General features: G+C 39.5%; 1 protein-coding gene across 2 annotated transcripts; it reads right to left on the bottom strand.

Moving 5' to 3' along the window:
- Positions 1 to 476,166: 476,166 nt before the first annotated feature.
- Positions 476,167 to 1,021,139, bottom strand: DPP10 (dipeptidyl peptidase like 10). 2 transcript variants are annotated; one of them, XM_063341611.1, is made up of 26 exons: positions 1,020,981 to 1,021,139; positions 707,529 to 707,643; positions 701,062 to 701,157; positions 629,063 to 629,157; positions 618,545 to 618,619; positions 554,063 to 554,115; positions 553,882 to 553,963; positions 532,230 to 532,350; positions 527,611 to 527,765; positions 524,195 to 524,292; positions 514,886 to 515,009; positions 512,725 to 512,763; positions 511,299 to 511,406; positions 506,791 to 506,882; positions 505,182 to 505,229; positions 504,339 to 504,460; positions 500,403 to 500,450; positions 498,209 to 498,307; positions 498,031 to 498,100; positions 488,474 to 488,668; positions 486,849 to 486,903; positions 482,527 to 482,626; positions 481,799 to 481,857; positions 481,638 to 481,710; positions 479,899 to 479,972; positions 476,167 to 478,388 (listed from the first exon to the last, which is right to left on the bottom strand). In XM_063341611.1, exons 1-26 carry the CDS (start codon positions 1,021,038 to 1,021,040, stop codon positions 478,251 to 478,253), a joined length of 2,394 nt encoding a protein of 797 aa, XP_063197681.1. In that variant the 5' UTR covers positions 1,021,041 to 1,021,139; the 3' UTR covers positions 476,167 to 478,250. The 2 variants fall into 2 exon arrangements, with proteins under 2 accessions (XP_063197681.1, XP_063197680.1); XM_063341610.1 differs by lacking the exon at positions 1,020,981 to 1,021,139 and adding an exon at positions 764,633 to 765,072.
- Between the last annotated feature and the right edge of the window lie 43,286 nt (positions 1,021,140 to 1,064,425).

Genomic DNA, 1,064,425 nt, shown 5'->3' with positions numbered 1-1,064,425 from the left:
ACCAGTGAAAGACCAAAGTGGAGAAGTCATTGAGTACCTTGGCCCTTTCTGTGTCCTTTGGCACCAGGTCAAACTTAAATTTTTTAACATGTGAAGTTAGCAGCATGGGAGACTGCACAGAGGTGCTTCTGTGTGTTTGATCTCTGCTTTCACACGTGTCTCTCACTGATAAATGTCTCTCATTTTCTGTTAAAACAATTATTTGACACAAGTACACCCTGCCCAAAATATCAAGTATTGCAATTCAGCCTGTCAAGGTAATCCAAAATGTAATCTCCTGGTCTGGAAGTGCAAGAATGCAGGTTATATCATTCCATATTTTTCCTTCCTCATAACTGTGGTGTGAGTTCCTCTGTGGCTGGAAGCATCTCTGAGCTTAGTAGCACATTTTGTTATCAGGAATAGTCTTAGAATCAAAACGGAATCATTTATCACAGAAAGGTAGCATTAGAGCAGATATATGACTACTGCTTAGTGGTGTTGCGCTGCGCTGTGTACGTTCTAGTGAGTTGAATTATCCTGAATCAATTCTTATCAGAATGAGATAAGCGTATGGACTCTATATCTAAGTTTTATGAAAACGTGTGTAGAGTTCCCCCAAATTAAAGAACAGGCAGATGGTTGCTTAAGCAACTTGAGTTTCTACCTCTGTGCTCTGCTGAGAGGCAAGGACTATAAGCCAGATGATCTGTATCCGTTTATATTTTCCTGTTTTCCTGGGTTTATATTTTCCTGTTTTTTCCTTTTAAAGGAAGGTTGAAAAGGTGCGCATGATGCTGCGATGCAAAATGCCTCTGTTGCTCCTGAATCAAAGCTACATGTAACTCTGACTGAGGCTTGTGAAAAACAGCATTTAACTTGATCTGTATGCTCTACTCACTCACCGGTGCCGTGGCAGACGGCTGTTTTGCTTCATGTCAGGTTTCTTACTAGTCCTGTAAGAAATCTATGTCAAATGATTTGCAGGGCTTTCCTTCTAGGTCAGCAGTTTGCCAACACTCTTTCAAAACTCAATTAAAATGTTCCATTTTCTCATTGGCATGAGGATAATAAATGGAAGAATTTCAAGGCTTAATATATCTTTCCCCCAGAAATACTTCAGATTGCACAGCTGTTAACAGAGGTACTTTATCAGAGATTAGTTTGTTCAGATTTCCTCCATGACTGAAAATGGTTAACAAGAATTCGATTACAGTTGTGAGGAAGTAACCTAGGAAATAAAGACTATTGCTGGCTATTTGCTGAAGGAAATCAGTTAAAGTAATAGTATCAGTTAAAGGCAGTTGGCATTGCTTTAGAAGTTTCTACTAGATTAATAGCAATCTTTTCCGATGTAGCATCAGGTAAAAATAGAACTGCAGTTATGTCCTGCACTTCAAGTTGTTTATATGTCTTGTGGTAGATTTTATGTGTACTGTCGACAAGAGACATCCAAAACAGGAGAGTGGTGGTGGTTGTGCCTCTCACCAAAGCTTCTTGATGGCTCATTGCTGTCTGGATGCACACAAGCAAGATACTGCTCTCCTGCTGGTCTTACACTGCTCCGCTGAACAGTTTAATACCTCGGAGGTGAAGTGCTCCCCCTCTCCTCCCTGTCCCACAGCAGTCAAGGCCACGTTTCAGCTGGTAGTAGCTATGTGTCCCTAGTAGTCTGTACAGCTGAACTGCATGTGTTTTCATCTGCTCATAACATTTCTGCCAGTAGCCATGGCTTCATCCAATAGTATTATATCACTCTGTACAGCTAATTCTGGCGCAAGGACTAAACATTTGGATATAGAGGTTTAGTCCAGAGGTTGGGCTCAGTTAGTCACCCTGTACTTCAGCACGCAAACTGTTGGTGCTTTTGTTGAAGAAAAGTAAAGTCTGTATTGGTTGGAAAAAAAATGTGTAATTTACTTTCCTCCTCTCCCCACTGCAAAGTATGGGAGCGGCTGTTGCTTCCCAGGGTTCTTCTCACCCAGATATCACCAGTTTTCCTATGGCCTTCCCTGGCTTTGACACATCTCACCTCAGGGTGATTATGCTCAGCCTCCCACTGTTTTCCCCTGGATTGTTTCCTCTATCAGAGGAATTGTTATGCTCATCACTTCTTGCTGCTCTTTCTGAACTTTAATTAGCTCTGACCTAAGGGCTTGTGAGCCTGAGGAACTCTTTGACAAAAGTGGGTTTGCTCAGGAGGCTAAGTGCAGATTTTCTGAGGCTCTCATAGTACCTGTCCTGCCAAGCTTATCTTTGCATTGAGCTCGCTTATCTATAATTAATACATGTCAGAGATGAATCTGTGCTATAAAATTTTCTTATGAGGGTGAGTTCTTCCATGAAAATATTTATCAAGTTCTGCTCACCTTGACCATAGCAGTGAATTCCTTTGTTCAATTATTCACAGTCCTGCGAAGGACTGTGCTCTAATCTGTCAGGGCTAACAGAACTCAGGACTAATACCTCTTAAGTCTGGATCCAAAGTTCAAATAGCATCTTAATCACAGATTGGGTGGGATGTGCCATTGGCTTTCTACTTGGAGTATGTCTTCAGAGGAATTTAAAGCATTTTTTTTACATGGATTTATTTGAAGGCCTTATTTTGATTACTTGAAGAAGAAAAAGATGAGTCAATATTGCCTCAGACCTACTTTTAAATATATGAAATTTAGGTGCAGGAATGACCTGATTTTTTCCATTGCTCTTTGTCTCTGCAGCTTTCATTAACTTCAGAGAGACTTGCAGTCACTTGTACTTCTGACCATAATTTTCCAAGCTTACTTGACTCACTAGTGACAGAGCTGGGAGAATGAGTCATATTTTTCATTAATGACTAATGATTTTGAATATGTCAAGGTTTTAATTTCCAGAAATCTCACAAGAACCCTTTTCTTTTGCCTCTTTTTCCACAACCTCCCACCTTAACAACATTGCCAAAGATCTTCCTTTGAAAAGTCAGGTTCCTTTATTTCCAGGTTTCAGATTAAAACTGAAGATACAAACTTCTGAAAAGCGCATGTCACTCAAAAAGGTCCTGGCAATAACCCGTTTCATCTGATTTCATCTCCAGCATCCCTCACAATTCACTCTGCCACTTCTGTGAAGTTGATTCTAGTGTTTTCATCCCATCCTGTTAAATTGAGAAGAATATTTCTATTGATTCAGAAAGCAGAAGGATTAAGCTCTAGCATGTGCTTTGCTCCATTGCGCCAGGGAGTGCCTTATAACCAATTTATAGCATATGCAGCTTTAGTTTACTGTTTGTGGTTCCGATATCTAACTGTCTGTTTACATCAATGTTGACATCCTGACACAGATAGTTATTTTACGTTATAAGTGGTATGGTCATTCTGGAAATTAAAATGATGTTTTTACTTTTTCTGTTTCTGCTGTGGCTGCCTTAGTAAAAATCAATCAATTCAAAAACGTCTCCCTCACTCACCCAGGCTGGGTTCAGCTGAGAAAGATACCTACTTTTGTCACAGAGGTAGAGAAAAGCCATTAGGTCACCTGGCTGATCCTCTTCTTGGGTCATCTGCGCTTGGAGAGCTTGTGCTTACATTTTTCAATATTCTGCCCATTGAAATAGTGTGATGTTTAAAGAGCTACTGTCAAACTGATCGGATTAAGAGCAGTGCTTGCCATTGTGCATTTGTTTATTAGACTGAGACTGCTCACTTGTGCTGGCTCTTGACTCTAACTTTCTACAGGCCTGGCAGTCAAATGGGCATGAAATTGGTCTCATTATTTTTTAAAAACTGCGCTAAAGGACTTTATCTCAAGTTTGACTATACTTAGGAGTATGTATTTAATCCAAACGAAAGTTAAACTAAGATAATACCTTGAGGTGAAAGTGAAACCAAGCTAAAAACCCTTAGGCACCAAAACATCTACTCTGTTTGCAAACATTTTGAAAAAAGAGATCTACAAGTGTGAAACAGCAGCTGTCATTCTCTGTCTTGGCCATGGGTTGTCCATCACTGATACGGAGGACTTGGAAGGTGCTGTTTCATGCTTGTTCCTTATGCTCTCTGGACTCCCTAGTCCTATGGGTGTAGGATCCTTGGGAGCTGATAGTCCAGGCTCTGGAAATGAGATCTGGTGGCCAGCAGAGGTGTGAGAAAAACAGAGACCAATCCTGCAAGGGCCACACGTGGAGCTTGTCATTGAGCTTGTTCTCTTGAGCCCAAGAGATGATGATGCTTTAATGCTGCTGCTGTATGTGCTGTAACTCTGCTGTGTGCTTATCATGAATGTATTCCTTCAGGGCGAGGTCACGTCTCCTCCTGCTGATCCTTTTCAGACATAGCATTGGGATTGGAGACATGGAATTAAGGGGGTGGTGGGGTGGTGGTTATCTTTTCCTTATAGACAACAGGACTATTCTGCTTTCTGCAAAAGTGGGGTTATGCAAGGCTATGACTGCATGCAGCCGTACAAATATAAGTCTATGAGTCCCTCAGGTCAGCACCTGTTAGAATATCCTGTGTCCAAGCGAGAGCTGCCAGTTTTCCCTGACTCGGCACAGGGCTGTTGCATCGGTGATTTCCTCAGACATGTGCCTCTGAAGGCTGCCTCCTCCCAGCTGCGTTCCTGTGCAGGTAGTCTGTGGCAGCAGAGCAGATCACAGGACTCCTCCTGGCTCCCGGCTGTGACTTAGGCTGCCGGCTCCGTCATCCAAGCTGATGCCAGTCTAAATGAGAAGGCTGTGTGCGCCGCTGCTGCCGTGGGGTTTAGACGGCACACCACGTGTAAGGGAATGCTGGCGCTGACGTTGCACAGACCTGATGTTGCGGGCTATGCCTGTGGTCTCATTACACCTGTGAGTATATTTCTGCCTACAGACATCGAACACAGAGTCTCTATATATCCAACGGATCATGAAAAGATGTTACCCTTTATTTAAGGCTGTGCTTGAAAAACAACTAATTAACATGGAAAGCATATAGGATAAAATGGCAAAGATCGGTACTTTGCTGTGCTCTAAACTCAGTTTGGAAAAGAGAGATTTATCTCAGTTTTGAAATCTTTTTAGTTCTTTCCTTCTCTTCTGTACTTTACATGAGGAGAAGAAAATGGGAAAATGATCAGAAAAGTTGCCTGCATATATTTTAATAATAATTTTAACATAAAAAGAGAAAAGTCATAATTTTGTTTAAGTAGTTCATCTCCATTCAGACAATACAGAGGTTACTGCAGAGCTCACACTTTTGATTTCTTACTTTACTTTGGCTTGTGTACCAACCAATTCTTGTTAAATATTTATGGGCAAGATTAAAGACTTTATAAAACTTAGCAGCTGGCAGCTGTCCTCGCCTAAAGGATAATGCAGAGTTTTCATTTTAATTGGATAACTATGTGACCGAAATATGCAAACCCCAAGGGAAATACAAGAATTGAAATATGTAAAGTATTTTTTTAAAGAAAATACCCTTTTACATTTTTACATTCTCTACTTTCTTTTTCCCTTAGTAGCATTTATCTGAAGGTGAAATTGTCACTTCTTTTTCACTTCTTTCTTTTTAAACTTTTGTTTAAAGTTGGGGGTTTTTTTATTTTTTTTTTTTTGGTAATCTCCAGGATTTAAACTTTTCAGATGATGTGCCTTCTGTTACAGGCCAGGCATGAAATGCCTGTATTTTTCCTTCTCTCTTCTTCCTTCTCTTCCTACACTATTTCAGTTCTTTGTGTTCTTAATTACTGCTATTATTATGTTAGTGGATACTTCATATTCCACCCTTTGAAGATTAGCCCATCAACACAATCTTGTAGGCTAAGGTCTTCCACATTAGCTGCTTGTACACACATTCTTCTCCTTCTGCATGTCAATGCTTTACATACATACACCTTGCAGTCCAGCTAAAAGAAAGGACAGCTATCGCAGAGCAAAAGCAGGCAATCATATTTCAACCCTTTTCTTGCCATACCCGTTGCTTTTGTCTTTCTAAAACTATTTTCCCCACTGTCTTAAGCTGTCTTGTGACTACTGAAATCAGTAAAGCTGTTGCTATCTTTGCATGAATGGTAATAAAACAATAACAGTTTCTTTCTTCACCCATTCAGCATCTTGTAGTGCAGGCACCTGTGCAGCAAAATAATACAGTTCTTGACCTCTCATTTTCTCCCTGAGTGGATGATCTCATGTTTTTCTTCTTAAACCCATTTTATGATTAAACCCATTTTCTTTATTGCTGTTTCTTAAGATATATTCAGATGTGTGTGTATTAGCTAATCTATACAATCTAGTTTGTTATTGAATGAATAGTTTAAGGTAATCAATATACTTCTATGAATTTTAGAGTGCTGTGTACCTATGTGTATTCAGTTGTTTTGTCCTCAGTAATATTTGCCTAACCAGCCACGTACTGTACTGTTATGCTCAGTTTAGCTTATCTTTGCCATTGAGTTGTAGTTGCCTTAAAATTACCGCTAATCACTTCATTCAGGACATTGCCACCTAAGCTAAAGTGAGCATCTACTGTCTCCATCAAAAGCGTGGGGGAAGCCCGACACTTCTAGCAGAGCTCAGCAGGTTGAGGTAAGAACACACGGGACACGCTGTTGCCTTTGTTATTTCCCAAGAAGAAGAAAGGTGGAGAGGGCCTACAGAAGATGACAGAGCTCAATGGGGAGGCAGCTCCTTCTGCTTGAGGATCACAGCCTTGTTCCTGGAGTACTGCTACAAAAACTGAGCGGAGGTCCTTCAAAATCCAGTTGGAGAAGGTGCCCTCTGTTTAGCCAGTAGCTAGCTAGTTAGAAAGGTGAGGCAGGTTACGGGAACTATAAATTCACACCTCCACTGACACCGCCACTGTCTGAAGAGACAGTGCAGTTACTGAGGGAACTGGGATGGAAAAAGAAAATCAGGCAGCTGCAGATGCAAGGTTATGTTATATGGCAAAATTAAAGATAAACTGCTCCAGGGAGAAAAAGTGATGTTGATCTCCAGCCCAGTGTTGGTGCTTTTGTAGAAGGACAGACATCTGGATTCTGCTGCCGTTTTCCTTGACTATGTGTACTATTTATATACATCTGTGCAAAAACTCTGTAGGCAGTGGTTTAGAGGAGGGCCAGCTGAAGTAGGTTGTTTCTGAACACTCACAGGAAATGAATTTTTAAAAAGGTTGTTTATCTTTGGTAAAAAGTGTTTCAATGTAAAAAGGTTAAGAGTTTGTGGAGTGGCAGCTGAGTGGTGATTTGTAGGACTGTAATTCTGTAATTTGGATTTGCATTGCTCAATTGAAATTAGACAGGACTTTTGAACCACAGTCTTTCTTCAGATATGCCTTAAAATGACTCACAAAACATCACAGGTGAAATCATTATTAGAGAAGAAAACCTTAAATTCTTAAATTATAAATTGACATGTCCATATGGGCAGGTTTTTCTTTTCAGTTCCAGTGTTAATTCTCCTTTCCCTCTTGGCACTTCAAAGCATTGACATTTTAGATTTGACACATAAATGTGTTGTTAAAATGACCTGCAAAAAGCAGGAGGCTAAGGTGTTGCATAGGAGGATCTATGAGTATTTGTTGTGTGCTTTCTCACCTTCCAGTAACAAGCAAAGGATAAGTTGGGTTTTTATTTTATTTGGGGATGTAATTATTTCCCAGGCTTGCTTTGTAAAACTGTATGGTTGTCTTGCATTTGTTAAGAAATGAGTACTGATTAGAATTTTATAATGAAGAAACATCTGATGAAAATGACCTTTTTTATTTGTTTATTCATCTCATTGTAACAGGTAACAAGAATCATCAGATGATATTGTACTAATTATGATTTATTGTATTAAATGATGTAATAAAAGTATAATATCTCCTCCAGTTTGATTTCTACTGAGATAGTAAGGTCCTTTGAATACATAAGGGACTCTTATGAGAAGGTGTAAGCGAGATTGGCTAGTCTTTTTGAAATTACATAAATCTTATCTAGTGCTGTATTATTATGTATCTTCTTTCTGTTCTTAAGTCTTGGACTGGAATAGGTAATGCCAAAATTCTTAGTTGGATATAAGGATCTTCAATAGCTGTACAAACAGCCCTGTCAGTGTTTGTGTGTAACAGCTGACTGGTCAAAGTGCACAAGAGAATGCTTATATGCCATATATGCTTTGAAGAAGAATACTGACATCAAGGACTAGTGGCATGCTGGGATTTTGTCTTTTCCTTCTGTAGTAGAACTTTTAAATATTCAGAGTGATACTTAAGTCCCCTTTCTGTCATTATTCTGTCTGATGTGGTCCAGTAATTTCCATTTTCACCCATCTTTGGTTTAACCCTCTGTGATGACTTTCACTCTGTTTGGAAGTACTTGAAGATCAAGGCACTTAAACTTCAGGTTTAACTCCTGTAAGGATTTCACATCAGCTATTTCAAATAGGAACTCTTATACATTAAATGAGCATTATCAATACATATTAGATGCATTAATTAGCTGCACTATTTCTTGTGCATTTTACATAATCTCTGTGATAGCATCTGTAATTTCTCAATTTTTTAAAAAAGGCATGCCATGTTATCATCATTTCCCTACTTCGTAACCCAAACACTGCTGAGAAGCATACTTATTCTCTGTTTTTCTTCCTTTTCTGATGGAATTTCTGTGATTAAACAAATATATTGCAAGAAAAAGAAGATACATTACACCCACACTTTCTTAATCTCAAAATCATGTTAGTGCTACAAGTAATGTCCTCCAGCAAGAGGTTTGGGGTTTTTTTTTACATTTTTAGTCCTCTAATACACTTTCTGTGGCACGTCCATAGAGAGGAGAAGGGAGTTATACTATGGGAGTGAATTGTCCATTAGCTCTTCAGGTTGGTGTTCTGGATATACGATAGTTTGCAGTTTTAGTCCCATCTCTTTTCATGTGATGGAAAGTCCTTGTTGTATATAGCATCTGAAACCTCTTACATGCTGGACGTCTAATCTAGATGTAACAAAGTGATGAGAAAAGTCTATTTATTAGGAATGAATCCAAATACCATCTTGAAGCTGTTATGATATACCGTTCTGGTTTGTTCTGCCTTTCAGAGCTTACTTCTTGGGCTGTGTGTCTGTGTGTGAGATTGCAGGAGTGCAAGGCATTTGATAAGGCAAAAATCCTTCCTTTTGCATTTTGGGAGACTCCTTCACTAGACTGCATGGGCTAGAGAAGCGTGCATGTCAAAGATATGTAAGTCAGTAGTTATGCAGATAAAAATTGGATCGTACTTGTAATTTTTCTTTTCTTTTTTTTTACTCTTTGTGTTAAGTAATGCTTTTGGTAGAATTTTAAACAGAAAAAGAAGGAAAATGTTGAAAAACATTATATAAACCGAACATATTAAAACATTAGGGTTTTTCCCTCCTTCTCAGTTGTGGTTTTGCCTGCACAATTCAGTCCCTTTCAATGCTGTAGCATAAAGGGGAGGAAACCTGCAAGACCAAGAAAACTAGGGAAAAGCAGAATGTTTACTTGGCAATGCTATAATAAAAATTGGCTCAGTGTAAGCCTTACATGAATTAAGAAGGAGATTTAGTATTTGCTTTGTTGCTGCAAACAGAACCTCTATATTACTTGGACTCAAATGTGTTGCACAAAGGTCTGCAACACACTGGTGAGCTGAAAGTAGAGTTGTAGTTAAGAACTCCATAGAGGAATATGTTTTGCTTGAGTATGCTTAAAGGTCTCTGACGTACACAGTTGGTAACTCACAGTGGCCAAATAGTCAGAAAGGATCTGCAATGGTGGGTGGTTTGCAGAAAGAAGGTGTTAAGTGATGCTGATTAACTGCAATTCCTCTGGACTCAGCTTCTCTGAGAATGAAGTCTCCAAATCTCTGGTTCAGTCCCTGAAGGGCATCAGTTTTATCCTGAGGCATGTCTTAGTTCCCATCCTGTGCTCATGACTCATTAACTCATCAGCTTGTAGAACTCAGTGCCAGCCTGTCAAAATCTAATAATAGAGAGTGCTCATCTTCTGCACTCATTGCCTTTAAGCTGGCACCTGTATCTGCACATCTATGTCTTGGTTGAACCCTACCTTTGCGAATTGTACCTTTAGACTCAGAATTATTGAACAATATTCAGAACTGAAAAGAAGTCTCTGATACATAGCTTTTCACCCTCCTTCCCCAAGTTTTTGGGCCAGGCTGAGTACAAATAGCTTTTCAGAGGTCAGTTGTCTCTACATAAATTGTCATCTCTGAGACACCTCTTCAAAGTTAAGCAGTGCTCGACAGTGCTATGAAGAAACCAGATTCAGGACTGTTGCAAACAGCTCTGGTTTTGAGTTGTATGGTAGAACACGCTTTGAGAAGAAAAATGACAGCATTGCCTGGGGGTGGGTTACCTGCAACAGGGAATGACAGCAAACCCTCACCCTAGGGAAGCGAGAAAGAAAGATGTTACCAAAGGGGGAAGTAATGACGTATAAGGGAGACTCCAGAGGAAAAGGAAGAGAAAGGAAAGCAAAATGCCACTGAAAAAAAAGAGTTGAAGGGATGAGGCTGCCAGAGTTGGCAGAAACACAACAAAGCCTCATGAGGAAAAGCAGAATAGAGAGACAAAAAGGGATCAATGAGATTGCAAAACCCCCACATCTTGGGGAAGCCTTATCTGCTATACAGCCTTCAGCCTACAAGAAAGCACCTTACTGCTCAAAGGAGCGGCATAGAAACTTATATGACCCACAGCAAGATTTAGAGGAAATTGATAACAAGTTGGTCAAAGAAAAGAAGGCAGATTTTCTTTTGTCTTTTCAAAAGTACTTTATTTTTCCCATAACTTTCAGCCTTTACTTTTCTCATTTTTGAATATACGGTTTAAGTATTAGACAAATTTAGCATATTTCTCCTTTTCTGATTGCTTTTCAAGTGGAAAAGCAAGACCTACTTTTCTTCTTTCAAAGACTTCACCACTGAATCTCCTTTAGGGCTTAAGAAGGTTCGAAAAAGGCCTACAGAATCATAGAATAGTTTGGGTTGGGAGGGATCTTTAAAGGTCATCTAGTTCAACCCCCCCTGCAATGAGCAGGGACATCTTCAACCAGATCAGGTTGCTCAGAGCCCTGTCCAACATGGCCTTCAATGTTTCCAGGGATGGGGCATCTACTGCCTCTCTGGGCAACCTCTTCCAGTGTTTCACCACCCTCATTGTAAAAAATGTCTTCCTTCTATCTAGTCTAAATCTACCCTCTTTTAGTTTAAAACCATTACCCCTTGTCCTATTGCAACAGGCCCTGCTAAAATGTTTGTCCCCATCTTTCCTGTAGGCCCCCTTTAAGTACTGAAAGGCTGCAATAAGGTCTCCCTGGATCCTTCTCTTCTTCAGGCTGAAAAACCCCAACTCTCTCAGCCTGTCCTCATGGGAGAGGTGCTCCAGCCCTCTCATCATTTTTGTGGCCCTCCTTCAGACCCGCTCCAACAGGTCCATGTTTTTCCTGTGCTGAGGGCTGCAGAGCTGGACGCAGTACTCCAGGTGGGGTCTCAATCAGAGCGGAGTAGAGGGGCAGAATCCCCTCCCTTGACCTGCTGGCCACCCTTCTTTTGATGCAGCTGAGGGTGTAGTTGGCTTTCTGGACTGCGAGCACACATGTTGGCTCATGCCCAGCTTTTCATCCACCAGTACCCCCAAGTCCTTCTCAGTAGGGCAGCTCTCAAGTGGGCAGTTCATACTGGCCCACTTCTCAAGCTTGTCCAGGTCCTTCTGTATGGCATCCTGTCCCTCAGGCTTGTCAACTGCACCACTTAGCTTGGTGTCGTCTGCAAACTTGCTGAGGGTGCGCTTGATCCCACTGTCTGTCATTGAAGCCATTGAACAGTACTGGTCCCAATAAGGACCCCTGAGGGACACCACTTTTCACTGATCTCCATCTGGACATTGAGCTGTTGATCACTACCCTCTGGATGCGACCATCCAACCAATTCCTCATCCACTGAACAGTTCACCCATCAAATCCATCTTATCTCTCCAATTTAGAGAGAAGGATGTTGTGGGGGACCACGTCAAAGGCCTTACAGAAGTCCAGATAGATGACATCCGTAGCTCTTCCCTTGTCCACTGATGTAGTTACTCCGTCATAGAAGGCCACTAGGTTGGTCGGGCAGGACTCACCCTTGGTGAAGCCATGCTGGCTGTCTTGAATTACCTCCCTGTCCTCTATGTGCCTTAGCATAGCTCCTAGGAGGAATGTAAGAAATCTTAGCATAATGTGGTTACTTTTCTGTTCTCACTCTTCTTCCTTCCCCTACCCTGAAATTTCAGTAAGTTTATGTCTCTGAACATTCAAATTGAAAATGAAAAAAGCAATTAGAAGAAATATAGCATGTTCCCTTGGGTGACCACAACCGTATTTATCTACAGCCTTTGGCCTTAATGTTAGAAACCCAATATCTGCTTTTGGATGCAGTTTCCAAGGTGCCTGTATGCATAACAGCACTTGCATGGGGAAACTTCTGAAATAAGCAAGGAACTATGACTAAAGACCCTCCTAAGGCATTAGTATTGCCTCGAAAAATAAGCACAAGATGAAGTATCTAGTTGCTCACGGTTTGTATAGCAACACTTAAACTGTGTAGCATGAATTTAATCAACAATTTTTTTTTTTTTTGTCATAATACATGGCTGTAGGACAGCTTGGTTTTTGTTACTCATTGCTTCCCAAGCAATGTTTTATGAGTATTTACTATATTTCAAGTGTGCAGTAGAAAATGTTCTAGGTGCTTTGCAGATTGAAGGGAAGATGATACAGTGTTAGTATCAAAGGCAATACTAGTAAAAATAAACACAGGCAGACAGAAGGCCATATCCATTTTGGGCTTTGCTCTTCTGGACAGTAGTTTTACATCAGGGAATTGTTTGTCCTGAAAGCTGAAATAGGACAAAAGAGTAACAAGCAGGCTGATGATGAGGCATTCCTTCTACGGATGGTGAATGGCAGAAGTAGAAATGTGGGATGTAGGGAACAATGTTTTTTCTGTTAGCTCTCATTTGTGGTGGTGAACGTGCTGGGAGCAATATGCCCAGCTCTTGAATACTACCAACTGTATTTCTCAGTTGTGCAATCCAGTGGGGTAGCAGAGACTGAAAGTGTGCTTCATCTTTTCCTCACTATCTTTTTCTGTTAGGGTTAAGCAGAAGGCAATGAGATTTGTTTTCCCCTCCTTATGTCTTCTGGGTAAGGCAGGGTCTTACCAAGGCCATAGAATAGCATGGCTGTGGGGCCCTTGTTCCCCATTTTACCCTTTTGCATCCACCTAGGGTTAGACCATTATCTGTCGTAGACCAAGCAAGGCTCCAGCAGTCTGGATGCAAGTTAGTTTCTTCTTGAATGTAAACACATTAACTACTCCACTGGCCAGTTAGCAAGACAGCTTCTGCAAAGAAAAGAGCTTTCTGTAGAAGTGTCTTTGCCAGGTGCTGGTTTCCTAGTACGATTCATCCGTCTTTTTTCTACTTGCTGGTGGTAGACCTAAATTCTTGGCTCTGTATGAAGCAATTAATTGACAGCTTTGAAGTCCCCAAGGTAAAATTCATATTTCTCCATCATCCATTCCAGGTAAAGAAATCAGTTTTTCTTCATCATGATGCTTTGCTTCCTAGTCGCTCTCTCTAGCAGTCCAGCTTCCTAGTCAATGGAAAGCCCAGTCCTGTATGGAGGATGAACAGTTCCTTGTCCCAGAAATGGGAATAAAATTTATTGCAAGGTGGAGAAAACAGGATAAGAGAAAGCCAAGGCAAAGGATAGAATGATTTGGTGTGCTCTAATACAATCCTAATCTGTGGATTGAAATGCTAAAAAAATTCTGAAAGATCTAGTATTCCAGAAGGTTTATAAGGGAGCCTAGTTGAATGTGTATTTTGTGGCAGCTTGTCTGTGCACTCTTACGATATGCTTTTTCTTGCACATAAACCTGACTATCTTCCTAACCAGTGGTCCCAGGTGGTCTTGTGCAGCATTGCTGAAGAGCTTGCTGCTAGACAAAATTGCTCTTGGCAGCCGCACTGCCTGTAGTTAAGTTAGTTTGGGTAGGTCGGTGCATGGTATGTGCTAAGGTGTTGAGGCACTTTAGAGTTTGCAAATCTCCAGTGGGATGTTAATGGTCCCAGCCTGAAAGGGTTAGGAAGGTTGTTGAACCACTGACAGTTATCCTCTCCCCAGGTAGATAGGGAACAGGCAGGGATGAGGTTATAGATTTTGTTTGCTGGCTAGAGCGCTGGCAGCTTGGCAGGAGATGAGTTCGGTATCAGGATCAAATAGCTGTAAACTACCTGTCAGGAGGAAGAAGTAGGAGAGAGATTATGACTGTGATGAGGTGTGGATTATAACCTTCCCTGTTATTTGGGGCTGTGTTTAATGACAAGGTGCAGCTCTATGAAGGCTAAAGAGTAAATCCATAGCCAAAAATGTGTGCTGGGGTATAGATCCTCACACGCTCTCCTTAAAATCGTTGGCACAGGGGTGTCAGAAGACCTTGTTTTAACCCAGCAGTGAGGCAAGATTGCAGCTGAATGATTCCTTTCCTCCTTGAGCATCATATTTTTTCTGTTCTGTTGCAGCAAATAAACCAGCAAAGTTAAGCAGGCTGAAGCTAATGAGAGGCCACTGGAAAGCAATATGTGAATAATGTAAATGTCTTACTATGATAAGACGGTGTATTTTCATTAGGTTGGAACAGCATTGACAGGGCAGCTGAAGAGCCCTTTGGCAATATGAAGGCTAATTACTTGTCATGAAGAAACGAAAACTTGTCAAGCGGGAGCTCTGTCATTGCGCAGTTCAATAAATCAAGGCAATAAATCATACCCAACAGAGTCCCTGTGCCATTTTAGGCTATCTGTAATGTGTGTGGGAGTGGAGAAACCAAACACTGGAAACATAGTGTCATCTTAAAGAGGGGCTGATTTTATGCACTTTATGAAAAATTATTTCCACGCTTGGGTTTTATTGGTTTTTTGAATAATGCATATACACCAAATGAGGTGGAGAATGGTGAAGAGGGTGCATCTGTAGATGAGTATAAAGGAAAAATGGAGATGCAGTGAAAGAGGTTTATTGTTCTCTTTACTTAGGTGCTCAGGATAAGAACTTTAAATGTACTATTTGGTTGTGATTTCTCACTGCCTGACCTCCAGATTAGCTGATCAAGAGTGTTTTCAGAGGTGCAAATAGCTCTTCAGGGCAAACTGGTTCTCAATGGGCAGAGGTGCCTCTGTTTTCTGATTGCTTTCTGGAATAGGGGACCACTGAATATTACCCTCAGCTGGGCACTGCTGTCCCAGCTCTGCTGCCAGCCCTCCTGACCTCTGGTAACACGCTGCTGCTCTCTGTGCCATAACTTCAAGTAAAATGAAGTAAATAACACTTGCCTCATTTCTAAACTTCACTGAAAATTACACGTTAAGATACCTAGTAAAAAATAGTAGCTAAATCCTCTTTATTGTTGCTTTTGTTGTAAGAGAGGTTATTAAATCAGAATACCTAAAATAGCTTCAATACTGTCATAGAGCTGGATTTTGTCCAGACTGGAGGAGGCTACTGTTACTCCTCTGTGCTTTTCCACAATCCAATTTGCAATTGTAAATATTCTCTGAAGAGATCTGAAGAAGTCCTTTCTGATCTCTTTGAGGTGGTCAAGCTTCTGCTGCATCTGCCTGTTAGTTTCTAATTAAAACAAGCAATCTATGAGTTCAAAGAGAAATGTTACTCTTGCTTGGCTTTGGCTTTTACTTTTATATTTGTTCTGAACAACTACTGTATCATCTATTGTTTTTCCCTGTCACTGATCACAGCAATTCAATTTCCTTACAAATTACGTTTGTAATTAATATGCGGGGTTCTTTTACTTTTGTGGTAAAATTTATGCATTCAATTTTAAAAATTGCTAAGGCAGGAGACAAGAGGATCTGGGATTAAAAGTATATAAAAGCTGTAGTGGTCTAAAAATAGCTTGGATTAAAGTTGCTTTCTCCTTCTTCCTTGATTTTTAAAAATAATAAAAAATTACTTTTTTTCCTACTGCAACTGAGGTGGGTGTTGAGATTGCCATTGGATTTTAAGAGGGATGTGATAGGTGCCAGACAATAATTACTTGTTATCTTACAGTCAGTGGGAATACTCACAGCAGCCCATTCCCATATACACCCATCTTCCTTCTCGGGGAGAGGATGTTGAGAGAACAAGCTGGAGAAGGGGAATGCTAGTGACAGCACTTGGTGTACTACTGGAAAGCCCAAGTATATTATGGCAAGGAGACCTTCATGGTGCAGAATAAGCATCCAAAAGAGTTAATATGTAAGTAAATATCCAAAATATTGATAATGACTTGAAGTCAACATCAGAAAATCTAGATCATGAGTATTACCTGAAATTTCTGAGATTAGACTGTCCTCAGCCCTCAGTCCTTTCGAGCTGTTTTAAATTATAAACACAGATCTGGGAAGTAGAACGGAGGGTGACAAATGGCATTGGTTGACAATTATTTTTTTTGGAGGTAGGCAGAAGATGGTATAAAACAGGTATTGGCTGTGTTGATCTACTGCCAGTGTTTCACTTTAGTGTAAGTTTACTGGGGTACAGCAAGAACATGTAAATTACCATTAAATTGACTTCTGCTGTTCAGTTCTATGGGCAGCCCCTCCTCCACTCCTAAGGAATTCGTCCCTATTAAACAAAGTTTAAATACAAATTTAAGTCCCACTGACATTAATACATTTCAGTATATGCTTAAACACTTTGTAGAAGTGAAGCCTGGTGCACTTTGCTGAGGAGTTTAACAAAGCCGGATTTTTCATCTCCTTACCCTCTGAGATACTACAGACATCAATATCAATGATACATGGAGGTCTACTGAGCCTCAAATGTCATTCTTAACAGGCAGAGTCACCTTTTTTACAGATGTTGTAGCGTCTCACTACATGAAAGGCTTGAGTGAGAGTAGTGCTGGGTCATAAGCTCATGTGAAACAGGTGCGCTAACAGTAGAGTGAAGAAGAGATTTAATTTTTTTTTGTCTTTTTTTCTAAAATGGTATTTCTGTAGAATGCATTTGCTGTCGTAATCCTGATATTTCAGCATATGCCAGATGCCTTCCCAGTATTCATGGGTTTTTCAATTGCAAATTGTCTGTGACACATGTATCATAACACTTTTTTACACCTGTTCTTATTGATTTACATACTGACGATATTCAGTTGGTACTTTGACTGATACCAAGTGGTCATTCAAAAAAAAAAAAAATTTCTTTAGCAAAAAACCAAGTAAAATACATATTCTCAGAATGAGATATTTCTCAAAACCCAGCTATAACCCAGTATACCTTTCCCTTATATCCAATTTTTTTTATTGAAAATATTTAATAATATAAATGTAGCAACCTTATCAGCATGTGACAAAAACATTTTAAAATGGAAATAATATTTCCAGTCTATAAGTATTGCAAAGCTGAATAATGCTGTACGGCTGCATAAAAATTCCTTTAAACCAAGGATTTTCATTGCTGCTCATTTCCATTCTCAGCAGCCTGATTATTTTCACAACCATAGTAAATATAGCTAAGAGAAATAAGCTTTATCAAAAGGCATGAATAAAGAGGAAAATAATTCTCTAGCTAGAGATGTTCAATAGTACTTATGCTTTATTACAGGAAGATTTTAGGGTTTTTTTCAGAAAAAAGGGACATTAACAGAACTTTTAGATGTTTTTGAGTCACATGCAACACAGTAACATTGACAGCACAGGTAGCAAACCTTGTGCTTGGTGCCATCTGATAAAGTTAAGGTTATATGATTGATAAAGTTAAGGTTGCATGATTCAAGACCAGCTTTCACAGAAACTCAAAAGAATCCATTATTGCATCAAATGTGATTTTTCCTGTTTCTCAGGCTGCTACTTGACCCTTATCCTAAGCCCGAAGACTTTAGCTGGGGTGAAATATTTCACTTGCTTATCTGGCAAGGATAGGAGCTCCAACGTCCTGTTCCTGTAGTAGGAAGGGAAAAAATGTGATGTGTTCAACCCCTATGCTGAAGAGAATTTCCCTTCTGTCTTTCTTGCCTCCCCTCCTCGCAATCCTGAGATCCTTGTCAGTCCGTGTTAAGGAAAATTTTTTTCTTAACCCAAATCTGTATGATCATAATCCTAATAACAAGACCCGTTTGCCAAACCATGGAAGAACGAGGATTCTTCATGCCATCTCTGATCCATGCATCCAAGTATGCTGAACCTACCAATGTCCAGCTTCAGAGGAGCGCAAAATGACAAAATATGCTGACAGTTTGGGGTGGCAGAGGTGGAAGGCGGTAAGAAGGAGATCCCTTTTGATTTCTGGGACAGAAGACTGAAGCGTCGTAACTAAACGCAAAGTTAAGACAAAGCTGTGCCTTTTGTTGAAATTTTTCATGAAGAAAGAAAACCTGCATTGAGATTGTTTGCCCACACTAGCAGAACACGGCATCTGAAGATGCATCCACTTGGCTGACTTTCAGTGTTTGGAATAACAAAGTTTTTGCTGTTGAGAGGAAAGCATAAAGGTGTTTTTGTAACTAGCACAATAGAATTGCTACAAAAACTATTAGGTCTAATTTAGACCTACTGCAAAAACACGAAGAAAAAGAGATGGATTTGTGGAGTTGTATTTAGTCCATTGTGATACAACAGTAGTTGTAGAACAGAACTAAAATAATCCTTGTTGTAATTCCCTCATCTTCATTGGGTAGATCATTAAAATCTCATTAATGGAAGAGTTCAACTTTTGTCAAGTTCCTCGAGGAAAATTTTTTTATGAAGATAGCGATTTCTTTACTAGCAACTGAAAGGTGAATTATCCTCGGGTAATGTATATATGTGGAAATACCCTAAGATCTTTTCACAGTGGAAAGACTGTATTAGTGGTCATGTTTCATTCTTCTCTGTTACTTTTTTTTAAATTAAATTGCAGGTAAGGACTTTCAAAAGCATTAGCATATAACATATTACAAGGAGTCTATCAGCAGTTCTATGATAAACTTCCATTTTTAGGTTGGGTTGTATAAAATCTCATTTTAGGCTGATAGTCAGCAGTAAAATAAGTTGGAAACCATGCTGCATAGGAGCTGTGGCATATTTATCTCATATTTCAAAATCACTTCTCAGAAATTGAAATATTGTATTTATGCCATCTGTAAGGTCTGAATGTAAGTGTTTTGTAACTAAAAATGATAGTTCCTGGTATAGGAAGTAAAACCTGAAGGGCTGAGGATAGAAAAAGAGGACTTACAGGATCGAATTTTCAGACATATTCAAGCTCCTGACTTAATTGAAAACGGTGGGAGGCATCCATGTAAATGCCGATAGAGATCTGAGTCTCAGGTATGGCAAAGCTACTGTTAAAATGTCTAGCCTAGTGCCCGCAGGAGATTCAGGAAAGCTGAGTTAAGCACATGAAGGGGGGGACCGTAAAGTATGAGCATGCTGCTTAGAGAGCTGCCTAACCCTAGATGGACACTGAGATGGGGTGTCTTTAGTCTTGGACTCAGACCTAAAAAAGGTTTCATGAGTTTGCTAAGCTATCCTCTTAGTCCAAAATCTGTCTTCCTCTGCTTCCCTTCTGCCATCTCTGGTGATGTTCTGGTCCTGTTATTGAGACCATTTTGCTTCCTAAGCCCACAGAAATCAAACTCAGCAACAAATAAATAAATAAATAAATAGACTCTGCTTTCTGCCTTACTGAACAGCATTCACGTTTAGTGAGTTGCACTGGCTTTCTGTGGGATAAGACAGGTGTTAGAGCCAGAGCATGTGAGAAGCATGTAGCTAAAATATGGGATCAGATGATAGAGCTGGATTTCAACCTTTTGAGGCAAGAATGCCGTAGTTCAGGTTGATTCACAGGAGCTAGCACAGCTGTAGCGCTGCATTGTGTTTTGCACCACCCAGTACCTTAGACTTTCTCTTCGTATGTGACTTCACTTCCCAGTTGAGGCAGAAGAGGAGAGGACATGAGCCCTATGACCTCATGCACGGGCTGTACATAACAGGAAACCTGGCTTAGCAGATTGCCCTTTGCATGCAAAGAGATGTTTTATGTCTGTATCTCCTTTTCCCAGGTGGGCACTGTAACTACTGGATTCTGGAGGTACCCTTCCTCTTAGCCTTTCCTGCTAAAGGGATGTTGATGTTGAGTGGAAATTTGAGAGTTCTGGGGTGCTGAGGAAGAGCAACCGTGGGTAAGTTGGTGAGGAGCTTTCCAGCCCTGACATGGGTAGGGGGAAGAAAAGGGCTTTCTGAGTCTCAGCCAATGCCCTGAGCCAGCCTTTGAAAATCCCACCCTGGACTACATTTGCCCACTCAGGCTTTCACCTCTCGTCTGGGACCACAAATACTGTTTGAGATGAGAGATCTTGAAATGTAGGGAAAGTTGTTCACTAGGAAACTTCAGAACCTCCCCTTTGTTTCAGATGGGCCTCCACGCAGCTATAAAACAGTAATAAAGTAAAACTCGGATTGATTATCTAAAGAAGAAAGGTCTATTATCTCTGCGACGTTATTAATCCCAGCTCATCCAGTCTAAATATATTTCAAACTGATTAATATTCTGAGCTGTAGTTGTGGGTACATTCTGTACTCTCGAGTTTTCCGTTTATGAGCATGCTAAGTTTGCTTCCACAGTATGCAGCTTAACGGCAGGTGATTTTCTGGTGCTAACAACAATTTTGTAACTAGTTTGCATGCACAGTGCTATATAAAGCCCAGCCAGTCAATGCTGATTACTGAGAAGGAGGAAAAAAAGAAATCCGCAGATAACATTTTAAACCACTTTTAGAAATGCATCCTGAGGACTTTTGAGAAAATTTACCTAAAAGTCATTCTTTTCTCCTACTTAGGCTATGTATTAGTTAATTTTTTTAAGTCGTGTTTTTGGAGATCTCTGATGTACAGGTATCCACCCACACACACACTTTTCCCTCTAGCACGTGTCCTGGAAAGTTTACCAAATCATCAGGGTTCCTGTTTCTCTGATTGCTCTCAGTGGATGTAAATGCAAATACAGTGATGGGAATGAGAGATGAGGCTTTATTGATCCGTTTGTAGAGAGAAGGTTTTAGAATCCAGTAACCTCTGCTTCTGTTGAGCAAATAGCTATGATCAAATAGTTGAGGAGGTAAAGCAGAGCGAGCTTTAGAAAACGTCTGGAAGTTAGGATATGGGCTTTTCATTCTTTAGGGCTAGGTAGATTGGGGGAAGAGGTAGCAGTTTTCCTGCTTTTTCTCATAAGTGGTCCTAATGTTGCTCAATCCTTCATGGCTTAAATCAAGAACATTTTTTTCCCCATTCTTGAAATGGAATTGAGTGGAAAGGCTTACTTAAGGAATATGAATAGAATATATATAAATCAATAATTTCCATAACACTTAATTTACTGTTTTGAATGTGGATTGTTAAAAAGGTGATTTTTCTTTAAAGGAAAAATAGATACAAAGACAGTAATCTTTGTCTTCTGCTCCTTACAAATCAGCTTACATGTGTATTGGGAGTCCTCTAACTCTGCTCTGACATGTTAATGGTTATTTTTATGTATCCAATTAAGAGGTCCCAAGGATGTCTACAGAAATATAAAGAAATAGTGGTCCTTGAGGATCTTGCTGGCTGTGAGTCTTAACTTCCTTTCCATGATTTCTTTTTTTAAATGTCTGGTCCAGAGTTGAAACCCAGGATCATGAGGAAAAAGGCTTATAATTGATATCCTGCAAATTTTATTTTGCAAAATGAAGTATGTTGCCTGTGATCTCCAAGAGATTATAAACAAGAGATTATAACTGATATGATTCTTCCCATTTTAGGCAAAACTTCTCTCTCCAAAAAGCAGCAGTGCAACTGAATAATTGGATCCTGTGACTACACAATTGTGAGTCTTGGTAGGCCTGAGATTTTAGAATTTTGCTTAATATCACTGTCTCAGAGTGGAAAGCTTGTAATTTTCAAGATCATAGTTTTGTGATAGAGAAACTAGACATGTGAAGTCCCAAGCACTGCCTTGACCCTAAATTCTTTGATTCACAGTGGGATTCACAAGGCTTCTTGTTCCTTGGGTGAAGGATTATAAACGCTTGCAAGTTGGATCTGCTCCAAAGCTCAAAAGCCTGACCTAGGTTTCCAGAAGGAAAGCTTTATAAAATTTGTAAAAGCTGAGCCTTCACCATGAAATATGCATATTTTTTTTTTTACTAATCATCTTTTTCCAACAGAAATCTGTTTCCTCATAAGGTTTTGACTGCTTGTAGTCATAACACTGTGAGAGGTGACAGACACTAGTGTGGGAAATTATTTCTTTTACAAGGAAAGAAATAGCATATATAAACTGAGCAGAAGCCACTCCAGCTGCGTGAACGAATGCTCGGAATCTCTGAAAATAAGGCCATTTGGTTTTAGGCTCTTCAATATCTATCTAGCTGCAGTATTAGAAAAATGGCCAGTAAAACATTGTGATTTTTTTTCTGGCAGGGTCAATTATATTTCTTTTTCTTTCTTTCTTCTTTAATATTCAGGATAATTTATTTCTGACTTAAGTCCAAATCCCTCATTATTTTATTGCCTGGCTTACTTCCAGAACACCACAGACTCACAAAACTCTGTGCTGCATGATGATACAGGGTAGCTATCATATACCAGTGCCTGCTAAAATAGTAGCTCAGTGACTAAACTACAATGTAGTAAATTGCTCTTTGGTTTTATTCTTCTACAATGGCTCCCATGTTTGGAATACAGTATAACTAACCATACAACTTTTTGTGATTGTGATGTATTGTGATTTTTGTCATACAGAGAAAGGTCTGAAATCCTCCTTTTCTGCCTCTTTACATTCCTTACTCCAAATAAACATAAATGACTCTTAAGAATCTCTCGTTTGGCCATGGAAATGTTTCTCTCAGCTTGGGTAAAATCAGGTGCTGCCTTCTGAAAGCTCCTTTGCAAAATATGTGGCATGCTGCATGGGGGGAATAGAGAGAGGACTGGAGCTCAGCTGAAATTCTAGGCAATACTGCAGTGCTATAAAACAGTCCAGGGAAGTTACTGTACCTTAGAAAGCCTTGGGTCCTTATCCTAATTAAGCTGTGTTCCCTCCAGAACTGGGTACCAAGGTGTTTAATGACCCCTTAATCCTCCTGTACTGAGCAGTCTATGCTGTGCTGCCACACAGACTCTTACTCAAGATGACTATTTTAAGAGCTAAAGGGAATTACATGGAGGGAAGATAATGTATTAGAGACACCAGAAATTAGAGTTCCGTTCCATTTCAGATTGTGTCTCAAAGAAATGTGAAACCTTGCCTTTGTTACCTTCCAGTAATAGAAGCAATACTGTATCACTCCCTTCTCTGGATTCTACCAGCTCTCTACTGGTGAAGCGCAGAGATAAGTAATTAGACTAATTAAAAGTGGAGAAAGGTAGTCACCAACTCTGGACCTGAGAGACCAAAGTTTAATGCACCTGGCAGAAGGGTGATGTTTTTAGTCTGTTTCAAGACACACTAAACAAAGAGGATATTTAAATTTGTGGTCTTGGAAGACCAAAATGCAATAACCTGTGCTTAATTGAAGAGAATAAGCAGGAATTTTAGAAATTAGCTGTCAATGGGAAAGGATGGAAAATATAATATAGAGGAAGTAGACTGAAAAAAAATTTATTTCCAGATAAACATATGCAGACTAATAGATATACTGGCATTAAAATTAGTAATACTGAGGACATGTCTGACTTCTTCACTAGTTTTTTTCCTTTCATAATTGTCAGATCAAAGGGATACTGATATCCAGTGATGATAATGACATTAACTTATTCTTGAAATAAATTGAAAATGTCACTGTTAATAATGCCTGAACTGTTACAGCATCTCTGAAAATTGTAAGGATGGTTCAGTGGGATTGGAAAAAGATGTAAATGGAATAAGGTAGATATTTTGGTGATCCCATATATCTAAATACCAAAGTTATCTAATATTTGTTTTATCTTACTGATTCCCCAATGTTAAAACCTTGGAGTTGGAAGAAAAATTGCCCCTCAGAGTGGGCTATAAAAGAACGTGCACAATTTAACCACTGAATCTCAGTGTGCTGTGTTGGCCCTGGAAACAAAGGCCAAAACACTGGATTTGAACAAAAGCAATATAAGCCAACGAAAAATGATCAGTGCTAAAGAGAGCAGTACTCTGGTTATTGATGTAGAAGAATTAGAAAATATTGGTTTATGGACAGTGCAATCAGTAAATTTAATAAGTTGCTCCTGTAGTTAGTCAAAGTAATTAACACAAGGGCATAGAGGGCGGCTTGAGCCATCAGACTCTGGCACTGGAAAAACTGACTGTAAGAGAGCCATTAGCTCATGATTAAGTAGTTTATTATCAGAAGTCAGCATCTGTAGTCATAAGTACTAATTTATAACTATTTCTGACTGGTACTAGAGTTACGTAGGGACATTACATAGCCTACTTCTTTGAGGGAAAAGAAATATACTCTCTTTCATGAGGGAAAATGTTCTGCGTTGCTTGTTTGAAGCCAACATGAACTTTTCATGTTCCTGAAGAAATGGACCCTGAAGAGAACCATATCCATGGATCCTTGACCATAAGAGCCCACTGGAGATAGAGCAGTGTGAAGTAACTGGAGCAGAGAATGGAGAGCAGAATCTTTCTATAGAGATACAAAGTAGAATCAGGAAAGGTGGAAGCCCTTCAACACAGACATCTGTGGCATAGGACTACAAAGGTGTCAGGAAAAAGTGGTGTGTTGCTAGCAAAAGGAAAGATTGACCTCTGGTGATCAGCCAACCTCACAGGCAGCATTTTCATCTCTAGGTTTTTAGTTATAGAGTTGATGTCAAGAGGACCGGACAGAAGGCAGGAATGTGGTTTGCAGGTAGGAGTCTGGAAAGAAAGTTCTCATTTTCTGAGAAAAAGAAATTATTTTGACGAGCACATTTTACCATTATTTAGAAGTACAGTTGGTATATGATTGGGATATAGTAAGTGTGGTGTCTCCAGAGATGATGACATCAAAACCCTTTAAAATGGGTTAGAAAAGCCTGAATGCAGTCTTTGAATGCAGGGAAACTGTACTGAACTTTAGGAGTTGCAGGGAACCGGAGTTGAGTAAGTAAGAACATACAATATTTTGCCAGATGAGTTTGTGAAGAAAAGAATATGACTAAGGTATATTAGCAGAAGCCCCCTTTGTTAAAATTCAGTCTAACCAGTCATCTATTCTGGAAACACAAAAACCCATTCTCTGATAAAATGCAATTCATGGTGCCCATTCACTTGCTGCTGGAAGATGGAAAATTTGGGGGCAAAATAAAAAGTTACTTACATGTAATGATGCTTCCTACACCATACCATTAAGAAGAGACACCAAATTTCCAGATGATATGAATGTGAAAAATCAGGTGAAAAGGAGAATTTAGAACATCAAAGTTTATTTAATTCTCTAATTTCCTGCCATCTAATGAATACGAAAAAACCCCATGTTGTATTAACACAAGTTTGGTTTTTTGCAAAGCATATTAGGAAGAAGCCTGGAAATACCCCTTATTAGTAGTATTGCCCTCTGATTGCATATTCTTGGATTCTGTTAATTTTGCCAAGCTTGGCAAAAATTTAATTTGAAATTTCTTCCCGTTTGTGTCCACAGTAGGGGACAATTTCAAGAAGTTAATGAAGCCCCAGCATTCTTTTCTCACATTGTTCTTTCTGAATGCAGAAACACAGTGGGGGACCTCTAGTTGTCCCAGATTTGGAAAGTCTTCTCTTAGATCAGACCTTCTCAAATGTGTTTGTGACATCAAGGTGTGTAGTAATAATCAGCCAAGGGCATTATCTGGAAACATCTAATGTAACAGCTGGGGAAGAAAGTACCTTCAGATATTGATTGTAACTTGGCAGTATGTATCAAAGATGTACAGTTTTTCAGTGAACAACAGCTTTTTTTTCAAGTACAATATTCTATTATACACAGGGGCCTAATCTACTAGAGTGTAGAACAAGCCTCTCCAGGCTTTTATAAGGAGTGCTCCCTTGTCCCATTTGCCTTTCATGTCTTCTGAAGATGTCCACCCATGATTGAAAGTTGTGATTCAGGGTCTATAAATTCCACTACAAGAACAACCTTTGCATAGTCTAACTTTGAGTTTCAAGTATGAATAATTTTTTTTTTTTGATGTATGTGTCAATAATTGTTCTATTTCAGTGGAAAATGCTGTGAATTTCGTTGGTGGCTGTGTCTGTATGCTGGAACGCAAGACAGACAAATGGTTTTTACTTGCGCTATTTCTCATAGAATCATAGAATATGTTGGGTTGGAAGGGACCTTTAAAGGTCAAGTAGTCCAACCCGCCTGCAGTGAGCAGGGACATCTTCAACTATATCAGGTTGCTCAGAGCCTCATCAAGCCTGGCCTTGAATGTCTCCAGGGATGGGGCCGCCACCACCTCTCTGGGCAACCTGTGCCAGTGTTTCACCACCCTCATTGTAAAGAACGTCATCTGAATGTCTAATCTAAACCTACCCTGCTCTAGTTTAAAACCATTGTCCCTCGTTCTATTGCTACATGCCTTTGGAAACAGTCCCTCCCCAGTTTCTTATAGGCCCCCTTCAGGTACTGGAAGGGGCTCTAAGGTCTCCCCGGAGCCTTCTCTTCTCCAGGCTGAACATCCCCAACTCTCTCAACCTGTCTTCACAGGAGAGGTGCTCCAGCCCTCGGATCATCTCTGTGTCCCTCCTCTGGACCCAATCCAACAGGTCCATGTCCTTCTTGTGCTGAGGGCTCCAGAGCTGGACACTACTCATCTACATATAACTTCCTTTCTCTCCTCAGCTGTGGATCCCTTGGGCAAGTATGTCTCCCTGTTCTAGCTGGTATAAACAGATCTTGCAGCCTTCCTCTCTTCATTTCCCCATGGAGTCTCATGTGGTAGAAAAGCATGAAGCTGGGGAGCGTGCCATCTGGCAAGATCTCTGAGTGCAAGGAGAGACACTGCCTTGATGCAGGACAGTGTACACATCTGTTTCATGCTATGACTTCAAACACCGTTTGTATTTTGGTGAAAATCTGCAGATCAGGACAACAGAATTTATGAAGTGGGAGTTTTAGAGGCCAGTGTTATTCAGAATTTCCCAGACTAGTCGGATTACTGTTGCTCTGCTTTATGTTGGTTGTACGTGGTGGAGGAAAGAGATTCCTGAAAGCAGAGCTCATCCACAGAAACATACCTGAGAATTTGTCCCACTTGTCATTCCAGTTCAGTGTTATGACTGCGCTTCGTTTCCTCTGACTTGTAGTGCTGTCTCAGATAACACTGCTCATCCAAACCCGAGTCTCATCAAAATTCAATGACTCAGACATACATCATGGACAAATCATGGGAAGATTTGTGTGGATGTACTTGGAAATTGCCAGTCACAGTTAGAAAGATTTGAAACAGAATGAGAAATGGAAAGGAGTGGAGACGGCAGGTAGACCAAGCTGAAACTGTAGAACAAAGGGATGGGGAAAAGTGAAAACAGGAATAGAAGGTGGCAAGAAATATCTTGACATTACTAAGCATTTGGTAGAAGTACTTTTAATAAAAGAAATCTACATAAGAGACCACATGGGGGCAGGGCTAAATCAAAGATCAATATCTCTGAATATTCCTGGAATTTATGTTGAAATGGTCATTTCATGTGAACGGTCCTCACCTGTACTGGCTTTACTGGTGCAAATAATGGGTAAGTAAAGTCTGATGTAAACACAGAAAGATCACTGATGAAATCTAAAATAAGTATGTAGCCTCTAATGAGCTCCATTTCATTAGAATCCTCTCTGAAAATCCTACAATTTTTTGTTTGTTTTTTTTCAATGCAGCATATGTTCCAGTCATCAGTCTCTGTTTAGTGTAGGAAGCAGAGCTAGTATTTCTTTGCCTGGTTTTGGCTGTCCATAAAAATATCTGACTGACATGATCAAGTTGACTTTCCATAGCCTAGTTCATGGCATACACGTCATCAAAAAATTTGCTTTGTTATGGTATGAGAGTAGTAAGAAATATAAATCGATACATTAGGGATCGTGGATTTGTGAAGTCCTAGAAATTGAGTACTCGGCAGTGAAACAAGAGATATTAACTCTTGGGAATTTTACTGTCTGTGATGTTTGAAGAGAAGTTACTGTCATTGTGGCTCATAGGAAGTGAGGATTAATTCCCCAGATTTATTGTCGGAGGCACAGTGTATGTTATCCCTTAATGAACTAACAAAGAATACATAACATGAAACGATGATACTGTAGGCTTTCCATAATACAACAAACAGACTAGATCCAGCCCCCTGGGGCTATTTGGATTTTAAGGGATTTAAAATTTTGGCTAAGTGGAGATATTCATACTATAAGTCCTTTCTTTTAGTTGCTGTGTCTATAGCTTTTTTTTGTGCTTTATGTGCACCAACCTGTAATAGGGATCCATATATTATATGTCTGTGTCAATTAAAAAAAGTCCTCACTAAAAGGTCTGGTGTATGGTTTAGATCACCAACATGAGGCAAGTGGACCAGAAACTAATTCCTTAACCTGTAACTCCTCCTTAAGTGTTGCAGGTGATTACTGAAGCTTGTAGATACAGCACATGCACAGCGGAGACTGCTGCTGCCTTAATCATCTTCATGAATTGTATTACTTAATTGAAAACGCTAATCGCATAACTGTTAAATTGTTAATAACCATGAATCAGTATGTCATTAATTTGAAATTGCTATAATCACAGAATGCACAAGTGTAGAATTTCACTGGTGAGGTTGAACAATTGATTTAATTTCCTAATGACAGATGTGTCATAAACGGGTAGTGTACAAATAGTAATTAAGTGCAAAAGTATGTGTTTCTTTGCTTTCAGTCATATTTGTTTACTTTTCAGACAAGCAAAATACCTGAGAACTTTTTTATGTAAGATAATAATCTTTCTGAATTTCAGAGAAAAAAGTTTCTGTGATTATTTCATCCCAGCATGGGTCTTTTCTAGGGCTGTCCTATCTTCAGAAAGAAAAAAGTGAAGCAAAATTATCAGCACTTCCTTACAAATGGAGCAAGACTGTCTACTGGGCCCAGTCAGCCCATTTTGCATTACTAAATGCACCTAGGTTATAGAAATTCAGGCCTAGTCCTTTTCTTATACAGTGATTCAATATTCCTTTTAGATGCAAAAAACCCTGCCCGTGGACTAGGACTGAATACAAATCTCTGCGGGTGTTTAATGCTTGTCCTTGCTGCACTTCCTTTCCAAGTGCTAGTTACGGCGTTTCTGTGCAGGAAAATTAGCACACAGCTGGTTACGTACTACATGGCTCTCCGGGCTACATTCCTTGGCATTAAATTGGAGGTAGTTTTCTTCATTTCTGAAACCTTGGTGTAATCTATATACCTTGTTTGGGCACGTGCAAGTTCCGTATTTCAAGGGGAAAGCAAAGCGTGGCCTTACCATGCACTGATTGCATCCATGAGGGAACAGTGAAATATCACTGGTTTTGCTAGCTGACTTTGCAGTGCTTTAATATTAATTTTCAGAACAGCCACCTCTGAGTCACACCTCAGTTTCCCACCTCCTTCTACTTAAGTCCAGTTTGTCAAAACTGAAGTTGTGCCCTTTGCTATGACAACCAAGGAAGAAAGATATTACAAGAGTTTCCTGTGGGAGCGTGCAGAGGTCTCCTTACTAGGTACAAAATGTTTTCTCTCTGTCTACCTAGGAAGATGGCATCGCAGCCGTGGAGATACCGCAATGTTCAGTACGTCTGGTAGACCAAGGATGTCACATCATATTCATTTTATTGAAGCAGAACTCAGGCTCACAAAGTGGCAAGAAGCAAACCCATCTGCAATAGATTTTGAATTCCTCAGACTCCTGTGGAAAATCTAGTGCCTCGCTGGATAGACAAGTATGGCTACATATCTTGAATCCTTAGCTATTGCTTTAACACTTACTGGGGTTTGTTTTCAAAGAGATTATACACTTCTATAAGCCAGTTGAACATATACATGGTTATGTCCATTAATATTGCATCACACTGCAATTTATACTTCTAATTTCATCAGAAAAGCAGAATAAAAATATGCACATGTAAATTCACTCTTGTTCATTGTTCAGTCTCAAGCCGCAGCGGAGTAAACTTTCCATGCAGCATGTGAGAAATTAGGCATACTGGCAGCTGTGAACATCTAATTCCCCCTGCAGGGTGCTGACAATGTACTCCAAAGTAATGTTTTTCACTAATTACATACTGCACTGACCATGGAAGCCTTCCACTATCCCATGGCAGAACAGTAAGATTTCTACAGCTTTTTCATTTAATTGAAAGCAAGTATGAGGGACTGTTACTATTGTCTTCTGGGATCCAGTGAGGCTTCTACAAATTGCAGAATTCTAGACAACTGTTTAAAACTATGTTATATTGTTATCTATCTCTTGCTTTTATTTAGAAAAAAAAGCATCCAACACCCTTAAAATAAAACCCAAGAGAATATTCAGCAGGCAGGCTTCTCCAGAGGTGTGTCATGCTGCCACTTATAAATTAGATGGAAAAGGCGTTGCCTTGCTATTGCTCAAAATTAAAATTCAGGAAAAAGAAAAAAACACCACAAAATAAAACAATGAGTTACTTTCTGGCAGTGATAGGTTGGGTTTTTTTTAAACTTTGTTATCAGTTTATTGAATAATTCTTTTGCATTCATCCAAGAGTGATTGTTTTAACAGAAATACTACCTCATTTAGGTTCAAAATATGTTTTCACTTTCATTAGTTATTGCTTAATCTTCCTACTACTGAATTAGCTTTGAGAAAAATAGGATTAAACTCTAATATGCAAAAAGTAGTCCCCATTAGACGAGAAAAAGAGAAATCAAGCCTTCCGTTTGAAATATAGTACATACCTGTGTTGTATAGTTTTAATGGGTTTATATTGCACTATGTAAATTTATAATGTGTGTCTTCAAGCACCGTAAGGAGAGAACAGGATGGAACACATGGAGTAGAGCAGCTCTTAATAGGAAGGTGGTTTAACTGTCCGTCTGCGTTGGTACTTCTGTGAAATGGAGGCACTGAAGCTCGCACTGCTCTGCATCTCTTCGTGGCAGTGCAGGGTGCTTCAAGTGCCAATTTTTGAATATACAGAAAGTAAAAAAAAGGTACATAGAAGTTACTTTAAATTGGAAGCTTGTGGCGCTGAAGATTATATTTATTTTTTGTCTGTACTGAACCAAAAAGAGATTTGCTAGAGAAGCCATTCAGTGATAGCAGCAATAAGGCAAAGGTGAATTCCACCGAGAAGAATCTGAATAAGAAGGATGAGAGGGGGCTCCATCAAACAAGATGAGCAAGAGATGGATAACTAAGGAGAGAGCAGTTCTTTTGCCAGCAGAGACTAGATGATATTTGTTCGTTACGTATTTGTGAATATTTGAAATTTTGTCAGGTGGGAAGGAGGGAGTTTTTTTCTTACTTCACAGCTTGAGCCTGAATACCTATTTATATTCACAGATGTGGGAGTAGCATGCAATGCTGGTTGATGACTTTGACTGGGATTTCTTTGAAGACTTTTAGACTTCTGCTTGTTTCATATTTGTCCCTCAAAATTAAAGAAGTTAAATACTTTGAGCATGTGACCCTGTGAGTTTGTTGTCTGCTGGGTCTTTTTGAAACAAATTCTGCCATTTACAAGGATAAGTGGAGTAGCTTAAATGAAAGAATATTTAAAAAGCCTTGAAAGAAATGACTTTTGCATGGGAGAGATGTTTTTAGAAGCATTAAGATGAGTTAATTCTGACAAGAATGCTAAGGTTTTAATATGCTAGTTTATATGCTTGAGGCAGTCAGTAATCAAATGCCCAAGTACCGTATGTACTGACATTTACAAATCACAAACAGATTTATGTATTATGATTCCAGAACTTTATCACAGCAAAATCATACTCTGCTTTTTAAAACAGATGACAGGAGAAGAATTAAAGATTCGTGCTTATGAGAATGCAAGCAGCTGTCTAGTGTTTATTATATGGGACAGAAATTAAGAGGAATGCATTTTAAAAAGCTTGAATAGCCTTCTAAGTAAGGTCCTAACTAGATGGTTGTCCTGAAGATTTATACTGGGTAAGTCACTTTACCTCTGTGTTTCCCTCCTGTCAAGGAATAATTATTTATTTCTACTGTTCTTCATTGGTCTTGCCCATGTAGGTTGTTAGTTATGCTGCGTAGGAATTAGAGCTGCTTCAGAATTTTTTCTTTTGAGTTAAAGCAGCTCCTGCTTCCCCTCAAAACACCCCTGATTTGTTAAAAGTGAAAATATCTGGAAAAGCCAGCCCTACCTGAAACTGCGTAAGATGGATAACCTTGTTTTGGGGAAGCGTTTTCAGGACAGAAGCTTTCTAAAGTTGGCTGATGTCTCCCAGAGCAGTCATGATGTTCTGAGCTAAGGAATTTATCTGTGATAAGTGTGAAAATGTCATGGCAGAAAATTAATCCTGGATTCCCACTGAATGGAAAAGGGGAAACATAACTCTCATTTTTAAAAAGGGAAAAAAGAAAGACCTTGGGAACTACAGGCCTGTCAGTCTCACCTCTGTGCCTGGCAAGATCATAGGGCAGATCCTCCTGGAAATGATGCTAAGGCACATGGGAAATAAGGTGATTGGTGACAGCCAACATGGCTTCACTAAGGGCAAATCCTACCTGACAAATTTGATGGCCTTCTATGATGGCATTACAGCATTGGTAGATAAGGGAAGAGAAACTGACATCACCTACCTGGACTTGTGCAAAGCATTTGACACTGTCCTGCATGACATCCTTGTCTCTAAATTGGAGACACGTGAATTTGACGGTTGGACCACTTGGTGAATAAGGAACTGGACGGATGGTCACAGTCAAAGAGGTGCAGTCAATGGCTCAACGTCCAAGTGGTGATCCCTGACAAGAGGTGTTCCTTAAGGGTCGGTACTTGGACCGGTGCTGTTTAACACCTTTGTTGGTGACATGGACTGTGGGATTGAGTGCACCCTCAGCAAGTTTGCCGATGACACCAAGCTGTGTGGAGTAGTCGACACACTGGAGGGAAGGGATGCCAACCAGAGGGACCTGGACAAGCTTGAGAGGTGGGCTCGTGTGAACCTCATGAAGTTCAACAAGGCCAAGTGCAAGCTCCTGCACTTGGGCCAGGGAAATCCCAGGCACAAATACAGGCTGGGTGGGGCAGTCCTGAGGAGAAGGACTTGAGGGTGTTGGTGGATGAGAAGCTCAACATGAGCCGGCAATGTGCACTTGCAGCCCAGAAGGCCACCCGCATCCTGGGCTGCATCAAAAGAAGCGTGGCCAGCAAGTCGAGGGAGGTGATTCTGCCCCTCTGCTCCGCTCTGGTGAGACCCCACCTGGAGTACTGCGTCCAGCTCTGGGGCCTCCAACATTAGAAGGACATGGACTGGTTGGAGTGTAGTGATAGGACAAGGGGTAACGGTTTTAAACTGTAAGAGGGTAGATTTAGATTAGATATCATGAGGGGTAGATTTCGATTAGATGTTAGGATATTAGACTGCCCTGCTGTCACCCCTGGCTCCCACTTGCCTTCCCTTATGGCAGCAGCCAGCCATTGCTGCTCCCTGGCATGAACCCTGGAGTGAAAACATAAGAAGTTTCGGTTTTAACTTGTAAAACTGATAGGTGTAATATTTAAGTCAAGCACTTCTATGGCAGTATGATTTCTGGGTATTCAATGGAGTTAATGAAGTGAACGTATTAGTGAACAATTACAATAATGGGAGTTCTCCACTAATGTTCAAGTTTCACATCAGAGAGCAAATACCATTCATTCAAATGCACTTTCATTTTGACTCTATTGATCTCATTCTTTCTTAAAATTTTTTCAGCATCTCATCACTGCCTAAGTTCAGCTTTTTGCACAAAATGCATATTGCTGCATTCATGAGCACCACTAATTATGAAATCTGCAGCATTTAAAATGCTTTGAACATTTTCCTAGTAATGGAAGAAATTAAGTTTCTTGTACAAGCAATATTTTTTTGTTGTTTTCTTTTTTACTTTACAGGTATTCTCTATTAGTACCTTCCCACAGTAATTAAGTTTTGGGTTTTTTGGCAAAACTTCAGTGTATTCTGTAAGATTCTGCCCTCCTGAGAGCTGTGAAACATTTATTTCAACTGAACCAAAAAAACCTATCTGTACTCCTGACAGATGGGCCAATCAGCATTCATCAAAAAAGAAATGATGATAATACTAACAAAAACAACAACAACAACAACAACAATAATATTAATAATAATAATAGCTATATAAGATATTATAGTAGAATACCTGACTAAAAAAATAGTTAAGATTTCAGTGCAAGAGTAGAAGCACAGGGCACTTGCTCTTATTTAAACCAACAGATAATATACCTACAAGGTAGACAGAAAAAATAAAAGCATAGGTTTCCCTGAACCAGTGAGTAAGCTTTACATGCTAGACCAAAGTGCTGCTGCACCCGAAGTTTTTTAATTTACAGTTCTCCAGAAAGAGACTCGGAGAAAAAATAAAGAAGAAATATGCAGTTGCGAGAAAAAAGCATCATGTAAGTTCCATTTTTCTTTCTTCCTCCTGAAACATTACATGTTTGTGGATTGCAAGCTGGTCCTGCTGCTTCTTGTCAGAGCACAGCCCACTGTCACCGTGGGTTACATGATAAAATGCCATTTGAATAATTCTCTGCATCCGCTGCACTTTTTATCAGTAGCTAGAAAATCATTCCTGTGACAGGAGGAGTAGGAAAGGATTCCCATGGAACAGAATGAAGGATCTAATGCCCAGCTAATTTATTTTGCGGACACGATGTCAGTCATATAATAGTATGCTTCTTCCTGTACAGAACAGACAACTTCATTTCTGTAACGCGTGATAATTTGTGAAAGGCTTCTACATTTTCTACCTCATCCTTATTTTTTACTTTCAGGATTAGAAAAATCCTGAACACCAAACTACTGTCCAATTGGAAATCAACTTCAGGTCTGAGAGATCCTTTTTGCTTTTGTTAACTTTAAAAACGTGGGTATTTCAGGAGATCAGATTTTTACGGCACTGTCAAATCTGGGGTCTAACTTTACAGATCTCAGGAGGAAACCTAAGAAGCAGCTCCCCACATTCAGTGAAAATGTTTTTTTTTTCTTCCTGTTCCCTTTCTGAACTTAACTTCTAACTTTGTATCTAACTCTGACCCAGTGTTCCTACATTTGAAGCACAGACAGCAGGGTTTAACCTGCACTGGTATTGACTTTGCTGAATGGGCTCCCCATGGAAGCAGACAAGTCATCCCTCCATTTTAAACACCTTTTCCATCCTTAATCATGTTGCTATTTCCAATGACTAATTGCTTGGACGTGCTCTGTCTCCTTCAATGCTGAGGTTATGGGGGAATGTGGTGAAAATTTGAGGCAGGGAGTTTAACTGGAAATCAAAGAACTTATGAACAACAAGCCCTGGCAGAGAATAAAATTCACTGTAACTATGCACAACTAAGCAGTCGGATACGGTTGGGTTGTGGCACGTATGTATGAAAGAAAGAAAGAAAAAAATAAAACTGCCTGTGTGCTTAGGTAAATGAGAAGGGAGGAAAATGTAGGATTAAAGGAATATAAATCTTTTTACCAAAGCAGTCTCCTCTGCCTTGGTCTGGAGAAGATTTTCAGATACGTTATATAGAGAGAGGAATCTGTGAAGAAAATAGCTGTGGAGTAAGAAGGACATATATCCCATGTGTTGACTACTTCATATCTAAAATTAGACCTAGATCCATTGACTCGGTTTTACTCCCACAGACCTACTTACATCTGTTTTAGCTATAGGTAGGGCACCTCGCCTCTCTCCGCTCCAAACAGAGAAGTCCATGGGTGAGCTGCAGCTTCTTTTGTTTCAGAAGCCTGGGAAGGAGTCTTAAGTTGTTCAGAATCTATATGTGAATCATAGGGCATCTCAAGCTCTCCCCGGGTTGTCTGATAAAAAAGCTAGTGCTTTTCTGGTTATTTTAATCCCATGTTGGTTAAGCAGCATGGCATTAAAAACTTCACACAAAGAGGAGACAAAATATATTTGTGAGGAGGAACTCATTACTGCCTGGAAATAGAGGTGTCTAGATTATTAGAGTCTATAAATAACAATATGGGAAAAGATGACGTGCAGTGAAACAAAACCAAGAAGATATGGCTGAATCAAAGAAAAGTAAGGATGAAGATCAGAAAGCAATTCTTAAAGGGAAATGCTCTGTTAGTGTTTGGTACAATCCCCGTGGGGAATTAGTCCCCTGGTGAGAAGTCACAGTCTGTAGCTAAAGCACTGCACGTGGAATCACGCCCTGTGGTGAAGGTGCTCTGGCCATTTCATGTCAAATCCCAAGTCTGTCACAGCCCTTTTGAGTGACGCCAGGCACGTCAGTTCACACATCGCTACAGACAAATGTCTCAAACCAAATCCCGATTCAAATTCATCCACATTATTTAAAAGCAAGCAAAAGGTTTGCTCTGGCTTCTATTGCTTGCTAAAAAAGAGCCTAAGTGGTGTTGGTGCTCTGAGGCAAACTCAAGCCCATGTCATCTGGATGTCTGAGGCACAGGTGCGACTGTGGGTGCCCAAAGAAGGTCTGTCTCGGTGATATCCTTAGCTCAACTCTCCCTGAGGACAGGGCAGGTGCTCTCAGCCTGCATGCGGCCAGCAGAGCAGAGAAGCAGCAGCTGACCATGCAGGAGACATCATCATCATCTGTGAAATGGGAAGGTGGCAGAATGAAAAGCCCCCACTTCGTCTCTCATCTGTATAAGCTGTGCCACATACTACATGCCTAGCAGAGGTGTCCTCTCAGGTGGACTTCTAGGGGAGCTGCACACAAACCATTTATCAAGCAGCAACACCTGAACTATTTGATCCATTAAAGAAATAGTCCAACTTAAAGCTTACGGGAATTGACCAAACCATTGCAACATGCATTTCTTCATCAACTACTAAATTAATTACTAAATCACAGAATCACAGAACGACAAAATCATTCGGGTTGGAAGGGACCTTAAAGCTCATCTAGTTTCACTCCCCTGCCCTGGGCAGGGACACCTCCCACTAGACCAGGTTGCTCCAAGCCCCATCCAGCCTGGCCTTGAACACCTCCAGGGATGGGGAATTGACAACTTCTCTGGGCAACCTGTTCCAGTGCCTCACCACCCTTACCGTAAAGAATTTCTTCCTGATAGCCAATCTAAATCTACCCTCTTTCGGTTTGAGGCCGTTACCCCGTGTCCTGTCATTACACTCCCTGATAAAGAGTCCCTCCCCATCCTTCCTGTAGGCCCCAGTCAATCAAATGGTAATTTACTGTAGCCTATAATCTACCAGTGTCACTGCGGGATGTACTCCTGCTCAGATAGCTGCTTTCCAGCTCTCGTTTTCCATTTTTCCATCCTCCCCTAAACTGGAGGGGGCTATATACAACTCCTGGAGAAAGACAAGCTGTCCAGCTGGGGACTGCTAGTGCCTGAACAATAGTCGTTTTTGTTTCCCTGCGTTGCCATCAATATAAATTACAGAATTGTTAATGATGATGGCCCTGAAGGATGATTCTCCTGATCAGGCAGCAGCTGTTGTAGCATATCCCGGTACTTAAATGTGCTTGTTGGTCTGTGCGTGAGTCAGTCTTTGATGTTTGCAGCTGTAAATACAAGGAAAGCAAACAAAACAAAAGATCTTTTTAATTCCAGTGTTGTGCTATCAGCTTCAGTGCTTATTGCATGAGCTGTACATGACCCAGCGCTTGCTGTTGTCCCTTTTTGTTTCTAGAAACAGGAATCACTGCAGGCCAGGCTTGGGCTGTGGGGCTGTTGTAGGCGGTGACCAGTGTGGTGCTGGTAGCTGCTTGCTGCACAGTGAGGGCTTTCCAGCTGTCTACAATTCCTTCCATGTGTGCGGGACAACCATTAACTAACCATGATGGAAGATGGCTGTGGATTAGTTTACCAGACCAGAAAGCACAGTCCCAGGAATCCCAGCAGCCTTTCTGGGCAAGGCCAGCCCTGGTGTAACTCCAGTGCAATCGTTTGGGCCTGGATTGCTCTAATCTGGAGGCTTAAATAGGAGGACTGGTCACATGTGAAGTTAGAAGATACCCATTTGTATCTTTTTTTTTACATTGCATTTACATTTACATTACATTACTCTTTTTTTACATTGCAAACATAATGTCTTTGTGCTATTTGCACAGTCTAGCACACCAGTGCTCTCCAAACCCACGGTTCAATATAGCCATCAGTGAGAGTTTGTGTGCACATCCTATGTTTTGGCCACTCTGTGCAGCTGCTTTGCTGGTTTACAACCCATCAAGAGTGGTGATTCTGGCCATATCTGCTGTAGAAAAAATTGTGGATGAATTGAAATAGCTGCTTCCAGCCGACAACCTGGAAAATTGCTTACAATGACAACAGAGCTAATAGCAGAGGGTTTAACTGATTCCTCCCCCTTACATGGTACTTTATTTGCACTAAAAGGACAGATCCGACGGTAGCAGCCTAGCACTGGGTCAACTGTGCTGAAGTTGATGTAAGCCCTCAGATTTATGCCTCACATTTGCTGAGCAGAGGAACTCTGGTTCTTTAAGATGTGGCCTTTCCTCAGCTGTTTGCTGTTAAAAGTGGAAAGCCAGGCTGGGCTCGTGTGGCTGAAGTAGGATTCCCTGGCCGTCTTCAAGGGTGGTAGCAAGGCTGCAGCTCAGCCCTCCCAGCCCTCCAGCTGCAACCCGCTTCCCCGTGTTTCCATTCACAGCTTCCTTTCATGGAAGCTCTGAACAAGGTCTGCTGGGTCCTCGTGGCAGGAAGGCTGCCCTGCCTCTCGCCATGGATGCTAACAGAAAACCCGAGTGGGGTCATCACCCCTTTTAGTGCCAGCTGTTCCCACAGTGTCAGATCCTCCATGAGGTAGCAGCCCGCCTCGCAGCACTTGAACCCATACCTAATATTGAGAGGGGACACGTGATGGCCCCTTGGGAAATGCTTTCATGGTTTGATTTCTCGCTGTTATAATATGGACTGTCTGTCGGTACTTGATTGCTCTCCACTGCGACAGTTCTCAAAGTGGGATGGCATGAGGGACACTGTCTGCCTGGGGACACGGTTGCCTTTGGTGAGGCTGTACAGGCAGTGTATATTACAGGTCTATCTTTCTTTAGAAATTGTCAGGATAGAAACATTAATGCTGCCATTTGGAAAAAAACAAACAAATTGATAACTGCTTAAGGGAGAAGGAAGAAACTCAGGAAACCTTACACCTGAATAGCCATTTCTAGATGGCAGAAGAAAAACACTGTTGATGCAGTGCCAAAGATAAAGCAAAATTAAAATGTGCATGTAATGCTTTGGCCAAGGAAATGTGACCAGCGAGATCTGCAAGATGAGATGTGCCTAGTGTTTGTGAAAGGAAAAGAGAAGACAAGCACTCTAATGTGCTGCAAAGATTTGTATGTATGCTGTTATAAATGTCTCAGGACTATAGTCAGCATCGTATTTCTTTTTGGTTTTTAGAGGTTATATCTTTTTGAGAAGAAAAAGGAGCAGAAGAAGCGATGTCAGTCTAGGAGACTGTGAAGGAAATAATGGCGTTCACCAGATCTATTTGATATGTGCACCAGAAAGGCTCCAGTAAATGATGATTTTATTACGCATTTCTTCCCACCTAGTCCCCTTTGGGCTGGGAAGCACCAACTGTGAAGTACAGCTCTTATCATGCTGGGATAAAAGTCCACCATATCTCTTCTTCCAGTGTCAGAAGTAAGCTCATACTGGACAACAGCTTTGGAGCCGAGCGATGAAAGATAAGTACATTCATTTTCAAATCTAAAAACTCTCCAAAATACCAGCTTTATTTTAGGCCTATGGTATTTTCCATCAGCTGTACTGCTGGCCTAGAATTCAATACATGCCTGGGACATGCAGTCAACACGGAGGGCAGAAGAGGGAATCACAATGAAGAAAGCCAGACTAGCACACCCCTTCTGTTTTCTATCTGGTTGTGTAGAAGGAGCTGTATTCATAAGGTCCCGCAACAACAGTAAAAGAGCTCTCAAAGGAATGTATAAAAGTAACTGGTTTATAGTAAACATTTTTTTTCTTTAGCTCTGACTACACAACAAACGATAACATGAAATCAAACATGACACCGTACCTGCAGGACTTGACTCTGACAGATGGAGCTGCGTTTAAATAGCACCATGTTGCCAGTTCCAATAAAGCAAAATGCACAAAAGGTAAAATCTAATGGGAGAACTAAAAATGTTCAGTCCTTGGAAGTAGACCAGAGAAAGGTGGGAGCAAAGAGCATGCCAGAGAAAACTCTTACACTGAGATCAAAGGGAAAAGCTTGTCACCAAAGCAAGAACCCAGAAGGACTGAGAAATGTATTTCTGAGGTGCTGGAACTTGATGTTATCAAAGGAAGCTCAAATATTGCAAGACAAGCAGGGTCAAGGTGCAGATGTATTTAGATCCTGTTTTATGGGTAAAAATGGGCACTTCCAAGGTTCTTATAAGCTCTGAACAGAGGTTTTACTGAAGATAGCCTCCCTTTCTGGTGAACTTTGAGATCAGCTTCTGGTGTCAATCAACACAGCTCTACTGAAGTCACCATAGACATTCCCAGTTATGTTCAGGGGATCTCAAAGCCTGCAGCAAGAATGATAAGCCTGGGAGCAGCTTTGAGACACCTCGCCTGTGTCAGCTGTGAAGTTTGAATCATTAAGAACTTCCAAAAGTTTAGACATAAGCCTGTTTTGGAAACATGAATTGCTTAGATTTCACAACTTCTCTCTTTGTTACTTTATTTAACGTTCTGCTTAAGGTCTCAGTTTCCAGTTCTTGGCAATTATAGGAGAATTTCAGCCTCCGTTAAGCTCTTGGGATTGTGAAGTAGAAACTTGCAAGTAGACATTGACTGAACCTTGAAGATGAAAATATGAATCAGAAGGCAAAGAGTAAAAAATTGTAATTTTTAATTGAAATCTCATGGTTCTGAAGCTTCTGGCTTAGGATTGTTGAAATCCTTGGGCTGGCAATACAAGTATGTTGCTCAGGAGAGCTGAGTGAGCAGCGCTTGTTCAACAAGAATAGCCAAAGCTGCTTCTCTAGGCATATTAAAAGCTGCACAATATGCACCATCTTCAGACTATTAATTATAATTTTTTTTCCAAATGCGTGAAATTAAGTGATATCGATTCCAAGCAGACAGAGAACAGAGCAAGGGACTTCTGCCCTTCACCTGCTTTAAAAGTTCAATTTAAGCTACTTTTAAGCACATCTTCCTACCCTCATGCATGGTAAGCACGAAGATACTCTGTTAATGACAGTGTGCCAAGAAATGTGCAACCAGGGGACAGAAAAGGAATGAAGTTGCTGGTTCTACCATTCTGGTTCAGATTGGTCAGCAGCTTTGGGATGTTCAGATAACCAGCATGAAATGCAACCCCACTGTCTAACCACATCCATTGCACTGTGCTCCGTGTCCATACATAGTGCTCTGCTCTCAGTCATGGGAAATATCTGTGATATCTGGTAATGAGTGACCGATGCTTATGCCATGTTATTTTACATTATGTAAAGGGTTTAGGCAGTCATTATTTTTTTTCCGCATGAAAAATTCCAAACCAGGACTGTGTGTGCCATTTAATCCACTTTCTTCCACCATTCATCATAAACCAGAAATCTTGATCATTTTAGTATTTAGAGGCTGAGAAAGTTTCTTTAGTTGACCAGGACTTGCTACCCAACTGACCTTTCAGTGAGATGGTGCTTGCCTATCATATGATGAGTCTTTTCTGTAAGCAGATGAACTACATTCCTTTTGGTTACATCTTCTTTTTGTACTTCTAAGCGCAGATAATATTTTTGATAGCTTTTTTCCCCACTGTCCTTTATTTAGAAGGCTTCTCAGTGAAATATTTGAATCTGAAGGATTTGCTCTGTAGTATTTCACAAGGGCTACATAGGATCTGAAATATTTACTGAGTTCAGCTAAAAGTATTGAGTAGTGCAGCTTTTTTCATTTGTTCAAGCCAGCAAGTATCTAATGTTGTAGAAATATATAGTACTCCTAGATTAAATGTATAATAACATGGCATGCGAGGAGACTTTTAAAGTCCAGCCCCAGAGGCAGCTGGGACCCATTAAGGCTAATTGCTGGGTGCCTTGGAAAATTGATATCACCTGCATCTTATGTAGGGTGGGGTGGAGCAGGTGGGGCAGGTTTATTGCAGGAGGGCAGGGTTAGAGAAAGAGCTTGGGTTTAGAGGAACAGCATTTGATGTGTGAGTAGGAATTGACCCAAAGCGCTCTCTAAGGTTTGTGGATGATCATCCCGTGATCCCCTTTGATAAGGATGGGTAAAGGATACCACTTGTTGAGCTGTTTGCTGTGAGGTGAAGGATGCGTCTTCTACTGGATGTTACAAGCTTATGCAAAGGTACCTTGTCTATTTGTAAAATGTCTGTCTTGGCACTTATTTGCGTTCCTGCACCTTCGGAGTGGATTAATGTAGGTTGTATATTTGTTAGTGATTTAGTTAGTTGTAAGAGTAGGCAGAGCCTATCTATGGAGAGCCAAGAGCTCTCATGCAAGGACAAATGAGATGCAAAGCTTAGCTTACTGGAACTAAGTGCGTTATCAAGAATGGCAGAACAGCTCATGGCTGTATAAGAAACAAATAAGTTATGAAGAAAACCACTGAGCTAAGAGTCCCAGGAGACGGGGGACTGCCGGTCAGTTTGTGCAATGGGGGTCTGGATTCAGTTAAGAAGGTTGGAGGAATCCCTTGATCTTTGGACCTGATCTAAATAAATGGAGTTTGGAAACTTCTGTGCCTTTTGAATTGCTAGCTTTGAGATGCAGCCCCAGTATAGTCTCCTCTCTGTCTCTTCTCTTGTATCTACTTATCTTTGCTCTCTTGCCCTGACCAGGAGCCCAAGCTGTAGCTTACATATTAAGTGACCAAAAGAGAGCAAGGAAATAGGTGGAATAAGGGGGGGTTGATTCTTGGCAGTTGACCTATAAAAGTAGTGCTTAAACTTTTCTGCTGACTTGTGTGTAGCAGGTGCAACCAACACATTTCATTGCACTAGGTCCCATATCTTCTTTGTGTGAATAGTTATTGCCTTTGGCTTGTCTTAATCTGCATTTCTCTTTTTTTTGGTTACTGTGAGTAAAAGCAGTGGAGCAGCTGATGTTTCCTCAGGTATAATGTTATTTTTTTAGCACAGTTAAGTAAGTTTTTTTGATTTTGTTTGTTTTTTTTTTTTTTTTTTAAAAAAAGCTGCTTCCATCTAACAGTGGCATGCTAGAAAGAGACAAGGAGGAGCAACACAATTTCACTGTAACCACTTAACAGAAAGTGATATAAAGCCCAATATATAATCTTTCAACCATGTCTTGTCAAAAGCTGACACAGAGTTATCATCTTGAAGGCTTTTCTTGTATTTGTTCATACGTTACGCCTGCTTGTTATTAAACTTGACTTTTCTTTCAGAATTATTACATCGAATCATTTCTGTTCCTTTCCTCTCACCTCTAAAAATCATTCAATAGTGAAACTAATAAAATGCTTTTCTTGGACAAAATAAGAGATATTACGCCCTTTAAATCACCTACTGCTTTCTGTCCTCCCACAGGATTTCTTACTTCTATTGATAGAAACTATAAAATAATTGAGGCCAGACTTCTGCCTCTTTTTTTCAAAGTTATTTTATCTTTGCTTTAACTAAAGGCTTTTGTTGAGTATTACTAGATCTTCCAAGACTTTATTGCAATAGAAATTGCTAATGATGAAAGCTTTTTTTTTCCCCTCAAATAACATTTTCACTACAAGGACAAGTTAGTTGTAGCCAAAACCATAATTTTTGCATTTCAGCCTGTGAAAACGACTCACGACTTTCATATTATGTGCTATAAGTTTTCATTGTATTACAGTTCCCTCTACAGTAGTTTCATTTGTACCATCATCCAAGTCTGAATAAGCAAGACAAAATAAACAAAGCATAACACAAGATCTGGAATATCACTGGCAAAGAGGGAGGAAACCAGTCCACCGTCTCCCCCTGACTTTGGTACTATCTGAGAGGACAAACGCTACCCGAATGCAATGGCAAAGCATTTAGGGCTGGGTTCTCTGTGAGGCTGCTGTGTTTGTACTCCTCAACACCTGCGTACTATGGATTCTGAGGGCCTTCTAGGGCCTTTCAGGGACTCTACCCCAGAAATGTCTTGTAGCAGGTCTTTTGTGTTTCATTGATGCAAATAAATGGGGATGAGCTTGCAGAGTGGTGTCCTGTCGGCGGTGGACTGGTGTTAACAATGCTGTGCAAACCTGAGCCGCTGTGTCTGTGCAGGTGGTGGCGTTAGTGTGAGCTATTGGTGAGGGAATCCTGTAAATGGAATTTATTTGAGTGTGCAAGTAAGTTTACATCGAATCCGCATTATTACTGGTGGTTATAAGCACAGTAGTTGTATCTTGCTGAATATTAAGGTGTGAATGAACAAGTAACAAGTCGGACTCAGACTTTAGCGCTGACTTGACTGAGCAGCAGTTGCAGCAACTCAGCAGAGCACTTGTTGGGGGCAATAAACCACATTTCTCACACCTGTCCTCCAGAAAGTTGCTTCAGTGTGGAGCTAGATTTACTTATTCATTTCAAGGTGAGTGAGCCTTAAAACCAGCATTTTCTCCAAGAAATGAAATGTTCTTCAGCTGTGTGGTTTTGGAGATAAGTGCACAAGCTGTGAAGGCTACAGTCCTTTAACGATCAACTCAAAGCGTTACAGGCAACCTGTGCTGCTAGACATCATGTAGTTTGAGATTTGGCTGGATTCTCGTATGTGTGCTTAAGAGTCGTAAAGAACTATGGGATGCAAAATGAATAAAATATTTTAAGTGGGTTTTATTACTTGACCTTCTTGTAGCAAATGCAGTAAGTCTGGCATTCACCAAAGCCTATTCCATACCCCCTTTGACACTGCTCCCCTTCATTAATGGACAATGCTCCTGCCTTACCTTTTTTAAGGTGTCAGGAGATTCATTGAACACAGGAGGACTAACTACTATCAGCTGTGGCTTAGGGGGGCACTCAGTTCTTGCAACTTAAGTTGCAGAACAAAATGGCAATACTGTGTGAGATATGAGTATTTACTGCTCTTAGAGGCATAGGTAAAAATCAGTTCAATTTAACAAGAAAAAGAATATCTTGAAGCATTATCATTGTACTTTCATAAACAGATATTTTTCTTTAAGAACTCAGAATTTGGGCATGCTGAGCAAACTAATTTGGGTAGAACAAGGGTCTAGTATCTCCTCCCTCATATTTCAGTCTAGGAATGCTGTTACTATGCTCTGGTACTTACTAAATTCATATGTCCTTTATATGGAAATATATATATTTTTTTTCCTACCTTACCCTGCTGCTATCTTTCCTCTCCATGCACTCCTCTAGTTAGAGGCTGTGCGTATACTTTAAAAGTTGATGTATACAGTAATGTATGCAGCGGACATAGACTCTACTAGTAAATAAAAAAAAATACCATTGAATAAGGATTGTTTCTTGTAGGGTGCTCTACAAGCCCCTATTAATGCTGCTTTTCCTGAGGGTTTATTGGCACTGCTGTTAGAAGCCCTGCCCTGAAGCACACCACCGCTGCGATTTGCTGCTCTCTTCAGCTAAAATTCAGCAAATTTCTTTTGAAATCCAACTTAGTCATTTTTAGGTTAGGGCTTAAAGGAGGTTAGGGCCTGATGGTAGGTCTCTAAATGCATGTTTAGGTAACTAAATTGAATACCCTCATGAGGGGAGCAGGCTGTTTCCTCCCCTCTGCAGCAGGGGAGCTGCTCTTGGTTAGTTGCCAACCCTGGATTTAGAGGCACAATCCTGCAGGCTTGATTCTCTGGTTTTTTGGGGTGTCTTTTTTTTTTTTTAAGAAAAAAAGTGCCCTTCTGTTTAATGTCTCAAACTTAGTGTTTCAAGCAATATGGTTCAAGTGTTTCAATTTTGCAAGGGGCTTATTTAAAACCTGTATGCCTTTTCTTCCTTCCCAATCCTGATTGAGTACCTGATTGTGAGCAACTGCATTGAAACTTGCATTTTGGAGCTGTGTGACTTTTTTTTTTTTTCCTTTAACTTTTAAATTTTTTTGAGCTGTCATGGGTCTAGTCCTAATCTCTGCCTGCTGCTCCGCAGGCAGGTTTGCTGGGTGCGGATTGATGCTTGTTCTCCCTGGCGCGACAGCTCGGGGATGGCACCTGCAGTTGGAGCATTGATCTCCGGGGCTTGCCTATCGCTCAGCTGTGCTCTCAGCAGAGTTTCAGCTTCTGGTGAATACGCTTTATATTTTTATTCTTCGGGGGACATGTAGCAATTGAAGGAAAGAAAACAGAGGTTTTTCAGAGGATTTTAGGAACTAAATGGTCTTTTGTCATTGAGGAAGCACAGGAGATATGGCCAAAAGGAGGTATCTGTGCAGTTTCCCTGCTCTGCTAGTGGGGATTCCTGCTGCTGGTTGTAGAAACACCTCTAGCTTGTACTGTTGCTTCCTCTTAGCTTGCTGATATCTGCTGGCAAAGTGTTTCTGTTGCTCAGTAAACACACTTTTTCTAGGCTTCTTTGAACTTAAAACTTACACTTCATTAAAAGCCAACTCTAGCTCCTTGGCTGCAGTTTTCCTTTCTCCATTGCCCCAGTGCACTTTCTTACAGGGAAGCAGAGCAGATGTGACTTCTTCCAGGTTATTTCCCTTTAACCTAATTTGCAACCCCCCCTTCAAAGCAAGGTTGCTTATAATAATTGCCATCAGCTATTTCTGGCCTGGAAGATAAACGCATATTACACTGCAGCTGATTATTGAATATTTCAATGCACAATCGATGTGGGAAATCTGCCCATTTAAAGCTTATAACATCTGTTCGACATTCTGATATTTCCTAAGTGGTGAAGATATACATTTGTAAATAGCACTTATGAATCTGAATAAAACTCAAATAGGAAAATTTGGTATGACTTTTTTGCCCTCAATTACACAGGTTAAGTCAACACACTGGTTTGTTTATTTAGACTTAATAAATATGAACCATGAGTTACTGCAGGGGGATTACCTGCGCAGCCTGATGTGAGTAAAGGAAATCTATGCAATCAAGGTACTATGCGACAAATTCTTTGTATCCAGAATATGTTTTTTAAGCTAAGCTGCATCTGTTAAATCAGAATTGGTTTGGGTAATAGTTGTTATTGCCTTATTCACAACAGGATTCAGCCCACCTTCCCAAGAAAATCCATTGGCCATGGGTTGACCTTTACTGGTCAGAGTCCTTGTATTTATGATGGTGCCTGTGAACACTGTCTGGCAAAGAGAACCTTGTAGACCGCTCAAGCAATTGCTCAGGAAAAAGAAAGTTCAACTCGGAGAACATGTTATCCAAGAGAATTAAGGCTTTCTGTCCGGGAGGAATTTTCAATCAGACAAGGGTAGTATAGGTAAAACAGGGTTTCTATGGTCTCCTCACTTCTAATTAAACCTGTAACTGTTCTTCAACAGGCAGGTTGTGTTAACTAATTCAATTCTCTATCCTGTCAGTGAAATTAAACAAACCTATATGAGTCTAAGGTCCTGACTTTGTAACTTCAGTCATAATGAACGCCCTCCCTCACATGTTGACTCAGTAGCACTGGTGAAGCTGTTTGTGGCCTGAACAGTTATTCAGTATAAGGATTTAAAACTTATATAAGTGCTGAAATTGATTAACCTCATCGTATAACCTTGGAGGAATAGCCTCTTCTGTTGCAACTCTTCTAGGCTGAATTCTTTACACAAGGACTAGGAATATATTTAAAAGCTGAAAAATCAGTCGTCCTTTTTGTCTTCCGTGCTTCACTTGGCCTGGGTGCCATACAAAGAACCTTTTTGTGCCTGGCCTTGGAGCAGGAATTTTGCATCGCTCTAGAGTTTAGCAGGTGGTGCTACATGCCTTTGTACCCGTCGAGCCTTCAGGGACTTCATGGCTTAAAGCAGACATATATTATTGCTGCTCTTGATAGACACATTTCTTTTCTGAAGGTATTTTGAAAGCCTGCAAAGCTCTGCCTAATAGAAGTTCCGCTTGATGTGCGAGTAGGCTGTTTATACTGCACGTCAATGAAGAAAAAATTGGTCAATTTTACAAAATGTCTTCACTCTATCTGCCATATCCAGTATGGAGAAACATGCGATGTCTTTTGCAGGGAAATTATGAATCCAATTTGGAAGCAGTCAGAAGGCATAATTCTTATGCTGCCCAGAGGCTGACGAATAAGTGACTGCTCTGTGCTGAAGGTGTGTTTAGGTGTTTGTGAGCTGGCAGCTTTTCTTTTGTTGCATCAAAAAGGGACGATTAAAACCAAATTTCTTTGGGTGGACATCCTGAGAGAAAAGATGTGCCTAAACAGAAAATGATACTATCTCTGGTGCAGAAGTTGCCCAAGTTTCTGCTAAACTAAGCAGATTCTGGAAAAAGCTGGGTCAGCCCCTCAGTTGTCCTCATCAGTACCAAGCCTGTGCAGTTCTGGAGTACAGCTCTCTGCAATGAGAGGAATTGGCTGATTAATGAAAAACTGTTCAAGTACTTCTGTTAAATACTGGGAAAAGCAGACATTAACTCTTCCCTGCTTTATGCCACTTGAGGCCATTTGCACCTGAGGCCACCCGATGTGAAGCTCAGGGAGGTGTCCCTGGACTTGATGGCCCCATGCAGCATCACTGTCCCTCTCAGTGTGAGGCAGTAGCTCTTCTTCCAGGCAAGGGTTGAGCCCATGTCTGCCTGACTAGTAACTGTACATCAGGTTGACTAGCTTGTTTTGCACACAGGGGGGTGGTGGTGGAGGAAACGCTCATAAAGGTGCTTGGGAATTAGGGCTTGGCATTTGACACCGAGAGATGACTCGGTGAATACACTTAAAGCAGATAACTCAAGCTTCAGTCAACAAATTCTCTTGATATTTCTAAATTTAGAAAAATTAAATTAGGATGTGTAACAAAATATTTTGTAAACTTTGTGGTTGGTTTTTTTTTTTCTTTTGAACAAAATTCTGCTCCCAGTTATGCTGAGAAATACCAGTACAGTCAAGGTTACGTTGCTGGACAAACTGACAATTGAATTTGTACTGCAAAGTACAGTAGTGAGCCTTGGGTCAAAGGGGAAAGGTAGGACTTCAGCTGAAGATGATGTGTGATGAAGATGATGTGTGATGAAGATGATGTGTGATGAAGATGATGTGTGATGAAGATGATGTGTGATGAAGATGATGTGTGATGAAGATGATGTGTGATGAAGATGATGTGTGATGAAGATGATGTGTGATGAAGATGATGTGTGATGAAGATGATGTGTGATGAAGATGATGTGTGATGAAGATGATGTGTGATGAAGATGATGTGTGATGAAGATGATGTTTAAAAAAACCCAACAAGCAAATCCAGTCTTGGTTTCAGAAGCGTAAGAAATCCTTCCTTAGTTGGATACGCAGTTTTTACGTACCTCTGCAGCACTGCTCCCAGGTACTCTGCCAATCCTGACGCCTCCTGTCCCAGGCAGTCGCAGCTCTTCAAATGATAAAAGGCAAATGTTACATAATGCATACTTATGAATATTTATAATTTGCCTACCAGTTAAACTTACAAATCATTGCTGTTCTCCTGAGTTTCCTTCCGGCAGAGGGTACGGGGAAGTTGTTTGCCATGTCTGTCTTTGAAGTGTTTTTACTGCACAACTTGGTGTTTGAAGTAGTTTGCAGTTGCTTGTTGCATCCTTTACTTTACAAACTTACTGATGAGGCTATCTTTGCTTGAAGCCGATGATCCCACTTGACATTGATCTTACTGTAAATGGGAAAACAGAAGAAATCTTCTGGAAATTGTTCATTTTGAGGCTTAGTTGTCTTCTGTGGCTGTGGTTGATATTTAAAATTGTGACAGTGCTGAATGTGGCTCGGGCCCTGAGCTTTCGCATTGCTTTGGTCGTTGCTTTATTATTTTAACGTTTCTCTTGCTGCATAGCGTTCTCCAAGACTCCTGCAAAGGCTCAGTTACTCTGATGCTGTTTGCTTGTTTTCTCTCCTCATGGTCTTTCATTTGCCTCAATAAGACTGCAGTTTATTCTTATTGCTATAAAAATGCTTAGTAAAGGTGTTTCTTTCTCAGTGGCTCGCTCTTCTCTTTATTATGAGAGATACGATACCAGAACTGGGCGCTAAAGCTGACATAACTATTATTGGTGACATAGACTTACAATATGGTGAACACATGTGGTTTCTTCCTTCTGTTTTAAATACTTGAAAATACATTTCCCCTGCCCCAAGCTGGCTATAGCGTCTATAGGTATTTAGTCCTATTCTGCTAATTTAATTAAAAAAAAAAAAGATGTTATTTTCATGGCTCTTCTAGATGACAAGACTGATTTGTGACTCTGTTGCCCTTGTCTGACTGATGTGCTGAGTTACTGCCCTGTCGTGTATTTTTCTGTTTTTATTCTTCCAATAACTTAATTTGTATGAGTTGCTCTGATGTGATCTGCTGTTATGCACACAGTGCATTATTTTGATATTCAGAAATGCAACTAATTGAATAACACTTTTTCAGACTGGCTACTCTTCTTCCTCATCCCTTGATGATAAAAGGAGGAGAAAAACACTTGCATTCCCATTGACGTAACTGGGAAGATCTCTGACTTCATTGCAATTTTGGATTGATAAAAAAGCGATCATTCATAGGCAGCCATTTCTGGTTAGCTTTCTTGTTGGGTTTTTTAAAGTTCTGCGTGAATATCTGGGAGATCTTGAGACTTGACTTTTTTTCTTAAGTCAACTTATTGATCTAATTCTGGACCCTTGAAGAGACACCCTTTCTGTGGCTTTGTGGGTACTCCTGTTTGGTAGCACTCATTTGCTGTCTTCACTGATGCCTGAATCTCTCTGTTTGCGTGGACCTGCAGAGGTCCAGAAATGCTGCTCACCATATGTGTGTGCTATAATTGCTCAGTTTGGGGAGGTGCTTTTGGATAGTGAGTCCTTTTACCTGTAATACGGAGGTATTATTGCTTGTTAAGGTTATATCAAGAGAAAGGTGGCTCTTGTGTCCCTCTGCTTCAGTGAGAGCTAACCCTACCCCCAGTGTAACGTATACAGTACTGGAGAAAATCCAACTTGTATCGCCTGACAAATGAGCCCATAAATGTGTCTTGCCCTCCTGTTTTGAGATAGTTTCCAGTTTTTCAGTCTTTGTAGAATTTGGCTGAGAGCTTGTCCTCAAAAATATAGAAAAATTAGAAAACAAAATGTACTTTTTAACATTGGTTGTAGCGAATTGATATTTTAAATGAATGATGATACATTGCAGAGATTAGTGATGTCACAGGAATGTTCTGGGGAAATAATGAGCTAAGTGGTCAGGAAGAAATTTACCTTTATTCTGTCACCTCAGATGTATAGGAGAGAAAAGGGAAACAATTTACAACAGGGCTGTGTACGTCTTAACACAGTAATATATTAGCCTTGTGATGCTGTGACACTAATCACCAAAAAATTCTAGGGCTGTGTCATAAATTACATTGTGCTGCATCTGATTGGGCTTTTTGTGCTCTATTCACATCAAAAGGCAATCACATTTTGTGCAAACTTAATCCTACCAGTTTAATGGCGCATGTAAAATATGCATTGTAATTTGTCCTTTATTAATACTGTATATATGAGTTTCTGCAATTGGGAGGCCACTAATTATTTTGATTCTTAGATATTGGGGTTGCCCTTCAGGATATAACCTTTGTTGAAATTGTATAAATGTGCATGCAAGAGGTACATATTTTGATCTTTTTAAGGGCTGCATCACACGCTGTAATACTCAAAGGAGTTATTTTAACGGAGTCAATATAACTGCTTAAATGAACTCAGCAAGCCGGGGTTCAGCAGAGATTCTTAAACTAAACTGTGATAAACACTGAAGTTAACCCTTTTACCCTTTTTCTCTTCCTTTGGTAATGATTAAAAAGATCGGCTTGGGCTAACGAAACTTTCTGGCAGAGCAAAGCTAAAAGAAATGATTGACTATCAAAAAGAGTCTTGTACACAAGAAATGAATGACCTTAGAGAAGAGAACAGCAAGAATAGGATCAAATTCAGCAGCATAAAATGCAAAGCCATATGTATTAAAGGAATGGTGAAATATTTGCTGGTCTAAGTTGGGAGCTCTAGAAGCAGCATACTAGACACCAATGTGATGATGATAAATGCAACTGGAGGATGAATTAGGACAGGTATTTCCATGAGGGTTTGGGATGTACTGGTGCTTAGGACTGGTGACACCTCTACAAGAAGATACACAGCACATGGCTCTGGGCGTCCAGAGTTTCACATCTATCCAAGTAAAGCTTGCAAGACTGCACCGGGAGCAGGCTGTATGTTTTCACTGATGCTTATACAACATGATTAAAAAAGCATAAAGGGCTGTGAGGCTTTTAAATTAAAGGATAATCTTGCCACTGAACGAAGTGATTAAACTGGCTGGGAATGCACGTGGGCAGGATTTAGGATGAGATTTAGAAAAACGGTTATTGAAATGCCCCTCAAACAGGAGCATGAAAAGTGAAAACTGGAGGTTGCAAGGGGGTTGTGTGATGTTGGCTGTAATAACAGAACAAAGTGAAGCTACATATGTAGCTTGTTCTTTACTGGGGCCCTTAACGGGCAGGTTTGTGTGAAAAGAAGGTAAGGTGTGTGTGTTTCCAAAAGGCTGTAATGAGAAGAAAATTGGTAAAGAAAAGGTGAAGGCAAAAATGGCATAGTTAAGTGTTGGTTATGGTCTGGGTTGCTGATTATTTTGGGGATTGAATGTATATGATCTTGTTTCTGTACCTACTGCTAATCACTTAAGTTAATTTTACTGGTTGGGAAGTGTAACCATCTAACATGAAAAATTGTGTGCTTGTTTTATGTGTTTTTTTTTTATAATAAAAAGCAAATTCTCAACTTAAATTCTATGTAGAAAGCTTATTTCCAAATGAATGGAGAATGTTTTATCCACTTTCCAAAAGGCAAAAAGAACTGTTTATTCATTAAGAAACAAATTCTTTCCCAAACACTTAAAAGGGGGGGGGGGGGGGGGAAACCTGTTTTGTTTTTCTTTCTTAAATAACAGAAGTTTATAAGGAAATCTCAAAGCTTTATCAATTTATTTTTTTTTCTGGTAAGATAGTAAATTTTTTTTTTACTATGTGCATTGAACAAAACCCTAGCAATTTTTCATTAGCTACTGATTTCTGAATAACTACAACTCAGACACTGCCTTCAGGTTGCAAGTAGTACGTGTTTGACCTAAGCTTACTATTTTTTTAGCGAATATACACGATATTGAATAATGAAATTGAGCTTGATATTAATTGTGTGTCACTCAAAATGTTTATTTGGGTCCAGTCAGAAGGTACGCACACTCTGCTGCTTCTGTGCCGACATGGTAGTAGTGATGAGTCATATGTCCGCTGTAATAGGCGAACGGGAAAGAGGAATGATTTGAATTCACTCTGACAATGAAGATAGCACTGCTTTGCTCATTAAACTGTCTGCAGGACTGATGCATGAAAACAGTTACTTTTCTCCAGCAGTCTGAGATGTTGCATTGCAAACTTTCACAGCAACTTTATTTTTAGAATGCGTTTGAATCATCCAGTATGATCTAGTTGTCCACCTACAATAACTGAGAGAAGTGCTATTACCTGTAGCGTTATACCTTGCGAAACACACCTTACTGATAGGTACTTTTAATTTTTATGCAATCTTGTATCCAGAGCATTTGAATTGAATTTACTTTGTAACATACAGGTTGGTATCACAGGCAGGATTCTGAGCAGGAGTCTGAAAAAAAATCAGTGGTTTGGGGTATTTGAGACAATGGAAAAGAGCTGAGAATTTCAAATCTAGTTTTAGTCTAGCTATCCTAATCTCAACTCAAAATTTGTATGTGCCTAAACTACAAGAATTGTCTTGGCTGTGAATTTATGCAAGCAGGGTAGAAACCACAACAGTACTGGGCTGCAAGCCCAGCAAACAGGAACTGTGTAGGTGGAACCAGGCAGAATTCATGGCCTTTAGTAGTCATAAGGCTTCATCCTTCTGCTTCCTTGCCTCGATTCTGCTCCCCAGGAGTCAAAACTAGAAGAATGCTGTGTTAGTTTATACTTCTTCCATCCATGGGGTTGCTAAGGATGCTGACAGCTGGGATGCCAAAAATATATATATAAAAAAATTTGGCTAAAAAAAGTCAAATTGTGACTTTAGAGAAGAGAAATAGTGTACCAGAAGGCCACAGGTGGACACAAGCTACAATTGGGAAAACTGCTATTAACCAACAGGCTTTTGGAATAGGTGAACACTGACAATGTCTTCTGATTTCTCTGCTGCTTGGTGAATGATACCAATTTGCGGCTTAGAGCAACATAGGTCTGATTTAGGTGTACCATGAGAAAAGATCCAAGAGTGCTTTTGCCAAAGGCCTCTTGGCCTCATTTGTGCTCCACTCACTGTCAGGGAAGTAAGAGGAGGAGAATAAAAAAATGGAGGTTCTCAAACATAGCAAACCGCAATATTGCGATATCAAGCAAAGTGCTTAGCTGCCTAATATTCATGTAATAATGGCAGCAGAAAGCTGGCCAAGAAATTAAAGTTGGGAGCAACTGGTTGCCTTGGGTCCCTCTGTTTTTCGTGTCCATCTTATGTGTTAATAGGACTTGAGTTGCAACATGTTCAGTATCCACGCTCTGATTTGTCTCTTTTCTCTAGCACAGCTTTGCTGGGTCTCTTTAAAAGAAGCACCCAGAGACATTCAGATACCTCGGTGTGCATCCCTAGCTGAGCTGAACTGGCAGCTCAGCACAGATGAGTTGTGTTTCGAGCTCAGTTCGATTAAATGCTAAAATCAAGTCGAATTCTGCTTTGACGAAATCAATGGCAGAAGTCATTTGGCTGCGATCTTGTCTGCACTCAGGCCACTTTATGCTCCTCTGGCATCGTAAAGGAGGAGCGAATTACACTGTGACTCATTTTAAAGCCCCTTTGTGCTGCCAGGGTGATACTGTGGGTTCTAGAGTAAATGAAATTTCAGGCTAGTTGGCTTTAGTGTAAACGAGCATCAGGGCCATCAACTTGTTTGGGCCGAGTCAATAAAGAGGGCTGGGTGTGAATGAGTTGCCCAACCCGTTTTAGTTGCTGTGGGGCTGAAGTGGATCCTCTGCAAAGATGCAGGAAAATAACGGCTGTCTGTCTGCGGAGCGCTGAGAGGGAGAGGCAGGGATAAGCCTTTCTGAAGAACACAAGCCAGCGGGCAAGCAGCTGAATTACAATGGGAAAAATAATCCTTTTCACTCTGACCGTGCCTTGTCATGGTGCCTGGGGTGAAAATTGGAAAGAAATGTCATCTCTTAGGAAAGATTTGAGGGGGGAGTGGGAGCAGAAATATTCCCCCTGTTTTCCAGTTGGCACCTTAATGGTTTGCTGAAGTGCACCTGGTGGCACTTTGGACTAATGGGAGTTCTCTGCAGGCCTGCAAAGTCTCTTTGCCTGCTCTCCCCAAAATAACAGCAGCAAAGTCCCTCAGAAGTTTCTCATTTACAGGGCATTTATTCAAAACTTTGCATTTCTGTCTGTAGTCTGGACCTCTCCCGTGGTCGCTGCCTCCCATGGTGTGTGAGGTACTTCAGGAGTAAGGCACTAAACCAAATCAACCATTTTATAGCTGTATTGCAGAGTTAAACAGCAGAGGATTGCTGAGACATAACACCACATATATTTTGTAAAATTAGCCAGAAACTTATTTCCTTTCAATTAAGGGTTTGGGTTTTTTTTCAGGAGAAAGGTGGAAGAAAGGTTGTTCGATTACACAGAGGGTTGCAGAAATGCTATTGAATGAATCATTTAATCTCTTTAAGTGCAATCATTTTCCAATTTTTACTTATTTTGGGCATTTCCCACCTTATGTGACGCATTCAAGAATAAAAAGGAAAGGTTGGTAATGGCTTGTTTTGTGCTCCCTGTTAATCTGTTCCTGAGCAATATCTGAACATGGAAGTAAAACCTCCAAGTGCACGTACTCCTATATGTGACTGATACACATAGATGTGAGGATGTATAGCAATTTATTAAATTTGTACAATATGTTCTTATTAGTTACATTTTGTGAAGCGCACTTTTTTGTCATGTGATTGTATTATTTGATGCTTAGGATTTGTTTAAACGGCGTGCATTTAAACAGCAAGAAAGGAGTGAAAGGACTTGTCTTGTCGTCTTTTTCCTCTCTGTCTACTTACAGCTCAGATCCAAAGCCAACAGGCAGCAGCGATACAAGGAATGTGGGTCTGGAGCAAAAGGATACTTTGATTCCTGCCCCCCACCACATGCTTCTGTAGGTTTTTCCAAGACAAAGGCGTTTCCATTAAATGGAATGTCTCTTTACTTCTCCCTCTTCGTGTCCAGCTTCACAGTTGTACTTGGGAATGAGAATTATGTCTGAAGCTGGTGTGATCTTTGATGCGATCTTGGTAATTGCGATACAGGATACAATTAAGGAATAAGACTGGCTGAAAATATTGTGTGTATAAGGATCATTTGAAATCGTTTGCATTTTTTTTAACCTACTGTGCTATGGGTTGCACGTTTTTAAATGTTAGTGCTTATCTGAATTACCTTTTATTTTTAATGTAAACCTGACAATGAGTATTTCAACATAAGCTGTTTCTTAAAGAGATTCTGCAAGTTTCATTGAATTTTTGTCTGATTTAAGGATGTAACTTAGTGGGAATAAATAACCTGAAGCTAAAACTTCAGTTTATCTGTCAGTTTATCAACAGGTGCCCTCCAGGTTGTTGCCCCTTGTTTATGGAACTGTTCCTTCAGATCAGAGAACCAAAGAAAAAAGATAAAATAGCGTATCTTCATTACTGGGAATTTCGGACTGTGTTTTCTGAGCTTGCTAAGCTTCAGGCAGCTTGGTAGCGATGTTTCAGATATTATTGGCAAATTACCTCACTCTATCAATTTTGCCTTTGTAGCAAAAAAAAAAAAATATATGTGGAAGTTTGAAAGGCTCAACCTTCAAAATAATACTAGAGAGCATATAGTATCCCATCCTAATGGAAGAACTTTTGTGTGGTTTTTTTTTTGGTTTTTTTTCTTTTTTTTTTTTTTTTTTTGCTTTTGGCCTTTTAGAGATACTTCAGTAACACTTAGTAACATAAGATTCCCCAATTCGAGCTCAGTTTCCATGTACAGGTACCGTCTGAGAGATTAGAGTGTGACCAAGTGGGAAAAGTGTTTGCTTTCCAAGCTGCAAGCTAAGCAGGGAGGTGCAACTGCTGTCCCGAAGGAAGCAATAAATTCATTTTACTGGTAGACTGCTGACACAGAACGCACAAATGGCCATATCTGAAAACTGTGTACATCTGGAAATGGGATTTATATCCGAGGCTGTTTTGCCACTTTTACTGAAGAAATAGTGCCTACTGTAGCTGTGGAATTTTTTTAAAAGTGGAAAGTACATAAAAATAAACATCATAACATGAATTCTTTACAGAAAGAAAATAGGTTGCTTTTTTTCCTACAAAATACTTGGTCATCTGTTTTGTTTACCATTCCTGTCACAGTCTATACTTGAAGTTATAAACCCCTGCTTTTCGAGGTACTCTCAACGCTGAGGCCCTTATGTAATTTATATCTAATTTGTGTGTGTTACTATATAGTTTGTATCTGCTTAGAAAAACCGCCTTAAATGTGCTGGGGCTTTCACTCTTCTGAATACGTTTAAGTGACGCTTTCAATTTCAAAGGAAAAATATAAGTTCAATTTCACTTAACTAAAGTAAGATTTGGCTCTTGAAAACAAAGTTCTAAAATGTGTTTACTTTATGCTTCAATGCGTGTCGCCACAGGCTAAATTTTAGCATGTACTTGCAAGCCTTTCTGGAGGGAGTGGTATTTTTTTTTTTTTACTGCATCAATTGAAGATAAATTAAAATTTATATTCTATGGGAGTACTCTTGTGAAATCAGACACAATATTTGTAAGCAGTTTCTTTTTAAAAAAAAAAAAGTACACGGGTTTGTTCTTCCTTGCACCTTTTCTTGGTATATTGGCTAATGCTTTGTCGAATGACCTGCTTTAAGACTTGTACGGCTGTTTGGGGTACAAACTACGCGAGAGCAGTTGAGGACTCAAAAGGAAGAAGTCCCACATCCTGTGTACATGTAGTACCTTGTTTTGTCACCGGGGCTGTGTCTGGGTACCCTTTGGTATCCTTTCAAGAATGCAGTCAATCCAGCAAACTCAGTCCAGGGTTTAATGACGCGCACCTTAACGTACAACCTGCTCGTCCAGGTGTCTCTATTGTTGTCAGAGAAAACAATAAACTGGCGCGGGGGGGAGGGGGGGGGAAATAGGCTTTTTTATCAACTTTTTGTTCTCTGCTTGCCACTGAAAGTTTCAGGTTCTGTACAGCTGCCCACCTGCTCGAAGGGGCAGCTCTAACTGGTATGGAAAAACAGATGCCCTGGATGCCCTGGTGTCTTGCAGCATTACCTGGCATAATACTCTTTCATCCATCCTCGTCGTACTTCTAGAAAATTTGACTTCTGGGAAATTTGCTTAGTATTGATTTAACTTCACTTCTGTTAAAAGAAAACCTGAGAGGACTGTCTCTCTAGCTGTGCTATAATAATGGAATATCCCCCATGTCTGATCAATGCAGCTGGGAGATATATCCTTGTTTCACAGTCAAAACAATAATTGAGGTGGGGAATGAGTCAGGCTGAAATGAGAGAGAAACTTTTCAGGATATTTGATGAATCAAACTTGGACTGATCCAAAACAACTGCAGAGTAAAGCATTCTCTTTTTTTATTTAACTTCTTCCTTTTTCCAATACAATTCTTAGAGGAAAAAATGCCAGATATCCTAAATACCAAAATCCTAGTTCAACCTTTTGATATTTCTTCAAGCAAGGTGATTTCCTTTTAAGTACCAAAACACACTGAATATTTAAAAAAAAATATATTAAAAGTTATGATGACAGCAACCAACCAAAACTCCAAAATCACTGGGTTTAACGAATACTGTTTGCTGAATTAGGCCGACATGCAAAATAATTCAGTTCCCCTTAAACACAGTTTTTCTGACATCTATCACCTGAATATTTACTAAAAAACTACATAAGACAATTTTTAGGGATGAACCATGTAGAGGCTTTTATGGTATTATTTTTGTGGACACTACATGCTGTTAGGAAGTGGACGTGTGGGCATCAAGTGCCCCTAATATGACTCCAAATTCAGATTTTGTCGCTAACTTTCTCTGCATTACTAAATCTGAATCTTGCAACTTTATCTCAACCTCTTGTGGCATTTCAGAAGATCGAGATTTTAATATACTTATGACTTGAACTCACCGATTACATGTTAAATGCTGGAAACGGTCACTGAGCCCTGTTCTGGGACCATCAGCTGTTTATTTTCCCAGTTTGCTCTGTGAGCAGAGCTGAACTGTGACTTCACATCGTGCACCGTTGTTGCTGGAAACTGGTCCTCCTGCTGGTGGACTTCTCTTCTCTGGTCACGCCTGTTGGCTCTTAGAGGTGGCATGGGACCACCCACAGGGCACTCGCTGGGCAGGGTGGGAGCCGTCCTTATGTGTGGGGCAGGGTAGCTAAAAATTTGTTAGTTTGTTTCAACAAGGGAGAAAAATACTATTAGTCTTAGCTAATGGGGCTGTTTCTAGTGGGTTTGATGGAGCGGTTTTTCCAGTGCTATTGAGGACGATGGAGTTGGAGAAGATCTAGGGAAGTTACTACTGCAACGCTGACAGGTGTTGTAAGGACATTGGCCGAACTGGTCTGTATTGCAGGGAAGCCGGACAGAAGAAGACATCTGGGTTTGACTGAGAGTTGTGGATATCCCAGCCCTGAGGGATGGGGAATGGAAAAGAAGTGGATGTGCTGCTCGTTGGCAATGCAGAGAAAACACGGTACCCCCATTACTGGGAGATACCCAGCAGAAAGGACTGGGCTGTACGTGTAGGCTCTTGTTCCTGCAGCCGTGGCTGAGCTCCCGGCATGCACCGTCACCTACTCGTGGCATTTATCCACCAAAGGAGGCTGAGAAATCCCCTTGCCTGGGTAAATGGTGAGCTGCGCGATGATGTTTTCTCAGTGCTGTTGTCCTTCAGGAAACAGGGGCAAGAGGGCTCACAGGATAGAGAATTCTGAGTGACACCCAGGAGATCACTGCCACATGGGACAGGTATGTCACATCTCCCTCGTGAATGCGTGTGAAATGATGGAGGAGGAACGCCAGAGCACACGATTGTCAGAGTATAAACAAGCTGGTTTTCTTTTCTCCTTTTATTTTTAAATCCGGCTTGTGTCATGCCGTCATGACAGTTACCGTTTCCTTTGTGCTTTGAAGTAGATCAATAGGCTTGTTGTTGGGTCAAGACAAAGGGCTTGACAGCCCAGAAAACAAGTTACTTGTATTTCCTCTCCTCTTCAAGCTTCTGCTGTCATGGAATTTGTTAGCTATAGAAGATGACTTTTTTTATGTCTTTGTCTGTGTTGGTGTCAGAATATCTGGAACAGATAAAATACCTATTTATCTCTACATAGTTCAGGAGCATCTTTCCTGGATTTGGCTTGTCTTCATGCTAATATTTTTGGTATATTTCTGGGGTGCCGCTACCATCTCTTCTAACGACTGCCCCTCCGCTTGACAAATAAACAGGCAGCTGAGGAAGATCTCCTTCAACAAGGAGGGGGTTGTGTGTTCATTAGGGAGCAGCTATTGTAATCACAATAGTAATAATACTAATAAGCTCTTACTTCAACATCGTAGCAGCCAGATGTGCTTTTATTGAAGCAGAATTCTTAATTTCCAAAGTGGGAAACATATTTTCCACATCTCCTTTATATGGAAGGCATGAGTAGAAAGAGATTATATCAGAAATCATCCCTTTTGTCATGATACTGACTTTTATTTTCCATTGGGTCCTTTTAAGATTTGTGTTTTACAGTCTGTGTCAAAGACCAATTCCGGTCAAGACTTACTGCACACAGATGAGCTATAAACAGAGTTATGAAAAAGGGCATTTGAGGCTTCTGTAAACATACATCACACTGCACTCCTGAAAAGCCTGTACCCCGTGAGTTTCTCAGTCTCCAGTTTCATTACTGTACCTTCTGCTCTCCTTTCAAGCAACTCTTTAAATCTACGCTTTGGAGCTTTGAGGGGCGCCGCAGCATGCGAACACGATTACTGCCCCGCTCTCCTTCCCAAACCACGACCGCGTTGAAGTGGTCCCAGGGAGTATAAAGTCTGAGCCACCACGTAGCACGACAGTCCTTCTTCTCACACCAGCACTGGTTTTATGTTTGGTTGTTCTGAGCGTGCTGCTTTGGCTCTCTTGTTATACCGACAAACAACAAAATAATTTCAGTTGGATTTGATGCGATTTACCTCTGGAAAGCAAGCTGTTTAACTTTTATTTCTTTTTAATTCTTTCTGATATTTATGCTGTAGTTTTGGGAGGACATACTATGTGTAGCATAGTGTGGTGGAAGAAAGCAAACTAAGCTTTGCTTTAACTATGAAATCATAACTAGCATTTCCAAATAAGTAAAGCTAGTTCAAACTAAGAGAATTTCTGTCTATCAGGATATTCTTGTACTTGGATGCCTGTGTCTTTGTTCAGTATTGGAGAAACATCAACTGTTTAAATCACAAGTGTGTGAGAGCTCTTGCTGAAACACCTTCAGCAGGTTCTGAGCAGGGGAGAAGGCTGAAGGCTGGGCAAGGATGTCTCGGGTTGCTTGTGGCCACCTCGGCTTCTGTGCGCGCAGAGGCTGATTGTGCACTCCAGCGCCTTGGTCAAAACCACCAAACGATGACAGTTTTTGCTCCCGGAAGGAAGCCCACGCCTTGGAGAGAAGGGGGATGTTTGCATTGCAGAACTGCAGTCCTCCTGAGCTGGAGGCCAAAGCTGACTCCCAGACACATGCGTTCCCATGGAATAATGTGGTCATGATTAAACATCTGCTAATGGAGGATACTTGAGGGAGGAGTGATGTCTGGTCCCTTAGTCTGATTCACCAGGTACTATTTCTAATTTCAGGATGCTTCTCAGGATGACCCCACAGTGAGGTTTAAATTTGAGCTCGGTGTCTGGACTGTGAAGTCTAAGCTCCTCTTTCATTTTCCCTTTTTTTTTTTTCAATAATTTTTGTGAAACTGAGTTTTCGTTGGGGAGTAGGGGTGGTGGATTTCACCCAGATACTTCTTTTCCCAACGTCTCAAGATAGGAAAACAAATGTGGTAATGCTATATTAATTATTAGGGTTAATGACATATATTGCCACTATGCATGAGCACTGATCTTCCCCATGTTCTGCGTGCTTTCATAGGATAAATACATGCAAAATTGTCCCTTTTATTGCCTGGAAGTTTGCTCTGTCTAGTTGGGGTATCTTTGAAATTTAGACTTCTATGGAGAACTATTTTTATTCATGTGGAATATAAATCACTGTGCCATTTATGACTGTTTTTCCTGAAACTGTACAAGTATGAAGGAAAAAAATAATTGAAATCCTGGCTTAAAAGGAGAGCTGTAGGGTTTGGGTTTTTTTTTGTAATTCTCAGTGCTGCATTTCCACACATGATTTTTTTTTTTTTTTTTTTCTTTTAATCCTGGTACATCACACTTATTTTCCCCTTACTCACCCTTTCTATTTTATGGACCATGAAAACTCTGAGGACCACAGTAGCTGCTTGGTAGCTGTCAAGCAACACTCCGTGTCGTTTCATATATGGTGAGGGGCATCAGTATCATGCTTGGAGGATCAGCTTGATAAAGGGGACAGAGAGTAGAAAGGTTGCACAGATGTTCTGGGACCTCAATTCTTGAATTTCGTAGACCAGGAGTTTTGATTATATTCTGAACTCACTGAAGCAAAGAGTAAATATAAAGCTCTGTGACCAGAAATCCCTGCAGCAGATATATGCTGTGTGTTAAATCTTACAATTAAACCACAGTGGTGCAAAATCTGCTTCCAAAGCATGATCTGTAGAACTTGATGCGTAGTTCTGAAGGGACCATCTGTAATGCCCCGATGCCTCGAGCAGGAAGGTGGGATTGCTCTTCAGTGTCTCCGCAGTGGCCGGAGCAGGGAAGCCTCCCTTTCTCCTTCCACAACTTTAGCCAAGTTTTGCCAGCTCTGGATAACCTCTGTTGCTGTGTTTGATGTCGAACATTGCATACACAGAATTTCTATGACTTAAGTGTATCTGTTTTCTGTATATTGGAAATTGTTGCTCATTTAACCGTGACTAATAGTTAGCTTGAGCAGAGATCTCTGCAGAGAGACTATTCAAGTTGAGAGCACAAAAAAAAAAAACCCTCATCTAATCAACCTACACAGATAGACACATCATCAACCTTTGCAGTTGTATTTCCCCAGGCAGGATGGCTGCTTGTTTGACAGAAAGATGTATTTTAGTTCAATTTTGGATTAAACAAATTGTAAAAAGGAAGGCTTTGTTCAATGTGATCCAAATTAGAAGAGCCACACTGATTGAGGGCTGCATATCAAATACATGCTGCAACAGAGAAGGGTAAAAATTAATTTTCATTTGGCTTTTTTTGCCAATACTGTTTATGACAGGTGCCGAAATGGGGGGGGGGAGTTGCTGCGAAATATTAAGTGGCATGAGATATATGACACTTGAAATAAAGTCTGCCAGCTTAAGACAATGCTGAGATTAAGTGCTATTAATGCTGTCTTATGTGTCTGTCCAGTTTGCTCATATGGTTGGCATTCCTGTTTTATTGAATAAAAATTATGGCAAATCAAATTCACGCTAAAGTCTGTAAGGCTTAAAAGCATCTCCACAGTGAGGGGGGTGGGGTGGGGGAAGACAACTTCCTGCAGCTAACATATAATCAATTTATTGGCTTTTCTACATCAGGCACCATCAAATATAGTGTAGCCAGCCACAGATGGTCCTGATTGTATTGATTTTTTCTTTGTTTTGTTAAATAATGGTTAATACACTTGCAGCTTAAAAGTAAAATTTTTTTTTTTAAATGATTGGGCAAATAAGCACTTGAACTCTGGGACGTGTTGCTGTACCTAATGGTGGCATTATGGCTATCGCAGTCATCCTCATTTGCGTGGAGGTGGAGAGCTCTCTTCAAAATGATGTGTCATTCCCTTGTACCTAAGGGGTGAACAGGTGGTCTTTTCATCTTCTCGTGTGCTCCTGTGCTTACTGGTGATTGCAGTTCTCTTTGGGTATGCTCTGTCTGGGAGGTGTTGAAATCTACTTGGAAGAACAGGGTTGGCTTTGCCATTATGGCCGTGTAACTGGTCAAATGCTTCCTGGAGGCAGCACCTGTTGGTTTCTGCAACAGTGGAAATAGCCTGAAATCCAAACTTCATGTGGAGCGTTTCGGTCCTTAAAAAGATTTCAGTGACTCTCTTTTTTTTTTTTTAAATTGCTGTCTACATAAAATATGTTAAGCGGTTTACAATGACTTGCATCACTTCAATCCAGGATAAACATGTAAATGGTGTTGATGTTTCATGGTGCTGAGAAACAATAAAACCTCAAACTGCATATTTATGTGCTGTCATTCCAAGTGCAATGTTTATATTGGTGGCAGATGCAGAGAAAGGAAAACTGTTAGAAACAAGGAGAATCCTAAATTATTTTTTTTTTTGTAATACTATGCACTTTTTTCCCCCCGAAGACCAGCTAACTATAGTCAGCATGATTCTTGTGTTCTCCTTTCATTCCCTTTCAAGGGATTTCAAGTTGAAACTTCTCCAGCCTTTCACACCCTACTTGCTGCTTTGGATTTAAAGACACCTGGCCTCTTAGGCATTATGTAGACTTTTTGACAGCTAATGACAGAGTACTAGTACAACATGTGGTTTCGGCAATTGCTCTTCCTGTCTTAACAGCAAATGTTCCTCACTTTAAATGAGTAATTTCTGAAAGGCCATCATTTGTTGTGAGGTGATTTTTAGCATGACATTTTCTTGTCTGTGTGACCAAGTCCCTCCGTGAAGGTGGCATCAACTTCTCTCTTGATGCATGAGAAATCGGCTGGTTTACACCTTGTTGATTACAGCCCCAGTGGTGTGATTTGATGAACCATCTTAATAAAAGACCATTGTCAATAGGTTTTGGGTCTTCTGTGATACCTGTGTCTCTAGCATTGTGTTCATGAGACCCTGTGCATAGTAGCTGCAGGCTGTGGAAGTATCTCTCGGACCTTTCAGGATGGTGAAAGGTAAGGTCCTTCTGAAAGCCTAGTGATGGCTGTATCAGTTTGTGCTATGTAATACCTCAGTCTTGCTTGGTTCGTCTCACAATGTGCTAATTTTGCACGCTGTCATGGACAAGGTGTCCTTCCTCTACATAATTTTGCTCCCAGCAGATAATAATGGAAATAGTATTGTGTATTTCCTACAGCATCTTAAATATTTATATCCACCTTGCATCTATGTTACATTAGCATTCCTGGAAGTGTGATGTTAACGTAGAACGCTGCAAACTAGATATGTCTTACAATCACATTGACAATTCAAAATTACAAAAAAACCCCAAATCCTGTGCAATTAACTCTACCTTTTTCCTGGTTTTCCCCTATGTTAGCAACGCAGATCACTTGCAATTGTTTTATTCTATCTGAAGTATTTTTGCAAGGGAGGGACTCTCTTTGTGACACCTATCACTATATATGATTTAGTTGGCAAGCTGTCAACCCAATTGGCTTACACCCCAAGCCCCTAGATTTTGTGTCGGTGCTACATGCTGGTATTCTGTGTGTTCCGCTCTTCCCACCCTCCTCTTTGACTTACAGACTCTTCTAAATTGCATTAAAATTCTAGATACTGAGAATGTCCTGATCTCTGCAGGAAACTGGCATGTTAATATTTTTGCAGCTGTGAGAAAAACCTTTTTTAAAAAGGGCAAAAAAGCCCCAAAGTAGCCAAACAACATCCACCCCTCCTTGACCCCCCAACCCACCAGAAAATAGTTTTTAACCTTGGCTGGACAGGAGTTAGATAGCAAGTTTTCAGCACTTGTCTTGCATGCACTTGATGCCTTCAACAGAAAGAAAGAGGACCAGACTGGCACATCTGCTGGAACTGGTCGGATGGCCGAGGGTTGCTGAGGACCGCTGCGATTACAAGCCGACTGCTTTATCTAGCTGAGGTGAGAGACGATCCGGAATTTGTGGATAATTAGGAGCGCTGCGACTGTGAGGGTAACAGATTGAAATAGAAGACAGGTCTTGTCTTTCGGAGAAGAAAGAGCGGTTTGGCCAATGTCATCGCATGTCAGGTGATTTGGGGTGTGTGTGTGGTGAATGTGGAACAGGAAGACTTTCAGAAGAAACTAATGCGCTTACTCATGGAAACAGGTATTATTTCCAAATCAGACAGAGCAGAGGTGAGAAAATGGGCTAGTATTAAAAAAACAAACAAAAAAACCAACCCCAACCTCCTGTGACTGTGTCTCACCTCCTACTTACAACTAGGCTGCACTCAAATGTCTGAGGTTAAATCCCAGTGTCTTTCCTGCCATGAAGATTAATGGTTGCCCATGGCTGGTAAATTCTGACCTGTGTTCATTTACACTCTTTCATATTTAAACTCAGTAACAATTATTCTCTTGCAAATACTAAAGAACCTCTTCTTTCCTATTTTCTACTGTAGCTATTAAATTATTGCATCGAATGAAATTGCTATGGTTTAGCACAGATATTTGCAAAAGGTTGGTTCGTATAAATGTGTAGTTCTCTCCTTCTTTTGACCGCTTGGTGCTGCTTTTAATGGCTATTTTCTGCTTTCCAAGAGGAAAAAGAAAGAAGCAGTTGCAGAGCTGTGGTGGGAATTGTGAGATCGGAACCGTGTAACGCGTTTAGTCTGCTGTCAATTAGTCTCTCTGATACAAACCCGCGATGAATCCTATGGTGCCTTTTCCCTGTTGAGCCTAATAAAATTCATTTTCAGTTTGCAAGTCTATAGATGTCCCTTCGGGTCTAAGGGAATAACAAAAGACATCAAGCTACATGTCAAACTAAAATAGCGAGAAAGTAAAAAAAAAAAAAAAAAAAGAGGAAAAAAAAAAAGCTGTAAAAGAAACAAAAAACCCTGAGAAAGATGTATTTGCAGTTGAACGTAACTGACTTAAGAGGCAGGAGTTAGTAAATAATACTGAAGTTTAGTACAAGCTCATCGTAGTAGACTCTGTTTGTGGCTCATGTATCACAAGTGGAGGGGTTGCCTTTCGTCGAGGAGAAAAAGGAAACAGCTTGGCAAGGTCTGGAAATACTGCTGTATATCCAAAAAGAAAAATACCTTTTAAAATTAGAAAATCCATGTGAATCTCTGACCGGGGTAAGCCTGGATGGTCTGAAGAAGCCCTTGGGATGTCGTGGGGAAAGCAGGGGATGTGTGTGTGTTATGGGAGAGCTGGACTGGGGATACGGTGGAGGGCAGGGGGGGCAGCCTGCAGTATCCCTTGGAGATGGGAACTCTGTGCGGCTGAGAGGTTGGCTGCTGCACCATTCCCGGAAAAAAATTCAAGGTCGGGTTGGATGGGGCTCTGAGCAACCTGATCTAGTTGACGATGTCCCTAGATTGGACTACATGACCTTTAAAGGTTCCTTCCAACCCAAACTATTCTATGATTCTAAAGAATTTGGAAGATATGAGCTTATTTCTGTGGGAAGCCCTTTCCTTTTGCCTATGACCACATATAAGATGTTCTGGGATGGACTCATTTGCTACTCTGCTCCAAGTATTTTTAGGCTGAAGGAAAGTGTGTATTCTGCTGATTCCTCTCCTGATCGCACTTAGCTTTAGGGAGGTAGGTATTTTAGATATTCCCCTATACAGAGAAATCTTATTTAAAACTACAAAGATTAAAAAACTGTAATTCTCTAAAAAGTTTGATTTTTAGAGGCAGTTTCTGAGGGGGCTGGGTTAAGTGTAAAAAGTAGATACCTTGTTTGTGACAGAGCAAACAATTAGTCGGTGATTATATTCCCATTTACATGGCAGAAAATTTTGGAAGTATAAAGCTGTCTGTCCCTCTTTTTTTTATGTTTGTTTTGTGAAAAAGGGTCTAATATTCAATGAAAACCTAATTTACATTGCCGGCACCTTTGACTCTGACAGGAGCTGGCTGACAGACAACATCCGAACCTCAGCTGTTCCGCTGGTTTGAGGAAAAGCTCAAGTGATGTGGAAAGCCAGGAATAGGATGTGGCCACAAATCACTTCAGAAATGAAGCATCGATTCTGTCTTGACGAAAACATGTTGAATACTGGCATGCTGTATTCTCCCTTATTTGGCCAGGGATCTTCAGTGTTTCTTGAGGGTGAAATTCATCTGCGCGCGGCGAACTATGCGCTCCAAATAAAGCTTCAGTGAGCTTTTAATGTTGGGTATATCATATGCTGGCTTTCCTGCGTAAGGATGAGTTTCTCCTTGAAACAAAATGAAGACTGAGAGCAGACAAGGTAAAATAATGATGGGATGAAATAAAACTGGTCTATCAGAAGAAATGGCACAGCAATCCAATTTGGGGCAGTAAAATGGGCATATGTATTATTTTCTATTGTATGCTATTTCACACAAAGTATGGTTACAACAGGAGATCAGTGGAAAATAGAAATTGCATACAGGACAAACCACTAAAAAATGTGAGTCTGTACTTTCCCATTCAAATTGAAGGGTAAAGGCAACAGAGGGATAATATATAGGTTTCATATCTTTGGGTAGCTGTCGGTTTGCTTCCTTCCTCTATTGATGTTCTATCTTCAATTTTCATTCTGGTGCTTGTTTTGGCAGTATGTGCCTGTCCTGATTATATGGCGAATGCAGACAAATGTCCTGAATGGCCACTTCTTTCCTGCTATTTCTGTCTGTAACTTCTTATTTTCAAATTGGACTTTCTCTGAAGCCATTTACATTTCATGGCATCACATCTTTCATGTGCGGACGGATCTGATGCTTATTACGCCGTACCTGTACTTAATCCCATCGTGCCACCGGTGTTTGTCGTCTTTGTATTGGCCCTGTAGATCATGGTGCTAACCTTAAAGCAATTTGTGTGTGCCTGTGTATATCTTAAACTCTCCAGACATAGCCCTCGTTTACAAACACTAGAAAATAGCTGTTAGGTGTAAGAAAACTGCCTGGAGTAGGAGATGTTAAGTTCTTTTTCTCCCTTATACAAAAATGGCCAAAGTGCTTTAATCTTTTAAATGCAAATATGCAGTTTGTTTTACACATTAGAAACTGGGCTCAGGCCTTGCTTTATTGGCAGTTCCCATGAAGAAACAATAGGATTCAAATGTCAGCGAAGCTTTGCTGCTAAACTCCAAAATTTATTGTAGATAAAAGGATATGTATTTGGTAACTCTTTTGCACCAAAGCACCCGCCCGGCCCCCTCCCCAAACACAGCAACCTTCTGAAAAGTTAACTGCAGAAGGGAAGAACTGGTATTTGATTAATATCTTCTTAAGTATCTTCCTCTTGGCTCTACGTGCTCTTCTGACAAACTTCCATAGCTTTCCCCGCATTCCCAACGCCTGTTTCTTTGTAGTTCTCTTGCATTTACAGTTTAAAAAAATAAATCTTTTTTCCCCTCTTGCTCTTTTTTTTTTTCCCCCCTTCTTTGCTGTTTGAATCCCCAGTGGCCCATTACCTGTGGCAGAGTAGCTCTCACTCATGAGCCGCTGGCTCCATATGAGGAATTTTTGAGGTTACCTTTGAAATATTGGAGAGTGGTGGAAATCAGTTAAGTGTCTCAGTCTGAGTTACTGGGAGTCTAGAGAAGATCATTCAGCCATCTGGAGATGAAGTTCTACTGGACTTTGTGTCAGATCATGAATACTTTCTCTTTTCTACCTTTCTACGTCGGTCAAAGGAAATTTCAGTTTAAAACAAAACACTTTAAAACAACAAACTTCATCCTGTTACAGCCAGCCAATTGCCTTTAATAATAATTGAATTTTTAAGGTCTTGACTGTAGTGATTGAGATGGCTCTGTGCTTTTGACACTATAATAATTCAGTAAAATCCTTTTGAGCTTTCAAGATGCAGGAAATTCTCCAAGCTGTAAACCACAAAGTTTACATAAAATGTGTGAAGTGGAGACTCTTCACGAACAGTGACCCATACAATTTTTCTCTTGGTTTATTTTATTTGATTTGAGGAGTGTTTGGAGTCATTCAGCGTACATGTAAAAGTATTTATTAGTAAAAAATTTGACTGATTAATGTAAAGGCTTATTGATTAAGAAGTTCTTGTCAAATCAGTTTCTGGCCTATCATTTTTCACTGGCCTGTAAAACTCTGTCCATCCACATTCACTGCATTTCTTTGGTTGCCCAACACTGATCCAGTCACATCGCTGTCTCTGCTCTAGTATTTCCAAGAGCACTGGAACTCTCCTGGGATGGAAACCTGCCATTCTCCATCCTACGTACCTTGTTATCAGCTGTTCTTGCTCAACAAGCCGAACTTGAGTTTGTATGTTGCTGGATTTTGGCGGGTTTTTTTGCATATACATGCAAAAATATGTGACCAGTAACAAATAGAAGTTGGATCTAATGTGTTGGATCCAGAAATGCTTCTCAGTTCCTGCTTACTAGTATGTGCCTTGACAACGTCTAGGCTCTAAGTTGCGATAAGACCTAGGTATGGATCACTCCTCTCTTTCATGTAGAGGAAATCCAAGTAGATGGACAGAAGGGAGAAAAACTAGACGTGACTGGGGCAGTACAAAGTAAACAAGCTGTGGTTCGACGGGAGAGCAGAACTGTGCCAGCAGGCCTTCTGGAAACAAAAAGCTTTTTTATTTTTTAACAGTAAACAACAAAATTAGCATAGAGAAAAGTCACGTTAAAAAGAGCCTGTCTTAACTCTTAACTGAACAGGTTGCTGTGAGCTTTGGTATAGGCTTGTTAGTCTGGTTCTCATGATACTGTGTCCTATAAATACATATGTAACTGAATGATAATGTTGTGCTTCAAGCAGGTTGTCATTTCTCCACGTTTTCTGTTGTACCCATTGCTGTAGGACCTGGTTGTAATGCCTGTGCAAGACGAGGATGCACCTTGCTATACTTCTGTGTGGATTCATTTAAAAAGGTGACTTCCAGGATGTCTCAGTACTACACCTGCGCTTGAAGCATTTCACAGCTGCTCCGATCAATAGAGGTTCAGCATCAATTGACTGGATTTAGTGCAAAGAGTTGTTTTTTCTCCCCTCTGAGCACCTAGTGATATAATGCTCCTTTATCTGCCTTCCAAAACGGTATTGGCCTTTTGCTGCTTGCTTTGTGAGGATGAGCTGGTCACAGGCACCATCATCAGTCGCTTTTTTTTCTGCAGTACTTTCTCCCTCCTCTCCCATTCAGTAGCTGTGGTTCAAGTTACTTTAGTTATATCAGATAGGATTTTCTCTATGTTGCACAATTTTTAATTCTTGGTTTTTTCTCCTATTTGTGGGGGTTATTAGCCCTTCCCAGTGCTGGATGACTTCAAGATATCATTAATTTTTTTTATGTTCCTACCTTCCCTAGGGAATTAATGAAATGATGAAATGCAAGCAGTCTTTAAATGACCCTCGAGTTAGGATAGGTGTGTAGGACTGACTCAAACCATGCTGAGTCTGGAGGAGCACAGAGCTGTACTGAGTCTCTTTGGTATTCCACAGTCAGAAAGGATTTTTTTTTAATCACAAAAGGTTTCCTACACCTTGAAAGCTACAGAGTTTTTTCTGAACTCCTTGCCTGTGAGTGCAGAAAACCCAATTTCTAGTACTGGCTGTTGTGTGAGGGGGCAAGTCTGTTGGCACTGAGCCCTGTCTGAGAAACACCTAAGAATTTGCCTGGTATGATTTATCTCCCCTATGGATGATGACCTGTTGCCATGGCGTTTTCTGAAAGAATGAATGTGCTTTCCCCTTGTACATACCGGTATTGGTTTTTTTTTATTGCCAGAAAAAACAGGGCAGGGGAGGGCGAAGAAAGAGAACTGGTATTTACTTCTGTGTGTGTGGTGTGTGGTGTTTTTTTTTATTTTTAATTCTATTTCCCTTAAAGTTAACAACTGTATTATTTCTTTAGGGTGGATTCTACTTCTCTCGCAGCAGCAGAGGTTCTTGTGGGCATTCACTCAGGGTAGCAGTTAATGATGAATACTCACTGGCCTGAGTTATGGAAATACTAATAATAATTCAAGTATCTTGTGTTTGCAGCTCTATGGAAATTAAATATTACCAAGCAGACTACCTTGTTCAGGAGCTTATCTCCTTGTACATGTGGGAGGTGTCGTTATAATCGAATCCTGGTTTGTACATCATTGGAAGGGGAAACACGGTTCACCCCTGGTGCACGTGTGTGGTCTCCAGCTAGCAGCAGCAACTGCGGCTTAAAGTAGAAAATGTGCATTTAAGTGGGAAATAAGAAACAATTTAATGGAAATATTAAAATTTCTCTTCCTTATGTGCGTCACTTGGCAGCTCTAGTCTTGGAGAAGCTCTTGCTCACTCGCAGCGCTGAAGCACCGCGTTCTCCACGCTTGTGAAGAGATGCTTAGGGATGGGAATTGAAGAATTATTTTCTTTTTCTTCATCCTCCTTAAGGCGTTATCCAGTGACTGGTGTGAGAGACTGAAGGATTTCCCTGGAGTTTGAATCAAGCTCTACTGAGAGCACTTGGTAGGAAGCGCAGGAGCCAAGCTGAGAGCTGAGTACTCCCATCTATCATGTCCTTGCTACGACAAGCTTTTCACGCACAGGCTGCTTTTCCTAGCTATTTGTTCTGCACAGACTAAATTCTTCTTTATGCTAAGCAAAATGTGCTGAAATATCTTAAATCCTTGCGAAAACAGCCCCTCCTGAGCTGGATAAATAGCAGCACATCGGTGGCGCATGCTTCTACAAGACCACAACAACGGTGGGTTCACAATAAATCTGTTCCCATTTGGGTTGTCAGTAAGAGCTTTATTGAAACAGGTTAGCTTTATGTTGGTCTCACGAGTAACTAAAGCTGATATTAATGTAGGTATTAACTGTATTAAAGATGCCTCTGGTGTCCCCCAGGCAGGTATTTGCACACTAATATCCCTTTCTTTGAAAGGATTACATCTTGTTCCGTTTTTTTCCCTGCGGAAGGAGGGATGTGTTTTCATCAAAATTTCTTAGTAAAATATCTTACTAAAATTTTTCTTGTCTACTGTACTCTGTCTATGGCATGTTTTGGTCATAACAGCAGCCCCCCCCCCCCCCCCGCCCTTTACTCCCACTTCATTTTGTAAAAGTATCTCTATCTTCTTCCTTACCCCTGTATGGAGTTTTGGGGACCTGGGGGGCACCACTCAACAACCTGAACCTTCAGCCAGTCTGGAAAGTGAGAGCAGCCATGGTGGGACAGGCGAAGGCTGGCCTGGCCCCCACCACTCCGCCTCGGCAGCAGATGCTTAGGAGAAGAGTGGGGGAATAAATCAAACCTGCAGCTCTGATGTACTCTTCTAGCTCCTGGCAATCTGCAGTTTAGGGACTTTCTGAGCTGGAGATTATATTGTATCTTTGTATTTAATAGTCCTTGATGGTCTTTTCTTCCACGATACAGCTCCCTACTATCCTTTTTGGGGAAACTAGACTGAGGATATGAATGTTGTGAAGAGCTGAGGTATCTAAAAGGCATTTACATTTGCAGATGGGATTCAGTCTCACCTCTCCATTTCACTGCTTTTTACGGCCTATTTATTAGAACAGCACTGCAAAATATGTGATATGGCAGTGTGTGTTCCCCTCTATTATCACCAGTAATCAGAAATGGCTTTCGTTTGTTAGTTCTGATGCTTTCTTCTTTTATTCTGCTAAACCCTTGGGGACTTAGGTCAGTGAAAACGCTTGTGGGTCACAGAAACTTGCTTCTCTGTCCTCTTTAATTTTGAGATTGTATCTCTTCCAGTGTTGTATGTGTCTCTTTGGGGTTTTTTCTCCCTCTTTCATAAAATCATAAGGGAAATAAAATGACTGGATTTGATGTATAGCTGTGTGCAAATGTGGGCATTTTCTTTATCCTTGTGTTGATGTCTACACAAGACGTGATAGTTCACTAGAAAGTATGAATAAATGCCCTCAGTGATTTAAGAATTATGAATAAATAAATAAATCATGCTCAGTAAAAAGCTTCTCACCAATTTTTAATGCAGTGTTTTAACTGGATATACCTGAAAATACTTTTTTTTTTTTTTAGCCCCCCCCTTGTCTTGCTGTACCTAAAAGCAGGTTACCTTTCACCAGTTGACGGGACAGTTGCTCTCCGGTGCAAAGGTGAGAGGTGGTACCTCCCGCAGCACCGCAGCAGGGCACGCTGCCTCTGCTTTCTCAGCTCCTTCCATTGGTTTTGTGCTTTTTGTCTTGAAAGAGGGGAATATTCGTCCAGCTTAGATTGCAAGACAGGCAGTAGCTCACCCATAGCAAACTGCAGCAGTAGGCTAGTAAATAATTTGGTATCGGCGGCTTCAAAGACACTTCTTGAATCGACAGGTAGATGTGCAATATTGCTCTTAATATCCTTCCTGATTATGTTATTTTCCTGCGGATCTTTACAGTTATGTAGCTATGAAGTCCCCCACTGTTTAGATCCTCCTCTGTATCTGTGATAAGGAGGAACGTCCTTTCAACATCAGAGACGTGCGTTTTGTCATCAGAGGACAAATACAGGAGGATGGTGGATACAAGAAACCATAGGGTCTTTCTGAGCGCCGATGCCATTGTGCAAAGGCAGTGCCCGTTCCAGGAGTGCGGAGCATTCGCTTCATTTTGCCTCTGCAGGGCGGTGATAACTTCCGCAGCACGCAAGACGGAACATAAATAACCTTTGTCATCTTTAGAAAAGGTACGTGCTGAGAAGGACTGTATTCAGTGCCTTCCTGGGCAAATTGTGAATAATTCAGTTGTTAGGCCCCGCGGTTCTGCCTTGCCGGACTCTGTGCTCTGCCAAGATGTTCGCCGAGCTGCATGGGAGCAATTGAGGAGCTCAGAGGAATGGAGGTGGCTGCTGCTTCCTTGCAGTGGGCTTCAATCTGTTTCTAATAAACTTAAATAAAATGCTCAGTACCCACCTGTAGTGTCCATGGCATTTCTCATCAGAACAGCTTGTGGGACATGATAATAGAAGCGAAGTTTATGGAAAGGAGACTCGCTACTTTCAGTGGAGAAATTACAACAGTAATAGCCATTTATTTAGACTTTTCTGAAACTTTTATACTGTCCAGCTGCTAATGGCTCCTTATTAAGCAGCAGCACTTACTTTCTGTTTGCTCCCGAGTGCTGCCAACTTAAAGCCGGGCTCTCAGATGACATTTATCGGTTTAAATTGTGGGCAAGTCGCCCGCAGTTACAAGATTTACACTGACACAGAATCAAGACGGTGCACAGTCAGCTTTCGCCTTTGCAGCCTTTGTGACCCTCAAGGACAAGTGAAAAATGGGTCCTGCTGGTAGTGAGAGGGAAGGGCTACCCATCATCTGTTACACTGGACGTAACCCAGGGGGCATTAAAAATTAATAATGGTGTACTTCTGGGCAAACTAAATAGATTAGCTCCAGAGAGTAAGGCAAGTCTTGGACTTCAATTTGCTAGTTTTGCTTTTGGTTGGATTGTGGAACCTCATTAAACTTAAGAGAGGCGGCATCATCCATGGGCTGGTGTCCCTGTCAAATACAGCGCTGGTTGTGGATGTGCGGAAGAGAGCTTGGGAGGCAGAAGGTCGCTGCTACCCTGAGACACAGATTGGAAATTTTGTGCTCTGTTGACAGGGTTCGATCTTGATTTTGGGTGAATATCTGAATGACGCTTTGTAGCCTGGATATGTCAGAGGGACCTTGACCTCAAACCAGGAGAGACAGGAATATTGTTGTTGTCAGGACTGAAAACCACTTAGGAAAAGTCTTTCTCCTGTTTCTTTCATTTGGGCCACTTTCTTACAGGCTGTGAATGAAATGAAATAGATGTCCTCATCTTTTCATCACACCTTATCAGTGGGAAACCACGTGTTAAATAGAGCTCATCTTTGTGGCCTGAGGCCCTGTGTGCTCTCACGGCATCCCGGTTACTGTCAGTTCTCTACGTTGGGTTATCAGCAGCTGACCCACAGAGTGTGGCTCGCGTAGAAGCAGCGCAGTTGCCAATGGGTTTTAAAGCCCAGTGTGGGTGTCGTGGTAGTTCATGTACATTGGCTGCTTGAAGAGTTCTTGATTTGCTTTAAATGAGTTTTATTTGTGTGCGCGTGTATATTGTTCTAGGTAGTTTTCTTGATATTCTGAGGCATGGTAAGAATGTGATCTAGAAAGAGAAAGACCAGTGCACTTCTTCATTCTGTTATTACCTGGGGGCTTGTTCTGCAGGGAACGTGAGGAAAGAGGAGAGCAGAATGCATCTGAATATTTTTTTTTTTTTTCTGAACTGGTTAGCTGTGTGTTTTGGGTTTTTTTGAAGTTGGACTTACAGACTTCTCAGTTCCTCTCTGTTAGCTTATTTGGAAACTGTGAAACACACTCAGTTGATTTAAAAATTGAATTGCATTTAATAACCCTGTTACCCTGTCTCATGGAAGTATTTTCTGGAGCTCAGAGCTTCTATTTTCCTAGGATGTCATCACTTGCTGTATGGTGTGGGTAAGATGACTACACCTGTCACTGGTACAGGAAATACGCTTTAAAAAAACAAAAAAACCACATCATGCTCTCTCAACAAATATTATATGAAAAAACAGATAAGTTTTAGATCAACTCTGTTTGCTTCATTTCAGTAGACTAATAAAAATAAAGTAATTTGAAGGAATGCTCAAGTGTTTGGGTTTAAGAAACGACAAAGCAGAATATTTGTGTGTTTTGATGCATTTCTCCTGAAGCTTCCATTTTAGTGAAAGATTAATTGCATTCAATTTTATCCTAACATTAAAAGAAAACTAACGGTACGCTACCAGGATTCTAAAGTGTAGTTGGATTCCTCCCACCTAATGAACCCAATTTGAGTGCTGATATGTGACTTCAGTGTTTCCTAGATCTAGAGGCAGAGGACTGATTAAAGCATCATCACTGGAGCTATTTCTGTTCCTTCTGATGTTCCTTCTTCAAACTTGCCTGTTACCTCAGAGGCCTTTCTGCATACCTAAAGGGGGAGATCTGAAGGTGAGACCCCCCCCCAACGCTTAAGAGTATATTACAGTGGAACTGCTTGTTTCTAGATCTTTATAATAGCAAAAGTATAGTACTGTGGTAATTAAAAGTTGGATGGTAAGATGGGCCTATGAAGCACGTAGGGTAAATAGGAGTGAAAAGGCAAAAAAAACTCAACAAAAAAAAGATTATTTCCTGATTTTTTTTTTGCAGGTGACTTGTTTTGATGAGGAGTTAAATTTTTTTTTTTTTTTTTTTTTTTGTTGTAGCTCTGTGATGATCCTTTCTCAACACTGGGTTCTTTGTCCTTTCCTTAACAGATGACTATATAGTCTAAGAAGCTGAAAAATACAACAGTTTGTGGGGAGTGTGTGTTTGCGCTCGGACTTATCCTGGGGTCTAGAGCTTGGCTGGAGGGGGATGAGGAGAGTGCGGGGGACTCTGCTTGAAATGGGCTGGCTGAAGCCATGGCAGCTGCTGAATCGCTCACTGTTGGGTTGAATCGCTCAGAATCTGATAAACCATAGCCGTTTGCTCTTTGCCCCAAACAGAGCATTTAAAAACTGCTGACTTGCCATACATGTGATGGAACTTCTAGGGAGTGTTTTTCTTCTGAACCTCCTAAAACTCCTCTGAAATGCCATTGACCACAGCAATGAGTTTTGCATTGACATAAAGGATAGATTTATTGCACTTAAATTTTTTCTTCCTTCCAATTTATGAGGTCTTCGAGAGCTGAGATCCAATAATGCCTTGTAAATGGCTACCTCTGCTTTTGACCAAAGCTTCTTAAATATGATCTATTACTAGCAGTGAGTGCACGCGTACCCCTTCTGTTGTTTCAGAAAAGTGCTGCGTGGGTTATCTTGCTGACAGGAAATTAGAGAAATATAAAGGTACCAAAATCTAGTAAGATTATAGCCGGACTTGATATTAAGCGTTGGAAATTCCCTTTTCCCTAATTAGGGGATTTTGCTGGGAGTAGAGATGTATATCAGAAGAATTATTACTGGAACACCTTTTATTAAGCTACTATTAATAGAATAAAGCTGTTATTAAAGGCAGAAAGCTATTTGCATGTCACATTGACTTACTCGTTCAGCCTAGTTGTAGCAAGCTCCCTGGCTGTTTGCCCAAACACTCCCTGCTTTAGTCTGCATGGACTCTCTTCCATGGACATCTTACTAGCCCTTGTCAGTTATACTGTCACTCAAAAGTAACTTTGAAATGTTAACATTTAGGTCTATTAACCCATATAGGCATAACCTGTGCATTTTATTGCCTTCCTTGGGCCTTCTGTTTGCCATGCTTCTCTTCTTGGGTTTTTTTTTTTTCACTTTCACATAGATTTGGTGAATTTTCTCTTTTGTTTTCTTTTAATCCTATTCAGTCTCTGAAGGACAGTAATGACATGTAAGAGCCAAGTCTGCTAGCTGTTTTTCAGTCTTTCTCTTTTTCCTTGTCCCTCCCTCCTTTTCTTCCTGCCAGATTTTCTTCCTGACTGAATTGTCAACCTTGACCAGAAACTGTGCATGCTTTCTTCCTCCCACTCTCCTAGTGCCACTTCCATACCTTCAGTAGCTCAATACCTGCTTTTTTATTTGGAAGAGGGATGTATTCCTGAAGGTGGGGTGAGAGTTAGATGCCCTGATGATTTTCCTGAGGAAGACTTGTGACAAGGTTTGACCAGAGATTCTCCTTCCCTTCCAGGAATGCTAACCTGAGAAAGAGCATCACGCCCACCAGTTGGCCGTGGTCAGAAGCACTTGCTGTATCACCACAGGCTACAAATGACTTCTTAATCCATATAGCAGACTAAAGCTATGTAATTCAGATGTTGGAGGCATGGTTATACCATAGTACAGGGAGAGCAGAAGTTATCAGTGCTGTTCACAATGCCCTGCCCTAGATAGGGGTCACTACAATAGGTAGGAGTTTGTTTAGAAAACATCCTGGGTGCTCCAAGAGGATGAATATGCTGTATGGTAGAGAAGAAGACAAGCCCCTGATAAGGTTCAACAGCCAGATGTCTAATGTCTTGACCTGGTCTTTAGACTCCTGAGCCTGTTGGCAAAGCACGCCAACCTGCCACCTAAGAATGTATATGCTGCTATGGCCATCAATGTACCTCGCCTGATCCTTTTTACTCTTGATCCATGTTATCCCAATCAAAGCTTTTTATGAGTCTGAATTTTTGAATTCTAGGTTCATTTTACATCTTAAAAAAAAAAAAAAACAACAACAAAAAAAAAAACAAAAAAAGAAACAAACAAACATATTTGTGTGTTCTTTTGTCATAAAGCAGGATAAATGATGAAATAAAGCCCTGGAGATTTGCAAGGCAAGTCTAAAGGAAAGTGCCCTTTTATTTTTAAATTCATTTTGCTTTCATAGAAAAATCTAAGCCTGGTCTGTGTAGACAATTAAAGTAGATGCTTTTCAGCAGCAGAGAAACCTTTTATTTGCCTCCAGCCCTTTCCATTTTTCATTACAATCACTGCATTTTCTTCTTAAAATGCAAACAAGTCAATGGAAGCATGGCTGGCAGGATAAAATGATTATGGGATAATTTGTGTTTGCCAGACCAAACAAAATCAATCACTATTGTTTAAGGACCAAAAGCATTAAATAGCTGTGAGATGTTTCTGGACTTTTACAAAATGTTTGTGGTTTTTTTTTTTGTTTGTTTTTTTTTTTTTCTTTTCAGGACAGATAAGGGAGAGGCTGTCTAACACCCTGAGGTGGTGTTTGTAATTTTCAAATTTACACAGTGATATGAACAGTACTTGTAGAGGGAGTCATCTGTGTTGATTTTGTGTTTAAAAATGAAAAAACTCAAACCTGACAATATTGAAATTCACTCCGTGTTCTACAACATCCTCTTGTCAGGCAAGAAGACTTGCCTATAGGTAGGCTTGCATTTACAAAATAGAAATAATGCTTCCTGAAAATATACAAAGTAAAAAAAAATACCTACTCTGTTTCTTAACAGTGACGCATGAACTTGTTTAAAAAGGAGATCACAAAGTTTCACCACTTCTCAAGTTCTTATAAGCTTTGAAGGAGTATCATGTGATACTTACGAAATGTTTCTAAGATTTGGATCGTTGCGCCGTACTATTTCTAAGCTTGCTAGCTTGTTGCTTGGGATGTGGTGGTGGGTCCTGCAGGAAACCTCTGAGACTTCTAAAAACTGCATTCAGTTGTCTTTGTGGTACATAGTAAGAAAACCTCATCTCCCTTGTTTTCCCTCCCGAGCCCTAAGCTGTTCAGTTCAGCTGTTTGTTTCATTGATAGAACATAGAATCCCGCAATTTGGTTTAAAAACCTTGCAAGAAAAGGGGTTAGTTTGAGCTTAAACCAAACTATTTCCCTGGTTTTAGCTGGAGCTTAACCCTTAAATGTCCGAATTGGTGCAGAGGAAGAGCAGACGTGTGGTGAGGTTGGGAAAACTGGGAATCTCTTGTGAGTGTTCTTGGGAACAAGGATCTACTGCGATAACTAGTACTGAGGTAATTGACTCTACAGAAAAAGTAGACTATTTGTTGTAGTGGTTCTATTTTAAAAAGACAAGTTTTACGTTATTACTGAGACTACAAGTTGAGATTTCAAAAATCACTAATGAAATTAGCCAACAAGTGCTTTTAAGATTGATATTTTTAAAACGCAATATCCCTTTGATGCTATTAATCTCAACAGAGCCTGATTCCGAGCTTCATGGCTATGTAGAAATACTGCCTTTTGCCACTTCAAAGGGGAAAAAAGAAACAAAAACATTTCCCAAGACTGGGGAGTTTTCTGCCTTGGTGCATTGAGTTGATTTCTCTTCTTTCTCTTTCAATTAAGGCTGTTATTTTTCTTACCCTAGTAGTCTTGCTGACTGTGCAACCCCCTGCTTTCCCAAAGCCAGCTCCTGTAATCTTTTGCACGCAAGAGTAACTTGATTATTTTTTTTAGATTTAGATCTGATTATGTACGTTAATATGTTTTAAGTCAATTTAAGTGGACTTTTTCCATTCCAAAGAACAATGAGTCCAGGTGAAAACAATAAAAATTTGAGGGGGGGGGGGAAGAAATGCATACTTGAGAAAATGTACTAGTACCAACAGATGCAAACTCTTTTTTAATTTAAGATGCTAACACTAAAAAGCATATTTAGCTATGACCAGATTAATGGCTGGGTTTGCCATAAAATCAATCATTCACAAAAGGAATGCATATTACTTTGTTTTACTCAAAGCCAAGAGGATATTTGTTTGCAAAACAAGTGACAAATTCCTTCAGATAGAGAACAGCAGTACAACCAGGGTTCATGTACAAAAAAACCACCCCAAATTAACAAAAATTGCTTTCAGAAAGGTATTTGATCTCGTTTAATCAGCTCCTAGTTGAAAACCAAAGGACTACCATGATTCAGAGGGGATCTTCACTACCTTGCTCACCAGCTATCTTCTAGCCAACAAGGGACTTCTGATGTCCATGCTTCTTCTGCTCTTCTGTCACCACCTACTGCTGTTTCACCTCTCAGCTATTTTTCTTTTCTGCCATTGGAAACTTGGTCCTATTTATGATAGTAGCTATTAAAACCAATATTTGTCTGTTGTTGCTTCTCCTGTACTTTGTTTATGAAAAAAATCAAATGTGTAAATGAAGGATTACATTCCTCTTTCTTTGCACTGTCTTCTCTCTTACACATTGCTGCTTTCCATACCACCAAATTTTTTTCTTCTCTCCTTTTATCTTTGTCACCATTTCATAGCACTTGTCTACGGGGCTGTCCATCCTACCTTCTTCTGTCACAAGCTAAAGCACAGGGCTCAGAGAACAGCAATGACAACAGAACTTGTAATTTCCTTGGAGACTGGCAGGATAACACCAGGGTTTGCTTTGGTGGCTTCAGGCTGAGCACGACCCAAAGGCAAAATTCATGCCTTAGCCTATTGCCACCTCAGGGATGTGCACAGTTTTGAGGGAAATTATAGAAGAGCAACCGGACAGATTAAGTGACTAGAGGGGTCTGATTTAGAAGGCAATATGAGGAGCGCGATATATTCAGACTGGATATGGAAATAGAGCAGAGGATAGGATAACTACCTTGAAGTGCTTGCTCAGTAAAGACCATTGATGTTGAAGAATTTCTATGGAAAGGAACAGCGAGGTATAACTGAGAATAATGGGTTGAAATGAAGAAAAATAAAACATGGTACGGATGCCAGGATAAAGCTTCATGACACTAAATTGAGAATGTAGAAGAGAAAGAAGAATAAGAAGTGGTGAAAGACCCATCACTTTAGACAGGTTAATATTAGATGTGAAAAAGAAGTAGAAAGTGTACTCTAGAGGGCAATCCTTCACTGGCATGGGCATAGAGTGGATGTTCCTTTCCTTCTCTAATTTCTGCAATTCAATGGTGCTGTGATTAGGTGATGATTTTTTTTCCTTGTGCAGACCCAAGATGCTACTTAATATTTTAAGGGAGCTTTTAAAATAATCTGTAGTAGCACTGAGAGTTAGCTTTATCAAATAAATTGAAATACTGCATTACGAACCTTAGGTCCATTAGGGAACGCTGAAGGATTTTTTTAAAAAAATAAAAATTATATGACAAAATAATACTTCATGTGGCTTCCTCCCAAGCATTCTGAGGACTGATGTCAGCTCTAAAGAAATGGTTTCTTCCTTTGTGAGCTCCAGTGAAGTTAACTGACTGCCCTTCGTTGCATCACCAGAGGAGCAAAATGTCAAAAATACGTTAAATGGAAGCTTGAGCCCATACAGTTGTGCTCTCTTGTGCACCATTCAGAAGAAGCAAAGAAGAAAGTTGAACAGATTTTTAGAAATGTTTCTTTTTGACCTTTACAAAAGTACTGAATTTAATCCCTTTAACCCAAAAGATCCTGCTGGTGAAAAGGATTAGGAAGAGGAAAAAAAAAAAAAAGGATATTCCTGTATGTCAGAATTGGTCAAGTTTTTGTGACCTGCTGCTTGCAGTGCATTTGTTCAGTCTCCTTTCTTCAGAGGGTTTCATTTCGTGATATGTTTTAGACTGATATCTGAAAACTGCAGGTCACTATTCTGTGGAAGCACCAATCTTTAAAGGGCTGGTGACAAAAAAAATACCAACAAACACCCAAACAAACACCCAAAAAACCCAACAAACTTCCCTCCGCCGTCTGTTCCCATATTGGTCTGCCTGAACCTGGTCTGTATGAACATCTAGGCATGGATTAACAACCCTTTTCTCCATATTTTTTTTTTTTGTGATTAAAGGCAAAAAGGTTAACAAGCTGCAGGTGTTGGTAATGGAAACATTTGTCCATAGGAACCCACAAAAACTAAAATGTTTTTATAAAGGAGCAGACATCAGATGAAAGCGAACTATTTTCATCAACAACTGTCAACAACCAAATAGAAATGCCATGACTTGATCCGGTTCACAGTGTTCTGCTCAAATTAATGTATTCTACTTTCAGGGAGACTGATTAGTGGGATGATGGGCTAATGCTGCTATATTGCTTCTGGTTCCCAAACTTGAAGATGGGAGCAATCTCAGGCACCTCTGTTTGTGTCACATGGGTGGATACCCCAAAAGAACCCGCACCAGTGTTTAAGAGGAGTTGATAATCTTTCTCTCCTTTTCTATAAAAACATATTTTTTTTCCAGCTGCGGGCTGGAGTCTGGAATTGCTTTAAATTTGTACTAAGTGTAACTCTGAGGATAGGATCTAATGGTTAGATGCTACTGCAAACGTGCAAACTCATTTTGACGTGTTTGAGGACACTGGAAGTTCTAGCGATTTAATGTTCACTGAGCATGTCCGCGGGACAAATAGAATCGTCTTGGCACGTCTGAAGTCAATGAGGGTTTTGCCATTAATTTCATGTTAGATTAATGTAACCCATAAGAAATAACACGTGTTCTTCTGGAGTTATTTATTTCATTGTTTATCTATGTTAGAAAGACAACACAGAGCAACGTGAGGTAGAAAGAGGAGGGAGATGTGAGGCTAAATGAAGAAACGGGGAAAAATAAGTTATGTTTGTTTGTACGTCTATGGCAGCAGTGGAGATAGCACTGTGATTTAATAACCCTACAACGTGCCAAGTGTCGCTTCTCTATTGCGCGCTGATGTAATAATGCAAGAGGAAGTTGAATTATTTGTAATGTCATATATTGTAAGAACGAGCTGCTCAGAAGTAAACAGCTGAAAAGTGTCTTGATAACAAATTGAGAGGCTAACGAAGAGGAAAGAAAAATAGCAAAAAGAAATTGCCACTGTCCTGGTGTCTCTGGTAAGCTGATATACGTTAGTCTGAGCAACGGCACTGCAAAATGTGGTGCCTCCAGTAATGACAATGTGCAGTGCAATTGTGTCCTGGTATCTATAATGGTTTGCTATAAACCATAACACTATCCCGCACTTCATGAAAACGAAAAATGGGTAATGTTGTGCTCTGAGATTGTTTTAAATAGGTTTGAAATTATTCTATTGAAGCTGCAAAGTGGCCTAAATTTGCATAAGGATTTTACCTATTTTAAATGCAATTCAGGTTGTTAAAAACACCCACAATTACTTTTATAATCTCTAATTCATTTCCTAGTGGGTTGTCACTAAATCTGACCTGATCGTATTTATTTCGTAGTGACATCTGCACCTGCACAGCCACCTGTCCCTCTGCACGTTTGGATTTATCTGTTCAAGGCGATGGCTGCAAATAAAAGAATTAGAAGTTTGAGCATACATATTCTCATGTGGCCATTTGAGGGAACCGCAGCTTTCTAGAATCAAAACTTTTCAAGTGGCAGTTCTGGTCCAATTCGTTGGATGAGATCAAGTGAGCTTCTCACTTATTTGTGTCTTCAGTGGACTGTATTGCTACAGGTTTCATACAAAAAAAAAAACCAACCTAAACAAAACCCCAAAACCAAACTTAGTAACTTGAATTTACAGCAACGTGAATTTACAACGTTGAGTGAAAAGGAGGTAACAGAAATGTTGCAATGGGTAAGTTTGCAGGCACTCAGGAGCTTGGATGCTTATTGCCTTTGAGGTGCAAAGTGGTTTAGGATGAAAACCTGTCTAGAAACGCCAAAGAGGGAAGGGGTTTAATTGCAGGATATTTTGCTTTATTAAAAAAAAGTAAAAAATCCTGAGGATCTACAAAGTTCTTACTCTTGAGAGGTGAAGCAGGTGCCTGCTGATACTTCAGTGAGCAGCCGCGATGCTCCTTCCAAGCAGCTCTGGGATGCGTGTGGGTGTGTGCGGGACCTCATGTAGAATATTTCTAAGGATCCCCAGGCTGGAAGCTGAGTGAAATAATACCGTGCTTTATAATAGTTAACATTCAGTAGCGGTAACATACGGTAAGAATAGGAAGATAGAAAAGTGCAGAAATTGATGCCTGCGGCGTGTATTATAGGAAGCAACAGTTATGCCCGTATGCTGAGATATGCCTACGTCTGGGTTTACGCTTAACAATTCCTGTAGTGATGGGTTCAAATAACGCTGATAACATGCTTGTCTGACCACTAATTTACACTGTTGCTCATTTTTCGGATGGGTGATAGTTAATATCTCTGCCCAAGCTCATTTAACTGTGGACGATGTGCTTAATATTCTTAAAAATACTGAATCGCCTTTTTGAAACGTCTTTGGGTCATTATTTTATCACAGCCACAGTACAAGACCACAATATTTAAAAAAAAATTCTTTTGTTATTTTTAGATGTATTGTTCTGTCTAGTTCTATTTGGCACGTGAGAGAAAATAAAAACATGTATCCTGCCTATATATTTGTACCTGGTGTTTGCCTGCTTGTTGTCTGGTTTCTAGTACTTTTTTTTTTTTTTTTTTTTTCTTCAAATGGCTTTTATTTTTTCAGGGTTTTACTTTTCACCTTTCAACCTAGTGAAACTTCTCCAGTGTTCTGCTTCTATAAATAAGACAGTAGTTCAATGTCAGAGTGCACCTGAAATCTAAGTAAAAATTCTATATTTTCAAGGATTTTTCATTAATTTTTAATGTAACTTCGTATCTCTAGCTTTTTGTCTGCCACTGAACATCAAAAAGACATTTTAATTGGGTTGTCTACAACGACATATGAGCAAATTGCTCCTTTACAACACTTCTGTATGTTGCGAAACCTTTGTCATTAGCATAATTTCAAAGAATGCTTAATCAAGGAAGTACTTTCCTGGATCATGATTCTATTATGTATTTGATGCAATCCATTTGATGTGCATCACGATAGGTGTGAGACTTCACCAGTCTCCGTAATCTGCTCTTAGGAAAGTTTGCCATCTTCCTGTAAGTATTTTCACTTTTAGAAAGTTGTGTCTATTTGTTCTTCGCCACGTATTTTCTTCTGCGTGCTTAATTCACACCTCCAGCTTTTAAAGCAACATCCTCTGTGAGCTGGAAACCAGGCTGCAACTTGAATTTCTTGTTTTCTCTTGGACCAATGTCTGATTCGTTGCTAGAATTTCACCTTTTACCTTTTGGTATTAATTTATTGATTATCTCAGTGGAGGAAAAAGTGACTTGTTTTCTATAATTTATTAAGACGAAATGCTTAATTATAAATCAAAGAGTTCTCTCTGTAATCTGAGTTTAAGCACGCAGAGAGATGTTATTCATAGTATGTTCTAGGGGCTTGTATTTCACAGTAGAGCAGGATGCAAGGTAGGAATTCGCTAGGTCGTACTGACTAACTTTGTACACAGGCACTGCTGAAATGCGTTAGAAGCAGCTGAGCAGAGGTCAGCCTACCCCCGGCATTCTGTTTTCGGTATCTGTCTTGTAGTGGTAGAGGATAACAATTTAAAAACATCTTACAGTTTTATGTTCCTTATTTCATTTTGTAACGGCTGAAGAAGATCTCACAAATGAAGCATTGTGGTTGTTGATGCTTATAACATTTGATGTTGGAGAGGAACGATTGAATGAATGCATTCTGAAATGGGGTGGGTTTTGCATGCCCTTGATAGTCTGCTTTATTGAACGTTTTATAGTTAGGTGGAGCCCTTTCCAGTATAATTTCCATGATTATCTTTTCAGTGTAAGGGATTTTCAGCTCTATCAAGATGTCTCTGTCTGCAGCTGATACCAGCTTGGTTCACATACACGATGTGGGATGAAATACGTTATTTTTAAAAAAAAAAAATAAAATCAACCCCAAAATTAAAACCCACACAAAGCCCATGGCAAACTGTAGAGAAGTAGGGAGAAAATAGCGTACCAAAGAGAAAACCTTCAGAGTGAGTGAGGAGACACTGAACTCTGGTTTCATAAAAGGCTTAATGCACAAGAAGCATTGACCATGGATAACAAATTAGAAAAGAATGGTTCAGAGTCTTAAGGGAGTAGATCTAGCTGACATAAAAAATGGGAGTCAGGTTTGCTGTTTTTAATAGGATGATCAAAACGAGAATTGGCTTAAAGGTTGCCAGAGAAGTGTTGATGAACGGAAGAACACAATTTTTCAAGCATTGGTGCTGATAAATGAGGAAAATGAACACTCTAGATAGAAGACCTATAGAAAACTCTATATGACAGGATTGTTTAAATGAGTTGTTTCACTACCCTTGTTCTTATGCCAGTGCTTCTGTATGGTCAGTTAAAACTTTAGAGGTGAGATTACCCAAAACCTTAAGAGGCCGGCAGCACAGGGATCACCCATGCTTGGCATCTGGGACTTCTGCAAAGCTCAGCAAGATGCAGCCAAGACATAGTAACCATAAATGCAGCATTTTTGCTTTTTTAACAAAACTCAAACGTCTTCACCTTGTGCTGCCTTTGTAAAAACAAACAAATCGAAACCCAGAATCACCAAACAATTCTTAGCTCTCAAAATATGAGAGACAAGGATGCAACAACTCTCTGATGCCGGATGAAGCGCGCTAAACGCCCTTGAGCTCTGTGCAGCGGTAGGAGCACTAGGTAGCACCAACTGCTGGGACTAAAGTCCAAACCTGTGGCATTTCACAGCCGTTACTTGCCGTTGCTAGCATTCTTGTCAGTGGCCAAGGAATGTGGTATATAAGCTCTGAAATTAAATCTTTATGCATATTTAGATAGCTGGATACTCTGCGGCATGTATAGACTGCAGTAGTCACATTAACTGCAGGAGACTGACATAAAATCAAACGCTACTCTGCAAAGCTGGGCCCTTTGTTACTCACGTTCTTCCTTATGTGTATATATGTATGCCCACATTGTGAAAGGCTTGTTTTTTTGTTTTTTTTTTTTTTTTTCTCGAGTGCTTTGCTTATTGTTTTGGTGGCGCCTTGCAGCGTGAGGCTATCTTTATGTAACCTGTCCTGGAAACTGCAGCCTTCCTTTGACTTGCTTCAATTTGATTCGTAGAACGGCTATAATTAAACTGCTCACAAGGCTTTGAAGAGGTAACACAAAAAGTTTAGATCTGCTTTGGGGCTTAACAATAAATTACCTCTGTGGCTGCCTGGCCCACTTGCCAGCACACCAATGGAGTCTAATCTGCGTTCTTTAAGACCACGTGAAAATGTCTCCTTTCTGTATGTGATGTGGGACTTGTTTTTTTTTTTTTTTTTTTTCTCCTTCCTTTTAAGCTGGCTGGTTCTTCAAGAGCAATTTGAAATAAATCTCTATATAATAACAGTTAATGAATCATGAATTAGGGTGGAAATCCTGCTAACGTTGATATTAGATGAAGTTAAAAGCCTGAGCTCTATAACAAAGAGACAAAAAGCAATAGGGCGCTAATAAAAACAGGGGAAGCTGATGTTCTTAGTTTAAAAAAAAAAACAAAAACAAAACCCCAAACAAATAAAAAACCCCCAAAAACCGACCCACTTTCATGAAAAAGTATTTAAAAAGAGGTATGTACAGGTCTTACTAATTTTTTTTTCTGATTTTATTAATGAGCAAAAGTAATCTACGTAGCTTTTCCTGTTGAGAATCTTTCAGTAATAACTTGAAAGCTTTCAGAAAGTGCTTTTCATTCCTCTGTTGAAGGAATTTTTCATGTCAGTAAAAGTACTTTCCCACCAGCAAGTGGGTGAAGTTGCAAGAAAAACGCATTGCAAGAGAAAAAAAGAGCGTGTGGAAAAAAGATGGAAGGGTGCCCTTGAGTATATTTTGAGTGTATTCCCTTTCCTCATTCAGAAACCATCAATAACAAAGATGTCAATAGAAGAATGAGGATCTTTGTTATATGTTTGAACTGAACATTATCCATATAAATCTAAAACCTTCAGAACGGTAGCTTTACTGTAAGTGACTTTTATTTGGAAGAAAAAAATCCTTGGAAGAGAAATAATGTTATGAGGTTTTAAAGAAACCTTTGTAACTAGGATAAATTGGGAAAAAGCAATCATTTTTTGTTTTTCTGTTTTAAAGGTAGTTTTCTGTACTTAAAATGATAGAAAATTATGGACGGTAGAAAAATAAAATAGCTGAGTTTAATGATCTCACTTAATAGCGGGTATAACCAGAATATTGAGGTTATAGGAGAAAGGGAAAAAAATTGATAAAGTAGCATATAAAATATTTTGAGAAATACCTGGTGTCCTGAATTGGTACCTACAAATATTAGTTTAAAATTAATGCATTTTAAGGAAAAAAATGATTAAAAGTTGAAATTAAGGGGTTGTGGTTCTTATGTTGTCATTTCAATAAATAAAGAATAAATTTTAAAATTGAAGAATAAAGAATTTTTTCAAAGTGGAAGACTGTAGGCTTAAAGCAATACTTAGAAGGGAAGAAAAAAGCTCATAAAATATTTTTAAAATTACATTAATTTGTAGCAGGGATAAATTGCATCAGCCATTCTTTGTCTGTCTCTTCTCTCAATCGCACATTCATCCAACAGTGTCCTTCCCTCTGCTCCCCCGCCACGTCATGGGTCCTTACTTTACTACACTCCTTGTCTATATGTATAGATTGGCTGCTTAAAGTGAGATATGACCCTTTCACAGCAATAGATTGAATAATACAAGCACATATAAGAATTAATTGATGTCTGTCATAAATCAGTGTAACTTATGCGCATATAATTTACTTGTGAAAGGTTGGACTATATATGCCATAGAATAATAATTTCAGTGATAATAAATAATGGAATGCACTAGGAAGTTGTACCAAGGTTTAACTATTACATCATTGATGCAAAACAACACTAGAAAATATTAATTTTCAGGATGTCAAAGTTAGAGTTAAGCCCATGTGCACTTCTCTGGTTCAGAGATCCAGGTGCTATGTAACTTTGAAATTGATTATAAAAATAATTGTTTTGTGTCTGTTTCCACTAGTTTATTATTGAATATGGTACTTTTGTGAAAAAGGGTAAGGCAGTTGGCATAGCTGGAAGTTGGGAAATAGGCTTAATGGACAAACGAGCTTCTGTCATGAAGGCCAGTTGGGTCTATGAAGGACCCAGATTTTCCTCTGAGTATTTCTTTCTACAGCACTCAATGTGTTCCATGATACCCGTGTTTTGCTTTGTTTATGAAGACACGCTTGTGTGTCTCTGTGAGTTTTGGTAGCTCTCACTCTGAGCAGGCAGCTGGGAGCACTGAAGTGGTCTCAGACCATGTGGGTACATCCATGTGTGCGGTTCTGCACAGCCTCAGCTCTTCCAGACAAGCAGTCACTTGCTGAAGGAAACCAAAGCCTTAGTGTTGTGTTTTGGAGAGGAAGGGAAGCCCAAAAGCCTATGTGCTTTTGCAGGTCTAGATTTGTATGGTCTGAACTCCCTCTATGTCCTTGGATTGTCGTCATCTATGCATTTTGAAGCCCTAAAACTGTTCAGGAGGAAACTATGTGTGTGAGGATTTTGTGGGAACGAGGGTGAGGTAGTTCAGGCTTGACTGCCAAAAAGTCATTAATGACAATGTAATATCCAACTTCAAATGTCACTTTGTGCAAGACTTCCCATCCTGTGAGGAGCTGCCTTGTGGTCCACCAGGGCCTATTCCAGACAGAGATGTGAGGCTGTGAGGGACAGACCCCGAGGGGGAGAATTATATAACTTTATAATGAGCTCCTTGAATACTCTTCGGTAACAAACTACCGCTCTGATACAGTCCTCGCAAAGAAGATTAAAAACCTTTCCTTGCCTTTCTTAGTAGAGAACCAATTCTCTATTGTCTCTGGAGCACATTCGAGTGTTATTGAACTTGGTTTTGTTACGGACCTAAAAGCTGACTTGAAAGAATAGTCACCGTGAGGAAAATGGAGTAGCAATGCCAGATGTAATGTAGTATTGACAAAAAGCCTTGACTTGGCTCCCAGCACACATTTTCCTGGGTTTGTTTTGGTGACGTTATTCTCACTTGGTGTAGGCTCCACAATGCACTTTTTTCCCTTCTTTTTTCCTGGGTGCAGCAGAGTAGGATTTTTCAAGAGGCACTTCGGGTTATAGCACAAGATATCTTAATGTCCTCCTACCTTAAATGCCTTTTTACGTGAATCTATGCATGAGGTCTGTTACTCTCTCTGTGCCATTTATTATTGAGATTGCTTGTTCTTTTTCCTGGAAACTTTTTTTTTTGGAGAGGCTATTTAATTTTCACTCTCCAGTCCCTTCTATTTGGATCACTTTTCCTTCTCTTTGATGAACTTTCTCTTCACCCTTTATTATCATTAGGTATTCTATTCTCTGTACGCTTTTCTCATTTATAGCCTATCACTTGATTTTATAATTTTCTTTCAGCCTCTTGTTCAAGTTGTGTAATGTGTTTTTTCTTTGTCTCCTTACAAAACTGAGAAATAGAAGAACAGGATGCATGAGACTTCCTTTTTTTCATGTGAAAATGAAATCCTCAGCTCAACTGGCTCTATCAATCTCTGATTTCTTCTTCATTATTAAAGTGCACTGGCAAGTAATACCTCAAATATGATAGTCGGCCTCTGGAGATCAAGAGCATGGTGCAAGCCATGTTTCTTGTATTAGCACCAGTCCCCTTAATCCCTAGCTTATATCAACCTTTTAAAGAAAATTAATTTCACACGATTATGTTAATATTTTCTTAATGAATTAGAAAAGAAACCTGTGCAGAACATTAATGAATCATTTTAACCATCCCTGCTGTGAGATTTCGAGATCGTTCTTTCTGTAAAAGTATATGAATATTAATATGCACCCTGGTAATTGGTACAAAGTTAATTACTGTAATTCTGCTATAGTAAAAAAAAAAATCTACGTAATATGCAGTAATAGCTAGTTATTAGGACGGAAAACTTGAAGTTAAAATATTGACCCGTACATGAATTGAGGCAAGAAATATTTTTGATGTAATAACCAAATAATATTTCTTTAAAATATCTGGTTGTTAATTTCATTCATTTCATGTAAATAAATATTCTACATAATTTAGCTGTCTTCTTTACTTCAGTGGGTTTTGCCTCAGATTTTAAATCAGCAGGAGTGCGATCTGTCTCTTCTAATGGCTAGGGGAATAATACGTGTACACATGACAGAACCTGACTGTGGAAATTAGAACTACAAATTAATCAATATTCTACAATTTTAATAGACGTTTCTGTGTTGTTATTTGGCATTTGATAGGATAACTTAGGTTGCCTCGCTGTGTTGCTGAAACAACGAGTAGTCAAAGCATTTTACTGACCCAAAGTAGTTGCTGTCTTAGGAGCCATATAAATATATACGCCTGTGTATGTATCTATTTTAATTGATAGTTACTTTTTCTGTGCTTCCTAGAACAATGATGACTTTTCCTCTCGGTGGAATAACCTTGCAAGTAGTCGTTTCTGTCCACCAAACTGCAGAAATCCACTCTGCCAGTACGGGAAGGGGAGGAACTCTTAGCCTGGCCGGACCCTGATGCCCAAACTCTGTCAGAAGCCCCAGGACAGAGCTACGAAACCCCACTTGCATGGCTGGGTGCTGTGCCCGCTTCTCATGGCCGTTTCACGTGTGTCCTCGCTGCTCGTGTCCTTCAGGGTTTTTTTTTTTTAATGCCATCTCCCACATATGAAAAATGATATTTTTAAGGAATGTTTTTATCTGAGATTGGAAGAAAAGTGAAATGTTTCTGTAACTGATGTTAGAAGCTTTACAGTCGTTCAGACGGCTGTTCTTAAACATATTATTACTTGAGATAAACTTCATGTATCTCATCAGAAAAACTTAATCCTTACAATGATATAACTATATAATCACTTTGTTTTACTTACAATTACAAGTAATGTAATTCTAGCGAAGCAGAAGTGATATGCAGCCATACAATACATACAGAAATTTTTACCTACAAAACTGTTATCCAGGCTTGTAAGATCTTTATTTTTTCTAGTGTTTATTATGTTGCTGTCTAACCTCATACTGGTGCAGACCTTCAGTGGGAATTTCCGTCTTGAAAATGTGTTAAGACATGTAATTATTAACTAGTCAAAATTGAATAAGATGCTTCTTTTTCATCTAAAGACTGCGTATTATCTACTCTCACTATTGCAACACTTAGCTTTCTTTTACTGCTGGCTTTTTAGTTGTGCCAAGCCTACAATTTTCACATTACCGTATAGACTATAATTGAAAAGGAATAATCCTTTATTAATTTTCTGTTAGAGAAAAAGCAACACATAAGAATATGAATACCAATAGAGAAATAAAAGCTTTTTAAAAACTCTATTCAGCATACTGAGTATAAATTGGAATAATACTCCCTAAGCAATCTAATATTGAATTGTCAGGTAGTAATAAAATGGTGGCCTAAGTGATTTAAAAATGTCATTAAATAAAGATGCTTTTTTTGCTATATAGTTACCACAGAAATTAAGTGGACAAATGTTATCTTCCTTCATGCAAAGAAAATAACTAGCTGAGTGCTGGAAGTCTTAATTCGTGGAAATGGCTTTGTTTTTTTTCCTTGTGCTTGTATGCATCTTCTAATACTGCACTATTTGTAGTGTGTGTGTGTGTTTTCTTTTTGATTATCATTTTGTGTAAGGGTTTTAGATCCAATTAAGATGAAATCAAGAGAAAACATGATGTATTTAGGAAAGAGAGTTACCCTGGAAATGATGGTCAGGTCAAAGGTCCGTCCTGGCTCATCAAGGTGATGTCAGAAATCACCACTCCCAGAATTCAGAAAAAAGCAACGTGGTGATGGTTTTGATTTCCTAGCCTCAATGACCAGGTATTAATTCCATGTGTGTCATCTTGAAAGGGCAGACATTGGTACAAATCCAGAGGGAAAATTCAAATTTACACCTCTGTTTTCACAGAAACCCTACTTTAAATGTTCCCATATACCTTTTACTTGGGAAGGAAGGAGCCAGAGGCTCCCAGGGCCTTGTTAGAATGGAATTGTTGGCGTTTACCAGGGCCCAAAGCAATCTTCTACCTTCAGTCTTATGTATTTCCACACCGTGCTTTGATGGGTAATATGCAACCCATCTAACCCAAGCCAATAACGTGATTGGGTTTTGTCTGTAGTCTGGGTGTCCCCTGCATTTTCCTCCCAGTGATCTTGAGTTCTGTGGGGAGGGTCGTTTCTTTAAATAATGTTTCATGATACAACAAGGCTTACTTGATCAGCTCTTGTCCTTCCTCCTGGCTGTAACCGTTGAACTCTCATCTGTTTTTGACACAGAGGAGAGTCTCAAAGACAGGTAAGTTTCCCCAAGGTTTGACAACTCCGTGGCAGAGTTTGGAACGCCTCCTCCCCAGGGAGCGAGGCTGCGTCCGGGGTCTGGTTGTGCCCGTGCACAGCAATGGCTCTCGCACAGCCCTGAGCCAGCTTTGCTCTCGCCTGCTGGCAAACGTGGGGTCTGTTGGTGGGATCAGAGGATGCTGCACGGGGAAAGGGTGTTGGGGGGGACGACATATGGGCTGTGGAGGGGGAAATGGGGCACTGCTGCGGTGGGGGGAGTGTGGAGTCTGGTGTCATGGGGTTGTGAAGCAATGAGGAATACAAATGCACGAGAAACTGGGTTTCATTAGTTCTGCTAGTATTAGATGTTATCAGTCATAATGTAGAGGTATTGTTCTATGAAGAGACCTCATTGCATTGCTTATTAAATCTAATTCTCCATCTTCGTTGTCCTTGTACAATTTGGAAAATTATTCATGACTAGCTTCTATTTTTATGGGCTCCCCAGACTGCCTACAATTATGTGCAAGAAATGCTTCCAGACATCAGTGGCTTTACAAGTATTTACGTGGAAGGAAAAATGATCTTTCTTCTCCGTTATGTGTCCTCTGAACTGCAAAAATTATCAGTGGGACTAATTCTGAGTTAGGCTTAATTTTCTTCCTCTTGCATTCCTGCTCTAGCTCTTTCAGATAAATTAATAAAAAACCGTCTGGCACACACTTGCCCTTAACAGCTCAGGATCCTGCTAGTTCAGACTCCCACCACAACTAACATGTGGTGCAGGAGAAAGCTGTGTAGTTGTCTTCTGAGGATTCATCTTCTGTTCCCAAAATACAGGCTCTGTCAATGACGTTTGAAATTCAGAGAAGCTGTTGGAGGGATGTTGGTGGTGGCGTTTGTAATGCTGAGGGGTAAGCTGGCCCCATGGGACAGATGAAGGCGGCTTTTGCAAAACAGATTGTGTGATTTGAATGGAGTTTAAAAATACTTAGGAAATGTATGAATGAATTAGTTCAGGAACTGTTGGTCTAATTAAAATATCAGAATTTTAGTATAACTGGGCTGCTTCTGCCTGAGATACCCTGCACTTGCATGAAACGTAGTGGTACTTGATGGTGAATCTCTGGGTCTTTGAGGAAACCTGGATAAGATTAGATTGGAAGAGTACAAAGGTAGCTTGAACCTACTGCAGCTTGTGCCTCTCCGTGACTGTGAAGAGTGGGTTGTTTTCTATTGGGGAAAGAAAAAGAACTTCACTTTTTTTCACAGGATATAGCAGCTATATTTCCTTTTCAGAAGTGTGATCTGATCTTTGTTTTGGCTGGAACGGCTGTTTGGCTTCTGAATGATTTAGCTGTTACTTTTACTTGAGCGTTATGTAGACATTTTATGAAAAGATTCACTTTTATGAAGAGTAAATCACTGAAAACAACATGAAAGTTATGAAAATCACTGATTTTAAGGCATGTGACAGAAAATTTCCTGCTTTTAGCAAACAATGATAAGATGTTAGTTGAGAAAAAATAAACTGGCTTGGCTGTAGGAACTGAAATGTGGATTAAAACCTTTCTAAAGATTCGAAGAGAAAGAAAATGAAGTGTCTGTTTAACATAGTCGTTAATCACACAGGAGGAAGAAAAGCAGTTTAATGATACGCATTACATATTAATCACATACTTTTTTAGGTGTTGAAAACCAAGGTGAGAGGTAGCACAGGGTAGAAATAGCAAATATGCATTTGAACTTCAAGATGACTTTGACGTGGCTACAGTCTTGTAATTCTGGGAGCTGCTTTCTGTGATGGTGTGGAAGTGTTGCAAAATGAAGATTAGCAGAAATACAGTATTAACCTCAAATACTGCAGTATACTCTGAAATGGAAAGAGAAATCCAGTTCTGAACCGTGGATTTTAATTTTTGATGTTCAAGTACATAATTCAGAATTTATTTTCATGGCTAGATGCATAGTTTTCATGTTAGATTGTGTTGAGCCTACCATATGTAAGAGACCCAAGAAAAGAGTGGAAGTGGCATGATGTAACTTCTAAAACTAACCAGTAGAGCATGGAATATACAACAGCTTCAGTGAAATATTTGTGAACAGCTTGCAAATCCCATTAATTACTCATATGAAAAATTGTCAATACTTTTGAATAAGTAGTCTGTTGGAGGCTTCTGCAATTTGTTCACAGGCAATTTGCAAACACAAAAAGAGCTGAAATCCCATTGGTGCAATTTTCATTATAAATGACTCGTTCAACCCTGGTGTAGACAAATAAATAACACAGGATACACAAAAATGTTTTGAAATACATGTAAGAAACAATGCAAAGACTTAGCAGAGGGAAACTCATGCCAAGTTTTGGAACAAGGTGAACAATAGCTCAAACAGGGCCACAGAGAGCCCTCTCTTGACTTCCAGCCGACATCAGTTTTTCACCTGGGGCAAGTCCTCACTGACGTGACCAGACAGAAAATGCTTGGGATGGCTTTTGAATTCAGAGTACCATTTTCCTCCTCTTTTTTTAAGATCAAACTGCGCACTAAATAAAGCAAATGTTAGCAAAAACGTCATCTCTGGATGTATCTCTTCCTCTGTAGGAAAAAAAAAAAAATTACAGCACAAAACTATGAGAAAACTTGTTTTGTGTGTAAACTGTGGTTTATCTTGAAATTGGACAGGTGAGTTTTGGATGTTGTCAGAGTAATTCTCCTATTGGTCTTAAATTGTTGGTTGTATCTAATGTATCAAAGCTACGTGTTGTTAGTTCACCTGTCTGTGGACTGCATAGTTATTGTGAATTATTACTTTACCTGGTTTGGACATGTCTGCTCTCAGGCTCTGACTGACTTATTTTAGGGAAAAAACCCCACAATCAAATCCACAAACAAGAAACAAACCAAAACCCCAATGGTGAGTGTAATTCTTGGAGGAAAAAAAATAATAAATTAAATCTCCAATTCTCAAAAGAAAGACAGGCAGACAGAGCCAGGAACCAAGCATAGGAACCACGGCAAAGATAAGTAATCAACCGAGACAAATATTGTTGCAGTCTGTCAGCTCATACGGAGATAGTTATGATTAGTGCTTTGGATACTCCTGAGCACAGAGAATAAAATCAGACATAGGAATCTTTCCTGTCACAGACAGATGATTTTCTTATGCTGAATTGACACATTGATTGCATAAGCACAAAAATATCCCTGCTTAATTTCTTTCAGATACACAGGACTCTCAGGAGTACTGTTTTGGGTGGAACGAGATGTTTCTCAATACAATTTACTCTGAAAGACAAATAGTATCTACAGCTTAGACGGAAATTCAATGAAAAGGATAGCAAATGCCTTGTATAGCTTGTAAAGTCCTATGGCCTGAAGTGTAATATCATTATATATATCTGTTGGTGGCCAGGACAAGGAGCATCTCTCTATGCAAAAAACTTTCTAGGGAAGAGGGGTTTCTACCAGGATTCATTTGAAAAAGAGGGGTAAAAAAGGGTGTGTGGGTGTGTGTAGGGACGGACAGACAAATGGGAGGGGACTTATGTAGCTGGTTTGGGGCACTTCAAGTTTTAAAAATCTAATTGGTTTTAAAAGACATGATCAAGAAAATTACATATTTTTTTTTTTTTGCCTACCATAGTGGGTCATCCCATCCACCAAGGCAGGATGAGGTTATAGGGAAAAAAAAAGATGAAAAGAGACTCTTTAAAAGATTGAGGTCAGTCTCTCCCAGAAATACCCATCTACTGTGGTGAGAAGTCAGCAAATTAAAGATTAAAGTCCTCTCTAACTTACTAACCATTTGTGTGGCCTTGGGAGTCCTATTAAGCATGGAGTGGTATATCCTGATTTTCACCAGCATGCTGTGATGGAGCTGTAGGATGCAATAAGCAATAAAGAGGAAATTAGAAAATAAGTATCATGCAGCATAAAGCTGAGAGTGAAGAAATCGCTGTCAATGTCTGGCTCCGTCCTGCTTGTGCAAATAACTTCCGTTCTCTGTTGCTTACCTTCTTTATCCATGAAATGGTGCTAATAGCACCTGTCTTCCTTACTGTCTTTTGTCACTGGTGGATGAAAGGTACAGCAAAAGTAAAGAAGGTAGGAGCTCAGCAATATTTGTTCTCCTGATCGTAGTCTGTGTTCACTTGGTTTGTTTCTGTCTCGGGAAAAGGTTGAGTTTCCTTTCAACAGCTTTGTACTTTGCTTTTGGTGGGCCTTTAACTAATATAGCAAGGAAAGTGTCTCTATTGCGTGTGATCTCTTAGGAACAAATTATTTATAATACCTGTATAAAGTCAAAAATAGCTTAAAAAAACCTAAGGACCATAAGGACATAGTTATTTTGTGGTATTCAACTGGAAATATAGTATGAGCAAAATGATCACAGAAAGCTAGATTCAAATAATGCCTTACGGTATCTGTCCAGAGCACAGAGTAAGTATTAGTGTGTGTTATATATAATTCAGGAAACATTCTCTTTGATAGGCTGGCAACCAAAGAGATTTATTCTTCCAAAACCTATTCTCTGTTTTGGATTATCTCAGAAGAGCCATGATAGAAAATAAATACAGTCTGTTTTTATTTGTAATAAACATGATCTGAAGGATCTTGGCCTGCAGTCAGTATTTTCCAGAAGAAAAGAGAATAAAGCCCCAAAAAGGGAGTGACAAATGCTAAATGAGGAATACCCTTAGGAAACAGAGTTTTCTCTGCCAGGGGAATACCTTTCAGATGTCTTCAGCATAAGCTCTTCCTCCTAGAGGCCCAGGAAATTTTACCATAAAATTCAGTAAAAGGAAGATAAAACTGATACTGTGGATATTTGAAAATATCAACAAGTAGGTAGGGAGAAATTTGACTAATGCTGACAGAAATGTAAATATATCAAATAGTTTTAGTTTGTATTAGGTTTGGAAACATTTGTAGGATATTTGCATTATTACTGTAAATTTTCTTGATATTTTTGGTTCGTTCTTGATATTTTTTTTTTTCCTCTTCTCTCTCCCCTCTGTCTTGTTATCAAAGTGTAACTAACAGTATTTGTCAACAGCAGGTACATCTTGAATTTTTCTTGCTTCAGTTGCATTCCAAATTTTTGTTTTCCATGTATGTGCTATAATGACCAGTCCAGTCCAGGTTGCCCTTCTTTATTTTTAAGAATTGAGATTTCTTATTGAAGCATTTTAAGGGCCAGAAAAATACTGAATTAGCATAAATCAGTGCTGCTATTTTTAATGCCAATGGAGTTCTGCTATTTGATACCATCTGATGATCTGACTTCTGACTTTTTTTTAACTTTTTTTCTTTTTTTTTTTACTATTTAAGTAAATCTTTCATGTTAGGCCAGCTCAGGTTTTTTTCTTGGGGTGCGTGGTTTTCGTTGTGTTGGTTTTGGTTTGGTTTTTTTTTGTTTTTTTTTTTTCCTCCAATAAGAAAACATCTAGTCCCTTTAAATAATTTTTCACACTTTATCTTCTTCAGAAGCTGTAAAGTTTTGATTTCATATGGTGCTGAGCCAGCAGTAGTGGTGTGTCCAGGATGCCACGGACCTGACAGCTGTGCTACTCTCCTGCTGTTAAAAACAGCACTGTCAACAAAACTGCAATAGGGTGTTTGATTACCTGTTGTTACTATTTTCTCACAACACCTTTCAAACCCTTTTTGATTAGTGCATAGGGCGACTGGTTGGTTGCTTCTGAAGTAATTTGCACTGAATTGCATTCTCCTTCTGTGCTCCACCATTTACTGAGATACTTACAACCTGCTCGGGTCCTAGTATTTTGTCTACACTGTTCAGTAGTTCATGCGGATTTGGAACGAGATCTCCAGCAGTGAGGTCTATGCTTTTTCACCTCTGTTTGTTGTGACAACTTTTATCTTTCCCTGTTAATAACTTCGGTCAAATTTATTTTAAAGGAGTCATCGAGGTCTTGCCTAACTACTGTGCCACAAACACAAGCCCTCTCCATCCAGGTAGAGACGTAGTGTAGTATTCATACTGCTTAAATTCAGCATTTCCTAAATACCCTGAATTAGGCAATTTGTCTCCCCAGGCTTATATTTGAGAGAGACAAAGTCTTTTTGGAAAGTGAGTCAGAGCAAAAGCCTAAAAGGGGGCTAAGCCATTCCCTGTAGAAGGCTGTTTTTTTCCACTTGCCCTGTGTAAGGAATGGGGAGAGAAACCTCCTCCTTTAGGTCGTGTGGGCCACCGACTGAATCAGGGAAAATGAGGCTGGAGGGGAAACCTTTCCTGTAATTTATTTTCTTCTTAAATCTTGGATGAAGAATCAGCCGTTCCTAGGGAACGGCTGAGTAACTCATTCTTAAGTTTCCACTGATGATGAGACTGTGTCTTAGACTATTGATTTTTGTGTGCTAATGACACTGTCCATTTTCCTGATGGCCAGCCTAAACATTTCCTTTCTTGGCTCAAGTCTGTTGCTTCCCTGTAATCCATAATGAAGATGGAGAGCATCCTCCTATGATGCATCTTTTTGTTTTTTTCATGATGGCATGGTATTAATGACTCATGTTTGCTTGTCATCCATAATTGGTCCTTTTCTAAAACTTCATACAGATGCACATTTCTCTGATGTATTGGGTTTTTTTACCTTCCCTCAGTGAGTTGCATCCTTTATTTTTGACCTCTTCCCCAGTATGTCAATTTTCTGTCTTTGCTCATCTTCAGCCTTTCATGCTTACAGCTCTTACGAGTTTGTGCCATCTGGAAATTTAATAACTCTGTTCTCTACTATGCCATTAAGGTTATTAATGAAAGGAGTGGACAGGCCTCGGTATCAGAGGATCCCACTTGATATGTCTTTCCAGACTGAGGCTGGCCCAGTGATACCTACACTTCAAGGATTTGTTAGTGCTCCCATTTGGGTATTTCTTGCAGATGACTGCACTGGGTGAGAGTGAGCGGTGACTGCCCCAAGATGCGCCCCATTACTCCTGCTCCTACGATTTGGGAGGGCAGCGATTCCTGTACTTTCCGGTGGTTTCTGACTTGTTAACACACAACTTCCTGCTCTTGAGCCATTGCCTGTCGAGCCAAGTGTTCTTATTAACCTGGTACTTCCCAATTTGCTTGAACGTGAAATCTCATCAGGTACCCTTTGGAAATCTGAATATGCTTATATTTCCACTTTATTTCCCTTATCTAAAATGGTAGTAGTAAAAAAAAAAAAATGTGGCAGATTAGTTCATTAAATATAACCTCCAGTGCTTTAAGCCGCTCTCAAACTCTGTATTTCTCAAAAAGCTCCAACAGATGGAATATAGTTATAGCACCATCTTAGGATCTGGGAAATCTTAAATGATTTTTTTTTTTTTTTTTTACTAAGCCACAGAGTCTTCTCTCATCTTGAGTCATTTAATCTCCTTATTGCCTGAATTCCCTTTTTGTAATTTGAGTTAAGAACGCTTGCTCCTCTTTCTTTTATTTGTTCTCTATTCCAACTCCAAGGACAAGGACTTTGTTTTCTAAAGCATTTAAAAACGTGGGTAAAACAAAAAGTCTGTCTCAAGCAGATTTTAAGTGTTTTTCCTATTTTAGATGTTTTCAGTTTATTGAGTTATATTTTTCCTAGTCACTTCCTTAAATCACACTCGTAAGAGATAGTTACAGATAGTCTGTTCAAGACAATCCTGCAATTAGAATTTTCTCCAGCAAAATGTTACTGTCTTCCTAGAACAGCTTTTCTGGCCAGCTAAGGTGTAGTGTTATGTTCCACTACTGCTACTTTACTAATTGTTTGGCCAGAATATTAGTGTTTTTATTGAATAACGGAAGGATTCAGCGATAGGATCACATTCTTCATAAGAACAAGAAAATTCTATTTATTACAATCAGTTACCTACTCCGGTATAACCCTGTGCTCAGACTTTAATTAATCTAAAGGGCTGATACTCTGCTTTGGAGAGAAGCGGGGATACCTGTTGTAGTACTATTAGGGAGGAGCAGATGTGGATATTAATGTGGATGCAGATGGCAGTGGCAGGGGCTGTACAAACATAGAAGGGACATCCAGTGTCCCTCAAAGTTCAGTCTCAGTTGTGGTTGAAGGACCACATAGAGACAGAGACTAAACCTGGCTTTGTGCTGCTCTACTCCAGTATGGTCCAATGTTCTCAATTCAGCTCAGGCTAAACGATGTGCTGACAGAACATGAGCCAGCAAGGTAGAAGGCGGGCAGCTGGACTAGATGATTGTTGTAGGGCTCTTCCAACTGAACTATTCTATTCTGTATCAACCCTGTAATTGTTTTGTGTTCTGCCTAGAAGGGTTCGCGGTCAGCTGGAAAGACTGTGCATGTCTTCTCAGTCAACATCCCACAGAAATACCTTACGGAATTCCTGTTGTTATCACTACGGGGATAACAAACAGAGGTGGACTGACAAAGGAGCAAAAAACCCTAGAACTTGATGTTTATAAGCAACTCAAACTCTAATGAAACTTATTCTCCCTCCCCTTCAGAATACCCAATCATGGTTGCTCACATTGAAATAGGGTGTTTTCAGCTGCTTTTAAATTAATTTCAAAATAATCTTGGAGATAAACTTTTCTGGTACATGCTCAAGAGTCGTCTGCAAAATATCTGCTTAGCAAAACCTGGTGTTTTAACATAATGACCTAAACATTGTAGTTTCCAGTGAAGAGTCATTCCTGCAATTCTGTTCCTTCTATTGGACAGAAGGAATCAATAATAATAGGTTTTAGGACTTATGCTGTATAGGCATAAAATACATTTTTATGCAATGCTATATTTGAGTTTTCACTGTGGGGATTATATTGGAAGATTAGACTGAAAATGTATTTGTTTTAGCAAGCAGATTTCATAGAAGTTTGAACTGTAGAACTCAACGCATTTATCTGGTGAAGCGAAGCCTTCCGATGATGGTGATTACCAAATCTGAAATGCAAAGAGTAAGTGCTGTGTTGGGTGCTTATTCATAGTGCATAGTAATCTTTACATGATGGCTTCCCTTGGGATGTTTTACAATTCAGGATAGTATGCAAGAGCTTATAGTTTTTCTCATCAGCTACCCTTTCTGCTTATAAATTCTATGTAGGCTATATAACCATAGGAGAATATCTTTATTAAAACAAGCTACTAGATAAATAAGTTTCCCAGTTACAATCACAAATACGTATGTCATTAAACACACTGGAAAGGCTGAACACATTGCAGCCGTCTGTCAATGCATTCTGTATAACTCCGATTTATGTTAACATCAGAAATCTTCTGGTGTGAACATATGAAACTAGACTATGCAATGTCATGGTAATAAATGGAATACTTTTCTGAACTCTGCTCCCAGATCTGGATTCTGCCTTTAAAACCAGTCCCTGAGGTGCTCTGTGTTGGGCACAACTCGGTGATGTGGGTGACCGTGGTGACAGTATGAGTCTAGGAAGACCATGCTTGCTTTCTGTAGGGACTACCTGGAAAGTACCATGTCCTCTTTCTTGACCCGTTGTATCTGCTCTGTGGGTCTTGGATCTGACATCTGTTTTATGCAACTCTCTGAACTTTGACATTTTCCATAGATGTAAGCCGAGGTGAGAAAGGAAGAACAGCAGCTTCATCCATTCCGTCTTGCTTCAAGTCCAATACTTTAGATAGAGCGTGCCTTGCAGGAGTCCATTAGTTTTCTTGAATCTATTCCTGTCTTGAGAGGATGATGTAGAGAAACAAAGAATCCATCAGTCTTCATGCCTTTAATTTGAAATAATTGTATTTCAGGCCAGTCTGGGTTATTAACGTTTTGCCATATTTTTCTACCTTCCTCTGCTCACGTCAAGCGTTATATTTTGTGATCATTTGTTCCTAAGTGAATTCAGTCTTCAGTGCCATTATTAATCATACTTCTTTATATCACAAGGTAGCTGCATAGAGTTCACTAATACTGGTTAACTGATACTAGGTTGCTCCATTTTAGTGTCAGTCCTCAAGCGTAACTTTTAGTAACTTGCAGAAATTTCAAACGACATGTAACTTTTGCTAGGCGTCTCAAACTGAAGCCCCCTAAATAGACATTTTTTTCTGCGTCTTGTAGGTAGATGCTGAAGGAGGCACTTGTCCCATTTTCCAGCTCCGTTTACTATACCAGTGCCTGTTTCGGGAGGCTGCTGCTGGAAACACTGCTATGTATTCATTCCAGACACTCTACTCCACAGTAATCAATAACCGTAAAACAAGTAATGATGTCTTTAATATACACTTCCACCTCTATCGCCCATTCTGCCCTTAAGCAGGCTATAAAACAGGATTTTTAACATTTCAGTGATGCTGTGAACCATCCCATCTGGCTTCACTAATGCTAATTATATGAAATTTCTTCCCACCGGTGAGTTTTCAATTCCTCTTTCTTTGTTTTGCAGATTCCTGTCATTGATACTGTGGTAATTGAAGTGTTTCTTGTCTTTTCTTCCTGCTTCAGCTGAGCTCATTCATGAAATCTTGGACTTCACTCTGCTTCATTTGTTTTCTCTATGAGCTTGACTTTAAATTGTTAGTTTAAAATCTCCCTTGTTGCTCCAGTTAGTCCAGAGCAGAGATTAACCCCTTTTCTGGTTGATAAAGGCCCCTCTTTTCTTTACCTGAAAAATGGACTAATACCCCATAGCCAAAGCTTCCAGGTTTAGTCTCAGAAATTCCATCGAGTTTTGTATGAAGAAAGCAGTCCATCCTCCGACTTTTGTTTCACTCAGAAAAGATCTTTAGGAAAATAATTTCAAACTTGTTGTGTTGCTAATTCTTCTGCTAGCTGAAGTTACCTGAAGTCTTCTGTGACCTGCCTGGGCGATATCGTGCAGGTGTTCCCCTGTGCACCACTGCTGGTGAAGATTTGAAAAATGACTTCATTTTCCCCCACCTTTTATCCACGCTTTGTATAGAGGAAACATACAGCGTTTTTTGTCCTTTGCTCGATTGTATGTCCTGTTCCTACAGCTCTACGACTGGCTGTGTGCTATAGTGGTTGTAAGAAGTTGCTGGGTAGTTGCGTGCTCCTCCTTGAGTGTGTTGTTGAGTTTGTCCCCAGAAGCTTTGTCCTCAGTTCTGCTGGCGAGAAGTGCTGCAGCGCCTGCCTCCCGATTCAGTAATTCTGCTCTGAATGCCAGTCGATTCCTTTTCCCTTTTAGTCAGAAATCACACGTGATTTGCCTTTGCTTATTTCCAGTTCCTGCTCTCTCGAGGTCTGCTTTAGCTTTGGTGCATCTAGTAGCTGGCACTTCCTCAACCCCTAAATCAATCCTATTCTTTGGCAGACACAAAAAAAGGAAAATACTGTTTTTTCACAATGCCCAGTGTGGACCGAGTTGTACACCTCGCACAGTATTACAGGTCCTCTGGCAACGTTAACCCAGGTGTTTTATTTTAGTGGCTAATATAAACTGCCCCTAAGTGCTGCTGAAGTTCATTCAAACAAATAAATATACAAGGCTGTGTAAAAATATTAGCCTGTATTGTATAGACACATGATAATTTAAAACTAGTATTTATTTTCCCTATGAGTGCACTCTGTCACAGGTCAGCAAGTCTGATCTCTCTTTATAGTTGTGATTTTACTTGCTGACTTTTATTAAAGATGAACAGAATACTTGATGGCACAAGTTATTTTCATAAATAAACAATAATGGAGAGGGCATCAGAAGTGCAAGATAAAGAACAGCACCTTTAAAGCAGTGTAAGTTATGGGCAACAGTAAATAAATAGCCTGACATTATAAATGTTGAATTTAGTTAGAATATAAATATCGTACTCTCTGCAGACACAAGTGTTCAAATCCTACTGAATTTAGTTGGAGTTGTACAAGAATATTTCAGACCCAGGGCTGCAAGGGCTTTGGCAAAGTTGTGGTGGACAACTTGTGGGCTGTGGCTACGTGTAGTTTTTGTGCAACTTGATTAAAGAGAAGATGTACATTGCAGTGCAAATTGAAAATGTACTTCATGAGACGTGTCCTCAGATATTATTTTTTTTATTTCATTTTTTAAAAGAGGTTTGTTGGCTCTTGTGATACAGAAGCAGTGTTCTTCAAATACCAGGTCAGACTTGATATTACTCTGGCTGAACTCTATGGTGATGGCTCGCAACCACCTCTCATGATTGTGTTGCATCTCTTTAATCACGTGTTGGGAAGATAGAGGGGAGCTGAAATAACCATCCATGTCCTGATAAATCTTGTCTGATAAATCCAAAGCACGATGTCTAGTCACTTCCAGTGCAACCTCAAGACTTACGCTGCTGTGTGCTGAGATTAGCAGCTGGATTTTTCATCGTTTGCTGGATGCTTGCTCTACTGAAGGAAATAGGCTAAAGTTGGGGAGGAGAGGGGAAGGTGGCTGCTGCGTTCCAGATCTTGGGTCTCTGCTGGATATCAAGCCAACAGGGAAATTGGGACATCAGCTTGTCCTGAATAGTTAAAACACAAGGTTGTGTTCCAGCTTTGTGGAAATCATGTGTCTATGGTTAAGACGCTAAGAAACTGAAATTTTAACATTGACTCTTTTAGTACTGAGAAACTATATAAAGAAATATTACAAAAGTAAAGAGTCTTTTGATGTTTCAGACTTCAGTTTATCACCTTTTTCCCCAAAGTACTATTTGTTTTATTTTTGGTTTATTGTGAAAGAAATATTGTTTTCAAACACAAAGGCAATGAAATATTCTCTTCCTCTTGGAAAGTCTGTTTCAAACAGATCTGATGTCTGTGCCGACTTCCACTTCCTGAAAATAGGCAAAGCTAAATAAATGAAAAAAAAAAATAATTCGGCAAAGCCCTCCCAAACACAAATTTAAAACAGCTAACAATGCGGGGGTGGGGGAACCAAAACCCAAAAAACCCCAAAACCAAACCCACCAAAAAAAACCAACCAAAAAAACCCAACCCACCATACGAAACTCCCCCCCCCCAATCAAAAAACCACCAAAGGTTAAATACTAAGGAGAGAAATTTTCTAATATACGTAAGAGGCATTTTGCTCACACAACCTGTCTCATTAAACCTATTGAAGTGGAACTTCTCCTAAGAGGAAGGCTACTCGAGTGTGTAATTGTTTGCAGGGCAAACTCCTATTCTATAGCACACCGCATTTTGTTAGCTTACTGTAAAAATGCATAGTGGTATAAACATACAATAATTCTGTAATTAGAATTACATCAGGCATAATGTTTTTTCATTAGGAAGAACACTGGCTGGTTATAATAATGACTTCCAAGTGTGTGTTTCTGTGTTCTTTCAAGCTAGCTAACAAATGTCTTCAAACCTTGCACACAAAAGGAATCAAATCTTCAGTCCTGTATGTGACTGAGAAAACTGTCGCATCAATTTGTTACAGTAATTAACATTTAATATCATTTTCACCTCTGATCAGCCTGCTTCTCATTTAAATCAAAACTTGCCGAATTCCCACTTATCAGCAAAGAGGTTAACAGATGATTCAATTCACCTTCAAATTTTAAGTGTCTGATAAATATTGGCTGTGAAAGAGACTAGTAAATTAACTTTGTCGATTTATAGCTGTGAGCCTTATTAATTACCTAAAGAAGAGTACATGTTCATAAGAAGTTGATAAAGTCACAAGGAAGATCTATAATGTGTCTTTAAAAATAAAGAATATTATGTGCATGTACTTGTAGATGCATGTCTCCTAATATAGCATAAAGTTGGGTACAGCTCTTGGGCATGAGCGTGGCAGATGTGGGGCTGTGGCTCTCCTGCTGTTGGTGTGCTGCCCCAGGAGACAGTTGATTCTGCACTAGGTCTAATGTATGGCCATAACCTGGTTCATGAATGCATCTTCCATTTTACTACTCCTAAAAGAATTTCAGAAATTCAAGTGAGAGTCCTCTGAGTAGACTTTCCTGTCTCCTAAGCTCTAGGGTTTGCGGTTTTCTGTTAATGGCGTATCTGTAAAGTTCTCCCAAAAACATTGTAATTCTATCTGGGATGGTTTTTTTAGTTAGAATACGCTGAAAAAAAAATAATAAAAATTTAGAAGTAGCTTCCTGCAGTAACATGTCAAGAACACGTATGATTGAACTGCTCCAAAAGTGTTGTTAAAGAATAGAAGAGACGAAAAGGATGAAGAAGGAAGGAGCTGGGCGGGACGTTAGCAAAACAGCAGAGAAGGGGAAATGGAGGCTCCTTCATTTCAATCACTAGTTCTAAATATAAAATGACACATTTTACCCTAGCTGTCATACTTTTAAATTATCTTAGCAATACTGATTAATGAATTACAGGATGGTGTTGGATATAAATGAAGTAAATTCAAACCATCTATATCTATTTGCCTTAGTCTCAATTAGAAAATTGGATTCCTGTGTTAGAGAACTAACTTATTTCCCCCCAAAATCAGGATAGCATGTAAAAAAGAACATGATTTACTCATGATTAGATTCGTTATTTCAGCGGTTAGCATTACCCTTCGTGTGTGTGTGTGTGTGTGTGTGTGTGTTTCAAATGAAGCGGACCACCATATGGAAGCGACAGAGGAAATACCAGTCCCTGCAAACAAGAACAGAACTTGGGATCAGAAACTTTAGTTGTGAGATGGTTATAATAGGAGCAAGAACAAGTTGCTCACCTGACCGTAGTAATCTGTCTGAATTTTGCCTACCTGCTGAAACACTGCAGCACTGCATACCAATGCCCACCATTGCGCGTTGAATGCACAATGCCCCAGTTTGCATTGTATTCCAGGAATAAAGTAATAGTTCCTGCTTCGGTGAGTTTGTGAAATGCATGTTGTTAACATAATATTAATTACAGTAAATCGTGTTCTTCTGTGTCTCCTTTCCTCACCCTCGGTTGAATTGCTATAATGTTGTAATTGCTTGATGATGCCAGTAAAGATTAGGCATCTCATGGGTAATGCCCATGAAATCTTATTTTCTATTGTAGTCCATTAAGAAGATGCTAATATTAACGCAAGAGTCTGAGGTCAGCGTACAGTCCATGAATTTATCCAAGCACACTTGTTTGTTGCACATACAAATCTTTGGTTATAACAGACTCGACTGTGTTTCCTTACAGTGATTTAACTTTCCTGAATCTTGAGTGGAAGCATAGGTTGTGAGGAAACAATTAACATTATAACGTGCGTATGGCTTAAGCATTTTGGAAAAAAAAAAAATCGTTACCCATTTTATGATTCCTAAGGTAAGCTAGGAAGATGCAAAATGCAAATTCAGTTGAGAAATCAATGAAGATCTTGATATGTTTAATTATTAACTCCAGTACAAAACAGTTAGCTTTCCATTGACTGTATTGAAAATACAAGAAAGGAAACTTAAATATTAACATTTCCACTGCAGTTGTCTTTAACACAAAAGTTTCTGCAATTTGTTTTTATAGGCAAATGGGAAACAAAGTAGTTCTGTCACTTCTGCTGGAAGCAACACAAAGACATTGTACAAATCGCACTCGGTTTCCCCATTCCCTCAGCTTCTTGAATAACAGCGATTAGAACGTCAAGATATTGGTTGGATCCCATGGTCTTTGGTTCAGTGCTTTTTTGTCAAATCACACCTGACAGAAACAGAATTGATTCACGTACCTAAAGGTATTGGCTCAAATTCACTCTTGGTGCAAGTTCATTGACTGAAGAGTTCTAAAATAGAGGATGAGTTCAGCTCAATTCCATTGACTGCAATGAGTTTGCATGACTCGAAAGATGCTGTTCAGGTTTTTCCATGAGACTGCCTATTACTGTATTTATATAAATATTTTGGTCTATTTATGGTCTGTCCAGAAAGGAGGTAAATGGTGTGGAATCAACGTGAGCGATCATAAACAAGCACATCATAGTGCTCTGGCTACTAGATGGCATCACCTGTTTTACAAAGTCAATAACAGAAAGGCTGATAGAAGCTTTTAAAGCAGTTTGACAGCTATTTGCTTCAAATGTTGCGTTGCTGATTTATGTATTGCTGAGATTGTAGTTCCTATTCTATTTTGCCAGTAATGCTGCTGTAACTGCTAATGGCACAACGGATTCGCAGGGGAATCACAACCTTGAACACATCTTCATGGACAAATTCAGACTAAAAGTCTTACAATGGTATTTTCTGTCTGCCTTTTTTTCAGGTCACTTGACAGCTCGTCTTTTTATCAGTCAGTCTGACTCTTCAAAGTACTTTTGCAGTTTAGTTGAGTGAATTTACATAGATTTGCAAGTGCTATCTCAGATGAAAAATTAGTAATGTTGTCTTTCTTAAATGGCAGTTTAATTAGAAGTTGTATAGAGCCCTGTTGGTTCTGACTTTGTCCTTCTTTACAGTGTCCAAATACACTCACTGTAACGTACTTTGGCTGAGTTATACTTCATCTTCCATTGCTTTGTGTTGTATTTTATTTTTTTAAACATTGTATGCAAACTGTAGATGTTAAAAGATTCATTTAACTTTTTAAAGAAAATATATATGATGTCAGGAATGCTGTTTCTAAATGCATGGTATCCTTAAGCTAGGGATGAATGCTGCCATATGTTTGGTCTAGTTGGGCAGGGACATGCTCGAGGAATGATATTGTATCCCACTTGTCTGATTCAGAGTCCCTCTTGGTCCTTATGGTCACTTGGTTAAGAAATACCATGTATTTATATATATATAAAAATACAAATTTTGGGCAAATGGCTACCTATTGAGATAGGCAGCAGCAGAAGCGACTGTTCTGAATATACAGGAACGGTTGTGGGTTAGTAAACAGCTTCGAACACTATGAAAAGAACTAAAGAACTGATGACTGCAGTCTCCCTTTCTGTTTCTCTCCTTTATATCAGCTCTCTCAGCAGCTTATTTTGTAAGAACTTCAAGCAAGAGGTCTCTTCCCTTTGCGTTCGAAGAATGCCTCACCTATTAAAGCCCTGGTAGGGGGCCTTATGTGCTACCATAATAGAAAGAATAATTGGATTTTGTTTGTTTTCATTCCAAGCACTTAAAAATGAATAGTGATGAGGATGAATATTCCCTCATAAAAGAACTGGCTTTTGTTCTACTGAAAAGAGAGAATTTTAAACAGCCTGGTGTTATTGTGGGATTACAATAAGAGTAAACTGTGCCTTATGCTGCTATTTATATACTTCTTGATCACTCTACTGGTATTAGGCTCATCCATCCATTTATTTTCCTCTACATTTGTGAATGTAGTTTTGGAAAAGTTTTTCTTTTGACATCAGCCAAAGTTTTCCTAAATTCTCCATTGGCTATTTACAAGAGTACTGCTTTAGCAGCTCCAATGAACCCTTCTTAATTCGTGTGCCCTCAGGACTTGACTCCAGAATTTGTTCCTATGGGTAGTTTTCATGTTGACCTTTCAGGAAATGGAATTCAAATTGTCAGACCAACGTAACTGAAGTAATCGCGGGGAACTGGAAGAGGATTTCCGTGTGGCACAGTCAGGTTACTGCGGGCTATCTGCTCCCACTCCTTACCAGGTGACAGGTCCAGAAGAACTGAGGTGGCATGTACGTAGGTCTATAAACACTTCTGGGGCATAGATTTCAAATTGGAAGGGCACAAAATGAAATTATTAAGTCATAGATGTGGAACCAGCAATGGGAAATAATTTTTTTCCTAAAAAATTAATAATTAAATTGTTAAACTTACTACCACAAGGAGTTCTGAAAGTCAAAATTACAGTTATGTTTAAGAAGAGGTCTGTATAAATTCATGAGGGATAAGTCCATTAATGGTTATTTAAAATGATGAGTCTTATTTACATTTCTAATTCAGCAGATCTATTAACCGGTTTTTGGCAGAGGGTGTGAGGGGGATGCTGACATTGTCCATGCTGTCTTGCTTTTACTCTTTCCCTAAGCGGTTTCTGTTCATTACTTGTCAGAAAAATGAGTCTGGATGGCGTTTGCTTTCGTCTTAGCCAGGGTGGCAGTTCTCAGTGTCCTAAAGGGCGAGAGCACCGACCTTCTGTGGGTTTGCCCAGCCTGAGAATCTAACTCACATCCACCATGTAAATTTTTATTTTTTTTTAAACTTAATATATAAAGTTTCTTGGGGTTCTGCACCTGCGGAACATGTGTTTATATGTTAATCTGCTATTGCATGCAAATACGGTCTAGTCTGTTTTGGCTAGCAGTGTCTGGTAATGGCTATCTGCAGCCTAACCCACTTGAACCACCTTCTTTGTATGTCCCTACTCCACCACGTCACTCCGACTGCAGTCCCCCTGATCTCAGCACGTCTTTCTGACCCAGTTCGCATCTTTGCACTTTATATAGTTGTGTTACATTCCCCTTTTTTCATTGTCCTCGATGCATCAAAAATAAAGTCACTCAGCCTGATCTTGCAGATAAACAGCAGACTTGATTTATTGAGCCTTAAGGAGCTCTTTGGCCATGGTAAAAGGAAAAAAAAATTACCTGGCTTATTCCAATGTAATGTTGAAACATGCAAACTATTTAGCCTGTCTAAAACCAAACAGCGCTCCTTCTACGTCAATTCATGTATGCAATTGGTTAATAATAATATGTTTTGAAAGCAAGACTTATCTTGCATTTTAACCTGTATAATCAATCTATAGCCAAGAAATAATGCTCCCAATCCCATACATTCTTCTTTCTGTGAGAAAATAAAGACACGGGCATGAAAATTATCACCTGGGTCTGTTGAGTCAGTTAGTGTCAGATTAATTACTGTTCTTTAAAATAAACCAGCTCTAGCTCCTGTGGGCCATCCTGGAAGGAGGTAGCACCAGAAGCCAATAGGCAGGAGGAGGAAGTGGAACCATAGCTCGTGTGAATGGTTTCTCAGGGGAAGCCAACAGGCCTGGGCTTCTGCGGAGCTCATGGGAATTGCTGCCAGGGAGCAGTTATCTGTTCTCTCCTGAGAGCTGTAGAGATCTCTGGTAGAAGATGGGTGGTGGGATGAGCTGTTCTGGTAGTCGGCAGGGGTTCTGTGCTGGGGCAGCCCATCGTGAGTCATGGGCAGCAGGAGCGCTATCAAATGTGTTGAAGCCTAGAGAAGGAAAAGCACCTGTGTACTTCTAGAAGCTACAGATAATGTGCAACTGATAGGAAGAGAGAGCGAAAGCAGGGTGTTTCAGTTTGCTGATGTCTCTAGAGGCATATTGGTGGCATAGGGTGAGACAAGAGGCATCGAGGTGTCCTCTCATCTATTAGCTTGTGTAAGGTGGGAGCAGGGAGGGAGGGGGGGGGATTCTCTGTAGAAGGAGCTGTGGTTGAGATTTCTCTTGGAAACGTCACAAAAATCTTGAGGGAATGCTTAAGAGTGGAGAGACGGCAGCAAGCGGCAGCGGACCTAGAAGTGTTTCTGTTGAGAGTTTTGAGAATTACGTACATGAAGGAGCTCTTTTATTGGTGGGCAGCTCTGCTAAGGGCGTTTGCAGAATGAGACACTGATTCTTATTGTCGCGTGTTAACTTTCAGGATTTTATTGTCCTCCTAGTGCAGGGTAGAAAAACAGGAAAATAAATCACTGATGTCTGGGAAATTGTTTCTTGGTGAGTATTTTGTGGTAATATTTTTAAAAAGAAGAATTATAATTAAACCTTTATGCGTATCCACCTTCATAGTCTCTATCCATCTCTTAATGCATTAATTGCTTGAAATCCAGATTTACCGCTTAATGCAGTGGTTGAAATTCAAAGATATCTGTTGAAACTCTACACTTCTAATAGTATACCGCCTCAGATCGTGGAATAAAGAAATAAAATTACTCCATTTTAATTTCAGAAGCTAATGTATGTTTCTAATCCATCTTCATCCAAATTAAAAGCACTTTGTTTCTAATAAACTTGAGGGTGAATGAGAAATAATTTTGTTCTTGTGACTAAAGGAAATGGGTTTCTGTCCTTTGAAATGTATGGTCTGTGTACAAGTGAAAATGGATTTTTCAACTTGGAAACAGCTTTACCGACGCTTTAAAATGGCAAAGTTCCTTAAATTGAACCTGGAGAAACACAGATGCACTGTTAGTTTTAATAAGTCATTTCATTGTCAGTGACCTAATAATTGCTGTAAATTGTATATGTAACAATAATCCCTGAGTGTTAGTCATTATAAGTAGTTAGTCATTGATGTGACAAGCTAAAAGCGTGAGGTGATAAGGAAGGTGCTTAATTTCAGTAGTGACTGATTTCCCACAAAGTACAGTATCATAATTTATACACTCTGCAGTAGTTAGAATGGCAACGATTTTGCAAATGCAGTCTGCTTCCAGTGACTCTCACAAATGGAAAAGTACAGGTATGCACAAATACAAAATGTTATTTTAGATTATTTGAAAAATATTGTATCTTGAAACCATCAATGTGTATTAATAATTAAAAAATCACCCATGATCAAGAATGCAGTGAAATGAAAGGGTATAACATTTCTGACTTCATTAGACAATCAGAAATAAGTTCTTGTTGTGTAAAATATGTTCTTAAGTGTCCCAGTATAGCTAACATGTCATAGGTAAGGCTTGAATATACACAAATCCAAACTCAAAAAACTGGTTGGATTTGCTTTTGTATTTTTATGAGTTCTAAGTGTTCTTTCAAGTATTTGCCCTTGACTTCCATCAGTTATTTGGGATGTGTGCAATATCCTTTCCTCATTATTTTTGTTGATCAAATTAGTGATTGTGGTAAACCACAGTCACCACTACTGTCTGGCAGAATTTGATTCACTTTGCCTCTACAAGTACTTGGATTCGCAGAAAAAAGCGATCCTGCCTAGATCTCCATTGTGGTGAGCCAGGGCTATCACTGTCTATGCCAGATGACTGCAAAGCAAGCGCAGATCACCACTCTTCATGAGGCCTTTTAAAATAAACATGTAAACATCTGAGAGAATCAGCTTACTACTTTAAGATGGATGCTATCGCAGGCAGCCTCATATGTGAGAAAAGAGGTCTGAGCTGGTGACCGCAGTGTCAAGGTCTGTAGCCCGGGTCCTGGGGCCAGGTGATCACTTTGCATCTGCTTCAGCAGAGCAGACCTTTGAGCTGTGTCTTTCATGTCTTTCTGGCTTTGGACTATCAGCGTTAGCATTCTAACTGGTCAGCTGAGGACTCCGTACAAATCGGTTCTGGGTTACCTTAGGTCTGATTTGAGTCTTTGCCCAGTGTCCTGAGAGACCCACAACAGCCAGGGACATCCTCCTAGGGAGGACCTTTGGCCCCATATCCCAGGCACACTCAGTACGCTAGGTAATATACCCTGGGAGCTGTAATTACAGTGTGGGAACAGATCCCTGTCATCCTTCTGTCCCCTTCAAAGCCCCTTTTTCATCATTCGCCAGACCTATGTAGGAAGACTAGGAGGACAGGACTAATACCTGCCAGCTCTCCTGGGCCATTGCTTACATATCCACAATCTCCCAGCCTAGCCCAAGCTCTCTCATTTAATGGTCTAACTAGGTGTAATTAAATTTAGTATCATATATAGAAACTACTGGCTCCTGTCTGAGCTTTGTCTAAAGATTTATCATTGTAATAAGGTTACACTAATAATTGTGTTGAGTTTGTCTTGGCTCAAAATGGTTTTGCTAATCAGAACACTGTTTGCCAACTTGGTAAATTACCTTCTACTTGTATTAAATGGAAAAATTATGTAAACTGAAAGCACAGGGCAATAACTCTAAAGAACAATAATTTCAATGACTTGAACAGAGATGGCCAATTATTTAATAACCTCTTCATATGGAGAAGGACTCTTGCTAGGGATCTGTCCGTACCCTCAGATTTAAACTGCCTAGATTCTCAGTCGTCTTCAAATTAGACATGGAAAAGGAATGAATTATTATGGCTAAATAAGAGTAATATATATGGGAAAGACAGTACATAATAAAACTTTAAAATGTGAAACTTTGAGATGTGATGCTTAAGTAAAGCTGTCTTTGTCTTGGCATTAATCTATAACCTGTGTTTAATCAAGCAGGTGAAAACTGTAATTTGAAATATTTTTTTTTCAGAGAAAAATAGCTTTTTTCATCAAAAAGGACAACTTGGCAGAAGTTTGATTTCAACAGGGTTGTTTGATGGAAACACCAATTTTTTTTTTTATATCGAGAGCTAGATCAAGGGTAATATTTTCAAGTGTGCCCAAGTGACTTAAAGAACTGAATTGAATTTCTGAAGCTAACATAGGCATTTTACATGTTTTCAGAGTAGCAGCCTTCTAAGGCACCTGAGTAATTTTTCATTTCATAAAAACACCTACACATTTATTTTTTATATTAAATAGAAAGTGTCAGGAAAAATTTCTTGTCAGATCAGGTATTTAACCTAATCTTAATATTCACTGCTAGTCAAAAAAATTTAGATTTTCAAAGAATAAGCGTTAAGAAAAATCTCTTTCACTTCCCGCCCCCCCCCGCCCCCAAAATCAGGTTGAAATGCTAATTGAGGATAAGAATGTGATGAATCTGATGAGGCCAGATACACGAATAAGATCCTGGTATCATAGATATTGTCAGCTCCTGCAGGCCCCTGGGAGATGAGATGCTGTCCTCTCCCTGGTCCAGAGGTGGTCGTGTGCAGGTAAGGATTATATCCTGACCTCCTGATTTTTCACCTGGCTGTTCTTGCATCATCTTCTCTGCAGTGGACCTGTGGTGTTTTTAGCTGCTGACTAACACTCTGATAAACCTGTGGTGTACGATCCCGTAGACCATCACCAGTGATGGTTTCTCTCGTTCCTGAGCAGGGTCTTCTCTGCTCGCAGCCCCTGCTGTTGGCTCAATCCCTTGCCGACGGGTCCAGCAATCTCTGCACTGGACTGCCAGCTTTGAGCCGTTATGGGATTACATCCTCCCTACGGCAGGGTACGTGGGTTTCTGCAGTTCTTTGCAGCAATTAAAAACCCCCTATGCTTGCTTGTTCCTTTCTCTCTGCTTAGGAGTGAAAACAGAAAGAAATAACAACACCCTATTGTCATGTTTTTGTGGTGTGACCTTTATGCAAAGAACAGTACTGACAGTGGAATACATTCCAAATGTGCGAGCACACAAACATAGCCACAAACGACTAGCAATAACTGGGTTGTTTTCAAGAACTTAGAAAATTGTTTTAGACACATTAGGTAACTTCAACTGCTTCCCTCGGACTGAATGTTGTCACAAAAATAATGAAATAATTCTTGTTTGAATTCCAGTAGTGGTCTGCAAATGATGAAGCACATAAATAGTATGAGAAGCATCAGGAAAAAAAGGTAAAAAGGGACATAAAATCATAGAATCTTCATGGTTGGAAAGGACCTTTGAGATCACCAAGTCCAACCATACACACACCCCAAAAAAACCCGCCAAAAAAACCCCCAAAAAAACAAACAAAAAACCCCACAAACAAACAACCTACAATCTCTGCCACTAGAGCACGCCCTGAAGCGCCACATCTAGACATTTCTTAAATACCTCTAGGGATGGTGACTCAACCACCTCCCTGGGCAGGCTGTTCCAGTGCCTGACCACTCTTGCAGTAAAGTAATTCTTCCCAATATCTAATCTAAACCTCCCCTGCCACAACTTCAGACCATTTCCTCTGGTCCTGTCATTATTCCCTTGGGAGAAGAGGCCAACACCCACCTCTCTACACCCTCCTTTCAGGTAGTTGTAGAGGGCAATGAGGTCTCCCCTCAGCCTCCTCTTCTCCAAGCTAAACATGCCCAGCTCCCTCAGCCTCTCCTCACATGACCTGGTCTCCAGACCCCTCACCAGCCTGGTAGCTCTCCTCTGGACACGCTCCAGCGCCTCAATGTCCCTCTTGTACAGAGGGGCCCAGAACTGAACACAGCACTCGAGGTGGGGCCTCACCAGTGCCCAGTACAGAGGCACGGTCACTTCCCTACTCCTGCTGGCCACCCTGTTCCTGATACAAGCCAGAATGCTGTTGGCCTTCTTGCCCACCTGGGCACACTGCTGGCTCATGTTAAGCTGGCCATCCACCAGCACCCCCAGGTCCTTTTCTGCCGGGCAGCTTTCCAGCTACTCTTCCCCAAGCCTGTAGTGTTGCTTGGGGTTGTTGTGACCGAAATGCAGGACCCGGCACTTGGCCTTATCAAACCTCATACAATTGGCCTTGGGCCATCAATCCAGCCTGTCCAGGTCCCTCCGTAGAGCCTTCCTACCCTCAAGCAGATCAACACTCCCACCTAGCTTGGTGTCATCTGCAAACTTACTGAGGGTGCAGTATGTGAGGGTGTGTATCAGCTTGGTGGAAGATGACACCGCTAGAAGATCTGTTCATTGCACGTAGGATAATTTTTAATGCAAATTTAACTAGTTTCTGTTTGTTGTAAAGAAAGACGACGAATCCTGTCACTTTTAGTATCTTTTTATTAGGTGTAAAAAAAAAAAAGTATATGCTGCATTTGGATACTGATGGTATGCTTCACTTTTCTGAGAACCAAACTTTAACGTCCTTGTACCTGCTTGAGAATACTGCCTGTGATATTTTACATTCAGAGATGGAACAGGATGGATTAGCATCAGTTACAGAGTCAGCGAGTCTCTAAGTGATACTGTATCAGAGGAAGATTTTGTGGGAGGAGGAGCGGAAGTAGCAAGTATTGATGTTAGGTCAGCTGAACATTTAAGCGTGTCTTTAGTGTAGGATGTTGCGGTAGTTTTGCACTAGACAGAGGAAGACTAGAGATTGTAACAATAAGCCAGAAACAAGATAAGATATCTAGACATCAATAACATTTACTGCATGAAAGATCTATCAAAGAAATACTAACAATAAAAGGCAAGGATGTTTTTAGGTTTTTGGTTTTTTTTTCCCCCTTAGCTTGTACAGTTTATGCTTAGTGACCTTCTATCTCATCTCTGTGTGTGGTAGGAATCTCATCTGAAAAAGAAATTTAGTTTAAACTTGCAGCTTCCATTTGTGAATTGAGGAATTTCTGCAGAATAGCTAGCGGTTGCCTTTAAAGAAAAGCACAAAAATTAGATCACTTATTGAAGAGGAGTTGCTGAACTTTAGATCATAAGTCTCATGGCTGAAAAATGTAAATGTATTAAATTGTAGTGCCACCCACTCACAATGTCATCATGATTATTGTAATTAAATATATTATTGTTAATGCATAATATAAGTTGTTAGAATGATAATTAATATACCTTTTAGTTTAACGCATACCTAGAAGTTAATCAGCTCTGCATATGAGAGGGGGGAAGTAGTCATTTGTAGAGAACCTCTAATTAACACTATGCTATTAGACGTACCTAACAACAACAGCACCGCATAAGAAAAAGCTCAGGAAAATAGAAAACAGCATAACGGACCAGATCTTTAGTGAGATGTCCTTGGGGGTGAAGCCCTTCCAAGGCCAGGGGGGCTGTGTTCCTTTCCCACTGCACAAGCACCTGCACGACATGATGAAACAAGCACGATTCAGAAGGATTCACCTTTCCAGGAATCTGTTTTTTGTTGATGTTGGAAACAGTTCATTGGAATTTCATTGATTTGAAATGATCTTGAGTTTAGGGTGTTAGTATAGCAACTAATTGTGTTTGACTATACTCGTTCATCATGTGCTTGATTATATTCATTAACTGAGTAATAATTCCCATGACTCCTGGCTGCTAGGGCTGGGGATGGACAGTCGGCGCACATGCTTTCTCATGGCATCGGCACTGGAGATGGCCCCAGTCAAAACAACTCCTGGATCAGTCCGGATCTATAGTCCCACTGTGGGTATAAACCAGGAGTTTGGAAGTCAATGAAGAGCCACTAGGCGAAAGAATGATAAACAGTCTTCACAGCAGAAAAGCTTCTGCAGAATTTTAACTCAGTAAGTTAAAAGCACAGTCCAGGTGCACAGCTAAACGTTCCTGCTGCTATGAGGGCATCACGCAGCGGGTAGCTGAACCACAATTAACCTCATACTCCTAGTGCATCCCTAAGGAAAATAAGCAGCTATGTGATGATTATGGTTTTCCTCCCCTTCCCCAGGTTGTTATGCAGTCTTTCCCATTCATGTGAAAGTTTTAAACCTTGAGCAGAGCTTGCACAGATCCCAGTGCTCAGACGAAAAAATGCAATGCAAAGATTCTGCTGCACAGACCGTTCTTATGGGATCATTGTCACAGCTGCTGCCTGCTGTGCATTTGTGCATGGAATCTTTGCAAGGCGCCAGGTTTGGTAAAAACATGAGAGTAAATATTGTTCACTTCTTGTATTATACGGACCAAAGGGCAATGGATTTTCAGGCAAGACTTGTGAGTTTCAAACAGTTGTTAAGATAAATACTATATTAGAGGGCACTAGTCATCTTTCAGGATTATTTTAGGTATGTGTTTGTGAAGCAATTAGGATAAAAGTAACTCTTGTTATGCATAATGCATATTGATTTTTAAACTCATGTTTATTCGATATTTATCTGTCTTGTTCCTACATGGAAGATTCAAGATCGTTAGAAAACATGCATCCAAGTATCCATCCTGAGGTAGTCCAGAGGTGAAAATCATATTGCTGGCAGCAGTATTTAACTTAACAGAAATTCAGACTGTCAGTTCATCACCTCTACACAGAAACTTCAGCTGCAATCTCAGATATAAACACAAATAAACCACCCTTTCTCTGCTTTCTACTCTTTATGGCCTGTGGGCTTGTGCAGTTAATCTGGTTCTGCTAATACGGCAGGAGCTGAAGATTTCTTCTGCCTAAACCAGTTGATATCCCAATCAAATGTAGTGTCTGATTATTTCAGTTTCTGTTTCTATTTTTTATATTCATGTATTGGCAAGTTCAGCAGCTTCACGGCAAGATTTGAGCCCGAGATATGTTTTTCATGAGTAGTCACTAATAGTACTCAAAGTATTACTTCGAATGTTCCAAAAAGTGCCCTTTTTGGAGAAGAGAATTGGCATAACTGAAGCTGCAGGAAGTGATTTTTCACTGGCATGCTCTCAGTTATTATCTGAACATTTAGACCAAATTATTCTTCAGCAGGACCCTGAAATAGAAGACCTGTGATCAGGCTCAGCTGTTTCATTTCCAAGACGAACAGATACAAAATTCTGGGTCTGTTAAAACGCAAAAATTGAGGTTTCCTCAAATCGAAGAGAGGTGGGCTGCAAAATTTTCTACTAGCTACTAAGTGGATAGGAATACTCTACCCCCACGCCCTCCCCCGTCCCCTGCTTTTTATTCTTATTTTGTTCTGGACTGTTGCTGAGAGTTGCCACGTTTTGCTTTGAAGGCGCCGTTCCTGTGGGACTAAGCTCTGGAGAAGTGATTCCGTTCACTCTGATGGTCCAGCAGACCAGCCCAATGTGTGCGTGTCCCTCTGGTAATTGGTACAACATTGGTTTTCAAAATAAAAGAATTAAAAAAAAAAAAAAAAAGAAAAAAGAGATTGACAAAAAACATCACTGACCTATAGTAAGTCAGCGAGAGCTTTTAGTGACCTGCTTCGTTAAACGGATAGGCTTCTGTGTTCTGTACTAATTGTAGTTTAAGATCAGTGGTTTCATATTTGTGTATGTAGTGTCCTACCCAAATGCACGTAGCGATGTGCGAACTTGCTGTGTTGAAAGGTAGAAGAGACACGACATGTCGCCAGATTTAGATGTCATTGCAAAACCACTGTGGGCTGGGTATATTCTGCCTATAGCTACATGAGTAACAATAGAGAGGGTGGGTGGGTTTATTTGTCAGCAAAACATGAATTGAAACAACAAATGTAAAAGTCACTAAGGAAGCAGAAAGTTGGGGGGTGAACATCAGTCAGAGCAGACAGGAATTTGGGCGATGAAGAGGAAACAGGACGGAAAGAGATGATAACTCACGGTGTCTGTTCTACGTACCTCAAAAAATCACAGAATATGACTTCACATCTTATTCCAGAAAATGACAGGCTGTTGTTGGTGACAAGAAAGGGAGTGGTTAGGCTCAGTAGGACTGCAGATTTGTGGCTTTAATTCCCTGTTCCAGTGCCTTTTATCACCTGACTCGTTTCTTTCTAGATCCATAAAAATATTTAAGAATCCCTATTTCCATTAAATCGGATTTTGTTTAACTTGCTGAGATCTTAAAGATTAAAATTGTTTTAGTTTTTTATCTGCAAAATATGAATAATAGAAGTATATTGCCCTATTCGAACTGCTAAAAAGTGAAAAGAACACAAAAGAGAGAAATGCTTCAAATCATGTGAGTTCCAGAAATGGAAAAACAGATGTGAGAAAAGAATACAGCCTAGGTATGAATCACTCCTTTGAAGATGTTTCTGCTTGTCATTTTTGCATAGAAATGCATACTTTAGGATACTTTCATTTTGATTATATGTCTAATGAGTACTTGAAGAGTTCTTACACTTTCATTGTAACACCAAAGAAAAAGTCATAGGAAAGCAATTTAGAGAAATTCGTCGTCATAAGACAAGCAAACCTTCTACCTTTCCTAATTGCAGCACTCTGACAATACATTATAGTTCTAGGTTCTTTGATTACTATTGCAAAAAACCCTTCCCATGTTTGCAAAACGTCTTTTGCTTGTACCCTTTCAGCTTTAATTAGGTCTCTTGGGACAAATTAACATAAATTAAGAAAGGGATGAGAAGATTATTAAACATTTGTGTGTTGGTCTTTTGCCCCCAAAATGAGTGTGCCTTCAAAAGTAAACATATAAAGGATCTTGCGTGGCCTTTGCTCGCCTGAGTTGGGTTGTCTGGTCAGAGGTAGTTTACTCAAGGGAGGGTGTACGCCTGGATTATCAGGGCCCTGCAGCAATTTGAGAAATGCACATCGACTCCTCACACACTCTACCAGCGGCTGCCCGGCATGGCCTGAAGCCAGGGTACCAGCTTGGCGTTTGTGCACTGGTGGTGGAAATTCTCCTTGATGATGTGGGAGTCAACTGAATCCTTATAGCCTCTGAGGTGTAGATAGGCCGTATCTCTTCTATAATTTCTGATGGAGAAAAAGAGGGAGCATCTAAGGCCGTGCAAAAGGTTTGGACAGAGCCTTGGAAAAGTGAGGCACTGTAACTTTTAAAGTGTGCTAAAGGAGAACATGGACCATAAAAAAAAAAAAAGTGAACTACAAGAGAAGGAAAAAGAAAGGTATCTTGAGAATTTAGTCAGGATGATGACGTTTGGTGTAATGACCAAGACTTTGAAAGCAGATGCCAGACAAGCCTATTCTCTAGGGGGAAACAAACCACGTGAAAGAAGAGAGAGATCTTGCACAGGAGTACACTGACAGAAAGATACTGTCGATGAAAATGTTTTATATTTATTGTTGGGCACTCTTCCCGGTGAAAGGGGTGGGTCCTTATCTTCCTGTAGTAGTAGAATTTCCATGTAGTAGCAGGGGTCCATCTGTCCTGGTTCTTTCCGCTATAGCAGTAAAATACTTCTGTGCTGAGTATGGCTGATCATAAGTAGTTACATACACCCTTTTCCACAGCTGTGAGTGGCAGATGTGAAAGATGTGGGTTTTGTTGTTGTTTTTTGTGTTATTTTTTTTTAAATGGCCTTTAGGATCTACGGAATTACCTTGAGGGATGAATCAAGTCTCTGAGAATGACTGTGAAAGTACATAGCTTCCTGGTTCTTTATCTTCTTATTGACATTTTTTTTGTATATATATAAAAAGCTAAGTTTAAAATCCAAATAGTGATAAAAAAAGAGATACTTTCCAACAAATTCTACATTTGCAAACAGTCTGATACTTAAAGTAAATTTTGGTATCTCTGTAATAGTATTTTTGTTGGGATTGAGATTTTTGATGAAAAATTTCCAGATCTTTTCGGGTCTTTCCTAGATTTTTGCATCTAGGTCCTCTTCCAAACTAATTCTACTAATGGTTTTTCCTAAAGTCAGAGATGTGTCCAAAGATATCACAATATAAGGGAAATTGGAAGATAAAGCTGAGGGAAGCCCTTATTGGTTTGTATCATATACCTTATACCTCAACTCCAAATTCATTTTTTATAACAGCCACAATTCAGGGATTATTATAACAGAGACGATCAAATTAAATCCTTAATTTCTTATTCCTTCAGTCTAAAATTGTCCTCGCATTGAAACATGCGTCGTGTTCTTTTTATGTTAAGTAAGAAGGATTCTTAAACAAGATTTTTTTAAGACCTCTGTAGATGTGTATGTTTAAAAAAGAGTATTGTATGTCTAAATATTTGCACCAATGCATCAATTTGCATCAAGTCTACCACTTTGGTATAATAATCACTCCAATTCCAAGACAAAGTAGAATTAACCATATAAATCATTCTTTTGAAGCACCTAACAATGTCTGTTTAATGTAAAAAAAAAAAAAAAAAATTCTAGCTGGAATGGAAATGTAGGGAGGGTATGTCTGACTGAAGATGGGAGACAGGTATTTTTACAAATGAACAGGAGCAGTGGTGGTTTGCTATGAACTATAGATTTGGCCTACTTTTTAAACAATAGGCTGTTGCATACCAATCTTGGATAATTTTCAGGAAATTCATGCTTCACGTGGAGTTTTAAGAAAACACGAAATTAATTTTGCATTTGCAGCAGTTCTGATGTTGCATAAAAGTATAGCCCGTTTATTATGACATCTTCCCGTGTTTTGATATGCTAAACTTTCTCCCAAATATTTAGAAACATGTCAAATGTTATCAGAGGTGCTGTTGTTTGCATCTGATTTTAGCTTGCTAGCGCTCATTAAAAAAATAAAAAAGGGCAAAAAGAAAATTCAAATCCTGGCATAATAATACTAAAATACTTTAAAGGCTATGATAAGAATGGATTAAGGAGTCTGTCCTTACAAGTTGCTTTGGAGATCCAACCAAAATGCAAGGGTAGTAAAGGTAACCAGAGGCAGGCAGCTGTGATAGGTAGGCATAGCATGTGAGACAGGTTGGTCCCAGTACTGGTTCAGTCATGGACTGTACTGGGAGGCCTGGAAAAGTTTTGTCGGCTAACTGTGTCTGCCCTCACTCCCACCCTTGCTTTCATGGTACCTTGATGCGGAATCCCGACCTCAGTCTAAGGGCAATAGAGGTACGAAAGCTGTAATTCAGATGGGCATGGCCTTGGTGTCTCATGCTCACCTGTTCCTTTTCTTGTAATATTCGACTCGGGGAAGACTTTGAAACCCCATCATTTTTTTTCTTTAAGTTACTGGAATAAATTCAATGTTCACAGAGGAGGCTAGTTTGACAGCCCCGGAGAATACAATTATTCACAAGGCAGGTAATTATACTATAGGCAGGTATCAATCTTCTAATTGCCATACTCTTGACTTTGAGGACTTCTCATAGTGGGACTTCTGAGTCTGAGTGGCACAACTGGAAACCAGTCTGATTCCTCGTACTTGTCCGTAAATGAAAAAAATCTGTACGAGACTTGAAGATGCATCAAAGACCAAATACCAGTCTGTCAACTGCACACGCGGCACAGCAGCTGCCAAAGGGGGAGGCCAGTCGCAGCTACGTGGAGTTAATGCCCTTGGCCTGGAAAAGAGCAGCCCAAGAGGTGTTTTACCTCAAAATGGGCTAAAATGCCTACAGAGTGGTGAAATTGTGGCTTGCATACTGGAGACACAGGGGAATCCTGGATGTGCTAAAACCTTCCCCCCCACTTATCTTTTTACTCCACTAACAGCAAGGTGAAGGAGTGCTCTGAGATCACCCGACCTCTCTCTTCACCTTTGCCAGGTCATTTTTAACACAATTATTCTTTTCCTGGCCGGCTAAGCTGTTTTAAAGAACAGGTTAAAACACAGTAGGCTTTCACAGTGGCTGCATCTCACCAGAAAGAAATGGCCCCAGGTGACCCATCCCTACGTCAGAGCCAGCCACCTTGATGCTGAAGGAGTCAGAGGAAGAGCTCATGGGTTTGTTCAGTCTTCGTTGCCATTGTTTTCACTTGAACTGCAAATAAGAATTTATGATGTTGTAAACTAAAACGATTTCTGGAAGTGCGACTACTCAGGGAGAGGGTTTCTGGTGTGCCTGTCTATGGCTTTTTTATTATTTTTATTTTCTTTTGAGCCATTGGGACTTTTCTGATTTCAGTTATGTAGGCACAAGGTCAAACTAACATCCCGGTAAATTAATGCCTAGAATTGAAATGTGTCTTTGCATAACACGATGCAGTGTAGCTCGCGCCTTTGTTTTCTTTATGGCATAATGTGGAAAGAGTAGAATGAAAAATTAAATTAGAACCTGAGTAACAGTTTCCATCACGCAGCCTGTGATTGGCCTTCTTCAGCGCATAATTTTGCAAAAGTGTTTGTTCAGTGGTACATCAAGAGGCATGTCTGTGCATTACCCACTTATGGTATGCAGCTTGCAACAGCCATCTGCTCAAATCCCCTTTCCTTTCCAGCCATTCTGAGTCTAAAATATTGATAAACAATCTCTGCTGCTAAATTAAGACTAGAAGAGTAAACAGGGGAATGAATGTAAGCAATAAATTTCCCAGACATTCATGCTACGTGTGCTCCTGTTAATATCATGGTGATAAGGAACATTAAAAACCTGACACATGTAATCACTGTTTTCAAGTGACATGAAGGATAAAAACTTTAGGTAGGCTAGAATAGAGATGATGAAAAGATGCTCCCAAACAACTCATCTATATCCACAGACAGCTTAGTTCCTGTCCAGTGTGTCCGCAATCAGAAGCTACCTCCTTTGGTAATAATGAAGAAGGATTAAGAAAAAAGACTTTGTTTTCTGCTTACTTTTCATTATCATTTCCCTAGTCCCCCTAACAAAATACTTTGTGAACCGCAGTGGCTTACAGAAGAGGTACTTTCCTGGCAAGTGGTTTCTGCACTGATGCCAGGGCCAGCTCAGTTGTCCACGCAGAAACTGTAAGAGCACATCCAGCCCTTCACCCAGGTCAAGGGCCAGTCTGCCAGGCATGGGTGGTGAGGGTCCACCTGTGATGGTGCAGAAGCACGACGCATCAAAGCAGGGTTTAAAGCAGTTTGTTCGGGTGCAGCAAGCACTGAGCACAGCAGTGAGGATCTGAGGAAAAGCTGGAGAAACCTGGTAGGCTTTAAGGTGTATGCTCAGAACAGCTATGCAGAACAAGCTCCATGTCGCTGTGTCTATGTTGCTATTGGTACCCAAGTGAGATGTTTTAAAGCTACTTGGAGGAGTTGCAGTTGTATCTTTGGCTCCAGGGTAGACATATGCAAAGGCCATGTCTCCAACCTCATATATTTCACTGTCTTAAAGTTAAACATATGGCAGAAACAGAAAAAGAAGCAATTCCTAGAGCTGGAACAATTTATCCAGCTGGTTAAGAGCATTTGGTGAAGTTTCACGTGCAGTCCTCCTGGGTGCACGCACTAGATTGGCTTAAAAACAAGCACTTCAAATGACTGTTTGCTGCCATATGTTGGAGCTTGGAGGAGGACCCCAGTGTCAACAGATCGCCTGAAGGGTGCTGTGTGTCTCGTGAAATCCTTACATCTGTTGATGGGTGTCAGCAGGAAGCTATCACCTTGTCTGTTGAACTCCGTAATCTGCCGCCATCTGTGAGCAGAGCTGGTGATGCTCTCTCTTGAGCTCAACAGTGCCTGAGACACACCACAAAGATCTTCTGAAGTTAAAATATAAGAAAGGGAAGTAAGATATGAGAAAAATAAGGCATGGGCAGGGCCAGAGAATTAATTTAAATCTTTAAAGGGGAGATGCAGGGGGAGGACTTTATCTCCAAATCTTTTTTGAGAAAGCAGGCTCTTCAGCCTCCAGAAACACCTTGGAGTGCAAATGAGATCTGTGATAAGGTATGTCAGAAACAGAGAGAGGACTTTTCTGCAATTTTGACCTTGTGTATAGACAGTGGCGCTGAAGGAACATAGATGGGCTCAAAGTAAGTGAAGAGATGGTGTGTCAGAGAGATGACTGCTGAGGAGAGCACCTACCATCACAGTAATAAAAACATTTGTAAAACCATTTTACTCCCTGTTTCTAAAAATTTCAGCTGCCTTGCCTTCTTATGCTGTGATTTCCAGGTTCCCAGAGGCTGCTTCCTGAGCCTGCCCAGGCCGGTTGCTGTTTCTCCCCTATGTAACAGGAATAGGTAGATCCCTTGTTTATCTGCTGTTTGGTGTTAAATCAGTGAAACCGTGTTTCCGGTGTATCTCTGATAGTCCCTTCCAGCTCTTTCCTGCTTTGAGCAAGCCCGTCTCCCAGGCTGGTGGCCACAGAGTGCTGTGACCTTGATTTAGATTCTTTTACTCTCTTATCTCCGTCTCACTTTCTCTGCTCCTTACATGTTCAGCCACCCCAGCATCTCCAATGTATTGAGTATTCTGACTTTCAGGGAAGTTAATTAAACTCCCAGCCCTATTGCTACTTTAATATTTGCTGGTTTAATTTGATTTTTGTGTATGTAGTTTTCTCTATCAAAATGCCGACATTCGCTGTAATTTAAGCACAGTAGTGTCTGATGCTTAGATTACCAAATGACTGCAGTGTCTTAGATGCTACAATTTCACACAGTGACAAGGAATGCTTTGGTTCTTGACTCGTGTAAATAATACTTCATATAACTGTGAAGGCAGGGAATGGCATCTTTTTACCACAAATGAAGACGCATAGCAAATCTAAGAACAAACAAAATACAGTTTTCATCTAGTCATAAGTTGTACTTTTATTTGGAGATCTCAAAATACTACTCCGAGATTGATGCTATATAGCAAGTGTTGATCTGAGATACTTGTGCGTTTTATAATGTTATGGAGATATAAATGTATATTTTTGATATCTTATTTGCAGTGAAACAGCTAATTGGAAACTGTAAAATGTGTCCAAAGCATTTTTGCTTATTGCCTGGCTGTGGGTTTTGTCTTTCTTTAAATGCTGTTTCAGCATATTCCTGGCTAATAAGGATAGGTGTTTTACATCATTTTAGCAAAGTGGAACATTGGAATTATATGACTGAAAATCTATATTGCCATTTTTCATTTTCATTATTACTCTTTCATAATTAAGCAATAAATATAAGCTGTGCTGATCTGTATGATTATGGCAAACTTTCTTGGATACTGCACAGAATGAGAGAGTAGGCGGAAAAAGATTCTAGCTACTGCTGGAAAAATATAAAATTAATCTTTCGGTATGTTGCCTGCTTATCTTGAACTTGTTCTGAGCTTTTCCATGTACTTTAATGGAACTGGTGTTGCGCTGCTGGGGGGTTTATTTAAGAGCTGATGTAGGATGTACATTTTTCCAGTCAGTGTAATATTGGCTTGAAGATGTTCCTGTGATGAGCAATAGCAAAGACAAGGAGTTTAAATACCACTTCTCACAAGGATGAAAACATCTATTTGCCAGACTTCTGCAAAAATATAAATTCTTCCAAACCTTAAGCAAATTAATGGTTGCACAGGGGAGTGAGGCCAAATAAAGCCTTGAGAGCAAGCCAGGAAGGTAACAATTAATGTTCATTTCAAAAGGAGTCTTGTGGGGTCAACTGCACGCTTAAACCAGGCATGCTGTGTCCTTTCTTCTGTGTGACCCAGCAGGTCTGGGGGGCGTTGGAAGACGCTGAGGCTGTGACCCCAGTGGAGAGATGTAGGAGAGAACTGAAAATGCTATAGGTAGAAGCTAAGGTGAAGGGAGCGTATGTCTGTGTGTGTATTGTGCAGACCCTGGGTGAATTGTGCAGGGAAGAGAGCTGAAGTGTGGAAGCGGGTGGAATGGAAGAGAGCGGCACGGGGCGTAACACTGGGATTAGGGAGGCTCCCCAGGTGATGAACATGGGTAGCATGAGGACCCGCTCCTGCCTGCCCATGGTAAGAGTTGTTTGGTCGTAGACTCATCGAATGGTTAGAGTTGGAAGGGACCTTAAAGATTGTCTAGTTCCAAAACCCCCTCCCACTAGACCAGGCTGCTCAAAGCCCCATCCAGCCTGGCCTTGAACACCTCCAGGGATGGGGCACCCACAGGTTCTCTGGGCAACCTGTTCCAGTGCCTCACCACCCTCACAGTAGAGAATTTCTTCCTAATATCTAATCTAAATCTAGCCCCTCTCAGTTTAAAACCATTATCCCTTGTCCTATCGCTACACCCCTTGATAGAGTCCCTCCCCATCTTTTCTTTAGGTACCGGTAGGCGGCTATAAGGTCTCCCCAGAGACTTCTCCAGGCTGAACAACCCCAACTCCCTCAGCCTGTCTTCACAGGAGAGGTGCTTCAGCCCTCTGACCATCTTTGTGGCCCTCCTCTGGACCTGGTCCAACAGGTCCATGTCCTTATGGTGGGGGCTCCAGAATTGGACACAGTACTCATCATCTTGGGACAGCTTGTTTTGGTAATTTAGCATATCTGTCCTTGCGTTTGCCAAATGTGATTTGGTATATGATCCCCATTCCCATCCTTTGTCTCTCTGTTTCTTTTTTGGCTGCTGGCTGTGTGTGCGCTGCTGTCCTGCTTAAAGTCAGGGACTCGTTTTAGTTTTTGCTGTTGCCAGAGTTTAGTTATATCAACATTTTTAAAGTTCCTGGCCTTGAGTGTGCAATTGTTGTAGGTCAAAAGCATGGTTGGAGCATGTGGGGAAAAAAAAAAAGAAAAACTGGTTGTCCCCAAGCTATGAGTCTGTAAACTTCTCTGGTAAATCAGAGATTAAGATAATTCCCTGGCATTTTTCGAGGGCAAACTGCCTCTACTTACCTTTTCAGTGTCACGGCGATGAGGAGAAGTAATGATACAATTGAATTCTGTTCACTGTGTAAACCTTATGACTGTCTAATGAACACATTTTCAGATATTTTTCTAAGGAACAGAGGAGAAAATGTATGCTTTTCCTCTACCTCTAGTTTCTTGAAATTTGGTAAAATAGTAAAGGACAAAATCATGTGAGCAGGGCTATGTCAAATCCCCACTGTTTATTCCATGGGAAGAGAGGAAGAAAAGGATGTGACAAAAATACTAATCTGAACCATGAGATATCCCACTTTGTTATTTAAAAGAGATTGTGTGAGTCATGGGGAGCCATGATTTTGTAAACAGGTGCAGTGATTTCTGTAGTGCAGAGAACTAATGAGGAATGGTGAGTCTAGCTTGGTTAGAGCAACAGCGCCGCATTGCAGCACGCTGTGCTGAGTACTCTGAAAGTATAAAGCAATGGTCTGGAGTTCCAGGAGATTTTCATCTCCTAGATGATCTTCGTCAAATCCTTTCACTTCGCACCGCTTCTGTTCCACCATCTGTAAGACAGCCAGGAGAGTAAAAACAGCACATTGAAAGCTACTGATGAAAGTTAGGTGGCAGCCTTATTTATCACATTAAATGTACATTCTGTGCAACGTTGTTGATCGTTATGGGTGTAAATTGTTGTCAAAGCTGCAGAAGGCCTTTGCTCCTCCTGCATAGATCTTCTGTGCCAACTTTCTGCTCATTGTTGGTAGGACTGGGAGACAAATCTTACCATCGCACTTTATATAAAGGTCTGCTACCATGTTACTGCGTTACAATCAGATGCTTATGCTCATTCTTACCTGTTTCATTTATTTATCCTTTTTTCTTTTCCATTCCTGTCACAATTTCTCCATTTCATAATTGTGTCATCATAACTACGTAAATCTACAGATAGCTGTCTGTAAGTGCCCTTAAGTTCAGTTATAAATGAAATGTGGAAAAAAACCCCCCACCCCACCCATGTTGCACTGTGTTGGCAAAGCAGTCTTAAAAGCTTTATGCCTCTTCTATGAAAATTTCTAGTTATAAATTTTCTGCTTACATTTTGATTAGTAGGATTCAGACTTATATTTGTAGTTGAGAAAAAGCATTTCAAATTATATCTTTCTTCCTTCTATCTACTTACAAGCTGATCCTTCTCTTTCCAAACTAACCTACGTTTGGCTTTTAACTTCATTTGCTAAAATTTAAACGTCTGTGATCTTTCAGACTATCAAACTGTTTTATTGAAACATTCAAACTGGACCAGCTACTCTCCTGATAAGTGTAACACTTCTAATAAGTCTGGCTGTAACTGAAGTAATGCTGTGTTCTTGCAAGTAGCAAAGATGGATTTAAAAGTGCTATTTTTGAAGACCCGTTATGGGGCCTTTCCCCCAGTTCTTTCCAGGTGAAAAGAATTAAGAATAACGTAAATAATGTTCTTGAAGTACCAGGGCGTACAATGACTGTACTAATTATGAGATGGAACTGTACAGCGCGTCCTGGTGCGTTCTGTTCAGAGGTATAAAAACAAACCCAAAATTTTCTTTGTGGCTGGGAAAATCAAACCCCTCTTTTTTTTTTTTTTTTTCTTTCTTTCTTTCTTTTCTTTCTTCTGGAGTTGTGGAAAGGACTTAGTTTATGGCCAATGTTCCTAAAGGGGGTATGTGTAAGGGATTGCAACAGTTAGATCTTATTTTTGTCTTGATATAAACATCAATCTATTATTTCTCACAGAACAAAGCATAGTCCATTTATGTTTCTTCTTGCGTTGGCTGATTGCCATTCCCTCAGGGGAAAAAGTAGGTTTCAGGCCTGCACAGAACTTTACAAAGGATCGGTTTCCCTAGAGACTCTGCCTACTATGGAATTGCAGTAGCATGCTTGCTGAGCAGCGCGTTGTGTAGAATATGATGTCTGCGTCATGAACCCTCTGATTAACAGCATGCGAGGTCCCGGGTCCAGGTTCTTAAAAGGTATTGTTGTGTTGCTCCACTAAGCATTGCAATGCACAGAGAATTGGCACTGTAATTGTTTTTTCAGGATGTTGTGACTTTCCCAGAAATTCCATCCTCATCCCCAGTTTACTACCCAAAATATGGAACTCAATATGATTCCATGAAACATTTAAGTATCAGCAAATTCACTGTCTTCCCATTAAAAGCTCTTTAAACTGAAGCACTTGTGGAAATACTCCAAATGCCAAAACATTTCCTGAGGCTGTGCTGTTATGTTCACTGGTAGAGACAAAAGCACCTGCCAAAATACATGATTTGTTTGTAGACAATTGAAATTAAAGAAACTGTTAATCACTGCGCTAGTTTCTCAGTTTCCAAGAGTTTTCCATTGGTCTTGAAAATCTTCTGGGAGATGTGAATCACTGTCTCTTTCTCTCTGGATATGATAATTCCCAAGTCCCTTTTCTGATCTGGGAGTAAGTTACTGACAGCAATGCTTTGTCTCTCAGCATTATGTATGTAAAGAATTTAATACGTTATGCACGCATTTGAATCACATACTACATTTTCAAATGTTTAGTCTGATACTTCTGCTCATTCTTTTTTATTTAATATTTTGTAACCTTCTTAAAAGTAACCGAAAAACATTCCTGATGCTTAATTTGGAAAATACAGAGGCCACTCCAAAGGAGCAGACCTTTAACTGCGATGCTGAAATGTCAGACAGCAATTGGAGATCCTCAGTCCCAACCTTTCATTTAGCACGACTTTTCTTGGCTTGTTCAGATTGATGAGATAACAGCTTGAGACAATGAGAGTTTCATTACAGTCCTGTTTTGCTTTGTCTCTCCCATTTATTTGAAAGGTGGCCAAAACCTCACACAGCGTGTTGTGTTACATGTGCAGAAATTAATACTTTGGGTTTGCATTTAAAGCATCCCATCGTTGCATTGCATAGTTTTGTTATTTTGTGATAGATTTTGGGCTTGAATTGTGATAACATAGCGGAGTTCAAGCATAAGGTATTGCTCAAGTTCATCCATACGTACTACAATTTCACCCCAGAGGTAGCTGTGGAAGCTCTGTTGAATTTGCAGCGTGGGTGGGACTCCCCTGCCCTACTGGCTGTAGCTTCCCAAATCAACTGACCTCAACGATTCTGTGTCCCAGGTAGAATTTGTGGCAATGGCCGTTTGCATTCAATCACAGAAATTACAGATATTTTGCAAAGTCATTATGGATGTGGGTAGTTAAGCACAGGTATACTATTGGTAAACAATAACTCCTGTTCAAAGCCCTTTGGCCTCTAAACAAACCCCAGATGAAGTTCAAAGATCTGGAGAAGGCAAAAGAGGGAAAGACCCTTAAACTGTTCTTTGTTACTGCCTTTTGCACGTTGACTGGGGCATATTGCTGCGTGTTTTCAACTACCCGTAAAACACTCAAGCTACAAGTTTGCAGAAACTTTGAACAGGGTTTCTCTAGAGAGTTTTTTAGGTGCTTTGATAATTGATGAATGTCAGAAGAGCAGTGGTGAACCTGTGGATGAGACAGTGCCCCTAGATTAATGTGCATGGTGAGGAAGTAGAGGGAATTAATCTAAAAACATCTTTAAGGACTCAAGAGGAAGGTAGGGGAAAGGAACTGCCTTTAAGCTATTCCCGTGTACGTAGAGGAAGTTTCAATTAGAGCTTGCTCCATCGGTCTGATACCACTGATCTAGAAGAGGGTTTTTTTATCCAGGTCTGAAGAACGAATAATTTCGACAGTTAAAACGTATGCCGTGCGAGGGCTGAACCTTAGCTGTGATGCAGACACAGCATGCCGTGTTACTATACCCTCTGAAGCTGACCCAGTAACTCATCACCTACAAGCTTTATTGCTTCTGAGCCATTCTATGAACTTAGGCTTGCTCTGTTGGCTTTGAATACAGGAATCCATGATCAGCTATCTCACTTTCTTCTTCCTGACTTCTAGCCCTTCTGCTCTCTTTTCTGTTACTCTGAAACCTGTAAGTAGGAAAAGACAGTGGTCTACAGACTGATTTCTTCAAGGGTTTTATGTCACAAGGGAGAAAGAAATGTGTGCCTTGTGATGGGACCCATCTCCGTGTCACACTGAGGAAGTGAGTGCATGCAGATGGCTGAAGTGGAAGCTCTATATTATATTACATTACATTATATAATAATATTACTAATTATTGTCATATATTATGCTATATTATATTTTTATTATATTATAGAAAGAAACGAGTAGCTTATGTAGTTCAGACTAATTTAAGGCAACCTCAAGGCCAGTGCTTACTATGCACAGACATAAATGTTTTAATGCAACCAAAGTTTAACTTGTGTGTTTTCTTCCTGTTTCATAGCCTTGCTCTTTAGCTCATTTATTCCATACTCTACAATGCCCACCTCTGTTCTATTTTTTTTTTTCTTTAACTTACGGCTTCATCTCTTGGGTCTGTAGCCTTATCAAGTACTGAGCTATTATAATGATTCTGGTTTATGTAGCTTCTACTTCGAAAACAAACCAGAGCAGTCCTTCTGTGTCTACTAAGCTCAGAAATGTACTCATAGCGTTCTTTCCATGCTTTGAACGTAGCAAGCATAAAATGGCTTCCTTACAGATGTGTTTTCCCCACTCCTGTGGCATGAAGTATTCGTGAAGTACCACTGGATGTTTATTGCTTCTCCATCTAACTCAGCTTTGAATTCACCTGATCACAGAAAATCTACAGCTCTTGCTGAAGCTTCAGCACGAAGTCATGCTTGTTTAGAGAAAAATAAGGTCAGAAAATCTTCAATGAAATGCCTTCTTCTTGTGAGAATTGGTCTATTTGTCAACACGCCTACGGACACGACTGATGCGTCGCCACCACAATGCAGGTCCTGCCCTTAGGAAAATTCTTTTTGTAAATTTGACGAATTTTATTCTTTCCTCTCACCTCATAAATAACCCTTCAGCGCAGTCTCTCAAGGGTGCCAATGCCTCATTTGGGGTTCTCAGAGGCAACCATGTGCCCCAGGGAGTAGGATTCAGCCCACCTAACTTTGGATGTCATCTGGACTAGGGCAAAATAAATAGCTAATAAGAAAAATAAGCACTTCTGATGCTTTCACAGGGGAAAGATAAACCATGGCATAGAAGGAACCTATTTTTGTCCATTATGTAGAAAGGAAATGCTTAAATGCAGCCATCTGCACTGCTAATATCTAAATTAGGTGATTGCACCTCAGTCCTTTCATCAGTTCTGATCCAACTTCATTAAATAGCTCCCTGATTTGTAATTAGATAATGCCTGGCTACAATTTTCAAGTTTCCCTAGTGTTAGCACCTTTTGTTTCTTTTTTTAATTATCAAGTTTTTCATTAGAAGGTGCAGCATTTTCATGCAGAAATTCCCCACGCACCAGGGACAGAAGCAAGGCATAAAATGCACTGGATATTTCATTAGTTGGAAAGAACTGGTGTCTTTTAATTCTCTCTGTCAGCAAATGGCTAATTTTCTTGAATTGATATATTTCCTGAGTCTTCTGTGTTTGAGATCTTAAAGCAACACAATAAGGACAGGCAGTGACCCCAACCACTGCAGAAATGTATATGGAGCTGCAATTACACTTTAGATTGCAGTTTTTTTAATGCGAGTTCCCTATTTTGTGGTCAGATCAGGATAGTTTAATACAAAAATGTTACTGGGAATTTTGAAAATGAACAGCCAAAGGCACTTGTCAGGAAACTCCAGAGCTCTGCGTGTTCTTAAAGCTCTGCAGTTTTTTGGTAGCCCTGAAGAGTTTATTATACGCATAAGAACTGCAGGCTTGTGGAGGTTTATTTAGACCCTGGATCCAGTTGCAGAGAAGGTTGGAAGGGCCTGGAGCTATGAAATGAACAGGAGTGAAACCTTTTCTTTTCAATTTGTCATTTAACACTTGGCAACCAGCACCTTTAGGGATTTCAGCCTTGAGCAGTGATGCACAGTCATCGCTGCAGCTCCTCGAGTGCAATCTTTCACGTAGGGGATGATTCAGCTGATAAAATTACATTACTTTGAAATTAGTTTGGTACTTAGCATTTAATATTCTTCTCTTTTGCTCTGCAATTAGCTTTTACTAATGCAATTTAATCTATTTGTAACATTTCTTGAAAATCATAGTAGACATGATTTGAAATGAAGCTAAATCTCTTGAACTTTTCCTTACGTTAATTTGAAATGCCAACAGGGCACCAACTGCTGTGAAAATTAATGAATGAGCTACACCAGACTGTCTTTCATTTCATTTGAATGACTTCACACTTAGGGAGCATATGTGACAAACAAGCTATTCTCCAACACCACAGATGATGCTGGAGCGAGAAGAATTTTGCTGCTTGTGGGGCTGGATGGGCAGATTGTGGGTCCTGATTTCTTTGGAAGCACGTTACGGAGTTTAGCTCACAAGAGAGGCAACTTCCCTCAGGAAGATGTTTTTTCTTTTAAAGAAACATTATTTTTTTTTAAAGTGCGTGAAATATTAAACTGAAAATACAGACCACTGCGGTTACGTTTTTCTATAACTGCCTCACTTATTTCAAAAATCTCAAACATGATACTCAGCTTTCTTAAAAGCGTGGGCAATTTGTCTGTGTTACTTCTTAGAGATAAAGCTGCAAATACTGTATAATGCTAACACAGGTTCGAGCTGAATTATCTTATAACATGCACGATAATTTTGTTCAGAACTGAAGATTGCACTTCTTTTCCTTATCCTGAAGAGCTGGGGAAATGGTTGATCTTAACAATGAAAGCAGATCTCCTGCGCAAGAAAATGGATTTCGGGAAGATAAAATTTCTTGGCTTCTTATCAATGGTTATTAGCCAAAAGAAACTAAACACACACAGATAAATTGTTTTCTCAGGTAGTGTCAGTCACGTCATAGCTATTAAAACCCAGTTGCAGAATCTGGACTATTTTTGCGTGATGATCAGAAGTCCTTTATTGAGTGCTTGGACAATAACTCTGCCATCATTCTCTGCTAAAATTCCCTTTCCATTCCTGGAATTTGGCTTTTATTCTTTCAGACGCCACAGTACCTACTTGATTGTGTTCCTGCTGACAAATTTTTAATATCTTTCTCTTTAAGCACATGCTTATGTTCCACTATAGTCTTGACACCAACATACACAGAAGCTCACTGCTTGTTGCGAGTGGTTTGTTGAGTCAGGTGGGAAATTCAGTTCTTCAGTTTTAAATGGAAGTAGTAAATATACTTTTTTTGGGTTTTTTTGTTCCGCCGTTTGCAGTCTGTAATAACAAATGAAAATAAAATCAAATTGTCTGATCAGTAAAGCTGTGACACAGCGTTCATTCCTAGATAAATGATCAAATAAGCAATTTTACTCACACACGGATTAAATAACTGGCACCAAAGCCAATAAATTATTTTTTTATACTCTGCATTGCAGTCATATAATGAAAAGACTAATTGGATTTGGACTTGGAAAAATGCCACTGCTGTGCTCCAAAAACTGAAACATTGACTAAACTGTGAAATAAAATAAAAGTATGGGGCAGAGGTATTGTGGCTATTGTAATGCAAAGGATTCACACTTTCTTCTCTGATTTAGGCTTGATATTTAATGAGCACAATGGCAATGTTGTGTGAATAGATGGAAGCTGTGAGCTCTGTGTAATGGAAACAAAATAATAGAATGTTTAAAGGCATCTTTTAGAAACGGGACATGAAGAGGCTTGTCAACAGTGAGCCTGCGACAGAGCGAGAATTGGTGATGGACTCAGCTGGACACAGAGCTCTTCTGCCTTGGTCAAGCCAGGGCAGATATTTTCACTTTGCCTCACGCAGGGCAGTCATCTCTCTGAGTGTGCCTGTGCCTCACTCAAGGACAGACAAGGTCTTCTTTTGCGTCATTTTTCATCATTTTCTAGATAATGGCATCCTTACTCTCTGCTTGTTGTCAGACACCAAAGCGCTTTCAGACATAATTTATGGGCATGATTTATACATCAAAACACCTGTCAGACCGAATGCTTAAAAAGTAAATTTTAGAAGTCTGGAGAGGAACGTATAAAGGCGCATGCACTACCGTGTGATTTCAGGAGTGTTTGTTCACAGAGGGTTTTAACTGGCATCTGACTTGTACCTCCTGGAAGCAACAACTGTGTCGATTATTGCAAAGTGCAACCTCAGTTTGCCAAAACTGCAGGGATTAAGATTGCCCAGCTTGAGGGAAAGACGTGCATGGCTTTAAGTATCAAAACTGCACTAAGAATTCCTTTGACTGCTTAAAACTGTTGTTCTGTAGGGTGTGTGGACTGTCAATTCCCACATCACGTATACTTAATATCACTGGATAAATTAATCGATAATTAAATATCTTACAAAATTGTCGTGAATGAGATTTTTATAAGGTATTCATAATGGAGATTGTCGGGCCAAAAGTGGGAAGGGATTTAAAAATGGGTTAGACAATTTCACAGTTTTGGGATTTCTACGAAGCTTCCTCGTCTATTCTTATATCATCTGGCTTAGGAAGGTCCTTGATCTCGGATCACCAGGCCCTGCGTGTGAATGCTGTGGTTAAATTCACTATGTTCATGTTCAGTTTCTCGTGCTTTTCTTTCAATGTCTGTAATCTGCCACTAATCCTCTTATTATTACTGTGGTTTTCCAAATGAATTGGTTTTGGCTGATACACTTTTTTTTTTTTTCATAAACACCGCCCCCCCCCCCCCCCCCCCCCCCCGCCAAGAAAGTTGATTTTTTTTTTTTTTTTTTTTTTGCATTTTTTAAGATAAAAATTCAAATATTGTATCTGAAAATTTTTCAGCTGCATGCCCTGGACAGCTTTTCTATAGATTCCTGAATAACATACTTGATCCGAAACTGAATTTATAAGCAATAAATCGATACATATCTAACAAAGATATTTACTGTTCTGTAGTGTTTAAGAAGAATATAAACTGATAAATATTCCTAGTACACAAACGAGATTTCAGTACAGTCTGTATTCAAATCTGCTTTGCAGTACCCTGTATAAAAAAAATGACCAGAAAAGCTACTAAGAAGGGAATTGTTGAGACAGTGCTGAGCAAACGTGATATTTCAAATGGTATCATAGCATGTCGTAGGCAGGGATCTGTCAACAATTCCTTTATTAACCTTGGCGTTCAGGCAGTCACAGCTACCAGGCTGAAATTTCATCCTCAACCAGAGCTTCTTGTTTAAGTTCTCTCGGCTCACAAAAGTAGCGTAAGCTAGTTCATTTCCAAATTTAGAGCTGCAGGAGACAAAGGAAAAACAATAGGAAATAATAGGTTTCTGGTTCCTACCCACACTGCTTTGTGCTCCTACTCTGAATTTATCAACCTGCTAGTTTATATAATGTTATTTTTCTTCTGTTATGTTTAACACATGATATTTTGCATGAGAAAAAGGGACCGTGGTGTTGCTTTTTAGTCTGATATTATCAAGGTGCTCAGAAATGCTGTTAACTATTTCTCATATTGATTGATTTGTTAGGTCACATTCTCTGCTTTGTGTCTGCGCAAGACTTGGATGAACCCGAATAAGTGCAAAATAAACATCTCTGTTGTAAGAGAGAGACTGTCTCTTCATCTTAAATTATGAATGCGTAAGACTGAAGTGAGGAATTACTTTGGTCTTGCATAATATGAATAATGCATGTAGCACCATTATACACATCCCACAGGTTGTGGAACTGGAATGTACTGTAATGTTAATAAACATTCATAATGCTCACCATAACCATTCTGAATGTTTTATTGCCAAAAGAAATTGTGATCCCAAGGACATTCAGAGATGTCGGTCTTATTACTATATCCAATTATTAAAACTTAAACTTATAGCTGTATTATCCCCTCTCTCTGTTTGACATGGGCAACTAGTCAAAATCTCTGGGTCTTGTAGGATGTTTCTGTTATGTTGTCAAGGGAGCTCGTTGTTTCTTATATGCAATCTTATTTAATTAAAAAAATGCAATACCTCCTGTTTTTCTGCGCACAAGGAGAATCAAACATGAGATGCATTAATTTCTTGCAATTCGCAGCTTCTTTCAAGCTGCATTTGAACCCCAAATCTTTCTCTGTCCCATTTGCAGTGTTTCCTAAGGCTGCGGGAGCAGCCTGCAAGCTGGTTTCTTCATTTCCTTTCTACCCCCTCTTGCAGTTCCCCTCGCTTGTACCCAAAAATGTCTGCTTTCAACCTAGTTTCTGGCTGTGTCAATATTCAGGAAAGGGTGTTGAAGCTTCATGGTTGGTTGTGTATCCCAATCTCACCTTGTTCTCAGTGGTGCTCCTCTGGTTTTTGCATAAGAGAACCTATGAAAGCTGAAAAATGCTGTTGGAAACCCGTAGAGGAGCTCTGGTGCAATGTGGTGCCACACGGGTGGCTTTAAGAAAGACATGGATGTTAGATTGCTGATTTGCCTAATTAAGGTCAAAGAACAGTTAACATTCTATTTTGAGGATCTGTGTGGGTTTAAATGGCTTGGAGGTTCTGTCTCACCTCTTGCGTGTGGACAAATTTGAGCCTGAAGAAAATTCAGGTGAGTTTGAAATGAAAACTCAATGAAGATGAGAGAGCAGGAGACTCTGCTGCCAATAATCACAGAGACTGTGAAAAAAATAATTTGTCTTGTTATTTGCTTTGATAATTAAGGAAAATAGAATAATCTACTCTAGAAGGGATGGCAGGATTTCTTCTTAAAACAAGTAAGTTTTGTGATGTTTTAGTAAACTGGTCAAATTATCGGTGGTAATTTATTCCAGGAAATGCCACCGTTTTTTTTCTTTTATTTGGGTTTTTTTTTGTTTGGTTGGTTTTTTTTATTTTAAAGCTGTGTGCGAGTTAAGTAAAACAGTCAATGAAGTTTCTAAGTGAACTTATTTGCTACGTTGACAGAGGGATGAAACAATCTGTTAACAAAGTGGATTTTTCAAAGTTGCAATAACTATTTTCCTTGGTGGGAAACATGAAAATAATTAACTACCCAGTTATTGTAACACCACAATTAATAATTTTGTTTGTTTGTTTTAAACCATTAGTTCTGGGACGTTTATTTTTAACTGTCTAATTGTTACTTTGTCAGGAAAGAGGCTGACATTAAAGGGACTATTTGTGTTGATTCAAAGGTTAGTTTAGAAGATAAATCTCTTTGGGTATAATAAGTGGAAAAAGAGCCTTTTACTCTCAACAATGTAGAAAATTTATGTATTTCTCTCATTCCATCACTTCAGAAATTATTCTTATTATGGAACCATAGCTTTTAAGGACAAACAGGGACATTCAATCGTTTACTCTGACCTTGCGTAATCGAGGCCATGGAATTTTATCTTACGTTGAGCCTGTTAGTTTCATCTCCATCATGGTATATATTCTACAGATGTCTTCAACCTTGATTTGAAGCCAACGAGACATGATAAACAGTTTTTTATGGTAACATGGTCCAATAATTAATCATCCATATAAGTACAAAAGTCTGTCTTGGTTCTTAAGCTTATTTATGCTGATCCCCAGACTTCAGTCCCCAATTTCACTGCTAAACTAGAGACCTCTTTGCATTCTTCTCCTTCTACCCATTTCTCATAGATCCATTTTCTACCAGAGCTCTTCCAAGAGAGTGTTTGCGTGGAGGAATGCTGAGACTGCAGCACATCCCTGTGACAGTGAGGGATGACTGAAGGTTCAGCATTAATTTGTTTTATGGTTACATGTAATTGTTTACCGAGCTGCTTGTCAACCTTGAAGGGCAATGTCATTAACTTCAGCGTAGATACACGTCCTGACCAAGTTTTAGCTAGAAAGCTCATCTTGACATGACATTATAAATTGTGCTCTTAGGTGAAATAGAAATAGTAAGGAGGTACCAAGTGAAAAAATCAGCAATCAGAGATTTGCTTTTCTTAATTTCTCTAGGTGTGGTCTCCTGTATAAAATCTTAGAATTCTACCAGAGATGCCTAAGGTACATGATAAGCATGAGGCTGTGACACTGACTTTCCCTTTTTATGTAACAATGGATGAGGAGAAGGATGAGGTACTCCACAACTGTTTTTGCGTCAGTCTTCACTGGCAACATCTCTTCCCATACCTCTCGAGTGGATGGACTGCAAGTCAGGGACTGGGGGAGAAAAGTCCCTCCCATTGTAAGAGAAGATCACGTTCACGAGCACCTGAGGAACCTGAACATACATAAGTCTATGGGACCTGATGAGTTGCATCCCAGAGCCCTGAGGGAATTGTCTGGTGTAGTTGCCAAGCCACTCTCCATGATATTTGAAAAGCCATGGCAGCCAGGTGAAGTTCCCAATGACTGGTAGAAAGGAAATATTGCACCCATCTTTAATAAGGGTAGAAAGGAGGACCTTGGGTACTTCCAATCTGTCAGCCTCACTTCTGTGCCTGGGAGATCCTTCTAGAAGCTATGCTAAGGAGGAGAGTGAGGTGATTTGAGAAAGCCAACATGGCTTCGCCAAGGTTAGGTCCTGCCTGACCAACCTAGTGACCTTCTGTGATGGAGTGACTATATCAGTGGACAAGGGAACAGCTACGGACGTCATGTATCTGGACTTCAGTAAGGCCTTTGACATAATCCCCCACAACATCCTTCTCTCTAAATTGGAGATGTATGGATTTGACAGGTGGACAGTTTGGTGGATAAGGAATTGGTTGGATGGTGGCGTCAATGGCTCATTGTCCAGATGGAGACAAGTGAAAAGTGGTGTCCCTCAGGGGTCCGTACTGGGATCAGTACTGTTCAATATCTTTAGTAGTGTGGTTGACGTGCCTGAGGGACAGGATGCCATCCAGAGGGACTGGGACAAGCTCAAGAAGTGGGCCCATGTGAACGTTGTGAGGTTCAACAAGGCCAGGTGCAGGGTCCTGCACCTGGGTCAGGGCAACCCCTGGTATCATGAGAGGTTGGGGGATGAAGGGGTTGAGAGCTACCGCGCCGAGAAGGACTTGAGGGTACTGGTGGATGAAAAGCTGGGCATAAGCAAACAACGCGTGCTTGCAGCCCAGAAGGCCAACCATATCTTGGGCTGCATCAAAAGAAGCGTGGCCAGCAGGTCAAGGGAGGGGATTCTGCCCCTCTACTCCACTCTGGTGAGACCTTACCTGAAGTACTGCATCCAGCTCTGGAGCCCTCAGCACAGGAAAGACATGGAACTGTTGGAGTGGGTCCAGAAGAGGGTTAACAAAGATGATCAGAAGGCTGGAGCACCCCTCCTGTGAGGACAGGCTGAGAGAGTTGGGGTTGTTGGAGGATATTCTGGGGAGACCTTATTGCAGCCTTTCAGTACTTAAAGGGGGGCTTATAAGAAAGATGGGGAGAGACATTTTAGCAAGGCCTGTTGCGACAGGACAACGGGTAATGGCTTTAAACTAAAAGAGGGAAAAGATTTAGGCTAGATATAAAGAAGAATATTTTTATAATGAGGGCGGTGAAACACTGGAAGAGGTTTCCCAAAGAGGTGCACCACCCCTGGAAACACTCAAGGTCAGGTTGGATGGGGCTCTGAGCAACTTCATCTGGTTGAAGATGTCCCTGCTTACTAGAGGGGGCTTGGACTAGATGAACTTAAAGGTCCCTTCCAAACAAAACTATTCTATGATTCTGTGTGCTGGTTCATTTCATTCTTTCTTTCATTCATTCTTCAGTTCCTTTTTCTGCTTCTCTTTGGGATCCATGCACAGTTCTCAAAAGCGTATCCACTCGAAGGATTCATCACCCATAATAGCCATGTCAAGCAAGGCTGTTACTGATTTTGGTTTCCAACATTTGCTATAGCAGCCTTTACTGTCTTCCTAAAATATGTTTTCCAAGGGAATAATGCAGTGTTTTCCTATACTAAGTACCCTTCTAAGTTCTCCTCTTGGTTTTTTTTTTTCTTCCCTTGTATGAGATTTTATCATGTTTTGGAGTCTTGCCAGGACATCAGTCTTCAGACAAAATAAGAGTCTTTAGGCTGTTGTACTTGATGTTTAGTTTGGGGGTTTTTTTGTTTGTTTTGTTTTTGTCTTTATTAAGGGGTGGATTTCAAAAAGACAAACCACACTAAAAGTCATTTATATTTGTATTCAGATCAGTTATTGTTAGTTAAGTTTGTAAGGCCACATGTAATCCTGGCAGGTGACTTGTTAAAACTTTCATTGCTGGTGATGTTACTTTTTCTTTAATGCTTAAAGTTTTTCTGCTTTCAGTCTTTAAAGTGCAGAAATAGAAACCTGTACAATCGCCTCTTTGGTCACAGCCTGTCTATTGTGGTTGTTGCTGAGCATTAACATAGCCCTATATATGCCGTTTCCCCCAAGATTTTACTAGCAATTCAGAGCCATTAATGATGGGCATGAAATAGTGGCTATCCCCCTGCCAGCTGGTGGTGTCAAAAGTCCTCAATTGGTTCACATACCTATTTCCAGTGAATTTGCTGTCATTATTAGGAAACATGATATTTACGGGCAAGTAAAAGAAAAAGAGAAAAATGTGCATCATTTTCCTGTATCTTGACCTGTCTTTAGATTACTTTCTCCTGCATGGCATACTATAATTCACTCTCTTTATCACCTTGTTCCGGGAAATGGCTATTCAAAGATGATGCTGAAAGGATTGCCTAATAATTAGAACTTTTAATACAGAATCAGGGACCGCTTCTCTTCTATTTCTTTCCTGGTTTAGACATAAAAATATAAAACTTGCAACAAAAAGCACAAGAGAGATCATTGGTTTTCATTTTTCTTTGTTTCCGATATGGAACAGCTTTTCTTGAAAACTTCAAATATTTCTGTGTTCTCAGTTTCTGTACCTCTCGGAACGTTTCCTAACAGCATGCCAATTAAAGAAATAAAATTGATGGGTGATGGTATAAGCGGAGTATTTATATCTGCATTTACTGCAGTTGGTTGAACTATGTGCACATGATGAAATTTAAGGTTGGTATTTGTGTAAAGAGAAATTATTCGGTTTAAAGATTCATGGTATATTATGAAGGTGCAGAAGTCTTTTGCCACATGTTCAGGTTTCCCGGCAAGGTGGTGGAGGCCCCATCCCTGGAGACATTCAAGGCCAGGCTTCATGAAGCTCTGAGTAACCTGATCTAGTTGAAGATGTCCCTGCTCACAGCAGGGGGGTTGGACTAGATGGCCTTTAAAGGTCCTGTCCAACCCAACACATTCTATGATTCTATGTTCAGAACAGAGGCTGAAATGAAAAAAAAAATCCCAAAAAAGAGACACAAAAAGGTTCTCTAAAAAGAATTAAAGTAGAATTTAAAAGGACGTGAGGGCTTCGGACTGGTCTTCTCCATAGCTGTACCAACCTTACTGCATAAGTGAGCTGAGATTTCTTAGTCGATAAGCCAGTAGAGCAGCATCTTAAAAGACAAAGAAGAAACGTTGGCTAATCATAAAAACCTACTAACAGACTTTGTAGAAGCCGCAATACTGTGTTCACTAATTAAAGAGGTCTTTGTTTCGTATGTGTTGAGCTTGGCTTTAGAGGCAGCAGAGTTTATGGTACAGCCAGCAATTTCCAAATTCTATGCTCACCTACTCAAAAGCAGGAGACACAAATTTTCTTGCTCATTCACTGAACTGAATGTGAACCTGAGGCCATTCTTCTGGTCCTCACTTTGAAAGAATGCTAATTACTTTCTAATTGCAGCAAGCTGGCATCAAATCAGTCTCTAGTCAGGCCAAATTTCCATGCCTGTCAGACAATAAAAGACTTGTATGTTGATGAGCTCCTTTGATTCTGCTTAGAAGTTACACAATTCAAATCTCCTTTAAAATATGGTTTTCATTTGAGGAAAAAAAAATATTTTGTAAACCTATCTAATTATATTTAGATAGCTGTTTCTGAGAGAAGATTAATTCCTTTTCTCATCAAATGAACATCTCTGGAAAATGTCTTCTCTTTTAAGTTGATACTTACTTGACAATGAAAATAAGGCTGAGAAGAGAAATACCTGAACATAAAAAATTAATTCTTTCAGATTTTTCAATCTTTTTAATTAGACTTTTTTAAAGGGCGATAGAGGCGAGAAATTAAAATGGTACCCACACTAAGGTCAGGGTCCCATTATGCATACCTTGTATAAACATGGAGCGAAAGTTGTCTTCAAATAAATGTCTAAAGCACTGACAGCTCCGACAAGGTGAACGCTGTATGTGGAAGGAAGGGAGAATGTAAATCGGACAGCTTTTATCTAAAGTTTCTAAAGCAAAAAATGCTGTGAGACAAAGCGATTTCCAGTCAGAAAATGCAGATTGGGACTTAAGATATCTCTTTGGTACTCATTCAGACCTAACATGGAGAAATTTGCAGTTTAAAATTCAAATACGCAAGTGGTACTGTGCGTTTTTGGATCCATAGATATTTTTCCCCTTTCCCTTCATGCACCTGACCGAGTTCTTCAGCAGCTAGAGGTGCGTAGAGGGTCCCCGCCACAACGGTGCTCCTGTGGAAAGTAAACCTCTCTGTCCTTTGGCTTTTCTAGGTTTGTTCAGTTGTTGCCGGTCCTTATTTATCTTCCCTCCCAAAGCCTCTGTACTTGCGTTTTTCTGAACCTCCTTCCCTTACTGTAATATATGGAAAATTTGGGAGAACTCTTTGAAAGCATCGCTATTGTTTGTGTTCTTTAAAGTAAGCTCTTAACTTTTGTCTTCTTCCCTTGCACATTTCCAGAAAGAATTTTAAAGTTGCAAAAAGGCTATCTGGAGAGCCTGCCCTCGTACCTTTGAGTAACTGCAATATTTAAAGTCGTGTGCAACGTAGAGCCACGCGGCGTGGTCTGGTGCACGATTAACATCTGTTGGGTGGTTTATCCCTCTGGCATGTTTCCAACTCGTGCTGAGAATGTGAGTACAGAATAAGTCAAACAATTTGCCCAAGTTCTCCAACCAGGTAACGGTGGCTTAAGGAGCACTTGAGCAATTATATACACCTATGCAACGGATGTCAACAAGTGACTAGTAGAATAAGCATTTTGTGACTACTGCAGAATATCTCTGTAAATGCTTCCTGGTAGGTTTTTGTATTGAAATTACTGGACACTGGCATGTTTACATTTGTCAGAGTGCCTAGTTCATTAGCAGAAAAGAAAAATCAATACATTGAGAGGAAAGGAAAAAGGAGAACTGCATAATAACAACATAGATCCAAATGCTAATTTAAAAATGAGGGAGAACTTGCTGGATTTAGTTTTCTTTAAGTTAATAAAAATGAATCATGTTCATTTTGCTCATTTGTGCACTCTTTCAGCTTCACGTAAAGCTCTTAGATTAATTTTTATGTTCCACCTATGTCTGAAAAAAATGCATGTTTTATTGGATAATATGTATAACAACTGTTAAGCATTCTGTAGAGAATGGGGAGTTGTCCCAGTCACTGCAGTAATCTTACTCTTAGCAATAACATTTTTTGACAGTGGTCACAGAATGAGGTCCTGTAACAGTTTCTCTTTCTAGTTAATTCAAAGACTCTGAAACTGAGTATTTTCGAACAGTAGAGAGAGACAATAATGGCGCTGCAGAGCATCAATTCAGTTGCTAGAGTTGCTGCATTACTTCAGTCCTTAAAAATATTTACTGCGCTAGTCTCTGTAATATCACTGGGATTAGGTGGAGGGTTCTGCAGGATTGCTGTAAAATATAGTCAGATATCTTATTTTATGTTTTGGATGTTTTTCTTAAGAATAGATAGACTTTCCTGACTGTGGTAAGGTAAAGGAGTATGAACACAGCTGTGCAGTGCCACAATATGGCAAGAAAGATGTCTGTGTCTTATAAAACACTGTCCCAGTGGTCAAAGGATCACATTTTCAAAAACAGACTAATTATTGCTCCCATTTCCATTCACTTTGGGTAGTACTCTCGATTTTGATACACTCAGAAGTATGAAGCAGACGCTTTATCTGTTTAAATCCACCACCAGCAATCTTGAAACAGCCACTTGACTGCTCCCAACCGCTGGAGGCATCTGACTCTACCAGGTACCTGGTTCTCCATCACCACAGCAACTCAAAGACACACAAAAACTGATGCTATTCCAGCAATGTAGCCCTACCTGACATAAAGTGAGGTCATCAGAAAACTTGTTCTCTGTGTTTCTCTATTTAATATGACCAAAAGCACCACTTTGGAGCTTTCCACGCATGGGCAGGGGGAAGAAGAGAGGCTCCATTTACTGCTATCAGGTCCAGCAGTCAGGGGGTCCTTGGGAGGAGGTACAGTCTGGTTCAAATCCCTGCTCTGGGCCCTGGGTGCACAGAAGAGCTAGAGACCGTGTACCGCTTTTGCCTGCCCTCTAAAAGGGCAATGGAATGACAGTAATTACAGACATCCTCAGGATGATCGTAAAGGCCTTATCTGAAATTTATGGTTCTCAGTGACTTTGATTGGCTTTGAACCTGGGCCCTTGGAGGGATACTTTACATTTGGGCAGAAATAGAGACTTTGAGCTTCACACTGGTAGCTTTAAAGGATTTTAAATAGATAATTTTCCTGGCCTAATCCTTTGATCATGTCTCTCTCTTTGCAGATCTTCACTCACTTTTCATCAAATGAGGTACACATCTTTTTCTTTGAGGCTTTCCTAGGCTACCTTCAGACTACCAATGATTTCTGACTTGGTATTGCTTTTTATCTTCAGGGAATTTACTAATAGTGTTGCCAGCTGTCATAGTTGTTTTAATCTAATGAATGCACTGGCTGTGTGGGTTTTTTTCTATTGTTGATAGTGATATTTTATTTAAACTATAAATCCTACTCCCAATAATGTCAATTTGCTTCTTGCATGTCTGCATGCAGTCTTGAGACTGCATCTAGAGGTTGTAACTTCTGATTTCTCTTTGTAATCTCTAAAACAGTTTGAAATTAAAATATGGTAGTTCATATGTGCTTTGTTACAAAATGGACTTTCAGGATTTCATTAGCATCTGGTATGTTGCTTAGTGCCTTCTTGTAAAGCTAATTAAGTGTTATGCTATTATGAATAATTGTATTTTATTTTTTCTTAGCAGTACAGTAGGCTGCTACAGGAAAGAAATAAGTGAATGATCAAGAGCATCATTGTGTGTTTTATTTAGCTCTTCTGCACTCTCTTTCCATAATAATAATAATCATCACCACAGTGGCCAGACGTGTAAAAGTCTAATTTACAGATGCAGTGAGTTTATAATACCTCCAGCAGAATTCAGCAGTATCTGCAGATGCTCAGCATTTTGAGACTCGGATCTGTAATGACTATTATTTCCTAATGTTAAAAGAAGTCAGTGCATCAGCTGCTGTTTTTAATATATTCTGTATAGCATAATTACATTGTCTACCTACATTACCTACCAACGGCTGTGGCCTACATCTTTGAGCTTTGTGGAATTATAAAAGACTGCATGGCATGAGCCTGGATTTACCTACCCCAGCGACTACTGTAGTATCACAGAATCTTCATGGTTGGAAAGGACCCTTAAGATCATCGAGTCCAGCCAAACAAGCTACAATCTCTGCCTCTAGAGCATGCCCTGAAGTGCCGCATCTAGACGTTAAGTAGACGTAGAAGTAGACTAGACATCTAGACGTTAGTAGTCTGTACTGAGTTTAAAAGGATGACTTTGGGATGTTCTGAGTTCCCACTGAGATCATTCTTAATAGGTTACATCACCTAGGTCTGAACTCAAATCTCTCTGAAGCACAGAGAGATTTTCAGCTTACATCAGTGAGTACCTCCTGAGGCCAGCAAGTCCATCCCTCTTCCACAAAAGTAAAAACAACTTAATCTTGAACTTCGTTGGCCTTCCTAGGCCAATGTCTCCTAAATCTCTCCTTAAAAGCCTTTAGGATCAGGCAGTCTCTTCCAGTACTTCATTCTTCTTAAAGTTTGAGCTCATCTATGTAATCAGTAGTCTCTTCATTTTCTTGACGTTTCCTCACAAAGTTCACGTTATCTGGAATTCTGATTTTTCTTGTTGGTGTCTTGGGATAATCCCACATGAAGCTCCTGAATTCATCCTTTTAGCTTTAACGTTGATCTACCTGTACCTCATTTCCACAAATTTTGAAACAGAGGTAATAACATTACCCTTAGTATCAAGGTCCTCTGAGGATACATTCATAAAAGATTATGAATCTCAATAACAAGAGGCTTGTAAGCACCTAAAGTAGTCAGAAAGATGAGCACGTAACCGTCACAATAAATAGCAAGTTTAATGTGCATTTTACACGCCCCTTATAAATGAAGTTATGTACGTAAAATTATAGTATTAGCTTATTTATGTCTTTGATATAAAATTTTTTACTATTTTTTTTGGCCAGAGGTAAGAGTGAAGATCTCACAGCATTTGAGTAGTTCTCACCCAGGATTGCAGTGGCCAGGCAGGACTGGAAGGGAAACTGCATATTTTCCTGCTGGCACTGCTGAACCCCCTCTCTGCAGACAGGGACAGGGGCTCTTGTTCCATGTTTGCTCTTATCTCCCACAATAAACCCAGGCGTATTTAGTAGTGGATTCAAGATCCTTGAGTGAGCGGTACTGCTGAGCTGCTTGGGCCCCGGGTTCCCCATCGCGTGGGTGCTCCGAGGAGTGAGCATTGAGTGTTACAAAATGCAAATTCTGCCTCTGTCCCTTAATACCAGATGAAAAAAAAATCTGCTCTGCAAAGATACAGAGCTGGTTTTAAAATTGAGGATAAATGCAATGTTTATGAAAGGCAAGAAATACACGTAAATTGAGCATAAGCCTTATCCATGTTACATGAGGTTTCCCAAACAGTCCCATCTTTGTCACTCTTCAGGTTTTACCTGCTGCTCTGATGCAGTGAAATACCACATTCTCCTGTTTAACTGAGGAGAGGGGAGTAGCTGAGTATTTCAGCAAATATTGCCTTTCTGGTGATAAACACTGGACCTTCCTTCTGAAACTGTCAACACCTACAGTTCCTCAAAGGAACCCTCTTGTGCTGAACCATGTAGTGCCCTAATGAAATGTCAGGCCCGGAATAGGATGGGACATTTACAATCTTATTGAGCGGTCGCTCTGAGCTAAGGATTTGATCAAGGCCACTGGGTGAAAAGCTTTTAGATCAGCCTGCTGTGTTACGTAGACCCTATTCTGCGATTTCTAATTTGCACTTGTATTTTGCAACCTGCGCCGCATAATCTGTCCATTCTTCAATGGTATCAAAGAAGCAATAGATGAACTGGGATAAAGAAGAATAATTCAAAAACTGCGGAAGTTGCTTGCTGACTGATAAGTCCTTTATGAAATGCCATCTTTGCTGGCTTCTGAAGAACCAGCATCAAAGTCCAGTACCCTTTCGGCATGACAGTAAAAGAGCAAGAGGGACACAAAAGGATGAATAGTAAAGTGTACAATTCTCTTTGTTCCTTAGCAATATCACAAGGTTATTCCTCATCCGGAAGACACAAAATTAGCAATTGCAACACAACAGTGGCTCTGGTTGAAAGGTCCTGTGTTCTTTGGAGGTCAGAGAGCACGTTACAGTGCTCTTTAATACATCTCTCAGTAAACAGCACTGATAACACAAGATCCTCGCAGGCTTTGATGCACTCAGTGCACTCGCAGCACTAAGAAATCATGCCAGGCACTTGCTATGGTGTGAAAATGGATGCTCTCCTTCCGCTCATCTGTTTTGGGAATCTCTTCTAAACATTTGAACAAATCTCAGTGTAAGCTGTTCATCAGTAGCTGGTGGTTAACAGGTATTGCTAACCAGCTAGGTTAAATGTAACTTAGCAGCTAATACATCGGTTGTTCCGTTTGAGTTCACGCATACAGACCTTTTCAGAGTACTTGCTTAGGTGGAGGCAGAGGTATTGGACGAGCTAAATATGGAAGCATTTGATATTCTTTTAAAATGATTTTTTAGAAACGCTTTTAAGTTTGCCCCAAAATACTAAGAATAAAGCTGACAGCTGGTAATTCATGACTGAAAGACATCTAGAACAGATGGGATTGTGTTCATTTGTTGTCAGCCAATGACACAAACCCAAATACATTACTGCCGTGAGGGTGTTGGAAGAACACTGTTCCTAGGCTTTTAGATAAACTTGTCCCAGCAGCTGTTCAATGTCATCAGTTATCTTTCTAGTTAAGGATGTATTCTGATTTGTCAGACAGTAGATACTTTTCACGAATGATTCTGAAAATCCAGAAAAAAAGGTGTTCAGGAATGGAATTTTCCACTTTTTCAACTGAGGTGGTTTACTGCTGTTGAAGATATAGTTACACTTGGGATAAATCTTAAAAAAATGTCTTTGACGCATTTCCTCTGTTGTCAATTTGCCTGCTTAGCCTACCTGAAGAACTCTGTTGGTCAATGGTTTCTGACAAAGACGAATTTTAAACCAAAGACTCTGAGTTGATGAAAGTTTTTGGAGTGCCACTGGTGCCTGGAGTTGTTCCTTGCTTTCAGGAAATTAGTGTCCAACCCACAGAGCAGCTTTTCTACCAGCATTTGCAGTATTCCTGCCATTCCAAATCTTGCACCTCGCCAGCCCTCTTGGAAAGTGAGGCAACCCCAGTGCTAGAACTGGCAGGCAGGTCCACCACTAATGATTTCTCACTATTTCCCTCAAGGCAGTTTCTCTTCATCTTTGTTGTAGTTGTAGAGGTTAATATCTGATTTCAGCTTCCATTATTTAGTTTACATATGCTTTCCGTAGTTCAAATCCAGCTTTGTGGATCATATTTACCCAGACACACTGTAATGTTCTTATTCACTTCTGCGCACAGTACTGAACTTAGACTTGACTGTTTCTTTGCTTGCTGACGTTTCCCATCAAGTACATCCCTACAGGATCAACAGTGCGTTTTCTGCATGGGATGCCAGACTGTCTTTGCGCTTGAGTGCAAATGGCATCGTGATGTAGAAGCAAGTCATCACGGAGGTTTCAGGAACTTACTGCTTCTCTCTCTGTTTTGCAAACTGGGCTCTAAGCTCTTCCCCTGGCATTGAGTATGGTGGCAATGCAACAGATGGGAAAAGGAGTAGTACAGCGGATTTCTGTGCCCCCCCCCCCCCCCCCCACCACCCCAACAGCCCACTGTTGGCCTGGAGTGTCGAGTGTCTTAAATTGGTGTCATAATTTAAATGTGCCCAACAGGAATATTGTGCTATCTGGAGGTGTTGGAGCTTTCTGATACCGCAGGAATAAAGGAGAATCAAGCTCTTAATGAGTCTCAACATATGTCTTAGTCCATTAGCCACTGTTGGGGGTAACGCTACCCTACTAAAACTAATCTTTTTAGACTCCGTCTCTAGTCAGTGGGGAGAGATAGGGAGTTCAAAACAACTGCATTAGGGTCCTGCTCTGAGTTGCCCTCTGGAGAAACTCATCTCACTCCACTAAGTGAATAGAAACGTGGCACGGCTCACCACCCTGGTACTGCGCTCCCTCCCCAGCCCCTTCCTGCCCCAGTTTGATGTTCCCCTTGCCGAGCAGCCACAGTCATGCCCTGCTTTGTCAATGAAGCCATAGGAAAATGCTGTGTTTTGCTCTACAAAACTGGCACGGTGAATTTGTCTTAATTTTGTGAGCGTATACCTATTTCACTAATAACAAATGGAAGCGTTTTGGTACGTGCCAAGCAGATATACTTTTGCAGAACAAGCTGACAGCCCAGAAATAGGCCTTTCAAGATATGTGGTGTTGCACGTTTGAGACACTACGATTATAAATGAGCATCTAAAGAGAAAATCAGCAAGCCAGTCTGATTTATTAAACCTATATTTAGATTTTACACACACACCTGCTGTTGGATCAATTACTGCTAAACTATGTTCACTGTTGTATCATAAATTCAGTACGCTGATTAATTCCAGTCTGCTTGTTTGGTGTAATATGGAGCTTTATTGTAACATCTAGAACACAGGTAGACCAGTTGTGATTTCACGTTAGTTTCTATATATCTAATACTGCAATTTTACAGTTTAAGAGCAAACTGCAGTTAGACAGGAAGGAACACTCATCTTCATTTAAAAGTAATTCTGAAAATAATCAAGTTCAAAAAGTATTTCAATTACTTTGCACTGACAGCAGAAATTAGTCATTTCCATTTTAGAGTATTTGATTTGTAATTGATTTGTTTTGCAACTTTTTTTTTATTCTCTCTTTTCCACTAGACTTCATCAGACTTCTAAGAGAAGTGTGTTCCATAATTACTTTTTGCATCTTTTTCCAAAACATAGTCATTGGTGTTATCATTTATGTAAAGTAATTTTAGTCGGCAATTTTGTGATGCTTGCCTATTGGGGATATGATTCCAGATTAGTTTTTCAGACTGTATTTCTCTCAGAAAGAAAAAAACCCAACACACCCAAAAGCCCAGAAAAAGATTATAATAATTTGATTTCTTGAGTATATAGTTGAGAGTCTGTTATTTTACTAAATGATGACTACTTTGGTTTCTGTGCATCTGCAGCAAATCAAACTGCTCTGAATGTTTACTACTAAGATACCATGGATTTCATATTTTTCTTCAAACTTTCCATTTTTCCCCTGTCCCATCATATAAGAGTTTGCTCGAGATCACACAGCACAAGGAGTGGTCCTGCCTTCTTGCTGCTTTGCAAAATAGCCTGTGGGTGTCTGTGCATACGTGGCTGTGCACTGCTGCGGGACCCCTTGCTTCTCCTGACCTGCCGGTTGGGATGGATCATCTCTGCTGGTGCTGGTTTTTGTCAGGGGAGACAGCGTGTGCCCAAGATACGCCATGCCTCTGCTGTGGAAAGGGTGCCTTAGGCAGTGGGCTGCAAAACGAACCTTAGACTGAAAGCTAAGATTTGGCTGGCTTTGGCTGCTTGCTTGAAAAAGATAAAAAATAAATAAAAGAACCCATTGACAGGTCTTGTTAAGGAAGATTTGAAGTATTGTTTTTCCTGAGTTATTTCAAGAGGATTCATTTCCAGAGAGGCTGGATAGATCATGGCCACTACACAGATTTCATCTTAAGACTGAAAGTAGTCATTAGTATATTTTGAAAAAATTTATGGCGTTTTCTCTTCCCTAGGCTGTTGCAATTGAAGTACTTGACGGGTTGAACACTTGAGTGTAGGGAGAGATGTTGTAAACTTAGTTAATATACCTTTATGAGACTCTCTTAAATAGAAAATAACAATGTAGGAATTCACAGTGATATGGACTAATCTCCTTCTAGGGCTTCTTATGGTGGACAGAAGACTAAGTATCAGTTTTGGCAGATTTTAGATTGTTTTATCACTGGACTGAAACTGAGATCTGTCTTTTCTTGACAGATCAGTTGAAGATTTCACGACTGATGTTGGGGAAATCCCTGAGTTTTTCTGTGTCATATTTAATGTCACTGTGCCATGTTTAATTACACTGTAGATAACGGGGATAAAACTTAGGCATTGCAGAGAAGTGTAAAGATAATACCTTTTTGTAGCTGCAACTGGTTTTGCTGTGCATGTGTGCCTACCACAGTGATGGCTTTTTGATAGGGGCAGCTTGGGCATTGGTATCCCCAAAATAAACAGTAATAGGACTGAGCAATGCTTCGGTTTAATGTGAACTTAGTACTACTGTAATTTGAAGTTCTGTAACCAATAAATCAATAAATAGGTGTACCATAAGATTCAGTGCTATTTCTGTAAAGGGATATCTGCAATGCAGTGTCTGTGGGTGACAGTCTTCTGGATGCTCTGAGGAAACCCATAATCTCAAAAGCAAAACCTATGAGTTCTTTTACTGGAATGGAAAATTGTAGCAAGGAGTTAAAGTGGTGCTAACTGAGAAAATCATAAAGTACCCATTAAGTTGGTCTTTACTAAGTTATAGTAAAAGAGAAGTAGCAGCTTCTCGAAACTAATTTCGACTACGCTGTTCGTTCTGTATGTATATATTTTAGCATTTACCTTTTCCATTGTTCGTGAGCATCTTTAAGCCATCCACTGATAAGAAAAACAATGAAGGTAAATGAAAGTAGTCCTGTGATGTTCAACAGTTGTGACGCCTTACAACTAAGTAGTAAATACAGGATATTTCCTAGCATATTGGGAGACTTTCATTAGGACTGACAAGTCTGAAAATTGGAAAGATTTTCCTGAAGTGAGTAAGTGATTTCCAAGTGAAATAACCATAATTGAAAATGTTCAGATTTCTGATTTTCCATATGTTTGACAAGCTTATTGCTTTCACTGTAGTGATAATCACAGTACCAAGAAGTTAGCAATCATTTAAGAATTGTATGCAGGTTAGAAAGACTGAAAGGGATGTACAGTTCCCCCACCATCTGCTTTTTTGCCTCTAACTACAATGGTGGATGAGAGCATCTGGTTATTTCTCTGCAAATAATACCTTTAATATATTGTCTGCATAAATGTGATGGGAACTCATGGCCCTTGGAATAAAAACCAGGTATTTATTCCCTCCTGGCAAATATGGGACTTCCTGGAGAATTTTTCTTCCTGAGTTGTATTTCAAATTTATCATCTTCTCTTAGTAATTTTTAACATTAATTTCATTATCCTCATCCCTTCATAATTCTTCAGTGCTATTTACAGAAGTTGTGCCCACGTACAAACTAGTAATGAAGACCACAGGGCCAGAGGAGCAGCATGTAAAAGGGATAAAACAAACTTAACAAACAAACAAACTGCTAGTTTAAGGAGAATCAGGGTTTAAGGCCCCCAGGGTGGGAGGGGAAATCGAAGCCTGGTCTCTTCTGACTGTGGAGAGTATTCCAGCCATGAGACTACTGCATTAAAACAAGCTGCGGCACTTCTGCTTGTGGCTGTCACGGTTTGGAGTGGCCTCCTTCCCTGTGGGGCCCTCGATGGCCCAGTCTGAGCTCTAGGTTGCCGCACTTGTAAGAACCTAATTAGATGTGTCTGTAAGTGAGAGATGCTCAGGCCCACGCTGGGAATCTGTGACAGAGAAACAGTGTCCTGATCCTCCATCACAAACCAGTGAGAGGTCGTGGCGTTTAGTAGAGTTGGAAGCAGATAAACTTACTAAGCAAATACTTCTATTCAAATACCATTTATCATTCAAAAAAAAAAAAATTGATATAATTCTTTCACTTTTTGCTGAAACAGTCTTAACTGAATAGCAGTTTAACACTGGTGGCCTCTGCAGCTCTCTCTTAATGTGCATAATCATCCCATTCACAGACACGTGCATCACAGTGCCACATACATTTCAATCCATCAATAACTTCACAGAAGACTAAAAATTATTTTATTTTAAAATCTAATTTAATGATAGAAGAGGGATAAGAGTATTAGCCTGAGGCAACGAAAAGGTACGTTTTGTATAAACTTATTCCTTAGACAACTGAACATTAGCTTGTAAACCTAATAGCAAATTCACGTTGGTGATGGCGGAAATTGACGGCTCTTCAGGATTTGTGATAAGGTCCTGTGCTTTTGCAGCAAAAGCAATTAATCACTGCTATTATGATCACATTTCTTGTGATTTTAACAAGAAAGTTTGCTATAGCAGAGTAGTGAATTCAAAAGGCTTTTCTGGCATTGTCTTTCCTTTTTCTTATTGCTCCTTTGCCTCTTTTCTCTCTTAAATCTCCTCCATCATTAATCCTATGTCTCACACATTGGCATTAAAGTGTCTTTTACGCTATGTCTGCGCAAGGCAATGTATCACTGTATAAAGATACTCAAGGTAGCTCTGAAGGAGCCAGCTCAAATAATGGGACATAGCATTACACCTACTGGATGTCATCTATTGTATTCTGCTTCTCATCAGGACTCGTGCAGAGCTGGCTCTAGCGATTTTGATTGATGCACTACTGATCCAGGTAGAAATCCTCTTAATAGTGTTGTGCAAGTAAGGTGGGGCTATTTGGGGATGTACAAATGCACAGAAAGACACACACCCCCCAAAAAGCAAACCCTTTTTTTCTCTTTCTAGAACAACATTATTTAACAAGCAAACGTCAGAAAAAATGAAAAAGGGTACAGGTAAAAGTAATCTGACAGAGTTTACAAAGTAGACTATATTTAAAATCACATTGAAAAGCTGTCATGGACATAAAATATCTGTATGACACTAAAGATAGAAAAGATATTTAATGAAGTAGAGAGCATATCTTAAAATAAATGTGCAGTGGGGATAAATGTGAGGTGGTGTGACATATGTTGAAGCAGGTTGAACTAAGTAACAGAACCGAGTTGCAAACAGCAGAGGAACGTGTCTTGCTGTGCGAGGACACGCAGGGGTGTGTGTCACGATGAGGACAGGAGCTGGGAGAGGAAGAGGGAGCTTCCATTAGTCCTTTTGAAAATGTGGATCAGCTGTGGAGATTCAAACTGGGATAAATTTTGAGACAACGAGAGATCTTCTAGATTTGAGATAAATACTGCCGTATTGCGGTCTTATTTAAACATGGTGTAAACGTGAGCTTCAGCTTTAGTTTATAGGTCTGTCCAAGCAACATGTGATTTTTGTCACTGAATATGGAGTAGAGGAAATGCTCACCATTTGGCTGTACGATGCCAGCATTAATTGACTTTTACGTGGTTCCTAGCTGTGGGCGAGTTCAGTTTTTATACCACCCGAGGAGGAAAGTGCTTATTTAACCCCTGACTGTTCCGCTTCTGGTGCCTGCTGGTGCCGCAGCATCCCTCTCCTCGGGAGGCAGGTACCAGCTGCGGTCCCCTCTCTCCGTCTGTGTAAGGGCTGTAGCTCAGCAGCAGGCAGTTAAGGTGTTCCCTGGTGGACCTACACCTGAGGTTTGTCACTCCCTGATTGCTTCTGATCTGTGGAAAACCCCAAGTGTTGCCAGCAGTGCTATCACAGACACCACCTCTACTCTCAGCCCTCATCCACCTCGGCTGTGGGTCACTGGCTGTGGCATACACAAACCTTTCCCTTTTACGGCAGAGTATTTTTGACGGCAAATCTGGGCAAATCCCAGTGCCCACCACGTGCTCCCAGTAGGTTTAGCCTGAGTGAAATGAGGCCGGTTCTTCCCGCACGTGGCCACCCACCTTCGCCAGCTGATGCAGGAAAGCACTCTGCATGTGATGGGATTGCTGTGGTGCTTGTCCTCCTTATTTTGCCTGAGTGTCAAGGCAAAAAGTTATCACCATCATTTAAATTGGATTACTGCCGTCAGTGCATTTTATCATATGACTTTTAAGGCCCAGCAATGTGGAACACATTAATTGGCACTTGTTGGGATGCACAGGGCTTCTCAAGTGTATGAAGGCTTTAAGCGTCATTCAGAAAGTAATGCCATGACCTAAAACCTCTTTCAAGCCATCAGTGAGCTTTAAAAGAGGCCGTTCCGCGTATAAAATAATACTGGGAGAGGAGGAAGAAAGACGTTAAAAAAAAAGTAAAGTGAAAATTGTTCTTCACTTCTGTTCATCGCGCAGTTACCAAAATCAATGTGTCTGCAAATGTAACTTGTCTCATAAATCATTAGGTCACAAACCTGCACAATGTCAATGTGTTGTCACTATCCTATTAAATTAAATTACTAACCAAGGTAATACTTAACAGCACATTTCACAGGGAACAATGTTTTAATGTGTTGAGGATGCCTAATAAATATAGCAGTCAGCTAATATGATTTGAAGGCTTTAGGCAGAAAAAATCCTAGAGAGAGATAAAGGAGGGTGAAAAAAGACATCTAGTCACTAGGGATATAACGTACTGAAATACTGGATTGGCGTAATGAGAAATGTCCTACTAAATCCCTACCCGGTAATTATCAAAGACGGGTTGAATGGGTTATATTTGGATTTGGCACCTTCAAACACGAGGGGGCAGGTAGACCTACACATAACTGACGCTCTCAGTTGAGCTATGGGAAAAACTAAATGGTGAACTCTGAACCTTATTTTTACTGAATGTTTCCCAAAACTGTATTTATAAGAGACAGGGATGGACTGTCAACAGTAAAATACGCTGATTTACACCTATTCCAGCCCCTAGATATTTTAAGATTAAATCATATTTCAATTCTGAAACCTTATGAAGTGCTCCACCTTGATTGGCAATACCCTCCCTGCTCTTCTCTTTGTCCAATATGGGAGTAGCTTGCTTTTTTTTTTTTTTTTTGCAAAAGCCATAGTTTAAACACTTTTCTCACAACCCCTGATCCTCCTCCTGAGTGCTTTAGAAGAAGGATGAGAGCTTGAAGAACTCCTACTATTATGAAAGTCAGTGGAGAATAAATAATCAGCAAGTTCGGGCTTCTGCAGGTCGGTGGGTGTGCAGACAAAGTTGCAGTCCCGGCCAGAGTAATGCGCTATAATACTGAATGTTTTACTGATTAAAATTTTGAACCTTAGAGCTTTGAACTTGGGTATTAGTCCAGTATGTTAGAGTGCCTAAAGATGGCACTTGCAGTCCAACGTTAGGTTTGGCATAATAAAATGAAAGCCCAGCGCTTCTGGCCAAAATTCAGCCAAATGACGATGTTGTAAAAAGAGACGCGCTGGGTACATCAAACACGATCATTGTCACATTTTTTGCTGTTCAGCACAGAGGAGCTTCTGCGGCTGTGTCTAATATTTACTATGCTACATTCAGTTCTTGGCTTCTGAGCTCTCCCCCAAGGAGAACATGCAAGTCAAATGTCAAAATTTGATCCCTCTCAAGCTGTAGGGAAAAGAGGAAGGCAGGAGATAAAAGCTATGAAGGAAAAGGTTATTTTTAAGTAATAGAAGCTCATGTGCGATCGCCTTCTGTTGTTTGGCAAGAGGAAAGGCACCATGAGAAGAAGGAGTTGGTGTGTGGTTACGGTCTGAGATCCTATGGAGAATTAGTTAGCTGAAACACAGATATGCCAATGGATGTAATATGCTTTGTAGATACGAAATTTAACTTTTTATTTATTGATGTAATGCATAATGCAAAGTGTTATCTAGCAATGGGATAGAACTCCCACTGTAAGCTCAATTTTATTTTTGTGTTTTGAAAAAAAATGTACATTTTTTTAAATGTGTGGGTATTTTCTGTTTTTACAGGCAGCTATAATCTTACTCTCTAACGCTGTTATATTGTTATATAATGCTAATGACTGTGATTAGGCTCTGAATTTTATGGCTTGACTTCATCTTTATTTTTAAGAGATATTTTATGGTCGTTTTAAATTATGACATAAAACATTTATTGTTTTGTAAAGAAAAAGGAAGTGTCTTATTTGAAAGAAATGCCATTATATCGAAGTTCAAGCCACTTCTTGTTAGGACAAGAAAATGTTATTTTACAGTTTGTTTTGCTAAGTGCAATGGTGACGGAGGGTTTTCTCCCAGCATGATCCCCAGGCAAAACTACGCTCATGGACGACCTTTTCCTCCGGTAGGGAGGGGACAAGAGTCCTCTACAAAATAGTAAGCATGATGGGGTTTTGATGAGTGTGGTTGAGTCTGCATAGTCAGGTAAAATTCTGGTCCTAGTGAGGTATACAGGAATTTTGTGCTTAACTTAAAAAACCTGGAATGTTGTTCCTTACTACAAAATTTTCTCCACTAAAATTCACCTGTTGAGAAATCCTGGACTCCTTTCAGAGGCCAGGTCCACCTCGACGTCCCCATACACAACGCAGCAATTCTAACCTGTGATTCCAAACGGAGCTATTTGCAGAGGTATGGCACCGATGGCCTTGGCAGGCAGCACAGCGCTCAGCCCAACTTCCTCTGCTGCCATGACAGTGACAATCCCAGAAGGAAAAGTACCATGTCTGTATTCGCTCCTAAAAATGTCTATGTTTGTCTTTTAAGGCTGACAAAATGGAGCAGTTGCTTATCTGACAGCAAATGGTTTAACCTAGCTATCAAACAAATCTTATCATAAGCTAATTTTATTTATTGTGCCAGTCCCTATAGAAATTAATTAGTCATTGCTTGCTTCTTCATTTTTGCAGCGAAGATGCCTTGTTCAGCCCATCTGTTTGGGAGCTGTAGTTCACATTTCCCTTCATTGCCACTTTAAAGATGATTGCATTTTTTTCACATTTTCTGTCCCTCTGTTTGCCAACTGCATTGATTTTCATAGTCATGCCATATTTCCTGCTTTCTAATAGATTCCTGTCCGCTGCTCCTACCTCTAAATCAATGTTTTTAATACTTCAAGAACTCATCAGTAAGAATGCCTGTAAAATTTAGTCACTTCATTGACAGTTTTCTCTTGCTTGATGCTGAAAGCTATTTGCACTTACCATTTCCTTCAGCTATTGTAGAGATTTTTTTTTAGGACTGAAACTCCCTGAGGTCAGCCTAAGGCAAACAATTTTTTCATTTCTGTAATTTCACTGGAAATAAGACTTGTAAAACTGCTTCAGTAAAACTAACTTTAAGGGCATTCAAAAGACTCCTTTGAAAGATCATGTGTATTTAGTTGATTGATACAGAATGCGTTCACGGTTTCGCTGATCACAAGGCAAGAGCAGTGCGATGGGAGAGCGTGCGTCAGTCCCGTACGTTATAGATCCCAAACAGCCACTGGCACTGCATTTCTAGCATGGGCTATCATGATTTCTAAAATTCACAAAGTGAAACATGTAAATTTAAGCAGAAAACACCACCATCTTTTTTTTGCTCAAGGAATTGGGCATTTGGATGTCCTTAAGCAGGCACAGCCTTACTGTCTAGAAAAGACAGGGGGCCAACAGAAGTCATACCAGAGAGGAGACCTGGTCTGTTGGCTGCCAAGTTGGTAACACTGGATTACAAGCAAAACCACTTTGTACCTACTGTATTCCTTGAACAGCAGGCTCAGACCCTTCGTTACGAGTCTTCTTTAGCTGATATATTGCCTGAACAGGCCTGGGTAGAACCATGGCCGCACTGAGGTCAATAGAAAAGCTGAATGGAACATTTACAGTATTTTATTGTAAATCTTTCCATGCAGCACTTGTGTTATTTATAGGTATTTATCAATTCGGTCTGGGTGGTTTAAATTTTTTTTATAGGAGGAAGACAGGAAGAATTTCAACTTCGCTCAAACAGCTGAATATATCACAGTTTTCATTCGCATGCAAAGTAAACATTTGTTACCGTCTCTGGCACGTTATACCTTACAGTAATCATAATAACAAAAGCATTTAACATAATATGCTTACATTATAATTTAATATACTTCCATTATGATGCAATTGCATATTCCTATACGTAATTTACTTATTCTTGTTAAAATTATGTTATAGCTATTTGTCCTAATTTTTATACATCGGGGAAGCACTGAGAGGGTTGAAATGAGACTGGAAAACTGTTGATCTCATCATCGACAGCAGTAGGAAAGTGGTCCTGAATCTACACTTCTGACCAGGGGAGCAGGCAAATGCAGTCTAGTCCGCTGGCCCTTGCAGTTGACTCCTGAGATGGCAGGAAAACCTGCCTCTCTCTTCACTGGAGACAAACTTGGGTAGCTCTGTGCCTACTTTTGACATGCACCATGTGGAGAATCTCAGCTTTGGACGAGTGGTTATTTCCAGAAGAGAGCCTCAGGATACAGGGAGGGCTGTGTTGATTTGCATAGACAACCTGCGCCTGTTAACAGAGATGTTTGATGTTCACCATAGCTTGTATGTTACTGGCCCTTTGGCTGAGTCTTTGGAACTGACTTCAGGAGCACTTTTTTTGTAAAATAAAATACATTAGTTTTAATCAGAAACCAAAGGGCCAGCCATGGTGACCTTGGGTTTTTTTTGTTGATGAGGGTGACCATCATAGCTTGTTTTGAGAGACCATGATTAACAGAGGTGTTTGGAGTGATTTCTAGGATATTTTTCCACCCTAAACCTAGGGGATACATTGCAAATCCATAGGAGGAAACAGCTTCTGCCTTACTGGTGCAGATTGACAGGATAAAGTGTTAACAGAGTTCTCACTGTCACAAACAGTGATAACCGAGGCAACAAATCTTGCCATCTAGCCATCCAGGAAATCTGTGTCACAGACTTCTGATGAAACACTGCTTCTTCCTTCATAGTGTCTTATTGCAAATAAGTTGATAAAGATTTTGAAAATAAACAGGAACGTAAGATTTTATGGTAAGATCATTTCAAGGACTGTTTATTCGCCTAAAGAAAAGCAGATTGCCAGTATGGTACAACGGAATGGTCGTCCTTTTGTTCAGCACTGAATGAAGCTTTCTTTCAATATGAAGTGTGGTCTTTTCCGGGAACCATTCTATCTCATTGGCACATTCCGCTTATAGATAGCGTTAGACCGGGTATATGAACTAATCTTTGTTCTAGACTTCGTTTGCAGGCCATGGCTTCTATTATATTTAAGTGCTTCTCCTTGAAGCTCTAAATCAAGGGCAGCTTCAAAAGCGGGCAGCTTCTATTAAATGTAATTACTTTAATCTGAAGCTTATGCTAAAGGTGAGGCTGCTAAACAAGGCGAGGCACTAAATTAGAGTAGCTGCAGTTAAGAGCACGAATGGTAAAAGTACCTCTATTAAATAAAGGATAGTAACTAATCAAGGAGGGATTATAAATGAAGCTATGCAGGGTTTGTTTCAGATTGTGTGTTTATGTCATTCCCAAAAACAGAAACCGTTTCTCCGTGTTTCCTCTCTTGTAAATGACCAATAAGATACGAAGCGTTTATATCCCTGTGCACCTGTAGGTTCATAGCCTAATGAAGTTTAATGCAATACTGCTACTTGTTTATAAGCTCTTATTTTTCATTCAGCATGAAATGCTTTTAAAAGAGAATCCTGAGGGTTTTCAACAGCAACGGTCGGACTCAGGAATACAAAGCCAAGAATTACTATAGAACCATTTATTTATCTTTCTAACCATATTTTGTGACTCTTTTCATCTGTGCTCAGTCTTGTTAGCATGTCTTCCCAATATTCATGGGGCAGCTTATCATTCAGATCTTCCAAGTGACCTTTTCTTCTTGGACCTCGTCTATGATGTCAGATTTCTTATCCTGGTCTATGCTGTCATGCTTTACCAGAACTCTGATGATTCACTGGCTTTCAGTTCCTCCAAATGCTTCCAGGGCGTTATTTTACCTATTAAATCCAAATCTTTCTGTTCCTGATTTGAAGGAAGGGATACAGTACTTCTTGACTACCTTCTATGTGATAACAAAAATTTTCACCCAGTCTTGCAGTCATTATTCAGGCAACACTCCCCCCAGATTCCAGAGATGAACTGGACATGCAGGAATTGAACGATGTGATGCCTTGTCTAGCGCATCATTGAAAGAAAATTTATACAAAGGGCTTGATAACTAAACTACCTGTTTTAATGGAATGCTCACATTTTCATTAGTAGGCATAATGGGAAAATATAATGTGTTCTTACTGGCATAAAATAGCACAAGAAGATGGAGAATCCAACTCTGTTCTCTATGTTGACAGTTAAAACTAACACCAGGTAAAAAAAATAGTTGAAATAGGCTGGGTTTTCTTTGTGTGGGTAAAGGAAGCAGATAAGAGCGGTTTCATGCAGGGAACAGATCAGGTAAATAACATCTTTACAGCATTTATGCTTTTTGAGTAACTGGAGCAATTTCCCTTTCAGTTTTTAGGGAATCATTCTCAGATCTAATACTGACTGAGTCCCCTCTGAAATATTTTTCAGCATTCGCAAGTCATCTAAAGTGGCTTATTTTCTTCACTGTTGTTTTCTTCATCTCACACATCAGTTCCTCTCTGTCGCAGCTTTTCAAAGGCAGTCTGTTAGCACACAGGGTGCGGTATCAGAGGCTTGATTTCTGTAACTGTTGTGTGGGAGAGACTGAGCAAAAGGAAGAGAGCTCTTTGGACTTGCTCTCAATATTAGAGTTCATCTCAAGAATTTTGCTTCAAAGCCCAGCATGAAATGGACAATTTCTGAGCAATTCCTTACTCTCTCATTTTCTTTATATGTAAAATATCCTGTGTAATATAAGTGCCATAAAAGAAAACAAAGCCACTCTTAATAGCCACTTCTAAATTCAGCTTAAAATACAATGACATGATCTATAGTGATGCTCATCCACCTGATTAACTTCTAACTCCTTGGAAGCTCTAAGGGCCATAATCTCTGTGTGCCAAGTCTAACCACACTGTTAAAACCAAAGACAAGTATTAAAAATACAATTAACAATATTAACTTTACTATAAAATGACCACTTTATATTTTCCATGGTAGCAGGGACACAACTCTTCAATATAAAAGATTTTTTCTTTTTTTCTGGGGCATTGTTTTCCTTATAGAAGGAGTAAAACGAATCAGCTAACAAATCTACTCTTTTATTCAGTAACTGTATGGTTTATCAATCTGTTATTTGGGTTTTTACATAGAACTAAACACCTTTACATGATGTCCTACCTTCTGTACAATACTTACTTTTCCAATGACTATTCAGAGGATGTAAAGGCTAAAGCCAGCAATTTATTCTTGCATGTCAGTTCAGGGAAGCAAAATTCGCATAGTATGCTAGAGTACACTTATTTGTTGACTCGTTCTTTTTCTTTGGCAGGAAGGCAATATCTTGTATTCCAGCAGTTCTTCTTTCCAAGATATATGAATCTTCCCTGGTTTTCTAATGGTTTTGATTTGCATTAAGTAACAAAATAACGCCCAAGCCAGAAAAACAATGACAGAGAAATAACAATAAGAATATAAACGGCACTAACAAAAGCTAGAAAACGAAAGGTTAAAGTTGAACTTGGTTTAGCAAATTTGGAGATGAGGGAAACATCCAGAAAGGCACCATTTAGATGGAATTATGAACCTTAATCTGAGGAGGTGCTCCAAAAAGTCTTTGTTCCAGCAGCTGTGAAAACCTATTAGGAAGTTACATTTTGGGCAACAGTATTTCTTAGATGCTTACATTTCAGCTGTGCATGCTCACAAGCACTCTGACCGAAGCCTCTAGGAAGCTTGCTGCCATTGAAGATCTATTTCGGTTGGAGCAGAGCCTAATTTCAGCTATTTGCTGAACGTGCAGTTGGTTTGAATTGTGAATGAAAATGGATTCATTTTAGATATGAGTTTGAATCAATTTAGTTTTAATGCTTTCCTTCAGGTGTAGTGAAAACTTCCAAAGCAACGCCTATTATATGGTGATGACAATAGATAGTACCTCTTTCAAACAATGACCACAAAAATTAGTACTTTTACTGTATTAGGGTTTTTGCTGTCACTTTGACACCTATTACAGAGCCTCTCTGATCATATATGTACAGATATATGCAGTATATGCAGAAGTTTATGCAGTCATTGCACATGCAGAGTGCACATGAAGATCTGGAGCCTGTGTTGCGCGCCTGTGGATGCACCACACTGGTGTGTTGGGGGTCTCAGTCCAAAGCAGAAGCATTTGGCTGGAATATTGCTAACCTCATCTACCTGAACTAACTTACCGTCTGCTTGAACTGGCCTAAGAACTTTGAACAATGGCCTTGTAAATTCTGAAATACTGGTTTTAAGTTGTCTTGGGACAGTGTGGTTCAACCTCTCTTGTTACATTTGTAGTGGAGAAGAGAAGCAGGTAGAAAGAAAATTGTCTCTGTATTCTGTTAGTTTACCAGGCCATCTGTTCAAATCTCACATCTTCAGTGGGGAAAATTGGGTTAAGCAGTGAGCAAGGTAGGGTTAAGAAGGCTATTAAATGACAGGTTCCTTAGTGGGGATGTTGTCTCACCACAAGGTGAGCTGGAGCTCCTATGGCAGTTCCTGGAGTCTTGTCACCAACTGTTAACGATTGTTGACCTTCTGCAGGACCTATGTTTGCATTCTAATTTAAAGCTTCATTTTGTCACAAAACAAGATCCACCAAGATGAATGAGAGGGAAGGGATAGATCCCTTCTTTGCCTCTCAGCAGCTTTTTTAGTTCATAGCAATAAAGGAGGTGCTTCAAGTTGCACCTTCTTCAGCCCTTCCAAATGCAATTGGCATTTCTTTAATTCAAATATTGCTGGCAGTTACATGACCCACATTAGAGGTGAATCGTGAAATGTTCTCAAGACATGTCTCAGGGTTAAGATTATGAGTCCAAGGAAACAAGCCTGCAGCTGCATGCGAGCTTGCCTTCCTGGCTGTTCTGCTATTTTAACTGTAATCAGAGCAGTTCTGGCCTTGGGACTGTTCAAGTATCTGAAATCCAAAGCCACCAATATAAGTCATTAGAAGCAATTTTTTAATTCGAAACTGCATATCTGGATCTCGATCCTTTGTGTTAGTGCTCTCCTGACTTCTCTTTGCCTTAGGTGCAGAGCTCCCGAGCTCAGGGGCAGTACTGGGACAGCCTGCACAAGTGATTGTCACTTGAAATCCGGGACTGGTCAGTTTTCTGCAACTCTGTGTAGTAGCACTACGTGATGATAGTCTTAGCCCTGCAGTGTAATGGAACAGCTAGTCTCAGAACAGTACCCACTGCAGTGCATTTTGTTGAGGAAAATAAAATGTCTCTTGAAATGTGTAACAGGTTTTCCCTATTTACTCTTGTACTTCCTTACCCAGCAAATTAAATTTATTTGGCTTTTCTGAATTTTTACTTATTAAAAGATAAAAAGACACTCTGCACATTTTCCTGTGCTCTGTTTCATGTTCGTTAAGGACAAATATAATTAGTATTAAGAAAAATATAATAATTCCTCCAGCTGCCATTACCCAAAGTAATTTAATTCAAGTTCACTAGCTTGGCATCATCTAAGAAATACTTTGTAGGAATTTTTCCTTCTGTTTAGTAAGATAAGGAAAATAGCAATAAAGCAACTAGTGCTAAAAAGAGGTAAGGAGAAGGATCCAGCTGATAATTTTCTGAGTTAATTGAAATATTCCTCTGAGAACTGTTTCAACGTAGGTCATTACAAGGGATTGAGACCAAGGTACCCCTCTAAAGCCCTGATGGAAGGCCAGTTGACACCGGCAATTAAATTCCTGTTTGTTTTAAATAGGAGTCGACTCAAACCTGAGCTTCTGTTGCAGGATGTAAAGGCTGACATCCACAAGGGCACTTTGACTCGATAACACTCAGCGTTGTAACACACCAGCATTTGCAGATGGCCAAACAAAGTTGGGTCCACAAAGCTGGAGGCAACCATTTTACGAATCTCTAACAAAGTCACTTTGGGTCCGTTAGGCACAATGCAGCACATCCAAAGCCATTATGATGCCTCAGGGATTTTCTGGGTCCTCTGTGGTCTCCTGCTAATGCTGAAGTAATTGAAAAATATGCAGGTACCTTTGTAGAGCTTAAGGCTCCAGCCTTAACCTGCCAATTTTAAGAGAACTGATATCTTACCAGCCACTAAAACAAGACAGAGACTTACCTTATGATGATGTGGGTTGTATTTTCCTGTTTGATCACTGGGATGAAACAACATCCACCAATTCCAGCCATGTTAAATGCCATTGGAGCCTGCAATGATAAAGCAGAATATAGTGGGAGATTTCCATGAATATGAATCTAAAGGATACGACCTGCCAATTATCAGTGAATTTGAATAGTCATTTATTCCAAGTTCATGCTAGTGAATTTTCTCCTTCCAATCTGGAGATGTGCAACAGTAGAAGTCCCCTATCCAAATTTCACAGAAGTGCTTACATTTGAGAGGCCTGAGATACTTTTGATTGCTAAAATGGTTCACAGATCCGTGTTATATATTGATAATGTTTTAATGTTTGCATTCAGTGGATTCTGATTTTTTGTATTTTTGGGGCACTGACTTTCCAAGGAAAAGCTGGCGTTTGATTGTTGAGTATATGTGAAAGAAACCCCTTGTACTGTGTTCCAAAATTGTCATGGCTTGATTAAAAACCCCCACAACTATATTTCAAGGCAATTCTTACTGTGAGAAAGATGTCTCTTACAAAGAAACTAGTCTAAAAGATTTGTTGGAAAAAGGATTCTGCTTCCCTTCCTGGAGTCTCGCTGAATTGCTACTAGGATCTGTGCCTGCCCTGATGTACGTTGCCTTGCATCACATCAGAGCCATCTATTCAGAGTTCTTGCTTCATTACAAATCTAGTATTATCACCAAAACCTGCAAAATCATTTCAGGGGAAAGCTTCAGGATTAATTGCTCCGTGTAAAGCAATGTCATAAAATGCTAGTTTCTGAAGAATGCATTATGCCTGGAGAAGAGAAGGTTCCGTGGAGACTTTACTGAGACCTTTCAATATAATATAGAGGGCTTATAAGAAAGATGGAGAAAGACTTTTTATCAGGGCCTGTAGCTATCGGATAACAGGCAATGGTTTTAAACTTGGAACGGAGTAGATTTAGACTAGATATAGGAAATACATTTTTTACTGTGGGCGTGGTGAGAGAGCATTCCTGGAGAAGTTGTGAACGCTCCATCATTGGAAGTGTTCAAAGTCAGGTTGGACGACAGGGCTTTGAGCAACCTGATCTAGTGTAAGTTGTCCCTGCCAATGGCAGAGGGGTTGGACTAGAAGGTCTTTGAAAGTCACTTCCAACCCAAACCATTCTGTGATTCTATGATGTGTGTTTCATATCCTGATAAAACTCTCCAGCTGAGGAGCACGCAGGTTTAGGTTGTGGCCAGCGTCCCGGTGTCTCTGGGGAGAGCCATCTGTGTCAGGCTTGGACCTACCTTTGTGTGTTGTCAGCAGCGGTTCTCAGGTTGGGTGCACCGAAATGTGGAGCCAGAGACCATTTTCTCTGGTAGCTCTATCTGCGAAGCTGGTTACTGGTGAAAGAGAAAAATGAGCTGCTCTTTATGACTCCTCCTTTTACTTCATAGTATTCTTTTTACTTTTCAACAAAACAGTCTTTGAAGATGAACATTAAGAAAAGGTAAAAATCTTTTTTTTTTTTTTTTTTTTTTTTAAGAACTTTGGCTTCAAAAGCAACTACTCAGTTGCAGAAGGTATGATTGTTTTAAGTGTTTTAGCTGAGAACTTACTCGCTTAAGTTTTAATGAGATTTTTCCTAAAGGAGATGACTGTTCCTTATGAGAAAGGGCACTGGAGTCTGGATCCCAATCAAAACTTCTCAACTGGGGAAAGACTCATTTCAGCATAGTAGGGTTTATATTATGGTTCTTTAAAATGTTCAGGTTATTTAGGACTGTTCTCCTTCACTAGGAAGGGTGTTCCTAATTCAGCAGCTGCTTCTAAAAAAACAATGACACCTTTAATTTTTCAAACTGCTTATTGCTGAAAGAAAAAGTTTGTTGTGTATGAACATCAACCATATCAGTAAGTAAAGAACTTCACTGACATATTTACTGCTTGTTATGGAATTGTTGTTTTTTAGCTTCTTATTAAGCTGTCTTTCTTTTTTATTGCCAAATATCTACTGTTTTCGTACCAAAATTACAGAGATCACAGTTCTGTGCCTCTAATGATCATTGAAGTAATTCAACATTCCCAAGGTAAAGCTATATGGAAAAGGTTACAACCTATTAAACAGTTCAGTATATAAGCAGAAGTGATGTGAATAATCGCTTATTTTTACAATGTATTATTAAATGTATATTCTTAGTATTTATTTAAAATTCTAGTTCATAATGTGAGAGAGGATCTGCAGCATAACTGATTTTCCACAGGGTGTTTAAGTGGTCAAAACACCCACTAAATTTATCTTGTAACGAGAGATCAGACATGCATATAGAGGCTCATTTTCAGCTAGCCAGACAGTCCTGCCCCTCCACCTTTCTTTTCCCTTTTTGCAGCACCTCTTCATAGTTTTGGCACCTCTCTCTCATTCTGGGACTTGTGACACAAAGCACACCTGGACTTTGTGGGACTCATTGTATCAACAAGCGTTTGATGTTTTGCCAGACAGATTAAAATTGTTGTGTGAGGCTTCGTGTAGTTGGCTTCTTGTATCTCTTTTGGACACAGTTCTGTATTCTGCAATAGATAGGAAGTAACGTGTCATAAAAAAATGCCTGCCTTTGGTATCTCTAGTGTTGTTTTGCTAACTCCGGCTTGCTGAAAGAAACATAACACCCTCCTCTTGGCAAACGAGTTTTTATAAATGAGGTTATGTTTCTTAGTCTCATTATTTCCTCAGTGGCACAAAATAAAGGCATAAATTAGGGTATTGGACGAACAGTCAAACGATTTATTATGATTTATCTTGTGCTTTTGGGTTGCTTGTTTTTTTGGCGGGTGGACAGAAATGGATTCCGTTAGTGGACTCGGCAAGAGAAACTGGCTTATTGAGGGAAAGGGCTGGAGTTCAACTTTGTGTTATCCGGCTTCTCTCTCCCAGCAGAAATCTCAATGTCTGTCCAAAGATGCTTTGCAGATTATTCAGCACAAAAGTGCCTTCTATATTTGCTGGATTCGTTCCTTCATCTAGTGGTTGTTGGGAAGTGGCGAATACTGGAGGCATCACTGTTCCTATTGCCTAAATCTGCAGAGCGGGGCTAGCTTGGATCACCCCAGACAGATATGCATGGGGAAGCGATATGGGCTCCACTCGGCTCTGTTCTGTGCTCTTTCTGGTAGTACTTGATCCTCCCCCACATGAAGTGGCCTGAATCTGTGCCGTGCCATGCCGAGCCCCCCAGCCGTGCATTCATACCAGCGTACAGAGAGCTGCTGAGATTGCAGGCTGCTGATCTCATGTGCACACCTGCTTTTTGGTTTTCTGAGACAGCTAGATAAGGACCCTGCTCGGACACTGCTGTCTGGGTGGCAGGATGCAGATTTCTAGGAAATCCCACTCTGCAAAGCAGCCCCTAGCTCCACAGGGACTCCTCAGCCAGTATGTCCATCACCACCCGTAGCAATTAGTCCACGTTAGCGAGTGAGCTTCTGTCTATGTGATCTGTGTCCTGTATCTCACCGCTGATTAGAGGGAATGCTGAAGTTCAAAACAATAGCCTTCATCGACACAAGAATTACTGCTTTTGGTAAAAACTAGGCTTTGAAAAAAGCTACTTTAATGTTCAGCGCTATAAATAGGAACTCCAAGTTGCTGTAAGACACTCATGTATACGAGAGTGTGTGCATGCCTGGGAGGTTGCTTGTCCGCGCGTGTATTTGCACGTGCAGAGGCAGATGAGCGCAGGAGGGTGCGAGGGCATTATCCCTGGGGAGCTCCTGCAGTGCTTGGGTTTGCCCTGAGCACAGGGAGACTGCGCATTCCTGAAGGCTCCTGATGGCCGAGGACGGCAGCGGCTCCCTGTTTCTCAGCATAGTTCCAGATTTAGATGTTCCTCCATATCATGTGATACAAACGTGCTCTTTTTTTACCTTCTCTTATTCACAGGAGATTTAACACAAAACTAAACTAAGAAGAAGGGGAAGCTGAGAGGAAGAGTTTGATTTAACTCCTGTTAGTGACTCATAGACCTCCTGTTCTCTTCATTTTGTTTAGATTTATTCTGAAACATAAGAATTTACCATTTAGGTACATGAAATACAAGGATAAAGTCAGCCCTAAAAGTTCTGCTTAATTCCTGCCTTTCTGAAATCTGCTGTGTCTTTATAAGAAGGGTGTATGGAAGAATGAGATGGAAGGTTAAAATTTGATCTTTTTGCTGGGTGCTCTGTTTTTTCCTGTGAAAATTACTTCTTCCACCTAACTCCACCCAGGAAAAAAAAAAAAAAGCCTTCTCGATCTACAGCACTTTGTTAAAACACCTACTTTTCCAAATGACTTAAAAATCATTTGAATGCTGGATGAAATCGTAAGTCTAACGCACCCAATTTGCTACATTAGTTGAATTTTGCAGCTTAGACACTAAAGCTGCACTTGCTTTGGTTTTATGCTATCCCTTGGTGGCTGCTCACGTTGCCTGCAGTCTTGCACCGGCTTTGCATAACGCCAGGGGAACAAGCTATTTCAAGAAAATATCACTCTCTGTTGCCCAAATCCCGTTTGTTTTCCCTGTGTGCCGAAAGGCCAAAAGGCAAAGCAGCTGCTGTCATTCTGCTGTGCGAGGGGAAAAGCTCCGGCTATGAAATCTGAACCCCTTATGCAGCGTGGTGAAACGGAGTCCTCAATGTACGGAATTAGGAAAAAAAAACTTTCTAAAAATAAATCCACCCCTTTAGGTTTTAAGATCATTGGCATGCTTTCAGGTTTTTTTCCCCCAATACTGCAAGCAAATCTCGTGTTTAAGAGCTGAGCCATGTCAGTTGTTACTTTAATCCCACCAGCTTCCCACCTTCAGGGGTTTGTAGGTAAGAACGCAGCTACCTTTCAGCCTGTGGTAACTCGCTGGTTGGCAAATGCGTAAGTCCCGACCCTGCTCCGTGGATGAGGCGCGTCTGAACTCTTGGGTATCGGTTCTGGGCTCTGCAGTGCTGTGATGCATGTAATGCTGAGGGAAGAGATGCTTTTTGTATGTGACTACCTATTATAAGCAATGTACTACCCATCCTATCAACGTGCTTAATCCCAAATCATACTTATCTAGGGTGTAAAGGAGCCCTGTGGGTTAATGAAGGCAGAGAAGCTGGGGAAAAAGAGAAAAAAAAAGAAAAAAAAAAGAAAGAATCTGATAATTAGCAGAACTGTGGCAGTCATCTGGAAGTCCTTGGGCAGAGGAGTAGCCTTTACCAGAGATTTTGCCCTGAAAGGCATTATTAGCCTAGTGCAACGTGCCCAAGTGAGAGTACTCAGTTACCTGAGGATTGCATGTATTCATCCATGATGCAAGGAAAGAAGCAGTTTTACTTTTGCAGGGGGTAGCAGTCTTTCAGCAGGATCACGATTTTGCCCTAGTTTACCCAGATCACCTGTATCACTATCAGAAGCAGTATGCGATATGCGCTGTTTAATATCTTCCCTTTTTGGAAGTCCTTTTCCCCTTTGCATAGGGAAGAAAAAAAAAAAAAGGACAAAAAAAAAGCTGGCTGCATTTTGAATCCATCTCTTCTTTTTGGACAGTCCCATCTTCATCAATACATCGTCAAAGGCTCTCATTTGGATGCTGCATTGTGCTAATCTGTACCAAGATACAATTACATCAGTGACATATTGCTAAGGAAGCACTGCCAACTGGCAGGGATGGCTTTCGCGATTCTCACTAACTGTTACACCATTATTTTGAGAGCGATGAATTATTTTTTGAAAGCCTGAGTACCGGTTTTAGAAAGGGAAAGAGCGTATGACCACACGCACAGCAAAGCTGCTGAAAGCTAACCCAGCCTGTTATGTTTATAGTTTTAAATGACTGATGGAAACTTTCTGTCTTTGTTTTTGCAAGGGAAAAAGCATCTGCCCTTGCAACTGCTGGTTAACAGGCTCTTTTCTCCATATGAAGTGGATCCAATTATATGCTCTAGGCCATCCCAAGAGAAGTGCAGTGGGTAGCTCAAAGCAGGACTATTTAATAAAGGAGAGACGTCGCACTGTTGAGAGAGTGTAATCTTTGCTGCACTTAAACAGGCTGCACTGAAAGGGAGTTTGCCTTTCCTTCTCTTCTGAAAATAGCAGTTGTAATGGTAGGGAGGGAAGTACACAGTGACTTTAATTTTAGGGCCAATCATTCCTTATTTTCCCTTCTGTTTCCTGTTATTATTCTCTGTTGAATTTTATTTATGTTATACTAAAATATGTACAGGGCGTATTTTTGTTTCATCCAAAGCCCCACGAAAAAAAGTGGTGCTCGTCCTGCTGACTTTGGTGACCTTTGGATAAAACTGCTCATGCTGTTTCTATGACAGTTATGGCAATAAATTCAAAGATCTTGCAGACAAAATAAGTTTTCTTGACATTTATAAAAAGTGACAAATTATCTTTAAACATTTCTGGAGGAAAAGCTGCACACTACGAAGGCATTTCTCGGTGTTCCAATTTCTTTTATTACATTTTGGGGTTGTACTTTTGTCATCCTGGAAATCTGTGTTACCTGCTTGAATTCAGTTTACAGTATTAAATAAAACTGTATTCTTCAATAATTATTTCTCCCACTATCCTTCTCTCCTCTGTCATTGTCAGCCATTCCACTGTCTTCCACCCAGTGCACTTTTTCCAGCTCAAGGATGGAATGTCTGCTGATGGCAACTGGGAAAATGCAATAAAACAGTTGTTTACAACAGATAATAATTTGGTCCCCTGTAATTTTTGAACTCCTCCTCCATTAACGGCCTGATTAAATTATTCTTCCCTATCCTCCACACCAGTAAAATTTGCCCTTTTCTCGTCAGCCTTATAACAAACAATTCTTAAACCAACCAGCTTTTGGTCATATTCTAGAGTGTTGTTCCTTCTAGCTTCCTTAGTTGCACATCTTTTTTGCCTTAAAACTTACAAAGAAAATATTTTCTTATTCTCTATATTACATGAGCCACAGCACCTCTTAATTGGCCTCATCCTTTTGATCTTGTTTCCACCCCTTCAGTGATCCACATGAAATCTTTTGCTCGGCGCAGGGCAATGAGCGTTTCAGCAGGATAAGCAGCTTGAGTGACTTCTGTGGGTCAAGGATTGAGCATTAAGCTCTTTTGCAGTCAGAGATCATACACGGCTGCCTACTAATTTGTAGAAAGAGAAAGCGCTGGGAATACTTATGTCGATAAACGCTTGCACAAACATTCCTGCTGGAAGCGTCAAAAACATTCTCTGTAATACAGCTAGTGGTGGGTACCCACATAATGTGTTTTACTTCTGTTTCTGACTTTGGCCTGGCTTTCTAATAGGCTTTTCTGAACCTTGTCTCTTTGTAAGCTCCAGGACTGATTGCATTAGTCAGGTGGGATAATTTCTGGTCCCCAATTAGGGAGCTGTAATTTCACCTGGACAGGAGCACAAGTTGTACAACTTTTTTCTAGCACGGAGATTCTGAACAAGCGTATTTGCATGAGTGCTTGTAGATGTTTACAGCTTGAATATTTATGTAAGTACGTTTCCATGCAGAAGTCAAACATTTCTTGAGAATCTAAAATGTATGTTTGGTCTTATTTTTCTTCAACATGTTTCCCTTTCTGTCCTAAATCTTACAGATAATAGAGTTATCTGATGATCCTCTTCAGTTTTTCCTCAATTTTTCTTCTTTTCTTTTTACTGAGAGGACTCTTTACTTTTCATTCATGAAAATGATTCACTGTTCATTTATTCCAGTATGCTCTTGCTGAGACTCTGCAGGTCACTTTATAGCCTACTGTGCCAGCAGTTAACTGAGATTCTTTGGTCTGTTTTCTCTTTCTAAAGCAACTATTTCCTCCAAATGGATAGCGTAATCCAGTGTAGTTTAAAGCCAAGTTATTTCTGCTAGGAACACTTCATAGTTTACTGGTTTAACTTCATGTACTCAATAGCATTATAGTGTCCTTCTTGTTAATGACCCATCTTTTGTCTTTCCGCTCCTATACTCTCTCTGCCTGTATGGGGTGGGGTGGCTCAGATTTTGTTAAACGGGCAAACCTTAATGTTCATCTTAGTTTTCCGTGTGAAAATAATGGCAACTGTGGGCTCCAGTTCTTCACAGCACGCTTCACCGGGGTTATATTTAGAACTTCCTTCCAGTCCCATTAGGAAGTGATTAAATATCAGTGTGGAAACAGGGTACGTTGATCAACAGGTGAAGAATCCCCAGGGGGCCTTTCTGGCAGATTATCAAAAGGTCTTTCTAGGTGTTAAAATCCATTGTCTCAGTATGGCCTTTTTTTTTTTTTTTTTTTTTTTATCCTACAGTCTAGCATGCAGCCACTTCACCTCCTCCCTTCTTCTCCGTGGGTAACAAATGAAAAATTTTAAAGGCTGCTGAATACTGCGCGTTTTCACAGTAGGGCATGTGTTTAGCACAGGTGTTTCTGAAATAGTATCATGTTGGTAAAGGGCACTGTGCTTGATGGCTTTACAATTTCCATTTCTATCCTTGTGAAGTAGGATCCTTCCATATGTAACACAGGCTGCAATTTAAGTCTATAAAAAGGATGGTTAGCTTAAGAGTAGAAAGGGTGGGTTTGGATCTTCGCAAAGCAGAGCGTCAGCCAGTGAAGCTGTCAGAGATCTGGCAGACCCAATAAAACTGTGGGTCTGCAAATTTACCCTGGTGAATGTAGCCCTTTTAGGCTCTGGAAACCACTCACGCTGAATTGCTGACTTTTTTAAATTCTAATTGTTATTCCTAAATGCTTGTCAAATTATTTCAGTCAAGGACGGATTGATAGACTATTATTTTCTTCTAGTCACTATTTACTAAACATGTTGTAACTGTGTTACATTTTATTGTATTTCTATTCGAATTATCAAAATTTTTAAAAGAATAAAAAAAAATAACTATGTTGCATAACAAATACAACAGTTCTGGTACAAATGATTACTTGTGCTAAAACTCATGAAACTTGCAAGTGAAATGAACATTTTTACATAGCTGTCAGGGAATTCACACAAGACTGCAATATAATTCAGTACAACACAGCAAACAATGAATAACACAGCTCCAGAAATAACAGCAATCAGAACTCAATGCTTTAATTTATGAATGTATTTGCACATTAATTTTGTATTTATGTAGCCGAGGATGGATGCTTTGTTTTTCTTCCATGTCTTCTTTTCTATTGGCAATGTTCTATTGTTATTTTCATTACTATTATTATTAGGTTTTGTTATTTTTTTTGGTTTTGTAATATCCTAGAACTGCAGAGCCAAATAATAAACAAGGCTTTCTTGTGCAAACTGCTTTGCTAACATATGAAGAAAGAGATATTAGCTATCCTGAATATGCTATGGGACGCAAAGAAAGGAAAATGGAGTAAGGCTGGGAAGACATAAGAGTAAAATGACTAAATTTTGCATCATGTTTAGAATGTCAGATAATACAGGGCCAGACTGTACATTTGTGCTTAGAGTCTAAAACAAAATAGGCATAAATACAACCTCCTTTTTACTTTGCCAGTGATGTGATGGGGCGGGATTTTTGATGTTTCACTAGTAGCTCTAGCTGCAAAGGAATGCAGATACAGTAGTACAGTCCCACATCTGTCTCTGAATGCATAGGGAAATGTAAGCCTATTACTCTTTCCTTCAGACAGGAAGGTTCTAAGAAAATCTCATGACTCCAGGGTGCTACCAGGGTGCCTAGAGCATCCTTGGTCAAGAGGTTCAAAGGTAACAGAGGAAAAACATATGTACAGGACTCTTACCTAGCAGGTGGGTAACAATCTCAGATAAACCATAAATGTTTTTTCTCCCAGATTACCCTTAACCATCCTCCTGGCAGAGCATTGGACACCTTAACATCAGTGATATAATTTGCCTGTATCTGTAGCAATCTGTTCAAACTGGTTACGTTACACTTTGGAGTGCAGACCCTGCACATACTTACACCATAGTCAAGAATTTCAAGTTTGTCTGCTTGCTTTTGACAGAGAACTTAATGTAGAAGCTGCGGCTTTGGGGCTTTTATTTTTTCATTCTTCATGCACAAGACTGAATTTAAAAATGGTCCTCCTGTTTCATATTCCGTACTCCCTGCCACCACTTGTAGCCCTCTTTAGATAATTTTAGATTTTCCTCTGCTTTTAACGTCTAGTCTAGCATTTGAGCCAAGACCTACTTTCTTTTTGTGACGCAGTCACTCCACTGACCTTGTGCCCACCTCTTTTATGAAAAACGAGCAATAATGAAAGTCACATTCAGAATGAGATCCTGATGTAGGGATCCTCTGCTAAATGTTATCTCATATTTCAGCAGCTTCGCTGGCTCCAGCACTTGGAAACATTTACATTCCCTGCTGGCTGGGATGGATGTTTTTTTAAAGTGTTGTTCTAAGCTTGTCATTCAATATGTGCTTAGCCAGTTCATTCAGACTCACTTTCTGAGAATGCGCTTGGCAGACGAGCTACAGGGAGCGGAACGATGCTCTTATGAGTGGATACATACTGTTCAATCCCATTTTGAGGCAGTATCTCTCCTTTCTCAAAAACAATATAGGTACTAAACGTGGAATATTTTGAGGAATGTGTCTTATCTGTCTCTCCAGTAGCTATATTTATTCAGTGTTAATAAACTAAGCATAGGGGTAGGAGGTCCTGATTCCCCTGAGAAATTTAAACTGCCTGTGAAAGTGAGGTTCCCAAAACATTGCCTTCATGTGTATGAACCGTCTCAGGTTTTCCTCTCCTGCAGAAAGTTTCCATGCAATTTCGTAAAATGTTTTCTCATTAAGTCACTTTAAATAAAACCAAAGCAAGTGCAATGAGGAAATCACAGTAATACGGAGTAGTTCAGTATTGATCTGTTCAAATGATTATGCTCAATCCTACTTGGAAAAGAGGATTTGGGTTGAAATTTGCATTGCCTCTGACTCACTTGGTTATGTACCTTCCTTAATGGGATGTTCCAGATCAAGATTGATCGGGATGTTCCAGATCAAGGAACCCCCAGCTGACTGGAGGTTGGCAAATGTGACACCCATCCACAAGAAGGGCTGGAAGGAGGATCCAGGGAACTACAGACCAGTCAGTCTGACCTCGGTGCCTGGGAAGGTCATGGAACAGATCCTCCTCAGTGCCATTACACGGCACATGCAGGAGAACAGGGTGATCAGGCCCCGTCAGCATGGGTTTGTGAAAGGCAGGTCACGCCTGTCAAACCCGATCTTCTTCTATGATAAGGTGACCCATTTAGTGGATGAGGAAAAGGCTGTGGATGTTGTCTACCTGGATTTTTGCAAAGCTTTTGACACCATTTCCCACAGCATTCTCCTGGAGAAACTGGCTGCTCGTGGCCTGGACAGGTGTACTCTTCACTGGGTAAAAAACTGTCTGGATGGCCGTGCCCAGAGAGTGGCGGTAAATGGAGTTAAATCCAGTTGGTGTCTGGTCACAAGTGGTGTCCCCCAGGGCTCGGTGCTGAGGCCGGTTCTCTTTAATATCTTTATCAATGATCTGGATGAAGGGATCGAATGCACCCTCAGTAAGTTCGCAGATGACACTAAACTGGGCGGGCGTGTTGATCTGCTTGAGGGTAGGTTGGCTCTGCAGAGGGATCTGGAGAGGCTGGACCGGTGGGCTGAGGCCAATGGTATGAGATTCAACAAGGCCAAGTGCCGGGTCCTGCACTTGGGTCACAACAACCCCATACAGCGCTACAGGATTGGGGCAGAGTGGCTCGAAAGCTGCCTGGCAGAAAAGGACCTGGGGGTGTTGGTGGGCAGCCAGCTGAATATGAGCCAGCAGTGTGCCCAGGTGGCCAAGAAGGCCAACAGCATCCTAGCCTGTATCAGGAATAGTGTGGTGAGCCGGACTAGGGAAGTGATCATCCCCCTGTACTCGGCACTGGTGAGGCCCCACCTCGAGTACTGCGTTCAGTTTTGGGCCCCTCACTACAAGAGGGACATTGAGGTGTTGGAGCGTGTCCAGAGAAGGGCTACAAAGCTGGTGAGGGGTCTGGAGGACAAACCTTATGAGGAACGACTGAGGGAGCTGGGGTTGTTTAGCTTGGAGAAGAGGAGGCTGAGGGGAGACCTTATCACCCTCTACAACTACCTGAAAGGAGGTTGTAGAGAGGTGGGGGCTGACCTCTTCTCCCTGGTGACAAGTGATAGGACGAGAGGAAACGGGTTCAAGTTGCGTCAGGGGAGGTTTAGATTGGATATTAGGAAACATTTTTTCACTGCAAGGGTTATTAAACATTGGAATAGGCTGCCTAGGGAGGTGGTGGATTCACCATCCCTGGAGGTGTTTAAAAAAAGGGTAGATGGGGCACTTAGGAACATGGTTTAGAAGTGTTTTTTGTCAGGGTAGGCTAAAGGTTGGACTCGATGATCTTAAAGGTCCCTTCCAACCTCAGCAATTCTATGATTCTAAGGGCTTGTCTAGAAGCTACTGATCTTTGGGTTGGGTTTCTTTTCAGTGGAAATCAGGACATGATGGCTGTTGCATGCAAAAATCTCCTGCTGTAATGGAGTCAGGATGTTCAAGGGCACTGACCTGTATTTAATACCTTGGAAGCGTTTCTACGTCCATTGATTTAAACATAGCCACAGTCCCCTTTCAGCCCCAACTGAAATTTGTGAAAATGGTACTGCTCGTGACTCACGGGGACTGCAATGATTCTTGTGGTTTCTAACTGTATCTCATGATGTCCTTTATAAAGTTTGATTGCTCACAGATTTTGCCTGTATCTCATCCAGAATTACACCAAATGAGGTGAGCTTTATAATCATACCCCAAAGTACCAGAGTTGTCATCCTCTATGTTTCCATTGCTTCCTAGCAAAATGAAAATGAGATATGCCACAGTTCTAAGCCCAGCTTCGCTTATAATTCTTTCTAAGAGTGCTTTGGGTGCAGTCCTTCAAATACAAAATATAATGTGCTTAAAACTCTTACAGTTCTTTTCTTAATCTTAGACAAGTTTAACATTTCAATGGCTCACTTGTATTTTGGCATGCCTTACTGGATTTGTCCTGGGAGTTTATGACTACATGTGAATATAACGATCCAAGGCATCCTTTAAAACAGGTCCATGATGTAACTTGATAGTACCAACATTACAAAGTAAAAAAGAAGCTGGTTTTGCCTTTTTTATTTTTTTTGACCTGCTTTTGAATTTCCTAATGAGTATTTCATAACAACCATTTCCCCAACTGTATTTTTAAGCCATTGCTTCATCTCTGTCTCTCTTGTTTCCTCTTTCATTTGGTCACATGCATACATGGTGTAGCCAATATCAGCAAGTTACTGTAAGTAGGGCAATCTTCTTTACAGTGGCTAGAATCTTTGTCTCAATCAAGATACCAGCATGGACTGGGAGACAAGGATGCAAACAGGCTGACGACAAAATCCTCAGATCCTGTGGAAGTGTAAATACTCCACAAAGCTCTAGTGCAGCGTTGGTGGGATGGAGTCAAAAGCTTCTAAGTTGTCCAAAGTAAAACTTTTATACCTCCTCATAAATGGTCTATTGGATTATGGTAAGAGTTGGAGGGTCTTTGCCTTTACCTCTGGACAACATAGCCTAAAAGCTAACTTGGGGAAAATATATTTACAAGCCAGAGGCAAAGCAGTATCAAAGTACTACAGACTGTCTTTCCTCAGCCAGCCCTTGAACTCTGTCAACAACCCTAATAGCTTCAATATTTCTAATATTAATACATCAATACCACTCTAATAACCTTAGAGAGTTTGTTCCTGTGATGTGTTAGTTAGGATCACTGAAGCTTTTTTAGGAACAAGTGTTTGAAGAGAGATGCAAGGGCATACCTGTACACTTGGCAAGGGTGGTACTTTTGGAGGTTTCATTTTCATTGCATGTTGATGGCTCTGCCACAGTGTAAAATTCTCAGGAAACAGACTCCACTGTCATTTGCATTTACATGGGAGCAAATCCGGCACTGCATCATTTAAGTCTGAGAAACAATTTTTGGAGGAGTGTTCACAGCATTCCCAGCCAAAGGTACAGTGGGTTCCATTTGGAACCTAAGAAACCCTAAACCACCCCTCATTTATTCTTTTCTTGATGAAAATTAGAGCAAATAAAGATTTAACTTTTTCTAGCCTAACAATGAAAATTAGTGCAGCAGCTAGTTGTCAGCTAACGTTTTCATTTGGCCAAGAGCCCTGTTTGCAGCTGCGGAGCACTCACACATCACTTCAGGCTCTTGTTGCGCAGCAGCTCAGGCATCAAACAGCAAAACTGGTGTCAGTTACCTGAATAATGACAGCTTAGACTGGTGCCAGTCTGGACCCCTGTTTACGTGTCTAGATTCATACTTAAATGCCTATAATTAAATACTCAGGTTCAATCATTCAGCCTTCGGACCACAAACGTAATAGCTACGAATCAATTTGCTCTGTGATTTTATCAGGAGGGGTACTGCCTTTCTGTCCTATCTATTGCAGTTCTTTAAAAAGCAGTGATGCAGAACAACCCACCCAAAGCAACATTTGTAAGCCTGTTCAGAAACTGAGGGTTAGAAATAAAAGGCATTTGATCAGCCTCTGAGTTTGGCTTCAGAAGCCGGTGGAATATTTCTTTGACTTCGCTGGGCTTTGAATCAAGCCCTGTAAGACACCATGCAAAAAGGGAGAGAGGTGGCCTATTATTTTGTAATAGTGCCTCTGACTTTTTTCTCTCTTCTGGATCCTCTTTTAAGGCTTCACCTGTTCTGACTAAACCAGTTGGCACCTGACTTTTGGATAATGGCTCAGCTGAAGCACACATATGCAGCAGGCTGGGTTTACCCTTTGACTTCCATCTCCCCTTTCTGATACGGTGGATGACATTTGGGTTGCCTTACAGCAGAGCTTCTGAAGCTGAAAGCTTCGCTTATGCGTGCTGCTGAGAGATGCAGAGGTGATCACAGATCAGATGCACCCTTTCCTGTCGAACACTTGGCGCTCTGGTTAATTACAGAGATGGAAAGGCCCTTTAAAGACTTGCTTTGATTCTGTCTCTCCCTCATCTTTATCTTGCCTCCTGCATTTTATCAATTACCTAAATGTGGAAACATCCTTTAGCTTTTGTCTACCCAGGATTGTCTTTAAAAGGCACAAAGTATTTTGACACACAAAGATCATTTTCTCCCCTCCCCGCTCTCTTCTCTAAAAAGGCGGTTAGATCACATGCTTTGTTTACTCTTTTGACATCTGTCCAATTCAGTTATTATCAGCTACCATGGTAATGCCTTGATTGCCTTGACAAGACGTCACTATATTATAGCAGCTGCTTTGCAGAGCAAAGATAGAACAGCAGGGCAGAGACTGTATAGAGAGGTGGTTCACCAGTTAAGTGGTTTAAGCTGAGGAAGTCTTTAATAAAAAAAAAATCTGAAGTGGTCATTAATGTAATGATTAAAAAGCAAGTTGGATCAGTGTTCAAACTTCTCTGTTATGGCGTGCTCGTGGTGCTCTAAATGGAAAGCATCCCTTGTTTCATGTCTGACCACTTCTTGATTACCCCTAATGCCTCATCATAATAAACGTAGTGCTAATTTGCTGAGATGTTTCAAGCATTAATTCCTCCCTGTAGTTACTTAGACAAGAAATGCTCTCTTTTTAGTGTAAAAGCTTGCCAAGTTCTACCCACAAATAATTTTTAAAAGTAATTAAAGCAAAAAGGCTCAACCATGTTTTGCTGAAAGAATCATGAAATTATAATCATATCTATAATTTATTCTGATGTTTCAAAATTACATGGATATCAGGTTTTTTCCCTGGTGATTTTGTATTCTATTTTGCCTAAAGGAGCGTTTAGGGGAGTATATTGACTATATTTGAATCTGACCCACTCAATTACTTTATTGTTTACAGTGACCATCCACTGAAATTTAGATGTATATGTTTCAAATTATGATGTCACTAGTTCAGTTAGATTTTCTTGTTCATCTACCGAGAGAAACATTAAATATTAAAAGGAATGTAGGAGCTATTGTATATAGTCTCATGGTTCTACATATCTATTTTGCCTGATTTTTAAAAAAATTAATTATTCATTGATGACTTTGAAAACTAAACCATCCCTGATGGTTCGATCATCAGACCCTGCAGGCCTCTCTAAATACTTACTTTTAAATAGAAATCATCATGGCTTTTTTGCTGTTCTACAATGTGACAAGTCATTGACCAAAGCGTCCTCACTTTGTGTTGTTCCATGTCATACGCAGATAATGTAGTATTGCTGTATTTCTTTGATCTTAATTTAAGAAAAAAATTTAAGAAAAAAAAGAGAAGATATTATTAAATAGGCAGTTCATGTTGCATCTTTACATAATTGAGTGAAGTCACGTCATAAGGAAAAATGGGTTGAGATTACAAAAGAATCTTGGGATTCAGATGCATGATTTAGATCCATGTCTTGTATTAAAGTTAATGAGAATGCCAATGAGTCCTCTGCATCATTTTGAATATCTCAGCAAAAAGCTGCAACTTGAGGCTTTTTAGAAGTAAATGATTATTGATGTACATATCCTTCATATTGAAATTAATTTAATAGCCAGATAAATATGGTAACCAAATGTATTTCATATGAAGTGTCATTTTTCTTTACACTACACAAGCAGACAATACTAATGCAGCAAGAGAAATAGGCTAAAAATATCTCGCAAGCCGTGGGATCATTAATCTTGTTTCCCACCTCTTCAATATCAAAACCTGAGCTCATTTTGACAAGAGGAAACATAGACTCTCTAAATTAAATGTTCAATCACACGTGATCTTGGAGATGTTATTCATAGACTATTAAATATATATATTATTATATGTAAAGACATAAGCTTGTTAATTTTAAATGGCTTCCTTGTAACTTTGGATATGGATACAGTTAACCTTTCTTCAAGGGAAGAAACATTCCAAGGTTCGTGTGTGTTTTAGCAAGAGTTGCATCTGTAAATTTCAAACTAAAGATAAATTTTGCCTGTTGCAAATTGTTGTGTGACTACTCTAAAGCACTTGGAAGGAAGATCATATAATAAACTGGGTGTCCTAGTTGATGGTATAACTACATGTGCTTTCTGCCTGTTGGTATGATCCAGTTCCCTTTGAAGCCCACTTCCCCTGGAAGTGTTAATTAAATAAGGAAAAAGACACATTATTCTGAAAAATAAGATTGCTATTATTGGCAATTGATATTATAGTCTTAAGTATTATTATTTTTACTATACCTCTACTACGATGGTTTCAAAATACTTGTGCAGCTTATAATAGTGAAAATACGCATGTGTCTTAAGTTATTTGTAAATCATTCCACTTTGCAATAACTACAGTAGGTGACAAAAAGAGAATATTTTAAATGACCATATTATTTGGGAGATGAAACGCTTTGGGAAAAGCATAAAAATGAATTTCTAAACAGAGTTCAAACTACTTCACGTGATATAATTTCATACGGTTGTCATTTCTGCTTTTATTGCTCCGCAAGTGGTGAGACATTGTGTGACTAGACAAGTTTTTCCTTGCTGGAGGATTTCTTAAGAAGGCTGTTTTACACAGTTTTATGAAATGCCAGTTATTTTTCAGTTAAATAGTTTCCAATGAGTTTCCTTAGGAAGCCTCCATCAGTCCCTTTCATTCCCTCAAAACTTCAAGGATAGGTTCAAATCTTACCTTGAATACTCTCTCAATTCTTCTTTACTTTTTCTTTGCTCTGTGATGTTTATAGAAATGCGAATTTGGAAACACAAAACCTGTACTTAGAAGGACATGAGGGCTGAGGTACACAGCACCATCAAAAGAGGCACAGAGTGGGACAGAACCCTGCCATATGACTTCTGATTCTCTAGCAGGGCACATTAAGAAAGAATTTAAGTAGGTATCCTGTTGTGTCTAAACCCTAGAAAAATATATTGTATAATATGTGCTTTTATGTATTCCTTTTATCACTTTTCTCAGTTTGTGTCACAACATTAATGCTTTCTTAATGTTGTTTTTGAGCATGAGTTAGACTTTTTTTTTTTTCCTGATAGTTAAGAGCTCGACAGAATTCTTTAAGTTGTGATTAGAGCATGCCTCCTGACTATATTTGCAGTCCCTGTTTGATTTTCAATTGTTAGGAAAAATACGTCTGTGTTTTTGCTAAGAGTTACCTTGGAGTTCTGTGCATTGGCTGCTAAATCCAATACAAGGCATAAACATTATTTTATGGGAAAAAAATTAACTCAGTCGATGTTTTTTTTTTTTTTCTCTTTAGCATTATTTGTTTTGGGGGTGAACAACCTCTTAGTTTAGAGACTATCATTCACTCACAGAATAACACTTGCATCCCACCATGTCAGATGCTCTTATCCTGTCCGTGTCACTAAGGAGTCCATGAGACTTTCTGCACATCAACTTTTTAACTTTTGCCTTTGTTCCAGAGGCAAATTTTCTTAATTTTGAATTTGACTAACAAGTTATGTGGCTAAATCAAAAAAAAAAAAGAAAGAACATCAGATAAAATGTGCATGTAAAAAAAGTATGATTGACAAAAATATTTTATTTGTAGTTTTATTTTCGTCTTGGCTATTAACAGCATTTTTGCAAAAAGTTTTGGGTGTTTTCAGGGTTGGAAAATCCTGTTATTTTCCAATTTATTTATTTTCACATCCTCAGGAAGGTCTGGATCAAGTGAAGGCTGGTTAAGGTGCTGCGTTGCACAAAGGAGATGGGGATAAAGGGTCACATTTCTTTTGACCATGTCCCACATAATCCTTTTGGCAGCATCTCTCTGTGACTTCAGGAACTTGAAGGAAGAATCAGGCTGTAAGCAGATAAAGCTTAGCAAGAATTTAACTGGCTTTTGGATCTGACCTGGTTTGTAAGGGGTTGTGGAATCCATCAGGCTGGAAGTCATAAATGTGCCTGTTTTATGTTCTCATAAATTGTGTTACCCCATAGTCTACTGAAATATGCAGATGCCGCTGAGGATAATCAAGCATAGCATCTTCTCCTCATATTTTAATATAAACTAGCTTATCAGCTGATAAGAAAAAAGATGCATGTCATGTAATCAAGGAAAATGAGATAAATATTAGCATATTAAATCACCTCTACCCATAAATGTTATTCCGAGCATTCAGCATTTCAAGGTGAGAATGTCCTCTCTGAAGAGAAGAAAACTTCTATGTGTATAAAATAAAATTAACTTAGCAAGTAATTTTCTTTTTTCCCTTTGCAATTATCTTTGATATTTGCCTTTGAGTAAGAATTCTCTCTTTCAGAATCTAACTTTTTTTTTTACCACTCTGTCCTTGGATTAAAACACTTTTTATGGCATCCCATTTGTTGCCATGGAAATGAATGTAATGACAGATTCAACATTGTGGATTCTCTGGAAGAAACAATATGGGAGGAAGTGTTGGGGGAAAAAAAGGCAAATACTGAATTTGAATAGGTTCCTTTTGGAATTAGCGATTGTGAGAATAATGGATATTGACTGAAAGAAGAATGGCTTAAAATCTAATGTGCACACCATGTTTTGAATCTGTAAGAAAAAAAAATATTTTTTTTTTTCCTTCGGAAAGCTACATTTTGCAGCTTTGACCACCTAAGACAGTGATGTGTCACTCTAGCTTGGAAGGAGACTTCTGAAGAGCTGTGTCCTTGAGGAGAGCTGTGTCATCTCTGTGCTTATTCATCAGGAGTGGGGCTGTGTCAGCCAGCTGTTTTCCTGCCCAGCTGCTTTGCAGAGATTCAGGGTGATGATGGACTTGCCTTTTGTTATATTTTGGGCATTTGGCTAGAGGCGCGCATGTTGCTAACAGAATCATGCCAGTCTGCTGCATCTCCGCACATCTAGATTTTGGGCAGATGCCACAGGCTTACAGCTGTGTCGGATGCAATGGTTGCGCAGGTCTCGACAGCTTCTTTGCTGATGATTAGCTTTCACTGATTAGATGTTACTGAGTCATCAGGCAGGAAAGGAAAAGTTCATGCTTTGTTTTCTTTTTGTGATGAGTAACTGTTGATGCCATGGGGTCTATTGAAACCAGTCCCTCATGCTTGTGCAAAAACTATTTCAGAAAAAATGTTAGCTTGCTGCTCTGGAGGTGGTTAGTGCCTCCAAGTCTAAGGAAACTTTCAGATTTTCCTGCTCAGACGAGTGAAACTTGGGGTCTGCGTGTTTTTCGCCATTTCACCATGCAAATATAGAATGCAGCTGTAATTGCTGCCTTGGGATGCTTCAGGATCATATCACTGATCTAGTCATTCGGAAGAAAGATGGGCTTTCTTGTAGCTGTAAAGGCTGATACTTTTTCCAATCACATAAGGATGTTTCCCTTCAGTAGTAGATGAGTAATGGAAAACTCAAAGGGATATGCCAATTTCTTCTCTCTGACTAGCTATGCTCTTCGGGAATGTTAATAACTGTGGAAATGGCCTTGGCTCGCTTTTCAGGAATGAAATAAGATTGACTTTCTGATGTCCATTATATGCCCTCAGGGATCAGTATTATGATCAAGATCAGTGTCTTTCTTTTTGGAGCTGCAAAGAAGGGAGATGTCTCCCTTGCCACCTCAGCTGGCCATATAGCTTCTCCTTTTCTACAAGCTCCAAAACATGCAAACAGGCTGATTGGGTTTGGAGACCCAAAGCTGTATCATCTTGCTGTGGCGCAATAAAATTCCCCATAACAGAGAAATATTCTAAAACATTTGTTCTCTATGTGACTTTCTGATTACCTAAATTCAGTCTAGTGCTAATTCTTTGGAGGAACTCTCATCTTCCTGAACTGATAGGGATTCTTTGGAACTTCAGGGATGCATGTTATCAATGATCTGTCATCCCTAACAATAAATATGATATCATATTTTGATGGCTACAGGCTTTGGATAAGCCTGTAACTGACTTGTTCTATACTTCAGTATCCTCTACTAAGGTAAAAACATCACTTTTTCTATTCGTATTCTATTTTAATAGAAATTTTATCAAGTTCTCCTTGAAAGGGACAGCTTTTAGCTATATTTTTTTTTTGCTATAATCAAACAACATAATCTTCTGTCATTCAGTCTTAGATGTCATCGTGACATTATGATGATCTTAGATAGATATAGCTGAAACATATTTAGCATATTTAGTCTTCAGCTGCAAAAATTTAGTTCAATTCAGTGCTACTAGATGGAAGCACCACAGAGGGTAATCTCACGGAGGCAAGTGTCAATTCTCCATCATTGTTTTTCCAATTTAATCAAAGGGACCTTAAAGTGTTTTTCCCTGCATGCTCTTCGCAGCTACTGTTGCTATATCTGTCCACAGATATCAGTCTAACTTATCCTATGAACATCGAGGATAGATGTTCAACGCTCCCCTTAATCTATATCAGTGCTCAGCTCCTCTGACTGTTTCACTTGCATTTTCCATACTACACTTCATAACACAGACTATTCATTTTCTCTTTATGGCATTTCTTTTTTTATTTATTTAAAGAATGTCATACAGCCCGCATGCAGCTGTCTTGTCTCTGGACTAACCAGTAACAGCTCTTTCAGTCTTCCCCCATAGGTAATATTTTCAAGTCGTAGAATGATTTTTATTGTTCACTTGTGGATTCCCTCTAATCTCTGCATGTCTTGTATGTTGCAGTGTCCCACATGGATCAGAATACTAAGGTTTTACCAAAGCTGAGATGATCAGAGGCTGGAGCACCTCTCCTGTGAGGACAGGCTGCGAGAGTTGGGGCTGTTCAGCCTGGAGAAGAGAAGGCTCTGGGGGATCTTATAGCCCCTTGCAGTACCTAAAGGGGGCTACAGGAAAGCTGGGGAGGGACTCTTTGTCAGGGAGTGTAATGATAGGACAAGGGGCAACAGTTTTAAACTGAAAGAGGGGAGATTTAGATTGGATGTTAGGAAGAAATTCTTTACTGTGGGGGTGGTGAGACACTGGAACAGGTTGCCCAGAGAAGCTGTGGCTGCCCCATCGCTGGAGGTGTTCAAGGCCAGGCTGGATGGGGCTTTGAGCAACCTGATCTGGTGGAAGGTGTCCCTGCCCAGGGCAGGGGGTGGAACTGGATGATCTTTACAGTCCCTTCCAACTCAAACCATTCTGTGATTCTATGACTAAAGGATTCTTTCACTTGCCTTACAGGCTATACTTCCAGTGGAAAAATATCTACATTTCAGCAAGACTGATTTTTTTTTTCCACAGTGATACGGTACTACTGATTTGTTTTCAGCTTGGGACACACTATCTTGCCCCAGATCCTTCCAAAGAGCAGCTCTTTTGATGTCTGTTCCAGGATCTGTTCCAGTCCTAATTTGAGTAACTTTGTTATGGGTCTGCATTGGGCAATATAGCCACCTAGTCCCGCATAGCGTAATCATTCTGGGAGGAGTCCTGCTTGTGTGTGCATAAGACAGCACTACCTGATCAACAGGTAGCACCACCTAAGCCGAAGCCTGTTGTGCAGAGTCCTTAGGAATGAGAGAAACAGGGTTGCTGAGAGCAGGCAATTTGACATCCATGATTATATCTTGAAACATCCTGGTACCTAAAGTTTAGTTCATCAAGCCCATGCAGGATTTCAGTCCCACGGTCTCAAAGTGGCAATTAAGTATACCCAAAATGACACATGCTCCCTCTTTGTAAGGATAAATGCCATCCATGAGATGTGTACTCCACAAGACTTTTACAGTCTACAGTTTTATACCGACAAAAGTGTGCTTTGATCAAGTTAGTGATCTGGATTTCGATGGATCAGACAGGCCTAATTAATTATTGATGTTTTGTATTGAATGTTTTATGACAAATCAGTAAAGCAAAAGCTTTGCATGTAGATATTAAAAACATTTTTATGTGGCTTTTTGGCCAGAGAATTGTATCAAATGGAATAAATCTTGAAGACACAGTATTCTAGTAAACTAGAGTTAGCAATTATATTTGAAAACACTAACAATCACTAAGCTTCAAAGAAAATCTTTTTTAAGGATTATTTTTAGCACCTAAAATTACATTTTTAACACTGCAACCTACGGACTATTTTATTTTTTAAAGCACAGTACAATTTGTGAGACATAAGCATGTCCATCTAGCATTTTGTCATGCATCTGTAATTCTCCATTTGCAGTGAAGTATTGTGTCAAAACCAGACATTCAGTAAGGAAAACTCAGAGGACACACAATCAAAGAGTGAGTAAAAGGTTTTGTGCTAGCTTCAGCTTTGGTGGAAACAAATTCTTCCTTTTTCTCACAAAATAAAGCTTCATGAGAAAATGGAATAGACAGTTGAATGTGCTCACTTCTGACATGATTTCTATAATCAAATGCAACTCCCAATGAGATCAAGAAAAGAGATTGTTTCCTTGCATTAAGTATGCTGCGCTAATCACCTTACATTTGATGGAATCAGATTCAGCCCCAATATGTGCGACATAATGTAACCCCAAAATGTTCTGGTTTGCTCACTTCTTTTTACCCATAATGATACAACCAAGCCATTTTAATGGCTCTTTTTATTTATGAAAAGGAATTTTTACACTACTACCCAGAATGCCATTCATGGTATTTTCACTTTGGGTGTTTAATCAAGTTACAACATGTGGCCTCCTGTTAAGGAACAAAGAAATTAGTAGTTCCAACATTAGTGGATCAAAGCAAACTACGGGGTATTTTCAAGATTAGTTTTTGTAAGGATCATCATGACGAGTAATGCATTTTAGTGAGAAGAGGAGATTTTTGGCTTCTGCTGCTGAAGTGGATGGTTATACTGACAATTCTTTGCTTGGCTTTGCTTTTTCTTCTTCTAGTAACAGGCCAACACTGTCCAACTTACGTCATTGACTAACTCTTCAAAACCATTCCCATAAATAGGTAGGAGATAACTAAATGTTATTTCACTTTTAAAATTATTCTTATGCTCTTCTGTTTGATTGTTTATTTATAGTTACTGAACACAGCCTATGAAAATGTCATCATTTATATGTGAATTTGAAGCAACACATTTGTTTAGCTTTTAAAGGCAGAAGAGCAAAGCATAGAGTTCTTCATCTGACTTTTAGAAAGCAGAGGTAGAGGCCCTTTAATTGCTGTAGTCCTTTGACTAATTACCTCTTATAACTACAGTTAAACTGCAATTGATTCTGTAATAATTGGGTGTTACCAGGGATGATGCATATCAGAAAGCGAATCTTTGGGGCGAAAAGATTGCCAAGTTAGGTACATTGTAATTATTCAAGGACAGACAGTTTTGAAAAACAAGCATACAAGAAGGTCGAGGTAAGCAGTTATTTTGGTTTAGAATAACCCTTCTCTGGAATGTTATTACTTGCCGTATGCCGTACCCAGCTCTAATCAGTGTCAGGAAACAGCCAACAAGCTTGTGCTTACGACTCCTGTGGTCAACCAAAGACACACGTGAAGTCGTTAAAATGGGGCAGCTCTCTGGCAGTAAATGGGAAGCTCTGAAGATTTCTGCACCCAGTCATAATTTTCAAATGTGAATCAATAAGCATGTCTCACAGAGCTCAGCATGTGGGATTTTCTGTGATTTTTTAAAGTCTGACTGTAAATCTTGCAATGGGAACTCAGTTTTTTGCATAGCTGATCTCTAAAACAGGCTAGCTGGCGCTGGGGCATGAGATTGCAGCGATCAAAAAGCTTTGCTAAGGAATTTGAGTCTTTGATGTTCTCAGGTCATGGTGGAGGTAGAGTTCACGGGGATGCCAGTGACCAAAAGTTACAGAGATGCTGGCCTACAACGGAGTACATCTCACTTTCAATATACTGTAAGATATCAAATTGTATTAAGCAATTCCATATATATGTTCATTTTCTTAACATTTAAGGCAAGAATTTATGACTAAATTCTGACTCATTTTACAAATTTTACTTCTATTTCTTTCGTGAAGCGGTAAAAGAAAATACACATGTGTGTGCATATGTAAATGTGCGTATACATCTTGACAAACAGTAAGATAGCACAAATGACAAAGCACAGACAACTCTTTTGGTCTTTTTTTGTTTTTCAGCGCCAGAATGACACCTAGGAGTTTTTCAGAACTAACGCTGTTTTGTTCTCTCTCTGACTGGCAGTGGCACAATTATCCTAATAAAGCAGGTAGATATTATACCTCTAGCAAATGGAAATGCATTGAAACTTGCTTCTGGAGACACTCAAAATAGAAACTGGACAGTCCATAAATACCTCTGGAGGGTGGTTCTGGCCCTCCAGATACCTAAAAGCCCCAAGGATCATCTGGGGAAATAAGAGCTGCTGTTGCAATCATAGCTGATATTTTTGGTAGCTTCATTAGCTTCCCTAATTCATTAGCAACATAACATATCTGTTTACAGAGAGGCAGAGCATTGCAAAACATACCCAGGCTTTACTGAATAAAATAAAATATGAATATAAAATAAAATAAAATATGAAGCTAAATAAAACCCTCAAATCATGTCCCAGCATGCTCTGCTCTCAGATCAAAACATAGCGAAGCCCGGGCTTATGTTCTTCAGGGGCACAGATTCCCACGTTTGCAAAAACATCTATCTAGTCAGGGGTCTGGAGGGATTATCTCCGGAATACAGTAGTACCTGTTTCAAAATATGACTGACACATCTAATTGGCTGTTGATAGAAATGCTGCTTTTTCCTAAAGTGGAAATAAACTGAAACTAAGTGTAATGCCTGAGGATGATAAAGCGGGTAGTGAAAATCAAAGGAGGATTGCTTATTTCAGGTAATGTTTGGTTGATTTTCTCTACAGTATTTGGAAAATGTGATATTGTGGGTAGACTGTTGTAGCAGCCAGAAAGAAATATCAAGGGTGTTCCAGCCATGACGATTTAAATTTGAGTTGAATATCTGTGTACCACCCTGGAAGTATTGATACGTAATCAGAGGAGGAATAAGGGTATTTGTTTAGAATCTCCATACATGCATAAAGGAGAAGAACGCTGTATGTGTTAGCATTCACTTATAACATGAGTTCATATCAGTGAGCGAATGGAGTTTGAGTGCAATTTTTGGTAATATTTACTTTTTTGGATACAGAAATGAATAATGCAGAATGATTCTTAAATAATCCAGTAAATCACTGCGTAGCAACAGCACTGCATTAAACAAATTGCTGCTACTGGGAGAGAAACTTATTCTAATCTTAAATCCTTCTCCACTCCAAGTAAAAAAAAAATCAGAAAAAAAAAAGGTCTTGTTATAAGCACAAAGATGCGAGTAGAGTGGGGAACAGGCTCTAGGAGCGTCGTGGAAAGTAGATGAGAGACGGGATGCTGTGTAAAGCTAGGGATAGAAGAGAGGTAGCAGACAGGATGCATATGCTTGTAAAGATTCTGCCTCCCAAGCAGAAACGGGTCGCGTTAGGTGGAAACAAAGCAACCTCAGGACAACAGGAGAGCGACCTGATAAAATGCAATATACTGCAAAGGAAGGAACAGCTCCGGGGTTGGGGGAGGGAGGACGCTCTGTGTGGCAAACACTGAAGCTGACGAATGAAGGGCAGAGTACAGCCAAACAAGGGGACAAACCTGCAGGTGATTAAATAGACAATTCAAAAGACATTAAGTTCCTGTGGAAGACAGATGGAGTTGACATTAGGAGAAGAAAGCTACAAATAGAAATGGGAGGAGTAACTGAACTTTGGTTTTCTCTCCAGGGAAGCTTTTTTTTTTTTTTTAAAACAGAATTGGCAAATCAGATGACAAACTCACAGAGAAACAATAGTTTCTCTTTTTTTCACTTCCAGTAGATCTTTTCTGTGTCAGATCTGATCTCTGCCCTCCGATGAATCACAAATGTCTGGTACGCCAGACGCTCAGACTGATTAATTTGTATTAACGCTGTTAATATATGTGACAGCTGATGCTGAATACCACTAATAACTGTTTGGTGCAGGTTTACCTGGGTTTACTGTGAAAAAAGATCAGTATGATTTTTATAGATAATTGTACGTTACGGCTGTGCGTACATGATGAGCATTAGAAAGAGGCCTCTGCTACACAACTCAGATGCGAGTCCAGAGTTCGATACTCCCCTCTAATTTGGTCGTATTCAGTTTTGACTTGGCTCATTATGAATGGAGAGACCAGCTGCAAAATTCAGATGCTCTTCTAAATTTGGAATCTGAAACTTGCCAGAGGTCAGGGACTTTCAGAGATAAAAGTGAGGTTTAGAACTATCTCTAATAGGAAGATAATATATATTTCAGAAGGAGTGACTCCAGATTTCCTCTCATCTGTGATTTACTAGGTACATCACGCTGGAGAGTTTTTATGAAAAATCTGTTCGCACGACCCTCGATGACAGTTCTGTGTGTGTCGCTTGGTTTAGATTCTGATCTTTTACTGCCCTAAATCAGTTCTGACTCTGTAATATTTCTATCAGGCGAGAGAATGGAGTAAGCATAAGGGAATAGCACATATGGTGTATATATAAGCATACATGTCACATATGATTATAACATATAGCATTTGTGATTCCAGATTACTCTTTGCAAGTTCTTGGGGCGAGATCAGGAAAACAATTCTGTACTTTATGCAAAATTTAGATACTAAATTCCCAAACTCTAAGCCAAAACACCTGGTTCAGCTCTTTGCTGTTTCCTGAAACTGGATGCTGGTGTCTTTGACCCGATGGTTTTTGTAGGTGCGTGAGCAGTTGATGTCATGTCCTAATTGTCATAGGGATCCCAGTTGGCCAGTGTGCCCCAAACCATCTTACAGCTAAACAGAATTATACTCATTAGAAAATACAGAATTTTCTTATTCACCATTTTATTACCGTAGTCCAGATCTTTTCCATGACAAACCTACGTGCCAGGCAATATTGTTGGGATCCTGTGGGAGTAAGAGTGGGAAACCAGGAAACCTACACAGCACCACAGAGATTAGCAAATACTGGTTGCTGGTCTTCGCCGACATACTGATTCATAGTACTGAAATTCTGGTTTATGCTAGGAAGCATTTCACACTAGTGCACTTCTGGGAAGGAGAGACATGGGGAACAGTAGCCTAGAGAAGCTTTGCCAGGAGGGGATGGAGAGGAGAGCCGTGCTTCACGGAGGCTGCAGCCAAGCACTGCTGATCAGTCAAAACCCGCACAGGGAAGGGAGCAGACCCCTGCCAGCATCCTCAGCTCTCAGAGACGACTGAAGAGCACCGCGTGAATTGCCTGCCAGGCTTGCCACGTGACACTGCAAAATATCTAACGCAAAGCTGAAACCTGAATCATTCAGGTGTTGCCCTGCGTATATTTTTCAGGTGCTCCCAATAGGCATGCTGTAGATTTTTGTTTCCTACATCTTGTCGACAATCTATGGCTTATATCAAGGTTTCGTGCATTTAAAATACCTTGGCTAATGTTCCTCTCCTCTCCTCTCCTCTCCTCTCCTCTCCTCTCCTCTCCTCTCCTCTCCTCTCCTCTCCTCTCCTCTCCTCTCCTCTCCTCTCCTCTCCTCTCCTCTCCTCTCCTCTCCTCTCCTCTCCTCTCCTCTCCTCTCCTCTCCTCTCCTCTCCTCTCCTCTCCTCTCCTCTCCTCTCCTCTCCTCTCCTCTCCTCTCCTCTCCTCTCCTCTCCTCTCCTCTCCTCTCCTCTCCTCTCCTCTCCTCTCCTCTCCTCTCCTCTCCTCTCCTCTCCTCTCCTCTCCTCTCCTCTCCTCTCCTCTCCTCTCCTCTCCTCTCCTCTCCTCTCCTCTCTCCGCGCTGATTCTGATCAGTCTGCGCTGATTCTGCAGACTCAAACAATGCAATTTCATAAAAATGGAATTGCTTTCACTACAGAGTGCTTAATTGTTTAAAACCGTTCATGAGTTTACCATCTTGTGGAGGGCAGGCTTGTTGCTTCGATGTGGAGGAGGTGGGTCCTATGGTAAGTGCTTTCTGGAAGAGAGCAGACACAGGGAGATGTAGCAGCTGATTCTCAGTGTAAAGGTTGGAAATCAATGAAGAAAACACAGGAAACATCTGAAAACAAAATTGTAATTGATGAAAGAGTCTCAAGATGTGAAAAACTATAGATCTGAACCTCTGCAAAGTAAAATTGATATGGCAAACAGAAATGAAAAGGTGATGGAGGACTGACTGGCTCAAGGGACTTGTAATGGGTACGGAAACTTTTGTGTCTGCGTCAGTGGCTTGAATTTGCACAGAATTACGCGTGACTACTGTCGAAAAATCATTTAAATGTTCATTTGTTTATTTCCTTGGGTTGATGCCATGAGAATCATTATGACACTTTATGTTGCTTTTGACAGATGATACCAAAGACTTGAGACCACTTTCACAATTAGGTTTAAATGCTTAGGGCGCATTAAGCATGTCCATGGTCCAGTTAATCACGTGCTTAAAACACACATATAGCCTTCAATTTGAGTTGTTTCTGAATGACCCTTGCATTGTACTTGCCAGTTAAGCAGGGCTATCAATAATGTGTGGGGTCCCAGTGAGTGTGGTTGGTCTGCGCCCCAGTGCTCACGCCAGTCCAGCCATAAATGTAACTGCCCACATTTATTGGTGTACATCAGGAATACACTGAAAGCAATAGAGCTCTTAATTACTTTATCATCTTTCATAAATGCTCAGTTATTTTTCTGATTTGTTTTCTATTAATTCTCTTTATGAGAAATCCTGAGTTGAAATTTTTAGACTGTCTTGAATTTCAAAGGGAGTTCATACCCGACTGAGAGATGCACTGTAGAAACGCTTTTGTGGATTGTCTTTGTTCACAGTTGGGAAGTGAGGATATTCATTTGTTTTCCATTTCATTTGTTGGCTTTTGCTTTCTCTGTTGCGCGAGTGAGAAATCCTCATTAGGATTTCTTTAAGTGCTTACTGATTCTGCCAGATCTGTTAAGACAGTGGTCGCTCCAGGCAGGAGGAGCATACAAGGCTGCTTAGACCTTCACCCCATATGCGGAACAACCCATGAGGTGAAAACTCCCTGTCTTTAAGTCTCCTTTCAGGGTCTGAACTAGGCTGACACTGACAGCAGCATCAGCACAGTGTCAGGAGCCCAACAGACAGGCCCACTCGCACCCAAGAAGTTTGGAAGCAGCGTGCACGTTTTGATGGCAATGCTCTTAAAAACTCTTGTTTTCTTTGGTTATCCCTGTTCAATGAGTGCCACAAACCTCCAGGCAAAGTATAGCTTGAGGGTGCACGTTTCGGCAGACATGGTCGGACAGTAGTGCTCGCCTTTACATAGGTGTATCTGCCACTACATCCACTCCTTCTCACAATCTTTGGAGCAAATATGGCATTGTTTTATGTATGCTACTAAACAGCGGACACACAAAAAGTCCTAACATCAAAAATGAAGTTGATGGTTTGGTGCTATTCATCAGTATCCCAGGTATACAGCCTTTCCCATCACCTAAGCATCCTTGCTTGCTGGCTTTGTGCTGTGGTCCATGGAGAATCAAGGTATAATTAAGCCTGGATTACATTGGCTCAGGAGTGAAGAGGGGCTTTGCTGCGCCGAAGAATTTTCTGTGACGCCTGTGTTTAAACCACACAGTTTACCTGTAATTTTACGTATTTTTAAACTAGGTCTAAGTGAACTGATTGAACAGCTTTTGTGTATAGGGGAAGGTGACGAGAATGTTATGCCAATTAGTGCAGCACCAAATTGCTCAATAACTCAATAGCTCAAGTAAAGACAGCTGTAAATCTCAGAGCAGCTGTCATGCCCACCCAGTGAGAAGTTCAGCATCTGAAATGCTTGTCTAGAGACATGGCTGAGGAGATTAAGCCTTGTAGGCATTATGCATGATCTGAGAAGAGGCCCTGGATGAAGTCGTATGGAAGGGTTGATCCGTGTATGTTAAATCAGGTGAGGTGATATGCAATTAGCAACTACTTGTTAGGTGAAACATTATACAAAAAGCCTTAGTGCATCTCCCAGCAAACACAATCCGCTGGGAATAAGAAAAGTGATGATTGCTGTTAGACTTGATAAAGACAGGAGGAGTAAGTTTTACCTGCTAATACAGCAGGGTTTTTTTGTATCCCCCTCAGTTGTAACCAGCTCAGGTGGAGATGCAACATCTAAATAGCTGGCTCACCGACTTGTTTGCTATGTAATATGAGCAGAATTCACAGAATTTTGTCATTTTAGTTGCATAAATCCAGACTTGAGACCTGTCTAAATCTTGAGAGAGGGTGGAGAAAAAAAAAAAAGGCACTCTAGATTACTGTTATCACGGTGAGATGAACTCTGCACTAGGACTGCCTGTCATTTCAATTTCCCCTAAAAAGAAAGCGGATGAATAGCTCATGTGTAGATGTGTATCGCAGAATCACCTAGATTTTAATCCTATAAGATAGAAAACAGGTTGAATAAGGGGGTCATACTCATTGTTATGGATATTACTGCTGACTGTGCCTTCTGTTACGCAGTTTTCAGAGGGTGTGCATCAGGGAATAATTTGTTTTCAGTGCTTCTGTGTTATTAATTGCCTGCTATGACAACCTTTTCACCTATTACTTTGTATAATGCGTAGTCATCTCCAACCAGCATGGGTCAGCGTGACATCGATTAAAGCTCAAAATGAAGAAACAAGTGTTATGAGAGAAGTATGGTTTTGTGCTCAAAATAAGCACTTAACTGGACTAGTGTGCACTGTGTTACCCATTGTGCTTCATTTTAGAGTTTCCTGAATCATAATCAAGGTGACTAATGGTCCCACAGTCTTCCCAGCAAAGTAACTATTTACATGTCAGGTTGAAAAGAAGTCAACATTACACAATTTCAAAGATGAAGACAAATTCAAATTATGGTTTGTGTCACCATCCCTTTCCCCGAGATTAGAGCAGTCTAATTATGAAATATATTTATTTCTTACATGGGGCTTTAACGTACCACAGTCTGTCTTGCACAAGTGACAGTGAGCCATCTATGGTTCACATAAAGGTCTAATTTAAACCCATAAACGTGTGATGAAAAGAGGAAACTCAGAGGAAGCGGTGGCTTTCTGTTTTACCTCTTTCCTTATACTTGCTTTGTATATTTACGTATGTTATTAGCTGGAGGGTTATATTTGTAAAAGGTAGGCAGACCTGCACAGCTGGGAATATGTTGTTTTTCTCTGAAGTTTGCTTCTAATATTTGAATCCTTTTACTCGTTATGAAAGGCTCACGTGAGATGAATTCTCTAATTACAGTTGCAAATAGGACCTCATGGAGCAATGCCTTATTTTTATGGTTGGAGTAACTGCCTGCCCTGGTTGCGGAAATCCACGTGTCGTGGTTTAACCCCAGCCGGCAATCTGGACCATGCAGCCATTCACTCACTGCCCCCCCCCACCCTTGGCAGGACAGGGAGAAGAAGGAGAAAAGGAGGGGAAAAACTCGTGGGTTGAAATAAAGACTGTTTAATAGAACAGTAACGGAAGAGAAAAAAAATAATAATAATGGTAAAAGAATAAACAAAATAAAGTGATGCAATACAGTTGCTCTCACCACCCGATGACCGGTTGCCCAGCCCATCCTGAGCAGTGATCATGGATTCCTGCCCCCCGGCCAACCCCCATGTATATACTGAGCATGATGTCTATGGTATTTATATACCGAGGATGATGTCTATGGTATGGACTATTCCTTTGGCCAGCATGTCCTGTCTGTGCTCCCTCTCAGCTTCTACGGGAAGCTGAAAAAGTCCTCGACTTACTATAAACATGACTTAGCAACAACTAGACCAATATGTGTTGTCAATTTTATTATAATACTAAATCCAAAACACAGCAGCTACTAGGAAGAAAGTTAGCTCCATCCCGACTGAAACCAGGACCCCAGGCTAAAGGAAATTTCAAGGGGGTCGCTTAGCTCATCATCCAGCTCTAAGGCATGACTAGATATACCTGCCTCATTTGTGACAGAACTCAAATCTCCATCCATGAAGCCTGGCTATGGAGCTTGCAGAGTTTGTACCAGGGTTCCACAGTGGAGAAAGGTGCAGGTTAGACATTTAGAGAAATTCCTAGAGCACTCTCTTACACCATCTTAAGGCTGTTACTTCTTCTCTTTATCACAAATAGATTACTCCTATATTACAGAAAACTTATATATACTTGACTACAGCCATTATGTGCCTGTTCAGTTTTGCCTGGACAAAATAAACAGCATTCTAGGACTTTTTTCTTATATTCGCTAACATTTCCTGAGAAGCTGATTATTGTCATTCACCTTCTCTGGAATATGTCCAGCAAGTCCAGCTTGGTCTTACTTGAACTGCAGCATAGTGCTTTAGTGCTTTATGCCGCATACAGTAATTTCTCAAGGCTGTCCTACTGGGTAGCAGAACATCGCTGTACTTCACCCATCTCTTACGTGACACTCTTGTCCATACATCTCAGTATATTTTTTGCCTTCCTCTCAGTAGCTTCTGTGCTATGTTATTATCTAGCTGCTTCTCTGTTGACCTGCTCCTTTGCCTCTAATCCCTCACCTGGAGTTTGCACAGCTTATTATTTTTCTCTGTGTAAAACGCGGCACTTGCCTTTATGAAATTGCATCTTATTTCTCTTCCCCCCCTGCCCCCCGTCTCCAATTGTCTCTCCAGTTAGTCAGGCTTGTTTTGAATTCCAGACCTCTCTTCCTCAGTTTGAGGATGTCTGTGAAGTTAAAAGCTTGCTTGCTACTCTGTCATCAGGGTCACTAATGAAAAATATTGAATAGTACTGAGTTACTGCTCACTACACCTTCCATTTTGGCACTGATAAACTGATTCTGTGACTATAGGTTTCCAGCCAGTTAGATGCCTGCTTGACAGGTGGTGTTCCCCAGTTCACTTGTGAAACACTGGCGCTAGAAAACCAACGGTCTACTTGTTAAACTTGGTGACTGCATTTCTGGCTCTTTGATAAACAATGAAGGGAGTAGACATCAATCCATGGTAAAACTTTGAAGGAAAACTTGTCCTACGAACCAAGGCTGTTTTTATTGCTAAACCAGAAAGTTGTCTCAAACCCTGCTTATGTAGTGAAACCAGTACGATCTCTCAGACACAACCATTAGCAAGTCTGTGGATCTGTTCCCTTCCAGGGAGGCTGGAGTAAATTTTGGTAAAAGACACCTGTCTCTATTGTTCTGGTGACCTTTGGACTGCTTTGAATTTTCCATCCACTGTATCAGCAGATGCACAGTTTCGGTGTCCAGTGATCAGACTCCAAATACATATACCACACAGGCATCCTCTGTGGTTTGTAGGGAATGGAGATACATGGGTTTTCTATAATTTTCTGGCCCTCCTTTTCTCCCTCCTGGGGAAAATCAAACAACTCAAGCACCTGAAGTCTCTCTTTTTTCAGTTCTCTCCAGTTCTCAGCAGGGATTTCTACTTAACGTCCCCTGACACCTACTGAGGGCCACTGGTTGTTTTTACCTAGCTAAGCAGCAGCTACTTCTCATTTTATTTCTGAGACCTCTTTAGAAAGGGGATGCCATTCATTACAGCTTATAGGCATATCAGCCGGGAGAGATTGTTTCAAATAACTCATTTTATTCTTTTTAGTTTTCCTCTCCAACAGATTCATTAATAAGGGATGGAATAATGGAACAGAGTTCTCCCAAACAGTTATAAGAACACAGAGCTAGGCAAAGTCTGGTTTGCAGGACCGGATTGATTATCATTTGGAAAATGGCAATGAATATAAGTTGCAAGTGGGGTTAAGGAGACTCTGGTTTATTGTTTAAACATTAACCTTTCTTAAACTGTCTTTAGCCAGTAACCTAACCGTGACATGGAATTGAGCTTGGAATATGAGTGCTAGTTGAATAAGAAAAAATAATGTGAGAGTATATTATTTTCTTTCATTCTGTTACTTCTAAGGGATTCAAATGAGCAGATTTTGTAAGTTAAACTACATTAGCAGCTTCATTGCTGTATGTCATATACATGTACTAGTTGTGTACATTTAAGCCTTCATGCAAATCTAGAAGCCGACAGTTGTATCTGCTTTCTCCTATTCTGTTTATTTCATTGGCTGAATAGTGTTGCAAGCTAAGATTTCACTTATCACTTATAATTGTTTTCTGACATACAATACATTTATTTGAAATCAATGTTCATGACCTGGAAGCCACTCCATAGTAGTGGCAGATCTGAAAGTACGACAAAGAGAACCTATTTTTGATGCAGGAGTGTTTGCTGGTAAATTGACTGAAAGCTTCAGAAGTGACTTCCGAGTTTTCTTGATGGATTAATACCATGAGCAACATCCTCTTTAAAATAACGGAAGTCTTGAGTATGTGGTGTAATGGATATTTTAAAGGAGGTAATGCATCCATACCTCTACTGGGAATTATCATTTATTACGAGGAACCATTTTCATACGCAATATAGACGTTACTCATCAGTAATCAGTAGCTTCTAGATTTTCTTTTATATGGACCCAGGTGGCAACTAAAGTTAAATCAAATGTCCATGTGCTGTTGTCCAAGATACAATCTTAATAATTGGTGGTCCTGGAAACAACAGGAATTTAGGGACGTGCTAGTTCAAATGGTATTTCAAAGACCTAAGGAATGCAATCAGTAGTTGAGGGCAATATGCAGATTTTCAGAGAGACGGAATTTTATCAAGAGTAGAGTGACAAATATAATTATCAGTTTAAACAGACTGGGTAAGAAAATCTAACAATTAAGACAAACTTACAGATCTTAAAATGTAAATGTTTGAGTTGAACATGTTTGTTAAAGCCTTCAAATGTGCAACTGACAAAAAACTTTCAAGTACAACTGAGAAAATAGCAGTTTAAATGACTTTAAAATGAAAACAGAGCATAGCAACTTCTTCTGTCTGAAGGTACCTAGACAAGGAAATGGAAATATTTGTTTCTTTGAGAAAGCTAGAACAGTCACAGTCATAGTGCTAGGCTGGGGAAATTGCAAGTGGCATCATATGGGAAGATTCTTGCCCTAAGAATGACTCAAAGCCAAGAAAACTGACTCCCAAACCTGGAGTCCTTCCTGGTGCTCAGCCCCAGTGAGCGTCCCACAGAGACCCTTGCTGGTCCTGGTCCCGAGGTGCTGAGGGACATGTGGCCATTTCAGCTTGCAAGGGGGTCAGTCCCCCACCAGCAGACTTAGCCAGGAACATTTTCTGTTTCTGTTTCTTGGAAATCCTTGCAGGAGTTACTTACAGGGGAATGCTGTCTTCGTAATAACTTCAGTAGATTTCCTTGTGCATTTCTCTTGTACTGCTCTAAGAAATTTTGAAGTTTCAATGTAACCTATAAGCTCATAGTAGTTATTCTTAGATCTGCTATAGGTAAATATTTTGTCCTTGGGATAGCTAAGAAAGCAAAATTAAAATCATAGCTTTAAAGCTCCCACTGACTTCCATGGGATTAGATTCATCCTTTAATCTCATTGACAAAATTGAATCTGCAATAGCAGTCATTAGTAATTGTGGGAAAAATGACTGGATTATTCTTTTCCACAGATTAAGATTGCAGGCGAAACAGATTTATGGTACCATTTGAAATTCAATAGCAATATGATGGTTTGCTCTTTATATCCATTGAAAAAATCTACAAAATAGCAACACTAGTTCTGCAGATTTACAGAAGCTGGCAGTGATAAACCTAAAATAAAATGCTGCCTAATCTGAATACCTGGGGAAAAAAATGCTTTCCTTGCATTCAAAAACTGGTGAGAAGTAAACTAGCTAATTTTCTGAAACTAGGATCTCCACCGCAATTTTATTTCCTACGAATGGTTTGGATGACAAATGACAAAATTTATAGTCTATAGAAAGAAATAGCTAAGAAATAGCTGCCTTGTAATGGCAAACATAAAAGCAAAATTGAGTCGAGTAATCATTTTCCTTTTAGAGCTGGCCACAACTGTAAAGAAACTTAATTCACTGCTATTTATGTTGCTAATGTTTGAATGCATATTAACATGGTGCTATGATGATAAGGACCACAAATGAAAAGGACATTACTGAGGGCATGTTAGGAATTTGTTTTTTCCATTCCTGGTTTTAGCTACAAAGACTGATTTCTAAACTCTAGTTTCCTTTACTCTGCAGAGTTTATATTAGTAAAAGTCCCATGGAGCTTGTTGCAGCGAGCTCTTGTGATCTTCATTCAAACACCGGTTGTTGTCAGGTTGTATAAGCTTTGCTGAGGAGCAGGGACCCATGGGACCCACAGCACCAAGCCCCTTGGTTAGTGGTGCATATATTATGAGAAAATGCAGAATTACTGTGGTATGCATGGAGAAAGGAGAGACCTTGGGCTTCAGGGCATAGTGCTCTCTTCAACCTGCAAAAGCCAGAAAGAAACTTAAATTGTAGCTCTTTCCAGTCTTGCAAGAAACCCTGTGGAAGGAAAATTTCTGTGATAACGGTTGGTATTGACAAGGGCCTAACACAGACCGAAAACAAGAGGCTGCTTTAAAGCAGGTGCTTACAGATTTCTTCAAGCTCTTCTAAGCCACTTCTAAATCATTCTAGACAAATTCAAATTATTCAGTGGAACTGAAAGCGATGCTTTCCAAAATACAAACCCAAAAATTTCAAGGAACTCGAGCATTTTGGAACACTCTGTCTTGGCTGTTTGATTGACTTAAAAAAACTAACACAACAAAAAGTAGGTAGCATTTGGAGTTGCTGGCACACTTGCATGTAAGGAACTAACTGATTTATTATAAATGGGAGTCCAAAAATATTTCTGATAGAGAGGACAGTTTATCTGCCATCAATAATAGCATCAGGCACTGACACAGCATGAGCTGTGCTTCTGCCAGCTCTGTTGAATAATAAAAACTTTCTAGGGATGGAAGCGAAATCCTCTACTGTGGCATATCTCCGTATAGCTTAGGGACTTTGGTGAAATGAAGTGGATCTTCAGATTTTTAGATTACGCCATTAATGCATGTGATATCCCACCACCATTTGGTTACCTACCAAAGTATGCGTACCGTGTTACAGGGTACTGTCTCCAGATTTCATTTCAACTTTTTACTTGAAATTGTCAAGAAAAGGATATTGGAGTTTATTCTGCTACATTTGGTCTTACAAAAAAATGGGGGGGGGGGGGAGGGCAAAAAACCCTGTGAGCTTTTAAAAATTTAAATCAACATAATTTTTCTATCTAAAATTTATCTGAAAGGAAGGTTTGTTGTTAAAACTTCCTCGAGCAACTATCTGTGCCAGCACTGTTTGATTTCTACCTACTCGAGGTCCTTTAGGTTACCAGCCTAGCCGGCTCCCGTTTAAACTCTACTCACAGAGTTTATAAAAATGTCATCAGGCAGTTTCAATATGCAGTTAAGTAATTCATAAATGTTTCCTTTATTAACACTTCCTCAACTTTCTGTTAACGTTTTTCAGGTGAACATGCAGCACAGGTTAGTTGTGTACAAAGCTGGTGATGTCCCGGTATGTTGCTGCAGGGAGCTGCCGTGAGGGCTGAGGTGTGAAGTCATGTGGAATTCGAAATCCAACTTTTCTGAAGGGCTGTCTCCAGCCCAGCTAATGCAGAGGCGTCGGAACGAATGTGCCTTAGGCTGGATGAATGGAGTGGGAATTGCGGAGATGGAGGTTGATGGTCTTTTGGATTGCAGTTGCAGCATCTTTTTTTTTAAAGATGACCTTAAAACTGGAGTAATATTTACGACAGGCTCCGCATTCACGTCTGTAACTCTGAAAAGGTGTGTGTAAAGTCATATCAAATCACAGAACAACACTGACCGTTCTCAAATTTTTGTGGAGGTTCTGCTAGGACTTCCTTTTCTCCAGAAGGAAGATGTGCACTTGAAAGCATCAGTCCTCCTTACCCGGCTTCCACACCACGTAGAAAAATAAAAAAATTAATTTATTGTTCTGGAAGTTGAGCAGGCAGTTTGTCTATCCGTAGTCAGCAAATGAAAGGCACGCTTAATTACCCACAGCAGCTATTTAATTAAAAGTTTCTCGCATAGGTAAACTACTAGACCTCTGTTTGTTTTAAAAAAAAATCCTATCACAGATGAAAAACTATATTTGTTCAGTTTAAGACTTGTTTTCAGATGTGCGGTGTGAGTTTGTTTGGAAGTGGATTGCAATGACAGTGGCAGCATGCTCTGTGCTGATCTGATCCAGCACCTTCTGAAGAGAGAGACGCAAATTAGACCTTGCTGAAATGAACCTATTTTGTCCTTGATTCTTCAAAGGGATTCAGTTTCTCTGAGTATTTCTGCCAGAGCAACCTTTATATAAACAAAACTGTTCTGTAAAAAGTAGCTTTCACGGAAATGGCAAATACCCATAAAATCAGGATATACGTAAATTGAAATAATTGTTCAACCTTCTGTGACAGGCTTTAATTGAGCTCCCAAAAAGATATTTGCCCACTTGATAATCATCAACATTTCCAGTACTGTGACCTCGCCTTTGTCAACTCTTTGTTAACTAACAGTTATAGATTTCAGGGGAACAACACAGAGGCAAAGATAGTCTTGGAAATCAAGCTTTTTACCTTCTAAAGTAATTGAAGCTGACGGTATTCAAGATTCCATCAGACACAAGTCTTGAATCTTTGTGGGTCTTCTCACAGTAGTTTACTTTTGGAAACCTTGTTTTGTCGTTCAGTACATAGAAGTCTCAGGTATGAGCACTGCAGTGATCAGTGTTTGGAGAGGAAGAGTGGGAGTTAAAGTAGCTGGTTTATGTCCTTTGCATCTGTAAAAACTCAGACCTTTTCAGCGTCTCTCAGTAAAAAAAGGAATAAACAAACGCATGGTTCTTGAAAAGCACTTGGGAGACTCATGTGTAGCAGGCAGAAAAAGTAAGTTAACATGGTTATTTGTTGACTTAAAGAACTGTGTAATCAGAGTACGTCCTCCAAAAGTGCATACGCATAACTATTTGGCTTTAATCAACTATAATGATTATATTGCTCTGCGAAATTAATTTTTATATTGGCACAAGTAAACCCTAGTTTTATTTATAGTGCATTTTGGTAACAGATCCCCTAAAACGTAGTGCTTTGAATTATACACATCTCATGTTTGCATCTGTTTCTGCAGTATATTTGTCCAAAAATGTCTTGGAAACTCTACAGATAAGATTTGTGAAAGAGACCGTGAGGGATATTATTTATGAGTTGTCTTTCCTCTTTAGGTTTTCCAAAATATAGAGGAAATGCTGAAGGCCTACTGGATATTACTGTTTCTGCAACTGGTGAGCAAATATTGGTTGGCTCTTCCAAGGATCGGTAGTCTGTGTTTTCATTAACGTTCACCTCAAAATGAATTAACTGCATTTTCAGACAAATTCAAGGGGACATGTTGCTTTCTACACTGTATAAGAATTTAAGCAGAGCACCAATTTCTTTCTCCAACTCTCTTTCATTCATAGCTTCCAGAAATATTTACAGCAAAAGTTCAAAGCAATTTCTGCTTCCTTAGCTGGGTGTTTCCCGTGTGCAAGTAGTAAACATCTACGCATATCAAATATATTTCCTTTCCCTAGTTAGATTGTGTAGGGTATGATATTGCAGCATTGTAGCAAGTGTCCAGTGCAAGACGTTGTAAGAGAGGAAGATGATTTCACTTCAAGACAAATATAATCTCACATTCACCCTCTCACAACCATATACTTTTAAGCACCAAGAGGTGTCCGTACCAGGATGTGTATCTGGGTGATCTAAACAGGGCTTTTGCAATGAAAAAGAGCACAAGATACGCAGCAGCAGATCTGTGTTGTATCTCCTGGGTTCTTAGGTTGATGACCATGTGTTTGTTTTGGATGTCTTCTCCACCCGTTAGGAGCTGACAGCAGTTGTGATATTCTGCTTCTCCATCCTATCCCACCTCTTTGAGTCATAAGGATTTACTCACAGTCCTTTCCCTCCTGGCTTCCTGGTTCACATGTCGCAGGAAGCTGCACATCCTCCTGAGTGCTGGGCTCTGGATGACCTGTTAATCCAGGAGCCATCAGCACCTGCTCCTGCTATAGCTGCTCTTCTGCTATTGCTCCCATTTCTTCTCCATTTGTATTAATCTTCATATTTCTGTTACGATTCTGCAATTGTCAGCATCCCTGGTGCTATGTTACTATATGCAGAGAGGCAGTTCCAGGCCAGCTGACCCACCTAGGGTGTGCGACCTTTCACTGCTCAAGTATTGACAGCCTATTTGCACTGAAACTGGAGGATCCAGATGCTGGTTTAGTATTTCTTCCACAAATTAAGTCTACCTTAGAAAGTTTTGCAGATTTTCATGGTTTCAGTTGGGATAGAGTTTAGATGGTAACTTTTTTGCTAGCAGCTGATGTAGTGCTATGTTTTGGATTTGGGATGAGAAATACTTTTGATAGCACATTGGTGTTTATATTTGTTGCTGAGCAGTCCAGGCCTTTCCTGCTCCTCACACCACCCTGCCAGTGAGTAGGCTGGGGGTGCACAAGGAGTTGGGAGGAGACACAGCCTGGACAGCTGACCCCAACTGACCAGAGGGCTATTCCATGCCATGGGACATCACGCTCAGTATATAAAGCTGGGGGAAGAAGAAGGAAGAGTAGTGGGAGACGTTCAGAGTTATGGCATTTGTCTTCCCAAGTAACTGTTACACATGATGGAGCCCTGCTTCCCTGTAGATGCTGAACACCTGCCTGCTGATGGGAAGCAATTAATTAATTCCTTGTTTTGCTTTGCTTGTGCGTGCAGCTTTTGCTTTACCCACGAGTTTTCTCACTTTTCTGACTCTCTCTCCAGTCCCAAGTGGGGGGAGCGAGTGAGCGGCTGCATGGTCCTATCTGCCAACTGAGGTCAAACCATGACACAGATAGAGGGAAACTTTTAGATTCATGATAACAAAACCAAATCTCCAAAGTTTTTAAAATGTTCACCCTGTCTGTCTGTCTAAAAAGTAGATTGAAGGACGGTTTTGAGTTACCACAAGATGTTGCCTGAAAGAATTCACTCCACCTGGGTGAAAATTCATGCATTTTGATGTGAATTAAAAAAAAAGAAAAATTAAACTGTATGAAGTGAGAATAAAACCATAGAATGGGATCTTGGCAAAATGGACAAGTTTTCCAGAATAAACCGTTTCTCTCTAGGTATTTTAGGGTCTATAATAAGCAGTGCTGTTACATAATTGTAAATAACTTAATTAGCTGCCAGAGCTGATTAAAAACTGTTTTTATAAATCAACTTTAAAAAACCCTCTCTCTCTTGCTACTCTGCTAAACTGATAATACAGAAGTGATTCCTTTATTGAACTGAGTTCTAGTGTTTCACTGGTGTAAAATCTAATTTTGTGTTAAGTATGCAGAGAAGTAACATTCCCGGAAATAAGACATGCAGCTCTCCCATAGCTGTCCAAGGGCATGCTGTGCTCCTTCTGTTTCTTAAACTGGGTAAGATTGCTGCCTATCTGCTGGAAGAGTAGGAGACCATCCGTGGTTCTGGAGGTCCACTGCACCATCCTGCTGTTGCTTTGTTTGCTTGCACTGTACCAGTGCCTTAAAGCTGTTCTGTTGTTGTTTCAGTGGAGTTTAACGGGGAGAAAAAAACCAACCGCGTTGCATTACGTTTTGTTCAAGGAAGGTTTTCCACTTTTTCTCCTACCCCTTTCCAGCTCTTGGGTGTTGTGCTATTTGAGGAAATGGAGTATGAATAGGCCAATGAGACACAGTTATGTACAGGGCAGCCTGGCAATCAGTACTATTCTTTATCTTTCCCATGCATCTTGTAGTTAGCTCAGCTCCCATACAGCAGGGATGCCCAGCTTGTTACCTGTATATTTAATCTTCCCTGAGTAAAGGGAAGGCATTTTGTATCCTCACCTCATTTACTCTCATTTACGTCTTATGATCTTTTATTCATGTCTCACAATTGCCCTTCAATTTAAACGTTTTTAAACACTGATATCATATAAATGTAAGAAAAAAAATATAAGCATCATTCATGCAACCTTATTATTGGGCTGCTGGGGCAAACTAATTCCCACTCTTGCTGCAGACAGGTGAAAAGAGATGAAGTTTATCACTGAGGCCTTGGACTGCTGCTGTGATCAAGAGGCATTTGGTGTGTCTGAGAATTTATCTTCCTACCTGGTCTGTTAGCCTTCAAAATAGCTAGTACAAAAATGTTACTATTCTGATTTTGTTTCTCCTGCATGCAGTGGCAGAATCTTAATCTAGTTGATCAATTATCCTCGGGGAAAAGAGGGCAAATAATAGAGTTTTCATATCTGTACTGGTTTAAAGAAAGGAAGCAGCACTTGGATAATTAAAGGACTGTTTAATTAAGTGAATCTGAGAAATCATTGGGATGCCTAATTCCAGTTTTAAAAGCAGAATAAGTGTCTAGAAACTTGTCCAACTTCCAAGACAAAGAAGATTGTCCCAATAAAAAGCACCCTTTGACCCATGGCATATTTTTCTGCTATAGTTTTAGGGGCAGGGGGAAGAATGCTTTTTCAACAAAATAATAGTATCAATTTCTAAATCCTCTACAAGACAAAATGTGTTTCTTGGCATAGATTTAAATGATCCCCCTTGCTTTCACACATGATCCAGACTGAAAAAAAGTGCCATTAATCCCATGAGCCGCAGGTGATAATTTTGTTACAAGTGTCAACCTCTGAACTTCTGATCTCGGGTTTGGGATATCATATTCTGGGTTTGGGAATGCTCTTGCTGGGGTTTCTACAGTTCTTTTTGAAATAAGGAGCAAATTAAAAGAGAAGACAAGATGAATTGAAAGACACACAAAAAAATAATTCTGCTGTAGAGAGGAATATGTTTATTCTCTTTTCCTATGAGCTTCTTTCTGATTATCCTCTCATTCTTAACCCTAAGGAAGTTAGTACCTGTTCTGAGTGCTGTATTGGCCAACGAATATTCGTAAATAAATATCAGGGATAGTAGCATGGGAAAGAGATACAAGAACTCAATTCTTACATTATTAATGGGCAAATTGGCATTCAGAATTTGGGGTGTAGCTCTGGAGATATGGAGGTGGTTGTGTTTCATTTTTATTTCCTTAAGCCCGACCCTCTTTGTTGCCAAAAGCAAGTTTCTATTTTTCAGCTAACTTAAGATATTCAGCAGTGCTGTTTAATAATTCAGTTTACCTGAACCTGGGACTAAAATCAATACATACAAGTGAATGGAACTGCTCAAAACCATTGTGTTGGGGCCTTTATTGGACCTTACAGCACTGTAAAGGAACTGTTATGCTCAAAACCTTGTTTGTAGGCAAGGAGGAAATACACTTTACATATATAGACAAGAATTTGTCATAAGGACAATTGAAAACATAACAGTTTAAATCAAGAAACATGTTAATTTTCACGCTTTCTTCTTCCTCACACTAGGATCCCGGTGGGATCATTTTTATGTTTGCTAGTGCAATGTTACACCTTTTTCTCTCTTCATTGTCTGCAGCTCCATGTAGTTTCCAAATTAACTTACTGTATATGATTCCTTGTACATGTGTTAGATACTTTTTCTGTTTTCTTTGCAACCTCCAAAATTGTTTTTGTTTAGCTCCAGGTCTGCATGTCTTTAACCATGGATAAGTTGTTTATAGCCATGGGGTCTCCAGTGCCAGCTCATGCCCCATCCTAGAGTCATAGAATTATAGAATCGTTTTGTTTGGAAGAGACTTTAAGATCATCGAGTCCAACCATTAACATAGCACTGCCAAGTTACCACTAAAACATGTGGCCTCAGCACTACGTCTACATGTCTTTGAACTACCTCCAGGGATGGTGACTCCACCACTTCCCTGCGCAGCCTCTTCCAATGTTTCATAACCCTTTCAATGAAGAATTTTTTCCTAATCTGCATCTTAAACCTCCCCGTGTGCAGCTTGAGGTTGTTTCCTCTTGTCCTATTGCCTGTTACTTGGCAGAAGAGACCGACCCCCAGCTGGCTACACCCTCCTTTTAGGTAGCTGTAGAGAGTGATAAGGTCTGCCTCTGCCTCCTTTTCTCCAGGCTGAACAACCCCAGCTCCCTCAGCCACTCCTCGTAACACTTGCTCTCCAGACCCTTCACCAGCTCCGTTGCCCTTCTCTGGACCCGCTCCAGCGCGTCAATGTCTTTCTGTAGTGAGGGGCCCAAAACTGAACACAGTATTTGAGGTGGGGCCTCACCAGTGCCGAGTACAGGGGGACAATCACTTCCCTAGCCCTGCTGGCCACACTGTTCCTCATACAGGCCAGGATACTGTTGGCCTTCTTGGCCACCTGGACACACTGCTGGCTCATATTCAGCTGGCTGTCCACCAACACCCCCAGGTCCTTTTCTACCAGGCAGCTCTCCAGCTACTCTTCCCCAGGCCTGTGGCGCTGTAAGGGGGTTGGTGTGACCCAAGTGCAGGACCCGGCACTTGGCCTTGTTGAGCCTCATACCATTGGCCTTGGCCCATTGATCCAGCTTGTCCAGATTCCCCTGTAGAGCTATCGTGCCCGCAAGCAGATCAACACTCCCACCCAACTTGGTGTCATCTGTAAACTTACTGAGGGTGCACTAGATCACCTCATCCAGGTTGATAAAGATGTTAAACAGAACCAGCCCCAATACTGAGCCCTGGGAAACACCACTTGTGTCCACCCCATGCCCCCTCTCCTCTCACTGCGTCATGTGTTTCCCCTTCCCTGAGCCCCAGCTCTCGTACCAGCCTGTGTTTCTCTACGCTGTGTTATGCTGTTAGCTCTAAATATCTCATTCTGCATAGAACAAGTGCTTGTTAGTGCTGTCTATACCAAACTAGGGTTGTAGCACACAAAGACAAACAAAAGTAAAATAAATTAGCCACAGATGCCTGGTCAATTAGGGAAATTCCTGCCACAGTTAAACCGAGTAAAACAAAGCTGCAGACAGGATGAGAAACACTCGGACAGAGCAAGCCTGATCAGCCTCTGTCCTGAGGCCTTGCAAACTCAGCACCTAGCTTATGGCCTGTTACTAGCAATGGTAATACTGTACCATGACTTCAGAGATACTATCAAAAGGGACGATAAGCCCACAGCATAAGATCACTAGTTTCATCTTAGAGTACAGTGCTTAAAATATTTATACTTAAATATAGCCATACAACATATGAAAACATGAAAAACTTAAGATATTTGTTCCTCCTACAGAAATCTATAATTTCTTTAGACGGACATTCCCAGATATAAAGTATATTATACTGCAGGAAAGGCGGACAGCATGTAGAAATGCTGATGAAATCAAAGCAAGCAATCATTGTAACAGCTCAAATCCTGAACTGGACCCAGCTACAATTAAATTCAACTGACTACAAAAGTTCAACTCAAAAGAGTTGGAATGGAAGTTTAAGATACCTAAGCAACTATAAACCTACTTGCGCAAAACATTATTTCTGGTGTATTTTAGTGCTTGCAAACTAGGATTAGTAGCGAGAGATCTTTCCGGGCAGGGTACAATACATTTTTATCTTTGGTCTGAACCTGACACGTGTGAGTCAGGCAGCGGGGGCTAGGCACGTATGGATTGAAGGACTGATGAGGCAACCTCAAAACCCACGTCAGCCAGAGCTTCCCACCAGAGTGACAGAGCCGTGGTGTTGCTAACGGTTATATGCACTTTTTAATGGGGCACCCATTATGCCAAAATGTTCACCCAATATTGAGTTGACCCACAGCTTTTGGAAAGCTCAAACTTAACAAAAGATTAAGCCTTTTGAAATGTCAGAGTTTATGGACAGAAAGAAAAAGAAATGAATGGAGGAGAGCAGTGAGTGTATTCCTTCCATTGCTGGGGCTGGGGAGTTAACCATGGAGTTACTGCACAGGGGAAAGAAAAAAATGTTCAGTAATATCATGGCAAACTTTAAAGAGAAATGGTTGAGTACAGATTTAATGACAGCTTAATGACCAGCCATGCTAGGGGAAGAAGTTTGGTAACACTCTAGCTGTACTTAGCACTTATTAAATATACTTCGATTAAAGTTATCTAAGGAAAAGTAGATTTGCTCTTCAGAGTTTTGGTAAAAGAGAAAAAAAATATTAATTGTACAATATCTTCCATATTTCTTTAGTCTGTCTGATACTATGGTATCAAGAATAATTACAATGTCCAAGCAGGTAGTTCATTTATTTTCTTCCATGTTAAAGAGAGAAATATTTTCTCAAGATGCGATTCCTCTTTCTGATCCCTGTTGAAAACACTGGTCCTGATGGTTTGTCCAAGTAATAACTTACCTTTTCAGGAAGCTTAACTGTGCAGTATTCTACATTAGTCACCAAGGAAAGACAGCCCAAAGTTTGAATTACTAACATGGGTCTCCTGAAAAGTAACATCATTGCCTTTCATCGTCCCAAGTTCTCTGTTTGGCTTGGCCATTTATTTTCTCAGTGACACAGTGCCCAACTGTGGAGCATGAACAATAACAACAAAACCCAGTGCATTACAAGAGGACTGTGAGGTATACTGATATGGTAATGTGCTTTTTCTTTCCATCCACAGTTAGGGTAGGAGATGCACATACATATTTAGGAGTTGTGAAAATAGCTCAAAATGCATTCTCAGCTTGTTTTATACTACTGTAAAATACTATAAAATAGTAGCAGCTATTTCAAGTAACCCATAATCTATAAAAGAAGCATGGGGATGAGGCACAGGTGGCTGATCGGAAATGGTAATGATCAGGATAAAGTAAGAAACAGAACAACTCTTTCCTGTTTTCCAGCTCTGTTTGTTCTGGTTCATGGCAGAGCCCCAGGGGCTCCTGAGGTGCATCCCAGGCATACTTACCGGCTCTCCAACAGGTGATGTTTAGAAACGCTCTAGCAAACTTCCTATTCATACGAAATTGGGCAAGTTACCACAAAGGGACAAGGACCAAATGAAGGTGGCCAGGTCAGGAACACAGTGGAAGCCTTCTGTTTACCAGCCTCCTAGCTGGGTTTGTTCAGAAATGCCACAGGATGAATTCTGGTGCTATCAGTCTCTTCCCTCTGACAGGAAAAAGCAGGAATAGAGTTCATTTTATAAAAAGACACACTGTGCAATTGATGACTGTCAAAGGCAGATTTTGATAACTAATAATAGAAAGGTCAGAGTCAAAAATGCAATAGCTAATACATCGTTTTCCCAGAAACTGAGTAGCTGCTACAGGTTATCATGGACATCTGTAATAGTTTCAGGCTAGAAATTGTGGGTAATTTAAGGGCAGACTGTTGTCATTTAGGTCTTTCTGTGATCTATTTACTCATCCCTCTGGTAGAGTAATAAAAATTCTTCTTCTCTAGAAGTCATATAGAAAATAACAAATATGAGAGTAATGATGTGACATTCTGTCATAGCCTGTGATTTGTTAGATAGCCTTTTTGTGGACCATTTTTGGAAGATGGTATTATATAAACATATTTGCAAAAGGAAGATTTACTCTTCTTAAGCAGTTTTCCAATAAATCATATGTAGTCTTTGAACTGTGTCTACCGAACGTTTTCCTGGAACAGTGATGTTCCATGTCACTTACAACTATTCTAAAAAGCTATTACAGAAATTGTAGTTACCTGCTAACTCAACTCTGGATGGTAGTGACAAAGATACCTGGAATATGTGTTTTGCTTACCAATAATACATCATGAAACATGGTGGGTGGATGGAACAAAACTATCTTTAAGGTCCCTTCCAACCCAAACCATTATATGATTCTAAAGGCGAGCAATTAACAATACATCAGGAGCAACTCTCCCTCCTTTGTGACAAAAACTTCACAGGTGCTGACAATCAGGCTTAAGCAGGGATTGACCCAAAGGATACGGAGAAAGTTCAAGGCTAAACTCTCAAGAAGGGGTTTCTGAGAGGGCTTTGACAACAAAATGACTCTCCTTAGGAGAGAAAACTTGACTTCAGTGTGACTGAAATAGCACTGTTGTTTGGACTACAGGAGGACAGAGATGCTTTTCTTTCATCTGCATTTGAAAAGCTCAGATATGACAAGGTCCTTAGAGTGCCTTTAGCTTCCTTCTGTTACGGTCAAGGAGCTAAGGCCAAACTGTACTTATATATATATAACATCTTTAAACCATAGCTTCTTCAAACTACACTGTGCAGATACTTGCTAGGCATTTCATGGAAGTTTAAATGATTTTTCCTGTAAAATGTACAGTCAGGTTTTTATTTTTTGGTATTTGTAATCTAGAGACGTAGAGAGACAGCATGCCAGCAGGACTGTGTCATGGGTTGTATGCTGCTCTGTCTTCCTTGTTGCACAAAATTCGAGAGGATGAAATTCAGCAAAACTGAAGCCCTTTGTAGTATAATGCCTCCTGAATCATCAGTTTAGACTTATGTTAGAAGCTTTGTCTTGGGATGAGTTACAACTTGTAACAATGTCATAAAATCATAGAAATTTGACGATATTACAGTTTTGCTTTTACTTCTACCAAAACATGCTTAGTTGCAAAAGAGGTGATTTGAGGAGGGACTGGGGAAGCAGAGGCTGATACCTCAGCACCTTTAAAGTACCTTTCTTCCAGAAACTGGAAGTTCATCTTTTTCCAAAGAAGAAAATTGTCAAGTTGCCCACCAGAAGCACGGGTGTCTAAAATCACCCCTGATTTTGTCACTAATCTAATCTTGTACACTTTAATTAAAATTTCATCTTTGTTTATATTGCTACCAAATACTTCTCTTATTGATATTTTTCAGCCCACTGAATTCTTTCAGTTTGCTATAGCTTTGATAGTTTTATTTGTCTGAAATGTGCAACCGTGGTTTCGATTTCATTACAGATAGCAATAGGCAGGGAATTGAGGTTAAAATTGATGGCAAGAGTATTTGAAAGGAATGCTGAAATTGCTGATATCTGAGAACACCCCCCATATGCATTTTAGAATGTAAAACATTGTACCAGGCTTTTATCAAATGTAGAACTGATTAGAAATCATAGAGCTCTTATCCCATGGGAAACTTCTTATAACAGGTGTGTAGAATTGTGAAATGTAGGGATTTATCCCGTCTGCCCCTTCCTTAACAGCATACTTAATCCGTGTGGTTACGGCAGAGGGAGAATAACAGCCTGCGGGTTATTCACGTGCGAAGCTCTCCCTTGATGGGGCCTCTGCAGGAAATTTCACATTAGTGTGCATTGGCAAGTTCATGAGCGACGTCAGGGAAATGACTCACCTCCAGGAGTCTATATCTGTCACTGAGGAAGATGGAAGAGCCCAACTCTTCTGACTGAAGAGATAACAAACTGCCGCACGGCTGGTGGCCAGCTGCCAGCAGCTGCCCAGGAGCACAGCTGTTGTGGAAAAATCTGTAAGAGGTTCGATCTACCAGCTGGGCATCTTGGAAAGCTAAACATACATCCAAGGCATTAAATTCTGTTTTCTTTTAAATGGTTTGGTGTTGAATGAATGTTCTGTGTTTTTTAAGGCTGCCTGGTCATTAGTCATCATTGCCTTTTGTCCCAGGAGAGGAGCACAACAGACACAGAAAAAATCAGGACACCCGAGCTAACCATGACTGTCACAGCAGAGGGTGGCTCAGAGCCCTGGAGATGAGATGGAAAATCATGTCAGTTAGCCTCAGGAAAATAAGTGCAAGGCTCAAGGTCTGTAAGAGATGATCTCAGGGACAGGAGAAAGGAAGAGGAGAAGTGTCATTAGCCTAGAGATGGTGGCATGGGTTTTCTGGTACACAGCTTCAGCCAACACAGGAGCAAAAATGGACATGGTCGCTTTACGGATGTTCTCACTTCACATTGCCTAAACCGCCCACTCCATCTGTCCGTGTGGCTGCTGTTTTTTGTGATCCCTACCCCTCTAAGTTAGGCTTCCCTGCCAAAAAAGATGAATAACTGTGGCATGCTGGTACATCTCTCTGCACCTGTGAGCCCAGGCCATGTAGAGAAAATGCCGTGGGGCATCTGGATTAGTTAATAAAGTTACCTAGAAGAACTAAAAAATACTCATGTTTTTACATATACTGTCCTTATTATGCTTGAGTAGCTTTATATTCTCCTGTGTAAGTCTTCCTTGCTAGTGCAAACAAGTTTGTTCTGTAAATATCCATTTTACATGCACAGAGACGGTATATATAGATATCTCCAATTTTCCAGCAAGACTTCTTCAGAGGGACCCTAGAAAACAAAAACATCGTTTTAAAACAGTGCTTTTTTCACATTCGTCAGTGGAAAACAATAAAAACAGAAGCCTGTAATTTCTTGTTCTACTATGCACCTTTTCAGATTTTGCATCTCTGGAGGGATATAGTTTTAAAGAATGCCAGTATTTTACCCTACGTTTTTATTTTCATTGTTTCTATACGTGTCTGATGTCTTAAGAGAGGAGTAAGCCAAATAATAAGGATACTTCTTACATTCACATTTTTGGAACCACATTTCATATTTGCTTTTTGGTTAAAAAATATTTTAACAATTTTTAATATATCACACCATTTTAATATTTGATATTAATGTATTAAAGCCACTCAGTTTTATATAGAATAACTTTTAGTTCATATTTTAATGTCGTAAGTTGTGTATATATCCTTGGAAAACTCTAATTGTTTCTAGATGTACAAGGATTGCTGAGGGATTATTGATTTTTAATTGATATTAAAAGACTCTGGAATATTCACATGTTGATATTGCCTCTCATTAGCAACTCAGTTAATAATACTTTATGCGAATCATGTAGGGATATAAAGAACGCTTTAGTCCTTCCTACCCCATCTCCTTGCAAGAGACAAGCCAGCATTTTGTTAGGTCTGTCCAAACTTTATCTTTAAGCACAAACATAAATAATTTGCATAGCTAGGGACTTGAGGGAGTGATTTGTGCAATATTATCACAGGTTATTTAGAAAAACAACACTTTGTGTTGCCTACTCTTGCATTCTCTAGGGACAGCAAATGTCAGTTCCCATTAGCAGGATCTTGACCCTGGAGGCTTCCACGTGGGTACACTACTGCTGCTAACTGCCTGTGTCTTAAACACAGTAATCCTATAACATAAACAAAAGGGTTGAGCAATTTCAGCAAACGCTTCAGTGTCCGCTGAAATTTTTCACTGGTGTAGTCAAGATACAGCATCACTCAAGCAAAGATCTTGTCAAAGAAGAATTTGGGATTGTACCTGGCCCAAATTTTAGCTACAACGACCAAAAATGGCGCACTCTTCTGGATCCATTCTGAATTGGCTGACACAGAAAAATCTCCGGAATTTTTACTGGAACCTTGTAAATACATGCCTTGTGATGCATTTTTTTGTTTACCGGTTCACGTATTCCCATAAGAACTGATGTAATATGGTGCTAGGGTCCAGAACTCATAAACGGGTGGAAAGGTGCTGCAACTGTAGAGAGCTTTGAATCAGATTTATATTTAGCAAATAATATATGTTTAGAAATGTCAAACGTAATGTAAACAACTTTGAATGAATTAGTACAACATTAAAGAGAACACACTGAAAAAAATCACAGTGTTGAAGAGCTTAAAGAGAAAGCGACAGATTTCTGAAATATGAAGAGCTTTTCAGAGGAAGTTAAAAAGAAAGATCTTGTGAAGATTGTTTCCTTTTCCCCCATGGCTAGAGCGGTGGATTTGACCTAAGGTTAAGGCAATTAATGGAAATTATTTTCAACATCTATAATGAGGTGTCTCACGGAATGCGAATCGGCAAGTGCTCAGCCTGGTACGCCGGTGCTCTGTGAGAATTGTGCAACTATTCATGGAAAAGACGCCAGTAGATGGTGCTCAAGAATATGCGGACTTGTTTCTGGTTCTGCAGGACCAGCTCATCTATGCACACAGTTGTGTGTGAGCAGTTTTCTGCATAACTTGCGGAGTGCCTTAAAAAAAGGCCAGATCTCAAGAGAAATCCTATACATCCCGTGCATCCTGTACATCCTAAATAATGTCTGGAACCCTCAGGGTCGTGATCTCCCCAAAGGAAGGGTCAGTGCAATTCTTTCTTCTTTTGTCAGGTCTAAGATGAATCAGCAGCAAGTCATGATTGGTGTTGTCAAGCGATGCTGAAAAATTTGACAGTGAGGGCACTGCTGATTGCCCTAAAACCATATTTTTATCTAAAAAATTGTATTGCTTGGCTTATTCATAGCATTCCTTTCCCGGAGAATTGGCAGTGTCAGAAAAGGTCTCTAGGTTTTGTAGGAGACGTTGCCTGTGCTGAAATGCTACTGCTTTCTCACTTCATTTTGACTGTGGATTTGATATCAGCAATCTGTCTGTAAAAGTCTCCTCAATGTTACAGACAGGTTTAAAAATATGTAGGAAAAGAATAGTTAAATCTCATGCATTTTTTAAGGTGTTTTCTATGTTCTGCTACAGTTTGCATCAGAGTATATAGAGATGCTCAGTCTCCACCAGACAAATATTTCTATTCAGGTACTGTCTAGGGAGCAGCAGTACAAGCAATTAAAAAGCAGTATTTTTTTTCCTTTGATTTTAGAATCTGGGTTGCTTTTTTTTTGCATTATTTCTATTTTAGCATGGAATGGCACTCCTTGCACAGAATTGCGTTCCAGGATTTTTATTTCATACATCATTTAGGACTTACCAAAGTACCTCCACTTGCTGGGGACAGATATGCATCTTTACCACCAAGTGAAGGACATCTGAGGCGGGTTCTTTTCTTAGTTGTCTTCCTTATGACTGTCTAAACCCCTTGGACATTTTGGACAAAACCCCTTGGACAAGATAACTGTTCAACTGCCGCATTAATATTTCAGTGTGCACACTGCTTCTCTGTTATCTTCGAGTCTTATCTGCTCAGTGTATTTTAATATTCGATTTAAACTTTGTTAAGCATACTAAAAAAGGGAATTGCGCAGACAAAGTCATCCAGCCTCCAAGAGTCCCACAGCTGCAGGCCCCGAGAGATCTTTTTTTTAGTTCAAAGTTGAGCTGTATCAATACGATATGAGTCGGTGGCAAAGGTGGTGGAATTTAGTTAGCCCTTGCTAAAGCGCCTTTTCCAGCCTGGTGGTCAGTGCAACTCCTCTGCAATTCGCCACTGGGAAATGCAGCCAAAGTCTGGCCACCTTCTGCTTTTCGGGTGGGTAGATTGGTAGAAAATCACGAGCAAGTGAAAGAGTGAAATGGTGCTTGAATGGGCAACCGGTGCAGGGTCGAATTGTTGTTGCGCTTGAGTGGTGCAACTGCTGTTGTCTGTGTCCCTGTGGATGCTGCAGAGACTCTCCTACAAGAAGGTGGCCAGGCAGTTCCTGTCCCTCGTAGGCAGATGGAAGTTTTCAGTTTACTGTTACTTTTAGACTGGAAACTGGGGGTTTTTGGCTTGAGATTTTCCAGGCAGTGATCTGATTTCAGATCTCAGACATCAGGCCAGGATCTCTTCTACTTATGGGAGTGATAGTTGCACCTTCCAGTTAAAAAATAAATGCAATAATCAGAATTGCTCAGAGACAGCGCGTAACTATGGAAACCAGTGATTTGTGGACAGAAGACATTCTTCAAAAGGCCTAGTCAAATATCTAGTTATCTATAACTCCTAAAAACATCAGGTAGGGCAATGATTAGTTGGAAAATAGCATTTGTCTTCCTTTACTCTGGCTTGCAGTAACAAGGACCCAGACTGAGTGGGAATGTTGATTTAGTACGCCAGTAACTGTGCTCCATGTGTTTCACCAGAAATAGAGGGCATCACAGGTGTATTTTGGGGTCGCATCCGGATGGAAAGTGTTGCAGCGTCATGTAGAGCCTGCAGGAGTATAGTCTGGGTCATGATGAATAAAAACTGGCAGAGTGACTAGAGAAGTGAGTCTATCTGACTCTGGTTTTCTACCATGATTACTGGTATGGTGCTGGGTTTGATATCACTTATAACGAATAGCTTGCCTGAAGTCCTTTGTATTACCGGGGAACTGTGCAAAATAATTTAGGAAGCTATTGGAGAGACTAAGTTTTTTTTTACTACCAAGCACTTTATCGTATGAATCGCAGAAACATTTGTGGGGTTTTAGAAGCTTTAATGGCCTGCTATTTGAAAATATGTATTTTCAGGCATTCTCTGTCCAAACATCTAATCTGAAAATTACCGCCTGTAATTCTTGCATAAAGTGTTTTTACAAGAAAATTTATCACAGCTCTTGCTGCTACGGCATGTACAACAGATTGCCTGAAACACATCCCCGGGCTGGCCATCAAGATACCTTTCGCCTGTTGCGCTGTGAAGAGTTTTCTTTGAATATGTCTGTGAATCTAAAAATGGATGATAGAAATGTATAATATATATTAGAAATAGAAAATATAATGTTTGGATACCTTCTGAATGATAATAGGAAAAAATAAAGTTGAAAATGGAAATTATCCATAGAAATAACTACTGAATGAAAGCAAAACTGGAAAACACCCCCTCTGCCATCAAATCTAGTCTTCCACAATCTCAGATAGTCCTGTAAAAGTATATTAGAGGTGGGTCCACAGCACATCTACTGTTCTTATTCCACAAAACAAACCCCATGTTTAGGCCATGAAATACTTCTTCATTTCCATCTAACCAGGTTACGGTCAGTGGTTAAAATCCCATTATACTAACTACTAAATCAGGGTATTCACTTTCTGACAGCTGAATCTGCTGCATCAGTTTTTTAGGAAAACTTCTCATCTATTTTGCGTGTTCTCTTAGAGAAACAATGAGGAATAGCTTCTTTCTTGATCATCCCTAATTCTTGTTTGATGGCGTACTACGCTATTGTATGGCAATATTCTGGCTGAATACCTGTGAAAAAACATGTGAGTAATGCATTTCTGTGTAATACAGTTTGCTTGTGGTATTATATCTCTTTAAAATTTTTATTAACTACTGGAATAATCAGGGGTTTTTTGGGTCTTTCACTGCAGATTTGCAAAATGCTCAATCAAACATGTTTTTGTGCAAACTGATGACTAGAAGACACAGTTCTATGCACCATTTTAATTTCACAGGCCTGTTTAGTTTTGAAAAGATGGTACTCCTCATCTGTGAAAGATAATTCATATTAGATGCTGCGTATTTAATATTATACTCAGAGATACAGACCCGATCTCGTTTTTAAAGGTACATACGTAGTAACGACTCTTTGATGGTGAAGGTCAAGAATAGGGGTGGACAGAAGGGATTCAGCTGGATCTAAAGGCTGATCTTACTAACAACCCATTAAGCATATATTTCAATTTTGATTTGCATAGATGCTAGTAAATCCAAAACTACTAAATCAAACACCGACCAGGGCAAGGCTTAACAGAGGCTAAGCGTGAAGGGCTTTAAGCTGTTGGCCTGTCAGCTTGATACATCTGCTTTCTGACTGTTGTTTTCTCTTTTCCTGTTGAAGAGACGGGTCGGTTTGTCTGCACCCTCTCATTGTTTGAGCAGCTGACTATGTGCAACATATTTGACATTCATATTATTCTTGCGAGAATCAAAGATCATGAGGACTAAGTGACTTACTACAGGTCTTGGGGTTTTTTTGTATTTGAGATCAGTTTAATATCTTTAAGTCCTAGTCCCATAAACTATTCTATTAACTAGTGCATCTCAGTGTTAGTCTTCTTAGTTTATATTGCTTTCCACACTTCATTCATATCTCTAATTATTTTCCTAATTTACTAGTAAGGCATGTCTCTCAGAGCAATTCAGCTTTATACCATTGTCTTTGCCCAGTGAGCTTGCCCTTTCAAAAACAGAACAGGAGAATTTTTAAAGTATCCAGAAAACAGAAAGGTTGTTATTTTATTCATATTTTCACCATACCAATCAAGTATATACCATTAGGTCCAGAACCCTCTGGAAATTCATGTCTTACCACTGACAAGGGCTATCCTGAATTCTTCTCTCAATTTTTAGAGGAATCTTTGGTTCAGATGGACATTTAATTGACACTCTTGTAGTCTTTTAAAAATATTTTTTTTTTCTTTTTTTTTTCCTGTGAGTTAAGGTGGGAAATACTGCAGGAGTTATTAGACTCAGGGGGTTTGTTTCCACTTGTATAAGTTCCATTATATCCCCATCTGTAATGCTTTTTTAAGCTGGATCAGGATATTAACTATTCAAGCTAACCCTCTAGTCCCACAGAAACAGGAAGCAGAAAAAAAAAAAAGAAAAAAGTAACTGAGATGAAAAAGAAGACGAATAAACTGAAAAAATTCTCTTTATTTCAAAGAGAACCTGAAATTTTGGATGAAAGTTTTATCTGATTTCTTTTGATTATAACATTGTGGTCTGCTATGATAAGGAGCTTTATTCTCCTTGTTTAAAAAGCAAACTTGAGTCAGACCTTGCGCTCTAAAAATAACAGATCAGAACAAGGTTGGCTGGTAGATGAGCTTGAGAGAACAGGTAGGCTTCAGAGAGTCCTTCCAGGGGAAGAAAGATTAATCACCTGCTCTTATTCTAAAAGCAGTAACGGTGCTTGAGCATTGGAGCCAAAGGCTGTGGTTGCTCGTTACCATCCCAAAAGTATCTCTCTCCTACTTACCATGGGGTAGAAGTGCGGATGAAGAGAAATCATAGAGGTAAAGCTCATTCCCTAAACGGAAACCAGGTGCAGCTCAAAGTCATTGGAATAAAATATGTTGAACTTGAACCACTGAAAGTCTGACCTAAGGCACAGGGAAGTTGGTAGGAACCTTTCAGCAAATGTTATTAGATTTTGCATTGGAACCTCGCAGCTACTTGGTTGACACAGAAGGCAGCAAAGGCAACCATATGAGGGTAACCAGGGGCCAATTCCTCTTTTTTCTCTTTTCCAATGTAGGAAAATTGGCTAATTCTAACTGTCGGAACCAAAGTTTGTTGAAATTAGTAGTAGTCTGTCGAAGCGAGAGCTAGTGAACAGCATAACAGCGACAAATAGCAGCTGCGTTATGTACCTTGCTTCAGGTCCTCCTGGAATGAAAGCCACTAAAAATAGAAACAGCACCGTGCTAAAAGTTAGCCCAGTGAGCATACCCCAGTTTTATCATTGTAAAATTGCTTTCTTAACAGTGGGGGAATTTGATTCCTTGTCTGTGCCAGAGGGATGAAAACAAACAGAATCCTTTATAATTTCTGGACTCTTGTATTTTTGTACTTGAGCCAAGGAACAGTTAGAAACAGAGTACTTTTTGTATTTCTTCTAAAAAATTCTGATGCAGCAGAAAAATTACAATATCAATCAAAAAATTTGGAGAAAGTAAAGTTAAATAGCAAGATAGCCATCCTCTTTTCCCCCCCCTCTTGTTATTTAAATCCCAAATACCAGCTGACCCCAACAGGTATCTGAAAGACATCACAAAGCCTCAACAACTTGAACAAAACCTAGACTGTGCAGGGGAAGTCATACGTCATTTGACTCCGTTAAGTTGACTCCACCAAGTTTGGCCCCACTAAACAAAGCTGACAGAAACCAACAAAATGAAACCCTTCAATACTGCAAAATATACAGCAGAGATTTATCAAATATGTCTTTTGGCAATCTAACCACTTTAAAAAACACTGCTGTCGATTCTTATGCAGATAAGGCGATTAAAAAAAAAAGTGTTTCAGCAATTTATGGTTCTCAGAGTTAATAAAATTGTTGTATTAATGAAAAAAAATTCTCATGCTGGACTTCAGAATGTATTGATTTGTGTAGCATAGTGGCAGACTGCTAAAGGTATGAGTTTAGGAGAGCTGATGCCGCAAAAAGAAAGATAGCGTCTCTTACAAAAATTTAATTATCTTGACACTAAAACTGCATCTTATTTTAAAAATTAATCTCCATTAAAAAAAAAGGCAATGTCTAAAAGTTGAAAAGCCTGTCATGTGTTATTGGCAAATCTGAAATGAAACTGCAGGCAAGAATGATTGATTATACCTAAAGCAAAGAGCCATGATATGATAATAAAAGTGGTTTGACAGAAAAATATGTGACTGAGAGAGAAACTTAAGTCAGGACTCTGAAGTGAATGTTCTCATCAAAATAAAAGTAGAAGTGTGATTCTCCCATAGAACCTGAAGATATTTGGTGCTTTGCCTTCTGTTGGATGGTAAAATCAAAATTCAGCAGAAGAAATGTTGGCAAAATCAACCTGGAGATCAGTAGCACAATTATCAGTGCTTTTTAACGTCTCACTTTTCCAGCATGGGAAGGGAGAGCCTTCAGCAAGTAGCCTCATCTCTCAGCCGTGAGAAGATGCTCTCACTTTTTCCCAAGCAGGTTTTTCGTTTGAGTTGTCCTGCTCTTTACTACAGTTTGATACTGCTGCATATAAAAATGCAGTTTCCTGGTGCATACAGTCTGATACCATAGTATGCTATGACGTAGAGAGACTGTGTGTTTGTATGCCTAGCGTCTATAGACACGTGTAGATATTATTGTATTGATTAATATCTCACATATAAACACATACAGACTCTCCACTCTAGATGTAGAAATACATTTCATATGCTATACTAGTAGTAAGATATGCACAGTGCATTAGATGTTCTCCTTTCCCCTTGGTAGTTCGAGGGGCAGCAGACCTGTGTGCTGAAGTGATGCCCTGGCATGCTATCCCTGCATTCCCAGTGTGTAGGAATCATCATTTCTCCCTGGGCATGCGTGTGTTTTGAAGTACAGCCAGATCTACAGATGCCATTCACAAACAACTTTTACTTCTTACAAGTCTTATGCGAAGCAGCTGAGGGAACTGGGGTCATTTTGCCTGGAGAAAAGGAGGCTGAGGGGAGACCTTATCGCTCTCTACAGCTCCCTGAAAGGAGGTCGTCTCTTCTCCCAAGTAACCAGCAACAGGACAAGAGCACACAGCTTCAAGTTGCGCCAGGGGAGGTTTAGACTGGATATTAGGAAAAATTGTTATGCTGAAAGGGTTATTAAAGATTGTAACAGGCTGCCCAGGGATGTGGTTGAGGCACCATCCCTGGAGGTAGTTCAAAGACGGGTAGACACAGTGCTTAGTGATGTGGTTTTTGTCAGAGTTAGGTTGATGGTTGGACTAGATGATCTGAAAGGTCCCTTCCACCCTAGGCGATTCTATTCTATGATTCTGCTGAAGACCTGCCTTGACTTGGAGATTTTTAGAGGTGGGGCTATGGGCATGGTAACAAAGCATGTGATTAAGAGACTTGGAGTGAAAAGATAAGAGGCTCACCCAGAATCACGTGACTGTCTTAAAATAACAGCCTCTTATCAAAACATTATTAGCAACCACATATTTTCTTCTAGCGCCATGATAATACAAGATCTTTTTTAGTGCCAAGAGTGCATTACTGTCGAATTCCCACCAAAAAAAGTCAGAGCCTATTTAATCTTCTGTCTGGAGGCGTTTACAGGTTTTTTTCCAGTTCATGTATAAATTTGAAAAGCTTCAAAAAAACCAAAGGATAAAATAAAACTGAATCTGATGAGTTTTGCTCATCAGTAAAGACAAGTAAAAGAAGAAAACCAGAGCTCTTTCTAAATTAAATCTTCGCGTAGAGATCCATGTGGCTGCAAGGATGGCAATGCTTACCTACCTAGACCAGAAGCAAAAGTAAAGACCTGAGAGTGCTACACATAGAAGAAAAACAATGTATTTATGCTATGGCCACGTATGAGATGCAGAAGCTGGATAGTCTCTGAACAGTGATGATGAAAATCTTTTCCTTATCAGCTTTAAGCTCACTGACATACTAATTTTCTCAGGCAGCAGTGAAAATACGCATTTTTTTTTTGTGTATGCTGAGTATGAGCCCCTTTCTAACAGTAAAACATAAAAGAGTTTTGCTTATTTGTAAGGTCTGTTACTGTAGGATGGCCGGGCTTACCCATAGCTGTCCCTTCCAGCTGCAGCTCGTGCTGGTGCTCTCCTGAATAACCTCCCTCAGCTGCTACAGCAGGTCCATCCCAAATTAACCTCCCTCAGGTCCCTCCGGTGCTTGGGCTGGAGCAGCTCTGGCAGGGAAAGGGCAAAGCACATCAGCTTTACCTGGGTAGCAGGTCTTCCTGGGCTGGGAGAAGAAAGGTTGAGTCTATTTGTGAGCGGCTTAATTTTTGCCTGTGTTTCGGAAGCCTTTGTCAGGGTGAAGAAGTCTGAGGATAGATGTCCACATGCCGGTAGAGAGACTTTCCCACGCTTTTCTTCAAGGAAAGATCTTGGCCTAGATCTTGAAGAAGCAAGGGCCTTTCCCTGGGGCTGGCCGGGATAAGACTGGGAATATTTGATCTGGGCACAAGGGAATGAACTTTCCTGTAAAAATCTCTGTGGCAGTTCAGGTTTCTCCTCCTCCTTGAGAACATGGACTAAACGGGCCTGAAGCAGAGAGACCTGCTTGCCATGTGCTACCTTAGTGACATCGAAAAGGCACACTCTGTTTTGTGTTTGCATTGATAAAATAGCTGTAAATTACATTGATTTCTACATTTTTTCCTCTGTGCATCTGTTTCAGGATAGAGTGGCTGAACGGTCTGGCATTTGTGGTTAGGCGTATTTATAGACCCAGAGGAGGCAAAAAGATAGAGATACGTTGTTAGAGATAGTGTGTCTTGTTTAAGAGGGAAGGAAAGCTTTCCCAGTATTTGCCAGATGCGCATGCGTGGAGTGCAGTAGAAGTCAGAGTGGGAAATAAATCTTAGACATAACAGGTCTAGATTCAGATGAAATCTGCGGATCACATCTTGCTGTTGAAGTTCTTCGTCATGTATAGTTAGAATATGAAAGCAGAATTTTCTGGGCTATAATATTGCAATTAAAATTGATTTATGGAAAGAGAACCTTCAGAGTGGTATCCCACTGCAATTTCAGAGCCAAAGGTCTTGCCACCAACAAACAGCCGAGTGCTTCTAGTATGTTAATCACAGAGAAGTGTATATCAACCACCAAAATATGATTGCAAATTTCACTGTTAAGTTTGAATGTATCATATGAACCCCCACCCTCCCCCACAAATAAAACCCTGCAGACATCACTAAAACAGAATCCAAAATATGACATAATTATTAGGGGAAAGGGTATTTATTAGGGCATCTCTGATTTAAATTTATCATAATGTCTACTGTCCCAAAGGCTAAAAGAATCTCGCTTTTCACTATGGAGGTCATTCATAAAGTTCTGTGCAACTTTTATGTGTCATCAGGTAAGCGTCATCGTTCACGCATAGCACTGAGAATTTCTGCAGACCAGATCAAATTAATATATTCTTTTTGACAAGAGAGACATTACAGCTAAAAAACTAAAACCACTTTTTAAAAACACTCTAGAAAAATTATCCCTCTAAATTTGTATTTCAGAGATGAAAAGTGGTTCTTATTTGATTTTATTCTAAATGAATACTTAATACCTAAAGTTTCCACTGAGAGTTGTAGGTACGCAGCAAGTTTTAAAATTGAGCAAGAATTATTTACACAGTTTTTGAATTTACGAAGTGTTGCACATAAATGCTTTCTATGATCTCAGCCCAGGGATTCAACCTGCTGAAGGACATTGATTCCTACTCTTCCTGTTCTTTGCCATCAAGGGGAATCCACCCCCTGCAAGGGTCTGGGGAACTTGTTCCCTGCATGGAGACCCACCTAAGGTATGCAGTATGCAGTACCTGGATGAGAGTTGAATACCTAGCACAGGCTGAAGAGATGCCTTCCACCTGTCATTTAGAACCTGATAACATGCAAAAGTTATGTTTATTTTACAAAACACGTCTAGCAGTGGTTCTAGCTCTTTCTTTTATCCACAACTCCTATGGGTTGCAGAAACACATCCAAAAGATGCTATTGGAGGTCCCATCTCTTTCTTTTCACAAAAATGGGTGAACCATTGGTCTGCCAGAGCTAGGAGTGTCTCAAATATTCCTTTGAACCTGTTCTAGTGAGGAGGGGTTGAATTAGTACTCCCGGAGATCTGCTGCGAAATGATGTAGTGGTTAAGGCATCCTCCAGAAACAGAAAGGAAGAAGGGGGGAAAATAGGAACCTTTCAGTTCATGTTTGTTTGTCTGAATGTTCTATTTTGTACAAGGTAAAATAGCCTGCAGCCTTATAACATAAGAGATGGAAAAAGCCTAAGGCATTTGATGTGCCTGAATAATTTTCTTGCATTTTTATATTCACATGATATTTACAAAAAGATGTCTCTTTATATGATGTGTTTTGGCTACTTAGTGGCTTAGCATCTGTTTGGTAATGGTTTGGATGCTATTTTCTGTAATTTGTGTTTGCTTTTTTTTCTGCATAAGATCACACAAGGTTCCTGTTTGTGTATTCACAACGGATATTTCATTGTAATTCCCTGACAAACTACTGATAGGTGAAAGAAAAGTGTATGCTCTTCGTCACTGCATCTCTCTCCTTTTTCCTTCTTGATTTATTTTTTCTTCTTCTTTCCCCTCTGAACTGACGTACTGGGAGACAGGGAACAGATAGAATGGTTTCTCTCTTTTCATTACCTTTATTTATTCTGTAATATCAGGTATTTCCTGAAATTTATAAAATAACACCTGAAGAAGGAGATATTTTTAAAGAACTGACTCAAGATTTCTATCATAACCTACCAAGGAAACACACTAGGCATTTTTCTAGCAAGAGTTTTGAGGAAATATTCTCCACTGTGTGAAGCAAAGGAGGGGAGAGAAATGGCAGTAATATCGGTGCTTGCCTCAAGTAATTCTGTTGACAATAGGGGGTAATTAACAAAATTAACCATGTGTTTTATGCATTTTTAAGTAAACACATAGAATATTGGTTACACAGGAAATAGCTCTCATTTGTAAGCATGTAAGAAGGACTATAGGGGTTAGACCGAAGATGCGTTTAGCCGAGCGCACTGTTTCTTCACTTGGCAGCGATAGGCGCTAAAGGAAAATCAGAAACAGAGACTGAATAGAGGGAGTTTTCCTCCGGCATGCTGTCCCAGCTTGCAGACCAGTCTGTAAGCTCAAGGGAAAGGAAAGAGAAACTGGATTTGAACACTGGCCCATCCTTAACATTTCCATTTAATAGAGTCCAGATCCCCAGTTACCAGGCTCAGGATCAGCTTCTTGAACCCTAATTTGGTTTTGTTTCACCCTTTTGGCCCCCGGCTCTTCTGAAGCATTGTGTTGTAGGCCTAAGCACCTAACTGTGGGCTCATGTGCCTGTTTTTAAGTCCTTTACTGGATATAGCTTCTTAGCTGTAAATAATGGCTCACGACGTTTGGGCCCGTGATGACAGTAATACTCTATTTTTCTTCTATTCTGTTTTTCTGTTTGTTGCTATTAGAAGGAACCAGATTCTTCTCTGATACATAATTTAAATTACACAAGTTGATTTTCTTACCCTGTACTTATCCCATCAAGCTTCGAACAGAACAGGATAAATAAACTTTACCATAGTCCCCAAAATTTAACTGTGAAAAGGATGGGGGGGGGATGTAAGCCCTTCTACCATCTCTTAGCCCATTGCCAGGGTGTAGGAGAAAAACATTTTAAGATAGCAGTGAGTGCAGAGCATCAGGAAATCATAGGCATGTTGAGGTCTTGGTCCCAATTATTGCCTGAAGGTCTTAACTAATCATCTATTAGAGGTTTTGTTTTAAAAAGCATTAGAAGTCATGTATAAGGTTGTTGCTGTAGACTGCTGAGTGAATATTTCATTTTTTTTCCTCCTTTCTCTATGGCTCCTGATGGCAACTATATGGTCATGCAGGCGAACTGTCACCTTCCTACCTTTCAGTCATCCTCTTCCCGCTCTCACTCTGAAGGTACCACACACCCTTCTCAAGTGCCTGCATTAATTTTGCTGTCCTTATGCATGTTATTCAAGTTTCTCATTGTCTCTGGCAGCGTGACCTCCCTCATTTCATTTGCTCCCACTTATTCAAACCACAGCTTTTCACTCACTTGCATATGAAGGTAGTGCAATACGAGTATTTCAAATATGCTCATTCAACAGTATGTTTTCCAGAGTATGTTAATTTTAAAAGAAACCCTATTCTATGAAGAAGTAGTCTTCATAGAATTCTTCTATATCAAGCTATGAATTGGTACATCGATATCATAGTAGATCAGAAAAAAGTACACAAAATAGAAAGCATTGTTTTGCTCTTTTTACTTTACCAGTAACAATGCTCTGTTATTTTAAAATTCTCAATTTCCTACCAAAAGATGATAAAGGCTAGGTTATTGTGAGTCTGTATTGTAGTTAGTAATGTCCAAATTTACTATGCCATGCAGTTATTTCTGTATTTCTTATCTCCTGTGAAGCCTGAATTTTGCTTATGCTGCTATTGTGGTGGATTATGTACATTACGTCTTAAATTTAATGCATGTTTTACGCCAGTTACAAGTCTCCACAAGTTTTCCTTTACGATAATGATGGAATGGTGATTAGGGTATGTATGCAAAAGGCTATGAGAACACTTATCCTAAATCCAGATGCCACAAAAGCCATGTGTAATTTTTCAAATGCAGGTGGTCTTCTCAACATTAGACAGATCTCAGGCAGCTCTATTCAACATTTTCCCATAGTGTCACTTATTTTGTGGTAATGTACATGTTCTGCTCCATTTTCAAAATATTGGATAAGGGAAAGGGGCACCTTTTTGGAGATCAGCAAGAGCATACCTGTCTCCCTGGAGGCCGTATTTGGCTCCACAGTCGGGGGTTCCTTTTTTCCTGCTGGGTTTACTGAGAGTCTGATAGCACTGACTGATTTTCCTGAGGGCTTACCGTAGAAAAATGCTCTATTCAGTGTGGCATGATGAATTCATATGACTGATTCAGTGCATTCAATATATATTTGAAAAGTCAGAAGGGTAAAACCAGGAACACATATGGAATGGTTTGTTTTAACGGCAATATACCGTTGCTTTGGTGATGGGCTATTGAGTCCTGGGCCAGCTGTTGAATTCTACAAATTCAGTGTAGATTACTAATACCATTTTTGCAGGCCAGGAAAACGGCAAAGAAGAAATAGAATTTTATACAAAGGCAAATGTTGGGTTTGGGTTTTTTTTTACAAGGCTGGTAGGAATCAGGAATGTTTTAAGCATTACAGAACATCATAGTTCTAATAATTTGCTTTCATTTTCTGCAAATCCTCAAACCATGTGGTTTAGGTCCAGGTTTAAATTTTCTATGATGACAGTTTGCCAGGGTTTGAGAGGAAAAAAGTGAAAACTCCCAACTGCTGCTGATGCTCTTCAGAGATTTGACCTCTTTGAACCCCAATGCAGAAGCACAATAGTACCAGTGTCTCTTTCCTGTTAAATGAGAGCTCCCCTGGTGCGTTTCTGCTGCTGCATTGCTGCCCTACCCAGCCCAGGAGCGTGGGGAGGCTGTGGGCACCTTCTGCACAATATTCTGATTTTCCTTCAATAAACGACATGATGTAGAGTATTAAAGGGAGATGGATACAGGGTTTAAATGTTGATTTAATCATACTGCTTGAAAGCGTCTTGTCACTGTTTTCCCCATAACGGAAAAGACACTTGTTTGAAGCCTGTAATGCGTGAAGTATGAGCCACTTTTTTTCCATCCACACCTCACACGGTGTGAAGAACAGGACCCCCGCACAGAATCTCAGGTCTCAGGGTAATCAGCAGCTGTACTTGCACCATCATGTTATGTGAAAATAGAGCTATTCAGCAGGTGAAATGCAGCTTCCTGGGACTACGTCTGAAGCCACTGCACAGAGCACGAACGGACTGCCGGCTGAGAAAAGACCTAATGATAACTGCTGCACCTGAACAGTCTTGGCTGTTCAAATAAGAGAGCAGCTATTTTCTCCTGATTATTCTCATCACCTTCCTTTTCAGAGGGTTCATCACAGAAGGACCACAGTGGCACTGCAAGGCTACAAGTTCAGATCCTCTTCCTTTTCAGACACCAGAGCTTTGCAAGTCACAGGTTCAGAGACTGAGAGATCTGAGATTTTTTACATTTATATATACATGTATATACACCCACACTTCAGAGTGAACAGGGAACTGCAGCTGAAAGCGAGAAGAGATTGAGTAAAATAAGAAATCGGTCAGGGACAGGATCATGGCAATAGCTGGAGTCCTGAAGCTCTCTGCAGGACCCTCCCTGGTCGGTACCGCTTTGCTGTCAGATATTATTGCCTCCCACACGTTCAGTGTGCTGGGAGGCAAAGCCTGAAACTGTGAAGTAGAGAAGAAGGCACCAGTCTGGTCAGAGTTTTGAGCCAACTTGTCCTGAATTTGGCTGTCACCTGCAACCCTGTGAAAACGTGCTGTACCGTACAGACTGATGTGTGCAAAGAGTGAAGATCCAGGCTCTCTCTTGCTGCAGTTTTGCCAAAGCCTTTTTCTTTAAGCGTGGAAATCTGAATTTTAAAATGCTCTGCAGAAGGTTGCTTTTATTTGGTTTACTCTAAGGGAAAACAGAAAGGCTTAGATTTCATTTGAATGAGTAATTTTAGGGCTCAGAATCAAGAGGCAACTCAAAATGAGATCCTTATGTGACATGGCTCCCCGCAAAATAAATAAATAAATATATACATATACACAAATAAAAGAAACGGGTTATTTTGGGGGATATAAGAAGCAGTACAGTATATGGGTTTAAGAGATGATTTTTACCTGATTATCCAGCATTGCTGAGACAGATGAAGCAATACTTTATACGTTTCTAGTATCAACATATTTTATAAGCTGCTGAAACGCTTATATTGGTACGGAAAGAACCGCAGAAGAGATTTTAGGAGCTGAAAAAATATACTGCTGTGGAAGACTTAAAGAACTCAAATCTGTTTAACATCTCAGGAAGACAGAAGATTATTTGATTGTAGTTTGTAAGTATTTTCATGTGGAGAAAATAGCGGATACAAAAAGAACCTTTAATCTCGCTAAGACAAGGAGGTGAGAGTGATGCCTGGAAGCTGATCTAGAGAAATTCAAATGACAACTTGTGCAAATAGTTTTAAATGTGAAGATGATTAACCTTCAGATTATAAAGAAACAGCAAGGGAAACAGTAGATTGCTTCTCTGATACCTCAAATGAAGACTGGTGCTTTAGGAGAAAGATGGTTATGCTTTATTGAGCTTAATAGAGGAGTAACTGGATGTAATAGCCTGTGGTATACTGGACATTGAATGTGATGATCTAACGAGTTTATGAATCCCTTGGAAATCCATGCAGACAGAATCATGAAAGACAAGGGTTTACTTTAGCCCCCGAATGCTGCTACTGGTAAAATGCGTTCAGGTCTGTTCTCTGCACAAATGGAGAGGCAAACGCCATGCCAAATTGGCTGAATGGCAGAAACATTCACATCCCAACGTTCTGGTCATCCTTACTGGTGAAACACGTCCTGATTGACAGAAAATCCATTTCAAGAGCAGAGGAGTCCCTGCCGGGCTTATTTGTTGATGAAAATGTTTATATGACGCTGCTTTCTGAACACTGGTACACTGGTAACTAATTGTGTGAAGTACGATATACTGTCACTTTGATTGTCCTATTTGCTGATCACCATCAGCTTGGGTAGCAGCATTCAGTTTAAGCCTGACATGTTTATTGGCATATTAGCCACACACCTGTGGGTTATATACACTTCTTGGTCATCGCCATTTCACTTTAACTGCGGTTGAGCATGGAGCTGATGTCAGGTCTATTAGTCTGTTTCAAATCCTTCCATAAGGGGGACTTTCTGTGGTGCGACCCAGAGGGGGCCAATAGCTATATTGTGCTTTACTTCCTATCATTTCTTTGTTAATTAGGCACGTTTTTAAGGTTTCCATAGGCTGTGTATGATTGTGCCTTTCTGAAGTATAAAACCCCATCTAACTCATTTGCCTCTAGCAATTCAGTAGTCTACTTAAAACCATTTTAGGGGAGGAAACAGCAAAACTCTGACTAGCGGAGGAATATTTCAGCCCCCAGAATGATCGCACAGATGGGCTAGAAGTTAGCAGAATTTATCCAGCTAAATCTTTGAGTACTCCATTCACCAAATGAACAGCTGTGGGTAGCCCATCTCATCCTGTGTTCATAGTTTCTTAAACTTTTGTGACGCCTCTAGCATTTTAAGGATCTGCTGAATTTCTCAAGCTGTAGTTCCAGCTCTTGAACTCCACATTGATTTTCCTTAAGAGTGTCCTCAAATAAAACATATAAAATAGGGCCATGTCTGAAATTCATGTTCCTGCCAGACACAGTTCGTATGATATATTGCAACAATACATCAGAGAAAAGCAGCCCCGGTGATCTATTACAGTGATACTATACATCCTTGTAGAAGAAATGAACAGGAACTCTAAACTGAGGACCTGAACAGCTTTTTGAAGTTATCTTCTGGCAAAGATAATAACACCTATTGTGTTTGTCAGAAGAGTGAATGTTAAATTTAACCCTTCGTGCACTACTGGTACACCGATTGGTGATTGTTAAATGTGATTTTGCTTTCTGTCTGCAGGAATGAATTGCAAACATTTGAGATTTTTTTACAGAACTATCTTCTGTAATTAATGGGTAAATACACCCTGATATGGTAAATATGATTTGCATCTAGAAAGAGAGAAGTAAAATTTTCTTTTTACTTCATTCTCTCTGATGAAGAGAAGAGCAAATACAGTGTTACCCATCAAGGCTGTGATAGAAACCATAGCCATTAACATCTGAAATTTATAGCATAATGAGGAAAAGCTTCTGCAGATTATTCTATATTTTTAGAGTGGAATGGGACCTATGATTCACTGTTACTCCTATGAGCTCAACAGTACCAGAAATATTCCTCCTTAGTGATATTTTACCTGGACCTTTTTTAATGAGAATTGGAGTGTGTCTTCCCGTGAACTCACCTTTTCTCAATAATTTTAGCTCTTTGATATCTTGTTTCACTACCCTGAAAAATCTTAAGCTTTGCCTTAGAGTCCTCCCAGTTTGCCTCCTGGGCTCACTTCAGCTGAGCTTTGGGAGGTGGTTCCTGCTGTGATCACTTGTGCTGTTGCCATGGCCCTTTCAGTTTGCATGCTCAGATGCTAGTAACTAACCAACAGTATCCCTAAATTTGACTAAATTCACATAGCCTGAAACTCGTGTCTTCAAACTGTGTTCCTGCTTTATTAGAACATCAAATGTTCCTGCTATACACCCAACTTTCTCATAGTAAAGAAATATTTCTCTAAATACTACCACGCTGCATCTTCACTGATGGTTATTCTGCCTGAGCAGTTGTGTCAATATGGTATCAATTAGCAAGAAGTACTCACTTAGAGACTTCTGCCTCCACTTATTAAATAAATGGCTTTCCTGAATCATCTACAAAACTCCATTTTCTTTAGAGGCATCTTTTATATGGACAGATTTTGTACAGTTTGCTTTCCATCTGGAGCTCAGCTCTGCTTCCTTCAGGCCAAAGATGTGACTATTGGTGCTGTGCATCCTGAGTACTTGCTCCGGCATACAGCTACGTAAAAGGGATCTCTTCCTAATTTTGACCAGAAGTTGCATGACAGAGCCAAGAAAACACTTTTGGATACAAGCTCAGTGGAAACTTGCATGCTTTTGTATGGTTCTGAATTACTCCATCAGCCCTTTTTGAGAGAAAATGTTCTGCCAGTGCTGTTTGAAGACATTTTGGCCACAGTGCGTTGGATTATTTGACCTGCCAGCACAGCCATATTGCACTGGAAATGGGTGAAGCTGGGAATGAGATCAAGGGAAAACTCTAGGTGTGGTCTCTCATGTATCTTAGAGCTGTTTTCCTTCTACAAGGAGCTTGAAGCCCATTTCGCAAATTCAGTAGACAAAGATGGGCATTAAGGTGACAGTGGCAAAGAGCTACTACTCAGTTTCCAATTTTTGCCGTTCCCTTGCTTAGCTCTGAAGTGCGAGAGCATTTTGTCCTGTGAGCAGTACTTCTGTTTCTTCATTTCCTATATTCTCCCAGGTCTTTATGAATTTTTTTAGTTTCCTACCCACCAGATTTCTTCTTACTTTCTGCCTCTCTTTCAAAAAATAAAGGAGAAAAAAAAAGGAAGAGGAAAGCCTATTTTTAAGCAGAAAATAACATAGAAGGCAATAGCTAAAGATAATAGTCCATTTTGGTTTTCTTCGTTTCATTTTTCCTTCAAAGCCACATTGCCTGGTTCTCTTCCAGCTTCTCTGTCCGTGCTGGTACAGAATGTTGCACAGTCTGTTAAGGTTCAGACCAAGAGGCTGGAGAAGTGCAGGCTATTTTGATTTGACTCGTTTACACCATCTCACGTTTTAGGACACAGCTTTCACTTTTGATGGAAGAAAACTTTGAGTGACATCCTTTTAGTTTCCCCCTCCCCCCCTTTTTTAAAAAAAACCCAAAGTTCTCAAACATTTTTCAACTGCTTTAAAAATATTTTTTTGAATTTTTGGATAATGTTGGGTACTGTGGGGTTTTTGCTCCATTGGAAATAGACAGTAGTTTTATAACTTCTCAGACAATCAGAAATAAGTCTTAATTTATTGTGTTTGGAAGATACATACTCAGTCAAATTTGAGAGTCTATCTGAATTGATTAATTTATTGTACTTCCAGTTTTAGTACAAATATTCTTGAATTGACACTCCCCCATTTCAGAAACTTCCTATATATATTATTTCTCTTGAGAGGAGAATATGTACACCTATATAAAGTGCAGGAAGCAGCTGAAAAATAACTGAATATAACTGCCACAAGAATACAGATACTTAAAGATGGGGAAATAATCTAAGATGCTCACTCACTGTTGCTCTCAGTCTATCAAGTGTTATAGCTAGGAATTTTAAAACAGATGACAGCTATTTGTTTAGAGACAGCCTACCTGCCAGCTTGAAGTTAACTTAAAGACTTTAATAAGCCTACAACAGTGAGTTCAGGCAGGTAATCAACTATAGCAATTGCAAAATCAGGAGTCAGTTTGTCACTTCATCGGCTGGTATCTGCTGGAGGCAGACTTGACTTCTTCCAGTTGCTACCTAAATAGCAGGTTCCTTACGGGAAAAATTACCCAGGTGTACCCTATGTTGCCTTGGCCTCTGTTAGCTGATCTTGAAATAATCTGAGATATATTTCCTTGCGATTAGGCAGGAGTTGTCTGATTTGTTTTGCAGTGTGCTTGTTCTTGACAACAAGAAAGTTTTCAACCCCGTGCTCATTTTTGCGTTACAAGAAATATCAGATCTGCTGTCAGCAGTGATGATCGCTGTAGCTAGGCCAGCTCTCAGAACAAGTATGGTCGCGTAACTGCCCATGAGCAGGAGCAAAATGCAGCAAGAAATCTTGCACAGAACCTGTCTGCCTCTGATGATCTTTTCCCGTCCCTTTTCTGGCTTAATTCCTGGATGTAGCCCTGAGACTGCCCTGTTGGGTCTGATCGATGAATATGGATCACTCTTGCTTACCCACACTTGGCTACCTCTGAGCTACTTACTTACATGATTCTTGGTAGAGATATTTTACTATAATTCATTCCTTAGTGCCTCCTCTCTCTGCTGAAGGTCTTACTTTATATGGCTCTCTAGGGTAAAAAGACAGACGTAAGCAAACACAAATGCAGAAATTCTACTTACGTAAAATATTAGCTGCTTTCTTACGCCTGCCTGCTCTGAACAGTTAGCGTGCACCTTGTGAATGTGCCTGAGCCACAGGCTGAATGGGGGTGCTGGGCACGGACCCCTGGGACAAAGCAATTGGTGTTCGAGCTCTTGCTCTGCAAGAGACGCTTTGGGTAGGAGGCTGGCATGCCACAGGTGAAATTGCACAGCACTAAAGAGGTCACACCTCAACTCGTTTCTGAGAGGCTTCAAAAGACACCAGGATCATGTGGCTCTGCAGCAGTCCAGTGAATAGCTGAGTAAATCACAACCTTAATGATCTCTGCTTTCCCTAACAACACAAATGAAACGGGATTCATATTTCCTCATCACGCCTTGGAGAACATACCTGCTTTCTTTTTGTATAGTAATTTCCACTGATTTGTGATTTTGCCTTTTTATTCATCTCTTTATTGTTTGGAAGTACTTCAGAATTAATATACTTAGAAGAATACCTCAGACCAGAAAGATTTTAGATTAAAACCTACAGGCAAAATCTTTGCTCGTTTTTGCTTCAGGCCCTAGGTAAAAATGGAGCATCACCATAATAGCAATTACGGGAGGTTATTACTCTTGATTAAAATTAAATTAAATTGCAGTTGTCAACGAAAAAGATTTAATTATCACATAAAAACTGTCAGCCTTTCATTTGAAACATCTGCTGGATAAGCATGCCAGTAGCAGTGACGTGGAGTATTTGCCAGATACCCCGTCAACAACCCCCTTTCTATCATCACATAATTGAGGCGATGTGGTCTGAAATGCTTCATTTTTCAGATCAGACTGTATCTCACACACTACATAGATCTTAGAAGTCTTTATTCAGGCCAAATATGTTCCTTTATTCAGGAACAAATCCAATATTTTAGGATTATTTAATTCTTCAGATAAAGTGTTCTCTGGTGGTACATTATAAAATATTGTTGGGTCGTATCAGTATCCGATGTATTGATGTTTGGGATCTAAAGGATTTATCTGGCTACTCCTCTCTTTTTCTGGCCCCGGTTTTCAATGCCTGTACATCTCTACAATCCTACTGACATCAGTTCAGCAAACCAATTTCTCAGGCTGACATTTTCAAGGGTATTTAGATGTTTACACGTCCCTGAGGACCTCAGACTAACACAAGCTGCTCTCTGAACTTCTGCCTGTGCCTCCTCTGTACCAGCGAGGAGGGTTGTATTCTGATACCAGGCATAAAAGGCACATCAGCATATCCAAATATCTGCCTGGAGGAGTCTCTGGTTACAGAGATCCCCTCTATGCGACGTGCTGTAAGAAAATGGTGTTCTGAAACTGAGAGTGCGCTCAGGAGAACTCAGTGTTATCAGAAGAAAAATTCCAGTACTAAGCGATTGTAATATTTCAATGTTGATTCTGGTCTCTTGAAGCTACTTGTGATGAAGGTCACACTTTTTTCATGAAATGCAAAATGTAGAAACTTTTTGATGTACAAAACCTGAAATAAAAATACCTCCAATTTTAACTGGCATACGCTGTTAATTTAAACCGGAGAAGTGGTCCTCAGTATTGCTGCAAAATCAGAATGGGTTATGGAGACTAGAATTCTTTTATTTTGAGGGCAATGCAAAAATACCATTTCTGTTTAAATTGTGAGTGTTTAAACTCTCACGTGTGTCTTTCAGCAGAGACGAGAGTGATCTTTGCTGGGCAGAATGTCCGTGCAGCGCAGCGCCCACCTCTTCAGGACAGTGCTACCCCCTACACTTGGGTGCTTCTTAAAATTTATTCGTTATTCAGAAATATCTTACCTACCATCACTAGATCACTAGGCTTATCAGTTGTACTAAATTCACAACTCAGCCGGGTCTTCTGGGTAATAATATATGAATATTAGGACAATCTCAGTAAGCTAGGGCATTTAGTGGTAGAACTATTGGTGCTGTAACATTGAGAAAGGAAAGATACTTAATCAGCCTTTTGACAATATCGTTTTTAAAAATCAATATGGCACTGGATTCTTTGCTTATTATCAACGTGCAAAGAAAGAACAAAGGAAAATAATTAGAGAAGTTGCCGAACAGCCATTAGACGTTACCGCAGTTCAGCACTGAGATCTTTTGTCAATGCTCAGCAAGAACGGACTGTTCTCCTCAGTCTGCAGGATGGGTGTCAAGTGGAATTGGTACTTCTGGATGTTTTCTGAAAGTAATTTGCTATTCCTACTGCTTCCGAAGTTGTGTTTCACATTCTGTCTGTTATGCTTCCTTTAAGAGATCAAATCTGTAACATACAATATTTTATATTACAATTTTGAAGAAAAGAATCCAGGGCAGTAGAAGGAATAATTTTATTTAATAATTTGATTTATAGGAAAATCTTGGCCCATCTGTTGCGACTCTCTATTACCTTTTTTAAAGTGGTAACCTCAAACCAGGACAGAAAGCTAGCTATCAATACTTATGTAGGATTCTGCCACAGGGATATTTACTCACAGTGAAGAAATCTGCCACCAAATGAGCTTCCCTATTTTAGTGCTTGACAGTCAAGTTAATGCTTTTGATGAAGTTGGAAATGTTCAGAGGAATGTCTGATGTGATACATAAGGTGATTATTTATTGATGTACAGAATGCCTTTCCAAATTTCATGGTGTATTATTATTATTATCTTTTATTTATTGACTGTTTTCTGTACGCCTGACATTTAAAGACTTACAAATCTCTTCACTAAAAGGTTTGACCTAAAAACAACCTATACAGGCTGTCAGCGGTCGACCACCTCTCAGGGGAGACGAAGCCTCTGCGATTCCAGCAGCGAGGCGACTCAAACATCCAGATCAGAGAGGAAAAGGAATCTCTGTCTAGTTTTTCAATCAACAGAAATTTCTTAGGATGCTGGACTTTTAGGATTTGCTTCCATAATCTTGAAAAAAAAAAAAAAGTACAAATAACTGAGGATTCTGTACTACTTCCTGAACTGGCAAATAGAAGGAATAAAGAGCCCGGGGTGTGGGGGGGGAGGGGTGGGATGTGGGGGTGAGACTTAGGGTTTTTTTCTCTGAAACTACTCTTTCAGGTGGTGCATTAGTTCTGACCCTTCCATCTTCTGCCTGACATGGGATGCTCATCCTTTCTGAACTTGAGTTTCACCTGTGGGTTTCAGGGCTGCTCTCATGCCGCACTTCCATCTCACGCCACTCTCTAGGATTCACCCACAGTTGCCATCTCATCCTTTCCATATTAGGGGGGAGAAAGAAAAAGGGACTTCCAGTGACCCATTCTCATCTTTTCCTTGTCACTTTCTGCTCTCTGGACTATTTTGTGTCTCGTACCTCTCGACTGCGATATGTATTTTGTACAGTAGGGAATGTTCACCGCTCCTAGTTTCACGCACAGGTACGTGAAACTGAAGAACTCAGTTCATCTGAAGAACTCAGAATTTGGCTTCATAGGTTATTTTGCAGCTGAACTTCTCATCTCTCAATTTTCAACCCAGGCAGACATTGTGTTATGTTATTTATGTTTTATAGCACCTTTCAAAAGAGAAAATTAAAATCATTACTCTTTTTTCTTTAAATGAAAATGTAGAGTGAAGCGCTGCCCTCTGTGATAACCCAAAGTTCACGTGACTCCATCTGTATCGTCAGGGGGGTTTTTTTCAGTTCAGTTCAAATCTGTCTTCCAAGTGGCTCTGCTAGGTTACCTGTTACAGGTCCTTACACACGGCGGGGGAGAAAAATCCTGAACAAAGAGCACGAAGATTGCTTCCAGGTCTCCAAATTCTCTTTTATGGAAAAAATTATTTCTTAGATTTGTTCACCTAAAGACACGTTTCAGTACACTCCGTATGTTTAATCCCAGCTCTCTGTTGTTTTTGCCAAGTGTGTTGTACGGGTTTTGTTGCTGCCCTCCAAGGAAAGAAAGGATCTTGCTGAAGCAGTCCAGGGCTCTCCTATCTGTCCCGATACTCATATTAAATATGCAACTTAAAAAAACTTTCAGGCTTCACTAGTGTAAGGCCAATGTGTCTATTAAATTGTTCTTTGCAATATGAGAGCTAAAGAAATGAAGTCAGTTCAGATATAAAATTATGATTACAGCTGGGGGGGAAGTGAAGTGCACTTTCAAAGCACGGAAAAAGTGGTCAGAATAGATACAATCTCTTAAAATGTTTAAAATGAACATATTGTACTAAACCAAAATTAGGCATAATTGTAGCGCTTAATACAACCTGTCAAGAGATGTTTTTAATGAGATCAGTTCAAATATTTCTGCCAAAGGATGGGAAATTTTTTCTTCTGGTTCAAAATGTAATTTCAAGCCTTGAGATACTATTTGTGAATGCTAATAATATGAAGCTGGAAATTGATGTTTTTAAGGATAATATTCATCCTATTTGGGGCTGATCTGATTGCTTGTTCACATCTATATCTGCATGGTGACAGATTCTGACCCAACCGAGTAAGATGTGTTTTGCAGGGCAGAAAAAGGGTTTTCACTTTTCTTAATGTTTTGCTGTAAACGGAGGGGGGTGGGGGGGGTGGGGGGAAGCTTGATATAGTAAAACCAATAGACTTTGAAATAATAATTGCTTAAAAGTTTCACTTTTAACAGGGGAGTAGGTACATAAAGTACTTTTCAAATCTGGTTAAAAGTGCTTGGACGAGTAGTCTTTTCATCTGTTTTTATCATGAAAGATTAATTAGTGCAAAAAGTAATCCAGCATCAGAAATGACTTAAAATGTATTTTTCAGTTTGTAATTAAAAATTACTGTGGTTAACACAGATTATAATTTTCTTATCTTGCTACTATGTCCAATTCTTTTTTTTCTTGATTAACTTTTTAAACCCTTATACCTATTGTTAGTTCCCTGCTGGATCTGTACAGTGTAAACCTTGTTCCTCCACTGCTTCGTTTATGTGCACTCCTAACCAAACAATTCTGTTTAATTCTATAATTCAAATGTACTCTTAAGAACATTGTACAGGGGGTTCTTGACTGCTGAATGATTTTGCACAGTTGAATTTATTAGTCTGTTATTCCATCGTGAGGATAACGTAAGAACACCTTTTTCTTGAAAACAAACCTGGTCTTGGGAAAAGTAGAAAAGAACCAGTGAGGTCTTTGTGAGAGTTTAAATGCCATTTCTGTCTTTTCTGTAGCAAGCTGCATATCCGTATAAATAAATCTCCAATACAGTGGAAAGAAACCAGAGGCTGTTGTGCAAATACCAGCTCTCCTTAAAAAAAGCATTATAGCAGACTAGAACAATATGAGATTCCAATTGAGCGGACTAGTAGTAAACTCCCTTGTGTAAACTAAGTCTATGAAACTGAGTAAGGTCAAACAGGAGAATCCATTTAGGAGGTTATTTAATTAAAGTTTCATCACTGAGGTCCACAAGTTTCAGTAAATAATAAGTAAAGTTATGCACTCTCAGGAGAGCAATACACACCTTCAACAGTCAACTTTACAGTAGAAATTATCTCCACACAAATTAATTTTGAGATATCATTAATAGAATATTGGATAGCACTTTTATTATTCTATGCGAGTCTGCATATCTCTGAGGACAGGAGTTCTTGCTAAACAGTGGATATTTCTGTGGAAACAATCCAATATATCTAATAGTCAGGAGGTTTTGTGCAATAGTTATGGAAAACTTGTCTTTCTTAAAAGCCAGTCTAATGCATAAACACTCTGGTGGATTTTCTTCTCAAATAAGCGTATTCCTGACAAAAAACACAGGTATTTCTGGGCTGTACTATTTATATATTTATGACAAAGATGAAGTTAAGAAATTATTAAAGGACTTTTATTTCAAGTTAGAAAGCCTTTAGCTAAGTCATCTGCCCTGTACTCTATCGTAGTTGTATCAAAGGCTTTTTCAGCATCAAAGAATACAGCTACAGTAATTTTTTTACTCTGTGTTCTTTGATGTCTTTGCTAGATTTTGATATTTTCAATGGATGACACTTTCCGTCAAAATCCAGCCTGATGGACTTCCAAAGACCTTTTGCTTTCATTATACCTTTGCGGATGGAAGAAGCTTACTCCTGAAGAAGCTTACTTCAAATACATTATGACCACAGTCAGTAGCTTAATGTACCTGTGATTAGGAATCCTGTGATCTTCAGCTGTTTCGATCATTATGGTTACTGTCTACACAGCTACATGAAAACATGGACAAATTTTTTTGTTATTTGTTATAGTTTTTATATTTTAAAATGGAAGTTCAGAATTTGCAGTGGAATTCATTACCTTTGTATGGTAGTCTCTAAATTTCATTTTTCTGAAGTGGCTAAAAATGTACAAATTCTTTAGTACCCACAGTATCCAAAACTTTCAGCCATGACAAGCTCAACAGCAACCACGGAGGACCTCAGGGACCTTCTGCTGAGGTCTGACAGGTATCTATCTATAGACAGACAGGTGCCCCATGGCATCAGACCGATGCAAGTAACAGTGTGTACGTGGAGCTTATTGTCATGCCGTCTGATGTTGCGTGTGCATGCTTGTTACATGGCCTGATGTGTGCTACTTGCCTAATGGATATCTGTTCATCGTGGACTAGATGAATTTTTCTAGCAAGTTATAGTTCAACATATCAAAAGTTGGATATATTAAGTGATTAGATGAATCAGTGTTAACAGAAACTTGTTCCCAGTTGAGGGGGAATGATCATCAGCTTGTGAGTTAGCATTTAGAAAGATGGATCAGAATAAAATAAGGGAAAATATTAGTACATCCAGCATTGCATTTAAACATCAGCTATCAGAGTCCTTAATATCCCTGAGAAGGACTAAAACAAACATTTGAAGTTAGCTTCTAGAAAATAAAAAGCTGTTAACTGGTGATGAGAAGAAAGCGAATCTGCTGTTTAAAAGTCCTTACAAAAGAAGTAGCATGAGATCTGAGTATCTGAAAGAAGTGTTAGCAAGAAAGAAAACCGTCAACTTCAAAAATGTTCTAAAATTATCACTGTTTTTTAGTATCCTTAGGAAGTGATCACGTGTTTGAAATACCATACTAAGAATGCAGGAAGGAAAAGAAGAAAGGACCCTATCAGAATGTCTGAAATTCTTGTAAAAGAGCATTATTTTTTTTGGCGAAACTTGGTATAACTTAAGTATGTAAATCCAGTTTAAGGTTGATGTGCTTGATCTCTCCACCTTCAACCTCTCTGGTTTGATTTCTCCAAAGGCTTCACCCGCATCAGGCGAGAGGAAGCATTGAACTTGTGAGGCAGAGTCTCTCTAAATTGTTTGCAGCCTTGGGACGGAGGAATCATAGAACAGAATCATAGAATCGCTTTGGTTGGAGAAGACCTTTAAGATCATCAAATCCAACTGTTAACCCAGCACTGCCAAGTTACCACTAAACCATGTCCCTCAGCACTACATCTACACGTTTTTTAAATATCTCCAGGGATGGCAATTCAACCAGTTCCCTCGGTAGCCTGTTCCAATGCTTGATAACTCTTTCTGTGAAGAAATTCTTCCTAATATCCATTCTAAACTTCCCTTGGCACAACGTGAGGCCGTTTCCTCTTGTGCTATCACTTGTTACTTGGGAGAAGAGTAACTTTGCTACCCTCTCCTTTCAGATAGCTGTAGAGAGCGAGAAGGTCTCCCCTCAGCCTCCTTTTCTCCAGGCTGAACACCCCCAGCTCCCTCAGCTGCTCCTCATAAGACTTATTCTACAGACCCCTCACCAGCTCTATTGCTCTTTTCTAGACATGCTCCAGAATCTCAGTGTCCCTCCTGTAGTGAGGGGCACAAAACTAAGCAGAGAATGGGAACAGAAGGGTTCTCTGGTCCTACCCAGCCCACAGGAGCAGGGCATTTGCAAAAGAAGACATGTCACTCCTTCAAGGAAAATATATACTGATGCCTTGGTTCCTTCCCAACTTGCCAGACTGATACTGTCGTGGGCTGAAGTATTTATTCCAGTCACGATTCACCAATATGGGATACTACACATGAACCCTATGCTCTCAGCTATGTTTCAGAAAAAATCCTATATTAAATCATGCTGTTCTTTGGATAGAAAATCAATTTTTAAATTTAAAAGCATGGGAATATTACAAAAGAGAATCACTGGGGTTAGTCTGCTAATATAGAGAGGTTAAGCCAATCGAAAATGATCATACTGCAAATGGTGAAATGACAATTTCTTACTCTTTGTTTATCCTGTCTACCTCTGTTAATATCACAGTTTTACTGAATAGAATTATTTTTAAGTGAATGCTAATCAATTGTAGTTATAGCTCTAGCTAATGGAAAGAGTGATACAGGTTCTTAAACATTTCAGAAGATTTTATTATAGGTGACAAGATCCTACATTAAACTTAATTCTACTTTAATCATATCTATTCGTTCAAAATAGCATCAGGTTACTGTGATTTCTTTTTGTGATTGGTACTGTTCATTATGTATTTGGTACTGAACACTGCCTGGCAAATAAAGCAATAATTAAATGTTTATCCAGCTGTTTCATCTGAATGTGCACAAGCCACACAAACAATACTATAGCATGGATGGATGGAATATATTTTGAAAGGAGTGTTAGTTTCTACTTCTTTTTGTTTTACTCGCTTATAAACATAGTGTTAAGGTGATATTTTTTGTTGTTGTTCTAAAAGAAATATTTCAGCTGAGCTTTCTTCTGAACTTTCCAAGATCCGTTGCATCTGCAGGTTCAAATCGCGTCAGAATTTATATTAGGCTTTCACTTCTCAGGTAGATGTAAGCAAAACTAGTGGAATTGTATTACGATGATTTTTTTTCAGTAGAACTTTTTGTAGGTACTATTTCTTCTGTGACCTTTCCCCTATTTTTGTGTAATGTAATTTTAAATAATACAACGATATTTCAGGAGGCAGTTTCCAACAGTCTGCTCCTGTGTGCCATAAATTAGGATAGTTCATTGGCTGCTCTGAATTTTTGCTGAGTGCTGCTCAACGCGTGGACTGTGCTAAGATTTCTATTTTTCTTTTATTTCACTTTCTACTCAGGCCAGCCAAGGGCAAAATGCAGGGAGATTTTCACAGAAACTCTGTACATAGACCTGAACTCTGTTTTGTGCTTCGTGCAAGGAATGTTTATATGGCACTTGGCCCCAGCTGGAGGACACTTCTGTTTACCCTTTCACACACATAAAAAAAGTAAATTCTTGTATTCAGAACCTGTATATCCTACTGGCTCATAGCGCCACAGGTCCAGAAATAGAAAAATACACCACAAAAGCATTTTATTGTTAGCAGAGAGACTGGCACTGTGTAGGCCAAAGGGCTGGGTTATTCTTTATCTGTTGTGACAAGAATAGAATGATGGAATTTGAGGGGAGATCCAAATTTGACCTCTCTACCGGTGCTGTGCTGCAGCAATCTCTGCCAAGGAAAATGTGTAAATGCATGGGGGAAATTATAGCTAAGTTCTTTTCAGATCTGTGCCAGGGAATTAGGTACCCGTGAGCTGGAGAAGCATGATCTTCTCATGTCAAGAGGTCTGAGGTCAGTATTACATTGACTGTGTTAGCACAAAGTGAGGTTATAAATGCGTGCTAATTTGTCTGATTTTAAACAGAATAAATTGAGTTCTGCCCTGTTCTTTCCAGTGTTGATGAAGTTTGATACTAATGGGAAGTGAGATGGTAGGAGCACGTGGGTATGTGCCAGTGTTAATAAGACAATATTATACACCATCATTTTTCATTACTTATACAAGCTAAGAACAAGACCTTAAAGTGAAAATACTTTTAAATTGATACAACTATATCTTTTGACAAATAGCAACCCAAAGGATGTCGTACTGGATATTTATCAAACCTTATCAATGATGTCACAGGCAAAATAGGTGTGGCAGCTCAACTCTTTCATCTTCTGAGACAGCACTTGTGTGGAGTTCTAGGCAGCAGAAGACAATATAAGTAAAAGTTAAACTTGATCCCAAATTTAATACAGTAAAATTGTTTTTTTGTTATGGTTGACTAATACCAGATCTGGTTGGGAATACGGCCAGGTGCCATATGCCGATGTTTCACACATTTTGGCTTCCACCCATAAGCTGATGCATAGGATTGTGAGGCTTGAGACAAAGCCTAGATTTCCAACGAGTATCTGCAGCCCTCTCTGTCATTCCCAGTAATGCTGTCTATCATTGATACAACTGATCAAACGTTGGAGGTTCTGGGGCTAAAAATGGATTTTAATAAGGCTTCTTCATACTCAGATTTGTATTGTCCAAATAGTCACCACATGTATGCCAAGAAATAAGGTCAAGAAGATGCATAGAAAGTTCTGATTGGCTTTGTACGCTCTTGTATACCTCTTTGTTTAGTACTGAAGTAATAATATTTTTTTCTTACCAGTAAAAATTGTATTTAAAATTACTAATCCTAATGGGACCAGTAGGGAAAAGTTCTTTTCAATGTAGTGACTACAGCAAATAATTTGAATTTTCTTTCTGCTTTAAACTAAGAAAATTTAGTAAATTATTTTACATAAACTTTAATAGACTTCTTGTTTTTCACACAAATGAACGAGGACTTGTGTTAACAGGTTAATTAGTTCCAAGTCTCAAGTATTTATTGACACTGATGAATACAGACTACTTTGAATACAGCTACTTATTTGTTGCTGGTGCCGTATTGAGATTCCAGAAACTTTTCCTTGGTTTGGTCAATGACCTTAGGAACAAACATTTTGCATCATGTTATTACTAAATTTGAGTATGTATTCAGGATTCGTAAGAGGTTTTATCTTATGGATTGCAGCCTTTTTTTCAAGCGAGTACAACACTTCCGTGTTTTTTTCTCACAAATTATAAATTAATTCACACTATTTTTTGAAAATACTTCTCTTAAACATAGCTCCAGCCATTACAGTAAAAAACCCTAAATGGAATATTAAAGCAGTATTGTCGTAACATACCAGAAAATTCTGTTTGGTTTTATTTCAACTACATAGTTTATCAAAGACCTTGAGGTTTTCCCACAATAGATTTGGCTTGGCTTTACCTAATCTTAATATGTTTTATTCACTTAGAAAATAATCACAAAAATTCTGCTTTACTTAGAAATGCATTTTTCTGTTTTCGGTAACATCCACTGTCTGCTCTGTTCCATTCTCAAATTTGAAATGACCTTTGGCTGCATTTTTTCCTTACTGTTTGCCATTATTTCCTAAATTACTGTCATTTGCCAAACTGCAAGTTTTTCTCTAATTATTCTAATGCTTACAGCCCCCACCCCTCAAATACTGGCCAAGTTTTGTTTATCTGTAACAACGTTCTGTTTATTTCTCCCTACATTTTTCTAATTATATCTATTTATCCTGAAAACTTCACTATGAGCTATGTTTTAGCTATATTCATAAGACATAGGATTTTAATGTCTCCGAAAATCAGGTTTTTAAGTCATGAATATAAACGCTTCCTAAACCTAATAGCTTCTTCTGAATCAGTAACATATTGGTGCAGATGCATTATCCATCTGACGTTTTCTTTTCCCTGGATGCTGCAGTGGATAAGATTGCCTTCTTTAGTGCTGTTTTACACTTCATAGTGCAAAAAAGCCCTGAAAATATTAGCAGAAATCCTGCGCTAAGTACAGAACAGATAAAGCTTGCTTTCCTTCAAAACATCTAATAAAGATGCTTCTAATATCATCCTTATATGCCTTGCTACTGGATGCTATCACGGCGCTAATTGCTACCTCCCTAAATTTCCTTAATTACTATTGGCATTGGGGGGAGATGAAAGTTACTGTTAACGTACGTTGAGAGATCATAACTTAACAAACTCCGAAGTTTGTAACAAAGAGGAGAAACAAAGCACAGGGGCAAGGGCACGCGTGCAAACACAGTTGTCTGAAGCTTTCTGTTCCATGATATTTTTGTGTCTTGCTTATCTGAAGTACCTCTTGGGTTTTTTTCAGTGTGCTGGGTCTGGTCTGTAAGAACAAAAGGAGGAGAGGAAAGATAAAGGCGACGGCTGCAAAAGATGGAAAGTTAAAGACAAAGTGGAGGAGAAGGGAATCACAGACAGCGAGTGGGGTTGAGGCTTTACAGAAGCAAAGAAAAAAGCTGCCTTCCTTCAAATATGTGGAATATAAGGTACGGCTTCCAGTGTGATCTCAAACAGAACCTGCTTATGCTCGGGTTTGGGTGTAAATTAGAAAGAGTTTAGATAACTTAATTCAGAATTTCATGCATGCCTCATACATTATTGCTAAAGTTAAATACCCTTAATATGCTTGGCAATCTTTTCATGATGCGATGCAGTCTTTTAATTAAACAGTTATTTGTTTTGTTTTCCAAAGCATGCTTGTTTACCATTTTTCCCTTTTCTGTTTTAGATGAGCTGCTGTTTTATGCGTATTTTCGATGCCAAGATACTCAAACAGGTCTTAGGAAATGGATATTTTTAGGAATTCAGAAAAACGTATTTCACTTTGAAAGGATTTTAACTTTTCAAAAAGGTGAGGCAGACAGCCATTTGCAGAAAATGGGACACAAGTCAAAGCTTTGTATTTTCTCTCACTATTTTATAGGACTCCCAAATTAACGACTTTCATGAAGTAAGTTTTTGAAATAGAGAAATATTTTTGCTTCTTCCTTTTAATTTTATTGACCAGGACTGCTTCATTTTGCCTCTGTAGTTAGCATATACCTCAGATGTAGTTTTTAATCTGCACGTGCCTCTAGGGATAGTGTGATCTTCAGGCAGAGTCCCCCTCTAGCTTCCTTTAAAGATGAAGGAGATACCAAATTTGAGCTTCCTTGTAGCTTTGTCTTTTTCTTCTTTTTGCATAAACAATAGCTTGGGTTTTTTTAAGTCCTGATTAACTTTAAAGCTCCTGAAAGCCTCAAGAAAAAATTACTATACAGAGAAAGATAATGAAAGAAAAGGAAATAATGTCAAGACAAATGCTCAGACTGCAGCTTGTTCCTTAAACTGGTGGAAAAATATGAAAAACTATTTCAAAAGTAAAATGAATTTAAATTGACATGCAGCTGCTAAAACATACTAGTTAAGGAAATGGAAAATATCTTTCTTGTTCATAAAACTGCTGAACCCAATATATAGTTACTTTTCTGAGACAAGGACTACTCTGATCTGAGCAAGTTTCTTTTATCAAAAATAATGTATTGCTGCACCAAAGTTTGATCTCATTGAATCAAATATTTCTGTTCTACCTTCTGGCATGCAGAGGCTTTTTTCCCCTTACTTCAGTGAGACCGCAGTCCTAGCACAAAAATATATATTCTTCAGAGGGAAGTATGAATTACTCCCACTGTTGTCCAGATGCAGGAAGGACAGGATACAGATTCTGCTTAGTACTTTATAGATGCCTAAAAGAGAAATGGGAACATGAAAGTGGGTATTTTAAATAAATGTATCCACCTTGATTTAGATTCAAAGTTGAATATTTGTATTGAGACAATGCTTTTCTGTATGAGAAGTACAAATAGCATGGTATCATTCGGGGTGTGGGGTGCTGCTCTGCTCTTTGTAGATATATCTAAAGCTGGCTGGTAAAAACTAAAAATGGTTTACGGCTAATTTGCCCTTTGATTTCAACAGGACAGGCCTTTTAGGAAGCGCTGTGCAGGTTGTACAGTCCCTCAGGGCTGTTCCTGTCCCAGCACGGGTCACCCACGGCCACAGACTGAGGAAGACCCAGATGGGCCACCTTACCCAGGTCTAGGTGAATCGAGTATCAAACCCCAATGAGTACAGTTGGTAGAGCTGCTGCTGTCAGCTGTATATCCCCTACAAAAGTCCTTATTAGTTGAAAAGCAATTACTAGATGCAATTTTCTGCCACTTTATGCTCATTTTGTGATAAAGCTGCTGATAAAGATTAGATACAAGTTTCATGTCATGCTTCAGTCAGAATAAAAAGGTTCTTAATTTGAACAGATCTCCATGGGCTTTCCCTGCTGATCCTTCCAGCTATGCATCTGCAATATTTTGTAGCTCTTGAGTTGAACCTTATAAAAAATAGCATTGTTATGAAAATGCTTTTGTCCCTCCTGATGCCCCCAAGATATGTTTGAGTTTTCTTTTTTTCATTTTCTTTTCATTTTTTAAAAAATCTTGTTGAAGAAGGAATACAAAAGGGGGAGCATGGTAGGGCAAAACCAGAAAAAGCAACCAACCAGTCAATACCTTTCAACACAAGAAGCATCTTTGCATCAGATTTTTCAAGACATTTTGCATCAGTTTTGTTTAAATCAGGTATCTCCAGTATACTGAACGGGATCATAGTTCATTTCAGTGCTGAGTGCTTTTGAACCTCCTTTCCCACTGATACTTAGCAGTGACCTTCCATTTCCTTTCCCTGTGTTAGTAAACAGCTTTAGAAATGCTAATTAAAACTGGAACACGAACTTAGTAGGGTATTTGCCCACTTCCAGTTGGAAATTGGAGAGAGGTAGCCAGGCCGCCTACTGTCGCTTAAGTCACTGTGATTGTATTAGGTTAATTTTAATTCACTTTAATTCAGTCCATATCTCTCTCTCTCTCTCTCTCCATCCAGATAAGCAGAGGAAGCAGATGGAGGCTATTTACTATAATTAGATGAATTTTAGCAATGCATGAGGCATAGCAGACTGTGGCGGAGGAGGGCATAGCATGCTGTGGTAGGTGGGTACAAGTTTGCTGCCCTTGTATAATGTGGCGATTTTAATGGTGCCAACACTGATCAAACCCTGGTGGATGGGGATAGACAGCCTTATAGTGAATGGTAAACTGCAGGCTTCATAGACGTAAGTCCTCATATTGGCTTACAATAGGCAACTTTTTCTCCAGAGGAGTTTGTAAAGCTTCAAAGCTACACTGAAACCTTGGTCTCTCTGAAGTCCAGCAGTGTTTTGGCACTGTCTTTCTTCAGTGTCAACAGGTTTCCCTGGTGGGCTTCCCCTGCAGAGGTGCCAGGAAACACCATCATTTCATTTGCCTCCTGAGAGTCTCACTGAAGCCAACACAAAAGCCTAATCAATGCATCTGTTGTTATAATGCATTGAATTAATTAAGTCAAGAAAAAGGCGAGTGATATCTTTTAAAGACATTCAGTTTCCCAGTCTTCTCTGTGCTCTTCTGAAGGAGCCATTCTCAATCCGAATGACAGTTGTATCTTTAGTTGTCACCGAGTAAAATACAAAAGAACGAGACTGACACAGATCCTCTGATAACAACAACAAAAAATCCCTCTCCTTTATCATTACCTATAGAAAATGAACTTTTTACCCTGTACAAGGAAATCGTAAGTGTCTAGGTAAAAGGGAAGAGAATCGTTACTAAATAATAGTGATAACCACACTTGTGTGCCCTGAGAAGATTCTTTCTTTTCTTTCTTTTCCTAAGGGACCGTAATTCATGTGCTTGTGTTTGAAATGTTGTTCCCCACACCTAGAAACATGCCTAATTCCAGAATGACTCACATCAATAAATGTAAATTAGGTGTATTTGGGATAGATCTGCAGTGGGAGGAAACCAAACGTAACTCCGTGAGTTCAGAGAAACTAAACCTCGTGGTCACTGAGGATCTGTCCCACTACTCATCACGACAACAACACAGACACAAATTTATACTGGGATGGATTTCATCCCATGAGACTTGCTTAACGCGGATCTCTGTTCCCTCTTTCCGTATAACAAACTCACACAATTGATTCTTATTCTTGCAGGACACTGGGAAAAGCACAAGTGGCAAAAATGTTATTCCGCAGGCATTGTAAAAAAGCCCAAACATATGGGTCTTATTACATTATATATTTTTCCCAGGTGAAAATACCACTTCTTGGGGTTTTTTTTTCCCAACTGTATTGAAGACTGAGGTAATTTTCCTGTAGTAGCCACGTTATAACATTAAAATAACAAGTTTATTTTTTAAGATTAACAATTAAAAAATATTTTTTAAATTTCATGCTTTCTTTCCTTTTTTATTGATCGTATTTGTCATGTTAAATTGGAGGAGAATTATGCAATGCTTATATTACCTTTATCAACATAAATAATTTGTAATTACATATTTTCATTAGTTATTTTCTATTATAACGCGGAACTTTTGTTCAGAAAAACACAAACTGATCTGTGTAAGTAAAAATGGATGTTAACAAAAAAAAAAGAGCATTTTGTCTCACGGGTGCTATTAGTAGGCAATATTTTTGTAATCTCTGAATATAAATTGGTAAAACATTGGCCATTTTCATAACTTTAAACTCTGGATGAAATTTTTCAGCAGAAATCAGTCCTTCCAGAAAAGCCAATGACAAACTTCAGCCTGCCCTCCCAATCCCCATGCTGATCACAACTCTGAAATAGTACAGAAGAACCAAAATTCTCATTCTTCTCAGTGACGGGACCTTGGCCAAGAGAAGCACCTGTAATGACCTTTCATTCTAGAGATCTGGGATGTGATTCCTTCTTTCCCATAAATTTTATATCACCTCATCAAAGGACGAGCCATGAGCAGGTATTTAGGTGCAGGACTTCAGGGGAGTGTTTGAATGCCTTGTGTAACGTCATAATTGTTTGGAGTTTTTCTTTGAAACACTAGTGAATCTATTTCCATCATTTGCCAGTTGAAATGTGTTAAGAAAACAGTCAAAAAAGCATTAGTTACAAACTCAAAACAGCATATGAAGCAAAAGAAACATTATGCTGTTATTGGCTTAGCATCCCTAAATTGTTTGTTTCCCTCATATTTTCCACAGGCACTGTAGTTCTTTTTTGGAGAATAATATTTTAATTTTACATTTACAGTTTTCTGTATGCCTGCTTACCATGCTTATAATTTCTAGCAATTAGTCATGATATTTTCATCTCTTAACTTTTTACCTTCCCCCCCGCCCCTACTTCTCGATTACCTTTCCAGGCTGTGTTGTAAAATTCATAAACCTGGTAAATTAAAAGTAGATTTATATATTTTGCAGATATTTTGTGCTCAAACTGAGGATTTTAGGTAGGACAATTAACTTAATATGAAAGGTGGTAAATGCTTTATGTCACGTTCCTCCTTCTCTCGCTCACTCTCTCTTTCAGCCATGTAAAACAAGAACACTGTTTTTTTCATCTCAGTTTAAATACGTGAAACCATTATTTCTGTACATACTAAAACACACAAGTTATTTCACAAACGTTTCTCTAGTGCCTTGCCTTTAGTTTAAGGGGAAGGAAACGCGGTGGAAAAAATAATGTAAGATTCATAAAGAAAACTTTCCTTCAAACTTTGTCTCGAGGTTTTACTGCCAGTGGATTAATGCACTGACTACCCTGCGCGCTTCCGACCCCCATTTAAGACCTGATCTTCAATCCCAGCATTGATAACTAGTAAAATGTATAATGGTTCCAGCTGAGATCCCACGTTTGTACATTTCATAAAGACTGCCAATCCATTAGGAACAGCCAAATCTTGATCTTCCAGCAAAGCCCTTGTCAGAGCTGAACGGCACTGGGAAACGTGAAATCTCCTTGGTCTCCCCCTGACATCTTGCCTCATCCGATTCACTTCTTTTTCAGGAGACTTCTGCAGGGCTGTAACACTTCAGTGGGCAAACCCACAACGCAATTCCCTTATTTACGTGAATGCTAAATGCACTTGCGCAGTGTTGAAGCAAACATATCAAGAATTTAAAAAGAGATATCAGGAAAGAGCTTTTGAAGAGCGTTAGGTTTAATATAAAAATGGTTTTCTTCTCTTTTCTCCACTGTATTTTTCTAACTGCTTGTTTGGGTCAGCCGGTGGACAGACAGTACAGGACCTGCATATCAGAAGGACTTTGCAGGACACGTCAGTAGGTCCTGGGGGACAGCTGTGTACTAGAATGCGCTTTATCCTCCCTGTGATATGGACATATCTCTGGGCCTCTGGTGTTTATGATTGCAGCGATAAATTACCTATTTTTATAGCCACGTTATTTTATGAATATTTCATTTTATGCAAAATACTTGTCCTGCTGAAAGCAAAAGTACCTGTTCTATATTTTTAGCTTTGGTTGCTAAAAGATGAATTCAAGTGTTTCAGATACTTGACACAAGAATGCTAATTTATGCCAGTCTTTTAGCTGACGGATTGATCTGCAAACTTATTTCTTTATATAGCTTTACCCTGTTTTTAGATGTCAGAAATGTTTTCCATACTTCTCTTTCCCACAGTTCTGAGCTATAATGAGTAACTTCAGCAATTATTGTGGGGTTTCTACATCACTTTTATTACAGCATAGAATTTGGAAGGTATAAAGGATGAGCAGCATTAGAAATACCTGTGTGGTCTTTATTTGGAATTATACTACATTGTATTTGTTATAGTTTTGTCTCTTTTTATCTTTATTTTTTTTAAAACTTTTGTTTGTTTGTTTCTCTGATATACTCACACATCAAATTAAACGAATGAATTAGTGGATTAATGTAGTAAGCTACAAGAAATCAAATTCAGAGTTAAAATTAAGGGTTACCATAAAGTATAATTGAAATCTGTAAGATAAGTAATCTTTTTATACAGCCAAAATGAATATAGATTACTTTTCAGTACAGACATGTAAGAGAGAATACTTCACTAGTGGCTCCTACAAGCTCCATCTGTGGAAGAAATTGGTTGTTGCTGGATCTTCAAGTCAAATTTGGCCTCATAATATTAAAGAATGGAAACTTGGCTGTAATTTCCCAGTTTAAAGTTCCATAGCACTTGGCTTTGTGGTATTCATATGAGGAAAAAGTTTTGGAATAAACAATTGGAACCTGTGAGTCTCTGTCACGCTGCTAATTGGTTAACAACAACCACTTCTGGTAGCCGCACTTGATGCTACCCTGCTAGCTCATTCTTCCCAATATTTGCAGTGCTCCATGACACAAACTGAGTCGAGGGCAGATATTGCTAGCAAGTTCATGCACACCATGTTTTGATGGTTCTGGGCATACATCAGTAGCATCCTCAACTCAAGGCTATTGATCCAAATATATTGATTCATGCATTAGGCTTCAAAGAGCCTTATTCCCGTTAGTGAGAATACTTGGCAGATTAAATGAGGTGCATCATAGGAACGGGAGCCCAGCCTGCCTTCCACTGTTATGTGTCAAGACCTTCTTTCAGTTCTTCTCCTTCGTACATCAGTCACCAGGTCTTGACTCTGTGGCCTGTGATCACCTGTGTCTACAGGGCCTTCAGTCTAATGGTGTCCATAAAGAGAAGCCAACTGGTTTTATGGGCTATTTGGAGTCCGTATCCATTTCAGATTATACGTGCCCTGCCGTTTTCTAACTGAGGGATATATACAGATATACAACAACAAGAAAGACAGGGAACATAAACACAGGACATGTGCTGATTTGGCCCTTAAAGGCACCAGAGGTCTTTTCTATAGAAGTGCACTAAGCAAAAATCAGGGGTCATAACCTCCCACCCACCCTTTGTGATCCAAGTCCGGAGTCTGTGTTGTACATACACATTAACAAGTGTGCCCACCAAAATCTCTAACATGATGTAGAGAGGGTATCCTATGTTACAAAGTGCTACTTGCTGTTGGAAATTGCTGTGGCACCTCTCGGAATAATATTTTCACAGTGTAACACATCATAGTTAGGTCATGCTGTGTTTCCTTTACGGACCATCAGTAATTGCAAAGCAAATATGTTCCGAAGTCAGCCGAGACCTTGATGATAAAAGGCCGTTCTCTGAACTCTTCCAGTCTGGGCAGGTATTGATGGGAACAGGTTTAAATGCTGGGGGAGGACTCATATTTGCCATGCGGATTCTAAGTCTGATAATGAATAAATCATTGCAGTTATTTGCTTAATAGTACCAAGAGCAGATTTTTTCATTCTTCCCCAAAAATGAAATGTCTCTTTTTCCCTTTGAAAGTTACAACTTGAAACCCAGAACTGCAAAGATAAAAAGAGATTACAAATATGGTGCAAATATGATGTGCTGAGGAAGGACAGTGCACCATGTTACGGGGTTTATTCGGGGGTAGGGGGAAAGTTTGGGGGTGAATTTATTCCAGACTCCATATTAGCATAAATAAAACCAGATTTTTTTCTTTGGGATTTGAAAACTTTTCTGAGGTTGCTCTGCCAGTGGTGATTTCTGACTCATATTCACTAAGGGTAGGAGAGGAAAGATAAGAGTAGACTGAGAGTAAAGATGATTTCCATTTCTGTCAAGTGCAGACAGTGAGTGGGGGTCTTTTTAATTTATTTGTTTTACAGTTCCACCTGCATAAATTAGCCAGGATATCTTAAGCGATGTATCTTTTTTCTTCATGTCTCGCTCTTTAAATTCCCTCCTTGCACTGTCAATGCTTAAATTGTAATGTAGGCTAAATATTTAATATAAAAGTGGGATCCAAACCCTTTTCTTAAGTATCTCTTGTGATTTCTGCTACATGTACCAAAGACAGTCCTGTATACCTACCCACTTTGGCAACAGACAAGTCCTTTTAAGTTTTCTTTTCTGGGAAGTCATCTTTTGTTGAATCCTGAATAGGATCAATAAATGTATTTTTAATGCACAGGAGATTTCTTTTTATTTAGTCAGCAGAGTCTTAAAATATTTAGCATCCTTTCCATTCTCTGGTGAAATGCTCGCCTGTTTCTTTGCAGTACATGTTGACCTTGGTATTATTGCAGACTGTATTTCTGTTTTGTTTCATAGCAGGAAAACTCTGAAAAGAGGTGGCTGCTTATTAAACCTATCTGTTGTGGAAGCATGAAAAGATAGTGCGGTGTTAACATACAGCTTGTTCTACAGGCCAGATCCTTACAGGGAAGGCCTTAGAGAATAGCTAAAATCAACAGCACTATTTTGAATTGCATCAGCTGAGAGTCTGACCCATTCTCCTAAATGAAATTACACAGCACTTGCAAAACGCCCCTCTCTGAAGATTTCACTGAAGACTCCCAGGGATTCCCACGCAGGTGGGCTACTTAAGCTTTTGTTCTGCAAACCCTCATTTGTGCAAGTAATCCCATTGAAGCAGATAATTTTTATTATTGTCTTTAGGCCTGGGTGTCTGATCACAAGAATGAAGCAGCCAGGATTGTACTCTTCGATCTGAAGAGTGAAAAATTATCACAGTATAAATCCATAAAAGAAGCTCCTCTAATCTTCCCTCCACCTTTCCAGTGGAAATTTTATCTAGCAGGATGTGATGGGTTTTACACTGTTCTGCAGCTGTCTCTTTGTTGATGAGCAGAAAGTACCTGATCTCGTTCATCGTTAGATCTATATCTAAGGAAGACTGTCCCTTCCTTCATTCTTTTCCTGCCATCTGCTAATTCATAGTATCAGCTGAGATTCACATATTCAGCTAACTAAAAGCTTTGCTTATTGTTTGTCTGAGATAACCAGAATGAAGAAGTAGTAGAGGAAGCAAAGTACATTTATGGCCCTTAAATGCAGCAAAACAGTTGCTAACTGCCGAAGTTTTCAGAGACGATCAGCAAAACTTTGTAGCCAGAGGGTCTGCCGAATCTCAGAAACTGCCTCTTCCTCATGAAACCCTCTGCAAAAGTTTGAAAAAAGAAATGTTTCAGAAGTCTGAATGTGTCTATGTGTCAGTACAACCCGACCTTCAAAAATCCATGTTATGATAAAAATTATACTTCCAAAATTGTCTCGTTAGGAGCTTCTCTGCAAAAAGCTACAATTCACTTCTATGAGCTAACAAGACACCACAATCCTCCTGGGACTTGACCCGAGACCTACCTAACTGAGTAGAGGATTTCCAGACTCCAAAGCCAGAAGGAAACATTGCATCGCCTAAACTTCCTGCGTAGGCTGGCCAAAGGACTTCGTTCTTTTAATTCTCTCCTGAAATAGTGAGGTGCATTTTTGCTATGACATAGCTTTCATAGAGAAGCTGCAGATATTCCCCTCTTTGTTTCTTTCTTTCTACCGTTTTAGTTTTCAGCTTCAGTGTTCATGGCAGCTGGGGACTAGGTGATCTTGTCCTACCACTTCGTACTTTTATGAAGCTATACTATCTACAGCAATCAACGTGTACTTTAATGAATTTCTTATTTATGCCTGGTGTAATGGGTAATATTAGCTACAATAGGATCACCATACAGCTGGTGTCATTCTGCAGAGGTCTTTTGACCTCAGAACTGCAGTAATTTTACACATCAGTATCTGGTCTGTCCTATATAAGATTGATAGCAGAGTCCTAGTATTACAAGTGTCACTTCAGAAAGCACCATGAGAGGTTTTTTCCCCCCTTTTTATTGATATTGTTGTCTGCCATTCGTAAAGCTTAAGCAAAGCAATCTTAAATCTCTTTCATGCTCTGATATTGCTGTACAGTAATCTTTGGATTTTTTTTTTAAACACCACAATAAGCTGTACATCACTTTTACTGATGATAAGGATGACTATGACTGTGTGTTGTAGTAAAAAAGGAATTACATATAGCGCGGCTAGATTTACAGTGAGATGGATATTGTACTTTACCCTGTTTGAGTGGATACTAAGTTATGAGCCTGAAGGTCAATTGATCCCAGAAAAAGATTGTGGAGCCTGAATGCCACAATGATCTATTCCAGCCTTGGATACCAGTTGTAACATGTGGGGTGAGGGGGAAATGGTGCTCTAAAACAGCAATTTCTTTCCCATTAAGAAGCACCTCCAGGGGGTTTCTCACTGGGTGGAGTATCCACTGTCCCCAGTGCTGCTCCATCTGACAGCGTTTTATTGCCAGAATCGGTTAAGAAGAGAAGTTCCCCTTGATTTCCCACATAACTGATATATTGAATATAGTTTATTCCTTTTAGTCTGTGACACACACAAATTTAGGAATTACGTGGGTAAGGTGAATTGCCGTTAATCTGAAAACTAAGATGCCTAACTGTGTACCAGAAAATCTCCGCTGTCTCCTGCTTGGTAACCTGTGTTTAAAAAAGTATATTGGTTATGAGAAGAGAAAATACTGAGCTACTTTTCGGTAGTTTTAGCTGTAATTTTAGGCATCCCTGTATCTTCCGTCAGGGAAATGTCTCCCTTGGGCCCCTTGTTCCCAGGTATGGTATGTGATGGGATTTACCAATTCTGAGTTATTTAGAAGATGGAAGGGGAGACTGGCTTGCACTGGTCAACTTGGCAGGCAGAGTTCCAGCCACAGGCGAGTCTGTTTTGTGCCGTGGAGATTACATTTTTTGTCCATTTGGAAAAGTTTCTGTAAAGGTAATTATAGGGGGAAGAGATAGAGAAAAAAAATACTTTTTTCATTTTGGAGTGTGTACAGTTGCTGTGAAGGAACAACAGGTGTTGTTGGGGCGCTGGTGTAGGGTGAGTAGGTTTTACCTAATGTTTGTGTCTGTCTTTCAAGAAGATGCCAGCTATGTGAGAAAACACTTTGCAGTACAAAGTTGGTCATATTTCTAAACTCCTTATGAAGACAATCATTTGCTGGTTTTTTTTTTTTTCCAAAAAATAATGATAATGAAGCCCTAAGCTTTTCACATATGTTTTTATGCGTGCATGTATCTCCTGTCATAAATTCTCACCAGCAGCATGACATTTGGCCCTATATAAGTAGTAGTGGCATCATAGACTACTTTAACAGCTCCCTACTTTCTCCTATAAGTATATTTTTATGGGTATTTTATGAAGTATTTATTACGGGTACCACTTGAGGGGATGTAGAAGCCTTCTACGTCAAGTCTTTAAAAAACCAGACTGACAGTGTCCTATTTAGAAAATATTTATTTTACAAGCAGTCAGGAAAACACTTAGATATATGGGCGGATCATAAAAATAGGTGAAACTACTGGTCCAAGGGATATTTTCACTTTTCCGAGGAAGGGTAAAGTTCACATATTCCTCAGTTAAATCTTTGCTCAGTGCACACGCCAAAAATGTTCGGTTTGCTTCCCTTTTACGCTTTCTCATTAGCTTTAGCTCATTTTCATTTTCGCTTTCGCTGTCTTATTGTTTGTGAAAGGCAGCATATTCTTCAATCACAAATGAAGGAGGAAAGCAAAGATGTTGTCTGATTTCTAAGGCTTACCTCACAACCCCTTACACTTCGTGTTGTCATTTGGTACACCCTGATTTAGGGAACCTGTTCTGTCGAAACTTCAGAGGCCTTTTCCGGGCTACACCCAAGATGTAGTATCATTTCTATGCTATATTCATCTGTTCTTTAATAGCCATTATTTTCAAATGCTTTCTTTCTTAGCGAATTCAGATAACTTCTGAGTTTAGGCAATTAGTCAATACACCTAAGTGCCTTAAATTATGTATCTTCTTATGTGTTTTCCTGGCTCACACTCCAATTTTTCCAAAGTTGTTAGAGAAGGCATAGGAGAATGATAGAAGAAACATAATCTCAAATTGAAAGCAGTTATTCTGTCTCTTCACCAAAGAAGAAACTCCTGAGATGGTGCTTATTTGTCTTTCCAGAGCACCTGGGTTTGCTTCAAAGTGCTCCGGTAATCGATAGATTAATAGCAATGCTCCTGGTCTTCAAGGAATTTTCGTATATAAATGCAGGCAGGATCAAAGGTTTGTGGGCAACCTTCAAGCAAGAAAATAAATCTTTTTTTAAAAAAAAAGTCCGATATCTCACTTTTTTTTCCTTCAGCAATATGTACTGTTTAGTAGAGGCAGAGGGGAGGCAGTTCTATTGTCTGTTGCTTTTTTCCCTGCTATGGCATTAAATTTATTTCTTAAAATAATTTTTTTCCACATTAAAAACCCCAAAACCTCTGCAGTTGGAATAACTAGATTAATTTCAGCTGAACTGAACTCTTTAATCAGAAAGAGATAAGACATTGCTATTTAGGAAATTTTAAAGCCGATTACTACAATTCAATTTAAACAAATTTCAAACTGAAATAGTCTTTTTTCAAGCCATATATTGAAATAGGTTTTAAAAATGTAAAAAGGCCTTTTAAAATGTTGTTTGAAATTTCTACCTGATTCAGACTCTGACAGCTTTGACTGGAATTCATTAAAAATTTTGGTGGTGTTAAAATATTTTTCCAGGGAGTAAATGATTTCTGTAGAAAAGTTCTTGCAGCTCTCACAACCTGCTTAAATTGCCAGGTCTGTGGGGCGAGAGGTGCCTGTGCTGAGTAAAGACGGTGAATCTTGGTTGGTGCCTGAAGGAATAATGTAAATGTAATGTAAATAATAAATGGCAACATCCGCTTTGATCGTATTGTACAGTGCACCTATCAAGGGTATTGCATTTCAAGGCTCTTTCTGCACCCCCTCACTGGCATGAGGAGCTGGCGTCTTCACACTCGTCCTACTGCCATTTCAGGAATAATGAACTGTGCAACCAAGGTTTTAAAACCAGTTCCTGGCAGGACAGATTAATGCCGTGGATGAACCTGCTCCCGGCCAGCCAGCATGTGCATTTTGCCTGGTCAGGAGGACGTGGGGCTGGATCCCCAGGAGAACAGGGCTGCCCAAAACCCCACAGCAGCTCCTGCAAAAGCTGTTGGCAGGAACTAAAAATCTGAGCCCCAGGCCCCGGCTGGCCCAGGATGGGCTGTTGGGATGCAGACAGGAGCCCAGGCGGGTGATAGAGTCCCTGCCTGCTCCTGACCCCACCACGGGTGGGTGCTGCCACCGCCTCTGCCTGCTCTGCACCCGCAACCTCTCCTGCCGTCAGGTCTGGAGCACCCAGCAATGTCCCTAATTGCTCTCCCCTTAAAAAGTTAAGTGAATGCAGTGATATAACGACTCTTTCTGAGGACTGACTCCTGGTGAGGGGTCTGGAGCATGTGTCTTATGAGGAGCGGCTGAGGGAGCTGGGGGTGTTCAGCCTGGAGAAAAGGCAGCTGAGGGGAGACCTTCTCGCTCCCTACAACTGCCTGAAAGGAGGGGGTAGCCAGCTGGGGGTTGGTCTCTTCTCCCAAGGAACAGGTGATAGGACAAGAGGAAACAGCCTCAAGTTGCGCCAGGGAAGGTTTAGGATGGATATTAGGAAAAATTTCTTCACAGAAAAAGTTATCGAGCATTGGCACAGGCTGCCCAGGGAAGTGGTGGAATCGCCATCCCTGGAGGTATTTAAAAGACGTGTAGATGTAGTGTTGAGGGATGTGCCAAGTGGTGGACTTGGCAGTGCTGGGTTAATGGTTGGCCTTGATCTTAAAGGTCTCTTCCAACTAAAACCATTCTGTGATTCTATTCTATCATTCTATGATACAGACGTGCCTCTCTGCTTCTGATTTTACTGTTCGTTACTGTGCAGGATTTGAAGGACAGATGTGGCACTTAATTACTGGAAATGGCACAAGTAGGTCAGTCGAGCTTTGCTGTTCATGCTGCCAGTTTGAGACAGGGCTTCCTCTCCAGGCTTGGCTCTGTCACGTCTGCCACGGTGAAAATGGAGATTTTTCTCTTTTTTTTTTTAAAAATCATACAAGATATTTTAAAATAATCTAATCCTGCATGAGTGAATGCTTTATAACTACATTTAGAAGTATTTGCCTCTCAGTACAATTAAATTTGCCTTTAAAGCCCAATTATTTAACTTAAATGCAATTTGATAAAGCCCCAGACCTTCAGAATGTCTTTCCTTTCTTTCCAGGCTCTCTCCATAGACATAGTCTGAAGATAATTTTTGTATATATTTTTGGCAGGCAAGTGGTACAGGGACAGAAAATGTACACAAACCAGCTCTCTTCTGAAGTGTCTTTTAAAGGTTTTCACATACTAATGAACTGAGCCTCAGCGGTAACAAAGAATTATCCTTGTAATCCTACAAGAGCTCTTAGCCTACCCTCTCAGCATTTATCTGTGATGTTGTTTAATATTTATACCAAAACCTGGTGTATATTGATTGTGTTTGGGTTTGACTCAAAGCTTCAGCAGTTTTAGTCCTGACATACGCCTATGCCAATGATATTGGAACCAAAACACAAGGATGCACGTAGATTTGCTTTTAAAATTGAAGTTAATGGTGGAGTTGCACACACGCACGCAGAGACTGTGCCCGTGGGTTATACGTACCTGCATCCTTGTGTACACACACAGCGTTTCACACTGGATACGCCTGTGTGGGTATTCCATCCTCGCGTGCGTTGGCACAGTGTAAAATCTTGAAGATGACTGCTGTGATAAATTAAAATAATTAATTGCATACAACATTTTTTTAAAAAACAAACCTTAGCAACAAGGCAATTAAGCTTGTGTTTCTTGCACCGTCTCTCAGTTTAAAAGAGTTTTCCCGACCGAGATTCAAAGGATCGTTATCTCATGGGCATATGCGCGTGTGTTTATCCTACAGATCGATAAATGTAAATCTCTGTCCACCAAAAGAAGCCCCACGTTGAAAGAAGGGAAAAATAAGAATTTGTAGTACAGCATTTAAAAGTTTAATTTTTTTTTTTTTTGGTTAAATGATGGATTTTGCAGTTGCCTTCTCACTAGGCAGTGCCAGCAGATGTCAGTGCCAGCCCCAGCCGTGTCCATTGTGCTTGAGCTGCACAGTGGAAATTGCTTTCCCTTACAAAAGAAACTCGCTGTCAAGTTGCTGTTATGTTAAACAATGGATGTAGGTGAAGCTTTTGAGCCAACGCTTTAAATTCTGACTTGATGCCAAGAATACCGTCAAGTGTTTGAAAGAAACTCCAAAAATAAGAATAATCACCTTAAACACACATACAGTGTCTTTCTCTTCAGGCAGCGTTCCTAGGAATCAGGGCAGGAACCTTTTCTAATTGATCATAAAAACATCTTCCAGGAATGAGAATGTGTTCCTCCCATGTGTGATGGGGAAGGTGCCCTTCAGCGTGTGCTGTGAGGGAAATTGGTTCCTCTTCAAAATCTTGTATCAGTGTCCAGCCTTCAGATCTCAAATCCAAGCCTGAATTTCATGAGTTCTCTCTAAAATGAAGACAAAGTTTCAGGCTTGAATAATCGTATATTGTGAACGTGGATTATATATTAATTATCTTGCACATCTGAAAATACGATTTAATATTTGGATATAGTCCTATATTATGGAGGGTTTAAAATCTGAATAGTCTGCTTAAAAATTCATACCAGGAATAGTTAATCTTCTATATTGTTTTGACATCCATTAAAGCTGCAATTTATTAATATGACTTCAGCTACCACTCACTGCTGCAAAGCAAACAACAAACATCTGAGCAGAAACAAAATCTTCTCTATCCCTACAACACCATTGATTAGCTCTTATTTATGTTTCTGTCAGCTGCGTTCTGTCAGTCTGAGACTTATCTGATCAGGGCTGCAAAAATGTGCATTTATTGCTGTCCTTATCCTGGTCTGTCCTCTTTCCAAATCGTTTCCTATCAGAGATATCTGATTTGCTGGAGGTTATTCCTGCTGCAGAGATTTCTTCCCATGCCAGATACAGCTGGATTTCTACAGCTTCTGCTCTCTGTTCCTGTTTTCTCCCAAGTGTGGAAGCTTCCCACTAGTTGAAATTCATAAATTATTCCATTTGGATCATTAAATTGTTGGTTTTGTAGCCTTTTCGCCCTATTTTTACTGCATGTGCTCATAAGTTGCACGGGTGACTACATTCTTGAAATCTCGTAATGTCTCTTATTTCCCTTTGTTGAATGAAATGGAATATTTTCAAGTGTTGAGTTTCATCTCAGTTCACATCCCAAACTGTCAACTCTCCTCCCAGACGTTCCTTTGCTTACCAGTGCTTTATGGAGATTTCTTCCCACGTCCAAACCAATGGACCTGCAAAAGGTAGAGAGGGTCTCCAGCACCCCTACCTTTAGTTGTGTGTGTGTGTTAAGTGTCTGTCTTCAAGGGAATTTGCCTATTCCTTAACATATTTGTTTCAGCAAATTCAACTAAGCCATGAATTCTAGGTAGAAAAAGGCGGCCAGCTCTCCATAAACGTTTATTGATTTTGTTCCTTGTTGTTTGTCCCATTTATACTAAATAATAACTGGTGGCCTGTCATCTGATTTCTCCAGAGCTCTGGCAGATATTCCAATGTATTCTTATCATTCTTAGGATGTTTTCTGTGAATATCAAGTTATGATTCATTTCTACATAAGCATACAGTCCCAGCCTTTTCAGAATACTATTAAAGGGCTTGGTATTTATATCTCTAAACATATGTGTGCGAAGAGAAATGCTTAAAATAAGATGCAGAATTCAGCTAATTAAAGAAGTCTGGAATTCCTGGAAAGGGTGTGATCAAAGTTGTGGAAATTGCATTAGCAAAGTGAAATGACGTGCATGGGGTTGCTCGTGAGCAGAGATTCATTTTGGATTCATCCCTCCTGCCTCTGAGCGTTGATTCACGCACAAGGTTCTCTTCCCTTGGCTGTTGGGACTCTCCCTTCTCCCATGCTCTGAAGCTCTTGTCCTCCAGCAGTGGCATCTCGACTGCTCACCTACCGACTGCTGAACCGCTGCGGTTAGCTGTGCTGTACACGAAGGTAACATGGTAATTCATCCAGGTTTGTCTTTACCAAAAAAAACCCAACCAAACCCCCAAAGCCTCAAAGGGTGGTCTCAGTTTGAGTTCACTAGATATAGGGGTACTGAAAAGGGCTTTTTTTTATCCTGTAAATTGGGTCTAGTGTCCAAGGGGCAAGTTCACTTGTTCATACATTCGTTTTCACAACCCACAAACTATTGCCCGCAGTGGTAATAAATGCTACAGAGCAGAGAAGTTGCCCCAGTGGAAGAAAGTCCATTGGTACTTTTGCACTGCGCTGTATCATACCTTTAACACTCCACCTTCGTCGAGCTTGTCCTCTTTGAATATCAGTGTTTCATTTCTGCCCCTAGAATTCAGAAACGTGGGGGTTCATACTGACGCATCTGCGGTTGCACAATATGGTTTGTAATAGTTTGAGGACAGCACAATAGAGAATATTTGATACGAGCATACTACAGTCCTTCAAAAATAATGTACTGATAGCTTTGGGTTTTCTTTTATTATTCAGGATCATATGGCTGTTAAAAAGAACTAAATCTAACCTTAGCATTAGGTAATTTTGTATTGGCAGTGCTTGCAGTCAAAAAGTTCTCTGTAAAATGATGAAAAGAATAATGAAACTTCAAGTATCATGCTGATACGTTCCCTCTTTAGAAATTCTCGGGTTACTGCTAACACTTTAGGAAATTAAAAGGCAGAAAATAATGTTTCCCTTCATGTGCTATTTCTAATTGGTTCCTATACTGGAGAGTTACTTTCAGGGCTGTGACAGATTTTTTGGATGAAGAGCGGTAAATATCTGTCTGGTATTTGAAACACTGTAGACTGAGAAAATGATATGTTTCCTTGCAAATGGGCAAGGAATGACCCTCTTTGACCTTTTCCATGTTTGCGCAAAACTGCTGTGATCAGAAGCAGAATAATATCCATTAAAACATACAATTTAGGGACGTAAGGTAACACCAAGTTGTGATGCTTCGCTTTGTTAAATGACTCCTGCAAAGTAGCAGATGTCAATTTGCCAGTTTCCCTCAGTCCCTCGGGGTTTCTGTCAGGGGCCTGCCAAGCCTAGTTTCAAAATAATAAAACAAAATTAAAGCAGAAGATAGAATAGTCCTTCAACAAGTACTCTTGGGGCAGGCTAGCTCAGTTGTCCCACCGTAAGGGTAGCTCAGCTCTGACTGCTGCTTTAGGCAGCTTTTGAGTCGAACAAGACACATATGCTTTGTTGGGAAAGCATTTAACATCTAAGAGGAGAGAATTTTGATTCTCATCTGGGAATGAAGTGTAAATTGAGATTATGAGAGCATATGTTTGTACCGGTGTCCAAATTCCCTTTCACTGAAGGTGTGCATATTAAAAAAGACCGTGTCTGTTTCTGTTCTCCCAAAGCTTTTTGTTGGGCTTCTGTTTTAGTGTAGGGAAAATTTACCTCTCTTTTTTTTTCCATTTCTTCCCCCCATATCCCAAAGTCAACCTGACTACCTTATGAGAACAGTGTTAGGCAAAAATCTAGTGCTTGCTGTTTACCGGTTGCAGATTCATTTTGGCAAATGCAACTTGTTGCATATGTTGCTAACGCAGCCAGCACATCTCTCGCTATGCCAGAATCTACACAATTGTGTGCTGATGATAACCCAGCGTGATGGCTTACAAGCGGTAAGGCACTGATTATTCTAGAAAACAGCCAGCAAAGGGACAGGGCAAGTCTGTAGGACATGAATGAAATAGGAATTATCGAAATGTGCAGCTGAAGGTTTCTCAGCCAAAGTCTTCCACTTTGACTTACTAAAGCCTTTACTAGACCTATTTCCAAATATAATATTATTAGTAATGCAGCTGGGAGATACTGGAATGACAAGGGCTGGGTAGGGGTAGGGGTGAGCAGGGAAAAGGAATCCATCTCATAAGAGGTTTCTGGCTTTCAAAATAAATTATATTTTGTTTGGGGAGGGGGGAACCAAAAAAAAAACCTTTTAGGGAACTCTGCCCCCAGACAGAGAAAACTGAGCATTGAGGATGTATTCTGAGGTGGGGGTAAGTGGTTCAAGCACAAGCTGCTGAACTGACACGGGACTTGAACCTAGCTGCTCCTTGCCAAAAAGGGAAAATATTTCTAATATTGAAAACAGATGAGGAAATCGGGGCATCTGCAGCCTCTTCCTAATTTTGCTACAGACTTGCATTCAGAGAATGTTTCTGAAATTGTTAGTTAAGCTCTATTTCCCATTATCTCATTTATTAAGCCTGATCTTCAGTTGCCTTTTGTAGAACTTAAGTTCTGTGGTCAAATGTTTTCAGGCATCTACATGTAAAAAGATTATATGCTGACAGAACTCAGGTCTGTTTTGTTGCAGTAACGTCGTATTCCCAATCAGCATATTGGGAATGGTGACCAGCAATGGTAAGCATATGGCTGGTGGCATTAAGCAAGTGGAAACAGCTTTGGTTTTGTAGCATTCAAGTCCAGGAGGACGAGGTGGTCTTTCACGTAACATATAGACAAGCCACACTCCTTGCCACAGGAGCCTGGAGATGCTGAAAGTTTTGCGCAAAAAGCAACTGGACTAATGCACAGAAGAGAAATCCACCCAGCATACTGACCCTGGCCCACGAGATCCCTGAACCAAAATTTGCTGGAAGCTCAAAGTACTCTCGCTATTTGCCACAGCAGTCTTGCCATGTTCCTACGCTTCTCCCTGGGCACCAGCTGTTTGCCATTGCCAGAAGTTGATGCTGGCCTGGATGGACCTTTGGTCTGGCTTGGTGTAAATGTTGTTAGATGCCAGCTACCCCACGTCTATGGAAAAGTATTTCTTGCAAGGAGCAATGCACACCAAATATCCTTTCCACAACTGGAGCAAGGTGAACGTTGTGGATCTCTTCACCTTTTTGGAGAGGAGTACTGTGCATGCACAACTGCAGAGTAACCATAGAAACAGAGACACATGAAGAGATATTGAAGCCAACATTGCGAGTGGAATGAGAAGTGGCAAGAGACAAAGAGGAGCTTTCATTTATCACATGAACTAAGGGATCTTTCATCCTCTCATCAGCTGCCATTTCTTGCCTCCCAGCTGAAGGTCTTGTTGCTCTTGCCAGTGTGGCACCACAGCTGCTCTACAGCTGCTCTACAGCTTCTCCTCCCTGAGCCTCAGCTGTAGCTTATTAACCTGTTCATCCAAGGGATCTGGTGATGAGCAGCTCGGGAGTGTGTCCCCAGCATTTCTCCTGTCTGTCTCCATATCCCCTACTTCCCTGTGAGCCACGTGTACGAGAGGTGTGTCCTGTCACACAACCCAGTGTGAGACCTGTGTGACGCTGGCATAGGGGTCACAACTGAACAGCTCATCCTCACTGCACAGTAGCTCCAGGTGACTCTGATCCAGTCAGGACCACTTGTGTTGCTTTACTAATGTTATGACAAAATCTGGAGGTGATTCTGTGAGTCTCTACAGGTGACTCCATACCACTCATGGATCTTTCCCCTTCTCATTCACTCTTCCTATTAACTCTAATTGATACTGCTAAGCATACTTTACGTGAGTCCAAGGGGAACATCTCCATGGTACACCATGAGGAGGAGCACTGATACAGGCATCAAACCACTTCTGGAGAGCCTGCAGCTGCCCCATGGCCAGCCTCTCCGGAACTGGAGGCAGGCCCATCTCATGGTCTCTCACCTTTTCCAAGTCAAATACTGTAAGCCAGAGAAGTGTGAGAGAACTTGCCAGAGGTAAGAATCTGAGACATGGGAGCACAGGGAATTGCTCACATCTTGAAAGATAAGGATTTTACAGGAGAGAAGAGACGTGCAAAGAAGTGCGGTATCAGGACTTAGTCTTGCGACAATACAGGTGGCCTCAGGGACAGTGGGATTATGTCACTTTGCCTCATAAACGTGAATGAGAAAACTGAAGTAAACCTTGGGCGTATGTGTAGGATGGCACTGAGTATTTTTGCCAGTTCCTTTTTTTTTTCTCATTACTCTCCATTGATGCTTAATGCCCTTTATTTAATTATCTAAAGACCGCAGTTGTTATTTGGTGAAATCATGTGCTGACAACCCTTTTTATTCAGAAAGCTCTTAGTAATTGCCAGCTGATTCTATAGTAGTTTGTAAATTGTCTGTCTGTAAGGAGGGTAATTGTACCTGAGCCATAGTGTCTGCCTTTTTGAGGAGGAGACCTTGTTTATTGTCGTATGACCTTCTTGTTCTGGTTTCATTGGGTGCTACTGTGCTCAGGTGGACCCCGGGCAAAGATAAAATGCAGGACTGAATTCTTTCTGAGTCTTTATACAGTGAATAGTTTCAATTTTTGACACATTTTTTGGTGGAACTGGCTGGTCAGAAACTGCCTTGAGGGTCCTGACAATAAGACCTTGTTGAATATTGTTCTTTCCCAGAAAAGGAAAATGTGCTAATTGTAACTGTCACTGTGTTACACAACATTAAAACGGTCACAAAATCAATTAGTATTTTAAATGACAACAGCAGTTGGATTTCAAGTAAAGTACATCGAAGTTCATGCCCCCCAGAATGATACAAGACCTCAAGCTGAGATTTCCTTTCATCATTCCTGGGTTCATTTTGAGCAATAAGGCACGTATATCCCCTGTACATTGTCGGTATCGTTCTGACAGAGCACTCTCTGCTTTAGACAATTTTTGTAAATATCATTAGAAAAAAGCCTGTTGGAAGCTGACTCACTGACAATTTTGTTTAATGTAACAGCCCGTTACATTATTACAGGGGTTCTGTGTTCCTATATTTAAGCCAAAATGATGCTCTTCGTTTTTAAGAGTTGATCTCCATTTTGAAAAATTACCTAAATATCTGGTTTATCTTCCTGAGCCCATCAAAATCCTGACTGAAAACCACTGAAAAAGGTTCCCGTTCATATCGGTGGGTGTTGGACAACTGCTGGGCTCTGCCAGTAGCGCTGGCATTTGAAAAAGTGGATTGCAACAAATTTGTTCAGTTCTAGGCAGGATGAGACAAGAGACATCCTAACTGAGTTGCACATCACTTTTGCAGTTTTAGCATAAGGTTTTTCAGCCCCATCATCAGACTGGTACAGCAACTGCTAATACCGCTGGGGCTCCTACTTGTCAGTTTGATGAGGCAAGCTGGATGGCAATGCCTGAACGGCAGGTTTGTGGTGATTACGACACGTGATGGCTGAAGGGAACGCTCTTATTGACCTGAGATTTTGTACGTGAAGCATCAGCTCACTTTATTGCAAACGTGATCCTTTAAATCACGGGTGTTGGTTCACATGCCCCTGAAGAAACGCAGTGTCATATATGAAGTGTTAAAATAGGATGTTCTGGGGGATTTTGCTTTGCTGTAGAAGCATATTCTGTAAACGTTACTTATAACATAAATCTGCATTGATTTAATTGTGCTAATTCATGTGAGACTATTCTAAGTGTAAGGCAGATAAACTTTGACTCCTCATCAGGATAATTTTTGACCTGTGACTTTGGGTGTTGTCAAGTTTTAGCATGAATTTGCAAGCAGAAGCTAAGCCTCTTCTGTTTCACTGAGATTTTTACAATCACCCTTCCCACCCCCATGTCGTTAATTGCCTGCTAATGCACTGACAGCTACTGTACTTATGTAAAGGAGGAGGCTGTTGAACTTAGAGTTAGCCTTCCTCAAAGAAATATTAAATTAGTCTTTCCAATCTGATAACTCATTGCTTTCCTTGCCTTGTTGTAGATAGAGAATATGCATCTGCATCCTTGGTTTGCTAAAGGGTAAGGCCAGGTAAATGTATGCCCGTTAGGAAACGTATTGGCACTGTAGGTGACTCTGATAGACATTCAGATATAGAACATCTGGATCCTCACGGCAAAGCATAATGATGGTGTATGTAATAATTATGACCTTTTAAGTGCTTTGTGTTTCTCACATATATAAAGAACACAGCCTAAAATGGAATAGAATCCTGTAAGGTGCATATTGATCCTTACAATCAGTCTTCCAGGCTCTGTTCTTGTTTAGAATATACTCTTTATATATGTAAGTATATTTGCACATACATATATACACGTCAATTTCTGTATGAGAATAAATTGTAAAGGTCAAAATTAAGTTTCAGTAAAGTCTGTTGAAACTTTTGTATCTATTTTTTAGCACCTCATGTCAAATAAAATGTGGACTAGCTGTAGTTGAGGGAACAGAAACAAAAAATGACTGACGTATTAGAAAACATGACCTAAAAATGCATCATGGAAAGACAAATATGAATTGCGGCTGGTTAGCTTAAAGATGAGAAAATGTCAGAGGCTGTAATAATAGTCTTCAAGGACGTGCAAGGTTATTGGAAAAAGGAAGGAGATTGCCCGTCTTCAGCAGCAGCACCAGACCCAAATTCCTGCTTGAAAATTTGTTTAACGACTGGGAAAAACTCCAATAATAAGCACTGCAGAGGTGGGAAGTTATGGCGTGCCCAGTGTTGGAGAACTTGAAGAGCTTTTTGTCTGATAATCTATTATGAAGATTTATTACTTAATGAAGATTTCTGTTATTTTAGGTAATGACTTGCAAAGTGTATTAAGACTAGTGGATGGAAAATATTACTGCAACTTCATAACAGGGCATGGACATTTCAGGCTTCTATCTTCCCTTTTTCTCTTTTTCCTACTGTTATTAGCTGATACACCGATTCTTGTGCCTTTTACTTGTTTGTTCTTATAGATTTCTGTTCCACCATTCTCCCTTCTTCCTAGTGGCATGCTATTTCACTGTGAAACAGGACAGCCCACTGCTTTAGATATCAAAGCATATTGTCCCTATTAGCGCAAGAGTTTGTTAACCTTTCTGCCACAGTGGGAATTATCGATAGAAATGTCAAAAAAAATTAGTCTGCTCAGCTCCTCAGAGGCAGGATTCCTTTATTGTGGATGTCTTTATTCCCCTCATTTGTGTGCTGGAGAGGGTGACACTCTTCTGTCCGCACCTGACTGTGCGCTGATAGGAGATGGAGGAGCTCTGGAGGGATGCGCACCGGTCCTCTGGGGGTTGTTGACGCCGTCCGTTGCCTGAACTCTACGAAAACTTTTGTCTGACTTCTGGCAGATGCAAACCAGTGGAGTACCTAATTATGAGATCAAATGGGATGAGCTGAAGACAGCTTTTTTCTTCTTTACAATACTGCCTGATAATTCCGGCTCAACCCCCCCGTAAGCTTCATCTCTATCTTATTTCCTCTAATCATGCCCCTAGTAAGGGAATAAGGACAATGACAATGAATTAACGATAACAAGATGCTCTGTGTTACTATGAACGAAGCACTTGTCTCTAGTTTATCTCCGCCACAAGGGCACACATTTGTGTATTTGTAACATCTCATCTCCAGACAATTTGACCTATTCATATTCACTGAAAGTATCTGTGATTTGAATCTGTGTTATTAATCATTTCACTCAACTAGAATCTGCTGTGATTTGTCCTTTTTGTTATATAATGAGATCAGCATTTATTATTCAACACTTGGTTCTCTTTTATCTTAGCTTAAATTTAGTCTAATATTTTGCTATGCTTTTTTTCCTTTTTTTTTTCCATTATTTTTCCTGTCCTTATTTTCTTTCCCAATAAGGACTTAACAAATAACCCTTTCTCATTTGAAGCACGCATATTCATGGCATATAAACTAAATTAAAAATAGAACAAGTTATGGTACATAATTTTTGGTCACTAGTTCTATTGTGCAGAGAACTGAGGGGTTTATTTCAGTAGTCTGTATAGAATGTTTTGTTCACATTTTGTTTCTATAATATTTTAATTTAATTTTATATAATAATTTTCTATTTCATCTGATGCGTTTTCTCTTCTATTTGTATATTCATTTTAATTTTTGTGTCCATATATCTTAGTGATATAAAACTTAACAGATTCTGAATGAAAGCTCACTGCACTCTCTGCTACTATAAACATTTTTGGATTGGGCACATGCTGTCTCCCAGAAATCAGGTCCAAATGTTCATTTCTTTTTTGTCAGCAAATATGCATATAGTGTTACTTTATAACCAAAGCTTTTTGCACATCTGAGGCAAGATCCAGAACTCATTAATGTCTTACCTGACTTCAGGGACTTTAAATTAAACTAGTAGCAGAAGGAATTATTTCAAGATCTTGTCGTGATATCCCCTGTCAGCTACACCACTAAAAACTATTTCATATTCTACAAAGAACACAGAAATGGTATTTTAATCATCTTTGCTCAAAGCAAAGGATTGGAGTTGAAGTTCAGCAGTGCTTATAAAACTTGTTTCAGAACTAACAAAGAGTTTTCAATTAAAAATTATAACGGACACAGCAGAAAATTAACTAGTGAAGTTTCACTCTGTGAGTGACAGAGGCATCCTTGAAAACTTACTTCAAGGCTGATGATGTCTCTTCATCAGGTTCCTGAAGAGCTTCTGATTTTTATTATTCTTAGGTCTTAAAATTATTGTGGTATTTTTTTGAAGGTTGGAGTTGCAAAGATTAATGTGGTTTTTGGCTTTTGGTTGTACCCTTCATGCTGTATATTTTATCCTGGAAAAGTTTGATCGGGTTCCACCCAAGTGAGTAGCAGTTATGGTGTGGAGCGGAAGTTATGGAGGAGGATGAAGGGGAGGGACTTGGTGCAATATCCAGGAACATGCTCACTTAGGCACATCACCAAACTTGTGTAAATTTATGGCTGAGTCTGATGAGTTACATCATACATAAGCACAAATACATATATGTCTGCATAAAATTTTAAACACAGAAATGACATTCAAAATAATGTACAAGTGTGTAAAAAATATGCAAGGTTGTGTGAAATATCATATTTAAGATGGAGGTAATGTGAGTCTTCAAACATTTGCTCTACCATTGGTTGTCAGGGAACAGGGTTGCAGAAGCCATTCACAAGGATTCTTCTATCTTTTAAGAAGTCTTAATAACTAGCAAACTGTTGATCCTTAAATTACGTATATACTTTTATAATTCACTGAAACATTAAAATTCTGACTTGGCTAACTGGCATAGGATTTCCATCTGGGAAATAATTTTTCCAATATTGACATTTTAATTAATTTCTTAATGTTACCTCTTTAGATAATTTTACTTACCAGACTCATATATAGACCACAAAGAGCTTGACTGCCATCTTTTTAAACTGTCAGTAACTTATCAGGTAGAAATCTGTTTCTGACTCCTTCCTTATGCCTAAGGGTCTGACTCACACTATGTTTTACCTTACGCCATAGGGGATAGTTACTTTTTTACAGGCAAAATAGAACTGCCTCAACAAAAAGAACGGTGATTTGTGTAGTCTGTGATAGTAGTGATTTGACTGCAGCAGAGCCCCTCTGAGGGGTAGGTTCCTAGATATGGTTGCTAATATCTTCCTCATATGTTTTAATGCTAAAAGATGCATTTCTACTCTGATGCCTGCCACTCTCTATCAAAAAAAACCCCCATGAAATAAGAGTGTCAGAAGATTAACTTATGATACTGGTTTTCCAACTAAAATATTTCATTGATATAACTCAATATTTTGTACTGGCAAACTATGTAGTCTTTCTACATGGAGTGCTATAAGATGATGGCTTATGAATTTGCAGAAGCAGTTCAGGCTGCTGAGCTAGGAAGACTTTTTTATATCATTTGTCCTTTCAGATATTCACCGCCCTCCTATTATCTGTCAAAAGTAATACTAAACTTCAATTCTGCAATTCAGGAAGAGAAATTCTGAATAAATTAAACCTTTTCTTCGGCAGATCTTGATCCAAGGTCATTGGGTAAAGGGAGGTAAGCAGAAGACATCTGCAAATTTTGCTCTTATTTTCTCCCTTTTGTCCAAATCATTAAGATCTATATGAAAGAGTAAGAGATGCACTACCAGCCCTTGATCATTTCACTGTTAACTTTTGCTATACTGAGACTGAATATTTATTCCTAATAACTGTTCCCTATCTCTCATCTTGTTTTCATCTCCAGTGGGAATTAATCTCCTTTCCATGAACTTTTTTGTTATGATCTTTCCATAACAGTCTTTTATGGGTGCTAGAACCTGTTACATCTTCCTTTTTCCGTACTGTCCAAAGGTCCTCTGTGAACTCTCACCGAGTTTTATATCTGTAGATATAGATATTGATATCCCTTACTTATCTACACCCCTTGGCCACCACTTGGCACCACCTGCAGAAAGGCAGGTCCACTGGCTGGGATGCACAAGGTCTCTGAGCCTGCACCAACCCCATGGTGTGGCTTTATCTCAGATAGGGTGCTAATTCGAACCTCTCCTGTCCACCCAGCTTTGCTTTACATAAAACTTGTCAGGATATAATATCTTGAAGACTTCAAATGTATCTGAGAGTGATTCAGAACTGGCTCACATAACACAGTTGCATAAGTCTCATTTTCATAGGAACTGTGTTAGATTTGATAAAAAAAAACCCACAACACATCTTTAAAAATGAGTCAATGGATTGAGGTTAATCTACCTACTTCTTTTGTTACTTGCAATCATAACTTCTATAAATATGCACAGCACAATAACAAGCACTTTCTAAAGTACAAACTTTCTTTGCAGAAGATATTAAAAAACTCTTTTCAGTGTGAAGATAGTTTAAATTTAAGAAAGAAACAGAGCCCTCCAAGGTGAGGCTTGAAGATGTTGTACGTAAGCCCAGGCAGTAAATATGAAAAACTATCTTAATCTGTGGAGAAGAGTAGGGAGCGGTTACAAAAAAAGGTAGTAAATGTAGGAGGAAATGGAAGGAAAAGGGATGGAAATATCTTAGACAACATGCAGAAAAATAGATGGCAAACACTGGATGTGTTGAAATGTCATGAGAAGGTGAAATCTAGTCCTTGGACTCTGCATCCAAGTTTTCCAATCTGTGGACTGTAGTCATGATCTCAGCCCAAACAAAGACTAAAGACTTTTCCATGGCTTGCTAGTCATGAATATAATCCTCCTAGCCCTTCATACCATCATAACTTCTCTGTGCAGGATCCTAATTCCAAGTATGTAGGCAAAGGACGAGTACGGTTGTAAGGTTGTCTTTCATATCAGTGTCCTTCGCGAGCCCTGCAGCACTTGGTGAGGATGACTCTGTGGGCAGTCCATGCCTGGCCACGTGATTCTTTCAGGTTTTGAATGAATCCATGAAGAAGTGAGATAACAGTGGGGGACTTGGAACGCATACTAAGAAAAATTCTGTAACTTCTTATTTATTGTTGAATTCCTGTTCACATGCCACAACACAGATTCCCATAATTTATGCTGAAAAGCAGAGTGCATAACAGCTAAATTCTGCTTGCCTTTACTTTGGGTGAAAATCATTCAGGTCATTAATCTTCACAGAATCACATAAAATTACAGGATGGTAGGGGTTGGAAGAGACCTTCAGAGATCATCTAGTCCAACCCCCCTGCCAAAGCAGGTTCACCAGAGCAGGTTGCACAGGAACACATCCAGGTGGGTATTGAATATCTCCAGAGGAGGAGACTCCACCACCTCTCTGGGCAGCCCGTTCCAGTGCTCTGCCACCCTCAAAGGAAAGAAGTTTTTCCTCATGTTGAGATGGAATTTCCTGAGTTCCAGCTTGTGCCTGTTGCCCCTTGTCCTGTCGCTGGGCACCACTGAAAAGAGCCTGGCCCCATCCTCTTGACACCAGCTCTTTAGATATTTCTAAGCATTGATGAGATCCCCTCTCAGTCTTCTCTTCTCCAGGCCAAACAGACCCACGTTTCTCAGCCTTTCATCATAAGAGAGACGCTCCATTCCCTTTGAAAATCTTGTTTCTACTCAGCTGTCAATTTTCATGAAATCTGTAAAGTTTTGTTATCTTTGACACCTTTGTTTTTTCCATATATGCTCTATAATTAACAAATAGATTCAGAACTATTTGGAAGGAAAGGGGTTTATGAACAAACAGACAGGTAGATGAGCAGAGATCGTAATCACAGAAATTGTATTCCCTTAGAAAATCAAGCTAAGTAAGAACTTGTTGGAAAAGTTGATATCTCATTTCTGTGCATGCGTGTATCTTGTTTTATACGAGTCAGTGCTTTAGTGTATGTTTTCGCAGTTTTAAGATGAGGCCTTCAATTTCTTTTTACCAGGTCTACAGCCAATTTTCTGCATTACCTAACCAGATTTTCACAGTGTTTGGAAAGCTATAGCTAAGCTACATGAATGCCGGATCATGAAGAACAGAATAAGTTTTTCATGGTTAATGTATACCAATGACTACATAAAAAGAACCAAAACAAAAATTGCTGTGTTAAAAGAGTGTTAAGGTTACAAAGTCAAACGTGGAAAAGTTAGGCAATGTTACATTGATAGCTCTGTGCAAGTTTAATTTGGCTCCCTTGTGTGCATGCATTATGATACAGTCTTTAATTACCTGATCTCATACTGCTTTCTCCATGGGGCTCCTACCTCATCCAGTGCACCGGATGAATGTGTCTCACTAAATGAGTAGCTATTCAGTGTTTCCTTTTATTCTCATTATTCAATGCGTATCACCATGACTTATTTACTGATCTTCTAATTCTCTTTGTAAATTCAGACTTTTTTATTTCCTCGTGGCTTTTTCGGTGCTGTGCTTCATCAAAGTACCCATGTGCTTCTCACATATCAATGCCTTTATCTTCTCAAGCCAGCTGTAAGGTGACACGAAGTTGATACTGTCTTTGAGGGGAAATGGAGGCTGCTAATTCTACCAGTATTCATTAATTTTGAGTATATGCTTTAAGACTTAAAAACTGTATGTCCCTTTAAACTTTTAGATCAATGCAATCTATTCGTCATTTTGGGTAATCCTCAATATTTTATTTTGTATGAGACCTCATGCCAAGGAATAAATTAGCATCCCAGTTTTAACTAAGGTTTTAATCCCCTGAAGTTATTTAAGTACTGAAATCGGTGGAAGTTATTCACGATATTGAGTTTTGGTCTGAGAATTTACCCTTGTCCTCTTAACATTTAAATCAGTGGTCTCAGTACTTGTGCATACCAGCACCCAGGTGTGATTTGGTGGGTGCATCACCGGTGCTGGAATGGTTTGTGCCATCACGTGGGTCCTAAGGGGGAATTGAAGGGCAGGATCATCACGATCCGTGATCATCATTTGCGTGCTTATAGGTCCTCACCTCCAACAGGGAGCCCTGTCTGATATGTAAACAGTACCTATTGCCATGATCTTAATATACTTGCTCCTCTTTGAAGCATATATGCAGTCTTGCCTTAGCCTTCCTGAGATCCAGCGCTCTAGCTGAACTTTATCCTCTTTACAGCAGCATTAGTTTGATTACCTTTATATTGCAAATAATAAATATACTGTGGACAGATAGTGTCGTAAATATCATTCATCTCAATTTGAGCTGGTACGCGTTCCTTTTGCTTTATAAATGCCTATAGGAAATATGACTCCGGTGGGTAGTTTAGAGGAAAAGAATTTACAACATAGTTAAACCAAAACATATAAACTCTTTTTCACTTTAAGAGAGTTTAAAGAGTGGTCATTTAGCACAAGGTGCACGTTATATTATGTATTTAGTATTTATAATATGCTCTGTAACTCAATTCTGTAGTGAACTGTACGTGACTTAAAAAGGCAGAGAGTAACAAAATACAGGAATGTCAGTCATTCCAGGTGTGTGTAAAAATGGAGATATGCAAGTTTGTCTCTGGCAAAATCTCAGCTTTGAAACTATTCGGTGCAGTCTTCTCATTGAGCCAGTTGATTTAATACACCACTTCATTTAAACTACATTTATCACTGTCTCCATTTTTGTATAACTGTGAAATTGACTTATTTTGGTACATCCCATAATACCTGATTAACCTTCCTAAAGCAATTGTGAATGGAGATATTCAGGAGAAGTCTTCTGTGTGATTTCCCAAGCTGCTCTGTGTTCGCTGTTCTGCAGGAATGGTTTTTGCGCTGCGTGCATTTTAAGTGCTGCAGCCTGCCGTACAGGCACCCCTTCTCTTTCTTCTCTCTCTTTTTATTGCCTCAAATACCTAAGAATAGAGTCCAAGGCACAGTTTCCTTTCTTGAGAGCAAGGGGAAAGTAACGAATCCCTAATTTTAAACCTTTATTTGGAAAAGCAAAACCGCAGTCCTCTCATTGACGAGTGGTTTTAATTCAGAGTCCTGTCAAAGCACTCACACTCTGCAGTCTGCATTTAAAGTCTTAAACCTCGAATAGTCCTTGACCTTGAGCTTTACTGGAGGGTATGCCACCAAATTTGTGTGTGACACTGTAGAATCATTTTGTATATGTCTGCTAGCTCCCTACCTGAGAGTTGAGTAATCTATGAGTGTTTTAGGGGAAACGTTTCCCTTATGACAAGTATTTTTGATATTTTAAAATTATTTCCAAAGCAAATCATAGTTAAAAAACTGGGGTTTTAACATTTCTATGCTGTAGGGGTATAGAAAATTATCCGACCTGGAAAAATCAAACTCCTTTTTAAGAGTCGTGAAGCAGCTTTTTTATCTTTTATCTTGTTTTAATTTTCCTTAATTTTTTTGAGGATACCGCACCTAAAATGTATTTGAATCTTTTAAACGAAAATTATTTCAAACAAAAATAGGAATTTTATTTTAAAAGATAAAGTGAGAATTTATAGATTTATGGAAAGTGTATTTTGGCTATACTTTTATTAGAAATTTAATAGTAGTTTTAATTTTTAGTAGATACGAATTTTCCTGGAAAACGTCACCTAAAAATTTCTGGCCATCTCTCCAATGTAATCCTGTCTTACAGAGGTTGCAGTGTGATTTATTTAATATTTCTGCACCTTTGTGGAAATGCAGAGCATAGTAAAAATGTTAAGTACTGGCGAAGAGGGGAGTGACGATGATGCTGTTAGCAGCAGAGGGAGAGCGTAGAAGTGGACTAAAGATTTCTGTATTGCCTTCAGTTCAGTGTTTATATAGTAACCCATCAGTGAGGGAATCTCCATTGTGGGGAATAAAGGTGAGAAAAGCCTCTCCCGAGGTATTCCAGCTGCTATAAATTATCAGCTGTGTCAGCAAGACTAGGTTCTTTGTCAGGCAATAAACAAGAAACCTTATAAAGGATAAATGACTTGCCCAGAGAGAACTCCAGGGACGTTAAGCCTGGAGGATCAACTTCGAAATTAGCTCCTATGTATTTGTGAGATAATCAGAATCGCTATGTAATATCGCTGCTGGAACCGTTGCGAGGCAAAGAAGGAGAAGCTGAATTTTGCCTTAACCTGCGCTTGAGCTATGACCTGGGTTATATAAAAATAAAATTACGGAAAAAGACAAAGACCATATGATCTTCCCTGGCTCCTCCGTTTCACTTAGCAGCTGCAAGATCTGGACAGTAACAGCAGTGAACGACACAGAGATCCTTGAGATTGGCAATGTGTGAGTTTATAAAGCAGAGGGACTCTGGCATAATGCTGCGGCACCTTTAGAGCATGGCAGAGCATCTGGGTTCATCTGCAGACTGTATAGTTCAATTAATCAAGTACAAATACTAATTATCTAAAATTTTCTTGCTGTGAATGAGCAGCTCTTTTTTGCAGACGTTCCAAACCTTATTCATCTTTTGGATACTTCAGAGCATTTTTCGGGTTATTGTTCTGCAATAAATTTATCCAGCTGAAATAATCACAGTAGGATAAGATCAACAGCACAAGAGTAATGCCAGTTTCAAGGACCTATTAATAGCTGGTATGAGGGTACGTCGTACACTGTATCTCGAAGTGTCTGATATGGTTACAGTAAGTATGATCTCGCAACCAGTGTCCCACCTAATCCTCATTATTAAGGAGTCTCATGATGTTTCTGAGCATCTGCTGGGAGGAATTCAGATTATCTTCAACGCCTGCTGAAAGCCCCAGGAGATGGTTACTTCTCAGCGAGATCTGACACCAAAGCTCTTTAATATTGGCTGCTAACTGCCAAGAATTTTTCACTGAATTTATCTTTACTTATTTTGCTTAAAGGGCATATTTCGATAGCAGTTCCTTACTAAAAATGGAGCTAAGCACATGTTTAATGTTTAGGTGTGTGAGTTTAAGGTCTGACAATGAGGAAGGTAAAGGTCCAAAAACGAGAGCTGAAAGCCTGGTGTCCAGAATGGAGAAGCTTGGCAAATTCATGGAGAAATTTCTAGGAGGAAAAACAGGGAGAAAGATGAATTGGAGCAGGCAATCAGTACTCTATGTTTTGACATCGTGTGACTGTCGCAACTCCAGTGTACGTTAAAAAAAAACCCAAACAACCCAAAACAAAACAAACAGCAAAACCTCTCCTGACCTTCACAGTTCTTAGGAAAACCTAAAAGCACGATCTTTACATAACTGATGTAGTAGAGCTTGCCTGAGTCTGAATATAGCCTAAAATTGTCACTCTGGGAGTTATAACCAGCCTTAAAGCACACTTTCTCAAACATACTGTCCTGTGGATCTACCACCGTTTATTTCATCAACTGAAGAATCGGTGCCGGGAGAAGAATTTCCTACCAGGCAAAGGAGAATTTCTAATATCCAATATCAGAGTATGAAGTGAAGGTGGTAGCAGGTCTTACTGCTGGAGAAATTTCCTGTATCTTCTCTGCCTGTCTGGGAGGGAAGGTCCAAACCCTAGTCAATGCTGCCATCGAAGGAAAACTGTCCTCCTGCTGCACCAAGGACTCTTGTGCAGCAAGGGCAGTCTCACCTCAGAGCCTTGTGGTTCAGTGCCAAATGCAAGCGAGTAAATAATCAGAACTCACAAGAACACGTACGGCTGGGAATACGGCAGTACTTCATTGAATTGCAGGGTCTGGGACGTAACTGTCCCGACACTTAAAAATCTCCTGATTGTGCACAACGTAATGCTGAATGAGAATGAATCATTACACTAGTGATACGTTGGTGAATGTCACGGGAAGAACTGTGTGGCTGATTTTCAGTGAATGCTAAGTATCTCTGTTCAGGTTACGGCTGCAATGAGCAGTGATCTTTTTCTGTCTTGTTTCCCCATTTCTTAAATCTCTAGACTCTCTCCACTTAGACTATATAGTACAAACTTCAAAAGTTCATTTTAGTTTAGAGGATGCAAGAAACTACAAATAATTTTCTTTCCTAATAGAACATGAAACATAGGGAAAGAAAGGAGGTTTTTTTAGCCATTTTCTCAATTTTACTTTAAAAGTGCAGGATGCAAAGCAGCTGCTGTCCGTCCCCCTTTTATAATTCTGCTAAAAACAGTGCACCTCTCCAGATCTTGGCTTGAAAATGTAGCAAATCGCTATCAAGTGAAATGTGTGTGGGTCACCTACTCACTTGTTATTATAGGGAAATTGGGACACTGAAGGTAAGGTAAAGGTCATAGGACCTTTTAAACTAGCTTTGACACTGGAAAAGCCAACTTCTCCACTTGGGGAGGAATATGGGCTGGGAGCTGATAGGTAGGAAAGCAGCTTTGCAAAGAAGAACCTGGGGATCCTGGTGGACACCAAATTGACCGTGAGCACTCAATGTACCCTCGCAGCAAAGAAGGCAATGGCATTCTACGCTACATTAAGCACACCGCCACCAGCAGGTCAAGGGATGTGATCTTTCCCCTCTTCTCTGCCCTGGTGAGACACGTCTGGAGTGCTGTGTCCAGTTTTCGACTCCCCAGTACAAGAGAAACATGGACATACTGGAGGAAGTCCAGCCATGATGATAACTGAGAGCTTGGAGCACCTGACATACAAGGAGAGGCTGAGACAGCTGGGACTGTTCAGCCTGAAGAAGGGAAGGTTCAGAGGGATCTTATCAATGTGTATCAATACATGATGGGAGAAATAAAGAAGACGGAGTCAAACTCTTCTCAGTGATGCCCACTCACAGAACAAGAGGTAATGGACAAAAACTGAAAGGCAGCGAATTCCATATGAACATAAGAAAAAACTCCTTTACCATGATGATGATTAAACGTCGGTACAGGTTGCGCAAAGAGTCTGTAGTCATCATCTTTGGAGAAACTCAAAACCCAACTGAGCACAGTCCTGAGCACCTGCTCCAGCTGACCGTGCTCTGCACAGCAGATTTGGACTAGACGATGTCCAGGGATGCCTTCCAGCCTCAGAAATGCTGTCATTTGATGTTCTGCCTTTAGGAAAAGGTTAGAAAATTCCTCCAAAAAGCAAAAAAATTATTTCTTCTAAATTCCATGACTTCTTAATCTCACTCCTTCCTTATCCCACCCCTTAAAACTTTCCTGATACCCTCAGAAATTACGTGTCTGTCATGTTCTTTGATAATTAGTCACTAGCGCAACATAACATCTGGTGGCTGTTGCATTTTTTGTTGGTTAAATGATCTGGATCTAATGCTGAAACAGAAAAATGCGTCTCAATAAATAAAGCCATACAAGCACCTTGCAGGCGCTATTAACTGCTCGACGCTGCTGAAGTTCCTGAGCAGACCCAGGTAGAATGAAGCTGGGATAATGGACTGGAGCAGCACAGCAGCCGCAGGGGAAGGCCAGGGGCAATCAGGATACCGAAAGGAGACTGAAATTTATTTGCATCCCTGTGCTTTTGTGCAAAAGATAGACAGAGGCCACTGCAAAGCTGATTGAAACAGCAGCCTCCTCTGCAGTACCCTTGTGAGCGTAAAATTTGAATTTTTGCACCACATTGCCATCTTTCACCTATTCCACGGTTTGCATTTGCTGAGGTTTGCTTACACTCATGCGGCTTCTGCTGCTCGAGCACAGCTCTTCCATAAGCAGATCTCATTTCAGAGCTGAGTCCGTTCGGCTTGCTGTGGCGGGGGAAGCTCTGGAAAAATAATTTTCTGAGCCAAGTTCAGAGATGGTACTAGCTGCGATATTATAGCAAGTTGACATAAATGATCATAAAATGTTGGTACTTGTATGTCCAGGAGATTATGTTGCAAGGCTGTTTTGTGCAGAATGAATAACTGGAAAGCACAGAGTAGTTGAAACTACCTAAAAGATGATTTCTTTGTTATCTTCTACCTTCTGGTCAGAAAATTTATGGTTAGAATACACCTTGTTATGGATGTATTGTTAACATTGCTTTGTAAAGCAGCAGCATCTCTTTCTAAAGCCTGCCTTATCTCCCACTGACCTCTGAAGCTATAAAGATGAGTGTTGTGTCATTTAGCGCAGGAGATGTCTTATCTTTATAACCAGCACATTTTCAGGGCAAAGTCAGATTCTCATTGCTTGTATTCCACTACAAAAAAGTTTATTTAAAACAGAAAGGAATCTGATCACTACAGCATCTCTTATGGTTTCACTGTCATTTGCTCCCTGTATTTAATGCAACTGTTTTAGACACAAGGCACTTGCATAGGGCTAAATCCACAGCATGTATTCGGTTTTTACAGTCTACAAGTTCTCCGTGAGTAGAAAAGAATCATTGATTTTTGTTTAAATGTAGCTTAAACTTATAATTACCCATACAAACTGAGAAATATGTGCTCTTGGGATGACCTTGTTTACATGCAAAAGTCTGTGAGATATATACATCTTTGTGTTTATTAACTAAATTACTTATAAATTAAACAGAATCTCCCCTATCAATTTGGGTCTACTCCTCTTTTCACATGGTCCATTAAGCATTAGTCCCTGAAGGTTTACTTTTTTAGAGTGCCTGTTTTATTGGATACGATTTCCTCATGAATGACTGTTATGCTGAAGGAAGCATCATGTATATAAACTAGATGTTTATATACTACAGTAAGCCTTGAGCAAGGTAATACAGTTTACGTAATTACATATGTGGGAAAATAGTTCAATTAAAACTCAAAGTGCAGTTACTTTCTTAGATTTGTGTTGGGCTGCCAGATGTGGTTTGAAGCTCCTTCGTCTGACTAGTTGAAGAGTTTGGGACTAGTCGTTGGACTCTCTCTCTCTAGTAACAGACAGTAAGGCTAGTGACCTTAGAAACAAAACATTGACTTTTCTCTAGTAAGAACAAAACTTACTCTGTAAACTGCAAACCGTGTGTTATCATAATACTATATCATAGAAGCATAAAGTGGTTCGGGTTGGAAGGGACCTTAAAGATCATCCAGTTCCAACCCCCTGCCCTGGGCAGGGACACCTCCCACTAGACCAGGCTGCTCAAAGCCCCATCCAGCCTGGCCTTGAACACCTCCAGGGATGGGGCATCTATGTGACATCCCTTGTTTTTATACAACTATTATTATTACACAAGCACTTTTCATTTGACTGTTAATCACATTGAACCAAAACAAAAGTAATTTCTTGCCAACCGTTTCTCATTAGTCTGGACTGTAAACTGCTGGTTACTTTCAAGAAATTGAAGAGCAGTTATCAGCTTCAGGTACGTGGCTCTGGATTTTACTTTAGGGAGCTCTAAGTCTCTGAGTCTTATGAAAATCAAACCCCTTTTATTTGCTCTTTACCAAGGTCCCAAATTTTAGGCCTAAACACTGGAGAGTGCTTATTTAAATAAGCATTTGTCAAATGTAGATTACAACAGTTTGTCAGTTCGGAAAAGGAGAGGGGGTAAGAGGCAAATATTTGCCAATAAGAAGAAGTTCAAGCTTCTTGATTGGGAAGAAGTGTCTTGTTTCAAAATCAGAGAGACTACGACAGATAAAGGCACGTATACCTGAGCATGCGGTGAGCCTGCAGCCACTGCTCATCTTTCCACAGGAGCATAGGTATTCAGTTTTAGTATTTATAATTAGATGTGTGTTGCAAATTAAAGAAATAGAAAATATTGCCGGAGGATGGATCATAATCTAAAAGGGAAACGTTTTATTGGAAATAACCTTTTTTTTTTGCACCATTTACTGTTAGGTTTCCTTTTGCCAACACACACTTTTTCAGCACTCTTGTCCTGCAGTAGAGGAGAGGAACCGTAGACCAAAATTAAGATAATTTGTCATAAGTTTCCTATCAGGTGTCTTGATGGTTTTAATTACATTTTATAATATTACTAAGATTTTTTAATAAGCTTAATGTAGCCATATTAATTAGTGCCTTTGGGGAAGTTAGAAGAGAAAATATTTTTGTGAGTGAAAATACGCATGAAATATTTTCAAATGGAAATAATTATGATTTTTTTCTTCCACTTTGTAGGCCTCTTGCCCTGACTGCTGCTTAACACTTTATACGATGAAATAAAATTATCTCCTTTTCTTTTCTTGTTTATTTCTTGAAAATAAGTGTGTTTTGTGGAAAGGAGAGCTGAAGAACATCATGCAGAAAAATCTACTTTGGAAACTCAATGAGTTACAATTGATTTTTCCTTTTCTCTGAACTGCGTTTGCATGCTTTAAATGATTTATGGTTCATTAGTTTAGGTTAGAGAAAACTTTTACTTTGTTATTGTGAACTGCGGGATTCAATAAAAGAAAGGAAAATGCTTCACTTGTGAGACATCCTGAAAGAAAAATTATGGTGCTTCAGAGTTTAAATTGGGATATGGTAGCAAGCTGCTTTCTTTTTTAATCCTTACTAATTTAAGAGCATGAGTCTCATAGCAGCATAATGGACTTACAGGTTGAAATCTCTCGAAATGGGAATTTCAAATGCACCACTGACTGTTTGTGTTAGGCAAAATTGTCCTGGTCCTTTTTTGACCAGACAGGGGGATAATAGGAGATAAGTCCGACCGTTACATCTCTGCTTGGCTTCTGCATCCGGCAAAGAGAGAATCTGAATTTCTTTCAGCTAATCCCCAAGTTATCCCTTTTAGACAAAGAGTTGACTCCGTCAGTTCAATCCAGACACAGAATAAAAGGATTTTATACGTGTCTTTTCTTGGAGTCCATTTGGCAAAGTAGATATTCCTGCTGCTTTGTGGTGACATGGTTTTTTTTTTCTGCTGGGGCAGCGAAAGGGGCACAGAAATAATGGGGAGAACAGCAGCGTTATCTCTCCTGCCACAAGAGCAGAGGGGATGCACCGGTTGTTAAGATTTGAGCAAAGCCACTGTCGTGTGTCACTACCTGTTTTGTTAAATGCACAGCAAGGAAACCTGTTAAGTGATAATTATTAATAGCAAGAGGAAGCTTTGCTTCTCCGTTTTTAGCAAACTCCTCAATCGGTACCATCCTTTTCAGTTCACCATACCTTTTAACTAAGGAATTTGCTTTGGTGGCATTTGGTTATGACAAAAGCACCTTATTTTGTAAACAAGCGCTGCTTCTAGGCCAGCTCTCCTGCAGATACAAGCTGACTCGGGTTTCACTCGACGTCGCTGGAACCGCTGCTTGGCTCCCTCTCTTCTCCCGAGTATTTGTGCTACTATTTTTTTCTCCTATAGGATGCAATATTTAAGGCGAGTGATCACGCTCCCAGGACAGTAGCTGCCAGCTTTATTAAGTAATTGGAGTGCAGGAGTCCTGCTTACAGTTCAGCCGCTGTTGACAGGAATTCAGCAGGGAGAGCAGAACTTTATTCCAAAGCACAGCACAGCCCTTCTCCGGAGGGGCCGATGAATGCGAGAGAAATGTATGAACAAGCAAGTCCCCCTGCAACAATCATTACTTATTAATGTTTGAAAGATAAGAGCAATGCATTATAAGCCTGCCACTTGTTTCTAAAAATAGATTTGCAAATGCTTTGGTTATATCAGCTACATTTTCTTTACGGTTTTCTGGGTAATGTGGAAAAGAAGGTGGAGGGAATTCCTTTCACATCAATCACAATTATCTCCTCCCATTGCTGTTGGTATTTTTTTCCTTCTTTCTTCCTTCTTTTTTTACATTGTTTTAAAAATGCTGTTGATTTTGTAAATTAGATTGGTAATTTACAGCAAAGAAGTGTAGCACTAGTTTGGCAAATTTTGAAACTTTTCTGTTTATTCCCCTCCTCTTCCTCCATGGTTCATCCTTTTTCTTTCTCTTCCCAAAAATCCTATTCATCAAATTTAGTACAGATTTATTGACGGTTTTATTGCTCTGAAACTGTGGTCTGTTTTCTTTTAAAAACTGACTGTTGTTGAAAATCATCTTTTGCTGAGCTCTCTTTATTAATCAAATATTTAATAGTCTGATCATAAGCGTGTGTATGTGTACTAGTGAGTAGCTTCATTAAACCTCCTCTATGTCAATTTATCCCCAAATATGTAAAACTTTCCCATTATTTCTTAGTCACTCGCTGTATTGTGAGACATTCTTTATAGTCATACATATACTTCATACAATTTGTAGACACGGGAGAAATATACAGGGAAAAGAAAATAGTTCAGGTATTGAAACACAAGGCAGATTCTGAGATCACTTGTGTCCACAGTGCAGGACATGTGCTCTGCAAACTTTATTGCCATATATGCATCCTGACTGCCTGTCAAAACAGGGTATGGATGTATGCTGTCTGCCACATATTTATCTTAAAAAGAAATTTGAGTACAGAGCTATAGAACTGAGTTATTTTTTCTTTTTTTTTTTGTTCAATTTGAAATGCCGAGATTGACTTCAGTTTTTATTTGACACGCACAATATAATGTACAGACAGGCTCTTGAGCAGTGGTTTCACTGTTGTTCCACCAGCTGCACAGGTCCTGGGCAAAGCAAATAAAAGGTTATTTTAAAATAAGTGCATCGCTCCTTAGCAGGGCAATGGACGGTGCAAAGGCTGTTCTGTGTACCTGGTGCCTTACGGAAGGTGTGAAAATGAGGAAACGTATATCACTAAGTCAGAAGGTGAGAGCTCATGGGAGGAGAGTAAGTAGAAAATGAGGAAATTAGAGAATATATCCTGATTAAAGAAAGCAAATCTTGTTGATGTCAGGGATTATATAGAGGTCTTAATTGTTGTGGATGGGTACTTTTCTTGTCCGTGGCTTCTTTACTTCTGTCTTAAAAAGTTTAGGCAAAAGGTTAAGCTTGAGTACCAGCATCTTTTTTGTAGTGTTGAGATCTTAGAGGAGATATCTGTCCTCTGCCTACAAAAACAGGAGAATTAGTATCTTCTCCGACACACACCTAATGCTACTTTATTGGTTGGAACCACCCATGCAGGTTGTCAGATCCAATTTCTCCACCACCTTAAACAACGCGCTAAGTGAAATCAGATATAACTCATCTGGAGAAAATGTGATGATTGTAGCTGGCTGCCCTGACTCCTTCACCACAGAATGGGCCGTATCAGCCTGGATCAATCGCTTTAGCAAGAAAATAGTCTTTTTGTTAAAATATACAGTATTCTATTTTCAAGGAAAGAAAGTCCACTTCCCTGCTGAGTTAGGACACATGGCACCAGAAAGGAATAGTGAAGCATTTCTGAAGAACTGTAAGCCAAGTAAAAAATGTGTTTGAGCTCTGGGACCAATGTCTCAGTGAAACTTTTTTGGTCTGTCACATATTTCAATAATGTGACTGTTTCTAGTATTGTAATAAGGGACAAAACACCAAACAGAGGCACGAAAGCTTCTCCAATAGTGAATCAGAACTTTACTCAGGTATTTTCCTGATCTCCGTGTTCTCTATAATGCTTGAGTGACCTGGTGAAGCGTGACATGGGAACATCACATGGAATGACTCACCCTCCTGTCTGACAGACAGCTTCTCTCTGTGTCCATAGCACAATAACTGAGAACCACACTGGCGATGAAACTGTTTAGCGCTCCGCAGTATCCTCCGCTCCACCTCTTTTTCCCCAGCAAGTTCTGCAAAGTTATGAAGCGGTTTATCTTGCACGTTGCCGTGGTGACATTTGCTTTCGAGATCAGCAAGGCAGAGCTGTCACAGTGAGAGATTGGCCAAACTTTGCAAACTGATTGATGTGCCTGGAACGCTGAAAATATTAAATGATAGTCCTTAGTTAGTCATAGGGCCAGAGGGACAAAAACCAGAAACAAGACTGATGCTGTGGTTCAAACAGCCCCCGTGGTGAGGGAGACTCCCCTGTACTCAGAGTCATGTGTAACCGAGGTCACCACTCCCATCCACTCTTTATCCCCGAGCCAGTTGATGTCCAGACTTTCCCCTTCCAACAATGGGAGCTTTTACATTGTAATACTAGTGTAAAAACAAGCATCTCTGTAGGACAGATTTTCTCCTGTTGCTCACATGGCTGTGAAAATCATGTACTGACAATAGAATTTTTCAAAGCAAAAGTGAGTGATCTTCTACTTGGTATTGTTTGCACGAAACGTTTTTTCCCCGGGGGACCTCATGTTCAACTCATCCATTATTTAAAATTCCTGCTGAAATCAATGGGCCCTCCAAGTATGGAATGACTGCCAGAGCATCTCTACATCTGCATAAGTAATTGCTGCTGATCATACACTAGGCCTCATGAAGAGCTTCTTTACTTGAATGATTTCCAGTGGAGCTCACACTAGAAATATGTTTTCTTGTCATGCCATCAGTATTTTGGAATATCAACAAATACTGAGATGTTGTGAAATACCGAATGGCAAAAATACGAACTCTAGCTCAGCCTCCTGTCGTCGAGGAAGATGCCATCACAGAGTTTTTAAGATGTACTTTCACCTTGTTCCATCTTTGAAGCTCCAGGTAAATTAGTTAAAGTTGTGGGAACATCCACCCAAGTAAGAATTATCTTGCACGTGGGGAATCAATACAGCTTAAATATTAACTCTTGTTTATTAATGGCTCTTTTCCCATTCATCATGAAGACTAACTAGTGGGTCTTTAGCTGAACTGCCTCAGTTCAAGCAAGTGTTTGTCACAGTTCTTTCCTATTTAATCAAAATATGAAATTAATTCTATTTATCTAGTTTTAAAAAAAGCAACAATGTAACCCACCTGCTACTCATTGATTCTCTGCTTTCCTACCATAACACTGTATTTGAGCTATATTATTTTCTAGATGTTTTAGTTCTTTACTTTTTTTGACAATTACTTAAAATGTACTTTTTGTATAAAAGAGTGCATGTACTGTAGGTTGATATCTATCAGGATGCACAGTCTCCAATAAAAGGGTAGAGCAATAACAATACAAACATATGGTAACCAGATGTCAACCAAGCATGAAGTCAGGAAAAGGTCATATGCGGCAGCATACAGCAGCTCAGCAAGAAACAGGAGAAAACAAAAACACTGACATTTTCTGGACGTGTTTTTCTGAACTCTTCAAAAGCGTGTATGAGACACAGTGCTGGCTCATGAATTTCATTTTCCTGGGCATTCACAGGAGAAAGCCTTCTGAACTTAGTCTGATGAGTAACTGGAGATGGTGGCTCTGGTATCCAGTGCTGTGGTTCCTTGGTGGCATGGCTCCCTGTCCTCCACTAGCCCATCACACGCCGTGCAGTAGCACTAAAGATCCCAAAGGCTAGAAAAACTCTATCGGTCAAATTGCCCCAAATGTAGCCCTCCCTTCCCTTTATAGGAGTTTTGCGGTTTTTCTGTCCAGTCTGCAACAGGGCCACTCTGGGAATATTTCAGACCTCCCTTCATTCAGCTTTAAGAGGTACACTGCAGGTGGAGACACTCGTGTGCTGGGAGAACAGAGGTCTGCATCTACATACCACCGACTGAATGTCCCGTCAGAAACTTTGACTTTTACCTGTGTTTAATGCCCTTGAAATCTCCGTGCTTCCTCCTCTCGGGGTGATGCTGTCTGCAAATCTGGTTTTCTAACTTGCTTTGGTGAGCTCAGATGTTTGGTGTTTTGTATGTGGAGAACAGACGGCAGTCAAGCCTTGAAACTGGATATTTAGATTTTCTGGATACAAACATTTCCAAATACTAATGAGCAAGAAGTCAATGGAATGCATACTCCTATATGGCATAACAGACCTTGTTGAGCAGTATCTCTTCATAAATCCAAATTACGATACTATTTCCCTTTTACTTGGTGAGCTAATAGTACCTAAGGAACAATTAGACCATGTTTACTCTTTGAAAGGACTGGTTTCTTATGGGTGCATTTCTTCCCTTGTAGCCACAGGGTAGACAAAAGCTGCTGCAAGTCTGAATCCCTGTTCAGCAGTAAATTGAAGTGATATTCTTTAGCTGATCTGAGGAAGCAGAAGCTATGTATCTATGTCAATACGGTGCTGTGTACATTACAACCCAGGTTAGTGCTAGCTCAGGTATTTCTGAAATGCTCCCTATTGCGCAACATGTACTTAATTAACATTGTGCCAGCTCTTTGTCTAGTTTTGACCCCTACAAAAGGACTACTAACTCTTAGCCAAGCTTGTGGAGGTCTTTTTACTGACTTGCATTAATTAGTAAAACTTTGGTTTTCTCAATTTTCAATAATAATAATAATAATAATAGTTATTATTGAATAGTTATTATTATTATTAGCAACAACAATAACAACAATAATGTCGCTTCTTGCTTCTTATCGTATGCACGAGTCCTGCCGTCTCCAAGGTCTGTCTTCACTTTCTGATAAGGGTAAAGCAGGAGACAGTTCTGAATACCTCTGTTTCTCCTGTGCTGAGATTCTGTCACTGCTACACTCTCCTTTACAGAAAACAAGACAATATTTGTCAAAGTCTGAGAACCGCGTGAACTATAAAGTGCCAGGGAGATACAAAGGGCCACTGAAGAAGAATTCAGAAGCATTTGGTCAGGATGAACACGGATTTTTATGCAGAAAAAGGAGGTGGAAAGAGGATTATAAAGTGAAAGCAGTCTTGAAGCATCATAGTTTTACGTTCAGGAAAGGTGATGCATTCTCATTAAATTATAGCGTTTGGAATTTGTGATGGTCAGCTAGAAATGGGAATGAGTAGAATCTTAATTATGCAGGTGTTGATGAGCATTTTCCCGTATAAAGAAAATCACAGGGTGTTATTTCATTTTTGCACGGAACAATATTGTATTAATAAAGACATGGAATAAAAAATTAAGCTCTCCATTTACAACTCAAGATTAGAAAGTGTCAAAACATCAGATTATTAAGAATTCATGGGTTTTTTAATGGCTTTGTGAAGAAAGGATACAAAGTCATAAGGAAGTTCTGAGTGAGGTTCTCCAGCCCTTTCCTACTGTTTAAACTTAGAAGTTCTGCCTTTAAATTAGCCAGATACACTTCTTCCAGTCCTCTAAATGAAAAGGTGTTGCAGATCACATTATCCTAATGCTGAAATCTTAGAGAATGGTAAACTTATAAGTAGTTGGTAGTGAACTATTTTCACTAATTTTCAAATGAAATCATAATAAACATATCATCCAAGAGAAGAGAAAAGCTGACTGATGATAGAAGCATCTTGCCCTATCTCCAGCAGCAGAGGTTGGGTATGGAAGGGGAAGAAAAGGGGAAGTGCAGTAGTTGCCCCACTCCCTGCATCCCAGGATTGGCACAGACACAATGGAATTCAGTTTTTGAATCCATAATCTTCAACAGTGTTACAAAAACTCATTCTACCTAAAAAAAAAAAAAAAAACCCAACCACAAACAAACCCTCCTTGTTAGTTTAAACTATGTTATGTTTATAAATCCATCACTCTCTTCTTTTAAAGCCCATCAAGAAGAACTGCCAGGAACTTGTTATGGAAGCAGAGAGGAAAAGTAAACCGTTAACATTAGGATACGACTTGCCATCTGGCTGTGCTTAGTGTTCAGTAGGATGGAAGGTTTGAAATCAAGTGTGTGCTGCTCAATCCCAGAGTTCCTTCTCAGTCACTTAAAGGCATGTCTTTGTAGACATTACCAGTATGTATGCCTTGTGATCTTCCAAATACACTTGTATTTCTCATTCTGCTGTTGATCGATATGTGTGGTTACACATGTAAGTGTCAGTCACTTCCAATTTATGCTTTAAAAAGCATTCACTATAATGCAGTTAATGGGACCCTACGTTGAGTCAGCACTTCGAACCTCTGCTTAATCTAAACTCTCCATTGTTAGTCCAAGCTATATATATTTATATATATTTCATTGCCAACGAAAAATATATCTGGAGCCAGGTATTCCACTGATGTGGAGTCCTGCTGATTTAATGTGTGCCGAGTGTCTGGCTTTGGTTTGTATTTTTCATTCCTAAAGCTTTTGGACTCAAACTAAGTTCTGTGGATGCATTTTTAACCACGTTTTTAACCTATGTGATTTGGAACTGTGAAATCCGACTGTTTAAAATGCAGTTATTTTGCATGTGGTCACTGAATGAACTGTGAGTGGTACTATCTGTTGGTCCACTTAAAGTTGTTGACATTAAGGAAGCATAAATTTCCTTCCATTCTTTCTGATGCAAATAAAAGTGGTCTTGTTGTTCCCCCGTGGTTACATTCAAGCAGGTTATCACATTGTGATAACTCATTATAAGCTGCAAAATGCTGCTCAGCCATGTGTGCTGCACAGGGCAGAGATACGATGTAGGGCGCAGAGGACATACAGTTGTGTTTGCTCACTGTAAAGGATACAACATGCCTTATTTGCCATTACATGGCACACTTCGCGTATTGTCTTATTTTTGCTTGATATTCCTCTCAAGTTCCAGTACTTTAGCTAGGTATAGCACCAAGGTCAATACAAAGATGAGGGGACCATAAATTGCCTTCAGAGCATAGAATAGACACATTAATTAAATCAATGAAAGAGACCATTTTTCTGTATCTGCGGTAGAAGTGAGGTCTTCATATAAACCGAGACTACTCTGTAAATCAAGATGCTTGACCGAACTTATTAGTTTTTGAAACCATTATCCCTTGATTAGAAACTGTGGGCAATACAAAGTCAATGCAAAGAGGCATTTGTTCTGTTGTGGAAAATAAGTGTTTGAATCAAACAAACAGTTATGCTTACCCTTTTTGATGGTTTTCTTTTTGTCTTTCATTTAAATAGAATTTGTGACTCTATTTAGAATGGCTGAAAACTGCCTATGGTATTTTATTAATTTTTTACACATGCAGATATCAATTTTCTGTTTTAATTGTATAAATCTAGTTTAACTTCAGGGAGCTCCTCCAGACTTGCTCCGTGATAACACACAGGTTTAGCAACATTTACCTATATAAAATTGCAAGACTTTCACAACTAATTCCTCCAGCTAAATGATATGGCCGATCAGCAAAGTGCAAGCAGCTGGAATATAATTTTGAAGGCTGCATTATCAAATTATCAGCAGATTAAAGTCATTATCAATTCAGTCTAAAGTAACGTGCAAAACGACATGCAGTTACCTTGGAGGAATGAACAAGCATATTAAAACTGGCAAGGAAACCCATCAGTAAAGCAAGTGATAATCAATCTTGAAGGAGTTTAACAAATGGCTACATCATGAAATGGATGCTGTTATGAGCTGTAAACTTTTTGATGATGACTGCAGAGAGATGAGAAAATGAAAGTTTAAAACACAAGTGTGACATAAAATCTTAGAAAGAAACAGGTAAACGAGAAATAGCTTTCATACTTTTTGTGTTCATCAGTATTTCTAAAGAACACCTCAATGAGCAAATATTATTCAGAAATGCAAAATATGCTCACCAGTCTCTAAGGTACTTTTAGGGTGAAAAGAACTAATTCTTCAGTTAACTCCAAGATCACTGTATTTTCAGTTTCAAGTGCAAATTTTTTATTTTCAGCATTTTTATCTTACAGTAGTTTCAAATAATTTTGGTGGTCCAAAAATACAGCACCAAACAGAGAAATGTAATTTAATATTAAATTCCATTTAAAAAAACCCAACACGTTTCAGATCGGATTAAAGAAACTTAGTTCAGAGAAAGTTGAGGCCAAGCCAACCTGAAACGGGTATACCGCATTGCTGTTTTTCTGATGGTAGCATGAAACACTTCAGGCTGAAAAAAAACCAACTTTCAAAAAAAGAAACTTTCAAACAAGTTGTTGATGTAGAAACTGTATTTTCAATTGAAAAGAAAAATGTTTTTATGCAGCATTTCTCAAGTTAGGATAGTGAAAGAATGCTTTGAAATAGTTAACGCATCAGAAAGGCAAGACCAGGCTCAAAACAAAGTGGCTGGTGATCTTCCGAAAGTCCCCAGGGAGTAGCCAAACCCCAGCTGTGCAGATTTTCAGGCAGCAGAAGGAACAGGAACAAACCTCCACCTAGTCAAGCTGAACACTAGCTGAATTTCTCAAGGCTGTTTGCTTTTGTGGTCCTGGCCTTGATCTTGAGGGTTGGTAAGATGTCATCATGAATAATTGTCTTTTGGCCTTACCATGTTTTTATTTCCTTTTCTTTCCATGTGTTGAAACCTTCACGGTTTTAATTAAATTCAGCTTGGAAACCCATTAGTAAAAAAGATTAGGTACATTCTAGTAATTCGGTTTTTTGTATCTGGTCTCTGATTTATGAATGTATTCGTATCATGCAACGCCTCCGTTGTTCTAAAGGCTTATTACTGTCATTTCACCATGGCTATGTTATCATTTTAATTATGTATCAGGAGCAATAAGTAAAAGCTAGAAAGAAAAAAGCAACAAACTAACAGATCGAGTATTCCTGAAGCCCATGAGAAATATCCAACTCATTGGACCTAAAAGAAGGTATCATTAACTTTAAAATATATATCAGCATTCAACTGTTTTGAATCCCATACCTCAGCTTAGCTCTAGTGAAGCCATTGTAGTTTCTGAGTTAAGACTGTTGCAGACTTAACAATTAATATATAATGGCTTAGCTTTTTGTTGAAAAGTAAGTGTGTCTCGTCTACTGCATCTGTTACTTCTTTCGCAAAAAAACCAGATGAGACTGTACACCTATTTGAACATAATTTTTAATATTTATCAATAAATACAAATGATACTTTTCAATTAAAGTCTTTTCATCTGTGATACATATAGATAGACTTAAGTATTTAGGAAAAACCTTCTTGTCATTTTTGAGTGCTTTGTATAAAAAAGAAAAGAATGATAGTAGCTATTCTAAGTTTTAAATATTTCATTGCAATCAAGCAATGAAAAGCTTCCATAGACTTAAACGTGAACTCAGGTATTTCAGAAGGAAACATTTAATTCAAGTTCAAATTGTTTCTATTTCTTTTTTTGTTTTAATGATTTCACAAGAAAGGTAACATTCCTAGATAAATTAAAACTTTTTTTTGCTAATAACATTAATTAAAGTAAAAATACAGTTGATCAGACTGCTCTACACTTGTGCACATAACACTCAATACAGAAAATTCAGTTACACTGACATTTTTCCATGTTTTTAGCTTTCCTTTAACATGTTTTGGCTTCATGTAGTCAGGTGCTAAGGGCATAAGAAACTGAAAAATGGAGAAGAATTGGGTAGAGACTGAAAAAATAGGGTGTTTTCTGTTGGTTTTTTTTCCTAAATTTGTTTATGTACTTTAAAAAAAATACAACAAACCCACCTAATTCTGAAGAAAAGTTAATGAAGCTCTTCACAGGAATATACTGTTTTGTACTGGAGGATGTTGCACTGTAAAGATACAGCATGATCACAGCTTTACTGAATGTTTTACCTATTTACAAGTCTGGGAAAAGCCATATCACAGAGACGTTATGAAGAAAGACTCTATTATGCGATATTGGTGAAGGTAAAGATGAAGGAAATCATTGTGACCATGTGATTTCTATCAGAAACCCAGTCTGACCACAGGAGAAGAAGGAAAATTGTTGGGAGTGAGCCCAGATTGGAAGCTGGCCAGGCAGAAGCTGTGGCCGTCAGGAGGCAAAAAGAATTCAGCAAACAGGATCAAGGAGACAGAGGGAAGAGGCAATGGTTACAAATTACACCAACTGGACAGAAGGAAAAAATTGCAATGTGAGTGATTAAAAACCGACATGGATTGTCCAAAGAGGGCGTAGAAAATGGATGTGGTGTGTCTTATCTATGCGGGTAACATTTCCTACTTCTCCGCTGGTCTGTCTTTTAGAGGTTTTTTAAAGCACTGTCCCCTTGTGTGGTGAATTACCAATGTTAATGAATATTGATTTCATCTAAATTACTCAGCAAGAGCAATGCTGCTCTAGATTAGCCTTCTGCATCGCTTAGCAGTCTAAGGAAAAGACCTGTCATGGGCAATAACAAACATTGCAGAGGAGACAAAAGGGACCAGGTGCCTAAAAACCACCGAACACTTGCTTGATTAGAAATGGGCAGTTTAGGTACAAAACAAGTAGATAAACACAAACACATGAAATACTTGATAAAAGATAAGCAAACCCTACGTGTTTTCTGAACAGAGGAAGATATTTTTTCTCCAGAAAGGGTTGAATAATTTTTTAAAGGAATCATTGTTTTATTACAGACTTTCCAGCACAGTCCTCTAAGATACTATAAAGCAGCAGTCAAATGCGATGTGCAATTACACCAGTGTGAATTATTGAATTACATCTGTATCTCAGAACCCGCATGTATTGATGTTTTCCTTGCCTTCCAGTTATAATCAAAGGACAAAGTGATATGCAATATGGTGCTCATCTACTAGCTGCAAAGTCCTGCTCTGAGAAAAAGGCCAGGTGTCTTGGCATCACTGTGAAGAGCATTCTGCACAAAAGTAAGAACAACGTGACTTTTTTCATTTGGTTGCAATTTTCATAGTCTCTTCCCATGAGTTTCAAACGTCTCAGTTTGTGGACAATCACTCTAACGTTTCTGAATTTCTGCAAGTGTCTTGTCAGCACTTTCTGAAACTCAAACCTATAACTAAAGTTTCGATTTTTGTCATTTTCAAAAAAATTAATCTCGTATTGTGTCCATCTGATGTGGCTGTACACATAGTATGTACAAATAGTATGTGCACTGCACACAATAAATTTTTTGATGTAATTTTGTACATACTATACATTTTGTAAACTAGACTGTTGCTGAGGGCTATATGGTGCAAATCTGTTAGCTATTGTTTTATATACATAACTCCATGTAGCTAGACTCATAAAATCATGCCATGGATGAATTACTTTATTTGATCTGAGAAACTGAAGAGACTCTTTATTACTGTATTTTTAAGATATAATTCCCAGGTAACCAAAACAGTGAAGGGGTGTTCGCTCATTAATCTTGTAAATATTTTCACAATCTTACCCTTCCCAACCTAAGTCAATTAAAAAAAAAGTAGATACAGGGTATAATACGTTGCTTGATAACCAAGAAAATGAAAATAAGGCAAGGGCCTAGATTCATAATTTAGATCTAAAAATGTCGTCACCATTCTATTTTACATCCAGACTCTCAGCTGACATAAAATGGGGTCAGGTCAGGCTGCCTGTACAGGAGTTACATGGAGTGATACCAATAGAATCATAGAATCATTTAAGTTGGAGAAGACCTTTGAGGTCGTTGAGTCCAACCGTTAACCCAGCACTGCCAAGTTGCCACTAAACCATGTCCCTCAACACCACGTCTACACATCTTTGAAATACCTCCAGGGATGGTGACTCAAACAGTTCCCTGGGCAGCCTGTTCCAATGCTTGATAACCCTTTCTGTGAATAAATTTTTCCTAATATCCAATCTAAATTTCCCCTGGTGCAACTTGAGACGTTTCCTCTTGTTCTATCACTTACTACTTGGGAAAAGCAATGTCCGGCTTATAGATAAACATTTGATGCTTTCCATTTCTAGAACCATCTTGTACTTGAACGTAGTGGTATATTTGAGAAAGTGCCATTTTTCCAATAAGTATATTGATTCACTAACACGGAAGTACCACTTGATATTTCAGCATCCAGGGAACAGCGTGCAAGACTGGCATTTTATGGCTAATCTCGATATCAAGTAAGTGTTGCAGAAGAAATGTTGATGTACTGAACTCTTAGATTTTTTTTTTTTTTCCTTTTTAATCACACAATGTAATTAAATGACTTGAACATCTTAGGACATTTTCATTAGTGTATTATTTAAAGAGCAAGTCTCTCTAAGTAATAGGAAATAAGTATGAAAAAAAAGCAAAAGATAAAGCATAAACAGATCTAGTAGTTAATATTTTCAAAGTAACCTTGTTTTAAATTCTGAGGTGGTCTAGCTCACCTGCGTGATGTTTTTCCAGCTTACTGTCAAATGTCTCTCAGTTTATGAAGGCCTGGTTAAGAAAATATCAGAATCAAATTAAATCAAAAGTTATTATAGCTTTTTAAAAAAAAAATAAAAAAAAATAAAAAAGGAAAGCAGACTGCCATTTTGACTTTGCCTTTTTAAAAATATGCCAAACTCTTGATCTCTGTCTCCTAGAAACAGTGACCACACTTGAATGTTCAGTTCAGGAACACAGCAAATTAACTATGTGCTGTTTCTGGTGGCTACTAGTTAAAACAAAGAGACACTTGAATGTAGGTAGAATTTACTCCTCTTTTTTAGTGCTTGGATAGATACACTCGGTGCTGAGTCCTGTTAGGCCAGTGAAGAAGGGAGAATTCACTGGCTAAACCTACAGAAAGACACCAGTAGTGTTGTCCTAAGGCTGGCAATGAGGGAATTATGGACCTGTTTTATTTTTGACATTCACATTTCTATGTGCATGCATGGAGTAGCGCTCTAACAGATGCAGTTGAGTTAGACTTGTCTTTCTTTGCGAATATTTTCTTCTTGTGGGCTGCTGGGAGGGAAGTGATGTGGGAAGTGGCTTTCCTGAGTCATGAAAGCTTTTGATATTTCAGGTATTCTCTTACTCTGCTTGGAACGTCTGGGTAGAAATGAAAATCCTCTGAGATGAAGGCTAGCCTGGGGTGTTAGAAAGCCATCCCTGAACTTGCAGAAAGAGACAGTGAAAGTTTGTCTCCCCCAGCAAAAAAGGAAAAGCTCAATTTCTGAGACACCCTTAGGGGATGGGCTTAGCTGTTAATTCCGATATGTAGGTACTGGACTGCCATATTCAATCATCTTTGGGATCCAGTTGATTATATTCTCTTTGGTTCTGAACATAACCAAGATGAACTATTCAAACAGGATTTCATTGTAGAAGGCAGCACACTTCATGGAATTTGTCACGGAGACAGATTTCCACAGACCAGTCTTTTTTTTTCTCTTTTTTTTTTTCCTTTCCTTTTCCTTTTTTTTTTTTTTTTCTTTTTCCTCAGAAACAACTTTTCAAGCCTCTGTTTCCAGACTTTTGTGCGTGCTGAGCATGAAAAGAAAGGAGGTCAGGTGCTTTGACTCTGTGTACTTACTTACAAGGCTTTCAGAGAAAAGAAGTAGTATTCACCACCACTTCATTTTCTACGCCCCTTCCAAAGAAGGTGTGTACAAATTCATAGAGAATCCAACGATGCCAGATACTAAAACTGGGTGTTTCTAAAGGTGATTATTCTGAGTAGGGCCTTGCCACTGTCCAGGTAGATCCTGTCTGTCTTTGCATGAAATTCCCTGATTGGCAATGAATATTGCCATCATCAGCAAGGGTCTGGCACACGGATTAAAGAGGGTTTCCAGCGTACCTTTTCACGGTGGCAAAACTGAGCCAAAGCACACCGGGAGACAAATGCCTTTTGCTGTCTCTCCAGTTATCTTCTTTGTTGTCTTTTATGTTTGCAGGAGATTGAGATTGAAACTAGTCTCTGAAAACAGAACTCGTCCATCGCTTCATGTAAACCTTTGGATTCTTCAGTTGCTTGTTATTCTGAACACCTTTCTTAGCCACAGATACTATGGGAGTATTTTAGGACCCTGTCCTGAGGTGTTTCTGAATGAACAAAAGCTACACAGGTGGGAGAAAACCCAGCTAACCCACACCTGATTTTCAGCTTGGCTAGCTGACTGCTTCTGATCTAACCTTGAATTCTGCAGCAGAATCTCAAATATATCACCAATATAATCATACTGGGGCATCATATCCAGTCATTATAGAAAAAAAACCAACCAAACAGTGAAAAGGTAGTAGATGAAATGAAAATATTTTTTAGACTATCCAGAGATTTGCAAGTGAGTGTAGCAAAAATGAATATTTGTCCAAAGGAGTGTTCATTCAGTATGGAACAATTGCACAGAAACTATTCTGCTTCTTACCTCTGTCTCGCCATAAAACTGGAAATGTTCTGTAGGGACAGAAAGTCTTAGATTTGTAGAGACCTGTCAAAATCCTTTGTAGACACATTTAATGTGTGCAGTTTGGAGCTGCCAGAAACTGCTTACATTTTTTTAATGTACAGAAGCTCCCCAGGAAACCAGATCTCTGTGACCTGCTTTTGTAACCTCTTTGGCTGTACTTTGAGGTTAATTCTCTCATCATGCAGTGCCTCAAATATGCATTTTCTAGATTAAGATTCTATTTTGCATAAATTGATCTTTTTAGTACTGTTCCTGGGAAGGTTTTCAGCAAAAAGAGGAACTGCAGTATGTGTGTTGGTGCTCGACAAATCACCAGAGGAAAAATCTAAGAGTAAGCTAGCAATGGCTAAAAACCTAAGGCTTTAATCAGTTCTCCACATGTGCCTAACAACTGACGATGCTACGGGGAGTTACGTGTGTATCATGTTGAGAATACACCTCGTAGAGCTTCTGTCTGAAAGTCAAGGTTTATTAATATGGTATAATTAAATGAATACAAGAGGGAAATATCTGATTAGTGATATGAAACTATAAATCATAGTCTGGCACACACAAAGTGTGTGGGCGTGAGTAGCTCCAATTGAAGGCAGGAGGAGTTCACAGTGTTCCATGGAATTTCAGTAGGGGGGGATAAATGAATAATTCTGGTTTCCTCTGTCCAAGTGCATGCTATTATGAGAATATTTGTCCTTGAGGAAATACTACCTGAGGTTTTTTCACTTGATAGAAAATTCTTCTATTAGAAGTGTGGTTGTGGCTAGAAAGAAGTATTTCTAAATTGAAGTACTGGTCACAAGGTTTCGATCTACTTTATTTCAATATCAATATACTCTCAGCTCGAGGACCATCTGCCAATTTAATTTTTAACCTTTACAGACAGCATGTGTGGATATGTCTACTTAGATGTGCGTGTGTGTGTGTGCGCCGATATGTGTTTACAATGCCATGATACGAATTGGCTAAGTACAAGCCAGTTCCAGTCCTCGCCAGTCTTTAGCACTGCTGAAAGGCAAGAAACCTTAGTTCTGGTGCACACCTCGCTAACATACTTGCACAGTTTCCAGAGCAGCACTAACCCATGCCCATCAGTTCAACGTAGCAGAAACATGCAGCTATCTGCACGCTTCCACGCACACCTACCCAATGATTTCGCGAGCGCAACGCTCTGTTGCCCACACTTGTTTGCATTCCTCCCACCTCACAAATACAATTTTCAAGATGCTAAGAATATTCACAACATCATCGTCTAGGGCCTGTTTTTCCAATAGTTTTTATTGACTAAGAGTGAGCCACTGATACAGCTGTCCTTGGCGTTGCGTTAAAGAATGGTGAGCACTAGTGGTGACAGGGCTCTGCAGTTTGAATGACTGGCCTGGGCAGTAGGAGAGTGTAAGGTACCAAACACAGTCTGGCGCGTAGTTTGGTCTGAAATAAACCTGAGAGATATTAAGGCGCCTGGAACAGGGCAAAACAACAACAGACTATGTAAGCGACTTCAGTCCTGAGTGAACTGAATCTTTGGTCAGTTTGCCTCTCCTCCCGAATATATATACGCGTATATACAAACGTGTATACACTTAAATATAGATGTGTAAGGGCATGAATATGCTTCCGAATGAAAGCAATTTGACAGGAAAGAAACAGAGATTCAGACAAAATGTATGGAAAAAACACGTAAACTGTGCTTGTAGCATATTTTCCTGGAGCATGGGTCCAGGCTGTAAAGCGTGTGGGCAGCCCTCAAGCACTGTGTTGGTCACACTTCTGTACGGTGACTAAAAATTTGGCTGTCCTGATGAGCACCTCTGGAATTCTGAACAAGATGCATTGGCAACTTGCTGCTGTTTCCACCTAAGTTATGCCTAAATTAGATCTTTTATTCCCCTTAAGTTATGAGCGGTGAAGGAGAAAGATTAGTAAAATAATTAAAGTTTTATTTTGGAGCTGTTGCTAGATTTCTTTTTGTGTTGGCTGTAATTGATCATTGTAATTCCTGCTGATCGTCTGAGGCAATTACACTAGAAGATAGATACTTCTCTGGCCTTATAAATTCAAATAGCATTTTTTTTCATCTCCCTAATGCCTATCCTCCTGTCTATTCCCATTGACTTATACACAGAATCAGATTTTTATGCCAGATTGTCTTTTACAGGGAGGCACTGGTAACTAAAATGCTATTTAACGTAACAATTTTGAAGAATCAATACTTCAATTAAATTAAAACAGAAGCAGTTTATGACTTTTTCTGCTGATAAATGTGGGTAAAACTCAGCTGAAATGAAGGGATTGACATAATTTGCATTAGGAAAGATTTTGGCCTTGATTTGCAATCCTGGAAAGAAATGTGGCATTATACTATTCTTCCTCCTTGTAGTGACAGAAGCTTTCACAATAAAGATCTCTTTTAATTTATGATTTGCCATAAAAGACATTGCATGACAGGGTTCTCTGGTACCGTAGCCTCCTGCCAGGGACAGAGCAACTATTCATTATGCCGTATACTGTGCAGTCACTTATCATGTTTCTTACCCCACCGGTTTATCTCATTATTCTCCAGGAAAGCCATTTTAGGAACTGCCAGCAACTTACTTAAATTATAAATGGGTTTATGCCACTTTTGGTTTTGAACAAGGAGACAGACTTCTGTGAATTAGGAACGTGGGGTTGTGCTACTTGATAATACGATGTGACATAGTCACTCGCCTAAACAACAAAATATCCCTTCTGAATCACATTTGAAGTGGCATCGTTATATGTATTTGTTTCCTCAGATGAATTCATGCAGCCAGAAAGATACAACCAAGTAATCTGGGTCTATAAGTTGTCTCTTAACATTTCATTTCATTTCTTTTTTTCTTTTCTTTTTTTTTTTTTTGGTTGGTAAATAACAGAAAAAAAATTGGTTTCCGTTGTAGAAAATTCAAGCTTGAAAAGTCCTATGGATGATAGTTTAGCACAGGATGAAAATGGAAAATATAATTCCATACCAAAATGAAACTGGAGTGATGCACGGAAGTGAGTAGCGTTACTCTGAATTTAAACACTGTAAATAAGTCTGACATCTGGGCTTACGTCTGGGTAGTCTGACAGTTGCTCTTGACCTGTCTTGGTACCAATACACAGAGGGGTGATATTATCCTGGCTGTCGGAGGAGCATCTAGAAATGATTTGTCAACCTCGAAAGGAGAAACTTGAAAAGGTAAAGAAGCGTAATACAGTGAAATGTACCTCTGTACCATGAAACCCAAAGTGGGTGAGTTGGGTGTGTGGCCGAGCAGAGGAGCGCCACCCTAGTTGCAGTGGCATCGCAGGAAGGTGGCTTCGTGTTCTACCATCTACACATTATGGGCCTCTGGGCTTTGCCCTGATGCTAATTCATCGCTGTAGGTTGAACGCTTAGTTATTTTTTTCTCATCTGTTTTGCAGGAGTGATACTGAAGTTGTAGATCTCTCTTGGGCTCATTGAATAACTAACACTGGCACTTATGATAAGGGGTGTGCTCAACTCATCTGCAGCTGTGGAAAAATAAACCGATTTTTAATCGGCTAATAACTAAAAAAATGTGTTTAAATATAGTTTGGAGGCAAAAAGAATGTTTAGTTTAATACAAGGTATGTTTCTTATCTGGTGGCTTGAAAATATTTTTAAATATAGTAGATTTTAAAGCACCATATAATCTCAAAAGAGAAAAGAAAGTTTTTTTAAATTAAATTGGAGTTATTTTATGCATCAGTCAAAATAATTCAGTCAAGTCCAGAAATATTTATCAAAATCTTTGTTTGACTTAAACTGCATTTTCTGGTTTGGCAGAAAAATTGCCTTCTCTAGTCACTTCCAAATTGAAAGCAATCTCTGATTACAAACTGATACACTTAGCAATCTCTGTGTTTTACAGGTCAATTTTGATAATGTTAGAGCATAAAAATGTTTCAGTAATTGGATGTTATCCTTTCAATCTAACATCAGTTGTGTTAACAAACTGATTTCATGTGTAACAGTGGCAACAGAATAAATTTAATTTCAAATGCTGTCTTATTTTTACAGTGTGCTTTAGTAGCAATAAGATGCTTATAAATTTTTTTTAATATAAAGATATAATTCAGTCCCTCAAACAGCAAAATGCATTTCTGTTCCTTTGCAGTGTGGTTCAGGTAAAAAAGTTTCAGTTGCCATGTATTTTTGAAGCCGAACTGCTCTGTGTTAATTTAATATGAATTTCTTCGCAGTGAAATCACAAAGCTGTTAGATTCTCATTTTGGAAATCTCTTTTGTTGTCTGTAGTATTAGCAATCACGTTTTACTGTGAGTGCCCGGTTCTGATCTCCTTGTAACACGTTAGAGACTGGAATTCACTCCATCAACCTCAGGCAAGTTTGTTTATATAGTCCAGTAAAAACTGGGATCTGAATTTGGACTATATTTGCTCTTGATCCCAGTAAAGGTCTCTTCATCCTCAGGCCCATCCCTCGTGGCGGTAGGTAGGGCTGCTGTCGTACTCCCCAGAGGTGAATTTAACTCTTGTGTGGAACTTAACATCCTGCATAGGAAGATGCTATCAAGAAAAACGTTCTTACTGATGTACAAAGGTAACCAACGGGTTGCCACTTCTTCCCTGAAGTGTCTTAGCAGCTGCCCCACTGGTTAGTGCACTTTTTTTCCCCCCACGGAGAAGGCCTGTCGACAGAGAAGAGTGACCTTGTTTACTTGTTTCTGCTGCAGCACCTACCCGGTGATGTTTTTGCGTGTTGTCTTTTTCAGGGGAAAAATAAAAAGAAAAGCAAAGCAAACAGCAATTGAGTAAAGGAGGAGTAACTGCTTAGAGATGCTCCATTCCTTAGTAATCAGTATTTTCAAGCAGAAGAAGCTCTTATTGAAAAAGGGGAAAAGTTGCAAGTATGGCTCAGCTGGACAATGGGGGAAGTGTGTAAATCCATTTTAACTGGGTACTGCAAAGGGAAAGGCAAAAACGTGTTTTTCCTGTTCTTCTATACCATTTGCTCTGTTTATAATGTCCTTGAAAGCTGAGAACTGAAATGATTCTTTCACTCTTGCCTTTCCACTTTCTGTATGTCTAGGTTTGCTGGTCATGAATGCTTGGCTGATAGCTCTGATTGCAATATCAGTGGCTTTGTTGTTTACTGAAAAATAAAGAAAAAAAAAAAAAGAAATGTACCTTAAATGTGAGCACTACAACTATGCTGATTTCTCTTTGAAATTAATGGGGATAATGTATTTTGGAAAAGACAGGAACAATAATACTTTGAACTTATAACCGCTTTCATCTGAAATTTAGAAACATTAACTAATTAAGCATCGCAATTCCCCCACGAGTTAGAAACTTCACAGTAATCACTATATTTGCTTGACATCTCTACCATTAGAGTTAGTCACTGTGATTTTAAGAAGGCTTTATCCTAGCTATTTAATAACTTCTGACATTACAAAGCAAGTTGGGCTAGAAAGTGAAGGATACAGAAACAGAGCTTATCCATGGGAGCAAACCCAGGAAACTTGAACCGCATGCACTCTAAAAGTCAATTAGTCAAACTTCACTAGACCCCTGTGTGGAAATTCTCATTCAAAAGGACCATAGTCACAACTGGAGCAGGAGTGAATATGAGCATAGTGTGGAAAATTTCCGCTGTAGCTTGTTCTGATTCACTTTCCTGACTGCGACCATGCAGACAATGAAACATTTCAAGAAAAATGAAAATACTTTGCACAATACAAAATGTGCAGTGAAAATTTCAAATACTTTAAACAAAATTTAATTTTACTTAAGGAGGCAAGGAAGAAACCTTTCCCAGTCTTCAAGGGGAAAAAGCATAAAGTGAGAGAATGTGATTTTGTTTCATGATTGCAATGAGACTTCTTGAACGTTCCAATGGTTTTTGAATTTTTTAATTAAAAAAAAAAGAGCTATGGTCAAAAAATTAAATGCCACTGGAAGTTTTCATTTTGGTAGAAAAAACATTTCCTATAAGTTGCTCATTTTTATGAAAAAGAATTACGAGCAGTGCTCAGTCAAGACAGCCCACTGTATTTAGGGTCAGGAAATATAGGTGGGAATAACATCTACCAAATTTATTTTTTTTTACTATTTGCACAACTGAATAGTCCTTGTCTTGTCATGTATCTAATCTGAAGCACTGATCAATCGCCATTTTCTTTTCCCAAGAGATAAGAAGCCATTGGCAGAAAATTGTTAAGGAAAAAAACCTGTCCACAGGAAAGTTCTTTTTCCAAAACCCAATAATTAGATGTTGTCTCTTTTCCTAATGCTTGCTTGTTTCCTAAACTCTTTAAGTATCTGCTATTATAAATTACATATACTGTTGTTATTCATGCGCAAAGCCAATAACTGAGCTAGACATTTGTCCGCTGAAAAGAATGCCCCAAAGTTTTCAGTAATTAAATGAAATAACTAGTTCCCATTGAAAAATCTTAGCCCATTGGTCTTATTGGCACCTTTGCTGCACCGTGTCCCAAAAGCTGGCCTTGTCAAGAAACTCTTCTTTTGCCTGTTTACCCTGCAAAGCTTTTTATCCAAAGCAGAAAAGAACAAAAGGTGGCTTTTAGCAGATGATTCACATCTTGCTCAAAGTTTGTGATTGATTACCCTGAAAATATATACGATGCAAGAAATGCTTATCTTCACTGTATGTGGAAATAGGCCATGTGAGATATCCTCGTGATGTAAGTAACGAGGCATTACACTATTCTGAAATAGGTAAATCATTTTGTTGCAGTTAGTAGAATAGCATAACAGAAGAGAAATCCAGTTAAAGACACCATTTTTCCTCTCTATAGGGAAATAATGGGGAAAATAGCTGCAAAATTTTGCTGAAGATTTTTAAATACAGCATGTTTTAATCAACTCTCATAACGAATTACTTTCTATTATTGTTGCTTTTGAGTAGTTTCTGCCACGTTTTCTATTAGATATGGAAAGACACAGCTCCCAAGAGCTGCACAAATCCAGTTTTAGCTCTAAAGGAATGAGTAAGTTATAGGCAATCACCGACGAGAGGCTGTGAAGCAAGGAAGGGACAGTTTCCCTGTGCCTTGAACAGAAACGGTTGTGGTGTAAATGAAAGAAAGGTGAACAGGGCACAATGGGTGTGATATGACAACATGACAATATTGACAACATGAAGATATGACAACCGTGGTCGTCACCCTCTCTGAAGGAGCTTAGGTACCGTATCCACCCGGCGGAAAGCCACGTCCTCTGCGCTTGGCAGAATGGATGTGGCAACCCAGACAGAGCTCCCACAAAAACATGAAGCTGTCCAGGTCTCAGGCTGCAGAGAGTGCCAGAATTTTTCGCTGGTAACAGATGGCACCAGTGAGAACAGCTGTGGGAGGTGTGACCAGGTGGACAGTCTGCTCAGCCTGGTGGCAGAGACAGAAGAGGAAGTAGAAAAGTTAAGGAGCATCAGGGAGTCTGAGAAAGAGATAGACTGATGGAACCGTGCTCTGCCATGCCTGAGAGAGAAACAGGAACAGTCACCAAAAAAACCCACAAAGATCAAGGGGATCCTGTATCCTCCCCCCGCCAGGCTGTAGGCAGTAGCTTAAAGGAAAGGAGTGAATGGAAGCAAGTCCACTCTCGGGATGGTAGGCAACCCTCCCCCCCACCCTTGCCCACCTTGCCTTCCCAGGTGCCTCTACAACAGATAGACAGGTACAACAACAGGTACAATAGAAACTCATACAACAGGTATGAGGTTCTGGATGTGGAATGCCAATCCATGGGTGATGCGGATGATGGTCCATCTGTATCAGAGGTGTTACCAAGGTCAGAAAAGCCTGTCTTCTGTACCACAGCCACCTCCACAAAGAAGAAAAGATGGGTTATAGTTGTGGGTGACTCCCTTCTGAGGGGAACAGAGGGTCCAATATGCCAGACAGACCCTCCTCTTGGGGAAGTCTGCTGCCTCCCTGGGCCCTGGGTTAATGAGATCAGTAGGAAACTTCTTAGCCTGGTACGGCCCTCAGACTACTACCCATTGCTGCTCTTCAGTGTGGGTGGTGATCAAGCCGCAAAGTGTAGTCCAAGGGGGATCAAAAGAGACTTCAGGGCCTTCGGATGGTTGGCAAGGGAGTCTGGTGCACACGTTATTTTTCCCTCTCTCCTTCCAATTGAGGGCAGTGACATTGGAAGAAACAGTCAGGCCCAGTCTATGAATACATGGCTCCGTGGCTGGTCTTCCCAACACAATTTTGGGGTTTTCAATAACGGGGTGGTCTACCCGGCACTACGCTTGCTGGTGCCAGATGGGATTCACCTTTCTCAACGGGGGAAGGGGGTCTTTGCTTGCAAGCTAGCAGGGCTCATTGACAGAGCTTTAAAATACATTTGAAGGGGGAGGGGGATAATATCAGGCTTGCCTGTGACAAGCTGTGGTGTAACAAGCTGTGGTATGACACTCCAAGGTTAGAGGGACAGGGTGCTAGCGAGGGCTTGCTGCTGTGAGACATGCTGGCTACGCTCCTGAGCTAATAGGAGCCAAGAGGGAAACACAAGAGAAAAACCTCAAAGGAATTAGGGAGTGTTCCTCTAAGAAGGTGGTGTGGCCGACAGCCCAGCTGAAGTGCCTCTACACCAATGCACACAGCATGGGCAACAAACAGGAGGAGCTGGGAGCCACCATGCTGCTAGAAAGCTGTGACCTAAAACTTGGTGGGATGAATCCCATGACTGTTGATGCCTAGAGTCTGCTCTCTGTGACTCCCTTCCCATGCATCATATGCTACATTCTTTGTTCCATGCTTTTCCAAAGAAATTTGGGTGTAATCTCAGAACTTTCTATCAGTAGCTGCTTACAGTATATTCTGTTATCTTCCAGTAAATGGAAATAACAGTCATGAAGAACCACCTAGAGCTCAAAGCATTGTTCACCAGCTTGCTTAGTTTGAGATGGCTGGTTGAAAAAGTCCAGACAGACATTGTTCTGATTTCACAGGGCCTTGAAGAGAAAAAGTATGCTGGAGGGTAAATCCATAGAAGGGATTCCTAAGTCAATAATTAAATATAAGTAGCCTTGTTGAAAAAGGGAGTAGGTTGCGGGGCAGTGGCCTATAAATGTTGACTACAGCATGGCTGAGGGACTGTATTAGCAAAGTATTGCTGTTGTCTTTCTTTATTCCTCGCTAGTTGTCCGATTTTGACTGCTGTTGGAGTCTACCAGGCCACAAAATCCACCGGACTGCCCTGATACATTCATTCCCATTAGTACTCTCTGCACAAATTCACCTCTGGACTCCGTCAGCCAACTGTGCTACCAAAGTAGAGAAGCTGCAAATATTAATGGATATAAGAATAACAAGAGGCTAGTAGGTCCTCTTCTATGTGCTTCCTTAAGTGCTTGTGATATCAGTATTAGCTAGAAAACTGCCTGCCTGCAATGTCCACACGGTGGTAGAAGATATGTTTTGAGGTATAAGCTTGGGTTATGGCTCTGAAATCTGTCTTAGCATGACCTTCCTCTCTCCTCAGATTTATAGATTAGAGTTCTGGTGAAGGCAGCGTGGTTGCAATGCTAAAGACTCTTGAAAAGCTTTTAGCAGCTTGAATCCTACAGCCAATTTATTGCTGAGTAAAGCCCTGAGTTAGTAACAAAGAAAGGAAAAATTAATGGTTGATTGACTGAGCATATTGGGCTGTACAAGTGACTTAATTTTCATCACACTTCACTAATGGCAAAATTATATGTTAGAGGTACAAACAGCCTAGGGGAAAAGGAGTGTCTTTTTTCTAATGCTGCTGTTAGAAAGTTATTCTGGGACTCTCTGCACATTGAAAACTGATTACATTTCAACGCGGTACCACCGCAAGCTGTCCTGACTGCAAAGTCATACATTTCCCTAACACAAAATAAATAAAGGCTCCTGCTTTCACAGTTGTTGAGAGTCTAGGCATATTGCCCACCCCTGCTCCACACTACAAAATGAAATGCTTCAACTATTTCAGCAGTGAAAGATGCCAGGCCAATCTGTGTGTTTCAGTGTTTTCTTTATCTATTTTTCCTCCTGAGGAAGATTTGTCATGAAACCATTGGAACAGAATCCAGGAGACTGGATTTGAAATTTTCACTCTGTCACAGACTTGTCATGGGATTTTTGGAGAAACTGTGTGCTCTGTGTCTGTCTGCTGTCTCTTTGGTAGAGCTGCTGGAGACTTTTGGACAAATTTTGTTTTAAAACGCTGTGTTATTGGTATCAAATTTTTAATGACAGCTATTAGTAGTTTTGATATATTAATCAATATTCTGGACTTTCAAAACTGAAAAGAACATGGGGGTTTTATTTCTCTGGGAAATTCTGACAGCACTAATATTGTGCATTCTAAAGGACCAGGGAACGTCCCTGATCACTGGAAATCTATTACCTGTTAAACTTTTCCCATGTGGTTTAGTTTATGTTTTTGCAGTCTTCAACGGGATGAGTTTCGCAGCTGGCACATACCGGGGCTCTTTGTCACCAGGAAGTTTGCATGTGGTTACTCTGGGTTTGGAGCCTAAAAGTGCTTAACACGGATGGAGTCCAGTCTGTGATAGCTGGCTTCAGTAGCAAGGAATAATTCTTGACATTTTTAATTTACTGGTGAAAATGTAGCCTTATTTTCCTCCATTGAAAGAGAATTTTTGTTTCTTGATATAGGGAGAAGAGTAGAATAGCAAATATAATTTCCTCTAAACTGAATAAAGAGTTTCTGCTGGCCCAAAGCACATTATTTTCAAAAGCTCGTAAAATTTGGAAGAATTTAACCTTCCCTCAAATTAAAAACAATGATCAATGCCTGGAAAAAATGTTGATATGCCCATCTATAGCAGTTTCTATCCAGGCATCATGCAAATTAAGTCTTGTTTACACCACAAATTGGATGAAAATTAAATTTGGGTAGACAAAATTTTAATCTTCACTGTATTTCTGTCCTGGTAGACGATACTGGGCAAGTCAACAAATCTATTTCCTCTATAAAATTTTATTTTTCTTTTTAATTTAGAGGGAAAGAAACTGTTTATTTAGTATTTAATTGTCAGTGCCCAGCACAGTGGGGCCAGGGTTTAAGATGCTAATGTACTATAGCCATATGTACGTGTATATCCTTGCCGTATGCATTGTATGAAGTTTGGGTGACTTAAACTGACAAATGGAACAATCCTACCTATCCATATGCAGATTTTCCCTATAGTGCTAGCAAGTCTTCCATATCCTGCCTTTCTATATCGGGGACCAATAGCTACAGAAAACTATTTGGATCTTTCTTTCTCCCAGAAGACTGAATCAGAGATTAAATCTTAGCCTTGCAGTACTGGCTACTGCCTTGTGAAAACGTTCAAAGAAAAGATACACACCTCTACCCCTTTTCCCTGTCAATGTCAAACTGTATCACACACTATTTAATTTAAAAGAGAAACTCACATAAATTCTTAATATGGAGAGCCTAAGCAGAAAAGTCAATTTTTTCTGTCAATTTTTTATGAAACATTGAGACAGAAAAGTTGTGAAGTGCTTTGGATTGTCTAAAAACAGAGGTCTTTACTGTACCTTGGATCGGTGCTTGCCCAATGCTTACTAAAGCCAAGACACCAGATATGCCACCAGGTGTCTGGCAATAAGATCTAAAATTTGGTGCTTGAGTGCAGAAAATTCAGATTCACACCTTTTTTCCGTATAAACATTCAGCACAATAGTGTGTGTCCAACTATAATTTCAACTTAAAAATAACGAATGATTAAATTTATTTTCACTGACCTCTTTTTTAAAGTTCAAGTTCTCTGTGTCCTTGAGCTGAGTTTTCTTGCTAGTGTTTTCAAATACTTCAGTGAAAACACCTCGGTATACCCACACACAGTTTAAGACTAACTGGGGGCACAACTAAGGATATGAAAATATTCTGATAATTTTTAAGAAGAAGGAATTATTAAACACGCTCATGCATGAGTGATGGTTTTTGTCAGTGTTATGTTGATGGCTGGACTCAATGATCTGAAGGGTCCCTTCCAACCTAGACAATTCTATGACTCCATGATTCCATGAGTAACTGTAATGATAAGTAGACATCTGAGTAAGAAACGTAGATGGAATATCAAAAACCTGCAGTAAGTATTTGGAAGTATATAACCTCTCACTAATGGAGAAATATAGTCACACAGTATTAAATCAAATTATATACTTAATGGAACATTAATTAATTACAAACCTTATAGATTCTTCGGAATTTCTAAACATACTCATGTCACATTTATACTTGCTTTTTCTTCTGCCAGCCATGTTCTAGGTAGCTCTTTGTCTTTGTTGGTATTTGCCTCCCAAGGTAGATGTATGGAGACAATCAGCACTTTCATCACCCATTTAGTTACTAAATAAGCAAAGCTCTTTTCGGATAAATATAGTCCTTTTTTTACTGGGCAAGCACAGCACCATATTAAGCTGTCTAGTTGGTTTATAATTTCTGAAGTATCTACAGGCAAGATTTGGGAGACAGGATTTCCGTTCTCAAGATTATCCTTCTAAATGATCATTTTTTGAACCATTTCCCAGAATTGTGCTCCATCTCCCTGCAAGTCTTTCAGTGACGAGGAGGAAAACTGTAGGCCGGGAGAAATCTCTTTCCTAGGAAAAGGTTTGGGGTAACAGTATTAAGCTGGCACGTCTTACAGAGCAACATACAACAGGATCTTGATCTTGACTTTAAACTGCTACTTTAAAACAAAACTTCAATAATATGTGAATAATCGAGTCTTTCATCCTTTAAATCACAGTTATGAAATTTGGCATTTAGATACTTGTCACAGAGGCAAATAATGAGCCCCTTATTTAACTCGAATGACTGAATATCCACTGCTCTGATTCTGCCTACTAGCCTCCAAGTATATTTTGACTTTAGTTGCTTCGCTCTAAACTTCCCCAATTTGAAGGATCGTGGTTAAACTGTAATTCTCTGAATGTGAAAATACATCAGGAATAAGAAGAACAAGCTGTGTATAAAGCTGTGAAATAATTTCACATGAAATCAAGGAACAGAAATATACAGTAAATGTCCTATCTACATCTCAGAGATTGCACAAACCCATAAGGGATATCAGGGCTTGATGAAAATGTATACAATTAAAGCAAAGAGCCTGAGGTGGTACTTGCCTAAGTACCATGAGGCTGTACACAGAGATAGTTCAGAGGTTTGGGGCAAGTTTTCCATCAGAAAATGTCAGTTCATTGGGACTGAAGCTTTTCACAAAAATGTATTGGTCTGGAAACTTCCACTGGGAAAAGTATCTCAGCTCAAATATAGAATTTCTGTAAAAACGAGAATACGCAAGCTACTTTAAACAGTTGAATATTGGAAGAGTCTTCCCCAGCTTCATATAATTCAAATGCAACTGTAAACACTTTTACAGCTTACTTGGAAAAATACATGCTTAAGTAACGTATTTTTATAACATTTTTCATTCACTCAATTTGTAATTTCTCTGGTAAAATCCAGGTATTCCATCTGCAAATGTGAAGTTTAGCAGAAAGATATCATCTGCATTAAAGCTTCTTAATGTTACATACCTACAAAAATTGTCTGGGCTAGGAAAAAGACCAACCAACAGATTTGCAGAGTCAAGAACAGATCAAAACTGCTGGTTTCCTGCTCTACAAGAAAAAAATACCAAAGAACCTCGGGATTTTGTTCATAGAGGCTTTTGTCTGGTAGAGGAAAACAATGATTTGGAGGAGTGCAGTAGAGATAAAGAGAATTGAAAGCAGGGAGCAGCAGTTAGATTTCAATTTAAATAAAACGGGAGTGGAACCAAGAAGAGCAGGGACAGCCCAACCCCAACAAGAGAAGTACCAAAAGTGAGAATCCCTGGATGTTTGTCATAGGCACGTACAGCGCAATCTTTTTGAATGGTCTTGCTAGGGTGTCATTTTCATTTTAAATGAATTCTGAAATGAATGGGAAATATGTAAAAAAACTATACAAATAGATATTATTTAAAATCAAATGTATTTTTCTACGTATTTGTTAATAGAGCTTTGTTCCTAAATGAAGCTAAGGCCCACTTTCTTGAGGTTTTGTCCATACGCGTGAAGATAGTCTCTTGTACTGGAAAGCACCTAATACACATAGAGAACAGAGTCTAAGTGTTACGGTGTGACTCACACAGGGAGCCAACAGCAAAAATGGGAATTTATCCTAGAGATCTTGAACTTTATTCTAGTGCTTTTGTCAAGTAGAAATCCAACCTCTTCAACCTTGCTTACTTTCAGTGTTGCTATGTGTATCTCTGTAAGTGACCGAAATCCTGACTTTAGTCTACAACTGCAAGTAAGAGTGGGTACGTGGTACTGCAAATTAGATGTATTACAGGTCACTTGTCTCCCAGTAACTTACGTCTTCTTTTTAGCATTTGTTATTACATTTCTGTATTCTTCTCACACGACGCAATGCTCTGTCACTACATTAGATTTAACACATTTTTATGGACTATGTTCGTTGACAGTTGCTTATCGTTCTCATACACCTTGTATGTCTGAACCCTTGGCTTTGCTAGCAAGGTGGAGAATCACATGTTGAAGCTGCACGCTGTGGTGGCTGTGGGCTCAAGTTGTTTGGGGAAAATACCACACACACAATCTAAGCTGCTTTCCATCATGCCAAAGGAGTAGCCACCTGGCAGTAGACATTCTGCAGGGTTAATTAACCCTAATTGTGTGACTCTCCATCCTCTTGTCAACCTCATCTCTTGATACTTGTCAGTGGATGTTTATGAGGTAACAAATATAACCTATATCTATATAGTGATCTATATTAATAATAATAACAAAGAATCAAAGTTAATTAACTGATAATGGTGACAGTCACCTCTTTGTAACTGACTCAAAGTTTACATATTTCTGTGAATAAAGATGACCCCTGCACTTATACTGTCCCGTTTAGAAATTACACAAGAGTTATCAGTCCTACGCCTCACCAGATTATGTTTTATTCAACATCATGGCAGGAGAAAATACTATTTCATGCCTGTTTCATAACTGGAGCAGTGCACCGGGGGAGCGGGAGGTGCGACAGCCTACTGAGGCAGATGCCGGTGGGTTTGTGCCACTTGTAAACCTTCAGGCCACCTTCAGCCGGTTATCTTTTCTAAGATCCTTAAAGTCCTGCCATCAAAAATTTCTCATGGGATACTGCCTGAGTGATCTGACTTCAAAATCCGCTGTTTATTTAAAACCTGACATTTTGGTGTCTTTTTTTGCAAAACTGAGACGCAAGGCTGCATGTTAAGAATGTTTAATATTTGTGCCACTGCTCTTTGCGTGTTGGAGAAGTTCTTTGTTCTCTTGATTTTTTTGGTCATTTTTTATTCAACTATAATTCTCAAACTTTGGGAGGGACAGTTTAATTTTCTCCCTTTGATTTGGTTTTCTTCTAGTTTCAGTTTGAATTTTCTACAGGAAAGGAAGATGGCTACTACCTTTAAGCATTTCCATCTTTTGGAGTATGGTTGAAGGTTTTATCTCTTGTTTCAGTAAAGGTGGCTTAATGATTGTGGTAGAAATGAGCCTTACAGGCAGCAGAATGAATTCAAAAGTGGCTCAAGAGCTCCATCATAACAAACTTCCAAATTTACTTTGGAAAATTTTGGTTAACTATCTGAGATATACTTTCCAGGTTTGGGCCTCTTTGTATTCCCTTGTACTGGAAAAAGAATTGGAAAAAGTTCTAGTCCCAAGGTTATCACTGAGTATTTTTCCTCTTAAAGTTTGTTCTTGGTGTACCCTTAGTGAGAACAGGGAGGACTGAAAATAATTTAGCTAAACAATCAAGCTGTTGTTTATTTCATCAAACTGAAGTAGATTCACACATTTGCGAATTAAGTTTCTATAAGCAGCAGTTGCAAAATAATAGATCTTGCTAATGATCCTTCCAGGGGAGATTGCACTTCAGAATATAAATTCTTCAGGTCATTATTGCCAAAGCCACTAGATTCAAAATATCTGTTGAGGAAACTGACTGATGTCTTGAAATTAAATGTTATGAAAATATGCTTCTTGAACACTGATGGTAAGCAAGGACAGAAGTGATAGATGGCAGAAAGAATACAGTTGCAGCTGCTACAAATTTAACAGAAATACTAATAGCAACACAAAGCTTGCATGAATTTTCTGTTTGTGTTACTGATGGAAATTTTAAACAGAACTTTTTAACTTCTATTTAAAGCACACAACTATTTTTTTTTCTCATTCGTCCTCTCCTGATACTGCCTTGTTGGAAAGCCTGTAATGCTTCTCTGGGCGTTTTTTACTTATACTTTGGGTTTTGCCTGGTTGGGCAGCAGCTCTTTATGCAGCTGTGGGCAATCTTTACTCAGGATTCCCAGGTGATCACATCTCACTGCCTAGCTGATTGCATTGATTTTGCTGAATATGTGGTCGTTCCGCTGTACAGCTGGGAATAGGAAGGTGAAACAACCCTGGATTTTGGATATGTGTGAATCCTTGGACACATTTCCATGCACACCCACCCTCTCCTTCGCCCACTAGCAGACAAGCACACACCCACACGCATCCTTTTTATTCGATTGGATTAGGCAGAGAATTAGTACGTTCACTTACAGTGTTCCCTATCTGTTAATTACCTTTGGATAACATGCGCTTCATTTAGGTATTTCTGTCAATAGTCTTGTGAAGCCCTAGACTTCACATTTCCTACTTGTTAGTCTGCATCCAGAAGGTTCTCCCAGGGCTCTGCGTTGACAGGCAGTCTGCATTCAGCTGTGAGTAAAGGGCAGCGTGTATTTGCTTTTTCCTGGAAGCAGAGCAGAGATCAAATTATAGCCACTTCTCAGTTATTCCCTGGGGAAATGCAGCCCAGCTCTTCTTTCCCAGCAAAGCTCTACCTTCTCCCTGCCCCTCCAGACAGGAGGCAGCAGTTCAGACAACTTACCTCTCATGAAGCTTTTTGTTCCTTTATTCCCCTATTTAGCTACACAGGTAGATTCATCACTGGTCCCTTGCTATTTCCTACTCAGCGTGTTAGGTTTTAAACCTTAAAAATCCTGAGACAGAGGAGGAGCTGCGAGGGTGTTTCGGGATCTGCGGGAGTCGCTGCAATTCTGCAGCTCAGTTTCATCCACGGAGCAAATTCCTTGCTGGCCCTCAGGAGGTAAGAAACATTTCTGGCACCCAGACCCTGCAACTCCCATGGGGTACAGGGGCATTACGGGGGGGTGTGCTTTGAGAAGGATTTTTACTTTTGTGTCCATTTAATGAGCAAGCACCAACTTAAATGAAGTCTCCCCTCCAGCCTGCTGCTCACATTTAGCTGAGGCTGGTCTCTTCCATTTTCTTCATTTGCTTTTAACTTGCTCAAATCTTTTGAAGTTTGCTGACATGCACATAGTGGAATTCATCCTCTTTAAAGATCAGGGCTGCTCATTTTACCTTTGTCTTACATGTGAAGAAAAACCTTTTTTATTTCACTTGACGTATTGTATGTGCTGCATATAATTTTTTTTTCCTCCTTATTTTTAATTTTTTTATTGAAGGATAAGGAAACTGGAAAAAGGATTTCTCTTCCTTTATTAACTTTAAAACACATTTATAAGTGATTATTTGCAAACAGTCTTTGAAAAAGTGCATCCACAATCTGTTCTTTAATACAATTTATTTTCCTCTGCTCTTGATGTGAACGGGTTTATCATACTAAGGTTTCTGTACGCAGCAGCTCAGCTGTTGTTTGTTAGAAAATGAAACAATGAAGTGTTTCCTTTGGGGAGAAGGGTAGATGCACAAAATTTCACGGGCTTCAAAAAGCTGGGGAAAGAATAGGCCAGACTTTGTTCTGACCGAGCTAGAAAAGTCCTTCAACTAAGCACTTCCTCAGTTGAGCTTCTTTTAAGCTTGTATTTTAAACCAGAATGAGTTGTGGCATATACATCCATTAAAAGTTGGATAGCATAGATTGTGTTGAAATCCCTCAAGCTCTGAAGACCTGTTGTCTGTGCTCAACTTCTTTTTTGAAGGGGTAGAAACCGATACATTGCCATGGGCTTTTCTTTGGTCGCATTTCACGTACTGGCGAAAATGTGCACGTAGGGTACAATTCGAACGAACAGCCCGCAAAAAAAAAATTGTTCTGTGTTTTTTCCTCCTAATTATTTAAGATTTAACAAGTTCTATCAGGTGAAAGTAGTTTACCCTAATTATTTAAGATTTGACAAGTACTGTACGGAACAAAGCTGTCTGAATAAAATTATGAGGCATGTACCTGTTCATGTTCCCTGCTGATGGGACCTGCGTCGTTGCAGGCTGAGGTGTACTAATTAATCCCAACTAAAGCTTTGTCCTCGTAATTAGCAGCCCCTTAGATATGCTGTCTGGTTGATCTACAGCTGCCTGGTGGGAATTATCCAGGCTATGCAGGTTTTATGATTCTGACCCCCTAGGCCCGTTACAAACTTATGTCAAGGAGAGGAGCTGATTTGTTTTGCAGCGAGTAATAGCCGCACACAGCGCTTTCGGGCAAATCCCCATCAGGTAACCGCAACAGAAGGCTGGAGCTGGCATCCAAAGTAAGAGGAGAAATGTGCCCTCAGCCTGGCACACCATAAATTTCACCTCTGAACCACACAAAGTTCCTCTTATAATATCTGCATTGCTGGAAATCTGGGAAAGGGAATTTATATTCCTGTTACTGGCAGAGAAAGTGTTTCTGTAGCTGTCTGAAAATCCATTTTTAATTCCACCTAAAGAATACATGTTTGTATGTAAACATGTCTATGACTGCTCCATAGATAGGGCTCATACACAGTATCAGTGAGGCCTGAAGAGTTTTAGTAACCCTTTCCCCTTTCGGTATATGTGATTTTCTAGCAGGAATGTACAACAGACCTTATCTGCACAAGCATTATCACAACTTGCCAATGGGGTAATCGGAAGGGCATGTACTTTCTTAAGGGAGGGGCTCAGGATGCTGAACTTCATCATGGTTTATTTGTGTCAATCTACCCATCCATTTTCTTGTCCTCAAATTCAGTTTTCTCCCAGGCACCGAGGCTGGACCGATGGGCTGAGACCAATGGTATGAGGCTCAACAAGGCCAAGTGCCGGGTCCTGCACTTGGGTCACAACAACCCCATACAGTGCTGCAGGATTGGGGCAGAGTGGCTCGAAAGCAGCCTGGCAGAAAAGGACCTGGGGGTGTTGGTTGACAGCCGGCTGAATATGAGCCAGCAGTGTGCCCAGGTGGCCAAGGCAGCCAACAGCATCCTGGCCTGTATCAGGAATAGTGTGGTGAGCCGGACTAGGGAAGTGATCATCCCCCTGTACTCGGCACTGGTGAGGCCCCACCTCGAGTACTGCGTTCAGTTTTGGGCCCCTCGCTACAAGAGGGACATTGAGGTGTTGGAGAGTGTCCAGAGAAGGGCTACAAAGCTGGTGAGGGGTCTGGAGGACAAACCTTATGAGGAACGACTGAGGGAGCTGGGGTTGTTTAGCTTGGAGAAGAGGAGGCTGAGGGGAGACCTCCTCACCCTCTACAACTACCTGAAAGGAGGGTGTAGAGAGGTGGGGGCTGACCTCTTCTCCCTGGTGACAAGTGATAGGACGAGAGGAAACGGGTTCAAGTTGCGTCAGGGGAGGTTTAGATTGGATATTAGGAAACATTTTTTCACTGCAAGGGTTATTAAACATTGGAATAGGCTGCCCAGGGAGGTGGTGGATTCACCATCCCTGGAGGTGTTTAAAAAAAGGGTAGATGGGGCACTGAGGGACATGGTTTAGAAGTGTTTTTTGTCAGGGTAGGTTAAAGGTTGGACTCGATGATCTTAAAGGTCCCTTCCAACCTCAGCAATTCTATGATTCTATGATTGCCCTTCATTTCTTTCAGTGCTTTCACAGAAGTGTGAACTTAGCCCTGGGATACAACGCAGAGAGAAGCAGCCTATCTCCCTCCCCTCTTTACCCAAGCTAAGACACGAGGCCAGATCCTGAGCCAACTAAAAATAACCCTGTAGAAATGGGAGACATTAAACTAAAGTGAAATTGGAGTGATGGAGTGGAGAATGTTGCTCTGAAATCTCAGTTGTCACTCTCTCCGAGGAAGATGCTCATCCTTCCTCATCACTCCTGAACGGAGTCGGAGCTTATCACTTCTCTCTTGCTCCAAGCCCCGGCTGCCACAGAGAGACCAAAGCATAAGAGCACTGGGATTAAACTGTATGCTTTAATACTTTTCTATCCTATTAGCACGGTGCTTAAATATGCTGGGGAATTTAAGGATGATTCAAATTACATACTTAAAGACTTTTCAGCGCCTGGGAAGAAAATAGAATTTTTGACTGATGGAGCCCAGATCTTCTCCCAGTTGTACCTCTGTGACCTGCACATGCTGGTAATGTAATGGAGGGGGCTGCAGGGCCTCCAAGGGATTTTTAATTTCAAAATGGATGGCAAATATCCGTTCACTAATAAATCATCTATAGCAGTTCTGCAAGAAAGAAAAAATGCTCAAGGCATCTAATTTTGGTCTTGTGTACTTTTGCCCACCCTCTGGGTTCATAGAGCTAACAGTTGTTTGAAGTAGGTGTGGGCAGATGGCCAGCCACATTAGTAGTTGAGACTTGTTGTTTATATAAATTTCATTTTAATTGAGTGCAGAGTGAGAGATGTATCAGTCAGTATGATTTTTCCCTAGGACCTTATTCTTGCGCTTCTGTTCCATGGCAGTAGTTTCTTTTGGGCAAGAAAACTCATATAGATTTATTGCCTTTCTCTTTCCTGGGCAACCTTGCCTAATAAGGCTGTTGCAACGGCTGCAGCCTATGAACCGTTTGTATCCCTGTCTGTCTGTCTCAATCTCCCTCAGACCAGCCTGGTAAGAAGATTGAACTGTGAGCATATCTGTCTTTTTTTGTTGTAGACTACTGTTCGTTTAAGTGGCTGACTGATGAAATGCAGCAGGGTTTTCTGCTTCACATTCAAATTGCAGCACGTTTCTTTCTTTCCCTTTCCATTCAGTGGGGTATCCCACTAATATCCCTAAAATCAACAGTTATAATGTGCAGTGCATAACTGTGATGTACCTACGACTTTTCAGATGGCGCTGCTGGAGTTACTAAATTGTCTCATGGGAATAACACCCATTTGCACAAATTCCCATTTTATATCTACAGTTTGGTTGTGGCATAAAAACAAATGAGAAGTAATGGGTTTAGAACTAATGCAGTGATAAATAATGGCAGTAAAGTGATTTACTGGCTATCTACTAAGGTTTTTAATTGATCTACAGGTGTTTTATACACATACAACTTGCTCTTGGCTTAGACGCTGAATCTCAGTTCATGGCCTCCCCTTGTTCAATATCACTCTTTCAGTTACTGTATGGCGGATAAAATAAAGTGACACCTCTGTGCGAGTGACTGAGATGCCAGGGCTTTATTAAATATTCATATGTCTGGACTCTACATATGCATATCAGTTTATGCCTTATTTAGTTCAAACAAACCCCCAAAGTCTTCCTTCATATGCATGCAAGAGCTATGAGATCTGTCTCCTAGTTTGCATGCATGATTTGTACAACACTCAAGAGAAATAACATATGCTCATAGGCAACGAGAATCGATCCATTTTGAAATTATGTAGCCTGTTATTTTCTGGAGTTGTAGAGTGAATTCTGTGGATTTTTCTACCCCTGACTACAGTATTTTGGATAGTTACTCTCAAACTTTAATATGATGCCCAAATAGGGAACTCGCCTTTCTAATGACTGTTCGCACCCCTTATTAATGTCTGTATTAGCCAGACCCCTACTGAGCAAGACAACATCCTGAATAACTTTTTGTTTCAGACTGACGGAATTGAGGATGCTTTGTGCCGCAGGCACTGGCCTGGTGTTGAAAAAATTGGAGCTGAGTTCCTGGCTGTGTCACACAGTGTATGACGGTACGTGAGTCTTCTAGGGCCAATTTTTTTACAATGCCTAAAGTGCCAAGTGAATATATGTTGGCATTTTCAAAAGCAGCAAGGGATTGGTTTCCATGGGGCTTTTCAGCATTCCTCTAGGAAGCACAGCTCCAAGGCCAGGAAGCCTCCCAGTAGTTACCCTTAGTGCTTCCTACGGGCACTCCTTACTGCCCTTCTTCCTATGTGCTGATGCCACATCCAGCACAAGAGCACCCCAGATGTCTTCAGAGCTTAAGATTTAACTCTTAAAAACTAAAAGAAGAGGTAAACAGAGAGGTCTTAAGTCTACAGGGATCCCAGAAGCTACCACAGTAAGGTCTCCTTTTTAAACTAGACTCAAGGCAAAGATGTGGCTAGTATCACATCCCTCTGCCTAGATTACCACTGGGACCGACTGGTGGCAGTTTCCCTCACAAGCTCTGAATGACCGTCAAAATAGTCCTCTGTAGTGAGATATCCTAGAGACACCCAGGTAATAGGGTCATACTGTACCCAACGAAAGGCATCCGATACTGTTGTCTTGTACATCTGATTTTCCCTCATGAGGCAGAAGTTATTAAGAGTATTTTTGTTGATTTGAGCTGACATGACAGATGAAAAAGATTTTCATTATTTTCCTGTGCTAGTTTTGTCACTCAGACTCCTAACAATAAAAAAATTAAAAATAAATCCATCATTTTAATGCTGAATAATCACAGTAGAAACAAATGATCTATTACCCTAAAGAGTTTGCAAGTAACTGTCTTAACTTCAGGCAAGAGGATGGTTACTCCACGTACAGGACAGACAGAACTCCTGTGCTCTTGTTTCCTGCTAATCTTGCCGTGATTGGGAATTCATTGCGCTTGAGTTACCGCAGCCCGTGTTTAGGTAGCGTGTTTCACATCTGACTACGCTGTCAGGTACACTGAAGTGGTTGATGAAATAAGATACCTGAGAAGCCACTCAGCCAAGACGTGCCATCTGCTTCTCGATGACTGACAATAATGAAGGTCTCTTGCGCTACTGCCAGCGGTATTCTCCCTTTCAAATAACATCGTGTGGTGCCAGAGTCGTTCCGTGCCATGTCGTTAAAGCTGGGGAGGACTCAGGCTTTCTGTTTCACTAGCAATTTTGCGATTTCTAATCTTGTTCCTCTGGTCCAAAAAAATGTGTAAAACTCAAGTACTTTTTTACGTCTAAGTTTTTGCAATTTTCTGCATCTAAGTTTTTGCCATTTTCTATGTCCGAGTTTTTGCAATTTTTTTTGTTCAAGGAAAGAGTAATATTTTAAAGAGTAATTTTAATTGAAAAATAACAAGATTTCATGTTGATGTAAGCACAATGCTTATTCTTTTTCTCAATAATGTGGGAAAAGGGTTGGGTTTTTTTAGTGGCCTTATGCAAAATATTTAAATGAAAATACTCAGTTCTGACTCCGGTGTTACTATGTACGCATGCTTCAGTGCAGTGATGATGCACACTGTGGATTGTTCACATATCAAGTGTCAATTGGTCAAAAATAGTACTAGATCCTATGAATTTTTAACAGAAAAAAATGTAAGATAGAATAACCTTCTGCTTGGAGAAATCATTTCACTTCTGTCAGTCTCCAGGACCTCAAGAGAGGGGCTGCCCTAGTGGAACTCACATCAATTTCCTATCAGATTTCTGAAATACAGAATATGTCCATAGTTCTAAATTGGGAGCTTAAAAGGGGAATCACAGAAACACTTTGTTTCCTGGGCCAGCGCTTGCTTAACAAATTGATGACATTCATTGAAGTGAATACCAAATGATGCGCTTTTCAGCCAAGGCTGAGGAAAATCAAATTGTAAGCAGCCACCAGAAGACACGGTGTCACTTTCTCTGTGACCCTTCTGCTCTCCATGCCCGTTTACACGCTCCCACCTTTGCTCTTGCACCAGGATTAGGGCTGGTGAGCCAGTTTCAATCTCTAAATAAGCAGAAAACAAATTGGTTTGGTTCTGTTTGGGCGGTTTTGGGTTTGGTTTTTTTTGTTAGTTGGTATGAATTGCTAAACCTATTTATCAAGGCGAGAAGTGGATTGCAAATGCTGCCTGCCTTCACCTGAAGGTGAAATTCCTTCACCTCCTCCTCAGCTGTGCTAGCACAGATATTTTTGCATCCATGCCTTGAACTACCTCAAGGGACTGGTACAGGTTTAAAGTAACCTAGTAAAAAATGGCTATTATTATTCTGGATCAGTTCTGCCCACAGTGTCACAAGCAATTGGACCAGGATGCCTGAACGGGAGATGTCAGAAGAAGCCGGGTGGTCAGGAGAGGCAGAGGAGAAGGTCACAGGCTGCCGACACAAATGGATGTCAAATCCACCCTTAGCATGCACTCGGATGTCCGCGCAGGGAGGTAAAGAGCATAGGTGGTACGACACAAATTCACACCCACGCTTGGCACGTGTTTTTCCCCCAGTGCAGAAGAAGCCTTAGCTACTGTGATAATAAAAGGTTCTGCTGGTGGAGCCGCTGCAAAGCGCTTGAAAGGGTTTGCCGTTCTTTGGCGCATCTGGAGTAAGAATCACAACAGAAGCTATGCTAATACACCGTTACATGTTCTGTTCTTTGGGATTTATTTATTCTTCCATTTAAGAGTCATCTTGCAGCTGCTAGGAGCTGAAGTGTGGACATAAAAATAGAAAGAGACTAAGTATATTGTACGAAATAACCTCTAAGTAGACTAACATGTCAGGCTTGTTTCTTTGCAGTGCATTGTGCGTCTAATAAAACATCATATATTTTGAACTCTACAGTGCTTGCAGCCTGAAACTTCTGTATATGTCCCATTATGGAACATGACAGGGAATCTTAAACAAGCTCTGAGTTTTAGAAATACATAAAACCACATACAGAAAATGACTGAAAGTAATCTGGATTTAGAGTTCTCAGGAACAAATATAGAGGCCATATTACTAAGAGCCTCTGAGCACTGGCAACATCTCTTAGGTTGCTTACCGAAGTCTCTTGTGTCATTTAAGACTGTTCTTTCATTCAAATCTGAAATGGCTTCGATCCCATGAGTAGATGCAGGCAAGGTGCTTTATTCATCTCATCAGTGAGGTGCAGGGAAGCTGACAGTCGAGCTCAGGCCAACGATTTCTCTTCTGCTCCTCACTAAGTGGATTTACTGTTGTAACATGCTTTAAAAAATAATTTTCTTTATTTTTTTGGTTGCATATTTGATGTTTCTGCTCCCTGAGACTTGCTCATGATCATCTACTAACAGTATTAAGAGGCTTTCACATTGTGTGGTCATATTGCTCTTTGCTTTAATTGTAGAGTTACGCAAGCATCTGTCACTCCAGCACAAAACGCTGGGAGCTGAAATGCACGTCAGCTGCATCATCTACAAGTTTGTCCTAATGAAATTTGGCTCAAGTGGTCAAAGTTGCTCCAGAGTAGATGAAACTGCCACATGTTTTTGACAGTTCAGATGACAGTCTAACACATCTCTCATAGCTCAGGATGGTATGCACCATTGGATTTACAAAATGTGAAAGAGAAGCATATGCCAGAAGCTACTGCCCTTCAGGCTTTCACGTTATTTTTCCACTTTCCTTGAAATTCAAACAAAGTAGAAGCCTTGAAAGATCAACCATGCACAGATACGGTTTGTGAGATGCTTAAAATACAGAAACAGAAAAAAAGCAAAAATACAAAATGCAACTGATGGTATTTTGCTCTTTAAAGAAAATCCCGTTGTATTTAGTTTCAGGGCAGTGGGAGGAACTGCAAAGGCAAAAAAATCTGGACACCAGTGACTGGAGTTCGTGTAACGTCCAGAGACGAAAAGCTGTGGAGGACATTCCCCTTTTTGCACCTTTTCATACTCCTTTACAGTATTTCAGGTGACTGACCACATTGAAGCAAAATGTTTGTCTAATTGAATATCCAAGATACTCTTTTATAGGTGAAGTTCTAACGCGATGGCTCAGCCGGACAGCCAGGCGTCACCCAGCACCCGCTTCAGTCCAGGGTCGCAATTTGAAATAATCGAGTAAGAAGAGTCCAGCTGTAAGTCTTTAATATATCTTCTATGCCTTCTCCGTATAGGCTTCAGAGCTCGCAAGTCTGTCATCTTGAAATTGGCAAGAATAAGGTAAAGAAAGAAGTGTACTATCCCATGGGAATTTTCTTCTCAAGGCAGTAGGGACTGCCTTGTACTGGCACATTCAGTAAAGAACTGTCAGATGTGACTCATTTTAGAAGTTATCTTTAACAGTATCACTCTGCATCCCTACCGTCACTCCCATCCCTTTAGTATTTATAAGAAATATTTACAAAACTTAGTCTCTCCTATTTTTCTTTGAGAGGACAGCTGCATTAAAAATGAAGTGTGGCAAAAAGCTCTTCACTTCTGCTGTGCAAATTATTGTGCAAAGAACATACAAATACTGGAGATATATATATTTTTTGTGGCTTTAGTAAATGGATGTTTGGAGAAACAAGTAATAAAGTAATCATAAATCTCTCTCAGCGTGAGGTGACGGTGGGCAGACTCCTGAGGTGGAGTAAAGAGCCCGTCTCCATTCACGCCAAAGGACCTGGGCTGATTAACACCACCACAGGTGGGAAGGACCCGGGGATGTACACCAAATACATTCTACAACAAAAACAGAGAAAGAAACAAAAGTCAATCTCTGAAAAATTCCCTCCTGGTTAGAAATGTACACTGGGGAAACTAGCTTAAATAATAAATATTTAGCTGTAAGAATGGCGGTTTTCACTTAATTTTCTTAAAGTTATATATTTCAATTTATCTCTTTAAGACCTTAATTTCCCCTCCCCCCTGTGCTTTGCCCTGGAGGAAAGCTCATAAATATTTCCTGGTTATTTCACTGTTTCTTAAGTTGGTCCTTGTGAAGAGCTTGGAGGAGTTTGTTTTTTCACTGTGAATGCTTTCTCTCATCTGTTTTGCTCCTTTGGTCATGAATGCGAAGCAGCAACACAGGGCTTTTTTTATTCTGTTTGTTCTTTAATTTCCTTTCTTTTTTCTTGTTCCTTTATTAAGTTCAGTATTTCACCCTTGAGCTTGTCTGCTCAAACGGAGTCTGCAGCACGCTGGCCACTTAGATTTAGCATGCCATCGCCCGTGAAGTCATTACATATTTATTTGCGTTTTGACGTTTAATTTTATACAGCCCTTTTTTTTAATCCCTGGGTGTTAGAAGAATTTCCTCACCTACTATCAGTCTGTTCAGTTTATGTTTAGGGTGTTGTTGCGTTCCTCTTTTGAGAAGCACTAGCACTGCCTTGTGCATGCCCCTCTGCTATTTGGCTGGGAGAAGGGCCTTGATCAAAAAGTATCTCTTTTTTTTTTTTTTTTAAATCTAGTCAAATTCTGTTTAGTTTGAGTCACAAAACAGTTTAAAAATGTTGATTTTCCTTTTATTACCTGTTTACTTACCTTCTCAGATACTTACAAAAAATCCACTTGATTGCGGATGCTCCGTGCCACCATTAACGTGTTGGGCCAAGGCTGAGACCAGAGCCCGTGTCCTGCTGCCAGCTGCTGGTGGCTTTGCCTGCTTTTGAATTTGACTCTGGCTTGAAACTCAGGCTCCGGCCCAGCAAAACCGACCAGCTCAGCACTATTCTCTCCAAAGGCAGCTGGGAGCAGCAGGCAGGCCAAGAAATGGCGGTTCTCCGCAGTTCTCCTGTCTCAGCCAAAATCATCTCTGGATTGCAAACTGTCCAGCTCTGCTGCACCAGTGATGAGGGCTGTATTGTTTGCAGATAACAGTATCATCCCGGAGGGAGGCACCGGCAGTCCCTGCCTCCCAGCTGGTCTTGGCGCTGCAGTCAGGATGCTCAACCCCTGGCACGAAGCAACGGAGAACTCGCGGAGACAAGCTCGGCTTTGAGGACTGACCATACCTGTCCCCATGCAGGCAGAAAATACCTTCCATTTCTCCATTAGCCTGTGGGGCACGGCTGCAGGCACGGTGAAGGAAAAGCACACTCAGCCTCTCGTGGTGTCAGCAGGGGGACAACAACTAACACCCCAGAGCAAAGGAAGACCACGGGTAAAATTCAGGTCAATCCTGGACTAAGGTGCTCATGGAGGTGCCAGGTGCCCGTCCTGGAGCAGCGGAGCCCCACGAGGGGCTGGCGCGAGCCATTTCTGTGTTTTAGCAGACAAACTGCTCAGCTCCTTTCACACCTTCCCCTCATGGGTTTGAGTACCTTCACAAAGACAGACAGGTTTCATTTTTAACAGTTAAGAGTGACAATCACTATTTCTTTTCCTTGAGCAAAAATATGACAATACTGTCAGAAATGAGTCTTGTTTACAGTCCCCAGTTGTCTAAAGAAAACATAAAGTTACTAAAAAACACAGGAGCCCTTTAGAAGTGCCCTTATCCTATTAAACAAATTGGAAATAATTGCATTTGCCGATTCTCCAAAGGACTATTGCATTCGTGAACAAGAATTATGAGAACTAGTTCTTGGGCTTTCAAAATTTACAGAGAATTGGCAAACAGATGGTTTAATGCAATCATCTCTGGTAGCAGTTCTAGTTCCTAAATATTAACATTAATAACTCTTGCAGGTAAAGGGATTTGCCTTCCTAAAAGAATCAAATCTCTTACAGCATCCTTCTAAAATAGTTTCCAGCGCCTTTAATGTTTGTTTTCTCTAAGTACTAGTGGTGGCCTGATCCAAAGCTTGTTGCAGCCTGGGGAAAGATCCAGTCTCATCGGAGCTGGAATAACTTCTCGAAGAGTTTGGCAGCATGAGTGCAAAAAAGCTCTTTTTGGTTTTATTCTAAGGCTTCTTAAAAATATCCATCTATTTTCTATCGGAGTTTGCCTGCTCGGTTGTCCAAGCATCCCATCTGTACACATATTAGCACCCAGGTTGTCTCAGCTGCCCCGAGAGACTTTCCATTTGCTAGTCGGAAGTTAGTTTCACCCCTTTATTTTTGATATTACTTCACCTCTTGAAACTACAAAAAAAATATTTTTGCATCCCATTTTTCATTAGACTGTAGCATCTTGACATTTCAAACAGCCCATATTCTCACAATAAGGGCGCACGGATAAAGGAAACAAGTATCTACCTTTGCTTTGGAAAAGAAAACAAGAAGTACAGAATGATGTGAAAATTCAAAGGACTTAAAGTGGGTATAAAACCCAACCCACCTGTTACAAACATTTTTTCAGGGTAACTTTTTTCCTCTTCCCAAGTGAATTTGATAGTAACGTGGGACTCTGCTTCATCGTAACCCTGCTCCTCCCCCTAAATTCAAAATGAAGCTAGGCGCAGAGCAGGTATTGCTACAGACAGTAGTTGCATGGAAAACTTAATGCAGTTTCAGAGCTGCAAGCTTATCCGCTTAAGGATATTACTAAGGAACCAGATGGAGGATAGTTTTCCATAGCTAACCATCTGGGCCCGGCAATGATATACTCTGCCCTAAGCATTACTGTGGGAATTGACTTCATAATGGGAAAAAGCAGAGAAAAAGAGACAAGCAGAGAAAGAAAGAGCATCATATTTTATATTGCAAAATGTGCAGCCAAAGAGTCACCATTTTGTTACACATTGCGGTTTCCTCAGCTCAGTTTGCTTTTATAATCTATGGGATAAAAGTAAGATAAAATGAGAGTTTAAATGGCTGTGAAGGAACTCAGAGATGGCATATTGTTTTTAGTGCAACTTTGATTGGGTTATTGGAGGTTAAAGTGCAAGGGAATAGGGCAACACTTTCTGATATGGCTACTAATTGTTTACGCAGATATGTAATTTTAGGTCTGCTGGGTTATTTATTTTTGAGTTCTGCACGTCAAGGCTTCCGGCCAGTTCTGTGTCCACAGCTGAGAACTGCGGTGGTTTGCAGAGACCAGAGGAAGGTAAGAAATAGGGGATGCTCATTTAGATTTGTGGAAAACACCAAACGCCTGGTAACTAGATGGAGTTAAAACAAAACCTAGAATGAGCAGATTTTCTGAGCAGTCCTGCTGTATGATTTTTACATTAAATCTATAGGCAAAAGGGGTTTTGGTGTTAGATATACGATAGTCTTGGAGCCTAACAAAGGTCACTTTTCTCTGATGCTCATGAAGGTCTAAAACCTGCCTTGCTGTTTTCCTTCTATGTTGATTCTCCAGCATTTAATATCATGTCATCTTTTGCTGTGGGCTTTTCTCTGCCAGGGCAGTTATAGGATCTTTTCCCTCTAGCTATTCACCTGCTTTTGCAAAGCCTGTAGGAGCCTACTGGAGACCTCTTTTCCTTCTGTTACTTTTTGAATGAAATTCGACAATAGCTTTACTTTCCTTAGTAAATTTGGCTAAAATGGTAGACTGACTTAAAAAATAAATAAATAAGTAAGTAAGTACATAAATAAATAAATCTGATTCACCTTGAAGTTCTGCTGAGTTTTGAAATACCCAGATAATGCAGGTCAGCTCTAGTGGACCTTTTCATAGTGTGAACCTGGATAACAATTTACTGAAAGTCACTGAGCAAATGTCATCAACCTTCATAGAATATTAGGACCTCATGCAGGGTTTCCATTTACAGCTTGCTTTTTTATGTGTATCACCGGTCAAGAGAAGTATTAAATAGTTATAAACCCCCAGAGACCAGTCCATTCATCACATTTCTAGGTTGGATCCTTGGAAAGAAATAAAAAGTTTAAAATTTTCATGTCCTTTACTTAGATAGAACTGCCAGTTCTTCCTGATATATTTATGTTACATCTGTTTTGAGACAAAATTCCTTGTAATGGTGTAAATCCCTGTTGTATCTTATACTTTAACAATGTCGCAGCCCACTTCAGCCTGGCACTCTGTGTGTGTGTGTTTATGTGTGTTCAGTGCATCTGGTTGTTTACGAGCCAATAACAGAGGTAGGAATGGACGTCAGGTAATCATCAGTTTACGAACAGGTTTTTTTTATTGCTTTTGCTAGAAGAAAATCTATACGGGAAAATCTGAAGTGGTTCTTTTTTTGTTAGTGTGTGTCGCTGCTGTGGAACAGGCTGCGCACTTTGCTTAACATTGAGATTGGCTTCAGGTATTAATGGCATGAAATAGTTTATGTGGGTGCATCTCACAGATAGCTGCTCATCTCACTCTTAAATTGCTGTTTTATGAGAATACAATTAGGAAAAATAATCATAAAAAGCCTAGCAGAACTTGCTTGCTTCCACCCAGCAGTCCTCTTTTTCATCACTGACGCACTGCAGAACTGGAAAATGTGACTTCTATGAACAGCTTGGTTTGGCAACATGGCTTGCAGGAGACGGGGAGATGTAGATAGAGAGATCATTGTTTTGCAAAATATTTGCTCCTCCTTATTCTTAGTACATTTTCTTCTTCTGGAATTTATTGATTCATTGGAAGCTTGTGCAGCTCCGGCAAGAGGGTTGCCCTCTTTGGACGAATGCTCTTCCCAGCCGTCTGGAGAGCGGAGCTTTCATTTGAACCAGAGGTGTTCCACACTCACCGGCGGTTGGTTTGTTGCTGATCAAGCAGTGAGCTCTGTTTCTTAATGAGCAAAAAATACAGATCCTAATTTTATATCTTAGAACACAGAATACCATGAAAAGTGTGAGGAGAATTATTCTGGCTGTAAGAAGAAAAGCTGTTAGGTTGCAAAGAGAGACAGTAATCTACCCTAAACAAGCAGAAACGTCTGTTCTTGCTTTTCTGATGTGCAAGCCTTGAGCTAAAAAAGATGCGGTAATGCAAGCAGCTGCTTTGAGGCAGCTCAAAGGAAACACTGATGAGTTGCCTTTGTGTCTGAAAAGGTATTATTTTCAGTAGCTTTGCCCTAGAATTTTATTTGTCCAAAGGCCTGTTGCTCTCTTGTAAATCTGACTTTGCCCTATTCTACCCACATTGTGCACAAGTTACAGCTCATAAAATGCATAAGTGAGTCGCTAATGACATCATTCAGGAAATATCTTTTTTAAACACAGCTTTAAACGCTGTTTGTTTTGTGTACTCGAACCGCACTTGGCTGTTGGTCAGAATCTGCCAGATATATCCGTTCTGCAAGAGCTGATCCGCAGACTTTCACCAGGGACGCATGAATCTCGGCCTGACGTTCCTCAGTCCTGCAGTGCCGCATTACTGCCGCCCTGGTCCTTTGGGAGCGCGGCTGGGATCAAAACCTCATTCAAGAAAGTGGGAAGGTGACGTGTAAATTAAAGTCTCAGCAAAAAATCCAAATAAGACAGTGTCACCTGTGAATATTTTTCTAAAAGAAGACCAACCAAGTTGAAGAATTCCTATGAAAACGTATCCCGTGGTACTTTTATTTGCCTGTGTTTTTCCTTGTACAAATAACTCTGTGCAAGGGACAGTTCATGGTTTCAAGCCGTAAGCAATACCTCACAGATGGCATCTTAAGAGATGGCAATAGATTCTTGCTGGCTCTGGCTGACCCTGCTGTACACTGAGTAAGAACATGCCAAAAGTCTGCCTGCTCTACACATCTCCTCATCCTGCACCAAGATGCGTGGGCAGGTCCCAAAGGGCCAAACCCTGCAGTAGAGATATGAAGACGTTGAATTCAGAAATCAGAAAAGTCCTTATTCTCTTTTTTTTTTTTTTAATGCAGTTCTCCGGTTGCAACCCCAGTTCTTTCAGTTAAAAAATTAACTCATTTAGAGGGATTTTTTGTGCACAGAGGGGCCAGACTTCCTCAAGAAGTGCTTGACACAAGCTGCCTTTTTGCCATTCATGAATCTTCGGAAATGGCTGCTGAATGCGTGACACCGCAGTGATGTAAGGCCCGCATTAGATCAGCTTCAGCAGCGTGCACCGCGCTGCCCTGGGAGGGTGAGCGCTCAACGAGGTAAGCTCCATTTGCTCAGAGGGTCCCTTTTCACTAATGGGAAGTGGCATGAAATACTCCATCATCATTAAGTAGTCAAAGATTTGAATCTGTTCATAAAATTGCATCTAGACTAATTAAGTTGCTGAGTGTGAGTGCCTCTAATTGTCTTATCGCGGTGTTCCTCTGGCTCCGAAAAATGAGAAAAGTAACAAGTTTCGTTGAAAGACAAAATTTACAGTAATTTGAATCTAGAAGCCTAAAGTCTGCACAGGCTCATACTGTGTTACAGGGACTGTAGATTTGTTCCTTCTGATGTGTGTTTAAATGTACTGTGAACATATTAAAAAAAACCCCAAAACCTAATGATACATCTAGAAGTTGTCTGTTTTTAGCTTTACTGGCAGCGTAGGAAGCATGATTAGACCTTTTTTTTTTTTATCCTTGAAATAGATGTGGAACTGAATACTCTTTGTGGATACTTGCAGCAAAGTTTGATATCAGAGATTATTTCAAAATCCTGAACGAAACACCCAGTGGCAATCGAGCTCCTGCATTTCATTGGGATTTCTCTTAACGAACTATACTGCTAAGCCAGGGGAATCATTGCCACAAAATGTTGTGCGTGTAAAAGTTAACCAGTGTTAAAAAAGTGCTAAGAGATGGGGGGCGGGGGGGAGGGGCGGGAAATGTTCCCTGTCTGACTGCTAAACACAAATTACTTGGGTTTGGGTTTGCGTAACAGACCTCTCAATTTGAGAGAGTGTACGGGGAAGCGTGGTAGTGTGATGGCATAGTTCCGATCCTCTCCCCTCCGCTTCGACCACTAGCTGCTGTTTGGGACATGAAACTGAGCTAAAGGTGTCTTTCTTCTGGGCTGGACACAGCTGGTAGAGCGTGGTACCATTAAAGCACCTGAAAACCTTTTTATGCCATGTAGAATTCACTTATTACAGGTTTTACCTATTTTAGTTCCCCTTAACGATGTTAAGCAAAATTTATCCTTTTCGTTTCAACGTTCTACAGTCCTCTGTTTTCTGTTGGTTTTTTTTTGTTTGGGTTTTTTTTTCCCCAGTCATCCATATTGTGCTCTTTTCTGTTCTCTTTTTTTTTTCATTGTTTTTTTCTCTTCACATTCACCTTCTTTACCTCAGTTTGGCTGGTAAGATTCCTCAAACAGGAATGATCATATAAAAAGTATAGTGTGAACACTTACATTTTATTCTTGGACAAATTGCTCACCGCAAGGTAGAGCGTCCTACAGAATTGCTATACATAAAACAATGGCATTTTTATTGTGTTGTGATGAGAATAGTTCACCTTGCTGATGACCTCAGGAGAGCAGGCTGTTTCATGCATGCAATTTTAGCTCATTGAGATTTCAAAGATCCCGTTTGAACATATATCACCAAAAGTCTTCTTTTAGCACATTGACTCTTTGTTCTTCTCGTCTACCATTGAGTTTAACATGCTGATGAAGGCCTGCAGAGAAGGTGGCAATGCCAATATATTGGGCTTGGAGAGAAGCAGACTTTGAAGGAATTTGAAATGCGTAAAGAGAAACTTGGCTGAAATTCAGTAGTACATAAAGGAATAGAGAAAGGACTAAAATTTCCAGATATCAACAGCGAGGCTGCAATTAAATTTCAGGCTACCAAAACCAAATAAATAAAAAGCTCAGAGCTTTCTGTTCGTATTTTTGTTCGTGCACTCAAATTCATCCCAGGGTAAGTGCCATTCACCTCTGAGAGACTGCTCGATCATAGACATAGAAACTAAATCCATGCTCTCTACCTGGTTATTTAGCAGGCTCATATCCTCTGGAGACTGGTGCAGTGGGGACCAGCAACTTAAGCGTAAGCTCTTGCAGAGCCCATGGAGGATTATTCACCCAAGTGAGTATTCAACGGCATGTGTGAGAACGGCAGCTTCATAAGAGAAGTTACTGAGATATCCTCAGGATTAGACACAAACATGACAAAACCTATACCAATCAGAAACGTACAATTTTTAAGATCTATTGATGCTCCAAGTCCCAGCTGGGGAAAGCCTATGAGGTTGTCTAAACTATCTTCTGTGATTCATTCCTTACATTTTAGCTTTGACCTGTATTTTTTTCTAGCTTTGTTTTAAAAGTCCCAGCTGAGGGGAACGGCATTGTTTCCACTTTAAGGCACTCATCCATGACTTAATTTCTCAACTTTAATTCTTCCTTTTCTGTCCAAGAAAGGGAGAAGAAGGAACCAAATTCCCACACAGTGCCAAAGAAATGCATATGAAAGTTTCCTTCATATAAATGGACAAGTAGTCTTTTTGAAATGTCAGGTTAAAATGGATAAGAATGTAGTTTTCCTTTCAGTTTTTTACACTGGAGCCTCTTTGGAGGCTTCCACCCTCTTTTTTTCAGGAGCTGCTGGAAACACAAAACTTCCAGGCTCTGTTTCCTCCTCACCACTGGAACGAAGCTCCTAATATCCTCAGAAAACAATTCTGTTCTTACAATGTCCACGTTATCAATGAAGGGAAAAGAGAAAGGAAGGAAGGTATGTTGTTTATTTATAGTGTCTTCTTATATTGCATATGGAGTCTTTGTTCTGCTACATCTGAAGCATTTGTGCTTGAAAATGTACACGCATATGCAAATGCCGTTGGAAAAAAGGCACAAGGCACTGAAGGGAACCAGGAGGTTTTTAAGAACAAGTAAAAGGAGACAAAAGCAAGCAAATGACAAACCAAAATGGAAATCTCAAAGGTAAGGAATTTTCAAATCCGTAAGTACTCAAAAAATAAGAGAGAAAGAAAACACGGACTTGTTTTAAAATTTACAAAAAGTTTATATCAACTGTTAAATGATTAGTACAATCTATTAAGTTTTCCAATGAAGTCATGGATCAACCTTTGAAAGGCAGCAGGGAAGCAGGAGATAATAGTACTGGACAGAACTGTGGACAAAAGAGTTGCTTACAGAGTGGCTAGGCAGAGTTAGCTAAAGCAGCAGGTCCAGAAAGGCGCGCGCACACACACACACACACACACACACGCATTAGACTCAGGAAATGAGCAAAGAAATCAGTGAACCTTTTAACTGACATTTAGAAAAGTTCACCTTTTCAGGAGCGATTCCCGAGAATTGCAAAGCAGAAAATAAATCTATATCTAGAGAATAGATACCGTGCTCTGCTTTAGATTTATTGCTTTCAAACAATAAAAGAATTTAGGTTGGAAAATTATTCTGGCTGTTACCCTTCATGCAGTTAGTTAGACTGAGTGACTGCAGAATTAGGTCCTTGCTCGCAACACGTTTCCCTGTTCCACGGGATCTGACTGAAATATTCCAGAATCAGTTCATCCAATTTGTCCCATTGAAGCCAGGGGGAGCAAAGTGTAGAGCTGTGACACGTTTGTCATCTTTCTGATGGCAGATTGGTCAATACACTTAATGTGACTAAGAGGCCTTGGGGAGAAACCCAGGAGCAGAGAGGTGCTTTCACTGGGTGCTGTTTTCCTGCGTGGTGCAAACGGGACAGTAATTTGTCTGCCCCCTATGAACGGCGGCAGAGTCTGAGAGACAGGACTCCGTCACGCCCCAGGTTAAAGCCTCATCGCAGGTAGTACGTGACCCCAGAACACGTATTGCCAGCTTTACGGAGGAAATACAGGAGTGGTGATGCAGTGTGTGTGTGTTAGGCAGGTGGATGATGCTCTACTGATGATTCCCTATGGCCAGAGGGGCTTGTGAGATACTTCCCAGGTTCAAGCTGCTGTGTATCACAGCGTTTCGCATGGGTTTGCTCTCAGCTCTGAGCTTCAGTGGAAAGAGGAGCAGCCTGGCAACAACTGCTTGCCCCGGTGGTTCGCTCTTCGCGGCACAAAGCAAATGAAATGGTGTAGGGTAAGCACACCTGGAAATGAAAGATGGTTTGGCTCAAGCACAGGCAAAGCAAAACCGACACCCGGCCTGACGAGGTTAATGCAGGTGGCAAGAGCAGACCTGTGTTACTGCTGTCAGGTCATGCTCTGGAGATGTTCAGGGAAGATGCCCAAGCTAAACGTCGGTACATTTTATGAGGGGTCCCAAAATTGGTAGAGTTTTCAAAGGTGTGGATGCACACAGGCCAGCAATTATGAAACTGCTGCCACTGGTTTCCAGCCTTAGCTGTTGGGACTCTAAAAACTGAAAATTCATTTTAAGTGTTTCCAATTGTCCCAGAATTAGAAATGCGTTCCTAGGTAGCTAATCCAGCACAGAGCTCTCTGCTACTGCAGTTTCTTTATAAATATTAATAATTTGCCACCAAGTATGACCATTGTGAAGCTAAATAACCTAATGTGCTATACTCACACATTAATCTTACTGCAGGCTCAGGGGGAAAGCAGAAGCAAAATACTTCAATGAGAGATTAGTCTAGGTTATTCTCAATGGAAGATTAATCCAGAAATAGTCTCTACATTTTCTACTCATTTAACCAGCACAAGAATTTATTAAATAGTTCCTAAAACTGCAAGAGTTGGGGAGCTTTCCTGTGGCAGTTGTGCCATACTTTATTCCTTTTCTTTTCTGTTCTATTATTTCACTGCTTTACATGATAGCTTCACTGAAAAAAAAAAAAGTTGAGTGTAAAAGAGTTGGAAGGTTCCTATTTTTCAGTAGACTTAAGAAAATAAAGATGAAAGGGACTTAATATTTTTGTTTTATTACTCTCACTTTGAGGAAAGCTCCTTTTTTTGGCAGAATCATTACTTTGCCTTGCTTGGAAAAAAGTTAGAGAGGGATTTTTTTCCAGAAGTGTATAAATGTTATTGGTTTTTAATAGGGCTACAAAATTCTACAGAATGTGACAGGGTTGGGTTTTTTTCTGTGTGGAAATGGATTTTAGACCTGTAAAAAATTTGACTCAATGTCCTATGAAAGAGCTTAAGGAAGTTTACTGTGCATGGATTCCCTTAGGTGTTTTGAGATATTGTTTGTCATAAGGAGTTCCCAGGATGCCACCACCATGGGACAGGGAATACCAGATATTGTGTCATTGTGTAATTTTTTGTCATGGAGCTATGTACTTTTAAGACTAATCGGAGAAATGGATTTCTTTTGCTATTGAGAGGAGTTATTGGTGACTTGGCAGTCTGGAAACATTCTTCCATTCCTAGAAAATCCTTCTATTCTTTGGATCTCTTGGTAATATGGAGGCTGTGGCTAAGGAGTAAAGGGAAGGCAGGATGCTCTGCTGATGAAGCCCTGGGTCTGGGAGGTCCACACTCAGATCCCTGCACATGTGCATTTACTCACCTGGTGTCGGTCTCAGAGGTCATCCCTACAAAGAGGGATCTGGAAGAGAGGTTAGGTCTCTTGGCATCCTTGGGAATCTCTTAATCTGTGCTTTTGAGGCTAACAGTACCTCCCTGACACCATGTCAGTGTTACAAGAATAAACACATGAAGTGTTACAGAGAACTCAGGAAAGGGACTATCTGTATACATGGGCGGATAGAGAGAAAGATGATTCACATTTACCTTAAAAATGAACACTGACATCCTGGGATTTAAGGATAAAGAAATAAACAGCCCTGTGCTGTCATGGAAGAGTGTGAAGTGAATCACACAAATCTACACTTATCCTAAAACCTGATCCCATTGATATCAATGAAACAATTTTCTCTAACTTTAAAGGGTGCAGGATTTAACTCGCAGGATAGGAAATCCTGACATTTGGTGATTTTCCCGGTAATCATTTTTCTTAGGGTTGTTTGGCATTGTGCAAAGTAAACAGCTGTGTAGATGTCTTTCTCCATATATAAAATTATTTTATTATAAAACCACTAAGGACAGAGTTGTGTTTGAACAGCCAGATGCACTTCATCACTCTTTTGATAGTCTCGGATAATTTGCGGTATTATTTATTGTGCTCACGCTACTGCTTACAGGGTTTTAAGATCTTGCTGTGATATAGACAACATTTGAAACACCAGTGTGATAATACTTTCGTACAAATTCAAGAAACCACCTTTAATTTATAGGCTCTAACTCAAAATCATCTTAAAAATAAAACAAAACAAACAAACAAACAAAAAACAGAAAAAAGAAAAAAGGTAAAACTGAAGTAAAAGAGCTGACAGTTCTCAGAAGCATTTATTCCTTATTCACCTTGGGAAAAGGACAAGAGGGACTTGATTTGCCCCGAGTAAAGAATAGATGACCTGGGCACCTTCTTTTCCTACATTTTTCTGAGTTACCGTGGCTTTACCCCTGCTTCCAATCCAGAACCAGTTACTCCCCTGCCCCCAAACAGAGGAGTCAGATTGTCAATCTGTCTGCCTCCAAATTCCCTCTGCTACAGTTGAGTGAATTCCCCACGGTAGAAAACCTCTTATACACACCTTTTGACTCCCACATATGACTGTGCGAGGAAGCCTTTTTTTTTTTCCTGTATACCAATGTACTTCTCTGCAGACAATCTTAAAATGGTATTATCTCATGTAGCCTGGACTTTGCTGCGGAGTAGTCATTACTGTAGTGGTAGCAGCTTGAAATGATACCAGCCAACCAGACAAAAAAAAAAAATAATAACTTTCCTACACGCTACACGCAATCCTGTTCTTTAAACATTTTTGGGAAACGCAAATATTTTTTTAGCATCTCATTTTTCTCTGTTCACAAATATTTGTATAGCTGAATTTCTTGCTTGCACAGAGCAGTAGAAAACCCAGGCTTTTCTTCCTGTATTAAAACTCATTTGGAGATTCCCACTTATGTAAACATGTAAATGCAACTTGTGCAAAATAATACTCGGTCCTCAAGACAGTTACTGCTTTAATAGGTTTTGGTTTCCTTAGTGGCAGTTATCAGAATGATGTTACTGCTTTAGCTGAAGAGTTCACATTACATTACACATAATTAATAGCAAATACCTAAAAAAGACAGTTAAATGCATTATAGGTTAAAACAGGCCTGCATAAACTAGTAAATTTGGAAAAAGCAAACACATTTCACAGTCTGTTTGGGGTGGCTAACTACAGATATTTATTTATTGGGTAATAACAACTTGATGATCTCCATTGCATATTTATTCCAGGTTATAATTGATGGGGATATTTTTCCGTTAAACATCTCCCTAAATCTTTCAGGTGATGGAGTCATGGTGTAACACTGTGATCTCGCCAACAAAATGACTCAACTCAAAGCTTACAAAGAGATTTAGAGCTGGATATTTAAAAGGACTTTAAATGTGTAAAAGATGTTTAATATAAATGCTAGAATGCCTGTGTTTTAAGTATGTTTAATTATAAAATGCTAGTTTTAAGTAAATATCCACATGTAGATCCTTCTACCCATGATCTCTTTTCTCGCTGTTTTCTTTATTTCTTCACTGTGTCAGAAGGTTGTTTAGATGCTCCATGGTAGGAGCTGTTTGAGCACATAATGAAATGTCTGTGGTTTCCCATGAAGCAAATGCATGGAGTATAAGAAGCCTCTCTTATGCAATCGTTAACAAAAATTGAAATATTTATTTTCTGTATGGTGAGAGCATAATCCGTGTTAAAATTCATCAGCATTTCATTATGAGTAGATTTTTGTCTCCTTCAACGTTAAGCTATGAATAAGGTGTGACAGTCCTGGAAAGCGCAGTTTGAAACAGGGAATGCACATAACCGATATGTTGTAACCTTCAGACCCGTCTTGTATAATAGTATTTGCCAGATCCTAGAGACTGAAAATGAATTTCTAGTTACATGTAACTCTTTTGTCTGCTACTGATAACAGGATTTGGGATCCGGTGCGGTTGTTTCAGTGTATCAGGTTAAGCCTGTTTAATCTCCTTATGATCAAACTTCATCCTCCACAGCAGATGGTTAAGGCTGAGTTTATCATGGATAGGATTATTTTTTGGTTTTTCCTAAAGGGCAAAGCTTCATATCACAGTTTAACTAGTAAAGAACAGAGGCTGTAGAAGGCTGCAGTGGGAGTAAAGGGAAATAGAAGTGACTGTTTAGACGTGTATACATACATATATACCTGCAGACATCTCACAGACTTTTTACCTGCTAGAAGAGCTCCATAAGAGTTTATGGTTCCGGAGTCTAGGGTCTCTGACTGCCATAGCTACGCCCTCCATGCAGTCCAAGAACGGCTCTTGCAGCAACACCAGCTCCCGTGAACATCCTCACCGACTTTGCCTTTGTGAAGACGGAAAGGAAAATTAACTTCTGCATCCAAGAGATGAAGGTGCCAGAGAGGGAATCCTGAAAAACAACTTCCCTGCTATAGCTCAGCTGTGTGCCTTCAATGACAGGAATATTTTCTTGCCTCCCCTCTGAAATGATACCTCAGGAGACCTTTGGTAAGCGTGTATCGCCAGCTGGGACGGAGGAGCGGTCTGGCTGACAGGTCACTTCCCTCGGTGAGGGCAGTGATGATGGGTATAGCAGCCAGCTCTTAATTGCCTTTTTTTTTTTTTTTTTTCCTTTTAGAGCACATGAGATAGAAGTTCCATGTGAAAGTGGAATGTGTTCAAAGGTTGGAAATAAGACCTTGAGCACTCTCTGATTTTTATCTGTCCCCACGCAGCCCTGCCCTGTGAAGCATTTCTCTATGGAGTAATTTTTAACTGTGACATTGGAATTTTCTTGAATAGAAAGCATCATTTGGCAAAGAAACTGGGATTTGCTGGGGTGTGTGTTACTTCTGCTGATGAAACAGCCATCTTTTTACCTAGCGTATCTTGGCAAAGTGCTTAGCAATATGTGTATTGTGGTGTGTTTCCCCTTTCATCTCCGTTGTCAGAAGGATTTAGGTCCTTATGTGGTACTGACAGAAAAAAACCAAGTACAACGGTATTGCCCCAAGTCCTCTCAAGAGCCCTTCACTACCTCCTAAGGTAAATTAAACAATTTATGGAAGAGAGAGATGAAATTTATATTTTAAAAGAAGAACCTTATTGAACTCGTGGAGCTTTCTTAGTTCTTGTTTAGTTACAGGCAGGTCTGGTCCTACCTCTATACCTCAAGGTACAGTGTCAGGGCTCACAATGTATGCTGAAGAGGATCAGGAATTCTGATCAGTCAGATTTATTTGGAGAGTTCGTACCTCTGCTAGATCTCTTTGCCTGATCCTGCTTTACCTCTGGCTCCCACATCTCTGCCCTGGGCTCTGTAAACCGCCTTATCCTGAGGAGCAGAGCAACCTCGGCAGTTCTCGTTGCATTACAGCGCTGTTCCTGTAAAACAAGTCAGCTCAAACAGCAAAATTAAGAGCTCGTGCCAGGTAGAGATAACAACTGGAGGTGAGCACCTGGCAAACAGCAGGGACCTTAATTGACAAATATCACCTTTTCTTTTTTTTTTTGGTTTTTTTTTTGTAATCCCAGAGTACTTCTGATTGATTTTTCCTGATGTACTTGACATTTGGCTTATTTGTAGAATTATACCACAGACTGACCATGAAGAGTCAGATTCTAATCCTCATTGTTTAGTTATGATATGTAGTTTATGCTGCAAGATATATTATCCATTCTCTAAATCGATAAATACAGATAATAATATGCTGATAAATGCACATTTCTGACATATTTCCACATGTCACACCAACATGTTTTTCTGCATACTAAAATCCACTGCTCACATTTTTTTTTTTCAGATTAAACAAAAAGCAAGATTCTGGTTTCAGCAAAAGTTTTAAACATGAAGTAACTGCTTTGAAATTTTCACCCTGTTCTCAAGCTGGCAAATGTTTGAGGCATTCCGTGACAGAACATACCACTTCCACAGGTTTCCATTGACACTATTTTACCTTTTTTTTTCCAATTCTACACATTAGGACCAATTTCCAAAAATATTATGTGCTCACTTTGGGAAAGGAGGATAGCAGATGCTTACAAACCCTTACAAAAAAATGTAAACTCTCAATTGAAGGTTTTAGTTAACCTCTGCATATTGTGAAAACCATAGAATCAATCGCATTTTGCATGGAGAAATCCCTGCCCAAGAAAATCAAAGTGGTTGTGCAGTGTATGATAAAGAAGTCAGGATTTCAAAAGATCAAAAAATAATTGCCAGATTTGTCATTTTCCTCTCATCGTTATGCATCACTATACTTTTGAGCAGAATCCTGATAAGGACAAGCTACAATTTACATACTGAAGGCAGATTTTTGAGATGCACATGGCATTTAGTAAACAAAGCTCCACGTATGCAATGTTACGAGGCTGTCATGGCACCTTTCGTATTGTAGATTCAACATATTAAAGCCAACATTAAAAATGCAAAAAATACCTTTGTCTAACCAAGCACATACGAATTCTGAATGCAAAACAAGGAGGAAAGTATATTGGAAGTATATCAAGAATTAGTACGTAAATCAAAGAATTCTTAATTAGATTTTGAACATAAAATAGAGAATATGGGCATTTTATAACCTGAACAGAGTTCCAAAAAGTACTGGGTGTCCCTATACACATACATCCTCTTTATTATCACGCAAATAAGTTAGCTTCTCCAATCAAGGCCCCCTGTGCGCGCTTAATATGTTACTCTGCTGGAGTCATTCATGTGTGGTTTATGGTTTTTTTGCACAAAATCTAAATTTTTTTTCCTTTTTTTTTTTTTAAATAATTAAACTGGATAAAAGCCCCCTCACATTTGCAAATAGAACATGCTGATTTAGTTGACGGTATTTCATTTTGCATAATGTCAACGGAGTATTTCCCCTGTCTCATACTTTTACCTACTGCAGTGTAGAAAAAATTGAAGACAAATTGAGGCTTGATATAACTCTCCCTTTTTGTCACTTAGCTGGCAAGGTCAGTCAGACCCCTCAGGCTCCCCGTCTCATCAGTCCGATCAAGAGAGGAAAGAGCACTGCTCAAGAATTGGAGACACTCCTAAGTACCCTGCGGCCCCATCCCCTTCCCACTTCCCGGTTTCTCGTCCCTTAGGTTGGGACAAGAAGCAGAAATGTAAAATCCTTTCCTTTTTCTCTCGTCATGGCACACCAGGTTTCCCTGGCACGTTTGCCCATACAGAAGAACTGAGCGAGCCCCTGGGGACGCGGTGTGAGGCACTCGCCACAAATGTCACCAGTCCCACAGTGTAGCCGTAGCGTGAGTCACTGATGAGTGCATCAGAGATATCCCATGTTCATTGACTAGAAAGAGAGAACAGGGATATTAGCTGAGCAGGGATATTAGTATGTAGTTCAAATGAAGCAATTTCAATGTGCATTTGCAAATGAGATACAAATTTGTTTGCCTTTGGCTCGTGTTATGCCAAAGGCATGGAAGTCACAAAGATTTCTGAATAGATGACTTGTGTTAGTTTATACACTTATTGCTTCTATCAATTGCAAGGCAACTCCTAATCAGAGGATTTAAGTACGGATTAAAGAAATTATGAACTTGAAAATTTCGGTCAGCAGAAATTTAGGGACAGATATTCTGAAGAAAATAATATCCTTCTAAACACTCTAGATTCTTCTAAACACTCTATTTGCAGGTACAACTGGTTTCCCTCACAAATTTAATTTCATAACCCTCATCTCAGCATATTTAATATTAAGTAATGGTAACTATTGCTTGCTGAGGAGCAGGTGTTGCATTCAGTAGGTCCACGTGATAACGACAGGGTCCACCTGCGTTAGCATGTTAGTCCAGATCTGGAGTACACTCTCAAACCTCCTGGTTATTGAATTTCCTGAGAGCTCTGGGAACCCCACTTTGATTCATGTTGCAGAGGAGTCGCAGCACAAGATCCTCTCTGTGGACTAAACCAAACTGAAAGATACCCTCCACCTGTGCACCTAATGCCTTCCACCTGTGCACCTAATGCCTTCCAGCCGCGTACCTGATATATTCCAGCCTGAGGCAGGTCTAGGGCAGAGCCACACAAGCATATGTAGGGTGGGTGTTGACTTACCTTTTGCTTTTCAGATGAGATGGTCAGAAGCGTGAAGCTGATGCCATCTTGGGAAGGTTTTCTAGGAAAAGCAGCAGGAATTCTTGGAAGTTCTGGCTTACAGGGCACATTTAAAGAACTGTCACATTGCAGACTTGAGCGGAAGAAACCTACATTGAACTAGGTGGTGCTTTAAAGAGAAGAATACCAGGTAAGTGTGTTGAGGACCTTGGCAAGTAAATACATAACTTTCAATACAGTCTCTCATACTATATTGGTATATATGTGCTGACATTTTTAATGATATAACGCAGAAGTATACTTCCGTATGTGTGCTCCAATGGTAAGTTTTGATCTGAAAGGCTCACGATTTATAAAGCATCTCCAATTACCAACATATATGGATGTATAAAGTATGTTCATAAAGTCAGCTGCTGCCTGGTATGTACCTTCTGTATGAAAAGAATGACATTAAAATGTGTCTGGTGAAGCAATAAAAAGTGCAGTATTCAGTAACAGAAATAAAACAAGATAACAAAAACAGATCATAGAAAATGGGATAAACAAGACTGCTGCCACAATAGACTCCCATCCACCATTACTCCCACGCTTCATAAATATGTGATGGGATATATAACACAGATAACTTTTGACTGAGAAGAACGAACCACTTGTGTCCACACACTCTTATGTGTATTTTCCAAGTGTGCGGGTAATAGTTGCTGAGAATCTGGTCTGGTATCATGCCCAAATTTTTCCCGAGCAGAATGAATTATGAGTCAACTTCAGAAGTGATTTAAACTCATACATCAGATCTGTACGTCTCATTCGGACATGCTCGCAGCAGCCACTGACAAGAAAAAAGGAGGGTGTTTAGCAGAAAGCAACAAGGGGAAGACAGAAGAGCTGAAAAGAGATATGTTTTTCAGTTTAGAAATTCACAGGAAAAACACACGCTGTGTACATTGTATTGAAAGTGAAGGATTTCTAGGGTGTTATTAAAGCAGAGAACTGGACACAAAAAAAAATTAATAACCATTTCAGTCACCTCAAAATGCTGGTTTTGTCCAAAGCAATCTGCTTTCTTTTCAGCTGCTTAGTCCCTGGTTTCATCTTTTCTTCCCCCCCCCCCCCCCCCACCCCCACCCCTTTCAGTTTGTGTCACTTTTGAATGAAAAATGCCTTTCCAAAACTGAAATGTAGTTTCATTTAGAAATGTGGAAATGAAACATACTTTAACTTGGAAAATATTCATCGCAAGTGTTTCGATCCTTTTTTGTGTCCTTATTCCTTCTGCCTCATTTTTCTCAGCCAGAGTGCCAATCCGGGAACAAACTCATTACTCATCATAAGGACCGTCTCTTTTTAGGGATTATATTCCTCAGTTTCTGTGGAAGCAGTTCAGGTGCCCAAATAGCTGTGATAATGCCATTGGAGCCACGTGCGTGTATGCAAGCCTTCCAGACAGGCCCAGCTAATACATACGTATCCATATATATCAAAAAATGGTATTAGAAGCTTATAGTTAGGCAGCTTTTTTCTCCTGTCTGAGCCAGATTGTTCTTTACCGAGACCTCCGCGTCATCTGGGAGGCTGGTGGTTCAGTTATTGTTTTTGTTTTAAATGCTATTGGGGGCGGGGGGGAAGCTTCCTCCTTACCCTGACCAGCTTTGTTTACGTTCTCAGTTACTTCTAGTTTATCTGTTCTGGGAAGAGAAAAGCCAATGGCGGGGCAATGTCTGCTTTAATGTTGGGTGCTAATTTCTATGCGCTGAGAGGCCTTTGTGAACGATGTGGGTAAGAGGGTCACTCGGCAACATTTGTGCCTTAGGAATAAACCAAAAACAGGGAAAAAGCAGTAAGCGAACAAAAATGTGTGTACCCAAGAGAGGGCCTATATTATTCCATTGATTCAGCCAAGTTTAAGCATCACAAAGAAAACTGATGAAGGTCTGCTTCTAAAGGTCTATTTCTAGTCATTCATTAGCTGTTTTCTCAGCACATATGATATCAAAGTCAACTTAGTGCTACTTGGTAATAAAGGAGGAGGACTCTGTGTGGAGCACCTTATGTTAATACCCTGATTTAGAAGCAGTCGTCTGGTCAAAGGCTGTGAAGTTCAGAACATGTGTTTCCTTGCAGAACTCCATGTGAAAAGAAAGAAGGATGTGGAGACTTGAGAAAGAAGCAATGGAGGCTTTGAAAGGTGGGGACACGTAGCAAGGTAAATAAAGTTTTGTATGCTTGTGTCTTGGTATCCGGTAATAAATAATTTGGTAAATATAATAAATATAATACAAAAGTATATTTCTTCAAACAATATATTAAAATATTATTTATTTATTATTTATATTGCTGTTAATGAATAATTCAAAAAAAAATTGAATAAGTTTGCTTTACAGAATATAAACTTTAGGCAATCTTATTTTCAAAGAAATGTAGGTTTCGGCACACCTATGCCACTTCAGGAAGAAGCCACAATCACTCAGAAGCAAATGGTGGCATTGGGGCTGTAACTCAGACCCTCCTTTTGCAGAGAGACGAAAGTCTCTTCCCTCTGAGTTAGATGGATGCGGTGAGGTGTTGGGGTACGACTGTGTCCTGAAAGAGCACCAGGGACTGTTTTCGCTTCATTTGCCTTCCAGCACCAGGGATTTATATCGTTTTTCCTTTCTTTCCATTGCTAAGAAGGAAAACCCTGAATGCCCAAATGGGGAGCTCTCTGGGCCTTGTGTCTTGCTAGTTTTGCTCTTCCTAAATTGGATATACTGCTGTAGTCTGACCTGGGAGCATCCTTGTATATCTGAGGAGGAGCCAGAGCCCTCAGCTGTTTTTCAAATTGCAAGCACTGAGTAACTTGTAGAGAAAGTGAAGCGCTTGTTCTTGCTTACATGATTCATTATTATTTTTCCCAGTCATTATGGATTGAAATAAGCCATCTGTTACAATAACAGTGCGCCTTGCACTAAGAAGCATGGCTTTAACCAGGAATAGAAACAAATGTCACGTAAAAATGAGTTTGGGGATCCACATACACATCCAAATTAGATAGCACAATAATATCAGCAATGGATGTGTACATAAAACTTCTTTTGTGAGAATATTTACTGTTGTTTTCAAAGTGCAACACAGGAGGCTGATACCATTTTAAATTGATAAAAACAATCTATTCACTTGAAAAGAATAAATTTTATCCACTGTCCTTCCATATTAAATCTATGTATTGTTAGATGACTAATAAGGCAAGTAAATCTGAAATTAGATACTAAGTATGTTTTTCTTTATCATTTTAGATCAGTATTAAAGTCATTTCCAAAACAGCTTAACAAAAACTAAAAAGCACTAACAATCTCTAAAGCCTTTTGACCTGAAAGGTTTTCTCAATTACACATTTAAAGTAATCTACAAAACAAATTGCCGCGTCTGTGAGAACAGATCTTAACTCTCCTGCAGAGCTCAGTTGGATGGGTCTATTCTGTGGGGTTTTTGTCATGCTGTCTTGCCTGTTCTCTGAAAGGTTTATACTTGACACTAAAATAGGGCTAAGAATTTTGTCACAAATATTTACGTAATCATATTTTATAAGAAAGAAATCTAAAATGTGTTCTAAGGATGCAGTTTTCCCAAGGACCATTTAGTGATGCAGTGCTGTAGCCTGTCTCCCCAGTTGTTATTTTCCCATTGTTTCTTCATGTCTGTCCTTGCCTTTATCCTTCCAACTTAAGTACAATTTCCTAAGGTCAGAATTGGTACTTGTTCTGTGTTCACGAAGCATCCTGTATGGAGACATTGCCAACAGTCTAAAGGTACAGTAGTGGAGAAATGCTGTGAGATCTTGTCCAATAAACATCAACAATGGCTGTAAACTAAGCTCCCTACCAACGCTTTGAGTACCTGAGCCCTCAAGATGTTTTTTTTTGGCTCTATGTGAGGATTCCGCGCACCCAATAGATGGCAGGGTGCAGCTGGGTCAAAACACACACCGCAACAGGCAGACAGTCCAACTCAGCTCCGCAAGGTGTAATGCAAGGGACAAATGGATTCAACGTGAACTTAAAGTCTTATACTTAAGGTATTGTAGTCAGGTGCAAGAAGGTGGACCCCTACAAAAGACCCCTTTCTCCCCCCCCCCCCCTTTAAACGCAGTCTGTGGAGCATTAGAAAAGGAGATATGGGGTCAATTCCTCTGGCTAAGGGAATTTTAATCCATTTAATCCATGCCTTTCTCTCTCTTTTGTTAAGCAAGATAAAGCCTGAAACTAAACTTCCAACAGCAGGTGTGTTATGAAATGTAAATGTTCCCTAAGTGATTTACAAAATATTACAATAAAATTCTGTACCAGAGCCAATAAGTGCAGGATGTTAAACACACAAGTTATCTTTTCTCTCGCATGTTTGGATTTGTCATTCAAATCAATGGGAATTTTTACCTTGAATTCACTGTGGGGAAAAAAAGCCTCAGGCCTTCTCTTCCTTAGCACCTTTAATTTTCAGGGGATTTAGGAGTATAGACACTCCTATAGCTTTAGGAGTATAGACAGTATATAGGAGCATAGATTCCTATTAACAGTCCTGTTTTTATTTGTACCAAACAACTGATGACAAAATTATTTCAGTACTATGAGATAGGCTTTGGCACAAGCTATAACTGGAGTCCGAATGCTGTGCTCTGGGAGAGATTGCACTGCAAACTAAAGAAAAGCTCAGGATCTTTATCAATATATGCTAGATCTTTTTGGAAGTTTCTGAAAAAAAATATTAGTATTTATTTGTCAGGTAAGACTGAGGTCTGCATTGGACCTGGTAAAATTCCACCTGTCGGTAGCTTACTTAAATCAGGACACCCCTACAAGCGAGCAGACCACCCCCCATCCCAGGTGTGTCAGACCAATTATTTGTCTTCTAGACAAGGAATGTAGGTGTCTGTACAGATCATAATGCTCTTACCATCAGATGTTTTCCGTGATCCCTCTCGATAGTTTACTTTAAGGGAGAAACAGCCTCAGAGGGGTTATGTGTGTTTTTCAGGGCTCACAGGTTGAGGCACAGCCTCCTGTGAGAGATCCCGCTCCCAAAGACAGCATTCTTCTTTCTTGACCTTTTCTGGATCCAAATATAATTTTATACGCATTCTGGCAAATGTGAAAATCCTTCTTCTCCAGTAACATTGTCCTTCCCCTCCAATCAGGCATATGGACATTCAGAAAGGGATGCATGAACCTAAAATTTGATTTAACACAAGGAAATTGGGCCATCTTCTCATCTTTCTTTAACAAGTAGTTAAGGTGTAGTAGCCAGTTCATTGAACTAAAGACTGTAATTCTGATCTGTAAAGGTTACACTATAATTTTAAGTGTGAAATGACCTGAAGAATAAAAATTAATAAGGACATGTTAGCACAATGTGATCAGATTATGATTTCAGAAGGGCACACCTGGAAAATACATATTGTTCATTATATAATATCTGCAAAGATTCACTTCACAATTCTGATCTGCAGCTATTTCCTTCCTACTAAACTTCAGGTTGATAAATCAACTAACAGCCTTCTTTCTCAGTGCTCTACATGGGAATGGGAAATAGTGGTTTACTGTAGTGGTGAAAGGATAAGATACAGAAGATGCATGAAAAGAACTTAATGACTCCATAGGTAAATAGATGACACTTTCCCTTGAAACCTATTTATTATCCATGTCTTGAATATCCACGTGTTAAATTCAGCAAAAACCTACGCACACACATGTATGCCTATATAAATCCACGAGGGAGAGAATGAGAACCACTAACAAAGAACACGTACAAGACCAAAATGGTCTCAGATGTGGCAACTCATCTAATAAATGACAAGCCAGCCTTCAGGACCCGCAACCAAATTCTGGTCCTGAGATTGAAAGCAGGCTATGGGGTTCATGGTCAATTGTGCAGCTTGTCTTCAAATGCTGCTAAGGTTTAGCAACCTCAAAATATATGTCAGTCATCCCTCAAGTGTGCACAACTATCTGCCTATACACATATTCCCTCTCCTCCAGACCCACATAAATTAATGGAAATCCTTGGAATGGAAAGGGTACCTTAACAGGGCATTGCTGTTGTACCTTATTGTTAGCTATCATGCTATTATATTAGACATTCGTCTTTTATCCTCGTTCAGCTCCAGTAATAATGTGTCATCTAAGACTCCTGACTCTTAATTAGAAATCATACTGCTGTTCTTCCCCTCGCTCTGTTACGCCCTGCTGCGACTTTTCTGTCAGTCTGCTCTTCCCTGTGATAAGATACAAGGTGGGGGAGCACAGGGGTTAATGCAATTATTTGCATATGGTAATACAGTGTATAGCAGTGAATTAATAAAACAGTTTGCGGTATCTCAGAGCTAAAAAGAAATTAGATACCATCTCATCACAGATTTTCCAATTGAAGTATGCTACATTTAACTTTTTAACTTTATGCTCCTTGCACAATTCCAGTGTCACTTTTTTTTTTTTTTTTTGGAGAACAACGAGCAATCAGGCTGGATTTGGAGGTACTGGAAGATGGTAGACACAAAAAAAATATTCCTTTAGAGCTCTCTTTGTGAATTTTGTGGCTTGTTTATGAAATCAGGCGTATAAAATTGTCTCCCCTTATAGTTTCACGCCTTTTCGTACTTTGCATTTCTCCGAAGTGGTCACAGTCCAAAACAAAAGAAATAATAACGTATGGTAACCCTTTTGAAAAGAACTGCAAGTATTAAGTGCTCAGTGCTATCTTTATGGAGAATCCAGACCTATTGAAGAGGGAAAATTGACTTTGACTTGCAGGAGGCCATAAGGCCACCCACAGAGGTGCCTGATTGCCAGGCAGCACTGGGTTCCCACTGCCCAAAAACCGCTGTCGTCTCTGATATCTAACATATCTAACATCCGTCAAAAGACTCTGAAATAACCACTGTGGACTGGAAAAGCCGGGTCCTTAGCTCGCGCAAAATGGTTTCACTCTGAGAGCAATTTATACAACGATGATTTATACAGGTGAGGAACTAGGTACACGATTTTGCATGTACAGTACACATGTTGTTTTCTTTATATTTATGGCTATATCTATGAGAAACATTAATTAGGAATATAAATATTTATACACGATAATGATTTTAATAAGCAATTACATTCATTATTTAAATATTTTTATAATTGCTTAACTCATAAAGCTGAGCACTAAAAAAGAACATCTGATAATATTATAACATTATTCATAATAACAGACAAACTACTCTTCTTTCTGATACCATTAATTTTAAATCTATCGGATTGTAACTGCAAACATAAAGACACAGCATCTCAATGAAAGTTGTAATGGAGGGAAATTAATCCCAGAGTTCAGAGCATGCTCTTATCAGTTACAAGCACCAGGCAACACAGAAAGAAACGGATAAGAGAGGCAGTCAGTGGTCTTTTATGGCTGTTTACAAAATGCAGGAGCATATGTGGATAGAAACATACTCTATGTCGGAATTTGTATTAAGGGTAATGTTTTACTAAGTATTTAAGCAAAGGAAATAGGAAAAATATGTTCTGCTCCCTTTGTGAGTATAAATGATAGTATCTCAGCATGGCAAACCTGATTCAGATCAGGATGAAATTTACTCTAACTTAGACATCATCAGAAAACCCCGGGAGCAATCCAATCCCCTGCTGTTCCCCAGTTGGCCGGTTCTACTTCCAAACGAGTAAGGATCCCAGACAGCTTCTTAAAGCAGCAAAAAGCTCAAGATTATAGTCCCAAGCCATCCTGGGGACTTTCCAGTCCCGCATGTGAGACAGGATCTGCCTCGCCAGTTTGGCCAAGTCTGAGTTGGCATTGAGAGCCTAGTGCCGATAAAAGGAAGATCCATTAGAAAGCCTTGTCCCGGTTGCACTGGTGCCACAGACTAGAGCTGACTGGGGTGAGGCATGGGCTTAACAAAAGCGCAAGACTATCTTTTTTGCACATTTAAGAACCCATCAAGAATTCCCTGGCTGCCCACTCAGCGGCAAGTGGCTCTCTGCAACCAGAAAAGCCAAAAAAGTGATGCTGCATCTGAGGAATGTGTGAGAGGTGACAGGGGAAGAGGGACAGTTCTTTAGGAAGAGCTTATCTATTGGATCAGATTGCCGGATTTTTGGCACGGTGGGACTTGAGTATATATTAGCAGCAATGGATTTCCCTGGAAATATAATTTCTTCTTCTTGAGCTTGATTGTGCCATGTCTTAGATTAATAAATATCAAAACTTTGGTAATGACAGAATTAACGTTGCCAATTTAGATCAGAATGAATATTGCCCTGCAAAGGGTCCAAAGCAAACAAATTTATGTTGCGTTCAGAAATCTGTCAGGAAGAGGTTGGAATGTGCATTAGTCCTTAGCAGAAGTGACTGCAGAGTTTATCCATCATAGTCTAGTCCAGGGATGCTGAAGTCACAAGAATTTATGGGAAGGGGAGAAAGGACCCATAGGCATACATGAGCAGAGGCAGAGATCCATTTTTCAGTGGAGGCAATACAGTCACTTAAACTAAGAAAACAACCAATAAACCAAACCAGGCGGTGACAGCTATTAAAGTTCTGAATCATTACTGTTCTGAATGCAGAATAAGTAAGTAGTATTATTTAGTATGTAGAATAAACAATAGGCAAGTATTTGCGAGTTTTATCGGGGATGGTGAAGCTGAGGAACAGCCACGCAAGAGGTGACAAGAGACACCTCGTGAAATCACAGCCCGAATGAAATTAATGAGACTTCTACCATTGAATTCAACTGGGTGAGGATTTAATGCCTTGTTCTCACCAAGGATATTACACCGTAAAGTAACCTCTTGGTGGTCTAATACTGTCTCTCGTTAGAGCACATCTTGTTACATTTGTATAGGATGGCCACACTATACTCTCAGTAAAGTAAAATGACGTGAGCGTTGAAAAATGTGAGGCGTTCGTATACATTAAACAGCTCCTTAGGACGACAGAGCTAAAGCTAAGTAGGGGAATTCTGCAGGCTGGCTGCACTGAAAACTTCCAATCATTTGCTCTAAATGTTGGTGTAACCATACCTCTCCTCATCCCTTTAGTTCAGATTTGTAAATGCAATGAAATCTTCCATGGTTTATTCTGAGAAAGGAGAATTACTATACTTTTATGGTGGTGTAATTGCTCTATAATAGCTAATAATGATGCGTCTGCAATATCATAAGTACAGTGTTATAAAATCCAGTGCAAACAATTAGATTCTCTGTTATATCTCAGAAAGTTATTTCAGAAAAGGAATGAGGTTCAGTCATTTGTGTAGACAGATGCTATTTTGCATTTGGTAATGTAGTGAAGAAGATAGCTTATCTATCCCTTTACAGTCACGATCAGTTGTTTGAGAAGGTCTGTCAAAACAAAAACACTGTAAAAGCTACCTACGATTTTGACATAAAAAACAAAGAGTGAGAAGACAATCGAATAGAGGGAAAGCAGGCCTCCTTGAAAAACAGATGGCACTTACACATTTTCTTGTGTCTGTTGTGGTAGCAGCTCTGCTGTTTTAAAGCCCGGTACTGCAATTTGATGTCCTGAGACCCACTGTCTTTTGAGGACGCTGGTGGTACCCAGCTCCTGTGCAACGTGCTGTATGCTCAGGGCACGGTGAACTGCTCAGGGCAGTTTGGTTAAGGGACAGCGTTAAAGAAAACAAGTTTCCACTAGGAAACTGAGCTGAAATGTAGGTTTTAACATACAGACTTTAAAAAAGGGATGCATTTATTTTGGGAAGGACCAGCGTTACGAAAGATGTCATCCAATCAGTGTGCTTCTAATGGCTTCCTTGCCAAAAGTGCTGTTGGCTGCTGTGCTGAAATGGATCCACCTCAAACTCCTGCTGGTAAATCCTTTACCACAGCAGTTCGATTTGTATTCCTTTTCTAAATATACAGAATCTGTAGCCGGCTGTTGCATATCCGTATTTCCTGGAACGTTGGACCGTCCACCCTCCCTCACCCCCAGCATCGTGTTGGTTTGTGTAAAAGAATCTCCAGAAGCTCAAGGCTCTCAACCCTTCCGCAGGGAATTGGTTCATCTCTGTTACTGTTTTTCTGTTGTGTTTTTTTCCTGGTCTTTTGAGGAGCAGAGGAGCTCCTAGCCAACAGTCACAGAGGAAAGCAAGATTTTACGTGAAAAAATAATTCTGTAGGTAGCATTGTTCAATTTGAACACAATTATGATCTGCCTCATCCTGCAATAGTTAGAGTCTCAGTAGGGGATGGCATACAGGGCATGACGAGAAAGCCTGCCAATGGAAAAAGAGACACATTCCTTTCAGCTCCTCTCCTGTTGATGTTGTGCAGTGTTAGTAAAAGGGTTGCGGGTTATTTTTTTTTTTTCTGTATTATCCTTTGCTGGCAGCCAAAAGTAATGGTCACACCTGAAACACAGTGGGAGCTCAAAAACAAAACACGACAATGTCCTCCAGACAAAGGAGGGCTGTGGATAAAAAGTTGGAGGAGAATGTATTGTGTGAGTGAACTTGAAAAGGACTGAGAGAAACTGAGCCTGGACAAGGCTGCTCTGTGACAAGGACTGAAATGGCAAACGTTGTGCTGTGTACACTATCTACATCAGCCTCTGCTGACGCACTGGGCCTGGAAACACAGAGACTGTTGCTGCAGTCTCAGGTCTATGGGCATGGCATTAAGAAAATGTCATATGGTGTTTAAATTATGCCCCGCTTGCAAAATCCCTTCCTCTTTGAAGACTTCTAGAGAAAAAGACAATATAGCCTTCATAGGCCTCAGAGGAGAGCTGTAGGTTTAGGCTTTATTTTCTCCTTTGCCCTGGGGAAATCTCCTATTGACTGCGCTTGACAGCTGCACTATAGACTGAAATTTCCCATAAATCGTGCTGTGAGTTAAGTGCATGCTTATTCATTTGCAGCTGCCTTCTAAAACTCTGCTTCCTTAGAATCGCAGAATGGTTAGAGTTGGAAGGGACACTCCTCTTCCCACAGCCACAGTGAGCGCTAAGCAAAACCCAGGTGCCAAATGGGGCAAACGTGACCGTGCTGCCTCTTGGGATGCGGGTGGGGAGCAGAGGCGTATTCCGGTAAAGGTGATTCTTCCCTCTGCCAGAAAAGTCACATACTTTGAAGGGCTGCCCCACTTTGAGAGCAGGTGTCCTGCTGTCTCCAGAAAGCAGCTGTCTCCTATTTTGATTGAAAGATAAGCGTTTAAAAATACCTCTTCTCTTCACAATGTGGGTGGCTTTCGTTGTCACATGCAAGCTCGGTTCAGATAGACTATCTATTCACTGGCTCAAAATATTTATTTTGGGTAGCTGTTTTATAAACTGCTCCCTAGAAGCTTTTTATATAATGCTGTATCTATTAGCATGAGAATAAAAATTCTATCCTCCTACGAAGTTTTCCGTTGTGAGACTTTCTGGCTCCCACACAAAAAGATACCTCCTTTTTGAAAAAATTATTTTGCTACACAACCTCTTCTGAATTGTTCTTCCAGCACTGCGCATCCTGTGAATTCGAGTGGAACATGAACATTAGACGTTACACGTTAAATTCCTTTAAACTGGCTGAGACTATAATTCTCACGATAGAGCCTGTCTGAAAATCCCACCTTGTCCACTAATCTGACCTGCTCATCCTTGCCTTGCCATGTAGGTGGACTTGACGTAAGATTTGTCAGGTGGGTTTCTATATTTGAGGACAGTCTGAACACCAGGTTGATATCGAGCTCAGCAGTTTGCACACTGTACGCCGGAGGCAAAGGGCAAGATTTAGTGTTTGAAAATAGGCCATTTATGATTTTGCAGGGTGTCTTGCCTGACCTTCACTTACTACTCAAGGAGGATATAGAGCTGCTGTGACACCTCATGTCACTGCTGCCGTGGCAGATGGTTTGCTTTTCCAGTACAGAGCCCGCACACGGGCCACTGAACCCAGCCCTGACTGTCCTGCACCTCAAATCAGTGACGGCAAGGAACAGTTTTCCTTTACATAGCTTGAAAGACTTCTTTATACCTTACATAATGAATTATCTATTGGTGGCTACATTCCCTTCATGTATCTGACATTTGCTTTGGCTAGTTACTTTATTTCATAAAGCTCTGAGCACTCCCAAACACTTGCAGCTTCACATAGTCGGGCTACATATCTCTAAGTGATATATTTGTGCATTTTCTCAGTTTGTACCACAACACCAAAGACGTTCTGTAGAGCCTTTGACACAGAAAGTTCTGCTTGATGTGACGGGAGTGGTGCTTATCGGTCATGCTTAAGTTCTTATTAAGATGGCCAATGACAGTAATTAGAGCTGACATTCCTAAGGCTTTTTATTGCCTTGTTTAAGCCTGATGCTGATATTCCTGTCTCTCTCCCTCTCCCTTTTACTTTTTTGGAGAAGCACCTGTAGTCCATGCCCAAACGCTTTTCCTATCCTACCCTTCTATGTTTAAAAGGACTTCAGGTTAGATATGAAGTTCTCTGTTATCCACATCTGTGCTCCTGAGTAAGAAAAAGATACTAAGGAGGGGGAAATTGAATAAAACCCATAAACAGCAAGGAATAGCAATATCATGTTCTCCGAGCAGTATCTCAAATTATTCATTCACTTTTAATTATTTCTCATCTTCAACTTTCTTGACAGCTTGTGAAATGGAATTCTTCAGATGATGCAGCTTTTTTTTGCATTTACACTTTGTCTATTTTAGAAAATTATGCACTGCGGAACAGAATATTTGCTAGTTAGCAAGAATAATCATTTATCTTACTGCAATTTCCTGTCATTACCCATTAGTCAGTAGCAATGATTGGCAATGCAATTTTCTTTGCAATAAAACTAATTAATATTCACCTCATTATCTGCTGTTCAGATACTTCTAAAAGCAAAACTTGAGACTTTTTTAGCAAGCAGGCCATTAAAAGGAAAAAAATCATATGACGTGTTAAAAATGGTATTTGAATACATGAAAAATACAAGTGGAAATTGGCTTTAGAACACTGTCTGGATTAGGAAATAAATAAAAGAAGCAGTCTCCCCTTTTAGGTAGCCCTGATGCATTTCTTCGTAATTAGCAGACTAGTTTTAGACAATCATGATAGCATAATATGCCAGCAAAAGAAGGAGATAGGTTTATGATTTCTCAACAAGTGCACGTAAGTTCACCTTTGAAATGGAGCATATTTTCTTAGCAATGTATGTCAGTGTTTTGTCTATTGCAAGACCAAAATCAATCTTGCACAGAACTGTCTGAGAAAGTTCTTAACGGTTTTATGACTAATTCTCTCTCACTTCTAAAATAGAAACATCATAAATATAATATTAGTAGTATCAGGTGACTGGGTACAAAGACATCTGACAAACTCCAGTTATTTTTCACCTTCTTATTCACCAATTTGTTTCCTGTTGATTTTGCTAAGAAAGGTTGGGCCCAATGATCCTTGAGATCCCGTCCAACCTGGTATTCTATGATTTCTGTGGCTTTGAAGTAATCGTGAAAATGTTCATAGATCTTTTGCCCAACACCAAAAATTTTAGATAACAAATGATGGAAACTGTCTTTGTGAGATTGTTTTGTTTGGCATCCCAAAATGTGCGTCTATGTATGTCATCACAGAGGCAATTATGATCACAGAAGTAAAGGCAGGGAGTGGGAGGATGAAGAACTGCCCACTGTAGGAGAAGATTAGGTTCAAGACTCTCTAAGAGCAAGTTTAAGTTTCTCCATGTGGTACTGCCGTCTACTATATTAAGTCCCTCTCTGTAAGCATTTCCAGGTGCCTAACAGTGGGACACCCTGGATCTCCAAGATGTAGGAAGTCACAGAGGCTCGAATGTTTACATGGCTTCAGAAGGAGACTGCACAGGTTCATGGTGGAATGAAACGTTAATCACTAAATACATCCGAATGACTTTCAGCTGAGGAAGTCTCAGAGGTACCTGAAGGACTACTCTGGGAAAATACCGCACAGGCTTGTCACCTTACACAAGTACCTAGGTATGTTCCTTTGGTCATCTCACAATCTGATCAGAGATCTGATCAGATCAGAGCCATTGAACTCTTCTCATCTTCTCGTTTAGGGCACATCATATCAAGCTTTCTGTTTTGCTTTGGGTTTTTTCTGTGATTCAGAATACTTTGCGCATGGTAGGTCTTAAAGGTTTCCAGTAGAAAGCAGTCCAAGAAACTTTATACTTCTTGGTATGGCCATTGAAAAAGTGCTACTAGAAGTTCCCTGCAACATAGTTGGATTCTGTAGGTGATGAGTGGTAGATAATGGACTGTGTAAAAACTACATTCCTTAAACCAGGTGAAATATGGTTCTTAGAATGGTATAAAAGCGGCACTATTAATCCTGTCACATTTTTATTTGATGAGCAGTCAAAAGTTTTACGCCGATTTATCATATCAAAGCACAGATGTTGTATCATTTTAAAAAATGTGAAAATGATAATTTATCTCTATATCTATGCAGCTGTTGATGCTAAGAATAAATCACAGAGACCCACATTCTGGTCAGTCAGCCTAAAAGACCTGGAACATTATGTTTGGATTACGCTGCAGAACTTGAACACCTAATACACCATAAAATATAGAATTAGTGGAATTATATCATGGTTCTCAAATTAAGACCCCATATAAGAGAGCTGATGCGCTTCTTGGCACTGCTCACTTATATTTTACTAACTTCCCATCAGATAATTTGAACATTGAAAATTATGCTCAAATGAGGAAAAACATTGCATTCTGCCAAAGCCAAATAGTTCTATATATATAAAGAGAGAATAAATTCTCTATATATAGAGAATAAAAAGGAGTACTATCATGGTCAAACCAAACAGGTGTTCAAAAGTCAAGTATACATTGCAAACATTGCTTTGCAGATTCAAACAGCTTATCTGTTTTGCCACATAATCAAAGAAACCTGAAGCCCTCCTTTTGCTTGTAAGGATACTGACCTATGATATTCAGGGTGGCTATCAAAGTATTTTAGAGAAATGTCAATGACAGGTTGATACATTTATTAAAACCTTCCGTGGTACTTTATAAAGAAAAAAATGTGAACAAGTTCCCAGTGTTTGAAGAAGTTGCCATTTTAGGAAGCTTGTTTAGAAAATACAATTTATTAACTGACTGTATTGCTTTTCCGTTTATTATTGTCTGACAAGGTTGATATTAATAAATGCTAATCAAGAATTTAGAATTATTTAGAAACTAAGATGTCGTGTTCTGTCCAGGTGCCCGCTGACAAAGGTCATCAGATCTTTATGGTCAGTAGCCCACCCTCCAAACAGGTACTTGCTCTACAAGGCAAGCTTTTTGTATATTGAATTTATCTCCAGCTTACAATTTGTCTGGTTTCTAACGTAGTAGCATATGTAGCTCCCTCAGCTGCAATTTTCCTGAATTGTGGATTTAAATCTGTTTGTTATACTAGAACCAAAAATTTCCCAAGCATGGTCCTGGAGTCTTAGAAAATCTACCAAGAGCTGGTCTGTAACTCCAGGTTACAAATGTTCTTTATATTTTGTTTTGTCTTTTCCTACCAGTAAATGCAAGAAATTGGTTTCACTACAGGTTCACTACAACAAACACAGACAAGTGCTGTGTTGCTGCATATTTAATTTCATTAGAAAGTAACTTTATGAATATTCATAAATTTAAGCATACAGAGACACACACATAAACAAAGTATGTTGTGATGTCACTTACCTGCCAAGCTGCATTGCAACGCGTGGGTCACTTGCCAGAGTGAAGTTCTGGAAGGAATAAGCAGATGGTACAGTAGACAAAGCAGAAAGAAAGCTTTTGATCATGGCTGTTCAACGTGTTACCCAGCGGAGCTGCGATTATGTTTCCTTTATGGCAAAGGATGCCATTAAATAATTTACTTAACTCTTATGTTATTGAAGTCGTTCCAGAGCCTAACAGCATATTGGTGCCTTTGGACTCTTGACTATTTAGAGTGCTTTGTTCATTAAAATTGCAGAAGGGCTTTCATTCTTTGTGCTTATTGTGCATCATACACGTTCTGCATAGCTTTGTAGGTTTTGCCACATAGAAACAGATAGTCCTGGCTTTAGGGTTTTCATTGCTCAAGGCAAATTGGAAACAATCCCTACCATCATTCATGCTAAATGGTCGGATTTCCTAAATAATACGTATGGATAATGTTCCTAAGGTATCTGGGAACCTTAATGCTTTCTTCTGAATGATGCCAGAGGAAGGAAACATCTTTTACTGGATGGCAACGGATTGATTAAAGTTTTGCAGCTGCCTAAGAAAGTCAGTCAAAGGAGAGAATCTGATAATAATAGAGGATAGCTTTAATTACTCAGCTATTGTGAAAGAAACACAGCAGCCTCTGGAATATGTTGGGTGTTCCTGAAATACTTGAAGACAGTTTTTCTGTTCAGAAGCTTACAAAACTTATTAGAATGAGTTAGTTTTGAACTGGATTCAAACTGATGAGAAATAATTGGTTAAATACAAATTGTGGGGTATAGGACTTTCAATTTTCATTGAAAAAGTATTTATGTGAAAGTGATCAACTAGAGAAGGACTCGAGATGAAAAAGTAAACATGGGAAACCTTTTTTTTAAAAAAAAACAAAACCAACAAGCTTCAAAAAGATAAAAAACTATTGCCTTAGAATACCCTTAACAGAAAAAGAAGAGCAATTATTTTTATAATGATATTAACTCATTTTCATTATAACTTTATAAAAAGAAGAAAAAAAAGATGAAAATAAAAACCGTGCTAAAATGGAAATGGATAAAAATGACAATAAGAAAATGTTCTGCAAGTGCATTAAAAGCAAGAGGAATACAAGGTGAGATATTTTTATATATCAGGGGAGGAGAGTAAATAAATTCATGAAGAGATTTAATTGTAACAAGTAGTAAAATAAAGGAAAAATATATTCTCTTATTTTACCAGATAAATGTATTCACAGCACCAGGACCTGGAAAAATTCACCCCTGAGTACTTAAGAAGTGAACCAAAGCAATTCCTCCACAAATTTGAGAAGTTTGGAGAACAGGAACTAGAAAATGGCAGGTTATATGTCTAGATAGGCTGAGAAGACTTCGAAAAATATGTAGAGGCCAACCTCATTTTAATTCCAGAAAAAAAATTATGAAAAAATCATATGAAACAATAAATTTGTGAGGAGAGAAAAAGAAGGTAACGGAGTCAATGAAACTAGATCTGTCAAAAACTGTTATGTCAAAACAAGCTGATTTTTGTTCTTTGACAGTGTAGCTTGCCTACTGGATAATAAGAAGTCACTAAACGTAATACGTACATATATTGATTCAGGAAAGCATTTCAACACTTTTCAGTGTCCGATTAGCAAAAAAAATACAGATTTGATGAAATCACCATAGTATTTTGGATCTGGTTATACAGGACATCAAACAGGGAAAGGGGATAATAACTTTGGAGAATGAGATTAAAAAACACTGTTTTCAGTAGACAGGGAGGTGAAATCAATCATCTCAAATTCCACCAACGTCCTACACTTCAGAAAGCAAAACCGAAATATGGAAACTGTAGAACAAGCTGCCTCTAGAACAGACTGCCTCTAGAAAACTTGCAGAAAATAATCCTTATGTTATAAAAGAGAAGTCAACAAATACGGCTTGGAAGCCTTTTCTTTTTTTTTTTAGCCCTTTTTTTTTTTCTCTGCACTGCTAGGGTAAGAAGGTCTTGGTTAAAGACGAGGTGCTTAAACTGCTCTTTAAGCACTGGAATCACGTCAGGTAGAATGCAAGCTTCAGCCTTTGGAAAGAGATTGATGAACTGGAGAAAATTATCTACGACAAAACCAGAAATAAGCAGTTATTTGGAAAATAGAAGCTATGAGGAAAGGTTGAAGGACTTGTAATATTAAGCTTAGGAAAAGAAATCTGGAGACAGGACATGATAACTGCCTTCTTGTATATAACAAGTTTTAATAAAGTAGGCAAAGATCAATTGCTCTCGGGCAAGTAGAAAACAGGAGTGTACAGGAGTACACATTATGATAATTTGGTACCATACAAGGTATAGTGTGGATTTTTTAGTTATTCAGTTGTGTAATTGACAAGGGATGGACACTCCAAAAAAAAACCCCCCAAATTCAAATTTGCTTTGAAATCCTTCCGTCTTTCTGGAGACAGTATGAGACTGAATTTGACAGTGTGGTCCTTACCAACAGCTGTCATAAAATGTGTGTTGACTCCAGTGACTTCTATTTCCTCCCACCACCTTCACCTACCGGTCGGAGCCTGCCGTATGCACTTCAGCCTGAGCCCGCTGCTCTGCAGCAGCTGCTGTGAGCAAGAGGAAACCAGCACTTCTCAGGGATGTACGAGTGTACAGATTCGACCCTCTGAATTCCAGCTTCCTAATAACATGCTGTTCACTACTCTGTATGTGTGCTTGCAGAGATGATGTGTTCTAAGTAGAGAAATATATTGCAAAAATTAAGCACGTGAGATAGATTTCCAAAATATTTCTTTTTCATGTGTCCCTCGGCATTACAGAATTTTCTTTCTATTCAGTTCTTTTTCTGTTGTTTCTTGGATCATTCTGTTCTCTAGATCTTTGTTTTAAAATATTCTTTTAATTAACATTTTAATTCAAACACTGACATAACTGTTTGACTTGCTATCTTTGTGAAATTAAAATATTTTCAAACTTCTTGTTATATTGCTTACACTCTTCTCTCACTCCCTCCAGCTTTAACAATAAGCATATCTGAACAATTTTCCTTGTAGAGCGGGCAGTCAAAATTTTCATTAACTGGCCTCTGAAATAAATAGAAATGTTGATTTTTTTAGTTTTTTTAATTGTCTTTAATGTTTGAAAGTAAGGATGAAAATTGTAAGATGAAGAGAAAGGTGATACAATGTCAGACCATGATCTGTCAAAATACCTATTTTTTTCCTAAGATGACAAGTCCCCAGCTTTGGAAAGATTTTTCTTTAATTAGGCTATTCCCCTAAAATATCCTATAAAAATATCCTGTAAAAACTTATGTTTCAGGTACTTCCTGAACCAGCGGTGATAGTACCTGTTTAACACACCGTGATGTATTTCTTCCCCATGAACTCGTTTCCCTTTGGTTCCTATAACATTTAGCATTCACACTGTACTGCAGCGAGGACCTCAGCAGCTCCAACGCGTGAGATGTAAGGGAAGCTGCTTTTCTGTGGTTTGTTTAATCTGCTCACAGCTAATTGCATTTGATGCCTCCTAGTTCTTGTACTGGAAGAGACACTGGATAATCAATCTCTCTGTGCCCTCCCCAGGCATGATTTTACAGACTTCTATCAAATTCTCCTTCAGCTGTCGTTTCTCCAGTAGGATAAGTCCTTGTCTACTCAGTCAAAGTGAGGAAAGTTTTCAATATTCCTTTTCATCTTTGTTGCCCTTCTTTGAGGCTTTTTGCAGAGGAGGATGACAACCGCGTGGTATGGACTTACGCAGGAGCATAAATGTTTTCTGTTTGCTCTCTATTCCTTCTCTAATAACTTCTAACATGTCATTTTCTTTTTTCACTCTTTCTGAGCTACGGAAAGTAACTGAACTACACATCCTAACTCCAAGACGTCGCTCCACAGCTATGACAGTTCAACACAGATCCCCTCATTTTATATGCAAAATAACCTTTTTTTTGCGCATGTGTGTGAGGTAACTTTTACCTAGACTTAATTATGTTTGCCCATTTTTTTTGCCCAGATACAGTTTTGTAGTATCCTTATGTCAACCTTTGCAGTCAGAAGTTCATTCTCACAAACTTTAAACTGTATTTTCAGCAAAAGTTGTCGCATACGTTAAGGACTTTCTTTTCAAAAAAGCAGATTGACTCCTGATTCGCTGGTTTTATGGTACATTTAATGGCTTATAGTTTCCTGGATCCTCCATAACATATTTCTTGAAAAATTGTGATCTTTACTGTATCTGCTGCTTTCTTGTTCTCAGGTATAAAAGTGGTTTTAAGTGTTTATTTACATGCCACTGTCAGTTGTTCACCTTTCTGGTCCTTGAACTCCTTTTGAATTCTTAGGTAAATGCTGATTGATGCAATTTGTTCCTGTTCAATTTTTTTGCTTGCTCTGTAACTTTTATTGACACTTCAATTTGATTCAGATCTTCAGTGAATACCCAGTAATGAAGGGTTCCAGTGTGGGAACCTCCCCAAGCTCTTCCACAATGAATACAAAGGCAGAAAATTAATTTAGTTTTCTGGTTGACCCTTTTTGTTCTGAGTGTTCCTTTTATGCCTTTACTATCTATTGACTCTGGAGACTCTGAAAGGCTTTTTACTCCTAATGTGTTTGAGGAACAATGTATTAAGTGTATAAAAAACTACAGGTAAATACTTTTCAAGCACAAGCAGTTTTGGTCCACCTTATTATGTTTCTTCCTTTCAGCTTGCCAGAACCTGTATTCTGCCTATTTTTCTCATTTGAACAGAACCTCAGATTTTCTGAAAGCTACTACTCAACTTCAGTGACTGCCCTCCCCAGCCATTTAGCCATACCTTCTTCTTCTTTCCCTCCCTTGGGTCTTTTGTAAAAAAATTATGTGCATTTCTCTTACGCTTTAAAATGTCAGTATGCAGTCTACAGGAAGGCTACGAAGATTTAATCCCAGCTCCTTCCTCTTAGAAGAACTTTAAGCCCGAGACCATGAAAATACTTAAAACTTTTAGAAAGTGGTTGTGATCATCACATCTGTATCTCTTACAGAAAACAAATCCATTATGTGCTTTTCGTGGAATTCGATAATCAGCAATAGTTTAGTTTGATGGGTCAGTTTAGAACAGCTGTACACTTAAAGCTGTACTTACGTCAGTGGTACCTCAACGTGCACATGTAAAAGAAGAAATTTTTTCCTTCTCAGTTGGATTTTGCATTGACCATTGCTCAGTTACTTCAAAAAGTGAGGATTAGAGCACGTGCCACAGCAACCTATTGACTTAAATATCCTTCCTCGATATGTTATTTCTTGGTAGTGCTAAACCAGTTAAGTTGATTCAGGAATGTGCAACAATGTCCAGAGTGTAGACACATTTGCACCAGGTTAATATTTGGTTTATAATATTTCATTTAAAAAGGTCAAAAAGAACTACGCTTTTTTTTTTTTAAATTATTTTTTTGGAGATCTTCCTCCAGGCAAAGTTACCTTGTTGTTGTTATGCTGTGCAGAAAATACCATGCTTAAGGTTTCAGTACATTAAAAAGTTAATACAAGAGAGGGAAGAGCAGGAGACGTGGAGTTAAGTAACGTGGGAGCCCCCATCTTGTACAGCCAAAGCCTAACGTAAATTAACTTTGAATTACTTTTTTAAATCAGTATCTTACAAAATTAGAGGTCTTTAAGATTTGGGAAATGTCCATTCATTGTAACTCACATTAGGTTCAACAGACCTATGTTCAAGTTCCTGAGTCAAAGCACTCAGGAAAAGGATTTGGTAAATCACTACCTGGTGATCGCCAGGATACTGGTTGCTTAACAGGGCTCAATTGGCTAAACAAAGATCAATTTCTGTACACACACACAGAGAATCACGTTTTGACCTCTGGGCATAAAATCTCAAAAATGTAGAGTGAGGAAAAAAAAATTACCTCCTTCCAAGCTTTATATAAATCTCATGATGTAATTAGATGTTAGAATAAATACCACTTCATTCCCTGCCTTTCCCACAAGAAAAGAGGAGGAAAGCAGTATCTTATATCTGTAAAAACAGCTCATAATAACATATCAGAAATGAAGTGCAGTGACATATAAATAATAATGAAAGTCTGTACAGGAGAAATTAGTATATTTCCTCAAAGATTTTATTTTCTCGTTTCCTTTATTATTTTTTCCTTTCCTCCTTTTTGTCTCATCTGTCTCTATCTGTCCCCTCAGCTAGTGTTTACTTTTGAAATCATCAACTCACCTCAGACTCCTAAGATCAGTCTGATTAGTTGAGCCAGAAAGTTATATTAATTTACACCAGGTTATTTGGTTCAGATGCTTCATTTCAACTTTGTCCAAAAAGTTTTGTATTTTGTAAGGGTTTTTTTCCCCCTTAATCTTGATGCATTTCACACGTGACAGTTTAGACATAGGAGAAGGAGAACTTGGTTTCCAGAAAGGCTCTTCCCGAGACTCTTCTGTTTCTGTCTAACCTAAGTGTGCGATTAAACAGATCATAAGAAGCTATAACATTGTAAGAGGGGGAAAAAAAATGTAGTTGTATGAGATCTTATAATGGACGTTTCAACACTAAAAAAAAAAAGAAGTACCAAAAATAGTCTCAGAGCTCCCTCAATCAAATGGGAAGAGAGCAAATATATTTCTGTCAATGGAGGAAATGCGTTTCTAAGGAGGCGAGGAGACCATTCAAAACCTCCAGATTGATTCCCATTATGCCTATGAGAGTCTCGTGGCTAAATCCCAGCATTTTTCTTGGAAAATATATTCCAAAGCACAACAGCCATTTGTCTTAACACCCCATGGCTGCCTATAAACAAAGCGTTCTGCCAACGACTGGCATAAACTTCAAGCTGCAGCCTGAAATCAAGCTGATCGTTTTTATTCTTTCCTTTTTTTCCTTTTTTTTTTTTTTTTTTTTTCCAGTCTCTCAAGGGCACATCTCATAGCCTGGATGAGAACAGAGAGGAAAGCAGATGGCAACACCATTTGCAGCCTGAGTCACAGCAGAGGAAGCCAAAATGCTAGATTAACGGCCTCGTCCCATCACAAATCTTTGTTAACTCAGCTCTACTTGAGTACGTAACGTTATTTGAGGATCCAGAACTGGGCAGGCACCTCTCTAACAATTGAAGGCATGATTCCAAAAGGAATTGCAGACTGTGTTCAACAATGTGCACCCCAAAAACATCATGGCAACAGGAAAATGCTGGTGAGGGTCACTGGCTACTGTGCAGCTTGGGAATTTAGGAGGGGGACAACACCACCTTCACGCACCGCTACTGTAGAATTTAGTTTGTAAGGAGAGGATTTAAGGAGCTCATTCATCTGTTTTGCTGTTCTCGGGTTGCCTTTTTCACAGGACTGTGACAAAGCTCCAGAACAGGGATATCTGTTTCTAACTGGTCCAGAGCAGCCTAGATGTGATAGACTGTGCTCCATCGCCCAGGCAGAGGAAGAGCTGGTATCACAGGGGCCTGGATAGGAAGAAATGCAACCCAGCGAGCAGTGATCTCACAGGAAGGCTGGCGTCAGCAAAATATCGGATGACGCGTTGGAAACCCAATTGTTGCCGTGGAGTTTTTCTCACAGGGGAAGGGTTCTTTACCTGGTTTATAGGACAAAGGCTTCTGTTGTAAGATGTACCTTTCTGCTTCAATTAATAATATAGATCCTCTCAATATATATAGATCTCTACAGTGGATGTCTGCTTCATCTAATGCCTATTTTTACATATTATCCAGAAGAGATGAAAATAATGAATAACCTCTGAGCCACCGTTTCAGCCCTGGTGCAGCAGGACAACCAAGGAGTGTGAGGTAATGTCAGATGTTCAGATAAGGTTTACACATAATGCGTGATCCCGGAGTAAGACCAGTTCTCTCAGGAGATAAAGGGCACGGCATGTGCCAGGCTAGATTACAACAATACCAGCTGCTTCAGAGGGAGGGGGGAAAAATAAAAGAGAATAAGAGAGAAAACCTTTTGACTAGTTCAGCCAGTCAATCGCATGGTGCTGCACACTAGGAAGATCCCTGCAGGGAACGGTGGTTACGTTACAAATGTTTTCTTGATTAGCATACGGATCTGTGTTTCTTATGTATTGATAGGGCAGCGTTTCCAGAATCACCACACTATACCTCATCGTGATAAGTAATACAGGAATGGCTGCTCTTGTACACAGCTGGTGAGATCTTCCTGGCCAGGACGTTTGCATTGCTGTAAACCAAAAGTAGTGCTCTACCATAGGAGGGCACTGGCAGCACGTCAAACTGCCAACTAAGAGATGGTGATCCTTATCTTTCAAAGCAATATTGCCCTTCTTCCAGGGAAAATCCTGTAGCCTGAGTGTTATATTAAAAAGACTTCCACTGATTGGTTTTGTAATATCTTTTTCCCTGAAGGAGATGGTCCTAGTTTCTTGGGATAACACTTTCTCATGAAGCTGCCTCTTAAATTTTTCTCTGTAAGGTACATGCTACGGAACAAAAGCAAACCCAAATATCTCACATATTTTTTTGTTGTGTGTAGCTTCTGCACTTAAAGTTTTTAATATTTTTACTTCTGCTTATCACATATCTACATGCAGTGATTTTGATGATAATTTTCTTGAATACTTAGTGTGGTTGGAAAAACAGAACAAGTTGCCATTTAAAATAGTCCATCATATTTGACAAAAACTGCACTTTTGTGTCTTGTAACAACACAGAGGCCAAATGAAATTGTAGTCGTAAGGGGACCCAGATGGGGGGTTGTTTACATTTGTTCCTACATTTTTGCAGTGCTGTACAAATATCACATGATGATTTTTCCCATTAGAAACAGGAAAAAAGATCAGAGTAGCCAGAGTAGTTGCATTGTTTCTGTCTGGGTAAAATTCACATGTGAGGAGATGGTTGGTACAAAAAGGCATTTAGGCATCTGAGGATGATCACTGGGGACCTGCTGAGATCTTTGAGCTTGCCAAAGCCACTGAAGCTCAAAACTCCCTCTGCTTTACACGGCCACTGTGTCATGGTCATCCTGGAAGGAGCTGGGGGCAATTTCCTCCAATCCTTCTAGCGTATGGTGTCTCCACTGCCTCTAGATTTTGGTGCCGTTTATCTCTTCTCACAGAGAGAATTTACTCAATTGATCTCTACCATGTCCTACTCTCCCAGACTATTTGGTTTCTGAATTTCCCTTATGCAATCCTGATGCACTTTCTATAGTCTAAGAGACCCTGTTACTTGGGCTTTCTGTTGTCTGTAGTCTGCAAGCATCAATGAATTCTTGATTGCTACCATCCTTCTCATAGCTGATTTTTATCATGTTTTCATCACAAGACACACTTAAATCTCTGCCATTCTTCTGCATCCTGCCTGTTGTGTCTTCACATGTTCTTAATAGCTTCTTTGAAGATAAAATTATCAAACACGTAACACAACCTTATTCCTCTCTTTTGCTTATTTTTCATTTCTCCTTTCTGCCTTCTTGACATTGATTGAAAAATGCCGTCCAACCTCTGCACTTTATTGCATCTCATCACATTCTTCCATTCACTGTCATGTTACTTTTGTCCTAAGCTCCTCGTACACCGCGATTTTTTATTTTTCCCATCTTCATTATATAATCCTACTTCTTCCTATTGAAAACAATCTCACACTTTAGTCCATTTGCTTCTATAGAGACCGCTTTATCTTCCTGTTCTCATTTGTCTTTATTCTTATTACCATGCTGTTTTCAATTCCCTCAATTCCATGCTCAGACCTGTTAGCTCTGCCTTGCATCCTTTGCACTCGATCAATTCAAAGCACTCATGCCAAAATTTTTAATGGCCTATTCTTAGCCAAGTCCCAGAACCTGTACTCTGTCTTCATCTCTATGACCTGACAGCTGCCTTCAATACTGCCACCATTCTCTTTTTTCTTGAAATATTGCCCTTCCCTGATGATTCAATTTTCTCCTAGTTCTCCTCCAAACTATTTATTCACTCCTTTCTCCACAGGATTCTCTTTTTAATCCCACAAACAAAACCATCTTCGACTATATGATTACCTGATCTACATCTCAATTCCATCTGTCTCTCTTCTGTTAAAAAAGAAAATTTCTACCAGTTTTTCTTGTGGCTTAAGGATGTATAGTCACCTGAGGTCAACCTAAATTTGACTAAGCACAGTTCTTCAATACCAAGCCCTGATAGCTCTCTTGCAAGGAACAGTGGTATTGTTCACTGGTGACTAAAAATGTCAATAGACAATGCAAGGCCATTTCACGCCATAACCCTTTCATGTCACTTTTCAAATTTTCTTTGAGCGTAAAGCTTATAAGATACTTTCAGTAGTACTTAGGTCATGATATAATTTTTTATTTGGCTGAGTAGCATCCTTCTACACCCTTCCAGTACCTCTCCGTCACCTCTTGTGTCACACAGGTTGCAGAAAGTTTTGTATATGGACCTTCCTTTTGCTCTTCCTACAGTGTCTTGCAGGGAGGGATCTACATCCCTGAGGAGGTACTTCTTATGGCAATCGGGACAATAGTAAAATGGTGTTAACCACAAAAATATCATCTCATGTATCGTGTAATCTGGTGAGCAGACCCTTTTCAGGGATCTTTCTGGTTAAGAATCTTTCAGGGAACAAAGCTTGCAAAAGTTTTACCATTAGGTACTCTTCTACAGTAATCATTGCAGCTTCCACAACAGTTTCACAAAGATTAATACGTATTTGGCATCTCTATAGCCATGTGTATACATAGCTCCTTTGTCGGACATTTATATTATGGGCTTTCTTGTATTAGACTACAGGAGTCATATATATTGTGAGGTAAGGTCAGTTGGGGTTATTTAACATGCACGATGAAATAATGTACCTGGTGGGTTTTTTTTCCTTTCTTCTGCTTTCTGTTTTATCTGAACAAGTTATACCTACATCGTGGCAGAAATATTAACTAAGAGATAAAAGTATTCTAAAAGAAGAAATTAAACCCACAAGACACATATGATTTTACTGCGTTCCTTTGAATGACCTCTTGCAGAGAAACTCAAGGGTCATTATTGTGGAAACTTTCAGGCAAAAGTGATGTCACCAGAAATCATTTTAATGGAGCCTCATCTTCACATCCTATTGATTTATCTGCTAAGTATGAAGGGAAATCAATAAGCAGAATCATTTTCACATCTTTTAAACATCTAAGGTAGGCAAAAAATATTGTCCAGTACGGGCATGAATCATTGGAAGGAAAAATGATAGCCATGAAAGCATGAAAACATTTCTTTCTTTATATTAAGAAGGTGATTTTAGTGTTTTGTCTACCATCTGTTGTTTGATCTATTTGTACTAAAGGAGAATTTCACGCAGTGACAGTAGAAATTTGATTTTGTATGAAACACAGGTTAAAATACTGAGATTTTCCAAATGATAAGGTGAGATCTCAGAAAAAAACGGTATAGAAGTATAGATTCATTGATGTTTTCTTGCTGCAACAGAAGACCTCAACTGGCTTATTCACTGCTTTTAAATTAGGAACCTCATTCCATAAACAGCTAATGGAGAGAAGATAGCTCTGGAACATTAATTCAGAGAACCCAATTTAAGAGTGTACTTCTTACCATGGATTATTTAGGGAGAATAATATGAAGTGTTTCTAATGTCAGATGAATTTCTCATCCACCTCCACCTAGCCACTTTAGTGGCATTGCATTCGCATTACAAAAGGGAACTGAAAAATGAAACAGATCATTAATTATACCGTAAACCCATTTAACTCTTAGACAAAGGTGTAAATCAAAAGTTTGACGTTTTTTATTTGTGTGGAAAGTGCTTCATGTTGGCTCTTATTTCTTCTCTCCGGGGCTAATTTTGATCTGGTAACTGGTGGGAGTAATGCTCCTGTGAAACAATAGAGCCACCGGCTTTCTGGGTGAATTCTACTACTTTAGATGAAGAAATGCACTGTTTTGTATTGTATGGGAAATACAAGTTAAATGTTTAGCTCGTGTGCTTTGTGCGTTTGTGTGTGTGCTTTGTCTGATTATTTTTGAAGATTAAAGTATTTTAATTTCACTATTTACTGATAAGTATCAGACAAATTACAGGAATTTATTGTTATTTGGGGTTTTTTCCTGATTATAAAAAAAATCCTGATTATTCTGTATTAATAATCCTAAACACAGTTCTAAGAAATCTTTCTTCAACCAAATAAGAGACACGCTTAAAATGTTTTCAGATGATTCAGTTGATGAGTCTCTACCTTATGACACCTCATAGAGGCTGTTTAGTTGCTTGTTCCTCAACAAAGGTCAGATCTGTCTAAAGGTCCTTAAGTAAGTCACAAAAAGTTATTTCGTTACTATCAGCTTTGTTATTGAAAACTGCGCAAAAAAAAAAAATTGGAAAAGTTGTGGTTTGGCTGCAACATTTGAACTCAGTCATTGATAAATGAATCCAGTCGTGCCAGATAGCGGGGAAAAGTAGTTTCTACCCACCGGCTCCCTTGGCTGCCCATCTCTTTTCAACAGCCAGTTCCTGGAAACTGATCTTCACCTCGTTCATCACAGTTAAAATGAAAGAGAATAAAAACAAGGATCCTTTGATTTGCAGGTAAGCGTAGATTGAAACTTATTAAGCGATACTTTGGCTGCTTCGTTCTAAATTCAGTTTCTCTGCTCGTTCACCACTTAACTGAACTGTCAGTTTGTCATCTCACATAACCAAAGGTTACACAATCCTCTACAAGGTTGACTATGAAGGTAGAATCACAGAATCAGATAGCAATCTTCCACAATAAAGCCATCAAATCATCGGGCCAAAATATCCTAAAGGTATCTGAAGTTTGACAAGCAACGGCAAATATGATGAAGCCAAATTCTGTGATGTCACTTTTTGATATTATTATTTTTATACTTATTACTATTTTGTGCGCTGTTGAAACTATGGATGCATGAATAAGCATTAAAAGGATTTCTAATGTTGGATGAGAAACACGATGGTTTAAGTACATTCTAGAGGTAACTCTTTTCCAAGGGACTTTTTGCTGACAAAAAGGTGTATTTGGGTGTCGTGTCTGCATGAGTCTCTAATTGGACTTTTCCATTTCTGCAGCCTTTTCCATTCCCTATGCTCAGAGGATAGAGGCTGTGAATTTCAGTACCTACCTTTACAAGCAGTCTCAGCTCCAGGTAGTTTCTTTCCACTTAGCCACTTGCCAGATCAAATGTCTCCTCACAAACACTGACCTCCTCACCAGCCTCCGGCTGGGACTGCTTATGCTGAATAATGACATGGCACCGCAGCTAAGGGCTGTGCAAAGGATAAAGACAAGGCTTGCTCCTATTCTGTCTGTATAAGCTCTTTACTTCAATTATGCTCATCTGGCAGATGAAACACCTCGCTAATTCAAAAAAAGAATTTTTACATGAAGGGCATAGCTTCCTCAAGGCTTTCCAAACCAAATTAGTATTCAATTTAAATCTTTCTTCACCTTCTAATCTTTGAAAATCTAATCATGCATTTATTCCTTTCATTGCATTACCACATCAAAGCAAAACTTGTTGTGGATACTTCTTATTCTAAGTTCACTGTCTTTGCTTAGAACAATACTTTTATGAACAGCCTGAGTTTCTAGTAGCTTCATCTGCACCATCAACATTTATTTATTTATTTATTTGTCACAGTAGAAGAATATTGAAACTTTTATCAAAGAAAGTACCAACCAAGGACAGTTCTTCAGCCAATGTAAATTGTCCTAAGCAGATTGATTTCATCAGGCAAATGTAAAATGCTCTCTGGGTATATTTACCACTTACCCGTTACCTCTATCAGCCTCATGCAATCTTAATTGTGTATTGACTCGTGAAGAAAACTCAGCAAGGTCAAATTCCAGACAAAATTTTGAAGCATATTTGAAGATATTAATTACGTTTATCAATTGTATAAGTATTTAGTAATACTATCTAATATATGGACTCGAGACATTCAATCTTACAGAGCCTTTCATCAGATATGCAGCAAGTCAACAATATTATAAAATTATGGTTCTTACTTTAGTACAGAAATCGTAATAAAACACGGAGTGAAGGCTTTTGCTTCCAGCAGCACCTATGCTAGGTTGGTGGCAAGGCAGACCAGGCAGGTTGGACATCACTGACGGAGTCTGTCCATAATTTTTTAAGACTGTGAGAGTTTGTTAGCAGTAAGGCCACTATGAATTCCTTCACAAAGAAATAATCCTTACGCTGTAGGACATGAGGGAGCTCATGATCATAAAGCAAAGGAAAAAGAGGAGATTTTGCAACTTAGATCTTTCTTTGAAAGTATCTGAAGAAATAAGACAGCTGTTTAAAATGTATTAGAGTACCCACTTGCACTGTTTATCTCAGTCTGTGTGTCTGAGCTGATTGTGCCGTGTAACTTCTCAAAGCAGGAAAGTCTGATTAAACAATATGTGCCTAACTGCCTTTTTTTGGACTCAATGCCAACTACTGTGCAATCACGTCTACCTCTTTTCACCTCATCATTTATGAGCCACAGTTTACTTCAATTTACATTTCTATTTCAGTCACTCAGTCTTACACAAACATAGCCTATTTTTCACTTTACATTTGGACATATGAACTATTTTATTATATTTCAATCTAGGGATATAGTCTGAAAAGGCTTGCAAAATGCTACAAAGAAATTTCAGACCTTGTATTTAGTTACAACTGACAAATTTTCAGGTGGATTACCATACATTCCTATGTGACAGAGATCAATTATGTCTAATAAAAAAAATTATAGTTTTTTTTCAAATAATTTGTATCAAAGAAAAACTAAAGCACTGGTTTTTTGTATTACAGTCACATGTATCATTTCATTTTGTAAGCAGGTGTTTTTCAAAATCTATCCTGCCTATTAGGTTCTGTAAATTACAGAATTACTGGCCTCAGCTGAAATCTGTCTTGTTGAAATCAGTGAGCATCTTGCCTCGACTCCAAGGAAGACGAGTGCCACCTGGATAAAGCCTCGAACAACCTGTTTCTTACTCACAGTTGACCCTAGTGGAGGAGTTCCCCTTCAAACTTAATTATGCTATGACCCTTTTTGCTCAATAAGTCTGTCTTTTCTTGGACTGCTTTTTTCGATTAAAAAAATCTAGCAAACTGACTAAATGATTATATTAGTAATTCATTACTGCATTCATGCACTAAATAGTACTTCCAAACAAAAAGTTCTTGTGCTGTCATTTACCAGGGGGGAAAAAAAAAAAGGGTGTTCATGAAGTCCCCCAGGAATTTCTCAGTTGTGTCTTGCTTTTACATGTTTATTTTTCTAAATAGCTGCGAACCACATTGGACCCCCATCCAGTGTGTGTGATACTCCAATGTCAGTCTTTTGCCATAATACACTGCTATTCCCACTTTTTGTATTCTTCTTTTTATCCAGCTTTTTAAATCTGCAAATGCTTTAGCTCCTCCCAAAACAGCTGCTTAGTTTTCCTAATTGCCTCTTGAAGCCACAAGTATAATGACAGGAAGAGAAGACTCAGTAGAAAAATTGTGAATGAGGAGGAAAGAAAGAGAAGGGAAGAATAAATGAAGAATAAGAAAGGAAAACAAAAGACCACCTTTGAACTTGGACGCCTTCCATACCGCATCTACCTCCACTGCCAAGAAGCCACAGATGCTCATCACATAAGCAGATGAAAGTGTTACTGTGAGGTGCTTGTTGCTGGCTCGGAATCTTAATACTGCATATCCTCCCCAGATGCACTAGTGTATTTTTTCCCTATTTTTTAGTACTGATACCTTTAGAAATACTGAACTAAGAATAAACTAAAAAAAGAGAGATTTTAAGCCTTATAAAAACCTCTTTGAAAGAAGTTTCATACACTTCCTTCTTTTCTGTTTTCCTTTTTCACTTTCCCTTAAAAAGCTAAAATAAAATGAAGCACTCTAATAGGTCTTGGGTTACTAAGACCTTATGGAAGCTCCTGTTCGGAAGGTGTAGGGTAAGACTGATGGATCGTTTCTCCCAGCACTTTGGCTAAGCCATTTAATTTATGGTTGGACTTGATGATCTTAAAGGTCTTTTCCAACTGAAATGATTCTATGATTCTATAATGTTATGAAATATCAGAATAAAGAGTTACAGCTTAGCAATACTAAGATGGTTCCCTCAGAGGTACTAGTGAATACAGCCATTAACTGATTACAATATCATTGTTTTAGTCTCAATTGTATTTCTTTCCTCATGTTATAGAAGAAAACATTATTTTAAAACATATGTATTCCTATTTAATTGCTCAGGAAGACCTTTATTCACCATTCTCATCACAAAAAGGAGTATTTTCAAAGGCCATACCAGTTTTGAGCTAGCCGAGTACTAATAGATTTCCTTAAAGATACGTCTAGGAGTCTTCTGACTGGTTGCATCTGGTTGAAGCATGACAAGTATAGTAGGTATGATTTTTCTGTGATTACTTCCCATAGAAAACTTCTAGAGGTTCAAAAATCAATCAGATTCTGCATTTCTGATTCAGTGAATTAGTCGTTATGGCAAGTAAGAGAAGATTTCTCTGGCCAAGCGGTGGTGGCCTTTGCCGATACAGGATGTCCCTCCAGCCATCATCCACTGAAGGCAGACGTACAGCCAGTTTGTTTCACAGAAGAGGGCAAGGAATGCAAAGACCATCTTACAATTAACATATGTCTTCCTCCGTCTAAAGCGTTCAAGAGCATGATAATCATTACGGAATTCATTCAATTTTAGCCATTCTGCTCACCCGTGTCATTAAATGCCATATAATTTCCTTGTGTGTGAAACATACTTACTAATAATCAAATCAGAAACTGTTACTGGCAAGAAGAGAGAGTATTAATTTTTTTTCTAATAAGCAGAGTCTCACTTTGAGCTGTTGAATGAATTCGTTACATTTCTCCCTAAGACATTCTGCGGAGGGAGAAGGAAAGGTTCCTCTCTGTATGGGGCAAAATTGTACCAAACAGCTGTCTGAGGTTAACCTATGTCACTGCCAAATAAAACGTACTGCGAGAGCATCTTCACGTACTGCCTCCTACCTGGCACACCAAATAAAATGGCCAGGCTTTAAAAGAGCAAACTCTTTATTTTTCTGAGATAACGGCAATGGTAAAAAGTCCAGCACTAAAAATTAGAGGTATTTCATAAAGATAAAGGAAAGCTAATCATGAAATCAGAAATATTAGACAAAAATAGATTATGTAAAAATGTCAACATCTCAAGGATTACTTTTACAGGACAAGTGCTCAAGAAATTCTCCAATTAAAGCCTGTCTGTACTTAGGGTCTCTAATGGATCCTAGTGAATTTATGCAGCCTGTAGTTAATGACAAAGGCAAATTTAAACCCGAATGAAATTACAACATGGTTAGAGATCTGCTAGTGACAGCCTTCATAATAGATATGTCGTAAAATACAGTACTTTGAATATGAAACTGCTATTATGTTGTGGCTCAGAACCATTTAGGGACACATCAAATGGTTTCTAATAAATCTGAACATTGCAAGCCAGAGAAATAGATTTGGAATCCAGATTTATGTTAGGACTTCCTCGAAGTAAAAGCTTACCATATTCCATTAACAACGAAAATGAAGTTGAAAAATTCTCATGTAAGGTAATTGCTAAGGTTTTGCGTGATGGACCACCACCAAGATAATCAGCCTTCAGACATGAGAAGCGATCGAGCCTCCATTTAAATTAGTGGAATCCCATTGATTTACTGCAGTTAAGCATTTGACGACAGATTTTTTTTCTTTGATTAATAGGTGTAGGGAAAAATAATTGCATAGTTTGTGCAACCTGCTGCTACAGGATGTGATTTGCAGCAAATGACCAAAAGAGCGTGGCTCATGGCACTCTGTACTCCATGGGGCAAGACGTCAGTGAGCTCTGGAGAAATGGGTATACATGGTCAGGAGTTTGCTGTGGTACTGAGGGACACAACTAAAGTAAGCAAATGCAGCCAATCCAGAAGACTCCTGGAATGCATCGAGGATAGACAACCCAACCAGAGGAGATGTGATATTGGACCTGATGGTCACCACCACAAGTGAGCTAATTAGTGACGTCAAGATTGGAGGCAGCCTGGGCTGCAGTGGTCATGTACTGGTGAAGTTCGCAGTCCTGAGGGATATGGCTCAGGCAAAGAGTGAAGTCACGACTCTGAATTTTAGGAAAGCAAAATTGCAGCTCTTCAAGGAGCTAGTCAATAGGACACCCTGGGAAATTGCCCTCAGGGGCAAGGGAGCAGAACAGTGCTGAAATTCCGGAGGACTGCCAAGACATCGTCGGGCTTGTGATGGTGACTATACTCTTCCTGTGCTCCGTAATACCGCTTCTCCTTTCTGCCTTTCCTCTACTTCTGCCTTCACCCTATCGCTTGCCTCAGTGACTATTGCTGGGGAATAACAATAAACCTGCAGCGAGAGGCATCTGACCTTGTTTGTGTCTCCATCTCACACTTGGAAATCATTGCGAACCTCTCCCAGGCCCAGTGTAGTCGGACCGGGATGTAACAACAAGGGAGTTGTGTTTTGAAGGGCATTTAGTTCTAGATAAGAAAACATTCCAAAGTACAAATACGGCCACAGGGGAGATTAAACACTGCGTGGTGTTGTGGTTGGATTCAGCTGAAATGGAAAGTAAGTCAGTCCTCTCCATGCTTGTCTGAGTAAATACTAACAGACAGAATCAAGAGGAGAGTTAAAATGGTCTTCCTGACACGTTTTCCACTGCTGAGGTTCAAAGACTTAACAGTTCCCCATGCAAAGGTGCGGGACCTGTGAAACTGCAGACATTTAATACTCCACGGGGCAAAGCAAGAGTCATTACGTGACTTGAAGAGGACGACTTTCCAGTAGTTACGCGAGTGGCCAGTGATTATCCTGAGATACGCGGGGGGAAAAAATTGCCTGTATATGCTGCAATGGTTTTAGACAACAGGATATTTAGAAAAATATATTATGAATATATATTGAGAGAAAGAGAGCGATATCATCACACTTGCTTATCAGTTGGGGTCCTGCCCAATAGACACACGCTAGCCATAAAAATGATTAGGCTGTTTTCCTTCCCTAGCTGGAGTAGATGTGGGGAGTATGACTGACATTCCTTCTATACTATTATCTCAAACAGATAGCTATCAGGAAGTCAATCTCTTCCCGGCTTTGCAATGTGTCTCCAGGCTGTGACAGCACTGACATAAGGCATATTTTTAAGCTGCCTGTAGATTCCAGAATGAATGAGAGATTTAATATGGGGGAATATTCGCTGATAAAAGCGACTTATTTACCATGCCCACTCTGTGTGCTGTATTCCAAAAGGAGCAGATAAAAAGCAAGAAATAATAATAAGAAAAAAATATATATAGGTGGATTTATTCAAATGTGATGTTGTCCATCACCAGAAATATATTTGCCTCACTGCAGGACACTGCAGAACTGTAGAAAGGGATGGAAAAGTTATGTGTCCTGTTAAGCAGAAGTTGGAGCCGGAGGAAATTATTTGTAGGGAGAGCACTAATGCCCATGAAGATATTGAGAAAACCAGAATGTGTTAGGACATACTCGTAACCCAGTCTGCCCTGTGTTTGCAGCAAGGACAATCATTTATTAGGTCTTTTCAGCATTAGCATACTGAACTGGGAAAACTATGCATCTTTTATGTCCTATTAAAGACATGTGGGAGATGTCTTAAAATTCTTCTTTAAATTAAATACGTACACCTACAACCAGGTGTAGGCAGTGACAAAGCAAGCAGCTGTCTAGGGCAACAGCCGCAGGTCCTGCTGCCCACCCCGCGGTGGCCCTGAGAAGCCACGTCCTGCACTGCTGCCTGGGGGAGGAGAGGCTGTGGGCATTTGCGGTAGGGAGGTGACTTATTCCAGAGGTAGGAAATTCCATCACCCCTTTCACCGTCCCTCCACTAATAGCAGGAAAACCAACACGTACGCCCAGAGCTCTCCTTTGGACTGCGTTCCTGCTCTGCTCCTTCCTTTATTGATGCTTATTAATGAAAACTATTACATTTAAGGTAGGAATAATTTGGTGCCAGGTGACGTGGAAAGGTTAGCTGTTTTATATCTTGGAATGTATTAACAAAACCTTTGCTGTTATCACAAATAAGACAAATTTACGACTGTAAGGATGGTACCAAAAATGCAATACAGATCACATAATCTTGTTTTCCAGCCAGACCACTTAGCAATGCACATAAAAATATCGCATAAAAAGGAGCCTAATGTCTCAGATCTTTACAAATGTCTAACGAATAACAGTCTGAGAGAGAGACGAAGGAATATTATGCATAAAAAAATCATCAATATATGTTGCCTTATTCAAAGAACATATTTATGTATTTTGAACATTTGCACTTTGCAGTTTACTGTGAAATATTGTCTTTCCTGGGTTTCAGAGGAGAGGCAGACAGCTGGTGGCGTCACAGATGTAAGAACGTCTTTCCATTTAAATGGCTTAAGCAGTTGTCTTTCACGAGGACACAGACCAGTTATGAGAGGCAGCAAAGTTTATCTATGCCGTGTCAGACCGTGGCAAAGGGTGTACATTCTTGGAAGCACTACAATCTATAGAGGTACAGTATTAGACATACGGCAGAGATATGCTTTGGACTAGGCAATATGTTAAAAATGGCTTTTCAGTATAATCTCCCTACTGTTGTGTTTTTTGGTTTTTTTTTTTGTGAGCTTCAACTGAATCCTTAATGTTATCTTAACCCTTTCATTGTTGGGACGTGGGCAGGTGGGGGGAAGACTTAATTATAAACCAGTGGTAATTTTGATTACCACTTTTAAATTATAACTATGAAATTATATTTTATTCAATTGTAAATTTAATGTATAACTATATAGAATAGAAGTACATGAATAGATATTTATATTAGATACTGAAATATTTATAAATTACAAATTTAAAAGTGGTAAAAAGAAGGTCACATTGCATGCTGTCCTTTTTCACGAATTAAAAAGAAAACTTAGGCAAGTTAAAGTGAAATTGTTGGGAAGAGAGGGATGAACATTATTAAGAGCAAAGAGAATATAACTGTCCGCTTTTAGATGGAATCAAAGAATGGGCTCATCATTTTTCCCGGTGGCAATTTAATTCACATTCTGTACTGTTCAGGTAGAAGCATATTAATGGCAAATTACAGAAAGCAAGCCATTGTAATGCAGTGAATAGCTAATTCCATTGTTAAAATGTATCAGTGATTCTCAGTCAAGGATAAATGACGTTGCCTTTTCTATGCGTAAGGAAAAATCCTCAGTGCAGTCAGGGAACTGGTGAAAGTTGAAGATAGTCTGTCTTCTTGAAACTCACCTCCTCATCTGAATAGCTCATGCCCACTGCTCCTGCAAGCCAGGCCTGCTAAAATAAATAATAAAAAAAAATTCACAAAGGTCCAAGTACTGTTTTTCCATGTCATGCTGGTTGATTTGTTCATTTATCAGCACTCTGGGGAGGTGGTTTTCACCAGTTTCGTTGTAAATTTAGGAAAAGGGTCCTAAAACCTCAGGGACTGTGAGATTGACCAAGCCAGAGCCAGTTTCTGGGCTCTGCACAGATCCACAGAGTGGGGGGAGGGCGGGGGCGGGGGGACAGCATTTAAAAGGATTAAGAAAATTGAACTACAAAACTTCACAGTCACTGTAAAATCAAGGAAAGTTCCTAAAATCAGGCTTTTTGATGCCAAATTTCAGGTCAATGGGCTTTGTTTAACCCACGGTTTCCTGTTCTTCTGCAATACTGGCTGCACTGTGCCAAGTAACCTCCAGGCTCAACCTCCAGGCTCACAAAGACAACAAAAACTAAAAATCTTCCTCTAGTTCCTCTGCAAGTCAGTGGCATTTGATTCTGAAGAAGGAAAGGAGAAGAGTGGCAAAAGGTAGTAAGCAAACTGATTTTGCTTCCTGGATGTTATTCAAGTGTTATTTAGCATTAAGCACAGCCCTTCAGATAGCCACAGCAACTGTTCTGGTCACCAAAGATATCTTTCCAAGGAGGTATTAATCTTTTCAAAGTTACAGCCCTCAGGAGCCATAAATATTTTCTTCTTGCTGCGGTGTTACTGCTCTTGCAATTACAGGGAGCTATATGCAGGTATGTTTTTAATCCCTATGAGTTAATAAAAGCTCTTACTTCTTGCTCTGAATCTCAACAGCGGGTAGGAGTCTTTTCTTTCACTTCATTGTCCTCTTGATAGTTTTCCAGAAGCTCTGACTAGACTACACAAAGAGAGAAACTGGAGAGTTGTCGAACAGGGTATTTTTTGGTTGTACAGAAGTGCTGTACAACAAATTTTCTGGGCTAGCTCGATAACTTACCGTCTTGAGGAATGTTAATAGCAGTGAAATGCAATCCAAAGCTAATGGCAAATTTTCTGTTTCTCATCAGTCTACTTTTCCCATATTTATCATCCCCTGTTTTCATTTTTTTCACTTTCTGAAGTTCTATCTCAGTGGTAAGTAAAAAAAATAAGGAAAGGCATTTGGTCTGCAAAAGCTTCAATATTCTGCATTGGCTTCCTAGGTACACACAAATTTAGAAACAAAATAGCTTAGGAAAGTTTCCTGTTGCCACGGCAAAGTCAAATAATATACTTGTTCATTACTAAAACTGGTTAAATATTTTTCCTTAACAATAAGGCTTTAATAGAAATGCTTAGAATGCTTCAATATCTTTAACAGAAAAGATATTGAAGTATTATCATACTAATAGAAATGGGGACAAAAATCTTATTTAGACAGTACAACTAGAGCCGATATTTCCGTCTGTTCTGCTATGGAAAAGAAACTCGTTCAGGAGCGGAGGATTTGCTGCTTTTCAGGTAAAGATCGGGTAAGGTCACAAAAATGGCTCTGAGGCTAATCTCATGGGTTGCTTTATTTATTCCTTCCTGGCAGTGGCAGGTCAAACCCGCTTCATTTAAAAGTCAGAAGTATAGGGTAAGGTTGATGTCTTTGTTTTGACTTCCACAGCTACGACTTAAAGCTGGGGTTTGAAAGTTGGTTTCATTTCTTTCTCCGTTAAAGATTCTTCCACAAAAGAGTCTCACTGACTCTTTTGTTCTTGAGGCAAAAAGACAAGGAAAATATTGCAGATCTAAGTGGTAGCAGTAATCCCCTCTCTTGCTGCGGGGGCTCTCAGGACTCCTCCCCCATACAGGGTTCCTGACATCTGTCATATTCCCCAGCAACTAAAGCCGCTCTCCATTTTTTTGGTCTTTATGCACTCAGACTGTAAAATCCTCACAAAGACATCTTTTCTTACCCTGTTTTGAGTTGTATGTGGTGTAGTTTTTAGTCACTGCTGTAAATGGTCTCTCAGTATATTTTTTGATACCTTGAGCACCCTACAGATATCTCCACGTCTACTGCGTCAGGCTTTACTATATGGCATTCTCTATTCTCTATTAAATTTCTCGTCCCTTGTTCTGTCACATTTAAATTCAGACTATTCACTGAAAATGGTACTACTCGGCATAAGTAAGGATTAGCAAACTTTGCCAATAGCAATTACAGCAGTCCATTTACTACTGCAATTTTGAAGGGGTCTGCATGCATTTCATGGCCAGGGCTGCGCCGTGCCATTTCAGAAATCCCAGTTTCAGCTGGCTTCAGTAACTCCAAGACAGCCTTCGTTTAATGGTCTGGCTCTCAGGAGGAAAGGAAAAACCACAACTCATGCGCAGAACAACTTATGCAGGGAAGTTGCAATGCAAACTGCAAACTCTACAATTACCATATATTACATTTGTATATACCGTCTATATATATATGTATACACAAAATACTTCGCACTTTATCTACTATCCCTGCCTTGCCTTTTTATAAGTAATTTTGAAACCTGGCAAGGAAAATTAAAGTCAGTCCTGTGCTGACAGTTTCTGTGTGATTACCCTGCACATCATCCATCACAGATTGACCTTTCACTGGTCGATCACCAGTGAAAGACTGTGGGATTCGACAAGGGCTCATTTCTATATATTATGAATTTTTCTTGTTAGTCTTTCATAACATAATGTGGAGAACTGGGGGTGGGTAGGGGGAACACAACAAAGTTTTTCAAATCTTTTAAATAGCTTGGGTTTCAAAATCAAAATGCCCCTCTCTAAGAAGCCTTGAATCTTCTCTGCTTAGAAATAATAGCTAACTTGCCTACCACCTATCTATTGAATCCTGGATAATGAAGAGCCACAGACCAAAATCTACCTATGGCTGCATACGTGGGAGAGCTGAGAGAAGGGGGATCGCTGGGGTTGAATCTCGAGAACCAGAGAATTTGATCTGCTGGCGGATCAGGCTGAACACCTACATTCAGGTAAGTACCTATGGGACCAGATCTGTCAACATCTGACATTTCCCATTGAAGGCAATATTTGGGAAGTGTTTGACAATCAAGACACTCCTTTCCATGAGAATAAAGAGTTGGTATCCATTCATTGGGCATGGAACAGGGACTGGACTTCAGATATGAAAGAGAAATGAAGATAAAATTGTGAAAAGTCTCCTTTGTTTTCTATTTCATATGATTTTGCATCCAACCCAGTACTTTGAAAGCCCAATCAATTTAAGAGATACGGCCAGACTGTGGACATTCATATTCTTTCTCTTGTTCAGTTGGTGAAGACTCTTCTGTCAAAAGAACTTTTCCATAAAAAACGCTCCCAAAAGAAGATTTCTTTTTCCTTCTTGCTCTCTCTTTTTTTTTTTTTTTATTTTTAACAGGAGTTTTCCAGTCTCAGTCCTCAGTGATTTTTGTCTGGACGTCTTTGACCATCCATCTCCACTGTCAGACAGTAATAATTGACAATAAGGGCAGTAATAATGATAGTAGTAACATTTTACTTTTAGCTAACAGGATACGTTTTTCTCCCAGGAATTTTATTGTTCCATGTCATATGGATCTGTATATCGGTTGCTGAAATAAATATATTACATAAAAATAATGTTGGCAGTTTTATATTTCTAGAAATTCGGTTTAAATTGATTTGTTAAAAGAACCAATGTTTTTTCACTGTATTTTACCTTCTGGTACAGCATCTCATGATATCCCATTAAACATTACAGTCTTAAGTATGCATCATTTAACGCAAATATTGCTACTTAGGTGGTTGGGCACATTTTTAAGAATGTATAGATCAAAATGAAACTTGCATTTCTACAGCTATTACATTGCATTATCCCAAGAAATAGAACACAATGAAATTGCTTATTTTACATAGATTTTAAATTTTTTTTTTTGAAGTCCTGACAGCACTACAAAAAGCGTGGGTTTTTTTCCCTTTGTTTTTCCAAAAGCCAATCAGGTTTTGCAAACACACACTCACAGTAGGAAGCATTTTTCTGAACAGAAATAGTTTTTCTCACGCCTATTGCATTCAGCAGAATTGCACCCGTGTCCTTTTTTTTTTTTTTTTTTTTCTACTGGTGTGAATCGTGTTGATCCATGCTCAGGACTCCCTGCTTCCAGGGCAAATCTCTGTCCTTGACTTACCTTGCCCACATTTCAACAAATCCTCCGCCGACTGGAAAGGGCCAAGTTTTGGGGAAAGAATGGGGAGCGGGTACAAGAGCCGTATCTGTACTTTAGTAGGTGACCTTGCCACCTGCACTGTGAAACACCAGAGCTAAAAATAAGTATACCATCTATTTCTAAAATGGCATAGTTATTAAATTTCTTGGCCAAGATTCTCATAGATCATCAAACTTGTGAGTCCCTGCACGCAGATGAAACATAACATTCACTCCTCTAGAAACAAACTATGTTCACTCAGCATCTTCAGCACTACTTACTTGTTCTATGGCCTGCGGACTGACACACATTTATTTTATACCTGGCTGTTTGGATCAAACATAAAGCAAAACTTTAAGTCTACAAACACCGTTTCAGGCATATTCCCCAGACTATTCTGGATTTTAAAAAAGTAAATAAAAAAGATGTCTCTTTCCTTAAAGGGCTATTCTGCCATCCCAACTGCACATAACAAATTCCAGTGCAGGGAGTCCAGCTAAAAGTTCAAAGTGCTGCAAACCAGCAACCACTTACAGGTGTGAAGTCTCAGGGTGAGGGCTTTGAAGAGGGACGCCAAATTTAGTAGGTTATCACCGCAAACAAGGTACCTTCTTTACAGCAATTCAAACTTATAAATGTCTTACTTGCCCTTAATGTCACAGAAAATACCTAGTCTTATTCCAAAATTTCTCATTTTAAATTTCATCATTCATTACCCGTGCAAAATTAAAACCCTTTTAAAAGCAGCAGAATTGCAGTTAAATTCAGACACTTACTAAAAATGGGAAACCATTTCAACATTATTTATTTTTTCTCAGAATGCTCTTGAAAAATCCCTTTGTCTTAAAAAATAAACCTTAGACATTTTCAAGGCAGATCAACTTTTTTAAGCAAAGTTATATGGAGCTAAATATAAGGTTTATAACGGAATTTGGCTGAACTGGAAAGGATTTATGCCTGTAATTAATTGCAAAGGCTGCAACATAGTTCTGTAGAAAAAAATCAAGCAAAAAAAAAAGGGCAAAAGAAGACAAAAATAAAAGCTTGTCTGATGAGCTGAAAATAACAGTTTTGCCACCAAGTTAGGCAAGTAAGAAGGTTAAATATCACAACAGGAAAAAGCTGTCTAAACTACCAGACAATTTTAGCTGAGAGTCCTTAGGGAATATTTATAAAGGGCACGTCAAGTAAAAATAACTTATTCACCGAGGAGGAGTACTTCAGAGAAAACAATGCAGGGAAAAAAGAAAGAAGAAGGTAGAAATGCCCTCTTCCGCTTCCTTTAGCAAGCAGGAGGATGCTGGGACCATGGGTTCAGTTCTTGCTTACTTTGTTGTGGAGGGGGCAAGCAACATCATGCGTGGGCAGGAAAGTCGAACATGCGCCCCTCACCCCAGAATACTAAAATATCATTATATTCTCAGGTCCCTTTCAGAGTAGGTACTCAAGCCTGACAGCAAGGTAACAAGGAGCATTGCTGAGAAAATTGCAAATACATTGATCCCTTTGCCTGTGATAGAAATAAGATACCGCGCTGGGGCACGCGGTAAGGATGACTTAGTTACATTTTCAACTTCTGAACTCAAGTGACAGTTTACTAACACAAGAAAAGAGGAAAGAAAAAGAGAATAAAAAAAGAAGGTGGTATCATATTAGTCCTGGGGAAGTAATCTCGTGCAAGAGATATTCCTTTAAGAAAAGCTGTTTCGATATAATGGACTATCCAGGTAACATAATTACCCATATTACAGCAAAAGAGAGAGTTTTGATTTTAAATAAAGTTGGACAATACATGTATGTCTTTAATTAGTGGGTGGTTGCCAAATGGAGACCTTCCAATCTGACTTTTCAAAGGGTTGGACTGTATGGTAGGGAATTATTTAAAAACAATAGCTTTTGCTCTATTCTGAGGGGTCTGAAGTGTATTGCAAACGTTATTAAAGCTTCACAAGCACGGTAGAAGCCCCGTGTTTGCCAGGAATGCAGACATGAATGGTGCAGAGCCTTGGTCCCTCAAGAAAACTTTCCAAAACAACTGTCTGATACGTACCAAGTTCAAACTGACAAGCAGTCGGCCCTGCGGTACTGATGGGAGAGCCTCTGTGGGTGCGCCGACGTGCTCTCTCGGGACACATCTGGCATTTTGGGTGTTCTGGAGCATCATCCTCACGTGCCTCCAACACCGAGCATCCCCATCGCACACAGCGGAAGCGGCCTCCATCCATATGAGCTGGAAATCTCATCAGGTTGAAATTACATTACAATACCCAAAGAGACTTGTAGATGTTTTATAGAAAACTTGATTAACGCATGGTTGGCTGAGCTGACCAGCACCTCTCAAGATTTGCCTCCCAGTTGTGGTTTCCGTACTTTCTGTACTTTCAGTCTGGATGACTTACTGCGGTAAAGGGAAACAGCAAAGAACAAATTTAAAACACCTCCATGAAGAGGAAAGCAATATTTGTGTTTCTGTCCCTGTAACTATTCAAACTGTTTAATAGCTTCGGCAGCAGGCAGATAACTTTTAGGAGTTATAAGGATGGCATGCAGAATGCAAGGCTGGGCATACAAATGCCACCTTCATATTTATATCCTGCTCTTTCTATTTTGAATTTGTGATTTCACTTGTGAGCATGATCGTGATGCTGCAATAAACATCTTCCCTGCACATTTTCTAGATCTTACTCTTTTATTTTTTGTGTTGAGGAAATTAAGAATTTCAAAATCATTGTGATATATAGGTCCTGTCATCTACAGGTTTGTCTCACTCTATTTATAAATATTGCAGTAAGATACACAAAAACATTGTCTGCAAATTTGCAGTAACGTCCTCAGCTTGCACATTCAGCCTTTGGTGGGGTAAGGTTAAGTCACACTCACTGCCTGTGCTTTGGCCTACACCAGCTCCCTGCGAGCTGGTCCTGAGAGATGCAGCCTTAAGCCTTCCTCTTCCTCTGCCTTCTGGCTGGGAAGAGAGTGGCGCTGCGGCACCAGAGGATGGACCTGGCCTGCAGGAAAGGATGGGAGGTAAAACCTGTCTGGGGAGTGGAGCCCCTTGCTTCGAAGGTAGCATGGTGTAAATGCCACCAGCTGCATAATCTAAGCATGCATCGTATAACTCTTCCAAAGCCAGACCATGAAATGTGGACCCTTACAGATTAAAAAAATATATAAATGGAATCACTCCTCAAAATGAGACATTTTTACTTAGCTTTTTAATAACTTTTCTGCCTGTGGTTTCATTTCTCAGGGAAGAACTGTGTACATGCAGGCAGAGGCTCATGCTTAAAATGTCATGCTGAAATATCACCATGACATACACCATGTTGATGCATCAAAATAGAATCAACGATAAAATGCCAAAAGAAAGGTTTCACTGATTGCCAGTGAAGATATTTGAGTAATTATTTCAGTGTGGCTGCAGTGAAGTCAGCTGGCACAACCTCGGTAAATCCCTTCCTGAAATGACATACTGAACAAAAGCACTTACAGGATCCTTAATATGCATATTTTATGATAGAGAACATGATGAAAGCCTGAATAAATTATCATGAAGAATCTTTAGCAATATATTTAAAAATAATAGCAAACCTTTCTCAATACCTTTTCTTTACAGTTGAGGAGCAAAGCCTACACAAAAATCTTTACAAAAAGCTGCTAGAACTCTGCAGTGCTCTTCTGAGCTAATTACTGAAGCATTATGGTTGGCATTAATTTACAGAGTTTGTTCTTCTTCTCCCACCACATACTCCTCTTCCCGCTCAGCAGGTTTTTGTCCCATCCATATGCTGTGTTCGTTTACATGAGAATACAATGGGACCGTGCGTTCAGAACAGCAAAGAAAACTATACCTCGCTTCTGTGCTCACTAAGGAGGGTTATTAGTGTATCTATAGTCAGGAAGAACGATGGCTCTTTCCACGCAATTATTGGAATCCACAGTAAACACGAAGCGTTTACAGCTAGTGGTATTCGGGGCCGTTAGCCTGAGCTTTGGCTAATATCGTAAGAGTCGTTCATCAACATACAAGCAGCCATGTTCAGCGCGGTGAAGGCAAGGATTTCACTTCATATTCACAAGCCACACGACAAGAAAATCATTACGGTTTCCTATTATCAGGCAGATGCAGACAGTCTTGTTGGCGTCTGGCGAAAGGCTATTTATGAGCAGGCTGTACGTCACTTCTTCACGGCATTTATTAAGCGGTTTGTCAGATGGTATTGCGCAGTAGCAGTATCCCAGATTGATCCGTTCTGGATTTCCATGAGACAGTCACAGCCGTAATGAAGAAAAGAAAATATTCCGCAGTGAAGCAGCCACAGGCCCTAATGAAATGTGGCACGTTAATTTCTGAGCTATGAAATTATATAATCCCGGTGGGTGTGCGTTTCCAACTCAAGGACCCCAAGGAGGACAAGGGACAGGCACTTTGCAAAATGCCTGTTTACTCCATGCACCCCCCCGTGGCTAAGTTTCTCTTCACACAACTGTCTCTAGGAGCAACCTCTTTCTTGAAAAACTAGCACTCAGGAATTATTGCCTGCATTTGTCCCAGAAATGTCAACCTTTTTGCTTTATGAAAGAGCCCAAAGGACTAATAGATAGATAGATAGACAGACAGACAGACTGATAGACAGACAGCTATGCAGAGCCCAAGTTTAACTGCTTGATCTGACAAAAATTCCTGGAAGAAAAATGCGAGCGTTTCATGCCTTGTCTTGTTCTTAAACTGATCAGTGGCAGTGGGGAATAAATTTAATTTAATTTTCTTGAGAATTAAATTCAAATACCTCTGATTAAAAAAATCCCAGCATTTTAAACTGGATGCATCTGCAGCCTTATTTGGGATACTACCACCAAGCCGTCAGCTGCCTCCTTCACACCAGGCTTATTCCGATGCATGACACGTAATTAGGGAAAAAAAGAAGTGATTAATTCCCGTTTGAGATTGTAGGTACAGTAAACATGAATGGTAATGATATTACCACGAATAAGCTTAACTTTCTGTCTCTCTGTCCCAAAGACCCCCAGCAAGCCAGCAGCCTTGAAGCATTTTCTGGGTAGGGGGTCAGTTTTCGGCCCTTTGCAGATCAAAGGAAGGATGCACCAGAAAGAGCAGACAGTGCTTTCATCTTCACAATATGAGCCACGCAATTATCCCTCACCTTCTTACATCCAGGCAATACAATTCCTTCTGTCATGAGGCCAAACCGAGCGTGTTTCTGAAGTAGAGGAAGAAAATCAAAGCAAAGTCAGTTGTTGAAGCAGGGGCTGAGGTCAAGAGGGCCAGTGCAGCAGCAGGACGTGTTTGCGCTGGTGGGATGTGGGCAAAAGCTAAACACAGAACCAAATTCCCATCATCTGTGTGTGTGGAGGGGCACCTGTGTGACACCCGTCTGAGCCACCCCTGGAGTGGGGATAGATTCATTTCAGTACAGTCAGGGCTAAAAATTTCTGAAATGCAGCTAATTTGGGGCTGGCCAGCTTGGAGCACAGAGAGGGAGAGCTGGCAATAGAAAAATAACCCGGCCACAAGTTTGCAGCAGGCCCAGAGCTCTCTGGTAACTCACCGTAACCTTACTGATGTTACATGGAGGTTGAATTTACTCCACAGCGTCCTAAAGGTATTACAGATCCCAGTAACAGGGGAGCCTATGGGTCTTCCATCACTTTGCAGCGTAGGATTTTTGCGCATACGCGCTGTGTGTCACTACCAAGACAGTCGGCATCTTTTTCTATCTCCTTTTTTGAAAACAAGGAAACAGAATTACTATTTTTTTCACTTGAATTCCTCTTGTCTGAGCTGGTTGTCACTGCACTGAGTGTGGCAGGTTTTCCTCGGGTAGTATAATTTCCATATTTACTTGCTTTTTGTTATTGGTTCGCAGTGGAATATTGCAATAGAAATGTAAGTACTCCACAAAAGATGCAACTTCATCTAGGATATGACAGTTAAGTAATGTTTCAAAATGACATATCAAATAAGTTACTCAGTTTACGTATTTATAACCATTTTGACTTAATCTTTTCCCAGCACCAACGTGAATCAGGTTGTATAATTATGTGCAAGACTTCTGGGCAGCTATGAGTATTCAGCCGCTAAGTGTCATTCCTTAAAAAAAAAAAAACACCAACACGCTCTTTGTGGTTTGAGCTGGTTACATGACTTCAAACTTATTTTGAAAGCTTCTCAAAACAGTTCTTCTTTTCCTAGGTATTTGACCAGAACCATAACCTAGGCATTAAAAGCAATCTAGTGCGAATGGCAATGAAAGCAGCATTGTTCCGTTGGCATAGGGAAGTTTGTTTGTCAGAAATTACAGCATAGAGAAAGGGTTCTTTGGAAGATGCACTATGAAGGAAGAAATACATAATTCCCATGCAAATTGACAGAAAAGATGATTAATGTAGCAACTTACTTTACTTAACACATCAATTTTAAGTGAGGCTGTTTGAGCTGCACTGGTTTTACTCATCCTTCTCCCCAGCAGCGTGAACCCTCCAATGCTCGGTTAACGCTGCAACACTCTTTGTTGCTTTGATTAATCATCCTTTGCCCCCATTTTTTCCTCATTCCAACTTCCTAATATCAACTTCATTTTTTTATTTTTATTTGTTTTGACTTATATTAGAAGGAAAAGGAGATTTTAAAAAATCAACCCATTAATAAGGGCCTATTTTAAGCAGAGCAATGGGGAGTTGGCATTCTTTCCGTAATACATTTCAGGTAGCATTGACAGTTTTTCAATACAGAGGAAAACTCAGAAAATGATAGTATATATCAAGTGGTTCTCAGTCAACAATGAGAAAGGATAGAAAGAGATTCACAGTCAAAATTAAAATTAATAAATACTAAAACACGTACATTAGAAATCTGGCATCTCCATACCTTCTTTTTTGCCAAGGCTTGATTTATAATGCAAGACCTGACATATTATAAAGGTAAATATATATATATGAAAATATATATAGCTATCTATCAATCTATCGATAGATATGAGATCATAGGCTGCTTCTTGGCTGTTATCTAAAAAAGTCCAGATGAAGCTGGACCAAAAGTATATTAATCATTCATGTTCAGGTACAGATCAATATGCTGTGAAACACTTTCATCTTTTCCTTAGAAATAATGTTTGGATATCTTCCAGCCTGCTTGATGGCTGCAAAATCTCCTAACATACTAGTGAGGGTTAGTCTTTGTCTATTTTAATTTAAACTCATGATGTACCATATAATAATATTATCCACTGACAACACCGTATGAAATCTCTGCTTATCATTGCCTGTGAAGACACTGGTAAAACTCCAACAGCCCAAGATTAAAGTGCAGGAGCAAGTGTTACTCCTTGGGATCCAGGCTACCTCTTGAGCCACATGTCTGTAACTCAGATGAGGAGTCTGAAAATTGTAATATGGCTTAAAGATGTGAGAAAAAACTTGAAATTATAAAATTAAAATTATCTCTTTCTTTTCCACAGCTATTAACCCAGGGGAAAAAAAAACACCGAAAGATCTCCATGTTTACTGTTGAATGTCTACTGGTTCTATAAATGCCATTTGGAATCAGAGCTATTCGACGTGCCTGAAAATCAAATCCACAGTACTGCCTATTTTCAAACTAATTAGCAGACCCACCCATTGTCTCTTAACATAAATAAGTATTTTCTTTGTCATTTAACAGGTGGAAGAGTTGAAATACAAAGGAAACCAGATCCAGAGAATAAGCATTTTAAGTGAAAAGTAAAAGAAAAATGTTAAATACAACTATTCTCTCCTGTTAAAAAATATAACCGTGTGAAAAATTGTGTCATATATTTTGCTGCGTTCAGGACATTGTTTCAGACCAAAACAAGAGAGTGAATGCAGTAGCCTGGCTCAGACACAACGTCAGAGCTGGGGAAGTTTGTCTCACTAGTACCAGCTTTATGCACTAGCTGGATACTCACACAAAAACCCTCCCTTTCCAACAACAGGAGCGTTTTTTTTCTTTCATGAGACAGAGGTTTCAATTCTTCTGCCCTTTATACTGCTTGGTTTTCAATAGACATTAATATTCTTTTCTGGACTAGCAATTTTGTGTCTCTCTCGAAACGGCACTTGGCTTTGGCCTCTTCAGATACTTTTTGTTCTCTTCTCCATTAGCCTCCTGGACAGTTATCGTGTTGATCTTGGTACGTCACCTCTCTCCAGGCGTGGCCCTGCTGGCTCCCCAGTCCTGACTACATCCAATACAACTCTCACTTTCAAAGACTTCACAAATCGTCTCCCTTTTGCTCACCATACCTGCCCGGGGGAGGACACTCTCCCTGGCAGCATCCTGTCATGAGAGGGTCACTGCAACTGCCATGGACCATCTTCCTGTCATGGTTTTGGCCAAACTGGAGAGAGTTAGAAGAGGCCTAGCTAAGAAGTAAAATTACTGAACAGAAAGCTGGTTCTGTTTTACCTCAAACCAGGGCACTTCCTGATGTCTTCAGCATCACAGCTCACCCCATTAGGAGCAAACGTCCAACAGGTTCCTCTTTGAAACTCTCCTTTGCTAGGAAGCCAAGGAAAAAGCCTGAGGGCTGCTGGGGTGGTAGAGCTGGCAAGCTGATCAATAATACAGCATTTCTTTTTTCATTGCGCTTCAATTTTTTAATTTGCTCTGTACAGCACCAAGCACCCTGGGGACCTAAGGACTCCAAGTGCTTCAGTAATAAAAATACCAAAATTATTTATATTAAACTTCACCCAGCCAAAAATAAATGTCCTGAAGTGGGCAGGTGGAAGGAAGGCAAGAAGCCATGAGATTTCCAGATCTCTGTACGTCATACCAAAATGTCTTGCTTTAATCATTTATCCTGTGTGATATACTTACTAGCAATTACAGTAGCAACTAATCCAGTATAGAATCATAGAATCATTTAGGTTGGAAAAGACCATTGGGATCATCGAGTCCAACCATCAACTCCACTCTACAAAGTTCTCCCTTACACCATATCCCTTAACACCACATCTGAGGGCTTCATCAGTGATTCAAATTAAACCATTAAGAAATACTTTTGTATCAAAAATTATTACTGTAAATACGTCAAGGCGGACAAATCCTGACAAGAAAATCCTCCGATTTCTTCAGCTTGCTACAACTGTATTATTAGAAAAGACCTCTGTTGGTAATAGGTATTGATTTCAAAGCTCCATTTGCAAGAAGATGAATCCAAAAGTATGCCAAAAAAGCCATATTTTCTAGAGACAATGGAGAATGTTCTTTGACTAAAATTAGTTTTTCGCTGCTCTGTCACTACTCCCTTTTATATATGCCCCATGGCACCTATTGTCAAACTAATACGGCCATTCAACATTTCATTGCTTAATTGTAAATTTTTAAATGAGATCATTTATTTTTATTACTGATCAATCAAGTTGAATTTATAGCTTGTATTCCCCTCACCATCCCCAAACACGCTTACCCCCAAAGGTAAAATAACTTGAAATGGGTATAAAAATTGAATTAAACCAATATGTTTTTATTCTGCTCCAGCTCTTTCCCCACTGTTCTACAATTAAAATTCTATGAGGAATATAATATTGAAGAAATAAATCTTACCATGTTTAATCAGACAAGATTCAAAGAAATAAATCACAAAGGAAACAGTGAAACACCTTCTTCCAAAGAATGTGTAAAGGAAATGGTGACTCTTCAGATGAATGAATAATTCTGTAAAAATGTTTGTCTTATTTTAACGTGTAAAAATTATGGCTAGTTTCATGACCATATTAACCAGGTCTGTAATGAAGTATTCAAGCTGATATACGTTGTATACCTTAAATACAGGCAATTGTGCCTATGTTTAAATTCCTTCTTAAGCCAACCCACAGAGCTTATGGTCTTCACCACTTACTGATTCTCTTCTACCTTGCTAGTACGGCTGTCAGTCACGTACTCACATGATGTAGTATAAAAGCACTCTCCTATGATCTAATCTATGCAGAAATGATAAGCGCTAAAGACCTGACCATGAACACAATTTTATTTCCTGCTCTGGTGCCACTGGGTGGGCTGGGGCTGTTGCTGTAACCATTGGGTGCTCAAGGAAGCTGAAGGCCTGGAGGCAAAAGACATACCTGAGCTCATGGTGTGCTTGTCATCACAGCAGCACTTAACGGAGCACGTTCAGGGCTGAGAGAGCGGTATCAATAGAGGGGACACACAAAGATAACTTGTGACTTTCTTAGGCTCCCATCCAGAAAAGCACTTAAGCCTCATTAACCTGTAGACACCTGAGTAATAGTATTGAAATCAGTGGCTTTTCCGTCAGGTTTGTACAGAACTGCTGAAGGTTTGCACTGAGTTTGTGCTGAAATCCTCACTACTTTGAGACTTTAATCATACAAGAAGCAAAGCAGCTGAACAGTAAACGTGGGAAGAGGAACGCTGGAGCAGCGCGACATCTGCAGACCAAGGAAAACGTTCCTGTGCCTGGCCTTCTGCAGGATGGAGGGCTGAGGGGACCACAGGGCTGCTGTTATGTTTCTATAACAGATGTACGGCAATGAGAATGGCACCATAGGAGTCAAAACCAGCAAGTGAAGTACCTGCATTTAAGAAGAGGGATGAACGAGGAAAGCGATTCAGGAAATCACTTCTGACCTTGGTCTATTAGTCTGACTTTGATCGATTGCTCTGAAAGAATAATTAAAATCATGAATGTAAATGGCCAATAGCAGAAAAAGCAACAAGCCTGGACAGAAAAAGATATAGCCAGATGAACCAAGATCTTTCTTCATTTTGTTAACTGTCCGAAGGAAACACAGTAACTCATTTGCGTCTCAATTTCATGGAGCATTTGACATGATTCTACATGATAATTTTTTAAATGGGAGCTAGCTGAAAAATAAAAGGAATACAAAGAACAGCAAAAGATGAAGTATCAAAGGGAAAGTATCAGACAAGAGAAAGGTTGAAAGTGAATTTACCAAGGACTGGTTCCAACATGATCTGATTATACTATGCCTTTCATTAACCTGTATTTACTTCATCAGCACAGAAATAAGAGTCTGAGATTTGCTGATGAGACAAAGGTGGGAGGCATTGTCAGTCCTGATAATAATCACAGTTCTATACTGACTGCCCGGTCTTGAGGAATAAGATCACAGACTTGGGGATTAAAGTGCAAGTTCAAACACAACAGTACACATTTCTGATGTAAAACTGACTTTATCAGTTGCAAATGACAAAAGTGATAAAGATCTGGGAACACCAGCTGGAGGTATGCAGTATTAGTGGATTATAGGATGACTATGAACCTCAACACCACTATGCATGAAAGTGTCACTTATCAGGTGGTGAAGTGACAGAGACGCACTGGTGGTATGTCCTCTGCAACACAGGCCGAGAGTAAAGGTGAGTTTTCAGAGGACATTGTGTAGAAAGAGATATTAGAATGATCTGAGGGATGAAAAATTAATCTGGAAATGGAAGACAAAAATGCCTCCTTCTACTTGTTTAGTTTACGAAGATTCAGGCTGAAAGAGGATGGGATTATGGTCTACAGAAAAACTAACATAAACATAAAGAAAAAAAAAACACCAACCACCCTATTAACCTAAAAAAATTCATTCTGGTAAATGAACAAATTAATATTATTTTTCTTACTATATTTAATCCAGAAATTATTTTTTTAAAAACCCTAAAAACCTAAAGATCAAAGCAGCAGGAGCATGTCACAGTCTTCCCATTGGAGTAAAAGTAACCAAGCTCTACTTTTAAGATGCTGCTTGAGCTGTTTATAAAAAAGGTTGTATCATGGGATTGTCTGGATTTAGGGATTTAAGTATTCTATGAGAGTCCTGTGTGTCTCAAGGAAGTATTGCGAGACAGACATGCTACAATCTAACCGCTTATCGCTGAGTTTGTCCCAATATTTAATGGCCATGTGCTTTTTCGTAAGGAAGTCTCCACATGTAGACCATCCCAGGAAAGTGCAAAAAGCCTCTGAAAAATACCAAGAATTATTTAATTATTCAAGAATGAATGAAGGAAAGAAATACATTTTGCCTATGAATTACAAATTATTCATCTGTCTTCTGGCATAAACCTGTAGCTGGTTTTTTTGGAGAGGGTTTTGTTATTACAACAAAAGGAAAATTTGCATCATGGTTTTTCTTTTTGGTGTTTTTGGAGTTTTTCTATTTGATTGTGTATGACTAGATCTAGAAGACAAATCAAACAATAGATATTATCTATAATAAAATGTGGATTAAGAGTGAAACATTTCAAAACTTTTATTTCAGTAACTGAAAATAATGATGACTTGCATTACACGTGTTTTTAATTATTGGCATAATTAATATTAATTATTAATTGAAGATCCATGTAGACATAAGTACCTGCTCTACACTGTGTAGAGGTAGACATGATCAGCAACTGGAATGCCCATAGGCTTGATTTTTGCATTTTTATTTCTATAATTGCAGGTTAACACCATCTCCAGGACATCTGTTTATACACACAGCAATTTCCAGCTGAGAGTCTTCCATGATTAGATGGGTAGTGCTTTGGAAATGTCATGGATGGATTTCTAGAAGCTTTGTTCAAATAAACTGAATTAATAATTTTTACAGATCAAACATTTTAACAACTTCAAGTAAAACAGATTTTAAAAAGTGTAGAAGATATATCCGTTACAGAGGAGTTAGGTCATTCCTAGGGATGATTCAAGGCCAAGCATCAGTACCCGGGGAGCCCAAACAGAGCAGGCTTTTCCAGCACAAGTGATTACCTCACGTCACCAGGCGACAAAAAGTGGAACTGCTCTCATTTCTTGCATGTTTACGTACCCTGAATTCAAAGACATGACTTAATCTTTCACTATTTTGCCTCTTTATATAAGAACTGGTGATAATCACGTAGCCATTGAGGAAATTAAGGCGGCATTACTTACTGTTGTTTAGCTGACCCAATGAAGACTGGTGTAAAATAAACTGTATTGTTAATTTGGACTGGATTATTTCAGATGTTCTATTTTTTTTGTTCTTTTTTTTCTCTAAGCATCAACAAAACCTCTCTCTCTGACAGAGTTACTCTCTAAACAGTATGTGGTTCTGGTTGTGTTGCCCGGGGAATGGGGCAAAACAGAGAGATCTAAAATCATTTTTTTTCCCAATAAAACAACTCATCTTCACATCATTAAAGTCTGTTATTGCAAAATATACTTTCTAGAAACACTTCCATACTACAAACTACGCTATATAAAATAGTCACTAAAAACAATCAGAAAATAAGACAATATGATTACATCAATAAGAAAGAAAAAAAATCAAATACATACTTCCTGTTCATATTGCATGTTGAAGATAAATGCACAAGTTTAAAACAAATAATTTCATAGCAATTTTGGAGAGATATAAAAAGTCAGAACTGGTAGTGTTTATGAATAAAAAGAATAACATCTGTGAGTGGCGGCATTGTAGATTACTACAGAACAAATGCCTCAGATGAATTCTTAAATCTGACGGTTGTAATAGTACACTTGACGTCTTTGCCTTTTATATCTGGAGGTTTGGTGTATTATATTATATGTTAAAGTTTATAGAAACAGAAGGAATGAAAAACAAAGAAAATTATGATTAAAACTTATATAACAGGCCTTAAAGAATTTGTGCCTTCAATATTAAATTTTCAATGAAAGTATCTTGGACCATCGGGAAATTTTAAAAGTCATACTTCTGAAAGTTTTGCAGTGCCTTCTGACGTTTAGACTGATAAAGTGTGTAAGCCGATAGTTTAGAAAAAGTTGATCATCTGTTGACTTCAAATAAGACTCCGATCTCAGACTTGCTTTTATTCACTGCTATAGAGGCAATATTTTCATCAAAGAGCAATTCTTCTAGGCTTAGTACTTTCGAACTTGAGCTCACTTGTTGCTCACGTTGTACAATACTACAGTTCCACCTCCTCCAGTTACCTGCCAGCATGGACTGATTCCGACTGCAGAATGAGCAAGGACTTCATAAGAGCATTTCTTGGAGGATTTGTTGGTGTGTGCATCTTTGGCTGGAGCTGTAGCTCTGTCAACAGTGAATTACAGCAGAAGTTTTGCTTCAGCTTGGTGATTCCAAAGCTTTAATGCTTTACTGTTTTTTTAATTTCTCTATTATAACAGCTGACAGTAATCTCGGATCGATAAACGGATGCTTTTCTCCTAATCATTGATCCTTTGTTCATAAACACACAACTTCTGGTGTTGCTGGGAATACGGGGTGCAATTGCTCAGTTTGGTAGAAGAATTGAGTCTATTTGGTCCCTGAGTTAACAAAACAATTAAGTCTGTACTTAAACTTAATTGACTTGAGTGAAAACAAAGTGACCTGTGTCTTTTATCGAACAGTTAAACATGTCAATGTGCATTTGACATGCAGCTTAGATTACACTGAATGTGTAACTGCTTCTCCTTCTGGGCAATCACAGCAATGCCACCTACGGCAGCATTATTTGATATAAAGTTTTCATGCATGAGTTTTTGCCACCAGTGATCAGGATTAAAAACACTGGGAAATTCACTAATCCCCATGTACAGGCTGTCCTTATTGTCAGCAAAATTTGAATGAATCAGGAGTTTCCTATAGTTTGCTGTTTTGGAGGTTTTTTTATGCAATGAAGACCAGAGACTGCACCCACTTCACATTCAGGAACAGAGGCAGATAACAGCAGAATTTTAAAATCTGGACTATGTAAATGAACAGGATGTTAATGGAGAAGACCAGCGTCTGGTTTGGTACATCGTTACCACTAGTGCACACGCAAGTGCATCTTTTCTGATTTTTGAAAAACACCTTTCGCATCACCCGAGATGAAAGGGTCAAATTTCACAATAGCGATCCTTCTGCAATTCGGCTGCCAATAATGGAAAAAGTAACTGAATTTCAAGATTCAGTGAGAACATGAAAATCGTCAGTTGTTGAGTAATTTGTTTTAACTGGGTGTTTATACTACTAAATAAATTGGAATACTAATAATCATAATTTGCACCTGTGTTTCCTTTTCCATCTGAGGATTTCAAAGTCCTTTAAAAACATTATAATAAAGCTTTTCAAACAGTATCTAAATTTCACAACACCCCCCCGTAGCAGCTGGGATTAGGAAGCAGCTGGAAAACAGTGAGCAGGGAATTGTGAATGACTTGGTCTTGGTGAAGTTCACCAGCAGACCGGTGAATCCTCACTTGCACTCTCCTTCCTCACCACGAGCAAGCACAGACTCCATACAATGACGAGTCACAAAGTGTCCTAGATTAATATTTTCAAAATATCCTCAAGAAAGAATAGTGTATAATGGGAATTTTGATATTTAGCAATGGAAGTAAAAATCTGAAAGGCACAAGTAGGAGTTGGACACCCATTGATTTGTTGATATGTGGCTACCCGATTGCCTTTAAACCTTAGAAATTAACTGAAATCAAAACAATTCCATCAACATCTGGTTCAGCAAACTCAGTAATACTTCACTTTAAAAGACTGGGAAAACTTGATCAGCTGTAATTCCTATTTCCACACCTTTCCCAGCTGGAATTTTTATGAAGATTGAAGCCTTAAAAAGAAGAGTCTTTCTTAAAACGTGCTAAATAGCATCTGACAAAAATAGAAGCCGACTAATCTAATGTAACAGACACATTAATGAAGGATCACTAATTGCTCTCATTTCATGTTAATTACTGTAAGATATATAGTCAAATGACCTTTGAATATGAAGTCTTTCTGGAGGAAGCTGAAAACTTATTAACCTTTCCTCCTCCTTCACACACAACGTATTTCTGAATCCAACCACACGTTTTACAAAGGGTATTTTAGGAAAATACCTTCCTGTCTTCTCTCTTCGGCTATGGACCAACATCCTAGAAGGACACACTCTTTCTTCTATGTAATCTCAATTCTTCCTGAAAAGTTGATTTTTCCCCTTCTGTATTTTCTATATCTTATAGGAATTTCTACAAAGTCGAAAATTAAAACCTTTGTGAAAGTTTTTTTTCATAACCAATTTTGTGTGTACTATTCTTATTGTAGTGTACCTCAACAAATCCATCATACTTTCATCTTAAACCTTTTTTTCTCCTGCCAGCATCTGCCAACGCTCTTCCCTCATCAGTCAAAACTGCCTTGACTATTATACATCAAGGTGCTCTTGTAAATTTTTCCGTTTTCCTACATTCAAATCTTGTATTTGTTGCTGATTTTTCCATTGTTGCCAGCCACAAAAAAAGGTTATAGATTAATTTAGTTATTAATTCATAGAGATCTGAAAGTGAATTAGTAACTATTGCATTTTCAGTGGTATGAAGCCTGGTGTCTTCCGTGGGCTGATTAAGTCTTAAATCTTTTTGCTTCATATCTCCTCTTCTCTGCTCTCTCTCGACTACTATTCAGATCAATCAACTCCAAATTCGTTTTCATCTTCACTGCTCAGTCTGAAATATCTGCATGGCTCCGGCAGCCATCTGTTAGAGTTGGGGCATTTCATGCAGGTGTTCACCTCAGTCCCTCTCTTCTTACCTGACAGCAAGGAGTTCAGTTACACTAAATATAACAATATCCGGTTATAAGATATGATACCAGCCCTGCTTCTTAATGGAATGGGTCTTAAAACACGCCATCTACAAGTGCCATGGGAGCAGGATCTCTGCAGAGAAGGTCCGGGCAGGCAGAGCCATTTGGTGGCACAATTTTGCAAAGCTCTTGGTGCAGGAGCAGTGAAAGCTTTCAGCGTGCAATCTTCGACACACATCCGTTGTAGGAGAGCAGATGTCACCTACTGGCAGCTGGATTAACTTTTGGTTTCATGCTCACTGAGGTTTATGTTCTTTCAGTGGTGCCTGGTATCAAAGCCTGCATTAAAATTCTCAGTCTGTACTTATTTTATAGCTATGGACTTCTATGCCAATAATGTAAAGTTACAGTGCTGAAGTTTATAGAAATGTGACCCCTAAGACCCCCTGTACAAAGGAAAAAAAAAGAATGCCTTTCTCCACCAATGCAGAATACTTACAATTTTTGAGGCTCAAGCGATTCAAAAAACCATTCCTCATCTCCAGCTGTGATCTTTTGACATATGTTTAGCATCCATTTTACTGGTGTAGTAAAGTAAAGGTAACTCATTCTTTCAACAGAAATTAAATTTAACAGTTGCTCTATTATAGTTGGTATAGGTGGGGAACGCCTCTTTAGAAAATTTTAAGGCATTCTACGAATAGTCCCAATATGCAGCTCAAATAAACAAAGCGTACTCGTTATTGAAAGGAACAGCAAATGCAACGACTGCTTCTGCCAGCGTTTTCATGCCACTATTGCTCTGCAAAATCTGCTCTACCCCAAGGTTATTGCTGAGGACATTATGGAGGAAGCACAGAAGGGAGGCAAGAGAGAGGGATTACGCTTTTATTGTTAGTGAGGAGCATTTCCAGGTACCATTAAAAATAATTTATCTATCATTTTTTGTTCTCAGCAATTGCCAGATGAGAGAAACATCTCATCTTTATGAGGGGCTCACTAGGAGTGCTGCCTTACAATCTTGCCCAAGGCTGTTTCAATACCATATAAAGAGCGATGTAACACAAGGTATTCAACCCAGAATCACAAGTAATGAGTGCTTTATAAATCCAGTTCCTTTTACAGTCAAAAGGTTTAATGAAAGAAATTAAGTTTCTTAAAAACCAGACAATAGCCCAGCTGTTTGGCTGAGCGGGACAAATCTTGGGAAGCACCATTTCAGCTCTCTAATTAAGGGCCCAGGCCTGGAGGCTGATGTAAAATTTAATTCCTGTGACGCCCAAGAATGGGTACACTGTTGGTGCTGTTATACACGTCAGGCAACTCAGTGGACAAGGGGGAAAATACTACCGAAACCAGGCTTTCAAAATTCAGGAATTGGGCCTCTAAAATCCGTTTTTATGTAATAGTAAATCTGAAGACCTTTTTATTTATCTCGGTGGTTTTGAGTTTTACTGGAGAAGAGAGGTCAGATATATAAGCTCCCTTTCACCCATATGTTCACAACATACAAGTAAAGTTAATTGAGGTTATTCATTTGTTCAGCGCAAGTCCATGCCTCGGGGCTGTGAGAGGAATGCTCGGTATCATAATAGTTGATCCCATCAAGTGGTCTCTGACTCCTGTGCCCATAAGACTTCTCTATAGGGCACAGAGGCATTTTATTCTCACAACTTACTTACCCTACCTCAGGACAACATCTTCAACATCCATGTCCTGTGCATTTCACTTTCGAGGCACCATCATATTACTGGAACCTGATTACAGGGGGAGGCGAGGGGAAACAAAGTCTGCAAAAGCAGCAATTAGAAGTAAGAAATATTTTATTTGGGAATTTTAGTAAAAGTTTATGATGGAAAATCCAGTCCTCAGAACCTGTGTAAAGCCTTCTGCGAGAAAACAAAGTAATAAATTGACCGGTTCAAGGACAACTGTTCAATGGGTTTGGGTTTCTTTCTCTGTTTAATTGATTACAAATGAAATGTTACCATCATGAAGTCATTGCCTCAAATTCTGGTTTCTCAGACACCATAAGAAGCACCTGAAGTTGACGGGTTTTGCAAAATGAAGCTCTCTTCTTTTCAGCCTCCAAAAATTTTGAGGGAAAAAAGACGGCATGAAATCAAAACTCAACAAAATTCAATATCAAGAAAGGCATGGCATTTCCCCACAGAAGTAAGTTTGTATATTGTATATTGATTGTTCCATATCTGGTAAAATCTGATTTCTAACAATTTGTGAGGTGCAGACTAGCTGGACTGTAAAGAGATATTTCTGACTGGTTTTCTGGTTGCTTAAAACAAAAGGAAATACAGAGGGTCATGACAAGACTCACGTCCACTGACCATGGTTGTACAGAATTCTCCTAAGTGACAACATAAAATAATTCTCGTTTGATAGCTGGAAAAGTTACATGGTAGCTATCAGCTCACTTTCCACCACCACTCCCCCCCAAGGATTTTTAAGGATTTAATTACCATTAAGCAATGCTGCATCTGTAGACTTTTTACTATAATTTCCAAATCAAGCACTTCTTCAAAACTGCAAAAAACTATTCAAACCTTTCTAAGCAAAACCCTGTTCTGTGTGTCCAACCCTTCTGCGTACATTGCTTTCATACCTGTTTCTTGACTTACCCAGAGAAACATCTTGCAAAGGTATGTCTGCAGGGAGGGGTGAGGGATGCACAGGCAAATCTCAGCAAGAGTCAAGGATCACGGAGTGATCTGTTGCATTTACTGTTCCTTATAAATCTCTGGGTCTTAGTTTGTAGCTTTCACTAATATCTCAGAGAACTCTTTAAAGGTTTGATCTTGGTCAGATCTCAGCAAAATTAAGAGTGCATCTTGGGATGGCACAATATTTTCTGCTGTCAGGAGCTAGAGCTGAAGAGTTGGCTATTTCAGACCAGCCGCCTGCCCTGTCTGGTTTGTCACAAGTATTTTCATAGAGGTATTGCAAGAAAATTATTACTTCTAAAATTAGCTCTTACAGTTTAAAGTGTATGAAAAGCTTGTGGGACTTCATAGCTTCTTTACAAGACAACACCTTTGCAACCTAGGAATGAAACTGAACTGTTAAAAAAAACCCTATCTGCAGAGAATTAGAAAAAAAGAAGAGCTAATTCATAACAAAATACAGTGGTGAGAGTGATTGATGCTACTTTCTGTTTATCCCTAGAGGCTGAAGCAGTTTTGCCAGGTTTCCCCAGGTAGCCATAGTTTACAGCTGCTTTGGTGCTGCTTTAAAGCTGTATCAGTCCTTAGACAGCTTTTGGGTGGATTTCTAAACTAGCAAAAATGAATCTTTGATCTTATGCATGTGCACGTCTCAGGTATCACTTAGATGATATCTGAGGACAAGGCTGGCCTCTTCAATATGCGGCTGCTTCAGCCCTCTAGAAATGCCAACATGAACTCAGTTTAAGTGAGTTTGTTTGTTAGTAAAGATCAAAAAAGACATCTGCAGAGACAGCCGTGCAATAACTCTGTCGCTGTTGTTAATGCAGTTCCCATCCAGCGCTCAGTCTTTCTGCAGCCGTATTCTCCTCCAGGAATGAGAAGAACAGGACCATCAAAGAGGGAAAACCAGGTCAGAAAAGCTGAAAAGGAGAACAGCAATAAAGGAAAGAGCTGCCAGGAACAAGACCCTTCAACAAACCATGATGATGGCTGTTCTTATACTTACTACATAAACATAGTAGGATTCCTTGCTCCGAACTTGACCCTCTCTACAACGAGCTCTGTTGAGGTCAAAGGGTTTTTATTCTTGGCCACACGGAAGCAGGAGTCGGTTATTTCTCTGGGGTGATAACACACAAATTTCAAGAGTTACGAATGCTGGGGAAGTTGTTTCTCTGTAGGACATTTCCCACCAAATAAAATTTCATTGGAAACAAACCGATAGGATTTGGGAAGGTTTAAGCAAAGTTTCTATCTTTACGTGATGGCACGCAAATAGAAAATATAGCACTGAATGTGCTCCAAAATGAAGTCAGGTGAGACAGAGCTTGAGGGGGTTTTGTCTACATTTGGCAAAGTTTAAATCTACTAATATTGGCAGTTCAGAGTCAGACAAGATGGTTTTATTTAACTGTTCTCAAGCTGATTTAACAGACACTGCTCACTCTTTTTCCTTTTTATTTTAGACATTGATTTTTTTGATAAAGCAATGCTTTTTATGTCTAAATATAACTGTGTAGTAAGGCTGGACTATTTAGAATTATAGAGCCTTCTTGCACTGCTTTTTAAGTTATGCTGCATAACTGTTTCAGAGCAGGAACTAAACAATAATGTACTACACACCTTTACAGTGGCCTCAGATAATTACAATATCCATATTTTGACTTAAAAGCAAAGTGTTCAGTCTGAGAGTCAAAGCCAAGCAGACAAGCCTACAGATTCATTTCAGTAAGCTGCTGTGAGTCTTAGACAGAAAGGACATTTTGTTCTTTGTAAGTATCAAATGTTAGAAACCATTTCCATAAGGCAATAAATATATGACTTGGTTTTATATAATTTATAAGGAAATAAGCCAAAGAAAAATGAGTTTTCTTATCTTGCTTTGCTTTGGCAGTGACACTATGGGAGGAGAGCACGGCTGCCTTTTATGAAAAACACAACCTGCGATAACACATTTTATGGTTTTTGATTTTAGACTCGTCCATGAGCATGCATGATGTTTTGAGGTATCATTTTTTTACACCAATAAAAAGAAAAACTGATATAAGGTTTTATGTATGGCATTTTGTCATATGGATGGTGCAAGGTTAAAATAAGATCAGCTGAAACATTTACAACATACTTCATTATCTTCCGTGAAACATATAACCGGATAATTGGGAAAGCAAAAATCTTTGGTATAAGGAGTTATGAATTGAATAAAATTACCTTCTGCAACATGAATTTCTGAGATGGGGATTTTCTCTTCTGCTGAAAAACATCAGGAGTTATGAAGTCTATCCTAGCATATTTCTTTCGAGAATCACGCTTTTTTCCTATTTTGTATTTAATACAGAAACTTTCTCTTCCCATCCTCTCTTGACTTCCAGTTTATTAATGTTTAGTTTAAAATAATCTTAAAACCGCAAATCCAAGTTTTCTGTCAGTTCTTAAACAAGCACCCTTTGTAGATCATTTAATTAGTAACCCTGTTTACCAAAATCTTTGCCCTGTATTAGTAGGCACAAAATATTCAAAGGGGACTGCACCTTCTGATGTCTGTAACTGGTACTTGCCCTTTCATACCCTTGGATTGTAAATCTTTCATTGCCAGATTAAAACGGGCAGCAAAATCCTGATTAATTTAAGTGGGATTTAAATCTAGAGTTTATTATAGGATTCTTTTTGTCTTTTCAGTTTCTCTCCTCTGAGGCGTTCTTATTTAGTCAGATCACAATGAATTAACAGCTTAATATTTCTAAGGCGTAATAGCTCTTACTGGCATCACTGACATCTGTGGATCGTGTCCTAACTTGGAAATCAAGGTATACATCAGTAACTTTAAGGAATCAACAATGCGTAAAAGGCATCTCTGGGGTTTTCCCCATGTTAACTTCTTTTCCATAATCTTCCGTGTCAAGTAAATATATATATCACTTACTGTAATTGCAGAATATGACAAAACAGGATGAATTATTCCTTTAATAGTATATGGTGCCATGCATTTCTGAGTCAGACTGTTTGCTCTCTAACGTGCCTTGAGCACAACAGCCTGTGTTACAATTTTAGACCTGCAAGCAACAGCCATGTTAGCGTATTCTGCAATATCTTCCATCAAAAGTCATAGTTGTACCAATGGCATAAGAAGTTTTTACTTACGTATGTTTGTGGTTCAGCTACCACCGCGGAGGTTTATAGTGTCCTCTTTCACGCTCCTTGCCCAATAGAGAGAAGAGCCCGCCCTTGTAGCAGGTCACACACAACAGTGGGTTAAAAAATTAGAAAACAAAATATATGTGTGTCTAGCTCACTGTTGACATGCCTTCTGCACCAAGACACTTGAGAGTTTTACACGATGATGGATGTACAACCACAAGTTCCCTGGGAAAGACTTCATGGAGAAGCTGAGCTTCCTCATCAGTGCCATTACTTGCGGGGCCACTCTCAATGTCCTTGTTATATAAAGTAAATATGGCATGTTCACGTTTGTCGCCTTTCTTTCTGGAAAATGCATTTGGGCCAGGCCTACCTGTTCCTTTCCTAAAGAGCCAACAAGATGCAAAGCCAGAGCTGAAGCTTTTCACTACCAGAAGAGGCATCTGTGTTACTGAAAGCAAAAGCTAATTTTAATTCAGTGGGGCTTCTATTTTATATTGCCCTTTTTAATTTTATTATCTAAAACTGTAGATAGTCTGGACTGGATTTTAGGTCCCTGCAAACAAAACTTTTCTCTCCTTCACTGTCTTTAGATCCCAAAATTTACATTCTTTGGACAGGGTTATTATCTCGCTAGAGCCAGAACAGCTACAGCTGGGATATCGCTCAAGTCAAACACGCACTGCGTCTAAAAACTTTAAACAAACACCCTACCAAACAAAACTTATTCATGTTTACAGCTTCAACACATTTCACAGAAAAGCCTTTTGGCTTCATTTCTAGCATTGATCAAAACAGGAAAAGAAAAAAAAAGACAAGAACACACCTGCAAGTAAATGCATCTGTTGTCGTATCTACAAAATAATATCTTAGTCTAAATGTTTCTTCCCTGTTTGTACAGTGCCTGTAAAATAGGATAAAATGGGCTCTGGGTATGTTTAGTGTGCCAAATCACTATGAAAACACAAATAAAAAATAAATTAGGATTTGTGATTTCTTCATCAGTTTATGAGACGGATTACCTTTGTTATCTCAGGCAATTTTTTGAAACATTACTGTTTCTAAAACAGGCCTAAAGGCGTTTCACTTTTTTTTTTTAAATGCTTAGACGAAAGATATAAAAGGGTATTTAAATATCAAAATAACATTGGCCATAAACCATTCTTCAGTATTCATTTGTATATTTCCCAGGGTCATGGGAAATTTTTATTTTCATGGGAAATTTATATTTTCATATAAAACTTCTGCACTCAAAATGGAATTAATTATGGCAGGCCAAAAATATTTTAATTCTTTGATGAATAATCACAGATTTTTTGACATACACCAAGACAATAGCTTCCTTGCTGTAATCATACCGTACTCTGGATTTCTTTACAACAAATATAATACCGTATAAGATACAGTAAATAAGGGATTAAGAGTAACGACCAACATTAGGAAAGGCAACATCAGTGTTGATTATACGGCATGTTTAAGTATCGCTTATAAACCTAATCAGTCCTTACATCTTAACTTTCACCTTGCTGCTATAAACCAGGACTAACATGCCCCATGGGCAGAACTCACTGGAGTGGAAATTAGTTCCCTGGCAAGCTGTGGATTGGTATGGTACTGCAGGCATTCTCTGAATGCCTCTCTGAAACTTCTCCTCCAAAAATCTGCCAGGCATCCTCTTTCAAAGGGAATTGGGTCTTTTAGACAATTTGATGCTGAACGCACCAACCCCCTTTGCCCATGTCCAGTGCCGTAGTTCCGCTGATAGCAATTGCTTTCAGCCACTGGTAAGACTGGGAGCTTCTGATCAATAGGAGTATTCTGAAACATGGGATTTTTTTCACCGTCAGTCCACAGCATTTGAAAGACACACCTTTAATGACATCACCGTTGACTTATAAATTACGAGAAAGCAGTAGTTTAATTGGAAATTACTGATTACAAACTGAGCTGATCGTTATATGGACCTTGGGTAAAAGGCTGATCATTCAGCAAGTGCGCTGGCTGGATCCGCAGGGCAAAATAAATAATTGATTCAGCTTGCATTGCAGAGTCTTTTTTTGGCATCCCAGGCAGTTGTCTTTACTGCGCACAAGAAAAAAGCGTTACGAATAATTTCAGTTTAAACTCCTTAAAGATAGTAAAATCCAACTACATATTGCAATTTTAGTTTTTTGTAGGCAAAAATGTCTTGGCTTAAAGAAACTTCCTTTTTCAACACCAGATAAAATGGATTTCTGCATTTTAAATATCTAAATTATGTAAAGCTATAAATACTTCCAGAACAAGGAATAAAAATTGCTATGTATCAAAACAAACTAACAGAAATAAAAGTTTGAGCTTGAGGTTCAGAAAACAATGAGAGATGAAGATGACTTCTTGTGCCTTTCTTGCACAATGCATTCTTACTTAGGAGGACTAGCGTACTTCATAGGAGGATCCAACACTTTTCCTATGAGCCAATGACAACAGCAAGGGATCCAAGAGGAAGATGACGCCTGCACAGATGCAGAGCACCCAGCGAGAAGGGAGCTTCCCCAAGTCTTCAGCAACAAGCACCTGGGGACATCATAATGTTTTGTTTGACAGCCTAGACACAAGCACGAGCTTTCTGAATAATGCTAGAAATTTTTTTTTTAGCCACGTACATTGTATAATCCACTCTAAAACCACAGTGAAGTGTACAAAAGACAACTGAGGAAGGAGAGGCTTCAAAAGGAAGGAGTTTTAAAGGGTAAGGAAAAGTATAAAAACTACACTTTGTCCAGAGAAATGTGTGGAAAATTAGCATGGAAAGTTCAGAGAAAACACGAATGTGGGCAGGCATTTCAAAAAAGGAGAAAGGCTATTTCAAGTACCCTGATTGTACTTTAGTATGCGGTAATGACAAGAAATTTAGGGCAGGTGCATTGCAACTACAGCACACATGATTAAAGGTTTCCCATGGTGTACCCAGGTTAGTTAGGAACGCAATAATTTGCCATGAGATGTAGTTACAGAACCAGCACTGGAGTGTTGAGAAGTGGTGTAAAGAAGACATTTAGAAGATTAAAGCAATCCCCACACTAATCACATAGGAGGTGAATTAGGGGGGAAAGGAGGAGGGTCTTTCCACTTACATCAGTTCTGGCTGTACAGATCAACGGCACAAGAGAGCTCAACCGCTTTGTAGAACACGAACACTTCTATGTGAGTTTTTTTTAGTAAAAGAAGAGAAGCAGCTGATAAAAACAAAAGCCGCTGACTCAGAGTCGTATTCAAAGTTCTATGATACTGTTGGAAAAATTCACAGCACTTCAAAGAAATACTAGTCTTGGTCCAGAGTATTCAGCATTTAGTTCATTACAACCCACTCCCAAATAGACCAATTCACTGCACAAAGAGTTTTAAAGCAATTCTGGAAGGCGATTTCTCAAGAAAATTTGCTTTGCCATCAATAAGCTCCTGTGGTGATAAACTGTAAGATTTACCAAAGCAATTTTGGATAAGCTGCGGCTCTGGACTGGAGACAAATTTTTCACTGGCATTCGGTGCACTGGCAGGGAATTGGCAGATTTGAATGTGAGCGTCAGATCTGCAACTAGTGCACTGGTGATCTTGTAATACCTCCACTGCTCTTCACCTCAGTTTTCTCATCAGAAAAATGCAGGAAACGCAAGTAAATTTTATTTTACTCAGGCTAATACTCATTGCAAGAGGAAATCTTATTACAGTAATGGGGGCACCAGCCATGCCCCACCAAAGACTTGTGTCTGCTTCCTCAGTCTGCCACAGATTTCCTGTGGGACCTCAGGCGAGTCACCTTATCACTATATTTAAGTGAAAATAATAGTATTTTCTTTCTCTTGACATTAATTGGGAAGCTTAGTACTACTCCTTCCTCAGTTGGAAGAGGTGTAAAGGTTGCAAATCTGGCTGGAATTCACGAACACAAATGAATTGGGTCTACTCGGTGAAGAGGCACAGGGCTGCACACCAAGTGCTGCCGAGGAGCAAACATGCCGACCTGCGAGAACGGCAGCCCTAGCAGACCTGCTGTGGGGGACGGGAAGAGCTTCTCCACTGCCCAACGAAACCACTGCAACATCCTTGTGCTGGCACCAGTGGCTTTTGGGGCAGGAGCACAGATGGAGCCATTTAGATTAAGGAAGTTCAAACTGGACCTATAAGTTCCTCAAAATGATCACTGGCAGTCTATGGATTATGAATGTTGAATTTACACATAGTTTTACACATAAACTAATCATCTGACATTTTTGGTCTAAAACTTTGGGTAAGGTATTTTAGGTCTTGACCGCAACAAGTATACAGCTTTCTATAACAGGAAAACACTAGGAAAGTTGCCTAATTCTTCTGCTTTTTCCAGTGTTCTCCAATCCATGATGATAAAGGACCTGATAGCCTGATGTTACGGTCATGCCTATGCAAAGAGCTCTGTTCCGAGTACCAGCCAACAGCATAGACTAACCACCCGGCTGTCAGTGATAACGAACTCTGTTGCTTCTTTCTTATGCGAAGGACAAGTCAGCTTTCACACTACCCAAGATGACATCACATTTACTCTACAGCTGGTCCTTATAGGCATTTTTCTCGGAGTGTCACCAGGGCAAGTCACATGGTTGTATTTTTTTCACCGCATTTACGCAACTATCCTTGTTTCACACCATCGCATGAGCAAGATCTCCTTCAGCTTAGCATGAATTAAATTTAACTACAGGACACAATAGCAGCACTGTAGAAATAGAAGCTTCACAGAGAGAAAGGGAAGGGTATTATTTACTCCTTGCAAGTTTTTCCTAATATAATACATATCTCTGAAACCCAGAGGTCATTCATTGCAAATGTAACGAATATATTCATATCCACCAAGGGTAATAAATATTGCAAATTAAGTTGAATAATGACTATACTGTCTATTTCATTTCTACATGAGAGGCACACATGGGACTTAATGTAAGTCAGTATTTATAATGCAATATATGGTATGAGTCTCATTCAAAGTTAGAATTGCAGAAATGTCACAAACACATTAATTTACTGTTACTGCCTGAGGAGCAAGGAAAAAAAAATCATTGCAAACAACCAATGTGTATGGAATTTATAATGAATATCTTAATCATGAACGTACTTTATTTCAAGTTATGACTTTTTTTTTGTAAGAAGATCTTGGGATTTAAAAAGCTAAAGGAGAAAGGTAATGCAGTACAGCAGTTACTAGAAAATTGCTACTTACCATGTTTTTAACAGGATTGATTGTTTCAAATGTACTCTAGGTACATGAACCTTCAAAATATTTCTATAAGTAACAACCAGGACATCAAAAATGAAATCACAACTTTTGGTAAAGAATGGATGACAGGAGTTAAAAGAAAAGGCTGTTGTTGCCATAAATGAGCATAAATAACAATAATCTAAAATGAGTTCTGGGCTGCTGACATGCGTACAACTGAGTATACAATGTATACAACTGAGTTTCTAAGATTTTTGGTGACATAAATAGAGCACATAAAAATTATAGATCTACTGTTCCAACCAGCTACTTATGTAAAGTAGACATGCAATAGGCTGGCTGACTTTAGCTTCTTGTGGGAGCTATAGGGAGGTGAAGGAGCATGAACAAACAACCGCTGCACTTGGTGTAATAGTGAATTAAATTGATTCTTGATGTAAGAATATGAAGATAAAATACTAATAAAAAAAGGAGGAAGTCAGATGTTTACCAAAGATCTAGTGATCTTATTTATCACATCAGACAAAGCTGGGAGTCATTACATTTCCTTACAGTACAAATTTTTGTAGGCTACTAAGTCCACAAGTTGATACTATCATTTTTAGATTCCTAACAAATTATGCAAGGATAGTGAACAGGGACTAAGGTTCCCTAATTGTGTAATTCTTGTTTTAGGAAATGAAAATACATATTTTCTGATCACCTGATTTCCACACTCAGAACTTTGGCAGTCCTTTGAGGACCATCAGCAGTGAATGTCACTTGCTGGAGCCCAGCACTGTCCAAGAACAGAGCTATCGGTACTTGGAGAGCAGCACTGAGGCAGTAAGAAACTGAAAACATCCTGCTATTTGTTTTCTTTGAGAGTATTTACCCTTTACTGAATTTTTGTTCTGATTATCTGCTTCAGAAAATAAAGAAATCTTCAGGTTCACGACAACAGACTACTTAAACTGCTAGAGAGATGCTAATTAATCCAGATTCTGAAGTTGGCATTAGTGCTTTCATTCCTAAATCTTGAATTATTTTCATTCCCGGCCCAAGGTATCTCATTCCATAATTTCAGGGGAAACGAGGTGTGTGTCTAGGAAATACATTTCACCGTATATACTACGTAAAAAGCCTTTCCTGCTATGGAAATAGGAGTTATACGGGAACAGTTAGTAATAAGAAACCTGATAAAGACTTTCGTATTGCTGAAGGACCTTGCTATGTTAACACTGCGAGCAGAGGTCACCCTTACGTCTGGTACATAGGAGAGGACCTGGCAATCCACTTCACTGTAATAGACGCCTGGCAGGTTTCAGCACAGCTTAGAAAGACACAGTAGCAAATGTCACATTAGAGTCACCATTACTGCTCTTTCCATTACCGACAAATCTACTCAAGGTCGTTTGCTCACCCCAGTGTAAAACACCTACGGGATTTTTTTTTTTAAGCAGTAGCTAGTAACGAAACAATATAACAAGTAGGAAATGATACCACCTCAGAGTAATTTATACATATGCTCCAATTAGATCCCTTACATGTGTTAAAGGGTTAAAGGTGGAAAATTTTCCTCATTAGAATGACAGTAACTGGTTTTTCGAATCTCTGCCCACCTGCAATGCATGCTTTTGAGCTGGAGGAGCATTCTTAGCGTGTATTTTAACACATCCATGCCTCTGGCTCTTTCTGCGTACTAAAGCAGGAGCACCTGAACTTTGCTGCTCCACGATAGAATCAGTGTGGTGGGTCCATTCCTCTGGCAAGTCACAGGAGGCTTCCTCTCAGGGGGGACTTTGAAGGTCTAGGGATTTTTTTTAAATGTATATATACACACAAGTATGTATGCATATATGTGTGTGTGTGTATACAAAAAATATATCTAGAGTGATATACATATATCTCCATATATACCTACATATATATATATATATATATATATTTATTTTTTATATATACGTGTTTACAGCATGGGGTAATAGCCTTTACTTGAAGAAATCTGGGCCATGCAGAAAAGTGAGCCAGCATTTATTAAAGACATTCTCTCGAGCAGCTTTGGTTATCAGGGCTTGTCAGCGTCTCAGTGCTTTCCCAACCATAAAGGCATGTACAGTCAATCTTCCTGGAACCCAGGGTGTGAGAGTTAATGAAATTTGACAACTGATTGATGTTAGATGCAGCTTTGAATTTGGAAACCCAATTACCTCTTTTCCCTTTCAAAGCAGAGGTCATTCCAGTCAACACGACTGTACTGCCATACTTTGCAGTTCAGTCTGAGAGGTTGCAGGGAGAAAAATTTGCAGATGAAGAACACATACATTGACTAACGAGTGGTCACATGAGCCAGGTGGAAATACAAACGTACCCTTCGTCCATGCAGAGCAAGGTTATTCCTATTATAAGCTGGTTGTCTGTGGTTTAAGGTGCAACCACAATACCCTATTGCAACGTCTCAGTTTCTTAACTCCATGCCTTTTTCCCAATGGTAAATCTTTGTGTCCAGAATTTCCATGGTTCATAAAGATTTTTATGCTAAAGTTTTGGGGGTATTACAGTTCTGTACTTCATTTGGTGAGCTGAAGATGATATAAATTTGTTAGAACTGGGACAAATTGCACCAGCAGAAAAATCTAGCCAATTACTTACAAGCTTTAACGACCAGCTTTCCAATCTCACACTCAGCTCATTAGGCTCTGCTTGCCTAAAAATGGAACTACTCTAACTTGCGCAGATATCTGCAAGCAGGAATCGCCGTGTTGCAATCAGACGGGCAGAAATGAAGATATAGTGATTTCTGTCCTTTCTCCATTCCTTAACTTGCTAGAGTGGAATAAATGGACATCAAGCACTCAGGTGGATGCATACCTGCTTGGCATCTACCCTGGACTTAGTTTTTAGTAATTAAGCATTGTTGAAAGCCACTATAATGTTAACATTTAAAAAAGCAGAATGCAAAAGTTGGAAAATGCAGAATAGTTCCCCAAGCCCCTTGAGGGGAAATAAGAAGGAAAAGGAGATTGACCAGGCCTACGGCAGAGAAGGACCACAATCATTACAATCATCATCCCAGGTTTCTCCAGGATGCTCGAGGTAGTAAATCAGAGCACTGATCTGTGAAAAGGGAGACGGCTTTTTATTGTAAGCACTTTGAAACACTCTCTGGATGAAAGCAGTGAAAGCTACAGAGCTCAGCAACCCAGTGTCAGGCCTGATTCTCCTCCCTCACCCACCGCTATCAATCAGAATCACGCTGGGGAAGGATTTACACTCCAATTTTGTGCGTGCAGCAAGAACTGTGCGTGCAGCAAAAACTGCGCATGCAAGGTAACGAGGATGCCATTTTTTTCGAGATTCCCCCCATCTTAGTTTTATTTCAGTTTTGAAGAGCCACAAACCTCATCAACCCTGAAAGAGATGAGACTGCCCCTAAAAGACCATTGCGCGTGTCACTTCTCTGGTCACGCATGAAGTTGTTACAAAGCACTTGTTTATTTAATCCCACGCGTTTTAGGATTAGCCTGGCAGTTTCCAAGATTCTCTTTTGAGAGCATTTACCAGAGTATCTGTTTATCCACACTGCGAATCTTTGCATATCGAGAATCATGAATCCCTTCATAAATGTGATCCTCACCTCGCCCGTGCCGAATTCTGCTCTGCGCAGCACAGCCCTGCAGAAGCATCGCCCCATTGGTTTTAGGGGGACTGTGAAGGGGAAAGGAATGCGCAGACTCAAGTGCCCCTCTGCTGCGGTGCAAGTAGCAGCTGCAGAATTAAAAAGACACACTGGCTGTTATTTCTTACAGAACAGCAGCATTTTTATCACCGTGACATTGCGGTAGCTGCCAGTGGTGGGTCAGGCTAGACTCTGCTGTGCCAAGTGTCGTTCCTAATAAATACACATCTTACCTGGAAAGGCTGCCTTTTAAAAAGGCAGGACATAACAGTAGACGGATGCCATAGGTTTAGAGAATAATGAAATCATAGGTGTTGTCCTTTCCAAGGAGTAACGGAGACAGATCCCGCAGGCCCTCAGCAGTTTGTCGCACCCAGAGCACGGCTGATGTTCTCCAGCGCTGTGGCGGAGGAGCTGCAGAGGAGCTCTGTCTCTCTGCTGTAGCCCGGCATGAAGGGGTTCCCATCTCCAGCCCTTCAGAAGCACCTCAGCGGTGCCGCCGTTCAGCTTGGTACCAGGGCCAGGCTGCGGCCCTCTGCGCTGCAAAAAAACACACGAGAGCCATCTCTTCCCCCACCATCAAACAGCGAAACATTCTTCTCTGCAGGTCAGTGCTTAAACGTGTGATTGTCTCCAAAACCTGTATCAAATACATTACATCCCAAATAATTACTACAGTACCCAGTAATAGCTGCTTCTTCTAGACCACTTAACGGGAAAAAACATTCAAGGAAAGAATGGGAAAAAACTTAAAAATTAAACAGTTGTTAAGGTTTTGATCCAATATTAATTTGCACATCTGCCACTGGATTTGGTGAAACGAGGAGATGTGCACAGCAAAAGATGATGAAAAGATTAATTTTCTTTTCTTTTCTTTTCTCTTTTTCAGTGAGTTTAGAAACACAGTACACCAGCCTTTCTGGTGGCCCCTGCGGTAGCGCTGTTTGCTGCACCACCCGAGAATGACCCTTCAGAAAACAGCCAGGTTTCACGCTTGGGGATCTACGTGCTTTGAGGACCAGGTTTTCAATTTCAATTTCCCTTTGGCAAGTGGCCGCAAACCTTTGGGTCTTCCACTCAGCAGGAAGACAGGACCTCAGCAGTTTTTACTGGAGTAACTTTGCCAAAGGGGAGCAAACAGTGGTCGCTCCTTGGAAAGCGAAGAGCTGGTCCTGGTCTCCCTCCCAGGGAGGGACACCAGATCAGCAGCAGCTCCAGGGGCAACTGGTCTGATGCTTTCTCTTCCTCTTGCAGAGCAGATGCTGCCCTTGTGAAAAACGCATGAAAGCTGTATTCGGAAAAGGCGTCTAGTAGCAAACACTGACCGAATTTCACACGAATTAAACTGGGTAAACCTGCAGTTCCTTAGGAGCCTGCTCAGATTTTGGGCAAATGCTGACGAGTCTCTGATCCTTCCTCACGACTCTCCATCACCCACAGATTTCTGATTTCAGAAATACACCTGCTGGCAGGGATATCAGGGGCAGCTGGGATCCCTGTCAACAAGAAGTGCAGGTTGGACCAGTGATGGGGCCACAGGCACCGACTGCTCACCTCAACCCGTTACTGGAACGGGTCACCCAGAGAGAGGGTGGAAGCCCCATCCCTGGAGGTTTTCGAGGCCAGGCTGGATGGGGCTCTGAGCAACGTGGTCTAGTGGGAGGTGTCCCTGCCCAGGGCAGGGGGTTGGAACTAGATGATCTTTAAGGTCCCTCCCAAACCTAACAATTCTATGATTCTATGATTATTGCTGCAACACGGACCCACAGGGAAACCCCGCTCTGCCGGGGGGGGAAGCCAAAGCGGGAGAGGGACTGGGGGATATCTGCTAAGTGCCAGGCATCTCTGTTTAGAGAAAAAAAGTATTTAGTATTAGCTTAGGCAACTGAAAACCTTTGTGTGTGTGTTGATAGCTGCTATCATTTTATTTAAAGGAGTGGTTTCTGAAATGACACGCTTGAAGAGCAGTATTCATCTGCAGCGGTTGTCTATCCCTCAACTTAAAGAATCTTTTCTCAGTACTTTTTCCAGCCGAATCAGTTATTTTGGCATGAAGTGGAAGATAACAGAAATCCAACACATACAACACTAGCTGTAGCTTGTGGTCTCTGTTTCCAGTCATGTTCAGAAGGACGGAGAGCACGTGGTCATTCTAAACCAAGCGAGGCCAGAGGGAACCCAGCGCCACAAATCCTCCTCATGGCGGGGGACATGGGTAAGCCACCCCCCATCATGTTCCAGCGGGGCAGTGAGCGCCTCATAGCACCAAAAAAATTTATTTTTTATTTTTTTTTGCGTTGTATGTGTAGCAAAAAAAAAATACGTTGAGTAAATGAAACTAATGCGGACTCAGCTGTGTGGGTGGACTATCTGGACTACCTACCCGACAATGAAGTAGCAGTAACAGGAGACATCTCTGTGGCACCTTTTGTTCAATCAGCTGAGCACAGGGACAGTCTCCTTCTGTGCCAGCCAAAATCCCTGGTTACCTGGTTCACGGACGATGGGAAAGGTTCTCTTCAGCTGCCACATGAATCAAGACATAAACGTCTCCTCAGAGCACACGGGATTGCTTAGTTTTATGTTTCTTATGTATGGGAGACATGCACCTCCTTCTGAATTTGCATTTTTATAATTAATCATTAAGCAGAAACAATAACCTGGAAGAAAGTGATATACCCCTGTTATCTCATTTGTCAATGTTGTTAAATTCTTGGCAAAGGGTATCTTTGACAAATACGTACTATAGCTAATTAACTCAGGTAAAACAGAGAGTATCCCGCAGACACCTGGCCTTCAACCTCACATGTCTGATGCAATAATCCATTTGCTCATTTAAAAAAAAAAAAAAAAAAAAAAAAAAATCCTAAGGTCCAGGTCATCTGTCTGGATTCAGGAGAAACTTCGCTCTGCATAAGTGCTGAGATAGGTCTACGCACCATTTCAGGGGAGTTTGTTTTGAACTAGTCATGTTATTTAATAAAATATCATTTTTGCTATTTCCTCCAATCCTTTACACTGGTATTAAAAGTTTAGGATTAGCAAAGTCTGTCCTTTGAAAAAAATAAAACAAAGGGATCCATCAATGTCCTTCCTCTGGGCTCTCGGCAATATCAGCAGGTTTTTCAGGGCAAATTTTAAGAACTCAGAATCTTCCTTTTGCTGGGATTTTAAAATTTCACCCCATTCCAAAATGTCACTTTTTCATTTAAATCACTACCTTGAGGGTTTACAAACCTGCAGATACAAATTTATTCCTTTTTAAGCAGAGTGTAGAATTTGAATATACTGCTTCATATTAGAATATGTAAAGGCTTAACTAGATGGCATAATCTACCCTTCTCTTTTATGAAAAAAAATAATTTTGGGCAGAATTACATTACTCCAAGCATCCTTTGTGCTTACACATATTACTGATATAATTTTCTGCCAGAGATATTAATCATTTTGAGAAATTTATCTTTTGGAAAGCACCATTTACAGCAGACCAAATTGCATTTTCCAAGAATAAATGAAGGAATAGCTCTTTCCCTGTTTAGGCTGCATAATTTGCATGTCAATTGGATTATCCTCATGATTTTAAGGTTACTCAGCTCATCTCAAGAAATATGCTTTGCTGCTTGGTTCATATTTAGCTCATGTCAAAGTTTTACTTTTTCATACTCTGTGGTATTTAAAGTAAAAAGGGTAAATGCTAATTTTAAAAGTCTGTGCTTGTTTGTTTAGCATGGCCTACTCGTATGAAAGACAAACCTTGTATTTCATAACAAGGAAACAAACCTAGAAATAATTTTCATTAATGTTGCAGAAGTTACTTCATTGTAAATTGGAACCACACCGTACAGATCGGTTCACATTTTCCTCCCGTATTTACACCAGCTAGGGATGTATTACCCTACAACGATACATGGCTGTGAAAATGGTCTCAGTGGGGTTTCTTTTGCCTTTGTTAGATTCTTCTCTGTGAGCAAAAAAATAAATAACAAAGATAACTTTGTCATTTTTCTTCTTCTCCCCCAGCCTGCTCAGACAAAGGCCTGGAAGCGGGATGAGAGCTTTAAAACAAAATCTAAAGGACTACTGGATCTATAGCCCGGTGGAAGTTTTACAGTGAAATGTTTTCTGAGCAGCAAATGTCAGTTCATAAACAGAAACACTCTGCAGCAGTTTGCCACATTCAGTGAAGTTTCGTTTAGTGAAAAAAATAGCTCTAGCAGGGCTTCACCGAGGAAGAACCCACAGACAGAGCTGTGCTGGTGCAAGCTAAACAAGACGGATGAAAGGACAAAATCAGATACCTCAAAGAGGAAAAAAATAATTTAAAAAAAAAGATAAATTTGTCTTTTGCAGAGTGACAAAGAGGGGAGAATTGCTAAAAGCCTGTGAGAAACGGGCAAGATGACGTCTCTGTGGGAAGCGTAAGTGTCAGGACACACTGGGATGTAGCTGCGCTCTTCTTCTGAGCCCCATTCCCCAACATGGAATGACCAAGGAACAGGGGCAGGGTTCACATGGCGGTGGAGGAGCGTGGTTTGATCTGAAAGCAGCAGGGTTTTGGCAGGAGAGTGCCGGGATAGTACAAACTGCTCTACCGGTGTACCTCTGCAGGCACCGAGGTGGCCGTGGCCGCTCACATCCCCCGGCGGCTTCCCGGGTGGCTCACGTGGGACCGAGGGAGAAGATTGACACTGTTTGTATGGAAAATCGAACAACTGGTGCTATTTTCCTGGCCTTTCTTCCCGCCTGTGTAATCACAAAGGAAAAAAAGCACAATAAAATACATGGGGAGACTGATCATGGGAGATATGTTTCCTTTAATGCAATCTGTATTAGTTTGAGCAGTCTTGTTTCATATCGTTCAAGTAATGCAATTACAGCCATTTCCTTACGAACACCGCCCCAGTAACATTATTTTGGTATCTTTGTAGCTGAGGCTCCTTCAGGATCAAAAAGAATTTAAGCACAATTAGGTTAAATAGAAGTTGGAGCACCAAAACACGGCAAAGCCCAACAAAAATGCAAACAAACACAGGGCAAATGATGCCGTGGGCCAGATCTGGGTGTGTTTATTTACACTGAACCCAAAATTTTTACAACAAGATGCTGCTCAGCATCACTGAACGTTAGTGCCGCGGACCTGCTGATCCTTGAAGAAGAGAAGAATTTATTCAGACTAACTTAGGTGGGATTTTTTTGATCGTTCTATTTTTCCATCAGTCACATCAAGACGTAAAATCTGCTTCTCATCCTTTCCGCTCTAATATCAAATGAGCGGCCATCTTGCAAATTAGAAACAGTTCTAATTACACTAAGAAGGTGTCCTGTGGTAAATGTTAACTAAGAAAAAACATAGTTCTGTAAAGTTTTTTCATTTTTTTTAACCTTGGATTCAAATTATTAATATTTTAAAATATCCAGTCATGCTCTAGCGATAATTACAAAAGTTCATGTTATTTCTCTTTATTATCCTTTTCTGGTACTTTGCCAGCAATATGGAAACCTGTCACTATCAGCCTTTGAATGTTTCTGTGTGTTTATAACGGTCTTGATTAACGTGCTGGTACACTATAAGCCCGGGGAGATTCTAGACTTAATCAGAAATAACTTATTTATATGGAAGCTATTTTGAAAGCCTGATTTTTATTTTAAAGAACACAAGTTTTTTGAAGTCTGCATTACTTCCTGTAATAGATGCAGTATAATCCTATACTTACAGGCTTCTAATATACTACAAGATATTTTGGAAGTCATTTGGTGGTTTGAGTCCACTTTAGAAAGAATTTGCATATCTTTTAAGTATCTGTGTTCCTTCTAGCCTAAACAAAAAAGAATCTCTAGAGGCACAAGTCTTAGAAAGTGTATAATGAATAAATGGAAAGCACTTTGCATACTAATACAATCCTATTCTTACATTTTGTCTTATGAAAAGGCAACAATTTATTGCAACCAGTTTCGGCACTTGTTGGTAACTGCAGCGAATAGACGCATTGTCAGCGCTGCACAAAAGAAAGCTTATCGAGTCCCGTTTCTGCTCTGAATTACTTACATACTGCAAAACCTGAAAAGCTTTCAGAAAACTGCCAAAGAACCACAATTTACCTAAGTGGAAATTCATCTTCCTTTTTTTCCCCCCTGTTGCTTCTGTTCTATAATTACTTCCTTAACACTGTAATACCCATTTAAGAGAACAGAAAGGAAATGATAGGGCAATCTATTACACGGGAAAAATATTGCCTGGGGAAAATAAGCAGTAAGCAACCTGGGAAGTGATGCTCTGAACATACGAGTGTCTTTAATAATAATGTGTATTTATTCCAGCTGCTGCCTTATTCTTTAAGTGTCTCACTCTGAAGCTCTTGGTGTCAGTAGGAAGTTCCTCAGTAAAACAATGTAAGCTAAATCAAGGGCAAAATTTCTCCGTATTCTTTGCACATCACTGAGGTAAAGAGACTAAAAGATCAGCTGAAGCTCTCCATTAAAATAACATTTCTAGGGAACGTTTTTCACTAAGCAGGAACAGCACTGAAAATTTATAATCTCAAAATTTCCATATAAATGAAACCAAAACATCACCCTCCCTGTTCTCAAGAATCTGCTGCTAGTCATAAATATGTTTTGAAAAAATGCTTAATAAAATAAAAGCACAATGAACCTTCCTAAAGCTTCTTTAAAAAACAACTTCACAAAAGATGAAAATGACACTGAAATTTCAAGGCAAAGAACAGAAAAGCACTAAACATGGCGTGAAAAGAATTTCTAGAGGTGTCAGGTATTTGTCTAACCTGGTATCTCTGATGATAGAAAGCAGAGAGGTTTGGGGTTTTTTTACTGCTAACTGTGCTCAGCTTTACAAATTTCTCTTAAAGTCGGACCTAAATCTCACTTGCTGAAAATTAATCCTGTTATTTCTTATACTATTTTAAGTGGACGCGGAGAGTAATTTGTTACCCTCTCTTTGCAGTAACTCTAGAATGGCTCTAATTATACCACATACGCTTTTTGATGGTTATAATTTCAACTAAATCAGGTAATTGGAAGGTTAACTACTGACTGAAAATTATCACAGCTTAAATAAAATATAGATAATGAGTTCCACTCCTAAAAATTATACTTATAAAATATGAAGCTGTGTTAAGGAATTCTTTAGTTTAATTAATTCTCAAGAAGGATAATCACAGTGAATTTACTTTGTAATTGCAGTATTATTCCCATGTATTTACAGTTGGGTGATCCAAAATTAGTGAGACACAAGGCAACAAATGCCTATAAATAAAATGCCAAAAAGAAATGCCAAAAAAATGAAATAAACATGATTATGAAAAAAAGGCTGTAATAATAATTCCTGAACTTATAGCTACTCCATGAAAATGGAAGTAATGCTTAGTTTGCATATGTAGATGGCTATTATGATTTTGAGTAAGAAAGCTACTTAAGCACGTTGATTAACATAAGGCTGATGCTTAATTACTTCCCTGGGCTGCGCGTATCTCTAAAAATGACTTTCCCTCATTTCTGAGTGGAAAGTAGTAATAGATTCATAAAGTCTGAATATAGAGAACCTTTGGGGACTGGAAGGTAATGAAATACCTGCCTCTAACTCACCGCCTGGCTTCAGGCTGGCTTCCCAGCCTCACCAGTCGGCAGCTCAGCCTCCAGATTAGCCACGGTGGCTCAGACCTCCTTCTGCACTATGGGGCCAGCAGCCAGGACCACACGCTCCCTCAGCCGTGCCTTCACCCGCCCCGGCACATCCAGGACCGGCACCGACTCCAGGATGCAGGAAGTTAGATGTGCACCTCTGGATCTGCTCAGCTCGAAAAACCCCAGGCAGCCGCTCACCCACCACCCTGGCACCTCCACTGCCCACCCCCAGGTCAGCCTGGTGGCTTCCAGCAGCCTGGGGGTCAGGAAAAGCCCCGTTTATTCCTAAATCAGCAGCACCACCATGGCCTGGGAAGTCTCTTCCAAGTGAGGTTGTGCTACAGGAGGTTGGTGGTGAGGTGCAGGTTCTCATCCATCGGGTTCTTGCTCAGCCATATGTTGTGTGTATGGCCATAACACCGAAATCTAGCGATATATTCAAAAGGGTGCAGGTAGCTGTAGCAACTACCTGGACATTTAGACACCCTGCTTAGCCATCAGGTACCTTTGTATTTCCCACTGTCCCCAGGAGGGGAGGAATTATTCCTCTCTGAAGCCGACCTCTGGCTGTGCACTGCACTCACAGCATCCGCGTAGGTGACATTGCTGTGCACCGTGGCTGTTGCGGGATGAAAACCCTACAAAAGGATCAAGTCTGGCCTTTTCTTCTTCAGCCTCTCTAGTTCTCACAGATCCCTGGGGGAAAAAAAAAAAAAAAAAAGAATAAAAAGCAGTGTTTGGAGCTCTAGGGAGAAGGACCGTTTAACTCTGCTTTGGAAAATGCTGTGCATGATACATATCTAAATCAGGTTACGAAATCCAAAATTTTCCAGATACATTTTGTCTTGTTAAAAAGCCATTACTGTCCCATTAGTGCATTGGGAGAACAAATTGAATTGACTTTTGCAATTACCTTAGATCCTTTTAAGTTGGATGTACTAAAATGCATGATGTCAAAGCACGGTTTTCCATCTGAGCATCAAAAATGGAAAAGGACAATGGAGACAAAATTTGCTCAAATTCCTCACTACCTGAAAGCACAAAGTGACATGGCTTTTTGAGTTGATAAAAGAGAAATCTGTAATGAGAAATTAAAGAATCTGGGCTAGACTCCAGTAAAGCTCTCTGACTGCCACAGATTTACAGTATATATTTTGTGTCAAAATCTGTTAAAATCAAGAACATATCAATGAAAAATTCTTCAGGTGGCTATTCTCATGATAAAGGTCTGTAATTGACCTTTAGCAGTATTGTCGATAAGTGCATTGTCCTTATCTACTTCTATTGTTATAGCACACTAGGCAAATAGCCAGAGTAAATTTTCAGTATGAGATACTATGTTAGAGGATTAAGAAGTTTTTGTACAAATATAAATAATATATATGCACAAGTATTTATGCCCATAATACCTGTAGCTGAATAAAGACTGTTTCAAGGCAAATTAAGATGACATTATTTTCCAAACAGAGGCTGGAAGGAAATATAAGAAGGATCCAAGAATGTGAGAAGAAATGTATTTCTCAAATTTAGCTGCTTAAAAGTAGATGTACTGCTGAGGAAAAAAAAAAAAAAAAAAGAAAAAAAAAAGATGGGGGAATAGTTTTCATCTAAAGGTTTAATCTTTCTTTTCTTGATAATAAACTGCATTGATTTCAGCAGTCCGGGATAATGGGCATTAAAGAATCAACAACATTCAGGTGGGGCGACCGCGTTTGGAGAAGCAGTTAATTTCCATCCATCTCTAAACTGAAAGGCAAGGAGTTACACAAGTGAAACACCTGGCTTCATCCTATGCCCTGAAGAACTGAAGCTCACCATTGATTTGCTGCCCAGGCTGCATTCCTTCTTGGCCTGATGGCCCACCTTCTACATATATCACCATATGCTTTATGTAAGAAGTCAATATTTAGCTTAAGGGTTTGCACAGACCAACTCAAAGAGACATAATAAAGGCTAAGAGATTCCAATGTACAAAGTACTTTCTATAGAAACACCAGGTGACAGATTTGTTGATCTTCTCTCTTACATACAAGAAAAATATTTATTCTGCTTAAGGCTTATGCAACATCGTTGATACCAACTTCATTTGTGTTATGCCTGCTGATGGGGGAGAGAATCTGACCTTACTGGAAAACTGAATTATCTCCTAGTCCCCAGACACAATAGGAATATTTCTTTTGACCTCCCTGGCCATAGGTCAGGCTCAGAGCTTTCTTTATTACACTACAATAAAAGGTGACACTCTCTAGGTTTTCTTTGTGTTTAAGGTTTTAAGGTATTGGACTGCTTGGCACAAATTTTTTCCATATTTAGTTGCCATACAGCTATAGTGGGCAGAGGGAAAATTACTGATTGCCTCACGGGGATGGTAAAAAGCAAAAAAGAGGAAAGTGAGGGCTGAAGCTGGAAATTTCTGCATTCCCTTCCACTTGTCTGCCTCCTCTCTTTAGACCTGGGTGCAGCCCACTTGCAGTTACTGTGGTTTACTTGCTTGCCATCTTTCTACAGGCAGAACAAGGGCTACGTTCCTCACGGATATTTGGAAGTAGTACCTCCTCTTTCAGTTCAAGATCTGAGCTCAGATACTCCGATTACTGACACATAGTGATAAGTCCTTAATATATGGCGAGTTTGTTGGGTTTATTTCTTTGCACAGCCTCAGATAGATTCAGCTTTGGTTTGCATTTGCTTTCACTGGAAGAAGTCCTGGCACAGGGCCTTCATGGTAGAAACTCTACCACAAGAAGAGGCTGGGCTGGCAGACAAAGGAGTAATGGGGCTCAGAGCTTCTCACAGATAAATATATCTAAAGAATTTAACGCCTGATAGGACCATAAAATCACCAAAATCACCTTCTCCGTGAGACTAAGCATTACATACCAGTTTTGTATTGAGCACAGTAACTTGCTTTTGGTCAAAGTACAACCTGTTCTTGGTTAATGTACATCTTCTTGGAGTTATCCATTTGTCATCTGAAGAGACAGAGGGCTCTGGTACCCACCATTGCCTGTAATAGTTTGTCCTGATGGTTAATTCCTTCCACAAACATAAAATTATTTGCCTCTTCTCTCCCTCCATCTCTGCAAACACCCCCAAAAAAACACCTTTACGTCTAATTTAAGGTTTTCACCTTTGCCTAATGTCCAATTTATGTTTCTCCAATAAATGTAGGTTCTTCTTCTGCCTTTCGCTACCAAGTTAAGGGTAGTGAGTACGACAGATTGGGTTCTTTTTGTCTCTCGCTGCTAGACATTGCAAATAATGTCTCTGTGGCTCGTCTGTGCCACCTCTCCATTTTTCAGCAGCGTTTAAAAAATGTGTGCTGTATGCAGAAGTGGGTGCAGTTTATACTAAAAATTGAACCGCTTTAGACAGAGAAAGGCTACGACCAGGCCAGCTGTCAGATGCTGTGATTCATTGCAGTCTCCCGGCTGCATTTAAAACTGTGAGTACTCATCTTCCCCCGCGTAAAGCCAGCAGGGAACTGCAGGAACTGGAGGACAGCTTGGAGACACACTCTTACAAAGCATGGCATCACACAGACATAAACAAATATTACTTACATCTCCCTACAGTTCTGGAAATCAAGAGCCAAAACCTGGAAATGCTACTTTTTCTTTTTCTTTTTTTAAATTGGTACAATTTAGCTTATGGTTGAGATGCCCAAAACCCAAGAAGTCTGGAATTTCTCTTCCTATTTTCCCTAAATCGTTGATCTGTCAGACCTTCCCTCTGCCTGCTTAGCAGGCATGAATGACCCTGACATAAAACACAGCTCTGATGGCAGCATTCAGAAAAGCCGCTACTTAGGGAGAAGATCAATGCTTTGAGCACTCATCCAGGACACGGGAAACTTAGTTTCATCATTCATAAGACACATAAGGCCAGGAGAGAGGCAAGGACCTTCTCTCATCCTGCAGGTTTCCTTATGGCTACCTCACCCCGATGCCTCTGGATCCCGTGCTGAAGAGTTTAGTTCCTCTCATCCACTGTCCAAAGTGCAGAGATACTTAAAACTGGTTTCGGTGTTCAGCTCAGAGACAGATATGTAGAAAATGGGTGCTGCAACTGTCACTGCATCAGCAAGTAAATCTGTTGGGGACGTAGACCCGAATGCAATGATAGAAAGTCATTTGTCATTTTGCAAAAGCAGAAAACAAACTTTAAATCCTGATACGTATTAAATTTTTCTGCATGTAAAATCAATCATCTTAATCAATGAATATTGATTGGCTCCCCAAATGGTAAAAGAGCAGAGGAAAGCATATCTTCTTCCGAAACTAAAAAGTGTGCCGGACAAGTACAGCCTCTTTTCTACATCATTTCTGAGATAGAGTAAGCTTATCACTGTCACTGACACAGTCCATGAAGCACTTGTGTTCATTCAGTGCCTCAAAACACATATTAAAGACAGAGATGAGTGTCCGTACACCACACTGCACGGTGGACTTGGCTCTGCCACTGAATGTCTGACTGCAAAAGTGACACGAATGGTTGTAGTTTTGTTGCTGGACTTGATTTCATGAGGACCGTTTTTGCCCAGGATTGCATTGTTCAGACTCATCCGTAGCTGCACCCTGCCAATCTCATACGCAGCTCAAGACCCAATCTACATCAGCCATCATTAGTGCACTCACCTAATACCAGCTCTCTCTACCCTGGGTTTAAGCAACGTGCAGAAAACAGACCGGCCTTTCTCCATACCGAAGGGATTGTGCTGCCAATTCCCCTCAGATTCCTTCATCTACCTGAACTTCATTTTTAGTGCATCAAAAGTTCTTTCAATTACAGATTTAGAAGATGATGTGCTGCATTTTAATGATAACCTTCTGGAGTTTGAGGGCTAGGAACAAGAGGCTTTCTTGACTTCAGTTATACCTTAAGGGAATGAAGCGCCGTCAGCTAAAAAGGAAAAAAAAATATGATTTCAGTTTTATAAAAATTGTTCCTAAAGGAGTATATTCTGCTTTCAGAATAACTGAATTGATCTACAAAGAGGTGCTCTGCATTCACAGTGGTAGTACCCAAAGAAGGACTTAGCCTATGGGCTGTACGACAAGATATTTGCATTTTGGAAATACCATAAGGAACAAGGGAGCCAATGGTTCTGCTTTGATGATATTTTGTCCTCAGACACACAATTGACTTTTTTCTGGTTTAAATCTGCTTCTGTATTTGCCAGCCTGAGCAGGTGAAAATTTCCCCACTTCCCATATCTTCAATTGTTCCCAGAAAGAAGGTGGCAGGGAGTAACACAAAAGATACCCTGAGATCACAGTCTAAGACGGGTATAATGGTAAGGAGAGAGCAGCTGGTTATTTTCTCAAGAAATCCCTTTTTTTCACCACAAAAACAGACAACCTTGAAAAAGCAGATTTTTTTCCTCCTTGCATCTTTCTTAAATGCAGGCTACTCTTAGCTATGTCTCAAGTTTTTCATCGTTCAGATGAATCAGTCTGTTTAAATTTAGGATTAAGCACTGAGGGGTGCCATGAGAAGAGCTTACATTATCATTTGCTCTCTTGATTAACAATTCAGTTGCTTTTCTCCATTATGTCAGTCCAGTGAAGGCTTTTGCCTCAGAAAGTGATAATTTTATGATCCAGCTTTTGAATACTTTTATCCTGGGACCTCATTTTGAGTTCTGGAAGTCAGGCTGATGTGGAAGCTACAGCAGTGCTTTTATCCATAAGGAATTGCACCTCCCTTCACGAGCCGTGCGCCCTGGGGACCACGAGGCTCCTCCTGGTTCACAGGGGAAGCGCATGCGATGGCATCGTCCTCTTACTGAACACCTACCGCCCGCTGGTGCAGCTCGTAAGTCCGTGGTGACTTCTTTGGGATCACAAACAGGTGGTTTTATGGACAAAATGTCTTTCCCTTTCTTAATTTGGTGCTCCATGCTATTAGGCAACTTATCACATGCCTTGTCATACAGGGTGTGTCCCAATGCCAAAGCGTCCAGGTAATGCTGATATAAATTTAGATAAGTACACATGGCTTCCTATAGAAGCCAAATTCAGTTACTCTCCAAAAGTCTCTTGGGTTACAAACGAGGAAATAAGACAAACTAGAAAGAAAGGTTCTAAATTATTATCTCCCATACTTCAAAATAATAAAATTTACTTTTTTTTTTTTTAAAGGCAATTTGTCCAACTCTTGCTGTAGAACAGAATTTCTGTCACGGAAATGTCTATTTTCCCATGCCTGCTATGCCTTTTTCAATATCTGCCAAGTCTTTTTCCCGTTAACATATTAAAAAAAAAAGAAGAAAAAAAAAAAAAAGACAGACACTACACATAATAAAGTTTTCTCTGCAGAGGCAAAAGCACCAAATGTCTGTAAAAAAATGCAGGTAAATAAAGATAAACGGTGGCTTGGGACCTCTCCAACTGGATGATTCATCATCTAGCTACTTCTCTGAGATATATTTGATGCTAACAATGTTCATGCAATATACCTGGGCTCGGGCATGACACGGGCTGCCACGAAAGAATAAACAACCAACCTCCTGCTTTACTTGAGAACTCTATCAAAGGCGCATTGTTACCTGCTATTACTACATTAAATTAGCTGAAAATTAGTCCTTTCCAATAAGATTGTACATCAGCATCAATAACTTATTTTTGCCTATGTAAAATTTTAGCGCTTCTTAATCTTTTAACTGTGCCTGAGAATTTTTTTTATCTTATTCTTTCAATGCCTCACATAAAAAATACGATGGCAGGTCTTTAGGGAAGGGACCATGAGAAAGAATGAGGACAGTACCAAGCACTGGGAATACAATCTGAATTAACATTCCCTCAGTTGTGACACTGATGAGTCAAGTAGAAACTGAAGCTGACAAAAAAAAAGAAAAGTATCTAAAAAGTACACTAAAAGGGTTTGATCCAACATATTCCACCAGCTACAAACACAGGTTTTAGTGCCTTTCTTGAGTGATGTCAGATTATGTGCAAAGGTGATTAAAAAAATTCGTGCCATCTTGATGAGACCAGATAGCTAAAACGGGATTGTCATGAAGGCAAGTCCGGGATTGGGCATCTGCATCCCTTTTCATGTCAGTGATACATAAGAATGGTCCTCCTGGGCCAGAGCAGAAAGCCGTATACTTCAGTATCCTGTTGTTGAGAACAGCCGTTTCATACCTACCCTTTTAGCATGCACAAAAAATTAAAATTATCACTTATCTAAGGCTGCTTGACATTCACTTTGTGCTTAAGTATTGTTATGCAAAATGCCAAACGTAACTATTATGGCCGTGAAACTGCAGTAACGAGGGAAGTGAGAGACAGAAAAACAGCTTAAACACTACAGAACAAGGTATCATAGTCCACCATAATGTCAACGAAGGTCTATAGATGCAGAGGTGGTTGTATGCACAGAGAGGAGGATGCACAGATTGGGAAACATACAAACACGGCGTAATGGCTGTACAGCACGGACTGAACACATGGTGCTGCTAATGACTGGAGCCATACGGAAAAAGGAATTACCCATCCAAAAAGAAAAAAAAAAAAAAGATAAATGATGATAACCAGTAGGAATGTATATGAAACAATATATAAGAAACTGGTTAAATCTAGGCAAAGTGAAATTCTAGCCTGAACTCTACACTCAGCCACAGTCAGGCACACTGTGCTGAGGGGTCAGTTAGACTTTTGCCATATTCTGAATATGTAGATATTGTCACAGAATCACAGAATGGTTCGGGTTGGAAGGGACCTTAAAGATCACCTAGTTCCAACCCCCCTGCCCTGGGCAGGGACACCTCCCACTAGACCAGGCTGCTCAAAGCCCCATCCAGCCTGGCCTTGAACACCTCCAGGGATGGGGCAGGCACAAGTTCCCTGGGCAACCTGTGCCAGTGTCTCACCACCCTCACAATAAAGAATTTTGTCCTAGTATGCAATCTAAATCTGCCCTCTTTCAGTTTGAAGCCATTACCCCTCGTCCTATCATTACACTCCCCGATAAAGAGTCCCTCCCCAGCTTTCCTGTAGGTTCCCTTTAGGTACTGCAAGGGGCTATAAGGTCTCCCTGGGGCCTTCTCTTGTCCAGGCTGAACAGCCCCAACTCTCCCAGCCTGTCCTCATAGCAGAGGTGCTCCAGGCTCTGATCAACTTTGTGTCCCTCCTGCCACAAACTTTTTGAACTAGTTCAAGTTCTCCTTGCTCACATTGGCTGTCCCAGAGCCTCACTTCTAAGGGGTAGCAAATTTCTTCTCATTTTGACTTGGTACAGACTGAAACAGCTTGTTTTCTAGATAAAAGCATCTCTGATTTTTGCACAATGAATTTGAATTTGAACTTTGTCCTTCCTATTTTAAGAAAATAAATTGCATATTTGATGTATTGCATATTATTGTCATCCTGGCTGTATCTCTGTGGCACACGGCAATAAATTTAAGGTTTTTTTTCCGCCCAATCACTGAATCCAGCAGTATACAAGCTATTTCGAACCAATAATCACATTTTTGCTTTCCCCAGGTGACACATCTGTTCTCACTATCAGCCCCACGGAAACCACAGCAGTTCCCCGCAGGAGCCTCTGTGGTGCTTTAAACTAGATCACAGACAACCTCTGAACGCAACACAATAAAATGCAACAACATTTCCTGGAGAGCGGGAAAAGGTGTCTCATTTGATGGGAAGATGAATGGGCTTGAGTGAACATTGAACATATTGTAACTAAAAACTCACAGCCTGGTAGAGGCGCAGCTCCTCTCCCTTCAGCTCATGAAAATGATGTTTGAAGGCAGCGGCAACGTGCTGACCTGCCTGGGACGCTGCGGGACCTGGCCCCGCGCCTTGTCCCTGCCACCCTCCTCCTCAGACCAGGTGCGCCATGCAACAGAAACCGGGGTGCACAACCTGGAGGACACTTGTGAGGTACCCTCATGGTTTCCCAGGCTGCGCAGGGCTGAGAGACATGCCGAGGAAATCCCTTCTCTCCCAGAGCGCAGATAAGCCAAAGCTTTCACAGGGAAAAAAAATAATATAATCCAGATCATTACCGTTTTCAGGCAGGCAGGAGAAATCCTTTTAGGAGCAGAGTCCTGTTTCAATCATCTTTCATCCCAGCTTGACTGTTCCTCACAGCACTCCCAGCCTGACCAGCAGCTCTAATGGGAGTCAGCGAAAGCGCCAGACTTTGTGTAACACCACCTTGGTTTTGTGGCACTTCAAGGAATATTTTGTCACTGCTCCAAGACGTTGTACAACAAAACTTTTCAACACTGCTCACCAGAGCAGAGGGGCAGAATCACCTCCCTCGCCCTGCTGGCCGTGCTGCTTTTAATGCAGCCCAGGATGTGATTGGCTTTCTGGTCTGCAAGCGCACATTGCCAGCTCATGTTGAGCTTCTCATCAACCAACACCCCCGAGTCATTCTCCTGGGGGCAGTTCTCAATCCATTCTCTGCCCAGCCTGTATTTGTTTGCTTGGGATTGCTGTGACCCACGTGCAGAACCTTGCACTTGGCCTTGTTGAACTTCATGAGGTTTGCACGGGCCCATCTCTCACTCCTGTCAGGGTCCCTCTGGATGGCATCCTGTCCCTCCAGCATGTCAACTGCAACACACAGCTTGGTGCCATTGGCAAACTTGCTGAGGGTGCACTCAATCCCACTGTCCATGTCCCTGATGAAGATTTGCCATGTGGTCTATCCATCAAATCCATGTCTTTCCAATTTAGAGACCAGGCTGTCATGCGGGACAGTGTCAAATGCTTTGCCCAAGCCCAGGCAGATGATCTTCCAAAGCCTCAGCTCATTTCTTTTACTAGTATATGAGACACCACTCATACGTTGTGAGAAGATGTAATTTGCAGTTATGACAGCTTTTTAAGTAAAAGCCTAAAACTGAGACGCTGGAGTCTCAGCTCCTGCCCAGATGCAGGAAAGTCCTCAAACAGCTGTACTCACATGTACCAACGGATGGTTTCTCTCCCCTGTCTACCGCTTCTTCCTCTGAAATGAAAATGTTTTGTTCAGTGGAGCTTGAAGAGTAGTGTTTCATTGCAACAGACACACCTCTGTTTCCAAATTAATAATTCAATATTCACCATTAATTCTCTAAAGGATGTAAGCCCTCCAACCGGAGTTGGCTATAAAATGTAGCTAAGGCACTCTGCTTGTGAGTCATTATGGTATGAGCCACCAGTCACTGAATTTGATGAGTGTTGACAATGGTCCCAAGTCCATTCATGTTTTATCATTAAAACCATCTCACATTTCTTATCCCAAAACAAGCAATTAGGGAAACCAACCATTTCTGATTTATTTTGCTTAACCTTGGGAATGAGAACAACATTTCTGGTTTTTCTTAAACAATTAACTTTTTGTCTGCAAGACCATTACTATGCTCCGTGTAAAATCTATGACTCTTCCTAGGTACTCCTTAATGTTTTCTGAACCCAGCCTGTATGTGCATTAGACACTTGGGATTCATAACTGGTGTTAATCTACACCCATTAAAAATGCAAGGTCATTTTGAAAATGGGAAAAATCAGGCAAGCACCTTTCAAATCTGTACCTAGTTCTTTCCACTCCTCATTAAATTTCAATTGGTGAAATCTATTGGTCGTCTTTAATCTTTTCTCAGGGGGGACTATACCATACACAGACCATCTGGTGGTGAGTAACGGGTTAGCCACAGCGGGCTTTTAGGGGTTCGTAAGAAACTAGCCTAATATTGCCCAACAGCTGTCAGTTCTGTTTACGAAAGGCAAGCTTACATTCATATGATCCCCTTCCTTGGGCTGACCCTTTCAAACAATAATAGTTCAAAAAGCATTGGGAGGATTTTCTAGAAGAATCAATTACAAGCAGGTGCCCTGCGAGAGCGAACGAACTCTGTTGTTCATACGGTAAATCATAACGTCTTTTCCCCGGCAAGCTCTGGTTTTTATCACGTGAGCATCTATTGCTTACGTCAGAAACTCGAGGGCGATAAAGCTGTCTGGGGAGAGTCGCCCCGTCATCACAAAGCACAAAACAAGTAGTTCAACCAGAGGTGCCAGGTGACATTACGGAACCCAGCTCTAAAGAAGAACATCTTTAATGTTAACGAGCCGACCTTTGAAAAATATCATTCATCACATCAATCAGCAAAAAACACTAAAACGTTTCAGGTATTCCTGATAATTAAAATGATAACGTCTGATTGATTAAATTAGCAATGAAAAAAGTAGTAAATTCAATGTCACAGATCTGGCATACGGGATGCATATATTTCACAGCATTATTTTAAGTGGTCCTCCATTTTCCATTTATAAGATATTATGTGAATAACCCTTGTTTTTGTCATCATATTTTATGGTTTGGAGAGATAAAAGCTTCACTACTACTTTACTTACTGTCTCCTAAGGACATGCATCTTTATATGCAGTTTGTGAGGCAGAAAGACCCGAATACTCAGAGGTGGAGTTATGTTAGCTTTAAAAATATTTATAGCGTACTTTCTTCTTTCAAATTACACCTGTCAGTCAAAACCAGCACTCACTGAAGAAGCCTCAATCCAAAACCGGTGCAGCTTGCACTAATTTCTGTATTTCTGCAAAAGAACATAGATTGTTTGTTTTGCCTGCAGAGCAACTGATGACCTCGTATTGATCACATATATTTTCTTTATTTGACTACCATTTTTTTGTTTGTCTTCCAGACGCCAGCATGCTTTACAGATGGGCATAGGAGATTACCCACCCTGTTTCACACTAGAAAATCTAAGCTCCAGGTGGCAGAAGGGACACAAGTCACCAATGGAGCCATGTAGCAAGACCGCTGGCAGAGCCTGGGAGAGATGAGCGCCATCACATCACCACTCCCCAGGACGTGTGGCAGAGCTCCCTGACTCCCTCTTTGCAGTATCTCAGTCCTTCATCCCACGGAAAAGTTTTCTACCAAGTATCGTGTGAGAAAGATGGTTCTTTCAAGCTATCGCATGATACATAATGCAGGAAACTGGTTCTGGCGTGCAAAAGCTTTCACTTTGTGGTCTTATCAGAAGGCTAAGTTATGCCATCTCAGCAAATTTTAATAGTTATACCTTTCCTACAGTGCCTATCAGTGTTATCAACCCTCAACCAATCCTTGCAAATAGCGAAAACCACAATGTTCTCTTTAACACGCTGGAGAGTGACTGAGGGTCTAGATTTGACATTAGGGCACTATAAAAGATATAACTCACTTCTAAAATCGGAGCTGATTAGCAAATACTAACCATCGCGTACCCAAGGCTGCGCTGATCCTTCCAGTACCCCAGAAGGCACAGTAGCCACATGCTTTATTATTTCACCTGTATCGACTGGCTGTGTGGCACCTTTTCCCTTTGCTACAGAAGGCGGCACGTGTGGTCAAGCACACGCAGGCGTCTATTTCGATCACTAAAACAACTTTATGCACGGCCCAGGTACAGCAGTTAAATCATTTTGAGACGGCAGCTTTTTGCCTACCCTTGGAGAACAGCTTTGCAAGATGACTATAAAAAACTGCTTTTGCTGCCCTTTGGTTCCTAAAACAGTGTTCTCCAAGTGACAAATATGTTAATATTTTTCTTCATTCCTCCTCACAGTGAAACTGGAAATAAGAAATACTGTCTTATCATCAGTAGGCTGGAAGTAGCTCATTAAATCACAGCGGAACTGCCACAGGATTTGTCTTGCCTTGGTCTTGTCATCTGTTGGCTCTAGAAATTCACAGACCTGTCTAAGGGGTTGAAAAAGACAAAATTTTCACAGCTTGTTCATCTTACACCTATTAGATCTGACAGAAGCCCAGAATAACTTTGGGTGGAAGTGACAACTGGAAGTTGTCCTGCCTGAAGCAGGACCAGCAGAGCAGCTTTGGAAAACCATTCTTGTGTCCAACCACCTTTGTGTGGTGGGCTGACCCTGGCTGGACACCAGGTGCCCACCAAAGCTGCCCTATCACTCCCCTTCCTCAGTTGGACAGGCGGAGAGAAAATAGAATGAAAGGCTCATGGGTCAAGATAAGCACAGGAAGATCACTCAGCAGTTACCACCATAGGCAAACCAGACTTGACTCAGGGAAATTAATTTCATTTATTACCAGTCCGATCAGAGTACAGTAATGAGAAATAAAAACTAAACCATAACACACCTTCCCTCCACCCCTCGCGTCTTCCTGGTCTCAACTTCACTCCCGATTCCTGTCCCTCCTCCCCTCAAGCAGCCCAGGGGGACGGGGAATGGGGGTTGCGGTGAGTTCTCCACACATTGTCTCTGCCGCTCCTTCCTCCTCAGGGCAGTACGGACTCATTGGCTCTATCGGACATGGGGGAAGCCTCTAGCAGCTTCTCACAGAAGCCACCCCTCTAGCCCCGCTTCTACCAAAACCTTGCCACACAAACCCAATACGCCTTGTGATGGAAAATACCTCCTCCACATTTTCCAGTTAGATTATTTTTCCCATTAGTAAAACAACTCAAACAGAATAACAGCTTTCAAAAGTTACACCGAGGTTAGCTGTTGCCTTACTGTCAGCAAGTGTATTTCAAAGGCTGTATTAGCCTTCAACACGTCCTAGGGTTTGAGTGTCATCTAAGTCACTGGGGATTTAAGGAGGTCAGCTAAGAAAGTTTTCAGCCACTGACCTCTAAAATTTTCATTTTTAAAGATGATGTTAAGTGGGAAAGACCAAAAAAATTGAATGGCTTCTTTAGAAGTGTAATCCTTGAAGGACTCATCAGAAAGACCGGTTATGCTTACAGGTATGGCTTCTGCATTTAGCCCAGTTAAGGTAAATTCTGAGTCTGGCTGTTTCTTTAAACATGTATGAGAAAGTCAAGTGAAATGAAACAGAGAAAAACACCATGAAAAAATTTTTTGTTCAGAAAAAGGAAAAGCAGAGAGAAAATAGCTGTAGGGCTAATACTGTTTCCCTTTTTCTAATAAATATCTTGGGTCAGTTAGATAGCAGAAAGTGATTTTCTGGGATCCTGTGCCATTGTCATAAATGACACAGTGGCAGAAGGTGATTCATTTTGAACCAGCAAAAATAAGAGGCTAAAAAAAAATAATTGCAAAGTTCAACTCCTGACATGACTCTCGATTTGAGAAGGGCTCACAGCAAACTGAGCAACAGTAGTGCTCGCACTCCTCCGCTCCCAAGCACGGTGTAAGCCAGACGGCGGCAGAGGGTAAGCCAGCTTGTTAACTTAGACATATTTTCACCATTGCATGAATTATTTGCCTCTGGAGGAATCGAAATGACAATGGATTCATTATTATATTTTTAAGAGAGAGAGAATTTTAGTCCGAACAAAGAAAGCACAGGTGGAATTATGAAAAGAGGGGGGGAAGAGCTGTATACCAGTAAAGTCTGAATTCCTGTATATCCATCTCACATCACAGAAACCTCAGCCTATTCTCAGCTCCCACCCGGAGCACTTTGCTCGGCACAGAGCCCTGTGCTCTTGCTCTCGTGTGATGGACGGTGCTTTGAATTCTCTAATCACTCCCCAGTTTCAGCAACAACTTCACACATACTTAGGAGAAAGGCTGCATCTGTCCAGAACATTCTTGCCTTTCCTATCACATTTCTATTGTGCAGCCTTAAAAAGCATTGCGAAATATCTCTTTGACTCTCAAGCCTGGGTTTCTCCTATTTTCCTCTGGTGTGACTGGCTTTGTCGTGACTGAAGACCGCCATGCTGACCTCACCACATCTTCCAGCCTGCCCTTTGCACACAACCACCTTTGAATTAGTCCTTTTTCCCAGAGACAAGGATGAATACGGCAGAAAAGGGAGGGAGGTGAAGGAAGGGAAAAAATTGAAAGGAGCATTTTTCCATATTTCATGCTACCTCACCCACAAATGAGCAGGGCTCATCATTATCCCAAGGGAAGAACAAAATGGGGTGTCGTGTGGCCCCATCCTCAAGCATTGCTTTTGTAACAGGAGAGCAGATGGGCTGTACAGACCCAGGGAGGCCGACTGCGTGCAGGCAAACAGGGTGTCAAGGGACATTTTGGGAAGAGAAGTGCAAGTGGCCTTGGTCACAGAGAGGGACTACAGTAGACCCCCAAGGAATACACTGGGATCTTATCACCAGCGCATCTGGTTGGTAACAGGGATGGCACTTACTTTTGTCATTGTCATTTACTGTAAGCAATATTGAAGATCACGATAAAGTCCCTGGCGCTTCCCTGGCAGTACGACAGCTCTCAGACGAGGTAGGTTATATCAGGAGATCACTCCTCAAGCTTGGACCCCCATCAGTAGCAGGGTCACAAGCCACGAGCGTTCGGGTCACTGAGAGCAAGGACAGGCTCGGGTGTAAAGGCAGAGTGCCCAGATAGGGAATTCTTGCTCTGGTGAAAGAAATGGGGAAATAATTTCTTTTACTTCACGTTGCTTGTGTTGGAGGAAGTAATAGGTCTGCAGAGAGCATCCTCTGTTACTTCTCAGGAGGGTCAGGGAGATGCACGGGGAATTTCTGGGGTGAGAACCTGAGTTCTCCAGTCAAGGAGGACCTCTAACTTGCACACTCCCTGTCCCTGCCTCTACCTTTCCCCTTCCAGCCTGGTTTTGCTGGGTGCCTTCTGACAAAGTAACAGTTCAATTTCTCTCTTTTTTTTTTTTTTTTTTTTTCGAGATTTTGAACTATGCCCAGGCAATGGATGCGCCCATATTTTTAGCATGAATGAATTTCAATAAAGGTAAGGCAGGAAGTTTTATTTCTTTAATGTATGCACAAACACTATAGTTGGTGTTCAGGCAAGAGCCCGGTGTTCTGTACAAACACGACTAATGAGCCCCTGTAGGCTCACCACGCAGCTCGGGAAGGCAGCAGCACAAGGCACCTTGTGTACCACGCCAAGCGCGAGCAGCACGGAGCGGTAAGTGGGACCACTGCCACGACCAGGTGAATTCCTTCCACCTCGAACATCCCATCGTGTCCCCACACACACCAGAAAGGCCACAGCACACCTCAGTTACGCGCGTGACGGAATCATGCTGGCCAGAGAGCACTGGTGGCTTGCTTTCGGGGTGCTGCAGGTGTCCTTCACTGATCTGATCCTCCACCTGATTCTCCTTGGCTTGAAGCACAGTATGGTGACCACTACACAGGAGGAGATTTGCCTTAATAGGAACAGCCCAGGCTCCAGGAACACCTACAGCCGCCTATGGTAACACTACATCTGACACCGCTCCCCATAATTAGGCTGTGCTCGTCCCCTGGGGCTGATGGATGAATCTGTGAAAGCATCCCTTTTAGATGCAGCAGGCAGAGGAAGGGTGGGTGCGGGCTGTCAGCAAGACCAGCAGAGCTGGGCAGCCCTGTCCCTCCAGCTCCTGGTGTTCACACACACAGTCTTAGCATCCTCACAACTCTTCACCACCACCATCCTAAGCCCGGATTTACCTACCCTGAAGTGTTTCCAGCACCTCTGCTACAGCCTGCGGTGCCCCACAGGCCACCAGTGCGCCTCTTACAAACAAGATCTTCCACTTCTGTGCTTGGCCAAGTCCCTTCACCTGGTACCTTTGCACATTCCTCTGGTCCATGATCGAGAGCTTATTGCACTGTTGACAGCTGTTCACTATACCTGCATTTTCTTTTAATTTCATTAACCGCCCAGGGAGGGAAGAGAAAACCTGTTAAAAAACTGTGATCTACACTGGAATGTTCCTAAGAAACAGGGACTTCATATTCCTCTGGATCACTTATTCCTATATCTTATTCACTCGCACAGTCCTAACAGCTGGCAGTCACCAACAGCTAATTTATAGAGGATGTTACAAAATATGCATCGCTATAAAACTTGCAGCAGGCACCAAGAAGAAAGGAGAGATTCTATGACTTTTTTTTCTTGCTCGTGGGAGAATCCTTTCCTCTTTTCTCTGCTGTGTGAGCTAATATGATTTAGGAATATTTCAAAAATAATTATCCCACTGCATACCAAGCTTAAACAACATAACTCTGTAAGATCTGTTAGGATAAATTAAAGAAAGATGATTTTGGAAATCTGTTACCAATCTAAAAAAAAAAAAAAAAAAAAAAAAAAAAAAGAAATAAAGGATGTGCTGGTGTTGTGCAAAGCAAGATAGCATCGTATACCACATCCACATTGTATTGACAAATTGCAAATCTGCCAGCTGCATTAAAATGTGCCAATTCCTGAGGTTTCTGTGAACCTCAGTACAGCAAATAAACCAGCAGATTTGCATGAATACTGAGATAAGAAATTTTTCAGCACTTGCGGGTCTACGAGAAGCTGAAAAACTACCCCGTAAAACCTACTGCTGAACCAAGCCAGCCGGCAGCCCAGGCCTCAGTCTCGCCCCCTGAGCCTCATCAGCCGATTTAGAAGCCCCCTGGGCAGCCAGAGATGCTCCTCTGCATCCCTTGGCTCCCTCCCGGTGCCCCGCGTGGCCAGCCGCAGGGGCCAGCCGTATGAACAAATTCCAGATATTGCCGTAAAGTTACACCAACAGACAAAAAGTCATTTAAGGGTCGGGGGAAAGAAAGGCGGAGAAGGAGCAAGAGGCCGTACATCCCGGCGAGGGGAGATCCCTCAGAAAGACAGAAATCAGAGGGTCTGTTCCCATTTCTCGTGCTGCTTTCCTTAAATTATTGAGTGGTTGCTTTAGATATTTAAGCTGGCAAATTAGAATTAGATTCCACACAAAAAAAATTAAAGTTTCATGAGTGTTCCTGTACTTCTAGGATTAACCGATCAAAGCAAGTCATGGAACATGGGGGGAACAAAGAGATTTCGTTCAGCAGTCCCGATCTAGGCCAACTATTAAATTTGTCCAAGTAAGAACTGGCACATACCTCCATCAGCAGCAACATAGAAATGCTTGTGTAAAATGCTTATGAGAACTATAAAACATATAATGGGATAAATGAGGCCGGTGGCCAAAACCTGAAAAGGACACCTTTTTCTTTCCAACGTAGCCCTAGCCCTGCTGACCCCATCCCACCTTCCAGCAGGCTGTGGGCACACTACCCGGATGCATTTATCCAAACGCATCTGATTTATTAGTTATGATAAAAGGAAAGGGCTGACGTGATTTGTGAATAATGCAAATAATGGACAAAGAGGATTGTTGGACTGATCACAGACTTTTGAGATCCAAGCCATCCATCAAACTTACTCCTCCTCCTATTCTTGTTATCCATCACCTTTTCCTTTAGGTAGGCTGTCAATAAATTTTGTGTCAGCAAGTCAGCAGCAATGACACAGTTCCCAGCTTCAAAGGACAAATAAACCAAAAAAATGAAGGCAAAGGACATCAGGAAAACTATAAAAATAGTTTTCTATTTTTAAACTATAAAAATATATATTAAAAAAAACTATAAAAATAAAAAACTTTCTTTGCTACATCCTCAACTACAACTGTCCACATTGAGCACGTATAACACCACCAACTAGGTCAAATAACTAGGAGACAGATAGGTACATATACTAAATTTATATATAGGAGATATATACAGATAGACAGATAGAGATATTAAAAAAAAAAACTAGGATAACAACACAACTAGGTCAAGCATCATTTATTTGATAAAGTCATTTTGTTTTTTTCTTTCTAAGAATGTTTCACACTTCACAGTTCTCCGAGACCCTTTAAACATCCAGAAATAGAAATATCGTACACCTTGGTAATGACTGACTGATCAAACTTAAGGGAAATGTGAAGAAGTATATTTGTAGAGGATCCTGCGTAGGAATATAGTCACAAGTGTCCAATCTGATGCAAAATACAAGTAGAAGAGCCAGGCACGATGGGCCAGTTGGTGACCTGCAGGACTTACTTATGTAAGAATCATTCAGCGAGGTAAAGTGCTCACAAGCTCGATGGAATAAGCAAATAGATTCACTGCAGTCTGACTCTATGAATTATGGTAAAAAAACAGAGTAATTCCACAATTCCACAGACAGATGTATATAAATATATAAACCAAAGCAAAGTCAAATCAGAATCTGTCCCTGGACCTTTCCCTTTGACAATCCCATCTTCCACTCTAACAGTGTGTACTGCACAAGGCATCTTTAATAAAGAAACAAAAACAACGTACTGTGCGTGGTTTCCAAGATTGAATAAGACGTTCTATCAAAATGCAAAATGAACCAATTCAGCCATTGCAAATGAACAGATTCACAAAACAAAAGATAAACTTTCCACATCTCATTTAATTTATGCTATTACGTTTCCACTCTTCGCTGCACTGAGAAAACAGCTTTACCCATTCTCTAAAGCATTCAAACATTATAAACTTTAATAATCAAACCAAAACCAAATAAACATTATTAACCGCTTGAGAGAATATTTTAAATGAGCATGAGAATAAAGAAAATATTCCTAATTCACAAGTGTTTGTAGTTTCTGCACTACAAGTCTCCCTGCATCTGAAAAAAAGTGCAAGACCTGGATGCAGTGGGGGCCACAGACATACTGCTGAGGACAAAATTTGGTTTTCCTCACACAAACTTTATCCTTACAAAGATTCTTAAGGGTATCTAAAACCCTTAAAAAATAAAAATCTTATTTACTGGGGTTTGTTTTCCTTACTCCTGTTAGATGCAGGTCGAGATACAGATCTCTGAGGATAGTCCTATACAGAAAACCAGAGGTTTGAACAATTTATTGTATCCACGTCGTCTTTTTGAGTTTTGACTGCCTCTAATGCTCTCGCTTTCTAGTTTTGTTAGGCAGTTTCGGATTTATCCCTTGCCTGCATTCCTGAGTTACGCTTAAAAAAATGCAATGTTTAATTTAGCTGAATGTTCCTTAGTTGAGCACAGAGCAAGCAGGCTGACGGAGCTCCCTTAGCTGCCTTTTAAGGAGGGAGGGGATTTTGAAACACAAATATTTCACTCCAGATTGCCACCCTGCACTATAAGAATCATCCTAAAATTTTAAATAGTCAAGGACTTCTATTCTATCTCTTGGAGAAAAAAAAAAAAAAAAAAAAAAAAAAAAAAAAAAGCAATTTTCAATTATTTGTACAGATCTTGAGCTGGGGTGGTATCTTCAGACAGCCTAATCTCAGCCACCAAACTGTCATTAAATAGAAAACCAACAACAAAACATGGTGATTTTCACTGCTTTTACAGCCAGGCCCTTTCCTGAAGAGGACAAAAGTCAAGAATTTTGTAATCATGCCTTGAATTTCTGCAAGAAGCCTTAGAATTCTCTCATGGCACAGATGAAGAAACTAGACCTGTTCTCCCATCGTTACATGAAACTTTGTAATGATTTTTTTAAAATGTCTTAGTCCAAGGTTTATTTTTCATTTTTGATCCATTAAAGAAAATCCTTGATTTACTCTAATGTATCCAGTAGCAATAACACTACCTGGCATGGTTCTGTTTTACAGGCTACTTAATTTTCCTTCAAGTGCCTCTCACGAAATGCATTTTTCTCTTTCTTGACATTTGTAAATATGTATCTAAAGGCAGTAATTTCACAGCATCTTGTCCTTTTTGTGCAGGCACTTTAAGTTACCCACTCACCTAAAGGACTGTTTCTGTACTCTAATGCAGGTTTCAGTCCTGCCTTGTCCTTCAGTACAAACCAGAAGGAGAACACACATCCAAGATGCATTTTCTCTAGGGCCTTGGCTTGTCATCTTTAATTAAGCAACCATGGGGGGGTTTTAAGGAGGCTGGTTCTTTGTTGTGAAGTTCAGGCAGAGGACAACAGGCTATGTATACTGTAAATGTAAGCGCATTTCCTATGTCTTAAAATCATAAAACGGTTTGGGTTGGAGGGCACCTTAAAGATCACCTAGTTCCAACCCCCTGCCCTGGGCAGGGACACCTCCCACCAGACCAGGCTGCTCAAAGCCCCATCCAGCCTGGCCTTGAACACCTCCAGGGATGGGGCAGCCACAGCTTCTTGGAGGGTAGTGAGACACTGGAATAGGTTGCACCGAGTAAAGAATTTCTTTCTAATATCTAACCTAAATCTCCCCTTTCGTTTTAAAACCGTTACCCCTCGTCCTATTACTACACTCCCTGATCAAGAGTCCCTCCCCATCCTTCCTGTAGGCCCCCTTTAGGTACTGAAAGGCCCCAACAAACCAGTTTGACAGCTGAGATGTTAGTTTAGGCCTGCTGCTGCTTCAGAGAGCATCGTATGTACGGTTTGTCTCCCAGTGGGAGCTGTAAACACACTGCAGAGTTGACCAAAGTGCTCCCAGAGGAGACTACGAGCACTTCACCAGAACCAGAATTAGCCCCACGGTCTTCTGCTGCCACAAGCCATTTCTGCTGTACACTACCCACAATTCTGCTTGGGTCTAAAGCACCCGTGAATAATGATATATATATATTCCTGAGCAACTTCTTTCTTCATTGTTTCATTTGGAGTGACTTTAGGAATGTTTCTTTTGTGGAACCACCTTTACCTGGGCCAAAGCTGATCCCTTTGAAAAAGCCTTTTAAATAACTTTTTCCTGATCCCTTTAGTCTTCAAGAAATGACCCAAGCCAAAGACATGCTGTTATGCTTTATCTCTGAAGAAACAGGGTGCAGGAAAAAAAAATAAATCTGGTTTCAAGAGCAAAAGTTTTCAACAGGTAGTTGCTTTTAAGCCTATATAAAAGTAAAGCTCGTAAGCTTTATTTTTGTCTTTCATCTTCGGTAATTTTCCAACTTACTTTCTTAGGATTCATGCATAGGGCAAACTGGGCACCTCTCCCTCTTTTCGGCAGCAATAAGAAATAAATTATATCATATAGTGCTTTCTACCAAAAATCTTTTTAAATTATATACACTTTCAACTGGACAGACACATCCACTCGCCTAAACAACTGTTTTCTGAATGAGAAACTGAATTCTCACCCACGTTGCACTTCCAAGTCAACCCCATCTCTCGGCAAGTCGTGCCTCAGAGAGATACCGCTAGACAAACAGACAATCAAATTCCCACACGAGAGATAAGCAACAACGGGAACCACGGAAATACCTGTGGTGCCTAGAAGACTTTGGGTACCTCGTTACTTTAAGAGGTAAATAAGTCCTTTTAAGATATTTAAGATAACTCTGATTCTAAACTGCAGAACAGAAATTACGGTTTTGTCACGAGGATTTGCTGAGCTGCTGAGGTTCTAAGCGCTGTACCCGAGATCCCTGGCTATAAGGTCTCCTGTTTTGAGATGTTTCCATCAGGAGTTTTAAGCAGCCCAGGCTCCCTTAGAGGACGCCGAATAGCAATTCTTTCTTGCTTCTGTGTCATCAGGGCTTTGGTTCCAGAGCCCTGGCAGATTAATGAGAATTCACATGTCTGGGTGCGTATATTTTGTCCAAATGCCATATACCATGTCTGTTTTACTTTTACTTGCAATATAAAATGACCTTTTTTTGTTCATTTGGAAAGTCGTTGCTTCTGCATCTCATTTCCCTTATTTCATTCATTGTTCCATAACAGATAGGTGCTATTCAGTAAAGTACTTGAAAAATTACCACTTTACTCTAATAACGTATTAACACTGTGTAACAGCATGGTGAAAGAAGCAGTTTAGAGCACACTTTAGCATTTCTCCATTCTAGTTTTATGGAATGGAAAACATTTCCAATTATTTAATGTTATATTAATTTCCAATTTGCCTCATCTAGCTGCGATTTGTCACCTGATTCCATGCCAGAACTGGGGACTTCTTATAAATTATACCATGCAAACCAATAAAACAAAATCAAACAAATCCTGGTATTAAACAATGTTTCATAACCTCAGTTTTTATTGGCCTCCAAAAAACTTTAATTAAACTTAACTTTAATTAATTTTAGTTTATCTGCCATTGTATAGCAAAATGACTAACTCTGCGGTTTGCTTTGTATTCCTGGTTTGTTTTGATGTAAATCGGACTTTTGCACAGTACAGTGCTGAAAGGTCTGGAAATTCCATGAGAATATACGGTACTGGGGGCGTCCTCGGATGTCAGTGATGTAGTTTGACATTTACTGTGCCGTTACACAGGGGATTAGACCCTCTAACAGTGACACTCCAGGGAGCAGTATCGTTGAATCACTTGGCATGTGCCTGACGTAGCAGGAGTTCAAAGACAGCATTTGTGGAAACAAACAGCAAGGAAAACGGTGCTGGGCCTTTAGAAAGTAACGCGAAAATGCCACAATCTGTAGGGTACAACATCTCTCAAACCAACTACTTCCTTTCTTCCTTAACAAATTGTTAACTCTTCGTGTAATGCCAGCTGTGCCAGCGCTCTCCATCGATCTATCACGTATCGCCTCTCTCACAGCAGACCCTTCATGCCTGCTTGGTATAAAATTTTGGAAGAACTGGCGCAAACCGATAAATGAATTTTGGCTAAAAAATGCATGAACTCTGTCTGGGACAATAATCAACCTCGTTAGACCAAATTTCCACTTGTTTTAGTAACAGTCATAACAATTGACTATTATGTACTCACAGTGTTGGCCAATTCTGATACGTATACTTTCTGGGAAACATTTCTAACAAATCTTTATTGACTAAGGTCTCAAGATGTAGTTATTGAAAACATACATATTTACTTCCTTCGTGCATCATCTTTATAAAGTATTCAAAATTTCTGACTACCAGTGTTTCTAGTTCTATCACATCTTTTCTGAGGGAGGATAACAATACACAGAGCATTCAAGATTCCTGGATGGCTTTCTAAAAACCTACATCTGCATAAGAATGTTTTCCTCCTTATGCTTTTTGCCTCCTCTATAACCCCCAGTGCTTTACTTGCCCTTCTTGCTGTTGAACTCCATGCAGCATCCAGAAAACAATCCAGAACGGCTTCATGATCTCTCCCTTGCACAGTAATAGTGCAGTTAGAGCCTACCATGCACAAAAATAGAACAGTTTCCCCCCTTCTATGCATTAATTTGCATTACTGCCACTGAATTTCATCTGCAATTTTATTGCCTAGTCATCCAGGATTGCAGGATCTTTCTGTACGTGTTGGCAGCCAGCTTTGGATTTGCCAGAAGAAAACAACTTTGTATCATCAGCCTAGTTGTTTTCTTGGCTTTGTTTTTTGCCTCTTTTTCTGATCCTTTAAGAATACCTTGAGCATAACAGATCCCAACAGAGTTTTTTGTGGGATAACGAAAACCTGATAATTCATCACCACCTTTGTTTCCCACCTTTTAACTAGTTTCATTGCTCTTCTGTGACATAAAACTTCAGGTCAGTAAGAAAATTTGATGAAGGGCCTTGCTAAAAATCCACGCACGTGATGCTAGGACTGGATGGAACGGTCCTGTGGACATACCTTGGCTCTTACTGCAGTAGGGTTTTCTGCAAAATTCATGGCACCTCTTCCCCGCCGTACCACCCGTATCCATGAGTCTTCCCATCCCTTTCTTTCCATTAGCTCATGTTTCTGTGTCGGATGCAGGAATCGGGTCACTGCAATGCAGCCACCACTCCTCACGGGCTTTTAAAGATTGGCACGTTTTGCCACTTTCCCCTCTGCTACTAAGATCTATTTAAACATTACATTCCGCTAGTAATAGTTCATCAGTTTTACACTTAAGTTCCTCAGAGAGCTTTAGGGCAAAAGCATCTGGGCCCGGCGATTTGTAACTGTAGATTTTATTGATTTGCTTTGGAAACATTTCTCCTGAGGTCTCAGCCCCGCGCGGGTCCCACCTCTGCCGGGGAGCCTCGTGCAGGGATCCATCGCACTGCCCCACGATGCTCCCGTACAGCCCTTCCGCCACCTCCATCCCCACCTCGGCGGCGTCCTGTGGGATCTCTGCCTCGCCAGGGTTTGTGAAGCTTCCTGTCATCAGCTCTTAGGCCTTCAGGAAGCCATGCCTCGAAACCTTTTCCGATCCATCTGCTGCGGTTATACATTTCAGCTACCAGTACGCTTAGGGGTTTTTTCTACTTTTCCCGTTCCCATTTTCATGTTTTAAAGGGTGTCTGTATTACTCCTAATGACATCTTTTACACTGTTGTTTTACCTGCACAGCTTTTTTTTCCCCTTCTAAACAAACTTCTTTTTTAACAAGGTATTTACATTTACTCCAGACACCTAGTAAAGCATCTTTAAACAAACTCCATGCCCCTGCAAGCTGCTCCTTTAATTGCTTTTCCTTCATTCTATGTTGTTCCCCCTACAAAAGGCAAAAGTTACTACATCGGGGTTTTAGTGCATGTAATTTTCATCTCTGAGGACGTTGAATAGAAAAGTAGTATGTTCACTGATACTGATTTGACTTTTCTACAGTCAAATCATATGCAAGGTTCAATGAACTACTCACAACTAAATCACCAGCTGATTTTCCTCTTTCAGCTTCCCTGATTACATGATCCAAGAAAGAAGCATTAACATCTCTGAAAATGTCACCTCTTCACCAAATCCTATCTGGTATTTATCCTCTTTGCTTAGGGAAAAGTGGAACAGAAAGCATCTCCTGATCCCTGCAAATCAAGACCAGTTCCCTTCCAGAAGTACATTCTCTAGACAATCCTATCTTTAAAATAACCCCAAGTTATTTGGATTAAAGTCCACTTATTCGGTAAGTGGATGTAAAATAAAGAATGAGAATAAAAAGAAGGCCAGATTAATGGTTCGTCCTACACTAAACTTCGAGAATCTAAATTGCTTGCTGAAGTGTCATACCTGCCGCTGTGCTCTTGAAGGTGATTCAGCAAAGCAAAACCTCAGGGTACAATCAACTGTGTTGCTCCTGGCCGCTGGAACGAAACGGGCGCACACGTTCCAAGCGTGCTCTTTCCATTATCTCCACTGCTTTCCCAAACGGGGATTTGCATTTGCAAATTGGGTAACAAGGGAACTCAATGGAAAAATTATACTAGGCAAACTGGTAACAGAATCAGTATGTTACACGTACGCATTAGAGTTTAGTGGCCTAAATTCACAAATCCACCCTAGAGCAGCAATTATGACATGGCATTGGAAAGAATTCTGCTTTTTGGGAACATCAGGTTTCCTTTATATTCCATCTGAAAGCTCATTTAGATTCCCGTAAATTATAACACAACACCACTAACCGTTGTAGACATTTTGGGCGAAGCAGTTTTTGCTTTCAGGATTTTGCATCCTGAAATACCTACAGCAGATGGTGGAAAGCAGAGAATCCAACTCAGAGCCATCACGTCCGTGCTATTGACTGCGAGTAACAAGATTTGTGTCACTTCATCAATCAGCATAACTGTGCATAACGCACGGTTAGCCTTTTTACTTACCCGGTAATAACAGGCTATCTTCCCGAGACTCTTACCGTAATCAGACCTGCAGGTAGAAGTGGAGTAATTGCACCCTGCCCAGGAGGGACTGTTTCAGAGCAGAGGACAGCATGTGTAGAAGAAGCTGGACTGTGCACGTGACTTCCTCCTTTTGCTGGTTATGGAGCTAATTCACATCCACGCAAAACACTGAGCGAGACTTTGAAAAAGGGGGATCCGTAGGGCTGCTACCAGTTTTCATAGGAATGAGTCTGTTATTCTCCTTTCTGTCGAGCCCTCAGCAGTGAGACAGAAAAACACTGCATATAAACTCGTACTATGCGTGGTAGATGTAGGATGAATGAGATATCAAAATCTGACAAATGGATTATTCAAATAAGAGTGGGTGAATTTGCCACCAAGGGCCTCTGCCACTTTTTTATTAAAAAACAAACCAAAAACAAACAATTGACTTGCTGTTTTAGATTCTTTTTACTGCACCTTTTACCAAGCTGCGTTTACACATCCCTGTTGTACAAGAGACCTCACTCACATAGGTACCTGTGGTCCTGCGAGTACAAGCCTAAGCCATTAAAACAGTAGGACAATTCTAGATTAACATGCAAACTAGAGCGTCTTCAAGGATCTCTACTAAAAGAACAAATCCTGTCACTGCCCTCCCTCCACCGCCTCCCTGAGGACACCTCTGCAAAGCAGCAGGACGCAGAGCCCCGCAGGTGCTCCCAGCGCAGCTGAAAATTGACGCAGCCCCACAAGTATTCTGGTTATTTCGCTTTCCTTGATCGACCCCTGTCACGAGTAGAGAGGTGGCTTACCTTGAGCCCCTGTGGCTCTGGCGAATCAACGCAGTTGATCCACCAAAGTTAAGCAGGATTTAGGACAAGATTATAGTAGCAGCACAGTACAAAGTGGCCATAATGCCCAGGGAATTTGGCTCGTGGTATCGATTGCTGGCGGAGACTGTAAATGAATACAGCAGGATGCTACAAGTTTCGAATGCCCATCAAATACAAATGAGGGAGCATTAGCATGTCTCAGTTTTCATCAGGATAAAGAGCTCAAAATATTATACGTTTCCTGAAAACAAATTTTTGGCAGGAAACAGAGCTGTCAACAGCAGGCGAAAAAAATGTGTTCATCAAGAGATGTTTCCTAAAGAGACAGCAGGGATGTCACTGAGAGAAGGCTAAGGATGAACGGGTCTTGAAAACCATACTTCATTTTTTATACCACTGATTACTGGTGTCAGAGACCATCCGTCTTTTGAAGAGACAGCGTTTCAGTCTCTTAATATGGTCAGAATTGTCCATATAAATACCAAGGAAAGGGGTTTTCTCAAGTCTGGAGATGAAACACCAGTTTATCACAATGAATCCAGAGAACTTTTTTCCTACTCGTTCTGGAAAAGCATCCTTAGAAACACCAGCTAAAGCCTCCACCTGCACAGAACATAAAAATACTTCACATAACCAAGACCAAACAGATCAGCTCTCTGACAATTTCTCTGCCAGATCAGCAACAACCTTCCTTTTTCTAGACCAACTCAAGATCAGACTCAATGTCGATTTTTAAAGTTGGGATCTTGACGCGAAAGGCAGCCACGCTTCCAGTGCACGACAGAGAAGGAGACATCCTGCCCAGGGATGCTTCACCTCTGCATCCCGCACGCGCTTCTACCCCAGGTAGGTGCCACTGCCCCTGACGCTGCCACGGGGGAGGATATTTTGGTTCCATGGAGACTGTTACAAAACTAGTCACTGGTTAGATACAGCAAAAGGGAGCCAAAATCTCCATTTACACTGCAGTGGCGCTGCCACAGTTCGCCTGCAAAACGGATTCATTTAAGCAGTGACTCAGCATCAGAAATACCAACTAGAAGTCATTTTCTATCCATGAGTAATGAGAGGAGAAGGTATTCCCACTGCATTTAAGCATTTGCACTCCTGATTATTCTTCCTGGTCACCTCCCACCCGTGAGAGCTGGCAAGTACAGTCCCTTACAAAAAAAAAAAAAAAAAAAAAAAAAAAAAAAAAAAGTTTTAGGGAGGATGGAGATGGAAAAGTCAAAGCAGAAGCCAGCACTGTGAGTTAGCTATGTCCTACCAACCCCACCAGGATGGCAAAGAAATATAAAGGACCTGACTCCTCACTAGTGAACAGGAGGGGGGGAAATGTGGACAGCAGCAAGAGGGAGAAAGTTAAGCAATTATTTTTCTGTTCCAGTGAGCCTACGGTAAAATTTCAAAAGAAGATGTTAAAACAAAGAGGAACGAAACAGGCAGCAACCACAACAGACACAGGATGAAACGCTGCAGCCACTGAAGGAAAGGAATATTTTTTTCTGTTTTTCCCAGTTTTTTCCAGTTTTCTCTGGGCCACTTAATTACCATGATACCTCTCATCTCCTGCTGAACATTTGCTATTCCACACAGCACTCAACCTTGTCATCGGTGAGGACGGCCATCAATCAGGAGAAACCCGCGTCGGCGTGTTTAACGTCCACCCCACAGCCCCGTCTCACCAGGCACCCAAGAGGAGATGCTCAGCTGGGAGTTGCAAGGTAGCGATGAGTTTCTCCTGCTTTTTATTCCCACCTTCTGATAAACCAGATCGCAATCAACATTGGTAACACACTGCACTTCTGAACATAAATGCTCTAAGAATCAATACAAATAATTATTTGACCATACGTATAATGCAGACAGTTTATTTTGCTTAATCCTTTTGCCCTTGCCCCCCCAAAAACTCTGTTGGTACAGCATAAGTAGGTAATATGCCAATACATTAGGGTTAAGTATTTAAGGTAAATAAATCCCTTTTTTGTGCTTTTTCACAGCACTCTGTGCCTATTCCTCTGCTTCACATATAGGCAAAGAGAAGTCCTGGTAGTTAGGTGCTCTTCTTACTGCGTTGTAATATAAAATGTCAATAGTAGATCTGTGATACATTTGGAAATTTACGATGCATACTCTGTTTTTCCAAGCTGAGTTATCCTGGCAGTTTCACTGGATACAGTACCTTGGTCTTTCAGGCTGGAAGAGCCATGCTTCAATATGGCCAGAAATGGATTAGGGAGACTGTTAACACAAGTCAGACAAACCTCCCAAATATTGGCTCGAACCCTACTAAACCTTATCATTTCTCTTTAGAGAGGTTATTCACAAATGAGTAAGCAAGACTTGGATTCCCACGCTTTATATTTTCATTCTGGCAGAAAGAGCGTACGCAGAGCATACAGCAATAGAGATCTCCCCACCTCCAGGAGAGAAGAAACTATGTAAGAAGTTATTGTCTCACATGAAGTATCTGGAGTGAGAGAACAAAACTGTGTCCATCAATGCCCCAAATCCCCGTCAGAGCTCACACTGGCTTCACTCGAGTGCAGCCCAGTAAAATCCTGAACCTCTGGCCTCCTCCAGCACTTTCAGATGGCGGGAGAAGTACCTTTGTAAATACAATAGGTGATTTTCTCCTCTTAAAGGAAATAAAAGAACTCTGTAGTATTTGCTCCGTATTTTGTACTAAGACCAACGTGGTTCCTTCTGTGTTGTCAGGTAGGATCTGTGCCAGACTAGGGCAGGGACATGAGGACAAGGGAGTGGGACAGGTCTGAACCAAACGCACTGAAGGCAACTGAAAGGCACCTGCTGACATTCTTTACAACATTCTTTCTTTACAAGGGGGGAGGTGAGCCACTGGCACAGGTTGCCCAGAGAGGTGGTGGAGGCCCCATCCCTAGAGATATTCAAGGCCAGGCTTGATGAGGCTCTGAGCAACCTGATCTAGTTGAAGATGTCCCTGCTGACTGCAGGGGGGTTGGACTAGAGGACCTTTAAAGGTCCCTTCCAACCCAACACATTCTATGACATCACAGGGCTTCCAATGCAGCCCTTTGAGAACCACCGACACCATTACAAGACTTCTAAAGCCACATACCTCAGGCACAGCAGGATTTACGCTCGCTAAAAACACCGCCACAGAGCTCTCGCTGCCGAGCTGACGGTGGGGTGCAGCAGGGCCGACCTTCGCGGCAGAAAGCACAAGCACGGCGCTAAGCAGGGTTAACAGAGCTGGAGCGAGAGGACAATTCCCACACTCCCCCCATTAGCTGCTCTAAATTTAAGTGTCATGAGGAAAGAGAGACTTGGAAAGGAAACCCAGCTATTAGTAACGTGCAGAAATCCGACTGCAAAGATGTCAAGACAAGCAGTTAGGCAGGATAATCTTTTGCTTGAATGTTTTCAGTGAAATTATATTGAGAAAAATCTAGCCTTAATGTTTTTTGCCTTTTTTTTTTGCTAATTGCTATAGAAACAAATGAAGTTGCCAGATTATCTCTTCCCTGAATTATCCATCAAAAGCCTTTGTACTATGTATTTCTTGCATTGTAACAGGCTAAGGAGCTCATGTCAGAGCCGTCTCTGGTTTTGAAGGACAAAAGGAGCGTGTGTGCGTGCAGAGAAGGGGGAGGAACAAAACAGACCAATTCTCTGGATATTTTTCTTTGGCATCGTACTTTGTCATAAAAGTAGGGGTTTTACTGTTTATGATCTCCAGCAGAATTTTAGTTTCACGTTGTAGGCATTTTGAGATGTGCAATAAAGTGTTATTGCATCCACCTGGAGAGAGTTAGAAGTTTGTTTTAGCCATGTTCTCTTGAAAAACTTTGTGAAAATGCTTTCACCCATAAAGACAACAGTTCAGCTTTTGTCTGTCTGAAAAGGAGTAGGATGCACGTTAAGGAAAAACACGGATGTCAAATAACAGGATAATTAAAATACAGAAAGAAAACTGAGAAAGGGCAATGACAGGGAGGTGAGTGGGATAAACAACTCATAAGTATTTTTCCAGCTATTTAGCAAGAGGTAATCTTGTTCCAGAGCTGCAAAACAAAACCGCGTGTGAGGAACAAGGAGAAGACAAGACAGGAGTATGACGCACGTTTTCACGGAGGAATCCAAGGAGCAGCGGAACCAGGGTGGTTTGGATAAACAGGACATTTGTGAAGGGCACAGGAAAGCGTGGGATCTTGGGTCCCGACCACAAGGCTGTTTCCCACGGGCTGAGGTAACATTTTCATCTTGGTATGGAGAAGTCCGTCACAGGACCTGGCCAAGCCCAATCAATGAATTTCAGGGGGCGAAGGGCAGGATGTAAGCTCTGAATGAGCCCCGTGGTATCAACATTACTACAGAAATAAACCTCTGAGCTGCAAGTTTTAAGCGATACAGGAACCAAGTCTCTCTGGTTCCCTGGGGAGCCTTTTTTTGGGGGTAGGTAAATAATAAAAAAAATTAAGAGAAGGCTCTCTGGCTTGCAGACTTGCTGCCCACCTACTTAGCTGAGGTTTTTGCTGCCTTCAGGTCCCCTGACTCAGGCCCCAGCTTTGAATCAAGAAAACGAGATGTTTTGGGCACCCACGCTGCATTTTTTAATCCCTACAGCACTAAATACTGCCTTTGACTTCAGTTGAAACGCTGCTTTTCTTGCGGCCTTTCAACAGCTTGTCATTCGAAAGCTGGGCGATAGAAGCTGAAAACAGCTGGCACAGCTGGCTTATTTCTATATTAAGTCTGGTTTTTTCCTCTGCGTATGAACACAGGATTTTGAATCCTTCTTTCTGATCGTCAAGGCATTGTCACCCACCCAAAAAGTTGCACCACTTACCTTTGGTCCTCAAATCCATTTTTAGCATCAGCACAGTACTGTACTCAGTACAACCATAGAATTTCTCCTTTTCAGGCAGAAAAATATCATGGCTGGAAGCCTAAAAGAAACCTATTCTACAATGGTGTATTCTGGGGCTTGGTCCCGTGGAAGCAAGTACAGGGCAGGTCTTATCACTCCTCCTTCCTTTGCAAAGAGCGATCAGCGGCACGCAGAACTGAACACAAATGTGTCTCATGCTCCAAATGTTGTCAGAGTCACCCTTCAGAAGCTTCACTTTCCAGATTTTTGCCCTTTTCCACAAGAGGAGATACATTACTTAAAAAAGAAAGTGTATCTTTCCAGTTTCACTACCGTTGTCTTATCCTCCTGCCCCTCGTACCTGAGCTTGTTATGTCCTGTACCTCTACATCGCAGGGACATATTATGCCCATAACTATCTGGAAAATAAAGATACAGCAGATACTGCGACATCGGAGCTTCTCCATATTTTTATCTAAAGACATTACAACAGCGTAGCAGAACTAGATCTCCATATCTCCAGCTTCTTGTCAATCAACTTTCCTACAAGATCATCCAACCTTTTAGACTGCAAACTGATAGTTCTTACAAATACGTTATTACATCAAGTATAACCTTCCTCTCTACACACAAATGGATTCATTTGTGTTGTTTGGATTCAGATACTGCAGTAATCTGGGTCCAGCACAGATTTCCCACAGAGCAGCAACCATATAAAACCTCATTCCCCCCTTTTTTTTTTTTTCCTCACCCATGTTAATCTATTCTGCATCTGTGGTACCTGTGTCACCTGTAGATACATTTCTGCACCACCCAGTGGAGTTTATAATTCTCAGAATCTCTTAAAACAGTCATACGTGCCAGTTCATATGTTACATTACAGCTAGAGATACTTAAATGAGACATTGATAATCTGAATAATCAATTTACTCGGACAAGCCAAGATCCCCCTCAAGGTGGATGCATTCTTTTACTTTCATGACATTATTGTAATTGCCTAAACCACTTTTGTTGGGACATTTTTTCCAAGATAATTACCTTCTCATTTACTACCAGGGATGTTAATATGGTCATTAAATGTCACAAATCGCTTTCAGTTTTTGCTCTGTCTCGTTCACCTTCCTGCAATTCAGAAATGTCCAGCCATATGCATATTTTTATACTTTGACATGCCTTCAACCATGCTCAATACTAAGTTCATTACAGCATTAAATTGATGACCTTGCTCTAATAATCAATGTATAAATAATCAATTTAATGCTATAATAAAGAAAACATAAACCAGCCCACTCTCTGTCAAGTGTGCTGAGCTGCAGTGACATTTGGTGGTCATGCACGGCAACGTTTGTACAAGCTTCATTTAGAGAAGGTGGCAGGTTAATTGGGACAAAACACAAATGCAGTGCAGCATCCATAATAAGCAGCCTGTACCAGTGATATAAAGAAGGGAAAAAGAACTGAAAACCTGTTTCCACTCCTTCTGGACATCCCCTCTCAAACTAATATTCAGAATAAGCAGATACCTTGAATTAGTAACCAGGATGTTTTTATACATTTATACGGAAATATACCAAGATACCCCAGCAGGCATCAAGTTGTTTTTCTTCCTCTACAAAGAAAATGTTTATTGCTCCAGACTGCTACTGCAGTAGCTGGATGAAGTGCAAGTTAGTGATATAGCTTGCTTGGGTTCAACAGTTGGTTCAAGACAGATTTTTAACTAATGAAAGCTGGAACCAGTAGTGGAGGGGTGACACACCTTAAGTGCGTGTTACACAGTGTTCCCTGGCTCTCAGTTAACGTAAACTCATGTATTTCCCCCACAACTCAGTTTGCCACTGAGCAAAACCCAAAACAGGAGTGGATGAAGAACTGAAGGCTTCTATGGCAACAACATCAATATTTATCTGTAGAAATTACAAGCTTCAGCTAGGACTCTAGAAAAGTGCTCTTAAATCTTTCAAATTGCTAGCCATATTTTAAAATACAATTTGCATATCAGTATTTCTGAGATATGCTCCCTCACCTTCCCAGGGTGCTGTACTCACACCACGAGGGTTACAGAGGAACCAAGGCTGATATGCTGAAAAATGCTAATTGACAGTCAAAGTCAGCTTTGCAGATGGATTAAAGTATAAAAGACATCGTTTTGTCAAAAAGCTTATCACTCAATTTATTTTTACATTATTTTTACCCCCCCCCCCATCAAAAGCATAATCCTAAATTGAGTTACCGGAAGAGGTTGGGTTTGCTTTTTGTTTTCCATCTTTCATGGACTGAAGGGGCTAGACATGGCAGATACTCTTAATCCATCACCTCGGTAGAGGCAAAGCACGTGAGGAGAGGCTCATCCTCTCCAGCATCAAGCAGCTGACAGACAGGTCCTTACCAGCAGGATCTGAGGACTCTTTACTCCGTACCACTTCAGCTGGAAAGACCTCCTCATGCAGGACGCATGCAGCAATGCTGTTTGCAGGGCAAACAGCCTGGCTCATGGCGGATTTGCAATTTTACAATCCTTCACTAATAAATTTGCAATTCGCATTCTCTGAAGGCACTAAAAATAAAAACATGAGTAAAGGCTATGGGATTTGTATCATGTCCAACAGTGGATAACTAGAACATGCGGCAGTAGTATTTGCCACCCTTTGCACAAAGACGCCGGACATCGTTACCCCCCAGGGCTACTGCAGATTTACATTCATTATTAACATGCTCCTAAGCACCACACTCGGCCCAATCCAAAGTGAGACGCCGCAACACCTGGTGTTTGTGTGCAAACCACCCCAGAAGGTTTATAAATTCAATTAAGGAAAAACGCACTGAGCTGTGGCAGGGAAGATAAGTGGTATATAGGCAGGAAGGCATTACTTACAGTGACTAATCCAGAGGCACAGCTCAAGTGTCTGTGCCCACAGAAGTAGAGAGCACAGCAGATTCATCCCACGTGTAGCGCGGGCATCTCACAAGCTCACGCACATGGCATAAATCCCGGGTGTTGCACAGCCCGGCGCTTTGCTGAGCCTTTGAAAGTCCCGGCAGAGGCTCTGCCCTGGGAGCAGACCCATCAACGCCGCACAAGAGGCAGGCCCTGCACACCAGCCTCTGGAGAGAAAAAAAGGGTGTTTGGAGCAGGTGGGGAATGGGGAAAGGCGCTTAATTTGCAGCACCCGGGACACCGGAGGGTGCACGGCAGCAGCCCGAGGAAGGGAAGGGGCAGAGGCAGGCGAAGCGAGAGCCTGACCTCCCCTCGGCTCCCTGCTCCTGGCACCACCAGCCAGCCCAGCCCCAGCCCCAGCCCCCTCCACCATCACACCCCTCTTCCCCGGACAATGTCCCTACAGACAAGATTTGCTCCAGCTCTGGTCATACCTGGGTGAAGATACCACAAGTCCCCAGTGCTGAATAAGCGGTGTGATCGGGAGGAGGTACGTATTACTGACACACTAACAATTCAGTTCTTGGTTCTTTGTATACGAGGTGTTTCCTCCTCACACATAAACAATACTTTGAGCACAGCAGTGGTAAGGCTTCTTTGGGAAGATGGAGAGTCCGGCTCTAATAGTACGTACACAGACTTTCAATGGGATAGGAAACCAATCCATAACAGAAGAGTTAACATTTATAAACCTGAAACATTCCTGAAATACACTATACTTATGGGAGTTATCCACAGCAACGTTTCTAGTCAAAGCACCGCATGCCATTTAAGCGTGGAAGCTGTTTTTCCAAAACACGCCTTTAGCTCTGACAGTTCTGCTGCCATAAGGATCACGTGGAAAAGATGCACCGCACATTTCTCTGCCTTGCCATCACCGTATTTCAAAACCTGCTTATATAAATTATTGAACTGCCTATTGCAGCACATCCTTGTGAGCCTGGTAGCAGCTTTTCTGGAGGAGAAAGGAGGGGCTTCAGCCAGCATTTAAGTGATCTGCTCACCTCAACAGAAGTCCACGGCACAGACCTTCCCTGCCATACCCCCTCTCACACCACCAGACCCAGAATGCTTTTAAATAATGGTTAGACAGAGGGAAAAAAATCTAAGAACTGGCAAATCTTCAGCACTGCATGTGTTATCAGTCGTGGGTACAACCAGTAACGCGCAGGGTAACAACCAGTGGCACTTGAGGCTGAAACGCATCCACCTTAGAGAGCAAGAGTGGAAGTATCTGCCACCTCTGCCCATTACCCACTTTTTGTGGGCATAATAATATCAACAGTTAACTGCGGAATAGTGACAGACCGGAGATATCTTCCATGAGCAATCCTGACTCGCAGTTTAAGTCTTTATGTTCCAACAGAGGTTTAGTTGTCAAATACCCCAATCAAAGCTTTGTTTTGTTTTTAAAAGGGAGGAGGGGGAAGCCGCCTGTTCAGGGATGGCTCAGTCCAGCTGTAGTTCTCTTTCACCACCCTCCAACTAGGGTTTTTGAGGTTTTAAACTTTTCAGATACCCCGCACAAAGGTCCCTTACCGAGAATTCACTATGGCTTAGTCCATCCATGACAGCTGGCATTTAAGGACTGTGCTCCTCTCCTCGCCGAAGCATTCCTTTGATGCCCTGCCAAAGAATAGCAGGTTGGATTTGTCACAGACCAGCTTGACAGCAGATTGCTGGGCTCGTCCTGTTTTAAAACAAGTGCTGGGGGGGTGGAAACAACTCATAACCGCCCCTTTTTCTTTCAGGAGCATTTTTATTTTAACTCCATTTTTTGATATTTAAAATCTTATTTAAATCAGACTTGAAGGTTTCCTGAGTCTGTCTATTTATTCTCCCCTTCAGTTTTGCCCTGTTTGGAATAAAAGGAAAATTCAAAATTTTCTTTGTTGGAAATTTCTAAGCTTCCTCCTTCCAATCAGCCCGATTTGTTCCTATACTGGGTAGCAGACAGCCTAGTCTTCTGCTCCACACAGATTCCTGTGTGGTATATTTGCAGAGTTTCACAACCCCACCTATTGCATTTTAAATTGCTACTAGCTTTCACACACACTGATCCAGTTAAAGTGTAAAACTAGTTTGATATATGTAAAGCTGCGATGCGTCTTAAGACTCAGAGAAAAAACATAATTATTGAAAACAAAAAACAGTATTAAGAGTGAGGAAAAAAAAAAACATAACTGATCCACGGTTAGGTAAGAATTAGCTCCCTCACAGCGCTCTGCCTCTGGCTGGGTCACAACGCAGGGCAGAGAAGCAATGGTGCTCTGTGATTTCCACCAAGGTTTCCTTCCCTGCAGAGCACACGGGGAGTGAAGGACTGGAGGGGTTGCCCTCTCCCACAGTCAAGCACCACCACTTACTTCCCAAACACTTCAGGGTCACGAGCACATCCCCAGGCCCACTTCAGGAAACTCCACTCTCTCCTTTCTCCCTTTGAAGATCAGGACTTCACCACCCACCCTCTCCAGAACAGCCCCGTAGGGGCACACGAGGAGATCTGAGAACCAGCTTCCTCCAACCACAAACATCGCCCCAAACCCTTCCCTTGAAAGATTCCCTGTTCCCCAAGGAGGGCAAGCAGAGGAGGAGGCTCCTTTCAACTACGCAGCTCCCCATCTCTCCCCCCTTTCCCAAGGAGGCCTTTGGGCTGCTGCTCTCCCACCATGGGCGCTCTTTAACTCCTTCTTCTCTAACGGCACAGGAAAGCAAGTCAACTCTTAAGAGAAGACTCCGACACAGTCTTTCTGTCAGATGTTACGATGTGCATGTACATAGCACCAGACATGTTTGGCGCTCAGCCTCACAAGTTTGGTCTCAGCTGTAATTATTGAATACTCATTAGCATACCAAAGAAATTAAGTCTTCTCATCCTATTCTCATTACCCATATTAAGAAGAGAAGAGTCTCGTCCTAACGCTGTTTAAGAACCACATTTTAATTTCTACACTCAGGGTAAATAGCACCTTGCTCTCTTTTCCCACTGCGGTGAGGCCTCTTCAAGAAGCACTGTGCCACTCACCGCAATTAGCTGCGCCTCCTTCTCTTCCAATTTGTTATTGCTAAGCTCTTATCTTACACTCTGGGCTTCTATTTCTTACTTTTTTTTTTTAGTAAAGAAAATGTATTGATAGCCACTCGGGTCCTTGTGTTGGAAAAATCTGACCACCAACTTGCTTCCAGACCCATCTCAGAAAGAAGTTATTGAGCCCAAAAACATAGGATAAAGCAAAGCTGCAAAATTTGATGCGTTCTCTCACAACGCTCCTTTTAAACCTGAAAGTTCTGCCTAAATCAATTTTCCACACTGCCTTTTCTTTTGCCTTGCTTAGTTCTGATTACACTGCCAAATGATCATGCTTGTTCCTTCATCTGTGGTCCTCAGCTTCCCAGGGTAACGTATATTTTTCATATGATGTTCTATAAAACCTCTTTCAAATATTTCACTGGTATTCAGATTCACTGTATTTCACAAGCTATTCTTACAAAAACAGAGAAGTCTTTCTGTCCAAGTTCAGTACCGTTTCCATTCCAATTAAAGTCAACCCATCAGCCCAACAAATGTAGTGCCTACTGCAAGCCAAAAGGAAGAACAGTTAACTTGACAATGTAAATAAGCTTTAAATGTACCATTTACACTGTTTTGCAAAACAAAAGATTTCACTGTAACTGCTTATTTCAAACGTGGAATTGTATTTAACAATTCCTATCTTATAATGACTATGGGAAATGCAGGATATAAAACTTCAATACAGGACTAAAAATCCATAAGAAACCATCATTCTTTTGTGAAAATAACTGAATGTTCTTGCTCTCCTGGAGGCTCTGGCTCTCCTGCTTTAGTTGAAAGTTTATTGAATCAAACATTGGCTACATTTGTCTCTAAGGTTACCATTTTTTGTGGTACACGCTACACCACTTTATTTTAGAGAAAAGCTCTGAATAGAGCAAGATATTAGAATAAAATATCTCTTTGCTTGTCTCCTCACAACACTCTTCTTTCTTACCTCTCTCCTAATGGTGGTGAAAACCTTCTCAAGAATGGATCCTGCATGCTATTGTATTTGTGGGAAAAGGTTGACAGGTCCTGCTGTGGAACACTCCAAAGCATTTCTTCAGGCTTGTTCTGCTCTTTGTCAAGACCTTGGAAGGATCTGCTCATTTTATTAAAGCAACTCTTCTGCAATATCGAAACAAAAATATTCTGTCCTCACATATATTCCCTTTCCTTTTCTTCATGCTGCTGTTGGAGTATTTAGGCGCTGCTGGAGCTGTAATTCCATCCAGGTGGTCTCTCAGCTGGAGTGCGTTTGAGTCAATCACAGAGTGCCCTGCCCAAGCTCCCCACCCTCACCTTTGACTAAGGGGAGAATAGCAAGATGACCAAACTGCTTAGTCATTTTAAAATAAGTATTTTTCTTACTCCTGATGTAACGGTTTCATGTCTTTGCCTATCAACTGCATTCCTGTTCCAGTGCTCCTTCACCATCAGAGAAGCCCAGAATTGAGCTGTATGCAGAGGGGACCGTGGTGGACTGAACTCGCAGACTATGATCCTCCTTCAGAGAGCGCTGCAAAGGCTCTGCCCTGGGTGGAGGGCAGGACCATCTGCCTCTCCAGGGACCCACTTCCCACCTGAGCCCTCTGGACATCAGCTGTATGTCAACATCTAAATTATCTTAAAAGCACCCTGACAGCTGTACTCTGAGTTTACTTGGGACACAAAATGCATTTTAGCACAAAACATTTTTCTAATCACTTTCCTTAGATAAATACTTCCTCAGTATCTTCCTACCCATCAAACTGCCTCTGCTGGTTTTATCAATCAAAAGCTTTTCTTTGGTCGTGAAATCTAAAAATGGGCTGTTAGCACTCTATGGGATATTTTAATTAAAAAGAATTGTACGTATCTTTATGTCCTCATGGGGTAAAGCTGTTATTAAATCAATTTTGTTGTTGTTGAGTTAGACTTGTATAAAGGTAGGATATTGGATTTCTAAACTAATTATACAGGCAAGAAGTCTAGTCCTAAGTTTAATGGAAACTTTGGACCGCATACACTCAGGTGGTTTAATTTCCTTAATTCTATCAAAATACCTGATCAGCTTTATCTAACAGCCTTAGGTAATTTTCAGGCATCAAAAAGTAGGCATTTATTTTACTTACCACTGTAAAATTTTGGTATTAGGTTTGTGGCAAGCATGTTGTGTTACCCCCTGGTGAGTGAATCACCAACACTTGTCATCCACCTACCTCCTTGAAGCCAGGCTCCTTCTCGACTGTCATGTATGAAATGCAACAGATAGAAGTTTAACTACATCCTTTCGTTTCTTTTCAAAGCTCCAGGCACCTTGGTAGTTGTGACTCTCCTTAGCCACATCCCACGAGCTCCCCATTCTCTGAAGCACTCTCAAAATCCTTCAAAGGAAAAAGAGGAGTGATCTTAATGGCACTGAAAGATGTTTTGAAGAAGATGCACCAGTAATCAATACCGGTGAGGTTCTTCCTTCCCCAGAGGCAACCGACTTGACAGCAGGAGTTACTTGAAGTAAATACAAAATGCTAGGACCACTGCGCCTTGCCTATGTGTTTTCAGGCTGTGCAAAAGAAACTTGTATTCGGTCTCTTTGGGCCAGTCTTTCTCTTGCTTCAGTTTCTGCAATAACATCTAACGAGCCTGCAAGGAGGGATACTAGGTCATGCCTTGTATCCTCTGCATTTTATTAAAGGAGCCGACACTCAACACTCCCAAGTTTCCACAGAGAATCTTTGGCTTCAGATCAAACACAAGCTCTTCTGTCTTAAAAGGCACAGTTTCTCAACTAAATGAACCTAACTGACGCCATACTCCTAAGAAGTGCCTGAGCTGAGACAACAGAGGCAATCATCCGCATTTTCAGACATGGGTAGATCTACATATGCCAAAAACATAGGAACAACGAGCAGTTGGTTATAGCAAATCATAGCAGGCTCGATCAAACCAGATGATAAATAATTCTCCCCTTGCTGCAAAAAGATTAAAAAAAAAAAATTAAAAAATAATCAGCCTTTCTTTGTACTCAACAATCTGGAAAAAAATATTCCAATTGACACGCAGTTACTCTCGATTTTGTAATACAACTGAAATTTCAATATGACCTACAGGTTTCATAGATTTTGCAAGTCCTAATAGCAGAATAAGGAGAGAGGAAATCAAGAAGGCAGAGATAAACTCTAGCAAGCAATAAATGGATATGCTGATTCCCTACCTTTCCACAAATTAATAGCTCTAGTCTATTAAGTGTCATATTTTAAGGACAGCTGAATCAAACAGTAATTTTTCAGACCTAAAATGTCATCACAGTGTTTAACAATGATAAGCTACGAAAAAAATCTATGCTTTTCATGCCATTTCTCTGCAATGTGTACTAATTCTTGATCAATGCTACAGAACACAGACTAATTAATGAGTGATTGCCATTAGTTATGTATGTAGATTCTAACAGATAACAATATTCTGTTGTGCTGGAAATGGAAGAAATAGTTGAACTGGTCAGCACGAGTAGAGGTAGCTCTGGATGTCCCCTTGCACCAAATTCTTTAGTCTAACTAGAATCAGAGGCTGCACATAAAAATCTCAGTGAAACCAATTAATCTGGGACTGATGCTTAACCTCATATACCTGTTCTTAGAAAAATACCTGTATTTGTAGGACAGTGAGAGAAATATTAAAACATTAAAAGCATACCACGTTTACACACAGATAACCCACAGTTCAGATAACACACTTTTTAAACATAGCAGTCCTGGCAAAAGCATTCTTACAGAAGCCCTGTCCTCATGCCACCTTCATATTCAGGTAAATTGGTCAAAATTGGAAGGGCAGAATGAGTAAGGAATGGGGGCATGAAACAGAGAGCTATGGGGAAAGGAGGAGACAGGGTGTGGGTTCCACAGGTCTGAGATAACATATTTCCTGAGCGCATGCAGAGTCCTCCTGCTGAGACACGAGCCTTGTTTGTTTTCTTCTGCAGGTTCCTAAAGGCTATAGATGTGAAACGCAGTATGAACGCAAAGCGGGTCTCTCACAGAGAAACAGACAATGCACCCGAGAACTAACCCTTTCACGTAGCCTCTGCACGCCGAGTCCGTGCGGTACGCTCAACGTGCACACACGGCTTGTCATTTCTTCGTGTGCTTTTGGCTCAAATCAGGAAAACTATCTCATTGAGTTACGCCGGATTAGAACCTCGTTTACCGTGTTTGGTTAGGAGAAGCATCGGTATTGTCAGGTGAGCTTTTATTAAGTAACGGGTGTAATTTATAAAATCACAATCTAGAAGTCCCAGCCAATAGAAGACTAAAACGTTGCTCCTCTATAGAAAACAGGATTTGCAAAACCTTGTTTGAATTCTTCTTACTTTTTTTTCCCCATATGGTCTTATCATAGTGCACATAGCAGCCTCCACACATATATACTGTACCTACACTATACATATGTACTCCATACTTTGTGGTGACACTGGGACCCAGACAAGATATCATTGCACATTAAAGTTGTATTAAACTAATTGAAAAATAGTTAAACATTGCTAATAAAACAAGATAAATACTAAACATTAAAAGACAGAGACTTTCCAGTGTTCCATAAAACCACACCTTTCAGACAAATTAATTATTTGCATCATAAAAAAACTCTAACCATGAAAAAAAATATTCCAGAAGAAAGTAATGAGTAAAAAGCTTCAGGTGATTTTTGATTACATTAAAAACAATTTCCATTCTTCATAAAATATGCAGAACTTTGCATCTTAAATAGTATAAGTTACCTTCAAAAAATTACTTTCTTTTTAATCTTGCAAGAAATGAAACCTTAATTGGGTAGGAAAGTATTTGGAATAGATCCAGAAAGAAAAAAACTACAGCTATTCTCATGTAAGTGGCACAGCATCTGTCAAGAGTTTTCACATACCTTCAGGAAGATACCTTAAATTAAGTCAACATTGTACTTGATTTCAGTGATCAGAGTTAATATTCTGCAAACCCAAACTGGCTGCCTTGTTTATTTCATAGTTTCAATTTCTATTGCTGTAATTCCCCTTGGCAAATAAATGGACGTATGAGGGGCTCGCCCTCTGAATAAATAATAAAATTTAACTTGTCAGGAGCTTCCTTTGCCTTGAATGAAAAACATTTCATTTCTTTGTGATGCTCTTGAATCTAAATCCTGCTGCAAGACACTTAATGAGCATCCCTGGAATGAAAACTAATGGAGTGTTCCAGCTACGCGGCCACCGTGATGAACGTTAGAATTACATCTGAGATCAGATGGAAGAAAAGGAAGATGCACTATACAAAATATGTCTTCATTTGAGGAGTAAAGTATTACTCAGTGGCATTATACATTGTTAATAAATTTTCTTTATCTGAAACTATAATTTAATATTTATGTATCTAATTTACATGTGACAAAGTAGCATATTCTAAAATTAGAGTATAACCAGCAAACTATTAACTACTATAAACAATACCAAAACACAACCCAAACATATTTTAAGGAAACAATAGATAGATACATTTTGGACCGGGGAAAGATTTCAATTGCAGATATTGTTTTAAATACAGCTGTTAGTTACGTCTTGAAAAAAATTCTTCAAGCTCAGAAAGATTTTCTGCTTAGGGAGTCCTGGGTATATACATAAAGACCAAGAGTACGCTACCAAAAATTCCCTTATTGGTTACTAGTAGGTACAGTAATAGTAAATGCTGAAATTGGGAAAAAAATCATTTTCAATATCAATGTTATATGATGCACTAGACAATATATCCCCTTTGAGCAGAAACTAGAGAAAATATCGTGCCCTTTATTATCTCTGTGGTTTCTTATGTGTAATAGACAGTGAAAGAATTGCACTTATTGTAACATTACAGTAAAGTGTTAGGTTGCAGCTCACCTTTTAAAATATTAGTGGCCATAATACATATGATAGGTTGTGCATTACGCAAAGATGAATAAAGATGTGCATTTAAATTAAAAAACGAGCAACCACTTACAGAACCAACAGTGAGGCTTAACATAACAAACATGCACTAACCCTACACTTATGCAAAACTAAGTTCTTCCAGGAAACTGTAACCAACTGCTGACCTTCCACAAAGGTAAAGGTTTTGTCCCTTGGTAATATGTTTGGACTTTGTAGTCGAATTCCAGTTTATTAGCTCATTGTCTGTAAATGTGCTGTTCCACTGTGATATCCTTTAGCTGCCCTTGAGCTTCTGCAGAATCTGCAATCTTACAGTCACTTTTATTTAAGGTTTTATTGAGCCGCAAAGTAAGTCCCCTTCAGTACTACACAAATAGGCTTCCTTATTCATCCTCTTCAGGTTCCTGCGGTAAAATTGGTGTCTCCTCCTTTAAACAAGCACTAAAAAACCCAAGGATTGTGCTGTAAAGGTGATATTTGCTTTTCTCAGAAGCAATGTTATGACCTTCATCCGGGTAGATCTAGCAGAGGAGAAAGGAAAAAGTAAATAGTTTTTAAAAGGCTTTTCACATATTTAGGGCTCTAATTTTCTTTCTCTGATCTTCAAAATGTCTTAGATGACGACAGGATGATAACATTAGTTTTATGGCATCAAGGAAAGCTAATAAAATGCTAAGTAAAACTCATTCTCTTGGAATTTGAATTTACATAAACCAACCACTGCAGAGGGATCTGCAGAAGTGAAAAGAATTTATATTCTCACTCATTGTGCTTACAACAGTTTACTTAGCTGGCATTTTCAATAGTGCCTAGGCATCCAAATCCCATTAACGTCAATGAGGATTAATTACTGCATGCTTTTAGGGATGTCTCAATATCCCAGCTTCTAAGTGTTCAGTGAAAATCCTTTTTATTCATATTTTTCACTATCTTCCTATCTTATCTAAAGCCCGCCATCTCTCTCTCCTGGGGTGGGTGTGGGCAATTTTCTCTCTTAATTCATACTCCAATGGAAATTTCTCCCACGTGAGGCTCAACGAAAATTTGCAGGCTGAATGAAGGAATCCAGGCCACAGGATTAAGGACAAGAGACTTGCGGTGGCCTGAGGCAAAAAGCTTCAGCTGCTTCCTCAAACCCAGGTTATCACAAGGTTGCATGAGACTGGTTCAACGGGGCTCTTCTGAGAGACCTCTGTCATTTCTGCTTCTTCCTCTCGCCATAGGCCTTCACGTCATCTCAGCTGAAATCACGGGGACCCACCCTGCCCCACTCAGATTTCACACATAAAGTCCTTTTCCATTCATAAGTGATGCCAACCCCCTTATACCACCTCGTCCCTGACGTGAGCTCATACATTTCAGTGGAAACTCCAGGTTCACCTAAAGTTCAGGAAGGTCGAGGTTTGCAACGTGTGACATCAGAGATATTTGGAGGAGTGACCCAAAACCACATCATCTAAGACATTCAAGAAGGTTTAATGCAATCGGAACTCTTGGCCAGCAAAATCCACACACTCAGTGGTGGCTCGCAGGCAAGTTTGTACATCAGCAGCACGCCCTGTCCTGCTCCGCCCAGCCTGTCCCCCCCAGCAGCCTCACCCGCCGTATGGCTATGGAGAGAGGAACAGCGCTCTTGCCTTTTAGCTGCCTTTGAATAAATGTAAATGTTGAAAACAAGGAACAAGGGGAAATGAATTTCATGTGGCCCAATACCTTTTTAGGTCAAAAGGGACTAAAATAGTGATATCTCCACGTTACAAAGAGTGCATATGGACTCTAAAACACTTCATAGCGTTGTAGGATAAACGGGTGGAAAGAAGAAAGATGCGAGAGAGGAGAAAGAGCCCAGAAGAAGATACGGTTCTTGACATCCATACTAACACTAAGGAAAATGGTATTAAATGGAGTTCCAACTGCCAACCGAGGTAATTGCGGTGCATTGGGGTAGGGAGGGTCCTTCTCAGGGAAGAAATAGCAATATGAGGTTAAATGTTGATCTGTGTTTATAGGAAATGTCACAGCTGCACATACCTGCATAGTGTAATTAACTCCAGCTTTAATTAGATGTTTAATTAATTCCGCTGAATGCTGGAAGTGGACTTTAGCTGCAAGACAACGACATTTGGATATTATTAGAAAAAGCTAAGCTAATATAAAATGCTTATCTGTTGAACAGCTTGGACTGAAAACATTTCAAATCTCTGCAATTACCGGATCTGAAGATGACTATCTCTCTGGCCAGAAGCGCACAGCCCCACCAATAAAAGCGATGCAGGGTGTAACAGCAGAGGTTTTGGAGAAGGAGCTGGAAGCCCCACGGGAAGCTATGCTTTCCAGGCACTCTGTGAGGACTCCTCTCTCCACCCTTGATTTACACACACTGCGACAGTTTAGATGTGTGTAAAAGCATTCTGTTTGAACATCATGACAGTTTCTAATTGTGTTAAAGGAAAGCACATTGGTTTTTCTACTGCTTGCACAGGGTTATTACAGCCCATACTTCTTTAGTTAATGGACTTTCTGCAACATATCAGTAACTTAATCTCTGTGTGGTAAAACTAGGCAACTTTATTACCATGTCCTAACCTAACTCTGCAGAGCTTACGCTGCAAAGTGGGCTGGGCGGTGTCACTAGATGTGATACTAAGCAAGGGCAGCAGGCAATCAGAGTCCTAGTCCTGAACACACTCTATTGCTCAGACATCTCTCAGAATCCCAATTCCCTCCAGTGCCAAGTTCAGAGGGGCAGAAATTGCTGCTGCCTTTTGCAATCAGCGAAGTCTGAGACCCTCATCCCTGCTCAGTCACCCAGTATATCTCCTCTGTCCTTCTCCCCCTGCTCTGGGAAGAAACACTGGACAGTGTTTGCACCCCTCTGATTGCACTTGGGATCCATAACACGGGTTTGACAAGTTATGCCAGGGTGACAGGCTGGTGGGTGCCATCCTCACTGTGCCAACCGTGCCTGTGGGCAGTCTCACCTCAGGCCTTGTCAGGGTGAGGTACTTATCCCTCCAGAACGAGGAGTAAGAAAACTTGCATTATCCCACCTTCAGCAGGAAAATGCCAGGGAAAAAAAGTACGCGTGTGAATCTGTACAGAGGAGCTTGTTGCAGCACTGTAATTTGTGCCTGCATCACAGCTCGTTCTTCAGACCTACATCGGTTAAGAAAGTTCAGAAAATATACCGCAGTTAAATTTAAATCTGTAATTGCAAATTACCTCTTGATTGACACATCTTATGATTTCATTTAAAGTGCTAGAACTTACTCCGTTTTACTTGTTCTCTGCCTTAAAGTACTGCTAAAAGTACTGGTGCTATTAAAAGATTCCCTATAGCTTCAGCTTCAGATGCTTTGGCACTACCTTGTAATTAATTAGCTGAAAAGTTTAGCTTCCCGTTTGGTGCTGTACTTCACCAACTGTACTGGTAATTCTTTCTTCAATTGCAGAATCTCTATGAATTTAAAATACCATTAAAAATGTATGTTGTTCTATGAATAATTCATATAATACCTTTCACTAGCAAGACAGTAGTCCACAAGATTTAAGCAAATTGGAACATACAGCACCTAAAAGGTACAAATATTCAGCAAAGAAAAGCGTCATCAGTTTAGAGTTAGAAGTGACAATTGACATAAAATAAAAAATCCTGTCGGAGGGATAACGAAACTAAACACGTACATGCCAGGCGTGTGCCGAATCTGTCTCTGAACGCCTGCCTATTAACAACTCTGACTCCAAATGTAATTGCATCTGTAAATACTTACTATCAGCTGTCCCATGAACTATTAGCAAATTCGCTTCTTTTAAACCATGAAGGTTGTGTAATACGCTGGATGCCTAGCAAACAAACACACACAAAGGTGTAACTGAGTTGCATTTTAAGAGTAAAACTGTCATTTTAAGCTACTTGCTTAGGCTAACTTACCTGATACATATTTTCCTCTTTTGATGGAGTACCAAGGTATCTTTCTGAAAAAGCTGATGCTGTGAAAGTGAAAACAGAAACTTGTGAATTCATCAAAATTACTTCTATTTTAAAATTCATCAGTTCTGACCTGGAGTCAGGAGAAGCTATTCAACCTGTTAAGTCAACAAAGAGACGTTCCTTTAAAACCAGACCGTACCATTTAAAATAATTTTAAATGGTTGAAAAAAACCACCCACAACCACCCCCCACATCATTAAAATAACCCGGTCTGATTTCCTGTGCATCACAGTCCACAGCCCATAGCCTGTGCCCAACACTTCACATACAGAACCAAATATCCTGTGACTGAATGACAGCATGGTTGACACAGCAAGGCATTCCCTACTAACCTTAAAAAAATCATTCCTATTAGAAGTCTTGATTCAGGCTGATATACCTACAGGATTCTTAGGAAATAGGGTAGCTGACTGAATATCGGGGGGAAATGGGAAATTGAACTCTTTTGCAAAAATCAATGGTGTTAATAATAATGTATCTGTTGCTTGTTTTGGTGAACCGTCCCTGTGTTAGCTGCCCTTTCATTTAAAGGAGAGAACGAGAGAGTGAGGTGAAACCTAGTTGATACGGCTACATTATCTGCCCTTAGTTAAAATGAATAGTAGCTCCATGAGTAAAAGATGTTTTAAATAGAGCGGACTACCAGGTGTAGGGCAGGGAATACTCACCATACAACTTCATATCTGTAATTGGTGCCACCACCGCTCCGCACTTGAAGAGCCGTTCACTGGATTTCAGGATCATTGATGCAATGTAGCCACCGTATCCCTAACAATGGAAATGACACTGAGATTTTTGTTTATTCATTTCTTTTTAGCAACAATAAAGTTAAAGGCCATTGTGCTAATCTGATGGTATCGTTTTACACTTTGTATTGCAAGAATTGCTTTTAAAGGAAATGCAAACCTATGGTCAAGAGTGAATAAAGACCTCACATGGCCTGGTCGTGATCTTTAAACAACGCAATTAACAATAATGAGTATATTTCAGTTTAAGCTCCATAAATCCATCAGGGCAGACTAGCCTACAGTTAGCAAAAGACTTGAAAATTACAAAGAAAAAAACCCAACAACAAAACAAAAAAACAAAGGTACAGCTTTAGGGAACACAGCCTAGATGGGAAGACTTCTACTGAGTTTTTAATATCTTTAATGTAGATATTTGCTAATTACCAGGATACGCCGAGCATTTTGCTGACAGAACAGAGAGTATGAGAATGGAGGAAACCTGTGAAGTCGTTGCAGCGTGTCCTCCCCCTGACACTTGAACCTTCACAGATTGAATCCAATTGCTATTAAAGAGGTTTCTGCTACAGCGTTGTCAAACATGCCACAGAGGGGTACAGATTCTGCACTGCTTTGCAGAACTAAAACCACACTGCTCAATATTATGCTAATCTCTGGATGCACTTTGTGGCCACAAGAGCACCCACCAGGCGTCTGTGTTAAAAAGAGGGGAGCCCAGACGGCATGAAGAAGCTGGGAGAGATGGGGCAGTAGGGGGGAAGTGCTCTCCTTGCCTCACCACATTTACCTGTCCTTATGGGACACCTCTTCATCATCTCCTCTGCAAAGTCTAAAATACATCTTCTCAGCAAATGTTGCGACACAAAAGAGCTTTGCTTTGCATGAAAACATGAACGCTTTAACTGGAGACCACAGGTTTCTTCCGAATGACACTGCCGATGCCTATCTGTACACCTACAATTACTCTGGACCCACAGAAAATGAAATTCTGAATTGTGCAGTCTGGGATCAATGATTTTCTCATCTATTATGGGCTCTTCAAATTTCTCTATTTGCCATCTTTGCTTTCCCTTCATCAGTGCAGGAAAATTGATTTCTACAGGTATTTTGTTGTTGTTTTGTGTTTGGCACAACACACTACAGGAAGAAGAAATTGTCCCATGACAGGGCAAAGAAAAATGTAAAACACCAGCCAACCCAAAAAAAAGAATATTGTGCGTAAAATGCTCACAGAGCTTTCTCATGGACTTTTTTGAATCCTGCCTGCTCCTGTTCTTCATGTCTAAATATTTACTGAATAGATGATTTCTGTGGACGAACAGGAATATTTGAAAACCCTTTTAAATTAGTTAAGAAAAATAAGCAAAGGGGAGTGTTCTTTGGAATCAGCCTGCAGAAAATGCAAACGGACACACTAACGGAAATACAGAATAAGAGCTGGATTTTCAAGGGAGCGTGAGGAACTGAGTTATCCCTTTCTCATAGAAATTCCAGCCCAGGAGGCCAAGACCTGCCCAGAATTGTCCACGCGCAGGAGTACATTTCGCCTAAGGAAAAATTTCTGAGTGGGCACGACAACTTGTATAATTCAAAGAGTTTAAGAGAATAGCAACTTTCCTCTGCCTCTGGGTTCTCTACTTTTGCTTTTGTTTAATATTCTGTTTGTGTCTTTCCCACTAGCTACACAGCGCAATTTTAATCCTAGGATAGCTGTTGCCAGGTTATTTATTATTTATGTCTTGTATTCATTAAGAGCTTGCTTTAGTTCTCCTGGGAATTTCTTTCCTTTGTGCTTATGCCCTTGCTTCCAGCCAGGCTTTCCAGGACAGAAACATTACACAGTCAGATCACATTTTTAGAAGCACTTCACAATGACAATGCAGAAAATAGTTCACACGTTCGGATGCAAGGATACACGGTGCCTCACCCATCGGTTGGATTTCTGTGGTTACAACCTAATTGCTGTATTTTCAAGAAGCTGTTTGGCTGTGAAGCTGCTAGTTATTTTCAAGCTCTCTTTCTACTTCCATGAGAAAAATTCAAACTACAGGGAAACGGAATTCGCTGTGTAACAGTTCAGAAAGGCCCCTGGATCCTGCATCACTTGGGCTCATACCCCTCACGGAGATAAGCAAAGTGGCACTGGCAGATTGCCTGGCAGTCAGAAGTAGGTATTTTCCACACTCTGCCCTTCTGGGCAGTCTCGTTACTCTTGTTCCTAGTTTACATTACTGATTGCGGCAAGAATTTTATTTCCGTGTAGTTCTAAAATCTCTTAAAGAGCTCCATGACAGCGTGCACAAGCCCAGCTTTATGGGATCAGCATTAAGCGATTACAAAGCCTTCTTATTTTCAAGCATAGCGTACATTCACTCTATTTCCATCAGTAAGCTCAATTTAATGCATAGAAATAAAAAAAAATAATAATTTTTCTGTCACATTGTACATAAGAGTCTGTACAAAGAAAATGAGTTTTAAAGATTTTTAATTGACTCTAAAATAAGCAGAGTGGAGGGAAATACAATTAACCCTAAGAAGCTGTTAAATAGACTTTTTTTTCTAATTCTAAAACTGACTTCTAAACTCTATGAATTTCTGTATGGCAGTAGAAAACAACTCTGAGAGGTCAACTGGGAAAGGGTAAATTTCCCTGTATTCAAAGCAGCATTGAAGCTTATCGAATTTCCCAGTTTTTGCTCTTTGCTTTCTCACTTGCCACTTTTCATTCCTCCATCTTTCCTTCAGAAAATAAATGCAGGAACACCATCATAATTAATATTTTGTGAAAGAAAATAAATGTAGCCTTTGGCAGATATGTAAAACCATGTTTATACATATGGTCCATGGTAACTGTCTCATCATGTCACTGTTAAGAAACAAGATGCTGCTGAACTTCCTACAGAGAACAAGTGGAAATTTCCAAGTAGCAATGAAAAGAATTTCTGAAGTCAGAAACAAGTGAGAAATTCAGGGGGCTTAGTGATTTCAATTCAGAAATAACATTTTCAGTTGTTTGTGGGAAGAGGATATAGAGAAGTGTAGATGCTTACATGCATCTATACTTTCATATACATTGGTAAGGGGGACTAAAACCTAAATAGAAATGTGGGAGATGATCATCTGGTGGATGGAATCAGCCTTACTTGTATATCCTCCCCGAAGAAATCTGTGGCTGCTGCCCTATGAGCCAAATACCGGTTTTGATGCTACTGGTATTCTTGCGACGGCAGTTTCTTTAGCTCAAGGAGAGTGGCAGGATCTCAGATCTTTGAGGAAGACCACTTTCATGTGGAACGCTAATAATAATACTTTGTTTTCAGTACGCTCGACAAACATCAATTAGTCCTCAAAACGCTGCCATACAGGAAGTAAATATCCATATGCTCATCTCGCATTCAGACAGAGACGCGCAGGTTAAAGGCCTTGGCCAGGCCATGCAGCCAGTCAGTAGCAGAGCGGGGATGGGAACTAAGGAATTTCATAGGAGAACACATGCTGCTCTTATAACTGATGACTGGGGGGGCTGTCTGGGTACTCGATCATGGTTTGTCATTGCTTTGAGGTCAAAGGCACAAAACATCTCAATTTTTAAGAAAACACTTTAAGAAAAAAAAAAGGTCGCACATGCTAGTTCATAGAAGCAGCAGCAATTATGTGGCATTTCTAACTGCTGTTTTTTAATAGACATCAGTAAAATGCTATTCAGTTTGTTACTAAAGGTTAAGCCTTTGCTTTGTTCTATCTCGTGCTAGAGGCAACGACATGCCACGCGGTGAAGCCAGCTGACAAAACAGCAACGGCGAGACTTGTAGCAGATGGCACAAAAAGGACGTTGTTGACAGTAGCACAGGGCTGTAACTCAGCTAACTTCAAGGGTCAGTAAAACATTCAGATGCAAAAGTTGTATTAGAAGGATGTTGTCAATTTAACTGCAGCACAAATGTAAAAGTTGAAGAAACAAACTTTCTCAAAATCTATGCCCGTATTAAAGTTTCTAATGAAAGCAGATAAATAGTTTCTCCTGCAGATTCTGAAACACAAATACTGCAGTACCATAAAACCGATCTGACTGATCTCAAATACCCATTCAGAATATACAGAACATAAAGTAAGTTACAGCAGGTTTTTCCCCCCTTTTTAATAACTCAAATTGCCTTTGGAAAATAGATAAATACATTTGTTTATGAACTGACAGCATGTTCTTAAACAATCACGATGACACATCCTGCTATTTTGCACATTACCTTTCCAAATATACTCAGCCTCTTAGGATCAATGAAGGGCTGTTTCAACAGTGATCTGCAAGAAAAAAAGTGGGGTTTTTTTACCTTGGTAAAGTAAAATGGTGAATTTTACTTGTTGGATCTAGTATGTAAAGAAAATTATCTGTACAGTAAGGAAATGTCATACACGCAGATCAAGCAGAAGAATAAATTATGCCAATAAAAGAATTATTGTCCTGGGAAATGTGATCTGCTTTCTAATTCCTTCTCTATGTGGCAAACACTGTTGGACTCATCTCACCTAGCTTTAGGTACCTGAATTGGAGCACCTTGTCTAAATTGCCCATTTACATCTGCTCTTCAGTTAGAGAAGAGGGACACCCTCAAAGAGCCATTCTTCCCCTACTGGAAACTCCTCTTAGTCTGGGGAGAACCACCCTCCAGAAGTGCCAGGATTTTCCACTGACCAGAGCTTAAATGACTGATTTTGACCAGGTGCCTAGTTTTTTCTGACAGCTAAAGGAAGGTAAGATGAATGCAACTTCTTGAATCTAGATAATTATCCCAACAATTAATTCTCTCATCAAGGCCATTAATCAGCAACAGTGAATTTCATAAAGAAAAGACAGAATAACCTGAGGGCAAAATCCAACTGCTTTTGAGGAGACAAAACCAGCTGCAGTACCTCCTCTCGGCCAAGGGCACACTCCCTTTTTCCCATGCAGTGCATCCAAAAAGATGCCAGATGTAATTTAGACTAAAACATCTTAGTGTTTGAGCAGAGAGCTCAGTTCTCCCCACACAGCGTATGGCCTGCTTTTGAGGGCCCTTTCACAAGGGTTACCTTGAATTGCTCTGCTCAAAGCAGGCCATTCCTGACCAACATGAACTCTAGGAGCCCTATTGCCCGGGTATGACATGCAAGAGACAGCTGCCTACTCATGCAATGGTTGAAGCATCATCCCTTTTCAAAACAAGAAAAGAAATTATAAAGTATCTGGCTTAAAATCTATCTTTTCTTGAGAATCCCTAGAAAAAGTCCATCTAGACCTCGATACTAGCCATTTTGGCATGTGCACCCTGAGTAAAGCGTGCTGTCAAACACATGTGTGATTACTCCACAGATGGAAATTACTTTTTTCTGCAGCCGGTGCAGTCTAAGAATGATAATGCAAATGAGAAATAACAGGCATTTGCCCAAATTTTGCTCTCATTTACACCATTATAACTCCATTTGCTTTGTCTGATTACTCCAGAACACTGTGGTGGAAATGAGAACAGTGTCCTATAGCATAGGCCCAAAATATTGTAACATAAATGCAGTTAAACATTAGCACGTGCACTACAAGGAATTTTCATAAGGAATACAGACAAATATGAATTAGCTCAGATGCTGTATTTAGATTGCACACAGAAGGACAGCTTTATCAAAGGGAAGCACCACCACAAAAAGCAAACACCTCTTTGATCTTCTATTTGCTGTTTGAAATGAAAAGATTATTGTTTCAAAATCTGCAACTGCATTAAAAAAAAACATTAACGGTATTCACTAGGCAAAGAAAACATTCAGGGCAGTTTCAGTTAAAAATGCTTATTCATCAAGGTGGAAGCAGGGTAAAAGAGAAGAAAAGTTTGCACATACGTACTCTACGGCTGCTATTTGGTCCTTCACTTCCACTGATCCTAAGCATCGGTGGACCTCCTGTAGAATCTTAAGGCCTTGAAATCCACTCCCTCTGCCATCAAATCGAGCTACGATGACATTATCAGAGTTGACAAGCACTGAGTCCCAGTCAATGTGAAACTTATCTGTAACCAACTGGCTGCCTGGAGCTTCATCACTGCAAATACCAACACACCAGACACAAACGAAGACTATTGACAATGTGATGCACTTTGCCGTTCTCCGATATTTTATTTAACCTAGCTGGAGAGTTCAGTCGGTTATGCAATCCTGTTGAATTATTGTCACTTCCACCGATACCATCACATTCGCTAGTGCTGGTATCCCTGCAGTAGTAGTAAGCAAAATAAGCTCTTTAACTTTATAACCACTATGTTGCAGCGGTTCCAATACCTGAAAATATTTTATAGAAAGAGAGAGAAAACTAAAAAACATAGTGCTGCTTATAGGTTAATAAAGTGAAGCAAAAAAATAACATAATCACTAACGGTTAGCTCAGTTCTGAGAAGGCTCATGTAGAATTTGTTAAGTCACACTAAACAGACAAAACGGAAAATTCATTCAGTACCCTGATGACGATTTTGTAGGAGATATAATTCTATTAAGAAAGATGTCATCTTAGAAAACAAAAGTAATTGCATTATTGTATCCTTGAATGGATTTTTTGAAATAGGGTACAAAGAAGAATAGGTACAAAGCACACACTGGAGAAAATCATATTTTCTCCATCCAAATTCATAGCAAAAAATGGATGCAGGCAGGAGTGATAAATTTATTTTCTGACTAAAAATAAAAAGGTGTTTTACAGCAGAAAAGGTGGAATAGAATGGGAGACTGCAGTTTATAGAGGAACAATAATAAGCATTTTCTATTGAAGCCAAATATACTATTTTCCTTCCAAAGAAAATAAAATGTCAGTTTTAAAACGGAAGCTTGTCATTATTTTTCCCCCAAAATAAACACAGAATAAGAGAGCAGGCTACCATGAAGTTGTACTAAATGCAAAATACTCCTATGCAGGCTGCATCTGCCAGTGGAATGCAAATTAAAATGTAAAAGTGTCTGTGCTGGCTGTATGGAAATTAGATTGGACGGTGTCTGTGGGAATATCCTGTCTAAGGTGAAAGAAAGATGAAGGCAGAAATTATTATTTTGCCAAAGAGACTTATATAAACCTGGGGGGAGGAAAGAGAGGTAAAAATCTCCTACAGTAACTACTGCCTTATACGTACAATAAGGCGCCGATTCAATATCTGGTTTCAGCTGCGGATAACACAGACCATCTTCAAGGTAATTGCCCTATTAATTAGCTAGCATATGATGAATACCTATGTTCTCAAATTCAGTCAGACCTACCTATGTAGTTGCTGTATCAGGCCCTGAAATCAGGGTTACTCGGTTATAGACCCAGTCACAACATGTTATGCTTCATTCACTCTTATCTTGTGCATCAAGTTTATACTTGGCTTTATAAAAAGAAAGGAAGGGCATTTTTTTTTGTTTGCTTAACCAATTCAGTTGTGATTACACTAACTGCTAACAATGCAGAGCAATGAATTTGGAAATACTGATTATCAAGTGAGCTCTGCAGCAAACACAAAATTCAGAAGTATATTATCATTATTATTTACAATAAGAGCAGGAGCAGAACATTTCTTTCAATTTATGCCTATTGAACAGAGCAAGGTTTTCAGAACCACTCTACATTGACATAGGTGTTTTCACAGAGCTTTGACCACTACTTCCAATAGTCGCAGCCTGAGACCAGCCACAATTTTTTTTTTTTTTAAAGTTCTTTTAACTTTCCACAACAGTATGTCAGAAATATCCTTCTCTGTCTAGGTACCTTTCCAACAGGGTAATGTACCCCTCACAAGTGAAAATATCCTGAGTCAGCCTGCTTTCCTCCCTACCTAACATAAAACCAAAACAAATACAGGGTTTGCATGTGTTTTATGCATGTTATACATCTAGGTAATATGTACATGTGTGTATACATACATACATGTTACCTATCGAGGCACTTGGGAATAGAGGAAGAACCATTACATTTGTAAGCCTTTCTCTATACCAGAAAGTGCTTAAAACCAAAAAGGGTTTTAAATGAAAGATAATACCTTCAGATAATTTCTTTCATTAAGAAAGGAACAACAGACAGAACCTCAGGAGGATTCTCAGTGGTCGAGAACTGAGAGTGATGTTTTCCCAAGCTCCTTCTCCGGAGGGCATAGCTGGGATACTTTTAGGCTCAGACTTTAAACACTACGTATCTTCCACTCCTGCATGATAGGCTGTTTGACGTATTGCTTTCAGAAGCAATTTTCCAGTGGCTAATTTATTTCAAGAATGTCCACATAAGTAGTCTGTGACGGGCATTTAAAGCCATTTCCATTGAGGTACATGTCAAAATTCCTATTAGCATGAGAAGGTCTCTTTACTCTTTCAGCTGCTGCTATAAAATGATACTGATTATCTGAGGTGTGCTTCTGTCCTCCACAGAGACACAGCATATATCCTATGCACCATTTAGGCCCCACTTTTAACCTTTTAAATGGGTCTTTTGCAAGGTATTAATCCTTTACGCAAGTTTGAACATCACCCCGAGGGCTCTGTAACAAAGCAAGTTTGTTACTGCAGTGCAATACTAGATGCACAGCCTGATCTGGGGAGTTTGTCCTGGGATTACAGCTATCTCAAAGGTCAGGTTTTGTTTTACGCTCATCGCTACTTACAGCCTAATTATAATTACCTACTCTTCAGTGGTATTCTCTTCATAGAATTATTTCTTAACCCCACTTGTAAGCCTGGAAGAAAGTCCGTGCCAGTTATGCCTGGGTGTAACACACACACAGAAGTCTTCGTCCCACCTGACTATGGATGGCCGTAAGGGACCCATGGACTAGCCAAAGCACTACAGCAAAATCAAAGCCAGCACCAAAGGGGCCATGCGAAGCTACAGGCTCTTCACATCCCCCAAGGGTTCCTTAAGGAGCATCATCTCCGGAGTCAAACAAGAAGAGCAGAATGATTCAAATGAAGACTGTGACTAATTCTCCCTGATAATTTTTTTTTCCTTTTAAGTGACAGCACTTGCACCGTCCCTTTTTTATTTTTGTTTCAGAGCTGCCCAGTGTGTGTCTTCGACAGCAACTACACTCGGATTATGATTCCACCGTGGCAGCGCAACTGCTGACGACTCAGGCATACTGCTGAAGTTCACCATTGAGGTACCATTTAAATAGACAGAAGCCATCAATAATACACGGGTATCATTGACCTTAGTGAGTAATTTCTATGCTTCTTGCAAGGCAGTCGCATACATCTCAGACTGTCTGGGAAAAGGGGCAGCTCATTGTAAGTTCATACATTGCTGAAAAGAGAAGAATCTGTTCTTTCAGATTCTATATCCAAAAGCTTAAACTAAAGTCTCTGTTCATGACTTGAGTTACATTCTACGGGGAATAACAGAGTGCTACCAGAGAGGCTGTTGCTGCTGTACTCTGAGCAATACTCCTCTGCCGCTCCGCTGTTGTGACTGCAGCAAAATTTGTTCCAGGTTTTGCACCATTTAAAAACTAAGTGGCAAGATTTTAAATAGGACTTTTAGAAGTTACAGGGCTGATCAAGGAGGGGAGGGAAACAATTTTAAAAGATACATGGCAAATAACTGCTATCATCATTCCTTAATTTCCAGTACCTCTCTTTCCGATTCTGCAAAATAGTGGATTTGGTCCAGCATATGGAAAAGGTATCCTGACAGCAAATATGTGAGAAGACTACAACTCAGAGGATAAAACCTATGCAAAGAAATATCACTGATAAAAGTCATCTTTTGCTTACGGTGAAACTGAGTGGGGAAAGAAGATCATTTTGCAAAACTGGTGTAATAGAAAAATCCACTTCGTTTTCAGATTTCATGAGCATCTCTTTCACAAGCACCAGCTTTCAAGCACACCCATCACTACTGGCCAAAAATTAGAGAATCTGAATAGCCTCAAACACTGAGGAGAAAAAAATCCCAAATGTTTTCTCTCTGTTCATATACCCTGTTTAGATATAGCAGACTGCAACTAAGAACAGATAGATAGTTTTGTTTACAACTCCTCCCTGCAGATATGGCCAAGCAAATTAAAACACATCACCAGAAGTGATTCCATTACTAGGGCAGAATCATGTGACAGACAGGAATGAAGCAGACAGTAGTACAAAAATTAAAATTGTTATTCTTAAAATATCGTTCTGAAACCCTTGAGGCAGAAGACTTTGAAAACGCAATTTTGAGAACAAGAGATGAAACACTGTCCTGTGTCATCAGAAAAGGAGGTGGAATCTCAAATCTCCTTTTGTCTTTTTCTAAGGAAGATTAAACGAGCATTTAATTCACACAGGAAGATGTGTACTGCTGTGGGGGAAACAGGAGGCAGGGGAGGCTGAAAGAGGACGGATCTTAGCTCAACTATTTCCCCAGCCTTTTTTGGGGACAAGACTGAAGAGAACGGGAGCGAGCAGGTTTATCACCGCCCATAGCATCAGGACTGCTCCTGCGAATTAAAAAGCTGGAATAACCCTCCAATCTATCCCCCTTTTAGCCTAAGCTAAATGAATTTCCCCTCTGGGCCTTGAAATGTGCTACAAAGTTCAAAGAATGGGGAAGAAAACCTAAGAGTGAAAGGAAAAGCCTCACCAGCAGAAACTTGGATGTAACATAAACACAACAGAGCAGTAAAATACTGCCACACTCGGCAGAGGCAGGATGAACACAGGCGTTACACGGATGGCGTGCAAAGCAATCAGTGAATCCTTCACATGACTTGGGGATCCCCAGAAAAGTACATTTTGCAGCTATTTTACAGAGGAAGAACTGGCCTAACAAAAAGGCCTTCAGGGATGCTCTCCTTGCAAACATACTGCAAAGCAGTGGAATGCGCCACGTATTTTTACACTTCACCATGTTGCCAAGCGTTGCTCCTTCACTTGCAACAGCTGCCAGTTAGAACAAGTGAAATCCTTTACAACAAATGAAAGGTACACAAGACAGCTATTAATACGCGATGTGTTACCATACATCAGATCTTGAGTATTTCCCAATACTTGCATTATGCCTCTCTACATTTCTTCTAGTCTCTTAATGAGTTAGTCCCGAAGCTGTAAAAAGAAGCCTTCACTTCCAACCCTACCGTCTTATCTTGCGATCAGTCCTGAGAGTGTATTAACTGGAGGCATAAACAGGTTTGATTGCCTGTGCCAGGCCCAAAACTTTCAGCATTTCAATAACAGGTGAAATGATTCCTTTTTATTACCAAAGTGGAAGAAAACAAGTAAACAAACAAACAAACAACCTCTCGGAGACAGTTCACTGTTACTTTGGAGAATACCTGTTGGTTTCTTCCCCCTCAAAGATCAGAACGATCTCTCCACTGATTCAGTTTTACAATATCCACTTACATATTGGACAATTTTAAATGGCGTTAAATAATAAATGCTGACATTTAAGATACATTATCTACAGATTTTGAAGGAATGAGGTTAATTATGTTCAAGAAAAAATAAAGAATCATTATCACCTCTCATTTTATTATCCAGATTAAATGCCAGAGTCTTTACTTAATCATTTCCTGTGCGTTACCAAGGAGCGTATCTTCCAACTTTTTTAATGAGTAAGGTGAACCATAATGAGAAAATCAAGGATCTGAAATTTAAACTTTGATCTTAATTATATAGAAAAGAGATGATAATCACTCTTTCAGGCAATTACTGTACACCTCTCTAATCTATAGCTACACTGTATGTATTATATCAGAAGGAAACTGAGTGTGAAATCTATTAGTGGTTTAGGAGAAGAAATGGAAGAAAGGAGAGTATTATAATCTATTTAGCATTTTATGGCCTATGCAACACAATTCTGGAAAGAAAAATAGTGCTAGCTGACATAACTGGGTTCTACATGAGACAGTCTGGCCATACAGAAGGACATAAAATTTAACCCAGTAATACAATGATTTAAGCTTTGCAACTGCTAATGGGTGAATCTTCACAAAATCCTTATGATGAAGGTTACAGGATATTCAGGGCCTGGTCCTTAAGTTGAGCTTGTGACTACATGGAGCTGTGGTGAGTTCACACCCAGGTTTCACACTAGGACCAGAATCCACTGGAACAGGTTCCCTTCCAGGATTCAGCCTTAACACTCAGATACCTGGGTGCCATGTGCTGGGAGTTCAAATTTATCTGTAGGCATCCTTGCATGAATACAGGAGCCTTATTACAGTCACGGAACCTTTGATACGGCTACTAGCTTTCGGTGATCTGAAAAAAAAAATTACCAAACTTTCTTCTCTTTATCCATTTCCAACTTCCGTTATTGCAGTTGTAACCCTATTGATCCAGAGAGCACATTAACACCACACAAAAGCTACTGCTGAAAATTTACAGTAAAATTATGAACCTCAGCTGTGAAAAACCCACTTTATTCTGAGCCAGTGAAACTAGTCACCAGTGCCGTCTGGTCTACAGACAGAGCCAAGACCACACAGGCAAACCGAATCCTGGCAAAATGTATGACATTGGGAAGATCAGTCTTCACCAGAGGCTTGTTGTGACTCTGAAGCAACCCCTGCAGCCAAACAGTCAGAACATGTTAGATCTTCTAATGCCATCTTTACCCTCCAGCTTAAGGGACAAAGCCTATAGGCATTTAGAAGCTTATATGCACTTAACTAGCATTTAATTTGCGCTGCAGAGACTGCATATTAGGTGAATTTCAAGTTTAAACTCACATTATTTTTTCCTTACCTATGTTCCTTCCTTCCCTCCCTCTCTTTTTCTTAAGTCCTTGTCAAATTGCAGTGTTCCTGAGATGTAAAGCAAAAGCCACTTCATATCTGCTAATACTTCACTTTTCCAGATATATATCTTCTCTTTACATACATCTAAGTGTATGTTGCCTGGATCAAGATGTTATATAGAATCTCCTTTCCAAAAAATGGATATACAATTAAACCAATATTCTGACCAAGGACATTGGTACGCATTCTTTTCCAAACTTTCAGTAGCTGGAAGATAATAATTGTATCATGGCTGAGAATGTAAGCAAGAAAGCAGGTGCAGCTGAATAACATGAAAGGCAGCGCATGTTATTAGCCACTAATACAATTCCCGTCTAACACTTCTAGCAGTAGGAACAGAGTGTTTCTCAATCAGTCCCAACAGTATCACCACGGCATTCAGGAAAGTCAAATATCTGGGAAACGTTACCATATATACAACTAATCAGTGTTTCCTGTAAGAGCTACATGTTCTTCTCGGACCTGAATACTTTGTTTTGAAAGCAGTACTTCTGACAGTGGAATAAACTTTAAGATGTCAATTTGTAGTTGTGTAGGTCAAAAAATTACCCTCTGCACGCACACAGATTTCCAATCGTTCTCTCTCAAGAGCTAGGCAGCATTTATTAGGCTCAAATAACCATCCCACAAGAGAACCGCCCGTAACTTCAGTGACAGTTTTCAGTTTTATATCTTATTTGGGGACATCTTTAGCACAAAAAAAGATTGCTGGCAACCTTGGTTTAAAGTCTGTAAAAAGCTGCTGAAGAAATATAACTTCTTTTTTTCTCGTCTAAGGGAGAGGACGTGCAACTTTACATAAGCCAGGACAGATTTCGTATTTTCAGTTTCGTGCTTTCATTAGTGTATAGGGTTTTCTAAAAATAACTCCAGTTAAAGCTAACATCGAGAATTCAGTATTGCAAAGATGAGGACTGGACTAAAAAGAAGCAAAGTCTCCATACTATAAATGTAGATACACAATCTGTATTCGTAAGCAGATGAACTTCCTTTTTATCCCACATGTACATCATAAAAAAAAAATAAAACTATTATAAAATATATCCGTACATTATGACTTGGCCACATTACTTGCTCACCGGGTACTGACAACTTTGGTAAGTTTAAATACAGACCTTGCCTCAATACTGTTCTCAGTTATTTCAGCTCTTGGTATCTAAAAACCTCTCACAGCAGTACTTCCTTAGCTTTTTTTCCCTTTTCCTGTCATTTTTGCCCTTGCCTTTCTTTCTGCATGTTTCTGATCCTCCCCTCCTGTTTTCTCTAGATTCTACATGAGCATATAACCGCATACTCTACCATAACTGTATATAGCAGATTATGTATTTACTAGGACACTTAAAACGGAAAGCGTTACACTGCTCACACCTTAGTGTTTCCCTGCTCTCAGAAAACAGAATAAGTGCAAGCGTTTGCAATTCCCTGGAACGCTGCTGGCGTCAATTCAGAGTCCGTTTGCCTTTGGCACACTTAAAAGAGCTACTTAAAATACAATCAAGATCATGCTAGCAAACACCGCAAAGATAAAATAATTCACATGTCCTGTTTCTCCACAAGAAAAGACAAACGTGTTCCTGAGCCACTCAAAAAGCAGAGAGCCTACACAGAGCAGATAAATACAACTGAAAAACATGAGTTTTAAACACCAACCGGACTTAAAAATAAGCAGTTGTATGGCCCTTTGTCCTCTTATCTAAGATCTGATCTCAGCAGAGGAATATGGGGTCACTCAGCAGGTCAAGCTTGTAAATTTGACCCCATGTGCAACAACGTCTCCTGTCACTAAGGTGAGGGCTACTCCAGGTGATACAGCCCCCCTAATGTGGCATTTTCATGAATTTCACAGTGCACTCCTACATCTGTGTTAGTGAAATTTACATCAATTCCTTCCAAATGGGACTGGAAGAAGATCTGTAGGTACAGGAAAGCCCTCTACACCCATGGCAGACCCATGCTGAGCTCAGGTGGAGAGCAACGGATGATGCCCTGAGCTGGCTGCCACGGGTTTGCCTAGGTAGGATGAAGGTACGCTGATGACTGCTCTCTTCCTCTGCTATACGTTCTGCAGACATGCAATTTAAAAGCTGGCTGTCTCTGAAAGAAATACACACGCTATTTCTTTTCCAAAGAACAGCACAGGTTGCTAGAGGTTTTCTACAAACGTCAACAGACTTTGGATCATGCCTGTAATGCCTTCAGCCATTGATGCTCAAAAATAATTTTTTCTTCTTTCCAGTACTCCAAAAAGCAGTTTTGCTTTATGCATCTTAGCTGAGTCCCTCTTACAAGCTCTACCCGTTTCTATCAGGAATAAAATGTGAAAAAAAAAGGCAGCACATGCTCTGCATGAGATCCTCTGTGGGTAGGGATCAGTATGGGGCCAGGAAAGACTGCAGAACTCCTCACAGCTACACCACCAGAAGGGCCAGTGCCTCATGTACACAAAAGTACTACAAAGCAGAGCTAGGTTTCCCAAGCTCAAAAAACCCCAGGCATCTCTACCACATAGCACCTACAACAAATTTTTCCTGAAAACAAGCCTTTTGATTTATCAACTCAAATCCATAAGGTAATTTTCCTACACAAGGTAAAAAAACATTTTCCTAATACAGAGTTAAACGTTTTCTGTGAAGTACTTTTTTATTATTTGGAGTGATTCTACACAGATACTTACATTATTAATAGAAGGGCATACTGGTTTCGATCCGTGAAATCTTTTGGTAGTGACAACTGTAAAGGGAGTTCTTTTAAGAAAAGAGCAAAACATTAAAGGCTGGTAGTTACACAGATGGAAAACAGTAACATTGTAAGAAAATTTTTGGTTTGTTAAAATAACGTTTTGCCAAATTTACCGTAATCCTCAATGTGAAGCATTTTAATTTCAGTCCTGGAATTCTTTTTCTTAAAAACAGCTTCTTTCAACACAGCATTATTTTCCAAAATATAAAACTCTGTAGAAAACAGGAAGAAAAGGCAAGTTGAAAGGTACAGAGAATCACCACATCAGAGAGAAATCAAGATTCAAAAAAATTAAAGAAAGAGAGACAAACGTGCAACGATAAATCTTGTAAATGAATTCCTTCTGCAAATACTTTTTTATAATGCAACTGCTTTGCAATTCAGGAACTGAGCAATCAGCTTAATTCAAAACATATACATCTATTCCATTTTCTGGCTTCAGTAGGCTTTGTTTTCTCTAAGCACTAACAACAAAACTGCTGATGAACAACATGAATACTAGTATCCGTGGCAAATGCTAAGAGCAGCTGTTACAGGGAAAGGCTGGTCTGCTGGGTGATATCCGAAGCCTCAAGCAGGCATCCTCGTCAAGCTACGTATTCCAAGTCAGTATTTAGCCAGCACAGCTCTACTTGATCATCGCGTATCCTTCTCTGTCTTCTACACTTCAACCAAGAGCAAGACTTCAGTTTGGTTTAAAGCTGCAGATACATTTGAAGCAATCCCTTTGCACATGAAAGAACAATTAATTAGTTCTTTTTTTTTTTCCCTTTTCTTTTTTACTCAAATTACTGATCTTGCTTCCAAAATGTAATTTTTTTAATTAAACAATAAACCCTCCACGTAGGGCCAAAACGGGTAATCTAAAAAGAATGTTTGTTCTGGGCAGTCAACCAAAATGGTGTAATTACAGTCTGAGGATGGAATAATTGGAGTAATCCTTAATCATTCGCTTATGAATTGAAGAGGATAATCTAATCTTGCACTGAAACGTTAACGGTAAATTATCTCTTTTATTATTTGGTTTCTTCTTGTTACAACAAACAACGTCCCTCTATCCTGACTTGCTTTGTTTTGCTCTAAGATACTGTATGTAAATCTCTTTTATAATAATTCACTACCAACAGTATTTTAGATGCAAGTAATAAAGAGCAAAAGTCTACCTTCAGAGAACTGAATAGCTCTACAGAAGTAAATGCATTTACTTTGAGCAGTAATAGCTACCCCTTATTGAGTTGGATAAAACTCCCCCCTCTTGGTGTGCTATGGCACTCAGCTTTGCGAAGACTATCAACAGCAACATTAAAAAGAAACCAAAAAACACCAAACAGGAAACCAAAGTGCAGGTATCAATTAACATTCGATAGCATGATAGTATGGATGAGTTTGCTACTTCAACATGCAATGTTAGGTCCACTGTCACGGCTGAACAGTGGCTGGCCCACGACAACAGGGATGCAGACAAGTTCAGTTCTGCAGTTCAGGACTTTTGGATTCTGGGTAAAATTCTGTGGATAACCTGCTGAACAAAATTAGAATAGGTAAGGATTGGTTTAGCGGTTTTAAATGAAAAGACGTCCCCTTTCCTCTAATCCACACCTTTGTGCTACGTGGAGCCACAGTGGCGTTGGAGGTAGCAAAGTTGTTACCTCTGCTGCACCACAGAAATACTTAAGTGAGGAAAATTCTGCTGCTGAAGGATAGTCTTCCATTGCAAAGCACCTCAGGCAGCCAGGAAACAGCAACAGATTTGGGGTCAATATACAGAAAGCAATGAGTAAAGCTTGAAAATTAGAGGTATTGAATACCCTCCTAAAAAGCCTTTATTCTTGGATTTGCCATCATTGAAAATGTCAGTGGAGTTGCTCTGATTTGAGAAACGTAAGAGAAGGACTAAGTTCATCACATGTAGGTCAGATTTGATGATCAATTTTCCAAACATAATTGGACTGTAACTTTAAAAACATCTCTAAAAATGAAGAAGGTGTATTGTAATGGCAGCATGATTTACATAGAAAGTGAAATGGACGAAGACCAACCTGCCATCTAATTAACTCCAGTGTAAATAGAAGATCAATGATAAGCACTTAGCACAAAACATATCCAAAAAGCCAGGGAAAGTTTTAGTCATTTGATTAACTTCTTTCCTTATCATTTGCAGACGTGGATGTTGCTAAAAGGTAATTAATAGAACTTTATATGAATAAGCCATCTATTAGTTTTCATTTCCTTGCAACTTCTCCCTCGCGCTTGCCAAAAGAATCAAGGACAACAATAAAATATACCTCTTCCATAAGGAATACTCACGTGCAGTATTACTTGTACTGTGCACGCTAACAACTGGAACGCCTGGCCCTGTTTTGAGGAGAGAAGGAAAACGGAGTAAGTGTGGGGTAGTTAGTACTCAGTATTTCAGTCAATAACAAAGAATGAGAACGCCAGTGATCACATAAGGCCAGATCCTGGATGCCCTGTAGACATGCTTCCCTTCAAACACAGCAGTAACTCCACTAGCGTCTCTTCAGAAGGACACAGGTTAGACTACGGTACCAACAAAGCGGGAAACGGAGACTGCCTTCTGCCTGTTCAGCAAGCACTCTAGACCTCTGCACCTGAAAGGAGCATTTTTTAATTTTTTTTTATCACCTCGTGTTTTAGCTATAAGTGAAGAATAAAAAAATTATGGAGGCACTTAGTGGCACTGTCTAAAATACAGCAGTCTAACATTCAGAAACGGTGACTTCAGGTTGACCGGGAAGTGAGTTAATGATAATATTCGCTTCTATTTTCTATGGAAAAGCTACAGTGGTGTTGAAAAATTATTACATATTTCACTTATTTATCTGTTTAAGAAGCTCCTTTAGTATTCCAGCTCTGCAAGACCAACAGCATCACGGTTAAATCTAGGTGTAATGTAATCTAATCTTATTTCATGGTAATGTCCGATGATATATTTTTACCGTACCACTAAGAAACTAAAAGCATGAGGAACAATTCTCCATGTCAATGGGCGCTGTGCAAATGCACAAGATGGCACGTGAAACTGGGGTGACCAAACATTCATCACACTCAGAAGTAGGGCTGAGACTGTTGTCCCTGCTCTGAGGACAGCCCCTCATGCAAACTTGCAAAAGAGAACATTTGTGTCCCCAGCGCCAGCGTGGAATTTGTGCATGGGAAACTTAGTTTTAGCTTAAGATTTTGAATTACATGCAGGCAGTCACTATTGGTCTAGGAAGGATGATGCAGAACAGCTGAAGTCCCTGAGGACCCCATGGTAGATGAAGGCATAGACCCTCTGAAATTAGGAGTTAAGACTCCTCTTTTTTGGAGAAAAACAGATTCCCTTTGAGAGCAGTTCAGAGACAGAGCTTAATTTATGTATTTTGAGTCATCCTGAGGAGGTTGTCTCTCTCGATTAATTATGGCATGAGCCTAGGGAAACTTAAATACCTGAAATAAATAGCATGATGCCACTCACAGCCTCTGACAGACTCCACTAAAGATTTTTATCAATTTCATTCGCTGCCTCAAGGGACACTATTGACAAAAATCTTACAGGTAGATTCCTGACAAATCAAAGCTTTCTGCCTTAGCTCTTCAAAAGATAATTTCTTCAGCTGTCTCTTTTTCTTTGTCCTTTTTTTTCTTCTTTCATTGTTTTTCCAGCCCTTTTTACTTCTTCTGATTTTGTCATTTTGCTTTGAATTCTGATTTAAGAATGACCGTTTTAGAAGAGAAAGCACTGGCATTTTCCAGGACAGCTCTATTTGCCATACTAAAAGACAGAAGGATGATGACAGATTTTGAAAAAGGGAGATTACAGTAGATTAAAAAGCTGATCAGAAAAAATAAAGACAGACTTGTGTTACTGCTCATCAGAATTAAGCACAGCACTTGGATTTCCCATTGACCTTCTGTAACTAACACTAGATCCATAACTTATTTCCTGCTGTATAAAATGGGAAAAACAATTACTCCCTTTGTGAAATACCTTGTTGGAGTGGAGAGATTAGTATCTGTTAGTGTTTATGAAGTGCTAAAGGAAAAATTCCCAAGCAGTGTGGAAAGTAAGTGTAAAGGACGCACTCGCCAAAACTGAGAGGCTTAGAGCCGGTCCTTCGCCTACCAGGCTAGAAAGAACTCCTCACTCAGGAGAGTCTCTGGAGGCTGATACAGCCTGTATACCAAGACAGAGCTCCTGGCTGAGGGTAACTAAGAAGGAAAAACTATCCTAATAAAGGTGCTCACGGGTAAACCGGAGGTGGAAGAATTGAAACTTGTATAGATCAAAGCAGGCCAGAGTCCCCCAAGGGCTTTTTCTGGGCAAATTGCTTTTGTAACAATTCAGTCAGGCTTTTTTGTGTCGGAAAACAAGTGCGTACGCACATAGGTGTGGTGTCATCTGTCTCCTTGAAGCAGTTTACCTCCTACTCTTAGAAGCAACTCCCCGCAGAAGAGTTTTAATACCTGCTCTATGGTGATGTCATAATCAACTTTGATACTGTCAAATATCTGCCCCCCACAGGGATTTTGCAGAGCTGTGGCAGTACATGGGGGCCACACTGCTGCCGTAATTGCCAAGCTCTAACGAAACACAAGAGAAGATCTCTGAATAACCCCAAGTTGACACCTATACATTAATGTTAGAGGCAGGAAAACTTAATGACGGTGTTTTATCATCCCTGCCCAACACCTGCAGCTTAGGGCAGTCTACTGGTTGCAACTCACTGGAGTGTAGGTTTCATCCCGGGAGGATGATCTACAACCTCACCAGCTCAAACAGAGAACTGCCATCCCCAAAGTCACTGGAAGTCATGAGCTTGTGAGCAATTTCATGCGCAACCTCCTGCTGGCATCCACATTTTTATATCAAAGGAACACGTTAAAACTTACAGGCTGAATATACTTTGCTAAAATAATAACAAGAAGTTATGTTTTTGGGCCCTAGCACATTGCTGAGTTAGGGCAAAAAACTCTTCCCAATTTACCAAGCCTCCTTCTTGCAGGAATCTGAGACTTTCCCCATAGGGACTATGTCAAGCACAAGGGAAAACTCTGCTTAAACCACGAGGAGCTCATTACTAGTGCAGTCTTTACTCAGATAAGGGCCTCCATAACTCCGTAACTTCTACCGCAGCTTTAACCATGTATAAACCATACAGTTTTGGTGTTTTCCAATCAGCTATGTACTATAGGTGCACTTCCGCAAAAAAACAAAACCAAAGCAACCACAACCTTATTTTAGCCAATATATATTCATAGTTTGTTTGTTTGAATTGGCTCAATTCTCAAGCAGGCATATATTTTATTTTTGTTCAAAAAAAAGGTACAGTTGCAAAAGAAATAGAAAAAAATGCATGCAAATAGAATGGGCTATTCGCATGTATTTCAGATGAATTGTGTTCTACTGTTTTCAATATGATGGTAGTTGAGCAAAAACACTGGTAAAATGTTGTCTATAAAATACTGCAACTTTCAAGGTCAACAGGTCTAGCTATACACTTCATTATTGATTGTCTCATGCTTTTCTGAACCTGTTTTTATAACCTTACTTATTTATCAGTGTTTATTTCCTGGGTACAGGTTATAAATTTCTCAGTGTGGGGTGGTTCTAAGTTTTCTGTTTATATACACCAGGTCTGAACCCAATTGGTGCTGTCTGGTGCTATCAGAATGCAGCTAACAATAAAAAAAGTTATTTATTGCAATTCTATTGATAAAGAGGACCTGTCTATGTGGACTAAACCACAGCTTTGTTTTGGTAGGTACTCACATACAGACATATATACACATATATGGGTGAGTGTGTATAGACACACTGTACGCATACATTTATACATACATAGACACACAGTGTTCCAGAAAGCAGGCACTCATTTTTTAGCTATAGTTGCACAAGATCAATCCCAATACATATTATAATGAAGCTGTTACTAACCAGTGTACCACCACTATAAACTTCACATTTTTTGGTGAAGGACTTTTATTCAGGGTAAATTTAAAAGTCGATGTCCTTTATTAGGACTGAAGGGCTGGGATTGGAGCAGCTTTCTGATATCACTTGTTATTTAGCTTTTACACAGAACATCTTTACTTACAGTCCTGCAATAAGCTCTGTACAGAACTTTGAGTAATCCACTACGGAGCTAAATGTTAGACTCCAGCCCAATGCACTTCTCAAGGGAATACGTTAATTCAGAAGCAAACACAGGACTATTACATACCGTGCATTTGACTTACCTTTACAGTGCAGTAAAAAATGCCTATTCATGGGGCTAAACTTTGCACTGAAGTATGTGCACTGATCTTTCAAGAAGTTGCACGAGAGACACTGACGATTCAATGATCCCACTGTTGATACACTGGAGAAAAAATTGGTCAGCAACATTTGCCATGGGGGTAAAATACAATAAGCCAATAATTAGCTCAGCAGAGTGACGAAATTTGTTTCACTCCCTAAACTTGAGAAAATATCACTGTCTTATTTTGTGCCTGATGCAAACTGTTTTCAGATGACTCAGTGGACTACGGTTCTGTAAACTGGGCAATGTGGACAGCATCCAAAACCTGCCGAAAGCAGGACTGGAGTTCCAATAACCAGCAGTGCTGTGGGGCAACAACGTTAGTAGGAAAATGTGGAAAGCCTCATTAACTTCAGATTTAAGCACTGAGGTTTGTATATGGAGGAGGTGCTTTGCCCACACACTTTAAATTGCAAGATTAGACCCCATAAATATTATTTTTATCTAGAAGATTTTCACTACTTTTAAAAATACAGTCTTATTACATGCTCGCATTTAGGTTTAGCTTTTTAGATGCTTATAAAGGACTAGTGAAGACTTAAGTGGTAAAAACATTTTGTGTTAAAATATTTTCCATTTTTAAAAAAAATTAAAATATCATCGTCATTTTTAGTTTTGAAAAATTGTGATTCTTTCCTTGTTACAGCTTGAGTGTACTAATTTTTACATAATAGAAATGATTACGCAAGCCCCAACTCAGCAGTTAATCTCACAGAATGTCATCATAGCACTTATGGCTTGGGATGAAGAAGCTGTTAATGCAGCCCCAGGTGCTTCTTACCTATGTAGCTGTCTTCCTCTTGGGGATTCTTCAGTGCTTAAGAAATAACTGTGCCCAAAAGACGAACATAGTTAAACTCAGTTTGGTAAACTGTCTGATTTGGGTGATGTTTAGAGAAGTGAGAGACACCATAAATAACATTTTTTAAAATTAAAATCTCCCAACTATACATGAAGATTAAATACTTATATCTAAAACTAAGCCCTGCAATTAAATTTAGACCCAGTATACAGAGTAGTTATTTCAGATACTATATGATTTCATATTAAACCAGTGATGAACGCAGCAGTTCGTGGTTTCTGTTTAATTTCCATAATGCCCAGGAGCTCCAGTAGCAACCAGGACCCCTTTCTGCATATTACAAATAGAGAAGAGGAACTTTCTCCTTCGCTCCAAGAGTTTGCAATACAAATCCAAGGAGCAGAAAAAGGTCACAATGAAATTATATCATAAATTACAATAGGCCTTATGATACCTGAAAGCCTTTTTGAGCTGTAGAATGACTTTTTCTTTTACCTGGAGACAGAAGCTAGCACCCCAGGCAATGGTCTACAGACAATGTTGTGTGGGTAGAAAAAGGCTTAGTAGAGCTGCTGCAAGTATATCAAGACAAGTCCTTGGTGTGTCCCAGATGAGATTCCCATAAAATTTCTGCTTGAGAGGCAGAAGGAGGGTAAGGATGTCCTCTCAAGTGGCTGAGACACCCCACGTGCAGTCTGCCAGCTCTCTGCAGGCTGAGTGCATCCAGACCTCATTTTTTCATCTGAACCTTGAAGAAGTAACAAGAAATTCTTGACAGATAAATTTCCAAAACCCATGGAAGGACTGGCCAGAAAGGGAGTTTCTCCAGTACCAGTGGAGATGACAGGCATTGTAGCAGCCTCAAAAAGGTCCTTGCTGAAATATAATTTTTTTTTTAAAGAAAATCAGAATTAGACACATCTGTTTATTTTTTGCCATGTGCAGATACACCTGAAGAGTAACCAAGACCCACCCAAGTTATGTGGAGCCTTCGGATCTTTTGTGTCAGTTCTTTACTGCTCCCAAAAAATCACCAAGTGTGTGCTGCACATCCTTCCCACTACAGTGCTAAGATGGGCTTTGGAAAGGTTTCGCTCGGAGTGATGTTGGTGAAAATTGAGGATTTGGATAATCGCTCTATATAATTTGAATTTATGAGGTTGAATCAGATCCCCCAACAAAGTCCAGAGGTCTCATGCAGTAACCAAGCAAGCATGAAAACTGAAGAGTCAGGGATTTCATCAAGGAAAAATTTACTATGATTTTTTTTCTGGAACCCAGGAAAGGGCCACGAAAATGTTACTACTGCTGCATTGTGTGTCGATTTCTTTATTTAAAAAATACAGTGAGTCAACTGATGTCACGGTATGCTCCTTTTCCCTCTGCGTAAAAACACATGCAGTAATACATTGGCAGATAAATTGTCTGACAAACGCATTTAATGTACTTGGGAGCGTAAAATTTATGGTAATGCTCAAAAATGAAAGAAATATTGTTACTTAATTTTAGCTACACTATTTCCAGTTAAACGGATTCTGCTTTAATAACTCAGATATTTTCATAAATAGACAAAGAGAATAGTGCTTACATGTTTTGAGTATTTTCATCATATGCCAGGATTTTGATAACTTCCCAGTTTCCTGATGTCAGGTGTCTCACACCGATTTGTTCGCTTTTAGGCTGGAGAGAGATGGAAAATATTAGCTTTAACCTTACTTGTTACATTTTTCTTTGCCTGGCAGGATTGTCTGCATGTCATTACTGATTACATCTCTTTAAACTTTAACGTGCAACATAACACCTTTAAATAACAAACCTCAAATTTTGACAGGCCTGAACTTCAAGAATCCTTTACTTCCCATATATAAACTTTTCAAAGTCGTTAAAATGATCCCAATTTCCATCACAATTTTTCTTTCCGTTGCCCGTGTGCCAAGAGACAATACAAGCCATATACTTCAAGATTTGTTTCTCTAATCCCTGAGTTAGATTCCCCTCCTACAGGGGAATCTAACTCAGACCCCTGTAACCAAAACTCTGCACCAGAGTGCGCTCACCAAGCTTTCACTTTTACCACATAGTATCATAGAATCGTCTAGGTTGGAAGGAACGTTTAAGATCATCGAGTCCAACCGTTAACCTAACCCTGCCAAAACCACCACCATGTACTGAGCCAAGATAACCACAAAGACGCTATGCCAAGACAGGGCACCACCACCACTCTCATCCGAGGAGGCACGAGGGACCTCAACCTCTATGAGAAATGTAACGCATAAACTCCGACAAAGGACTTCACAGGATCTAAAGCTAGTTAAAGGCCCTGCTCCACTATGCACTCAGAAGCAGCCCCTCCTTATCCAGGGTCTATAAGGAGAGTCCAAGAGTAGCCTCCAAATTTTGGCAACTGAACCAAATGCTTACAAGTTGGGGAGCATCCCTTGCTCCCTAGCATAAATGGCTTCTATGCCAGCGTGACCCTGGGAAAATAACTGCCACAAGGGGAAATTCAAAACCTCTCTCAAAGAAAGTGATGGCGGTTCTCTCAGCCAATGCTCCAGGGACTCAATGAGGAAACATGGGGATGCAATGCACATCTACCTTGAGGTAAAACCAAACTCTTTGGCTGGAAGCTGCAACAGATCCGTCATCAAACACAGGTTAAAAATAATGAAACCTGAAGAGTCAGAAGCTCATTTGAGAGTGCTTCCTAGTGCAAAAGATAAAATTCTTGCTTAGGTTTCTGTAGATTCAAACTTCAGACAGGCACATACTCGAAGAATGTTTTTTCTGTACTAGGGCTACGATGCTTGGTCTCAATATAGAAATTACTTGTTTTCAAATTCAAGATAAATGTTGTAAAGAAAAGAAGTGATACTTCAGCTTATATTTCAGCTTTAGTGGGTGACACTGAGCAGCTGTAGTTACAAAGGAGGTCAGAGGGAGGATTTAATGGTGCTTTCTGGCCTCATGCGCCTTGAATCCGGAGCACCAGTCCATACCTAATCACAGTGACCTCAGGGGTTCTGTGGCCTACAAAAAGTCATAAAGACAAAGAGTTTTTTTTGAATCCCTGTATTCCTGAACCATACCTTGTAAACTCTGTCTGAGCTCTACAGCAGCAGCAGCAATAACTAGAAAGCAGAAATGCTCAAGGACACCTATGAGACATGTCTGGAAATGACATGTCTGGAAATAAGTCCCATAGAACTAATCTGTTTTCTAACAGATCCACAAAAAAAAAAAGAAAAGAACGATGTAGTAACTCTATGACAAGTCTTGCAAGTACCAACTGAAATCAGGACATTGTGCTAGGTGCTGTACATATGTTTATGACAACACTTCCTTTGTTCAGGAAGGTTCTCAAGTCCTGTCTCCGCGAATGATTAAAATAGAAATTAGTGATTTATTATAAGTGACTTTTTCTTCTCTGGAGAGAGGGAAGCTGTAACTATTGAAAGAGATATTTAAATATTGAGATCACAGAATCTAACAAGAAACAGCAATAAAAAACCCAGCCAAGTGTTAATAAACATGGTTATTTTTCAAGGTTACAGCCATAATACATAATTTATGAAGCTTGCAGGAAGTTCTTGCCTTGATCCATTAAAATTAGTTTATAATTCTTATTTTGTGGTTGGTAAAAAGAGACTTTCTAGAGTTGCAAAACCCCAAGTAAGAAAATTCTAGATACATAACACAATTCAATCCCATTTTGAGATCAATTTCCTTTAAATATTTCATAAGTTACTAAAAGCATTTGAAAATAATATAACACACATCCAGCCCTCTACATTCAGACAGTAAATAATATATGACACACAGTAACCTTTTCAACAGCAACCTCCCCTTTCAAAAAGATTTCATTAGATGCTTCTGCTAACCTGCTTTGATTATAGCATTGACACATGCTTTTCTAAGGTACAGTCAAAGAAAAGCAGCCCAAGAAAGACCATTTGTCATCACTCGTTGCAAGACTGACAAATAAGCCTCAGTGATTAAGTCAATCTAAAGTGAACCACTGAAATTTACTTCTTTGTCACTGTACGTTCACATTGGTTCTGTGTTTTAACTTTCCTGCTCTTGGAAGGTGATTTCTGTTAATAAGCTGCTATCTGTACCGAGCAGTATAGAGAAGTAACAAGAATCTGAATGCCAAATTCCAAAGTTATCCGAGCTCCATCACGAATAAACTGTGATCATCTGAGTACCGGCGACCAGCTGACTGCTTTAAATTCTGCAGGGCACCTGTTATGCCACCGTGGTTCTCACAAGGTGTGACAAACATCTGATGTGACAAAAGACTTTATGTGCAACGGTTAATATAATTTTTATGCCTCCATGTTTGCTTTAGAAATAATGGACAATCAGATTAATGCAGTGTGTAAAACACATCATATAAACACATTTCCCGTCCTTTATTGCTCTGTATCAGCCCCATTACCGCACAGAATGTTGCTTATTGATGAATAATGGTTGGTACATGGGATATCACGTTTCCTCTTCTTCTCAGGAGCAGCTATATACTTAAAGCTGAATCTGTCATTGGTGATACCATTCAGACTCGTTTATATTCATGGTGATGGTGGTCAAAATAGAGGTATTTTTGGTTTTTGAAGCTGTACAGTACCCAGGAGCTCTAATTCTGCCTAAAAGGGACAGAATACTAAATTCTTAATCATAAGCTTGACTTTAAACGTTATTCTGGAGGGATTAAAACATGTATTTAACAGCAGGTATATCTTTAATTATCATATTGAATAGGAGCGGGTTTAATCTTTTGCTTAAATATTTTTCTGAATTAGGATCAAGTTTCCCGGGTTCTTTAGTAGTGAAAAATGTCAGAGCCTGCAGGTTTAAGGCTAATTTGATTGTATCTGTAACATCCTTGTGAATGTTCCAAGTTAATTTTTAGATCTACGCCATTGTTATTTCATGTATTTTAAAGACACTTATTCATATTGGGAAAGAAACCAAAATAAGACTTGATTGACTAAATGGTTTTGTTCTGGTGTGAATTTTTGTGTGGTTACTATATTAATGCACCTTACAAGATCATCATCTGAGTTACTGTTTCCTTTAGAAGACAAAATTTTACGTGTCTTTGATCCCTTTTTTCTTGTCTGATTCTTTCTTGATATATTTACCCTAGGGAACGAGTATCTTGTTCTTGCTTCTTCAGGTTAAATTTTCATTAAGGTTCTTTTGCTCTTTTTCTGTCTGCAGCCACTGTGAACATATTTCAGCCTTAATAATGTTCATACCAGAACACTGTCATAAAGGGAGATAATAGATTTGCCTGGTGCCAAGTCTGCTATTTTGATGTTTTGGGTACCTTGATAATCCCTCCTATATCATATGGCTCTGCTAAAGTATCTGGATTAATGCTCTGCTGATTTAAATAGATGCCTTGGAGTGCTCCGTTCCAGGGCATAATTTCCTTTATTTGTTCATCACATCTTCGTATTGGTGACCTTCAAAGTCATAGTGCAAATTTATCTTCTTTCAGACTCTTCTTTGGAAAAAGCAATGACCCTGGGAAATGGAAGCCACTGGAAAAGGGTAAAAAGAGAGTCCTAATTTTCCGCAAAATTTTAAGTTTTGAGTATTGCCTCCCTTTACTGTTGTGTGTAAGACCAGAATTATGAATATTCTGAATCGACATTTAAAATTATAGTTATGCTTATATAGTGTAATAAAGAGGGTAAAATGTGCATTTCTGCAGGTCTGTTGAATTTCTGTGCCTATAAAACATTCTTATTGACTTAAGGGTTTAACAAGAAAACATCTCTGCTTGTCTATAGAGGTACAAAGAAAACATGAAATCTTCCAGAGAGAGTACTTGGGAAGTACCTTTCATTTACAGACTCTACGTGCCACCACAGCAGAGGTCTAAGAAAAGAGAGAGCACCCCGCTTACTCTGCAAGAAGTTATAAATATGTCCCTCTGCACCAAGTGACAACCTGGACAGGACAAATGACCACGACACAAGTGTTCAGACTCTACGGAAGTACAAGCCTTTCCTTGGGTCTTGTGTCCCCGGCAAAAGTCCTACATGACCACTAGCATATTAAAAATAGCCTGAACCAAAACCTTACCTGAACAATAAACATGGCTATGTGGTGAAATTCACCCCGGCCTCCCTGCTTCACTGGGACAGTCATGAAGAACTTACTGCCGTCCTTGGAGAAAACTGGTTCTTCATTCTACAAATGTAAGATTGTGTTAGCTTGTGACGCTTTCCATTAAACTTCTCAACAAAACATCAGCTTCGGTGGTTTTGTCTCCTCGGTTTCGGTAGTTGCTATGCCCATAAGACAACCGGAGAAAAATCCTTAAACATACTCTGCTAAGATTAACAGAAAGATGGTGGCTAACGGTAACTGTAGTTCATACTAGTAGGTACCATTGTGCAATCCTGTCCTAAAGCACGGGTTACAGCCCTTGCAGAACTCTCCCTCCCAATGAAAGGTCTGGTAGTCTGATCCCTAATGCAGTGGGACTTTCCAGGATACATTCCTTTTCAGACATCCAATTAATGACAGAGATAAGTCCTACTAGTGATGAGAAGAACAAATGTTTCCATGGTCTGGACTCAGTAAAACATTACTGAGTACACGCTTAAGGCTCACTGATTTTGATAAAGTCATATGTAAAAAAATAAGCACATTGAAGTGATATTTGGAATCATGATCTTACCATAAATTGTAGCCTGATGTGATACCATCTCTCCATGTCTAACTTTACACAGAAATATTAAAGGAAAATGGCTCGCTATAAAAGCATAGATTTTTTAAAATGATTTCTCATTTGCACATTGCAAAATGAAGCCTGAAATGTATTTTAAATAGAATGTGTTTCATCCATTTATTGGATAGCTCTTCTGAAGCTATGAAAATGGAATCATTTGCTGACATATTAGTTCAACATATTGTTCAGGGTATGAATTCAGAAATATTCTTATGCATTCCAGTTATAGCCCATATGACCTCTAATCTTTGAACTCCTTTGGGTTAAATTTGGTGATGTTACTTTTTAATCAGAAAAAAACCAGCAGAGTATATAGGACATGCTTGGAATGGGATTCATCTGATCTATCTTCAACCATCCAAGATTTAGGTAGTTAATCGGCTGGTCATCTAAGTGCTTACTTAACTGAATGCAGAGATATTGGAAACTGAAGGGAATATTAGCTCTGAAACCCAGACAGGTGTCTCAGCTCAAAAGGCTGAATTGCTCGCTGGAAGCGTGTACCTCTTTCCATCACTGACACGGTCAGCTAGGTAGTGAACTGTCCTCTGTGTGATGCTAAGGGACAGGATTCCCACTAACAGAGAAACAAGCTGCCATCTGAATGTTTACACAGACACTGCTATAATCCTCAGCTGTTAAATTAATTTAGGATCCTAAAAACTATTCAACTTTAAAAGGAATGGATTTTAATAGCTTATAAAATAACATTAGATAAAAATGACAATGAAGTAATTACACATTATACGCCCAGAAACAGCATTTATACTATACCTGTTTAGGAAGCCACAGGTCTGACTGCATTTCATACTTCTAAAAAAGAAAAAATTGCTTTTATGGAGTAGCTAGAGATCAAAAATATTTTACACATTCAGCAAAAGGTCTCTAGCTATTTCATGGGTTTTTTTCTACTTTGTTACAATCTTCAGATCTCTTCCTTGGCACTTACATTGAAACAAACGATAATTTAATTACAAAGTCAGCTGCTTTATTCAGAGTTTTTGGTAGAACACCACAGGGGACCTAAGAATGCCTTTTTCAGTCCTTTCTGATTAGCTATCAAGAAGCTTTACACAGGCAGTTCTATTTGTTTTTTACCTCTAGGCATCATCTGACAACTGGATATTTTAGGTCCTTCATCAACACTGGGCAACCAGCCAGCATCAAGCTCAAAGTGTGAGACCTTTTGAATTCACAATCCCTTGCTTTAATGGGTTGTAGTGTGGCATTAGTGAAGAGAAAAAAAGTAAATGCAAATGATTGTTTTTATTGGTCATACTCATATCATGCCATCTAAAAAAAATCCCCAAATACCATGCATACATTGTTGGAAAAAATACAGAATATACGTCAACTGTTGTAAATTGTCACAGTCACACTGAAATAATGAAAATTTATTAGTTTTAGAAGCATCTGTAAATATATGGCCTGGAAAATGAAAAATCTGTAGCTACTATAGCAGCTGCTTTTTTGCAGTACTTTTTGGAATTGAGAACATGTGCAAAATGCTAAAATAAAATAATAAAAAAATAGGTTAACAATTGAAATCAAATGGTGGGATACAATGTTAAATTCTCACAATACGGCCTTTCCTCATCCATTACTGAATTCAAGAGCATCACCTTATCCCAGCAGATGAACTCTACGGGGTTACAAGCGTCAGCCTGGTCTGAGCTGTGCTCATCACGGTGACGCTGCATCGCTATCCCTTCTCACCCACCTACAAGGTCCTTCACTGCACTTTATTTCTTCTGGAGTGGGATTCTCAATCTCCCTCTCTTTTATTATGTCCTGGATCACAGCTCCTTGGATACCTGCTTCAGGCAAGTCCAATTGACCTTGGAGCACACAAGGGTTTCCTTTCAGAAGTGACTGCTCACAGGGGCTCCTGATCGACTTTCTTAATAAAGGGGCACAAAGCTTGCAGGAACAAGGTAAAAAGCAACCCAATCAACAAATCTCCATGTTCACAATCTTAATCCACAGTATGGGGACTTATTCGCAGTTTCTGAGTCAGGAAAAGCAACCCGCACTAAGTAGCAGAAAAAGCAGAGAAGCTCGGAAATAATTCCTAACACTTCAACATGACTGACTTCAGCAGCAGACACTGATTGGAGCCTTTTGACTCAGAGGGCAAACTTAGACCTACATTAATCATTCATAACCATTTACACTGCCAAATTATACCCTCTACTTTGGAGCATCTGTTGGTGATGATATTAGCATGTTTAGAAAATATTTATACTTTTAGCTAGTTCTGGGAAGAGACTGTGACTCAGAATGGGAAAGTGGCCAACTGCATTCAGGATGCAAGACTGACTGTGAAAATGGAGAGATGTAATGCAGGAGTGTCAGAAGTCGAAGTCTGAGTCAAGGGATGGGATGGGGCTGGATCCACATAGAAAAATGTATTTCAGCTTGGCTTACATTCAAAATGAAATATCCCCGTTGCCTTTCAAATTTATTTTTTTCTGAAGCTATTGAATTCTGCTATTGAATTTGCAGGAATTATCAGAATTTTACACCTTTTCCTTAAACATATGTAAGCTGTGAGAGACAGAAAGATCTGAAATTAAACTCTGTAGGGGGAGAGAGGAGAAACCAGGCAGCTGAAAATATCTGACGGAAGACAAGCTTGTCACTGCGCTAGCTATATCCAAAGTACACCATGTTCAGCAACTGCAGTTTCCACTGAAGTTAATGAATGAACAAAGCTTAGTAATTCTAAAATGTCACTCAAAGTTGCTAAGTGCATGAAATCATCTCACCAGATTTGGAATTTTCTCACATCCATTTCCTTCCTGTTGACTAATTATATTCAACTTGCAGCTACTGCATCTGCAAACTGATTTCCAAAAATCTTTTTTTGAATATGAAAGCAAAATGCAGGAAGAAACCTTGAAAAGAGAGCACAGGAAAAAATCCAACAACTTACCCTGCTGCAAGCCCCAGTTGTGGTTTCACAAACGGTAAGGATGGAGATATTCTGAGGTCTGTTTAACCATCTCACCACAGCCTTGGTGTTGCTTATCCATTTCACCATGGTGATGTAATATTCCCTAAGTAAACATTTGAAAACACAACGTTCGGATCATTCCTATTTCAGATTAGACTCTTTTAAAAAAACATATATACAGTTCATCAACTGCTGGAATTTTATCGCATGACAGTATCAGTACTGAGGGATGGAGAAAATAACCCCAAACACCCAGCATCCGTGTTCCTACAAGTGGGAAGGCTCAGTCCTAGTGTGCTGTTCCCCTGGGAGATTTGTACTGTTAGCACCTCCTTCTCACCCATTTGTAATATATAAACTTTACCATCTGAGAAACACATACTCGTGAAACATACGTTTGCAAATACATGTGAACCATGTACTTTTTGGCCAGCTTAAAAACGAACACCAGATTCCAACAGAAGCCAGTATTTTCCCATACCAAATACCTCCAGAAGACATGTCTTTGCAGAAGAATCCAGCCCTACTGCCAAACAACCAAAAAAAAAAAAGGTCTCTAATATTAGACGGTAGGCAAGACCACTTCAAAATGTCACTTGTTATAAAATAACAAGTATTTTATAATGGGACTTCTGCACAAAGGGAAGTCACACTCAGTATCAATGCGTGTCAGCTTCCGTTTTAACAAATAGCTCGTAGTATTAGCCAAGTTGTCTGTCCCTCAGCGACTTCGGCTGAGCAAGGGAAGCTTCCTAGGCAGAGGCTCATGGTATGGATTATCTGCCTCCCTCCTCCCCAGATCCCGTTAGGCTGTCAGACTGGGGACGACGCAGAGGAAGACCTGTTGCAGCTTGTCATCCAGCCAGGCTATTTGCTTCGCTTCTCTACTGATGGCAGCTGGCAGCTTTCACAGTCCAGCTGAGTTATGTGCAGCAGTGGAGCGAACTTGTCTGGAAACTCAGCCCCCCTTAAAAACAAGGGTCGTAGCTTGCATATAATTAGGCTTTTAATTTAATGCTGATGGAGATCTTATTACTCTTTGACAACACATATTTAATTATACATTCAAAAGACTTCTTACTAGATCAAAGAGCCTAAGCAGCGCCAACAGTAAAGTTGTGCACAACTCTGATGCTGCCCACAGGAGACAGCAATTCACTGCAGCTTCACCCAGCTTTGCCCTGGCGCTATGTTTGAAGAATATAGCTGAACTACCCAATATGCAGAACTTTCTTTTGGCTTTCATGTTTGACTTTAGGTAAGACAGGTATTTTCACATGTGGATACCAGAATGATGACTAGAAATGGTGACTTCAGGTATATTCTGAGTCTAACACTTAGGTTTTTTTGGTTTAAAAAGCTTTTTAACTTACTGAGGAGCAAAAAGGTATGCCAAAAGTAACACAAGATTTAACATGAGATCAGATGACACAGACAACAAAGCAATGATCCAACAAAAAAAACAAAGAGTGCAACACCAAATCTCAGGTAACTGGTTCCCCACAGCAGAACTCAAGAAACGAGAGTTGAAAACTTCTCCCTCTGCAGTCATGCCTTCATAAGGCCATCCAAACCCATTGCAACTGTGCATACAGAAGCACAAAAGAGCCAAAGGGAAATGTTCAAAACATCTATATAAGGATTTCCTCCCTCTACTGGGACTTGGACACCAAAGAAAGACAGCATCCACTGACAACAAAGCCCAAGTTATCCCAGAACCAAATTCTACAAAATAGAGCCTGAGCTGTTCCATTTGAAGAAGCTTCGGTGAGGGATGGAAACAGGAGATTTAATCATTCAGAATCCGGCTGATATACTAATTAATAGGCCAAATCAAACCATAACATCATCTTCCATCAGTAACATAAACTCCTTGTTCGCTGAAGTGAAAGCAAAAGATCATTTAAAAACTCCTTTTTTTCCCCCCGTTCCATCAACTGTGCATAAAAATGTGTTCAAATTTCACTGTATTATGACTTGTTTATCAGGAACGTAGTGTAGTGTGTATATAAATATATGTAGAAGCACATACCCTTCTGAAATTAAATACTGTCTCCAGGTAATTTTCCTTTGTAATTCACAGTTTTGCAGTTAATCTATTGTTTCATAGATACAGTGCACATACACACACACAGAACAGTGTTGTTGCAGGTCAACAGATATAATCAAGTAGAAGTTTGTTGAAGAAAATCGTATGTTTTATTAGATTAGCTGATACAGTTGAATAAAAACAGAGAAGCCTGCAGGGCAAAACCTGCTTTAGTTTTGAGGAAGCTGCTATCAGTTTGTGTCTCCAAATGTATCAGGCTTTTTTGGCAACTAATCTTTTGTTCTAGTAATGAAAATAGGCACTCTCTCTTTCCCTCCAGATCCAAATACGCAAATGTACTGGGATTACTAGACCGTCCGCATCTGTACATACATTAAGTTTCCTCAAAACATCAGTTCAAAGAGGAAAGACTGTGATCGCTTTCTGGACAAACGACTGAAGCAAGATATTAAATAAAAATTTACACTCGTTTTAGATCCTCAGTTTGATACCCATTTAATTAGGTGCTCTACAGCACTTTGCATGTTCAGAGCAGAACTTCCATCCCTGTTTGGGAACGTTTCTTAAATCAGACTCTGGATTAATTTACTGCATGTCCAAAGAGTAACAAACACAATTACTGATCGCCTGTGCAATGTTAATTTAAACTCACTGTGTCACAGAGGGGCTGTGTGGCAGAGACAGAATCCGGCATTCAGTTGGCCCAGTAAGCAGACTTTTCTCTCTTGCTGTGACTTGTTTTATTCAAGCTGTGTCTCCTCACCCCACTCCTAACTTTCTTTTTCCTACACTTTGTGTAGCCAGTTCTAGGTTTTTCCTTATCGATCCCTTTACTCACAGCAGGGCCACTATAAGATGATCACAGGAACCATAAAACCCATTTGTTGATACCCATCTCCTCTATCCCCTCTATCTAGCCCTGACCAGATCTCAGGGCTCCCACTGAAATCCCTGATTGTCAAGAAAATTTAATTCAATCCCTGCCTCATAGACCTGCCTTTTTGTTTTTTAGCCAGTCTCCATTTCATGGTCTAATCAAGTTTAGTTTTTTTGGTTTTAAGTCTCTTTCCTCTCTCATCTCCCCTAGGACTTTTTCCTTTCTGAATTCCAAAGAGATAGCTTTCCTCTTTACGCTGTATAAAAACAGACAGAAAACACTGAAAACACAGAAAAGGCAGTCTCCTTCCACAGCATCCCATGATCAGGCAATATCGAAGGAGCTTCAGTATTGTGAATTGTGAGTGAGCATCACTTGCTTTACTCTATGTTGTATTGAACCAGGCAACGCATAAAACCAAGAGCTTCAAGCTCCTTGGCCAGACAGAGAGCTACTTCTGATTCCACGTTTGGTATTTAAATCTGTTGCTTGGCGTCAAATTGGCCTAAGGCAATTACGTAAGGCAATCAGTACATAAAGAAGGCACAGCTTTCCCTTAGGCCTGTGAACCAGGAACGCGACATGTATACTGCCAGCTCAACAGTAGGAGCTGGAACATCTCACGTGTGCCTAGGAGATGCTGCACACCAAGAAAGGTCAGGACTTGGGGCCTGAGGGGGATGGAGGACATTCAGTGAGAAAAAAAATTCCAACTGCAGGTGTTGAGAAGGCAAATGTCTTTCCTGAGCATATGGCAATTAACTTTTTTCCAAAGACTTGTAACTTGATCAAATCTGGATTCATTTTTCACTGCTGCTAAAACACATGTTAAATAGCAAAGGTGTTTATCATCCTTTGCCAAGCTTGAAGACCCACATTTTTTTTAATCTTTCTTTCCTATAGAATGTTTTCCTTTATTTTGATTATCTCAATTGATACACAGTTCTATGGAGGCAGTTTAACAGTTTGCTAATACATTTCTCTTCACTCAAGAATGTCCTGCACGTCTTTTTTCACTTGTAAATTTTGGGATGCTTGTGACTAGAAAGATACATGTGTGTATCTTGGTGGCTGTTATTGTAAGGGCTTAGCAAAGTCAACAGAGACAATAAGCTGAACAAAGGAAAGGGATTTGCACTGCATTACACTGGAAGCATAGTTACAATCATAATTAAATTTGAACATTAGATACTTAGATTTGAAATAGACAGCCTAACACCACGGCAAAATAGCCCACAGTATTAAACTTAAAAATAAGAAACTGTTCAAGAAAGACAGTCAAATTTTGCAACCTCGTAGCATTCATCATAATGAAGAAATCTTCTCTGACTTTAAGCCAATGAGCTGATTATGAAAGAAATCTGTTCATAAGAATAGCTGGAAGACACTTAACATTTATGGCAATAGTAAAAGGAACCTTACTTTTGTTGATGGTTTTAATAGATTTGGATAATAAATACAAGCCAACCTATCATGCTCTACTAGCTTGCTGGCAGGTTGTTATTGAAGAAGGTAAACAACAGAAACTTGCCCCTTGCACAATGCTCTAGAATATTTACTATATTCTTAAATTATTTATATTGTTGTGCATTGAAAAGCATATGAGAATTTACAGACACTAATAGAAAATGTCACTCTCAGAAACACACGTGGAAAACAACACACTGAGGCATGACCTGCGAGATAGCTAACAGTTTGTTAGTGTTTTGGTATACTATACACGACTTTATCTATGCACACACCAATGGATGTACTGCAGTTTTTTTCTGAGACTAAGCCACAGGTATTTGGTTGGAAGGAGCTTTTCTAGCTCCCCTTTCCACAGGTGCTGGTAGCCACTATCCTAGCTGGGCTAAAAAGCTCTGCTCCTCATTTCCTTGCAGCCATGCAAAGACCATCTTGGTAGCCCACTGACGGACTCTCATCATCCCTCTTGAATCCCCAGACTGGTGTGGGTGATGCTCTGCCTTTACCAGAGATGGAGTGAGTAACCTCCCTCGGTCTGCTGGCCACGCTCCTCCTAGAGTGGTCCAGCCTTGGTGACAATAAGCATGCGCTGTTGTCTTCCATTCAGCCCCAAGGACAAATCCCTCGGCAGGACGGCTGCGTCAGCAGCCAGGTCCCAGCCCCTGCTGACCCTGGGGCTTGTCCTGGCCCACGTGCAGAACTTGCATTTCTTCCCACTGATCAAGGAAGGGAATACCCAACAAACTCCTTGGCATTGTGTGGGAAAGCTTCAATAAAATAGTCTCTGAACATATTTTTATCCTGTAGCCTGTGACTGAATAGATTACAGCCATTTGCCATAAGGTATGATAGTGAATTAATTCTTTACACTAACCTATAGGTATAGTCATTGCCAAGTTACAGAAGAGGGGGGGCAGAAGCGTGAAAGAAGGGACTAAACACAGCAAATCTAAGAAAAGCTGAAAGTAAACCCCAGTTTTCTTAATACCAAATTGCACACATCCCCATCCTTCCCATTTCCAGTCATACCAAATAATCAAATGAGCTCTCTATTCCAAAGCAAGGCTCAGATAAACTGGCTGCCAGAAGTAGAAAACCCAGCCTTTCTAGATTCAAAAGGTGATTTCAAAACTAGAAGTACAGAAATATCAAAATGATTTGGCTGATTTGGAAATGTGTGGATAATAGAAACATTGATAATGTTTGTAAGAGCATTATCTGAATTTATGCAAACTCAATTTCTTAAGTGTTTTCAGTTCCATTACAAAAGATTAATTAAAATCAATAAAAAATATTTAAGTTGATCATACGAATTCAGAAGGGTCTGATTGTATATTTCAGTCTCTTTAAAAGCAGGTGTATATGAAATGAGAATGTGGACGTATAGTATTTTTTCAGTGGAAAAAGTTGAAAGAGGAAAAAGTAAGAGAAAGAAACTGACTTATTTTCTTATAGTGCATTTTAAAACTACCTGGTCAGCAGTGGCTGGGAACCGTGCAGAGCCAACGCAGCTTGCTCGCTGTGGCTGAGAATGGGGACAGCAGCGGACGATCCCCACTCTGAGACTTTCAAGAGCCAACACACGGTTCTAGCAGAAAATTCTTTTCATCCTGTACGGAAGCGCAGCTCTACTCTAATAAGTGAGCTGCAATTTCTTTCATGTGTTATTTCACTTTTTCTCTGTCTTAGCGATTTCCACTTTGGAAAAGAAATTAATTTTTTCTGTCTGACAGGTCTAAACTCAATCATGGGTTTTGAAAAATCAGCCTACATAATTTCTTAATATCATATTAGCATCTTATATCTAAATGTTACTAGTTACAAGGATTCTTTAGGTGGCCTAAGTTAGAGTGGTCCGAACTGACTGTTTGCATACCATATCGCTTTTTCAAGATTTGCGGCAGCAGGCGATTATTAGCTTTCCAACTGGAACTTCGGGAGCTAGCGGTGTATGAATGCACACATATTTCATCTTTCGTGTACATTGGCTTTCTAGGACTAATGAGAAAAAAACCCCGCAGTACAAAATCATGTTTGCCGCTGAAGAAAACATAATGTAATTGTACACGTAGAATAGAAACACCAAGGGGGAAACAGTAACTGCACAGAATACAACCACGTGTTTAAAGGAAAATTGTCAGTCTTTTTGTGGCATTATCTGTGCACAGTAGATGGTAAATTTTTCCACGGAATAAAACTTTCAGGAGTAAATTTACAATTGCTACTGCTGTCTTTGTATCAAAATAACCTGAACAAAACTTAGGAAATATTACTAAGCACCTTTATAGAATCACCGCAAGAAGTAAATGAAGGCAGAACATTGAATTTACCAAATCTTACATCAAGTTCCCAGATGCCCAAAAAAATCACAGAAACAATTTTCTGTCTTCAGAGGTCCTGCACAGCACGCAATCTGGGGAGAGCTGAGAATCTGAATGTTACTTTTTATGGTTATAGATAACAGAAACCCCATTCCCTACCCATTTGTGTGGTTCTTCTGTGTAGGAGTAAATCTCTCCCATAACAGCAGTTAGTTATGCCTTGTACAATGTGTATTTCCAAAACTTTTCTGCCTTGAAAGATCCATGAAACTATATATGATGGTGTCGCATCCCATTTAATTCTGAAAGACTCCCGTGACCTGTTTACTAATGACTCAATAAGGAACCGATTAGAAAGGCACTGAAAAAAACTGACCGCTAAAAGTAGTTACTACTTTTATTAAAAAAGCTAATACTTAAAAAAAAAATAAAATCCCAACCATTACAAACTCCAAAGATTTCCACTCTAGAAAGGCCTGTTCAAAGGTAATTTTCATACCTGTATATATATTGATATATGGACAGACGTATATATGGATTGATGACCAGTGTGATGACTGACTGCTACTCAAATCTAGAGTCAGAATGCAAGATTTACAGTGTATGTGGCTCACAACCATACAACTATCCTAAATTTTACAGCACGGACACTATGCCTTAATAGCTAAAATTAAGATGAAACTAACTTTTTTCCACATTTAAATAGTTTTACTCAGACTTCTGACACAGCACCAAATGGAATTTTAAACATGACTATTATTTCCATTAAACAGCAACCGTATCTTTATCAAGGACTCAAAAAGCTGGCAAAGATGCGCCTTAAGTCTTACAAAAGAAATTGCACTAATTCAGCTATTGCTAGCCTTTGGCTTCAAGACTCAAAAAAGTTTTTAAGATACCAATATTCATTCAATTCACTTTTATTTTCAATCTGCTGGGGAGGAGGAATGAATTCGAACAATCTAGAGTGAAATCATAACATCTGAACAACATTTTCAAGATATTTTTTTTTCTTGGGGATTTACATATTGCTTTCTCATTTCACTTCTTTACAACTCCTGATATTTAAAGGACCAATTTAATGCTGTTTAAGAGAGTTAAGATGCAAATCTTGAAGGCAAGGAGTCTATTTCGGATTTTTCACTATCACTTAAATTAAAGAAGGGTTAGTAAGCAGCAGGAGATTTTATTATGTTTTTCAGTGGTTTATCATGTTTTTCAGTCATCAACAGAAAGAAAATACTTCAAAAAGCACAAATCATTCAAAATAATTCCTTTCACTAACACAATCAGTAAGCATTTCAGCCGACATAAATAATTGCAAGGCATAATTGACTATTAAATTATTCTTGCAATAAATCGAGGTACCTCAATTTGTGTAGAGGAGAGCTACGCCAGCTTAAAATCAGTTGCAATGGTTGTGAAACAGTGCCCATGTTAACATCTTCATTGTTTTGGGAACGATTACCAAAAAATCTTTTGGGTTTTGGAGGAATTGCAAAACCAACTACTATATTCAGAGGGATTTTTTTAGCTAGATGTAGCTTTATGGTTGCCAATCCTTTCCACGTCCTTCCCCATCTGAAAACGCCCTCAGGGAAGAGAGGAAGTTGCACGTCCCTGGCCCTTAGGCTGCAGCCAGGTCTGGACTGTGGTAACTCTTGTGTTGTTATTATTACCTATATTATATAATAATTTAGGGTTAGAAGATCATTAGCATGTGCAATGAAACCACAATGGGAATTTCATCAATACAACTGCAGTTCGACAAACCGGAATAGACATATGGGAAGGGATGAAAATTTTCCTGCCCTTCAACAAAAGTTTCAAGGCATCTCAAGTGAGGACAGGTAATCGGGAGCTCAGCTTAAGGTAGTAACTTTAGCAGAAGGGTCACCAGATGCAGCCAGACCTCAGCTCTTCAGCCCCAAAGTCAAAGGGACTGTTAAATTGGCTCAGCGGTTCTGAAGCAGCTTCTCCTGGAAAACACAGCACAGCCCTTCTTGGTCTACGTGATCTGGTGGCATCGCATCTCACCTCCCGTCACCCTACTGCGTCTGTCAGCCATGACGAGAAATTAAACTTTCCATAGCCTACTGGATTTGAAAACTTCACAATATTTCTCTCTAAATGAGGGAACACCCTCATTACATGTTCTGTGCATTTGTACTACACTTCGGTATTCTGCAATCTCATTTCAGAAACTGAAAGCAGCAAGTTGCCACACAGCCAAGACAGGCTGGGAGCGAATGCAGTAGCAACTTCAGAACCAGGGCAATGTTCAGCCCCTTTGACCACAGCTTAGGATTCTTAATTTCATATATTTCAAGTAAATCGGACCTTCTCATGACGTCAGACATGAGCAAATCCCAGATCCCTGCGATTTTGAAGAGGAGCAGCAATCCAATACAGTTGTATTTTATTTTATCATTATTATGTTCAGCCACAGGGAGAGAGATCAAGTGCATTTCAGTCAAAGATAAGTGTTTTGCTGATGTAAAAAGGCAACCCATTAGCCTCAGAGACAGTCAGGTTAAATTAAACAGGAGTTTCACAACAATGAAATTATATACCTTGATTTAAAGCTGTCAGGTGGCATCAGTTCCAGTGTATGTGCTGGTCCATACAGATTAACTACAAACAGCTTTATTGTTGGGTTTGTTTGACCTGCCTTTGAAAAAAAGAAAATAGGAGCTTTAGAGGCACTGAATCAGTGACAGCTAAACAGAATCACTCACTAACATAATTCATTATCTTTATAATAATGAGAAATCATTACAATTTAGAAATCTTAAATTTAAAAAAAGAATTTTCACAGACATACGAATTACATAGTTAAAAAAATGAAGCATTGAGTAATTCTCTTACTGCCCTTCACTGACGGCAGACCTTCCTGCGCAGAGCAAGAGCGCAACACTGGAAGTGGCTTGGCCCAGTTCCGTAAAGTCAGCTGCAAAATCACAGCCACTTCTAAACCAGGAGTTAAACCCGGCCTCCAGCAAAGTCTTTTTCCAAACACTATTGTTCCTTATTTCAAAAAGCTGTCCTGTATGCGGGATAACATTCCTCCTCTTCCTCCTCTTTCTTTACTGTTTTCCCCCAGTCTTCCATCCCTGGCTTGTTGAGACGGAAACCTCTATTTTTGGCCCCGTTCAGGACGCAGCTGTTTTGGCAGGCCAGCTCTAAGGGAAACAAACTGCTTCTTGTTGCTAAAGGGGAATAAAATGGCAGTTTGATATATATCCACTGGGAAGAGTCTGATACTGGGATTTGTCCTTCTCCCGGTAACACAGCTCATTACTAAAGGAGGTTCCCGAGATGAAGAGAAAGGACTGGAGATAGATGGCAAGGCTCTGCAGGGCTGGCTACTAGTCTCACAGCCCTGTCCCGGCCATATCCTATTCAAGCTTCTTTTCCATGTAAGTCACAGAAGTCACACAACACTATATAGCATCCTTGGGATACGGGGGATGAAAAGCATGTCTCTCAATGGGGCTGACTCCTGTTCAATGTTGGAAGGATAAGATAAAATCACTGATTCCACAGATTTAACCATAATAAACTACAAAGTTGTATATCTGGCTCTTCACAGGGGTATTTAGAAATGCAAAATAGCTTGGCTGAAATACACCCACAAATTCCCTTTAGAAATTTGACTTATCTCAAAATATAGTCTGAATGCTGTAGTCGCTCATTTCTGGGGGACGAGAAAGTGGCATTTGTGTATTTTTACAAGTGCTAAAAAAAAATTTTAAAAACGGATGTAATTAGATTCCTGAAATTTTATTTTATTTTTCATAAAAACTTTTACATTTGCTCAAAAGCAATGTAGTCTTTCAAAAGCATCCTTTGCCTGAAGACAGCTTACACAAATGCAAAACTGTGGAAGAAAACCCCTGAAAGATCAAGTCCTTAGGACACAGCTGCAGTCTCTGTCTATCCTTTGAACCCTACACTGGCTGCACAGTGGTATCCAAGTTCTCTCCCTGGGAGGGCTGCCATGAGTAATGACTATCCAGCATGAGTAGGAGATGTCGAGAGACACTCTAAAGCACGCCTTCACAGCGGGCACGGCCAGATCTGTGCTAGTCCCTGAACACGACGCGCAGAAACGCGGCACTACCCCAGCTCTGGACTCACCAGCCAGCATCACGGGCTGCCAGCCTGAGCTGCTCTCCCTTCAGGGATGTACTGCCCCAACCTCCTGCCTCTGCTACGGATACCCGCAGCGTGCCCTACGGATACCCACGGCATGCCCTACTCTGCTGCGCGGGCACATCAGAGCTAGAGCTCCCCAGCGGTGGCTTCTAGCGCAACACAGGGTCTGTCCTATGTCTGGGAGGTGCCGTGGTCAGTGGGGCGAACACTGAGTGCTCCCGCAGCCTGCAGCGGACTCAGCTGGAGGTGAGTTTTCTACCCGAGCAGAAAACTCTCACATCCACACCTCTCCCTCGGCAGTGAACAGCCTCAACTCTTCCACCTTGGGGTCCTCAAGACAGGCTGAATAGCATAGATGTTGTATAATACCTCAAACATTTGTACAGTAGTGCAAGAAACCTTTACATCGAAACCTCACTTTGTTCTCAATGTATTTAACAGAATTTTAACTTGCTTTTTTTTTTAAGAATAGAGCCTTTGTGTAAGACACACACAGATGTGCCTTATCCAGTATTCACAAGCACATGTGGGTTTAATTTTATTTTTTAATCATAGATATGATTTTCTCCAATGGTTTCATTCTATAATAAAGACCAAGCCTTTTTTTTTTCATCTCTGTTGCTATACCACAAGCTTCATTACCAATTAATGATGTTTAACGGGTAGCTAAATTGGCATTAAAAGGAGACATTAAATAAAGATAATGTTTTTTCATTAATGAGATTACTGAAGTAGTATCATGTATCACTTTTATGCTGAATTGCTAACGAAACGGAATTTTTCACTTCTTGTTTACAAAGCTGACTTTTAAAAATATTCCTAATTTTTTTCTTTGCTCTGTCACTCAAGGTCTTTTGCCAACGCAAGTATGTAAACTACCTCTAAAAATGCTGTTAATTCATTATTTCATAGCACAGATACATTATATTTATATCATGCATGTTATCATTTCTTAGTATCTGGTACAATCCAACTGTCCACCCAGATAAAGAACAAAGGGTCACCTCCAAAAAACAGTAACAACAATATGGTAACAGTAAGAGTTTCTAAAGCCCTCAATGAACGTCCTTTGAAATGTCAAAAGAGTACCACGTCCATGGACCTACATATTCCATCAGAAAGGAACTCAGGCTTTTTGAAACCGCGCGCAAGGGATGGATAAACTGAGACTTTGGAAGATAATACCAGTGCTGGAGCTCAGCACAAGAATGACAGCTAGGGAGGCACCTAATCAGGAAATCCCCAGAAAACGAGGAGCGATTTCAGACATTATCCCTGCCTGGGCTGCTCTGTTGCTTTCCAACAGAAATCTAAAAACCCTTCTCTAAATCTTCTGAAAGTCTGTGATAGCTCTATTTTTTTACTATTTTTTTGTCCTCATTTTGATGGCCAGGAAAAGATTTTACTGGGGCTTATCTTATCCAAGGCCAGCCTTTCACATTTATTAATAACAGCGTAATTTACTGAGATCTATACAATTCCCTGCACTCTGCACGCCGTGTGTATGACTCCACTGCAGTTGTGACAGTATCTTTTTTCCTGTGCCGTCCTTCAAACGTATTACTCTTCTCTCAGAAGTGGTGGATTGATTTTACCAAGCCATATATCAATGATGAAACTACTACGAAACAGTCTGCTGTTCCCTCACCCGATAGTTTCTTTCCAACAAAAGGCGTTACAGTCTGCTGAAAAACAGTGTAATTAATATTTCCTGAAAAGCAACATGAACAAAATCAGCCTCTGTTACCACCTAGAAACACTCCTTCCATACGGTGGATACTATCACTGAACAAGGAAGAGGAGGTGGGGGCTGCACTCACACTCATCTTACCTTAGGATACGGATACTGCTTTCCTTTTGGATACAGACCTCCAGTAAACCGGGGAATAACCATGTTCGGTACCAGAGAGTCATTTATGGTCAGGAACGCCAGTCTTTCACCGTCTGGAGACCACCAGTGGGCAATGTGAGAATGAAGAATTTCCTCTGCAAAACCAGATCTCCTTAGGGTCCATAAAAATAACTAGTTTCCAGTTCATTCAGCTGGCACTGATTTGTTCTTTCTGTGCCTACTTGAAATGCGTTTGTTGTAATTTCAGTAATTTCACATTACCCCGGGTTGAATGTTTGGATTACAAGGCATATCAAAAGACCAAACTTTAACCATTTTCCTCAAATCAATACTTTCATTGACGTCAATAAATCATTTAAACGTGAAAGATGATTGTTACTGCCATATATTTACTTCCATTACTTTCCATTAGACATGTTAATTTTTAAATGATTTTAACCATTTCAATAGACAGGTTTTAAGGACTGTGAATTTTTTTTTTTTCTTCTAATATAAAATTTTAGTATACCAAATTTCTCTGGGCTGTGGGGCCTGGTAACATGCAGATCCTCACACAGCGGTATTTCTGTAATCATTTTTGGAGTGCAAAATTTTGGGTTTCTTTCTCAGTCTAATGGTCAGCTTTAATTCTTAGAAAGTTCAGTTTTTCTGCAATGCAACTTCTTGGAAATCCAAACAAAACTTTTTATTTTTATCCAAACTTTATTTGACTTCCAAATGAACGTAATTCTCCCAAATATCATACAATGCTTTCTTATGTATATTGTCATTGTGTTTCATATTAGAGAGAAACAAACCGGAAACAGAGAAAGAAGCAGCACCCAAACTCCTCGAATCTCAGCAAAGCAGCTCCTGACCAGTTCCAAATTCACCCTGTACAGGTCTTGTGTCTTCCACTTGCAAAAAGACTTAGATTTTTTGCGTTATGTATTTTATACGTTGGCTTGTTTGGTGAGAATTTTGTATTTAAATTTGAAGAATTTTGATGGAAAACTAATTGAGAATTGTATACTAATGGGAACAAAGGCCTGACTGCACACTTAATTTAAGAGCCTACCTACAAAACTACTCAATGAAGACTCTCCAAGATGCTAATCAGATTCTGAAAGTTTTGAAATGGCTTAATGGGTTGAATTATCTAAGGTTAGGTGCAATAAAGCTAGGACTTATATTCAAAGTCATATATTCCGTGTCATGCTTCTCTCGCTGGCTGGAAAACTAAAACCCTTTACACAAGAGAACAGCAGAGAATGAATGGTGAATATCAGATAGCAAAAATCCCAACTGTGTTTGTTTTAAAATATTACTGTTTGCATTCAAACAAGGTTATTCACACAAAGAAAAGCTATTCCCAAATGCTCGTGTAAGGTAAAATGCTGATAACAAACTCATGCAAATGATAACAGAAAACAAATGAGGTCAAAAGGAGGAACAGTTCTCAATTCAACTGAAAATCTCTTAACCTCAGCTGGACAATATTCAGCCTGCTCAGCTTAAAAACACTACTAAAAGTGGAGGACTGCTCTAATGTAAACAATGGTTAATGGGAAAGAAGCAGTATATTCATCCATGCCAACAGACACTGATTCTTCTCCTCCAATGCATAGAGAGAATTCTTTTATCTTGACTTTAATTATGTATATTGTGGAGAAGAGCTCACTGCATGCCTGCATCCCTGGGAGCCCCACGAGTTCTCTGTAAGTCAGGAAATGCAACAGCTATTTGGGCCAGGGATAAAAAAAAACTTGGAAAAGGACGGGTAAAATCACTTAAGGAAGGCTTTAGGACATGGATCAGGAGGAAGGCTTTGGGATGTGTATCACCCCTCACACCATTTCAGAAACTTTCTAGTCCTGGACTGGACACCTTTTGCTTTTCCTTCTCATGACAAAGATACGTGTATAGCTGTAGAGACAGGCAGTAAGAGGAACAAACTGGGGCAATAACTGATGTGGAGGTATAAGATATTTAGATGAATACGCCTGGCTCCCTTTCCAAAAATGGAGAAGCAGGCTCATGGCCCTTTTGAAAATCAGCCCTGTATGAGACCTATGAATCCGTGTGTTCGCAGGCAAAAATCACCCACAGCACATATGAAGAGGTCTGTGTTTTGCTGTCAGCTAAAGAAGTTCCATGAAGCTTTAAAGCCTTTCAGTTCCCAAACATTAATTAATAAAATGTGTCTGTAGGAATGATGGACACACGCAGAGAAGCAGGAGCATAATCTCGGACAAGCATTGTTGCCATTATTGTGCTGGCTGCTCTTGTCCTTTCCAAGGTACCCCATTTTCTTTTTCTGTTCATGAAGTATTAGAAGCTTAAAGGAACAGTCATTTGTTTTATTAACAGCATTGTTGATCTTTAAAACAAATAAAGTTACAAAAAAATCCACATCAACCTCAGATACTGTTTCTGAGATGCATAGGTAAGCTGAAATATATTAAAAAATTAGCATATTGGCATGTTTCAAATAAAAGGGATTAGTTTTTATTGTCCTTAGTTCCTAAATGTAGTTGTCATGAATGCAGAGGTCCAAATCATACAACCCCCCTGACGTTTCTTCCATTAAAATATGTCTTAAACATCTATCTGTATAAATCTTAGATGGGGTCTACTCTATCCCTTCCAGACAGCTCATGCCTGGAATACCAGTACCGAACCGTTGCATTAGGTAACCTTTTATGGTCCCAGTACCTGAATTATCCTACGGTATCCTTATTATCCTTTGCAGACTAGGAAGGAATGTTTTTTAAAGAATCTCATATTGCGTTTTGTTCTGTGGAGTAGAGCTGTATAATGATCCTTCGTCGTATACCGTTCCCTGCAGCTCCATGCTGCACCCAGCTGCAGCCCAAAGAGAAGAGAAACAGAGGCTGCCTGCTTCTGAACAAGTGTCCTCAAAATTGCTTCTTGGCCTTTTGGCTAAGATCAAGTGCAGTGTAGTGTAGTAAAACGCTTGCAGAATTGCAGCCAGAATTGCCTTGTTGTATCTATGACTGTGACTCTTACTGAGATCACTTTGTTTTAGCAAAAACTTGATATACTGTATCAACTTCAGTGAGCTATATATACTTAAATTCTTCAATCTGCATGCAGTCATGTTGGGTTTGAAGAACACGAAGTGCATATAAAACTATATTCCATTCCAAAGACGTCCTTTGTCCTTAAATTTTGAAATATGCCACCACATTGAAGTATTTCAAAACATTAATTGAAACGTTGGAAGCGGGTAATTATCAGACACAGTCATTTTTATGGCTAAGGGATGCAAACTAACATCCTTATGCCAGGGTTTATTTGGGCAGAGGTTTTAAAAAATCCCCATGTGAGCTATCTGCTCACAACTACTGAAATGCCAGGAGGTATGGACAGATCGTTTCTGAGGACCACACTGAAGTTCCTTGCTGTATGGCATAACATCATTCCTAAAAACCACTCTGCCCTGCAAAACTCTACACACGAGAAATTACATACTTCAGGTAACCGAGTGTTTAACACTGAGCTGTTTATCTATAAAATTCATGAGTCCCATAGAAAGAATAACTGAAACGTGTATTGATTTTAAGCTGTTGTACCAAGCTGGATAATCTCCTCCCCCCCCTTTTTTTTTTAATTTATTTATTATTATGTTAAAAGCATTTTGTGAGCAGAGAGAAACATTCTGTGGCACTACACAGAAGACGGCTTCAGAACCAGAGGATATCACAGACTGTGCCGTCCTCCGCTCTGTTTTGGCATTGAAACCTGCAACAGCAAGTCTTCCAGGAGGCTAGCCCAGGTTGATTTAACCCAAAGCAGCAGCCACCGTTAAGGTAACAGTATGACACTTTTCGATCTTATCAAAACACTCAAATTGGATTCAAGCATGTTCTTTAAAGTCAAGCTCAATGTAACTGCCTGGCTTGAGGGGCTGGAGTGTCTCGTGAGTCGTGCTAACACACAGCACACCAACCACCACCGATGCTGAAGGAGAGAGAGTGATTAAAAACAAAAGTGAGGCACCAGGCAGTGTCACCTTTGATCACCTTTTGCTATGTATCCAGCAGTAAAGAAGAAAATGTAGCCAATTCTGCTTCTACACTATGATTCTTCCGTGCCTCCTTCTATTAGGGTGTTTTAACTGTAAACAGATCCACGCTGTTGTTCACACAAGCAACAGACTGAGTCCTTTCCCTCCTCACTTACGTGGTACACCCAGAAGAGCTCCAAAGGTATGAATGGAGTTATTCTAGATAAGCAAATCATACAGGGTGTTAAGTTTTATCTGAAATGCCAGCCCCACTGAAGTTGGCAGTAAAATCCCACATCAAGATTTGACTACTATAGCATTTTTCACATACTACCTAGTGTTCATAATGCATTTGATACATTCTGGTTGAAAATAAATTCCTCTTTCTCAGAAAATATTGTTATATGCAAAACAGCAGTCAATACAAAGTAAGAATAGATATACAAAGCCAATCTTGGAAGAAAATGAGAAGGCAAAGAAGCAAAACCAACCGTAGATAGCATTTTCTGAAATGAATAGATTTGTGCCATTGGGTCTGTACAAGAACCTCTCATCTGTTTTAATAAACAGATATATTTGTCCGGCTTACCTTCATATAACCAGTCTGCAATTCCATTAAAAATAATTCCTTCTTTTCCCGAAGATGTCAGGCGCAATGAGCTACTCTTTACATCAGGCTGATAGTAGATGTTATTTTCAAAAATATAAATCTGGATGAGGTAAGAGGGATGGAGAGAAAAAAGAACATTTTGGTAGATATAAATGAGTGTTCAGCAATGAATACGTAATTTCCTCAGGCTCAGAACAGTCTACAGAATAATTCAGCATGAGTTTTCACTGACATTGCCTTCATATTTCCTTTTATTATCAATTTGGACAAACTAAGCAAACTTCTAATACTTATGCCAAGCCAAATTCTTCCTTTGAAATTTTCTTCACAGTTGCAATGTTTCTATTCACTTTAAGAAATATTATTACATTCCTCAGAATCATACAGGAGACAAGTTTTGTAACAGTTAAATAGATACAGAAATATTCCATTAATTCCATTCTATCTAAAAAAATCACCTGTTTTTCTAGCTGTGAAATTAGACACACTTCTGCAAGTACATACAACACAGTACACACATCATAAATGAAAGTTACAGCTTTATATCATGGTGTGAGAACTTACTGGAAAAGCAAAAATAAATAGCAGACTGCCGTTAACTTTTCTCAGCTTGCTGACGCTATTTCTGACTCTGACACGCAAACATTTTGCCTCACGTATGCTATATAAATGCCCTTTATTTTCAAGTCTAGGCTCCTCCTCGTTTTCCTGGGAGTAACAGACGAGGCAGACAGTCCTTTCCTCCTCCACTGCCACTTCTCAGTCTTCTCCGCTTTTCTTTCCCCGCTCACTTTGTTGCAAAGGATTTCAAGTTCACTCATTTTGTGAGACTGAGCTCCAGGCTCCATGACAAAATGCAATGAAAGAAAGATAAAGGCCAAAAAACCAAAACCAAAACCCAACCAAGCAAAACCCAAACAAAAACAACAAAAAAAACCCCTAAACAAAAGAAAAAGAATAATAAAAGACTTTGGAGGAGCATGGGGATGGTAAAAAGGGCAGGTGATGATGAGGAAATTTTATGACATGGAAATCCTTATGTACTCAGATGCAGGCCCCAACGGGCCGCAGGCCTGCCTTTCTCCTATCAGGCAGGACACCTTCCAACATTTCACTGCAACACAATTTAGGTACGTGTTTTCCCAAACTTCTTCATTGGCCCTATCATTCCCAATCCAGGTTAATAAGAAACAAACTTCAGCACAGCTACTAGCATTTCTGGTAATAATGCTCTTAATTCTTTTTGTCTGTATTCCTGCATACCTCATTTTCCCGAGTTGTCAATGCCTGTGACTAGACTCTTATTTTAGCTATAATCGTCTCAGAGTTCTAGCCTTTTTCTTTACTTTATCGCTAAATTACAATGGCCACACATGTGCTTGCACAGCTTAGCAAAGGAGTCAAACTAATATCGCTGTTACGCACCAAACTTGACTCACACTAAGAAAATTCAGCTAACAGCACTAGAGAAGCAACACACAACAGAAATTTATGTTACATGATTCCATCAACGTACACCGATATACGGAGTCTCAGGGACTGCTAACATGAAGTAAATATATTTCCACCAAAGACCATTTTAAAAGCCTGGTCATTTATCATTCTCTCATACTTCTATGATAAATGACGTATGGGAAATTCTAACCAGAGAGCAAAGAAGTATTATCACTATTACTGCTGTTCTCTTTGCTTCTAAATTACCATCTGAAATAGATTTCCCTATAAGTCCCCAAACTAATGGCATTTTTTGATTTTTAACAGTAGCCACTTCATGGTTTCTGCTGCATAGAGCAATAAAGCTGTGGTTTTTTCACACCATGAGTAATGTAATGATTTTAACCATTACTGGGAATCAAGGGTGACTTGGAACAAAGTTCTTTATGGTCAGAAATTCAAAACTCAGCAGTGAGTTCAAAACTGAATTAAAAATAGTTGCTCCAGTTTGAATAGTCCAAAATGTACTGACTAGTAATTAAATTTATGGTTCTAAAAATAATATTTGGTACATTTGAGAATTTATGGGAAGCTGATTTATGACCCAGCGTTAACACCAAGAGAAAGTAAGGACTAGAGAAAGCTGGACATAGCAAGCTTTTGAAATAATATCGACAAACACTCCTTGTCAATGCACGTTTCCAAAGTAAAAATGTACTTTTTGTTTCCAAGGTAAAAGAAACAAATAAAGTAATAACAAGGCATGGTTAACTGCTTAACCAAGAAAACCAAAATATTTTAGCCAAGTACTTGCTATTGAAGTGAGCTCAAAATATTCCTATCAGACTAAATTACAGATAGCGTAAGTAGGGGGAACCACTCTATTGACTATTGCTTAGTAAGGAGCGATTTCTTACAGTTGACAATCTCTTCTCATATAAAAAACTGCTTTCATGAGATTACCAAAAAAAGCCTACTTGATCAAATGATTCTATTTTATTTAAGCTTCTTTAATTAAATGAGCTCAATCTAATTCAGTTTTGAAGATCAGAAGTATCATTTTTGCTTTTCTCCCCCCTTTTCAGGCCATTCGTATTTTTAATGCTGAAGACACCCATAGTGTCTAGTCTCTGCAATGAAAAACTTTCATTTAAACCCATAATCGCCAGCCAAAGTACAGGATTAAGAACTACTTGTTTTATGACCAGACGATGAAAAGGTCTTTAATCCTGTTATTACTAGTTAGCAGGCATTGCTAATTCCATTTGACACATTTCAGATAAGTAAATATCTCAGAAGGAATACTCACTGTTGTGCCGCCTGACTGCTGGCTTCCTCAGCTTTATCCCCCATTCATTTCCTAAAGCCGCTTTGTCTTCCCTCCTCAGCCAGTCCTCAGCCACCCTCTGAACATCCCCACAATCCTCTTAATCTGCTCCGTCATCCAAAGTTTCCCTCATCACTTATAAAATGTGCTCTTTCAACTTTGAAAACTACCCCAAGAATACGTTTTTCTTAAAGATATGTATTGGAAAATTGTTATGTTCTTGAAAAACTTCAAAGCCATCCAGCAGCTCTTTCCCTAGAAAGCCTCGAGCTCATTGCTTTCTTGAATTTAACATTAAAAATGATGAATTTACGTTCCTTTGCAAAACATTTATGAAATACAACCGCTCATGTTCCTCCACATGACTGAACGGCATGTAAATGCACATCGATGATTTAGGGTTGGCGTACTGGCAAGTATCGCTCTGCACTGCCTGCAGCATTTCCAAAGATCAATATCCTCATGCTTGAGGCTGTAAAAACATCTTAGAAAGATTCACCACTATGGTTTGTCATTTAATCTCACCCGTAATTTTGAATATTTGTTATATTGCAGGAGGTGACATCTTCCACATAAAGCCCACAAACTGCTGTTTGTACTGACAGGAAGGGCTTTGGGCACGTTTCCTACAATGATGCTGCCTAACCCCTGCAGTCAGGAATGCATTCCCCTCCATTCCTGACCGTGCCAAAGTGCTCATCTGTAATTAACTCCTTCACCTCTTGGAAATAAGGGCTTGCGAGTTAAAATGTTGATTTCTGCAGCAAAACAGCAGAGTTGTAACAGGAGTGACATTATCTTGAAGGCTACTAGTCGTGGCCCGAGAGGCTCTTTGCTTTGCTCTCTGGAAGTCCAGGCTGTGAATTCAATTAAGCACAAGCACTTTGTGTAGCCACAGAAACCAATCTCCCATCTTACAATACTGCCAGCGCAATGCAGCCAAGAGAGGCATTTCTAAGAGACATAGTCATTGCAAACTCCTCTTCCCAGTAGAACATTCATATGGTACAAATGTAACCACTGAAATTGTAATAGATCACCACTTGAAATTAATTTTGTTCACAAGACTGTGAATAGATCTTGCTTGCTTTTGTCTAGCATCTGCACACACAAGACTGACCAGCAGCTAAGCGTCTTTATGTCCCTCTGAAATAGCCGCAAATAGAGCCAAGCGTATGCGCAACAACCCTGGTTTTACCAGAGAGCAGTGAAGTGGGCTGCTTCTTCCTGTAAAACACCCGAGTTCTTTTTCTTTGGTTCATGCGTTTTTTGCCTTCCTGTTCAATTTAAACATTGCCACCAATGCTTTCTGGTGAAAACAATATCTGTAGAAAACTCCTTACACTTCTACTTTATGCTGCTCTAAAATATATTTCCAAGCTTTTATTTCAAAAACATGAAGGCTAAGGGGGAATTTCTATTTTTTAGGTGGCGGCTGCTGCTGCTGATTAGTTGCAGTACAGCAATACAAAGAAGCTGAATTTATGAGCCACAATTTGGTCTTTAAAATTGAGTGAAAGGGAGAGCAAGTGGCTGAGAGAGAACTCAAACTACTACTTTTCCTACAACAGAGACTTAAACTCTCAAATACTGCAAGGCAGAAAGCAAATAACAACACTGGGACAAGAATTATTAATAAAATAAAAAAATATTCTTGGAGCAGAATCTTGCCAATTAATGTGACTAAAATCTTGACTCCAGTAAGTAAAACTAAACATGTGCCCAAAGGTTTCCAGGGTGGGGACTTCACATACTTCATCACTTTGTACATCGTGTTTTGGGCAATGTCACATAAACCAAAGATTTCCCTTGCGAGTCTATCTCCACTCAGGCATTTGGGAGCAAGTAAAAGTAAAAGGACTTTTCTTAATATACACTTGGGTCTAATTACTACATCATGAGTACTAAAACGTTGACTGTAACTACTGAATCTTCCAAAACTGCTAAAAGAGGAGTTGCTAACTGTGTATCAGACAGGTAGTCTCATGAATACATCAGTGGCTTTGTGCCCAAAATGCTTTCACAGCTTTCAGTCATGACGATAAGAAAATAAATTGAAAAAGGCACAAAGTGGAACCAGGCTATGCTATCTTATATGAAAATTATTATTGAGCTTTTTTTAACCTCTTCACCACCTGTTTCCCAAGTATTTTTAAAGTATTTAAATTTATTTTTTAGCTAAGACCCTTACCTAATAATGCTGGAAATGGGGATATATATCGAAATCTTCAGCCCTCAAATTTATTTGACTTTTTGTTTTCTTAGAAATTTTGCAGAGCTGATGACATCAAGACTTAAGCCAAATGAAGAAAAAACTCAGCGTTTCTTTAATTACTTTATTAAGTTTTTTCTAATTAATAAAAACATCTGCAAGAATGCTTTGGATTAGTGAGAGATTAATTCTTGATAATGATCACATTTATTTCAACTGACTGTGAAGAATTTCAGGCTCTGCTTGCTCTAATGTTCTACCTACAGCACTAATCCTCCTTCTTCCACATCTGTCAGCCTCTAAACTATCTTCTCATAAAGCTTCTTCTAAATTAATTTCTTCCCAAACACTTATTTATTGTTTGCAACATGTTTCACAATTACATGATTTTATTTCAGGCTGAGGTCTTAAGCAGAGCACCCAGTCCAAGCAGTTAGTTCCAGATGGCAGACAGCTGTGAAAACACAGAGACATCTAATCCCACAGCTGAACGGCAAACCCAGTGCCAACAGTTGGAGAGGCCCCCTGTGTGTCTTTAATCGTTTCAAACACTACAGGCAGAGAAAAGCCGCTAAATTACAGAAAAATACCCCACTTTTTCCCTTTAGGTGCTCCACGGAAGCCTTCTGCATGGGCATACCCACACTCAATCACTCCTGTGATTGCAGGGCAGCTTATCGGCAACAGTTCAAGCTTTTTCCTCACCAGTTGGGCAGCGGCAGCAGTTTGCCTGGAGCTGCGTGGAGGTCACCATGAGGTGGCCTGCCCTGCACAGAAGCAGTGAGTGTGTGCGAAGCTGGGCTTTGAGCTCTCCAACAAAGCAGGGGCAGCTTCTCTACCAGAGGCTGCCAGTAGCCGGTTAGCCCTGGCAGTTGAGACAAGAGTCACTACCGGGTACTTGCAGGTGTCCTAGAAATTCATCCAGGCACCAAAGTTCAGACTTGTATGTATATCCAAAAGCCCAGTTTTCTTCAGGTGGAGGAGAAACAGAGCTGCAGCCCTTGCTGACAAAACCTTCCCTGGAAACCTTCCCTGGAACCAGTTATCAGTCTCACTTGCAGAGAAAAGCTACCAGAGAGGCAAGTTTGTCTTAAACCTGACGTTAAGAAGGTAGACTTAACAATCTAGCATTAGTCCTTTCTCTAATTTACACATGGATAAACTTATTTTCATATGCATATGATAAGGTAGCTTACCACGCAACAAGTTTTTAAAATAGATTATACAAACACTAACCGTATAGCTATAATGTGTTGCCACTGCTGTTCCCCAAAGCGAGAGGGAACTATCTCGGGTCTAGAAGCAGCATTACTCACTCACGTCATGCTTTGCCCAAGCTGAAGGTATGTCTCCCCACTCTGTACCACAACCAGGTACTTGCTGGCCTGTGTCTCAGTTCTTACGGTAGTGTGGCCACCTTTTAAAAGCCATGAGAAGGTACAGTGTTCTATAAGGCAGAAGTTTGCAGATGCCCAGTCTAATATTTCCACATTATCTGATGTGAAATGACAGAAATCACTAACAACTAACAAACAAAACAGAAGAAAATTAGTTAGCACGGCCTTTAAAATCGTCTTGATATTTATCATAGGAAAAACTTGGACATCCATCCCATAATAGTTAATATATCAGGGAATTATTTTCCTAACTTAATGAGTGAATCTTCTTAATTAATCCTCCAGAGTTTCAGCATGGCAGATTTGTTTGACTTCCTGATTGATACCATCGGCACAAATACATTTTGCCATCAATAATAATAGTAATAGGTAATGTAATGCAAACTGCAAGTGTCAGTGGGCTTTGCAGCCATGACTTGCCCTTACACAAGTTTTAAGAGCTCCTGAAATTAACTTTTCAAGATAAAAAGAAAATACCCAGAATCCAGCACCTTGTCTTGAAGGAATGAAATGGTGGAGTGTGACTAACGGCATGGTTTGTCATTACACAGATTCATCAGGACAAATCAGTTTAAGGAAAGTGCTGACCAAACTCTAAAGCTACTGAGCAGATACAGCTAGAAAGGAAACAAAGAAGGCATCCGTATCAATGCACGCTTGATTAAAAAAAAAATAATCTGTACAAGAAGCACTGGTGTCTTCCTGTGCAGGTGAATGTCATACCTGTGAAACAAGGAAATCATCAGATTCATCCACAGAATCTCTGACCAACAAATATATAAATAACTGTTCCAACTTGGAACAACTTCAGCACTCCCACTTCACACCCCAGAGAACGTGACAGTCTTTATTACCTTTCACATAGGGAATACGAGCTACGACAAGAATAAGGAATTTCTGATGATGCCCAGAAGGAGACCTTCAGGCATTCAGGAAATGCTGCTGCAGAACTCTGGCAGTTGCTAATGACAGTGCTAAAGACATCGACCTAAAGCATCTTCCGGCAGCCCATCTCTGGCTATATTTATGTGTGACCTTGGTAAGGACACACAGTTCACCACTCTTTGGACTAGCACAGGTGTCTTCAGAGACCAATGTTCTACGTAACAGACCCCTCAAGTGCATTTTTTGCTCTATGCAGAGGGATAAGTATTTTTACTGATGCAGAAACAAGTGGCGTCCTGTGCACGCACACAGATAGTCTGGCTAACCAGCTGACTGCACCATCACCACGGCCGATAGCTACCGCTCAGCATAGGATCTATTAGACTTCTTCATTTCCTAAGCATACGGCAAAATTCCATCCCTTCTTCTTCTGAGACTTCCAGCTAATTAGTTGGATAATTAATTCTTCAAAAGCTTCAAGATGTTTTTCCATCTGGGCTTGCCTCTTACCATTTGTTCTGTCTCCTGTCTTACCATACATTAACCAGGGCCAAATCCAACTGCCCTGGTCAGACACTAAAATTTCCAGATGAAATACGTTCTCTTGCTAACAACTGTTAATACAAATAATATCAGCTATTCATTAGACAGAAGAAAGTCAAATAAAGAATACTTTCTTAGTCCCTCCGCAAATTTTGTACTTTGCTTTTCAGAGATCAAACCAGTTTCAGGTACAACTAAGCTGGCACAGCACTATTTTGCAGTTGAACCTCATACTGGGAAGAGAAAGATCATCCCATGACACCCACAGCAGCTGTATTTCTCCTAGTCCTGAACTCATGTTGGAGCATGCAGTGGAACGAAACACACAGCAAAGGGGGAATCGTAGAATAGAATCACAGAATCACTTCAGTTAGAAAAGACCCATAAGATCATTGAGTCCAACCATTAACCTAGCAAAGAAAAAAAAAAAAAAGCATTTTCATTTCCTACTGCTGTTTTTGACACAATTATGGACTTCTTTTGATTTGTAAATAATATTGGAACTAACTTTAGATTACAGGAATAAATTAAAATCAAATTCCTGCATCCACATGGAAAACATTTGGTTGCGGTTTTTCAACGCTTGCTGTCAAGATAACAAGTCTGGTTTTCATTTAAGTACTTAACATACTTGTTACCACTTTCTGGCTCACAGATCTGAAAAATTATACAAATGGCTCTACTTCAGCAACTTACAATTCAGTTTCACCAATTTCAAAAATATTGCACATCAGCCACCGCATCTGTCTATGAATTACCGTTGCAAATAAAGACCTGGCTTGACATCTTCTCTACCACTGTTCAACATTCTCCAAAGCCCTGATAGACACTTTTTTTCCAATAGAGCCACTGATTATGTTGTTCATAGTCAGTGCAATGCCTTTTCTCTTCTTCAGGTCCAAACTGAACAAACGTTTTCTCATCATCTATGATTCCCCTTACTATACCCCTGGGACGATTGAGATTGCCAGACCATTATTATACCCACTGCTGCAGAAGATGAGTACCCCTTTTCTGCCCTTCTCCCTTGCCAAAACCTCATTTAGTTGATGCAGCTTCCCACTGAAGAACAAGCTGTACTTAAGATTACATGCCTTGTGTGTCAATGCAACAACTGTATGACTCCTATTTTCTGTTTTCCTCTCATTTGGACATTTTGGAAAGAAAACACTTTCTAACGTCATCCAGAAGAACTGGACATACAGTGCTATATAGGAACAGTTGTTTATTAAACCCAGTTAGAAGTTCCACGATGGCAACCCAAAACTCCTGGTCCATATCAAAGCTCCTCTACGGCCCAGAGCCACAAAGCACATGTTGTAGTGATCCACAGAAATCCTTCAGGTCTCCACTTCATTACAGGAAAGAGGTAGCTTTTCCTGTGTTCTATGATGAACTGGTGTTGTGATGCCGTTTGGCTTGTTTCTACCTACAGCTTGAGACTCAACACCCATCTTCAACATAACTCTAAGTGCCAGCACAGGAGTCACTCAAACTGCTCATGGGCTGCATGCATGGTAAGAATGATGGGCACACCACCAATCTTCCTGTGACAATGCTCTATACATGGGTGTTTCCAAGTTAGGTGTTGATTTACTGTTCCATACATGTGAAAGGGAGATCTGCTGCGCACAAAGTCACATGGACAAACCGTATTTCTAGGCGATACTTTGCACACGTTGGAGAAGTAGCAAGATGAAGGGTCAGTACCTGCTGTTCTTGCCCATGGTAATAAGCTCTGGAAGAAGCTCCGTGGTAATGAACTGGGACACTCACACATTGAGAGGCAAGTAAAATGCAAGGTGGCAAACTATTACCCAAAACAGTTATTATGCATTTCACCAGTGCGACTGATTATTCTGCTGATGTTTTTCTTACAGGTCCTGCAGCGATCTCCAGAACCAGAGAGAATTACTGTATTTTGGATAATATAAAACACAAGGAAGTGGCTTACAAAGCTTTTACAAGTGTAAATTCTAGATGGTTAGAGTATTTATTAGTGACTTTGTGAGTTAAAATTACGCAGACTTTTTCCAAAATCCCTTTTTTTCCCCACATGTTACAAATTTTCTATCCAGATCACATATGTCACAGGATACCAATTTCAAGGAAAGTTTTACGGAATTGTATTGCAAAGCAGCTTTACGTTATATCTCTTTCCTCTGCATTATATCTGTAGTCTGTTTAGATTATGAGCTCCCATGGACACGGATTGCAGGCTAAAAAGTCGGAGAGAGTTTGCAATACAGCTGCTTTGCAAGTCTCCAAGAGTGCAGAATGCCTCTGATCTCCCCTCTACAGATATTTTTTTCTTTTGCCAGTCAATCTATATTGGTACAGAATTTTCAGAGGTGTTCAGCTCTGACTTGCTCCAGCTCTTACCCCATAGTTCCATGTGCAGCACAGACCACTAAATTATGCAGATACTGGGTACAGCAGGTATCATCAGCTACCGAAGCAAAGCATGGCAGTAGACAAAAATCTGCCCTTATATGATCTATGTTTCAAAATCATCAGATACATTGCAAATGAGGCAGAAAAAAATAATAGATAATAACAAAATGATTATAATTGTAAGCAATAATAACCATATTCACTCTTAAAGGTACCAATTTTCTAAAGATTGTGATTGACCTAGACAGGAATTTTCTCAGGGGAAGCTTTCAAACCTTTTGATTATGTTGTAATTAAGGCAGCGAGGAAGTAGCTGGTGATCGGTGTGAAACATGGAGACCTCAAAACACATACATCCCAATGTCACATACCACTTTTTTTATCAGTTACAATATGTTGATTTTATTTTTGCAGTCATCAAGCTGCCAGACGTAGCATGAACAGAACACTGATGCACCACTTTTCTGCGGTCTAGATTAATGCCACTGCATCACAGTAATGTGTTAGCACAATGGTTTCTGAACAACTGCAAACAATCTACAAGGCTATTATATTTAATTGCTCTTTAGATAGTTTATAAATCTACTGTAAACAATAGCGAGGATGCACTCATAATGCAGCTACAAGATTAGTTAGTAATGTCATGGAATAAACCAGGCCATGAACTCACAGACTATCAGCAACTCCACAATAACTCTGATGTTTTTGTCCTTGATTTCCAATAAAAGTGAGGAAGCATTGCCCTCTTGTTTAGACACACATTAATTATGTTGCCTTTCCAATGATATTGGATCACGACGTTCACTAAATTCACACCCTGCCTAATCCCGAGATAACTTACTCCTGAGTGCAAACATTGAGCTGTATGTTGTATAAACAAAATCACATATAATATCTGAACTACGACCTATGCAAAAAGCTATTTTATAAATCTTTGTGATTGCACAGAAGGTTAGAGTAAGACTGGCTTGCCCCTGAGCTGATAGTCTGGATCTACTGCGCCCTCCCCACGGAGCTACCTGAAGAGCCACGCTGGCTGCAGCACTGTGCAAAACGTCTTTGAGGGATTGGGCTGCTCAGCCCTTTGGTCTTCATCTGTGTAAGTGATGTGTATAACAGACTTATCTATACACAGCGTATGCCCAGGAACTCACACTCCTTGTTCCTCACATTTACTGATAGATTCTGACTAATGAACCAGCATGGAAGAGCGTGGACAGAAATGTCACTCTTACGTGCCTGGGTTGCTCCTACGGACTTACAATAAAATCATAATCTGCCCTTACCATAAAACCTTTTTAAATGATCTCTGGTATTTCAAAGGCTCATCTCATGCTGTTATCAAGCCTTCAATTATGCTCAGACTGATCGATCCGTAACATGAAAAATTTTCAACCTAGTTACTCTGTAAGAAAACAGGCAATGTTGGGAGATGGGATAATATCTAAGATTACTGTCTGGACTTGGTGCCAAAGGAAGAATTTTCTCTGTTTCCTTTGACAAAATATAAGAAAGTAGCATCCTAACAGCAAGGACAAAAGTCAAAAGACAGAATGGAAAATGCTGTGCTATAAAGTCATATTTACATTTTCTACTATTCCTACAGTGGTAGATGATCCCCGAGAACTTTGCACATTATTCAAATGCTGAAGAATACCAGGATGCCTCTGAGCATCTTCTACATGAGAAACCAGGCAGGGTTTAACACAAAGCATTGTCCTTTCAGCTGCTATTGCTGACCCAGCCTGTCTTGTCGTATGGTACATCAGCCTTGTTTTCCCCACCGTACACACTCTTTAAGTTGCCGGTTGTCTTTATGGTGGGCCAACATTTTAGCGGATGATATCTGTCTGCACAGACTCCACAGCCATTTACCACTTCACACAGGAAGGGCATTCAACACAAGAAAGCCAATTTGTCTTAAAATATCTCATTAGGAATGAGACAAATAGGAAGGAGAAAATTCTGACTAACTCTTAAAATAGCATTTCTGTTTAGGACAGTTCGGGGTCCGTGAAGCACCACTTGAAAAGAACTGTTTGCTTTCCTTCCATGCAAAACTTCTCTCTTGTATTTCTGTAAATGCACTGGCATCTGCCACAAACAATGAAGTAAAAATGTGCAGTGTTCTGCAATACTATCCATATGATCAAGTAATACCTATTAGTCATATTGATCAAACCCTGCTAATATACATAAAATGGTTATATGAGCACATGAATACTATTAGCGCATGAGTTCACCACACTATAGCACCCAGTTGACGCAATAAATACTTTGGTCTACACGGGCTTCTGTTTTCCTCATTAACGCTCTTTCTACCAGCTTAAAACAGACCTTTCTAATATCAGTTTGTTTCCACAAAAGTAAGAGTTTTAAGTGTTGGGTGATTGTTGGGTCCTTCAGCCTTCTTTCCTCCCTGCCAACCAATGCTTCATTTTCTTTTACAAATCAACAGTACACCTGAGTTTTTAATCCTCATTCTCCAGGGCTGTCCTGGCCTTGAAGCTGTCAGTGAACACACCCTGCCCACAATTACACGTCTGCAAGCAGTCCCCTGCTTTCCCCTCTCTGGCTCAGGCTGAGTCAGCATGAAAGCCTAAGTCACTTTAACACAGTGCAGCAGGAGTTTAATCTGCTCTGATCCGTCAGTGCAAACACAGTGGGGAAGTCATAACCCCATTGTAGGGGAAAAAAACCAACCCATGCAAGGACAGTTACAGGTTGGTGATGATGGAATTTATTGTCTCTTTTTCAAGAAGGACTTGGCTGAAATAGAGAGAAAGAACCTACAAGAGCATTGAACATGACCAAAGCTGTGTGGTCATAAGCTGGTTTCTTTTTTTCCTCATCACAGCTGTCTTGCTGACGGAGATTCAACACGGAGTCATGACACCATCATCTATGAAGTATGTACAGCTTTTAATTTTTTTTTTTATAATAACAAGGACCATCTACTCTATCTTTACCCATATGCAATGGGTAAAATCCTGGCTGACTGACGTAAAGACTCCATTGACCTAAACTGGGCCAGAATGTCATATCTTGACCACTGGAACAACTGAACTAAACTTTCAAGGACACATATCATAGAGGCAAAGGAGGTTCAGCCCCACTGAAGAGGGGTCACTGTGACTTCCACCGACAGAAACCCGTCTATATTTTTGATGGACATTGTGTATCAAATGAGAAGTTAAATGTTATCATACAGCAAACTGAACCAATCAACAGAAGAGCCAGAGGAATGTTGACACACAGCAAGAGTTCAGGGGGTTTTGCTGCCAAGTTGGTTTTATCCCTTGCTCGTTCGCAGCTGAACTCTGGAGGCACTGGTACTACCACAGAGACTCAGAAGTCTTTTGCAAGTCTTCTGAAAAAGTTTTACAAAAGATAAAAAAAAAAAAAAAAAATGTGTTCACCATTGGCTAAAATGACCTCCGGCTTAGAACCTGAACCACAAAGGCATTAGAAACGTCAGTTCTTCAAACTGACATGCTTTGACATTTTGTCACCTTGCCGTAGTGAATCTCACCCTTCCTTTTGCCTAGGTGTTAAGGAGGTAATAGAGAATAGAATACATCTGGTTTCCTTATTTCACAGATAAAACTGACATTTACATTATGTTACTTTACTAAAAGATGAACACAGGCAAATTTTCCACTCCATCCTGTGGTATTTCGTATCTTTTTTTTTTAATATCAAATATGAAGTGATGAAGTGATTATATGATCCATGGCCACAGGTAAACCTGCAATGTTTTTGCACAGGATTTTTGAGTTATATGAAAATAGAGTCCATAATAAATCTTCTTACCTAATCTTTCCCAACTCTGATTTAGCAAAAGATTCAATCGGATTCTGACATCTCTTCTCATTGACTGTGTATTTAGTTTTTATGGGTGGCTATTTCTACAGAACTCTAGACTTCTGAAGTTTAATTTTCTTGTTTCCGTACTACATAAAGCTACGCAGTCTTCACACAAGAAGCACAGCAGTCCTATTTTATGAGTCACTTGACTTGCAGTTAATATTAGCTAACAGACAGAAGCGTGAATATTCAGATATGCTTTGTTAGACATACACATGTTGAACAACATGATAGTCTAGATGAGAGGGGCGTGTTTCTATTTCCATTGCTGCCAGCAGGCTGCTGCACAGAAAACCCCTGATGATTGCTCCTGTTAAACATGTGTGTCTGTGCTTCCTTGCACGTGTCTTTGTGGGACTGAGTGTAAATATACACACACACAAAATATATATATGTGAAAAAAACAATTCACTTTCTAGCACAAAGATATGTCAAATTTCCAATACAAAAGAGTTATTGATATGAGATTGGATAGAAAAGTGCATTACCTGCGCGCACAGTTTACATACTGATTCAAATATTAGCTGCATGCTAGAGTAGTGATAATAGAATAAGAATCAAGGAAAGGGGTAAGGAAACATCTTTTATCTCCCCACTCAATTTATTCACTATAAAGCTGCTGGGCCTTTTATTGTTCCACATGAAAAACAGTAGTAGAGGAATAATGCTCCTATAAAACATATGATTTTCTCATTATTTCTTCACATTTTTCAGATACAGCCAAGTAGCTATTTTGACAAAAGGCTGGCAATATCTAATCCTTAATAGTTAATATTTTTAAGTTACCTTTCATAGCAGGACATGTTCATTGCATTTAACTAAGCAAAATGATGAAGCAACTTCGTCTATGCTCAGCTTAGCCTTGCTTCCATTTATAAACATTCCTGCTCTCTAGAGCTCACAAAAGTTTTACTGAATATATCAAATCTTGATATGTAAAAATGTATTTTTCTCTGTTTTCCAAAACTGCCTGTGTTTTCTGGCTGCATCCTCCATTCCCCTTTTCTAAGATGGAGAAAACTCCTTTTGTATTGATTATCACTTTTGAAACTAGGGAATATGCATTTAATGCTTATCTTCTGCTCCAACTCCTTCTATATTTAAGTGGAGTGGGCACCTAGAAATTAATAATTAAAAATGGAAATTAGTTCAGTAGAATACCTTCAGAGAAACTAATACTTTAATTTTTTCTTTGAAGAATAGTTCCGATTGAATTATTTAGATGCAAAGGCAAAAAATATTTACATTTTACAATGCTAGTTCGAGAAATCCAAGAGGAAATTCAATGTGTACTAGCAGCTTAGGTTTTGTCGAAGACTTCTGCGTAACTCTAATTCTTATGTGAAGAAGAATATTATATTTTCCATACTCACCATGACCCTGATAAAAAGTAGTTCTTGTATCAAAAGTAAAGCAGGAAAAAGCTTTTGCAAGTATGCCAGTAAGTGGCTTTCATATCATTTAATAACAGGATCTGACCATTTAGCACATTTCATCTGACATAAAATACCAGAATGCCCAGTTTTGCAAAATAATACACAATCAAACTTTCGCTGCTGGCCAAAAAGTTAAAACAGTCTTTTTCTGTGCCTTTTTTTCTATAAATACTTTCACTTTTTGATTCAAATCCTCAGTCTCTGACACAGTAAGTTTCCCAGCTGGAATCTAGAAAAGTAATAAAAACATTCAGAAGAGAAAATAAAAACGCTTTAGTAGCCTTCTTAATTTCTCATTGCCTTCAGAAAGACATGACTTCAGCATTTGCTAGAATTATGGTCAAATCCCTCGAAGACTCAACTAGGTGGGCAATGCTCAACCATTCAGGTTCCCTTTCTTCAGCAAGACAAAGGATCTCCGAGGTGCTCTGAAGTACAGAATTCTGTAAGGAACCCCTCACACATTTTAAACAAGAAAACACACCTGGGGTTAGTGTCACATTAAAACGTTCTTGCTTGTTTCTCGTTTTCAGAATAATTCAAGCAGACATTTTCCTCTCAGTTTTACTGCCGTTTGCCTCATTAGCATCATGATTAAAAGGAAAGGTGAAATAAAGCCTTGACATTTCCATATGTGATTTTAAGTAACTCATATAAAAATACAGCAAGTCAAAAGAGCAGAAGACTTTGAAAATAATAACAGCAGATTAAATATATTTATTTAGGACTTAGTTCATTAGCATTAATTAAGCTTCTACTTGGCTTATGAACCCTGAGAGATCTTCTCTTCTTCATTTGCAAATGGAAGTGTTTTTGCCAGGAGGGGGTGCCAAGTAGCCATGGCATTAATTACGCAAAAATAAAACACATGGGAAATATTTTACAGAAAGTTAAGTTACCAATTTTTATAGTAGTTGGACTTTGAACCTTGATAGAGCAAATAGTAAATGAAGCTTTCAGCAACTAATGGCTGATAAAGCATCTGTTGAGCAAGGCATGTGTCTAGCATAGTCCTGATAGTTTCTCATTTACTAAAATTAGTCCACGGCTTTAACTGGGTACCTGGCAAATAATATAACATCAAAGAACTTTTCTCCTGCAGTATTTCTACTATCTAAAATGGCATTTGAAAGTCATATAAAACAGTTAAAATTTTGAAGAGAAGGCAATTGTAAGGAAATGTCATGTTAATACAGCAATTCAAGAGTCTGATAGATATTTGCATTTCTGTGGGGCAATAGGGAGGGGAAGGAAAGATGAACCTTCAAACAAGAAGCCCGGAAAAAGGTGACTCATCACAAAGCAGAGGGGCAGAGACTTCTTGAACTGGTACATTTATTAATAACAATTAAAACAGATTTTTCTCTGTTTTGTTTCTGGGTTTCTGTTTGTGTGCTTGTTTTTAGGTAGTTTTAATATAAGGTGAGGTCCTTTTTCACTGGATTTTTTTTTTTCATTCTTTTTGTAAAAGCTTCAGCTTCTAAGCCCTATTATCTGTGAGTACCCTGTTCCATTTTTTTTGGAACAAGAGGGCAATTTTCTTGTTTTCTAATATTTAAAATATTTTCTAAAAATTGATGAGAGCATCCTGAATCCACAATTTAGCTACAGTCAACAAATTGTTCTTTGTGTATACAGGATAATAGGTAATTCTACACAATTATGACCTAAATTACATTAAAGCACAGTAAAAGCTCATCTTCAGTCCTACCATTCTACAATGCTATGTTTTGTTGATGGCATCAAATTTTGACAAAGCAAGCCATCAAGCTTCTACAAAATGATATTTTTAGTATTCTGAATAGCTTTACTATTTTCTTGATTTCTGCTTTGTTAAAATACGCATTTATTTATGCATAGACATTCATACATAAACCCATCAATCATTACTCCTGCTGATCCATCCAAACATACAACTCAAGCTCCCTTCAAAAACACTTAATATATCGAAAGAAAAATGATCTCGATGCAATAAATAACATAAAATATGCATTATAAATACAAAGTCAAAGTGACTTATGTGGTTATATGCTCATAGAAGAAAGTGAAAATAAAGTATTTCATACAAAATAAAACAACATACTACTACCCAGACAGAAGAAACTTTATATAAAACTTTTAAGAAAAACCTATGTCAAACTGAACAACTTCTAACCACACTTCACTGGAGCTACTTGAGGTAATCCATCTGATGACTAATCGGAAGAACTATCTGTATCACAAGAAGCACTGCAGAGAAACACCACATCTTTCACAGAACACTCTGCATTCACTGGAGACCAGAGGTCAGATTTTATATTCAGCCTTCTACTGCGATATACATCTCCACAGACAGATCCAGACAGAAAAGGCTGCCTCCCTCGTGTCAGATACAAGCCAGGTCCAGCACAGAAACATGAAAACCTTTGCTACAAACTATTGGAGAAGATGATGCCAAAGAAGAGAGAACATTGAATAAAAATTGGGTCTTTCAAGACCACAGGCCCTTTAAAATCCCCCAAAGCATTCTCCTCCTCAGTAAAGCCTTCCTACCAGGTACGCGATATCTCTTTCTCAGACACATGCAATGACATCTCTAACTAATTAAACAAGAGGCAGAAAAATGTTGATGAAACCAATTAGGTATCTCATTGTGCTGGTTTATTTTCCCTGGAAGTACTTAATGTTGCAGTAAGGGATTCTATAGCGGCAAAGTAAAGAGATGACCAATTGACCTCTCTCAAAATTTTAATCAAATACGAGGAAATATGGGAAATATCCAACAAATACATAAACAGCTCCCTAACACACCAAGACATACAGAAAAGGTATTTTAGATCTGGCATAGTTCTAACACAGTTAAAAGATAGCAATTTAAAGAGTGTGACCTTGAAAACAGTTCTCAAAAATAACAGCTCTCTGACCTTAAAATACATTAATTCATTAGATAAAAGTTTGTTCTCCCCAACGGCAAACATTTTCAATTTCAGCACCAAAATGTCATGACTCAAACAGCAGCTGTTTCTCTGAGCTTTTCTCTTAATCTTTACAAAATCCTCTACTCTAGGTAAATAGCAAGAAACTGAAATAACTTGCAACCACCGCGGTAGCTTCAAAACAGTGGTATTATGGCCCAGTCACCTGGTAGCTGATACAAACCTAACTCTGTTGTTACTAGCCACATGTGGCCTGCTGTCCCATTAGACAGCCCTAGAATTTATTCATAACAGTAGATAACAGGCTGATGCCTGATTTTCACAAGGATGTACATTATTACTGTGTACTTGGTTTCTCTGCAGCCATATTCCCTCTTCTGTGCAATAAGCACTTCCCAGCTTCCTACAAATTTTCCTGCTCAAACATTTAACTTCTTTTTTCCTCTTCATCTTCTTCCATTATCTATTTGAAACTCTTGACAATTTCCCCTCATTGAAGAGCTCAAGATTCCTGTGTAGGCTACAGTGTTACTTAGGTCTTGTGCAGAACTAAGGCTTGGAAACATCTCATTTCACACTACAGCCAACGTATTGAAAATAGTTGATCCAAGTCCATGTGTTTTCCCACATCATTTGGATTTAATCCAGGACCTTCCAAATAACTATAGCATAAATTAGGATCTTTGCCTCATCAGGCATACCTGTGCCTTGTGTTTCACATCTCGTGCTAATTTTGCTGACTAGTCATGACCATAGTATTGCTATGCCTTTCTGCACTGCACCTGGAAGGGTGATATTCCTCCTCGTTTTAGAGGTCTGCATATATTTTGTTTATGTGATGGACACAGGGTATGTGTCATGGGTCTTTCTAGATGAAACTTTTGTATATGAAGATAATTTGTTCCCCTCTTGTTTTTCACTTGTAATGAATGGCTCTTGGAGATTACTCAGGTTAATACACTATGATTATTTTGTTTAGAGTATGTACTCCATTGCTTATTATGAATTATTACTATTCCCAAAGGCACGTAAGTATTGTTTAGGAAGGGACTCTGGTAAACCAATGGTCATGTCCTTGGCAACGTGGATGCATAAGACCGCATCTTTGTTTGAATCCAGATACATGCTATCAATAGCTGCTGCTGCTGGATTACCATCCTTCAGATCTTTCCCTTTACGACTTCTTTACCCAGATTCACTGCCAATTGCTTCCTGTATCATCTTTACTCAAAACTCACTAATAAAGCATTTTTTCTAATGACAAATTTTATAACTGAGAACCATTATTGCAATGTGTCCTCAGTCACACATCTTTTCTCTGCTTAACCTATTCTGCTGGAATGATCTCCACCATCCCGTTTCTGCTAGAGGCAGCTGTTCCTTTGGACAGTTGCAACAACCATTATTCACAACAGTCTTTATTCATTCATGCTGCTTCTACATTTTTGGCTTGCTGCTGAAGTGGGAGGGTAATGTAGCAAGGCACTTCTGTCACTTTAGAAACCTCCCTTTACCACAAAGACATAAACAGCTTCAAGAGGACATCCTTCTTATTGGCAATTCTTATGGAAGTGACCTTCAGTGTACCGTCATTGCAGGTTTACATCTATATGACAACACTTGGCATCATTCAGAATGCACAGAAGATTTTGTGTTTTAATCAAAGTTATTATTTCCTAATCCTGCAGACCATATGGCACCATAAAGCCCACAGTAAGGCAGATATTTTTAAAGCATGACATTAACTTTACTAGGGACATTAACAAAGATGAGTAATGTTATCCTCACTGAAGTATAAATTATGCTACCGTTTTCAAATTTGGATAATTAAGGTTGTACCTAAAATCACCACTTATTTTTTTGCAGATCTAAGACTTAATAGGAGTCCACCTGTGCCCATATCTGAAAGTATTCATACAGATTCCCAGAATGATAACCTGGGAAAACAGATAAAGATAGCTTTATTCTGAATTATTATTTTTCTGAACTTTATGACTGGTTAGTCTGTCCCTGTTCTTAATATACATCTCAGGAAAACAAAAAATTTCACTTCTCGGTAATCACTGCATGTAATTTTAGTTGTACTTTATATTACTAATCAGAGGTATAGCACAGACAAATCTCAAGAACTGCAATTTAATTTAAAATATTTTAAAATACTGCTCAGTTTTGCAAAGGCATCGCCTTTCTGCTACAACCTACATAGATTGCCATGTTCCGTGATACTGCCTGGTAAATAACCTACGTATTTGTCTTGTCACCATGCTCTTGTTATTAATAAATTAATATGTTTAGTTATTAAAACACGCCAAGCATGTTCCAATTACTTTTTCCTTCCTGCCTCCGTTTACTTAATGCAATACATTCTAACCAGAAGCATTTTTAACATTCCCACCATCTTGATGAATGATATAAGCAACAGGGTATATTCTCTAGACATTCAAGTTATAGCCTCTCTGCATGAACAAGTCAGATGTGCAAAGAGGCTTCGGGATCGTGCCTGCGGGCATTAATGAGCTTATTAGAACGTTGTAACAAGGATTATCTGAATGTCTTATTCAGAGAGTTGAAGCTTTTATAAATCTTTCTCTTGCCTTCAACTACCAACACAGGTCAGCTTAAAATCACTGCTGTTCTAAACCCACAATTTCTTTCTTTTCAAATTGAGATTCGTCATGATGATCATGGATGATTTGTGTTCATAAAAAATGGTTAAACCATATACAAAACATAGCTTTTCTGGTTTCACTAGTATGACTTCAACGCAGCACAACTGACCTTGGCAGTAATTTTCATACCGAAATGAAAACACCACTTTTCATTGAACTCATCACATCCACTTTTGGATGTTACACCCGGGGTTTTCATTGATCTTGCACTTGAAAACTTCTCTTCACCTTCAGCTTTCCTTCTCATAGTGGTAGCGATAAACATGGCTATTCTGAAAATTCTGAGCGCACGTTTAGATGAAGATGTGATTCTTTCAACAATTGTACAATTTGCTTATTGGGATTAAACCGGAAAACCATGTTTACATTTTTTTAGTAAAAATAAATAAATAAATCGTCTAAAAGGTATAACAGAACCATACTAGCATCTGGCAGAAATATCTGAGAAAACTTATCTTAAGGTTTTTAATCTCTTTTATTTACTTCAGCCTGTCTGCAGTAAATACATTATTAAACTACTCCCACCATAGCATTTTTAGTGACTGGGCTTACCAGTTGCTGTCCTTGGACGCCCCAGGCTGCATACTGTAAAACTGAATCCTCTACTTCTGGAGGGTTTAACTCCCAAACTTCCCTTGAAAAAATGTAAACATTTTCACTTGAACACACTGGCATCACTTTATGTATAGAATCGCTGACAATGATATCATATTGAAAAAACAAAGTGACTTACCCTGTGTGTATGTTATAAATCACATATGAAGCTGTATAAGAATAATGAAAAACCTGTGACAAAAAAAAAGAAAGCATAAGAATTACGAAAACAAATACTGGATTAAGTACAGACTACCATTATGGTAGTCACAGTCTTTCAATCCCTGTAAACGTTGACATCTTTATTACTGATAGAAAGATTTTACTGTATTAAACAATAGATCGAACCAGGGTTTGAACGCTGTATGACAAGCACACATAATCATATATTAATTTAACCAGACACTTAATCTCTCCAATAACTGCAAAGAAGGTCCCAATCAGAAAAATCTGCATTCCTATTTAACTAAAGGATTAAAAAAACCAAACCAAACACAAAAATACCCCCAAGAACATACATGAAGAAAATAAATATTTTTTTCCTGTATTTCTTCATCAAGTTATGGTCAAAATCATTGCACAGGCATCACAGTTATTTTACTTGAAATGCAGACAGATACCGGGTTGTATGATATTTTTCTGACCACCTGCTATGTACAGCCTGAACAACTTTCTGGGCTACTGCTCAAAGAATAGAATAGAAAAACTGAATGTTTGCTGGGACTATGTTTGGTGTGATTTTCCTTAAATGTGTTTCAGTCTGATTTTGACTGACTTTCTTTGAAATTAAGGGAAAGTTTGTTTTATCTGAGATTTTCCATATGCAACATTTTGGGTAAAACAAAGAGCTGTTTGTCAGTAAACCTTCCTAATTGACCGGGAAGTTTCCAGTACCTTCTGGTCTTAGAAACCCCAGGATTCTCTTGATGGGAGAGAAGATCCATGGTGGAGAACAGCTTAGTACAGCATGTAATGTGAGGTACCACCACACCAAAAGGCTAAAATCAAAGCAAACTATTACATGCTTTCTCTCAATCCAAACATTAGTCTATGTACATATGCATGTAGTGAATAACAGACATTTTGCTGTCTTCCAGGCTTGGGTGTTAGGTTTTAACCTACCTCCTTTCTTTACCACTATGTCTTGCATTATGAAAATAAAATAATTCCATTGTATTTATTAGTTTTATTACAAATTGAAATTAAATCATGGTCTTGGAATATAAAATATATTTGTGAGTAATTATAACTGTATTAAGAGAAACTCCTTTCAATGTAAGCTACTGTCAGAAAAAAACACAGGGCGGCGTTCACTAGACTGACTGTAGCTTCATGGCTACAGATTTACAGTATCTCTGCATGGCGCATGAAGGACTTCTTTCTGGACAGTGTCAGGCTAGTTCTAGTTAGATGGAAACAGACACAGCTGTAAAGCCGAAACCTTGATATAGATATGTGTGTTGGGAACTCTAGTTTATATTGTCTGCACCAGGAATCTTTCAGTATCTCCTCCAAAGCGAAGAGACAAAGGAGGATCACGGATGGACAGAACCATCGGAATTTGCCGCTATCGCACATGAGAGGGGTTTCAGTGGTTGTTATTTTGCCTGGAGGTCATTCAGTAACAGAACCATCTGAAACATCCTTCCACTGACCCTGTTTCCATTATTAGTTCCCTGTCAACACACACCAAGAATTTAGCATGTCCTAAACCTTTGCTGGCTGACGCTACAAGACGCCCGCAAATGTCTGTCAGATTAGTAACTGTACTTTGTGCAACAGCTGAATTTCCCTTCTATGGAATTTGCCTTTTAGACAAGAATCACTTCCATTTTCCAAGCCTATCAGGATTAACATCACAAGTGTTGCTTCACTGAGAAGAATCACACATATATTAATAAGTATGCCCCAAACGGTTCATTTTTTTTGTATTACAGCTTATGTTAAAGTGTTTGATCACGCAAGGTACCAGCCTCTTCTGAGAAGTGCTAAGTGTGACAGAAATAGAGAGAAATTATAATAATATTATGATTGCTGTAGGAGGTACAAAGACACCAAGAAGAATATTCTAAATAATTTGATTGATTTTCTCTAAATAGCTATCATAAACATATCTACTACCACATCTCTATACTATATACACATACACATCAAATTACATACATAGTAGAAGTAGATTACTTGCTTACATACCATAATGTTTACATTTCAGTGGGGTTTCTGGGAAAAATTAACTTTGTAATAACACGGTTGAGGACCTATCAAGACAGAATTATTCAAGGACTACTGGTAAGACAAGGAGACAAACCGTAGGCTTCAAAGCTCCTGCTTTCTTTTAAAAATCTTATATTGCTAGAGGTAAAAGACAGAAGATCAAAGGGCCATAAACAGTTAAATCATGGTGGTTTCTGCACAGGGCGTACATTGCCAGAGGCTACCCAGGGGGGGACTTGCCAGCAGCTGTTAAAGAGGACAGCCTCATACAGCCAGATACAGGGAAGAGGAATGGGTCACTCGCCCTTCCGGGAAAAGGGAAAGGTCTATCACAGATAACGCGTGGAGGGCTGATAAGTATTTAGAATAGAAATATTTAAAAAGTAAATTATCAGACAGAATATATTTCAACAAGAAATGCTAAAGTAATGACACCTTAACAGAAAATATGCTATAACAACAAAAAGAACACTTCATATTTCATGTGGAAATGCTCCTCTTGCCTTGTGGTAAAATTCCTATCTAAATGTTCATGTAGAAGTATTAGTATCTTTGTGTTAAAAGCATTAATGCCTTTGAAAGAGCTCCACAACCACAGGAGATCAACATTACAATGAAATCACTTTCAGATGGGATGCCGATATTTTCCTCAAATTACTCATGTTAGTTTTATTTCTTAATAGGAACACCATGAATAAATTACAAGTAGGAAGTTTCCTAATTCATACAGCTTGCAACAGCCACATACTGAAACACCATCATTATTGAAATTAAAAAATAATAAGAGATAGAAAAGTCTTTCTTCTTCAAGTCTGCAGTTTTGTATAAGGGCTTACCTGTGGAAATCCTTTTTAGGACCTCCAGTATCTCTTAGCTTGCACAGAGCCATGTTAGCGGCTGAGACCACATGTCTCCTGATCCCTGATGTACCAGCATCACACAAGAAAAGCCCAGCTGAGGGCACCAAGCCTGATGCTAAGTGTAGGGAGTACCAGGGACTCCCAAAATACCAGAATGAAACCTTCAACGCTGCCACCAGCTGTGTCCCTTCTGGAAGAGGCATACGTAGGCTTAGGGGATTCCACCCTGCGACTTGTTTTGTGGGATGAGCACCAATCAGAAAAAATCTGGTAATTTATGATGGAGTTTGCAAAGATACAGATTGAGAGCTCACACAGGTGAAGCTGGGTTTGCACTGGCCCTTCTCATAGTGTATTTACAGTAGAGGCTGGTCGTCATCTTCACCATTCAAATCCAAAGTGACATAATTTCTATCCCAAAATGTGTTCAAACATTTCTCGTACTCCATGCCTTCAAACTCGGGTGGTATCAAAAGATTAAACTCAGGCTAATATTTTAACATGGACTGTAAATTAATCCATCTGACAAAAAAAAAAATTACATACTTTAGTGTGAAACTGAGGAAAAGGGAGAAAGGTTGTAGTGAAAAAAGACTCATCATCTAGGTACAAGGAGGAGAATCAATTAATATAGACACAGAGAAGGTTTTTAAGAAGTGAAGCAATGTACGAGAGCAAAGCCTTTTAAAATATTAAATGCTTTATGGTAATTTCTGCTCTGTCCTATCGGAGGAGGAAAATGAAGAAAGGAAAATGGCCTTGTATAATTTAATAATATAACTATACATGTTAAGATGGGACACCGTGAGGAGCCTTACCTCCAACAGTGGCATGCGTGCTGTGCTAGAGCTCAGGCCTTTCTCACAAGTAAATAACTTGCCTGTTCCTGTTGTAATAAGCTGGAACATATTCCCCACAATTCAGGGCTTTTTTAGCGCAGAAAGACAGCATACCTCCCCCTCCATATAATTTATTTAATTTTTCTTTTGCCACATAATGCAATAGGTAACTACTGTTGCATATCATATATTTCTTCTGAATTCAGTCTTTAATTAATTTATAAACTGAAGAAAGGCTTCTATGTGATGCTGCTCAACATTGAAAGTTAGCTGCATTTGTGTATGAAACAAATAAAATTACAGAAGTATATTACAAAGGAGCTAAAAGAAAAAGGTGAAAAAAGTATTTCAAGACAAATTGCTCCAGTCAAAACTTATTGAAATAACAATCTATTATTCAGCTAACAGCCGACAATAAAAAAAAAACAACACACTTATCAATCATGATCTGAACTTATTGTTCTGGGTTTTATATGACCTCTATTTTCTACCTTTCAAGGAATGTCTTTGTCTTTCTAAGATTTCTAAAAATGAAATCCTGTCATGGAACTCAATGTACAGCCCAGCAAGGTGCAGGAAAACAATGTGCAATACACACTTAGCCAAATACCCTCCACTAATTCTGTAATACACTCCAGGAAATATTCAGCGCACTGTCCTTGGGTAATTTGGAAAACATCCCTTGGCAGAATAGTGTTTGTGCTAAAAAGCTGCCAAGAAAACCTCACTAGCAGTATCTCTACGGGATGATGAGGGCCCTCAGCTGCAGGGAAATGGAGGAGAGCTGACGACATTAGAACCTTACAGCACTATAATCACAAAATGTTCGGGCATGCCAAACGCCTTGATGCATCCTTTATCCATATCCTATATTATATACCCGTTATACTCTTTCACATGTTATTTATTTAGAGCAATAACGATCCCCTCCTTGTTAGCACAGCTTTTTGCAAGGTAGTGAACAGACTGTCCTATATTTTCGTTTTTACCTATGCAGACACCCATACTCTGAACTTGTCGCTGCATTTCTCAGTGCCACCAGACTCTGTAAATTCTCCTTTTAGATTCAAATAAGACTTCTCACAAGGCACAACAGCACTCAGTCTGAGCACGAACGATAAAAAGTGACAGTAAATGAAATACACTGAAAATTTTAGCATCTGCAGTAACTTTCAGTTATCCCAAAGTTTACCAGTCCAATGGGGTATATATCTCACACACAATATTCCTATGGTAGATATCTATTTAATTGTATTGTACCTAGCAAATAATAAAGAGACTAATTAAAAGTCATGCCCTTCCCATTAAATAAAAAAAAAAAATGCAGCAGAGTATCTTTAAATAACTGAAATTGCAGATTATGCCATTTTGCCCCATCCCACTTACCTCAAAGCACATACATTGACTTGGAAAGAGAGACAGTTTTTCAGATAAGGTTCAAATCTGTACAGATCTTTATCATTCACCAGTGAGGTATCGGAACTTTTACGGGTTAATTTACACTTCTGATCACATGGAAAACAAAATTTAGTATTTTAAGAGACTACTAGCCTGCATGAAAAATCATATTATTGTTCTAAGAATTAGAAGAATTAATTAGAATTAAAACCAGAATGATCAACTGTAGCTGTGGGAAGTGTTAACTGCTGACTCCCAAACAGTATAAAAAGACAAAGATCAAGAAACTCCTTTCACTGCTTCACAGGCACAAGTCAGTTATTTGGCAGTTCCAAGCTAAGAACCCGACCTGGAAAAGGTTTTGTGTGCCTGAAAGCTCTTCTGTTTTTTCCAGCTATATCAGTTGGTCTAATAAAAGATAATAACTCTTCCCACAAATCTTATCTCACTTATTTCTTCAGGCCATCACATCTATAAATACAATGTTACTAGGAAACAAACATTCCTGAGCCCCACTGAAAAAAAGGACTACCTAAAACTAAAAACGATCCTTCCTAGTTAATAACCTGTGTTACAATATATTTCACAAAATGCACGTCAACCGAGAAATCAAGGGAGAGGACAATGAAGCAGGGAAATAAACAGGAATACATCTTGTCAAGGACGCTCACTTCTTCATTCATCCATAGTCCTCACTTCTTAAGATCTTTCATAATACGTTAGTGAAATGGCTCGGCATGTTTTCAAACTGCCGTGGTGGGTGCCAGACACAGGAACCACTGGCTGCTGTACACAGCTTGAAGAACAGCAACACGAGTAGGATTTTGCCTTCATCCTCTTTTCTACAATTGAATTAAGCATTTGAAGAATTACTGAAAAATCTACTTATGCTCAAAACCAAACCAAAAGACTTTGCCATGGTAAAGCGATTACAAGGCCAAGATAAAAGGTAACCAATCATTCACCCGTCATTCATGCAAGGAAGTACTCCCACACGACAATATGCGGAACCTCATTCACAGCTCCAAGATCAAACCTTCAATAAACCTTCACTAAAGACTCAAAAATTCAATTTAGACAAGTAAATGCAAACATATATTGCTTCCTCTTTTGCCTTTGGGATAAATGTGTCTTGGAAGAAAAATGGAGCCCGCAGAACACACCATGAACTACAAATAATAAGTCAAGTACCAGACACAGAGTGGAGAGAATACGAAGAGAATGTAATGAAATATAGATGCACAGGATGGTTACTAAATCCCTGTGAAGGGATTCCTGAAATTAATACACTGTGCCTGCGACAGCCTCATCAAAAGCAAGTGACATAGCAGACACTATGCGACCGTGTTGATGACTCTGGGAAGTCCATCCCACAGATGCACACAACCCACCTAACTCCACGTGATCTACCCCCAGTTAAGTGGGAGTGCAGTAAGTGCAAGGCTGAGCTAGTTGTGCATGAGCTTGTGACACAGGGCTTTGGCACGGCTTCTCAAGCATGACGTTGCATCACTCCAGCCACAGCGTTTTCAGACCACAATTAGTATCTACATACAACGTGACAACATGCAAATTAAGACTAAAAGGAGGTTGGATGGCTCTATAACATATTCTGTATGTGGTAGAGATCTGACTTTTTTTACTTAATTTTCAGCTAGCATGAAATGAGCCAGCCAAAACAAATAACTATATTACGTATTTTCAGTAAGTCGAGTTACTATATATTCAAATTCACTCTCCATAGAAAATCACAGCCTATATAAATTACACAGAATTATACAAAGTCTATACATATTAGCTATGTAAATTATGCAAATTATTATCTAAATTATTTTTCCTCTAGCTAGTGATATTTTACTCTCAGTTTTGTGCAGCGTACATTGGTGTAACTCAGATTTCCAGCACTGAAAATGAGAAAAGACTTTCAGCAGGTCATATACAAACTCTTTATTTTGCTACACGTTTGGAGAACATCAAATTATTTGTAGCCAGATATCATCCTTTGTGGTAGTCTGCTGAACGCAAATGAATTACCGTGGGAGGGTGTCAGTCTTTGCCTTGTGCCATCAGGATTCCAAGCAGCAACTTCTTGCTCTCCAAAAAAAAAAAAAAGGATCAACATTCACATAACAAACTTATCTTCCTCATTTCCTCTTTATGAGCTGTAAGACATGTGACTTTTCTAGGACTGCAGTGCAAAAGAGAATGGAATCAGTATCTAACATGCTGAGCCAGAACTTTAACAAAACCATAAAAATTATATATTCTTCTCTTCCCTTTGTATTACGAGATGTGTGATACCCCTGTTAGTAAAACCTGTGACGGAGTTAAGAAGAAATTAGTAGCAGCATGACTACTGCCAAAGGAAAAGCACAGCTGCTGGATGAATCCTACATCCATTTTGCAATTTATATGCTAAATAAATTAATAATGCTAAAGTTATCAATAACATTATTAGGTGAAATCCACCTTCCTTTAAAACTCCGTTATCATTCACTTCAAGTGTCCTCTCTTTGTCTGTCCAGTCTGACTCCATGTGTTCTCCAGCAAAGGAACTGCTTCTAAAGCGGATTAAACAACTAGATATGGGATGGTCATGTTTGGGTTTCATGTAATTGGCTGCTTGAGCATGTGAAAAGTGAAGAGAGCTCTGCAGCATTAACTTTGGAGGCACAGACAGATGAAACCACTATGTAACACACTACAAATGAAGAGTTTGAATAAAACACACACTGTTTCAATAAGGGACTGACTCTGCATATTTATGAAAATAGTATTGGTTAAAGATTGGAATTCTGTTGATTTCATGCGATGGCAAAAAATACCGTGAAACTTCAGACTGTGTATTGATACAAAAGCTCAACCCACCTCGGGGTACACACCAGAAATGGTTCACACCATGATTCAGTAAAGTGGTACCTTTTGTTCTTGGGAGGTGTAGAGTTTGGCTGTTATTTTTCTGGTCCTAGATTCAGCAAGAATTTAATCACATGAATGAATAACTAATTTCATATGGGTTACAGCTGGTGCAGAGAGAGGCACGTAATTTAACCCCTTTGTGAATTGTGGATTTGCACCACAATCCAGTAAATCTTTTTGGTTTGGTTTAATTTTAAACTGCAGTTGATGATACATTAATACATAGCTCATACAGCTAGAAAGGACTGCTACTATCATTGTGCCTGACCTCCTACATCTGAAACAAAATTTAAATGGCGTGACACACAAACAGAGATTTCCCATGTGTTCTTCAGTGGGTTTCAGAGTAAACCTTGAGAAACAACGAATCAAAGAGTCTACAATAATGAGATTATGAGTTTCCACACATCTTTGAATCCTCTTGTTTCTACCCAATTCTGGAAACAAACAAACAAACAAGGTAATTTTTGACAATGCTGATATCTAAATCTGTATATATTTTTGCATAACTTTTGGCCTTTATAGGTGGAATATCTTGTTTCCGAAAGCTCTGTATCTAATTGCCAAGAGTTAATCTAAGATAGCTTTATGCATTTGCAGTACTGAAGTTAAATGACAAGGCTATAACTTTGCAAAGCATTGTATTTATTTGTTTCAATCAACTTCAATTACTTGTCATGATTGATAAGAACCACTGCATATCGTTGGTAATAATTTATGGTTAGCATTAATATTTCGGGGTATGAAATATTGCCAGCCATAACAACTATATGCTGCCAAACCAAATAAATATAAAGGCGAGACATTTCCAGACAAGTAATTTATCTGTAAGAAAAAAGGGTATCAAGGAAGTCTAAACAAAAAAGCACCTCTACAAAATCCGCTAAAGCTTCAACTGTTCCACATATAATTCTTCACTAAGATTAATTATGTCAAGAAAAAGACATCCACTGCAGAATGTTAATTAATTCACAAGCAATTAAACTCAGTTCATCTAACCAACAGTAATATGACACAAACCACAATTCAGAATAACTGCAGAAACTTCTTTTTCATCTCCCACATCAAGAGCTGAGATAGACCACCCTATATTTCCATATGCAACTCAATCATTTTTGAATATATAATAACTTCAGATGAGGGAATTATTCAAAAAAGAATGTTCTGCATTGCTACTTCTGAAAGCCTGATATATCACTGTCATTTGAAGTTCTATTAGTTACACTATCACATAAGATATGTTTTTTGAGTCTTGTAGGAGATGACTTACGACAAAAATTTATATGAATTTTTTCTGGCTTATTCACCTTCGGCATTAAAAACCAGGTATGACTTCACCGACATCATTGTTACGTGATGGCGAATCTGGTAAGTCTCAAGCCTCAAGCATAACGTGCACATTTTTTATGTACATGCACATCATTCTTGAGTGTATGCTCACATTTGTGTTCAGTATGATTAAAATTTTGACGTAACGAATATTTCGGGATTTATAGAAACTTGTTTTTTCCTGATTTGATTTGCAGGCAGCTGCACAATGTGCATGTGTATCTTGTTCTGGACCAGAGTAACAGGAAACGAGAGATTATCAATTCTGACAACACAACAAGAACTTTATCTCCATAGAAATACGAGGCTGGTGAGGGTGGTTCTTCTGTTCATTGCAGCTGAGGATACTAAATCTGTCTTAGAAAAAAATATATTTAAATACTTCGATACTGCCCGATTCCAGTATAACCAGAATCCCATGAGAGGCATCCTTTACGGGAAACTCCATAGTACCTCCACACATTGAGAACTTAATTGAAACCAAAATATTTTTTAAAGCGCTGATTCTTGAAGGCAGAGCTACTTCATGTCTCCTTAAGAGTGTTTTGTGATAGTTTAAGTTAGTTTGCTCTTTGGGATACCGTGGAAGAAAGAATTGAGCCAAGACTTGTTTTTTTCTCTCAGTTTTTCCAAGGTAATATGTTCCTCACATATTGTATTTATTCAAACAGATTGCTAAAGAGAAAATTGGCAAATGCAGAATAAATGCCACCTTGTTTTGAAGAGACACGCTTCTACATGTGGTGGTATTTACAAAAATGTGCACAGGCTGATTCAAGTGCAAAATTACATGCAAAGAAATGGGTAAAAAAGTTTAGAAATTATTGTCTAAAATCACATTCCATATAAAATAAAATGTCCAGGCTCTGAGCACAAAACTGAACTGAAAATGCCCTGACATGATGAGGATACAAAATAAAATCAAGGCATACAATGGGACAATTTTGAAGTAAAGACTACACTCTCAATATGTCTTTTTCTTCTCCAGACAATCTGACTCACTCCAGCAGCAGTAAGAACGCAGATACCGGATGCTCCTCTGCTGTTTGCTTACAAATGACATGAGGAGATGAAAAGACCCTGCAGAGCTGGAGAAAGCACAAGCAATGAGAAAAATGGCCTGTGGGTCTGAAGAAATGCAAAGGGAAAACGGAAAAGAAAACTGGGCTGGGGGAAGCAGATGGGTAAACCAGCAAGCATGCAAGATGGAAGAAGGAAGACAAAGAGATAGGGCTAAAAATATCAGGATAGGAAAAAGGAGAAATAATAAAAAGACAGAACAAGTTCAGAACAAAACAGAACTGAGTCCCTTAAACCTGAAGAGAAGCGGATCAAAAGAGAAGAGGCAGCAGGGAAGGAAAGCAATAAGCAGATCTGCAGTGTGTGGGCATGGTGGCTGGAAAATACAGGCTCTTGGGACTAATGATGGAAATTTATCCAGAGCAGACTGGCACGTAGAACCTTCCTCTTCTGGAGGATGGAAGTCATGAGTGAAAAAGGCAAATGGTTTTCTTCGGAATCTGACAGGTCAGTACCTGAATACATGAACTTCCTGCCTTTCACTGCCTTGCTTGGCAACATCACTAATTGCTTAGAATGGATATGCCACATGGAAAATCAGGAATGCAGTGGGTGTTTCACATCTGATAAGTCACATTCTCTTCTCTGAGAGTCTCCCAGAGTGATACCAAGATACCTGAAATGGTATTTCTGGATGCTAGACTCTCCAGGGAATTTTTTGTATGCTAGTGGATTTTTTTTCAATAGCATTCAATTCCTTATTTAGCCTTTTATAGAGTGTTTGTGAGAAAATGACTGTTTGTCTATCTTGACTTTGAGTATTTATCTGCTTGTAGGTTGAGCTGTGAACAGGTTTCCCAACTGCTTTTGAAATCCATGTGGTTAAATGCTCTTGTACTGATATCAAACCTTTATGACTGAGGCAGCCAACATGGCCAGGACTCCATCCCTCCAAACCATTCTCTAGAAGCCCTGTTTAAACTCTTCAAATGATTTAAACACTGCAATTTAGATTTCTCCCCTTCTTACATCAGTTCTGTACTAATTGTGAGCTCCAGTATCTTCAATAAACTATACCTATGTTAAGACAGCATGAAAAGAAAATCTTGTCCATAGAAGTAAGTTCCACAAGGATCACTACGGCTAAATTTCATCTTTAGTTTTAAACTTCCTTTTTGGTCATGCCCTATTCATCTCCCTTATCTCTATGATTTCTTTGGTGCTGCTGGTCCTGCTAACTGGCTTGTATTGTTCCCCTTCTGTTCCACTACCTTGTTACAAAACTGAGCAAAATATCACCTCTATATGCACTTTCCAACAATTGAGCTCACAGCTAGTTATCCACTCCAGTACTTCCCATTAGCAAGCCATGATGCTGCTTGTAGTCAACTAGGCCTACCTTCACTAATTTTCTCTTATTGTAACATATTTCTGTGTAAGTCTCTGTTGTGGCCGTTTTATGGTATTATAGTTCCTTTGACAGGGGTAACATGAAGTAGAGTCTTGTAGCAAATAAAAGACCTCTTCATGATCAAGCGATTAAAAGGTCATGATAAGAGAGCTATTCATTTAGTACAAGGCACTACCTTCATGGTGATCTCAAAGCAGCTATAACAAAGTGATGAATACCTCACACCAAACTCGGCTCTCCAGGAAACATCTAATCTGGTGCTATATTTGCAGACAATAAATAGAATTAAAAAGGTTAGATTTGTGCAGGTGGTTGACTGCCTTCACTGAAACATTAATTTATTGGCTAAGACCCCAGGCTAACAACCTTTCATGCTCAAATACCCAAGAAGACTTGTCTTTACTTAAAAAGAATGCAAAAATTGGATAATAAAGGGGTACGTCTTAATATTCCTCTAAAAAGTGGACCCAACCATTTGATCTCTTAGGTCTGTCACACTATCGGTGCTCCTCAGAGCATGAGACCGAAGCTTGGTTTAAATCATGATGTGCAACAAAGACAACTATGCAAAGATATGCTTAAAGGATTTCTCTGGGACAGTTACATAAAGGTCTAGTCTTTGCCATCTACTTCAAGGTATTTCACCTCTCTCTGTGTATGTATTTTAAAAGATCTTTCTTTCAATCTGTACCAAACTAACTGCTAAGTCTCATTTTGCAGGAATTCACTTATTCAACACTTCTCCTTTCAACACTGTTGAGATGCAAACACCAGCAGATTTGTCTGCTTTTCTGACTGACCTGTTGGCCTAGTCAGAGAAGAGATAGTCAGCCAATTTTTCTTTGATCAAGGAGCCAGGAATGCAGCCAATGCCTCTTCTGAGAAAGATGGGATGGGTTCCTCACTCATAATGTAGATGGGAGTTACCCCTGACATACAATGAGCTACAAGAAGAGAATCGTAAGACAGTATGGTTAAAATGTTTGAAAAACAAACAGACCTTTTTGTCTTTGGGCATTTGCTCTGGAAAAAAAGTTTTCCATTACAGGATTCTGTGTTACTTATTAAAAGCCAAAGTAGTGTCAACCATCCCCACTGATATCCACTTGCACGGTGGATTCAATTTTGCTGTTGCAATGGTGCTCCTGGTGAAAGGAAGCTCTGCCTTCGCATTTTATTAGCTATGACCTGGGTCAGGCTGACCCTTTTCCTTCAGGTTAAGTAATTCTGTATTACTAGAAAGACACAGGCTTTCCACGAATGCTACCTGTCCCTGCTTCAATGAAGAAGTAGCAAATTCCAGATTCCAGTGATAAAAGAGCTAGCTTGATACTTCACGCCTTATTTCTCTAGGTTTTTTGTTCTTTGGGGAAGTGACTGGTAGAGCGGTGGAGCGTGGTTGATTTTATTTTGGTTTTTTTTAAATCTATTTTCATCCTTTTCCTTTGTAGACTGTTCTTACCAAATTTTTTGTTCTATTTTCAAAATAATTAACAACTTCTTTCGTTCTTGATGTTAAATATTTCCCAGAGAACTATTTTGTGCTCTGATTGTTCAGTGACAGGACATACCAGACCACTAGTTAGATTGCATCAGATACTAGCTCTTGTTAAGGAATGGCAAAACAGCTTTTTTTGTTGTTTTTTTTAGTACTCTCACAGAAGCTCATCATTAATGGTGTACATAGCAATGGCTACTGAGAAGCTTTTTTACTCCCAGAATCTCTGAAGCAAAATTTCTTCATTACTGCCACACATCTTCCTTCCATTACCTGTATGTAACAGGCTTTTGTTCCTCTTGTGTTAACATATCTGATAAAACGCAGTACGGTTTGCTTTCTGCTTGACACTATGTTTTTGCTAAAACATTTAAAAGGGCACTGGCAATTATGCCATTCATCATCTTCACATACTGCCTTGTCAAAGCAGAGAAAGGCAACTTTAACTTTAACAATGAATTGAGCAGTATAGGAAAAACCGTCTACATTTTATTCATCTACGTTGGTTGGTACAGAGCGTACTGAAAGTATGGGTCACAGACATTTCTGCAGAACTGGTAGTACAGATGGTATTGCTTGTATTAATATGGCTCCCCTGAGAATTAGTTTTGTTGTGATGGTAGACTTTTCCTCCCTGTCTTTCAACATTTCATAATTTTGTTGATCGCATTTATAGATTTCCCCATCTGTCAACTCACTAGTTTCCCTATTTCCACCCAGAGGCATCAGTTCCAAGTATTTCATTAAAGCCCTGTTCTGATAATCTGTGCAAACAAGATTTACAAGGTAGTGCATCATGCTTACGAACTGACTGCATTTCATGGTGGTTGCTAGGCACGTGAACAGTGAACAGAACTGGTTTTAAGCTATTGTAGAACATCTTTTACTATGAGATGCGATCTCAGATTGCTATCTCAAGTACAAAACTGCATCAGTGATTACACCTTAAAAGGATTTTTCTAGTAATCACTGAGGAAAAGCTGCAGTAAGTGTGCTTAAAATCTTTCACACCAGTCATCAGCTAAGCAAGTATCAATAACACTACGTATTTTCTCATACATAGATGAAACATTTCCATGATCCAGCTTTACTACACCAAGTTTAGGACTCAGCTGGGGTTGCTCTGTTAACACTGCTGCACAGGCTACAAGTCAATTTTCAAAACCTTCTGACAGGTCACTTACACATTGTCTGAGCTTCTATTCCAATCCCACAATGTTAGTGAGAAAGTGAGTGATTTCAGCTAAATAAAAAAAAAAATGTTTGACAAACAAACTAGATCTATCTATGATTTATTACACAGAAAATTGTTTTTGCAATGTTTTTCTGGTAAGCATGCTTAATTTCAAATGTATTTATCATTGTATATGCTGAGGTGAATGTGATTATGAATGTGATCTGCAGATGGACTTTTTTTTCTCTTGTGAGCCTCTGCACTAATGACCAAAACTATTTTATTTAAAAAGCTCTGCCCATGAACTTCATGTAGGAACTGTGACTTTTGGATAAGACCTATATAAATGGAAATGTTAAATTATACATAAACCCTCTGCCAACCCCGTAATAATTAGAAAAGGAATATAGTTCAAGAAAAAAGAAAAGGTTCTGGTGAGGTTTGCAATAGCGAAGACTAACAAGCTTAACAGCCACTCTGCGAGGACCGAATTCAAATACGTTCATGAAACCCAACATAAATGTTTCAGATTATATTTTGAAGCAAATAATCTAGATTCAGATTTTGGCAGATCACCTGACAAAGAAAAGTTGAAAGGAAAAGATACTTGACAGAAGAAATCCTCTGTTACGGAAGCCTGTCCTCACTGTAGGCCTTTCAAATCTAGGTCTGGATAAAAAGAGTTTCCTGCCTGATCCTGTTAAAAATTCCCACCTCTGACGCGAATGTACCTGCAAAGAGACGCCTAAGGAAACTTATCTCTCTGATGAAAATCTTTTGATCTCTGCAAACTTTGGTTAGTTTATTAATGTGTGATTTGTATCTAGAAACAAATAAGTAGTAAATTTAAATATGCACTACTATTAAGTTGACATATATGCCCAGAGTAGTTCACTCACATATATATATATATATGTATATATATGGTTTTATATATATATATATACACAAAAGAAGTGACAACTAGAGATTTTCAGTTATTTGCACAATGACACCCTGAGGAGTTATTTGTTCATGGAGATGAACTAAGTGGTCAGCAACCCATGGGGACAGGTTATACCTTCAACAGCCTATTCTATGCTGGAGCTCTCTTACAGGGACAACAATAGTACCAGCGTTTTCTCATGGCCATATCTGACATCATTTTCAATGCTTCTTCTCTATAAAACTTATGTGGGAATAGAATTCCAAAATTTTTAAAGATGGATGCGTTTAGGTGTCAGATGAAGTCAATGAGACGTCAATAAGTCAATGAGGTGCAAACTTTTAGCATGATTCTTAAAGATCATTTTGGTGCTTATCTGCACCCTCTAGGCATTCAAGTACCGGTAAATCTGACATGTAAGCCCTTGGAAATTGTTATCCTTACCCTTTCCACATGTGCTAAAGCCATCACAATAAAAAAATAAAGAAAACCAAGTGATTTTACATCAAATACCTGATATAAAGTGCTTATATTACTCTCATATACTCAAGTGGAGCAAATTCCATGATATAACCACTTACTTGACATTTAATTCCTCTTCCTCGTAATTCAGTGGGCAGAATTAAATGATTAAACCTGAAGTGATTATGTACATAATGAGTAAAAACAGATCAATCCTTTTTTTAATTTCAATATTGGGGGTTATAAAAATGTTTAAGCACCTTTAATATGAGGAACTACCTAATAAAATGCACATTTGTGTCCTTTTAAAAATAATAATGGGACTTTAATCAAATTAAGCTTCTTAGATTCCCAAGTAAGCAGTGGCTATTTTATTATAATCCACTTCTCATTTGCTGTACTGTTTTCCAACTGTGGACTATGTCCACAGAACTGTGCTATGTTCATTTTGAACACCTATATCCTCTTTTAAAATATTTGATTTTGTCTTTTGTTTTTTACAGTGTGGTTTATTTTTCATAAAGATACACAACAGGCCACGTATTTACGAGGGAGAACAGCCATTTCTGTTTGGTCTGTATCTTGACCATCAAGTTACCTGGAAGCTTCTCTTCCCTTACAGAAACTTATCATCAATTTAGCAAAGTTGTTACAGAATCTCTGTTACTAATAATGTTGCAGCAGTTTGAATGACTCCTACTCAACTCCCTTTAATCATATTTTATTTACAAGATCTATACATCCAATATGGAAGCTGAGATTTAAAAAAAATATAATACAGAAAGATACACGATGATCCAGGCTTCTTTCAAAGATAATAACCATGTGTCAGATTAAAGCAAGCAGCAAAGGTTTATACACAGCGAGGAGGAAGGATAGGATTCATGCTAAACCACCCTCTCACAGGGTGGAGATTTATTCTCCGTCTGGTTCTGTGGTCTGAGTGTGAGTGGTGTAACCAGTTCAGCACTCTCTCAAAGTCTAGATCTTCTCTGATTGAATTCAGTAACAAAATTCCGTGGTCCTCAGCGGTACAGAGCACAGCTATCCTCAGGAACATAAAGAGCTATTTAAGGCATCTATTTCACATGTAGACCTCAGCTTGCCATTAAACAAATAAATGTTTCATAAGAGTGACCTTACTACACACCATTCCCGTTCCCACTAATATTAAATGAGCACAGACATATTATGATTACACGTGAATGCTTTGGGAAGGAGATTAAGTGTGACCCTAAGAATTAGTACTGGTTAAAAAGATGATCATTCCTTCTTCTCTGTTTCAATATTAAGAATGACAATCAGCAAGAGCAGCGTGCCCTACAAGCACAGCGCTACTGATGTAATACAGGACACATACAGATCTCTGTGGCCTACTGGTGGTTTATACATGGGTGCAAGCTATGTGATTAATTGCACATTCTTTTAGTGGGTTAGGAATTTATAATGGTCTATTAAGAACTTTATTCTTTATTAGACATGTCTTCTTTTTTTCTCAACTTTTTTTTTTTTTTCTTTCCAAATTAGGTCAGTGGTACCTGACAACTAAGATATATATAACTAAATGCTACTGAGTTCTTTCTGTTAGCAGACACTTCTCTATCGGTACTTAGGAAGCAGGTAAAGTTAGGCAGCTAATGACCTGCTTTCATAGAAGAAATTTTAACACTCTCATCATCTATTCCAGTTATTAACTGATGAGGCTCCCTACAGAAGACTGCTTTCTTTACATATGTATTATTCCGGTAGGGCTGATCTAACAGGACTCACACCCAGGAACCTATTACTATTTTTATCTAGGAGAACCTGCATTTTCCAGTATTCCCAAGAAGACCCTTTTAAATTTCCATTTGCATTTCTGGCATAGCTCCTACCTGAATGAATCTCTATTAGACCACCATTAGCTGTAAAATGTAACACTAAAATTCTCCAGCCTTCCCATTGTGGCCACTGCAGCTAATCTGACCACAGAGCTTCTCCAGCAATTACCCTGCTGGTGATTGTAACTGAGCTACAAAGATGAGATAAAGACATTGTAATGCTTTGTACAGCAAGACTGTGGCTAGCAAGGCTAGCCCTTTTATTCCATACTAATAACAACACATTTACTTCTTTAACATCTTCTCAAAGATTTTTACCACAGAGCAAAATGTTGCATTATATTCCATAGATATGTTTTAAGAAAAAAAAGTGTTATCGGTACCCTTCTGACACTGACAGATATTTCCTTGACGAATTAAATTAGCGTGCAATTACTTCTGTGTACTAAGTTGTTGTGTGCAAACTGACAAAACCACTTTTTGAAAAAAAAAATTAAAAAATGCTTGAAACTTGATATTCTTCAGCAAACTTTTCATGTGCAACTTCATTTTACGCTAACTAAATATTTGCTAGTAATAAAAAATAAGAGCTAACTAAAACCAACTTATCATAATTCACAAACAAAAATGTTCTATCAGTATAGCAAATTATGTTACTTTTCAGTATGTGAGATACCAAGAAATTTAGAAACTGGCATTACAGAACATTAGCTTTAAATTCAGTTTTCCATTTTTATCTGAAGGCAAAGAGTGCTTACTTCATGATCTTTTGAATTACTACTTTTGCCAATTTTTTTATTCCTCCTATTTACCTAATTTTCCCAATCACGATGTGTTTTTTCTCCATGCTGTATCAGATTTGGCTTAATATGCATTTCTCCAACATGCTATTGAAAGAAGAGAGCTCGGTGTATTAAAGAAACTGGAATCTTACAGCCCTGTCTGCTAATGTAGAAGAGCTGATCAACATTCTCATCATACTTAATGCAACTTAAACAGGTTTTGTAGTCAATAAGGAAAAGGGAATTTGTTAGAGTCTCAAAGAAGTGTATAAATAGACTTTCTCTGTTATTGGATTATCCTCTGCAGTGAAACAGAGTGAGTGGGGGACGGTAATACTGAGCAGTATGAGACTAAGTATCCAAAATATCAATGCTTGATGCAAAAATGATAGAAAAATCTGAGAACCAGCCATAGTCACACCTCAAGACAGAATTAGCTGCCCCAAAAGCATACAGAAGACACTCATTTAACCAGGTTACAAAGAGGTTCTAAGGGTGGAAACTCTACAAGGTTTCTAAGAAATTTATTTTTAACTATCTTTACAGTTAGAAAGGTTTCTCTTCATTCAAACCTAGATCTCCTTGGCTACAAATTAATCCTATTACTTCTCCTATGTCAAAAGTATATAAAAGAAAAAGGTTTATCACCTTACTATTCTAAGACTGACCTTCCCAGCCTTCTCCTGTTGAGGCTAAGGAAACCCAATTCCTTCTTAACCTCACATTCTTCGCATGTTCTCCAGAAAACACATGCTTAAACATGGAAGTGTGATACTTTTTTTTCCTAAAGAGTAGGACATTATTTTTGTGTGTTCAATTTGTGATCTGCTATAATCCCCGTATCTTTTTCTACAATACTACTGTTTTAGAATACAATGCCTATTTTGTATTTGTTTACTAGATTTATTCCCAAGTAAGTGTAAGAACTTGCCTTTGTAGCTATTGAATACCCGCATATTCAAATCACTTCTCCAATTTGTTCATATAGCTTTTGATTCTAACATTGTCCCTCAGGCTGCTGGTAGTCCAGTATGCTATAATCCGCAAGTTTAAATAAATTTACTCCCTGTCCTATTATCCAAATCATTAATGAAAATGTTGAATATCACTGGTCTCTGGCCAGAGCCTTATGAACCATAAATCCATCTTTTTTGACAGTGGACCATTTATTTACCAGCATTCACTCTAAGCACAGAATTGCAATCTGCTTTTACCTATGGTGGTCCCAGTCAGCCCGTGTTTCCTCAATTCCCTAATGGCAACGCCATGGAAAACAGCAGGTAAGACACTACTGGAAGAAAGATGTACCACACCTGCCACTCCTTATCTACTCACCAGGCTTTTTGTACAACTACGGAGAAAAATTAGACTGATTTGATACAATTTGAACTTCACAGATGGATGTTGGCATTCTGCTGCCTTGTTATCTTCTAGGCACTTTCAAGCAGTTCAACTTTAACTCCCCCTCTCCCTCCTTCTTGCCTCCCCCCCTCAATTCAATCATCTCCCTCCCTTTCTCCACTAAAATTCCCCATAATCTCCTGTTTGGTGTCTTTTGGGGAAGACCAGTGTTCATTCTTTTCAGTTTTACGAATCTTGTCTATCTTCCATATGTCTTCACAGATAACAAATAATCACAATTACATTACCTCAACTACTTCCCTGCAGCAATTTTTATCAGGGACAGGAGCACAATTCTAACCTTTTGTTTCATTATCTTAAGCTAAGTTCTTACCCGTTTGTTGCTGATGTTAAAAGCATTAACCATCAGATCCCAGCTAACCTTGCTCCTGAACACTGGGGCAAAACAGACAATCAACATTAGACTTCACTGTTATTAGCTCTTCCTTCTCTCTCCGAGATACAGATCGACTTTTGCCTCATTTTTCCTTCCATTATTGTTGAAGTACTTTCTAACTACTCTTCACCTTCACTCTGTCACCCCAGGGGAACTTCCCAGTTGCTAGGTGCTCTATGTGCTGGCCATGCCATAACACCACGCTGACACAAAACCTGAGGGAACGACAATTTCCATGTTCCTCCTGCCCCTCTCTTGTACCTTCACATGCACTGCAGGAGAGACAGTCGAGGTGGCACGCAGGGAGGTGTGGTGCTCTCCTAAGCATCCTCTACCCTGCTCAGAGGACCACCATCTGCAGTGCAATTCACACACAGGTTTCACATCCCTGGCTATAGTATTTGACTGATTTTCTCTACTTGCTCCCATTATTCTGTGTCTGTAACAAAGTTAAGCATAAGGCATTTTTTTCTTTCTTTTGGTCATACATTTTCTCCAAATTTCCAGCAAGGCCCATGCACGAACAAAGACGATGATACATGAAAACAGCAAACACCCTGATTTCTAGCTACTGCTCCAATAAACTGCACAGAAAAGAACAAGGGGAGAAAAAGAATCAGCTATTGCTCTGCAACTATAGGACAGTCACGCAGCTTATAGCAACTGTGCTTCATGTTCTGTTCTCTTAGCTGAGAAGCTAAGAACCCATGCATCAAGATTCAGATGGAAGTTAAATATTTAATTGCACCACGTGGTCAAATTTTTTATTAATTTCAGCTGGAATCCTGTGTGAATACAGGATGCTTTTTTCAGTATCATTTAAGAGCCAGATGTAAAATAGAACTCAGGTTTGTAAAGTGGATCATAGGCAAAATTCAGGCTGCAACCCAATATTGCAGCCCTGGGGGAAAAGGAATCACTGGAAGAAACTCGGTTATTGACTATTCCTAGAGGTGTCCTTTTTACATTAAAATTCTTCACACACAGGGAAAAAAAAAAACCAACACAGTTTTGAAACAGGTGCTAAACTGCTCTGCTATCACACATAAAATACAGTTGATATCCCCAACAGCTGAACTTTTTGCTCTTCTCTATTGAACATCCTTAAACCAGTATTCACTGCGCCTTCCCATGTCATGCCCCAGCAATCACTACTGCCCTTTCAAACACTGCTCAAAAAGCTGGCAGCCGTAGTGCCATACCCACTGGCTGCCACAAGCTCCGGGGTATCCAGGAAGGGGGGTTTTCTCCTTGCCTCCAGCAGATGCTCCCTCCCTGCCCGCTGAGATCTGAAGATTTGCTGCACCAGAGACCTGCCCACCCCAGAGACCACTGCTCGCACCCCCAATGGGACAAGGACTTCAAGGGCTCCTGCTGCGGTTCACAACCAGCTGCAGCAAGAGACAAAGCGTAGAGCAGGGTCCTCAGCTGGAGACCACAGATGGAGGCAGCTCGTGCAATGATAGTCTGGGCACCAGGGATGTGGTTCAGATATGCCTCCTCCAGCCTGTTTTGAGTTTAGCTCTCCCTGCTTTCAAAGCCAGCCTCAGGAGAGCTTCCTGAGTCACTCTAGGGACATTTCAAAGACCCAAGTAATTCCAAACTGGACTCATAAGGACATCTTTCTGTGCAAATTTACTTTCAAGCCAGGCAACTTATAATACTAAATGGGAAGACTTTATATTAATAAATAACTAAATCTTGTTTTGTCTGTCCTTACCAGAGAACAAATTAGTAATTAGACTGTTCTTGAAGAGGTTTTTGGTTTTTTTGGTTTGTTTTTTTTTTTTTTTTTGCATAATGATTAATACAGTATTATATCTCACTGTTAAGTAAACACATACAACCTCATTATGTGCTTCGTGCAGCCCTGGCCCTCATGGCTCTCCTTTTGTGGCTTTTTCTACTGATTTTAAAGTATGGCAACTAATGTGAGAAAAAAACCATCACAGGCCTTTTTAGATAGAGATACTCTGTCTCGTATAAAATGTAACGGAGTCAGATTTAAATACATCTAACCTTGGGGTTATACAGTCCGAGTTCTTCTAAATGTGCTCTTCTCTGATAATACCTGACATTTAGAGAAACATCTCCCATAGTTACGTAATAAAGTTCATAACTTTCCAGTATTAAATCCACTCAAAGTGTGAACGTTTGTACAAAGAGCTGAAAGGGAAGTAGAGAAAATAAGAAAAGGATAAGGTCTAGGGGTCTGCCCATAGTTGGGTGGGCTCTTTTATTTGACACTGAGACAAGAAACAATCTGCATCTGATTTCAAATTAAAAGACGCTTCAAACTTAAAAAAGTAAAGTAAAGCAGGTATGTTGGCTACTTATTCTTCATTATGAGGAAAAATTTAATTTCAAACATATTGAAATATTTCACAAAGGTGTAGAAGTTGCTTTATATAATATTTGTCTGTAGTTACAGTTTGCTGGCACCTCTTGAAACATTGCTTTATGTGCTTAGGACTGGCAGAGCTTGAACATTAATATTTCCATTGACCTTTTTTTTTTTCAGTGTGAGGGCATTTCACCAAAATGTACTGGATTTGCTTTTCCTTATTATTGAAGGCTTCAAGAAAAAGAGTCCTGCCATTTCTGAGAACAACTCTAGGACTCTCTTGCTGAAGCGGAGGAGGACAGCCCCCAGCCTGCGGCACAGCAGCGAGACTTCTCAAAGCACCAGCAGCAGCACTGTTTCCTCGGGGTTAGCTGAACCCCTGTTAAAAGCCCGCGCACGGCTGTGAGCCTGTGGCTGGGAGCCTAACAAAATGAGATTCCAGATTTGCCTGGGTTGGACTAAGAAACTCACCTTTTTTCCCGAGAGGAAAAAAGAAACTGTATTTAAGAAACCTCTTCTCGAGGAAAGGACAATGTGGGGAGAGGAGGGGTCCCTACATACCTATATGCATACGCTCACATCATCGCATATTCTGCAGTCCTTCACCAGACGCAATCTGCCACAAACTGGTCAGACTACTTTTACTGAAATGATTTAATTTCTTTTTACCAGCTGCCATTTCATTTTGGGTACATCTGAAAATATGATATGAACAGTTACAAAAAAATAAAGAAAAATGGGAAAACTGAGGATATATATATTTAATGTTCCATAAGAGTGAAACATCAGTAGTTGCAGAGAAATTGAAGCTCCATCTTTGATGACACCATACTCATTAAACCAACCATTATGTAAAACAGTCTCTGCATATTCTTACGATCTTAGGAAATCAGAGAGAGATGTGGAATTGCCATAGGTTACTCGCAGTAATACAGGATATACCCCATTTTGCAGAAGATGAAAGGAATATGCAAAAAACTCAAATGTCATTCTGGGTTTTAAAGTATTACTGTGATAACCACGCCTAAGATGCTCACTTGCCTTTCTTGTGAGCTGAAACATCTTAAATGCAATAATGAATTCCTGGAAGGAGAGAATTTCACAATTTTACTAAGAGTCGAGGCTCAGGTATGGCCTGACTCTCCCTGAAGACTGCTCCTGAAGAGCAGGAATGGGGAAAAGCAGTAGCATATACCTGACGCTTCCCGTGTTTTACCAGAAATACTCCTTTACGCGTACCCCCAGCTGCACACAACCTCCTGTGCAAGTCTTTTCAATGGCACACCTAGGGTTGAAATGGAACCAGGGTTAAGGTTATTTTGGGAAAAGTCTGCCTCCTGTGTCATCCGTCAGCTGCCCAAACATGCTGGGGTTTTGTTCCAATGTTTACCAACAGTCTATACAAAATTGCCAGTACCAATACAATCGCCATCAAGTTCATGGCAATGATTTCAGCAATGTGAGGTAATGTTAAAATTAGGAAAATGTTGGGAAATGTTACTTTAAAATACTAGTACTTTTTTCTTATCTTAATGGTACTACAAAGCTCATTGTCCTCACATGCTTGACAGAAGCCCTGGATTATTCACTTTTATTCTTATCTACTACCAGAACATGTAAAAATTCTTAAAAAAAATTAAAATCACCCATTTAGTATAAACTTTTTTCCCCAATATTTAAAACATTTTTAAAAAAAGAATGTTGTGGGTTTTAAAATAAATTTGAAGGTGATTGTAGAAATTAAAGCTATATTCATAAAATATTCTGATTACATTGTAAATTAGGGCTGGATTACTATAAGAACTTTTCCTCATAGAAAATAAGTATAAAATGCTACTATTCAGAAGTGGTATCAGTCTTTATTTAATCTATGACAAAAGGGAGCACAAGCTGTTGACCATCAAAGTATTAGCCCTAGAAGTTTTAATGTTCCATTTTCAATCAATGTTTTCTGTCTTCCGTTTATTCTGTTACAAATTCAGGTTATGTCAGCTTTATTCATACGTAATAGATACCAGTTGGTCACAGGGCCACGATCTCATCGCAATTACAGAGACGTGGTGGGATAGCTCACACAACTGGAATGCTGTCATGGATGGCGACACACGCTTTAGGAAAGACAGGCCAGCAAGGCAAGGTGGTGGAATTGCTCTTTGTGTGAGAGAGCAACTGGAACGTATGCAGCTCTGCCTAGGGCTGGATGAAGACTGAGTCGAGAGTTTATGGGTAAGAATTAAGGGGCAGGTTAATATGGGTGACGCTGTTGTGGGTTTTTACTACAGGACACGGGATCAGAAAGAGGAAGTCGATGAGGCCTTCTACAGACAGCTGAAAGTAGCCTCACAATCACAGGCCCTGGTGACTGTGAAGTCATGGGGGACTTCAACGACCCTGATATTTGCTGGAAAGGGAACACAGCCAGGCACGCACAGTCCAGGAGGTTTCTGCAGAGCTGGCTGAATAGCAGAGCTCAGAGGGTTGTCATCAGTAGCACAGAGTCTAGTTGGAGGCCTGTGAATGGTGTTCCCCTGGGGTCAATACTGGGTCTAGCCTTGTCCAACATATTCATCGATGACCTGGATGAAGGGACAGCATGTACCCTCAGCAAGTTTGCTGATGATATGAAACTGGGAGGAATAGCTGACACACCAGAAGGCTGTGCCACCATACAGCAAGACTTGGACAAGCTAGAGAGCTGGGCGGAGAGGAACCTAATGAAGTTCAACAAAGTCAAGTGTAGGGTCCTGCACCTGGGGAGGAATAACCCCATGTGCCAGTACAGGGTAAGGGTTGACCTGCTGGAAAGCAGCTCTGCAGAGAGGGATCTGGGAGTCCTGGCGGACAAACTGACCATGAGCCAGCAATGTGCCGTTGTGGCCAAGGCCAATGGTATCCTGGGGTGTATTAAAAAGAGTGTGGCCAGCAGGTCAAGGGAGGTTATCCTGCCCCTCTGCTCTGCCCTAGTGAGGCCACATCTGGTGTACTGTGTGCAGTTCTGGGCTCCCCACTTCAAGAAGCACAGGGAACTGCTGGAGAGAATCCAGTGGAGGGCTACGAAGATGAACAGGGGAATGGAGCACCTCTTTTATGAGGGAAGGCTGCGACACCTGGGTCTGCTTAACCTGGAGAAGAGAAGACTGAGAGGGGATCTCATCACTGCTTATAAATATCTAAAGGGCAGGTGTCAAGAGGATGGGGCCAGACAGATTGTCCCAGCAACAGGACAAGGGGCAATTCGTACAAACTAGAAGTTTCCATCTGAGTACGTGGATAAACTTTACTTTGAGCGTGACAGAGCACTGGAACAGGTTGCCCAGAGAGGTGGTGGAGTCTCCTTCTCTGGAGATACTAAAAGCCCACTTGGATGTGTTCCTGGGCAACCTGCTCTGGTGAACCTGCTTTGGCAGGGGGATTGGACTAGATGATCTCCAAAGGTCCCTTCCAAGCCCTACCATTCTGTGACTCTGTAATAGTATCTTAAATAACTACTAATTCTGCTTATTTAGCTGGTGTTACCAGGGAACAAATTCCTCATGGTATACAGAATGGGGAAGTAGCATTGACCGTTTACAGTACACATTTTCTCTCCCAAGTGCTTTCTTTTTAAATTGCAATGCCATTTTACAGACCTGTACTCTCCTGTATTCATGAAAGCCACTTCCAATGATTTTACTTAGAGTGTGAGTGTAATTTAAAGATTAGAAGTAAAGATAAACTGTACAAACTGGTTATTTGTGATCTCAAGACATACTACTAAGAGGTTAGAAAACACACTTCTTCACAGGCAACAAATAGAATTGGAAAAGGAGTCCAGTTTCTGATATTTTAGAGGACTAAGTAGAGCTCAGAAATTAGAGTTTCCATGCCAGGTGTGAATACAGAGAATAGTATTACACTTTTCTATTTTTACAGCCAAAAGTGACCATTATAATCATATACTCTGAGCTCCTGCCAACCTCGCGCTAATGGCCGACATTACTCTGCAATTGACAGATCACGCCCATAATTTCTGTGTGATTTTGAACATCCCCTTAAGGAAACTATCAAGTCACCATCCTAATCCAGAGTCAGCCCATCTTCTTTCTATAGCCAGAGTTACAGCATCAATGAATCCTGTCACGTTTAGGGAATTGCTAAAATCAACCAAACACATTCACATCTCTGTTTTGAAAAATCCTCCCTAGAATTTCCTTTCCTCTGAGTTAAAATCCTTTCCTCATGATCTAATTAAGCTTTACTAACATCTAAACACATGCTGCAAATTTTGAAGAGCAAATAGGACTTTTAAAAGCTAAATTATGCCCATTTTTAATCACTCATTAACTATTTTTTTGGTAACACTCAAACGCCATTATCAGTTGAGGGGGAAATTTGTACTTGTGAATGTCTTTATAACTTCACATTTAGCTCTCCAGAAAGAAATAACTGCTTTATTGGGATGTCTGACATGTAATGATCTCTGATGGAGGGGTGGAAGAATTTTAATTCCTCTTTCTTCACTCCCTGAAGCAAAGCTCACAACGGAGGAGAAGAGGCACTTCTCCCTGCCCTACCCTTCTGCCCCCCGGGACAGGATGGAGTATGTTCGCTCTCAAAATAACTCTGGACCTTCCTTTGCCTCCCTGCCACCTTGCTGTATGCTAACATGTAACACGGAGCCTTTCCTCGATTCATTCAAAACAATTTTACTACTAAAAAAAAATAACTAAAAATAAACAAGCAAAAATCATACTATTTGAGCTTTCTTTTCTTGCAAGACTCCTCCAGACACTGCAGTGATGCTGTTCTGCATCCCCCCATCAACTGCTGACCCCAGGCTTTGACACAGGCTTTGCGGATGAAGTCTCCTGGAGAGGACCTGCAGCCCATCCGCATCCCCGCAGCACCACACAGCGTGCAGCCAGACATAGAGGGACCGAGTGGGACACGCATCTTGCCTGAAATGCCTATCTCACTGGGCATTAGGCTCATCAAACAGTAACATAGTAACGGTCACTCTGTTTTCTTGAAATCACTGTTACAAAGTGTTTAGGAAGCCATGAGAAGAGGCATTGAAGACAGTCTTCTCTATCACCTTATCCACTCACATTAGGATTACGGTTAGAACAGAAAACAAACCAATTCTAACCAAACCTTTTTTTTTTTTTTCCTCCCAATGCATCATGATGAGAACTCCAAGGTGCTGCAGTCTGATTGCCTTATTACAAGTTTTACTAAATTACATGACTTGGAATGTAGTTCATTGATTACATTTTTCAGAGTCTCTGAGTTTTTTCTACACCATATCCTTTTTACTTCTATGCCCTAACCTTCCATCATTTCATTTTTTTTTGTCCATCTCAGTTTCTCACGTTTAGGTCCCTTTCTTCTTTTATTTCTTTCAGTTTTATCTTCCTCTTTTCTCTCAGTTACTGCCCACACTTGCCCGCAGAAAGATGATGCTTGTTGCACCTATTCTCTTTTTTATTTTTCCTTCTCTTTTTTTCCTTCCTGCTAACCCCTTCCTTCCCTTTTTAGCAGTTTCTAGAAAAGGTAGGCTCCTTCTGCACTGAAACACAGGCCTGCTGAGAGTGAAAAACAATTTCTAGAAATTTCTGAGCTTACTCAGCCTCCCTTCTGAAGAAGCCTGTGGGTAACACGTTTCAGACGCAGGTACTTCATTTTGCTCCCAGTGACCAGGGCACAGTTTCACAGGAAAACAAGGGAAATGTCCTGATATCCTTAATTTGGCACCTTATCACCAAGATGACCACACACAATTTTTGGCCAATGTAGAAATTGGGAGAAAATTAACCAGGAGACAGCAGCATGGACGGGGATGAAAAATTTCCATTCCGTATTAGAATTCCCAAGACCTTCACTCCGAATGGGATTTCCTGGCAGGACGCAGCCATGAATCTCCCTGTTTATAAGACCACACAAATGAAGACTCTGGACTAAACATGAAGGATAACTGTGTACAATTTTCACATTTAGTTTAGGCCACTCAGTGAGACCAAATCCCAGCAACAGGAGTGGGTTTAGCAAATATAAAATGAAGCAAAATAGCTTTTGGACTAGTTGATTATTCAGAATTCCCTGATTGTTTTTCTCTTATTTTACAAATCCTACAATCAATAAAATTTCTAATCTGTACCTATTTTTATCCTGACAAACATTCACTAAATTTTGCTAGCCTGATTGCAGATTAAAGAAGTAAGGATCAATGTTTTTCTTAAATTTCTAATTATTATTTCCCTGCTTTTAATTTTGCTCACATTACAAGACCACTGTGAGACATCAGGGCACTCAGACTAACTGTGAGTTTGTCAATACTTCCAGAAATCTTTCTTTGAGGAGGTCTGGTTTTCCATCTCATTTATTTGAACTCCTTTTTACTCCAGTTTTCATTCTATTAGTTTCAGAAGATTTTCTTAGGAACAACAAGACCATTACAGACTACAAAGTCAAGATCACCAACAGACGAGACAAAAATTAAAGTCAACAATTTTAAAGCAGAAAGTCAGTGTGGTCAAACAGCATCTGCTTAATATATTTAAATTTTCTCACAAACTTATATACATCTCTTGGTCTAATAACTAGCTTTGAAATTCGAATTATAATTTACAGTAGTGACGACTACCCTTTTAACAAATACGCACTATTGTTGAGGAAAATACAATTAGACCGAATTATATACCTTTTCTATTCCAGTGGATACAGCAACAGTTTATAGTTTTTTAAGCTAAGTCAGCAGTAAGTAGCTAATTGCAAACATGCCATCTCCTTAGTTTATCATAAGGAAAGCAAGGAAATAAAATGGTTTTCATGGTAAACTCTTCCTACTTTTTCCTTATTCATTATTTATAATTACACAGCCAGTATTTTCTAGGGCCCCTTTTCTGCATTGTTCCACACAGATGCCAATGCCACTCTCAAAATTAGGGTTCTTCGACATGGAAACATCTGAGAATGAGCCCTAAAACATGCAGGATGTGAACGCCGGCTACAAGGTGCTTTCTGTTAGAAGTTGCCGGGAAAGCAGGTAAAAGACAGTGGTCCACTACCTTGCAAAATGTAAAGAATATAATGTTCCCAACAGAAGCCCGGGTGCTTGCTGGAAACAGAAACATGTAATAGAGCCTGAGGGGCAGCAGCCACCCCCTGTAGTGAGCAGACCCTGATTTAGGGTCATTCCTACACAAACAACTTACAGAGGCTCCGAAAGCCACTGCTCTGCCACCGCCAGCCCTGCAGGAAAGGGTACGACCCAGATTCCAGCGACCGATACCAGCAGCAAGAGATCTATGTTAAAGGCATCCTAGGTATGATGGGTCCCTGCTTAAGATAATAAAAAGGCTACTTAAAAAGAAAAGCCAGCATCTCTGGGAATCTCTCAACAACTCGGGTGTGACCTTTCACAGGAGAAAAGCCAAACTTGCCTATGGAGAGCACTAAGCACGGGACAGACCTCAGGTGTCGACATTGCCTGCCGAGCTGCAGGCTGCACTACATCTTATTATGAAAGAGGTTTTTCCAAACCCCCTCAGAAAAATAAAGTTTTCACAGAAATACCGACAAAGCCATAATTATAGCAGCAATAGCAGGTGATTCTATAACAAGCTGTATTTCTTCCCCGTGAAGATATTAATTTGCTTTTTTGAGATGTTCATTGCTAAGCTTAAGATTGGGTTTTTGAATTGTGTTCAGAGGCAATTTATGCATGAGTAAAACTACACTCTATCCTAAATGTACAGAACACTAATTTAAAATTATCTATTTGCCATAATATACATTCAATCCCCTACCGAAATGCTCAGAAGCTTCTCCTCCTTCACACACAGCACCATCAGGATATTCTTATGCACCGGAACTCCTGGCACACATTTCAGATGAAATATGAAGCTTCTATTTCAGTTTTTACAGCAAAAAGGTATGGATTAGATATAGTGCAGATACACTAGCAAGTACAAGTTTCCTAAGGTGCAAATTCAAAAGCTTCATCACGAGGGCAGTTTCATTTATCAAAATATCAAGCAGTGCTAATGCTCTACCAAATATGGTCATTTCCAGAAATACTTAAACTTTGTAGGAAAACCAGTACCAATTTACAAGCACCAGCCTGTGAAGCTGAATAATATCTTCAAAATCAAAACCAATTTTCTTCTTTCATCTTTTTAGTGTTAGAAATTGGACCCTGCTCATTTTTTGTACCTAATGAGTCAAAAAACCCCCCAAAACCCACATGGGACTGTGCTGGGTATGATCACATCACATCTACATCTGTAGCTGTGTGAGATGCTAGCCCCAAGTACAAAGTTAGATAACTTTTTGGATAGAAAACTAAAGCACTGAAAAGTGGTTTCGGTTACTCAGGAGGATTTTATCTTAATTATTGAAACAATATTCCATAAAAATGTTGTAAAATACATCACTTTTTTGAGATTTGCATCTTCTACAACATGTAAAGCCTGACACTGATTACTTCCAGTTACAACTCAGTACAGTTGTTTTGTTGAAAGGAGGAGGTATATTTGAAGATCCTTACTCAGTGACATAAGTACTAGGCATATTTTGTCAATTAATGCCCATTTAAATTTTCGGTAGCGTTTTGTGTTTTAATTCCTGTACATCAAAATATTAGGTAAAGTATCTTTGCTGGTAAAAAAAAAAAAATCCTGTAGATGCATTAAATGTGTGCGTTCAGGAACAACTCTTTGCTGAGTAATACAGTAACAACTTGGGAAATACATGCCGTAAATGGTCTGCCCAGAGAAGAGCACGTGCCATCTGGCAGTGGGTCAAACTTCCTCTGAAGCTGGTAGTTTATCGGTTAGAAAGCCCAGCAAGGAATCATTGGAGATGTTACTGTGGCTGAAATAACATGGACAGTTTTCAGTAATCCATTGAGAAAGCTGAAAATTAGGTATATAAAAAAAAAAAAAGAAATCACAATTTTGTTCATCAGCTTGTTCATCTCCTTGGTGCTTCCCCATGGGGTGATTTTACTGAGCTCTCTGTGGTTATTTTGGATTCACATAATATTATGTAAGATGTGAATTGGGCCCACTGATTTTGAAATTCCTGCGTCTTTTATTCCTCAGGTAGTTTGAGGAAAGGACTATACTCAGGCTTTTCACCATTTCAGTGTGTTTTCACTTAGTTAAATAAAGCTGTTGTATTGCTCCTTTAGGCAGCAGTGCTACATTCACTAAACCGAAGGTGGTATATATCGACAGCCAGCTGAGAGAATTTGCAGTAAAAGCCTTATGACCTATATCGCGTCTGCCTTGGACGATGCTCTTAGCACCACATACAGCAGAAATCCAAGCAGCAAGGTCACAGTCCGCGCTCAGTCATGAGACATGCAGTGAAAGAAAGCACATCTTGGCATTGTACCACGTTTAATTCACTGACAGCAGTACTTCAACATCCTTTACATGGCTTGTCTAAAATCAAACGTGATGTTCCTGCTTCTTTATTATTAATAAAACAGAAATATTCAATTAAGTTTCCCCTCATAATTAAACTTTCCCTTTATGTAATCTGCCATTTATGCAGAATCTGCAGTTGCAATCACTGCTAGAGAAAAGGAAAAATGTCTTTGTACATGATGGTTATAGGTTGTAGACTCTTAAAATAATTTAAATTTGGCTGAACTCTATTTCAAATTCAATCAAGCACAGATTCTTTTCCCATAACAGGTGATGATGAAACAGATTATTTGAAACATTTAAACCAGAAGACATTAAAAATACATAAACTTATAGAAACACTGAAAAAAAAGTCAGGTAGAAATGCCTAAGTACATACAGCTCATAATGAATAATGAGAACAGAACTTGTACAAAATTACTATTAAAATTCACACAAAGTTTTATCTTTCATTCACTTTGAGCATCTCTGGAAGTCAGTTCATCCAGATGCAGTCTAACCTGCATTCAGGAAAACCAAGGTGCATGGTTTTATTATACCAAATTATACCTATAACCAATGTATAATCAGCACTGTGGGAGAACAGGGGTTTTTATGACATGTCCTCAATGCCTCTAAAAGTTTAACTCCAAGGTCCTTGCTCTTGGGACTTAGTATGTACTTTGTAAAGTATTGTGTTGCTTAATAGAACCTTACAAATTAATACAACTTTATCATTAATTTGTGGATGCGTTTATCGTTAATAACGTAACTATTCACATCATACAAATAGGTCACAGGCCCTACTACGGGACTTACTTTCTAATCCACATCAAAGCCAACACTGACTGCTTAACATACACAAGAACGTTCAGAGAACACTACAGTAGCACCAGAGATGATGAACCTGCAGGGCTAGTTCAATGAACAGTAAAGCCTAGGCATAAAAAACCCCACAGGCTTTTAACTGCAAACAGACAGTTACAACCCCAGAGAACCTAGTTAAAATAAATAAATAAATTTCCTGGCTTACCAGGATTCAATTAAGGTTGTTAGGTCAAATAAATGACTTTTCTTAACAGTGATCCGATCAGGGAGATTTTGTCATCTTTACGTTGTGAACTGCAAAGGCAAGGCAAACCTGCAGGTTTCTCAGACCAATTCATGCTCATCCAGACAAAATTTCAGTTATGAAACTTCAGTTATATTATAACTTCAGTTATTTTCCATCACATGTTGATTTGGATCCCTTGTTAAAAATGAGAAGACAAGTAGAGGAAAACTCGAGGAATGTTCGTAACCTTGACACTTCTACTCCTCCTAATTTTATTTAGCCAAAGCTGGATAAGAAGTGCTGAAGTTTCAAGTGAGAGATGGGAGAGGAGGAGGAGGAATAACTGACAGTCAACTCCCAGAAACATGATTAATTTAAGAAATCAGTCTAAAAAAACTGAAATGTTGACCACTTATAAACTTTTGAAACTCAGCAGGGAAAATAAAATAGGTGAAATGACTATAAAACCTATCTTGAAAATTGCAATTGTTTTTAGTAGCACTACACCAGAAGAAAAAGGAGGGAAGGAAGGAACGAAAGAAACAACAATCAGAGCACAGTATCATGGAAATACATTACAAAAAAAAAAAAAGAGAGCAGGGAAGAAGAAAGACTGCCATATGATTACAAGCTATTACCAAGAAAATAAGAACTATAAATATTTCTCATGTGTACTGTTTTGAGTTTTGATGGAGTTATACAGAATTACTAAGTCATCACAGGACAATGATAACCAACCTCCCCTGGGGAATTTACAGAATAGCCCACGCAACCAGATTCATAGTCAGCTGTTATTACTACAAAGAGGCATTTACAGCTAAAATGTTGCAAACTACCTAATGCAAGAGGAGATATGCATCTAGGTAAAATTCTTAAGAAATCAGACACTTCCTGTTCTATAAAGACATTCAAGCATTTGAAATCTGCTTGAGTTTTCAAGCTGAATGAAACCTGAAAGTGTTCTGCAGTCCTTTAGGAGTTACGTCATGCTGTTTAATATGACATTAAAACAAACAAAAACCCAAAATACACACGCATCTTCCAAGTAAAAAACAAACCTGTCATTTGTGTTCTGCTAATCTCACAATAACCATTTAATAATCAACGTTCTTAATTTTCTCCAGTCAAGTTTGACAAAACTGGAATGATCTGTTTAAGCATTTATAATAGCAGAATCATTTTTTAAAAGATACTGGAAGTGTCACAAAGTCTAACTTTACTAATCTACCGTTCTAAGTTAAGCTTCTGCTCTGAATCACCTCTGGAGAAGTTGTCTTCTCTATGGAAAACAGCGAGACACTAGAGAGGCAAATCTCCTAATTTACACATCTAAAATTGTTGATTAGTATCCTTTCCACATCTCTACTGAAATGCCTTATGTCTTGCTCTTGTCCTTCTCATTTCCACTGATGAGTGTGATTTGTTCCCTTGCACGTTTTTAGAGACAAAAAGGGACAGCTTTTTGGTTTATGTTTTTAGAAGTCCAGCCTTACAATCTACATAACACCTTTCCTCATGAAAACCCTCAAATCCTATAGAACTGACAGTCTACAGAACTTCACTAAAAGAAGGGAAGACTGAGCTTTCAGATTTCTCAGGCGGGAGAAAGATGCAAGACAGGGCATTTGAATCGCCACCTATTTCTTCAGAGCAGCCTTGTGGCAAGCACCTCATCTGTCCAGGTTACAATGTAGGATTCAGTACACTTAGAAGCAGTGAACCTTCACGAAGGCAAATTTATCTGAAATGCTTATGCATATTTAACAAAATCAAGGGTGAAATTTGGTCTTGTAAGATTTATAATCATTTACATTTTACCCACCTTAGATATTTTGATTTTCAGTTACAAACTATACCATTTTAGAGTAAATCATCATGGAAATTTATTTATGACAAAGACCACTGTTAATCAAAATGAAGAGTAACACCTAGACATCTTGATTATTCTTATTTATTTATTGCACTTTGTCAACACCTGCTTTTGGGAGTCAGGATAGATCCCTCAAGGAACCTGACGAATCACACTAACACAAACTTTTCAATATAAAACCTTATTGTGTTTTAAAGTTCTTATATATTTAGCATTATATGCTGTTTCTGTTGCACAGTCAACTTAAAAGAACTGTATGTAGTACTGTTTTCTAGGTTCCAGTTCTGGTAAAAGATCTAAAATTTTAACTCTGACAACCTGCACTTATTACTGGTTGATAAGCCGCGGGTTTTCAAATTAAGATTTCATTTAAGATTCTTTATTCCGTAATAAGATTCCAGTAGCCTGGAAATGAAATCAACAACCGCCCCGTGAACAAACTTCTGATGAAAAACATTTAATAGAAATTTTCCCCTACAACAACCCATGTTATTCCAGAACACAAGGGCTTCTATGTTCAGCTCTTACAGTAATTCGTTGTTGTATGACACAAGTCTACAATGTATGGGAAACGTCGATTCCCAAATACTCTAGATGGCAACACTTGCAGCTCCCACTCTCAACGGGACTTACCATAGAATCATAGAATGATTAGAATTGGAAGGGACCTTAAAGATTGTCTAGTTCCAACCCCTCTGCCATGGGCAGGGACACCTCCCACTAGACCAGGCTGCCCAAAGCCCCATCCAGCCTGGCCTTGAACACCTCCAGGGATGGGGCAGCCACAACTTCCCTGGGCAACCTGTTCCAGTGCGTCACCACCCACCAAGTAAAGAATTTCTAATATCTAATCTAAATCTACTCTCTTTCAGTTTAAAACTGTTAGCCCTTGGTCCTATTGCTGCATTCCCTGATAAAGAGTCCCTCCTCAGCTTTCCTGTAGGCCCCCTTTAAGTACTGGAAGGCCACAATAAGGTCACCCCAGAGCCTTCTCTTCTCCAGGCTGAACAACCCCAACTCTCTCAGCCTGTCCAGCCCTCTGATCATCTTCATGGCCCTCCTCTGGAATCGCTCCAACAGGTCCATGTCCTTCTTATGTTGGGGGCTCCAGAGCTGGACACAGCACTGCAGGTGGGGTCTCTCCGGAGCAGAGGGGCAGAATCACCTCCCTCAGCCTGCTGGCCACATTTCTTTTGATGCAGCCACATCAAAAATCCCATGCAATAGAAGAGCATGGGTGGTATCAGTTGTCTGGAATTTAGGAATCCAACACCTCTCCAAAATTTGCTATCACACTGGGAGAAGACGGATTATAAGTGGTGCCATTGCCATTTAAAATAAATTACTTTCACCTCATACAGTAATTTATAACCTGCAAGCTGTCTCCAAAATGTTTTCATAGCAGATTGGAGTACTACAGATATATTCAAATCTGCTACATTAGCAGGTTTATTAGCTTTTACTATTTGACATTCTTCTAATTCTCACTTGTCCATCAAGCTTCTCCTCATGAAAATTTAGTCTCAGAATGATTCCCATTAACTGAGTAGAAATAATGGTTTTCAAGTCTTCATTTCGCTCTTGTAGGTTGTACATGAAAAGCTTGTTCCGTCACCACCGAGTCAAGTCAATGAAGACAATGGAATCAGGAGCAAGCTCTTAATGACGTTATTTCTTAAAAGCTCAGAAGCTAAGCATTCAAGCACTAAAACAATCCCAGATTTCAAGGACATCATCACAGTGTGGAACCGCACAAGGTGCTAAGAAGAATAATCTCTGCTCAAGCCAAGAATATTTATATCGTATTTTAGCATGAAAGCCAGAGTCCACTATCCACAGCAGATTATGGAGGCGCTAATTTAAAAAAAAAAAAAAAAAAAAAAGTATCAGACGAATAGCAATTTTTGATGCCAAACCAGAAAACCTGACTAGAGGAATAGTCAATAGCTAACTCAAATGCAGAATGGATTCTCCTTGTCTTACCTTCAAGCTCATTTCCCCGTACACACTGGGAGTTGTGAAACAAGTTAAAACCTTTAAAAGATTAGTACACTAATAATGTTGTAAAATACATAACATGTCATGCACAAATTTTCCCCAGTCCTATAGTCTACACTCAGTCTACCTTCTCCAAAGGTACTCTGTAAGCAAGAGCTGAGCAATATGGAATAGTGTTTCATGTTATAATGCACCCAACCACACCTGCAGATATTATGCATAAGTACGTATAAACAGGCTGTTAGTGTCCACAAGCTCAGGAGATAAATGTAAAAAGCTTTCCTGCACTGCTGTATTGAGGTTGATGATGGTAATTGGGAATAATGGTGAAAGAAATAAAAGCTCTGCCAACTTGAAATCTTTACCACGTGCAAGCTGCATTCACGCATAAACAGCTGAAACACACTGCACCCATCCTTTTACACAGACATCTTTCCTCTTTTAGCCTCCATTTATTTGTGCACATATGTGCATTCAAAGTCTTCAACTTCACAGCTAATAGCTTATCTGATAAAGCCTCCTGTATGACATTTGAAATTCTGCCAGTTACGTTAAGTACTAAACAAATCTGCAATGCTACCGTGAAACAAAAACAAAACAAGAAGATCTGAGAATAACAATCCCCGAAGTGAATGCAATAAAGCTGTTGGTGTAAATGTAACTGGGAGAAGAAAACCCCATCTGCGGTCTCTGTTGTGTTCTATCTGCTGTACGATTCAGAGCAAACACATGCTGTCACTGTCAAGTCGCTGTTGCACGTTCGGATTAAATGCAGGTCATGTGTCATCAGACCATTTGCCTTATATATGTCATGGTGCAGACAGACATAAATGGGCTGGATGAGGAAAAAAAACTAAAAAAAATGTGTAAAATTTATTTCCCAGTACCGAAAACATGTTTATCAAAAATACTTGAGGTTTCAGCAAGAATTACATTGTAAAGTCACGTTTCCCAATGAGTCTTTTTCCCGCCAACAGATCTGACTCGCTTGCGTATTAACTGTGTTTTAGAAATTACTCTGAAGTTTTAGCTCAAAACAGGGAGGGGAAAAAAAAAAAAGAAGAAGAAAAAAGTTACATTACAATTGCAAGTTAATCAGAAGCAATTCCAGTTCAGCATTTTAAGTAATTAAACTTGAAAGTCATTCCGATATTTTCTAGGGTGGCTGAAGGCAGCGGTTGGCCTGGACGGAGGGAGACAGTATTTCTCTTTGAAGTTCAGCCACTGTGTTCAGAGTTTAGAGGGAGAGGGAGTGCTTTGAAGGGAGAAAAGTTCTTATAATTACAGTCTGCTCCTGTTTTTTTCATTAATTTTTAAAAATAAAACCTAGGAATTATGCATTTCACTAAAAATGCACCAAAACCAGAGCTATTGATTAAAAAAAATAATAAAAAAATCAGTAAAACACATACTACCATGCTACCATTAAGCAACATCAAATCTATGTAAACTTTTTTTTTTGTTCTTATTCCCTGTCCTGAAGATTTCAAGTGTTGTTTACAAAAGTTTCAGGCTCCTGAATTAAAACGATAATGATGAAGCAGACTGAATGACTAATGGGTCAGAGAAATAGCACATTTAATTCAAAATTTTACTGCCAAAATATTGTACAGTTTTCCTAACAGAACTTCTTGGAACGAAGGGGGAGAGGATAGAAGGGAAGATGAAGGGCAACAGCCTTCACGCTGCAGCAGACAGAGGTTTGACCCGCAGGCTGGGGATGGGGATGTCTGCAGTTCCCCTGGGCAACTCTGCTGACAGGAGAGATAGGAAAGCTCCTCCCTACTAATTTCATCTCTGCAAAGCCCAGAAGCTGCGGGTGATCTGCTACTGACTATTCGTGCTTTCCACTGGATTTGAAAGGGTGACACGACCACCTAGAGTGTCTCAGAACTGCAACTGTCTGACCAGCAACAAAATCCCAGTAAGAGGGAAAAAAGTCCAAACATCTCAAATGTCTAAAACCGAAAAGCACTACAGGCAAAGCTACCATTATTAGCATATAAATTTTAAAAATCCATTCTGGTAAAAATACAAAAGGTCTCTTCAATGGCTGCCTAATGTCATCAAATCCTTGAATGGTCTTTGATTTGCTGCTGAAGGAATCTTTTTGTTAGTCATATTGAAATCTGACTCAGAACCCTTAAAAATCAGCCACCATGAAGGCGTTTCTGCTGTCCTGAGCAGCAACCAACTAACCACCAAATCCCTTTCAAATGCAAACATGGCAGGTCAAGGCTGACAACAGAAACGGACTGCACTTGTGTGTGACCATGAAAGCTGGGTAACAATCTCAGCTGAAATTGCATCCAGCACGATCTCCTTGGTGAAATGAACCAGAGAGGGCCTGATACCCAGGGTGCTTCAGTTTTTTTCCCCGCAAATTCTAGGCACGCATTAGACTTGCCTTCATATTCAAAGGTTTAATACTGAAATAATCATCTTGCTGAAATCTATGGCATTTTGCTTGAGTAGGATCAAGATTCCAGTAGGTATAGGCCAAAGGCTAGCTAAGCCTAGCTAACGCACAGCTCTCACCTTTCCTGTTTTCTATTTGACTTGCAGACAATACTGACATTAAATGGAGATTATAAGTGTGCTAGTTCTCACCATATGGTGAATTCTACGAGGTTTCCTTTCCCAATCAAACTTTTTTTTTTTTTTTAAAGCACAATGCAAAATGTGCTTTTCCAAATTCAGCTTTCTGAGCAGTTCAATTAAGGTAGGATGCAGGAACAGAGAGATTATTTATGTCTTTCTTGGGCAATATGTTTTTGTTTACTTCTCATGTATACTATATAAATGCACTTAACTTTTTCTTCTGAACCATCACATCAATTAAGTCTCCTTCGAAGTAAATTTTCTTATCCCAAGGTATCTTCCTCTTAAAATTACAGCTTAAAGCAATCCTTAAAGCACCCATACACAAAACAGACATCATTTTTGTCAGAGCTGGCAGGTCTGTTCCTGTCCTGGGTTTGTGCCCACCTCTATCACTATTCATCTCCATGCAGTGAGGTTACAACATAAATTGGAGTTGCAGAAGTCAAACACAGTCAGTTTTCTACTTCTACGCTTTCTTCTGTCTCCCTGCCTTTCAATCTACCTCCTCTTTAGTCTTCCTGCAGTTCAATAGCAGTATCTGTCTTTGCACTTAACCCTCATTTTCCATAGCAGCTATTCCTGGCTATGAGCATGATCCCTTTTGGCTTCAGGCTGCGCTCCCAGGTCTTGCAGGAACCCCGACAAAGGTGGTATTTCACAGAGATGCAAGATCCAGGCAACAGCTGCTCTCTGCAGAGTTCTGGCAGCCTGGAGCAAGGACTGCAATCTTCAGGAGAAGAGGGAGGCAGATGTCCAAGTTACGCCTAAGTGAGACATATCAACACCTCTTTTTGCAGTCGATCCACTTCTTGGCAGGATCTTTCCTCTGTGTGAGACAAAGTTTTCACCTCCCAAAAAGTTCAGAATCAAGTTGTAAATTTATGGGCACAGTCATGGAGATAGAAGTGTCAAAAATGGTGCTCTAACCGAGGAAGTGCTGACATAGTTGCTATTATTTTAAAAGGAGTGAAAGTACTGAAGTGTTTTCTGGATCGCCATCAAATTAAGGAGGATTCTGGATGTGATCCATGAAGGGCAGAATCCATATAAGGGATTTAAGCTGCAGCTTCCTACTTCTTCCTTCTTAAAATGCCATCACGCTCACACATCTCGAAATGGCTGTGACGCAGAAGAAACAGATAATTGTCTTGAAATGCATGAATTTGAAAAACGCACATAGTTAACTGTGCTGTCACTGTTCTATGTCCATCATAAGTTGTTATAAATAGACAAAATGTGTCTTTCTCTCAATGTGTTGCCACAGGTTATAAAAGCATGTTGCTCACAGATGAAAATTTAAGAGGGCACTCATAAAAATGGAGTTGTAACATTTTCTTTGAAAAAGAAGGTCTTTTCTATGGACAGCATTTGTCAGGTATGTCCTTGCAAAGCATTGACCTGGACAGCAGGGGAAAAAAGAATCCATACCACTAGTTTTCACAGGTTCCGAGAAAAAAAAAAAAAAACCAGGCAGAGAGCAAAGCATTAGTTTTCATCCTTTCCCACTGCTGTAGCTCTCTGAGAAGAGATGATGCCAGTAATGGCTATGGGTGAATAGCACTTGTAGATCTTGTCAGGGTTCCTCCACTCCTGGAGGGGAATGCAGGCAGTACATCAACCTGAACACCCACCCTACCACATAAACAGCTGAGCCAGGCAATAGGAGCTTCTCCAAAGAAACTACGCCTTCATCCCTGAACCATAAATTCACAAAACAGTGAATTATCCTGCGGGGCTCCTAAAGTGATCTTGGGCATGTGGGGAAGGAGGGCTCTGCCCTCGGAACCCAGGCAGGCAAGTGCAATGCAGTGTGAGCAAGTGGTGCCTAGCACCCGGCAAAGCAGGACGGGTGGAGGAAGGTGTTTTGCCGGCTTGGTGCTTGCAGACAAGCGTACAGACACCTGGCAACGCAGAGATCACCTCTGACAGCAGCGATGCTACTGCCAGTTTAGAATACGAATCCTGTGCACTAGGAGACTATTAGCTATTTCAGAACAGCTGTGTGTGGGTTGGAGACACTAGTCACAACAGAAAAAAACATTTCAAGGCTTCTTTTTTTTTTTTTTGAAGTTTACTTAATATTTGACAAACAAAATGATTGCCATAGCAACACGTGTATTCTGTTGAACAAATATCTGTGTAAGTACCACAGATATTAAGGGTGTAATTAGCCTATGCTGGTTTACATTGCTTCAAAAACAAATGAATACATTTTATTGTGTATGCTTTTTCTTCTAATTTTGGTGTTTATCAAACACTTTTTAGCATTACTTCTTTATTATGAACTTTCTCCTCTGCAGTACATGTTTCTCTGGAGTTGGTGGGGTGGTGGGCAAAGGACTTAAGACAACTGTTTGCTGTGCTCGTACGAACTGACAGCATCCTTACGTGACAGGCGTACATGATGGAGTAGGGCCCTCCCTAACCAACCACTCTCAGTTTAGAAGTCAAAGGAAACATGAAAGCCACTAAATGCCCATTTGAATATTCCTTCTACCCCCGTTTTCATTCAATGTCCACCAGTACAACACAACCAGGCTGGAGAGCTGCAGCAGTGTCTCATTTCAGTCGCATTCTCCCAGAGTAGACTGTGCTCAGGGCTCCAGCTTCTCACATCACCCCCCTCGGTACGGCCTCTCCACACCTTGAATACCTGCTCATGCCTATTACCACAACAACAAAACCAAAAAATCTCAGCTACGTGCCTTTATAGATGTACCACCTGGCTGGCGCTACCTTAAAACGGAGACGCTTTGGAGTTTTGAGTGTCTTAGCAAGAGATCAATGTTTTCATTTTTTTTCAATTAAGGAAAAAGAAACTGAAAACTGCAGGTCTCAAAACTGCAAAACTGTCACAGCTCTAATGTCCCCTCTTTCCACTTTTGTACAGCTTAATTCTTCCAATTTTCACCACCTCTAATTCTCCTCCTTGTCAGCATTACAGCTCGTTTTGTGGCAAGCACAAGGGGATTACAGAATTATTTCTAAATATATGATCCGGATGAATAAAAAAAAGACATAGAAAGAAAGCACCACCTCCTCACTCTTGAAAATGGAAAAGCATTTTGGGACACTTGAACATTCTTATCACTTTGCAAGTAACGGTAAAATGGGAAAACCAGTGAAAAATACTTAAAAAACACAACCGAAAAACCTCAGTCATCTGAAAGCTCCTACCTATTCCACAGACGAAAGAAAGCTCAAATGTACTTTGGAACTAAACTTTGAATCTTCCTGAGGTTTGCTTCTAATTCACATAATTTTCTTGCATAGCTATGTGGAAGTGCACTCTGGAAATGAACATGCGACCATGGAGAACAGCCACGTTCAAAAGCAAAGTACTCTCTGCCTGAGAGTCTGATAATGCTCTGAATTTACAGAGAGGGGGGAAGCGGAGATACTGTCTTGGCACATTTATAAATTGGAAAATGAGAGTGACAGCTCCTGAAAGCTCTGCAGCCAGCACAGATAGCGTGATTTCAGTTGTAATTAAAGCAAACAAAAGTCTTTCTGACATGGTAGATAACCTAAAAAAAAAAAAGTAATGGATTAGAAATATAGTTTCTTGATTGGGTAAGAACTTGAGAATTTCAGCATTTTTTTTCCTCAACAGGCTGTCCAGATTTTGAACACAAGTTATGCAGACACTTGCATGGTTTTTCTTCATTAAAGCTTTATGTAAATGCATATGAAAATACATATCTTTATCACATCTGCTGTCCAGAATTTGGATGTTTCTAAAGATTCTCTAACTTACCTTCAGGAAATCAATTAACCCAAACAATTAACAATTTGCTGAAATGTTTATCTGTCCTCACAACTGCTTCGGTTCCAACTAGCGCCACAAATTTTTTTCAAATGTCAGTAAGATGGTAGTTTATATCAATCCACTAGAGGTAGTTTTTACCCATCGATTTCTTAGTTAAAGAACAATAAAATAAAAAAATATGGGTGCTTCACTTCAATTATCTGACGTGGTTATGTAAGCATGATTAGTTGATGATTTTAATTGTTCAGGCAGACCCAATTTGTTTACACAGTACAACTAAGATGAGTTTTTAAAGACTCCTTTCTATGTGAATTTCACTCTTGGAGGGGTTGATCAGAAACGGATCCAATTCCGACAATATCTTTTTTTTCTTTTTGACTAAAAAGTAAGATATTAAGAACATAAAAAATATAATATTTAAGTCAAAACTGAGAGAGGAAAACTGTAATAGAATGCAAGAGTAACATCATATGTGGGAGGCTCTGTGAGAAGTGAGAAATATTATGCAAACATGTTTATTACAAATGCTTCCACATATTCCTATTTGAATGTACATATTCATATCTAAATGTACATTTAAACTGTCAGGACAAGATTTTAAGTGAAAGATTGTAACATAAGAGAACTTCATGCTCTTTTATCTTGGTTTTTAATTTACAACTCTTGGCATTTCTTTTTACATTTTGCATTATTTTCTTTCTGAATAAGCCTGAATAACTGTGCTCTCCAGCAGCTTTCTACATTCAGAATAGTCATGGTGAAGATCTCTGTGGATCTAATTATTGTATTTGACATGGAAGGTATGCAAAACAGTGCCTAATATAAGTATAAAAGTATAATGCTGAATCATGTAATTGTTCTTTATATCTTTATCCCCTATTTGTCTGTTTCCGCACCCCTGTCCCTGCTCTTTTGATCCACATAATAAAACACTTTGTAAAACTGGACGTCTGGATCCAGTGGTGGAAGCTGCAATATTTGCACTCTTCAGATACCTTTTCCCCCCTTCCTTCCTTCCTGTCAAAATCGCTGGATTCCCAAAGGGGAGATTATTACGTTCAGGGACGTGACAAATTATTCCTCAATCAGGAGTAAAAGAAGAGCCCACATAAAACATTTTCTTTAGGTATGCATCAGTCTCATAACTTACATAAGGAAGGGAAGGGAAAAAATGCACTCCTGATATAACCGATAACCACATTTCAAACATCAGAGTCTATTATGTTTGTTAGGGGTAAGAGAAAGGTAAGTCAAGTTGCCAGCTACAGGAAGGGTCTTGGTAGCTTCTCCTGCATTGTAGTAAAAAAATGGCAATGAGCCCAGAAGATCTGCTTATAGGTTTCTCATGTATTCACTCTGTACTGACCCTTTGGAGTAGCAGCGAGAGCTGCTCAAAAGCACGTAAAGTCTTCCACCCTCAAACCTCATTCAAAACCCAGTTTTGAAAGGGTTTTATTTTATCTCTGTGCACCGTAAGTGAAAACCTGAAAGAAATCAGGCCAATGATAACACGAACTTCTTCGGTTGTAACTACATAATAGTATTTCTCTTTCAGTACAAAGTAGTTCTCAGGAAGCCCAATTGCAAAATCACTAAGATCTGAAGCTGCAAACTTCAGTACACCACATAATCTTCAATCAAATGCAAATTCCTGATTTCCGTGATGTACTAACTGACTTTTTAAAAGAATGATAATTAAGAGACAGGTAATTTTAATCTTACAGAAAAAGTTTAGGGAGCATGTTCCGCAGATATGCTAAGGAGATCCTAACTCTTCGTATTCTGTTCTCCTTAAATCTTTCCAATCTTTACATATGTTTATTGAGGCTCCACACTTTCAGAGACAGAATATTCAAAAGTAACAAGATCTTTTTGCTTCATCTGTAATATGGAACTGAGAAACGTGTTTTCCTCTTCGTGTAAGTAGTTATAAATATGTAAAGAGTAATAATTCATGTGTGAAGTGGAAAAAAAAAATAATGTAAAAATGGACAACAATTATGCAGGTGGCTTCCTGATTTCTAGTCTACAAAACTGGCCAAAAGAGCTCCAAAATGGTTCATAATGAGTCAGCTGTTCCAGCTATATTCTTTACCTAATCCTGCTTTCACTTAGGCGAGTCTAGATCTCAGTCACCTTAATTTTTGCCAGAGTACTATGCATAGTAGCTGTTTTAATTTATTTAATAGTGGCTTCACTCCAGCCAAATACCACAGAGCAGCTCCAGTAAAAGCCACTGCCAATTAGTTCAGTACAATAGTTTTTACTGCATCCACTGAATCAGTAAGAGCTGGGAAGTATAATGAGTAGAAGACCAAGCTGAATACAAGCAGAAGAGAAATGAAGAGCATATTTTAAGACTTCCTTGAAAGATTCTGCCTTTCTGACACTTCTCTAAACAATATAGATCATGTTTATGTGCTATGCCCACGAGAATAGGAAGAGAGTCACAAATAAAATAGACCTTCAGGACTAAGAAAGTACTTTATATCATAAGCTTGTCATTCATAATGATGTAGTCAACGCTGTTTGATTACTTATACATATTACTTCATTTTAAGGTTTTATTATGTCTTCCAACAATTTCCATGAAGATTGTAATAGAATTCCCTCTTGTGCCAAGTTATTTTTATTTATTGATTTTGTAAGCAAAATCAATACAAAATATTGTCCTCTAGAATATTATATTTGCTACTCCAAAGCACATGAACAAAAGGCAAAACAAATACTGTGCATCAGTGCATTAATAAGTTATTTTATTGGTAAAATTACTGTGCCACTAAAAGTTTTAGTTGCCATATATAGAACTAGAGATACCACATTTAAGCAATAAGCATGAAATGAAAAGAGAAACAAAAAAAATTTACCCTGATCATCCAAAGACCTAAAGCACTTTGCAATAGTACCTTAATGGAGCCTGCAATAACACCCAATAATATATGACAGAGGAGCAGGGGAATCAGGCAAGAGCACGATGCAGTGCAGCCCTTTGCAGAGAGCCTTCAAAGACGGCCCACCTGTGCAAGACGCAGCCTGACCCAAGCGGTTAATTCCTGCCTCTTCATAGCGTGAAATAGTTCGGCCATGACATTGAAGCTCCCTTCTGCTTCCAGTGCTTACTCAAGGGCCTCTGCCCAGCACGCCTTTGCACAGCAAGTCACGGCCCATGTTGCAGAAGTGCAGCTAATCACATGCCTCAACAGAATACCTGTAACTGCTAGAAAAGCAGAAATTGTATAGGTCACTCTTAACTTGACCAAAGAGAGCTAAAAACTAGTAGTAATGCAACGGGGTCAGAACCACAGCCACTGCCCAACAAGTAAGTTTTCACTGGTCACATCCACACAAAATGTAAGGTCCGTGACATGCACTATCCTGCACTCACAGCTTCCCCTTCCCTGACACTGAATTTTTTTCCACTTTATTCCAAAGCAGAGACAGGCTACAAACTAGCATGAGATAGTAGTATCTCAGAGAGATAAAGAACAGTTCTCAGAGAGAACAAAAACGGTATGCCAAAATCATGACATAAATAAACTTCTGTATATTCTTAAAATAATTTGAAGTTCACGATTGGAAAACACTATAATAATGCAACCTTTATAAGTGATTAAATATTTAGAATGAGAGGAGACTCCTCCTAATTCTAGTCATATTCTAGTAGATGAATGTCTCTTCTTACTCAAGATAACATCTAGACATCAGTTTTCAGTGTATTATGGATATGGCAAATCACTGTCTACATTAAAGTCTGTTACTGAGTAAGCTTTGATTGCAGACTTATTTAATCTGCATAGGTACCTTTGAGTATTTTGAACCTATTGACTGGATTCGGCTCACCATTATATAGACTCTTTCATCCACTGCCAAAACCTGAGATGGACGAAAAAATCCTTAGTACAGACTTCAAATCACTATTTGTTACTTTTGTCTCATTTAAGCTGCTGAAACTAACATGGTCAAGTATAATAGAATTGGAGGATTTTAATATTTTTTTCGTCTAAAATTCCCTGCAAACAAGAGGTTCTCTTCTCTGTCAGTGACAACAGTGGCACAGGGCAGGAATTCACCAGACCACAGCTCCAGAAAATTTGTAACATCATCAGAAAAGTCTGCCTGTAAACATTTCTTTCTTAACTCACTTTGATGGTGCACAGTTCTGGGTGATAAATATTTTACCGTAGATGTTTTAAGAAAAAAAGAAAGGAAAGGTAATAGATTATAGATGAACAGTGCAGAGGTGGGCGAGAATGTTTTGTGTAGGACTGGAAATAAATGAAAGCAAGTCAGTTGAAAGGAGGAACTCATCAGGGAGAAATATTTTGGAATTTTAAGATCAAAGGGATCAAACGCAATTAGACATGGAAATCATCTCATACATCACCTAGTCCACCTACTTCATAGTGTAGGATCGTTCCACTTTCATTATAGTTTTTTTCTTTGAATTATGTTCTCTTTGGTTCTGAAAGTATTTACTGATCAGCTTCTCCTATTTTTTAAAATTCTACAAGTTAATTATTTTTTTTTTTTAATCATTGGAACCACTTATTGTAAGCTGCACCACAACTACTAAGTAAGAAGATTTAAAAAGACTTCTCCTCTATCAAATGTATCCCACACTGCTGTCATGTGCAACACTCTTCCAGAATCTCACGCAAAAACCGATCAAACTTTCCCCTCAAACTGAGTAGGTTTCTGTGCCCGCTCTACTGTTGGAAGATTGGCCTAAGACCCCTTCCTCTGGAAGTTAACACTTTTTACTTATCCTGGCACTTTGTAGTTTACATTCATTTATTTGTGCTCATGGCAACATTGTCCTTTAGTATATAGAGGACTTTTTTCATTTAATAAAACAAATCAAACCATTTTTAGCTCTTCTTATGAGCTAGCACATCAATCTCCCTGGATCTTTTCAGGGTCTTCCTTTACACATCTTGAGCGTAGGTGAGCAAAATTGCTCAGAGCATTTAAAAACATGTCATGGAAAATATAGAATATCAAATGCAGACTAACTGTCAGGAGAAAGACACATTGACGCAACTATCCCTTTCTTTCAGGGTCTTGACTACTACTTCTGCTCCCCGCTGTGCAAGGCCACATCAACTGACTTGCAGATCTCCTTCCCATATTGATTGATATAGTGCAGATGTGTGCAGAGGGTTTAGGGTAATCAATCCCTCTTTTTCCTCCTTTCTTAAAATACTTTCACATAATTTTTTAGTAAGTATGGATAAAGAGTGATTTGTCTTTTTTCCGTGATTGTTATTAGAGCAAAACCCCTCTAATACAGTCTTGTAATTTAATGCGCTGCTCAAAAACAAGGCAAGAGAACAGTTATTCAAGACAACTGTGTTGTTCTTATGTATGCAGAAAGCTAGCTGGCAAAGCATTTTATTCCAAAAATGTAAATTATTAAGTTGAGGATATAATTTTCTAACATGCGATGACACTTCCAAAATAAAAGCTTCTCAGTGAATTATGTTTTATCTTTGGCATATTTGAATTTACACCTTGTAGGGATAACATAGAAAAAAATACTGCGAAAAGAAATAAGAAACATGTCAGGAACGCAAATCTCTGAGAATCTATTCCTGTACTGTGTGTTCCATGTATTTTCCTCACCTAAGTAAAAGGAAAAAAAAAAATCATTATTTCCAAACTGTTTTAAAACATACAAAGGATTAATGTGTCATTTCCAAGTGGTTTCCTTTATTTTAGCCTCATTTTGATGTTAATGTCTAATACCAAATAGGCCAACTTAATAATTTCTGTTCATATGGTATGAATAGGCTTTCTGTGACTAGTATGTGCTGTCCATGCAACTAAAGACGTGACACGTAAAGATCTAGTTTCACTAAAATCATCCATAGGCAACTCTTTTGGCAACTCTCTTGGAGATGCTACAATAATCCCTTTAAACAATCCCTCTGAACAAAATTTTTTTTCCACAGTTTGACTGAAGAACTATATAAAGTGCTATATATATGTGTCCAGCCATACTTTCACGAAATATTTTCAGTATAGAGTGATAAAATAGTAAGTACAACAGAGATTAAATTTGATATGCCATTTGTGTAGTAAACCACATCTCCAATTTACTCAATATCTCTTTAATCAATGTCCTGAACCAATTACCACTCATTATTCTTGATGTATTGTAAGGGAACACATAACCATATATCACTCTCAATGATCATAACATTTTATGCTAATTTAATACACTACCATGCATATCATCTCAAGGTTAAAAAGAAAAGAAAAAAAAAAAGGTCTCAAACATTTCTGAAAGAGATCTAGTTCAGGAATTGACTTTCATTTCCATTATTTAAGATAAGTAAATGTATGGATTGATAGACATGTTAGTCGCTGTTGCTAATAATTATCCATTTGGAGTACCTTATCAGATATAAAGAGTGGAAATGAGGACCAAATTTAGCTGCCAGCATTTGTCATCTACTTTATCCATTTTTTACTCTGCATATTACTTAAACTCACTTCTATACATGGGAACTTTTTGTAGTCTCAGAATTTTTTGATAGATCATCACAATGGCAAGCATTCTATAGGAATTTGAATGAAATGGGCTACGCTTCTACCTGGGAGTGTAATGATAGGACACGGGGTAACGGCCTCAAACTGAAAGAGGGCAGATTTAGATTGGATATCAGGAAGAAATTCTTTACTGTGAGGGTGGTGAGGCACTGGAACAGGTTGCCAGAGAAGCTGTGGCTGCCCCATCCCTGGAGGTGTTCAAGGCCAGGCTGGATGGGGCTTGGAGCAACCTGGTCTAGTGGGAGGTGTCCCTGCCCAGGGCAGGGGGGTTGGAACTGGATGATCTTTAAGGTCCCTTCCAACCTGAACCATTCTGTGATTCTAATTCACACTATCCAGCTGCACTTGGTGTGAACAAGACCGTCTGTCCAGTTCATCAGAAGATTTTTCCAGTCTCGGTCATATAACACCTCTAAGCAGGAGACACAGCCAGCAAAATGAGCAAAGGAGTTCTGTAATCAGGTAACTTCCCATGTTTAATCACTTCCTAAGCATACGCATCTCACAGCGTAGCCCAATCACAAGCAATTGCCGAGACTGTGTGCTCTGAATTCCCATTTTTCGCTGGAACATACTTACCTCACACTTCCTAAGATTGTTATGACTGATTCATCTATAAAACTACCAAATATAACACAAGTAATAAGGAAAGTAGATATTACTAATTGTAAAACGTAAAATAATAAAGTAGACAGAATATGGATTAAGCGAGGATTTTTCGAGATCAAGAAATATATTTGAAAAGGGAACTTTCTGTCTTAAGAAAAGACAGAAATAAAAGGAAAATGAAGGGAGTAAGAGAGGGCATAATTACATCTGTGAGGGGATGGAATTAAGAAATAGAAAGTTAAAGTCTCAGTAATACTAAACAAGGTAGAAGAAAGAAGAGAAAAGCCAGAGAACTGGAAAAGGCAAAGAGGAGGGGTGAGATTTCTCAGATAGCTTGGTATAAAAGGTTCTGATTATGGAAGCATACACATAAAACACAGCAACAATTTGGAAATGCTCCCTGGCAGAACATAACAACAAATTACTAGGATAAATGCAAAAACCTGTAAGCTGAAGCCTATTAAGCTACATAGTAAAAAGAAGAGTTAAGAATGACATACCATTGGATATCAGTAATAGGGAAGGGAGTGGGAGAGAAGATCAATCTGCTCCTCACTGCGACCCTGGCGGATTCTGTGTTTCTCCCCATTCATTTGCTTGTAGCATTTACAAGTTCTAAAATCCTATTTCACTGTAAGGTTGCAAAAACTATTGGAACACTAATATAAGCAAAACCCACCAAAATAGATGGCCTTTCCCTGAATAATCAAAACAGTAAATGTTTTTCTTCTATTTTTGGAACACTATACAAATGGAGCATAAATTGCAATGAGCTACAATAACTTAAATACAAAGCTCATATTTAGACTTTTTAGTTTCCTAGCAGTGTTCACTGTATGATTATTTTAATTTCATCTGAGATGCCGAAAAAAGAAATTATAGCACTGCCAAAGCAGATGGCTGGTGTAATGAATACCACAGCTCAGAGTCACAGTGAAACTCCACTGATGAAAAATACTATTAATATAAAAATTTCCTTTCTCAACCCTTTTGGGAAGGACTGGTTTTCATGTGTCTCAAGGTGTTGCAAACCAAACTTTGAATTTAATGGCTATGTTTTTATTTTATGTGTGTATATATATATGCTTAATTGTTTTTAAGCTTACTATGTGTAAGTCTTACCAACTATCCACTCCAAATGCTCCTAATTTTTTAATGAACTGAATAATTAGCGAAAATAATACATCACGGAATGGCCCAGAAGTTTTTAATGAAAGCATCCAACTGAGCTTTTTTTAACATTTTTTTAAAAATATAATATGGATATATTGCTAATAGAGAATAACTTTCTGCATCATTTAAAATATAAAATATTTAAGTATATAAACACCAAATATATTCACCTTTAAAAACATCTTTGTAGGACTCTGGAGAGGTATGATTCATGAACGCTTTCATGACACTTGGGGATCTCTGGATGAAAGTTACCCTAGAGTGAGTATTTCTATGATCAGCCTAACATCTTTTTTTCACATCATTGAGACTCGAGAGCCTCAAGTACAGCATTATGAGATCACACATGGGTTAAGACTGAGGCACATGGAAAAAAGAACCTCCATCTCAAAAATAAAACTGATCTAAGTTCTCTAACAATTCACACAAACCTCTTACTTAACTTAAAAGATATGAGTTCAAGTTACAGAAAAGTTAACAAAGAAACAGCCATATGTTCCCTACGGAAATGGTATGTACCACTTCAACTTGCAAATTTAAGTCTAACTACAGTATATTTACAGGCTTTCAAGTAAGGTCTTCAACCAAGGTGGTAACCTCAGCCTTCCTGGTAAGATAATAAGATAGCACAACATTTTTCAAGAGAAGACTTCAGCTTTGACCAACATTTACAGACATCATTACATGATAAATATAAAACTTACAACAAAGTGTAAAGATCTATACAGTAAATTAAACTATTTACGCAATCCACTATCTGAAAGAAGGCTCCAAAAAAAGGTTACATTAGTACCAATGACCTACCCTCAACCTCAGAGACATTTTGATGAGATAAAAGCACATTTAACACCATGTCCTTTGAGATCTTCATTATACCACTGCACCAAAACTTCCATTACTGTAGCACTGCTGACTTAAGAAGACATCCAAGACAAAAAAAAAACCAAACGTAGCACTGGCATCATATGCTAGAAAGAGACACAAAGTTACTTCTGCCAGTTTGATCTTCTATATCTTACTCAGGACAGAAAATCAAAGGCTTAAAGAGAACTGAAAAAGCCAGATGCACCTTTAGAACACCTGAGGACTACATGACATCAGTAGAACTAGAGCTAGTAGGTCCGTTGCCGCTGAAAATTATCTAAACATATAAACAAATAACAAACAAGGTGTATAACTGCTTATGTTACTAAGGGATACAGCATGAAAACAAGAAGAGTTTTTCCACATGCCAACGTCTCCTCAGCTGATCTAATCCTAGGTATAGCCTCTTCCTTCTAATCCTCCTCCAAGCTAAGTTTAGAAAAAGGTGAATTTTCGCAGGAATGAACTATATGAAGCCATAAATCCTCCATCAGAACTGGAATGGGAGTTCAAGCTGTTGAGCAGAATTTGTTAGATCACATTTCCAGACTCAGCCATCCCCAGGGGAGAGTACAGAGACAAGGAATTACCATAGGAAATGCCAACATCCAGCTGCGCTTAGCATAGAGATTCGGTTACTTATTTTCCCCGCTCTGTGAGTTTGGCCAGCACAGCTGGCAAAGCCCAGGCAGGGGTGCAATGGCCCTGCTCATCTTCTCATTGCTCCTTGATCACAAATCCCAAAAAGAGAAGAGCTGACGTGAACAGGAGTGGTACCAATTCAGTCCCAACTCCCCATGAGGGAAAAAGGAGAAGAATAAACCTGCTCTCACTCCCCTACGCAGCCTCTTAGTCTTAACCGTGTTAAACACAGCATTTCACATACGTGTCAGCACACACAGCGAAGGAAGGGTCTTAAAAGAAACCACGGACAGATGAAAGGTGACAGTGAAAAGAACTTGAATCAATTCTTATCTCAGCATCCACCAGAAGCAGCTGAAGGTCACATTCAGGAAACGTTCCCACTGGAGGAAAATGGAGTTTTAAAATATCTTTATGATAATGACAGTGCAGACAGCAATCAGAACCACTAAAAGCTGACAGTGCACCAGGGCCAAGTGAACGGTACCCAAAATGTTACAGAAAATAACAATGATGATAGTGAGCTGTCAAAAGTCTCTGCCATGGCTGTTCCTAAAAAGAGGGAATGGCGTGGGAATCAAGACGAGTGATGTTCACGAAGGAGCAAACAACCGACGGACCTAAAGGCTGACTTACAGCAGAGACGAGCCTCTGAAAACATTGATAAATCTGTTCTCTACAAGATCCTGCTGAAAATCCTAGTGACACGCTGTGCCTTATTCATTGTCCACCTGCCTGCCGCTGTCACACTACGGAGATGACTTTATTACATTTGTGTGATAGGTGGACAAGAGCTGATCCAAAAGCCCATTTTAAAGTCAATGGAAAAAGTTCCACTGACTTTAATGGCATTTTCATCAAGTTCAGAAGCAATAAGCACTTTAGGTGCCTGCTAGATAAAGGTTGCTACTTAAATATAAAGTTAATGATATTGCCTGCACAGAGAAAGCGAAAGATTGTGGAAGAAAATTAAATTCTGATGTGTTTGCACTCATTCTCTGCAATGTGACAAGCAGCTTTGGAGCTCCCGCAGCACAGAACACCCCCCAGCTTCAAGATCATTTTTGTACAGGCATTTGGAAGCGCAAATATTCTCTGTGGAACAGCTTTTAAACATGTCTGCTCACGTTCTGGACCATTTGCCATTGCTACAGGTTGTCCTTAGCACAGGTACTGACACTTGAACTTGTCCTTGGAGTGACTAATTTTTTTCCAAAAAGGTGCCAGGATTTTAAGATTTCGACATACTTGGTTTTTTTCTGCTTATGAAAACAAGCAAATAAAAAAAGCCAATGCATAACAAAAAAAAACCTCGCAAGCAACTCTAAAAAATGCACAAGACAAAAAGCCTCTCCTTCAAGACTAAAAACATTTATTGATTAAGAATGTTACAGTGACACTTTTAGTTTGTGCATTAGATTCTTCTGACCAGGAACTTGCAATTTGGAATTAAAAAGCTGTTGCAAGTCTTACCCACTGCTGTGACTTTTTTTTTTTTTCCAAGTAACTATTTTTTTCCCAACTTTTCTATTTTAAGCAAAATTTAATTATTATTCAATGTGTGCTGCTGATAAGAGAAAGAATTATGCAGAATAACTGAAAAAGCAGATTTATTTTTTCCCCTCTCACATTTTAGAATAATTGGTTTCCAGATCTGGCCAGCCTGTTTGACTATTTCATCATCATAATAAGAAGTAATTGTGAACCTTCAGTCAGAGTTTAGGTTTTTACTTCATCTGGTTTTCCTCATTTTGCATAGCACAAATATTTCAGAACTTCTTCCAACCAAATCTGATTGCCGCAGCGAGAATTTTATCTGTTCATGCATCTGGAGAGGCAGAGGATGAGATTTCTCATATACACAAAGGTATAGAAACCTCCAGAGATTAAGAATCTAAACGAACATAATAGAAAATGATGAATGATACTATTGAGAACGGTTTAAGGAATATTTATGTATTATTTGGCACTTCATGAAAATGGACATCTGGGTAGACATTTAACATTTGCTTTCTTTTTGGGAACTGTTTAAAAAATAAAGATCCCCCCCCGCTCTCGGAATCTTTATCTTCAACTTCCTGCACAAAGCAGGATCAACGCTGAATCCAGACCAGTTAGCTCCGGGCTTGGTCCAGCTGGGTCCTCAACCTGCACAGCCTCGCTGGGTAAAGCTTAAATATGCTTGATTGCATTTAACAAATGAAAAAAAACATGCATGTAATTTTGGGGGGGTTGATTTCAAGATAGCGTCACTGACAGATTTCAGTCAAAAGCTGGACGATAACAGTGACAGAACTAGCGAATTTTCAACTTTTTTGTTTTGTATATGCTTCTACTTTGTCCGTGTTGTTATTTAAATTCTAGGTTATTTTAAAATAAATATTTAAATCTATATTTATTTAAATATATGCATATATTCTTATATATGTATATTTAAATACATCTTTATATACATTAAAAATGTGAAAACCAGCAGGGCTCCTCTACACAGAGATTTGATTTAGCTTTTTTAAAGATATTAAAAAACCACTCTAGTATCTCTGGTATTAATGTGACTTCGATGACATGCTAGCACATCAATCAATATTGTGGAATAATTCTGCCTCTTAGTTTCTGTTTTAAAAATTATTTTTAATAGTCAAAATATTTCAAAAGATGAAAACCTTGGGCTTCTAGACTGTGCTTTCTATTTCATATATCAAAGTTCTCTGAAAAGATTTTAGCAAATGTTGTTGCATTTAGAAAAAAACACAAACTCACTAAGTCATCCTTAGTTTGTAAATCTAATTCATTACACTGCAGCAAAAGAAAGACGTTATTCCTCTTGGTATAAAATTCATGACCACTAACAACATGTACTAGTTTGGCTGTAAGACTCAAATTCCGAACGTGTGATCAATGACTATTTTAAGATTAAGTGACCATTTGGGATCACATTCATCAATACTAATGGTATCTTATTTAAAAGTTTAATGAGAAAGCCATAATGCATATCACATTCCTCAGTAAGATACATTATTATTGAATTTCAGATAGAGGATATTATGAAAAATTAAATAAAAGAAAAAAAAAGTTTTTCTAAAATGGATTTTCTAAGTGTATTGAACACATGAACTGGACCGTAGGCATTTGTTAAGAGGGCTGTTCTTTAGTTCAATCTTGTTTATGTTCACCACGTATAGAAAGAGTATGTCTTTAAGTTAGATTCAAAATGAGTCATTACGGAACATGCTGACACCTACATCATAAAATAAAATACATGGCATTTTCAGTTAAATGTTTTACCATAATGGGTCAGTCAGATCCATGAAGTGATTTTGCTCCTCAGAAGTCATTTATTCCCTGTATTTGAAGATGTGAGCCAGCTCTTGTATTTGAGAAATTAATAAGTGTAGCAGTTGAACTAACAATGATTCATGCCCAGGGTAAAAACCTGTCAAAACTGAGAGATGTGTAAAATATTCTTTTAGTCCATATTCTTTTGTAGCAAGGAGGGGAACCATTATTTCTTGGGAGCATGGAACAAAGAATTTTTGAAAACAGATGGGTGTGTCAGTTGACTCTGGTTGCTCGTGGTGAACTCTGGCAGATCTTAATCCAAATTAAAGCTCTGGTCAGATTTTCCAGCCTTGAGCAGCTACTAATACAGTCTCCAATGAAGACTCCTAACAGTCCTTGCCCTGGACTGGCTGTCCTGGTTTGAGGTCTTTGGGTTTTTATTTATTTAAAAAAAAAAACAAACAACCAAACACAAAAAAAAACCCAAACAAACCCAAACAACAACAACAAACTAAACTTATTTTTCCATTCAGCAATGCTGAGGAAGACTTATTGTCACAGATATTTGATAAAAATGTCACTAGTACCTCATGATTGTAAAAGTAGCTTTCAATTGTACACTATTTCTGGAAACATCATTAGTACCTACAACTGATTGTAGCAAGAGGTAAGTGGAATTTAAAAAAAACACAAAAAATCACCTTTTATACACATCTTTTTTGTCTATGGGCTATGATGGACAAACCCTTCACTTACAATGAACATTTCTGGGACATTTCTGCATATTGTCAACGCACAGAAGAGAAATAGGGAGGATGTGATAGGGTTGGCAGTTTCACAGCGGAAGCTAGAACTTGTGCTGTATAAAATAAATTGTTCATAGATTAAGGGAGCTGCTCACTTAAATAGAGTAACATTGACTATTTATATAGCATTAGCACACAGGAATTCCAGTCCCCGTGGATTATCCTGAGATGTTTCTAAACTGCTGGATCTTGGAAACTCAGCAGGACACTACCTAAGTCCTCCTGAAATAACAGTATTCACACTTGATAAGAATGACAATATTATTGAAAATAAATACCTTTTCTGTCAATAAACATTTTGTTTGAAAAGCTAAATGCCCTAGAAACCATTTTTACTGAACAATAGCAAAGCACAATGTTATTCCTTCAATACTATCATTGAACAAGAAGTTGAAAACACGAATACCGATTTTTCAACTCTGGTGATTCTGAATGAGGAAAAAAAGAGCCATCTTGTACCTAAAATAGAATTATTTATTTATTTTGTTTACTTATAAAAGTTGAGATTGAACAGCAGCACTGGAACAGAGACCCAGTAAGTTACGTGAACAGCAGCACCATGTTGGCTATGTGGAAAAGTGGAGGGGATCTATTTTTTTTAACAGTTACACAAGGCTGAATTTGCATATATGAATCAACATGTCAGCTGATTAAATCAACCACTTTTCTAGAAGAAATTAAATTAAACCCTTCTGAAAAGCAGGTAAGTGGATGGATAGGCAGATTGTATGTGACACGACAGCTTTCATATTAGAGTCAAAAAACCCAGCTGAAGCACCAAAATAGCACCCCAGTTTCCCTTCTTTTTTAATTCAGAATGTTTTAAAAGCAAGCAGTTATGACAGTTCACCCCCCGTTCTGCAAGTGCTCAACAGCAACGCCCGTCATATCATCACAAATAAACCAATAATGTAAATGTAACAATGCATATATGAAGACATACAAACCAAAAGACATGCAGATACTCCAGGTATAACTCTCCTACTTCTAGTAAGTGGGAGGCTGCCTAATGAATTGAATGCAAGTACTTACTGGACTGCAATTCAACATGGATGAAATAAGAAAAAGCTGTTTATCAGACTAATACTAAACAAACATCAATGCCTGTGATTCTCAGCATAAAATACACTCTTCCTATTTTCCCCATATTCTATTTATGGGGACTGGTGGTTATTAAGTTTTGCCACATAATTTAGACGAAACGGTGGACAGAAGTGGGACACGGTGTGCTCGTATGAACACTCACTCCTATGGGATAATTCAAGACAGCACATAGTGTCACCAAATGCCCTTTGCCAGATTTTACTACAAAGCACATCATCTCCTCAGGCAAAGACCTTGTCTTTTTATATCTCTAAAATCCTTGCATGGGTGTGGAGCTACATAAAATAAAGTCAAATATATGTATATGTAGCATGCCAAGATCACCTACAGCCTAGCTATGATCTTAGCAAATTCTAATGTATCCATTAAAATTTCAGCTCAAAGCCTTTAAAGGGGGAAAATTTGAGCAGCCCACTTCCATGAATTCCTCAATAGCTGACCTTTTAAACATCTAATCTTGTCATACCTAAAAGAGGAATAAAATATATCACAAAAATACCTGCAAGAAGTAACTTCAAATTTTGGGGAGCAGCTGTCACTCAAAATTCCCTTCTTATTTTTCTCTCACTGCCCTAAATCTGATAAAAATTGGTCTTTTGTGTTCTTGATTACAGATACAGATGAATGGGAAAGTCATGTCTGGATCAGACTTTTATTTATGATCTCCTAAGTTGAGGAGTATGCACATGCATGATCGGCTTCTGGACTCATCTCAAAAGGAAGAAATGAAAGATCACCCTGAGAACCTCAGGAAATACACACGAAAAACAGATTTATCTAAAGCAGCGTGCATTTCTGGAGGAAAAAGCTGATAGCACGACATTTATATTGGATCTTTACTTCATAGACAGCATTACATAAAATATTGCTGTCCAGATCACTGCTGCTTTAAGAAGTATTTTGTAATTCTTTTGTATAGAATAATCTTGTTGGGAAAATATTGTTTCCATGTGTTAGAAGATAGATTTCATTTCATCTTTGTTGTGTATGTTTCCAACCATTAGCTGGTACTCCATATAATGCTCTTCAAAATCAGATTTTCATGAGGACTGTATAAACTATCTTCTTGAAAACACCTGTACATGTTAACACCAAACAGCGTCTTGATAAGACACAGTAAGATAAAAATAAGACATAATGTAAGGTAACTTATTTATCCTTTAATTTTTGCAGAAAAAAAAAAAAAAACAAAAGCCAAAACCCACAATTAATTACACTGACCAAGAAGATTACTGACAATTGAACATTTAGTTTCCACCTAATTGGTAGAAAGATAATCTCCTAATGCAGAAGAGACAATAATAATTTAAGACTTCATTGAATTTTTCCTCTCATGGATTCTTATAATCTGCAGACTAACTCCTGCAGATCTTTTCAGCGCACTCGAATAAGCCAGTATCAGAGCCAACCTCTAAAAGCTTGATGAGCCTGTCACTTGTCGCTGTTCAACCTCCAGTCGCTGTAGACTGTGGTCACTACACCCTATCAGCAACCTCTAAAAATAGATATTACAGCAGCAAAGGGGGGACGGGCAGCAGCACACAGCAGACAAGTAACTCCTTTCTCGTAGGGTTTCTTTGTTTCAGACACTGTGTTGGACTCTCATCTTTACTTCAATACATTAAACTACAAATATCCAGAAACACTTTTGCAATATTTTTCATTCCTACCAAATGAGTGACACTTAGATCTAAAAATATTTTTCTCCTACCTTTCTGAAGGGGATTGGATTATTCTTCATCCTGATCCTACCGTAAGAATTATTAAAAGCTATTTTCACAGTGCTTTATTAAATTCCCTAGCTAAAAAAGATTACAGTTTGAAGCCTTAATTCAGGAAAATATTTTCTTTTTTAGAGAGTGTGTAAATGCTTGTGCTTCTAAACCAGAGTGGAACTTTAATCTGGTTTTTAAGCACATTTCTGAACCAAGAACTAAAAACCCCTGCACATCGTTCATCTTGCACTGAAAGCAGAAAATGATGCACTAGTAATAGAAAATAGAATAAAGTAGGAAAAAGTCCTGAAAGTTGGTATTCAAAAGGGATTTGAAAGCCGGGAGAAGGAAAGGACAGTTCGTAGGACAAAACCAAAATCACAAGGAAGGGATTATTACATCAAATGAGGAAAAAAAGGGGAGTTACAAAGAAAAAGAACTGATCTCATTTACTTCTTCACTTACTCTTTTGTGGCATATTATATTCTAGCAAGAGCATGGGGAGAACATGCTTACGATGTCTGAGCAAAAAGCCCACTAATATCCAGAGTAAAGCTTATTTTCATTTCATATGGACTCCAGGGACAACTCACAAGGTATAACCTTCCGCTGAGGGACACCGAAGTTCCTCAATGGCAAAAAGAACTTCTTAGGACCTCAGTGCTCACTGCACTGCAAATTGCAAATTCACTGACCCATCTTTTGCCATTAATGCAAGAACAGTGTCCTATTTCCACTTTCTAATCCAAACCATAGATCAGGTTTTGGCAATTGTGAATAATACCACCAGCAGAGTGAGAAAAAATTTAAATGTCATTTTAACACAACCCTTATTAAAAGCAATAGTGAAATAACCTTTCCTCTGGAAATCTCAACTGGCTTAGATGCTCTGCCTCTCAGAGCATCACATTCTGTGCTCACACCTTGACAATCTTCAAAGGAAAATCAAAATCAAAAAGAAATGGCATTGCAAAACTCTCCTCTCTGCATACAATACGCACAATGGCTTCCCTGCTGCTGTGTTCACACTGTCCCAGACGAACAAGGATGGCAGGACATTCACCAAGAATGTATGTGTTCATTTCTCAAATTAGTTCCTACTTACTGATCTATTGCCTTGCAAAATGAGACTTTTTCAGCGATGCCAAGCAAATTACAGCGAGTGACAGAAAGGAAGTCTGAACTACAACACAGTCGATCCGTGCAAGTTTCAGTAAAGTCAAAAAACTTGGAGAATCAACGGAAGCATTTCAGAAGCATGGAGAGCTATGGAGTACTGCAGCAAAGAACAGAAAGTACCTCTAAAATTGCCACAGCCATGCCACACAGCACTTTGAATTCCTTGGCAAAGGAATTTTCTTCCATATGAATTTTATAGAGCTACACCAAAACAGCTGCTGTGCCACATGAAATGGTTTTGTTTCTTCTATTAAGCATGATTTAAATGATTCATTCAATTATTACTTTTGTATTCAAAGATGGCTTATTTTCATGCAGATTTATGTCCCGTTATGCATAGAGGACATTCTTAATTGTGCTGAAACAACTGCAAATTTAATTAAAGTTTGCCATTCCAAGCATAAAATAGATTAAAGAAAAATGCTGACAACAGTAAAATAAATATTCAACTATTTAATTTAACTCAACTTGTTTTATAATCCAAACATCAAAATAACCTTGTTTCTAATTACAATTTCATGACAAAATGTCTTGAAGAAACATTTGTCTCTATTTTTCTCCAATCTGCTCAGCTGAAACACACTAGCTTATTTATAAAACTGTTGATTAATAAATCTGTTACAGCTGTATTACTGTATGTTACAAAGAACACAGATTAATGTATGTAAACAACCATTATATTTTTAAAAACCCAAATCTTTGAAAGTCCACAAAAGCAGAAATCCCATCAAATACATTACAGTGCAATTATACACCTAAATCTTAACAAAGAAGGAAAAAAATGTTAGAAGGCGGCAACCATCAGTCGTAAAGTCAAGGGGTCTGTGGCAATTTACAGCAGATGGAGAGATCATCTAAACGCTTACAACACGTTATTTGCAGTTCCTTGTACTGGGTATTACTAAAGACTCAACCATGTGTTGTGACACAAGAAAATCCTCAGTTCTGTAAAAAGTTACATTCAAATGAGACATGAAGAAATACTCTGGCCTGATTCTACTGAAACTAAGTTCAAAAACTCCAATTCAGTTATGTCATTTAATATGAATCTTATAGGCAATAAATTTTATTATTCGTAGTTAACAGCTGGGGAAAGGACGAAGGCAGACAGTTGGATTTCCTCTCAACCAGACCAAATAAGTCTGGCTCTGACTGAGGGAAAAAAAAAAAAAAAAAAAAAAAAAAAAAAAAAAAAAGAAGAGAAGGCCCAAGAAGAATGGACACTAACTTAATCCTTCATGTTACTAGTTACATACGTTAGTTATGCAGAAATAAAGAATTGCATACCTTTCGCCAACAGATTTTGAGAAAACAGAAGAGCCTCATCCGCCTAAAAATATCCCAAGAAGCAGAAAATTTCAAGGAAGAAAGGCTCTGTACCACATATTCACAAGAATATTTTCCATAACGTCTGAAAGAATTGGTTTACACTCTTTTTGGTGATTTTCCCTTCCACCCTAAGGAACAGTTTCTTCTCAGGAGGTAACAAACTTCAATGGCATTATTATTACTTATATCAACTGAGGATCCGGCTGACAACATCCAGCTATTAACCACTTTTAGCACCGTCACCACCACTTCTAGAGGATGCAAGAATCACAGTATGTTTTTGGTTTGAAAGCCGTGAGCCCAAGTGGAGCACTTAAAAGTAAGCATCACAAGCCTCATCCAAAGCCATCCAGGACGACCACCACAAACTGTTTGCCAAACCCCGTTCATTTCTCATTTTAATAACTTCTTCTCACTATACTTCAGCAAAGGAAATGGCTAGACGCAAAATGTAAATGCGGCAAACATCATCCCTCTAAGGAACTACCAGCAACTGGACTGTTAAAGGCAGGAAAAGTTTCTTTTTGCAACAAAACCAAGAATGAAATATGGAAAGTGATATATTCATCATGCATTGAGAGCAATTTGCATGCCAATGGACCATCGTTACTGTGGGGCAGGGATTAATCCCTGATGTTACTACATTTCAATGTAATAAAGTGTGATGGATATTTTCATGTTTGTCTGTATTTCTATATCAGCTATAAATGCAAACAGTAAGAAAATCCCAAACAAATAAACACATCCAAAATTAAAACTTCAGTACATCAAACGAGGAAATTAAGACAGTATAAGGGATTATTAAAGTCTTTCACACAAAAAGAAGCAATCAAGAAGGTAAACAGCAAGGAGCAAATATTTTCCAGACAGGAATAAAACTGGAACCCTCCACAACAAAAAAAAAACACCGAACTGAACAAAAGCAGCTCTTTCTTGGTTTATTGGTCAACACGTACTGTAAAAAAAGCCTGATCCAGAATCCACTAGAATTAGTAGAAGAACACCTACTTGAATCTAGTCCCAAGTAAACAAATCATTTTACATCAACACTTTTAGAATACTTCAGATCACCTTTCAGCACATTTTCAGGTTTGTAGATATAATTATTAAAGTTGCAGGTATACAGATCAATACAGCAATGTTACCAGGAGACCAGAAAGGTTTGTATACTGACTGGAAATTAATATTTTTTTTGTTCTAAGAATTTCAATCCACTACGCACAGCTATTGCATTATCAGTTACCAACACATAACAATAAGTAAACTTCTATACTGTTGTATAAAGTGATAAAAAAATATAAACTTTTATCATTTCTGAACATTGACTTCTGATATTAAGGTCACAGGTATTTGTAAATTTTCCTGTTCAAAAATAAAAAACCAAAACCCCAAACAACCCAAACTTGCTTGAATAACCACTATGAGAAACAAAGAATACACTGCATTATATAGTCCAAGAGACCTTCAGACTATCAGGTTTCAGACTACTGAAGACAATAATAAAATTTCCATGACTTGAATCAGCCTAGATCTTTTTGTTAATATAGTCCATAAATTACACGTACAACTGTTTAAAACAGGAAGGAATATCAAAAGATAGGCTTTCAAACAATCAGGTTGTAACAGAACAGTTTAAGGGTTATGAAACCTGTACTACAAAAACCCGCATGCCATTTCAGAGAAGCCATGGTAATTTACCTCAACTGAGAACCTCGCAGTATTTCTGTACGCACCGAAATACACAATTCACCATCATTTCATCAGAAGGTTTTGGGAAATCAAGTACATGAATCACATTATATTATGTGGCATTGCAGATGAAATAACAAAACAACAAGGGTTTCAGAGCTTTAATTTAAAGGCTCTTTGATTACGAATAGTTGGCTTACCTGTTTAACATCATACGCAAGAAGAACAAATCTTAAGTCTGGTGAAACTGAGTATCTTGATGCTTTGAATGTTACCTAAAAGGAAGTAAGAATAAAAGTGAGCTTGCAAAAAGGAGGATAATTTTTTCCAAGTTTTCTTATAGGTAATTTAAGAACTTCCCGTTCATATGACAGATCTGGTTTACAACACCTACACCACTTTAACAAAAGGAGGACTCAAATAATTCTTCGCCTAATTTGCTGGTATCAGTACAATAGCAACAGATGAATCTGGCTTCAACACTAAATACCAGTTAAGAAGCTGATGAGTTTTATATCATGACTGCAAGCACTAAGCTCAAGGATAACAACTATAACCAATTCATTTACAGAGGATGAAGGGAGACACTTTGGTTGGTGCGTACTTCAGGAACGGTTATAAGGGAGATGCATCACTAGGTTAGGCCTAACGAGAACGTACAAGAAAAAGAATAGGGGTGCTGCTTTTCTTTAAACACCACACACATAAACATTTTGCAAGACAACCTGCACTAAAGAAAAACTCTTTCTTATAAGAAAGAAAATGCTTAGTGGAGAGTAAAGTGAAACATAAGGTAGCATTATAAAACTAATATTGCTTTATATCTATCCCTGACTACATGACGCCCAATTGAATTCAGGGCTGTAATTTAATCGAGGGGTAATGTTGATGTCAGAAATAATTTAATGCATCTAATGTATGAGGAAGATAAGAATGTGCTTTAAAGGGCACTGAAGGAAATAATTTTAAATGAATCTCCAAACATCTATTTGCAGAATGAAAGGAAAAGGGTGAAGAAATGAAAAATGCAGATAAGAACAGAAAAAGTAGGACAGAAAAAATAACAGAATTGCAAAGGTACAAGATGAAAGAAAACAAACAAGTAGCTATGCAAAACAAGATCTATCCACTATTCAAAGGAAGGCTTTCCCTTATTTTGCTTCTTGTTTAGCCTAATCCCACTGCTGAGCTAATGAATTTGACAGAAGTTTAGGGTACACAAACTAAATATTCAGAACAGCTAAGTAGTTATCCCTAAAAAAAAAAAAAAAAAAAACTAGTCTTCCAATAAACTGAAAAGATGCTACACTTTGATATACAGATTAAACTCGGGTTCCCAGATAATATAATTAGAATCAGGCTATCCAAAGAAATCAAAGGGAAAAAATTAGTTTTGAAGATAAACTGTGTAATAGCTTGATGCAAGAGCATGACAGTATCAAAAGTTAGAAGATAAATCTGCAGTCTTGACGACAGAAGAGAAAATAAAATCTAAAAGCATCCTTTTGTATCTACAAAGCATTCAGAACACATTTCTACTGTGCTCAAACTACCTTTTGTGAGTTCACCAACTTTGAGCAGAGACTATGTTAATGTTGATCTATGAATAACATTCCCTTTTCTTAGCACATCATTGAAAACATTTTTAGATGTGAAATTTCTCTGCTTTCTAGCAGTTTATTAATTATTGCCCCACTACCTCAATCTTCAGCAATATATAACCCAGGCAGCTTTCCAAATTCATTCTCAGGGGGTGTGGTGCTCACCATTTCATGCATTTAGTAAGAATCTTCAGTCACTGATTATGCCACCACAAAAGTAATGATGCACTTAATGCAAACACCTGAGTAGCTCAGCTGCAAGCTATTGGCATTTCAAGGCAACACCAGCAAGAGCTACTCGCTATACAGCTTGGATAGTCTATATTCAAGTACTGAGTCTTGTGGATTTGGCATTTAAAATCATTTGAATCCTGCTGAAGATGACCTTGTTTATTCAGTTTGCGCTCATCTGCAAAATTCTGTTTGCCTCCAGAAATACCTCAGACACATCATGTACATACAATGCCAATAAGCTATAATCTCTTGTTTGCAGGTAATGGTTTTGGCAAAATAGTTTTCTTTTTGTTAGTATAACAGCATTATTCTTGTGAAAAGGAGCATAAAGCTGTTTCATACTTTTTAATGTTTCACTTAAGAAACAAGAAAATAAAAATTAGACCAGCAGAAATCACGTGTTCATTGCCAAAGCTGATAGCAATGCTGATTTCTTTAAATTATCATAAAAACATAATTAACCCATTTTTTTAAGTTGGATTTACAATCAAGCCTTTAAGGAAATTTAACTCTAATAGAATTTCAGAGAGATTTAAGTGACTTAAAGTCACTGAAAGTGATTTAAATTTCCTTAGAGTTCTGTTGGGGTATTTTTTGGTAAAGACAAGCACAATTTTGGCAATAAATTCAGAAAACAGTCTACTTGTATATACAGAAGAAGCCCTTCTAGATTAACAACAGGAAAAAAAAAATTACCTGACTCACTCCTCCTGCCTAATACAGCAAGTACGCTCACAATCATTGAGTTCACTAAAAAAAGACAGATTTCGGGTTTTTCCACCTTGAACCTTGGGTATCTTGTTATCAAAAATCTGGAGGATGCTTGTTCCGCTAGCACATCTGCATATCTGACTCTTTTCAAGCTTCTTCCTTTATCAGGAGCTGCCGAGCCTTCGTTCAGGAAGACAGACCTAAATGCTGTCCCTTATGATCATGCCTCTATGGTTTATCTCTGCTTGATCTCTAAGAAAGGTAGCTCTGGACAAATAAGCTCTGAAACAGGGAGAAATATAGATGGCTAATGAGGCACAGTCCCCGGGTGCAGAAGGAGGGCTGGTTTCCCTCTGCATCACTGCACAGTCTCAGCTAGTTAGGAGACTGGGGGTAACCCAAGGCAGTGCTGCACTGTGCACTCCATATATACGCTTATCCCCCTTCCAAACCACGACAGAGGAAAGGCAAAAGAGAAGGAAAAAGTGAAGGTAATTTCCTTATGTCCCTAATATCCGTCACTTCTACCTAAACACATCAAGACTTAAAATCCCTAAGAAAACCACCAGCTGTATGCAACTAGAAAACACTTAGACTAGATAAATTGCCAGAATCCCTAAATTAGCTACATTTCACACTGTTGCATTATTCCAAACTAAAAAAAAAAAATATTTTTAAAGACCGGTACACTGTCTTCCCTTCTTAATTCATGAATCTGTCATCTGTTTTTTCCTATACAGCTGAATTTGACATCATTTCACTTCTTCAGACATAAAAGAATGATCCTATATCTAATCTCGCATTCCTCACCCAACCAAAACCCCCACTGACTGTATAATTAGATCTAACCATATTAAACATTGCATTTCTAGGTTTCTTTGAAATACCTCATGCGATAAGAGTTTTAATTCTTCTCCTGGACAGTGATGCCTGATGTGACAATCCCATGGACAAGCAAAGACTGCTAGTCTCACTGTCGCCATAGATCGCAAAGATAAAAGCCAAGCGGAGGCAAAAGGACACAGTGCATTTAAACAGCCTTTTGCCCTTCAGCTTTCCAGCTTCCTTCCTTCATCCACATTCCAATTATGTCTGGCTAATCATAGTTTTGCATGGAAGGAAAAGAAGATGAGAACAGCTTGAGACAGTAAGACTGAAAGCAAAAGAAAAACCAATTCTGCAACAAATAAATATAAAGGAGCACCCACCCACCCACAACTGGCTTTTCTTCCACCTTTCCATCTGGATGATTAAAATGGAAAACAAAATTCTGATGAACAATATATTCTCAAGTTTGATTTCCATTGTCAATATTGTGCATGAATTTTTTTTTTCATTTTGCATTTTATGTGTGTTTTGCTGTTAACAGAAATGCCTGCTATGATTATGTTTAAGAGAAGTTTTAAGCTGGGTTTAAGTTCTGCATCCTCAGCAAGGGCCTCTCAGTATCAGCTCCCTTTTATTTCTTCTCTTTTCCTAAAGCCTGGTTCTGAATTATTGACATACTGGCTACTCCCTTCATCTTTGCTCTACTCTTTCACCTACTATAAAATGTTGTGTTTACTATTTTTGTGGATTTTAACTACTGTAACATTTAAATCAGTGCCTTATTCATAGTCTTTCAAAAATATACCATAGAGCTGACAGATGGAAGTTACCTATAATATAGTGTAGCCCAGAGCTATAAGAACGTATCCGTAACATCTGTCAGACACTTCATAATACTCTTTTTTCATAGTTTCAAGTTGTCTAGTTTTAAGTGAAATAATACATCACAGTTAAAACCGATTAGAGGAAATTTTCACTTTTGTGGAGTTTCCTTTGTTGTTGTTGGGTTTTTTCCTTTAGTTTTACCCCTCCTTCTGTTTCAGTTCCCTGTACTTCTACTTTTCCCAGAAACTTACATCTTCCACACTCCTATTATTATCCTTCTCCAATTATTGTTTAGTGCTCAATTTACACACATTTAGACTTTAAAATTTTTTGTTATTCATCCAGGACAAAATATTTCAAGACCTCTAGAATGTTACTTTAAAGCCTGGTGGCAATACTACTACTTAGGAAATTATAAATCTCTCTGTATTACATATCTACATCTGTATCTGAATTTTAACCTAATGGTATAACTAAACACTGATGTATGGGAGTTCGTTAGCATTCATAGGTATTCAGCTCAAATTATCAGACAGGCATTGACCAAATGGCAATGCAGAACAGGAATCAGATGGGACAGAATTACACTAGCTCCAAAATGAGAAGGCATTTGGCACGTAGCCGTTTCCTCGGGTGGTAGCAGCAATCAAGGGAACGATGGGATTTTCGTTCCATTACCACTGCTGCGACTGAAAGGAGAAGATGGACCATGGGGAGGATAGATGGGAGAGCAACTGAGAGTGGAGCCTAGCGGAAGAGGAAGCCTTGTAGCAGTAAAAACAGGAGACCTCTGAGAAGGGAGTCAGGTTGTAATTAGGAAAATGCACGATAAATAGAATGTTGAAAAACTTGGGTTTTCAAGGTTACGTTTCTTGTGTCATCTGGGCATTTAATCTAGATCCAAACATGCTGCAATGCTATGTGCTGTAACTGTTAACCCTCAGGTTTCCTATCCAGTGTAAAAGATGAGTGTGGCTTTAAAACATGATCTAAGCTGAACTCTACCCTATGGGTGGGGGCCATCCTGGATGGGTGGTTCTCAAAAAAACAAACCAAATTCCCCAAACCCACCTGAAACTCCTCATGTAGTCCCAAAATACTTTCACACACATGAGGAGGTGACTGTAGGACATAAAAAAGACATGAACAGATCTGTGCAGCTCACCGGAGCCTCGCATCATTGCCTCCTAGTAGAAGATAACCTCTAGCCAGTAGATCACATAATTTTCTCCCTGCCATTCCCCATCTTTGATATAGTTAACCCTTAACTGTTTTCTATATCGAGGAATGATCTCATCAAGACTATTATTTAGAGAGATCCCACACAGAGCTACCCTAACCTGAAATTTTGGAGTACTGTCCCCTGCATTTTGTATGTTGAAACCTCCTTCATTTGGACAAAAACCAATGGCCACCACCAAACCACAGTGACTGCAAACCCTTCCATCCGTCGGACTTTCCCATCTCTATTCATAGTGGTGTGCTGCAACAATAAACCCTGACTCATAAAACCCCCTATACTGAAAAGGTTTTGCTGAGGGGGTTATTTAACATTTAAGAGGAGCATGGAAGAGCAGAGATAATGTTACAATGTTCATAACCACCTATTTACAACATGTCTGGGTCATTAAAATGTCCAGTGTTGCAAAAATTACTAATATTTATGTGGTTATATAATGTTGTTTAATGTATTTACCATTATTCACCCTTTCATTAATCTTTTACACAAGGCTCTTAAAATATAAGCACGTGAACTACTCTTGCAATTAAATCTACATTAATCAACAAAGGAACTGTAATTGCATTAAGATGCTGCACTGAGTTTCCCATCAAAAGAGGAAGGAGATGTGGTGGTGGCGAACACAAAAACAAAAACAAAAAAAAACATCAAAAAGAAGAGAACTATCAACAAGAAGGGCTGGTTTTGAACAACGCTCTGTAAAACTCCACCAAACGCCCCTGCCAGAAGCTCTGCTCAGACCAGCGCTCTCATTCTCTGCTTTTGGCTGCAAGGCCTCCACAGGGTTTTCACAACTGGGCTGCCACAGCCTAACCATGATTCATGAGCCCATAGTACTCCTGCTCCGCTCACCCTCCTGATGCCATCCCCTCATTAGCAGGCTGCAAGAAGTAACCCTTCTCTCTTCGTCCTTGTGTAAAAGATGGTCCACAGCAATCCGACAATACGACACACTTCAGGGCATATTCCTGGCAAGCCTCTGGAAACAGGTTTGCAACTTATTATTTAACTGCACCAGGATGCAGTTTCCCCTCGAGCTTGAAAAGAGCTGTGGAAAGGCACCGAAATCAAGGGAAGGAGCAAGTCAGGAATTGCTGGATTTAAGAGAAGTCCAAAGCATATAAGCTTTGGAGGGAAGCTGTTGTAAATAAATACCCTATTCTAGAGCTTCCAAACTGAAAACAATTATGCTTGTATGACCAGGCATTACAAATAAATCAAAAGCCTCTGATTTGATGATTCAAAATATATCCCGTCATCTACAGCCAACAGGCTTAAGGAGTCACGCTAGATTCATTTCTGACGCAGGATCCTGGACCGAGTGTTTGTTAGGGTGTGTGCATGGCATCTGAATAATTTTGCATACATCCACCACAAAATCAGTGGAACTAAGAGCTAACAAACAACAGTCTTACCACTTTCATAACTACTGCAGCTTTTATGAAGAGGGAGAAACGAAGGCAAAATTTCTAAAGGCTTCTTTCAGAGGAATTAACACATTTGGAAAGTACCATAACACAGTCCCTACATACATTTTTCTCTCATCTCTGTGTTTGCTTTTTGCATTTTGTTTTGGATTTAAGGATTGTAAAACAGACTAGAGAGGCTGAGCTAGAGGCGTGATAAGGGACCAGATGGACAACGTCCCCCGAGCAAAAGAAACCATGTGGTCCTCCATGCTCTCCTCTCCAGCTTGGCCAGACCCTGTGTGTGAATTGGTAACCTGCTCTTAGTGACCTTATGTAATAGTTGACGGCAAAAAGTGTAAACAAAATGCTTGTTAAACATTGAAATTACATAGATAAATGTGGCATAATGTTACTTATTTTGGAACTATAATGTGCAATAAAGTATTGTTAAATGCTGAAAAACTAGTAGGCATGTCACTTAACGATCATGGTGATAGGCACCTCAGATACATGATAGAGAACATATTGTAATCACACATCAAGGCAACATCACAAACATCAGGATGCCACACAGTGATTAATGTCTAGGGCTTTTTTTGGCTCCATTTAATAGAAGACTTGCCCAGCCTCCAGCTGTTAACATTTATATGCCGCTGGCTCAGAATATTAACTGTTTATTAGACAGCTTAAATAGGATGCACTACACGAATACACTCAGAGGCCAAATATGTATTAGAAAATTTCTTTAAATTATTATCTCCAGAGATGCCAACAGATATTCTTTGTGCTTTACAATATACTCTTTTCACTTCTGTCACTGTATTTGTTATCCACAGTATTGCTTTGCTGATAGTTTAATCATATAAAAGCCAGATTGTTTTACTAATAGATTGATTACAGAAAAGGATTCCATTGCAAAAGGATAAACGAAGTGCAGTAATTTCTTCTGCTTCTGAATAAAACCTCATGAAACTGGAAAGAAATAATTCAGCAACTCTGGATAGCTATTTTCCTATGGAAGAGAAATGGGCATCTGAGAATGACAAAACACTAGCCTTTCTTCTTTCCAGGTGCATGATTATTTTAAAAGGTATTTTTAAAGTTATTTTTAAAGTTTTGTGTTTGTTTTTTTGTTTGGTTTTCTTTTTAAATCTTATATATCTATAACATATATGGGGCTTTTTTTAAAAATGCATTCTGCTTTTTTGCTGATACACACGCATAGTGAGCGTAGCAGCTCTTCAGTAGGGCTATCTGACTTTTACACAATAAGCAACGCAAAGAAGGATGAAAGAAATGTACTTTGCACAAAAATGGCAGTCTCTAAGATGCAAAAGAAGAGCCAGTGATCTGTACACAATGGAAGACTGCTTCAGGGGACCAGTAATGAGGACAAAAGAAAATCTCTTGAGCTGCTGGTTCAAATGCAGCCCAATCAGCAGTGACAAAGAGTCGTTACTAGCCCCTTGCCTCTGTGCAATGAGTTTATCATGGCAGTTCAATTTTCAAGGGACAATTATCAACATTACTAAGAAAAACCTGGCATTTCTGCGGGCTGCTTGAGCAGAGGCGCAAACAGGAGAGGGAACACAGACTGAAAGCAGACTAATAACTCCCATCGAAAGGTGACTCTTCCATGACTAAAACCCTTTGATAGGGAAGAAACAGGGGACTTGCATTGCCACTGCCTATGTTGGATCTGTGTTGTATTTTTTATTAATACAAGACAGCTCTGCAGAGTCATTAAACCAGCACCACTCTAATTATGGACCAGTGATTAAGCAGATGTGACACTGAGCAAGGAAAATGTTTGATTAACGATCCAGGTGTCTAACTTTGGAAGAGTACATTTAGCAGCGTGAATTTGGAGACAATGGAGCTTAGAAGAACAGGACAGCTTTTGATTTCAGCCGTACAGTCTGCCCCTGTAACGTTACGATCTCCTGTTAGGATCGCTGGCCACCCTGTCAACAGGGAACTCGGCACAGCAATATTTCCCATTGCTCTCTGCCAAACATATAACAGCAAACTTATTGAGTCTTCTGCTCTGTTTTCAGCTTTTTATTCTACTTCCATATGAATAATCATTGCTGGAATTCACTTTATTTACCTCTAACGTTCTAAGCTTTTGACTGTGTACAGAGAGGAGCTTCACAGGATAAAACACACTTATGTGTTTATTTGTCTCTGTTCCATACACAACTGTTAAATGGTTGCTTGAGTATTATACATTTTGGATCAGTTTCCCACATCTAATTCAGAGTAGATATCTACTGTCTAGAGCTCTCTCAGTCTGTGTGACTTAAGGATAAATCAGTTCCATAAAAATCCCTGAGAAGAGCAACTTTCCAAAAAGAGGCGAGACTCGCAGCGTGAAGCAGCCTGTCCATACTGATCCATCATTACTTGGCAAGACTGGTTTAGCATAATGGCCTGACGAGCCTGTCATGCTGGCATTACACTTGACATGGCATGAGCCAAATACTTGCAGCCAAAAGTGTATGAATTCATCTGTGAGAAAACTCAAGTCTTGTCATTAAAGTCAAGTTTTATAGCCAGGGATGTCCAAGCAGCTGCTTGCATTCAAGTTATACGCTAAAGGCAATACATAGGCCTGACACAGTTAATCCTCTACTTAGCCAGACAAGTGCTCAGACACACATACATAGGTAAGAGGGAAAATGCTTCTGCAATACTTTCTGGTTTGTACTTTACAGAAATTCACCTTTTCACCCACTTTTAATTGTGTCTGCCAGTCTTTTTAGGGCTAGGAGGTACCCTGAGGCACATCCCAGCATATGGAATACAGAAAGGGAGCCTCGCGCACACTCCATTAAAATATAATTCTCTCCTCCCTTCTCCTTCATCTTTACATTGACCTAGGAACTCAGCATCAACTTCTTTCTCCTGAACTTCTGCTCTCCTTTTTCTAGTTCGAGGAAGAAAAGGTCATCCGGGACTTTATGCTTTGAAATGAGGAATCTGTATCAACAAAGGCCAGGAGCAGACCAGGAATAAAATCAGCCTTTGTCAAAGACCGCTGATGAAAATGAGTCATCCTTTTGGGTCTGCAGGTGCAAAACATTTTACTAAATTAAAAATACAGGGATTAACAATAACAGCCAGTGGTCTGTATGGAGTATTTATGAAGAAAGATTGACAAGTCACGCATTTATGCTGCAAAACCCCGATAAACGAGAATTACAGGGTAGGATATAAAGTGGTATCACTGAGAACAACAGCACCAACCAAAGGAAAAGAAAATGTAGACTACAGCATTAAAGCATTTCTTAGCAATTACTGCCAGTCAGAAATATATGCAAACCATTCATGTGTATACTATTTAGTGGTCAAGAGGAATAATCCCCAACCATCTAGTTTGCCATTAAAGCACAGAGGAACAAGTAAAACAGAGATTAACAGGACTAGGAAATACATTTTTCTTTGCATATTCAACTGCTTAAAAGAAAATCTTCATATTACTTTTGAACACTCCTCCCCTTTTGTAACAGGGAAAAGCTGTCAACATTTTGAGTAGCATTCCTCCATGCTATGAAATTTCTTATTATAATAGACATCAGGTAGATTCACCAGCACTATGCCTGTTCAAGTGGCCTGAACCAAGCATGGACTACAGCCAACAACATCCTCCAATATCTCAGTTATTTACACGTAGGTTGAATAAAACAACAAATAAGTTCAGCCAGAAATTGTGCACTGACAGAGGAATGGATTATACTTTGCATTTATATATAATCTACTCCAGGTTATAAACATTTTCCATAACCTTTCAAGATAACACTCTCTCACTCCTGTTGCAGGAAAAAATGCTAGCAGACTTACACTAAGAAATGAGTAAATATTACTTACAAAAGTTGTATTTTCCAATAATAACGTAGTTGTATTTGTTTCTACATTCAGTTCAACAACATGTCCATTCCTATTTTTATACACCACTGCTGTATCTGCAACAACAAAGGCATTAACAGTTAGGAAACACATTGAGTATTTATAATACAACATATGTATTTATAATACAACATCTGTAAAGAAAACCAGCATATTACAGTCATTACAATATCTTCATTACAATAACTAAACAAGACTGAGAGAAGAATTGCACTCATAGTATCTAGTTCTGTTGATCTGCCTCGTGAGCTTCAAAAATGCGAGTTTATGCCATGTAGCATGTTCACCTCACTCAAAAATATGATTTCACTTAAATGGAAACATTTTCTGCAGCAAAAAATGGGATTGTTGTGAATGAACATAAAACTGCTCTCTCCTAGATATCACTGTGACTCTGACACCTTAAAGTCCAACCATATTCACTATGAAAAGAGCCATATACCAAAGTAAAGTTTTGCAAAGAAAAAAGCTTTTGCCGGACAACATATTCCCATAGCTCCTTAGAAGAGATTCTAACAAAACTTCTGTATTATTCTGTATCTCTGGTAACTGGATTGACAAAGATATGTACCATATCTTAAGATCTATGGTCCTATAAGGTCCTATATGATTAGTGCTGGGCCACAGAATACGAGATTGTCACATAAACTGAATGATAGCAAAGGATGGTTAAAGCTGAATAGGTCCATTTGTAGAACATTTAAAACACTGTGGGATGAATTGGCGTATTTTTTTCCTTCTACCACTTACTTGATTAATAAGTTTCTGTAAGAAAAACAATCAAATACACCTGAATTAAAGAAAAAAAAAGTTACAGAATTAATTGTGGCTCCTATGAAAAAGGTTTTGTGTCTGTTTGTACCAATACCTGCAAAATTACCAAGAAATACATAATAACTACATAAGCCTTGATTTAAAAAAAAAATTGGTTCCAAATTTCCCGCTATTTATAATACGAGACTGAATGGATTGACTGCTGATTCTTTCATGTCATTTAAAACCCAATTAAGAGATTTATATTTAATCAAATGAAACTATTTTGTTATAAAAATGTAGAAAGCATAAGGAAATTTCTAAATTATGCCTAAAGGAAACAGAAAAGAACTTTACTAATCCTCAGTAATGTTGAGAAGTTTATTACAGATCCCTGAATTTTGTCAAGTGGGAAGTAAACATGACTGGAGAACAAGCTTGTGCTATCATAAAAAATATGCTTCACTTATTCAGAAAAATGTAGCTGTATTTTAATTGAGTCCACAGAAACTCTAGATATACAGCACTACTGAATGTCCTCTGTTACATTCTATAAAATTCATCAAACCTCATTTTAAGAGCTTATTTTAGGATCATGGCTGGGAAGTGGGGTGGGATTGATGGAGTTTAGGACTGGATTATCGGAGCTGTTGTTTAGGAAGATAAATTAGATTGTGAAACGCGGAATTAATAGCACCTTCTTATAAAGAAAAAGATTTCAAATATTCATTTTAAATAAAGAGGTAACACTTTGTAGAAAGTTATTCTGGTTTTAGGTTTCTGGCTAATGAGAACATTAAAGTTTTTTCAACCTTTTTTAGGGTTTTTTGCATGTATTCTTTTAGGTACCCCCGCACTGAAAATCCCCAATGATATCATACCACAGTGCTAAGCAGTATTATAGAAAAAAGAAAGTTGTCTGGACAAAGAGCTGTCCCCAGTTATGAGTAAACCATAATGTGGGAAATGGCACTTAAAACCCTGAGACAACTAGCCATGTTCAGTTCCCCTGCTTGAACACTGCTCTGAACAATGCACTCGTGAGACTAATATGCTACCCAAATCCAAACAACAATATCAGAATGTAACTGCTTTTCAGTTATCTACTTTTCTACATGTCACGTACATTTGGCCAACAAGATTTATAGCATCAAATACAAGAGAAGAAAGTTCAAAGACAACTGGGTCATATATATGACCTATATACAGTTAGGGAAGAGTTGATGACAAGTATGAACATTGGGATGTGTGGAAGAGTTCAGCAAAGGAGATGACAGAATCAGCAGTCCTAGGATGTTTTTTCTTAAAGACATGCTTTAGATCTTTATGTGAAGAATTAGTTTAGTCTGAAAGTGGGTAAAAATATAAAAGGTTGAGTTTGGATGGCTGTTGAGATCTCTTCTGGCCTGGAATCTGTGGATTTGACTCCCTCTATTGACTTTCTCATCCTCTTCTGCAATGAATCTTTGGGAGTACAGGTTTGACTGCACAATATAACTTGTGTTTGTAGCTCCGTGCTAAGAGAATTTTAATAAAAATCTCAAACCGGGAGTATTTTAGTTGACTGCTTGTGGGATCAAGGGATATTTATTTTTCCTTCTGATGCGTAACTTGTCTCCTGTTTGCGCCTTCTACTCCACTTCCCTACAAACTATCAAATATTGATCTCAGCTGCAGATGGGATACTGGGGTTGGTTAGTGCAGCATCCTTGTTCAGAGAATCCACGTGGGTCGATGCCTGGATTGATGCTCAAAGGCACAGTATGCAAATTCCACAAATCTCAGAACAGAAATTTTCCCAGGCAGGCAAAATGGACCACCGCTCTGCTCTTTCTCCCTGCCTCACCCTGCAGCAGGTGGTTTAGTTTACCTGCTCAGATGGTTCGGGTTACAGCTTACCAAATTGATTCACTCGATTGCAGGGGTTTCAACAAAGACTGACATAAATATCATTCTTGTTCTCTGGTTTACATATTCAAGGTTTTTGATCAGAACTGTAGTGTCTAGTTTAATTAAACTAATTGGGTTTGTTAGAAGACAGACTTAATGACTGTTAGAATAAGGAAACAACCTTGGTGATTCAGCAGTCACTCTGATATAAACAGACAGAAAAAGGCAGGATAGGCTCAGCTATTACTATAGGTAACTGTCTTTGGGAAGATTTTATTCCACCTTGATTCCAAGCTTATTTCTAAACCTGACTAGCAGACATGCAGCTCTGTAGACCAAACCTGCTGCTCAACAGGTTCTTTGCAACTTATTTGGCTTTCACAAAGAATGCATCATTAAATAAAACATTACATGAAAACAAACTTTAAAACCAAAATTATTCGGTGATTATTGCAGCATAATAATTTTACCTGAGTCAGTAACATAAATATTATACCCTCTTACAGAATTATATAGAACCAACAATAAAGTAATTTACCATTGTGAGGCTAAATGTCCAAATTCTTATGATATTGCATGTTTTTAGAAGTAAATCTTTTCATCATGTGCTCTATCTCTAGGCAAAGAATGTGGAACACGTGTTCTGCTGAAATGATTAATCCATACAATTTAAATCATAGTTTGGATGTATATATCAATATCATAAAAACAGCCCTCAGTGATGCAACTATTATGTAAATATTGCATCATCATCATCTCGGGTGTTTTTTAAGATGAAAGTAGCATTTCATATAAATAGTTTTACTAAGGCTATTGTTCATGTTTTAGGTTCAACAGTGGTAAAGGTTCTGCTCAGGATCAGAACTGCAGGAGATGCAGCTCTATACTGTGCTTGGCCTAATATATATTGTTCCAGGGAATGCCAGAGTACAGGCAAAATACCATAAAATGCAAAGAAATCAAGGCAAACCTTTCTGTATTTGACAAACAGCTTGACCCCCACCAATTCTGCAATAACTTCTCTACCTTCATCTATTGAATTGACAATGCTCTGCCACTTCCAAAATGCTACTGAATTCATTCGCAGCACTCACTGCTCCATATATATTCACATTATCTAAAAACATTCAGGGCCTTTTACATTCTAATGAAAAATTATGTATTATTTGGGGGAAGAAATGGACTAACTCCCATCCTGAATTACATCACCATCATTGAAAATCAAGCCTTAAATTGTGCTAGTGTAAGAATTTGGACCAAGATCTATATGGCCTGTAACGATTTCGCTTTCTGAAAGCAGGACACTGAATCGTGGTGGTTTACTTGATGAGCATAAACTCCTATTTCACATGTCACTGAACTTAGGCAGCTCGTCCTGTAATTTAAATTACACAGACTGGGTTGAAAGGGCAAGTTACCACATACTTTAAAGCAAACCTGAACTGTGACTAAACCTCCATGTTCCAGACACTTACCATTGTTTAGAGCCAGCCTCTATTATCTTTTCTCAAAATTACTGTATCTGTAAGCAATGCTATGAGAAGTGGTATCTAGACTGCAACTGCTTTGCCAAATAAATCTTCCTAGTATTTCAAACAACAGTTGTGCGATGTGAGTCCACCGAGCTGTTTCTTTATTCTCTTTCACTAGTATTCCCCAAATGAAAATTAAATGTTCTTTCACCAACGTGAAAGACAAGACTTCTTAAAGAGAGCCATTGCACGTTACTTCACGAGGATACAATTAATATTAAGTAGGGCAACTGATGGGGACCCTGTTCGAGGGCAGGGCCCAAGGAGTTTGCTGGGGATACAGCAGCATCAGTACTCAGGCAGTTTTTTGCACAGAAAACATTGGATATTAAGGCAATCCATCAGGCTCAAAAGCGTAAGTAGCATCTAAAAAGTGAAGGAAAGAGGAGGACAGACATCCGAGCAATGCTGAAAATCTGCTCCACAATATCTAGAATAAGGAGGCCTCAGGGCAGTCTTCTGAAATTACCGATAGTGTTAACCTGAAGACCATAAATGCTTGTTTTCCCATTGAAAATATTTACTAGTTTTTGGTTTGTTTAAATAAAATACTGCTTTGCAGCACAAACAGCAGCATTAGCAAATCAGAGTTCTCGTTTTCCTTATATTTTACATTTTTTTAAATACAAACATAAGAGAAAGTTGATACCTTGCTGTCAACACATATGTCAATCAGCCTTTGCTGTACACGGTATTATTAGAACTGCAGATGGCATTTCATTAAATTGATTATAGAAAATGTCATGCTAATTAAAATAGAGAATGCTTTCTGATTTAATGAAGAGGAGGTGCTAGACAAATCTTTGTCTAATTAAGTGTTTTCTAATTAAATAAAATAATAATTTACAAAGATATTACAGATACAGACCAAATTTCAATATGCCAAATAAGTCACGTGTCAGCTGAGCAAGAGTTTCACTGCTTTTCTAAAAGTTTAGGGTCTTGATCTTAGAATCATAGAATGGTTTGGGTTGGAAGGGACCTTAAAGATCATCTAGGTCCAACCCCCCTGCCATGGGCAGGGACACCTCCCACTAGACCAGGTTGCTCAGAGCCCCGTCCAGCCTGGCCTTAAAAACTTCCAGGGATGGGGCTTCCACCACCTCTCAGGGCAACCTGTGCCAGTGTCTCACCACCCTCATGGTGAAGAACTCCTTCCTAACGTCCAGTCTGAATCGACCCATCTCTAATTTTAATCCATTCCCTCTAGTCCTACCATTACCCGACATCCTAAGAAGTCCCTCCCCAGCTTTCTTGTAGGCCCCCTTAAGATACTGGTAGGTCACTATAAGGTCTCCTCGGAGCCTTCTTTTCTCCAGACTGAACAACCGCAACTCTCTCAGTCTGTCCTCATAGGAGAGGTGCTCCAGCCCTCTGATCATCCTCATGGCCTTTCTCTGGACACGTTCCATAGTAGTCCTTTCAAAAGAATGTTTATTCTATACTAGTTTTATAATGTAAACTGTGACTCTTCTAGACAATCTTTCATTATATAGAAGATCCCCTGTTCAAAATACCTTGCAAAGTTGTAGGCACGGTTAATTCCTGTACATTCTGACTTCTACAGGCCTTCTACTTCCCTTCTTACGCCCAACACAAATGAACCAAAAACCAGGTGGAGATCTTACAGCACAGTAGCTACAGAAACAGAAGCAGCACAGGCACAGTAGCATCCCACCAGAGACAAGCAAATTAGCTCTGCTGAGAAGGTGGACTTTTCAGTTATTACATGGAGCTAAATTAACATGAAGACAAGAGCCTGAGAGAGCAGATCTGTTATGCTAATATTAATGGAATAATCAGCCTAATCAAAAATAACCTGCTTTTTTTTTTTTAATTATGCTTTATGATATGTTGTATATTTGTGCGGAATTGGGTAACTAGCACAAACTGGGAGCACAGGCGTTTGCACAAATCGTATGCTCCTTCTTTCTTCAAATCCAGAATAAAGTGACTCTGGATTGGTCCAGATAATTCAAATCTCCATCCTTAACCAATGTATCCTCCTCTTTTCCTAATCTTATTGTCAGATATCATACCGAGTCTTGCTCATCTCATGCCAGTTTTCAGTGGTCCCGATTACTTTGGTATATCAATATATGAAAATCTTCAACACTCTCAACAGTCACTATTAATTTACAAAATCACAGATTTCTTCTCTATCATGCAATTGCACAGGATCCTGCCTCATTATTACAACTGCTGATATTGCCCTGCCAGCACTTCAGACTGGACAAAGGAAGTAGACAGCTCTTGAATATTAATAAATCCGCTGAGGGATTGATTTACAAGAACAAAATACAACAGTGAAATATACCATGGAGTTAAACTTGCATTCTTGAGTTTGAACTGAAGCAGGTGAGGAAAAATTCACTGCAGAGCTGTGGGAGGCAATAAAGTGTACAGCGACCACCAGCCACAGGTAGTCTGTGACCAGCTCAGCTGGAAGAACACGACTGTCTGCTGCCTAAACAAGTCATTTCTGTACATGTTAGAAAGATGTAAACACAAGGGAAGGAGCTCAATTACTTCACAGGACAACAAAGACATAGCTAGATGTATTGAATGCATGTAATCATGGAGAATGTAGGTAATAAGGTCCCAGTGACTGTACTGGGGCTCTACCCAGACATGCTGTGGAATACAGGCATGCTGTAAGTTTAGTTTTCACAGCAAAACTAAATCATCACACCCAGGGTTTTGAAAGATACATTCCTCTTCTCTGTACTGCCACAATAACACAAAGCTGTTCTAATTTAGAAATTCCAAAGTTTTTCCTACAAGTTTACCAATTTATTAACTGGTAACGTAAATTGCCACCCCGTGAGGACTTTGGCCCTGCCAGCCATGGCAGATACCAGAAATAGCTTGCTGAAGCTATTTCTTCTCCAGTCTTCCTGGATGGAGAAATTTTCCTCCAGTTCTCTTCTACTCCCCTGGGACTCTGCTTGGGAGTGAGCACAGCACCTCCACATAGATCTGCTCACTCAGAAGTCTCAAATCCAGGCTGCCCCAGCAGGGTCTGTCTCATTTTCTCGATTTCAAGAGCACGCTCAGAGTAACACAGCTATAGCGGAGTTCCAGCTTTCTGAAATGGTCAATACACCACGTGACAGCAAGATGTTAACTTACATCATTTACGGAGCTGTCTAACAATTGCAAAAAGTTGAAAGAAAATAGCAGTTATCCTATAATTAATCTCCTATCAGAAGTAATAAAAGTCTCCTTCACTTTAGAACACAACTGGACAAAGCACTACAAAGCAAATGAATAAAAATAAATGAAAAAGCAAAGACTTAAGTGTGTACTAGCATAAATGGGAAGCAGCTATCTAACCCAAAGGGCAATCAGTTGATGGACTAAAGCACAAGATTTGACTATTTTTCCATTCTTCCTCAACACTTTCCCCATTCTACTTTTTTTGATGCAGAAATCTCCATCTGTATTTCTGTCATTACTGGGAGGAAAATGTTAGGGATATTCATTTTCTCCCCTAGAGCAAAGCACTAAACATGATTTCATGGTGTTAAAAGCTAGGATAATAGACTTGAGTCTATTAGTCTGTTCCAATTTGTTTGAAATGCAATTAACAGTAAATCATCACCAAGGGGAGGGGAAGGGGCAGTATTCATGGCAGACACAGCGCCTTCCTAAGAGGCTACATCACTGCTCATGGGCCATGCAACCCCAGTGAGGTCCACTGGGTTACTACTCCTGGATACCTTATGGCACATACACTTTTATTTAGCTGTTCTCTCTGTAAAAAAAAAAAAATAAAAAATATAGGGACTTCAGATTGGAAAATGTGCTGTACTTAAGGTGCTAAAAAATTTAAAGAGTAAGGAAAGTTGTACCAGCACTTTGGTTTTCTCACCCCACATTGTGCAATGATGGTGATACCTCAGACACTGGTGTAGATGTAATTTTGCCAGACCGGAACATTCCACCATTTCCTAAATTTCCCATAAAACTGCTCAGCTTTCAAACTACGTGGAAACATTTTTGGTCATGGATAAAAAAATAATCTCTGGTTGCTCTCTTGCATTGCACTGAGGACCATTACTAAGCCAGCTTGGCTATGGACTCGCCCAGCTGTTCCCCAATTAATGTACATGTCCCTGGACTATTGAGACAATTAGGGAACAAATTGTCAGTCTCAGTCACGCATTCTATACCAGCCTCTTCCCTAGAGAGATAACAAGGTATCTCAATACAGCAGCACTTCTCTGACAGCCTCAGGAGTTGACCTTTCTGCTGAGACTCTCAAGAAGACAAGCCAGACGGGACACAGACGGCTTTGCTTTGGAATGAGCAGCGTGGCCCAGGCCAGATTTCACACAGATTACTGAATTGGCAAGACTGCACCTTCAGAGAAGATACAATGATTTCAAGGACTAAACAATTACATGCGTCTCTACTCCTATATAGTTTTAATTTCAACCTGCAATAGAAATGTGAACTTCCTGTGCCTCTCAAGCACTCCTGAGAGCTCATGATCGTTCCTACTTCCATGGTGCTCTAGATGCGACTGGCATTTCATAGACAAGCCCCGCAAGTGAGAAAAATAAAATTCAAGGACTGTGTACATATCACAGTAAAAGACCAATCTCTGGAGCAACTGTGGGGCTGCAGATTGTTCACGCCCTTTTGTCCACATGAAGGCGTCTCAGCGGGTTCATTCAGCCAGAGCCAATGGCTCAGTGCCTCCCATCACGCTCAAGCTTGGGGCTTGCAGTGAAGAGATCACAAGTATAATACTGAAGAGTCCTCAGGACTGTCCTTCACAAGCTGCGTAATGTAGCCCTTAAGAATCTAGCACCCACAGCAGAGGACATCAGGCAAATGAGGTTATAGTGTAGGATTTCCAGGTTTACGCTGACAATGCTGATGCTTATTGTTTACCACTCTCCAGCTAATTTCTGTAGTACATGGAAATTGTGCTAAGTAAACTTCATCTTGAAGAAATTATAATCAAAATAGAGGATACAGAGCATGTGATTATGCAATGTAATATCTAAGCCCTAAGTGAGAGCAAGGATAGTCTAGAGTCAGATTATTCCCTACTGAAGAAACGTGCAGATGTTTTTTTGGAAAACAAGTATTCACAGGCACTTGAAAGGTGAAACAAATACATGTATACTATCAAATTAGTTTTACCCAGATCTTATGTTTCATTCAGGATGGGATGAACTTCTACCAATGTATCATAACTGTCCAACTTTAGTCAATGAAACCAGAAGACAATACATTATGTCCCAAAAGCAAAAATGCCTATTAATCCCATTAAATACCAATTTGCAGAGTATGATGGTGGCAAATAACATTCCCATTCAGTGCTCTACTGTCCTTAATTTTTAATGACTATTCCTTTCTTCAGAATAAGCATTCTACTGTAATGGAAACAACAATCACCAAATTTACCATGCCTGGCATTACTATTATAAGACTGCATCACACACACAAAAAAATTACCTCATTAGCCATTAGACAAGCAAACTCTTCTCTGTAATGAATGGGTTGACTGTCTTGAACCTTGGCCCATAGTCAATACGGGGAGAGAATAATCTAAGACTGAAAATAATGCTGATTATCTGCTGGAGTGTGTCATAATACTCAACGACCAGGAGAATATTTAATTCTATCCAGACTAATTGGATGGCTCTCCACTGCCTTTTCCATGACTAGTACATCACAGAGGGCATCCCCTTTTCACAAATGGTACTGGATCTTCAGTCCTCATCAAAACAAGGAAAATATTCAACAGACAAAAATGCTTTGTATTTATTTACTAATATGAAAAGATATTAATAACAGAAATACAGATGGTTTCCTTATGAACACACGGTCTCTTTCTTGAGGCCCTGCAGATGGGGATGCAAGCACCCTCCAGTGCCGCAAACACACTGCCACTGGGGTTAAATGCTGCTATTTTGGCTAGGTGTGAACAAGGCGTCTCCACAGCTCAAAGTCTGAGCCTCTACCTCTAGAAATAGTTATATCACATCAACTGGATGGTAATAATGTACAGTATTTGAGAGGGCGAACATGCAGTAGAAGGGATTGCTAATTATCTGTGAAATTCAATGCCCTCTATTTTTTATTACTTTGTGAGAGTATTTGCTAACTATTGAGTAGCAAAAGGTAAAAATTTGTTATCTTAGATATGTAATTTAAATCTACTCCGAAATTCTGACATATGGAAAACAATAAGACATATTTCACAACTATCAATTTGCTGCCACTGAAAATGAAATTAAATTTAAAAATATGATGCTGAATAGCAAATTAAGTATCTATGTGCAACAGAAATTATTCTTATTTTAATAAATATTCATCATTATGGCAGTAGGTACAAAAAATTCAGTAAGCCACTAATGCATTTACTCTCAGCGCTTTTCAGTGAGATATTTACCATGTGCTTCAATTTCATTGCACTGAATCCAGCAGCTTTGCTAGAATTTCGACATCTTTGTTAAAATCCTGGCTGTACTGGAGTTAATGAGAGTTTGGCTTCACAGTGCAGTGGACCCACAATTTAGCAGGTGCAGCTAAATGTCACAGAAATACACAATTGACAGGAATTGTGGTTTTTTTTATTTTATACTATCAAAGGATAAACAAAACATTCTAAGTCATTATAAAAATAAACAAAAGCAGGCAATTTTCTGTTCACACTTAATTTTTTAACCTGCTTTTTTCCAAAATAGCAGGTGTCTCATTCTGATTTACGAGAAAAACATGTTGATTAAATGAAGATCATTAGCTCTTGATAATTATCATGCAACCAGTAACATATAAATCACATCAAGGCACTGTTTTGTGATTTTATTTGCATCTTTTTATGAACCTAAAATACCAGTCTATATTAAATTATTTCTACTGATCAGTAATCTGGACTTTGAATAGAAATTAGACATTCAAAAGTCACATGTGCCATTAAATTTTTGGCCTAGAAGTATTAAATCCTGTGTATCTAAATTTAACTTATGAAATGCAAGCATTTTAGAGGCCTTGTTTTCATACGTTTTCATTACCTACCATACTATTGGAGTTCTTGTGAAATACCCATGCTAGCTAATTTGAAAATTAAATGGTGGGAGTGTAGGTCCCTAATCAACATAGATATGGAAACGCAGATTTGGCACCAACATTTGAAAACACTGGCAGAATCTCCTTTGGCATTCATTTGTTTTGGATATCATTGTCTAGTCTGGACATGTAATTCCACTGGTCTGCTGAAGCGTGGGGTATTAGACAGGCAGTGCCAGTAACTGGGGGATCACCAGGACAGTGCTTATCTTGATCCAGAGGGTCCTGTCCCACGTGGCACACTCAGTGCAAGCTCCGTAAAAGTAGGAAGCGGGTCTGGAGGATGAAATGACCTAGGAAACAGTCACACGCTCAGGATGCAAACAGAAAACTCAGACCTAAAGCTCAAACTCATACAAACAACCCTTCTGATGAAAACAGATCAACTAAAGCCCCTCATACTGGCCTAGAAAGGATTCTGGTTGTGTTTTGGAGCACTCGTCAGCAGATTTTATTTGGCTCAAAGACGAAGTCTTAGTTCCAAAGGGAAAAAGACACAAGCAATTAAGTTTCTGTCTTAACATTATCTTAATGTGCTTTACTTTACTTCAAAATTACAAAGGTGACATGTTAGTTAGGGACACTTTGTGCAGCTCACCTATGCAATTAATTTAAAATAAAATGTAGCTCAATGGCAATATTACAACAAGAAGAACATCAAGGAAAGGTTGAACAATGGCACTCGTGGCAAGCCAACAACTGTTCTCTAACAGCGTGAACATCTGGTGGCAATTTCACTGCATGTTGCCCACAAAAGGAGCAGCACAGATCTGCTCCAGGTGTGACATACAAGTGAAACAATAGAACTTTTCTCCATACTTTAGTCATACGTTAATTTCAAAGAATAAATATTTAAATTACGGTTCCAAATTTATCCGACCAATTATTCTGGGGAATTACGCTACTTACCTGCTTCTGATCATATAATTCAAGCAATTAATCTTTTATTTTCCATTTGTATTATGCTCCCCTTTCAGATTAACATCGTTATTGATTTTATTAGTTTCTGGTCTTCCCTAAGTAGAAGTGTCAATTGAAATGCTAACTTCATTAGTTAATCTATACTTGCTTAATAACACCTTTAGACACATAGAAATTATTCTAGTAAAAGTTTAACACACCTGTTCGTATATTTTTAATTTTTACACCCAAAAAACCCAGGAAAATAGTTGGAAGGATTGGATAAGATAGATGATGAAAAGTGAAAAATATATACCCAGTGCTCGTAATCTATAACTATTAAAATACATGGATCCATAATCAGCACCACTATGTCCTGAGGAATCCCTGAACAGAAACCCTTGCTTTTTCTCCTCTACTCCATTACCAAGGATGTTTTATTACAGGGCATGGAAGAAGGGCTGATCCACAAACATTAACAGCAATGAAATTTGTTTTGGTGTAACTGTGCCTTTGGCAGAACATCCCTGTTTTCAAACCTAAATATTTTGCTTTGGAAGAATATTAAGTACCTTGCTAAATGAGAGATATTAACTTTATTTACATTTATTAATTTTTATCATCTTTATTAAACATTTTCCTGATGCTGAATTTGTCCAACAGATTTTGCTCTATTATTTTCATTTTCCATGCAATTAAAAAAAACCCTCATGCACCAAATCAGGACATAGATGGAAATATTCCAACTTTTTCCAAATGCAGATCACTTTCAGTAGTTCTAAACACAAATTTTATTCTAGTTTACAGGTTTAGATTTCAGTCACTGCAGGGAAACTACTTAGCAGTTCCGTGTCCTCACCTCCAATACATAAAGTGGATTTCGTCTTCCAAATTAAATATTCCAACTATATAAAGGCTGGACAGCCAGAACTGATGTAAAGAGAATAAACTGCATTCATTATACACAGCAGATTCAGAGATTTCAAGGCCAAAAGGGCCCATTATGGCCTGCTCTCTTGAATTCTTGCAGAGCACAGATTACAGGATTTTGACCTGCAGTTCCACCACCAGGCCTATAATTTCCTGTTGGGTTTTCTTTTTATAAAAGCATGCAAACTTGCTTAAACACTTTAATGCAGAATCCACTGTATCTCTTGATATTATAATATGACCTGACAAAAGAGAAAAACAAACCCTACCATGATGCCATTAACACCTTACCTAAAGATAGACCTTTCACTATAATAATACCTGGGGGAAGTATCAATAAAAGAAATCCACTTAATTTTACAGTGTAATGTGAAACACACTAAGCAAATGCCAGAACTTAAAGCCTATTCTGCTCTGTTCTGTTCCGTGGAGCGCACTGCTCTTTGAATCCAGTTTGTGTCACTGAAACAATCACTATTAGGGTAAAAATACAAAATTCTATCTAAACTTCTCCAGCGTACTGCAAACATACCTGTGCGAACTGGCCCAACACTGTTGCTTCAGCGTTTTGCCATTCAAGGCCTTAGCATAATCACTTCAACCGCTTCATTTCCCCTAATCCATTATAGGAAAGAGCCTCAAATACTTCCCCTTTGATTATCATAACTTTGCACAGAAGAAACATATTTGTGCTATATATTACACATATAAAGAAAAAGCAAATGATTATACTTGCAAGTCCATCAGGATCTGTGCTTTCCAAAATGATAAAGGGCTTAGAGAAATACAGTTTAAAAATTTATGGAAGCAGGTTTCCTGTAAACGTCCCTACCCAGCACTGACAGCAGAGATACCTATGATCAGCTGTTGCTGCCCGGCTCAGAGCCATGGGAGGGTTTTGGACTCAAAAGTCTCAGTAAATAGGATCCAGCCAAGAGGGCTGTAACCACCTGTAGGGACAGGCTACATCTCACATCTGCACAGCACACTGGCAACAGAGATATTCCACTTTTTACCTCCAAGAAAAGAACCCACAAACGGAGTTTCCTAGGAAGAAACTACTTGCTAGGAAGAAAATAGCTACTGTATTTGAGGATGGATGTCTTGTTCCAAGCTCGGGCCGAGAACCCTTGGCCTGATACCAATGACTCTGAGAAAGAATTTTCATGTTTCTTACTCAGCAGAAGGGCAGAGGAAGAAAGCTTCCAGGCTCCCCTCGCCATAACCTGGTTTGGGGGAAATGACAGGAGAGGAGAGAAGTGCTTTAATTCTCACTTCAAAAAGAAAAAAAAAAAAAAAAATCGAAAGTAGCTAGCTCTTGGCAAGAGCAAGTTACTTATTCCCTACAGCAAGGAAAGCAGCTGGGAGAAAACGGTAACTTTCAAAATATTTGAAACTCATCACTGGCAAAGTTTGGCACGGCTCGGCTCTGGCTCTCACTGCAGGACTTAATCCCTGTTCTTCCTACCTCTAGGAAAAATATTGGGAGTATACACAAAATCATGCAAAGAAAAATATATTCAGTATTTTCAGTAAATAAGCAATAATTACAGGAGTACCTATGGGACATAATTTTATTTCTAGCTCTGAAAAAACAGGCAAAAAGCTATCATCCATGCTTCTGCAGTCTTACAGCCAATTAAACACCCTCCTTCTGAAATACCACAAGGCAATGAAAAAAAAATTCTAATGTAATAAATAACCTGCATTTCATTTTTTTAACATGCTAGCTTTTTAAGACAAAAAGCCCTTGAAATCCTTCAGAACGGAGTTATTTCCAAGTACTGGGTTTCTTGGTACTACTTTTAATTAGTATCTGAGATTCCATTACAATTATTTTTCACATGTGAAATAGACAGCTGGTTATACATCTACCTGAGGGTGGGATAAACAGCACAATGCTAGCACATCCTAACATAGTTACATGTTAAAGTCTTGTGGCATCTAACACTGTACCATTCTGGGGTTTTTTTACAACATTGCATTTGATCAGTAATTAACATACAGCATTATAAATTCAATAAAAAGGCCCTACAAATAACTACCGAATGGTAATTAGGTACCTTGTGTAGACCACATCATGATTTCCTGCATCCTTGTAGAAGAGGTAAGATAACACTCATCCTCTTTAAGACGATACTCATCCTGTTGTGAAGTTCTTCTACTGTCTGCCTAATAAGGTACCCTTAAATATTCGATATATATGTCCAATTAACATCAATCGCATCATGTAATAATGTGAATATACATCACATACCAAGAAAACAGCATCAATTCCACTACTTCATGTACAGGTCATTTAAAAAAATACAATTCGTATAACATTAACGTGAAGTCAATGATTCTCTTCTAGGTAGCAATTTTAAAATGTAATTCCTACTAAAATGATGATTCTCATGCAAAAGAAGCCAGAGCAGCATTAAGCATCATGAGACTAAGCAGCCTCTGAGGTGGCTGGTGGAGCGGAGGCAGGAGCACGGGCTCACAGCGGAGGAGAAGGACGGCAGTCGCAGTGGCCCAGGCACGTCTGTCCGGGAAGGGCTCATCTCTCAGACCAGATCCTGAACCTGCGCCCACCTAGCACAGCACTGGTCACTTAATCCAGATGGATTTATTCGTGCACTAGAGATGGTTGACCAAACTAATATGTATTTAATCAATATAATTAACAACATGTTTCAAAAAGTGGAAAAATAGTGATTGTTTTTCCTTTAAATAGGTTTTTCTTTTCTAATTATACTTTAATGACTGTTTTTGTAAATGTTAAATGAATCATTTCACTAATATGGGGGTTTAGAGGAAATGTTAAAATACTTAATACATTGGGGCAACTTCTGACTGGTAAGTCAGAAGCAAAAAACACTGAGAGTAAACCCCAACACAGACAAGGGCAGTACTTTCTACATCACTTACACGGTGCTCACATCCAGAGTTCTTTGCCTGTCACTCTGAGCAACCTCAGCTATAAAAGCACCCTGCCTAGCTTTCCATCCTTTGAGTTAGAAAAAGATTGCCTCAACAGCTTGGGCACAGAAACAGAGCTCTCATAGTACTTTATTTTATGATTGGTCGTGGTGTTATCAGTTATTATGATAGGTTTATTTATGCCTATTTATTATATATATTTATTTATGTCTATATACTGTAATAAAGATTGAACTGATATATGCAAAATACTTGAGCTCAGATAGACAAAGGAGGACTAGAGTCATTCCTTCCCGTGAAAGTGGAACTAGAAGAGGAAGTCTGCATTGCATTTGATGCGATAAATTGTTATCAAGTCTAGAAGAACACGTAAGAAAACATGTTTCTAGCTTTTTCTTCTGCAGACATTTTTGCCGTAAGAGGTGCTCTTTCCCATAGCCCTAGGTTTCACCAAGCAGAAAGTTAAAGCGTTTACTGTTAGTTTAACTCTTGGATCACTTCTTTTTGTCATTCTTTTGTTATTTTTTCACCAAGTTTCATGCCATTTACATCCAACTTCTTCCAGCTAAACTGAAGGCTGGAAGCTAAATGGGAAGAAAAACTTTATTGAGTCCGTTACCTGAAGACAATTCCAGAGCAACTCATGCAGTCAGAGAGCAGGGACACTGACACTGATGTTGAAGGGACTGTCAAAGTCACCTAGCCTGACCTCTTCCACATCATGATATTAATAAAACAATAGTATCAAAAAGCCAGAAATTCTTCTAAAAAGGCATTAACAAGTAAGAAGACATATATATGCAAAGCAGAGGGTACCTTAGAGGAACATATTTAACAGTAATAAACGGTGTGCATGCTTCTATACCTCATTAATACTATGGAGGAATTCATAGATTTAATTTTGTTTGGAGAAGATCATATGAACTTATTAAAGATGACACAGGAACTGATAAGGAAAAATTTTAATCAGATATAAACAAAATATAGTAATAAAGGAAGGATTTGTCTAAGTTTTTATCTCTAAAGCTTATAGCTGGAAGGAAATGAATTACAATCATGTGCAAAAAAGAAAAAGAACACCCAGTTGTCAGAAATTCCATATCACAAGCAGAGAGTCAGTAGTTGTATCATGTTATACAGCCATCATATAGAAGAAGAAAAGGAGAGGCCCCTACACTGAAGTACATTCAGTGCACAAAATGCATTTCCAAATGTGCTGCTTCTTGGTCGGCAGTATCTTCTACAGGAGCAATAGATGAACTCTCTTATTTGTATGCAGACTGGAAAAGATTTGGGGAGTAAGCTGCAGAAGATAATTATCATTGCCTGTGACAGAACCAGAACGGACATTTACAATCCAGATCAAAAAATAAAAGTTTGGTATTTACTCGCTCCTATACACAACGTGGCAAAATTCTTTCATACATTTGGTTGTTAAGTTCACCAGTCACTTCCTTAAATAAATCTTTTCCCCTCAAAGGAAACTACTAACACTAAGAAAGAATTTTCCTTTCATTACAGAAGACATAAGAGACTGTTTCAGTTCACCAACTGGTGATTCCTGTAACACAGAGAAACACACAAATTCAAAAACTCTTAAATTTTGCATTCAGTCAACATTAAGAGCTATTGCTGGTCGTGGACGATCCGTGCAGGTAATGTCTAAGCATTACGGGAAATTCACAGACAGAAAATAGAAGGCGCTAAAGTAAAAAGTCAGTTAACTTGACTTCAAAAGCAAATACATACTTACAAGCAAACATTTCACAGTCTCTTCAAATCTAAAAGAGACAAAATGAGCTGACAAACCTTTCCTTTCTCATACTGCAATTTTTCAATAAATGGAAAAGATAATCTGAGTGTCTCCCCTAGACAATCGTCAGGAGTGATCCTGGAACAGATCCCAGCAAACCTTCGGCAAAGATGAAGGTGTTGGAGTCTGCATGCCAAATCAAGGACTTAGTCATAAACACATTAGAGTGGGTGGCTGCACAAGGACAGCATTTGTACGTGAAGTATAAATAAATGGTGGGGAAGCAATGTTCTCTCTTGAATCATGTAACAGTTGCTTTGATAGAATTATGGTGGCAAATGACAAGAAGGGAAGTTTGGTGACTTCCACGCTGCTACGGCTAGAAAATGAAAATGGGCATTTCCTGCAGAAGCAATAACACATCAATTGAGTGACTTTCCTCACTGGCTTTTTGTAATCTTGCAATGACTTGAACCTCATTATTTGCTATGTGCAGCACTTTATATAGTGCTACATGTAATATCTCCATTGTATTTTTGTTTTTTAAAGATACATACTAATCAACTTAATATGGTGTATGATATCACCAGGCAAACTTCCCATTCAATAACGCAATTTCAAGGGTTTTAATACATGTATTTATCACTTGGTGTTTAGTTCTTAACTGCACATCGTATTTCTTAGCACAGATTACCCCAGTATTGATTTAAGGTAGCAGCACAGGCTATAATTATTTAAGTAGAAGACCCAGGGCACTGAGATTAAACTTGCTTTGAGACAAAATACTACATCCAGCTTAACTAAGTACCCGTGTCAATAACCCCTGCAGGTAACAGTGGTAGTCCAAGAGAGCCCAAATAAGTGCTTATAGCTTGCAATTCAGCTTTGGCCTTCTGAAATGCTGAGGACATTATCTGAAACCTTCCGGTGATCCACAGAATTGAGTTTTACTCGCTGCAGATTGTATACTGTGATTTGCATATCATTCACATGCTAGCCTTTAATATTTCTTTTAATGGCACGGAATATCTTTTATGACATGTATAGCAGATATACCGTTAGCACTTCTTCCCCAGGTGTGAAAAACAGCAATCTTAGCACTGAGTATAACAGAAGCAGTGCCATTGTAATGTACTTTAAACTCCCGTTTTTATTTTAATGGTGCCCTATTTTTACTGATATTTTTATAGAGATAGAGGAGACACCTGACTTTTCCCTAGACATGTAGCGATGACCAAAGATTCCTGCACCTTGAATTTCTATCAATACTGACTGAGAGGTTGAAGACAGAAGTCTGAAAAAGCTGCACAAATGGTACAATGATAACTGACAACAAGGTGGAAAGAAAAAAAAAGAAAGAATGTAGCATAGCATAAATTTACAGAGTTAGAAGTCTTCATAAATTTTGCCAAAGGATTACTTTGTAGTTCTAAAAGAGAAGTTATCTCAATAGCAGAAGTTAGATGTACCTTGGAACTGGGTGAACCAAATTTAGAGTCTGATCATTAGGAAAGTATTTTGCAGAAAGGAAAGAGGAAAAAAAAAAAACACTTAAATTAGCTTTTTGAAAATAAAGGGTTCAAGCTGTTTGCTTCAGATGGAAATGTTTTAGTACTATGCCTTCTAACATATCAGGTAGAACAGTCACCCGGTAAGCATGAAATTCAGGTTCAAATAACCTCACTGCCAAGTGCAGTGGCTTTATTGTAGGAAGCAGAATACAACTGACCTTACAGATAATCTGTCCCTCTCTTAACCTTTGAGTGGGTGGGTCCTAACTTTTCAGACTGCTTGATCTGAAAAGACTTACAAGATGTTTACCACATCTCTAAAAAATGTCCCAAACACTACAAGATATCCTTTCCTGCTTCATGAATTGTTCCTAAAAGCCTTTATGCATCAGATCTTTACATTTGTTCAAAATAACTAAAAGCCTCGTTTACCTCAAATAAAGTTTGGCATTTGATGAAAATCCTTAAGCATCCTGATCTTTGAACTGATCCACAATCAGCATTTTACATACGTGCACACGCACATCCCTCTGTCTTGCCTTGGTTCAGCTGCTATAGTAAAACATTCATTCACTGCAGTCAGTTTTTCTGCTGCAAACCCTCGTAGTAATGTCAGAAAGGACAAAACACAGTCACTTCAGCACCAACAACAGCCAAACCTTGCTTTAACACCAACGTGTGCTTTGCACACATCTCTTGAAAAAGAACTGAGAACTGCTAGCATGCCTTGAATCAATCAGTCCTGTGAATGGAGAGGCAGAAAGGACTTCCAGACAGGCTCCAGCCGTACAGCTGCTGAAGCAATCATACTTGTCACCCTAATTTTCTCAGTTTTATTCAAGAGGAACAATTAATTCATAGAGATGGCAACACCATACATGCATGGCATGCAAAAATACAATGTATATGCTTCTCTGGAGATGCACTAAAAAAAAGCTATGATGAAGTCTAATACTAGCTTTATGATAAAAAAACAGTATATTTCCATAGGCAACATAAATACATACACTATTGTATATACACACGTAGTACCTGCAAATTTCTGTTAAGAGAGTTATATAGGTGACTATATTCCCTTCTTAATTTGTATGATTAAAAGCCTTGTGCTGTAGTGACATTTCCCTTGACAAGCCTAAGGAAGAACAACTGTGTTAGTGGCAGCAGAGAACAAACAGCAACTCTTTCTAAAAATTAGACTGCCTTTAAATAGATTCAAGTGCTTTTTCAGCATGTTTCTTTTTCATATATACCATAGGTCCACAAGCAAGACTTAGGATGTCATTGTGATCTATACTACCTCTGCCTCTCACAGTAAACAGCAGTCATAACTCCTCTTTGATCAGGGAGAAGAGAAGGAATTTTACTGAAAATTCAGAGGTTTTGCTACTTCTAGCATTTATCTTCTTTTCCTCAAATCCAGCTATGATTCCTTCTTTTTTTCCTTATATTACCATACTTCCTTTAGAAGAGTATGACAAAAGGGCCACTATTCATGCAAATGAAAGAGCGTCTTATTTTGATTCATAATGGCAGTCAAACATACATTATGAGCTAGGACATCACCCTAGCTAGTAGGCCTCATAGGTTCACATACGTAAAATCAGGCATTGACGGTATCTCTGGGAGTCATGGGGCCAAAGCCCAGCCTTCAGAAGTACTTCCAGAGAACTCAGCGAGCTTTGATTCAGTCCCACGGGCCCTCACTTGCATCTCCTTAGTAAGGAAAGCCAAAGTCTTAATACCTGCTGGCACGTATCTGAACAAACAGCATTCCTGAAGGGAGCACTGATTTATGAGGAAAAGTCCCACTGCCCACAGTGATACCACGTCAAGTACCAAATGTTTGCACTGGGGTTCCAAAGCAACTCATTATTTTTCCTTTTATTCTTACATCAATATAACTTTCAGACTTTGAAATTATTAAACATTTTAAAGTCCCAAGTAGATTATTAGAAGCTCACCTTTGAACTTTACCAAATCAGCAGTAGCTGATGCATCTCCAAATGTTAACACTATAAATAATCACACATATGAAAACAAATTTCTGGTCATATTGAGCAGCATTCTTTATAAAATCTCCTGACAAATAAGTAAACATTAGACCACTTTAGGGTTGTCTGGTTTGCATTTTTTTCATAATAATGATGGAGGACTGGCCTGAAACATTTTTCATGTCAGTTGTTCTAATGTCTACATACAAATAACAGTTGTGGTGTGAACATGGCTCTAAAAGTTTAATCTGGATTGTATCGAAATTAATGGAAAGATTCTTTTTGTCCTCATTTGGAGACATGGATCAAGCCTCACCACTAAAATAAGATGTTTTAAGAAATTATTTATGTAACCCAGGACATGTTAGTTACAAGAAAAGAGAATATCACTAGTGTTACCTTTACTGTCCCAAGTGTGCAACAGACCTCACCCCTGTTTGGGATAATGTCTGGAATGGCCTGATAAAGGAAACTGTTGAGACAAATAGCTTTTCACTGCCACTGAAGGAGATGAGATAGATTTTAATGGGCTGCTTAATAAAATCTTGATATATAAATAGTAACATTATTTTAGAATTGTGAAAAGGAAGCAGAGGCCTACTTGTGCGAGCTGCTAAGCAAATCTCAGAAGTAGCTAAAGACCATACTATCCACGGGTTAAGTTACTGGCACGCCACAGCTTCCAGTATCCATAAAAATGGGAAAAATATATGATCAAACAGAAACTATCACACACCTCCTCTTCCTTCACCAAACCTCTTTACCTCTTTTTACCTCCTTACTTGTGAAAAAAGCTAACAGGTACTCAGGAGTCAACATAAATTATAACTTTACTGATCAGTACTTCCTTAGAAGGCATTGAAAAAACCCACCTACTTATGAGTAGAATGAAACACACAGAAACATCCTAAAAGTTATAAAATACGATTCACTGGTCTGTGAAGAGAAGAAGTAGTCTGCGTTAAATAAAGCTTCATGAATGATTCACAAGGCCCAGATTTTCCTCTATTTCCAGCAGTGTTCTCAAGCCAGTTTAATATTTCTAGGTAAATAATTCATGCTACTTTTGTTTCTAGCAATAACGCCTTCTCAGAAACGCTGGCTGCACAGTATGCTGGGCTCTTTCCCTGGACTTCCAGGCTGTGCTGTCTGAAAGTACATCACTTAATTCCACTACCAGAAGTGATTATCACCTTTGTTTTTTGAGCATGAACATAGAAGAATGAATAATGACCAAGCTTTTCAGACATAGTTTCCGCTATAATACATGAAAATGGCCATGAACACAGAAAAGTAAAGTTCATATCTGTGTATTAGATACACAATCACCACAAATGATGGAATGTTTCTTTGAGTAGACAGATAGTGAGAACTGAACACTCAGTATTTCCAAGGACAGTCCCGCTATAACGAAGAGCACAGAAAGGTTTGAAATGACATTTGTGTTAAGAACAGCCTCCTATATATACGCTTACCTCTTATCCTTTACAAGGATAAAGTTTGCAAGTATTGATGCTCTCCTTCTCAAAAAGTGTCTTTATACATGCCACTTTCTGACTCGCTGTGGGGAAGGCAATTATTTTACAAAGATTGTTATTTAGCAGGTTTTTACTTTCATCCTGAAAAAGATCTTCCTCCATAAGATAATACAGTACCGCTGTATCCTACAGCATACTAGCTGTGATAGAGCTGTAAAAAATCAGTTACAAGCTTATAGCTATTAAAACAGACAATTTTAGAACATTAAAAAGGTAACATAGTTTTACACATGGATTCTTAAGTATAATTATCACACACGGGTTCAGCTACCAGAACAAGCAGGGAAGAATACCTTTTCTGAATTCTCTGCAGTATTATTTTTATCTTCCAAAAAACGGTGGGAGACTTGAAATCTCAGGGTCTTATAATGGGAGTAGGTTTGGGCCATCATGCATACCAGCGATTATCCCAGTCACTGCAGTGATTTATACTGGCACTGTAACATGGAAGAGTAAGGAACCATCGTGTTTCTTGCTGTTTGTTTCCAGAAGAGCACAGCAGTTGTTCACAATGACTACTCTTGTTATGTTTCTCCCTACTAGTTTTATGTCACAAACTAAGATGCAAAACCACTATGATCCATCCATGATAACGGTTGCAGAACAACAGTGTGTTTGCATAATGCAGCTATTATGTCACTCAGACATGCATGATATCCCAAATTGGGAGGGAATACAAGTACTCTGAACACAATTGAAACCCTGTTCACTCTGATCAATAGCAATAAGTGGGCTGAGATCTATCACGCAAAGCTCAGTATCAAGCATAATATTAGCATTGCAGTGATCAAGTGCACACACAGATAGAGGAAATCTTGAGGCGGGAGCTAAAGCTGAGGGCTCTTTTATTACTTGAAATGCAACCAAAGCAGAGATTAAAAAAAAGTTATCTTCAATAATTTTAATATGTATGTTTTATGTATGTTCTTAAAGAACAGTCTATTAACCACATATTTTATTGCTGTCAGCTTTGTTTGCAGAATTGTCACGAATAATGAAAAATTTACTGTACAAGCTCTGGACCTTAAAAAAACTACAGCAAGTTCCTTTCTTCCCAATGTGTGTATCTCCTACGATTTTACACCTCATTCTATTTCAGTTCCCTCCCAAATGATGTATTCCAAGCTTAAAAAGGGAAAAGGCATGGATTACCAGAGCACGCTTCACTACTAAATATTAATCACTTAGTCTCTCACTGGCAGTGAAATCTACTTTATCATCACTAGTGATGATATTCTTCGATTCTGACAGAAGCCATTGAGGCAGACTTAAAACAGACACCACCAGAAGAACAAAACAGACTTTTCAACACTAGGAATTGATTTCAGTGCTATGGTAATTTCAGTTAATCAACAAAGACTGATTCAAGCTGAAGCTCAATATAGTTATTGATTTGACTTTGGATTTTTAAAAAAGCAAGTGTAAACGTCTCTGCCTCCAAACATTTCCATCACTGGAATGTTCAGAGCTCTAGATCTTGTCAAATTTAAATGTCTATGACAGTCTAAGATGATGATCTGATGCTATTAGTTCCACTGACACTTAAGAACTTTTCTAATCATAGTTAAAAAAAAAATCCCTCCCTCTGCCAACTTAAAAATAAAGGTACAAAGATAAAAATAAATTACAGAATTAGATCAGTGATATAATTCACTATAATGCTATCATTAGCTTAATTGAAACTATGCAAATTTACATTAGCTCTGGATATGCCTTTTATTTATAGGCTTTTATTTTAAAGATGCAAACAGTAACCATGCCAGAATAAATCTTGCAGTTTAAGTGGGTTTAATCAATCAATTAAAACTACAAGACGCACTTTAAAAAAAGAACCTGGTGAAATATCACCAGTACCTTCCTTTGAAATACAGGTGATGTTTACCTATGTGCTACATGCTGGCAGAAATGCTATACAGAATTCATACTCATCTTTTAAGTAGAGTTTAAGCAGTGTTCGTGTTTGCTGCCTAAGAGTTAATTTCACTCTTTAGAGAAGAACGTTTTCTAAGCAGTAATGTTAAATTCCTATATTTATGTCTCAGCTTAGTCATACTTATAGGTGTAATTGTTATGTCACTGCCTTCCAAGAGACAAGCCTATGCAGCTCTGTCTCTTCAGCGTGCAACACCACAGAGGAAGGAGAAGTCTGCAACCAGGAAGTTTCCAATAATTTGATTTCAGCCTGGTCTCTATACATCGCAGACTGATATTAGAACGGAATTACGATTTTAAATAACTTATTATACCAACTGTGGGAATTGCTGATCTCTGCGAATATGCCCACTCTCATCTTTAAAGTCAAGCACCAAGGTTAGTCTGAAGAAAGATTTTCACATGCCAGTACAACACCAGAATCTACTGCAGATGCAAGTGTTTGGGATTTTTTCTAATTTCTTTAGAAACCTAGTCTTCAATAGAGTATAACTAATCCATGTTCTGTTTCCAACTCTCAGACAGCGCACTAGATCTCAAGGTTAATTGACAAAACCAAGAGACCCATGAGGAACAACAGAACATTTGTGAACATGCAAGATGAAAAGGTGCCTTCCCCCAGCACCATTAGGAGCAATGACATGATCCTTCAGCCAAGCAGCCGTAACAGTTCCAATGTGTTCACTGACAAATGACCGCACTTTTTTTTTGTGATTCAACTGGTACCCAGAGCCACCTTTAGACTGGCTGCTGACTATCACTGCAATACTTTAGCACGCAAATATACAGAGATCGGGCCTAAAGATAAATACACTCTACATGGCTGTTATGATTTAAGTAAAAAAGGAAAAAAAAAAAAAGGAATTCTGGAAACATGAAAGAGAAAGACACACTGGAGAGTGAAGTTTTAGGTTTTTCCCCCTAAATGTCAAACTGCACCTTCAACTCCTTGAGAACATGTAAAAGGATAAACGCAAGGCTGACAGCTATTCAACAACCCAGATCTTTCAGTAATAAAAACCAAAAGCTGCAATTTTCCATGAGCACTGCTAAGAGTAGCCAAGTTTCAGATGAAGTAAAAACAATTCAATTGTTCCTTGTCTTAAAAAAGAAGTTCACAGACGTAAAGAACCTGAATATAAATTCAGGTTACAAGTTTCTCCTCGTTTTCCTTCCATTCAGGTGGACTCTTCAGAGAACATACATTTACTCCGTGAGCGTTCTGTAAGTGTGGCACAGTAAACATGTAAGATGAAGGGGATGTACTTTGACAACCACAAAATGCACCTTGGCACTTACACATCCTGCATTAACCCATGACTTCTTTAGTGAATTTGAAGAAACAATCAGTATGTGAATTATAAAAATAATAAAGACAATATAATGTACATGTGCTTGCTTTTTCTATTTTTTTCACGAAGTCCAGGGCAGATCACATAGGCTAAGCTATGCTCCTGAAAAACTTGACTAGCTGTAAAGCACATATAAGACCCTGGCCTTTCACCACATTGAGCTGTTGGGTCACATTCCCTTAATGAACCTTCCATTTTCTGTAGTTTGTGGAAAAGTCAGCTATCATTTTAATGTGCTCTGCAATCAGTAGATAGAGAGGTGCCAATCATGCTGAGACACTTTCTTTCCTTATTTTCTGGGAGAATACTGTTCAGAATTATTTAATTGTTAAAACGTGACACAATAGGACTTCACTTCGTAGTGGATATGGAAGAATAACAAGGAGAGTATAATCAACTTCTTTTGGACCATCAGAATGGAACACTGAGCCTTCAGTCTTCCAAATAAATCAATAAATTAGATCAATAGATCAGTAAATTAGCTGTCCCACAGCTGAAGTCTGTGGGTCTTAATCCAGGCGTTAGAAAACTGACAGAAACTGGAGCGGGATCCTTCCAAATTGAGTAGCAGGAGCTTCTGTTCACAATCAGTTTGACAGAACACTTATTATCTAGTAACTGAGTAATACGCAGCCAGGATATGCAAAATAGTTTCTTAATCCATGTTCTCCTAAAAGATATTGTATTCCATCCCCTATTTCCCCTTGAAAATGCTGCCAATGCAGCAGGGTTTAGATTATTTTTGTTTAGGAAGAGCATTCCTCCTTTTTTATTGAAATTATATGAAATAAATTACTTAGGTAAGTGGGCAGGACTAACAGGGGCACAGTTCTGCAGCTTAGTAGTTCAGACTTTCATATGGGAGTGTGAGATCCCTTGGAGATTCCTTGGAGGAGAGACTGAAGCAAACATTTATTTATGTTTTTTAACCAACAACTGTCCAGTGCAAACACAGGATCCTCTACATCTTTACTACCCAAAGGCAGTTGGGTGCCCTCAAGTCTTTCAAATCTACGTGTGGCCTCTCCTTTGTCACCTAAAATTTTGCAGTAAGCATTCCAAACTGGGAACCTTTCAACTGGAAACAGTACTCCTGAACTGATCCTGCCCATTCCACATCCTGAGCTAGAAGTCATCTCTCTGCTTCTACTCCTGCTTTAAACAGCTGCAGGAGCTGTATGATGGTACCACTTCCCCCAGACGTTTTTTGCCAGACCATCACACTGGGAACTCATGCGTCCTTGCTTTTGTCAGGATTACCGCTTTCTAAAATACAATTGTGTCACATGAGTGGTATTACTGTACTACAATCATTTCATTCCCAGGAATACAGGTATTGTTTTGAGGTTTTTTAATTATTTATTTTGCTGCCTTAAAAGAGATATAAAATCATCTTGAGTGCACATAGGTCCATACTGTTGCTATATATAACATAGACAGATGTACAGATTATTTTTACTCATGTGAGGATCTCAGAGTCATTTACAGCAAATTTTAGCAGCAGTGATTTACTTTGAGTTCACTAATGAACACACCAGGTAGCGTGGGACCCATAACTCACCCATGGGGAACATCATTCGAACCACCCTCGTGACATTATAACTTCTCACCAACAACTAGATTTTACGATCTGTGAATCAGCCAACTCTTAATCCATTTAAAATGAACTCTAATGCTCTTCTCTACTGCCATTCTGTGTAACGTAGTAGGTGAAATAACTTGCACAATTCTAAACAACAATATTCCATTGAAAAGTGGTAACAGCCTCAAGTCTCCCATTCGAATCTACCTTTTGAACTACAGAACAGATTAGCATCCAGAAACTGGGTGGAATTCAAGTTCTTAAAAATATGTCTTAGGAGACCACAAACCTTTAAAGCTAATGAAAGTTTGTCTCTTACTCTGTCTGAGGTAAAGTCTAAAAACTATAGCCAAAATCCTCCATCTCAAGTACAGGTTACAGAAATGTGTGAAAAAGAGCAAGACAGGATGGTTGGAAAAGCTCTTTGAAATGAAAAATAACAGCATGTGGGCAAATGGCTCCCAGAATCAGACATCCTTGACAGAGAGGCTGGGAAGAAACTGTGCTCCTAGAGGCTTCAATAGCCCTGAACATGAAATACTGGCCACTCAAAAACTCAATCTGCAGACAAGGCAGACTAATTTCCTCCTGACCTCAAGGGAGCTCCCTGTGCACCATCTCACCAACAATTTTATATGGGGATTGTGAAGGCAATGGAATTTCTTGGAATTTCTGTATGCTTAGAAACAAATTAACCATAAAATATGCCGCCGAATATATAAAAAGATAATTGGCCTCCACAATCTCAATTAAATATACATTATAGCAAACCTTCTGACTGCGTTAAGATTTGATTTCAGTTCTTTCACAACACAAAACAAACACTCACATAACCACAGGCAATTGCAACTGCATTTCTGTATGAAATTCCACAAGACACTCCTGACGGAAAGAGCTGATTTCATTCCTGAGAATTCATAACTAATTTAAATTTCAATGAAGCAAGTGCACACCTCTCTGCATATTTTGTTCCTCCAAATCTATCAAGTCTAGAGTCTTCAGTGCCAAACTAGTGAATCTTCCAAAGAAAAAAAAAATCCATTATGTATTTTAGGAGTTACGGATTATATTTTAATTTAACAGTCGCCATTGAATTCAGTATTAGCATCTGGTTTATATACTCCATTCTATAATAGCTTTATTGGCATAACAAACATACTACAATAAGATTTTTAAGAGCCAATGTCATATAATAAGCATTTTTACAATTGCAACAGCATATCATTCACTGTGTTCTGTTGTGCTGTAGATACGGCACTGACAAACGTATATCCACAGAAGAAAAAAAGACACTGCTTTTCAAAATCTTTAATACATTTTTCATCAAACAGGGATCAAAATACTGTTTTTCCAAGATAAATGGATCCATTTTGTCTGATAATGGTCTTTCACCAAATAACAAATGTAATTTGGGTTTATGCAGCTTTTTGAGGCGATGAAGCAGAGGAGTCTGTCTGCTGTATTGTTTTTAATTCAACACTACTTGCAAATATTAGACGACAATGATAAACATAGACCAGTCGGCTGTTTCAGTTAATTCCCTGGACAATTTTTGCTATGCGTGTCCCCCTCTAGAATATATATTATAATCAGATATAGTACAGTGGCTTATCTGAAAGTTTTACTTAGATGTAAGTTTTAAATGTTGGGTAAGGGCAGATCTCTTGAAAAGACGTAAGCTGAGTCAAGTGCACTGTTAATAAAAGAACTGGTGAGCTGCAGAAGCCACGTTCATGTGGCAAGTAAACATCAAATGGACCATCATCACCTTATAGTGGCCTTCCGATACCTAAAAAGGGCCTACAGGAAGGATGAGGAGGGACTCTTGATCAGGGAGTGTAACGACAGGACACGGGGTAACGGCCTCAAACTGAAAGAGGGTAGATTTAGATTGGCTATCAGGAAGAAATTCTTTACTGTAAGGATGGTGAGGCACTGGCACAGGTTGCCCAGGGAACTTGTGGATGCCCTGCCCCTGGAGGTGTTCAAGGCCAGGCTGGATGGGGCTTTGAGCAGCCTGGTCTAGTGGGAGGTGTTCCTGCCCAGGGCAGGGGGGTGGAACTAGGCGATCTTTAAGGTCCTTTCCAACCCGAACCACTCTGTGATTCTGTGAAGGGCTGTTCATGCAATGGTTACTCAAAATTAAGGTGTAACTCTTTGCACATTGCTAAGGTCCTGAGTTATAAGACAAAATTAGCTCAGGAAATTCAGTCTAAAAAGATTACAATTCCACTGGTGTAAGGGCTTTCAAGCTAACCCTCAACCTGTCATCAAGTCTCCTACCATGTTCCTCTAAAGAAAAAAAATGCAAATTTCTCTTTCTTACTAGCTTATTACTCTTCCGCAGAAAAGAAAACAAATGAAAGCTGTATGTACGTTAGGAAGTGCTGCAGCCCAGCAGGAGCTGATCTGTAGATAGAAAGAGCGCTGAAGATCTGACTGTATCTCCAGGCTTTTACTTCAGACCTGCACTAGAGTGGCCCCATGGACCGAACTTCCCTCAGGGATTGAAGCACATGTGAAGTACGCCTGGATCCCACAGACCAAGCAAGCCAAGCTTCATCTGAAAGGAATCCGTTTCACATGCTTTGCAACCAACGCGCAATGCAAACTAAAGGACAGTAAGTGGGACCAATGGGGTAACTCACTTTGAAAGTGCAAACTTAATCCAAGCAAAAAGCTGGATGTAGAGGCATCCAAAAGATATCACCATCCTGAGGAAACTCCCACAGACACCTGTAACTGGGAAGCCCACGACTGTCCCTGTACCTTCACAGAGTGAGACTAACTTAGATCATAGTGCCCCACCTCCCCCAAGAATATTCAACAGGTGATCATCATTGGGGAAATATCTGGAGACTTCTGCCATTACAAAAGGGTCCTTTCCAACAGCACTTGCATTATGATCTTGAGTGTTGCGACAGGGCTGTAATGTTTCATCTAAATTGGCTCACAAATATCAATACGGCGATTCACATGAAAAGTTATGCTTCTGCTTAAGAGTTTGCAAGCCTAGCCTTTAGTCCAGATGTGTGCAAAGTGCTGGATTAGAATGGCCACAAATTTGTTCCCAGGTGCTTTGCAATGTATAATATATACGATTATTCATCAAGAGTAACTCCACTAAAATCAGACAGGGCTGGAGCTGGTAGTCATGAATACAAATCAAGCTGTGGAAGCCTTGCTTTGCTGTATCTTTTTTCTTGTCCCTAGTGGCAGACAGAAATCCTAATTATACACAAATAAAAGATCTTACTATGACCTTGGAATCACAATTAATATCAAATGAATTTCTGATACCTAGCTAAAATGTTTTAACTATTATTGTATTATACAGTCCTGTTCACAAAGAGGTTATTAATAAGGTTTTTTACGTGGTTCAGCCACTTGATTCCCAAATAATGGCCTTTCAGTTAACAGGAAGGAAAGTAAAGGAAAGTAAAATTATTGGAGTTTTGAGACTGCCCTTTAACCTTGTCACCTAAAGGGAAAAAAAGGCTGTCATTAAATTAAAAGGCTTCCAGATTTCAAACTTACCTTACAATGTGGTTTACACAACTCACTCCTCTTGTAAAGGTGAATGCAGACCTGATTGAGAGATGATGATGAAAGAAAACTGATAGTGTGGTGACCTCTATGGTCAGAGCCAACACTAATAGTTCTGGGAACTGATTTTGATTACCTTCTTCCTCCTTCCCCCTTTTTTTTAAAAGCCCTTTGAAATCTATAACAAGAGTTCTCTGTATTAACTTTTGTACCACTAGTACTATACATACGTAACACTCTTCCAGAAGCAGCTTTGCAATAAATGCAGTCCTCATAAAGAGCGAGGTAGTATTTCTCGAGTCTCAGTTCTCTACAGACTTATCATTGCTGCAATGTGTCACTGAGACACGATCGGAAAGAGAAACAGTAAAGCCATGCTGTCTGTGCATGCAAACCAGGAACGTTTTCCTGGTTGGATGTTTTTTTCCCCACAGGGACGTGGGACAAAAGCAATACAGTCTACCTGGCATTTCTAGTGTATTTGTTCCTTAGCAGGGGTGGGAGGGAGAAAAGGGTGTATTAAGACATTTTTGCTGTTCCTTGTTTAGGAGAGTAAGTCAATTCAAGAGGTGCATCACCCCTGGGTAAAGTTACGAGTCTGGGATGTAAAAAAACGTGGCTTAGCTTCTTATACTAAAGTAGAGGTATTGGCTGATGCCAGATATATCGCTTATATTCTGACTCATTTCCTTAGTTATTTAAAGGGAAAGAAAGCATTTGCATTCCTCCATAGGTAAATATACTCACAGTTGTAAGGCAATCCAGCAATATGACAATGGAGTTTACATGAAAACATAAAGCTAATTACATGGTAATGCTGGTCTCCCACCTGACCCTTGATTGCACAGACACGATGAACTGCTGTGTGACGGGATTGGGCCACAAGGACCCCAAGTAGCCAGGAACAATATTTTTATAATTTAAACTGGTTTTAAGGGTCTTAAGAGTCACTGAAACTTGCCCTCCAAGGTCTCTTCATTGGTAAGAAAATTATTTTTATTAAATGAGTTTAAATGAGTGAAAAATGTGAAAATTTCCTCATGCCTACTACAAATTCACAGCATCTATTTTTTATAAGGATTTTTCAGTAAGCAGCTTACCATGCATGCAATGATTTCATGCAGCTTACACAAAATAATGTTATTTAAAAATTAAAACAGACAGGCAGACAGATTGCAGTCATTCCAAATTGCTTCCTACAGGAGATTACTCCAATAACCTAATAATGAATGGCCCCCCCAGTGTACAGCTAGGACCACTGTACTGGAGCTGTCATTTGCCAGGATTAAAATGAGCACCATTCAGCCTGGTAGCTGTTCCACCACTGCTTTCAGAAAACTGAATTACGATGAAGAGCAATTCCCATTAAAAATAAAGAGTATCCCCATTTTATGATTCCTTTTAATCTACTTTGGTTTAATTTGGTTTTGCATAGTTACGGATTCTCCATCCTTGTCTACTTTTACTGATAGAAAAAGATAAATATATATACCTACAATTATTAAAGGTAGGACGTTGTTTGAGCTAGTGGACTTTTCCAGAGCTGATCATGCCCCTGGTGAAACAACTTTTCTGCAATGCGTACACTCCTCCCCCAAGTATTGTGGTATTTTTCAAGCCCTGATAGTATGGGAGGTAGGAGAGGAAGAGATGAGGAACTGTATTCAGTCTCTGATAATACCTAACCACTCATATAGAATCATGGAATCATAGAATCGCCTAGGTTGGCAATTCTAGGTTGGCATCTAGTCCAACCATCAACTTAACTCTGACAAAAACCATCATTAATCTGACCTGTATCTCTAAGCACTACGTCTACCTGTCTTTTAAATACCTTCAGGGATGGTAAAGTGGATAGATAACTGGTTGAAAGACAGAGCTCAGAGGGTAGAGATTAGGGGCACAGAGTCTAGTTGGAGACCAGTGACGAGAGGTGTTCCCCAAGGGTCAGTACTGGGTCCAGTCCTCTTCAATATATTCATCAATGACCTGGACGAGGGGATAGAGTGCACCCTCAGCAAGTTCGCTGATGACACAAAGCCGGGGGTGGTGGCTGACACACCAGAAGGCTGTGCCACCATACAGAGAGACCTGGACAGGCTGGAGATTTGGGCAAAGAGGAACCTTATGAAATTCAACAAGGGCAAGTGTAGGGTGCTGCACCTGGGGAGGAATAACCCCATGCACCAGGACAGGTTGGGGGCTGACCTGCTGGAGAGCAGCTCGGTGGAAAGAGACCTGGGAGTCCTGGTGGACAACAGGATGACCGTGAGCCAGCAATGTGCCCTCGTGGCCAAAAAGGCCAATGGCATCCTGGGGTGCATCAAGAAGAATGTGGCCAGCAGGTCAAGGGAGGTCATCCTCCCCCTCTACTCTGCCTTGGTGAGGCCGCACCTGGAGGCCTGTGTCCAGTTCTGGGCTCCCCGGTTCAAGAGGGACAGGGAACTGCTGGAGAGGGTGCATCAGAGAGCTACCAAGATGATGAGGAGACTGGAACACCTCTCTTATGAAGAAAGGCTGAGGGATTTGGGTCTCTTCAGTCTGGAAAAAAGACGGCTGAGGGGGGATCTTATCAACACTTATAAATACTTGAAGGGTGGGTGTCAGGAACATGGGGCCAGGATCTTTTCAGTGGTGCCCGGGGACAGGACAAGAGGTAATGGGCACAAACTTGAGCATAGGAAGTTCCACGTAAACATGAGGAGGAACTTCTTTACTTTGAGGGTGTCAGAGCACTGGAACTGGCTGCCCAGAGAGGTGGTAGAGTCTCCATCTCTGTAGACATTCAAAACCCGCCTGGACGCGTTCCTGTGCAACCTGCTTTAAGGTGACCCTGCTGTGGCAGGAGGGTTGGACTAGATGATCTCCAGAGGTCCCTTCCAACCCTATGATTCTATGATTCTATGGTGCCTCCACTACTTCCCTGGGCAGCCTGTTCCAACACTTAATAACCCTTTCAGTGTAAACATTTTTCCTAATATCCAATCTAAACCTCCTCTGGCACAACTTGAGGGCATTTCCTCTTGTCCTATCACCTGTTATTTGGGAGAAGAGACTGATCCCCACCTCTCTACAACCTCCTTTCAGGCAGTTGTAGAGAGCAAGAAGGTCTCCCCTCAGCCTCCTTTTCTCCAGGCTGAACAACCCCAGCTCCCTCAGATGCTCCTCATAAGACCTCATATATACCTGAAGACAAAAGCTCAGGTGGCCTATATCCCCAATGTCCTATACTACAATTTCTCTCTCTGCGTATGAGAATTTACTACCCTGACTATTTGCTGCATTGTCTTAGCAGATGCAGAATTTGTGCAACCAGAAAATCCATCCTTATTCTTCACCTACTCATAAAAAGACCCCACAACTTTAATTACATTTGCATTTGCTTCCAGTATTTTCCTTACTTTCTGTTTGAGTCTCAAATTTCTAGAAGATTCAGTCTGTTAGCTCTCTAAGCACATCCCAAGAAGCTGAGGTATGTATTTTTGCTGAACCAGGCAGGGCTCCCCTGATATGAAATTGTCAGGAGCTGACTGGCACATTCATTCATCAGTTTCAAAAATGGCACTTGGTAACTCTTTTTCTTTTTTTCCCCCCAGAAACCTTTAACGCCCGTGCTTTCAATACAGCATTAACTGCTGATGTAACACAGCATTAACAGTCTGATGATGCACCTAAAAGCATTAAAACAATCTCAGATAAAGTATTTTAACAACCACAGCTCCATTAATTGAGAAAAAATAAAGGAAGTATTTTATTCATGGAATCATTTCAACAAATCTACTTAATTCATCAAATTTTAAATGGCTAGGAGGAGAAATGCAAGTGTGATGACTTTTAGGTGTTTCACATTCTGACGAGCGTTCTAGAAGGACTCTGTTTAGGCCTTTGTGTATACAAATCACTTTGCCCTTTCCTGTCTTTTATGTCCCACCATCCTTTCTTCTGTACATAACGAGCTTCTAAATTTCAAGCCATTTAGTCATATCTAACCTTTATAGCGTTTTTTTTCTGATGGATGTATTCTTATGAAATGAAAATTGTTCTGTAATAGTAGAGATTTTTCAATAAAATATAGTAGTTCTCAGTATGCAATATGAAAATGCTAATCACATGACTAGTTTCTCATTGCATTTATGTAGCATAATATTTAATAATGTGGGTTTATCACAGCATTTCACTAAACGATGTAAAATTCACTAATGTAATATGGAACTCATTCACCCACTTGTTCCAAAGCTGTTCTCTCTCCTAGTCAGTCTTGCATTCTAACATTTAAACTACAGGAACAGAAAATGTCCTGAAATATAAACTAGGGGGCTCTTTTGTGGGGGTTTTGTATTTCTTACTGTTAATGATGGGCATGGTTTTTATTATTTTTTTTTTCTTTATTTATCCTGGAGTTATTTTGGGGGGTTTGTTTAATTAGCTTAAATCTCTTGTAGTCTGGAATAAAACAGGGCAAGGAAAAAAAAAAACAAAACAATAATCCATTCTTGCATTCTTGGCATCGTACTTCCCTGAATCAGCAAACAGAAATGAAGGAAAATCTGTGCAACTGGCATCCTCTCACAGAAAGGAAACCAAAAGCAACACTTCCCAAGGTGACCCTTCCATCCTCTGAACTAACCCACACCACCATCACTCCAGATAGGCACAACTCGACAGGGCATCAGAGAGGAACCATCTTCTTTTCAGGCAAGGTGAACACACAGGACTCCTGACAAAACTTTGGCTACAGTTCTACCAGTGCAAGCCGAGCTCTGCCCAGAACAGCAAACATGGCCCTTCACCCCTGGATGAAAACCCCTGCCATATCCATGATATTCATAGAATCATAGAATCACAGAATGTGTTGGGTTGGAAGGGACCTTTAAAGGTCAAGTAGTCCAACCCCCCTGCAGTAAGCAGGGACATCTTCAACTAGATCAGGTTGCTCAGAGCCTCATCAAGCCTGGCCTTGAATGTCTCCAGGGATGGGGCCTCCACCACCTCTCTGGGCAACCTGTGCCAGTGTTTCACCACCCTCATTGTAAAGAACTTCTTCCTAATGTCTAATCTAAACCTACCCTGCTCTAGTTTAAAACCATTGTCCCTCATCCTATTGCAATATGCCCTTGCAAACAGCCCCTCCCCAGCTTTCCTGTAGGCCCCCTTCAGGTACTGGAAGGCGTATTCAATGCAATTGCTGCTTAGAGATTGCTTTTACCAAATTTTTAGTCCCCTCTGTCTGCCTAAATCACCTGCACCACTAAAAGTACTAAATAAACTCAATCACAGTGAATCCTATTTGCTAAACTTACTGGGTGTGCAATCAAGAAGGTTCTGGTAGCAAACATGCAGGTGAACAACTCCTTCAACTGACTCTAATACTGAAAAAGACCATATTGTCCACTGCCAAACAAAGTTCTTTCTATCTAAAGTAAACTGCCAAGGGAATTCACAGACACCTGATTCTATTTTTTCCCATTTCTTCCCTAAAAAAGATATGAAAAAATATTGGGGGAAAAATACATTCCCAATTGCTTAAAGCACCAAATTCTGAAGCAGTATATTGTATGACTTTAGTAAGTAAAAAGGTAGGAAAAGATTATCATCTTTAATTAGAAAACAATTTGAACCAATTATTTTACTTAGCTACTGGTTAGCAATTGCACAGAATAGCCTTTCTGCTAAAAAAGATAATAAAACAAATTATAAAACTCAACCACCCACAGAAGTACAACTTTACAACAGGTAAATATAATTATTTTTCTTTATAAAACTATTTTTCTAAACTCTTCTTCAACCATCACAGACATTGTGTGCAGCCCTACACATTTTAAACTGGTTGTCATATTATTAAATTTTTAATATTAATTACTGTAGCCACCTCTTATATATAGTGTATATGCTACTATACCTTGGAGAGACACAACTGATTTAAGAAAACATTTTCTAAAAGGTAAAAAGTGAATGTTTCTATTTTTTTCTTATACATTTAAAAATATATATATAAACATCACAGTCTTGTGAAAGATCTTGGCAATTGCAGAAGGTTCCTGAAAATTGGAAAAAACAAAAGTCATTCCCATCTTCAAGAAGGACAAGAAGGAAGACACAGGTAACCATGGGCTGGTCAGCCTCACCTCGATCCCTGAGAAGGTGATGCAACTAATCTTGGTAACCATTTCCAAAACTATGAAGGAGATGATGATCATTGAGAGCAGCGGACAAAGATTTACAATGAGTATCACAGAATCATAGAATATTTTGAGTTGGAAGGGACATATACAGATCACCAACTTTTTACTGTTAACAATGGTCAAACACTGGAACGGGTTGCTCTGACAGGCTGTAGAGTCTCCATCCTCAGAGATATTTAAAACCTGACTGGTGACAGCCCTGAGAAACCTGATGTGGATGAAACAGTGGTTAGACTAGACCACCTCCAGAGGTGCCTTCCAATCTCAGCAATGCTATGATTCTGAATTCCAAATTCTTATAGAGCAACAGCACTTCTCTTTGTTCATGGTTTCATTGTGTGGGTTTGGCTTTCAGCTACTAGTACCCTACTTTTTCTGAAAAACAACAGTTAATGTTTTAGAGATTGAGTGCTGTATATAAGAAAGAACCTTAGCTGACATAAATCAATGTACTACCTTTGACATCAATGGAACTAATTCAAAACCTGCAGCTGAAGAACCTCTTTCTATCACTTGAGATGCATCTTTTCAAGGTTTTGCATTAAACATTTATTAGCATTTCATTGACTAGTATCTTATTCTAACCATGCAAAAGAAAGTCCACTATGCTTTCTTCAAGAATTTGAATTCTTATGTTGAAATCAAGTGTCCTATAGCTGTAGACATAATAGTGAAAGACTATAAAAGAAAAAATTTCTATACCAAGAAAGAGTATCTTTCATTAGACCTTTGTTATAGCTGGAAACAAAAAAAAGACAAGCTTTAAGGGAACAAAATCTTCATTACCCTTCAGATGTTTCTGCTTTAATTCAACAAAAGTTCAATTTTCAGCTGCCGTGCTTGCAATGAAACCACAAAATAAAATACAGTAGTATAAAATGCTTCTGAATCATAAATGCTTGTTTCACTCAGAAGATAATTACTACGAGGCTGGAGAAGAATCTGAGAACAAAACATTCCATCAGAGCCTTCTGAAATTCTCTCAATCCATATGCCCTTACAGTCTGCTTTCTCAATGCTGTCAGGACATGTGACCTTCGAACTAATAGTTATGAAGCTCTCTATGCATCAAAAAAATCTGTCCCCCCCAGCCTAGGATTGAACTGTCAATATTTATTGGGCGTCTAGTATTTATAACTCACTGTCATCAGTAGTAGCAACCAAATACTGTCTCTCAAACAGGAAACATTAACGAGGTGTTAGCACCACACACTCAAATATTGAACTATAAACTGTTCTTTCTTCAGTGAAGTGGTTATTTATTCTGGCGAGGGCAGTGCAAAACTTCTAAGAGCCACTGCACAAGCAACAGAAAGGAAGTCGCGTTGACATAATGCCACTTCAGCTAGGATCACACTCCTCTAAACCTTCCTCTGCAGGGCAGAGGGAAGAAAGTTTATATTACTGAATACTTAATGCAGAAGACTGTTCAGCAAACGATTTCTTTTGCCAGATTCTTCTGGATTTATGAACAGAGTCGGCTGTAAAATCTCCCCTCTGAACCTGAATATTCTTCATCCATTTTCAATGTTATAGTGAATACTAAAAGACTCAGAAAAGCTAACAGTGTGATATAAGAAATAGGACTCCTGGCTATTAGATTCCTTTCCCACTTTACGAGCAAGACTGCATCACAATCGCACTTCTTGAGTGAAATCCTGCCTTCATGGAACACACACGGACACAGTGCAGCAACAGCACCTCAAAGAAGACTAAAAACTGTAAGACTACCCCGAATTCAAATATCCAAGCACGTCCCAAGCACTGTTGGGTTACCAGACCCATACTGTTTACATGTATTGCCTCTTTCAGTTGCATGACCTGTGATTCCAAAGGTAAGTAGACCCACTTGGAAATATTTTTTGTAAACAAATTCCTATCTATTAACTCAGATAAGCCACGTACAATAGGAACAGGAAGAAAAACAAATGTATGTATTCCTCTTATATTGAATACATCACCTAAACCAGAGAAGCAGACATATTCAAGACTGCTGTCGATCAGTAGCTGGGGAGTTAATTTTCCCCCTCCCTCAAATCTGCAGTTCCCATCCCAGTTTCCCTCAACCATCAGCTGAAACACTTCAGCCATCCCAGTTATTTCCATTCAGAGGTTTTGAGAACTTGAACATTTCTACTGTAATTTTTGCCTTTGTCCACCTCCTGCTAGTTCTTATCTACCTAGTTAAGAAAAGAAAATGTAACCGATGTAACCTTCCTGCGAAATATATTCCTCAATATCCTTGGTTTAGTCTTGAGAAGAACAAAGCCAGCTAGGAGTTACTTTGTAGACACTAGCGCATACGCATGATTTCTTTATAGCTTTATCTTGTTTTATTCTTCTCATAGTTCTTTCAGCAACTCATTTTAGCAACTGAGTAAACCACTGGAAAAAGCAAAAGTTTTTACATGAACAAGCTGCTAGATTATTAGCCAGAGTGTAAAGCAAGCATTACCCTAATTTCTGCAGAAATTCCTGAGTCCCAAGGCCACTCTGTGGCTCAGATCCCTTGCATACAGGTAAATTCCTTCCCAGTCACTCTTTCTTGGTCAAAATGCCAATAACGCAACGTTATACTGTCTAAGACTTCCTGTGGGATGAGGAATTTGTCTGGATCCCATTGACATATACAAAGATATCCTGACATAGAACTCTCCAGTATTTGTTAAACAAACAAATCTCTATCATTGTCAGAATTGGGGAAAAAAAATTACTTCATAATTTTAGCCATGATAATACATATTGAGGTCAAATTCGGGCTAGAAAAATACTTGGAGGGTGTGAAATCTGAAATAGTTTGGGCTTTTTAAAGCTAAAAATTAATAAAATTACAGTGAACAAAATTTAAAATGTCACAGGAAGAAGTTTTCCATTATATCTTTGCTCTGATAGATAACCTAGATTTAGAAAAAAACAAAAAAGCCACTATTTCCACACTGGTAACCGCATGCAAATGTACTATTTTTACTCAAGGCAAACAAAAGCTTGTTAGTAAAAAGTGCAATATACACTTAAAATTGCAAGATATGGGTTGTTTCAGTCACTTCTACTTTGTGGAAAAGGAAAAGTTAAAACAAACATATGAAAGAAGCCAGAAAGGAGGGATGTTTTTGAAGTATGATTTCTCTGAATTGCAATTGGTGAAAATCCCATAGGTTAAAAGGAAACAAACAGGGCACTCCACCATTTTTTTCAGAAGGGCAATTGGAACTTTTTTTTTAACTTTAAAAATTAGTTTCTATTCAGTGCTAAAGCATGATATGTCCTCACTAGTAAATATAAATTCTTTGTTATGGTTAAAGTTTTTCTTCATCTTTGACATTAAATTTTTGTATACTTTTATCCTAAAATAATAAATATCTGAATATTATCCATTTTTTCCCCGACAGTAATTTTCTATTGAAGAAAAAAGAAACTGAAAAAAAAATAAGCAAACCCAAATAGGTATTAGTAAAGAGGTCCCTATATAGAAATGGATTGACTTTAGAGTGGATGAAGCTTCCATTCCAATGAAGTCAATGACAAAATTTTTGATGTCTGCAGGCTCAGTGAACACCAGGAGATGTAAATTCTTTACTACTTATAAGCTGTGACATACCTGCTACTCAGTGGAATTATGTCCAAAATTGCTACTGAATTTGTTCCAGGCTTTTGGTACTAAGTATGAGAAAGCATGTGTCTGATGAAACAAAACTGGTTCAGGGTTTTAACCAGGTAATCAGAAACTCCGCTTTTCTTCCAAGAAATATAACCCAACATTATAAATATCAGTTTTAAAAAATCAGTTGGAGAAGTGGAAAAAAACAAAACAAAAACACAACCCCAAGAACTACTATCAATAACTGTAAATTAAATCAGGAATAAAGCAGTATAGCAATCAAACCAAGATCAAACCAGCAAGCTAACTTCAATACTGTATTTGAATTAAATAATCAAATTAGTTAAATTCTTAGATTAATACAAAGATAATAAATCCTTTTAAATCCTGAGAAAGATCTAAGGAGGCTTCTGTCGGTTGAATTAAAAGCCACAACTGAAGGCTTATATCACAATATAATCAGGTCTTTAGTTTAGAGCCAAATAAATACTTTAATACCAAAACTCCTATGTAAAGTCTGAACTCACGCTTTAGGATCATCACTTTTTTTTTTTTCCAATAGATCTCACATGTTACAGTTGTTTCATTTTCTAGAAATTAAGAAACTGCCATGCAGCCTTAAAGAAAAATTCTGATGAACTTAAGTCATAAAATTTCTCTACATCAAAATCTACAAATGCTAGTTAATATTTGACTATGTTAGATTCTTCAGGACTCAAACAAAAAAATTACAGCAGACACTGAGAGGCATATTCCCTAAGCCAAGTTTTAGAGGTGTTTCAACCTGTAGACTATTTCCTCCACTAATATTTTTATGGATTTTACTGCTGCTTATACGGGCTTACACACAAATGCTAAAAAAAATCTTGCTTTAAAGGCTTAAAATAAAAATATCACGTTAGATACAAAAAAGTGTACAGACTCTCAGGTCTTACAAATAAGTAGATAACCCAGGAAAAATAGTCTGGGACTAGGATGATCGGGATGCACAGCATTTTTTGCCATTAGAAACTGTGCAGCTGTGGAGATCTGCCAAGGGCTATCAGACATTTTTCTCTGGTGCTGCAGCTTCCTCTCACAGTTCAGTCTTGGGACTCTGGTACATTAATGTTGTTGTAAGTGGTCTGTCGGACAGCAGAAAGTAGATTTTTGTCTTTACCTTCTCTCTCACAGGCTTCCTCAGCTCTGGTCATATTCCATACAAATCAGGCACAAAGCCTCCCTCCAAAGCACGCAAACTCAGATTTGCGATATGTCCTTTTCCTAGCATCAAACTGGAAAACCTAAAGGCTTAAAATTTGTTATTATGAACTACAGACACACCAACGGGTTATGGACGGTATCTAAAAAAGATGTTTTTAATATATGGGGGTTTAAATCCTGAGATGCCATCTGAAATGAAATCCAGAGAAATGAGCCCCTTCAGCAGCCAGCTCGGAGCACCCCAGATCACAGGCTGGAAGAGCCTCTTTCTTTCATTCGAGCAGAAAGCACAAAGCTAAAGCAATTAATCTCAACGCTTTCAACATTAGCCTCTAAAATGATCCTTTTCTTCTTCCTTTTACAACTCCCTGACATACCATACTGTGTGTGAAACTTTAACACTGAAAGTAAAAAAAAAAACCCACAAGACTATTTTGGGGGCATCTGGCACAACCTTGCCTAGGTGAAGAAACCTTGTGATGACACGCTTGCCATCAATTTACAGAACACTCATCCCCACAAATTTATAGAAATAGCTGACTGAAAGGAACTAACAAGCGCAGCTACTCAGCATTCATCTATCAGCAACATTAAAAATAAATTTTAAGTCCTTATGACTAGATGTCACCATTCATCTTGCAAACAACTAAATTTAGTAGGAACTAGGCTGTAAGTCAAACAGCTCACCTCAGAAACTTTTAGTCTGAAAACAGAACAGGTATTTAAGAGCCTTACAAAACAAAAACCATTTTAGAACAGATTTTAAATTGGATGAAAGGACTGTGTTACCATGTACAAGGGTATTTCACGTACCTGTAATTACAGCGTGATCATACTGTACAATAGTGCTGTAATCAAACATTCCAGCAAAAAGAAACCTAGGAAGCTTTTTCTACTTCAGCGCTATGCTGCTTTTTTATTAAATTACATAAAAGCTTCTTACTAACCACTTTCCATTACAGCATGCAGGCACTTAGCTAACCAGAATTTAGGGAAACTAGAAAAGACAAAAAAGCATTTTTTCACAGCCGCAATCATGAAGACTTTTCTTCTTTCAATATTTTTTTTCATGAATTGTTTTCCTCTTGTTCCTCTTTCAGCTCAACAGCATTTTTTTATGTCACTTGTCTGAAATGTGGAAACAAACAGGCTCTCAGGCTCACCTTCACTATCATTCTCAATCTTTTTAAAAACCTCTCAAAGATCCCTTCTTATCCATGCTTACTGAATTCTTACTTCAGATGATCAAATAACTGGTATTAGAATCCCTGCCGAAATGGTATAATTAAATAATTCTGTGTCATGCAGCAGCAGATTGCATAAAATATATTGCAGACTTTTGACATCCATTTTGGGAGTTAAATACCTTACTCTTAGTCAAGTACTTCGTCCATTATAAACTGTGCAGCACTCAGGATCAATGAATATTTAATCATTCTATCCAAAATGAAACCACTGCAGCACAAAGCACTGAAAAATCCCTGCTCCAGAACATACCAGATGGTGGTACTTTTGTCATTTAACTGGGAAACAAAAGTCAGTTTCAAATCCCAACAACAAGAGAGGTTCCTTGGCTATCTGATGCCAGCAACCTTCATGCTATCACAGTCACATCAGAGTCCGGGGGGAAACAAAACCCCAAACAACTCTGCATAGAACTGTAAAGGATGAAATGAAACGTTCATTGTGTATTCCATGCCAAGCAAGTGTTCCACCTCTGGACAGCACAGCACTAGATGCAACTTTGAACCAAATTGATTCTGCAGTTTCCAAGGAAGGGCAAGATATTGGGCCTATGCAAAGGTGATGAGGGTGAGTGATCATAGAAACTATCAATAAAACAAAAGAGGAGTCATCTGAATGTTAATCAAAAGCTCCTGCTATTTCCTCCTGACAAATGGCTGAAGTAAGGGCTGAGAAACCTTGGAATAAATTCAGAAGTTTAATGCTAATGACAATGAATGGAAATTATTTGCATCGTTGTGGACAGAGGATGCTCAAAGAGTCAGGACTGTCCGATCTTGAATTCTGCAACATAATAATTATTTATCCAAAGTATATAATAGGAGTTATAGATCTGACATTGCCGAAATAAAATAATGAAGCAGATACAGTAGCAGATAGAAAGATATAAAAGTTAATGTAATTAAAAAGATGAGACTGACCTTCACAATCATAGTGAAGTGACCTTCCTACATTCGTTAATTCAGATCTTTTAGGACTACCACCTTTAGCAAACTATATTTATGCAGACTTAACCACTGACAACATTTCATTTTTAAAAGTCAAACTCCAAGGACTAATGATGGATGAACCAAGGTGACAGTCCATCATTACCAATATTACAGCACTTGGTCTTTTGTAATAGTGATTATTTTAGTAATTAAATAAAAAAATCAACACTAAGCTCTAGAACGGAGCCTAGATTTTCTGAATCTCATTTTTTAACGTGGAGATGTAACTTGTGAAGTTTTTTTCTAAATACTTAATTCACCTGTTTATGAGTTTTGTGTCTCTTCTCATCACTGCAACGTTCAATATCAATCTGAATTAGTCTGACATAGAGAAAACCCTAGCAGGCTTTCAGAATTCCCTTGGTTTTGTTCATCTGGTAGTTAGACATTCACCAGTTCCCCCAGGGCACACTGGATTTCATTCGGATTTTTTAAGAAAAAAGTAAAATACTTATGTGGTAAAAGTTTTCCCTCTTAGTGCCAGACCATATAAGTGCTATGCACAGGGGAGGTGATTGCTACAGGTGATCACATCAAGACTTGCCTCACCTTTCTGGTTACCATCCTTATTTCAACCCCCATTTCTGATCTATTTCTTCTGCTTTACTCTATACACAGAAGAGAGTAAGTTGCCTGAATCCACTCCCAAAACTCCATCATAAGTGTGATTCCTTCTCACACAATCCAAAGCATATGATTTGGTGCCGATAAGCCTCTGTTAAGCCACCACTAAAGTCTACATGTATCAATAAGAAATGTGCTTCGCCAGACGCATCAGTGACAGCAGAGTTAAAGCAGCAGTGTTAGTTTGCTTAGCCCCACAAGAGCAGCAAGAGGTCCAGCAGGGAAACATGAAAATCAGAAGAGCATTTAAGATGAAAACAGTTCATCCTTTCATTGACTACACCATAGTAAGCCTCTTCCCTCAAGGTGACTAGAGGAACAGTTTAATAGCTCACACGACAAAACGAGAAAAGTGGAGACAAATGAAGAGATATTGGTGTCTCTGAAAGATTCTTGGAACTTGTCTGTCACTGAAGGGAATGTAAGCCAAAAGTAGATACGGGACAGTACGGAAAGAGACAATTTCAGTTCACAACTGCTGCAGCACACAATTCACACAGCAGCTTTGGAAAAATCACAGCCTCTTTCTCTTTTAAATAGGGACCATTCCAGAAGCTTTACATAGGTGTCAGGTAGCCAACCCATCCTACATCTGCATTGGGCTTGTGGCTGGTCTTCAGGCAGAACCACAGATCTGAGTTCAAGTTTGTGCTGTGAAGACCAGCTTTATATCCCACCACCTGACAGTTCTGTCCAGGCAACAGATTATGTTACAACATTCACAGTGCATTTCAATGCTCCCCCTTCTATTTTCAAGTAAAGTGCAATAACCCCAAAAAACAGGAACAAAATACTATCCGCAGAGACAAGCGTAAGCGTGTGTATGCTGGGAAGAATATTTTAAAAAAATTGTTTACCAAAGTGATTTCTGAATTAACTGTAATTTCTTAGGAAAAGAAATCAGAAAAAAACCCAAAATATATTGTGTTTTCAATGCTGTACAGGATACGACTGTGACAATCAAACTGCATAAGGACAGGGATGTGTTGAGAAAGGCATGTTAAAACATAGCCATTTCAGAGGTACATCTTCAATTCATTTTCTATACATATGACACAAAAGAATCCATGGAAAGAAAAGAATACAGTTAGAAACACAAATTTCCATTTATAAAAAAATTTACAGACAATATACTCAATTCAGAAAAATAAATGATGGAATAATGCCTCAAGTACAGTAACGAACATTTATATTGTTTTCCTTCTCTGTAGACAAGTGTTTCCTTGATTACATTAAAATGGAGACATAATATGGATAGAATAAAGATTTTCTCAGAACATATAATGAACCTTTTGATCTTGCTGTCATAGGAGATCTTGAGGCAAGTGGTAATTAGACTGAGCAAAGCTTTGACAGCGCAAAGTTAGATTTATGGTGAAAGCATAACCTTGAGTAAAATGGCAGAAGTCCTACTGATTTTAATACAGCTGCTGTATAAATAATAACATTCTCAAAATCAGAATGAAAAGTGTTTCCCAGGAACAGGGGAGCTTAACTAGTTTTGGAATTCTAGTAGATCAGACTACTACATGCCTACATGCCTACCTTTATGCTCTCTGTAATTTATTATTTTTTTTTCCACCAGCATGCACTTTGTACACACTTTTTAAATATTTATCAAGTGGAAAGGCCATAATTCCAACGATAACAATATCCATCTCTGGAAGAGCTCATAGTTCTATCACATCTGTGCTTTGAAGTGCACAGGACGCCCGTTAGCTTCACTGCCACCATCCTCCACCCCACTGGGAATAAACACCGCAAGTCTGTGGGAGAAAGCGGGAGAAAGACTGAGCCCAGCGCTTTCCCTTCTTATAATTGTCAGTCATTTGTATTGGAACACCAGTGACATGATTTTAAGTGACCTCATTAACTCATATATATGCTATACTACATAATCTTTTATATTATATATCACATATGCATATCTCATAATACCATACATAATAGATGTACATCTATTTTAAATCAAATAAAATGCATTTGTTTAACAATGGCTTTTATAGTACTAACTATCCATGCAAGACAATTGTTGTGCTTCAGAGGTCTAGAACTAAGCTCTTTTTAGATTTCACTAGAGGTTTTAGTCTGGACTAAACACCACAACTTTCAAGTCTGAGGTATCACGACAAAAGCTACAAACACCTTTGTAGGACTCTGATTTATGTGTGGCTTCTAACAAATGTCTTATGAGATAATCATCAGACTTTCAGAGGAAATAGAAAAATACTTGCCCAGAAGTCCTTCAACAATCTGTCCATGGAGAGCTAAAAATTCTAATGAAAACCCAGGACAGAAAGTGACACTCTATCAGATATGTGTTACACCTCATGTCACAGAGGACCTGTTCTCAATAAGGGAAGCTGCACTTCTACAGAAAACGGAGTAGTATGTTCAGAAGACCAAGCTGTACAACCTGTCACATTTCCAAATATGCTCAGACTGATGTAATTCACAAATGTAGAATTATTTACCAGTATTTTTTTTTGCACAGCCTGGTATTCTCCCTCCTAACCACAGCCGCCTAAGTAACCATGTGTCTTACTCATTAGTGCTCCTCAGATCAATCACTTCTGACCTTCAACTAAATTTAGGCTGCAAGGCGTTTATGAGAGGTCTGGTTTTGCAGGTGTTTCTGCAAGATGCTGCCCATTACAGGTGCTGCAAAAATAAGTGTGTTAGGTAATAACTGATTTTTCTTCTGCTCTCCATGCTTCTTAGTGTTATACATTTTCCCTAAATTTTCCCTAAAAAAAAATTTTCCCTAAAAAAAAAGAGTTTGTCTTTTTTTGGAAACCGCTGATTGTGCGGGAGCCTACTGGTTTGGATGCAATCATGTAACTGGTGTTAATGTGCGTTCAGTCCACCTGGCTTCCAGGTGAATAAGGAGGTGATCCTTCTTTGCTCTCAGATTGTTAGGAAACAAAGATTACATTTACCTCCCCCCACTTTATGTGATGGGGAAAAGAAAGATAATCAATACAAATAAATTTTTGTAATCTGATTTACAGTAATTTCTTCACCAGCTACGACCAACATCCTAGGACACCAACAGATAAATGAGATGGCTGATCTGAGCCTACAGAATCCAAAATCCCTACAGTGCATGGCCACGTGCAGCACACACGAATTCCTGAATTAAAAATTTACCGCTGCACTAACGGTTTTACTTTACCCATTTAATCAACATGTTTGCTTCTGTCAAAAAATACTATTATCTCCCCTGCAAAATAATACTTAAAGATTCCCATTGTAAAGAGTAAGCCTATAAAACAAATAACCTCTGGGAGAATCACCAACCATGAAGCACATCCCTAATCCTGTATCTGAACAGGATACTCACCTAAGGGTTTTCCGCACTTACCCCTGCCACATTAAATATGATGGAGTAAGGCTGTCAGCGCAGTAGTTCTCAATAGGCAAGCATGTAGCATGTCGTACTATGCTTTGAGGAACAGATTCAAGCTTCTTGCAATGAGTTGTAAGAGCTATAAGGGCTGACCTCTCTCATCTCTTTCACCTGCCTGCACTTACCCTGCAGCTCTACACGATTATCAAGGATTTCCACCTCCTGCATTTTGGGTACCTACACCTGAACAAACTGGAAAAGGGACTTTTCCATAGAGAAAACCCAACAAAAGCCAAACCTAAGGAAGGAAGTTTATACTCAGGTTTGAGGTAGAGATAACAAAAGCTTGCAGGAAAGAAAGAAATGGGACTCAGTTTGTTTGCGGAAACATAGGACTTTGGTCATTTCCATTCACGCATGCTGCTTGAAGAAATCAGCATTAATGAAATTGTGCTTTTCTTCCCAATTCATAAGATGACATCACAGTTTCTAACTGAAGAACTTAAATTATTAACTCTTAAGCTGCTGGAGAAAACTAATTCCTGCATACTTAGGGTTTCAATTGCATGATGGAATACAGGACTCTTGAATTTTTCACTTCTTCACACAGCTTTGTAATTAAAAAATACCAGTCAGACTTGGTTAAGATCACTATCATACCAACAACAGGCAAGACTGAGCCTGTAGATGAAGAATATTTGAGTCTAAGTTTATTGCTACCACACACAATAACGTAACACTTAAAATCCCTGGAGATGTGCTGCTATGAAATCACTGTGAGGCAAAATTTACATATCCCGCAAATCTATTCACAGAGTTGTAAACTAAAAGAAACCCCAGTTTAAAATATTTTATCCCTGGGTTTTAAATTTGCACTTGTTTCTGTGTGGACCCACTGTCATCTAAAATCAGACTACTCTTAATTTGTGATCCCCTCATTTGGTGCTGATCTGCATGGAAAGGTCTAGCTTTTCAGGAAGAAACACTCTTTCTTGAATAACACACACGGATTCTGAATCCCTACGGCTTTTACTAATTTCTCCAGCTTCGGCACATTTCTTTATGTTGGATCTAAACTTCACCATTTCACTTTTAAGGCAGCACATTGGGGCAAGGGAAAATATGGAGGCTCAATAAGGCTACTGAAATTCGTTTGTTACAGCAACTCCCTTCAAAGAGCTTCATTTGAATTCCTTGAATATTTTTGCCATTCGTTAGAGCACAATCACATTTTTTGGCATTAAGTACTAAATACTGGCATTCAGACACTGAAAGACAGGTGTATGTGAAAAAAAGGTCATTGGTCATCGAAAAGATATTTTGATACCAAAGAAGAATTACAGGTCTAGATGATGTTGTAAGCTATTATTATTCAAAGATGACAGGATTTTTATTTTTTTTATACTGACTTGACATTTTTTGCTTTTAGCTTTTTAGGGAACTGCTTATTTAAAAATGCCACACAAAAAAAGAAATTACAATGTATTGAGGCTAGGGTAAGAGGTGGCTCCCTTCTGGCAACATGTATTTAATCTTCATTCAATAGAAACATGATTGTGAGACTACATTCTTTGTAAAAGCATCATAATAATCAGCACTTTTCAAGAAACTCAAGTTAAAAATGTCTGTCAATTACTATGTACTGTAAAAAATAACTTTCTACTTAAAAAATAGTTTAAAGTAACCTTATTAAATAAAAATCAGTTTCATGCAGTGTTGGGCACACGCATGAAAAAAGTACATACAGGGTTCAGCATCTAAAAAACAAACCCCAACAAGATACAATGCGTCATTAGGCCATTGCCTGTTCCTCTTCTTTGCATCCAATCCTGAAAAAAACAGCCTAGAGAAAAATATGCTTTGTGGCCTGTACTGTGTCCTGGCTTCAGCTGAGACAGAATTAATTTTCTTTCTAGTGGTTGTTGTGTTTCAGATTTGGTTTGAAAGGAATATCAATAATACATACTGGTTTAGTTGTTGCCAGATGATGTTTATAGCTTTCAAGGATGTTTTTTCAGGTTCCCATAGAAGCTGAGAAGAAACCTAAACAGAATGATGGAAGGGCCAATGGAATATTCTGTACCACGACGTCATGCTTGGTATATAAATGGGGGTTAGCTGCGGGTGGGGACTCACAATTGCTGCTCGGGAAGGTACCAATTCACCAGACAGTGAGAGTGACTTGTGTCACAGAATCACAGAATCTTCATGGTTGGAAAGGACCCTTAAGATCATCGAGTCCAACCAAACAACCTACAATCTGTGCCCTTCAGAGCATGCCCTGAAGTGCCACATCTAGACGTTGATTATTTTTACAATCGTCATTATTTTTATTGTTGTTACTATTATTGTTATTTTCCTTTTCTGATATTGTTCTATTAAACTGTCTTTACCTTAACCCATGAGGTCTGGGTTTATTTCCTTTCCTCTCTTTTTCTTCCTGTTCTTCCTACCCTTCCTGGGGGAGGAAGGCAGGGTGAGCAAGCAGCTGCATGGTCCTAGCTGCTGGCTGGAGTTAAACCACAACATACTGTAATTCAGAATATTTGGGCTTTATCAGAGAAGGTTATGCAGCACAGATTTTTCATTCCACTTCATGAAAACCACCCACCCTGGGTGACTGTGTGATTAACTGCATGGCTTCAGATTAAACACCTCGGCACCTCTGAGCCACCATGAGACGAAATGGGAAAAGACCATTCAGCACAAGTTCTCCTTTTAATTCGAATTAATTAAATGGCCATTACGCTGACTTAAGCACACAACTGTAAATGTTAGTCTAGACATACCACAAACATTTGGCAATTACTCTTGGTAATCAATTCAGTCCAATTAAAACAGACCAGCAGTGTAGCATATCCTTTAGGATTTAATATACATATTATGTAAATTACATCAGCAGATTTTTTTTAATTAAACTTCACCCTTAATTGCTACCCAAGAGCTTTGGGTAGATTCATTCTATTGTTTTGTGGAAAAGTTTTTCAACACTGGAATGTGTTTCAGTGTTTGGGATTGGAAGGTAGTCATCACCATAATATGGCAAGAGATACAGAGATAAATCAACAAAACAAGTTTCATGACGGATTTCGTAGGCTAATCAATATTCCTGATGGGGAGGAACATCCTGCAATAATGAAAACACAGGGAGTGAAGAAAGCTGAGTTCACTTCCCGGGAACATGCCTTTCCCCTGTGATGCTAGGAAAAGCCTTTGAACTTAAAACTCAGAGAAGATAGACCAGAAAAGCTGCCAAGAAAGCATTTTTTTCCCTCCCTCAAATTCCTTGTTCCCCTGATCTCCTCCTCCTTCAACTTTCCCTGCCCTGCTTAGAACCAGTTATATCTAAACCATTCCTGGCAGATACTTGTCTCATCATTCAATTTCTCCCCCTTTAACCATACTTTGTTTCACATCACAGAGCAATCTTGGAGCACACAAACTGGACCCCTGCACAGTGAAACGGAACTTCTCCAGAAGAGCACCTGATGCATTTCAGCATCAGTTATCCTTCCATCTATGGGACCAGTCTGCAGCTGGTCTGACATAAAACATCCCTGCTAGCATATAGGGTGGAAGTTGCTCTCAGCACCAGCTGATTCACTCTGAAAATCCTCTCCTACAGGTCCCCACTACTCGCTAACACAGGCACAGACTAAATCAATCACCTCTTACCATTTCAACCCTGGAAATAAAGAGTTTATAATTTTCTCTCTTCAATTGCTGTTTTCATTTCTTCAGTGCTATTCCTTCATTTCCTCACGTCAGACCAGGGATAGATTGTGCTTCTCACTGATAAAGCACCTGAGTATCTATGGAGGAAAACGTGCTACCTAGATGATGCATATCTTCACTGAGGTCATTATTTCCATGGTTCCAGAAATAAGAGACTTCTGCTCAAAGGAAGCAGCTCTTTTTGCACCGATGCAAAGGGAGGAACTGTAGCCTACTACTGGGTAATGACTTACGAGTTCACACGAACTTTGTTTCACAGAATAATTTTTTTTTTTAATGAAAATATGCACTCTAACACCCAAGTGCTCTCTAAAGCCTAAGGATTATAGTAGCATATGGCACTCAATGAAGAGCCCAACAGAGATTTATTTCATGCTTCATTCTTCATTTAAGAGAAAGTTTTAGTTTACATGCACAGGAAAAAAGGCTGGCTTATCTCCAAACTCAGGCATGACTGTCAATTTTGTAGAAGAAAAAAGTGATTTCTGTTTATGTTACAGTCCTAGTATACCCGTAACCATAGGTAGCAATCTTGGTTTCTGATACAAAAATCAAAAATGGCTTAAGTTAAATCAAACACGGTATCTGTAGGCAAAGACAGGTATATACGACAATAATTCATATATTATATGTATATTAATAAATCAGACTTGATGAAGGTTAGAAAATAAGCTTTGCCAGCTTGTTCCCATTTTAAATAAAAGCATTTTAATCCATTTTCCAGTTGTGTTGAAGCACAATAAAAGCAAGAAACTATATACCCTGTTAGTGCAATTGATAGATCATAATCAAATGCCAAGCCAGAAATTTGTAGTTAGGGCTGACAGCTCATCTGTTTCAGCAGAACTCATGCCACTGAGATGGTCTTTTTCCATTTCACAGCTGCTTTAAAATAAGACAAAATGTCATCCTTAACTCTCAGTTTCTTCCCTTTGTCATTGCATATCACAGCTCTAATTTTATTTAAACATCCTCCTCTGTTGTGATTACATCTCTCAATTTGTTGCAACACAAATTAGAAAAGTACGTGCCAGCTTTTACTGTTATCAGCATAGTTTTCTCACTGTGTCTTGATTAATTGCCCATTATAATAGATGAAACAACAGAACTTACATTTTGAGAGTGTCTTTTGTTTGCATTATGGAAGGAAATTTAAGTCCCCATAGAGACTTGCTCTTTTGCCATTATCATAATTACATGTTTTCAAACTAAACTATCATATCAGCACATTCACATTGCTGTGGTGAAGGATGTCAGGATTTTCATCATCAACTCTGTAGTCAAGTAATAGCCTGACTTGAGCCAATATGAGCAAACAATTCTCTCACAAAACTCAATAAGCAAATAAAAAAAAAAGAAAGACATCTCTCTAAATGTAGAAAATACGTGTACTGGATAATGAGATACTGGAGACAAAAAGAAACAGTATCCATAAATGGAGTTCAATGTGTCATGAAAAGACAAAACGTTTAATATCAAAATGTAATTCTCATTTAATGTTAGAATAAAGAAGCGGAATTAATTTAGTAATGAAGCATCATAATTTTAACCTATAGTCTCTTTAGAAAATTCTGGTACTATATAAAAATTTAGCATTAAATGTAAAGTAAGAATAAGTAACAGGCACAGTAGGACATATAAAATATTGTGGTTCTAGGTATATAACATAATGAAGAAAAACCTCAGTGCTTCGAACTGGTTTTGGCCAGAGGTTTGGTCAGTCATGGAGATTACTCTGGTGTCTCCCTGCATTTCAACAGATTGAGGATTTTGCCCTTGCAGTAAAAACTAACTTTGCAGTCTGGCAATTTCATAATCCTCAATCCCAAATCTTTGGTAACTTCTCATTCACCTGCCTGTAGTTGCCATATTCAAAAAGGTCACGAAGAGCAGGTAGGAAACCACGCAGGAGAGTCACTCTCTCCTGTGTGACTGGCAACTTTCCTGCTCTGCGTATTTCACTTCAGGAAAGCATGACGTATCAGTCCCATCTAACCTCAGCTGTGCACTGTTTCACTGAGGCTGCTATCAGAGGCTTCTGGAGTGCATAATAGCCTTTCCTTCTGCTCCTTTCACGTCAGTGGAGGCAGTGACTGCCTTCTCTTCTAGCTGTCAAATGAGCTGATTTCTGACAACTTCTGGGTAGTCTGGATCCATAAATTCTGTTCTTCTGCTAAATGGAAGCTGCATCCAAACAAATATGCAAACTAAAAGGTAATTAGTAATGTGTATTCTCCATCAAATGAAAGCGCAAGGAGAATTTTTTTTTCTTTTTGCCCTTCCACTCTGTTGCCCAGTTTACTGGGCTTGATGTGAAGTTGCTATGATTTATCCATATCCAAAGCCTTTTCTCTCTTTCTCCAAACCTAGCAGAAGTCTGCTTTCTTGTCTGCATTTCTTTGTACATCCTCTGTCTATTTCTATATTCTGGACTCAACAGTTAGTCTTCTGCTTTGCAGATGCCATAAACCTGCTCCCTCTATCTATCACCAGATACTGTAGGTGATGCATTTGACACCAACACAGTCCCTCAGGCCAAGAGCAAAAAAGACTTCTGATGACTCAACTCCAGCTTGTGGTAAAGTTGAGCTGCAAATTTTACATTGTGGGTGAACAATAATAAATACAAAAAGTACTGTTACATCCTTATCAATCTTGCTCAGGTCTGAGATACATTAATCAGAGTTTGAATGCAATTTTTATTCCTCCACCCCCAAATAACCTCTGTGGCTCACAGGGAGATTTCAGTCTTATAGAGGATGTCAGGTGCCTGGGCAGCTCTAAGAGTCGACAGAGACTAATACTAATAAGCTACTGTTGGGAAAAAGAATTACGTCTCTTTGGTCAAACTGATTCATCTTCTTTCACTTTGTGCTGATCTTCTACATTTACCTTTCTGTTTAGAGAGTAAATTGCTTAACTGCTTTTGGTTTCCAGATGAACCTATTGCATCTGCATCACCTTCAATATGAGTGACTACTGTGAAGAACTCATCCTTGTTTTCCTCAAAGCCATTCAGCCTTTTCTCAAGTGCTGTTTCCTGTTGGCAATCAGATTTGAAGCACATAATACAGGGACAATTTAGCTGTTTTCTGATGCTCATTGGTTTCTGCTCACAACAGGAAAATTAAGGAAAGGCACAAGAAACACAGCTCACCTGTCTATCTCAACCTCAGTCAGATAAAACTTGATCTGAGGTTAACCTTGGAATTGATAACTTAATGGAACAGTTATTCAGCTGTCAGCTAAACGTAAACAGAAAAAAAGACCGACAGGAGGTAGGCTAGATATCTAAGAACTAGATGTGAGATGACTTTAACTATCGATATGTCACAAAGTAATTTCAACTAAACATGATACTAGTATTTACAAGATTTCATGACAATATGTCAGTCAACACAATAGCATTCCCAGAAGGAGAGGAAACCGGATAGAAATTTAGAAAAAAAAAAAATTTCAACACCAAAGAAACTCTACCTTCAGTAACATCTCACATTTTCTTTAAAGTGTTATAATTAACTGGAGTGTAGATTCTTCAAAGCATTAATGCATAACTCCCATTAGCACTAATGGAAGTCAGACACAGTCATCAAAGGGAGAATATACTTCTATCTTTACGAAAGTAATCAGTGTGTCACAAAGCTGTATTTTTCTTAAGTTATCACTCGCATGCTATGCAAGCTGAGTACAAAGGTTTGCATTAATTTAAATTCAAATTATGCACTTATAAAAGATTTTTTCTTCACTGGAAGGACTGAATGCAGGAAATCAGTTGGCTATTATGTCAAAAAAATACACCGCAAAATGCAATAAAAATAATTACCCTTATAATTAAAGGTTGTCATTGTAAAATGCTTATAAAAATCCCATTATTTAAAGAACTTTTCACTGCCGTTCTGGTAAAGATGTAATCAGGTTATTCCTGTCTATGCTCCTTTATTTAATACTCTCCCAAGTAATCGTTACGATCTCGTCCACCAGCAAACTGTTTTGGTATATCTCTATTATCTACTTGGGGACAGACTTTTTAGTAGGGCCTGTTGAGATAGGACAAGGGGCAATGGCTTTAAACTAAAAGAGGAAAGATTCAGACTAGATAGAAGGAAGAAATTTTTTTACAATGAGGGTGGTGAAACACTGGAACAGGTTGCCCAGAGAGGTGGTAGATGCCTCATCCCTGGAAACATTCAAGGTCAGGTTGGAGGAATCTCTGAGCAACTTCATTTAATTGAAGATGCCCCTGCTTACAGCAGGGGGTTGGACTAAGTGACCTTTAAAGGTCCCTTCCAACCCAATACATTCTATGATTCTATGAGCATGCAGTTACTCATGTCTTAATAAAGACGGTGAAGTGATGGCACTTCTGAAATAAAAAACAAGTTCATATTTATTTTTTTCATTTACTCAGTAAATACTCTGACAAAGTGGTAAGCTCTGTCCCTTCCTGAGGAGTGGTGAAGAAGGAGGGCATGATCAACCCTCAAGGAAAGCACAAGAAGTCTTATAGATACCTATCTCTTTTATGATGCTATTTGTTCATCAAGATTAACCAGCGCCAAAAAAATCAGAGCCCAGTTCTTACTCCAGCATAAGCTACCACTGTTTAAAATAAAAGAACATGACCAAACATAACAAAAAACCCTCCTGAAAAGGCATGCAACAACCCATCTTTGCCTGACATATCAAGAGTTTCCCTATGCTCAGCATTGTGCACTTGGTAGCACTGTCAAAATCAGTGGCTTTTTATAGTTTCTCAGTATCAGGTTCCCTACTTGCTAGACGACCAAATGCTTCTTCTGAGCCCTGAGCAATTCACACTTGTCTAAACATCAACTAATGCACAGTTCGGCAACTCCCAAACAAGGAACTCCCTAAACTCTTTTATACCTAAGAAAGAACAAATGTTATTTTGCAAATAAAGAGCATCATGGTGGGTTGTGGGTGCTCAGCACTCCCAAAAAATCCATTCATGTTACATGCAAAAAATTTTTTTTATTCCACAAATAAAACATTATAAACTTTTATTCAGCAGAGGCATTACGTTTACTAGAAATACCAAAAAATCCCAAGCCTTCTTGAAATTCTAATTAAAAATTAATATCCATATATTCTGACTTCATTTAAACTGTAATATCCTTTTTTGAATCTCCATAAAAAATTTAAAATATATTTCATTATGCTAGTGTACTGAAGTTCAGTACTAGCTACTAAAAGTACAGGTATTCACTGAGTATCGACAGATATATTCACGTACCTGGTTCAAGTTATTGAATAAAATTGTTTGAGAAGTTTTGCTCTGAAGCTTTCTACGTTTATTAAACAAAAACAAGAAGCAGAGAATAAGATGGACACAAAGTCAATCTCCACAAATACCCTCAGCTAAGAACTAAAATAACTTTCATCCAACACGTTAACAATGTTGGGAATTAGGAAGTTTAATGGTTTTCAACAAAGCTACTGTCTTCAACATGGTGTTCAGGAACTCCCTCAAACCAGCCAGGAGTCAGGCTATTCATAATACTGTTTTCTTGCTGTCATCTGGAAATCTTACTCCCAGATAAAAACAAACTATATTTCAAATGTAATTTTATTTCCTCAGAGTTTATCCTTACCTAATCAAAAAAACCCAAAAAACCCACAAGCAGTCACACAAACAAATGCAGTTTACTGAGCACTCAGACTTGTTCGTTTTCATAACAAGGAACAGAATAAAAGCTACTGTTAATTCAGAGTATATTTTAATCTTGTGGTGAGGCAACCAGTGGCTGTGAGTGGTAGTCAGGATAGATACACCCCAGACTAAAAAAATGTTTGCTTAAAATTAGCAGATCACTCTGAAGATGGTAATGAGACAGAAAGCATTTAGTCCTGGAAGACGCATTGTCTGCCTCTGCCTCCATATACTATATACCAAATGGGGAGGGTGGGGGCACAATGACAGTACGTGAAGTATAAAATTTGTGCATCTTCACTTTCAGTTCTTCTTCCATATACTCTTTGCCCTCATACTTTAGCTAAGTAGGTAAAAATATAATTTAACTTTATAACTTCTACTGAAATAATACAGTAGAATTATTGTTATAATTTCCATTACAGTAACATGCATGGGCTAATCAAGGTCTTCAAAAATAGAATTTTGAGACCAAATTGTTTTCAACTAACAACTTACCACAATAGGAGCTCAAGAAATAGCTAGAAAAGAGAACAGATTATTAAAACAGAGAGGAACATTTACGTAACACTTTAAATTGCTCGTTTTAAATTGCTAAAAAAAGAAAGGCCTAAGTTGGTAGAACAGTGACTCCTTGCCTCTAAGAGGACAAGGTACAACACTGGGTATGAAAATGGAAAAAAGATAAAAATTCATAACTTGCATACATATCTTTACATGTGCAGTTACACCTTTGAATCATCTCATAACAAGAGCCTGTATCTCCGTATATCTGGAATCAATCAGAAATCAATGGAAATACTGCACGTTATAGTATTAACTCTGCAATTGATTTCCATGAATAGAACATGACAGCATAGTTTGGGTAATTTATAATGTGGTTTGGAGCTGTAATTGATAATATGGCTTATAGCCTCCTTTTCTAAATTGCCCATAGAGATGACCAGGAAACAAACTACTGTAGAGTACAAGTATTTTTATTCCAAATTAGAATAAATTGAAAATCTTATATTACTACTTTTTTTTAAGAAAAGATTCCTCAGAATTTCAAATAGAATATATGGAAATACTTGTTTTTTAACATTGAACTGTTCACTCTGATAATAAAAAAACACAGCATTTTTGCATTAATAGTGTGCACAAGTGATATAAAATACATTAAAATAAAATAGAAATGTCAAAATGAAACGATTATACTAAAGAGAAGATTTCAACATTTAAACAAACAAAAAAAATCACATTATCCAAAATGTGAGAAAGCCAAAGTGAACTATTCGAACCTTTTTCATGAAGCTTCTATAGAAGCACCCCTTCATGCAAGACTTGCAAGTGAAGACTAACAAAACAAAAAAAATGGTCAGAAAAGTTTTCCGACAAAAATATCTTCAGCCAACCCTAACTGTCACTCTGAATCTAAGTGAGGTCAGTAGTACCTGAAAAGTTGTTATCATCATCTGACAGCTGCTTAGTGACCTTTACGGATGAGCTCAGTCAAGATCTCGGGAACAAATACACAAATATCTGAATCATCATTACAGAATTAACAGACCCATTTTGACAGGCCTAAGAAGAAAAAGAAAAGAAGCTGCCTTCTTACCCTAGAGATGATACTCTAAGATGAGGTCAATAACTATTACTTTTGAAGCTATTACAACTAATTCTCACATAGTGCCTGTCCTGCAATAAAATAGATTAACTAAACCTGCTTGATGATTATTTTCTATTACCTCCAATGAGGACTCTAAACTCCTGGGTTTTCATGGCCACATTTTTGAAGTTTCAAGTACTTTCAATTTTAACTTTCAAACCGCAATTCACAGATCTGCAGCAAACTTTAGGCTTCCAAGTAGCTTTGGCTGAACTTGAAAATCAGTATTCCACATGCAGAAATTTTGTCAGTCATATGCCTAAAGTAGGCTGAAAGTAGAGAAAGCACACTCCACATTTCCCTTCGAAGCACTCGCCAAATAAGATGGTCTTCATTCATCAAGTAAATTCTCAACTACGGATAAAAAAACCCTCTCAAAACTAAAGACTTGCTTTTTCCCTGAGGAGAAAAATATGGAAAACCTCAACAAAAACTGTGTTCAAGTTGAGTTGCTCTCAGGATGGGAAGCCAATATCTAAATTCTGTCAAAAACCTGATTGCCTCTCCCAGTCCTATGTTTAGTAATTCTATTTTAACAAAGTGCTCAGAATTTAATTATCTCACTAGAGAGGCTATGGGTTTGTATAGCCTTATTAATGGATCAAAATCAATCTATGTTTACGGATTTGGCAAAGCGATACATGGTTCTATGATGATTACTAGTTGGCAAATATCTCACATAAATTGCCTAGAAACTTTGTCAGATAGGATAAACAGCCAAATATTAAGTTGCCTCTGCTTCATCTCAACTCTACAGTCTCGTATAGACAGTATGGGGGCCACCTCTGATTTCTGCAACAGTTAACTAAATCAGAGTTTCAAAAAAGAATATTTTAAAGTTTATAGTACTTTTGTTCTCCCTGAACTTCACACATCCCCTAATAAAGACATAGTTACAACTGTAAAGCACAATTTTTTGGCCAGACTAAATGGCACGCAGGTCGCCCCACCAGATGCTCCTCAGGCACTGTGTCAGCAGGGTTAGGTCAATAGTATGGCTTTGGTCTAGTTTTGGGGCTGGTCACGAGTGACACATCATATGAGCGCCCTTAGCACCAGCTTCATATCTCCTGCTCATCACTAGGGCCAGCTCTTGTCTCTCAAATATCAGCAACACCATGATTAAGTGGAAATTCTTACCACCTATGTGTGTCCTCCCAGAAGCTGCCCGGAGTTACAGAGTAAAGAGATGTCCTTAATGGGAAACTCATGTGTCCTGCAGCACTGATGAAGCTCTAACACAGGCCTTTGTGCTCTCCATTGGACCGTCCCTTCATTTCTCTCGTCTGTTCCTGCCTCTGCTTTCTCTTTATCAAGCTGTTTTCCTTTTTTCCTGCTGTGGTTTTGTTATTAATTGTTTTATGCTTTTACTCTGTAGATTTCTCCCTCCAGCCTCTTTCCCCTCTAATCCTGATGTACCTAAAAGGAACAGGTTCAACGGGATGCAGTTTGGATCAAAACTATGTAACACTTCTGCCATCTCCTCCTGCGCAACACAAACACTTCTTGGGAGAATTTAACACAACTAATGCACTGAATAAACACTTGAAAGAATCCTAAATATATGACCTAAATATATAGATATATTCACTTTTCCAAACACACTAAAACCAAAAGTCCTTTTGCATCACACTGAAAGAGATAACAAGTAAAATTATTCAAGTACCAACCACATTTTCATATGAAGAATAACCTTGGCCTTGCACCCATTTTCGTGCATCTGAACTGCCTTGCCACGCCAGAGGTAGAGGATCAGTTCATACATTTAAGAAAAAGAACACACAGTACAGAAAGCAAAATAGACCAGGGAAATAGATGAAAGAATGGCGAATATGAGTCAGTGTCTCTGAAATCTGCCATTTCAACAGGAAAAAATAAATAAATCAGAGAATACACAATCGACTAAAGACAGCAAAGAAAAAAGTACTAAAGCTGTAATAAACAGATATATATGTCCATAGTAATATATATATATATATGCTTTAAAAATGCAATTTCTATGGATCAATACAGAATGGTATACAAAACACTGCTTTTACTGCCTCTTAATTCAAGGAAAAAACAAACAGACAATAAAACATAAGGATTAGAAATGTAAAATTTTGGGGTTTAAAGATAACTATTTTAAACACTGTACAGCTTACTAATCTGTGACAAAATACAACTGAGCACTTGTTAAGGGATTGTCTATTAAGACAAATAAGTAAGAAAACCAAGGAAAACGAAAAGGATGTTTTCAGTAAATGGGAATAAGGCAGAATCGGCCAACAGCGCTGCTGCGTGCAGCTACGACTGAAGGTATATCCCCCTCCCATGCAGCACTCCTTTGAAGAGAACTGAATTGCTGATGAGCAAATTAGAACCGACTTAAATGAGCTTGTAAGAAGGACCGTAAAACCAGCTGCATGCAGGAACAGCAGTTTCCAAAGGAAAAGTTAACAGGTCACTACAAATCCAAACCATAAGGAAAGGACTGCCCAGCTCCAGCTGGGCAACAGGTACATTTCTGCACAGGAGCAGTGATGGTAAGTGGGGAAAACGCAACAAGGAGGCACAGGACGAAAAGAATACACTTCACATGTATATAAACCTGCTGATGCGTATATACATCTCTGAAGTCTTTATGTATGACAGAAGAAAGTGTGGCATTCTGGAGGGAACTCACAAACCTGTTGTATAGCACCCACCGTCTGTTATCATTCCAAAAGTCTCAATACACTGTTCAGGTTTGCTCATGTAGTAAAAATATTTGTCCTAGAGGGTAGCATCCTAAGAGTAACGATGTAGCACATCCAGTTTATACGCGTTCATATTAAGGACTGCTTTCTTAGTCAAAAATGTATTACTGAGAAAAGGTCTCCCTCTTTCATGGACATTGCTATGGTAACTGGAATAGTAACCTTAATATGTGCACTACACTCAGGAGACTTTTGCTTCAACAAACAGGGAGAACTAAGATTTATTAAGCGTCTGGTCCACTTTCCTAGGGCTTCACAGACAGAATTACTGTACTTAACCCTTCAACATTAGGTTGCTATCTATAAATATTGCTTGGAAAATGTGAACTATTCTGCTAATCTCTTTCAAAATACAATATGTTATACAACAGATACAAAATATTTATATAGGTAGAGCGTAAGTAAGTATATTGATCTCTTTGTTAAATTCTTAATGCTTTGGGTTGTGGAATAAGTAAAAAATGAATAGAGACATAAATTTTAAGAAGGACTGTGATGATTAGCTGTATTTTTAGCTAAAGGTGGCAAAAGGTAGTTTGATCTTCCACTAGTTGGAATGCTTGATTTCATTTTTCCTAACTTATGTCCCAATCTGTGGATTTTATCCCATCCCCATAGATTTCAACGAGCACAGAATCAGTCTACATCTTAATGAATACAACTAGAAGTAAGTTGTTACAAGAAGTGAAGACTCTTCAGGAAAATAAATTTCAGGTACTCTGTGGAGGAAGTATAACAGGCCTAGTGAAAAAAACAAAACCAAAAACTAACAATCGGAAAACAAACGCCCAGGAAAAAACTTTTGCAATCAATAATGGTAATGCTCAAGTGAAGAAGAGAGCTACAAGACAGTGCAGAGGTCACAACTAATACAATTTTGTATTAGCATACAAAGAATATTGGTGAAGGAAGGGAGATTTCTAGAGAGGTGTGCTAAGAAGCCATTTACAAAATACGATGTTGACACAAGTTAATGGCCCTGAATACATAGCACTATTTAATGCTTGTTAACGATCATTAACACTGGCACCAGTATCGACGTAGCAATGGGGCTTAACATAGTTGATCTGAGCAGAAATTACCCAAGATCTACTACTAAGCAAGCAAGTCATGTGGCACCTTAGAGACATCAATAATACAAGAGCAGAAAGTGGTGCATGCAGCAGATCCTAATAGTGTGGTTGGGCAGGGAAGATCCATTAAAATAGCCACAAAGTAAAATTATTTAAAGACTAGACTGCATACAGTCCAGAGGAGAAAATAACTGAGGAAAAAACTCTCTTGTGTTACGACCAGTGAAATAAAGAATTTTAATGAGTAGCACAAAACGCCTTTCTGAGCAATAGGCTACACAACGGCTCATCCTCAGGGTGGAGAAGCAGAGGATGAAAGGAACAGTAATCCTCTGGCCTCCTGCCCACAGAGGAAAGCTCTGCTGCCACCCTGGTGAGTGTCCCACAGCTGCAGAGCCACAACATCGAAACAGGTGGGTTCCACTCACAAGGACAAGTCTCAATCTGAAGCACAAAAGCATCACTGCTTCACGGAAGAAAATGAATATTTGCTTTGTGATAATGATTATTAATGAAAAAGACCACCTGTTTTCTGATAAATCCCTACAGAAATGAGAGGAGATGCCACTTTCGTGCAGAAAAAAGTATAGGATTTTCCGCATCATTAAGTGCACGTGTTACACTCATACACAGTTGCAACCCAAATCAGTTCATGCTTTCTTATTTGCAATCCTACCTACAATACTTCATAAAATAATTTGTTTCAGCTTCTATTACCTGTTCACATTAACAGTTTTGTTCCTTTATGCACCTTACATTATTTATCTTCTGCTTTACATGCATTCTTCACATGCAATATTTAAGAATAAATTCATTTTGTAAGACCAGAAACTCAGAGAAAACCAAACCAAAGAACTACTGTATCTAAACTTAAAAAAAACCCCCACACAACCCCCCCCCCCCAAAAAAAAAAAAAAAAGAGAAAATCAAAATTCTTCCTAAACCAAGATTGGCCATTGTTTGAGAAGCCACAATTCCTGCATCAAGGAACACAACAAGGAACGTTGTGCCTGGTACCAGGTGTGGTACCTCCACAGCCCTAGCCTGAATGACCAATTATCCATCTACTGCTGACTCGTAGGGAAGTTTTCAGCATCAGCGCAAATACAGTGTTAAACTCTTCCATTCAATTCCCTAATGAGAGAATTGAATCATTCAATCCATTTCACAACATTGTTTAAACTCTTTTGTTTAACAAGGTATTTCAATAAATCAGTGGAACGGTATCGATCAAAACTTTTATACCCCTTTTTAGCAGTTTCTGAGAGAAACTTTAGCTAGCCTGGAGACACTCTATGTATGTTTTCAAATTTTCTGGGGATTTTCCAATACTAAGTCTTCAAACTTGGCAAAAATTGGGTGTGTAATTCACACCACCACTACAGTTTTATGAAAGAAGATTTTTAGCTAAAAGCCTCCAAAGATTGGAGCCCTATCTAGGATTTTTTTAATTTTTTTTATTTTATGTGCTGCTTTTCCCTGCATGGGGAATCAAAGTGCAACCACCCTCTGCTGCCTTTCAGAAATAAACCCTTCACACTGAACCACAGGAAACAAAACAGCTCCCTGGCCTGGCTTCCAGCTTCAGGCTCTGCACAGATAGATTCAGATAAATAATGAAAGCTATATGCAGAGCTGGCAAGAGCACCACTGTACGTACTTCTCTTCACTTCTGCTGAAGTCCCTGACAGAGCATCAGGTCACAGCCTAAATATCTGAATGCCAAACACAGCTCCTGCTACACCGAAAATGCACTTGTACACAACGGCTACGTTCCAACCCGGCCACTTCAGACTCTCATCTCATTTAAGGGAGGGGAAAAAATAATACAAGACTTCACTCTTAATAATATCCATCATAAATTACAAGAGTAATACCAATATATATTGATAGGTAATTCTAATAGAGATATTTGTCTGTTTATTGATTCCAACTCAGCAACAATATTCTGGAGCAGAATCTGTCTTCTTTTGTTGGTCAGTGATGGACTGATTTCTTGCACTTGACCCACATCCATGGGCAAACATCACAACATGCTCAGCTGTGATAAATAAAGTTCATGTTTGCCTCCTGTGCACATGAAAAGCTTCCTTTAAAAAGTGCCAAATGTTTTAAACCATAGTTTCCTGCACAAAATTGGCACAGGTGGTACTTTGGAATCACTGTGTGCTGTGCTTTCCAAGCCACTTCCATTTTTATCATCTACAATTTTTAAAGCAATTTCAACCATCTTCATGCCAGGTTTCTCAGATTCACTTTTTATTTAATTTTTCAAGATAGACAAGAGCCAAAAGAGACTCAAGAAAAGCATGAGCTCAAGCAAAGGTCACTGACTACACATTTCACTCCCCAGGTGATAAAGGCAGTGTACACCAAGAGGAAAGGTGCTAGGGACAACCACAAATAAATCTATGGGAAGCCACGGTCTCATTTGCTCTTTAAGGAGACCAAATACGTGATGCCAAGCAATAATACTTCTTCAAACAGGTAATACCTTTCCATGCTAACTTTAATACAGTATCTACAAAATATTGCAGTGAAGCGACCATTCAACTGTAAAGCAAAAGTGGTTTAAGATTTCCTTTTTTTTTTCCTTTTTAGAGAGACTCTACTAAACACAATGAATGTTTTCAAAATAAAATGTGAAGGGCGGGGAGAGGGATTTCTTCCATAAACCTGTCCCTTGGTTTCACTGACGTTTCGAAAGGGTAGGCATCACCCATTCTTTTTTTCTCCATAATGATAAAATTGATGTGTGAAGCTTCATAAAAATGCCCACCTCAGAACTAGTAAATATTACTCAGAAAATGAAAGCCATGCCCCTGCTGAAGGTAATACAGGAAATCTGGAAACAATATAAAAACAAAAATAAAACAAGTAAATACAAGAGCTTGAGTTAAAACAAAACCAGACATCTATTGCCTTGATGCTGTTTTCAAGGCAGAGTGAAAATATTTGTGACTTGGGATGGAGTGGTTTATTATTAACATCTCCAAAGAAACACATTAAAACTGTAAAAGGGAAAAAAAACAAGTGTTGAAGAGTTTCTGCCTTAAAAACAAACATGCATGAAAAATTATTTGCTTTGGAAATTAAATCCAAACATCTTATACCTGGTGAGATTGCTGGCACAACCTGCTGGGATTTTATGCTGGACAAAGTGATAAACCTCAGTCCAAAAACAGGGGTTTACGACAAAAGATGTACAAATGTATGTTTTCTCCAGAAATCTCTCATCAAAATGGTGTATTTATACTTACCTTGAATAGCCAAGGATAAGAACCGTTTTTGCCAGGCTAACACCAAGGGACAAACCCACTGCCAACTATTTCAGGGTTTTCTGAATCTTCTGCAGCAGAGGATGTGAGCACCAACTCCCTCCATGGATCTGCCTCCCCTCCGCACACGTGCTTTAGCAGGGAGGCGCCATTCCTTCGCAGGGGACTGGACAGGGCAATCCATCTCCAGCAGCAGCCACCAGTTTGCCAGGGGCGCAGCCTGCCCCAGCAGCCACCTGCTCGAGGCACAGCGTGTGGATTAGCAGCTCCTGTCTGATAAGGCACAGGAGTTCACGAGGGTAAAGGCAGGGAGAAGGCCGATACGTGGAGAAAATGCAGCTTCTGCATGAGGCAGGAAACCCTCCTTGAAACACAAGTTGCCACCTCGTCCCTTGGATAAGAAGGTCAAAGTGTTCCTTCCCCTACTGCTTCTGACTCTCCATGACTTGCTTATTTTCTCTCTTCCTCACAGAGATAGAGAGTGCTGCTGCTTGTGAGACGAGGTTTTTTTGAATAAATTGTGGGGTCCTACAGAAGGGAGGAATCTCTGCTAGCATCTCCTGCCCTCTCGAAGATCACTCCCCTCCTCAAAGTGCCACTGAAAACTCTTTCCTCTGCACTGGCACGTGCCACCTCCCCAGTTCTCTCCCTCACTACACCAAACCGTACGCACTTGCATCAGCAGGACTGTGTTTGCCTGCAGAGAGGTGATGCTGCCCAGCCCATATATGTTACCCTACACTCTGACATGCTGTTGCAAGAGTTACTGAATACAGAAACAGACAGCTGCTCCAGCGGCAAGCAAGGCAGAAAGATAGAAATATTTATTTTATCACATCACAATTTCAGCAAAGCACTTTACAGAAGTTTTACCTTAAGCAGATGCCTACATCCCTCCCCGTTCTGTAAAGCACATACTCAGGTGGTTTTCTGAGCTTTAGCACAAGACAGGATTCCAGGGCACAGCCTGCTGCTGGCCATCATTCAGACTTCAGGTACTTCTCCAACACTTTTCATTCAGATATATGAAAAATATCATGACTCTGCTGACTATATACCCATTTGACGGAATACAAGCAAGGTGTCAATGCACTCTATCACATATAGGAAAGGCTCACAAAGATTATCTGAACAGCAAAAACACAAGCAACTCCCATATTCACAGAAGGAATAAAGGCAAAGATTCTGAATTTTACTGTTATTAACAGCCAGAGTCCCTGATAATAAGAGATTCAAGTACAACAAGATCTAGTGATTAGACTGTAAACCTTTTGAGCCCCCAGTATTTCTCACAGGCCAGCAAACATATTCTAAGTTAATGAAAATGAAGAAAATATCCTAAAATAATGCTTCAGCATGGTTCAAAGATCCAGCTGCAGATTGCTGATATTGGTAGGTAAGCAATGATTCATACACTGGTTTGTGGACAATTAATAGAGCGATGATACAGTTGTTGCTGTCACTGATACAGCTATTTTAGAACTATGCCCTAATACACCACGTATCATGACCTTCCCTTAAATGTATTGTGCCAGCACCCAGCAGACATGTTCCTAAAGCAAACCGTGGTCATGAAATGAGATGCTATGCCCAACCTGAAACAGAGATTGGTCCCTGTTGCAAAATGGTTAGAATCCAAGACAGAAGCAACATGATAGATAACATTAAGTCTCTTAACAAGTTTTTTGGCAACGGAAAGCATAGGGGAAGTTTAACTGTAGTGCTTTCTTAAATTTAATTACTCTGGATATTTTAAACTACATTGCAGTTTTGTACTTAGACTTAAGTAAACCAAGCTGTTTTGCCATCTAATGCAAAGCCCTTATCAGTAGCAATGTGCTGTCAGATTTAAGTACTTTTATAATTCACTGGCAGCATTTTAAATTCTCACTTCCTATTAGAAAACCTGAAGATCGATAATGCTAAGGGAAGATGTACTCTCATTTAACATCTTCGAAACTATGCCAAGCAACGGGAAGGCTTTCTGAAATCAAATGCTCTTTCAGGTAACACGGATTGAACTGACTGATGGTTGCGTATATGCTCTCCACCATGTCATTTTAAATACAGTCGAAGTGATCAGACTTGTAATTGAAAAAGCTTAGTAAACTACTGAGTTATTATTTTAAAGAAAAATACTAGTCATTATCCATATTTTCTTTCTCTTTCCTTTGTAAATTATTACAAAAAAAAAAAACCCAAAAATCCAAGTCAGGCTTAAAAAAATTTGCCTTTGAAGTAAAACCAAAAAAAGAAGAAAAAAAGGAAGGGAGAAAGAAATCTGAAAGGTACCTGCACAGGTACATCTTCAAATTACATTAAGTGTGAATATATTTTGTCACTTTTAAAACCAGCTCTAAATTTTTCTTTTATTTTCTTTGGCAAGAGCTGATTATCTCACATAAAGAACAACATTTCCTTCTGCAGCTTTAAACATTTGCATAATTATTAACTTTGGTGGCAAGCACATAAAATTGTGGAGTCAGTTTCAAGCAGAAAAGGAAACAGACTGTAAAAACTTCTGTATGTAAGAGCTTTTCTTATTAAAGAATAGACTAGAAACAAGTACCCGAGGATGATTTTTGTAGTGGAGGAATTGGCAAACAAGGAAGAAATAACATTGTGTTCGGAAGATAGTACCAGAGAAATTCAAACATCAGTATGGAAAGTTTCATTAAATGTCAGTAGCTAAATACTAGACCATACCTAAGAACACAGTGATTCATCTAGCACTCCAAATCCTTAAATCAGACATTTTTCTACAAAATATGCTCTAGACCCTGCAGAAACGGCTTACAGCAGGGTTCACATTTTCAATCTCTGTTCCCATCCCTTACAGGAGGTCAAGATGATCAAACTTTCAGATGGATACAAATTATTCTACCCCAAGAGGAGCAAAAAATGGTAGTAAGTAGCTACTTATTTTCCGCTAAAATCTTCCTGTGCAGAGGCCAGAAGCACTTACCCTGCCAATATCCAAAGAAAGTGCCAAATGCTCCCCTCCAGCTCCACAGTAACGAATGCTGAATATTAAGTTATATATTTCACTCTCCATGCATATAATGCCACCACTGCAATGTTACCACGCCAGGAAAGAAAATATAATCTTACCCTAAGTCTTAAAAAATAAAAATAGAAGCAGGAAGCAAAATGTTGCTTTGCAAGATTCCTCCTCATTTTGTTTATTATCTAAGATATTGATTTCATTGACCATACTGGGAATTTTCAAAGAAAATGCAAAAAAAAAAAAGTCTACACATAATTTTTCTATGTTTATCAGAAACACTAAACAATTAGTAAAACCCTTAATTATGCCAGCCTTTTCCTCAATTCCCATACACACACATACTCTAAGAAGATAAAAAGCCCATTCTTTCCCTTTTTTTGTACCACTGGACTTCGTTGCTTCTTTGTCAAATAAACACAGGAAAACATCTAACTGCAAGCTTAGGAGTTCTCATATTGTCTGAGAACAACACCACTGCAGAAAGACTGGATATTAGTACAACAGTACTGCTAATCAAACACAGGGTCTGTCTTTATTAAATAGTATTTCTAGTATTATTTTCAATACATGGAAGAGTTCAGAACTGTACAATCTCACAGCTTTTAGACCAGATTGCTTACAACTTCTGTTTTTCAAATGATACTAGTAAAATTACCTTCCGTTGTATGAGTTTCTTAAGATGGACTTGAACACCACAAAAGAAAGATGTACCCAAGCAAGTGTTTGTAGAACATAGTCAAGAAATACAATAAACTACATGTTTTATAGTATCAACAATATTTAATATAACTCAATTCATAACCCTTTAGTTTTATTGTCCTGGGTTTTGAAATTAATAATATTGTCATATTATGCACGTTATTAGTGACTACTAATGTTCTTAGATGAGTAACCTCATGGACTTTTTGAGTAGCAAGAGCATTCTACAGAACTAGCAGAAGGATTTTCTTCCATTATGCACTGGCCCGCTCTTAGCGACCACTTTAATTGACAATATTGGATCTGTAGTAACTTCATTTGATAAGGAGCAGTATTTTTCAAAGGCAGTTGCTTTGTGCACTTAACAGATAAAAACAAATGAATCAAAAACTACTTCAGGATTTAATTAGCCAAACAGTCTTAACTGGGAAAAAGTTTTCTGCCAAACACAAGAAACTGTTCCTCTTGTCAACAGTATGGTTCTGGCATTACCCAGTACCAGAGTTTTTGGCACTGACTGCAGACAGAAACCAGTCCAAAGAAGAAACTAAAGGCATTTCAGCAACTGTACGGTCACTGGAATAGCTGGGGAAAAGGAGTGGCAGGAAACTAAATTGAGCCTCCCCTCTCTTACCCCTAAACTACTGGACAACAAATAACTCAACACCAGAGCTGGTCCTGGAAAAAAAAGACTTAACCACACTTTTCTCCCTCCTTCACCTTTTTTTGAAAATGCACTTACCTTTGTTACACCCATTTCATTCTTCAGAGTATAACATAAAGCAACAATTCAATTCAACCTTATAACTTCCTACAAATTAAAACTAGTTCTAGTTACTACTGAACACCGACATTGATCAGTATAATTGAATCATTATTTCCTGTGCGAAGTTCTTCTGAATTCACATACACACTCGCCAGGCTTTCAAACTCTTACTTTCCACAGAGCACTCCTTAACAATACTCTATTTGGCACAAAGCCTATTGTTATTCCTTTGATTATAACACCTGGAGTAATACAAAGATCTGACTATAATGACACAAAACAGATGGTCGCTATTGTGTTACTTGTACGTTTCTTGCCAACAGAAAGAATGTGAGCAACTCAAGTGATCAAGAGAAAAGGAGTTCAATCGGTTGAAAAAAAGAGTTCAAATTTGTTTTCTTTTACACATTAAAACTGCATAATTCTTTGGGAATCTGCATACCATTTGTAAATAATTTAATGAAGTAGAACATTAAATACAATTTGTAGACATCAGAAAATGACTAAGAGCTGTACAAGTATATTGAAATATTTAAGAATCCATTCCAGATGTGAAAAGTCAGAACCACTTCTAATCCCAAAGTTCAGATATTAATAGAACAATTTAATTTTCTGAATTTATCTTTTTTGTGACTCCATAAACAAGACCCAGGTCTTCAAAATAATTCTAGATCACTGCTTCCAACCGATTCAGTAGCATAAACAGAAAATTTTAGTGGGTTTGTACTAGACAGAGCTTTAAAATTAGAAAGCCACTTCAAAAATTAATGAAACAGACATGATGCCGAACTACAAGGAAAACTGGGACACTAGCCAATTTCAAGAGGGTCTGAAATTTTAACTGATTCTTCCTCAGTGCCTAGATAGTGATATCATTCAATATTCAAAATTATTACCTAGTTTCAAATTACGTGAGAAATTATACACTTACCATTAATCCATTTGGCTTCTGGATTATGAACTATGAACTCTTTTCTGAAGAGATCTTCCAAGGACAATCTGGTTTCTGATGAATTTGCAAGTTCATCTAAAGTAAATATAACAGGATCATTTTAGATAGTAATCAAAAACAATATTTTCAATGTAGTTTGCAAACCATTGGAATTACAGAACAGGAATACATAGTTCAAAGGTCCTGTCAAAATCAACAACAATACCTTGCTCTCATTTTTTTTCACTACAAGACGACATTTCTTTTTTCTTCAGTAAAGCTTTGGAAAACATCGCATTGGTATCTTACGGACAGGACAACAGAACAATGTAGTGTTTGGCTATTTATTATACTGGGGCCATAGTGGGAAAGCTCCTTCTTCCCACAGCCCTACACCTCAAGAAAAGTCTGATTACAAACCAATACAAAAATTTCCTGACAGACAAAGGATGTAGGCCATATTGATCACTTCAGACAGACAGAATCTAAGCAAATACTCCTGTAAGTAAATTTAGAACAAATTTCACCTATTCTACAAATTAAAATCTTTTAAAAAAAAAATAATTATATGCATATTTTATAGTCTGTGCTTGCTCTCCGCTGATAAGCAAAACATAACATTTGGCTAACAGCCTTGTTTTTTTCCCCAAACATGATAGATCCCAGGAATATTGTGCTTCTGAACATTAGCCAACATTGATTTTCAAAACAAAAAAATAAGTTGCCAATTCCTAAAATCATCTCCATGCTTCAGAAAAGAAAAAAAAAAGCTCTGCTAAATTCTACTTTTATTGTGCTGTAGCTTAAATAAATAATAAGTAGCAGAGACACAATACTGAACTGACACACTAAGACGTGAAATCAGAGGTACTGTTAAAGCAAAAGTTTTGCTGTCAGAACACAGTTTCCGATGACTATTCACTGATAGCAGCTATGCACTTCTCCTAACTGCTTTAGGCTATTTAGGAGAACAGCAGCTGCCAAAAGCTGTGTTATACATTGCCTGTGCATGAGCATAAATAAGCACCTACGCACTTCCTATACAATGAACCAGACAGATGCCCAGTCAGGTCTTTTAATCCTTTTATCATTATTGGGCATCTATTTGCCATAGATTACTACAGTATTTCTCTGCTCTTTCTTTCCAATGTGTCAGGCATCCACCTTCTCTACGAGAGGATCTTTTTGTTAGTCAGATTTTATCCTTACAGTTTGCCGATATTAAACAGCATCCCTGATGACAGCCAATTGGAAAAGAATATTTAGAATCACAGCAGACAAGGCGAAATCTTGTTATCTTTATGCCAGCCCAATACGTTACCAGCACATTTTTAATACAGAAATGTGCTTTGAAGAGGTCATATCCTGTAATACATTTCAGATGAAAATGTGGCCCCTTCACAATGAATAAAGTCAATCATAGTTTCATTATTGGTCTTTATTTAGCCAAATTTCTCAACTAGAGGCCTAGCTGAAAGCTTACTGCAATCAACAATAATATGATTTTTGTTGCCTTTAAATGTCAGCACTGACTGCTGCAGTCGCTTCCGTTAGTATTAATAAGGTGAATCCTTGCTGAGAATGAATCCTTGCTGAGAGAAACTCCTTTTTAATGCACATCATAAATTTACAATAGACACAAGGCCATCAGAGTTGCTCACTCCACGGCGATGCTGCATTTTGCACACGCCTCCCTCCCAGGTGTCAGCAGGGTCCCGGTAAGCATTTACTGACCGTAATCAACTCTTCTTGCACTTAATGTCTTGTAAGCCTAAGCATGCAGAGTTGTTCGAATCCTCTCTCGTAAAACAAACATTCTAATCCTTGAATAAGCTTTTTGCCCTCTTCCTATCTTCCAGGGACCAAAATAGCCTCTTTGGGTTTTTTTTAAGTCTCCAAGTCCAGAATAGGACACAATATTCAACTTGCAGTCTTACCAGAGCTTTACAGCAGAGTAACATTCTCTCTCTTGATTTACACCTAATCCCTCTGTTTACACATCATGGGACCTTGTTAGCTCTCGCTCCTGCCACACATTGAGTTTTTATCTTCAAAGTAAGCACATGTGGTTATATATGCTCAACTCAGCTCCACAAATACGTTCCCTGTCTTCAAAACACTACTTCTAACTTAACAGCATCAAATACTGGGCTCTTCATATGCCTGTTTTGCCCTTTCTCCACAACCTCACTGACTATCTACCCTCAACAAGCTGTTTTCCATCACCTATTTTGATTCAACACACCCTTGTCCTGATGCTGGTTTTGATCCCGAAAGGATTCCCCTTCTAACTTTTCTTCACTCTGTTTCTATTTATTGTGACCCCTTATATCCTGCCACTGTGCCAACTATCAATCAAGCTCTCACACGCTGCTATGTTGCCAAAAATTGTGTTACCCAAGACACTTTAGTTTTCACAGATTATTTTTTTATTAACTGCTTTAATAAAAATCACTAAAACAATACATCAGCTGTGTACAGACAGCCTATTAGAGAAGAAAGGTACACTGGCTTTTCTTTCTGTCTTTTATCTAATTCACATGCCTGCCAAGTAATCTCTATATAAACTGGATTTTAAAGTAACTTTTTAAATTCATGTTAGCATTTCTAAGCTGAAAAAAACACCATCTTCAAGCAACTTTACTAGATGTTTGAAAAGTAATTTTTTTTCTAATGCTAAGTCATTACCATACTAGAGCCTTGTTCATAATCTCTGACACTAGCTTTCTACTCTGTCAATATCTCATACTGTATAATTTTTAAGAAAAATGTTGATTTGACATCAAAGACTCAAAAATAGTAATTTAAATTTCTAAAATGCTTAGTTTATACATACCAAGAGAAATTGCACATGACGTGAACTTTCAAAACACTATACTAGGTTAATCTTTCTTGAGCACAAACACAAATTAGTATGTAGTTCACAAAATACCGGCTTTATTTTAAAAACTGCCTTTTTCCTCTTTATGTTTATTACCACATTACCAAATAGCCAACTATCTCTTTTTCATTTTCGCTTTAAATTATTGAATTACTCCTTGAAGGAATCATATTTCAAATGTTCTCACACTATTTCCCATGTATTTCTACATTTTGGTCTGAAATTACATATATTAGGTACAGGAAATGAACACAGATTACAGACAATACAAACAAAATTAAATGTTAAAAACGGTATGGCTACTTTTTAATGATATATCAAACTAACAACAGTTCAATAACTGGTATGTATTTATTCAAAAGCACAAACCTGTTTGTGTTTACTAAACTAGAAGACTGCAAAAGTAGAAATTAATAGCCTCATTACTTTTCATGACTTTATAGGATATTCTTTTTGCAGGTTAGTAGTGAAAAGTAGTCTAAACACCTCATAAAAATTACCTTCTAACTTAGCAAATAAAACTAATAATGATGTAGTATAGTATTTTATTAATGCAAACTCCTTCCTGAATGTTCTGTGGGAAAAAAAAATTAACACTAGAAATTAGGATAAAGGCTTGATGTTAAATGCAGTCTGAAAAGTGGAAAAACACCACTAGTAAACTGTGTGCAACCTAACGGGTATAGCTGTAATTGGCAATTACTATAACTAATATTATGTTTGCATGAAAAAGGAAAAACAACTTGCCAGAAAATAGTCCGATATCAAAACTTGTTTGCCTATTTAGAGCATTTACAGGGGTCCTACACAGCATTGAACAGAAACCTGAATCTTCTGGTAATGACTCTCCACTTCAGCCAAAATAATTTTTATTTTGCTTTCTATTCATTTAAGAGTAGCATGAGTGAAGGCGTGTAGGGGTTGGTCCCAACCCTGTTCTAAAGCGAGTATTTATGTATTGGACATAATCCAAACTGATCCTCTTCCTAGAGCTTGACTTTACTCAAAACAATTTCAAAAAAGCATTTTCTGTCAGTTTGGCTGCCCTAAATTGTTCCCTACAGGAATTTTTCTGCAAAGCTGTCTCTTTTTTTTTTTTTTTCCTTCAGCAAGAGATAGCAAAGCAAACTCTGAGTTTATGAGTAGAGTTCATAAACTCTACTCTGCCACTTGCTCAACAGTAATTACCATGGAACGGCATGTATGGTTTAAATGCTATCATCAATATCTCAGTAAAAGAGTCCCACATAAAGTATTCAAGTCTGCCACACCTTCAGAAACTGTAAGTTAACATGAAGGTAGAACTACGGTCATTCCCAAAATGAACATCAGCCTGAAGTGTTGTGGCAAAACACCTGTACAAGGGTGGTAACATCTGTACAACTCCTAGGCTGTTCTTAGGTGATTTTTCATATAAAAGCTTTAAGTTGCCAGTACTTCCAATTGAGTACTTTCCAGTTTTGAAACACAGATCAACAGTTGATGAGATACGTCTTGATGATGAGACGTTGATGAGAGAGGACAAAATTCTCACTACTGCACTAAACTTCTTAATTCAGATCTATTGTATTTTATGAGGAGAATTTGCAAAGCCAGGTGTTTATAGTAACAGATCGCTGGCACCTTAGAACCTGAGCACCTTGCAACAGCCAGACCTGTGAAAGTATCTCCAAGTTTTTCCTCCCCTCGAATTCTAGATATCCCAAAGGGACCTTACATATATTCAAGACCAGATAACTTTAGCTACAGTGCTTAGTACCTGCCAGCAAACCAGATGAGCAGCATAATATTTTCTTCAAAAAACATATTAATTAATCATGACAATGAAGGAGGAACAGCACCGATTAGGAACAAAATAGGGAAAGTAGCTAGCTGTCCTACAACATACTTCCAAAGCTTGCTTTGGTAAGCATTTCCAACCTGCAAGAAATCCCAGTTTTCCAGACCTAGATCATTTTGGGAAAAAGGTTTTTATTTATATCAAGCTCTATAGTCTCTATGGGATATCTTAGAGCATCTGAGCTGACAGAACTAGTTTTCACTCGCATGACTTGAACTGAAATGTAGGTCCCAGCTTACATCAAGTTTTCAAGCAAGCTCTCTGGATTTTGAAACAGCCTCAGAGATGTAATTCACTGAGCTTTTTTAACATATTTTTTAAAAAAATTAACATTTCCCTAGGTTGTTTATTCTTTTTTCCACAAGTGCCTTCAAAGACTTCAATTTACATTTTTACATTAATAATCTATATAGATATAAGAGCCAGAACTGACGTTTATTATTGTGAATTCCAGCATAACACTTTTGAGATTTTACAAGCCTTAAACAAAACCTTTCTCTCCTTGAAAAGAAAACCAGTCTTCTGTCTTACCGCGTACCAAGATAAACCACCATTTGCCCTCAATGTCTGTTTTTTATTATTCCCTGAAGAAAATCCTATACACTGAGACTACAGCAGCACAACTTTGCTTTTATTTTTCTCAAAATGTTCTAAGTGAAATAAGCAAACAGTAGTTTTTTATCATTCCTTGGATAGCACCATGAATACGTAGTAAACATTTATACAAATCAGAGGAAGGAGAATAGTACGTAGTATTCCTACCTACTCTCCCCAGCTGTCTTGTTCCCTCTGACAAGAAAAGCTTTTTGACCCTCTTCCATCCAGTCTCACCACCTTTCTTTCAAGCAGCAGCAGTCTACTACTGTACTTGCTCATGCACAGACCCACGCAGCTTCCCTTGATGATTTCATCCGTGGCCAAATTGTCTGGAACCATTATTTAACTAAAAAGCATTTCATTAACCTTTTTGTTTACACGAACTGGGCACTTGCATGGCAGAACATTTGCAAACCAATATTTATTATCTAGGCGTGCCATCCAAATCAGGTATTTTACACTATAAATTTAAATCTGACAAAAAGAATTCAAAGATATTTTTTCCTTTAAAACCTGTACAGTTTCCTTCTCTTAGGCTCCTAGACATAGTTAAATGGTTGCTGCCCCAGCAGTAAAAAGAAAATCTTTAGCAAAATAATTCAGATCAAATTAGAACACAAAAAAAAAATAATTAAGCATAATTATTTTATACGTTCAACTGCTTTTTTTGTCTACTACTTCCCTCCCCCCCACTTTTTTTTTGTAACTGAACCGTTAAGTAATTTCCCCTCTCTTTGTTTTTGAGTGAAAGGGAAGAAGTTTGTGCATGTGCATGTACATATGAAAGATGCATGCTTCTTGTTCTGTGAGAAGTTTCATTCTCAGTATTAGTCTTGCAAGACATACAGCTTTCTCTTAGCTCATCTGTGAATCTGAAATTACATGACTGACAAAACCTTAAAGTCAGCTCACAGCTGCTGAGGCTAATGAGAATTTCTTGTAACAATCCTAAGGACCTACTGCCAAAGCCAAACGCTTCTGCTCCCCAAGGCCTCCACTAACTCTGGAGTCCCTACAGGCGCCAAATTTATTGTTGCCAGAAGATAAAAATGCTTAAGGGCAAACGATACTTTAACATTTATATGTCATTTTAATGACTGCATTATGAATCATACACCTTCAGAAAGATAAAATAAAGAAGTAGGTTACCTGGGGTTAAAAGAATGACAGACATAGTGATGAGTGAACAAACAACTAGAATCACCAGCAGCGCAATAGCAATTCCCTTCCAGTTCCTCTGCGGAGGGCTGTTACTTCCAAGTTCCTACAGGAATGGAAAAAAATGAAATAAAAGGAAGAGACCATGTTTCATAATCATATACTTCTAGAACTATTAGCAATAGGAACATTGCTCTGTGAATACTCATAATCACAGCATGGGAGGTGATCATGATCCCTCCCCTCTCAATAGTACACACAGTCATCCAAAGGTGTGTAACTCTCAAGCTTTTTTAATAGATATCTTTCTTTTTTTAAATATATATATGTAATTTCATACCCCTAAGTGACAATCAAATGAGCTTATACAAGCTGTCCAAAATACAACTGGTGTTCAAATGTGCTGAACATAAACTCCAGGACAATATCAACTAGCAGTTTATAAGATAATTACGGAAATGAAATGTAGCAATTTACTGTAATTCTACCTAACCTGGTATGGACCATAAAGGTTTAAATACACATCCTTTTTAATGTACACTATTAAACTTATTTGTAATAGAAAACATTTACAAAACTGCCTGAGGCTCCAAGTATTCCATCCGAAACTACACAACTCTTCTCTATACAGTAGTTCCATTGTAAACTGCTCCCCTATTACTCATAAAAAAACAACAGTAGCTTACAACAAACGTTAAATGAATGCTTCTGTAACTACTAGTACACTTAAAACTACATTCTTTGTGGTTACATGTTTAACTCCTATTAACTCCAGCCAGATGCCCTTCAGGTTTGTCAGTTGTAGCAATGCATTACCTGTGTTCACGGTACAGTTTGAGTCCAAACAACATGTAAACATCTAACAACAGAATGACAATAATAGTATGACAATTGCTTCATACAATCCTAACCCTCTCTCACAGAAAACAATATTTTTTCTGTCTCTAGCAGGCATGCTTGAATGTTTCTTTGCCACAATTACCCATGCCTTTACTATCTCAAATTAAATTACTGTGGTAAGACTCTGTGAAAAGAAACCTGGGAAAAACTTCTGAGAAGATCTCCCTTCAGGCTGCTTACAAAGTTATGTTACATTACACATGTGTTTCATGGCCTGCACAAACTTCCACTAAGCTCCAACTAAATGCCAGGTGGGGTAAAAAATATGGGATTTAGCCCACACTTGCCCTGGAAAACAATACCACGTAAAAGCCTCTCCTCAGGACCTGCTGCCAGCACAGCCCTGCAAGGCTGCCGCTCCGCTGAACGCACGGGGAGTGACTGCCACGAAACACGAGAGATTACTTGGAGTCTCTCCTATTTGATTTGCGATCCTGGGTTTCTTAATCTTGCAGGTGCACAGGAAGGATATTCTTTTATCTTTCACCTCTCAGCTGGACAAAAGGGCAGAGGGATGGGGGCAACTCAGCCATCTCATTCTGTGGGGAGGACTATGGCACAGGAAGGCACCTCCTGCTATATTTTATAAGCTTCCAAAGGCATATAAATACTTTTTCACATACATATTAATTCATTTTCATTTTCTGAATTATGAATGAGTGAGAAATAAGGATGTTTTCACAACAGAAACTGACAAGGTTCTTGTGCCTACTTGGTTGTTGTACCCACCTCTCCGCCATACACCACCCACAACAGCACCTCTAATGACGCTAACAGGGTCTAATTATTTTTTTCATCTGTTCATTTCTACCTGTAAAAGAGAGTTTCTCTCCTGGGTCTCATTTCCAGGAGAGGAATTCCCCTACACAGTCTCTAAGCAATCTCACAGGGGAAGTCTCACGGGAGCCCTCAGCCCATCGCAGCTCCCAGCGAGGAGCCCCCTGCCACCCCGACATGGCTGCCACCCATGGGGCCCCATCCTCCTCACTGGCCTGGGCCTGGCTGAGCTTGCTCCTCTTAAGAGATCGGTAGCCTCACCAGAGAAAAAAAGCAGCCATTTTGTCTCCTCAGCGTAAACACTACACCACAGCTGGTCTTCACGGGATCAGCTCCCTCACCTGACAGGCATTCGCTGTCCCCTCCCCACAGCTGAAGCCAACTCAGGCCTAGTAGTAAATGGCTGCCAGACAGCCTGGGCTGCTCTCAGCTCTTCCCTCCTGGTGGCTGTAACAGTAATCATACTCCTTTATTATTACACAAATATCCTGTTTGGTGTTGATACATTATCTGCCTTGAATAGCAGATAATGGATGATGTTCAATTATGGCACACTGAAGGAAATTATTGGGGACATTTGCAGCACAGTGTTAGCGGGTGTACCCCTCAGACTGTGAGGCTTTCCTGGGGATCGCCATGCAGGAGAAGGCTCATTACCATAACCAACAACACATCTTTGATGACTGCATTTTTTTTTTAACTAAAGTTCAGTACTCCTGTCTTCCACAGGCAGGGGGTAAAAACAGTGTAAGTAGGAGCTCCTGGCATCCATCTCCTTTCCCCATTCCATTGCCTGTTTCCCAACCCTTGTAAACCTGCCTGCTCCTCTTGCTTTCTTTGGCTCCTTCCGATTCACTCCCACCCCATTAAATACTAATTACCACAGCAACTTCCTGACTAGCCTTAAAGTTGGTTGATCTTCCAGGCCTCCATGATGGCTTCACAAGCCCTTTGGTGTTCCTAGGATATGAGGATTGCATTGTTCACTCCTTTCTGGACGGTCCTGGCCATGCTGATGTGGCAAAGATAGCCAGCCTTTTCACAGGAATACCGAACTTTTATGTCCTGCATGTAAACTCAGATCTAAGCTATTATTTTAATGTTAATAGCACAGCCTAGAAAATATGAATTTATTCAAAACGTAACAGTATAAGCCTTATTCTTTACAAGAATTTTCCAATTGTAACAACAGAAGAACTAGTAGCTTATACCAACAAGCGGCGGTGAAAAAACAGTAGTTACCCTCAGAGAATCATGAAACCCTATTCCAAAGGATTCACTTAAAACGACTGAAGCTGGGCAACTTGATGAATATTTTCTGTACCAAAGCCTCTAAAAAAAATGTACCAAGTCCTCATTATTCAGGAGGTTTTTCTCTGCAGACATGAGTATTGTTCAGTTTCTAAAAATAGAGCTCCATTTTAAATACTTATGCACGTTTTTGCAAGGAGAGCATCAAATGTATGAATCTAGTATTGAACATACAAAGCTTACTGATACCCACAGTAAGAAAGAAGGGGGCTTCCAGCTAGTTGAAAGTCTTGGGAGACTGGCATAAAAAGGACTTATTTCTGACTAAGAACAAAGTACTTGGTTTTAATAATTTGGTAAAATTTATGAGTTGCTCCAAATCATTACATTAGAAATCATTAAAAAGTCATGAGGATGTTTTGATATTGAGTGGCAACATTGTGGTAAGAAATTTGTGAAGTTAATGTACGCTAACAGAAAAGATTTAATGATATATTAGAAAAAATACTATAATAAGGTTAATTCATAGTACAACTAGTATCATGCACATCTCAAATCAACTTTCTTGATGTTAACCAATGCAACTCTTGGACTATCATCTACAAAGTTTTAAAATAGAGTAAGCTGCTGTTCTTCAACAATAAAATATTTTTAGCCTTGCACTGCTTTTCAAAATGGTCATAAGCAAAAGGCAGTAAAACAGATTTTTAGACCATGTATCATTGGCAAGACAGAAGCTGTCACTTTTGAGTATGACAAGAACATAGAGGCATTCAAGAGGAAACATCAGAGAGCCACACAATGAAAAGCTTTTGACATCATATAGTTTCCCCATAACTAACTGCTAACTGGCACATAACAACAATGAACAGGCAGATGGAGATTTAAGGATCTAATCTTCTAAATAGGCTCTTCTATTAAAGCAGTTTGAAAAAATATCAACTTTTGAAGATGGTGTTTTATATATAATACTATCTGTAATATTAATATAGATTTTACAATCTAACTCTAATGAATCAGAAAATGGCTGCTCAAAGCATAATACAATTGCAAGTATTCTCATTATTTAAAGTACCTTTTTCACAAACCGTTTAATTGTACTGTTGCCAAAAACGGTCCTTAAGTAATATATATTTCTGAATGTAATTTATGATTGAGTAATATCTTACTAACACACAGCAACAAAGAGAAAAAGCCACATACCCATACATACCCAACAAACTGTACACCAGTGTTACACAATGTGATACTTTTGGCCTATTCCTGCCAAATGCTAAAGACCTCATTTTACCATGAGCTTTTAATCACTACCATCATACGTGAACTCAACGTACGCAACTGAAGGGAGGTTCTAGACTAAGAGCCTGACCTTTCTGCTCTGTGATTGTCTCCATTTAATCTCTGTTGAAAAGACCCCTAAAAAAAAAAGCTGTAACTTGCTGTCAGACTGGTTTTACAAAAACAGGTATTACAGAGCTTGCAAATAGTGTAATTAAGTGATCACAGAAAAATTTTGCAATAGTAACCAAAAAAAAAGGCCAAAACAAAAATCTGCAGAGATGTGAGAGGGATGACAGGCTGAGGTTGTCGAAGGACAGCATGAGTCATTTCAACCCTTCAGCATCCCTCTATGCTAAATCCCACTCGCCACTGTAAAATGAGATATTTCAGAGGGAAATGCTGAAAAACTATATCCAGCAAATACACAAAGCAAATATAAATCAAATACACTGAAGCATTTTTCTCTCTCCTTTTCTAGGCTGTTTTCTAAATATATACTCCCTCTCCAAACACAATTTACTGACTGATGATGAACTGATTCACTACAAGCATAAAAATCTTTTAAGTACTAGCAGGACATAGCTTTGAATTTCAAAATCTACAGCATGTAACCTCATCCAGCAGTTCTGAGTTGTTCTCTGTTTTTGGACGGAATACAGAGTCTGACATGGATGTTTCATATTGAAAAAAAAACCTACAAAATTACTTCCATAATGGCTGTGTTACACCTGAATGTAACAAGAAGATATAACCCAAGTTCCTATTACAATAGAAATAACAACATGAAACTAATTTACATTTGATTTATTTCATATAGAAATATTTTTTATGCCTTGACACAGAAATGCAAGTGCTTATAATTTAAGAGTGCTGTTTCTTTTTAAATAGTATTGGGAATATCGATTTGGGAAAAACAATCACTTAAATTAATAGATACGGTACCTTAAAAACAAATACCTCAAATATTTCTGTATTTTTACCTGAATAAACTTGCAATCTTTCTTGTAAGCACCATAACCAGAAAAAAAATCACAGCTTCCTTCCTAAAGCTTATTGAGTTGCACAGCTTTATTGTTAATCAATGAGGATAAAAAGCCTTTATGACATAATTTTTCTAGCAAGCATGTACAATTAAGGAGACAACAAAAGGTCAGCAAATATTTCCGTAAAATGCTACATTAATAAGTCAGGTTTTTGAATTATCTTAATAGCATTTTCCTGATTTCTTGGAAAACTATTTATGTAAACCACAGTACAATTTCTACGATGGAAATAATGACAGAAGCAGTAGGGAACTGCCAGGTACAAGCAGGCACACTGAAGGGCACTGGCTGAAGCCTCTGCCAGGCTTTTCCAGAAGGGGCAGGTTAGTTAAAATGCAGCATCCCCTTTGGGAGTAGAAACGAAAAACAAACTTAGAGACACGTTAACCCTGAGAGCTGGCGTTTCGCTAAACTGCTTTTTCTCATAGAACTACCTGCCCGTGCTGCAATCGACCTTGCTGAGAAATGGTGCGATGACCCAAATATAGAAAATATGCATTTATCTACCAAAATTAAGAACAAGAATTCCACCAGTTTTAACGATTTCCACTGGGTGCGGCTGGATACTGCTCAAAGCTAAAGCGGAGATTCTGCCGTTATTTCTGCAGTCTGGAGTGAACTTTACCAGGTCGACATGCTCAATAGTACAAGCGTGCAGATGCACATTGGTGTTTACCCCCAGCCTGTGGGTATTTGAAACAGGAAACTCAGCAGCACTGCGCTGCAGCAGCGACTGGTGGTTGCCTGGTTTTGTGTTGGGGCACTAAGGGCAGACGAAGGATCTTTCTTAGAGGAGCCACAGGATGTAGCAGTTTCTGCCAGCAGAGCATCTTCTGAAGCCTTGAATGAATCGTCTTCTTTCTTTTGTCTTTGTTTATTATTATTATTTTTACTTAAACTCCTGTAGTGTCACCAGGACAAAGCCTACAGAGGAAAGCTCTAAGAAGAATCACCGTCTTCTCTTATTTTGGCAAGAATTTCAGGGGAAAAGCGCATTAGAGTAGGAAAAGTAAATGTAATTGCTTTGCAGTAGGAATGAGAATGAATCTTACTCTGTAGTTTAGATGTAATCACGACACTATCACTTATTGACTCCTCCAGAATCTACTTCATTAAACACTATGCATTTGCATTACCCAAACATGAAGAAAAGGTGATAAACGTAAAAAGACAAACAGCTTCAGGTTGTATCTCAGGTGTTTTATAAGACGGACCCGGGATACTTATAATAAAAAGATTGCAGTCGTTCCAGAGTTCTTTATATAGCTCGTCCTGCAACTGATATTTAATATTACCTGCCTTGATTTTGCGGTGTACAATTTGCAGGAAAATTACCACAGGAAGTATTTAGAATTTGTGATGAAATGATTGCATCCATTCCTTCCCAGCTGTTTTTGAGTAATCCCATGGCCTGGATATCAAGAGAGACTAAAAGACAGATCCGCAAAGTAGCACAGGACAGTTATAATCCATTTGCATAAGTACCTATCGTTTTCATCCCTCATGCTCCCTTTACAATTTGCCGCATTATAAGATCCTATTGCTCCAGTTCTTATCTGAATGATTATGGTCATACAATTACTTTCCCTGGTCAATATCTTTATTCATCAAAATGTTGGCGCTTCTTTTCAGAGTCATTGTAAAATGCCACTTTCACAGGAATGCACAACTCTCCGTCAGCTTTGTGGATAACGGGCATTTTAAAAAGAGAGCAGCTTGTTAGCAATTACCCTGCTTAGAACAGGTGCGGGATTTGGATATGGGAACCATCTGTCTTCATATTTTTATTTCTCTGGGCTGCACTGGTAAGAGAGACCCCTCCTTTTGCAGAGCCAAACTGAAAAAAAAACCCAGCCCAATCCAAAACAACTAAAACAAAACAAAACCCACCCTGTCTCAGTAAAAATGAACGAAAAGAATAAACATGCACACGTAAGTCATTCTGAAAAGTGTTAATCACCCACACTGGTTATGCATTTTCTTAACCTTGCAAAACATTTTTTCCTTTTTTCAGCATTGATCGTTTTTGTTCTAAGCAGAGATGTTTTTCTCCTGGACCTGCAAATGCCCATTCACAAACTGAATTTTGGTAAATTTTGGTATCTGGAAGAGCTTCATCAACATCCTTAGTTCTGACTGCTCAAAAAAAGGTCAGAAACATTTATGGAATCTATTTAATGCATTACGGCCAGCATTAAGAATACATTTCACATCTTCCATCTCATTTTGCGGTGTACTTTGTAACATTTACTCAAACACAACGAGCTAGCTATTACACTAGACAAACAAGTAAAAGCTTAACTTCTAAAACATTCTACTGAAATCCCTGTTCAAGGTCTAATCACAGTAGATGAGTTTAAAGTTTTGGTCATCACTTATGCATGCAATAAATACAAATGCAGGGAGAAAAATGGGATCAGGACAACTGATCAAAACAGCATGGCACATGCACAAGTTAAAATTTGTGGCCATCCACTTTTTTTTATGAACACAAGAGTATTCACATTTGCAGCACAGAAAAGCAAGGGGGAAAAACCAAACTGTCATGGTGCACAATATTAAAAAAATAGGTAAAATGCAGGTGATGGAAAATACTGCCATAAGGACTGTTGAGTCGCTGGGGCAGAGGGAGCTTTAGATAAAATAACAATGGATGACAAAACTGGTTCATATTTGAAATAAAAACCAGGCATGATGTAGAGACAAGCTACAGCAGGCCAGGGAATTCCTCTGGCTTTTGGGAGCTGAGTTGGATGTAACACACTTCTACCAAGTGGTGTGACGCCACGTAGAGTTGTTGCAGCATCAGAGGCAACTTCATTCAGACTCAGCATTTCGAAGTTGCTGTCCCTTTTCACCCTGCGTTCACAATCTTTTAGAGTTTGTTTCTAACAAAGTTGCAGGAGTAAAAATACCGTACTCTTTTTCCAGTCCAGCAGAAATACTTGGAGAATTAAGGAGAATAACGATGTTCTGGCCAGCTGTCAGTAAGTATCTTGAGACTCAAAAGTACTTATGTACATGGAGGCTACAGATAGCCACCTACAGGGGTTTCTGCAAGTTCCTAAGTAGAACAGCTAGAGAACACCTGCTTTATTAAAGATGTCTATCTGCAACACTCACCCAATCTCCCCTGCAAACCTCACCTCTCAAAAGTTGGTTGTCAAGAGGTGTCACCCTTTTGAGGGTCTGAGGCTCGCTCCTAGCCCTGCTGTGACTCCAGATTATGTTCCCGGTGTCCTCATCAGACCAAAGCTCCAATATTCACACTGTGCTACATCTTCACTTCCTCACACAAGTCTCATCTTGAAGCTAATGAGATTTTTGCCTGAATATGAAAATCTATCTCTGTATCTTGAAGACTGCCTGCAAGATTACGCGGAAATCAAGCAAGCAGCTCATTTCCAGTGAGCCCATGCATCATTAGTATCTAGCGGAAATCAACAATTCATTTGCCATAATTGAAGATAATTCTTAATGTATTTTACTAAAACAAGTAATGCCAAGGACAGAAAAAGACGGCAAAGCAGCAGGCACAAACATGATTTTATCGCAGGTTACTATGATATAAAGGAAGGCACCTATATGAATACTGGCAGAGTCATTTATGGCCAAAAAGGTATTTTTACAAATTCCTATTGATCCAAACTTTAATGAAACGTCACATATTTCTTCCATTCTTATTACATTGAAGAAAAATCACCCAATCAAGTAAAATAATTTCTCTCAAAAAAAGGCATACAAAAATGGAGGAACACAGGCTATACATGATGCATACCTACAGATCTTTCTACAGATACAACAAAGTTGTTTGCTAGAATTTGTCCTTTTCATTACTCAGAAACTAAATTATACTTTGCCTGATTTTCTTTAAAAGAAAAAAGCTTTTAAATGTATTTTCATTTCTCAATATATTTACAAGGTCCTGTAACAGATGACTTTTAAACTGACATAGTCAATTTTGGCATTAATGAGTGGATTTTTTTGACAACATAACATTACACATCACTGAAGGTTAGAAAAACAGGAAAGGTTACCATACTGCAGTAACCTCACATAAGGCAAATTCAGGTTTACGCCACATAATTTTACAATTTAAATTGAATACAGTGCCCCTATATTTAGTGGAATAACACCAAGCATTGCACTGTAGCATAACTTTAAAGTAAGACAACTGTTAGATTAGAAGAACCAAAATCGCCTTTTGGAGTTTCTTATTGTTCAGGTACTTGTACGCATGCTTCATTTTATGCCATTTAAGAGTCCTGGAGAATGGATTTGACACATTTTTATTTTTTTTTCTGGATCAGCATTATTAAATCAGGAGTTGTCAAAATATGGAACAAATTTGTAAAGGTTATTTTGCAAATTTACAGCAATATTTTTCTATTTGTTTTCAGATTTACACAGATTTACAGATTTACACAGTTACTTGCAAATAAAATAAGTAATTTAAATCCAAACGTGCCTTAATAAGCCTTTGCGTGCACATATATATGTACACATATACACGTATCACCGAATATATATACAGCTAAATATTATTCAGGGCAAAATTCCTATAAATAAATTAAAATGTAAATAAGCCAAAGAGCGTCAGTACCAGGAAAGGGAACACTGTAATCTCTCTGCGTTTGGGGGGATCTAAGGTAGCAGAAAGTCAGATGAGTTTCCCAAGGTCATATGAGAATGGTAAACCAGCATCTGTTTATGTAAATATTTGTGAACAAAACTGTAACAAACAAAATTATTTGGCCGTTATCACCTGGCTCTGATTAGGAATTTATCGTTTAGTTTTTCACAGTCCTCTTCATAATTAAGTTACCTGCTTGTCTGAAAAGTGGAATTTTATTTAAAGCAGAGGAATACTATAATTCATCAGAAATAAAGATATGTTTTTCTCCTACATTTTGTTAGGGGAAAAAGACCAGACAGATGATCAGGAAATTTGTAGATGGGACACTATATACTGTGTTATATAGAGATAATACATACAATAAACCAGTGTAATCAAGATCACAGTTCACTTAAAAACAATGCAAGTCCTCACAGCACTAACGACATTACATTTTTCACGCACACATACACACACAGAGAGTTTATAAAAAAGCATTTCTAGAAAGACTATGGGTCAGCAAATCACCTCCTTACATATACTCCACTCAATTAAAAAGCAAATGCAGTAGGAGAAGAAAAAAATATCAGGAATTTCTTGGCTGTTTTACAGGATTCATTGATTTCAACAGTGTCCTTCAAGATAATGTAAAAATCCAGCTTTTTTTTTTCCTCTGCAAACTCTTCTTACCTTAATAGCTAACCCTACGTACATAAAACACTTCAAAGGCCCTTTATCCATTATGTTTCATGGGGAAATGTGAGCCACCCAATAATTTAGTAGCTCTCAACTAATTTAAGGAAAATGGGAATGCCTCTTGGTAGGACAGAGCACTCTCTTCTCTAGATGTTAAGACAGTTCTGCCACGTGGGAATGCCCATCAGCACCTAGCCTAAGGCAAGCTTCATTAAAGGAAGTAGGAAAAAAACATTAAGATCTTTAAAACATTATTTTTGGCTCAACTAGAATAAGTTAAAATAGTCCATCACTTCAGGTTTTGAGATTTGTTTCATCAACACATTTTCCAACTACCCACGTGATTTTTCTCTCAGTATTGATTCAGATCTCATCTGCTTCAGTTGAAAGATTTCGAAGTGTTAAACGGTGATCCTGCGAGGTTCTCCTCTGCTGCCAGCTTGGTAATGCATGGAGGGGGATTTTCAGACCAGCATACTGTAGCGAGTCTGGCTGCGATGGAGTTAACTTTCTCCACAGAAGCCCATATGGTGCCGTGTGGCTACCATACGGATCTGCGGCTAAGCCGGTGTTGATAGCAAACCAACAGTTTGGATATTGCTGAACAGCACTTGCACGGTGTCAAGGCTTTCTCTCTGTTTTTTTTTTAACCCCACAATAGGTAGGCTGGGGTCGTGTAGGACAGAAGTTGGGTCAGGTGAAACAAACTGGCCAAAGAGATACTCCATACCATGTAATGCCATGCTCGGCAATCAAGCTGGGGGTAGAGGTTGACCAGGGGTTGTCTTCCAAGTGGCCACTGCTCAGAGACTGGCTGGGCCTGGGTCTGCTTGTGGGAGGTGGTGAATGATGGCCTTTGCATCACTTGTTTTGTTACTTCTTTCCTCCACTTATCAAACTGTCTTCATCTTGACCACTTTTGCTCTTCCTATCCACTCCCCAGTCTGACTGCGGGGGGAATGAGCAAGCCGCTGTGCGGTACCCGGCTGCTGGATGGGTCAACCCACAACAGGCTCATATGCCCTCTTCTCACAACACTCTCTGCCATCTACATTTAATGATTGCCACATTATCTTTTATTTCCTTTCAATGAGATCACTTTGTACCACCCTCAGTATAGCAGGAAACTGCAGTCTCTCTGAAACAGAGTGGATTAAGAGTCAAGATGCTCCTGTTGGCAAGCTTTTCCGTGTGCTGTTTTTATTGAAAGCCAAAGAAATGAGTAGATACATTAAGGTCTGCTCTAGCAAAGCTTGGACAATCTGAGAAACAACTCAAATGAACCTTTTATATGGTATGGAAATATGGAAATATGGAAAGTAATATCCCACTTGTGTTTTACCACATTTTTGGGAAGGAAAAAATGTAGATGATTAGAACAGGCAAGACAAACATGGCATTAGTAATTGCTGTAGCAATCACAGCTTTCTCTAAAGTGTACAGAGCTTTTTAAGCAAAGTTACCTATATTGTAGTACATTCATTTCTTACTGATCCATGCAGGTGCAATCACTGCCAGAACAAAACCATTTCTGAGACACGTTCCTGCATAGTGGTTACCGCATGGGCATGACAAACAGCAAACAACAGAAATCAGAGAAATCAGGTTTAGTGTATTTTTGGAAAGTCAATGTAACAGAAGAGCACCGTGATTAAAAGGGATACTGGGCAGTACTAAACAAAGAATATTCTTAGGGGCTCTGTTCTACTCTTAACATGAGAATAACAGTGCCCTGAAAAGCAACGATACTGTCATGCACTCCATGCATGCTTTAATATTTGTACTAATAAAAGCAAGAGCATATCATTGAATATCTTAGAAATTTTGGCAGAAATCCATCTAAAGTAGGAGTTTTGGCTTCAAGCAAGAAATGAATGGCACCTTTCATCTTCTCCAGAGTAACGTCTTAGAATCTTAGAATCTCTTAGGTTGGAAGGGACCTTTAAAGGTCATCTAGTCCACCCCCCCTGCAGTAAGCAGGGACTTCTTCAACTAGATCAGGTTGCTCAGAGCCTCATCAAGCCTGGCCTTGAATGTCTTCTTCCTAGCTGATTCTCATGACAAATAAGGCAAGAATGACTTTTTTTTTGAGAATACATATTATCTATTTCTTTTTGGTTTCTTGCCATTTTGAGTTATAATTAGAAGTCAGTTAAACAAAGCTAGAGAAAGTAGACAGCGATCTGACTGACGTAAAGGTGGGTACCAGGCCGTTGGCAGAGCTGTTACACTAAATTGGATGAAAAGTTCAAAACAGCCTTGTCATTGAATTTTTCCATTAATGCACTGAAGGTAATTTGCTGCCTACAGATACAGTACTCACAACAGATACTCAGTTCAAAATCTCTCCTTGGCTCTGAGCTTTAATATAAGAGCCAAATAATTCCTTCAGATCCATTTCAACAACTCCCACTGAAATGTCTGGAGGCAGTGGACAATATTTGACTCAAATGAAGGTGTTGGGCTACAAAACAGGCTATAATACCGCGGCTTTCTTATATATACTTACAGAGATGTACTGTAGGTTTACTGTAGATGTACTGTAACGGATTCTTGGAATACTCCATGATTCTCCACATTAATAATTAAAGAAGCATCAGCCTTTATTTTCCTTTTTCCTAAATATTTGCTGGGAGTTGCTTATTTTTCAATGAGACTGAATGAACATATTCAGTCTGTCCTCAAAAACAAGGTAATAGAAGTTAGAATCCAGACCTATATAGACAACTAATCTAAATAACTTAATAAGCTACAAAAGGAGAGTTTTTCCAGATTCATGCCATGCAAAAATGGGTTCATAGCTGATCTTGAATGTTCATAAAATACAAACAACTTTCAGTGCAGAGACAGGAAAAAAAAATGAACCAAAACAAACCAACCACCCACAGAACTAAGTGTGGATTTCTTCACAGATAAGTGGCAATGATTAACAAATGTCTTTTCAAATTTGTGGAAACTTGTCAAGAATTACTTTTTATCTGCTTCACGAAAAGGGAATGGTATCAAAGGTACTGGTGTAGTTAATATCCGACTTTTGCAGGAAAACGTCCTTCCTCACATTTTCTGTTGATTCTACACCTGTGGGCTTTCTTCCTGTTTTCAACAGCTCACAGTACCGCAAGCTCCTTATCCCCTCTTGAATAACTGAATAATCCTTTATATCCTTGTCTCCTTTGCGTAAACAATTTATTAAATTTTCTGGGAGCAGCTACATTACAACTGATGAGGCTACAACTTTAGGCAGCTCTAGCTGGTCCCCTGGGATCAAAATTTTGAATAACATTAAAACTAGCCCAAAGATCCTTGAAGCTCACACCAAATGACAAAGCGAGCAGCGGGCTACACCCTGCACCCATGATTTCTGGCCATAGGGGCCCTTGGTGGAAGCAACTCCTCAAGTGAAAGACTGTGGAGATGTGCAGCCAAATCCCAGTGCCTCTCTGCTGGGTACATCAGATTGAAAACACAAACCAACTACTGAAGCGGCTGTTGTGCAGCACATTGAGTGGGGAAACAAAGCCCAGAGACTGAACGTCATCCTTTCTAACTTCCCCTCCGATGCAGCTGGAAGATAGAAAAAAAAAAAACAGGGAAAGGACAAAAAAAAAATAATGAAACTGGCTCTGACAAAACTGACTCTCATCCAAGTTGGTCTGATGGACCAGCTAGTTTGAACCTTGAAATTCCCCTTCCCTGGCTGCAGTGGTCACCGCAGGCCTTGCAAATAACCCCATCATACCTCTTAGCGACAGAACAGCCCAAGGCATTTTTCTGTGCATGGTCTTTTCCCCTAGACTTTCTTGGGGGTGAATGGGGATAATACACAGTGGACTTTTTTTCCATGAAAACTAGCGTCAGTAAAAAGGATCAGCTTCTAGAATTAAATCAGTCAGTAACCTGGAGTCCTATTTCCTTCAACGTTTCCTACAGAAGTCCTTCAGGGCAAAAAGCATGGCTTATCACACATTTGAAAGGGAAATAAATGTATTAATCCCATCGGTTCATAAAGACTACCTCTCTACAAGAGATTCATTTGCAAAACAACATGATATTTTAATCACATGATGTTTCAACATGATGCAGCAAAAGAAATTGAGGCAATACATCTTACAGGAGAAGTATTTGAAGTTTCTCATCCAGTATAATAACAACCACATATCTACATTGATGATGTTATTCTTAATTAAAATACATCAAAATGGCTGCATGTAACACAGTTGGAATGTAGGAAGCTGGGGCAATTTTATAACAGTCATTTTTTGACCGAGCAAAGCAGTTGTTGTTGGTAATTATTCCAACATTTCCACTAGGAGAGTGGAATATATACATTATTTTATTTAATACTTCATATGATTGAAATAATTTTGAATGCATATGGCAAGCAGGATTTTGCAACAAAATTGAACTGGGACCTTTGGACTTGGTAATTTTATCACCTGAGTATTTTTATCCTGTGCAGTTATGATGAGTATTAATATCTTACTACAAGCAGAAAGCGAGATTGTTTTTTAAGAAAGAATAGAGAAACGGAATTAAAAAACTAGACATCTGAAAAGATTCAAGAGAATAACGAACAAGTTTTGCAAAGTACGACTGCATCAACAGTAGTTGTACATGTAAGCTTCTGAAACATGAAGCTACTAGAAATATATACGTTATACATACATATATTCATTCTTCCAGAGGCAATCAAAAATTGCAGTCTGCCCAAAAGCTGTCTATATACCACTCAGCCTCTACCAAGAAATGTACCTCCTTCCCCTTGACCTCCTCTCTCTGAATTTAGCTGTGTCAGTAGTCAACACACTGCAACACATCGCAGTAAGAATGTTTTATTTTCCGTTTTCTATGCATTCCCTGAGCTTATTAGTTGCATATTTAGGTAACCCTGCAAGCAAGCAATGAAAGAAACCCTCGGTGCTTTTGTCAGGTAATTTATTTTAAGACTGCAACTTCAATATTTAAGCATACCAAGCAAGAAAAGGGCATAAATTCTAAAAAAAAAAATGAGACCCGTTCTTGTTCTGTCATATGCCAGCCACCCAGTAATTACTGCGTTAATGCGAAGGTTACAAAGAAAAGAAAAACATATGATTCAGATTACAGGTCAAGCTATTGTTATAGGACAAAGGAGAAGAATCAAATCAATGCCTTAACTACAGCTGCTTTATCAGGAAGTGCCCACAAACAATACTCGGCGGTTTCCTTCATGACCAGGCATTACGGCTGCACATCTTCCCTGCTCCTCCACTTCTGCTCTAAATTGAAGGTGCAATTACTTGCGCTCTGACTGCAGCCAAGTTGATTTGCAGGCTCCATCAGGTAATTAGGCACATGAATGGAAGAAATCATCGGTACAGCTAATTGCGGCTCAAATGTAGAAGACAGCTTCTGAAAATCCCTGTCAGATAGGAGCCGAGAGGCACAAGGAAAAGCAAGTGGAAATTCACTCAGCTCGAACAGCACAAGCAACTGGGTACGGCTCTACCTCCCCAGCGACTCCTTCCTCTGTGACAGCATTTCCAAAAGACTCTTTCTTATGAGAAAAATAAATTATAATAAGGCCACTCTCATCTCAGAGGAGGGTATCTTCATGACCCACGTCTACCCTGATACCTGTACATGATCAGCTAGTTAATGACAGCTAAATTCAGGGCAGATCTAGATATTGCCAGATGGCACTAACTCATGAATGTGTATTTAAAGAAACAACGATCACATTTTCAATTACATATCTGATTTTCAATCATACATCTTTTATGGGTCACTGTTTTCTGAGATTACAACACTGATTTTTGTACCTAGTTTAGACTGATAATCACAGGACGGGTAAAACTTCATTAAGTACCGTAAATAGTGGCATATTCTAAAAGACACTAAAAAACGTTTTGCTTATGCTAACTCAAGCAGAAACACAGGCATCATCAGTAGCCAAAAAATCAGCTATGCTCTTTTCCCCCTCAGTTTATTTTGCCTTCTACCAAAATCACCCCACAAAAATTGCCAAAACTGAGGTATTTTATCACTTATAAGGGGCTCTGAGCCTGACTGCAGTTTAATACGCCAGGTAATACAGATGACACAAGGTCAAAGGAAAATAAAACATTACTCAGAACGAGTATGGAAATTTTCCATTACAGAAACACCATGATTATCTATACCTGAAGAAGTGCCTAAAATGTGACTATGTAATGCATTTTACACTTTTTTTTTTTTCCTTTACTTACAAGTCTTCTATCTCAGTAGGCAGCTTTCCATCTAAGCCTATATTCAAGCCGGTACCATGGGTTTGTAACACTAAAGCAATGGAAAATTCTGTGGGGAAAAAAACCTTAGAAGACAAAACACAGAAATTCAGAAATTCAAAATTTTGTAAGACTAGCAAATCTAGGTGCCTAAAGCTTCATGAAAGCACAGCATTTAGCACAGTCATATTAATGTAATTAGAAAATCTTAGTAAGCTTAGAAAGAAAAATAAAATTATACAGTATCTTAATATCAGTGAAGTTTTCGGGAGACTGAGAACAGCAACACCCTTGCAGTGTATTTCAGAGTACTGTGAGATTTTTATTTGAACACTGAGCGCTTGTCCGTTTCAGAAGAATAAAACCAATAGAATAAAATTAATCAGGCAGTATTTTAAGTCTTTTTTTGTCTCAATTCTTAAGTCCTCAGAAGGTTTTTCATTTTGTCATTGTGCTGCAGAAGAAATCATCCCGCTGAAGGAAAGAGGAAAATCACAACCCTGGTCTACTCAGTCATTCACAAATGAGACGTTAAAAATGACCACCGGAGGTGCAGTTACTTCCAGTAGTTAATAATTCTGGGATTCACACCATCTGACTTGCTGCTCTACAATACATTACCCAAATTCAATCTTCAGGTGTATCTGCGCAAACCTTTTGAACTTTGCCACTACTGTTTTAAGACTTCTCTTCAAATTACTAAAATCCTCGTTAACGTTCAATTCATTTGGAAAATCATTTTCCTTATCCTGTTTGGTAAAACTGGAAGTATAAGCAGTTGCTGTAGCAGGTGACTAAAAACTAATTCCCTTTCCAATTTACCCAGTTATTCTACACTTCCTCTTGTTTTTGTTACCCCTAACACTGATAAAAGAGAGTTTAAATTACCTCCATTTCTTTAAAAGCTCTCCTCTCCCTCTCATCTTTACCTTTCCACATTTTACAGATACCATATAACTCTGTCTTTTCCCTTCCACAATTCTCATTTTCTCTACATTACAGTTTTACTATCACGAAGGATAAGTAGTCCTGTTATCTACAGTGACCGTTAAGAACATGAAAGGTAAAGGCAAATCACTCTGCTTTATCAAAAGTTCGTGGTCATAAGAATAACTTCTAACATCTTTTAACACATATAAACATATAGGGCTTTCTTTGAAAAATAACAATATTAAATCGGTTTTAAGTAAAAACTACATTTATGAGCAATGTTGTGTTGTGAAGCTAATTCATGGCCAAGTAAATATATTTTATCCAAAAAATCTTTAAAAGCAATACCTAGGCATCATTTTAATGATCTTCACAGTTATAATGCCTATGAATCTGGTAGGATTGCACCGACGACTCCGGCGGAGAGGCAGGGCTGACTTCTACCCCTGCAGTCCCTGTGCGCGTTCGCACACAGGCAAGGGCGCCCCGCCGTTAGCTCACCAGTGATGCGTCTGCAATGCTCACTGCGTGAATTAATCAGAGTCCTTACTGCCTCCAGTACCTCCCGTAGTCCTGCACTGCTTTGAGCACACAGTGCACAATGCGAAGACAATTTACATTCTCTCCAAACACCCAGTAATCTCCAGGATTTAATGCTGCGATATTTATTAGCTCACATCAAAAAGGATTTGTCAAAAATAAGTAGCGCTGCCAATCAAATAAAATCCACACAATTCTTTGCTGTTGTAGACCGAAACCTTTTCTGTCAATTCTTTCTTTTGAGCTAACGTTGTATCTTCGAATGAAGGTAGCGCATTACGCGTCTTTGCAGTATTTGCAAGGAAATACTACGTTATACTAAAACTTTACACATACACAATGAACATCTGCGTAACTAAATTACAGCACAAAAAACTTGGAGGTACAATGATACTCTTACGCCTTCCCATAGCAACCAGCAGAACTGCACAATGTTAGAAGTGAAAATTAGGAACTTCAAAAAATGTAAATAGATAGTGGATCAACCTTAAGCAGATGCCATAGGTACAAATCAAAGGTATAAATCATACAAGTCATTAGTTTTTGAAATGAAGTGAATTTTGAATATCAGGTTTGGGTGTGGACTCTGCTCTAATCCACTAATGTCACCAAAAATTTTATAAATTTGAGTTTTATTTCTGAGAGGTAGTTGGGAGGAAGAATTATATTATCATGCGAGTTCTGAGGTAGAGTAAGAAAAATTATGCTTTTGTCTAAATGAGGATTTAAAATTTGAGGTTTAAGAATTCAAAAAAAATCTCCATAAAAACGAAGAGCTTCACAGTAACTTCAGAGGTGCTTCATTTTATAATCCTAAGGGAGGAGGTAAAACCATTCATGTTTCTAGGCAATCAGCTCTTTTTTTGTGTGTGAATTTCTAATTTTGAGTGTATACTCTGTATTTGGATTGTACATACATTGTAAGGGCTCATTCGTTATGAATAGATCATGCATAAGGATGGATGGACCTCAGATCTGATCTAAAGTCCTCAGCAGTCTCTCAGGATGAGGCTTTCAATAGCACCTAAATTAAGTTTTTTTATTTCAGTGGAGATTATTTACTTTACCTTAGTAGAAACAGTTCCACTAAAGTCCTAATCAAGTTAAACTACTATGAAAAGCACTGCATTTTAATTTCCCTGTACTGAAGTATTTACACATAGCAGCGTACAAACCTACCCTATAGGACTCGGACACTCTCCCTTCAAAAGAAAAAATAAGCATAAAAGCAGTCGTAAGCATCAGCTGAAAACTGATTTTGAGCTAACACACTAATTTCTGGTTTTATTATCCCAGTGTGTAATCAGAGGAAATCTGTCTACCTGGCCAGAATCATTCCTTATTTACAAAGCTTAGCTGAGACATTAAAGAGGATCAGCCATTCTGCATATCTGGGAATCAGTAATTAAATCACAGTCCAGAAAACTTAACTGATGCAGGGGTGGACACAGCAGTGGGAGACAACCTCTTAACTGGGAAGCCCACGGGGCCCCAAAGCAGCCAGCAAGAGCTGTGTGCCTGAGGGATGAAGAAATGCTGATTTTTCCTGAAAATGGGCTCATATGAAGAACAGCAACCCACCTCAGGGGTGGAAAGTGCCTTCCCACAGTGGAAAGTTATCCAAATATGCAATTTCTTCCAACGGAGGAAGTATATTTCGTTATTTAATGAATCGGATTTAATAGACATAAATACCTTTTGTATGTCAAATATAAATACATCTCATAAGTTCTCAGAAAAAAAGCCCTTATACCTGGGTGTAAAGGCATGGAAACAAAATGAGTTTAGCAAGGGTGCCATTTTGCCAGGAGGCTTAAGTCCAGAGTTTTAGCGTAGATAACAGGTTTTCTTAGTAAACATTTTTCCAAGGCAAAATCAATTCTAGAGTCTATGTCTTCAGAATGACGCTTTTACTCCTCGCACATGAACTTCCAGCTTACAGGCATCCTGGGTTTGGGTATGATGATTTTCTTTTAGCAGAGCGGTTGGAGGCACTCTGAGCCTACTCAGCCAGGAACTCTCTAACTCCAGAAAGGAAGAAGTACCAGAGTTGCTTCCATCAATGCATGTACTCTAGCAAGGCCATTTTGAGGACAAAACCTAATTATCATTTTGACATAGTTTTACCTTCAAAACTAAACATGAAAGTAATAGTACCCTTGCCTGTTTTTTCTATTTTAATTTTCTAATTTTAATGAACAAAGGCATTCCAGAAGCAGATCCATTACACATAAAAATAGACTTCGATCTTCAAATGTGACCTTTTAATTAAAATATAACAGATCATTAAAAAAATTATTTCAACAGTTGAGAACGTTGAAAATACAATTCTCTTAAAACTCTATAAGAGGGAGAAGTAGGGGCTAAAGTTACAGACATTTTCACTCTCAAGAGAAAATTAATATGATTTGCAAAGCGAGTGGAGGACACGGTATATCACAATTACACCGATTCATTTTATGCTGACCTTGGGCACAGAGGTAGAAGCGTAACTGGTAGACAGCAAAACCTTCAGTTTCCATCAGCACAAACGCACACACCTACGCAGGTTGCATTCATGAAATGGGTATTAATGACTTTTGGAAGCAGGAGGACTACAGTCAGAAAACAGAGTGGTGGTGGTGTCATCGTTACAACTGGAGCATCATCCCAACCACAAGACCACGGAGCATTCCCCATTCCTGAAACATGGCTCAGAAAATTTTAAGTGAGAAATCAAAGCTGCTTGAAGAGTAAGGTAGACAGAGGTTCAGCTAATGCAGACCAGCCAGGAGGCTGCTAAGGCTCTGCATTTTGACTCAAAGTAAAAACTGTCACAGCAACCTTTCTCAAAAGACAGATCAGTTTGTGGTGCTGGGAAGAAACATTAGTTGATAAGCAACAGGTGGTGGTAGGAATGCAGACAGTTTTGGAGAACCACTGAAATGACAGAAAGAACAAGTGGGGAAAAAAAAGATACATAACAGGTCAACGTCTGGCTTGAGAGAAGACCCAACTAGGTTACCATCAAAATTTGTTCATGGGGAAAGCCTCTGAAGAGAGGCTGCAACCGCAGGGAGGAGATTGAAGGCTCGTCCCTCACCCACGAAGCTGCCTGGCTCCTGCACAAACAGAGGCCGTGCGGTCTTGCACGAAACAAGAACATGTGCCTCTTCACCGATGCTGGACACTTTGCAAATAAGTTTCCTCCAGGAAACTTCATTATTTCTGGACTCCTCCTAATAGAAAGCACTAACAGGAACAAACAAAACGGCAGCAACTACAGACGTGTGAGATGAGCTCTGCTCCCTCACAGCCATTGAACTCCCACCACGTGGAGCCAGACAACTGGATGGGAAGGGGAAAACTGCTTTTCTAGCAGATGCTGAGGTACGCACACACTGTCTCTCCTAAATAGGTTTGTGGAAAACCAGCACGCTAGCAGCTCACTTTCTTTTGATGTTCACCCAGAAACGGGGCAATTTCCATCATCTCTACACAGACAGTGAGGCTACTTCCAGTCTGAAACCTTTGTAGATACCAAGCAGTCTACCAGGAGGAATGATCCTTCATTTTCCCTAGAAGTTCCTACTGGGGGAAATCTCATTTTTTAATTCTGCTTTCATTGGCAGCAGTGGAAGAGACAACTCGTAACTACAAATGCTCTTCTACAGCTAAGTCAGTAAAATTAGCTACCTCATCTCTCACTCGTGTGCACATCACTGACGACAGTGTAATAAAACTCATCCCTCTCAAACCCTTCTCCCACTAAGAAAGCTCTTTTTATAAATATTTCTTTAAATTCAGTTTAAGAAGAGATACTATTGCTCATCCACTACGCGTCCATCATGACATATCTATCCTGAACAGATATTTTTATTAATGTTTTTCTCTATTAGTTCTTCTCTAAAAGATACATTTTTCTTGGACTGTTGGTGACAGAGATAAGATAACATTAGGAGAATGGTCACATATTGCTTTCCAAACAATCTGAACTGGCGAGTTTCAAGAAAACTTTCTGGGTGCTCCCCATGACCATGGTTTCCAGCGCGAGCAGGCGCCTGAGAGCACAGCGCGTTTTAGAATGAAATATTTTTCAGTGGCTGCACACTCTCTCTTCAGCCTGCCAAATCCATGGGTTTTATTATTAGGCAGAAGGTAACAATTCACACGGCATTTCAAGTTTTAGTATTTGTTTGGTGCCTCACTCTATTACTCAGAAGAGTTCTGATCTCTGTACTTCAGATGGCAAGGTGGATCAGAGCCAGCCTAAAAAGTATGTAAATTTGAACTGCCAGAGAAGTAATGATTAATTAAAGACACAGGAAGTTGATTCAAAAAATGTTTGACTTTTTAAAATTAATTAATTTTAATTTTAAAACTGTCTCTATTAGTATTCCACACACATGCCTAAGATTTGATATATTGCCAAACATTAAGAAGACGACTTTTGAGAAATATTATGAACAGTATGAGTTTTCACAACAGTCTCTTTCATTTCCTGACTGCAGAAAAATGAGATATGCAAGGCTTTTTTATTTTTTTTTGCCTTTTTTTTTTAACATTTCAGCATCTGCAAATGTTCTTGTAATTTCCTGGAAATAATTCTCTTTTTTGCAGGTTACCATAAATCAGCCCCCTATTTCAGGGTTAACAAATACTTCTTAACAGAAAATAAAGACAAAAAGACAGAGCTGAATATTAGGGTTTATCAGATCTTAATCAGATTCTGATTTCAACTACAACTCCAGAGCAGCAATACCAAAATCGCAGGAGATGATTCCAGCATAGATGAAACCCAGACTGAGCCCATTGGTTTCTCAGGCAGAGCACAGTGGTGCCCCATGTCTCTCACCAGTTTAAGGTATGGGAGTCACCCAAATATAAATTTCCAAGATAATGACAAATTCCCCTTCGGCAGCACGCCTCATAAACCATATCAAGGATTTGCAGACTGAAACTAGCACGTTTTAAAGAAAAGGCAGAATGGGCCCTGAAGAGATCGTTACAAAAGGCTCCCCTCCTCGACGAGGGCTTTGCGGATGGTGAGGCACGCCAACTACCTCAGGCAGAGAAGATGGGGACTGAATCCGAAGGTAGGACTCTATATAAAGTCATCGTTTGAAGCTGTGCCCTTGATGATCCCTCAAAGCTGCTATTGCTTTGGTTGAGTAAGCCCTGAAACCTTCTAGGACTGAAGACCTTTACTTCCATAAGCTCTTTTCATACAGTACTTGAACAAAGAAAGTTTTTGAAGCAGACAATTCTGTATCGACTTCTCCACACATCCTGAAATGCTCACTTGAATTTTGTGGATCTCTCAAGAGAAATGAACCATCCTTACAATTTCTTTGATCCTTCTGAGAATTGATGCATCCTTATTTCAGCAAATCGCTGTTATTGTGTGGTAAACGTCGATCTGGACTACTAGGTGTCCATCACAATAATGAACAGAGCATTATTCCATACCAATAATCTATTTTCAAAATGTGGGGGTTTTTTTTCTAATAAAGTTTGGTTAAGCTTCAGTGCTTCATCTGAATCCTTCTGCATCCAAACTTTGCTTAGGGCATGAATGCCGCTTCAAAGCCTCTTGTTAAATGCTCACTCAATGCTGCTTTCCGTGCATGTTCCACAAAGCTAAACTATTACTTGCAATGTTTACACTCACCGCATTTCAGTAATTTTAAATGATAATCTATCTGTTACACAGCACCCTACAAAGTTGCCTTGGTAATCACCGCTGAGGGTTTCTATGGCTATTGTTTGGACCACAAAGAACTCTCCTTTCCAAAAAGAACTGTCTGCAGACATCATGCAGAGGAAGTCCTCCAACAGGAGCGTCTGCCTGCACTCCGTACGTGTTTTCTTATTCCTGCACTTTCCATATCCTTTACTTTACTAACTTTCTACTTTTTCCTGTATCTTAATACACTTTTGTGGCAAATTGTTGCTGCTCTTGTCCACCAAATATCCCTAAACCTGTCTTTAAAAACTGCCTAATCAAGTTATTTTTCCTATGAACATGCCATATTTGCCCAAACTCTTGACCGTACTCCAGTTTCCTATTCAGGCTTTACCTTTCCTACCTACTTGCAGAATTTTCTAATGACCCTGCTACCAGTGTTTATAAATCGTAACAAACTTCTCCAGATGTTCATGAATTGCTGCTCATCTGCTAAGGACCCTGCAGAGCAAAACACGTGTCACAGAAGTAAAATGCAACTAAAAATTGTTAATGTTCTCCACTTTACAGTCCAAGAAAATGAGCACAACCAGCCACCAGCGTGCGCCTGTTCCAGTCCAGCCTCCACAGCACACTGACTATAGGAAACCAAAAACTTTGCCTTACTCCACTGTAGACATACAACACTTCATAGGCAAAGTAAGTGACGAAGATGGCTCTTGAACTCTGTTCTTCAGCTGTATTATTTGTCTGTGATTTCTGTAGTGAGTATTTATCCTTTCCCTCCTCATTACCTACCGGAAAATGTGTTTTCTATGCCATTCTCAGCCTTCAAACTAACAGAGAATACATGTTTTTCTTGCCCCAAATGAAGACCCTTTGAGTTTCCTTCATCCGTGCTTCAGTGTCTGTACTGGGCACGCTTGTTATGGAAGGCTCTGTTGAAGTTTGAATGCTCAGCCAAAATTTTACCTGCCAGTTTTATGAAGAATTATAGCTTCCTAATAAGAAACACAGAAACACGAGAACAGGAAGGCGGGAGGGAAGAAAAAAATTCCAAACCACAAAAAAAACCCCAACAGTATAATCCTGTTCTTTTAAAATGGATTAAAACAAAACACAGTAAAAGTTAAGAGCAGCAACAGAGCAGCACCAACTGTGAAGTTAATAGAACTCCTTTTATCATCACAAACAATGAACTGGAAAAAACAGATACAGGTTTTTCCCCTCCCACTTATGTAATACACTAAATGATTCTAAGTAAGTGTTTAAAATGCATATTAAATTATTGACCATACCTATCTCTCTGGTCCATAAACACCTTGCAGAGAAAGGCTTTGCCTGCGCCGCTCAGAGCCGCACCAGCAGCATCCGTGCTGCGCCGCACTTCATCTGGGTCTCCTTTGGGTCCCCTGAGGCACCTTTCTTGCCTTGAGACATAGTTAGTTATTTGTGGGGGACTTCTCTGGTTCAAAATGCCCAAAATAAAACAGGGCTTGTGATGCGTTATTAAAAGCCTGCTTTAACAGCACACGGCACCGAGGAGATACACGGCAAGTCCTGAGAGCCTGTCCCCACGGTGTGCGCCAGGCTTTCTGGAGCCGTATTGGAGAAATACATGGAGGCTGGGGCAGGGATGGGAAGGGAAGGAAACTTGATGCAGTCTCAACTGTAGCGCCTACAATGAGCAACCCCTGAACAGAACTAAACCCAGAAACACACCTGGGCTTTGCTTTTGAAAGAAAGAGTTGGGTCTCTCCAAAGAGAAGCCAGGAATGACCAAAAATGAAGGCAGTCTGGGTGACTGGGAACCAGGACCTGAGGGTGAAGCAAGGAGTGAAGTATTTTTGCAGTGTACTCCATGCCCAGAGTACTCATGGTGAAATAACACATACTCACCACATATATATTATTGCAAGCCTCATATTTCATTGTTAAATATCTGTATTGATCTATAAAAAAATATTTATATGCATTTTAAATACCAAAAATTTACCTATATTTGCAGTTACATTTAAGTATCTTGAAAAAAAAATTATCCAGAATATATAACCATAGATATTAAGAACATTGTTTATAAAAATTATATTGTGTTGACTATGGGCAAACAGCAGCTAAAATTACAAAATAATGACAGGGTTTTTTCATAGGAATATAACACAGGATATAATTTATATGTCAAAGATTCAAGTACCATTTCCTGAGGCAGATGACAAAAAAACCCACATCAAAATAGCTTCAATTATATGAAAGTACTGTTTGGGTTTTTTTTAATTTGAGGACAGCAAAGCAAATTATTTTATAAGTCCAGCACAATGACAGTATGGAAACTTTATGCTGTCACCATCTTGGACATAAGAACGGTACCAAGCAGCTTTGTTAAGGATTAAACACTGGTACAGTGCTATGGACAGCAGATACTGAATAAATGAGTATTCAGTATGAATTCACGATGCTTCCACAGCAAACCAGCTAGTCTTGCCTTTGGGATGGGTGTATTTTCTCTCAATTGCACGCTGTAGAGCAAATATCAGAGTTCAGCCTATTCCGGAAGAATCTGAAGTCAGGAACAGTAATCTGAATAGCAGCAATACTGAAAGTATTTACTGTTAATTAATTACATGATTAAGAGAAGTCTTGCTAGTAAACTCAATGAGATTCCAGTTACTCAAAAAACCCACTAATAGTCTCCCTTTCTTTAACCTTAAAGGCTGTAAAAATCCACCCAAATCTGCCAAAGAAGCAATGTGAGCCTACTAATTCATCTATCCTATACATTTTCAATTATTTATTTTGTGCAGTGCATCCACTGCGTTGTTTCTCAGCTAAACTAGAGACGTTCCTGGCAGATGCCTAGACAGTTTTCAAAGACAAAACCTGGTACTAGAAAACAGATGACATCTCTATGACACAGTAAGATACGTGCTGTAGACACTGGACAAAAGCTGTTATAATTTTTGGGGGGTGTCATCCTCCCACATGCTGTTACGGCAAGAGAGCAGCCCTGGGAAGGTCCCTTCTGGTGCTCTGCCTCCTCTCCACCTGTGTCAGGGAGACACAGGGCACGTTCAGCACTTTAACCACCACGTTTCTGCTTTCATCCCTGCTGCACGCCCCAGCACGGCACCTGAGCAGCAGTTCGGCCCCCCAGCACGGGCTCTAGCAGAAGGCTCGGCACCTGGTGATCCATCAGTTCTTGGCTCTTGCATTCAGTTTACTCTTGCTTTTTCTCTTTCGCAGATGATCCACCAGTGAAACACCTCCAAAGATGCCTTGCCTATTCATCAAGCAGCTTTGGCATCATACAACTGGAAGAATATTCCTTTTCTTTCCTCCACTCTCAAGATCAAAGCTCCCTCTAAGCATTTGAGCACGCAGGCAGACTGCCTGGCTTCTCCTTCTGGGAACCAGCTTCTTTCTCGAGAATCACAGAAGAAAAGACAAATCAAGCCATCCCATCTTTAAAAAGCCAATAGAAAAGAAAAATGTTTTCATGAGTGATGTATCCAACATGTTCCAATATGAATGGATACATGCTGAATATTATACCCAGCACCTTTCTACAAAAAAGACCCAAAAGTATCCCTTCTTATGGAGGAGTTGTCCAAAAAGCATCTTCAGTTTGTCAATAACACAAAACAAGCTGCAGGTGCCCCAGTCAGCTCTGAACCACCAAATCTGCCTGTATACATCCCGCTGGAACTTAGTTCAAAATGGGGCGGAAAACGCACTATTTTAATTATGACTTTTAAAAGTCTGAAAACTTGATGAAGTTATTGATAATAACCATTATTTATTATTATTTATGGGCATTCGTTTGTTTAAACTAAACAGTATTAAGTAAATATTATTGATAAGGACTCCTACAGCACCAATTAATTCTTCAAAATGTCCTGAGAAGTTCCATTAAATGAGATACGCATCAAAATCACTGCCCAGACATGTACAAAAGAAACCTGCCAATCTGCGATCAACAAGCCTGTGTTTGCCAGCTTGCAGCAAGGACACTTTTGTCCTTCGCTACCCCAACAAACACTGTGGAGATTATGTATGCATTGCTACCAGGTAACAACACGAAAAGAAATACTTGAATATCTGCTCTCCAGCGTAACACTGAGTTAGGCTGCTTTGTACTTTGCGCTTTACCCAATTCGTGTATCGTACAAGAAGCCTAAGAAGCGTGATTCTACAAAATGCAAACAACCGATCTGAAGTGGGAGATCTTCAGGTAACTCTCCTCAGTTTCCACTGTTTCCAGGAAAGCAGGAATATTTTTTTTGTCTTGATAAATTTCATTTCACTATTGGTTCACTACTGACCCTTAATTTTGCAAAACATTCTTGTGAGTTCGATGCTAAAAGTTAAAAATAGCTATGAAAATGATGAATCTGCAGTAGGTTCAGTAACACCTTTCCTAAAAATCAAGGCAATAATATTACATATGTGCAGATATTCCTCCACCTTTTATTAAAGGGGAAGAGCATCAGTTTCACCAAACCAGTATGCTGCATTATATTTGCAAATGGTTCCCAGGTAGCGAGGGTCAGTTACATACAGCCTTATATACAGCCGTACAGCACATGTTGTATAAACCTCTGATAAAATAAACCACTGAACTAACCTGTTCCGGTCACTGTGAGCCTGCTTCTGCTCCGGTCTCAACAACATTTAGTACCCTGTAAGATGACTGTAACACCATTTAAGCTGACACAACGTTCACAATATTCACTGAGTTTGCCGAGATAAAATAAGCGCAAGTTTTGCTGGCAGCAGTTGAACAGTAAACGTCTTCCCACTGGCTGATGAAACCGTCAAGAAGAGTGAGCTCTAGTAGGATAAATGAGGTCACTGTTGGCAATTCCCCGCCAGCTTGCTGGTTGAAGAAAACACCATTCGTCAGTAAACCCACAGCAAAGCACACTATACCACAAAGCTGTTTGTAAGTTATCGCTCATCCCCTCCAAAAACAACAACAAAAAAATTGCTTTTAATTTTGAAACACATCCTGTACGCTTCTTATTATTATACATGATACTCATTTAACCACTGAATAAAATGCAAAATTCAATAGAACTTCAAAGTAATCACGATCAACTGGGGGGAAAAAAAAGCCCTAAAACAAACGCAAAGCAGTGGCTGTAGCACTGCTTCCTAACCAGCTCCTCCAGAGACATGCTACAAACTCTTGGAGGCCCAATATTTACAGGGGGCCATTAATTCATATGCAGCGCGTTCATCGCGTTAATCAGCCTTAATAAATAGGTCTATCCCAGGGCTTTGGGCAATCCTTTGATGCTCAATCTGGCTGCACTGAGGAACTGCTCCAGGAAATTAATTTAAGACTTTTAAATAGAATACATACAGAGAAGGCAGCTGCGCTGAAGGGCTTAGCGGTGTTGCTCGTGGAAATGGCGTGTTCCAGCCCACGGTTTTTCTGAGGCCCCAGAGACCACAGACACCGGCATCAAAGCCTTCTACCAACTCGGCGTTTAAGTTCCCTTGTGTTACCACAAAAAGAATAGCCGCACGAGGTAGTTCATGCCAGGACATTTGACTAATACCAAAAAACAAATCTTTAACTTTATCCATTTTTAATTAGGCTTTGCCAATAAGAAACCCTGGCTGAGCTTCACACAGGTCCCCACTCTTGCCCTATGTGATGTTGGCACTGTTTATCCTCAGCAATTCTAATCCCACTTTGAAAAACAAAGTGTCAGCATCAGGAATTAAATGCACAAAAAAATGAACGCAGGAAGGATCACGCAGGCCATTTGTTCCCTTGAAATAGTGCTTATATATAAATAGATACCGGAAGCATTGCAGGGAGAAGTGAGGGCACTTTGACAAGCCTGTGGGGAAAAGAGCCTGCTACTGGCGACAGGGCGCAGGAGCACACCCCTTTCGGCAATGGTAACAAGAGGAGGGCACGGCACAAGGAGAACCCCTCGTCCCTCCACAGACCCGGGGCTGGGGTAGGAAGGAAGCGGAGGAACAGATCCACCCTACGGCTTTGAAGCAGACACCTCCAAAGAGACAGGCAGGGACAGAGCCCTGCTCCTCCATTCCCACCTTAGATCAGGACCAACTGCCTTATTACTGGAAATAATTAACATCTTCCTCCCTTGGAAAATCCCATGGATACAATACGCAGCCCGGGGCTCCTCGCTGGGGGTCGCAGCTCTGCATAGCCCCCGACGTGGGCACTGCTGGGACCTGAGAGGTGAAGGACGTTCTGGCAGGGTACGGGATTGACTGTAGAAATGAACCTCATGACTTAGACCACGCGCCTCTGCTACCTGTGAGATAATGCTCTCTACTGTCAATACATAGTTTTTCCAATAAACTAAACAACATAATTAATTCTTTAATATACAGTAATGATCCTATTTCCTCTGTGGTTTCATGATGGCAGCGCAGCATGTGAATGCCGATTGCTGTGTTGTGGCACAGGGACCTTCAGGCAGCAGCACCCTGGGTGCAGAAACACCCTGCCCGAGGCTTCTGCAGGCAGGAGAGCTCTCAGGGCTTTTTTCTTCTTTTAATAACAGAACAGCTGAAATCCAGGAGGCTTTGACAAAAGTAATACATAAGATACAATGCCATTATCTCCAACTGTTAATTTAACAGTTTCTTAAAATGCCGTTTCCCAAGGGGGGCTGTGCTTAGCCAGGGGAGGGTCTGCATTTCTGGGGTGTCTGTCCTTGCACACGATCACAGGCTCCTCTTCAGACACCCAGCTCCATCCTCAACCTGCAAATACAGCCCACAGCGCGCCCCGGAGCCGAGTGCCTGGGCTTGCCTGGGGCCCCAGGCTCCCGCCCCATGGCTTGCCCACACCTCTGGGACTGCTGCGGCATAAAGCCAGCGGGTTTTCCCGAGCAGCAGGTCCGGCTGTTCACCCTCTGCACACCGGTGAGTCAGGCACAGTCACTCCCAGGCAGTTTATTTCCACTGCACAAATACGTCTTCCCATAGCGTGCCCTTGTACCCTCCTTCTCATTTACCTCTTGACAGAGAATTATATAGACACATACAAATGGGCACATACAGGACCCCTGTCTGCCTTGAGCCCTTCATGTGAATTTTGGGACACTGCAGGAACACGCTGCAGTTTGTGGGATCCCTGGGGCTCTCGGTCATGCAGAAGGTGCCACAGCTGCCACGACTGCGTCCCGACAAGAGGCAGATGTGCAGAGCATGGAAAGGCACGTGGTCTGCACCACATCCAACAGGCCAGAGCTTCCCGTCCGCTTTACAGGACACCTCCCAACCCCCTAACGCACATGGGAAGAGACCATGGCACCAGCACCCGCCCCGACAGAGCTGGGCTCCATCAGCAAAGAGGAGCCTGCCCAAGTGAGGGTAAGAAGCCAGGGACCATGAATGCGAATAGTCCTCTTCACTGGTGAGAGCAAAGACTAACCCAGCCATGCACTGCCAATCATTCCCAAAATGTCCTGATTTTCAGTGGGTATTATCTGCATCTTAGGGCTCTTGCTTTTATGAAGATGGCTACTATAGCCTGAAGGCACACTAGCCAAGCCTGCCCGATGGTCCCTGTAACTCCTGAGAGCTGGTTATGAGTGAAGGAGCTGCTGCTCTCTACTTTCAAGAAGAAGAAAAGAAGAAAAAAAAAACCATAAACAATGGGGAAACCAAAAGTCGTACATGAACATGGAATTTTTTTCTAGAGTCAAGCTAAAAATAGCTAAAACATAAGATGCTTGAGAACTTTTTATTTCCAAAACATAGTATATGGAGCCTTTCATCTTCTTAACACACTAATCCAGAAGACAGACAGGTGGGAGCAGTACGTAACTAAGACCTTAGAAAGAGTGGTTGGTGAAACAAGATCAACTTGAACATAGCTTTGGTCTGAAGCTCGACAACACGCTGCACCAGCTGAGAGTATCCTGCAGGCTCCACTGTTGAGAAAGGTTTTAGAAACATACCTTTTCCAGCTATCTTCCATCAGAATCTCCTTTATTTCACATAACGATAAAAGTGCTGTTGCGGTGAAATGACTTTTGGTTTGACTAGCTGACATTTAGAGCTCCCTGTGTGACATTTTTCAAAAAAAGTCCCAACAACATTATTATAAAGTAACACTGTGCATGATTATTACTGCTATTTATTAGGGAATCTTGTATGATGAAAAGGGTGATGAGATTATAAATCCTGAAAAGTAATCAAGCAATTATCTGACATAAATCTTTTTTTCTTTTGTGGGAAAAATATAGCGAGATTACGCCTGGAAAATGTAGTCACGCCACAGCTGAACAATGATAAAACCCCACATTTCTGGGAAGAAGAAATGGCTATCACCTTCTTCCTGCTGTCAACAGTATCTGAGCTACGTTCTCTGCCAGGTTATATCCCATGATGTCCCTGCACAGTCTGTGGACCTTCATGTAGCAGATACCTTTACATTCCCTGTATTTCTTCAAACAAATTTTGATCATGTGCTTGTACACGGAGGTGGGGCAGCCCCCAGCGAGGCTGTCGGGCAGCAGCCTGCCTGTGCTGGAGCAGCGGGGGAGCACGGCACGAGCTCTTTTCCAGCACAGCAAAACACAGGGAGACACGGTGTGGAAGGAAAGGGGAAATCGGGAGGACTCTGCAATAGAGCCTGGCCTCTTTGCTCTTCTTTTCCATTGAAAATACTGTCTATTTGATGACAGGTCAGAAATGATTCACCTCTGTCACCTCCTTCCTTTAAGGGCCGGAGCACATTTCCTGGGCTGCAAAGCAAATCCAGAGGCAGCTCAGCAAAACAAAGCCTGCAACGGCCTGAGCTGCTTCAGCCAAGCACAGAGCACCCTGATGCCAACCAGTGAAACCACGCAGTGTAAGACCTCAGGGCAGCGGGGTCAGATATCTTTATTTATAAACACTGTTTTAATCCTCTCTCCTTCCTTGCTGTAGTTAAGTTTTGCCACGGTCTATACAGACCAGCGTTCCTGACTTCAGCCACCTAAAGGGTGGACCTGGCTTTGAACCCCAACAGAAAGCACACGAACGTAACGGAGAAGAGCATTCGACTACAAGTTGATGAAAACACTTGGAAAAAACCACCTGTCCTGTCGCTGATGCTTCGAGGAGAACGGTAACACTTTTGTCTTTCCCTTCTAAAGCCAGAGAGTTGCTACGATGATGATTTCCACTCTCTTCATGTGACAGCGAGAACATAAGACTGTCAACAGCTTGGGCAATGTTGCATAAGGCACAAATTATTCCTTTAAATTTCAGGGGAAAAAACATCTCAGTAGTGAAAAACGTAATATTTGTACTACAAAATTTTTCTGTGGATCTCAAAGCATATTCAGGGACTTGGCATAAGCCTCAGAGATGACAGGGGGCTGTATGTTCCCCGCACGCGCAATGGCAAAACGCTCTCATGAACAAGGCCGGTAAACAACTCAAAGCAAAGCGGCATCTTTACTAACGCTCCCGTTACACAGAAAAGTGAATTTTTATGCTGATCCACACATACACTTTTCTGAACAGCTTCCTGGTTTAGGTGTTGGGGTTTTTTTTAAAATACACAGTACAAAGGTCTTTAGCTTCCTCTTCTTGTATCACAATTATAAAACATTAATCTTTGTCAATCTCCTTTATGTAAGGTTTACATTTTGTGACACCAGAACACACTGTCACAATGCCACTTTCTCTCTTGGGAACCGGCAGCTTGAGCCGACTCTGAAATCATGACATAACTCTAATAAATCCCTACAATTATGACAACACTTTTTGGGTGTAAATGAGCCCTGAAGTAGATCCTGTGGTTTTTAGTCAGCAATCTTGCACCGTCACAGCAGCGGTTCAAAGGTACTGCAGACCGAGCTCCCTTTCTCCGCCGGCTGTGACTGTCTTGCCTAGTTCCTCCTTGAACTGGTTTCTTCTGCTTGCTCTCTGTTCAAAAGGGAATGCAGGGAAACATCTCAAGAAAATCCAGCTCACGCATTGCTAGGTTTCATACATAGGAAATGTTTATAAAAATTGACTCAGAGAATACATTTTTAATATCACCAAGCAAAACAACAACAACAACAACAACAAAAAGAGAGTTCTTGTATTTCAGATTTAACCTGCCTATGCTGGGATCTGAAATCATTTCACCATGCTAAGATCCAGACTCATTTCACCATCGCTGTAGACATCTAATTTAAGAGCAAAGTCACCCAGGCTTCCCTCTCTAATTAACAGCAAAAGACTGATGACCTGAATTGTTCTGTTGAAATACCTAAAATTTGTCTCATCCTCCCGGCTGATTTAAGAACTTCATCTAAAGGCTTAAAGTCAGGTAAGACGACTTTCAAATTAAAACGAAATTAAAATAAACCCCAAAGAACAAAAAACCAACCCAGAAACCTAGGAGATTAAGTCTGCTTTAAAAATACAAAAGCCAGATGGCTACTCAAGGTCCACAAAATATTTAATACCAATGCATTAAAATATGTTAAAAAATTGAATCGGTTTTACAGTTTAATGAAGCAGATGGGAGAGTGTGGGCTGTTTTCTATGCACAAGAGCCCAATCAAAGCAAAACAACATCCCTTCTGATGTCCACATGTTGGTAAACTCAAGGGATTAATAACGGTAGAGTCAGAGCGGTAGTGCTTTGCTTCAAAGAAATTTGTAAATGAAGATTAATTTTACCAACTTGATGCTTAGCTGATAAATAGCACTAGAAACACAGAAAATACATGTTGCGAAGTTGTATTTTCAAGCAATTATTTGAAAAGGCTTTGTCACAGTGGCGTGAAAATTGGTTACCGTCTACTGGTTTATAATTGTTTCTGCCTTAGAGTGGTTTTCAGGAGCCCAGGCGCTCCAGGCTGGATGTTGTGAGCATTTGGCATTTCTGAATATTGATCAGTCACGTTCCACTCCAGAGAAATGAGTTTGCAAAAATCAGTCTGTGACTTTCTTCTCAGGTCTGCCAATGGCCAGGAGAGGTGAAACCACACTCGAGCATCTGCAGCTCTGAACGGTGGCAAATCATCCCATTCGTACCTAGGAAAAGGCAGAGTGAGAAATCGCTGTGCCAGCAATATGCTGGTGGCAGGTACCGTGTTGACACTGCCACAGCATCCCGACTGCACGCTCTACCAGATGACGCCGAACTTGCCAGGTGCTGATGCTGCAGCATCCGTGACGCTTGTGCTGCACTCCCCCAGTTGCACGTGCTGTTGCCACACATCCGTCTCCTTCCCCAGCATTTTCCACCACGATGGTTCAAGACGCACGTGGTCCAAAGGACAGCAGCACCGCTGGGTGCTGGTACAACCCGGATTTCGTGGGATCTGAGACACTTTCTGTGTGCACCGGTCTGCACCGCGGTGCACAGTGGGTGGCCAACCCACATCGCACCCCTCTTCCAGCATTTAAATTATCAACAGCTTGTCTGAAATCTGCGATTGTAATAATATAAAAATACCACAAACGGTTACAGTATCTTTTTTTGATGTCACAGTCGTATCATGCCCCGCTCCCGTACGCTACAGGCCAGCAGCAGGGGAGCAAGAGGCAGATTACATCCGGATAACTGGTGGTTTTATTACGTAAGATTTCTGAACACGAAAATGGGATTTGGAGCTTTAGCTTAATGTTCAGGGATTGGATGACTGGATTAAAGCTTTTTACTCACTGTTTTGTTACTCTTTGCAAGATCGGTTTATACTGCGGAGGAGAAGGGGTGTTCCTTAGAGCAAAGAGTTATTTGCTCTAAGCTATATGGCTCAGAGTCAAGGGTTAACATGGATCAGATCCAGCTTTACCAGTTCAATATCACAGAATCACAGAACGGTTTGGGTTGGAAGGGACCTTAAAGATCATCCAGTTCCAACCCCCTGCCCTGGGCAGGGACACCTCCCACTAGACCAGGCTGCTCAAAGCCCCATCCAGCCTGGCCTTGAACACCTCCAGGGATGGGGCAGCCACAACCTCGCTCCTGGGCAACCTGTTCCAGTGTCTCACCACCCTCAGAGTAAAGAATTTCTTCCTAATAACTAATCTAAATCTACCCTCTTTCAGTTTAAAACCATTACCCCTTGTCCTATAGCTACACTCCCCATGTGATAAAGAGTCCCTGCCCACCTTTCTTGTAGGCCCCCATTAAGTACTGAAAGGTGGCTCTACGGTCTGCCTGGAGCCTTCTCTTCTCCAGGCTGAACAACCCCAACTCTCTCAGCCTGTCCTCACAGCAGAGGTGCTCCAGCCCTCTGACCATCTTTGTGGCCCTCTGCTGGACTCGCTCCAACAGGGCTTTCCTGTGCTGAGGACTCCAGAGCTGGACGCCGTACTCCAGGTGGGGTCTCACCAGAGCAGAGTAGAGGGGGAGAGTCACCTCCCTCGCCCTGCTGGCCATGCTTCTTTTGATGCAGCCCAGGATGTGGGTGGCCTTCTGGGCTGCAAGCGCACACAGCCGGCTCACATTGAGCTTGTCATCAAGCAACACCCCCAAGTCCTTCTCCTCAGGGCTGCTCTCAATCCATTCTCCACCCAACCTGTATTTGTGCTTGGGATTGCCCTGACCCGTGTGCAGGATATGCTACATTTCCCCTTTTCCAGTCAGTGGGAACTTCACCAGACTGCCGCAGCTTCTCAAATATGATGGATAGCTGCTTAGCAACTTCGTCCGCCAGTTCCCTCAGGACCCACAGATGCATCTTATCAGGTTCCATGGATTTGTGCACCTTCATGTTCCTTAGATGGTCCTGAACCTGATCTTCTCCTGTATCTTGTAAGAATGGAGAAACTTCTGTAAGGCCGGTTTCTTCAAAGCCATAGCACAGTGAATTAGAATACAGTTATTCTCTGAGCAGCAGGGCTACTTGTGGCTTCATTAATTTCTAAGAAAAATATCAATAAAATCTCCAACTGAATTTACACAGCACATATCCCAAGATGAAGACTTAAGTAAATCTCAGCAGTAATTGCTACATGTTTATGAGCACTTCTGGTGGGAAGCCCTGTATTTTGGGGAATAATAACAACATTTTGCATTTTCAAAGCACCTGTCATTGTAGGATTTCAAACTGCTTCACAAATGTTAACTACCCAAAATGTATACCGTGCTGGGAAGCAGGTATCATTACATCCAATTACAGCTTGGTTTAGTATCACAAATTATTTGGTGCCTCCAAACTTCCAAACTCAACTACAAGCGCTAGGACATCTTCCAGGGACATGAGTGTATTTTGAAAGAAAAAGGATAATAATCAGGAGGGGAAGGGCAGACAATAGCTTTTATACATGCTAGGTATCATAAATCCAGGCGCTAAAAGGCTAGTCCTGGTCAGTGGCAAACAATAAAACTCAGAATAAACCATACAGTTTCTTCCAGAAATGACATTTAGACTGTTTGAAAGGACTGATGAGGGGCATGCGCCCAGAAAGGAGGAGAGAAAAAGGAGCTGTGAAATGGGATGAATCCACTCACGATCCTTTCTAAGAAGTGATAGCCGATTTATCTTCCAATGACTGTTTCCAGATGCTTTTTGCAGCCTCCAGCTTCAGCGGTTTATGCTCAGGCACCTGACTCCCAAGGCTTTTGGGGCACTACAGCAAAGCAGGACCACAACTGCTCAACACCCGGCATGGCCCAAACAGCAGGAACGTATCCCAGAGTTCACGATACCAACGGTGGGTAGAGAGTGAACTCTCCAAGTCAGTAGATATAAATAATTATAACACAGAATGCAGTAGATGTAAGTTATCACTATATGGTATGCTAAAGATATTAATTTAAATTCATTCCTTACATGCATAAAATTATTAACATTCACCAAAATTCCTTGAGCAAGAAAGGTCACCATGAAAATGATCCGAGCGTTCTAGTTAAAGGTTTCCAACTAAGCCACGCTGATACTCTGCATCTACTTCTTTTCCCAATATACAAACTGACTGCCTCTTTTCCCAGTTTGATGGGATTGGTTGCCAATGCTCTGTTTATGCAGTGATTTTTTAAAATCTAAACACTTCAAGAGAATGAAATACTCTTCCCTCCGCACTCTCCCCCTATATGGAAAGACACTGTCCCATTTCAGAGACAGCCAATGCGAGCTGCTGGTAGGTTTGTCAGACGACAGCAATTCACCAACGTTTTAGAAAAACTGAAATAGAGAAATGGAAAATGGGGATAACAGCATTATCTTTCATCCGCCTGATACTTATCCTATCTATTTAGATTTCAGAAAAATGCTTTTGTTTCCCTTGATGTTCAAATAGCAATCCAATCTTGGATCTTGATTGAAGCCTTGTCACAGTATAAATAAAACTTTCACAAACACTGATCAACCATCTGCTCTCTCAGAATTAAACTGGAACTGTTGAAGTACAAAACCAGAGAAACAAAGTCTTTGGTGCCACGTAGCTTAAGAACAGAGCCCTCAAAAAAACAGCGGTTGCTTTGAAAAGAAATAATGAAAGGTCCTACAACCTTGCCCCAAAATCTTTCATTGCTCACTAAAAACGATGGGATATTTCAGCAACTTTGACAGATTCAGAGCTATGTGCCGCTGTACCAAAAGCCCTGGTTCAGAGATCCATAAAGGAACGGGCTTTTCTTGGTGCAAACAACTCACCCTCACCCAGATTAACCTCCTGGCAGCCTCCAAATCCTGTTTTTACTTAGAAGTTTTATATTCGAGGTGAACTTCTGGAGAGTCTTAAATTTCATGCTTCACCAACATCAGAGAATGCTGCACCCTGAATGCATTGCCTTTGGGCAATATCTTAAAAGCCGACTAACTTCTGATTTTTCCCAAGTGATGTTAAATCTGGTAACAGAGAGTTGTTTTCAAACACTTCAAGGTGAGTACAGGCACCTCTAAATCTCAGAAGAGGACTGTAACATGATCAGAAAGTAGATTTATTTTTCATAAGTATTACTTAAAAACTCAATCCGTAAATGCATGAAGGGGTCAGATGATAACAGGTAAGGAATTTTTTAGTAGCAAAAAGAGTCACAGGGAGAGGCATAGCCATGGAATATAGCACACAACAAAAAGGAAAAAAAAAAAAACAACCAAGAAAATTAATACTGAAAACACCTTCATAACATTAAAAGATTATTTCCATCAGGATGTTCCCTTTCTCTAATGTAACCTGATTTAAAAAAAAAAAAAAAAAAAAAAAAAAACAAACAAACAAAAAACCCCTACTTTCTGCAAGGTAAAACCATTCAAAAGGCAAAATCTTTTCCCATGCAGAAAAAACTGTTAACATCATCTGAAAGCTTCCATCCCAGTGGAACAAAAATGCGAAACCTTTGCTGGTTAAGAAAGAGTTATTCTGTGTTTTCTACAGGACTGGTGGAAACTGATGAAGGGTCCCTCAAGATACTTAAGAGAGCTCACTAGTTTATGTGATGGGGTTTGCAAATCCTTCAAACACCCATGAAATTTTAGGGATATACACTCTTCACATGTCTCTCGCCAACAATTAGGGCTCTTACTTCTTGCTTGAAATGATACATCATATATTTCAGGCTTTCCACAGATCTTCACCATGACCAAGGAACACTCTCAGAAGAGTATAAACCCCCAGTATTACTATGGCAGTAGCCCTTACAAAAGCACTCAAGAAAGCAGACTTAGAATAATTAAGAAATATTTGGACAGGTAAGTTATCTCACACAGCGTGTGGTGGATATTCTAAATTTGCGTTCTGGGTGTTTCTCTGTTGTTTTTCTTTTAACTGACTGGAAAGAGGATGAGGAGAGGAAATGGGAAATTGAGAAGTTTCCAGAGCAGCACTGATAAATCCCACCATGATCTGCATGTGTGCACATGGATATACATACAAGACTTTCGAGACGCTGCAGGCATTCAGTAGAAATACAGATATCGTAACAGAAGAAAGGGAAGGGAAAAAAAGTTATTAGTGTTGGAGGAACCCCAAATGAATGGGAGATAAAGCTCAAGCTGGCACCCAAGGCTATAGAGAGCTCTACAAAGCCATCTGGCTCCCTCTCTGCAAAGGCTTCTCAGTCCAGCACAGTCTCTTCACGTGATCTTCCAGCTGGAAAACCAAGCCGTCTTGGCTTGTTGTCCTGTCGCAGAAGTTCACAACGCAGTTGGTGTGATGCCTCTCCCGGCCAGACCTCGTTTTCTGCCCACTCCTCATCCCAGCCAGTCTTTCCTGTCCTCTCTGATCCGACTTCAGAATAACTATGAAATGCCCAAATGTGCTGAAGAACATTCCCCCTCTGCTTTTGCTCCTCCGCAACTTGATTTCAATTTTATCATAGAATCATAGAATCTTCATGCTTGGAAAGGACCTTTGAGATCATCGAGGCCAACCATACACACAGAAAAAACCCCAAACCTACAATCTCTGACACTAGAGCATGCCCTGAAGTGCCAAATCTATATGTTCCTTAAATACCTCTAGGGATGGTGACTCGACCACCTCCCTGCGCAGGCTGTTCCAGGGCCTGGCCACTCTTGCAGTAAAGTAATTCTTCCCAATATCTAATCTAAACCTCCCCTGCCGCAACTTCAGACCATTTCCTCTGGTCCTGTCATTATTCCCTTGGGAGAAGAGGCCAACACCCACCTCTCTACACCCTCCTTTCAGGTAGTTGTAGAGGGCAATGAGGTCTCCCCTCAGTCTCCTCTCCTCCAAGCTAAACATGCCCAGCTCCCTCAGCCTCTCCTCATATGACCTGGTCTCCAGACCCCTCACCAGCCTGGTAGCTCTCCTCTGGACACGCTCCAGCGCCTCAATGTCCCTCTTGTACAGAGGGGCCCAGAACTGAACACAGCACTCGAGGTGGGGCCTCACCAGTGCCCAGTACAGAGGCACGGTCACTTCCCTGCTCCTGCTGGCCACCCTGTTCCTGATACAAGCCAGGATGCTGTTGGCCTTCTTGCCCACCTGGGCACACTGCTGGCTCATGTTAAGCTGGCCATCCACCAGCACCCCCAGGTCCTTTTCTGCCGGGCAGCTTTCCAGACACTCTTCCCCAAGCCTGTAGCGTTGCTTGCGGTTGTTGTGACCGAAATGCAGGACCCGGCACTTGGCCTTATCAAACCTCATACAATTGGCCTTGGCCCATCGATCCAGCCTGTCCAGGTCCCTCCGTAGAGCCGTCCTACCCTCAAGCAGATCAACACTCCCACCTAGCTTGGTGTCATCTGCAAACTTACTGAGGGTGCACTCAATCCCCTCATCCAGATCATCGATAAAGATATTAAAACTGGCCCCAAAACTGAGCCCTGAGGGACACCACTGGTGACCGGCCACCAAGAGGGTTTCACCCCATTAATCACAACTCTCTGGGCACGGCCATCCACACACTTTTTTACCCAGTGAAGAGTACACATGTCTATGCCATGATTCGCCAGCTTCTCCAGGAGAATGCTGTGGGGGACGGTGTCAAAGGCCTGGCCCAAGTCCAGATAGACAATGTCCACAGCCTTCCCCGCATCCAGAAGGCGGGTCACATGGTCATAAGGCAGGTGACATGGTCATAGACATGGTCATATCATTTGGAGCTGAGATTTTAAGAACTTACTTTCACCGTCCCCAAGGAATTTTTGTATTGTACGGCCTGCAGACCAACCAATCTCTGTGCTAAAACTAAGAATTCAGGTTATTTTTAACTGCAGCGTGTGTGGAACAAGGCTGTCTTTTAAAGGCTAGTCATTTGATCCTGGATTTAATTTGATCAGCCACCTAGAACTAAGTTATCTCTTTTGAAAAATAAAAATAACTTTCATTTTTTTGTTTTGATGAACTCTCGGTGCTGTAAGCAAGTATTATTGAAAAATTTAATTATAATCCACAGAAAGTTCCAGTTACTGAACAGAAGCCTTATGTCCTTAATGAGACTGTAGAAAAGAAATAAATCCCACTAAAGATGTATTAGAAATATTGCATGATACTCGAGACATAGCTGTGGATATGCTGGGCATGAAGAGCCTCTTCTCTAAACAACCCCTGCCAAGCACACCCTGGAGGAGGCAGGTAATTCAGGCGGTGCTTATTCCTGCCGTGAGGATGGGAACAGACTTAGCTGACCTAAGTTAAGGGTATATGGTCTCGATCGGACGAAGGCATTTATGATCTCCAGAAGAAACAGCACCAAGCAGTCCTGGGCAGCCCGCCCAGCCCCACAGGAAGGTGGGATCTCTCGCTTTTTGGATAAAGGACAAAGCCTCATCCCTACGTTATATCAGAAGGTGCACCTACTGGATAGCAGAAAGATCCTACCAGGGAAATCACTGGGAAATCCACAGAGTCACAAACCTACTGTACAACAAATATTTTCATTTGATGTGATGGTTTTAATGACTACTTGCATTTTCACGTGATCACACGTGCCCTGTTTCCTTAGGAGGATGAAACGTGTTTTGTGTAGAAACTTTGGGAACAATTTTCACCCACTATGAAAATAGGCCAGTCCTGAGTGAGTCAATACATCTCTCGGTGTGCACGCAAGCGCGCACGTCATCCACACAGGCACCTGCACCAGTGAGACTTGATGTGCTGTTACATTTCAAAGACGGCCATTCGCTCACTCCTGAGCAGCAAATATACGTATCCAAAGGATGAGGTACTCAACCCAGAGGAGACAGCCAAGTAAGGTTTTTAAAGGGCTGAAGGGAGTTCGTGCATTGAAACTCTAAGTGACTGGGGAAAAAAAAGAAGAAAAAAAAAGAAAGCACAAATGAGCTACTGTAGCCCAGAACTCGGCAGAAGCTTATGCACAGATAATTTATGTAACGCATGTGTTTCACATTCCTACTGTTCTGCACCACGCTGTAAAACCTGCTGTTATTACATGCTATACTGGCACGTCTATTACTTTTCAACAAGAAAATCATTACTTTGGCCTGCTTCTTGATCTTGTTGAGTTTTGTATAGCTCACCTGGCCACTTCAAAAACACAAGCTGAAAAACTGTCTGTAAATCAGATATGTGACAGAAAAAGAAGTACTCTGCACTATTTAGCAAACTCAGGGCTGTACTGCATCAAATTCTACTGCCCACTTTTTAACTGTGCCATCACTCAGAAAAAATTGCACTGATTTTCAGCAATAACGGTTCAATATCTGATATAATGAAGTGGGCTCAACAGTGCTCCACCAGTCACAAAAGAGACATTACCATCTGCTGGTTGTGAATAAACTTCCCTTTGTCGTGATTTAATCAACCTTGCTTTTTAATCCGCATACATAAAACATTAAATGCTAGAAGCTTTAATTACTTTGAAAAACACTTGCTGAATAATTTAATCTCAAAGCACCGTTTTCTCCATACCGAGAACCTCAAGAAAGCCCTTAAGGGCAAAATCCTCCCAGGCTCTAAATCTGAGAGCCTTCATAGAAACAGTTAACTCATTTTCAATGACTAAACGCTGCTTCTACAAATACTTTTAAATACAGGCTTCATCTACATATCATCTGCAATGTCAGGAACATGGCGTAACCATACGATATGGCAAAACAACATTTTAGGTTTGACCCAGTCTCAAAGTCCCAATATACCAGATGTAAAACAAGACTTTTCTTGTTGGGAGGAAAATACCTCCCAGAGGTATAGAACAACTGATACACCAAACAGATGGAGTCACTCCACTTGAGCTAGGTGGACATTACTCATCTGCACGGCCAAAAATGTACCTGCTAAAGCCACGAAACAAGTGTTAACATATTTCTGGGCCTTCTTTAACTGACTCAACAAGGAAGACGCACATTAAGTCTCTTTCACTGCAACAGTCCACAGGGCAAAAAGCAGAAAAGAAAGAAGCATTTTCTTTAAATTTATATAGGAAGTAAGACGGAGGATAATTAAAATTCTTGAGGTGTCAGGGAGAAAAAAGAAAAAAGGAAAAAAAGTAAGAAGTTTGCTTAGTACTGACAGCCAGATCAGGATCCTAGAGCCAGAGTTAACACCAGGTCATGGTTGAATACTGACCACATACAGTAAAAGTGCAGACTTGTAAATCCTTTTTATAGTCACAGCTGCAGCTTTCAGACCCCAGAGTAAATACATATTAACTTTTTTCAAGTGCTCCATGGAAACTTTCCTAACAGTAGGATTTCATATTTCAGACTGCAGCTCTTCAGGAACAGTTCTCTTTAGCTCACGTATAAGATAACCTATTATTCCTTTGCTATTACGACAAAGATTTACAATTGCATATGAAAAGGGAAGGAGGAACTTTCCATCATTGTCAAGCAGCAGAAGGGGGAGGGGGAGATGACTGGTAAAAAAGGTGTTTTTTTTTTCTCGTAGGAGTTCATTTATATCATCAACAATGGTAAGAACACTAATAATACAGCGATTCACCGAGGCATCAAAAGGGATCCCCATCATTTCACCTTGTGTTGGCTACAACCTACTACATTTCACTCTGATACCTCTGTCTGAGGGCCAAGAATTTTTGCTTGGGCATCTTTCTGGAAACCATTTTTAGTTCAAATACATCAAAAGGCGGAGAGTTCAAAACTTACCTCAGCATTTCTATTCCAAGGGTTAAATGGCCTCACTTAAAAAAATACGCTCCTTATTTCACTTTCTTTTTTTTTTTCTTTTATGTACCAACTGGTTCTTGTTATGATTTCTGCAAGATGGGGCACCTTAACGTAAGACAGGCCAGCACCTGGAGGCACTTCTTACCGTGTAACCGTTTCCTCCCTTAACTGGTCAAAGTCCAGGATTTCGGTCCCATCCATCCCTCCTATTTATGCATCTTGTTTCCACCAAGCTCAGCCCTGCACATATTTTAGATGGTGGATGTGCTGGACTCCCTGCTTTTGGTGGAAATCCACTCCAGTGAAGCAGGCAACGCCATTCTCCTCATTAAGGGAAACGGTTTCCATGTAAATGTGACTATGGCTCATTACTTTATACTGTACTTGAGCACACTGTCCAAGTGCAACACAGACAGACCGACACGAAAAAGAACCGCTTTACTCAGCTATTTTGCAAGTTGCGAACAATTTGGCACGATGCTCTCTTGTCCTTATTACCAGCGCAAGTTCCTACAAATGATGGAAAGACTCAAACTGATAGGAAAGCAACACTTAATACCGGCTCCTCGGTGGCTACAGATTACTGAAAAATAGGCGAGTGGTTAAGACTCCATCCTGCCCAGCTGAGGCACACGGGATTGTGCTGACAGCCAGGACAGACCAGGAACTTATAGACCTTATCTGCTGGGGTTAGACAAACAAAGAATACTAATTCTACCCAAAACCATAGCATTATTCACATAAAATGCTGCCTTTAAAGTTTTCCCTATTAACCACTTTATTGCCAATCATTGAAAGATATACTGGATCATACCCAACATAGAATCACAGAATGGTTTGTGTTGGAAGGGACCTTAAAGATCATCCAGTTCCAACCCCCTGCCCTGGGCAGCGACACCTCCCACTGGACCAGGCTGCTCCAAGCCCCGTCCAACCCGGCCTTGAACGTTCAAAAGTGGTCTCGTTATTTACAATTTAAGAGTATTTTCCTAGAATAATAGATGGAGAATGGATAGTACAAGAAAACCAGATTAAACTAATTTTCCTTCCCATCGGTGTGTTCTTAATGTAGTCTTTTTTCAAGACTTCACAAATTTTCTCATGAGAAACTCCATGCACAGAAGCAACCCATACTGAAATGAATGGAAAATCCTGCACATGGCATTTCCGAATCAGCCTGCGTTGATGGTTTCAAGGACGGTTATTAACAAACTCTGCTGTAATTCCTCAGCAGGAGCAACACATGCTTTATCGCAGCTGCCCATGGACATCACCCAGTATCACCACAAAGGCAGCCTTACGGAAGTGCGACACTTTGGTAGTAGTAACTGCACCTTAAATGACAACCACTGTGATCACTACTTTCAGTATTGTCTTAAGTTCCTGTTTTCAGGGCAGAAATCCAGAGCCTTAGCCAACTACCAGTAATGCTACCTTCCTGCAACTCGTCTGGATTGTGAGCACGCTCCTAAGTGTAAATAGGTGTGTTGTTCTCATGTAAGTACAGAAATACCAGCACATACCAGAAAAACCACTGTCTTACCAACAGACCACTCCCCATTTGCGAGATACCTCTCTATTTTATTGCCCGATAACACTTTAAAAAGGCAATCCAGTTTTCCAAGATGTCAAGTAATCTTGAAAGCACTGGAGGTCGTCTTGTCCATCACAGGCAACTCTGGGATTTCAAATTCCCAGAACAACACCACCCCTCAAACTCTGCAGACACTTCTGAAATTGCAGCCTTCAAGGACCTACCCAAGTCATACAGAAATCCTGCAACCAGCCAAGAAGAGAACAAGGGCTTTTAATCTCCGATTTCCTAATCTCCATCCTCTTTCACGTTAGCGGTACTCTTTCAGATACATCCACCTACATAGCACTATGGAAAAGTCTCGGTTACAAAAGATCCTAAGATCTATAAACCTCCAGCAAGACTCATATTCATTTTCTTTCTTTGTGTCTATTCTGTCTCCTACGCTCAGAATCTAGGTGCTCCTCACATCTCTCTAGTGAAACTGAGACCTCCTCACCACCTACAACCCATTCGTTTTTGCCAGTGTATTTCCATCTTACCTGAGGAGGCAACAAACACTGGTATGTTTGGAAAATCGCAATGAAATACCTCCAAACATGTAAGAAAAAAAAAATAAATCCAGCGTTGTAAGAAAAAAAAAAAAAGCCTTAGAAGCAGTTGCATCGGGCCTACAACCAAATGAAAAACAAAACAAAACAAAAGCACACAATTGCTTTTAAATATATGCACTTATGCATCCCCACCTGTGTGTGTTAAAGCTATGTGTGTATTAGCAAGGAGAGGGGAGCGGAACTGCAGAGAGAAACCATTCGTGTTAAGGACCTGATGTCCACAACCTGCGTGTTCTGGGGGTTACGTGGACCAGCTCCAGTCTGAGCCTGGGGACCAAACGCCCATTAGCAGCTGGAGCACCCCAAGCCTGCTCCTGCAGCACATCAGTTTGCTTAATTTCATCCTAAAGGAATCCAGCTCACGCTCTGAAACTGCTCTGGGGTGCAAGCCGAAGCACAGTAAGTACGATCAGGATTGTTTCACTGGTACATTTTTGATCCAAACTAAAATGCTACCACGGGTTTACCCAAGAGTTATTGCACTGCAATACCGAAATTTACTGCAGACCAAAGGAACGCCGAAGGGCAAACTCACATGCGAACGCTCAGAGAATATTACTTCAGTGGAAGTAATTCCTTGCCTAGAGATAAGCAAACCCATTCAGCATCTCCCCCACCCCACTGCAGGGGAGATGGAAGAAGGAAGCCTGACAAAAAGAAAAGGAATAGGTAATTAAGAGAAAAGAGAATTACAACTTTGTAAGTTATAGTAGTTTAAAAGATATTAACAACAGCAGGTAAGGACATTTATTTTCTTTACACTTTCAATGCGTTACTCTGGCAGAAACTGTTCTTCCTTTTTAGAGGGAAGAGGAAAAAGTCCTTTGCTGAAGCACCATTTCATCCCAGGAAAGAAGTGCTGTTAAGTCCACTTAGGCTGGCAACTGTGAGATGAACCAAAGCAAAAGCTGGCATCACATCGCACCGCGCTTGCCTAGCTCACGTTTTAGAAAGGAATCTTTGCCCGCTCAGAAATAAGGCAAGACTTATGAAGAATATAACTGACAGTTTCCTAGATACAAATAACACATTTAATAAAGTATAACCTGAAAGAAGCAAAGGATAAGGGGAAAAGTCTCAAAGCTGGTTTTGAGGGGGAGAGTTGTTCTGGGTTGGGTTTTTTTGTTGTTATTGTTCTCGGTTTGGTTGGTTGGTTGGTTTTTAGAATAAAAAGCCCAATTTGGATCCCCAGCTGGGCTGGGTATTGTAGGCCTAAGTAAAAATAATGCAAGGAGGTGGCCAGAATGAGGGATGTAAACAGACCTCAGGAAAAGGACATTTTCAGTGAAAAAGCTTACTTTTTTGTTACACACTGAATATATTCCCCTGCTGACATGATATATGGCCCTGCACGTGCTTCTTCCAGAAATTATCTATCATCTCTCCATATGGGTTGTATGGAGCGAGACAGCTATAGCAGATTCTTGGTGTACAGGATGTAAATAAGAGTAAAAAGATATCCCCTGATACATAAGGCCACGCTGCCCGCAGAATTAGTACGCTAAAGCCTTTCCTCCTCACGTTTTTCTTTGTCTTGAATAAGCAGGGGCTTTCTGTGTTACAGTTAATTGTACGAGGAAGAAGAGAAGGAACCTCCTTTTCCTAAATTCTTGTATGAAGATGATACCACCTACCACGAAAGTCAGAACATTCTGCTCGTATGTGGTTATGTTTATGTGTGTAAATACAGCAGAGATCAGAAATACGAATGCAGATTTTCTCTGACATATCCGTATATATTTTCATGAGGATTACTCCATTTTCATGTGCTGACCAGTGCATTCTTTAAACTACAAGCTTACTGTATATTAATGTCATTAATGTTATGGGATAGGAAACTAGAGCATGGAGTTTTTCTAATAGAATAAGATTCTATCAAATGTCTGTCTGTCTTCTCTTGCTACCACTAAAGACACCATTTGGGCAGCTGAGACAGGTTACCACAATGAAACTCTTGTTTACCAAGAGTCTATTCTCTTCCATGGCGTGAAACCTAATAGTTTCCCAATACATAACGAAACCACTGGATCACAAGGGAAGTATCGGTCTTCAAATGATTAGTAACGGGGGAGTAAGAGTAAGGCGACAAAGACATTGCTTGGCTTACAAAGAGAAACACCACATTGGCAGAGGCAGGCAGAAGGGCCGTTGGAAGAAGAGCGTTAGGAAAACTCCGATGCATAGAAGATTAGAGATGGGAAGCTGAGGGGAAAAAAGGTATGATACAGGAGAGAATCACCTGGAGATGTAACAAAACTGAAGGGAGAAAGTAGTGAGAGAGTGTTGAGAACTGCTCGTGCAGAACACGGCATTTTACAGAATCAGAAACGAGTCTAAAAAGGGAGCGCAGAGGGACAAAAGAAAATAGCTAAGGACATAATCCAAATAGTCACCACCAAAAAAAAAAGACTTCACTAGAGTCTTCACAGACCCATCCAGATGAGCTTTCATCCTCCTTCCTTCAGTTGTCACGAGTTATGCCAAAATGAAATGAGCAATGTAGGGTCTTAACACTGCTACTTAGCACTCTAACATCCAGTTCATTTCTACCTACAGTAACAGGACCCAAAAGGGGGCAAATCCCCTTTTCAGTACAGAATTGCACGTAGAGAACCTGCACATCATACAAGAAAATTTATATACTATATATAGGTATAAACCCTGTCTTTCTCGTATCAAGCGAGCAAACGACTTGCATAAACTGACGGCTGCCCTCAGGAACCTTTCCAGAGCCTGGCACAAAATACTAGAAATGTAGTTCTGTCCTTTTGAATTGGAAAACATGCCACAACACTGAACGCTGTTACCAAAAACCTTGGAGAATGCCAGTGACAACATTTTGGTAACTACCTTTCATGCAGCTTGAGTACTAAAGCTCCATCCAACTTCCTGTGTGCCCAAGGACTTTTTTTTTTCCCCGAGACGTAACGAAAATTATTACAGTGCAAATTATACAGTTAGTCCTACAGACATTATTCACACAAGTTGTGCCACTGACTTCAGTGGGGAAATCCATGTAAATAAGCACTTTAGGAATGGGGCAGGATATAGAATTATTTTCAGCCATCTCAGGGACCAAAATGTAACATATATTCAATTGCATTGCATTGCATTCAATACAATGAACCTTTGAATTAAAAATAAAAAAGAAACTTTTGCAACTAATTTCCTGGAGTTGCAGCTACTCGCTCATTTCAAAGTCTTCTGACTTTGTGGGCTTATTACCTCAGGAAGATTTAAAGTTATATTTATGCTTGATGACATCTCATTACCCGATACAATCATTTGCGCCCTGGAACAAGAAGGCCCTTGACTAAACTTTTCGGTAGGATCTTTCTTGTGTTGCTGTTCACACTAAGATATTGCAGAAATCTTCACAAATCGGGTAGGAATTGATAAAAGCAGTTTTCCAGCAGGGACTACTGAGAAGATCTTCTTGAACTGCACTTTTTCTGACTCAAGCCACCCAATTTTTATAGCCATTTTGTGCTTGTTCAGAACCGTCATTAGGCCATCCGATTTGAACTGTTCTTCCATGTGATTCAAAATCACAGCACATCATTACTCCTAATTAAGTGTACTTAAGCTCGAATTCTTACTCTGAAAGACTCCCCTAATATATATTACATCTAATACATATAAAATGTTTTGATTTAACCCGTCTCTGAAGCCTTGGGGTGGGAAAGGGGGAAAGGAAGGCAGCAGCCTCTGCGCCATGAGGAGCAGAAAGAACAAACACAGAGGATGAATGATCAGTCGCACTGGCAGTGTTTGATTTAGTTTCTTGCACTTGACCAGCATTTCAAACAAGTTTAATGGTTCTCCCACTAGCATTTGGAATTCTCTCCTTATTTCCAAAAAGAAAACTCTGACGTTTGCCCAGTTTGTTTTCTGGAAAGCTACGAAATGCTTCTTTTTTTCCTCCCCAAAGGAATGTAAATTGCAAACATTGCCGCAGGCAGCCTAAAATAACCCCCAAAAGCCTTTAAAGAACCTTTATTTTCCTTAAATTATAACATTGTTTAATACTTCCTAATTGATCTTCTTAGACAACATCCTCCAAACGTCAGAGCGCTTTTATCTTCGTTTAGAAACGTTCAAAACTATTTACAGATTCTCTGAATAAATAACCCATAATAAGTTATGTGGCTGTTGCCAGCAGTGTTAAGAACGATTAGGAAAGGTCTTTTAGCTTCAGCCTCAGATCTGTAGGTCATCCAATGTCCTTCCTAATGGATAAATACAGTAATTTATCATCATCAGTCACCATCAGCATTGTTCTTTTTACTATCATATATTCATGAACGTTATTCGATGCAGCTGAGTGGAGCATAAAAGAAGCGTATGATTAAAGTGGAAAGGGACAAAGTTTGAGACAGTCGAGATTTCGTGGCTAATGCATGGACTTGAAATATGACACAGGTCTTATAAGAGTTACAAAGACGGTGTCAACAAATTACAGCTACCTGCTGGCAGGACACAGGCATTTGTAGCAGCGGATGAATCTGCCTATGTTTTCCAGTTAAAGAAAGTGTAACATGTGAAGTACAGTCCCGTAAACCTAAATGTTTTTCCATAGGTCAGGCATAGTTCAAAGCTCTATTAGTTTAAAAAAAAAAAAAAAAAAGAAAAGAAAAGAAAAGAAACCCAACAACAACAACAAAACCTAAGATACTTTTCTAGGGATCACATATTACATTCATCTTTATTACCACTACAGGAAGAAAGGCTGTCCATATTTGCGAGCCAGTTATTAAAAAACGCTAAAATGATGGCTTTCAAATTCTAGAATAACATCAAACATCATCTCTGTTTGCTTAAAGAGTTCCTCCCTGTTGTTAATTATCAAAATAGCTTGCCTGAAGCAATACCTTCCATTGGAAGATACTGGAAAGAAATATAGAAAGTATGTTTTAAAATAGCTAATACAACATGTATGTTCAAATATCTGGGGCTACTCTGTAACCTACAGCATGCCTGCAATCCACGTTGACGCAGAAGAGCCAAAAAGATTGCCCTGTTTCACAGTTTTTGATTTACTGCATTAAGTAATCCCTCTAATCCACCTGCAAAGTGGAGAGCTCTAAACACTGAAAAATCAGGTGCTGTGTTACGCTGCAGAGATTCCCACCCGCTGTTCTGAAAGCAAGACGCAGAGAACCTGCCAAAAGGCATGGGAACCCTGAGGGGAGGGTACAAGGAGCGAGAGAGCATCAGCATGATTGCCTTGCCCTGCGTCCCCCGATGGAGACGTCGTCACAGTTGTGCTCCTGGCAGATTCCCAGGGCAGGGGGTGGATCGAGCACTGGAAAGTTCTTTGTAAAGTTCTCTGCATTAGAAAAAGTGAGTTTCTCTTCAGAAATCGCTTCTGAATTTGGGATGTAGAGAGAAACACGCTTATGTGCTATACAAACATTAAAAAACCCCAAAAACCAATATATGACTGCCCTCTTAACTACCTGAGATCCTATACTACCGACTGTTTACAAGATGTCCTATAAAATGACGCTTCTTAATTAACATAAGAAGCACTTCGCCAAAAGTGAGATCCTACTCGCCCCTGCTCCACGGAGCTCAGACCAGAAGATTAGAAACGCAACAAAGATGGAAGATGAGCTTCAGGTTTTTTGTACTGATCACCATCAGGTACGTGACTGAATTACATCGGAACAGCCACACGGCAAAGAGAAAGGGAATCAAGGCCGCATGTAGTATTTGAAAGATGATACGTCCCGTGTCTTCCCCTGAACCCGAACCCTGAATGATATTCCAAACCACCAGTTAGTAACACTTTCACATAAGCTTCTTGTGCTGCTGGTCGTATATTCAACAGATACAACAGATATTGCAAGCCTCTAATACTTCTTTCTGGACCCAGCATGGATATAGTGTGGCATATATATAGTGTACAAATTAGAATTTAAAAGTTAAAGCTAAGATTCAGATATTAACTCTTTACGAAATGTTCCGGGCATAATAATATAACCTTATTTCTCCGCTTTTGTTAGCTTTTTTTTTACCTGATGTTTCTGGTGTTATATCGAACCTTGCAAACCAGTACGTTGGATCTACTGCTGCAATAAAACAAGTACAAAGTTCCGCTAGGTTGCTAAGAAGGAAAAACGCAAAGTCACTTCGGATCACGTACTAGAACAGAATTTCTTTTTTCAGCCCGAATCCAACTCTGAACACAACCAAGAGCAGGGGACAGGGACTTGACTACCTAACCTAATCTTTCACATTACTGGAACTGTGGTACGTATACGATTAAGAGTTCAAGTTTCTCCCTGACCCACCAAGCTCAAGATGACCTGAGTGGGGCAGGGGAGAGCCCTTTTACCTTGATAAAACCCCATTACGATGAACACTGCTCTGGACAGACACAGCTATCCATCAACATTTTTCCCACTGCAAGATCAGAGTCTACCTTTGGGAAAAAGAAGTAAGGCAACAAAGGAAGACATGAGAATATAAACCATTTTGGCGTTAGTCACTGAAAAATAAACCACAGATTGTTCTCTTTTGTTCAGATGTGCTTTTAGAATACAGCCCTTGTTTGGTGACCACAGAAACTGGTCCTGAGACAGAGAAAATTCAACTCTTTAAATCAAGGCAGTGAAGCAAACAGTAGTCAGTTGTGCTTGTATGTATACTAAACATGTAATTTAAATGCTTACCAAATAATCTCCCTACTTATCGCAACACAATGCAGACTGATTTCATATTCCCTTACCTGTTTTTAAGCACTATAACATAGTAGATTCTAAAATGAATACATTGTAAAGAAAAAAAAAATCTGTGGGGTTTTTTCTGGTTTAAAATCAATTTTAAAAAGACCTTAAGTTGGAAGAGTGAGAGAGGCTCAGGAGAGAATGATTATAAATTTCAAAGGTCTGTCTTCCATGTACCCAAAGAACAGCAAGTAGCACCAGGTGGTGTAGATCATCTAGTTTTTTGTAAACAGACTGAAGGCTCACAAAGGTAATACCTAGAGGAATTATCTTAGTTCTTCATCTGCAAAGACAGCAACATTCATCAACCAGCAAGTCATACAGGTACATTATATTTTTCAAATAAGTTGTGTCCACTGACTACCGAATGGTTGTGCCTTCTAAAAATGATCACTAAACATCATTGTCCAAGACCCCAGGAGACGGTTCTTAAAAGCTACAAGATGAAAAACACTATTTTTTGAACTCTCTAAGAGGAACTGAGGGAGCCACATTCACTCCCGACACAAACGCTCAAACGACCTAAGTCTGAGTGCTTTGATAGAGCTTTCCAGAAATGAGCAGATATACAAGTAATTTACAGCTATTTTCTTTTCTACAGATATATCATCTGAACATAAAACTGTAATTTTGGCAATAAATATCAGTCATCATTTAGCAAAGAGTTGAGAATAAATCTGTGTAATTTATCAAACCGATTGCCGAAACATCAATAGCACTGTTAATGGAAGTTGTTATTAGATGCCTTGGCCCAGGGGAGGCTTGGTTTAAAAATACCATCAGGGGAAGCGTTGGATGTGAAGTTGTATCCAATTTATTTATAAGCTGATGGCCATGGATGCTTCAGTCAGTCCATCCAAGCTTTTATTTAAGTGGAGAGTCCCAACATTAGCCTGCTGTAACTTGAAATTACACCTCAGATACCAAGTCTATAAATTTACCACAGATACATCAACTTCAGTATGACCATTCTCAGGAGTATCTGTAAAACCAGACTTTGAAATCAGAAGAGATCTACACTTAGAAAATCTTGTTGTAATTCCTTGCTCCTTTTTGGACTTCCCACAGGTCCAACCACTTCTTACCAGCTGTTCCTGCTATCTCAGGAAACCCTCTCAATGCAGACGCAGCTCCTCATTAAAAATAAATAAATAAACTACAGGCATCACCTGAAGTAACACTACAACTTTATACGTGCTCACCAAGCAAAATGCAACGTTAAACAAGAGTACCCAGACAGAGATGGATTTCTTGAGGGCCCTTAAGAATGCTGTATTTTCCACATGGACCAAGCAGACGCTGCTATGGGATATGGAAAACCACGGTGAACATATGAGCCACTGTTTGCTCTTCTCCCCATGGCCACCACAGCATACATCATGGCTGCAGCATGTAACGTGCATGTTAACCGTAACCACAAAAAGCCAACAAAAAGCTTCTAACCCATAATATTCCTCTATTAAGGTCACAGCCACTTCCCACTGCTGCACTAAGGATGGTTTCCAGCACAAACCTAGAGTCAGACACAGCCTGTGTCCAAGCGCCGGCCAGGGCTGAGCGTACATCTCAGCTGCTGTGAGGGCGCGTGCGTGGCCTTGGTGTTCACAGAGATCCACCAAGCCCAGCCCCACTGTACAGAGCTCGCCACAGGACTCAGGCCTGCATCCTGACTATGAGCATTTAAAGCCATAGAAAGACTTGCCATCCATTAAAAGCAACCTTTTGGATATGATGCCATTATATACCGCATGACATCCCTAGCACCTAAAGCAACAGGTAAAAGCTGTTTAGCTGTTTAAGTATCAATTTTTACCAAGAAAACCAAACTTGGTCTGGAAAAAAACTGATGCAAATATACAGGATATCACATTTACGCTTCATGCAGCCGGGCACAGCAGGTAGACCAGTGGTGTCCCCATCCACCCCTGAGAGAGGCTGAGAACTCCAGAGGACTCGGGTAATAATATTTTTGTATTTGGGATAAATTCCTAATATTTAGCGTGTTTTAAATTGAGAACTTAGTGCTGTTCCTCATTACAACCTAAAAGAGCAATGAAACCGGTAATTTCTGGCATATAGTATTAAGCCTGCTTTAAAAAGATTTCCGCCTCCAAAACCAAAAAGCCATTCTGGCAATTCAACATGTCTGGATTCAACATAAAGAAATAAAGATTGGTTAAGTTCAAGTACTTTTTATTACATCTAAAAGCAGTATCCCTCTAAAGCAAAACAATGTCCCTGAAATTTACGAGCTCTGTGAACCTCTGAGACTATTTAAAATGATCTTGACTTTTCCATAAATTCTGCTATTTACATGAAATTTAACTACTGATGGAAGTTACCCATCTCTTTCAGGTAATGTAACTTATGCAATTAATTTATTCAACAAGGCTCCTCAAACTCTAATGTATTATTTTATCGGTATTACATGAAAACGTACCATAATGCAGACACTTTTCAGCAAAAAGCACGTATCTTTAAATTTATTTAAATGAATGGGTTCAGTGATACTGGAAGGACGACCCAGAAGCTTAACGCACAGCCTGGGTGTGCATGGAGGACTGGATACTCGGGTACGGGCTTTCTAAAACATGACTCTGGATAGCAGCTTCCACTGTTGGCGTTTTCCACCCAATGTTAGCATTCCAGAGAAAATTAAGCTCTGGAAATGCACCTAACAGAGACTGAAAACGTGAAACGCGGCTCCCCACCTCCTGCAAGCCCCCTTGGGCACCCCGGAGTTCGAAACAGAAAGCGGCGAGTCCTGACAATGTGTAAAAAAAAACCCTCAATCTCGGAATACCGTTGGAATTAGCACATTTTTAGGTGTTTGCGGGCGAGCTGCGCGGGGGGCGGGGGGGGGCGGCTCACCCTCGGTCGGGGAGGGCAGGTGAGAGGCTCCGGCTCGGCCCCGCCGCAGCACCGGGGGGTGCCCACCGGGGGTTTGGGTGGGGGCGCGCACAGCCCCATCCCTCCCGATGCGCTATCGCCATCGCCCCGGAGCGATAGATAACGGTCTGGTAATGAAAACTTCGATTTTGTGATGGTGGCAGCCGAGTTCAGCCGCTCCCCCGGTACCCAGCCCTCACACGGGGAAGCCGCCCGCGACTCGCCCGCTTCGACAGCGAGCCGGTACCGAGAGACACGGGTACCCCGGCCGGCCGCAGCCCCGCCAGCCCGCGGGGAGGCACCCGTCGGGCCGAGGGACGCGACCGCCGCCCGGCCGCCGCCAAAACCCCCCGGGACCCCTCCCCGACCCCCCCGGCGGACCAGGCGTCGATGCGGAGCGCGGCCCCGCGGCCCCCGGGCAGCCCCGCCGCGGGCACAGGGCGTCCCCCGCGCCCCGCTCCCGGCCGCCCCGCACCGCCAGCCCCGGCCCGCTCCCCCGGTGCCACCGCTCTCTCCCCCGGTCCCCGCGGCCGGCAGGGCAGGATCCCCCCGCCCGCGTGTCTCCCCCCGGCGCAACTGGCGGGGAAGCGGAGCGTAAACTCCTGCGGGACCGCTGCCGCCGGGCTCGGGGCTGACCGACACCCCAGCCCCGAGGAGCGGCCGGACAAGGCTGGGACCCTCCGGGCGGCACCGCCGCTCCCTCCGCATCCCCCGAGGTGGCTCAGCGGGGCTCCCGCTTCCCCCGGCCGAGCTGCCCCGCGGGCGTCCGCCCCCCTCTCCCCCCTTCGGACTTGTACCCTGCTCCGCACAACTTCCCCGGGACGCCGGCGCGTACCTTCCCCCCCCACCCCCAATCCCCCCTCCATCCCCCGGCGCCTCCCGCCGCGGGTCCCACCTGGTCGGGCTGCGGCGGCGGCGGGTTCCCCCTGCCGCCCGGGTGCGCCGGCTGCTCCTTCATGGCTGTCATCGCAGGGGGCTCGGCTCGGCGCCTCTCACTGCCGCTGCGGCCCCGGGCACCCCTCCCTCGGCGCCAGCCGCATGACACCAGCCTCCCCTGGAAGTGGCGCGGCGGAGGAGGAGGAGGAGGAGGAGAAAGGGGAGGACGGGCGGGGGGCGCGGAGCCGCCGCCGCGGCAGCGCCGCTACCGCAGTGCCCCGCCGAAGCTCAGGGGACGCCCGGCCCCGCCGTGCCCCGCACCGGGGGGCGGCCGCGCATCACCGCGGAGCGCCCCGCGGCGGGCACGGTCTCTCCGCTCCGCTCCGCTCCCCTCCGCTGCGCTCCGCCCGCCGTGAGCCGGCCCGCCTCGTCCCGCCGCCGCCAGCAGGTGTCACAGCGGTTCCCGCCGACCCGGGAGAGACCATCCGCGCCCCCGCCACGGGGGCGTCGCTGCCGGTTGCGGCGGGGACGGCGCTGCCCCGCTCCCGCCCCGCGGGGACCGGCCCCGGACCGGCGGGGGCTTCCCCCTACCCCTCCCGACCCCCGGCCGCTGCTGCCCGGCCGCCGGCAGAGAGAACCACGGGGCGGGGGGATGAAGGGATAAACGGGGCGAGGGGTGCGCTGCTGTGCTGTTTGCCCCCTGCTCCCCAGCCCCGCCGCGGCGTTTCAGCAGCCAGCGACCGAGGTGCGTCTCCCGAGGTGTGCGGGAATGTCCCCCAGCATGAGGAGCTCAGCACGGGGCACCACAACCCTTGTTCTCACGCAGGTCCTTATTGTAGGAAGCCCGTGGCCGTAAAAGGGTCCTCAAGTGCCCATTTTCCCTGCGCTCGGCACAGGCGGCCCTTATATGGTGCTAGAAAAAAGGAGAACTTAGGGAAGACCTTAGGGACACACTTTACTACGTGTCCTAAAGCCGTATCATCAGTTGATGACAAGGGGGTTTTATAAGATGAAGAAAGGAGACCACCTGAAATTTGTTTCTAACCAGCAAGAAGGAAACAGCTGAAAACGCGAGGGGAGATGCCAACTCTAGAAACAGTGAACATGAGCCTTTTTAAGGAGGGAAAACCTCAAACACAAGCAAGTGAAACACTTCGGCTTGGGGCAGGCTGTTTGTTAATCGAGATCAGTTTCACAATCCGGCTCACAGTAAGATCACAGACCACAGGACTGTCACCATGGAGGAGGCAGTGTGCTGGGACAGGGATGGATGGCTGACAGGAGCAGCCCCAGCGCTCTCTTAGCCAGCCTGGGTCTCAAGAGACTGCAAGGTAGAAGGAAAGCTGTCAGCACGCGAGAGAAGTGTTTGATCTTTTTTTAGTATCTTTTGAATCAAACCTCACCAGGAAGGTCCATCTGACGGGATGGTGAGCGTAATTAATAGCAGTGACAAAGATTTCAGCCTAAGGTGGGAACAGGTTAGAAAGGAACAGGGAGATGAGAAGGGACTGAGGAATTACAGACGAGCCAGCCACAGAATACAGAGTATTGAGTACTTCTGTCTTCCTGTACCACCCATCGCTGTGTTGACTCCTCCACCAATCAACAGACACAATTTCTCTTGAAGTCCCAATAAAAGTTCTGGAAAAAATAATCAAATGAGCTTTGCAAGCACCTAGACAAAAACTAAATGACCACTAATAGCCACCATTAATTTATCAAGAGCAGATCACATCAAACGAATCTAATTTCTTTCCTTAATAGGGTAACAAGCCTGTGGATAGGAGAGCAGTAAATGTCATCTATCTTGATTCAGAAGGGCTTCCAGCATGGTCTGGAACCGTCCAGGACAGTTTCGTGAGGAAGAGAGAAACATCATCTGAATAGAACTAGAACAAGTATCTACAAAACTGTTTCCACCACATTATTTCCAGTGGCTCCCAGCCACAGCGAAAGGCTACAGTGTGGTGGTCCGTCAGTGGTCCATCTTGGTGGGGTTAGCCCATGTTTCCATCAGCACCAGGGTGGTTGAGCACACTACGCTCACCAGATTCACAAACAATGTGAAGCTGGGGAGGATGCCAAGAATGTTGCAGGATGCCATCAGAGTTAACTTGACAGACTGAGACCTTAAAGACTTGTGAGCAGTTCAGTAAGAACATGTGTGAGGGACTATGTGAGGGATGGAGAACAACAGGTTAGATCACATTTTCAAGTGAGGAACGGGACACTACGTCTCAAAACTGCACCTAAGGCAGTGTCCTGCTATGGCAAACCAGACAAACTGTGACAGACGAGCAGGGCTACAGCTGTCACAATGTATGGAGAAATCCTGCCCTTGTCAGTGCTGGCAGGGCATCCACTGAATACAGGGGCCAAGGTCAGGGAATGCACAGCGACACAGACATGTAACAAGGAGAACGAGAGGTCTGGCAAGCACGCGCTGCGAAGAAAAACTGAAAAACGTTGGGATCAGTTAGTCTAAAGGAGAGAAAACCAGGGGCAGTTATGGAAACAATGTTCAAATGATTAAAAGGCGCTACAAAAGAAGGAAACTAATCTCTTGCGTACACGGTGGATCAAATAAACAGCAATAGGTTTAGAAAAGGAAGAAAGATTCAGGTTAAAGATTCAGGGAAAGACTGTATTTATTTCCAAAAAGTGTGGGGAGAGGGGGCAGTGGACTGGGTTGCCTTAGGAGGTTTGGGGGCCTGCAGCCATGGAAGCCAGATAAATGGCTGTCTGGAGCAATGCGAGTATAGTTGTTGCTGCCTAGGGTAGAAGAATTGTGTAAAGTAACTGACTCAATCTCTTTTTGTTGCTGACTTTATGATTCCAGTATGCCACGGAGCACCACCCGCAGCCCCCTGCATGAGACCCGGCGGCAAGAGCCTGCGGTGAGGACCCGCATTGCTCACCCCGCTGTCAGTCCACACAGCGGTTTTCTCTCAGCTCACAAATCAGCCCTTTCTGCGCTTCTCTTCGCACCATCGCTGCCCTTCCCTCTCCATTTCATATCCCTATTTTCTCTGTTAAAATTCATTATTTCCCTAACTTCTGTACCCTTGCTGCTGTCAGCCCTGTCCCTTTACCTTCTTGCCCTCTGACGCTGTTTCTTTTCATATAACAATTGCGCTATATGAAGAGAAAGCAAAAAGAGCACCTAAGATGGCATCTTTTGTACCCCAGTACCTATTGCTTTGTGTCACTTCTGCAAGCAGCCTTTACTGACAGTCCTTCCTTGGTGTTGGCTGCGTTCTGTAGGACTCGCGATCTCATTTTTTTCTGAGCAACGCATAAAATGGGGAGACTTAGATTTTGCCTGTGGCCTCTAGGTGCTACAGTAATACAAATAATAAGTCTTAGAAACAGACGTGTTCTGATTCACGCTGTTTATGGCACACGTCTATTCCAACTCGACTAATTACTGAGCCCCCATCACAGCTGAAGAATTCTAATGATTTAGGGTTTGAACGGGCATGTTTCAAATAGAGATTACTCTCAGCTTGTTTTTGATGAGATACATTGTGATGGAGTTCCACTATTAATCATGAAGGAAAAAGACATTAGCAGTCAATTAAGCTGAAGCTTAGTTATTCACAATATATTCACTGTGAGGTTTTATCGCTATAATGGACTAAGATATGGAGCGTAAGTTTCATAAAGGTCATGCATGCTGGTTGCTGGGTATTCATAAATCAATTAAAATTATTGGAAACGTGAGTATTTTGGGGGTAGGAGTTTGGGGACTGGCTCTATACACACTGAGTCTTATCTAAAGCTGCTTAAAATCAAGACCAAAACTCTCATTAATAGCACTTGGCCATTCCTTTTATCATCATTTTGAATGCTGCTTTGTCGGTCCATAGTATTGGCTGCTTTGGGGATACTAAGTTAACTTACCACTTCTCCCTGCTGCCCACGCCAACTTTTATTTGGGTCTTTTTTAGCAAATTACTGTTCAAAAGTAATTTGACTGGGTTGTTTACGTAACAGCTGTTTTATAGCCATTAATAGGACACGTCTTTGCAATGGGAGCCTGGTACTAAAACTGATGCCAAATGGGTAAAAGCGATTACGATGTACAGTATTTATGGTAGTTCCTTGTACCATTTTCACCAAAATACCTCATAGTATCAGCAGGGAAACCACTTAAGGCTTGGGTGAAATAGCTGCAGAAAGAAATGGAATTATGCTCTTGATCAGTTATTTACAGAGTCATTACATTAATTCATCTATCTTTCAACTGAAATATTATGTTACAGACTCCTTGGAATTTCCTCCATCTTCCTCATCACACACAGGATCTGGGTGCATAAACCAAGACATAACATGATCATTTTATCTCCCACATACACCGAGTATCAACTCCGTCAGTGTATTATTCAACAGTTACAGTTTTTACCGCACGCTGACTTACATCTGTGTTTAGTTGATATAGCAGACTAACACGCGGTGCCGATTGCGGACAGCCAGCAAGTAAGCCGGCAACCCGCTGGGGCGTAAAAGGGCCGAACATACGTGCAAAAAGAATAGAGCAGAGGATGCTACAAGTGAGGGGACTTCTCCCTTTTCTCTCTTAAGAAACCCTGGCGGTTCACTGCTCTCCTGGGCAGCTCCCACGTGAGGCTGGGGCAGTTACTGAGAGCACCCCGACGTGCCAAACGCTGCGTATGTGCCCTGCGTTACTCACCCCAGTGCCTGTGGGAGGTGGGCTGGGAGGTGCCGTGTCTGAGCTGAAGTAAAGATAGAAAACTCACTGTTAAATAAAGTCCTGGTTATCAAGCGATTTAACTGCCTTATGTCAGTTCAACAGGTGACAGATACTGCCGCCGCACAGATCACCGCGAGGAGGCACAGCCGTTACTAGCACGGTGAAGATCTCGCCCCTGCCTTTGGGAGTGAGTTTTGTGCTTGGTAAGTCTGCTGCTGCCCCAGGGGTGGAGCTTCAAGGAGCAAAACTGGAACGGGTGGAACAGGTAGTTTTGTTTTCTGTATATTTTATATGGCCCTCATCCCTGCGTAATTAATAACTGTACAGCCTAGTGGAGATGTAAACACTACTTGATCGCTAATTGTAAGCAGTGCCATAAAAATAAGAAGCCCATTAAATCTTTTACGTCCAGTTGCCGCGTTCCTACAAACAGCATCTGTTGTTTTGCCATGAAGTCAATTGAGATCAAAAGATTCTCAATCAGCTCTAGCCTAGACCTTTGGGTTCGTACCTCTCTTGATAGCAACCTTGCCGCTCCGACTTTTATAACCTGAGGAAAAAAGTCTCCTGGCTTATTACCTCCAGCCTCTCTGAAGCCCAACGCTGATGAGTGCACGAAAGCCGCAAGGTCATGGCTTGAGAGTTTATCGGTGGCTTTTTAAAATCAGATCTTATGAATATACTCTGATGATGGATTTCTGGTTCCTTTTAAAGCTCTAGCAGCTGGGCTAAAAAAATCCTTGAAATTATAAAGGTGAATTTAAAAATCACCAAAACCCAAGAAAAGTTGATTGTTCTTCACTGGTGTTTTAAGTGGATCTATGGGCTTGCAGAAACTAAAAATAGTTGTCCAGAGGAGAACCACTCTGAGTTACATCAATCTGAAAAAAAGACAGAATGTGGTTTTGTACAGAGTGCTTTTTAAATTATGGCTTTAAATGACAGAATATTTGAACTTTGCTTCTTAAGGAATTATTTGATAGAGGGAAAATTCCAGTCACCTTCTGCATTCAGAAACACATTATATTCTAATACCTGCTTCAGTGAAAGGCTATTTTCTTTGTGAATAAATTGTACTCATGTTTTTCTCTCCTTGACTTGTTTTAGAAAAACAATCAATGCAAACACTGAGTTAATACAAATAAATGCAAATATATTCCAGCAGGAAAGTTACAGGACTTATTAAAATACACGTGCAAATATTTCAGCGAAAGTATACAGAACAGGACTGCATTTCCAAAAATACCTCTCATTAACCAACAAAACGCACAGCCAGCATTCAAGAGTGTGTTTGAAGGAATAGTTCATAACAGAAGAACACAGGAGCTGTGATTTCAGATCTATGGCATCCCCTCCTGATTACCTAACATAAATCACATCATAAATCACAGCAGTTTCCAAGAGAAACAGAGATAGACAAATGTTTGTGTCCGATACCACAGCCTGAACCTGGGACTCAAGTGGCTACTACAGTCGCCAGGTGCCACTGTAGATGTCCTGAGGTACCCAAACCACCTGCACTGACCTGGCAGAGGCTTCTGCAGGACATTCCTCCCCCACCTCTTCGTGAGCGGTAGTCAGAAGCCAGGCATGGTTTTACATGACGTCTGTATGGCTACAGGGAGGAATTTCACACATTCAGAAGAAAGCTTCTGAGTGGCTGCGGTTCTGACCAGCTTGATTATAAAATATTTCTTCTTACTAATGTTGCAAGGAGAAAATTTGCAAAACGTAACTATGAAGTGAAAAACAAAGTAATAGGTATATTCTGACAATAGCATTTGTTCAAAGTTCAAAGGGACGGCACGCTCTACTCCAGAAGTCCCTGTGAAGTAACTCTATACAAATGTATTAGTGGATTTTAAATCCTAATGGTAGCTCACAGCAATTATGATCCTGATTCGTATTTGTCATGTTTTGGCTGGGATAGAGTTGACCTTCTTACTAGCAGCTGGTATATAATGGTAAATAATTGATAAAGAGTTCAGACTAATATTCAAACCCATTTTATAACCTAGACTACAGTTTACAAAAAAGAAATTGGCATATTTAGGAATCTAGTATCTACGTGCTACTCTTGGAAGACACGTCAGATTCATAGATATTTAACCATGAGGGATGCAACTAGGAAGTAAATGAGATATTAAAAAGAGCCTCAACAGAGTAGGTGCTTATTTATTACTAAAAATTACCCAGATTGTATGCTTGACTTAATTAAGCAATTTTGAAAATGTTGCCCTTATACATTACATGAATCACTAGAGATGGAATAGGAAGCCCGAATTTCATTTGCTAATTTGGGGGCTGGGCAGGAGGAAAAATAGGATAAAAAAGAAAGAAAGAGAGAATGAAGGAGCTAAAAATCAGAATAAAATCACAATAAAATACCATTATCTACAATAAAATAAAATTTGGGAAAAAAAACCAAGCGAAATATTTTAACAGCATTAAAATATTTCCTTATTACTGAAACAAAATGATTCATTTTCTCTATTATGTTATTTAATACAGTGTCATTATTTCTGTTACATAGAAATAATATTATGTTAATTTTACTACATTGCAAAAGTCAAAATTAATTTAAGCCAGAAAGTTAAAGAAAAAATTTCAATACCAATACCCTTTTCCAAACTTTTGCAAACATCTGCATAATCCCCCAGACTCTTTTGATCAGACTTCATTCTTGCAGTACGGTTGCCCTGTGAAATATTTTCCATCCGGCTTTAATTCACTCTCCGACTAAATCAACAAGCCTCATGATGCTAGCTGTGATTAAAAACCAATTTTCTGCTGAGAATTATATTTGCCTTTGAAACAGAGATATGACTATGTGTACTTACTTTGTGCTGAAAATTATAAAAATCACCTAAGACCGCACAGTTTGTTTTTAAAAACAGTAACTCTATCGGCCACCATAATTCTGAGATGCCTTAAAACGCTGGGGGAAACAAGGAGATAACAGTGGGGCCTGTTCTCTGTTCAGTACCCTGAACTCCGATTAGCAGTCACCGGGTAGAGCAGGTCTTAGCATCCCCAAAGACTTATTCCTACATCAAAGGGAAGGAGAAAAGATTTTGTATAAAATTACACCACCGAGCTTTTTTCCATTATGTTATTACAACATGAAATGGAGCTGTCACAGAACTATATGATAAGAGCCTCTTCGTCCATTGCAGATGTTCTATAATGAAAGGTATCAAACAAGTGTATAATAATACACACATAAATTATCCAAGATTTGGGTAATACCTTTTCTTTCCCAAAGGATCTGAAAATGTTTTACAAACTGATATACAAATTATCCACGGAGAAAGCTATTCATCCATCAAGGAAACACAACTACAGCCCAAGGCAAAGCAGAACAACTATATCAATACACACAAAAACGCAGTAAATGAAGGAAGTATTCTCCAGTCAAGACCATGAGGAAGATGCTAAGTATACAGTCCGTAAGCATACAGGATTTAGGAAGAACCTTGCTTTTAGAATACAGTAGAATGTCTCCTGAACATTGGCAATTACAACATTAACTAAAAGAAGCAAACACTTAAGAATATTAAGCATAGCGATAAGAACGTTAGGTATAATCTTAAGTATATATACTAGTAAATATTAAGAATTAGTAAGAATTGTATTAAAACACAGCAGCGCAATATATGCAGCCTGATACTAGAGGATTAGCTCTGAAAGAAGCATGCCAGTGCCTCCTGACAGAATAGGAAACGGACCACATTCTGGGATCAAAAGCAAGTAAAGTCAACAGGATGACTAAGAAGTCAAATACTGATTAAGGACTTGGAGAAGCTACACATACTAGAGGGCTTGTCCAAGCATAATTTCACTTTCTAGTATGTACTTTTTTCAGTGCTGAGACTAGCTTACTGTATGTCTCTGTTCATGTTTCACAATACTGCTGTCATACTTAGAAAAAAACAAAGTTATGTTGATGCAGTCTGCCCCAGAAACAGAAGCATCTAGAAAAGCTAGAAAGGAATAATTAAATTAACACAGCACTTCACTCAGCAATAGTCTACTCGATTTCTACAGGCACAAGTTTATGCAACCAAATGTTTGCAAAATAACAAGTATCACCCCAGTTCAACGCGGCCATTTGCACTGCATATGGCTGAACTCTCTTTTTGGTCTTAGTTCTGATTATGGTGACAAGACATTTCATTTAGACAATACTCTGATTTTTCACAGCGTTTTCAGCTTGGCAGCCATTTCAGTACTTCTGCTCAATAAAGAAGGTGGCAGAGATACTTAAGGGCACTTGCAGAAGTCATAGAGTGTGATTTGAGGCAGAAAAGAGCTCTTTGCCTTTCAATATAATCATCAAGAATCTCTAATTAGAAGCAAACTGTGCGAGAAACATACAGACAGTGGGAAAGTTAATACAGCTGCAGACTTAGGAGGATGCATTAAGAAGAAGTGTTACGGAAACTTTGGGACTATTTTTAACCTTGAGAATTGGACACAAACCTCAGACTTCCCAGCTGTGTTGATAGTGTCCTCTCAGGAGACTGACAGAGGGCCACATATTGGCACACCGGTACTTGGATTCTAAATAACTATCTAAAACCCGGCCGCAGCATCATTACTCATCTGGGAGCTACATTCGGAAACCCTCTTGAGGATTTCGACAGGCTATCGGGCAGGAGAGGCAAATAAAGAATTGCTGATGCTTCTAACCCTGGAGAATCCAGTAGGTTTGAGGAAAAAATGCTATTAAGGAGAAGAGCTATCCTTCACATCACTCCCCTAAGCTGGGCTGATACAGTGAAAAAAAAAATCACACAGATGAGAAAAAAAGTGGATATTATGAAAGTCTAAAACTCTCAGGCCAGCTATTTGATTGGGAAATTGAAACAGAATTATAGGAAAGAAAATAACAGAGCCCCCAATTAAGTATCTAAGGTAGCGATACGTAAATGCCATGAAAATGAAAAACAGCTGCAAGAAGCTGAAGTTTTAGCACACAGCCACCAACATAAGCAGCACTATAGCACTAATGGGGTGCACTGCGGAATTGGGATTTTGCTGTAAAAGGCTAATAAATTGCTCGAGAAGAGAAGGAAGGGAGAAAAAAGGCAGGCCTGTCTTTATATCAATAACACGTATCCTGGTTCTGAAGTCTGCAGCTCAAGTCGGAAGGAATTACTGTCTTCTTGAATGACTCTGCGTAAAGATAAAAGGGACTATGAATAAGGGTGTTATACTGTAGGAAGTCGTTCTTTCCTTATTTAACCTTGAAAATCAAGCACAAACCTGAGTCTTCACAAGTATCCTGAGCTTCATGTCTTTGTATGGAAGGGAGTAACATGCAGAAACATCCCAGGGAAGCATCAGGCGGCAAGGAGGATTTTTATTATACAAATGTCTGATGGACAAACAATACAGGCTGACAAAGATGATATGACAACTTTCTGAACCGGGGACGGTATTTTATTTTCCAAAAGAATGGAGAAACCACCAGGGTAATAGAAGAAATGTAAAAAACTGGTTAAGAATCTAAAGTTGAAAAGCTATTCTGCTAAGATGATCAGGAAAAATGACAAAAAGGTAAAAGAATATAAAAGTCTTAAGCAAAGGCAGACTTCAAAAGAGTAAAGAGAAAAGGAATAAGGCTGATGTTTCTAATACTTTTGTGACACACAGAAAATTGAGACCAGATCCTCAGTTAACTATGTGCTCACTAATTATGAAGGCCAGAACGTGAAAATAAATAAATAATGTTAATAAATAATTAGACAAATCAACATTCAAACCAACAAACCGATCTTACTCAAAAGTATTTGTAGCTTCAAACCCTCAGTTTCCCTGATTGCCGGCATCCCCTTTCCCTTCCCTCCCGCACTCCGCTCTGCGTGGCAGCTGAATACGGTCCTGAATTAACTTTTCATCCACCCTTAGATTGCTGTATAAATAAACCCAACGACACTTTACCACATACCTGAAATTAAGCACATGCTTAAGTGCTTTGCTCAACAGCAATATACTTTAAGCACATACTTTAAAACTCTGCAAACTGTGTCTTTATAGCTTTCCAAAGCCATTACAACGGTGACACGGGTCTAAATTATCGCTACACAGGAACATAATTGACTGTTATAAGAAAGAGACCTAGAAAAGGGAAGAAGAATGCAAAAGACAACTGCTAATCTTCATTTTGTATGTTCACGGGGTTTTTTCAAAGAAAACTGATGAAAATTATAGTCTTCTGCATAGTCCTGTTCTTAGAGAGGCATTTTCTGAAATCCACTGCCATGCAAATTTGAGGTTCAATGACGTTCACCTCACACATAGGTGACTGCAGGTCGTAGCACTCCAGTCCACATACGTGAATTTAAGAACAAGCTGTGTGCACCTGATCAAAGCAGTTTAACGCAATAAACTCAAATCTAATTTTAAAGCAGAAGGGAAGTGGGGAACATCTGAATATTTAAGGGTTTTCAATCTAAAAAAAAAAAAAAAGAATAGATGGCTGCCAATGCTCCAAACATGACTGGTCTCATAATGACTTTTTTGAGAGAAAAAAATCTATGACAATCCATATGCTTTTCATCTCTTTTTCCTTCTTTTTTTTTTTTTCCTGGCTCCCTCTTTCACTGCTACCAAACATATACTTATTTTGACCCTTGGGTTTGAACACTGACAGTTACTTCGGTTTAGTCAATATTTAGCTGTCTGATCAAAGACCTTCAACAAAAGTCAATATCTGTGTTTTCTTATACGGTAGCAAGTAAAAGAAACTGCAGGATTGCAATTTACTATATTACCTGTCAGAGTTCACAATCTTTTTTTTTTTAATTGCGTATTTTATGGTATGCTTAAACTGTACTTAATTACTTGCTGCAGAATGAAATCTTTACAAGGGTATTCTGTATCCCATCTTTCAACTTGACTTTATTCAAAGAACGAGATGTCTTAGTATCTTCCTAATCTTGAAGCGCAGTCTACCATGTAAAGAAAATCATATTTAAACACAAAGATTTAAACACAAATTCTCAGAAAATCTGTCACCATTGGGGTTTCATGGAAAAAAGACAGAAAAGAGAAAGGAGGACAGGAAACTCTTTATCTAAAACACAGACCGTCAGAAAATTATTAGTAATTCTTAGTGTTCATACAGTCACTGTTGAAAGTGGCATTATCAGTGACGTGTCATCAAGAAGAAGAATTGCAAAGCCACAAAGAAGACAAAGTAATTTGCAAAAGTACAGTAGGCCATCCCAGTGATGCCAAGAGAGCTTTAAGTGACAGAAATTCTATATATGTTCATGTATTAAACGCTCTAAAATGGCCCTTAACCACTGGGGTCAGGTGATAATTTGACATCTTTTTTAATACATTAATGACATTTAGTGACCAAAAATAAGTGTTTGACAACACATCCAAAATGTGACTTATTTCCCACGGAGGACTTGTTCCTGTTTGTCATTCCCTGCCCTTTAATTTAAAAAAAAACCAACCAAACACAGCTCTAACGGAACAAAACCAAAGTAACTATCCACTGCTTCATTAAAAAATAACAGCTTGAATGCACATTTTGGAGGTGGCTAATGAAACAGTTTCATTAGGGTGTACGCTATCTCATGCACTACCCACAGTCGATGTTCTGTAACGTTTACCCCTTCACATAAGAAAGAAAACTGTGAATATTTGGACTTTCAGGAACGTCTGCTCTGGACAATATTCACCAAAATTAAAGCTTTTTCCAGATTCATGCATTTCTTCAGAGTAACTCGGTTAGTTCCAGCCTCAGCCAGCACGACTCTGGAAGCAACAGGTAAATATTCAGACACTGACACGCAAATTGAATCTCCAAATCCCCCCAGCAATGGGTGTTTTGCTGTATTTTGCTGTTCTTAGCCTCCAAATGCAGAATTGGGAACCTCATTCCTACAGAAATTGCAAGGCTATGAATGTTAATTGACTGAAACTATTCAGATTAAAGGGGCCTCCAGCTCTCCACAGGTTTGCTTAAACAATCCACTATGTCAACGTACGTGACTAAAGCATTAATTTATAGTGCTTAATCTGAAACCATTTGACATGAAATACGTGGCAAATGTGCAATATGTGAATTGTTTAAAGCAGAAAATAAGACTTCAGGCTCAGCTCTCAAGTGAAACTCGGCAGTCATTAACCACTGGAGACAGAACTGGCCTCGTGCCCTCTCGCAGCACTGGCATCTCTGGGACACGGGTAGCATCTCACAGCCTTAACATGCTGTTACCCTTATAAAACTTTTGCATGAGTAACTTTTACCAGCCATCTCTTTGCACCAAATCTTTGACTTTTATACCTAAGGACAGAATAAGCGTGAAGCTGTTTTGTCTTCTAAATCTTAACATAAGGCCATCCATCCTTCATAACGAGGAGAAAAAAGAGCGGGAAAAAAACCCCAAACCTGAATTTTCATCCTTTCCTCCTGTTAGTGCTCCTGAAAGAGCACTAACGTTTCAAACCCTTCTTAAGAGCTTGTCAACTAGAGCAATAACCAAATTAGAAAATGAGGCTGCACATTTCAGGAACAACTGTTCCAGTTTTGTTCTGGTCTAACGTGACAAGTTGTCTGGGTTTGCCTCTGTGGCAGCAGAAGGTAGCCCACTTCTGCTAAAACTCAATTATTTCTCATTTCCAGCAAATAAAGAAAACAAGTTATGTTAAACTCTTCAAGCTATCTTTCTAGTAAATATTCCAGTGAATTAATACTTCTATTCATTCTGTAGTGTTACAAATGCCAAATATTGAGCCTACTTTGCTGTTCTTTTATATTTTTTGAAATCATTTACATCTCTGCAAACCAAGCAACATATACCTTTATGCTAACTCATTCCGCGAATTACAAAAGGTGAAAACCAGTGGATAATCATCCCCAGATTGTGTGGTTATTATTCTTTCCAAAATTGCTCTGTTAACTCCTAGCTTTTTTCTATCCTTGAAAATTATTGGTTGCTGGTAGAGAATGTCATTTCCAAATGGAAAAAGGAGAACAGAAGAGAAGCAAGCCATTCTTTCGGTAGCACGTCAAAAAAAGGTCAATTATTTTATATTTCCATATAAAGAACTGATTAACATAGATCAACCTTTATGAAAGCATGCTTGCCTTGGAGAAACCAGTAGCTACCACAAGAAGAATAACAAATCCTAATGTTGAGTGCAGCTAATAACTTGAATACAGGTCATATTATAGGGTGTATGAAAAGAAACATTTATTTTCTAAGCAATCGCCAAGCCAAAAGGCAACAAAAAAAGCAGCATCAGGTGGATGAAGCCCTTCCACATCATTTTAAAAAATATCTTTTATCTGCTGATTGACGGCAGCTCCAGTATACGGCCATATAGCTGTAAGGATATGGTCTAGGTAAATTTGGAAGGGTTGTCCAAAGACATATGCATGATTTGGTATCAAATGATACCAAAAGCAACATGACAAACCTCCTTCAGTCATCTGAGTTCCCTGAAAAAAAATCACTGTTCCCTCTCCCTAGTCTCAGGGCTGATGCACCAAAATACACAAATACAGTGTGTATTTTGCCTTGAGAGTATTTCTGCCCTGAGAGAATTTCTAAATTAATTTTCCTACATATCCTCTAATAAGAAAAGTCCCTCTCAAATTGCAACTCTAATACTGGAAACAAAGTTCACCCTCTAAAAAGAAAAGAGCCTGTATATTTCAGTGAGTGCTAATAACATCTTGTAACAGCAATGACCATCACCCAGTAACTGACCACATAAACCAGGTGAAACTAAACAGACTATGGCATAAAAACTTCAAGTCTTCATGTTAAAAAAAAAAAATCCACACTAAAATTGTTGAGTCTTAAAAGATCATGAATTTTATGTATAAACATTGACCACCATAGTTTTTTAAACACCTATCGGCTTTGGATGTTAGACACACCTGCTTTCAAAAGAGAAATCAGAAAACTGTCACATGTGTATTTACTCCTGTACACGAAGCTCTGTTCAACAAAACAGCAAATAATTTCATTTCATTTTTAGAAAAACTGAGGATATTCTAGAACCAGCAGTAGGTGCAGAAGCTGTTCTGAAGGACTGGCCTAAAAGCAAGTTCTCTCCCTAACAATAATAAATGCTTGCCGTGTTACTAGAGAAAACCCTCCTCTGAAGGAAAATATGGTGCTCGTTAGTACCAATAAACAAGCCTTCAAAAATTTTATTATACTGCAATATCCCATTTTACTGCTTTTAATTAATTCAATTATCTGCTTCATTTTTTATCATCAACATTAATAACCTAGTCCACATTTTTTCTTATCTTTTACACTTATTTTATAGATTTTTTCCATTGCTCAAAAGCCTGCTAGAAGTTTGTGCGCCTCTGACTTCAGCCTGGGGCTTTGCAGCGCAGGTGTGTTTGCAGTGAGGAGCAGCATCCGTGCTGACATGCTATCCGAGGAGAGACAGGAGAGCTGGAGTAAGCTGGCATTGCTGCGTTTGCCTGCTTAACTATTTTAATAATGTCAAGTCTCACCTTTAATGGGTGAGTCTCACACATCTGCTCCCCAGCCATGATAGCCCACCCCAGTGCCCACAGCCAACACAACTCAAGGGTTTTTTTCTGTCTCCAGGACAGATGCGGGTGTCTGCCACCCGCGGCCGCACGCGGGATGCTGAAGCACAAGAAAAGCTGCTCTGGAGAGCTGCCAAAAAGCGGGTGTGAGCCTCCTTAGGGGCTCAAAGCTGTGCTGCGATGGATCCCTGGCATTGCATTTGGTTCCTCCCTCCCGTCAACGTAGGGTTTGCCCCGAGCGGTTGTTATGACTCCTTACACTGAGCCTTAAATACTGAGGTCTCCAGGGAGCCCTTATTGTGGCCTTTCGGTACTTGAAAAGGGCACCTAGAGGAAAGACGGGGACAGGCTTTTTAGCAGGGCCTGTTGAGATAGGACAAGGGGTAATGGCTTTAAACTAAAAGAGGGAAGATCTAGACTAGATAGAAGGAAGAATTTTTTTTACCATGAGGGTGGTGAAACACTGGACCAGGTTGCCCAGAGAGGTGGTAGATGCCCCATCCCTGGAGACATTTGAGGTCAGGTCGGATGGGGGTCTGAGCAACCTGATGTAGTTGAAGATGTCCCTGCTCATTGCAGGGGGTTGCACTAGATGGCCTTTAAAGGTCCCTTCCATCCCAAACTATTCTATGACTCTGAAACAGCACACAGCTCTGAAGCAGCACTTCGTAACCTGTGCTGCCATTGCTCCCTGCTCACACTTTATGATTCGTAGCAGAGCGTGTGTTTTCCAAAGGTTTCTGCTCCTGGCTTTTGGCTTTACCAGCTAATTTGACCAATAATTAGTCCCTAAAATCATAGTAGCACAGGAACTGAATCCTCCAGGACTGGATACAACCAAATTGAATGCATAAATCTCTGAAGACCCTGAAAATTTGCAAAGCATCAGCAGAGGTACTATGTAGAAACAATGAAACGATGAGTCAATATGAGTCACTCATTACAACAGAACATTACAACGCCATTAAATCCTAAAGAAGAATGACAGTGCCTAACTACTTCATTTGAAAGCAATTCTAAATTCCTAGAGAAAATTTAATAAATGGGCATTTGACAGTAAGATGAAATGAGTACTATGTACCGCAACCTCTAAATAAACCTGCCAGACAGCCACAATGTTCTAGTATTATTGTACGAAGAAATGCCTTTAGGGATGTATATGGTGAGCAATATTTTTTCCTTGATTTTAATGGAAACAGCACTCTCTGTGGACATCATTATGGACAAAGATGTGTTACGCATCAGGCCCCGAAACAGTGTGGGTTTTAACCTTCCTTTCAGTTCTGCAAAAAAGGTTAATATTCTCACATTTTCATGCCAAGTCTCAACAGACTAGGCTAAAAAAGAGAAAACAGAAATTAAAGCTAGAACACTAAATAAAACAATACAACTGATGAGCCATTATTTCATTTCAAAATACTGACAATACTGGACTCCTGGATCAATTAAGCTATTGCAGGAAATCAGCCTATAACTACCACAGTTGGCAAAAAAAAGCTAACAGAGCTTGTCTATGGCCAAAATAAAGGAATTCTGCATTTATTGATAGCAACTCTTTAACTGGTTACTGAATGCTCTAATCGTGGGGGAAAAAAAAAACTTGCGTTTGGTTTCCTTGCTCTAAGCCCTGGAGATACAGCATATCCCGTTGCATATATATGATGTCCATCATATAGACATGTAAGTAGATTTTCCTTTTATGAAAGAAAATACTGTTTTATCTGGCTAAACAAACAGATACATTCCAAGGTTTTACAGCAATTGGCAAAAATCACCACTAATAGAACTGCTGATAGCAGGAATAATTTCTGAGCATTTTTTAGACTAGGGGTGAAGAAAATCACAATGCATTGCATTTCTTTAGACAAAACCAAAAATATTTGTGAAATGGCACGTTCATATGTAAGACTGATCACAGATGGCAAACTTTGTTCTCCTCAGAAGAAATCCCAGCTAATCATACCAAAATCGAGCAGAAAAAGCCCACGCCTTGAACACTGCAGATCTGTGAGCGATGCAAGCAATGGAAGAGCCTGAGCTAAGTACTGTGAGCTTTTGTGCGTGAACACGAAGTGACAACTCCATAGACCTTTGCTTTCTCTTTTACTCATGGCACTGGCTACTATTACATGTAGGGTCCATTTATTAAAGAGAAAAGGAAAGTAACCATCACTATATAGGTTGGTCACGAGCACACTGCAATTCTTCTTCAGTATAATTTAATGTATTTTTATTAAAGTTACAGGAAGCGGCTAATTGTGTGCGTAATGTTTTTAGGTTTGTTTCCTTAAATAATGTTCAGTATTTATCTCCAGATAGATTAAGTAAGCCTATAACTAAACCACAGTAATTTATATTATCCCAATGTGAAAATAAAGACGACATCAGAGATCATTTAGTAAGCGGTTAAACAGAACATCCCCATAAACCCAGCATCACAAATAAAACTACTTTCACATTGTATTTACATCAGATACAGCTCTGATATCAGATGGTGAAGACAAAGACTCAAAAAGAAGCCTGAAACGCTCTATTCACAAAATCATTTTGAAGTAGCCATTAATGCTATAAAGCATTTATTCCCTTTTCAGGTGTAATAATCTCGATCAGCTGATTAAGGTTTCTCAGTTCAGAACAGGACGGTTCATCCAAGGTGATGCTATAAAAATGACCAACTATCTCACAAATCTTACTTGTCAAGGAAAATATTTAGAGCAAAAGTGAGTGTAACAAATTTAAACTAGCCAAAATCTAGTTTTTCAAAACCAGCTGTGGCATCAAAACAAATGTCACGGCCCTGAAACCACGCAGACGGCTTTTAGAAACCAAAACCTGATTTGTACTTGTTTCTTTCCGGTTCCTCTTTTCTTTTTTCTCTCTCACGTGATACAGCACACGCCCTCAATCTAACACACTTTGCTTTGGGGGGAGGAGGATTTTCAAAACCAAAGTTTTAATACCTATTATAACATGAAAATTAAGATCCAACATTTTAAGAAACAGGATAACAAGAGGTAACAGAGACGTCCGTAAAGCTCATTCTCCTATCTGCATCTTCCGTGTTTGTAGTCTTTCAGTTATATTTGCTGTAATGGGTTTCAAAATTCATGAAAAGATTCGCCAAAGGCTCTTTTAGTTTTTGAACTAAATTTACCACGATTGTCTCTTCCTAGAAACATGTTGATCCTTGCTAATTTTTTGTTAGACAAATAGGAAAAGGTACTAAATTGAGTGATAGTGTTCTCTCACTAAAAATAATTTAAAAGAACAACAAAATGCTATCTTACTATGAGTTTTTAAAGTAAGAAAAATAACTGGATTCTGTAAACTTAAAACCAAAAGAGAACAAGCTAAAAAGTCAAAATAAAAAACATTATCTGTAGGATTTTTTTTACTTAAGTGAAATAAATAATTAAGTTTGGGGGGGAAAATTACCTTTTCCTCTAGAATTGTCATTGAAATGGACACATTCCTATTGAAATGATTCAGTTCCAACAAAACTTCATTTTCTGATTAAAAACTGTCATTTGGAAACATTTCAATCAATCATCCCTAGTTCAAAAAGAGTACCTTCCACTTCACTATCTTCTAAATGTTTAGTCTACTTATTGAGTTAAAGCACTATTTTATCGAGCAAAGTTTACCTGGGAATATTCCAAAGCAACAAATGGGTAATTAATTTATCATGCCTATTATAATGACAAAGTGTTTGCATTCATGCCAATATCACCCATATATTTCTAATTCTAGCAGCTTAGCAGTAGCTAATAGATATTGAAAATATGCCATTGATCAATCTTGGACATCTTCCATTAGTATATACTTTTTATTCTCTGACTTAAAATAACATGTGTTAAAGCATTATATTTGCCAAAAGCAACTGCCTAAAACTATTTCTCAAAGTTATTTAATATCTCTTATTATTAGGAACTCGTTATGGAAACTATTCAACAAAGTTTAAAACTTCTTTAATGTTTAATTGCATCTTTGATCATTAATTACATCTGCAGATAGACATAACTTTTTAAATCTTAATTTTCTCATTTAGGTTTGAAATGGAGTTCGTTGCCCAATAAATTTTATTTTAGTGCAAAGAGAAGGCCCATGTATTGATGAAGCTTTTAAAAGAAACCTACAGCTCTGTCAGAATAAAATTCTATTTATCTACCATGTCATAATACGAGAATGAAAAAGTCAACTTAGCAGATGAAATTTTGAGTTCCACGGAAACAGTCCTTAACATCTATTATTTATACGTTTTATAATACAAGCTTAGACATGAAGACTTTTTATTTATAACTATCTACTACAAAAGTATGGTTCCCGAAGAGAAATGAGAGAAGTACTTGTTCTCCTTGTCCACTGCAGAAAACAGTGAGGAGCCCGAAGCAAACCTCTACATATCTAAGAGTTGATCTGAGTCGGGAGCGCCTGGTGCAAAGCCCTTCCCACACCTCAGCTTCCGCGAGACAAGTGCTCCGTCCCAGCTCCGGAGTACGTGAAGATTTATACAGTGCATTATCTAATGGTAAAACAGTGGCGTTTGCCGTCTCCTACATGGAAATAAACACACTTCTCTTCTGGCTTAAATTATATCCGCCGTGCCTTCACAGACACACTGCGACTGAAGAAAAATGATCCTGACGTTATTAGGTCTTGGAAGGGTGAAAAACTGACTGATCTGACCGAGCGGCAGAACAAGCTCATGAACTCTCTCCTTATGAATATATAACTCATTCTGCAATGGATTTTTAAACCACAATGTGGGAATGTTTCCGAGATAACAAACAGTATTCTTTTCAATTCAGTAACATGAGGAACAAACAAAAAATACTTTTTTTTCTCTTTGCAAATAACATTTACCATAGTCTTTTTTTTTACCAGTATCACTTGTAAGAAACTTTCCTGCTTCGCTTTCTTTCCCTTCCTTACCTCTGTCTTTTCCAACATAAGTAATTTGAGTTGTTCTATCTGCCCCTGATTATTTTTAGTTCCTTTACTTCCAGAACTTATTTTCTAGTGTGGTTTATTTAGGAAATTCAGGTTTATAAGTAACAGCTATGAAAATATTAGAAATCACATGGCTGTACTTATTACCTTTTTAAAACAATAATTAGCAAATGCTATTTATGACAGACACCATTCTGTCTATTAAACTTAGCTGTACGTATGAAAAGTTCAGATGCAAGTTGTTCAGCTGGAGGGAGACAGAGAAAACGGAGACCAAGGTGCCTGTGACATTCCTAGAGATGGAGAGGAACAGGCAGCCGGTTGTATATATCCCACTGCTGTCTAGTCTTCGAAACTTCTGGTTACGACAGAAGCATTTTGGTTAAAGACTTAACTATTTGCATTGTGCATCCCCAAGGAAGGATAGCACTGGGTGACGCATTAACATCACATACCACGACATAACAATAACGAGGGGGGCTCAATATTGGGCAGGCCCCGCTGTGTGTGCTTGGCGTTCTGTGCCTGTTTAGGTGGCACAAGATGATGTAATGTTTAAAGACGGACATTACATTTACATTTGCACTTTGGAGATTTTTTATTATTCTTATTCCTACCAAGTTCTAGCAATATTTTCAGTATTCCTACTCCACCTACAACAGTTAGGTTGAGTAGACAGCAGGAAGACTTTGGAATAATAAAAACATCCTTCACTAAATATTCCTCTGGCTGTAACCTTTTTTCTTTTTTTATTTTCATAATGAAGCTGCATAGCCAAATCCAAGGGACTCCAATTCCTTTTCATTTATAAATATAAAAATATTCTGTCCATTTTCACCAAAGCATATTTAGGAAAACAGCTTCTTCAAGTCAGGCAAACGCAGAGCTAACGCTTCAGTTTTGACATGAATTAGTCTGAAGACAGACACTTTTTTTAGATAACAACTTTAAAAAATTGTTCAGGGTTAGATAAAAAAAAGATAAATGTAACAGACTCTTTTTGATGCATTCCTTCAAGTTTATTTCTGTGTCGGATTTATTATTCTTTATTCTCTGTGCAAAGGGCTCCATGGCTGATAAGGAAAATGAAGGAGACCATGGACATCTCAGTCACAAGCTTTTTTCTGCTGCTAGGAGTACCTCTAAGAATTTTTCCTATTACTTATCAAAAAGTTTTTAGGCAATTTCATATATTTTGACAAGTCTGCTACTTACAGATATTTTTTGTAAGTTCAGAGCTCAGACAGCTCAAGCTTACTACATTTTAAAAGAAACAGCAAATGGTTTGCTGAAAAACACAAAAATCTTTGCTGATTTGTTTTTAATTGCTAAATCCCTGTTGCTCTTGAAGATCTTACTGCTTTTGAGTCAAAGCTCATCACCTGAGGACTCCGCAGCACGGAAGCTGTGATTTATGCACGCGGTCCTCCTCCTGTACTCTAATTTCACTGCTTTTATGAATCCCGTGTGTTGTTTTTTCCTTGACCTCACTTTTCGGATGAGGGAGACCGCTTATCAACAGCTTCCAAACTGCTGATTTACCTGTCTCCGATAGACAGCCTTATACCACTCGTATCATTTATCTGCAGGCATTAAACCATATAGTTCCCAGCTGGTGCAGCAGCGCTTTGTCCTGGAGAAATAAACAATCTGCTTTCCAACCCAGCAATGACTGGGACCTGCCCTGACTAACAAATAGCATTTCCTTCAAGGTGGCATCTAACAATTAAACAGCGCTAATTTCTGAAGATCTTTCTTGCTTCATTAAGGATTATTAAGAGATTAACATTTAATCCATTCTAGTACACAAATGATGAGGGTGTGGATAAAATATTGAATCTCATTCCTCTGGGTACAATTCTCTTTCAGTACTTGGGGAGAATAAATTGCTGGTAAAAGACATAGGCTAATAGTGCACCTGTTTGCTTATTTGTTTGCCTTTAAAGATAAAAAAAAAATCAGACTCACCTGAGTAAAGAGTCTGGAGTCTATGAACAGATAAAATCTTCCGACAGGTTCCCGATCTTTCTCACACTGCAATGTCTATGGAGGTTTTGAATCTACAGATCTTTTTGCTTTTACTTGGGAACGTATCATACACCTAATATAATTAATACTTGACTTTTCAAAACCATCTTTCCTTGTCTTTGAGTTTTACAATGAGGCGTTAGGCATTGGAAAATACTGTGTTCAATCCATTTTGCTCTTTGCCTTGTGAAAGTAAAAAGAAATACTGAAGTAATGCTTAAGCCCTTGATTCCTCCTGCTTTTCAAAATGCGATTTTAAGGGAAGAATAATATGAGTTGGATTCTTTCCGGTGGTCTTGTTCAGCCTTTTGTCACACAGAGATAATACTTTAAAGAGAGGAGAAAATGGCAATGACTTAGTTTGTTGGGGAATCTTAATGTTATTTGAAAGCATGACTCCTGTGTTTATAAATACAGTCTGATCACGATTCTTTGCTCACACCCAGCACTTCTGCAGTTATGTTCTGCTTTAATACTCCTTTCCATGTCCTCTCCTTCTTATCAATTCCCCTTATTGTAAATAACCCACAGTACTAGATTCATCTAACTCCAAATGACTACAAGAAACCCTGGTGTATGCTGAGTAAACAACGACCCCTTTAATATAGAAACGTAGGTGCGCTTGTAGCAAGTGCACTTGCAGGTGCATTTGTATCATGACACAGTTTTGATGTAGATGGTGCAAGAACCAACGACTGTTGGCGTAGATTGGTAGCCAAAAGCTCCAGCCACCTGCACAGACAGAGCTAAAACCTGCATATGTTCATTACCAAGACCCTCCTGAACGGGTTAAACCCCCCAGTACCGGCGTGCCTTTCACTGCTACCGCTGCGTAATGCGCATTGGTGTGAGCGAGCACGCTCTGGGACTGCTTCTCGTGGGAAGGGCACTCAGCAGTTAAGCAATCCCAACTCTTCTCAGTGGGAATAAAGTAGCATTTGGTCCTCCCTCATGGATAAGAATAATTTACAGAGTCCCTAGGGAACATTCACCATTTTTGTTCCTTTCTCCAGTATCTTCCATCTTTTATCCACCTACCTTGAACTCTCTATCCTTTATTCTCAATTTAAAAAACTTGGTAAAAACATGTATTAGAATTGTACCTGTTTCTAGTGAAAAGAGCTTGATGTTTCTGTTCATTGTTCTAGTGTTTTTTATCTTTTATTTGTTTCTTCTGGACTAGTTTCTAGTTGATTTGTTCCATCTTAAAATTCAATAACTTTCGCATATAATAATTTAATATACTTATGCTGTTTAAAACAATCTATAGCTGTAAAAAGCTCAGAATACTTGATTTTCCCTCTGAAAAAAAAAAGACTAGTCATAATTTGGATAAATTAAATCATAATTGGAATCACTCTTTTTTAATTCACCCAAAATAGTTCAGCGTGAGTGAGTTCAATTAAATATTGAAGTTTCATTGCCATGAAATGATGGGATCATACCTAGAATTATATCTTCAGTCAAGAACTACTCGCTTTGTTGTATTTGCTAACAGGACAGTGTTAACTGAAAATTACAATAAGGCTTGTTATTGGAATTAAAACTCAAAAGAAAAAAAAAAAATCTATACTTCATGGGTGATTTCACTATTCAAGATCTCCATTACAGTGAATTTCTCTCAGCTCCGTTACCTTAACAGCATTATTTGGTTATAATCTGGACTTGTGTTTTCACAGGTCCAATATACAAGTAACACAATGCAGATCTTGGCAGTAATGGAGTTTTTTCAAATATTTATATAGACATATTTATATAGACACATCCTTCATTTAGTATAATGTTTGCCAGCCCTATTACTTTATACTCATACGTGCATTTGGGAAATCTCTTAGATATGCGCAGATTTTGTAAAATAGTACTCTGCTGGGTGCTCACAGAAGTTTTGTAACATTCTAGGATACTACAGAGAGGAGAATTTTTAATTTTTTTTTTAAAAAGGTAAAGATGGATCTCACAGTGACCGTATAGCTTTAGCGTTTGCATAGTTGTGCAGCCAAAGAGTCTTATATGTAGAAAGACATTCACCCTATCAGGAAGAATTGTTAAGCCCAGAATGAGTACACTCACAGTCCAATTCCAATTTCCTTTTCTGTAGGGATTGTTTTGCATTTTTATTAAAATAATTCTCTTTTGCTCAGGTCCTGGCAACCAGTAAATATTAGTTTCTCACTAGAGATGGGTTCCAACCACAAGCTTGCACTGGCTAATGGGTCGACTCCTGAAAACTGGTAACCCATTTAAAACTCAAAGTCAAATGTAGGCATGCAGCAAGCGGGGAATTGCCATCAGCTGATAACAAAGTACTTCGGACACAAAAGAATTCAATACACTGTTTATGTTACTTAGTCTAGAGCATTCAGATTTAGGAAGATTTTTAGTATCCTCTAATGTTTTTAACGCATACATTTTTTATTCACAACAGGAAACTCAGTGGAAAAGATAGATCAGCAGAAATCTAAGACAGAGGGAGGGAAAGCTTCCTTTCAAATTTAGAATCGTAGAATTGTTAGGGTTGGAAGGGACCTTAAAGATCACCTAGTTCCAACCCCCTGCCATGGACAGGGACACCTCCCACTGGAGAAGCAGAGTAGCTAACTCCTGCTCTTCTCCTTTACTGAAATCCCCTAATACCACTTTCCCAATCTCCTGTCCCCTGACAGAAAGCACACAGATGTCTCAACTTTTCGAGGTCTAACAGTTGCACACAAATGTACTGCAAAATGACAGAAAAATTATTTATGCATCAAACCTAATGTCAAATTCCTTTTTTCAATATAATTTGCATTCTAAGTGAGCCAATCAGGTAATTTCCATTATCTGATACAAATAACATCGGATAATAAAAATGCTCGGTTACTCAATTTCAGCCAGAAATACGAGGCGGCATTTGAAAGACAGAGTCACAAGAATACTGAGGAGAATATCTTCATACAAACACGCCATTCGAGCTGCTGTATTTCAATGGGTACGGAATATTATCCTTCTTCCAGTATTAGATAAGGTGTAGGAGTAAAAGGAAAGAGACCTTTCAAATGAGAACACCCTTGGTGAGTCACTGCTATCATAAGAGGTAGAGTAAATCCTACTCCTTTTCAAAGACTTCAGAAAGGCATTTGGGTGTTCTGGGTCCATTTATCCACTTGTAGGATCCAGAGAGAGGTGAGAAGTGGTGGGGAAAGAAAAATTGATGGACTTCCAGGGCATTTTCCTACCACCCACTCTTGCACAGCTCACAATATTACAACATTCTTTACTGCATGCTCTTCCTATTTATTTTGCTGGTGCCAGCTAATAAACTTCAGTCATCTCCTTAGCTGACTACCTAGCAAGACAGAGAACAGTAAAAGCCTACACAGGCACTGACAGATTCTGACTGAAGAGGTGGAAAAATGGTAATGTTTTTAACAGGGTTGAATTTAAGCTTCCAGCAAACGTGAAACCTCAGGTGAAAAGTTGGGATCATTTCCTGGAGTCCTTTTTCTCCTACACCCACAGCCCGATCAGCTGTGCTGAGCAGATAATAATTCCCCCCAGCCCCTGTAGCACTGCAGCAGTTTTGCATATCCACACATAACTCTCTCGTGCAAGACTAGACAGGAAAATAATTTGGTAGTCCCACACTTTCCTAGGCCTGTTAATTACCTGATTTCTCTCCTGGTTTGCTCTCCCCAGCTGAGAACTGCATCTTCCTCAAATAACCTATCCGGCATTTTTTAAGACTTCTAAGTGACCAAATCAGGTTGGGGACATGCAAATTAAGTATGGGAAAATAAACAATTAAACTCCATCTAGTTGAAAGAGATTTGTCTTGAATTTAGAGTTCAAGTTGAGCTCAGAGTTACTCACACCCTGAGTAAGCCCAAATTCACCCTCTAGCCTGGAATTTGTTATGTTTGTTACTAATGCAAACCCTATATAGGCCATAATTCAACTTTGGACAGCCGCTGAAGTTTTTCTCTGAGACTTTCTGAAGCTCTTTTTAGCTCAGACACCAACATCCTTTATATTTTAGACACATATATTAGGTATCCTAAATCCTCCCACAGGAAGAGGGAGTTTGCCCCCAAAAATAGTGGTTGGTGCAAAGGCCAAGGCACACAAATCGCACAAACTCCTGAGCAGAACATAATGGCAACTCTTACCAACAAAAAAAGCAGACAATGGAGAAATTGTCTCATCTACAAGCAGTGTACAGGTAAAATAATATGTTTTAAGAGACAGATTGCTTTAAATCATGAAATGCTACCAACAGAGTTGTGCTTTATTAAGATACGTAATTACAGCTCCATTTTAGCTGTCCCTCGTGACACAGATTACAGCAAGGTGTTAGCAAAGAAGGACTACTATCTTATAATGATACACGAGCAGCATATTGCCATTGTAGAACGCTTCCTGAACAAAACAGAGTGTTAACTGAACGTTAAATTTCTGAATTTGGCACTTGCAGGCTTTGACAGGATTGGAATGAATGGTAGCCCACTGGGAAGCGGGAAAATAATAGCTATCGTAATGCTGCTAAGTGCACTGCAGACTGCTGATTCAAGGACATATGCAGCAGTCAGGTGAATTTAAAGCCACTATATTCACATCTGTACGCAGCAGGAATCATGCAAGGCAATGGCGTAGGGAATGTCTCTATGAATAAAATATAATACAAGGCTGTTTCTTAAAGAAAGGGAACCGTCTGTATTACGGTCTGAAATACCCGGTGATTGGGCACAGCCTATGTTCTGTGCTAGTTAACACATTTGCTTTTCTTTCAATTTCTTGGCTCTAGCTCGGTACAGCTACTGCGCAGATTAGGGATGTTTGAAGTATACTGCCTGGGTGAAGCGTAGCTGGAACTGCAGGATCACTGGATTTACAAAACCCTGCCTCAAGCAGCAGCAGCCCCCCTGGAAGCAGGTTGGCAAAGTATGCACAAGAAGGACAGGCCCCAGCCCAAACTCACACACAGATTTCCAGCGCTCCATAACTTCACCAAAGCCAGTCACACTGTCCCGTACTACCCCAGCCCACTAACGTACCCCAAGAGTATGTGTCAGTGTTTGCAGTATTCTTTTATTTGGGGAGGAACAGACTGGGAGCGCTCTGATCTGGTGTTTCTCCATGCTCCGGCACAAACACAAAACAACACACATGTTAAAATTGGCTTTCCACGGCGCAGCGGAGTTGCTGAAGGGCGGCTGCGTACGGCAGAGCCCTGGGCATCTCCGTACAGCGAAGGCAGCAGGAGCACAGGCAGGAAAGTCCTCATGGAGTCTGCTGACGACACAAATTTTGCAATGCTCTCAATACATAAGCAAATCGGGCTATCCCACAAGAAGAACGGCATGACTGAAAACAGAAGCGATAGGTACTCGCAGTAATTTAATACTACTGGGTACGAGGCCACGCGTGTAGTGACTAGCAAGAATTGCAGTTACAGTCTGAGCATCCTAAAGGTAGAAGCTGCACGGGAGGCAAGGGATCAAAATGCACTTGTCAGCTGTGGAGGAAGTGAGGAAAAGAAGTAATTTCTTGTGTGGGCAGAGAGATACTGACAAGAAGATATGGCAAGTACTAACCAGCATTGTACAAGGCACTAGTCCTTGTCTTGAGGAGCCTGAACAATTCTGTTTATCCGTGGTAAAATATAAAGAACTAAAACCTGAAGTGAGCAGAGAGGCATCACAACCAGGGGAAAGTTTTCAATCCTATGAGAAAAGGCTAAAACAGCCTGGCTGGTTTAGCCTAACTAAACAAGGGCTGGGAAGAAGTACGGTTGCTCTCAGAAAACACTTCAGGGACACACCAGGAAGGGAAAAGACATTTTTTAAGCTAAATGATAGTACTGGCACAGGAACAAATGGGTATAAATTGTCTTGAATATATTTAGGTAGGACATTAGAGGATGATTTCGATCAGAAGAGACAGGTCCTAGAACATCTTCGCAGGGGCAAAAAAATCATAAGTTTGTAGATGGGATTTATTTAGATTATTATAAGGATTACATGATATATGTGCACGCCACAGCAGAAGCCTGCTTTTGATGACCCAGAAGCTCTGTGAATCCTTCCTCCCCTGTACACTGGCAACTGCATTTGAAATCAGGACTTAAATTTAAGCAACGTCTATTCAGTCTTAAGAAAATTCCTGTCTGATTCTCTTCCAGCCCACACGATCTAGCCATGGCAATCTTCACGTAGAAAGATTGGGACACAGCATATCTACCACAGCTGAAAACTACTATTGCAAGCTACCCTTAAATACATTGTCATGTTGAATCTCACCAAATTAAAGATGTCAATGTCAGGTCTTCTTCACGCCAATCTACAGGTACTCTAAGTCTCAGAAATATTTGTGCTATTAATATGATAAAAATGAATAAAAAAAAATTTAGAAATTATGAAGCAACCCTATCATGTAATTTTATTACAATTTAAAGCATTTTATGTAGTTTAGTAAGCATCAAACAACCAATTGCCACCTTAAAGAAGTACACTGGAAATAAGGACTAATATTTTCCTTTTATTCTAAGCATACATCAAAGACGAGTGTAGTCTAGCTCTTCAATATTTTCACTGAAAAATGCTAAAGTAGCACTGAAGCTCGTTTCCTTATGCTGACTGAAGGGCAGACAACATTTACAAAAAGTGAATAATATTTGCATAGCCAATGAACATCTAATAACATGCAGTAAGACATGTAATGTCAAATTTGCATGAGATATTATCTTTTATAAACAGCTAATGTCTCTCTCATTATCCCCTTTATGAGTCGGTTGTTGAGGGTTTTTTTAAGAGCCTCATAAATTTCATTTGATAGGTTATAAAAATAACAACTTGATTTGGATATTAGCTTAAAATGTTAATCACATTTCAGATTGCATATGATATAAATCAGTGCTATCAGCATTTATACACACTCCAATAAGGTGTCTCCCATTCTAAAGCATTCATGGTATCAACTTTGTATAGTATGAAAAAGTTTGATCTGAAATTGTAACTGCTGGGATGAGTAGATGCTACTAAGTCTACTTAATCCACACAGGGCAATTTTTGCGTACCTACCCATAGCTAGGAGAACTAGCACGTGTCTAACCCTGCATCACCTTTACTTATATACTGCAAAGTATCGTTAAAAAACCACTAAGAAAAGATTTCACTTTTAATGAGAGCTTCTGGTATTTGCTATGTACTACTCACACTTGTATCAAATAGAACAATTTGTCTGGGATTAATGCTAATTAACGTTATACTATGTCTTAGTTTTTCCTATATAGCAATGAGCAGTCATGTTATTACTTGAATTCTCAGGCTTACGTCTATTGGAGTTTTATCTCATCTGCTACTGCGAACAGAAACTGGCAGTTTTCACTTCATAGGGTTTTGCAGATTCACAGCGAACAGTGCATTTTTCTTTTCTCTGTTTGAAAACAGAGCAAGATACTCGCTCACATTCATAAAGCACGAGTGAACAGAGAGGGCTCTATTCTGTCCACCCTCACCAGGTTCAGGCTGGTGTAACTTGGCACTAGTACAGTAACTTCTAACTTACCCTTTTGTACTGGAAGTCGGGTACCAAGTTCTGGGTTTTTTTTTCTCAGCTGAAGCTGGATGAAGTATACACAAAACAGTTTGCAATATAATGAATGGTTTCAGCAGCCAGCCTTCACTATTGCCTGGAAGACTAAATGAGGCCACTACAGTTGTTTACTGTATTTCAGATATTTCCTATAGCAAGTACAGAAGTTCAGATAGCATTTGTAGTGATTTAACCTTGCTTATTTATATACGGTAATCTTAGCAGCTGCTAAAAGCATGCATTAAACTCATGCATGGTTCGAGTAACAAGATGCAATAAAAGATGGATTGTGTATTACTATGTATTAGTGTTAACTTTTAATTGATTTAAAGCTAAAACAATGCTTTCTTTGTAAGAATCCCGCTCCTGTTCTCACACTAAGTACACACTGATTTAATTAAAATGATTTTGGTACAGTCTTCCCTGGAAAAACTATGAGACAGCAGATTCAAGTCTGATGCAGAAGAAGAACACGCAAAATTCAAAAGGTTAAATTTTTTTAGGCTTTCCAGCTGAATCTCCAGCATCACAGGCTCCACAAGGCAAGTTTGCTGTTTTAGCAGCGACCCGTCAGCTTTGGGGTGTTTAGAAATGCGACCGCTCATGTGCAAATTGACTCGACGCTGAGTTTATGCCAGTCTGTCACACCTTGAACACTTCAGACACAGCACTTGTACAGCGCAGCTGCACCGTGCCGGCAGAGCAAGCTCCGTACTTCCCAGGCACAGTGGTTATGGCTGATGGAAGTTCACACGGAGGCACGGGCATCATTTTATGCCTCAGTTTTACCATTCATAAAACAGATTTCCCTTAGTGCAAACTCCCGTTTAGAGATTAGTGCTGCTGCTTTATTTATGCTTTACCTCTGAACTAAGAAACTTCTTGACTGAACCACATAAATACCCATTTGTGCATTACTTCGATAGATGGTTATTTCTTAGAACTATTAAAAATTAGGAATTCAGTAAATTAGTTTTATCCCTTCATTTTCAAACTCCAGTCAAACCAGTTGGAAAGGAGAGACTGGTACTGGTCTTTTAAGCTGGTGCGGGTATTTTGCCCGTGGTTTCCATTTCAGTCATTTTACCTGACCATTGCTGCCTGAGGTGCACAGATCATTCAGGTACCAAATCATCTTAACAGAGACCCAAATGCATTTTATGAAGCTAGGAAGCCCTGAAGGACAGCACAGGGGTTAAATGACTGCTTTTGTTCAACTTGTTGCTTTGATTTGCCGGGGATCTTCCCAGGGGCTCTGGCAGCAGGTTGATGCGTGTGTCTTGTCAAGTGCCTTACCTACTGCTTGGAAGAAAGCACCAACATTTCAGCCCGCCCGGTGAAGTTTAACTTAGAAGGGTAGACAGAAACCAAATACTAATCGTGGCAGAAGAGGAGAATAACTCCCCTTCCCCATCAGCTGAGCCTTTCTAATTGCTGACCCCAAATTTGGGAGTTAGAGCAGAGCCAAGTTTTGTGAGCTGCTATGACTGCTGCACCAGAAGGAATCCTTTCTCCGCTCGTTTCTCCCCTGCCCAGAGCAAGTAACATATGGCTTACTAGACAAGGAGGATTAAAAAAAATATTTTAGAATTTAGCAGTCAGGGCAAGTATTTCTTGCGCAAAGAGGCCTGCTGGAGTTGGAGGCAGCTTAAAGAAAGACTTCTCTGAAGCTGGAAGTAACCGACAGAGGCTTTTGACATCTGGTGCACCAGGAGCAGTGACACCTTTTCACGACCGCCCTCCCCTACACATCCCCAGCGACCTCTCCGCCGAGCACTGGATGTGAGGTGTTGTACACATCCTCGCAATGGAAACAGGTGACACCAGAGAAAAAAGTAGATGTAAAACCACAGCGAAAGGCAGAATGATCAGGAAAAGATTGTTGACTCAGGCCACGCAATTTACCACCAAATAATATTTCTAGGTAAACTGATAAACTTGCCCCATTCCTAGCTATTCCTACCTAATTCCTACCTTCTCTGCTCACGGGAAAATTGGCATGAACCACAGTCAGCCTGATTGCGTGAGGCTGGAGGGCACAGCACCCTCTTTGCTTGTGGCCTTCTTCAGAGGTCAGAGAAGTCAGATCTCTCCGCAGAGGGCACAGATGTTTTCTTTCACTGGGGCGAATGAGCACCAGACGCCATGCTGAGAACAGCTGGTGCAGTTCATGCTCTTGAGGAACACGGGTGGGACCTGCCTGGGCAGAGTCTACAGAGCCGTCCCACAGGGCGCTTCACGCTGTTGCTCAGGGGGTATCTGGAGATGGAGGGAAAACTCCCCAGCTTTACCTGCTCTCCCACTTCCTCCGAGTCTTATGGCAAAAGGTGCACGATTTAGGTCCACGCTTGCTAACGACTTAAAAAACTAAAATAAATAATGCTTATTATATTCAGTCATGGTGCATTTTACCTTCTGCTAGAACCATCTCATGGAATGCTAATTTTCAGAGCTATCTTCCTACAGTGAAAATGGGATAATCAACGAGAAATGATATCAAAACAGACCTGAAGTATGCAAACAGACAGGAATGGTTTGTATGTTCCAAAGCTTTGGCAGATCCACTTTTATTCTGAGCAAATGATAGCTCTGCATATATTTCAGGCAAAATGAGGAAAGAAAGAGAACATCAATATTTATTTTGACTCTCTAAGTATTCCTATTTATTAAAGTTACTCCTGTGGCTGTGAATCCCAGAATTCAAATCTTATTTGTGTGAATTTGCATTTATAAATCTGCTTTATCTATGATAAATTAAACCTTGAAGGCACCAATAAGGTGGAGCAATACAAAAAGGAGCCAACGAACTGCTGGAGTCACCGTGGAAAGCAATCTGCTGTGCAGGGTGAGCATGACTTTTAGTCACAGGCAGTAAAAGTGAAGGTTGAAAAAAAAGTCTGCAAATGCTAATTATCAACGATCAGCTCAGTCCACAGATATATACACACGTGTAACTTCAGCTGCGGGCAGTTCAGTGTGTCTCCTCATATCCCAGCATCTTGCATACAGGTTGGACTCAAGATGTACCACTTGGCACTTTCAGCAGCCAAAACTGCCTTAAAAATATAAACCTCACCTCAGTAAATGTGTTCTGATCTACGTTCTAGAGAAGCTCCTACTGAAACTTCTCATTGAACCTGGGGGTCTCCAGATTAAGCTAAATCCTTAATCACGCTTACATCACAGGAGCACATCTTCAGGCTTTTTTTCTTTTATGTAGGAGATTTTTTTTACTGTCTTCTGTAGAAGCAAGGCCAGCCCAAATGCCTCTGACTATTGCTCCTGTAACCAGCCTCAGCGAACACAGAGTCGACGCGAGGGGATACGTTCACATGACAAAGGTAAGCTTTTTGGTATTCTGTTTGGAACTTTATATCTCCATTTTTATTAAAAAGTTTTAAAAGGTATCTATTAACTACAGAGAAGAAAAAAACCAACCTAGATTAGCAAGACAGCACAATTACATCATTGCTGAGTTCACAATAAGCTGCTGTCAACTCTTCCAGCGTGCAAAATAGAAGAGGGTTTTACAGCCTGTCACCATCTCCTGACAGGCAGGTAAATCACTGCTAACGATCAAAACAAGGCTCCTTTCTGGGGTCTACCTTCTCCCAGGGATACTCTGCAGGATGACGGTCTTCAGTTAGTTCACAACTACAACACGTTTTCCCTCCCAGCGTGAAAATTGTGCTCTGTCCCAGAAACAAGCGGAGAGCTGAGCTCTCTCCTTTGAACTCCCCTTTCCAAGCCTGGCAGGTAACGCAGGGGAACCTGAGCCCTCTTTGACACGGCAAAGGTTTGTACCGCTCACCCCTCAGGGATTTTTACCAGCGGGTGTTACTGGAAGTAGACACTTCACTGCTGTTTGTATTACAAGAAGCACCCACTAGATAACACAGCTTCTTTAGGCTTCGCGTTTGATAACCGTTTCTGAAGCAGTAGCAGAAATTTTGGAAATATCACCATTCTTTACCCCCAGATTCTTATTCCAGGAACAGCCAAGCAGTAAGGAAACATGAAGACGGAGATGGGTGTAGGAGATATTTGCCTCTAGTTTGGAGCACACATTTAAACCGCTTGTAAACAACAGGTGAAAACAACAGACCACCTAACTACAGTCCTAAGGTAGCTAAATGAGGCAGATTGAAAGTGAGGGCTTCAGACAGGTTTAATGAGTGAATGTTGATGCTTCCAGACCTACAGGCCAGATGGTCCTATTTCTACAAAGCCCAAGGATGGAAAAAAGTAAAAGCCTCCAGGTGTCTACTGTACGTTTCAATCTGTGATAATATTCAAGAAATGACAAGTCTGATAAATTAAAACCCCAGGAGGCAAAGCCAAAAACAAAGAGAATTTATAGAGAAGATATAATTTATGCAGTGACTTATGGAAACAAAATAGCAATTAAAGCAGCTTCCTACAAAAGAATTGTAGTAATTTTATTTAATCCAAAGAATGTAATGCTTTTTTAAGAAAATATTAATCTGGAAGAAATTATTATTTGCTAGCCTTCACCACTGCTAAAGTTTTCTTTCTCCTTTGGACTTACACCACCTGGCTTGTCCAGTTCCACCGTTAATGCCTGTTATGTTGCATACTAATGTATTATTTACACTTTGCACTAATATTATGTACGGCCTTGCTGCTACAGTAATTCTCAAGCAGATGGATCCTGTGCTTCTGCAAAAGCCTGTCGCAATAGAAAAGGGACATTGCCTGCACGCTGGCTTGACTCAGAAAAAAAACCGCTGCGGAATGATCATCTGGGTGAACCATAATTCGGGCATATAACATTTTAAACACCACTTTCGACAGGTGTGATTTGCTGATTTCAGTTTAGCTGCACCAGTTTTCATCAGGAATGCTTTTACATTAGTAATTTTTTTAAATTTAGAAGAAAAAAAGGCTATTGCTTCCTTGATTGAAGATAATGTTGCTTGAGCTATGACATACCTTATCCCAAGTAATATAGCAAGGTGCTCTGAAAGCAAGAGATTTATTTTCTCAAACAGGCAGGGAAACACACTATTGAACTTATTAAAAATACCCATGTGGGTAATCTTATTCCAGCTTCAGTGCTCTCTAGTTTCAGTACAGCAAGGTTTTACAGCATATCACTTTTGTACCATACAGTCTTTCATTAAAATTCCAAGTTCTCAGAAAACAGGAGGTTCTTTATTTTTCAAATTTACCTATATTTCAATATGCTGAAATCATTTATCACCAGGAAGCAGAGGTGATGCCATACAAATACTCACTAAATGAGTAAGGCATTACCTCATCCAGATAAGGCATTTGAAACAGAAGCCCACTGAATTTGGTCAATGCTATTGCAAAATCAAGGTGAAGTACAAAACCTCCTGATGCTCACTCAGAAGACTTGTGATATTCTAGGCATGAATTTGAAAGTTACCCATCACATGTGCTATCATGGAGAAAAAGGATTTCTTTTATAAATGACACAAAGGGGTAGAAAGGGAAGGTTAAAGAGTCAGACTATGATAAACAGGACCTCGTTCTGAGGAATAGCCTCCGAAGGAAAGAAACAAGATATTTTTGTGCACCCAGTGGTATAGAAGCATGGTGGGAAAAGACTTGATGGTTTCAGGAGACAACAGCCAAAGGAAACATACTAGCTTACAACATCCTACTTAATTCCCAAAGATCATTTACACTATGCATTAATTTTTTTCCTCTGGATTGTTCCAGGTCGTGGCCCCTAGGAGTGAGACCACACCAAAAACCACAACTGATTCCGGAGACAGTGCTGTGCCGGAGGAGCAGCGTGGGGGATGCGACGCTGCCTCTCAAACCTGGCAGCTCCCTGACTACAGAGCACAATAAAAGTCTGTGTCTGGAGTTCAGATACTGCGTAGGGCTGGATGAGCTAATAGCTCCTCTAGAGTTTTTGTTTGATGGGGGTTTCTTCTGTCTTTTTGAACTCTTCTAAGGCATAGTGGATGGATAGACTCTCCAGTTCCACTGCCACAGAGACACTCACTTCAGAATGAATTCAAAGAAGAGCAGATGACAAAGCACACTCACCACCATGCCAATTAGTCCTGATGAGCACACTCAGCTCACTGATGGCAGGCAGGGAAACACGGCAGCTCCCCAAATACCCACATCTCCTTCCTTTACGCCAAGCAGGATGTAGCAACAGAGGAAAACAGAGCCATTCAGATATTAATGTTGTGTTATGCTATACCTGGTTTCATTTTCCTTTGACCTCCTCCCCACTGCTTTTCACCAGCATGCTGCAAGTAAAGGAAGGTCCTGTGACAACTAGCTGGGAGAAAAAACACGCACAGAAGGAAAGAATCGTATTTTTTAAAACTACTGGATTTTCTAGGTATTTTCAGAAAAATCTGGTAACTTTGGAGTTCAGTATACTCTCACAGCATGTTCCTGGAAATGATGAAATTTGCATATTCTATCAGGAGGTGAGTTATAAAAGTAGCATCTCTTTACTCTACAATGAACTTCAGTGAAACCAGCTGTTCACTGCAGAGGGGTCTTACATCAAAGGAACCTTGTGAACGGAGACTTGCATAGTAGGGGTGCAGTCTATCATTTCCATGGCTGCCCCCCACAGCTCTTTGGTTTTCTTTCTTTTGCCGGTTGGAGACGTGTGTTCTATTTACCCACTACTCCTGCATTCCAGCTCAGTAGGTCCATGTGTGCGATCTCTCACTTCCCCTTGAGAGTTATAAAGTCTCTGATTAAGGCCAAAGGACGAAACTGTTCTCTCCCAGAACTGATCTCTACAGAACATGCAGTTATTGCACCACTTTCATGTTTCCTCTTCTCCCGCAGTGCTGCCCTAATGACACCCAGTTTTGAGTCTTATTAGTGGTTACTGTTGTTTTTCTTTTTATCTTTACTTTCACGCATTGTTTTCCAGTTGCATTCCTCCTTTGCAGAGAAGAGTATTTCCTCTCTAAAAGGTGCTTTGATGACTGAATCTGCAAGCAGCTGCTTGGGCTTAGAACACTAACAGTGAGCATGGTGACAGTCTTCTTAAAACTCTGCCAGCACTCATCCTGCAATGATTTATTATTTCTGAGTTTCCAAGGCTTAAATTGATGAGAGGAAATTATTAAAGGGCAATAACTTCAGTTATAAACCCATGAAAAAATTTATGGGACCAAAAAAAAAAAAGAGAAATCACAGATCACAAGTAGAAAACACTGATCTAGGACACGCCTCAGCCTTGCGGCGTGATCAACTACGTGCACATAATTCCTGCCTAATCTGTCTTTAAAGATCTCCAGTGAGGAATACTCCAGAGCCATTTCAGGCAATCTCTTGCAGTGCCTCACCATCCTCATCATTAGACGATTTCTCCTCACATCCACCCCGTCAGTTTTATGCAGTGCTACGTAATGACATTAACAGACCCATCACTACAAAACCAATGCGGGAATATTTAGGAGGAACATATACGTGCCCCATGGCATTCCCTAAACTACTTCATACTTCACAACTAGGAGAAAAAAAAAATGGCAGTGCATAAGGAAAAATCCATGAATATTAATTTCTTTTGCCATGGTAATACTGAGCTGCAAAATCATCCCACCGAAACTGGTGTTACTTGAGACTGGAGTTGTATCAAGATTGTGACATCCTCTGTTCCAAGTCAAACCCAGCATCAGGGCAACAGGAGCTGTCTTTGCTGCTACCTCAGCTGCAGCAGAGGATCCCGATCACTGTATTTTTCTAACTCCTGAAGAAGTTGTAGGATAATTTAGAAGATGACAAAAGGACCATGGAAATCTGAGCAAGGCTCTATCTTGGAAAAATGTGTAAAACTCAGAAAGGTGTGGTTTAAAAACAACTTACCGCTGCACATCTTTACTCAGATCACAAAAGATCTTTAACTTGGATTATCCCAGAATCCACCTATTTATCTCACAAATCTCAGCCTCATTTTGTTTTATGTCAAGATATAAAATCAGAAAAGCCATTGATTTTTGAGAACCATAAGCCTTTTCAAATTAAAAATGTTTACAGTATGTTAGGTCCACAGTCTTGGAAAGTAACATAGAATCAAATTCTTATGCTGTTATCTCTGCTGAAAGACACCTTATTTTACTACGTGCTTCACAGTTGCCAGATTAGTTACACTGCGAACTAGCTCACTGCCTTCCTGAAACTAAATAGAAACAAAAAAATTCTCCATAAAAAGGATTTCATCTTTTTTTAGACCTCCTCTCTTTCAACGTCTCAAACAAACTGAAAAGTGGAAGATGGTGTGTATTTGGAAGAGATCATGCAGACTGCAGATTTTCCACTGCTGTTAATGCCTACATAATCCATCTCCTCTCCTTGATGTATCTGCAATCTTTATAGGCCAGTAAGATACAGAACTTCTATATTGGTATTTCCAAATAAGCAAAAGCATCTGTCTAAGAATCTTGTAAACAAGCCTCTCAAGTGCTTTCGAAAATCTCAGTTTTCACTAAAATACTACTACTAATATAATTTTTAAAAGGTAGAATTCTGCTATGTTTGTCCTGGAAACTTTCCGACACGAGAAGTGTAATCCCTGCAGATGTATCTACGTGCATTTGCTGAAAATCTGAAGCGACAGTTGATGTGACCTTTCAGTAGCACCTATCTCCCATATCTCTGATGATTCTTTCAACGACATCGTTATAAGCTAATCCATTGCGCATCAAAGCATAAAAACATCAGTAAACTCTTAACTAATTAATCTAATAGCCTGCTCACAGCCAAATATAATAAACAAAGTCCAAAAACCCTACAAACCTAATCCCAAACAGTATTTTAAACTAAAAAGGGGTGAGGCATCTAAGAGCTCTTATGAGGGCCTCAAAGGATTTTGCAAGCTATCTACTGATTATACTTCACCATACGTGCGTGTATACAAGGATCTGACACAGTCCTTTAGTTTGATCTTCTGTTAATCAATGAAAGGTGAAGTACAGCTTTCAATATACATCCCCTGTATTCTAACTGCTCATCTTGTAATTGAGTCAGGTAAGGAAAGAGCCTTTGGGGGTTCCAAGCATCTGGATTCATACAGGGAACTATTGACTTGGAAAAAAAATACTGTGAGCCTTAGGTGCTCAGACAAATTTTCACAGATTATTGTACCTACCAAAGAACGGGAACAGATTATTTAGGCAAACATGTCCAAACGTGAGCTAATAACTCGCTACAGTTTTTATGCAGTCTGTTATTCCAAACTTGACAATTTCAGCAGGAAAAGTTCAGAGGTCCCTGGCACAGGAGCTCTCTGGCAGCGTAACCTTGACTTGGCATACCAGTTGAAGAAACTGAATACTTAGCATATATAAATATATTTTATCAGCAGAACTTCAACATTCTTAATAAGGGTATATAATTACCATTAGACAGTCAGAACTTAGCTACTTGCTAAGAATAGAGCAAATCAGAGATGCTGTTGTGAACCAAACGTGTCTCCATTTGCAGTGAGAACAGAGAGAAAGGAGAAAGGGCTTGGCATCCCTCAACAATGAATTATTGGGCTATGCAGCAATAAACTTAACACTTAGGTTGTAAAAGGAACCGTAAATGGAACCACAAGACCCTGATTTATGTACTAGATAGATCCTGGTTTGAGATCCAGATTAATTCTTTAATAAAGATGCTATCCATCACTGAAAAAGACCTGCCTCGGTTGTTTATTTGCCTATCATGAACAAAGAGTGTTAATTATGTTGTTTCAAACATAGTAGGTCTTCCCTAATACTTACAGTCTGCCACACTGCAATATGTCTTACGCAGGAATGCATTATATTTTCAATTGAAAACGACTTACCAAATTGAAAACATAATTTTTTTGTCATTGTAAGCTATATATTATATATTACTGCTTGCGCTGCTACAGGATGGCAATAGGAAAAAAAATAATCAAATCTGTTCCTACTTTTACTGTAAAAAATAAAGTTGTGTATTATTTCGATTATCAGTGAAATGAATGTCACTAGGGATAAAATAAAGCTAAGGATTAGTTTCAGGAATGTCAAAATGTCAGTAACTGTTCTGAAAACATTTCTGCATATAATAGTACAAATGTCGTAAGTTGAGGCATTCTGGCCAGTTTTCTATCACCTTGAACAGAAATGTCATCAGGACAGCAGTTCTTACAGAATCTCACCCTGTGTTTATTTTAGTTATAAGTTCTCTCCTAGGACAAATCCAAACCCCAGCAAAATTACATTAAGAAAAAAAGTATTAATCTGATCACAGCCAAAATGGAAGGTGAGCTGATGCTTGGTTGGCCCCAGTTGACACACTCTGTTGCTACTTTTGATTTTTTACACATTGCATCTGAATCCTACAAAATAAAAACTTCCTCAAACCCAACGCATCCAGGCCAACTGAGACAGTTTAAGAAAGCCTCCAGGGATTTACCAACTGGAATCTAGGATGCAACTTTAAAACAATTATAATTTTCTCATCATTACCTGCTGGCATAATTCATTTAGGTCTATGATTGTTATGAAATTGAAATGCAAGAAAATGTGGGTTAAAAATCAATTACAATTAACTTTGTACAAGGTGTTAGTATCAAACTTGTATATGCATTTGATTTAAAAAAAATAATAAAAAAAAGCCAAACACCAGCTCCTACAGTGCCAGCCAGAAATGGAAGAAAAGGTTTTGATCCTAAAAATAGTTATTTCTGATTTGAAACACAGATTAAGTCTGTTGCAAAGGCATAACCTATTTTTTAACTTAATGATTTGTTTTAAATCTCTGTTTTATTCCCACAGTTAAGTGTAAGTACAATTTATTGGGTTAAATAGCAGTCAGGAGCCTAATTGTGTAACATTACCTCAAGCTCACATTGAGCCTCACCCAAACATCACCGAAACCAATGAGTAGCTTCCATCGATTTCAGTAAGTTTTGCATTACATCCATACGCATTTCCTTCTGACCAATAAAGTGTTGGCATTTTCTCAATATGCTTTTGCAGGGGTCCTGGTTTGCTTCCCTTGTGATCGCTACCATATCTAGAAAAAGGTAAGGGATTTTACTTTATTTTTTAATCGAAAACAAAGGAAGGCAGGCAATACTTTTCCAATACGTCTATAACCTTTAATCCAACTTCTGACAATTATCTACATGGCCACTTTATTCTTGTGTTGGAGTTAAAGTCTCCAGTCGTTAGGATTTCTTTATCTGAAGTCTCTGGATTAAAAATCCTGTGATGACAAAAATGAGAATTCTAGCACTTCTCTATTTTAGAGTTGAAAAAAGTAATGTTTGGAATTTTTTCTTCCATTCCATCTGCAATCACAAAATGCAAGCACTCGGTCTTATTAAAAATCACATATCGGAACCTGAAGTTTCTTGAGCCTCAGCAGCTCAACTTTGGCTTAAAAACTGTTTTGCACAAACGTTCAGATAAGGTGGTTTTTTTTCCTAATTCTGTCTTGTAATCCTGAGAGTTACATTTCTTTATCACCGTATTGCTAGTTTCATCTGAAAAGTTTTATTCCTATTCCTTCCCAGGTTGTCAAGATTATGTCCTTAATTTACATTTTCATTCTTTTGGCTTGAAACCTATAGTACAAATTTGTGTATGTTTTTTGGTAAGCCAAGAAAGCAATACCTAGAAGTTTTAGTAAAATCTACTTTACAGAAAATGAATTTTACTTTTGATTTACAGTTTAAAAGCCATAAAAGCTTCCCCCCCCCCCCCCCCCCCGAATGTATTGGAACATCCATTATAATTTGTCTTCTTCAAGAACTTCCATTCCCTTTAGAGCTCCCCTCTTTCTCTGAAAGAAATTCCAGTCAGTGGCCATGTAGTCCTGATTGAAACATGCACCATTTTGACCTTTTAATTTTATTTTCATTTACTTTAGAGATAACAGAAGACTGATGTTAATGTTTTGTAGCTGGGACACCTGTATGTTGTCAAATCTCCTTTAATACAAGCTGGTAAAAAGGGCTTATCTGACGTTCAACCTGTACTCACACTATCCAAAATGTTTTTTCTCCTGATTTACATGATTAACTTATTTAATGAGGCAGAAAGAAGGTCTCATCCATTGTAGTTAGTCACAAGCAGTGCAGTACTGAATAAACAGTAACAGCACATTAATCTCTCTGACTTTTCATTACTATCCACTAACAGGAATACATTTGTATCTGCTTTCATGGTTAAATGCAGTTTTCTGATTTTAAGAAGGAAAGAAAAAAGTAACTGCAAAATTATGACACAGCGTAATAAGAAGTGCATTTCAGCTATTGAAGAAAATGCATTAGAGCCCAAGAAGCGCAGTTTGTGCACAGCCATCTGTTAGAGGTCATGCGGACATCTGACACCATTAGAGAAGTTTAGGAAAGGAGATCATACGAAATAACTCATCCACAAGGAGGGGAGCAAGTGCATCAGGGCTCGCTCTCTTCTTTAAGTGGGAGCAAAAGAACCGGAAATGAATAAAAGATCCTGGTCTTCCATGTGTGAGACATGGAAGTCCACAGTCCTTTCATATGCACTAACGCATGGGGTCTTTCTGTCCCCTCCAGCTGTTGGCCCATGCTGGGGTCCTCCCACATAGAATCAGTTTCCTCAGAGGCGGAAAACATAATTATCTATTATGCTTTCTGCTACCATTTTCTTCAAAGTAGTAAAGGAAAGGGGAAAAAAAAGCATTTAGTGCCATCTATAACATAGTTCAACCTGTCGACGTTACTGTGTGAACGCATCTCCAAGCACAGCCTACTTCCCACTCCGTCAATCACTTAGAATGGCTGAGAGTTCACGGACTTTGTGTGAACAACCATTACATAGTACAGAGTACGTGGTCCACAGAGAAGTGTGATGATAACAAGACCCCTTCATTACAGTCTTGGCTGTTTTTATGGTTATATGACACCTTATCTCTGGGCGCTGCCCCGTGTCAGCAGGATCGGTACGCCAATATTAAAAGTCACACACTGTAAACCCTGTCTGGCTCAGCAATCTTCCTAATCCACTGGATTGATGTAAAGAAAGTAGCATATTTTTGAAAGACAAAGGAGCTGTTTAAGACAAAAAGAAGAAGTAGAGATCAATAGGAAATAGACATTTCTAAATGTAGAAAACCAACGAGAGAAGAGAAATTGAAGACACAGGGGCAAAAAAAAAAATTAATATATATATATATAAAATAAAGGCAGGACAATGCAGAGAGAGAGGGGCTGAGATTTGCTTTTGTTTCTTTTCTAAACACATTGAAATAATATAGGTCTATGATGAGGCAGAATGGTAGCACCTTTAGTAGTGCCAAAGACAGGGAAGTAGAGTTCAGTAATTGTTTCCCATTTATATTTGGGAATAAGATGAATGCACCTCTCCCTTCAGTAGTAATCAAAGTCCATAGCAGACAATATCAACTTGGGATGACTTGTAAGCAGCTTGTACCCAAGATTTGTAGCTTAATGAATCCTGGGGCTTCACATATGCTCCAGAAGACAGGAAAACTGTGCAGTTGTAATGAAGCGTTGTAAAATATTTGACCTAAACGTTCTTAGTAGGAAATAACGAAAGACAAAGAACTGGCTTGCTAGCTGATAAAACTAAAAAAGAAGTTATCTATCAGAAATAGATTTGGGGGAACTGAAAAGAGCTGTAACAAACAGCAGTAGATGGTCCTAACCAAGGTATTCTTAAACGATTTAGAAACAAACATCAAGTCAATGCTGATAAAATACACAGGTGATGCAAAGAATGACCAGGTGTTAAACATCAAGGATGCAGCAGTCATAGGAGTAAATACAGACTGCTTGATAATTTGGCAATGTTCAAGAAAGACGTATCTTAATGTAGCCAAATGCAAAATCTTGCCACATGGACTGAACGTCTTCACAAAATGAAAGACTACGTCCCTGAAAGGGGGATGGGTTACATTGTGTTAATGAGTCAATGTGAGCCGCCACCATGTGGTTAAAAATGGTGATTACTAAATGTATATGAATAGGGAGGTATTTTTCACTCTGCTGAAAGTGGGTATAAGCTTTAGTATCTACAATTTTTCATTAAAAGTATTAAGAAGTATAGATCATACCTCAGGCAAGAAAGAATGCCTTAGAGTTGAAGGTAGAGCTTTTTAAGCTCATCAGAAAGATGACTCAAAAGAGACTTGAGTGCAGTACTGCTCAAGATGAAAAACTGTTGGTTCTAAAAGGATGCTTAATCCAGTTGTGAAGCCAGAGTAATAACCAGTGCTTGGAAGTTAAGCCACGCAAATTGAAATGATGTATGTTTTAAAAGTGAAAGATTAGCCCGTTGAGCAAATGGAAGATGACTGGTTCTCTGTCAGTAACTATTGGACTGTCTGTTATTCTGGGAGGTTTTTTCCCCTCTGATCCCTCAGACCGTAAATTCTACTCTGGAACTAGGAAATGACTCAATAAACCTTTAATTTCCAATGGAAACAGTTTATTCTAAAAGTTCCTAACCAGCATTAATCAATTCAAGGATTGTGTTATATACAAATTTCCCCAAAGTTGAGCACAGAACTGTTTACAAAAAACCACAATGGATCTAATAAAATAAAACATTCAAAAATAGATAAAAATATGTGCCATATACCCTAGACTCAGAAGATACTAACCAACTAGTATTACTGGCTTATGCAGCTGCTCTTTTTGTTCAAGAAATACAATATATGCCTCTGTCCTGAACTTCTAAATTCATTCTCTATGGATGACCTGAGGAAAAGTGTATTCATGAAATGAACAAACCAAAGAACCACATACGCAGCACAAGAACCCTTAACTACATTACATAACAATACATCTAAATTAACCTTAACTTCATGCTATTCCAACAGAATTGTGTATTAATTTCTGATTCGGAAGAGCTTTACTTGTCACTTTATATATCTCATATATTCTTGCTCAACCATTCAACACATACTATTTTCCAGCTCCAATATTCCATCATATTAAAACAGTGTTAGAAACGGAAGAGATTTCGTATACTGGAGTTTTTCAATATTTTTGTAGTAAAGAGACTACTGTTAGAAAAAAATGAACGGAATAATTTACCATAAAAGCATGCAGTCTGACCTAATCAAAACCATTTTGCAGCGGAAATGTGGAAATGTAGAAAGTGAATAATTTTCATCTTGTCAACTGAAGAAGGCAGAAAGGTTCCATTCCAGCTTCCATTTTGAATAATTTCATTTCCATTAAATTTACTTTTATATTTACATATAAACAGAATAACCACAAATAAAAGGAATTAGAACATAAAATTAAAGCTACTTGACCCAGAAAGCTTCACAGTGTCTTTTTACTTCCAAAGAAATTTCAGGACAACATTGTCTGTATTCACAGGACTGTGGAATAAATACTAAATTGGCTAAAAAATACAAAAGTACAGCATTGTTCACACATTAAGGAAAAGTATAAAATCAAGAGGCTTCTGAGGTAGAAAATAGCCGCAGCTGGCATGAAGGACACAACATCTGTGGTTCCCTGATAAGCTACATGAGGTACGGGACGGGATGCAATTATTCCGTGGCTTTACCTTATGATGTATAGCGGATACAGGAATGGGATGATACCATGAAACAGATAAGCTGCCAATTAGCTGCCCGCTAGATGCTCAGAGCCAACATTTTGTCAAATTTTGATGAAATGCTGTCCTTTGTGCGAACTTTGCTCATTATAATGTCATTATAATACCAAAACACACCTCCATCCCGAAGGCTACCCGCCTCCAAGGTGCGACCACTCCTTCTTGAGTCTGCGCCCTGAATTTCTCGTAAACTATACCTTTAATTGTGAAGCGAAAGAAATTTACACCAATCATGATAAAAGTATGTATGACTAAAGTCACTCAAACTCCACCTTGAAGATAACAAATAGTATAAAAATAGCCCAAGAGAGGGGGGATACCCAGGGAAGACACCATCATAAAGAATTACATCACTGACTTCTGGGATCAGTCGACGGGCTGAGCCTCTCTTCCCCCCCATAGGGACGCCTTTGGGTAAGACTTAGATTATACCGAGTGCTTCCTCGGGAAACTTAGAAACTTCTCTAGAGACTCTTTTTTCTACATTTAAAGCCAGGCTGTATCGTTTATAACTTTGTCGCGCGTTTTGTATATGTAACAATACTTTCATTTGCACGTGCTTTGCAGACAGTGTATTTATCACCGGCAATCCTAAGAACCTATATATCTGTTGTTTAAATAAACTGCACTTTTTTAAGTAGCTAGCCGTTTTGGTTTCTCACTGAACGCGACCAAAGACTCGAGAGTGGCCGTGCTAGTTCATGAGCACGACTAGACTGAGGGTGCAGCCCACTATTAGTGTATCCAAATCGTAATAGTTTAATACATATTAAACGCGATTGGACTGATAGTGCTGAATTGGGCATCACTCAGAATTTAAACCTAGCCGCACCTAGCCTCCCACCTCGGTGAGGAGTGTTAGAACGCAAGGGGGTTTATCTTCTGCCAAAACCGCTTTGCCCCTTTTCACGCAACACAGGACTTCCCTAGATCACAGAATCTTAGTGGTTGGAAGGGACCTCTGAGATCATCGGAAAACATACATAAGATATTTGTAAAAACCATACACAGATCATGTTAATATCACAGATATGTCTAGGGGGTTATCATTGTTCATTCATATCTCCCATTCTGTCTATGCTCATCTGATAGGGATCTTACAGGTCTTCATTAATGAAGATTGTTACTTGATCAGATAAATAATTACAACTACAGAGTATAGGGGAAATAAAGCACATCCTGGATCTTTCAATTTGCCTCAACTGAGAGTCCACCCAACCTATGAACCAATATGACAGGGGGATTTGCAGGTATCTAAACACAGTTACTCCTTTGTCACTTTCCCGTTAATGTTTATTATCCCCTGGCGGTAGCAAATAATCCACTGCAATCAGATGTGCTAACATGCAGTGGACATCGGCACTACTTGATTAGATGTTTTCCCTGCTATAATAATTTATTTCTTAGAAAATTGCAAAAATACTTGAAAGACAGAAATGCAGTACTAGAAAGACTCTTCAAAGGCTGATGCCTAGTTATACCATCGAGCAGTTTTAGTATAGCGATGCTGATCTCTGTTATGTTTATGAAAAGGTAATAACTGATGCTGGGATTGAAAGTTCAACAAGTAAAGTAAAACATGAGGTTTCACCGTTAGTCCCTGGGACACAATTGCACAGGGAAGTTTTGGTAATTACGTGCCATTACTTTACTTCTCTATGACAAAGTAACCTGCTTGGCTGATATGGGCCAAGCAGTGGACGTTGTCTACCTGGATTTCTCCAAGGCTTTCCATACTGTTCCCCACAGCCTCCTCCTAGAGAAACTGATGTGTCACGGTCTAGACAAGTAATTTGTGCAGTGGGTGGGGAACTGGCTGGCAGGCCGCCCCCAGAGGGAGGTGGTAAATCGGTCCTTTTCAAACTGTCAACCTGTCACAGGTGGGTTCCCCCCTGGACCGATATTGGGCCCAATGCTGTTTAATAAATCCATGGCATCATCCCCATATGATGGGATGAAGCGCACCAGTTTGCTGATGATACCAAACTGAGCGGGGAGGTAAACACTTCGGAAGGGAAAGCCACCCTGCAGGAAAGCCTGGACAGGCTGAAAGAGTAAGGCTACCAGGAACCTTATGAAGTTCAACAAGGATGAGTGTAAGGTCTTGCACCTGGGAAAATATAATCCAGGAGTGCAGCACAGGCTGGGATCGACCTGGCTGGAGAGCAGCTCTGTGGAAAGGCACCTGGGGGTCTTGGTGGACAACAAGCTCAATATGAGTGAACAGCGTGCTGCTGTGGCAAAGAAAGCCAACGGGATGCTGGGCTGCAGCAACAGCAGAGATAAAGAAGTCATTATCCCACTCTACTCAGCACTTGTCAGGCCACAGCTCAGATACTGCGTTCAGTTTTTGTCTCTGCTATACAAAAAAGATGTGGACAGGCTGGAGAGGGTCCAGAGAAGGGACACAAAGAAGACGAAAGGACTGGAAAGCCTGACATATGAGGAAAGGCTGAGAGCATTCAGTTTGTTCAGCCTTGAGAAAAGAAGTCTTAGGGGAGACCTTATCACCATGTTCCAGTATTTAAAGGGTGGCGACAAAGAAGATGGAGACTTCTTTTTTACAGGAAGTCACATGGAAAAGACGAGGGGCAATGGGGACAAGTTACTCCTGGGGAGATTCCAATTGTACACAAGAGGAAAATTTTTCACAGTGAGAACAATCAGCCATTGGAATAATGGTGGATTCCCCAACATTGGACACTTTTAAGATGCAGCTGGACAGGGTGCTGGGACATCCTGTCTAGACCATGCTGTTACCAAGAAAGGTTGGACCAGATGGTCCTTGGGGCCCCTTCCTGGTATTCTACGATACCCTCTGACAGCTACAGAGGGAAATCAGCCTATACAAACTACTGTAATCCAACAAGTGTGTACCACCTATTTAGTGCTATGGCACACAAATTTAGTGAAAATAAAGCCCTGCACATATTCTCTGCTTTGCTCCAACTTGCGCTGATACAGAAGGATGGGAAGAGTCTGTTTCAAAATCACTGATGTCAATTGAAAAAAAAGTAGACACGGGAAAGAAAGAAAAAGCAGGTGAAGAGTAACACAGCAAGGTACAATCAACAGAAATAAGAAGAGAGAATATTACCAAAAAAATAGGATCAAAGCTAAAAATAAAACAATCCATGCGTCACATTTCTTTAGACTGCAGCGTCTATGCAGCAGGCTGACTCTCTTGTTAGTACAAGCTGTGTTTATGGAAACCTGAGCTCCACGCAGCCTGATACACTGCTGCATCAGCCTGGGAAAAGAAGCCGGGAAAGGAGATTTTACCTCATTGCTCATGCTCGTGATTAACATCTTACTCGCTCCTTATAATTTGTAAAAAACCAAGACATAAGGGTACAATAAGAGAGATGGATAAACAGGTTAAAATACACCCACAAAAACTACAATGTCACGCAGACGGATGAAGCCCATCTCCACCTCTGCTTCTTCTGTCTCCCATCTGTTTCCATGTGGCGGGTCAGAGGGTTCCTTCTGTCCACAAAATCTGAAACACCCCAGCACTGGAGGCCCCTGGGAAATTACAGGTACTGTTTAGGTAGTTTTAAATTTTGTGTTTAATTACAATGTTCCGTTTCCCAATAGAGATTAAGGACTACCCAGTAGAAACTATTTCTTTTAGCTGCCCCAGACCCACCTCAATAGTCTTTCATTTGGTATTCTGGAATAAATTTCTCAAGACTTGAAACAAAAATAAATTCCTAAGAAAAAAACCCAAAGCCAACCAAATAACAGTAACAAACCCAAAACTTTCTGACACTTACTGGAGGTGTAATATTCTACTTCTTTGCAGTTACTCTGGTGTTCAAGCAAAGAACAAGACATATACAGGAAAAATCAAAATTCATTCCAGCACTGCATTAGATACAGAGTACCCAGACATGATACAGTTATTATGTGCAACCATTTCAATTACAAAGATTGCTAAAGCATGTAATTTGACAGCCACTTCATAAAGTATCTCTTCAGCTGATCTGACAATAAGGATCAGGGCTTGTAGATTAAGTGTCAACTACCCAATCGCCTGCAAATGCTAGCATTTACTTTAAAATCTATTTTCTCATTTTAATTGCATTGTGCCCACATGCTAAATCTGAGCTTCTTTCGATGACAAGCATCATAACACAAATGTGCTGTTTGAAAAAGTCGAGTTACTGAAAATATACACTAGCCGCAATGTGTTTCCAACCTGTATTTATGTTCTTTATAACATAAGATCATCTTCTTATGTTACAACATGTTGTATATTGCTTAAAAATTAATGACTGTTATGACAACAGAAGTGTTATCATGAGGATTTTTTACTCTTTGGAATTTTAAGAGTATTAAACAGCCTGGTTAGCATTAGTTTCTGTAAATTAATTTTGAAATCTGATAACAACAGTCAAGGTCTATGGCAGAAGAGCTTTCCTGATGTGACACCTAATTATAACACAATCTTAACCATCAAGCTGATTAAAAATGGTATCAGAGATCCCAGCAAATGGGTCTAATTAAATGCCTCCAGATGGGGGAAATGGAATCACTTAGTAGGTTTAATTTTATACTATTCAAACAAACAAAAAAATTTTTTCTTCTTTTTCCCCCATAGTTTCACATATATTTGTCACTTTGAGATGTATGGAGTATTTCAATGCGCCAGTGGCAGCCTGAAATATCTACATATGGTCCACACAAATCACATTCCTAACAAGAAATCATATGCAACATTTTATTTTCTAAAATACTTTCTTTTCAAAAGACTTCACAGGATTTTCAGCAGAAAGCTTTCACTTAGTATCTCAACTCTAGAGATTTTTCTCCATATATTTCATGAGAAGATACAGCTGTTCATAATTGTTATAACTAAGGTAACATTTACATATTTCTTAACAAGCCATATTTCTTGGCATAAGCAAGTCAAATTATTGTGGCTAAAAGACACGTATGACCTCTCAGCCACCAGGCTACGGTATCAGTCTTTACCTATTGACCTTGGATTATACTGCTTAAACTAAAGGGAGGGCCAGTGTCTTTTCATTTCATTTTACTTTGCTGATTTTACAAAATGGTAAGAAAGCTCTTACCAGATGAATCATAAATATCGTCATGCAAATTAAATCAGCTCCTGTCGTGTTTGTATAATTATGACCATGAAATGCTTTCTGCATTAGTAACTGATGGGAATTTAAACATCAATTTGGCGAAATAAATAGTTGGATCCTAGAACAAACAACAAAGATAAAGCACTGAATTAATCTCTGTTCAAGTTTTGTGCGAAAAAAGCACGGGGCAGGGACAAACCTTATGTCTGCTCCTTTTCTATGATTTCTTGAAAACTGTGTTAGGTGCCCAGAGACTCTCAATCAAATAATTGAGGAACTTTTTATTTGTATTATGCAAGTCCTGATAATTTACTGCAAGCTGTGCAATCATGCCTCATTCACCAGAAATAGAACACGCAGTATCACATGAACCCAATCCACCAGCCATAACTAGAGTTTGGTGCAACAAAGCATTTTTCTGGGCTCATTCTTCGGTGTGTCTCTAAAATTGACCTTTTTCTGGAGAGTACTCACTATTCAAAGTTCCCTTGGTCTGGCTTTCACCTCATTGTCTATTCCTCCTCAACAGTCTTTTAGTGTTAATTGCTGTCTCCCACCTTACCCAGACTCTGTTCCAATATTCTTCAGTGCTCTGTTTTTGACACTCCACCTCTCCTCGTTAACTTGGTAACTTTAATCACACACAGGTTAGTACTAGCTTAATGTAGCACACTCTCAGGTCCAACATTCTCTCTGAGCACTTTTCGTTCTGTCTGACCCCACACATCCTCCAGTATCAGCATCAGCCATTTCCAGCATGTCATCAGCATGTCAAAACCTCAACATTTTCCAATGTCTTCTTCTAAAAGGCTTCCTTGCTCTCTCTCCTTCATCACAACTGGAAAGTACGCCATTTTCTCTGCTGTTCAAATTTGTAATCTCAGGTTTCTTTCTGATATCCTGCTCTCCCTCCTCCTTCCCCACATGCTTTCTCTCCTTAGCTCTGGTTGCTGCTAAGCACACAGAGCTGCACACCTTCATGCTGCCAAGGCACAGGGTGATGGCATCCGTTTTACCCAAACAAACAATGGTGAGAAGGATTCAGCTGCTTTCACCTGATCCTCAGCCACGCAGCAACTCGAGAAGGTGGGAGTCCTACCAGGCACCTCCATCTGTTCTCTTTTCACCAGCTGAAAGCACCCTGCTCCTGTTTCTGGCCATTGACATCTTGGGGAACTAGAAAATCATTTCATTGCCCCTATCAGAAAGAGCTCACTTTAGGACTATACATGTTGCCTCCACTCTGTACCCAAGGCACTGCCCAGATAAGAAGTGTTGAGGTGTGGGTGGATATTATTTAATACTTGGGATTTGGCTGCATTAACATTTGTCAAGGGACAGCCGGCACCATTTCCTGCCCTGTCCTGGAGAAGGCACCAGTTATTTCTATTACTGGGAAAAGAGAGGAACAGTAATAACTATTTTGTTCTCAGCTTTCACTAGTTATAAATAATGCCCCATTGCATGGGAATTTTCGGTATCAGAGAGTATGAATGCCCACATGTTTTGGCAGGTCGATTAATAGCTTTAACTCAAGTCTCTCTGATTTGGGGATTTTCACTTGTACTCAGTTAAGTTTCCAGAAAAGGACAATGAGATCTCCTTTTAGCTCCAGTCTACTGCTTGGCTAAAGACAGTAGATTTAGTATCTTGCTACTGTGTGGAATAACCATGCCAGTAAAGACGTTGTGGTAGCTACGGGGTTTTTTCCCCTTTGTTGAACTGACATTCACATTTTACACTTTAAAGCTGCAAATTTCTCATTTGGTCAATTATTTATCCAAGGTGTCACTTTTTCAAAAATCCTCCCCAAAACAACCCCCATACTCAGTGAAATGCTATTTGCAATTATTATTGTCTTTTCTAATTACTTTTAAAATCAGTATATTGTCCATGGTGCTCTGCTGTTTCAAACCTAGCGTGCTTTCCTCAAATATCTTCTCTCCCAACTTGCTCTTGGAACACATGAAGCAATACAGTTTGGCTATTATATGACTGCTAAACCCAGCCTTTTTAATTTAGCAAAGTAATTTGAAACTTATTGTTTCAGTATTTAATCCATTTATGAATCCCCTTAAATAATAGTTGGAAGAATATAAGCTAATATTATGCGGCACCTTCTCCCCTTTCCTTAACTTCCCAGCTAATATTATACCTGACTACTCTCTTGCAACTGTTTTATTTTCTTAAAGAAAGGACAGGTATAAATATTGCTTCTCCCTCATTGTATGTAAAACTAGCAAATGATGTTATAGACAGGCGATCCAACTTCTCTAGTAATTACACCTCTTATCTTGCAGCTACATGCAGACCACTAATTGATATGTTATGGCTTTCATTTCCTACTGAATAGCACCATAAAGTCATTGCTTATAACAGAGTAAATAGACAATAGAATTATTTATTTTTTTTAATCTGAACTTAGCCAACTTTATTATACACACTGAACCTAATACGGTTTGTGCAGTCAAGAAGAGAACTATCAGCCTGCTTTTACCTCTGCTTCCCGTGAACACCATTAGGTGTTTAATGGAGCTTGTTTTCCACGGAAGCAAAGCAGGGAGGGAGTAGTTAATGAGACTAAGCGCTACATAATTTACTTGAAAATAGTGAATTCTGTATGTTTGGGAATAAGTGCGTAAAAAACCTTAATATGCAAAGGTTATATGCTAAATGCACAAATGGCTATTCCTGTATAAACCCCATTCTCCTTCACTATTTGTGGATCCCACTTGTTGCAGACTGATGATACAACCGAGCGGACTAATCCTGTGCTGTAAATTATTACAGAAGTCAACTGAAATACATTTAAAAAAAAAAAATCAAGATTTTGCCAGCACTAGGAAGTTGTAGCTATATACATATACGCACACTGCTGCTCTGAAAGGATATTTTCATTATGCCCATTTAAAGAGACGTTGCTTCACTTCTACGTAGTATTAGCCCTATGAAACAGCAACTAGTTATACAGTAGCTGGAGATAAGCACCACCTCGCTGGTCGCTGTGCATTCTTCCATACAAAATGCCTCGCCGGTTGGCAGGTCCCCAGAAAGACCAAGGATGAAGTAAGAAAAATGTACGTTTCTTTATCAACAAAAATAGATGGTCCATAGTAGTGATGGATGGGGTTCACTGCAAACAGAGCATGTAGAAACTCACCTCACCATCCCCTGGGTGGGCAAACTCAGTGTAGAGAAGTTTGCATTTTACAAGGCGAGAATTATTTCTGAATTTCCCTGAAAATATTTAAAAGCAAATAGCCGGTTTTAACATTTGCATTCCTCTTCAAGAATACAGTCCCTTTTTTATGTATTTATATAAAAATATATATATATTTTATATATATATATAATATAAATATAGCAATAATATGTTGCCAGTCATATTACCTTCTAAAAAGCAGAAGTTCCTAAGGACAATTGCAGCCAAAATGCCTACTAAGGTGTTTACGTAAATGAATTTTGGTCTACAGCACTTACTACTGCAAAGCCAAGAATGCACTTTCTTACACTGCTCCCAGGCACTCTCATGCTCTTTCAAAAATGTTTATAAATCTTTACTACTACTACCTTAAATTGGTAGTAATAATTGACAATGATGGATTTATTCCTTAGTTACGACTAAGTAGTACGCACATTTTCTAGAAAGCTGAGATTAGTCCTTATCTGCAACAATGACGTATAGAATCACAGAATCGTTTAGGTTGGAAAAGACCCTTGAGATCATCAAGTCTGAACGCTGCGTTTCAGATTTTTTTCAAATGTAGTCCAGCTGAGCAAAACATTTTCAACACAGAAAGATGAATGTATCCAAACATCTTCCCTGAAGTATTTCTGCTGAACTATTTTCACTAGACAAAAAACCCACAAGGTACTAAACGTTATTTTTGCAGCCTCTCCTGGCTTTCTATGATTTCTTGAGATGGGGTTGTGACAAAAAGGAAAGGTAGAAAAACTAAAAAAGTACTCCATGGAAACAATGCCAAAACTATATATTCAAGTAAAACAAAAAAATTTAATTTAATAAAAATTTTGAAAATCCCAGAAAAAAATAATATTTCCATCGACCATGAACAGGTCAGAGACTAGCTCTGAGCAATTAATTGAAACATCATCACTTTTTTTTTTAAAAAACACACAATATATATTTTTACTACTTAAATTATTTAAATTTGCAGATAACCCCACCTGGTCTAGTCTAATAAAGGTCTTCAGGTTTGCTCACTATTCAGTTCAAAAGGTAATGATCAGTAATCTGATAAAAAAAAAATCTCGAAATCTTGTATTTAAATGTCTTTTAAAAGGAATCAGTATTCTTCCAGTAATTACTGCCTAACTGAAGTCCAACAACCTCTGAATATTTTCAATAAATCAAGACTTAGATGAAGCACAGTTATCAGCATCAGTGAGGAAAAGACAAGAGGCAGTCTTAGAAGTTCGCTGTATTAGTCAGGTAGCAATTACAATAAATTATATTAATTCCCCTAATTCTCAGCCATGGACCAGCATCCCTGATGTCCAGCAGCATGCAGTCCCACAGCAGAGAGATCCCGTGGGTTCTGCCGGCTCTCCGTGGGCTGCATTGCTGAAGGGTACGCCGACTCTGCCAGTTACGTTAAAATTGAATTGAGACATTTTATTTTCCTAAAAGTAAAACGTATCTCCAAATTCCCCCATCATAGTAGGCTACGCTGTGAAGCGACACAACAGCACTAGTCTGCAGATGAGGATACACATTCTCCATTGGTTTAAAGAGTAGGGACCGAAGAAACAAGAACATCAATAACAAACTCCAGTACGATCTATCTATATTGTTATTTTCTAAATATCCTTCATCCTTCTGGGTGTTATAGTGTCTTTCAAATACCAAGCAAATTATTAATCTCCTCACAAACTGGCTGATATTATAAAATGAATATCAACTGCATAGCTGCATCTTTTGCCTTCTTGCTTGCATTTTAGATGAATTCAGCTCTCTTAAAAAACACAGAAAAAAACCAAAACAAAATAAAACCTCAAGTGGTTGCCAAACTTAGCAGGGTACTGCAAGGTACAAGACGTTCACATTTATATTCATCTGTGCAAATGGAAGGCATAATACTGGGACACAGTGGCTGTTCTTTCCAGATAATTGTATTTTGGAATTGCAATGAAGCAAACAGAATTTCTTCTACGCAGTGCAGAATTTCTTACAGCCAAAGACCCTACATCTTACAGGCGTGAGGAGATGGCATAGTCTCGGGGTTAGAAAAGCTGTCTGCGCTGTGAAAAACAGCCTTTGTGTGTTCCTCGGTGCTACTTCCCACGCATGAAACGATCATCTTGAAGTGATCCATAATGCTGACCTTGAGACAATCTGCAAAGAACTAGTTTTCTTTCAAGCCTCGCTATCCCAATTCCCACAAAAAAACAGCCAGGAGGGTGTACCTGCTGAAGATGAGGTTTGGGTAATGCTTCCAAAGGACAGTCTCTGCCTGTCTTAAGACTCCTGACCAGACTCTGATGAGCGAGCAATGCTCATTAAAGCCCATCCTGCAAATCTTGCCATGTCACATATTCGCCTACCAGACACATCCCTCTCTCTCAAGTGTCCGTATGTATCTCAGGTGTAGATCCAGCCTAGAAATATCGCATGGAGCCCTTCATGAGGAGGAGGGAGAGGTCGGATGGCCGCTGTTCACTGCCTCTCCCAATACACAGGTGACAGGAAGGCTGTAAACAAATAAAAGGAGGTTTTGTCCTTCACACAGAAGTAATTAGGCTGAGGAAGTCCTTGCCATAGGGTACTGTAGGTGCCGATGCTTTATAGTGGTTCACAGAGAAGGTGGCCAGGCCAGGGAAGAGAAATCCTCTGAGGTTTCCAAAGACATAAAAGCAACCCTTGCCTCAGGAAGCCACCACTGTTAGAGGCTGGGAGATCTGGGAAGGAGCAGTCAGTATCGTATGTTTTATGGTTTTTAACGCACTTGCTCCGGGCTACTTGTAAAAATACAAATGATAAAAAAACATAGGAGTTTAAAAAAAAAATATTTAGACTTTCCTGCAATAACTGTCCTGGTTCTTGACCTTGTAGAGACATTGCTTTTTAATTGCTCTGTGCTAAAAAAGTATTTCACACCTCTGTCTCCAAAATAGTGTTGTCTTAATTCAAAAGCAACGACACAAAGCTGTTCCTCCAATTCAAATTAACGTTAAAGATGTGTTAGCTTTATATAAACCCAGAAAGTAGTATATATGTGGATTAACTGCTAAAACAATTTTATCTATTGGATATTCAAGGAGGAGAGGGAGAAAGTAAAATGCAATTAGAGTGGATATTCAGCTACCAGACTTCCTTGTACCTCGACTTCACAGATTAAGCACTTTCTTATGTTCTTAAAATTCAAAAGAAAATGTCAAGTTTCTCCATTCTATACGAGTTTGGGCGAAAATATTGGGGCAAGAGAGTGGGAGGGTAGACAGTATCACCTGAGCATGTATTTGTTGCTTATATCAGAGGAATAAAGGCACAAGAAATCCTGCTGAAAAGCAGGTAAAGTAATGCAAAAAGGACTAAGATTTATTAAATATAAGAATCCTATGCATGGGAGATAAAAGTACGTAAGCAGAACCAGGCTGACAGGGCACTGCCATACGTCCTGCACCCACCACTGCAGTACGAGAAAAAAATGGGAGCAGAAAGAATAGGGCACAGACTGGAATTTGTACTAAGAATTATTCCACAAGAAAATACAAAGCTGAGACTTTTTTTTTTTTCAATAAATACTTCCTCTCCCTGCCCAAAAATGCAGGCTTTCAATGGATGCATCTGTTTCCCAAATTCAGATAATAGTGTAATCATAGGGTAAACAGGACAAGATTTTACTCAGAAAAGAAAAACTGGTTGGTATTTTCAATTTTCAGATCTTTTACTTCAAAATGCCCTTGTGGCCCAAAAAGAAAAAAAATTGGGGAGGAGGAGACACTGAAGATGATGGAGATGATGTTAAATTACTTGAAACTAGTTTTAAATATTTGGGGTAAAATAAAATGTTCTCTTTTTTTTGTTTTTCGTCTTTGCGGTCTTTCACTTTTGTGACACCCCCATGATCAAAGTTCTGTTTATCTTCTATACTTTCTCAATGTTTTGTGTGAAGGCTCTTGGTCTAATTTTAACGATGAAGAAAAAACTAAATATATCAAATATAAAGACTGGTACAATGCTACAGACCCTACATTTGCTGCAGTGATTAGAAAGTAATAGTGAGAAACAAAAAACTAGAAAATTAGATTTACATTTAGCCTTCTCCAAGCCTGAAAATGCAGGCTCTTGTGAATTTTTATTTAAAAATAGAACAGAAATAAAATCATCTCCAATGTGCTTTGAAGAATATACTGACTTTTGGTTCATTTCTTTACTAAAAAACATTACTGACTTTGTTTGTTACCAGAAGTCTTAATTTTGAGTTGCATCTTGAGGGTATTTTACAGGATTTGCCTGTATGTGCAGCACAGTAATTAATTTTTTGAAGTGCACTGGAAAAAGGAAATGAAGTCAGCAGGTTTATGATCTCAGAGCTTTTTGATTTAATTAAAAGTCATTAACAGCAACCCCCACTATTCAGTTGCTGAACATGCCCAAATAGAGATCTTAAACCAGAAGCTATAAACTGCAGGCTTTACAGCTTGCTCGAGTTGAATATAAGACAAAATTCAAGGTTTTACCTGTGCTATAGAGTGGACAGGAAACATGACAATAAAATTAAGATCATTTAAAAAAAATAAACGTTGAGCCTAATGTGATTAAAGGTTAAACTTAGTAGAAGTAAAGCACACTAATTTATATTATATTCCCTTCATGAATGTGTTGTGTATTAAGTCTGTTCTTGATTTATGGCATTAGAAACTTTCTAAGCCACACTTTTTAATGCACACACTCAGTCACAGCTGAATCACTCACTAATGTGCTATATTCCCTGATGAACTGGCCAATTTAATATCCAGGCTGATGCCAGAATCTCAACACAATGAAAGCCCCTTCATTGACATTCCGTTGTGATATCTAATAACAATTAGATTCCTTTTCCTTCGTATTGTATCTTGCTATTGTCATTCCAACAACAGATGCTTTTCTTATAAACCACTGAATTTACTCAAATTTAAATGTCAGGCGGACCGAGTGAATGCACAGTCCGTGAACCTGCACTACGGAAAATGAGCTCACATCTGTCTCATTATAATGTATCGTATTTCCATTTCATTTACTTTCAATTCTTAGCATAGTTTCAAGCAATTTTTTGATTTCCAAACCAAACAGCATCTTAGAAAAAGTTAGGTGATTTTTTTCCTTGCTATGTCGGAAATGTATTGTTTGTTGGTGTATTTTTATGGCGTCACACGAGATCCCAGCACAATGCTGCTCTGGCAGACACATTGTTTAACCAGACAGCAAGGCAACACAAGAAACCACTATGCAAAAGGTACCAATGCAGAAATTCTACAGACAGGTTTCCTGATGAACACCAGTGCATAATTCCAGGTATCATGTACATAAATGAGTACAAACTTTGTATACTGCGTAATTAAATAAATGAAATTTCACAGAGGAAAGTAAGAACACAGCCAGGCTCTGGCAATCTACAGTTATATGGGTTGTAGTGATGGAGTTTTACAGACAGTTAGTGATGCAGGTAATGTCTCAAGGAGTTTCTAATGTACTTCAGTATTTAGGGAATTAGGTCCTCAGACGTCTTCTGATACATCTCATTCGTTGCACCTTCAGGTACATCAGTACATTAAAAAAAGTCTTGTTACTGAATCCAATATCTGCAGATTAAAACAATTACTTGTAGGTGGCTACCATGTTTCCAGATCAGCCTCCACATAAGTCATTTAATGTAAGCAATATTAAATTTTAAGAGAACAATGGACAACTAGTTTGTCTCATTTTCTCAAAGACATGGGCAAAAAGCCCCAGTAAATTCTGAAAGTCTATAATGACACTAATGTGGTGAGAAGGGAAACTCCATTTGTCCTAAAATATAAGGCAGTCTCAGATGCTATAGTTTTACTGTTATTTCAAAGCGATGACCAGTCATTTCTATACTTGCAAATACACAATTTTCAGAATAAATACACCTGCTTCATCCAAGGCTAGTCTGTTTATTCCCAATCTTTCAATATTTTCTTATTGTTAGGAATTTTAAATGAACGTTTTATTGTAGAGTTCCCTGGCAGCAGTCCATGTGAGTTGGGAGTGCAGTTAGAATACGAATGAGAAAATTAATTAGTTGGTGACAGTTTGGAATATTAGTTTTCAGCTGCCACTTTTTCTTACGTCTCTTTTTCTGGATGTGCACAAAGTGATTGACAGTGTATTTCAGAAACACATAGGATGTTTTAAAAAATTTCATACTGAAGAACAATATATTCTAACTCATTCTTTTTTGGGGGAAAAAAAAAAAGCCAGATCGTACTTAAGTTGAATGAGTACATTACACAGAAATGCCTCAGTTTATCCTCTGTTCTGAAAGATTCCATCAGAAATCCCAAGTCTCACACTCTATAAAGAGCGCGTTCATTTTCTCAAAAGGTCAGTTGCTCTATAGCATTATTCTCCAAACGCTGCCCTACAGACGTATTTTGTATCTCCGTGGCACTGCTAAAACTCAGGGGCTCTGTGAACCACTGAGAAGTTTGCATTAAAAGTGGAGATCGTTACCTCAAGAATCAGAATGTGACAAAAAAAAAAAAAAAAGAAAATGTTAATTCCTCTGAAGAACATATTTCGTGTAAAACTCATGTTTCTTGAAAAAGAGATTTAACACATTTACTGGAACATCAGGGCCAGATTAACATTTTAACATTGTGGAGCTTAACCCCATTCAATGTAAGGTAAATATGATGCCACAATGGCTTTCTCGCCACTGTGCTTCCACTTACTATTTTTTATTATTTAACCTTGGTATTTTGATTTCTTTTTTTATGTTGTTTATATTCTCCTGACATACAACAAAATCCACTTTTACATCTTGATAGAGCATTTGTAGCTCTACTATATTACTGCGCAATTGCGAACATGCAGATATCTTATTAAAATGTCACTGTTTCAGAGATGTCTGTGGTGCAAATGTTGCTATTTAGATGAAGCTGATTATCACAACAGTAACGGCTCTTGTTGTGCAAAATTTCATTTTAGTCCAGCCTGTTTTAGAAGTCTACAGCTGTCAAGCCTCATATCTTTGTGATCCCTCAAGCAGATGCACTGTTTGTTCTTATAATAAAACACGTGTCTGTCCTTCAGCCGATTAGTGCATCAGTGAGAATATAACAAGATATTCACTGGTTCCAAAGGTTTGCACATCAAAGAGAACTTTAAGCAGCTTTGTGAAATGAATTTGACTTGATAAAACCTCAAAACTGCAGAAGGATGGGGCTGGAGGAGGTTGCTGATGCCTTGCATCTTGCATAATTACTGTATAGAAGAGGTCCAGATAGGCATCTTCGTCTACGAATTTCTTGTGTTTTACGCACGTCAAAGCTTTACCATCCTAGCTTTTCTAACTCATTTCTACCACCTTAACTAAGAATCAATTCTGAAACATACACAGAAATGTAAAAATATTACACTTACAAATTAAAACCCCAAATCTTTGCAGTAACTCTCCATATCTATATAAAGATAAAAGACATTAAGTCAGCCTGCACAGCAGCGGCTCTTCACCACACAGACCTCTTCCCAGATTGCGGTTGTGCAGCTCAGCACCCTGCTGTGCCCACGCCAGGGATCCCTCTCTGAAAGTTTTGCTCAGAATAGTCACCACTACAGTGCACTGGGCTGGCCATTCCTGGTGAACACTGAAAAAACCACACAGTTTCAAAAGCACTTAAAACAGCGCTCCTATTCTGCTTAGATTACCCAAATAGCTAGATTTACCTCTACTGGAAGAGAAGTATTAATGCTTCATCCTGAGAAAAGGACCTGGATTTCAGACTGGCATTTTGTTTTAGCTTACAGAACTCAGACCTGATTGCAAACCTTTATGTACCGCGTAAAGTTGAGAATAATTATTTTTGAAATGAGGATGCAGCTATGGTAAAATCTGAGATCAGAATCAGCGTGAAAGCTAGAGCAAAAAAATTACTTTTTAAATGAGTTTCAAATGTCATTTTTGCTTATTAAATTGATTTCTATAAATTTCTGTAAATTCCTTGGCATGAAAGACTAAGTTCAGTAATTACTCTTGAAAATATTATCCATTCCTCTGCAGTATTGTAAAGACAAAAAAAATTCTTTCATAAAACACATGCAGCAGATACTCTAAATATTCATCATAATGAAATCCTGAATTTTATCTACTAGGTATAAACAATATTTGATTAAAATAACACATATAACAGCAACAATAGCTTGTCAACCGTTTGTGGAAAGCTTGCATGCCATCTTCCCAGATGTCAGAAGCTTCAAAGGAAATTTTTTTTTTCTTCCCATTTGAATCAAATCTTATAAAACGCATACCATACTGCCTGCTGCAAGAGGGGACCTGTCAGCAGCCTGTACCCCATGCACTCAGTGGGGGAAACAGCGACACCAGGCTCTGGGCTTCAAGCCGGCCTGCAACTGGGAGCTCTCTCTCCATGAGCAGACGTAACATCTGCAAACTTCCCAGTCACCTGGGTTTCTTCAGAAAACCTGCCCTCATTCAACCCAGTGTCGGAAAGGGAGGAAGATGGCAGCTGCACACATTCACGCGTTACCTGCATTTCAGAAAGCAGCAGGGAAGTGAACAAGCAGAGAGCTCTGTGGGCGTTATCTCCCTGGTGCATCAGCAGCCTCCCCCTCCACGGTCAGCGACCAACGTTCACTGTGTACTCATGAACGTAAGGCGGTAGGCAAGGTAAAAGAAGAGGGACACACCGATACCTTTCCTGCTATCTACGTTTCTTTATTCAGACCGTGTATGTAGATGTTCATGAATGTAAAAATCCTTTTCCTGTTCCTCCTCTTCATGAACGTAAAAATACCTCTTATATTGTTTATCTTACTCCTACAGTGTTGACGCAAATATATTGGAACAGCAGCAGGCTCCTGCCATTATTGGATTTAAGCTAGCTGGATTTAAATATTTCCTTGAAAAGATCTGCGCACAGTCAAGAAAATACTTATAAACAGCAAGCAGCAAAATCAAAGGAATAGGACAAACTGAGATGAGAAAACATGTACAAATGTCAACACGCAATAGCATCTTCACTAACAGCCATTCAACCCATAATCTCGTAATAGACCAGAAGTCCAGCAGGTCCTCATCATGGACTCTCCTCCGTATGAAAACAAGGAGAATTTTCTATTCAAAATCACCAGGAATAATAAAATGTAGATCTACATTCGTGCCAATATATGTAAGAGAACGTATGATATAAATTAAATTTGGCAGCAGTCAGACATATTAAGTTGGTCCTCACAAAGATCCCCTAAAATCATTATCAGTGCTGTTTTATCCATGCAGCCATATGATTACTGAACAGTGGTAGAGACATAGAGCCTACCAGATGTACACTCCGAACTCACTGCAGGGAACAGAGCACTTATGTTAAAAGGTCAACGTGTTAATTCTCTGTAAATGTCTTTTGCTCAAGCATGAATCCTTAAACAATTCACATTTCATAACGACCTCCTTTTCCTAAAATTTTTGCCTCATTTTTAAGGCAAAATGAAAACATTGTCACAGAATCATAGAATAATTTAGTCGGCACGAACCTCGGAAGGTTGCTCAGGGGCTTGTTAGGCTGAGAAGCCAATACAGTGAACATAGCCACAGGAGAAATAAAAAATACAAACCAAACTCTAATATAAACAGGTTTATGTATCTAGTCTGTGCGTGTCCAAAAGCAGACAGTAGCCAGCAACTTCTCCATGTCAAAGCACCTACTAAGGCATCGTCTAAGCGACTTCCAAAGCCTCAATTAGTTGAAATAAGGCTTTAAATAAAAAATGTCATCTGCATGGGATTTACCTTCTTTTGCAGAAAGGACAATTTGAAACTTTAAAAGAATACTCACATTCCCTTAGGGTTTTCCTCTCTTCCTTATCTATATTCTGCTGCATCACAGCACTGACCTCAAAGGTCAAAGGACTAACAGTTTTCGCTAAAGCAGTAATTCAACTTTAAATCAACTGCTCGGGAGTGTATGGGAGGACTGCCTCTCTACTCTGCTGGAGGAAAGTGTGACCTCCACAAATCTCTGATTTACACTGAATTGACATGTGTTTAACCATTTTAGCATTAAATCTGCTATATACTCCAACGGTTCCTGCTCCTTCAAGACTTCACTGTCTGATCAGAGAAATTATAAATGCAAACTCTGCATTCTGATTAATGAGTCATGAACATGACAAGAAGGCAGCAAGTGACCTTTTTTGTTCATTTTTGCAAGCCTTCCTGTAATCAGCATCACAAATATTTTAGCAGAGTTTGTTTATCGAATCTGTACTAGAGCAAAATCTATTTTAGAATGCTGTTTTCTTCCTATTTTGGCTCTTCTACAGGAAATGCAATAGTGTTATAGGTGTCTAGACTCTAATAGACGTGTGCTCTGCTTCAAACTGTATATAGCCATCTAACCTGAGTTAGTCCCCCTAATCAGATTGGGGCAAGGATTGCAGCAAAAAATAAATAAAACGAGATTTAAAGAACAGAGTGTAAAAATATTGGGAAAAACCCCAGTAAAACTCAGAAACCAAAACCCAAAAGAGAAAATTAAAGAAATTTTATATAAGTAATTTAATGTAGAAGTTTTGCCAGTAACACTGTTTAAAAAAGCTAGAATAGAAATTAAAAAGATGATGCAGAATACATTTAAAGCACCACATCTCTGCTTATCCCGCTTTCCAGATTGTACTGTGGCTAACAGAGAAAGGAAGTCCTTGCGGAGAATTCTCTTCAGGGTGCTAAACACATACTGCTAAATGATATCTCTTAAGGTTTCATACCTACTTTTGGAGTAGCACCACAGCACGTCACAACTCAAGGTCTCTACAGCGGAGGTTGAGCTGGTGATTTTGTTACTGGGGAGTCTGAGTAGCCAGACACAAGCCCTGTAATGTCATTACTTAACGTAGTGCGTATCAGCCACTCTAAGTAAATCAGTAGCGTCAAAGGCAAAAAGGTTTGTTTTGAGACTAGAAAACAGGTAACTGATTCTATCAACTCAGATTAAAACTTGATGCTGGATTGGGAATCTTCAGAGGAAAAGAGCAGTACTTAGCAGCCAAGTGGTGGCCTCCCCTTCCCTGGTAACAGCAGGTACCAGGGAATATTACCAGTAGCGAAATGACAAACACATTCATTAACCTGAGGAAACTATCAAGGTGGCAGTGGAAGGATGCGAGAGCCACTCTTACCCAACCTCTCCGCAGGTGAGCACGTAAGGCATGGTGGGCACCCTAGGAGAGGCTGGCGAAGAGAGAATATAATAACATATAGCAGCAAGCAGTTTAAGAAGGACAAAACTGCTCTCTGCATAATTTTTCAGATACTCCGTGGAAATCATCATTACAATTGGTTCTGGGAATGGAGGAAACAGTGCTGAACTTAAAACCTAACAAAGTCCTAAGGGATGATATATGGAAACAAGTATCCTTACTGACCTTCCTAGAAACTAGAGGAAAGGCTGCCTAGGGGAACTACAATACCTTTTGATCTCAGGAAGGTCAAGATAAATCTGCAGCCATTGAAGATAGGGTAGATACATACTTCTATAAACAAAAAAGAATGTGACCTACATTTTTTAAAAACAAGTCATGCAGAACTGAGTGGAAAGATGATGAAGTTTTATTTTAACTAGTCTCTTAAGAGATTTTGCAGGTTCTTTCTGGTGATTGTGTGATTTTGCAGTATTTACAATAGCCATGTAGCCACAAATCCAAACAATGGTCATGCAAATCCGTTGTACAGATGGAAGTACACTAATTTAAATATTTAAGAGGCAGAAGTCAGCCATGTAGCTGACTTTTTCATGGTACATTAGAAGATTTAGAAACAAAATCTATTAGCGTTCCTCTGCACACAAAAGGTTGATTTAGGGGAGACTAGATGAATTAATAACCAAATATGGTAATGTATATTAACTACAGAAGAATCTGCTATAGAAGGTACAGACATGGTTGAGGAAGTTTGGTTCAAATAAAAAGACTGAAATACTTGGTGTCTTCAAAGGAAAGGGATCATCCTTGCAAAATGTTATTTTTATGTTGATCCAGAACATGTAATTTCTTTATTGATTTATTTTGTATTAAGACAAGGTAATATCTGGGGGTCTGTTTCCATCACTAGCAAATATATGAATGAACTGGCTTTTTGCCTCAACTGATATTTTCTGAATGAATAAGAACATTAGCTCTGCGCAAGACACATTGCAGCAGCGTGCTGCACAAGGCTCTTCCGAGCCAGGAGAGAAAATCAGTTTCCTCATTTTGCCATCCCATTTCTTTTCTTAGGGATCTGTTATGCCTGTAAAGCCTTGGCAATGGGAAAAACAATTGTGTGTTGGATAGGAAACAGTTGTGACTGTCATCATCATTCGTGCGAGGAAGATATGGGAAGAGGAAGCACCGTATGGCGCTCTCTCCCTCTCTGCGTGCTGTCACAGAGCCCCTTCTCAGCCTTGCTCTCTGCTATCCAGTCTCTCCTGTGGTGGACTAGGTCATCTAGCCACTGCCAAGTAGGAATTCTCTTAACAGCAGGAGCAGTTCCCAGAAGAGGAAGGTCATCATCAAATGCATCAACAGGGTTGGCACCCTTCAGCACACCCGCAGAGTTAATTGCTCTCTAGTTCAGGATTTGATGTAAACTCTCTAGAGCTTAATGAAGCTTGTTGGTGCAGGAATGAGGAGGCTACAATCATGCAATTATTCCTGCACAGATTCTTTGAGTAAAACGCAACTTTGATCATCAGTGATCTTAAGATAGCTTCTCCCGCAAATGCACCTGTAATGGTTATCTTTACAAAGAGGATGCCACGTATGCTCCCAGCAGCAGTTCTAAGTAGAGGTGCTGCGTCTCCCAATTTGAATTCATGATCAGCTCAGCATCACACTATTATTAATACCATTTCAGAAAAACAGTACAACCCTGTATCCTCATGAGATTCACATACACAGATATAATTTTGCGCTTCTGCACGCTCCTATATCTTTCAGAGCTGGGGGGCGATATTTGCGCAGAAAGGCTCTGTCCATTTCATAGGACTTATCTTCACTCCTTCACATGGGCACTTGGAAACCAGAAAGTGCTCAGACTCAACAGATAGAGCAGGATATTAATGAATAATATTTCTCTTTAAGAGGACTTCAGGATTATCTGAGACAGCAAATAATGCCTCAAAGTTTTGCTCCATCAAGCTGGAAAGGCAAAAGACTGTCACTCTCATCCATCCTATGTCCAGAAATGGAACGGCCCCCTCTGCCCCAGGAGGGTCCTTCCCTCGTTAGATGCAGGAGTGGTGCAAGGAAGGACAAATGGATACCAGGGAAATGCAGGCAGTGCAGCAAGTAATAAACAAAACTACAAGCCTCCAACCAGGCTGGTGGGAGAAAGGAGGTAGGAGGTCAAAAAAGGAAAGGTATACTATGGAGTCATAATTAATGAATCCCCTAAGGAGAAAACGGTGAAATTACATCAGTTTTCAGAAACACAGATGAAAACGCTTATTAAAAAAAGAAAATGCTAAAGAGCAAGAAAGCCGGTTGTGAGTCAACTTCACAAGTATCAAATGGGAGAGATTTTTAGTTACTTTGTGTACTGAATACAAACTGAAGCCTAGAGATTAAATGTCAACAAATGAAGGCAAAGCATTAATCTATTGTGCCATATCACCTCACTCCCAAATCACTAACAAGCCACTATCTATCTTATCTCTGCTTCACTTATTGACAATCTCCATTTGTTTCATCAAGAAAACGGACAATCCATTCAGGACTCAGCATACATCATCCTAAAGCAGAAAGAAATACTTTGCAATAAACAGCAGCAAAGTGAGTGACTTTGTGCACTATAAGCTGGCTGTGCCTTCCTTGGGCACAAAAGTATGTAGTAGAAAAGTATAAAAAGCCTTATTTTCTGCCCTTTGTATATGCATCTTCTTCGAACGTGCACACTCAGCTCATTCTCTTTGCTGAACAGTAGGAAGTGTTCCTTTTTTGTACCTCTAGAAAAGAGAACCAAGTCTGAAGTCACTCTTTCGCAGCCCCCACCAACACACCCAATGGCTCACCTCAGCTGTTGGGGAGAGGAGGCTTCGCTCTCTGCACCTTTGGGTAAAATTATGCAACCTCTAGGACAGTCTCCTGGCACACCGTGGCTTGCAATGGTATCTTATTTAATGGGACATGCCTTTTAGGGAGAATAGGCTTTCAAGCAGACAACAGTGTCATACAGAGCTAAAGCGCCGTATTTAAGAACTTATCAATAACCAAATTACGTCGAGGAACCCAGCACCTACGTGAGGTTTCCTCACAGGGAAATGAGAGAAATTTTTCTTTATAATCATTACATTTTAAGGGGTAGAGATAGACGCTTTTGTGTTTTTCCATTTCATACTTGTAGCTCATGTTTTGTAGAAAGTCCTTGTGGTAACTAAGACATCTGCCCTCAACAGACAGAAGGTCATAACGTGAGCATGATCTCAATAAAACTTACAAAATTCGCCGAGTTTAGCTCCCTTGTAATCTGTGAGATGCAACACAACAAGCACGTACAATAAGGAAGCAGAAAGGTTTTGTCAGCAAGAACTTGCAAGATACCTGCATACAGCTTATCTGGGGTGAAACAAAAGTGTCAAGGGATTGCTGTCTCTTGGCCACTGTCACTACAGTAGGCGTGAGATTCCTGAGTAGGAGAAATTAGGTATTAAAAGTCAAAAGGAGAAGTTGGATGCCGCGGTCATGGTGATATTTATAATGTAACCATTGTATTTTGAAGTCAAACCTCCCTGAAGCGAAAGGACGTTTTTGTTGCTTTATAATACCAGCAGATTCATGCACACAGAGCTGCTACGATTCACCTTCAGTTTGTATTCAAAACGATTTCTACAAAATTGAAAGTTCCAACCCGCTTTTTTCTAATTGAAAGCTAAGATTTCCTAATGCATTTGTATAACAAGATGATTCCCTGGCAAACATCAAGGCCAAAACCACAACAAAAAGATCACAAAGTCCACAAGATCCCTAGTACAGGTCACCACCAGAGATGGATAAGAGACTTGATGGACCATTAGTCTGTTCCAGTGTTCCTGTACTCAGGGTCAGCAGGGAAGAAATAGGCAGGAAAAGAAACAGACTGCAGATTGGAAAGGAAAGGAAGGAAAATGATGGAGGGAAGTCAGCTAAAAAGAGAAGCTCCTCAGTGAGTTTCCTACCAACATTTTATCTCAACGTTATGGCTGAAAAGAAATACTTAGGCCTTGCCAGGTTAACTACTCTGCAAACAAATATATTGCACGCTGGGCTACGGAGATGTAAAATCAATGCTATAAACATGTGTCAATGCTAATATTGGCTCATATTTCTAGTGTTTACAGCATTTAACCTGCACCTCAGCGGAGTCAATAATTATTACATCAGTAATGAATGTTAAGGTTACTGCGGCAAGAGCAATTGAGAAAATTTTGTAACTTTGTTATGACAAAGTCTGAAGAAGAATGACAATTTAAACCAAAACTGGACAGTTTGGCCAAAATTCTGCCCTGCCTACCCACACACTTATCAAATGTAATTTTTGTGCTGCATTTATTGCTGTAACTAGAGCTGCAGGATTACTGAATTTAAAAAGAAAAGCCAGAGAACAGAATGCCAGCAAGTTGACTAATAGTAAAGTTCTGATAAAAGCGTTAGTCATAACAGAATAATCAGATAAAATCAGAAGGTGAATAAATTCACCAGTAAATCTGAGGAAACGTAACATTCCCGATGCTGAAGGAACATCATAAATTATTTGCTAATAGAATATAGTACTCACTCTCCAATGCATGATTGTACTTCTAATATAAACACGCTATAATTACTTAAAATAATAAAGTGACAAATCCTGTGTGTTTATCAGAAAATATATAAAAAGCAAGCAAGATAAAAGTGCCTTTACCTGGCAATATTTCAAGATTGTTCCAGTGTGTGCCAGACATCCGTAACAATTTACATTCATGAAAAAGGGATGGACTGTGTTGATAAGCACAAAATCGGAATGATACGAGCCTTGGCTTAGTCCTTAATGCTAAACTCTCTGTAAATGTGAAAGCTGGGCTCTGGAGATAGCAGACAAATGTCATGTTTGAACAAATGATATTGGGAAAAACTAACTGGAGGTCCCAAAAACATAACTACAGTGAGGGAGCAAAACCACGAGGGTAGTTACTTCCCAGATAGTATCTCTACTTGATTCAGGACAAGATGGAGGAACACAGATTAGAGACATCTCTATATTGCTCAATCACAGAGAGAAAAACACTTTTAATGGAATTATAAAAGTTTGAGATACAATAGGCATATTTAGGTCATCTAGGCCATCCTCCATCACTTCTGGAACTGAAATAAGCCACATGACAAGTGTCTTGGTGCTTTGTCCAGATTAGTTTTCAATGATGGGAGGAGGCTGGGGATACGCAAGAAGCCAACACAAGTTTTCATTTCACTGGCTTACATGAAATAATAATGTCAGTATAGCTGGTAACAGCTATATTAGCCAAGACAGTTGTCGAGTATGGCCAGTGTTACGTTATGCTTAATGGGACACGGAGCTCAAATCACTACCCTCAAACTGCTTGTTCCTCGTGGGTTTATTTTTCCTGCATTATTCCAGACCTTATTTTCTAACATGCATTTCACTGTTTCAATACAGATTGACTCCTTTCTAGCTAGTTCCACTTTGGTTTTGTCCATTGAATCAAATTCATAGGCACTTAAATACCTCCCAATTGTAGAAACAGAATTACCAAAAAAAAAAAATTAAAAAGAAATCAACAGCATAGAGCCAGGTAATTTCCTACTGGGCCCTAGCACTGATAGGCTCTCATCACTGCTGCCGTTATGCTTACATGCAAATACATTTCAGTTTCTCAGTTTTCTCAGCATTACCAAGGTTCTCATTACTCCAGAATCACCAATGCCTCTTTTCCTGTATTTGTGGTGCAATTTATTCATACAGCTATTTGCAAGCCACATTAGTCTCATCTTTCTTCATTTATTAAATGAGTCTGCTTCCTTTCGAGCAATGTGTGATTTTTAGTATTAGTGACAAATGTACTAGAAAGTCATATATATGTATACGCACACCTACACACCAATCATTCATCTGTCTTCCTGCGCAGTTAAAACTGCCGGCTAGATTAGAATTCACCTGTTTTAATACTTTGCTGTTCTAACTTTCCCTTTACAAGCCTTAACTAAGGCCCTACTTAATTTTGTTTAATCCTTTTTTCTTCTCTTACGATCGGAAAAATTTTAACGAGACAATTAGAAAATATTTTGTAGATAAAGTCTTAAAAAATCCACAGGCTAAATACAAGCAAACCAGGGCTTTCTTTGGAAACAGCTAACAGCCAGAACACCTTAACACCTTTTCTCTACAAATGTTTCCCAGTAAACTCTGGAAGTTCAAATCAGCCCTAGACAGCCATCATATCTCATACGCTTCCTAAAAAAAAAAAAAAATAAATCTGGGAAACATCACGAATCCTGCGCTGCTTCAGAAAGCCCAGCTTTAAGGAAAGGAATTCAGAAGAAAATTTGAGACTGACTGGCAGCAGCAAGACTTGGCAGAAGACTCAGGAGGCAAAATAATGTGCACTCTTCCCTAAAACGTTTAAAATACTGTTGAGGAGTGAAGTCGGATCTGTTCCTTGCTAGAGGTCATCTTCAAAACAAAAGTATCTCAGTAACTGGCAGACATGGAGAAGCATTGCTACAGTCAGCATACAGAAATGGCACAACCCAAACTCTCGGAGAACTGAGACGAGCGAACTAAATTTAGAAAGAAAGGAGTATTCAAGCTTAGAGCTAGCTGTATTTCTAGGTTCAGGGAAGGCAACACTAATACAATAGGAAAGAAACGTCTGATTATGGGTTCAGGAAACTATGCAGGCTAATGCCCAAAACATGGCATTTATTAGAGCAATTCGTGCTGGGCCCGCTTCTGGGAGGGCAGAGCACTAAGCCCTTTGGAGCAGCATCGACAGGCAGGCGCAGCCCTGTCCTTCTCTCCCAGCCGAGCGCGCCAGTGCGGCACGAGCCGAGCACACCCCGCAGGAGACCCAAGGGGAGCCGCGGAGCCGCTCAGGGAGACCTGGCAACTGTGGAAGAGGGAACTTAAAAAGAGGCAGAAATAGCAGACGATCCAAAGAAAAACATTCGGCAATACTCAGCACAGCTGCTCCAGAATAAATGAGGTCTCAATAACTTTTTTTTTTTAGCAGAAGTCATGCCACGTGCAGTTTCCAAGTCCTAATCCAAAAGAAAGGATTTTCCATTATCTTCTACACTAGTGGAAAGTCTTTTCCTACACAGCAACCCATCTTGAGAGCTGCAGTGCACCTGCAACTGAACATAGGCTCTCATTTCTTTCATTCTTCCCAGTCGTAATCACGCACAGCATTTGAATAACAGAGATACGGCCTTCCTCTGCAACGTATGCAGTAACTTCCACAAAAGATAAGTATTGGAAAAGCATCTATTGTATCTATTAGTAACGAGCTGGGAAGTAACGTCAAATGCGAGAAGGCAGTTCGTGTGGGACCACCAGCAATCTCTGATACGCGGAGATCGTCACCCAAAAACTGCTGCTTCCCAGACCCTGGTGCTTACTACAATTCGGGAAGAAACATCTGAAAAATAAGCTGGTGCTAAAGTAAAACCATTTAACTCAAAGAAGTGAAGCTTTTCATACCAAGAACTCCTCCCTTTTTTCCCCTACCTTTCTAAACACAATCCCTATATAGGGTAATGTGTTCAGGGTCACCATTTCAGAAAACTGCTCTTATCTTTCATTGCTTTAGAGTCCTATAATTTCTGTTTTAGCCTGGGACACAGGACAATTTTGCTACTGTGAACAGCTGAGCAGAAAGCATACGATATAATTTATGAAATCTCCAGTATGTCAAGGCTGAGTTTTGTTAAACCCACATCACTATGTCTGCTTCCCACTCCACCTGTTTAATTTGAATTCTTTAAATATTTTTAATAGGAGGGTAACTGCAGTCACTATGGAAAATTGATTTAAAGGAAAAACGCAGATAAATCTTTATTAGCAGTTCTAAATATCATCTCACTAGGTACCTTTAATATCCACAGTTGGAAATCTGCAGCCATTTCTTCATAACAAGCATGAATGTCACAAGTTATTTTTTCCATTTGCTATAACTATCATTAAATATTAAGACAACAAAAACCTTGAAACCACAGCCCACAGAAGACTAAAATCCCAGGCAGAAAGAAAACAACAGAGAAATGGAGTGCTGTAGGAAATTTGTGCATGCTCTGTTGGAAGAGCACCAGGTCTTTAGGCTGCACAATCAGCTGCTAATGACATAACATCACATCAGACCTAGCGACAACTGCAGGACAAAAAGCAAGAACGTGTTGTAATTGCTTTTTGCCAGTCAAGGTTACAATCAGGACATACCACGGTGTTGTGTTTTAAAGCCAAAATTGGAATGCAGTCATTTTTAGGAAAGTAAAACATGGTTGATCCCAAGGTTAATAAATCAGAGCTGTAGTTTTAGCTTGCATAGCAGATTTCCAGAAACAGGTATAGCTACACTAATCAAGATGATCTGTGACAGCAATAAATATGATTTCAAAAACATTACTCCTCTCATTCACGTTCCCAGTGTTCTACGTTGGTTTGCATCACTGCGTACAACTGAAGAGACAGCAAAGCTTTACTTGGAACAATACCAGGAAAAGGATTTAGTTTAAAAATCACTGCAAATTTTCTAAATTACTTTTTATGAAGGTACATTTAGTCTCAGGTTTTAAAAATACAGTACTATCAATTCTAACTCCTTTATTTAGTAATTCAAACAGAAAACAAGTAGGAAAAAATTACTGGGTTTCCCCCTTTCAAGCAGTGTGGAGAATTCCATCCCTGTCATTTAAGGTCAAATTCTACCTTAAGAAAAAATATCCCTGAAAAGGTGGAACAAGATGCCGAAGTGCCAGCACATTTTAGGATGCATGATGAGCAAATGAGCTGCTGTAGTGGTGCCATTCCCACTTTGCTTCCCACCTTCCTCATCACAGATTCAGGAAAAGGGAGAATACTAGAGCCACAGACAAAGTGTTGCTTTGGAGTCAAGTTTTGCTTACAGCACCATTAAAATTGTTTAAACTTAAGCCAGGAAGCAGGCCCAGAGGAAAATGTGATTTAAATCACAGTTTTATGTCACCATCAGTTTTAGTATTAGATTTGTCTAACTACAACTGTGCACCCCTGAATGGGCAGCGGTAGTGATCAATTCTTCCTTCTTTCTTGTGCATCCCTTGAATCCTTTATGTATGTAAACGAAAAGAACAGTACTCATTCTTTTGCTTTGCAACTCCACAGCACCTGCTCATTTTAAAATTGTATTTCTAACTTTAGTAGACTAATTTCCATTCTAGGTTAATGAGGGAAATGGAAAACCAACAAAAAACCCACGGTGGTACCATAGAAGAAAAAATAACTCCCTCTTGACCTTTCCCACTGCCTGAGCCAAATCAAGCTGTTCACCAACACCACACCTCACCAACTTCTATTATCATGCCTCAGAGCGGCCGGGTGCTCCCCTCCCAGGGCAGCTGTGTCTTTCCCCAGCTCCCCACAGGTGACCGTGGTCACCCCTGCATTATGCTTCTCAATTTGAAGCATTGGGTCACTCTGCATCTTTGCCACAGAGCACACCACAGAGGTGCAATATCCTGGAGCATCATGTTTCTTTTCCTGAATAGGCAAAACCTCTAACCCCTTTGAAGACTGACCTTCGCTAATGGATAAAAATGGATTTTTACAGCCAGGGCTGTAGTTTCTGCCTCATTTTCTGTAATTAACACAAGGCAAAGGTAAACTTCGTCACATGTTTAACCAACTGCTGGTCCTATCAGACCAACAGGGATGATGAGGGGAAGGTAAACAAGGTCACCTAAATTGATTAAAGTGGATGAAAAAAAGATAAATTACTTTAAAAGCACTTATTGTGTTGTCAAAAACAACAAAACTTTGTAAGGATCATGCTCTGTTGCACTCAAAATGGAGTTCCTAAGAAGAAAAAACAAGCAACAATATATATATACACACATATACATATGTATGTCTCAAAGCTGACACCTTGAAGAAAATAGAAATAGAAGAGCTCAGTTTTCAGAGCTCATGTGCAATGGGCATTTGTAAGTAATCAGGATTACTTTCAAATACACCCCAGAACCAAGGAGATGGAGTTAGTCCCAGAAAATATAAACACTCTGAGCTTTTGCATAACCACAAAGTATTAATAAATTTCCATTTTTAACTGAAGAAAATTATTCCCTATTCACATTAGAAAAGTTCTGTTTACCGTAGTTAGCAGAAATGACACAAAAGGGTGTGAGCAACCAACTATACCTTACAAACGGAACGTCAGCCTATCGCACACTCAGTTTTCCTTTTACATCAAGGAATTTCGGGTAGAGAACTTTAAAGCAAGTGTTTTGCAACTTGCAGCTTATATATTTTTATGTAATTAATGAATAAGAATCAGAAACATAAGTATATGAAGAAAAATTTAAATAAACCCAGAGAAGGTCCAAAATTAGCATAGAGGATTATCGCTTCTTCCTCAAGCTGAGAGGACAGAATCAGGAAAACAAAAACGTTGCAGATGGTGAAGTTTAGGTACAAAAAGGCACACGGGGAGGTAGAAGAAACGCAAAAAGCTTCTCACTGAGGACCTTCTACCGTAGGCAAAGGTTTGAGAGGAGTTCAGAGCTTTCACATAATAATAGCAAAAAATTCTAAAGGAATAACAGAAATAAAGATAGAATCCACATTTGATTTTAAATGCATAAGGTGTAAACAAATTATTGAGTTTTTGTTTTCTTTGCACTGTTTCCCCTTAGAGCAAAAATATATAAAAATATATTTTTAAAATCCAGGAGACTACATTGCCTGAGGAAATAATTAATCAATAGCAAACAATAAAACAGCAGTATTTACTACTTTAATAAAAAATTGCCATTTGCTTTGTTTTGTTGTTTCCAAGATGCTTATTTTCTTCTAAAGAAGCATTTGCATTAATCTTATCCAGCAGCCCATTGTTTTTATCCCGCAGTTAGCCAAACTTCTCTTGTGCTTGATAGTGTCGCTGAAATTATATATGACAGTGCTGATACAGCTATTCACTTGCATGTTCAAGCCTGCATCAGTAATGAATATTTCTCAGGCTGCTTTGAAGCTTTGGTCATGAAAATAGAATGAAAATGTGATTACTGTCACAGTAATACTGCCAGATTTCTTAATGAGACAATATTCTTTATTTTGTCTCAGAATTTTACAAAGAATACTAAAACACGATTAACACTTAAATTAGGCTTTGCTGTATTACATAATAGATGAAATTTATGCAGATATGTCTTTTTCTCTCATCCTTCACAAAAAACTTCTTCCGATATTATCATTTTGTTAATCTAGGTGGAGATCTTGAAGACAAAATAAATAGAAAGACTACTGATATCAATGACGTCCTGTCGTTTGGCGACATATATTTTTCCGCTCTCCATCGCTAACCTTTCATTAAGCATCCCCTCATGCTTTCTCCCCTACCCTGTCTACAGAAAATTAGCCAGATCTTCTTGTAGCGTCACACGCAGAAACAAGCCCAAAGTGAAAGATGGGACCTGAACATCCATGATGTTTTGGACCATTCAGAGTAGGATTTAATTAACTAATGTATTTAAGCTGCTATAACAGATACATTACAAAATAAGAGACATTTGCCTTATTCAGAGAGACTCAGTTTGCAATAACAAACACGGCCAGAGGGCCACCACCAGCAATCCATGTGTGGAGCTGATTGCATCCACCTGCACCATGCCCGGTTTAAGTTATAGTCCTGCGTCTCTCAATACCATGACAGCCAAATTCTTTCCCACTGTTCTTTTAAATGATACCACAATATTCCAGAGGTTCAAAGGGCTTTCTAAATCTCCTTTTTTAAAAGGCATAGAAAGCAGAACATATTGGCCCCCAAACCTTTATGTATCAGCTCTTATGAGTTTCACATACCCCTTACAAAATGCTTACAAATACAATATATATTAATATCGTAACTGTCAGGTATTCTATATCGCTTGTGCAGAATACTGCTATTTCACAGAAAAAGATATCATAGTGAAATATGGGTCTGCATTTTTGTGTGTTTATGCATACATATATAAAGATAAGGCTACCACTTAAAGGGAGTATCTTATGGAAAATCCTTTAAAATACAATTTACATCCAACTACGTGCAATGTTCCTTACTGTGTTAATCAGCGTGGCTTTTCCCCCCAGTCATTTCAGCTGATTATTTTTTTTTTTCAATTTTACTTTAATTTTTTAAGAAGACTGAAGAAAAATACATGTTTCTTAAGTTACTTCATAACCCAATAAATGGAAAATACCTTAGAAAAGATGAAGAAGGTAAAAAAAGAAAAAGTTTCAGCCTAGCCAGTCACATTTCCTCATTGAGCTGCTCTAGAAGGGCCAGTGCAGCACTTGAAAAAAGTATATGGGTCTGAAAACATATGCGGGTTATATTTGAGTTTTGCAATCCGCACAGTATTTATAAGGAAAATCCACTTACTCGAACAAGAGTAAAAATATTATAATATATCATTACTTTAATACATTTATTTCTTCTTCGTGCATTTGTAATAATACCTTTGAATGGCTAAATTAAATTCTTTGACCTTACTGACAAACTGGCTGCCATTCTCTGCAAGCCCACCTTTCCATGTCTCGGGGTCTCCAGAAAGCTGGGCCTATGCTTCGCTGAAATGAGCAGAGAGATGACAAAAGACAATCCTTGCCCAGTCTCCCAGTGTTAAGCAGAGTTGCTGGTGCAGAACGACCAAATACTTGAAGCTCATGGCTCTTAGAAGAGTATCACCGACCAATAACAAACTGTTTGCACTTTCAATTAATAATTATCCAGATGAAGCTGGTGAGTACTACCTTAATCACTGGGGTAGGACCAGTGACTTGCCAAACACCTTACATGAGTTTCAAGGAATGACTGACAGATCCTGCTCCACTGCTCAAGGAACAGTGACAAGAGGTCATTTGAGTTATGATTAATTTTTGTGAGTACAGCTATTTTTCAGGCTGATACGGTACTTGTCACTTCACAGTACTTTTAAAATTCTGCTACATTCCTCTCACTTGTTTGCAATATGTAAGTCAGAGAAGTAATAAATTCCTATGTCACAGTTTCGTGCCATTTGCTTGGTGAGGAACGTGGGAAGATGGAAGACAAGGAAGAAGCAATGACAAGGACATTAGCAGAGCAGCCCAATAATGCAAGCTCATTACAGAGCTTGCATTATTCAGCCTGGTCTTCAGACTGATGATGATGTGTTTGAACCTTGTAAGGGCATGGAGAGGAGATTAGGAAAAACTATCTAAGATGTTTCCTTTTCCAAAGATGAAACTCTTGGGTTTGTTTTTTTCCCAGCACTCCTGCTTTCTTCATTTGTCTTTCAACTTGCTGAACTTAGGTCCCATTCTCTTCCTTATTTGCCAAGTGTTTACGCATTGTAGTTCCCATAACCTGTGGCTTTTCTTCAATTTTGTGAATCACTGTGACATATTTTATCAAGTACAGGGAGAATTCAACTGGGTTATCTGCCTGAGGTCAATAAGAAGTTGATCCTAATGATATGGCTTGAATTGCTTCGTTAATTACTATCCTCCTTAGACAATTTACAAACAAATCACTTGAAATTAAAGTAAAAATATTTCCTAAAGCTATGTCAGATTTCTGATAAATAGGTAAAGGATGAATATTCAGTGCATTTTTTAACAAAAATATGGAACAAGAAATAAAGAAATAAAGAAAAAGAAATTACCACAATTTTTTCCATTAGCTTCTCAGAAATCAAATCAGAGAGCGTTGGTTCACACAGCTTTCAGATGATGAAAGAATCATGACTACCTGGTCACTTGCTGGTATTTTTTCTCCATAATAATAACAAGCATTATCACTCCCCGTATTCAATCAGACCACTTGAATTCCAGCCCCACGTTACAATCAATAACTGCTAGCGACTGAGGTTATATGGATGCCATCAGTACACATACCAGGATAAATCACTGACCTTCACCTCTCTGCCTCCAAATGATACCCGCGTACTTTAAGTCAGATGTTGTTATGGTGGGAAAAGTTCAGTTTACTATATGGCGTTGAAAGCCCAAGGAAAAATAACAGCAAAGGATCAGTGAACAAAACCATGGCATCTCATAAACTTCACCTAATGTTTAAGAAAAATGGTCACTGTTTTTTCTCAAAATTTTTGATAATAAGTTCTTATTAAGCTACTTGATAGTGACTAGAGGCAAATGGCTTATTACATTAACCGCTATTATCTCACTGTTGCCTTCCGCCCCTTGCACTTGCTGGTTTTATCCATCTATTGAATCATCTTAAAAATAGACTGCAAGACATTTAAAGAAGATACACTTTTGTGACGCGTACAGACTGGCTAGAATAGCAAGGTCATGTTTTCTAACTGGCCTGCAGGTACCCCTGCAATACCAACATTGATAATATCTAGGGAGGAAAAAAGCAACCTGACCAATTAAGGGAACAAGCTCATCAAAGGAAGAAAGATTTTCCAGGAGAGAAAGGCTGCTGTTACAGCTGGTGTCAGCAGTATTAGGAAACTGAAGGACCAAATGTTAGCTGGGACATTCCAAATGAGTCCTGAACTATCAACCAAATGGTAATAAACAAAGCTATTTGTCAGTTGACCCCCCTTGGATGTTGTTAACAGGCAAACAGCATGCCCATAGCCTATGGCAACCCGCAGACTCCCAGTGATAAAATCATGACAGCTAACAGATGAATCCTTTCTGAATTCTATTAAATAAATTAATAATCTTAGCAACATCATTACAGCAAAACATCCATCTTCTGCAACAGCTGTTCTTCCACTGCTTGTTGCATTTATTTTCTGTGCTCTTGCCATGCCTTATGCAGTACGACTTAGCTCACAGAAACTGAACTTCAGTATATCAATGGCAGACCTATAAAAGTAGATTATTTGTATTTTTTATGCAGTTCCATCAGTTTGTGCTTTTGCTTGAACAGAAAAATATGTCTAGCTACTCTGTCTCTAAAGTAAGCAACAATAAAATCTGGTACTGTCTGATGAGAATCGGACGCAAACCCTAAAAACCAGACAGCTCTGCTTCATCTAAAACCTTTCCTGAATCTTTCAATTCAGCAACCAGGATATTAAATTAAATCTAATACGTCCTTGTTCCATCTTTAGCTGACTACCTAATGCTAAAGAAAACTTGTTGGAAGTTAAAGTATGCTTTAAAATGTACCTACTGCTTTCAAATTGCTTCTGAGCTTGTTCCAGACTTACAATCTGCACCTCTGTAACCTGAAAAGAAAAATGCACCCAGCATTCGTAGGAGAGCATTTCCAGAACAACACAGCCAAGATAAGCAATAAACAGTTAGCTTAGGAAAGAGAAATGACAAAAGGGAAATATTTCACACTTCACACTGAGCCCAATGATCATTTCTCTGAGTCACCACCTCCATTTGAATTCACAGCCCGGCATATTGTTACTGTTTGTGATAACTAAGCACTTGTATCTAATTCTGGACCTGGGCAGTTTTGTTTTGCTTTACCCACTACATGTTCTTTCTAAAATTGCATGGAGAATTTAATTAAACACTTGCCCTTTTCTATCTCAGATAAAACAGTCATACATAGAAACCTTAGTAACCTTTGAATCATTAAAATCACATTTTGCCTCTCGGTGCCACCTCCTACGATATACGCAACCAAAGTAATACTTTACAGAAGAATTTTCCCAAAGGAATGAAAATGCACAAACCACAGGTGATTTTTCTTCTAAGAGCTCTGACCATTTCTGTTGAGGCCCCTAGTACAGACAAGTTTTTTAGCATTAAATAAACATGCATCAGACACAGCCTCCTCTATTTCATCCCCTCTATGGGAAATAATGCTTTTTTCACATGTATTTAATCTCACAAATCAAAGGAGAGAGACACCCATGAGTTCATTTGCTCTGCCAGTCCTTCTATGCTGTGATTTCCAGTTACTGTAGCAAAAATTCTTGTAACTTCATTTTTTAAATCCTGTTCTTGTGAAAAAAGTTTCTCTTAATGGCCTAAGTTGTGGGGCCTCTCCATGTTTGATCTGTCAAAAATTCTTGTGTAATTTAGATTTCCAATTACATTACAAATATCATTAGATATTTCCTGCTAACACAGAGCAGAATTTGCCTCAAATTTTTGTAATATAGTTTTCACGTTATACTCCCTTTCCCTGAACTGGCCTTGGAACATACTTCAGAACCTACTTTTGTCAGACACAAAATTATTTAAAGACTAACGTCCTTTAACTGCTACGTGCCCTGCACATACATGGCAGTATTTCAGTGCAGCTCAAGATTTACAGAAAGTCCCACATTTAGCAGATTTCTGTCCTATTTTTAACTCATTTCTTTAAATTTTTCCTCCATTGCTGTTCACTCAGCAGTTAAATTACCGATAAAGTACAATACTCTGTATTGCAGAGATCGTCTCAGTGGTAACACTTGCAACAACATTAATGGTAGAAGCATCTCGGAGCTTTGGAAGAGCTTCAGCAGCTGTATCAAAATGAGGAACCTTAATGCACAAAAATTGTGTTCTGGATCTGGTTCTGCTACTGACTCACTATCAAGATTAAATTCAGCTCCTCTCTTTAGGGCATGGGTATAAACTGAGGATAACGGTACTTACCCACCGACCAGAGAACATATTGAAAATTGTGGCTGACAATGTACTCGGCGTGGATTTTGCAGTGAGACTAATTCCAATTCAGCTGAAAGAGGTAACCCTTTACATGTCCTACGATACTATTGCTGCATCATTATTTTATTTACATTTTCACTGTCTTGTCTGGATATCTCATACAGAAGGAAAAAGCGTAAAGTAATATTCTGTGGAAAACGGAATTTTCCATAGGAAGACATTCTTACAAAGCTTCCAATCCCAAAAGTCAAGGAAATGCAGCGTTAGTATGCTGTGAATAGTTTGCCCCCACGTATCTCTCTTCAATGGTGGACACTGTTCAGGTTCCTCTACTATAGTATTAGGTATGTAACACACAGCAAGAGGCAAACATTATTGTCTTCTAATAAAGCATCCTAAAAGATGCTTTATTAGAGTACCCTAAAAGAGTGTTTAACAGATTTTTTGCTCACTGCCTAAATAATAGAACTGAAAGAAAAGATAAAATTTACTATGCCTAATCATTTCAGATACCATGCCTACATAAGCACATTGTCATTAAACAGCTTCAATGATCATACAACTAGAAAAATAATTTAAGACGTTTATAATGTTGGAAGAACACTGTTAAGCCTAGTCAGTTCCCATCTGCTCTAATTTATATCAGAGTACCTATTCTTGTCTTTTTTTCTGTAAAATGATGTTTGTCTCATGCAAGGAAGCATTCCCAGGGGCTTCTTTTTCCGCTATTCAGTGTTCCGATGTAACAGTGGCTGTCAGGAGGACTACTTAACAAAGCATTATCATATTTAGACGCTGAGCCTAAATCTCCTTCCATTAAGTCTGAAATACCCCTCTTCAACCCTTTTGGTTTCCTACCCACACCTGCTGTGGCATGGGAATTCCATTAGAAAAATTTATCATTAATCTTTTCCTGCTATGCCCCATATTTATGTTACTATGAAATCATTATAAATAGACACCATCAGTCAAATGCAAAACATGTGGAAGGTGTGAGACCTAAATAGATATTACTCAATGTATACACTCATAGATGGAAGATTTTAGTAAATTCCTAATTATCAATAGAGAATTTCAAAGCAACAAGTGTGAAGAGGAGGACATTTGTCCCCCAAATCATATAAATAGTCCACAGCAATGAGGACACTCAGACCAAAGTTTGAATCACAGGCTTTTAAGTAATTCTAAAAATTCACTATTTCTTCCTGAAGACCACACTTGAATAGAAAAACACTGCTGATAAAAATACAACTCTAAACTCAGTTTAACAACAAACAAAAAAGAGACAATTGCTTAACAAAGGGAGTTGCACAGCTACAGCGGGAGTCAGGTAGAACGAGGGGACCTAACACCAAAATTACACAGCTACAGTGTTAGTTTCTACTTTGCCCAGATTCCCTGGTCCTTTATTTTTTAGCTTCAACAACATCCTTACGTGTCCTCCTAAAGCTGTTCTACATAGTAGAAAAGATACTGTGTGCCACAACGCACAGAAGGTCTCCATGATAGCTGGGAAGGGGAGTCCAGGTCCTGCTTCAAGAACACTTGTGTGTTTTATTTAATTATGGTTCAAAGGACATTATGAATTTTATAGGAAGTAGTTTTTAAAATAGCTAGGAGGCCCTCCTGATGTGGAAGAACGCTTTGTCTTCTTTCTCTAGCACCGTATAAAGGGAAGGAGAAAGCCCAGGTTAGGCTTGCCTTCAAGGTTTCAGAGGCCCTTTGCTCTCTGTCCTTCCTGTGTTTGTGCCCCCGTCGCCTCACTGAGGTGTGAGCGTACAACATTGCATACCGCCACATCATAGACCTTGTCAGGAGCTGTTGCAGACAGGTGAGAGAGAGACAGGCAGGAGCAAAGCATATCAACAGGGCTGCTTAAACCAGAACAACATTTGAAAGCGGTGTTGAGATTAAAGCCTGATTCTTCCAAGCCCTTCTCATGATGTGCTTAGGGAGCCAAACTGCTTAACACAGGGTCATGCAACCCATTTGAGAAGCCAGGGACGGAGGAAGGAGGCATTCGTGCTCAAGCCCTTCTTGGATCACAGCCAGAGTATTTTATAGTGGAAGATAAAATTTAATTAAGTTTCATAGGTTAAAAACATTTCCTCACTGTTGTTGTCTGTCATAATGGTTTAGAAATGCACAATCAAATCTCTTTTTCCCTTTCATCCACACATTCGTTATTAGATTATTGCCCTTGAGAGCTCAGCTGCAGAGACTAATTTTTTGTACTATTGAAACCTTTATTCTGAAGAAGAAATAGAAATATGGCCCAAAACGCGTGTCACAAAAAAACCACACAAAATATGTAAAAAGATCTATGAAAAGGGAAAACATCTTGCTTAACTGTGAAGGTACAATGTAGACATCTATTCACTAGAAGGAACACCATCCCTTACAAGGACCTTTGTATGGGCTTAGTCAATCATGGGACCAACCCCTCTGGGCAGGTGAGAGCATTCGGGCTCTATCCAAGTCTAAACCTCCTCTTTGTTGGGAATATGGATGCTGAAAATTGCTTTTGAAAGGGGAAAATTTTGAACGATGTCTTCAAAGTAGCCTTGGATTATGAAAGGAAATAGGCTGTCCCTGGTCTGACCCATTTTATGAAGATGCATGGTGGGACAGGAATCAGAAGCTTCAGCTGTAAAGCCACTGAATCATCACCTCAACTACAGAACCTGGGGAGACAGGTCTGTGTGTTTAACTCTGCTTATTAACAAAGATAGATAACACATTATCTCAAGATAACAGCCCAGTCTGGGGAACAAAGTAGCTGCATATATCCTACACGTGGCCCTCTTTTCTCTTGGCATCAGCATGGCCACTAATATCTTGCAAGGGCAGTTCTGGTCACCCTCAACACACAGCTGATGGCATTACAAATGACAGGTCAATGACAGAGTGAGCTGCAAGTCTTGTCCTCCAAATACATACGAATACCCCTTCTAAAGATCCAACACAGCCTTTTATTTAGGGGCAGGAGGGCGGCCTTCTACGGTTTGAGACTTTAAAAGCACCACTGGTTACACAGGTTTGTTGAGTCATGACTCTAGTAAGGAACAAAACAAAGATGAATCAAGAGGACCTTAACTAAACTGGGAGCCTGTCATTCATTTCAGACCTTTCCTCTGCTCCCTACTGGAAAGTCTCGGCACCACGTGGAGCAGAGAGCAGAAGCTGGCCTTATTCATCTCCAGCTCCAGGAACAAAAGTTAAGGAATGGCGCACTCCAGTAGTCTTGCCCTCTGCTTTAGAGAGTTTGCTCTCACCTGGCGCGTAGCTGCTCAAAAGGTAGTTTCTGCCGTCCCTCCCACCATTATTATTGTAACAGGCTACAAAGTTTCCTCAAGTCCTTTCAATTCGCTGGTCTTTGGGCCTGGCTTCTCATCCTGAAGAGATGAAAGTGGAAGAGTAAACCATTCAGCTCAGAAAGTGAGGTCTAAATGGCCTAAACAGCAGGAGTTAATTAAATTCAAGATACATCCAACCCAATTTGAAGTTCTATTCTGGCTGACCTGTCCTGGTGATCAGGTCATGCCGTACAAGAGCCAGCCGTTCAGGCTGGAATGGGAAGCAGAAAAGAAACCTGACAGCAGTCTAACATGGCATCCAAAGCTCTTACTCAAGAGACGCTTTAATTCACATGGTACAGTGTTAAGATGAAAGAGACTGTGGGTGGATCAGTGATTGCTACCTTGTTTGTATCACTGGGGCTCACTTCTTATGTGATGATATTTAGGAACGAGATTACTGTTCGTTACTGTATGAAAGTAAGGTATTCAACTCAATTTCATGTAGCAGGCAGAGTGCCCCCAGCTGCCCTGTTGCACCGTGTTCCAGCTAGGGCTGAGGTGTCCGAGCCAGGCACAAGAGAGAGCTAATCCAGATTGAACTGCACTGGCCCTGCAGTGGCCACTAGCCCAGAGCAGTCTTAAAATTTGGTTCCATGTATCCACGTTGTCCACCCAGACAGTCTAAACTCAGCGCATCAGACTGCTCATAAATTTCATTGTTCCTCATGGCAGGTAGGTGATTTTGGGGCTCTTGTGGATCCACATGGGCCTTGTAGTATCTTCTGCCCAATATCACTCACATGCCATCACCACAAAGCTGAGGTGGGTTATACGAGAGGTCGCCCACACTGCAGACAAAAGTGCGCTGAGGCAAGCTCGGAAGTTCTGGCTTGTTTGCTCTGGTGCTGTGAGGACACTGTTAAGGACCCAGAGTAGATGATTAGCAAAAATGGCTTTGGGTCTGACTTCAAAGCCATTCCCGCACCATCGGTTAGATACAGCCCATGCTCCCACAGCTTCACTCCTTCTGCATCAGCTAACTCCAAGATGGAAGTGAAAAGCCTTATGCCATGTTTCTAATTTTGAAAATTTAAACCTGATTTATGGTATCAGCTGACTGAAAATCCCAGAGTTAAAAAAAAAAAATCCATTAGACACTTTACACTATCATAATTTTGAAGAAAAGGTTGAATTGCAGACCTTAAAGTCCCTAAAAATAAGAAAACACAAATCTTGTTTTCTTGTTATTCAGGAATCAACTCCAAACATTACACTATAAATTCTTTAACAGAAATGTCTGCTGTGCAGGGTACAACAGCAGACATGCTCAGGCGCCTTTCCTAAAAGCCGTTTGTTGGACAATTTGCCTCCTGGCTCCACAACTTGTCCAGGTACCCACCGGTGCTTCCAAGGGCATACAGAAAATAATCTAATTCCTAGGGGGAGCAGCTGTTCCTTAGAAGAACGTGGCCTGGAGCGTCCTATTGTGTTACCTCCCATGCAAAATAACAGTTTTCTCCAAAATTCAGTATCCATCACTGCAAATTACAGCACACGGATGCACTAAGCTTTTCTTTACTGTTGTAATAAGACAAAGAAAATAAAGGCAAAAGACTAAGCCACTGTTTGATGTTACCTGCTTCTGTTTAACATGTTGAAGTCTTCTGTACAGCATATTAGACTCACCAGAATCAATCGGATCAACAGGAGATTTTTTTCCCTACAGTCTTAACTGCCTGCTCAGTAAACTCTAGAATACCTGCAAGAGGAATTATACTTAGAATTTTTTTTTTAACAAAATCCCTGAAAAAGATGAGAATAGCACAAGCAACAAATTATCCATAACCTCTTACAATTTCCCAGATACACATACTAAAGCATAAAACATGCTAGCGGTATTTCCAAACCTTCACACAGCACTAATCCACCATAGGGACAATATGACCACCCACAAATTTCAATTCCTTTTCCATGGTGACACCTGTAGCTAGTAGCACGTTTTCCGCAGTCTTCAACCTACTTTTCACTTAGTACCTGCAATATCACAAAAGCACACCGTTTCAGGTATAAATTCTGTTGCCCTTTATGCCTGCAGATCCGACGTCTGGTTTGTGTGCCTGCAATTCATTACACTCACAAAATCCACACCACGATCTTACAAACCAGGTTGGAGCCCTTGGAAGTAAAAAACTGTAATGGTCAGTCAGGCTTTTTGGAAAATTTATTCATTTATGTTTTGTGCAAGCAAGTCAGGCTAACACATGTTCCAACTCATAGCAGGTGGGTTGCACCCATACATATTGCACATTCAAACCCTTGGGTTTTTTGCCTCCACTGTTTGTTTACAATTTTGGCCAACCGTAACGCAGAGCAAGGATATTTTGAAGTTAGTGACACATGTATTTCCTACAGCTCCAGGACTCTACAAGAAGCTACGTGCCTCTCAACCACGGCAAGAACTTCAGTGCCACTAATTCTGGCAATAACCAGTATTGCAACAATCCTGCAACCCAAATTTTTCCTCACTGCTTTTCAATAAAGAGTCAGTTTCTTGTACTTTTGATTAAAATGGTGAGAAAACATATAGCCTTTGACTATGAAAAATTATTATGCTTTCTTCAAAGTCTTAAACCACTACATTCTCCTGACCAATAAAATTGGAGAGTTGGAATTAAAATATTCAGATAGAATCCCTATATGAGGAATATATATATTTTTTCCGATAAGAAACAGAAAAAATTATCAGTCCTTACAATCAAAGCATACACGACAATGATTATAAGCCTATATTATTTCAGATTTTCATTCACCAAAAAAATGGCACGCTAAATCATCAACAAATAACACAATAGATTGTTTCCTAAGGTGTCTAAGAATTTTACAGGAATTAGGAGAAAAATCTCTGAGGAGAAGAGTTAATAGCTGCTTTCCAGTTTTGTTGGATGGGTGTCCAACTCATAACTGCTACAAGTACAAAAAGTCCAAGTACAAAAATAGCTTTCTTTTGGAAAATATTGAAGGGTCACATTTTACTGAATTAACCACATCTTTAAATCAAAGGTATGTTTTCTTTCCCCCTGATTCTTGGCCTTTATGGTCACTATCCTGTTACTTTAATCCACAATTACAAAAAAGACAGTATTTTTTCCTTGACAGGCCACAATACAGTAATCAAACCGGTTCTAAGGTAAAATTCAGACTTTTCAGTGAATCTTATGTTATGTGTTAACTCGACTACTGATAAATACAGTTTTGTGCTTATTTTGATCAGACTTACACAGCAATCTGCTGCTTTTTTTTTTTCACTCAGATGAAAAAGTAATAAATGGCATGAATGTGATATACAATCTATCCTTCAGGCAATTCCAGTAATTCAATTGGGTAATTACACAAAGCAATTCGTATCTTTTCAGCTAGAGTCAATAACAAACTGTGGAGTAAAGTCTTCAAAACACAAAGGCATTCAGGTGGGTTGCAGTGTCTTTGACCCTCTACACAGAGCAGGACAGAGGTGTGCATGAACACATCCATAGAAATCTCCATACCATTCAAAAAGCTTGGAGCTCGAAAAATCAACCTCTAGAAGTATGACTGACGCTATGAAGACTTGTGTACAGCTGCACCATCCTAGTGCTTTCAGTGTGTCTCGCTGCATACTAACAGCCTTGGCCAAAATTTGCCAACTCTACAGTACGAATCCATGAAATGAATATGGTGGGACGAGTGCTGGACTTCTTCCTCACATGTAAATAGACAAGTGCTGGACTTCTTCCTCACATGTAAATAGACGTAGATTAATGCTCAATATTAAAATAAAACCTGAATATTTTCCAGGCAAATACATCAAATAAATTAGGACACAGAAAAGGGGAGAGAGAGAGGAATAACATGGAAGAAACCTTTTCTAAAACTCAAAATAGCTTATACTTAACTCTAGAATAAAGGAATACGTGGAAATTAAACTCATAGTGCTTACTCTGCTTCTACAGCATAGGAAAATGGTACGGCTTCTGCCAAGACTGATATAATCAGATTTTTTTTAGTTCCATTTGCTTCACAGATCATGTACAAGTTGCCCTATAACGTAAGACCAGTAGCGGGTAATCTACTGTTTGTGGCAGAGATAAAAACATCAAGATTGCCATATAAAATAATTGAAAACAAAGCATGACACTGACTTTACCTTTTAGAATGTCTACTTTAAAATATTACTTCATAGTATCAGATCTCTTTTCACACACAATAACTTGTAATAAATTACTTTAATCACAGCAGCATTAACAACATGCCTAGGGCAGACAGGTAGACACACATATCTAATGGCCTAATTCATGTGGCAACTGATTGCAGAGAAGAAGGGGAATTTCATCAGCTCAGATTCTAATCAAAGAAAAGGTCAAGTTTCCTGTAGCTGTAAGTCAATTGTAGGAATGATTAAAGGTGCATCCACCTGCCTGGCAGGTGCTCCCAACCTCGCCTATCACAGCCCTCCCCGAAGCCTGACTCCTCTCCTTGTCCTCTAAAGGGAATCAGATGTCTGCCAGCAATTAGCCTTAATGAGCCAGTAGTACTTTCCTGAGAGAGATGTTGACAAGCCTAATTGCAGAAAGCAACTGTAGAGGCTCTGCCTGCCCAAGACAGAGCTGTAGCTCCCAGTTTGCCAGGTAGTCTGCAAAGCTTATGCACCCTACAGGTATTCCTCCAGACAGTAAAATCAGGCGAGGATGCCAATCTTTTATAGGCTTCCTGGAAACTCAAGGGCAGAGTTTTGTTTAAGCACTTGGAAAATGGTAAATATCCTCATCACAGACAGCTTTGTTCATATTTTGGGTACTGATGCCTGCTCTAAGTTTTGACTGGCTCTCCATTTAAAACAGTAATATTTTCTGTGAAACCAACACCTTGCATTTTACTTGTGTAGATAGTTTGTGATGTGGGTACATTAATTACACTGTAGTTACTCTGATTACAATATGGTTCTAATTTTGATGTCTGTAATTACTACCAATTCATATAGCTAGAAGCTTAATTTAATGCCTGAATTACTTTTAATTACCTCTTAAGTTCCTTACTTTCATATTTGATACATGTACTTACTGCAAAATTCCACTATCAGAAGATTAACTTAATTACCTTATTTTCAAGTGAACTTTTATTCTTGGGCAATTCCTAGTGATCTGTGTGCTCACGTCTTTAATTAGTCTCTAGCACATTATGCATTTCTGTGTTGAGAATGCACTACTTTAATTGCCTTTTTCTTTTGTATCTGGTAATTGCATACAGTTTTCAAGCTTCCTGGAGTTACATGTGTGACAGGGATTCAGTTTTATACATAGTTCATCATACCTGATTGAAAACCATCAGTAAAGCACCGCACAGATTTTAGTGAGCTCATATTTCCTGAGTTCTGTAAGGAGTATCATCAAGAAATAAGTCTCATAGAGTTCCACCAAGAGGTGCTTTGTGATGCTGTGCAGTTTTCTCGTAAATTTATAAACTCCATTAAAGTTCATTGGTCTTCATTGTATAAGCGTACAGCTATTGTATCACAGAATCACTCCAATAAGTTAAATGGAAAAAAGATTTGCTACAACCTCTTGGGTCAAATCCACATCTAACACACTTCACCTGAGTGGACCTGATCACGCCCACTCGGAGGTGAATTAGTTTGAAACCCAACAGGGTCACCAACGAGTATTAAATGAAGGTGCTCACCATACCTCCAAAACAACAGAGCATTCTCTTCCATTGCTACGACAGCAACCCCAACAGGTATCCTTGCAAGTCTGCATAATAATAATAATGTCATCCAGTCATTAGAATTTCAAGCAGATAACCGAATAATTGGATTTGAAACTCACTCATTGTTATTTTTCTGACTGGGAAAAGAACTATTATCTCATTTTAGACTGGACACAAAATAATTTTGAGAAATTAATGCACTACAGGTTAAAATACTGTAGGCACCTTTGAATAGTTAGAAGCATTAGCTCATATTTAGTGCAGTAAAATATTTTTCATTCATGGAATTTGGATTTACCTTGCAGTTTCTGAAAGCAGACTTTGACATCAAAGGATGAAACCAGATTGTAAAATGATCCAGGTCCCTCATGGTGAGGACTAGTGGGTACTATGCATTTTTACTGTCTATACTATAGCAGGTTCCTGTTTCTTATGAAGCCTTAGAAACAAGTATAAGACGTTTAAATATTTTTCATATGGTGATTAAAATAAGTAGGAAAGCATAAAAATAGGTCTTTTTTTTTCTAGTAGATTTTCTGAGATTGTATACAATTTTAAAATAAATGTCTAAATGCTGAATAGTGATCAAAGCATCTAATCTCGCCAGTTAGCTGTTGTAGAAACTGAGATGAGATGCATTAGCCATTTGATGTGCATGTCTAGGGAACAACTTCGACTCCCAAGAGAGCAAGCGACAGCACAGGTAGAGGTTTTCCGTATGAGTTGTTCCATTGACTTCGGTAACGCTGTTGAAATGAGTAAAGTTAAATACCGTTTTAGAACTGAAGTTTCCTAATAACTACTATTAAGAGGTATAATAGTGTGCAATACAAAGAGGAAATCAAACATTACAAACCACTACAAAATCAAATGAGGTGGGCTTCTTTACACAGAGAATACCCTCAGTTCTCTATGAGGTCAACAGGAAGAGCAAGTACTTCTCCCTTCAGAAAACCTGCTTAAACTTGTGAGACAGTAATATACGGATAACATCTATGCGTAAAGAATGGAAAAACCTCAGAAAAGCAACATTCTCTGATCGTTTGTTTCCTTTTCTGTTTGGTGACCAGCATCATCTGAGCACAGCGATGCAATGTGTCTGATGACAAATTCTCCTCAGCTATTCAAATCCCTTGCATACAGCATTCCTGATAAGTTAAGGATCTAAAATTGTTTTACCAGTGTTAATGTGCAAGTTAATTGAAGGTCTTATACGAATCCATACACACTACTGAAGATTGATTAAAATAGCTGTATGAAAAGTACTCTAAGCCAATGCTCTTTTACTCTGACGATTGGTTTCTTGATGAGATTCCAGAGAGAAAAGAAAGAAATTAAATAAAGGGGCAAAATGGCATTGAAAAGAAAAATCCAGTGATGCAATAATTTAAGCACAAATGCTCTTCTCCACAGTGCATACTGCCTTTTTCTCTGTGTATACCTGTGTGTATACAGACGTACATACGCACATATCATATACAGATACAAAGCCCTGGTGGCTCTTCGCTCACCCTCCACATTTCGTTCTTCTCACATTTCATTCTTGAAACACTGCCAATGCAAACAAAGAGGGGGGATGCAACAAGAACACCAAATACTGTAACTTTCTGCTCTGGTGATTTTTTGATATGTAAATTTTAGACTGTTGATATTCAGAAAGAGTCATTTAACGCTACTAATCCATTGCACACAAACAACACGCTTTTCACATGCTCGATGTAGCCTGTGATACCAGAAATTTGGGCTTTTTATAGGACTTGGAGGTTTTTTTTAAAACAGCGTCCTGGCTCCTCTGGGGGGACGCCAACTACTTTTATTTTGTGGAAACTTTATAAAAGTATCCATAAGTGACAGGAAGAGAGTAAAAAAAGCATCCAAACAATTCTCTGTCTGCCTTTTTCAGCTTAATGTAAACCAGCTAACCAACAGCTTGCATAGCTCATAATTGCACAGACTTTGTCTAACGGTTCTAATGCTTATATGCTTGGTAGTTCAAATAATAGCTTACATATTTGTAATTAAACTGTTGCCTAACAACCCTAATTTAATGTGGGATGGCTAAACCACTAGTGGCCTCTTTGGCTATACTGGGCTTTTTGCATTTAAGACGTGCTTCCTCATGAGAAATAAAGGTATATTGTTATGACTGGTCAAAGTTATATCCTGGATCCAGCTCTTCAGGTCTGAACCACTGAACTGTTTGCTTTTTTTTTTTCTTTAGAGCATGATGAAGGTGAGAGATGGATGTGGCATCAGGCATCATCTCCTTTACAACAAATCCTGCCAATGCCAGTCTAAAAGAAATACTGATCTTCGCTTGAAGTTTCTGAGTCCTGTTGCAAACAAATGGTAACAGAAGAAAGAAAAAAGGAAGAGATTTGTAAAGGTGTTAAATTGACGAGGTATCCGTGGAACCAGATTTCAAGTGTGATCCTTCCCATCAACTCCTGCCTTTCTGTTCCCACCGGCAGTAGCTTGCGGAGTAAGAGAAACATCAGGACACGGCAAATGTACTGCTTTAAAAAGTACACACACAACAAGTGCATGCACACACACAGTTCTTAATGATAACTTCTTTTGTTTGGCTGTACATGTAGAAATATTGTAGAAATAAATACCAACAGTCATTGCTGAGACCTGTATCACTTTTTTCAACAGAGCTAAATTTCAAATATATTTGCATAGCTGATTCAGCTCACCTTTTGTGGGGCTTTTTACTAGATATAAGCCTCACAGCCTACTGCAAAACAATCAGTATGGGACCTTAAAACACACATAGGATTAGGCTAAAAAGAAAAATTCACAAAACTGTGTATCCCAAATTATCTCTCAGCATTTCATTAGCTTAATGGGGAACATTAAACAGTATTAATGGGAAAGCTAATTTATTTGCAAGAGTATAGTTATCATGAAAACATTTCCCTCATTTTTAATGTAGTACGGTATTTTTAATTAGGTTTGAATCTTTAACTATATTCCACAAATCCTTTTACTTATGCAGCCCATGAATTTTTAAATTAGATTTGATTTTTTTACTTAACCACTTTCTGCAAACCCTATTAATATTCAAATTTAAATTCAGGAAGTGCATAAAGATACTGACTCAAAACGATGCATTTTGTTTGACGCTACATTGCTGTTTAACTTTTTCTGGAGATACATACCAATTTTAAAAACTCTAAAAAACACAAAAGGCTATTTGAGATATTCTTATATAAGCAGTGAGAGACGCTTTTCCAATCCACCTAACAAAAACTGAGAAAGGAATCCCTGTATGGTTGGTTATTCCATACAGCACACCACCGCATGAATTTTTTTGCAAAGTTTGTAACTTAAAAATCAGGAAATACTACTTGCTAAAAAGGCCAGATTTCACCTTTTCACGTGCTGAGTAGTACATGGACTACTGATTTTTCCAAATGATTATTCATATACTTTATCTATGTCAATGAGCATTTTGAAGTATCGGACAGTGTTTACAAACAAGCACGTGCTCAATCTTCAGAATGAAATTTTCCCTTTGCAAATAGATCCATTTTCTTGTGGGCAAGTCCCACTGAAATAAACTGTGTTTACCTCTCCAAGCTCACACTGCTGTTTCATATAATCTGACAAACGTTTATATGAAAAAGATTAAAGAGGATAAAAGAGGGTGTTTTCCAGCTTTAGGGGTGAATGTATTTCATCAACAATCTGACTAAATTTAATCCTGACCTTATACAAACCTCCAACAGGTTTATGTACATAAAATCTCGTGGTTATTTTTGTTTAGGGAGGATTCAAAAATGCTTCCTTACTGCACGAAATAATTAAAAGTTACATTTTTCTCTTTTTTTTTAATTCAAAATTTCAATTCTTCACAATAGATTTTTGAAGTAAAAACAAGTGACCATTTGCATTTTCTTCTGACCTCAACTATCTTCTGTCTCATCAAAAAGTTAAAACTTAACCCCATAAAAGTTCACCTTTCCTGTGAAAAATGACATTTTTTACTAGGACATGTTTTAATGGGAAAATTTTTGCTCTATATATTTACATAAGCAATCACTTTTCTTTAAAGACGTGCCTAAAAGTACTTGATTGTCCCTCTGAGTAGTCTTCTGTCAGCAACTATTTCAATTTGCTACTTTTTAAAGTACCACCTGAGATTTTCTTAACTCAGTGACACATGGAGTTATGGTTTTGATACTAGAAGTGTCAGAATTCATGGTATCATTTTAAAATGTAGCAAAGTTACAGGCTCATGGACATGGTTTATTTTCCATATCAATCAGATAATGTTTAAATATGTATGGAACTTGGCCATTTTCAGCTATTGGAGATTATCTGGGAGGGAAGTAAATATATTGTATTCTGGTTTCATGTAAATGACTGAATTTCTCTTTCCTCTGTGACTAAAATGTCATCTGTTTTCTTGCAAATACAGGAGTCTGTACCTTCAGAGCCTTCACCCTTCTTAATGATCATGTCTATGTAGAGAAATACTGACTTTTTCCGATATGCATTTTCAGTTACCACTCCACATTTCTTATTTGACAGACCAACATAGTAATACTAAACTCAAGAGGTAATTACAGAGCGACAAGTTTCACAATTGAAGTAAATGCTAATTCATCCAATTATTTCCACAGACATGTTGGGCTTATATTCTATTTCCAACACACATCAAATTGTGCTGTTCACTCTCCTGTTACATTCAGACATATGCTAATTCACCAATCTTTTCTATCTCGCAGTCTCCCAGCTGATGAGATGGCTTACATGATATATTTATGAAGCTAAAGAATCTTGTTTTAGATAATTTAACATAATGAAGACTGGTTGCATGCTAGTTTATCATTAGGGTTTCGCCATACCAATACCGTATTACACTACAAAAGATTCAGATGTGGTTCAAAGTAATGATGCGTTTCGTTGATACATCAAACAATTCAGAGTAAAGATTAATTCACTGATATATGATCAGAAGAACATTACATTGGTAATATATTACACTTAATATATTATTGTACCAATACATCCTTAATGATACTCTGAACATTAATGTCAGCTCACCATCAGTTTGGAGGGTTAGAATGTAAAAACCCACACTTGAAATGAAGTCGTCATAAAAAACAATTTTAAAGATGCAGCTGCCTCCCTAAATGTCTTAATATTTGTTCTTCATAGAGAAAACACTGAATATAAATTCTGCATTTAATTCCTCATGGCTTGCTGTACACTGCAAGGAATGAATAATTCCTCTACCTAACAATTACTGACTGTCTCTAGTGTCAACATGGATTAGCTAGAAGAAAATATATTTTTTTTTTAATTTTGCTTTTTAAAGTGCATGTTTTAAGTACCTGATCATAAACCCATTGCTGTGTTATTCCACCTCTAAAGGTCAAGTAGAAGTTTTTCAGCCTGCTCATCTGCTGGTAAGCTTCTTTTGCAGTTCTTTCACCCAAGAAAATGGAAGCCAATCCCACTGAACTACTAGGACACAAACGAAGAAGTGCTTGCACTTGGCGGACAAGTTCTCCTTTCTTGAGCAAGTACTGGATTCCCAGAGCTTTAAGTGTGGAGTAGCTACACACACCAGCACGGTGAGCTCCAAACGGACTGCAGGTGCATCAGAGGAGAGAAAAGGGTCACCAGGGCAAAACCAGGGTGAAACAGAGATATGGGAATTAAGGGATTAACAGTCTGATTAACGGACAGAGAAAGCAAAAGAGATTCTCAGAAGTGGAGGTAAAATGGTGTCTTGTGAAACACATCTGAGGGTGAATTTCAGCCTTCATTTATACAGCATAAGGAATTAAAATCAGTCACAGATGATGATTTAAATAGCACTTAATTTAAGAAGCAATAACAATAGAAATAGACAATAAGAAGAAAAATTATTCTATCAAAGTAATACATCGTTAAAAATTATTCATACAAGATATATTTATTCCATTGTTATTTCCATTCTGTCTTTGGTAAGAAGTAGGACAGTGCACAAATAACATAAACATTATACCATATCAAATAGTGTAAATATTTTAAAATAAGCTGGTCCAGATAATGTGAACCCAAAACTTCTCAAGTCTCTATTGCCAATTACTCTTTTTTTTCTCTTAAGGTAAGTTGGACTACAGTGTTAAGAAGATTACTGACTGCTACATTTCAAGTAAATACTCAGAAAGTTAAAACAAATGGCCTGAAATCTGATTCCAAGTGAATTTTATCGGAGTTTCACTCAAATTTATGGAAAACATGGCATTTGGTTGAATCCTATAAAAATTACAGGATGATGAACAAAGGACAAGCAAACATGGCTTTCACAGAAAACAGATTTTACAGAACAAAGCTTATATCTTGACAGATAAGAACGCACCATAGCTGAAAAGACTAATCCCACAGATGTAATCTTATGTTTTCTAACTCTGCAGTTCGCTCCACACAGTAAAAACAAATATCTGTTAATCTTCTCAAAAGGGTTGAGAGATGTAAGTAAGTGTAAGACTGACGCTATCCCACACGACGACATCAGTTTTTCACTGTGAGAACATGAAAAATGTAACTAACATCATATCCCAATAGCTGATTTCGATGGGTGGTCAGGAAGTAACTGGGACAAATGACAGATTTACCCCTCTGAATCTGTAGCAAGAGGCCTCCACTGCTGCGTCAACACTCTCCATTGGCCACTAAAGGGGGCGGGGGGCTATATCTTTATTACCAAATGGAACAGCGCATTAGAGAGAAACCACGACAGCAAGATAGATTCAGATAAATTCATCTTGGAAAATTAACAGATATTTTTAAAAGACAAACAGCAGAAGACCAAGAAAATGTCCGGGATGTTTGTGAATCTAAAGTGAACCGCTTTTGAGAAGATATGCTTAGGTGGATGAGAGGGGAAGCATATTCAGTTATACAGGGTGAATGTAATAGTTTGTGACATACTGAAGATCAGGTGAGATGATCAAAGAGGACAGTTTTGACTCTGTCACTAGAAATCTGTAAGTGCTCCCCTCTAAGTGAGGTCAGGAAGAGTTAAGAAATCACCTGGAAGGCAGCAGTAAGCCACTTTTTTCCAAGTTAAAAACAGTCTCCTAAGAACAGCTGTGGATAAGGTGCCATAAGTATAGAAAAGATCCAGAAGAGAACAACCACTGGGTTTTGAGGGTCTATTTGGGAAAGTAGTAGAAAATTGGTAATAAATTTCTGAGAGGAAATAAAATGACAAGAACTGGAGAAAGTGAAGTCTCCAAAATGCGGGGAAGAAAATGGAGGGTTCAAAATAAATAAGCTCGTTGAACTGATGGCAAATGCTAGGGTTGAAAAGTCCCATCCTAGTGTAAGGGACAGCATTTGAGAAGGTAGTATGCATTATATCCTCTTCGTGATCTAGGAGAATTTGTATGTACGTTTCACCTCCGTGACATAGGTAGCTACTACTAATTAGTGTAAAGATGGAAAAAAAAAAGATATTATTAATATTTTAAAACACACAAAAAGCCCTATCCACATGCCTTGTTACATTTTTGAAGTCACTATTTTACTTTAGAGGTAACTGCACAATTAGCAAAACTAAACCGATGACTTCCATGATATCATGCAGTAAGTTCTCCCCCCTGCCCTCATCAAAACCCAACCCGTGCCATGATCAGTCATGATCTAAGGTCCGGCCCAATTCTGCTTTAAGACCTTCACTGACAATCGTAGAACAAGAGGCACCCATGGTTACTAGCATCCTCTTCAAACGTATCTCTATTTGCTGCAATGCACTGCAATACATGCTTTTTCTGTCCTTGTCTGATGCTTTCCTGTCTTAATTTCCTCATCTTTTCTCTATTTTTTCTTCTGTATCACATTCCATTATCTCCATAATCTTCACATATAACCAGATCCAAATACCAAGTCAATGGCAAGTCCAGCACTTACACATCACGATATATTACAATGTCTCTCTTTACTCTTTATACTCTCTGCATCAACTTTATTTCTTCAGTCTATTGAGGAAGACTGCTAACAAACTTTTCTAACTCCGTCATCTTGTTTTTTCTGAAAGAAATTCACTTTTATAAGTCATGCAATAACTTTCTGACGGGAAATTAAAACTGCACCATGTGTTTGCCGAACTAAGTAAACAAGTCAGAGGAACAGATAAGTTTGTGTAACAAGGTGGGTCATAAAAGTGTGAGTGACAGAACTCAGAGTCCAGTTGGAGGCCTGTAACCGGTGGTGTCCCTCAGGGGTCAATACTTGGACCAATTTTGTTCAATATATTCATTAATGACCTAGATGAGGGGACAGAGTGTATCCTCAGCAAGTTTGCTGATGATACCAAGCTGGGAGGGGTGGCCGACACTCCAGAGGGCCGTGCTGTCATCCAGCGTGACCTGGACAGGCTGGAGAGCTGGGCAGAGAAGAACCAAATGAGGTTCAACAAAAGCAAGTGTAGGGTCCTGCACCTGGGAAGGAAGAATGCCAAACACCAGTATATGTTAGGGGCGGACATGCTGGGAAGCAGCTCTGAGGAGAAGGACCTGGGGGTCCTGGTAGACAGCAAATTATCCATGAGCCAGCAGTGTGCCCTTGTCGCCAAGAAGGCCAATGGCATCCCGGGCTGCATAGGAAAGACTGTGGCCAGTAGGTCGAGGGAGGTCATTCTCCCCCTCTACTCTGCACTGGTGAGGCCACACCTGGAGTACTGTGTCCAGTTTTGGGCTCCCCAGTTCAAGAGGGACAGGGAACTACTGGAGCGAGTCCAGCGTAGGGCAACCAAGATGATTATGGGACTGGAGCACCTCCCTTATGAGGAAAGGCTGAGAGAGCTGGGACTCTTTAGCCTGGAGAAGAGAAGGTTGAGGGGGGACCTGATTAATGTTTACAAGTACCTAAAGGGTGGGTTTTAAGGAGGACGGAGCCAGGCTCTTTTCAATGGTTCCCAGCGACAGGACAAGGGGCAATGGGCACAAGCTAGAACATAGGAAGTTCCTTTCAAATACACGGAAAAACTTCTTTACAGTGAGGGTGACAGAGCACTGGAACAGGCTGCCCAGGGAGGTTGTGGAGTCCCCTTCTCTGGAGATTTTCAAGACCCGCCTGGATGCAGCCCTGAGGGATGTGGTTTAGGCAATCCTGCTCTAGCAGAGGAGTTGGACTAGATGATCTTTAGAGGTCCCTTCCAACTCTGAAGATTCCGTGGGGCTTCCACACGTGAAGGACTTCACACCAGCTTACACCACTCGAGGTACCAGGTGATGGCAAAAATATCACCTGGCAAACTCCCTGCCTCTTTGCAGCTGATGGGGCAGATTAAATAACCCCATCTTTCAAAAAGACCTACAGGACTGAAAAGGATTTGAAAACACGTGAAATTTTGGTCCCTGTGACACATTTTAAAACCGCAGTGTAACTACACTATAGGAGGGAGAACTATTTTTCAAAAGGACGTAAGAAGCCTTTAGGACGCAAGTAAAAGCCATTAAGCCCAGCTAAATTCAATTCCTTCTCTTCTACACTATGAACATCTCTGATTATTTCCTGAATGACCCCACTGTTTGTGTGTGCTTTCTAGCTTGTTGGCTAGAAAGTAGTACATTTGTAACTTTTAAAATATAATCTCCATAAATGCCTCATTATCCTATTATCTGCATTAGGCTGGAAACACTAACTGGAAAAGACATTGCCTACAACGTTTAAAATGTCATATAATTTAACTGAGCTTTCCTAAACTGACTACATTTTGTAGCCTCCCTAACACACACCTCCTTTTTCCTTTTAAAATCTGACATCAGTGGAATTACCACTCTTTTCATTTTTCAAGTACTACAAGATATTTTTGTAATATGCTGATATATTCTAAAGTTAAATACTACCAGAGACAGGTAATCCCATAATAAAACCTATGTTCTTCCCTTTCAACTGCATATTCTAGAATTAAAACTTGCTTTGTTTAAGCAGATCTCCCCTTCTGAGCTTTGAAAAGACATTTCCTGTGTTTTGTTTTATACTAAATTTGATTTCATTTTTTTTATATTACTTGTTTTCCAATGAATGGACTAATTACAATTATTTCACAGGGTTATTAGAACACTTACAATTTAGAACAAGATACGTGTCCCTTACCTCACTTATTATAGAAATAACTTGTTTTTCTAATACTATCTTATGTAAGATGCAATTTCTTTTCCTTGAAAAAGTAGAGTTCAGTACTGAAGTAAGTATTTACACGCTTCATTTGACACACTATTATTAAAAGTGGCTAGAAGAGTTAAACTATAGAATCTTTTCAAACATTGTGATAAGACAGTTTTTGCTAAAACCACAAGTTCTGTAGTTTTAACAAGATGACAATAGTGATGAGGCCAGAAGGCAAAATCAGTATCTATGTAATACTGTTCTTGACCTACAAAATTGTTTTATTACTTGAGTGTAGCTACTGAATGAATAAAAACATTCTTTTTCTCTGATTCACTGTGCAGATGTACATATTTATATATAAATTAGGACTGGCAAATATTTAAAAATATATATATTGGTTTATACGTATACATAAAAAGTCACTTTAGTGTGTAAACACACACATTACATATATATGCACATGTATATATAAACATACATATCACATATAAAATATGTAAGCACCCTCCATTACCTATTTACTTCAAAGGACGTAATTCCCTTGGCTTCTGATTCCAGTGCCTGCCTGTGGCTAGACTGTACCAATGGTAAAGGAGGACACAGCTGCATTTGGCAGAAAACTCATTAACTTCAATTGCTCTGCAAATTTCACGACACAGCTCTAGACGGCAACCTAATTAATGAAAAGTGCTATCCTTTTATAGATTAACTCTACACCTAGAGAGCCAGAAAAAGTGAAAGTTATCCAGGAGAAAGTGTGTACTGTCCTGATGTTGTCCAATACGCTCTATTTTCTCACACTGGTGTCCTGTCCTCATTTGACTGATCTCTTGATAGACCATTTTTCTACACTGAACATCAGACATTCTAAATAAAAGTAAAATGTCTATTTATTTATTGCAGGTAAGCATAAAATCCTAACTGTGTCTGGCTTTTATTTTTTCCTGTGATTTAACTGAACGTATCCAATCAATGCAACCATGTAAAACTTATTTAAAATTAACTACCCTTAATCGACTTAGGTGCAATTGCTGTACTTTCACAAATCTCCGCATACTCCGCCAATCCTCGGTACAATGGAAGCTTTTGGGATATGTATTTACTTTTATGCACAGCCACGGACACCCAAGATTTCACATTTATCACACCACGGCCACTTGAAATTTCACCGAGACGTCAAAGATTGCAAGTAAATTCTCTTCTACAATTGCCAGTATCAACCACTTGAAATAAAGAGAAATTACCTGAGAAAACCTGGCAACTATCACCAAATCAAGTAGTTTCATACCCATGCAAGAAAAGGAACAAAGTAAACGTTTATGGAGCAGCTGCCTTAAACATCCTGATCAGGATTGTCCCATCTTTATATCCTTATTAAACATCTTTAATTACCCAGTGCAGGTTTATGAGCAGTCACACGACTGTGGAAGAGACCTTTGGGAGACACGCAGTGTATCTGATGGGGGCATGAGAAAGTGCCAGGAAAATTTATTTGGACCAACAAGAGAAAATGAATTCTTCCCTATTCTCTATGTAGGACAATGGGCACCAGTTCCTATAACGTCCAAGATCTGGTTTTCCTGATAATATTGTGGAGATTTTTATGTATCTTAATAACCAAAGGAAAGTTTCCAAAACAATAAAAATTATTGTATTACTACAAATACATAAAGATATTTTTAACTACAGCTGTTGTTCAAGAAATAGTATCACTAAATCCTCAAGGGCTGACCTTCAAGCCACCATTTATGAGCAAACAAAGGCCAGATTGTATTATTCCCACCAAGTCTGCACATCTCACTACCTCAGCGGAATTTAGCAGAAATCCATAAATTAGTTCTTTGATATTTTTATCAAACACTGTTCCCGTCATTTATCACCAGCAGGGCTACAAACAGCAGCAGTCTGAAAACCTGTTCAATCAAAGCAGTCTTCTGTCTTCACTAACATTTGCAAGCAATGTATTAAACGCTTTGAAACTCACATGAACATCTGGTCCCAAGTGACAAACAGGTTTCTGGTTTTTCGAGTTCCTCTACTCTGGATTTGTACTATCAAAAAAAAAAAAAGACCAAGGAATAAAAAAATAAAAAAAAACCAAAAAAACCCAAAAACAAACAAACAAAAAAACCCCCTGCTTTTAAAGCAGGGGAAGACAATAGGCTTAAAGGAGCCAAAAGATTTCTTCTTCCTGAACTCTAATGTTCTCCCAGATTCTCTGTTTTAATTTGAGCCAAGGAACTTCAGCAAGGTATGGAAAGGAGATGAGGCTCTGACATGCTTCAACAAATACTTCAAGTGTTATCACAGTACCTGAAAAGCTAAGACCACAACAAAAACAAACAAACAGCACAACAAACAGGGGGAGCTTGAAGCCATGATGCACCAGGAAAACTACGACATAGTGGCTATCACAGAAATGTGGTGGGATGCCTCACACGACTGGAGTGCCACAATCGATGGCTACAAGCTCTTCAGGACAGACAGACAGGAAAGGAGAGGCGGTGGAGTGGCCCTGTATGTTAGAGAATGCTATGGGAGCTCAGAAATCAAGTATTGGAGAGCGTTTGGATTAGGTTAAGGGCCAATAAAGCTGATATCGCTGTGGGAGTCTGCTATAGACCTCCCAACCAAAGCAGTGAGGTGGGTGAAGCTGTCTATAAGCAGCAATCTTGCGGTCACTTGCCGTTGTTCTTGTGGGGGACTTTAACCTCCCAGATATCTGCTGTTGGTCTCTTCTCACAGGCAATTAGTGATAGAACAAGGGGGAATGGGTTCAAGCTGCAGCGGGGTAGGTTTAGGCTGGACATTAGGAAAAAATTCTTCACAGAAAGAGTGGTCAGACACTGGAATAGGCTGCCTAGGGAGGTGGTGGAGTCACCATCCCTGGATGTGTTTAAGACTCGTTTAGATGTGGTGTTAAGGGACATGGTATAAGGGAGAACTTTGTAGAGTGGAGTTGATGGTTGGACTCGATGATCTCAAGGGTCTTTTCCAACCTAAATGATTCTATGATTCTAAAAGAAGCCAGTGAAATTCAGGACACTTCACAAACCGTAGACTGATGTCATTAAGAAGAGACGTGTCGCTGCATATTGCAAAATTATGCTCCTTTTACAGTTTTGTTCTCTATTGCTTCTTCATATACAGCTAATTTTGTTTGTTTGTTTTTGGTGGGGGTGAGAACCTGTTGTGCTTTCGAGTTAGGATTTTTAACTTGTGAAAATAATGAGGAAAATCAGTCCATGCTTGGGTATATAAGTAGGCACAAAAATATTCAGTGTGTACCAAAAGCCTATAATAACTGTTGGAAAACCCTCATTAGAGAAGTACAGCTCTTCCACAGAGGTGATTATTGGACCCCTTGCTTTAGAATCAGAAAAATGAATATATAAGGGAGATTAAGCAGTTTAAAAGTTCACACAGTAAGCCAGTATCCAAACTAGGCAGAATACCCTGGAGGGCTGATTTCATCATCTTCAAACTATCGTTAGACTACTCCCACCAAATGGTGCTAATTTAAGCAGCAGTTTAAAATAGTAAAAATTAAAACTGCTGCTTAGAGAAACATTGAAAATTCATGCTTGGTTGTGCACCAAATTCTTGTATACCCCATTACTTCAAGAGGGAGGTCCAGCACATCATCATGGCAAATACACATTCACATTATGTGCATGGCGTTGCACACCTTTTCCATTACTGATCCCTAACACCCTGCAGTACATCAAAAATGGGAAAGAACCTGTTTAGCTTGAAATGTTCATTACACAAACACCTTATGGGATTTTAATGCCTAAAACTCAGGATGGAGGCCACATATTTTCCATTTATCAAATTTTAATCCCCAACTAGAATCAAACTTTCCCAAAAGAAGACTTCAAAACATAACCACTGACAGGAGGAGCAGGGGATTATAGATTTCATAAATGTATATGTCCACATAAGAACGTGCCTACTGACAGGGCCAGAGCATGACTTTGGACAAAGACTCTGTCAGCGTGCCATGAATAAATGTCACTGCCCTTCTCGCCTCGTAAGTCAGTAGGGAACACAGTCCCATGCTTCTACAGAATCATGACATTACCCAGCTCAGTTTGACAGGCTCTGTGAGTGTGGACAGAAAACGTAGTTCTCCATATCAAGCATACTGCATATCAACATTCAAAAAGCTAACGCATTTCAAGTTACTAATTTCTTTCCACACAGCCAACAGTGAAGGTACCAGCAAAGCCTACAAAGTACATTCCGTATAAACATCACTGTTACCAGATGTGAGCTCGGTGCCGTTTTACAGAGGGAGGAGTTTGTCAACATTAGAATTTAATTATTTACACCCAGTTCCTCCATCAGACATCAAATGAAATAAAAGCCTCTGAGATCTCTTCTGATACTTTTTTCCAATAAATTGTAACACTCAAAGCTATCCAAATCTCCATGAGAGACTTCTGTGGCCCCAACAGCACAGCATCTGAGCAAATGGTCATCTCCACTCCCTCAATTTACAGCCACTTCCTTTTTAGACATGCACCATGGGACAAAAAGGCAGGGTTTTTTTGATGCAACTCAACAAGGTAGTAAAAAATTATCCCAGATAAAAAGGATCATTTTCCTTACATCAGACTCATAAGAGACATGCAACAGTCTTTTCACCTAAAAGGATTGTCAAAAGGAACCGGAAGCAAACATATAAAATACTCAATTATGTACCACTCCAACAGAATTTCAAGTTTTACCTTCAAAACTGTTTTCGGTTGTCTTTGCTCAGAGAAGAAAAAGTCGAGGCCCTTTAACAGAACTATACTGCAAGTAAGGAAGCATATGATTAATTCAAATTGTAAGTATGGCATTACAGTTAGGTTCTATTACAGTTCTGAAAATAGGGTGCATTGCTCCTGACTTTACAGAGCCTGAATTTCCATTACACAGGAGGAAACTGTTTCATCCATATAGCTCATACCTTCTTATGGTTTGCTATTTGACTTAGATTACTACTTTTATTAAACTGCACATGTTAATATAGATATTAGCCCATCAGGTAAGGCATTCTTCAAATACATTAGGCATTCTACAAATAGTGCTATGTAGGAGACCATTTCTGAAGAAGATAAAAAACTTGATAGATGAGGTCAGACTGTGATCTAAAACATGTTACATCAACGCCAAACCTTTCCAAGGTTAGACACTGCACCTAGATCTCCACCTCCAATGCCTTAAGAAGATAAGGATGCTCCCCAATAAGTCATGCTTCTTTTTAGAATACCTTTTCTAAAAGGCTAGAGGTAACTCAACAACTAAATTTCCCTGGAAGCTGGAGTTTCTGCCTTTGCAAACGGTTCTCTTTCTTACCTTGGCAAACGTGTGTGATTTGAACGAGAACTGGGGAATTATTTTAACACTTCTTTTGAGAGAAAACAGGTGTAAGGTTAGCAACCAGCATTGCTGCTTGGAACCCAAGAAATGATGAGTCATCAGGTGCAAAACAAAAGTATTCATTGATTTTTTTTCACAAATGTTACTAGATGCAAAATTCATCACAGGTCAGGCAGCAATATAGGTCCTATAAAAATCTATGCAACCTGACAGATTTGTTACGGGTCAATACTAAGAGCGCAAACATCAGAATGCATTAGATGCACTGCATTTTGAAACCTTTTTTTGCACAGTCAGGGTAACTTCCAACATTCTTGCAGGAAAAGAGCAGTTTTCAGTAATTATTATCTCTAACTATTGTGGCTTTTTACCTCTCAGCTTCCACTTAAACCAAATAAACTCCTTTTCAAGTGCAACTGCACCAAATGAAACATTAGAAGTTATGTCTCTGGGCTGTGATCAAGTAATTATTTAACAAAGCACAAACTGTATTTCCTAAATCCAAACAGAACACATCTAATGATGGATGGCTAAGTAATCCAGGAGAAATGAAAGGGGCTTTATTCTCTTCAACATTATCTACCATCTGCTACAGTTCCCCTCCTTCCCTCTAGATTTTAGTGGGGTTAGTTTCACAGCAGGAAGAATGAAAAATACAGATTCAGAAAAAAATAAGATAGTAAACAGACAGCAATTTACTCTAAGAGTTCTATACCTAACTCTTTCTGTGAGTTTTTAGGGCTCAGAGTGAAAATTTTTGCACAGAAACTTCACTCTGACAGGACACCGTGGGAGGGTCCATCCACTTTGCACAGATTTTTCAGATTTTGACTGGAAATTTTTGTCTATTGGAAAAAAAAAAATTTGGATGTCAGATTTGATGAAGGCTGGCATGGAAAAGGATGTAAATACACCCCACGCTTTCCAACAGTCTGTCTTTATCTTTGTGCAACTTTACATACTTTTCTTATATTCCTTTTTTTTTAAGATTGGAACCTAGTTCCTGCCAAAATCAATAACAATCAAAGATGGTGACCAATCCCAGAAGAACAGAAACATTGGAAGCAAATCTCCTGTGATAGGTAAGGATCACCTAATGACATACCCAGGTATGAGGAAGTCCTCCCAAGCCTGTTGGTTTGACTATACCCGAATCCTGAGGAAATGCCCTTCCCTGAGATAATTTGGAGGGAAGGGGGGGAGAAAAGATTTTTCAAGGGAGGGTATATTTAGCAAGAGGTAAGAATTCAGCTCAGGATAACAATTAGTACAGTGGAAAACTCCAACAGGAAAACTCCTCCAACAGGAAAACTCCTCCAACAGGAAAACTCCTCCAACAGGAAAACTCCTCCAACAGGAAAACTCCTCCAACAGGAAAACTCCTCCAACAGGAAAACTCCTCCAACAGGAAAACTCTAACCTTACTGCAAGGATCACGCAATCTCCAAGGGGAAAAATACTGTTGACTTTCTTACTGACCCGTAATGATACAGCGTGAACATTTCAGTGTTCACACATGTTGAGAAACTTGTAACTATGCGTGCATCTACACTTCCACATAGCACAGGAAAAAAAATAAAATTAATCGATTAGCTGGTGAATTTGGAAGAAAATCAGTGATCTAGGTAACACTGAAAAAGCACCATTTCATTTATACACACTCGCAACAGGTCCACAATTGAAATCCATGCCTGAACACTCAAAAAGAAACACATTCTTCTATAAACTTGAAGTTAAGACCTGATTTGTGAAGACTTCGAATAAATTGACATTTCCACAGATTCTACTACAAGTTGAAGCCACAGCAGGCAGCGGCCACCCTACAGCACGCAGACAGGGCTGCGGACACGCTGGCTGCCAGCCCACAGTCGCAGCCCCCGCACAAACTGAGCTCTGCCTGCCTTTCTCACCACAGCACTCATTCAGTCTCTACCCTCTGACCAACCACCGATTTTTTGCACAGAACATAAGGAGATTGAACGTCATCAAAAATTCTGTCAAATTCAGATGGAATTAGCCAACAGGTTTAAAAGCTTTGGGAGTATAGGACACAGAGTGCAACCATATGCGTCTTAGCTCCTTCGAAAACCACGCTAGGGAAACTGCCAAAATTGAAGAGTTTGAGAGATAACCAATAAAATCCACTGCAGGAATACAAAGATGTCCTTTTTCAGAGCTTGTAGGAGACAGTGCACTAAATGTGGTGTGTTGTACCAGGTCAAACCAGTTTAGCAATCTAACAATTCACATCATTATTTTTCCATTTAGCAAGCATTCATGTACATAGCAGGCATACTAGAGAAGAAAAGAGAGTGACTGCACAGCTGATGCTTTCCAACACAGAAAAAAACCTTTCCCCTCTGAATAAATGGGTGAGTGGGGAAAAGCGGTTTCTCTCTCAGGTGTAGTGAAGTGGTTCCTTTCACAGTGAGCTCTAACAACTCCTCAGTGTTAGCTTCAGGCACAGACAACCACGTTGCTAGGTGTTACAACATATTGTTAGGAGATCAGCAGTGTGTATGCTCACTTTAATCTATGCTTGAAAGGTACTGGGATTCCCACCTGAGTAGGAATCCAAGATCTTCCCAAACAACTAAGGTGTGGTGCAGCAATCAGGATGGACAGTACGACAGGTCTGATTCTTTCCCTGGGATTAGAGTGGGACCAGGTACATCCATGTTACTGGCAGATAAAACAGGGGAGCTACAATCTCCTTCTGGGACATAGCGACAGTTATGCAAACAGAGTGCCATTAGCTGAAGGGTTTGAAGGGGAAGGAAGGACTTAAAGCAGGAAGATGCTTCATCTTCTCTTAATGTCCTGTCATCTGGGTCTGAAAGGCAATGATCATTAAGTCAGTTTTTAATGATGTGGTGTACGGTAGCATCTGGATTTATACTCCTCAACAGAGAAAACAGAAAAAAAACCCAGCGTGTGTGAAGATTATGGTCCGTAGAAGGAAGGGAGTTCATATAATCTAATTAAAATAATGAAAAAAGATAAAATTGATCCATTTAACTTTTAAAACATTCATAAGCTACCAAATCCAGAGGGTCTATGTGCAAATAGCAAATAAATTACCACCAACAATTATTAAAGCATAAGACAGCAACAATTTTAAACTAGAAAGGCATCTAAAATGAGTTTCTCACACAGTGGCTTTTTAAAAAGTTAAAGAATCCAATGCAACAGACTGAGAAGTTAAGCAATCAACAAAGAAAAAGCATAAAGGACACAGAACCCTTCTTGTTATTGATGTTTTCTGTAAGATATGAATAACACATTATTCTAAAAAACCTTATCAAGATATACCATTAGCCCAATTTCAGAGTTTTCTCTAATGAATTATTTGAAGTGTTATTTATTATTTTAGTGACTTTGTATTTCTCTTGTAACTTAATTTCCTCCTTCATTAAGTAGCATTCTGATTTTGTTCTTTGATGAAATCCTGTGCCTTCACATTGCTGGAGAAAGCATATGCACAGAATAACTAATACATTTTCTGTTTCTTATAATCTCCCAGAGTTTTTCCCACAACTTTAAACATTATAAAATGCACTCAAACAACAGCAGTGCTGTTTCTATCAGAAACATGGGGCCAACAACTAAAACTAAGTGTATGAGATATTCTCTGGAAACTTGAATTGCTCTCCAGGATTCAGAGGAACACGGTGTCTTCACAATAGGTGCCTATTACGTAGCTCTCACCAGAACTATAAATTAGGGCAACGTATATATGAAAACAAAAAAGCCGGTTTAAAACCAGTTTCATAAATTTGGAATACTGTGACAATATATGACAGAGAATGCTATCTGCATTTGTGTTTATTACCTATCATACAGCTAATAAAATGCACTATAAATAGCTCCCTATGAGGAAAGTGAAAAAAGAAAATAATACAGGAAACAAATCAGTATCGGAGATCTTTGCAATAAATGAGGATAGTGGTTTTCAACAGTGAATGACTTGAACCCGCTGCAAGCAAAAAACCAGTAACGATGATTTAATAGAATACAACTTGTTAATTGTGTTTGTCTCCCTCTCCAGTATTATACTGTAATTAAAGAACTCAGCATTCTTCTTCAAATGAGGAGAGGAGAGAGGGGAGAAAAGGAGAAGTGGAGAAAAGAGGAGCAAGAAGCAGTTTCTTGCTTGTGAAAGCTCAATAACCTGCAGAGGAACGGGAAGCTCAGAAGAAATAAAACTTACGTAACAGTTTGCCGTAATGACAATTCAAAGTATCAAGAAACAGGCTTCAAAGGATCACAAAAATGACTTGGAATTCTTCAGATTTAACACTAACTTATAATTCTTTCACTGGCTGTAAAAATCAAATAAACCCAAGATTCACATTTTGAAGTCTGTATGTACAATCAAAAAGTACTTCATGAAAAGCAAAAAATATCATAAAACGCATGACAATATCCTAAAAATGTTCACCGTGAATGTCATTTGTCAGAAGACATCCCAAAGGCAATCTTTTGCCTCCTGGCACCATTTTTGTGTCATCACTGTTAAGGCACGTATACAGAATATCTTCGCTTTTCTGGTACTGCAGCAACCCACGTCACACATGTCCCTATTGGACCCCGAACACCCGTTCTATCACGCCGAGACAGCCCAGAGGAAATAGAGTGTGCACGTATAGGTGATACTGTCTCATGTAACGTAATACTCTGGAAAAACTCAACTCCTCATTACAATCACCATGAAACCATTCTAGATTTCTGTCGTCTAAACATTGCCAGATCAATACTTTGCACTCTTGTCACAAAAAAAAAAAAATGCAACTGATACGAGCTTTACATGGAAACTGCACAAAACTGGAATAAGTCTTATAAAAATCCTCAAGCAGCATTGCAATTACTGTTACTCTGGCTTGGAGTCATATCACTGGCCAGATGAGTATTGGTTGCTGCAAGGTAGATGCTCGTACTCTTTTTCGTCTTTTCCCCAGATACCAAAATACCTGAAGTCTACCCAAACAATTCAGTATAATTCGGGTGTTTCCTAATTAAAGATGGACAAAAATCAAGTCAAGTACATTTACCTGTGTGCACTGGCAAAGATATGTCTCTGATAAGCCATACAGCACAAAATTTGTTTGCACTGTAACAAGCAAAGCACAGCGGCACTGGCAATGGTAATCACTAGAAAAAATTGATAATTCAGTTATTCTTTATGGGACACTGCTAAGTCTGTAATTACAGAAAGATTATAAGGATCAGAGTAAAGTAACCCAGCTTCTTTATTTCTATAAAGTTTAAAATGGCAATGGACTCTTAAATACAATTTTCTAAGGTCTTTGAATAGGAAATGAAAATATTAGGTAGCACAGAAGTCTAAGAAACTGTTTTTGAAATACTACTTGAACTAAAAAGACAGATGCATTTCTTTCCACCAAATTCATTTGAAGTTTATTCTAATAAATACTTTTCTTCTTTTTACTGCTAGAAGTTCAAGGCAGTAACATACAATTAACATTAGCTATTTCACAGAATCCTCTGTGTGGAATACGTGTGCTTTTTAGCAGGCTACATCAAGAGAAGGATTTTTTTTTTTTTTTAAGACATTAACTGTATTTTCCATTAATCTTAAATCAAGAAAATCTTACATGTCTATTTGTCAGAACGTATGATTCTTACCCAAAGGGAAATAATTGCACATATACAGGACTTGAAAATGCTCGCTGAGCTGCCTGTACCAAAATTACCCAACTAGTTAATGAAAAAATACAAAACCAAAACCAACCAACCAAACAAAAAGTATTTGTGTTGTGAATTTGAGTTGGCTCTCAAAAACAAACAATAAAAGCCCAATACACATGCACACAAAGCAAGATTCTTTAAACGTTCCTTTAGCCTTCATGGTAAATCAGGGAGATTCATCCTGCTACGACTTGTGCAATTTGACTGGCACAATAAAATGATTTTGCAAGTGAAAACAGCTTTCTGTTTTACAAAATGGAAAGTTGCCTCATCAAAATGAGGAGAGAAAACTGAAGGTCAGAAAAGTAATTCATCTTCCTAAGGCAGAGTCACATCGAAGAGACCTTGAAAGAGTCAAGTAGTTACTTACGGGCATATGAAAGAAGAAAAAAAAAAAGAAAAATCACATAAATGAGAATTATGTGAAAATAAGCACCAATTGTCTGTCTGGTTTTGGAGCTATTGTGCCTTCCGCAGTGTATCACTACGATGAGTGATTATAGCAAATTATTGTAAAAGACAATCTTCTAGGGAAGTTTTGAGAGACATTGATTGGTTAGTAAGTGTACAAAAGATGAGGAAAAGACAGAAAATGAATAGCAATAAAGAGAGGAAATATATTAAAAAAGAATAAACTGAAGACAGACAAAGCAACTCCTAAAGTTTCTTTTGTTTAACATTAAGCCTTAGAAGGGAATGAAACTGTAAGACATCCTTCTTAGCCCAGAACACACTTTTTGTTTTCTAGTTACCAGCAAAAAACCAGTCTTTTCCTCTCCTCTGATTTGGTGTCTGCAAACAGTAGTGCTGAACACAACTCCCAGTCAAATCAATGGAGGGAGGCTCGGTGGCAGCAGGGAAAGTCCTTGTGCACCCATCAAGTAGGTGGCCTTTTTGCAGACCTTCTGTATCTGTAACAATCAACTCATGGAAACAAACAGCTGTAGACATGTAACGGGAATTACTACCCATGTTCAGGGTGCAGGGGCACCAAAGACTAATTGAAGGATGATCAATTCTCACAAAGCCAGGTCACAGCATCTTTATGGTGTGACACATTTGGACACAATGTGTAGGGAGCTCAGCCTTAGGCCTGGTTCCTACACAGCCTTTCAGCTTCCTTTACATTTTATTAAACATCAAGACAGAAAAAGGTTTGTAGATGCTCCAGCTTAGAGGCATGGCTGCTGGCATAAGAGACAATAATCATTAATTCTTTTACAGTACCAATATATACGGACAATGCCAGCTCTGTAACCCTTCTTACTGTTTCTTATCTGCAAGAGAAGTGCTACCAAAATACTTGTTGAAAAGTAGTTGAACATCTTTTGGTTTTGATAGGAAAATTTAAGATAGGTGGTAACCATTCTCCTACATTTACATTCCTTTATGGAACTTCACTTTCACTTTTGTCTTCATCTCTTCTCAAATTCCTCTTTGCATCATCACAAATCATATTCTGATTTACTAAATGCATAACTTTGTCATGGTGTTTATAGCACAGCATCCTCACTGAAATTTAACAGGAGATTGGTTTTAACCAATTTAATCTGAATTGAACTGGCTTCTGGCTCATAGACAGTACATGCGAGCTTCATTAGTGTGAGAAGAGCATGGTCAGCAGAGAAGGGCATAATCCCTTAAACCAGACTGAATTTGAAACCAGAAGCATTACTTTCCAACTCTCCTTAAAATAATAAGAATAAAAAGTTTCTTTCTTGCCATTTTTTTGCCACGTACTCAAAAATTAACCTCAGTAACCTAATCAGGTTTGCTTTTTAGTTTTACTTGTACATGTATTAAGCTTTCAAAATTTTCAGATAGCAATTGTGTTTTCACAAAAAATTGTAGATTAGTAAAATAGGGACTGCATCACCTGGTAAAACTTGAGTAGAATGTGATGTTATAGAATAAGTTGAATCATAAACTACTGTATAACATAGCAAAAATGCCAAGTTCTCTATAGTCAGCTACAGAAAAGCAACTAGTTTATGCGATGCACATGACAGGACATATGACCATATGCACAATGTATTTGAACACTACTGTGCCCCACATATTGTGATACACCAATTCTCAAAAAAAGGCTTCCCCATCCAAGATGCTTTCATACAGAATTCTAAGTAAATTTTGACTAGATTAATTGTATGTACTATGGTACAGCCTAAAGGCACTCCGAAACAGGAGCTTCTTTATTCCCTCTCTTTCACAGAAGAAAACATTGCACTCAAGAGCTTCCCAGGTAGGAAGGGAACGATACAAAGCACTAAGGGAAGAAAAAGATTAGAGGCTGAGACTTTTCTAAAGTCACTCAGCAATAGATGTGAAAGGGAGATATTTCTCTGTATTATGAATATTTTTGTTGCTGGCAATTAAAAATATTTGCTGTTCCAAAGTAGGGTGAAGAGTCAGAAATACATTCCCAAATTTTGAAATATCTTGGCTTAATTTCAATAGCTTATATGTTCTTTTTCTTATAAATTAGAAGTTGTTTCATACTATTTTAAGTGATGAAAGCACAGTAACTGTAAGATTTAAGAATTTTGATTCTGTCAACTCCACTGATCAACATTTATGCGTACATTGCAGATAACTTGTGCTCATAATCATCTACTTTTCAAAACTACTTTCTCCTTAGCCATAATTAAGTCTTCTTTTCAAACCATGTTTCAGTCATTGCGAATTCTCTGATTTTCTTCAGTTTCAAAGTGTATAGTAAGTACAAGAGCTCATAAAACTCTTTTGTACAGTAAACAAGCTAGAGTAAGTTGAACAAAATAGAAGGATAAAATACACCTAAAGCACTTGACACATGCCAGAGAACGAGCATTTGCACAGCATACTGACATCGCTCTCTAAAGGCATCGGAGAAAGTGAAATAATTCACTCTCATGATGAACCTTCAAAAGAAAACATTGTGAAATTGAATCATTGTTCTTACAGAGCTAATACTTAAATCTCAATTCAGCCACAGATGTGGCATTGATAAAACTGTAAGATTATTTCCGTATTCCTTCAAGATGTAATGTCTGGTGCTATCTCCCATTCATCATACCTTTTGCTGTTATTAGGACATTAAGACCACAAGAGTACTATCTCCAGATCATAATGAGAACTGGTGAAAATTATTTCTTTTTCCACTTTGGTATCACCTTTGTTTTAGCACAGATTAATTCTGTGTCATGTGGGAACGTATATAGTTAAGCTACTTTAAGAAATGTGTTACCTATGCAGAACTACTTTGACTTTTCAGTATTCAGGTACGCGTTGTTCCTTCAAAGCTCCTCTCTATAAAAATTCCTTGATAAGGCTACTTCCCTTTTAGATACCATTTAATGAATATGAAGCCTGAGTAACAGCCCTGTAAAGCAATGAAGAGGCTGACAGTTGATGTCAAAATGAGGGTGGAGTGTATTCTGAATGTCTGCGCAGACTACACATTCCCTATGGGGTAATAAAGCAGTTAAAAAAGAGAGCAGTGGAATGGCTACTCAATCACATTACAGTGTGTAGAAAAGGTCAATGCAGTAGAGCACAATGATATAACTCACAGATTATACAAGACATTAAAATTCTGATATGACATTCTTTGGGAAAAAAAAACCCGATTATAACAAGGACAGAAAATGGCAGGACATTAATCCATTCCCATGACAACATTTGTACCCAAACTGGAAAATGTACAACTGCAGTCTTTGTTAAGTCTTTGCTAAAAGTGGTTACATGGCTTAATCTTGGATACTACATATGGAGTCCCTGTCAACAAGTGCTGCTTATATTTAATGGAACTGGACGAGGGAATGAAGTTGAATAACACAAGTTATATTTTGAAAGATATACATAATTTCATGATATTAGAGCCTTCTGTTTCAAAAAGCAATTGCATGTACCCTGTACAAGCCTGAACAGATACAGATATAAGTTTAAAGTATATGTAGCAGACGTGAACAAGCACACTTAAATGTATGAAGTTATGTTAATTAAATGTTTGTTATTTTTATCTCTGTAGGATGTAAATTTGTTAGTCAAGATTAAGGAACCATCATATTTGCTCTAGTAGAAGCAAAGGAAGACACGGTCACCTTCACCCTAAGAGTTTATGGATCTGATGTTAAACGTGACATGACAAGCAACTGGAGCAGATGGCAGTAACAACTGTAAAGACAATATAAATGCAAAGTCCCAACAGCTAGCGAGGACCCTGATCAGAAGTTGACACAAATCAACAGGAAGATTTCCACCGCTTGAATAGGCATCATATCAAGCCTTTGATCACTTGATCACAATTATTTTCCTATCATTTATAGGGGTTTGGGTTTGTAACTCAATAAATGAGTAATACCAACTACACCAAACTGCGTCTCGCCCTAGCCATTGCCATTCTTGTGTGTCACAACAGAAAAATGTTTCGCAAAACAAATAGAGAAAAAAGAAGTAGTGTCTGCAGTAGACTGTGGAAAAGACATTTGCAAGAGCAGCACATATTGCAAGTCCACTTTGACTGAGGCAAACATGGAAAATATTTTGCATAAGATCGTTCCTTTAAAATTTAGAACAGAAGGAAACAGTAAGTTTCAATAGTAAATTTACCTAAAACCACTTTGACTCTAATACACTTAAAATTCTCAGAATAGTTATCCAGGGAATACCTAAAGTCCAGCTTTTCATTAACATTAAACCATGTACCTTCATCTTTGACACAGCAGTAGCATTATAACTGGTTATAAAATTTTAAGTCAGAAAGGACAGAAGCTACAAAGGGACTCCTCTTTTCTGCCAGCGTGACAATCCTAATACAAATGTAGATTTTATATTCCATTATCTTTGGTGATTAAAGGTCAGTTTGTACATACAGAAAGTAGTTTCCAAGTGATTTGAGTTCATGCCCTTACATCATGAAAACTTCCCTATGGGGAAAAAGTCACGAATATAACTATAAAGAATATCGTGTTTGATGATGTAACATGCCAGCTTTATCATTTCTTTCCTGTCTATAGAGCCACAGCAGGTGAAACAGTTATCTGTGTGTTTTGCAGCCAAATCTCAGAGGCAGGATTTCTTGTTCCAGACTTTTTGTTTAGCCCGTGACTGAGATTTATTTGCTTTTATTTCTTGTCATCCTCTTTTGTACTTCAGAGCCAAACAAGCCTGCATTATAGCGCAAGTGTTTAGGCTGGCAGCTTCAAGAATATACTCTGCTAAGTGCTGACCTGTAACTTGGCCTTTAAAAGGATGTACTACTGTAGTATCATATAATTATATTTTCAGGCTAAATTTTTATAGAACTTTTCAGTTTTTACAAATTTTAAACATATAAAACCTTCTTGCTTATGTAGAACATGCAAGAGAGACTGGGAACCTTTATTATAAAAACATCAAAGTAATTTGTTATACTCTTGCATCCCTAGTTATTAATGGTATTAAGCTGCACAGCATACTCCAGTAACTCAGGTCAGAGCGCCAAAGAAATGAATTAGAGAATAATCTAATTTAACAACTGTTTATATATAAAATCACAGGAAAATTTAGATTGGAGGGGACCTCTGGAGGTCACCTAGTCCAACCTTCTCCTCACAGCAGGGCTAACTTCAAAGGCAGATGCAGTTGCTGAGGACCTGAACGAAATATGCATAGGTAGTACTCAGGGCTTCACCTTTTCAGGCAAACGTTAGGCTATGATCTTAAGATCCCTGTTATGTTCTCTCTGGCCCTTATGTCTTCGTACTTGGTTTTTTTTTTTACTGGCTACATTGTTCATGCAGTCAACTGTTTTCTCTCCCTGTTATTAGTAATAAACAGCAGCAAAGCTTCTTTCTTTCATCCCTGCCATTATTATTTACATTTTGAAGCCAGCACTATACTGGAATAACATAACTATCATGATATGTACTTCTTTCTTTCTGGCAAATTAGAGCTTTGGTGCAAAATACATAAGGCTATCGAAGTCAAAAGAGTTATGCTGTGGATAAACTACCCTGCTGATATTTTACAATTTGATGCCATTACAACACAAGCTTTAGCCTGTCTCTGTGACACACAGTGCAAGGTTCTTCAGAGAAGTAAACTGCATTCGTTACTGTGTTCGTTGCAAAATGTTTCAGGTGGGACTCTGCTGTCTTTTCCCATTCCATTTTAAATGTTTGATACATGTGTCTTCAGGGAAAGACCTCTCTATTTGCAGTGTCTTTGATTCAAAGATATTGCCATCTTCTTCACTTAGGAAGTACTGAAAACATATAGTTTATTACTGGGAAATCTGCAAGCTGAGATGTGTCATATTTCCTAGCCAAATATGCTAGGCAAAAAGCAGCACATAGCATTTGGTGTCTTTTACCACTAAAAGAAGAGAGAATGACCTTGCACAATAGAAGAGAAATACACTACCAGCGTTAACTAAGCCAAAGCTCCTGGGAAGCGTGTGGTGGCATCGTAATTTCTTTTCTACCACTAGTATTGATGTGTGCACTGCTGCAGAGAAGGGTAGAAAGAATAGAAAGGCCAGGATTTAAGAGTAACAATACAAAAAGATGAAGACAAGCAATTACATGTACACTGTATTATTTAAAATTGTATCACAAAATAGCAATGTGCAAATAATTGATGATGATCAATTTAAGTCTTGAGAAGCCATACTACAAATAAAGATCATAATACTAAATTTATGTCTCCAAGAGATGAAAGGCTGTCAGAAAGAAGGGATATACTGTGATTTTACTTTCTTTGGGTATTTTGTAAGAGACCTCAATACAGAGAAAAGTTAGGTTTTATGTGGCCATATAACAATAAACTTACTCTACAATCTTTTGTTGAATTCTATTAATCTTGACACATACAAAGACAGCGTCTCTGCTCCAGCATCTGGAACACCTCCTCCCCCTCCTTCTTCACTGACAGTGGCGTGTGCAGAGTTGTTGCTCTCACATATCCTCACTCCTCTCTTCGGCTGCTACCACTGCCCCGTTGTTGGGGATTTTTTCCCTCTTCTTAAGTATTTTTTGAAGCGCTACTACCATTGCTGATGGGCTCAGCCTTAGCCAGTGGCAGGTCCATCTTGGAGGCAGCGGGCATTGGCTCTCTTGGACATAGAGGAAGCCTCTAGCAGCTTCTCACAGAAGTCCCCCCTGCAGCCCCCCACTACCAAAACCTTGCCAGGCAAACCCATTACACAGGCACACGGTATTGACTAAGCATTAGCAGCCACAGCTGGATCCTGGGAACCGGAATGGGGCAACCTCGCGTTACAGACCTCTCTTTTCTGACTCTTCCATTCCTGGCGTAGAGGATCCTTTTTGTTGTGGGTAATAAAGGGTCACGGAGACTACAGGTTTCAGAGCTCAGACTAGCAGGAAATGTGGCCTGTGTTCACACTGCATCTGGCCTGAGTCTTCCCAAGCAATGGGTTGCACAGGAAGCCAACATACACAAGAGACACAGAGTGCATTCAGTACTGAACCCCAGGTTTGAACACAGATGCATTTCACGCTGGATATCACATTATAACTGGCAGTAAAGGATACAAGATCAAATCAACACTTGCGGAAAGCCATGAGGAGATCCTTGATGATAGGAAGCACGAAGAATAAAGCTTTCTCCCTGTGCTGGGAGCACAATTGAAATCATGGCTAATACCGTCACGGGAACTGAGGTTCAGAACAGACTAAATGACAATGTCATTTACCTGTACTGCAACAACTCAGACCACACACACACTATATGTTGTTTGTCACCTTCCTCCTCAACGTGTCCAATGGGACAATTGGACTATGCACAAATTGGAAAAGCAACTGAGAGAGCAGCTCCTCAAGACACAACTTTTAAGTTGGAGATTTACAGAGACTCAACAATGGCACAGCGCACCCAAAACCAGTATTAGGAACTATCCCCAGAAGGAACAAGTCTCAGGACTAAGACTAATTTAGGATGAAGTAAAATCTAATCAGTTACCTTTTTGAGAAAAAAGATGAACACTTTTGTCTCCCAGAAGAGTCAGGGTTTAACTTTTTTGTTGTTAATTTTAGATTATGACTAATTTCAGTAATGAGATCCTAAACATATTACAGCTCCCTGGTGGGGCACCACTATTCTAGTTATTATTAATACATCTATTGTTAAAATAGTGCCTAAATACCAGTCAGGTGACCTCATTCTGCCAAATGACAGTAATAATCATTAATAAAGCAGGCTTGCTAATAGTCTATAATTATCAGATGAAATGATACCGTGTTGCACAGTTTTCCCTTGAAAAATCATGGCTGTCATTCTGGAGAAGAGTATTCACACGATGTCAGGTGTAGGAATGTGTGCTCGTATATTATTCCATGCACAACTGAAAACTCAAGTCTTTTGGACTCTGGCCCACAGAAGTCTTAGAAAGACTCAATGCTAGATCAGGCAGTGACTCCTAAAAATAGGTGACAGAATTTTCTCTTTTTTATCGTCACCTAGTTTCCTACATTTAATACACCTTTCTACAAAGTTCCTCAGATCTGACACTTGGAAACTGTCACACTCTACCTGGCCCACACAGCCCTTTCCCATTTGGCCACGTAATCACTCCTACCTTACCCTGAAACATATAAACCTCTAAAGGAAGACATTTAATTATTACGTGCAAAATAATTATTGACAACAGAACTGAAGGGAGGAAAACAATCAACATTTATAGCTTATTTTGCCTGATGAACATGTTAATAAAAAGGCGTTACACTGAATTACTTAATTAAGCAAACACAAGAGGAAAATTCAGTTGTATGTTCTATATACACTGTAAGTCACAATTTTGTTTTCTGTACCACTTATTGTGTCTTCAGTTTGCAAAAGCTGAGCAATCAAGAACTCCTTGCATCAGCTTTAGTTGCTCCCATATCCAGTGTGTAAGTGCTTACACATTAATTCTTCTGATACACATTTTAAAAGTGTCAGTTTTCTCATATTTTAAAGTAGTTAACATAGAGCTCAATCACCTTAAGCCATTATCAACGCTGCATTGCTCTTTTTTAACACTTAAACCTTATTTTATGGCACATATCTGTGCAATTGGAGGAGAGATCTGCTTTTAGATCACTAAATCTTTGTTTCTTTAACTCATATCATTCAGATGTTTGACAGAGGGATAAATTCTGTGAAAACAGCAAATTAAGTCTAAAAGAACTGGTTACATTCCTTAACACATAAAAATTGTTGGTTAAATATCAGAAAAGTAAACTTGTCAACATTTTCCCAGACTATGACCTTCTGTATAGAACACTGACGTCTGTTGCAGATGGTTAAATAGTGACCATACAAAAATAACTTTTTATAGCAGTATCAGCTATTTTAAACTAATTTGAAGTCACAAAATCATCTTTTTGGTGCATCAATGATTTTTACAATGATGACGATGATGATACGATGAACTGAGTTATTAGGAAAAGTAATTTCTCAGTTATTGTATTGAAAGGCAGTAATTACTTTTTCAATAAAGAAAGTGAGAACTATTAGGATGGCAAAAGAGAAATAAATTAGCTTTATACCCTCCACGTAATTAAACTATCATAGCAAGAAGGCAATGAATTCTGGTAATTCGAGGGAAGGAATGGGATTTTACATAACAAAGTGTTTAAATTTTTTGAAAATTCACTGAAATCAAATATAAGAGCAGTATAACTATACTAATAGGTCTTAAGAGCCTATGTAAAAATAGACTTATAGAATATAAGTAGTCTATTTGTACAGTTCAGCATGTGATTCTGGCACTAAGGGTACACAGAGGCGTTCACCAGGGACAGTCTTCTGTGCCAATCTCACCCATTGTAAACTCATGTAAATGGAGTACCACAAATGAAGATACATTTGCATCATAAAAAAAATTCCAAAATCTTTTACTTGCCATAAAGCAGAACTACTTTTTGACATGATCAAATTTTAGCCATTGCACATTTCGCACATACAATAAATACGGTTTCCAAGGTTTTCTTTTTTAAATAGGAATTCAGAATGAGAAGCCTTTTTATGAAATTCCTTTTTATGTATTTTGAAGCAACGCAACACTTTCTTTCATCTTTAGGAACTGATAATTTTTTAATTAGGAGCGTTTCTATTACATTACACATACATCTAAGGTTGTTCATGGAAAATATTTTCCCATCTCTAATTTTACCCCAATAATCTTAAAAAACAAAGCAAATAATTTTAAACTTCAGGCATAGAATCATTGTATGAATCATGTCACTACAACAGTCAGAAAAACTTGGGCAATTGTATTCTCTGGAAATTGGGAGCGCTTCCCAGGTTTGCATCTTGCATGCCATCTCTGAATCAAGATATCTGCGTGAACGTAGCTTCCCTTTCACCAACCACATGCCACAACATTTCCACAGGGGAAAACCAAACAAAAAACCCCAAACAAACAAAGAGTTAAATACACAGAGCAGAACATAATGACTGCAGGTACACAAGGGAATCCGACAGTGCAGGAAGTCCTGTGTAATCTAACAGTCCAAACACTGTCTTAGTCACCTTTGGTCCCTCTTCTATTTGGTGAGGAGCGACAGATAAATAGAGACATCCCTCTCTTGTCTGTCTCATCCAAGCTGAACAAGTGCTTACCTCCCTTTGGATTATGGAAGAGCTACTGGGAGTCTAGACTCAACTTCCAGATCTCAGATAAATGCCTGCAGTAAGATGAAATGAAAACAAATCTTAAGTGTTTCACAAACGAGAGAAAATTTAGTTTTGATTTATTTGGTGTTCCTAATTCATTCAACATCAATTCCTAGAAGGCTCCTGTTTGTGACTCTCATAAGCTCTATGCTAAGGAGGTTTTATTTGTAATTTTTGTTTTCCACATTTTTGTGTTGCTTTATAGATCACAATATGAACGATAGCTAAAGAAAATAACATAAGGACATTTTTGTAACAACATGAACTTAGCCAAGACATACCAAACATAAGAACATTGGAAAAGGAGCAATCAGTCCTGAGTTTGGAACAAAGTGACCAAGACTAGAGCAAGATGACTGTTCGGGTATAAACCATGATCTTCCCAAATCTAAACCAGAGTATTCAGTCTCTTCTGATTCAGAGAACATTGTCCAATGCAAAAAGGAAACTAAGTTCTAGGTATGTTTAGCTATTAATGTGCAGCAGAGTTACAAAACATACAGGCAATATTTAGTATCTTTAGGCTTTTAGTATCTGAGTTGTTGCATGTAGCAACTTTATCTCTTGCATCTTAACTCCAGCATCTAAGGGTCACACTTTTTGCTTTACTGTTGCACCTATTGCCCCTATTTTGTTTTATTGTTCAGTTCCTTCATCAGGCATAGTGCAGCACTAAGCGACTTAATGAGTCTTACCACATTATCTCCTCAGGAGTGTTATGTAGCAGAATATTTCACGTATTAGTGCACTATTGCTAGCATGACATTTAATGGTAATCAAATATCATTTCTTTCAGTGAAACTGACCTAAGAATTGTCTTCAGATCTCCAGAGGATGTAGGAAAAATTAATTTTAACTTTCAGAATATTTGAGGTTAGTGTAATTCAAGCAATTAAACTAACCTTCAAGCCTCTTAGTGGATGAGCAAGAGACTAAGACTTTTTAGGCTAAAATTTTGTAATTTATCATGTACACTCTGTTTCAGAAGTGGATCTGAAGTACTCTAAAGGTAAATTCAAAGCTGATCTTTATTTTCAGCAGGTGAATGAGGATGTATATTATTTCCATTTATTATTATATTTCCATATATTATATTATTTCCATTGTAAAGTTAGTCTCCTTTTTTGCATTAGTTATCAAGTACTGTTTTATTTTAGCTTACAGTCTCAAAAGGAATCTTACATCACAAAATATCCACCCTCTTAGAGGATGAGGTAGAAAAATTAACATGTGTCCCAGAGAAGATTCCCAGGATCTTACCCCCATATCTTCAATGAAATGTTTCATTATATTTTTTTTTTCAAAAGACTAGACATTAGTTCCCCATCACACAAATTCACTTTTGATTACAGAAATAAGATTTTTTTCTAAGAGTTAGAGATCAGAATCAGATTAAATCCTTTCAGAATTTTTTCGTAATAAGCCCCACTTATTTGCCTTGCTATCTGAGCTTATTAAAAGGATGTTCGGTGATTCCAACCATGACTGGTTAATATAGTGAGACATCTGAGCTGCCCACAGCATTCTTTCATCAATCCCTTCAAATATTATTTGCCCCTTGTTAAGCTTTCAGTGATCATGCTTCCTCTGGAAATTGGTACTGGACTAGTCAGCTGCTGGAATTGTATCCCTAACCATTACCAGCCATGCTTTCCCAAACAACAAAATCTACTGGGTTTTGATTAGCTATTTTTATAGATATTAAATGCTGGAGAATTATCATTCCATTTTTTAAGAAATAAAACACAACACGGGTAGGTTTAATACAGACATGGGTAACCTATCATTACTGTTTCAGGTTGAAGACAGTCTCAATACATAAAAAAAGGACTTTACAGTCCTAGGAAAGTGTAGGAGGTTGCACCTCTGATGCTATGATCAAAATCAAACATTACACAGTATATCAAAGCGCAAGAGACATAGGAAGACATTTTGGCCAAGACGACCATATTCAGAAACAAAAATGACACTGCAAGAGATGCTCTGTTCCCCATAATATTCAACAGCTCTGAAAATTCATTCTTGGAAGAAGAAAGCCCACTAGTGAGGCAGCAGTGTATTTGAAATTCTGAAAAGCAGAAGTGCTGCCATGTATTGTAGTCCTGCCTGTTTCAAAAGAAATATTACTGTTACTCCCGAAAATATTACCTCCTTATTTTTTTGATTACTGTGCTTATAGCACACTCACGCAGTTGAACCAAGCTTGATTTACGTGTGTATTTCACTGAAGGGAACATTTTACCTACTAAAGTAGATATTAAAAATACAGTCTTGAAATTTCTCAGAAATTCAACGCAAGCTCTTCTTACTAAAAATAAAATTCAATAACAGCTCTGAAATATTATACTATACAGCAAAATCTCCATGTTCATTTGATATAGATAAGCCAATTAACTATTTACTGTTCTTGTCTTCCTGTTTATTGCTAAGGCCTAACAAAATTAAATTAGGTTTTAAAATGCTGAATTTTATTCATCACCATAAAATAACTTTACCTAAAAAAAACATTAAATATATTTTAAGTTGTAAATCAGGCTATTTCTATTTTTCATAACTGCTTTTTTTTAAAAAAAAATTCTAAACTAGTAATTTCATGGATAGCAATTATAATTGTGCTGAATTACTCTGGCAGAAAAGGAACGTTCAAAGATCTCTACCGCTATCATAAGGGTGAAAAATGCACTGATTTCTCACAATATGAGCAGATACATTACTACTATAACATAAGCACCCTGTGGTACTAAGAACCACAGATCCCACCCCTGTATGTTTAAGGTGGCGCAGACTGGGCTATTTTATTCAAAATTAGATCATGCCTGCAGACATTTCAGCTGGCCCTACTCAAGACAATCTTCCTCCAGCTTTTTCCCCTTGCACATGCAAAGGAATTGGAAAGTGGACCTGAGTAGAAAGTAATTAAGTAGCCCCAGTGAAGATAAACCCCATATTAAAAAAAGAAGACGGTATTAGTTATCGGTATTAGTTATGTTGGTTAGTCAATAGCTAGTTATTTGCTGATTCCCTACCAAGCATCCAGACCTTTGGAAGTCTTAGTCTTAGGCTAACTCTTCTTGACAATTTTACTGAAAATGTAGGCAACTCAGATCAAAGACACCTGAGAGCTCAGCGCTGCAACTTTGAGCAAGCCTCCTTGGGGATCTACTAGCCTTGATACCCAATGCCTACTGAAGTAGTAAATAAATAATCTGTATTTAAATCTAAAAATATTTGAATCTGCTGAATAATTTATTTTAGGAGTTTTAAGCAGTTCATGAGACCAATGAGAGAGAGAGGGTTAACTCTTTCATGATACTTATCTCCCACGTATAACACTGGAAAGACAGCAACCCAAGGAGGACTTTCAGTATTAGTGTTGCTGTAACATTTTAGCAAAACAAGTGAGATTTTGTTACCTTTGTGGGACCAAACTGAAGCAAGTGTGGATTTTTTAAATTTATATCATATGCTCACCTATGCACTGAGGTATAGGTGACATCACACACAGTGTAATATAATGCTATTTCACTTACTGAATCAGCTTTTAAATTTTCAACCTTGTCTTCCGATACAGAACGAAGCTACAAAAAGCCAGTCAGCTTTATAATGTCAATTGTTATTATGGGGCTGGGCCATCCTGAGAGGATTCCTGCAAGTGAATTGGAAAGCAGTGACAGAGACCTGATGAGCAAAACAATGAGCTATAGTCAGACATCTTTCTCTGCCACGGAAATCCTCAGAGACAAGCCTCCATCTACATGCTGGAAGCAACTGACAAACACCACCTGAATACAGCATAAAACAATTCAGCCTATCATAAGTGTTCATATTTAATTCACATGTTATTATCATCTTAGCGGACATAACAAAGGTATTCCAAATTTCCAGAGATCAATTGTTTATATCATTGCATATACAGTTGATCTTTTTATGGAAATTTAATAATTCGGTAATCCTCATTGCCTTGCTAATTCTTCTTCTGAATTTTTCTAAGCAAAAGGAGTTGGCAAGTGACATTTCCTAACCACAATTATAGTACATTTAGCAAGCATTTGGGCAAAAATGCACATTATGATTCTCTTATCTGAGCAATTTGGTATATCTGAAATACTATAAAAACTTTCCTCTGCAATCATGTATTTTCATTTTCTATTGTAACTATGGATTACTGCCGAAAGCAGTCATGACGTGGGGCTGAGGAACAAGGAAAGTTTTGTATTCTTTCATGCAGCAGTACTGTGCAGTAATGCAATGAAATGCTGATTAATATTTTGAGGATAATGCACCTAAGTACAACAGAGTGGCTGAAAAGTAAATTTGACTGGAGGGAATTTGCACAGAGTCCCTATACAATCCTAGAAAGAACTAAAGGAAATTTTTGAGGAAATATTCCTGAAAATGCATACCTTATACAGTCTTCTACAGTAAAAATACGTCAGATTTGTAGACTGTAGAAAACGCACATTTTTCAACCAGTTTCAACACAAGTTTACACTATGGAAATGTGTGTAGGTACTACTGAGAGCTTTGACTACGTATATACATTCTGGGCCATTTGTGGCATTAATGAGATACCATCCTCACTCTCTACATTTCACATTGAATACAGAAGGGTGAAGTCCTACTGCAAAAAGGTACATTTTTAACTACTTCCACTATAATAAAGCATTCCAGTAAGGCAGGTACATTACCGCCATGCATCCAAAATCCCCATTTTGCTTCAAAGCATAGTAATCTTTGAAAGTTCCTATGCCTTTGCCTTTTTCTTCTCATGGTTTTCATTGAAACGTCACCTAAGTGTGTGCCTTCCTTCATAAATATTCACAGTAGCCCTTTCTCAACTGCAGGAGATGGCTGAAGCCATAACTGTTTAATCACCAAAGCCAACTTTAATAAATTTTCATTTTGATGTGATACTTACACATTACTCAGATATATTACTTATCTGTACACTTAAATGACAGGCTTACTCGCTCCGTAACAAGTTTACTTATATGGATTCAATAAAAGAGCGTGTGCTAATTCACAGTTTCTATCTAGCTTCACGTGGTCCTACATGTACACTAGGTATACTAGGTACTAAAAAACAGGCAGTGAAATACTATCATTCTTAACAAAGGATTTTGCAGTTAGCCCACATAAAAAAACCCACAAATTCAAGGACATAGCATCAGCTTTAATGCTAACAAAGTAAACAAATTTCTTACGCAGCAACTCCTTTGGAACTATCCACTCCAGCAAGTTCCAAAATGCACAAATGGATTTTGTCCCATTCAACCTAAATTGCCCTGCATACAGTGGAATACTAAGTAGTTCACCCTCCTTCTCATTATATGTCTTGGTAGAAATGTGGTGAATTAGTGATTTATTATCTGATTGCCCAGGACAGCCATCAGGTAGCTGGACCTTGACTCACATAGCAGGATTGCTGAGAAATCAAAGTTAGAACTTGTGCCTGCATTTAATACAATAATGCAGCTTTTTTAATTGGAATTTAGCAAAAAACAAAGAAGTTTCTTAATAAGAGATGAATTACATGGTAAGTCAGGTGAGAAGAAAAAAAGGAATTAATTAGACCTGAATAGCTCAACTAGAGGATTTTTTTTTTTAATTGAACATATAATTCTATACTACAGCCCATTACCACAAAGACAAACATCTTCCATTACATTCAACAGCACTAGTAACGTCCTATTCATGGAGCCTACTTTTCTAGATGACATTATGTGAATAAAGTAACTTACAAAAGAACGGCCATTCTAATTTTAGAAGCTGAGGGGAACAATAACTTTACACCAGAATTACAATGCAGTTACTGTGGTGCAACTCCACCAAATTATTTTAGATTTATGCCGTTCTACTAGAGCAGAATCTAGATGCATTTATTACAACAGGTGACACAAAGTGTTTGGAGGCATTGGGCCTTTGTGCATTGCTAAGTTCAAAATCAAAATGTGCATGCGCTGTCCACGATGTAATTTCAAATTGAATTTACCATACAGTGGCAGGTATCTATCATTTCAAACAATTTAGGGCGCACTTACCATTCATTCTGCTTCAAGAACTAGACTGCCAGCCTCCACCAAGTTAGCTTGTCACTGGGAACAAATGCAACTCGTCAACTTCAAGGACACATAATAAGACAAGAATGCAGGAAATTGCTTGAAATTCTCATTCTTATCCTCGAAACAGACAGCTCTAAAATATTTATAAGTTTATTATTTCTATTTATCACATGTATTAATTTAAATAGACACATAATGAAACAGAACACGGATAACGATTTTAGCTTAAAACAGATGCCCACTTAACTTTAAGATTTTGATTAGGGCACCCAAGTCAGAAGCTTCTTTATACATGAGATACAGAGGCAGAGACCTCAGAAAGACAGTTCAGAAGTCCATCTCAGTCACCCTCTGGTGACATCTATGACATGAGCTGTATACTGTCCTGTATATTGTCCACAGTATACTGTCCTGAGAGTTACAAGATTCCTAAATTCTGATGAAGTGATGGAAGTTGTCTGATTTGGGGGCAGAATAACTAAGTTGCTTCTTGGGCTCACACATTGGACAAATCTACTCTTTTTTATTTCTAATGTAGAAGCATTGACTGCTGTATAATTCACTATTTATTACCTAAATGATTAATTACTGAATTGGGGGTAACAAAAGTCAACTCTTTGGGCATTTATTTTAATCCCAAATAATTTAAAGCTAAATAAATATATAATCTTGAGCCCAGACGTGCATATGCAGACATCCAAGAACGAGCAAGGTTATATGGATTCTCAGTTACAAAACTGGATTGAGGACTTCTCATGATATTCTCCTGTGCAGCATTCACACAGACATATGAGCATACTACGTGGTATACCGAGACATTCATACTGTTACAAACAGTAAGGCTGAAAGGTAATTGTTTGTGTTTGGGAGATTCTCTCCCCTGCTTTAAGTAGCGAAAATAAAAATCTGTATTTTTCAATTGAAAGCTTCACAGCAACGAGGTTGAAAATGGCCAGAGCAGCACTCACAATCATCTTAAAATTTGAAAACAACTTGTTCAAGTGACACATGTATTTAAGAGCTTGGAAGGAAATGAAAACCAAAACCAAACAGTCAGATATTTCAAGCACCTTAGTGACAATTACGTGGAAACACAAATCTTTTTAAGTTAAATGAAGTATCATTCACAAGTTACTTTTCCACAGTAAAAAGGCTTAATGAGACAGCCTAACTCAGAGAAAATAATTTCAAATAGCATTCAAAAAAACAACCGGCATAAACATCAGACCTTTGCCTGACACAAAGCAGCAAATCAAGAACAGGCTTAGCAAACAGGAAAAATGCTTCTTTCCTTCAATTATGCAGTAAAGCCTGTTTTGCAGGGTCAATTTTAGAACAAAAAATTCAAGTATGCAGGTGTTAGAGTAATTATTGCAAATACTATTTTGTTCTGGATAATACCTGATCTATACATACACAGCTTCCCCCCAATCAAGTTAGTGTTACTATTATCATTACAAGTATTTGAACTTCTGTTATTCCACTAGTGAAAAACCCAGATCCTCACTTACAAGGAACAGTCAACAAATAGCCTTTATAAAATCAGTAATTTCCATATTTTAGTCAAAAATTACTTTGATGAGAGAATTTCACTGTTCTTTGCTAATACGTACTGAAAGATTGACTGATTTTGTTCCCCTCCCCTTTTTTTCTTAAAATAATTTTGTTTAAAAATGTTCTGTTTGCAGCCAATGGTAACGGTCACTACATACAAAACCTGCGGATTTTACTTTTTTTGTCAGGTGTAGCACTAACTCAGTATTGACTCTTCCAATGCCAGATCACGTTTCTTTAACACAGTCCCAACTGAGTTAAATTGCACCGAGTTAATTGCAATTGAGGTGTTATTGAGGGTAATTACACAGGGAGTCAACTATTCTTATGTGAGGGTACTAGTTGCTTCAGAGACACAATCTCTATTCACTGTAGGATTATCTCTGTTGGTATACAAGTAAATTTGTGAGTAGGAGACCATATGCTTATCTATCATTGGTCCCAAGCACCCCTAGTTGATAATGTCAAGTACAGTAACCTAAGCAGTGATACTTTGCCCTTGGTTGCCTTTTTTCCTGAAGTACTGTCTCAGATCAATGATGCATTCTGTGGCAAAAGTTGGGATGTTCAGGGCAGTTTTAAAACTGGTCATTCCATTATTGACCTACACTTCACCTTGAGGCAGCTTTTTGAGAAAATAACTGGATTTCATAAGCTCTGCACAGCACATTTTATAGATTTCTGGCAGGTTTCTGATTCATTGTATTGAAAAACGTAAGGCATCTGATCAGGTGTCCTTGAAAGGATAGCATTATTGACAGAAGAGCTCTAAAACGGGATGCAGGGCTGTGTTTGTGTCAGCGGCATGGTAGGCTACTTCTACAGCCCTGTCTCCTGTATTACATTTACATATACACACACACAAAGAAAAAGGTTTATTATCCGACACAATTAAGACACAAAGTAAGCCCTTTCCGTAAAGGCCTACAACTCCAGAGCATGACCAGCTCACTAATAAATAGGCTTCAAATCAACATTATGAAAACATGACTGTGATTACTGGATGAAATATATTTACTATGTACTCAATACTCAGGTGATGCCATAAACTACATCTACATTGATAAATAAAAAAGGATTCTGTCGACAAACACTGGATCTCTGATCATTCATACTGCTTAATTCTTAACTTACTCCCCAATTCAGTTTTGACAGGTCCAGTTCTCTCTTTCCAGTACAAATCTGCTCCAAAGAGGGGTAGCCCTAAGGAGCATGGGAATGATCAGGCATGCCACTTAGCTTCAGTGATCAGTCCCCAGTCCTCTCCCATTTGGCAATACAAATGTTGCAAAAGAGAGTAGAAGGGACTCATTAAAGGGAGTGGACCTTTATAGAGAAGCTGCCGATATTAAGTTTGAGTCCCATCACTGTCTATTCTGGACAACATGACACCAAACCATTCCCACGCTACAGTTCTACATATCATTTTATTCCACATTACTGAAACTGAGCTGTTCAGGAGCAATGAAGAACTGAACTGATACATTTTTGTTTCTGACTGTCTGGTAAAATGAAGATAAGCAGCGAGGCTATTGGTTGGCTTCATGTAGTGATGGCAGCTGATACTGGCTCTTGTTCAATTTTGGTGACTCAGTTTCAGAAATACCCCGCTCAATACGATCTCACTAAGGAATAGCACCTTCAGTATCCTACTGCATTGTTGCTACAAGGAATGGTGAAACATTAATATTATTATAGTTGATGCGTAGCCAAATTACTCCAAAACTCTTAAAAAATTTCAGTTATGTAGTACTCAATTTATAACCATCAGCATGCCCCATTTTCTATAATCATGACATTGTTATGAGTTGTGTTCGTTTCGGTTTAGAGCTACAGCTCCAATCTCTTCCTTATGATGAGCAGGATTAAAATACTAAGTACCCAAATATTTTAAAAAGCTACTTAATGGATTTTATAGATATCAAACAATTCTACTTTATGCTGACTTTGAAGCACTAATTATATAGATATAGACAACATAATGCTCACCCTGTGACCAAATATTTGGAGTAATGCCAATAACACTTAGAAATTACCACGAGTTTGAAAAAAAAAAAAAACAATTTAAGTCGTCTTGGTTTTTTGAACGAAATTGGTCTATAAACACTAAAAATATTACTTTCCTTCTAGATTAAGTGATATTATTACTGATCTTCAATTTACCTCAAATCATTTCAGAGGTGCAGCGCTCAGCTGGACATTTAACTCTCTGTTGGAGAGTTCCTATTACTCTCTTCCCTTGTTCACTCTGCTATTTTAAAATTACATTTAAGTGTAAACATCTTGGATTGTTCAGATCTTTTGAGCAAGTCTGTCCTATATTTTTGATGAAAGGCAACCAGGTAAACCAGGATAGGAAGAATGTTCTTCTCTTGGATTAATTAGTTAAAAGTCATATACCAAGTGTTGGAACAATGTAAAAGTTACTTTCGATAGTCAAAACTAGAACTAACTGTAAAAAAAAAAAAGCAAATAACATGATGGCAATGACTAACTGAGCAATGAAGTCATTGTGCATTGTTTTCAAAATGTCAGCTCGATTCTCAGCGTCAACAAGTCCTTTCCAATTACCTTAGTCTAGTAAAATCTATTTTATCACTTCTTATACATCTTCTTTCACATAGCTCAACAGCAACTTTCTTTTTTGTTTTATGTTGCCAAAACATTTCCAGGCTATTATATTCAGTCTTACATAAAATGAAGAAACTTTTTTTTTTTAGTTCTAAATATATTTTTAATATCGTGCTTAATGCACTTTAATGGTATATTATTTTTTCTTTAAAAATAGCTTATCTGTACATAATTCAGGGAAATATCATTTAACTAGGCATGCTTCCCACTGAATGCCCTAAGCTTAAGCAAAACTAAGTTAACATGAAATGCTACACAAAATTTATGCAAAATTAAAATTGTTAATTAAAATACAATCGTAATTGGAAAGAGCATTTTAAATTACTCTTAAAATAAAAACTGATGTACATTGATGTAAGCAAAGATGATGACAATTTAAACCTTTACTGTACACTATTTTTTAAATAGTTCCTGTTCTTGGATCATTAAATGACAAAATATGCCAATCAATGGACCAAATTCTGAGATCAAAATTCAGGAAGCAATGAAGACTTCAAGCTTTGGCCAAATGATTTAATAACCCAACAATCCTGTTAGTAAAATCTCTGTGCGGACTTAGATTTATAAATTATCAATGGAGAGTTGAAGTAATTTTTGTAGGTACTGCCTTGGCTGACATACCGCAAAGCAAATCAAATAGCAGCAGCGCAAAAGCACGTGCTGGTATAGCCAAAGCTTTTAACAAGGGAATGTTTATTCCTATTAAGAGGGAGACGTGAAGTTCAGTCAGACTCTGAGTCTCAGCTAACAGGCTATGTACATTCTTTGTTCAAAGTGCGCTTGTGCACAAGCATCACTGGGCCACAGGAACTCAAATTCTGGACTAACTTTACACATGACAGCCGTTGTGTTGCCTGCAACAGTTAAAGAAAAATCACACCACCTCAGTCAGAGCTCCTCTGCTTTTTCTGCTAATCAGGAACACCTTCAGGGAGGCAGGGGAGTGAGAGGGAGAACTCAAAGTACTATGTTCTGTTCTGCATTAAGGAATAGACATGTTTAAGCTTCTCTTGAAAGGATAAAAAAAAACCCCATTTCTCAACAATTCAAACTTCTGTTTTACCAATACACAATTCTGTCTCAGAGACTGAATTCTGAAGCTTGAGGCATAGCGGCATAAAGCCTAGAAGCTCTGATTTATGACCTCGGAGCAGTCTGACCCTAAAAGGAGTTGACCAAAACAGCTGTAGATAAAAGCAAGTGTTACACAGGGAATAAGTACCTCAGTTTACAATCGAGGACAGGATGCTCATCCAGCTGCACACCCATCATTCTGACTTCGTTAACATATAGAATTTAGAAAACATTTGAAAGGAATGTGCAACGGAAGACAAGAAAGTAAACAGAAAATGAGATAAATTTAGCAAATGTAGATTTGTCAGATAAAGTTGACATGTTCTTTGAAGGATAATTGACTTGCTTCATAAAAAGCATAAAGTAGATATAATCTCCATGGATTTCAGGACAGTATTTTATAAGGCATCAACTGGGAAATATTTTGAACTATAGAATGTAGTAATTAATAAAGAATTTACAGTAGTAAATATACAAGGACAGGCAGAAATATTGGAGTCTGCAGTCCAAGCTGATCAGTAGCAAGCCAGCAATGCATTAGGAGTGTCACTGGAGCACTTTGTAGGTTTGTGTTCTGGAATACGCCACTATTAATCTGTTTTTCACTGGTTTTACTGCAAGTTGTGCTGTATTTTATCAATGGTGCTATTCACATGGATAAATATATCTAGATACACATAAAATTCCTGTAAATTCAGCAACGCTTTCAACAGGAAAACAAAAGAAAAAGGAACAAGCTTTAAGCCACTTAGTTGTGGAGTGGGGGGGTTGGCAGATAAAAACTCAATCTAAACCTAAGGCCCCCACCATGAGTCCTGCAAATTTAAAATCAAAATTAAGTTACGTTATTCACTCCAGCACTGGTAGTCCTTACTGTTCCTCAAAAGCAAGTCATAAAAGCTAGCATTTATGCATGGGCCCCAGAACAAGCAGAGGACGTGCATCTGACAGAAATTACATTTTGAAATGTGGAGCAGCCTTGTGTACTGGGGGGAGAATCTCAGTGGTCCCTCCCCAACTTTCAGCCTGGAAAGCCAATATAGAATGTCTGAAATCTACTACAGAGAGTAGGTAGCATAACTTTACTGCCTGAAATACTAACACTTAAAAATGCTACACTCCTAAACACCTCTAATTGGTTTGAGATAGAAGTGTTACTTTTTTATGGATGGGAGCATGCATGAAAGTAAATCTGAAACCTGTAAAACTTTATGGGCATGATTTTTATTGTTATGGAGCTAAACCTCCTTTCAAGGTTTGCATCCTCTGAGTGCAGTAACCACGATTTTTGGTGCCAAGTGTACTGCAACAGGACAACACTGGTGCTGCTGTTTTCATCCATAGCAGCATGCAGAATGGATCATGAAAACCTGTAGCTTGAAAAGGACAGGTAGAAGAGACCAAAAGGTTAAAGAGGTAGCCATGAAACATTAAAGGTAACAGCCATAAGCACACTCTCTAGCAACACAGTGAAGAGACAGAAGGCTCCTGTGACAGGAGTAAAAGAAAGCTGACAAAAAGAGGAGTACACGAATGGGAGCGGCATCTGCAGAAAGGGCTGAGTGAGAAGCGTGTAGAAGAGACAACAGGAGAATAGAGAAAAAGTGATGTAATTTATACAGAAAAATCTTGCAACCTAGTCAAGGTAAGAAGACTAAAGACCCAGAATAAATGCAAACACGGAGAAACTATAATTGGAAAAAGATTCCTGCAAAGATAGTGATTACTATGGATTGTGTAGTCTTCTACGCCAAGACGGTCTGGGTGTAAAAGATGAGGGATACAGCATCAGCTCTCCAGCACTCAATTTAGTACCGTCTCCAATCAAACTGAATATACAACTGTCCAGAAATGACACAGAAGAATGGAGCTCCTTTGTCCTTCCAAACACCAGACAGCCTGCATGGGAAAGAGACAAAGACAAATGGACACGCAAGCAAGCTGCAGTTTGGAAATTCCTTTCCTTGGGGCTGTTGCACAAACTCTGGCAGTCCATGGAGACCCAAACTCCTGAACTGCCCAACTTCCTGAATTGAGCACCATAATGAATAAATACAAAATTTCCTTTTTCAGCTCAGTCAATGTATTTTTAGAAGAGCAGTCCTGACTCTCACCTCAGTAGAGCACTATTTTCAGTTCTGATTCTAGGGAGCTTCCTGAAGCCTACTTTGCAGAAGAAAGCCCTCTTAGTGTATATACCAATAGACGAGGTGTGCTATTGACCTAAAAGCAAGGTGAGGTCAGTAGTGTCAACTCCATTTTGATTTTAAACAGGCTACTTTAGAATTTGACTTAATTTGTATCATTGCAGTACTAACACACTTCATGCCTCAGCATCCATCAAAGCCAACTTTCATTTAGAGGGAGAGTCTAACGCTATTTTTATGACTATGCTTGATCTGAAACCAAAAAAGTGACTATTTGTTATCAATTTTACTTTTCTTTCCAAGAAATCCTACTTTAAGAGGTAAATGTTTCAGTGGATTGAGAATAAGTAGTTTAGGAAACTAAAACAAGGTCAGGTAGCAAGTATGAGCTCTGTAACTAGCAAGAGTGCAAGTACATATTTGGCATTTTTACAGAACCTTCAGGCTTAGTTTGATTAGTTATTAAAATTATGGCTAGCCTACAGGGAGAATCACAATAATTGGTATAGGTCATAGATAATCAAAAGTGTCTCTCCCATTGGGATGAAACCTATTAAAATCAGATATTTAAATCTCTTTACACTTGCATATTCAACTCACGTGCAAAATTACTTGTCCCAAATCTTAGTCTCCAAGGAAGATTGCAGACATTTTTCATTGTTCTTTATTTGGTGCTAATTAACATTTTCAAGAGGTTTGAGACAGACGAAGCTCAGTATACCCCAAAGAAATGACTCTTTCTTGATGCCAGATCTTTGCTTTATCTTGTTGAAAGAATCAGCTTTAAAGCTCTGAATGTTTAGATTACTTCAACTGACATCTCAAAGGCTAATATCTAAAAAAAAAAAATATTAAATACAGCCCATTATTTCTATTGTGAAGATCTGAACTTAAAAAGAATGTTAATCAGATCAATTTTAATTACTGATAGAAAAGTCTAGCTTCGCTATTGAGACTGCTATTGCACTTTTCCCATATTAATAATTTTATGACAAAGGAATAAGATGAAATCAGGAATTGTTTTGTCTAGCAAAGTCAAAAAAATGAGAAAACCAGTAGACAGCACATGAAAAATAACTGGCCAATATGTACTATGCCATGAAATTTACTAATGCAAAGTTAAAATGTAACTGTTAAGTGCCTGACAAAATCCTGTCAAAGCCAAATGGATGTTTATCACAGGCTTCAAAAGCTGTGGGGTTGAATTCTGAGAATTGTGCATACTTCAGAGTTTTAGTTAAAGGTAGCATTTTTTGGTATCGATTTTATTTTTATTCTCATCTAAAATCAAATGTAATCAGATCTTTAGCTATACTTCACAGACAAAAAAGGAAAAACAGCACCTAGTAACACAAAGCTTAAAAAAATTCTTTGTTACTTAACATAGAGTAGACCCTTAACATATTAGAGATTTACTACTCAGATCATTGTATTTGTTGTGGTCTTTCTTAGAAATAAAAAGTGAAACTTCTCTTTTCACTAGCCACAATTCAACAATAGAATAGAACGGAATTTTGAATAATAGCTGCCTCTGGGTCACACACGTATCCATTGATAGTTGGCCTAAAGCTCCAGTTTGAGCTTTAAATCTTTAGCTTTCTGGCACCATTTTAATGACAGATGATTATGTGCTTGCCAGTCTTGCCATTGGTAACGTCACTCCAATCAGCTGTGATAAAAATTCCTTAAAATAATTATACAGTATTTTTTACAACTCTCTCATGATTCACATAGCCATTCAGTCTCTGGGAAGGCTTTGCTTTAATTTTCTTTCCTCAAAGTCTAAAAACAATCTCTTTCCTGCAGTCCAGGGTATTTATCCAGTAAATGAAAGTGTGTGAATGGAGAGCAGGAAGAAGGCAGAAACCATGGTTACTTGCCAATCAAGTCAATATACTAAAACAGATTTTACTCACCTTGACAACAACCCTGCACATACAATGCAGTCACACTATTATTCCTAATAGTTTCACTATTATTCATCATATGAAAATGCATTCCTCATTTTCATATTCATGAAAATGCTACAAGAAACATGTTAGATATTTAAAGATTTCACTCAATCAAGGCTGAACATGAATTCAATGCTTGTACGGAAAAGGATATGTGAGAAAGCATTCAGCAATCTTCATTAAACTATTCCTAGTGATGTAATTTTTCTCACCTGACTATAGTGTCATCTTGCATAATTAAACATTTCTGTTCTTGCCCAGAGAGTGTTCCTTTATGTATCAGTGTAAGCTTTCTTATGGACTGTACAACAAATGGATTCGTCTCTACCAAGAGAAAAAGTCTCCTAATCAGGTCAAGGCAGCAAAATGAGCACTCCAAAGGCACTTGGCACTAAACAGAGATTATGCAGAGCCTGATTGTCTATCATGAAGTCCTCATGACTCACCCTGACAACTAGTAAGGAAAATGTGTTGCCATGACTATCTGCATTGTTTTTTAAGGGAATTAATGCTGATGCAAGCAAGGCCTGGTGCAACAGCATAGTACTGCTACCATATTGCAAAAGCCTCAGTCTACAGATCAATCTGCCATTTGACAACCCTTCTTTATGGCTTAAAGAGCAAAGAGAGAAGGTAACAAACTGAACAGTGGGGATGAGAGCATGCACTCCCACACCTCTATGGTAGGACATGGCAGCTGGGGACCACAGGGTTAAGAGTAGCAGATTTGAGAGGTCTTACAGAAGAGGTACACATTTAAAAAAAATATATTTATTCTGTTTTCTCTTTTAAGCCTCATCTTCTTTTTTCGATGCCCTCTTTTCCTGCTAGGTGAGGAGGGGAGAGGGGCTGGTTCTCCACCTATCTTCTGTGTCAGTTCCTACCTCAGACTTTCAGCTTGTCATCTGTTGTGGTTATATGGCAAAGAAAGGAAAAATGAAATCAGTCATTTTCACCTATTGATCTTTTCTGTTGAGAGTTTGCAAGTCCTGACACAGAGGAGAGAACCAAACCAACCCACTTAACTTTCTATACCAAAATTCACTTCAGATACACAATGTTGTGGACTGAGAGAACAAAAGGAACCTAATCTCAGAGTGGTAAGCAATTGTGAAATGAGATGAGAAAAGAAGAAACAAAAGCCGGATGAAGATTTACTCTCTACACAGACACACTCTTAATTTTTATTCAGGTTCTAAGAGTGTCCCAACACTTTAGTGAAAATAGTTTTCCAATATTTAGTTTACTGGATTGTAACTTAGTTGCAGACCCATTAATCAAAATTGTGTTAAAAGCCCTCCACATTAAGGCAGCACTATAATTAGTTTAGCAGAGCAGTATGCTTACTGGTAGGAGAACATGTCCAATAATACCACTCAGCAGGAATATCTAACATTATCTGTCTTTGCTCTGAGAAGATTATTGAGCAATGCAGTGCTTAAACAGACACAAGCCTTGTCACAATCAAAAATTAGAGTAAAACTGAAAGGATTCCAGGAAACCAGACTCTGTATAACATTTTGCCATGATTTTTTTTTTTTCAAGTGTTCCCTGAAAGAAAACCACAGACAAGACAGTATTTGACATTACTCTCAGCACCAATTAACAATTTTTATTTTTTTTTCTTTAGTTAGGAACCAACAACTGTTCATTCCAAGGAATCTAATTCTCAATTTCTACAAAAAGGCATTAAAAAAAATAATCTTACCCACTGACAGATTGATAACATTGTCATGTTCTTTTACAGCCTACAAGGTGAACACTTTGCATTACCAGAAATCCCCTTATAGAACTAAATTCATCATTAGTGGAACTTGGTAGAAAATATTCCTTCCTATTGTCAAAGTCTGCTTCTAGTGAGTAGCCAAAGCCTCCCAAACTTGAGCAGGCTATCCCACAAAGTAGACAGGAAATCCTTTATTTCCTGAAAACTCTGATCCTGCTTCTCACAGCAAGATACGGCTTTATAGGTACCTGGGGCATGAAAGGATTTTATTCTACTCCTTAGCGGAGGGGATCCACTTTGTCAGATGGATCCTGTCTCTCTTTCTAGCAGCCCTTCATCCTCAAAGTTGGTCCCACGTTCATAAAAGGCTAATCCCTGTTGCTAACATCAGCTGTGCAACCATTTGTTGACCTGCAGAATCCATCTGCTCCTCCTCAAACCCTTCCTCCTCATGGGCAGAATTGAGGAGAAAACCAGATGGGCCTCTACGCTGTTAATCACCATCCCTAGAGCCATGCAGTTTCAGGTGATATGCTCCAGGTCTCTGACAGTAATGCTGGTGCCCACATGGAAGAATGGCAGGGGATAATAGTCCAAAGGCTACAAAAACCTCCACAGTCTTTCCACAACACCCCAGATCCAAACCCCTGGCAAGCCACAAATCTCACAAGACAGGTCAGGTCAACAGATGGGGTTCCTCTGTCCCTGCCCAGCAGAAAGTCTCCCAGAATGATAATTCGCCTCTTCCTCACAGACCTCCTGCATGGCTCTGGCTAAGCCAGCATAGATACTTTGATGGACTGACATCCTAGGCCCCCACCTGCTGTTGTGGCACTGAACCTATTCTGTAGTTGCCAATCTGCTGGCAGAGGGGCAGACCTCTTCCTGGTGCCAGAAAACACCAGTTCCAGCCTTCACTGTCACAGGATTCTTCCATTTCCCAAACTTGTAAGCACAAGAGAAGACCACCCCCCCGCCCCAGGTTCAGTGACAGGCCGTGGGCACTCCCTGCACCCCACAGCCTAAGGAGCTGCATCCCGGGGAGGACAGACACGTCCCTGATGTGCCGGGGGCATGAATGCTCTGTGGCCTGTCACCACCATTGTTGAACATGCATACAGTGTCCTTGGCCAAGATTTTGGCCTCCCTCAGTGGGCACAGCAAATTGTCATGTCTGTTGGCTGCCTTCGTTAGCTGCACTGTCCGACACAGACCAACATACAACATCCGCCATTCTCCAAACTCTTCCAGCTACACCTAGTATAAAGAGAAGTATTAAAAAAGAACTAAGCCTAGGAAAAAATATCCTTCAGTCTTGTGGTTAATAGCAGGATTGGACATAGTAGTAATATTTTCTCCTAAGAAAAAAAAAATACCATTGTAATAAAGTCAGCTCAAAAATTTTTTCCAGTTTCCCTGAAAAGTCAATAAACCCCAGACAGAGAAGGCCAGAATGAACAGATATAACAGTTTTCAGTCACCACATATATCTTCCAAATGTCCAGTTAGAGAGAGACATAATACTGACATGATGTCAGGTCTTCACGCTACAAAATTAATAACGCTTTCAGCAACTATGTTATAATCTAATGACGAAAATACTGCAAAATTGTTCTCTCTGAAAACAACTGGAACCCTAATATTTCAAAACTGACTCGGTAGGAATGATGGAATTGGTTGTGCCAGAGAAATACCTTATTGTGAAAGAAAGCCTACAGCCAAATAAAATAAATTCAGTGTAACAAGTACTGCAGAACTCATGGATTTTCATTACCTGCATAAAGGAAAAAAATGATTGTGCAAATGAAATAAAACTGACTAATACACTGAGTGTGAAATGGGAAGTGAGATCACAGAAAAAACATTTTTAAACACATAAATGATTCTTTTGAAGCAACTAGTCAGAAAATCCCAAGAGTTCTGGAGTTAGACATAAACATTGTGCAAGATAATGTAACCACTCGGATACTGTATTCTTACATGGTATTAAAATTCAACATCCCTAAAATGAAAAGAAAGAAGAAAAGAAAACCTACAAAAAAAGCTTCATTTCAAAAAGAGGAAGTGCACGACAATGTCAAAACTCAGCAAAAGAAAACTACAAGTAGCCAAATGACTAAAATATCATGAACTTAAATACAACAGAGTAAAACTCCTTTAACAGCTATGACTTTAAAAGCCTTTGTCCTACTTCATTATCCCCCCCTAAAAGCTGAAAGGGATAAACAACGGAGCTCTAGGGGAACAGCAGGAGTAAAAGATGGTTCAAAGCACGGAGGTCACGTTCACAGCTTTGTGGAGGAACCCATGCTATTGGAGACACACTAAGTGCAAATAGAGAGGTGATAATACCCAATGATGATACAAGATTATTCAGGGTAGTAAAACCTAAAATAGACTACAAAGAATTGCAAGAAGATTTCATAATATTGAGAGGCTAGGTGATAAAATACCTAATGAAATTTAGTCTTGACAAATACAAAACACCGTAAACAGAGAAAAAAAATAACCATACTATACCCACACAGTATGTGGCTCACACTACTCAGGAACTGCATCTCGTGTATAGTTCCCTGAAACGTCAGCACATCATTCAGAAGCCAGCAAGATGGCAACCAGAATGCCAGGAATTCTTAGTAAAGGAACAGAGAAAAGGACAAAAATAATATAATTATTCCACTACATACATTAATTTTGTTCCTGCATCCTGAACAGCACGTGTAGTTCTGACTGATCCATCTTAGGAAGGACATGATAAAAGGGAAGAGCAACAAGGATCATCAGAGATATATATAAAGGCTTCAATATGAGTTTCCTCCTCAACTGAGGAAAAATGCCAAGTGCTAACGGATAAAGGATGAATAGGGAATGATTAGTTACTACTTCTCATAAAACTAAAATTCACCAAATGAATTTTTTAGCCAGCAGGTTTAGAAAAAAAAAAAAATCTTTTTTCACATACATGTAAATAAATTATTAGATTGATTGATGCAGACAACAATGAAGAGGGATTTAAAAACTGATTACACAAATTCAAAGGTGATTAACATAATAGGCTGAACGCAACTTCCTCCAGTTTAGGAAGCCCCTGCACTGCAGCCTGACAAAAGTTGTGTGATGTTTTGCGTTTTGACTGTTACATTTTTTCTGATATTCCTTTCTAACCTTTGCACTTGCATGGTACAGTTTCAGGTATGGTCTCTAAACAGCTGAATCAGCACAACTCAACTGGAAGAGCAACCAGCTCCAGTCCAGGGATGAAACAACAGCACAAAGGGCTCAGCCCACGAGTTTTAAGACCTGCCATAACTGTGTGAGCCTTGCTGATGGACTTAAACCAACCCAAGTGCAGCCTGCCTCCCAAAGAGAAGGTCCCACCCTTGTCTCCATGTCCTACCTGGGGGGGGGAGGTGGGGGGAGAGGGGGGGGAAGATGTTTAGTTTTCAAGGGTCCATATATCCCTGGTCTGGATTGCTATGCAGGCACAGGATCGAGCACAGACAGGTCTGACCTGATCGTGTGGCAGCTTGAACAACTTCTGGTGGCTCTGCACTGGACTGATGCACACGGTTTACAAAAAGGCTTCCTCAGTATCCTACCCTCCTGCTCAGGAATACCAAGGGGTATTTTGTAGGCACTGTTACTTAATAACGCTAGCTTTTTAATGCGTGGATATGTTCTCCTTTAAAAATCCAAGACTGTTCATGATCTTAAGGATAACGATAATATTCTTATAATAATGAGCAATTGTGAACACACTTTCTCCACAGTCACAATACTTCGAGAGCTTCTGCATTTCAGTATTTTCTCTTCCATAAATGCAAAAAACCCGCATAGCCTCATTTATTCATTAGCGACACATTACATGCTACTGTTCAACATTTACTGTTGAATTATATTTCACTAATAAAACGTAACTCCACTTCCTCTGAAACTTGCTTCCTTTAACTTCATAAAAAGATACTTTTTTTCCCCTTAGGGGCATTTCAAAGCATTTAAACTGTAATTAGCCTCCAAAATAAGTTTTAAGCATCAGATACATACTGAAGGAAGCCAAAAGGTACTTTACCATGCAAAGATCACATGTGGAAATTCTGCACAAAAATAGAAGAGCTTCCCTTTTCATTATTTTATAGAATGAGTGCAAGTACATATTTCGGAGTCGCACACATACTCAGTAAAATTAAATTACTGTGTATAAAGCAATGTAGTTTTGTGCCTACAAAGCAGAGATTACTATTTTATGTAGTACCTGCTAAAAGCTGATATCCTGAATAAGACAGTTTTAACCTTTCAAGAGACATAAACTATAAATATGGTGAAGGACAAAAATCAGACATTTGTTCTAGAAAGTCTTTCAAAATCCTAGTATTAATATGTTATCGATAAACATACATGGCAGTTTTCAATGCTTTTAAATAAAAAATAATGAATTATATACTAAGCATATCAAATAGTCAATAAAACTTGCAAATAAAATAGGATGATTGCATACAGTTCTAATAAAATAGAATACTGTTATCTGCTTTGGCAAACTTACAAAATGGCTTGTTTCAATTTCTAGGGTTTCTCCCCAACATTCTTATTTTGCAAGTCAAAGCTCTACTGCCATCTCCTGATGTTCAGCTGTATATATCAAAATACATCTTTACATTTTGTAGAAATGTTGTTAAATCTCTCTAGAACTTAATGTTCAATGACTCAGCCATTTGCTATTAGTTTTTTGAAATTTTTTTTTTTTTTTTAAGATGTTGACTTTATTTCTGTAATTCTAAAAGGTTTTCTTTCTTTATGAAGTAATTCTTTCCCATCCCCTGTTTCTCATATTATTGACACTGATGTCATCTGAATGACATAATGGGTTTCATCTTCACATGAAGTAATTTTACCACAAAAAACACTCCTTTGGCTGAGGTCAGTTTGAAACATAACACATTTGGTCCTAAAAAGCATCACTGTTTCTCATCTAGACACAAACAGTATTCCTTAGCTTTCAAAGCATGAAAAATATTCCATTTTGCACTGTAACAAGTATAAAACTTCCCCATTTTTCAGAAGAAAAAGGGGATTACCCAGAAGAAGCAATATGCTGTTTGGAGATGGGATCTTAAAGGTCACCAGCCTCCCTAAATGGTAACCCCCAATCACAGATTTGAAGTTTCTATTTAGAAACTTTGAAGTTTTCTATTTTGCAGTTTCTCTTCCGGCTTGTCGAGTAAATTATATACACAGGAAAGCAGAGAGAACGCAGAGAAATAAAAGAGACTCATATGTGGCAAATGTGCATAACCAGGATTCAGGTCATCGCTTCAATAAAAACAGATTTTCACTAAGCGGGACAGCTCCTGTAGAAGCCATTTGTTAGATCTTGCACTTGAACTGTGGGAGATGGTTGGCAGCATAACCAAAGCACTGTCTGGAGTGGGAACCTAGGTATCTTGTTCCCATGCGAATATGACTATAGGTCAATTATCTTACTCCATACATAGTGGACAGCCCAAGAGCCCTTTGAGCTCTCCTGCACAGCAGCGGGCTGCACGACAGGGTCTCCCCTTGAGTGGGGACTCTTGCTCAAGGTTCTACTCCTCGAGGTTGAGAGATTCCTTGCCGCAACAGATTGTCGGCAAGTGACTAATAGCACGCTAAACTTTGAAATCTTATCTAAGTGATATAAGGATTGATTGCGCGTACATAATCCTTTAGATATAAACCGTCGACGAAGTCTGGGACTAGGATTGGATCCAGCCGCACCTAGACTCCTCTCTGAGAAGGAGTTTAGAAAGCAAGGGGGTCCTTTCCAAACCTTGTGACTCAACGGGAGGGTCTCCCTGACAGCTTGTCTGACCTTGGCCTCTATGCAGTAAATAATCAAGTGTACCCTGGCATCGAATCTCATAAAACATTGTCGCATTCACTACTAACTTGGTTAAATCACTGTTTTATGTTAATAAACATTTCACTGCATCTCTCTTACAAGTGAAGTTAATTACTCGGCCCGCAACAGGTCTATACCCCTACCCATCTGACCTGTCAGCTTGTTCGCTAATACAGGTGAATTTCACAGTTTAAGCAGGAAGGCCAGCCAAGGCCCAAAAAAACCTTTCTTGACAGAAGTACAACATGCCCTTCCAAAATAACATTTATTTTAACAAACTGATATATTCCAAGAAGCATCTAATTGTAAAATTTCCAACAAGTTCTCATAACAGACACATAGGTCTGAACCAGGAAACGTAAAAATGAATACTGGGCTATGAAAGCACAGCCCAGAGGACAAAACCACCCCACTGAACCACATCTCCCTGTCGGCAACAAATACAGTAAAGGACAGACTACCCCAGGACTCTTAAAGCACTTTGGAAAAAAGGGATGAAGGGAAAAGGCCATCAATAGTAAGAAGCATTGACCCCGGTGGAAGGCAACTATATTTACCTTTCTTTCTTGGCTTGCACAGATCTCATCATTATTTTCCAAAGATTTAGTTACATAACTAGTCCTGTAGCCTTCAGCGCAACTCCTCATCTGGTTTAAGCCTATAATAACGTGTTTACCAGATCAGACCATATACTAAGTCTTCTTCAGGGTCGCATATCTCTGGAGGCCCATGTACTAGCCAACCACAACACAGACTTCAGAAGTTCCCAGACCAAACATGGTTCTGACGAATCATAAGACCTGGGTTTTGCTTATAACAATGTTACATCAACATAAGTTTGGTGAAATCTGCAGAGTAATTGCTAATACGTAAACAGGAATTAGACTTGAAAAACCATTATAACTTTTAGCTCATCATATTGCCAGTAGGGCACACTTACTATTTACTGGTTGCATCCTTTTCAAGGTTTGTTTATTTGTATCATTACTGAGCTTTTTTTTTTTTTCTTTCTTTCTTCCTCAAAATTACTGTTATCTTTTGATGAAATAGACACTTCAACATAGCCATGCAGAAAGCAAACAATGGTATCAACTCTGGAAGCACTACTTGGCCATTTTATCCTGCTGTGGATATCACCTGCCAGAAAGCCCTATTTATCTACAGCAACTCTGAAGTGAGGACTTGGTGGATTTAACTAAAGTGATACCCAAAATATTAACCAAGTATTGGTTTGGTGCAACAACAAGGATTTTACTCAGACGCTCTCTCTGGAGTAAGAGTTCAGTCAACTAATGGAAACACTTCATCTACACAGACAGACCACATTATGCAACCATACACATACAGTATATAATGCAGCACATTTAACAATCTGGAATCAATAAGTTGTGTAATGCCACTTCTCAATCTAACCAGACTTTTTTTTAGATTTTCTACTTTCATCAAAGCCATTCCTGAAGATGTATAAATTAGTGGCAAAAAAAGCATATCCAGAATCAAGATGTATCAGGATCTACAAGCTGGACAAGTGCAACACTCAAGTTGTGTTTTTACTCAATATCTCTAGCCTGATTTTTTGGCACAAAACCATATTTTTCTACTTTACTGCTGGCTGATACCCATGTTGAGGTTTTTCTATTAGCACAGCCTATTTCCCCTAGCATTTCAGAGGGCTGCATTCAATTTCCTCTCCGGGAATCTGAGCAGAAAAAGGGACTGGATCGGCATTTTTCTTAAATTTTGAAGCTAGTTTCAGCTAGCTATTTTATCATTATCTTTTTTTTTTTTGCCTCCCTTCTTTGAATTGCACCACTGCACTTTTCTTATCCTCCTCCATGACTAAATTGCTTCATTTCCTCCCATAGTCTTTTAATTGGCAACCATATTCATCACCTCTAAATCTAAAGGCACGTCACTGATAATAAAAGTCCTTAGTTTTTGAGTTAGAAACCACCTTGGTTTTGTGTAGTGGGAAAACAAAGAAAAGGGAAACACAAAGGTAACATATTAGCCAAAAACACAAAGTCCAAATGTCTTTTTTTCCCTGAGGTGAATATTTACTTATAGTTAATCGAGTAGAAAAACAAACATTAGCGTAAGATTTGTTTGGCTGTTACAATGCTCCTGAATTATGTTGGTGCAGACAAAGAAGTCTGTTCCCTTTGCATCCAGTCTGGAAAAGGTAAGGTTTTACTAGTTAAAACAGATCAGTGATTCTTAGTCTTACACAAGCAATAAGGACCATCCAAATGATCAAAAGCAGGCTGAACTGATCACTTCATGGCCTGAGTGTGCAAAAGTGGCACTGTCTCCTTGGCAGGTGAATCAGAAGTATCTGTTGTCACCCCGCAGCGCATTAAAAACGTGCTCCAGAAGCAGCTAGGATGACTGCTGTGTGTGATATTTTTGGAGCTGGCACAAATGCTAGAGAGAAGTTGTAGGGAATTCAGATATGGAAAATTAACACTGTTAATAGTATAATGTCATTACGATTTCCTAAATGCAATGCATTATTAGACTATGAATGTGTTTAAGTAAATAAAAACTGTCTTTCATGGTGATTACAGGATGTGGATTAAATAGCTATGGAATCAATATTATGTATTACTTCAGTGATAAAAGGTGTTAATTTAGAACAAGTCCCTTCTTAAAGCACATACAATCGTAAAAGAGAACTCAAACACAGGTGATGCACCGCTACTTTTAAAAACAAAAAAACAACATCAACTTTTGTCCAATAACGATTACCTAATTCCTTTTAAAATACAAATTTATCAACCTATATGAATGTTTTTATCACTTTTGAGGTATAGTTTCACAGGAACGTGTACATATAGGAGGAAGGAGTCTCTCATCAAGGGGTTGATACAATCATGACCAGAAGTTTTCATGAGAAAAGAATAAAATAACATACAGTGCTGGCCCGTTACTCTTCACATCTTAAGTTTCCTACCTCTAGTCAACATGGAGCAATGGATGAAGAATAACTCTTACACCCATAAGTAACACCCCGGCTTGAGAGTAGTGCACACTCACCATCTGTCACATTGTGGGATTTATTCAGTGCTTTTGGTTAAAAAAGAAAAATTAAGAACTCACAGTGGGTTAAGCCATTTCTCTTTGCATTTATTGCATCTCTATGTACTGTCAGTAATAAGGCAGACAATGAACTGAAGAGCAAAACTGCCACACACATACACACACTTCACTGAAACGGCTCATTTAGGCAAGAAGTAAACAGTTTACCTCATTAAATCCACTGGGTCTTTCTCTTTGATAAAAATCAGGAAAAGGGTGCATTTCGAATTCAGTAACATTGAACCTGATTTGATGCTAATCCTCTTAATAACACAAATTACAAAAGGCATTTCTGAATGATAACTTCATAGTTCATGTCCTGTCTTTCATTCTCTACAAAAAGTGCTGTAATGTTATTTATACCTGGCTAAATTCAATTACTTGGTATTATTCACAAGGGTGGTACTTCTCTTTCCAGCCACTGGGTTTATTTTTGTGGTGAATTAGTCAACCGATAGTTTCTCATAATTTTAAATGGGCTCTTATAATCACTGTTACAAACTATAACAGTATCTTCTTTCTAAAGAAGGATAAAAAAGTTATAGCGATGCATAAAGATCATTTTCTACTCATCTTTTTTTCCTCTATTTTCCTACTGTGGGGATGACCCTTTATTTCAGGTGATTCGAATGGTTGCTGCTGCTTTCTGCATTTCTTATATTGGCTTGATTATATACCATCTAATAAAAGTTGAATTAATTTTTAAAGACAAATGTGTTTTATTTTTGGTTAGCAATTTAAGTAGAGTTGGTTGCTCTTTGTGGAAGAAAAATTTTTATCTTTTACTCCTGTTTTTCAATTACACCAGTTACATATATGAGATATATGAAGGGCATGAAAACATAGAGTACCAGAGAATAAAGGGACTCTCCATGAAAACACATCTTGCATGCATTTGCGAGGAAAGGAGTAAAGAATGGGACTAAAAGGTAAAGGAGCTGTCAGCTGCAAAGTTTGAACCAAGAGATGTGGCTTTGAGTGAAGAAGTTGACTGGAAAAGTTCCAAATAAAGCACAATCAGACAAGAGCAACAGCAGGAAAGAAGCAAGTAAGGATAATGCTGGATAAGCAAAATCTAGGGCTGGGCATCTGTGTCCTTCAGCTGCCAAATTCACCCAATTAGCAGCATTAAAGGTTGGCTGGGCAGCAGTGACAAACAATGAAGTTATAGATATGTTTCTCAGCTACCAAGCATCTATACGATTCTCAAGAGCTTAGCTATATAGTGGATTGTGGAAATGTTGTAACATTAAATTCATATGTTTAAAATTGAGTAAAACTTTTGCAAATAAATTTTCTCTCCCTTTGGAGATGTTACTATTATCAGAAATAAAAGATTAGTGATAATGACAGTCATAATCATCTTTTGGTGATATTTCCCCTTAATACATTCACTCTCTCTTTAAATGACATTTACATGATAGGAATTAAATTAAATTTCAGTGTTTGACAACTAAGCATAAGGGCATTGAGCCAATACATAGCAAGTTCTTTGCTCAACATCAGATTTTTTTGTGCACATGATTTGGGCTGATTATTGCACATTCACTAGGAGACTGGCCATGTCCATATCTGACTTCTCCAGGGCACGTTGGTCAGATGTGTACCACGCATTTTAAAATTAAATTGGACAAAACATACATGCACTTGATCTTTTCGAAAAAGAAGAACCAAACATTCAAATGCGGCAAAACATTTTGCTCTTGATGCAAAACTCATCACAATCAACGAGAGGAATCTCACGGGTCTCACTGTGCTTTTGACCAGGGTCTTAAAACCCAGGCTGCCTACTTCTTCATAAACTCCAAGCCCACGTCACTCCTTCACGCACACACAGAGAATAATCAGACTTGATAACTACAACCTAAAGACAACATTTTCTAGACAACATCTGTTAGTAGTTCCAAATGACTGAACACATTCCCTTTGCTCCTGTGCAAAGGTGTGATCCTGCTGTAGTAAACCTCCAAACCCACCGATACCAACAACCCTGCCTTGAGTGAGGGAGGCATTGCTCTTGCCAAGTTAATTTACCACCTTTAACTCCCACCTCAGCTAGTTGGGCTCTTTATCTCCTGTGACAAAACCACAGTCTCAAGCTAACAGACAGTAATGACTCAATTTAGTACTTCTTTTTGTTTAAAGAATTTATGAATCTTACATGTTATCTTCATCGCTCTGAGAATTTCTGAGCGCTGACACAGAGTCTGAGAATTACTCCATGCATTTTAAGAAGATACTGCTTTAAGGTTTAGTTTGTTTGGAGTTTTTTTTGGGTGGGTGGGGTGGTTTTTGGGGGAGACTGGGGGGGTCTGTTCAGGTTTTTTTGTGTTTTGGGGTTTTTTTTGAAGGTTGCCCTGTTCTGCTTCATTTTTGCAAATTCATAGCTGCAAACCAACAGTGCCATCCACTGTTCCGCAGGATAATCTTACTCAATGGATTTTTCCCACTGTTAAATAAAATAAGACATTCTGGTTTAGAGTCTCAGTGCTCGCAAACACTGCCTTCCTGGTACAGGCCAGAGCTTAACACTTCTAAAGGAAAAAGCCAAACTGTAGTTGTAGAGGTTTGTATGTAGGATAATATAAAAAACTTGAGTGCTACAGAAAACTTTATGAGCAATTCAGATTTTTCTCCTATGACTGTAGTCTTTTATTCAAATATACTGTACATAATTTGTTTTTAAAAGGGCTGTAGGATATCTTCACATCCAAATCACAAATGGGGCAAGTGTGGCATTGCATGGAATTGCTGTCAGCACTATCAGTTCTGGAACTGACGTTTCCCTCAGAGCGGTGACGCTGCCCGAGGTAAGCAGCGAAGCCGGGCACGATACCTGCACCAACGCTCAGAAAAGGTGCTACAGCAGGACAAAGCTGTGCTGTTTTTCAGTCATTTCTCCAACAATCTATACGGACCTCTATTGCTGGATGGTCCTTCTACAAATAATTTTTGTCGATCAAAGGGGGAACCGGGAGCTTAGGCGAGACATCAGAAATTAGCCATTTTACAGTAAAATGAGGAAAAGAGGTTAGAATAGCATAGTCATAATACAGGAAGAAAGGAACAAGCACGTTGGTAACAGACAGGATGCAATGAGATGTAGCACTTTTGGTATGAAATCATCGAATTTTCAATTTGTTTTAGGGATTCTGGCAAATGTATCATTCTAGGTGGGTTTAAGGAGGTAATGATGTACGCAACTGCATCTAAATATCCTTCGCCAAAATGAACACAGTTATTATATGAGTTGTGATCACATAAAAGCTGTAATTACAGACTTCTCAACTAATGCTTCTCAACTAGTGCCTGTGCACTGCAGGCCAAAACATACTAGCATATACAACCTTGGTGTAAGCTAAGAGACTACAGTTAAATACACAAAAATAGAGAATAACCAACACTTTATTACTACTTTTTCTACAAGTAGTGTCTTTAGCGAATGCTAGAACATCGTAAAATCAGAAATTCTGATCCATTCAGCTCTTATTCATGTAAAAATTTAAGTTCATGCATGCTTTTAGCTGGCAAATAATGACTGTCACAGGTTTCAACAGCCCTATTTAGGGACATAAAATATTTACCTAAGTAATTTGCTGTATCCCTGTGTTAGAATACTGGCTCACGTGGCATTCAGCTGTGCATTTCTACAATTAACACTGTTAAAAGTATTGCAATGTTTTTAAAATTTTTTTTGCAGTATAATATTTTTAAAATAATTTGATGTTCCAATGTCACCTTTGACACAGGTGGTACAGGAGCCAACAAGGAGAGGAGCATTTCTAGACCTGGTACTGACAAACACAGAGGGACTGGTGGAGGACATTAAGGTTGGGGGCACCCTAGGTTGTAGTGATCATGAAATGATTGAGTTCAGGATCATGGGTACTATCCACAAAACATCAACAAGAAGTAAAATTACAACCTTGGATTTCAGGAGGGCTAACTTTGACCTCTTCAAGAAACTGCTTGGAGAGATCCCGTGGGCTAGGGCTCTGGAAGGCAAAGGGGCTCAAGAAAGCTGGTTGATATTCAAAGACCACTTCCTCCAAGCTCAGGATCGGTGCATCCCTAAGAGAAAGAAATCGGCCAAGGGACGCAGGAGACCTGCATGGTTGAGCAGGGAGCTTCAGAAAAAGCTCAAGTGGAAGAAGGAAGTTTATAATAAGTGGAAGAAGGGACTGACCCCTTGGGAGGATTACAAGAATGCCACCCGAGCATGCAGGGATGAAACAAGGAAAGCCAAGGCCGCCTTGGAATTAGACCTGGCTAGGGACATCAAGCACAACAAAAAGAGCTTCTACAAGTATATTGGAAGCAAAAGGAAGACCAGAGAAGTTGTAGGCCCACTGCTGAATGAGGCAGGAGTCATGGTGACGGAGGATGTGGAGAAGGCAGAGTTACTGAATGCCTTCTTTGCTTCGGTCTTTTCTGCTCGGCCCAGCCCTCAGGAGTCCCAGGCATTGAATAAAGTAACAGGGAAAGAAGACGACTTCCCTTGGGTTGAGGAGGAGCGAGTGAGGGACCAATTAGATCATCTAGATATTCACAAGTCCATGGGCCCTGATGGGATGCACCCGAGAGTGCTGAGGGAGCTGGCAGAAGTCATTGCTGGGCCGCTCTCCATCATCTTTGAAAAGTCCTGGAGAACAGGCGAGGTGCCTGCGGACTGGAGGAAAGCCAATGTCACTCCAGTCTTCAAGAAAGGCAAGAAGGAGGAGCCGGGGAACTACAGGCCGGTCAGCCTCACCTCCATCCCTGGAAAGATGATGGAACAGCTCGTTCTGGGTGTCATCTCAAGGCACGTGGAGGAAAGGAAAGCTATCAGAAGTACTCAGCATGGATTCACCAAGGGGAAATCATGTCTGACTAACCTGATAGCCTTCTACGATGGCATGACTAGATGGATAGATGAGGGGAGGGCGGTAGATGTGGTCTACCTTGACTTAAGCAAGGCGTTTGACACGGTCTCCCACAGCATCCTCATAGGGAAGCTTAGGAAGTGTGGGTTAGATGAATGGACAGTAAGGTGGATAGATAACTGGTTGAAAGATAGAGCTCAGAGGGTTGTGATTAGGGGCACAGAGTCTAGTTGGAGACCAGTGACGAGTGGTGTTCCCCAGGGGTCAGTACTGGGTCCAGTCCTGTTCAACATATTCATCAATGACCTGGATGAGGGGATAGAGTGCACCCTCAGCAAGTTTGCTGATGACACCAAGCTGGGTGGGGTGGCTGACACACCGGAAGGCTGTGCCGCCATACAGAGAGACCTGGACAGGTTGGAGATCTGGGCAGAGAGAAACCTTATGAAGTTCAACAAGGGCAAGTGTAGGGTGCTGCACCTGGGGAGGAACAACCCCATGCACCAGTACAGGTTGGGTGCTAACCTGCTGGAGAGCAGCTCTGTGGAAAGAGACCTGGGAGTCCTGGTGGACAACAGGATGACCATGAGTCAGCAATGTGCCCTTGTGGCCAAGAAGGCCAATGGCATCCTGGGGTGCATCAAGAAGAGCGTGGCCAGCAGGTCAAGGGAGGTCATCCTCCCCCTCTACTCTGCCTTGGTGAGGCCGCACCTGGAGTCCTGTGTCCAGTTCTGGGCTCCCCGGTTCAAGAGGGACGGGGAACTGCTGGAAAGGGTGCAGCGGAGGGCTACAAAGATGATTAGGGGACTGGAACACCTCTCTTATGAGGAAAGGCTGAGGGATTTGGGTCTCTTCAGTCTGGAAAAAAGACGTCTGAGGGGTGACCTTATCAACGCTTATAAATACTTAAAGGGTGGGTGTCAGGACGATGGGGCGAGGCTCTTTTCAGTGGTGCCCGGGGACAGGACAAGAGGCTATGGGCACAAACTTGAGCATAGGAAATTCCACCTAAACATGAGGAGGAACTTCTTTACCCTGAGGGTGGCAGAGCACTGGAACAGGCTGCCCAGAGAGGTGGTGGAGTCTCCAACTCTGGAGACATTCAAAACCCACCTGGACGTGTTCCTGTGTAACCTGCTCTAGGTGACCCTGCTGTGGCAGGGGGGTTGGACTAGATGATCTCCAGAGGTCCCTTCCAACCCTATGATTCTATGATTCTATGATATAGTTTACTACTTCTGTACAGCTTGATGTCTATTTCGATACACGGAGGGTTATAAAGAGCAGTGTGTTTCTTTATTTGCATTGAAATATTCTTTCTCACTCATGGCACGTGGAAATGGAATTATTTTTAAAGATGTTACCTAGAAAATTTGGGGTTTTATCATACTACCCCTAAAATAAAGCATCTATTTCTGACAATATCTACCACTTGGACTATGTCTATAGGAGTTTTCCCCTTGAAGTTGAAATAAAGCGCACAGCATTTTCTGCTGATGAATGGAAATATTTCTATGGTAGGTGCATAGTTTACTTCTTATGAACCAAGACATCAAGATTTAACCTTTCATAGTTCATGCAGCTGTAAGTAATTTTCATTTAAGCAAAATAAAATTTTCCATACCTCAGTCACAATACTAAGTAACAAGCTATCTGGAATAGCTTGACCATCTGTAGTTTTCCAGTATTTATTCCTTTTTCATTGAAATGTAACTCTAATTAGTAAATTACCACCTGTTTATATTTACCAACTGTTAAATAAACTTAACACTTTCTAGTATAGGTATAAATTAATGTGTTCTCAAAGAATACTGAAGTATCACCTTTCAAAACAAACACAGACCTTATTGTTAAATAGGACAGACAATATACTGATCTTTTAGACGCATTTTTAAATCAGAGTAGCTGTCAAATGACCTGCAGTATACCTGGATATTCCAACTTCTTACATAGTTGTAAATTAGGCAAAATAATTTGTCATGGTTGTCTTTGGCCAGAGATCAGCCCGAGTTTTCAAAACTGATACTACAGGCTGTAATATAATCCCTATTTCGCTCCTTAACAAAAGTAAGTTTTCTGATACTATTTCAGGATCCAGGACCATATGTTCATCATTTATATGATGAAACAAGCAAAGAAGAAATACACACATTTTTAGCACCATAAATAAATTTCGGTTCCACAACTGTTACTCAGGAGATAAAAAAGCTCTCCCTTTAAAGAAAAAAGCTTCAAATATAGCTCCTCCATATAATATGATTCAGCTGCAGGAAGGGTTTTTCATTTTCCCAAGAAATTTATATTTGGATTGACCTACATAACGCTTTTCCAGTTAAGATTAAAAAAACAAACAGCATTATTTGCGTACTTCCAGGAGAGATAAAGATGACCTACAACATCTATAAAACAGCTACATATGTAAATTGACTGAATACAGCTGAGCCTCCCCAAGCCTGCTTGTGAGGACAACCAAAAGAAGGAGACTGCATCACCTAAGGATTCTGAGGAACCGCATACCCCATATACCCTCTTCTGGAAATCCCATTTCAATAGTACCTCCTAAATACTCCAAAAAGCATACACAGATACAATCAAATTTTCACAGTCAATCATTTAGGGAAAAAAATGTGGTAAAGTATGTAATTATTGCAAAGTCCCATTCAATTCAGCACGGAGTTCTTAAAAACTGAATATACCATCCATCTGTACTTACAAAGCTAACTAGCAGTAAATATAAATTAATATGTGCATAAATACCATAAAAATACATAGACAAAGCAGCATGACAGACATCACGTTTTAGAGAACGAGCAATGACTGTCATAATTCAGTTTCAGTAAAAAAATTAGGATTACAAAGTTTGTGGTGTTTGTGCTAACATGTAACTTCTCAAATACACTCTAGTGAGGTCAAAAAGCATGTATCAAAAGCAGTTAAATTAATGCCTGTTGTCCCTTTCACGGACATTCATAATAAGAAGGATTTTTTTATAATACTCAAAACATTTTCTTGTGATACATCACCACCAACACTAGCTGATAATAAAACCAGTCTTGGACAGAATACTTCAGTAATTTATTTTTTTTTCAATTCCCTGGTGCAATTATAGAACTTGAAATGTAATTCTCTTTAGAACTGCAAAGGAATTACACCAGAGAAACCCTGTTAAGGGTAAAGCATGATAAAAAGAAACAGCTTCAAAGACCTCTTTTATATTGCTGTTGCCTCATGTCATGTTGTATTCTAAGCCTGAGTTGTATTAACGTCTGTGAAAGGACAATGTGAAAAATCAGAAAGGAATGAAACCTGTGTAGCTTAGCATTTCAAATAGTCATAGAAAAACATTTGCTGTTGTCCTATTGCAATTTAACATTTACATCGGGATGTGCCTTTGAAATGCAATAGTTACTTGGTAAGATTCCTTGACAGAATCATCATAATATTCATTTAACTAAACGTTTTAGGGAGGCAGAGATAAAACCTAGTCTTTAGTCTGATGTCACACAGTGGGTAACAGAAATTTTTCTTTATGTTACTGTTGTGAAAATTATGTCTAATTTTGAACATTTCACAATAACAAAAACACTGAGCCTAGAATAGATACTGAAAAGCCACATAAAAAAAAACCAAAAAACAGTTCATCTCTACACACCCATAGACAAATGATCTGGAGAGAACTGCTTCTGTAGAAGAGCAGTGTACAGCACAATCGGAGAGGCAGGTACAAAGATAGCTTTGTCACCTCTGTCCGTGCTTTTCCTTGTCAAATCCAAAGCATGTCTCTAAGTTTGAGCCATTAAATGAAGTGTAAAGAAAACACTTTAGTTTGAGCTTAAGAAATTACTACTAAAATTCATGAACATTTATGATTACCTCAAATTAACCACCCAACAAAGCCTTATTGTACACAGAAAAAAATATATTTCCCTTTTGCTCATTATATATATACCAGTTACATATATCATTGATTTGCTCTGTGAAGTAAGTGTCACTTGGGATGTTTCCCGTGTGTGATTTGGCATTGTAGGTATGGCCCTGGACATAAAACGTCTGAACCCAGCAGGACTGAATTGGGAAGCAAGACCTCAAATTTGAACTGCCTTTTTTGGGCAAAATATGAGGAGTATTTATCTGACTGATTACCTTCTGATTACCTGACTGCCGCCCTGGTTCTCAGAAGGAAGGTCCTGTTGCACCAGTCTCAGTGCAGGATCAAAAGGGCGAAAGCCCAGGAAGTCGGAGCAGAGCCAACAGCAAGAGTGTGTGTTGCCCACTCATCGCTCCCAGCTGCCAGGTGCAGGGCAAGTGTGAAATCCCTACTGTTTGCCTTTCAGGAGCATAAGGAAGCATCACAGTAACCCAAAAGCCAACAAGTCACAAGTCAAAAACTAACCACTGAGCACTTTCACTGGCAATTCCTATACGGTCTAAATACAGATCAATGCAGAGCAAATAGAGTGAGAAATAAAGCATTGGGTTTTTTCCTTTCTGTTTTTGATCTCTATTAGCTTCCAGTCTTCCACCAGGACGAGGATGATTGATTCACAGAAATCACACAAATGCAGGTTTTGCTACCCTGGAACCTAGCTGCTTCATACAAGGATTTGCAATCAAAAATTTGTCTTTAAAGTCCTATTGTCTGCACTGTAAAATGAAGCAGCTTAGATAGTTCTTTCCTGGGTTAGTAGATACATCTTTCCTGATTGAGCAGTTCCAACTTAGGGAATGAAGGATGTCCCTGGATAACTGCATTTGTTTGCAGCCATCCTAAACTGGTCCTAAACAGCAGCAATTAATATCAGCTTTGTTCTATTCTTCTATGGCTTGTTTATTACTCTCTGAATCAGCAGAAAGAGAAGGACAAACAACATGGAACAACCTGATTCCACTTTATCAGTAAATCTCCAAAAACTAACATTTACTCTATTTAAACAAAAAAGCATGATGCAGCTGGAGGGAAGTGAGTTTGTCTACATCACAAAAAAATCTGGAATTTGCCTACGTGACTGTCTTCAGTAATCACTGATGTGTTCAAACTTATGTTTGAGAAATGTTTTAAGACTTCAGTCCTGTTTGACCGTTTTTAAAAATCTGTACTATGACAGTAAATATAAGTAGATCTTTATGAACTAATTCATCTCAAAATCCCATACTTCTAAATTTAAAATTAGAAAGTATTCAGTAAAATGCATTTGTGAGACTCTCCTATAATGTCTGATAGCTTTAGGTAGATCAAAGGAGGGCCACAAAAGTGATCAGAGGGCTGGAGCACCTCTCCTGTGACGACAGGCTGAGGGAATCGGGGTTATTCAGCCTGGGGAAGAGAATGTTCCGGAGAGATCTTGCTGCAGCCTTTCAATACTTAATGGGAGCTTGTAAGAAAGTTGGGGACAAACATTTTAGCAAGGCCTATTGTGATAAGACAAGGGGTAATGGCTTTAAACTAAACGAGGGAAGATCTAGACTAGATAGAAGGAAGAAATTTTTTTTACAATGAGGGTGGTGAAACACTGGCCCAGGTTGCCCAGAGAGGTGGTAGATGCCCCATCCCTGGAACCATTCAAGGTCAGGTTGGATGGGGCTCTGAGCAACCTGATCTAGTTGAAGATGTCCCTGCTCATTGCAGGGGAGGGTAGAGTAGATGACCTTTAAAGGTCCCTTCAAACCCAAACTATTCTATGATTATCTCCCATTTTAACAGTTGTTTCTAAGAATGGTTCTTGAAAAGAGAAAGGATGGCATAAACGCACAGTTAGTTTCTGAATATGAGTCATTTTAAAAATTCATCTATAGATATATAGTTGTCTTAACAATTCATGTACAGATTTCCACTTGTGGCAAAAGAGAGAGAGTTCTCAAACACGAGAGAAAGGAAGTGGAAAGAATATATTCACAGTGACACAAATGCTTTCCTGACAGATGTGAAGATGGAGATTTGCTTTCTCTTACCAGAGTTTATACTATTTCTTCCTTGTTGAAATTATTTCTAGAAGGATTTTGCTATTGATGGCAGTCACACTATACTGAAAGCTATTCAGGACAAACAATGGCGCTATTTGCACGTCTACCTGGTGGAGTGGGTCTCTGGTCACTCTGGGTTATTCACAGAGTGGGGACCATCAGTTGGAAGCATCCCAACGTGTTCATCTGAGTGAAAAAAGAACAGTGCCGGGGAGATGCCAGGTCCACGTCAATAAGATGGAAAGGAAATTTATTACAATGTTTTGCTTTATTAGGCTATGACACCTCAATAATTCAAAAAAAAAAATCACTATCTGAAAGTACTATCTAAAAATACATCAAAGAAAGGATATTCCTCAAAAGACTTGGAAGCATAGAAATGAAGCAGCCAGAGTGACACATATCATCTTACAAGAGACTATGCTTTCTTTTCATCTTGGACATCTTTGAGTTTTGAGGGGAAATTGGGAATTGGAAGGTGTAAATCCAGAATCATCAGTCCATTCTGCATAGGAGAGAAAGGCAGAAGACACTTGGAGAGTACGATGTTATTCATTACAGCTCACCATGCAAAGTGGGACGTTTCAAATAAGACAAATTTCAAGTTTGCTAAAACTATGTGCAATAACTGTCCAATTTTAAACTTATTAAATGCATTCCACGTCACAAAGAAACAATAAGTAGAGTGCAAGAAAAGCCTATGTCAACTACTAATAATGGAATTGCAACACCTACCTCAGTTGCAGAGGAAAAATCATAGGAAAGGTTGGATATACCATCCTGGGACTGCAGCACTGGAGTTGAAGTGATAAAGGGAGTGGAATACACAAAAGCACAGGAAAAGTCCCCGGTTCAGCCTAAATGAGTTCTGCTGGACCCTGTGATAGCACCATGGTTCTCTTCAAAGGGTTATTCTCTCCACAGTCAAATTGCTCAGAGGAATTAACATTTTTTGAGACACAGGGTTTGAAAGTGGACATGTTATAGCCAGCACCCCAACTGCTCCACCTTTCAAATGTGCCCCTTTGCCAGTACTGGAATTACAGATGGCCATGAATATGGACAAGATGTTTTATTATGCCATGCTTCAGATAAAAATGTTGCCAACTCTGTTAGGCTTATATTTCTGTAGGGATTGCATAATGTAACTGAAGGTGAACTGGTTAGATTTCAATAGCTCCTACAGTCCTCTAGTTTTGAGGTTTTGTAACCTCTATAGAAATACTATGACCATCTCTTCACAGGCATGTGTTTCTTGAAAATAGCTCCCTGTTAGTACTACAATGCAAAGAAAATTACATATTGCAAAGTTTTACATTTATGTTCAAAATTAAAATGAAAAACAGGAGCAATTATCCCAATGACCACCCCACAATTTCCTTGTCATCATCAGCTACAGCAAACACAAGATGAACACAAAGTTCACTTTGCTCTTATTCTCTCTGAAAACTTTTTCATCTCACCTGAAAGAACCTGTACCAAGATGAAGGACTGGACTACCTCCATTATAGACACAGTAAACTGTAATTGAGGTTTCAGGTGAACACTTTTACTCTGCTTCAGTGCAGAGCCAGCCAGGTCAGACAGAATCATGAATAATAAAGAAAAGAAAAGAGGAAAAATAATACTGTATGAGATTCCTAAACTGCCACCTAAACCATGAATAATGCTTGATGTGCCAGAGGTTAGAATTTCACTTATGCTTCTCATGTGAGAAAGTGTGGCAAAATACTAGCTCACGCAATTAAAATCAAAGTCAATATTCAGCTATACAGACAGTAACAACACTACAGTCTGTTGATGTAATTTAAAGTTATCTGTGCAGCTATTAACACATATTCCTGTCCTTCTTTGGAGTTTTCATCCCTGTTTTCAGTCAATCTTTGCTTTTGCATAATAAAATCTACTATTATTAAATCCCTACTCACCTAGTAGATGTGAAAAAACTATAAAAGGTCAAATAAGTTTAAAAAAAGCAACTAAAAAAAAACCACCAAGAAAAAACATTTAACTTTCTGCATCTCAGTTTTCATGAGAACATTTAAAAGAACGGAAGCTCACAAACCAACAGCTCTAATGATTGCCTACTAGTAGAGACTACTAAGACACACCGCCTGCAACTATATGCTATAAATTTGGAGTCGATACAGTTAGAGTAATATGGGAATGCTACTAGAAGAAAAATTTATAGGTTCATTTGTGTACAACACCCTCGCATTTCACCTTTACACATAAACATATAAGAATATATACCAATCGATCCACCAGACAGCGGAATTCCTTCCCCTGTTGTTGACAGAGGAACTGATGGACTTGTCCTGTCTGGTGCCTTTTTGCAGATACGTTGTATATTATTTAAAAAAAAAAAAAAACACAAAAATCATAACAATAGTAGTATTCTGACATATTTAGGTAATAAAAAACTCTCCAAGTGATTTTACCATCATAACGTTAATAAGCAATAACAGCTACCTGAAAGATGTCCCAGTTTGAGAAAACTGAGTAAACGCTAAGTAACACTGTTATCGATGTTTCTATTTAACTGCCACAAAAGCCCCATTTAGTTTTCCTCTGGAACACCTGAAAAATATTACACAAGTACCCTGACAAAGATATTGATTGCTATGCAGACTAGGTAGCAAAAACTAAGCTAGTGATAATGTAAGATCAATTTGTCTTTATTTTGGTTTACGATGCTAATAATTGAGTCTGATCTGTTATCCTCTACTGCCCTCTAAACACCCTCCATCTTTCCACACGTTTCATAGAATTCTACTTAGGAACCTGTTAAAACCATAGCATCTAAAAGGAGTTTTCATCTAACAACAGTTCTGTTACCCAGTAATGCCATATTATCAGTCACGTCCTCTATTTAGGTACTTCAACTGGAACAACAACCATTGCTCTTGACCAGAGAATCTTGACTCTGCTGGGAGTCTGATCTACAATATAGAGCTGATGTATTCTATACTTTTCATTTGTAGCAAAAAAAAAAAAAAAATCTCTGATCTTCAAGAGATTCACATTTGCAGGTCAGTAAGTGATTGGCATCACATGCTTGTTACATCTTACAGAAATTCACACCGCAGAAATGCAGCAGTGTCATAGGTGATGATAGACGTATCAATTATGGTTCTAAACAACCTACTAATAAACCCTAAAATAGTTATGGCAGTTTAAATACAAACTACACCATTTCAGGGCTATTTTATTTTATTCACTAACGTTTTAGTTACAGCCTCTATAAAACATTACACTGCAAATAGCAGAAACCTTCCCAATCTTTTCTCTGTAGAAACTCAGCTTTTCTACACTCAGTTTATCAGAAAAGCAAAAAGGACGTGTACCAAAGAGTTAACCACCTTCCATGAGTTGCTAGGTAACATACTCTGCCATCCCTGCATCCTCGTCCCAGGGTGTTCAACAAAGTCTACCAAAAATCACTATTGCTTCATCTTAAATTTCATTACTTGAGCACATGTCCCTCTCTTCTCTTTACAACCATCCCCCCAGCATTCAGAAGATGCTGAACAAGTATCATTCTGGAGTAAAGCAGACCTAATCTTCTTGATCTAATCTTTCTTAAAATCCTGCTGGTTTTCTCCTTTCCTTGTACCCAGAGCTGCAGCCCTGCCTCGTTAGCCTTGCTGCAATGCCAACAGTGCTGAGAGCTCCTGGGAGCAGGAGCTACAGGAGGTGTCCCCAAAATGCACAACACAAAATAACCTCTGGCCGCCACCAGCTAAACCTGTGTTCGCCTCGTGCTCTGCATTGAGTCTTAATTCCCACCTATTCTCCTCAGCTAGCTTATAACCTAGAGAAAACCATATTTCAGTCGTATACTTCTGAGTTTATTGGTTTTTGTGAAATCACTTCCAATCCAATTTGAGAGTGGAATTTTTTTGTGGGGGGTTTTGTGTTGGGGTTGTTTTGTTGGTTTTTTTTCAAAGAAAAATCACCAGTGCTATCACAGACCAGAATGAATTCAAGGCACAGAAAGCCAATGTCATTTCAACAAAAGCAGAATGAGGGTATTAAATAGATATTTCTGAATTCTATTACAGAGAAAAGTGAACAACCTGCCATTCTTTTTTGTCACTAGGTAAGCCTTCCACACAAAAAATTCAGCTCCTATATTTTACAGCCCTTCCTCTGTTAGGGTGACTTTCACCTCTAAAAAGAGGTCTTCGAAAGACCCGTGATGCTACAGAAGGTAAGGTTTCCCATGGCAGACTAAATTTCACCACTGATATTTTCATCAGGTACAAGTTAATTTATTTTAAAATATGTTGATTCCAAAATAAAAGCTTTGAATCTCTCTTGAATTGTAATTGCCGGTGCTGCAGAGAAAGATGGATCATGTACAGGGCAAATCGTGTCCCTCCACGTGCATGGTATTAGCGTACACTGTAGAAGGCATTTCCTGTTTGCTAGGATAAAGAAAATCACCAGACCATACAAAACTAACACCACCAAATTGTTTCAGTTCTAGAACAAACGCTCTCTGTTAAAATTAGCTCAACGGAAACATGTTTTTGTTAGTCAACAGATCTACAGAAAAGCCAACCTCAAGAAAAAGTACTAGAAAGGACATATCACCATGGACATCCCATTAACTTCTAAAGGATTCAGCTGTGTTTTGGTTTGCTTTTTAACTTGCATAAGAAACAGGAACATTAGATACAGGTTGGTGATAGAGGTTACTGATGAAAACTAAAGATTTTTAGTTTTAAACTGATTTCCTCAATTCTCTATTACTACATGTTCCAAATATTTTTGTTTAATTGAAATACTGACAATACAATTACAAGTCTTATAAAACCCAGCCAATTATTGAGAAATAGTAGGTTGGTTAAAGAGATTATATTATAACCAAATGAGGAAAAACTAAAACAAAAAAACCCTAAGTAAAACAGATTATTATTATTTTTTTTAGAGTCTGATTAAGAAACAAATACTACCATCTTTCATGACTTCCTCCTTCCTTTGATAAGTCATTGGGCCTTACTGCTTTAAGGCCTTTATCTTTATTGTTAGCAGATGCTGACTGAAGAGGATACTTCCCCACATTCTAATTAAACCATTTTTTAATTCCTACTCTGAGGGCATAAAAGCTTGAGAAACAAAATGATTACTGACTGGTACAGAAGTTCAATCGATACACCCCGATTCATTCATCATGTTGCTTTATAATCCAAATGGAATACTCATTACGTATTACAGAGCAAATAAAACAGCCCGTATGTTACTGTCAGGCTACAAGTGCAACAACACTAATTACTGCTACTCTTGTCTGAGAAAGGATTTGGGGGTTTTTTTGGTGCCAATGCTTCCAATTTATTACATACAAGTATGAAATAAAGATTTCTCTACTAATGAATGTCTTGATAATGCCTTTTTATTTACTCGAGACTCCTAAAAAACTTAAATTTTGAAATTTAGGCTTTATGCGATCCTTTTTGTTTGTTTGTTATTGAGTGGGGTTTTGTTTCTGTTTTTAAATTTTATTCAAAGTTGTCCCTATGCACAAAGTGGGACAATCCACTGGACCATGGACTGCTGAGGGCAGCAAAATGAGCACAGCTGCCCACTCTCTCTGTGCCAGAGCATCAGGCTGAAGGGGGCTGCTCCATCCCTACTGCCAGTTTCTTCCTCTTCCCCTAAGAACTCAGCTCGCACCTCTCGGCCCCAGAACAGCAAATTCCCACAGCTCCAGCACCACTGAGTAGCTGAGAGGAGGTCCTAGGCAAGTCTACACCATAAATTCTTGAAAACGAGGTATAGAAACCTTTAATTAAGTTTCATCTCCTGAAGCCACAATTAGATCTAACCACCTTAAAGGCAGCTGAGATGTACCTAAATTCCACAGCTTAACAGGTAAGTTACATTAGGGGGCACAGACATTAACTCAGGAAATGTCATGCTAAATTTGAGAGGGTTATAGAGTGCCATAAGATCCTCAAAGGGAGAGTAAAAAATAAAATACAGCAACTGGAGTGAACCTTCCCTGTTATTGCTCACACACGTCCACATTGATAGCTGGCTCCGCTCCAAGAAGGAAAGAGATACCTATTTCTTTTCTCTCTTCTGAGGGCACTCAGTCAGCAGGACTGTCCACATACAAAAACACGGCCTGCTTTGGGAGGCAGAGAAGAAGATGGTGGACTTGCTAGATTAGCTGAGTGTCTCAGGGGTAGCAGCAGCAGTTCATAACCGCTCACATCTCTTACCAGGAATCAAGTGTGTCAGTTGATGCCAGTAACTTAGTTCTCCTGTGTCTCCTCAAGAATCAACCAGGGCTGATGGTCAGCCCTGGTCATTCCCGAGAAGTCTCTCTCTTCTTTTCCTTTCCCCCAGCCCCTGCCAAGCAGGGACCTGTTCGCTGCACACAGGGTGGTGCTGGTGGGAAGGAGGGAGCAGGAACCTTCACTGCCCAAACTGACCACGGCTTAGGGTAAAGCTAGAGCAGGTGGGATGGAAAAGACAGAGACAGCAAGAAGCATAATTAACATTAGGTCCTAAATAGTAGGAATCCTTGGTACTTGGCACTTGGTACCAAGGAGTACCTTGGTAGGTAAACTACTCCAAGACAAAAGCAAAGATTCTAATGTGTACTGGAAAAGCCTCCTTTTTAATTTAATCTGATGCTCTTGAATGATTTCAGCAGGACTTGTCTCATTTTGACTCTTCAGCAGAAATACTGATAACTAGTTCTAGTGCCAACACATAAATGCAGATAAAAAAATAAATGCAAGTTTAAAATGACAGACCCACAGAAGAGTCATAGTTTTGAGTTTCAAAGTGATGATTCTTTTATCTATAATACTTTGAGAACCACACTGTATTGTTTCAGGCGCTGTAAAAGCAGATGATGATAGCTATTGGCCTAAAATGTTTGCAACCCAGGGAACCAAACAGGAAGATGGATAGCAGGACACAGCAGATCATTAGAGTAGGTTAGCTACTTTTTTTCTTTAAGTATTATATTAGAATGGAACATCCTAGTCAGGCTGAAAATCTCATTTTAATGAGTTCTGCAAGAATAAAAACTGACAAAGGCATATATCTCATTAACAGTACAACTACCATAATTATTTTCCCCAAAGGAAAAGACAAATCATCATATTCAGTTTAGCATTTAGTGATGGTTGCATGCATTTAAAATATGTATATGTGTATACCTATGCATAAATGTATAGGTATGTATGTATTGTGTGTATATATATATATTCCAAGTCCCAATAGCTACTTGCCAGCCTAATCATTCTTCTCACCTGATTTCTTACAGATGACAAATGTAAAAGTCACTTTCTACTAGGTAAACTGGACTGGTTAAATAATCTCTTTCCAAGCTTGAAGTGCACTATGGACTGTAACGTGCCCTTCCTTTTTAAAGATCATATATATTTACAAAATTATATGACGAAAAGTTGCAGTGAATAGCAACAAAAGTGCTACAGCAATCAATTTAAAAGGCAGATTAGCTAATCAAATTCTGCCACTCATGTTTCCATCAGTGATACTTTATTCCAGTAGTAGTTTCAGCGCTTTCACATGCTCAGACAGGTACTGTTTCTCAGAACATGCTTATCATACCCCTTTGAAAAACACATAATCTGAAGGAACTTCAAAGTTTAGACTTTCAGATGCTGAGATATCCCTATTTTGAAAATTCAGAACAGATGTAGTAGTTTGAGGCTTTGCGTCATTTGAATTTTTTTAGAATATTTCCTTTCTCATAGGCAATCCTTATTATCAAATTTCAATCTGTGCAAAATTTCTGTACTAAACATACAAAGTTTTAAAACATATCTGAAATGGAAAACACAGCCAGACTTTTATTTATATTCCTGCTGGAGAACAAAAATATGAGTATGATAAGCTAGCAAAGCAAGTACAAGAGAAAAACCACCACGGGCACCAAACTTAATAGACAGGGTGGCTAAAGAGGCATTAGATGCTGCAGAAAGGGAGCAGGCATTTAAATCACATACATATCATGAACTAGTTGTACAAGGAAAGAAAAAGATGAAGTTGAGTTACAAGGTCAGCTGACAGGCTGCGGTACATCAATTAAATTACAGGGGCACAACATGGGCAACACAATGCAACTTCTTGGCACTATGTGCATTCCTGATGCAACACAATCTTGCAACTGGATTTCAAAGTGCTTCATGGAACTGGGTGGTGTTAAGACAAGAGATGTTGCTATAGATGCTAAGGAAGTTTCAGAAACACTGCAATCCACATGGGAATAGATTTGGGGTTTTTTCCATGACATATCGGTTGAGACAACACTAATCACTGCTCACACAGCAGATTCATGAATACTGGCTGGTTGGGTTTAGATTCCCTGAACTAGTCCCAGTACAAGCAGTAGTTAAATGCCCACACTTTAAGATCGCTCCATTTAAATCACAGTGGGACTACTCAGTTAATAGTACCCACATCCTTAATGGCTTCTCTGGATCAGGATTTACTACAGAAAATAAACATGCTGCCACATATATCAGCAGAGGGTCGGCCAGAAACCAAGAATTCTATTTCACACAAAAAGCGTTGAGCTTCTGACACGTTTTCATTCTGAATTAGGAAAAGAGATATAGACAGTTTTAGCATAACTCCAGGGGAAAACAAACAAACAAAAAAAAGAGATTAAAGACTGACCAGAGGAAGTACACTAGAAAGTACAATTTCCAGACTATCCATCTTGGACTATGTTTACGCAGAAAGAAAGTCCCTACTCTGCTGAGAATGAAGACCTGAACCTTGATCTCCCATTATGTAGATCACTTTAATGAAGTTATTTATCATGGACCTTCCTGATATTTAATTGATCGTTTCATCAGGAGGAAAAAAGGATACCAATTGGTATTTCTGAAATAGTTTCATGTTTTTAAAAAAATTACTTTCTCTTTGTTGACCAGCTGCAATTAGTTGGTACTTTGTTCCTTCATGCAACTGCTGTGCAGGTAAATAAATCCTTATGTAGGTAGAGGTTTAAATCACTGACTGACAACCTGGTGACAGTGGCCTGCAGTCTCATCCAGGCTGTCAAAATTCCTTATAGTATGCCTCTATAAATCCCACTATACCATATTACTGCTACAGGAATAACAGTCAGTATGTGGTCCATATTTGCAAAAAAGTCATACTGCTTTAACTAGAACGGTTAAAGGCAACCCATTGCAACTGAACACCAAAATTCTGAAGTTATATACAGAGAGACAAAAATAGAAAACCGGTAGAACTACAGCAAGGCTTTTATCAAGACTAAGGCAGAATAATTTTCTAAACTCTAAATATGAAAAGTTTAGAGTCTTAGCACTTAGTTTTGCTTTTTTAAAACCATCAATGACCTCCAAGAACTTAATTGATATTAATTCCATAAACCACCTGTATCATGTGGTATGTACAAAAGCACTTAATATTTCCCTTGTCTGTGAGTTATTTTTCCATTAATTTTTAAATAAATGTAGTTACCTTGATAATAAAAATATAGACATGCAGAATGTAAAAATACTTTCTTTCATTGATCTCCATACGTTATTTAAAACAAATTTTTATTTATGTACCACACTTTCTCCAAAGAAAGATAAGTCTTCAGCTATCTGCTGTCACTAACTCTAAAAAATTACTAACATTACCACTTTGAACAAATGGAGATTGCTTAAATTCAAGTGATGCCTACTGCTGTCCTTCTGGAGATATACCTAGAGAGTATTCAAGAGTCCATAGGAATCTAGGCAATTCCTAAATGCATGGGATTACCCAATGCAGTTTGTTAAAACAATCTATAACGTTCTCAAATCTGGCACTTACTTAAGTCTGAACACCAACATTTCAAAAGTTATGGTTTTGGGGTAGAAAAGCAAAAAAATAAGAAAGTGCCAGGTTGTTCTCAGAGTCCCTCTGGTGAAGAGGCCACCAAAACTATGATATTCCTTGACCCAGCAGCATCCTTCTTCAAACCCTCCGTGACACTCGAGTCAAAAAGAAGCTGTGAGTATAGGATATTGCAAGGCTGAAGGTTGTTTGGACACTTCTAGATTTTCCCTACTGAAAAAACCAAAACAATAAAAAACTCAGTATGTGAAGCCAGGATAAGTTATTGAAAAGGGAGTGCACTCTATTTATGCTATTTCTACCTTCACAGTTTCTAAATACTCCCTGGAGGAGAGCTCCAAGGGCAGCTATTCATCACCAAGACCCTGGCAGCACAGCTCTTTCACAAAGAATATTTACAGCTGCAGTAATCCATAGACTACATTAAGAAACTCTAATCCGATAATGATTAGCTCCCTTTTTCCTCTGGATCTCCATGGCCAGATGCCACTTGGGCACCTATTTTAATCATTGTTTCTGTCTGCAAAAGCCCCTGCATTGCTCGTATTTCAGTACGCCATCCTACTTGGCACAGCATAGCACAAGGTCACTACTAACTTAACCACAAATTTTGACTTTTTTTTCATAAAGTTTGTCCCACTGCCAGTCATGAACTAGTGCTAGAACTCAGGCTTTTGCATGACGACCTGCATTGCTGAAGTTCAGAATAATACGTCTGGTACAGTAGCACTTCTTTTCAAAACCTGCTTTGAGAAAAATCTTTGCCTTTATTCATTTTTGCTTTAGCTCCTTTTCCTTAAGTTTCTTTAAATTACTTACTAGATTGGTTGCTAACATAAACTACATGTAAAAGTATATAAATTTAAGCAAAGTGAAAATCCCCTTCACACTACTCAACTAATATAATTTTTTTTAATTTTTTTTTTTTTTTTTTGAGAAACACCAACCAGCACACCTGGAAAACTAGTATGCTTCTTTTTTCCAATAATCCTGGTCAAAAAGTCTACTTTATCCTTAGCAATGATGCAACTGTCTTCCTCAGAAATGCACACCATTTGTTTGTGCACGTATTTTCTTCAGTCTTATCTCCTATCACCTCAGGTTCAGCATTTACTTAACACCCATCGAGTTCTGTTTAGAGGATAACAGTACACAAACTAGTATTTCCCAAGCATGAATATTCTGTAAGGTGCTTAGAAATTTTCTAGTTCATTGACTTCATTGTCATTGGAAACAGCATTTCATCATTAATTTCTAATATACGTATATAGAATACCCAGATCTTCCTTTTTGTCAGCAACCTACACCAACATTTTGTGGCAACAAATTATTGCTACAAAAAGAAAGAAAAATTGAAGGAAACATTTCAAACAAGAGCACAGTAGTATCCTGTACTGAAACATCATCTTAAAACTGACAATATATGCAAGACAAACTGTAACTAGGCTAGTGCCAAGGACAACCTGTTGTTCCAAACAAGAAACCTGCAGGGTTGCCAACAGGAATTCTGGCAAGCCAGTCTTACACGGGGTGTAAAAGAACATTTCCAATATAATTTCTTCAAAGAAAAGCTTACGTTTCTGAGGACTTCTAAATTTGGGGAGGGCTGGCGTTGCAGTAATTCAGAGCTATATCTAAATGCTTGTGGGTGGTGGGAGAAACATTGGGTCAATGGTCTCCTTTTGCAGCTCACTTAGACACGTATTAGTGGTTTTGCTGTCACTGAACAGTATGAATCAGTGTCACATGAAGAAAGGGCAAAATCAGCCTGAAAGGTTGCCTCAATTACAATAATTTCCCCAAGATTTAATTCACTTCTGTTCTCTTTAAAGATATTTGAAGGGACTTCTCAGGAAGAGGAATCTGAGCACACAAAAAAAGCTGATATGAGAAGTATGAGTTATCCAGAAGTGTTGCATACATAAAATCAGAACTTGGCATTTAAAATTGGAATGCATTGTCTTCTTTTAATATCATTATGAAATAAAACCTCTCTAATATGAGTTAATATCATTGTGTCACTGATATGATTCTATAAGTAATAACCATTTTATACATTTCAGGGTACAAACACCTTAAAAAAAAAATCATCTTTACAAGCAGATTTAGGAACATTTTTCCTGCCTTTATCAAACTTAAATGAAATTTTTCAAGTAGATCAGGTGCATTATTTGTAACATTGTCACTGAAGTTTGCTAGTGATAGTTCACCACATCTTTTACATACCTACATTTAACAGAAATCACTCATTTCATTTTAAGTCATGACCGTATAATTCGGATTTTTGCATATAGAAGCATTTTCAAAATACGAAGCTTAATTTTATTTAATATTCATTTAATAGTTTGATGGACTATGCATTTGAAATTCAAATGCCAATCCATTTATTTTATAATCAAGTCCATGTTTAAAAGTGTTATAGGTTATTTGCAACAAATTAGAAGAGGAGCCTTCTGCTATCATTCAACAGGAACCAATTTATTACATCAAACAGAAATCCCCATTCCCACCCCACTTTAACTCTGAAAATTCAACTAAGCATAGCAGTCTTCATTTTATTAAGATCCTTTGATTTAAATACCATAGATGTTTGGAATATTTGGAACAGGGCCATTCAAAACAAAGCAATGGCATTCATAGACCACATAGATAAGTCTGTCATACAATTTCAGTAGGTACATACTTCATGATCACATGGAATCAAGCCCTTTACACCACATTTAAAAACCAATATATATTCATATTACAATCATGATGAAGTGTCCACTTATATCTGAAAACAAATGGTAAAAATTATTTACTTATTCACGCACAAAAATGACAGTAAAACATTTCAAGTTAAATATTCCAAGTGCTACTCATCTGTCATGCAACAGTTAGTAATCAGGTAAATACAAATGTTGTTAACGTTCTTGCAATCAATTCTGTATGCAATATATATTTATAGAGTATACTGAATATGAAGCACCGCCTTTCCAGATTAGAATAAAATGCATGTATTGTACAAATCTAATACACAATCTACATAAGCCCTTTCTGACTCCAGGAGAATGAATCCTACCACAGAACTGCAAAAGACAAATAAAGACATGTTGTTTTAGCAATGTGTAATTAAATCACATAAATCACACCTCACACGAATTTTTTTTGTAAGAACTTTCCCACTGAATTCTCAGAATTCAGTTAGGTCACATTAGAAAAACACTTGCAAGGATAACAGGGATTCCTTCTAAAAGTCCCACTTCAGTGGCCTGGTCTTGCAGCTCTCACATTAAGTAACTTGCTGATAAAAAACACGAACGACATGCAAAGAAGCGTGGAGTTGTCCTTTAAGATTTGTTGTGGTAATTGGATCTGCATTTTCTATACGCCTTGCTGTGTACCAGACATTACATTTAAAAGAATGTTTGACTGTGTTATCTGCTTGTCTGAAGCTTTTGCATTTAAGGCCATTGGTTTTTTGGGGTTTTGTATGGTTTTTCTGTGGGCTTTGGGGGGGTGGGGCGGGGTTGTCTTTTTGTTTGGGTCTTTTTTGGGAGTTAGATAGCTATTAATGACTTCCATTTCAACTAAGAAAGCAAACAACCCTCCAAATTTATAAATTGCCTATGAAGATCTTCAAAGGACTGCACCTTCAGAATAAATGAATGACAACAGAACTATGGAAGGGGACCCACAACAACATTTTCTTCCCAGATTGTTACCAATCCAACTACATTCCCTGCTTTTCTTCAGAGTTATTTATACAAATATTTCAAAATAGAAGATGTAGAATGTCAGTATGATTTTATATTTCTCAGGCAGATTGGTTATTAAAAAGTAATACTATTTTAATTTTTTCACCCCATTTAGAACAGAATTGATAACTATGCTTTTATTAAGTTAAGCTACATAGATCATATCATACCTGACTCAGAACAGCATTATCATTTCACTTCAGCATTCCAGATACAGAGTTTGGGTGGCTGTGGGTATTTCTGGAGGACTGGAAATACTACTGCTGTCAGAATGAGGCTGATTTCTCCCCCCCCCCCCCCCCCCATTTTCATTAAATGCCTCTGAAAGTAAGTAAATAAAGCCTCAGGTATTCGACTGCCATTCTAATCAAAGCACAGACAGCTTATGAGAATGTTAATTAGAGCCAAACGTAGCTCAACTGACCTGCTTTGAAATGAGTTAAGACACAGTCATTCCTACTCAAACTGCATTTTTTTCTTAAATGCAGGTCTTGTATGAGACATTCAGTTTCATACATGTACATATAGTTGTGGCTCCTACACTAAATCAGACAAAGACCAGGAGAGAAACTAATTCTTTCCACTAAATCACTATACAAAGACCCTCTCAAATACACAACCCCCCTGGTCTCCAAATTTGATCTCTTTCCTATAGCAACATCCATGCTGAGATTGAAGGCTAGCACGGAAATACCAGTAGTATCTAAGCATCATTAACAGCACAGTGTTACCTTGGAGAACACAGGCTTATTTACTCTGTTTCTTAAAATCTGAGAATGAATTCTGAAATGTATTGCTTTCCATGCAAGTTTTTTAAACAGTAAATACTTCAAAAATAGTATACCTTAACATAGGAATATATATTCAAGTGGAAGCTTAATTATCAAACTGGTGATTGAGTACTCAAATAATAGAATCAAGTTGAATAAACCAAATGTTCCTCCATCTCTTGTTCAGAATCCAGGAAAAAAAATTTTGTATCACAGAAGGGAAGGATGTTGAAAGTAAAGTCAGAAATTTTTCTTATACAAGCGCTACCAAAGTTGGTTGTATAACAAAGGGGTTTTTAGAATTTATAAAACATCATAAGTACAGTCTACTGCAAAAAGACTATTAGACTGAGGCAAGGTAAAGCAATAAAAATCACACATACACAGCAAATGATGTGTAGTTACATTAGTCAATAGCAGTCTTACGTGAGACAAGGAAAAAAATAATCCCAGTTTTCTGAATAATATATTAAAGGTTCAGTTTTCAAGACGGAACTGTTACTTGATTATGTATCAAATAGTTGTCATTTCATTTGTTCATTGCCACGTTGCAGGATCGAGGAAGAAGCAGCTCCAGATTTGGAGCACTGCACTATTCTCCTCCACATTTTCTTTCCCAACTTGCCAATTTTTGTTACACATTTTTATAGCATTCCTCAAGATTCATGTAACTTCTATTTCCATACAGAACTAAATAGATATAACAAAAAAAAAAAAGACAGAAAAGACTAGGTTTTACTACACTTGACTTCTGTTTTATGACATTTGTAGGTTTTTAGAAGTATCTGTATTATGCAGACTTCTGTATTGGTCTGCTAATTTCAAGAGCCAGGTTTTTCAAGGTTATAGGTTGATTTTTAAGGAGTGAAACCAAAATAATGAGAATTCTAGAGATCAGAAATTTCACATTACCAGGTGTTGTTACAAAGCTAGTGTGTGTCTTCACTGCACCTTACAGCATATCAAAACAGTGCATGAAGTACACCTTTTAAATGTAATTTCAGGCTCGTTATCAGCTGCCTTTGTTCTGCAGACACTGTTATCTTTTAAGTCTACTGATAATTGCTTCTGACTTGAATAGACAGCACCACTTCTGATCAATTCTAGTTCTGACATGTTCTGATTTGGAAAAAAAAATTGAATGAATCTTTCCAACAAAAATGGAAATTGTGTTCACTCAGCTTTAGGTTAAGAAGTTGTTACTTAAATAGAGGATTACATGTTGTAGAAATCCCCTGTTATACCATAAGGAGAAGAATTAACAAATAGACTAGATATACAGGAAGGAAAGTTAAGAGACAGTACAAACACACGTGAAGTTCAAAGAATGTGAAAGCATATCTGTGTTAGGAAATAGATCTAATTCATTTTTATGTAAAAAACATACTCCTGTAGTTCTCCTCTTGGTCTTTGCCTGCTTTGAGGGATTTGCATAAAAATTTCATGTATGCAAAACACAAGCACTGTGTTGCCAGTGGTCAGTGATATTAATTCCAGTCACAGAAACCAAATCACAAAATTTAGAAACAGACAGCGCAGCCAATATAATTAGGGCTCGATTCTGTTACTGTTAAAAATCAATGAGATCCCAAAGCACTTCACAGTCTTAACTGATGTCTGAAGTTGCAGATGGGAAGAAATAATAATAATTACCAATGATAATTATATCAACTTCAGTGACATCAAGCAGGATTTTGCCAGATTAGGTGGGACTTATGCTCAATACCTAAGGAGCACTCAGGACCTCAAACAAGTGTTATGCTGTCCTTCATGTAAATTGTAACACAGTAGTTTCAACGCTGTAATTATCTGTACTACAAAATTAACTCTGATTTTGGTATGCTCATACACACTGCATTAAAACCCCTGCAATAGAAAACATCCTTAAAATGGGAAAAATAGACTACTAAACGTATTGCACATGAAATGCTTTGTATTTTGCTTTATCACCCACATAAGCAGGGGGATGAGTCAGATGCTTTAGAAAAAGTCCACTCGCAACAGTAAGAAAAGCCCTCTATTTTCTGTTTTTGTTTCAGTTACTGATTCCAGTAACTTAAGATGACACATACGAAGAAGAGACAAGAAGCAGGAGGCCCAGACCTTTACGTCTATTTGACTGAAGGGTATACAAAACTTCTACCCAAACACGGAAAGGCTTTGCCATTTATCAGTAAGAGCTTGACCAGCATCAGGTCTCTTTTTTTTGAATCATCATTGAACTGTTGATGTACATGTAGTTTGTTTTCTGCTAACACCCAAATAAATTTCCACTGTATTGCTGCCTAGCCAGTCCTCCCCATCTTCTAGTTGTGCATTTAACTTCACCATTCCAGATATAGTGAAGAATTGCGTTTACTGTGTTTCTCATCTTGCTGATTTTAGACCATGTCACTACATCAAGGTTATTTTATATTCTTCCTGGTTTCTCAGGAGATTTTTCCAATAAGTGAATTCAGTTCAAATGCCACCTACAAATTTACTAAGTGTATTTTCTATTCCACTAGACAATTTCTTATTAAAGTACCGAACAGGGCTGTATCCAGAGATCTGTGGGGGACCAAAACTCTGAATTGGCAAACACTACTACAGTGGTTCTTCATACTCTTCTGAGATCTCCTTGCAATGATTTCATCTAGATTATATCTGCCAAGTCAACTAATGGCATTGCCATACAGGAAAATATTAAAGTAGATATATCACATACTGCTTCCACCTTAATCACAAAGGCAGTTACACATTTTTGATGTGCCACTTTCTTGAACCATCGCTGTTGATTTTTTTTTTTAACAATCTAGTTATTCCCTGTCTGCTTACATATTGATAATTTTAGAATTACTCCAGAGTCTTTCTAGAGATTGAATATAGGGGCTGCTTTAGACACAACTTCCTTAGCCCTTTGTTCTCCACTTCACACGGATATTGTTTGCTTTCTTGAATCTTTAGAGACCTCCATTATCTTTCTTTCCTCTCCCCCCAAATATAATCTATAGATAAAATAATGATTAATGATTCCAAAATTCCCGCTTGCTTCCTTTTTCTGTGGAACTTTTCATCAAGAATTGTCAGTTTGAAATTTATTTTATAGAAGTAGAGTTTAACATTTCTTGCTCACATCTATGTTTTATTCCCCTTTTTGGAATTAAATTATAAAGGATCATAATGAAACTTCTTTCTGTGTAAAGACAGCTGGTTTGGTCTCACCAGGCCATTTCTGCATCATCTTATAGCAGCTGTCCCAGTTCCTTTTTTTTTTTTTTTAAACACAGGACTGAAAGTTTTAAATCAGATGCCCATCTGAGTGTGTAATGGCCTAGCCATCTTTTCTGTAAAATCTGAATCATTAAAAAGATACTACAGACAGGGCTGATATGAATTCCTGCTAATGCGCTTTTCCTATTATAAAGCCCTGCTTTCAATTCCTCATAACTTTGCCAAAATGACTGCATTGAAATGTATGCACTACGTCTGCTTCAGGGTGTTTAGTCCCATTCACAAATAATTCAATGGTTTCCCAGATCAAAACGAAGACATATGAATCATGTTGTTTGTTATTTTTCTTTTAAAACTTAATATCCCTATTCTGGCCCATCCTGATCCCCACGCCTGAGCAGTCAGGACACACCTGCCGCCTTAACTCCTGCAGAAATACTGTGTGTTACCACCCCTGTGCAGGGAAGATGCATAGCATAAGGGCAAAAAGACCTCCAGATAACCAGTGCTCAAATTGGCCCAAATTAAAAACTTGACAAAAATTCAGTTCTCATAATTTCAGTTTGCTTTTATCACGCAGGTCTTCAAATATTTCTTTAGGTACAGGTATGAGAGCACAAAGCAAGCCCGTACCCAGTATCAGCAGGTCTGGGCTGGTGCTGGCTCCGCTCTGCCTGGGAGCAAACGTGCTGGGCTCTCCGCACGCTGGGGCAACTACCCACAGCCACAGGGCTAGAGAGTGAAAGCCAGAGACACTACAATATTAGTTTTATGACCCTAGAAGAATAACAAATAAGCTAGAAGACCCTAATAAATTTAGTTCAAATGTTGTGTTTTTCACCAAATAGCTTGCGTGTCCAAGACAACAAAAAGGTCGATCAGGTTCATCATCCCATTTTCTGGCTACATTCTCGCTGCTAAATAACACCTGTTCCTTTTTAGCAATGCGTTAGTGAAAATCCAGGACCAGACCTGCAGAGCATGGCACTCCTCAGCACAGAGAACAAGGCTCCTGTGCCTTCTCACAGGGGATCCCCAACAGATTCAGCGCAGCAGAGCGGCATGGAGCTCCCTGCCAGGAGGCACACAAATACCTGCATCGTGCTGCATGAACAGTATGTGTACCTGGGATACCTTGCTAATTTGTACCCTCCCCAGACAGTTGTCAGGTAACATGATTCTACACATCTGTAAGCTAATTCAGAGACCAAACACAAAATGCTGCATTAGGGAACGGTAGGCATATTGTAACACTCCTGGCAGGCACTCACATTGGCAGAAAGATGCTGTTGCTACATTCTTTAGGATAAAACTTGCCTGAAAATTACATTTTATTGGGAATTTTCCTTATAATTCCTTTTCTATAACAGACCACTTAAAAGTTAATATACAACTGTTCCAGCCTAACAAAGTCTGCAACAACAGAAAAGAAATAGAAAATTGTTTTGCAGACTGACTGTTATAACTTACCCGTGCGGCCAGGCTAGAGTCCTACGAGGTATCTCCTTTAACCCTACTAATCTTTGTTGCCCAATTCAGGCTGTTAGTCATATGCTGCTGGCTACCAAAGTTTAACAAGCTTCTCTGCATCGACAGAATTATGTCTTGTTCTCTGCAGAATCAGATATAATGAAGTTGCTCATTAAAAATAATGAGCTGCTTTAGTAATGAGCCCTGATCTACAGCTTCAGTCTGTGGAATATCTTATTTTCAATTGAAACGTAATTAGATTCAATTGAGGTCCCCAAGTTGGGATATTAAAGGTAACCGCAAAAATCATACTTAATTATGAAAACTGAATACACTGAGACTTTCAAAGACTCCCATGTAATACCTATAGCATTGAAATATTGGTAAATATTAGTTAAAAGAAATTAATAATGCTGGAATTATTGAGTAATAGTCCTTAATTGGTTATAGAACTAGTGTTACAAAACTCAAGGCATTACATTTACACCCAATTGCCTGAGGACAATTGTTTACATATTTAAAGTTAATGGCTTGAAATTCAGCAGTGTTAAGCTCAAATTATTTCCACTGACACCAGTAGGAATTGAGGAAGTCTGACACTGGTAAAATCCAGGCCATTAATTTATGCACACAGCTAAAAATTACTCTTGGTGCTGAGTACACAAAGCTAAAAATATTCCATCCATAGGGTGAAAGCAAAGATCTAGATATAGGTATCAATGCAAGGTGGCAATTTCCAAAGCTGATGTAAAGCGAGCCTATACCAGTGCCTTTGCATGAGGTCAACCACGTAGCACAGCCAAGAAGTGACAGTAATGCACATCTGAGAGTCTCTAAGCTGCTGCTTATCACCACCAGCATTGCGAAGTCAAAAGGAATCTTCTGAGTGACAATTAACAACACTTAAGAGCAGCCAGCTCTTAGAAGAAATAGCCCAGCCTGTCAAGTTACAGCTCCTGCTGACTTCTAAACTTATCTCCACTGGCATCTCTAGCAGGATCTCTAACCCTGAGTCTCTTCCTTCCCTTTAGTAGCTGCTCCGTTCACACCCACCATTGCTCGGTATCAAACCAAAGCTGCAAAGAGTTTGAAGGTTGCTTGGGGTGTTTTTGGAGGTTTTTTTATATTTTGCCTGTGTCCCCATAGCTTCTTCAAATAGCCTGTCTCTGTGCAAAACATCAGGGCTGAACACGACCTTAAAATGTCTTACTATGGTCTGTGAACTTAATTGTAAGTTTGTTTAATTCACAAGACAATGAATTATCACACTCCGAGTTAGAAGCCTAACAAACAAAACCTGATCACAACAGGTTACCTCTAACATCCAAGCATTTCTGCTGCAATCACCAAAGCTGCAAATTAGTGCAAAGCTTATTGGTAGATTTTCTATGAAGAAGCAGACTGATGCTATTTTCACACTCAAAGCTCAAGAGGCCTAGGAACGCATGCAGCTGTGATAAGATCGGGAAAAGGCAATGTAGCTGGTATTAAACCACCCTGCACAGTGTTCTCTGCATGAGAAGGTATGCTAATGTTAAAGGACCTCTTAGTATGTTCAGAAGAATCCAGACTTTTGCTCTGAGGGTGGTGAGACTCTGTAACAGGCTGTCCAGTGAAGCTGTGGCTGCCCCATCCCTGGAGGTGTTCAAGGCCAGGCTGGATGGGGCTTTGAGCAGCCTGGTCTAGTGGGAGGTGTCCCTGCCCAGGGCAGGGGGTTGGAACTAGATGATCTTTAAGGTCCCTTCTAACCCAAACCATTCTATGATTCTATGACTTAAGATGTCTGTAACTGAAATGTACCCTAAAATGTCCACCTGAACTGTGGGACCCTTCAAGTATCCAGGTACATGCCCTGAGCACACCCACAAATGTGCATAAAGTTAGCAACACATACATAGTTTGATACAGTGGGCAAAAATGTAAGCATCCCTACATACTTTTGCACATTTGAAAAGGGTGGGTTTATTTTTTATGCAGTGGGCTTTAATTATGACCTACAAAACGTACAATAGAAAATGCAATTTTACCCCTTCTTAATCTTCATTTTTCAATCCTCTGCTTTTTAATCATTTGCTTCATTGACCACTTACTTGGTTAATTTCACTGAATTATTACATTGAGCCACAGAATATTATACTTTTATCAGTGAGTTTAGAAAGGTAGCTCATTATAGAACTTTAATAACTTTAAAATAGACTTTTGCTTTAGCCAGGAAACCTTACAAAAACGTTCTACAACATTTACTGTGGATTGTGTGGCAAGACCTTGCTGTTTTGTAGTAATTGAAATTTTAATTTTTTTTAAATAGAAATCAGTGTATTGTTACCATCACCTACATACTCATTATAACACAGAATTAAAAAAGCCTCAGATTGTGACCCTTCTGTATCCAAAACTTTTAAGCGTGCTGCAAAATTTTAATGTTTTCATGTGTCTCCTTTACTTTTATGTCTGGTTGTGCCAAACTTAGTTGCAGGCCTGAGTACAACAAATTACATGTATACTCATCCAAGTCCCAGAAACAGTGGTTGCAGAGAGTTTTCAAGATGCCCACTGGCACCAGGAGGAGGGGATGCCAGCAGACATCTCAGGATCGTCGCAGTAGCGCTGCGCAGAGGACACAGAGGCAAAGCGGAGCAGCAGTGGGAAACAGACAGGTTCCCCGAGGTTTTAGGGCAGGAGAAGGGCAGAGATTAAAGGAACCTATGAGTATTGCAATAAGGAAAGGAACTTTGGGCAGCTGAAAGAAAAAGCACAATCTGTGAGGAAAAAAGATCAAGTGAAAGACCTTGGAAGAAAATAAAGATTGACAGTGTTATTAGGAAGAGAAAGACAATTCTGTGTTCCCGTGCAAGGAAGTAAACAGAGTTTCAGGCTACAGAAGCAGCAAACAACTGTTTATGCTACAGGCAGTAGACAAAAATGGGGATGTGAAAGGAAAAGACACAAGGAAAAAATAATCAGAAGGTGAGAGCATCTTAAAGAACCCTTCCTCCGCAATTACAGAGCAGCCTCCATGGGGTTCTCAACTGCAGAGCAAGAGAAGAGTGGGACTCTGGAGGGGAAAGCACATGGGAGAAAATAAGAGATCCAGCAACATTTAAAAGAACGTGCAAACTTCTTTCCTTTTCCCTCCGTTAGCAATACAGGTATTTGGTAAGAGAACAAAAGTTTAAATAGCATTTCAGTCAGCATGTTCCCTTTGGGTAGACAGCTATGGAAGTAGCATGCATTGAGGTTACATGGGTACAAACTTGCACACCCACCCTCTTCACTGCTCTCATAAATTAACTCCAAGGCTCCAAACAACATTTCTGTTTCTACTGCAGCAACCCTAGCATACTGTACCACCAGGGAAATGATAACCTGCCAGAAACTAAGACAATCTTAATATCTTAATTACTCGGTAAATTGTCTACCGCCTCTAAATTGACTGATTCTCACAAGGGTTACATATGCCTCTACAAGTGACCTAGAGCAACTTGCTCATCTCCAAATTTACCATAGCTGATTTTTCCTAGTTATCCCCCAATTCATGCGTTATCCATTGAGGAGGTCAGTTTTCCAATGTTCAAAAATTTTTTTATACACCCATAAGGTTTTGCTGTTACAGAAGTATGTGAAACTGATAGGCAAATGCAGGGGCTCCAGAATAACTGCAGCTTGAGATGCCTGCGTGTATATTTTATTTTAAAGCTTATGTCATAATATACATCACACACTAGCAGGCTGTAATGAATAACTATTAACAAAGAAAAATACCACCAGATAAGATTTTAAATCACAGTTACAGTTCATATTAAAATTAAATATTCCAAACATTATTGTTAAATAAGACATATAATATTTCTCAGAAAAATATATTTTATTGTTAAAGAGGACCATTTGGTTTTCAGTTGTGCATTTAGTGTTTCCTAGTCTAGAGAGAAGTGAAAGAGCTATAATTGTATTTTATCTTAATGCTATTTTTCCTTTTGGTGGACAAACTCCCCAGGTACTAGGAAACAGAAAGTATTAAAACTTTAGGTCATCTTCAAACAGAAAAGAATGAAGGGGAAACTTACAAGATGTAACAGAGCAAGGTGCAAACTTATTCCAGTACAACCATGCAGCTCAATGCAGTACTGTTTTGTTATTAGTTCAGAACCTGAAAGCTATATAGCTGTATTTTCTCAGTATTATGCTTAAGGTAATTAGCCTAACCCCCAGCGGGATTTAGCAGCTCAGTCACAGCTTCGCTTGGACCAATTTCAGCTCCAAAGCTGGGTTAGGAACTAGAAATCTATGCATTGCACTCCAAAGCACGGCATGCTCAAACCCAGAGTTTGGCAAATTTTGAAATGCAGCAGTCCTGGGCTGTTTCTGCTTCCAGTGCCTTCAGTGAGAACAGATTCAAGGCACTGCAGAACAGTGCCATCCTCATGACCCCAAAACTTCAGGCCACAACGTAACTTCCAGTTGGGAACCACCCAATGCGAGCATTTCATGGGAACCAGGACTTGTTTCCAGCCAGATTACAACACAAATTGTGCTTTCATGTGTATCACAACTACAGATATAAACACAATTTCTCTTCAAAAAAATTTAAAAATCTCTAAACAGTTTTTGAAAAACTCACATTTATATAAATACACAAACCTTACCACAGACCTGACAAGAGTAGTGCTAAACCACCAGCTTTCTAGTAACCAGGAAACTGAACGCCAATGAAATCCTCAGAATTGCAGCATTCAGGCAGATTTAGAGTTAAATGTTGAAGAGATTAAGTGTTTCCTTTTCTGTGAAACCACAGCAAGTCTCCACATTTACATGGGACTAACCTAATTACATGTTAATAAACAGTTGTCAGAGGACGGGTCAAACAGGATTATCGCTGAAGAAAATTCAGATCTGCATGTGTCTACTCAATTTAAATTTTTCTATGGCATATGCATAGTTTTATTAAAAGCACTCACTAGCAGTGGGATCCTCTTATCTATCCAGAGTTAGAGCTATTAGCGACAAAGCAGGTTTTTAAAGAGGTGCCACTAGCACAAGAGTTAAGAGCACTCAAAAACCTGAAGGTTCAAATACACAAGAGTCCTGACATGAGCTACAGCCATCCTCTGAAACAGCAGCGTCAACGAGATTGTGAGAACTGATACAGAACTGAGGAGGGGTGAGGGGAATATTTGGCTCTTTCGAATGGGTTGGCAATTCTGACTTTTAAAAGGCTCCACTCATTTGTATGCAAGTTTTTTTGTGAAAGAGTTCAGATCTCTGCAAATCATTATACAACTTTATGCTGTTGATGAACTATCAGACAAAAATAAAAACATTTTCAGCAGGATCACGTTCTGGCAGCACTATTCTCTGTTCTTTCCAGCACCTTCTCACTAAATACAGCGGGGATAACCTCAGCCCAAAGGATTCACCAAATTCAGCTGGCCCTAACTCCGTGCTGTATGCCAAGATCATATTCCAGCTCATAGTCATTCCCAAGCAGTATTGTAGTGTTCACAGTTCAGTATCTGCAAATAATTTAAAAAAAAAAAAAAGAGGCCACTTAGTCCAACAGCTGCTGTTATACCTGTGTGATTTCTGCCAGGCCATAGCAGCAGAGTTTACAGCCTTCCCATGTAACCTGTTCATGCTTCACTGTCCTCACTGTTGATGGGAAGTTTCAGAGCATCATATCGACATCTCCCACACTTAAATTTAATCCCATTACCCTCTGTCTCATCTACAGCACATGTAATTCCTTTCCATGTTGTATGTCTTAGAACTGGAGATGCGTCGTTTCCCTTTCCCCCTCCCCACCCCCCCTTATAAACTACAGCTCTTTCATTGTTTCAAGACTTCTACTTGTTGGCCTCATCTGAATTCTCCATTGCCCTGTATCTTCCAGGAAACGTGATGCTCAGAACTGAACGCAGCCTTGTATCACTGCTGAACATAGCAGGAATGCTTCATGCGTCTTACCCAGCACATGCCAACTTACATACTTCGTTACACAACATCCACAAGGGCTCAGGCATTGAATGATTTAAATGTCCAAAACAGAGGCTCAAATCTATTCTCAACCAATAACGACAGCAAAATCTTATCCACTACAGATATTGTAGCTTGTTGCATGAGTTCGCACAGGTTCATATTGCAAAGGCTTGCCCCATACTGCTAACAATTTGCACCTTCTGTTATTTTCAGGAGACTAATAATTGCCAATCCGCACTGAAAAATGGTTCAGCATTTGAAAGCATTGCATATTTGGATCAGCACGTAGCTCTGTTAATCTGGTAACGCATTAAAAAAAAAAATCTTCAAGGGAACCACTCTTACTCTTAAAGTTATGTATGGGTATAAAGGGTTTGTTGGAATGACAGCAGAAGGTACCAAGACATAGAATTAATTTCTACATTTGTTGATGCCATTCTGTGCCTCAGTCAAAAGTCTGAATCCTGGGATATCAAAGTTTTAAGATAGTAATTTTAAAAAGCATAATGAGAGTATTTCTGTTGTACCAATAGGTTATTAGAGGCTTAGAAACAATACCAGCTAAGTCACAGCACTAGCAGTGTTAGACTTCAACAGACACGGTGTGCCCATTTACAAACGTTGGTAAGTATGCCACACTAATTTGTAAAGTTACTACAGCCAGTATAAGCGATTCACTTACTGTCTAATTTTACCTAAAGAATGCAATTCTTCATACTCATACCCAATTATATAATATATTAACATAACTTAAAATTCGTGTATAAATAGCATGTCTAACTATGCATCAAAATCAATAATTTCATTAATAAAATTAGACTTAATTTTCAGTCATGAAATATTCTTAGCGCAACATCTATTTAGGTCATCTATTTTATGTTAACAAGAAATCCGGAAATGTTCTATTAGATTTTTTTCCTCCAATTAAATTAGCATAACATGAATGTAATTAATTATTAATTAAGCAATGCTATTAAAAGCATTTTAAACCAATAAAAATCAAACCCTGCATATTCTGTCTTTTTGTGCATACATATTAATGGAGAACTTCATAACAGATTCTATCCAGCATAATACTACCAGTCCATTCCTACCATTCATGACAGGTGGGAGCATGAAAAAAAATAAAAAGGCACTTTGCACAGAGGTACAATGATCAAGAATAACTTTAGCAACAACTGCAACTTGTGCAGTTCAACATGAGCCACACACATAATGGACCCACCTGCTGTCTGTCCCTGCTGCGCCCTTCTTGTAGCCACGGACCAGAGCACCAGGCTTTTCGCATTCAGATTATTTGTGTAATCCATTTTAAGTAATAATGGGAAGATGATAAAAATGTTCTTTGGTGTCTAGATTAAAATCTATTTCTGAAAGCTTAATTTTTCAGTATTATATTCCCAGTTTTTTTTTTTTAAAACCCATTCAATTTTCTTTTCTAATTGAGCAAATTCAATTAGATTCCGATCACTGGCAGTTTATTAAGCCTCTTCACTGATGAATTAAAGAACATATTCCTTTGAGATACTTTGAGATAAAAGTAGACCTATACTTCAACATCTGTTCTTTCAAGTCAGAGAATAAGTTAAATAACAGGACAAAAGGCTTATCACGTGTAAATAAATCCACAAGACCGTCCAGTTCTCACTGAGAGAGGCAACACTGAAGCCAAAAGGTATTTTTCAATAAATTCTACCACAGTTACAGCAAAATAGTCTGTGGTCATTCCCAGCCCAAAATAATACAACATAGGCACAATTAGGCAGCAAATACTTTTGGAGAGATTTCTTCTGGAAGTATAACCCATCTGTACACCGGAGCTACAGCTGTTCCCAAGACCAGTTGGGACAGGCGGCTGTTGGGCATGGGGAGGAGGCACGTGAGCCATTTCAGCCAGCACAAGGAAGCAGAAAGGCACCACTGCCACCAGTGCAGGCACCCATTTGGGAACTGGATGATGCAGAGCCTTGATAAGCTGTAAGTCACTTCCTGACAACACCATTGGGGAAAAGGCTGGTTTTGGAGGGCATTTTGCTGATGGCCTTTTACAACTATGGGACAGCAAGGCCCAGACTTCTCCTGTATTTGCGTCTCAAATACAATTTCATCTCTAAAGCAACTGAATTAGGAAGAAAATTGCTTATGGTTTCTTCCCACAGAGAGAACAATGCACTTCAGAGAAAAATTCAGCCATAGGTCTCTGGGTATGAAACACGCAGGAAAGCTGAGCATCCTCACACAGTCACCCCAGGTTTGGGGAGGTGAATCCAGACTGTGCTGTGCCCGTGGATATGGGCTAGTCAAATGAGGGGGTTTGTCTGGTTTTTTTAAACGCTATTTTTCCAAGATTCTAATTTCTTCCCTGTCACGCACTACATTCACAACCTGTAAGTTCCTCTCAGATGCTTTGTAGATCTGTGACAGCTTATACAGTCTGTGAACTCTGGAAGTATTTTATCTACTTTCTGTCTTAACAAGAGAGCCCCTACTACCTCTTCCAAAATTTCAATCATTTGGTTGAACCATCGTCTTCTGAGACTAGCGAGTACTAACAAGTGCTGATACTCAGGAATAGCTTTTAGACCACACAAAAAAAACCAAACCACAAAACAAAACCAAAACCAGAGCCCTAACCAGAGATGTCCCAAACAATTTTTTTGTGTGACATTCAGTTCAGTAAACGGACATGCTGCCTCAGTTTCTACTGTCTTGAAAATACTGCAATTTCACATCATTGCAGCCCATGGAGGTTAATGGTGGAGCAAATATCCACCTGCAGTCTGTGGAGGATCCCATGCTACAGCAGGTGGATGCCCAAAGGAAGTTGTGACCCCATGGGAAGCCCACACTGGAGCAGGCTCCTGGTGGGACCCATGAACCCATGGAGAGAGAAGAGACCAGGCTGGAGCAGCTTTGCTGGCAGGACTTGTGACCCTGTGGGGGATCAGAGCCGTCTGTTCCTGAAGGACTGCACCTCATGGAAGGGACCCACACTGGAGCAGTTTGTGAAGAACTGCACCCCATGAAAGGACTCAAGTTGGAGAAGTTCATGGAGAACTGTCTTCCATGGGAGGGACCCCACACTGGAGCAGAGAAAGAGTGTGAGGAGTTCTCCCCCTGAGGAGGAAAGAACTGCAGAGCCAACAGGGGATGAACTTACCACAACACCACTCCCTGTCACCCTGTGCCACTGAGGGGGGTACAGAAAGTCAGGAATAAAGTTAAACCCAGGAAGAAGAGAGGGATGGGGGAAAGGTGTTTTAAGATTTCATTTTTATTTTCTCATTACCCTACTCTGATTTTGATTGGTAATAAATTAAACTAACTTCCCCAAATCAAGTCTGGTTTGCCCATAACAGTAATTGGTGAATGACTTCCCCCTGTCCTTATCTCAACCCACAAGCCTTTCATCATACTTTCTTCTCCCCTCTCCAGCTGAGGAGGGGAATGAAAGCAGCTTTGGTGGGCACCTGGTGTCAAGCCAGGGTCAGCCCACCACAATCAGGAAACCATCTTAATTAAGAAAAAACACAGTCTCCTAATAGGAGACCAACCAGACATTGTAAAAGGGTCAAGCAACCTAGGTACAGAATAGTACAAACCTCTTAAAGCCATCCATAACAGCTTAGGCAGAGGTACCTTTGGGCTGCCAGCAAAAAAACCTAAACCTTAGTTTTGTGGAGACCAGTGCTTGAGAAACAGAAATGGAAACCTGATCACTTTGGTATCTTGTAATGCTGAATATTTTAGCGTTACCTTATCAATGAAGGGAAACATGCTACAAAGGCTGTTTATGGTCCACTGCCTCATCCTTATGGCTAGGTGGTAATTTGGATACAAATTGTTTGTGCAGGAAAAAGCAGCAGGCAGAAGGGAAAAGTAGGGCAATAAATATGGCCTTTGAGACAGCTCATTCCACAAACAGATAAGATTCCTGATGAAAAAGGCCGTTTAAACTAAGGTTTACAGGTGATTTGAGAATCTGTGAATATTCTGAATATGTAGTTAACGGCACTTTCCAGAAGTGGAGGTATAATCCTTGTTTACAAGAATTTCTAGGCAAACTCCACAAGTGCTGAATTTTCCATGTCTTTGAAAGATCTTAAAGAGTACAAATATGTAAAAATTCTCAATTGCTCCTAATATGACTAGAATATATAATCAAGAATTCCCATGATGCTAAAAACCAAGAAATGTAACTGCCTTACAGTTTAGGCACATATTAGTCTAATGAACAATGCTTATAGCACTCACTGAAGAGCTACAGAGAAAGGGTCTTTCAAGATAGCATATTAAATCTAAATCTTTAAGACCCCTAATTCACACTTTTCCCTTCACTATTCACACATATTAGTCACATCTCTGGTCTCCTAGAGCAGAGACAAACAAGACAAAACTTTACTTCAGTGTCACTCAAGGTAGAGGCCTGAATCCAGATCACCAGAGAGAATTTTAACCTTCAGACCATATTTCTTTTCCTCTCTATTGTAGTTACTAAGAGTGACTGACGAGAAGAAAATCCTTCCTCTCTGCTGACTGAATTAATTCTGAGCGTGTAGCATCTTTTATTGTGCAGCATCCTTGCTGTGCTTGCTGTTATAAAATCCTGTGGCCCAAGTGACACATACTTTCAGTTCCCAGCAAGTAACAGGACTTCTTTGTTAAACCCATCCTCCACTTCAAAGACCCTTCTCATGATTCACCCACCAGTGTGACCCGCAATATCGAAGATGTGGATTTTTAAAATTCTCCAGGATTTCATTTCCAGTTTATGTGCTGAATAAGTTGCAGTTAACATTTAAAATAAAGCACATAAATTTATCTAAGGAATTACTATAAACGTGAACAAGAGGGAAAAAAAGAAAATCACTGCAGAAGCACCTAAAAATACCTCCTGAGAGTGCAAGACCAGACTTAAATTCTGGTCTCATACTGGTATCCATGGCTAAATGAGCACATAAGCAAGTTCAGGCAGCGTGTCTGACATTGGCCATGCTTTCTTCAGATCCCAGAGTCAGCCTCTTACAGTGCTGCAACCTGGAACCTACCTCCAAATGCTAGAGTTCAGTTACTTCTCACCCACATGACTGAAGTCCATCTTCTGCACAGCCAGCTGAACCACCGCATGCAAACAAGGGTGACAAGAAAGCTTGAGAAGGGAGAAGGTATCCGTTATTTACCCGAAGACCTTGTTGCATTAAGTACTTTCCAAATTCAGAAGAGGCAGATGGTCTTTTCCCCCAAGAGCTTATAAGCTCTGAACGAGGTAAAGCATGACTGGACAAGAGAGAATGAATGCAGAAGGAACTGTACCTGCAATCAGTCAGAAATGCTTCTCTTCAGTTCCTATTTCCTTTTATTTCCATTGTTAGCACAGAGCCACCTCAACACCAAGCTGTTCACACACTGCCATAACATTACGTAAAGGAAGACAACAGCTTCCACCATGCTGTTTACTACCCTAAAAATTACTCAATATATATAGAAGATTTACATCAGGGAAAAAGTGATTTTGCTTAAAAAGGTATAACGTGGATCATTTTCCCCATGTAGGGGGGCAATGGATACATCTGAATGGGTTCAAAAGCTAAGTGCATCCCATATATGTCTTCAGGTTTATAGACCAAGTCATAAGACAGAAATTTTTTGTTAAAACAGCTATGCAATTATTACCTACCAACATAACTTCAGGACAAAGCAAATACTATGTGTTTTAGACGATACTATTTCAAAACAATCTTTATATGGCAAGAGATTAATACTTCTACAGTTCACTACATTAAAATATTTTTAAATGTTAAAATAGTGCTTCTTAAAGTAAATTACAAACACTTATTTTGACATTTATTACATGTTTAAATGTGTCTTTGTACATTTTAAAATAAATTTAGTGCTAACAAGCCACAATTAAAAAAGTAGTTTTGGTTAGAACAGCATTGCAAAAGGATTAGTTTGCTTCCAATTGCACATTAGAGCTATACTCATATCAGTGACACAAATGGAAGCTGAGACCCACCCTTCTACTTTTTCTAAATTTTAATTAAAGATTTTTTTAATTTAAAAAGATTTTAACAAATTAAATTAAAAGAATTAAACAAATGTAAACAAGAAATACCTATAATTTAAGCTAAATTGTCCCTACTTAATGAGTAACTGACAGCAGTTCTTCATCCCTCTGAAAGACATTACAAAAGTAGAAATAATGGAAGACATTTTAAGAGAAGAAATTGATGGCATAAAAGAAATCTTTGTTTTTCTGCTGAGGTCAAGTTGGTACCTTTAATTCTCCAAGAAATATTCTTACCTTTCTAATCCATTATCTACTGCTAAGAAGGTAGAGACACTTACACAATATAGAGTAAAAGTACTCATATAATCCTATGTGGAAGCATTTCACATTATTTATAATTATTTCTATTGTACTGTAAATAAAGCATCCTGCAAGTTGCAAATTCTCAAGCCTAATTTTTAATACAGACTAATTTTAAGAACCAGAATTTCTCTTCCATCCCGCCACCATGCCATGCTGACAGCAATGAGTGCAATAGGTAAAGTCTCTTGAGGAAAGAGCAGAACATCAGCAATAGGCTGGAGTTGACCAGATCACAACAGAACTACTCATTACACCAGAACAGTAGAGACAATAATGACCAGAAACTAAGTGAAGAAATCCCCTCACCATCCAAACATACCTGCCTTATTACTCACATAGACATTAATACAAGATAAACTAGTACGAAAGAGAACGAGGATTCAGCTTTCAGATAAGTGGACTAGGTTTCACATTAAGTTTTTCCCATTTCTAATTCTTACTACTGTATGATATTGAAAAGCTTCTTGCAAGTGATACTGTGGGTACCCAACAGGCACCAGAAAAATCAGCCTCCGAGAATGAGTCGTCTGCCTGTCTTATGCAGATAAATCACATGTATATATGCAAAACCAATGTTATGTTCCACTATTGCAAGAAATGCAATGGTAAAACAAACAGGATGTTAGAACAGCAGAGCCAGGACCACCAGTTTCTGTAGGTGCTAGCACATAAAAGGGTGATGTCACTTGCTCAGATTTAGTGGTGTTTGAATACCCAGATACTCATTTTCAGCTAACTCAAAGGACTTGTGACCTGAATCTGGACCATCTCAACCTCACTCCTCAAGATTTGCAGCAACAGGCCCAGCCATCTTTGGCTTCAAGTGCATTACTTCTAAGCAGCTGACATTTTCTTACCAATGTCAACTATGATAGTCATAGATGGAGAGTATTGACTAAAACCACATTATCCTGACACATTAAACATGGCATATGAACACATTTCAAAAGAAAAGAATGTGGCAAAACAACTAGTGTCCTGTTGAAAACCACATCGTTATATGTGCACTCAAGCATTCACAAGCAGGAGTGCACTACAGACAGCTGCCTTAATCTTCAGTTGTAATTTAATAAACTGTATTTGTTAGTAGCATTTGGAAATATTATCTTGAGGAAGAAGCGCAGCGTAGATTTTATTTCAATATTTTATCATGAATACATCTTATTTTATATTTTCATTAAAGGGAAGCTTCAGTCTATTCTTGTCTAAATTGCATTTTGGAAAATAAAGTATTACTGAAAAAATAGAGGCTTTGATCTTACCCCAAATTTATCCGAGACTGTCTTTCATGTTTCATTTCTTATAATGCACTGCAAAAGCACAGAAGCACCTGCAGTCATAAAGATGGATCAGAAAGGGGTGAGAAAACCACCTTGGTATCACAGGTGTTTTATTTCCCGTTACTGTTCCTAACACGGATCCACACACAAGCAAGTTACCTGTTTCTCCAAACCCCATGTATCTTCCATATAGCTGCGTAAAACAATTTGCTGTGACCCATGTCAGAAATCAGACTATTCAGCTATACATTTTAGCATAAAGAATTCAAGATTTATTTTTTCAACATGTTCTCTACTTTTATGACATTGTATCTGAGCTTTTAGATGAAGAGTTAAACTACAAATATTAACGCTCTGAGCATCTATAACTAAATTAACAGGGTTTTTATTACATCTTTCCTTTTCCCTTAGAAAAAAGGTAGTGTTTCTGTTAGCTGCACAAACCTGTGCTGTGCATCTCTCCTCTTAGGAGTCTTGTTTCCTCCATTCTCTACAATACACTTAATGTTTTCCAGCTTAACAGCTATTACTCCTGCCTTTGACAGAGGCTCAGCAGCCAGCCATGCCCTGTCCCAGGGAGACGGGGCAGTGCCAGCCCTCCGTTGCTACCTCTCCCCAGCACAGCTATGACAGGGAGAGTCAGAAAGGACTCATAACATTGTGGGCCAGCCTTCCGGTGGCAAACTGAACCCACAATCATCCAACATAACATGAAGCAATATATGCATTGCTGTTTGTTAAGCTGTCCTTGGTATCTGAGAGCACGTTTCTACAACAGCAACCAGACGCGGTGCCGCAGAAGCGGAACCACTGTCTTAGCAGGGCTAAGCAATGAGGAAGGCTGCGCAGAGCGCGTGACGTGCTGTGTTTAACAGGTTTCATTTCACCCACCAGGTACGTACTCATCATTGCTGGAGGAGCATTGTCCACCCTGATCCTGGGCTACAACCCCTCCTGACACATACACATTCTTCCTTGGCTGAGGAAAAAATCCTTGTCATGCTAAAGTTGAAAAAAACTATTAAGATACAATAAATTTGTTTCAATAATATATAAAAATCTGCAGCATCTCAGCTGCTCAGCCAGAGGCTGGAATGGAGCCCAATAGTTCACTTTCACCTGCACTCCCTTCCATTTCAAATTATTACCAGCCTCGTCAGCACAGCCTAGCCGCTGTGCTGTTTCCTAATAGCCCCAGCTGTACACGTAATGAAGGTACATCTGCTCTGAAAATGTAATACCTGGATTCAAATAAAATATGATACTTCATCTTTTGTCCTCTCCAAGCACCTTTCCAAAATGTCTCCCAAAATGAGAAAAGCTTTAAAGTTTGAGAATGACTATTGCACTTCTTTCCTGACTTCTCCATCACATTATTTAACTAGTTCCTGCTCACCCAAGCTGTATACATCACTGCTCCAAGTAAGTGCAAGCTATTCCTTTCAGTGAGAAACAGAACAGTGCAAACTGGCATTTCCCATAGTTTTATTTATGCCTTTTGCATCCCCTTAACTTCATTTTTCAGCTGAAATATCAGTTATCAGCTCATTTTGAGCTGATAATGAATTCCACAAAATGTGCAAGCACAACCCTTACACTGCACTCTGAACTCCCGTTCCTCCTCAAATCCCGAAGACGTTCAAGTGCCTCCCTGTGACTAATTACAAATTTTCCTGACAGAAAAAGCAGATGTATTATGTTTCAGTATTCTTGCTTCTAAATAGCTTTCAAGTGTTTGGGCCACACACTGGTGTTGAATTTGAATGTGCTAAATTAGGCCATGCAACAGGAAAGACAGATATCCCTAATTCATTAAAGTTCTCAGTCTAGATGCATAAAATGCTAAATCAGGAGGCGGGGGGGGAGAAGGGGACAACAACAAAACACACGAACAGTAGGGTCTGAGCGTGGGGCATAGAAAATGCAGGTCTTTTGCACAAAAACATCTTCTCAATTCAAGTAGGTGAGTGGCCTGAAAAGGCTGAACTCATCAACACTAAGTTGCACTTGCATTCCCTTTCCTTCTACTCCAGCACAACACTTTCCCATCAGCTCAGGCCCCAGATTCCTCCCTCCACTTCCTGCTTCTGAATATCTCATAGCACACACCTCAATTTCTCTGCCCAAGGCAGTCACACTTCAGATACAGCACATACCTGCCAGGATCTGGGCACTGAATGGGAGCAGCAAATCAGTTTTTCCAGCAAAAGCAGACTGCGTACAAGACCCCGGTAAAGCTAGCACATGCAAGAACATGGGGAAGACAACTAGAAGACACAGCCTCCCTGGGAAGAAAGGAGGAACTCAGCATGCAGTGGGTTACTATTTCACTAGTAGATCCTAAAGCAGATAGTGGTTCAAATCACACTGTAAAATAAGGATGCTCTGGAAAATAAGCCTTTGAAAGGTAACTTATGCCGGGGGGGGGGGGGGGGGCCGGAATCACATCATCAAATCTGTAGTCACTTGTGAGGACTTTGCTTTTACACATTCCAGCTATGGTTCTTATCTTATTTATCATTAAAATATTCAGGTTAACTCCAGTAGAGGAATAAAGATTGGTACTCCTATACATATAGACAGATATCTACCTTTTAAGTATCCTACTCAAGATGTTTGAGGGATCCACCCAAACTAGATTTATATACAGTTTTCTCAAATGCTACTCAGTCCTTTAATCTTGCCATAACGGTCCTTTAATTTCAGCATAATAGATGGCAGCTTTCAAGAGATCTGAAATGCATGGTAACATTTACAATATGTCAAGTTTCCAGGGGCTTTAGAAACTGACATATATATTTTTAATTTACTCTGAAATGCAATGTTTTCTAGATTTTGTTTGAGCAATTTCTGCTTCAGAAATCAACATCTTTCCATCTGCTTGCTTGTTTTAGAGAATAATGATTAATTTGGGCTGGCTTGTTACTATTGAAATTTATGCAGAATCAAGATCATGTTTATCCCCTCGCCTGGAGTTGCACAGGCTGTTTGTACACCCTAGTGGAGAAAGGTGGCCAGTGCACTCTTCCAGAGAAACCCTACAGAATAAGCAGCTGTTCTATTAATAAACAGAATATTAAGAGTATGATACAAACCATAGAATGAAGCAAAAGAACCATTGAGGCAGAGCTGCAATATCAGACCTTTAATATCCAAATTGTGGTGAACTGATTTATGTTAAATGAGGCCCACAATCTGTGGGGTTCCAAAAAAGCGTGTGACTTGAGAAAGCAGCATCAGAGCCTACGAAGACTGTGACATTAATTTACATTTGAAAACACACATAATTGTTACCCTTTAAATCCTCTTTCTACAAAGACTGCCGAAAATATGCTCCTCAGTATGCAGCAAGTGAGATATTTCTGATCATATTGCCAGTATACCCCTTTCTCTTTCTTCATCATTGTGGTTTGTTGCTTCGTTTCCTCAAAATCCACAGAACGTGAAAATAAATGTATACTTCTGTGAGTAAAATAATCTACCAATATGTTCCCTGAAAACAAAAGTCCCACATAATTGAATTCCTGTAAAAAATATAAATTAATACTGACAAGAACTTCAAGATAAGTAGTCACAACTCAGTTTTTGTTCAAACTGAGTTAGAGAACATTTATTGTTCATTACAAAAGAAATACAATGATAGCTTCAAGTTGAAAAAACTCTTTTCTATTCTTTTTCGTGAAAACACACATCACAATAACATGTTCTGCATGGCAATTTATATGGCAAATACACCACTCTATATAAAGAGGATAGAGTAGTTATGCTTTTTCAAAAAAATGTAACAATTACACAAACAGAAATAAACTCACTCTTGTCCTAATATGTATTTTGTACTACCATGGTAAAATATTATATGCCTCATTTAGTTTACTCAAACTGAATTGTAACCAAATCCTCGTATTAAGAGAATTGGTTTCATGATAACTGTAAATACTTTTTTGTAATTCCGTGTTATTATATCCTTAAGCTTCACATGCAGTACTATATCTCTACCATAGTAGATATTGTAGTCGATTGTTCTTTATTTTTCTTCTGTAATAGAATAATCCCCAAATTTCAGTTTACTGAAACATCACACCATAAGGTAATAATTCCTTTTTAACATTTCAGTGTGGAGTTTCCTGTTCCATTTATTCTTAAAATAAAAGTATAGACCTGATTTTCAATCTGCTCTTAAGTTCTGCACAGGGACGTGGTGCCTGTGATGTCCATCAGTCTTTTTGTCCTTACCCCAACATGATTTGGACCTATATGAGTAGTCTCAACCAAATGTGGCAACAAGTTTTGTACCTTTTGTAGGAAGGAACAGAGGAAATGCTCCTGCTGAAAGGCTGCATCTTAGGTTTACTCTTTACTACAGATTTGGAAATCAACATACAATCTCATCCTCAGGCTATGAAATCTGAGGAGAACAGGCCTCTGTGCTGTCACTGCGAAGGGAAATACTTGCTCAGTGATCTCTATAGCCCAGATATGGGGACTGCTAGACAAATATGATTACGAATAGTTACTCTGATTCTGGGTTTTTCTTGGCCATCTATTGCTGATAAACTGTAAGCTCTTCCATCCTACTTCCTTCACACGCATAAAACTTTCATCTAAGTCAACAGAACTTAGGAGTAAAGATTTTTTTGATGTTTCTAAATATCAGTCACTATGAAAAACACGTTTTAGATAACTTTCACATGCAATCTTACATACTTTTCACCACTCTTCTCTGTCTGCTTATGTATATGTACACCCCACAGAATGGGTGGTCCTTTAAGCAAGTAGAATACTATAAAGCATACATGATTTTCTAGATTTTTGTACATTCAAGCTTTAAAAGAATGAAAAGGCAAGTTGAAAAGAAGAAATATCCCCCCCACCATGGTTGCTCTTATAAGGCTAAGAAAAATTGAAAAGAAAAAAGTGGGTTTTGTTCTACTGGATTTGCTCTAAATAAGCTTTAAAAGAACAAGAAGACAAATTAAAAAGACAAAAATTATTATTATTATTTAAACTGCATTAAAATCTAGAGGTAGTTTAAAATGAAGATCTATGGGGAAATGACTAGATAACGCTGAAGACACAGAGCCTGTTCCCATTCACCATAGCAAAATTGGTGGAGCTCACAGAACTTACCTCAGTCCTCACAAATTGATAGATGAATACATTTCCCAAAAATTATTTTTATAATACAGAACATTGCCATATCTTAAGTCATAAGATAGCATTTGAAAAGAAACGCTTTCATACAAATTGAATATTTTATCTATCTTTTGTAATGGTTCTTAACGTAGGAAAGGTGAACATCAGTTCTTGTAAGCCTTGGCACAATTCCATAGAAAAGAACTTTTCCCTAAAACATTGCAAAAGGCAAACTGCTTATAATTCTAACAGGATTTATAACAAGAGGTGAAGTAAACACTGGCAAAGCTGTTACCTGGTCTGCTATTTCTCCTGCTTTTAATACAATATAACCAACTGACATTACAACGCAAGTCTTTTTAGAAACAAACTGAAAATTAGAAACAGGAAGCTAAAAATACTAAAATCATAGATGACTTTCTGAAGTAATCTAAGACAAAATATTAATTTTATTCTTTGTGAATTAATCCTCATGAACATTTGTTGACACTTCAGAATTTTTCTCATTGAAGATGACAAATTTTGCTTTTCGCTAACAGAGGAAATGGTCCTTGAGACTCGGAGTCATTAGAAACAAACATCTTAATGTTATCATAGGCTTCATCTGAATATAACAATCTCTTATCCTACTTCCATTCACAGTAAACTCAGTTCATGTGCTACTATTAGATCTGCTATTTGCATACAACCCACTACAATAATAAGACCAAAATGTCTCTAAGAACAGTCATGTTCTCCAAAGTACATCCGTTGTTATCTAAGCACTTACAAATCTGACCAATACAAACACAAATGTAGTGGCCGAGTTCCATTTACAGATCGCACTGAGTCCTGGTATTTCTATTTGCTCCACTTGCACCATGTTTCCCCACAACCATCTCTCAAAATCTGGAAAAACAATGTACGTGCTCTTCCAGAATGTGCAGATGGTATGCTTGGATCAAACGACCCTAAAAGTAGCATCAGAGCAACTTCTGTGAGCACTGTGAGATTGTATGGAGATGCTTTATTCATCAGAACCACAGGCTGTCAAGAGCCCCTCTGAAAGACACGCAGAGTCCCTTTCGCATCCCTCTAAGAGCCTACTCCATTTCTTGATGGATGAGATACATTTTTGACCATATAGATAAGAGGTAACGGCTACCACTACATTTGGGTGACTCTTATAAATGGTTAATCCTTTCTCTGCCAGGTATGAATTAAAACCAGCTTTCTTAAATAATCAGGTTTCTCAACACCGCATGAACATTTATTTTTCATCAGAATTCCTTTCACAACTTCATCTAGACAGGCATTTTGTCATGGTTTTGGCTGGGATAGAGCTGACTTTCTTACTAGCAGCTAGTATAGTGCTATGCTTTGGATTTGGGATGAGAATGCTGTTGATAACAACACTGTTTTCAGTTGTTGCTGAGCAGTCAAGGCCTTTTCTGGTCCTCACACCACCCCTGACAGCGAGTAGGCTGGGGGTACACAAGAAGTTGGGAGGAGACACAGCCTGGACAGCTGACCCCAACTGGCCAAAAGGCTATTCCATGCTCAGTATATAAAGCTGGGGGAAGAAGGAAGGAGGGGATGACATTCGAAGTTTATGTCATTTGTCTTCCCAAATAACTGCTACACATGACAAAGCCCTCCTTCCCTGGAGATGCTGCACACCTGCCTGCTGATGGGAAGCAGTGAATAAATTCCTTGTTTTGCTTTGCTTAAGTGTGTGGCTTTTGCTTTACCTATGCGTAAATGGGAGTGTAATGATAGGACACAGGGTAACGGCCTCAAACTGAAAGAGGGGAGATTTAGATTGGATATCAGGAAGAAATTCTTTACCTTAAGGATGGTGAGGCACTGAACAGGTTGCCCAGGGAAGTTCTCAGTGCCCCATCCCTGGCAATGTTCAAGGCCAGGCTGGATGGGGCTTCTGGGAGGTGTCCCTGCCCCGGGCAGGGGGGATGGAACTAGATGATCTTTAAGGTCCCTTCCAAGCCGAACCATTCTGTGATTCTGTAAATTGTCTTTATCTCAATGCATGAGTTTTCTTACTTTTACTCTTCTGATTCTCACCCCCATCCCAACCAGGGGGAGTGAGGAAGCATCTGCATGGTTCTAGTTGCCAGCTGGGGTTAAACCACAAAACACTTGCAAATCCACCCTATTCCTTCGCAGATTACAAACAGTTGCCCTCCTCTATTGGCCTTGATCCACAGTAATATGTCGAAAATAAAGATCCATTTTTCTTGCCAGACAGGGTGGATGGTTATCTGAAGTGAAAAGTTTCATTTCCCAGCATCTTTCATTGAAACTATTGCCTGATAATTATACAGAATAGGAAGTAGCCATTCATCAAATCCGTAATATATCAATTTATCATGGTGATTCTCTCCATGTGAAACATGAGAACCAAAATGAATCAGCAGAACCAAACTCCATCACATCAAATTTTTTAAAAAAAAATCAAATAGATAAAATGCACTTTCCTCATATGGCAGAGTGATTGAAACCCTATAAATGTTAAACTATCTTCTGTCATTATAGGAGATTATTTTAATCTCATATCCTTACAATTCAAGACAGTATAAACTTACCGGCAATTTAAAACTATTAAATGTTATCTGACTCTTAAGCGTGGGTAACGAATATAATTTTTCATTCCTGTGTTACCACAAGCAATTTAGTTAAAGCAATATTTAAAAGGGAAAACCTTGCATTTCACAAACAAATCCATCTAAATGGACCCTATTAGCTGAAAATACAGACGCATACATTTCCTTTATCAGTACCTACCCTTCAACATCTCCTCAACATAAAATCATCATAAATGCCTTAGTGGATTAGTCACTTCTGGCCTAACATTACTTGAGTCATACAGTTACATCTTAGATCAGCTAAAATGTTAAACCAAATTTCCTACTGTCTTGATTCTCTGTTGTTGCCTATTGGAATGATGTCCACAGAGCATTTGTCATTGTGTACAACAGGTGCCAAAGCGTGCATAAAGACGCCCTTTCTGAACAGCACACATTTTTCTGACCAGTCAAATTGCACATAAGGAAAACAAATTATCTGGATAAATATGGACAAGATTGAGCCACCTGGCAGTATCTGAAATAAAGGTCTATGGAACAGGTTGGTCTTGATTGGACTGGATTTCTACTTGGGGAAGTGCAGGAGAAACAGGTAGAGGGATAACAGCAAAGAGGGTCAGAGCAGGCATGACTGTCTACCAGGAAGAGTTCATACTGGTAAAGTTACTCCCGCTCCTCTGACCATATATGCCTGTGAGTACCATCTTCATCCCATCCTTTTCCACGACTGCAAAGGGACTGGGAATATGGTAGGAGTGCAAAGAGACAGCTGCCTCTGCCCAACACTTTTCGCACTCTGTTTTGTCACAGGACTGCAGAAACTACCAAAGCTCACTGACAAAAAGGAGGTGTGAGAGAGATTTTAAAATTGTTTGGAACATAGAGGTACATGATGCCAAATCCTGCCCAGATTTACAGCAAGCTGAGGGAACAGTGGAAAGTTTTATGTATGTCCAAAGTACATTGAACTGGTAAATGCAAGTTTAGTCCAATGAAGTTGTAACAGTGAAGTATCACAGTTAACAGATTGTTTTCACATTATTTTTAGATAACCATTTACTTCTGAGGATACGTGTTAAGTATCTAACAGACAGACAAGTGAAAGGGTAAGCAGAATCTCAATAGCCAAGTAAAGATATTTTATACCTTTGAGAAACAGTAGCTATTATTTTATTCTTATTACTATATAAGAAACAATTCTTTCTGTGTTCCTCCACAGTTGACCGTGATCACGCCATTCTCACCTGAAGAGAGACTTATCCCAAAAATCACCAAGCCTAGCAAAAATCTAGCATGCATATACTTTGGCGTATGTGCTTCTACAAGAAAATTCACTGAGGAAGAATGCGTGCACCTGAATAGCAGAGGTAGAGGTACATAACCGTGCCACACAGCAAGCCAGACTGTAGGGCTACAATCACTCCCAAACATGGCAGCCAAACCTCCCTGCCCTCTTCTCACTGTGGAAGCAAGGAATCTCTTTTTGGGTCTATCAGACATTTATTGAACTTCGCTCACTGTCTTAGATTCAGGCCTCATTCATTTGACCTCCTATTTCCCTTGAGGTATATATTCACTGTTAATGACAGTCCTTTATCTAACATTTTAGTAGCTTGCTTATTAAGCCAACAAAGTGGTTTAAAAAAAAAAAAAAGCATAAGAGCAAGCTCCTTTCCCCAGGTACCCCATCAGTAGTTCTATACAAAGCAGCAGCTTTCCTGTAGGGAGGATGCCAGCACCTGAACCTATATGAAAGACACTGGGATAGAGATTTCTGATTTTCTGACATTAATTCTTTCAATTAAAACATGCATCTTCCTATGGCTTCCCCCCCTTCAGGCAAGACATTTCTGGCCTATTATGACCTGAAATAAAGTTTGTACATGAAGTACAGTATACAACCTGCTGTAGAATTTCTTTCCAAACTCCTGTTACTGAAGTATAGGAATGAGTTTAAGAAAGCAGAATCAATTATAAGAACTGCATTAGAAGTGCTTGTGCAGGACATCATCCAAAACTGACATCAAATTCCTTTACTTTGCTGTACAGCACTAATCCCCCAGCATAATACAGCAAATGATCAGATATTAATTTTTTGTACAATTAAAAATTAATTACAAGAATTCAGCAATCATCTTTATTATTGCCCAAGGCCTTTTTAGTCAATTTACTTTCTAAGAATTCAACAAATTATTGGAATATATATTTTTATAGTGGTTCATCTTGTAAAAGCAATGATCATACATTTAAATAATATATTTCATTATATTAATACTTTTTAATAAAGGAGATATTTTGGTAAATATTTGCCGCAATAATATTTTAAATTAATTTTCCAAATATATCTATATTCCATATAGACACATATATACAAGTTATGTTTGTATACATCAGCAAGCCATTAGTCAATTGCTTAGATCCACTGATCCACACAAAAGCAAAGGGATTCACAAAGTGCTGAAACAAAAATGTTATTTCCTTGCCCTGATTTTCTAGACCCACTGCTAAGGCCAGAGTCCCAGTCACAACAGGGATGCAAAGGGTGGGGAGAGCCAAAAAAAACCAAACCAAAAAAACCCAAGAGGTCATAAAGACAAGCTTTCTTTGTTACAGCTACTGGGTTAGTCTACACTAAAGTTTTAGCTTGGGCTGGGAGTGCATTTTTGAGAGAATCCCATTGCCCCCGCCCAGCTCACCAAGTTGGGGTTACAGCACCAAGTAGGCAGGCTGACACACTCCCGGGGCACCCCAAAGACACCCATCAGGCTGCTGACGGGTGCTCAGGGCCACAGCCAGACCACAGCTATGGCCCACAACAGGTGCCCCAAATGGATGCCAGTACCACCCTATTTCTACTGTAAAGACCTACCACAATGCAGCTGCATCACTCCCTTGGGAGGGTGAATGGGAGCACCTGGCTAAACCGGTTTCAGAACACAAAAGGTGAGATGCAGGGAGTTGTCATTCAACTCAGCTCCACCTCGCCTCGGCAGACGCTTACTGATCGCCATGTATGCGGAGATAACCTCGGGGGAGCTGTGGAAACGGCTCCGCCCGGGGTGGTCTCAACACTGCATGACAGTAAGAACTGAAACCCCAACGGTGCCTTTAACAAACAAAATGCCCTGAGCCAAGTTCCACCGCTATTCAGTGAAGGTGAGACCAGACATCACAAAGTAAACATTGCTATCTAAGGGGCCATCAAACCGTCGGAGATAACCATCCCTGATAGTGTAATCCATTCAAGCACAGTCCCGAAAAAGGTTATTTAAGTCCAAGTTTTGGGGAGAAAATCGGGGGAATCTTCCAAAGATTCAGCTGGCCTGTAAGAGATTCTGCCCCCCCGCCCCTTGTCCAGGACGCTGTGCAAGGTAACTTCCCGGGGCTGAGTGGCCTTACCTGAGAGAGAGAGGGTAAGTGATTTAATAACGTACGTATGACGTCTAGCGTGCTCTAAGATTGTGATTTGTGCATTCATTTAAGGTATTCATATCTAGCGCGCTGGTGGTTTGTGTTGTTACTTTTCAGCATCACTTGTTAGGTGGTAATAGCATATTCTGTGAATTGTTTTGTTCTTTTCCCCTTAAATTGCAATAGTGCATTCTTCCATCGTATCCGTAAGAACTTGCAATAGTGGCATATCAGGCCTGTGAGTGAAGTCCAAATAAATTGTTAATTTGAACCTCTCAGTGAAGTCTTTTTCTCTCCATCACAGAGGGCACTGCCAGAGCCACCAGCATTAACCACACTAGGACCTGCCGCACTCCTTCACATGTCTCATCTTGAATTGCATCTCGACTTCACAATTTCTAACCTTCTCTTAAACTCTGATGTTAAACTTACAGTCCAGTCACAAAAAACCACTTTAGAAAACAGTACAAGATCCATGCCTTGTACCTATCCCCCCAGGGAATACACTGGAGATAAGTCTATTACTGCCAGGAATGCAGCAACTAAATCAAAGAAGTTCAACACACTATCACCTCCAATTTCCCACAGGCCTCTTCTTTATAACCTAAGTCCTCCTCTCTGCCCTTTCTTTCAATCTCTGGCTGCCCATCATGTTTGCTATGCATTAAATAATTTCCACTCCCACTGGCCTCCACCCACAAGTCCCTCAGACACAAGGTAGGGTATTTACTGTCACTTACGGGGATGTTTTTGAGTCTCAGCAGTGCATGCGTTGTCTCATCATGTGCTACTTCACTGTGGCAGTGATGCCCTTAACAGCATCGAGATTTACAAAGTTAAAGAGAATAGCAATTTCAACTCAATTCAACCCGCTCTTCCTGTTCTTTTAAAAACAACTCCTGCTTCAACATCTTAACTCAATGTTAAAATTTCATGTGTATAGTCAAGGCTGATGAAACTAGTGTCCTTGTAAAAAAAAAAAAAAAAAAAGGCTGGTTTGCAACATGTGTGAAGGTGGGACAGGTGATTGATTGCTCTAGCACAACCCTGGCTAGATACAGCCTGGAGAGCAGTTAAACCTCAAGTGTCAGGTGGGGTCTCCCCCACTACTTGCCCTGTGACTGTGTTTGATCCCACAGCGGATCTCAGCCCCCTGAAATCTAAATGCCACCTTCCTCCTTAACCCTCCCCATCAGACCCCTGGCGATGCTCAGTTAAGGGGTTTGTTAAGCAACTGAAAAGCTTTTCATTAATGGACATTTTAGGTAACAGCTTCTTATGAAAAAGTAAAGTACTAGCATACATTTTTATTTTTCAAGATTGCTTTGAAAAACTGAAATGAAAATTGCCATCAAGGGAGCCACAGCTGCAAGATCTGGGCACAGCGACATCTTTGCCAGTTGATAAAATAAAAAATAAATTAGAAGAGCAGCAAAAATAAAAGCATCTAATAATTCCAAGAGGACTTTTCTTACAGCAAAATAATTCATTACATATTTAAATACATTTGATCATTTATTCAAGACAAATTACGAGTGTATAAGAGAGCAGCAGGGTGAATTTTCCTTTACTTCAAAAGAACCCTGTAATGTCAACATTTGAAGATGCTCTTTTTTCATACTTAATGAACATCTATACACTTACAGTTTAAAATGGCTTACTTTACACTAAGCAAGTCTCATAGGAGTAAAAAAAGCAAAGTCTTCAAGAAAGTTCACTATGAATGAACTCTCATTTCACTGAGTACTTGCAGCTACAAGAAAATGTGTCTTTAACTCTCAACCTACATGAATTTATTTTGCGATAAATCTTCAAAAACATAAGCACCTCAATATTGCAGCTGCACATATCACAATAAAGCAGTTAAGCTTTCAGGATACGTTGCTTTACATTACTTTCTGCCAGTAATATGAGGAGGAACACAAGATACATAGCTCCTTTTTGCCTCTTAGCTGTAGAAATGCAGCATCAAGTACTCTAAAAATGCAAATCTCCTGACTGCCTCTGGACTGAGGTCATCTTTCCAAGTTTGGATACTTGGAAGCAAAATTATTAGCATCTATCTGGAAATACATTATTCTTCTATAGAGAAAAGTGGTATGCAAAAAGAACATTTAAATATATAATATAGATGTACTGCAGTGTACAACACTGTTCCCATAAAAGCTTTGAAAAAAAAAAAATAAAATCATTGTTGCTCTGTTACCCGGGTTGGTTTTGCAGTTTTATTTCAAACTAGGAAGCAGCACCAGCTACCAGTGTTGGCAGCAGAGCCAGAGCCCTCCTGCAGATCCAGCTGGACTTTACAGTCCTCAATCAGCTCTGAAATCCAGCTTCAGGACTGCCAGGACACAGCATGCAAGGCCACAGGTTTACACCACATCAGCTGGCTCTGAAGACTGCAGATTATTGGCTCAATGATTTACCAAGTTAGTTATTTACATGAAAAAATGTGCCATTTCTACAGCAGTTTTTAATTGGCCAGTTAGAGTCAATATACTTATTTGCGTTTTTAATGTCTGTTTATGGTTGTCATGGACAGTTAAAAATTAAAGTTATTGATGCTTTGGCATTCTAGAATAAAGTGTAATAGGTCAAACATATGCTTGAGTCAAAAATATACTTTAGCAGCTCCTGGAGTTTCAAGCCCAAAGGATTCTGCTATAGGTACTGTTTCCACCTTCCTACAATTAAGGGCAGCATTGGACACTACTATTACATGGGTTGGATACTTTTGCTTAGAAATGGATGCTCTGAGCACTCAAAGTACAGAGCTGCACTGCCTCTAAATGAAAAAAAATTGTTAAATTATAGCAATTTGAAGTCAAACAAATGACATTGATTTTAAGGAATATTTGAGCACATACCCTGCCTTGAGTCAAAGTGCTCTACTTATATTCAAATAAGACCTCTTAAACTGAATGAAGCACAAGTTCAAGTGATTTACTGACCTGGAGCTTAAACGGTCACAAAGCTTGGAACAGCATGTCTTTCGGGATTTATGCATTCAAATCATGGAAGCTTTACATCTTTTTAGGACACTTAGTGGCTTCTAAACACTACTATACTGAAAGCCTATGGTAACCTTCTTGGCAGAGCACTGTGCTACTTCAAACTTTCTAAGATACAGAGCACTAGTATGGGAGAATTTAGTATTAATTTTGTGCTCTCCAGTAAGTTTCATACCATTCTTTTGCAGATTTGTTTTGATGGTTTATTCCTTATATCCTTCAGTAACCTGATTTACTCATCTTTTTTATCCTTCAGCAAATTCCCTGTATTTATATATGCTAGCATAAACCCAAAAACTCTTAAAAATACCCATCACCTGTTGCATAGGTGCTTAATTTACAAACATTTAAAAGGCAGACTAAACATTCTGATAGATTTTCTCAGTCATTTCACTGTTAATTTTACTACTTCATCCAAAACAATTACTTCTCCAGTCCATAAAGTAATCATTTTGTTGATACTGGATCTTTTCCTCAACTTCATTCCTCAATGCATAAATGTAATTTTCAGCAGCTAATGTGGGGTTGATTTTTTTTAGAGCAATAGCAAGCTTACTGAAACATGTAGAATTACAACTAAGAATTTCATGAAAACTTTGAAGTTTGCAAACACTAATGATCCATAGTTTAAGGTAACCTCTGGGAGATGGGACCAGTTTTATAAAGGCAAGTTTCCAGTTCCTGTAACAGTATTATTTGTACCTTTCTGCTGACCAAAGTGTTGCTCACAACAGGTGCCAGCAGAACACCCGATTAGATCTGGTACAGCCCAGCCTGACATGACAACTCCTATGCAAAACATTCTCCAAAGAGTTTATTTCATTTTCAGCTATGTTACATCGCAGACTCTTGCAAACTGATGTATGACCCAACCATACTGGTTTAACTGATGTTGTTAGAAACCTTTCTCTTTTAGTATTGTGTATTTTTCTTATCTGTCATGGAGCATATCGGCATTATGTGGACTTGACATATTCCCCTTAAATGGAGCCCACTTGAAAGACTTTTGTGCCACTAACACCAACTCAAGCTGATTCAGCCACAGTGGTGAAGTTTTGATCCTGAATGCAATGCACCATTAAAAGTTAATTGTGTTCAAGGCTGAGTAGAATCTGTTCTAGTCTGGTAAACATTAACGTAATTGCAGACAAAGTTTACTTTTCATTTGGGAAGAACAATGCAGTCATGAAAATATTCCACACAAACTATAATTAGGTGATATTCTGTAAGTCAAGCTATTCATGGAATAATTTAGCAAAGCCCACGGATTTTATTTGAGCCTTATGATTACTTATTACATTACTTAATTAGCCATGAGGCATCAAGTCTAACATTGGTTCACAGTTTTCTACCCCCTAACAATTCTTTGCAGCCAAAAGAATACTTACCATGCATTTTCATTTCATAAAAAGAAAAAAAAAAATCAACCACAAATACTTTAACTGTACTGTCTGTCCAATATTAATAAGACTACCACTGCAACACTGTTTTCCAGAAGAGTCATCCTACATTTTACTAAGCTTAAGAGTGTCAAAAAACTTTATTCTTGTAAATATTTATATGTTAAATGAAAGTGGAAATAGACTTTTTTCCCCAAAGATGGATTTAATTGCCATGATAAAGATGCAGCGTATACCTGAATCATTCACTTACAAACTCAACAAGAGACAAACATTCCAAACAGGCAATGAATCAAAGTCATTATGAATTAAGTCAAGACAGTTTGTCCTATTGTTTGAGATATACAGATGTAAGATGCATTTCAATGTATTATATTCATAGTAACTGATTTCATATACCTCTTAAATATGAATAATTTTTACTGTATTTATACTAAATAGAACGTGCATACCACTGTTGATCAGAATACAGAAAAATATACAGAAATCAAAATACTTTGTGTGGAGAGGTTGGGAGATTGAATTCATATGGAATCTACTGAAAAAGAATTTCCATTTGAATCTAAACTCCAATTAACAATGCTTAAACTATGGCTATTTATTACAGTGTTGTATCATTTGTCACTTTTATAGAATCCACCACATTTTCCAGGCTATAAAATGCCTTAAAATTATGCAGCAATGGTGTATGTTATCATTAGTTTTCTTTGCCAATGTTTGGATTACATTCAGCAGCACAAACCAGGGCTGATTTATAAACTGAATAAATAACATCTTTCAACCGTGTGTGTCTATGGAAGCTTCATTTACTTCCTGATTCTAAATGTTATATTCAAAACAAATATTTGATCAAATTAAATTCAAAACATCTCATTGCACTGGACTGGGGCAAGTAACTGCAGAGATTACTTGAAAGAGCGTTACTTACTTTCCAGCAAACATTTCAACAGGAACACACTGCTCCCAGCAACAGGCAATCAAATTTCATTTACAAACAGATCCTCATTCAGAAGGTAAAAATAGCCACCAGTAAAAGTCTGTATGATAGAATCTGAGAGTTTCTACAGAAATTCATTCCTAAAGAAAAGTATCCTTAAGTAGTAAATTTATAGTTCAGTCACTGCAGGTAAAGACTGGATATTTCTTTCCTCCAAAGCTACTTTGATGGTTCAGTAATCTCAAACTTGTGAGCCCTTTTCCACTTCATAATTATCCCAGAGGGTCACTTTTGTGGGAAAAACCCTCTAGATTGTAGTAACAATGAAACTAATGAGGCTCTAGACAAATAATGAAGAGTTTATTAGAAAGAGCTACGTTACCTAAGGAGTTCAACAGAAGCTTGTAAGCCTGCCAAATCTCCACAGAAAAGGTACTGTAATCTATTTAATAGCACACTTCCTCCGCCTGAAAAAGTCATAACTATGATCTAAATACTTGGCATCTATTCACTGGCCTCACTGCAAGCTAATCCTGCTTGATTTGGGGTGATTTTATTTTTTTTTGTAGCAATACAGCAAGTTATTGCTAGAAACTCCATATCGTGCCTCTGTGCCAAGGAAGCACTTCATGATGCTGAAGACTGGGATGCATCTTTTTAGGCATTCGTAAGTGACAGCAAGGACCAGTGCAACCATAAGACTCTCTCCTTGAAAACAAACTGTTTCTCTTATTTTTATTTGAAATAGCGCATTGCACATCAAGAAAGTAAAGCATCAGCAAAACGAAAAATACCTAAAACTCAGATAGGAACCATTCTGACACCAAAAAATATTTTATTGTCTTCACATGCTAACAAGGGTAATTACTAAATCACCCTACCCAATTACCAAACTGAGAAAGGAAGAAGAAAGTGGCCCCATACACCCTAATAATGCACACCCAACAGCAGTGGGTACCTTCTGAGCAAAGGAAGATTAGCCCACAGTTCTCTGGAGACATCACACACTAGACAGACTTTCCAGCATGACTTTCTAAGAATAAAAGTGTTTAGACAAGTTCAGAAAGGCACTCCAGAGGAAACATATGTTGTTCTTGGCTATAATAGCTGCTCCGATAATTAACTTTCACAAGGACTAAATGCCTGTCATTAAATATTACATGCATCTTCTAACAGTTGCTTCTAAATACATTTTTGTATATCAAGGTAAAGAGAAATTCAGATTAATGGCAGCACTTTAAAGCTCATTTCTCCCACTCGCTACTTGTTCAGCATTTCCATTTAAATGACCATCCCCTTGTTTTGCCTTCTGCTTTCTTGTTGATGTGGAGTTTTTCAAAGATTATTAGGAAGTCGGAAATAGGTTTCCACCTGCATCTTGCTCATAGTGCCATAGGGCAGATGAGGATAAACACAAGTCTGAGCCACACACACGGACATCACCTCGTGGGACACCACTTGTCAGAAGTGACAGGAGGGTACTAGAAGCATTAGGAAGTCAGTGAGAGAATAAAGGGAAAAGAGAAAGAGAGTAGAAAGATGAAATGATGGAATATAGACAGAAGTGGAAGAAAAGAAGGGTACAAATGGGGATGTCCGTGGGACAAAGATCGCCAAAAGAACAAACAACAGCAACAGTACCATCATCTCTCCTGAAAGAATTACACAGGGCCCTATCAGCATGAAATCAGAAGGGCAAAGCTAGGGAAAAGCACCTTCAGGTTTGGGATGATCTACATGAATCAACTTCACAGTGCAGTACAATAACCTCAGTATTTCATAATTTTGACTAAGCTCCCTCAACATCTAATTTTTAAATCAAGAAAAAAATGCTCAGATATTTTCATTATCAGTATTTCTCACAGCAATAAGCTTCAGTCATTCTCCACAATTCTGGTCTATTCCCAGGAAAACTACAAAATTCCACAGCCCAAAGATGACTCACACAAGTATTTGCCATCCAGAATGCTATTTTATGATTCCGGTCACTAGAAATCTGTCATTTTCTTCTACTGTGTCTCCCCATGAACACAGTGTACTGATAACACCAAGAGATTTTAGCTGCAGTCAAAGCTATAATTTCTATACATAAGATTTTGCCTGGAAGTGACCTGTGAAAAACTACAGGAAGGAGATGAGTAACTGCCTTTGGAGGTGGAAAAAAACCCCGGCATTTACTGTGGGGAAGGCATAGCCCTCCACCCCATCTAAGACAGACAAAACGTATCTGAAGGGTTGGCCAGAGATGTCATTCTAGAAGTTAAGTGAGGGCCATACAGTCCTTCAAACCTCTGAAGAATTTAAGCAGCAGATGAATATAGCAGATAAAATACTTCAAGTGAAGACAAGGCGACGACTGATGTGATGATGAGACATGATGAAAAGCATGTATGAGGACAGCTGATTGAGAGTTGGCAAGATATAACCAGCAGGAACAGAAAACGTATAGTGAGAAGAGACACTGAAAAAGCAAAAACACTTTGCAAAACAGAAAAGAAACTTTGATGTATGATTCATAGGCATAGGTTATGGATACAGAGCCTGATTTGTTGCCACTGAAGCACAAATCTAACTAGACATTAAAGGGAAAGACACAATATACTATGTAAGACTACCACCAGAGTATTAGATACACACAGAAGAGTGAGATTATTTCTGATCATTCACAAATAAAGGTACATTTTTAACTAGAGAAGACCTGGCTCTCTGACTCAAAATCCAGTAATATAGGTGAAAAGACTCCTCATGACAGCAACAGCCATTGCATCAAATGTCAAAGGCAAAACCTACATCCACATTTTTGCAATGACAGAGCCCATTGCTGGCACACATGGAAATTTTCCTACTCTAATTGTCTGATGCCCTCACAATTAGATGGAGCTGCAAGTGTCCAGGTTGCCTCCCAAACTAACCACACCTGTGAAAGGAAAGTGTGAATGTTTGGGAATACGGCCCTCACTACCTCACCTTCCAAGGGCGCTAAGAATATGTCCCAATCTGATCTTTCTATGATCTTCAAGTTACTCTGCTAGGCCCTGGAAAAGTTAATCTTCAAAAAAGAAAAGAGTGCGATGCAAGTGACAGTAATTTTCACCCCACATATGAACATAGATTAAAAGCATTTTGTGATGTAAAAGGACAAATCTGCTAAAGAAATGCAAAGAGATGGGTGTTTTTTATTTACTCAGAAATACCAAGACAAACCTCTTGTCCTCTCAATTTTGGGGGACACAAAGACTCTCCAAAACAGTTACATGAAACTTTTTTGGTTTTTCCCTTTTGCAAGTTTGGGTTTTTTGTTGTTTTTTTCCTAATGCATGACTAGACAAGATCTGCCACAGGTCAGGACATTCCAACAGCCTTTCAAGGATGGTGCATTAGCAACCACCTTGCAGCTTGTCCCCCTCTGAGTAGTTCAGTCAGCTTATGACAAAACTGCTGTGACAGAATAAGAAATGTATTTTATATTTTTTTTTATAGTTTTTAACTTAAAATAGTAACCTGGATGCTTTTTTGCCTACGTTGGCACTCATAATTTGACTGATATAAATCAAGTTGAGAAAAAATCCATCTGGAATCTGACAAATACATGAGACAAAGTAAGAGACAGGGTGAGGACCGCTAACAAAGTGGATCTTTGCACCTCTTCATTTGCTGATCCCACAGGAGCCACAGCACTAAGTTTCAGAGCTAGGCAAAAATGCTCCTTAACAGCAGTTAATTACCAAACCTGGCCTAGCACCTCTCACCAGAATGCATCGAACCATTTCTCCACAAGACAAACATCTCACTATCTGTATTAGCTGCCACACTGAGAAACTCCGTGATGCACTTAAAAGAAAAAAAAACAAACAGCTCTTTTTTCCCTTTTCAAGGCAAGTAGATAAGAGACACAGCTCAACAGCCACAGTAATTCTACGAATATATAATATAACAAACTTCAATCAGTTGAAGAGTAGCAAGTACTTCCCATCACCAGAGTATGATATACGCTAGATATGGAAGGCATTACTTTTTCAAACAGGGAGTATTTAAACATTATTGAAAACCTGCTCTGGAAAAAAAATGTCATTATAGGTGGGGTGATCACAATCCCCCGCCTATACAAAGCCACCTCCAGCAACTGAAGTCATGACTAGAGAAGTCAAACTTCTACTACATCAGCTATGCCTCATAAATAACTGCTGTTTCAAAGCACACCTTTCAGCTGAAAGCCTCAGTTAATGATGGCACTAAAAAAAAAAAAAAAAAAAAAGAGTCTCCCCTACATGTACGTTCTTCCACGGGGAACAGTCTTGATTTATTTCTAAGTAGTACTGGATAGTTGAGAAAGTCAATTTTTAGTGTTTATCTGCCATTGCAGCATGATTACACATCCATGTGTGCAACTTATTTGCATAGAACAAAGTTTTCTTGTTGCTTTACTTGCAGTATATCTGAAAAAGATACAGACAAAGTTGGCCACACAATTCTAGAAAACAACATCTTGCCTGTCTTTTCATGTTAAGTTCCCTACGAATAAAATTAAAGATATACTGAATTAGTGGAAAAACCTTAATATTTAACAGGGTAAGTATAATTTGGTATTCCTCTCAATTATGTATACTTTATGCAGTTTGACCTTAGAAACATTATCTATTTTGGAAAATGGGGAATAAAAAGCAGAAAGTGTTTTAGGTTTGTAGATGACACGTAACAGTTACTTCAAACAACTTTGTGATCTCCAGAACAGTAAGTTTTAGCCACTGGGGATGGAATGACAGTTTTGTAGTCACAGAAAGAAGAACAAATGAAAAAACTTTTAGTTATTAACATGTCCCTACTGCAAAAGTGAAATTCTAAATTTGAAGTACTTTCCAAAGCAAGCTCTTGGTGAATAGTTTTCCACATTTGCTGCAAGCATCCCAGCTGTTGCCCAGCACAGTCTTTTCATTCTATAATTAAGTATAAACCTCATCTCTTCATGAGCTACAGACTATTCAACTAAAAAAAGAAATAAGAGGCAGGAAACAGTAGGATCAGTACAGCAAAACAGCTCTTTGCATTGAAGGCTTCAGGAGCAGCTAAGAGACCTTGCACTATACCAAGCTTCACTACATAATAAGAAACACTTCCATTACCATATTTTTTTTCCATTACCATTTACCAATATTACAGTATAACATTCTTTATGGTAAACGCTAAAGAACAGCTGCTATAACATACGTCTTTCTACTTGCTTTAGAAACGCTTCAGGCAAAACAGAAGACACTGAAATGTAACTCAAACCAGACTCCATCCTAAGAGGAGGTAGAAGCAGAGAGGCTGCACCTATCTCAGTAATCTCTCTTGGACCCTATTTTAAGCATAGATTATTTTCTGGCAGAAAACAACCTACAGAAAGATGCACTGTCTTTTGGTACTTTGTGCAGTATTGTGTGAACATGACATGGGAACAATGTGCTGTGAAAGATGCTTGGGGAAGAAAGCAGCATAATACATGCTGAAGGCAGGTTTCCTCCTGTAAAATATTATGAAAATGATGTGCACATCAAACTCCCTCTGCTCCAGCCTTCTGATATCTGCCTGATTATCTTTAAGTCTCCATGAACTTACAGGAGGATATTTGAAAACCTGGATCAAGTCTGTAAAAGGCTTAATCTACAGGGGGAAAAGATGGGCTCCACTGGCACTTCGAAGTAGGAGGCTCATTTCATTCCAAAAAACTGCCTGTCAGAGGGGCATGTCTTATCTCCTGAGGGAAGTGGCCGTGTCCCACACCACGAGGCTCATCAGGTCCATGGCATGGCCAGTGGCATCAGCCTTTCACTGTAGAGAAGAACTCCGCCACTGCTGTCAAGAGACATCTCTCCCCCCTCCTTCTCCCACCCCAGCAGAAATCTGGGCTTTTTTGACAGATCAGTCTCCTGTCAAACCATGCTCCGGTCTTACTGGATGCCCACGCAGACCCCCCCCTCCTCTGAGAGGGGTATGGGGTTGTTCTGCACTATGTCAGAGTAAAAACTGCAGCTAAATATTTGTAACCATTTCCTTTCAGCATCGTAGGAATTGATTTCCAGCATATAAAGAGCCGAGACACATTTAACATATTATATTATGATACCTCATGCATATGACATATTTTATAATAAACACAGACTTGAATTCTAAAAGACAAAAGAATGAAGTTATCTTTATACTCATGAAAATATCATTAAATATGAAAGCCACATGCAAAATAGAAAAGATGTTGAGTTTCTTCATCTATTGGAAGTGGCGCCGATTGCTTACAGAGTTGAGAAAAATTTGAGTTTCATGCAGCAAAATGTACCCTCCATAATCTATTACTCACTTGAGTTACAGTCACACGCCTTCCAGTAGAGAGGAAAGCTGAACTGCACTGTACTGCCACCGGGAGGCACAGTCAGTTTTTACAGTTTGGATTTTCTTCATTTCTTTACTTCAGAAATAGCCTGTTTTAAGAACTTGTCTAAAAGATATATTCAGTTTTGTTCCAGCAGAAGAGAGATGAAGAAAGTTACTCAATCATTTAAAAAAAAATCCTAAATTCTATCCACATAAAAGTAATCCACTGCCAGAGCAGATTTTAGCTATTTCAAGTTGAAGTGTGACTTCAGTTCAATATGAAGGGGCTACCCACAAGATTCTTTTAAGAGGGATTTTTTTATCATGTCCAATAGGTGTAAGATGGATTTTTTTTATCATGTCCAATAGGCGGCTAAAATCAAATACAGTATTAACTACTTCCAGTAGTGTAAAAAGACATTTTCTTAGTAAAAAATAGAACTATATTCTATTAATTGGAAAGTGGAATATGGATAATTATTTCATTAAAATAAAGGGTGGTGTTTTTAATTGCAATTTTAATGCTGTAGGCTATAAATAGGTCTGCATTCAATTGCAGAAGTGTTGCTTGCTGCTATAAATTATTTTGACTTCAATCATGTTTTAGCCACTTGGAAACCAAAATTATTGCTTGATAAAGTGACTCGGTGCTTCTTTTAGCAAGTTGCAGCAGCCCCTTTACTATTAATCTTTCAGTGCCAGTCCTTTCCACAGTAAGATACAGAGGAGGAAAAAAAAAATTTTTAAATGTTTGAATATGAATCACACAAATCAGAGCACACTCGGGAATCATTTTGAGCTTCAGTATTCAACATATGCAGGTAATTTTTAATTGCATTATCTTTGTGGTAGATCAGAAAGCCAGGACCAAAGAAGCCCCACTGGGTGCACAGAGGCCAGTATCTGCAGCAAAGAGGACAGTTGGCTTTCAAGCCACCAGATGCTGGAGTTCAGTCTAAAGTAAAATCATCACTAAGTGGTACTGATTTAACACCTCTAACAGTTTTTTAGCCCCCTTAACCACCTGAAGGTGAGGCCCTTACAGCTGAATATATCTGATACTTGATACACTTAATGTTTTATAAATAATACCTCAGAAATCCAATCCATCAGTTTCTTGGGGGTAATTTGCAGAAAGCAAGTGCCAGTGCCATTTCCTGACCCTGTCCCTTTTCTGCCCAGAGCCCTCACCCCAGGCCCAGATAGTCCAGCCATGACTCAGGCACAGCTAAATGCCTCATTTCAGGATATTCCAAGCCACAGCCAGAAGTCAGGCTCATCTTTGCCTGCTGCTTTTTAATTGCTTTGGGGGCACACATGGGGATGAAGCTTTTAACACCCAAGACCGATCTTCGTCTAAAACAGAGGCCATGCACCATGGAGATGATGGCAGGAGGCCAGTACCAGGCATTGATTTTTTGCAGCCGTGGGTTTTGGGGGTTGAATGCATGCTTTGGGATGCACCAAAATGCAGGCACAGATCAGAGACAGGGTCTGTGTCTGCTTCTTGTTCCTGCTCTGCCTTGAAGCATGAGAATGATGACAAAAGTAAGGAAAGGCCCTTTATGGAGGATGTTTGAAATGCACATGGAGCAGCTGCTGGAGTGCACAGGGGGCCCTGCCAGGAGCTTCACACAGCCTTCAGATACATCTCACACCTGTGGCACTCTGGAGGCTTCCAGAAACCTTGCAATAAAGATGCAATAATACAGCGTCCCAGGCTTAAGTGATTTAATTCAGGAGGGTAAAATGCAGCTGTTATATTTTATCACTTTATCAAATACCATTAAGATTTTAAAAACAGAAATATGAAACATAGCTTTTATCCAGAAACCTAAGTGTCAATACCCAATCCTCTTCCTACCTACTCAGCTACTAAGTAAGTACACTCTGCATTTAGACATAACAGCTTCAAAAATGCTTTGATAAATGCCATTAAGAAAATAGCTGGTTTAGGAGTGATATAATCTAAACATGATTCAATCTAAGTGTGGTACTGTTGCTGAATTGCTAAGAAACTAGATAGCTAAAGTATTAAATTTATAATATTTCAGGATAAAATATTACAAATGATCTTATAAGTAGAATAACCAATTGATATAAAACTGAAAAGCTGAAGAAAAAAATATTAATGTAATAGGGTATCAGTTGGGGGTCTCCCTGTGTAGCACAGAGCAAGTCATCTAGACTTGTATTTTCAAATATTTATCTAACTAAAAATGAAGAGAGACAGATTGGCAGCCATCCGCGTTTTTTTGACAACATCCGGATGAGTTAGGTACTTAACTTCCATCGCAGTCAGCAGGAGTTAGATGCTTAATGTATTTGGATGCTTTAGAAGATCACATTAGGCACTTTACACATTTAGGTGCCTAAATATCTTTCAGTTTATGGCCTTTAGTTTTCAAGTGCCTCGGTCCTGTACTTCTCAAATGAGAATAACTGCATCTGCCTAATTCATATGGGAATTGGAAAAAGCAATAAAGAGTATGAGGTGTTTGGATATTGCAATAATGGTATATAAATACCACAGAGGAAGGATAGGTTGAGGGCAAAAAAGCAACCGGATGTTAGGGTGCTATCAATAATACAACACAACACCACACCATGATTGTGCAAGCACCAGCGAGAGAGAAAGAAAAGTCCAGGAGGTAAATGCAGAAGTATTTAGCAACTTATTCAGAACAGAAGGCTGTCTACTTATTCATATGAAATCAGCAAGTGAAAAATCCACCATGAAAATGCAGGATATCGCACCTAGGAGGTCACCTCCCATCCCTTTTCATGAAAACACAAAGAAAATACAGATACTTAGTAACCTCCACACTGTGACAAATCTATTGTGAATCCCTCCTCATCTCTTCTATGGATTCGAGCTTCTTGTCCTTTGCTTTAGCACCTGTATAATTCTTTTCCTAACTAGCACCCCACTACACACACACACTGCACCACCACCTTCCTCTCCCAGTACCTAAAAGGCAACAAAAAAACCAAACTGTAACAGACTTGAACCTGAGTATCAGGAAAATCATCCTGACTAAAGATGAAGTTTAGTCCAAAGGGAAGCAGACAACTCCAATGAAATTTTCACCTAAGTGCTTAATGTAGTCTACTTACTGGTATCTTGTAGAAAAAAAAAAAAATCACACCCCTTGACAAGTTAAGTCTAGCACCGAAGGGAAAAGGAGGAAACTAGTAATAAACATAGTAGCAAAATTCCTGTCTACTCAGGAGAAGGACACAGGAGTTAAGAGGCCCCTTCCATTTCTAGATTCTGTAATTGTCATGATAAATACACCTAAAGCTTTAGCTTGCCACAGTAGATCAAACAAAGTATCTGAGAGATCAAAGTAACTTACACACTTAATTGTCCAATACTGTCTTAAGCATAAAATCAATTCAATCAGTAATTCGCCAAAAAAATCAATTCTGCATACTCTAGAGAAAGCAGATATCCATTATTCAATAATCGTTACACAGCTGCTATAAATGTACAATAAAGAAAAATGACCTTGAAAGCCATCAGGATACACTCCCACACTTACCAAAGCACATCTGTTGCACAGCACTGAAACCTTCCCTTGCTAAGATATTTTTTTATTATTATTATTATTTTTCAAAGTGGAAGTTCCATAAAGGCTATAATACTATCTTAGGGTGCTCCCTAAGTAGTGCTTATCATGGCAGCCAACATGGGTCACCTCTGCTGATCCTAGAGCAGTCCAGCAAAATATATCCTGCTTGCTAGTTCAGGTGACTGCAGAGCCAGAAGTGTGCTGAAACCCAAACCCAGAGCCATCAAGGACACGCTACAGCCCCAACCAGACCTTTCACACCATGCCCAGGATCACACTGGTACAAAAGAACAGGTCAACACCTCAGCATGAATATGAACCTGCTACAGAGCTTCCTCCCTGCCCTTTCCCTCATTGCTCTCCCACTTCTCTCTCCACCCCTTTGGGGTTTACATCTGCTCAGCTGGTTCCTACCTGTGGCCACACCTGTAGTGGTCAAAACACCTCACAGGCATCCAAATACCCGCCAGAAGCAAACTCTTCCTTTCTCCACTGCCATTCGTGCCAAGATTTAAGGCAAATCAGCACTTTATTGTCCATTTACCATGTCTAAGTGGTCCTGTGGATCCTGGACTGGAAAAGAGTGTCAATGTGTCAGCTGGGATAGAGTTCACTTTCTTACCAGCAGCTGGTATAGTGCTATGCTTTGGATTTGGGATGAGAAATGGTTTTGATAACACACTGATGTTTTTAGTTGTTGCTGAGCAGTCAAGACCTTTTCTGCTTCTCGCATCACCCTGCCAGTGAGTAGATTGGGAGTGCACAAGAAGTTGGGAGGGGACACAGCCAGGACAGCTGACCCCAACTGACCAAAGGGATATTCCATACCATATGACACCAGTATATAAATCTGGGGGAAGAACGGGGAGACGTTCAGACTTCTGGCATTTTGTCTTCCCAAGTAACTGTTAGACATGATGGAGCCCTGCTTCCCTGGAGATGGCTGAGCACCTGCCTGCTGCTGGGAAGTGGTGAATGCACTCCTTGGTTTGCTTTGCTTACATGTGCATCTTTTGTTCTACCTATTAAACTGTCTTTATCACAATGCATGACTTTTCTTACTTTTACTCTTCCAATTCTCTTCCCCATCTCCACTGGAGGAAGTGAGCAAGCAGTTGCATGGTCCTATTTCCCACCTGGGACTAAACCACAACAAGGAGTCAAACTCAAGAATAAACAAGAGCCCCCATCATCTAGTGACTATTCATCCCTGTATCTTTTTTGGTACAAAATACTGTATTTATGTGTTCATTGACTTCCTTTAGGCAAATAGTGACAACTTTTGGCTTTGAACGCACCTTGCCAGTCAGAAGAGAAGCAGCAGGATAGCGACATGTCAGTGCTGGTGAGGAAGTCCACCAACACCACACAATTTTACACTTGAGTAATTGCAAAATTTCCAATGGATATCTGAACTTATTACAGTAACAGCCATATATGTATTTAAAGACCTTGATAGAAACTTAAGAAACTTGACTTTTGCTCCTGAAGAGAATTCTCCACTGTAATAAATCAACGTGCTTTAGCAAAATACATAGCATTTTTTCCCCCATGGTGTTTACTCTTTACTAGTTTGAACATGCTTTCTCCCCATTTGGTTTCACGCTTTCTTCCAGAAATAGACAAACATTTGTGTTCATCTTTCCTCTCTGCTCCTACTAGCAGTGCCATATCAAAGGCAGGAAAGCACATTGCAAATAAATGCTATTATTACTAGAACAGTGTGAAAAATAGAGTTTCAGTTCAATGACCAAAAAAATAAAAAATTAATTTCAGGTCATCCCAAACTGAACAAGGCCTCCTGGGCCAGCAGGTTTATGCCTCTAGAGCTTCTTGGTTTTGCATTTTCAGCAAATTTTCTAAGTACACTCATAATATTTATGTCAAGGCCATTAATGACTATATTAAATAAGTCTGAGGCATAGTCACCCCAATTTTTTCCTGACACACTCATTATCATAGAATGGTTTGGGAAGATCACCTAGTCCAACCCCCCCACTGTGGGCAGGGACATCTTTCACTAGGACCAGGTTGCTCAAAGCCCTGTCCAACCTGACCTTGAACACTTCCAGGGATGGGGGAGCCACAACTTCTCTGGGCAACCTGTTCTGGTGTCTCACCACCCTCAGAGTAAAAAAAGTTCTTCCTTGTACCCAACTTAAATCTACATTCTTTCAGTTTAAAACCATTAGCTCTCATCCTGTCCTGATAAAGAGTCGCTACCTTATTAGCTGGATTGGTCCACCAAGCCAGCTGGCCGCTGCAGCTGGAGGAGCATTACTGGTAGTGGACTTCTCAACATGTGCCATACCAGTAACACAACGCGTATCACTGCAACTTTAGTTACATACCTATTTTGTTAGTTTTTGCTTTTCTCCTCCAGCAGTGTCATGACGGGATCATGACAGGCTGCAGACCCACACTCTCCTCAGCCATTTCCCGCCTTGAAGCTGAGGGGAGAATGACGTTTTCCTAGTCACAGGCCATCTTCTAGCTCCTCTTGTGGTTTGCCAAAAAATGGTACAAGGTACACACGTCAGTCAGGACCAAGTTTTTCCCCAAATTCGCAGCATTTGGTACTATTTTCCCCAGTGTGCCCGTGCTGGCAGTGAGGAGAGAAGGCTGCGGGGCCTCTGTGAGGAGCAGGGGGGGCTGCCACAGCCCCCCCCGCAGGGCCCAGCTCTGGCCCCCTCCGGTGGCACCTCAGCGAAAAGGTATTTAAGAAAGGGCCAAACACTGCCCCGCAGTGAGGGAAAAAAGTGTGAAAAAACCCCTTCGCCACCGAGGTCAGGCGTTGGGTGCCACTCCAGGCACCGGGGTGGGCGGCAGGACCACAGGGGAGCTGGTGGAGGTTTCCTGAAGCGCTGTGGCCCGTGGAGAACCCACGGCTGCGAGTTAAACCATCCACCCACAGGCTACGTGGGCTTTTCAGTGCTGCCCCTGTGGCTATACATGCAAAGGGTTTTGGGACAAGAGCATTAAAGTGAAGCTTCAAAGCTTTCCTTGTGCTTTTATGGGAACCCTCTGATCTTGCAGGGGAGAACATATATTCAGCTAATATGTATATAAGCTGCTGATCAAGATTAAGTATACGAATGCTGGATTTTCTCTCCTTGATTCTTTCCCCTTTCTTTTCCCTCCCTATCTCACAGGTCAGTACAAGGAGATAGGTTCTTTGTGTCGTTCACCCCATCTGGCTTATATACCTAGACATGGAACAGCTCGTGAGTCAGGTAAGCCACACAACTAACAGTTGTCATAAGAAAAACTATTAAAACCACAACATTCATTAACTCTTCATAATCACAAAACCTGCAGTATAAGCTTAAAAGACAACAACTGTAAGAATGAAAAGGCTTGACAGTGCCTACTGTACATTAAAAGCCTGTATCCCACAGCAAAATTCACTCCCAGCAGATACCTAGCATTCTTACTATTAAACCCCAGGGGAAAGACCTTTCACTTTGTACTACTGAATTTCATTTCTATTATCAAGGTCATACAATTCTTCCTGTAGAGCATCTCGAGCCTACTGACAATCCCTCTTAGCTTTGTGTCTTCAGTAAATCATATAAGCATACTCATATCTGTGCCAAGGTCATTAATAAATGTATTAAATGTGATTGATCCCAAAACCTATCTATGGTAAGCACCATCAAAAAAACTGCTATTGCCAGTTGCTGTGTCCCCATAACCAGCCACCCTAGCTCCACCACGAGCTAATGGTTCCTCAGGTCTCCTGCACTGCACCAGCATTTGCATTTTTCAGCCACATCAGTTTCCATGGCTTTATTTAGGCTGTGACTTTAGTTAGGTCTTCCAGCAATTGTGAACTCAACCCATATAGGAATTAAACATTTTCCATGAACAAATCAAACCAGAAACCAGCCTTCTCTGAAAATACTGAATTCCATTCTTTAAACTTTCCTAATCTTTATTAAACCTTTTCTCCAACTTTACTCTGACACCTGTAAGAGAAGAAATACTTTAGGAATTTATTTTTTTTAAATCTATTTAACCAGTTTTAACATACTTTCACTGTGCTCATTCTTGAAAATCATCTCAATTCTGAATAAGATAAAACACACATATGGTATATCAGCATAGACCTTCCTACAGAACTACACTGAAATTGTTGCAGACCATATCTACTACTACAGTGCTATAGGCAAGCTTTGTCCTTTCTTGGCTCCTGGCAGGGATCACTCATAAAAAAGTTATTATTTTTAGCTTCAGACGGAAAGAGCAGCAGATAAATTTACTGGTATGTGGATTTGCAAAGAGTCAAGTCACAAGCTGTACCAGGAACCCAAACAGCAAACACCTGTGGCTGCCAAATGGGAGCCTCCCTCCCTGCTTTCCTCAGTAGTGGGGATGTTTTCCTGTCCTTTAGGTTAAAGGTGAAAATAATATTCTGAAGGCTTGCATACACACATTAAAACTTGTAGACAGAGCATATTTAACCAAACTAGCAAAGTAAAAGTCCAAGACTTTGACAGAGAGGCTTGATTTGGCTTTAGAATTCTGGACTAAAGAGAAGTATTTTATTTTTAGAAGATGTTCCAGACCAGAAAAAGAATATTAAAAAAAAGTCCTAAGACTACATCTCATTTTCAAAGTGGACATAAACTCACAGGCAGCTACATTGCTCAGACACCATATAGATTTAAATAATATCTTCCTATTTCAAGATTTGTTACGTTTCATGATGAATTATCCCATAGTTTAGAGTAAAATTACCATTATATTATAGGTTAAAGCATGCATTCTGTTGAGAAAGAATACTGAAATGGAAGGTTTCACTTTCAAACCTAAAGCAAAAGTTAGAGTTTTCAGTAGCTCTAACGTTCAAGACTGTTATCTTTTTATATGGCCCACAACCAAAAAACAGGCACTCTATCTCTTCAGCAGCAAGGTAATCTCACTTCATTTTACAAGCATTCTTTTTCTGAGCTGAAAGCATCAAGTTCAGAGTTGCCCTTATTATCTTCCTTATCATAGGCCTCTCTAAGATATCATCAATAACTGGATTTTTCCCATTGAATCTTAAACACATCAATATTAGAGGCAGAAATTTGGCTTAGCTACCAGAAACTATATTCCCCATGACAGCATTTTTAAACAACACCCAGCCTCCACAAGCTGCATTCACACATACAGACTAAAAGTTATTTGCATAGTTGCATTTAAATCAGTTACTTTTATCTCTTTTCTAGGACAATATCAAAAGATGAGGAACATCAACCAAACAAGCCCCAAGTATCATAACTACAATCTCCTGCCTGCTTTGTATTATGGTAGCACTTCCCTCAAGCAGGTCCATCCTAAAAAAAAATTTACGCCAACAGCTAGAGAAGAAGATCTTACAAGAAACACTGGATTGCCTAGGCTGCATTTTGTAGATTATTTTGCTTGAACACAAATGGAAAGTAAATGTAGAATAACTCTGGGAGAGTAGAGCCTGCAAATCAAAACAATCTGAAACTAGTCCTACATGCAGTGCTATGAATCAAGTATTTGCATTGGTTCCAGTTAAGCTACAGCAGAGAATAATATAGTATGAAAACCAAATTGCATCCTATGTACTTTTATTCTGTACCTTAGAAGATCACGAGTGCCCATTTGCAAGCAGGTCAAACCCAGGCAGCAGTAAGTATCAACAGATTTCCAAGGAAGTTTCTGGTCCAGGGACAGTGATGATAGAACCTAGGTTTTTTGCACCAAATTGCCTACTTATTACCACCCAGATGGATGTAAGCAGTAAAGACTGTATTAGCAAATCCACCTACCAGAAGAAAGCCTGCCCTCAGCAAACAGGTCTGGAGAGAAGTGGTGAAAGGCAACATAACATTAGAAGAACCTTATATTGCATGGTTTACAAGGTATTCCTCCTTAGCTAATTAAACTGATAATGTGAAACCAGGCAGTGAGCAATTTACTGATGGGCACTCCCTGATTAGGTACAGAAGGAGATACTGACTAGTAAAGCAGAGTGCTAACACCTGAATACTGCAAATGATACATAGTCAGAAGTTAACTATTATTTTTATTGATATTCAAACAGGGTGGAAGGCAAAGACTTGTTGGCAAGAAGGGAGTACATAGGTATTCTCTGAGAATCAAAAGTATTCTTTCAGTCATTTCTTAGCCTCTGCCATTTGACAAATTAATGTATTTTTCAAAACATAGTCAAGTCCTTAAGTGACCTTAAGTCACACTTTTTCTGACAATAATCATGGATGAAAGGTTTAACTAAAAACTTAACAATGAGACAACTCTTATGGCCACACCGCTGAATTTTCAGCCACTGGTATTATTTTTATCATTTGGCCATGCATGCATTTGAACTATAATTTGTGGCCACCAGATCCTTTTTAACTGCTTAAATCAAAGCCTGTGCTCTGCACTGAAAATTAACCTGCCAAAACTGACCAAGCTTGTTTTGGCAGTCTTAGGCTAATTGTTTTGACCTTAATCTGTCATATTTATTCACACTATAGCATAAAAGGGCAATGTTATTATTTCACCTTTTAGAGCATTCTAGTGCAAGTTAATCAGGGCATCCTTCTAAATTTCCACGTAGAAATTACTTAGGAGCTTAAAGAGTAATTAATTGAAAATAAATACTCAATTACACAGTACAAAGGAAAAGATTTTAAATTTATATTTACGCTAAGTTTTTCAATAAAATTCCAAAACTATTATTTCGTAAGAAAACGTCGCATGAAGGTAATAGTTACATTATGGTACAGTGCACTAAAACATTTTTAGCAGCTCTAAATCTGTTTGCACAATTTCCATAATTTTGTCAACAGAGAAAAAACACATTTTTATTACAAGAAATTACTTCCTTTTTTTCAATCTACATGATAGCAAATAGCAAACATACTCCCTTGTTGCCACAGTTACCAGACTACTAAGTTGCCCTTACAAACTTATTCTACAAAAATAAAATAGTTATTCTTTCCCGCTTGAACTGCTTCTTTGATGTGTGTTCAAAGGTGGGTGAGTGAGTGGTAAGACTATTAAATGGCCTTCCCTGCTCCTTTTTTTTTTTTTTTCCCCAGGGATTGAACTACAGACACATCTATAAGACAGCAAATGCTGTCCTGTCTGGGAAGAAAGAAATGCTCCAGCTAACGGAGCAAAAGCTTATCTTTCCAAGTGTTATTTCCTAAACTAACAAATGCAAATCATTTCACAGAATCAAGAGGCGCACCCAGATACATGAAAAATAATTGGGCAGCAAAAGCAAAGGAGCGCAGCTGCCATTAAAGATTTACAGGCTTTCCTACAAGGGCAAAAATTGCCTGCGGGGAAGCCCACTTAAGCAATCTCTGGCCTGCTGAGACTCAAGCAGAGCCTGTTGCTCTTCTCAAAGAACACTGAGTGTGTTAATTTCATTGTTGGTGCCTCCCCTGAAGCTGTCGGCCAGAGAGAAGCTCCCGTGGGGCCAGTGAGATGCCATGTGTTTCCCACAGTGCTCCACAGCTGCCAATAAGGAGACCTGACTCTACATGCCTGACACATGGCAAACAAACTTTCCTTTTTGTAGAAAAATGTTGGAATTTTTAATAAAAAAATGAAATCCCGTGGGTTTTTTGCTGATTTTGTTAATCAAAATCTCCACAGCGCTTGCAAGCTGGAAATGCTCATTTACCAACTTGAGTGGATATTCTAAGGATTAATAAATCAGATAATTTGTAGTAGAATATCCTTGTATCACTTTGAAATTAATTTTAGCCTGATCTGAGTCTGTCTCAATCTGAGAACGGCAAGACAACACGCTGGCGTGCCAGACTTCCGGTATCACACATTAGCCATGAGCCCCCATGGCTGTAACTAACTTAAAAGAGCCACCATGAAAAACTGGCCAAAATTAGCATTTGGAATCTCTGCAAGGAGGATGAAATGTTATATATTACAAGAGGGAGAAAGTGAATCCACAGCTCTGCCTTTTTGCATTATGTTGTCTTTAAATCAAATCAAAACCTGGAAAAGCCTCTTCTAAAGTAATTTTGCTAGAACAGGGGAATTCATGAGAATTTTATCTTGGAGATTGTAATCCTTTCAGCCTAGAGATAATTCCCTGATTTTTACTTGACTCATTAACCCTATTCCTCAAACAAAATTCAGACAGAAATCCCAAGAATACATCTACCCTCATCTCTTTCACTGGATGACTTACCATTTCATTCTGTACTGATAACTGCACTTTTTAAAGTAAATTCAAATTGCATTTCCTGATGTGCACTGCAAAATGCGATGGAAGATTTGGTACCAAATTAGATAGTATCTAATATCACTAAAAGTGTTTTAAAATATTGGAAAACAAGACTGGTGGTTCTGTAAATAATGACGGCCATTGTTATTTTGCTCTCCTTTGCCTTGACAAAATGACTTTCATGAGCAGGTACAAACTGGATTTATGGAGATCTATTTAATGACACCCTCACTCCTGTTTTGCCAGCAAGTTTTGAGGGCACGTTGGTGGTTTTTTATGATATCACTTAATTTTAGTTTATTCAGCTTCCAAATACACAACCATAAAGTTGAAGCTAGCCAGATAAAAAAGAGGCATCTACCCGCCCTGACAAGACACACACATAAGACAAGACTATCATTTGTCGCTGGTGAGACATATGGTAGTATCCAGTGCTTTTTTGATCAATTGTATATGGAATGCACACGAATTACTCAAATGAATTTCATTTTAACTTCCTAGAGAGAAAAGGACACGTAGTACAAACTACGAATGTCTTGAACAGAGGTTAATCCTGTAGCTTCACAGTAACATCGGATGATGGCAGCGACGCCATCATGGGATGTTGTGTTGGCACCCTTTGTCAGAACCATAACACTTTGATTAGGGATAAATGCACAGCAACCTGTCAGAGAGTAATTTTGAAGACTATCAGAAGAACTGAGGTACCTCTTTGGCCACAAAATGAAGTGACTATATTTATAGGTGTTCATAATATGCTTTAATCAGCCCATTTTGTAGGTAATTAAGTAGCTCCCTGAGCAGCAAAACTGATGAAAGGGGTTTTCAGAGTTTCTTTGACCATGATCGTGTTGCTGGATCCAGTGGAACGGAGGCCCAATTTCATGCTCTCCTCCATGCCATGAGAGCCAACAAAATGTCTTCCTCGGGCACTCAGTGTTTAATGAGGCCCGAGCTCACTCTGACATTTTTCTTTCTTTGGGGGCATTTTCTGTCCACTGGATTTAAACACCCTGACAGAATGACCATCTCCCAAGCTAGGGGAAATAGAAAGCTTTGTTTCTTAGGAAAACCGTAAAAAAAAATGGTGAATGTGACAGGTAGAATTCAAGGCAAAACATGAAATTCAGTGAGTCTACTTTTCATCTGGTTAAAACAGGGCAGTATTCACTGAGCTCAGGGCCCCCGATTTCTACCAAAAAAAGTTGACGCAGTACCATTTCTTTAGCTTTTTTCCTACTGCCTGCTGAATGCTATTTTTATTTCAGGAGGAGTTAAAAGTTAATCGCACGCATGTAGGGAAGATGATACTGATACACAAAGACTTTTGTGATTTTTGATACCAATCTAGGTACCAAAATTCTAGGTATCAATCTAGATATCTAGGTATCAAAACACATGACTAAATTCTATGTACCAAAAAAAAAAAAAAGGTGCAACCAAGGAGTAGTTCCCAAAACATCTGAAGGTTTTGTTTATCCAGGTTTTAAATGATTAAGTTCCATCAGAGCAGGTAAGGACAATGGTGGTTCATTAACTTGTTAAGCAAATGCACAACTGTCAGGCTACTTACTGTAACTTTTAAGTGTTATGCATATTTAAAATTCTTGCACCAAGTTTAATGTTAAATTTTGTAAACATGATGTGTGGTACATCTGGAAAACAAAGATCTAACTAGAGCAAATGGCATTTTATTTTAGTTTATTACCTACTCGTATAGCTTTCCCTTCAAATGAAAATATGTTTAGCTAAAAGGGGCAGAGCCTTCTCCACAAGTTATCTTTTGTAGTCTGTAAACCATCCCACCTGCAATAATTTCAGCTGCTTCTTTTCAGAAGGGAAATACAGATTTTGTTCAGTAAAGTGCAATAAATATCGCAGGTTTGTCTTCCAGATATTTCCATTACAGAATAGAAAAGCTCACTTAACCTATGAGCAGAGGTTACGAGAAAACCTGGGGAAATGAAATCCTTCTAAGGTCATCTCTAAAAAAGCACAGTGCACTGTCGATTCAGCGATGTAAGAGACTTCAGGGGGGTCTTTGGTGAGAGGAGGAGAATTGCTTTTTTTAGCTCAACAGCGTTTCTGGGAAATCCGTATTCCGTTCTTGTTTCATGGTAGGGCTTTATGTTTCTGCATATTGTAAGATGACAAACTGAAGTGCTTTCAGATATTATCTATGTACTGAATCACTCTCATTTTAAGAGTCTGGGATAGCTAAGGGAAACAATTTTTTTCTCATCTTGAATAAGTGTGAAAAGTTTTTAAAATACAAAAAAAATGGAAAATAGGCAAGTATTTCTTTTCAATATTTTGTGTTTTATTTGCCTTCAGTTTATTTTTAGAAATATATTAATCACCAACCTGAATTATAAGAGGATACTAATTTTGATTTTTTCACAAAATTGTTCAAATAAAATAATCCCACAATTTCAAAGCTTTTTTGTCATATGAGCAAGGCAACACAGCGAAAAGAAATCTTTCCTATTTTGACAAATCAATATTTTCCAATGACAAAGTCTTGTTACAAATATTGTCTTGGATTTTCAATAGCACCAAATACCATAGATTTAATGGGAAATTTGGGCAGTAAAAAGCAGGTCAAATTAGGTTATCAGCTGTTCCATTATATTCCTGGAATGGCTTTTCCACTTAAGAAAAAAGATGGCTTCGTTTGCCATGCAAATCTATCCAAGTTTTATGGTATTTTCTCCTGCGACCTTGGCCGTATCACCTAACATAAAACTATGCTCTGGCAGAAAAGGCAAAAGGGCCGCAGAGGCCATGTGAACACCAGGCAGACACAAGTGTCACCAGCAGTCTCAGTCCTGCCTTCAGATCTGCGGCGGGGATCGTCAAAAACAGATCGATGTGTTTCTTCTCCCACAGAACAAACAAGATATTCACCTCAAGACCACCTTATAGTTCAAAGTAGCTGAATTAGTACTTTGGCATCCTTGGAAGCCCGCATCCTTGGTGGAATTTTAAAAAGCACAACAGTACTTTAAACATATCCCACTGATTTTCAATGGGGTGTAAATCACATCTATGATATTTGAAATGCCATACAAATAATTGTTTTGACAGCAGTCTCTCTGCACAATGAGAAAGCCAATTTATAAAAACATAATCTTAGGGTTAACGCATCACTGTAAACTAGAACTGTAGCATTCCACACTTGTTAGCAATAAACATTTACACCCAACTTACTCTCCCAGAATTTCATCCTCTTCGTTTCCTTTTTATTCAAAATGACAGACAGGAGAAACCTGAAAAATATGGTAGGAATAAATTGTCTGATCTATTCCTTTTATCTTTTTAAGGAAGAAAATAAATGTTAGTACAAAGCAGATGAAAAGGAATGAAGAAGCCATGAAGAGAGCTCAGTGACAGACACCTGAACACACCCTCACACGTTGATAGCACCAAAGCAAGGTAAGGGACTCTGTACTTCTGCCAATAAATTCTGCCACAAGTCTTGACCACCAACACAACAAACTGCAAGAATGACCCTTCGGGCTCACCTCTGACATAGCGTTTCATTACCTCTCAAGCCTGACTGCCAGATCCGGAGGGAACATTGCACGGCCCCAGCAGACACCTGCAGGGGAGTAAAACTGCAGGTTTGTTTTCACATTTTTCAGAGAATTGTTTTAAGTTACTCAGCAAGGAAGCCAAACTGAAAATGGTGCAAGGGAACGAGGGACCGCCTGCGCCATGGCTCTGTGCTAGGGATCGAAAAACTGTCATTCCGGGGTCTGTGACGCTGCCTGTCCTGTCTCTCTAGGAAGAAAATGGGGGATGATCCATGCACTTTGACACCTGTTTGGGGCACGGACACCCACTCTCACTTAGCTCATCCCACCAGTAAGAAAGGTTTGTGGCTACCTGCACAGCTGAGCCCCATTTTGAGGACAGACAAGTCTCTGTGTGGATCAAAGTTGGGCAGTGCCATGCGGTGATCACTAAGGCCTGGGGATTCTGAAGGCAAAACCCTTTGCAAAATTAAAACAAATGTCTCAGTCCTATCACAGTGTCTAAAAAACTAGAGAACGACAGTGCTGGCCCATTTAAGTGATAGTTATCTGCACTTCCATTCTCCAAAGTCTCTCCCAAGTAGTATGTCTTTCATCTCCTCCTGTTTCTGAGATTACTATGGGCTGACAGGATTGTTTTGGAGTGATCTTAAAGTGCTTTTAAAGGATAACATGTGGAAATAAATAATTCAGATTTTTCTTGAGTGTTTCTTTAGTGCCTCAGCTTACATATAGAGAGTGCTTTTATGGAGCGCTCACCTGTACAATGGGTTGTGCTCTCCGCTAAGTGTTTTGCCCGGCTGACTTTTGAATGCTGTCTTCTAACACAAAGATGGGAGGCTTTTATATCCCTAGTATGGTCACATTCCTGCTAGACAAGGCATCTGTGTTGGAAGTACCGGACATGATTATAGCATGATTTTTAGCAAAACCACCCATGCTTTATGGTTTAACTTGTAATTAATTATATATGAGCTTTTAATAAACTGTGCAAAACCAGGAATAGTATGAATATGGGAATAAAAAATTTTGGGGAATTCTTGACACAATCAGGGAAGATTTAACAATACCTAAACAGAGGGTAACAGAATGAATGTTAAGGACCTGAAATTACAGCTGCAAGCATATCCCATAGCAACAGCAGGTAATGCCAACAAAGTGCACTAAATGCATCATATCTGATGAAAGTTATTTATAAAAGAATTATATATGATGTGATATTGAGTGAATATGATGCTTTCTGATTATCCCTCCTTGCTAACACAAGATCCACATCAAAAGAAATATACATTTTCTCCTGAAAATGCTAGATGTTCTGCTGCCAATTTTTCTTTTAAAATACTCATTTTTCAACACTTGCACGTACACTCAGGATCATGCGGTAAGAGAAAGCCACAGTTAGCACATTCTGTGATGTTTTTCTGACATTTTCTGTAAAAAATACTCGTGACTAAAGATTTCAGTAGCTACTGATATGGTTTATAATCCCTTAAAGTTTCACAGGATAGCAGCCTTTTTAAAAGTGTTTTTAAACTCTCTTTCTTTCTCCTTCTTTTTTTTTATAGCAGTCTGGGAGCCCAGCCCTTAGGAGAGAACTCTGGCTGGTGGCATCAAAATTAAAGCTTTCATGGTGCATTAACTTGTCTTGGAGGGCACAGATTACTGTACAGCTGAGATAAAATTAAACCTCTTGGTCCGGGGATGTTCAACAGCTTCATTTTTGATGACCTGAAGTACAGATACTATTTTTATCTCTCAGTTAACAGCCTGCTCTGCTACACGCCTTTGCCTCTGTTTTTCACTACACACGTCCACTCCTAACACACCAGGAGGGGACAGACGTTGGATGGGTGAAGCACGTGGGCTAAAGCAGACCATAATTTCAGTTGACGGATGTGAGGTCAGAGAGGCAAGGACACGGGGGACTCTCTGCGTTGCTGTTGGTGCAGTATTTACATTCCCAAGAACCTCTGTGCCGCAGCCTGACCTAACTTACCAGACATTACACAAAAGTAATTAAACACATTTCAAAGCCTGTTATTTGCAGGAGATGAGACAGGATGAGCCTCCAAGCATAAATTTTATGACATTACATGAGGAAAAATCAGAATAATATGAGCATTTGGTTTTGAAAAGGCGAAGACAGATAAAATAATGAAGACTGCAGAAAATTTAAGTTGGGTAGTTTTACTCATCCCTTCTTAGAATATAAAAATAGGTGCAACAGATCAGAGAGGCAGCAAATCTGCCTCCCAGAACCATTAGTGCCGATCAGTCCCAGCAAGGAACAGAAATGGCTGTATGGAAAAGGCCTTGTAACACAGAGAGACCGGCCGACCTGCTGGGGAAACCTGACATCTTTCCTCTAAAGGTTTCAGGTGATTTTAGTTGACTGTACTGAGGTTATCTTCTCCTCTGCCTTGTAAGCAGCGGTTGTTTATAAAGCGCATCTTCTCTTTCTCAGTGCAGAGCTGTTCTTGTCAACGTAAGACACATTCCTCCTATTCAGCCTGCCTAAATATCACTCGTATATGTAGCAACTGCAACCCAGTGATAAGATTAGTGGTTAGAGTCTATTAAAGTTTTCTTGAAAACAACCTTTAACCGAGCTAATGAATTTCCAGTTCTACTGAGATTTACAATTTACATATTCAAAAATCCTACTTGACTATATATGTTAGCGTATAGAGATTTATATTTCCTTTCCCAGCAGATCCTGGCATAGTATCAGAGCAAAGTAAAAGATTAAAAATAGAAAACTATATTGTACCATATTGTTCCTCCATTGCAGGATGAGAGCAATGAAAACATCAATTTCTGCAGAAAAAAATTGTTACCTATTTGCAAATGGTAAGGCAACCTGCAATTTCTGCTTTCACCAGAAGCAGCTGAAACAGTATTTCACTTCTAGGCAGGAATGATTTATAATATGTTGTACTGCCAGACTGTCAGCTGACCCTCGCAGAAATGCCTTATCTACACCTGAGGTTTGGCACCTCTTCTCCCACTTCATCTCTCCTCAAAAGGCTCCCAGACCACATTTTTAACGCTCTCCTGCTTTTTCTGCTGTTGCTGCTGACAGGAACAAAAAAGGTGCAGCACCGGCCAGTTTTCTTAGGTTCTAGTTTCAGAAAATGTTGTACTAATTCCTATATGGTACTGACAAGGAAGTGCAGAGTATAAAAATCTTGTACATTGGTAATCCTGGGTAGTTATCATGAAACAGTAGTCTCTGGTGATACACAATAATTAAAGGATTCTCCATATGTATTACATGTCTGTATTGTCTTTGGGCTTCAACTTTGGCCACTCCAGCAGCACGCAGAAGGTAAGAAAACGGCTTAACTGGGACAAACTGAGAGCCCAAAGAGACAGAGCAGTTTGAGGAGCAACATGGGGCTCGGCAAGGACGTAGCCCTGCTGCCGCACGCCACAGGGAATCGTCCTTGTCACGAAACACACCCAGCATGGCGCATCATTCACAAAATAGGATTTCAGCCCTGGCGAAACGAAGGTTTAGGTTTTTCCTCTGCAAAACTCATTTGCTGAGAAAAAGAGTTGGTCTGGCTGGTCCTCAGAAGATTCAAGTCTCCGGGTGGCAACTGAATGCTTCTTCCCACAAGCTCTAAAGGGATGGCAAAAGTTCAAGGAACACCCTTTTTTCCTAATACCCTCCATTAGCTACCTATAGGTAATCCCTCACTCCATGCATAATTTTGATTTCTCACTGTTCTCAAGTACCTTAGGAAGCCCAGATTTCTCTCCTGAAGCAAGACCTTCAAAGGAAAGCACTGAAAATACCCTGGGTAATTTATATATCCATTTTGTGACATTTTCCAGCAAGCCCATCCATCACTGTTTCTCCATTTTGCCTGGCAGGTGCAATAGAGGTGCAGAGTATAATATCATTGCTGACCACAGCAAAATCAAGAATATCTGGGTACCTTTAATTATGTTGTTCTAAAATTACTTTTATGCTATGATATGTTCTTTGCATTTCAAAGCTAACCATCCATATTTTAAGTAAAATTAAGTACATGCTTCTAAGGGTTGCACCAAGGGCATTTCTTTAAGCAATTGACAGACAGTTGCAGCTTTGACTCCAGATAAGCACTTCTTTCTCCCTTGAAATGCTTAACCGAGGGGATGAGTTATACTAGTCACTTAACTCAGCGCTGTTCTTTATCTGGCTCCTACTTTTGTATTAGATCAATACTGAATGCCGCAAGACAAAAGGAGGATAATCAAATTGTTATTTTGCATTAGTTGGCCTACATGATAATGCCATTCAACTGCATTTAGGAAAAACTTTTTGCTTATATGCATTACGACACTGCACATAAATTAGTACCACCTCCCTTGCCAGACAGCTCCCTAAAAACATCTACAAAGCTATGTTTGAAGGACACATTGTTCTTTAAAACTTTACCCTGTAATAACACCTACTAGAACCTTCACAACAGTTAAGCTACTTCTATACTTAGATGATGTCTGTTTTCTTGCAAACACCTCTCCCTGAGTGTATGCATAGGACATCCCTGGAGAAAACCCAGTGCTTCAATGTATCTTTAAGGTCATTTTATATGCTTCAGGGTTTCACAGTTGGCCTCCAGCTGATGCCCCAGAAGGACATGGGTGTCCTGCAGGAGCCAAGTCATATGGGCCAACCAAAGGGATATTTCACATACCCAAGGCTATCCTAAATGACTGAATACCCATGTCTAGGCAGCTCAATCCTACGTCTCCTGTCTTTGAAGGCGAGTTCCTCAAGAGCAGTGACCATCTCTTTCTTTTCTCATGTGCGGTGCCTGTTACTGTGGAGTCCTAGACCTAACTTGAATGGTGTGTACCTGTGTTTCTGCAATAAGACACACTAACCAGTGAGCCCTATTTACATTGGACAGCTGTCAATATAATGCTGTTATACTGAATATGTGTTTATATATAATAAACATCAGCACTGCTTAAACCCATCTGATTCAAGAGACAGCCAGACTCAGTGAAAGCTTTGGTTTGGAGGAGACAGAGGTGGAGAAAAGGTAGTGTATGTAGCTCAGTAGTATTTTTTGGCCTCACCATCAATCCACTTACACTCTTCATAAATCACTTTCCTCTTCCTAAGTTGTTGGGGGTGTTTTTGCCGCTTTTTTCAGTTTAGCATGAAGATACAGACTGTCTGTTTTGGAGGGCCCTTGCGGACAGAAGCAATTATTGGCTTGGGCTAAAAAAATAACAGTAACCTGGAAAAAATTAATATCCTGGGTTTTCCCTTCTGACATGAAATAATGAGTATGAGGAAACTGCTCCAACCCCTCAAATTTTCATGGGGTTTCCCAGAAAGTCACACACTGTCTTGGTCAAAACTGGGGCCAAAATCACTGACAGCTGTCAACTTCTAGAAAGTTCAGAGTGAGCTAAATTTGAAGCTCCATTATGAAACCATATTTTTAAAAAAGCACAAGAATCCACAGAGCCTTAAGTTCATTTTGTATCAGATTGAATTAAAGTATCTCAGTAATTAAAGACATGAGAGTTGTAATCACTAATGACAGCCTTGCACAGAGTGGCATGGGGTGGCAGTGGTGCAAGCCACCTCTCTTCACGAGCAGATCAGTCTGGGACAAAAAAAATGCAGTTTGGTGACCTGGATGCTAATTCCACTACAAATTCCTCGTGGAAAGCTAATGCATTATTTGCATATATTCAAACGCAGGGGGATTTGTGTGCCGGCAGTTCCTGTCTGCCTCCGGCTCAGCCCGTCTATGCTACTCAGGCATAAGCAGATATTCCAGAACACAGTTTTGCAGTATCTGTTGAGGCTTTAAATGCCAGCACCTTTCTAAATAATAGCTTATTAAAGATTATGCATACGTCATTATTAATCAGCTTAAGAAATATGCCTTCAAGTTTGCCTTCACGGACGGGTACTCAGTGGTAACACGGGACTGCCCAAAAACATGTTCATTACAGCCATGGCTGTATTAGCTGTTTCTACACAAATTCTGTTGCTATTGAAAATTTTTGCTACTTCTGATGGGATATTTTGACTATCTGCATTTCACTGCATATACTGACACAGCACTTGGCAGTGTAGGGGCTTCCTCCTTTTCCAAAACTAACCTACATGAATTTTCTTATCACAGAAGAGCAAAGTCCAGATCAATGCACAGGTGCTCATTTTTTTCAATTTCTCTTAGACTTTATCCCCTTCTCAAATTAACTAATGAGTTTACTGTATGCCAAGAATTAGACCAAGGCTCTTCAACTGACACCCAAGAGACAGAGACAACACGTGGCTGCGCGGGGTTGCAGTGGGGTGTCATGGGTTGGCTGAAGTTGATACATCTGGAAGGAGCATCAGCAACCGCTCCTGTCATAAACCTACTGGGGCCATCTTGAGTAGCCGGCTGAGGGAAAAAATTACACCAAATGCATCCACTGCTGATGTTAATTCCTCACCGGAAGCTGGAAATTAAGTCATTTTTAGAAGAGGAATTTTAAGTGTTGTTTCTAGCTTTTTAAGTCTCCACTTTCCAATGAGAAACTAACCAAAAATATCTTCAGGGCTGCCGCAGAATTAAATCTAAAGAAAACATAATTTTTACCTCCAAGAAAAATCCTCAGAGAGGCTGCCGGGAGGTGACTGTCTTTGTGAACACTGCCATAAGGCAGTAACAAGAGTTTTAGAAGTCAGATTCAGAAACTTCTGACAGTCCCAGACAGAGGGAGGAAAATGTCAGTCTTTTAACACTTTGTGAAGTACTACAATTTTATGGTATTTTGAACTTGTTTTGAATCTTTAATGTCAAACCGAGCTGCTTCACACACTGCACATTAGGGGTTTTATCACCATCATCAGTAAAATAAACTTTAATAAGACTGTCTTTTCTTTAAAAGGTGCTCGGCATTTTCAAAGCTCCAAAGGGGTTTTTGCCTACAACCCTTCTGCTCCTTTTCTGGAAAGGCCTGTAAAGCCTTCTGCTGCTCACCTCTTTAATCCTACAAACTGTAACAAATTAGGGGGGTGGAAAGAGAATGAATATTTATGTGTTTATTCTTAAAACGTCTCAACATCCTCCACTGCTTTAAGTTGGGGGCGCATGCTGTCAAGTTTGACTTATAAAACCAGCTTTGAGATTTCTTATTCCTTATAGAGCAAAAATTTTAATTTTTACAGCATTTTAATCTCTAAGTCTTCAAAAATGTAAAGTTTACAGACTACTCTCACCTTGAAGTCTTATTAGAATAATCCCTGCTCTAAACAAATGCTGGGTTTCTCCCCTGTGATTTTCTCTGCATACCTATATTTACATCGTATTTTATCCTTCTTCCAGGTCAACAGATAAGCATAAGTTTTTGGATTCGCATTATTCTGAAACTTAGCAGTGAGAAGCACATGCGGCATCTCTAATGAAGTAAATGCTCGTCAGTCTTCCCTGAGCTTATATCAGCTTAAAGACTAGAAGTGAAGGCAATATCGACCCTTTCAGCTGACTCACGTAAAGCATTTTAGACTCAAGACAAATTCTGTTGCATTAAATTCCTATGTATAAGACTGTATATTAACAAGAAATTATTTGACAAATTATTCTTTATTTGTTGGGTTGGTTTTTTTTTTCCAAGAATTGGTTAAATTATTCTTAATTGTAAGCTGGAACTATTCTGAAATAATAATATTTTGACTAAAGTCTTCACTTGGTTACCAAAATCAGCTGCTACTGCTCAGCAACTTTACTCCACAATCTGAATCGTTGTATCATTTTTAGTATGTGAAATTTCACCTCAGTTCAACACAGAGAGCCTGCCAAATCTGACCCTATAGGGCTGTGCAAAGCATGAGTACTTCTACTTAAAGTTCCATTGCTCTTCTTCTCTTCTTCTCTTATTCATAGAGAAATAACAGAAAACTCACAGCTCTAAAGGTAAGACTAAAGGCAAAATATACAAGTGCTCTGAAAATACTTTTCATTAAAATCTAGCTTAAACTTCCCTCCCTTATATATCTTTAAATCTAGACAAGTTGAGAAATACTGATTATTTTTTGGACCTTCAGGACCCTCAGAAGAGCCAAACCAGCATTTTTAACTTCAAGTGTTGTTCCTTGGAACAACATGCATGGTAGAACCCAGTGGAACAGTACTTGCTCACACACAGTGTAAAAGCTTGCATCATTTTTAATTTATTTTTTTTTTTGGCATATACCCTGTCAGGAGAGGGAAGTCATGCCTCATGCTGACTCTCTGACTGTTTCATCGCGTTAGCTATGCTGTTTTCTGAAAAGCTTTTCCATCCACAGAGAAGATCGTCTTGCTATGAAATGTTACAGCTCCTTCCAGAAAATATAGAGGTGTATCAACTCAGTATATTTTTATATTGTTAATTTATAGAGAATTTTATATTGTAACATCTGGGTAAAAATGTTAAATTGAAGGAGAAAGAAAGAAAGGAATTCTATTGCCACGTAAGAGAGAAGTCTCATAGCAATTTCTACTGTATGAACTCTTGAGCTGAAGGAGGAGTTTTCATTTCTGAAGATTTTCTTATTTAGAAACAACAAAAAAGCCAAAACCAGCAAGGCAGAGCTCTACACCAGCTTTCATATGACCTCTGTTTTTCAAGCTAATTCAGCCTTCTGTAAGGCTATGTCTAGCATTTGCATTGCAGAAAATTTAAATAAGCCAAAACATCAAGGAAAAATCTTCTGTGTCTCAAAGAAACATCTGATGTAGAAACTTTATTTTGCTTATAAACTGGCAAACCTAATTAAAGGATTTAGGATGTTATAATGACAGATTTGGACACTCACACGTATCTAAGAAACAGTCTGGCTTCAAAGTACAACACAGAAGTTTCTATTTATAAATATTTAACTCAAGTATTACTACAAAAAATGAGAACATCTCCTTCGTTTTATTCCCTAAGGAATTTCTTTAGAATAAAACTACTCACCGAAATGAGCAACTTCTTAATTCTCACAGATATGAGGGGATTTAATAGAAACATCTGCTTTAGAAAGACTTCTGCAAATTTCCAGTTTAGCAACACGTGACATGACATTTGAGTCCAGTGGTTCCTTGCCAGAGCTCGTGGCTACACCGTCAGCTCTGCCCCATGGCAATTCCAGAGTTCAAGGCAGCCTTTTCCAGCTGTGAAAGAAATGTCCTCAGAGGCCAGGAGTCCATGGCGGGGTCCAGCTTTATCGCTCCCTGCCCGCACCAACGCCGCTTTTGGCATTACAATTTTAGCTGCAGGTATAAATGCCCTTTTCAGCTCTCGCAAGAGACCTATATTGGGTTCCTTCCAGCCCTAGAAGACCTCCAGAGGAGACCTCAGCCTGAGGGCAGGTAAATCTCATCAGCTGCTCTTTAAGGGGCTGAAGGTCTTGATCGCTTGTGGGAACTACCCCTTCTCCTTCAAGACCTCGCTGTCTGCCTGTCCTTCTGGCTGACAGACCTGGCTGCCCCGCCAGCACACATCTACAGATACAAGATCTTCTCTCCTCCAGCGCCTGTACTGGTCCTCCATTTTCATAGTCACACTTAATCACAGCAAAAGTGCCTGATCTTCTTTTAACCAACAAAATCTTCATCAAAATGACTGTTGCAGTATTGTATGTCTGTTAGGTCACTAATTACTAAAATGTTATTGGATCGGAAACCTGAAGTGAATCTCACAGTAATTACAGAGAATTTAGAAGCTGGCATTAAAACTGACAGAATCATTGGCAGGCTACTATTCTTAATTGTCCAAGTGCCACCTACTCAAATGGGATGAAGGAGGAGAAGATCAGTGGGAGCTGCCTACCATCACACTAAATCATAAAGTCACCCATTATTTTGTGTTAATTTAATGCGCTTAAACATTCAGGAAGTCTTTCTGCCATACTGGAGAGACCATCTAAGCTTGCTCTCAGTGTAGTCATTATCAGTGCAATCACATGTTTTCCAAAACAGTTTTGAAATCAACTAACAAAGGGCACAAACCCACGGTCAGGTGTGAGCCCATTCCAGCACCTGACAGACTCACCACACACCAGTGGAGCCGCTGTAACCTTCCATGGGTTCCTACCCGGCCCTCCATAACTGAGTTCACCAGAGTGCAAAAAAGTCGGTGTGCAGCACCATCCCCTTCCCAGCACGGCTCCGGCGGCTGCTGTGCAGCAGAAGGCACCACAAAACGAGTGCAGCCTTGCTATTGAAACCTGAGAAAAAACCAGACATGCTTGAACTTTCCTTTAAAACACAAACTTCTTCCGAGCGTATGCATAGCAAAACTGTTATTACTCTGGTTATTAGTAGTTATTTATCAATTACACCCAGCATCTGCAGCAGATTTCAACAATTACTCCAGTTTTACTACTTGGTTCCATCCGCATTTCATCAGCACGCTACTACCACATGCATTATACATGCTGTATATTCCTCCAGCAAGTTTGGTATTCTACAGAGAAATGATGTATCCAATAAGCCCTAGAGTCAGCCTCCAGAAAGTCCTATTATCAAGTTGCCTAATAAGATCATTTGATACATGTTGATTAGACTCAACAACACCAGGTTTCATTTGATCAGGCAACTTGGCTCATATCTTGCCTTGAGGGAAAGAAGGGCAAAATCTTTGTAAGTCGCCACTAAATATAAAGCTACGTTATTAAGAAACATAACTCAAACTCCTTCAGCAGAGACAGAGCCAGACAGATTTTCCAGCTCCGTGGCATTTCTCACTGAAAGACAAGCAAATCAATCAAACTTGGCTGGACAGGGAAGATTTTCATTAGATGTCTTGCTTAGTTTTTGAGTCCCTACTCTGCTCTTCACACAGCAGTGAAGATCATAATTACATCAGTTCATTAACTTGGCAACGCAAAGATAATTAAAAATTATTCATACTGGTATTCCTTATTTACAGAATATATTTCCTCCAAATTTTAGATCATTCTATCTCTTTAGGAAAGGTGAATACAAGTAATATAAATCCTGGACGAAAGACAAAAAAACAAGCAGTACTTCGAACACAGAACTACCGCAGTAAATTTTTTTTGTTCATCTTCAAGAAAACGAGGCATAAATGCTAAACATTATTCAATGGGATATTGTTTTTTAAAAGTGCAAGCCATAAAAAGCATCTAGGGAAATAAAGTGAAATAATCTGGATTGCCAAAACCATTATTGACGAAGACCAAGAATAAATTAACATGGGAAATTAGAAGGAAGTGGTAATTCAAAAGCAGAACGTTTATGAGCAATTTTCAACACAGTAGTAAATGAAAAGTATGGGATCCCAAAGGGAATTCGTTCCAGCTTCTCCCACGCACGAATACTGCACTTCCTGCTCTTGCTACGGAATGCAAACAGGAGGAAACCGGGACAGGAGCAACTCTTCCCTCCCGACTGCTGTGCCACTGGCAAAGGGACGTAGCTGGTGACATGGTAACAGAAACAGGGAGAAATACGTTAACAGCATCATTCTACACCTTCTCCGAGAGCCTACGGCTGACCTATAGCTCATAGCATGCCTGAAAATTTGGCAGCAAATATTAAATCTAGATGAAGCTTTAGAGGCCTTTCAAGTTCAGACTTTGGAGGTTTTTTTATACACTTCGCCCATTGATGGTCCTTCCATGTTCAGGTATGACTTATCTTAGAGGCGGGTGCCTTACTTAAATAACATAATTGTATTTTAATATGAGAATTCAGAACTCACCTATTCACTGACTCTGTCCTCTTAAAAATCAATAGGAATTTTGCCACTTTGTCTTAAAAAGGAACAAGACTGGGATTTTGGAGACTGATCGTATAAAGATGTGCAACGCTCCTTCTCTGGGTCACATTTACTGTCAGCAAAAAGACCATAAGTCCGATATACACAGTGGAAGAGGAGAAAGTCATCATTGGCTGCTGCACACAAGTAACTAGGACAAATGAGCAATTATGCTAAGGATTAAATCGCTCTCCACCCGGATAAGACACCTGATGAGTCACTGCTGACCAGACAGTTGTCATTTGGTGGAAAGGATGTGTCAAAATAGGGTGCTCCTTCATTTTGCTGAGCTTCCATCTTCTCATTCTCTTTTTTCTTAGGGTTTTTACAAACTGTTATGTCAGTAATTTTCCTCTTGACCATTGTTGTATTTCAGCTGGGTGGTGAAGAGAGATAGGGATCTTCAAGGTCTCACAATCTTGAATTCCTCACAAGCCTTGCACAAGACGTTTGTTTCCTCTGCCTCAATGCCCATCGTAAAAGGAAGTTCACAGTGCTTAACTGTTCATCACATTGGCATGTGGCAAGAATTTGACCATTTCTTAATGTGTTTTTTGTAGATGTAAATTGTCACCTACAGAGAATTTTAAATATCACAAACCTGACTCAGGAAGACTCATGCAAGAAAACCTCTGAAAAGAAAAACTTTTGATTAAATAATGATTGTGGGATTGGGTCTGTTATTAAAAAGACAAAACCGGTCTATTATCTAGCTTTTGTAGCCATCAATGTTCTCCATAAATCATAATGAATAAATTAGTTACTTAAAGGAATACTGAAAGTAGAAGAGTTACAAGTGTAATTTTAGTATTACTTCTTACTATCTTCATTTTCTTGGAAACTTTTTATCATTTTTTTAAGCATCATTTTGAGAAAAGACTGAGAATCAGAAATTTAATATTTTCAAGCAAGCCCCCTTACTGAAAAGTTACAGTATTTTATCTTTTTTTCTCCCCTTTTCTTCTGAAAGCTTCATCAGCTCAGCTTATTACCACTACCTTTTGATCTACTTGAGAGTTCTCTGCTGGAAGCAGGATGAAAAATACAGTAAAAAGAGAAAAAGTTAGCACAAAGTAAGGTACAGTCCCACAAGACACAAATTCTTCCATCCTTTTCAGGCTGCCTCTAGGGGAGGGGGGGATATTAGCTGGGAGGGGATATTACTGACAACTCTGCTGCCGTTGCTAGTGCTTTTCATTTTCACCTTTTCCTACTCTGTGAAGTAAGACTATTTTACAACACAGCTGTTTTTACAACACAGCTACATCTTGAAAACGCCCAGCCATCTCTGCTGATAACGGCATTTAGCCACTGGTTGGCAGACAAGAACTTTGGTGCTTCCACAAATACCTTTGGCATAAAACCACATATTTGACATCGTCAACCTTCGAGGTATAGGGTGATCAGTTACAGCCCGCATATCTTCTTGGAAACTAAAACTATAATGATAAAACAAAAAGCCCTTTGTGTGGTATACAGTGAATCGATACTCTGCAGGACCAGGATCACTAATAAATATCTAAGGACTCGGATTTCTCACTCCGTTATGCATTAAGGGGGCTTATAATTGATTAATGATGTACACAGTCTCACCATTTTACTTTTACTGAACATTTTCATATGCAATGCCCAGAAATATTTCCATTATAAGTCTTAATGGCAGAAACGGATTGTGTCCATCTTCTGCTGCCTGTCATCTGCTCTGCATTACTCCGTGTCCGAGGGGGCAGGCATTACTGCTCAAGAACACCAACTTTACCAGCCAGACAGGCAAGAGCACCTACATTGAAAAACTGCTCTCCAGCCTTTTGCCTTTATATATTTACAATTTGCATTTATCTTTTTACTCTTCCAATACGCAACTTTCCTGAGTTATTTCCTCTAAGATGTTTCATTGTTTGTTTACAGTAATTTAGATACTTTATCAACCACTTAGATTATATATTTACTCAGCTACTTCTTCTGGAACGTGTTTTCTTTTATGTCTATTAATCTACTTTGCACTTTCCACAGAAGAAGTGTAGCTATTCAATAATTTAAACTTTGACATTGTAAGACTTTGTCAAACATTCACAGTACTATTCTGGAGAACTCCTATATTATCACATACTACTCTATATATTCTGTACCGGTAGGTATTCAATATTTTAATTTAAAAAGTTAAAATATGAATGCTAATTGCATGATCACACAGGTCATCATTAGACGTAGTTATTAAATAGAAGCCAAAAATTGTGCTAAACTGTAATGTTACTAATTTCATTCCTTTGTTCTAAATCTAAAAATCATTAAAGACCAATCTGTGAGGTTTCGGATACATACTGTCTGCTTTCGCCACAATAACAACACAGAAGGAATACTGGAAAATAATGAGCACATTGCGTTGCTCTTCAAAAAATAACTCTGCTGATCAAGAAGAAGGCTTAAGAATTGTTAGTGTTTTTAAAAATACTGTACCATAAAAAATAAAATTCTGTCCAAAAACCACTGTATCAGGCACTTTTCCAAAGTCTTGCAATGCATTTTTTCTGCAGTGTGTGCAGCATTCATCAAATGAGAGTATACAGTACTTTTTTGATTACAGTTTAAAAACGAAACATAAAAATCTTGCGTCTCGAATGCTTTTTTTTCATTCAAACTCATTCTTTTTTATTTCTACGACATGTAAGCCATGCCAGCTTTATTTTGTCTGGCTTTGTACACAGAGTACTCTGAGGGTGACACATGCAGAAAAAAACATGTTTATAAATCTTTCTCAACCAGAGAAATAAGTTTTTGAAAATCCTGCAGTGATGATTTTTTTTCTTCATCAGAATTTTGTGGTAAATAATTTTCAGCTTTAGATCTGGAGATATAAAAATACGTTTCAGGAGGAAAGGGGGATAGATTGCTTGAAACTTAAAAGCTTTTTCAACTATTCCGTGTAAAAATGCAAATATGCTCTATAAAAGCTGGTTTAATTACAGAAATCTTCTTAGGTATGGTGACCCAAATTCTCTATTGGCCCAGCTCTCTTGCGGCATCAGGAGAGTTACTTCAGCAAGCAATTTTATGCATAACACTCATTCTGAACGCTGCCCAAGACTATAAACACATTTATTTTGTGCAGCACCAATCCAGGTCAAAAATTACAGAGCCGTGCTGGGAACACAAGGCCAGGTGACGCACAAGTCTCTCACTTCCAAAGCTATCACATAAAATAGAGAAGGGATTCAATGCTATATCGTAAAACCTGACATGGTTCCCCACCACCTGAGCTTGGCAAGTCGGCAGGGCTCGGGGGCATCCTTGCCTCAGACCACCGCAACTTCAGCCCTACCTGGGGCTTCAACTGGCGCTTTGGGTACACAAACAGCTTGAGTCAATGTCTCTGAAGCTCAGTCCAAATTTAACTTGTCTCTCTCAGGATTGCTATAGTGATGTTACAGAATTTCAAGTCAACACGTATGACAAGAAACAACTGAAAAATCCAAAATTCTTACAGCAGGAGAGAGAAAAAACCAGTTTAGTTATAATTCGTGCGATACATACCTTTCACAGCATAACCACCAGGTCAATGACTTGGTAGTTACTACTAGATGTTGAAAGCCGCAGCTGCTCACCAATAACCAAGGGACCTAAATTCAATGGCCATCCAAAATTATATTTCCTCATTCCTTAAGAGGTCGCAGATCTGAACAGCACTTAGTAACATAATTCTGATGATGCTGGTAAGGTTACTTGCAACTATAAAATATTGCCAAAGAGCTCGTATCTTAAAACGGCATTGGCTGCTTGATGGGTTTCTCCACTAAACATGACCTCACTTGGGATGCAACTAGTGTTGCCAGAGACTTCTATAAATCACTGAGAGGAAAGAAGCATCCAGAGAGTTTGGGAAACATTTAGAGAGGAGCAAATACTGTAAAAATAGAAAAATACCAATATTTCCTTAATTATTTTATGGATTTGTTTTCGCTGAGCTTTTGTTTGCCCTCTGCAAATATTTGCATAATCAAGTTTCAGAGACATTAATGTTCCCAGAAAACACATTACGGCTGTTGAATTATAAAACTGAGATTTTTCAAACTCCAGACTAAATCTATACAAAAGATAAATGTACTCATGGATATAAATTGAAATTTTACTGAAGGCAACTGTAGGGAATTCACAGCTCAAAAATTATCACAGGGAAAGAGAGTCATGGGTAGCATATACTCTGTCTTTGAACAGACAAATGCTTGGTTTTATTGACTTCCAGAAGTCAGATACTTTTGTATGAAAAATTAGTAGAAAATATTTCTTGTATGAGCACAGTCCTATCACCTCAGGGTTGAAAGCAAAAATCAAACCTAGTCTAATAGGTGCTCACACGAGCAGGGTATGTATGATGTGCCATCAACGGCCATGCCTCCTGTGGTCACCAGAGTAGCTCTGAATGATCCATTTTTCTTCCCCTTCTTGTTACTCCGTCTTTTCCTGCCACTTGTCATCCTTTCTCTTTCTCCTCCCTTTCCCCCCAAAAACACCGCTGCCCCAGGCTTGGCTGAACACAGCGACACAGGGACTAAGCCAGAGTCAATTCCCTCTGGTGGCTGGACATAATCTCATTTTATGCCAAGGTCGTTCACTTGCTCATGACTCTCCCATGCCAGCAACCGACAAATACTCGCACCCAGGAGGAAACGCAAAGCCACAAACCCCGTAGCCCAAACGGGAAGAAAGCGAACGGCCTCAGCTCCCTCACCACAGCGCGAAGGTTACTCTGACCTTTGAGTGAGCTGGGTCAGCACGGTAACCCAGCAGAAAGTTTCCTCCCACCTCCGAAAGAGAAACAGTTAACCAAAAGAGTTTGCCTTAATTCCACAGAAAAACTCAATGTAAATAAACAGGAGCAGGATCTCTCCCTGGATGAAAACTGTTACCGCCAGAGGTAACAGAGCTTGTGAGTCTACCCCAGACTCCAGTTTTCAGCGCCAGCCATTAGATGTTGTGTCCTGTACAAAAAAAAAAAAAAAGGTCAACTAAGTAATTATTGGTATGTGTATAAATTACACCAGGAAAACCTTTAGTCAATCATTCCAGCACTGCTAAAATGCTTTTATGGGTTTGGATTAGCAGAAAGGAAGGGGAAAGGATCCTCACAAACTAATATGTCCCACAAGGGGCCAACGCAGAAGCACAGCAATTTCCGTCCAACCTCACAGAGGAGCAAGGTTAGGACAGAGACTGAATAAACAGACTATCGTGCTGCCCAGCGCCACGCACACTGGATTTGCTTGTGCAGGTAAAAAGTGAGGGAAGGCTCAAAAGCTTTGGGCGTTTGATTCCTTTCGGCGTTCAGGAGCTGCGATGGTAATCTCAGAACGCGTCCGAACTCATTTATACTGACACCAGGCAAACAGGTTAAAGAAAAAAATAAAAAGTCTCCTCCCTTCCCTAGATTTATCCACAAAGCTAAAGGAAGCCCAAAGTCTCCCCTGCTGTTCAGTGGGACCAGCCTCGGTCAGGTTTTAGGACGCCAGGTTGTGTGTCCTCACGAACAGCCCGTAGTGTTGAACGCAGAGGGAACCGCGTGTGCCAACGCTCCCGCGGCGCACGTGAAGATGGAGACGCAGCAAAGCCACCGCAGGCAGAAAGCGAAGCCAGCAACTACCCGAGCCCGAGGAGGCAGCAGGGGATGGACGGGCCATCGGGGAGGGGACACCTCTAGCCGGTAAGATGAAATAAAGACAGACTGACTCAGGTTTTGGCTCTCAGTTATCACGCACAAGGAATTGTAAACGCTATTTTTTAACATGATGCTCATGTCCGCAGGTCATCTCTGCAGCAAATATGTAGAGAAATGTTCATGGCATTAAACCCGGTGCTGGCAGACTGATGCAGCTTTCAAGCTGGGTAAGTGGTTAATGCTCTAAAGGGAAGGGGAAAAAAAGATTTCTTTCAGATAAATTGCTTAATTGGGAAGTCAGGAATTCTCCTGCCGAAGCAATTGATTTTACAAAAGAAAAAATGTTTATCTCAAAATCTAAACCTGCTATTCATCTATAATATCCAGGGAAAACTAAGCAAAGGGATAGACGCTCGCCTTTACATTGCTGAAACTACAACTTTAAAAACATAAATGAGGCTAATATACCAATATTATTTAAATAAAGTTTCTTCATGCCTTGACTGTTGTACTGAAGAGTAAATCCAGCACCGGATGCACCAAGTTGTCAGATCACTGACTGATCAATTCCCCCATCAGCAGGGGACGAGGAAATGGGCTCCCCCGAGGGGCACTCAGCCCTCACCACTGACATCTAACAGTTTTGGCGACCTGCGTCCCTTAAGCTTAATGGACTTTGGTGTATTGAATTGCACAGTGCTGGAGAACCCAGAGCAAAACTCTGGTACTCTCCCCTGCCCAGAAAATTCCCCCGCCTTATGCAGGAGCATGAACGGAGCATTCACTGCCGCCGGTGCGACCGCCGGGCACAGGCGTCTGCTCCTGCTTTCTCCTTCCCCCATAAAAAACCCTCAGCAGGTCTCGGTTTCATCAGCACCGAAAATGTTTGCATCTCACTTATCCACAGGGTGAGAAAACTCTCTACCTAGTGCACCTACAGATGAAAACCAGGGCTCTCCCGCAGGACACATCGCCGGCCAGGGGCTTCCCCTCGGGCAAAGCACAATTGGGAGAATTAGGATCGCTCAAGGGGTGAGACACAGCACTTGCCCAGGAGTCAGTGGCAGGAGGAGGAACAGGGTAACCACCTTAAAGAAAGGCTCGCCTTTGAAGACAAAGTTCATCTTTTTAATGATATGAACTTTAAAGCAAATTTGATATTAAGTGCGAGCATGTGGTAATTTTCTCAAGCTATAGGAAAATAAAACCACGTGTCATCCTTTAACATAATAGCATCGATTTTTCCCTGCTTAGCAACCCACGAAGCACCTCTGACATTCACTACTGTAAATCGCAGGAGCTTGCACACTTTTGTTACGCAAATAGCTTTCATTTTGATTTCTCCACAATTGTGTTAACGTAAAAATTCTTAGAACTCTGTGAGCAGAAATGTCACCAGATTACTACACCTGACATCTCTTACTTATAAAGGCAGTTCAGATTTTACAAGAAATAATAGGCTTATTGTTATTATTGGAATATTCATTTTTATAAGCTACATCAATTAAAACATTACCGAATAAGTTTAAAACAACTTATATTTTTGAAAAGACTAGGAATTTAACACCTACGTACTGTCATTGCCTCTCACAGTGCTAAACCGTTATCGCACAGGTAGCTAAATTTGGACACAGATTACCAAAATATTATCTTTTTATGCTTCCAAAACATTTTTTTTTAAAGGGAAAAAAGTGCATAATTATTGTCATAACTTTTCCAACAAACTCATGGTTTGGGGTTTTTTTTTGTTACTGTTTCTATGTTTTCTTCCCCCTATTGCCTTAGTCTTCCAAATATACATATACATATATAAAGTAAATACAACTAGGTATAGAAAGCCTATGTAATGTAGGCAAAGCATTGGATTTTTCACCAGCATGAAGTCTGTGTACACTGTACTACCTTGTTTCTAGGGGCCCACGCTGAGATAACATTGCAAACCTCGCCTCCGACACTTCTCAATAAATGTACATTATCTCTGTCTTTTGGTTTCCCTTTACGGCTGTGACCTTCTGTAACAATTTTAGTGCGACTGGCCAGATCTAGCAATGTAATCTAATCTAACAGCCAATAGCCCTAGTAACGTCTTTTTAGCTGAAGCTAAAATACAATACTCTGTCCTAATCTTTCTTGACTTGCCAGCTGCCTTTTAACAGCCAGTCGCACTCTGAGATCCCGTCTTCCTGCGACTCCTGTGTCTCTGCCTTCTCCTGCCAAGCTGCCGCCACCGCCTCGAGGTGTCCTTCAGATATCATCTCTGTTTCCTTCTCAACTTACTGTAAAATTTCCACAGGGCTCGCCCTCCACATCCTTTTCCCTCGGTAAGGTCACACAAACTCAAACTGAACAGCCGCCTCCGTGTTGTGGAGTCAGAAACCGCTTCAGCTCCAGCCTCTCTGCCTGTTTCCAAGCTCAGATTTCAGGTTATTTTTCTGATGCATCCCCAGGGACGAGGTCAGCAGCTCAAGACCAGCATTGTTAACATTAAGCTTTAAACATCCGTGGACTCTATCCCACTTCCCTTGAGACCTCTGGATAGCATCAGCATCCTCCTTCTTTCTGTCCCTCCTGATGTGGGGATGAGACCCCTTAGATGCCCACAGCACCCACGCACCACTCAGCGTGTCAGCTGGTGCTCCCTTTGCCATCAACACTGAGAAATCAGCATTTTAAAGCACAATTCACTCAAACCATTCTACTGGTTAACTTTAGTATGAAATAAATCATGCCTTCATCTGCAGCAGTTGCATTAACTTCACGGCTCAGGACTGTGGAAAGTCTTTAATTAAGCTGATGACTCCGATTCTAGGTGTTGCCTTCCCTTAGGTACCTGGGTTGGCGTACATTGCTGTGAATCTCTCTCGACTCCATTCACAGCGTAATGAACCTGCGTGTCTAATTCTCTTTCTTTGAAACAAAAAGCCCCTGAGGCATTCTGCCACTATCAGGTGCCCCATTTTTAAGAATCATAGAGGTTAATTTGTAGGTGCCCAAGATGATTGTTTGCTTCTGGCACATACTGCCAGTAACATTGCGTATTGTCAATATGTGAGAAGTCAAAGTCACTGATCCAAAAAACTGTCAAATGATTAAAACAGCACAACCACTAACCTAGACGTTGCATAATTTAACATTTCTAATTCAATTTTAGGACCCCAGATAAAAATCTTCAAACAAGAAAGGTCCTAAATAAATTCCAGAACAATGTTCAGTTGGTGGACAGCATGCAAGTCTTACCAGGCTAAGTTTAAGAATAAAATACTGAACAAAATAAGCACAAAATTTAAAACAGTTTTGGATTAAAGAATGAGAAAGATTAAACTCCTCATGATGTGGTATCCTTTAGGAAAGTGTTATCTAACACTCACAGACCCACATCTTAAGTGGCTTCAAGGAGAATCAAACTTAATGCTGTATTTCTTAAAGTAACATTTTGCGGTAGCAACACCTTTATGTGATTACAACCCAGGAAAGTACTAACCTATTATTAAATGTATTTTATCATAATATTCATGAATATTTGTGTATATTAATTTTAAAGTGACTGCCTTCTAAACTCCTAGCATTATCGTTAAATTGAAAGCTATGAATTGTGTATGTGTTAGAATACACTGGTGTGTGTGGATATATATATTATATAGATAAAATCTATATGGAGAGAATCAATGTATATACTTAAACATATAGAAGTCTCCAACATTTACACTTCTTTGCTAATTGCTTTTAAGTTTTATGAAAAGAGCAGGGAATTAAGAATGGAAAGTTTTGAAAGCACATTAACAATTTTTACAGGCAAGGAGGAGGCAACAAAGGTAACCCCCAGCAAGTTCACGGCAGGCAAGGGAACCGCGCTCCCCGGCCAGGAACCAGCCCGATGGCTCCCATCTCTGCGGAGGAGGAGTGCTGGGCAATTCCTGCTGGGATACGGTGTGCCCGAGCCTCAGACCTACGCTGACACTGCGCCGCTCTTACAGCATGATCTTGGGATCTGATAGCATCTTTTTCCCTTTCTATTTTTTTTAATAGTACTGTAGGGTTTTTTTTTTTTACTAGTACTGGTTTTGTTCCAATTGGTACCAATTGAAAGTCACCTCAATAAAACTAATCTTGGTGTTACCTTTGACATAGAGCTATTATTTCTTCATAGACTGGAAGGGGAAAATACAAGTATTTCAAATGTTTTTTTCCTCATTCCTGCAGTTTTTTAGTTGTAGCCATGCATCTTCTTATGATGAAGGAAGGGTTGTTTTTAAAAGGAAAAGGCAGTGGTTATTCCCTGGTAGTACAGATGTTGGCAAGGAGAGCAAAACAATACGGAAAGGTAATATGTGGAAATGGGAGGATTTACAAGTTGTGATTAGTTCTTCAAATTTCCATCTAGAGACCTCCAGCTTGTTCTCCCCATACACACATATGTGTCATCATGGCTCTATTTTTGGTCTGCAAAATGCTAATAAATCACACCAGCAACTCCACTCAAACTAGTTTGCCAGAATGGAAGAAAAGCAACTGCAGATGAAGAGGACGCAAAAGAGCCCAAAAATGCTTTCAGGGAACAAGACTCAAGGCATTTCTATCTTCCTCCAAGCAAGTCTCTTTAATTAGCGCTACAATCACTTTCAGTGTCCCCTAAATGGTCACTACATGCCTTCAGACAGAGTCTCAAGAACAGGATAAACACAAGGGCATTGTACATCTGCTCAGCATTTACGAAAATTAAAATATTTACTTTGTTCTAAACATGCATTTTGAGATGGCCACATCCAGGGGCGTGACAGCAACCTGCCGTCCCCATCGCCAGCCTGTCTCCAGCCCCTACCGCCGTCCTGCGCTTCCCGGGAGCTGGGGTTCCTCACGTGGCAACACAAACGTGTTTCCACGTGGCACAGAAGTGCTCTAATCATCTAATGCCTTAAACAAAATACCAGGGAAACCTATTAGTTTTAAATGTATCACTTTTTCTTCGCATTATTATGCTGCCATAAACTGCCTTCCTAACAGCGACACAGCCCTGCGTTACTTGTGCCCTTTGTTACGTATTACCCTGGATAATTCATAATTGAACACTCACTGAGATTATCTGTTAGTGACTTGCTTTCGATGTAACGGATTTCAGTAACGCTGTTCTCATTTTAAGCGATTTATTTCCCAAACAGCTGGCAGATCTGAGTGATTCCCATACCTGTTTCGTGCACATCCTGTGGGCATTTAAAGCTCTGGCTACCTGAAGTTTCAACCCGGAGAGGGTCACCGAGCGGCCGTTATGAACAGGGGATCTTTGTGACCACAGTAGTATCTCTCCCTTTAGGAGGAGGTGCGTGTTTAGCAGTTTGCAGGAGCAGACGGGTGTTTGCTGCTAAGGTGCAGGTTTGGTGTAAAAATCTTGGTTGCTGTAAACACACAAGTAAGTCCACAGGGAACACAACAAACCCCCTTTAAATGCGTGCTCCTCAACCTAATTGTAAATAGGAAAACTATTCATCAATTAGTGAGTGCTAAAACACTACTGCAATAAACCTGAAATGTAAAAATTCCCGCTCCTCTCCCTGGATACCGATGAAACTTGCTGCAGAATTTTTGCTAAGGACCTATCCACACTTGCCTTTTATAGTTTACAATCTAAAAGCTAATGAATAAATAAAAGTGAAATGCAGGCAGGGAAGAAGGAAGAGTAGAGTAAAAGGGTATAACATACATATTATATTACACAGTAATTATGTGCTTCTGAAATGCCAATTAGTAACTTCTTCCATGATCCAGCTCGCGGTCAGGTCAACATTAGGTTGATAACAGCAGAAAGTCATGATCTGGTCGAGAATGTTTTATTATTAAAGAATGTAGGAAGCCACAGAAATATTAGCTTAACTCCTCTTCATTTGTTTTTTTAGTGCAAATTGTAGTCCCAGCTGTGTTAAGAGCAAGACATAAGTATTTCTGTTGTACGGCCACCCCTGTAATTTCAGTACAAATGTTTGGTTTGAAATAATTTACAATAGCAGACCTTAGCCAGCCAAGATAGTATTTCTTTTCTATTTCTCAGTTGTGGGTTTTTTTTTTCTTTTTTTTCCTCCAAACAAGACAAACAATTTTTTAACGGACTTCTTCTCTGGGGGGGGGGGGGGCAGGGATTAAAAAAATAATTTGGCCATCAGCACAACATGACAGTGCATGACAGCAGAGTGATTACCCTGGATGTGCAAATTTACTTGCCGTGTTGACAAGATGAGCCAAGAGCGTGAAGAATAAAACCAGGTTCATTGCCCTGGGGGGGCTCCTGAAGTCAAGGCTGTAATGATAGAGAAATAAGGCAGGTATTTAGCATTCCCAGCTAGACCCTAAAAGTTTTTGTTACAGATCTCAGAGTGAAAGATCATTATTCGCAGTCGTGTCAGCAAGGTGGTAAGATTTGCAATCATTTCAGAAAAGCTGTAAAAAGGCTTAGAGGTAAAAGAAGGCTTTATTAGGACACTGCATTTTATCCAAGGGGCTTGATATCGTTGGGCTTTTTTCTTGCTTTATATTAGATTTCCTCTGTCAACGTGTTTCTCTGTCACCAAAACTACTTTGGATGCAGCACACTCCATTCTCAGTGTGGGTGGATGCAAAAAGTTGTGCCTTTCCCTCCAAAGACGGCTGTGAGAAAGGGACGGGGTGTCCCTACGCCCGGGCACCAGCCCTCCTGCAGTCCCAGGGTGGTTCAAAGCAGGAACCATCACGGGTAAAGTTTGCACCATCCAGTTTACTGGACAAGCGGATCATTCTGCTTTTCCTTATGTGGATTCAAAAGTTTATGCTGCATTACAGAGCAGCGAGGACCTGATCCAAAAAACAGTGAGAAGTAACATTACATCGATCGTAAGGGTCAGGGGTCGGTGTGCTGGAGAGAAACAAAGTATAACAAAAAGAGGAGAGAGAAGTGTTTTCATAGATCTCCTTCTGGTAGGTGTGAAGTTTTCCTGCAACCTTTTTTCTTGAAGTTTCATAATTGCTGGAACTAACACTGTTTCTTGGCAAGTTATGATTAATACGGAATTTATATTTGTCTGGTCATTAATGACATATTTTTGAAGTTATTTCCAATACAAGGTTCTCATTACCATAGGGCAGTTACTGCTTATCTACGGTCATAAATACTTTCTCATGGAGTATCCATTTGCCTAGCATGGAAGCACTTGAAACAATTTATAAAGCACATTTTACACCTGACAAATTGAATTAAGAGCAGAAAAATGAGGCAGTTTTCTAATGGCATCAGTATTACTGCATTGGTTGTAAAATGGACTCATGTCTGGAAGGCTCTGATTCATGTTCTCTTTTGTTGAAGACTATTGACTCGTCTGGGTCTTTTCTTTTTATGGCATATTGATATTGGTTGTTGTTGTTTTGGCTTAGAAGTCGCGTCAAATTAATTTAATAAATGTTGCTGTCAGTGAAAAATTAGCATCGGCTGTCCCAAATGTAAGAGGGGAATACCTCGAGGGCAAGTACCACATTTGTACTCTCTGTTCTCCGCTACTTTTAGAGATAGACCTAGAGAGGATGAAATGGTTTTAAGCAATTTAATATTATATATGCTGACTCTTTGAAGTGGGCCAGGGCAATTGTAATTCATCACTTCCCATGACCTTGCCCATTTGAGCATGAACTAACTGGCCGTTTATGGTGTGATGGATACAGTTACCCGTTACACACCCAGTCATTAGAGCCAGAGGTCAATCACGACCTCATCCCTGACCCTACAGACATTCTGCACTACTGATTACACACTGCGAAGTGTAATGCAGCCTATAGAAAAATGACAGTGCTAATATTAGATTTATACCTTTAATCCCCGCCTGTCTCAGCTCTAAGTCATTATTTTTATTCCCAGCGCTACCTGGATAAAGCCCAACTGACAATTTGCTAACACGATGTGCAGATCAGCCACTCCTTCTGAGAAGACAAACAAACCACAAACCCTCCAACTTTGCCCATGAACGGAGCAAAGCCCGAGCAGGTTCCCTCGCCCCGCACAAACCTGCACGTAGCTCGCACCGGGCAGCCCTCAGTCACTGTCGGCAAAGCACCGAAGTGAACTTTCCAGGCTTTCACATCATTTTATGAAACAAAATAGCCGGTGTAAGATTTCCTGATGTATTTGCAGAACTAAGAATCAATAATCAAATACGGTCACCGATTGCATTATTATTTTATTTCAGGAAAACCCAGTTGTTCCTGCAGAGATACTTCCTAGTGAATACAAATCCGTTTAGGGATTTCATTTTATCACTGTAGAGCGCAGTACCTCCGCTAGAAAGTAGTTTTCGATCAATGCAAAGGCAGGATCATGTCAGAGGCTGGGGGAACAAGGCAGTCAAGGCGAGCACCCACTATTAGCCCGGGGTCTTCCCCCACCACCCTCCCCACTGCCCAGCCGCAGCACCCACACGCATCTCTCACACACGAGGACAACAAAACCAGCAAACACACAGCCTCGCATCTTCCTGGGTCGTTCCCACCGGCCAACGGCAACATCATGATTAACAAGTCGATTTCACACTGTATTCTTCATCCCAGCCTTTAACCATGCCGTTAGTACAGAGAAATGCTTGGGGAGGCAACACCAAGCTCCGCGCCCGGTAGCCACCTCCTCCAGGGCAAACTTTTGGAAAAGACCCGCGAAGGGACCTGGAGGTGCCGCCGCCGCCGCCAGCAGCGGAGCGCCGCTCCCGCAGAGCCGCTCCCGCACGCCGAAAGCACCGGGCAAAGTTGCCCGCAAGGCGCCCCGCTCCGCTCCCAGCCCGCCGACGGGCCGGCTGAGCCCCGCAGCCGCTCGCCCCGCCCGAGCCCGGCGGCGCCCGGGCGCCGGCCCTACCTTCACGGCGCGGGCGGACTGGCACTGGACGTGGTGGGACACCGTCGCCGTCTGGTTCATGTTGCCGGCGGCGCTGCGGGATGCGGCGCCGGACGGGCACCGGGGGGCCCGCGGCTCCCGGCGCCTCCGAGAGGCCGGGGATGATGGGGCGGGGGGGGTCGATCCGGCTGCGGCTCCGGCGGCGGCGGCGGCTCCGCACCCCGGGGCGCCGCGACAGCTCCGCCCGGCGGGGGCCGCCCGCCCGCCCCGCCCCGCCCGGCACCGCCCCGCGCCGCCCGCCGGGACCGGGGCCGGGACCGGGGATCACGGGGACCGGGGCCGGGGCTCGCCGGGGCCAGCCGATGCTCCCCTCCCTCGTCCCCGGGGCCGGGCAGCAGAGGCTGAACGAGATCAGCCTCCCCCTCCGAAAGCCAAACCCCGCCTTGCTCTGAGCTGAAATTAATAAAATTGCAACAGAAAGTTTGTGCTGGCGGCTTTTTCCTCCTTGTTCCCCGGCATCGTTTTCCTTTCTCCTTTCGCCATTCCCTTCTGCCGCCTCTCCCGTCGGCTTTAACACGGCTCCATCCCGCTGCGGTATCGGGATACAGGCACAGAGGTACGAGGCACAAGCATCAGCCGCACATCCACTGTCCGTGCACACGGGATTTCCAAAACCTCTGGGCTTTGTTCAGTACTGCAACAGCTCCACACTTCCCCAGAGAGCAGAAGAAATGCAGCTCCGATTAAACTTTTACCCAAATAACTTTTTTTTGTGGGTTGGTTTGTGGTACAGTCTAAAAAACTCTCCCCCCCCCCCCCCCGCAGCAGGACTTGCCAGAAACACACAAAATGCTCTTTAAATGGGCCCAGCCCAGAGCTGGTATCAAAGCCAGAGGATTCGGGGATGGGCACTGGTAAGCTCTGTGAGCAGATTGTCAGACCCCAGGCTAATAATGAGCAAGCGATATCTTATATATACATAATGTTCTTAAATGATCTCTTACTTTAGAGAAACCTCCCAGTAAAACAAGACATGGTGTGCCACACACCAAGACGTTCCTGCGGTGTCTTTGAGGGGTGCGTGAAACTGCAGCCGGGGCAGGTAAAGTCGGTTCAGGAGGAAGCAAAGAGGGAAAAGCACAGACCATGTGCCAGAAGCCATGGCACAAATCTCCCAAAGAAACTGCTGACTTGGAGTCTCTCACTGCATGAGACTCCAGCTTCAGGCATTTCTGAAGCATCTGTTATTTCAAGAGGGAGGTTGTTGAGTACTATTTGATACCGTATCAAAAGCTACACTCCCAGCACAGGAAGCTATTGCTCAAAAATAAAATGGCTTTTAAAAATTCAGGCCCCAGGTTGAGCTTGTTCTCTGATTCTGTCTCTTGGGTTTTCCCCCCTTTTCTTAAAGTAATTTGAGGAAAATGTACAAAGTGTGTGTCCAAAAAGTAGGGATGCGAGAAAACAAAAAGTTTTGTCAAAGACTTCAAGCCGTGCATTGAGTAGCACGAAGAAATGCGAGGTGGGCACTCATCTTCAAGCACCTGCCCAGAGGCACCCGTGTTCAGGCCTGGAGGTGCGAGTCAAGGGTCCGTCTCACTCCACAAGGGAGGGACAAAGGGAGAAGGCTGAGCACTTGCTGTACTCGCAGCTCCACTCGTACTCCAGGACTACATGGACCTTGAGCAGTGCTTGTAAATCTCATGGGGACTTCAGATGTCTGCCAGTGCTCTTTTAAGTAGGGTTCATTTTCAGAAAATTTAAATTTCCTGAAAGGAAATATGTTTTAAATGACCTCATATCCAGTATCTCCAAAGTCAAAATGAATTTTGCACATTTTAACTCAGATTCCAAGGCAGGTACTGCTCCAAACAGATGGCAAAAGAGATTGAGCTGGTGAGGAAAAGACTGATCCTCTGCTCAGTCTGCAGAAAGCTGCCGAAGAAGCCCTGTGCGGGAACTGGCCCTGGGCACAAATGTTCCCTCCAGAGACGGGAAAGCAGTCAGACAGCATTTACTCCAGTGACATCCAGAAAAATGTCATTTCCTTTGGAAGCCAAATGCAGAGTAAAGACCCAGGAAGAGGGTCTCTCCCAGCCCAGACACGGTCACCTCTGGGCACTGCGAGTGCAGCATCCGGGCTGGCCTCTAGCCTGCAGGACTTGCTCACATTAGCCTCCTTCACCTTATTGGATTTATTGGGTTTTGAGCAATAAAAAACACATTTAGCAAGCATATCAGGGGCAGGAATGAAACTTAATGGATACAGATGGGAAAGAGCCTCAAAGAAAAATGAGACTTACGATTCGAGTTGAAGGTTCTTCGGTTGGTATTGAGGCAGAGGGAAAAAGCAAACGGCTGTTTGGGAGAAGGACTCACAGTCTGACTTTCACCATGCTCTGTCTTGTGCCTAAACTTTCGTTCTGAGAAGAAAATGATGGCTTCGAGTTATTGGCACCAGGAGCTCGAGCAAGCAGAGGTAACCTGGAGGATTCATTCTTCTTCTTCATCTTGAAATATATCGGTGTTTAACAACCTCAGATGGGAACTACTTTAAGCTAAAAGAATGAACTCACGGTATTTTTAGTTGGAGTAAGTATGTGTGGATTTTTGTAAGCTCCTATGAGAACTTTGCGTAAAGTGTTTATGCTTGATCTTATGCTTCACAGTGTCTGGCCTTCTATGCGAGCCACCAAAACCAGCTTTAAGCTAAGACAGAAATCTCTTCCTTATAATAATAAAGAAAAAGCAGCTTGGGTAAAAAAAGCTGCCAAAGACAGAGATAAGATCAATAATTTGCTGGCATTGTTTTTAAATGAACTTCTACAAATTTTAATGTATCTATTCCTAGAAAGTATAAATTTTGCTGATTAACCTCCCGCTCTCACAAGGTGGAACCTAATTGGAGTATGAACCTAACGAGGGAGATCAGGAGTTGTAATGACTCTATCAGTGCACCGTTTGTCATTATAAAATACCTCAGAAGCAAGTTAGATCAATAGAGTGGGATTCCACAACATGCCGACTGAGATCCTCCAGAGCACCACTCTGCTGCTTACTTCTCCGGTAATGTCATTCACTGCCATCCCTCCGGTTCCTCGACGCAGCCGTTAATCCATAGTGCGTAATCTTCTTTGGGAACTGGCTGCTTAGCAAAATGCAGTTCACCCTGGATGCTGACTGCTAATGCCAGTATCCGTGTTAGCCCTGCAAGGAGGTTTTAAAAAATTTCAGTGCCTTTAGGGTGCAATTAAATAACTGAGTGATTACCAAAATATGCTGGAGAATATTAAAGCTGCGAGCAGATGCCTCTGTTACATATTCCAATAGAGCAGGTGGTACCTGCTGGTGTCGGAGCAGCCTCTCAGCGCACTGAACGAATCTCCTTCCTGAAATATTTAAAATTAGTAAGAGAACAACAAGATCAGCCAGGAAAATTGATTAAACTATCCAGAAAGTTTAAATAAAAAGAAAATCACTGTTTCTGATAGAAAACCCTGCCTGCCCCGCTGCCCAAATGCAGCGAGTGGCCGTGGGCAGCCGGATCTGCTGCTGGAGGTGGCATTTCCCAAAGGTTCCTGATCACTATTCAAGTCCTGCAGTAACCTGCTGTTAGTCACTCCCGATATAGTTCCCTGGCCACACATTTTGCTGCCTCTTGCTTGCTCACTTGCTTTCTAAACCTTATGTTCTTTAAATGAAAAAAAATCAAAACCCTTTCTTCACTTTTTAAGTCATGTTTCTTGAATTACCTTGTATAATCACTGTTCTGAGAAATCAAAATTTAAAGTGTATATTGGTAATTATATGTATTTCATGACAATATGTTTTCCTATAGCTGTTTGCTTTCTTTTCTGTTTTATGCAAGTACATAAAATTTACTCTTACTGCTGTGCGACACCTAATTCTGTGCTGGCATACATTGGCAACTATTGACATGAGCGAAATCAATTTCTAATTCACACCAGTTCATAATCAGATTACAGACTTCTCTGTTTATGGAGGAAGAAGTTTTAATACCGCAAGGGAGACTGACTGGGGATCGCTGCTAGGCTGCCGGCTTCCTCAGAATTATTAACCACAAGGAGCTGCGCTGCGTGTCAGTGCTGGGCTTGCGTGAAACAAGACAAGGCATAGCCTCCCTCCAGTCAGCTGTGCAAAAACCCTCTATTTTTTATCTCTTATCCCAAACAGCTGTCAATGGAAAGGCCAGCAGCTATCATACACCGCCACCACAGCGAGCAAGTTTACACACAGCTGAAGGTACCCCAGGAAAAGCCGTTCTGGAGGCTGGTGATGCAGCGGTACGCACACAAGTGTGTACATACATGGACACCCCCACATCCCCTGCAGCCGGCAGCCTGACCGCAGCTGATGGAGGGAATGTGAAGGAGAATTCCCTCAAGTAAAGCGTAACTTCAGACAGACTCAATAAATCAGTGAGACGCCAGCCTTCGGTCCAGCTGCAGTGCCAGGAACGGCTGCTGCTCTGTTAACCCACAATGTCAATGTTTGGTTACTGGAATGAAGGATTCCTCAGAATGGACAGTTCTCCGGTTGGGAAAGTACCATGTTATCCCTGCAAGGTGTTGTCTTACCCACTGTATGTATTTCCACTCCTTTTACCACCCTAAAATTCCCTCACAGCTTACCATCTTCAGGTTTTGAGGGGTGTCTTCTAAACAGCACAGTGTGGTTCAGTAATTGCATTTTGAACAAAACCAAGGAGAGTTCACACCGTTGCTGAAAGTCATGCTTAAAATTTGTAATATCCAGTCCAATATATGGAACTGATGAAGAATCAAATATATATATTCTTCATTTGTACAAGCCAACATGCACAGAAATATACAGGTATATTTGTTATGACTACCTTCTGCTCTTATTCTCTACATTTATTTTAATAGAAAATATTTAGATGAAATATTTGTACCTCGTTTTAGAAACAAAAGGTATACTAAAATACTCTGGTACATGCACAGTGATTCCTTCAGTTAATTTTCTATAAAAGTGAAGGTAAATAGCATGCCATTACAGCCAGAAGATGAAGTAAGTCCTCCCTGTTACAATAATAATGAATTATTCTCAGTAGATTTTGCCTGCAAACATGGGATGTCATGAAAATAGGATCGGTAATATCTACATATCACTGACTCAGTATGGGAAGTATGTTGTGAGAAGTGATGGAAGTGAAAAAAAGACTGCGTACAACTGCCTTGTTACCAGGGAAGAGAAGTAGTTTTTGTGATAGAAAACTGTAAGCAGAGGCAAGAGAAAACGGTCTGTGCCTGAATGAACTGAACGTGTTGCCTGCAAAAACTTACAGAGACAGTAGGTGACATTATGAGCGGTACTTCGCAGTGCACCTCTTAGCAGGTTTCTCAGGGCTGCTGAATGAATTCTGATGAATCGCAAGCAGTGGCAGAAGCAAAGAGCATCCTTTAGGATCCCTTCAGTCGTTTTTTTGTATGCTTGCTACCAGAGAATGAGAATTCTCTGGTATTGGGGAGAGAATTCTCCCCAGTGAGAGGGGGAATGAGGAAAGGGAATGAGAAAAGAGCAAACTTTGGTCCTTTTCATTTTCAAATGAGGCTTGAGAGTAATAGCCAATACTATTTAAGAAAACAAAACAAAATGAAGCAAAAAACATTTATGGCCACCAAACTATATAAATTTACTTTAGCACACTAGTGCCCATAACCCACAAGTGTTTTCATTTTGATCGCCTATTTACGTTGCGGTCATTCCTTAAGCGCCAGAGAACAAAGTTATACTCTGCTCAGTGTGAATGTACCCGTCACACAGCATTTACGAATTGGCTGGAAAATGTGCAGAAGTGTAGGAATAAATAAAATAAAATAATAAAATAAAACAAAACAAAACAAAACAGATGCACATACTTTACAGACGAGGAACTTCAGGAAAGAAGAACAAATCATTTTTCTTCCATCTCACACGAGGTCCAGGGCAGACCCCAGGAACGCTATGCTCCATCTTACTGCATTCATGTAGCCTTCTATCTGCAGGAGCTGTTGCATTATAAAAAGAAAAAGGCAAACCTGACTGATTTGAGAGTAGATTTCATTTCATGCATAACTATTACTCACGCTGCTAACAGGATTCAATGTTTCTAACATGCGAGAGCTACGGCATGAGTAATGTTTTTGCACACGTGGAGACTTACAGGAACAGAGCGAACCATCTCCCTGCCTATGAGCGTAGCCATGTTCTCAGTCTCACTGCACAGCACTCAGGAACTGCCACAAAATACTGCAGACGTGCCAAAAGTAGTGTCTTTCTGTGTGAGTTTATGCTTCTTTATAGCCTTAAAATCTTGCTTGCCATGGAAAACACTGAACCCTGTGCAGAACGCTTGGTCTGCAAGAACGTTACAGCCCTGTCCTGGGCTGAGCCTCCAGCGATGTTCTTGCTCGCTGAAGGCAGGCCTGAGCATCATATTTCTGGATTGAGATTGTATCCAAAATCCACAGTCCAGAGGGGTTTTATTGAAGGTTCAGGATTAGGACACAAGCTTGAATGAAATGTCATGCAAGACCAATGTTTTTTTTGTCTAAGCGGGATCCTCTCCCTTGTTTTCAGTATATATAAAAAGCCACTCAGAAGCAGCCCCCTTTTTTAAAGATCAGGCCCCAGCTAGTAGCTAAACTTCTGAGAGACAGTCCAGCTTTCCAAGTATTTATGTACCTGCAAACTTGTCAAGGCTTCGTCAAGCTTACTATGACAGAACTTGACCTGGTCAAATTCTTTGTCCCCTCAACATGAAGAAGTTACCCTGCGATTCCTTCTGCATCTGAGAGGGCTGCACTAGATGCCACATGCAAGCAAAATTCAGTCTGAGCCATTGTGTTCTGCTGAGAAATTTTACCCTGAGCTGCTTGTACGTAGAGGTAGCATCCCTAAATCAGCTGGCAGTAAAGCCAGAATGAACAACAAAAAAAAACAAAAAAGGAAAGTTCCCATATTTAAAGGGTTTGAAGTTTTAATTAATAGTTTGTAGCTATGGAGACTGAAGTGGGGTAGTGGGGTGTTTTATGTTAGATCTCAGAGGCTGCAGGAAAGAAAGATGCCAACTTAAAATAAACAAACTAAAACAAACTAAAAACTTCCAAACTAAACAAAACAGAAATGTTCAATGACAACAGCAAAAAAAGAGAAAGCAAGTTGGCTACTGTACGCCCTTTTCCATCTATCTGGGTTAATACAAACCTAAGCAAAATTTTAGAAGCATGCTATCACCTGTGGGCGTAAGAAAAAAAAACCAAACAAACTTTAGAAGAATAATACTGAAACCATAACTATTCCCAACATTATGCTTGAATGTTACTGAGTAACAGACCAAAACTCTCCCTTCCTTCACACGGTGTAAGTCTAATAGCACATAACATCATTGTTTTTTTACAGATGAAAGATAATCTACAATCAAATGAGTACTTTCCCTAAAATACTGCAGAGTGGTTTGCTCAAGAAGCAACAGGGAGCAGTTGCCATCGGAAATTAGAAGTTGCTTTTTCTACCCCTCAAGCCAACCCAAAGTGTCTTTTTCCTACAAGATATATATTCCTGTCTCCCCACTTTAAAGACGTTTTTACAAGTTTCCCAGGATGCTGAAGAAGGCTCTAACTCATTGCCACATGTATAAAACAGCAGATTAGTGATTGATCTTCTGGTTTATTATTTCCTCACAGTATTAATTTATTGGTTGGGCACAGTTTGTATACATGTTTCTCTGTCATGGCAAAAGCCATCATTTTAATTAAACAGGATGAAAGACGGGATAGCAAACAACCCCGTTAGAAGGACTGCAGCTCGGATTTCCAAGGTGGCTTCGTCTCCCCATCTCTGAGGCAAGGAAGAGCAACCTGAGAATAGCAGCAGCCTCATGCAGGCTGCTAGCAGCTGTTTTGGCTGTTGATATCTGAGAGTGAACTTACCTGGTAAACTAAGGATTCTGCACAATCTCTAATGGTCGCTTCAGTAAATGAAAATGCAAGATGGTACAGGAAAGTGCTGGGGGGAAAAAGCTTAAACAACTACTTTAATGAAGATGGGAGAATTCGGACCACAGGAATTTGAAGGAAGAACTTGGCCAAAGGACCAGTAATGAAAGAGGCAATATATCTCACACTTTAGATATAATCCCTACTGTAGGGCTAAGATGATGGTGGGGTTGCAGTCCAGGACCAGACTTGGCTATGCTATGCCCTTGACCGCTATTGCTTACCGCCATAAATGCTGCTCTTCAATCTGTTCCTGGAAGACAGTCGTCTTTTTCTATATGTATCATTTCTCAGGCTCTTTAGATTTGTGATGCCTTTTCAATAAGAAAACATCTGAAATCCCCGTTATCTCTTTTTCTTTTCAATCACAAGCGTCAGTCACAAGCCCACGCCACCATGATTACTGCCGTGCTTCAGCTGACAAGCTGTGAAAGTTTTGGCTGCCCAAAATCATTGTGAACATTTTTATTTCCTTTTGTTAGAATTATGAGATGTTTGCATCTCATTGCCGTGTACCAATGTACCTTCACACATATGCATCAGTGAGTTTTAGTGACATCAAGTATTGCATCCAACCAGTTATGAAATACTACCTTGTTAATGAGACGCAACGTTACTGCCAGCTGCTCATTCCAATTTCACTTAAACATGCATAGAAATCATTTCCTTATACTTCAGCATCCTTTTTATATTCTGATTATAAAAAAGTAGAACACCACGGGGGGAAAAACAGTGTGGATCACCCACTCCTGTACTTTGCAACGAACCAAGGACTGTTTCAATGGAAATTACATTAAATATTGCAATGCTTCAACCAACCAAGGAAGAAGATATGAGACTAGAATGGTTTCTTCTTTCCGTTGGGCTGTGAGCCTTTTAGTAAACCCCAGAGAGCTCTTGAAGACTTAGGGGACTCACAGCGTTGGGAGGAATTTGTCAAGAATAACTGAGCCTCACGCACAGTTATATGTTCTCCAGCAATTGTGTGATCTTCTAATAACTAAATCCAGAAATTATATTATCCTGCACTCGTCTTAGGTAAAATACTACAATTTATGCTTATTGGGATGCTGAAGGCCTCAAATACAGGCTTCACTGACAGCTACAGCTGTAGGCAAGAGCTGTTCATCACATTTACTTGTAACTTCTGAGGCAAACGTAACATAGCCATCCTGCACACACGATAAAAGGACACTATCTCCCAATGCATAATCCAGCTATTATTTTCATTGCAGTATATTTTCCAAATCATTTTGAAAATATGTTTTTATTAAAGTGAATGATTTGTCAAAAGCACTTCCAGCCAGTGTAAGAAAAAGAGCAGAGAAATTGGAGCTTGCTTAACCAAGTTTATAAACCTGCTGTTTCAGTCGCAAAGATGAATTACACTGCAGGAGCACATTCACTAAACGTTCATGCTCTCCTTCTTGCCCTCCTACTTACGTTCAAAGAGTAGAATAGAAAAACATAAATCAAAGTCTCAGAACATATTTCTTCTCCAATTCCGAAGCTGCCATATCTCTATACTAGAATCATAACCCCCCACAATACAAATAAAAAGCATGGCCCAGCAATCACCACTTCACAATAATTACAGGCAACACAGTAATTTACACTTATCTAAAGCCTTTCACCCCAAGGATCCCAAAGCAATTTATACACAATATAGATGTGGCTGATAGGAAAACAGTAATGCCAAGGAGCTACTTGGGAAGTAAGGGATTCTCTAAACTATGTGGATCTCTGTAGTCCAAAACTTTACATATGCCCATTATCCTTGTAGCAATTTGAACAAAATCTATTACAATCTTCTGTCCCCCAAATTTAGGAACAGTCTAGGTTCATATTGACAGGTGTGTTCTGAATCTTTCTTTAATTTGTCGCTGATTTTGAGAAATCAAGAAAGGAAAGGACTTGATATAACACTGCCCACCAGATGTCATATCCAGCTTCAGGAGGTGCTCATCTGAAGTACTACCAGGATTAACACATTCTTCTGGAGAGAATAAAGGTCTCGATATCTTTTCTTTTCCCTTATCAAATTTATTTCTGATCCATTTGGACTGTGGGTAAATACTGGCCTACAGGCAAAGCCTTGCTTCTTCTGTGCTAGCTCTGAAATATCATTTACCCACCGGCTGCACAGCAAACTAAAGCAGACAGTCTACGGGTGCTTGCTGGAGTCCCAACACTGTCAATAGCACCAGGCCATGGAGGTACAAATTGGTCTCTAAACATAGCTGTGAAATAGCTGCTGGTTCTCTAATCCTCAAACCGCGCTCCTGGGCCGCTGGGTGAAAGGAAGCTTGGGGAACTAAATGGATGTGTATTTCTAAAAATTAACTGGTAATCCATTTACATTCTCAAGGCAATTTTTACATGGAAAGGGGCTACTGGCTCTTTCTATATTATAAAACATGGATTTTTGTATTGGCTCTCCTCAGCCGACAAAGTGTGGGCACACAAACTTTGAAAGCATTAGCTGTTCACTTTGCAGGATCCCCAAAAGGCAAATTTGGGAAAAACAAAATCTCTTTTGCAATGTGAGTTATAGACACAACAGCAAAGCTCCCTGGCAGTCTTCAGAATCAGAGAGACCACGGCAAACCCCAGCATTTTAAGGGGCAGCTGTATATTATTACATTTCAAAATTGGGAAATTGATTCAAAACACCTTCACGCCACAGGACGCTTCAGTCTCAAGGGTAAGAAGCTTACTCTTTTCCCTTGCTCAGCCCTCTGTAATGTATTTCTCTACCAAAACATATACATAGGCCTGTCAAGGAAATACAGGATTTTTAACGGATTGAATGAGAACAGCACATACAACAGGACTGCAGCATCTGATCTGCATGGCTAATGTGTCTGCAGTCAATCTGATCAGCGAAAAGGATTGGCCTCACTGCTCGCCATCAGGAATGTCACTGTCTTAAGAAGGAGGAAAAGCTAACTGTGCTTTTCAGGAGGTGGGTTGTTTTTTGTTTGGGTTGTTCTTTTTTAATAAAATAGCATCAGGGGGAAATCTTACCATTTTCGCTACCCGCATAGCATCACATTTCTGTTTCACTCCTGGGTGGCAGCTGCAGCATCTCTCAGCAGGGAGACAGGAGTTTGCTACGACAGTACAGAGAAAGAAGTGATTGGGTGGGAATTTCTTTGCCCTTCCTCATGATCTCTGGGCTGCTGACAGCTGATCCACTAACGACACTTGAGACAAGTGAATTATTCAAGCAGTTTTCATAATGGGATGCTGGAGATGGTTGATTGCATTGCCTCACACTGGATTTCTTTTCCTTATTACTTTTTTAGGGAGCAAAGAGGCAACAAAATGACATCCTTCTTTAATTAGAAAGTCCTTAGAAATTGCAAGTATTCAGTGTTGTCTGTTAAGAGACAGATGCCAAAGGAAAAAAAGTGAACAGACCTCATAATGAGACTGGTTTGGGCTAAACTCTGAAACTAAAACAGCAAATATATGGGGTTTATTTATTTTTCAGTCTTCATACTGCTTCAATTTGTGGTTCACATCTTCAAGAGGTGAAAAACAATTTCATTTAGTAGAAAAGCTGCCCAAAGAAGCCATGCCAATTTATACCACCTGGGAATCTCACCCTGTGCTAATCTGTTTCGTTCATCCCCATTTCTTGACATTTAACTGCCAAGGGACTCGCCTGGATCTGGAAATGTATTACCCAAGTGTCACCAGTAACGCTGTCTCTTTCTCTCCCATCCTCTCCAGAGCATCTAAACCAGAACAGACTTCAAAACTGCATTTGTGAAAGTGAGTAGGAGCAAGGGCAAAAAAAAAAACAGGACCGAAGGAGCAAGATTTTTGTAGTAAATTCTGGATAAAACAGGCTCTGTCTTTGCCTTTACTGCAAACAGGAGTTAATGCCATAGTTCAGTTTTATCTTCTGTGTTCATATATTTATGAAAATGATTTATACCATGGTGCTTGTAACTGCGAGGGAGTGTATTAGATGACCCTAGTGGTCCCACGAATCTTCATCTGTGGTTTCACTGGTCTCATGGAGCGCAGCCATCGTGAGATGTTGGTCTGGAAATAGCAAGGATTTTGATTATCAGCACAATAGGTCTTGCACTGATTTTGGAGTTCAATAAAAAATTGTTGCAGAAACCTGATAACAGGGAGTACAAATTTGCTGTTCCTATGTTTCTAATCATAGTACACTTGACTGGAAAGACATTCTGGGGTATTCAGTCCAGTCCCTTGCTATTGCAGGTGACCAAATAATAAAATCCATTTTATAAACTGATGGATTGCTTTGTTCTGTCATAAGACATTTCATGTTCTGTAATTTCATTTCTAGTTACAGAAACTTTCAGTCAGTGCCAGGCATAGTCTTGATGGAAGTGTCTTTTGTAGTCTCAGGATATTAAAGCAGAAGGGAGGGAGGAAGGGAGGAAGGAAGGGAGGGAGGAAGGAAGGAAGGAAGGAAGGAGAAAAGAGAGAAGCCCAAAGAGGATCCTTAAACTCAGGCACAACTTTACTGCATTAGTTTCCCTTAAAAGGTTGTTTAAAAGGAGCTGAATTCTTCAAAATTCAGAAGCACCACTTTCTCCTTGCCCTAATTCAGAACAACAAATCTATGCAAGTTCTCACCTCAGCCAAGCAAGGGGGAAATATTTAATCCTTCATACACATCTAACACAGCTCTGAGCCTTTCATTGATATAATCGCAGTCTGCTTTGCTTCAGTGGCTGTGTTTTTGATGCCTGACGCTGGGTGGTGCCTGAGGAGTGGCATGGGTGCAGACTCACCTGGCGAAACACATCTGTGCACGACAGGGTGCTGTGCTCAGGCCGGGTGGTTGTGCATGTACTCCAGTGCACTGGGAGCTTCGAGAGACAGAGTTTGCGCACTTCCCATGCGGAACCCTAGCAGCCAATGAAACACATCGAGCTCCGCAGCTGTGGGAAAGAGCAAACACCTATCAAAAAATATCCAATGAGACACAATCAATAAAGAATTAAGACTTAGGACTATACTTATTTCCAGTGTACATGGCTGTATGGAAAGTGGGTCTTCTCAAACAAAATTCAAGTTGTCTTACCATTAAAGCACAAACTTGGCTGTAAAAGTAGCTGTGCTCATGGAATGAGATTCTGTGTCTCATTCGATTTGCTGCCAGAAGACGCTCTAACTGAAAAGAGCGCTATGATACTACACAACAAAGTTCATGCTAAATGGTTTAAAATTACAGAACTGAGAGATCTTAAAGCATGAATTTAAATGTAAGTATCTGTCTTAGTTCAGTGCTGCTGTACATTGCATTTCAAAGCAGATATAAGCGATCATTAATAAAATTCATAGTAACATTAAAAACTAGTGACGTAGTCAATAATATTGGGAACTGCTCGATTATGTAAATCAATCGCCAGAGTAAGATAGATTTTAAAACTGCAAAATGTCAAGTATTAAAGTTACTTAAAATGTGGGAAATAGAATAGCTGGACACACTGGCAACAAAAGGGACTTGTCACAGAAAATCCCCGATGAAAGGCAATGTCCACAACTGAGAAGGTGCGCGAGAGAGGAGAGACCAAATATTTGGCTGCATGAGAAGGAGAACCCAAAATGCCAAAGAGGGATTTTTTTTCACAGTTATTAAAGGAGCTGTTGAAAATGTTGGAGAAGGAGAGGGGAGGAAGAGGAGGCTGAAGGCAGAACATGACATACGAGTTGTGCGATGGACACGGAAATACTATCGGCATTGAATAACTCAGAGCTTACCTGGTATTACATCGGGTTATGATCAGGACGTAACTGTGGGAGGTTTCACTCCTGTCACAGCTGCTGTTGGAAAGACACTTCTTCACCTCCAGCCTGTAAGAACACAAATGTCTTACAGCTTCTGCACTACTTGGGAGATAGCTTCCTAGTTTATTGTAAAGCACCTCCCTAACGTAATACTCTTTCATTCCCCGTTAACTTTGTACCCGGCTTTACACAATTGGTTAGGGAAGCATTCAAAGACCTAGATTTTAAACCACTTAATTAATAAGGAATGAACATTTAATGGCTATTCCTCTCAGACTATTTAATTTAATGAGAGAATTTGCAAGAAAAAGCAGCAAGAGAAATCGATTTAATGTATAACAAATTGCAACAGAAAACAGAAATGTCTGAGATGAACACATGTATCTATTTACTGTTCGACTATATAAGACCATCCCTATCTAAGCTTGAGGTGTTGCGCATTTTTGGTAATGGTGACACAACTCATCAGTTCAAATGAACTTCCCTGCCCAGTGTCCTTCTCTGCTGTGAAGGGAGAGAGAGATTAAAAGAGAGCATCTGTCATTTGTTTAGTGGCCAGCCCAGACCAAACCACAACACCCAGTCAAACAAACTGGTATTTCCACCACGCCCCAGTTTGCTACTATTTCCATCCCACCTCCCAAAAACAAAATCCAGAAACACAAGAATAGAGGAGCCTCGTCATTTGCCCCAGATCCAAGCAAAGGCTGAAAAAGAGAGCAATGACCTCCCGGGGTCCCTGACGCCCTCCCACACGCAGGTCCCAGGGGGTGGCATTCAGTCCAGCATCGCGCTGGGCCAGGAGGCTGAGGGCACCCGTCGTGGCATCACAGGAGGAAGGAGACCCTGTTCAGAAGGAGACAGGACACATATGGCGACATAATGTCCCAGACTGAAAAAAACAGTGAGTTCTCATCCTAACACCCAGCTGAGCAATGTGATTTCATGCAGGATACACTTATTTGAACTAAATCTTTCTATTACGGAAAAAAAATCATGCAGCAGCAGCAGACTATCAGTTTTATTTTGTAAGAGCTGTCACGCTGACATCTCTCTAAAAGCAAAATTTCTTTTTATGTCAGTGGAAGGTCTGAATGCCAAATGATGGGAACATGCCTTTCTAAGCTACTGAAACATTTTTAGCTCTTTCGTTCCCTGAGGTACCTGCCACAAACAAGAAGAGCCAAGACCAAAGACAGGATGACTTAGTAAAGAGCACTGAAATACTTCTAATAATATGAGTAAGACCCAAGAAAATATCAGACCTGCTGTTACACTAAGCTTTGTAAAGACCATAAAAGAAACTGCCCCTCTACTGAGACATTTCAAATCTAACTCTGCCTTTAAAACAAAACTACTCTGGTACACACAAAAAATCAGGCTTTGGATTGGGGAGAGATGTTGCTTTGTTCTTTTATTTTCAGAACTTGGAATTTGGTAAGATCTAAGTATAAGCATTCAAAAAAACCCCAAAACGTTACATTTGAAAAAAGTCTTTGTTCATCAGCACAGGCAAGACTGAATGATTTCTGTTAAGATGAAATGAGACTCCAATGTATGTAACATTTCAAAATAAATAGTAGCACGTCGCATTGCTATGATTTTCCCAGCCATGTGCATGATTCATCCCCATATGATGGTTTAGCCACCTATCTGGTTTTGCCGAGGCATTTGGAATATAGGCTTGCTGATACAAAGTATAACTTTTTTTTTTCCTCAACTATTGCTAGTTAAGCCTACTGCTGTAATTCAAATCAATCCAGTAAGTCTAATTGAATAGGGAACTGGATCTCCACAGAACCGAGCCTCTCTTCTGCAGTTTGTATAGAAAAGGTATTTACAGGGAATATTGCTAGTTCTCATTAGGAATTGCTTTTTTAAAGACTAAGAGATAACCTTTGGTCAAAAAGAAGAGCAGAGGGGGAAATAATAGGGAAACCATTTTGGCTTTCAAGGGCAAATCTGAACCCAAAGCCCAAGAAACTCTAATGAGGAAGGAATAATTATCATATTGGACAAAAAGTGGCGAGACTGGCTGGGTAAGTGACCAAACTGGGATAAACAACAAAATATTTCCTCAGCAAATCCCTGATCCCACCCCAATAAATTTTAGCCTGGCCAGCAGCAGCTTCTGTGTCGAAGAGGCAGATGCCTCTGCACTTTCTGTTCCTGCCAGGACAGGATTTAATCCTAAACATGTTTTTAAAAAATTATGTGAACTCTAAAATTTATGTAATCACTTATGACTAATTCCTCATTACAACAGAAGTTATAGTATATGCAATTATGTCTTTCGTTTGGGTTTTAAATTAATATGAGTCATTCCCCTTCCATTTAAAACCTCATTTTCCACATGTACAGCACTTCCAACCAGCTTTGGAAGAGAAGTATCAAAGGGGCTAATTCCCCCCTGTTCTAATTTAACTGAAGAAAATAGAGTTACATAAAGGACAGATTTGAATCATTGCCATGTGTCTGAGCTCTTACAAGGAAGACAGAAAGCAATGGCAAATCTATGGGTGCATAAAAAATTCAGTGTCTTTTAGCAGGTTTTAATGAGGCATTTTTGTTTTAGCTGAGGGGAGGGCAGGGAAAGAGGAAAGTATTTCTGCAGCACTGTACTAAACATACCATGGAACAAGACTTGTCCTCTTCTCTGACTCCTATTATGTTCCTGAAATTGCTCACAAAACACAGCATAATTGACACGATTGTCAAATCCCCTTTCTCCAAGCACCATAATAACTTGCTGCACCTAAATACCGCGGGACTTTTGTCAGAAGAGAAGAAAGCTCTCAGCTCTCTCCAAGAAGCGGCAGCTTTCTTGGCACCACCATTCTGTTTCAACAAAATTATCTAATCTATATGCTAAATTATTCCCACATTTAGATCTGCACCACTGCTGTGCTGTCTCTCTGGCACTGCCCCAGCACAGCTGGTTTTTGCTTTGGGACATTCTGCAAGGCACCGCACAGGGATGCGAGGGCTGGCATGTTCGAAGCTTTATCGTGTCTTCTGGGCACGACCCGGTGGGTGCATTTTGTACCATCCTTTACTGTGTGGTTTTACAGCCTCAGGAGGCTGCTGCTCTGGCTGCAGACAGAGCACTGGGACAGACTCCCATCAGCTGCCCATGCCTCTGATGCTCTCCTAACCTGCACCACAAATACACACCTTGGAACATGGGTTAATTAATTTTTCAAATATTTCAATTGATCTTTACCTATGGACATCTTGTGAGTTTCCTATGATTGCCAAGACTGATTTCTCTTTTCTCTGAAGTCCAGGCTATATCTGACCATACAGAAGATGCCCGTACCTAGCAAGCAGATGCCTTAAAGGTGACTTATTAGTTCTGATTTTGACTGGCAAATTATATAGGCAGGTAAATAAATAAAGTTTGTTAAGATGAACCTAAGAGAAACAAGTGTCTCCTATTTATGTCCATTTTACTCATGTATTTTACCAAAGTCACTACATGTTCTAGACCAGCTTCCCTAGTATGAATTACCCTGAATAATTAGAAATTTATAATTGGGTGTATTTTAGCCTCCTATATGTATTTCTGTCCCCATAATAGACAAGCATAAGGATTTATAGTAAGAACATGTGCATGCACAAATATCAAATCTTGTTTCTTAGTTTTAACTTTAAAATTCATTTCCCAGACAAAATCTGAATGTTTTTAAATGAGCCAGGAAAATGATCAAAAAGTGAATTGTGAACAAATATTTGAGAATGTTTGAGTTAAGAGCAGGGGTTTGCTGTGTTGGTTTGGCTCCGTCTTTCCATGGGAATGATCTGAACTCATTAAGACGACTATTAAAACGCATCCCTCCTTTGCATGAAAAATAGAAATTTCCTGACAAATTACTTGAAGTGGAATGTATTCAGTTTCATCCCAAGAGACAACATTTTGTTTTGAGAGAAGCCAGATGCATAAACGCTTGTGAGCTCTATGCACACAAGTGCTTAAAGCCATGTATAGTGTAGAATTGAGAAGGCATCCCTAAATAAGGCATTGCTGGAAAATGACAACTGAGCAGAAAGCACAGTACATACCTAGCCCCTTTCTGGTACAAACAGGAGGGGAAACTCTAGCAAACCGCTGCTGTAGGAAGGCAGTTGGTTTGGGGGGAACCGAGGAAGGCAGCCTGGCAGGTGGGTAGAGGCCAGCAGGGAGGCAGGCCATTGCTGACAAGAGCAGCAGCAGCCGCTGAATACAAACCTGTGCTAAAATAACAGGAGATAGTAACCGACAGTCCTAAACTGGTGGTGCTGCTGTTCTTAAAGGAAGCATTGCTAAATAATAATAATCTCAGTTTTGGATTAAAAGTTTTCATTTTCAATATTTTATATTTCAATTCTAGATTTAGAACGAATCACACAAAAAAAACCCCAAATGAAACACCTTGGTTTTGGCAGAAAGCAAACACTTCTCACCAAAACGAAAACGTTTCATTTAATTAGCAAACTAATTTCCCAGTAAAAGACAATTCTGACAGAAAAAGTTGACCCACCCCACCCTTCTTCATGCATAATGAAAATGGATTTTAAAAAATCTACAAGACCTGCAGGGTGAAGCAATTTTCCCTTTGCCCCATGCACAGCACATTCAGTTTGGTACCTGGGATGTGAGCACCAGCTCTCTAGAAACTCCAGCAGGTTTAGGCAGTGCGATGTACAACACCGCTGTTACATTTGAAAATACAATGATCAGATGAGCACGTTGAATGAATGACACTAACACATTACAAACATGACAGAAGTAAAAGCTGCAGCAGAAGCAAACATCTACGAATGCTATATTTAGTTCTGGCCATGATTTGGAGTAGCTCAGCACAACTTTTCTGTGAAATTATTTCTGTCAGCATTCTTAAAATATTACTGCTAACCCACAAGAAATATTCCTCATTAATTTTGACAGGTATATATATTTGAATCTTACCCAGAGGTGAGCTATCATTGACTGAAGTGTTAAACTTTTCCATGCCACTGTTAATTTGTTTGCAGTGGGGGAAGTAAGCTCTCCGCATGGCTTAAATCTTACTGCAGCTTGAAAGACTTCATATTGTCAAAGGTTTCTTTCCTCAGAACAAATTTAATGTCTAAAAAGGTAGCTAAGTAATCTGTGATTGGCATTTACACAGACAAAATCATATACAATATATTAACTCAGTGTTTATGGCTCTGCATGCAATTAACAGCACTGCAATTAAGTTCTGGCATAATACTACATTTGAAAAGGCCAACAAAAGGATGGTTATAAAATGAGCCAGCAGAAACAAGTCCTTTATCATTGCATTTTCCCTTAGGTGGCCGCATCCCTAAGAAGGACTCACAAGCCCTGGGACTGGGCTGAGCCTGTGAAATGTTCAGAAATGAGGTACTTTATCACAGTCCCGCTGGGGACATTCTGACTCAAACTTCAGTACCTGTTCTGAAAGCAAAAAGTAAGGCGTGAGTCAGTTACCACATTATCTAGTAACATATCCAAACTAGATGACAAAAAGATGGTGATTTGCAAAGTGATCAGCTGCTTAATACTGCAGTTTTATTTCTGGTGAAGAATCCAGCTACAAGTGCTGTTGTTGTCAGAAGCATCTGTAATTAGAAAGTTTTTCAAACATCTCAGCAGTGTGGATTACCTCCTCTTAGAAAGATGCTGTCATATCCGTCTGTACAATACTCACCCCCAGTTACAGTTATGGCATGTGCTCCCGATGATGTATTTCCCCCCAAGTGCCCGTGCGGCGTTAGTGCTCTTGCACCTCAGCCAAACAGGCTAAAGGATTGCTGGTGCAGCTGATCATAAAGTTTCCAACAAAACAGCTATCCATAAAAATATGCCAGGCGGTAGAAATTAATTCTTGTCTCGTAACATGTCAGTTTTGATTTACTAGTGGCGATTTTTCGCTTTCCAGTGGGATTTCTGGTGAAAAGCACACAGCACATTTTACCCCAGAGCCCCCATGGGTGAGTGTGCTCATGCAGCGCTCTCCCCCGGCTCATTTCAGACCCCGGGTCTTCTCACACCTCTGGGTAGCTTTTAAAGCACCTTGGGAAACGAACATAGACTTTATGAGGTCATTTGTCTTTAATGCGCTTTCTAAGTATTTAAATATGGTATATTGTTTATGAGATTTCTTGATTAATTCACTGTAGCTCACTAGGAGAAAGGCTGCATGCAGTTTAGATGTCACCACTTCAAGGCAACAGTTGAGCAAGGATTTTCATGAACGTGGTTCTGAAGTTAGGGCCCTGCACAGCACGCTTTGACTCATAGATCTGTTATTACTTTGGAGCTGATCCTAGAAATAGACCTGATCCTGTACTCACTCACTCAATGTAAACTGCAAAGGGTACGAACCACAGATCAGGCTAAATAATGCTAGGTGGGTTTTTTAAATCTTAATTGTATGGCATCTTTTCTCAAAATTACTTAATGGACATAGCACACAACACATAAATATAGAAAAGACCCCTATCATTAGTGATCACATTAATCCACTGTGTAGAACTATTAGAAAGGAAAGTAAATGTGACTGTACAAAATGCTCTTCACTTTGGAGACACAAAACACATGGAAGATAATTTGTTTCTCTACTATCACCACTTGGCAACAGTCTCCTAAATTGAGTCCTATTTTATTCATAAGCATTATACAGCACTTTCAGTAAAGCAGTTGGTAACTACCAGTCATTCTGCCTTTTAAAGCTGAGTAAGCAAACCCTTCTGTTTTATTAACCAGTACAGGTTTTGTTGTATCATCTGTAATACAAGTGATTCAACTCATTGCTTACCAGGATGGCACGTGCTGATTAGCTAAATTACACTTCAGAAAAAGATCACTTTGAATTCTCAAAGTTTTATGAGAGGTAGATTATCTGGTTTATCAAACAAATCATTCCAGAACAGTGCGTATCTGTTGTATTTTATCCTTGCATAATAATCAGAAACCTCTTTCTGAAAAACTTCCAAGGAGCCAGGGGTGATTCAAAGTGAAAAGGCCGGGGCGGGAAGCAGGAACACTTACAAGTGAACGTAACACCTCATCCTTGTTTTCTGCTTGTGGCAATTTAGCACAGATATTTTAAATGCGTTTGCTATCCAATTAGTGCTTGTTTCCGTCCTTTGGTACTGCATTAAATCAGGTTAATGAATGAAAATTGCTGATGGTTTCATATCGCTTTGGCTATTTTGACACTAAGCAGATTTAGCATTGATTTCTAGCATAAGTTAGTTTATTCAAACACGGTTTGTGTTTATACATACTTATATGTACACATATATACCCACATAAGACATAATGATTTGTGAAGTGAGGGTGGAATAAAGCTATCATCTCCTGTATTATAATTCTATGGACTCAAAAAATCAATTTGAAATTGCATGCCTGCCATCCATGCAGCACACCCTTCACGAGACTGTATCCAAACTTTCCATCTTACCATGTGGCAAACCTGTGCAAATGGCAGCTGGCCGTCTAGTGGCTCAAAAGCCAGGTCCCTCCTCCTTTTCTATCTCCACGGAAAAATGGTGACAAGTCTCCCTGTTGATCTTAAAAAAGCAGAAAATAGTCATATATAAAAAATGAAAAATTAATAAAAAATCTAAACGATGGCCTTTTAAACAAAATAGAGCTTGCAGCATCGTTATGCTGCACAAACGGCGCCACGGGCAGGTGTGCTGTTCTGCAGGCACCTTCCCCGGCGCTAGTCCCGGCGTGGCAGAGGCACCACTGCAGCACAGCCTAAGCCCTGCCTGCGGGAAGCTGTGTGCAGCAAGGATTCGCTCTCTTGCTCGGCACAAACTCAGCAAGCCTTGGAGCTTGTGCTCTGGCTAATTATTTATTGAGCATTCAGGTAGCCCTAGAACAAGACCCTGGATGCTCGGCTGTGACTCTGACTCCGTGCTTCTGCGGGGCAGGAGCTCACGTAGCATGTCCACGTCCTGGTTTCTTTTCACAGGCTTAGACAAGGCAACCAAAAGCACTTTTTTGAGTCCAAGGGCACACTCAAGCTGCACAGCAGCTTTGTCAGTGTTGTGCAATGCCCCTGCTCCCCTAATACAGCAATATTGCTCTTCCAGCTACACTCATAAACACTCTCAGGATACAGAGGTAATTTATATTATCTCCAGTTGCACTTGAGAGTATTTCCAAACTGTATTTGTGGCTGTAGTGTTGTTGCCCAACTCTACACTGTATTCTAAGGCTTCTTTAATAGTTTTCTAAGTATCTTTGAAATAAATATTACAGTGTAGGACAGGAAGGTTCTGAGCAGAGCCTTTCTCATTTTACCCCTTATCAGACAATGAACCCAACCTTGCTGGACGTAAATTTGGCCAAAAAGAAAAATGCCTTCTAGATAGTTTTGACAATACTTGTTAAAAGTACCACATGTAACTGCTCCAGTCACATGTCACCCAGGGGGTATAAACACTCTAAAACTGATATAAAACAGGCTAGCCCATAGCCAATGCAACCCCCAAATCTATTTGAGCTCTAAATTTAACAAAAATGCTCTTTCTTTTGCTATTTCAGTATTTTAACTTTAAAAACCAAGGCTAAGTGAACACAACTTAGAAAGTCCTTTTGGAGATTAGCATTTGAGAAAGTTTGGAGAGCCGTAGGGATTTTTAAAAACCTGACTAATCCCCATACTGCACTTCTACTTGAAGTTCCAGTAGTGGTGAACTTATTGTGCAGATTATGATCAGAAAAGACTGGTTTGCATGGGCTAAAAATATAAATTCAGAAGTGAAGTCCACCTTTTTCCCATTTTGTTTGATCCAATCAATGCGCACAGTGTTTGAATTCTTCCACAAAGCATAAGTGAGCTTAACTTGAACGGAACTTTTATTGCTGAAAAGTTGACATTGACTGTTGTTACTGTTCCTACTGATCTCGATACTTTCTAATCACATTTTCTTGCAATATCTTTGTAGATTTGTAGGATTTACTTCATTTAGACATAATGCATACCTTATCGCTCTGATAGTTATCTGAATTCTTCCTGTGTTCATTAAACTCCTAAAACCAAAGGAAGCTGTGTTACTTTCTGTGGGTTATAATGATAAAAATTTATGTTTTGACCAGCAAATATCAACTTATCATAAACTTCAAAGAAACAGAGAGTTTAAAAAAAGTATTTCACTATCTCCAGTTTCCGCAGTATCTGACTAGGAGTAAAATATTAAAATGTGAGAAGATCAATTATTGAACCACATTCTTCACTCACTGACACTTTTCGTCAATTAAGCCAAGTTTCAGTTTCTCAGGCTTCCTACAGTATATTTTATTACGGCAATCCTTTTTGCATTTTTCCTTCAAGTTTTTCTGTTTGTTTTTTTTTTAAAAAAACTCTTAGATCCCAGAGGTAGACTGCTTCACATGGCGCTGTAGTGCAATAACAGCATTTTATAAAAACTCTGCAAGAAGGAGTTTTCTCCATGATCTTCTACTTCAGGGATGTATGAGATTTTCCTCAGACAGACCTTTTTCCCTTTCCCTTCCCCAAAGAAGTCCATTCTTGCTTTTTCTCACAGCTCACCAAGAAAACAGTATTAACTCCCTACTCTCATTGCAGGAGTCCCTTCCTGCTGGTCAGTGCTATTTAGTGCCACGTCCCTCTGCACCAGCAACACCAGCTCAGCAGTGTCCAGGTCGCTCCTCAGCATCTGTCGAAGGCAAGCAAGGGCATTATAGCTGTATTATTAATTACATATTATTATGTGTGAGGCGTATGGCAGAACTGGAGTCACTCCAGCTCCTCCGTGGTGGGTAGCAGCGGTGGGGCAGCCTGGGTGGCTGCAAGGACCAGGACACATGATCCTCCAAAATCAGGACCATGTGTAACAGATCTGGGGCTGATGAGGGGGCTTATTTTACTAATTTCTCCATTCCACCTCCTGACCCAGACACTAGCTAGTGCCTGGGAGCAGTACCAGTGACAAAGGAAAAAGGATGGATATTCTCATGGTACCCAGTCCTTACATCGTTCTCCTCTCCAACCAGTCAGAAACTTCTTCTTCAGAACTTCTTTCAGGGTTATTTTTTAAACTGCAGTGTTGCCATGATCTCCATGTTAAATCCTCTTTTCAATACTGACGCAGCATTGCCAGTTCCCTCAGGTGAACTCTTAATTTGAGGGTGTTTTGTGTATTTTGGGATGGAAAAAACATTATCTCAAAGCCTCTACCTTGTTTCATTTCATGTGCCCACCACACAGCTACAGCATATCTGAGAGACATCCAGGCTATGGTTAAAATCAGCTGCCCTGCAAGACAGTGGGTTAAATTAGCTCTGAACTTTATAGCCATGCTCCAGCACCCAGCCTAGCCCTTCTGAAGCTACCTCAGATGCCTTCATGTGACAGGGCTGACCGCACCTGCCTTTAAAGAGTTGGCTACAGCACTTGCCTCTGTTTTCAATGAAACTAAATTCAAACCATCCCGCAAAATGCCACTGACTCAGCATCAAGTTGGTGCTGGGTAAACGATGGTGGGTGCTAGCTACCAACTCACTGTTTTGGTGGAAAAAGAGCAACAACAGAAGAGGATTAACTTCAAGCTGCTAGGCAAGACATTTTTTGTGGGCATGTTTTCCACTGTATTTATTAATGATCCTTCAGAGGGAGGATAACTTTCCCCATTGCACGCAAAATCTAAGGAAGAAAAACACTTATACATTTATTATTACAGAGCACTTTTTGATTTCCCTGGTGACTCCCTGGTACATTCCTCCCTTACAGACATTCATTTGGGCTGCTGAGATTTTCGATTGAAGCAGTTGCTGCCAAAGAACCTACAATCACAAGTCATGAGGAAACCACACAGGGAGCGCAGCACAGCCTTCTCCAAAAGCAAGTCCCCAGAGGGATGTTGCAGCTCTGCTCCAGCAAGCTGCCACATTTTCACTTGCAGCAAGGCAAAGCCTGTTCCAGGATAGTGTGGCTGTCTCCTTCCTGGGCCATTTGTACCAGGGTTAGCCTCCCAAAGCACTCCACTAGGAAGCACAGTTTGAAGTCATGGGCAGGCACAAGGCTCTGGGGAATGGGACTCCCCTCTCCCTTTGGGCTGGATGTCAGAAGTTACTCCCCTACAATAACATAAGATTTTGAGCACGCTCTCGACTGTTAACTCAGAGAGAATTATTAGGATCCTCTTACTATTATCTTTAATTCATTTATAGCACTTGAAATGCTGGAGAGAGGCACTTCAGTGTATGATGAAACTGAAGCAGATGCAGCTCCTGGTTGTACAACTGCTTATCCAGCAAATGCAAAACAAAAGGTTCAGCAGCCAGTTGCTGGCAGCTTGGCTTCTCTGTCTGAATAGCTACTGGTAGTTTCTAAGCTCTGTCCCTCATTCACACATAGGAAAATGAAACAGAAAATAGATTATGTGATTTACCCAGAGATCAGGAGTCATACCCCTGCTACCAGCTCATGCACCTTCAACCCCTGAGAACAGAAAATTCTATAACTTTAAGATGTTTTTTTGTTTCTGAAACCCAGAAGAGTTTTAAATTCAAATTTGCCAGAGTTCACTGATCCACAGAACATTTGGAATAACTCAAGACATATGAACCTATGAAAAATTAATAATGAGTTAACAATAATGAAGACAAAGTACTGTTATATAAGTATTCCCTTTATACACAGGTAGCATTTTCACGAAAAACCAAGTGTCATAAGGACATGTCCATTTTGAAGTTCCTTGGAGGACTCAGGAAGCTCAATCTCTGTATAACAGCACTTATCTTTGCAATATTTACCATTTGCACAGTTCTGCTTTCCAACTTCTCCCATGATCCTATCTAAATTTGAGCAGTAATCCAAAAAACCTACCTGATTTTTACCCTTGATTTGCTCTACCAATGGCCTTTAACACCCTGCGATACACTCCTGCTTGTGTTGCACCGTGATTCTGAGGCACCACAAAACATTTCAGGGAAGGCAGGCAGGTAACAGCCATGGGGATGGAGGTAGAAGAGCTGGGGTGAGAGGAGCAGAGGCAGTAGACGGATGTAGACATACATGCATTTACATGTGCATACCATCAACTATCGCTGAACACTGTTTTCATAAGATGTCGGTGAGACCAGTGACCACTAGTGACCAGTGATCATGCCATCCAACAAATGCTGGCAGCAAGTGATCGGTGCATACACAGACTATTTCTCCATTTTACAGCCTCAGGAGAAAACCTTCCTGAGTCCATGTCTGCATAAAACCCACTGTGTTTAATGGCCAGAGTGGACCTATACTCCTTAAATATGTTGAATAAAATGTTGCCATACTGAGGCAGGAAGTTCCACAAAGTGATTAAGTGCTATCTGAAAAGCAAAATTTTCTCTTTGATTAAAATAAGCTATTTGTCGGCATTATGTAGAGAGGAGGGTGACTCTTGCCTTGACAAGAAGCTGTGGTCCCCAGCTCAGGTGTGTGGGGGAGCAGTGACCAGTGGAAATCAGGAGAGCAGATGCTGCCGAGAGGAGATAAGAGAATAAGCATCTTCCTCTATACGTGAGGGTAAAGGGGCAGCAGGTACAGGCAAACACTGAGAAAAATAATTAACAAATATAAACTTGCTTACAAGAATGATCATGGACTGTTTCTGTCACTTCTCGGGCAATACCCACATCATGAAAATGGCATTTGCCTTTCTGCACAGGGAACCTGCAACAGAAATGTGTTTGAATTGCGGTAAGTACAAACCCAGCTCACCAAGCCGGAGAACACACAGACAAAACCCACAAGGGCTCACATCACCTCGGTTAGCTGAACGCATGGGCTTGGCTGAAAGGCTGAAGTGCTGGTCCTCAAAGACATTTAGGCATCTAACCCCCACCCTAATCACAGTTTCTGGCCTGGGCTTAAATCACTGTTAAACGCTTGATAGATCATACAAACAGGTTATCTGTTTGCAGAAACCGTTGCAACACTTTCACCTGTTAGAAGCTTTAACCTACGGGCTATTCATAATTCCTTGAATATGTTGTTTGTAAGCTGTTCACTGTGATCTTAGAGAGAAACTACTTCAGGAAATTATTTTAGTTGCTTGCTAACATATAATTCAACAACTACTAGCCAGGTAGTTCAATAAATAAGAGCCAGGTAGCTGCCATGCAGTCTCTGTCTTCCAGGCTGAGTGATCACCCAATACTGCAACACATTTCAGGGGCATATTCATTTACTGTCCTGCACAGGTCCTTTTATCTGTCTTTTCTCTGCGGTGTCTGAACACTTTCCTGTAACACATTAAGCAATATGAATATTATACATCACCTCTATCGTTCTCTTTCTCATGTTCATGTAGGCGATGAGAGAAATATATTAATGTTAATGATCACTTTAAACTTCCTTAATACTTATCCTGCTTCCAGAGCAGAGACTCTTTCTTACTGGTTAGACTTAAGTTAGGGCTTAAAGCTTATTCTGGTTTTAAAATGTATTACAGTGACAGTGCTTGTATTTTAAGGGAACAGTAGTACTGGATTTAGCACCCTCTTTAAAGCAGCATAAATGTGGGGTGTCCAGGGTCTGTGAGGCACTCACAGACTTTTCAAGCTGGTGGGCACTCAGAGGACCCTGCAGGGAGGGGTGGCACAGCATGACTGCCTCTCTGCCCCCAGCACCATGCCGGGGATGCTCTCCAGAGCCCGACTGCGCCCATCAGGGCCTTAGCACTGCCACCCCATACTGTGGTGCTCATCGTTTGAGGCCGCCTGTACCACCAGCAGCCCTCCCTGATAATTTAGTCCCAGTGCTAACAGTGCCAACAGCAGCATGGGAGATTCGGTGACTGTGGGCCTCACCGAGGTTTCAGTGTCTTACACCCTGGCTGTTCTCCTCTGGCCGCTTTCCAGTGCTTGAGAGCAACCAGTTTCTTCTCATCTGATTTCTGAAAGTTACGTCTGATTCCTCCAGTCAGTGCACTGATATTTCATCCCTCGTGGTAGTTTATATTCAGTGTTACCATGTATGAAACAGCCCAGTAACATTTTCATACAAAAGGTGTTATAGACCGACGGTGCAGGCAATTATGGTATATTCCTGTATGACTTGCTCCAAGCCAAAAAGTTTTAAGGCAACTTTTCCAACCTAGTGACTTAGAAAACATCCCCTTTTTGTGTCAGTGCAGGCGGCAGCCCAAGTGCCTGCAAGCCCCCATGGCGCAGGGATGGTCCCCAAGGCTCTGGCAGATGCCGGTGCAGGCACGGATGGCCCAGGGCCAGGGCTTACCCCACCACCCAGCTGGGGGTCAGGATGACACGATGCACACTGAGATGCTCCTGCCCTGAAATCCTGGTGTGTGAGAGTACAAGGCACGCAGGCACTCGTTTTACAGACCTCAGTGGAGCACTTGCAGAGATTCACCAGCCCGATATCTCTCCCCATCTACTCAGTCTTCATTCAGCATTTCTCTTCCAGCTGTCCCAGAGACTATAGACAGACACTCTTCTAAACTGCTGTTCCCTCTTCGGAAATAATTTTTGAAAAGCCATATCATGATATAAAAAAAAAAAATCCCCTATTAGTACTTATCTTTCCGCTAGCATGATTTCCAGTTGCTTGTAGGCTTTGTTTAATATCATCTTTTCAATTTAAATGTTCTTATTCCAAGATAAGAAAAACAATTCACCGACTTGCATTTCTTTTATTTGTCCTAATTAGTTTTCTAATTAATTCATAACTCCAAAAACCTTCATTTATTTCATGTTTCAATTTAACTTCCGAGCTGCCATAATCAGATTAGCAATCAAAACCATTTTGAAAACAGTTCTTCTCACAGGAAGCTGGAAAAACATACAAAACTGCCTCTGCGAATCTAATAAGTTTACGGTTTTTGCTTTGTTCTCCCCATTCTAATTTTCAAGTTTGCAGGCATCCCACTCAATCTGATGTGAACTTACCCATACAAGGATGATTCTTTTCCCCAGCAACAGCTCTGTTATTATTAGTTATTAGCGTTACAGTGCTTGGAAAAGAATCAAAGGTGTAGGGAACTGGGTTACACCAAGCCGCACGATGCCTCCCGGGCAGTTACGCAGGGGCACCCAGACCTCCTGTTTCCCAAACTATTTCTCTCCCCACAACGCCAAAGTGCTTCTCAGCAGTGACAAGTGACATTTCACAGGCGTATTTGGAAAGCAGTCCATTAAAAAGTACAGCCAGCTGCAGATCAAAAAGGATGTGATCAAGCAGAAGCAGATAGCAGGGAGTTGTATCCTTCTCCAAAACAGTTTCACTGCATCACTCTGATTCAGGAAAGCATCACATTTTGGAAAAGCACTTAAATATGTGCTTGTCTTTGAATATATGCTTGGTCCCACTGAAGTCTCTGAAAGATAAGCATCCTCAAGAGCATCTTGAATAAAGATAGACTTGGCATGTGATTGCACTCCTTAGCTGATTTGAGATCTGGAAAATGTAACCCAAAAGATAGAAAGTCATTGTCACGGCAGATTTACAGAGCATCACAATACCGTCTGTGCATATCGCACAGCAACACTAAGGTTTCTTATTCAGCTAATACTCTCATTCTTGACAGTTTTGCCCTGGAAATGGAGAAATTATGCAACATTTCCTGCAGCATCCCTTCTAATCTTTCTTCTATCAAACTTTGGAGATATTCAGAACCTTCTCCCCCATGGTTATATTTGTAACAGTTTTCTAAAAATCCTGATAAACACCGTCTCATTTTTGTGCTCCCCTCCAAGTATTATGTGACACCACAAAGGACTAATTCAAAACAACCGGAACAAACCGATGGTTCCCACCCTGTTCACCCTCTCTATACCTTAGAAGACTTTTTTTTGAAATGACATTACATACTATTTTCTTTCATATGTGTGTGAAGAGACAGGAAAATATTAAGAAATGACATAAATAAAGAACTTTTTCATTTACATAAACACACACGAAGAAGCAATTGAGAGAATCACATAATAACTTTAATGCCGGCATTGCAAATGCAAATGTTTAAATTCTTTGGACACATCAAAGACATAAAGGTTTTAAAAATTAACTAACATTTACCACCCTACCCCCAGAAAGCCCTGTAGTGTCTGGCCAAGGTTAATGCGATGATTACAATATGGACACATATAGAAAGAGAGGAATAATACTTAGAATGACATTTTCTACTGTGTTACACTAAGAACTAGTTTCGTTGGATAAAAGCTACTACGGGAGAGTTTTACCAAGGCTCCAAGGTTCATGCATACAGATGAAGAAAGCCTTGAAGAAGACAGCTACAAAAAAGAATTTCAAATAAATGAATAGCCATGTGTTTGTGTAACACTGAAGTTTCTCTTGTTTTTAAAATCATTCAGAAGGAATCTAAATGGCGTGACGTGACAATTCAGTTTAAATTGTCACCTACATTAATCAATATTCATTTATTCTTGTAGCAAGTAGTATAACGGTGTTGTCAACATTTCATCTTTAAAAAAGGATTAACAACGTTAAAAACAGCTCTCATGATGAGATAAAATTAAACGTGTGTTCATTCTTGCTAAAGAATATATGTATTTCTCCTACCATGTTATTATATTAGATTTCAGTGAATTCATAGTATTTGCACGCTTGCACATTAAACATTTGTACTCATGAACTGCAGATTTAGTGCTGAAACTGCATAAAGATTTTTTAAAAAAAAAAAAGACATAAAGATTTTTCTTCTTTTAAAAACATTCTGCACATGCTCTCATGTAAAACATTGCAGTAACTGACAGTACCCAGATTCGGATGTCTGTGTGGGATGAGTGGGAAATAATCTTCCATTAATTTTCAAATAACTTCTGGGTGCTGTAAGTGGCCTGATGTTCAATGTCATGTTTTTCTTGGGTTTTTTTTTTTTTTTTGACAACTGAAACCCATTCAGAATTCATCTATAAAAGCAACCTGAAGAACACATCGGAGGAGGGGACACAGCTGTACCTGTCACACTGCAGTGCACAGGCAACACGGCATGCTCTGAGGCTGTGCCCTCAAAAACCCACAGCTCTGGATAGCAACAAAGCAATTGTTAAAAATGGTTATAGCAAAGGAGTGAACATATGTCAGATCTCAGTTCTTCCCCAGCGTACAGTAACACCAGCCATGGGTACAAAAGTGAGGTCTTCTGGGTTTGGGCTCCAGAACTACTCTCACTCTGCCATCTATAGTCCAGCCAGATTTGGATTCTTTTCCCAAGGGACCATTCAGAAGACCCCGGATGCACTCATGTGCTACATACGCGATGTGCGGGGACTATATGCCATCATCTACCCATCCATCCACACAACCCATTTCTGCTGGTCAGGAGAATGAAAGTTTACCAAGACAGAAGTCAAACCTGCAAGCAGAGCAGTTTGATAGCTTTAACCTATTTGCAGTTGTCTCCTGCTGTGCAGTTTGTGCGTCGCTTGGGTTTGTCACTTCTGAGAGACATTAAAATGCAAGGCAGAGGTGCAGCACTTACAGATGTACCTTTGCAGAAGACAGCTTTGGTCAATTATTTCCTCACAAGGGCTATTATACAGCTCCTAAACCATCGCTTTGCTTGAATTTTGCTTCACACTAGCATACATAAAGGGAAAATTATGCAGCATTAAAGGATCATTATCTGTAAAAGCCACAATTTCTACCTTTTCTCCTACTCCCCCCATGTTCTACTCAGTACTGCCAGCCCAACAGCGGGAGTAACCCTGGGCAGTGGCATTGCTGGACGTGACCCGATGCAGCAAAAACAGAGGAGCAGCAGAGCGTTATGGGCCCAGACTGGGCACACCAGTAATGCAGTGCAATGCTACACTTTGTAAAGCAATGTTTTCTATATAATCCATTATGGGATGAAGGACGTGGCAGTTTAGAAGATGTGCCACTTTTTAACACCATGCCCACGTATGCGTTATCCTCTCTTACAAACACCTTCTGCCTGCAGTGTGGGTGCAGGGGGTGTTAACAGAGCTGGTGCACTAAGGCATAGCACTCAGCTGCTTTTAGCAGTGCCTTAATGCTTCCCGAAGCACCTTGCTCAAAGGATTTAATACTTCCCACCATCTCCTTTTGCTACGCATCCCTCTGTCTGACACGTAAATAATGAAAGTGTACTCTTCCTATCTTGGTATCTCATACTGACAATCAGCTGCAGGGAAAACACAGTCAGTGAGTACTTGAGAGGAATGAAAGAGAAAGCAGGCTGAATTTGACCCACGCAGTAAGTTTCAAAGGCAATTCCATAAACTCTCCTCAGCAAGGCTGGAGTCTAACAATACCAGCTGTCAGAGGTGCTCACCCCTTTGCAAAAGTCCCTAGCCCTGGCAGCAGTTCCCATCGCCCACTAAATCATACCTTTATCAGAAGAACACAGGAGCGTGTAACAGCTGTGACAAGCACGTGACTGGCGCCATACATCCCTGTGTTTTAGGATTATGAGTGAGCCTGAAGTGAAAACCAGAAACTTTCAGGCAGAAATAGAAAGCGCTGTGTCACTGGGTCCCCCCACTGCTCTGACTACAACAGCTCCATGAGTGGCCACCTCACTGCCCACAGCCACACACGCCAAAATACCTGGGTGCCTGGGACCAGAGTGACCTGGGATGCTTGCCTGGGGGCTGGCAAACTCAGATTCACGGGGGAAAATCTCCAAGGGTTTGGCAGCCTGGATAACGTAGAGTGGAAACGTCCATTTGCCAAATCCACTGAGAGGCAACTAGCATTTCACTGTCTCAATATTTCTGAAGCTTAGATTAATCTGACTCCAAGCCTAGATATTCTGAGCTATGAAAATGGTTTTAATATTGATCCTTTTTGTATTCTCTTACATCAACTACTACTTGAAACTGGATGGAAATCTTCCAGGAATATTGCGACGATAAGTGGTTTGACAAAACCTGAGATATTTTATCCACAGAGATGCTCCTTATACTGGTGGAAATAAGAACCCTTCACTAAGCACTTGGGAAATATTCGTTATTTATCCAATCAAAACCCACTCTTAGGTCTCTGTTTATGTATTTCTCCATCAAAAGCTTTTACACTACTCTTGTAAGTATCAGAGCCTGCTTTTTTGATGCTGAAATTTCACATCCTTACTGAAAATTTAGGCTTCCAACAGTCTGCAGCCCCCCCAGTACTGGAGTTGATTCACCACTGCTGCATCTCTTACCGAGTATTAAACCTATGCTGAGGTCAAAAAAGAGTTGGTCTCACTCTAAAGCATTTAATCCCTTTCCCTAGGTCCCTTGCATAGTCATCCACAAAACAGTAAAGAAGCAATCCCAGTAGTTTATTTTCACACCATGTGTTTCTCACAGAATGGCTTGTAGGAAAATTTTTACCCCAGTGAAAATTTATATTGTGGAATTCCTGAAAGTGGGGGCTCAGGCACCGGCACCTAAGCCCTCAGCTGCTTCAGCTGAACAGAGCGTATACCACTCATAGTACTACCATTGAGCACCAAGAATTTACCTAGCTTTGGGCACTTGGAGTACTTTGGTAGAAATGTACCTGCTGACCCCATGTAATCCACAGAAAAAGATCATCTCTCCTGGAAGCACCTCTGTCTCTCCACTGGCTATGCAGAGATCCCAGTGCAATTGCTTTCCTAACCTGGATGCCTCAGGTGAGGTAAACCTATATCCTTTAATGTAGTCTTAGCACTAAAATGCCCCGAATTGCTACTGTCTTGCTCTCATGTTCATCCTCTTCCTTTGTATTACCAGGGATGTGCAGAAGGTATCTGGTTCTTCCCATTCAGTCCCCAAAAACCTAAACTCTTTATTGATATCTCTCGTCTCTGACCTTCCAGGAGCAGAAAGGAGAGTGACACAGGTTTCAATGGAAATGGAATAAGTAGCTACCAATATTTTTCTTTATGTATGAAAAATAATGATGGTAGAGAAGACCAAAATAAGTCTTTGAGACATTTCCTAACTGGAGGGAGAAATAAATTAAAACATGCAATAAAAGTTTTATAGCAGTTACTGATTTCACTTTGGAAAACCTGCTAGGAACAAAGTTAATGGCACAATAAATTCCTTTTTTTTTAAGAAATAATTATTTGGGGGTTTAAGGTTTGAGAATTTCTTGTAAATCTAATCAGCCAGCTATCAATTAATAACACTAAATTGCTTCTGCACGAGCACCGTCATGCTGTGTCAAGGCATACACCTTCGAATGCTCAGATTTCTCTTACAGGCTAGTTCACATCAGCTGCAGGCACACAAAAGAAAGCATTTCTAAAAAGCGTTAAATAACTACCAGCACAAGCTCAGGGGGAAGGGATCAGAGGACCCAAGATTTCTACCAGCATGGTTGGAAGACCTTTTATTTTACTCCTGATTCTGCCTGGCTTATCTTTCGTGTTTCATTTTAACTCTAAGAAAGAAGCGGGTAATTTGAGTCTGACACGTCTCAAATCAACACTCAAACCTTCTGACTTACTGTGTTTTCATCTATTATGCTTTTGATCCTTGAAGGGACTGAAATCCATTTGAACCAAACTATTTTTCACCGTTGTGGATGACACTACAATTTTTAGCTACGGACTAAGTTCAGATGAGGAACGAGGCAGTGCCAAAACGTCAAAGCCAGGGAGCTAGAGATAGCTTGAGTACTTTTGTTAATTTGGATCCCAGATGATGTATTGGACCACAGGGTACAAAAAAGAGTTTGCAATTGAAATAAATATTAAAAAGATATGTGTGACAACCAGAGTTCAAACACAAAATTCAAGAGGTCCATCTCCTTTATAACCCCCACTTCAGAGTTTTGCTTTAAAACTGAACTCACCCAGAGTTTAATGGCGAGAGATGATGTGAAGATGAATCAGTGGTTGGCAGCCTGAAGTGAAAATTCATAGCATCATTGCACAGGAAAGGAGGCAGCGCAGTGCTGAGTGAGACTTAAAATCTATATTTGTCCATTATAATACTTTTTCTAAGTTATAACATATCCCTAAGAAAAATGAATGTGCTACAGCGGCTTTATTTAAACCTCAGTGGAGTTTGAAGTTATTTGGATTTTGTCTTTGCGCAATTTCATCTATTGCTCTTCTTGTCTCCCATCAGCCAAAATCCTGTTACAAAATCAAGCAGCTTTTCATCTTCAAACGTTAATTATCACAAACTCTATGTGAAGCTGGCAAACATCACTGCCCTCCATTCCTCAACTAAGGAGACAGCAGCAAAGCAGCTTTCCTGAAACCACAGGGAAACCATCCCAGAGCCTGAAATGTGATTTAACTTCTGTGCTTTTATAAACTGAGAAATGACAGTGACAGTGCCCTTGCAATGAGTGTCACTGGGCCCTAAGTCAGCAAACACTTTAAATCACTCTTTTGAAAGTCTGTAGAAGTGAACAAACATCCTCATGGCAGAGCCGTCTTGCCTGGTGCAATTCTGTAGATACTTAGCTCAGGCAAAATGTCCTCTAGCATCCTAGAGGCATACGCAGGGCGAATGGATCAATCCAAGGCAGAAACTGTAGGCAAATATTAGTAATAGAATCACAGAATCACAGAAGGGGTTGGGTTGGAAGGGACGTTAAAGATCATCCAGTTCCAACCTCCCTGCCATGGGCAGGGACACCTCCCACTAGACCAGGCTGCTCAAAGCCCCATCCAGCCTGGCCTTGAACACCTCCAGGGATGGGGCAGCCACAGCTTCTCTGGGCAACCTGTTCCAGCACCCCACCACCCTCAGAGTAATGAATTTCTTCCAAATATCTAATCTACCCTCTTTCGGTTTAAAACCATTACCCCTAGCCCTATCACTACAGTCCTTGAAAAAGAGTCCCTCCCCATCTCTCCTGCAGACCCCCTTTAGGTACTGGAAGGGGCTATAAGGTCTCCCTGGAGCCTTCTCTTCTCCAGGCTGAACAGCCCCAACTCTCTCAGCCTGTCCTCATAGCATAGGCCCTCCAGCCTTCTGATCATCTTTGTGGCCCTCTACTGGACCCATTCCAACAGGTCCATGTCCTTCTTGTGTTGAGGACTCCAGAGCTGGATGCAGTACTCCAGATAGGGAGTATATAATAATATAATGCCAAGAAAGGCAGTGCGGTTCTTCACCTCTGCACATGATTTTAACATCACACATGTCAGGGGGCATGAATCCCTTGCTCCCCAAACCGGTCTGATTTCAGTCTGTCCCTCCCAGCTGGAGCAAACCTTGCTTTCACCATAGCAGTTCCCTTTACTCCAGTTTGATATATTTGCTGGGATTCTTATTAGGCCATGGAGAAAAGGCAGCAGAATACATGAACTCCACTTTTCAAGAGCTCTTTGGAACTGTAATAGGCCTTAACCGCAATTTGGGTTTTTTTCAGTTGAGCAGAAAGTTTATAACAATTGGCGTAGCCTGAGTGTTCGTCAGGACAGAGCCTGTATCTGTCTGTCCACAGGAACCTTTGCAATGAGCTCCATATCCTTGGCCAAGGCATTTCACATCTTACCACAATATAAATCCTGCTCCAAGCATAAAGTACATCACTTTTATCAAAAGTCTCTCACTTCAAAGGGAAACCGCAGTGGAACAGAGCATCAAACGGATCCATGGGGCTCATAAGCATTTATAAGCCTCCTAACAGCAGAACTCTTATGGTTCATCTTCTCAGCTAAAAAAAGACTTGGTTTTAACTTCTTTTTTTTTTTTTTTACACTGAATTAACATAATATCAGTGAGCTATCCAAATCCCACAACTCAGGTATCCTGGTCACGTCCATGCACAGAGTTCACCACTGAGGACAACTGAACCAATTCACACACCACATCACCTTATTTCTCTTATGCCACATTTTGGGGGCACATAGAAACCATTTGCTCACCCCGGAGCAGGCAGATTATGCCCACACAGTTCTGCTGCCAGTGGAAGCAGCCTGTCCTGCTACAAGGAAGCCTGCAGTGGCCCCCCAAAGGAGCAGCAGCCACCACGGGTGGTGGCTCTCCGCAGCCCCTCACCCAACTCAGTGCTCCCCACATCTGCCCTCCTGCAACTCAAACCTCACCGCTGCCCAACAAGGAGGCAGCAAAGTCCTCAGCCCTTAGCCTTGAGGCAGCCACATCACGTTCTGCCACCATTGTGGAGACGCCACGAGGCAGCTCCCTGGGCAGATGACAGGGAGATGGGAAATTTGACTGATTGTGGGTTCACCATAAATGCTTATTATTGGAAAATTAACCACGAGCACTAATTGTCATTCCACCTCCGCCACAAAATGCAACGTGATGGTCCCTGTACAACTACATCACACAAAAGCTGTGGAAGTTCAGCTCCTCCAAGCAAAGCCAGGCCACCACAGCCACAGCATGTCGGGGCCAAACACAAGCAAAACATATAACCTGGCACAATGGGCCATGGTGCAGCATCACATACTCCCTTAGCAGCTCTTCTCTGCTGTTTGGTCTTTTCTTTTAAAAAATGAGTAAAATTAGACTTTTAAAAAATCTAATTACAGCTGAGGACTTTGGCAGCAAAGAACATGTTTGAATGCGAAACTCAAGGTACCTATTCCTATAAAAATAATGTGTGAAAGCTTCTACTCAATTACTGCTGCCAGTGCAAATTGTTTTCACCGGTAATGACGTGATAAAATGTTAAACAGCAGGTGGGAGCTCCATTACTAAATCCCCAGGAGGAAACCAGATGACAGATTTTTTTTTGTCTGCTGAGAATTGACCATTATTATAATTGCGTAACCTTTTTTTTTTAAAAAAAAGGTACAAAGCTAAGTTTTCATGACCTTAATTGCTTCACATAACTTCACACATCACATGCTACTATTGTTCGTATCCTAAGTGTCACTTGGTATTCATGACAATCCATAAAGTCTATCATTTGCGATAATTGATGTCATTAATATACATTCTTTGAAGGCCTTTCTGTAATCATTAGCTAACCATATGGGATGTAAAATCAATGATCTGAACTGTGTCATTAATAATAAGTTAAGTGTGAAGGAATTTTTTCGCAAAATATGAATCCTGCAAGTTATGTTATTTGTATTATCACTGTAGAGAAAAAATAACCTTGACACAACGCAAAATTTCCATATGACACAACACAGTTATTTAATACTAGCTCCTTTTTTGTTTTAGCTAGAAAAAGTTCAACATTATTTTCTACACACCATGCAAGACATTAGTCCCAGAAAAATGAAAACTTTCCAGTGGAAACACAGAACCAAATCTTCTCTAGTGTAATTACTTAAAGTGTCTGAGTACTTAACAAAAACCCTGTGGTCTGAGGGAGGAGAATAATAAAATTCTGCCACTAAACTCATAGAGACTGCAGTATTTTCTTTATTTCCTCCTCCTCTCCATAAAAATCTGGGGGACTTTGCACGCTGTAGGCTGTTCTTGAAGGCACAAGCATCAAGTCACAGGGAAAACAATAAAAAGGAAATCACACAATCTCCTCTTTTCTATGCTTTCTTTTTTAATAACTTTTTTCTCATCAATCAAGTCACAGATCGGCTTTACCTATTATCCATATACTCACTTGGCAGGGAGGGAAGAGATCACTGCAAACACCAGGTTTAACTCCAGCTACTGACAGTGAGAAGAGGACTTCTTCTCCCCAGGGACATACCTGGGTCTCACAGTGGTGGGGACACCACAGATGCTGCCCAAAGCAGGCCGAAAAGGCAGCCCAGGGCATCACTCCTGCTAACTCCCCCTCTGTGAGCTGCCTGACCTCAGTTCTGAAGATTGTTCAGAGCTTGTTGTCTAAACGCTGAGTGGCTTTTACAGCACTTCAAGACATGAACATCAGCATTTTTTTCCCAGCTGAGAGAATGGTTGGACTCAGAAGACAGAGGTTTCCTGGCTAAACACTATCCTGAGGCATATAAAGCACCGTAAGTGCTATTTTCTCCTGTGAACTTTGAGCCAAAGCCTATCAAGTCTTCCTGACCTCTGTCACGCTGGTATTTTAGATGTAAGTTGACAAGGGCAGTGTATCATCAACGCACCCGCAGCAAGCAGCACACGGGGCCACAAGCAGCACACAAGCAAAGGCCAGCACAGCCCCTGGCTCCTTGGGAAACACAGCAGTGGAGATACTTGAAGCTTTGCCCGGAGAAGCAGTGAGCAACCATTACAGGGCATAAGCCTGGGAGAGACTTTCTTCTGAAGATACACTGAAAGAAGGCATCCTGTCCAGAAGCGAGACCCCTCCAGGCATCCTCCTCCCCTCTCCCTGCCCACCCAAGGCCAGCCCCATCACCCCAGCCCTGATGGGGAGCGGGACGAAGAAAAGCAGCTCTAAGAAAGCAAAGGGAAACCTGTGACTGTGCCTTATCTTAATAGGAGGTGTTAACATGCCCGAGTCATGGGTGCTGAGCACCCCTGACTATCGTTATATCCCCATCTATATACTACATGCAGATCCCAAGCTCTAATTTCTAGTATCTCCTCTCCTCTTGACTGAAAACTCCCCAAAATGACAGCTTTATAAGAGAGATGTTGCTGAAGACAAGATCTGACTGACAACATCTTTACAAATGAAGTGCTGTCAGGCAGAATGCATCTTGATTTGCGGATTCACAAAGAAAAATTTAAATGTTTAAAACGACATTTACTCATAAACTCAGCAGATTTGCTACAAAGAAATTAAAAGATATTAAAGCCTGGAAGAGTTTAATGCCGTTTTATGGGAACTACTTTAAATAATATTACCTCACTACGTAAATAATACTTTGCCATTTAAAACTGAATAATTACCAGTGAAAAAAGCAGCAATGTGACTGTGAGTGCCTGAGAAATCACCAACGTTCACTTCACAGATAGAGTGTATCTATTTTTGTCCGAGAAGAACACACTGGTAAAGCCTATTTTTTTGTTTGGTTGTCTCAGAATGCTGAAACTTGTCCAGGGAAAGTTCTGCAGTTCCTAATCAGAAAGTTCCCTTTTCAAAACAGTTCCCAGTGAAAGAAATGGTTGTTCACAGAAGTCCAGTCTATCTTTAGCCTCTGCCATACTAAATCATCATAGACACAAATTTCTCTTTGCAGTTTACTATCCATTAACAGTATTACTTCTAAGCAGTTTGCTGCAGAGTGAAACAGTTACAGAACCGTGCTAAGTGTCCCCCATAGGAAGGCACTTTGCTGCAGCTTCCTGGCTTTTATGTGCACACCCAGAACTGGACACTCGCCAGCGTGGGGTAAGAGAGAGAGGCTGCGGTTGCAAACGAGGTGTTTGCATTTCCATACTTCATTTCCTTCAGCACGATGCAGACATTCTGTTTTCATTGGAGACCAAGATAGATCAGGCTATTTTTATTTTGTATTGCATTTTTTATTGCTGCATGATCCCCCCTTCTTGCCTTCAACTGGACCACGATGAGTTATCTCCCTGTTTTCAATCATCCATTCTTTGGGGAAAAAGAAAATAAGGCAATCACACCACAGGGACAGCAGTATCTTTTATAAAGATCTTCTGGATGTTTGTCAGCAAGGCTGGGTTTTATTCTCATTCCTTAGTTAGAACTAGAGGAACATCCTCAAGAGGCTGAACTGGCATTTGGGCACCTGTCAAATTTGGCTTTCACTAAAACTCATTTCCTTGCAGTCTCCTTGAATTAATTCTGGTGGCTGACACATGACTGTCCTGGCTGACTACGAAGTTTCATAGAAACTGTATTCCGGGATCCTTCTTGAAAATATATTTGTTTTCTTTCTAAATTTAATTATTTTAATTGCCAGCTATAAGAATTTGCTTTCATTACACTCACGTAAAGCATAGCATTTTCCCCCTCCTACAATCACTAACCAACTCACATAAAAGCAAATACATTAAATTGATTTTCTTCCATAGGAAATACATCAAGGAAAGGAAAGGATTGATTTCCCTCCATAGGAAACAAGACATAAATGTTTTTAATCCAGCTGCTGCATTCAGTTATCATGTACAGTAAGAAAAACTGTGCCATAAAAATGAAATTAAATGCATAGTAGCACAGACCACTCTCCCCTCATGTTATCTTAAAGTATCCAGTGTTTTGGCAGGACACAACATAAACCTTTAAGCATTACCTACACCCATCTATTTTCCAATGAATTCCAGTACTTATTTATGCACCTTTCTGGGATACTCTTTGGAAAAGACCATGTTTCGTCATCTGTCTCTGATTTCAGTGAACAGACTCGGAATGCAATGGTACTTACTAAATTTGAGTAAGAGTGGCAAATCTCACAATGTGCTACAGCAGACTACACTCTTCCATCATGTATCAATCCCATGAAAATTTACAAATGAGGATATAATTCAGAGCCAGCTTTAAAGATTTTATCTCAGGGCTGCACCATCCTTGACTTTAAAATCATCCATGCAGATTTACATGGGTCAAAGATGTAATTACATCAAATTTTAATAAAATTTGTGCCTATATAAGGCAGAAAAAAGGCAAAGCTAGAAATATCAGATTTCTGATAACTTTGCATAAACTGCAAAGTTTGCAGCTTAACCGCTACATTAAAGCTTGGGCTAATCCTTAGGAAAAATACATCAGTCACTATAACCCTCTGAGGTCACTATCATGGACAAGCTGCTGCGGAACAGAAGGATTCCCACATATTTTACATTTGAAAAAATTATTCCCAGCCTCTCTTCTGTACTGCATGCACAAGGGGAGAACCCAGGTTTTTATGATCTAAATGCCCACAGGAGATGCTATACAGGGGATGTTTTCTGCTCTTCATGCGAAAAGGATCCGTGACCCATCACACCTCCCACGGAAATGCAGCAGGGCTGACCTGTGCCACCAGTGTCCCCAGTAAAGAAGAGATATTCACTTCCTGATGACTAATTCACTTCTGAGCCTTCTGCTGCCTTGAACACAACATTTACATTTCTCTTTCTTTTCAAGCCCATTTCCCCGGTTAACAAACACTAGATCTTCTTTGATCAGTATTCAGTAAAAGTCGGGCAGATGCAATCCTTTTGGATGGCATTTTCTATTTCTGTAAACAAAATATCAGCAAAAGGTCTGTTCTGTCTTCCAAACGGAGAGGGACACAGTTATTGATCTGGATGTTAGATTGCCATTTTATTGAAAGAAAGACCGATTATCTTTGTATCTAAACTGGCAGAAGATATCAATAAGAAACTTCCTATACTTAGCACAAATGCAGGCAGCTCCTATTTTAGGGGTAGTCTGGTGGTCATTAGCAGAGACATCACTTTCCTCACTATTTAAGAGTCATTAAAAAAAAACATGACTAGTTTTAGATCAATACATCTGAAGTCAAATAAATGGAGTGTCATAACTGAAACTGGAGATTAAATGCAGCTTCTATGGTCTTCTTTTTAATTGTTCAGAAAAACCCTGGTTCTTCTAACTGCCCTCTCCCATCAGTGAACCAGAAGCGCCCATGGCTAATCTGTCTTTGGTTTTGATTTACCTATGAAGTTCCTTTTAACGTCCTGAGAGTTGTCCACATTAAGGTTAAAAATAATTAGAAAAAGATAAAGCAGCTTACTTGCTTTAGCTATGCATTCATCATATCTAAGTTGCACAGGTGACATGAAGAAAAGGCCCCCACAAAAGGCATAAGTCTTCTAGACACTCTGCAAAGGCAACCAGAAATGCTGGTGGTCATGTGCTGTCTGCAGGAGACAATTTGTGTGTAGCTGGTTTGTGCTTGCTCCCAAAGACGCAGGTACCCAAGTAGACTCTGAAATGCTTTTCGTGACTCTTGTAGCCCCTACACTAGGTTTTCTACCTTCCTCAGACAGAATTTTATTCATCTGCCTTTCTAATACTTTTCTCAAAGGATTTGACCGCCTTTGTGTTTTTTACCAAAGCTCAAATAGGTTCCTTGACAGGCTTTAATAATAGCTACTCATGGGATGTGAAGTTGAGAGTCTCGTACAGGAGCATACACGCTCATTTGATGTTCATTTATAGACCAAAGAGTAAACAGATCCACAAAAGGCATTCAGGCATGTACTGTCAGCCATGCTGGTGAAATACCCGAGACTCATCCTGGGAGATTTCAGCACTTATATTGGCAAGATCTCACATGAAAGGAAAAAACTACTTTGAAAATAAGAAAATGCCTTTTGCCTAAGATTTTTTAAGTCCTGAAGTCTACGGGGACACACAAGATACAAAGCCATGTCAAATCTCACAACCATCCACAGTCCCAAACACTTTGCTCTCTTGCTAGCTAACAGTTTAAGTTTCTGCAGGCAGCAAGCCAGACTCATGGCATTTGTCAGACCACAGTACATTAAGGCTTATCCTTTACCTGTCTGTGCTGCTGGTCAGGAGATGCTGTAGGTCTCCCTGAGCTCAATGTCAAGGGAATAGGCTAATTTCTTTGACCGATTCCTAATCTTAAAGTTGCCTTCCTAAGAGTAGTGAAGGGAAACCATGCTTATGCCACACTTTCTTTGTTTATGGAGTCCTATTCAATATCTCCACCAAAAGCAAATTTGACAATACCTGAATTCCCCTGCCAATGAGATGTAGATGACCTGCAAGGAGCCACAGAAGATCAATCCACCAGTGAGGGTCAAACAGTTAAAGCTGAATCCACACCAGCAAGGAGTTACACCACTGGGCAGGAAAAAGGATTGTGAAATGTTTGCAGACATTGGTCCCTCCCATGGCTGATGCACATCATGGTCACCCAGACCAGTACAGGCAACAAATGCTCGCCCATTCC

Source organism: Chroicocephalus ridibundus, chromosome 7 (genome assembly GCF_963924245.1).
Source record: "Chroicocephalus ridibundus chromosome 7, bChrRid1.1, whole genome shotgun sequence".
NCBI lineage: Eukaryota > Metazoa > Chordata > Aves > Charadriiformes > Laridae > Chroicocephalus > Chroicocephalus ridibundus.
Note: the sequence above shows the minus strand (reverse complement) of the source record. Positions and strands in the feature narration are given on the sequence as shown.

Excerpts from the sequence above, each read along its gene's own strand:
- DPP10 (XM_063341610.1), bottom strand. The coding sequence starts at position 764,704 with ATGACAGCCATGAAGGAGCAGCCGGCGCACCCGGGCGGCAGGGGGAAC. Across the intron at positions 532,351-553,881 it reads GCGTCCAAGGACAGCAACTG|ATTTATATTTTTGAAAATAA; the intron begins GTAAGCCCAGTC and ends TACCTCATCCAG. Across the intron at positions 524,293-527,610 it reads AGCAGTATCCGTATCCTAAG|GCAGGTCAAACAAACCCAAC; the intron begins GTAAGATGAGTG and ends TTTTTTTCAAAG.